At 42.5% G+C, this 1,153,433-nt stretch overlaps 2 protein-coding genes and 7 non-coding genes across 14 annotated transcripts; 5 read left to right on the plus strand and 4 right to left on the minus strand.

The window, feature by feature from the left end:
- Positions 1 to 24,800: 24,800 nt before the first annotated feature.
- On the plus strand, positions 24,801 to 24,872 carry Trnat-agu (transfer RNA threonine (anticodon AGU)). Its single transcript has one exon. It is a non-coding gene; the product is annotated as a tRNA-Thr (tRNA).
- An 80,260-nt stretch (positions 24,873 to 105,132) lies between these two features.
- Positions 105,133 to 105,205, plus strand: Trnat-agu (transfer RNA threonine (anticodon AGU)). The gene has a single exon. It is a non-coding gene; the product is annotated as a tRNA-Thr (tRNA).
- A 175,471-nt stretch (positions 105,206 to 280,676) lies between these two features.
- Positions 280,677 to 770,056, plus strand: LOC126416387 (RNA-binding protein fusilli). Of its 6 annotated transcripts, none has more exons than XM_050084075.1 (15): positions 325,379 to 325,777; positions 351,914 to 352,155; positions 470,454 to 470,597; positions 544,785 to 545,010; positions 626,158 to 626,250; positions 690,681 to 690,735; positions 715,689 to 715,799; positions 718,443 to 718,618; positions 719,966 to 720,060; positions 723,105 to 723,320; positions 732,253 to 732,486; positions 740,358 to 740,574; positions 752,752 to 753,119; positions 760,666 to 760,714; positions 765,641 to 770,056. In XM_050084075.1, the coding sequence occupies exons 2-15, from the start codon at positions 351,922 to 351,924 to the stop codon at positions 765,670 to 765,672; spliced, it is 2,250 nt and encodes a 749-aa protein (XP_049940032.1). In that variant the 5' UTR covers positions 325,379 to 325,777; positions 351,914 to 351,921; the 3' UTR covers positions 765,673 to 770,056. The 6 variants fall into 6 exon arrangements, with proteins under 6 accessions (XP_049940028.1, XP_049940032.1, XP_049940033.1 ...); XM_050084076.1 differs by having other exon boundaries at positions 752,752 to 753,047; XM_050084072.1 differs by lacking the exon at positions 760,666 to 760,714.
- On the minus strand, positions 334,046 to 334,119 carry Trnat-ugu (transfer RNA threonine (anticodon UGU)). The gene has a single exon. It is a non-coding gene; the product is annotated as a tRNA-Thr (tRNA).
- Trnat-ugu (transfer RNA threonine (anticodon UGU)) lies at positions 361,906 to 361,979 on the minus strand. The gene has a single exon. It is a non-coding gene; the product is annotated as a tRNA-Thr (tRNA).
- Positions 770,057 to 781,824: 11,768 nt separating the features above from the next.
- On the plus strand, positions 781,825 to 781,899 carry Trnas-cga (transfer RNA serine (anticodon CGA)). Its single transcript has one exon. It is a non-coding gene; the product is annotated as a tRNA-Ser (tRNA).
- Positions 781,900 to 863,245: 81,346 nt separating this feature from the next.
- Positions 863,246 to 863,320, minus strand: Trnas-cga (transfer RNA serine (anticodon CGA)). The gene has a single exon. It is a non-coding gene; the product is annotated as a tRNA-Ser (tRNA).
- A 226-nt stretch (positions 863,321 to 863,546) lies between these two features.
- On the minus strand, positions 863,547 to 863,621 carry Trnas-cga (transfer RNA serine (anticodon CGA)). Its single transcript has one exon. It is a non-coding gene; the product is annotated as a tRNA-Ser (tRNA).
- Positions 863,622 to 913,661: 50,040 nt separating this feature from the next.
- Positions 913,662 to 959,389, plus strand: LOC126417096 (lipase member H-like). Its single transcript, XM_050084991.1, has 7 exons — positions 913,662 to 913,755; positions 919,064 to 919,187; positions 935,643 to 935,779; positions 946,634 to 946,879; positions 952,389 to 952,571; positions 958,366 to 958,516; positions 959,281 to 959,389. The coding sequence occupies exons 1-7, from the start codon at positions 913,662 to 913,664 to the stop codon at positions 959,336 to 959,338; spliced, it is 993 nt and encodes a 330-aa protein (XP_049940948.1). The 3' UTR covers positions 959,339 to 959,389.
- The last annotated feature ends 194,044 nt before the right edge of the window (positions 959,390 to 1,153,433 follow it).

Raw genomic sequence — 1,153,433 nt, forward strand, 5'->3', positions numbered from 1 at the left:
GACATCGCAGTTGTTTCACTGTAGTTTATGTTTTCTCTTATCCAAAATAATAATGTAACCTTTAAATCACCTTTAGAGATACAAACTTTCCTTTATTTATATGTTAGATTTATTTCGTTTAAAGAATTAAACGCTTTGATATTTGTTATCGAATAGGAATAATCTTTTTCTTCCTGTAAACTCTGTCATCGCGATGATTTTTAAATTTGGATCAAGTTCATAACAGGACCGGCTAATCAAGAGGCGGCGTGTTGAGAGGAATCGAAAACCAATTAATTGTACACAGATCGAAAGCGACTGTGGATTTTGGCTTGCTCCGATTGATCTTGCCTAGGAACCAGCGTCGAATCCATTGCAAGTCTCTAGCGGATGAGCGCCAAAGTGCAGGAAAATGTGCAGCGGCATAGTTTAAGAGCACTTGAAAATCGGGAGCACAACGGAAATCGGCAGTGGCTTTATTCGAACCTGTCGCCGAACCATGAATGTCCCTCATTTCTGTGGTCGATCAAAAATAAAAAAGAAATATACCTCGTAAGCGTAGACTCTTCAATTATTTCATCATGATTTTACAAACGGCTGATATAACAGATGATTGGATTATACGAACGACTTGTACGCTATTTCCTTGGTGGGAAGGCTACGCCTTCTTTGAACACTCGTGGTGCATCTAGGCTCTATGTCTCGGTAAATGCTCATTAACAGGTTACGTTCTAATCACATTCGATCAAAATGTCGTAAAATTGTTTACATTTTAACATATCGTAGTTATAAACTTGAAATAATCGTCTTGACCATGTAAAGGAGATCATGTTCTAAACTGAAACCGAGGAATAGTGGATCTGATTCGCTTTTCAACCTTGAGTAACCCTGGAATCAGCTTTAGTCAGGAGCGGCACCGAAGCATAATTAGCACGCAAATACTGGCATATTGAGGATGTTACGAGGATCGTTCCGAAAGTAATGCCTCAGATTTTTTCGTGATGACTCTGGATGTCCGCGCCAGATGTCGTTGGTGTAGTGCTTTCATTTGCACGTGGTTCCGTTGTTCTGCTGTTGTTGTCGCACAGCAGAGTGTGTTCCAAAATGGAGTCTGACATGGACGCCAGTATAAAACAGCGATGTGTGATTGAATTCCTCACTGCTGAAGAAATTGCGCCGGTTGAAATCCATCGACGCTTGCTAAAGGTGAATGGAGACGATGCAATAGACGTGAGCAAAGTGAGGCGACGGGCACGGCATTTTTAAGATGGTGGAAAGCGTGTGCATGACAAGCCACGGCCCGCTCGATCCTGCAAAGCTGCCATCTCTCTCAATGAAGAGCGTCTTGATCAACTCATCCGTGCTGATCGGCGGATAACGACCAGAGAATTGTTTGCAAAGCTGAATGTCGTCTGCAGCGTCTTGCAAACAATGTTGGAACATTTTGGTTATCGCAAAGTCTGTACGAGATGGGTCCCGCGGATGCTTACAGAAGAACAAAAAACTTATCGAATGGAAATTTGTCGGGATCTGCTGGATTAATACGAAGCTGAAGATGATAATTTTCTGAATAGCATCATCAGAGATGAGACGTGGTGCCCCAACTACGAGTCGGAATCCAAAAGACAGTTCATGAAATGGCGACGTATGAATTCTCGAGCAAAGAAGAAATTCAAGACACAGCCGTCTTCACGCAAAGTGATGAGGACTGTCTTCTGGGATAGCCAGTGTGCGGTTCTTTTGGATGCCCTGGAGCCTGGAGAAACTGTCAGTTCAGCACGCTACAAGACGCCACTCACTAAGCTGAAAGCCCTAATTTCCAGAGTAAGGCCAGAGAAGAAGACCAACTTTCACCTGCAACATGATAATGCCAGACCCCACACCAGTTTCGCGACCGTGTAACTCATTGGAAAATTCGCCTGGACTGTCTTACCACATCCAACATACAGTCCCGATTTAGCGCCTTCAGACTTCCATCTCTATGGGCCTCTGAAAGATGGACTACATGGCGAACATTTTCAAGACTCGGACGCTGTTGTCAAAGCTGTAAGGAAGGGGTTGGCCTCAGCTGATTCCGACTTTCACAAGCGCGGCGTGCAGGCTGTGGTTCATCTTTGGCAATAGTGCATAACGTGTGGTGACTATGTGGGAAAATGACATCTGTAGCTGAAATATTGCTCTATTTAGCTGTGCTGTTGTGGTTTATGTAGCCGCTGTAGTTTCCATGAGAGAATAGAAGGCGTTACTTTCAGAACTACCCTCGTAGTGACCAAAGAAGAAATGACATGACTGTCAGATCATAGATGTGAAAAAGGAAAAATAGGAGGAAGAAGTTCACTGTTTTTGTAGTTCGGAGGGAAGTGTAAGATTTACTTTAAAAATGGGGTTTCGTCACAAAACGTAGTCCACCATTGGCAGGAAACTCTCGCGGTGTCAAGAGGAAGGAGTCAAGCGAGTAATTCGCCATTTGCATCTCTCTCTCTCTCTCTCTCTCTCTCTCTCTCTCTCTCTCTCTCTCTTGTGTGTGTCTTTCTTTCTCTCTCGCTCCAGTCATGTCTACACACACACACACACACACACACACACACACACACACACACACACACGCCCGCCCGCGCTGCTATTATGCTACCCGACTGCAAGCTGTACAGGGTGATTTTGCTAAATGGGGACTAACTGCAGGAAAATGATTCCTAGGAGGATAAGAGGCAAAAAACGTCAAATGGCCATACGGCCGGAAATGCGTTCTAAGAGCGGTACGCCCACTTGAAGCTGACCCCGGTATCAGCACCAGGCAGGTGGCCTTCCAGCGTAAGTTCGATTCCAGAGGCCCTCTGCGCCCTTCGACGCTATTTTGTTTTTCCGAGTCCGTACTGATGTTACGTGAAGCGCACGTTCACTCAGCGCTTCAGACAAGGAGCGCCTCGCTAACGAATTCCAACACCAACAAATAGTGTTCCAAAGCAATGCGTTGTCAGACAGTCAGATTGACCGTGCGTTGCAATCAAAATCAACAACGCTTGAGATTGAGGTACAAACTGAATCAGAAAAATAGAAACAAAGAATCGCTTATGTACCTTACACGGGCCCAATATCCGGGAACACCGGTGGAGTGCTAAGGAAACATGGCATCCAATGTATTTACTCCCTTCAAAAATGACTACAAAATGTTAAAGACGATCTATGTCTCCCAAACCCAGGTGTGTATAGCGTTCCATGCGAATGTGGCACGAGGAGCTGACTATTAGAACATTTGGAAAAAAATCATTTTTTGTGCTGACGGCTCTACAATTCGTTTATTCACCACCGGCTTTGGTACTGGTTGCTATCTTCACATGATATAAAATTGTACCTCAGTTATTGGACAAAAACACATCCCTGCCAAATACGGGGCATCAAGTATAAAACGTGACGAATTGTCAATTGGTGTTGCCATATTTGGAAGAGATGTATTTTTGACTAGTTGATGTACATTGTTATCTCCTGTGAAAATGGTAGCCTGTGCCGAAACCGGTAGAGTAAAAAAACTGTACAGTTGTTTGCCCAAAAAATGATTTTTTCCAAGTATTTATCAGCTGTATGTAACCACTTGAAGAAAGCTATTCTATTAGAACAAACGAGGAGAGCTGCAAGTAATATCAGTAACACACATGTCTAAAACAATCAGTTGACGAATGTAATCATGAAGTGAAGTACGATGAGATTAGTCTCATGGTACAGGACCAAGGGTTCTGGGACGGCGTAATTAAGGAGTCTACTGAAACAGAGATCTCAGGAACCTAATAAAGAGGGATGAAGGTTTCAATTGAGGTAAGACTTGGGACCTATCACGCAATTTATTATAATCTGCCAGCCATCACATCCACTCGAGTTAGGGAATGGTGAGAGAATGTGCTTTTGACGGTAATTCAGTGCGGGCTCTGTAAAACGAAAGAATGTCAAAGGGCTGCGAAGGCATAGGCAATCGCTGAGGGTATTTTGTTCCATCGTTACAACTACAAGAAAATGCGTGTATTTCTTATCAGATGCGTTTCGCTTTATTGAAGTAAAGCACCATGAGCTGCCTGTAATTAAACATATGTCACTACTATGCACTTACCTCCACTCATCTTTGCTTCTCCCTCCCCCACCGATTCAACAAAAAACTCCATCACTATTCCTTCATCACTCTTACACAATATATAGATACACAGCAAATTAATTAGATAGAGTTATACATATACAATTGAGTACAGAGGAAAAGAAAAAAGTATAAGTCGAAGACAAACTAGTAGCAATATTGGCGACATTTCTTAGAAATATACAAATAAACAGTAAGCAGTGGTGTACGAAAAAGTTTGCTGTGCTCCTGCAGAGCAGCGAAAAATTAGACTATAAGTATAGGAGTCTAGTAGTTGCCTGTGTCGAGTGGAAGTCTGCGTAGAAAAAGATAAGGGGAAGTTAGGCAGTGTGATGCGACGATAATGTGTGTATAAATGGGACAAAATGGCAAGTTTGCCGGCGGGCTCCATTTTGGGTTCATCTCGCTGCTGCTCACACACTGACCGCTGTAGTATACTTGTTGTCAGCCGTTTCTGTTGAACAAGCGACGGTAACTGTCTCGTCTTTTGCTAAGATACAGCACTAGCTTCAACCAAAATCTCTAACCCTCAGCAAAGAAGCATGTGAACCAAACGTGTCGAATAACACGTATTGTGGCGAGGATAAATCCGTTTGCTTGCTGCTGCCATTTATTAACAGCGACAGCGATAGATCTCGTGGTACCTTTTACGGCAGCGACCTCAAATACCTAGTATTTTCGTAAGTAGATTTAAAGTGATCATCTCGCATGCTCAGCAGTTGCACCAAAAAGGTAACAAATATTACATCGGGAAACATCATTTTTACAAATAAAACTCAAAATCTGCAGGACAAAGCTTCAGATTTTGGAGCATTTGTCGTTAACGAAATTGAAAAGCAACCAGTTAAAACAAACCATTTACCAGTACAGAAGCAATGCTTCACTGGCAGCAAGTCTTATTTAAGAGTTCAAATTAAACTTTTTCTCGTACAAGGTTTTAATTCAATAATTTTGTAAGCTCTTATGTACATTGCCTGACAAATAGGTAAGCGCCCGGAAACCATGGTCGGACGAGAATGTAATTTTGTACATTTATACACAATCGGCGGTTGTATAAACGTCGCCTGTGCCTGCCATCCGAGAACAAATAACGGACTCCTTGAAACTTCCCGCACCATTGACCGGAGATTAGCAGTAGCCTGACCACGGAATTACCGTTCCATGCGTAGGCTGCCGTCAACACCACAGCACAAACGGCTTCTTTTGGATGGTGCTGTGATCAGGAAGCATTGACTACTTATTAGTGGCGTTGCTTAGATAGCTAATCGCTTTAAATTTTATCCTCTTAAAAATTCATGACTTGCACAACTACAATGTTTTTAAACAAATAAAAAACTCTGTTCTTAAGTCTGATAAGGATGGAGTATGCTTTTTCCTTGAAATTAACAAAATTTTCACACCGCGAAAGTGTCCTACTTCAGAACAGGCAGACACATTGCTTTTTTGCAGCGTGAGCGGGGACATAGCGGCAACCAACCACTCTTGGTAGGAAAATTCGCTCAAGAATGGTTTCATGGAGAGATACCAGCTGTCGTCGTCTAATGAGAGTGACGCGAGTCTTTGCTGCGCCCACCTGCGACGTAGTGCTGTTCAGAGCGCTGACAATACCAGCTGATAAGAACAGCCTTCAAAAACATGACGTAGTCCGTGTGCACTATGCCGTCTGCTTTTGCAAACTGGCCCTAAAACTTCGTACCCGCTTAGCCCTGCACCGAGATCGTGGACTGTCACTGTCCCACAAAATCTACATCTACTTATATTTTAATGGGTCATAATACACGGGGCGTTCAGTAAGTAATGAAACACATTTCTTTTCTCGGCCAGCTTCGGTTGAAAATTGCAGAACTTTTTATGGGACATTGTGGAATACTGTCGCTTCGGCGCCTGTAGTTTCATTGAGTTCCGATAGGTGACGATGCTATAAGTAACCTTCAAAATGGCGTCTGTAACGGATGAGGGTTACAAGCAGAGAGCATCGCGGATATTCATAGACACTTACACAATTTCTACGGAGACCTGGTATGAAAAAAAGAAGGGTAAGTAGTTGAGCGAAGCGTCTGCGTCCATCGTAACAAGGTCGCGCGAACCTATCTAATCTCCACCGTGCCGACCGGCCGCACACTGCTGTGACTCCCGCAATGTTGGAACCTGCGGACGCTACACTCTGATTCTACGTGGTAGACGGAGCACAAAGGAGACACCTCGCTGCACAACTGGACGTCTCTGTTGGTAGTGCTGACACACTCGGTCACCAGTTAGGGTTCTCAAAGGTGTCCAACGTCGATCTTGCAGCTTCCAGCTTCCATCTGTTTGGCCCAATGAATGATGCACTCCACGGTGAGCAGTACGTGGATGATTGCGAGTTTATTGATGCAGCAAGACGTTGGCCCGACGTCGATCAGTACACTGGTACCATACAGGCCTTCCCAGTAAAGTGGCGGAAGACCGTTGCATTGAACGGACAGTATGCTGAAAAATAGTGTTTTGTAGACAAAAGAGAGGAGAATAAAATGTTATATTGTAATCCCGAATAAAACCAACCTCCATTCCGAAAAGAAATGTGTTGCATTAATTATAGAACGCCTCTTGTGCGGTTGTGATAGTGTAACAGTCAAACAGTCTTCCTCGAATACCGGTGTGCTAAATTTACGCAACGGAGTTTCGCCATAACGACATCGTCCTCCTTCCAAAGATACCCATTTAACTTCCACGAGCATCCCCGTTATACTGAGTGAGATGGGCTACACCGACTCGTCACGATCCTAGCAGTGCGTCTCTGAATACCTTCAATGGCTGTTGTCATGCCTGCTTGATGTAGTTCTTGTTGTAATTGCCTTTAGTGTGAAGAATGGTTTGATGGAGCTTTCCGTTCAAGTCCATCCTGTACGAGCTTCTTAATCTCTGCGTAACTACTGCAACCTATATCAAAGTGAACGTACTTAAGTCAAGCCTTTCATCTGCCTCTGCAATATTTACTCCTCACATTCCCCTCCATAGCCGAATTAACTGTCCCTTAATGTCTCAGAATTTGTCTCATCAGCCGATTTCTTCTTTTAGTCAAGTTGTCCTTAACACTCTGTCCTCTCCATTTCGACTTTTTGTTAGTACCTCATCATCAGTTATTCGATCGACCCATCTAATCTTTAGCATCCGTCTATAACACCACATTTCAAAAAGTTTCTATTATCTTCTGTCTGCACTGTTCACTGTCTACACTTCACTTCAATATGAGCCGGCCGCTGTGGCCGAGCGGTTCTAAGCGCTTCAGTCCGATAACGTCATCTGCTGCTACGGTCACAGGTTCGAATCCTGCTTCGACATGGATGTGTGTGATGCCCTTAGGTTAGTTAAAGTAGTTCTAAGTCTAGAGGACTGATGACCTCAGATATTAAGTCCCATAGTGCTTAGAGCCATTTGAACCATTTCACTTCAATATGAGGCTATCCTCCACTCAGACATTTTCGGAAAAGATGTTACACTTAAATATTCGATATGAATAAGTTCCTCTTTCTGAGAGAAGCTTTTCTTGGTGTTGCAAATATACATTTTATACCTTTTTACTTCGTCTGTTGTCAGATGTTTTGCTGCCCAAATAGCAAAACTCATGTACCATCTCCAGTATATCATCCTTTGTCGTAATTCGACCACATCCCATAGGTCTTCTTTCTCTTACTTTGTTATTCAGGTAATAATCTCATCCCAGGACACTGTACACTACGTTCAGCTCTGGAAGAATTACGTCGTCGGCAAACATTAAGGCCTTTTTTCTGCTCTCTTAACTGTGTTCTCTTTCCAAATTAACCGTTAGTTTCCTTTATTACGTGCTCATAGGCATAATCGCCAATAAATGGAAGCCCTAACTGAACTTTCTCATGTTGAAAAATGAAACGGGGCGATCTGTTTTATTTGGTTCCAACTCAAAATGAACACCTTTCATAGCAAAAGTTTTTGAAGAGCAGAAGATGACAGCAAAGCCTGTCGAATCTGGTTGTCGAAATAAATAAATGTCAGAACTAAATAAGTATATCTTGGCTACAGCAAGTTTTTACCAAGTTGAAGGCCTTTGAATCTGTCCATAGATTTTGCGACCGACGTAGTGAGCGGTTATTGTATTCTCCAAAATATAAAATATCATCAATGAATAAAACACACACAATATTTTTATGTGGCGATGAGGCGATACGACTTCAAGTGTGTGGTCGGAACTAAGGGAACTCTGCCGCGCGGGGTTAGCGGAGCGGTCTAAGGCGCTGCAGACATGGACTGTGCGGCTGATCCCGGCGGAGGTTCGCGTCCTCCCTCGGGCGTGGGTGTTTGTGTTTGTCCTTAGAATAATTTAGGTTAAGTAGTGTGTAAGCTTAGGGACTGATGACCTTAGCAGTTAAGTCCCATAAGATTTCACATGCATTTGAACTAAGGCAACTCTGTCGATCACAACTTGTACCAGGTGACATTCAAGAATAATTACCTGTCTTATCATCATAGACAGTTTTCTCCCCGGTCAACTTAATGAATACTTTCAAATTATCGTGGAATTCAGCGCACATTTTAAAATGAACCAGCTTGCACGCTAAAACAGATTTTCAGTCTATTTGATTTGTCAGAATATAATCAAGTTCCTTTCCGTGTATTTGTGCGACGTACGGAAGGAAACCATTTCACAGTTTATCTTCTCATTGAAGGTGAGTTCATTAGACATGACGCTGATCTTCTTAAAATTTAACTACACTCCTGGAAATTGAAATAAGAACACCGTGAATTCATTGTCCCAGGAAGGGGAAATTTAATTGGCACATTCCTGGGGTCAGATACATCACATGATCACACTGACAGAACCACAGGCACATAGACACAGGCAACAGAGCATGCACAATGTCGGCACTAGTACAGTGTATATCCACCTTTCGCAGCAATGCAGGCTGCTATTCTCCCATGGAGACGATCGTAGAGGTGCTGGATGTAGTCCTGTGGAACGGCTTGCCATGCCATTTCCACCTGGCGCCTCAGTTGGACCAGCGTTCGTGCTGGACGTGCAGACCGCGTGAGACGACGCTTCATCCAGTCCCAAACATGCTCAATGGGGGACAGATCCGGAGATCTTGCTGGCCAGGGTAGTTGACTTACACCTTCTAGAGCACGTTGGGTGGCACGGGATACATGCGGACGTGCATTGTCCTGTTGGAACAGCAAGTTCCCTTGCCGGTCTAGGAATGGTAGAACGATGGGTTCGATGACGCTTTGGATGTACCGTGCACTATTCAGTGTCCCCTCGACGATCACCAGTGGTGTACGGCCAGTGTAGGAGATCGCTCCCCACACCATGATGCCGGGTGTTGGCCCTGTGTGCATTGGTCGTATGCAGTCCTGATTGTGGCGCTCACCTGCACGGCGCCAAACACGCATACGACCATCATTGGTACCAAGGCAGAAGCGACTCTCATCGCTGAAGACGACACGTCTCCATTCGTCCCTCCATTCACGCCTGTCGCGACACCACTGGAGGCGGGCTGCACGATGTTGGGGCGTGAGCGGAAGACGGCCTAACGGTGTGCGGGACCGTAGCCCAGCTTCATGGAGACGGTTGCGAATGGTCGTCGCCGATATCCCAGGAGCAACAGTGTCCCTAATTTGCTGGGAAGTGGTGGTGCGGTCCCCTACGGCACTGCGTAGGATCCTACGGTCTTGGCGTGCATCCGTGCGTCGCTGCGGTCCGGTCCCAGGTCGACGGGCACGTGCACCTTCCGCCGACCACTGGCGACAACATCGATGTACTGTGGAGACCTCAAGCCCCACGTGTTGAGCAATTCGGCGGTACGTCCACCCGGCCTCCCGCATGCCCACTATACGCCCTCGCTCAAAGTCCGCCAACTGCACATACGGTTCACGTCCACGCTGTCGCGGCATGCTACCAGTGTTAAAGACTGCGATGGAGCTCCGTATGCCACGGCAAACTGGCTGACACTGACGGCGGCGGTGCACAAATGCTGCGCAGGTAGCGCCATTCGACGGCCAACACCGCGGTTCCTGGTGTGTCCGCTGTGCCGTGCGTGTGATCATTGCTTGTACAGCCCTCTCGCAGTGTCCGGAGCAAGTATGGTGGGTCTGACACACCGGTGTTAATGTGTTCTTTTTTCCATTTCCAGGAGTGTATCATGGCATTCGGCAGGTTAAAGTTACGAAAATCCTTAATTGGATTAGTTAACGAGACTTCAGCCCTGTTCTACCCGCAGAGAGTCTTGTGACCAGTGCACTACCTGGCTCAGTGTAAATGACAAGGCGGAAGGAACAACCTGTCGCAGAAACATCAGTTGGACTTGTTGAAAACAATGTATTCAAGGCGTCCCTCAATTCCTGTTACAGGCCTCTAGAGGTTGTAGAAGGAACGTAGTAGATGAAGTTATGCCAAGGGGTCACGTCTGGAAATGTAGGGTTTGGGAATTAAATTCGTTTGCAGATCGTATTGCTTTCAAATGTCCCATATCAGTGTTCACACCCAAATTGAGAAGAGCGCGCTGTCGTCACCTGCGAGAGGATGGTACGTTCGCCACTGGGAGGGTTAACTGTTGTGCTCCACGGAGGCGCCGTACTCTCGACTTTGAAGAGAATGTCAGACGTTACGTAGAAGAGAATCCAACGACGAACACTCGAAAGAATGGCTCCTAGCACACAGATCAGAGCTCATTGTTTTCGCTGTGTGCCTACTGTGAAGCGCAACATTTGAAAGTGATCCGATCTTCAAACTTATTGTACATGCAAACCGTACATTTTCGGACGTGGGTTCCTTATAAAAGTTTTATGTACTGAGTTCCCTTTACAACCCTTAGAGCCTATAGCGGTAAGTGATTATGACCTGTAGATGATACTCAGCATGATGGTACACAGACGCTACCAGCGAATACGGGGTCTTCACTCATCCTTTCTCTTACACCCGATCTTCTTGACCGTTTATCTCCCCTCTCGTTAAAGTTTCTAGACTGTGTACGGGATAGCTTCAACGCTTTTTCGTGTGTCATGATTTCTGTAACTTTGGTGTCCCTAGGTTCTATGTGCGACAAAGGTGCAGTATGGATGGGAGCCAGAATATAGCAAAGCAAGTGTCAAAAGTCAAGGTATTAGTGGAGGCACTCTCATTGCGTCAAGAGTTTATAAGTCACACAGGATGGGGCCCCTCCACGCCCGCACCAACGTGGTGACCAACACAAAAGTTCTACTGTCACCTCCGTATGCATGTTAGTTTTGAATCAGGCGTCACAGGATGCAGGCTGTGATGTTATCCATGCGTCTGGGTAAGACTACTCACTAACATGGTCCATCAGGAGATAGAAGTAGTCGAAAACGATCGAAGGGTAGCGGTTGTAAGAGCAGAGGAAAAAAAGTGCTAAGGCCAGCGCCAAGGGAAAAAAACCTCTGCGACAGTAGGACGGGTAGTAAGGGCAGTAGCGGCTTGCTATCTGCGTCAGTGCATGCAAGGTGTGGTTGTGTTAGTTCGAGGTATCGTGCATCGTTACCTTTGTCGTTGTTGGAGCTTGTTGCGGCGCTTGCTGCAGTTGCTGCGTCCCTGCAACAGTTCAAGGTCGTTGTGGATTAGTGGGCGATCGGTCATAGATCGGCTCACGGACTGTGTATGGGTGTGTGTGTGGCTGGTTTGCGTGCTGTGTACAGTACGGTTTCCCTGCGGTTGCCTGTTTTTCGGCTAGTCGCACATCTGGGTTTCCAGTAATAACTGTGTTGCAGGGGCTCGCCAGTACTGTCGTGTTAGCGTTCTATAGACCATAGATGTTCAGTTCCTAGCCAGTAATGTCTTTGGTCTGTTATGCTTCCATCTATGGTTGTGGTGTTTATAATTCGGATCTTCCTTCAGTTAGACTGTTGGGTGGGCTGCGAAATGTTTTCTAACCTGATTCGAGCTCGGTAACTTCTTTTTCGGGGTTATTTTCTTACCGACTGAGCCATCCAGGCATAACGGGTCGTGAAAATGTGCCTGGTTGCGTCAGTCGGTAAGAATGTTGTTCGCGAAAAGCTGTTTGTCTGAAGTCTCGAATCAGCGCTCTCTGCTGCAGAATGAAACATTCTTTTTGTTTCTTAATGTGATTATGACATGTGGGAGAGTAAGTTTTACAGAAAGTTTCTGTGTAGCGTATGGAACATTCGATTTCGTAAGTTCTCCTGACATTCAGCTCTCCTTGGTGTACAGTGTCAAAAGCAGAGTACCTCGCACGAAGGCTCCAATTCCCATTTTGGACAGCGTAGTGGCCGATCTTGTCTACTCACCGACCGTGACCATCAGCGCCTGAGTCGGAGGTGGATTGCCCGTGCTAACGGCCCAGCAAGACTGGCCCAGATTATATCCACAGTAAACGAGGGACGTGTCGATGAGAGCAATGCAGTGACGCAGCAAAAACTCGCAAGTACACTGCCGCTAGCGCGCACCAGCAACCAGCACCTCTTTGGAGAGCGCTAACAGTGTCATCAGATACTGCACTTCTCATTCAAAAGAGGAGTGTGCACTGTTGACACCAGAGAGCCTCTAGTTCTTTAAAAGATCGAACTCCCGTGTATAAAACACCTTCAGACTTTGGATTACTTTACAAATGAGTTAATATGCTCGATGTATGGCATTAAGCGTCTAAGCGAGAAAAAATTTAAAAAAGATCTGAAATTACGTTTAAAGTTTGTTGGAAGTCGCTAAGAACTCACATCATCAAACACTGTATAAGTATTTCCTGGGTAATTTGCGCTCTGTTTTCACTTAGAGCTAGTTTGCCGCGTATGTCGCTCATTATGACGTGATACCTCCTGAACTGTACACTGAGGTAACAGCGGAAATCAATGCAGGACGTACGACGAACGTATCCGTTAGGACAGTGCGGCGATATTTGGCGTTAGTGGGCTATGGCAGCAGACGACTGGCACGAGTGCCTTTCCTAACAGCACGACATCGCCTGTAGAGCCTCTCCTGGACTCGTGACATATTTGTTGGACCCTAGGCCACTGAAAAACCGTGGCCTGGTCAGACGAATCCCGACTTCAGTTGGTAAGAGCTCATTGTGGGGCTTGACTGTGTAGCAGGCCCCACAAAACCAAGGACCCAAGATGTCAACAGGACACTGTGCAAGCTGGTAGTGGCTCCATAATGGTAGGGGCTGTGTTTACATGGCATGAACTGGGCCCTGTGGTCCAATTGAACCGATCATTGGCCGGAAATGTTTATGTTCAGCTACTTGGAGAGCATTTGCAGCCATTTATGGACTTGATGTTCCCAAACAACGATGGATGATAGTGCGCCATGTCACTATCTACAGTTCTTTGCGATTGGTTTGAACAATATTCTGGACAATTCAAGCGAGTGATTTGGCCACCCAGGTTGCCTCACAGGAATCTTATCGAACGTTAGGGGCATAATCGAGAGGTCAGTTAGTGCACAAAATCCTGCACCAAAACACTCTCGCACTTATGGACGGCTGTAGAGGCATCATGGCTCAATATTTCTGCAGGAGACTCGCAACAATTTGTTGAGTCCATGCCATGACGCGTTGCAGTTCTACCCCATGCAAAAGGTGTCCAACACGATATTAGGAGGTTTACCCTTGACTTTTGTCACCTCGGTGTATGTTTCACAGTGGTATAGTTTTCAGATACATTCAGTGCCATACGTGAATACTGTCTGCAAAGTATGGTGCGAAAAAAATTAATACTAGAGAAGTAATAAATTAAAAACGTCTTGCCTGACGCTGTCTGTATAGCGAAAATCTGGTAAGCGATAAACATTTTCCCTTCTTCGTTTAGTGTGGTGTGGACCCGGGGGGGGGGGGGGGGGGGCGTAGTATATCAACAAGTAAACGTTTCGTAAAGGTTTGAAATAAGTATGTTGGAAGTCGCTATGTGCTGTCGTTCTCAAATACTGGATGAATGTTGCCCGGGTATTTGCGCGCCGTGTGTTACAAGCCATAGGACAATACTCAGTTTCAAATGGTTCAAATGACTCTGAGCACTATGGGACTTAACATCTGAAGTCATCAGACCCCTAGAACTCAGAACTACTTAAACCTAACTAACCTAAGGACATCACAGACATCCATGCCCGAGGCAGGATTCGAACCTGCGACCCTAGCGGTCGCTCGGTTCAAGACTGAAGCGCCTAGAACCTATCGGCCACAGTGGCCGGCAATACACAGTTTCTAATTTCAATACATGTGTTACTGTGTATAACGTGTAATGGAAGATTATACACCTTAATGAGTAGATGATGCGGTATTTTAATTTTTTTAATTCGGGCAATAATTATATGAAATATTGAAACTCATACTTTTTGCCCCCAGAAGCCAACCTGCAACTGGTACCGGTTTATCTTGCTCATATAGATTTGAAAACTATGTTCTGAGGCGTGATCGAACTCAGCACCTAAGATGCCGATAGAACCTGTGTGTGAGCTCTGATCGTGCCTACCAGTCTAGTCGATAGATAACTGGCTACGAATGGCAGAGGTCGGCGTTCGATCCTCAGTTCAGTGCACCGTTTTTGAGCTTTGAGGAAGTTTCAGCTTCAATAGCTGAAAAAGTGTTTAATGGAGCGCGTTTTTAGCTAATGTGAGCTGTAAGTAGGGGTCGACACTGAATAATACCATATGAAGCAATATGGCGCAAGGCGTTGTGCGTCACGCAATAGTAAATGATCACGCTGCATGTTTCCGTGCGACATCCTGCATCCTCTCGCTTAACTGAATCAACTGATGGATGCAATTCGCTACGTTCAGGATATTCATATACTTCACATAGACCGAGCGAGGTGGCTCGCATTAGAGAGAACGACGGTTCAATCCCGCGCCCGGCCACCCTGATTTACGTTTTCCGTGATTTCCCTAAATCGCTCCAGGCAAATGCCGGGATGGTTCCTTTGAAAGGGCACGGCCGACTTCCATCCCCGTCCTTCCCTAATCCGATGAGACCGATGACCTCGCTGTTTGGTCTTTTCCCCCAAACAACCCAACTTCACATAGGTACCAACGATGCGATGTTTTGGGGTGATAATGTGGCATGTCAACAGATCCAGATCGCCAGTCAATGATTTTTAGAGTGAGACAGAACGGGAAGCAAAGATTATTTTTGCAACATGACTATTTTAACTGGAACAACGTACAGTTTTAATGGTATTGGACAATTCTGAAAAATGAAATTACAATAATATTACGCTTTACATCGTTTGAAATGATAATTGCTGGGCGACATGTTAAACGTTAAGGCGAAGACAGCCGCCACAGTTCTGCTCCTTCACTTTTCATAAACATCGGATAAGTGGCGCAGTCAGACATCTTGCTGCTGTTATTATAACATTGCCTCCCTGTTTGTGCGAAAAATTTGGCTGTAAACAATAACAAGCGGTGCATCATTGCACTCTACACTGAGATGACAAAAATCGTGGGATACTTGGGCGTAGTGCAGCAACTCTACATGACATGGACTCAACAAGTCGTTGGAAGGCTCCAGCTGAAACACTGAGCCATGCTGCCTCTATAGCCGTCTGTAACTGCGAAATGGTTGTGGTGCAGAATTTTGTGCAAGAACTGACGTCTCGATTATATCATCCCATAACTGTTCATGGGATTCATGTCGGGCGATCTGGGTGGCCAAATCATTTCCTCGAACTGTCCAAAATGTTCTTCAAACAATTGCGAACAATTGTGGCTCGGTAACATGACATCGTTGTTCGGGAACATGAAGACCTTGAATGGCTGCAAATGGTCTCCAAGTAGCCGAACATAACTGCTTCAAGCAGTGATCGATTGAGTTGGACCAGGGGACACAGTCCATTCCATGTAAACACAGCCCACGCCATTATGGAGCCACCACCAGCTTGCCTCGTTGACAACTTGGGTCGATGGCTTCGTGGGGTCTGCGATACACTCGAAACCTACCGTCAGCTTTTACCAGCTGAAACAGGGACTCCTCTAACTAGGCCACAGTTTTCCAGTCGTCTAGGGTGCAACAGATACGGTCGTCTGCTGCCGTAGCCCATTAACGCCAAATTTCGCCCTAATGTGCTAACGGATACGTTCGTCGTACGTCCCACATTGATTTCTACCGTTATTTCACGCAGTGTTGCCGCTTGTCTGTTAGCAGTGACAACTCTACACAAACGCTGCCGCTTTCGGTCGTTAAGTGAAGATTGCCGGCCACTACGTTGTCCGTATCGAAATGTAATACCTGAAATTTGGTGTTTTCGGCGCGATCTTGGCGCTGTGGACATCGGAATACTGAATTCCCTGACGATTTCTGAAATGATGTGTACCACGCGTCTAGCTTCAACTACCGTTCTATGCTCGAAGTATGTTGATTCCCATCGTGCAGCCATGATCACGTCGGAAACCTTTTCACAGGAATCACCTGAGTGCAAATGACTGCCCCACTGTCCTTTTTATATTTTGTGTGCGCAGTACTACTGTAATATGTATATGTTCTTATCGCTTTGAAAGTTCTACTGTTCCAAACAGTTGAAAACCATGACTTTAACACTACACAGAAAGTATACTTTTAGAATACGTACTCTTTATCTTCACCGCGCCTTGTATAAAATATTAGTGGTGTTCACGTTCTGTGAAGCACTTTGTACACAACATAACCCAGTAATTAAATGAAACAACAAGTTTACTGTTACCAGTCACCGTTTTATTTTTATTTTTTCCACGACGCGTTTCGAAGGTTTAGACCTCCATCATCGGGTGGATTTACATTAGTTAGTATTACATATGTGTGCGTGTTGTGTTACGATTTTGGAGGAACCTGTGACCACTGGAGGCAGTGCCACAGGTTCCTCCAAAATCGTAACACAACACACACACATACGTAATACTAACTAATGTAAATCCACCCGATGATGGAGGTTTAAACCTTCGAAACGCGTCATGGAAAAAATGAAAAAATAAAAATAAAACGGTGACTGGTAACAGTAAACTTGTTTCATTTAATGTCAGTAACAGTCACGGTAAAGCCTAACCTAAAAATGTTCGCATTTAAAGATAACCCAGTAACTCAGGTCGAGCGAGGTGGCACATTGGTAAAGGCACTTCTTTCGTAATCGAATGGACTAGCGCTCCAGTCACCGCCGGTCATCCTGATATACAGTGCCTGATAGAAAGCTGAAGCACCCAGAAGATGTGATCGGATCTCAGTAGTGTAACTTCGTACACATACACAGCCTTGGTGGATATGTGTATGACTACACTTGCAATTCTCTGTGTTAGGAAGAACGGCCGCCAGAGTGCATTAGTGTTGTTCGTGTTTAGTGTTGTACCCAGGCCTTGTAGGTATATAAGAGGCGTGAACAGCGTCAGGTGTTGAGCGATCACTGTGAAGGGCAGCACAAAGATGCGTCGTACTCGAGTGAGACAGTGCTATCTGCGCCTTAAAGAGTTTGAAAGGGGCTTTATTGTGGGCGTCCATCTGGCCGGGTGGGCTGTTCGTGCAATATCCCTATTTGTGGTGCATCCGGATGTAACAGTGGCCTGATGTTGGTGTGGTTGGGAATGTGTGAGAGGGATACTCGACGTCAAGATTGCAGTCCACCATATCTGATGATGATGTGCACCAAGTATATCGTGACTCCTTTACACCTGCGCCTGCTATCCAAGTAATGGACTCTAACACCATCGGTCTCTGGAGTGGGGAATCACCATCCTGTGGGTAGGCTCCCGTTAACACCACAACACAAACGGCAACTTGTTGCCGTGATCAGGAAGCATTGGGTGCTGATGAATGACGGCACATTGTGTTCAACCGACCTGGAAACAGGCCTCATACTTCCTGGAAAGAGGTTCCATTCTTCCAGTGTTTTGGAGAGGCACAGCTTGTTACTCCTGGCACCATAGTGTGGGGAGCCATAGGGTATGACTTCACGGCACGGCTGGTAGTGATTGAGGAAACTCTGACCGCGGAACGATACGTCACGTATACCTTGCATCCCCATGTGTTACCTCTCATGCGAAAGTATGGTGGTGGCATTTTTCAGTAGGAAGATACTCGTCCACGTATGGTACTTGTGTCTGTGAGCTGCGCGCTTGATGTTGTGGTAGTCTAGTTGCCAGCAAGATCCCCAGATCTCTCTCCAGTATAATATGTGTGGGACCAGCTGGGAGGTCTATTCTGTTCCAGGAAATCAAGGATCACTTACAATAGTTGTGGGCCAGCTTGCATCAGGAGATGATACAACGGCTTTATGATACCCTTCCTAACCGAATCATAGCATACATCCAAACCAGGGGGAGGAGGGGGGGGAGGGAATAAAACGTCACACTGTTAAGTGGGCTCATACTACCAAGTTCTTTGTAAATTTGACTGCATTTTCTAATCACCATGAAGTTTCATTTCGTTTCCTCGTTCCTTTCTGGATGGTACACGTTTTTTGTCAGGCAGTGCAAATTATCTGGAAATCCATTAATCATGCTGGTAAGAAGCTAGCTTATTGATTTTCTAGACTCATTAGAAATAGTTGTATACAATCAAAAGCTCAAAATACTCTCTCTCCCTCCTCCTCTCCCACAGGTATTGCCGGTGACGATTGGTTAAACATTCCATCCTTTATTTGCATTTTTATCTGAGGGTGCTGTTAAGTCAAGCTCAACCCCTCTCCTTGCAATTCCTATTATAAGTCAAAGGTATGAAAGTATCCATAATTGGATCCGTTCCCTTAAAGCAGACCCTTAGTCTTCCAGCTGTACGTTCCTCTGAATTCCACCAAGATCAGGGTAACTATCATTTTAGATCTCTATCACTTTTCAGCGAAGCGCGCGCGTCACCTCCTTCACTAATTGTTTCACAGACTGCCATTTACTGGGTTTCTAATAAAAAAAAACGTTTTCTGAGCATACCAGTTTTTGTAAGTGTTCCTGAATAATGGAAGATAGGTCTTTCAACCACTGCGTAACCTTTAACGGCAATTTTGAAGCTTGTTTTTATTATATTTGTACATATTATAAAAATGGATGTGTGTATGTTCCACAACGCCTCCTAAATCACTGTACCGATTTCAAGCAAACTTGGTACACGTAACCCTTATTGTCAGGTAATAATCGTTGTGGAGGTAAGAACCACTTGCCTATCACAGTTCAGGAGATATGACGACATAAACAGTGAGATGCGTGAATAACTGCCGCATCAAGTATGACGTTTAAATTTATAACTTCTTTGCTTCTAATTTTATGCTCAACATATTTCGCAGACAGTATCCACATATGCCACTGAATCTACGTGCACGAATATGTCATTGTACGACACGTAGTTAAAGAGATATGACGTCATAAATACTGAGATGCGTGAAAAAATGTCGCATTATGCATGAAATTTTAATACACCTGTACTTTACTACTAAGACACTCCTACAATGGAGTCAACGTAAGGAACACCCTGACACATGACAACGCTTTTGACAGCTTTCAACTGCGACGCGGTAAACGGCTGTAGGCGAAAACAATTGCGACGCTGAAATTTCCTGACAGATTAAAACTGTGTGCCGGACCGAGACTCGAACTCGGGGCCTTTGCCTTTCGCGGCCACGTACTCTGCCAATGAGCTACCCAAGTACGACTACCGACCAATCCTCACAGCTTTACTTCCGCCAGTACATCGTCTCCTTCCTTCCAGTGGTAGAGCACTTGCCTGCGAAAGGCAAAGTTCCCGAGTTCGAGTCTCGGTCCGGCACACAGTTTTAATCTGCCAGGAAGTTTCTTTTCAGCGCACACTCCGCTGCAGAGTGAAAATCTCATTCTAATAGCGACGTTGTAGACACGCGAAGCAGCTGCGCCCAGCGTACAGAAACTCTCCGGGATCTTTGTACGACTGTTTCATTATTTCAAAGGTTCTTTCGCGAATTCGTAGAAATGAAAATTTTTCGATATTATACAAACGCAGTTCATTTTTTTTCTTATTTCTAATAGAAAATTGGCAAAATTAATACCCGGACACTGCCGGATTTGTCAGCTAGTAACTTTCGTTCTGATGTGTGGTTAAAAATTTATTGATGAACTATAGATACGCAAACTGGACCGCTCTGAATCGTCCAGACCTATTTCTCGTACTCAAAGTGCCCTTTTTTCCCATTCTTATTCTTTCTAATCTGTTGCAAGCACTGTTGCACGCTGTTGAGTTTCAAGAAGGATAGTAAACAATGTAACGTACGAAAAAGACGGTTCTGAAATTGTGTAGGCTAACATTAAGTGTGGGACACATGAGGAAGTAGCAAAAACAAATAGCAATACGACTACAGTCAGCTAGTAACGTCCTGAAGATACTGAAGAACTACAAAACTGAATCAGTGATGTGTGGCCGTATCGCCTCACCCAGCAAATCAAAAAATGCATCCCTACCGGTTTTTTCAGACAGCAAAGGAATTTTATTCGTAGATTTTATGAACGTGAGAGAACAGTTCAAAAATGCAATGTAAGATAGTAAGGAAGCTGAGATGAGCCATTCGAAGCGGACGATGCATCTCACAACTATCGGTATCGTATTTTTTACATGAAAATTTGAGGACACAAGCACTTCTGAGCATCTGTTCTGTATATAGCCCAGGCTTGACTTCCAAAGCTCTCTGACTCCGGCGAAAAACTTCAAGACGGTGTCCGAAGCGGCAGCACTCTCAGGCGGCAGTTTTGTGCAGAAGGAATTTTTCAAGTCGTTAAGAGATATTATAAATGGTTGGATGTGCATCTCTACTCCGCAAGCCACACACAGTGTGTGTTGTGGCGGAGGGTACTTTGTATACCATTGTCATTTTGCCCGTTTTCCTGCTTCAGCCGCGACAGTGCGGTGGAAGAATGTTTTTGGTAAACCTCCGTGTGAGCTCGAATCTCTCTAATTACATGTTCATGGTCTCTCCACGAGATATACATGAGAGGAAGCAGTATATTGGTTCACTCTTCTAAGAATGTATACTCTCGGAAGTTTAACAGTAGACCATACCCTGATGTCCAATTCTTTCTCCCAAAGACTGCCACTGAAGCTTTATCAGCATTTTTGTGACGCTTAGACAATTATGAAGCTAACGTGTGAAAAAACGCGCTGCTTTTCTTTATGCCTTCTCTGTTTCCTCTGCCAATCCTATATGGCAAGAGTCTCAATTAAGATACAGTCGGACGAGGCATTTCTAAGCCAGCTCCTTCGTAGGGATTCCTGTGCATTCTTCCAGTAAATCTCAGTCTGACATCTGCCTTAGGTTTATGTGTTCATTCCACTTTAAATGGAAATGGCTCTGACCACTATGGGACTTACCATCTGACACGCCCGGGTTCCCGGGTTCGATTTCCGGCGGGGTCAGGGATTTTCTCTGCCTCGTGATGACTGGGTGTTGTGTGATGACCTTAGGTTAGTTAGGTTTAAGTAGTTCTAAGTTCTAGGGGACTGATGACCACAGATGTTAAGTCCCATAGTGCTGAGAGCCACTTACCATCTGAGGTCATCAGTCCCCTAGAACGTAGAACTACTTAAACATAACTAAACTAAGGACATCACACACATCCATGCCCGAGGCAGGATTCGAATCTGCGACCATAGCAGTCGTGCTGTTCCGGACTGAAGCGCCTAGAACTGCTCGGTCACCGCGGCCGACCTAAATCGCTCCGTACGCAGACCACGAAATATTTACTGGATGTATGAAATCGTCTAATCGTACATTAACGGATGTTTCTGCTTATTATATGCGATAGATTACATTTATTTGTGTTGAGGGTCAGCTGCCACTCCCTGTACCAAACATCGATCCTGTCCAGGTCTTGCTGCATTTTACTACAATTTTTTAGCGTTGTGAATTCTCTGTATACAATAGCATCATTCACCAAAAAGTTTATGGAACTTCCGACGTAATCCACTTGGTCATTTACATACACTCAATGGAAAAAAAGGCAAAAAAAAAAAAAAAAGAAAGCAACGCACTATGAAGGAATTATCCGAATGGGACGGAAATTGGTGGTTGTGATGTACTAGTACAAGTACCTACAAACAAATAATTACAATTTCGGAACAAAATGGATGATTTAGTGAAGAGAAAGCGCTTCACTATTTGAGCAAGTCAGTAACGGGTGGTCCACCTCTGGCCGTTATGCCAGCAGTTATTCGGTTTGGCACTGATTGATAGAGTTGTTAGGTGGACTCCTGAGGGATGTCGCGGCACTTACTGTCCAGTTGGCACGTTAGTTTGTTAACATTTATAGCTGGTTGGAATGCGCTGCCCATAATGCTCCAAACGTTCTCAACTGGGGATAGATCCGGCGGCCTTGCTGGCCATAGTAGCGTTTGGCAAGCGCGAAGACAAGCAGTAGAAACTAGCGCTGTGTGTGGTCGGGCATCATCTTGCTGAAATGTAAGCCCAAGGCGACTTTCAATGTAGGGCAACAAAACGGGGCGTAGAATATAGCCGCCGTGCTGTAACGGTGCCACAGATGACAACCAAAGCTGTCCCGCTATGAGAAGAAATGACATCCCAGAGCATCACACGTGGTTGTTCGAGCCGTATGGCTGGCAGCAGCCAGGTTGTTATCCCGCTGCTGTTCCGAGCGTCTCCAGACACTTCTTCGCTGGTCACTTGGGCTCAGTTCGAAGCGGGACTCATAACTGAAGACAGTTCTATCCCAGTCACTAAGATTCCAGTCCCCGATGTCTAAGAGTGTATACTGCGTAAAATAATTGTCTAATAACACTCCCTTGGGGTATTGTATTGTATGTTAACCGGGGACCTAGAAACGACGGAGAGGCTCCGTCCCCGCCGCAGCCGCAGTGGTCCACAACCACAGGACGACTACCGCAGTCCACTTCACCCCTCTGCCGCCCCACACCGAACCCAGGGTTATTGTGCGGTTCGGTCCCCGGTGGACCCCCCAGGGAACGTCTCACATCAGACGAGTGTAGCCCCTACGTTTGCGTGGTAGAGTAATGGTGGTGTACGCGTAGTGGAAAACTTGTTTGCGCAGCAATCGCCGACATAGTGTAACTGCGGCGGAATAAGGGGAACCAGCCCGCATTCGCCGAGGCAGATGGAAAACCGCCTAAAACCATCCACAGACTGGCCGGCTCACCAGACCTCGACACAAATCCGCCGGGCGGATTCGTGCCGGGGACCAGGCGCTCCTTTCCGCTCCAGAAAGCCGTGCGTTAGACCACTGGACTAACCGGACGGGCTCTCCCTTGGGGTACTGCCGAAGTTACTTTTATGTCTGAAGATTCCTGTCCTGTGAGAATGACGTGCTGTACTCTGTTTGCAAGAAACTTTTCGGTCACGCAGCTAGTCTGATATTCCTTACGCTCGTATTTTGTTCATCAGCGGCAACTTGGAAATGTGTCGAACGCCTTCCGCAAGTCATCAATCTGGGCGCCTATATTAATTCCTTCTGTGTCTTGTGAACGAACAATGCGAGCTGCGTTTCATTTTGTGATCCCATGGTGACTCCTACGGAGCAGATTTTCGGCTTCAGAAGGATCATAATACGCGAGTATGAAAACTGTTCCAGCATTATACAGTAGACCGACGTCAGAGATAAAGGCGTATGGTTTTGTGGGTCGGTTGGACGAACCTTCTTGAAAATCAGAACGACCTGCGCTGTTTTCAAACCGTTAAGATCACTCCTCCCGCGAGCTACGGACACTGATGCAAGAAGAAGTACAAGTTCTTTTGCATACTCTGTGTAGAATCTAAGTGGTATCCTGTCTTTCCTATGACGAGTGATTTCAGTTGCTTTTCTGTCTCTTGGTCACTTATTTCGGTACCTGTCAATTTGACGACCGTATAACGATTCAAAGGAAGAACTACAATGCGATCTTCGTCAGTAAAACCGTTTTGGAAAAATACCTTTATATTTCGGCTTCTCTGTGTCGTCCTGCATTTCAATGCCATTACGGTCACAAAATGTCTGAACAGATAGGTTCAGTCCATTTACTGATTTAACATAAGAGAGAACTTCTTAGGATTTTGTGTCAAGTCTGCAGACAGGATATTACTTTGTAGTTGGTTGAAAACGTCGCTCTTGGCTCTCGTTACACTAATTTTCGCATCGTTAGGTGTTACGGCTACGTTTAAATTTGCAGCAAAGCTCCGTTTGCTTTCGTAGCAGCTGTCTGAACGCGTGGGTGTTTCCCATTGCTCAAAACATTAGTTGGCACCTGTCTGTCTGAGGTGTATTTTACAATGCTCTTGAACTTTTTCTGTTGGTAATCAACGGTGTCAGTGCTGGAGAAGAGAATTTTTTTGCACAACTACACAGACTACCCTAGCACGCCGCCCCCCTGAATCCAAATTCCCGTTCATGCCTCAGCCCACTTAGTATTTCCTACTAAACTAAAACAGCATTGCAGAGGCTATCCAACTGTATTGGAATAGCACCTCACCATCGAATGAAATAAAGGATCCTACCTGAAATCCTGGCGTAGGATGAACCATACTGTATGAAACCATACTGTTCCAGAGACCCTTTCAAGTCTCAGACATCTGTGATGTATATATTTAGAATGAGGCGACGAATGAAAATTTGTTCCAAGACTGGGATTCAAACTAGGGTCTCTTGCTCACTAGGCAGGTGCACTAACCACTATTCCAAGCCGGCACAGAAACTTTGCATAACTGTATGGTCCACCCTAAAACGCGTCACACCTCAGTCGTGAATGGGAATTAGGTTTGAGGAGGGAGGCATGGTAGGGTAGGCTGTGCAGTTATGCAAAAGCACTGTGCCAGGGTGGCGTAGTGGTTAGCGCATCTGCTTAGTGAGCACAAGACTTGGGTTCGAACCTCAGCCTTGGTATAAATTTTTATTCGTCATTTCAATCTGCATATATACAACACAGATGTTTGAGACTTGAAAAGGTCTCTGGAGCCATACAGTTTCATTTTAATCTGAAATACGTTTCTTCACGCTCTTGCTATCCAGAAATATCTTCATATCTTTCTTTATATTTTTATTTACAGCCGTATTGAGTGATGTCGTAACGGTCTTATGATCATTGATTCCCTATTCTACACTGAGTCGAAACGTTCGGGCCTGTTGGTGACCAGGGGATGTAATATGTTATGGACCTCATGTCCTCAGACAAAGATGGGATTTTTGTGGATAACAATGTCCCATGGCACCCGGCCACAATTGTTCACGATTGATTTGAAGAACATTATGAACAATTCGAGCGCATGATTTGGCTACCCAGATCGCCTGACGTGAATCCCATCGAAAATTTATGGAAGATAACCGAGAGGTCAGTTCGTGCACAGAATCCTGCACCGGCAACACTTTCGCAATTATGGACGGCTATAGAGGCAGCATGTGTCCATAATTCTGGAGGAGGAGGAGGAGATTAGTGTTTAACGTCCCGTCGACAACGAGGTCATTAGAGACGGAGCACAAGCTCAGATTCGGGAGAGATGGGGGAAGGAAGTCGGCCGTGCCCTTTCAATGGAACCATCCCGGCATTTGCCAGAAACGATTTAAGGAAATCACGGGAAACCTAAAACAGAATGGCCGGAGACGGGTTTGAACTGTCGTCCTCCCGAATGCGAGTCCAATGTGCTAACCACTGCGCCACCTCGCTCGGTTCAGTAATTCTGCAGGTAACTTCTAACGACTTGTTAAGTCCATACCACGTCGATTTATTGCATTATGCCGGGCAAAGGGAGGTCCGACACGATATTAGGAAGTATCCCATGACTTTTATCACGTCAGTGTAGTTTTGATATGTTTGTTAATACGTTGACTCAGTTACTCCAGAATATTGTTTATAACCTAATGAAAGTTATTTTCCAGATAGCAAGAACCGGAAGGACGTGCATATTGTTGATTGGAGGTTGCTGGTACGCAGAGCCGTTTGGTTACGCGGCGTAGTGCAGCTACACTAGCTGAGTGTGTACGTAGAGTGTAGCGTAGCCGCGCCGCGGCCCGCCGCTGTCGTCGCCGTGGCCACTGACCCGCACCGGTCCAACCCGTTTGCACGGGTCCGGCTCCAGCGCCGCTCCAGCCACAGCCAGCTCCAGTCCGCCTGGGCTGGACCAGTTCGCCCCGCCGAACAGCTCGGCCCCGTCCCGAGTTCCGCGACGACGCCCTTATTAATGACCGAACCGCCGCCATTGTGTGCAATTTTCTTCGGTCCCCGCGATGCTTTATGCATGTTATGCTGGACCTGCTGCATGAAACCTGCCGGCTTAGGGGCAAGGTGTGTGGCTTTCGAATCTCGACGTGATCCTAGAGTTTGCACCAGTACTATCATTAACACCAGCAAGCAGTCGCAATAGATCGCACACGTAAGGAACTCGGAGACACGGCACTCTTGCAGCATATAATCACAGGCTCTGAAGCACTAGGAGAGATTGTAACGTGTGTCTGCCACTCATCGTTACGAAATATAACCAAACGAGACGGGGTCAGCCCTTTCTGTTACCTTCAGACACGTCAGATTAACTGCTGAGTTGATTGTAATTCATCAAGCGTTTTTCTATACCGTCTAAAACTACATCTACATACACACCTCGAAGCCACCGTACAGTGCGTGGCGGGGTGTACTCTGTACCGCTACTAGTTGTTTCCTTTCCTGTTCCACTCGTAGGTACAGCGAGAAAAAGATGGCCGTCTATATGCCTCCGTATGAGCCCTAATTTCTCGTATCTTATCTTCTTGGTCGTTACGCGAAATATATGTTGGCGGCAGTAGGATCGTTCTGCAGTCAGATTCAAACACCGGTTCTGTAAATTTTCTCAGTAGTGCTCCTCGAAAAGTACGTCGCCTTTCCTCCAGGGATTCCCGTTTGAGTTCCCGAAGCATCAGCGTTTGAACCTACCGCTAACAAATGTAGCAGCGCGCTTATGAATTGATTCGGCGTCTTTAATCCAGCCAGGTAGTGATCCCAGACACTCGAACGGTACTCGAGAATGGGTCACAGTAGTGTTCTACACGCGGTCTCGTTTAATGATAAACCATACTTTCCTAAAATTCTCTCAATAAACCAAACTCGACCATTCGCCTTCCCTACGACAAGCCTCACATGCTCGTTCCATTTCGTACCGCTTCCCTGCGTTACGCCCAGATATTTAAACGACGTCACTGTGTCAAGCAGGACATTACTGATGCCGTATCTGAACATTACAGGTTGCTTTTTCCTACTCGTCTGCATTAACTTAAATTTTTCTACATTTAGAGCTAGCTACCATTCGTCACACCAACTAAAAATTTTGTCTAGGTCATTTTGTATTTTCCCTCAGTCACTCAACTTCGACGCCTGACCGTACACCATAGTATCATCAGCAAACAACTGCAGATTTCTGTCCACCCCATCCGCCAAATTATTTATGTGTATAGAGAACAACAGCCTGGGGCATTTCTCACGATACCCTTGTTTGTGATGAATACTCGCCGTCAAGGACAACATACTAGGTTCTATTACGTAAGAAGGCTTTGATCCACTCTCACGTCTGGGATCCTATTCGGTATGCTTATATCTTCGTTAACTATCTGCAGTGGAGTATCATCTCGAATTCTTTTCGGAAATCTACAAATATGGAATCTGCCGTCGATTTAAAAGTCAACAAAGTCATCAAATACTCACATGTACTGCCTCGATGGGTGACCTACAGGTCCTTACGAGCGTAGCGGAAGACAAAATTGTACATCAGTTTACTGAGAAATGTGAACAGAGCAAAGTAAACTGCATCAACTGATTCACTTACATGTGGTATAAGTGACAGTGATACCATTGGCCAACTGGCGAAGGAGGTATAGCACTTACTTTCAACCGAAATACCCCTGACATAAAACGATTTTTTTCATAGCACACTCGACAAAACAAATATGAAATGGACTAGTTTAGTGGTCTTGGACTGTAACATCAAAGGCATACGGTATTGTGCGATGCAGCAACAGATACGACGCCATTCTTTGTTTCTCGATTGTGTCCTCACTAGAAAAATTATTATTACTATTAATAGACCAAGAATAGGTCAGGTGAGCACCCGTAGTATGAGACATCGTCTCCAAACTGTTACTCTTGTGCCGGCCGCTGTGGCCAAGCGGTTCCAGGCGCTTCAGTCTGGAACCGCGCGACCGCTACGGTCGCAGGTTCGAATCCTGCCTCGGGCATGGATGTGTGTGATGTCCTTAGGTTAGGTTTAAGTAGTTCTAAGTATAGGGGACTGATGACCTCAGATGTTACGTCCCATAGTGCTCAGAGCCATTTGAACCATTTTTTGTTACTCTTGTTCATTGAAGAGGCTGTTGAACACACACTATGTGATAAAAGCATTCAGACACTTACTATTGGACCTTAATATGGGGCTAGTCCATCTTCCGCCTTTGTGACTGCTTGAACTCTTCTTGGGACACTTCCAGTCACTATTTATCGATAATTTGGATGCATGAAAATGAAATACTGATAATGCTAACAGTACTACAGCACTATTTACGTATGTGTGTGTAAGCTGGTGTGCAAAACGTAAAGACGAAAGTGAGTTTCGTGTGATATGTCATTGCCAAGTAACATAGCTCGATGAAACTACTAGCATAAGCAGAAAGAACTGCTACAGTAGATTACAAAAGGTAACTAAAAGAAATGCGCAATGCGGCGAACAGAAATGAACTTTTATTCAAATTCAATAGTTACACTGAAGTCACCGCGATATATTATGTTCTCCTGGACATTAAAAAAGGTGGGACATACTTCTTCATAGGGTGTGTTGTTCAAATGTGTGTGAATTCCTAAGGGGCCAAACTGCTGAGGTCATCGGTCCCTAGACTTGCACACTACTTAATCTAACGTAAACTAACTTATGCTAAGAACAACACACACACACATGCCCGAGGGAGGACTCGGACGTCCGGCGGGAGACGCCGCGCAATCCGTGACATGGCGCCCTAGACGCGGGGCCACTCCGCGTTGCATACTCTCCAACGTGGTCCTGTACTGTCCGCAAGGTTGCTAAGATGTTCTTTTGGTAGGCTTTTCCATTGCCCCACCAGCGCGGTTGACAAATGCTGGCGGTCGTTGGTGCATGTGAATGTGCTGCAGTACCTCTCTCAACACGCGGTACACACATACTCGACGGTTTTTAAGTCGGTTGAGCGGGCAGACCGGTCTGTTCTCCAAATGTCCTCTCGCTCGTATAGCTCCTCTACCTGCGATAGTGTTCGACGATGTTCCTGGATGTGTTACGTGTACCCGCCCTTCGCCATATAAAGATGCGTCAGAATCACTACTTTGACTGAATCTGCACTCATTCGATGAGAGCACGTCTCCCCACTCCTTGTTGGTGCAGTCCCTGTGCTCTGGCCACCATCGCAAACGGTTCCACCGATGTGCAGGTATCAACGGAACACGACGTACTGATCGGTGGGCAAAGAGATCACTCCCATGCAGTCGCTGTGCCCCTGTGGAGCGCGAGTCTGGGACTCTTGCAGTCCTGTTAAATGTGGTTGCATTTTAACGCGCTGTTTGACGTTGGTCCCTTCCTGCCTGTAACGGTCGTGCTCGACCATCTCCTGTCCTTCCGGCAGCAGTGCCTTTGGTTCGGAACGATCCCCATGCATGTGTAACAATCCTGGACCAGTAACAAACTCCTGGGTACGCTTTTTACACTTTGTCCTTCTTCGAGTTTCCCTTGTTTCTTTCCTGTGTGAAGTCATCCGTATGTTGTGCCCGGGCCGTGCTCTAATGAAAGACACCACCACCGTAACTGCTCGTTTGTTGATGCACGCTACCTTTTCCCGTTCCTTCAACTGTTTCCTGTTGACCTGACGCAATCTGACGTCCAAATTTCTGTGCACGACTGGAAGACCTCTGGCAACATGCTCCCGCACTTTCATTCATTTTCACTGAGTTCTTAGTATGTCATGTTGTTTCATCTGTCTCGTCCTTAAGTTTTAAGCTTACGCGGGCGTAAGTGCGTGAGGGACACACACACACACACACACACACACACACACACACACACACACAGAGAGAGAGAGAGAGAGAGAGAGAGAGAGAGAGATTTGTGACATTTTTAAACAGATCAAATCACTCTGTTAATTACCACTCCTCCACTCTAACGTGGTGACAGTAGTTAAGACACTGAACGCGAGGTTAGGAGCAGTGGTTATAAAATCTCCGAACATGCTAATTTAGGATTCTGTGTTGCTTTTGTATATCCTGTAGTGCGAATTTTTGGACGATTTTTCAACAAGACTGATATCGAACTACCATCATATTTCTCTGTCTCTAAAGATATTCACAACCATGGTTGTGAGGTCATACTTGAACCTTGTCTCTCTGCAGCGCATCAGTTGAAAGACATTCGAGTTTTTGGCCATCATTACTACCATATACTTCAACAGAAGAAAGATACGTTGGTGACATGTGCTTCAAAGCAAGTTACAGCTGGAAAATGCATCGATCGTCCAGTTTATCAGCTTTGCCGTCACACTTGTAGTAAAGATAGTGTTGTTCACATACTGGACAGTTGCTTCTCCTCACTTATCATACCAGCTCAGTCCTCATGATTTCTTTCTGTAGGTCTGTCTTTAAGTCAGACTTTATCATAATCACGTTCGCCTAAATGCACCTCGTTACATAGCGTTTCAAGAGAGAGAGGTATAAGATATAAACACAGAGGTACTTCGTGTAGCACGCTATTCTGCACTTTCAGGTCGACATGGAGATTGCCTTTCGGATAAGGCTCTAGTGCCCGTCAACGAAGGGGCTACGGGATAGTGCAAGGATGGTAAATGAAGTGTTTCGTGTAACTTTCAACGAATCATGGCGGTAGCCTTAATCACTGAATGAAACTGCAGAAAAATCAAATCAGTAGGGCAGGATGGAAAATCGAAATCCGTTCCTTTCGATCGCGATTTCAGCGTCTGAACCACTGCGCCACACCACTCAGTGTACCTTCCAATCATCATTTGTAATTCTTCTGATTTGTGGTTTTGAAAATCAGTCCATTATATGATACAGTTACTTTTTGTAAAAATAGTTCCTATTGTTTGCTCGTTATTGCTTTTCACCATCTCTTCAGCACTATTGAGTCTGAGTTTTGTGTTCGCGTGATAACCTGATTTTCCGATATAGACATTTCAGTAGGGAAAGTTGATTATAATCATTCTTCCTCTCCGCTCGACGTTTGCATGTTTCTTTGTGTTTAATTCCCCCCTTTTACTGTGTCTTGGTACGTGTTCCCGTATGATTCTTTACCTTTTCACCCTGTAACATCGATGCGTTTAGTAAGCCCCGTGGTGGTGCTGTGCATATCGTGCAAGTATGTTATTTCCATTGCTAGTGCAAGGTTAGAAAGTGTTCCGAAATGATTAGGAGACTATTATAATTGGAATTCAGCAGAATTTCAGGGATATCTCTTCCTTTCACAGTGCTAGTAATAATTTTGCTCGAATACGGGTTACCGCTGTGCCACAAAGTCATTAGTGACCACCCGACGGCGAGATTATAGGCCTACGGCGTTGTCAACGCAGCAATTGCCGACATCCGGCTTGTGGAAGCAACCACACGTAATAGTTTTGCGCCGAGCACTCACGGCAAGTGGTCACGATAAAACAAAACGCTTTTGCCCTTTACCAGAGACATTATTTTCTGCTGGTGGAAGGATTCTACCCCATCGTAGGCTTCACGATACAGTAACTTCCATCTTCTCGGTACTAATTTCCACCCTCTCAAGTCCGCCTGCTTAGCCGGGTGGTAGCGTGCTCGCCTCCCATACACGCGGGCCCGGGTTTGATTCCCGGAATTTTTCTCCGTTCGGGGACTGGTTGTTGTGTTGTCCTCATCACGGGCGCGCAAGTCGCCCAATGTGGCGTCGCTGAAATAAGACTTGCGCTAGGCGGCGGAACTTCCCCGGACGGGGCCTCCCGGGCAACGATGCCATACGCTCATTTCCATTTTTTGCCACCCTCTCAAAGCGTCTCAAAAGATTTAAAAGGCTTGCCACACTTCTTTTTCTTCGATATTAACAGCATTTGTTCAAGGCTGATGAAAACATACATCAGTAGGAAACAGGTAGCCATATATACGCCAAATGTGGCCAGAAACTCGTCCGACACCCTGAAGGGACTATGTGATTCCTGGTTGTGCACTCGAAGTTGTATAAAGCAAGAAAAATACGTAGACATCGTAACATGTCTTCGGGTAGAGTCAGGAAACTGATGGAATTGACTGAACATGATGCAGAAGGATCAAGTTTAACCTACGATACGGCCTCACATTGTCGCCTTGTAATTATAATAAGTCCATACCGGAATATTCGATTGAAGCTTTCCTCGCTGACAGAAGTCAGTATGTCGTTTTTAATGGATAGGCATCGTATCGAAGGAAGCGTATCGTGACATAGCCGCGCTGTACATTGCCTGATAAGAAATTGAGGTACCTACAAGGGGGCGCGGAAACGAAAGGGAACTTTGCTGGTTGCCAATGTGTGTGATGTAATTGCAGTGAATACAAAATCAGGTCAGAATGACGGAGAAGTAGGCAGTATGAGCCCATCTATCAGTATGATGTAGCGCCCGCTCTGGCCTTATTGGATGCACTAATTTCGTTGGGAAGTGTGTCATAAAGCCGTTGTATCCTTTCCTGAGGTAAGCTGTCCCACAATGCTGTCACTGATCCCTGATATCCTGGCCACTGGCACTGGGACGGAGCTCACGTCCAGGCTGGGGACAGATCTGGGAACCTTACTGGCTGCGGGAGTACCTCTGCATCACGTAGACAGTTCATAGAGACATGACCCGTGTGAGGAGAAGCACTGTGCTGTTGAAAAACGGTACCACGATTATGTCGCGCGGGAGATAACAAATGAGGACGCAGGATTTGTGTGACGTACCGGTGTGCCGCCCGAGTTCCCCAGCCGTGGCCTGAAGTCACACCCCATGGTTCCCCACACCATGACGTCAGGAGTAACACCACCATGCCTCTCCATAATATTGGAAAAATGGAACCTCTTCCCAGATCGCCACTGTACTCGCCGACGATGGTCTTTCGGGCTACTGCAGAGCCACGATTCATTGCTGAACACAGCGTGACGCCATTCATCAGCAGCCCATGTTTCCCGATCACAGTACCACTCCAAATGCAGTCGTTCATGTTTTGATGTAAAAGGCAGCCTGTACATACGTCGGTAATTCCCTACTTCGGCTTCCGCTAGAGCTGCGAGATGACAAGAGAATGTTCAGGGAGTCGAGTACTTGCTGCCGAGTTGCGTCACAGATGTGCTTGGAGTGTAATACAGCGATCCTCCCTTGTGGTGGTTAGAAATGGTCGATCAGGATATTGTTGGCAAGCACTCCTGCCCTCACACTCAGATGCATGCAAACAATGGGCCGCTGTCACATCCGAATGCCCCACAAATCTGAAAAGTCCCATAACTGTTCCATAGGATCCATGTCGGGCGATCTGGGTGGCCAGATCATTCGCTCGAACTGTCCAAAATGTTGTTCAAACAATTGCAAACAATTGTGTCTAGGTGACATGACATCGTTGTTTGGGAGCATGAAGTCCATGAATGGCTGCAGATGGTGTCCAAGTTGTCGATCATAACCATTTCTAGTCAGTTCCATATGGAACGACCACCGGATTGCACAGTGCCTTGTTGACAACTTGGGACCATTGTTTTGTGGCGTCTGCGCCACACTCGATCGCTCTTAACGTCTCAGATCGGTACTCATTTGACCAGGCCATGGTTTGTCAGTCGTCTAGGGTCCAACCGATATGTCACGAACCCGGAAGAGGCAGCTGATGTCCTGCTGATGGCAAAGGCCCTAGCGTCGGTTGTCTTCAGCCATAGCCTGTTTACGCCAAATGTCGCCGCACTGTCCTATGGGATACGTTCGTCGTACGTCCCACATTGATTTCTGCGGTTATTTCACGCAGCGATGCTTGTCTGTTAGCAGTGACAGCTCTACGCAAAGGCTGCCACTTTCGGTCGTTAAGTGAGGCCGTCGGCCACTGTGTTGTCCGTGGCTAGTGCAATATCTGAAATTTGGTGCTTTCGGCGCGCTCTTGACACTGTGGATATTGGGGTATTGAATTGCGTAACGATTTCTGAAATGGAATGTACCATGCTTCTAGCTTCAACTGCTATTCTGCGTTCAAAGTCTGTTAATTCTCGGCCATAATCACGGCGGAAACCTTTTCACATGAATCATCTGAGTATGACTGCCTCGACAATGTACTGCCCTTTTTATACTTCTTGTGCGCGATACTACCGCCATCTGTATATCAACATATCCCTGTCCCATTGCTTTTTTCACCTTGTGTAAGACAATTAGACCAACCGCCCAAATGAAGAACCACAACGAGGTCCGTTTCTAACTAACGTCTCACTCAATTAAGCACAGTCTCCGTGTCATTCGCAGTGATCGTACAGCATCTGATGCTGTTCACGCATCTTACGTACTGTAGCAGGCTGGTATCAACACTAACAAGGGAACCTCCCCATTGCACCCCCCTCAGATTTAGTTATAAGTTGGCCTAGTGTATAGGCCTTGAAAAACTGAACACAGATCAGTAGAGAAAACAGGAAGAAGTTGTGTGGAACTATGAAAAAGATAAGCAAAATATACAAACTGAGTACTCCATGTGCAACATACGCAACATCAAGGATAGTCTGAGCTCAGGAGCGCCGTGGTCCCGTGGTTAGCGTGAGAAGCTGTGGGACGAGAGGTCCGTGGTTCAAGTCTTCCCTCGAGTGAGAAGTTTGATTTTTTATTTTCAGGCAATTATTATCTGTCCGCCCGTCTGTCCGATGCGAGGTAACTGCGCCGTAGTATGGGGACGTTGTATGAAAACATTAAAAACATATGTTTTGGCAGAGCACAGGGAAAATTGTGCGACTGTGAAACTGTTGCATTCATTTGTTGCAGTTCATGTGACAAACTCTTATGTTTTCATCACTTTTTTGGGAGTGATTATCACATCCACAAGAAAACCTAAATCGGGCAAGGTAGAAGAATTTTTTTACCCATTCGCCAAGTGTACAAGTTAGGTGGGTCGACAGCATATTCCTGTCATATGACGCACATGCCGTCACCAGTGTCGTATAGAATACATTAGACGTATTCTCCTGTGGAGGAATCGGTTGACCTATGACCTTGCGATCAAATGTTTTCAGTTCCCATTGGAGAGGCAGGTCCTTTCATCTACTAATAGCACTGTTTTGCGATGCGGTCGCAAAACACAGACACTAAACTTATTTCAGTGAACAGAGACGTCAATGAACGAACGGGCAGATCATAACTTTGCGAAAATAAAGAAAGTAAATTTTTCACTCGAGGGAAGACTTGAACCAAAGACCTCTCATTCCGCAGCTCCTCGCGCCAACCACGGGACCACGGCGCTCCTAAGCTCAAATTATCCTTGATGTTGCCTATCTTGCAAATGGGCTACTCGGTTTGTGTATTTTGCTTATTTTTTTCATAGTTCCACACAACTTTTTCCTGTTTTCTCGATTGATCTGTGTTCAGTTTTTCAAGGCCTATCCACTGGGCCAACTTATAACTAAATCTGAGGGGGGTGCGATGGGGAGGTTCCTTTGTAAACAAGAACAACACTGTTGCATTCTCGTGGCCGTTCTACCTGTTACTGTGAACTGCAGCTTTAATTATTTACGTACTCACCGATGGCGTGTAGGTATAGTGACATCCGAGTATGTCTTTTGGGCGCATCAATTTTGTGTCTGGAAATGTATATTGTAAATAACGTGGCGGACCAAGTCGGTAACGTTATGAGGCTGTTCACCGGGAAGTGACATCGTCAGAAACTAGGTACGTGTTACGGAGAGACTTGCATACAATCAGTGCTCTTTGTAGAGTTTGTCAACTGACCCTGAACGTAAATAAATGTAATGTAATGTGCTTAAATAGACAGGAGGATCCGAAATCGTTTGAGTATGCGATGGGCGATAATTCACTGACTCACTGGAGTGAGTTTATGTTGGAGTTTTTGCCCCGGGATATTTAAGGTGGAACGGCGCAGAAATTTATCCGTGGGGAAGGTGGATGCCATGACTGTTTTTATTGGAAGAGTTGTTCGTTGCTCTGATATCCTTACCACGTAGAATTAACTGCTGACAGAGAAAATATTCAAACAAGCGCTTTGCGATTCGTGATAGACTTTTTAGTCGTCGTGAGAATGTGACAGAAATACTCAGCAAACTGCGGTCAGAGACTTTGCGAGAATGGCATTGTGTTTGACAGAGTACCTTGGACAAAATTCCAAGAAACCATGTTCCAAAGCTTCTACGACACTAAAAGTAGAGAAATTCGCACTAATGTGGAAGGGTGTTTACAGCCTTTCTTCTCATGTGCCATCTGGGAATGGGATAGGAAGGGCAGAGAATGATACTGACACGCTACAATGACTTGCCAAAACATTGTGAACACTACCCACGGCGAGATTGAATGCCACATGGTGGTGGTATGGGCAAATGACACGTTAAGGAGCAGAGACGAATGGGGAATCATTGTAGCAAAGATATTAGCCCCAAATGGGGAAATCCACTGACGTAAAACTTCGGTTGTCTTAGCGTGGCGACTAGCAACTTGCGCTCGGAAACGGTATAGGTGGTCGGCTGTTGGCGAACTACTGTCATGAGCAGCTGTGGGAAGTGGTTGAAGAACGGGGAAACCACAAGTAGGCGACAGGGGGTTGGACACCCACATCTCATCACAGAATGTGGAGGTGCGAGGCTCGCCTGCCCTGTAAAAGAAAGCAGGCGGTATCTGTGGCACATATGACGACAGAGTACAATGTTGCTGCAGGCAAAATTGTTATGGAGCGCACCTTTCACTTTGCACTGCAGCAGACTATCCCTATGTGTCCCCATGGTGACTCAACGACTTCGTTAGTTACGACTTAAGTGAGCATGGGATTGTCGATATTATACCGTGGATCAATGGAAACCTGTCCCATAGTCGGATGAATCATGTTTATCTTTACGACAGGACGATGGGCGTGTCCGGATACAATGTCATCCAGGCACGCGGGTTGGTCGAAACACATCACGCCACGGACATTGCTTTGTGAGGGCAATATTATAGTATGCGAGACATTCACCTGGGAAATGAGAACTGTGGTAGTAATCTGAGACACCATGACAGCTGTGGACTAAATGAAGAATGCTACGGGCAACCTGCATATCTTCATGGTGGTGGTAAGTTCCTGTAGGACCAAACTGCTGAGGTCATCAACAAGGGCCGAATCGTGCTACAGTGGAATGAGAAGCGTGGTAATGGATGGACTTACGTTGATGTTTTGGTCACCAAATTCGCCTGATCTGAACCCTGTAGATCACGTCTGGGATGCTATCGGGCGCCAGCTCCAAACGCACAAATCACCAGACTGTAATTATCGGGAACTGCATGACCTGTGCTTAGACATCTGACGTCACACACTTACTAAACCTACCAATACTAGCTGCATCCATGCCACGCAGAATTGGTGCTGTATTTCGTTCTGAAAGAGGACCAACATGCTATTGATAAAGTGGTCGTGATGTCGTGGCTGATCCGCCACATACCGTTCGGTAGCCTACAGAATACGGATGTAAATGTAGATGGAGAAGTTGTAGAATGTGTCAGGGAGATTTCGACTCGTGGGAAGGTAATTATCTACCTGCTGATACTGTGATCGGATGTACCTGAGTGTAGCATTATCAGTCGGACTCTTGGCAGGTAATCGCATTACGGACAGTATTGACATAACACGTCGATAGCATTAAAGTATAGAAGGTTTTCTTTCAATGTTTTTATTAATTGAAATTCGGTGATGACCTGAAAATGACATTGGGAACAGAATAAGGACTTCTATACAGGTGATGGAAACTGAGATCCTGAATGAATCTAAGCAACTGTTATAAAAAAAAAGTGAAAATATTATCGTTGCTTAATTTTGCACGTAGCAGAGGTACTGAGTTCTGTGTAAATCTCAGACATAACATGCAATGTAAGAAATTATCTTAACATCTTAGTTTATCCACCGTTAAAGATTTGTAGTTTTTTTTTTTGTACTTCTGGATGGGACTCTGACGAACGTGTATCCCTTGTAGCGTGGACACGGCCACCAAATCGAGACATTGACGGAAGTGTCGTATACACGTCCCCCTTACATCGTTTCGTTACAGTTTTGCTTGTGGTTTTTTTTGTGCAAAATGGTGATTTGACGGTGAGATGTCTCCCAACGTTTCTTGTCTATATTGAAACGTTTCTGTGTTCAGTTATGTGGTTTGCCTGCAGTTCAGTCCCATAAATCGTTTGTTGTGCTGCTTTCATAGGTTGACTTTATTCTCTTGCAAAAACCACCTTTGTACAAACTTGGTGAATGCGCTCGTTCTCAGCTAACGGTTCTGTGTATATCACGTTGCATTCAGACTTTCTGTGTATTGACGTCGCTTAAATCTTCAGCTGATTCATTCATTTATTTATTTTTAGATATATGTACTGTTGTAGTCCGTAATGTATATGTTTTAGAGTTTTATACACTTATTTTTACACTTAACTGTGTTAATTCAAAAACGCTCAAACCGGTCTTCATCATAATGATTATCATCATCATCATCAGCAGCAGCAGCAGCAGCAGCAGCAGACAGAAAACATCGACTACTGCATAAAGAACTTCTCCAGACTTTTCCAAGCATTAGAGTCTTGAGTATCACATGTCTATAAGCATGCAGGAGCAATGTAGAATTCTGTTCTAAAGAAATTAATGCACTACATACTCTTACCTGTTAATATTAAGCTGTTACAAGTGTGTCGCATGTAAGAACAGGGAGATCTAGAAGTCAATGAAAAAATGAGAACTCAAAATATTTAAACGATAGTGGTAAACCTTTTCTTGGATATGCGTAAAAAGACGAGGAACCTTCGTTTGGTAATGAAAATATAAGAAGCAAATTAAAATTTCTTTCTGACATATGGTGATGTAGATATCTTGGACTTGTGGCCTGTCATTATTTTAACATGTTAGTAAGCTAGTACCATTGAAATACAATGTGGACAAAATGTTTGTATTATCTACAGTTTTTAATACAACCACTAATTACACAAGAAATACAATAGTGGTGGCAAGGCACCAGAATTACACAGGCACGTGAAAACAGCAACCGAAGAGTAGCAATCCTGGCCAAGGATGATAACACACGTTGTTCGTCGTACAAAGTTATGGAACCGTCCTACCTAGTAAGCAGAATCTTCACTGAGAACGGCTGAGGCAAGAGAGAGGAAGGCGGCACTGGCGGCATATCGCTGACACCATTCGGGCGGTGGAGGCACTGACAACGAGCGGAGCAGGTACTCCCGTTTCGACGTTTTACTGGCAGCACGGAATACGAATTCTGCAGCCGTGGTGGCGGCATACGTGGGTGCCCTGCCATATCATTTTCCTCTTCTATGATGACGGCGCTGTAGGCGTTAGTTGAAGAAGGCAGAGGGCCAACCTGGCAGGACTGCTGGATATCGCGAGGTCCACACAGGTGACCCTACGGCAGCGATGGTGCGTAGGCCACTGCTGAGTGACGATGCACACCTCAGTCGACTCATGGACATCTGAAGGGCGCCTCGTGGGGCTGGTCCGTCGGCTGCCGCCAGGCCAGTGGGGCATAGAGTGGAAAGTGGCCTGGAAGATAACGAGCTGGGCGCAGAAATGACCCCGCACGGGGCTGCGGCGTGGTGGCGAGGCAGTATCCAGGCAACTGCCGTTAGGTCATCGACTGAGCTGGCAGCTGCATTTCGATTTCGTCGCCACGCAACAGCACTTCAATTGGAGGCGCATTCATGGCAAATAGCCTATGGAATGGGAAAGTGCTTGCAGGCGGACATTCTGACTTTGTCTGCTGTGACTCCGGTAATGGCAGGTTGTTGTCCCAATGAGGACACAGCTGGTTTGATGGCAGGAGAGCGACACTCTGCTGGTGTCCACACGGAACGTTCACGGACTGTGCGTCACCCAGACGATCGCCAGTGGCCATCCAAGCTTCCAGCTGAAGGTGCGTGCCAAGACAGTTTTGCCTGAGGCGTCTTGCGAAGGTAATATATTTTTAGGCACAGAAATCATGAAACAGTGCCGAAGTGAATCGTGGGACATTATCGGAGAAGATCATCTGAGGTAAACATTCGATTATGAGTACCTGGGTGAGAGTCCGAACGGACACTTCCTTCATGGTGGAGTGTGTGCACATGACATTTGAATGGTTGGACAGCTCGTCGTCCACCACCAACCGTACAGAATTACAGAAAGGGCCCATAAAATCGATGAGAATGGTCCCAATTGGTGACTACGTAGCCCATGGAACCAAAGTTTGTGGTGGTGTTGCCACCTGCTGCTCTACTCATTATTGGTGCTCACCGGCAATCTTCTCAGGCCAGTGGACGAAACACTGCACAAGGACCTTCGTATGAGTCATACGTCCAGTGGTCATATCCCCAAGGCGTGCTGATGACGTTAGCAGCGATTTTATGCAGGCGAACAGTCTGTTGCAGTATACAGACCAAACGAAAATAACACCTTTTTACGCAAGTTAATTAACGGATGAATGATATGCAACGTATTGGGGAAAATTTTCGAATAATAACTGCCTTGGCCCAGAAACTATTGGAGTTCCTTCAGGTTCCGAAGTTAGTTAGGTTGTCTGTAGCCACAACATGTTGCTTCGTGGGTTTGATGCCGTCCTTTAAAAGGTGACCAAAACATTCGATTTCTATCTGAAAAGCTTCGACTTCAGCAGAATGCACCTCTTGCTGTTTACTGAACATAATAGAGAGGTTAGCGAGATGTTCCTGCCGTGAGGAACCTGTGAAGATAACGTCATAAAGATAGTTTTCACAGCACAGAGCACTATGCATCAACTGTTTTAGACAGCTCTGGAAAATTCCGGAGCACTTCGGTTACCTAGTGGCAGCTACATATAATAGTATAACGTGAAGGGAGTGTTGATGATCAACATCTGTTGAGAAGCAGTATCCAAATGAAGCTGCAGGTGTACTTCTGCCAAATCAGCTTTCCAAAAACAGTTAATGCGCACCATCCGAGCGAGTATTTCTTTGGAGTGGGGAATAGGATAGCAATCTACTGTCGGTTGGGCATTAATGGTGGACATAAAATCCCCATACAAACGAAGTGCCCTGTAGGCCTACAGATGACAACCAGAGACATAGCCCACTGGTTGGAATGAATGGGTTCAATGATGCTCAGGCCATCCAACTTGTTCACTTCATCCTTGGTACCCAGTCACAGAGTAAAAGTAATAGTAGAACATGAGAAAATTTGGGAACGGCCATTGCCTTAAGGATAATGTGAACCCCTTAGTCTTTTGCAGCACCAGTGTGATATACAACATTGATTAAATTGTGATCTGTAACTTTTTTAAAATTTTAAATGCCGTGTTGATTAATAGTACAGAAATCGTTATGCAACAGCGCCGTCTAGTTTGGAACGTCCACATCTAACTTTTTAGAGCATTAGCTTTAAGCAGTATACTTATTTACCAAGTGATAAAAAAGACAGTATAAATTTGAAAACTGAATAAATCACGGAATAATGTAGATAGACAGGTACAAATTGACACACATGCTTGGAATGACATGGGGCTTTATTTATCAGATGATTAGAACCAAAAAAATACCAAAGTTCAAAAAAAGTCCGACAGATAGCGCTTCATCTGATCAGAATAGCAATAATTAGCATAACAAACATAAGACAAAGCAAAGATGATGTTCTTTACAGGAAATGCTCAATATGTCCACCATCATTCCTCAACAATAGCTGTAGTCGAGGAATAATGTTGTGAACAGCACTGTAAATCATGTCCGGAGTTATGGTGAGGCATTGGCGTCAGATGCTGTCTTTCAGCATCCCTAGAGATGTCGGTTGATCACGATACACTTAAGACTTCAGGTAACCCCAAAGCCAATAATCGCACGGACTGAGGTCTGGGGACCTGGTAGGCCAAGCATGACAAAAGTGGCGTCTGAGCACACGATCATCACCAAACGACGCACGCAAGAGATCTTTCACGCGTCTAGCAATAATTTTTTTTTTTTTTGTTCTAATAAAACCCCATGTCATTCCAAGCATGTGTGTCAATTTTTACCTCTATCTACAATATTCCATGGTTTATTAAGTTTTCAAATTTATACTGACTTTTTGATCACCTGGTATATTATTAGAAATTTGAACCCAAACATTTGTTAACCAGTATTGCATAATGATCACGAAATGTTGATTAATTTTTAATGCCAAACTATTATGTATCACAACCACCATGCGTTAAGTGCCATCTGATGGGATTCTTTCCTTAAGGGTTTGTGAGTGCATTCCAGTCAGTTTGAACTTACATTTCACGACATTAGGACTAGCAAGATAATGTATCTGTATATGTCGGACAGATTCATTTTTGCCATTTGTTAATCCATAAGAAATGTGTGCCTTATATTTGTTAAGTATTAATTTCATTCGCTTGTTATGGTGTATTTACTATTGTTTGATGTTACCACATGTTTGTGGTGTATATGCATTCTATTATAAATCATTTAAAAATGGTGCAAGCTGAAACACATAAGGTGTAACAAAGTCAATGAAACTGTGATAACGACAATAATGTTATTATAGAGTGATGTAATTCTTATGGTGCCTGTAAGTTCCAGAAAGAATCAAAGCAGTAGATGCTACTTCGTTTTCTTCTGTTAACATATGAAACTCAGTGAGTTGCGGATCCTCCCTCAACATCTAAATTTACAATTATGCATTCATTAATTTTCTAAATAGCTTTAGGCAGTGTGTATCACATAAACACTCCACGAGACGTACGAACAGTGTACCTTTTGACGAATTTAAGGATATTTGTAAGTGGTCTGTCGGGCAGTATTGGTAGTAGCTTTTTTGTGAACAATCTTAAGGTCTTTCCTCTGCAGTTTTAAATGTAGACCTTTCTGAATACCCACAGATTCTATGAACCCAATATGTCTTTTCGCTTAGTCGAGCTGGTGCTTTAAGTGTTCCGCACTTTTCACTGTTTCGGCTAATACTGCTGTGACACCCGCTACACAACGTGTTGCTGAAAGTCCTGTCAGCACTAGAAGTATGAATGGAAGTATTCCACTTGAGGTAGGTAGTGGCCGTCAGTGCTAACTAAATGAATTTTTTCGAACAGGTTTTTATTCTTTGTCTTCTGTGGTCAATGAGATGAGTTCATAACTCGGTAGAAATTTAACCCCGAACCCAGTCTAAATTTTGCATGCATTGCTTTATCATCTAAAAGTGCGGCGATATGCTGTCCAATATCGATATCCCTTCTTGCAGGTATGTCCGTATCTCTGTCAACTAAAATTTGACCTGCAGCTTGACGTCCTGGGTGATGTTTTTTGATATTTATTCAATATTTTGTTGTGGTCTGGTCTGAAATACACTCCTGGAAATTGAAATAAGAACACCGTGAATTCATCGTCCCAGGAAGGGGAAACTTTATTGACACATTCCTGGGGTCAGATACATCACATGGTCACACTGACAGAACCACAGGCACATAGACACAGGCAACAGAGCATGCACAATGTCGGCACTAGTACAGTGTATATCCACCTTTCGCAGCAATGCAGGCTGCTATTCTCCCATGGAGACGATCGTAGAGATGCTGGATGTAGTCCTGTGGAACGGCTTGCCATGCCATTTCCACCTGGCACCTCAGTTGGACCAGCGTTCGTGCTGGACGTGCAAACCGCATGAGACGACGCTTCATCCAGTCCCAAACATGTTCAATGGGGGACAGATCCGGAAATCTTGCTGGCCAGGGTAGTTGACTTACACCTTCTAGAGCACGTTGGGTGGCACGGGATACATGCGGACGTGCATTGTCCTGTTGGAATAGCAAGTTCCCTTGCCGGTCTAGGAATGGTAGAACGATGGGTTCGATGACGGTTTGGATGTACCGTGCACTATTCAGTGTCCCCTCGACGATCACCAGTGGTGTACGGCCAGTGTAGGAGATCGCTCCCCACACCATGATGCCGGGTGTTGGCCCTGTGTGCCTCGGTCGTATGCAGTCCTGATTGTGGCGCTCACCTGCACGGCGCCAAACACGCATACGACCATCATTGGCACCAAGGCGGAAGCGACTCTCATCGCTGAAGACGACACGTCTCCATTCGTCCCTCCATTCACGCCTGTCGCAACACCACTGGAGGCGGGTTGCACGATGTTGGGGCGTGAGCGGAAGACGGCCTAACGGTGTGCGGGACTGTAGCCCAGCTTCATGGAGACGGTTGCGAATGGTCCTCGCCGATACCCCAGGAGCAACAGTGTCCCTAATTTGCTGGGAAGTGGCGGTGCGGTCCCCTACGGCACTGCGTAGGATCCTACGGTCTTGGCGTGCATCCGTGCATTGCTGTGGTCCGGTCCCAGGTCGACGGGCACGTGCACCTTCCGCCGACCACTGGCGACAACATCGATGTACTGTGGAGACCTCACGCCCCACGTGTTGAGCAATTCGGCGGTACGTCCACCCGGCCTCCCGCATGACCACTATACGCCCTCGCTCAAAGTCCATCAACTGCACATGCGGTTCACGTCCACGCTGTCGCGGCATGCTACCAGTGTTAGAGACTGGGATGGAGCTCCGTATGCCACGGCAAACTGGCTGACACTGACGGCGGCGGTGCACAAATGCTGCGCAGCTAGCGCCATTCGACGGCCAACACCGCGGTTCCTGGTGTGTCCGCTGTGCCGTGCGTGTGATCATTGCTTGTACAGCCCTCTCGCAGTGTCCGGAGCAAGTATGGTGGGTCTGACACACCGGTGTCAATGTGTTCTTTTTTCCATTTCCAGGAGTGTAGATTGATTCACTTGTAACCATGCACGAGTTGTTTCTCAAGCTTCGTTCCTGGTCCACAATTGTTATAGTGGGGATATGTAATTCTATAGGTAGCTTGTCGAGAATTCCACTACCCCTGGCGACTCACTTCCTGTCGTGCATGTTATGCTATGACACTGTTTGAGGTCTGCGCACCTCCTTATATAGCAAATCATTGACATGCACCCAGCTGTTGTATGATGAATGGAAGGGAAGGCACTGAACAAGTGCCTTATCCCTGCGTCACCTTATGACACGTTATATGAGAGAGGTGTTCGGTTCACTGCTTCTCTGTAATTCTTCTGCACAAAAACTACCAGCTATTTCACTACTTATATTTTAAGATGTAAGTTCTACGGTTTGTTAGTTGCACTTTGAAAACTGTAAATATCTCCATTGACAATGCAATCTTGTATTTTGAAATACGTATTAAATCACCTTCGTTAAATTTCCGTTTGCGCAGATCTACCATTTTAGTTTAGAAGCTCGTTATCACGGACGTGAGATAGTTTCATTTTTATTGTTCGGCGCACAGTTCAGTAATGCTGGTCAGTAATGTGTGTGAGAATAATAGTCCATTTACAAGGCCCACGAAGGTTAAAATGCATCCCTATTCGTGATTTTATCGTTCTGTTCAAACGTTGAATGATACTGCCTTGAACTGGGAGAACGTTGAATAGTTATGTATACCGTGCTACCTCATTAACCATCTTGAAGTAGCTATTATAAAACTCTTCGCCATGGTCTGTTTGAATGTTATCTGACACGCAATTGGTTCACGTCTGCAGCAATTGATCAATCACGTGTTTCTCTGAGTGACTGGTCTCTTTTCAAATGACCTAACCTCAGCACGGTCTAACATTAGCAAATGCAGTTTCTTTCAGATAGCCTTGTGCGTTTCAGTTGCTTTGCTTTGTCAACATTTTGTTATATTCTCAGCAGATTTAGCAATAGTATACAAGTTGACTTTGCAATAGTGTACAGCTTGTACTCTTGTTCGCTTTATTTTCAGTGATATCGACCTTTGACATTCAGTTTACTGATTAAACTCAAAATGAGCTGAAAGTGACTATTTACTTCCCTGATACTTTCACCGATTGCTTCAAGTCCGACGTTTAGAGCTGTTGTTATGATTCTGAGTTTTCATGTCTGCATACAGATGAATGTTCTGCCTTTCCTTCTCAGGCTAAGTGTGGCTGGATGTGCGTGCAAATGTATGGATAGCTTGATGTGTAATGATGTAATTTCCTCGTTGTTTCACTATTTGTAAATATCATCATCTTTTAAAAAACACACGAAAGTGCCGTTGGTCTGGACCTCCTTGCCTTATTTTATCGGTAACTAAGAAAGTTACCATCAATCTCCGCATAAAGTTGTAAATTCGTTGAACGTTATGTCAATTTCTACATGAGCCTGGTAAATTTGTTTTAAATTCATTTTATATTGTTTGAAAGCAATAACAACCTTTTCATTATGTACCTCGTATCAATTGCTTTGGTATCCTAGAGTATGTCTGACTTAGGTGAAAAGCATCAAAAGCCATATGTCGCCCAGAGCAAAGGTATTTTCGTATTGGATCTTAATTTTCCACCACAGTATCATGAACTATGGACACAGCATTCAGTTTTACTCCTTAAAGTGTTGGTACATGGCCACTGTCGTTCAAAGTGTTGAATGTAATGCCATCAATTTCTACAAATGTCTCTTCCAGTTGCTGGTATTTACGCTGGAATAGTGTATTTTTTAAAATACATATACATTTTCGACGAATTTATGTGGGATACATTAACAGGAATATGAGAACATTTGTTTTGCCACAGTTTGTTGGATTTACAATTATAGGCCGTATGTTGTCCAGCAGTAGTGAAGCATTCTTCTTCTTCTTCTTCTTCTTATTCACATTTTATACGGTATTCTCAGACCAGTTAGTTACCAAAAAGTACTTGTGAAGGAAGCGTTTCATCCATTTACTCAAGAAGAAGAAGACTGGCTACATAAGCACACAAGGGCTTTTACAGGAAAAAAGCAATGTACTCAGCAGTCATAAAAATGCACATGTATACTTCATTTTTTTAACTCTTACATATGGCTAGAAATACGTGCATACCCAAGTAAGAACATGTATCTGTGCCTCTATCTAGTGTGGTAAACTCTTACATAGTTCTGTGTATTGATGTGAAACAGAAAACGAAATGTTGAGCTACCTTCTCTTGAGTGGGATTCGGAGTTTGCCATGACAGTTCGATTAAATTAGTCCCTAAATTTTAAAAAAATGTATAACTATAAGGCTGCCAGCTCAATCTCTGATTGGGTGCATGCTGTAAGGTATAACACTGCAAATTAAATTCTTAAACACTGGCACGCGTTGTAGGGGATAATATCGCGTTATTGGCACAATATCGAAAGGCTCTCAAAAATAACATCTGGCTTGAATTCATGATCAGACATCATTCCAAAACTGACACATTTAGTCAGCTTGAATTTAAAACGAAAGACGTGTTTAATATTGACATGTGGTCCTGCAGTGTCTTCTTCAATGTGTACTCTACAACACAAACTGGAAATGTAGTGTGTGGCCAATCAGTGCCAGGTACTTGGAGGACCTGCTGTTGGAATCTTTGGTTTGCGCCAGTATTTAATACTCTGTGTGGTACAGCTGGTCGGTGGAACCTAGTATTTGAATCTATCGAATGAACCTACTGCTGTGATTGTTACAACTAATGCACCGGCAAGCTTCTTTATTTGTTCAATGCGTTCCGTCAATTTTGAATCAGTGTATTCCTCCATTACCACATCTGGAGGTTTATGATCTTCGAAGCATAATGATACATTTATTACTTTAAACAGCTGATGGAATATGCTACATGTCCGTACAGGTTAATACCTGTTTGGGGGAAGGTAGTTCAGAAGTAGCATGTGTAAGTGGTTTCCTATATCAGATTCCTGATGCGTGTATAACATGTTTTGGACACATCTGAGTGCATTTTTATGATGTGGAAAACAGGTCAGCTATGAACAGAATAGGGAAAATCACGAGATAGCAGGTAGTCTCAGAGCCGTCGAAGACTAGGATCGCACGGGTTCCAGCCTGCGGGGGTAATCATGTTTGTGTTATCTATGAATGGAAAAGGTTCACAAATATCCTGTTGGAAGTTCCAAAATGGCAGCAATTGCAATCTCTCGGGCTCTGGTGTGTCAGATACGAGGGTGGTTTGAAAAGTTCTCGGAACGGAATAGAAAAAAAGTACTTCCATCACTGAAACTTTTTTTATTTTTCAATGTAGTGTCCTTGTAGATTAATGCACTTGGTCCAACGGTGTTCCAGTGCCTTGATCCCATCTCAAAAACGAGTTTCCTCCAAGCCTGCAAAATAGTTGTCAAGTCCGGGTATCAGTTCTTCGCCTGATGTGAATTTTCGTCCACCGAGAAAAATTTTCAGTTTTGGGAAGAGATGGAAGCCTGACGGAGCCATATCAGGTGAATAAGGCGGCTGTGGCAACAATTCATACCTTAGTTCGTGTAATTTTGACATGGCGACGGCACATGTTTTTTATCCAGCTTGAAGAGTCGCAGCACCCATCTCGCAGATAATTCTTTCGTTTCTAATTTTTCGGTTAAAATTGAGTATACCCTTTCAGATGACATCTCGCAAGCGTGAGCAATTTCACGCACTTTCAATCAGTGATCCTCCATGACCATTTTATGCACTTTTGCAATGATTTCTGGAGTAGGGACTCATCTTGAGCGACTACTGAGCGGATCATCATCTAAGCTCTCCCGACCAAATTTAAATTCATGTGTCCACTTGGCAACAATTGAATATGAAGGAGCAGAGTTCCCCAGTGTTTTTTTAGGAAATCGGCATGAATGTCCTTTGCTTTCATGCCTTTCTTTACGATTACTTAATTACTGCTCGAATCTCGATTTTTTTCATCTTCGCAAATCAGTACGCGGGAACAACAACAGAGCCACGTCACCACCACAGCTCTCTTCCAAGAGGACTGACGTTGCTCGTGTTTACAGGCGACAGTCCAATGAATATCACATGAACAACTCGTTGCGCTAGCGCTGACCTCTCGTGGTGATTCCAAGAGCTTTTCAAACCATCCTCGTAGCTTAAGTGACCCATACGGAGTGACTTCGGCTTGGCACTCTTAAATATGGTCGAGACTTCTATAATAGTTTGCTGGAAGAGAGTGTGGAACAGTGTTCGCTATACAAGTGAATAAGTATGAAATACATTGTATAAGGCCGTAAACAATGTGGTAGTATCTACTTCGACGCCGATAAATACTTACAGTCAATATAAGCCCACGTTAGAACATGAATTCACTTGCACAGAAGTCCGATAAAGACAGAATTGCACTAACCGCACCAGTGTTAACAAGAAAAAAATAGAATCTCTCACTACACCAAGTCTGTATCTGTATCCTGAATCTGAAAAAACATGCACCATCAGGCCTTAGGTCATTTTCTGCGATATACACTTTACGAACCACTGTAGCACAGTTCTGACTTTGAGACACGGAGAATTACAATCCTGAAAGGTGACATCGGCGTATGGGAAGACATCAAGCATGAAGGGATGCAGCTGTCAGCGTGTTTTCGATTACTACCATAGGCCTCAAGCAAGAGCTGGAGAATGTCTCCCGTAGCGTAATACTGCTGCCACCAGCCTGCGTCCGTGGCGCGCTGCATGTTTTGAGACGCCGTTCACTTCTGTGACGACTATCGACCAAGCGTAGCGAAAATGTGATTCACCAGCAGAGCCGTCACGTTTCCATTGATCGACGGTCGAATACCGATGGTCCGTTTGAAAGGTATGCGAAAACTTGTGTAAAGTTTGGAAAGTTGGGGAGAGGACGTGCTGGCAGAAGCGAAGCTGTGAGTGCGGGTAGTGAATCGTGACTCGGTAGCTCGGTCGGTAGAGCATTTGTACCGAAAAGCAAAGGTTCTGGGTTCGAATCCTGACTAGGAACAAAGTTTTAATGTGCCAAGAAGCTCCGCTACTCCTCACATCATGAACTGATACGGTTATAACATTGGACGGGCTGTAGCAATGAATTTGATTACAGGTAGAGGGATTCGCAAAGCTACACTGAACAGAACTATGACAGACTTCCTACTTGCAATACTGCTTGATTTATTGTATTCTTTGATACAACTTAACACCAAGTTAATGTTTACTGAAATTCCGTGCAATAGAAATATATTTTCGTTTCAGGTTTTCCCGTTGCCGCGACTGCAGAGTATTGCAAAGGTAAATATTAAATATAATCACTTTTACTTTACTTTACTAAGGCCCAAGCCACGGATAAGTAAGTAAGCAAGTAATCACTTTTACGTCAGATGTAAGGCTGGAGCCGACCAGCAGGCGCGGAGCTCCTCGTTGTATGCTTGTCCACCTCGACCGACAGCGAATGTTTGGCGTTATGTCAGCCAAACGGTCACCTTTGTGGCAAAGCAATATCTCTGGCAGCTCAGGCGGAACAATGAGTAAAGTTTGGTGGAAGTGGTCACGATAGTATGACGAACCATTACATTTTAAATTTTCTAGAGGTTTGTCACCAAAAATTGAAGACAAAAATCCATATTGTCTGATGCTAAGAGTGAAAGTAAGTGTGTCGTAAAAATAGGAAAGTGTGGTGTGCGTACTGTAAGACATGCAGTACACACACCATCAGATTATTTGACTTGTCTAACGAAGTAGGCGAGTGTCAGCAATACGTCTCGTGATCTTATCGTGGCGTGTTTATCTTCTGCCGTTAGGTCAGACGATAGAAATGCCACTGGCACGCTTAGAGTAGCAGATTGACGGTGACCACAATTGACAATCTGAAGTTCCTTTGGTATATTATTCTCACATAAATCTCTGATGTGATGTTTAAAGCTTTCCCGGCGTACTGATTGTTCCATAAAATGGAATATATCTCTGATACTTGGCGAAAGTGTCTATACATTTATCTTCATGGCTATGTACAGGAATATGGTAATCTTATTAGGCGCAGACTGAAGCTTGACTGTAGACTGGTACAGACTAATGCAGACTGGTACAGACAAATGCAGACTGACTAATCGGGGGTCTGCACACTCATTATAATACCTCACGCGTTCATGTATCACTGCGCGAGCGTGATCCGCGAGGAGAAAAGGTTCTACGTTAGCAGCAATCTCATTGGCTGCGTTACATATTAATACGCGGATCGGCGGAAGCAGAATTTGGTCCGTCTCTATGGCAGCGCCATCTCGTAGTGCGGAGACAGACGAGCGCTGCGCCTGCGCTGTTATGCTTAGCGGGGCGCGCTCTAGTGGGAAAGTTGTGTACGCGCTGACTACGCGGAACTATGTACAGAACAGAAAGAAAACCGATTTTCTTTAGCTTTGTGATCTGTCCGTGTGCTTTCTATAAGGGGCGATCAAAAAGGTTTCGCTTGAGGGAGTTGCTGCAGCGTTTATGAAATGTGGCGCGACTCCGATGCGTTTGTGCAAGCACTGACATGTAGTCAAGGGATTACTGTCTTTCCGACGTGCATGCGGGAAATGCGGAAATGTGAACTATGGCAACGTTATTACCAAATGCGTCCAAAGAGGATCAGTGTGCTGTTATTCTGTTTTTGGCTGCCAAAGGACTACACCAGCAGACACCGATCGGAGAATGAAGAATGTCTGTGGGGCAACATGTTTGCAGATAACCACCGTTGTGGAATAGTGCACGACGAAGGGCGGCGCTGATTTATGATAATGCACGTACCCATATCACAATGCAGAAATTACGCCAACTCTAATGGGAGGCACTGGGTCATCCACTGTGTAGCCCTGATTTCTCCCCATACGATTATCACACTTTCGGTCCCTTACAAAAGGCCCTGAAGGCTCGACTATTATTTTCAGACGCGGATGTGGAGCAGGCGCTTACGGACTTCTTCACGCAGCTTGACACGGTGTTTTCCCAAACGATTACCTTCAACGTGGTGCGTCGATGAGATAAATTGCCTCAGCGCTCACGACAGTTTTGCCTGACTGGCATACCTGTTCTGGACTGTACGGCCTTTGAACGGAAACTTTAAATTTAATACCACAGTGACGGACATGTAAAGGAGCTCAAGCAATGACACGGTACACGTTGCTGTTATCGTGAGAGAAGAAGATGAGATGAAGGAGAGTAAAGATTTTCCTTTTATCATAGGCGTTGCCTCTATAACGGTGTACGCAACTGCCTACAACGTGTCCCTCAGCGAACCAATATCTTTGTCCCATTTTCGCTTTCTCCTTGCATTCATCATCGCTACTTGTTTTAGATTTTTTTTCTTCCACCTCTTCTACCAAATTTACTCTATTAGAGTCAACACCGGAGTAAGTGGATACTTCCGATTTTAAGACCTATTTACTAAGAAACAGTAAACTTCCATGAAATAAATTGGAAAACTGTTTGCACACTGAACAGAAATCGCATTAGTTGACTGTTCGTTGGTTCTTGTAGAATATTTTATACGTTATGAATGAAGACCATAATTACATGTACACGACAGACATACTAAACATCGAAATTCTGTTCTTTAGATTTACTCACATCATACCAGTGTGCGGGGTAAAACGCTTAACTAGAGTTTCCTGCTTCATTGGGATAAAGTGGATACTGAGCACATTTACCACAAAGCTTTTTTCTCTCCTGCTACGACTCAGTACTCACGGTACCATATGCTCCATTCCTCGCTTTGAATTCAGTCGCAAAATCGGCTAATTTGTTCAAAGAATGACCTGCTGCAAATCCTCCACATATTCGTATCCAATTTTGCTCGTTCGTAGTTCTCTTGCCCATTAGAAGGGAAGCAGACTGTGCTTTCCTGGTCTTAATTTTTGTATACTTTGCAAAGTTGCCAAGATTACTGCCGCCTGGCTCTTTATTGCACCTCGACGCTTTTGGTCGTATGATTAGGTTTCGTGGGAGACGAGCATACGCATCTTGCTGCATCAGTTGGATTTCTGGCTGGTGAAAATGCTCACTTAATGTTCCCAGAGCTGTTTCAGAAATCAGTTTTTTTGAGATGTTGTCAGCTGATTGAGAAGGAACATTCCCGTCCCTCCAAAAACGTCCTACAGCATTTAGATAGCAGTTGATTTTTGTCAGGCGTCCTTCATGGGAGAACCAAACTGCGTTTTCATGATCACCTGGTGCGGGTAGTTGAACGTCCTTTAATGGCACACTTGCTCGTAGAAGCTGTTCAGTGGCGTGAAAACTGCCTTGTCAGAGAGGGAGGCTTGAAGCCTCACTCGAATGCTCCACACAACATTTGAGAACATAGACTGATACTGTGCGCGTCCTGTGGTCGCTCATCAAAAGCACTTCGATTCCACTGGCTTTAATTTGCAAAAATGTCTTTCACATGTAAAGAATGTTTCTTTGTTAATGTTGCCTGATTCTGTCATGCAGATAGGGGATCCTGGTGGCAATCCATTACAGATTTTTAAGTGTGGTTCCTTTAAACACAATGAAGAGACAAATGAACTTTCTTGTAGAATTGCAGGAGGCACTGCAGTCCTATTATCTCCCCTTTCCCTACATGTCACGCTATCGTTTCTTTGATTTTTAGTAGCAACAACTCGAGTAGGAAGGTGATCGTTGGCAGAAATACCAGTCTTATCAACGTTGAATATCCTTTAGCCTTCGTCGAGCAAGTTAAAGCGTAGCAGTACTGACTCCAAGAGGTCGTAGAATTCATTGTGGGATTTCCTTGTCAACCAGAAACTTTGGACTGTCAAATGGCTGCAGATATTCTTGTGGACAAATCCTTGTGACCGCCCATAAATTCCTGGAACCAGTCGTGCCCAGCTATTTTTAAACAGTGTCGATTTGTCACAACATAAAAGCTACCTTGCTAACATCCTGTGGGATTATAGGACCCCCTTTTTGGCCACACCTTGGAGCCTATTTACTAGAACAGTTTCCTTCTCGCGTATGAAAACAGATAGTTTTCCTGTATTTTGCTATCTTTAGTTTTCTCCAGCGCAAAGCATATGGCATTGCAGTGTTTGATACCACTAGCAGCACGCACAGTGGCTCCATTTCTTACAACGTCCATTGTCCCCCTCTCCTACTCGGGCGTCCATTTCAGTAGAGCGCTATTACATTTCTTCATGTATGTATGTGGCAGCTACAGAAAATAGTTCACATTTAACCAGAGGCATTTAAATTTACTTACAGTTCGCATTACTATGTTTGTTAGTCACCTTACCCCATAGTGTAATTTTTAGTTATCTCATAGCAATCCTGTTTATAAAATGTTGTAAACAATGCATGTGTTACGTTGCCCTGTGTGATTCTATCTCGCTATTACACGTATCAGTTAAATTCTAGTCTAGATTTGAATTGCTCGCTAACAGTGTCATGGCTTTCTGTTAAAATGTCATAACTCCTTTCGGCAACATCGCTATATCATCAGTTTACCTTAAACACTATTAATAGTGGTAACGTTACTGTAACAGTTATATTCAGTGTCATTATTGTTATGAGTAAGCCAAGTTCTATGCAAACTGCAATGCTAAATGTAAAAATAATATTAAGGTGTCCGGTTAAATATAAGGGAAGGGCTGAAGGCCCCAATCCTGCTATTCATGTGTGTTTATTAAAGTGGCTCTCTTTTCGTGTCTACGACAGTGATATACCTGATAACCAAAATAAAATCAGGCCAGAAAATGCGCACTAAACTCCAATCTTAACATTCCGGTATACCGTTGACTGCTCAGATGACGATTTTATGCTGCATAAATGGCGAATATTCTGTGATTTCATATACCTGAACTGGGTGAAACAAATGTTATCGGAAAAAAATGAGTAATTCAGGATCCAAATGTCCCAACACAATTTCATTATAAACCCACGGGCTGAGCTGAACACAGACTGGCTTGGAAGCTGTAACGTTAATGTCTTTCGATAATGTTCTCGCACAACCAACCGGTGTTGCAGATTTTTTCGGTATTTTCTTCAGGCTGTATTTGGCTTCAGCACTGTGTTTTCCTGTTAGAACAGGTTTAGAATAGTTTTCTGATGATCTCTTTGTTGTCACGAAACGCTTAAAAAAATGTTTCGGACAGTTTTATTTTGGGCGTCCTCTATTTGACTGTATATGTTTCGACCAGTAGCAACTAGTGGTCTGCCGTCCAAGGGAAGGGTGTTTCGAACAGGAGAGTGGTACGTTTGTGGTATATGCTCCACTCTGCTGTTGACATCATCTTACTTCGGTAATAAAGATAAAATCTACCCTGCCCTCACCCAGACTTAGGTGATATGGATGTTGAAGGTAGATGAAAAGCTTAATCTGAGCGCTTTTAAACTGTTAACGACTTCTTTGAGCAAAGTGAGAAGAAAAATCGATCCAAAGACAGAAGAATTATGCTTAGCCAAGGCCACGTGGGTGAGCAAGAAGTTAAAAATCCCTGACCTCGGTGCCCAGTTGCAGGTTCCTATCTAACAGTTTCCAGGGCAACAGAAATTTGATTTCCAGTATTTCTTATAATTATTGACCTAATTTAAACATTTAATATTCCGTCGCGATCTACGCATTAAGTGATGTTCTTAAAGGTTTAACAACACTAAGGCAATGTTACTCCAGGAAAGTGTGCATATCTTGGGGCAGTGTAACCCACCGTGCGCCATTAACTCAGGGTATATCCATCCAGTATTTGAGAATGAGAGCATTTAGAGACTTCCATAGAATTTTGTACATAATTTCGTACATTGATGAAACTTTTTATCGCCGCCACCCTCTACAAAACGATGGTAGGGGAAAAGTTTATTACTTACTATATTTTCGCTCTTCATGCTTCTTTACTACTGTCTGTCTTGACAGCACGTTTTACAGACAATATCCACCTGCCACTGAATGTAGCTGCAAAATTATATCATTTTATGATACATTATTCAGAAAATACGACGTCATAAACATTGAGATTCCTGAAAAACAGCTTTTGCTTAAAATGGAGAGCAAATGACACTGACTATACTCATCCATTGTTTGATAATGAGAGCACTTAGCGACTTCCAACAAACTTCAAATATAATTGAAACCTTTTGTAAAACATTAAGTCAACTTAAGGTAAGGTAATTAGACGTTTGAAACTGTTTTACACATGGAAGTTCGAGTCTTCAAAGATTTGGAGGTTAGTGCTATATTACTAAGGACACCGAATGGTCTGCAGAAGTTTCGTGTACGAAGGCAAATTCAGTGTCTACAAATCAGATGGTATTCTGCTCATTCTGGGAAAACAATGAACAAATTATTGTTTTAGAAACGTTAAATTCAAATGACGGCGTATCATGACAGAGGAGCATGTGTCATTGGATTTGGTGAGTCGACTTTCATTTATGGATAACACTGCGACTGAACAGTTACTCCACACTTTTCAAAGAGAGTATGAGACCTCTATTATAGAACTCGCATCTTTCAGTAAATTTACTTTATTTAGTTCATTTTAGCAGAGCTTGTAAGAAGACGCCCTAATCGCAGTAGATAATGTATTAAAGAAACAGAATAGGATAGCTCGTTAGAAGCATGAGTTCCTACCTTCACACATGAGTTGAGAATATATGGCCCTTTTCAGCGAAATGTGGCTATTTGTTTATTGATAATGCCACAGTAATATGCAAACATTGCTATATCAGAGCAAAAAAAAAAAAAAAGAAAGAAAGAAAAAAAAAGGGCGCTTGTAATGTGAAATAATCGTTCTTGAAGTACTCGATGATGTACGAACTGTTATTCAAAATTTGGAATACGTACAAGGTTAAAAGAAGCGAGCAGTCATTACTCAGACATGGTGCAACTGAAGCATCCGACGTCATGGACACTCTCACAGCATCTTGTACGGAATAAATGAACACCCTATAAGGTTGCCCGCATTCCTAGCGAAAGCTTTTGTTTTCTTGCGTTGCTGGACTGCAGTTAAGAAGCAAGCTGACCGCGACCGGAAAGCGGCAAGAAACTGTTTGCGGTAGCGACTAAGGCCGCGACGGACCGTTCTTTTTCTGAATGCAACCCCCCGTCGTGCCACTAGTTTTTCCAGCATAGCTGGTACGCCACAGTGAGTGCAGAAAGGCCGTCATTGCCGTAACAAATTTAATGAGGAGGGGTCTCGATAGTGAGCACACAAAACGTTAGAAACTTGGGCGTCAACTTTACATCGAAATTCTGCCATGGTAACGATCTAAAATTTAATCCACACATAGTGTGCCTACGGGTGTTCTATATGCATTTTTCCACGGAAATTGTAACAGCTCAACAGTTTCAATTTTCTTGAGAGTATATGAGAAACAGTGGATAGAAAAGAAGGTAGATTCCAATAGAACAACTTATTATGCGATTGAAGGGTAAATGGCGCAGTGTACAGTCCAAATATACACGCCAAATTACGGTGTATATGCATGAAGCTTTACAAGAATTAATAGGGAGAATAGAACACTAAAAATGGTATATGGAGGACTAATGTTACTGTGAGTTAAAAGGATAATTATTCATGTCAGGTACTTTAATTTTTTAACCCGTAACACTGTTTTTCTCTGCTTGAGTTTCTTATGTTTCCAGTAATCCTTCGTGCTTTCCTTGGCCTGCTTCTTCCGCTTTTGTGACGGAGATCGACAGTATTTTTTAGTTTTTCCTGCAGTATGAAAACTTTTCAAAATTAGTACTCTATTCCTAGACGAACTTCTTTCTAACATTTTTGTTCCGGTCTTTGCTAGATCTGTCTTAACTTCTTTTGCCAATACCGTAATGGTCCTTTCCTTCTTATAGTGGTCATCAAACATTTTTTCGTTGTTAGTGTATTTCGATTCAGTAGGTACATGTAAGTTGCAACGACCACGTCAAATCTAGCCATGTGGAAGGTAGATGCCAGACTCAGAGTCACAATACAGGAGGACACTTACGAAACTATACTTAGGTCAATTTTTGAGTATTTTTGGTCTGTGTGCGACGCTTATGAAGTTGGATTAGCGAAAGGGATTGCGAAGATAAAAAGCAGAGCTGCAAATTTCTTCTTAGGTTGATTAAATCAGACTGAGAGTGTCACAGAAATACTCAACGAAGTTTAGTTGGAGACGTTTCCAGGAAGACCCTCTATGCTTACGGAATTCGGAGTGACCTCGCGTGAAAATAGTTGAAGAAACATATTACATAATGCAACATATACACTGAAGAGCCAAAGAAGCTCCCCGAGCATGCAGAAGTGTCGCAACACGACGTCGCATGGACTCGACTAGTGTCTGAAGTAGTGTTGGAGGGAATTGACATCATAAATCCTGCAGGGCTGTCCATAAGTCCGTAAGAGATATACCAGATATGCTCGACAATGTTCATGTTTAGGGAGTTTGGTGCCCAGCGGAAGTGTTTGTACTCAGAAGACTGTTTGTGGAGCCACTCTGTAGCAATTCTGGACATGTGGGGTGTCGCATTGCCCTGTTGGAATTGCCCAAGTCCGTCGGAATGTACAATGGACATGTATGGATGCAGGTGATCAGACACGATGCTTACGTACGTGTCACCTGTCAGAGACGTACCAGGTGTCCCACATCACTCCAGCTGCACACGCCCCACATCATTACACAACCTCCATCAGCTTGAACAGTCCCCTGCTGACATGCAGGGTCCATGGATTCATGAGGTTGTCTCCACACCCGTACACGTCCATTCGCTGGATACAATTTGAAAAGAGACTCGTCCGACCAGACAACATGTTTCCAATCGTCAACAGTCCAAAGTCGGTGTTGACAGGCCCAGGCGAGGCGTAAAGCTTTGTGTGGTGCAGTCATCAAAGGTACGCGAGTTGGCCTTGGATCCGAAAGCCCATATCGATGATGTTTTGTTGAATGGTTCGCACGCTGACACTTGTTGATGGCCCAGCATTGAAATCTGCAGCAATTTGCGGAAGGGTTGCACTCTTGTCACGTTGAATGATTGTCCTCAGTCGCCGTTGGTCCCGTTCTTGCAGCATCTTTTTGCGGCCGCAGAGATGTCGGAGATATGATGTTTTACTGGATTCTTGATATTCACGGTACATTCGTGAAATGATCGTGCGGGAAAATCCCCACTTCATCGCTACAGACTTCTTTTTAAAAACTGAAGAAGTAAAGAAACAAGAAAAACAGGCGATAAAACAGTGACTTAAAGTATAAAATAGCGGAAAAATGCGGAAAGTTAAAACTGAAAGCAAAAGGGGTTGGTAATGTTAATAAAATACACAGGAAGCAGACAAGTAACATAGTAGACACACAATTAAAAGACATGGCGACAGTCTGGTTTCCGTTCGCAAGAGGATGGTAGAGGGGTGCAACCCCCATGTCCGGCCAGAGAGGAGTTTGAGGAGTCGGAGGCGGTTAACAACGGCGCCTGACACTTGTTGTCTTATATAGGCGTCGCCGACCGCAGCGCCGTATTCTGCCTGTTTACATATCTCTGTACTTGAATACGCAAGCCTATACCAGTTTCTTTGGCTCGTCAATGTATCTTGCGCAGTGACCACGACGCTAAACGCAGAGAACTTTTGGCCTATACAAAAAGGAAATGAGAATCTTTCTTTAGAAAAGAACACACACAATCTCGACTGCAAAAAGATTTATTTTTTGGTAACCAATTTCGGTCAGTTGTTGACCATCTTCAGACCGTCATACTGATATATGAACATAGAATGGATTTAGAGGGATGTCTGATAATACACTCCTGGAAATTGAAATAAGAACACCGTGAATTCATTGTCCCAGGAAGGGGAAACTTTATTGACACATTCCTGGGGTCAGATACATCACATGGTCACACTGACAGAACCACAGGCACATAGACACAGGCAACAGAGCATGCACAATGTCGGCACTAGTACAGTGTATATCCACCTTTCGCAGCAATGCAGGCTGCTATTCTCCCATGGAGACGATCGTAGAGATGCTGGATGTAGTCCTGTGGAACGGCTTGCCATGCCATTTCCACCTGGCACCTCAGTTGGACCAGCGTTCGTACTGGACGTGCAGACCGCGTGAGACGACGCTTCATCCAGTCCCAAACATGCTCAATGGGGGACAGATCCGGAGATCTTGCTGGCCAGGGTAGTTGACTTACACCTTCTAGAGCACGTTGGGTGGCACGGGATACATGCGGACGTGCATTGTCCTGTTGGAACAGCAAGTTCCCTTGCCGGTCTAGGAATGGTAGAACGATGGGTTCGATGACGGTTTGGATGTACCGTGCACTATTCAGTGTCCCCTCGACGATCACCAGTGGTGTACGGCCAGTGTAGGAGATCGCTCCCCACACCATGATGCCGGGTGTTGGCCCTGTGTGCCTCGGTCGTATGCAGTCCTAATTGTGGCGCTCACCTGCACGGCGCCAAACACGCATACGACCATCATTGGCACCAAGGCAAGAGCGACTCTCATCGCTGAAGACGACACGTCTCCATTCGTCCCTCCATTCACGCCTGTCGCGACACCACTGGAGGCGGGCTGCACGATGTTGGGGCGTGAGCGGAAGACGGCCTAACGGTGTGCGGGACCGTAGCCCAGCTTCATGGAGACGGTTGCGAATGGTCCTCGCCTATACCCCAGGAGCAACAGTGTCCCTAATTTGCTGGGAAGTGGCGGTGCGGTCCCCTACGGCACTGCGTAGGATCCTACGGTCTTGGCGTGCATCCGTGCGCCGCTGCGGTCCGGTCCCAGGTCGACGGGCACGTGCACCTTCCGCCGACCACTGGCGACAACATCGATGTACTGTGGAGACCTCACGCCCTACGTGTTGAGCAATTCGGCGGTACGTCCACCCGGCCTCCCGCATACCCACTATACGCCCTCGCTCAAAGTCCGTCAACTGCACATACGGTTCACGTCCACGCTGTCGCGGCATGCTACCAGTGTTAGAGACTGCGATGGAGCTCCGTATGCCACGGCAAACTGGCTGACACTGACGGCGGCGGTGCACAAATGCTGCCCAGCTAGCGCCATTCGACGGCCAACACCGCGGTTCCTGGTGTGTCCGCTGTGCCGTGCGTGTGAATATTGCTTGTACAGCCCTCTCGCAGTGTCCGGAGCAAGTATGGTGGGTCTGACACACCGGTGTCAATGTGTTATTTTTTCCATTTCCAGGAGTGTAGTAGTAACATATAAAATTATCATGTAACAAATATTAAATTAAGAAATTATACCCGTAGTGGTAGGCGGTGGCGGTGAATGGAGCGGACACTGTAACTCCACGAATGTCAAGTGGGAATGACAGTAATTCTGCTGTTGCAGAAATACACAGTGCTCCGCCTACTGCATACCGAATTACGTCAGCGATAGCCAATCAGGCATACGGGACGTAAAACAGTTATTACAATAAGGCGTATACAGAATGGTTACACGAAAGCTAATAAGAAATGAAGAAATAGGTGCATTACAGTATATATGATTAATTGCTATAAACAGCGTTTCGTCAATACGTGATACAAATATCCAATTATAATAGGATGTGAGAACAGCGATAGCCATCTGTGGGGATTTATCGCAAACTCGTAGATTATATGCCAGGAAAGATAGTGGTTAAGCGACACCAATGGTTTCCATGGAGACTGCGTTGTCATATCGACATTCAGCAGAGCTGCGACAACGAGTGGATGTTAAATACGTACTGGCATGCAGAAATAAATGCCTGAAATTACATCTCCTTCCCGCATACTGAGTCTTAATGAAGTACCCTCCACCACACACTGTGCGGTGGCTTGCGGAGTACGGATGTACATGTAGCTGTCAGAGAACGGTAACCCCAATCTCCTCCTCCCCCTCGTGATTTCCGAATTTGTATCCACAATTCTGGTTGACCGTCTCAGTTAGCTAGAGGTTTCCATCCATCACACTTCCAGACTTTGTGCATTTGGACTTGCACTGTCCTAGATGATTTCTTTCTAACCACAGTACTGTAGCCCGTTATTTTAACATTCAAGAAAGTCATTTATTATCGATGGCAACCCATACGCTCTCTCCAACATTAAAATTATTCTCAACTGCGGCTTTTTCTAATCCACACTCTCCTGTTTCAAGTATATTCTCGCAACAGCCGGCCGGTGTGACCGTGCGGTTCTAGGCGCTTCAATCCTGAACCGCGCGACGGCTACGGTCGCGGGTTCGAATCCTGCCTCGGGCATGGATGTGTGTGGTGTCCTTAGGTTAGTTAGGTTTAAGTAGTTCTAATTTGTAGGAGACTGATGACCTCAGATGTTAAATACCATAGTGCTCAGAGCCATTTGAACCATTTTGTTCTCGCAACAATTTACGCTTCTAGTAGGCGCCCGAACTAATAATTTTCAGTCAGCATTGAGTACAGTATCGGACGATTTCATTTGATCCGAAAAGTTGCTACGGAGTACTCAACTGCTGCGTCACAGGACGTCCCAGTATCAGTGCGAGGCAGCGTCGCTGTGACAGAGTGAGGGGAATGCTGGCGGCAGAGAATCTGCGTTTGCTGAGCTCCTCGGCTACGTGGTGCGCCAGCTCGGCCCGCGCCGCTCGTGCGCCGTAAGGTAAACTGCGGCAGTCATCGGCCGTACGTGCCTGCCGGCCGGCGTCGCTTGCTGACCGCGGCAGTTCGGCTCGCTGTAAGCAGCTGATACACCGCCTGTGTGGGCGCAGCGCGACGCCGCCACCGTCTGCGTAAGTACGCACTCGCATAATGCGGGGAGCAACCGCCGCCCACATCCCGACTTAACCTCGACTCATTTGCTTAAAAATTCAGCCGCAACGCAATTTCACATGCAGGCGTAGTTTCACCGTGGTCGCCAGTTCACAGGAGTTTTCATGCGCGGCGAAAGATAGTGCTGTTTCATTTTTCCTTCCATCCTGTTCCATTGAAGTATAATCTACAGAAATAACAACTGCCTTGTAACGGCGTCTGTTGTTTAGTTCCTTTAATTGAACCATTGTGGTTTTGTATGACGCTAGACATACTCGTTATGTCCAAAAACGAACAGAACATCATTAAATTATATCTACATGTCTTTGAGAGCTCAAACTCCGGACAGATTAATTCCGTGTGCCGGACAGGAGGGACTCGAAACCGGGATCTTTGCCTTTTACGACCAGTCTGACGACTAAGGTACCCAGACACAACGCACGACCTGCCCTCACAGCTTTACTTCCACTCGTACCTCATCTTCTATTTTCCATCCGTCACAGAAGCTATGCTCCATATCTTACAAGGGAAACTCCCCATCGCACCCCCCTCAGATTTAGTTATAAGTTGGCACAGTGGATAGGCCTTGATAAACTGAACACTGATCAATTGAGAAAACAGGAAGAAGTTGTGTGGAACTGTGAAAAAATAAGCAAAATATACAAACTGAGTAGTCCATGGACCACATAGGCAACATCATGACAATGTAAGCGCAGGAGCGGCGTGGTCCAGTGGGAACGTGAGCAGCTGCAGAACGAGAGGTCCCTGGTTCAAGTCTTCCCTCGAGTGAAAATTTTACTTTCTTTATTTTTGCATAGTTATTATCTGTCCGTTCGTTCACTGACGTCTCTGTTGACTGTAATAAGTTTAGTGTCTTTGTTTTGCGACCGCATCGCAAAACCGTGCGATTAGTAGACGAAAGGACGTGCCTCTCCAACGGGAACCGAAAACATTTGATCGCAAGGTCATAGGGTCACAGATTCCTCCACAGGAAAACACATCTGATATATTCTATACGTCACTGGTGACGGCATGTGCGTCACATGACAGGAATATGTTGTCGACCCACCTAACTTGTACACTTGGCGAATGGGTACAAAGATTCTTCTACCCTGCCCGATTTAGGTTTTCTTGTGGATATGATAATCACTCCCAAAAAAGTGATGAAAACATAAGAGTTTGTCACATAAACTGAAAATAAAAAATTAAAATTTTCACTCGATGGGAGATTTGAACCAAGGACCTTTCGTTCCGCAGCTGCTCACGTTACCACGAGACCACAGCGCTCCTGCGTTCCTAATGTCCTTGATATTGGATATCTTCCCATGAACTACTCAGTTTGTATATTTTGCTTATTTTTTTCACAGTTCCACACAACTTCTTCCTGTTTTCTCAATTGATCTGTGTTCAGTTTTTCAAGGCCTATCCACTGTGCCAACTTATAACTAAATCTGAGGGGGGTGCGACGGGGAGGTTCCCTTGTTAGTGGAACAGCACTTGTGGTTCGTACGTTACCTCAGTGCATACTCTGATGCAGAGTGAAAATTCATTCTGAAAATGTACCTCAGGCTGTGTATAAGCCAAACAGGATATTTCCGCAGCATCATTTCTTCCAGGAGTGCTAGTCAGGCTAGGTATTCAGGAGAACTACGTCACGTTCAGAAGTTAGGAGGAAGTAAAACAGTGAGGATGGAGGGAGGCGAGGGGGAGGGGGAAAGCTATGAGTTCAGACGGTAGAATATTTGCCCGTTAAATGCAAGGGTTCAGGGTTCGAGTCCCGTTGCAACACGCGGCTTTAATCTGCCAGAAAGATGAGCGCACAAACAGCTGCGGAGTGAAAATTAATTGTCTGATCTGCCCACGGTTTTGACTGCGGCGTAACTCACACATGGATGTATTTTTCTTCCGGACACCACAACACCTACTTAATCACGATGCGTTGTCTTAGCTGTAACTTAACGTTAATTGTTCTTTCACACTGTTAGAAATAATGATATTACACAAATAATGTACCACATCTACCATTAAACTGGCATGACTTACAACAGCTCAAATGAACATCTTTCTGGCAGCAAAATACGCAACGCAGACGACATAACTTCTGCCACACTCCGTGGCCAGCAGCGACGAGCTCATTAAACAGGCTGACAATATTCAACCGTTAGCTATTTACTTTGTTTATTGCAGCTGCGGAATGTTAACTGCTAGTCGTAACAGTTTCAGTTTCTGTTTATAACTGCCGTCTGCCGAGCGCTGTTGGCAAGCGGGTTGCGCTCAGCTCTTGCGAGGGAAACTGAGGAGCTACTTGACTGATACGTAGCGACTCCGGTCTCGTAAACTGACTTACGGTCGGGAGAGCGGTGTGAAGACCGAATGCCCCTCCATACCGCGTCTAGTGACGCCTATGGGCCGAGGGTGACAAGGTCGCTGGTCGGTACCGTTGGTTCTTCATGGCCTGTTCGGGCGGAGGTTTTTTTTTATGTTAAGAGGTTTACAAAAGCATATGATTCAGCATTGCGTTCAAAATTGTACAGAATTCTTTTGGAACTTGGAATACCAAAGAAGTGTGTCAGATTTATACAAGCCGAGTTTGAAAAACACAAAAGGTAGAGTACGCGTGGGGAAATTGGGGTCAGAAAAATTTGTAATAAAGAACGAACTTAAGCAGGGAGATGCCCTGACTCCGCTACTTTTTAATTTAGTCCTAGAATATATTTTACGAATGGCAGCAGATAATTCAGAGGGTGTGGAGTTAAATGGAAATACTCGTATTAAGATATTAGGGTATGCAGATGATCTAAACATCATTAGCGGTAGGAAAGAATCTGTAACAGCAAATGTGAATGCGTTAATCAAGGCTAGTGAAGATGTAGATCTAAGGATAAGTGAAGACAAAACAAAATACTTGGTTACTACCAGAATGCCAACAGCAGTAGATCAGGAAATGGTAACACTTGGAGACATGCAATTTGAAAAAGTGAGCACATTTAAGTAACTAGGCGTGGACATCACTTCGAGAAATGAGATCGAATCCGAACTGAAGAAGAGATTACGGGCGGGAAATGCGTGCTACTTCTCACTGAATAGATTACCTTCATCACTGATACTGTCTAGGAATTTAAAGATTAGAATATACAAAACTATTATTCTACCAGTTATGCTGTATGGGTGTGAGACTTGGTCTCTCCCTGTGCAAAATGAAAAGCCGTTTCGAGTATTTGAAAACAAAATTTTGAGGAAAATTTTCGGTGCAAAAAGGGATGACATTAGCGGAGAGTGGCGAAAACTGCATGACGAATAGGTTCACGAACTCTATTCAAGCCCTGACATAATCAGTATTATTAAATCACGTAGGCAGCGATGGGCGGGTCACGTAGCTCGAATGGATGTGGGCAGGGCAGCGCGCAGAGTACTGGTAGGGCACTTAGAGGGAAAACGTCCTGTGGGGAGACCGAGGCGTAGATGGGAGGACAATGTGAAGGCTGATTTGAGGAGCCTAGGTATTGAAGGTGAATGTAAGGAAATAGCCCAAGACAGGGACAGCTGGCGAAAATACGTTGCTGCGGTAGTAGACGCTCGAGTCTGGTATGACCAGTGAGTGAGTATGTTAAGAGGTTACTAAGGCATCAACACAATTTGTCCTCCGCGAGTCGCCGTCACTGTGTGGCGGAGAGTAGACGGTGCACTAATTGCATAACCCCCTCCCTTGAATCACCTTCCTTCCCCCCTCATCCCCCTCTCTCCCCCCTTCCCCCTGCGCCGCCAGCAGTCACACACTATGTGTGCATTTCGCGCGCAACTTTGACCGTTGCTTGACGATGAATCCCTACCTCACACGATCCAACATCAACACAATTTGTCCTCCGCGAGTCGCCGTCACTGTGTGGCGGAGAGTAGACGGTGCACTAATTGCATAACCCCCTCCCTTGAATCACCTTCCTTCCCCCCTCATCCCCCTCTCTCCCCCCTTCCCCCTGCGCCGCCAGCAGTCACACACTATGTGTGCATTTCGCGCGCAACTTTGACCGTTGCTTGACGATGAATCCCTACCTCACACGATCCAACATGTGGCCCACGACAAAGACAAACCGTCGCGCGTACGTCACAGCATGTGACGCTGCAGGTTTGGGAGTGCCAGCAGGCGTCGCAGGCGCAAAGCTAGTAACTACTTCAGACGAGTTTAATAATTGTTGACTTCGTGTTTAAATGCATGCAAGCTATCGACAGGACAGTACAAAGTAAGAACCATTAGTGGGTACCTTTTCAATTACAAATCGATTTCGTGGGGGCCTTGGCACGGAGCCGAGCGTTCGCAAAGTATGACGGACAAGCTGACTTGTATGAGGTCACAAGTTCGTTGCGGCGCCCGTATTTCTCGTGGGCCTCGATCCGACACCGTCTCCTACTGTGCGAACAATTTTTTGTCGAGAACCTTGGCCATCCCTCTGTGGCGTGAGGTAGCGAGTTTCTTTCAAGTTTCTATCCACGGCGATAAATTCCTAATCCAGTTCGGATGATGCCTCTCGAGAATACACTCTCTGCTCATTTATTCAACTTCCCTAGCAATAAATCTTGCTGCTCCATACATTACCTGCAAAGTTCTTGGAACGAATGGTGCTTAGCGTTCGACATTCCGTCGTGACTATGATTAACTCCATCCTGGACACATCACAGACAATTATGTATTGTCTTTGAGGCTACCGCCACCAAAGGCGATGCGGCAGACGGTTATTTGTACTGAAACATGAGCAGTACCTCACAGGAATTGTGCATTCAAGACCACGTACTCCATGAAATATTAATTTTCAGACATCGGTTTCTTATCTCAAACTGTTCAGTAAGTAATTTGACACTAAAAATTTGGAACACCCTGTAGATTTCCATAAAAACGTGTTGCTCTTCAAGAGTCCTAATGTTTGCTGGTTACGCAGTCGCCACAATCACGGAACACAGCGTTGCTAAACTGTGTCGGAGCATATGACACAGCGGAATTTCATGCGAAAAACGAGAAACAATTTCTGAGGTATGCCACTATCAGGCTTGTAACATGGGAATTAGGAGGCTCCATGCTTTGGTGCAAAAATTTATTTAAGTTCAGTTTCGTAACTTGTTTTCTTTTTGTGACGATAGTTTCCCATAACCCTTTGCACAGACCAAACTGTTACACGTAACAGTACTCAAGATAGTGCGATTGTAAAATCATATGAGAAGTCTTAGATAAGTTACAGCTTCTAAGCATCTTTTACCATAAAGACAAATTAAGCTCCAGACCTGCCACACATCCACTGTAAGGTTGGTTTGTAACAGGTTTCCATTGCTGTCGCTTACCAGTTATCTTGTTTTGACCGTAACTGTTGTACCCCACATCAATGACGATGTTCCTATTGAACTCATATCCGCGCTTATCCCTATGAATCTTTCCCTCCACCAGACCTTCAGCTACTGTTTTCAGCAACGACTTGAGTCGTAACACGAGTGTATACACAGCCCTACTCCCTTCATTTCTTAACATTCCTTAGGCATTTTTTTTTCTCGTTGGCTCGTTCCACGACGCTTTCATTCCTTATTCGATTAGTCCCCCTGATGTTCTGCAGTCTCGTGTAACAGTACAGCTTCAAGCGCTTCTAATTTTATTTGTGTATTCTTTTATTTATTCTTGTTAGAACAATTCCATGTTTGAAGTTGAATAACAAGTACTCCCTTTTGCTCTACTAATTTTTATTTATTTCAAACTAGTTTTCGGCTTGATGGACCATCTTCAGGAAACAACTGACTAGCGTCTGAAAGGGACACTAGTTCTAAGCAGACTAAACAAAGAAAACCAAGCAAAGATACAAGATACACTTGCATAGAATGTTGTACTCAAATTTGTTTCTTAACATTGAAATAACACTTGTGGCAATGTACAATGTTAAGCACAGTAAATAGTTTAACTACGCAATATTACAGGTTAAATGGTTATAACGGTAAATTGTAAGGTCTTGACACTGGCTGAGAAACTGTTATTCTGAGCACTCTTCGTTTATGCTGTGCAATAAAAATGTTTTTCAACATTGTAAACTAAACTGCAGGCAATGGACAGTATTATACACAATAATTAAAATACACGGTCTCACAGTGTTACAGGTTTTATTTGTAGGACAATTACTGTCACGCGGCATTAGGTCTTTCATCTGCACAGCGACACTAAGCTCGGCAGTCGCCTTGGCGAAGAGGCATGAAGGGAGACCGTCACGTATGTATGGAGATATTTAAAGCTAGGAAAAAGAATGCTCGTTACCAAAGGGCTTCCCTGAAAGATAGCTGTATAATAAACAAAAAATGTGGAAATGTAATGGCTGAATGTAAGAAAAATACAGGGTAAGTGGGTTCACGCAGCAACCAAATTCCTAGGCAGGTGCTAGCACTGTATTAACAATGCGTGGGTGCTGCAGCAGTGCTCGATACAGTCGTGTCAGTAGTCTCACTCCAGTTGCGGTGCAAGGCGTTTGAGTTGTCGCCAATAAACGTCAGTTACATTTCTACGAAACAATATTTGTAACATAGGGGCCAGTCAAATATCATCATCATCATTGTCATCTGTGAATGGATATAAATTTTTGTATGCAATCTAGCTTTTTTGTTTACCTTGGACCATTTTTTTCTCTTTCGTTCTTGGTGCATATGGACGCCCATTTTCATCAGTAAAAATCCTGTATAATAATGCTTGATATTCTTATCGAGCTAATTCGATTATTTTTTGCGCGCTGACAGAACCCATTTGTTCGATTACTGAACCCTGACTACGAAATCGTGAAATTGTTTTATGCTTGACTGGGTACAGATATAACTGCTTGTCAAATAAGTTAACACCAGAAGGGGAAGGAGTATGCGGCATCATTTCAATGATTACAGAATCGAGTCAAATTTATGAAGAATTTGGCAGTATGCGTCCCGTCTGGGCTGGATCCATTCACTGATTCGCTTGGTAATGATGCCATGAAGCCGTTGTACGCTGTCGTGACGCAAGCTGATCCTCAACTGTCGCAACTGGCCCGTCGTATTCTGAATACTGGCACTGAAACGGCGTTCACGTCCAAGCTGGTCCCAAACATGTTCTGTAGGGGAGTGATCGGGGAATCTTGCTGACCATTGGAGTACCTCAACATCACTAACACTTCATAGAGAACAAGCCATATTTGGATGACCATTGTCCTGTTCAAAAATGGAACCACGGTACTGTCGCTTGGGAGTTACCACATGAGGCCCGAGGATGTCTCTGACGTAACGTTGTGCCATCAGAGACTCCTAGACCACTACCAGCCGCAACCTGAAGTCATACTCGATCAAATCCCTCACCATCACGACAGGAGCAACAACGCGATGCCTCTGCAAAACATTGGAACAGTGGGACTACTCCACAGATAGCCGCCATACTCTCCGCCGATGGTTAGGCGGGGTAATGCAGAACCACTAGTCATCGTTGTTCACAATGCGACGTCATTCATCGGCACTTCACGCTTCCCCATCGTAACACCACTCCGTAGTTCGGCTGCTGCTACGTCTCCAGCCAGTGATACGGGTTGACACAGAATGTGTTCAGGAAGTCCATTACTCTTGTTCACGGATGGCATGCGCAGCTGTGTAGGGTTTACAACATGCTTGGTGCACATTATAGCGATTCTCCATTGTGATGGTCAAACGTAGTTGAACCATGACTAAGCCCACCCTCACCTCCCCATGCACCTCTACATCGAGCCACTGTCAGATTCGAATGCTCCACAAATCTGCAGACTGCACAATTCTACAATCTGGCCAAATGTAGACTCCCCCTTCAAAGTCGGTCAGGTTCTGATGATGATGATGTCTCAGACGAGTACCTTCTAATTCCCTGTGTACTTCACATTGAGCACTCAGCATCTGACGCTGTTCAGGCCTCTTACATACCCTCACCAGGCCGGCTGACAACACCTTCCCACGGTTCGCGCGGCTTCCCCCGTTGGAGGTTCGTGTCTTCCCTCGGGCGTGGGTGTGTGTGTTGTCCTTGGCGTACGTTAGTTTAAGTTAGATTGAGTAGTGTGTAAGCCTAGAGACCGATGACCTGAGCAGGTTGGTCCCACAGTAACTTACCACAAACTTCGAAACTAAACACGCACAACACTAATGCACTCTAGTGGCCGGGGCCGCTAGTAGTATGTACGTGTACGAATGTACATTGACATCCAATCATGTCTTCTGGGTGCTTCTCTTTTCTTGTCAGGCAGTGTAATTGGTAGTCTTATAATACTCAGGTTGACTGGGGTGAATCATTACTGACGTTCCTGTCAAGGGCCGTTCAAATTAGCAAACACGGGAAACTGCTGACGCCAAAGCGATAATTTTCGTGAAGCGCCAGCAAATGTTGGTGCAGTCGATATGGCGTTGGGCTGACATACCGCCGTATGGATTTCACGTGCTTAAACCGGCCATTGAGATTTAAATTTTCCTTGTTTCCTGAAATAACGTATGGCGAACTCCGGGTTGATTCCCTTGTCACGGAATTACGCTGCCCGTTCCCTCCCCAACCTGAGATTGTGCCCGGTCTATAACGACACCGTTGTCGACGGAACGTTATACTTTCTTTCCTGTGTTGTAACATTGTCTACATAGGTGGAAAAAATATTTCGAATTGAGTCAGCGGTCTTTGCTCCGTCATTAAAGGGGGCGTTCTTTCCTATTTAACCGTTTGAGTTTCTTACCTTACAAATTTTCTGAAATCCATGTTCTTCTCATCCCTAACTATTTCTGTTTTCTTCCTTGCATCTGATATGATAACCTGTTATATTATTTCTCACGCTTCCTATAACCGGTGAATATCTTCTCCTGATTACACTCCTACCTGTACTGCTGCCATAAATTTCTGTCAGACGTTATAACTCACATTCGACAAGAACATAATGAAGATCTTGCTGGACAGAATGTTACTAGTACCTACACTTCCTAAACTGCATATATTAAATACTATATTACCATAGTATTATTATTATTATTATTGTTATTGTTATCGTTGTTATATACTTCTGTTACGCTATGAATGCTGTAATGTTGACTTACAAAGTTCTGGATGATTCAAAAAGAAAGAACAGATTTCAGTTGTTTATATTAGACAAATGGTTCAAATGGCTCTGAGCACTATGGGACTCAACTGCTGAGGTCATTAGTCCCCTAGAACTTAGAACTAGTTAAACCTAACTAACCTAAGGACATCACAAACATCCATGCCCGAGGCAGGATTCGAACCTGCGACCGTAGCGGTCTTGCGGTTCCAGACTGCAGCGCCTTTAACCGCACGGCCACTTCGGCCGGCTTTATATTAGACAGTCTATGAAAGTTAGAACACACTGCGCATGTCACTGGATAGAGGAAGTTTCACAATTTTGACACAGCTGCACTGTTGTTAGTTTGTAGTAACATGGCGACTACAGCACAAGAGAAATCATTTTGTGTATTGGAATTTTCGCGATGTCTATCCATTGTTCAAGTGCAACGTGCATTCCGACATAGATTCAGCAAGAATCTGCACAAGCAAAATTCTTGGAAGATGGTTCGGTATGCAAAGGGAAGAACACTGGTCGGCCACGCACATCTGATGAAAATGTCGAGCGTAGCAAAATGCGTTCACACGGAGCCCTCGGAAGTCCACAAGACGGCCAGGCCAGGAAGTTCAACTTCCTCAGGCGACGGTGTGGCTCTCGCTTGGGGGGGGGGGGGGGGGTACATAAAAGACAGTGTCTTTGTTTTACCCATGACAGCTACTCTTCAAGAGCTGAGAAACCCAATTGTTGAAGTCGTCGATTCAATAAATAGGTACCAGTTGAATCGCGTGTGGAATGAAATGGATTACCGCTTCGATGTTTCTCGAGCAATGAATGGTGCTCAATTTGAGTGTTTAGTATAGTGTCTGTGCGAACACAAAACTTTGAACCCTCCTCCATCCAGTGATATGCGTAATGCGTTTCTGTTTTTCATAGTTTCTCTGTAATGAACAACTGAAATCTGTTCTTTCTGTTTGAATCACTTTGTATATCTACTTGGCTGTAATAGAGGGCCTGAAGGCCTTTATCTTGTCATGTGAAATAAATGTATGAATTATGTTAGGCGGATTTACAACGCAACACTCCATGACGGCCAGTGACAAAAGGTTAAGATTACGTTAAGTTGTTCTTCACTGCAGCGATCTTCCCTAATTTAAAGAGGCATGTTCGATCACAAGTTGGTCGAACGCAGTATGGTGTGCAAGGTCCTCGTCCTTAGTCTTCATTGAAAATCTGACGTGCATTATACCCGAACGCCGTATTAGTCGGTTTTGCATTATGACTCAAACTCAACCCCTTCGAGAGCAAGAGGACATACTGCTGCCATCTCTTAGCAGAGTGAATACTCTCGTAGACCGGAAGGTAGTAAAAGCGTTGTCAGTGAAAACAGTCGACTGCGGCGGGAATGCGAAGTGCGGCTAGGTAAACAACTATCTACCGCTGCGCGGCGAACACTCAGCCGGCTTGCAGACACGCCGCAGACACCTGCCACACGTCCAGAAGCTTCTCCGTCAACTTCACAAGGTGATTAAATTACATTATTACTACCTCTTCATACCTGCTGTGCGTAACGTTCTAGCTTAGCCAGGACATGCGCTGCTCGAAGGTGAGAGAGTCGATGCAGTAGAAATGAAAAGCTAATGAGCACGATGTTCCTTCAGGCCTTCTGATGTGGTAACTCAGCTATCTCAGTGGCGTTAACTACTTTTTAGCCTGTTTTTGATGCTTTTCTGGTCACAGTTGTGTACAACTGCGTACACAAATGTTTGTTTATTCTTGTCGCCTCACTTTACCGTGAAATATTTTCAATGGCGTCGCATATACGAATACATTTACAAGCACCGCGCTTCGTTTGCAGGTTGTTTCTTTAATGTTTTTTGTGTCATCAGTTATGATGGGCTGGTATGATGCGGCCAGGCATAAATTTCTGTCTTGCGCCAACCTCATATCTCATAACAGCACTTGCAATTATTTATTGGATGTATTCCAATCTCTGTCTTCCCCTGCAGTTTTTACCTTCTGCTGCTCCCTGTGGTACCATGAAAGTTATTCCCTGACATCTTAACACATGTCCTGTCATCATGACCCATATTCTTGTCGGTGTTATCCATATGTTCCTTTTCTCGCTGATTCTGTGAAGAACTTCCCCATTCCTTAACAGTGCACGTCTCTTACCTTTGCGATTTTCTCTTTTCCGGTGTTCCCACACCCCATGACTCATTGCAATACAATACTGTGCTCCAAACGTATGTTCTTACAAATTTATTCCTCGTATTAACGCCTATCTTTGACACTAGTAGACTTCTATTGGCCATTAATACCCTTTTTGCCTGTGCTATTCTCCTTTATACGTCCTCCTCCTGTCGCCCGTCATGTATTACTTTGCTTTCAAGATTAACTTCATCTACTTCGTGGTCACCAGTTAGGGTGCTAGTTTATCGCTGATCTCATTTGTGCCACTCCTCATTACTTTCGTCTTTATTCCATTTACTCTTAATACATAGACCAAGAGATGAATACGCTAAACAGATTCAGAAGGATGTAGGTTGTAGTAGGTACTGGGAGATGAAGAAGCTTGCACAGGATAGAGTAGCATGGAGAGCTGCATCAAATCAGTCTCTGGACTGAAGACCACAACAACAACATATTCTGTACTCGTTACACTGCTCATTCTATTCAACGTGTCTTACACCCTTTTTAATCCGAGCACCTCGTTCTTGTTCTTATTGTTTCCTCTTCGTTCTAGTATGTGAGGTAAGGTGCCTTATTTTCGGATAGCTAACAAAATCTAAGGATTTGTTGATTAAAAATCAACTGAAAACTCTCCGAACTTGATTGAGGAATATATATGACCTTTTATAGCGAAAGTCAAAGATTATATTTGATAATTTATGTCAAAGAAACTTGTGCATTTTGGAGAGTGTACTAAAAGGGTGCATAATTTCGGATAGCGTGGTTCCTAATTTCGGATACGGCTATTTCATAAGGAAAATTCGAGATTGCACACCTACAAAAATTGTAATGTTGATAGAATTCTAATTTGATTACAATAATGATACACTTGCAACTGCATTGAGGTTATTTGTATTTTTCACATTTCTTCGTCTTCCAGCCATGTTTCTCAATCCCAACAAGGCCTTCTTCATATTATGCTCTGCCCAGCACTTTATTTTCTTTGTAGACATCTCCGGGAAAGAAACAAAAAGCGAATTCTTCAAAGGCGACCAATTTTCGCATTGTCGAAATTAAACATCCTAGCAGTATCTGAAATTAAGCACTTGTGTCACTTAATAAACATGTTCATTAAATGTATCACTAATAAATGACACTAAAATATCGTATTACTTACCATGCAGCTGTGATGTTTGCGTTGTGTCTACAAAATATAACATGCAAATGCAAGATATTAAGAAACAATCAACTGCAAGCGTGGAATGCGACTGATGTGCCTGGCGGTTAGCAGGACATTAATATGGCGGACACAGAACGAGTTCACCTTGTCTCCGCATTGGCATCACGGCCCAGGGAGCAAAGATCCATTTATCCGGAATTAAGGCACCATCCGAAAACAGTACACCTTAGCATGTTCTACATTACCTGTCTTTGCTTATAGCTTCCTCTCTCAGAGTTCGGAACATCTACCACCATTTTACACTGTCGATCGCTTTTTGTGAACATGTCTTTATTTTTCTTAAGCCTTGCTTACATTATCAGACGAAATGTCGCAGGTGACTCCTGGTGCCTTTAGCTTTCCATAGGCAACTGTTCGTCATGAACAGTTTTACGGTTTTCTGGGACTAGTGTAGCAGGGGATACAACCCGTCGGCTTTGGACAATGACGTCACAAGTCGCCAAACGAGAAGCGATTCTTCTTCGTGTTGTAGCTCCCTTCAGTAGCTGATAAGTGTTTTTTGGCTTAAAAAAAAAAATCTCACCAGATAGAATAAACAGATCCACTTTATTAAGCAATCAGTAAAAAAACGAAACTGAAACATAACAGCAAAAGCGAAAATGGTAAACTGCTCTCTGGCGACTTGTGACGTCATTGTCCAAAGCCGACGGGTTGTATCCCCTGCTACACTAGACCCGGTTTTCTTTTCCATTCTTCTGTATAGTATTCTTGCCAGTAATTAGGATGCACTTGACTTTAAGCTGATCGTGTGAATAGCACTCGTACATATCTGTCCCTGCTGTTTTAGTGATTGCATGGGTGATATTTTTCCGACATGCTGATGGCATGTTTCCAGTCTCGTAGATTAGACACCAGCTTGATAGACGTTTGGATAGATGTTTTTGTTTTCTGTTAAAAGCAATTCTGGCTTCGTCTTATTATTCGTTTGTTGTTTAAAGGGTGCGTTGCTACTGCACTAGTATATACCTACACTACTATGCAGCCACGAGGCTGTGTGCATATTGCCTACTTTGATGTGATTAATGCCATTGTAATATGTTTCCTTTTATTCTTGTAGACATCGCGGTCTTCAGTGCGAACATCGCTTTGTGAAGCTCTCCATGGTAGTCTATCCTGTGCATGCCTTTTCCTCTCTGCGTAACTACTTTAATCCACATTCATTGCAGCCTGCTTACTGTATTCAAGCCCAGGATTCCCTCTTCAATTTTTAGACCCCCCTTCGCACCACACTTGTTAGTCACATTGTGCTACGAATTTCTTTTTTCCTCAGTTCAGCTGAGTATCTTCTCGCTAGTTATTTGATCTAATCATCTAATTTTGAGCATTCTTTTATAGTACCACATTTCAAAAGCTTCTATTATTTACTTTTTTGAAATGCTTATTCACCACGTTCCACTTTCGTACAAGGCAACACTCCATGCAAATACATTCAGCAAACACTCCCTTTCTCTGAAATTTATATCGGATTGTAACACATTTATCTTATTCAGGAAGACCTTTCTTCTACTGATAGCAGTTTGTACACTATTTGAACAACAGTATCCGTACACCTAATAGTGAACATTTATATGATTGTGTGGGATGTGTTCACCTTTCGCCTTTATGACGGTTGAACCCTGCTGGGGACACTTCCAGAGATGTGTGAGTGCCTGTGGAGGATTGACAGGGCACTCTTCCTAAAAAGTCGAAATTAGAGAAGGTAGTGATGTTCGATGATGGAGTCTGGAGCGAAGGCAAGGTTCTAACTAATTCTAAAGGTGTTCCGATGGGTTCAGTGCTGGACTCTGGGTATGCCAGTCCGTCTCAGGAATGTTATCGTACACAAACAATTGCGTCAAAGATGCGCTTTATGTCAGGATGAATTGTCATGCTGAAGACATCACCTCCGAACTGTTCCTGCTGTGCGCCGTACACGATGCTGTAAAATTTGTTTATATTCTTCCGCATTTAGCGTTCTCTAAAGCACAAAAAGGGGACAACACCCTAACCACGAAAAAATAAATAAAAAAATAAATATCACACCGTAACACCATCTCCGCCGTACTTCACTCTACTGAGAACACGACACTCCACGTCTCCTTTTATTATGGCAGTTGCGCCTCTCGTGATATCTAGTGGTCAGTTCTGCATTACGTAGGGGTATCCGGACAGCAATTGAATATCTCATTGGAGGTGCCTTTCAGTAAAAGACGAAACGCGTCTAGGAAAAGTGACTCAATAGCAACACGTAATTAGCTTTACTAAATGAATGTGTTCTTTATTTCCGTAATTATTCGTCAGACCTAGAAAAGAAAGAAAGAAATAAGGGAGATTAGGGTTTAACGTCCTCTCGGCAGCTAGGTCGTCAGAGACTGAGCACAAGCTCCAAATGTTTCAAGGCTGGGGAAGGAAATCGGCAGTGCTCATTCAAAGGATCCACGCCGGCATTTGCCCTGTAGCTATTTTGAGAAATCACGGAAAACCTAAATTTGTATAGCCGGACTGGGGTTTGAACCGTCCTGAATGCGAACGCAGAGTGCTAACTACTGAACCATCTTAGTCGATAGACCTAGAAGAGTTATATCATTGTGTATTTATCATACCAATCAATTATTGTATTGTAAAAAGTGCCATAATTCCATAAAAAACATTAACGCCTGTATCATGGTGCTTTATAAAGTTCCGGAAACGCTTTCGTCTACTTTTCATGAGCCTGGTCAGTATTGACCTAGGTGAAAAGAGATGACAAAATATACTGCGTAAAACTCTATTTGGGAGCAAAAGTTAAGTGCGACACCCTGTATAGTGTACAACATTAGGAAAAAAATCATTCATGTCTCATGACTGCTTTACAGCGTTTATAATTAATTTTAGTGTTTAATTATGACAATGATTTATTGTTTTATACTGAAGGTCTCTCTGCTTCGAGACTAGAAGTGTAACATGCCCATCACTCAATATCGAACCTATGGAAACGTTACTTCCTTTATGTTGCGAGTCGGCAGAAGCGATGTTCTGAGGAACCAAATATTATGTCCTTATTGCTAATGATAAATGGGTGGAAGGTGGCCAAAAGTATCTGTAGTTTTCATAAGCTAGACAGGCAGGCAAAAGATTAGTTGACGCAAGTGCACTTTAAAATGCTACACTACTGACAACTTGTGACAGCCTTGGCTAGCTAGCTGTAAGCATAGTCCCGGCACAGGCTTGGGTCTTGTACACCGAATATTTGCAGGTAGAGCTAGCTATCAGTAACACGGTGTAACGTTCAGCACCAACCAGCGTCACTGAAGTGATGTCGACTAGAAGTATCCTTGAATTAAAAGACAGGTGCTCACTGCTGGAACTTCGCGGAAGTCTTCATTCTCCGAAGATGGCGGAGTTTGCAACAAGAAGTGTTTTTTCCTCCAATGTTCGTGATGAGTGTGGTCTTCTAATTTCATGTTCCTGGATTGCCGGGCAATAGTCCGGAAGCGATCTTCCAAGTGTGGGACTGCAATATCGAGGAGTGGTCCAGAAGGAAAGTCTCTTTGTACAAGGTTCTATCCAAAATTTTCGGGACTGATGCTGCCATCTGTTGAAAACCTTACCTTTCGACTAATGGTCACCATCATCCTCGAAGTAGTTCCCATCCGCACGTACACAGTGCTTCTGCCACTAGTCAAACGTTTTCTGGAAGTCCTGTTCTTTGAGGGTGTTTATCACCGCAAACGATGCTTCTTGAATCCTCTCTAGAGTGTCGAACCGACGGCCTTTCAACTTAAGTTTCAGTTTTGAGAATAGCGCGAATTCTCAAAGTGCCAAATCTGGCGATTACGGTGGGTGGGGTACAACCACCATGTTGTTTTTTGCCACAAAGGTCCTGGTGAGCAAGGATGTGTGACAGGGCGTGTTGTCATGATGCAGCAGCCAGTTCCCTTGACGCTAAAGTTCGGGCCGTTGTCGCCGCACGTTTTCATGGAGCCGTCGCAAAACGTCAAGTAATATGCAGAATTCACTGTTCGGTTGGGTGCGACGAATTCTTTGTGCACAATTCCCTTGGTATCAAAGAAAGCGATGATCATGCTCTTCACTTTGCTCTTCACCTGTCTCGCTTTCTTGGGTCTTCGAGAGCCCAGGCTCTTCCACTGGGACATTGTCTCTGGGTCATAACCATAAATCCAGCTCTCGTCGCCGGTGATAACTGGTGACAAAAAAGGTTGGATCATCAGATAGATGCGGTCTGACGAAGGTCCAGGCACACTTCAACACGCTGTGCCTTCTGATCGGCAGTCAAGATACTTGGCACAAATTTTGCGGCGACACGATGCATGCCCAATTCATCAGTCAACGTTCGTTGACATGTCCCACAGCCAATACCCATTACATCTGCAAGGTCTTGAATGGTTCGACGTCGATCCACACGAAACAATTGTTGAAGTTTGGCAACAATGTCTGGCATTGTGCGACTAACAAGCCTTCCAGTCTGAGCATCATCTTCGACGTTTGTACAGCCGGCCCTGAACCGAACATGCCACTCAAACAAGCGTACTGCTCATGCTCTGTCTCCCAAACACTTGTTGCAACATTGCAAGGGTCTCCATAGCACTTTTCCCGAGTTTCGCATAGAATTTTATGCACACGCAGTGTTCTGTTCGCGGATCCATCGTAAAATCGCCACACACCAAACACAGAGTGTTACGGAAATCACTGTGGACACGCAACAAGTCCTCCCAGCTGAATGCCACTCCGCACACAAAAAGACTCATCAGATATGCAGCTCTCACCACCTAGCGGTGCAAAGATGTAGTACTCCTACTTTCCAGATGGCAGCACCCGTCCCGAAAATTTGGGTTTCCACCTCGTAGGTGCAGAGCCAATCGGAGAGTTCGACTCTGCAGAGATTGAAGCTTTTTCATGTGTTGTTTAGCTGCCTTCGTTCAAACGATGGCGGCGTTTTCAGTGATATAGCGGAGCAACGCCTTGTGGAGTGTGACACTGACACGTGAAGGAAGCTTGGAAGTCGGGTTCAGCAGGAGATAGAGCTTGCGAAAACGATTTTGGAGCTTGGATTACTCCTGAATGTGATGGCGCCAGCTGAGTCGACGATCCAGAGTGGCGCCGAGATAGCGCGCCGTAGGTCTCCAGGGGACAGGGTTGCTGCAGGCATTGAGAGGCGGCAAATGCTTCGGAACGGCACAATGTGTGACCATAAGGAATTGTATCTTCACGCCGTTAAACATTAGGCGCCACTTCACGGCCTACTCGACGAGTGTGACAGTGGCGAGCTGCAGTCGGCGGCGGAGGTACAGCCCCGTATCGTCAGCGTAGAAAGCTAACTGGACGCGGTCACCTTGGGCGTGTCTGGCTTATAAAGCGTGTACAGGAGTGGTCTTAAAACCGACCAATTTGGCACACGTGCTCAAATGTGACGAACTGTAGACAGTCCAGACTCCACCCTTACATGGAAGGTCCTGCCGTCTAGGTATGAGCGTATGACGCGGATGTGGGACGTCGGCGCCGCCTGCTCGAGTAGGTGGAACGGGAGGCCGGTGTGCTAGATTCTGTCAAACGTTTGGAAGACGTCTAGGAACATCGCACTGAGTAATCACGGCGTTTCATCGCATCGAACGCCTCTACAACCAGCCACAGAAGTAGATGTTCTATCGTGTGGCCTTTGCGGATCCCGTACCGTAGAAGATCTTCTGTGCCAGCATGGCATTGTAATTGCTTGGGGTAGACCCGCTCGAAAACACTGGAAAGCGCCGGCAGTAGACCAGCGGGGCGGTAAATCTGTCCAAGACGAAGATCCTTGCGCCAGTCTTTGGCATGGCTACTATCTTGACGTGTTTCCACATCTGTTGGAAGTAACCGCTGCGGAAGATCTAATTGACGATCATTGCCAAGTGGGCAGTGGCTGCAGGAGGCATCTGGCTCGAGATGGCGTTGGATACGTCGTCAGGGCCTGCCGCTTTCTTGGGATTGAGTCCACCCAGATTCAGCGAAACTTCATCAGTTGATGTGACGTAAATAATCATCCTTCCTCTCAAGGTAGCATGGAAGTCTGTCTGTGACCAGTACATCGTGGGCAGCGTCCACTGGTTCTTCAATCGGCATAAAGGTTTCTTAAAAAGCATCAGTGAGGATGTCAGCCTTTACATTAGGATCGCAAACAGTCCGGTTTCCGTCCTGAAGCAGAGGGACGCGTTTCGTGCGGCGGAGGAAATATTTGGTCGTCCGTCAGGCCGAACCATTGTTAAGGTGGAGTGTGGAGAATTTGTTCACTCACTCCCGATTTCGATGTGTCGCAACAGCAACCTTGATGTCCCCCCCCCCCCCCCCCCCCGACCCCCGAGACAATTCAATAGCCTCTTGGTGAAGTACGCTGCCAATCTTCTCAAGAGTTTTGCACCATGCACCATGATTTCCGGTGGCAACTGGCGTGAGTTGTCACGATTTACTCGTGGTGAAAGTGGCGCAGCTTCTCCGGCTGTGGTGAACGTGGCGTCGGTGAATTGCAGGAGAGCTTTGTCGATGCCCACTTCTGCTGGATGTGGAGGGGCAGCAAATGTTTTAGTGATGGCGTCTCAAAAGCGGTGTCTGTGAACTCCCAAGAGCGAAATTCCGCGCCGTGGTAGCTGCAGTGGATCCAGGTCGATGTCATAGACAACAGGAACGTGGTCAGAGCAGTGAGCATTCCGCGTGGAAGCAGCCATCTGTTGCGTAATGCCCTTAGCGATTGCGATGTCCACGACCGGTGGGAAAGATGTTCGGGCCGTAAGGTCCCACCACAGTGGCTTTATGACGTTCTGCTGCTCGGAGGCGGCGTCGGCCATCGTGATTCTCGAGTGCTAGGCGACGCGGTTTGAATCGAAGTCGCCGACAATAAAGATTTTTCCACTCGGACTGAGCAAGGCGTCAAAGGTCTGCCAGATCCAGGGGGTAAGACGGCGGCTTTTAGGTTACAGTGAATGTGTGAACGTGATGGATCCCATCGATGTATGCACGGTGACGCCCGTCGCTGCGGTAGTTGTTGTTGGTAGTACCAAATACTGCTACGTAGATAAAGTACCAGCACCTGCCCGTCAGCCTATCTGTCCAGACACAGGGTTTCGTTTATCAAGCAGATGTAGACGGCTTCGTCGCAGAGGAATTAGCATAGTTCGCCGGCTTGAGTGTTGACGCCATTTGCGTTCCACGCAGTAATTACTACCCTTTAGCGCAGTCCGTTATGGCACTGTGAAGGTTTGCGACTAGTAACTGCCGGCACAACACTCTTGGGTGCAGCGGGGAGTTGCTGCGAGATGACATCGATCTGCTTATTTGTGCTGGCCACGAGTGCAGAGAGCTGCGCGATGAGGACACTGAGTTCGGGCTCGGAGGCAGCTGCTGCAACGCTGGCGCTGGTCCCAGGCGTAGGGGCCACCTCAGTGGGAAAGCTCCGGACAGCAGGCTGCGCTGGTGCGCTCGTCTTTCGCTCTCCAGTGTTGCGTCGACAATCGGTGTGTCAATATGAAGGGCCTGATGACGTCGGAGGAACATCAGAGATGGAGCATGTTAAATCTGCAGCTGCCTTTTGCTCTACTGGAGCAGCGGCGGTAGACTCCGAAGAAGACGCTGCCGATCCAGAAGGAGTAGTGGCGTCAGATGGGGACGAGCTTGATAACATCTTCCCCAAGGCTGGACGAGCGAATGTGACGCCAGGGCGAACTGTGGCAGTGTTATTTGTGTGTTGTGGTGCAGCTGGTTCTCCACGTTCGTGGCAACGGCGCATTTCCACACCTCGCAGCCGCAGTAGCGTTCAACATGGCTGACGCCAAGAGGTCTCATGTTGGCTTCTCTGCCTTCGAGAGAGGACAGCCTCGTCCACTGTGATTCACACATTTTTCCGACGTGGTGTAGTGCCGAGCTGCGGGAATGGTCATCACCTGGCGCTTAAGTCTTCTGTCCGGGCCGTGACTTCAACACGGCGCGTGAACTGGTACAGCTTTCTGTTCTCCACAGTGTTTGTTGGGTTTATCTGGAAAAGCGATAAGTCTTCGCGTGATCGAGACTGCTTCATCTTCACAACGGTGCGCACGTGACCTCCCGGGGAACGAGCTCCTCGGGATGTACTCAGGCTGTTTTCTGAACGGGAGATCACTCAGCACGATCTTCAGGACACGGCCGGGCTAAGACATGTACGTATAGAAAGAGATCGGCCTCTCAAATCGGAGCGCGATCTTGTAAAGCTCCCTGGCGGCAACCTTCACACTGCAAACGGCCGTCGTCCAGCTTCTGAGAGGTTGTTGGAGTTGCCGGTAAGGTTCCTTGAATTGCAGTATAATTTGTGTAAGAGGGGCATTCGTCCTGGGCGTGGTGTCAGGACGCTGTAATTTTTCAGGCGCATCAGAAGGAGCAGCGAAGGCATCAGAAACCTCAGCTGGCAGGGACATGGATAATTGCATCTCCGCGCAGGTGTTGACCGCATGACGAAACAGTCAGCATCGGAAGCGGGCGTCTGCTTCGTCTTCTCTTGCGGTGAACTTCCGCTACCAGTTGGTGCGGTCGGAGCTCTTCATCTGCTTTTTTCGGCTTGTCCTCGAGATGCTGTGGACTTCTCGTCTTCTGAGTCCGGAAACAGTGCTGCCAACGCGTCCTGAACGATGTTCATGGTGTCCGTAGTCGTAGCTTGATTCGTCGTAGGTGGTCGGGAGTGAGGGAGGGAGGGAGGGAGGGAGGGGGGGGGAGGAGGAGGAGGAGAAGAGAAGAGAGATAGCTGTGGGCTGGATCAGGCCGCCGACGACGCGAGCACCACCGGACGGCGATCCGCTAAATCCTTCGCTTTTGCAAGACATTGGTCCGCACTCGTCCGCATCACAACTCATAATCGCATGATGACGTTGACTTGACTTGTTGCTGCTTGCTAAGACTGGCGCCGGGGTGCCCGCCGCTTATAACATCGTCCTAGCTGTCTTCACTGTTCGGCGTCCTGGAGGTTGTTCATTGGTGGCGATGTTCAAAGCACCGTTTGCGGTACCCGCAGTAATCTTTGAGACACCTCCATGGAAAATGTGTGTAAGTTACGGTAGACTTCGATTCACCTCTTTTAACTAGTTGGATTCTTAGGCTTTTCGCAGATGCCTCTGTTGTCTGTCAGAAAATAATTTGGTAAAAATTGCAGTAATGATCAGGTAGAGTTCTATAAAGTATTCTGGAGAAAAGAGTGGCAGCTAGTTATAAATGTAGAAGACTAAAAAGTTGTGCACTTCACGAAACGTAAAAACATGAGTACCTTTTAGTACGGGTTTTATGAGTCGCAACTAGACTCAGCCCTGTCAAACAGAAGTTTCGGAGTAACGACGTGTATGTTTACACTAGTGAACTGGAACATTTTCATCGCCTGCTTAATAGCATGTTTGTCCACCTTTGGAACGCAAAACAGCAGAGCTTGCGCGTAATATGGTTTCGACAATTCCTTGATAGCTACCGGGGTATGTGGAACCAGATATGTACGCACACGTCACGGAATTACCGTAAACTACTGGCCAGTCTTTTGTCGGCTCGGAGCGGACGCCCGATAGCGTCCCAGTTGTGTTCTATCGGGTTCAGATCGGGTGAATTTCATGGCCAAGACATGACCGTGAGTTCGCTGTCACGTTTCTCAAAGCGCTGTGGCAAGATTATACACTTGTGATACGGGAAGATATCCTGCTGGAAGTTGTCTTTGCCATTGGGGAAGACATGCGTTAAAGATGCAAGTGATCAACTGTAATTTTCACATAGTCCATAGTTATCACGGAGCGTTCGATTACAAGTCGCCTGGGAGCTCAGGTACACGTCCTTCACAGCGTGTTACTGTCCCGCTGGGCAACGCCTGTAGCGCTATGCTTGCCGAGCAACTGTTCGCTTGGATGGCAGCATATCTGCACACGACTATCGACCTGGTATAAAAAGTAATGAGATTTATGTCCGACCATGCGACACGTTTCCATTGTACCACGATCCAATCTTGATGGCCGCCTGCCCACTGCAATCGTAGTTGGCGACGTAGTGGGGGCAACATGAGAACTTGTAGTAATGGAATTCTGCGGAGCCCAACATTCAGCAGTGGTCTCTGAACAGTGTGCCGCGAAACACATGTGACTGCACTAGCATTGTACTTTGTCTTCGGATCTGTCACGTATCGCCGCCTATTGTTCTGTATAGAGTAAGCAAGCCTCTGACCTCCACGTTCTGTGATGGAGCGTGGACATCCAAAAACTGTCGCGTACTGGTGGTTTCGCCCACCTTCAACCGCTTTCCATATATGCTTGAAGTAGCGGCACACGAACAGCCGATCACCTTCACCGTGTTCAAAATGCTAATTCGCAGTCACCGAACCATAACAATCTGTTTTTTGTGAAAGTCGCTTATGTCACTCGATTTCGCCATCTGCAGTTCGTATCGTCGGTAGAATGATTTCCCATTCGTCTCTGCTCCGTCTCCATGCTTCCGTTACCGGCCACCTGCTCACAGCGCCACCAGGCGGCATTCAATCTCACGCAGACAGTGGACGTAGTGTTGTAGCTCGTAAGTGTGTGATGCCGAACGACTTTAACTGGTCAGTTGTAGCAACTGGTAAGCTACGATTCATTGGTGGAATACTGACAATCTGGAATTTCTCTGCAAAAGAGACTGTATAAAAAACATTTCGCGAATAGTAACGAACAGTACATCTACATCTACATTTACATCCATACTCCACAAGCCACCTGACGGTGTGTGGCGGAGGGTACTTTGAGTACCTCTATCGGTTCTCCCTTCTATTCCAGTCTCGTATTGTTCGTGGAAAGGAAAATTGTCGGTATACCTCTGTGTGGGCTCTAATCTCTCTGATTTTATCCCCATGGTCTCCTCGCGAGATATACGTACGAGGGAGCAATATACTGCTTGACTCCTCCGTGAAGGTATGTTCTCGAAACTTTCGCGATTACTAAATGATCCTGTAACGAAGCGCGCTGCTCTCCGTTGGATCTTCTCTATCTCTTCTATCAATCCTATCTGGCACGGATCCCACACCGGTGAGCAGTATTCGAGCAGTGGGCGAACAAGTGTACTGTAACCTACTTCCTTTGTTTTCTGATTGCATTTCCTTAGGATTCTTCCAATGAATCTCAGTCTGGCATCTGCTTTACCGACGATTAATTTTATACGGCTATTCCATTTTAAATCACTCCTAATGCCTACTCCCAGATAATTTATGGAATTAACTGCTTCCAGTTGCTGACTTGCTATATTGTAGCTAAATGATAAAGGATCTTCCTTTCTATGTATTCGCAGCACATTACACTTGTCTACATTGAGATAACAGTAAGTGAATATTGCTTCAGTTTGTGAGACGCTTGTCAGCTTAGCTGGATGTGGGATCGTTAATGTATACAAAAAAGAGCAGAAAAGACGAGGCCATTCAAAGACGGAGAAAACCTCGCGTAGGAGATGAATGGGGAAGGAAATGGGCTGTGACCTTTCCAAAGGAACCATCCGGTGATTGTCTTAAGCGATTTCAGGAAATAACGGAAACGTAAATCTGTGTGACAGGACGGACGTTTGGTGAGTCGTGTGTCTGACCACTGCACCACCTCGCGCAGCCGGTGGGAATTGTCGCAGGGTTGGGTGGTTCGCGAGCGAGTGTAACAGAAACCTAAAAAACTTAACAGACTGATGCGCTAAGAAAGATGCCGTACATCTCGTGAGATGTCTAATTCATGGTGCGTAGATGGTGAACCAGAAGCAGTTTTCAACATATCTTACTGCCGAAATCGATACGTACGTGTATAGCTGCCGTTATATACACGATTAATGTAGTGTGCCATGGAATGCTTCTATCGCATCTTGATTCCTGAAGTAGATGGTAGACCAGTTTGTTTACTGACTTCTTTGATGCAACCCTCCATTGCTGCTTCTCCTGCGCAAACCTCTTAATCTCAGAGTAGCACTTAACCGAAAGTCGTCATTTAGTTGTTGCATATATTCCTCTCTGTCTACCCGTACAGTTTTTACCCTCAATAGATCCCTCTAGTACCATGGAAGTTATTCTGCAATGCCTTAACACGTCGTATCATTCTGTCTCTTTTTGTCAGTGTTTACCGTGTATTTCTATCCTCAGTGATTCTCCTCATTTGTTATTAGTTAATTAATTAGTTTCTTGTTCCATAGATCGAATTCACGATAAACGTCATGATGTGGAACGTGCCAATAGAACAAATGTAGAATACTGATGTACAACTAGACAAGAAAAATAAAACAAATATTTATATAGGTGCATGCTGGGCTTTTACAAGTTTTTTTTCTTTTGTTTACGCGACTGATTATCTATATTCAAGAATTCCTCTACGGTATAGAACGAGTTTTATAGGAGAAACTTCTACAATCTACGTTTGAAAACACTGTTTCTCTATGTTACATCTTGTATTTCTATGGGTAGACTATTTCTGTGGGTAGACTGTCAAAGAGTTTTATAGCTGCGTATTTCACCCCTTGGGGTGTGCCAAAGTTAGATTCATATAAGGGTGATGCAGAGCATTTTTCCTTCTAATGGTGTAATTCTGAATATGTCTGTTACTCTCCAAGATAGATGGACTGCTGACAAATTTCATAAGTGAATAAATGTACTGCAATGGCGTGGTTAATATTCGCAGCTGTTTGAAGAGATACCTTCAAGATGTACTGTGTGAATCCCACACAAAACTGTAATTTCTTTGTACAATGAATACTTTTTGCCTAACCGAGGAGTTACCTCAGAATCTTATTCTATAAGACATCAGTGAACGAAAAAGTGCAAAATTTGCGAACTTACTGACTTCGGTATCTCCAGAATTGCCTATTATTCTTATGACAAAACTAGGCGAACGTAAACGTTTTAGCAAGTCTACTACATGGTTTTTCCAGTTTGTTTTCACCAGTATGGATACCTAAGACCGTACAGTGCTTCATCCTGTTTATCATTTCTTGTTGTGTAGTAGTTAACTGGCGAAGGGACATTTTTGACAGTGCAAAACTGGGTGAACCGCGTTTTTTCAGTGTTCAAAACTAGCCCATGTTTGCAAGACCACTCAGTATCTTTCACAAAAACGTCATTTACTATTTTCTCTGTTGATGCTTCTGTGCTCAGCTTCACAAGCACACTTGTATCATTTGCAAGCAGGACTAATTGTATTTACTGATTAAGATAAAATGGCATGTCGTTAACATAAGTCCGCAGCTCGTGGTCGTGCGGTAGCGTTCTCGCTTCCCACGCACGGGTTCCCGGGTTCGATTCCCGGCGGGGTCAGGGATTTTCTCTGCCTCGTGATGACTGGGTGTTGTGTGATGTCGTTATGTTAGTTAGGTTTAAGTAGTTCTAAGTTCTAGGGGACTGATGACCATAGATGTTAAGTCCCATAGTGCTCAGAGCAATTTTTGTTAACATAAATCAAGAACAGTAGTGGGCCATTGATCGAGCTGTGCGGGACTCCCATTGTAATTTCTCGCAATCAGATGATGTGGCGTCTCTCCTTTACTCGAGCAGTCGTATTTAAGTTTCTGCGTTCTTAAATAAGAACTGAGCCAGCATTTGCTGAACTACGTATTCCATAAAGACTTAACTTCTCTGACAATATTATGACTGATTCAATCAGGTGCCTTCGGTAAGTCACAGAAGATCCCAACTGGTTATGTATCATCATTTAAGGATTTTGTTATGTGCTCAGCATAATTCGCTAACTGAGCAGAATGGCCGTTTTGAAATCCAAACTGTGATGGGCGAAGTATGTCATTACAACACGGGTAGATGACAATCCTGGAGAACACTACCTTCTCAAAAATTTTAGAAAATGGTGTAAGGAGTGACAATGCACGGTATTTGTATTTATGTGGGCAGTCACTCTTTTTATTGAGAGGTCTTATCATGGGATATTTCAGTCTTTCTGAGAAAACACCCTGAGTTAATGATGTATTACATAAGTAACTAAGAACATTACATGTCATATGACCACGACTTTTTAGTGTCGTATTGGAATTATTATGAGCCCCATATGAACTTTTACTTTTTAGGAACATGATGATCTTTCTTGTTTATTATATGAATTAGAGATCGTTATTTCACTAAATATCCTTTGTGTTGCTTCTGCAGTGTACTGTTTTGCTTTCTCTTCTGTATTATTTACACCAATTTTCTCACCCTTTTTTAAAAGTAATTATTAAAAATATGTGCTACACATGAACTTCCTTTTACAATGCTTCCATTGTCATCTTCTGTGGCTTCTTACCCTCGCTCTCTTTTAATAATATTCCATATTGATTTTATTATTTTATTTGGTATGTCAGTTTTTGACAAGCTGTGCGTACGTCTGGGTTTTGTACAACTTATCTTGGTATGTTACAGTACTGTTTATAATAAGAAAGTATTTCTCAGCCATTACTTGTTTCGGCTATCTTGTACAAGGCCTTTCTTCGTCTTGTACAATGCCTTTCTTCGTTGGGAAGAAACTGATACAGTGGTGATCCAAGATTTTTTTAGTGACTGGCCTTCGAATGAATGAGTGAAAATAGCCTGTGTTGTCCCATTGAGGGCAAAGGCGTCCTACAGGTAGGGGTAATTGCTTTCAAAGACTCACGCTGTGTGCTAGTCCGCATAAGAGGGTGCCACACTTAATGCACTCTACACATTGCATTACACTTGATAACTTACTTGTAGTTCTACACACATCAAAAAAAGTTTTGCATCACCTCGGTTCCGAGAGTTCCGGAACCTGTACAGAAAACTGGAATATAGATCAACATAAATATCATTTCCGGCCTTTTTATTGCTCATGAAAACCACACATTGCATGTTGTACCGCCATACAGCGAGACCTTCAGAGGTGGTGGTCCAGATTGCTGTACACACCGGTACCTCTAATACCCAGTAGCACGTCCTCTTGCATTGATGCAAGCCTGTATTCGTCGTGGCATACTATCCAAAAGTTCATCAAGGCACTGTTTGTCCAGATTGTCCAACTCCTCAACGGCGATTCGGCGTAGGTCCCTCAGAGTGGTTGGTGGGTTACGCCGTCCATAAATAGCCCTTTTTCAGTCTATCCCAGGCATGTTCGATAGGGTTCATGTCTAGAGAACATACTGGCCACTCTAGTCGAGCGATGTCATTATCCTGAAGGAAGTCATTCACGCCGGCCGTGGTGACCGAGAGGTTCTAGGCGCTCAGTCCGGAACCGCGCGACTGCTACGGTCGCAGGTTCGAATCCTGCCTCGGGCATGGATGTGTTGATGTCCTTACGTTAGTTAGGTTTAAGTAGTTCTAAGTTCTAGGGGACTGATGACCTCAGCTCTTAAGTCCCATAGTGCTCAGAGCCATTTGAACCATTTTGAAGTCATTCACAAGATGTGCACGATGGGGGTGCGAATTGCCGATATGGTTGCACTATCGGTCGGAGGATGGCATTTACGTATCGTACAGCCGGTACGGCGCCTTCCATGACCACCAGCGACGTACGTCGGTCCCACATGATGCCACACCAAAACAGCAGGGAACCTCAACCTTGCTGCACTCGCTGGACAGTGTGTCTAAGGCGTTCAGCCTGACCGGGTTGCCTCCAAACACCTCTCCGACGATTGTCTGGTTGAAGACATACGCGACCTCATCGTGATGCCAACCCTGAGCGGTCCATTCAGCATGTTGTTGGGCCCATCCGTCCCACGCTGCATGGTGTCGTGGTTGCAAAAATGGACCTCACCATGGACGTCGGGAGTGAAGTTGCGCATCATGCAGCCCATTGCTTACCGTTTGAGTCGTAACTCGACGTCCTGTGACTGCACGAAAAGCATTATTCAACATGGTGGCGTTGCTGTCAGGGGTCCCCCTAGCCATAATTCGTAGGTAGCAGTCATCCATTGCAGTAGTAGCCCTTGAGTGGTCTGAGCGAGTCACGTCGTCGACAATTCCTGTCTCTCTGTATCTCCTCCATGTCCGAACAATATCGCTTTGGTTCACTCCGAGACACCTGGACACTTCCGTTGTTCAGAGCCCTTCCTGGTACAGAGTAACAATGCGGACGCGATCAAACCGCGGTATTGACCGTCTAGGCATGGTTGAACTACAGACAACACGAGCCGTGTACCTCCTTCATGGTGGAATGACGAACTGATCGGCTGTCGGACCCCCTCCGTCTAATAGGCGCTGCTCATGCATGGTTGTTTACATCTTTGGGACATCTATGAACACTCAAAAAGGGAGTGTGTCTGTGGTAAAATATCCACAGTCAGGTTCTATCTTCAGGAGTTCTGGGAACCGGGGTAATGCAAAACTTTTTTATGTGTTAGTTCTTTTCACTCCTTTATGTTTCTGGCTATGCTGGTCCACTATCTTCCTGCTTGATTTCTAAATAAGTCCGACCATTTGCGTCTTGGTCTTCCCGGGAGTCGCTTGCCGATGTAGGGGCCCCATGTGGTAGCTCGTGCAGTCCATCTGTCGTTTTGCAGCCTCGCCACATGTCCGCCCCATTTCCATTTGGTCTTCGTAGCCTTTGTCTATTGGTGCTGACGTCTTGTATGTCGAGGTGTTCGATATTCTGTCTTTCAGAGAGGTGCCAAGGATCTTACTCTGCATTTTCCTTTGGCATACCTGTAGAGTCTTTCTCTCACATACATATAATAAAACTGGAAAAACGTAGCTTTCCAGTGCCTCCATTTTGAGCCTCCTATTCAGGGTTCTGTCTAGCAATATGAACTTTAAGTCCCAGAAAGCTTTCCAAGCTAAGGAAACTCTTCGTTTTTATTTCTTTTTCCATTTTGTTGTTAAAGGAAATTATTTGGCGTAGGTATATGTATTGTGATACATATACACTCCTGGAAATTGAAATAAGAACACCGTGAATTCATTGTCCCAGGAAGGGGAAACTTTATTGACACATTCCTGACGTCAGATACATCACATGATCACACTGACTGAACCACAGGCACATAGACACAGGCAACAGAGCATGCACAATGTCGGCACTAGTACAGTGTATATCCACCTTTCGCAGCAATGCAGGCTGCTATTCTCCCATGGAGACGATCGTAGAGATGCTGGATGTAGTCCTGTGGAACGGCTTGCCATGCCATTTCCACCTGGCGCCTCAGTTGGACCAGCGTTCGTGCTGGACATGCAGACCGCGTGAGACGACGCTTCATCCAGTCCCAAACATGCTCATTGGGGGACAGATTCGGAGATCTTGCTGGCCAGGGTAGTTGACTTACACCTTCTAGAGCACGTTGGGTAGCACGGGATACATGCGGACGTGCATTGTCCTGTTGGAACAGCAAGTTCCCTTGCCGGTCTAGGAATGGTAGAACGATGGGTTCGATGACGGTTTGGATGTACCGTGCACTATTCAGTGTCCCCTCGACGATCACCAGTGGTGTACGGCCAGTGTAGGAGATCGCTCCCCACACCATGTTGCCGGGTGTTGGCCCTGTGTGCCTCGGTCGTATGCAGTCCTGATTGTGGCGTTCACCTGCACAGCGCCAAACACGCATACGACCATCATTGGCACCAAGGCAGAAGCGACTCTCATCGCTGAAGACGACACGTCTCCATTCGTCCCTCCATTCACACCTGTCGCGACACCACTGGAGGCGGGCTGCACGATGTTGGGGCGTGAGCGGAAGACGGCCTAACGGTCTGCGGGACCGTAGCCCAGCTTCATGGAGTCGGTTGCGAATGGTCCTCGCCGATACCCCAGGAGCAACAGTGTCCCTAATTTGCTGGGAAGTGGCGGTGCGGTCCCCTACGGCACTGCGTAGGATCCTACGGTCTTGGCGTGCATCCGTGCGTCGCTGCGGTCCGGTCCCAGGTCGACGGGCACGTGCACCTTCCGCTGACCACTGGCGACAACATCGATGTACTGTGGAGACCTCACGCCCCACGTGTTGAGCAATTCGGCGGTACGTCCACCCGGCCTCCCGCATGCCCACTATACGCCCTCGCTCAAAGTCCGTCAACTGCACATACGGTTCACGTCCACGCTGTCGCGGCATGCTACCAGTGTTAAAGACTGCGATGGAGCTCCGTATGCCACGGCAAACTGGCTGACACTGACGGCGGCGGTGCACAAATGCTGCGCAGCTAGCGCCATTCGACGGCCAACACCGCGGTTCCTGGTGTGTCCGCTGTGCCGTGCGTGTGATCATTGCTTGTACAGCCCTCTCGCAGTGTCCGGAGCAAGTATGGTGGGTCTGACACACCGGTGTCAATGTGTTCTTTTTTCCATTTCCAGGAGTGTATTAGTTCCGTTCCTTCGAGATATGTTGGGATTTCAAATCCATTTGTCTTGCCTTTATGACATTTAAGTATCTTTTCAGGAAAACTACTTTCATAAACGGATACGAACTCATTAAGAAATATGTTGATTTTAGAGTTAGCATTAGGTACATTATATACTTCACCGAAGTCAAAATGTTTTAATCTTTCTTTAAAATATCCAGAAGTTTTGCCATTAATCAGCATCACTGTCTTCTTAGAGTCATTACGAACTGTACAGGAGACTAAATTATAAGCCGTGACTAATTGTGCATCGTGATATGACAGTCGGTTTACCAACGGATAGGCATGTGTCTTTCTAACTTCTGCTTGTTCAATGAATACATTAGCTACAGGGGTTGGACAAAATATGGAAACACCGCGAGAAGTGAACGCTTCAACGTAACTACAGATGCTAGCCAGGCCTGCAAGTTGCGCTGTTGTATTTGGCCACGAATAGCACCTCTACGATGTTCTCAATACGTAGCAAGTATTAGTCGTTTCCAGGACACCGCTCTGTGTAGTAGTGAGTGCATTTAGTCGGAGCTAAGTGAATTCGAATGAGGAAATCGTTGGTGATCGTGTGATGGGTGCTTCCGCAACCAAAGCAACCTAAGTGTAGGTGTTTTTCAAGAGGCGCGGAATCAAAGATTTACCTTGGATGCAAGGAAAACTGAAAACATCATCCGCTAAGTCACAACGCGGGTGAAAGAGTGAGTGAGCCATCGTAATAACAGTGATTGAAGAGGATTGTGATGCAAAATAAGAGGACGAGAACTGCAAAAGGAACTCGACAACTGAATGTCACACTTGCGAACACTCTCAGCACCAAAGCAACTCGAAGAGAGCTCCAAACCAAAAAACTGCAGGGTGAGCTGGAATTCCAAACCCACTCGGCAGTGATGCAAAAGCCCGTAACAGGAAAACACGGTGCAGAAGCCAAGAAAACTGGACTTTCCGATGTTTCTAGCATAACCTGCAACTCCATGGAAGAGCTCTCCTGATCACACTATGCTCTACTCCTACTGCAAATGCACCTTCCTCGTGCGTAAATGTAGGCATAAAGTTACAATTGTAGTCACAATAAGAAAATAATTTTTTTACACTGGTTTACCTCCTTTCAGACGACAGTATCACTTACCGTTTAAAAGTTGCCTGTGCTTTTTTATTTAAGTAGTTATTTACGAGAGTTGAATTCCCGAAGGTCACGCAGGCGCAATGTTACTTTACCAGTCCACCAAATTTTCAGCATTAAAAAAACCAAACAATGGAAGATCCAGAATGGAGACGTTGAATCGCACACAGGCACAACAAAAAGACAACTAAACATGTAAGCTTTCAGCCAGAAGTCCTTCTTCCGAAATAGACAACGTACACACACACACACACACACACACACACACACACACACAGTCACCCAAACGCAGTTTACACACACACGACCACTATCTCTGACTGCCGGGGCCAGACTCAGTTTAGTAGTCTTTTGTTGTGTCTGTCTGCGACTCAACATCTCCAGTATATGATGAGTAACAATCCATCCTTTTCATAAAATTTTCAGCATTCTTGTACAGCGTCACAACTCAAATGCTTCGAGTCTTCTTTTCCGGTTTTGCCACTGTCCATAATTCACGTCCGTAGAACGCTGTATTCCACACGTACATTCTCAGAAACCTCTTAAATTAAGGAGATGTTTAATACTAGTAGATTTCTTTTAAACAGGAATGCCCCCTTTGCCATTGTTAGTCTGCTTTATATGTCGTTGCTTCGACCATCAGACTTAATTTTCCTTCCGAGGTAGAAGTCCTTCACTTCGTCCACTGCGTCCTCAGTTTTGATGTTTAATTTATCACTGATCTGTTCTGCTACTCTGCTACTCCTCTTTCCGTTTGTCTTTCTTCGGTTTAGTATCAATCCGTATTCTGTGCTCAGTAAACTGTTCATTCCATTCAGTATGTCCCGTAACTCTTCCTCACTTTCACTGAGGATACCAATGTCTCAGCTAATCTTATCGTAGATATTCATTCACTGTGAATGTTGATCCCACTTATGAGTCCGTCTCTTTATGTCCATAATTGTCGGGATTGGTGGTCCAGCGGTGGATGAAAACCGAGAAGTCGCAAACCAGACGACAGAAATTTTCAAAAATGGTTCAAATGGCTCTGAGCACTGTGGGACTTAACTTCTGTGGTCATCAGTCCCCTAGAACTAAGAACTACTTAAACCTAACTAATCTAAGGACATCACACACATCCATGCCCGATGCAGGATTCGAACCTGCGACCGTAGCAGTCACGCGGTTCCGGACTGAGCGCCTTAACCGCGAGACCACCGCGGCCGGCAGAAATTTTCAGTCCGCCTCTGTAACCCTCAGTTCTCAACGATGTGAGAAGTCGCCAGAACGACATGCTGTTCGGATTCCACGTTAAACTGTAGGTCCCCTTTCTTCTGTTGGATGACTGTGGTAGATTAGGCACATGCAAATCGCTGAAATGACTCCAGTTGAAAGATCTGTTCCCGGCCATTGAGCCATACACATCGCCATCATTGTTTCTTCGACGTACAGACTGAAGGAGCTCCTCGACTAGGCTGAAGGCCCAAGAGGTGTCTACCGGCCTCCGCGTCATCCTCTGCCTTGTGGCCTCATGCGGATGCAATTTGGAGAGGCATGCGGTCAGGTCAGCACACCGCTTCCGGGCCGTTCCGCAGACTTTACAGAGTGTGGAGCCGCTGCTACTCGGTCACGTAGCTCCTCCAGTGATATCACGAGGCTGAGTGCACCCCGTACCAATCCTCCCACCAAGGAGTACCGGAAATCGACTGGGACCGCCGCGTGGTAGCCATCAGTGCTAACGACCTCAAAGAAAGATACTCAGCTACAGAGGCGGACGTAGAGACTGGGCACCATGAGAGAAAGGCTGCGCCCATGTCGTACATCCCTTTTCATATGAGTACCTCTTGCTTGATCTTCTATTCGTATTGTTTCTTGTACATGCTGTATATTATCCGTCTTCCCCTACAGCGTACACATCTTTTTCTCAGAATTTCGATCTTGCACCGTTTTACATTGACGAACGTTTTTTGAGGTCGACAAATCCGTTGAAGGGTCTTGATTTTCCTTAACTCTTGCTTCCATTATCAGAAGAACTGCCTCTCCAGCGCCTTTCCCTTTACTAAAGCCAAACTTTCCATCACCTAAGAGATCCTGAATTTTCTTTTCCGTTCTTCTGTTTGTTATTCTTGTCACTAGTTTTAATGCATCAGTTGTTAGGCTTATTGTGTGATAAGTCTCGCAGTTACGTGCCCTTGCTACTTTCATAATTCTGTGAGTGACTTTTTTCCGAAAGTATATCACCAATGTCGTATATTCCGCACGTTAACTTGAATAATCGTTTGGTTGCCGTTTTCCCTAATTGATTATAGAAATTCCAAAGGAATATTATTTATACCTTCCGTCTTACTAGCTTCCACGCCTTCCATAGCTCTGTCTCTCGTAGAGGCTTTCAGTCTTCTTTTTCCACCTACCCACAGTCCTCTGCGGTTCTCAGTGGAGTATAGCTAATATTGAAATTATTTTAGTTTGACCTGTAAGTGTTTTGACTTTTCTGTATGGTAACTCTGTCCTTTCAACGACTAAACCTTTTTGGATTGTTTGACAATTTTCCTGCAGCCATTCCGTGCACTTCCTATCATTTCTAAGTGACTTGTATCCTCTATTCTTGCGTTTTCTGAGCAGTTTTGTATTCCCTTCTTTTGCCGTCAATTCAAGTATTTCTTCTGTTACACAAAGTTTCTTCGCGGATATCTTCCTTGTAGCTGTATCTGCCTGTCCAACTTCTGCGATTGCCCATTTTAAAGATATCCATTCCTCTTCAACTGAACTACCGAACGCGGCATTCAGTATCTACAACCTTAGAGGACTTCAAATGTATATAACTGTTATTTATAGATTCTTCCGTTAATTCGTGGTACAATGACTTCATATTTAAGGTTGAATAGCAAGTACTCTTGTTTGTTCTACTGATGTTTGTTTATTTCAAACTAGTTTTCGGCTTATTGCGGCACCCTCAGGAAACAACTGACTGGCTTCTTAAAGGGACACCTGTTTATCTGTAACTAATCTATCATTGTTCTGATGAACTCCAGTATCACACTTCTTTCCATTTTTAATCTTCCTGAAGATTCACGTTAAGTTCGGCGTACTCGTTATCATTGGCTAAAATGGCTCTGAGCACTATGGGACTTAACATCTGAGGTCATCAGTCCCCTAGAACTTAGAACTACTTAAACCTAACTAACCTAAGGACATCACACACATCCATGCCCTAGGCAGGATTCGAACCTGTGACCGAAGCAGGCGCGCGGTTCCGGACTGAAGCGCCTAGAACCGCTCGGTCACCGCGGCCGGCCTCGTTGTCATTACTAAATTTTGATCTCAGTCTATATCTGCTCCTGGGTACGCCTTGCAATCCACTATCTGATTTCGGGATCTCTGTCTCACCATGACGTAATCCAGCTGGTATCTTCCCGTACCTCCAGGCTTTTCCGAGCACACCTACTCCTCACGTGATTTGTGATTTTGAACCCTGTATTGGTTATTACTAGCTAAGTTTACTGAAGAACTCTATTAATCTTTTTCTTCTCACATATCTAATACCCAGCCCATATCCGCTGGTACCCCGTCTTCCGTACCGTCCCCTTCTATAGCTTTCCAATCCTCCGTAATTATCAGATTATCATTTCCCTTTACATACTGAGTTATCGTTTCAGTGTCCTCATATAGCTACTCTCTTTATCTCTTCACCTTCTGCATCAGACATCGACATGTAAAGCTGAATTATTGTTGTTTGCATTGGTTTGCTGTCAAATCTAATGAGAGTAATCCTTTCACAGAATTATTCAGAGTATCTCATTAAGCTGCCTTCCTATTCGTAACGAATCCTACCACCATTTTTTTGCTTCTATTGATATCATATACTCGGCTGACCAGAAATCCTTGTCTTCTTTCCATTCCACTCAATGACCCCACTATAACTAGAAGAAGGGTTTGCGTTTTCCTTTACAGATTTTCTAGCTTGCACCCAGCCAATGAGCCACATCCATTTCCAACATTGTTTCATCAATGTACAGACTGAACAGTACTGGAGAAAGGCTGCGTCCCTATGGTACACTAGCCGGCCGGGGTGGCCGAGCGGTTCTAGGCGCTACCGTCTGAAACCGCGCGACCGCTACGGTCGCAGGTTCGAATCCTGCTTCGGGCATGGATGTGTGTGATGTCCTTAGGTTAGTTAGGTTTAAGTAGTTCTAAGTTCTAGGAGACTGATGACCTGAGAAGTTAAGTCCCATAGTGCTCAGAGCCATTTGAACCTATGTTACACTCTTTTTTTAATCCGGGTACTTCGTTCTTGATCTTCCATCCTTATTATTTCTTGTACATATTGTATGTTACGCGTCTCTCCCTACAGCGTACATCTATATTTCTGAGAATTTCGATCATTCAGACTTAATTACCTTCCACTTTCCGACTCGTGGAATGTTACCGTACCGCTGTTTATTCAGTCGTTTCTTCATGCTTACTTCCCCCTTGGCAGTTCGCTCCCGGCGTTCCCAATGGAGGTCTAGTCCGGAATCTTTTGCCATTGGAGAGATCATCATCACTTTTTTTTGATTTACAGGTCACCTGTCGTGTGGGTACATACTAAGCGTGGTTTCCGTTGCCTTCTACAACCTGAAGCTGTTGATCAGTGCTGATTCTTCCTCCTTGTACGGGCAGTTTCCCGCCCTAAGGACACGAAGATGTCCTGAGCTTCATTCAGCTCTTCTGCCCTCTTCGACGAGACCGTTGGCAGAACGGTTATGACTCTTTATGTCGGTATTCTTCAGCCGCCATTGCTGATGATTTTTACTTAAAATTGAAGTGTTGAACCCGGGACCCAGGACGTTTTGATGGTCAAAGATGCAACTCTTATGCCACGGATAATAACTAAAGGGAATGTTAAGCAGTGTATTTCGTAAGATAAATGCCCGGCAAAATGATGTTTATTAGAGGACACATGCAAAGGAATGTTTCATATCCCAAGGATACGAAAAGCGTTAGTAGTAACTGTCCCTTATCGCTAATAGTCTATTGTCCATGTTCCCTTGTCCGCGGCTACGGTTATCTTTTCTGTTGTGCGACCAAGAGAGTTTCATACCTGGCTGTGAGTGTAACTCAGTGCCTGCTTTTGCGCCGTAGGGAAGCAGCTATTCGTGTAACTCTGACAAATGATAAATGGAACGAATTAAAAATGTTTATTTCGCAAAGAAGAAATGCATTATTTCGCGAAGGAGAAATGCAAATTTAGGGAACGGAAATATCTCACTCATCCTGTCCTTGAAAAAAGTTCACCGGAAAAAATATGGGTACGCCCTTAAGACAGCACAGTGGTGGTTTTGGAACGTCGTAGATTGTGCAGAGCTGGTACAATGTGAACATTTTACCGTCCAGCGCTAACGTAAGTCATGTCAGTGAAGTGCTGTGTATGCACCAGTCTGTTATATACGAGGTGCCGTCACTAAGAACTGCAACACATTTTTTTTCTAAAAGTAGGTTCGTTAGATTCAGGTTTCCAGTACACCGTGTTACTATCCATCTTCTGGCTACAATACCCTATTTTTAAACATAATTCCAGTTCAATGCGACGGCCTTACGCCACTTTGCTGGGAAGACCTGTGTGCCTGCATGGTACCACTCTACTGGTCAACGTTGGAGCCAACGTCTTGCTGCATCAATGACCTCCCCGTCATCCACGTACTGCTTCCCGCGGAGTGCTCTCTTCATTGGGCCAAACAGACGGGAGCCTGAACATACGAAATCCGCACTGTAGGACGGTTCTGGAAGAACAGTCCAATGAAATTTTCTGAGTTCCTCTACCAAGAGTGACGTCCAGTTGTACAGCGAGATGAAATGAAATGAAATGATTGTTTGGCATTGATGGCTGGGAGTCCCCACCTGGGAAATTTGGTCTTCGATATGCAAGTCTTTTCAGTTGCGCCACATTGGGCTAGTTGTGTGTCGATGATGATGATGAAACGATGGTGAGGACAACTTAACACCCAGTACCCAACCGGAGAAAATCTCTGCGTGGCATTCAGACGCGCTTGCGACACAACTAAGGGGGCGGACTGTGCAGCGGAGTGTTAGATTGTGACCCGTCGATCACCTCGAATGAGAGTATCCGCACATTCTAGCTTTGCATGAGTCACAGCTGTGTGCGGCCGGTCGGCACGCGGAAGATTGGACAGGTTTGCACGACCTTGTTGCGCCTCGCCCAACGACTCACCGTGCTTTTGTTCACTGGCAGATCTCCGTAGGCATTTTCAAGCCCCTATGAATATTTGCGATATCCTTGTTTTCGGCCAAAAGAAACTCAGTGACAGTTTTCTGCTGAGAACTCATCTCCTTTACAGACGCCATTTTGAAGCTGCGTATAGCGCCGCCACCTATCCGAACTTCATGAAACTGTAGAGGCTGAAGCGGAATAGTTCACGACGTCCCACAACAACTTCCGCATTTTTTCAAGTGAAACTTGCCGAGAAAAAAAGTATGTTGTATTACTCATAGAACACCCATCGTAGAATGGGCATAGTAGGATGTACATACGCGACAGAGTGACAGAAAGGGGCTATTGGGTTATTATGTTCGGAGCTGCCCATGATCACACTGTGAACAATGCTGTATGATTCGCTGGTGTATCAACGCGTGTCACCCGACGTGAAATAATGTACCACTCGAAGCTATGTGGGACGTTGTAAAAACAGTGGTCACAAAAAGATAATAAGATTAACAAGGTAATCACCAACATTAACCGTAGATGAGTGTTATACTTTGTCAACTTCAGTTGTTTTCAGACCCGACAGAAATACTGTTATCAGGGAATGCAAGCCCAGCTCAAGCAGTTTCCAAGCGAACATTGCGAAGGAAACTGTACGCAGTGGACGTTTGTAGTCGGCTAGTGAGCCCACAACCGGACATACAGTAGCGCGTCTAAAATGGGCCAAACAACACAGTAACTGACGGGAGGCGTGTAGTGTGGTGCGGCGAGTCTCAAAGCGTCGAATGCAGCAATCGCCCGATGAGGCGTTCAACGCGCAGTATGTGGGTCTGTGGTGGTTGGTAGGGTTTCTCGTACTACGTCTTGGGCCCACCCATTCAGGTTACCGTGAGCTTGAATTACGATACTTATTTCAGCATGCTAGGTGGCCAACTATCCCCCTCCTTCCACATCTTCATATCGAGTGCGCTGTGAAAGTTCTTGCCTTCCAACATCATAACAGCCGTATTGACAGGGCTGCATGTATACGTTCCTCGTCTGACGAACACTCCGTCAGTCTATCGCACCCCGACTGGCCTGCAAGAGCATACGATCGTAATCCTAAGGGAAATATTTGGAACTATTTGCAACAGCCCGGTGAAACATAGCAGTGAACATCTCCGCAGTTTTGATGCTCTTCTCGATGTAACAATCAGTAAATGGCTTCAGATGGGTATGGCATGCTTGAAAAGTCTTGCGAGTAGTCTTTCTCGCCAAATTGTTGGCATTATCAAGCCTTACAGGTATTAGCGTCGTGTCACGTGAGTGTGACTTAACCAGCGGAAAAATGCTCGTGCCCGAGCACAAAATAGGCGATTACGTTCAGCTTTAAAAGATTCTGACAGAAAAGTGGGGAAATCCTCTTTCCGCCTTCCTCACCAAAAATTTTCGCTTGCGAACTAATTTGCGCTCTTTTAACACACAGATTCTAAATCCTTTCATCCAGTCTCTCTCTCTCTCTCTCTCTCTCTCTCTCTCTCTCTCTCTCTGTCTCTCTCTCGTTAAGCCATACTCAGCGCCTCCCTCTACTGTCTACTACCACCGTCTATACATTTCTCTCGCACACTGTTTCCTTTCTTCCGTTGACTGACAGTATATCCCATTGCTACCATCTCCGTTCTCACGTACACTCTCTCCTTTTTTGTCTGTCTTTCCCACTATCACTGTCTCCATGATACTTCGGCCGTAAAAAATTTTTGGGATGCAACTTATTTTTCCCCTGTATCCACGCGTTTAAAATTTCAGTCCCAAATGCGCCATTCCCTACACCTACGCTATAAAGTTCGCCGCCCTGGAAGGATCCAGACCCCCAAGCCTGTGTATAGTTTCCACTCATCTGTATTCCTCATTTACGCACTCTCATTTTCCTTTTGCCGTCACTGTTTCTATATCCATCCAACTCTGTTTCTCTTGTACTTCCACTGTCGCTCATTGACCACCAATATCCCATCTCTCTCTTTGGCTCCCATTGCTATTGTCTTTCTCTCCAACCGTCACTGTTCGCTCTCTCTTCCACCTGTTCGCTTTCTCTTCCACCGTCACTGTCTCTCTCAAACTCTCTTTCAGCACAAAAAAGCGCAAAAAATTTTGTGAGGAATGCGAGATGAGAGCTGAAGCAGCTGGTTCCCCACTTTTCTGTCAGAATCTTTTAAAGATGAACATACTCAACTATTTTGTACTCCGAGAAGAAAGTCTTTTCGCTGGTTCCCTTCTTTTCCTTGCTGCAGTGTGGTGTGATGGTTATACAGGGTGATTCAAAAAGAATACCACAACTTTAAAAATGTATATTTAATGAAAGAAACATAATATAACCTTCTGTTATACATCATTACAAAGAGTATTTAAAAAGGTTTTTTTCACTCAAAAACAAGTTCAGAGATGTTCAATATGGCCCCCTCCAGACACTCGAGCAATATCAACCCGATACTCCAACTCGTTCCACACTCTCTGTATCATATCAGGCGTAACAGTTTGGATAGCTGCTGTTATTTCTCGTTTCAAATCATCAATGGTGGCTGGGAGAGGTGGCCGAAACACCATATCCTTAACATACCCCCATAAGAAAAAATCGCAGGGGATAAGATCAGGGCTTCTTGGAGGCCAGTGATGAAGTGCTCTGTCATGGGCTGCCTGGCGGCCGATCCATCGCCTCGGGTAGTTGACGTTCAGGTAGTTACGGACAGATAAGTGCCAATTTCGTAGGACTCTCCATACAGTTGATTGTGGAATTTGCAGCTCTCTGCTAGCTCTGCGAGTCGATTTTCCTGGGTTGCAAACAAATGCTTGCTGGATGCGTGCTACATTTTCATCACTCGTTCTCGCCCGTCCAGAGCTTTTCCCTTTGCACAAACACCCATTCTCTGTAAACTGTTTATACCAACGTTTAATACACCACCTATCAGGAGGTTTAACACCATACTTCGTTCGAAATGCACGCTGACAACTGTCGTCGATTCACTTCTGCCGTACTCAATAACACAAAAAGCTTTCTGTTGAGCGGTCGCCATCTTAGCATCAACTGACGCTGACGCCTAGTCAACAGCGCCTCAAGCGAACAAATGTACAACTAAATGAAACTTTATAGCTCCCTTAATTCGCCGACAGATAGTGCTTAGCTCAGCCTTTTGTCGTTGCAGAGTTTTAAATTCCTGAAGTTGTGGTATTCTTTTTGAATCACCCTGTATAAAACGAATACTATAGGTCATTAAAGTTGTGACCGTTTTATTTTTATATATATTGACACCTGTAAACAAAAAATAAGTACACATAATATAGGTTTAACACAAAATCGTTTGCTTTACATTGTTTCTGGATACTTCGCTCATCAATCGAAATTCATCGGAAACGACCGGCTTAAAAGAATAAAAATATCATTAGAAATATTTTCCTGAATTTTTAATCTTTCCAGTATTACGTAAGTTTTGGCAGTTATTTTAAGTTCTTTTCAGGCATGTCAAGACATTTTTAGCCCTTTTTTGTCACTGCAGTACCACTTTGGGCATACTGTATTGGTATAGCCGTGAAGTGCCCATTATACATAGACAGCGTGTCATAAAATTTTATTGGTTGAAAAATTCTTACTAAAGCACAGTTTGGTGACCTCTGAACCCTTGAAATGACCCTAGAACCTTCGCAGTGTGTTTATAGATAGGTCAAATCTTCCTTCCGACATTTGGTTATTTAAAAGAGTAGTTGCTCTTTATTTTTGAAGAATGATCAGTTGACTTCTCTGTTGCTGCTCACGTAAATCTGGAGGATACACAAATGTGGAATAGTTTTCCTAAGCCTTTTGTGATACGCTAGATTCTAGCCTATGTCGTATTTCCATATACAACACCTGTAGGTGAACCTCTATCCGTAAGTTGGTTCAAGGATCAAAAACTTCATTTTTGTAGCGCAGGCCTACCGTACGGTATACAACTATGCAGCCTGGTCCGGGGCGCCTGCTTGACAGTGTTTGCACAGCTAATGCCGTTTCCGGCCACCGTGCTCTCACATTCTAGGACATTTCTCGAATTCTATACGACAGATATCAACGTCAGCATTAACAAACGCTATATCACTGTAATTTTGTTCTCAAGGGCAATCACATACAGTAATTTAAGAAGTATATGGTTTCATTTAAAAAATCCTACCTATTTCAATATCTCAGTTTATAACAGTGCAAAAAATGTTAACCAAACAAAAACATATGTGCCCTTCGACGCTGTAACATTTGCCGAAAACCGCGTTTCGATATGTGTAACCGTTCAAGAGATGAAAGGGGTGCAACGTCTTATGTGACGCACACTATGTATAATAAAGGCGAGGCGATCAATGATCTCTTCAGTACGGATGCATACCAGGCTCGAACTCTTACGGGAATCGTCGAAATGCCGCGTATAGTGAGGACAATGGGCAAGGCGAACTATTTTAGTAGCGCGTGGATGAGAATTTGGGTCTGACGAGAGGCTTGCTAGAGTAGGCCGTTGCAATGAACACTGAGTTCGGATGGCTTAGTGGTCAGAGCATCTGCCTAGTAAGTAGAAGACCCGGGTTCGAATCCCGGTCTGGCACAAATTTTCAACTTTCCCCAATTATTCCAATCAGTGCCCTCTCGCAACCAGTGTCTGTACTTCCTTTGTGTCTTAAGAAATGATACAAGTCGCCAGCCCCAAAAGTGGTACGCATGTTTCTTCGCGATTTTCTCAGGAATTGCCCATAAATAAACGGTGCTGTTATAAGCTGCCTAATGTCCACCCTAGACCACACCTAATGCAAAGGAACCAACCGATTCTCTATTTGCATGGGCTCGAGGAAGTGTCTCATGTTTGAACTTTGACCCTCTACCGAAGAATAGCTGCAATAGGTATAAATACGTTTGCTACACCAACGAGATTACCAAAACGATTGACTCCTTATGTCGTTGCTCAATAGAATTCGAAATATGACTGCCTGAAAAATAGCATTTTGGTGCACGACTTTTTGTAACGTATTGGTGCTGTACACTGTCAAGCAAGGACTGATTTTTTTTGTCCGGTGTATGTGCAGTGACATTACTCCAGGCACACACTCATATTGGGCGGACTATTTGGCAAGACACAGAAAACTCATCTGACGCTACTTGGGAGTAACCTTCCCGCAGTCGGAAACTTTCGTTGTCAGGCATATGTGCCAGACCAGGCAGTCTACACGGCGTAGAATTAGGTTGAAGGTTAATGTGCAGTTAACAGGAAATTGATTAGAGATGGAACATTAAACGGGTTAGACAAGGATGTGGAATAAATTCATCATGGTTTTGATGAACTAAACGAGATGACACAGTGCATAAGGAATTGAGCTCGTTTTCGGATCGAGTGGGATTCTGATCCATTCGCGCAATTCAGATTTATGTTTTCCGCCATTTCCTTTTGCAAACCGGTCGAATTCGAGTTTACGCTGCATTTCCAGTCAGAGCGTCGTCGACAGGACACTAATCTCTACTCTTCCCTTTTTTCCTTTAGCGGAGGAACTACGGCAGTTTCTCTCATTGGCTGCTGTGGGTGTATGTGCTCATTAATATGTAACACTATAGATGCATTATTTACTCATTAACACTTGGGAACTCACACTTCAACGAAAATCTGACCTCTCTGTCTGCAGCATCTCACTACAGGACACTATCGAGGAAGAGAAAATCACTTGTAGACAATAGTGAACCGTACAGTGAGCTGTTACGTTTGGCGGACAACTTTAAGGTGTCATCTCAGTAATTATCTGTATTACTAAAGACGTAACACGGTTCAAAGTGCGAGGACACAGTTACAGGTGGCCTATTAACGGCTTACAGGGGCATCAAAAATGTGAATTTCAATATTTCATTTAATTTCCAATAGATTGCATTTTGCATGCTGCGTATTAAGTTTATTATTTAACTTGTGTTCCCAGACACGTTTCGCCTTATTTACAAGGCATCTTCAGGGGGTATTCTGAAATATTACACGATTTCTTCGTTTGCAGACGGAGGTTAGAGTTTGCATATATTGCTTACACATTGAAAACAGTTAATTAAAAATTTGTATAATAAAATGTAAAAGTCCTTACTGATCAGCTTCTAATTCATTATTTGTAGGCCAAAACGCTTTCTCACATGGGGCAAAGTGGTTGAAGCTTGCCGTTTTCCTTGTGGTAATTTTGTTTTCAAACATACTACGTAATTGCCGTTTTCTGTGTCTGGATTGACATCGTTTCTGTAAGTGATGCCAGGTTTCTCAGTTTTTGCTTTCAACTGTTTTTTGTTTGTATATGTGTTGATGTAAGTTTTGTACGTGTGTACTCTTTTTACACTGAAGCGCCAAAGAAACTGGTATAGGCATGCTTATTCAAATACAGAGATACGTAAACAGCCAGAAAACGGCCCTGCGGTCGGCAACGCCTATATAAGACAGCAAGTGTCTGGCGCAGTTGTTAGATCGGTTACTGCTGCTACAATGGCAGGCCATAAAGATTTAAGTGAGTTTGAACGTGGTGTTATAGTCGGGGCAGGAGCAATGGGACACAGCATCTTCGAGGTACCGTGAATATCATAAATCCGGTAAAACATCAAATCTCCGATATTGCTGCGGCCGGGAAAAGATCATGGGAGTACAGGACCAACAACGACTGAAGAGACTTTCAACAAGACAGAATTGCAACCCTTCCGCAAATTACTGCAGATTTCAGTGCTGAGCCATCAACAAGTGTAAGCGTGCGAACCATTCAACGAAACATCATCGACATGGGCTTTCGGAGCCGAAGGCCCACTCGTGTACCCTTGATGACTGCACAACACAAAATTTATGCCTCGCTTGGGCCCATCAACGCTGACACTGGACTGTTGAAGACTGGAAACATGTTGCCGGGTAAGACGGGTCTCATTTCCGATTTTATCGAGCGGATGGATGTGTAAGGGTATGGAGACAACCTCATGAATCCATGGACCCTGCATGTCTGCAGGAGACTGTTCAAGCTGGTGGAGGCTCTGTAATGATTGGGGCGTGTCCGGTGGGAGTGATATGGGACCACTGATATGTCTAGATACGACTCTGATAGTGGCACGTAGGTAAGCATCCTGTCTGATCACGTGCATCAATTCATGTCCATTGTACATTCCGACGTATTTGGGCAATTCCAGCAAGACAGTGCGACAACACCCCACACGTCCAGAATTTTCTACAGAGTGACTCCAGGAGCACTCTTCTGAATTTAAACATCTCTGCCGGCCACCAAACTTACCAGACATGAACGTTATTGAGCATATCTGGGATGCCTTGCAACGTCCTGTTCAGAAGAGATCTCGACCCCCTCGTACTTTTACGGATTTATGGACAGCACTGCAGGATTCATGGTGTCAGTTCCCACCAGAATTAGTTCAGACATTAGTCGAGGCAAGCCACGTCGTGTTGCGGCACTTCTGCGTGCTCGCGGAGGCCCTGCACGATATTAGGGAAGTGAACCATTTTCTTTGGAACTTCAGTGAATTTTTTATTTATTTATTTTCTATTTTTATTATTTATTTATTTATTTGTATTATTACTATTATTATTTTCATTTTTTATTATATCCTTAGGACCTAAGGAGGGGAATGGGATTTGTGAGTGTCTATTGTAGTCCCGGCCATGACGTGTCAAATTTAATGCGGGCCGAGTGTGCGGGCCACGAGCGGGCCAAGGATCCGCCCTTATTGCCGTTACTCCTTCTTTCCCGAAAGTACACGGTACAGTGCGACATTTCATTTAGAGTTGCGGTGCGGCATTTTACAGTCGGCTCAACTTTCTTCAGTTCGGCAGAATCGTGGTGTCAGCGCTATTTATCCTTCGCTATTTGTTTGTGGTATGAAGGACGTTCACAGATTTACTGGATGTTTGCACAAAAAGAGGCCGTCTAGTGATATATCGTCACAAGCCTTTAAAAATGAATGCGTATGGGAGAAGGGAGGGATGATAATTCTTTACATACATATTACGCAGTTGCATAAACGACTGGTGCTACAAATTTGCTAGGAAACGATATTGCAATAATATGCAGAAAGAGTTTAAAGATTTCAAAATATCCACGGGTGTACTGCCGGTCTACAGTGTCCAACGGGCGCAATATTTCGGCGATCATACATGTCGCCATCATCAGGTGAACTGACGGACTGAGCTCCTGTGAACGTGCCGGTACGGAGATCCGTACGCTATGGCTGCTCAGGGGGAACTGGCTTCGGTCGCGGCGCACTCCCTCCGCCGTCCGCGCCCCGCGCCACGGTCAGATTGCGACGGCGTCTGAGATGACTTCGATGTAATGGCTCTGTCCGCCGTGGTCGTCACAACTATACGTTTGCTCGATTTACTCTTGATTGACCCAATCGCTGGTTCCCAAGTCTTGCTAAGATTATAGCCACAGTCACGGTTTATGAGGTCTTCATTGGTGCGAATTTCGATGGCCTCTCCAACAACGCTGTCTCAGTATCTCGACGTCTGTTCCAGAATCCTCGTGCGTTCATACTCCATATCGTGATTTTCCGACAAAATGTTCAGCGACCGCCCACTTGCTCGGATACATCAGTCGAGTGTTCCTCTGGTGTTCACGGCATCGATCCTCGACGGTACGTATCGTCTGACCAATATGCGACTCGCCACATTGACACGGAATCTGGTACACGCCGGCCTTCCTCAAACCGAGGTCATCTTTGGCACTCCCCACCAGTGCAAGTGTTTTATTCGGAGGACAAAACACAGTTCCGACCCGGTGTTTCTTCAAAATGCGAGCGATTATCCCCGAGAGTGCGCCTGTATATGGAATAAACGCAGCGCCTGCCTCATCCCTCGTGATTTCATCCATCTCCACAGGTTGTGCTGTAGTGGTTGGGCGGAAAGCACGTTGAGTCTGCCACTCTGAGTACCCATTTACCTGTTGAACAGGTTGCAGCTCGACTTCCGCCTGAATCAGCTGAGGAAATACGTCGTGAAACTTGTCGTGAGTTGACGAAATCCAAACCGATGAAGTCAAATGTCACCAGTAAAGGGAGGACGGCCATTCGTGAGCTGAGGGAGCGCTCTGAAATTGTTGTTTTACCGGCTGATAAAGGCAATGCTACAGTTGTTGTCTCCCATAAGGAGTACACTGATACCGTCTAGGCTATATGGACTCCCGAAGGTTCACAAAGAGGGGGTACCATTACGCCCCATTGTCAGCAACATCAGGGCACCTACATATTTGTTGGCCAAATACATGACGGGAGTATTAAGTCCTTATGTGGGTAAATGGCCTCATCACATCCGTAATTATGTGGATTTTGTTAAACGCCTTGATAGCTTCAGGTTGGATGAGTCAGATATCATGGTGAGTTTTGACGTCGTTTCCCTGTTTACGAGGGTACCCCTGCGAGAGTCACTAGAATTGATTAGTCAGAAGTTTGACGAGAAGACCACTGAACTTTTTGGGCATGTCTTGACTTCCACGTATTTTCTTTTTAATGGAGAATACTATGAACATACGGGGGGAGTCGCCGTGGGTAGCCCAGTCTCACCGGTGGTAGCGAATTTGTACATGGAGAACTTCGAGGAGGAAGCCCTGTCGTCATCTGAATGGAGACCTACTTGCTTTTTCCGTTACGTGGACGACACGTTCATCATCTGGCCACATGGTATGGATAAACTCCTTGGCTTCCTTACACATCTAAATCCCATACACCCCAACATCAAATTCACTATGGAGACTGAAACGGAAGGTAAATTACCTTTCCTTGACGTCTTGGTCAAGAGAAGGGCTGACGGCACCTTAGGTCATGGGGTGTATCGGAAGACAACGCACACTGATCTGTATTTGCACGCATCACACCGAGGTCATTTCAGACGCCGTCGCAATCTGTTCCACCGCGCGACCGTGGCGCGGGGCGCGGATAGCGGAGGGAGAGCGCCGCGGGCGGAGGGTATTTAAATCGGCCGCCGCCGCGACGGAAGCCGGTGCCCCCTGAGCAGCCATAGCGTACGGTTCTCCGTACCGGCACGTTCACAGGAGCTCAGTCCGTCAATTCACCTGATGATGGCGACATGTATGATCGCCGAAATATTGTGCCCGTTGGACACTGTAGACCGGCAGTACACCCGTGGATATTTTGATTATCAAATACACCGGGAGAAACTGAAGAATCACAATTTAAAGATTTAGTTGACAAGAAAAGAACAAAGAAATACAACGATCGACAGTTGGGATTCATTGTTCAGTACTTCAAGAAGTACTTTCTGCTAAATTTGAAAGCGTGCAGCAAGTGAAGATATCGGTGGTATGAACAGTAAAATTTCTGAAGTCGCACGCATTATTCCACTGCCAGTTGCACTGTTTTCGATGAACTCGAACGAAGAGCATGGAGACATCATACATCACTGCAAAGTTCGTTGGTTAAGTCAAAGGGCAAACCTGAAAAGATTTTTCCATTTAAAGCTTGTCATTGTTGAATTAATGAGGGAAAAAGGAGTGTATGAACGAAAATTAGAAATCCGCAATGGTTTGCAGACCTCACATTTTAAGTAGACTTGACTGCACACTGGCCATGATAATATACTGCAAGGTAAGAAATAACTTCTTCCTGATTCGATGGGGATGCATTTAAAAAGAAAATCACGTTGTAGTAGGGACATATTCTGACAAGAAAAATACAGTTCCGTCAGCTCACTGGCGTTAAAGAAAGCGTGAGGTTTGAAGAAATCATTGTGGTCTTGCAAGAATTTCAACGATAGTTTTATAAAGGTTTTGAGGACACTGTCAATCTTAAAAATATTTTCGAGCCGTTTTCGAGACCGATTGCCGTTTCAGTTGAAAGTGCCCCTGTGCAAGTGCATGTGTAGCTGTTTCACCTGCAAGATAATTCCTGTTTTAATTACAAATGTTTCACCTCTAAAACTCTCCACGATGTCTACATTGCTTTCCTCAGGTAGAGTTTCAAAGTATCCATCATGAGGCTGCAAAAGTGCTACAATATTTTGATCGACATATGTGTGTAAACGACCTTTTCTCGGTTATGAAACCAAATAAGTCTCGATTGCCCGGCAACTCGAATATGAAAATCTGTGAAATTGTCTGTGTCTGTCTGTATGCCGACAGTTTCTACTAGGTAAAATTTATATCTTCAGCGCGGCAATAATAATCAAATAATACTGAATATTTGTATTGTTTGTGATCTGTGTTGTTGAGAAATGTGAAATATAAAACCAAATCATATGCAGAACTCCTGCACTGCCATTGAAATGCGGCGCATTCGCAGTTTCGCCGGCCGTTGTGGCAGAGCGGTTCTAGGCGCTTCAGTCTGCAACCGCGCTGCTGCTACGGTCGCAGGCTCGAATCCTGCCTCCAGCATGGACGTGTGTGATGTCTTTAGGTTCGTTAGGTGTAAGTAGTTCTAAGTCTAGGGTACTGATGACCTCAGAAGTCAAGTCGCATAATGCTTAGAGCCATTTGAACCATTTTTTTCGCATTTTCCCCCCGTCCTCTGTCGTCACGTTCAAACAGCGTGGCCTGGCGTTGGGGGAAATGTGCAGCAAAGCGGAGCGTTATGGCACTCGTGCCAGTGCATGGCCCGTGAGCCGAAATCTTGGCCACCCCTGAACTATTGGGGTTTCTGTGTACTATGTTATCAACAAGTGTAAACAGTGGGGAGTTAGACACATTCATTTGGTCATTTAGTAGCAGCTTCTTTTCAGCTTTTGTTTTGCATATGTGATTATTTTCTTATGAGGTTAGAGAGTATCTTTCATTACTAAGAAAATAATGAGAGACTTACCACAAGAGAGAAAGACATGGAAATAGAATTAACAATGAATGCCAGCTCCTAACCGTACAAGGAAATCATAATCTTTACAGAAAAAGACCGAACAGAAGTTGCTACTAAGTGACCAACTGAGGCCCGCATCTCGTGGTCGTGCGGTAGCGTTCTCGCTTCCCACGCCCGGGTTCCCGGGTTCGATTCCCGGCGGGGTCAGGGATTTTCTCTGCCTCGTGATGGCTGGGTGTTGTGTGCTGTCCTTAGGTTAGTTAGGTTTAAGTAGTTCTAAGTTCTAGGGGACTGATGACCACAGATGTTAAGTCCCATAGTGCTCGGAGCCATTTGAACCATTTGACCAACTGAATACGGCTAACCATTCACTGTTTACACATGATTGATCATGTAACACACAGAAATCTCAATAGATGATGACAAATCGCATTCCTGTCTTAAGTGTATAAATGAAACATGGGAATAATAATAATAATCAAAAATTAATAAAAAAGAATAAAAATAGAAAAGAAAATAGATAAAAACAAAAAGGGTACACACACACACACACACACACACACACACACACACACACACACACACACACAAAACGTAGAACACCACATACAAACAAAAACAGTTGAAAGCAAAAACTGAGAAACTTGGCAACACTTACAGAAACGAATCACAGTCCAGGCACAGAAAATGGCACTTATAGTGCTATGTTTCGAAAACAAAAGTACCGCGTGGAAAACTGCAAGCTTTCAAGCAATTTGCTACATCAGAGAATGCTGAATTTATTATAAGAATTTTAGTGAACTTTTTTCAATCTATAACGAATATGTGTGAACTATAACCCATATCTGCAAGCGAAGAAATCGTGTAATATTTCAGGACACCCCATGGAGATGGCTTGTAAATTAGGCGAAACGTGTCTGGATGCTCAAGTCTAATAAATAGCTTAATGTGAAGCATGCAAATGCGTTTTTCTTTTATATTACTGCAATTTATATATAGCTGCTGCAAAACGGCCACCACAGGAAACTTGTTATTTCATATAATTATTGACTCAAATGGAAAATTTCAAATGCTGTCATAATTTGCTCATTAAAAGATATAATCTGATGTTAAAGATTTAACACAGTAAGACAAGCATTACAGTTAGAAAATATGTCAGTGATTCGTGGCGCGCAAATTACCCAGACTACATTCATCGAATATTTGAGTTTGAGAGCACCTTCTTTAAACTTTTTGTCGCTTATATGGTTAGTGTCAAATATTTAACGCATTAACTCATTTGTAAAGAAATCAAACATTTGAAACTGTTTTATTCATGGGATTTAGTCTTTAAAGTGTTTGTGATGAGAGAGGGGAAGGATGTTACTGGTGCTCTTACTAGATGAACAACTCTGTGTTTGTGTGTATCGCCTTATTCGCGGACAATGTACAGCAAACAGAAAAAATCGGTAATAGTCCACCGAGCGAAAAGGAAGACGTCAACTATCCCTGCACAAATTGTTTCATACCGTATTATTGTTTCAGAAGTGTACATTTGATCTAGAGTCATAACTTACCAACACTAGACATGTCAGTTGAGAGTGATCCGCGATCCTTATTTCTATGAAATACACTTATTTTCAGTTTGTCGATCGCAGTATTACTATCTCAAAGTGGCCCGTTTTACGCAGTTTAACCCATCTTCAGATCAGAGGTTGCACTACCCGAAACTGATCACTTTGAGATAATAAGAGAGCGAATGACAGACTGAAAGTAATTACATTTTCTAGAGTAATCTCATCAGACTCTGACTATAGGCTCGGAGCCCGTCGGGATGTGATGGCATTCCGTTGCACATCGATACTGAGACCAACACAGAGAGTGACGCATATGTTGTTAGGTGAGTCCTAATAAAATGTTATACCACTGGTCTACGAACGTGTGTAGGATTAGATTTAAGGAGCGTAGGGAATGAAACAATAAGGCTTATTAAATTAAAAAAAGTAATTTTACTGTGAATTAAGAACAAAACAATAATCCAAATTACTGTTGTTGGAAGATTTGCACCTGACTTTGAGCCTCAGAGAATTATTATGAGCACAGACCTGCCATAACGCGCGCTACTAACACTATTGCATCACATCTCTATATTTATGAGCAGGGATCGATATCAGTATCCTTCCAAGATTGTTAACCTTTTCTAACTTCAGTCACCTTTCGTACGCTGTAATATATGCTCTAAAACGTAGTGAAGGGTATGTTACACGCAGACAGTTTTCTATAAAACATTTTTAAATCAAATGCGCGTGCTTGAGTAATAGCGAGATTTCATAGTGTCCGTGACAAACAATTATAAACCGGAATCACAGTTTTTCAGCACATCATTTGTAATCAGGTACTCGATGTTGACTAATAGTGAGATTTTACAATAATGTGGTACGGAGATGTTATGAAGCTAAGATGATAAGCAGTCACATGTAAAAACATCAGATATTTTTAGCGATTAAATCTTTCAAAATCGAGGAAGGAATGTTGCGTTGTGAAAAATCACGCGATTTGAAAAATGGAAGTTTTAGCCATTTTCATACGAAAATTAATGCATATATTAAAAAAACTAACTAAAGTATCAGATCTGGCATACTTTTATTTACATAGAAATGCTTTTACAGTAATAGGCTTTATGTTCAAGAAATCAAGTGCCTGTTTATCGATATTTAGATATGTCTGTTATTTCTTTTTTCTTTGCAAATAAAGACATTTACGGTACAAACGGGGAGAAGAATAAGCTAGCGGTTAATTTCGTAACAGTCTCTGTACGATCTTTCGTAAGAACGTATTTCCGTGCCGGCGTCCTTGTACTGCTCTTGTCATTCCAACCGCGTAGCTCTCTAACGAGGAAATATTGAGCAAGCTTACGCGCTTTCGTGGGGAGCTGATTTTGGGAGCGCCTGTGTGTAGTGCGACTGCAACCCGCAGTACAAACGCGTCTGGCGGGTCAGACTACACGTCCGAAGGAAGGAAGAAGGGAAGAAAGATTATGGCTTAACGTATCTTTGGTGACGAGGTCGTTAGAGATAGATTACATGCGTGGACTGTAGAAGGAAACCGCCATTCCTTTTTCAGAGAAACGATCCCATTATTTTCCGTAATCGATTTAGGGAAACTACGGAAAACCAAAAGCACTGCCGCCGTCGGAAACCACGGAAAATTAAAAGCATTGCCGCCGTCCTCCCGAATATGTGCCGTGTGTGTTTGTAATCACTGCGCTACCTCACTTGGTACTACACGTCCGACCTTCTCTGCATTATGTGTATATTCATACTGTGGTTGTTAGGAAATGGACACATGATTCGAATGCTAATCCAATATAGTCTGGGAAAACGGAGATATCTATAAGATAACTTTTTCCATGTTGTTTCAATACTGTTGTTTCTTTAAAAGAAAAATAATTCGAGTTTTTAATATACTGATACCTACTTGTCAAAAACGTATGATTGGCTCCATATAATACATGCATTTACTTTACGCAGCGGCCTCAAACCTTCCGTCGTCCTGTTCTACTCACGAAACGTGGCGGTGAAAGCCGAAAACCATACCTCATTAGGAGTAGATGACACTGAAGTCTTTGTATCACGAAACTTACGGCAGAACCAGAAGTCATGCGTTCAGCCAAAGATGAGTCTGATGAGGCCAGCGTGTTGTCCGGCACACCTATCCAGCGACCAGGAAATGTAGTGGCGAAGGACTCACGGATTGAGCGGCCACGATATAGTCTTGTACGATCTTGCTAGAAATATGCCATCACTCTGATGCGGTAGTTGGAGTTTGTCGATAACATACTGGTAAAACTTCTCCATGTAGACTTTTGATTGACTGTGACGTGTTGGAAATTGGGGACCTATTACACTGCTGACATAAAATTCAGCTTTAGTGAGTGACATTGGTGCCTACTTATGAATATCGCGTAACCCGGTCTGTTCATACAACGACAGGAATATGTGCTCTTCAGGAAGCAGTTACCTGTGTACGCACCCTTCACGTTATCCAACACGGTCTCCAAGATGTCCACTAACCCCCCAGGTGAGGAGAGTCACCAAATCTGTACCCCCCATAGGTTCTGCTTGGAACGGTACGGTACGGGGGGGGGGGGGGGGGAAATCGGCGTCTGTTCCGGTCTGCTTTTTTGTGGCAACGTCAGTAAAAAATGGAATGAGCGTTTGGCGTCATTGGCCGGGTGGCCCCTTACGGGGCAGGTCCGGCCGCCTTGGTGCAGGTCTTATTACATTCGACGCCACATTAGGCGACCTGCGCGCCGGAAGGGGATGAAATGATGATGAAGACAACACAACACCCAGTCCCTGAGCGGAGAAAATCCACGACCCAGCCGGGAATCGAACCCGGACCCGTAGGATGGTAATCTGTCACGCTGACCACGCAGCTATCGGGGCGGACGGCAACGTCAGTGACCAGGTGCGACAACAGGTGGAGATAACTTTGGAGACAACGTCCGAAAAGACATCCATTACCTGTATCATCCAGCTGTCGGCTATGGAGTCAGAGCTTGAGCGCACAGCTTACGGCTGGTCAAACCAGCTGCCGCAATGAAGAGATTATGGCTGAGGTATATTGCTACGCTGTTGTGGAGCGTTTAGCTATACGTGTTGACTTTAGTAGCCTTACAAATAAGAGAAAATTTAAGAAGGCAGAGAAGAATATGGACAAATAAACGAAATGCTTGGAGAACCAGAAGGACTTCTGTTAGCACTAAGGAATTTCGGAGTTATAGAATGGCAGCAGAGGTGAAACTTTCTGCATGAGTACTGCGCCCTGCATCTAGTTGAACCCGTAAACTGTGTTCAGACCTAAGTCTCTCTGTACAGTTTATACCCCCCCTCCCCCCCCCCCCCCCCCCACTCCATCCACCCACTGGACTTCTTTGCCTTTCCCTCATTAAATGTTCCGTGATGCCCTAACAAACTGTCCCCAGTTGTAAAGTTATTCCATAACGATATTTTCTCCACAACTCAGGATAGTGCTCGATCTGCCCGTCCCAAAAGAAGCTTTTGTTCTCTTCTTATCTAAACTGTATATCGTCTACGTTTCACTTCCCTGTAAGGATACACTTCGGGTCATATTCGATGTTAACATATTTTTCTTTTTGAGAAAGGATTTTCTTGCTGTTGCCAGTCTGCATTTTATATCGTCCCTACTGCGATCATAATCAACTGTTTTTCTGCTCGAATAGCATATCTCGTCTACTACGTTCAGCGTCTTATTTCGCAGTCAGATTCCCTCAGTTTCACCTTATTGAACTCGACTACTCTCCATTATGCTTGTTTTAATATTGTGTTCATCTTCTAACCTATTTTTCAATACTCTATCCAATCTGTTCAACTGACGTTCATAGCCCCTTGCTGTCTGTGAAAGAATTACGACGCTATAAACAAACTTGAACTTTTTATTTCTTCACCTCGAACCTTTAATTCCTTTCCAAGTTTCAAAGTGCTTTCCCTTGCTGCCTTCTCAATGCAGATTGAATCTTTACATCATGTAGGTAAAGCTGAAGTGAATAAAAGATTAGTCTGTTGATTTTCGTTTCCAAGTTGCGTATAACGTTCACCTCTTGACAAAGGAGACACTTTAGAACTAATTACAGCGTGCACAGAAACACATACACAATTTTCTACTTCCGCCTTAATGTAATTGCTTGAACTTTGAGTGTTCTGCCACTTCAGTAAGTAGTCTTTGCCTTGCATCAGACAATGATATATGTAGACAGGCGTTGTTTACAACGGAAAGCCGTTGAGCTCCACCTTCTTCAGGCCTGTAGCCGAAAGGACAGATTTTTGCTAACCAAATGAAAGCCACATATACTATTTTTTCAGGTATGTTTATTGTTTGTACTCGACGCTAACTAGCAAATAAAAAAATCCCTTGTATCTGACCTGTATGTTGCGAAACTTCTATTAATTACTGTAATCTTATTTCCTTTCAGCTGGCCAAGCAGCCGTTAGCAACTGAAAATACTACAGCAGCCGCCGCTCCGAGGTAAGAGAAGGCAGACATTGTTCAGATTTTTTGTAATGATTTCAAAGTTTATGGATTTGTAGCCGAGTTAGTGTTGTTATTTTCCTTACACGATACTTCGACAAATTTCCTAGTTGTCTTCATTCGGCATCGACTGGAGATTTCGTTACCCGCAGAGTGAATTCCGAGCAAACTGAGAATGGGAGGCGCTGCGCGGCTTTCTAGCGATTGTCCCGACGCCGTCAAAGAATAAAACTATATCTCAGAGATAAAAGACCAACTGCAGTGCTGTACCAAACAGCTTATAGGTAAAGTAACTGTCAGAAGCCAATATTCTTCACGAAAAACCGCCTGAATAGGTGCTTCTGTAAGAGTGATGAGAGCATTTCTCAGTTTTCCGACAAGATTTAACCAAATTGAGCGCTGGATCACATGATTTACTAAACTGAAGCCTCCGTCCTTGATAAAACTTTAACTACTCTAATCTCGGTAGTCTAAAGTGTGTGTTTTCCCGACTACAATTGTTAATACAGGCATTTTTCTTACTGTCCTTTGAATAATCTCGTTATTGAAACAAAGCCACCAGCCTTGCTTGTGTATCTGAAGTCCACCCTGTGATGTAGCTTATCATAATTGAGCCCTTTATTTATTTTATTTTATTAGAGTTTTTAAAAATGTATTACGGTAATTCAGACAATATAATATCATGTCAAGCACTAGCTTATAGAAATATTATACGGTATCGGGAGGCTGTTCCCACTGCCAGACAGAGCTTGAGCAGCTTATTTGTGCCGTATGGTGCTTACTGCAGATCGGTTATATGAGGAGTGACTTTCTACGCGAGAAGATACTTTGCTCGCAGACGGGTAGATCTTAAATGACCCGGAGAAGGGGCACCAAACAGTCGTAACTTTATTTATAAGCACAAATAATAACTCATTTTTGATACAGAAGATGTCAGAGGTGATTCCCAGCCATTGGTTTTAATTGTGGCTTTAAGACAGTACAGTAAAACTTCAACTTTTGCCAAACAGGTGACGGGAAAATTTACACTTTTGGCGGTTAGATACAATCCATGTGACAACTCCATGTTGGCTATTTATTTTTAAGAATATCGAAAGTGCGCTGCTGTAAACTTCACGGTGTCTATTTAAAATAAGTGCACGATAATGGCATCTGATTTTTTTAAATTAACGATAACTTTTCTCAAATGTGTAACGCGAAGCTGTTAGGACGAGGTAACGTCAGCTTGTCTCCTTGCCCTATGTATCTGTACGGTATTAAGGTCAATGTCCTCGGACGAATCTGTTTTTTTCCAAGCGATTTCACATATATACCCATCAAATAAAATACTTTATACTGTCCAAGACACCTGTATCCATTTACGTGATCAAGCAAGAGAGATAATATTCTATTGGATACCAGAGCTCGTCGGAGACAAGGGAAGTGAAGAAGCTGACATAATACCCAAGCATATTTGTCGGGAACACACTGATGGAAATGTTGGAAAATAATCTGCAGTCAGTGAAACAAACCTTTTGGCGTAAGATCCTCCTTCCTAGAATGGAGAAGGGATAAAGTAGCAATGACATGTCTTCGTGTAGGCCATTCACATCACTTTATCTGCTGGCGAGAGGACACATCAGTTAGTGATGCTTGAGTGGTATTCATTTCAGTTGTATGCATTTCAGTTCACGGCTTTTAACTGAGAGTACTTTATATTCTGTCACCATTACAGGCTTCAACTCAAATGGAAACCTTTTCTTTATTATAGCTGACGACGAGACTAGTGAGGTTCGCGTTTCAAAACTTTGTGTGAATTGCCCAGAATGCAGAGTGACGAACTCATACAAATACTGTTTAGTGATCATCCAACATTATATATCTACCGTAATATTTTAATATCATCTTGCTTGAACTCTCCCCTCAATTCGTGTGTGTTTGTGTGTGTGTTTTCAGGTAGGGAATTTTAGGAAAACATTGTATTTTAATTTCGGTACAACTTATTAATACTTCGTCTAATTAGACTTTACCATAGATGCTAAAGACCCCGATGTAGTTTTCCCAAACAAATCATCATCGTCGCCTTTTCATTTATTTAGCAAAATCAAGTGTAATGAATAGCTGCTGAAACAAAGAGCAGATGTGCACAACGCGAACCAGCTCTAACAGCCGCCAAAAAGCTACGTTACTGGGAGTATGCTGGAAAGATCAAGCTCAATCAGGCGGACTAGTAACGTCGCAGCGCTGCACTCTGCTACTCACGTTGCGGATGTGTCGGTCCAGTGTTCTCGCATCGTTAACATCTGCACATATAATCTGCAAGCTTCTGTACAGTGCATGACGGAGAGTAAATCGTATCAATATGATCGACTTCGTTTTCTATTCCTTTCGCGTATTGAGCGAGGAGAAAATGACGGTGTGTACGCCTTTTATGTCCCCGAATCTCTCTTATTTTATTCTGATTCTGCCTTCGATACATGCGCAATGACGCCGGATTAGTGGCCACACGGTCTTCTTTTATTAACGGTTCTCTAAATTTATCCGCAGGGTTTGGCTGAAAGGATTCCCATTTTGGTTCCCTGAGTATTTCTGTTGCACTTGCGTATCGGCTAAACGTACCTGTTATGATGCTAACAGCGCGTCTCTGAATTATTCCATGTCTGATTTCACGCCTACTAGATAAGGATACCAAACAATGGAACAAAGGAATTGGCCGCACTGTCGTTTTGCATGCTATTTTCTTTACAGATGCATTACATTTTCCCAGAACATTTATTCCATTTGCCTTTCCTGATAATCATCATCTCATTTCATATCGCTTCTTCATAATACCAATAAAGACTTATACGGTTTGACGTGCTTAAGCTGTTCACCACTGATCAGGTTGTTTCTCTTTGATATAGATAGTCGCTCAACTGACTAGGGCAGTTCCCTTTCCTAAAGCAGTCCATCCGATTGGCTACAGCTTATTCTGCATTATTTTACATTTTAACATATTTAAATAATCAAAGCTTGACCACTTTCACGTTATAAATAAAATAACAATAATATCCATTACATAATAAACGTTAAATTCTTTTACATAAAACCAATACAATTTCCTTCTTAGCTTTGAATGCCAGGGCCAGTAGCCTTGCACCAATGTGCTTTCTGATAAATAAATAAATAAATAAATAAAGAACAGAAGTGACTATTATGCACTAAACTTTACAACAATTATTCTATTACCTAATGATTCAATAAGGTGTCATGCTGTCATCGTTCAATGTGTTTTGTATGGAGGAAATGATGATCTGATGCTTAACTGTAAATACTGATAATTTAAATTTACTATATCTTTTAAACAAATAAAGTTACAGAGTTGATTTTTACAACGTTTGTCATTTTAGTGATGCGCTTCTATATGAAATATCGGTCGTTGAGATTGACCAGACCGTTCAGGTTTTAACCTTCAGGTCTTTGTTACAAAACTTGTTTATTTCACTTTATCAGTAAATGCTAAACTATTATAGATATGATCAATATTCAAGTTTTATTAGGATCACCATGAAATTTTACGGAGGATGACAGATTAAAATTACTGTGGCTTCATTCCCTGCACTACTATAGAATTAAATAGTTTTCATAAATGTTTCCCTTTATGGCCGATCTTAGGCCCGCCACATTTAACACTGCTACGTCTCCTGGGCAACAAACGGTTTCTACGGGGTTTCCCCTATGAAGTAGGTTCTCGTCTGTCTCACTCGCACACTGCAGCGCTTAGGCCTCAATAGACGCCTGTGAGTTTCCCCATCTCGTGGTGAATCTGCGCCCTTTGTGGCACGCGGTCCTGAACGACAGGGTTCGTTTCACAATGCCTGAAGGCTGACTCTTTCGCCCATATACTTAAATGAGAGCGAAATACTCGTTAACTCACACACCTCCACTTCATAACATGTTGAGGTGCCATATATGTTATGAAGTAGCACCAATATTTATAAGATACAAATTCTTAATAGAATAACATAAATATCCTAAGCGCCAGATCAATAGTGTAATTATTTGTAGTGGTATTGATGCACCATCCTTTAAACTTAAATAAACTTAAATCTAACATAAATTATGAATTGCGGAATATTTGATTATATGCCAAATATAACTATACATTTATCAAAATTGACTGTCCATCGAAATGCCGAAGAAATGTTAGCGCCACTGCGCTCACTTTCACAGAAACCTTTTTGTCACAACGAAGACTCCACCGGTGCTCCACAGATTCGGAGCCGAGTACCACGCCGATATTCTGTATGGCTCTGCATTCCATCGCCAACGTTTTTCGGGAACAAATCTGTTGAAATTCGAATCGGGTGTAGATACCAGAAAACAAACACTTTCCGAAACCACCTAGGATCTGCACTGAACGCTTGCTCCAGTGGAATCGGTACAAACAGATCTAAACTAGACAGTAAACAATTGATTTACAGCGTTTGCAAGATGCTCGTGAATTATTCAATGATTCTGACACATTATTCAAATCCCACTAGAGACATGCATCTCGTGACAGATTCCCAATCGACTTCATCAGCAAATTAATATTTTCTTTTAATTTAAATATTGGAACACGTGAGGCATACTGACTCTACGGCTTATCTTAGAAGCTAGATTAAGGAAAGGCAAACCTACGTTTCTAGCATTTGTAGACTTAGAGAAAGCTTTTGACAATGTTGACTGGAATACTCTCTTTAAAGGGAGTGAGACAGGGTTGTAGCCTCTCCCCGATGTTATTCAATCTGTATATTGAGCAAGCAGTGAAGGAAACAAAATAAAAATTCGGAGTAGTTATTAAAATCCATGGAGAAGAAATAAAAACTTTGAGGTTCGCCGATGACATTGTAATTCTGTCAGAGACAGCTCGCAATTGGGGGTTCGCCCGGGATAGGAACTTGGAAAGTGTTAGTTGAGGGATAAGACTCTTGCAAAGTGTTGGAACAGGATTGGATTTTGGAATGTGTTAGTTGCGGAATATTACGTCTGAAAAGTTTAGAATTGGATTTGAATTCTGCAAAGTTTCTCCAAAAGTATTATCTGAACTTCGATAGGCAGGATCTCGAAAGATGTTCGGGCTCACATGCGGTTACTCTTCGTCGAAATGAGGATAATGGAATGTAGTCGAATTAAGTTGGGTGATGTTGAGTATATTAGATTAGGAAATGAGACACTTAAAGTAGTAAAGGAGTTTTGCTATTTGGGGAGCAAAATAACTGATGATGGTCGAAGTAGAGACGATATAAAATGTAGACTGGCAATGGGAAGGAAAGCGAAAATTGTTAACATCGAGTATAGATTTAAGTGCCAGGAAGTCGTTTCTGAAAGTATTTGTGTGGAGTGTAGCCATGTATTGAAGTGAAACATGGACGATAAATAGTTTAGACAAGATGAGAATAGAAGCTTTCGAAATGTGGTGCTACGGAAGAATGCTGAAGATTAGATGGGTAGATCACATAATTAATGAGGAGGTGTTGAATAGGAGTGGGGAGAAGTTTGTGGCACAACTTGACTAGAAGAAGGCATCGGTTGGTAGGACGTGTTCTGAGGCATCAATTTAGTATTGGAGGGTTATCAACCAGATACCGAGCATGTAATGACGTATTTCACTTTATACTAAGATATGGCTGACTATGCACATTTTTATGTCAGTTTAAGCATTATGAGTTCTTCCGTAGTTCAGTAGCTGTCTGAGTGAAATATATCAATTTCGTTCAAAAACTGTCAGCTTGTTTCGGAACGGTTGATTTTACGAATTACACGTATTAAAAGCTTTTGCTGATAGGGAACCTAATTTATCAATTTCTACTACATCACATGATGTAGTTTCGCAAGATAACTGAATACAAGAAAGCCTAAGTGAAATAAATCAGAATAAATATTTTGATCAACTTGTCAAGGTCCGGTTTAGACAAGTGTTTTGTATGGATACAACAGAACTCGCCCTGTCTGTTTAACAAGCTTTGAAACTGTTCGTGTTGTTCATCTCCAGGTATCTGCGGCATCCGATGCAATAAGCACATTTGGCAACCAATTCGGAAAGTGTAAGGACGCTCAAAATGTTCCCCTTCGAAGGCTGGACAGTCCAGAATCGGTACACTAATCAGGCAAAATTCCCATGAGCATTGAGGCCATCATCCCACCGACGCACTAGATTGAAGATACCGGTTTGGTAAAACATCGTGTCCTGTAGCATGAAGAAGTCCGTAACTGCCTGCTGCACGTCCTCGTGCGACAGGAATCGCAGGCCCCTTGAAGCCATTTTTAAGAAGCCGAATACGTGAGAATTTCATGGGGAAAGATCAGGACTATAGGATGGATGCTCAAATGCCTCCCACTTGACATGGCCAAACTTCTGCGCTACAACGTTTGCGATACTTGGACGTGCGTTATGTTATCATGAAGCAGCAGCACCTCTTTTCGAACCATTTCACAACAGTGGTTTTCCACAAACGTGCTGCCCCAGACATACGTATTCTTCAAAAATGGTTGGTTCAAATGGCTCTGAGCACTATGCGACTTAACGTCTGAGGTCATCAGTCGCCTAGAACTTAGAACTAATTAAACCTAACCAACCTAAGGAGATCACACACATCTATGCCCGAGGCAGGATTCGAACCTGCCGCCGTAGCGGTCGCTCGGCTCCAGACTGTAACCCCTAGAAACGCACGGCCACTCCGGCCGGCTACGTATTCTTCAGTCTCCGATGGATATGTCTACCGATGTTTGTCCTTCGGAAGCAAAAAATAAAGATTAACAGCACATTGGTCCGATTTGGACGCCTTTGGTAATAACGTCACCACAGTCCACGATTTCGCACTTACCGCACACACGTCAGAAAGACACGAGTGTCCTTGTTTACATGGCGTTCGTTATATACCCGCATCGTAGTCGCTCGACGTTGCATATACTCTGCACTCTGCAGCAACGCCCTCAAACGTAAACTTTTTGTTTCCCTTTTAATTTTTTCTAGTGACTTTTTATTTCTTGCTGAAAAACACAGTTTACGTAGAGATCACTGGACACACCACGAGACCCAAATAGCTTCTGCATAGAGGAATTATTTGGTCGGGAAAAAAAAACCGGACATGTGCCATTAGGATTCGCGCTCTGAGGGTTTCGTACCAACTGAGGGAGCGCTCTGAAATTGTCGTCTTACCGGCTGACAAAGGCAATGCTACAGTTGTTGTCTCCCATAAGGGCTACACTGATAATATGCAGAGCATGCTAAATGACGATTCCTACCGGAAAATCAGCGTTGACCCTACCAAGAAGGTGGAGAACAAGACGAGGTCGCTTCTCAAGGACGCTGATTTACCGGAGGGTGACGCTAAGAAATTGTTACCCCAAGGTCCGGTACCGCCTAGACCATATTGACTCCCGAAGGTTCTCAAAGAGGGCGTACCATTATGCCCCATTGTCAGCAACATCAGGGCACCTACATATTTGTTGGCCAAATACCTGACGGGAATATTAAGTCCTTATGTGGGTAAATGGCCTCATCACATCCGCAATTCCGTGGATTTTGTTAAACGCCTTGATAGTTTCAGGTTGTATGAGTCAGATATCATGGTGAGTTTTGGCGTCGTTTCCTTGCTTACGAGGGCACCCCTGCGAGAGTCACTAGAATTGATTAGTCAGAAGTTTGACGAGAAGACCACTGAACTTTCTGGCATGTCTTGACTTCCACGTATTTTCTTTTTAATGGAGAATACTGCGAACAAATGGAGGGAGTCGCCATGGGTAGCCCACTCTGACCCGTGGTAGCGAATTTGTACATGGAGAACTTCGAGGAGGAAGCCCTGTCGTCATCCGAATGGGAACCTACTTGCTTTTTCCGTTACGTGGACGACACGTTCGTCATCTGGTCACATGGTGTGGATAATCTCCTTGACTTCCTTACACATCTAAACTCCATACACCCCAACATCAATTCACTGTGGAGACTGAAACGGAGGGTAAATTACCTTTCCTTGACGTCTTGGTCAAGAGAAGGGCTGACGGCACCCTAGGTCATGGGGTGTATCGGAAGACAACGCACACTGATCTGTATTTGCACGCAGACAGCTGCCACCACCCTTCACAGAGGAATGGGGTACTTAAAACTCTAGTACATGGGGCGCGCACTGTCTCTGACGCAGAGAGTCTACCCCAGGAATTGGAACATCTGAGAACTGTATTTCGAAAAAATGGGTACTCAGTGTGGCAGATTCATCGTGCTCTCCGCCCAACCACTACAGCACAACCTGTGGAGATTGATGAAATCACGAGGGAGGAGGTAGGCACTGCGTTTATTCCATATACAGGCGCACTCTCGGGGAAAATCGCCCGCATTTTGAAGAAACACCGGGTCGGAACTGTGTTTTGTTCTCCGAATAAAACTCATGCACTGGTGGGGAGCGCCAAAGATGACCTCGGTTTGAGGAAGACAGATTCCGTGTCAATGTGGCAAGTCGTATATTGGTCAGACGATGCGTACCGTCGAGGATCGATGCCGTGAACACCAGAGGCACACTCGACTGATGTATCCGAGCAAGTCGGCGGTCGCTGAACATTGTTTGTCGGAAAATCACGCTATGGAGTATGAGCGCCCGAGGATTCTGGTACAGACGTCGAGATACTGGGACAGCGTTGTTAGAGAGGCCATCGAAATTCGCACCAATGACGACCTCATAAACCGTGACTGTGGCTATAATCTTAACAAGGCTTGGGAACCAGCGATTGGGTTAATCAAGAGTAAATCTAGCAAACGTATAGTTGTGACGACCACGGCGGACAGAGCCATCACACCGACGTCATCTCAGACGCCGTCGAAATCTGTTCCACCACGCGACCGTGGCGCGGGGCGCGGACAGTGGAGGGAGCGCGCCGCGGGCGGAGGGTATTTAAATCGGCCGCCGCCGCCACCGTACGCAGTTCCCTCTGAGCAGCCATAGCGTACGTGCCGGCACGTTCACAGGAGCTCAGTCCGTCAGTTCACCTGATGATGGCGACTTTTATGATCGCCGAAATATTGTGCCCGTTGGACACTGTAAACCGGCAGTACACCCGTGGCTATTTTGATTAATTATAGATAGTTAATCTACAGGTTTTGATGAGTGATTTTGCGGGCATCAAAACATATGACATAAATGGCCAGAAGCTTAATTTTTTTTACACCGCCAGAAGACCGTACAACTTAGTACTGGACGTATTTCAGCTTGATCCATGTATCCTTCCTGACAGAAGGGGGTCTTAACAGACAGACAACAGGATGATCCAATAAGAATTCTGGTCGTACGGGCTGAGGTACGGAACACTAAAACGTACCTGAAATCCTGCGATGCTGGTTCCCTGTCAACGAACACTAGCACCTTTTCCACAACAACGTGATCTCGAAGATACACAAAGTGATTTGCATTTTATAGTTAGTGTTGCTTCCGTCCTTTAAAGCTTTCCATGCTGTGTCTAAAGTGCTGTACGCCTTACGCCTACAGCACGTCAGACTTCACTTCTACCATACTGGCTCGCCCAAATCTTTTACACACACACACACACACACACACACACACACACACACGCGCGCGCGCGCGCTGTTTCGCGCTCTCGTTCGCAAAGTGCTGCTCTCCCCTTCACATCTCTTTATTGCTTAGTCGTTCATCGAAGCAAATGAAGTGTTATCAGGATTTATCGTTCCTGTCAGTCGTGTAAAACCACATTCGTACTGTGATCTCGAGGAACCGGTTTCATCATAAGAGGGCTGAACTCGTGAAATTTCGCAACGGAACCGGCCGAAATAGCTTTCAAAGGTGTTGCCCAACGAACGGCTGGTTTTATTGCCCACACTAGTTCTGAGAGGTGCTACTGTAAGTCCGAAAGAACGTGAATAAAATTATACAGGTGGTAGTGAAAAGTTAAGACCTTCTAAATCGGCTTTCGTCACCATTCAGCATTTTAGAGTGCTGAAGTTCCGGTTTCCATCAATTCGATTTCAGTTTTGTGAAATGCTGGTCGCTCCTACCTGTGCAGTTACGACGATTATACACAATTCTATAAATAAAATTTATTTGCTGACTTTGATATTTCTACTCTGTTACTCGGATTTTTGATGCCACAATTTATATTCCGGATAAATGTTTTCCACAACAGAGAAATGTAGAGAGAGCTGCTTTATCCTCACGTATCTCTACACAGTGTAGCGAACCTTTTTTCACACGATTCGTGTCTTCTGTGCATTTTCTTTCTTTGTCAATTTACCTTGACAGTTGCAGGTCAGCGTCGCCGCCCTTAGAAACCTGTGTAGATTGTATGAATAAGCAGCATCTCGTCGTTGATTACCATTTTTTGTTGTTCATTATGTTAAATCAGGATCGTGTAGTAGTAGTAGCAGCAGCAGCTTTATTCATCTGTAGATCTCTTTTTACAAGGATAGAGGACATGTCAAAGTTTACAAGTTTAGATCAATTTAAAATAAGCTAATTTTTCCTATACACATACATTTACAGACGTCTAGTTAGAGACAATCCTTAGATTTACTCCTGATATACAATAGTTTTCTTACATATAACTTGCGCGCGCGCACTGGTGATCTCTGCGTCATTTTCTGTACCGCATCTGGGCCATTTTCTGTACAATAACGTCCCATTTGCTATCCTGAAAAACTGAGTCAGCATCCCTCTATAATGAGCGAGATGTTGAGCTCAGAAAGAGGAAGAGGTGTTAGTATTGTGATATGCATAGCTTGGGGGTAAGTATTTCTAGGAAATTAAAAAAGAAGGAAAAAACATAATGTGGAGGTGGTTATGTGGAATGTTGGATGTTTTATAATCATTATTATTATTTATTTGTATAACATTTTTTTTATCAAACTCCTACTCTGTTTTATCTAAGTAATCCTTGAATGTATAAAATGTATTGCATAACAGGTACTTTTTAGCTGCCTTTTTAAATAAGTGTATTTTTGCAATTTCTTTAATCTCTTTTGGTAATTTATTGTACAGTTTTATTCCTTCATAGAAAATGCTTTTTTTAGTTTTATGTTTATTTTTTCGTCGTAAATGTAAGTTGAGTCTATCTCTTGTTGCATGGTCATGCACAGAGCTGTTTTGCAGTAATTACCAATGTTATTTTTTATGTGTAGAGCTGACTGGTAAACGTATTCACAAGGAACAGTTAAAATCCTCAGTGTTTTGAACAGATCGACTAGTATTTTTGGTTACTATTCTTATGGCTCTTTTCTGGAGTTGATAATTGTGTTCATATTTTGTGCATTTGTTCCCCAAAAAAGAATGCCATAGCTAAGAATTGACTGTATATATTAATAGTACGTAACTAAAAGACTCTGCATGTTACACATAGGATTCGAAGGGCATAACATGCTGATGACATTGTGTTTGCAAGTACCTTTGTGTGTTCACACCACTTCAACTGAGAATCAATATTCATTCCTGTGCGATAAGTACTGTTTCGTACATAGTGTACAGTGAATTGTTTGGGCAGAGGTGGGTTTCAATGTGTAGCAATAAAATTATGCGTAGCAGAATCGCGAACGCCAGGGAATATTACGAAGCCCCCTGGCGCAGTGTATGAGACACTGCGTTCCGGAAGAGCGGGTTTTAAGCTTTCGTCCAGCTATGCAGAGTAAGGGTTTCCCTGGCAGACACCGTTTTCATGTCTCGCTGTTGTTGTTGGTTGTCCAAAAATTGGTTTGACGCAGCTCTCCACGGTAGTCTGTTCTGTGGAAGCCTCCTCGTTTATGCACTGCTAGTGGAACCTACACCCACTTGAGCCAGCATACCGTACTGAAACTTTTGTCTTCCTCATTAGTAACCGCCCCCTCCAAACACACACACACACACACACACACACACACACACACACACACACACTTCCTTTCATTACCAAATTAATTATCCCTTGATGGCACAGACTTTTGTCCTGTCACCCAACCCTTTCTTTTAGTTATTTTGTGCCATCCCGATTAAATTTTGTACCTCTCTTGTAAGTTTAAAAAGCTTCTGTTCTTCTCTGTGCAGTTAATTCGATTCTTGCCTCTATAGTTTGTCGTCCACGTTTCACTTTCATGTACGACTACACTCCAGACAAAAACTTTCAGAAATAGCTTAGTATGCTAGATTTTTAAAAATTTGCTTTTTCAGAGAATCTTCTCTTGCTATAGCAAATCTAAATTTGATATGTACTCTACTTCAGTCATTGGTGCCCAGTCACCAAAACTCATTTACCCCTACTTTCTTGTGATAATGGGTCCGCAGCTTCTATAAATTTTTTGGCTGATGCCGTCTTGCTTTTAGCTGTAAATGTTTATATTTTACGATTCAAATTTCGGCATGTGTACCATTTTCAAGCAACTGCAAAACACAATACAACGTTATGAGAACAACGTACAGTGAGATTAATAGCACATACAACCAATTTTATAGTTTGTTGACATTCACATACGCTTTTTTACATACAGATTGATGTTGGCAGCGATAACGACGTAATATGCACATCAGAGAACAACTTGTTAGCGATACCTGACAATATTCCATTTTATGTATTGCAGTTCTATGTGGATTGTATATACATCACGATAGGTTGACACAACCTGAAGTGTGCACTTGTTATACATTAGAGAAAATGTCTTAAACAATAGAGAAAACTTTTATTTGTGAGATCTGTTTGTTCATTGGGTATGTAATGTGGTTGTTGTTTGAAAGCGCTAAGCAGGTACAGCAATGTGCTTCGTTTATTATGGTGCCGTATCAACGATTTTCGTAAAACTAATGTACGAATCGGATTCCGCATAAACAACACAGTAGGGACAACAGTCCCTATTGTCGACCCAAGGACTGCTGCTCACCCTGCCCTTCAGACGATTTACACATGTATGGAGAATAACTGCGGTCCTATCAGACTTTCCTGGAGCACTCCTTACGATACCCTTGAAAAATGTGTGTATATAATTTTATAGGTAATTTTCTTGTTTTTGGATGTCTTAGGCCGCACATGTAATATTTGTATCGTTTAGTTATGCATGCGCATCCTCGTCGAAGACGATGCACTGCCTGAGACGAATTAGATCATCTTTGCTCTGCGAACATGCGCGGGTATTGATCTTGGGGAAATAGGGAGTTGAAGCGGAGTGTCGTTTCAGTGAGCTTGTACAGGAAGGACACAGAATATGGTGCCCTTCGAAATTATTTTATTGATCTGACGGAAGATATTATTACAACAGGAATAGTATCATTGTGCATTGAATGAGATGGATTTACTAAGATAGATACTATTTTTAGAAGATTAGGATTTAATGTAACTAATGAACATATTTTACTTTATCGTCGCAGCATTTAGTTTGGCATTCTTGGTTCAACATATACATCCAAATCAGGAATGTCTATTTGTATAAAGTTTTGTCATAGTGTTAATAGACAGTCTTGAAGCCTGAGGATAATAACAGTTAATTAACTTTCATTATCGTCAGCTGCTTTCACCGGCCTTGATACAGTGGCTGGATGGACTTACATTCATTGAGTGAAGCTATTTTTTCCTTACACTGTAAACTTAGTTTAGAACGAACGTATAAGATTGCAAGGTATCTCAGAATACCTTGACAGTGCGGTTACCATCTTCTCGAAGTCACTGGCCCTCCGCTAAAATATACCTTTGGTAGATATTGCGAAGGCGCGCACAGGTGAATAGATTGAAACATGAAGGTAATCACTAACGCGAAAGTTGAACTCCACAGTGCTGTCTATACGTAGTTCTGTTGGAGGTGCTATGCCCTTGCCTGTCTCTGAGCTTTGAACTGACTTCCAGATCCAGTAATAGTGAGGCCTGCATTTGAAAGTAGACTCCAAACTCGACATTTTTTCGCATTAATAAACGTTGCAAGAGTTGAAATATGTGAAAAGTGCCAAATAAAAATCCTGTGACTGACCAGGGACCGGATCCCTACGTTTGGACACCTAATCTGGCGCTCTACCTCTGACCCACAAAAATTGTCAGTACAGGGTGACGCAAAAGCCCGTTAACATTTGCAAAGGTACTCATTCACTGAACAATGTAAGTAGAGACGTAAAATTGATACACCCATGCTTGACATGTCAAGGGGTTTTATTGAAACAAAACACGAGCGCAGAAACTGGCCAACATGGCGTTGGACAGCAACACATCAGTGACGCTGCATGAGAATCGTGTATAAAATGAGCTTTAGTGCGTCTCGGTGGTTGCGCCGTCAGCGCGGCGGATTGCTAGCCGAAAGGGGTCCGGGTTCGATTCCTGGCCGAGTCGGAGATTTTCTCCGCTCGGGGTCTATTTGTTGTGACGTCCTCACGATCGTATCGCGATAACTGACATTCCACTTTTGAGATGGGTGTATGGGCACGTCGAGAAAGCCAATAAATTTAAAAAAAGTATCTTTGGTGACAGACTTAGTCACATCATCCCTAGCCTGGCTGATAAACACTTTTGCGTGGTACGACTTTTATTCAGGATGACGCTCCACCACATTTTGTCACACTTATGAAAAATCTCTTGCACATATGTTTTTGGTGAGGACCGCGTGCTGAGTCGCCACTTCCGTCATGTATTGCTACCCAGTCCGTCTGATTGTTGGTTGTGCGGTTACCGGAAGTCTGCAGCGGTCGTCCGATCTCTTTAGAGATCCTATAAAGATGATAACCGACGGCAGTCTCTCACCATACTTACTAATACGTGGGACGGTGCTGTTCACATCGTTATCCCTACAGCTAAAAGTGTTGTTGATGAATGACGTCCTACATGTTGAGCATTTGTTATAAAGAACATCGTCTTTGCCAAAAATCAAATGTTGTGCCAAATGTTGCTTTTGTATCATATGAACAGTCATCTGTTGGTCATTTTGTGTACTTTTTGAGTTTAATAAAACCCCATGTCATTTCAGGCATGAGTGTCAATTTTTGCCCCTCTACCTACAGTATTCCGTGAACAATTGAAGTTTTGAATTTTCAAATGTTAGTGGACTTTGGGACACCGTGTGCATTAAAATATGAGGTCGCTCCGATGAAAAGGTAGCCGAATGACGAGCACTTAATTTCTATCTGTAGACGTTATACACCCTACGACTGTTCTCCGTCCTGCCGCGCATTATTAGCCGAGCGGTCTTGAGGCGCTGCAGTCATGGACTGTGCGGCTAGTCCCGGCGTAGGTTCGAGTCCTCTCTCGGGTATGGGTGTGTGTGTGGTTGTCCTTAGGATAATTTAGGTTAAGTAGTGTGTAAACTTAGGGACTGACGACCTTAGCAGTTAAGTCCCATAAGATTTCACACACATTTGAACATTTTTTTCTCCGTCCTGCATACTCCGATCAACCAACACATCATGAGCACTGCCCACCGTGAGTTTGATTGCCGTCTGGTGGCGTCGCCAGCACGTGCCGCCGCAAGAAAAGAACATAAGCGGAGCGAAGACGAATGAGAAAGCAGTCTACCGAAGATACAGGCAGTAAGCGGGGAAATCAAATGACAGAAACGACTTTTTATGACAAATTGTTGTCACTCAGCACCTGCGAACGAACATCCCGTAAATTGCCTCATCACACAACGTGGAGATCCGAGGCTTACCACATAGCAGTACAGGAGGTCATCTGAGGCTGACTTTACAGTAGAGTACAATGCTGGTGCAGGAACAAGTACTTCGTAGCAGATCGTTCGGCGCACAGTGTTGAACATGGGGCTCTGTAGTAGGCGACCTCTGTGTTTTCCTATGTTGGTCCAACGACATCGTCAATTGAGATTGCAGTGGGTACGGCTTTATTGCATCTGGACTGTGGATCAGTTGTAACATGTTGCGTGGTCGGATGAATCACTGCTCTTGACACACCAGGTCGATGGTCGTATCTGGTATACGCCGTCAGGACGTAGGTCGGTGGGGGCAGAATTTTGCTGTGGGGGACATTCACCTCTGCTTCCAGGGGACCTGTGGTAGCAATCGAAGTTACCATGTCAGTTGTGGACTGCGTGGACGTTATTGTGGGCCACATGCTTCCCATTTTGCTCGACGTCTGCCAGCAGGGTAACTGTGTGTTTCACAAGGCCAGAATCGTGCTGCAGTTAAAACGCATGGCACGCGCTATTTGGCGCCAGCTGTAGCCCACAAACCGTCGGTCCGAAATTCACGAGAATTGGGGGATTGTGCCTATATATCTAGTGCCACGTAAGTCCGGAAACCTGTGGAGGACTCGTCACGCATAATCGCTGCTGTATTGCGTTTTAAACGTGGTCATAATAGATCGTACGATCGGTGCAAGTCTGCCCCAAAGTAAATAAACGTAGATGCCAGCTGGTGGCGATGCCCCTGGTAAGTAGCACAGCGAGGCTGGTCAGGAAGTTTGCGGAGCGTATTTGCAGGTAAGCGTTCATCTGCTCGCGAGAGCTTACCGGGAAAACCCGCTCGAGACGACCTATCGCAATGGCGGCTTCCCTGTCGCCCCTCCCCCCGTTAACTGCAATCCATTCGCTCTGCCTGCAACAGCAGTCGGTTTACTCTACTATTAGCAGCGCAGCACCTGGCACGAGATGAATGCAGGCAGCCTCTCTACCAGAAAATGCAGGACCGGAATGTGCGCAGAGCCGTTAATCCCGTGGCGCCTCTGGTGCGCTGTGAACCGCCCGCGCCGCTGCGCCGGTGGCACTTATACCGCTGCACGCACACCGCCTCCGCACTGGCACACAGGTGTCCTGTCATTCTCTCTGTACTTTGCTTTCAAGAGGCAACGAAGCGATCTTCTGTACTGGAAACTCTTTAACTTTCAGTTTAAGACGAATATTTAATACCTCCAGTCTTCTTGCGTGGTTTTATGTCTGTTTCTTACGTAAGGCTGTCATTACTTGTGACAAATTTTTTGGGTCATGTTGCTGCTACATAAGTAGATGTTTCTAATTTTTTTCTTTTATTAATACACCATATTAATGCCAAAGGTGGTGGCCAGCGTAGAATGAGGCGGTACTCGCCTTTGTTACCCAGGTTTCTGACGTGTATATTTGCAGAGCTTTTGGTAGAACTCCCTAGCAGCTTCTGGAAATCGTTCTTTCAGTCGCGATGCATCAGCAAGTAGGTGCAGAGTTTTCGCGATGGATAGTCTGGAAAAAAACGTAGAGCCAGTCGCAGGGCCGTGTTCTTGGTTGGTCGCAGTCGTCATAAGGTTTCACTAATCACCTCGAAAGAATCTACTTTCGATCAAGAATCTTGGTGATGGTGTTACTTCTCCTGAACGCATCTTCAGCACATTTTTCCTAACGCTGGAGGACTTCGTTGAGAATTTGGTTGCAGCGTTCTGAGTTCTGGCTAATCGGCATACGTTTCACCTCGAAAATCACCTGCTCATCTTTACGGAAACGCCTGTCATGCAATCCTGCAGTGGTTTCTCCAACCGAAGGAAGAAATCACCGGGTGCCATTTCATGAGAATATGGAGGTCAGCAAATCCATTGCAGAATGAGCCGGAACACTGTCTTGTCGTGGAAAACCACTTTTCTCGTGACGCGTGGCCTTGGCTGCCTCCCGTAACCTCATCAGGAGATTTCGATAATACGCTCCTCTGACAGTACGAGTTTACTCTGCTTGCCCCACACTGCGACAGTCCCAAAAACAGCATCAGTTTGCCCGATGCTGGTTGAGTCTTTGTCTCGTTCGCTGATGGTGAATCTACGTAACCGAGCGAGGTGGCGCAGTGGTTAGCATACTTTTATCGCATTCGGGAGAACGACGTTTCAAATCCCCGCCCGGTCATCCTTATTTAGGTTTTCCATTATTTCCATAAATCACTCACGGCAAATGCCGGGATCGTTCCTTCCAAAGGACGCGGCCGACTTCGCTCCCCTATTCTTCCATAATCCGACCGTCCCTAATGGCCTCGCTGTCGACGGCACATTAAACTCTGTCTCCCCTCCTCCCGAATCTACGTGCTTCCACTGCTTTTTTTGCTCGTCATAGTGATAACCCCATTACTCGTCCATGGTGATTAGGCTGCTAAAAAATGGTTCAAATGGCTCTGAGCACTATGGGACTTAACTTCTGAGCTCATCAGTCCCCTAGAACTTAGAGCTACTTAAACCTAACTAACCGAAGGACATCACACACATCCATGCCCGAGGCTGGATTCGAACCTGCGACCATAGCGGTCGTGCGGTTCTAGACGGTAGCGCCTAGAACCTCTCGGCCACTCTGGCCCGGCAGGCTGCTAAAGAAATCTCCTAACTTTGCCTGACGCAGTTACAACATTACCGTTTGTGCTCCAGTTCCGTGGGTTTTAGCAGTAATGGAACCCAACGGTTGGCGACCTTTGTCATGTTCAAAATGTCGTGCAAGGTTTAAAATACTGATGATGTACATTTCTCCACTATCGTCTCGATTGTGATACGCTGATACGAGGAATAGGGTCTCCATTTTTCTTGCGTTTCCTGGTTCTTCAAAGAAAGGTGGTCGTCACTTCGTTCATCATCATTCAGACTTGTTTACATTGAGAACGCCTGTGCTATCTAACCACTGTGACATGTGATGGTGCATGTCATTCTTAACGAAATATTCATGTTCAAAGCCGGTGATAAGTGTACATCATCTCCGGAAATTATAGAAATTATAGGAAATGTTTTCTTTGAAAATAGTTTTGAACAATTAGTTAAGAAGCCCACTGGAAGTGTAAATGGTTGCGAAAACATACCTGACGTCTTAGCAGGACATAATCCTGAACAAATAGCGAGCATCATGACGGATACAGGGATTCGCGACCATAAGATCGTTGTAGCGAGGCTCAAGACCGGAGCATCCAAATTCACCAAAAATAAACGTAAAACATATGTATTTGAAATAGCAGGTAGAAATTTGCTTGAAGTCTTCCTAAGGGACAGTCTCCTTTCCTTCCAAACTAAGTACGCAAGCGTAGACGAGATGTGACTTAAATTCAAAGAAACATCGTAAAGCTGATGATGTACATTTGAGAGATTCATACCAAATAAATTATACGAGACGGAACTGTTTCTCCATTGTACACGAAACACGTCAGAACGCTTGCAGAAATAACGGAAAAAAGCATACCAAATTTAAAAGAATGCAAAATCCACAAGGTTGATAAAGTTTTATAGCAGTTCAAAATTTAGCGTAGACTTCAATGCCAGATGCTTTTAATAATTTCCACAACGAGACTATCTCGAAATCTGGCAGAAAATCCAGAGTGATTCTGGTCGTATGGAAAGTACAGCTACAGGTCATCATCAAAAATAAGATTTTTCACTGTGGAAATAAAGTAACATCATATATTTACGTGGAATGGTAATATTTATCGTAATTTATATAATTTTACGATGTACAGAGCTTCGCAGTCGTCTGATGTTACTGTGTTCCTACAGCGAAAAGGCTTATTTTTGCCGATGACATATATACATGCCGGAGGACTTTAAAGTGTGACATGTCCTGAAGCAAATCTTTTGCAGTACCATTACGAGTAAATGGCCCAAAGGCCGAAATTCCAATTGTGAAATAAATTATTTCTACAGCCAACTGAAAATATGAAGTCCTCTAATAAAAATGGTTTTTCGGAATTCCTTCACCAAAGAAGACGAAGTAAATATTCCAGAACTCGAAACAGGAACTGCTTCCAACCCATGTAACTTAAAAGTCGATCGTATCATCGGTGCAGCGAAGCAACTCAGATCCGGTTCAGATAGTACACCAGTTAGTTCGCTTTCAGAGTATGCTGGTATTATAGCTCCATACTTGGGAATCTTATACAAACGTTCGCTCGATGATAGATCCGACCCAAACACTGGGAAGTTGCATAGGTCACACCATTACTCAAGAAAAGAAATAGGAGTAAACAGCTGAATTACAGACCCATGTCACTAACGTCGATTTGCAGTAGGTTCATGTGACATACACTGTGTTCGAACATGATGAATTACCTCGAAGAAAACGATATGTTGACACATAGCACGGATTCAAAAAATATCGTTCCCTTGTAATACAAATAGCTCCTTATTCCTTGATTTCGAGAAGACTTTAGATATCGTTCCATACAAACAGCTTCTAATGAAATTGCATGCCTGTGAAGTATCGTCTGAGTTCTGCGACTTGATTCCATATTTACTATCAGAAAGATTACATTTCATAATAATTAGCGGAAAGTCATCGAGTAAAACGTAAGTAATATTTGGCATTCTCCAAGAAAGTGTTGTACGCCCTCCAGTGTTTCTGATCTGTATAAACGATTTAGGAGACAATCTGAGCAGCCCTTTTAAATTGTTTGCAGATGATGTAGTCATTTACTGCCTCGTAAAATCATCAGATGATCAAAACGAATTTAAGCACGATTTAGACAAGACGTTCGTATGATGTAAAAAGTGGTAGTTAACTCCAAAAAAGTGTGAAAGCATCCAAATAGATACTGAAAGGAATCCGCAAACTTTCAGTTAGACGATAAATAACACAAATGTAAAGGCTGTAAACTCCACTATATGCTTAGGGATTACAATTACGAGCAACTTAAGTTGGAACGATCACACAAATAATGTTGTGGGTTAGTCAAACAAAAGACTGCAGTTTATTGGCATAACTCTTAGAAGATCCAGCAAATCCGCTAAGGAGACTGCCTACACTATGCTTGTGCGAGTCTACTAGAATATTGCTGTGTAGTATGGGATCCGTGGTAGACAAGATTGACGGAGAACATAGAAAAAGTACAAAGAAGGGCAGCTCGTTTTGTACACTCCTGGAAATTGAAATAAGAACACCGTGAATTCATTGTCCCAGAAGGGGAAACTTTATTGACACATTCCTGGGGTCAGATACATCACATGATCACACTGACAGAACCACAGGCACATAGACACAGGCAACAGAGCATGCACAATGTCGGCACTAGTACAGTGTATATTCACCTTTCGCAGCAATGCATGCTGCTATTCTCCCATGGAGACGATCGTAGAGATGCTGGATGTAGTCCTGTGGAGCGGCTTGCCATGCCATTTCCACCTGGCGCCTCAGTTGGACCAGCGTTCGTGCTGGACGTGCAGACCGCGTGAGACGACGCTTCATCCAGTCCCAAACATGCTCAATGGGGGACAGATCCGGAGATCTTGCTGGCCAGGGTAGTTGACTTACACCTTCTAGAGCACGTTGGGTGGCACGGGATACATGCGGACGTGCATTGTCCTGTTGGGACAGCAAGTTCCCTTGCCGGTCTAGAAATGGTAGAACGATGGGTTCGATGACGGTTTGGATGTACTGTGCACTATTCAGTGTCCCCTCGACGATCACCAGTGGTGTACGGCCAGTGTAGGAGATCGCTCCCCACACCATGATGCCGGGTGTTGGCCCTGTGTGCCTCGGTCGTATGCAGTCCTGGTTGTGGCGCTCACCTGCACGGCGCCAAACACGCATACGACCATCATTGGCACCAAGGCAGAAGCGACTCTCATCGCTGAAGACGACACGTCTCCATTCGTCCCTCCATTCACGCCTGTCGCGACACCACTGGAGGCGGGCTGCACGATGTTGGGGCGTGAGCGGAAGACGGCCTAACGGTGTGCGGGACCGTAGCCCAGCTTCATGGAGACGGTTGCGAATGGTCCTCGCCGATACCCCAGGAGCAACAGTGTCCCTAATTTGCTGGGAAGTGGCGGTGCGGTCCCCTACGGCACTGCGTAGGATCCTACGGTCTTGGCGTGCATCCGTGCGTCGCTGCGGTCCGGTCCCTGGTCGACGGGCACGTGCACCTTCCGCCGACCACTGGCGACAACATCGATGTACTGTGGAGACCTCACGCCCCACGTGTTGAGCAATTCGGCGGTACGTCCACCCGGCCTCCCGCATGCCCACTATACGCCCTCGCTCAAAGTCCGTCAACTGCACATGCGGTTCACGTCCACGCTGTCGCGGCATGCTACCAGTGTTAAAGACTGCGATGGAGCTCCGTATGCCACGGCAAACTGGCTGACACTGACGGCGGCGGTGCACAAATGCTGCGTAGCTAGCGCCATCCGACGGCCAACACCGCGGTTCCTGGTGTGTCCGCTGTGCCGTGCGTGTGATCATTGCTTGTACAGCCCTCTCGCAGTGTCCGGAGCAAGTATGGTGGGTCTGACACACCGGTGTCAATGTGTTCTTTTTTCCATTTCCAGGAGTGTATTATCGCGCAAAGGGGAGAGAGGGTTATGGCTATGATATGCGAGCTGGGATGGCAGTCATTAAAACAAAGGTGTTTTAATGACTAAATTTCTGTCACCAGCTTCCTCATCCGAATGCAAAAATGTTTTTTAGAACTACCCGCGTAGGGAGAAGTGATCGTCATAATAAATAAAATAGGAGAAATCAGAGATAACACGGAAAGAGGTGTTAGTTTTTCCCGTGAGCTGTTCGAGAGTGGAACGCTAGAGAAATAGTGTGAAAGTGGTTGGATGAATCCCCTGCCAGGCACTTAAGCGTGAGTTGCTTAGTAGTATTGTATATGTAGACGTAGAAATCATCAAACGTTAAAGTAAAGTCGAGCATACCTCATGGTAATGTTATACGACCATTAATTTTCATAATATGTATAAATGACCTCGTAAGTAACGCAGGAAGCTCTATGACGCTTCTCGCTGTTGTGTACAGAGAAGTCACAACGCTAGAAAATTGCAGCGAAATACAGGATCTCCCACACAGGGTCGACACTCTATTCAGGAATTGGTAGTTAACCGCCGACATAAACAAATGTAACGTGTTGCGCGTAAATAGGCTAAAAAGACTCATAATGATTATAAAGGCCTGGCTCTCTTTCCCGTGTTCCGAACATCATTCTACGAACTGAAATATACTAAACTGTTGGTAGTGATAGCAAAGACATTTTCGCATTATCCTTTCTTCTACGAGTGCTAGTCCAGCAAGTATGCGGCGTAGTGTCTGTGAAGTTTGGAAAGTAGGAGAGAGGTACTGGCAGAAGTCGTAACGGTGAAGCGGAAGCTTACTCATGACTCCTGGCTGGATGGCTCGGTCGGTAATGGCATTGCCGACAAAACACAAGATTTCACGGTCGACGACCCTCCCGAGCGCACAGTTTTAATTTGCTAGGCAGTTTCAAAACAGTATACATTGCACTGCTCGTGGAATATTCATTCTCAGAGTTCATCTCTGTTTTGAACAGCGAGGTGGTCAGTAGTCAGAACTGCTATCTAATACCACATAAAAAACTTTGAAAAGCTGCGCGAATTCGCTGTACTTCCGGGGCGTGAGTTTTAGGATACCACCTGATGGACATGACCTGGAAAATAGCCGGTGTTACTCTAAAGATATATTACAGGCCTCGTGTTATTCGCCGCAGGCGGAATGATATAGGTGGGAAGGTTTTGATGCAGTGCCACTTTGGAGACTGTTAACGAAGGTTCGTGCGTGCTGAATGGGTTCTCAGATAAGTGCGTGGCTGTAAGACTTTTTAAGAAAGAGAACTGGACGACGAGTGTTCTACCGCTCTCGTTTTTTGTAAACGTAAACGATCTGACGGATAATGAAAGCTGCATTCTGCGACTGTTTGCAGATAACGCTGTAGTATATGTGAATGTGTCACCACCGGGTGAGCATAGGAGGATGCGGTATGTAATTACTATCTGACATTATCAGAAAGAAAGCGATCCCTGTAGCGGGGTAAGAAAGGCCGAAGTTGATGTTTTATTGCCCAGATCGCAGCAGATACATATCCTTAGTATTAGTTCAGCAAAGATGGCAATATGACTTTGCCGTAACTAGTAATCAGCATGTGTATCAACTACGATGTGGACGATGAAACGCGCTTTTTTTAATGTAATCTTTTTAAGGAATACACTGGCATTTGACAATATATTTATGTACATTTCCTGTGTACAAACTAGATTTCGGCTTTCACACAATTATCGAGTACAATGATCTTAGACCATTAACATATTTTACTGTGTAATGTGCAAGGTGATATATTATTTCACGCCATTATCGAGTACAATATTCGTAGACCATTAGCATCATTTTGCTGTGTACTATTCAGGATGACATATACATTGTTCACCTCATTTGCTGTGTATATGGTTCCTGCACAGTACACAGCGTCAATAACGACATGAAATATGTCATTCTGCACAGTACATAGCAAAATAAGTTAGTGGTCAAATATCATTGTACTCGGTAATGGCGTGAAAGCAGAAATCCAGATCGTACACAGGAAATATACCGAAATATACAGTCAAATGCCGGTGTATTCAGTCAAAAAAGAGTGTTTGGCAGTGATTCAGCACCATCGAAACTTTTAATAAAATTTCTGTTTTGGAAGCTTTTTTGCACTGATACAGTATGTTTCGAATAGAATTTGTATTTGGTGTGATGAATGGCAGCTTGGTCTAAATATGGAAAGTAAATTAATGCAGATGAGTAGGAAAATGAATCGTATAATGTGCGAATACAGTACCAGCGGTGTGCAGGGTGGTCCCGAATTCATGGTACAAACTTTAATGGTAGGTACAGGACATTGTAACAAGGATTTATTGTATAGGAATGTATAGTCGCAGGTGACGCGGTGAGGCGTAAACAGGGGAAAGAGAAATGGAGTGATCGGTTGGTGTCACTGCCGGTAGAGGGCAGTAGATGAACATGATGTATCGCAGTAGGGACAAGCGCCATTCACAATTGTGCTGCCGTAGACGATGGGTGACTTTACGTATGCAGAAAAAGCAGACATGCATTACATGTACGGCCGTGCAAATGGTAACGCCAGAGCTGCGTTACGAATGTATCGCGCGGAGTATCCTAATCGACGAATGCCGGATCATAGAATTTTTCAACGGTTACATCGTCAACTTTGTGAAACAGGTACGTTCGACGTCAACAGACATGACGCTGGTCGATTAAGAGCTGTACGCACTCCAAGACTGGAAGAACGCATCTTGAACATAGTGGCTGATAGACCCGAGTCAAGCACAAGAACTGTTGCGCGTGACGTACATGTGAGTCATCAGACTGTATGCAGAGTGTTAAATGAAAATCGCTTACACCCCTTCCATTTTCAAAAAGTACAAGCATTGAATCCGGCAGATTATCCTCTTCGCGTGAACTTCTGCCAGTGGTTGTTGCAGCAATGTGCGTTGCAGCCGGATTTCGTAGGTCATGTGCTATTTACAGATGAAGCGACATTTTCACGCGAGGGTGTCTTTAATGCGCACAATTCCCATGTGTGGGCAACAGATAATCCACATGCAACGCGTCCACATGCGTATCAACAACGTTTCGGTATTAATGTGTGGGCTGGTATTGTGAACGACTTTTTGATTGGGCCATACTTACTACCCACGCGACTCTGTGGCGAAAGCTATCTTATTTTTCTGCAAGAAGTGTTACCAGAACTGCTGCAAGATGTTCCGCTCGCCATTCGTAACCGCATGTGGTTTCAGCACGATGGAGCGCCAGCACACTTCAGCACTGCTGTACGGAATTACCTGAATGCCACGTTTGGTGCTAGATGGATTGGGCGTGGTGGACCAGTCCCTTGGCCACCCCGATCTCCTGATTTCTCTTGCCTCGATTACTTTTTATGGGGACATCTTAAGAGTCTTGTTTATGAGACTCCAGTGGACTCAGATGAGGATCTCGTTGCTCGCATATCTGTAGCTGCTGCAGGTGTGCGTGAAATACCAGGCATCTTTGAACGTGTACGCCAATCGCTGCACCGACGCTGTCAAGCATGTATCGCTCATGGTGGACGCAATTTTGAACACTTACTGTAAACATGACACTTGTCAACAACGATTTCAATAAAATCTTTCGTTTTCCTTTCGGCCGTTATTTCCCCTGTTTACGCCTCACCGCGTCACCTGGGACTATACATTCCTATACAATATATCCTTGTTACAATGTCCTGCACCTACCATTAAAGTTTGTACCATGAATTCGGGACCACCCTGTATTGGCGTGGCGTGGCGTTGCGCAGAGAGCAGAAATGGAAAGGGCACGGTAGGCCGATTGTACGGAGGGCGAGTGGTCGAGTTGGGTTTATTGGTAGAATTCTAGGACACTTCGTACTGAACAATTGTGTGACCGACCTTTGAGCACTGCTCGAGTGTTTGGGATCCTCACCAGGTCGGATTAAAGGAAGTCATCGAAGCAATACAGAGGCGTGCCGCTGGGTTTGTCAGCGGTAAGTTCGATCAGTGCGCAAATGTTACACAAATGTCGTGAAGACTGAAATGGGAATCCGTGGGGAGAAGAAGGCGATCTTTTCGCAAAACGCTTTTGAGAAAATTTAGAGAACTGGCTTATGTGACAGATTGCAGAATGACCCTACTGCCACGAACGCAGGAACTGCGTAGGGAACACGAAGACAAGATAAAGAAATCAGGGCTCTTACGAAAGCCTAAATGAAGCCGTTTTTCCCTCGTCCCATTTGTGAGTGGAACAGGAAAGGGAAGAGGTGTAATCTACTCACTGCCATGTCGTGCTGTTGCAGACGAATTGTCGATTGCCGATAGTACAGCCGACGTGGCAGAACGAGCCACAAGGGCCGGCCGGATACAGACAGTGCTGCGCCTCAAACGGCAAGGCCGCCGACCGTCATCGGGGTCGCAGTTGCGTACGTGGGCGTGGCAGCCGGCCGCTGGCGGCAGTGGTGTAACGTTGTCTGGTCTATTCTCCCCTCGTATCTCAGCGTAACTCGTGACCCCAGACGCCAAGGTACCAAATCATTGGGTGACGGAACGGTACAATAACCCTCTCTGAACCTGCATTTCTAGGGTCAAATGAAAATGCATCCAAACAAGTACTGTAGTAACTTCAGACAAGCCGGTATTTGTCCACTGTTCCTCTATTCACTCTAATCATACACGACTAGTTTCTGCCTTATATGCCATTTTAAATTTATTTTCCATACAAAAGAGAGCACACTACGTTACCTCCACGAATTGGAGCATAATGATATGAATGTTACGTTTTAGAAAGATAGTTATTCTCAGTAGAAAAATGTGCCATATGCATTAAAATGAGCGCCTCTTAAGATTTGCGTGTTCTATTCGTTTTGGTGCACATATATACTGCCTCGTTGGTTTGACAGCTTGACATTTTAATAAAGCATGAAACTTACAAACCCTTTACGCTGACATAAAACATATCTAATCATGAACTATTAGTTTTAAATAACCATGATTATATGTTTATGTGTGAATTTGAAAAAAAAGTTAATAAATAATGAGACATGAGTATAATATGAATATAAAAATATAAATGTTCAAATGTGTGTGAAATCCTATTGGACCAAATTGCTGAGGTCATCGGTTCCTAGACTTACACACTACTTAAACTAAGTTATGCTAAGAACAACACACACACACACACACACACACACACACACACACACACACACACACACACACACGCGCGCGCGCGCGCGAACACACGCCCACGCCAGAGGGAGGACTCTAACCTCCGGCGGGAGCGGCCGCGCAATCCATGACATGGCGACTCAAACCGCGCGGTCACTAAGCGCGGCTAAAAATACACTAAAAATATGTTGTGGGGTAAGACTAAATTTTAGATCCGTTTATTGTATAAGTGATTTTTGATTAGTCATTAGCAAAATATGACTGAAGTCATCGAGAGCCTTTGTCCTGTACAGCTTTTCGTTCATTGAGAACCGAATCCGGTTGACTTTCTATAAAACTGAAAATTTCTGTTTCTTCTGAGCCGTTCGTTTTCTTAGCTTTCTTAACGTAATGCAGAATTTGGAACTTTTCGTGCTGTTTTTGGTCTTATGTATGTTGTTTAGGAGACATGATGGAGAGGCGCTTGTCTTGTTATCGTTATATATTATGTCCTCTTTAAAACATATCCAAAGGCTTGTTTCAATTTGCCCGATGTACACTTTCTCACAGTCATCACATCCAACGTTCCGTCCAGAACTGCGCTGGACGTCTTCAGAGGCGTTGCTCCTCCGTTGAGTCTTACCGAGTCGGCAGCAACGCCTCTGAAGATGTCCAGCGGAGTTCTGGACGAAACGCTCGGAACAGAAAAGTTTCGTGGACCATGACCTTATACCCCGAAAGGTCTACCAGCAGCCATGTCGTCCGGTCGTGAAAGCCTTCATTCTGCCATCACATCCAATTTTGTGTATCTTGGCTTATTAAATGGATTCGTTGTATTAGTGGTGCGTCATATAACTAACATTGTTTTCAGTACGGAACCCAATTTTGATTTTCGTATTTTTAAAAGTTTTTGCTATTTTATTACAAACGTTTCCACAATAAGGCAGAACTACGAATTTAGCCTTTTGTTTGGCTTTCTCTTCTTCTCGTTTCACTTCGTTAGTGCCTGACTTCCACTTAAATTTCAATTTCTGTCGTTTAAAGGAAGTTATTTGTGGTTTAAAATTATTTACTTTCGCTAAGCTTTCTGTGATAGTTGTTTATCTCGTTTTCATCAGAATGAAAATTTGTTAATTCCATATCACTTAATGAAATTATAAGCTTTTATGGATTTCTGGGTGATATGATTCGTTATTGATTAATGGCTCTGTAGTGGTTGGATTTAGAAAAATTCCAAATCTATCTATTGTATTTTGCTTCTTTATCATAATATCTAAGAAGTTAATACAGTTATTTATTTAAATTTGACTACATCTCCTAAACAACAGACTTACGTCCAAAAACCTTAATAAACAGCTCAAAATTCTGCATTATGCTAAGAAAGGGAAGAAAATGAACTTCTTGGAAATTCAAATTTTCAGTCGTTTAAAAGCTCAGTCAGGTATACTTCTTAATGAACGAACAGATCTACAGAACAGAAAGTTTCTCGACAACTTCAGTCACATTCTGCTAATGACTAATCAAGAATCATCTATAAAATACATGAAATTGAAAATTTAATCTTATTTTACATTATGTTTTAATACTTTTATTTGTTTTTCTTTATTTTTCATAGCACTTTTATTTCTTACTATTTATTAACTTTCTTGAAATTCGGACATAAATTAATAGTCCACTCTTAGCTTCATCCTTTGCAAATGCCTTGCTTTATTAATAAAATGTCAAGCTATCAAATGAACAAGTCAGCATGTATGTGAAACGGAATGAATAGAAGACATAAATTTGAAGATACTTCCATTTTAATGCATATGGCACATTTTTCTATTGCGGGTAATCAGCTTTCTAATGCGCTATATTCATATCACTTCCTTTCTATTCGCGGAGGTAAGGCAGTGCATGTTCTCTTTTAATTAGAATATAACTTGAAAATGCCCTTGAAGGCAGAATTTAACTGCTCCAATAAAATAAATACAGCAGACATAGATAAATGCCAACTTATTTTAATAATTTTCTAGATTTGATAACCACTATGAAGAAAACATTATAGTAACGGTTGTTGTTGCCCGAATGAATGTCTCCAGTAGAATCATGTTCGCTCCAATGAACGCTGCAACTGAAGCTTCCTGGTACTCGTGAAACACTTTGTTTTCATTCCACACCTTCGAATTGGCCGCATTTGCAGGATGTTACTCTATTCTTCACTAGCTACATCACAAATTTAAGCGAAGTTAGTATCTATCTGATAGAAACTGAACGAAAATGAGCGAAAGGATAGCAAGGACAGAAGCGTTCAATGAATCAGAATATAGAATGTTGCCAACTGATTTGATTAAAACCACTAAAAACTCTTGGTGGTATGTAACATCAGTAAGCGGCTCGAAATCGACTATTCAGCCACAATCAGTGATCATACTGGTAGCAAAACGAAAGACAGCAAAGAGAGGTTGAAATTTAGAATTCGGCCTTTCAGAACTCTTTGACCGCGGAAGATCGTAATGCAGTCACTCCTTTCAGTCTTCACGCAAATGCCGAAACGCAGATATTGAGGTGAGCGATCGCACAGTGGAGAAACAACTACAATCGCTCTTTACTGGAGAGGGACAAGGACCAGATGAGATACCTGTAAGACTGCACAGAGAGTATGCGAAATAACTTCTCCGCTTCTAGCAGTAGCTGGAGTAACGAAAAGGGACTGAAAAAAAAGGGGACAGGTAAATACCGTTTTCAAAGGGGTTGTAGGACAGATACACGCAGTTATAGGTCTATACCGCTGACTTCAATCTGTTATAGAATTATGGGACATGTTTTACGATCATGAATTATGACGTTTTTGGAGAACGCAAATCACCCTTCTATACAGAGTGAGTGACGAGGATTTCCCCCGGTTTGTGGAGGGTATTCTATTTGGAACAAAAAATGTAAATAAATAATGGGATCAGATCCATAATTAAGGAGCTACAGTAATTGAAAAACTCAGGAAAATGTCAGAAAAAATTTTATTGTAGGATTTCACTAGCAAAAATTACACAATAATTAATTTAAACAATTTTGTAGCAGCCTCTTGCATTCAGAGTAGATTTAAAGCAAGTGTTCAAAATTTCCTTCCTGCATTTGAAGGGAAATATTCGCACGGGAGTGAGCCGCACGAATAGCATTTCGTAATTTCATAAGCTTGTTCCTTATTGACGTTGCGGCATCCACAATGCGTTGTATCAATTCTCATCGTATTTCCATCTTAACTTCGTACACGATGTCTTTCATCCACCCCCTGATGCAGTAACTTAGGGGTGTTAAATCTGGGGATCTGGGAGGCCAGTTGATAGGGTCCCCACGACCTATCCGTCAATGTGGGAATTGTTGATCCAGATAAGCTGTTACCACATGGTGAAAGTGTGCAGGTGCCTCGTCATGTCGGACGAACATGTGACGTCTTGTGTCCAGAGGAACAATTTCAAGAAGCTGCAGTAAGTCTTCTCGTAAAAAGTTACCGTATATCTGACCATTTAAATTTTCCGGGAGAATAAACGGCCCCAGTAACTGGCCACACACAACACCACACCAGACATTGACACTGAATCCGCGCCGAAATTGAGATACTACCATGGCATGGTGATTTTCGTCTTCCCAGACATGCATGTTATGGATGTTGTTGATGCCAACTCTTGTAAAAGTTGCCTCATCATTGAACATTATGAAGCAATAGAGCCGCCGATTTCTATTTAACCAGTTACAAAAGTGTAAACGGTTGGCACAATCGTGTGGCCCTAAATGGTGAACTTTTTGTACATGAAAAGGATGCAGTCCACTCTCATGAAGAATCCTACATACCTTAGATTGTGAAACGTTCAATCGGGTAGCTAGGCGTCTTTTACTTGAACGAGGACTGCGCTCTACTGAATTAAGAATGTTCTCCTCTCCTTGAACGTCACGATGTCGTTCGGAGTGAATACGAATACTGGGAAGAGTACCAGTTTCTAGTCATGTTCGATATGTTCCACTAAATGTTGTGGCACTCTGAATCCGACGATTAGGATACCGACGGTGGTATTCGGCAACAGCAGCTTTCGCATTACCATCAAAGAAGCCCAAAATGTACACCACCTCTCCATACTCCTGCGATGAAAACTTGTACGGCATCGCAAAGTGTACTGTACACAGGAAACAGTAACAGTTAACAGTGATTGCAGTATCAACAACGTGGCTGTTATGCAAACGTACCATTCGCTGCACTGTCTACGTAAGACTTATCGTGTGTCCTGTGAGCACAAGTGTAGCGCTCCATACACCGTGGCATGTTTCGGAACTCTATTGTAGCTCCTTATTACGGATCTGATCACATTACTGTATTTACAGTTTTTGTTTCAAATAACGTAAGGAATATCCTCCAGTAACCGGCGAAAAACCTCGTGACTCACCCTGAATATCAACATGGATCTTGCGAAACTTAGCTCTCTCTGTTCCTCCATGATGTCTACAGCGCTACAGACATCGACGCTAAGGTTGATGCCGTGTTCCTTGACTCCAGGAAGGCATCTGACGCCGTCCCTCACTGCCGTTTAGTGAAAAAAATACGAGCTTACCGGGTATCGGATCGGATTTGTGACTTCATTCAGGAGCCCCTTGCAGATAACACTTCACTGTTAAACGAACAAAATCGAAAGATTTAAACACGGTAATATATCCAAGGAACTATGAGAAAACCGTTACTGTTTACAGTATATACGACCGCGAACTGTGCTGCCTGCAGCACGGAATAACGGTTGTGTCGATGAGTGACGCGCTACGGGTCGCCGATGAGTGACGCGCTACGGGCGCCAGTTCAAAGCGGACCATCAGTAAATATTTATTGCTTGGTATTTATCATTTCTAGAAGGTTCTGGAAATACCTTAGGCTTGTAATGTTTGCATATTGTCTAGACTATTATATATTTGTATAAAGAGGAACACGTTACATACAGGAGTTTAGTTCTGTTCTCGCTGTATATTGGTGTTCGTACTAAAACATTTTTCAGTGCTAACAAGGAGAACTGGTGCCATGACCTGATTTTCCAGTGACTTCGTTCAGTAAAACAGGGGTCAAAATAAGCGAACACGTGTCTCGGCTTATCCATAGATACTCGACCGTTTCTGAGAAACTGACTTTCAAAGTTTTCAGTGTACCGTGTCCGCAAAGTCGAGAGAAACAGGGGCGCAGCGTCTAGCGTCGCGGTTTCAAACTTTTGCGGCCCTTGTTTGAAACCCGATAACTGCTTTTAGTATATTTTTTTTATGTTTCTAATTTATCCACCCATGTCCGTAGAAGATTACTGCACGAATGTGTAAAACTAAAGCTTACACAAGAATGAATATAAGAATTAATGTACGAATTGGCATAAGAATGAATTATAAGAATGTGAGAATTTAGAAAGATTGCAATCCCTGAAAATACCATACGCACATATGCTGTATAATAAACGAATGTCGTTTATTGTGAAACGAAGTTGTAATCTTACAGTTAATTTAACCTCTTTCTATCTTGTAAGTTGATACGATACATTTGTGTACTAATCGTCTACAGACACGGGTAAATAAATGAAAAAAATGAAAGTAAAATGAAAGCAGTAATTGGTTGTCGAACATGGGGTGCGAGAGTGTGAAGCCTCGAGGCTGTCCACAGTGCCACCACTTCGGTTGAACTGATGGAGTGCCAAAATACATCTAAAGTACGTCTGAAACTTTGACCGTCGTTTTCTCAGAAGCGGTCGACTATCTACGGAGAAGCCGAGACAAGTGTTCGCCTATTTTGGCTCCTTCTCTACTGGGTGAAGCTTCTGGAAAATCATCTTACGGCGCTTGTCGTGTTCTCTCCGTAAGTACTTCATTGACGAGCCTGTTTCCTGATTTGGACTTGTCTGTAGTTACGACGTGACACTGTTTGGCGGAGACGTCGAACATCTACATCTCAGTGGCTCCAATTAAGCAACGTACTAGGACAGGACTCTGAATACAAGCCGTGCATCGTTCCCAAGGTCCGTATATTTAGGAGGCCCACCCATTCCAAAATAACAGCGTCAGCTGCACATCAGGCATCCTTCAGCCACTGGTTTTTTTTTCCAGAGACGCTGGTGAGAACCGGACAAAATGGCTTAAAGGACTCGACCTAGTTGCCAAATACGACAGGTGGGACAAACTGATGCGTTTGGCACTTGTATACTTTTACTTGGACGGCACAGCCCAGCAGAGGTTCGTGAACAACGCACAGAAGCTCGATCGCCGTGACAAATTCCAGCCTGAACTGAAGAAAACAAGTACTGACAACCAGCAAAAGTCTGCTTATCGGGAGAACATTGAAAGGAAATGGGCCAGTGTCATGCAGAGACGAATCAGTCTTACATACAGTATGTTTTCGCCATTTTCCTCTTTGTGATTCTACACTACTGGCCATTAAAATTGCTACACAAAGAAGAAATGCAGATGATAAACGGGTATTCATTGGACAAATATATTTTGCTAGAACTGACATGTGATTACATTTTCACGCAATTTGGGTGAGAAATCAGTACCCAGAACAACCACCTCTGGCGGCCGTAATAACGTCCTTGATACGCCTGGGCATTGAGTCAAACAGAGCTTGGGTGGCTTGTACAGGTGCAGCTGCCCATGCAGCTTCAACTCGATACCACAGTTCATCAATAGCAGTGACTGGCGTATTGTGACGAGCCAGTTGCTCGGCCACCATTGACCAGACGTTTTCAATTGGTGAGAGATCTGGAGAATGTGCTGGCCAGGGCTGCAGTCGAACATTTTCTGTATCCAGAAAGGCCCGTATAGGACCTGCAATATGCGGTCGTGCATTATCCTGCTAAAATGTAGGGTTTTGCAGGGATGAAATGAAGGGTAGAGCCACGGGTCGTAACACATCTGAAATGTAACATCCACTGTTCAAAGTGCTGTCAATGCGAACAAGAAGTGACCGAGACGTGTAACCAATGGCACCCCATACCATCACGCCGGGTGACACGCCAGTATGGCGATGACGAATACACGCTTCCAATGTGCGTTCACCGCGATGTCGCCAAACACGGATGCGACCATCATGATGCTGTAAACAGAACCTGGATTCATCCGAAAAATGACGTTTTGCCATTCTTGCACCCAGGCTCGTCATTCAGTACACCATCGCAGGCGCTCCTGTCTGTGATGCAGCGTCAAGGGTAACCGCAACCATGGTCTCCGAGCTGATAGTCCATGCTGCTGCAAACTTCGTCGAACTGTTCGTGCAGATGGTTGTCGTCTTGCAAACGTCCCCATCTGTTGACTCAGGGATCGAGACGTGGCTGCACGATCCGTTACAGCCATGCCTGTCATCTCGACCGCTAGTGATACGAGGCCGTTGGGATCCAGCACGGCCTTCCTTATTACCCTCCTGAACCCGCCGATTCCATCTTCTGCTAACAGTCATTGGATCTCGGCTAACGCGAACACCAATGTCGCGATACGCTAAACCGCAATCGCGTTAGGCTACAATCCGTCCTTTATCAAACTCGGAAACGTGATGGTACTCATTTCTCCTCCTTACACTAGGCATCACAACAAAGTTTCACCAGGCAATGCCGGTCAACTGCTGTTTGTGTGTGAGAAATCGGTTGGCAACTTCCCTCATGTCAGCACGTTGTAGGTGTCGCCACCGGCGCCAACCTTCTGTGAATGCTCTGAAAAGCTTATAATTTGCATATCACAGCATCTTCTTCCTGTCAGTTAAATTTCGCGTCTGTAGCACGTCTTCTTTGTTTTGCAGCAATTTTAATGGCCAGTAGTGTAAGTATGACAGAAGCCGACACAACTTACTTTTGAGGAAAGGAGTTGCGGGAGACATATACCAAGCTCTTCTGGTAAAGTATTGCCCGACAACAGAGGAATTAACCGGTGCCAGTGCATCGAGGAAATGCAACAGGAAAAAAAAAAGAGACGGTCGAAAGGGGTATGACCGACTCCCAATGTGGCTCCTACGGCAGTCGTTGAAGAGCACTATGACTTGGCCTTTCTCAAATGTCAGGTAGTAAAGGAGATACAGCAGTTTATGGCAGCCAGAAATGTCGGATCGAGTGCACAAGAGACAGCGCCCATGAATCCAGACATCAAACGTCAGGAGGTAATGGTGCTGAAGAAGAAGTATATCGATCTTTAGCACCAGTCTTTGTGTCCAGAGTCGCTGCTACAATGTACCAAGAGGAAGCAATACTCCGCAACATAAGCGGACACTTGAGGACAAAAGCGGTAAACTAAACTTTGCTAATTCAGCTAGTCACTCAGTATGACAGGCACTGATAATAGGAAATAACTATAACTATCGTACTACTTTTCTACCTCACCTCATCACAAATTACGGTGTACATTTTCATCCGTGACCGGTGTTGTCTGCAAACCGAAGAATACTACTTGTCACACTGCTGCAGTCCTTACCGGACGTGCAGTGCTGTACGCTGTAGCTTTATCCGATACTATCTACGACGTAGAGGGATGCACCTGCCGCTGCGACCGGCCTTGTAGAGACAGGTAGTCGATCGCTACCTGGCGCCCAGATATATTCCAGCCCCAACGTCCTACAACACTTTCGCTCTCGGATGACTCACCCAGAAAAACACGAACTAGGCTTTGGACAAGTAACTCATAACTTATTCTACCATATTCACATTTGCGAAAGGCCTGCGGAAGCTCGAAAGTACCCAAACTTTGGGATCAATTCCGGAACATACACTAAGGTGACAAAAGTCATGTTATACCTCCTAATATCGTGTTGGACCTCCTTTTGCCAGCGTAGCGCAGCAGCTCGACGTGGCATGAATTCAACAAGTCGCTGGAAATCTCGTGCAAAAATACTGCGCCATATTACCTCTACGGTCGTCCATAATTGCGAAAATGTTGCCGGTGCGAGATTTTGTGCGCGAACTGACCTCTCGATAATGTCCCATAAATGTTCGATGGGATTCATATCGGGCGATCTCAGTGTCCAGATTATTCGCTCGAATTGTTCTGAATGTTCTTCAAACTAATTGCGAACAACTTCAGTCCAGTGACGTGGTGCATTGCCATCCATAAAAATTCCATCGTTGTTTGGGAACATGACGTCCATTAACGGCTGCAAATGGTCTCCAAATACCGAATATCCAGAAGACCCATGCACACTGGACTCGCATTCGGGAGGACGACGGTTCAATCCCGCGTCCGGCCATCCTGATTTAGGTTTTCCGTGATTTCCCTAAATTGCTCCAGGCAAATGCCGGGATAGCTCCTTTGAAAGGGCACGGCCGACTTCCTTCCCCATCCTTCTCTAATCCGATGAGACCGATGACCTCGCTGTTTTGTCTCTTCTCCCAAACAATCCAATCCAGAAGACCCAGTCCATTCCACGTAAACACAGCCCACACCATTATGCAGCCACCATCATCTGGCACAAAGCCTTGTTGACAACTTGGCTTCATGGCTTCGTGGGGTCTGCGCCACACTCGAACCCCCCATCAGTTCGTACCAACTGAAATCGGGACTCCTCTGACCAGGCCACGGTTATCCAGTCATCTTGGGCCCAACGAATATGGTCACGAGCCCAGGGGAGGCGCTGTAGACGATGTCGTGCTGTTAGCAAACGGACTCGCATCGGTCCACTGCTGTCATACCCCATTAACGCCAAATTTCTCCGCACTGTCCTAACGTATATGTTTGTCGTGCGACCCACATTGATTTCTGCGGTTTTTTCACGCATTGTAGTTTGTCTGTTAGCATTGACAACTCCACTCAAATGCAGCTGCTCTCGATCGTTAACTTAAAGCCGTCGGCCACTGCGTTGTCCGTTGTGAGAGTTATTTCTTGAAATCTGGTATTCTGGGCACGTCCTTGACACTGTGGATCTCGGACTATTGAATTCCTTAACGATTTCCGAAATGGGAATGTCCCATCAGTCTAGCTTCAACTGCCATTCCCCGGTCATAGTCTGTTAATTCTTGTCGTCCGGCAATAATGACGTCGGAAACCTTTTTACATGACTCACTTGAGTACAAATGACAACTCCGTCACTGCACTGCCTTTTTATACCTCGTGTATGGTATACTGCCGCCATCTGTATACTTTCATATCGCTATCTCAGACATTTGCCACCACAGTGTACAGAACACAGATACCACGATGAAAGAGAAATACCGACGTCAGCCGCCTGAGGGCACTGAAATAATTCAGTAGCTGCAAGCGAAAATTTGTGTCGGCTTGGGACTCGAACCCAGATTTCCCGCGGTCTCTCTAAGCGTTCGCCTATCGGAGCACGCTTTCCGTCGAACCCAAATTCTCGGCTTCCCGTACACTACCCCTGTAGCGTCCCCACCCCGTCCCCCCGGCCCGTTATCATCATTGCTCGTCGCAGCATCTCATATGAATCTCGGAAGACATCGGACCTAGGGCACATCCACACTGAAGATACCATGAAATGCCGTCAAGGCGTATTGTTCTTTCGGACATGTCCAAAAGAACAGACAGCTTCCTAATAATAGCAATACACTGAGAACATGTTGGTAGATACAAAGAGGAATGAGCACCATATCTCTCTTATCCTTATTTTTATTGTATTGGTCCTCTGTGTCAGTGAGACATGTTCAAGCACCGGCCGAAGTGGCCATGCGGTTAAAGGCGCTGCAGTCTGGAACCGCAAGACCGCTACGGTCGCAGGTTCGAATCCTGCCTCGGCCATGGTTGTTTGTGATGTCCTTAGGTTAGTTAGGTTTAACTAGTTCTAAGTTCTAGGGGACTAATGGCCTCAGCAGTTGAGTCCCATAGTGCTCAGAGCCATTTGAACCATTTTTTTGAACATGTTCAAGCAATGCGTCAAAATACACCCAGAGGAACGTTTTAAAGAATTAACTTCAATAATGAATGCTTGAACTATGAAAACCATAAACTAAAATAAGAATGAAATCAGTACCATTAGTGCTTCTGTCACTACTACTACTACTACTACTACTATTACTGGTTCTAGCCGACCGGTGTGGCCGAGCGGTTCTACGCGCTTCAGTCTGGAACCGCGCGACTGCTACGGTCGCAGGTTCGAATCCTGCCTCGGGCATGGATGTGTGTAGTGTCCTTAGGTTAATTAGGTTTAAGTGGTTCCAAGTTCTAGGGGACTGATGACCTCAGAAGTTTAGTCCCATAGTGCTCAGAGCCATTACTGGTACTAGTAATAGTAATAATAATAACAACAACAACAATAATAATGACGGTGAAGACGACGATGAGTGCCATAATAATTACTTCATGTTCCAAAGCTCATGGCTGTAGAAGGAAACGGTAAGGTCTCAATCATGATACATCAGTAGGGACCATTCTCCGTGCAAAACACATTCTCAGGTGAACAAGACCGGTTTCTAATAATAGTAATACACTGACAACACCGGTTCCATGAACTCCACTCGCAGCAGGTCTGTATAAATAGTTACCACGCGTCAGTGATCGCTAATGTAATCTAAGTAGCGAAACTGCAGAATGTCTACCATGTATTTCGTTAAATAAGCAGAATGGAGACTTCTCCGAAGAAGTCGCTGGGAGTGATGTGTCCTCAAAACCTAAAACTGCATTGTGAATGTGGTTTTAAAAGAAAAGAGCCTTTATATTGTATGCAAGTGATGCCCCGCAACTCGTAGAAATTTGAAAAAGGACATGTCTCAGAACCTCAAGAGTTGTTATTGAAATAATTAATAATTAATTAGCGGTTTCTATCACAATCAGGTATCATAAAATTACTGTGGCATTTTTATTTGATGATTTATGATGCTTGCTGGTAATAGAAGTAGGTACTTAATAAGTAGTTAATTCAACAGCGGCTCTTCCCGGGTTTTAATTATGTCTTTATTCGAAAGAGAGTTACTTTCGACCACTGCGATCTAAATCAAATCGAACTGATTTGGATCATGTTTAAACAAACAGTAGCGCCAAAATGTATCAACAGTTTTTCGTAGAAAATCTGAAGGCCGACAAAGAGCTGCACAAAAATCCACGAGTCGGTGCGAAACCGTAGGCACATGTTAAACACATAGGAAACCATTACTGACGTGATGGTGCGTTAACTGGGGAAGAATGAAAAGGTTGTAATATAGGTTGGACATGAAAGCAGTGACGAGAAAAGTGACTCGGGCATCGACATGGTCACATGCAGCGAAGTAAGTTACATTTATATTACAAAAGGATCTGGTTGTATATCTGATGGAGCAATTTCTTTCTTTCTTCTTGTTCTTCTTCTTTTTTCTAGACTTATCGTGTACATTCACGGGGTTAGCATTTTAATCAGGGTTTGGCAGTGTCAATGTTAGTGGTGGGGGACGGTCGGATGCCCTTCCTGTCGCCTTCCCATAGCGCCCGGGACAGAAATGGTGTAAAAATGGTTTCCTTTTCCTTTCCCAAGTTTGCCTTTATGTTTTGATGTGCTTTGTTGATTTCTGAGTGTAGTTCTATTTTTCATTTGGCTTGTCTACCATGCAATTAATGTCATTGAGGATCCATACCGTGAATAGCCTGATTGAAATAATCCCATAGATTCTCGATTGGGTTTAAATCCGGGGAGCTTGGGCACCAGGGGAGTACGTAAATTCACCCTGGTGCAAGCCACGCACGTACACAGCGAGCTGTGTGACACGTTCCATTGTTCTGCTGGCAGATATCATCGCGCGAGGAGAAACAAACTGCACGTAGGAGTGGGCATGTTCCCCAAGGATAGATACAAACTTGTGCCTTCTAGAATGACATGATTACCCAGGGAATGGCACGAAAACTTTCCGCAGACCTGACGCCCTCTCGATTGTTGCAGGGAGTTGCTTTCAGACGTTTCACGTTATGCACGACAGCAGCATCTGTCCGACGGAGGATAAAGCATGATTATCATCTGAGAAGTCCCACTGTTGTGACTCAGTGGACGTCCAGTTACGATATTGGTGTGCAAATTCCAGCCTTCGTCTCTGATGGAGCAGCAGTCAGTACCAGTGCATGAACCAGGCGCCTACTGCGGAGGCCCATACTCAGCAACCTTTGCAGGACGGTCGTTGATGAGACACTGTTGGTAGCCCCTTCGTCCATCTTGGCGGTCACTTGCTCAACAGTTGCACGTTTATTCGCCCGTACACAGCTACGCAGCAGTCGTTCACCCGTGTCGTCTATGGCCCATGATGCATCACATTTGCTATGGCGCCGGTTTTGGATGGCGCCAATTTGCCATCCGTGCTATACTTTACAAACTTGGTCGATTCGGAAATGCTTCCACCCTTGTCCCGAAAGCCAACAATCATACCCTTTTTGGGGCGTTAGATAAATCGCTCCGTTTCTGCGTTGCTACAACGACTGCACAGTTTTTCGCGTTCCCCCGATACACTTTATATACCCTCCACTGCTAGTGCTGCCACCTGCCGTCTCTTTGTGGTTATTGCTTGTTGATATAGAACATAGGCAGTGGTCTCGTTAATGTGACTCGTGCGTGAAATTCCTACATTTAGCTAATGGACTTCGTGTTTAATGCTGAAACTTACGTGTGTTGTTCCATATAATTTCAAATATACAAAATTGGGAATGGCCATAATTTTAAATTCTTTCGCAATTTTCTTGCAAGATCACCATTTATAACGTTTTTTTCCTGACTGGTATTGTTAGAAATTAACGGTGGTGAAGTGTTGAGTATTGTCGATAATCATAGCTACTACGGACCTTGGGAACTCTCGGGAAGAATTAACTCTGTGAAGTTAAAGGTGGTACACCTATAGTCTTCCCTCAGAACTCTCACGTCATTTGAATGATATTTTCCGCCTTAGACAGTAATTACTATTTATTTCCACGGTTGGCCAGTTTCGGCTATTACGCCATTTTCAAGCGATAATTATTGTGCTTGCCTTACAACTACCAGCATATGGCGGGCAAACGGAAAACTTACGACAGGCAGCCATGCATAGATTGGTATAGAAACAATTCAAAAGTAGTAGCTGAAAAGATAAAATTTTCCATGCGAGTGAACTGGAATAAAATAAACTGTCTAAGCGTCACCAGCCGCCTGAAAGTTAATAACAGCAGCAGCTGAGTGCACGCTGCCATGTTGTACTCATAGGTATCAGCTAGTCCAGTCGGCAGGTACTCAGAAGCAGTGGTAGTGTCGGTGGGGGAGGAACGCGGAAGGTTACCTAACAAAAGACCTGAATGTTATGAACTTTTAATGTATTATATGTGGGTGATCTGTAGCGTAGTACCCAAGTTTTCCACCTCGGGAACCCTATGCCAACTTCAAGTCAAGAGACCAGCACAAATTGTTGTCGCATTTTTGAGGTTTTTACCTATACATTTTATCCCTTGCGTCCTACGCCGAAAAGCGCTTGGACTTTTTGTGTAGAGCATTAAATTTACTAAAATTTTTTGTTGACGGTTACTGCTTTATATCCGTCTGTCACAACTTAATAAAACAAGTTTTACTTGTCATGCGCGTTTCGCCTGTATTATTTGCAGTGCACCTTCAGTGTAATGGAATATATGCATATTTACATTCAAACCATTTGCTTTACATGTTAAACGTTATATATTGAGGTTACAAACAGTTCAGCCACGTTCTGTTTATCTATGACATAGTGATAGTATAAATTTATACTAACAAATTTCGTAGATGCTGGTGTACGTGTTTTTCTTTTTCCTGTCTTACAGATGTTATTCTTCTGCTTTCTGCCATAGGAAATATAGTTTTAACACCGCTAGGAAATGAACCTTTGTTTATTTGATACCAATTTTTGGTCGATGTTCCAACTGTTGAATGTAATTACCAGCTATCAATTGTGTGTTTATGGTATCAGTGATCTACCTCTCTCTCTCTCTCTCTCTCTCTCTCTCTCTCTCTCTCTGTGTGTGTGTGTGTGTGTGTGTGTGTGTGATTAGACGATTAGCAAATCTTCATTTTTCATTATTGTTTTCACACTTTTATTTCTTATTTTTATTCTCTCTCTCTCTCTCTCTCTCTCTCTCTCTCTCTCTCTCTCTCTCTGTGTGTGTGTGTGTGTGTGTGTGTGTGTGTGTGTGTGTGTGTGTGGTTTTTTTTAACCCTTTTTCTTCTTCTTTTCTTGTTATTATTTTTGTTCTTGTTATTAGTATTATTTATTGTATTTTATTTCTTATGTGTATGTGTGTTTTAACATGGATGTATGTATTGTTTTAACATAGTTGTGTGTTATGAGAGAGTCTGTATTGAACTTAGTCTGGTCATTTATCAAATGTTTGTTGTTTGCTATGGCTTTCTGCATTGGCAGAAGACGTTTGTTGTGGTTGTTTGTCCTATTGATTTTCATGTGTTGTTCAATATTTATAGAATGATGATTATGGCGTAGTATGTAGAACGCATCACAAATCTGACATTCAAGTTTGTATATTCCTGAACCCTGTAATTTGTCGCTCTTGATCGTTGTTGACTTAAACTTGTACAGAGAGTTTGCACAGTTTTATATGCTGTATAGAGGCCTTGGTTTTTTTAAGTATGTTTGCCACTCTGTGTGTTAATTTATGTGTCTAAGTTATAGTGTACCATGTGCTTTGTTTCTGTGTGGTGTTATCATTGTGTATGTGCGTGGTATGTGTTTGTCAGTTTGGGGCTTGTGTGTTCTATTGCATTCTGGATATGTTGGCTGTGTTGTGTTTGTTTCGTATATGTGTTTTAATTTTTTGACTGAGTCAGCGTACAACATGTGTGTCATACACATTGTTTCAAGCTATTTTTATGATTGTACTGATTTTTTTCCTAGTTTTACGTTCTATGTAACATGTGTCTTAGTACACCTAGCTTCTGGTTGGGTGGATGATAGGGATGTAGAGTGTATTACTGTGTCTGTACCTTTCTGTTTTCCATAACGGTTAAAAGAATGTTTGCCATTTGCCTTTATGTTTTGATGTGATTTGTTGATTTCTGAGTGCAGTTCATCTATTATTCATTTGGCTTGTCTACCATGCAATTAATGTCATCCAATACCTACCAGACAAATAATGTTATCCATTATCTATGCAAACTCTCCAACTAAACCTAAGCCAACCAGCAATCAAGTGGGACAAATTCCATGTCTCAGGAATATACAAACTTTAATTCAAAGTTGTGGAGCAGTGTAAATAGCCATGTCAGGCAGAAGTTAAAAAAAAAGTCAGAGAATACGTAAGATGTTGGAAATACGAAACAAATCACTCCACACTTGCAGAGCACTTAAAACACCATAACCATCGTCCTTCAAACATAGAGCAAGATATTAATGAGATGAGGACAAAGAATTACAACAAATACCAATGTAGGAACACTATTACATCCAGAGAGTCATAGCAGAGAACAAACATGTGATAAACTAACAGACAAATTTCAGCGCAATTCTTTGCTAAACTTAATAAAAGAAGTGAAAAAGTAATTTTAAAAAGTTCTTTCATACATAAACCCTTGTTAAAACAATGCATACAACCAAGATAACACACACACACACACACACACACACACACATACATGGGGCTAGATTGACGATATGACAAACAAACATTCAAAAGCTGATAATAATATCCAACAGTTGCCAACACCATCCAAAACATAACATCAAATAAACAAATGTTCATTTTTTAGTAGCGTGAAAACAGAAGATCAGTTGTAAAGCAAGAAAAGGAACACAAGTAAACCTGTATCTACGAAATCTGTAAGTAGAAATTTATGTTAACACTACAAAATAGATAAAAACAATGTGGTAGAACTGTCTGTAACCTCAATATATAACGTAGAAAATGTAAAGAGAAATGATTTAAACGCAAATATGTATATGTTCCAGGCCATTGAAGACCTCTTACAAATACAATTACAAATAATAAACTGAAACTCGTATGGCAAGAGAAATTTGTTTTATTCAGTTGTGGTAGACAGATCTACAGTAACAATTATCAACAAAAATCTGTAGAATATTTAACGCTCTACAAGAAAAGTCCAAGCACTTTTCGGCCTAGGACGCACTCTCAGTCCACAGGCCCACCGACCGCCGTGTACTCCTCTGCCAAGATGTCCGTGTTAAACGTAGTTTGCAACTTCCAGAATTCCTTGCCTTTCTGGAGCATTTTTCATTTTCGTACTACTTTAGTCTCCGAAAGTTTCGTGTGAAAATAGCAAGCTGATCGCAAAAATATAAATGCATATTCCTTTTTTTGTGGAGGGTGTGGGATATCGATTGCTCTTCCCCCTTGGAACTGCGCCTGGGTTGTTGATTGCGTTGATACCAATGATAACTCGCGTTACTACTTGTAAGTTTTATGCATGCTTCCTATATGCTGGTGGCGGCTTAGTGACTTGCACTCACGCACGTCAACTACCTGTTGAAAGCGGCATAATGACCGAAATTGGCCAATAGTGGAAAAAAATAATTTCAGTAATTGGAGTCGAAAGCGAAAATTGTGGATGACTACTTTACCTGTCATACAAAAGTACTCTCACATCAGTAAAATGATGATCGAATGATCGACCTCAGGCAGTAGTTTCTAAAACAATTCACTCCACCTCCTCGTGCTCTTAGGATTTATGGAAAGTCTTGCGACATTCTTGGCGTCAGTTCCCTCCAGCACTACTTCACACGTTAGTCGAGTCCATGCCACGTCGTGTTGCGGCACTTCTGCGTGCTCGCGGAGGCCCTACACGATATTAGGCTGGTGTACCGGTTTCTTCGGCTCTTGTGTGTATGTTGTTGCTAAGTATGTAGGGTATGCAACTTTCAGAGTTGGTAGTATGGAACAATACAAGAAAAAATGTCTAGTAAACAAGGGCTCTAAAATGCATACCTGAGGAGCTATGAGCACTTGTTCACCCTTCGCTACTGTGAAACATGTCTCCTTTATTGAACATGTGCTCAACGTCTGTTAGGGTACAGCGAGGCTATTCCGTTCACTGGTCTAACCCGTCTGAAACAAGAAATATTGCAACAGTGCGCTAGTTCCTCGTAGTGTCAAGTTCATTTTGGCTTTAGTGTGTGCCAGTATCTCTGTGACGCCGCATGTGGTTGTAGTATGGGTGGTTTCTGTTACATTATTGACAGGATAGAAGAACAGATACTTGAGGTAAGCGAATTGTAATCGATTATTGCCATAGTTTAAGAATATAACGTAACAAGTTAAGGTATACCATGCACAATAACGGGAAACATTAGATTAGTTTAGATTTACTTTCATTCCAATTGATCCGTAGTGAGGAGGTCCTCCAGGATGTAGAACATGCCAGAAAAACAATACATGACAAATATTTACAACTCAAACAAATAAGCTAATGTACCATTCCACAGGTCCCAAGTGGAATGATTGTCATTTTTAATGAAGATTATTCTTATTTCTAGTATTGATTCCATGAATTGAGCTGTTGGTTTGAAAAAGTGATATATTTTTAATGACAAATTTCATTAAAGAATAAATATACTGGGAAGCAGTAGTTAGTATCCCTAGTTCCCTAAACCCTTATCGTTACTTGTATCAGAAGAATGTGTGTGTATCAGAAGACGGGCTAGGTAGTGTGTGTATCAACAAATATTGCTGGCTTTTTCCAGAAAGGTCTGATTTGGCGTCTTACGAAATGTCTGCACACGGAAACTATTGCGCCCCGTACACGTGGGGCTATTCCACTCTGTCATATTATTAGTTTAAAAGATGTTTTACAGCGAAATTCTAGATATCACGTTTTCTTGGTTTTTTTTTCATATGGTCCGTACATAGAACAGAAAAAAAGGCGGGTGCTTCATGGTCCGAGAAAGATATGAAACAAGCAGTAACAAGTGTTAGGCGGATTCTCCGGATATAGGGCCAGCGGTGTGCTACATGGTTTCACGAAGTGTGTGTTGGTGGAAAAGGACGAAAAAGGTTTACTTGTGGTAGATGGTTGTTATTTGGACACTGAAATACGCAGGACTTAATACCCTCTTGACTGGGTGAAACAGCTGCATGATTTTTATATTTTGTGCTTTCTGCCTTCTTCACATGTTTGTTTAATACTTTTTTCGTGTATAGAAATTTAGATCTTTTATATGCTAGAATCTATTCACAGTTTACGTACCATAATTGTGTCGCATTGACAGATTTTTTAAAAGAAGTTTCATGTCATTTTATACACGGCTTACAGTTGAAATGAACGGAATAGGCTCGCTGTACCCTAAAGTATGCATTTTAGATGACGTTTCCGGAAATGGGTTCCTGTATTAAACTGGATCTACTCTACAACCTCAAGAAGTGTGTAACATGGATTGTGAAACATCCTGTACATTGTCGATGACAGTATATCATGGAAGCCAGCACGTTGCTAAACGGACCAACGGACGAATTTTTTTTTAATTGCTGTGTTTAGAAAGGGACGCCGATTTCATTGCGAGTTTCTCGAGGAAGGAAAGTTGCAGTGGCGCGTAAAGGTCGCTTCATACCTGCCGGAACGGAACGGAACGTGAAAATATTCCACAACGCGTTTCAAATGGCGGCATTTACACAGGTTGTCAACGGGACGCGAACGTCAAGTTTTGATGTTGACGTTGGTGATGGGTTGTGATTTTGACGTTGGTGATGGGACGGGGGCGTCGCCTGCTAACATCGGAAATTAACATAATGTCACCGTGTCCACTCGTGTTGCGGCTGTGGATTTTCTGCTTCATCGTCTTCTTATTAGTCTTTATTGTATTGTTTGCTTTGTTTTCGTGGAACATTGTAAGGTTCCACGAGGACATGAATATTTTGCGTATGAGTATTCGCCACAAAAAAGAAGCCAGGAATGTGAAAGCGAAAAATAATTTAGATTTTACAGTATCCTGAGAAAGCAAAAGCCAGCACTGTGTATAAATAAGAACCACAAATTGACAAAACGATTTTCTTTAAATAACCTTGTGAAAATCTCAAAGAAAAATAGTTTTTTTGACGTTTTTTGGTACTTACCGAGGAAAAAACACAGTGGGCAAGGTAAAGAAGCTCTTTGCTTCTCTAGCAAATAAATTTCGATTTTTTGAGTGGTGGACGACACTTCCTAAGTATGGATCTTGGAATGTTAGACGTTTTTATATGACGTCTGTGTGTGTTGTTATTCTTCCTTGTCCTGCAGTGGTCGTTCTGTGATAATACTGCACTGGGAAAATATAAATATTGTGATTTTTTTGAACGCAAATGTAAGAGAATAGCAATTTTTGTGCATCTGGTTGCAAGTATTATACCTTCTTCATTGCACAGAAGTACATACACAGGCAAACCATCACCCACATTCTTTCAATACATAAAATATACTTTCAAAACAAAAGAAAGAAAAGAAAGAAAGAAAGAAAAATACTCGCACCACCAAGGGATTACCCGAATGGGACGGAAACCAGTAGATATGATGTACATATACAGTCAAACAAATGATTACATTTTCAGCAGACTTGGCTGATTTATACAAGAGGGAAAGCTTCGCAAATTGAGCAAGCCAATAACGCGTTGATCCAGCTCTGGCCCTTACGGAATCCAGCTCTGGCCCTTACGGAATCAGTTAATCGGCTTGGCACTGATTGCTGGAGGTCCTCCTGAGGGATATCGTTCCAAATTTTATCCAGTTGGTGCCTTAGATCGCCAAAATTCTGATCTGGTTGAAGGGCCCCACCTACATTATAGACGCGGCAGTCTGTTGGCTCTGATAGGGTAGTCCGTGGCCAGATCGGCGTTGCTTGTATTATTCACATTGAACTGTCACTGATAACTGGCATCAATAACAACCATGTCGTTTACGTCTCGTAGATTAACAGTTATGCTTCACATTCTATTTCATAGTATTTTCTTGAAAATATTTGAGAAGAGTGTATGGGAGATTGAACATTCAATGAGGGAAAAATCCGCAATACCAAAAAATAATTACTGTAGAGTTATTTAATTTCCGGAATACGTTTGTCTAGGAAACATACTTAGGTGATTATCATTCCAAAATCACTGATTAATGTAAGTGCGAGATAAGCCGTAGCAAATATGAAATTCTGGATCATTAATAACAGGTGTAACTGCCAGACTGTTGAATGCAAGGATGCAAATGTGCATCCATTGTGTTGTACAGATGCTGGATGTCCGTTTGTGGGTAGGAGTATATGCCTGTTGCACTTTGTCGGTCAGTACAGGAACGGTTAATGCTGTTTTCGGACGACGCTGGGGTTGTCGTCCGATGAGTCCCATATGTGCTAGATTGGAGACAGATCTGGTGATCGAGTAGGCCAAGGAAACGTGTCGACACCCTGGGTACAACAGCGGTATGTGAGCGAGCGTTATCGTGTTGAAAAACACCTCATGGAATGCTGTTCATGAATGACAGAACAACAGGTCGAATCACCAAACTGATGTACAAATTTGCAGTCAGGGTGCGTGGGATAACCACGAGAGTGCCCCGCTGTTGTACGAAATCGCAACCCCAGACCGTAACTCCAGGTGTAGATCCAGTGTGTCTGGCATGGAGACAGATTGACTGCAAGCCATCAGCTGTCTTACTCCTGAATGGCACCGAGGCAGAACCGTCTTTCATCAGAAGACACAACAGACTCCCACACTACCCTAGTTTGACACAACTGAGGTTGCAGATGACGGTGGTTTGACGTCAGCGGAATGCACGCTGCAGGGCGTCTGGCTCGGAGCTGTCCTTGAAATAATCGATTTGTAGCAGTTCGTTGTGTCACTGTGATGCCAACCGCTGCTCGCATTGCTGGTGCGGATACTGTACGATGCGCCGGAGCCATACGGTGAACACGATGGTCTTCCCTTTCTGTAGTGCCAAGTAGCCGTGCGGAGAACGGTCTCCTTTCGACCGTACGTTTTCGTGACCGCCGCTGCCAGCAATCATGTACAGTGTCTAAATTCTTGCCAAGTCTTTCTGCAGTATCACATTAGGAACATCCACCTTCTCGCAAATATATTAATGGCGTCGTGCAAACTCAGGGAAGTGTTGATAACGGCATGTTTGTCACCTTAAAGGCATTCTTGACCAACATCAACTCACCACGTCCAATCTCAAAGGTACCAAACGCTCTCGACAGTTAGAACATGTATTTAAACCAGATGTGATTTGCATCCTGTAGACATCATCTTTCAGATTTAGAAACACGCCTACCACTCTTGGTTATGTCGCACACCACCTTCTTAGTCTTGCGACCTTTTACGTCAGTGTAGTTATGGATTTTCTGAACTTACTATATAAAAAAGAAACATATGCAAAAATCAACCGATTCGGTATCTAGTTTGTCGTTCATAATTATGTAAACCCCCAAAAGATCAGAATAAAAAAAAATTAGAATTTTGCTCAATAAGTCAGGAGAAAAAATTGTTTATGACAAGAAGATGAAGAATCGATTAGATGTGTGCTATTCATGAAAAAACGTAACAGGTACAGTGTTTCGTTATTAATCTTATCGACATTAATGCACCTTGAGGGTGCTCTTGTCCTCATTCCTACTTGTAAATTTGGCAATGCCGGCCTCGGTGTTTCATGGGTACGGCACGATGTTATATGGTTCAAATGGCTCTGAGCACTATGCGACTTAACTTCTGAGGTCATCAGTCGCCTAGAACTTAGAACTAGTTAAACCTAACTAACCTAAGGACATCACACAGATCCATGCCCGAGGCAGGATTCGAACCTGCGACCGTAGCGGTCGCTCGGCTCCAGACTGTAGCGCCTAGAACCGCACGGCCACTCCGGCCGGCACACGATGTTACTCATGGGAACCTTACGTCGTCCTGTCGTCGAACGAACAGGTTTAATCGACAGATTGTTACGATAAAACAACGAAACATGAAATGGCAACTTGAGAAAGAAGTAGCCAAAAGAAAAACAGTGCGATCAGCGTTCACTGGAAGCTGTCTTGGATTGCTGGAACTTCAGATTTTCTAACAGTACAATGATGCACGTTAGGAGGGAAGTTTAGAGTTGATGCGGCATTCAGTTAATTATAAGGTATCGTAAGCATGAACTGGACAAGGGTGGGGCAGTGATAAGGGAAGCTATGGGAACCCTAAGTGCGAATGGCACGATAGGGATTTTGAGTCATGTCCTTTCCGAATACATCTCGTACATCTGCACCTACGTGCATACTCAGCAGACCACTTTGAAATTCATTGTAGGGAGTACTCCCGTTGCAACACAGTTAGAGTTTCTTCACGTTCTAATACAGTACGGGCAATGATACGAAAGACAATTAATGAGTCGGATCTTTTCTTCGAGATATCTGCCTGATAGTCACGTAGTGGACTTCAGTATTGTCTTAGATTCTTCACTTACCGCTGGTTCTCGAAGATTTGTATGCTGGCGTCTACCTTCAGGCTTCCGCCACTTCAGATCTTTCAGCATTTCCGTGAGTCAAACAAAGTTGTCATCATTCGTGCTGCCCTTCTTCGTATACGTTTAAAATGCTGTTAGTCCAATTAGGTATGGGTCGTACAAAGTTAAGAGACACTATACGATCCGTAGCCTAGTGCAATGTAGGAACCCGAGCGCCTGCTCGTTCTGTCAGAAGGCTAATACTAGGTATTAGTACTAATTCCTCTTCTTATTCTTCTTTTGCCTTTTCCCTTTTTTTTTACGGTATCGACTTTGTTGTATGGGTTGAGACAATGTTATTGGTAGTTACTCGCCGGGTGTCCTTCCTGAAGCCCCCCCCCCCCCCCCCCCCTTCAACCACCAGTGTAATCTGTGTACGCCGTCTATCTGCATCTACGGGAAATTAATGTTCAAGTGTGAAAACGTTTTCTAGATGTTAGGGTAGCATGTATATGAGGCAAAATCGCCTAAAAACCACATCCGTGCTTGCCGGTTCACCAACCCGAGTCGTTAATCCACGCAATCTCCGCAGGGAGTCTGTGACGCTTTTACGGAATGACACTTGTTCGTAGAAGGAATGTGTTGACATTTCTACGGAGCCGACGACACATTAGATAGTGGACCTCGGAACACTCTGTTCCAGGAGCAGGATACACTGGCCTGTCCGCGCACCAGTTCATTGTCAAACGGCTGTGTGGCCTGGCTTTCTCCCGGAGTTTAATACTGCTGTTGATCTGTAACTGACAGATAGTGTTCCGTGTTCTGTCGTGCAGGTGGATTTCACCGATTTGATTTACAATGGGCATCAGTAATAGTGGATCATTCTAATAACCAAAATGTAACTTACTGGCGTTGTGAAATCTTTCTAAAGAATAAATGCGCTGTCCACTAAAAAATAACACAACTTTAGGCGAAGGTAGCGATGTTTGTCTTCCAGGTAAAGTAGTAGACGAAATGCGAAAACATTGTGTAAGTGCAGAAAGGTGGGCAAAAAAAATATATACTACAATTTCGTCAGCTTACATTGAAGAAGTAGGGTAGCTCTGCAATCGAGGTTACGACTTAGCAACATCGTTATCATCACATAGAAGCTTGAAACGATCGCTGCATTACATTAGGCGAAAATACATGGGGACTACGCAAGTCACGACCGATACCGTATGAATATTCTTTCGAGAAAATAATTTACTGATGAACGAAGGCAGAATTTTCTTACGTATAGATGACAACAGGGGGCGAATAAGAGAATATTGGTGTTTGCCAGCGAAAAGGGAAAAATCACGTTTAAACAGCTGTGAATTATTCTTTGTGGGTGAAACGTTCAGGAGTCCTAGAAAGCAATTTGAACAGTTACCACACCGATCTTACAAGGTCTTGGGAGGAAACTAAACACTATTCCAGCTTTTTACGCTTAGTTACCGAACAAAAAGCAGGAAACAATTTCTTTTTTATGCTGTTAAAACTAATGTGCCTCAGTGTAGCTCCGCGTTTCTCATGATGGCCTTCGAAACTGCTATCGTCCGGCCAGCTAGAACTTTTTCTGAAACGGAGATTATAGGTTGCGATAACATTCAAATCAAAGTCTATAGAAACAAGTTCATTGTTGCGGACGCCTTACAGCCTATAAATCCTCGAGACGGCGCAGCGTACCACGGCCGTCAGTTTGAGTGATTAATTTTAAATTTCGGTGGGAAAGAAGAATGAATTCAACAATTACAACTGACGAGACAATTGCAAAGGCTTTGAAGAGACTCCAAATTGACTACAATTGAAAAAATCATTTGTAACGTATGTGACCTAAGCACAAAAACTACAATGAAGAAGAAAACATCACAACCATTGGAAATTATGTAAATATTGAAAAGTTGTTTAATGCAAGTCAGCTCATTGGCAAACTTGTAAATATGTAAGATTCTCATACGTTTTCTGCTATTGTAAATAATTCACCTTACTGTTCTGGGACGAAGATGAGTACTACGTAAGTAGTGAATAAGATCTTTCACTCCGTGTTTAGTTTCATCTGTGGTTGATTTGCTCACCAGTGAGTTGTGCAGCGCTGGGAAATTCTTACTTGAAGCGTAGTGACGTGCAGTTGAATTTTTCAAAGAATGATATCTGTTTTCTGTGGATCTCGGAAAAGCTGTCTGGAATGCTTTATTATGAAGATAAAAACTCAGTTATAATACTTTGCTGTTCTTTTTATTCATGGGGAAGATCGAACGAGTCGGCACAGTGGTTAGCACGCTGGACTCGCGTTCGGGAGGACGACGGTTCAAACCCGCGTCCAGCCATCCTGGTACAGGTTGTAACCTCCCAACAGAAAAGTTCCGAAACCTCCCAACAGTAAAAAATATAATTATAACATTGACATTTAGCGTAACCTCCCAATAAATAAATTGCGTAACCTATCAATAATAAAATGTGACTAATCTCTCAATAAAAAATTGTCGCTCACTTATAACCTTTCAATAATGACTGTGAATTTAAACTGGTGAATTTTGGACGCCAGCAGCGCTGCGTCATGGCCCTGAACCAATAGATTTGTCATGTATAAAAAGAAACAACCGATTTCTCTTTTTCAATAATCGGGATAACCAAGGATTGGAAAAATTAGTAAATTCTTTTAATTGAAATGAATGATTGTCAAAAGTTACTTTTTACGAGAAAGATTATTATTAAGAGATTTTTTACAACATTTACATGGAACTTGATATAAAAATATTACATATGCGTGAGGCTGCTTTTACCTTATGCTACAACGCTGAGGCTCCGCCATCGCTCCACCACGACAGCCCCAGCCAACACGATACGCCAGACTGCTATCTTCTACTTACTGCTACTAACACACAGTTCCTACTGCACTCAACACTGCTCTTTGATCTGAGGTTCTCTTATAGCTTACATATCGCAGGCAGCGCGTGAGCAATCCATCGAAATTACATCTGCTCGAGTGCGCTAACAACAAATTCCTTAATCATGGACCTCTTACATAACCCTCCACTGGGGGGGGGGGCAAACATTTGACAGCGATGGTGAGTCAATATTTGACTTGCCATGAGCAACAAATTTTTCTATAATCCATTTAGTTACTGAGTCTACAGTCACAGAGTATATACATTATTGATAAGTCCAGAACATATTAAGAAATGAAATAGAGTGCACATGCACTGAGTTCAGAACATATTAAGAAATGACAAAATGTATACGCAATGAGTACAAAATATATTAACAAATGACATAAAGTGTACACGCACTGTATAAGTCTTTAGCATTTTTTACAAGAACTGAATACATTAAGAAATGAAATGAAGTGCACACGCACTGTAAAAATCTTTAGCATATTTAGGACAACTGATCATATTAACAAATGAAATGAAGTGCACACGCACTGTATAAGTCTTTAACATTTTTTACAAAAACTGAATACATTAACAAATGAAATAAAGTGCAGACGCACTGTAGAAGTCTCTAACATTTTACAAGAACTAGGTAAGGAATGGGAAGGATAGCATCATGGTTGTAGCACAGTGAGTTGTACGTAGCTGCACTGAAAGTCCATATCTTTCTACACAAGCACAACACCAAGTGAGACAATCTGAAGTTCTCTTCTCTGAAGTATTTATCAGTGTAGCCAAGACACTGAAATGTTGCATTAGTATTGTATGTTATCATTTTGGTAGTACATTAGGTACACCAAACAGTAGGACCATAATGACATCTCCTTCAGTCAGAGTGGTGGACAGTTTGATGTCAACACCACATTCTGGTAGAATGCATACTCTTACATCAACGTAGAATTAGTGCAAAAACAATATATAGTGCTCCATGATTATGAGGATGAACAGGACATACGGATAATGCAATAATTGCTGGTAATTAGGTCAGAAGGTGAGGGACATTAAGTCTTATGGTAGTCGTTATTCAGAATTACACTAGTGTATCAACCAATCTGAATAATTATTCGCACTCATTGGCTATTTACGAAACATTTATGTACTATGTATGGAGTATTACAGAACATTAATCATAAGTCATCTTATTACAGTAATTATTGGCATAGCATTTATGCATAAGTCATCTCATTACAGTAATTATTGGCATTCATTTATGTGTAAGTCATCTCATTACAGTAAACATTGGCATAGCATTTATAGAGTATAACAAAATATTATTTACAGAAATTATTGGCATAGCATTTATGTATAAGTCATTCATTATAATAATCATTGGCATACCATTTATGCAGTATTAAAAAATATCACTCATAACTCATCTCATTACAGTAATTATTGGCATCATGTCATCTCATTATAGTAATCATTAGCATCATAAGACGTCTCATTACAGTAATCATTGGCATAGCATTTATGCATTATTACAAAACATCATTTACTATTACTCAGAACTCACCATTCATGTGGCATAGGACATATTTAAAATGTAACACACTGTAACTATTACTCAAGGTCTGTAGTCCAATAACATAGACAGAATGGAATCAATACATCAGAAAAATTTGCATTAAATTTAGGAATAGAAATATCTTTTACTGGTATCATTATTTAATTATATACTGATAATAGAAGGGACTGGTAATGATTTTTTTTGTACTAGCAATGCATTGCGTTGGGATCGATAATTGCTGGGGCATGAAAATATATGCTTTTGACTTATTGCTGGAAATAAGGATTAATAACGTCATTCGTCATGAGTCAGCTGTAGCAAGGTTTATGAAACGAGTACAGTATATGTGATCACATTCATAAATGATGGACGCAACTGGGTAACAAAATGCAAGTATTAGAACAGGTTTAATAACTAACTGCTTATAGCATATGAATATCATGAAAAGCTTCTCCTGGAAAAATTACAAATGGGTTCTTGAGCTGAAAGAAAAGATGTATATTGTGCTGAAAAGTAGTGAACTTCAAATTAACAGGTAATGAAACGTGTACTCAGTATGTATGTACTCTAGCTGTCTTTCCCAAAACATTCAATCATTATACAATGCGACATAAAACATACTGTCAAAAGGAACTGCAACACATACTTAAATAACTACATAGCATATCTTCACTAACAGAAAATATATGAACTTCATCATCATCATCCTCATCTGCAAAGAAAAACTTCATTATTCATATTATCATAACTTCATCATTATCATCATCTGCAAAGAAAAACTTCATTATTCATATTACCATATTCTTCATATAACTATTCATCATCATTTATTATCATCTGCAAAAAATACACTTCATTATTCATATTCATATTACCATTTACTTCATACAACTATTCATAGTATAGAGTTTCTTACTTCTATCACATTTCATCACTAAAATTAACATGTGTAGGTCTGTCTGACAGCTTGCATCAATCGCCTCGTATTCTGAAAGAAAAATAATTAGTTAAGACTGTTATTATACAGTGTGTATGTACATTCTTGTTAATGCTTGTTAAATCTGATCCATTTACTCTTCATGATATAGTACTGCATTTTCTTTCGTTCATTCCGATGGTGAAATTTCCATTCCATAGTAAACCACTGTGGTTTGTTTAATTTATTTCTTTAACACGGTATTGCTTTCTGAAAACGATGAATATGAATTAATATCTTGCATTTAAATCATATACTCATTAGATAAAAACTTGTTTCTACTGATATAACTAAACATACAGCATAGCATGACAGAAAACGTACTATGTCAAAAACAGACAGTTTTCAAGTGCAAAAAATGTACACACAGTATCATAATGTAGTAGCAAAAAATGTAGAATAGTCAAGATATTGAGATATCATAAGGAAAAATGTCAAAGTCAACTGGTGTTTGTTACATCTTAAAGGCCGGCCGCGGTGGTCTAGTAGGCGCTCAGTCCGGAACTATTGTAATTTCGAAAGTTTGTCTGCTTGAAAATGTACTGTTGTCCCAAGCATATTGCAACAAACGGTGTATTTCTATCGCTGCTCGTTTAGTTTTTATTGCCGTTTCAAATATACCGGTCATTTTTGAAACACCCTGTATGTAACTGACTACCTCTCAGAAATTCACAAAAATACGATCCTGGCCGGTTGTCGACAAGTGTAACCTCCCCACAAAATAAAATATATATAATTATCTTTCACATTTAGTTTAACGTTCCAAAAAATAAATTGCGTAACTTATCAATAATAAAATGTGACTAATCTCTCAATAAAAAATTGTCGCTCACTTATAACCTTTCAATAATGACTGTGAATTTAAACTGATGAATTTTGGACGCCAGCAGCGCTGCGTCATGGCCCTGAAATATCATTCTGAATAAATTGAAAATTCTTACCTCAATAAGGTCGCCGGATAACGCGTATATATCTGCTCCTATAAGAAATTTTTCTGGCACAACCCTGTGCAATGCTGGCCAATAGATTTGTCATGTATAAAAAGAAACAACCGATTTCTCTTTTTCAATAATGGGGATAACCAAGGATTGGAGAAATTAGTAAATTCTTTAAATTGAAATGAATGATTGTCAAAAGTTACTTTTTATGAGAAAGATTATTATTAAGAAATTTTTTTAAAACATTTACATGGAACTTGATATAACAATACTACATATGCGCGAGGCTGCTTTTACCTTATGCTACAACGCTGAGGCTCCGCCATCGCTCCACCACGACCGGCCCAGCCAACACGATACACCAGACTGCTCGCTAGCAACTACTTACTCCTACTGCTACACAGTTCCTACTGCACTCAACACTGCTCTTTGATCTGAGATTCTCTTATAGCTTACATATCGCAGGCAGCGCGTGAGCAATCCATCGAAATTACATCTGCTCGAGTGCGCTAACAACAAATTCCTTAATCATGGACCTCTTACAAGGTTTTCCGTGATTTTCCTAAATTGCTTCAGGCAAATGCCGGGATGGTTCCTTTCAAAGGCCACGGCCGATTTCCTTCCCCATCCTTCCCTCATCCGATGGGACTGATGACTTCGCTGTTTAGTCCCCTCACCCAACCAACCAACCACCTAATTATGCGGAAGATTTTGGAGGAATTTTAAAAATATAGATTATTTTTCTTTAGCTGCTGCATCTGCTGGTTTGTATTTGCTTTCGTGAACGTCAGTACTCAAGACACAAAAACAGCGTGCCGAACAAAAAGTGTGACACTTTTATTTCAGGGCAGATCTCATGTTGCATACTAGAGCACACCGTGTATTAGGGGTTGCGAGGTGTTCGTGCTAGCAAGTAGATTGGTTTTCAGTGAACAATATTGGTAATTTCAAACAGTTATTTTCTTGAGAATGTAGTAGCAGTTTTCTTTTTTTTTTTTTTTTTTTTTTTTAGCTATTCCAAGTCAAAGTTTGCACTTCATATCACGCAAGGTTCGTAATGTACGTCAGCATTCAATTTTAGTTACATAGATTGCAGGGTTAGTTTCTGTTTGCAGTTAATTAGATTAATTTTCTTTATTCCAAATGTATCATTTTATGAAGGTTAATGTTTAATTTCACGACGCTGTTCACATACGCAACACAGGGCCAACCAATAGTCAGTTTTGCTCAGCAATTAAATACGATACTTAGAGTACATATTACACGAGGTGAAAGTTTTCGAACTCGATGTATTGTTTTCTCACATACACGCCGGAAGCTACAAAAGTCTGCAGAATGTCTCTTGAAATCTGTAATATATTCGTCACTGAAGACCGACGAGACTGTGTGAAAGGCCATGGTTCTTCAGAGAAATCATCGCGCCATTGCCCTTGAAAGATTCTTAGAATCGAAATTTGTGTGGGTGTACACGTAATACAAAATCTTTGCAGCGGAAAAGCAAGCTAGTGGCATGCAACTGCATTGACGAAAAAAAAAGAAACTAATAAATCGCAACACCCAGAAGGTCGTGCGATATGAGCAAAGGTGGAAGCCGTGTTTCTTCATCCGAAACATGATGTCGATTCAGATTTCCCACCAGTTGCATAAGATTGACGCTAGTAGCGCCATTATGAGGGTGAGAATCAGGTTTGCTTTAAATACACGCTGTACCGACCGTGAGCGTTAGTTACCCTTGAGATTGAACCTGGCGAGTTGATGTTGGTCAACAATGCCTTTAAGGCGACAAAAACGCCGTTATCAACACTGCACTGAGTTTGAACGAGGTCGCGCAATAGGACTAGGAGATGCAGAAAGTTCCTTCTGCAATGCTGCAGAAGCTTGATTGGCAGCCGTGGTCACGACAATATACGGTAGCGAGAAGACTGGGCTCCGGACGGCCGTGTGGCACTACCGAGAGGAAAGACCATCGTCTTCGGCGTAGGGCTCTTGCGCATCGTCGCTGCATGCGTAGCAGCAATTTGAGCAGCAGTTTGCACCACAGATACACAACGAACTGTTACACATGGGTTACTTCAAGGACAGCTCCGAACCAGACGGCCGGCCGAAGTGGCCGAACGGTTCTAGGCGCTTCAGTCTGGAACCGCGCGACCGTTACGGTAGCAGGTTCGAATCCTGCCTCGGACATGGATGTGTGTGATGTCCTTAGGTTAGTTAGGTTTAAGTAGTTCTAAGTTCTAGGGGACTGATGACCTAAGATGTTAAGTCCCACAGTGCTCAGAGCCATTTGAACCATCGAACCAGACGCCCGGTATAGTGCAGTCCACTGATCACAAACCACCGCCATCTGCGACGTGAGCTCACTGGCAGGCAGGACGGAGGTCTGTTGTGTTTTCTGATGAAAGTTGGTTCTGCCTCGGTGCCAGCTGTGGGCCTGCAACCAAACTGTCTGCGTGCCACACACGCCGGACCTACACTAAAGGCCGGTTCCCACTAGAGCGCGGCAGCGCGTCGTGCGGCAGCGGCAGCGGCAAGCGTTTTCCGCTTTGACGCGGCGGCTCGCGGAATTGGCGTTCCCATCTGGAAGCGGCAGATGCTAGCGGTAGCCAATGACGGACAGCCACTGAGGTACGGGGCAGGACCCACTGAAACGCGCGGTGCGTTTGATTAGCTATATCTTACACCTACATGAAGGAAAGACGAAGTTGGGTGAAGACATACCAATTTTTCATTTTCTGTACAATGTACTCTTTCACATATTTCATTATTCATGTTTTCTCATTTCACCATAAACAGATTTCATGACTACCGTTCACGATTGTTCACTATCTCCTAACACATCGAAACAATGTACGACAAAAGAGATTATTCAGATAGTTAAGCGAGACAAAAATTTAAAATGTGATACGGTAGCAGGTACACGAAAACAGTAAGAACACAAAGGCTAGGTCGAAGGGATGAAAGTGGAAGCCACCTGATAGAATTTCCCACAGAGCATAATGTAATCATCGCCAGCACCTTGCTTAAGAGTCACGAAAGAATAATATATATTTGGAACAGTTTTCGAAACCAGATTTTAAATTGTAAGGCATTTCCTGGTGCAGACGCAAACCTGACTGAAGACTGTCAATAGCAAGAAAAGCGTTCTGAAAAAGAAAATTTGTTCACACCGAATATAAATGCTAATGGTTGGAGACTATTTTACAAAGGTATTTGTGTGGAGTGCAGCCTCGTATGTAAGTGAAACGTGGACGATGAACACTTCTGTCAAGAAGACAATGGACGCTTTCAAAACGTGGTGATTCATAAGAATGCTGAACTTTAGATACGAGGATCGTGTGACTAAAGAAGAGGTACGGAATTAAATAGAGGAGGAAGAGGAAATTACGGTACAACTTTGACGACAATAGGGGTTAGTTGACAGGGCGTATTGTGGGGCGTCAAAGAGTGAGGACAAAGGGGTTGGGTGATAGTATTCTGATAATAATCATCTGTTGAAATACTATTCTACTATTTTATCTATTAATGTAAGCAGTGAATTTACTCTTCCATGCACTCCTTAAAACATTTAAACCAAAACTGAAATCAGCTGAACACCAAATCTTTCAACCACTGTCTGACAACTACTGGATTCACTTTCAACTTTCTATAACTATCACTGGCTAGCCACACACACATACAGATATAAGGAGAACAAAAATAAACAAACATTAGTTTTCAGCATATAATTCTGCAGGTTGGCAACATGTACATAAACAAACCAGACAGGAAGGGACATGAGCTGAACACACTGTAGTTACGACTTTAAATCAGAGTTTTCGGTAAAACGTCTACTGCTAGTGACAGAAGAAAAAAGAGCGAACATGAAAATGTGCTTATGTTCCATAATCTAAGTTTTAGTTCAACCTCCAGCATGTGAGCAGGTGAGGGGAAACGTATATGTCCGCCAAAAACTCAATTCACTGTAAGTAATCAGTCATTCACGTAAAAAAAGATGTGAACTGTTTTATAATCTCCAAGTATCACAGATCAAAACAAAACTGAGTCATTCTAGATTCCACCGAAGATGCCTTAAAGTAAAAGGCGAAACGCGTCTTGAATCAGTAAAGTACACTGGATAAAGAAAAAAGAAAGGAAATAATCAATAGCTCTACATATTTAGTAAATTACATCTTATGACATACCAGCAAATTAGTTTCGGTTTAACTTGTCATTCGACATGCTATTAATGCCATTTAAAAAAATTCATCTATCCCTTCTGAAAAACTGTAGTTACTTTCATATCTTGGTAGATAAACAGATTTAGGATATTTATCATGCGACGAAATACATGACTTTTCACAAGTTATCGTTTGCAAAAAAAAACAAACATTTCGATTTCTTGAACCGTTTACGAAATTTGCGGTTGATACAACCACATGGTTTACGACGAGCAGGACGAAGTACCGGTCGCATCGCCGAGCAACCCGCGCGCGGTCACGGCATAGCCCGTCCGCCGACATATCAGACAATATCTCGAGAACGGTGATAGCTATCGATCTGCTCTCAGCTTTAAAAACAATTTCGATATGTTGACTAAATTTCATACGCAATAATGTATTACCTAAAATGAACTGTACGCAAAGTCCACGCAATGCGTTTTTACCTCTGCACACTCATTAAAATTTCGTGTAAATGTTTACGTAAATGCGATACAGCAAGTAACCACGACGAATAACGAAAAGAAATTCGGTCCTTTATCGAGAGAAGATATCAGGCTGTAACATGCCCAAGAATCAAATTTTTCTACCGAATAGTTTCCTTGGAATCGGATGATAAGTATTTCATAGCTGCCGCCGCGTCCGCGCCAGCGGTTCGGCGAAAGTTCGTGTGGCCCGGGAGTCCGTCCCTGACGTCACGCTCAGCGCGTTCTGTGATTGGCGGCGCGCACCTGGAGCGCGGCACGCGGCAGCGGAAGCGGTTCGACATGGTCAAACCGCGACGCAGAGCCCGCCGCGCCTTGCCGCTGACGCCATTTCCATGGCAACCACGCCGCTGACGCGCCGTTTTGACGCGCGGCAGCCCTAGGGGCACTAGGGCTGCCGCGCGTCAAAACGGCGCGTCAGCGGCGTGGTTGCCATGGAAATGGCGTCAGCGGCAAGGCGCGGCGGGCTCTGCGTCGCGGTTTGACCATGTCGAACCGCTTCCGCTGCCGCGTGCCGCGCTCCAGGTGCGCGCCGCCAATCACAGAACGCGCTGAGCGTGACGTCAGGTACGGACTCCCGGGCCACACGAACTTTCGCCGAACCGCTGGCGCGGACGCGTCGGCAGCTATGAAATACTTATCATCCGATTCCAAGGAAACTATTCGGTAGAAAAATTTGATTCTTGGGCATGTTACAGCCTGATATCTTCTCTCGATAAAGGACCGAATTTCTTTTCGTTATTCGTCGTGGTTACTTGCTGTATCGCATTTACGTAAACCTTTACACGAAATTTTAATGAGTGTGCAGAGGTAAAAACGCATTGCGTGGACTTTGCGTACAGTTCATTTTAGGTAATACATTATTGCGTATGAAATTTAGTCAACATATCGAAATTGTTTTTAAAGCTGAGAGCAGATCGATAGCTATCACCGTTCTCGAGATATTGTCTGATATGTCGGCGGACGGGCTATGCCGTGACCGCGCGTGGGTTGCTCGGCGACGCGACCGGCACTTCGTCCTGCTCGTCGTGAACCATGTGGTTGTATCAACCGCAAATTTCGTAAACGGTTCAAGAAATCGAAATGTGTTTTTTTTTTTTTGCTAACGATAACTTGTGAAAAGTCATGTATTTCGTCGCATGATAAATATCCTAAATCTGTTTATCTACCAAGATATGAAAGTAACTACAGTTTTTCAGAAGGGATAGATGAATTTTTTTAAATGGCATTAATAGCATGTCGAATGAGAAGTTAAACCGAAACTAATTTGCTGGTATGTCATAAGATGTAATTCACTAAATATGTTGAGCTATTGATTATTTCCTTTCTTTTTTCTTTATCCAGTGTACTTTACTGAATCAAGACGCGTTTCGCCTTTTACTTTAAGGCATCTTCGGTGGAATCTAGAATGACTCAGTGTTGTTTTCATCTGTGATACTTGGAGATTATAAAACAGTTCACATCTTTGTTTACGTGAATGACTGATTACTTACAGTGAATTGAGTTTTTGGCGGACATATACGTTTCCCCTCACCTGCTCACATGCTGGAGGTTGAACTAAAACTTAGATTATGGAACATAAGCACATTTTCATGTTCGCTCTTTTTTCTTCTGTCACTAGCAGTAGACGTTTTACCGAAAACTCTGATTTAAAGTCGTAACTACAGTGTGTTCAGCTCATGTCCCTTCCTGTCTGGTTTGTTTATGTACATGTTGCCAACCTGCAGAATTATATGCTGAAAACTAATGTTTGTTTATTTTTGTTCTCCTTATATCTGTATGTGTGTGTGGCTAGCCAGTGATAGTTATAGAAAGTTGAAAGTGAATCCAGTAGTTGTCAGACAGTGGTTGAAAGATTTGGTGTTCAGCTGATTTCAGTTTTGGTTTAAATGTTTTAAGGAGTGCATGGAAGAGTAAATTCACTGCTTACATTAATAGATAAAATAGTAGAATAGTATTTCAACAGATGATTATTATCAGAATACTAATCACCCAACCCCTTTGTCCTCACTCTTTGACGCCCCACAATACGCCCTGTCAACTAACCCCTATTGTCGTCAAAGTTGTACCGTAATTTCCTCTTCCTCCTCTATTTAATTCCGTACCTCTTCTTTAGTCAAACGATCCTCGTATCTAAAGTTCAGCATTCTTATGAATCACCACGTTTTGAAAGCGTCCATTGTCTTCTTGACAGAACTGTTCATCGTCCACGTTTCACTTACATACGAGGCTGCACTCCACACAAATACCTTTGTAAAATAGTATCCAACCATTAGCATTTATATTCGGTGTGAACAAATTTTCTTTTTCAGAACGCTTTTCTTGCTATTGACAGTCTTCAGTCAGGTTTGCGTCTGCACCAGGAAATGCCTTACAATTTAAAATCTGGTTTCGAAAACTGTTCCAAATATATATTATTCTTTCGTGATTCTTAAGCAAGGTGCTGGCGATGATTGCATTATGCTCTGTGGGAAATTCTATCAGGTGGCTTCCACTTTCATCCCCTCCACCTAGCCTTTGTGTTCTTACTGTTTTCGTGTACCTGCTACCGTACCACATTTAAAATTTTGTCTCGCTTAACTATCTGAATAATCTCTCTTGTTGTACATTGTTTCACTGTGTTAGGAGATAGTGAACAATCGTGAACGGTAATCATGAAATCTGTTTATGGTGAAATGAGAAATCATGAATAATGAAGTATGTGAAAGAGCACATTGTACAGAAAATGAAAAATTGGTATGTCTTCACCCAACTTCGTCTTTCCCTCATGTAAGTGTAAGATATAGTTAATCAAACGCACCGCGCGTTTCACTGGGTCCTGCCCGGTACCTCAGTGGCTGTCCGTCATTGGCTACCGCTAACGTCTGCCGCTTCCAGATGGGAACGCCAATTCCGCGAGCCGCCGCGTCAACGCGGAAAACGCTTGCCGCTGCCGTTTCCGCACGCCGCGCTGCCGCGCTCTAGTGGGAACCGGCCTTTCGAGTTGAGGTCTAGGGTGCAATTTCGTATGACAGCTGGAGCGCTGTGGTGTTTATTTCACGCACCCGTCTGGTGATTCGACGTGTCGTCCTGGCACTCATGAACAGCATTACAGGGGGTGTTTTCCAACAGGTTACCGCTCGCCCACGTACCGCTGTTGTTACTCCACAGGCTCTGCGTAGTGTCGACCTATTGCCATCGCCTATCGGTCACCAGATCTGTCTCCAATCGAATATATATGGGGCATCATTGGACGGCAACTCCAGCGTCATCCATAAACAGCTTTAACCGTCCCTGTATTGACCGACAAAGTGCAACAGGCATAGAATTTCAACCTACAAACTAACATTCAGCATATGTACTACACATTGCATGCACGTTTACATGCTTGCGTGCACCATTCTGGCGGTTACACCGGTTATTAATGTACCAGGATTTCGCATTTGCAACGGCTTAAGTCGCCCTTGCATTAACCTTTGATCTTGCAGTGTTTATCACCTAAATATGTTACGTACACAAATGTAGTCGCAAAATTTCAGAACTCTACATTAATTAGTTTTTGGTATTGCTATCAGTGTACATCCATTCATTCTCTCGCCGTCTGAAGACGGACAAAACCGGTATGAAACAGGTAAAGGCTAAATAAAGGATTATAAGAAAGTGACTGCTTGCAGTTTTGCAGCCATTTGACGTATACTAAAAGTGACTCTATCAGCACGTGTCGTAAATAGCAGCACGCTGCGCTACGCCTTTAGACTTCTTAGTGTGCCTGTGCCTGGGAAAAGCAGCTTATCCCAGCAAGAGCCGCCGGCCCCGTAGAAATGTCTCTCCCAACAGCGTTTACTCCGTACATGAGTTCCAACCCATTACTAATGACAGTAAGAAAACAAAGCAAACGAAACCTTGATTTCAGTTTTGTTAATGGACGGATAACTGGCAGTAAATTTATACTGGTTTGTAGACACTATTCCGTAATTATTTATATTTATTTTTATTCGTGTTGTTATTTTCCTTACTGTCGAACGTTGTGGTATGGTTAATTAAAGTTAGATACAGAGTTCGATATACACAGTGACAGAAATTTTCCTGTGTTTGGGATTACCAGAATCTTCTGCCTAATTTTATTAATTCAGCTGTGATCATTTGTGTAGGTATTTGATGAAATGAATAGCTTGAGTTTTAATTTTATTTATAGCAACCATAAAATAAAAGATTAATTTTCTCTCTCGTATTTGTTATGATTTTCGATATGCTAAGATTATAGTTTCAGAAATATGCATCAATATGGATTGCAAATTGTTCGCCAGCTACTGTATTGCGGGATTGTTCGTTTTAGCGATTTTGCACACGTCATTTCATTGTTCATTCTACTTCGATATGTTTCTTGCACAAAACAGCCTCACATCATATATAAGAATCAATGATTTACGGCGATTGGAATGTAACGCCTCTGCATTCTCGGTGACCAGAACGAGTAATGGACCACTTTGCTGACTTCGTTAAGGAATTGTACATTCACAACAATAACTGCGATACATTATGTCGCGAATCATGGGATACTCACGCACAAAAGTTTGGTCGCTGTCCTCACTCTCAGATTCCACTCGAGATACTGTATATAATTTGCGCTCCCGGAAGCTTTGGCGACGTATATTCGGTGGTGTTCAGCTGGTTTCTTTTTCATGGTAACACCTACAAAAGTACTATTCACGGTACTCACCCTGGCTCCATCGCGGGGCGCCCTCGGGCTAATCAGCGTTCAACAACAATGTGCGACGCTCCTCATCAACCGAATGAGACAAGAAATACAGTATCAGGGCCCACGACTTCTTCGCAATCTTTTAACCAGCATGAGACCACCGGGCCTAGGGCCACCAATACACATGGCGACGATCCCTGCTGAATGTCATCGCCGGCCGCGGTGGTCTCGCGGTTCTAAGCGCGCAGTCCGGAACCGCGCGACTGCTACGGTCGCAGGTTCGAATCCTGCCTCGGGCATGGATGTGTGTGATGTCCTTAGGTTAGTTAGGTTTAAGTAGTTCTGAGTTCTAGGGGACTGATGACCACAGCTGTTAAGTCCCATAGTGCTCAGAGCCATTTGAACCATTTTTTTGAATGTCATCCGGATTACGGCACATCCGGAAATACACTCCTGGAAATGGAAAAAAGAACACATTGACACCGGTGTGTCAGGCCCACCATACTTGCTCCGGACACTGCGAGAGGGCTGTACAAGCAATGATCACACGCACGGCACAGCGGACACACCAGGAACCGCGGTGTTGGCCGTCGAATGGCGCTAGCTGCGCAGCATTTGTGCATCGCCGCCGTCAGTGTCAGCCAGTTTGCCGTGGCATACGGAGCTCCATCGCAGTCTTTAACACTGGTAGCATGCCGCGACAGCGTGGACGTGAACCGTATGTGCAGTTGACGGACTTTGAGCGAGGGCATATAGTGGGCATGCGGGAGGCCGGGTGGACGTACCGCCGAATTGCTCAACACGTGGGGCGTGAGGTCTCCACAGTACATCGATGTTGTCGCCAGTGGTCGGCGGAAGGTGCACGTGCCCGTCGACCTGAGACCGGACCGCAGCGGCGCACGGATGCACGCCAAGACCGTAGGATCCTACGCAGTGCCGTAGGGGACCGCACCGCCACTTCCCAGCAAATTAGGGACACTGTTGCTCCTGGGGTATCGGCGAGGACCATTCGCAACCGTCTCCATGAAGCTGGGCTACGGTCCCGCACACCGTTAGGTCGTCTTCCGCTCACGCCCCAACATCGTGCAGCCCGCCTCCAGTGGTGTCGCGACAGGCGTGAATGGAGGGACGAATGGAGACGTGTCGTCTTCAGCGATGAGAGTCGTTTCTGCCTTGGTGCCAATGATGGTCGTATGCGTGTTTGGCGCCGTGCAGGTGAGCGCCACAATCAGGACTGCATACGACCGAGGCACACAGGGCCAACACCCGGCATCATGGTGTGGGGAGCGATCTCCTACACTGGCCGTACACCACTGGTGATCGTCGAGGGGACACTGAATAGTGCACGGTACATGCAAACCGTCATCGCACCCATCGTTCTACCATTCCTAGACCGGCAAGGGAACTTGCTGTTCCAACAGGACAATGCACGTCCGCATGTATCCCGTGCCACCCAACGTGTTCTAGAAGGTGTAAGTCAACTACCCTGGCCAGCAAGATCTCCGGATCTGTCCCCCATTGAGCATGTTTGGGACTGGATGAAGCGTCGTCTCACGCGGTCTGCACGTCCAGCACGAACGCTGGTCCAACTGAGGCGCCAGGTGGAAATGGCATGGCAAGCCGTTCCACAGGACTACATCCAGCATCTCTACGATCGTCTCCATGGGAGAATAGCAGCCTGCATTGCTGCGAAAGGTGGATATACACTGTACTAGTGCCGACATTGTGCATGCTCTGTTGCCTGTGTCTATGTGCCTGTGGTTCTGTCAGTGTGATCATGTGATGTATCTGACCCCAGGAATGTGTCAATAAAGTTTCCCCTTCCTGGGACAATGAATTCACGGTGTTCTTATTTCAATTTCCAGGAGTGTACTTTTGATAATTTATTAATAGTTAGTGCGCGCCAGTACATAAAGTACATCACAGCTGATTAACATGACGACATACAAAATCACGAGAATGACCGCATCAGGAAACCTCTCTGAAAAAAGGAGCCACAGGAGTACTTACGCATAATACTCACATGACGTTGCTGTCCTCACAGGCTCGCCCATGATGGTGACTGTCGGTGGTCAAATCCATACGAATGGCAAAAATGCAGAAATGCGGACTCGTCCACGCACAGATTTGTTTGTGGAGCAAGGCAGGACTTGCGGAATTTTCTTCCACCGTTTAGCCATCATTGATAGGACGAACGGATGGTATCTGAATGTTCGGGAAGCGATAAAATGATACGGTCTCACAGCATGCTATACGCAATTACTAAACAAAATGGATGATCGGACGTAGATACATCTCCGTTAATGAGAACCAAGATGCTGCATTCTCGGAATATGTGTAGTACTTTGAAGGAGAATATTATCTTACTGCGCGGAGCGCAGAGTGCTAGTCACAGGAAAACATTTGACAACATGCTGCACATCATGATCAAGGAATCCTCGCAAGTGCTGCCCGTCACTCCTATCACCAGATAGTCGACACAACGTGAAAGCATAAACCACAGAAAAATCTCTTAAATTATTGTAGTTCTTTCATGTAAGTGCTGAAGCTGTGTGTGAAAAATTAGGAGAATGTAAGAGAGGAAGTATTGTTCAAAAAACAACAACTGCTATGGAGTCATGAAATGTCTTGTTCTGATGCGTCTGTGTTCTGATCTTGTAAACTATGGATGTATGTTTGTACGACGTACGTTTACCTTCTATTATGTTGATGCAAAAACCTCCTTGATGAAATAAATTACTGACATTTAAAAAAAAAAAATATTGTTACACTCTCGTTATGCGGAAAGCATGCATACACAATAGAGGTGATGTTTTTGTGACTGTAATAGTTTTAAAAAATTTAATGCGTGAGATGGAAACCAAATATTAATTTACTTAAGTGACTAAATGGCTCTGAGCACTATGGGACTCAACTGCTGAGGTCATTAGTCCCCTAGAACTTAGAACTAGTTAAACCTAACTAACCTAAGGACATCACAAACATCCATGCCCGAGGCAGGATTCGAACCTGCGACCGTAGCGGTCTTGCGGTTCCAGACTGCAGCGCCTTTAACCGCACGGCCACTTCGGCCGGCTAAGTGACTAACTTACATAAACTTTGGCACTGGTACATCTCTAGTATCACAGAGATTAAGATATGATAATGACCTCTATAGTTGAGGAGCGAGTTTTTAAAATATGCGGTACCATATTTGAGCGTTGGAAGTTCTGGTCCTTGGCCTAGTGGCTAACGTCACTGATGACAACCTGATGCGTTTCAAGCACGCCTTGGTGACAATTGAGTATTCCTTCTGTCGCTTGTTGGAGAACTGACGAAGCTGGAGGCTATGTAGATGAGGGTCTAGTGCCGTTAAGGCCCGAACCACTCACTTTACGGGAACATCAGCGCTGTTCCCATGGTCTCAACGATTTCTGATCCGCAGGTCATTAAACACGAAAACTAGGACATTATAGCACCAATGCGCCTTCATAAATATTCCTCGTTTAATGAACTGAAAATGCCAGTATGCAAAAGGCGCGTTGCTGAGCTGGCCTTGAATGCGAGAACATTTATCACGTTTCCGTACATTAGCATACTTGTATTCAAGCGCACACACTGGTCGCCCCGCTACGTTTGTTAATGCGCTGCGGTTATATACATCCAGCAATTCATTTAGGCGTCTCCCGTATCAAATACGTTACGGTTTCCCTGAGTGAAACGTTTCTTAGTGTTAGACACTGATATGTACCGTTACTTTGTCTTATGACAGTGAATGCTAGCAGTTGTGTGGATAGCGGAACATCGATCAGTTATGATGGAGGGAATTACGCGCTGATGTTGATTATAACAAGGAAAAAAATGGGACTGTTACCAGGAGATGAACAAGAGTCACAATTAGGTTATGAATAGTGTTCTCAACTTGCTCAGCTCTGAGATAGTTGAGCTCCTGAACTCTTTAGCAATCAGAATTCAGCCATCGATGGCAACCGGGGACGGTGGGTCACCAAAGTGTTTTCTTATCAACTGTCAGATATAAGTTTACCAAACCGCAGTCATCGGTTACGAAAATAAAACTTTTCTTCAAAGAACTGCACACAGCTGCTTATTTTACGAACGGAATGCATAAGTGCAATACTCCTCCCGTCTCATCTCGCGTCGGTAGTAGATCAGTTCAAATGGCTCTGAGCACTGTGGGACTTAACATCTGGTGTCATCAGTCCCGTAGAACTTAGAACAACTTAAACCTAACTAACCTAAGAACATCACACACATCCATGTCCGAGGCAGGATTCGAACCTGCGACCGTAGCGGTCGCGCGGTTCCAGATTGAAGCGTCTAGAACCGCTCGGCCACACCGGCCGGCAGTAAATCAGTAAATATGAATGAGAATCTCTATGTTCAACAATACGCCTGTGATGGCTAGAGGACTAAAATCAGTAAAACAGTACACTTTCTAAATATGTCGCTAATTATTACAGACAGTAGACTTCATTACTGGTTTCATACCACACTAGATAGCGAACAGTACTTACTTTAATATTTATCTACCATAGAGAGAGAGGCAGAGTTCAAGTCTTTCCCACATCAGTAATGAATGATGCTATTTGTCGTAAACAATTCATTAATTAGCATCAGAACCAACGAAGGCTGACGAACTACTCGAATGAAAGCAGAAATTACGTGATACTCAATTTATTACAGAAATCAGGTTATATCATGCCTTTCATAACGAGCGTCAGAATAAGGGTAAGTAAGTATTTTATAGTACAAATCATCGTGCTGTATCTTACGAGAGTCCACCACACGCGATCACAGCTATGCACTTTATGACTGTTCGTCGTATGTGGCAAAGACCACAATTACTGCGCACAACCACAGACATACATTACTAGATTGGCAAAGGCGAAACTTGAACTGAAGCGTGACGTTTGGTGAGCAAAGATGGTGGCGTCAGGAAATTTATGTATGGTACTACTACGATTTTCTGAAACGAAGTAAGTTTTACGAGGTGTTCTAAATAAGTTCCGTAGTTGAGCAAATATTTGCATACTAGTTGAGTTTAACAAATACACCGTAGAATCGTGTTATGACAAGAACATCAAGTTACATACACAAGCGATTAAAGCAGACTGTAGTTTACGTAGGAACACTCACATGAATGAAGACGCTTGTTATTAGCGACAAGTAGTATGTTCTGCATATAGGAGCATTTTGATAGGAACATACTGTTCGAAGAAATGGCGAACTTGATCGCAACTGGTTAAAAACATGCCATTAAGTTACGTGTGTTAATACTAGATTTGTTAAACCCCTTAAAATATGCATAAAACATTTAAATACTGCCAGTATTTCTGATAAAACAAACTGATGTATTTATTCACGGTTACATAAGTATGAAAGCAAAAATGATTCAAATGGCTCTAAGCACTATGGGACTTCACATCTGAGGTCATCAGTCCCCTAGACTTAGAACTACTTAAACCCAACTAACCTAAGGACATCACAGACATCCATGCCCGAGGCGGGATTCGAACCTGCGGCCGTAGCAGCAGCGCGGTTCCGGACTGACGTGCCTAGAACCGCTCGGCCACAGCAGCCGACGGAAGCAAAAATACGTGAGATTTGTCTAGTTATGCTTACGCTGAGATGTGTTCCTTTCCTTATGTCTTCCATCTGCTGTGCGAAATATTATAGCCAAACACGACGCATGTATTGCCATTATGTCCAAACTCTAAAGGTAACGTAGTTATGTCAATTTATCCCCATTTCTTACGACTGTGTTATGTGTAAATAACCATCTGTTTACATGTCCTTTGCGCTCTCTTCCATATTGCGATTCTAAAATGCTGGCCTTAGTTGTACTGTGTATGATATAGCCAGTCTAGTAATATACTACTGGCCATTAAAATTGCTACACCACTAAGATGACGTGCTACAGACGCGAAATTTAACCGACAGGAAGAAGATGCTGTGATATGCAAATGATTAGCTTTTCAGAGCATTCACACAAGGTTGGCGGCGGTGGCGACACCTGCAACGTGCTGACACGAGGAAAGTGTCCAACCGATTTCTGATACACAAACAGCAGTTGACCGACGTTGCCTGCTGCAACGATGTTGTGATGCCTCGTGTAAAGAGTAGAAATGGGTACCATCACGTTTCCGACTTTGATAAAGGTCGGATTGTAGCCTATCGCGATTGCGGTTTATCGTATCGCGACATTGCTGCTCGCGTTGGTCGAGATCCAATGACTGTTAGCAGAATATGGAATCGGTGGGTTCAGGAGGGTAATTCGGAACGCCGTGCTGGATTCCAACGGCCTCGTATCACTAGCAGTCGAGATGACAGGCATCTTATCCGCATGGCTGTAACGGAACCTGCAGCCCCAGGTGGGGACGTTTGCAAGACAACAACCATCTGCACGAACAGTTCGACGACGTTTGCAGCAGCATGGACTATCAGCTCGGAGACCATGGCTGCGGTTACCCTTGACGCTGCATCACAGACAGGAGCGCCTGCGATGGTGTACTCAACGACGAACCTGGTTGCACGAATGGCAAAACGTAATTTTTTCGGATGAATCCAGGTTCTGATTACAGCATCATGATGATCCCATCCATGTTTGGCGACGTGGCGGTGAACGCACATTGGAAGAGTGTATTCGTCATCGCCATACTGGCGTATCAGCCGGCATGGTGGTATGGGGTGCCATTGGTTACACGTCTCGGTCACCTCTTGTTCGCATTGATGGGGCTTTGAACAGTGGACGTTACATTTCAGATGTATTACGACCCGTGGCTCTACCCTTCATTCGATCCCTGTGGAACCCTACATTTCAGCAGGATAATGCACGACCGCATGTTGCAGGTCCTGTACGGGCCTTTCTGTATACAGAAAATGTTCGACTGCTGCCCTGGCCGGCACATTCTCCAGATCTCTCACCAATTGAAAACGCCTGGTCAATGGTGGCTGAGCAACTGGCTCGTCACAATACGCCAGTCACTACTCTTGATGAACTGTGGTATCGTGTTGAAGCTGCATGGGCAGCTGTACCTGTACATGCCATCAAGGCTCCGTTTGACTCAATACCCAGGCGTATCAAGGCTGCTATTACGGCCAATGGTGGTTGTTCTGGGCACTGATTTCTCAGGATCTATGCCCCCAACTTGCTTGAAAATGTAATCACATGTCAGTTCTCGTATAATATATATTTGTCCAATGAATACCCGTTTATGATCTGCATTTCTTCTTAGTATAGCAATTTCAATGGCCAGTAGTGTATGTCTCTGCGCGCAGCGCGTCAGGGAAACAGATCCATTTTTATTACGATGTGGCAAAGGCAAGCGTTTCAGAATGTAATGTAAATGTATCGATCAAATCTAAAGTCACCTAAGGCGCACGTGTTACGTGAACCATTATTACCGCACGTTAATGCAGAGGCCAAGACTTCTACACGTTCAGTCGTCGGGATCTGCAAACAAAAGCTTTTTGTTTGTAACCCGTCAGAGTACGCATAAATATTCATTATTATGCTTCGTAAAATACATTTATCGTAACAAACCATCACTGAGCCTTGTTGTTGTTGTTGTTGTGGTCTTCAGTCCTGAGACTGGTTTGATGCAGCTATCCATGCTACTCTATCCTGTGCAAGCTTTTTCATCTCCCAGTACCGACTGCAACCTACATCCTTCTGAATCTGCTTAGTGTATTCATCTCTTGGTCTCCCTCTACGATTTTTACCCTCCACGCTGCCCTCCAGTACTAAATTGGTGATCCCTTGATGCCTCAGAACATGTCCTACCAACCGATCCCTTCTTCTGGTCAAGTTGTGCCACAAACTTCTCTTCTCCCCAATCCTATTCAGTACTTCCTCATTAGTTATGTGATCTACCCATCTAATCTTCAGCATTCTTCTGTAGCACCACATTTCGAAAGCTTCAAGTCTCTTCTTGTCCAAACTGGTTATCGTCCATGTTTCACTTCCATACATGGCTACACTCCATACAAATACTTTCAGAAACGACTTCCTGAGACTTAAATCTATACTCGATGTTAACAAATTTCTCTTCTTCAGAAACGCTTTCCTTGCCATTGCCAGTCTACATTTTATATCCTCTCTACTTCGACCATCATCAGTTATTTTACTCCCTAAATAGCAAAACTCCTTTACTACTTTAAGTGTCTCATTTCCTAATCTAATCCCCTCAGCATCACCCGATTTAATTTGACTGCATTCCATTATCCTCGTTTTGCTTTTGTTGATGTTCATCTTATATCCTCCTTTCAAGACACTGTCCATTCCGTTCAACTGCTCTTCCAAGTCCTTTGCTGTCTCTGACAGAATTACAATGTCATCGGCGAACCTCAAAGTTTTTACTTCTTCTCCATGAATTTTAATACCTACTCCGAATTTTTCTTTTGTTTCCTTTACTGCTTGCTCAATATACAGATTGAATAACATCGGGGAGAGGCTACAACCCTGTCTCACTCCTTTCCCAACCACTACTTCCCTTTCATGCCCCTCGACTCTTGTAACTGCCATCTGGTTTCTGTACAAATTGTAAATAGCCTTTCGCTCCCTGTATTTCACCCCTGCCACCTTCAGAATTTGAAAGAGAGTATTCCAGTCAACATTGTCAAAAGCTTTCTCTAAGTCTACAAATGCTAGAAACGTAGGTTTGCCTTTCCTTAATCTTTCTTCTAAGATAAGTCGTAAGGTCAGTATTGCCTCACGTGTTCCAGTGTTTCTACGGAATCCAAACTGATCTTCCCCGAGGTCGGCTTCTACTAGTTTTTCCATTCGTCTGTAAAGAATTCGTGTTAGTATTTTGCAGCTGTGACTTATTAAACTGATAGTTCGGTAATTTTCACATCTGTCAACACCTGCTTTCTTTGGGATTGGAATTATTATATTCTTCTTGAAGTCTGAGGGTATTTCGCCTGTTTCATACATCTTGCTCACCAGATGGTAGAGTTTCGTCAGGACTGGCTCTCCCAAGGCCGTCAGTAGTTCCAATGGAATGTTGTCTACTCCGGGGGCCTTGTTTCGACTCAGGTCTTTCAGTGCTCTGTCAAACTCTTCACGCAGTATCATATCTCCCATTTCATCTTCATCTACATCCTCTTGCATTTCCATAATATTGTCCTCAAGTACATCGCCCTTGTATAGACCCTCTATATACTCCTTCCACCTTTCTGCTTTCCCTTCTTTGCTTAGAACTGGATTTCCATCTGAGCTCTTGATATTCATACAAGTCGTTCTCTTATCTCCAAAGGTCTCTTTAATTTTCCTGTAGGCAGTATCTATCTTACCCCTAGTGAGATAGGCCTCTACATCCTTACATTTGACCTCTGAGCCTTAGGTTGCGTATATGACACAACTTTACAGACACACTTTACAACACTCACAATAAATGCACTTTTCATCGGAAGCACCCTTTAATGTAAGAAAAGACCAAAGTACAACATAGATTAATACGATACTGATTATGACGCAATTCACAGCAACGAAGACATGAACAGGACAGATAAAAGTTTAAGTAAAATCTGTCTTGTGTATACATATTTGCATCTGCTGCATTTACATACAGAGGTTGGACAAAAATAGGGAAACACCGCGAGAAATGCAAGCTCGATCATAAAATGTTGATGACAGCCAAGCCTACAAGTAGCGGTATTGTGTTGGACCACGGGCGGCACCTGTGCAATGTGAACACGTTGCAAGTGTCACTCGTGGTCAGAACAATGTTCTGTGTAGTTGTGATTGTTATTATGTCGCAGCTGAGTGAATTTGAATGTGGCCACATTGTTGGTGCTCGTACGGTGGATGCTTTCGTAATAAAGGAGCAGAAGTGTTTGGTGTTTCAAGAGGCACCTTATGGAAGATTTATGCTGCATACAGGGAAAGCTGAGAAACATCATCCGCTAAATCACAAAACGGATGAAAGTGTGTGTTGTGTGATCATGGCAGACGGTCATTGAAGAGAAATGTGACAAAAAGTAAGAGGACGAAAGCTGCAAAAGTCCTGCGGAACTGAATGTCGCACTCGCGAACCCTGTCAGCACCAAAACAACACGAAGGGAGCCCCATCAGCAGGGCGAGCTGGAATTAGTAATGCAAATGCACGTGACAGGGAATCAGGCGCCGAGACCATAACACCCGGACTATGCAGCAATGGGGAAAGCCAGTTGTGTCGGATGAGTCTCGTTCCACACTGTTTCCTACTTCAGGAAGAGTTTACGTCCCAAAAGTGAAACATGGTGGGCGTCCGGTGATGATTTGGGCAGCCATATCGTCGTATTTCATGGGCCACGTGGTTACTCTGCAAGGTCGCATTCAGTCACCTGTCTGAAAATTATTTTCAGGGCTTAGTTCACGAGCACACTCGAATAGTAAACGATTGTAAAAACACAGTTGACCTCTTAGCAACATTTAATACTGAGCTGATAACGAGCATCAAAACGAACACAGGAATTAGTGAACACAGGTTGCCATAGCGAGACTGAATACCGTAACTAACCGAGCGAGGTGGCGCAGTGGTTAGACACTGGACTCGCATTCGGGAGGACGACGGTTCAGTCCCGCGTCCGGCCATCCTGATTTAGGTTTTCCGTGATTTCCCTAAATCACTCCAGGCAAATGCCGGGATGGTTCCTCTGAAAGGGCACGGCCGACTTCCTTCCCCATCCTTCCCTAATCCGATGAGACCGATGACCACGCTGTCTGGTCTCCTTCCCCAAAACAACCAACCAACCAATACCGTAACTCTCAAATCCTACAAAATTAACTGAAAAATACATCTATTCTAAAAAAGCAGATAAAAATTCGCTTGACGCCTTCCTGAGAGACAATCCCCACTCCTTCCAAATTAACAATGTGAGTGTACACCAGATGTCGCTTAAATTCAAAGAAATAATATCAGCAGCAATTTTAGAGATTTGTACCAACTAGCTTAGCGCCCGCTGCTAGGCTCGCGTAGGTGGTATGACCTGCAGTGTTTTACTTAATCCAGTTTGTATGTTGTTCTCGAACTGCATCACCTTCTAAGCTTCTCCTGCTAATTAAGGCGATAAAGCATGGTCTTTGCCGAAAGTACTCCTCACCAAAAAGCGATTCTGGTGGCTGGAGTCCAAAGTTTTTGTTAATCATGCCTTTTGCGTTCTTGTGGAGATATTTCCATAGCAACTTTCATCTCCTAAAAAATATTTATTCATGTCTAACCGGGAAGCGAAACCTGGCAGAAAAGCCAAGGAGATTCTCGTCGTATGTAAAGTATGCTGGCGGAAAGACACAATCAGTGCCTTCTCTGCGCGATAGCAGTGGAGGTACTATCAAAGACAGTGTTGCCAAAGCAGAGTTACTAAACACAGCCTTCCGAAATGCCTTCACAAAAGAAGACGAAGTAAATATTCCAGAATTCGAATCAAGAACAGCTGCCAACAGGAGTAACGTAGAAGTAAATATCCTAGGATAAGTGAAGCAACTTAAATCACTTAGTAAAAGCAAGTCTTCTGGTCTAGACTGCGTACCAGTTAGGTTCCTTTCAGAGGATGCTGATGCAATAGCTCCATACTTAGCAATCATATACAACCGCCCGCTGGACGGAAGATCCATATCAAATGGCTCTGAGCACCATGGGACTTAACTGCTGTGGTCATCAGTCCCCTAGAACTTAGAACTACTTAAACCTAACTAACCTAAGGACATCACACACATCCATGCCCGAGGCAGGATTCGAACCTGCGACCGTAGCGTAGCGGTCGCGCAGATCTGTATCCAAAGACAGGAAAGTAGCACAGATAACACCAATATTCAAGAAAGGCAATTGGAGTAATTCACCAAATTACAGGCCCTTATCATTAACGTCGATATGCAGCAGGATTCTGAAATATACACTCCTGGAAATTGAAATAAGAACACCGTGAATTCATTGTCCCAGGAAGGGGAAACTTTATTGACACATTCCTGGGGTCAGATACATCACATGATCACACTGACAGAACCACAGGCACATAGACACAGGCAACAGAGCATGCACAATGTCGGCACTAGTACAGTGTATATCCACCTTTCGCAGCAATGCAGGCTGCTATTCTCCCATGGAGACGATCGTAGAGATGCTGGATGTAGTCCTGCGGAACGGCTTGCCATGCCATTTCCACCTGGCGCCTCAGTTGGACCAGCGTTCGTGCTGGACGTGCAGACCGCGTGAGACGACGCTTCATCCAGTCCCAAACATGCTCAATGGGGGACAGATCCGGAGATCTTGCTGGCCAGGGTAGTTGACTTACACCTTCTAGAGCACGTTGGGTGGCACGGGATACATGCGGACGTGCATTGTCCTGTTGGAACAGCAAGTTCCCTTGCCGGTCTAGGAATGGTAGAACGATGGGTTCGATGACGGTTTGGATGTACCGTGCACTATTCAGTGTCCCCTCGACGATCACCAGTGGTGTACGGCCAGTGTAGGAGATCGCTCCCCACACCATGATGCCGGGTGTTGGCCCTGTGTGCCTCGGTCGTATGCAGTCCTGATTGTGGCGCTCACCTGCACGGCGCCAAACACGCATACGACCGTCATTGGCACCAAGGCAGAAGCGACTCTCATCGCTGAAGACGACACGTCTCCATTCGTCCCTCCATTCACGCCTGTCGCGACACCACTGGAGGCGGGCTGCACGATGTTGGGGCGTGAGCGGAAGACGGCCTAACGGTGTGCGGGACCGTAGCCCAGCTTCATGGAGACGGTTGCGAATGGTCCTCGCCGATACCCCAGGAGCAACAGTGTCCCTAATTTGCTGGGAAGTGGCGGTGCGGTCCCCTACGGCACTGCGTAGGATCCTACGGTCTTGGCGTGCATCCGTGCGTCGCTGCGGTCCGGTCCCAGGTCGACGGGCACGTGCACCTTCCGCCGACCACTGGCGACAACATCGATGTACTGTGGAGACCTCACGCACCACGTGTTGAGCAATTCGGCGGTGCGTCCACCCGGCCTCCCGCATGCCCACTATATGCCCTCGCTCAAAGTCCGTCAACTGCACATACGGTTCACGTCCACGCTGTCGCGGCATGCTACCAGTGTTAAAGACTGCGATGGAGCTCCGTATGCCACGGCAAACTGGCTGACACTGACGGCGGCGGTGCACAAATGCTGCGCAGCTAGCGCCATTCGACGGCCAACACCGCGGTTCCTGGTGTGTCCGCTGTGCCGTGCGTGTGATCATTGCTTGTACAGCGCTCTCGCAGTGTCCGGAGCAAGTATGGTGGGTCTGACACACCGGTGTCAATGTGTTCTTTTTTCCATTTCCAGGAGTGTATATTGCGTTAGAACATCATGAATTGCCGGCCGCGGTGGTCTAGCGGTTCTGGCGCTGCAGTCCGGAACCGCGGGACTGCTACGGTCGCAGGTTCGAATCCTGCCTCGGGCATGGGTGTGTGTGATGTCCTTAGGTTAGTCAGGTTTAAGTAGTTCTAAGTTCTAGGGGACTTATGACCTAAGATGTTGAGTCCCATAGTGCTCAGAGCCATTTGAACCATTTGAGCCATCATGAATTACATCGAAGAGAACGGTCTACTGACTCACAGTCAACATGGGACTGAGAAAACATCAGTCTTGTGGAACGCAGCTAGCTCTTTATTCACACGAAGTGTTGAATGCTATCGACAAGGGATTTCAGATTGATTCCGTACTTGTAATTTCCAGACGGCTTTTGACACGGTACCTTGCAAGCGACGTGTAATCAAATTGCGTGGGTATGGAATATTTTCTGATATGCGACTGGATTCGTGATTCCCTGCCAGAGAGATCACATTTCATGATAATTGACGGAAAGTCATCGAGTAAATGTCATCGAGTAAAGCAAAAGTGATTTCTGGCGTTCCCCAAGGTAGTCTTATAGCCCCTCTGCTGTTCTTTATCTACATACACGATTTAGGAAACTATTTGAGCAGCCGTCTTAGGTTGTTTTGGAGATGATGTTGTCGTTTATCGTCTAGTGATCATCATTGCAAAACGATTTGCAAAAGATATCTGTATAGTGCGAAAATTGGCAATTGACCCTAAATAATGAAAAATGTGATGGCATCCACATGAAAGCTAAAAGGAATCCGTTGAGCTTCGGTTACACGAAGAAGCAATCAAATCTTAAGGCCGTAATTCAACTAAATACCTAGGAGTTACAGTTACGAACAACTTAAAATGGAAAGAATACATATAAAACGTTGTGGGAGGAAAGCGAACCAAAGACTACGTTTCATTGACAGAACACGTAGAAGATGGAGCAGATCTACTAAAGAGACTGTCCACACTACGCCTGTCTTGGAGTACTGCTGCACTGTGCGCGCTGGTTACCAGACAGGATTAACGGAGTACAGCGAGAAAGTTAAAAGAATGACAGCATGTTTCATGTTATCGAGAAATAAGGCAGAGAGTGTCACGGTCATGATTCAGGATTTGGGATGGACATCATTAAAACAAAGGCATGTCTCGTTGCGGCAGGATCTTCTCACGAAGTTGCAATCAAGAACGTTCTCCGAATGCGAAAATATCTTGTTGATGCCGATCTATATAGGGAGAAACGATCATCATAATAAAATAAGGCAAATCAGAGCTCGCACGGAAAGATATAGGTCTCCGTTTCTTCCGCGCACTGTTCGAAAGTGGAACAATAGAGAATTATTGTGAAGGTGGTTCGATGAACTCTCTGCCAGGTACTTAAGTGTGATTTGCAGAGTAGCCAAGTAGATGTAGATGAACAAGAGCGACCCACTGTGTCAGTGTACTAAGCTACTTGAAATTCATCTACAGACTGAAAAATTTCATATGCATTCTTCGTCATCATCAGCCACGTGATGTGACCTTTTCTGGACTTTTTCATGTCTTACTATCTTCAGCAATACGCATCTATGCTGCACGTTCATATAATTATTAATTGCAAATAATGAAAACTTTTAAATTTCATTTACACGAGAGCATGTTGCTTCAGTATCTTTATATAAAAGTGGTACCGTGTGTACGACATATGTTGTGAGTTGTGACGGACAACAAACATTACGGAGGGACACGCTGGGAAAAGGCACAAGTAGTATGTAGATTGCAGAATTTCCCTCTGACGAGCATTTTGCAGTGGAGAACAAACTGAGGAATATCGTGGGTGGCAGACGCGGAGCGAGTTTTCGGTGAGTGCAGCGCGGATGCTGGACTCCCCCGACCTTTGTTCGGGCACGTCCGGCAGAACTCGGCTGTGCAGTGGGCGTGGCCCCGGGCTGCGGACAGGAAGTGTGGCCAGCCGTGTGCCGGAATGCCGTCCCTTCCAACAGCTTGGACTCTGCCGGAATTGTAGCGTTGGAGCAGCAGTAACTGCCCTAGCACTGAGTGTGGATATAGTCTGAGCTTTCAGTACGCAGTGCAGGAAACACAGTATCGCACAGGCGAAAAGCGGTCTCAGGAAGCGCGGTTGGTTAAAGACTGTATATTAGCCTGTAGCGTGTGGTTGGTCGTAAATTGCGGAATACTTACATCTTTGCCAGAAATACTCCTCTTTAACTTACAAGCGAATGGTTCAGTCCAACATGTTGAAACCCACGCTAAATTTTTTGTGCAGGAAGAACACAAGGAAATAAATGCACTGACAAAATTTTACCTGCCAAGACTCACTGCAAGATTTTTTCAAGAATTGTTAAAGTTACTCGTTTTTGTCGCACGAAGAACCGCTTATGAAAGCAGTTTGTGCAGTTCTTTACAGAAGTCTTCCAACAGTTGCGACTTTAATTTATTGAAATGAAATATTTGTTACCCATACATCATTTTATAAGTTCCTGTAGCACGTTCTTATGATAGTTTTTGAATGATATATATTTTAGTGACAATGAAACAATTTCTTGTTTATTCCCAATGATCCTCACAATAAATCGACGTGTCATTTGTATGACGAAAACAAACATTTTCAAGGCACACCTGACGAAAGAAAAATTAATGCTTTCAGATACCTGCAACAGGTTAGATAGCGTTTCCAATGAAATATTAATTATTCTTTCGTATTTTTTCTTATTTTGATTGGTCGATTTTTAGTTTTGGTCCTAATATGCCTTGTGGTCCCTTTGTAAAGCTGCGGAAACTGTAAACCAGTCGTACTTGTCTCTGTCATTGTTGTTTATTAATATGTCACAACACTAATCGATTGCACAACAGACTCTCTTTTTTCGCCTCTGAATGATAAAGTGCAGTTTGCTCGCATTCTTTCATGAAATGTGACGTATCAGTGTTAAGACACAGCACATATAGGGATCGTCTCCACGCCAGCAATGAATTAATGACATCTCCTCTACACTTTTACTAGAAATAAACTTCGTTACCCGGCCGCTGTGGCCGAGCGGTTCTAGGCGCTTCAGTCCGGAACCGCGCGGCTGCTACGGTCGCAGGTTCGAATCCTGCCTCGGGCATGGATGTGTGTGATGTCCTCAGGTTAGTTAGGTTTAAGTAGTTCTAAGTCGAAGGGACTGATGACCTCAGATGTTAAATTTCCATAGTACTTAGAGCCATAAAGTTCCATAGTACTTAGAGCCATGTGAACCATTTTTTTAAACTTCGTTATTTTGCGACTTCCTGTACTGTATGATCACCTGAATATGCTTAATCAGGTTGAAGAAGATTTGAAAGAAGCAAAGTTCATCTCAGTTGTGATTCGGAGGACCCAGTCTCATAGAGTTCGATTCATATCTCAGGAAAACAACTGTTGTTCTTGCTATTTATTTAAGTTTAGGGGTGAATGTTAGTTACTAATGGGGGGGGGGGGGGTGAGAGTAGAGAACGGGACTTTGTGGCCACCGTCTACATTAAATCTTTCGGATAGTTTTTCTTTCACACTTCTGCGCGTTTCATTTTGGGGCGTATTTATTACTTTCTGGAAGTCTTACTTCCATTTATACAATTCGCGGTCAGATTTTAAGAAGAAAACAACGTGTCCACTGTGCTTAACATAAGCGTTAAACACAACGAATATTAATTCAGTTTCATCTCCATTGTTAAACACTAACACTAGGCCTAATTATTATTGATATTAAATGTGGGGTAAATTTAAGTGAACAGTAACTGCAGACAATTGTTTCAGAGAAACTATGAACGAAAACTGAAATTCGCTTTACACGTTATGATCGCGTCGAGTCGTGTAATGTCTTCAACGATGCGTGTAAACCAAGGATATGCGCCTGCCATGTTGCGCATGCGCCGACCACTACAGCTCCGGGAGGGGTCAAGATTTCTCCAGCTACCTGGCGAGCTACGAATTTTTCAGTTTTCAACATTTTTTTAAAATACTTGCAGTGCCACTTAAGAGGTAAAATTTTAACAGGGTCTTTCTTTCGGTATAATCCTTCTGTAAAAAAAAAAAAAAAAAATTTAAAGGCATATTTAGACATGTCGGATTGAACCATTCCCTTGTTAGACCAGAGATCGAATGGATCGAAAGGGACGTAAATAGACCACAGTGTATCAATGTAGCTGATACATAACCAAGGTTAGCCATGTTTTCGCAATCGTTACTAGACAGAAGTATTTGTTAGTGCTATATATTATTTATTATCTGTGCTAAAACGTTTGTTGCCTACGAATTGTTGATTCTTTTCTGTGTGTTTTCTTTGCTTTAATTCTGTCAAAACTACAGCAAGAGATTTTATTACAATAATTTGCTTGAATGAGTACTTGACTTGTAAACCATAGATGGAACGAATTTCGAATGATACTGTGCGTCACCGATGACAGATTTGTTTTCTCTCTCAGACGGAACTGTAGAATAGCGAACTTCACAGATGCAGTAGTTCACGCAATCGAGTGTAGTGTAGTGTAATGGCAATGGCTGGTGCGTGCCGTGTGTATTCGTTACAGTGCGTCCAGTTTTGTGGAAGACTCAAGAGTACCGTGCCGTTACTGCCTGAACGTTTCATTACTCGCATGTTTTCTTCCCTGCACTCAGTTCGAGCTCAACTCGGGCCAATCTGTAATTTTCTTGTTCTTACAACTCGTTACTCTTAAGTGGGCTCGGAGTAATGGAAACGTTTCGTATTCCTAAAATTTACTGTTTTCGGAGGGGGGTGAGTCTTTCGGACATTCTTTGCGGCATGCGTTTCATGTCCGTCTGTCCGTATCTGTGTTTTCCGTAAAGTTAATGATTGTCAGTAAGGCTCACTGATCGATAAATGATACGCAAAAAGCAGTCGGTTTTAAATGTACCTGTTTGACAACTGTCTCTCTCTTTTATTTTACTTCATTTTTTATTAATAGGCCTTTAGCATGTGGCATTAAGCCTATTTCCTTTCACATAAAATATACAGATTTCAGTAGATCGTTAAGACTACCATTACAATATTTTGTACGTTTATTTGCAAACGCAGAACATATATGTAAGGAAACTTGAATGAAAACGAAACAGCTGGAAAAATGTAAGTAAACTGTGCACTATTTTAAAACTAATGGCCCTAACTGTTAATATGTTTATCACACTCTGAGACACGACTATCAGTGTCTACATGGAAAAATATTTGCGGTTGCTTACGAACCCAGACTGTACGCAGGCGTGCACCTCTTCGTCCGAAGCAGATTGATGCCCATGATTGTCTTTCTTCAGGATTCCAAAAATTTGGAAATTTCTTGGGGAGAGATCAGAACTGTTTGGATGATGTGCGAAGGGTTCCCAGCGAAACTTCTGCAGCGTACTCGAAAGCACCCTCGCACCATGTCGCTGGTCATTTTGTTGGCAGTTTATTTCGACCACAGTGTAGAAGTTTCTCTGGGAGGCATTTAAACATCCTCCATACAATCCTGCGATTTCCATATTTTTGGAGCCCTAAGAAAGACATTTGTGGCCATCGATTTGCTTCGGACGAAGAGGTGCACGTCTGGGTACAATCATTGTTCCATAGGGAACCGCAGACATTTTTCCGTGAAGGCATTGGCCGTCATGTCGCACAGAAGAATAAATGTATTAACAGTTATGCCGATTAATTTTGAAACAATAAATAGTTTGCATACTTTTTATCCCAGACAGTATGCAGTATAATCATTGTAAATTCAAATGTGACGAGACACCTATCCACGGTCCATTGTTCGCAGTATATTAGTGTTAGACACGGATACATGTGGCAACAGTGATTCTGTACAACGTGTTCAAAAGTCTTAGATTCTGTGTTGTTAACAGGCCACTCACTATCGTTAACAGGGGCGTAACATAGATTGCCACCGTATAACCAAGTTTCACAAATTCGTGTTAAAGAATTGCACCACTTACTTGTACTCTGACGCACCCAAAGGAAACCTGATTTGCGTTCTCTTCTCCACAAGAGCAGAAAGGTATGTCTACGATCTGCAGCCTGTGAATATGTTTGTGAAAAATCCTCGGATTTGATTCTGGGTATTAGAGAATCGACTTGCCCAGTATTTCGTGGAATAGGCGATCGACGGGTGAATTATTGCCTACTTCTTGTTAACGCCAACTACCAGTGCCCGTCTTCTGTGGTACGTGTTGGTAATCCTTATTTGGCACTGCAGTCTACGCGATTCGTCCTTTCGCAGCACCTTCTCTGGCTAATTGGTCGACAGCTGCATAGCTTGTGGTCACATAACGTGTTAGGCCTTCACACTTCAACACTTAAGTAAGTACTATTGCAGCAGATAATGAGACACTGAGTAGGGAATATAGGCCTGCTGGTATCGACGGACAGAAACATAGTGATATTTTTGCATTAAAAGGCAACTGTTTTTAGTTATTTCCGAAAACCTTTACAAACATTGTGCTTCCAGTATGGCAACAATTTCCGCGGCCATAATAAACTTGCCTCTGTTTGTAATTTGACTAGTCCAGATTTTTGCAGCCATGATATATAGTACGTGTTTGCGAGAGTATCACAAGTTTTGAAGTTGAAGTTGTCAGTGTAAATCCAGATTGCTTCTGGATGCTGTCTTAAAAACTGCACAAAAGTTTTATTATTAATGTGGGCATGATGCTCAAAAATAATGCCAGTTATTACATTCAGCTGAGGCAGTTTCATTGGAAATGGTACGCTAAAGCTAATTAGTCCCGGTAACTCTGAAGATACATCACCCACTTCTTAATTTACTGGATCATCTTCCACCTCAACTTCTTTCTCCTGTTACACTCTGTGGCAGTTCCTCTAAATCACATTCCTTTTGGATGTACTTTCTTTCGCATTTAATAAACATTTTTCATTTTCGCAATCTGACTTCGGATTTCCGTTTAATGTTCCTGTGTAGACTTTTCTGTAATTAGAAGGTTTGTTCAAAAAATTTAGGAACATACGTAATTCCGCGCCAATGGCATATTGGAGCGAAATGTGGTTGGCATCCCTGTACACGCGTATGTTAATGCGTAAGTGCGGGAAGTTTCGTTGTTGTATGTCTGTTATTGTTCAGTGGCTGTATTGAGTAGAGCGTTGTGTCGCACGGTCGCTAATTTCGAAATGGCAGCGTTAGAGGAGCAACGTGTCTGCTTTAAATTTTGGCTGAAACTCATAAAAACCTTCACGACAATTCAGATGATGCAGGAAGCATACTGTGATGAGTGCTTAAACCGTACGCGGAGTTACGGATGGTTCACACGGTTTTTAAATGGACGGAAGGACGTTAAAGATGACGCTCGTTCAGGACGCCTTTCGACATCTACAGGCGACGCTCATGTCAGGAACGTCAAGGAGGTTGCGCGTGCCAATCGACGACTGACTGTCCGAGAGTTTGCAGAACAATGTAACATTTCAGTTGGATTATGTCATGAAATCCCGACACAGCATCTTGGAATGCATCGTGTCCGTGGCTCATGAGTCAAGACTAGAAAGACCTTCGCTTCGCAATCTCTGAAGAGCTTTTAGATCGCGCAAATGAGAACTAGATGTTCCTTAAGAGAATCATAACTGGTGATGCGACATGGGTCTACGGTTATGATATCGAGACCAACGTTCAGTCTTCTCAATAGTTCGGAAAAGGTTCTCCATGACCAAAAACACCTCGTCAGGTCAGCTCAAATGTCAAATCCATGCTGATAGTTTTCTTTGATTTTGAAGGATTTCGTGCCATAGGGAAAAAAATGTTATCGATGGTACTATCGGGACGTGTTGTGACACCTGCGAGAAAATGTGGGAAGGAAATGGCCTGAAATATGGAGAGAAAATTCATGGTTCTTGCATCACGATAACCCACCCGCACATTCATCCCTGTTGGTGCGTGAGTATTGCACAAAAAATGAAATCACTGTGCTGTGTCATCCTACGTGCTCTCCAGACCTTTTCCTGCGGACTTTTTATTATTTTCAAAGTTGAAAACCCCGTTGAAAGGACAAAGATTTGCAACGATAGACGAGACAAAAGAAAATTACGGCGCTTTGCGCTATCCAGCAAGTGACGTACCAAGACTGCTTCCGGAAGTGGAAACGGCGATGAGAACGGTGTGTCAATTGTGGAGGAGAGTGTTTCGAAGGAGACCATGCACAATAAGTAAAAGGTAAAGGTAGAAAAATTTTGTGGACGAAGTTCCGGAATTTTGTGAACAGACCTCGTATAAATTTCCTTATATGATAGCGTGTAGGCTTTCACGGCCGGCGTCTTCAGTAATTAAAACTTCCGGGCTAAGAGGCCGTGGTCCAATAGTAGAAATACTTCTCCCTGACCACTTGCGAACCGCTTTCCAGAAAAATGGGTACGCTGACAAGGAGATAGATAGAGCACTCCATCCCAGAAGAAAAATGTCCGAAAACGTGCAACAACAACAACCATCGGTGGGGAAAGTTTTTCTTCCATTCATCCACAATATTACGGACCGTATCGGGAAAGTGCTGGCCAAGTTCAGAGTTGATACAATCTTCAGACCCACCAAGAAAATTAGTGAATGCTTAAGATCGGCGAAAGATGCACGACACCCTTTAGCTACTCCTGGTGTCTATAAGATTACCTGTAGTTGTGGGAAGGTTTACATTGGAATCACGAAAAGAAGTATCAATACTCGCCTAACTGGACATAAAAGGAACTGTCGACTGGGACACACGGACAAATCGGCTGTAGCGGAACATGTTTTTGAAACGGGTGACCATGAAATTAAATTTAGTGAGACGAGCGTGCTAGCTAAGACATCGCATTATTATGCACGTATGTATAGAGAGGCTGTAGAGATTTTTGAACACCACAATAATTTTAACAGGAAAGAAGAAGGCTTGAAGCTAGATAAGATATGGCGATCGACTCTGTACCAAAGATGTGACAATCGATTACCTTCGATCGAGGGTAATGACGCCAGCCAGAGATAGTTTTACTGTTGACAACACGTGACGAGTGGTGGCGCCCTCTACGCGCTCTATATAAACAGGACCTCCACGGCCTAGCAGCCAGTCATAGACTCACCTCAGATGATGTTGCCCGCATCTGGCAACGAAACGTCAGGGAGAAGTATTTCTACTATTGGACCACGGCCTCTTAGCCCGGAAGTTTTAATGGCTTTCCTTATATGCTTGTTTCATCATTCCTTGTGCTTACACTGCCAGATAATTTTCGAAAAGCGTGCCCCCATACAGCTAGTTTAAACCTACAGCAGAGCTCTAGAAGACCGTCTCATACCTTCCCTAGACCATCTTCTGTACTTACCGCACGTTCTATTCCCTCCCGTACAATAAAATCCCAATTACCCAACGACTACCACCCCTCCCGCCTTCCCCTTCACGTAACTTATCAGTTCTTTCATAGTATAATATTCTCTTTAGTACCTCATCAACAGCGTGTGATATGGGTGCGCAAACCTGTACAATGGCGGTTGGTGGTGTCGACGTAATTTCAGTCCTCAGAAGCATACGATGGTCAGCGTGTTCCTCATATTAACTCACTTGTGATCTATCTTTTCTATTCATCTACATCCGCAATGTGCTCTGAGAGCCGTTATACACTGCATAACACTTCGTATCAATATTGTAGATTTTCTGTCCTATTCCATTTGCGTATTGAGTACGGGGAAAATTACTGACTACTTGCCAAAATCTGGCTTATTCTCATGATCCCTACAGGAGATGGTGGAAGTATAATGATCGCACACTCTTCTTCGAGTAAAGGTTATCCAGGTTAACAGAGCATGGTTTTTCGAGAACTACGTCAGCTTTCTTCCAAGGATTCCCGTTCAAGTTTTGTGAGCATTTCTATTACACATTCGTACAGGCTGTACCAAACTCTCTCGATTCAAACAGCTTGGATCTGAGATTGTTTGATGACTTCTGGAAAGATGATCATGAGATTATTTTTAGGAGACTAAGTATCTGGTGGATGCACTTGTCTATGTTTTTAATCAGTGATTTCCATTGTCTTCAGCACCTGCATGCAGTTCCCCACAATAAGAAGAGGCGGGTGCCTCTAAGCCAACGGATCCCAACCTTTTTGTTGTTATAAATTATTTTTTTAAGATCATTATTTTATCATTATTTCGTAAGACTGTATCTATATCTATACTCTGCAAACTACCGTGAGGTGCTTGGCAAAAGGTACGTCCCATTCTACCAGTTATTAGGGTTTCTTCCTGTTTCATTCACGTATGAAGCGCGGGAAGAATGATTGATTGAATGCCTCTGTGCGGGCAGTAATTATTCTAATCGTATCTTCACGATCCCAGTGCGAGCGATGCGTAGGGGGTTGTAATGTATTCCTAGAGGAATCATTTGAAGCGGGTTCTTGAAACTTTGTTAATAGACTTTCTCGTGGTAGTTTACGTGTACCTGCAAGAGTCTTCCATTTCAGTTCCTTCAGTATTTCTGTGACACGCTCCAACGGATTAAACAAACCTGTGGCCATTCGTGCTGCCTTTCTCTGTATACGTTCAGTATACCCTGTTAAGCCTATCTGTGACGTGTCCCTCAAGCTTGAGCACGAGTGATTTGTAAGCAATCTCCTTTTAGACTGACTGCACTTCCCCAGCATTCTGTCAATAAACAGAAGTCTGCTACGTGCTTTACTTACGACCGAACCTGTGTAATAATTCTATTTCATATGCCTACAAAGTGTTACACCCAGGTATTTGTATGAATTGGGCGATTCCAACAGTGACTGATTGATATTATAGTTATAGGATAATATGTTTTTTTGTTTTGTGAAGTGCAAAATTTTACATGTCTGAAAATTTAAAGCAAGTTGCCAATCTCTGCACCACTTTGAAATCTTATCAAGATTTGACTTAATATTTATGTAGCTTGTGTCAGGTGGTACTTTATTGTAAATAACTGCATGATATGCAAAACGTCTGATTTTACTATTAATGTTGTCTGAAAGGTCATTAACATACAATATGAGCAGCAAGGGTCCCACACACTTCCCTAGGCCACACCCAAAGTTACTTCTACATCTGACGATGACTGTTCATCCAAGATAACATGTGCCCTACCTCATACCACTCACAGATTTCATTTGATACCCCGTATGATCGTACTTTTGACAGTAAGCGAAGGTGCAGTATTGAGTCAGAAATCAAGAAATACTGCATCTACCGGTTGCCTTGATGCATGATCAATGTTTTCGAAATCCATACTGGTTGGCATTGAGGTCACTCTGTTCAAGATACCTCATTGTGTTTGACCTCGGGATTTGTTCTAAGATTCCAGAACAAATCGATGTCAAGGATATTGGACGGTAGTTTTGTTGATCACTTCTACTATCCTTCTTGTAGACGGATGTGACCTGTGTCTTTTTCCAAGAAGTGGGCTCGGTTTTTTGTAAGAGGAATTTATGATAGATTATAGTTAGAAGAGGGGATAACTCAGCCACAAATTTAGTGTAGAATTTGACAGAAATTCCATCGGGTCTACGCGTTTCATTCAGCAACTCTCTGCTATCTATAGCTCTACGCTTCTATTACACGTGTTATGCAATAATCTCTGCTTCCTTAGAAGTTTCTTTACAGTTTATGTAATTCATGGGGGTTCCCTCCCATTATTAACTGTCCTACACCGTACGTATCTATCCAGTGCATGGTCATCTGTTCTTTTAAACTTGAGCCAGAGTTCCTCTACATACTCCTGCACTGTGCTGAAAGTTCCTCATTGAAATATGACACTCCTAATTTTAATACTGTCGCCTGTGGGAGATATTTCTTTCGATCTTCCACTGATACTCCTGGGTTTCCTACAGCTGTCGCTATCTGGACTGGATGGAGAGTCGCCTTAAAAAACACCGTGTGTGCAACCCACACACAGTCAGCTACTTGAGTAACAGTTTCTGACGTGTAGTGCAAACCTGAGCCATTTTGGGGAACCCTACAGTTCCCAGTCCTATGGCGCAAGTCCAGGAAGTCGCAGCGTAGCTTGTCGTAGATCTTTCGAAGTCACCGGTTCAGTCTTTCCACTCGACCCAGAACCAAAGGGCCAAGTTGTGGGGAGAACGCGGCAGATGGTGAGCAAGGCTGGTCTTCTCAGCTTCTCTGCCAGTCGCTGGAATGACCCAAGAATGATCTCGGAGCCCCGACGAGAGGCATCATTTGCTCCTAGTGCTCCACAATCCGCAATTGGTTGCACACTGTTCCCTCAGTGGCTGCTGGAATTGCGTCTGCAAAGTGTTGAGTGAGGTCCCCAGGCATACACATTCAGCTGGTATCCTTTCCTGTCCCTTGGTGCCATGTCCCTAAGGGACATACGTTTGAACTGCCGACATGCGCAATACGTTTGAACTACCGACGACTAATAGATCCCAACCCTTTTGCGTTTGCCTCCCCCTAACACCAGACAAAACAGGTTTCCCCAAAACAGGTTAAGTGAGTCCCACTGGCTTAGTTTCACTTTCAGAGAAAGACAACGCCTCAAAACTTGTTGGTTAGGGCGACCAGTTCAACATCCGTAGTGGAGATTACAACATGTGAAACAATATATGAACAAATGTTCATGACATTGTCAACCTACTAAAAACGGATTGTATATGATACGAATAATTACATGTTATTTCAAGTACTAGCAGTAGCTCTTGACACAACGTCTTGAAGGTTACAACTTGTGAAATAATTGTTTGGACAAATCTTCCTGGCCGGCCGGTGTGGCCGTGCGGTTAAAGGCGCTTCAGTCTGGAACCGCGTGACCGCTACGGTCGCGGGTTCGAATCCTGCCTCGGCCATGGATGTGTGTGATGCCCTTAGGTTAGTTAGGTTTAATTAGTTCAAAGTTCTAGGCGACTGATGACCTCAGAAGTTGAGTCGCATAGTGCTCAGAGCCATTTGAACCATTTGACAAATCTTCCTGAGACAGTCCACCCAGTGAAAACATAATTCTTACCGTGAACCTACGATAGTAAAACTGAGACATATACAACACATACTGTATGTTAAATATCTGGTGAAAATGTCTTCTCCCAGTTGTAGGCAGTTTCTACAATAGACCAGAAATTGCTTTATTGTTTAGTCGCTACAAATAAGCTAATTCATAACACAACAGTAGCAATGTAATTGTACTATACTTACGTAGGGCCTACACTGTATTACGGTTTTATTATTATTGTTATTATTAGTGGCAGTAATCATACAAAAAGCATTATAGTCTCAAGTGTTCTAATTTCTGCCAGTTCAGAAGTAAGGAGTCCAGCAATAAAATCATTTACAAACAATAGGCCTAAGTATAGTGCACACATTTTAATTTGGTTGACTTTTAATGGAGGGTGCAAGATTTTGGTGATAAGGAGTGATAGAGAGGAAGCACTTCTGTACCACGTGTCTACCCTAAAAGTGGATAGTTAGCTTCCCTTTTTGTGAAGCAGCTGTAGGTAGCACTCGCGATCCACTACGAATTGTTTTATCATTCTTCAGAAAAATGGTGTTAGAAATAAGCAGAACCAATTGTTTCATTGGCTCATTAGTTTGGGAGTTACGAAAACGGCTACAAAATGTACATATCATTTATCTTTCGTCGTTTCAAAAATATATTTATTCACTGAATAGCCTTTTTCGTTCGAAAGTATAGCTGGGCTCTAACTTTTATAATGATTATGATTAAAAACCACTGCAAGCTCTATACACTCTTTTGAAAAGGCCTTTGGCAGAATGAGATGCGAATGAGTTCTCTCTCTCTCTCTCTCTCTCTCTCTCTCTCTCTCTCTCTCTCTAAGCGGTGTTCGGGAATATAAAGAGGGGAAAGGGTGGAGAAAAATTGTGTCACGAAATTTTAGCCCTGGATAGCTGACGCCAGTAGGAACCAAAATTACTAATGTTGTGCAGGTCGACAACGCACAATTTTTAAGCTACGGAAACACGGCGCCACGCGCTCCGATTGACCGCGGGATTGCAGGTGACCTGTGTTTGCTGCGAAGGGAAGCTTACGTGTGAACGCCTCTGACGTGAGGTGGAGACAAACAGCAAGACCTATTCGACACGTGTGTGTATCACGTTGGGGCATTGACGGGGCGAGGGACGTTTGTATGTGTGAATCATAGCGCTGCCCGTCAACCGACGAACGGCAACAGGGCAATCCCACGACCAATTGGAGCGCGTGGCGCCAAGTTTCCGTATTTTAAAAATTGTGCGTTGTCGACCTACGCAACATTAGTAATTTTGGTTGCTACTGGCATCAGCTATCCAGGGTTAAAATTTCGTGACACAGTTTTCCTCCAGTCCTGTACAGCATGTTTCCCTAGTAAGCGACTTTCTACACGGAATTTTCAGCAGTTACAATTTGTATGACGCTAACAGATGTTACAACAGTGCCATTGTCCGGAGTTCTGCATCATTTTTCCCATCAGAATTGGAGCTTGGCATTCCAACAGACAGTGAAATGTTCCGGTTACGTCATCAGTCAATGTTAGAACGAGCGCATCGATCATAATACGTTGAAGTACATCACTGCAAGATAAGAGTTACGATACATGTCGCATGAATGATTGGTTTATAATATCAGTACATTTGAGATATTACCGAAGAGTGATAGCGGCTAGTTTCTCCATGTGCTTCATCTTTTGATGACTTAATTGTACGTGGTGGCCAAGCGGTTAAAGGCGCTACAGTCTGAAACCGCGCGACCGCTACGGTCGCAGGTTCGAATCCTGCCTCGGGCATGGATGTGTGTGATGTCCTTAGGTTAGTTAGGTTTAAGTAGTTCTAAGTTCTAGGGGACTGATGACCTTAGAAGTTAAGTCGCATAGTGCTCAGAGCCATTTGAACCATTTGAACTTAATTGTAGAATTCTGAGTTCATCCCACAACGGGAATCTTAAGTACCACGCTGTCACACACTGTGAGGTCTTTTGAAATGAACGGCATCTCTCTTACAAAGTGTTACATGAATTGAGAGGAGTTGGTACGAAGGAATTCTCACAGGCTTAAAAAAGTTTATAACTGAAGTATGACGAATTAATATTAATTATTAATGAAGACTACCACAACCATACTAGTACACACCTACTGTCATCAGATTGTTCTAAAGAACGAAACCACTCGTGACACAATAAATGTGTATTCAAGCTGTGGTAGTTTTCGTTAACAGTTAACATTAGTGTCAATTAGCTGTGGTGCTCAACATTATGAAAAGCGACGAACTGTTTGGATCTGTCGGTTGGACAGTCGTTGCAACGGATGAAAAGACGTACTGAGGTATAAAACATCACAGTCAAGTTCATACAGCGTAGCTTGTGAGAGATGTCGAGGAGCGTCTGAGGTGACGTAGCGGACGTCAGAGAAATGCGGTAAATATTTTATTTCAAGGACATGCATCGATAAAAGTGTATCTTGAATTGCGCAAACAGGTGAGGTTGAGAAAGAAGACAAGTTTACTGGCAGTCACAGTATTCTCAAACGACCTTCATATGTAGAACTGCTGAAATACTACAGCTGTACCCGCACGTGTGAACGAAGATACACAATCCAATATCAAAATGATGGAAATACACATATTTTGTTTTTGGTTTCCGACACGCGTGTTATCCATCTGCTAGACCGGTGACGAATCGTTTAGTCATCTTTTCGCGCATAGACACGGTGAGAGCAGTAATTAAATACGGTTTTAAAATCTGTTAAAAACCCACGGAAACCTAGCCTCCGACTGAATTTGCTAACTGTGACGACGCTGTATCACTATCTGGAGTGTTAGAAAGAGACAGGGAATCGCTTGAAGGTCACAAGAAAGTGAACCGACCCGCTACTAATCGGACACAAACATACGTTGCAAAAATTCTTATCTTTCGTTCATCAGCTGCCACATTATTAGGTAGAGGATGGCAGGAGGGGCGTAAATCCCATCAGCTTAACTGTGCTAGTTTTACCGTATAAAAAGATGTTCAGAAATCACGCCCTGAAATGGAATCACCTGATCGACGGGGATGAAAGCAGCGAAGATAGAATGTCACGGAATGATAACATCGATCCATTTATTTCATTTCATTGGTTTTAATGCATTCCGTATACGTGGTGAGGCAGTTAATACAGGGCACCACAAATAGATCAGTTTATCGAGGCGCAGTTTTTGCTAAGTTACAGCGGACAATGTGGAGAAATTTCTGGCGTACGCAAGTAAAACAAAATTTATGGCTTTCTGATATGACACCGAATCTGTTTTTGTGATGCTATACAGGGTGAAGCGAAATTCACGCACTCGGGCTTCGCAGCGCGACTCCTCACATGCCAGCGATAAAAAAAATGTCTCTCATAGTACATCCGGCAGAAAAAGGACGTTCAAAAGTGGCAATCTGGCAACACTGTAACCACATGTATGGTAACTACCTCTGACAGCACATTTTTGTTGTGCGCTACAGTTGGTGCAGTGGATAGTTTTGCGTTAGCATGCAGGATGTCGATCGTTCGATCCTGGGTCGAGGCAAATGTTTTTTATTTGGTAAATGTAGTCCAGGTGCTGTGGTATCTGGCATCTTAAACGTCAACAGCGATTGCACCGGGTCCTCTAGAAAACATTTGTACTTACACATTACAATCGTAGAAATTGAAGATTGGTCAGCTTTGAAAGAAGCTCTTTCCACGTCGTGGGCGTGAATTTATTCGCACCACTTCATCTACTAGATGCGAAACCAGTTTTCTTTGTACCCACCTCCAGTGGTCCCATAGATTAGTACCAACAATTATTCTTGCCTCGTTCAGGTACATTACATTTCGTTAGGGCCTTACGTTAACAGTCGGACTAGCAACGTGCTTTGCGAATAATGTCGAAACTCGGTTATTATTTGTATGTGTTATCTCCATGGTCCCACTAATTATGCCTTTCAGCACTGAGTCTGGTAACAGCATGCTGTTTAGTACGTATCTCAGTGCGTTATTATTATTATTATTATTATTATTATTATTATTATTATTATCATCATCAACAACATCATCATATCATCATCATCCTATCGAGGGGATTGTGGGAACATCACGTCTGTTACCGTTAGGGAAACAGTGTAGTTCGAAACTGAACATTTCACAATTAGCGGTGTCGGGATGAATCATACAGAACGATATCTGCCAGGGGGGGAGGGGGGGTAATGCCGTTAGATGGAACAACGCGCAAGACTGACGGCGTGTTTATATTGTATGCTCTGTCCACCAGACAGGGACTAGATGCGAGCAAAGTAACGCGCCCTTGACAGATTGCAACGTACATGCATACACGTATCGAATTTTCTCATTGCAAACCTCTAAACCAGTGTGGCAGATGTATTGCATACACAGACGATGAATATGTGTAAGGCGCTCAGTCCGGAACAGCGCGACTGCTACGGTCGCTGGTTCGAATCCTGCCTCGGGCATGGATGTGTGTGATGTCCTTAGGTTAGTTAGGTTTAAGTAGTTCTAGGGGACTGATAACCACAGAAGTTAAGTCCCATAGTGCTCAGAGCCATTTTTTGATGAATATGTGGATATGCTTCTGGTCCATAGTGTATCTGATAACCCGGCTCGTGTTGCCACTCGTGAATATGCTGCTAGATATCCTCGTCGACGCCATCCAAATAAAAATGTGTTTCGTCGTCTGTCGTCTGTCCTTCCAACACCGTGTGACAGAGGTCATCCACGGACTCGCCATACTCCAGAGGAAGCTGTTCTGGAGGTCATACACCAAGAACCTCAGCGAAGTACGCGTAGCATAGCAAGGCGGCTGCGTGTCTCGCAATGCGCGGTCGTTAACGTGCTGCACGGGCATGGGCTGCACCACTATCGTTGTGCTTTAACGCAACACCTGCATCCTGCAGATCGCCATCAGCGGATGCAATTCTGTGAATGGTTCCAACAACAACAGAAAGCCAATGATGACTTTGTGAACACTGTAATATGGTCGGATGAAGCAGCATTCACTCGTGAGGGTGTCTTCAATATTCGCAATGCCCACCATTGGTGTGAGGTTAACCTACATGTCACCCGCGACCGTGGATATCAAGCTCGATTTGGTATCAACATCTGGGGTGGAATATTGGGCGATAGGTGTTTGGGTCCCTACATGTTGCCTGACTGGTTAACTGCACGAAAGTATCATGCATTCGTCTCAAACTATCTACCTGATGCGCTGGAAGATGTTCCACTACATGTTCGGCAGAGGAAATGGTTCCAACATGTTGGTGCACCTCCACACTCTGGAATTAATGTCCGACAGTATTTGGACAGAACAGGAATTGAATCACCTAACGTAGTAGAAGAGTTTTGCTATATGGGCTGCAAAATGCGAGGGTGGTTCAACAAGTGATCTAACAAAAGCTCTCACGGGGGACTTAAATTCAGTGTCTGGATAAAAGAGACGATCAAATCTTTCGGACGCCACGGGTAGGTGATGGTAGATCTGCTACTACAGTTCGAAATGCAGTTTCAAAATGGAGGCCTCGACCAATACATGGTCGGCTATTGAAGTGTAATAAAGATGTGCGTTGAAGAAAACATACTCAGCTGAAATTTATCGCCAACTAGTAGAATTTTACGGAGCGAGTGTAATGTCATGAAAATAGGTAGCGTTTTGGTGTCAGGAATTTGATAAAGAAAGACCAGATGTGCGAGACTAGCGAAGGCGAGGGAAGACAATATCGCCCCAGATGACAACGTGTGCCGCGTTGAATGGTTGATTCAAGACGATCGTCACTTTCATGTGATGCAAATTGCACATGAATTAACATCTGTAGTGGATATCGTGCTGATTGAATTCGACTCCCAAAAGACGTGTTCGTGCCCGCTTTTGCGGCAGCTCTCAGAGGAGAATACAACCAGGCGAAAGGATTTGTCTCTCCCACACTTAAAGTTGTATCAGGGTGTTCCATTCCTGCACCTTATCGTCAAGAATAGCGAAACATTGGTGCGTAATGTGACAGCAGAGATGAAGAAAGCTTCAGTGTGTCGGTCACTCTCCCCTTCCCCATAATGGGTACGAAACAACCGTATTTGCGAAGAAACTTATGGCCACAGTGGTTTGGGATCATGCAGTGTGTGTTACTGGTTGTTTTCATCACCCTTGGAGAGACTGAATGCTGACAGTTGTTATGCCACGCTGGAACGGTTGCAGAAGGCGAATTGGAGGAAACGACCGCGATTGCTTTAATCCCTTCCAGGCCCTGCATGCACAATTGTACGTTTGTTGTCTTTCCTGCTTTATTTCTTTGCGATTAACGCTAGGAAGTACAGGTCAGTACTGCAATATCGTGGCTGGAGGGCTTTGACGTTTACAATGCCTTTTAGTTATGATGGCGTCCAGACTGTTTATCAAATAGTTCAAATGGCTCTGAGCACTATGGGACTTAACATCTGAGGTCATCAGTCCTCTAGAACTTAGAACTACTTAAACCTAACTAACCTAAGGACATCAAACACATACATGCCCAAGGCAGGATTCGAACCTGCGACCGTGGCGGTCGCGGGGTTCCAGACTGAAGCGTCTAGAACCGCTTGGCCACTGCGGCCGGCGATTGTTTAACACTATTGTGATAATATAAGTTTGGTTTAGATCGTTTTCATGGCATAAATCTACGTTAAACAGATCGTTTTACGTTACTATCTCATAAATTGGTAGTTTATTCGAAAGTCTGAAACATTAGCATACGCACAATTGTCCATGTTGGGCCTATTGTCAGATTCTTAAGACAATAGCATGTTGACAAAGTCCTCATTTGTTTCAACGTCTGCATCCATCATGCCTGACAGCCAGTTGATTTTATATGGTTCAGTGATATTTTTTTGCCACTAATTTGGTAGTATCACCCTGTGTAATATTTATTATTAATCGAAAAAGAAAATTAGATAGTTCGTAAATTTCAGCAGCTCTGAGAGATTCTGCGATCGGTGCTCTCCAAAACCCGTCATATACAGGTGACTTAAGCATTGATGATAATATTTCTGATTCTACTTGGCACCCAGCTGCCTAGACATATGCTGGAAAAGTTTGTCTTGGTCGCCATCCTCAGATGAAGATTTTGTAGAAGTATCCACTTAACAGTGCGATGAAGATGACATGCAACAACATTAAAACGAAATCCTGGAAAAAATAAAACAACAGCATCATAAGCAACAGCAAGAGGAACGAAACCTATTTGTTCTGGCGACAGCTGCAGCAGCAAATGGTGAAAAATCTAATCGAAAATACTTTTGGGAAAAGATCCTTTTCTCAGGTATCACCACCTTCTGAATATCAGACGTAGCAGTACACTTTACCACTTATAATAAAGCAGAGATTTTATGTGTGCACAATATTTTTTAGGAAAGGTTTGATTTCATTTGTTTCTGGTTGTGGTCCAGCATCTTACATCCTAAATTATTGCTCCAAGGAGCTCCAGCCTGTACAGCATTCACTACATGACTAAAACAGGATAACAACTGGCAACAAGTTGTCAGGAAATCAAGAAATTGTTCAGAGTGCACACCAAATGTATACAAGCGCTTTCAATCGATGGAAGAAACTGATGTGTGTGATCAACAAGTGGAGGCATATCGTAAAAATGTAAAAAGTGAGAAGTGGACCCTGAAGATAAATTTATATTTGATGGATGTGGCACATGTGAATTCAGTATAGAAATGACATATATGATCTGCTAGCATCCCAGACGATCATGAGAGAATACTTCATCAAAGCACAAAGTGGAAGTCCATACAGGGATTGATGATTATGATGGAACAGAAGAAGAACAACATTTAATGACAGCTGAAACTAAAAGATATGTATCATAATGTTCACCATACGCAGATAAGAGGTTGGAAAAATTTGATCAGTGGCTTATTGATGATGTATTAAAATCTGCAAGATATTGCAGCAGAAACATGTTCCAAAGAGTGTATAACAACAAAATATGATAATTTTGATGTGTACATCTGATCATCAAAAGACTCCAACTATTTTCACTTGTATTACTTAAAGAAATGAGTACGAAAACATAACATAATTAGAATGTATATATCTTAAAAAAGTTGCAGTGAAGACCCGAAATGTGTGGTTGCCAAATTTCTAGAAGTTTCTGAAAATAAATTTGTTTTCATTTTCCTGATTAATTTATGACTAGTTTTTACATTGAAAAGTTCCTATTTTCAAAAACAACACAAAAAATGCGACCTTGGGTCCGAATGTGCTAGAAAAATGTAGTTGCTTTACATGACAGCTCTTGGCCATATATGGGTCCATCTGGTAAGTTTGATTTATATATGAAACAACTTGATAGATTAGTAAACTTCCAGCCATGATGAGGTGGAGACTTTAATATAATTTTTAGAGCATACCTGTTCTACAGCTATACTTGGGTCCATTGCTATTTCATATAATCTAGCTCCCCTCATTCAGTATGCAACAAGAGTTATGAGAACCAGCAATACTGCTGTTCACAACCTTTTTTTTTAGACACATCAAGACTGGAAAGTTGTAGTGTTATTCCCATAGTTAATGCCTTATCAGATCATGCTCATCAACTACAGAGTGCATGATGTAAATAAAAATAATTGGAAAACGACAAGGGTAGTTAAGTGAAAAAAGGATTGAAGAACTAGAGTTGAATATGGGAAATACCAACTGGAAATATTCTCACAATACCACTGGGCTAAAGGAAAAATGTAATTATTCTGTAACCATAGCCATAGGCTACTTTGAAAATAGTACCCCTAAGAAATTAACCAATGGATGCAGGTTTTATGCACCTAAACCCTGGATTACAGATGGGATCAGAATATTATACAAAATGAAGAGAACATTCTATGTGGGGTCATGGGAGATGAATAATGAGGTTAAATCATACTGCAGAATGTACTGGAAAATTCTAGCAAAGTAATCAGTGCATCAAAACATACATACATTCAAGAAAAAAAAAGGTTCTTCCTGTAACAGGGTACAAACTATTTGGAATTTAAAGGAAGGGAATGAATTCATTGAAGATACTCCTAAAATTACAGAAGCTTTTAATACCTCTTTTCTGTCAGTAGCAGATAACATAAGTTTCAACACTTCCTTAGCAGCTAGCCTATAGTTCCTAAGGAAAGCCTTCCAAACGAAGTCTGCGAAAAGTCAACTTAATCATACATCTCCAAAAGAAATTTTCAACATTAACAACTCGCGTAAAAATAATTGTTCAAGTGGTTATGATAAAATCGTAGTAAATTAAACAAATGTTGTTCAGCCCAACTTAGCAACATATTGAGCTATTTGTGTAATGAATCTTTTAACAGTGGTACTTTCCCAGAGAGACTTACAGATGCTGTTGACAAGCCACTTCACAGAAAGGAGACAAATCATTAGTAAAGAATTACACCTCACAACTATTGCCAATATTTTAAAATTTTTCTGGGGATGATGTACGATATACAGTATATTCACTCAGTTCAGGAGAATATAGTACCCTACAGTTTGAACTATGCTGTACTTATCTTGTCAGATGATGTACTAGAATCAATAAATCAGAAATTACTACTATTGGAAATGTTTTGTGACTTGGCTTAGGCTTTTGAGTGAGTAAATCATGATACCCTAATGTTAAAGTTAAAATACTACAGAATAGTAGGTACAGCAAATTCATGCTTTAGATGTTATCAGAGTCACAGAAGGGCAATGTGTATCAGTTCCATGTCAGTCGTATAACGATAGGCACTCAGGATTTCAAGAATCAGACATGGTGTGCCACAAGGTTCTATTTTAGGTCCTGTGTTGTTTCTGATGTATATAAACGATGTTTCACTAGTCATTTCAGAATATGCAAAGTTTGTACATTTTACTGAAAATGTAAGTAATTCAACATTCAAAGACATCAGCAGATGGTTCACGGCAAAAAGATTATCAATGAATTTTGACAATACTCGATACGTACAGTTCAGTACTTCCCGCAGAACTCCACAAGCTATAAAAACTAATTTCTTAGAGCATGAAATACGTGCAATAGAAAGTATTAAGTTTTAGGGACTACAGACATATCACAACGTCAACTGGAAAATCCCTTACTGGAGTTAATGAAGCGCCTTGGTTCAGCTGTTTTTGGAGTATGTGTGGTTACTGCTATAGAAAATTTAAAAATGAAGAAAATAGTTTAGTCTGTATATATCCATTCACTAATTAGTTATGGATTAATATTGGGAAGTTCGAGTTACAAGGATAGTAGTTATATCGGTTGTTAACTATAGAATGTCCTGCAGAGACCTTTTCAAGAAACTTGATATTTTGACAACTACTTCACATTAAATACATTCAGTCATTAACAATATATCCCTTTTCGGAAAAAGTATTGAAAAGCCTGAATATAACATTATGACCAAAAATCTCCGCAAAGACCTCAAAGGGTTAACATTGTTAAGTGAGATACATTGGTACACATGTATTCAACACCCTACCACTGCATATTAAATGTCTGGTGTATAGTGTAATGGGAGGAAGGAAGGAAGATTAAAGAGTTTAATGTCCAATCGACATCGAAGTCGTTAGAGACGGATCTACATCTACATCTACATTGATACTCCGCAAGCCACCCAGCGGTGTGTGGCGGAGGGCACTTTACGTGCCACTGTCATTACCTCCCTTTCCTGTTCCAGTCGCGTATGGTTCGCGGGAAGAACGACTGTCTGAAAGCCTCCGTGCGCGCTCTAATCTCTCTAATTTTACATTCGTGATCTCCTCGGGAGGTATAAGTAGGGGGAAGCAATATATTCGATACCTCATCCAGAAACGCACCCTCTCGAAACCTGGACAGCAAGCTACACCGCGATGCAGAGCGCCTCTCTTGCAGAGTCTGCCACTTGAGTTTATTAAACATCTCCGTAACGCTATCACGGTTACCAAATAACCCGGTGACGAAACGCGCCGCTCTTCTTTGGATCTTTACTATCTCCTCCGTCAACCCGACCTGGTACGGATCCCACACTGATGAGCAATACTCAAGTATAGGTCGAACGAGTGTTTTGTAAGCCACCTCCTTTGTTGATGGACTACATTTTCTAAGCACTCTCCCAATGAATCTCAACCTGGTACCCGCCTTACCAACAATTAATTTTATATGACATTCCACTTCAAATCGTTCCGTACGCATACTCCCAGATATTTTACAGAAGTAACTGCTACCAGTGTTTGTTCCGCTATCATATAATCATACAATAAAGGATCCTTCTTTCTATGTATTCGCAATACATTACATTTGTCTATGTTAAGGGTCAGTTGCCACTCCCTGCACCAAGTGCCTATCCGCTGCAGATCTTCCTGTATTTCGCTACAATTTTCTAATGCAGCAACTTCTCTGTATACTACAGCATCATCCGCGAAAAGCCGCATGGAACTTCCGACACTATCTACTAAGTCATTTATATATATTGTGAAAAGCAATGGTCCCATAACACTCCCCTGTGGCACGCCAGAGGTTACTTTAACGTCTGTAGACGTCTCTCCATTGATAACAACATGCTGTGTTCTGTTTGCTAAAAACTCTTCAATCCAGCCACACAGCTGGTCTGATATTCCGTAGGCTCTTACTTTGTTTATCAGGCGACAGTGCGGAACTGTATCGAACGCCTTCCGGAAGTCAAGAAAAATAGCATCTACCTGGGAGCCTGTATCTAATATTTTCTGGGTCTCATGAACAAATAAGGCGAGTTGGGTCTCACACGATCGCTGTTTCCGGAATCCATGTTGATTCCTACATAGTAGATTCTGGGTTTCCAGAAATGACATGATACGCGAGCAAAAAACGTGTTCTAAAATTCTACAAGAGATCGACGTAAGAGATATAGGTCTATAGTTTTGCGCATCTGCTCGACGACCCTTCTTGAAGACTGGGACTATCTGTGCTCTTTTCCAATCATTTGGAACCCTCCGTTCCTCTAGAGACTTGCGGTACACGGCTGTTAGAAGGGGGGCAAGTTCTTTCGCGTACTCTGTGTAGAATCGAATTGGTATCCCGTCAGGTCCAGTGGACTTTCCTCTATTGAGTGATTCCAGTTGCTTTTCTATTCCTTGGACACTTATTTCGATGTCAGCCATTTTTTCGTTTGTGCGAGGATTTAGAGAAGGAACTGCAGTGCGGTCTTCCTCTGTGAAACAGCTTTGGAAAAAGGTGTTTAGTATTTCAGCTTTACGCGTGTCATCTTCTGTTTCAATGCCATCATCATCCCGTAGTGTCTGGATATGCTGTTTCGAGCCACTTACTGATTTAACGTAAGACCAGAACTTCCTAGGATTTTCTGTCAAGTCGGTACATAGAATTTTACTTTCGAATTCAATGAACGCTTCACGCATAGCCCTCCTTACGCTAACTTTGACATCGTTTAGCTTCTGTTTGTCTGAGAGGTTTTGGCTGCGTTTAAACTTGGAGTGGAGCTCTCTTTGCTTTCGCAGTAGTTTCCTAACTTTGTTGTTGTACCACGGTGGGTTTTTCCCGTCCCTCACAGTTTTACTCGGCACGTACCTGTCTAAAACGCATTTTACGATTGCCTTGAACTTTTTCCATAAACACTCAACATTGTCAGTGTCGGAACAAATATGTAGTTGAGTTCAAGGCTGAATTAAAGAACTTTCACATGGGCAACTTCTTGTAGTCCATTGAAGAGTATCTTCACAAACATTCTTCAATATAATGTTTTAACTCAATTTGTTATTAGAATTAGTACTGTAAGACAGTTATAGGGGGTGAGCATTCCTCAACTCAAACGCCTGGCGTGGATTTTTTTTGCCCCACAGGCAGCCTTGCGGGAGTATATTGCCCTTCCGCTGCGAGTCCTCTGCTTGTGTATAATTGTTGTGTATGTAGCACGTCTTTGTTAGGCGAAGGAATACAGTGTATTGAGTGAAAGTGTTTGAAGTGAAATGGTGAAATACAAATACTCTGTTCATCCAGGAGTATTCATGTATGCTTCATACGTGCGTACAGAATCAGCGCGTGCCGTTAGGAGATAATTTCAAGACGAAATTCCTGATGTTCACGTTCATAATCGGAGTATGATTCATCGATTGATAAATAAATAAATTTCGTGAAATGGGAAATGTTCTTGACGGAAACAGAGAACATAGACAACTATGTACAGTATTCACAGAAGAAACTCCCGATGAGATTGGGCATGCTCTGGCAAGGTCTAAAAAATTAGTTCGACGCCTTTCTCAGCAAATGGGAATTTTCTACGGCTCTGTTCAAAGGGCTACAAATTTACTGAAGTTACAGTGCAAGAACTTAAACTGCAAAAAGGTTGCGATTTTGTAAATCGATTTTGAGCAGGGTTCATGACGAATAAATTAACCGTCACGTAATTTTCTTTTCCGGTGGATCGTGATTCCACCTAAGTAGATACATGAATTCACAAAATAACTGTTATTGGAGTTCTGAAAAATCTAACTTAATACCCGACTTTCCCTGATTGATAAAAAAAGGGAGGGTGGTGTACTATTAGCTCTGAGAGAATAGTAGAACCATTTTTTCCAACAAACAGTTAACAGCGAGAGGTACTTGGAAGACACTTTGCAGCCGTTTTTGACCAACTAACTCAGAGAGGACGTTCTGTCGCGGCTTTTCAGCGGGACTGTGCACCAGTACGTACAGCCAATTCTCAGTACAGAAATTATGATGTGTTGTAAGATATTGTTATCACTAACAACATATGGTCTCCTCATTCCCCCATGTCTTTCCCCCTACGATTTATATCTCTGCGGAGGATTAAAAGAGAAAGTGTACAAAGGAAATCCACGCACTTTAGATGAACATTCGCCAAGACCTTGCTGCCATTTCCCAGAGGAAACTGCAGAGTTTAATGAGCAGTTTCCTAAGCAGGTGTCTCGTTGGCCAATAAACATAATTTACTTTGATTTCTGAGTGTTTGTGTTACGTATGTTAGAAACAACTTACGCAATAAACGGTACTATACTTACTGCGGACCTGGTGTTACTCGCGCCACGGGCCTAGCAGCCGTCCTCGCCGGTTGGCCTCAAACCGCGAAAGCGGTTGCGTTAACGATTGGTCACCCTGTAGACTGTAATTTCACTCTATTACACGTAAATTAAATGAATATATTTGACTTATTTCCACATCCCAGAGACCATTCTCCTTGGGATCCATGGAATACGACTAACGTAATGTAAGAACGACCAGGCACTTTGAGTGCTGGCTTTATCCGTATCAGAATTCCACTTACGCGCGAATTGCAGGTGGACTACTACCAGTGCTATACAACACTCGATTTTTAGCCATCGCTGGTGTCCGCAGGCAGTGTGCGACAGTAAAACATAATTTACATGCTTCAGCAATGCGATATTTCAAATCCTCTTCGGTCATCGGAATTTTTGCGTAGACTTCATCTTTGAGTTTAAGAAAAAAATTCCAGTGGCGTAAAATCAGGTGTACTGGCAGCCTGATGGATAGCACCTTCACATGTTATCAAGGGACTACGCAAGATTTGTGTGAACGCTTTCCCAGCTACAAGCGAGTGGTGATCTGCGCACCGTTCGTGCGGGCACCACATACGACTACATGTTTCAGGCTATACTTTCTTTATGAGAGCACTTCGGTAAAGAATTGAGCGTACCTATTACTCCTTAAGGTACCTCGTGTCAAGTTACGACCAATCATATATTCCCAATAATCTTTCGAGCGAGACGGCACAATTGTTAGAGTACTGGACTCCCATTCGGGAGGACGACGATTCAAATCCGCGTCCAGCCATCAAAATTAAGGTTTTACGTGATTTTCCTAAATTGCTTCAGGCAAATGCCTGATGCCTCCTTTGAAAGTGCACGGCTGATTACATTCCCATTCCTTGAAACGTTCCGAGCGTTTTCTCCGCGTCTAATGACCTCGTTATCGACAGTTCTTTAAAGCCTAATCATCCATTCATCCTTTCATCCTTTCTTCCTCACATCGAATGGTCAAGTCCCACTGCCTCTGATATATTCAACCTCATTCAGCCATTGTGGCTTCTCAGTGGACGATAATGAATATTTCTTACATTCGGCTTTCCATGATCTGTAAAGGTAGTTCCATCGCTAAAGAGAATTCTTTCAAGAAAGTTGTCGCATTAGAACCGAGCGACGGAATTCCATGCCTCGTGTGAAGGACTTTCTCACAATTTGTCTGGGTGAAAACAGAAGTAGGATGTCGTAAACGGTTCCGGGACCACGACGCTGCACCACTTTCAAATGTCACTGCCACAGACAGTATACTACTGCTGCACGATATAGTGCTGATCTACGTTGACAGACATGAGATCATATCCTCACGGGATCGCAGAGAGGAATATATTGGAAATAGTACTCTTTTCCTGTCGTTAAAAGTCGGGCAGTTTGGGTCATCTCGCTTTGGGGTATTGATAGGCAATTGCTTTATTCGTAACAAGTTAATTTTAAATTTTTATTCTCTGTTAAAACGTTTGCTTACTAACTACCGTTGGAGAGTGTTTTCTTCTTGGAAGTATTTATGTATGAGTAGTTTCATACGTTTTAGCCCGGAAGATGACATGCCCATTTCGTCCACGTTACTGTACTCCGACCGCTGTAAGATCTTCATGCGTAGGCAGTGTAGGTCTCTCATGTCGCAACTGATGCTAGCTATGCTTGGAAGAAACCTTCTAGCGCTTTTTCTGCTGTGCCATTCGCCTGTCCAGACAAATGGTTCAAATGGCTCTGAGAACTATGGGAGTAGACATGAGCTCATCAGTCCCCTAGAACTTAGAACTACTTAAACCTAACTAACCTAAGGACATCACACACATCCATGCCCGAGGCAGGGTTGGGTTGTTGTGAGGGAGGAGACCAGACAGCGAGGTCAACGGTCTCATAGGATTAGGGAAGGATGGGGAAGGATGTCGGCCGTGCCCTTTCAAAGGAACCATCCCAGCATTTGCCTGGAGCGATTTAGGGAAATCACGGAAAACCTAAATCAGGATGGCCGGACGCGGGATTTAACCGTCGTCCTCCCGAATGCGAGCCCAGTGTGCTAACCACTGCGCCACCTCGCTCGGTGCACGAGGCGGGATTCGAACCTGCTACCGTAGCAGCAGCGCGGATCCGGTCTGAAGCGCCTAGAACCGCCCGACCACTGCAGCCGACCCTGTCGAGACGAATAACTCAAACTTGTACAAATGATATTATGGCGCTTGTCATATTACAGTAGCCCACAGTGAAAATGTAACTGGGGTGAAAGAAATGTTTAACAATATCGACGACGCTGATACCGAAAACAACAATGAAAAACTCGAATTAGCTCTAATTTCCAAGTTAAATGTGGGTGCATTTAACTGTAAGTATATTTTATTGGCATTCATTGTCAATCACTTCCCATACAGGCTTCGAAATCCCGCATTTCGTCCCTATTCTTATCTCGGGCTCGTAGCAACAAGGGGAAGAGGAAGAAGAGCAGAGCATGTTTCACTTAAGGTGTTTCAGTCTGTTACAAGCTGTGTCCTGTTCGTATGCTGAAAGAACGTGTTATTCAAGTGTAGTCAGTGCATGTGCTCACTGTAATTCCTGTGATTCAGTACGCTTCTCAAATGCCTAAACAGGGCTGTTAATTTTTGCTACATTTGCGGACAGGCTGCATTGAAATCTCAAAGGAGGCCAATAACGCCATGTATTAGGAAGTCGTACACACTGTAATTTGGCTGTGAAATTGGGAACCAGGACAAGCCCTCGGCTTCTCATGTATGCTGCCTGTCCTGCGTCTCGAGGCTTCGTTGGTGGTTGAATAGTAAAAGATCTTCCGTGGGCTTTGCTATACCGATAATATGGCGATAACCATCAAACCTTGTGAATGACTGTTACTTTTGTATGACAACTTTATTAACACATGGTACTTCCAAGAAGAAAAAGTCTTCTTTGACATAGCCTAACATACTGTCGGCCATGCGATCAGTTCCTATCCCACCCGATTGCGATAGTGACGAGGGCGGCAATGAAACTAGTGCTGCACCATCACCTTCAAAGCCCATTTCTTCGAAGGATCGTGATTTTGTGTGTAACGATGAGTGTACAGAGATTCACCGAATAATACATTGTGAACTTAATGGCCTAATCAGAGATCTGGAATCGCTGAAAGGTAGAGCTGAACTGTTGACGTCGAGATTACAACAGTGGAATTGTCTTGATAATACGCTAAACGTGACTGCGTTCCGTAACCGCCATATGCCATTCCTTCCATTTTGCGAAAGTGAAAAGAACTTGGTATATTGTAGGGATGTACAGGCACTAATGGCAACGATGTACATTGACCGTGAAATTAATCAGTGGTGCTTGTTGATCGACTTCTCCAAAGTAAGTTTCGAGTGTGTGTTATTGCATAGTGGCAACGTGTCACTATTGATTCCGATGGACTTCTACCCTACGTGAAAGAAACATACCGGGTGATCAAAAAGTCAGTATAAATTTGAAAACTTAATAACCACGGAATAATGTTGATAGAGAGGTAAAAATTGACACACATGCTTGGAATGACATGGGGTTTTATTAGAACAAAAAAAAAGTTCACAAAATGTCCGACAGATGGCGCTGGACAGCAAAACGTCAGTGACTGCGCATGACAACCGTGTATAAAAGGAGCTGTAATGAGAGAGAGAATTAGATGCGCCAGCAGTCGCTGCATGTTGACGTTACCTGAAAAGGCGCTTTTAGTGAAGCTGTATTATCAGAATGGGGAATGTGCTAGTTCAGTGTTACGATCCTATCGCCATAGGAAGGGGATTCGAACGGGTAAAGGTCTGTTGACAAATGCAGCTGTGGCGAGAATGATTTCGAAGTTCGAAGCCACGGGTTGTTTAGACGATAGACCCCGTAGTGGCCGACCGAGCACAAGGCGTAATATTCCTGAGACAGTTCAGGAGGAAATGGAGACTGTGGCGGATTCGTCTATGGACGGGGAAGTCAGCGCTCGTACAGTCGAACGTCGCACCGGCATTCCATGCACTACTGTTTGGTTGGCACTTGGGCGTACCCTCCAATGCTATCCGTACAAGATCCATCGGCATCTTGAACTGTTACCTGGCGATTTAGTGAAGCGGAGGGCATTTGCGGTGTGGGCGTTTCAAAAGATGGCGGAAGATGACGATTGGTTGAGTAACGTGTTGTGGACCGACGAAGCTCATTTCACGCTCCGAGGGTCTGTCAACACCCACAACTGCAGAATTTGGGCTACCGAAAATCCTAGAGCTGTCGTGGAAACTTCAGTGCACGACGAGAAAGTCACGGTATGGGTTGGATTTACCACATCTACCGTTATCGGGCCTTTTTTCTTCGAGGAAATGCGTGCTTCTGGTTTTGTAACTGCTACCGTGACGGGTGAGAGGTACGCCGATATGTTACAGAATCGCATCATCCCCAGCCTGGCTGACAAACACTTGCTGGAACGTACGATGTTTATGCAGGATGGCGCTCCACCCCACATTGCTAGACGCGTGAAAGATCTCTTGCGCGCGTCGTTTGGTGATGCTCAGCCGCCACTTTCGTCATGCTTGGCCTCCCAGGTCCCCAGAGCTCAGTCCGTGCGATTATTGGCTTTGGGGTTACCTGAAGTCGCAAGTGTATCGTGATCGACCGACATCTCTAGGGATACTGAAAGACAACATCCGACGCCAGTGCCTCACCATAACTCCGGACATGCTTTACAATGTTGTTCACAGCATTATTCCTCGACTACAGCTATTGTTTGAGGCATGATGGTGGACATATTGAGCATTATTGCTTTGTCTTACTTTGTTATGCTAATTATTGCTATTCTGATCAGATGAAGCGCCACCTGTCGGACATTTTTTGAACTTTTGTATTTTTTTGGTTCTAATGAAACCATATCTCATTCCAAGCATGTGTGTCAATTTGTACCTCTCTATCTACATTATTCCGTGATTTCTTCAGTTATCAAATTTATACTAACTTTTTGATCACCCGGTATGATAACACGAAACAGTTGTTATTGCGATTGAACTATGACAAATTTAAATGGCAGATTTCCGTGTATCTGGAAGTCATAGGCATATTACTGGGCTACAACATGGCTGTAGCAAATTCTGCTGCCTCCTGCGCCTCTGGGATAGCCGCATCAAAGCATTTCATTATTAAAACAAAGACTGGCCTTAGTGTAGATCGCTTGAATCAGTATCTCCCAATGTTATCCACGAAGCACTTGTCGAATCCAAGAACATAATTCCCCCTGCGCTTCATATAAAATTGGACCTAATGAAAAATTTCGTTAAGGCCATGAACAAAACTGGGGAGTCATCTCTCCGTTTATGCGAGGCGAAAATAAATGATGGGATTTTCGTTGTTCGCCAGGTAAGCTAACTGTACAAAGATGAGCATTTTAACATCATCCCGAAAGATGAAGAAAAGTTATCTTGGTATGCCTTTGTTCAAGTGTCAACAAACTTTCTAGGAAATAAGAGGGCAGAAAGCTATAAGGATCTTGTGCACTGCTGCAGTAGACTGGGGTGCAACATGTCCTTAAAATTACATTCCCTCGATTCTCATTTGTACTTTTTTCCTGACGAATGTGGTGCTGTAACCAACGAGCACGAAGAACGCTTCCACCAGCAAATTTCGGACATGGAAGTGAGATACCAGGCAAAGTGGAGTGCATCAGTGTTAGCCGAATGCTGCTGGACATTAACCAGGGAGTCACCAGGAGAAAACTACAAACGCCAGGAAAAGCGGTTATTCCTTGAATGACGTTCCTCCGAGGGCTAACACCAAATTTATGCATAAGCTTCTATTGCAAATTAAGTTATCATAACTTCAAAACGTGAGCTAATCTTGCACTTTCATTGACGTTTTCGTTATCAGCACACCCAAAAACATGCAGATTAGCTGTTTTCATGCCAGTTACACAAAAAAAGTAAAATTTTGTTGGCTAGTGTTGTATATAGGAGCAGAAAGATCGCTAGCCTCGGACAAGGTTTACTGATTTGGCTTGTAACGAGTACAGGATTGATTAAGCGGACTCGCGAAGTACGGCTGTCGCCTAATGTAGAGCCATTAGCGTTCACTTCAAACGACTTTCATCATTTTCCACTCGTATGTTGCCATTAGACAGCAGTTTAATCTGAGACACGCGATACGTGTAGATAATTGGTTCGATTACAAATTTGAAAGTGTGCTGCCAACATATGTGCCCATACTCCATACAGAGGTCGCTTGGTAGTGGACTGCTACCCGATCCGCAGGTATTCGCTTGGTTCTTAACTATGGGAGTAGCGTGTTCGTGTTGTTGTTGTTGTTGTTTTGGTCTTCAGTCCAGAGACTGGTTTGATATTCATGTCTTGGTCTCCCTCTACGATTTTTACCCTCCACGCTTCCCTCCAATACTAATTTGGTGATCCCTTGATGCCTCAGAACGTGTCCTACCTACCGGTCCCTTCTTCTAGTCAAGTTGTGCCACAAATTCATCTTCTCCCCAATTCTATTCAGTACGTCCTCATTTGTTACGTGATCTACCCATCTAATCTTCAGCGTCCTTCTGTAGCACACCATTTCGAAAGCTTCTATTCTCTTCTTGTCTAAAGTAGTTATAATCCATGTTTCACTTCCATACATAGCTACACTCCATACAAATTCTTTCAGAAAAGCCTTCCTGACAGTATACTCGATGTTAACAAATTTCCATTCTTCGGAAACGCTTTCGTTGCCATAGCTAGTCTTCATTTTATATCCTCCCTACTTCGACAGCGGTCACAAGTTATTCTGATTCCCAGATAGCAAAATTCATTTGCTACTTCAAGTGTATCATTTCTTAATCTAATTCCCTCAGCATCACCTGATTTAATTCCACTGTAATGCATTATCCTCGTTTTGCTTTTGCTGATGTTCATCTTTTATCCTCCTTTCAAGACACTGTCCATTCTGTTCATGTGCTCTTCCAGGTCCTTTGCTGCCTCTGACAGAATAACAATGTCGTTGGCAAGCCTCAGAGTTTTATTTCTTCTCCATGCATTTTAATTCCTACTCCAAATTTTTCTTTTGTTTCCTTTACTGCTTCTGGTCAAGCTGCCACTGATACCGCGACACTGTCAAGTATGGCTACTCTGGTGCAGGGAAGAAGTTGACTGGAGAGAGGAATGGCGCTGTGTCGTCTTCAGTGATGAGAGTAGGTTCTGTCTGTATGCCATTGATGGCCGTGAACATGTATTGTGTAGATCTGGCGAGCTGCCTGTTCAAGAGTTCATTCGCCCACGACACACAGGTACCATCAAAGGCTTCGTAGTGTGGAGTCCATCAGTCACAACTTGCAACAACATTTGGTGTTTCTGCCGAGTAAAGTAACCGTGTCCGATACAGGGCATAGGCTGTTATCCCCGTGCTACTGCCATTTCATCGGCAGGAAGGTGATGTGCTTTTTCAGCAGGACAATACACGGGCCGGCCCTTGTGGCCGAGCGGTTCTAGGCGCCTCAGTCTGGAACCGCGCTGCTGCTACGCTCGCAGGTTCGAATCCTGCCTCGGGCATGGATGTGTGTGATGTCCTTAGGTTAGTTAGGTTTAAGTAATTCTAAGTTCTAGGGGACTGATGACCTCAGATGATAAGTCCCATAGTGCTTAGAGCCATTTTAACCTTTTTTTTATTATTTTTTTTTTATGCACAATGCAAGTCCACATACGCCTGCTGTGACGCAACTTTCTCTCCGTGGTGTACAAGTTCCCTGGCCAATAACATCACCAGATCCTCTCGCCAGCTGAACACACATCGGATAGATGATGAAGCGGGAACTTATTCGCTCTTCAGGACCTGCAAGAATTGCTACAAAAGGCGCAAGGTGCTTCGCACAGTCTACCGCAGGATGCCATTCCGGCAGCTGTATGATCATTTGAATGCGAGAATAACGCCTTCGTTGCCGCTAGAGGGGATGTACACTGTGTATTGGTGCGACTGTTTGGCCACCCTTTACTGTGACGTGTTTCTCATTTGGCCTGAATTTGTTATCGTATACTCCTAAAATGATGAGTTGACTGTCATCTCACTTGATGATGCTGTCCTTGAGAGCGTTACGTATTTCTCACGGCAGTATATTTTCCTGTTGTTACTGTTTACAGTCATTGATAGGTTATCATGTAAACGAAAATTAGTAAGCCTTTTCGCCACTTTCTGCATGCTATGTTGCGTTTATTCAAAATGTGGATTAATTGCGAGATCCTGCAGCAAGCATATACCATGTGCAGGTTTTCCTGAATTTCACTTCGATCTTATGGGTTTGCGACGTTTCTCCGCACCGTGTGTATTACCCACACTCTCACCTATCTGCAAACGTTCATCACCAGATTATTCATATATTCCGCGTAGAGTGACTTTATAAAATACTCCCATGGTTACCTTTACCTGTGACGATTTCGATCCATTGTAAACTGCGTGACGAGTTCTGCGCTCCAGAAGTCCATTATATAATCACAGAGCAGGTCCGAAATTTAACAAGCCCATATTTTGTTCTTTTGGCAACACGATTGCCTACGATATCTCTCGGGCGAACAACAGTGTGAGCAGCCGCCGTGTGAGACCCTGGACTGGCATTCAGAAGGATTGGAGTTCAGATCCCCGTCCAGCAATCCACAAATAGGTTTTCCGTGACTTGCCTAAATTGCTTAAGGCAAATGAGGGAAAGGTTTCTTTGAAGGAGAAGATAACCGGTTTTCCTTCCCATCCTTCCCCAATCCGAGATTGCGCTCCATCTCTAATCACTTCGTACTCGACTCGACTTTAAAATCTTAATCTCTCTTCCTTTCAACGACGACAAGACACACCTTAGTTTCAAAATATTGTTGTTTGATGAATCCGTGTTGATTCCTACAGAGGAGATTTTTGAATGAAATGATAATTAAATCAAGACCCTAAGCTGCCGACAAGCGTTGATATACATCAACGGGGACAGTTGAAAATGTGTGCCCCAACCGGGACTCGAACCTGGGATTTCCTGCTTACACGGCAGACGCTCTATCCAGCTTAGCCACCGAGGGCACAGAGGATAGTGCGACTGCAGGGATTTACCCCTTGCACGCTCTCCGTGAGACCCACATTCCCAACTTAATGTCCACACACTATATTCGTAGTGCCCCTGCCAATTGCACTCATTACTCGCGGCAGACAACGTCACGGGGAGCGTGCAAGGGATAAATCCCAGCAGTCGCTCTAACCTCTGTGCCCTCGGTGGCTCAGATGGATAGAGCGTCTGCCGTGTAAACAGGAGATCCCAGGTTCGAGTCCCGCTGGGGGCACACATTTTCAACGTTACCCGTTGGTGTATATCAACGCCTGTCGACAGCTTAGGGTCTTTATTTAATTATCAGTTCATTCTAGAGAGCTGCGCGGTCACCGAAGATACCATCTTCATATATTCATATAGAGGAGATTTTTGGTCTTGAAAACGGTCGTAATACGTCGTCATAAAACATCTTCCATTATTCAACAAGTTCTGACGTCAATGATTTATAAGCATATAATTATGTGCGTCTGTGTTAAATCTTTCCTGAAAACTGAGAACGGAAATAACCTCGTAATTTTCCCAGTCTCTTGAAACCCTTAATGTTCAATCAACCTACAATAAACTGCTACTGGCAATGAGGCAATTTTTTGGGTAGCAATGGGGCGATTATTTTTGCGTGATCTGTATAGAACCTTACAAGTATGTCCTCAAGTCCAGTTGTATTTCCTCTGTTGAGGACATTTAGTTGGTTTTCTTATCGGTGATCACTTCCCTCAGAATCTGTTCAAATGGCTCTGAGCACTATAGTACTTAACATCTGATGTCATCAGTCCCCTAGAACTAAATCTATTTAAACCTAACTAACCTAAGGACATCACACACATCCATGCCCGAGGCAGGATTCGAACCCGCGACCGTAGCAGTTGCGCGGTTCCGGACATAAGCGCCTCGAACCGCACGGCTACCGCGGCCGGCCACCATCTGTCATTTCGGCGTACGTGAGATGCTTGAAACAGGGAACCGTGTTCTCATTTTCCGCAGTGAAAGAATTTTGTAAGTCTCTTCATGGTCATCCACGCTGCATAGTAGACGCATGTTTGATACATCATCCAAAATCGAAGCCAAACCACTTCTCTAGTAGTCGATTCTATTCTCATCTGGTGTCTACCCTGGCTGAGGTTACTGTGATTTCCTTAAGTTGGTACCGGTAATGGCTTGGATGTTTTTGTCAAAGAGAACGCGACCAGCTTCCTTTGCCAACCTCCAACCCGAGCTCATGCTGTGCTGCTATTGACTTAAGGGTGACATCACGTTAAAGTCCAACTTTCCTTTCCTTCACAGCACTAAAATCCTGCGGAAAACATCGTTGGGTTGTACACAGCCTCGCTCTGCACCAATGAATGGAAAGATTGACGCAGTGGTACATATAGGTAAACATCGTGTGGTTACAGCCAGATAGCCCGTATCTCGTGGTCGTGCGGTAGCGTTCTCGCTTCCCACGCCCGGGTTCCCGGGTTCGATTCCCGGCGGGGTCAGAGATTTTCTCTGCCTCTTGATGGCTGGGTGTTGTGTGATGTCCTTAGGTTAGTTAGGTTTAAGTAGTTCTAAGTTCTAGGGGACTGATGACCATAGATGTTAAGTCCCATAGTGCTCAGAGCCATTTGAACCATTTTTTGTTACAGCCAGATACGGTTGAACGCCAGAACTTTCAAAGGAAGACGCGACTGAGCTCGCTGTATACAGGATGGTTATAATCTTCTACTCACGGAAGTCCAGTGTCGGCTGTAGCTATCGTATGTCAACGAAACGTGGTAGATATGCCAATGCGTTAATGTGAAGCTGATTTACGCTGAAATTTTGGCCACTAGGCGCACATGTGGCACTGCACACTGTTTGTATGCGAGTATGACTTCCACGATGTCAGTTGACAAGCCGTAACGTGACTGAACAGTTCGGCTGTCGAGAAGAGAGAGTGTCCGCTGTTAGTGAAACTGTTTTATGTGAACGTCATCAATTACAGTGCCGTATTGAGCGAGTACCGCCGAGGTCATTAAACGGTTTTGAAAAAGATGATGATAGTAATGAAATTCGAAAACACGGGTGAGCTTGGTGTGGTACATGGAAGAGGAAGGCGTCCTATCCCGGTGGAAGTTACTGACTATGTTGCTCTTCCTGTAACTGACAATGCAGCATGTTCCCCGGCAAGTGCTGGTGCCCGTCCAATGTCACGAGAGTTGTTCGTCACATGGTCAACTGTTTTGGTGTCCAAATTACACTCATACCGGTACAAGATTCAGATCGTTACATTTGTTTATTTCTCAAGTAAAGACCTGATGCCTGTTGTTATATAGCAGGTCGTACATTGTGTGATTTTACATGTTATATCATACAAATTCATTTTCATACCTAATACTTTTTTTTTGAGAATTTTATAGAAGGATATGTGGAATAGCAAATAAAAATATATAAGAAAAGTACAAATCCATATAAACAGTTTTGTTTAAACTTGTTGCTAACTTAGGTAATGATAATAAATAAGATACATAATAGGCTGTGGATGTATTTCAAATTAAAAGTTTGTTTAATGAAAGAAACAAGATATTTGGTTCAGAAATGAGCCACACTTTATACCTTCTGGGTGTATAGTTACATCTGTTACGTATGTTGTGGTGACTGTGGTAATACTTAATTGACAATGTATTTGTCGATTAGGTTACAGTGCGTTTCCGAACTTAAAGTACCATTGGAGACTGGGGGTTGATTTAATATGTCGTAGTCGGTTGCACCAGGTGCAAGGGCTCGGTAAAACTTCGAACCAGTCACACCTGATACAGCGATAGAAGAAGAAATGTCACATCTTCAGACAATATTAAATGCTATGGAATGGTATAACAACCAACTACAAAGAGAGTTGTATGTTCAGATTGATTCAATTTAGTGTTGGAGAGCCTTAGCTTGCGTTTGCTATGTTTGTATGTTTATGTCGTCTTCACTTCCTGTGTGTGATGTAGCAACCGAGTCAGTATCTGTGTTTGTATCTTTGTCGTTTACTATGTGCAGCTGATTTGTCAGATGTGAAGCCTGTCTTATCCTAGCGTATGGTTTCTCCTGTTTGTATGCCGCATGTAGTGCTCGCAATACTTCGCCTACGATGTTTTATATAGAGTTCCTCTGGCCGCGAGGGGTAGCCGTGCGGTCTGAGGCGCCTTTTCACAGTTCGCACGGCTGCCCTCGTCGGAGGTCCGAGTCCTCCCTGGGGCATGTGTGTGTGTGTGTGTGTGTGTGTGTGTTGTCCTTAGTGTAAGTTAGTTTAAGTTAGATTAAGTGGTGTGTAAGTCATCTCGCCTGCGTATTAACTGTCACATGTCCTGGTTCTCTAAACTCGGTCTTATTTGTCCTAGGGCATCGCAGATGGGCATTATGTGTTCAGGTGTGCCATTGTCACCACAGGCACAAATCTGTTTTAAGTCAAACCTGTGGAGACGCACAGGTTATGGGCTGTGGCCCGTGAGGAAGCGCACCATGCCATATGTTGCAGATTCACCCGCTCTCGGCTACTGGGGAAGAAAGAGTAGACTCGTCTTCCTTTATCAGTTATGTACCATTCTCTCTGCCACATATGAATTATCCACGTGTTTAATTTCCGTTTGTCGGTTATGTCTCGTACATTTATTTCTCTTATTTTGGCGCGCCTTCCTCTTTTCAGCCAGTATGCCGCTGCTCTGTGGCGAATTGTAATATCTATAGGGAAAACTCACAGTACCACACACAGTGCCTCAATCGAGGTCATGCCGAAAGTCCCAGAGATACAGAACGGAACACTTCTCTGGCCGCGGCGCACAATGGTTTTATGCGTACCTAAGAAGAGTGCTGTTGTGTCCTCATTGTCTGTAGGGGTAGTCTGTATCTTATAGTGTTCAGTCTTACAAGTCTTTGCATGAGTTCTGTTGCTTTGTTAATTGTTTGTCTGGCATGTTCGTTAAAGTGTAAACGTTCATCAATATAAACGCCGAGGTATCATGTCATACCTTTCATTTTTATAGATATGTTATTTAAGATCATTTCTTTTCAGCGTGTCTCTTAGAAGTAAGTGAACAGTTTTGTTAGTTGCTATTGTGAGTTTGTTGTTCGTGCAGCATTCAGCGATGAGTGCGAGGAGCCGCGTAGCTTCACTCTGTAACTGGGACCTGGAGTTCGCAGATACCCTGACCATAAGGTCATCCGCGTACGCAACCACCCATGTTTTTGTCTCCTAGTGGATTCATAGTGGTTCTATGGCTGTGTCCCAGAAAACCGGTCCACTTATGGATCCTTGCGGACAACCCTTTGTTATCCTCTTTATAACATTTTGACGACCAGTCTTCCATTCCATTATCCTGTTTTTACAATTATCTCCAAGGCCGCTCTGTAGAGTCAGTGGAACATTGATCTCTCTAAGTCTTACAAATAACGCCGCCCACCAAAGATTGTCGACAGCACCAGCTATGTCAATTAGGATTGCTATTCTGTATTTGCCATGTATTTTCTGTGTCATTTCTATGGCCCTGTTTACTTCGTCGTCAAGGATTTACGTGGTCGAAAACCAAACTGACGTGGGCTAAGGCCGAAGAGATGCCGGTATGACTGAAGTCTGTCGCACAGCAGTCCCTCCTGTACATTCGCCAGAATGTTAATGAGGCAGATTGGCCTGTATGTCTTATATTCAGTCGAGTGTTTGTCCTCTGCCTTCTTGAGTAAAAGTGCATTTGCTTGCTTCCATATATTCGGTATTCGTCCTTCAAGTAGAGCATCATTCACTAAGTCAGTCAGATATGCTACGATAAATGGAGCAGCATGTTTGATAGTCCCGGGATGGATGCCATCAGGGCCCGGAGCCTTTTTATTCTTTATTTTACGTATTGCCAGTGCAACTCCCTCGCGAGCAAAGGGGGTGGTGATACCGTTGTTTTCATATTTGTCATGAAGTAGTTTGCGAATGGCGGTGTGAAGTTGGCTGTCCTGAGTATGGTCATCGCCAGGAAGTAGTTTGTTGAGGAGATACTGTGCTGTGCGTCTCCAGCCTCGTACGGTAGTACCATCTGGTTTCTTCAGTGTCGATAATAAGTTAGGGGTCTTGAAATGTTGAGTCTGCATTTTAAATGGCCGCTCCCAGATGCTGTTCTGTAAGTTTTTCCTAAGTGTGTGTTCCGGTTGTCTTTCCTGGTCTTGTGCAGTTCGTCTTTGTGTCGTATTTTAGCGTCGTGGTAATGTTGAAGTCTAATTTCTTTTTCCTGTGCTGCCCTTAGTTTGGGTGCGTCGCGTGCTGCAGGTATTGTTGTAGCTTGTTCTCTCTGTGAAAGACGTCTATAAGAACCTTACGTCTACAATCTATGCTTCCTTGGGTGACACATAGAAGTCTTTGCCAGTCTGCTTTGCTTAGCAAAAGCCTTGGGCGTTGTGATGTGTCTGTGTCTGAGCTTGTTTTTGTTTTAGTGTATATAATTATTGCATTATGATCACTAAGTATTCTCCAAGCGAGCACCTGCCAGTTCGCTACCTGTAGTAATGATGCGCTGTTTGCCAGAGAAATCTCTATGTTGTTGTCCACTCCACGATTTCCGTGGTAAGTTACCGGTTGGCCTCCTTTGTTTAAAACGAAACGATTACATTCGTTTCTGACATCGACTGTTATTTCTCCTCAAGCTTCCGTTCTGTCAGACTGCCAGAGGTTTGACTTACTATTAATGTCTGTAAGATAAGTAATCCTCCTCCATTTGCAAACCGCGCATTTTTTTTTATTACTTCAGCAAAAGGCTGTATATCAAATGAGTACTGGGCGTAGATCAACGAGATGATCCATGTTTCCCTGCCTGAAGTTATTTCGATAGTGCATTGTCGCGTTATATGTGTTACTGTAATGTTAGTGCTTACTACAGCGATGCACCTTTGTGCCTGTGATTTGCATGCACTGCCTCGGAAGGCCTGGAATTCTTCCATCTCGTGTGTATGGATCTTGTAGACATAATACGTTCGCGCATACCTCGTTCGCCAGCCTCCCAAGCTCTGCGTCCACCGTCGTGCTACCCATGCAGTTTAGCTGCAAGACTTTCACTATGGAAATTTAGTGAAAACAAAGAACTTCGGCCCTGTCTGGGTGTCCATGAGCCCTTACCAGGTCCTCGTAGACATTGTCAAAGTTAATATCTTCATTTCTTCGTCCACATGATTTGGGTAAAAGATTACATAGTTCGAGTTTATCTGTTGGTAGGTTTTCGGCTCGTAGGATCATTCTGTCTGTCTGTCTGTTCAGTCACGGGGAGGCACATAGTATCGCCCATTGGGTGCTCCATTCTTGTTACCAGTCTTAGTGCAATTTGAAAAACTCCTTTCTTTTACAGTCGACTTCGGCGCAAGCTCTCTTCGATGTCATCGTAGTCTATTTTGTTTCTTACTTCTTGACTTTGTAACTGTGTCTTATGTACTGGGTCGTGGTGTTTATCTCTTGATGTAGATTTCGGTTTGGGGTGATGTGATTTGTCGTCAGTTGAAGATTGTTGTGATTTTTCAGTGCAAGCTTCTTGTGTGTTCATACTGCTTTTAGTATTCGTATGGGATGTGGTCACCTCTTGTTGTCTGAAGTTTTCTGTTTGCGTTTTTTTCTCAGTGATAATTGTTCCTTGCACATGAGTTGTCTTGTCGTGCGTATTGCCACCGTAGACGAAACTTACAGTTTGCGTGTGTGGTCTACATTTTGACGTGTCATGTTCACATTTGTCTCACGTTATTGTTTCATTACACGGTAACCTGAACAGAGGGAAAAATTAGTTTACGTTTATGTTGTTTCGGTGTGTCTAGATGTATTGGTATTTCTCCGGTGTCAAATGCTGTTCTCTCTCGGACGTGTATCGTCATTTTTATGTACTTCTGTTAAGTGTGGTGTGTCGTGTTTAACGACTGTGTCATGATCCTGTTCTTGATGGACATGACTGGGTCTCGGATGTCTTATCGTCATTTTTATGTACTTCTGTTGTGTGTAGTGTGTTTTTTTATGAAGTCTTCTTTACTAAGGGCTTGCTCTTCCAGTTCTTCTGTTCTAAGAAACGTCGTCGTTTCTGAAAAGTTCGTGTTTGATGTGCCTCGCTACATTGTACGCTAGAACATTCACTGTCCAATTTAACGTGCTGGATGGTTCTACTCGTCGAAAATTCTTGGAGCCAATCGTATAGACCATGTCTTTCACAATCTTTGCATCAGACGTTTTGGTGATAGACCATGTTACGGGGAACAACTGTTGTTAAAGACAAAATGGTCGCCGACGTTTAGATCATGTTACGGGGAACAACTGTTATTAAAGACAAAATGGTCGCCGACGTCTCCCCGCGACACTACACATCTTTTTGTTGAATTTGCAGGAGCTTTGTGTTCTGCGTCTGTACACTGTAAACCCCGTTAAATTCATAGAGTGATTTTTAACAAGGAAATATCTAAGCGGGAAAAGATACAGGAGATGGATAAAAATATGAAAACACAACAAACACTTTACTGTCCGTAATAGGGACTAGAAAAACCGTTGGAATCGAAAGCAACTTCCAATCGGCTCGGAATGGGTAAGTACACGTCCTATACGGTTTTCAGGGGAATCTTATACCACTTTTCCTGTAAAATAGTGGGAAGTTAGGATGACGATGACAGAGTTGGATAGCGATCACGGACCCTTCTCTCCAAAGTACATCACAGAGGCTCAATAATACTGAGATCTGGTGACGGTGGTGGTCATGGGAGATGAGACAATTTGTCCTCGTGCTCAAGAAACCAGTCCTGTGCGATACGAGCCGTGTGAACTGGGTTCCTGTCGCTTTGGAACACATCATCACCATTGATGAACAAACATTGCACCTTGGGATGGACATCATCAACCAAAAAGGTCACAGTCCTTCATAGTAATGTGACCTTGTAGAGTGAGCATGGGGTCCATGGAATGTCATTATATGGCTGCCCATATCACATCCTAATCACCGCCATGTTTCACTCTTGGGATGTAAACTCGGCCAGAAGTTGGAAATGGGTGTGCAACAAGACTCATCCGACCAAATGACTTTTTTTCCGTTGCTCCATTTATGGATTCGACACCACGTTTCCTGTTACGGGCGTTTGCGTCGCTGATGTATGGTTTTGCAATTACAGCTCGCCCTGCAATTCCCTGCTTCTGGAGTTCCCTTTGTGTTGTTTTGGCGCTGATAGGGTTCGCGAGTGCGACATTCAGCTCCGCTGTGACTTACACAGCTGTCGTACTCTTGCTTCTCATTACAATCCTCTACAGTGACCGTCCGTTACGATCACTCAACACACGATTTCGTCTGTGTTGTGACTTAGCTGATGATGTTTGTCTGTATGCGGTATAGATCTTTGATACGGCGTTTCTTGAAACACCCTACACTTCGGTCATCTTGGCTACGGAAGTACCCACCATACGAGCGCCAACAGTTTACCCCGTTCAGCATTCACTTAGCTCCGATATAATGCGCTCACAACTACACGGAACACTGTTCTGACCATGAATGCGTCTTGCAACGTATTGAGGACATTGCGTACATGCCGCTCGTGGTCAAATGCAGCAGCATAACTCTCAGTCTTGGCTAGCGTCTGGATTCATGTGCAAGCACGCAATTCTCGCGGTGTTCCCGTATTTTTGTCCAACCCCTCTATTTTAGAAGCGAATCATTTGCTAGGGAATCTAGTGAACTGGCGGAGATACTTCAAAGAACTGCTGAACAACCCGGTAGACACCTACGACAACTAAAACAGGACAGGAAACAACCAGAAGTGCAACCATTATTCGAAGAACCAACTTTGAGAGAGGTGAAGGAGGCAATAAGAAGACTGAAAAGTGGGAAGGCCCAAGGCGTAGACATATCAGCAGAGCTCATTATAGAAGGGGAAGACGAGACATATGAATGGTTAGTCGAATGGACAAAAGAGGTGTGGAGGAAAGAAATAATGCCGGAGGAATGGAAATTGCTGCTGTATGTCCCACATACAAGAAGGGAGACAAAATGTTGACACAGAACTATAGAGGGATATCTCTACTATGCACGTTCTATAAAATTACATCAAGTATTACACTGAAACTGAACAGATTCAACGCGTGCAGAGAAGAAATATTAAACACAGCACAAGTTGTGGTGGTGGGAGAGGGGGGAGGGTCAGAAAAGGTAAGTAACAACAGACCACAAATTCACACTAAGACAAATACTGGATAAGAACTGGGAACACAATTAGGATACCTTCTGTATGTTTATAGACTTCAACAAAGCATATGACAGCATAGTGAGAGAGGATATGTGGAGGATAATAGCAGAATGTGGGATACTGGACAAGCTGATAAAGGTAACTGAAGTGTGCGTGGTGGAATCGGAGTGTAGAGTGAAAGTACATGGGGAGTTCTCAGAAACATTTGAGGTAAAAACAGGAGTGAAACAGGGAAATGTTATGTCGCAAACCCTGTTCAATTTGGCGCTCAACAGCATCCTGAGGAGAGTAAGACAAGAATATCCAGGAGTCACCATAGGGAAAAAAATAAATGTTCTGGCTTTCGCGGATGATATTGTGGTGATAGGAAAGAGCATGGAAGATCTGGAAAAAATGGGAACTGTACTCATGGAAGAAGCTAAGAAAGTATATCTAGTATAATTGAAAATAAAACACAAGTTCTTGGTAATAGGAAGAACAGGTATGTTAGAAACAAAACATCAAACAACCAGGAACGTAACAATACAGAAGATAGACGCATTTACTTACTTCAGTGTCAACATCAACCAACAAAATCTTATAGAGCAAGAGATCATAACGAGAATTCAAGCCGGGGCTTGGATGTCTAAGAGCTATAAACAACATCATAAGATTTACGTTATTTTGTGTGCTACACAAGCGAGACATTCACTTTTGAAAATCAAGTATTGAGAAAAATAAAATAAAGTACTGAGAAAAATATGTGGATCACTAGATGAAAATGATGAGTGGAGAATAAGGAAAAACAGAGAACTCAGACAATTATACACACTACCTAACATTGTAGCGAGTGTGAAAATTAAAAGACTTAGTAACAATTTGGAAATTTGTAGTGAGTTCCTATGGGAGCAAACTGCTGAGGCCATCGGTCCCTAGGCTTACACACTACTTAATCTAACTTACGCTAAGGACAACACACACACACACACACACACACATGCTTGAGGGAGGACTCGAACGTCCGACGGGGGCAGCCGCGCCCCTGTGGCAAGGGGCTTCAGACCGCGCGGCTCTTAGGTGGTGCGGACATCTGAGGAGGACAGGAGAGAACACGGTAATAAAGACAGTGATAGATGGAGAAGCCGAAGGAACGAGATCACTACTGCGCCCGAGAATGAGATGCAGGGATAATCCCGTAGGAGACATGCAGATACTGGGTCTGGAAGGAGAAGATGCAGCTGACAGGAAGGTTTGGAAGCCTGGTATGAGTGAAGCCAAGGATCGGTTGCGGTTTATGTGGGCAGTAAAAGCATCATTTACTCCGCCTGCCCACGTTGACGCGGAGCAGATGACTGGGTTATAGACGGTGTTGCCAGATTTTTTTTTCACCCTGTAAGGGACAAATGTTCAGTTGGGCAAAAAAACGGGATTTCATTTTTTTACTCGCGGCAAATGAAAAACAGAATTATTTTTGTGATTTATTGGACTTTATTACATTTTAATGAATAATGTCTAAGTTTTAACATGCTTTTGTTTGATTTCACATATTTAAAAAAAATCAGTGCACCTATAATCATAGCTGAAAATGATCATTAATTCAGTTTAGATCAAATTCGGGGTTCATTTACTTCGTAAATCAGTCTCTTTCATTGCCATCTGTGGAAAAACTCTTCTACGAAGCAGTTGGAACTAGGGATACTAAACCTGAACGATGAGGCGTGAAAAATGGTAGGGATTTCATTCTTAGAAAACCCTTCCTTGAATTTCTTCCACTTCTCAATCGCACCCTTATTTTTGTCGTCAAAGACAATGCTATGTCCAAGCTTTTTTTAATCATTTGACATTCTTCGCATAAGGAGGCCACGTTGAGCTGATCAATACTTAAAAGATCTGCAGCTTTTTGAAAATGGCCTTAGTTTATTGATGATTTTAAGTTTAAAAACAGCATCTTGTAAAGGATGTTGTTTTCTAAGAAATCATATCGTAGTAAGAAACATGCAACAAAATTGGTGTAGAACTGTAGCAAATCGTTCTTTTGCGTTAGTGCTTAATTCATCCATTATTTCTCTTGTCTTTCTTCCGAAAAAGCTGCCTTTTATTCCTTGCACAAATCCTGTGCATTTGAGCTTGCATCTCAACAACTAACAGAGAATCTAGTTTAGTCTTCTTCATTGTTGTTTCTACGGCAGACATTACATTATGCAGAAACGACAAATACGCCAAAGTTCTTTTTCTCTTGTTCTTCACATGTGATTATCTTTTCTAATAGACGAAGACATTCATTGCGGATTTCGAGAAAATGAGATTTTAGTTCATGCCATATTTTTAATAGCCTTTCGACAGCAGGAGCAAGAGATAAAAATCTCTTGACAACATGTTTTATTACTTCTTCCCACTGCATCTCATTCGCTTTTGATTGGAGTTGGAAGTCCACTCTTCGTTTCGCAGATCTACTGAAGCGACTGCATATTTTCAGTATCAGACTTTCTGCGTCCACTGTCTACATCCACTTCGAGTTTACCACTACTGTATTTTGAAACATTGTGGAGAATATGGACGAGGCAACCAGCTTTGACAATTTTATCATTTTCAGCTAAAAAAAATAGTCTATAAATGGAATGGTTTCTGCCGACGTTTACACTAGTGTTGTCGACGGCGAATGTCGAAACTTTATTTAAATACAATCTATTCTTCTCCAGTGTGTCTATTGTAACTTCGAAACGTGATATGCACATTCATCGTACATCCTATAAATTCCAGCAGACGGTTTACAACCCCAGTATCGTAATCAAAGAATCGAAAGGAAATTGGAAGATTTTTCAAATTTTTTTTATTGCTTTCACCTTATACTATCGAAAAGTATAGATTTTTTGCTTGGATGGTCTTTAAAATATTTGTAACGGATTCTGTGGCCAATGTTTCGGATGCAATAGCTTCTTATTTTATTGTTCCGCACCTAAAACTTTGAGCGATTTTTGAGTCGCTGCAGTTACAGGATAATAACTTGTGTGAACAATCCATACTGTCGTAACTAAGAAAATGCTTTACCGTGTGATAAAAGGATGCGAGTTCTCCAGCAGTAATCGTGTCCGTCTCCGAGGCAGGCGGCTCAGACTTGAGAAATGTTTGGATAAGGTACTTTATGCTCTAATGTTAAAATAGTCATGTGAGGTTTATTAATACATGTTGTTTTACATCACCAACACCACATGAACACAGGAGAAATCTGTATTGCACAGGCGACAGTACGCCTTGTGCGAATTTTCTTTTACTTATCTTAAGCAGGGAATAACTATTTCCCCAGTTCGGATTAAACTCACTAAGCCTTTGGGTTTTCTTCGAAGGTATTCCACCGCTTCCGGACGAATTATCTGTGTCACTGTCACAGCTTATAATTCACAAGCGTAGCACGTTCAACTCTCAACAGTTCTCGCAAAACAGTGAACGAAGTTTTAAAGTAAAATGACAATCAAGAACGGGATTAAAAAATCCACCCACTATTGTTAACACCCATTGACATCGTATTTAAACGAGTTTTTGATAACTCGTTTAAATGCTATTTTATTGGGTGTTAACAAACGAAGGAAAATGTCAAACACAAAATTGTAGTAAGAAAGTGAGATGGATAACAAACAAATAGAATAATTTAAAACAGACAGTGGCAAACAGAGACGCGCAGCGCTACGTAAGAGGGTAGGAATCGGTGAATTACGGCCCTGACCGGTACTATGATACACTGATATCCGAGCTAATCGTATCTTTATGTGGTACGTGCGCAGATAATAGGTACTTGCCAGCTGTAGCGCGAAAGATTTCGCAATAATAATCGAACAAGGTTGAAGTACAGTACAGAGCCTGACGGTCGTCGAAATCCTGTGCATAACACTGAAGTAGGCTGTACACCCGGCAGCCCCAACTAATACTTCTGTTTATGGTCAGGAAGGGTGAAATATATCTTTCGCGTATGGGTCATCCGACTAGTTGTTAGAGGTAGTAGTCTGACAGCGTGTTCCTACTGCCGATAATGTATTTATAGTTTTCCCAATCGATATTGTTCGAGTCATTCATCTATTTCTACCATATGCTAATGGTATTTCTGTGCTGTTGAAATCAGGCTATCCTGGTTATTCTAGTTCGCAATCGGTTCAGTTTTGGACATCGTCGTTGTAATCGTCGTCGTCTTGAACAATTTCCAGCCCTCTGATGGGTCTGTTTGTAACGTATACAACGCCATCTAATCCTGTGTCCCAATCATCTTTATGTATTCACTCTGCCCTAGGTCTCCCCCTTTTTTTCCAACACACTCGTCCACACCTTTTAACCATTTATCTCTGGGCCTTCCTCTTGGTCGTTCTCTTCGCACCTTTATTTCGTATACCTTCTTGGAATTTCCCTTTAAGTACCCATACCATCATAGGCTTCATGTTTCTGTCCTGCTCTGCAAGGTTTCCGTTACAGTTTCATTCTTCATTCTGTCTCTCCTTGTCACTCCTATCCTACTTCTGAGGAACTTCATTCCACATGCCTGCAATCTACGTACACGTCTTTTCTTCATTATCCATGTTTCAGTTGCAAACGTCAGTATTGGGATGTAGTAACTTTTATATAATACTTCTTTGCATTTTTGTGGGACCTCTTTGTTCCAAACCAGGCTCCTAACATTTCGCAGGAATGCTTCTGCATCCGCAGCTCGTGGTTGTGCGGTAGCGTTCTTGCTTCCCACGCCCGGGTTCCCGGGTTCGATTCTCGGCGGGGTCAGGGATTTTCTCTGCCTCGTGATGACTGGGTGTTGTGTGCTGTCCTTAGGTTAGTTAGGTTTAAGTAGTTCTAAGTTCTAGGGGACTGATGACCATAGATGTTAAGTCCCATAGTGCTCAGAGCCATTTGAACTTTTTTTTTTATGCTTCTGCCTGTCTGGCACGTTCACTGATCTCTCTCACTAATTTCTCCCATTTTTCTCTATCACACTTCCCAAAATACTGGACACTTTCCACGTTCTTCAGTAGTTCACCTCCAATCCTTATTCCGGTAGTTGGTGTACCTTCCTTTCTAGTTGCAACCAGGATCTCACATTTGCTTGCATTAATTTCATTCCACAATAATCTTACAGTTTCTTCCAAGCGTCCAGCTGTTCCTGAATCTCCTCCTCAGAACCGCGTGACTGCTACGGTCGCAGGTTCGAATCCTGCCTCGGGCATGGATGTGTGTGGTGTCCTTTGGTTAGTTAGGTTTAAGCAGTTGTAAGTTCTAGGGGACTGATGACCTCAGTCGTTAAGTCCCATAGTGCTCAGAGCCATTTGAACCATTTGTGTTCTTCGAGCTGCCTCACTGCAATTATGAGGTCAACAGTTGAACTCCAAGATCTGAAGCCATCTTGTTTCTCTCTCACTTTGTTGTTGACCCTTGTTCGGATTACGCTCCCGAGGAACTATTCACATACATTGGCATAGTGTGGTATTAGTGTGACTTCTCTAGGGTTTATACAATCCTTCCTACTCACTGTCTTGAATATAGTGACAATTAGTGCCCTCTTCCAATCCTCTGGAGTCTTCTTCTCATTCTACACCACCCTCGTCGCATGGTACAGCCACTTATTTTCCAACCTTGCCTGCTGCCGTCACCATTTCGACATTTATTTCGGCTACAACTGATGACTTTCCTCTTTTCATCTTGCACAGTGCCATTTTTTATGTCAGGTCCTCGCTCCTCCGCCCTCAACATTTACTTCTATATCCATTAGACTTATCTTTGAGTCCGTTTCGATTAAGCAATTGCTCAAAGTACTCCTTCCACGCTATCTTCAGTGTCTCTTTGTTATTAAACTCTTTCCCATTTTTTATTCATCATTGATGCATCCTCTCTCAAACCTCTCATTTTGAACCACACTGGACTTATTTTTTCCTGCCTGTCATGTTGTCGAACATTTCCCTACTCTATTTGGAAATTTGTGGTAAGGTCTTATGGGACCAAACTGCTGAGGTCATCGGTCCGTAAGCTTACGCACTACTTTATCTAACTTAAAGTAACTTAATGTAAGGTCAACACACATACCCATGCCCGAGGGAGGACTCGAACCTGCGACGGGGGGAGCCGCCCGGTCCTTGACAAGACGCCTCAGACCGCGCAGCTCCCCCGCGCGGCCCTACTCTATTTCTCGAGTTTCAACGAACTCTCAGCTCCTAGTGTGATGTGAGTGCGACTGCTTTCTGGTAGAGAAATTTGTTCTAGGAATCTAATATTTTAAGATTCTTACCCTCCACATTTGTTTTCCGGTACGTTGTAATAATTACTTTATCTGATGTTCGTTTTTCTACTGAGGTCTTGTAGTTGTGCCTAACTTAAAAAAAGAAAGAAAAAACAACCGCGTGCATTGCACACGTACTATGCTACCGTTACGTGATGATATCGAGAAGACTGGTTGAAGCTAGTCCTTACTTTCCGTTCTCTTATGCACGATTTACGGTATACAATCTTTCATTTTAGCATTCCTTGTACATTTTGCATTGACATACACTTTTTGGAACAATATTACGATTAACGTATTGAGGTATCCTGTACCTTGCCGATTCAAGTTAGGTTCCTGATAAAAAAACTGCTCCACCAGCGTATCTCGACATGCACTTTTAAAACGATCTGTGTAAATTCCGATGGAGCCAAACGTTTGATTATCCAGTCCTGGATTGGATGACATGTGCAGTGGTGGAGCTTTCTGTCAGTAAGACAACGATGAGAGTGTTGCTGTGGCATTGTGAACGTTTGTAGGAACGAGACTCTTCAGCCATAGCAGTCTGGCTTTCGTAGGCGAGCAGGTACGAAAGCGGGTCGTAAGATGCGGGACCTGATGGCTGCGCGGCGCCGCCGCTGGGGATAGGCTACGGCGCAGCACGGCGGCTGTGGAGTCAACGACACCACCAGACCGCCTAACGGCACTCCTGCAGCCTCCGCAAGTCATCCTGCCCCCCGTCCCCCTGCTCCGCCTCATAACGCGTAGAAACACTTCCAAACACCTTTCGCCGGCTTACCTACCTTGTTTTGCATGGTTCGAACATTTTTCTCGTGACAGCTTATCGTCTCTTGCTTGCTCTCTCGGCCTTATCACACTCATCCTTCGTCTTCTTCATCATGCCAAGAAGTTCTTTTAGTCCCGCTTGGATACAGTCCCTCTTCATTACTTGCTCGATACGCTCATTTCACGTTAATCTTTCGTATTAGAAAGCTTTTATTTTCTTTCTGTGTTACTGTTTAGCGTTCAATTATCACACACACACTTAGGTGACAAAAGCCATGGGACAGCGATATGCACATACACAGATGGTATTAGTGTCACGTACACAAGTTGTAGAAGGGCAGCGCGTTAGCGGGGCTGTCATTTGTACTCAGGTGATTGATGTGAATAGATTTCCGATTTGATTATGACCGCACGACAGGTATTAACAGACTTTAAACGCGGATTGGTAGTTTGAGTGAGACGCATGAGACATTTAGATGCATGGGACAATCCATTTCGGAAATCATTAGGGGATTCAATATTACTCCCACATCCATAGTGTCAAGAGTGTACCGAGAATACCAAATTTTAAGCATTACCTCTCACCACGGACAACGCAGTGGCCGACGACCTTGACTTAACGACCGATTGTTGGGTTGGGTTGGGTTGTTTTGGGGGGGGGGGGGGGGGGGGGGAGAGAACCAAACAGCGAGGTCATCGGTCTCATCGGATTAGGGAAGGACGGGGAAGGAAGTCGGCCGTGCCCTTTCAAATTAAGAACCGAGAGCATTGGCGTTTGCGTAAAATTGTCAGTTCAAAATGGTTCAAATGGCTCTGAGCAATATGGGACTTAACATCTGAGGTCATCAGTCCCCTAGACTTAGAACTAATTAAACCTAAAGGACATCACACACATCCATGGCCGAGGCAGGATTCGAACCTGCTACCGTACCGGTCACGCGGTTCCAGTCTGTAGCGCCTAGAACCGCTCGGCCACCCCGGCCGGCAAAATTGTCAGTGCTAACAGACGAACAACACTGCGTGAAATAACCTCAGAAATCAATGTGGGACGTACGACGAACGTAACCGTTAGGACAGTACCTGGAAATTTGGCTTTAACGGGGTCTGGCAGCAGACGACGGACGCGAGGGCCTTTGCTAATAGTACGATAACGTCTGCAGCGCCTCTCCTGGGTTCGTGACCATGTCGGTTGGACGCTAGACGATTGGAAAACCGTGGACTGGTTAGGTAAGTCCCGCTTTCATTTGGTAAGAGCTGATGTTAGGGTTCGAGCGTGTGCTTGGACCCCACTAAGCCATGGACCAAAGTTGTCAACAAGGCATTGTGCAAGCTGCCGGTTGGTGTGGGTTGATTTACATGGAGTGGAAAGGGTCCTCTAATCAAACTGAACCCATTATTGACTAGATATAGTTATGTTCGGCTACTTGGAGACCGTTTGCAGCCATTCGTGTACTTCATGTTCCCGTAGGTGTCTGGGAAGACATCGGCCTACGGCCTTAGCGCGGTGCATGTTTCGATCTGCAGTTTGCTCGGCGGAGTGTCCGGACACGACAGTCGACCTGGTACAACAAGAAACATGATCCATATGACCAGGCGCCACGTTTCCATTAATCCTAGATCCGATCTGGATGATCTCGCGACCACTGCAATTGTAACTGTCCTTGTCGTTGGGTCAACATGGAATCATGTAGGTGTCTGCTGCAGATCCCAATCTTGTAGAATATCTCTCTAATTTTATTTAAAACTTTCTGATGTTCTAATTTAAAGTAATTGCACAAAAATAATTACCAGAAATATATCTTTACGTAAGAGAATATTTCATACCCCTTATTAGCATGGATATTCTTGTGTCTAGGAATCCTGCCTACTCGGTTCGCTAGACAAACAAACAACTTGTACTAATGAGTTTTATTACAATTAATCAAATACAACACTATTTTAGCAATTACACAGATGTGTCGCAAGCAAAGTGCGACATAGGAAATAATCCGTCTTTGCAGTGACTACTGATCTCTAACTGACAAAAGTCTGCCCTGAATTGCTATCGAAGTGGTTAATCTTGAAGTTCCTATCCGAGTGGGCCCACCAGTCGGGCGCGGCTCTTATGTCCTCTTCACAAAGGGGCAGCTGCAGTCACGTCGTTCTGGAGAGAGGTCGGTCAGCGTGCGATTGGCTGACTTAATCTCTTCCCTGTCGTTCCCGACTGGCGTGCCGGCGCTGGCTGCACGCCGTGACAGATATTACGTAACACCAGCTTGCTTTCGTTAATTGTCTGAAATGACTGAGATACACAACGCTACTACGCAGAATTACAAACTTTGTCCGATGAATCGTTCTCATGTTTATGGGCAGCAGGGAGTACACACATGTGCTAGTGCAGCACTTTAAGCCGGCCGTGGTGGTCTAGCGGTTCTAGGCGCGCAGTCCGGAACCGCGCGACTGCTACGGTCGCAGGTTCGAATCCTGCCTCGGGCATGGATGTGTGTGATGTCCTTAGGTTAGTTAGGTTTAAGTAGTTCTAAGTTCTAGGGGACTGATGACCACAGTAGTTAAGTCCCATAGTGCTCAGAGCCTTTTTTTTTTTTTTTTTTGCAGCACTTTAAGTGGAGGGTGGATGGTAGCTATCGTATTGTATAGAAATTGAAATTCAATGGAATAATAAATTCCTCAAGTAAGGGAACGACTCTGATACTGTTTCGTACTACACACCCATCCTACAGCTATCCCTACGGTCCATAAACGGCCGATAATAATTCAGGATGACATCAATGAAACAAAAATATTAAAATACTGACCATTAACGTACCTCCACAAAATAATTATATTCTTCAGGAAGCATTACACATTTCCCTATCCCTTTGTGTCAATTACAATTTAATTCTCGTCCACATACGACGTAACTTGTACATTTAAATCGCTTTCTTTAATAGTGACAATGCAATGCTCGTTATTACATAAAAGTACACGCAACCATTCTATTTGAAGCCTAGAACAAGAGAGAGCTCATCCATTCCCTCTTGATGAAATCATAAGTTCATTATTCCGATCCTCAACTTCTGTGATGAAGCCTGGACGTCCAACACCTTGTCGTTTACCAGTGATTTCACCGTTCTTCAACCGATTCCCATCGATGCTTGCGGCAGTCGCACGTAAACAGCTTTGCCTGTTCCCAGACGCCGGGCTGTAACAGTTATCCCTTTGTGAAAGTCGTTTGTGCCAGTGGATTTCCACTTTCTGCGCGTATCGTCTATAGATTGATCCTCCATTTTTCTTTATTGAGTTTCGATTTCCCCCCCCCGAAGGGGGCTGGCTGGTAGCAGCGTAGTACGCCGCTCTTCAGCCTACAGAATTTGTTTTACAAAGATGAAAATGATAAATAATAAAAACAGGCGATAAAATCGGAGACTTTAATGGTAGCATGGCGGAAAATCGTGAAACTTAAAACATGGAACAAAGGGTTGATGGTGCTAATAAAATACATATGAAGCAGACAGGTAAAAGAAATGACAGACAATTTAAAAAAAACACGGCAACACTTTGGAAAGACGAACAACACTGAACATTCACTCGAACACTACACTACAAAATTGGCACAAACATGATATACCACAGCCGAGGGCAGACGGGGGGAACCTGTACAGATGACGGGAAAGGAAAGGGTGGGGGGGGGGGGGGAAGGAGAGGAAAATGCGGCGGGGGGAGGGGGGGGGGAATCCTCCATTCGACTCTGTTCCGCTTATATATACTTTTCTCACCGCGCCAACATTGTCGAAAATGGAGCGGGCTCGCTCGCAGCTCTTTCTGCCTTGACTCGCACACGCAGGTCCGAGGGGCAATGGGGCCGCCGGACGAGCCTGCCGCGGCTCGCCTGCTACGAGTTTCCACTGCGCTCCTCACACTCGCGTAGACACTCAAGTGCCGCTTCTCATACAGCCATGACTACGAAAGAGGATGTTCTACGAATGTTAGCAGACGGGACGTACGTTCTGCTGGACACACCCGGAACAAGTCGGGGTAGTTGCTGCTGGGATAAATTCAAGGCATTAGTTCAATTTTATTAGGAATTTGTGTCATTTTATGTTGTATGAACGAGATGCCCGCGATAATGTTATCCGGTTTTACTATTACAGCCATGTCAAACAAGAGTGCTCGAGAGTTATTTTCTTATCTCTTTTACTTTCTGATCAGTGACGGGTTAAACTTGTGATATGTTATTAGACCGTTCGGTTTATTGCGAATGCGGCCTTGCGCGCTCGTAACAGATATGCTTTGCTAGTAAGTGAACCAAAGACGATTTGCTGAGTTAAATCTTTTTATTCCATGATGATAATTGCTGCTACTTGCTGGCCGAAAAAGCTAATAAAATCAAATTTCATTTGATATCGCACATAGTGCTAGTTCTCATACAGCCATGACTACGAAAGAGGATGTTCTGCGAATGTTAGCAGACGGGACGTACGTTCTGCTAGACACACCCGGAACAAGTCGGGGTAGTTGCTGCTGGGATAAATTCAAGGCACTAGTTCAATTTTATTAGGAATTTGTGTCATTTTATGTTGTATGAACGAGATGCCCGCGATAATGTTATCCGGTTTTACTATTACAGCCATGTCAAACAAGAGTGCTCGAGAGTTATTTTCTTATCTCTTTTACTTTCTGATCAGTGACGGGTTAAACTTGTGATATGTTATTAGACCGTTCGGTTTATTGCGAATGCGGCCTTGCGCGCTCGTAACAGATATGCTTTGCTAGTAAGTGAACCAAAGACGATTTGCTGAGTTAAATCTTTTTATTCCATGATGATAATTGCTGCTCCTTGCTGGCCGAAAAAGCTAATAAAATCAAATTTCATTTGATATCGCACATAATGCTAGTTCTCTCGCTTCATCTGTGTAAGACTTCCTAGGAAAGATACGATCTATATTTAATAGTGGATATAAATCAGTGTGTACCAGATTTTTGAATGCCTTTTTTAAATCATCATGTTATCATGTAAACTGAATTAATTAGTGAAGCACTTCACTAAATACACAATCTGGTCCACTGAATTAAAGTTTATGAAAGAACCTCTGGCTATTAAAGTGCCTTCTGCTCTGAGAGTCCAGTCGTGTCGCTCTCTACACCATCTCAAGAGTCCCTAGCACTGATTACAGAACTGTGTGGTTTATGAAGATCTGCCAGTAAAATAACTGTTGTTGACGCTGCCAGTTAAAGACATTCGACTTACATGGACCTCTGTTTCAGAATAGACTGTTGTTCCTGTCGCAAGAATCTATTTCAGCTGACTTCATACGGTGCAGTTACGCCCTCACTGCTAGGAAGAAAATTCGCTACAAGCTCCGACGTACATTATATTGTTCTTAAGAAACATGAATAAAGTTCGTCTCAGCTGTGTCAGTGAAACAAACCCAGCCCTCCACTTCTTAAACACATACTCGCCACAGGTATCAGCCCGATATTCACCTAGTGGAATGTACGAAACCGCCAAAAGCCAGGTCCGGACATAGGAATTGTGAAACATCCGGACCAAAAGCTGGCTGTGTCCAGAGCGTTTGGGTTAGATCCCCCATAGTGCAGTATTTGGACACAGCTCACATTGGAAGAGGTGATTAGTAGTCTGCAGTGACACGGAGTCTTTTCGTCCAGCAGGCGCCACCTCCACTACTTTTCTTCGGGCCTTGCAACTTCAGAGCGCATTCTATTGAAAGACTTACAGGTCGCCCACTCCTCGGTGTGGTTCGGAAGTAGTCGCTGTGTGGGAGTTGACCAGTCACTGAAGTCCACGTTTCTTTCTTTTCACAGGTACAGTCTTTTAGGTTGTGATGTACCATGACACCGGAGAGCTTTTCCCAGATTTAAGGCGCTGATGCGTTAGCGTGTGCACATATATCGCCGAGGTTAAGTTTTTTTTATTTTTTTTTATTTTCGCCTTTCTGGCCGTCACTTCACGCGTGATGTCCTGTGGTGAAATACCAGCAAGACAACATCCTGGTATGAAACAGAGCGATTCGTCACGAGGTATGTATACGTGCTTGACCTGACAAGAGGTATGCTGCATCGGGCTCGCAAACTCTGTTTCTAAATAGGATAAAGCGAGGGCTGCGGATCCTATTACCGAGGGCTATTTATCTCATGTAGTTGTTCCCAGTTCCGGGATGATATTGTTTCTCGTTGCATATATCTGTTTAATGTTCATACAGTTATTTTCTGTAGTCGAACGTCCTATCCAAGGTGACACATAGATAATTTGGAGTTTCACAGTGTTCCAGTGAAGTACCCTCCCACTGACAATTAGCGTCTGTGCATTCCACAGTTTCTCTGGGAGTATCACGTAACACTCTGCGATTTAGTTGCTCCTACCTGTTCTGAAACCTTAAACCTTCAGAAATTTGCATTAGATATGATTACGACTCTCGGTCGTTTGTCAGTTAAGTTACAACCAATAAAGTAATGAAGTGTTGAGGTCACATGATCAAAATTTTGTGGTTTATAATTACTGTCTAAAGAGACTGGTTCAGCGTTAATTGGTCTGGTCCACTCCTACTGCTGATGCTGCTGCTGTGGTAAAGAGAGACCGTCGAAGTTTTACCTTGTAATGCCAAAACTGCCTTCAACAATTGAAGAAAGGAAGAAAGACCAACGATGAACTTCTCGTCAACGAGGAGGTCGCTAGATACGTAACACTTGCCCGGTTGAAAAAGTACGGAGAATGTAAACGGTCACAGCCTCTTTGAACGAGCGATTGTAGCAGCAGCAAGAACTGACTTAAGGCAGCCACGTAAAACCTGTGCGACGAGGACTGGACAGAATTTGTAACCCGTTACTCCAGAGTAGGGGGTCCAGCAACTTGACCCCTACACTACCGTGCTTGCCCCAGCACTTGAAGCCCTGACGTACGGGAAGCAAAGCTTTTCACAAACTTTAAACACACAAATATAAGAATAGCTTCGAAAGATATTAGTAGTCTGGCTCGCACTAGGTGATGAATCTACCCATCCTGTGGTAGTTTGAGGTTTTACGCGGTCCCGAGTGTATATAAAACGTGTCAAGAGGACGCGGAAAACAATGCAGTCGTTGTCGTAAATCGGAAATGCGGCGATTTAGCTGCCGTCCAGAAGGACATGATCATAGTCTTTCGTGCCAAGAGTGGAAGCATTTCCGAAACGGGTAAGTTTGAGAACCGTTGGCATGCTGTCCTGGTTACAGTGTACCGTGCATGGCAAAATGGCGCTATCTGAGGCTACAGTGGTATACCACGGGCCACAGATGACAAGTGTGAAGGACGGTTGCGGAAATGTGCGTAGACGTGCAACTGTTAAGTAGCTGACCGCCCATATGAACACACAGGCTATCAGCAGTGTCTCTTCGACTGTTCAGCGAACGTTGCTGCGTATGAACCTCCGCAGCAGGCGCCTCGTTCATGCACCCATGCTGACTGCTGTTGATCGGCGACGAAGGCTGTAATTTTTACGCCAGTACCGCAACTAGACGTCCATTGAATGGCGACAGGTGACTTTTTCAGTTGTATCACTTTTTATGCTCCATGGGGCAGATGGACATTGGCGTGTAAGGTGTGAAACGTCTGAAATCAAACACCCTGCAGTAATCGTCGGAAGGGTTCAGGAGGGAGCAGAGAGCATTTTACAGAGCTATTTCTCATTTTAAACCTTACGTTATTGACTGTACAATGTGTAAAGTATGGAACTATCAGATATCCCCAGTATGGCAGTACTTCGTCAGGAGACGCCAATGTAATAAATTATATACACAGGCCTTCCGTGTGAATAACTATCTTTTGCTGAAAACCGTATCAAAGTCCGTACAGTACTTTCCGAAATGAACCTTGACATACAGACAGAAAAACGCAGCGGGGATCCAGTCTTCGGAATGAAGATCACAACAACAATAACGTGTTAAAGCAAAGTCGTATGACATGGTTGGCTGGGAGACGTTGAGGGGCAGGTTCATCCGCCTAACTGGAAGGGTTTTCTGCCATTCGCACACACAGGCATCTTTTCATCGCGAAGTGTGAGATTTGTATGTGTATGTGAAGTATACCTGAAACCTGTAATGGGCGTGCGGGTAGTGTGGTGTCAGTTTGCTGTGTCTCATGTTGAGAGAAGGCAGACTGTAAAAACTGGTGTCGACACATAACCTACTCCTCTCGAATAGTACCAAAGGAGCTGCCGAGTTTAACTTCCCCATCCGACGGACGGATCACTGTGAACAATGTCACACTTCATTTAATGAGACATTGCGGAGAGGCTTCGAATTTAATCCAGGACATTAGCACAAAGTCTGGTGATCAGGGACTTAATGCCACCATCCCTCCTCCCGGCCGGCCAGAGTGACCGAGCGGTTCTTGGCGCGGCAGTCTGGAACCGCGCGACCGCTACAGTCGCAGGTTCGAATCCTGCCTCGGGCATGGATGTGTGTGATGTCCTTAGGTTAGTTAGATTTAAGTAGTTCTAAGTTCTAGGGCACTGATGACCTCAGACGTTAAGCCTCATAGTGCTCAGAACCATTTGAACCTCCATCCCGTTGTCGAAAAGCGAAAGATAATTTGCACCAGCGCGTGACGTACCCTGGCGGCTACCCATTCAAGTACCGGTCACACTCGGCGTTGCTTAACTTCAGTGATCTGATGGGAACTGGTATATTCAGCGAGACTAGGCTGTTGGCAACATGGTAATGAGTACTCCTATATTTCATTTCTAATTTTTATCATCCGTAGCGGCAGGTCTGTCCAGACTGTGGCAACTTCGTCCAAGAGGCATCTGCGTTGTTTACGACACTTGATTTTGCGAATTACATGTATATAAAAATTTCGACTGACATAGTACACAATTCATCGGTTTTTACTGCATCTCATGACGTTGACGTTGTTTTGTACGACAGCGAAATGGATGAGTAAAACATTAGGGAAACAAATCAGAAGGCCGGCCGGAGTGGCCGAGCGGTTCTAGGCGCTACAGTCAGAAACCATTTTCTGACCAATCTGCCAATGTCGGAATCATGCTAGAGCCTTGAAATGATGCAGCTGTCTGTCAATGTTTTCTGCACTAGTTCTGAAACAGCTCATTTTGTTCGTCTCCAAAAATATGGAACATTTCATGCGATTTGCGCATGTGGACCCAGAGTCAGAAAGAATTTTCTTTCCAGTTAGCACGTCGTGGCCACCGTGTTGTAATCAGACAAGAAATACAGTTCGAGAATGTTTCGCCGGAGCGCACAGACAGCCTGTGCTCGCAGTCGAGCAGAGGCACAGGGTACTGGGGAAAAAGAACAGCGACGATTGAAAGCGTATACGGCTGGTGTTTTATGAGTGAAATAAGAAATTCAGAAAATAGGTACGTCTCCAAATATGGAAGAAAATTAGAGAGACAATGTTCATCATATCTTCTTCGCCTTTTCCCTTTTCACTATGCGTCGCGATCGTTATTTCTTTTTGGCTGTGTTAGTGGTAGCTGGTAGCCGGATGCACTTCCTAACGCCGCCGGTCAGTCTGTGAAGGAATTTGTGTGCCCTGTCTGTCTGCGTCTAGTTCTTATTTCATATTCAAGTATGGTAGCATCATCTACGTGTTTGCCAACATTTTCGATGATGATCCGTGTTATTTTGCTGTAACAGAGTGCACCGGGACCAGGGCCCAACAAGGGCATCAGATTGAATTCATTTCATGAAAAGGAAATGAATGTAATCCGTGAAAATGTAGGCAATGAAATGTAGTGACAAGAAATGGTTCCACCCAAGTTCGTTCAGAAATGAGGTATAGTGAATAGGTTGTGTGAGACGATAGATTTGTTCCAGACTGGGATTCACATGATGGTGATGTTTGGTTTGTGGGGCGCTCAACTGCGCGGTTATCAGCGCCCGTACAAATGCCCAACCTTTGCTCAGACAAATCTCGCCACTTTTATGAATGATGCTGAAACGATGAGGATAACAAAAACACCCACTCATCTCGAGGCAGGTGAAAATCCCTGACCCCGCCGGGAATCGAACCCGGGACTCCGTACTCGGGAAGCGAGAACGCGACCGCGAGACCACGAGCTGCGAACTGGGATTCGGACCCAGATGTCCACCCTATCTTGAGCACTCACTGTATTTAATAAGGTTCAAATGGCTCTGAGCACTATGGGACTCAACATCTTAGGTCATAAGTCCCCTAGAACTTAGAACTACTTAAACCTAACTAACCTAAGGACATCACACACACCCATGCCCGAGGCAGGATTCGAACCTGCGACCGCAGCAGCCTCGCGGTTCCGGACTGCAGCGCCAGAACCGCACGGCCACCGCGGCCGGCATTTAGTAAGGTTATCAATACATGGCTCCAGGTTCGACCAAACCATTCAGTGTCAAAATATTGAACGCTGAATGCCCTGCACCTTTCATGTATTTTATACACAACAAGTTGTTGTGTACCATAAGCTGCGCTTCAAAAGTATTTGCGAGACCAGTGTGCGGGGATACAGCCTATCAACAGGGGCATACGCAGTACACTTCTAGATAGAACGATTTGTCTGTCAAATGTAAAAGCTTCGATGATTGGCCTTAAGACCGAATACCGGTATGGCATATAAATGCTTCGGAAGTCCATCTCATGCTGTACACCAAGATGTTTATCATCGAGAGCCACTTACGTTTTCCTCATTTCGAACAAACAACAAAACGTTTGTATTTCGGCAATAGCAGTGCCAGAGGAACGGATCTTACAGAGAATCGTAGTTTGCCCTTCATAGGTGTATTCTTCAGTTGAATTCATTTAAATGGAATCCATAAGGAGAAAAATGCGTGAGATCATATAAGTGAAAATCTTCCAGAAATAATGAACGCATGAGTTGGGATATTCATTACAAGTGAAAAATCAGGTGTTGGTGAAAACATATTTTGTGCATTTAGGCATGAAATAGCGCAATGCACCTAATATGAAAAACGTATCTTTTGGGGGGTGTCCGTATAGTTTTGATCACGTAGTGTACCAGCGACGCACCAGGTTGAAGATACCCGTTTGGTAAAACATCATGTCCTGCTGCGAGAAGAGCTGTGAGTAGTAGTCCGTAACAGCCTGCTGAAACGGTCGTTTCTCCAAGGCTTTTTTTTAAGAGACCGAAGGCAAGATAATAGCGTGGGGAGAGGTCATGATTGTGGCGCGGGTGCTAGAGTGCTTCCTCTTAAGTTGGCGTAACTTCTGCATTACGGCATTTGCGATATGTGGACGTGCGTTACCATGAGACAGCAGGTTTCAACAGACACACGCCCGAAACACATTCTTCATTCTCCGATTGATGTTTACCTGTGTTTGTCCTTCGGCAGCCAAGAAAACTATAAAAGCATGTTGTTCCTGTTTGCAAGCTTTTGGTAACAACGTTGCCATAGGTCACGTTTTCAAGTTTACGGCAGGCATCTCAGAAAGGCACGAATGCCACGCTAATCCCTCGCCTACATGTCGGTGCTTGTATACCAGCATCGGAGACGCGCTACGTTGCATAAACGTGGCAGCAAGCCGTCAAACAGAAACCTCTTGATCGCCTCTTATAGTGTTCAGTTTTCGCGCCGTTTGAGTACGCATTTGCTTGAAAATGAGGACAGCCTTTTGCAAAACCTAACTTTGCATATATTCACCAATATGTATTCTTTATTAGTATGACTGCGTAATTTGTATTGCCTTCGCTCATTTTACATGTCATAATATTAGTTGGTGCGTTGCATGTTAGCCATCGGCTAGACGAGGCTTTAACCTAAACATTAATCAGAAACGTGGTCTCGTGAAGAACGTAGCGTGTTTTTTTCCCCAAAAAGATGTTTCTGTTCATATATCTCAACATGTCACCTACAAACGCATATCGCTTTGGTTTGTCTGTCATAGTAATTTCTGCAGGACCTGTATTTTCACAAGAACAGCCACCGTCTTTTTTTCTTTTTAGGCGTTAACGTACAGTTGCTTTAAGCATTTGAAGTTACCACGATGCCTGCTTAATTGACATCGTGGCTGTGCATGCAGTTCTGACGGGCACCATCACCTATTCATTAACAACACGTCGTCGTCCTCGATGTATTCAATACATACTTCCGTTGTCGTTTAATACCGTATCCCATCGTTTCATCCATTCACCATGTGGTGCTATTTTTTAATACGACGAAACTGTCGTTGGAGGACTAATGCTGTACGAAACACGCCCTACCACGACACTGCTTGTGCTTCCTGCTGATGGGTGGCAGTGGCATCAAGTAACTTACAAATTCTAATTTGCCCAAGTTAGTTGATCTGAAGCAAGCATAGTCGAACACAGACTGAAGACTTGTTAGAATTCCTTACTTCAGTAGTATGTTGGTATCATTTTTAGCTCTGAACCTAAAACACACAGAAACCAGAGCATATGATCTGGACATCATGTACGTGTTTGTTTCAAGAGACCATTAACTCTGCAGATAACTGCACGCTGCGAAGAAAATGTGTGACGTAGCAGTACTATTTCTAAATTTCATGGGCGACACTGTTAATAGCTGACGACTGAGCCATCAGTGTATGCTACAGGCCTGTCTTAAAACTTGAGGTTGTCAGTACCTCGCCCGTAACTTTTCAATCTCTGCATGCCTGTATACGTGATTGACTCAGTTCTCACGATAGGTGTTCTTTAAATGCTATGAAGGGCCGGCCAGTGTGGCCGAGCGGTTCTAGGCGCTACAGTCTGGAACCGAGCGACCGCTACGGTCGCAGGTTGGAATCCTGCCTCGGGCATGGATGTTTGTGATCTCCTTAGGTTAGTTAGGTTTAAGTAGTTCTAAGCTCTCGGGGACTGATGACCTCAGAAGTTAAGTCCCATAGTGCTCAGAGCCATTTGAACCATTTTTTGCTATGAAGGGGGTTAGAGTTCGGATACAACACGCAGTTTCAGTTTCTCATCATTCTGCACTTCTCCTTAAACTCAAAGTTTCAGTATGAGTGAGCCTACAGGTTGTTACCATTCTTCGACACGTCCTGTCCCAAGAGAGTAGTTCGGCGAGATAATAAAGAAGAGTTATTAACAAAGTAAGAAGAAATAAGAAAGAAGCCAGATTAGAGCTGTGACGCGTGCGCTGAACACACAGTTGATAAAACCATGACCTGTGAAAAGCAAGTGCCAAGGCCAGTTAAAGTCTTTTTGGAAGTTTCGTTATATTTAAATGCTGGAGGTGTTACATTCCTTCAACTAATTTCCATGCCTGATAGTCAGCTGCTACGTAAAGCTGCTCTAGTGGAAAATATCATTGCTAAATAAACATAGAACAACACCACTGAATTAATGATTCGTTTCTAAATAATGGTTTCAAAAAAGTAAGCGAGAATGGAAAATTTTTGGACTCTAACGTTAGAAAATTTTTGGCACTCTTCCGTTACTGAGCCTACTGAAGAAAATTCATAAGAAATCTTGCCGGCCGAAGTGGCCGCGTGGTTCTGGCGCTGCAGTCTGGAACCGCGAGACCGCTACGGTCGCAGGTTCGAATCCTGCCTCGGGCATGGATGTGTGTGATGTCCTTAGGTTAGTTAGGTTTAACTAGTTCTAAGTTCTAGGGGACTAATGACCTCAGCAGTTGAGTCCCATAGTGCTCAGAGCCATTTGAACCATAAGAAATCTTGCCAGATTTGCAGTTGTATGTATAATTTGTCAAGAGGGAGAACGGAACACGTTATCTTTGGCTGTCGCCCACAGACAGAGAAGTAATTTCGGCCGTGAAAAGGGAAATGTGGTACACTCACTACTGGTCATGATTTATGTTACTAACTTCGCTCTATCTAACTTCTGGTAGAGGAAGTGTTGTCCCATAAAAATTTTAACAATGATCGGTGCAAAACACAATCTGTCAAAAACATCTATTGATGTAGAGGTACTGGTTTTTGTCTGCAGGGTAGATGAGTCACAACTGATGTCAGTAACATCATAGGAATACCTGGGAGTATCAGTGTAAGTATTAGTGTCGGCGATATGAAAGGAAATGATCACATATTAATGGCAAAATTGAGTTAGTGGTGGGATTGTGGGAAAAGGCAGTTCGTCAACAAAAAAGATTGCTTGCAATAATCTTCCGCAATATATATTCGCATACTGCTAATGTGCGTGATATCTTTATCTTCTCGGACCAATGTGGGACATCAAGCGTATACAAAGGAAGGTTCGTTGTTTAGATTTGTTCACTGGTAAGAGAGGATAAAGGAAGCGATGAGAAATCTAATGTAATAGGCAGTCCAAGCAAGATCGCTGAAACAGAACGAAAATGTACTTCCTTCATGAAATGATTTTCAAAGATGTTCAGCCCCATATATCATTCCAGTGGGTGCCGTGAAAACATAATTACACTAATATCAACATGCACAGAAGTATATGAGAAATTATGCTTTCGATACTTCGTCCGTGAATGTAACGGAAAGCAACACTATTACACGGTACAATAAAAAATACCCTCTGCCAAGCACGTTCCAGCGATTCGCGCAGCACTGATGTAGATGAAAGAACGCGGTATGTTCTTTGGGAGATGTTCTTCGCAGATGTAAGCACTTTTGCTGCAGCATCAAATTTATTGGAGTGTTTGTTGTTGTTGCGATCTTTAGTCGAAAGAATACTTTGCTGCATCTCGCCACAATAGTCTATTCAGTACAAGACCCTTCATCTCTTGCTACTATCTACGTTCATTTGATTCCGCGTACTGTAAATAATCCTTAGTCTCCCTCTATAGTTTTTTACTCCTCAATGCCGGAGTATTTCCCTGATGAGCTGCCGGCCGAAGTGGCCGTGCGGTTAAAGGCGCTGTAGTCTGGAACCGCAAGACCGCTACGGTCGCAGGTTCGAATCCTGCCTCGGGCATGGATGTTTGTGATGTCCTTAGGTTAGTTAGGTTTAACTAGTTCTAAGTTCTAGGGGACTAATGACCTCAGCAGTTGAGTCCCATAGTGCTCAGAGCCATTCGAACCAACCTGATGAGCTCTTCCCTTCTTTTAGTCAAGTTGTGTCTTAAATTTCTTTCTCCCAGATTTGATTCAATTCTTCGTTATTTATCTGTTCTGTCTTCATCATTGTTCTACAGCAATACATTTAAAAAGTCTCTATTCTCTTGTTGTCTTTTCTGTTTATCGGCCGTCCCTCACTTTCCCATACAAAGCTCTCCCCTCCAGATTATGACTCCCTAATTCTTAAATCTATATTTTATGTTAACCAACTTTTTCAGAAGCGGTTTTGTTGCCATTGCCTGTCTACTGTTTACCAAGTCTGCTTCTTTGCTATCCAAATGTTATTCCGTGATATAATTCCCTCAGCATCACCTTATTTAGTTCGACTTAACCCCACTATCTCATTTTAGTTATATTTATTCACAATACAATAAAAGTATCCTCCGCCAATCGCATTCTAGTGATACACACAGTGTGCAGTACAGGGGCTGGACAAAAATGTGGAAAAGCGAGAAATACGTGCTTGAACATAAATGCAGATGCTAGCCACACCTGCTGATTGCGCTGTTATATTTGCGCTGGTGTATTTTGACCATGAACGCCACCTGTAAAGTGTCGTCAGTGCGCTGCAAGTGACAGTCGTGATTAGAACAGCACTCTGTGTAGTTGTGGGTGCATTATGTCGGAGCCAAGTGAATTCGAATGCGGGCAAATTATTAGTCCTTGTATGGTGGCTGCTTCCGTAACCAAGGTAGCCCAAGTGTTTGGTGTTTCTAGAGGCATCTATCAAAGATTTGTTTACACGTGCATCTACGTAAATACACCGCAAGCCACCGACTGGAGTTTGGGGAGGGTACTCTGTACTACTATCAGTCATATCCTTTTCTGTTCGACTTCCCAACAGAGGGAGGGAAAAACGACTGTCTATGTGCCTCCATACTAGCCATAATTTCTCTTTTCCCGTCGGGGTCAGGGATTTTTCTCTGCCTCGTGATGACTGGGTGTTGTGTGTTCATCATCATTTCATCATCATTGACTCGCAAGTCGCCGAAGTGGCGTCAACTAAAAAGGACTTGCAATACGGCGGCCGAACTTCCCCGCATGGGACTTCCCGGCCAACAATGCCATACGATCATTTCATTTCATTTCATTCTCTTATCTTATCGGTGTGGTCCTTAAGCGAAATGTACGTTGGCAGCAGTAGAGTCGTCTAGCAGCCAGCTTCAAATGTCATTTCTATTTATGTCCTCAGCAGTGTGCCTCGAAAAGAACGTCGCCTTCCCTCCAGCGATTATTATTTCAGTTCCCAAAGCACCTCCCTAACACTTACGCGGTGATCGAACCTACTGGTAACAAACCTAGCATACAGGGATAGTGGAAAATCATTACCCGCTAAGCCAGAACGCGGACGAAGTAACTGAAAGTCATTGAGGAGGAGTGTGACCAAAAATAAGAAGAATCTCTGATGAAGTGAGTGTCGCTCTTGCGAACCCTGTCGGCACCAAAACAACATGAAGGGAGCTCCAGAAACACGGTATTGCAGGGCAAGCTGGAGTTCCGAAATCGCTCTTCAGTGATGCAAATACCCATAACAGGAAAACGTGGTGCCGATGTCATTAAACTTGGACTATGGAGCAGTGGAAGAAAGTCGTTTTATAGGATGAGTCTTGTTGCGTACTGTTTTCAAGTTCTGACCAAGTTTACGTCCCAGGAGTGAAACATGGTGGGAGCGGTTCGTTGATGACTTTGGGGAGCTACGCCGTGGTATTCCGTGGGGCCCAATGGGTACTCTGTAAGGTCGCATTACAGCCAAGAACTCTGTGTGTGAGTATTTTGGCTGATTAGTTCCATTCCATGGTACGTCGATCGCTCCGTAGTGGTGATGTTGCGTTCCAAGACGACTCGAACCCTGTTCACACAGCTCGCACCGTCCAGAACTGTGTTTGTGAGCACGAGCGTTCTGTAATATACTTTGGAGGGACGAGTGCGTGATCGCCATCCACATCCATCATCGTTACCTGAATTTGCCACTGTTTTGCAGGAAAATTAATGTAGCATTTCATTGAAAACCACACATGATCTGTATTTATCCATTGCGAGACGGCTGAACGCTGTTTTGAATGCCAGTCGCGCTGGGTAGCCGCGCAGTCTTGGGCGCCTTGCTACGGTTCGCACCGCGCGGTCTAGGCGTCTTGTCACGGTTCACGCGGCTCCTCCCGCCGGAGGTTTGAGTTCTCCCGTGGGCATGGGTGTGTGTGTTGCCCGTAGCGTAAGTCAGTTTAAGTTAGATTGACAAACTGCTTCTGTCTCGGCAGTTCACCACCGGTAATGGAGGGTGAAGCTTTGACAATGCCAGCCACTCGTGCTGGGGAAACGTCAGAAAAATCATTAGATGAACGTCGGCCGAAGAACCCGAGACAGAAGCCAATAGGCAGTTTGTCAACAAGTGGCCACGAAAGCCTTAACAATTTTGTATTAAGTTAGATTAATTAGTGTGTAAGCTTAGGAACCGATGACCTCAGCAGTTTGGTCCCATAAGGTCTTACCACAAATTTTTCCAAACTTCGAATGCCAACAGTTTTCCTGCGTCGTATTTGCCGTGGTAGTGCGTTGCGTTTGTGGTGTTTCCATGTTTTTGTCCAATCCATGTAAATGTAAGAGGGCGATATGTTCCCTGGTAGAAGCTCTTCGCAGATGTAAGCACCTTCACCATTGAATCAGATGTCTTGATATACCGGGTGATCAAAAAGTCAGTATAAATTTGAAAACTTAATAAACCACGGAACACTGTAGATAGAGAGGTAAAAATTGTAACACATGCTTGGAATGACATGGGGCTTTATTAGAACCAAAAAAAATTGCTAGACGCGTGAAAGATCTCTTGCGCGCGTCGTTTGGTGATGATCGTGTGCTCAGCCGCCACTTACGTCATGCTTGACGTCCCATGTCCCCAGACCTCAGTCCGTGCGATTATTGGCTTTGGGGTTACCTGAAGTCGCAAGTGTATCGTGATCGACCGACATCTCTAGGGATGCTGAAAGACAACATCCGACGCCAATGCCTCACCATAACTCCGGACATGCGTTACAGTGCTGTTCACAACATTATTCCTCGACTACAGCTATTGTTGAGGAATGATGGTGGACATATTGAGCATATCCTGTAAAGAACATCATCTTTGCTTTGTCTTACTTTGTTATTCTAATTATTGCTATTCTGATCAGATGAAGCGCCATCTGTCGGACATTTTTTGAACTTTTGTATTTTTTTTGGTTCTAATAAAACCCCATGTCATTCCAAGCGTGTGTGTCAATTTGTACCTCTCTATCTGCATTATTCCGTCATTTATTCAGTTTTCAAATTTATACTGACTTTTTGATCACCCGGTATATACTGGAAGATAGATTGGGAATGCCGTCGGTTTCTAGATGTTTAAATAAGGACACGCAACAGGAAACTGTATAACAAAACGCTCCTCGCTCGCTGCCATACGCCCGTGCAACAGCAACTCTTGTAAGCGTTACCGCTCGTTGCGTGCGTGGGAGCTGCTTCCTGTTCCCTTACGACAGTGCTTCTTGTTGTACGTCGCACGAAGGTATTGCTGCAGGATGGAGGCAGTACGTTTCCGGCAGTTTCGTAGACACTGCAGCAGAATACGGCGGAACCCAGACAGCGAGTCCCCGTGTCTTCCGGCCATCCGGCAGCTCTCTGTGGAGTTCATCCCAGCGCGACAGCGCAAACAGCCAGTGGCGCGGGTGGAGTGGACCCTCGCTAGGCGGCAACTCAAATGGAAAGCGTGACTTGCCGCCAAGGTTTGGGTCATCGCTCTGCGGCGCTGGGCGCTATTGCGAGAGACGTGGCACGCTACAGCGGCTCCGCGCTCTGACGTCTTTCCACACCAGCCGACGTGATTCACAGTGCAGGCGCCGTGACGTGTTACAAATGGGAACATTCGGAGGGACACTCACAGTACACGTGCAGACTGAAATCTAGGCTAATTGTAAATTCGTGTGGCACTGCTGGCTAGGAGACTCCGAAGGGCAGGTGCGGCCGTCTTAATGGAAAGGATTCACTGTACTTTGCGCACAGTGGCACCTTTCCTTTGCGAAATGTGAGAGACGGGTGTTTAAGTGTATCTGGTAAGTGTTGGTGACTACGTGTAACATTCGTGTACGTAGTGTGGTGTCCTGCTTGTGTTGGATAATAGTGAGAGAATGGAGAGGGTGAAACCCAGCGCCGACACGTAACCCGCCTCCTCTCCAATAGCACAAAGAGGGAAAGAGAGCCGCCGAGCTCAAATGTCAGTGTCCGATGGACGACCGAGCGAGGTGGCGCAGTGGTTAGCACACTGGACTCTCATTCGGGAGGACGACGGTTCAATCCCGTCTCCGGCCATCCTGATTTAGGTTTTCCGTGATTTCCCTAAATCGCTTCAGGCAAATGCCGGGATGGTTCCTTTGAAAGGGCACGGCCGATTTCCTTTCCCATCCTTCCCTCGTCCGAGCTTGCGCTCCGTCTCTAATGACCTCGTTGTCGACGGGACGTTAAACACTAATATCCTCCTCCTCCGATGGACGGATCACGGTGTCCCGTGCCGTCGCTTCATGAGGCACTGCCGTAAAGGCAAAGGGAAAGCAGCCAACACCAAGTGGTAGAAAAGATAATCGTATGAGTGGTGATTTTTTACGTATTGCCGTAGGAAGCCCTATTTATACTTCTGTTTTCTCACAGATGAAATCCAGATTTGCGGACCGGAGTGGCCGAGCGGTTCTAGGCGCTACAGTCCGGAACCGCGCGACCGCTACGGTCGCAGGTTCGAATCCTGTCTCGGACATGGATGTGTGTGATGTCCTTAGGTTAGTTAGGTTTAAGTAGTTCTAAGTTCTAGGGGACTGATGACCTCAGAAGTCAGTCCCATAGTGCTCAGAGCCATTTGAATCAAATCCAGATTTATTGCGAATTGTTCGAGATTCGATGACAAGCAGACCAGGTTAACCAGAAAAGACAAGGATCCTTTTACAAATATCCGAGTCTCCTGGAACAGTTTTTTCGTACACTGCAAAGAGTACAGCAGACCATTAGTTGAACGCAGCAGTGATGACCATTTTTTTTTTTTTAGTATCCGTAGGTCGATGTAAATTCGAGATGTACGTAGTATATTCCCAATAAACTGTAAAATTACGGTTCAAAACTCGTATTCATGGTTGACTCCGATTCTAAATAGTTGATCGCAGGAAAACCATACGCAGGACTGCACCAATTTTCGAACATAACCGTACTTAATTGGTTTCCTTCGTTCGCTCTTCTGTCGGAGACATTGTATCAAGGTATAATTGTGGTTACAACAGTACGAAGGAACAAACAAGAAATCCCCAAAGTATTGATTCTAATACGAATTAACAAATGGTTCAAATGGCTCTGAGCACTATGGGACTTAACATCTGAGGTCATCAGCCCCCTAGAACTTAGAACTACTTAAACTTAATTAACCTAAGGACATCACACATATCCATGCCCGAGGCAGGATTCGAACCTGCGACCGTAGCGGTCGCGCGGTTCCAGACTGAAGTGCCTACAACCGCTCGGCCACATCGGCCGGCAGGAATGGATGTGTCTAGGTAACATATTTAAGTAATTAATCTTGCAAGATTACGGTTGTATGTAAGCACGAGAGAAGCCATTGCAAGTGTGAAATGCTATTACTTTAATAACAGGTGTAACTACCAGACTGTTGAATGCAAACAAGTAAACGTGCATGTATTATGTTGTACAGGTGCCGGTTGTCCGTTTGTGGAATGGAGTTCCATGCCTGTTGCTGTTGATCAATCGATACTGGGAAGTGTAATGCTGTTTGTAGATGACACTGATGAGTCCCACATGTGCTCGATCGGAGACAGATCTGGAGATCCCACAGTCTCAGGCAACATGTCGACACTCCGTAGAGCATGTTGGTTTAAAATGGCGATATGTGGGCGAGTGTTGTGCTGTTGTGTAACACCACCTGGAATGCTGTTTATGAATAACACGACAGGTGGAATCAGACTGACGTACAGTTTTGTAATCTGGGCGCGTAGGATATCCACGACAATGCTCCTGCTGTCATACAAAATCATCCTAAACAACCCACGGCCATCACTGGCACCGAGGCAGAACCAACTTTCATCAGAAAACACTACGGACTTCTGCCCTGCCCTCTAATTAGCTCTCGCTTGACATAACTGAAGTCGCAAATGGCGGATGTTTGGAGTCAATGGAATGCACGCTACAGGGCGTCTGGCTCGGAGCTGTCCTTGAAGTATCCTATTTACAACAGTTCGTTGTGTCCCTGTGGTGCCAACTGCTGCTCAAATTGCTGCTGCAGACGCAGCGACGTTGCGCAAGAGCTATACGCCGAAGACGATGGTCTTCCCTCGCGGTAGCGCCGCTAGACCATCCGGAGCCCGGTCAGCTTACGACTGTAAATATTCATGGCCACCGCTACCAGCAGTGATGTACAGTGGCTACATTCGTGCCAAGTATGCAGTATCGTGGAAGGAATCTCGTTCAAACTCAGTGAGGTGTTGATAATGGCGTCTTTGTCACTTTAAAGGCATTCTTAACTAACATCAGCTCACCACGTTCATTCTCAGATGTGACTATCGCTCACGGCCGTTACTGTATGCATTTAAAGCAAACCTGATTTGCATCGTCATAGTTGAGCTACTAGCGCCATTCTTATGTGACTGGTGCATAATTTGAGTTGACATCATCTTTCAGATGCAGAAATACACGTAGCAACTTTCGTTTATGTCGCACAGCTCCTTCTTGACGCCGCGATTTCTTTCCGTTAGAGTATATATTAGGAGAAAGAAATTACATGGGAGAAATAACTTGTCTAATGGTTTACGTACACTCGTATCATAGTTGAAACTGACTGCGAAATAAACCGAAACCGTATTTTTTTTCGCAGTACAGCACAGCATTTTCTGCCCCGCAGTTCGTTAAAAAAACCTGTACATTGTCCGTTATTTTAAAAAAAAATCAACAGCCAGCATTTGTCTGAATGTTTATTAGCGTATCGAGTAAAAATTTGAAATAAATCGGTCAAGAACATTAACCTATACGTTGTCGTTTTTTTTTTTTTTTTAATAAAAGCCTACAGCCAACGCTAGTTAGAACGTTTATAAGCGTATCGAGTAAACGTTTGAAATATCGGTCAGGAACATTTCGAGATTTTTGGTAACAGTGTTTCCCCTTTCTATAAAATATATGTATTTATATATTATATACATTAAAAATGTGGAGCTTGTGTGCCTCTCTATGTTCATTGGAGTGCCGTGCAAGAATTTGAAGTACATTTTTAAGTACTTATGGAAATTTTTGGTAACAACTCTTCTGCCTTATATATACATACATCATATCTGCCAGAATGTTCATTAGAGTATTGTATAAGAATTTGAAGTAAATTGGCCAAGAACTTGTCGAGTGTTTTGCTAACAACACTTCCTCTTTATACAATTTAATATGAATTTATATATTATATGTATTAGAATAATACATACCTATGTCCGTCGTAATGTTCATTACAGCTTCGTTAAAAATTTAAAGTAAGTCAGTCAAGAAATTTTCAAAATTTTTGTAACCGTTATTTCTCCTTCGTGCATTACATATGTATTTGTATATGATGTATATTAAAAGTACAGAGCCTATGTCTGTCCGAACGTTCATGACAGTATCGAATAAAAATTTGAAGAAAAGAGATTATTGGTAAGAACGTTTCCCATTTGTGTAATAGATATATATTGACATAGTAAATATATTTTATGAATATAGCTTATGATCGCCTGCTTGTTCATTAAAGTAAATCAGTTAACTAATTTCCGACACTTTTGGTAACAAAGTTAAACATGTCTTTGTACAGTAGTATAGATTTTAAATATATATTTACATACCTCCTACATTAAAAAAAATAAGTAGCCTATGTCTGTCCGAAGGTTTGTTAGAGTATCGTGTAAAAATGTGAAGTAAATCGCTCAAGAACTATTAGAGATTATTACTATTAACTTTTATATTTATAGTGAATCACCTAAAGCTTGCACAGCAAATATTGCGAAAATTGATGTGCAGTTTTCATGGAATCCATGGGTAGTCAAGAGGCTCATATTGTTGGCCAATATACAGACTGTAATAATACTTAAAAAGTGAAAGTATATCTTTTGTGCAAACAAACTTTTTAAATGGAGCAATATATATATATATGACTGCTTTTGATAGTAAATATTTGTAACACATTGATCACTGTTCACTCCCACAATGTATGCAAAAGTAAGAAAACGACTGTGACTATTTTAACAGTTCGCTGGCAGTTTAATGTAATTCCCTGTTTTCCATTGATAATCGAAGATACAGGATGTGCACACAACCATGTTTCCATGTTGACTTCGGATGTGAATATTGCTTTCTCCACATCCTCACAAAATTCGTGTAGCTTCTCTGATCTGCTCTGTGCGATTCCGCTCGATTATTCCGTGGACGATGGCCATTTTTTGTCTTCATTGCACCCATAAAGGAGATCGTGTACTATCTGCCGTTTTGGGCGCTAAAATACATAATTATTGTTGCGAATCTCTTATTGATTATAAAATTGCGACTAACAGGAAGTGGCACTTTCTTCACTATTGTTACCAAAGTTTTCTCTTTCACGATATTCCTCCGAATTGTAAGCAGTGTGATCTGTGGCTCTGGTTTCGTACTGTTGATTTTGTACGTCGCAGCCCACACAAGATATGAACAGGCAGAGTAACAATCGGGTAATTCGAATCTGAAACATACAGATACTGCGACTCGGAGAGAACACGACAATTAGAACGCGAATGGCAGCATGCAGCTTGTATACAAGGTTCCTGTGTAGCGCGCCAAGTTGCCTCCGAATTCACAGCAGTCGGCGGGCACTATGTTCCTACCAAGTAACATTAGCACAAATGTTACGGGAACAACAGACAAGGCAAGAGAATGTATGAATGAGGCTAATATGGCGGACGGCGTCACTTGCATTCACTAATTAATGCCTGGAGAAATGGAAAGGTATGCTACTAGCCGTTGGGCTAAAGGTTTCGTTATATTTTCCAGAAGAGTGTTGCGTAAGTACCTAGCAAACCGCGAACAATAGCTTGATCTTGTCTTGACGTGTTGGCTTTTCAGCTTTGTATGCCTAAACATATTAAGCAGCAATAACTTTCTTTACGAAAGAATAATGCTTGTGTATTTTTGTTAGCATTTTTCATTATCTTTGTCTTCCTTCATTGGATTTGTCTCTGTTGTGAGCATTCTACATCTACATCTCTACTCCGCAAGCCACCCAACGGTGTGTGGCGGAGGGCACTTTACGTGCCACTGTCATTACCTCCCTTTTCTGTTCCAGTCGCGTATGGTTCGCGGGAAGAACGACTGCCGGAAAGCCTCCGTGCGCGCTCAAATCTCTCTAATTTTACGTTTGTGATCTCCTCGGAAGGTATAAGTAGGGGGAAGCAATATATTCGATACCTCATCCAGAAACGCACCCTCTCGAAACCTGGACAGCAAGCTACACCGCGATGCAGAGCGCCTCTCTTGCAGAGTCTGCCACTTGAGTTTGCTAAACATCTCCGTAACCCTATCACGCTTACCAAATAACCCTGTGACGAAACACGCCGCTCTTCTTTGGATCTTATCTATCTCCTCCGTCAACCCGATCTGGTGCGGATCCCACACTGATGAGCAATACTCAAGTATAGGTCGAACGAGTGTTTTGTAAGCCACCGCCTTTGTTGATAGACTACATTTTCTAAGGACTCTCCCAATGAATCTCAACCTCGTACCCGCCTTATCACCAATTAATTTTATATGATCATTCCACTTCAAATCGTTCCGCACGCATACTCCCAGATATTTTACAGAAGTAACTGCTACCAGTGTTTGTTCCGCTATCATATAATCATACAATAAAGGATCCTTCTGTCTATATATTCGCAATACATTACATTTGTCTATGTTAAGGGTCAGTTGCCACTCCCTGCACCAAGTGCTTATCCGCTGCAGATCTTCCTCCATTTCGCTACAATTTTCTAATGCTGCAACTTCTCTGTATACTACAGCATCATCCGTGAAAAGCCGCATGGAACTTCCGACACTATCTACTAGGTCATTTATATATATTGTGAAAAGCAATGGTCCCATAACACTCCCCTGTGGCACGCCAGAGGTTACTTTAACATCCGTAGACGTCTCTCCATTGAGAACAACATGCTGTGTTCTGTTTGCTAAAAACTCTTCAATCCAGCCACACAGCTGGTCTGATATTCCGTAAGCTCTTACTTTATTTATCAGGCGACAGTGCGGAACTGTATCGAGCGCCTTCCGGAAGTCAAGGAAAATAGCATCTACCTGGGAGCCTGTATCTAATATTTTCTGGGTCTCGTGAACAAATAATGCTAGTTGGATCTCACACGATCGCTGTTTCCGGAATCCATGTTGATTCCTACATAGTAGATTCTGGGTTTCCAGAAACGACATGATACCCGAGCAAAAAACATGTTCTAAAATTCTGCAACAGATCGACGTCAGAGATATAGGTCTATAGTTTTGCGCATCTGCTCGACGACCCTTGTTGAAGACTGGGACTACCTGTGCTCTTTTCCAATCATTTGGAACCTTCCGTTCCTCTAGAGACTTGCGGTACACGGCTGTTAGAAGGGGGGCAAGTTCTTTCGCGTACTCTGTGTAGAATCGAATTGGTATCCCGTCAGGTCCAGTGGACTTTCCTCTGTTGAGTGATTCCAGTTGCTTTTCTATTCCTTGGACACTTATTTCGGTGTCAGCCATTTTTTTTTGTGCGAGGATTTAGAGAAGGAACTGCAGTGCGATCTTCCTCTGTGAAACAGCTTTGGAAAAAGGTGTTTAGTATTTCAGCTTTACGCGTGTCATCCTCTGTTTCAATGCCATCATCATCCCGGAGTGTCTGGATATGCTGTTTCGAGCCACTTACTGATTTAACGTAAGACCAGAACTTCCTAGAATTTTCTGTCAAGTCGGTACATAGAATTTTACTTTCGAATTCACTGAACGCTTCACGCATAGCCCTCCTTACGCTAACTTTGACGTCGTTTAGCTTCTGTTCGTCTGAGAGGTTTTGACTGCGTTTAAACTTGCAGTGAAGCTCTCTTTGCTTTCGCAGTAGTTTCCTAACTTTCTTGTTGAACCACGGTGGGTTTTATTCCGTCCCTCACAGTTTTACTCGGCACGTACCTGTCTAAAACGCATTTTACGATTGCCTTGAACTTTTTCCATAAACACTCAACATTGTCAGTGTCGAAACAGAAATTTTTCGTTTTTATCTGTTAGGTAGTCTGAAATCTGCCTTCTATTACGGGTCTGTTTGTTATCGGTAGGTCCAAGATGTTACCTCCACGAGTCAGTTCTCTGTTTAATTGCTCGAGGTAATTTTCGGATAGTGCACTCAGTATAATGTCACTCGATGCTCTGTCCCTACCACCCGTCCTAAACATCTGAGTGTCCCAGTCTATATCTGGTAAATTGAAATCTCGACCTAAGACTATAACATGCTGAGAACATTTATGTGAAATGTATTCCATATTTTCTCTCAGTTGTTCTGCCACTAATGCTGCTGAGTCGGGAGGTCGGTAAAAGGAGCCAATTATTAACATAGCTCGGTTGTTGAGTGTAACATCCACCCTTAATAATTCACAGGAACTATCCACTTTTACTTCACTACAGGATAAACTACTACTAACAGCGACAAACACGTCACCACCGGTTGCATGCAATCTATCCTTTCTAAACACCGTCTGTGCCTTTGTAAAAATTTTGGCAGAATTTATCTCTGGCTTCAACCAGCTTTCCGTACCTGTAACGATTTCAGCTTCGGTGCCTTCTATCAGCACTTGAAGTTCCGGTACTTTACCAATGCAGCTTCGACAGTTAACAATCACAATACCGATTGCTGCTTGGTCCCCGCATGTCCTGACTTTGCCCCGCACCATTTGAGGCTGTTGCCCTTTCTGTACTTGCCGTGGCCATCTAAACTAAAAAACCGCCCAGTCCACGCCACACAACCCCTGCTACCCGTGTAGCCGCCTGATGCATGTAGTGGACTCCTGACCTATCCAGCGGAACCGGAAACCCCAACACCCGAGGAATCTGCAGCCCACACGGTCGCAGAACCGTCTCAGCCTCTGATTCAGACCCTCCACTCGGCTCTGTACCAAAGGTCCGCAGTCAGTCCTGTCGACGATGCTGCAGATGGTGAGCTCTGCTTTCATCCCGCTAGCGAGACTGGCAGTCTTCACCAGATCAGATAGCCGCCGGACTCCCGAGAGGATTTCTTCCGATCCATAGCGACACACATCATTGGTGCCGACATGAGCGACCACCTGCAGATGGGTGCACCTTGTACCCTTCATGGCATCCGGAAGGACCCTTTCTACATCTGGAATGACTCCCCCCGGTATGTACACAGAGTGCACATTGGTTTTCTTCCCCACTCCTGCTGCCATATCCCTAAAGGCCCCCATTACGCGCCTGACGTTGGATCTCCCAACTACCAGTAAGCCCACTCTCTGCGACCGCCCGAATCTTGCAGACTGAGGGGCAACCTCTGGACAGGACAAGCAGCCATGTCTGGCTGAAGATCAGTATCAGCCGGAGACAGAGCCTGAAACCGGTTCGTCAGACAAACTGGAGAGGCCTTCCGTTCAGCCCTCCGGAATGTCTTTCGACCACTGCCACACCTCAAGACGACCTCTACCACGGGTGAGGGGTGAGCCTCAATGTGGGCAGTATCCCGGGCAGCCACAGCCGTAGTCCGATCGGGGGATGCGTGGGACGAGCTGGCCGTCCCCAACAAACCCCCATCCGGACCCCCACAGTGATGCCCATTGGCAACAGCCGCAAGCTGTGTGACCGAAGCCAACACTGCCTGAAGCTGGGAGCGAAGGGATGCCAACTCCGCCAGCATCCGAACACAGCAGTTGCAGTCCCTACCGATGCTAAAAACTGTTGTGCAAAGAACGTCTGAACTAATCTACAGAGAGCACAAACAATTCGACACAAAAGTTAAACGGTTATTAAAATACGAGATTGCCTAGTAAAAGCAGTAATGCTGCTACTTGCGCACTGCTGACACACTGCTCGGCGGCGGAAGGAGACTACGCGATTTTACACTATTCAGGTACTGAAAGGCGATGCTACAACTCTCAAATACTATAATACGCCCGAAATTTATGAATTAAACAATGCAAGTACCCAGAAGCACGCAAAGAAATTAAGAATTAAACTGTGTAACAAATAAGTGAGCTAAGAGTATACGACTTGCTGCTGGCAGCTGCTTATCCAACGGCGGCAGGGAGCACACTGGCTGTGACCAACCGACACTGGCCGTTCAATAATATCATCATCATCATCATCATCGTCGTCATCTTTTTCTTCTTCTTATTTAGACGCCATCTCCTCGTAAAAGTTTAGAGATCGACGTAGCTTGCTTTGATCTTGACAGTTCTGCATGGAAAGATTTTGCTGCTGAATCTCTGTGCTATCTTCGGATGTCTTTCGACACGTATATTTGTATCAATAATAATAGTTTGCTATCATTGATATCCCTCGCCCCTCATAATATGTCCAAAATATTGTATCTTTCTTTGTTTTATAATAGGTACCAGTTCTCTTTGCAGATTTATCTAACGAAGGATTTCAGTATTTGATATTTTTAATATCCGGGATATACGCAGTATAGTATTAAATTTCAAAAGCATCAATTTGTTTTTAATTACTTGGGCCTAAGTCCAGCTTTCATTCCCCTGACGGGGAATTTGTAGTTTCAAATCATTCTGTTTCTCAGTTGCACACTGAGGTCGCAGTTCATGAAGAATTTTTCACGTAGTGATGAACTGTTTCCTGGCCTGTTCAGTTATGGATTTCATCCCCCGCTTTGGGTCGCATTATTGGTGTAAAATTAAGCATAAGTGTTCGATTGTGATCACTTGTTCATCTGTATTGCTTTAATAATTTATTAAATATGATTCTCGTATCCTCTAATAATATTTTTCGGAATTATTTTCTGCCATTTAGGCCGGCTTGGTTTTTAGGCCAATTGCCTCCATTGCTCATGCGTTTATTGTTGAAGCCTTCATCCTTTTGTGGCGTGAAAAAAGTGCCCCCTTTGTTTTTGAAAGGATATTGTTCCATGGTTACCTTTTTTAAGATATTTCTCCTTGTTGGATATATGGGCTCTTACTCTATTTATGACGCTTACGATCAGTATATTTTTTTCAGGATGATTCTTAAGTTATTTTCTAGTGTTTGCTGTTTAGCTGAAGTAGATTTTTGCTGCAAACACTTGTAATTTATTGCATTACAGTCCTTCAGTTGGAATTTCGGTAAATCATTTTGTACGTACTATGCTATATCTATCACGCTAATCCTTTCTGTTAAATCCTATCCCGCTTGCTTGAAGATCGAGATGGATCCATTGATACAGCCTACATATCGAAAGTGTTGCAAATTTTATATTTAGCTGTCGATGAAACATATTGTAGCGCTGGTGTGGTAGGCAACTGAAGATGTATCTCTGGCGCTATGTATATGAAGATTTTGATTTGCACCTCTATTTTGTTTCCACAGAATTGCCATAATATTAATGCAAATTTAAAAGCAGTGTTTATATGTTTAACTTTTCGAAGTTTTGAATGAATTTTAAACGGATCTAAATATGTTTCATGAATGCTCTAGTATTATTAACTAATAAAAACCGTTTCAGAGAGTGATTGCCGCCGAACAAGCTGCTCTCGCTTATTTTTCTTTGAACTTTCACTTTCTTCTTCGTAGCAGCAATTTTGTCTGTGGCGTTTGATGAAGTTGGATTAAAGTTGCGTTCTTGCTTGCTGTCATATTCCTACGACAGAAGTATTTTACATTTGCTTCAACTTTCCCAAATACGATCCTGAAATGCTCTTCCTAAAATGTTTATCTTGTGTTGTCCTCAAACGCGAGACCCACTGGTGACTCGAATTCTTCACATGCAGAACTTCATTAGGGATATTACGTACTCGTTGATATGAGATTGCCCTCCATCTCACTACTAGTCTGGTCTTCCATCGCAACTTCCCTCATTCAAGGTTGCGTCTGGCCTGCCATGTACTTTCAAAATTAACATATTTACCACTTTACGGTACTTGTCTTTGACTCATTTTAGGTAAAGTACTAACACCAATCGCTTAAAACAGTTACCAGCAAACAACTGCTCAGTGCAACTGATGAGAAATTGAACAAAATCGTAATAATAAGCACATTTTACCCAGTTTCCCCCTGTTTTTCATAGAAATTTGTCACATTTATCATTGGAATCTTAAAGTTTTCAGGGATAAATGGGAATGAAGCAGACTACACACACACACACACACACACACACACACACACACACACACTGCGCTCCTTTTAACAGACTTACAGACTTGCCTTGTATTTGGGGTCTTGTCATGCGATCATTCTGATTCAGGTTTTCTGTGTTTCAGGTAAATGTCGGAGTTGCTCCTACTGTAAGGCCACGGCCGACTACTTCTCGCATCCTTGTCAGACTAGACCTGTAAGTATATAGTGATTTGTTTTTTATTTTTAAGGAGTGATACCACATCCCCAATATCGTACGGATCTAAGGACGAATAAAGTTACTACTACTTCTAGTACTGCTTCGCTTACTACAAAAGCTGTAGTAGTTGCAACAGTAGTAGTAGTAGTAGTAGTAGTAGTGCTAATAGTGGAAGGACATGGAAGCGTGGCAGAAATTGAGAAGGAAGTGAGACAGGGCTGTAACTTGATAAACAAAAACTGTGAGGAAACTTCCTAGCAGATTCAAACTGTGTGCCGAACCGAGACTCAAACTCGGGACTTTTGCCTTTCAAGGGCAAATGGTCTACCATCTGAGCTATCCAAGCACGACTCACCACCCGTCCTCACAGCTTTAATTCTGCCAGTACCTCGTCTCCTACCTTCCAAACATCACAGAAGCTTTTCTGCCAACTTTTCAGAACTAGCACTCCTGGAAGAAAGGGTATTGCTGAGACATGGCTTAGCCACAGCCTGGGGGATGTTTCCAAAATGAGATTTTCACTCTGCAACGGAGTGTGCGCTGATAAGAAACTTGATAACATTAAAACTGTGTGCCTGACCGAGACTCGATCTCGGTATCGGTCTCCACCAATGTCCTGAATTGAAGTTCTACCTTCGCAGTGCCTCATGAAGTGACGGTTGTGATACTGTTGACGATGATCAGTCCGTCGTAAGGGGACATTAAGCTCTCTTGGCTCCCTTCGTGCTTCTCGAGAGGAACAGGCTATGCGTCGGCACCAGCCTTCTCACATTCCCGCATCACATCATCATCATCATGATCATCATCATCATACAACAGAAACAAACACTATACTATACACTTATCCATCATTACACTCACATACCTTCTACAAATACACGCATGGTATCCAAGAAAGGGGCCAATGTGCGCGAAGAAAGAACACGCTTTCCGACAGCCGGGTTTTCGGGCCAACAGTGTCATATTACATTTACATCTTTAGAGGCGGTTGTCCAGTGAGCGATTGAACATTAGGGGAAAAAAGTCGGATATTCACCGAAAAATAGGAGGGAGAGGCAGTGAGCGATTGAACATTAGGGGAAAAAAGTCGGATATTCACCGAAAAATAGGAGGGAGAGGCGTGAACAACTTACTAAGAATCCTCACCAGTGGCGTATGGGCGTGATAGGTGAGATGTTTAATGCTCACTGTTTTTGGTATTTCTTGGACAGCTCGAAAACCTCGGCTTCTAGCAAAAGTGTTTCCGATTACAAAAGTAAACTACATAAATTTCTTAGAAAAGGACCTATTCATTTTTTTTCACTAGGACTAATAGTTTTCGCATTGAGATGGAAAGATAGCAGACTATTAAAATAGTGTTTTCGTGGTATGAAATTACTGGTTAGTAGTAAATCAAGTCTTCATTGGGTGGTCTACGTCTAAGGACTTGGAAGATCAGTTGAACAGATCGGATGGTATCTCGATAAGACGCGGTGAAAGTAAGAGATGAAATTTGTTATTTGAGCACCAAAATAACTAGGGAGAGCGGAAATAGAGAGTGTATAAAACTTAGATTCACAATAGCAAGACAGGCTTACGTGAAAAACTGATGTATGTGTACATCGAATTACAAGTTAATTATTAGGAAGTGTTATGTGAGTGTAGTCTTATATGAAAATCAAATGTGAACTGTAAATAATACAAACAGAACGAAAATAGAAGCGTCTCAATTGTGGTATAACAGAAAATTGCTGAAGACTGGGTGAATATATTGAATAACTAATGAGAGAGTATGGAATCGAATTGGAGATACAAGATCTTTACGACAAAGCCGTAACCTTCACGACAAAGCCGTACTAAAAGAAAGGATATGTTGTTACGACACATTCTGAATCATCAAGAAGTCCTGAAGTTATTTATGTATAAGGGGCATTCAAATGAAACCCGTACGCTAGTGTAAAGTAACGGTAATGATTTTATTAACTCAAAAATGTAGTTATACACAGCACACACACTCAAAAATAGTCGCCAAAACTGTTGTGACATTTATCCCATTGTGACACTAGCCGGTCGATTCCATCCTTGAAGAAGCTACTAGGCTGCTGTCAGATTCAGCCGTGGACCCAGTCACACACTTCGTCTCCCGTTGCGAATCGATGTCCGCGAATAGCTTGTTTTAGATGCCCAAACACGTTAAAGTCACACGGTGAAATGTCGGGACTGTACGATGGATGTTCCAGCGTTTCCCACCTACGTCAGAGATGGTCTTCCAACATATCCAGTACGAGCATCGTCTTCCAGTGACTCGCACCCGTCAAGGAATCGTTTGCGCCATTCCACAACACTTGAACGATTCACCATACACAGCCTTCACCCGTCGATACATTTCACGGCCCCCAACTCCCTCCTTCGCCAAAATCGGATCACTCCTCGTTGTTCCTTCTTACTCGCCTGCATGTTCGGTAGTGGACGATAACTTGGGTGACCATCTTCTCTTGGGCGTGAAACCAAACTAGCGCTATGGAACATCAAACTGTGTGCACGCGTCAGTCTCTCTACCTATAGGTGGCGCCACCATACTCGCAGTTACGTGGTGCCACCTTACGTGAAAGACAAAGGTGGACGCACTGACCAAGTTTCATTTGAATGAACCTCATAGACAAGTGTAAAGGGAAAAACTTGTAGGATGTTAAGTCTTCATTGCATTAGGCACCTGCAAATGGGTGTAGGGTGCAGTAGTTACACACTTGGGAAAATACTTTCAGAAGCTGGAGAGCTGCATGAAATCCGTGTATGGGCTATTGATTAAAACAGCAGCAATATACCCCTCAAGTGTTACTGGATCTTATCGTGTCGTGGACTTTACGATCGTGGGCTTTGCGACCCTTTACGTCAGTGTTCTGCTTCGGATCATAAATATTTCAACCGTGGCTTCTCCGACCGTCGACGGAATCCGCAACATTGCGGGAAGCTCTGGTCGGAAATACCAGATGCAAAAGTGGTTGGTGTTAGCCGTTGGTTTCTCGATCGTTTTGTAATAAGAATATTCCTTCACATTCTATCCACGTTTAGGACTGACTACGCACATAGTAGATAGGCATTTTAAATGCTTTTTAAATTATCTTTGGTCACATTAAAAAGAAAACGAAAGATTAAATTGGTGCGAGTTAAACGAACAGCAATAACGTATGGACTCCTTTTTAAATACGACCTAGAAGTAGAGCTGAATTACATTTATATTCTTGCTTATCATAAATATTTGGCTGTTAATTTCCGAGTATGTCTCGATTTTCTTGGGTGTGGTTAGGCAGGAACCTAAGAGCATAGCCGCAATTGCTCCACGTGAAACGAGCTGGCAGTATGGTACTCTTTTTTTCTTGCCACTTCAAAGGAAGCCGCAACAGTGACAGAGCCTCTGATTGGAAATACCACTGTGCAAATCTGGTTGGTGGTAAGTGGAGCGGTATCTGCGGCACCTACAATGGGCATTCAGGTGAAAATGAGACAGGTGAAAAAAAGTAAGTAAGCTGTTTATTATTTCAAAAGTAATCGCCATAACTGTTAACACATTTATCCCACCATGAGCCAAGACGGTCAGTGCCTTTATGGAAAAGTGTTTGCGGTTATCTACGGAACCATGATTGAACCCAGTCGTTCACCTCTTCGTCCGAAGTAAATCGACGGCCACGACCGTCTTTCCCTTCAACGTTCCAAAAACATGCGAATCGGGTGGGGAGGGATAGGGACTGTATAGAGGACATCGCAGCTAAGCTTCTGCAGCATACCTTGCCAACGTTTGGGCCCGTCCAGTCCCGATCTCTCCCCATTCCCCATGCCAGTTCTGTATTTTTGGAGCCCTGAAGAAAGACATTCGTGGCTGCCGATTTGCTCCTGACGAAGAGGTGCACCCGTGGCTTCATTCATGGTTCTGTAAACAACCGCAAACATTTTTCCACGAAGGCATTGACCGTCTCGGCTCACAATGGGATGAATGTGTTAACAGTGATTGCGATTACTTCTGAAATAGTAAACAGCTTACTTACTTTTTTGTATCTGTCTCATTTTCATTTGGCTGTCCCTTGTACAAAAGGGTCCGAAACGCCACTGTCGGGAAGTCCACGGAGCCGATCTTACAGAGCGTCAGTCCGTGCGTGGTCAAGTGACTCTCGCCCGCGTAAACGGGGCATCAAGATGGAGAGTGTCAGTCCGTTACCACTGTCTTCTCTGGAGTCTCTGCCGTTAGAGAGCAGCGTAGGTGAGGAGAGTAAAACCGGAGGGATGTGTGGGTAGAGAGCGCCGACTGAGCGGACACGAGACGGTGCAGTGGCTCAGGTTGTTGACCCGGCCGTCGCGCTGCCAAAACCGCCTCCGGTGCTGCCCCGCGTCACAGCCAGGCCTTCCTGGTGCCTGGGCTGTCTCTCCTGCGGCCTCGTCTGCTTGCGTCCGGGTCTTCATCGCAGCGCGCGGAGACGATCGATGAAAACAAACACGATTCCCTCCCTGCTGTCTCTGTGAATATTAGCCTACAGCGTCGAAATTGACCCGTGTTCTTCTGATGAAGACAACTAGAAGGTTTCCTGCCTTTAGGTACCATGTCGTGATCTTTCTTTCGACTCCAAAATAACAAATCTATCAATATAGCTTAGGTCATTCGCCAGCTGTTATGTGAAAATCTCCTGAATGAGCCTGCGATCATTGTGAGTAATGTATGAGCAAAACTGTATAGTTAGCTTAGTATTTTTCTTTATGTATTACGTCTTTTTGGCTGCTGCCCTGGTTTATGTGTAATTTAGATTAAAGGAACGTACGAATGAGAGGTGTTTGTTGCACATTATAAGGCTGGGTATGCGGAAACTGGTTAGTCTCTGGGAGCGGGTTAGCGCAAGATAGAACTATATTAATTTACTAATGAAGCTGTTCAGTTCTTAATAATGTTAGAAGTCCACACATTATGGTGCATTGACCAAATTTCATCTCGTAGGGCACAGTTTATATAAAGGGTGAACATTAATAAAAGCGACAAACTGCAGGGACTTATTCCTGGCTGGGAAGGCAGGAAAAATGTCCTATGAACATGTGTGTGGAAGTGCATCGTTGCCACGGTAAATGGCGATGACGGTTCCTCTGACCACGTGTCGTGTGTTCCTTGCGTGTTGCGGGCTGTGTGATTGACGCAGCGCATTGTAAGCAGCAGAATGGTCCGGTAGTCAAGTCGGGAACTTGCCGAGATGGTTTCTGTGTACGGCCAAGCAGATGGAAACGGTCGAGAGGCAGCACGATTATACCACAACAAGTGCACTCACAGACAGCAACCACATCACACAACATTTCGAAGCCTTTTTGGGCGTTTACGTGATGATGGATCCTTTCAGACTGACTAACGCGCATGGAGGCGGAGGACTGTGCGTACACCAGTTTTGGAGGTCCACGTTGTACAAGATATTGAGGCGAACCCTAGTACAAGCTCCGGGGAAGTAGCCCGCCATCATGGTGTAATTCAAAGTACGATTACATGTATCCTGCATGACAACAGCTAGTATCCATAACACCTACAATCTTATGGAAGCCACTTTGAACATATGTTGTGACGTGTTTGCGGTGCAGATCTGTACTGTGTTCCGGGACGATTTGTTGTCGTTGAATCACACCGTCCACTTCCGGTACATTTTCGTATGACCTTTCTTCCTCTGTTTCCAGATAGGAACCCGTCCCTGCAGTTTGTCGGTTTTATTAATGTTCACCTCGTACAGGTATATTGGGTAATCTTAAGAGAAAATACAACTTTTATACTCACAACAGAATGTTAAGGCAAAATATATTCAGTATGAAAGTTCTTTGCGTAATGGATCCCTTACGGTAGTTTGTAGGGAGAGGGGTGCTAGATCTGGGGGTATGCAGTATTTTTAATATTTTGGAAGACGAATGGTGGCTTGTAAGTAGCCATCGGAAAGTTCCAGTTCAGATCCTGCATAGAACCTGCATAATAGAGAATTTTAAATCATTTTCTTGAAAGAAAAACACCTGACTACAATATATTTTTTCCTTTCCATTAGAGGCAAAGGGGGCCGTAATCCCCTCTTGCCCTCGTGTGTGGCGCCTTCGCTGTTGATTGGATATGACTTGAGAGATGAATTAATGAAGCTGCCATATTTGGGTGAACTCTATATGAACCTGTTTTTGACATCTGAAAATATAATTGTATTAATTTGCAACTGCACCCATCCAAGTCGTGTTGTATAATTTAGGTATGAATGTTTTAATTTTAAAGAATTTCTGTTAGTTTTACAAGTATGATATGAAAGAAAAACAAAATATTAAAGCAACGTTTCCCATACTAGCGCCACCTATCTGCTAGCATTTGTCTCTTAGCAAACTTTTTGAAACGAGTTAACAGTTGACGTCACACTTAATGGTGGGTTTTATTGATACTGACACTGAACGTCGTCCTACAAATTCTAAATTTTGGCGAGGATTTTTTTAAAAAAAAATTTAAGTCTTGGTCTTCCATCTTTTGTAGCCTGATGAAGTATAAGAAATACTTCTCAGTATCATGTTTCCTTAATTTTAAATACAGATCTGATGAGGGCAGTAGCCGAAACGACGTAACAAGTAGACATACATATTAAGCGATCTAGACACTTTTATACACAAAGTATCCGTGTTGTATTTTAATAGACTGAACAGAATTATTCTTGTCTGACGGAACTACGACGATGTTCTGAATGTGCGTAAATGAATGTGTCGTGGAGTAGCGAAGCCCAGTGCAGAAGAAATAACTATGAATATGGAATGACAGTTGAAAATGTTTTCCAGGCTGGGACCCCACCCTAGATTCCCTGCTTCTAACAAGCTGTCCTCTTAAACATTAAGCTATCTGAGCAGTCTTAAAAGCCTGGTTCGAACTTTCATTGTCATTGAAGAGTCCATTCATGATCTTCGAACAGGCAGAGATTCTCACATAGAGTATTTTTTCAGTAGCTTCCGCGTCACATTGGATTTGGTAAAGGCCCGTTTCTTAACCTGACAAAAGAGATATTTGTTGATGGAATTAAACTCGCCGAAATGAAATTTATGACATAAGTGCCTCCTCGATTATTATTTGATTCCCATTGAATCCATTCGTTTCACGAGTTGAACTCAATTCATGTATATCGCTTGTGATGGGATAATTCACAATCCTCCGTGATATTCGTTCATCTGATAGACCTGTTTCGGTGTGAAGAACTGCGTATCTTTGTTCGGATGTAATAAGATGAATCATTGCTGACAGTGCAAGTTTCAGTCAGGCTTGAAGACATGCGCTTGTAGTTTGATGGTTAAGGAGACTGTTTGTCAAAAGCAGGAAAATCGACTTCGAATGCCGTTGTGGCACTAATTTTCGTAAGACATGTTATATTCATTACAGAGAAATTTAGCATTTTCTGAGCGTTATTTCATTTATATCGTTTCATGTAATTCCCTCTTAGCTGGTCACATCTCCATTACGTTAATTTATTCCATGTCAATGTAATAAATGCTTCTGATACTAAAAGGATCTGTCGAATAGTGTCAACAGTAACCACACATTGTTTACTGAATAGGCTATGATCTTAAAAGGAAGTATTGTAGTTTGCTGGTGAAACGACAATACAGAACTACTCGATATTTCTACTGTGTATTGTAAATCACAGCTGGGTAAACTCAAGACAGTGCCCCTAAACAGGAGAAAGAATCCAAAAGTATTAAGTTACAGGATAAGTGTTAACTACTGAAGTCTGTTACATTCTGTGAAGAGCGTTGTGTTACACAATGAAACACTATGGGAAGGAAACACCACCTGAAATCAGTAACAGTGTCGTAGGGTTGCCGATTGCAGACATAGATTTGTTGGGCACGGACGTCCGCAGAAATTTATTCAGGGAGGGGAGACTAAAATTACGATTTTTTATGTAGATCAGTTGTTCAGTTACGATGTGACACAAAAAACTTGTTATATTAGAAACTTATTGTTATATTAATTGATGGAAATCCATGGCGTATGAGAATTCTATAATGAATAAAAACCCCGTATTCCGGATTATATGGTGAAGAAGTGCCTCCTCTTGCTGCCCCCCCCCCCCCCCCTGCCATCTCCCACCCTTCCACTCCCCGCCTCTGTAGTATGTTGGAAGAATACTGGAAAATTGCAGTGCACCTTATTGTACACTACGCCTCCAGTATTTAAAGTTTTTATCAGGTACGCCTGTATTCGATAACGTGGTGCTAGGACAGCGCCAGGTCGGCATAATAACAGTAATTCGAAGGAAGTGTACAAGCTAGTCCTTGGAAGAAGACTAACACAGCGCACGAATGTAATGTGGAACAGTTTTCATAAAGCACCTTCTACTGTGCGTTGCACACTGAAGGAATACGTATGTACAGAAGATGTAAGAGAAGGGAAATGCTGCAAATGGGGCATTACTTCCTCAGCACCACACGAACACCGAAGGCCATCTCCAAGCTTAAGTAAATCTCACTTCAGCAAATTGTCTTTGAAACAACCGACTACAGCACGCAACGTTAAAGCCTTCCTACTGGGCAAAAGACCTTGATGATCAGGAAATATCTGTTTTGCGTGAGTAGTAAATTGTCGATGAATGACTTTGTTTTTCCATAATACCATTCAGTGTTCTCATGGCTGTTCTTCAAGAACCTCAGTCACCCATCAGCTGTATTCTTCTTCTTCCTCTTATTCCTCTTCTGCTTCTCCTCGTTTTTCTCCGGGAAGCCCATATTATGCAGCAACGTTCGCTGAACGGCCCTTGAGGAGACTGTTGGTAGCCCCTTGGTTTATCTGCGCAGACAACAGTCGCACGTCTATTGAGCCGTACACATCTCTGTAGCCATCGTTCACCCCTGTTATCTAAGACCCGTGGTGCACCACAGTTGATTCGGCACTGGTTTTGGATAGCGCCATTTTGCTATGAACGGATACTTTAACCATTTACATTTTACAAACTTAGCCGTTTATGAACTGCTTCCACACTTGGCCCGACAGCAAATTGTCATGCCTTTTTGGACGTGAGGCAAATCACTCCATTGCTGAATTTCAACAACGGCTGCATTTTTCTTCCATGTCCGCTTCCCCCCTCCCCCCTGCCCACAGTTCTGGGAGCGGAGCGCTAACACTCTCGGCTGTCTGAGAGGGTAATCACTCATCATCTATATTTTGCGTATGAAGTGGAGATTGCATGCTCCTCGTCCAGACTGACGAGTAACGCAATCAACATTGTAGGAAAGCGAATAGTACTGCATATATCCTACATGGAAGATTATTAGTTGTATTTTGAAACGTAAATAAAGCAGGCAGTTTTGATTACACGAAATTTGTGCTGTGGGAAAAAATATTTCGACTTAAAACTATAATATAATAGAAGAAATATTTTTTTCTGAAATAAAACTAATCTAATATGGCAGAATTAAGCTCTGCAACTGGATGCGATACACTACAAAAACGTTCTTGTAAAGAACTCGTAAAATACACTGATGGAAAAAAAATCACGACACCAAGAAGGAGATGTGCGTCAAAAACGAAATTTAGTAGGCATATTTCTACATCTGAAAGATGATGTCTGTTCAAATTTCGCGCTACTCGCACAAGAATGCAAGGGGGCAAATCAGGTTTGCTTTAAATACACACTGCAGTGGTCGTGAGCGTTAGTTACGTTTGCCTTTAAGGCGACAAAGACGCCATTATCAACACCTCACTAAGTTCGAACGAGGTCGTGTAATAGAGCTACCTGAAGTTGGACGTTCCTTCCGCACTATTGCGGAAAGACTTGGTAGGAATGTAGCCATTGTACATGACTGGCAGCCAGCTTTGATCACGAGAACGTACGTACGGTCGCATGAAGAGCGCGCTCCGAATGCCACGTGGCACTACCGCACTACCGAGAGGGAAGACCATCGTGTTCGCAGTATGGCTCTGGCGCATTGTACTGCATCTGCAGCGGCAATTTGAGCAGCAGTTGGCACCACAGGTACACAACGAACCGTTACAAGTCGGTTAGGCCGGTATTACACTATCAAATTGCATGTGCGCACAGTGCAGTTGTGATACATGCAACTGCTGCGGTTAATGACAAGTTGTTGTTGTCAGCCATGTTGAACTTTGACGAAAAATATGATGACAGTGTAATACCGCTTCTAGCGCTACGTCAAAGATCTTTGATAGTGTAATAGGGAACTTTGTCAAATGTCGTCCAATATTTGATCAAATCTAGGGCCTCGCTGTAGATTTGATCAAAGAAGTCGCTTGTCTTCTGTTCACTGCAATGTGACATGTTACCACATGGAGCGCTAGCATCGCTACAGCGTTCTGTCGTCTGTAGTGTTTTTTATAAACATTGCCGGTAAATACAATTGATGTGTGGCGACAACTACAAAATTAATAGAGATGTATGAAGCTGATGAGGCGCTTTACAACGTGAGGCACCCTGAATACAAAAATAGATTAAGAAGATTCGAAACCTGACCTGACCTGACCTGGCCTAACCTAACCTAACCTAACTCTCTCCTGTAGCAAGGAATCGGTGTTTTACTCTGAGCCTGTCTTCTGCAGATGTAGCAGTTCTTAAGTGAATATTGTGCTTTGTGATATTAGGATACACGTTACTGAGCACATACAGAAATCTATGCTCATCCATTCTCAAGTAATTGATGTACGACATGACGTCCTCCACTATAAGCTCACGTAACAAGTTTTGTTGAATGCTTTTATCGTGTCGTCGTAAAACTCACGGCTTCACCCAGGTACGTTTCCTTTTTTTCCCCCGCTTCTCTTCCGCATGTGCGCACAGTGCAGTTGTGATACATGCAAGTGCTGCGGTTAATAACAAGTTGTTGTTGTCAGCCATGTTGAACTTTGACGAAAAATATGATGACAGTGTAATATCGCTTCTAGCGCTACGTCAAAGATCTTTGTCAAATATATTTGACGGAATATTTGATCACATCTTTGATCAAATCTTTGACAAAGAAATTTGATAGTGTAATACCGGCCTTACTTCAAGGATAGGTCCGAGACAGACGCTCTGTAGCGTGCGTTCCACTGACCCCAACCCACCGTCATTTGCGACTTCCGTGGTGTCAAACGAGAGCTCATTGGCGGACAGGGTGGAGGTCTCTTGGGTTTTCTGATGAAAGCTGATTCTGCCTCGTTGTCAGTGATGGCAGTGTGTTGGTTAGAAGGAGGACAATTTAAGGATCTGCAACCAACCTGTCTGTGTGCCTAGGCACACTGGGCCTGCACCTGCGCCCGCATCTCGTGGTCGTGCGGTAGCGTTCTCGCTTCCCACGCCCGGGTTCCCGGGTTCGATTCCCGGCGGGGTCAGGGATTTTCTCTGCCTCGTGATGGCTGGGTGTTGTGTGTTGTCCTTAGGTTAGTTAGGTTTAAGTAGTTCTAAGTTCTAGGGGACTAATGACCACAGCAGTTGAGTCCCATAGTGCTCAGAGCCATTTGAACCAGCCTGCACCTGCGGTTATGGTCCGGGCTGCGATCTCGTATTGCAGCAGGAGCACTCTCGTGGTTATCGGACGCCCCCTGGCTGAAAATTTGTACGTCAATCGAGTGATTCGACCTGCTGTGCTGCCATTCATGAAAAGCAGTCCATGGAGTGTATTCCAACAGGATAACGCTCGCCCACCTATCGCTGTTGTATCCCAACATGTTCTACAGTTTTATACAAGATGATTGCAGTACCACGGCTGTTCAGTATAAAATGTTAAATCGAAACACCTTCAGCCGTTAAATGTCCAGTTTTATTTTATTAGTGCAACCAGTTCCAGCGTTACCTTACATTATCTTCATGAGGTGGGATTCTTCCTTCACGTCGGTCAGGGAGCCTGAACATGGCGTAATGTGACGCTTTAAATGGTTGCACGAAAAAAATAAAACTGGAAATTTAGACGCTGAAAGTGTTTCGGTTTGGCATTTTTATTCTACAGAGTGACGATATATTGCCTTGGTCTGCTCGATCACCAGATCTGTCTCCAATCGAGCACATACTGGACAACATCGGACTACAACTCCTACGTCATCCTCAAATAGCATTAACCGTGCCTGTATTGACCGACCGAACGCTACAGGCATGAGACTCCATCCCACAAACTGGCATCAACACCTGCACAACACAATGCTTGCACACTTTCATTCAACATTCTGTGGGTTGCATCGGTTATAATGTACCGCTGTTTCACATTTGTAATGGCTTATCTCGCGCTTCCATTAACCTGTGATCTTGCAATGTTAATCATTTAAATACGTATCCTGGACAGATATATTCCCGAAATTTCATTACTCTACATTAATTTTTTTGATGTTGCAATTTTTTCTGTCTGTGTAAACTGTTCATAATACCCGAAAGTAGTATTGCAAAATACATGTTAGCCATACAGCGCAAGTGGGGACTGCGATAATTCACATACTACAAATTCACATGTTTCTAAATAGTACAATTAAAAACCGTGATACACAAAAACTACTGTGCAAAAAAGAATTTTATCCAGACTGAATCTATCATTCTGCAGCGAAGTGTATGCTCATTTGGAACTTCCTGGGAGATTAAAACTGCCTGCCGGTCGCGAGAATTATTACCGTCGAATTTTCAGTAGTACGTAACAATAGTTGTAAGAGGTCCCATATAGCTCCACATTACACAAATAAATCACAAACGAAAATCATTAAACAAAACAAAAGGGAAATTAAGACAAAAAACATACGCAGAGTGCAGAAACATATATTTCTTGTCTGAAACCGTACATACAAAGTCCGGAGAGTTTCTCATAGCCGTACTATGGTATTATACCTATACGTAAGTCCTGTTCTGTTTAACATAGTTAAAGGGTACACACACACACACACACACAAGAACGAGATGGAAACTTTTTTTTCCCTGTGATGATGGACAGCATTATCCTCAAGAACACATTCATAATTATTCCAATCTTCCGGTTTCGACAATAGTTTTCGCGAGATTCCCCTTGTGTATTGTAAACTCAGTCTGTGTTTGGCGAAGGTTTTAGAAAAAACTTAAGAGCGACAAATTTGTATGGTGATACAATAAAAACTGTGTTTAGCGATTGGTTCGTCGTGGTTCTAAAAAAAATGGCTCTGAGCACTATGGGACTTAACATCTATGGTCATCAGTCCCCTAGAACTTAGAACTACTTAAACCTAACCAACCTAAGGACATCACACAACACCCAGTCATCACGAGGCAGAGAAAATCCCTAACCCCGCCGGGAATCGAACCCGGGAACCCGGGCGTGGGAAGCGAGTGTGGTTCTAGGTGTGGTAAACGAAGGTTGACGGTAATCATTATAATACTAATACGTAAACACGAAAATTGAAGTACTTGTTTTTAACATTAATTGTACAAGGCGATCAATGATCCTTACATAATTCGAAACATACTTTGCCATAGATGTGCACAAACAAAAATAATGTGTGTATGTGGCCGTTAAGAGTGTTAAAAGGAAGTAAAAGCTTCAACATTCATAATGCTGATGTTACCTTTGGCATCACGCATTAAAATGTCCAAGACCTGAACATCGAAAATTGAAGAGCTAATAACCTCAGCCCTGCGCACCGATTAGGTGCTAAGGTAGAAATGACACACGAAAGTAACAACATTTCGTGAAATCGCATTCTGAGGGCTTTCATGTTTACATGTTTGATTTGCAGTAACATACGCTTACAGGGCAGATACAATACAACTGCTAGGTCGATGATGTTGCCAGCAGTGAAAATCAACATATGTAGTAACGAAGTCTGTAAATAACGTTGTATATTGGCATCGTTATTAAGCTTTACCTTTATATAAGAGTAACTGTGTGGTCCTTTGTTTGTCATTACCAGAAAATTTGAAGTAAGTTCCGAATTTTTAATTTCTTCATTTTGAATAACTTCGACTTCCGTTGTTATGCGAAAACCATAGAGTATTTTTATGGTACGCCTAGAAGGAGAATGGCAGTGGGTCAGAGTGAAAGACGCAGGGCTAAACGGGCACCATTTCTTGCATAGAGAAAGTAATTGCAATGTGTACATTCATAATGACAAAGCATCTATTTTATTCAACGATCATAATATTAATACGTGAGCATCGAAAATTGAAATACCGGTTTTTAGAATTAATTACGCAAGGAGGCTAATGAAACTTACATAATTAGAAAGAAACTTTGCCTTGGATGTGCACAAAAGAAAAAAATATAATGTCTGTTATATAACCACTACGAGAGTTAAAAGGAAATACACACACACAAAAATGGTTCAAATGGCTCTGAGCACTATGGGACTTAACATCTGTGGTCATCAGTCCCCTAGAACTTAGAACTACTTAAACCGAACTAACCTAAGGACATCACACACATCCATGCCCGAGGCAGGATTCGAACCTGCGACAGTAGCAGTCGCGCGGTTCCGGACTGAGCGCCTAGAACCGCGAGACCACCGCGGCCGGCGAAATACACACACACACACACACACACACACACACACACACACACACACACACACACATATAATGAAAGTTTTCATTTGTTCTGATATTGCTACCAACTTCTACCACGCGTAACGATCGGGTGCTATGATAGAAACGACACATGAAAGTAACAACTTTTCGTGAAGTTGCATTCTAGGAACGTTCATGCTTAAATGTTGCAGATAGTTCATTTGCAGAACACACGAATACCGGACAGCTACACTGCCGCAACTGCCACGTCGTTGATGTTGACAGTGGAAAACGAAAAACAGTAACGAAGGCGTCGGGGACAGCAAATGTCGTTTATTAGCGTCGTTTTTTCACTTACTTTGTTCTAAGGGTAAACGGGACTAACTCTGTGTTCGTTTGCCGGCGTCACCACGGTATTTAGTGTGTTTCTAATTTTTGGTACTTCATTTTGATTAGCTACAACGTCCTTTATGATAATGAAACTGTTTTTGTTTTAAGGTATGCCTCAAAGAAGAACATTAATGGGTCGGACTGAAAGACGAAGTGCTAGAGAGAGAAAATTTTTGTGCAGAGAAAGTGTAGGAACAATGCAGATGATAATAACAATAGTTCTGTTGTCGTTCTGAAAGATAGATTTAAATGTGCACTGAACATAACTCCACATAATTTTGAAAACTGTAACTGCGGTTTGATAATTTACAGTACAGGTTTTGTAATGAAAATCATTTTGGGTTCGAGGTGACTTCACACGATACGACGGCATTCACATTGTGCTGTCATAAGGAAAAAGTTAATTTGACGCCTAGAACACAAAATATATTTTTCAGCGCAGTGTATCAAAGTTCTCCTTCAAATAATCGAACATTTAAAGAGAAATCAAAGAATTATTTCAAGAATACACGTAGCTACAATGCAGCATTTGCCGCGGATCAGTTCTGTGGCTAAAATATCAGGCACTTAAAGATACATGACTTTTGCTATCCTAGATCAGGTCCACTGTCGCTACTGGTCGAATTTCGACCACAGGCTATACTAGTATATATAACTCCCGGGAAGATACGCTTACCGTGAAAGTGGGAGTGATAAAAAAAAGTGTCATTGATTGTACATGAAATGTATTCGGAGTTGCGAATACGGACCATCAGCTTTATAATGGAATGACGACTAGGCCTATGGAAATTTATGGCGGACCGGGACGCGACCGCGGATTTCACGCTTTACGCGAGTAGTCGTCGTAAGCACTGTGCCATGGAAGAAACACTGCATATTAGTTATTAATAACACACACACTGTAATATCGTCGTGTCATTGATTGGTTTTATTTTTGTAAAGAGTTTGTAAATAGTTCTTAGGAAAAGGGCAAAACTGGAGAGCCAGGGGTTGTTATCGAAATCGTCACAGGTATCTGGGAAATTGAAACCCGACTAATTGTATTATTATTTTCGTAAGTAATAATATCTCCCATTTGATAGCACCGGTTATTCGCATATACATTTTAGGTTTTAATCTTTCATTTTGGCACAGGAACCTGATTATCCATTTCAGGACTAACATTGATTGTGAAGAGATTCTTGGCTTGGCTGGGTGATTAAGCCACGATATATTTCAGTTTAGAATACTGTATGAATATGTGTAAGATACCGATTCGATCCTCCAAGAACTGAGCTAATTGCAGTGTTCCTTCAATAGTGACGAAATAACCGTTAGTCACAAATTGTACTTTAATTTGTGAATTAGTTATTGGGTACCCTAATATAGGCCTCCATTACATAAAGAATGACTGTTTGGTTGCTTGTACCGATACCGTTCGATCTTGTGTGTAAATTTATACGTTTTCAAATCTCTCCCATCTTACGGATGGACACGTACTTGAGAGACGTAATAGAAGAAAGAACTTGCTTTAGAGAAAATACGGGAATCGCAGCTTTCGAAATCGCCGCCGAAGCTTTTGAGAGAAAAGTAACGCGTTATCCCGAAGTTTGTTGTTTAATATTCTGCATCACTTTGCTTACGTCTGTTTACAGAAAATGAATGTAATGTAAGTGCGGCTTCAAAAGCAGCCCGTGATCACTGAAAGACAGTTGCACAGGCTATCCACGAAAGTCGCATATACAAGTAGTCTGTGTCTTATTCATTTACATAAATTCACCTGATGATGAAACTGTAACTCTCCGAAACGCGTGCATGGAAGGTCAATAAATGAAAATGTTTCTACTAATTCGTGTTGTCAGGTATTGTACATCTGATGAACTTATCCTGTATTGTGTGCTATTTAATCAATAGCGCTGCTTTTGATCGACATTTGCTACTTAGAACTGCGTCTGATATACGTGTGTACTACGCTCGCAAACTCATTGCATGTCGTATTGACTGACCTGTTCATTCATAAATTTTTACTGTGCCTTACCGATCCTGTTGTACTCTTTGAGTCGTTGTCGACCACCATCCTCTTTAAGATACTTCTCAATTCCCAAGGTTTGCTCTGACCTCTGGAATATGGGTTCTGATCACACTTACGTAGTTTTTAAGAAGTTTCTGTCTGTCAGTACAGTCGAAAGGAAGTGGAAGAGAACAGTGCGAGCGTCGTCCGAAACATCCGTACTTTGTTGCTTACTTGATGTACGGTTGTCCGTTTACAGTGCTCTTCATATACTGCAGTTTAAGTGCATTATGAAGACATATCCCATTGTTTCTCGGAATCAGAACCATAAGCCATTGGTCTATGAGTACGGAGACCACATCTATGAGGAACGAAAACAATGTGATATATCACTGCCGGTGCAGTAATGTTATGTATTCTTCCCTTGCCAGACTATGTGCCTCCTCAGAGCTGACATGTGTTACAAGTACCCTGCGAACACATTCTGTACCCAGCCACACTTAAAATTCTGAGTTTGTAAAACGGGCGTGTTCCGTAGCGTGGAGCGTCATGTGACAGCACATCGCACTGATCAGTTTCGATTTAGTTACATACCTGTCACATGACAGGTTTAAATTGCGTGATGGACCAGAAACATACGTATCCTGCTCTTCCATTCCGCACGTCCTTAGCACTACTCTTTCAGAGTGAAGGATTATCCATTATAACAGCTGTTACTGTACGTTTTCCAATCCACTGCGCGTCCTCGACGGCATCGGGAAATGCTGATAAGAGAAAAGGCATTTCGCCACCCGCCAACTGTTAAGATTATACGAGGTTTCCCATTTATCTTGACCGCTCCAAATAACTTTTTGTCCAGAAGCAAAATAAAAAAAAGTAATCATGGGGTATTTTCAGTCTTTGCAACTAAATGAAAGACTATTTGTTTTTTGCCATACGCGTTTCGCTTCTTTTATTTATGAAGCATCTTCAGTGGCCCATAAGACATGTCTGTTTTTATATATGTATAAATGTGTTATGAGATAGTTGCATGTATGTTACTATGTTACGTTTTATCACGTTTTTTCGGGTTAGAAACAACCTTTGTTATTTATGAATGTGTCATTTCTTTGTGAGAGCGTTTTTTTTTAAATGTGTGGATATGTTACTCTCTATGTGAGCGGATATCTGTGTGTGTGTGTGTGTGTGTGTGTGTGTGTGTGTGAGTGAGTGAGTGAGTGAGTGAGTGAGAGAGAGAGAGAGAGAGAGAGAGAGAGAGAGAGAGAGAGAGAGAGAAGGGGGGGGGGGGGGGGGGAGAAAAACATTCATACATAACAACAAAACACACGCACACTCCAAAACAAATGTGAAATATCAAACCACACACACAATCCAGACCAAAGACGAAAGATAAACACACAGCGACAGTTGGCAGCACTGTACACTGTAAACACACACATGTTTACCATACAGCGAAAAATGCAAATGATGTGTTGTAATGAATGTGGTTGAAAACACGCCGGAAGGCAGCTAGCTCGAGTATGGGAACCGAATGAACACATGTCCAAGACCATACACATTAAGTAACAATATTGGAAATCGTAACACCAAACGATAATTTAACCTCACGATACTTGGGCTACAAAAGTTGTTTCCAAACCAAAAAACGGGGGGAAACGTAATGTAGTAAGATACATGTAACTACTACATAATATATTTATATATAGACGTGTATTACAGGCCAGTGAAGACGCCTCGTAAATAAAAGAAGCGAAACCCCTACGACAAAAACCAAACTGCCTTTCATTTAGTTGGAAAGAAGCAGCATACCTCCATGAATTTTGAAGCAATTAAGGAATGACGGCCGGCCGGAGTGGCCGTGCGGTTCTAGGCGCTGCAGTCTAGAACCGAGCGACCGCTACAGTCGCAGGTTCGAATCCTGCCTCGGGCATGGATGTGTGTGATGTCGTTAGGTTAGTTAGGTTTAATTAGTTCTAAGTTCTAGACGACTGATGACCTCAGAAGTTAAGTCGCATAGTGCTCAGAGCCATTTGAACCATTTTGAAGGAATGGCGGAAAACGGAAAAAATACGAAAGAATACATAAATAAAACAAATGTTTTCTAGCTACGATGGTAACTTTAAAATAGGTAGGTTCCGGCAGCATCTAAATAAATTAGCCGCGCGGGATTAGCCGAGCGGTCTTAGGCGCTGCAGTCTTGGACTGTGCGGCTGGTCCCGGCGGAGGTTCGAGTCCTCCCTCGGGCATGGGTGTGTGTGTTTGTCCTTAGGATAATTTAGGTTAAGTGGTGTGTATGCTTAGGGACTGATGACCTTAGCAGTTAAGTCCCATAAGATTTCACACACATTTGAACATTTTTTAAATAAATTAGGAGTAAAGCAGAGCGCTCACTGAAAAGCAGAGGCATTGAGTCCTCCCCTACGTGTACGCCGCTCGACTACTCAACACCTCTCCTGTTCGGTGAGTGGTCACCTTACTCTTAAATTATTGACTACCTCATAACTTTGTTCGTTACGAAGATATGAACACTAGCGCAGTTTTTTTCTTTTTTTTATTCGGTAGGCCACTCCCTCTCCTCAGAACTTGTTCGGAACCGCACCACACGTATCAGAAAACAGACTTTCACTATTCTGTACCAGCACACATTCTAGGTACCCGGGGTAATGTGACTCGTACACTTGCTGGAGTTGGCAGTAAACAGATGGAAACACAAGGTAAACACACACCTCTCATTTAGTCAAGCGCCCTCAGTTGAAAGCTTTTGTGAGTACAATGTACACCAACGAAGAGAAGGCAGAAATGCTACTCATATGTGACGAGTGTGCATTTTCCTTGTGTTTCCTTTTGTTTGCAGTCAGCTCAGGCAAGTGGACAAGCTATGATACCATAGGTTCCTGCACTACGTGCTAGTACAGCAGAGTCAGTCAGTTTTATGTTACGTTTTTAATAACGTCACCGTTATGGGATGGTACATTGATGTGCGTTTTGAACAGGTCTTGAGGAGAGGAAGTACATCACTAAGAAAAAATTTTGCTTACAGATTCGTATTAAAGAAAGACCTGCTGGTGTTCACATCTTCATTACAAACAAAGTTACACGGAAGGCTATTCATGCTGGTTAATGTTCACCTGGTAACTAAAGAACATTTGCTTCATAAATATTTAGTTTTACTTGTAGACAAAAAGTGGGACACCCTCTATAACGACTCAATTAAATTAAAATAAAAAATGGGACAAGGCTTCTAGGACACGCGTTCTGACGATTCCATTCAAGCTTAATTATATATGTAGACAATAATATAATAATAATAATAATAATAATAATAATAATCAGTGGCACGCGATCTGTTGCTTTAGAGGCAAGAGCTGTACCGCTAGATGATAGTTCATCTATAGGTTTTGATGAGTGAGTTTGCGAGTACCAAAATATGACATATATGGCCGTATCTTTTCATTGCATTGACTTAGAAGCTTACATTATTTACAGCGCTAAAGGACTGTAGACCTTAGAATTTGACATAAATTTCAACTTGTCACCTCTGCACGTTCCTGTCTTAATAGACAGCCGTATTCTGGCTTAGAAGCTTAAATTCTTTACTCCGCCAGGTTATTGTACACCTTATTATGTGACACAAATTTCACACTTCCACTTATTCCTGAGAAAAAGGGTCTTAAGAGACGAAGAAATAGAAAGACTGACAACAAACAAAAAAAAGGTGATATAATTACAGATTAACAATTTTCGAATTTTCTTCTCCTTACTTGTACTGTGAAACCTTGCTTTTTGTCTAATTTTATGATTCTCCATCACCGGGAAGAAGTGCCCTATAGGTATTGAGTGAGTTTGCGAGCATTCAAAATATGTCGCATAAACAGCCGTATCTTTTGATTGCATTCACTGAGAAGCTTTAATTTGTTACGCCGCCAAGGAACCGTAGATCTTGCATGTAACATAATTTTAAACTTCAGACCTATACCCGCTCCTAAGAAAAACGGGTCTCAACAGATGGGTAGATAGATGGACAACAAATGGCAAAAAATTATTTCTTGTGTGACATAATTACAAAGTAACCATTTTAGGATTGTTTGCTTTACTTGTACTGCTTAACCTTACTTGTCTAATTTTCTGATTCTACGCCAACAGGAATATCCTATCGGTTTTGTTGGGTGCGTGTGTGCGAGTATCGAAACATGTGACATAAATGGCTGCATCTTTTGATTATATTGTCTTAAAAGCTTAAATTTTTCACAGTGCCAAGGGGCCGTAGACCTTAGTATGTGGCGTAAATTTCAACGTGATACCTTTAGTCTTTCTTCAGGAAAAGGGTTCTTAACAGTTGGACAGACAGACAGACAGACAGACAGACAGACCGACGGACAGGGTTCCGTTTTTATCGACTGTGGAACGGAAGCCTGAAAATGAACAGGATCAGTTGAGTGATATGAAACGATATCAGAGAAATGGGCTGAGAATGCTGAACCTGCAATATAATGAGAAGCCGAGGCAAAAGAAAATACGGACCAGCGCAGGATTCATTCCTGGATGTATTGCTTATCGCACGAAGTTCCTTTAATCTCTTGTGCCATGCCACGCCACGAGGCCTCCAGGGCCGACTCGACCTTACAATGCTACCGATAGGTACCTCCAACGTCTTTCGATCAGTACAGAACAGTTCTCCTAAGCGATATGTGAAGAAAGCACCTTAGTGGACGGAATCATAGGACAGAAATCGTGCTGGAATTCCACTTTTGAACTTATCCAGACATTTAAACTGAAGATTTCTATGGTTTCCGTAAATCGATATTTGCTTTGAAGAGATTATGACTGATTGTCCACATGGACACACCGCAAAAATTGCGCCGGCCGGTGTGGCCGTGCGGTTCTAAGCGCGTCAGTTTGGAACCGCGTGACCGCTACGGTCGCAGGTTCGAATCCTGCCTCGGGCATGGATGTGTGTGATGTCCTTAGGTTAGTTAGGTTTAAGTAGTTCTAAGTTCTAGGGGACTGATGATCTCAGTAGTTAAGTCCCATAGTGCTCAGAGCCATTTGAACCATTTTTTTGCAAAAATTGCAGCGCGCCATCAAGTACATAGGCCCAGGAATGTTGACGAACGGCTTCATTCTGTTTCATAATAATTCCCGCCCTCATGTTGCCAAAGTTGTTCCGAATACGGTGCAGAAATTTCCCTGGGAAGCCCGTACAGCAAGGGAGCTAGATAAGATCTGGAAGGCCATGCCGGGGGGTGGGGGGGGGTGGGGGGGGCGTTGTTATTGGCTAAGGCTAAAGACGTCGGCGGGAACACTATTCCACCGCAGTCCGCAAGACTTTAACACTAGCCTCATGCATTTTATGTTGTTAAGCGCTGACACACATTATTAAGCGTCTCTTAAATCTGAAATTATAAGAAATAAACATATAGCCACCTTTAGAACTTAATGTTAAGAGCTAGAACGTCTTATTGCGTTCACAGATACTCACTGTATCTGAGGCAGATGACGACGCAACTCACTGATTCTTCACGGCAAGTTTTTTTATGTTTTCTGCTTTAGCTTTTGTGTTCAGATGCCTTTTTCTAATGAACGTTCTTGGCTTTACGTAGAGAGAAAAACCACTTTGTGGTGCATTTCGGGAAACTTTGAAGATATTTTAGAAATTATCTTTTGCTTAAATCACAAAAATGTGAAATTTGTGAATTCTACTAAATACTTAGGGTCTTCGATTACAATTACGAATGATTAAAATTATTATGTTTTGGGAAAAGCGAAAGAAAGACTGCGATTTATTGGCGGAATACTTAGAAAATGCAACAGGTTTACTAAAGAGACAGCCTACACTACGCTTGTCCATCCTCTTCTGAAGTACTGCTGCACAGCATGGGATCCGCATCAGATATGATAGACGAGGGACATCGAAAAAGTTCAAAGAAAAGGAGCTCATATAGGTTATCGCAAAGTAGGGAGAGAGTACCACTGGTGCGATACGCGGATTAGGGTGGCATTCGGCGTTTTTCGTTGCGGCAGGATCTTCTCGTGCCTCATCGCCGAGTCTCCCATGGGGTTTGTGATAGTAATCGAATACACTATGACACCTGTGGCCTACATGAACATTATTGCGGGTCACTTGCATTCTTTCATGCCTGGTGTCTTCCCCAATGGTGATGGCATCTACCAACAGGATAACTGATAAACAATCTCCACTAGGCCAGGATCGTGCTATAGTGGCTTGAATAGCATGACGTTGGTCTCTTGGTTCTCAAATTCTCCCAACTGAAACCGATCTCGTACCAATACCACCGGCAGCCCACCAAGGACTATCGAATCGATGGCACGCAGGTCGCTGCAGTATTACGTTCCAAGGGTGAATCAAGGCGCTGTTAAGCAAGTGGTCACATTATACTGGCTCGTCAATGTATTTAAGTTGATAAATATAATGTAAACTCGACCTTAGCGGTATGTTGCATGCCACTAAGAGTTCGGCGCAGTGAATTTTCTTGTAATATATTGTATAAACTACGTGCGAGTTCTTTTACTTAAAAGATACTGATAGCTCGCGATTGGTGGCAACTCAGGTGCAATTAAAGTTATAGTTTGAGCTCCATAATAGTTTCCACCTTGTGTTTTTCTACTTCAACAGGCACTTACTGCTGCTTTTAGGTCTCATTTGTAAATTTGAAGAAGATTATTAAATGGCCGAAACTAGTCATCATTTTAATAAAGGCAACTGATACTGTGAAAATAACCATTTTTGAAGTAATACATAAATGACTAACCATCACTCTCAGAAGTGTAAAATCATGCATGCTGTTTTAACAGATCACCATCATCAGTCTTCTGCGCTAGGGCAGGTCTTCACTTGTAGTTCTCCATGCAGTCCTGTCATTTGTTACCTTCTTCGTTTATATCCTAATGCTGTCTACCATCTGGTATCTTCTGCACCCTCTTCTTCGTCTTCCATTCTTGTTCTTTCCACAGCATCTATCAGTAAACCATCTCTTCTCATCCAGTGCCCAGACTAATTGTGTATCCTGTTCCAGATTACCTTTAAAATTTCCCCTCTCTTCCCCCAACCTTCTCAACACCTCCTCATTTCTGATTTTGTCGATTCATTTTATCCCTTACATTCGCCTCCGAATCCACATTTCAAAAGCTTCAGTTCTGCTTTCTTCCTCTTTTCTCAATGTCCGCGTCTCAACTCTGTGTATTGCCACGCTCCATGTAAAGCACTTCGCCAGCTCTTCCTCAGGTCCCTGTCCATGCACAGACATAGAAGCCTCCTCCTCTTATTAAATGCCTCCTTGGCAAATGCAGTACGCGTTTTCACCTCTTTAGTGCATCTCAAGTCTTCCGTAAATATGTTTCCCAAGTATCTGAAAGCACTAACTTACATATCGTCCTGTCCTAACTTTACAGCTGTCCTTACTTTTCTTATGCTTACCACCATACATTTTGTCATTTTCATATTAATTCCTCACAAGCCATATTTAATTCTTCTAACATTTCCGTCATTATTCTTTCGTTCTTTGCCAACAACACCATATCATATGCAAATCAAATACATTCTACCCTCGTATCACCAACCCACTCTTCTCTTTTTCGTTTCAAAAATTTCTAAATAATATTCTCCAAATACATATTATACAGAGCTTTCCCTCACTCCCCTTCCAATTGTGCTTTCCTCTGTCATATATTTTGAATCTATACACATATTTTCTGTTGTAGGTATAGATTCTTAAGCACCCTTCTGTCCCTCTAGTCGACTCCATTATTCCTTAGGATGTCCACTAATTTATTCCACTGTACTCTGTCAAGGCGTTCACAAGGTCAACGAAAACAGTATAAACCTATGTTCCTCTTGCACTGTACATTTCGCCTATACTTCTCAACAGTCTACTTACATCTCTTGTATCTTTCCCTCATGTAAATCCATACTGTTCCTTTGCAGTACTTTTTTCTAGTCTTCCGTAAAGTCTTCTATTTATCACCCTTAGTAGGACTTTTGCTGAATGAGAAACCAAACTTATGGTTCTAAAATCCTCACATTTCTTCGCATTACTTTTTTCTCAAGCGGTATCATTACTGCCGAGAGGAAGTCATCTGGCCATTCTGCTTTCTTATATTTTCATAATATTCGTAAGACAATAGAAACTTGAGGTATACTCTACATTTGGTAAAACGTTAAAACCCCATTAAATGCTGCCAGACACGAAATAAATTTCTCGAGAAAATTAGTTAAAACATTAATTAAAAATCACGGCCTCCTCGTTTTCCAAAGTGTCACAGCTGCGTTGATTTCTGGGGGGGTTTAGTCTGCTAAACGCTTAGAAACCATTCGTCGAAAACTGTCAGCACACTCATCCAGTCAGAGCGAGTGGTTATTGAAATATACAAGCACGTTGAAATGAGTCAAATAAGATGCCTCGCGCACACAATTTTTGGTACACACTGTAGGTGCTGCTGTGAAAGTGCCTCGCTGAATGCGGGGTGCGGGTGTTTGTGACGGCTATAACGGGTTACGGTCTCCTTGTAACGGAATATCGCTGCTCCAGTACGACGTTCGAATATTGAGAAAACTGGCAGGTAATAGGGAAATATGCCGTCTACCATGCCCCTATTGTAGTCTTTGTCAAGGGCGATTTTTACGCGTTGCAAACCACGTTAAAAATAGTAGACCCTGAATTTTGACTTTGAACTGACAATGTGACCGAGTGATTAAAGGGGAAACATATTGATTACGTTGAGAAGAATCTTCCACTTTCTGCTTTATTGTAGGCTTATTCCGTAGATTATATAGAGAAATTGACACGAAAGTATGCAGTTTCCCAAAATTAGTACCATCTTAAAACTACAAAGGCAACTCTGAAGAAAATAAAAAATCTTTCGCTCGTACTTCCGGCGTATGTATAACGAAGACTCATGGAAAAAAAGAAGTTTTTCTTGAGTCCTTGAAACGTCGAAGCTGTTCTAGTCCCTCCGGCGCTGGTTTGCTCAGTTCTTGTAAGGAAATAGACATTTGCGTAAGCAACTTTCATAATTACTGTACATGAGACAGAAAAGTACGTTTTTAACACTGCAGAACTACTTTAATGCCATTCAAATCCCCCAATAACGGCAGGAAATCCTGACTTACTTCTGAATCTTTCTTGACGTCCAATCTACATTCTGTATAAGTTGTAAGTAGTAAAAAAATTACAGAAGGCTAATTACTTTAAAAGATTTTGACAAAATAAGTAAGATAGTACAGCATGGCCAAAAAGTTTAAAACATACAGTGTATAAAAACTGGCCAAGTGCGAGTTGAACCCGTGCAGTGAGGGTTCGGTACATACTTAAAAGCCGGCCGAAGTGGCCGTGCGGTTAAAGGCGCTGCAGTCTGGAACCGCAGGACCGCTACGGTCGCAGGTTCGAATCCTGCCTCGGGCATGGATGTTTGTGATGTCCTTAGGTTAGTTAGGTTTAACTAGTTCTAAGTTCTAGGGGACTAATGACCTCAGTAGTTGAGTCCCATAGTGCTCAGAGCCATTTGAACCACATACTTAAAAACGTATCTTGGGAATCTAGAATCTCAGCGGTATTTGTCTGTTATCGATATCGGTGCTCGCAAGATATTGGTCCCAGAAATTCCAAGAACGTATCAAAATCTCTGCAGTAGTTCTCAGACCACCCCGGACACACCAAAAGAAGCGAGCGGCGGACTTCCCAGATTTAAAAAATATATTTTATGTGCTTACTAAAACATGACTACAACTTACATTTATGTTTGCATTCAGTAATGTGCGTCTATTTTGCTTTTGCCGGATGATGAATGCAATGTATGTTGAAGTGGCAAAAAGATATTTTTTATGTGATAGAACTACAATTAAGTTTTTTGTTTTTTTTTTGCACGAGCTTTGCTTCCTCCGAACTTCATGATACTGTGTCAGTGGTTAAACCCTATGGGTTTTGACAAGAGAGTTTGCGAGTCTCAAAATATGTGACGAAAATAACAAAATCTTTTGATTTCGTTGACTTAGAAGCTTAATTTTGTACATCGTCAAGGGACCAAAGATCTTAGTATGTGACACGAATTTGAACTTGATACACCAACCGGTTCCAGCAAAAAATTGGTCTTAAAAGACGGACAGATAGATGGACAGACATACAAAAAGTAAAAAAAATACTGTCCTTCGTGTGAAATAATTACAAATTAACGATCTTCGGATTTTTTCCTTCGCCTGTGCTTTGAAAACATGCTTCTTGCTGAATTTCATGATTCTAGGTTTTGATGAGTGAGAGTGTGCGTTTCAAAATACGCTAACGGAAATAAAAATCGCAACACCAAAAAATAATTAATGTAGACTAATGAACATTCGGGAATACATTTGCCAAGGTAACGTATTTCAGTGATTAACATTGCGAGATCACAGGTTAATGTAAGCGCGAGATAAGCTATTGCAAATGTGAAATGCTTTACATTAATAACCGATGTAATCGCCAGAACGCTGAAAGCAAACATGCGAACGTGCATGAACTGCGCTGTATAGATGCCGGATGTCAATTTATGGGAAGAAGTACCACGCCTGTTGCGCTCGGTCGGTCAATACAGGGACGGTTAATGCTGTTTGTGAATGACACTGGAGTTGTCGCCCGCTGATGACCCATATACGTTCGGTTGGAGACAGATCTGGTGATCTAGCAGGCCAAGGCAACATGTCGACACTCTTTACAGCACGTTAGGTTACAACGGCGTTATGTGTGCGAGCGTTATCCTCGGAATGGCAACACAACAGGCCAAATAACCAGACTGACGTACGGATTTGCAGCCAGGGAGCGTGTGACAACCACGAGAGTGCTCCCGCAGTCATACGAAATCTCATTCCAGACCGTAACTCCAGGTATAGGTCCGTTGTGTCTAGCACACAGGCCCTCAACTGGGCTCCTTCTAACCAACACGCGGCCATCACTAGTAACAAGGCAGACCAGCGTTTATCAGAAAGCAGAACAAACCTCAACCCTGCCCTCCAGTGAGTTCTCGCTTGACACCACTGAAGTCGCAAATGGCGGTGGTTTCAGTGGAACGCACGCTACAGGGCGTCTGTCTCGGAGCTGTACTCGAAGTAACAGATTTGTAACAGTTTGTTGTGTCCCTGTGGTGCCAACTTGTAATCAGATTGCTATTGCAGATGCAGTACAATGCGCCAGAGCCACGCGCCGAAAACGATGGTCTTCCCTCGGAAGTGCCACCTGACCGTCCAGAGTCCGGTCTTCTTGCGATGATACGTTCTCATGACCACCGCTGCCAGCAGTGACGTACAGTGGTTACGTTCCTACCAAATCTTTGTGCAAGATCGCAGAAGGAACATCCAGCTTTTCGTAGGCCTATTACACGACCTCGTTCAATGTTAGTGAGGTCTAGATTATGGCTTCTTTCTCGCCTTAAAGGCATGCTAGAGCAACAGCAACTCACAACGTCCAATCTCAAAGGTAGTACCGCTCATGACCGTTACAGCTTGCATTTAAAGCAAGCCTGATTTGCTTCCTCATCGTGGCGCCACCAGCGCCTCTCTTTTGCGGCTAGCTCTAAATGGGAATAGACGTCATCTTCCAGATGTACGCAGAAACACGGGTGCCAACTTTCGTTTCTCTCGCACAACTCCTCTCTCGTGTAGCGATTTTTTCCCGTTATTCTATGTGTCATAAATGGCTGAATCTTTTCGTCGCATGGACTTAGAAGCTTAAGTTTTATACAACGCCAAGGGAACATAAAACTTAGTAGGTGACTTAAATTTTAACTTTATATGTCTACACGTTCCTGAGATAAAGGGTTCTGAACAGTCGGACGGACAGACAGACAGACAGCCAAAGCGACCGTTAAAGGGTTCCACTTTTGCGGATTGAGATGCGGAGCCCTAAAAACAGTTTCAAAGGCATACTGAATCCCAAAATTGGCAGTTATGAATCAGGTCATTTATAGAACCAATTTCAGTAGTCAGATATCATCTTCAGAAAGAGTAATGGCGCCTTGCCCGGTTCACGCTGCTCCCCACGTCGGAGATTTGAGTTCTCCGTCGAGCTTAGGTGTGCATGTTTCCTTAGCATAAGTTAGTTTAAGTCAGAATAAATAGTGTGTAAGCCTAGAGACCGATAACCACAATAGTTTGGTCCCAATAGGAACTTACCACAAATTCCCCAACAAAAGAAGAATAAATTTTCATTTGTGATCGAACATAAATTCGATACTAAATTTTTTTCCTGTTCGGTAATGATCTGTTACGGCTGAAACTGGCTGCAAAGAACGTGATTCATCGTATCAGCTGTTAGTGGCCGGTAGTTCCAGTTTCTCTTGCGGACACACACCGTTACAGATTCACAGGTCTCTTAAAACGCTAAGTCGAGTGCAAAATATTAAACCCTGTCAGTGATGATGTCCTCGCTGTCTTCCATTCAGTGAACCTAATCTTCACGAACAGTGATCACCTGAGATTATTTTGGAGAAAATATTTCTGCGGAAAAAAAAGGCAACACATGTCTTCAATTTGTAGCACAAATGCGCATCAAAAAGTAGTTTTTTATTTGAGAATGGAACGTCACCTATTGTCCCGTCCCCTAATATCCTCCAGAATGTATTTCTTCACCAGGAACTGTTAACAGTTTGTAGATCCGCAAACTGAAGAAATTGGTTCGCCACGTGCTTTAGGAATTTAAGCTCAGTTCAAAAATGGTTCAAATGGCTCTGAGCACTATGGGACTCAACTGCTGAGGTCATTAGTCCCCTAGAACTTAGAACTAGTTAAACCTAACTAACCTAAGGACATCACAAACATCGATGCCCGAGGCAGGATTCGAACCTGCGACCGTAGCGGTCTTGCGGTTCCAGACTGCAGCGCCTTTAACCGCACGGCCACTTCGGCCGGCTTTAAGCTCGGTATAGATCCCGGTTAACCACCTATTCAAATTCATCAGAGCAAGAACAAAGTTATTGGACGTTCCATTTACTGTCTAATGCTCCAGTCTGAGCTAGGACAGCGTGCTGTGCGGGTGACTTCTGGTAAAAGCATTCTCTTGCTCCGAAGTTATTTCTGCGGCAGCTCACGCGCATTTGTATACTTAGTATTCAGTGCCCCGTGTGTGGATTTCCCCGCGGCTGTAACTACAAAGAACTCTCATCCAAACTTAACTGACTACAGAGAACACGGCTAGGACATCCAAGTGTGACGCATGCAATTAGGATAAGCAACGCACCTCGCCAGAATTGTCTGGAGAACGGAATGCTAGATCAGTGGGAGCTCCTGTAGCTTCGTGAGCAGCTAACTACGGATCATCGCTGCTGTATTTGACTTGGGTTAATACGATGTGCACTTTTCCAGGTATCGAAATTGTTAGGTGTTTCGAAAGACAGTTCAGCTGAATGTCTGTTTTCAAAACCTCCGTAAGTAGTTTACGTAGATTGGTGTAAAAAAAACTGTTTTCAGAAACAACACATACGATGTTATCAGCAGCCAGTCCTCGAAATATGCTTGCTTATTAGGAACTAGGAAAACAGTTAGCACAGTGCCAGGAACTTGACGCGGCCTTCAGCTTGCTGTGAAAATCCTAAAAGTTAACCGCACGTGGCAAGTGAAAACAGAGTTTCGGCCCGGCGCTCGAGGTTTTGTGCGACTATAGCTCCAACAGAATAGACGCAGAGGGGCTTTGGCTCCTGCACCATGTCTGGGACTGCGACAAATTACTGCACACAATGTGTGCTCTGGTATCGCAGTTGCGGAGTTGTTCCCAAAATTAAAATAAATCACTACCTAGTTAAAACATTCAAACTCCTTCGATATCTAGCGCTAATACCCATTGCCTGCAGGTGGAAGAGTGACTGGTGAAATTAAGATTGTAGGATAACCACAACCCGCCATTGCGTTGTCAAAGTAATCAGCCAACTAATTTGAACTGTAAATTCCACAGTTGCGGACGATGCTTCTGTTAAGTTTAGTGAAACCATCCAATAAAAAATATGGTCCTACAAACGTAGATTTTTTCTCACTTATACTTTTATATTGATTCTTAGATAAACTACCAATGACTTATACGTATGTAGTGATCTGTTTGTCTGTGTAGGCAACACTGAAATCCCCATGTACATTTTTAGGGATTGCAAACAAACCAGTTACCGAAGAGCTCACTGATAAAATGGACCTAAGTTTCTTACAAAACATTTGTACTGAAGACTGAAGTATAAATGCTGTACAGGTGCAAAATTTATAAAATGAATTTATTCCTCGCTCTATGATGTGACTGTGTAAATTGCTTTATTTGTTGAATAAAATGTGTGTGCCTGGCCTACAAATACAAACTTCTGTATTTTTTTTTATTACTGAACGCTTCACTCATCTCTCGCAATGTTTTGTGTACTTCAAAAAAGCCAACCTGGACCGAGTTTGGAGTCCAAGCTAAACGCTAGGTGCCCTTTCACTGGTTGCGTAAATCAGAAGGTCACAGTAAGCACAGATTTACCACCCTCAGTAGATCTATGCCCAGTAAACCATTGCGGTGATCAAACCAACCTTTCGATTGAGGAGAGCTTTACCTTTTTATACATTATTAATATCAAGATGTGCTAACATTTTTCAGAAAAGAGGTAGTGAACTATGTTGTTGGTCTTGTATCTTTAGTCCGATGCTTGTTTATTGTGCACGTCTTGCTTCCATGCGAGGCTGTACTCCAGACAAATACACTAGTAATCTAAAGTATCCGAACACCCCCAAAAACATAGTTCTTCATATTAGGTGCATTGTGCAGCCACCTACTGCCAGGTATTCCATATCAGCGACCTCAGTAGTCATTAGACATCGTGAGAGAGCAGAATGGGGCGCTCCGCGGAACTCACGGACTTCGAACGTGGTGAGGTGATTGGGTGTCACTTGTGTCACACGCCTTTACGCGAGATTTCCCCACTCTTAAACATCCCTAGGTCCACTGTTTCCGACGTGATAGTGAAGTGGAAACGTGAAGGGAAACGTACAGAACAAAAGCGTACAGGCCGAACTCGTCTGTTGACTGACAAAAATGTGTTCAGATGTGTGTGAATTCCTAAGGGACCAAACTGCTGAAGTCAATCGGTCCCTAGACATACACACTATTTAAACTAACTTATGCTAAGAACTACACACCCACCCTTGCCCGAGGGAGGACTCGAACCTCCGGCGGGAGGGACCGCGCAATCCGTGACATGGCGCCCAAGACCGCACGGCCACTCAGCGCGGCCGTTGACTGACAGAAGCCGTCGACAGTTGAAGAGGGTCGTAATGTGTTATAGGCAGACATGTATCCAGACCATCACAAAGGATTTCCAAACTGCATCAGCCTCCACTGCAAGTTCTATGACAGTTAGCCAGGAGCTGAGAAAACTTGGATTTCAAGGTCGAGCGGCTGCTCATATGCCGCACATCACGCCAGTAAATGCCAAACGACGCCGCGCTTGGTGTAAGGAGCGTAAAAATTGGACGATTGAACAGTGGAAAAACGTTGTGTGGAGTGACGAATCATGGTACACAATGTGGCGATCCGATGGCAGGATGTGGGTATGGCGAATGCCCGGTGAACGTGATCTGCCAGCGTGTGTAGTGCCAACAATAAAATTCGGAGGCGGTTGTGTTATGGTGTGGTCGTGTTTTTCATAGGTAGCTTGCACCCCTTGTTGTTTTGCGTGGTACTATCACAGCACAGGCCTAATGTTTTAAGCACCTTCTTGCTTCCCACTGTCGAAGAGTAATTCAGGGATAGCAGTTGCATCTTTCAACACGATCGAGCATCTGTTCATAATTCCCGGCCTATGGCGGAGTGGTTACACGACAATAACATCCCTATAATGGAGTGGCCTGCACAGAGTCCTGACCTGAATCCTATAGAACACCTTTGGGATGTTTTGGAACGGCGACTTCGTGGCAGGCCTCACCGACCGACACCGATACCTGGGCTGCCATTCCCCAAGAAACCTTCCAGCACCTGATCGAACGTATGCCTGCAAGAGTGGAAGTTGTCATCAAGGCTAAATGTGGGCCAACGCCATATTGAATTCCAATATTACCGATGGAGGGCGCCACGTACTTGTAAGTCATTTTCAGGCAGGTGTCTGGATACTTTTGAACACATAGTGTACCTTCAGGGAAGACTTCCTATCATTTATGATTATCTTTAATCTTGGCAAATTCCTCTTTTCTCAGGAATTCATTTCGTGCTATAGCCGGTATGCATTTCATATTCTCTCTGCTTCGGTAATCGTCATTTATGTGGCTGCTCGTATACCAAAACTCATCTTCTACTTTTAGTTTTTCGTTTCCTACTGTAATTAGCTAATCATCACTTGGTTTATTTCCATCTCTAAGTACCGTTGGGCCTTCATGGCCTGTTCGGACGGAGTTTAGTTTAGTTTTTTTTTAATTTCTCCTTAGTCTGGATCAAATATTGTTGTTTCCCTCTCACTGTTATTGTAAGAATCGATTACACACTGTTTCTGTTTGTCTTCTTCTTCTCGTGAGGCAAGCTGTATGTTGAAGAAACTTTGGTCCTCACTCTTCAAGAAAGGAAAACGAGACTTACTTGCGAGATCTCCACTTTAGCTGCTGGATCCCTCAACTTTTTTATTTTCTTTGTCCCATGGGTTTAAGGATTTTGTTTGCCCAATATCTGAAGTATTAATCAGCTGCCAGCCGGAGTGGCCGAGCGGTTCTAGGCGCTACAGTCTGGAACCTCGCGATCGCTACGGTCGCAGGTTCGAATCCTGCCTCGGGCATGAATGTGTGTGATGTCCTTAGGTTAGTTGGGTTTAAGTAGTTCTAAGTTCTAGGGGACTGATGACCTCAGAAGTTAAGTCCCATAGTGCTCAGAGCCATTTGAACCATTTATTAATCAGCTGTGTCCTTCGTGTTGACTATCAATGACTTGTCTACCTTGCAGATGATAAAAGGAACTGGATGTTACCGAGTAAAAATAGTAAGTCTTATCCAGTCACCCTGTACTTCAGTGACTTGATTCTTCTTCTTATTTGAAACTAAAGTGAAATCCTGATCGTCAGACTTGAAAAAAATGTCTCATAGGAAAAGTACACGGTTGAAAATTTGAAGATGTGAACCAGCATTTACGGAAAAGGCATCAAGTAAAAAGTTTTGTTCTGACTAGCGCTTTAGAGCAGAAATTGAAACTAAATCTAGTTGTAAATGTTGTTCGCTTTTCAAGTGTTGTTGCTTTTGCCTTCAATCCGAAGGCTTGTTTGTGTATTCTGCAAAAGCCTCGAACCTTAGCATTACTACTGCTAGTACCGTAGATTTGAAATTGCTTACTGTAGTCAAGTATTGGTCTCCCTCTTCCATTTTTACCCACCACTTCTCTCTACTACCAATATGGCAACCCCTTTGTGTGCTATCAACCAGGCCCTTCAGGTTTTTCAAGTAGTGCATCGATGAGAAGCCATTTCATTTTCTCCCATCTTGCCAACTTCTTTATGATAAGTGAACAAGATGATTTCATCAGTTGAAAGGTCATTCTCTTTGTTACAAAAGTAATCTTAGTCAAATTACTAGAGGGTGTTTTACTGAGTTCTTTTGGGCACTGTTTCTTTTTGTAGTAACGCTTTATTTTAGTGCTGCAGTAACTCAGCACAGGACTTGTCTCTGCTATTTTTTTATAAATAAAGGTAGGATTTCAGCGACGGACTCAAGAATGCGCAGAAATTACGAAAACGAAGAAAAGGAGAAGATTGCAAACGATTATAAGTTCGTATACTTCCACCACCAGTGTCAATTTGAATAAATTACGTCGCGCCATTATGAAACACTTAAACAATTAAAATGCCGACGTGTCCACTGTCTTTGCCGCGATGCTCTTCAGGTTACGTTAAGGATCGCTGCAAAGTTGGCCGGATCGTCGGCATTTTAATTGCTTTAATGTTTCGTAATGATGCGGACTAATACTTAGAATGATATTAATTATATTGCCAAGGATTATTTCTCAAATAAGCATTAAAATTGCAAGCGTATTATCTGACAAATACCAGAGTTCGAGTCCCGCCGAGCACACAGTTTTAACTTGTAACGCACTCGTATAAGTAAGACAGAAAATTATCCACAGAGAACAGAAGAATTTCAATCTCCCTAAATGTAAGTGGCGGAATGGCTATATTTGGGCAATTGTAATCTCCTCGATCGAATAATTTTCATTCAGAAGTGGAGGTGAAGGAAGATTGGGGTTTGATGCCCCGTCGACGTCGAGGGAGAGAGGAGTGACAAGCTCAGATGGGATGCTGTTTTTCAAAAGAATCGTCCCAATATTCTCTCAAGTGCTTCAGAAAGCTACGAAAAGCCTCAGCCAGGATGGCTTAGAGTTTCGTTTCGCTTCAGTGATAGTCCATTTGCACCACCTATCTCGTTGTTGGTTTTTCGTACAAGATTAGTTGATACAGTGGATTTAAACAACAATTTTTTGCAGATCGTTTTTAATCTGGGTGTAAGGGGCGGTCGGCGACGGTATGTCCTGTCTTTACAGTTGTGATAAATAAATAGTGTACCGGCAGCGAAATACATCTTTTACAGCATCATCAGTAGAATCATCTACTTCGAAGACATTTACTGACAACATAGAGTCACCCATTACTGGCGGGGAAAAGTGCTAAATGTGCTTAAGTAAGCCTACCAGTTGAGTGACTGAATGGTCTTTAGCAAGTCTCACAAACGTTAATAGTACAAAGTTTTATCTCTAAGGTACAAGTACGTGCTTTATCTGGTTCTATGAAGACTACAGAATTTTCGATATTTGTGTAATTTTTTTACAGGCAACAAAATCAATATTGTAGAGCAACGTATCTTATGGAGACTTCGCATCGTATACTTTCATACACTCTCTGATCAGAAGCATCAGGACACCTATTAATGGAGATTAATATGTGGTGTGCACCCATCGCCTTTATGATGGCTAGGACTCTGCTGATCACACTTTCAAAAAGGTGTCGTCTTCTGAATGAAAAGCAGCCCATTTTTCCTGAAAACCAGAGGAGATAGCGGTATTTGACCCTGGGGTCTGGAGCGAAGCCGACGTTGTAACTTATCCCAAAGGTCACGTTGGGGCTCTGGGCAGGCCTCTCCATTTCAGGAATGTTACTGTCCACAAATGAGTGCCTAACAGACGCTGCTCTATGACAGGGTGCGTTGTCACGCTAATACAAACAATCATCGTCTCCCAACTATCCCTTTACTTTAAGCAGTACACAGTGTTGTAAAGTATTTTCATATCCTTCCTTATTTCGCATTGTGTTTAGCATAATAAGGGGACCACAGACTAACAATGATAAACACCCCCATACCATAATGCCCCCCCGTACTTTATTGCTGCCGCTGCACACAGCGGAAGGTAACGTTCTTCAGGTATTCACGAAACATAACCCTTTCATCGGATTGGCACAGGGGACACCGTGATTCAGCGCTACAAATCAATCGTTTCCAATCATCCACTGTCTAGAAGACGCGCTCTCAAGCGTCGCTTAGCGTTGACTGCAAAAATGTATGGCTTATGAGAAGCTGTACAACTATTGTACGCTATTATTTTAACTCAATGTGCTCGCGGGACAGCTGGTAGTACTGTGGAACTCGCGGGTGATTCCTTCCGCTAATTTCTTGAGATTTTTTACAGCCACCCTCCGCACTGCTGGACGCTCCCTGTCCGCCTATACACGTGAAGTGTGCCTGGTTTTGGTTTAGTTTTGGTTGTTCCTTCGCATTACTTCACCATCTCATCACCAACAGTCGGCGTGGGCAGCTTTAGAAGGGTTGAATGACTCTGGTGGATTTGTTACTAAGGTGACGCGCAACGACGGTCACTGAGCTCGCTCATCCCCTCCTTTTAGACTGGCGGTTCCTCCTCTCTAAAATCTGGTGGTCCATTCCGCATTACACAGGGGTATGCGGATTCTTCTGATCAGATCGTTTACATTTGACGAACACTAGTAGCTCATCGAACACGTTCTATAACAGAATAATTTTATATGGTTGTATAATGACAGCTGTGCTTTCCTTCGTATTCTCTGTAACAAATCATGCTGTCATAATATTTCATGTTTGCACAACGCACATTTTCGTTTAGTTCAATTTATATTACGTATTACTTTGCCTCCGATGAAAACCACATCTTGGGTAGGTACCTTCACATTTTTATTTCTTCTACCAGAACCTGTATTTCTTTTCCACATGTCTCCTTAAATCATGTCTACACCTTTCAATCCCTGCCTCCCTTCCATGTCGTATCACTCTTATTCTGAATTCAGACTACAGTTCGAAGTTGTAGACAGCTTTTGCTCCAAGTATTTTACTCTGATAACTTCGGAAAACCAAAGAGCGTACTCTAGCGAACAAATAACATAAAATTTATTCGTTCAGCGCAAGTGTTACTCAAAATACGAAACAGCAACTCTTCTCAGTCATGTTTTTTGGGAAATATTCGGGAGATCAACACTCTCAGCATCTTCTAAGCAGATTGAGCGACGCAGACAACGAAGAGGGCATTTTATACGACCCCGTAGGTCAGCCTCCTCACTATGGCTCTCCAATTAACTGTTATATTTTTGTACTGTAATTCTGTCACAGACGTCCACTGATTTGAAAGAGCATTTGAACAGAATGATAGTTTCTTTAAATGAATGAAACAAAACAGAAGTTGTGAAGTGTTGTCGATTTACCTTAGTTGACATTGAAAGAATAAGTATAATGGATAAGACTCTGAAAGTACTAGATGAGGTTTGCTCTTTGGGCAGCAAAATAACTAACGAAAATCGATGTAGAGAGTATATAATACGCAAACTGACAATAGCAAGAAAAGATTTCTGAAGAAGAGAAATTTGTTAACACGGAATATCAGTTTAAATGTTAAGAGAATTTTTCTGAAACGTGGACGATAAACAGAAGAGATAAGGAGAGAACATAAACTTTTGAAATGTGGTAGTAGAGAAGAGTGCTTCGTTTGAGTAATTAACGAAAAGGTATTGAATGAATTTGGGGACAAAATACCTTTTGTGGCACAAGTTTACCAGCATACCGCTCTTCGGACTGCTGACGACGACAAAAACAACACGTTTCTATAAATGTGTATACAATACAGTAAGAATCTGTACACAGATTTGAACATGAAGGATTAAACTTTTCTTAAATTTTTTGTTTTTATTTTGGCATATCAGCAGTATTCATACAGCTGTGATCATACTTATCTGGTATATAAGGTTTAACACACTGAAAGTCAACGTGAACATTGGGTTTAATACATTACACAGCATCATAAATAACCCCGGGGTACTGTAGCATCAAATTAGAAGTTGACCTGTTCTTCCAACAAAAAGTCATATAAAAGGCGATAATCTTTCAAGCAGAACTGTGCAATAGTATGTCGGCAAACTGCAACCGATGGTGACCAGACGTAGGAGTTGCCTTGTAGCGTTGCGTCTGATCGTGCAGCCAAAAAGGATGTGATTCGCGTCCTTTTCTTCACCACAGTCGCATAATAGGGATGCAGCCAGACTAATACGAGGCAGATAACAGCCATGGTTGGATGTGAGGTGGCTAATAGTGCTCGTGAGTCTTCTGGAGCATAGATCTTTGTCAAATGGTTCAAATGGCTCTAAGCAATATGGGACTTAACATCTGAGGTCATCAGTCCCCTAGACGTAGAAATACTTAAACCTAACTAACCTAAGGACATCACACACATCCAAGCCCGAGGCAGCATTGAAATCTACGACCGTAGCAGCAGCGCGGCTCCGGACTGAAGCGCCTAGAACCGCTCGACCACAGCGGCCGACCCGATCTTTGTCGTTCCAGAATTTAGGAATCGCAACGGGGTTAAATTACCGTTATTTTTTCCGTTATATTTGGAAGTCTCTTTCCATTCTGTGTTCCGTGTGTTGGAGATTTTATCCGTGCGACGACTGGGCGTTGTTGTCCTCATCTTCATTTCATCAGCCGGCCGCTGTGGCCGAGCGGTTCTAGGCGCTTCAGTCCGAAACCGCGCGACTGCTACGGTCACAGGTTCGAATCCTGCCACGGGCATGGATGTGTGTGATGTCCTTAGGTTAGTTAGGTTTAAGTAGTTCTAAGTTCTAGGGGACTGATGACCTCAGATGTTAAGTCCCATATTGCTCACAAGGGAACCTCCCCATTGCACCCCCCTCAGATTTTGTTATAAATTGGCACAGTGGATAGGCATTGAAAAACTGAACACAGATCAATCGAGAAAACAGGAAGAAGTTGTGTGGAACTATGAAAAAAAATAAGCAAAATGTACACACTGAGTAGTCCATGCGCAAGTTAGGCAACATCAATGATGATGTGAGCTCACGAGCACCGTGGTCCCGTGGTTAGCGTGAGCAGCTGCGGAACGAGAGGTCCTTGGTTCAAGTCTTATCTCGAGTGAAAAGTTAATTATTTTTATTTTCAGTCAATTATTATCTGTCCGTCCGTCCGTCCGATGCGAGGTAACTGCGCCGCAGTATGGGGACGCTACACCTAAACGGAAAAATTTGAAAACCTTAAAAACATATGTTTTGACAGAACACAGGGAAAACTGTGCATCTGTGAAACTGTTGCATTTATTTGTTGCAGTTTATGTGACAAACTCTTATGTTTTCATCACTTTTTTGGGAGTGATTATCACATCCACAAGAGAACCTAAGTCGGGCAAGGTAGAAGACTCTTTTTACCCATAGGCCAAGTGTACAAGTTAGGTGGGTCGACTACATATTCCTGTCATGTGATGCACATGCCGTCACCAGTGTCGTATAGAATATATCAAACGTGTTTTCCTGTGGATGAATCGGTTGACCTGTGACCTTGCGATCAAATGTTTTCGGTTTCCGTTGGAGAGGCACGTCCTTTCTTCTACTAATCGCACGGTTTTTAGGTGCGGTCGCAAAACACAGACACTAAACTTATTACAGTGAACAGAGACGTCAATGAACGAACGGACAGATCATAACTTTGGCGCAAATAAAGAAAGAACACTTTTCACTCGAGGGAAGACTTGAACCAAGGACCTCACGCTAGCCACGGGACCACGGCGCTCGCGATCTGACACAATCCATGATGTTGCCTATGTTGCACATGGACTACTCAGTTCGTATATTTTGCTTATTTTTTTCGTAGTTCCACACAACTTCTTCCACTCTGCCAACTTATAACTAAATCTGAGAGGGGTGCGATGGGGAGGTTCCCTTGTCAGAGCCATTGAACCATTTTTCATTTCATCATCATCCACGCCCAAGTCGCCAAAGTGGCGTCACATAAAAAGATATTCCCTAGGCGACCGAACAGTTTATCCCAGATGTGGTCTCCCACCAATAGTGCAATACGATCATTTCATTTCCAAATGGAGCCTTTCGTGTTGTGGTGTTAGTAGTAGCCTACGCGTGGGACAGTACTGTATACTGTGGTGGTAAAGGTCATGCCTCCTTACATCGTGTCGAACCTCCTTTTTCCCGACGTAGTCCATCAGCTCGACGAGGCATGGACTCAGCAAGTCGTTGGAACTCTCATGCAGAAATACTGAGCCATGATGCCTCTATTGCCACCCGTAACTGCGCAAGTGTAGCCGATGCAGGATTTTGTGCACGAGCTGACCTCTCGATTACATTCCATAAATGTTTGATGGAATCCTTGTCGGGCGATCTGGCTGGCCAAACCATTCGCTCGAATTGTCCAGAATGTTCTTCAAACGAATCGCGAACAAATGTGGCCCTCTGACATGGCACATAGTCATCCGTAAAAATTCCATCGTTGTTCGGGAACACGATGTCCATGAATAGCTGCATGTGGTCTCCAAGTAGCCGAACATCCAGAGGACCCAGTCCATTCCATGTAAACACAACCCACACTATTATCTAGTCACCGTCAGCTTGCACAGTGCTTTGTTGATAACTTGGGTCCATGGCTGCGCCGGACTCGAACCCTACCATCAGCTCTTACCAACGGAAATCTGAACTCATCTGGCCAGGTCACAGTTTTCCAGGCGTCTAGGGTCCAACAGATGTACTCACGAGCCCGGGAGAGGCGTTACAGGCGGTGTCCTGCTGTTACCAAAGGCACTCACGTCGGTTCGTCTGCTGTCATAGCCCCTTACTGCCAGATTTCGCCGCCCTTTCCTAACGGATGCGTTCGTCGTATGTCCCACATTGATTTCCGTGTATTTCACGCAGTGTTTGTTGTCTGTTAGCACTGACAACTCTACGCAAACGCTGATGCTCTCGGTGGTTAAGTGAAGGCCGCCGGCCACAGCGTCGCCCACGCTGAGAGGTAATGCGTGAAATCTGGTGTTCTGGACACACTCCTGTCAGTTAGCATCTCGACATACTGAATTCAACAACGATTTCCGAAACAGAATATCCCATACCCCGTTCAAAGTCTGTTAATTCCCGTCGTGCGGTGATAATCACGTCGGAAACCATTTCACATGAGTACAAATGACAGCTCCGCCTATACACCGCCATTTTATACCTTGTGTACGCGATACTACGGCCGTCTGTGGATGCGTATATTGCTGTTCCATTACTTACCTCATTTACTGTAACATCCTTCTGTATTCTGAAGATACTGTCCGTGTGAATTGAGTTTCCCCGCAAAAATTATTCCGTAATTCATTAGAAAATGGAAATATGCAGAATAAACTAATTTCTTTACTTGAAAATCATCTGTAGCGGGAATCAAGCGTGCAGCAACAGTAGCTGAACTAAGGCACTACATTAATTGTACTCATTACTTTTTCCAATTTAGATTGTGATCTGTTTGTTATCTGAAAACCTTAAGATTTCTATTTGTTGTATCTTATGGTTTGCGGAACCTATTTTTAAGCTTGTGGGTTTCTAAAAGATGTATTAAACTGCATGTGCTGAGTCTGGTCAAAATTCAGTGATAATCCATCTGCCTTGAGCCTTTAGACGATATTTCCTAATGTTGCATTGGCTATTTTCCTGCACTTGTATCATCTACAAAAACGAAACAACTGCATATCTGAAACTGCGAGTGAAAGATCATTTTATGTATAACAAAAATAGCAGGGGACGCAAAATATTCTTGTGGTACACCATGTGTGATTGCTGAGTGCCTATTGCCATGCGATTGATACGGAACTTTTACCAATTACTTTCTGTCATACACATAAGATAAAAACCACTAATCTGCTGTGTCTGCTATTCTGTAGTATTTTGCGTTGGGATATCCATGATTCACCTGATCAAAAGCATTAGCCAACTCACAAGATATTCCCAGTGGCAGTAATTCTTATTTACTGAATATAGTAAATTATCTGACAAGAGAAATAGTCTGTTCAGCTGATAGTCTCCGTCTCTAATTATAGAGTCGTCTAAAGGACATCAAATTCTCTTGCCCATTAGGTAGGAATACGTGGAACATTTTTATATTGTCTGTCCCCGATAGTATGTCATTTCCTTCACAGTTTCTTTCTAATGAAATTCTGGATGCCTCAAAGTTAAAGATGCAAAAAAATGGTTCATATGGCTCTGAGCACTATGGGACTTAACATCTGAGGTCATCAGTCCCCTAGAACTTAGAGCTACCTAAACCTAACTAACCTAAGGACATCACACACATCCATGCCCGAGGCAGGATTCGAACCTGCGACCGTAGCGGTCGCGCGGTTCCAGACTGAAGAGCCTAGAGCCGCTCGGCCACCCCGGCCGGCAAAAGATGCGAAAAACTGATAACAATTATAGCAACAGCCTTTTATTGTATCGCAGAGACAAATCTTATAATATTAGGAAGACAACATTAATCAAGTTAGCGGGTAAGGTACGAAAGAAGGTATAAAGAATAATGGAATATTTCTTGTAGCAGATTTATGTTATCAGAAACAACAGTCGTCTGCTTAACTGTTCAAAATTTTGCTGTCACAGGTAGCGGCACACACCACTCAAATGTTGGATATCACTGCTACAAATTACGTGTATATGTGGAATCTTGTTTTTGATTTCAGGATACCTGAATATTATGACGAACTTACCATACAACGTACAGAAATCTGACGTGTTTCCTTCACTGGTCAAAATTATGTACGATTTACACTATGTGACGACTGAAGGTTACAGTTGCTTTCACATTCAAAGAAAAGCACATCTGCTTGTATTACAAAAAATAAGCATTAACGAAAGATACTGTGATTGCCCTGGACGCCAGCGCAGTATCTGTCATTATTGTCGGCAAGTGTAATTTGTTAGCTGTATGGTTTCTTGAGTAAGTTTCTTGCTATAAAGGATTCTGTATTCGCTCAAGACAGGCCCGAGAACATTTTCAGGCATTAGCTGTAGCGTTCACGTCCAGCACTGCAGTGTGTGCGAAAAATTGAAACTACTGCATGGTTTGCATTCCGTCTGAAACTGTACATCTGTCTCCCTTTGTCTGGGTGACCCGGTTGCAAAATCGGAGGGAAGGCAACAACGTACCATCCGCAGTAGGGCCACACATAGTGAAGCATTGCGGTGTTCATAGTAGCCTTCGGGCTCATAGCTACATTACTGAAATAAATGAGCCATTTTTATTAGTGGAGCAGAAAAATTAGACAACTAGTTCGGTGTTACCGACATTTTACTTCCGAGACGGAAACTGCGGAACTCAACCTTCCAAATTTGTTTTTCCGTGATTTAACAGCTGTTAAATATACTACGGTGCCATATCTTATGGGATTTATCTGCAGCTGATTTCGGATGTGATTCAAAGTCTGCAACCATTTCCATATACACACTGATTGGCTGATCAAAACAAAATAAAGAAATAATGAAGTATTTCCCTTCAAGTTCCAGAGTGATATCTTCATCGCTGTGTGTGCAGCATATTTAGTTTGCCTACTGCTACTCATTCGATACTACCTTTTCCATTGTTAATGCAGTGTCCGACCATTGCGTTAAAAGCCCCGGAAACAGCAGACTTTCAGCTTCTGAGGTTTATTTTACACCTGCCAGAAGCTGAGAAGCGGCCACTGGAGGTAACGTGTGTTGCTGCGGGAAGGCCCGATCCCCGCCAGTCTGTCCCCCCACCCAGAGTTGCTGCTCCCTTCTCCTCTCTCCCTCCCCGCCATGTCGTTTCTTCTTGCCTGTGGCCGGCAAACTCTCACGCTCAACCAGCTTACGGTTACCTGCTCGCCGGCGGACCAATGGCAGCGCTGGAAGCAACAGGTGCTACGACCAATAGGCGTAGATACCGGCCCAAAGAGCTCCGCCCGCAAAGATATCCACATCGGACGGAGCGGGCTCAGCTTCGCGTGATTGTGCCACTTACGGCTTTCGAAATATGTCATAGAAAATATTCCTAGAACAGTAAAGTGTTCTTTAAATATTGAAAAATACGATGAAAATCCAAGTAGCTGGTTTTAGCTACCACGTTTGATTTCATTGTTTGAAAAACATTCAGAAAGTGTAGAAAACCCTTCTTCTTTCCTTTGCCATCTCCGTATATCTTCCGTTGTTTAAGTAGCAAATATTTCTCCTTTTTTTTAAATCACGAAGTTGCAAAAGTATGGAAATAATCAGGCGGTCGTAACCAATTTAAGCAACTGAATGTATCACATGTAAAATCTAGGACTGAAGATCATTTTTCAGTGCCTTCTTTTCCAGTCTGTTATCTCTTAATCCTTTTCCCTCATTTCAGCAACGTAAGTGCATTAACCCCGCTTGTGGAATCTGTAACGCGCTTCGAAATTGTACGACTGGCTGGTGATCATTTCTTACCGGAGCGTATAGAGCGGAGCATATCTTTGACGTGGACTCTTTGGCTCACCTTTCCTACCTGGCTCAGCAGTCTTCGCAAGACTTTCGGCCGAGCGTTTAGTTCCGAAGGTGTGCAGGCACAGACTCAAAGTAATTTTCAAACGGTGGATCAACTTAGTCATTCAATATCTAATTCTCCTGTGTTCCTCAATAAATAACTGTTTTTCGAAGTGACATGTAATTTTTGTGTTTATATACACGTGCACTGGATGTCGAGTGTTTGCTGTAGTGTGTGTTAACGCAGACGAGAAGTTAACTTCATCGGTGCTTTGTATCTAAGTCATTTATTGGGTGTGCGTATGTGTGAATTAGTCAACGTTTCGTCTCGAAGCCGTATAAATTGAAAAGTGCTGTGAAGAACTTGTGATATTTGTGTAAGAGCTGCCGCCCATTTCGTAGCATGTAATGCAGTATTTCGTCGCAGCTTGGCACCTGTGTAACATGGTGAATATACCTTAGTTGTACCGTACCAGTTTTATATGTAGTCCTCTTATGTATATTTTGCTCACACTTACTAAGGCTCGATTTCTCATTACGTTTACCGATATAAGCGGTTAAACATAATCTTCTAAATTGCGTTTTCCCGTTCTTAATTGTCGTCCACGCTGTGTAATAGACTCTTAGGACTTCACTTTCCAATTTACATGTGACCGTTAGAGCATCCTAAATTTACTTTACAAGTTAATCCTTGCGGCGCTGGTTAAATTGTACTTCCGGTATGCAGAAGTACGTGTTTGACTCCAACGTGTAAAGATGCTATGCCGGACACGGAGTGTTAAGTAAATAATTTACACTAATATCTGGCAGGTGACCACTGTGTTTCCTGTTTAGTGCATTTATGATATTAGATGTGTGCAATGAAATGTCGCTCGGAAGTAATAGATTCCGATGAATTATTACTGAACCGTATGATATACCGTCCTTGAGACCCTCCTATTATAGAGACCACCGCTTACTTTTAGTCCTTAAGTTTTGCAACTGGTGTCATTTCTTCACGCAAGGAACTAGGAATCGGCTCAGATATCCATAGCTACCTAGCTGTAGTTTTGAGGTACAACATAAATTTTAATCTTGCCGTATTTTGTTGTACCCGTATTAGAGATACTGTATTGCTGCCGCTTGCCATTACCACAGATTCTGAAACGTATTCCTGTAAGTTATACTACCGTTAGACTTTGGGTTTCAGACAATTTTCAGTCGCTGTGATACCCTGTTGGTAGTTCCCTTTTAATGTTTTTCCTAACCTATCGGTGTTTTCTGAAGTGTGCTCGTTGCAGATGACAAGTTTGTTTCCTATTCGTATTGTTAGAAAACTACTTTGAACAAGGAAAGAAAACGTGTGTAAGCTGAATACGTCACACCATATGGAAACTGTTCGTAGACGTTGGATTTGTCTCCTGGGTACACTATCTCAAGCCTGTATCATCTTTTACGTATAAGCGCCAAGCAACCTAACAAACTTGAAAATACTCGTGAGCTGGTTTGTTAAGTTTCAAAAAAGTGGAATGCGTACTGTAGGCGTGATCGCGTCGGTGAAGTTCACGCAGAGGACGTTGGCATCGCTTCAGTGGCGCCGCTCGGTGTGTGGTGGAACGGCGAATTCCATCTGGTTCCCCTGCGTCCGCGATGGTCCAAGTCTCAGTGTAAGGTTGGTGCCGTTTCGTAGAATTTGGTGAGGACTAAGTCGTAACCGCGTACAGTTTTATTTGGCGAAATTCGTTCTTAGGCGCGTCATTTGACATAACGTAGAACCATAGGCTCAGTGTCATAATGTATTACATAGATTCCAAAAAATACATCATTCCACGCTGATCGTAGCGCGGAGGAATGGCAGAACGCATAGAGATTGCTGGTTCTTTTTTATGTAGTATAGTGGTTTTTCTTGTTTCATATTCATTTGCTGCAGAGTGTTTTCCTGCTTCTGATGGCAGCATCTCTGACTAATGGACCAAACTCAGTTTGATACATAAATGAGTTGGCCAGGTGAGCAAATAATGATAAAAAGAGTTGGTCAGGATAAGGAACCGCCAGTCTTGTTCACAGATCCCCTGGGTGTTGTTTTTTATCTGTATTGATCATTAAACTTCCTGGTATGGTAAATATCAAAAAGCAGACAAGACTGAAAAAGTTGTTACGTCACGTGTTGTGCACTGAATAGCAGCGTTGATTATTAATTTTTTTAAAAAAATTCTGGGTCCGTGTTAAGACTGATTTCATGGCTGCACAGTTTCGTATAACTTCCTGCACTCAACTACAAGTTGTAGAAACAAAGGTCTGGCCATCCTTGCGCACTTTGACTGTTGTTGTACCTAGAGCATAATGACAATCATTTGGAGTTCTGAATACCTTACTCTACACACATTAAGTTGTTAGCACTGGTAAAATTCTGATACTGCAAAGTATTCTATGTGTATGTGAAAGTGACTTGGGCGTCACCTGCCGACTCAGAAAACTAAGCTTTATGTGACTGGGACAGTAGTATTAGGGCTGTCTCGTGCTTTCTTACTATGTTGCGAATTCATTTCCTGTGTTTAAGAGTGTAACAGCTAGTTATTGAGATTTAACACGTGTCGGAATGACTAGTCAGCCGAAAATGATACTGAACGTGTGACCATTTGAAAACTCAAAATCATCGTTGGTAGGGGGTGGGGACAGTGACATTCATACTACACTTGACTGCTATTATTCATGGTTGACAAATACTGTAAAACAGCTTCAGTAAATAAGCTATTAGTGTCTCATTTATTGCCGCCATCAGTGTTCTTCATACGTCAATCTCTCCGTGAGCCGTTAATGTAGCAAAACTAGTGATAATCTTAATATGTTTACTAGATATCTTGACTGCACTCTTCTGAAACATTTCACCCGATTTTTATGCACACAGTCGCCGTGAGAAATATTACTAGCTATGAATAACTGATCTGTTTTTCTAGTTTTTTCAGTCGAGTCAAGGTTACTAATTTTTAGTAATCAATGATTTTCCAAGCACACTTTAATTTTATTACCGCCTTCTGTAATGGAATAAGTACTGCATTTACGGAAGACAATGTGGAGTTAAAAATAAGTGTCGAGTATTTTGCGAGGTGGTAGTACCGATCAATACAAGGAAAAAATCAAACTTGGCCTCTAAAATGCGTACCTTAAGTTATGAGCATCTGTTTAGTAGAAGAGTTGTTTCACAGTATCTGAAATGAAAAAGTGCTCATTACTGTTAGTTATGAATGTGTATTGGACTTTTTTCCCTTATTTGGTGGGTACTCCGAAAACACGAGGCACTTTATCACCCTGTGTATTCCTACCATTCAACGAATTTCATAACTCAAGTGTTTTTTTTTCATCTTGTTTACAAATAGACGATGTAGCTTTCCGCGGTATCTACCCGATCTATTTTCCAAGTGAATAAAAATGTAGAAACCCCTGTAATGTTTGTGTTTCATGCATTCTTTCTATATTTTGATAAATTGTTATCTAGCCACTGATAAAAGTTCTAAAAGTCTCTGTATCTGCCTACTGTCGGATATCTCTTCATCACCTCCTTCGGCTATTGCTGATTCACAAGAATAGTGCTGAAGAGGTAGTCTTGCCGTCCCATGTAAGCTGTGCCGTAGCCAGTAAAAATACGTACAATTTGCGAGTTAGCTGGGGAACACTTGCTGTTGCTGTATCTCTCTTACGTAGCATTTCACATGCATGAAGGTGCGTTGCTGGTGATAACATTGTTTGAGCTCATGCCATTGCAAATCTTCATATAGTTACCAAATTTGTGCTTCGTTTCCCTATGATAAAAATATGATGTGCTAATTGGTAGCTGGCTAACAGCCGCCAAGCTAGAACAGCCTTCTCCTTTTTTACCGTGCTGCCCTATACGAACCAGGGATTTGTGGTCTAGTTCAAACGCACGTAGGCCTACTACGATAATTAATGAACCTACCGCCTGGCTGGGAGAATTACAGACTACGAAATAATCTTCGTGCGGATTCATGTCCTCGTTTTAGTAATCATTTCGTGGTTCTTGTCGTCGGGCAGATCGTGACTTGGGCTTCAGCAGACGACGCTGTTCACACTCTGTATTTGTTTCCCACAGCCCGTTGCATCTTTCGCTCGGTAAATAGTTAAAATTTTGACCTTCTGGTAGGGCCTCACGGTAGTTTCTCACTTTTCGTTTTTACTAACTGTGATTTGCACCACACATTTCTGACTTACCCCATTATCTGACGCCTTGCAACATCTAAAATTGTGATAGAATTAGTGCCACATCTCAACCTCTTTCGTTGCTACAGTAGTCAGTTTGTTTATTGCCATGTGTCCTGTGTTCATAGCTGCCAATTTTCCCTACCGTCATAAAAGTGAAGACGCACAGTAGTAGTCTGACAAATTGCATCGTTATTTACATCATTTACAGACTGCATTGGTTTAGAAAACAGTTTCGCACAACGTAAGTATTGCGCATGGTAAATAATTTTATTGCGTGATATGCAGACGTATTGATTCTTCTTGCATTTTTTAGGCGCATAGTCGAACTATACTTCACTACGTTCTAAGCAGTTATCTTCCAGACAGGAAGCTGATTAATTACCTCTTAATTATGCATAGCCTTAAAATTAATTGTAGGTTCTAAAACATAGGCGTCAGAGTGATAGAGGCTTATAATTTTAGTCTGCGTGGCCCTGAAAATTCTTATTGGGGTACTACTGTTCTGTATATGCTTTCTCACTCGAGAAGTGAAATTTTCGATGCATGTTCTATGATATATTGTTTTCAGTGTTTATTATGCACTGTAAAAATTACTGCACCGGTAGTTCCAAGAGTCGCCAGGTGTCTTCTTCTGTTGTTCCTGAAGATTTTACAGCTTTGTTATGAAGGTAAATGGAAGGAATCATTGCAAGTAAAAAATACGATCTCTGTTACGTCGTGATTCAATAAAAAATACGTTTGACCCCGCATCATCATCCAAATCTTGTGTAAATAATGTGTGCTCTAGGGTAACCACCGATTACTTCGGTAGCTACTACTATATTTATTGACGAGGGCAACAGAAGCCGAGTAGTCGATATTACAAGTAAAATCTAAGTTGTAGTTGACATAATTAAAGAGAAGTCCCTACTTTTTGATACCTTTCCTAGTAGCGGGTTGGAGACCATCATTGATTTGATTTAATTTGTTCAACCAGGGATCATTTCGCAATGATATAGGAATTGTTGTTATAATGCAGTGAAAAATACATAGCTCAAAATACACATTAGTAAAGAATATATAGTATGATTTTATGAGGATTGGAGAGGTATTAGGCAGCGGAATATTCTTCTGCTCTCAAGAATTTTAAATAGTGCGGCAATATCTGCGGCCATGATCATATCCACGTTTTCTTTCTGCTTTCTTTAACTCGTGAACTGTACGAACCACCTATACTTTTCGCTTCGAAATATGTCCAAACTAGGCTGCTGTCCTATATTTGATTCTGGATAAGATTTAAAGATGTGACCCATCATTGGTCACATGATCCTGTGCATGGGATCTTCAGAATGTTTCTGTACATTCATATTTCAGATATTTTATCTTGCCCGTGGATGAGTTTTTGATTTCCAAGATACTACTCCATATGAAAGTGTCGAAAGTTGCTGCATGTTTTCTGAATGTTTTGAAAAATGAAGAAAACCGCAGGACAGTTATATATCGACGATCTTTTTTTGGGTACATGACCGGTTTAGGAACAGTTAGTTACATCATCTGGTGTAAAAAAATAAAATCACTTTTTCATCTACTATCATCACCCGAATGTTGTGACGGAACCAAGGGTTCCGTGTCAAAAGAGTAAAGGGGACAAAAATTCCTTAACAGCCGTTCCCCCTTGCTGCGCGACCAGCAACACAATCAAGAAAACTATGTAATAGTAAAACACTAGCCGGGAGAATGACCTCAGATGATTGATTTTATTTTTTACACCAGATGATGGAACCGTAACTGTTCCGAAACCGGTCATGTATCCAATAAGAGATTGTAGATTAAGCAGCTGTACTGCTGTTTTCGTTTTTCAAAAAGGACTTTCACAGTTGCGGCTGCCCCATAACAACAACTCTTAATCTGAATGTGATGGATTGACTTTGTTGTCGGTAAATACACTGTCTGCGTTAGTAACTTAAGGTGTGGCCAAGGCTTACACAAATTTATTTTGTGCTTAAAAATGTTATAATTATCAGCCGTTGCAAAGTGCAGACATTTGCGACGTAGTTCCAACGCGGTTGCTGCGTTGTGAATAGATGAACAGAGTCCGTTGCTCAATTAGAAATATTTTGTAAAACACAAAAAAGTTCCCACCGTAGTCGTTGGTATTACTGGTTAAGGATAACGATTAGCCTGTACATGAATAAGGTATTTAATTTCTGATGGAAATCATTGAGACGAAGTCAAATGTCTGTTGGCGGCGGACTTGGCGGATGTTCGGTTGTGACCTTGATGAAGGTCCCGTGCAATGATTCGCGATACTTTGACACCAAAATCTGGTTGACTGGGCTTGTATTGAAAGCAATTGACTACACGAAACTTCCCAGCAGATTAAAGCTGTGTGCCGGACCGAGACTCTAACTCGGGACCTTTGCCTTTCGCGGGCAAGTGCTCTACCAACTGAGCTACGCAAGCACGAATCACGCCCCGTCCCCTTCTGCCAATACCTCGTCTCCTACCTTCCAAACTTTACAGAAGCTCTCCTGCGAACCTTGCAGAACTAGCACTCCTGAAAGAAAGGATACTGCGTAGACATGGCTTAGCCACAGCCGTTGCAGAGGGAAAATCTCATTTTGGAATTGACTACACGATTAACGAGACACAATTGGCGTCCAACAGTTCACTCAAATACTCAGGTGTAACAATGGGAGGGAGTAGGAAGAGAAATGATTGCAGGTTCAGTCGTAGGTAAAGCAGTTAACCGTTAATACGCTTGGAAACAGCGATGTGTCAAAGAGAGAGATTGCTTTCAAGGCACTTGTACGGCTTACGATGCGGTACAGCATAGAGTGGTGCGCATATCAGATGGGACTAACAGCGCGTAAGGAGAGTAAATAAAGCAGTGAGAGCAGCACGAGTGGCCGAATAGGCTTGTTTGAATTGCTGGGGTATAAAAGAATTTGCTATTAAAAACTGGAGCAGCACACACACACTTGTTTTGATGTACTCCTCCCATTAGTCTGTCTTGTGTAACCCGCATCCTTTTGCATCTGTGCACTGTACTCAGGTCTCCGTCCCACTGCCCCCACCCCCATCCCTTTCTCCCTACACACGCTCTTCTTTCAACAACCAGATTTCCATGTCGTCTCAGATGTGTCCTATTGACGTATCCTTTTAATCGAGCTGCGCCATAAACTTTCTCCCCAGTTCGGTTTAGTACCTCGTCAGTAATTACTCGATTTACCCATCTCATCTTCCTGAAACACCAGATTTCAAATTCTTCTAGTTCCGTCTCGTGTCTATCATTAACGTTTTATTTCCATATAATGCTACACTCGACAAATACTCTCAAGAAAATACGTCGTGACACTTCAATTAATATTAGACATTAACATCTCTCTGTTAACTTTCCCATCGTATAGTGTCCATGGAAAGCTCAAGGGTTTCCAGTCGGACGGCAGCATTTAAATGCGGCGACGTTTCAGAGACTGTCTTCTGGCGAATATCACAATCTTCGAAACGTCTCGATGTTTCAGCACTGCCTCTTGGCTGGTAACTCGAGTGCTTTTCATCAACATATCTGTGTCAGAAAAGTTTTTCTTGCTATGCCCTCTTTCCATCTGATGTATTCAGTTATTTTCGATTCAAATAGCCAACATTCTGCACTACTTTCAAAGTTTCATCTCCTGATGTAATCGTCAGCATCAGCGAAGTTCTTTCAGATACACACCATCAGCCTTGTTTTACTTCTGTTTATCGTACAGCCTCTTTTCAGAACCTTATCCGTTCCGTTCAGCTAACCTTCAAAGTCCTTCGCTGCGTCTTACAGAATTGCAATATAATCGGTTACCACAAAGGTTTGACTTTTTCTCCCTGAACTCCAATTCTCTGTCCAAAGTTCTCCTTGGTTCTCTTAACTGCTTGATCGATGTACGGTGTGTGAATAACATGATACTCTACAGCTCTGTCGTATGCATGTTAATCGTGAAGGCGTACAAAATTTCGGAGGTTCAGGTTTTTTTTATTTTAGTCGTTAGATAGCCTTGGGCTTCGGTGGCCAGATATACAGTAATTGCAGGTGGTTTTATTTCTTGCTCCCCACTCATCTTTGTATCTATATTGCACTAAAAATGTCGGCACAACAGTGCAGATGTCGAGGGTGTACGATGTGTCTCCTGTTTGGAAATAAACGTGTTCCATTCACTCACGGGAAATATTGTCCGACATCAGTAATGCCCACTACTCTTCGTCCTGAAGCTTGCATTCAGCACTGCACGATTCCGTCTCTGATTTCTTTTTCCGGAAGCGTGAATTTACGTTAAGCGATACACAGTAGTACTGATAGGTTTACTGATGATTTGCTCGACGTGTACCTCGTGTGAGGGTTCATCGGGTGCAGTGAAGTAGCGGCGTAGCCACACTGTTGAGCTGCTCTTGCAGCGAAGGCCACCGCGAAGTGTACATGTGTCATCTGAGGGAATTACAATCAACTGAACACCCTTAGCTGCTTACAGGCGTTGACATACGTCAACGGGTACAGATGAAAATGTGTGCCCCGACCGGGACTCGAACCCGGGATCTCCTGCTTACATGGCAGACGCTCTATCCATCTGAGCCACCGAGGACACAGAGGATAGCGCCACTGCAGGGATTTATCTATATATGGTTAAGGCTCACCGGCCACTTGACCATCTTCTTCTTCTGTGCGAATGCACAAACAGTGCCCGAACTCTTACGGAAAGCGGCAACGCGCCGCGAGTAATGAGTGTAATGGGCGGGGGCACTACGAATGTAGTGCGGGACAATACGTTGAGAATGTGGGTTTCGCGGGAGACGTGCCAGAGATAAGTCCCTGCAGTCGCACTATCCTCTGTGTCCTCGGTGGCCAAGATGGATAGAGCGTCTGCCATGTAAGCAGGAGATCCCGGGTTCGAGTCCCGGTCGGGGCACACATTTTCATCTGTCCCCGTTGACCTATGTCAACGCCTGTAAGCAGCTAAGGGTGTTCAGTTGATTGTAATTTCATTCTAACGAGCTGCATGGTTACCATCTTAGTAAATATATCATCTGAGGGATGTTGCGTTAATCTGCGTTTTGAGGTATACGTTTTGGTGATGGCTTATTAGAGGCCTTTTCACTGTTGCGAGACTGTTTTGACGGGAACAATGCTCATCGTGGGTGACAAACCGTTACAGCTCTTTATAACGAACCATAGAGCCTGTGGGGTACCTTATACTAACATACCCAGAAAATTCTCTTGAACAACCTCTTAAATTTAGTTGATGAGGTTCCTGTTCACCCTGGTCATGGCTGGAGAAACTCAGTAGTTTTTACCGTGAAAAATATCATCTGCAAAGTGCAAGCAATAATTATGGAAAAAGATGATACCGAAGAGGCAGATATTTGTAGAGAGAGAACCCATCTTTGAACTATTGAGATAATGCGCCTACTGCCATAGTGACGAGGGTGGTGGTGATTGTTAAAATAATCCCCCATTAGGACTTTTACTTATAAAATAGTTGTGTGGGGTGCCCATCTGTAACGGCGGGAGGCGCGGCGGCAGTTTGGGCAGCCGTTTGTGAGCGCAGGTAGTGTGTGTGTGTGTGTGTGTGTGTGTGTGTGTGTGTGTGTGTGGCGTCCTCCGTCCAGGTAGCTGGTAGGGGGTAGGGATAGGGCAGGGGTGCATTGTGCCGGCATTGTGCGCGTCCCCCCGGCAGCTGGGCTGCAGAATGGAGCGGTTTCCCTCTCCCTGAGCAACAGCTGCACCTTGGCCGCGCGAGTACATTGTGAGCTCCGGCCGAGCCGCCTCGTATCGCGTGTGATGCACGCTGGTCTGGTATGGCAAAGCTCGCTGCCATCCTCCGTGAGTCCAGTTTCCTCTCGTTTGTTCACGTGTGCTGCACCGAATCTTCTCTGGAGTTGCTTCGTCAGCATCGAGAACAAGAGAGAGAACGGGGCGCAGGCGGGGTAAGTGGCTGCAGTAAACAACTGTTGCTCTGGGAACGTCCTGTGTTGCACCACATGTTTTAAAACAAGCGTTCCGCACGGTTCTTTCGTGGTTGATGGGCAGCTGATCTTTTTCAGATACAGTTGTCCATGTTTCATCGTCCCCAGGTCGTAGCAGAAGTGCACTCATTTCCGCATATTTGAAAATATGTCTGTAGTCGCTATGCTGGGGAGCGTAGAATAACTTTTGTATAATTACTTCCTTTTCTTGAACGTTTTACTGCCACATTTGGACATGGGTGGAACCTTTCGCAACGTTTAAATATCCATCCTTGAACGTGACGATATTGCGGCTTTAAGACTGCATAATCTGTTGATGTAGGATGTAATATAGATTCGTGTGTGATAGTATGTCTCCCCCTCGAAAACGTGAATGACGACACAGTGGTCTGTCTACGTTCGCTCAGTGTTTAACTTATTTGTAAATAAGGAACTCAGGAGAGATCTGTTACGTAATAGACTAATGTCCGAAGAGTGTTTCGCGCCATCGTGTATACATTTGTTGTCAGTCCGAAAACTAGTTGGATGGATGCCCTGTTCGACTCTGAATAACTACTTCAACCTACACCCATCTGAACGTACACAGTGTGTATGTCGTACGTCACCTATAGAAAATGCAGGGGATAGTGCACTACCTAACTCCTACACGTAAATTTTCCCGGTACTTAGTGCTTGACAAGCGTATCTGATATAAGCAGTAGTCGGAATGAAATTCATTCTCTCCCTCTCCGAAAAAGCTTGGCGCTGCTGAAGATACACCTTAGTATTCAGACACCTACGCCGGACGTTACACGACAATTTGAACTCCGAAGCTGTGAGCTGTTAACGTACTACAGCCGACATTACTGTTGCCTGTGTCCGTTATCTTCCTGCTCGTGCTGCTACTTCGCGCCAACCCCTCGGTCGCGCGACCTTCCGTAGCCATCATTACCCATTTTTAGACATGGTCTCAGCATTAGCTGCACTCTGTGCCTTACTCCATGTATAATAATTTACATAAAAGTACATTGCGTCATACGTCGTTCATTACATCCAAGTTACATTAAATAATAAACGATTGAGGTCGGTTGTTTCCGCCCTCAGATTATCACACGTCAGCAACGACTGATAAATAAAATTTCAGGCGTAAGTTTGGGAGGCAAGTACGGAACAATTGAGCGGCCCAATGCGTATTCAGAAGCTAATCTCGTACTTAGGTCTGCATTGTGAGCGCAGGTAGGCGAAAACCAGTGCGCTGTGCTGCGTGCACAATGCGCACCCCCCCCCCCCCTCCCCCTCCATCCCCACAGCGCCATCCTCGTTTTTCCCATGGTGCGCGGGATGAATGACATTCTGAACAATTCAATATAATGCTTACAACGTTTTCGTTACGGATGTATCAAGGAAAATGTTTCTTGACTCGTCTTGAAACGTGTTTTCTCGAAATTATAAGTGTTTCCTTGAGGGAAATGTTAACGTTGTTTCTGTTTGTATGTTGATGCACGAATCGACACATTGAAAATCCTCTCCCAACGAAAGTAAAAGTTATGAGCATAATTCGCTTCTGCTGTCTGGATTTCATTCGTGACACAGTTAACATTATTTTCGGATGGACGAGCTTAAAAAACTTCGACAGCTGTGGAGCATGCTTTCCACCTTTGTGTTGATGGGTACCACGTGCTTGAAGTTACGCTTAGAAGACCAAATTTCTTAAAGGGTTGCGAGAAAGTGCAAGAGCAGCCACCACTAAACCTTTTGCCAGGTAGAATGAGATTGATGGCGAGGGGAGGTATCAGTTTCTCTAGGCTTCGGAATTCTGCATTTTATCATCAGCGTTTGGCTTACTTTACTTTCGGTCCTCAACAATCACATATTCCACCAACAGCATTTTTCGGAATATAACAACCATCCGTAAGTTCACGCTCTGTAGCCAGCAGTAGCTTTTTTCCAATTAAAGTATCAACTTGCATGTTGGGAGCCATGCAGAAGCGTCACATCCACCACGACATAATGCATCAACAGGGCAGATGACGTCAGTGTTTATAAATCCTTCTGCCAGTATATCGCTTGAACCTGATTCATTGCTTTGCCGACCATGAAAATCTACGAACGCAGTCACGCAAAAGTACCCGTAATCGTCTTCTGCATGGAGTTTCTGTTGCCTTAGCGTCTACACATTAGTGGCATTGCCTGTGAATGGAGTGGAAAAAGATAAATTACTCGCATGTTCTGATACGAACTGGCGAATTCTAAGTTCGGGAAACGTTTGGCATTAAGCCCTTGCTTAAGCCAAGCACAAATCTTGTCCACACTATACAGCCTGGTTTCATTTTTAATTTTTCACCTCTAATTTGCTGAATGCTGGGATAGTTTCACACCGTCAACTCAAATGCACACCATTGGAAAAACGTACAGATGCAGAACAAGGCTAACAAATTTTTGGGCATAGCACAACTTGCAAAGTTTGAGCAGCTGTCAGTAGGGTATTCGGTCATTAAAACCCCGCGGATGTCACGCGAAAACCGACCGAGGTGGCGCAGTGGTTAGCACACTGGACTCGCATTCGGGAGGACGACGGTTCAATCCCGTCTCCAACCATCCTGATTTAGGATTTCCGTGATTTCCCTAAATCGTTTCAGGCAAATGCCGGGATGGTTCCTTTGAAAAGGCACGGCCGATTTCCTTCCCAATCCTTCCCTAACCCGAGCTTGGGCTCCGTCTCTAATAACCTCGTTGTCGACGGGACGTTAAACACTAACCACCTACCCGATGTCACGCGAAATCTCTAGGAACACGGTTTTCGCACATTTAACAGAAGAACTACCAGCAGTATTAGTAACTGCAACACCTTATAAACTCGACTACTAATCCGAGGAGTAATGTTAATATATTCAAGGTCGTTGGTGAAAGCAGCTGGGATAGGCGAAGAGTGTGTGCCAAGTACATCGGAACACGGGGTTCATGTAGCAGCTGTAACCTATTGGTCTGTTTCCTGAAAGCTGTTGGTGGATGCCGTCGGAATATGTCGCGAATCTTTGTGAACATTGAACTGGGTGAGAGCTTTTTCGTCATTTTACGGTAAACGCACATTCATCACCTCCACACAGTTCTGTTTGTGCTGTCAACGTGTCATTAAAAACCAGAGGAAAAACTAGAAACTCATCGTCAGGTGATTTTTGTGTAGGAAAGTTCGCATTTTATTTTCTTGTTTAGTTGGACAAATTTGTTATTGAATTGATCTGTTCTGTAGATCATAACATGAGCAAAAACAGCTGCTTCTTTCTCTCTCTACCCAGACGTTTCGGCGATGATTCATCGTCAGTGGGTTTTCCTTTATTTTACTTAACAGTAGACTTGGTTGTTCACGTTGCTGCCTTCTATAGTATGGATGGCATTTTAATAGATTTCCATTTGCAGTTTTGTTGGTCGTGTTTATGCTTTTCACGTTGTCACAACTACATAAACGGTGTGACAATAACCGTTGTTTCATTATTTTACGAATATTAGATCTATGTATAGTATTTGGTATATAGTTCAGTTTGTGGCAAACATGAAAAGCAAAGGTGTTGAATGGAACACAGGGAAAACCGTTGATGATGGTGTAACATGTATTGGTAACGAAAGAGGGCATTATAACAAAGAAATTATGTGAAGTAGAAATATCGAACGTTAATCGGATTGAAGTGTTGGAGAAAAATCAGTCTGAAGAGGCAAAGAAAACAATTACTGAGAAAAGAGATTATCTGTGCTATGTTCTGAAAATAGTTCCAGAGAACCATATGGAGCAAGTCATTCGTCGTGAATTTTCAAACGACGATTCTCTCAGTAAAGTAAAAGCTAGAAATGGTTTCGTGAGAAGTAGTTTGTTGAAACTGTCGTCAGTTCTGTTTTTTAACGACCTTGGTTACCTCATAGTGTATTGGGGAGGGGTGGCGGGGAGGAAGGCGTGGTATAGTAAAACTGCTTCAGTTCCTGGCTGGCGAACTGTCAAGAGACGATAATTTAGCTTGGCTTTGCCTGCAGTATAACTGCTTTCGTCATTTCTCCACCTTGGCACTAGAAGTATTTCTGCGCGGGCCTGCACCAGAAACGGACGTGTACACAGCGTAGAATGGAGCATTGTGCGTCCGTGAGATTTCCGCTGCGTCTCAACTGTGGGAAGTGGCTTTATACTGTCCCGGGGCTAGTCACGTCACGTTGCGGGCGCGTTCACCAGCAGCGACGACTAGAAGTTATATTTCTTCAAATCTGAAGTTGTGAGTTAAGGTTTGGGTTTAGAGGACATAAGTGATATACTTAAATTTTGTAATTGACATCTTTTACGTTTTACAGATAGTACTGTTGTTGAGGCTATTATATTCAATAAACGTCTGATTCAAATTTGCGACAGTGTCCAGAATGTCCAACATCCTGGCGTCCTTTCAGACGATTTAGCGAACTAAAGGACAGTCAGATTACAAGACTGCAGTTTCTTGCCACCTCTGTCACAGAATATTAGGAAAAAAGTGAATAGTTACTCCCGGACATGTTTTGGAGCAGGATCCAAAGAGTTCAGAACAGTTTAGACAACGTGATCCTCTTCGTCTCCCATACTTTCGTTTCGTCGTATCTTAATAGACCAGTTGGAGCCAGTGGTGACTGACAGGAATAGCAAATCCGATATTGGTCAACGCTGCAATGCAACTTAATATGGGCATGTAAAGGCTACTAAAACCAGTTAGACGTTTTTGCTTAGTCTCTTAACTTGCAGTAGGTTCAATGCTCCGCCATGGACAAGGTAGATTAAGTGACTTTAGTCTTAAGAAACGTTCTCGCGCATTACATCACGTATCCCTTTACCCCTCCCCATTTCCCCATGTTGGGGGTAGAGGGGGTGTGGGTCGTAATGAATACTATTAATTAAATCTACGTCCGTCGCTCTTGCTTTATGGTTTTCCTCGTTATTGCAAATAATTTCTGGCGAATGCTGGGACGGTTCCCAACCACAGCAGTTTTCTTTCTTCCCCTATACGAGGTTTTTGTTGGCTCCTAATCGATATAAATACTAAGTTTCCTGCAGCGAGTAATTCTGCGAGAACAACTTAGTTTTGGCAGTCATATTAACTCGTTTATCTATGGAAACAATGGCGTCGGCCCTCTTCCATTTCTGTTGCTCCCTTAAGAAGCTAGAACAGCGGTAGCTGTCGGCTAATCGTCTTCTGGACACTGTGCACTGTACGCATTGTTTTTTGGGCTGCTCGTTCCGTTTCCCTGTTGCCCTTGAAATATATTTCGGTACTCGCTGGTGACCTTGTTTCCGCTGCAGACGCGTGGGACGGCGTAGTCGGGTAGCAGTGCGTTGAAGAATTAATCACAGCGTGCTAACAACTGTCCTTACAGTGATAACATTTTATTTTTATTCGTTACGTTTCGCGAACAAAACATGCATTACACCGGACATCTTTGGTTCGCACTCACTGCTAATAACTTCGTTTACTACAGCTTTTCTTGTGGTGTTTTTTACTGCCACATTCCATCCTTATACCGGTGAAGTACCAATTCAGTTAAAAATCACCATCTCTTGAGACATTGTGAGGAAGTAATATGTTGTAAACATTTTTGTATGTCTGTCTCACATCTTTTCAGAGTAAAGTCTCGACTGGCATACACACATCAGGGAAATTCCTCTAGCGCATTGCATAGCCCAGTATATATACAGTATCTGGTCAGAAGATTCCGGACACCCCTATGTAACACAAAATAGACCACGAGATGTCACGAGTGGCGGACCTGCCAGCATAAAAGGAAGCGGGGACTATTGTTTTGTCCGTAGAGAAGCAGCAAGAGCAGAAGAAGTCTATCAGGAGAGCACAGTAACTTAGAGTGTGGACTAGTCATCCGATGTCACCCTAGTAACAAACCGTCGGGGGCGTTTCGACCGTTCCAAAACTAAGTCGTCTGCTGGTGATGTGATTGTCAAATGGAATAGCGAAGGAACAACCACGACTAAATCAAGACGTGGTGGACCATAGGTTCTGGAGAGGGACCGTAGAGCATTTCAGAGGGTGATTGCAAAAAAAAATCGCATTAATTCAGCTGAAGGAATGACACGAGTGCTACCAGCAGTGCAGCTTGCACGGAGACTGCGCGTAGGAATTTCAAAAGATGGAGTCCAATGACTGAGCCACACATTTCTGTAGTCACTCTAAAGCGACGCTTGAGGGGATGTAAAGAGTGACGCCACTGGACAGTGGATGACTGTTGGAAACGAGTAATATGGAGTGACGAATCACGCTAGACCATGTGGCAATCTGACGAAAAGGTTGAGATTTGGCGAATGCCTGGAGATCGTTGTTTGCCATCTTGCGAAGTGCCAACAGTGAATTACGCAGAAGGTGGTGGTACAGTGCGACGATGCTCTCGTGATAAGGTTGTGGTCCCGTTACTGCGCTTAAGACGACGCTAATATGAACACATTTTACAGCAATGTGCATTCCATACAGTAGAAGGAACTGTTTGGGAACGATGATAGTATCAGTATGACAACGCGCACTGCCATGAAGTAGCATCCGTGAGGTAATGGTCTGTGAACAGTAACGTTACTGAAATGTACTGACATGCCCAGTGTCCCGAACGGAACCCAGTAGAACACTTTTGGTCGAGTTGGAACTCTACGTCCGCCAGGCGTCCATCCAGCTTTCCCTGGTTTCGAATCTTGAGGAAGAATGAGAGTACAAATCGTCATAAATGCAAAAGATGGACACATCCCACATTAACGTCCCCTAGTAGATGTCCAGATAACTTTTGATCACATTGTTTAGCTATTACGTAAATTTACACATAAAATAGTAATTTTAGTAAACAGCTGTTTGACTGAGGAATCTTCCGATCATAATTTAGTCGTGAATATCCTACAGCAACTGTCGTGCAAGTGTGGGCTACAAACATGCATTGTCAGTATTTTTCCCGCTGAGCAAATAAACCAGTGACGGCCGCGAGAGAAAATCTGCTGTTTGTGACCGTAATCGCCGTGTTCGGGACAACTACGAATGCTGTCAGTAATGACACCGATACGCATAGTAGCCAAAAAACACGGTTATGTAGTGTGACAGGGTATTTTTAATGTATCACGTAATAGCTTTCTTCTTTTCCGTGACACAAGAAGTGGGTGTTGTGTTAGGCAAATCATATCTTCGTTGTCATAGTGTCTATTAATATATTCAGAACTAAATAACGGATCTCTTTTTATATTTGTAAAGAATGTATTAAATTCTCTGTTGAAAGCTGATATTTCAATTTTCTAATTGTGATTCCGTGAGATGTACTACATCATTCTTACAAGGAAGACTCATCATCGCACCCCACCCCCTTCATACTTAGCGGTAAAATGGTCTAGTGGACAGCCCGTCATAAACTGAACACACATCAAGCATCAAAGAAGAAGGTGTACTGAACTGTGAAAAAGAGGGAAAACCGGAACAGGAAACCGTCCGCGTGCAAGATGTGCAATATCGAGGGAATTTGTATAGCCGATGGGTCATGGTCAGGTGGCCATGGTGTTGGACTGCGAAGAGGGAGATCCGTGTTCAGATCTTCCTCGTACCCCGTTTTTTCACAAAATTATGAACTGTCCGTTCGGTTAGTGACGTGTCTGTTCTCTGTATTTAAATTTGTGTCTATATCGTGGTGTGTGTGACGTTCGTTTGCAACCGCAAGGTGTAAGGAAGGGGCCTCCCGACGTACGACGCTGCACAAGTACCACATGTTGTGACTCCTGCGTTCCATTTTGGTAATCTTGTCCCTTCAATTCCTTGGTTGTAACACAGTTCACAACAGATCATTTGTTGTTTTCATTTCTGTGAGAGGCCTATGCGACATCTCTCCTGCTTTCGCAGTTCATCGCATTTACTTGTGACGGTAACATTTTATTACTGCATGACTCGTCATACTCAGTGTATGGTATGACAATTGGCAATACTACAGAAGAACAGACACGTCAATAACGGACTGAAAATTCATAATTTCGTCAAAAAGAAGGGGGCACCAGGGAGATTCGAACACGATCTCCCGCTTGAAGTTCTCTCGAAATTGCACGTTTTGAGCTTGGATCGTCCACTGTTTCTATTTTGCTTTTTTCGCAGTTCAGTACACCTTCTTCCTGTTTTCATGCTTGATATGTATTCGGTTTTTGACGAGCTTTACTAATACATTACGCCGTTTTACCACTAAATATGAGGGGGGTGGGGGGTGCGATGGGGAGTCTCCATGTTGGTGTTTTCGTCACTTCAGTCTTCATTACTTACTTGTTAAGTACAACTATTCAATGACTCTCCGAGCTGCCTTTTTGGTATACGCGCGATATATCCTGTCATTCAGTTTTGCCCCAGCTCCTTCGCACATTCAGCGTAAGACAGTGAATACGCTTTGTTTAGAAATGTGTTTCAAATTAACTACCGGCCGTGTATATTTAGTTTTTATAAAGTTCGCTTAAATCGCTGGAGGTGAATATCCGGATAGCACGTTTGGGTAAGCCACAGCCGATTTCCCTCCAAATCCTTCTGTAATCCGACTTTGTGTCGCTTGTCTAGTGCTGTCCTCGACGGTGCGTTTAACTCTACAGTGAACTTACTTCATCAACGTTCATATTCCCACCCGTTGTGACTCCCAAGTTATTTGTAAGACATGACTGACGGTAGTTATTATCCACAAACCGTTTAGTCAAAAGCTGCTACTTTCACATTCGGCAAGGTCACGATTGTAAAATTTTGTTCATGTGCAAATACGTGCCAGTCAGTGCACCAGTCTGTTGTGTTCATATGATTCATTAATATCGTTATTTTTATCCAATTACACGTTTATAGTCAAACGTCATATCAGCAAAAAGTCAGAGAAGTAAACCACTTACTTGTCGGCAGACATGCCGTCACAGTTTGTTAGTGTTTCGGCTGATGTCTTAATTATTGACCTTCAGTTTCCTGGTGAACAAGTAGAGCATAGTTCTAAGAGACAGGTAGTCCTGGATACTCATGAGACCACAGTATGCCCTCCATCTATCTTTCATGTGCAGCCTATGACTTAAGACTTTGCGTAACCGAAAATTCCCCATCTTACTGTCAGCGACAAATCCATTAAGTAAAACATCAATTTCGGAAGTAACGAAATGAAAAAATAATTTCCTCCTGTTTCATTTTCCAACGTTGGGAAGAGTGGGACATACAGGATTATTGGTGAGCACCTCTGGAGTTTAAGAAAAACTGCAAGGCACACACACACACACACACACACACACACACACACACACACACACACACACACACCAATATTTAGAGCATCTCTCAAATTTTTTAACTAGCGGTACAGGTGCTCAGTATGGTCACCGTTTGTGACATGGTGATAAACCCGCCGCGGAGCACTTACGTCACAACGGTAGTGAAAGGGTAAATTAGGCGTGATTCTATTGGGAATGGTATGCACGTTGCTTCATCTGAACTTTGAGTCGACTTGCTTGGTCCCTTACAGGAATACAGCTTAAAAATTGCAACATCTCATTTCTCTTACTTGGGAATCAAATGCCAGACACTGTGATGTTGCACTTACCCAAAACCCCCCATCCACACTGCCCTCAAGGCTTCAGCATTCGCTTGTTGGGTAGGGGCTTGGCGATCACTGGTTCCTGAACTGGGGATTGGTAACCGCTACAAGTCCTCCGCTACCAGCTCCGGGCATGCCTCAGCGATCACCGTGCGGGGTGGCGGTGGAATGTCGTGTGTTTGGGAGAACGGGGGCCTCGGTTTCACCGCTAGGACCTTGAGAAAGGTAAAATAAATAATCTGCAACCTCAAAATGCGCTCCGTTGTGATGATGTGACTGGCTGTTGAGGTAAGACATTTACTAGCGGTCAATCTTTGGGGCAAAGTCGAAGAAAGTGGCACTTAAACCTTCAGATCTGCGAGCGCTCTCCCTCTCAGATGGGGACTACGCTCTTGAAGATGTGGACTTCCAGTTGGAGGAACCAGAGTGCTGGGAACCGATAAATCACTCAGCTTCGAGGGAGAGAGGCAAGGCCAATCATCACTAATCGATGGCTCCCACAGGGAGTTTTGTGTTTCAGAGGAATTTAAAGGGATACCGATCACATGTGGAAGAATTAAAACTCCGTGTCCAGGAGAAACCGTTATGCATCTGCATACAAAAACTCATTTTAAAATCGACACACCTGCATTACCGCCTCCACAGGAAGGGCGATATTACTGGAGACAGGGCTGAAAGTGGAGTGACTGTTTCCATTGATAAGATTTCAGTCCACTCCTGTCCCTCTTACCATAGCCATACAATCAGTTGCTGTGAAAGTCAGAGCACCATTTAACACCACACTGTGCTCTTTATATCTTCCACCTCATGATGCTTTGGATGCACACACACTTACAGAATTCATCGAGGCACTGCCAAGTCAGCTCCTCCTTGTGGGGGACTTCTGTGCACACATTGTTGTGAGGCTCGGCTACCACTTAGTCCAGGAGCCGAATGATCTAGCAACTTGTCCATTCTAAGAGTATCTGCCTTCTGAACTCGGGTCAGATGACACACTTTTCCACAGCTACAGGGTCTTTTTCAGCCATTGACTTTTGGTTTTGCTCCCCCAACTACTGCACACTCAGTTCAATGGGAAGTAGCTATATATTTACATCATATAATTCGTTTATCATAAGAATAAACCTGATGTAAACATTGCACTATGTATTCTTCCGCGTTTGCTGGAACCTCATTGGATTTCTGTTTCACGTGGGACTGCAGCCAGACTGTCTCGAGTACTGTCAAGTACGATGATAAGGGTATGTTTTGTGCTGTACGTCACGGGCACATCGACTTAACGATAATACGGGACAACAGCTATACCGGCGCATTTAACTTGGACAGCACTGGCCGTTCAGCTGGTACAGATAGCGTGCAGTGACGTGGCGAGCTGCAGTTCACACGTAAAAAGAGACGAGCAGAGGAGCAATACAGCTTCGAATGTCATTTAATTTTTAAGCAGGATGAAATAATATACTGCAATTCCCCCGCAATACGCTCCTTTGACGGCTAGACGAAACCACAACACGTTATCGTTTTTAGCTAACGTAGCATTGTAATTAAAAACAAGAATGATGAAAATTCCTGATTAAACCGCAGGGTAATTTTTTTGTATAAGCTGTGTGTAACGTGAGAGACTATTGAAGGATTTCACTGTATAGTTAAATATTGAAGCCAATGAAGATATTACTTCCAGTCAGTCGTCTGGTAATCTCTTACCTCCTTCCTTATCCGAATCTGAGAAATACATTTCGAATCTGAGAAATACATGTCAGCTCTGGAAGTGTCAGCTTCTACGTTGATAACGAGTCTCTTAACAACAGAATCTACGAAGCCAACCAGGTGGAGAATTTTCTCTTTTATGACGAGCCGTTCTATATCCCGTCAACGTTCGGCAGTGACTTAAAAAGCAGCGTGCGTTAGTTCCAGTACGTCTGACAGTTTAACAGTCTTGTTACTTCTCGGGCCAAACCCCGCAGCTTGACTCCAGATCAGTTCTGTTGGATTCATATTGTAATGGTACAGTAGAAAATGTAAAACTGCAGCGTTTGTATGATGTGCTCGATGCTGTGAAAATTATTGTTTTTCATGTTTCTATGATACTTATCTACCTCGGTGGCATAAAACGATGGACATGGTTGAAATAAAGAGGATTTGGGTTTTCATATTTGCCATAAAAATTAAATTACGCATTCTTAATTTAAACAGCTTTTATGAACAGTCTTTCATAAAACATCGATAATTAAGAATTTGTATTTTAAATGGAAACAAGAATTTCGCGTCCAATATGTAATTACAAACAAGAAGACGTGCATTATTCGTAAAAAATTGAGTTTTAAAATTACGAGATGTATGTATCTCAAATTGAACGGGAAAAAAAAGATACTGGGGAGATCTGAACCATCGCACGAAGAACCGCATTTTCTTCACATTCATTTATGCAACAGACCGCGCTACACGCTCAATCCGGGGTTTTTGCATCAGCTGCGTTATATACAACGCTGGGAAAACTTCAAAGCCGATTATCTCCGTAGATTTATGAAAAACATTAAGCGTCAAGCCCACGGACGCCTGCCGAGATGGGCTTTAAAAAAGGCGGACTGGGAAACTTCCACCTCTGCGGTCACCGTTGAATCTCACCCACACGGGAACATCGATGCGATGGTTGAGCAGGTGACAACAACATCATATCCTTGCCACATTATACGAGTAGGGTCTCTGAGGCTCACTTCGGATCTTTATCGAGAATTTCCTGTCGCTTTGTACTTTCCGTGTCAAAGTTGGTGCCTCCCATAGTAAACACACACCCCCGCCCCCCCTATATCCAGGAGAGTTGGGTCCCGCAGCGCTCTGTATTGATTCTCTCTCTTTTTAGTGACCATTAATGGTCTAGCAGCAGCTTTAGGGCAGTCCGTCTCACCTTCTCTGTATGCAGACGACTTCTGCATTTCATACTGCTCCACCAGTACTGGCGTTGCGGAGCGGTGCCTACAGGGAGCCATTCACAAGGCGCAGCCATGGTCTCTAGCCTACGGTTTTCAGTTTTCGGCCGCAAAGTCGTGTGTTATCCACTTTTGTCGGCGTCTTACCGGTCATCCAGGACCAGAACTTTACCTTAATGACGATCAACTCACTGTAGTGGACACACATCGATTCTTAGGACTGGTTTTCGGCGTCTGATTGACTTAGCTACCTCACATACGAAAGCTTAAGCGGAAGTACTGGCAGCACCTTAATACCCTCCGTTGCCTGAGCAACACCAACTGGGATGCAGATCGCTCTACGCTGCTGCAGCTCTACAGAGCCTTTGCTCAATCCCGCCTTGACTATAGGAGTGTGGTTTATGGTTCGGCAGCGCCCTCAGCGTTGCGTTTACTCGACCCAATGCACCACCTGTGGCGTTCGCCTAGCGACAGGAGCTTTTAGGACGAGTCCCGGTGACAAGCGTCCTTGTGAAAGCTGGAGTGCCTCCATTGCAGGTTAGGCGTGTGGAACTGCTGGCCAGTTACGTAGCACATGTTCGTAGTACTCCTGCGCATCTGAATCACCGTCTCCTTTTCCCACCCACAGCGGTTCATCTCTCACATCGGCGGCCCAGGTCAGCGCTTCCAATTGCAGTTCGTGTCCGATCCCTTCTGTCTGGAGTCCTTGCCTTTACCACCTCTATTTGAGGTCCATTCACGTACACTTCCATGGTGTACACCTAGGCCGCAGCTTCGCCTAGACCTTTCACGTGGCCCTAAGGACTCAGTTAACCCCGCGGCTCTCCGCTGCCACTTCCTCTCGACTCTTGACACGTACCGAGGCCACGAAGTGGCTTATACCGACGGCTCGATGCTTTATGCTCACGTCGGCTTCGCGTATGTCCATGGAGGACGTATTTAACAGCATTCCTTGCCCGATGGCTGCAATGTTTACACTGCCGAGCTGGTGGCTATATCTCGTGCTCTTGAGCACATCCATTCATGCCCCGAGGAATCGTTTCTTCTGTGTACTGACTCCTTGAGCAGCCTACAAGCTACCCTCGCCATCCTTTGGTGGCGTCCATCCAGGAGTCTGTGTCCTGGACCGGTCCCGTCGTTCAGTGGTGTTTGTGTGGACACCAGGACACGTCGGCATCCCAGGCAACGAAATTGCCGACAGGCTGACCAAACAGGCTACGCGGAAACCTCTTCTGGAGATGGGGATCTCTGAACCTGACCTGCGCTTTGACTTACCCCGGAGGGTTTTTCGGCTTTGGGAGACGGAATGGCATAACAGTACGCACAACACACTGCGTGTCATTAAGGAGACTACGAACGTGTGGAAGTCTTCCATGCGGGCCTCTCGCTGGGAATCAGTTGTCCTCTGTCTGCTCCGCATTGGCCATGCTTGGGCGACCCACGGTTACCTTTTGCGCCGTGAAGACCCGCCTCAGTGTCTGTGCGGCGCCCGGTTGACAGTGGCCCATATTCTGATGCACTGTCTCACTTTGACTGCCCAGCGACGAAATCTTGGGTTACCGGACTCGTTGCCGCTCTTTTTATCTGACAACTCCACGTTGGCTGATTTAATTTTACGTTTTATTCGTGAGGGTGGGTTTGATCTAAGTTTTAGTGCATATCCGTTGTCCTTCTGTGGGTTTTGGTTACCAGGCTGCACATAAGACATAGCCCTTTAACACATGGCTTCCTCCTCCGACGAAAGGATCCACTACTCTGTGAGGTCTGTGGTGTGCCACTTTCAGTTCAACATATTTTGGCAAAGTGTCTTATATACTGATATTAGGGCAGCCCGCAGTCTCGATAGAGATCTGCCGACCATCCTCGCCGATACAAATTCCAGTGTTACAAGAGTGGTGAAATTTTGTGAACTTTCATCCCGAAGTTGATGGGGAAGGAAGACAGATTTTAATGGGTTATCAGCTGCTCCGCAAGTGGGGACAGCCTTCGTCCCTACCCATGAAACTGGCACGCTGACTTTTCGTTAGGACGCTGATGACTATGATGTTGAGCGCCCTTCACCTTAATAATAATAATAATAATAATAATAATAATACCGATGGACATTATACTTCGTTACTGTTTCGTAAATATTTTACGTACGTTTTGTAAAAAGTGTAAGCGTTAGTAGTTAATGTTGGCTCGCTCTTTCTGAATCGGGGAGGGGAGGGGGGAGAACGGTATTCATGTCGGTGCTATTACATCTGCCCTCCGCAAGTCCACAAGGAATCTTACAGATCGTGGCGGAAAGCAACTTTTCCCCAGGCTCTGTTTTCGACCTGAAGCATATGAGCGATGTAGCGTAGCGATAAGACACTGGACGCGAATTGGAGTGAAGGGCAGTGCCAATTTCTGGGATGCTTTCTTTAAAAGCGACGCGTCCAATCTTCCCTAGCATTCTGCAGTCCGAACTTGTACATCTATAGTCAGCAAGCTGGCGGAGACTACTTTGTGTTCCATTGCAGTTTCACTCCCGCACTCCCCTTTTTGCCTGTTCTTTTCGCGAATGGTGTACGGAGAGGAAGACTGTGAATCCTCCATACGACGTGGAATATCTCTGATTGTACTTCTGTCGTCGTTTCGCAAGATGTACAGCATTTCACCATCAAGAGTCACCAGGGGCATTTTGTCTGGTGTTTATGGAGTGTGCAGCTGGAGGCAGCGCAAACAAATGCTGCTCATCTCGTCTTTCATACGAAGCCGTTTCGACACAGAGCGTCGGTTTGTTTCCCATTACAAACGAGATGTTTTCTAAAGCGGAACTTTGCGTGCCCATTCGATACAGCGCTCCCAAATTACTGCGATATTAGTTTTTTTTTTTCGATGTGTATTATCAGGAACATTAAAACTAGGTGAATAAGCAGCAGTAGCCTGTTGCACCGGCCCGCCCTGGTTGCTACCGCTATGCAGCGGCGCTGCTCAGTCGCTGCTGGACTAATGTTTATTCTCCGTGTTTTACTGTCCCTGTGAATACAAATATACAAAATGAATACTACACTAATATGGAACCACTGTATCGAATTGGCCCGTAAAATTCCACTTCAAGAAGCATGTTTTTTGTAGTGAGAAGCACCGACGCTTCCGCCGATGCTGAGCGTCGCGTGAAAGCTTTGGGCGGACTCCAGCTGCACATTGCAAAAACGAAACTGCAAGTACCTGCCGAAACACCAGAGAAAACTTGCCTCACGACTTCAACGAGGGACACCCTGTATATAGGAGGAAGCGATCTGCTGGTTGACTCTTCCAAGAATGGACGCTCTCGGAATTTCAACAGAATACTGCAACGTGTTGCTCAGCTCCTTTCTAGTAGCGTCTGCAACTGGAGCTGGATGACCAGCTCCGTGAGGGTTTTACGCTTAGTAAACGAACTCGTGACAAAACACACTACTCTTCTTTGTATCTCGTCTATTTTCTCTATTAGTCCTATCTGGTGAGGTTTCCATACCGCTCGGATGTAACGAAATATCGGCCGTGCGAGAATTTTGTAAGGTGCCATCCTTCGTGGGTGAATTACGCTTCATGAGGATTGTTCCAGTGAACTGTCTGGCATCTGCCTTCTCTACGATCAGTTTTATTTCGTAGTTCTCCTTAAAGTAGCTACATACACAAACACCCAGATACGTAATATATGTCTTTCTGGTGGTTATTCGGCAATCGTGTAGAGAAATAACGGATCTTTCTCCTATTTATGACCAATAAATCACATTTAAGTCCAGTCTCAACTGCCGCTGCCTGCAGTGAGACTCAATCATCTCGGGAGTCGTCTACATTTTGACACCACTTTCTGCCATTGCGACATCTGTTGAACAGCTTAATCAGCGAGGAGCCTTCTGCTCCGCATCTAATGACCTCATGTTGCGGTGTTGAGTGTGACGGAGGTGCTGTTTGTTGCGTGTTGCAGAGTGAGGCATGCGATGGCCAGTGAGCGCGCCGGCGCCCAGGGTAGCGACCGCAGCCGCCGCAGCAGCAGCAGCGACCGTGGGTAGCGAGGGCGAGAGCTGTGGCGCGCCAGCCATGATGGAGTCGCCGCACCTGTGCCTGCTGTACGTGGCCACGGCCGGCCAGCAGGGGCCCGCGCTCGGCGCCGACGAGGAGGAGGTCGTGCTGCTCGCCTACGTCATGATAGACCTCAGTCTCAACAAGGTGAGTCCTGCGCTTGCTTCAACTTACTTAACGTCGCTTTGACCGCCACCTAATGATGTAATAGAGTGTGAAGTCGCACGTGCAACAGCACACAGGAGTTCAGCCGCCAGTATCGCCCTACTTATATGCTGACGATTTCTACATTTAATTCAGTTCCTACACCATTGTAATTCTGTCAGAGACAGCAAAGGACTTGGAAGAGCAGTTGAACGGAATGGATGGTTTCTTGAAAGGAGGATATAAGATGAACATCAACAAAAGTAAAACGAGGATAATGGAATGTAGTCGAATTAAGTCGGGTTATGCTCAGGAATTAGATTAGGAAATGAGACACTTGAAGTAGTAAAGGAGTTTTGCTATTTAGGGAGCAAAATAACTGATGATGGTCGAAGTAGAGAAGATATAAAATGTAGACTGGCAATGGCAAGGAAAGCGTTTCTGAAGAAGAGAAATTTAACATCGAGTATAGATTTAAGTGTCAGGAAGTCGTTTCTGAAAGTATTTGTATGGAGTGTAGCCATGTATGGAAGTGAAACATGGACGATAAATAGTTTGGACAAGAAGGGAATAGAAGGTTTCGAAAAGTGGTGCTACAGAAGAATGCTGAAGATTAGATGGGTAGATAACATAACTAATGAGGAAGTGTTGAATAGGATAGGGGAGAAGAGAAGTTTGTGGCACAGCTTGACTAGAAGAAGGGATCGGTTGGTAGGACATGTTCTGAGGCGTCAAGGGATCACCAGTTTAGTATTGGAGGGGGAGACCAAGAGACGTATACGTTAAGCAGATTCAGAAGGATGTAGGTTGCAGTAGATACTGGGAGATGAAGAAGCTTGCACAGGATAGAGTAGCATGGAGAGCTGCATCAAACCAGTCTGAGGACTGAAGACCACAACAACCACCACCACCATTGGTGTTACTGAACGCCCACTTCAGGGAGCCATTCGGAATGCGCAGTCACGGGCTCTCGCCCATGGGTTTCATTTTTCTGCCGCCAAGACCTGCACTTCTGTCGGCGAAGGACAGTCCATCCTGACTCTGCACTTTTTCTTGATGGCTACCCACTGCGGGTAGTCGAAACGTATCGCTTTTTAGGACTGGTTTTCGACGCCTGGCTAACATAGCTTTCCCACATTAGTCAGCTTAAAAGTAAAAGTGCTGGCGTCATCTTAACGCCCTCCGCTGCCTGAGCAACACCACGTGGGGAACAGTTCGCTCTACATTGGTGCGGTTCTACAAAGCCCTAGTTCAGTCACGACTTGACTATGTGAGTGTAGCGTATGGTTCGTCAGCACCCTCAGCATTGAAGTTGCTTGATCCTGTGCACCACTCCGGGGTCCGTCTAGCGACGGGCGCTTTTCGAACGAGTCCAGTGACCAGTCTACTAGTGGAGGCTGGAGTCGTTCCATTGCACACCAGGCGGCGCCAACTGCTCGCCCACTATGCAGCGCACGTCCATAGCTCGTCTCAGCATCCAAATTACCGTCTTTTGTTCCCGAACACAGTGGTTCATCTCCCGGAACGGCGGCCTCAGTCAGGAATAACGATCGCTGTACGTGTCCGTTCCCTGTTGTCTGGACTAGAGTCATTTCCTTTACAGCGTTCCGTACGGGTCCATACACATACGACTCCGTGGTGTATGCCTCGGCCGATAGTACGCCTGGACCTTTCGCAATTCCATAAGGACTCCGTTCCTCCTGAAGCGCTCCGTAGTCACTTTTTATCGATCCTTGACGCGTCCCAGGGTTCTGAAGTCATCCATACCGACGGCTCACTGGTTGATAGGCTTTGCCTATGCTCACTCGGCGCATGTCGAACAGCGCTCCTTGCCGGATGGCTGCAGTGTCTTCACAGCCGAGCTGGTGTCCATCTCTCGTGCCCTTGAGCATATTCGTTCCTGCCCAGGTGTCCTACCTGGTCTGCAGTGATTCGTTGAGTGGTTTACGAGCCATTGATCAGTGCTACCCACGCCATCCTCTGGTATCAACTATCCAGGAGTCGGTTTCTGCCCTTGAAGGATCTGGTCGTTCAGTGGTCTTCGAATCCCCGGAAATGAGCTTGTTGACAGGCTGACCAGACAGGCCACTCGTAAGCCGCTTCTGGAGTTGGGGTACCCGAACCTGACCTCCGATCGGTGTTACGCCGCAAAGTTCTCGGGATGCTGAATGGCGCAGCTTAGTTACGCCCAATAAACTCCCCGCCATCAAGGAGCGCACAAATGCGTGGCAGTGTTCCCTGCGGGCTTCTCGCAGGGACTCTGTGGTCCTCTACGGCCTTCGCATTGACCTCACATGGCTGACAAATGGCTATTTTCTCCTGCTTGAGGCCCCACCATGTTGTCGCTGCGGTTCCCGTTTGACAGTCGTCCACCTTTTGGTGGACTGTCCACATCTAGCCGCTCTAAGACGGAATTTTAATCTCCCTGACTCCCTTCCTTCGATTTTAGGAAACGATGCCTCCACTGCTACCTTGATTTTACGTTTTCTACGTACGCTGGTTTTTTTCTTCGGTTTAAGTTTTAATTACTGTGCTTTCTACTCTAGTACTTTTAGGTTAGAGATTTTAATGTGTTGCAGAGTGGCTGGCTCATCCTTTTTTATCCTCGTGATCAGCTAGCCCAAGACATCTGCTCTACTGGTTTAAGCTCTTCTGCCTGTTTTTGTATGTCTGTGCTTTTCTTGTCTTCTGTTGTCCCTCGTGTGTTAAGCTTTTTTTTGACCACGTAGTTTGGTCCCTTTAACAATCAAACCAACCAACCAACCAATCCAGCAGCGAGGACGCGTTACATAGCTCGTAGCACGCGAAGACTACGACTGGGTCGGTCTTCGAAATGTTGTGCGGGCAAATGAACCACCCGACAGCACACCATTAAAATTTACTTTGCTTCTATATATGGAAAAGTAGTTGTGACCGGTTGCTTCGTAGCGTAGCCTGACGATGTCAAGGTGGAAGAAGCTAGTTTTGGAGTAGTGTTACAATGAGTCTGATTATCGAGGAAGACGGTACTCTGTTTGAAACACACAACTTGTTTTTGGCAAGTGCAACGGAAGTGACATTCATTCCGCGACTGAAAACAGCGCTGGAGAAAGGAACAGCGATGCATATTCGTCGTGCTCTCCAAGAGTAGAGAACGCAGAGACGAGTGATGCATTGTCCCGCTGAAGAAAATGAGAATCTAGAACCAATTAAGAATGTCGGATGGTATTTCCAGAAATCTGTGCGGTTTATTCAATGACTCCCACTCAGTACCTCGATGAAATGCAATTTCGGACTGTACGTCACGCTTCAGAACGACGACAGTGAGCCAGTATGAATTTAGCAGATAAGTCCCCATTCAGAGTGACTAGCAATTCTGGGCGCTAGTTGGTTGGGGGGGGGGGGGGCGGAAGATAATCACGTGAAGATATGGTGGGCGTGATGTTATGGCATCATGATCTATTCGAGAGCACCTCATATTAGCAGCATTATAGACCACAGAGGAATCCTGTTAAATTGAGAGGTTCGTTTCTCAACATTTGAGGCTGACTGCAGTACAATTTTACTGCCGCCAACTTATATTTCGCGGAAAGGCCACAAAGATAAGAGATTAGAGCTCGTACAGAGGCGTATAGGCAGTCATTTTTCCCTCGTTCTGTTTGGGAGTGGAACAGGGAGAGATGATGCTAGTTGTGGTACGAGGTACCCTCCGCCACGCACCGTATGGTGGATTGCGGAGTATGGATGTAGATGTAGATACTTCACGATGTAGTGGTTTACCTCATTTGTGTGGGCTGTGATGCCATTCTCAAGAGTGCCTACGCTGCAGAGAGGCAATTAGACATGTTGTGCACGAACTGACTTCTCGATTGTGTCCCCTAAATGTTCGTGGGATTCGTGTCGGCTGATCTGGACGCCCAAATAATTAATTCGAATTGCCCAGAATGTTCTTCATACCAATCGCGAGCAATTTTGGAGCGGTTACATGACGCATTGTATTCCATAAAAATTCCATTGTTGTTCGGGAACATAAAGTCCGTTGCTGGCTGCAAGAGGTCTCCCAGTAGCCGAACGTAGCCATTTCCAGTCGGTGATCGCTTCAGCTGCACCAAAGGACACAGTCCATTCCATGTAAACACAGCCCATACCATTATGGAACGATCACAACCACTACCACCTTGCTCAGCGCCTTGTTGACAACTTCTGTTGCCCATGGTTTCGTGGGGTCTGTGCCACCATCGAACTTTGCCATCACCCCCTACCAACTGAAATCGAGACTCAGCTGATAAGACCACGGTTTTCCAGTCGACATGGTCTCGCGAGCCCAGGAGACGGGGTGCAGGCGACATCGTAGAAATGTCCCATGCGAATAGCTCCAACTACCATTCCGCATTCAAAATCTGTTAATACCCGTCGTGCGACCATAATCACGTGGGACAACTTCCACTTGAATCATGTGAATGCAAATGGTTGCTCCACCAATGCACTGTCATTTTATTCCTTGTGTACGCGATACTACCGCTATCTATATGTTTACATATCGCTATCCCGGGACTTTGTCATCTCAGTGTGGTTCATGGTGACCATCGCCAATCGATGGTCAGTAGCTCCATGAAGAAATTATTACTTGTAAAACTTTAAGAAGAAACATTCATGGGTGAACAACACTATTTGTTTTAGACTTTAATATATCCAACTGCGTTTTTACAATAGTTTTGGCAAAAGTAGGTTTCCAGCTTCCAAATGCTATTAAGACAGGAGCATCAGCAAAAGCTTAGTGCAACTGTTTTGTTTGCGGTATAGGTATACTGTGACTCATCTCCGAGCTAGGTTAGAATGTCTAAACTGTAATAGGCATTCGTGACATAATGAGATTCATTTAGGTACTTGAGTTTACTAAGTTCGCCGTGGGCCAGAACATTGCGATACTTGTTGCTATAGAACATCCTAATAAACAAAGTGGGCGCTAATGGCTATTTTGGCTGTTTGTAATTGTGTACTGAGTCGTAGGGTAATTCCTCACTTAAGGAATAATATTCCACGTCTATGATTAGGAGAATACTGTCGTCAGTAGGGGTTCACTGCTCTGTCGTCACTATTTAAAGAGGTTCATCGTTCTGATCCAGACCATAATATATACACTGCAAAATAACATTACGTCATCGGTTGACGATTCTTTTTCTGCTTGAGTTACTGGATGTGGTGAATGTTCAGTAGCAAGTTCTATTACCTCTGAAATAAAACCATCTCTAAATTGGTGTGCTGTTATTAGTCCGTAGTTCCAGATATAATTTCGACTTGGAAGGTGTCGCTTTTTTAATACTGATATCCTAATGTTTACATAGGGTTCTTGGTGGGTTTCAATCTGAATGGTCACGAATGGACAAAAACTACGTTGACAGGTGAAGCCACAAAGTAATTATTTTTAAGTATTAATTTCTCTGTAACAATGTACCAGAAAACTCAATGCACGTGACTTACTAATTTGGAATCCTCTCAGAATTTAGCCCCCATTAGAGTAGCAGCCAGTGTGTTGTTTGAGTTCTAGCTCAGTGTACTGAAGCATATGATCTTTAATAGTTGTTTCGTAGACGAGAAAACTGAATTTGTGAAGAATAGTTTCGCTCATACACCTCTGAGGAGGGACAGAATCGTCAAATGAGAGGCTCATAAGAAGTTAGTTTAGGAAACACTTGGTAAAGAAGAACGACCTTCAGTGTCGCAAACCTTTCTCCGATGTCGAAACATACAATGCCCAGATGGATGGGCTTGGCATGTGGAGGGGTGGCTACTTATCGCCTGAAGTGAGCGAATCGGACTTCAGTCTCCATGGCGGTGTCTATGTTTTATGTCATTCTACAGTACCGTACAGACGATAAGCGACAGTCCAGTGGCCAGAGAAAAGAAAGAGGCAGACATAAGGATAAATTTAATAACTTCAGTATGTTGTGATACGAAATTCATGGTGATCCTACACTGTGTTCTTTGATGAATATTTCCAAAATATCGTTCACATATCTATATCTTGGCACAGACCACTGTGCCCGACGAACTGTGAAGAAAATGACTTTTCATGAGTTATTGGGAAAGCGAAGCAACAAGCCTGCATAAGATCCAACAAAAAATTTTGATTGAATACACGTAGATACATACAGTTCAATAGATATCCATCCTACATGAGTTCTGCGTGGGATACAGGCGGAAATCAAAGTGAGAATCCATGTAGAAATGTTACGAATTGCGAGATAAAGTGTAATACTACTTATGTGTACGGCCTGTCATTCGATTTAGGGGTGATGAGCTTTATTAAACTGACGGAGGTACAAAGGCCGATCGAATGGCGTTTTCTGCTGGCTGTTAGCTATTCTGTTTTACCGACAAGTTATCGACGTCTGTTGTACTGGCTCTACATTAAGAAAATAATGGACAGTGTGAGATTGGGGGAGGGGGCGGGGGCGGCTGAGCAAGGTGATAAATAAATGTAGAAGGGAACAGCAATCAGCAGACATTTCTGGAGAACTGCAGCCGTTGGTATGGCAGTCGCACGTCAGGGCCATCTGCATGAGAATAGGCGGCGGCGACCGTTGGAGCTGCCGGACGGCCTCGCAAGGTCACGGTCACGTGGACATGGTGGCCCGAGGTCCACATCCTCTACGGTACGCACGCTGTCACTAGACTGTCGGCGAGGTGGCTGATGGAAGTAGCTGAAAAAGTCTTTACCGACGTAGTCTTAGCATACAGCAGTGCATTCAGCGCGTGTCTGGTGTGGTGTTGCGTCCAAATACTGGTTTTATGCTCTCAATGTTACTCTGTGCTGTGCAAGTCTCATCTCTACTTAACTCTCGAAACCTACAGCCATTTGAACCTATGTCCTGTACTCATACCTTGGTCTCGCTTTGCAGTATTTACCCTCTCACGTCGTTCCATTACTGCAGATACTTTGCAGAGGTCACTTGGAACGCTCCGCCAATGACACTTCATGCATTGGAGCTGGTTTTCTCCACTCAAAGCGCACAACCTTATGCCCGAACCGTTCGCCGTTGCCAAACTGCCACAACAATTGGTCACTTCGCCTTTTCCCTGCTTACTTGATGTGTGTGGATCCGTTTCTTTTATTTCGTATTTCGTCACAGATAACAACACGGAAGTCCCCTCTCCTCCCCCTCCCCCACCCCCTCCCCCTCCCCCTCCCCCCCCCCCCCCACACACACACACACATACTCCACGATGCTAATGATACATATACGTATCATACTCAGCGCAGTTAAACACTACTAGATGCTTACGCGATTCAGCGTCGCAAATACAATTATAATCACAATGATCGGCTTGCATGAGATAAGCTTCGCACGACATCACGTGAGATCAAATCTTTGAAAGCTGCTCGGGCGCCAAAGTCACAAATGTAAAAAGTTTATGCAGCATAGTGGCATAGCACAGCGGTTAGGGTATAGACATGTCGTGAAGAAGGTCGTAGGTTTCGAATCTCATCAAATGAAGCGAACATTTTTTGTATTTCCACATCTAATTAAGACTTCCATCATTTTTATTCAGTTAATTGCTTTAAATGTTTTTTCTTCTAATACTTTGCGTGTCGTTTTTAGTAGTGTACTGACTGTTTTGCTTTTCTTCCTATCATCGTTTTTTTCGTTTAGACTCTGCCTGTATTGCGTATAATCTGCAACCAATTGCCAACCAGAACTGCTCGTCGGTTCGTGTAACCAGTGTGAGAATAGTTTCAGATCACCAGTGAACGATAGCTAGAGATTACAGTTTATTTTTTAGCGCTGAAACTGAAGTTCTTGTGTCTTCAGTTTGTTCGTGGGGGTTTCATGGCCGTGAACAAAGCGATCGTTATTTTAGTTCTGCCGCTGATTGTTGATCGCCGTTTTCTGGGGTGCACATCACAAGGTTGTGGTTAGGTTAGGACATGAGTTTTAAATGAAGCTTCACGAAACGCGTCGTATGCCGCAGTTCAGTCATCGGCCACTTTACAGGTGTCAACAGAGCCTCTCGTATTTTCGTTGTACCTCGCGGCGAACCGCTTCCAACTTGGCTCCGCGTTACACATTAACAGCATTTGTGAAGTGACCTGCCGTGTTTGTGCGTATCACGTATAACGGAACGGTAGCCAGCAGCCGATGTGGCAACACTGCAGTGGCAAGTGATACACGTCAACTATCAAGTAATTTTAATCGGAGTACAGGTTTTTATTGTTGTTCCACATTCCATAAACTTCTAGCAATAAGAACGAATGACTGAACTCAAGAGTTCTGCTATTTGCGATGTCGCCGCATTAATTATGGAATAGTGGAAGGATGCTTCATAAGCCGATGTCGCGTTACATGGCATGGCCGTTTGTGTGTGTGTGTGTGTGTGTGTGTGTGTGTGTGTAGTCACCACACAAATTCTATAACGTGTATAGTTGTAGTTTTTCTGTTTTGCGTTTGGACAATTAGTTACTGGCAGTGCATTCGGATATTTTTTGTCTCGCATGATATTGGTCCCGTTCTCAAAGCAAGAATTAGTGATCCGTGATTGTAAGAAATTCGTAGTTGACGGCTTGACGTGCTCAGTGACCCGAACTGATCTCTAGCAAACTTGTCTCCAGTGTAGCTCGCATGGAATTTGATGCATGACATATTAATTCAGTGTATCGGAACGTGGGGTTGAAGGCATCGTCTACAATGAAGTGAAAAACTATAGCGACTGAATCCATAGTATTATAGTGTTTTTTCCTGATGACATGCTTCTGTCTTCCTGGGAGTCACCTCCACGTACAGGCCTCTTCGTAAAAGGATGTTATTAGCATTTCGCAACAGTAGCATCGTCTTGCAGTCTTCAGTGCTAACTCATGATGGTTGGCAATCCTTCAGTTTACACGGTACACTTGTTGCGTATCAGGAATCTTCTTTGGAGTCGAAGGAAGAACACGTCAAAGACATAAATGAAATAAGGCTTTTCTGGATTCCATACACATTGTAATATGCAGACTTGCTACGGAGGAAATACACGTTAAGGAAGCGCGCGACATACATTCGTCAGTAAAATGGAGAAGTGATGGGACGAACAACCTCACAACAGTAACCGTAGTGGAGTGCTCGTCAGAAGCGAAGGAACATTTGTGAGGGTGCCACCTATGCATCATGATGATGATGATGATGATGATGATGATGATGATGATATTATTATGGTAATCATCGTCATCATCATTAGTCTCCATTTTTAACCGTTCTTCACCGTCTCTTCTCTGTGCATAAAAAGTAGAATTCTTTCCTCATAGTACCTTCGTCTTTTTGCAGCCCTTTTTTCGCAGCAGCGTAGTTTACTAGCGTGCTTGCTGGTAATGGAAACGCAGGTGTCCGGCGCAGATTGAAATCAGAGCGCGGTGCGGTGTGGCGGCGCGTGACGCCGCCTGTTAATTGGGAATGTGCGTGTGGCGGAGGTGAGAGCGCAGGTGCCACGCACCGCTGCCCAGAAGTCCTCAGCAGCAGTTATTAGCATCATCCCATTAGCATGCGCCAGCGACAGGTGGCCGTCGCTGCCCCGCAACTACTGCGGTCGGAGGGACTTGTCCGCTTCACGTTCTGCTGTTTGACTACTGCTGGCGAGAGGCTTCCTTCATGCAGACGATATGTGCGTGTTGCTGAGCGCTGGAGGCGTGCAGTACGAGTAAGCCGTTTACAGTAAAGGAATATATTGAAATTACAATTAAATGAATACCCCTAGCTGTAGACAGGCGTTGATATGTCAACGGGGACAGTTGAAAATGTGTGCCCCGACCGGGACTCGAACCCGGAATCTCCTGCTTACATGGCAGACGCTCTATCCATCTGAGCCACCGAGGACACAGAAGATAGTGCGACTGCAGGGACTTATCTCTGGCACGCTCTCGTGAGACCCACATTCCCAACTTATTGTCCTGCACTATATTCATAGTGTGTCTGCCCATTCTACTCATTACTCGCGGCATTTTGCCGATTCCCGTAAGAGTTCTGGTACTGTTAGTGCATCCGCACGGAAGATGGTCAAATGGCCGGAGAGCCATATAGAGCAATATATTTATTACAATGGTAGGCGAAGACTTCGGTTTAGACAAAAAACAGTGAGGTAACTGACTATATATACTACATAGCAAAAAAAAAAATGCTGCCCTTACTTCAGTACTCCGGAAGTCCATCCGCTGATTGGCAGTGGGTACGAGGTACGATATTGAACGGTAAAACGAATCGTTGTAAGCCCGTGCAGAAGCTTTTTCATACTGTCCGAGTAAGCATGTAGACGAAGACGCGACTTATTGTTCAGAACTTGCTCGCACGGGCACACCCCCAGAGTGTTACCAACATTTTCTACCAAACCAAACATACCAGCTATGTGAGAAAAGTAATGAGACACTTATTTTTTATCTACCAAAGTTTTTGTTTTATTTTTTCAGAAAAATGTTGTCCCTTTCAAAGTAATTAGCTTCGGTAGCTAGTCAACGGCGGAGTCGTTCCCTATCTTGGCAGCAGCGCTGAAAGGCTTCAGCTGGTACGGCCGTTTAACATGTCAGTCACATTCTTCTGAATTTTCTCCAGAGTCCCTAAATGACGTCCCATTAACGGATTTTTCAATTTGGGAAAATGGAAAAAAGTCTGAAGAACTACTACCAGATTAATAGGGGGATGTGGAACAGCAGGAATGCCTTCTGAGGTCAAACATTCCGTGGTAGAAGTGAATGTGTCACATGGGGCGTGACGTGTCACACGCCATCCTTACTGTTAAACGCCGATCTGACCTCGCAGCAGCACGCACCCGTTCGACGTTTTCGTCGGTTTTTGAAATTGAAATTCTCCTTAAGCGAGGTCCATTTTCAGCTGTTCTCGGCCTTCCAAAAAATGCTTTGTGCCAACGAAAAACATTCTCTTGATACGGAATTTTCAACTTTTCAGAGGTTACACACGCCGATTTGCCTCAAGACATACACTGAGTTAACAGCGACTTAAAATATTTGTCATGTGGACGGTGATCAACAATGACAGCACAAGTGTCAAGTATAGCGCACTGGGACGCCACGGCAGAGGCGACAGGAGTATGGGACGCTCTTGGAGCCTCCCGTACCTGGCATCTACCTGAGGTGGCCGCTGGCGGCGCTGCCAGCGAAATACACGGCGATATACGGCCACTCCAGCAGACCTGCCAAGCAATACCTTCCACTCACCCGTACCCAGTTATTTTCGCCCACGTGAGCGCTACAGATACTTATGACAACGAATCTTTTATCTGCGAGATTCAGATGAGGTGAGCTACTACGGACACACTATCTCAGAACTGCCCAAAACGCGAACTGGAAAAAAAGTGTAGGGAATTATTAACTTCGTAAGTGAAGCCAAGTTCAAAGAATAAGCCCGTCTACGTTATAATCACGTTCAAAGTACTTCCAGTTACGCACACTCTAGAACTCTAGACTCGGGCCAGCTGGAGACTGAAAATTATTGATCCTAATTTACTCGCAGCCTTTTCCTGATGACCCACTCCGATCACGAGAACTTTACACCACAGAGAAAGCACATTTTACTATCCAAGCTATGGAGGTTACTTTCAAAACCTACTTCCAGACTGAAATAGCTCAACTACATTCCCTGCACTAGACAGTTACGCTAGTGGGTCCAATACGTCAGACATGCTACAATTATTTCAAGAGATAAACTATGTAAACAAATGAGGCAGGTTTCCTAATATTTGTCTAAAACATTCGTAAAGTCAGTTTCAGTTTATAATAACCAACTCTTCAAATATAAACTAACAAATCACTTCTATGTATAGGCCTACGTAAGTTGCAACTAAAACGGTAATTATCACTGCAGACAACAAGTAATTACCTACCGATTAGACAGGTCACGAAAATATTTTCCTCTTGTGAGACAACTTTCGTTAAGTGTCCTTTTTCGTCAGATAATCTCGGAATATCTCAACTAACTCGTCAAATGAACGTACTGACATTCTCACAAAAGTGGAAAATGTAGTACTGTAATTTCTTAAAACATTATAGAACGTATGAAATAACTCGTTTATGTCCCAGTCAGCAACGAAGTGATTCACCGAGATCTTGTTTTTTGCATTGGCTTCTTATTTGGAACTTGCACACAAAGCTACTATCTCTTCTGCTGAACGAAGACTGATGGCATTCCTTTGGCGTCTCTTCTGGAGTCTCGTACGGCGACACCTGAGCGGTGCCAGCAGTCCTGCCGTGATGTCCAATTTCGGTAGGGCCCACAGGTTGAACAGCTGGTTCAGTGTGATCAAGACTTTGCATCGCAATCCATCAGCTTAAGTTCTTGGATTTCCAATATTTTTTGAAAAGCTGTCTCTATGAGGGTTAGACAGGTACTTCTCAAATTTTAAAATTTATGTAAGCAATTAAAACTGAGAGAGATCGGTACTCAAAACGCCCACAACTATCTTTCGTGGACAGGTTGTTACCAGATATGCCTCAAAAACCGAACTAGCTTCAACTTTTTACTGTATTACCCCCGTTACTGCCACACTCCATATTGCGTATTGCTGCGGCATTGGCAAAGCCGGCGGAACGAATAATGTCCATTGCAAGTTCAAACTTAACGATAAATTGTGATGCACGATCGGAAATACAGGCTTCCGCTTAGTCAGACTGGTCACAGTTCATTGATAACATGACAGCAAAAAGATTATTCGAGTTAATGTGTAAAATCAGTGAAACTGGAGATCAGGCGTCGGAGTTTCGGAGAAATAATACGCACACAGTCTCAGCGATAGCAAAGGCTGATAGATCCGCTAACTAACACACAGTGGCATTAACAACTCTTATATTAAAGTTGCTGAATAGAAGCATAGAACGAAAAGTTCGGGATATGGTGCAATGGTACAATTAGATGATGATCAGTACGGCTTTAGAAAAAGCAGTTGCACTGTAGTCATTTGTTAGGTTGCACTTCTTTAAGGAGGCAGGACGTCAGAAAAACTGATCTTTTCATAGGATTTGTCGATGTAGTAAAACAGGTATAAGTTACAGAGAAAGATGGTTGATGCGCAGTTCATACAGGAACAAAGAAGAACCGCAAGGGGACTAAACACAACAGAAAAGCACGATAGAAATACAGGGTGATTCAAAAAGATTACCACAACTTTAGGAATTTAAAACTCTGCAACGACAAAAGGCAGAGCTAAGCACTATCTGTCGGCGAACTAAGGGAGCTATAAAGTTTCATTTAGTTGTACATTTGTTCGCTTGAGGCGCTGTTGACTAAAGTTTTTGGTCCCTTTTTCTTCGAAGGTGCTGCTGTAACTGGACTACAGTATCTGGAGATGTTAGAGAATTGGCTGTTCCCTCAGCTCGAACAAGAAGCACAACAATTCATATTTCAGCAGGATGGAGCGCCACCACATTGGCACTTATCTGTCCGTAACTACCTGAACGTCAACTACCCGAGGCGATGGATCGGCCGCCAGGCAGCCCGTGACAGAGCACTTCATCACTGGCCTCCAAGAAGCCCTGATCTTACCCCCTGCGATTTTTTCTTATTGGGGGTATGTTAAGGATATGGTGTTTCGGCCACCTCTCCCAGCCACCATTGATGATTTGAAACGAGAAATAACAGCAGCTATCCAAACTGTTACGCCTGATATGCTACAGAGAGTGTGGAACGAGTTGGAGTATCGGGTTGATATTGCTCGTGTGTCTGGAGGGGGGCATATCTCTGAACTTGTTTTTGAGTGAAAAAAAACCTTTTTAAATACTCTTTGTAATGATGTATAACAGAAGGTTATATTATGTTTCTTTTATTAAATACACATTTTTAAAGTTGTGGTATTCTTTTTGAATCACCCTGTACTGGGATTAAAGAGAGCATAATGCAAGGATTGCAGTCTGCCTCGCGCCCTGTTCAACCTCTATTCGAAGAAGCAATGACGGGACTAAAACAAAGGTACAGAGCAGGGATTAAAATTAAAGGCCTAAGTTATCAACGGTAAGATCCTGTTATGTCATTGCTATCCTCAGTGAAACTGGGAAATTACAGGACCTATAGAATGGGATGAATAGTCTAATGGACATAGAACAGAGGTTGAGAATAAACCAAAGAAAGATAAGAGATTAGGAGCTGTAGAAATGAGACTAGTGATAAACTTATCAGGACGGGAGACCACGCAGTAAACGAAATGAAGATGAAGATAAAGAACGCATAAAGAAGCAAGTGGGATATATTAAGAAGACTATCAAAATCGAAGAGAGTGTTACTCGCTAAAAGAAGTCTGTACCCCCCAGAATAGGCCTTAATTATAGGAAGAAATTGCTGAGAAAGTACGTCTGAAGCACAGTGTCACATATACGCCAATCATCGGATGTGAGAAAAGCGTAAAAGTATTACAGCGTTCGAAATGAAGTGTTACGGGAAGTATGTTGAAAATAAGTGTGCTGATAACAGGTAGCTCTTGGAACACCATGTATAGGAGGGCGGACACGGTGAAAGGACATTATACGACTGGGAATAACCTCCATGGTATTAGGAGCCGTATAGCGCGAAAGCTTTAGGCGATAACATATACCGGAGGTGGTCCGCACTAAACCTGTCCGAATGGTAAACCCACACTATTTTCCACCAACAGTAAAATTCTCACATCTATGCTTTGCCATGTATATGCTTGACATGTGTAGATAAACTGAAACAAAATACCCGTATTTACGTGCGCGTCAAGGAGGCAGTGAAAATAAACTGAATCAATCCTGTATACGATGCCGGAGAAGGAGAACTTGTGCTTACTGGAATGTAGTCATTTATGAAACGAACAGTTCGTCTCAGTCTTGTTAGTACCTATACAATTTAAAGAAACTATGAGTCTGATAAATAGGCAGTTTGGAGTGGTAAAAATTCTATTTCGTCAATACTGATATTCACTGTAACGTGCTAGCATAATCTAAAAACTGAAACGTCGTTTTAAAGCAGATATTTGAAGTGTTGCCAGTGTGTTAGTGTTTACACTAGTGAGCATGTTGGTTTTTATTGACTACCACGTGGAGCCTGATAGCAGTAACACGTGCGACCCGCTGGCAATGCCATGCTAGAGAGCACCGGCCCCGCCCCCGCGAGGGCGTGCCGTATGTCGGGGGTGGGGGCAGGGGCAGGCGCGTCTGCAGTAGTCCGCCTACGGCCAGCTGCCTGCTGGTGTAAGGCTACTCTGCGGCTAACGGGCGTCACCTGTGAAAAGATCTGCAGTAGGCATGCTTACCAGTGAAAGTAATATTGAGATTGAGATGGAAGATGCCGGAGCTCTGTTCGACGCTGTTTTTTCCAGAAAGCCTATGATACAGTTCCCCACCGTCGCGTAGCAAAATACGTACATACAAACATGCGACTGTATTGAAGACTTCCTAGGGAAAGGACTTCATATATCTTTTTTTGCTTGTGGAGGGTAAGGGCGGGGAGCGACTGCGACGCCATCATCACAAGCAAAGATAATGACGTGAACGACATGCAGCACTAAGTCTACTCACAGTACCGCGCAGGGAGGTAACCGGTAGAAACTAGTTACGAAATGGAGACGGCCTCGTAGATGGTACACGTATGGTCCACAGATTAGCAGATTTCCGCGACGCGCCAGGTGCGCGGTTATATCTGACGGATCCGGGCCGCCTATCTGAGGCCCGTTGTCTCTTACCTGCAGGCCCCGCCCGTCGAATGTAGTTTCTCGATATGCCCGCAGGCCGGATCCGCTCGTGTCTGCCGTAAATCGGCGGAGTTTCATGATACAGTCGCGGCCCTAGGACTGCAGTGCATGCATGCTCGACAGGTCAGAGGCCACGCGCGACGTATTCCAGGAGTTGCAGCAATGTCTCACTGCATGTGCATAGTACAGTGGGATTTTTGTAGGCTTTTTATTTTTTGTAGTATGTTTTCGTAATTTGAAAGTAGTTGATATATTCGAGAGAAAGTATGGACCACGCTAGGAAGAAAATTGTGGCAGTCACCGGCGATTTGTACCCTATGTGCTCATATTTCTCGAAAGGAAAATGGCACAAAATGTGTCAAAAAATCGATTGTTTAAAGGCAACATTTCAGATAAATAGATCTGATTCATAATCATGGGCATCCCGACGAGAATTATGAAAATTCAATATGCTTTGAAGAAAAGACTCTTGAGCCATTATAAAGTACAGTAATGATTAATGTCATTTTATTGGACATAAAACTGTTGTGTGTAATAGCCTGAAATAATGGAAACAGTACTAGAAACATTGTGTTGGCTGTTACTATAGTGTTGATTTATACATCTCAAAGCATCCTTTTACGCTTATTTCAAGAGGCATACACTCTCCTGCACAGTATTTCTGAAATTATTCGAGGTATTTTAAATCTTATCATTACATCTACAAGAAAATGTATGTTTTTGTAACCAAAACCTGTTCCTTTTATTGAAGTAAAACACTAGCAGTTTCACAAGCTGTGACATTGTCGCGATAATACAGTGGCCCGTATATAGAATAAGTTTCCTTTAATTTACGTATATGGTCACAAACTTTTTGTTAACAGATTACCAGGTTCTGTCTATAATGACCATCATCAAATCTGCAGCAAAAAATGGGAAAACATAAATACATTCACAGATGTCCAAAGCTTAAAAAGAATAAATAGACCACAATGAAAAGTACTACTGACGTATACATGCATTTGTGCGCTTTAAGTATGAAGAGGCATACCTGTTTTATAAAAACAAAGTCCTAATGTACTGCAGCCATAGTGGCATCGCCAAATGTCAAATGCACAATCAGCACCAGCATCGTCAAATATATATAAATAACATATGCACGAGTCATGTTGTCAGTAGCACTACTGTTGGAAACAAGCTGCCGTACAGTAGCCACAAGATGTTTGTGTTTTAAGTTCACCAGATGTCGCTAATGTAGGCATACACTAATTTTCAATGATTAATTGAACAGCGTAAAATAAACGGGGATACAATAGTTGAAGTCTGTAATGTGCTTATAACGTATAAAAGGCGTTACAGTAATAAAACGCGATGAAATAGAATACGACAAAAGAGGAAGAGTTACGAGACAGTGGTTGACATATGCTCAAGTGCCAATATTCTAGATAATAGACCGAAACCGATAATTTGTTAACAAGAAGTTTGTGACCATAGACGTAAATTAATGGAAACTTGTTACACCAGCAGTGATCTTTACTGAAACGTATTTTCAATCTGGTTTGCTTTCTACATTAAAAAACAGTTACAGAAGACGACGACGTTATTTACGATGTATTATGTTCAATTTTCGCTCGCATCAAGAAACGCCGTCTGCTTGCATGTTGTTAAGATGTTCCCTCCTTTGGCACTGTTGTTTCTTGACCTTAGTTGCAATGACGGATTTAAAATACCTTCAGTTATTATAAAGCAGATGCTGACAATATGGTCACACAAATGAAGATTTTTCTGAAACTTTATTTCAAATTTTGTAGTATAGTTTTTATAACACTGCAGTTCTCATGGAATACTGTCTGCAAATGTTCCAATCGTCTGTTCGTACGCCCTATTTTTTACGTTCTAGTTTATGCTGTGTTCATGAGACAATGTTCACAAACAAGGTATTTCATGGTACAATTGTATCAGTTTTTTGACGTGGTCATTGGTCCAGAGACATCAGTGGCGAAGTTTGAGTAACACTTGTATTTCTCTTGTGCGATGAAAGTCTACAGTTACTCGTATATAGCGGTAGATAAGAAAGTTCCGCTTGTGTACCATGCGGCAAAATACTCTGCTCTGTGTGTGTTGTGATTCGCCAAAATCTTGTTTCGGTATGTCGAATCGTTTATGAAGTATTAGGGACTTAAGAGCAATTCATTCTCGTGCTTGCGCACCATTCCACCTGAATCTGGCTGACCGTAAGCTCAGGGACTCCCTGAACGAGGCAAGTCGCAGAACTCTGTACGTTTGGGCCTCGCAGAGAGATCGCATCGCCGGTTCCGAGAACTGCGAGTAACGTTGTCAAGGTTGTGTCGCCACTAACGCACGGGCGTAAACTGCTGATGTTAAATAATCCGTCGGAATATCAGCGGCCCGCCGCTAAAATGCGCTCGTGTGTGGCGGCCTGTTAAGCAGCTAGACCTCAGCATAAGAGTAATGTAATGCGCGTAAGTACACTAAAAGGTCCGGCATCATTTGAGTACAGGATTATTCATTAGCCAAAACCTTAAAATTTCTCTCGTCGTACAAAATGTTCAAAAGCTTCCTGGAATGTAGCCAGGTGGCATCTCCGACAGCCGCCGATACTTCGACAGGTGAGCACCCTGTATTTTGAAGGCATTAATGCAAACAGCGCATAAGTTAATTTCAACTCTTCCTTCAATAACACTATTCCAATAGTTGGAAGTGGACGCTAGAATCTAAGACATTAGGTCCCGTGCCATGTAAGGTGAACTGATCTCGTAAGGGTAGCCGTGGGGTAGGCGGCTGCTAGATTCATATTCGTTGCAAGACTCCTGAGTAAGCGTAATTCCTCCTGTCTACCAGGGAACCAGTAACCCTGTCTCATTGTAACTGTCAATGCTTTTCTCATCCGTCTCTATTTGTCCATCTCTTCTGCTAATCTTTTTTTTACTATAACTCGCCCTACCTCTGACCCTTGAACTTCTCCACATTGATTCCTTGTGTAATGTTTTCACACTTTTCTGTTAATATTACCACTCACATTCGGCAGAAAGGTAATGAGGAAATTACTTAATTTTAATACGAGTGACATTTATTAATTTTCACAAATTCGATATTGTCGTTATTATCCTGTCTTACAGAAAAAAATTCGGCTCCCACAAGGGGAGGAGAAAACGAAATGAAACTTAATGGGTTGAGAGGGCATTTCGTGTTTATGTTACTGATTGCAAAATTGAGTCACATTTACGAATAATTTGGTAGTACGGGCCCACTTTTTAGGATGGCGATACCCCCCTCTCCCCTGGATACAAGCAAGAATTTGATTGGGAAGGGTGTCGCAAAGCGTTGTGTCCTCGCCTGAGGTACCTACTGATACTGAGGCGGAGTTGACATCAGAGCTGGTCCCACACACTTTCTATCAGGTACATATCTCTGGGGACCTTTCTGGCCACGGGAGTACATCAACATCACGCTCACAATTCATAGACACACTTGATTATGTGTGTGAGTATTGTCCTGTTGAAAACTGCAGCTACGATGCTGATGCATGCGAGAGAACACATGTGGACGCAGCGTGTTCGAGACGTACTGTTCTGTTGTCACCAACTACTAGCTGCTCCCTGAAGTCATACCAGTTCACCCCTCACACCATGACGTCAGGAGTAACACCGCTGTTCCTCTCCAAAACAAGGGAAGAATGGGACCGTTAACCAGGCCGCCGCCATACCCGCGGCCGATGGTCATCCACGGTACTGCAAAACAACAGTTCATTGCTGAACACAGTGCAGAGCCATTCATCAGCAGTCCATGCTCCCCTCTCACACCACCACTTCAAACGAAGCCGTCTTTTCTATGGCGCTAAGTTCAGTCTCCGCATAAGATGGTAATTCCCTAGTCCGGCTGCTGCTAGCCTCCGAGGAATGATGCGGGATGGCACAGAATGTTACAGGGATTTCATTACTTGTTGTCGGATGTGGAGGGGCCACGGTGTGCTTTGAGTACAATGCTTGTGGTTTTCAGGTGCGGTAGAAAGGAACCTTGAAGGAGGCTATGTTTGCCACCCACGTTCACTTGCAGTCCTGCATAGGACCACCGTCACATTAGAACGCCCCACAAATGTGGATATTGGACGATTCGATCGGCAGGCTAGATGTAGACTCACAATGATGCCCTTTTCAAATTGTCGGGCACTGATAACGTGTTTGACACGACTACGCGGCATATCCTCTTCAGCTCTGAGCACATACAGGGTTATTAAAAATGATTGAAACGATTTCACAGCTCTACAATAACTTTATTATTTGAGATATTTTCACAATGCTTTGCACACACATACAAAAACTCAGTTTTTTTACGCATTCACAAATGTTTGATATGTGCCCCTTTAGTGATTCGGCAGACATCAAGCCGATAATAAAGTTCCTCCCACACTCGGCGCTGCATGTCCCCATCAATGAGTTCGAAAGCATCGTTGATGCGAGCTCGCCGTTCTGGCACGTTTCTTGGTAGAGGAGGTTTAAACACTGAATCTTTCACATAACCCCACAGAAAGAAATCGCATGGGGTTAAGTCGGGAGAGCGTGGAGGCCATGACATGAATTGTTGATCATGATCTCCACCACGACCGATCCATCGGTTTTCCAATCTCCTGTTTAAGAAATGCTTCTGCTTTAGCCTTTTCCGTAAGCTTTTCCAAACCGTCGGCTGTGGTACGTTTAGCTCCCTGCTTGCTTTATTCGTCGACTTCCGCGGGCTACGCATGAAACTTGCCCGCACGCGTTCAACCGTTTCTTCGCTCACTGCAAGCCGACCCGTTGATTTCCCCTTACAGAGGCTCAAATGGTTCAAATGGCTCTGAGCACTATAGGACTTCTAAGGTCATCAGTCCCCTAGAACTTAGAACTACTTAAACCTAACTAACCTTAGGACATCACACACATCCATGCCCGAGGCAGGATTCGAACCTGCGACCGTAGCGGCCGCACGGTTCTTACAGAGGCATCCAGAAGCTTTGAACTGCGCATACCATCGCCGAATGGAGTTAGCAGTTGGTGGATCTTTATTGAACTTCGTCCTGAAGTGTCGTTGCACTGTTATGACTGACTGATGTGAGTGCATTTCAAGCACGACATACGCTTTCTCGGCTCCTGTCGCCATTTTGTCTCACTGCGCTCTCGAGAGCTCTGGCGGCAGATACCTGAAGTGCGGCTTCAGCCGAACAAAACTATGAGTTTTTCTACATATCTGTAGTGTGTCGTGACCATATGTCAATGAATGGAGCTACAGTGAATTTATGAAATCGCTTCAATCATTTGTAATAGCCCTGTATTTAAGCTGCAAATGACCTACTTTTGTGTTCATTGCTTTTTGTTAACGATAGTTATCAATCAGTGACTCCAATACATTCTTAAAACCATAGTGAATATCTTATGGCTGGTATGACGTATAACATGAGACTTAAACAGTACAATTATCCATAAAAGCACGCAATTTCAAATTGCTTTATTACAAAAAAAGGGCATAAATATATTTCTTGTGTTTACTGTAATCTAAAGGTAGGGTAAAGTACAAATTTGGTATCAAACCTTTACTATTGTTTCACTGAGGCATGCTATGCAGTTGGACAATCTGAACTTTCCAATCAGTGCTACCATCTCCTGGTGGTTGGCAGAATGACGAACAAGTGACTGGCTAAGTGTGAAATCTATCGTATATGAAACCACAGGCTAGACAACGATGAGTTGCGTACACGTGCAAAAAATGAAACCTACGGGTGTCATATATGATAATGTCGCGACTGAAGAAGAGGATATGAGAAGTTCCACATGGCAAGTTCCCAGGGCTTGTTTCCTGAATAATAAACCTTAGAGTGAACTTACTTCTGGTTAGTACTCTTGGTAAGAATACACTCGTTCGTGTCGCCTTGATTCAGACAGTACCTGCGTGAATATCTGAGGTGCTGCAGCTAGGTAGCCAAATACGTGACCGTCTAGGGATAGTCTCTTGCCTCTGGTAATCATCGGAGTTACAATGTCCCTTGAGACCGTTGCGTACTTAAGGTATGGTTTACATTGTTTTGGCAAGGGCGGGATCGTAAATAAAATATCGTCACGTGTAAGGTTGCCTCGAATATCTTAGTGCTTTACTGTCATACTGTTGTTCGAAGGAATATCAGGGTTAAGTTTCTGTTAACGTCGAGGTCGTTAGAGACAGAGCACAGGCACGGATTGGTGAAGTGGGGTAGGAAAGCGACCGTGATCTCTTTAAGGAAACACATCCTTGCGTTTGCTGTAACCTATTGAGAGAAACCCCGGCGATCCTAAGTCTGGCTAACCAGACGGAGATTTGATTGCCCATCATCCCGAATACTAGTCCAGTGCACTGCAACCACCGCCCTCGATATGTTGAGGTAAAGCACACGTTTTACCCATTTCCGCGAACAGACGTGGCCCTTACTGTTAATACCAGGCCTATAGTTTAATACGATGTAAAAATAACTCTTATATCACACGAACCTTTGATTTAGAGACGACAGTAGTTACAGAATCAGCCTCCCTCCCCCTCCTCTCCCGTCTTACCCCTCTCCGCCCACCGCCTCCCCACCCGTCTCCCGCGAGCGTATCTCGTGCTGCGGGAGGCCTTGGCATTCTGCATGGATCAAGGCGGCGCAGTGTTGTAGCACGTCGTCCGTGTTTTGGAGGAGCGTGATTCAAACCCTCTCTCGCCACCCTGATAAGGGAGAACTTTGGCTGCTATAACGACACCTAATGACATTTGGTTCCGTGAAACATACGATGGTGCACTGTTTTTTCAAGTGTTGGATACGGTCTCCGTAATTAAATTAATTGCTGATCACACTGTTGTTGAATCCGAACAAGGCCGAAGAAATGGCAGTGTTTGCTATAAATATTGTAGATGAAATGTGACCTCACAATACATGCCAAGATGTCAACATGTATGTTACTTCAGTAATTATCTTCATATACTTGTATATTGTAGAAAATGGACTGCTTTATTTGAAGTTGGTTATTTTCCCACTGCAGAAACGTAAATTTTTCCATGTTAAGGTACCTTACCACAACCATATTTAGCGACAAATAGATTTGGATCTTGTTAGGGGATCCTTTTCTGCCACTGATGTGCTGTTCGGACATAGGAACAAGAGTGCTACAGGAAATAACTCCAGTCGTCTAAATAAGGGGTTCCTTGGTACGCTGACTCCTGCGCTTTTTTTTTACGTTATTGCTCAGCTTACACGGCACTTACAGTGCTCAGTAATAAGGTTTGATCGCTCGTTCGTTCATCGCGTATTTCGGAGGAGGACGGCGTATCTGCACCCTGTTGTTTGACGGCGCCAGGCGCGCAGTAGACGCTGCCTCGCTGCTGGCTTCCTGGTTAACGGCGCGAGCAGTGAATGTAGGTGGCGAGAGGGCACCGGGGAATTCCGCGGAGGAGCCTCTGTTGGTTTTATTGCCGCCTCGTCGTGTCGCAACCGGCCTGCGGGCTCCGCAGTAACGTGAACGGACTCTGTCCTCCCCCGCGGCGCTAGCGCCAGCGCTGGCCGGTGAGTGGCGCGCAGCCACCGCGGCTGCACAGCCCGGCGCTCGGCCCCGCAACTGGAGCAGTCATCGCCCTCTCGCTCTACACGTTCACGTATGCAGAGTGGACCCAAACGCCACTGTCAGAAGCCTCGCAGGTGGTTCGAGCATAGTTTGAGTATTGTGGTATAAGGTACCTGTAGTCCTCAATGGCTCGTTACGGACTAAGTGTGCATTTCCTTTGATTTCTTAACCCCGTTTACTTTTGTATCTGTTTTGCACTGTAAACAAGATTTGTTCTGTTCATGTACGGTATGTGCTGCTGAAATCATCAGTGCTCACTTTACTCTTCGCCCGCAGGCATGCATTGAGTACTGCTCGGTTCGGTTCCGAGTTTATTTTGCCTGTTTTTGAGTCATCAGTCATCTGACTGGTTTGATGCGGCCCGCAAGGAATTCCTCTCCAGTGCAAACTTCATCTCAGAGTCCCTCTTGCAACCCACGTCCTCAATTATTTGTTGTCTGTATTCCTATCTCTATCTTCCTCTTCAGTTTTCATCCTCTACAGCTCACTATAGTATCACAGAGGTTATTCGTTGATGCACGTCCTGTCATCATGTCCCCTCTTCTTTTTAGTGTTTTCGATAAGTTCCTTTCGTCGCCGATTATGCGGAGAACTTCGTCGTTCTTTCTCTTATCAGTCCACCTAATTTTCGACTTTTTCCGTAGTACCACTTCGATTTACTCCCAGTACATATTTATTTTGTTCTAATTAGACTATTCATTCCATTTAACAGATCCTATTGTTCTTAAGCTTCACTGAGGATTGCAATGTCCTCCGCAAATCTTATCACTGATATCCTTTCGCCCTGAATTTTACACCCTTTGTAATCCATGCACTTCGTTCCTGGTGATCCACTCTTGTTTTTTGCTCTTGTACTCGTGTATTACGTCCCTCCCTATAGCTTACCCCTATTTTTGTTAGAATTTCTAACGCCTTGCACCATTTGACTGTCGAACGGTTTTTCCAAGTCGACAAATCGTGTGAACGTGTCTAGATTTTTCTGTAGTCTTGCTTCAGTAGTCAGCTGCAACGTCAGAACTGCCTGTCTGGTGCCTTCACGTTTTGTAAAGCCAAACTGATGGTCACCTAACAGATCTTCAATTTTCTTTTCCTTTCTCCTGTGTATTATTGTTTTCAGCAACTTGGATGCATGAGCCGTTCAGCTGATTGTGTGATACACACTTACAGCTTTTTTACCATTTTCTCATTTGGTCTCAGACACAGCCCGTTTCAACAGATAAAATTATTATACAATGATGCAAACACATATTGTAGATTGCATGTCTCGTTCAGTTTTATTTAATATTTTGTAATGAAATGAGACCAAAGTACGTTAGTCTGCCTGCAACATATTATAAAGGCAGCGCTATTTTAACATAAAATCCAAGTGTGTGTGTGTGTGTGTGTGTGTGTGTGTGTGTGTGTGTGTGTGATACATTAGGGGAAAAAATCATACATTTTAAAGTTTGCATTTAACAAAGGCAGATATAATGGCAAATACCTCTGGAAAGGACCGCTTTATGGAGCTAAAAGCTATTCTTAAGAAAAACAGTCCTAAATTTTAAATGTTTTAATTATTGACAGTCTAAGTGTTCTTTGATGATTGATTGGGATCGTGTTTGTATATGTAAAATGTTCTCCCCAGGGAGACGGGAATCCCGGGCTGGAGAGGGAATTAATTTTGATATTGTCTCATTTTATTAGTGTTCTTGTGACCTGCTGTTAGTTTAATAGTAACCATTTCCCGTGGACGACGATTTGAGAAACAAAGGCAGCCCGTGGAATCTGTAGCTGATGTTATGGTCCATGCCCACACTAATTTTGTCCATTCCATTTTTGCTTGGTTAACGACTCTACTGCGAAACTCACTTCCGCCAGTGTTAGTTGGTACCGATGACCGTTGCAGTCTGGTCCCTTCAACCCCCACAAACTAACCACCACCAGTGTTAAGTGATGTTGAAGAGTTGTCCGATGCGACGTAACTGCTCTGCATTTAATGAGACAGTCTCCTTCGACACGATTAGACATATAAACTTAATGATATTGAATATTTAACAACATGACAGTAATATTCGTTGTTTGTATCGATGAAGGCAAGTGTGCAATGGCATTGCCGACCATGTAGTTTACCGTGTACCACGAAATTATTTGCTTCTCAGTAAGTGCAAGGTGGTGGAATGAATGGTGTAATTGTAAATATGTTTGCAATTGCAGTTGGCAATTCGTTCTCGCTTCCTTCTATGACGTTGAAGTGTGTACAGCGTCCGCCGTTAGCCAGCCATATACTTTAGGGCCAATGCGACTGTCCTGCGGCCGGTTGTAATAGCCCTGCCGGTAAACCAAGTCGCTCGCTGGCGCTAATCTAGTCATTGTCCGTAGACCTCCGTGTTTGTTAAGCGGAAACCATTTCCAGGCGTCTGGCTTTTTGTTCCTGTCAGACTCAAAACCCAGTTTACTATTTGGTATGGTCCCCTACAGCCTCGGGATTCTTCCAAGTTACATTATACAGGGTGAAGCGAAATTCGCGCACTCGGGCTTCGCAGCGCGATTTGTCACATGCCAGCGATAAAAAAAAAAAAGAAAAGTCTCAACATTTCGTCTGGCGAGCACATCTGGCGGAAAAAGGACGTTAAAGAGTGGCAGTCTGCCAACACTGTAACCACGTGTATGGTAAATACCTCTGTAAGCACATATTAGTCGTGCTGTACAGAGGTGGAGGGTTCGATCCTGGGTTGGGGCGCATTTTTTTATTTGCTAATTTCATTCTGACATTTCATACCGTCATATACACCCTTTCTTAGGTCACATGTATCCTAAATTTACAACATTTTGTAAGGTTGATCATAACAAATACGTGGTTAGACAAATAAGGAAGACAGTTGCAACAAATAACCTGTCATAGGACAGAATAACTACAAAAACAATATCAATTTCGAGATGCTAAAGATGATAGCACAGTACAATAACACATCTACATTTATAGCACATGTAATATGAGCGCTCAGATGTCGCACATTAGCAACCAGTGACAATAATAATGTCGCCATGACCTTCACAACAGAATACGTTGTCCTTAGAACAACAGATGCTCAAAGCGACCTCCCTGCACGTCCAAACATTGCACAACCCGCCGGATCATACATGGATGTGTGTGATGTCCATAGCTTAGTTAGGTTAAAGTAGTTCTAAGTTGTAGGGGATTGATGACATCACATGTCAAGTCCCATAGTGCTCAGAGCCATTTGAACCATCGAAAATAGTGAGATCAATTACTACTGGGTTACGCTGTTAACGATTATTGGAAAGAGGAATATCTACGAGTAACCCTCGGTAGCGCCCTAAACTGGAAGAGCCATATAACATTTTTTGAAAGAAAAACAGATTATCAGGCTGAGATCCACTGGAAAAATTCTAGTGTCGTGTAATTTACCCAAGAAAAATAGGATTACAGATGACTTGTTTAGTCCATTCATGAGCATTGTTCATCACTCTAGAAGCCTTAACAGGCATGATTAATATTTCAGAACAGCCAACGAAGCACGAGAGTGTTACGGAGATGTTCCAATAAAACTCTGGTGGCAGACGCTACAAAAGACTTTGTACTTCGCGGTGACGGTTGCTATTAAAATTCAGAGAGCATATATTGAAAGAAGAATCGGGAATCATACTACTTTCTCACTGAGACACGTCACGAAATGACCACTGGGGAGAGATTCAGAGAAAGCAGAGCTGATACGGAGACTTACCGACAATTGTTCTTCCTGCGAACTGTTAGTTCTCTTTTTTGGCTGATAATTAATAAGGAATACAGAAGTATTGACGAATGGAACAGGAAAGGGATTCCTTCCTTGGAACGAATGATAAAGGCTATAGAATCATGTTTGGAGTATTGGTTCGGTAAACTTCAATAGTTTTTCCATACGGTTTATGGATTCCGTATAGAGCAGAACACACATTTATCTCAGCAGAAAACGGACGCATTTATGTTCCAAGGAAACAAAAGACGGAAATTATGAGCTTTCTTACGAAGATAACCTCAAGATGAATGGTTAATCCGTCTCCACAAAGTAGTACCTTACATGTGATGCTGGCTTAAAATGCCAGACATGTCATCCAAGAATCTGGCCCTGGGCTGTCACTGATAGATTCCGAATGGTCATTACTAACCAAGAGCGTTTCACGGAAAGAAATTAATGGATCAAATTGTCTTTAAACACCCTCATAACGTCGGTTAGTATTCGGATAAGAGTGGTTAAGAACTTCACGGCGTTTATATCTCGCAGTTTACACTTCGCTGCGTGTAGGTTTTGGAGTAATAGCCGTTTGTAAAGAGTCGCACTCCAGTTTGGACAATAAGCTTGAGAACAAGAGACTCGGAGTGGTTGGTATCTTGCAGGATGCTGGACAAGCTCGGCATATCGCAAATGACTCTTGCTGCTCCGTGTTGGGGATTCTCTAAACGGCGACCACTATTTCATTGAAACTACGGAACTCCGAGGTTTCTCACCGCTTTCCTGGAAAGCAGTGTTAGGTTTTAAATATCTGTAGATTGCAGTGTTACTAGACACACAGCACGAGCTCCGACTGAAAATTTAGGAATGCGGTGCGAAAGCTGTAAGTAGACTATGGTTCGTGTATAGGCGTCACTTTCGTTTATCACTCTACTGTATGTTGGATATGTTCGGAATTTCAGCAATTGCTCTGTTCGTCATGGATAATACGGACAAGCAGTGTCGCTCCTCAGGAATCCTTCCAAACCTCTTTGTTTCTACTGTCTCCAATGACTTAGTATGTATGGAAGGCTAAATCCTGATATTTTTTTTCCATCTTTCTGACCCATGCAGAGACTTAGTGCACGTTGTGGTAACAGAGAATACTTATTACAAGCACATAATATTTCCTTAGCGTTCTATACAACTAACGGTTTCGTCATTACACTGCAGCCAACACGTGTTCCAGATGTCATTTCCAAAAATTAACCATTCTGAATGTTGGTTGTTTCGTCAGAAACTGCAAAGCGCAATAACTAAACAGCATATTGAAAGAATCTTGTGAACAACAGTTAGATGAGTTTGGTTTCCATCTATTATTCAAGTAACTTCCGCCCGATCTGATACACGCATCCACTGCGGAGTATTAGGTAGAGGAACGATTTCATTTTTATGGTATCCAATGATATAGAGAATTATTGACTAAGTAAGCACTGGAAGAAAGATGTAGGAATAACAGGTGCAAAGAAACCTTAATGTTTTATACTGTCTCAGATCGGTCAGGTCTGAATGTCGAAACGAAGAGTGAGGAATTTAGGTACAACGCACGGATCGGAATTTCCTCTATTACTAAAGTATCTAACTCAGTATTAGTAATTTTTGGCATACTTGCCTATTATTTCTCTTAAAGTAACGATATGCCTTCACTCTGCATCACAGCAAGCTTGAAGACTACAAGAGTGACTACAGTGAAATAACATAAACCCTCAAAAATATAGGCATTTCGGTGTTGTAAAATACAAACGTTGGTAAAGACTAAATTTAGTGTTAGTATCCATGGTAGGTTTTAGCAGCTGCAAATTCTCGTACGAGAAATTGTTTTCTGTGGCAGTTTCGCACTGCTGTAGTCCAAATTTAAAGCGCTGGTGCACTTCGTTAAGGAAAAACATCAAAGACTTAGTAACTTAAGGAACACTTATTTGTGCTACGAACATAGAAAATTGACGCGTAATTAAATGAAAAAGTCAAGTCTGGTGTTAGTTTCTTTTTTTAGCATATAGTATGAAAAATATTTCACTGTCTTTCACAAACTCTGCGCGGTGGAGCACCATTGACACAGGAATGATTTGGCCAAATGTTTACCCGTTAATAAAGTAACAAAGCTGCCAAGATGAAGCTGCGTCAAAGCATGTTAGTTACAGTTGCCTCTGCTTGAGTATATTTCTACAGTAAGCACCAGAGTTAATGTAAGCTCACCGGCCAATAAATTAATCACCCTTAGAGAAACCATTACCAGCATCATTTAATACCTGTAATTACGCCCATGGGCTTGGTAACTGCTTGGATGCGGTTAGGACGTGAGTACGCGACGTTGTGGAGGTACGTCGCATCCGGATTAAGCCACTGGCTGTGGATTTGATTGCACAATTCCACCAAATTGCGGGGATGCTGATGGCGTTTTACCCGCAGTTTCACAATGTCCCACAGATTTTCTATGGGATTCAAACAAACTGTCTTTCGGTGCACTCGACGACGTGCGCATTTGGATGTATGCAAAAACGTGATTCGTCAAACAAAACTACTTTTCGCCAGTCAGATGTCCTTGGTCTCTAGTGAACTTAAGACTCGCAGCTTTCAAATGGTTCAAATGGCTCTGAGCACTATGGGACTTAACTTCTGAGGTCATCAGTCCCCTAGAACGAAGAACTACTTAAACCTAACCAACCGAAGGACATCACACACATCCATGCCCGAGACAGGATTCGAACCTGCGACCGTAGCGGTCCCGCGGTTCCAGACTGTAGCGCCCAGAACCGCGCGGACACCCCGGGCAGCGACTCGCAGATGTATGTGCCTGTAAGAGCAATGATCTCTTGCGAGATGGCCGGCTGTAAAAGCTTATTGCATGCTGCTTCCGTCGCAATGTTTTCTCTCTAACAGGTGTAGATGGACCTTCATTCACTCCATGCAGCGATTCCTGTCTGGTTTGGAAGCCATTTTGTTTCACAGGCCGAGGAACGCTTGCTGGTCGATATGTCAGGATCTTTTTCAGATCAGTTCTGACGTGGTTCGTGGTCACAATATTACACCACTGTTTGTAGACACGTTGAAGAATCCGCTACTAGTCTCCAACAAATCGAGCAATTTCAACACCGTATGGCCGTGGATACCGCCAAACATAATTGCCCCTTGTTGCCACTGCGTCACGTCTTTGCATTTACCCATGTTTACATACATTGTCCGCGTGAAAGATAAACGCCTTAAGCTCACGCAGAGGCAGTGCGAGTGCGGTTGAGCACGTGGCTCAATCGTTGCGCCATCTGTAAAGGCTTAACGATGCATCTGTGCCTGCTGCCTGGTCTGGCCAATTTTTTGTCAAGTGAGCTTATTAGCTGTTTTCTATAAATACAAAATTTTATGCAATAATGAACTTTCTGAATTTGTTCCAGGAAGTTAGTGCAATATCTCATGAAATGTTCTCACAACTTATAACAGATTTAAAAGACGACAGGTTAAATGGGTACGTTAAATGAACAATTGTCACGACTGTTTATCTCTCTAAATATTCGGAATGAAGCGTGCCGTTCCCTTTCATAGTTAGACGAAGGTATGTGATAGACATTAAAATTTTATTTGAAACCTGACGCTGTTTCGCTAATTACTATTAAATGGTTGTCTTCAGGGTTCAGAGATTCGTTTTTTGTGTATTGCTGTACTTGGTACAAGCGGGCTTCCTTTTTATGGACTCGTATTCAGGGGGAAGTAGGACTTGTTCCCCGAGACGTCATTCTGATTCAGGTTTTCCGCGATACTTTCATGAGCCACTTCATGCGAATGTTGGGATGCTTACTCCATCGTAGTCCAACCGAGTACCGTTGTCTTGCTAACGTCAATAATGTGTGTTCACAGGTTTTAATTCAAAAGTCTTTCTTTGTTTCGTTTTGGACCCTGATAAGTGTGGCAAGTGGCGACTTCAGGAAGTAAATTATTGGGAAGCATGTGCCACTTCAACAATAGTGCGGCGTGCGAGCTGTTTAAGGAAGAGCTGTTGCAGTACTGACGGGGAAAGCTGATATATAGTGGGTGACACGTCCTGTATCACAGCGTGGGACGTGTTACGTAAAGCACCTGGGTATAGAACAGCGTGTACTGTACCGTTTCCTAGTAAAACTTTGTTTTTGGGGCCGAACTAACGGGGAAGAAAGTTGGACACTGCATGGGCCAATGGAAAGATTTCTGTGAAAGATTTGTTGCATAAGAAAGTACGAATTTATCGGTCTCCTTTTCACGAAATCGCAGTATCAGCAACGTCCCCATCCCCTTTCAAAAACAATCTGTGTGTGATGTAGGACGTAAGTGTGAACACGAGACAGAATCAAATTTCCGAAGTGCACTCCTTGCAGACAACACAACTCATAAGAGAAGCATATCAGTGGGAAGTGCTAGATATTCATCACGCTTTAAATAAAAACTATGTTATAACAGCTGGCCGATGTTCTTTCGTTTTATCTTCTCTAAGTGACTGTGCATCTTGCAAGTATAGATTCTAATCCACGCCTATGAACTACCTACATGTTAAGCCGTGTAATGTCTTCGCCTCTTAAGTTTTCTACTGTGGCTGTAGCTAAGAGAATGATAGCAAGTTTCCTGTTATGCAAACTCACCTACAGACGTTGTGCTTCTGGAAACGGTGTGGAGATCCCTCGCCAGGTCGTTTAGAGACTAAATCTCACGTGTGTGTGTGTTTGTGTGTGTGTGTGTGTGTGTGTGTGTGTGAGAGAGAGAGAGAGAGAGAGAGAGAGAGAGAGAGAAAGCGGGGGGGGGGGGGGGGGGGATTGCCATGGGTTCCTAAAACAGCGATCGTGTGAAACCCAACTCGCTTTCTTCGTTTACGAGACTCGGAAAGCAATATATATTGGCGCTGAGCTTGATGCCGTGTTCCTTGACCACCGGAAAGGCGTTCGGTACAGTTCAACGCTGCAGCCTGATGAGAAAAGAGCATAAGAAATATCAGACCAGCATTGAGATGTAATTTAAGTGTTTCTGGCAAATCAGGACACAGCATCTCTTCTCAAAGAAGATAAACCATCAGATATAGAAATCATTTCGAGCATAACCCACAGCGAATGTTACAGGGCCACTACTTTTCACAATACATACAAATGCCGTCGTGGATAGCGTTGGGAGCACCATGAGGCTTTTCGTAGGTTATACTGTTGTATGAACAGAAGTCACAGCGCTAGAGAATCGTTGCGAAATGTAGAAAGACTTGCAGAAGATCGACATTTCGTGCACGGAGACCAACGTGAACAAATATGACGTATTGTGCCTAAATAGGCAGAAAGACGTATTAGTATATGATTGCATGACTGCAGAACAATCACTGGATCCTGTTACATCCGTATAATATCCAGGAGAATACGTACGGAAAGTGTCAAAGTGAAACGACCAAATAAAACTACTCGCAGGTGAGGTGAATGCCAGACTGAGTCATAGAAAGGATCCTCAGGAAATGTAATACATTCACAGAGGAGTTAGCTTACAAAACCCTCGTTCGGCCAATAATTTAATATTTTTCGTCAGTGTGCGAGTCGTACTAGATAGGATTGACACAGGAAATATAGGAAGATCCAAAGGAGAGCGCGCGTTTCGTTACAGATTCATTTAGTACGCGCGAAAGCGTCCCGGAGATGGCTCAGCCAACCCCAGTGAGACGCCACAAGAGAGCCGTTCTGCACCACGTTGTGATTTACTCCTGAATTTCCAAGAGCGTACACTCCTAGAATCTTCCTTCCCGCGAATCATTCACGACTCGAGCAGGAAAGGGGAAGTGACTGGTACACAACGTACCCTGCGCCACACATCTAAAGTGGCGTACGGAGTATAGAAGTAGATGTGGAATTAAGTAAATGCTCAGTTGGCTCAAAATTGAATAATTAATTAATTAATTGGAAGCTTACTAATAAAATTTATCTTCCCTAACTGTTTTTGTCTCGGCAATTTACATTTCGAAGCACCGATTCATTTTTAGCGATTCTGTTTTGTTATCGAAATGTACGTTGGTGTAGTAAAAATAGTAAATGGTTTATTTTTAAGTTTCCCTTTTTCTGCGTTTTTCTTGGTTTTCAAGGCTTGCCATTATAGATATGAAAAACAGTTACGTGTTTCCGTTACAATAAAGAAATAACCGTGTTTCCACATACGCACGATCCCCAAAGTCTTGTGTACTCTTACGAAATGTCTGCAAGTATTGTGCTTTTAATCAATGTGAAGGCAACGAATTTTAGAATAGATCTGCGGAGCAATAATTTGACATACTTGCTCACGATGCCTGTTGTTGTAACATAAAATGTACAACTTAACGTTTAAGTCTTGTCAAGTATGTCAGATTCACCTGCTTAAGAGGCACCTAGTTCCGGCAGATAAACGTTATCGGCGGCTGCGAAGCGATCAGGTCGTGCCTGGGACGGCTCGATAGCGCAGGTATCTTGACGCAGCCGTTCTCCGCTCGACCTCTCGCCGAGCCGGTTCTTGTTGGACGGAAGCCATTTTGAAGTGACGTGTGCGCCGGCTAGGCGTGCGTCGCCAGCCACGAGGGTCTGCAGGGCTGCCAACTCCGCAGCGTCCCAGCGGACGGCAGCGAGGTCACTGTGATATGCATAAATTCGTAGTTCGCCTAAAGGAAGAGAGTGTTCCTGCTGAATGACTTTGAATTGGTTTCAAGCAGAAGGTAACATACCGGTCTTCTTTTACACTTAGACCACGCCATTCATTCAGGCATGATCTGGTAGTTTCAGCTAGCTTTAACCTCGCATTTTAAGTTGCCTCGTCCATCTCACCACATGGTCTGTGAATTCTGTCTCAGAAAAGATTTGCAGGTCATATTCGTGACAACATTTTTTCAACAAAACTCGGCAATTTTATTTCCCATGCACCTTGATTTTTTAGTACTAATTTATTAACTTCTATTTTACAGCCTTCGCTGCAATTCTCGTTGGTGCACTACTATGACTACGACTTACTACTACTACTACTACTACTACTACTACTACATCACTACTTTTATGCAAAATCTGAAGTGAGATTTTTCTCACTGTTAGCATTCTAACGAAATCATTGCTACCTTTTATCTCTTTCCTCTAAGTAACGGCTCATTCTCTTACCTTTACATTCGATAAGCCCGTTCGCTGCGTCTAATAGCAACTCTCGTATATTACGTGTTAGTTCTGCATTTTTTTCAGCTAATTTCGCGTAAACGTAGACTTTTCATGTCTCTACTTCATATTTCACTCTCGTGGCTGCCTTTACCCTACAATATAATGGAATTACACAAACCTGTTGCTAAATATGTGAACAAAGATAATCTTAGGACCGGTTGTGCAACCGGAGGTCACTGTCAGTAAATCGTTTTTTTACCCACTAGTAATTCTTGTTCTTGTATCACTGGTGCCGTATGTATTATCAATTTATGAGATTGCAATTGTTCTACACCCTAGCGCCGTTCTCCTGAACGGCAGCATACGGCTAGTGTGTTAACGTTGTCCGCTGTTGTAAATGCCATCAGAATGTATTTTGAAATTTCCAGTTCGTATCTACGCCTACAGAAACGTCATGAGACACAGAACCGTAATTTACACACACACACACACACACACACACACACACACACACACACACACACGAGTAGTACTTTTATTCGACCGTGTTGCAGAGTTACTGACAAGGGAAACTCCCCAATGTACCCATCTTAGATTTAGTGGTAAGAGGGCCCAGTGGACAGTCCGTAAAAAACCGAACACAGATGAAGCACGAAAACAGGAAGGCGTACTGGACTGTGAAGGTAAAAAAAGCAAAATAGAAACAGTGAACGGTCCAGGAACAAGAAGTGCATTATAGAGCAACCTGATGTTGGACTATCGCACGGGCGAGCCATTTTCGAACCTCCCTTGTCCCTCGTGCATTTTTTTTCCCGCTGTTCGCTTTATTCGAGTTCGTGTCTGTGTCATGGTGTAACGTCCGTTAGAAACAGCGAAGTGTAACGTAGGGACTTGGACAGTTAATTCTGCACATCTACTTTATTAGCAGCCGGAAAGAAGTGGCTTTCGAATGGGAACAGCAAACGTTTGATGACAATGCCACAAGCCAAACGAATCCTCCACTTGAAAACATGTCTGGTGTATCATACACAGTGTTAGTGACAGTATGGGTGTCATATGATAGAAATCTTCTATCGTCACACCTAATTATAAGACTGATAAGTGAGTGACATGTGCCTCCTTGCCCGAAATAAATGTTCGTATGAATCTGAATGTGATAACTCTCAATGAAGTGATGAAAACATAATAGTTTGTCACATAAGCTGCAACAAATGAACACAACAGTTTCACAATCTGACAGTTTCTCTGTGCGCTGTCAAAACATATGTTTTTAACGTTTTTGAAGTTAGGTTCCGATTTGGAAGTCTTGACTCTCGGATTCCTTTGTTGTAACGTAGTACACAATCGTTTATTTGTTGTTTTCATTTCTGTGAGACGCACATGTGGCATTTCGCCTGCTCTCACTATACACGACATTTACTTGCGACGGTAACGTGTCCTTACCACATGACTCGTATTCTATAACTAATGTATAGTATGACAACAGCCAAGACTAGAGAAACAGAACAAACATTTCAGTGATTGGACGGACAGTTCATACAGTGAAAAATAAATAAATGGCACGACGGAGTTTTGAACACTGCTCTCCCGCTTGGCAGTCCAGCACCACCACGCCGTTGCTGTTTTAGGCTGCTCTTTATTGCAGCGTGGACCGTTCACTTTTTTTTTTCCTTGGCAGTTCAGTATACCTCCTTCCTGTATTGATGCTTGGTCTGTGTTCAGTTTTTGTCTGGCTATCCACTGGGCCATCATACCACTATTTTCAATATTGTGGAAGGCGAATGGCGACTTGTAAGTGGGCATAACTAAGTTTCAGTTCCGAACCTGTTTAAAAACATGCGTAATACCAACTTTTAAACCGGCGGGGGCGCCCTTGGGCGCATCGTGTGCAGTGTGTTTCCTGCGACAGACGTCGTTTGTCTCTGTCTGTCTGCGGGGAGACGTCATGGGCCACGGACGTGCGACTCCGTCCGTGGGCAGTACTGCTGCCAGACTCATATTCTTCTGCCTGGTGTAGCATTACTTCTCGTCTCACTTTGTATTTATGCTGAACATTCCTGGGTTGATTTAAAATTTTTGTAGTATTCTTTACTGAGAGCACAATCAATTTCGAAACATAAAATATTATTTTCTGGTGTACAGAATCGAGGCAGTCATGGGCATATATATACGTTCAGAACTGAAAAACAGATCAGCTTCGGGGACACCTATGTCGAAGCCTGTACAAAGATTTTACACCCGTCTCCAAATTAAGATACATATATCAGCGAAATGTGGCCAGCTCTTAAAGGAGTTAGCACATGTAGCTTGTGCCTTACTACTTCCTGTATCACATGTGTTTATAATCCATTGACGTGTTCTGAATCAGTTTTACGCTGCTGTGTCTTTCCCTTGCTCTTGTCTCTTTCTTCTGTGCCACTGTATGAGCGCTTTCCCTTTGATAAGTGCTAGAAAGAAATGATTTAATGCTGTACTAGTCAGTTTTCCTCCTCGTGAACATAAAGAATTAATGTTGTGAATTAAGTTTTTAAACGTGCTTTCCTTTTCTACACACTTGAAGAGACAAGTGGTAGACCACGTTAGGTCTGAAGTGGGTTCAGGTTAACCGGAGACCGTGTTGTGACTCTCTCATTGTGGTTGGACGTTAGGTGCCCGCACTGCTGGTTGTGGCCATGAAAACGCCTCACCATACGGCTGTCATGTTCCATCTGTTGAACCTGAACATGCTTACCTTGAAAAAAACGCGTGAGCATTTAAACACCTGCTGACATACCCAATCTCCTAGAATCATTACTGTAGATCATGGTAGAACTGCCACTTTTAGTTGAGATTTAGGAACATTTTAACATACTTCCTTGTAGTATGGCAATATTTCTGTCTTTCTGCTGTCCTACGTGTAAGTTCATAACATCTGCCGCCTGTAACTTCCGATTTCTTTCCTCTGTTGTGACAGACTGTAACACCGTTTTGTAAACGAAGTCGGCATAAGCATACTTTAGTGTGTATTTGCATACACAGAAGTTTAAAAAAGAAAACCTTATATTTTTCTTTGTTTTATATAACGTTTGTTCGAATTTTTCTTCAGTTCTGCAACAGAAACTTAGCGATCGTCTTTCATAGGCTTTTTGGAAGAGACGTTGTTCAGATGATACTGAACATCATTTTGTTTATTGCGACGAGGTTTTTTGGAAAGTAGCCAGTTCTCTCGAAATTTAATCTGCCTAGCCGAACAACCATTTACGGAAGAGAAGTTATTGCGGGTCATGTTTCGCGTACATAGAAGTTTCTTGGTATTGGTAGACAGACTTTCACCATGAGATCGTGCCTTATGGTTCAATATGTTTGACACAAATTTCGTAGGATTTCGGCGATTAGATCATGCTCCTTTCTCTACTAATTTGCGTTGTACTGTATGTTGTTTACATAAACGTAGGAATGCTTATCTGGCCGTAATAACGCAACTATAGTCGACAGCGTTACGAAAGGTTTTGTTTTCTTCCAATGTCGAGAGTCCACTGCTTTCGTAACTACGGTTTACGGGGTTTCCATTGTGATTGCTCGCCTGAACGGTTTCTCATGGAAAGCTGTTTCAGTACTATTGAAAACTATAGTGAAAACAGCTAAAACTTAGTATATTCATTTTGAAATACTGCCCTTATAGGTGTTAACATTAGTAAGGTAACTAGTTCCACCAGACGACAGTGTGATCGGTGCAGCACGATATGTTTACAGCGTTTCCATGCGTGCAAGTATTGTCGAAGAAATGCTTTTGTCGGAGAAAAAGTGCTAAGTGCATTCTTCTTTAGTAGGCACTCAGCAGACTCTAGAATAACGAATCGAAACTAAACACTAAACGCCGCCCGAACAGGCCATGAAGGCGCAACGGCACCGACCGGCCGCCGTGTCGTCCTCAATCACAGGCGTCACTGGATGGGAACATGGAGGTGGCATGGTACTTCCCCATCAAGGAGCACCTCAATTGGCCTCTCAAGGGCTGAATGCACCCCCTTTCCAAGAGCACTCGGTGGACCGAGTGGTCACCCATCCAAGTGTTAGCCCAGCCCGGCAGCCCTCTTAAGTTCGGTGATCTGACGGGAACCTGTGTTACCACTGCGGCAAGGCCCTGGGCCCAATAACGAATCACGTTTAATTAAATGTGGCATTCCGGCACATGCATATCCCTGTCAGACTCGATCAAATTTAGTTTGAAGCGATAGGCAGATAAACTCCCGCTCAGGATTCGTTTTCATGCGAGCCAGATGTTATGCCATGTGGTCTGTCTGTGGACCTAAATGGTCCAAAGTCGACGATATTGTACACAGCACCCATTACAGCCGAACTGGCTCATAGACGTAGTAAGTCTAACAAGAAGTCATGTAATTTTGTACACAAACATCAATAACATGTAGATTGTGTGTCCTCATGAAATATAAGCTGATATCAATGTAAGATTCAAAGTTCAGGTACATGTTTTGGACTTATGAGTGTGTCATGTGTTGAATTGAAGATATGGCCGTTACCTTATTTCAAATACTTCCCATTCTTCTGTTACGGCCGCATCTTCTCAGGAGCAACGCAGTCAAAGTAAACCAGGTATTTATTCAGCAAATGCTAGCAGTAAAAATATTGTAATCAGTAGACAACTGCCCGTCTTCCAGATGTCTCTTCAGTTTTTTGGAATATCTTAATCTCACTTCCCAGTACACACATCAGTAGTGGGATTTTGTCGCTAATAATGAAAAACCTCTTTCTATTCAGGGGAAACAAAATAATAAAAGATAGTTTCCATAAGGACTTCATTCCTTTGTGCAGGATTCAGAATGGGTTCTGTGTTCTGGTGCGAAGGTTTCGAACAAAACTCGCATCCGATACTAAGTAAGAAATTGGGAATCCCAATAAGAACAAACATTAAAAACATGCCATAATCGAATATGTTTCTCATGGCACGTAAACGCTCTTCCGAGTTAAGTCAGTGTGACTTTGTAGATATTAGTGTTGCAGTAGTTGATAAAGAGAAGCAATTAGTATTTATTTTTCCGGAATTAAGTAATGTCGCTGCATTTTTGGCGTGTTTCTACTGATTAACCAAAAGTGGAATACTGCATTGTAGTGGCGGAGTTTTGGTTACTAGCGTAGGAAGTACAAACATGTTCCCGGAAAATCGGGAATACAGAAATACAAGTCGCTGAGGAATGAAATAAATAGGAAGTGCAGGGAAGCTAAGACGAAATGGCTGCAGGAAAAATGTGAAGACGACAGACTCAGCATACAGGAAAGTCAAAACAACCTTTGGTGACGTTAAAAAAAGCAACGGTGGTAACATTAAGAGTGCAACGGGAATTCCACTGTTAAATGCAGAGGAGAGAGTAGATAGGTGGAAAGAATACATTAAAAGCCTCTATGATGGTGAAGATTTGTCTGATGTGATAGAAGAAGAAACAGGAGTCGATTTAGAAGAGATAGGGGATCCAGTATTAGAATCGGAATTTAAAAGAGCTTTGAAGGACTTACGGTCAAATAAGGCAGAAGGGATAGATAACATTCCATCAGAATTTCTAAAATCATTGGGGGAAGTGGCAACAAAACGACTATTCACGTTGGTGTGTAGAATATATGAGTCTAGCGACATACCATCTGACTTTCGGAAAAGCATCATCCACACAATTCCGAAGACGCCAAGAGCTGACAAGTGCGAGAATTATCGCATAATCAGCTTAACAGCTCATGCATCGAAGCTGCTTACAAGAATAATATACAGAAGAATGGAAAAAAAAATTGAGAATGCGCTAGGTGACGATCAGTTTGGCTTTAGGAAAAGTAAAGGGACGAGAGAGGCAATTCTGACGTTACGGCTAATAATGGAAGCAAGGCTAAAGAAAAATCAAGACACTTTCATAGGATTTGTCGACCTGGAAAAAGCGTTCGACAATATAAAATGGTGCAAGCTGTTAGAGATTCTAAAAAAAGTAGGGGTAAGCTATAGGGAGAGATGGGTCATACACAATATGTACAACAACCAAGAGGGAATAATAAGAGTGGACGATCAAGAACGAAGTGCTCGTATTAAGAAGGGTGTAAGACAAAGGCTGTAGCCTTTCGCCCCTACTCTTCAATCTGTACATCGAGGAAGCAATGATGGAAATAAAAGAAAGGTTCAGGAGTGGAATTAAAATACAAGGTGAAAGGATATCAATGACACGATTCGCTGATGACATTGCTATCCTGAGTGAAAGTGAAGAAGAATTAAATGAACTGCTGAACGGAATGAACAGTCTAATGAGTACACAGTATGATTTGAGAGTAAATTGGACAAAGACGAAGGTAATGAGAAGTAGTAGAAATGAGAACAGCGAGAAACTTAACATCAGGATTGATGGTCACGAAGTCAATGAAGTTAAGGAATTCTGCTACCTAGGCAGTAAAATAACCAATGACGGACGGAGCAAGGAGGACATCAAAAGCAGACCCGCTATGGCAAAAAGGCATTTCTGGCCAAGGGAAGTCTACTAATATCAAATACCGGCCTTAATTTGAGGAAGAAATTTCTGAGGATGTACGTCTGGAGTACAGCATTGTGTAGTAGTGAAACATGGACTGTGGGAAAACCGGAACAGAAGAGAATCGAAGCATTTGAGATGTTGTGCTATAGACGAATGTTGAAAATTAGGTGGACTGATAAGGTAAGGAATGAGGCCGTTCTACGCAGAATCGGAGAGGAAAGGAATATGTGGAAAACACTGATAAGGAGAAGGGACAGGATGATAGGACATCTGCTAAGACATGAGGGAATGACTTCCATGGTACTAGAGGGAGCTGTAGAGGGCAAAAACTGTAGAGGAAGACGGAGATTGGAATACGTCAAGCAAATAACTGAGGACATAGATTGCAAGTGCTACTCTGAGATGAAGAGGTTAGCACAAGAAAGGAATTCGTGGCGGGCCGCATGAAACCAGTCAGTAGACTGATGACCAAAAGAAAGCGTCCTTATCTAGTTTCTAGCGAATGCTTCTCATTTGTGGATGGACATGCTGTCGTTGTACATTAATGAAGGTTCTTCTTTGTAATGGGACTTACAGAACAGAAGTAAATGAAGGAAAGAGGAAATAATGGACCCAAATTAGAGATTTGCTACGATTTGTGGAGGAAGAAATCAGGTCGAATAACTGCCTGTAAAAAATATGTGATGACAACTTAACATGTGCCAGGGAAGAATTTTCAAATACCAAGGATCAGCAGCAGCGAAGCAGGTGCTGTTTTCACATATTGTGCGATATGCGTGCGCCAGCATAATTCATTCACTAGAATCTGACTGCCATTAGCGAGACCAGTGAAGAGTGTTTTGGATGTTTTGAGAACGATCGCAACGTTCGAATGTTGTATTGCTTTATCATCATCATCATCATCCCTGAGAATTTCGTTTCAGCCTTCATTCTGCTCTTGATGATCGATGCTGACTAGTCGCACACAGAAGGTGCTTTGGTGCAGCGGGTCCAGGAAAACTGTCAGATGCTCACTCTTGGTGGAACCATTGTGATGTTTATGTGAGTTCCTGGGCATGTCGGTCTGCCAGGAAACGAGGTTGCTGCCAAGCCTGCAGTCCTCGTACCGCAGCTTCGAGTTCCTGTATTCCCTCCGATGATGTCTGTGTTGCCGTCTGTCAGGAGGTGGTGTCCCTTTGGCATCGCCAATGGTCCTCCCTTCACGGGAATAAGCTCCGGCTTATTAAGCCCCTCCCAGAGGCTTGGACGACCTCCTCTCGGCCCGCCCGCCGGGAGGAGGTCATTTTGATTAGGTTGCGTATTGGGCACTGCCTTTTAGCCATCGTCATTTGATAAGTGGCGCTACCCCAGCACTTTGTACATATCGCGCCCAAGTTTTAACTGCCCGCCACTTCCTGACGGACTACCCATTTTCTTAACCGCTTACGTTCCCGCTTGGGTTTGCCGTCTGAGTTATCGGCCGTTTTAGCAAATGACGCGCCGGCTGTCGACCGCGTTTTACTTTTTATCCGCCAAAGCAATATGGCGAAGACCATTCAATTTTTAGTTTTGGACCTCTGTTTCTTTATGGTGTCCTTTTAGCCCATTTACCACGTGCCTGTTTTAGCTGTCTTCTAGTATGTCAATTGGGATTGACGTATAGTAGTTTTACTTCGGCGCGTATGACCCCAGTTGTTTTTTGCGCCCTTAAGCAAAACAGAAGCAGCTTCACTGCTATCCAGGCAGTTCACTTACCTGCTGCTGTCCAGGGTTCAGCTTTCTCTCCTTAATACGTTTAGTCGTTCAACCTTGATTTTGTTGCAAGATCGGTAAACTGAGAGGTCTTTGGAAGACTAGATTCATTGGGCAATAGTTCATAGTTCTGTTGCATATGTTATGTGAAATTTAACTGTAGTGAGAGGCTAAAGTTCGTTAGTATCCAAGAGGTACTCATGATATGAATAATATAGATTCTCAAATTCAGAATAGTGTCATGCTAAGAAGGGCTTTGTTGAAAGCAATAAAGTACACACAGCTCAATGAGGCATGATGCGTTCTCTGCTTTGACAAAAGTAATGGGGTGAACACGAGGGGACATCACCTCACCGGAAATGGTACGTCATTCGCACCGTCCTTTGTCATGTAGGGGATGTACGTGATTACTAAGGATGTGCGATTTACACCTTCCTGTCGCGTTGTTGGTGGTGTTCTGGAGCTTTGCTGTTGGCATCACTCGTGTCGAACGATTGATAATCCACGGTGTAACGACCATGGTAGCTCAGTGCCTGTACCTACCTCCTGTGAACATTCCGTGGGCGCGGAATTTAGGAAAGGGCAGCGTGAGTAGTAGTAATATTGCTTCTGTACGTGTACTGGCCGGCTGAAATGTCCACTGTAATCTGCTGACTCGCGATGGGGGAGAGAGAGAGAGAGAGAGAGAGAGAGAGAGAGAGAGAGAGAGACTGACTGACTGACTGACTGACTGACTGACTGACTGAATGACTGACTGACGGCAACTTGGCCTGTGAGTGGTGAGCTCTTACTACCATTTTGGATAAGAAATCTGCAAGAAGAGGATGATGCCTGATAGCGCGAAACGGACTAGCAAGCATGTCGGAGTATGTTAGCATGTGAGTGTGGATTGCGCTCGCCCTTCGCCGTGCGGTCTACGTCAATATTGTTACAAAAGAGCGTGGTGTAGCGTTGCTGTTCGTGTCCCGTTTTCTTCGGCTGCATTACTCTGTCTGTAGGACGACGAAACACAAGGAAAAAAGTGACTAAGAGAAACGAGGGAAGGTTTTGCTGTATTTGCGTGATATTAGAAGCAAACTGTCGGTTTACTATTACAACGTGCTTATACAGCAACACACACACACACACACACGTTATGAAAGGAAACTTACAGTATTCTGTAAAAATAAGTGTTATAAATAGACAAGCAGCAACCATTTCTAACTCCGTCGCTTACAAAACATCGTAATTTATGAGTAAAATTGTTAGAATGCAGCCATCAAGTAGTCGCAGCAGTTGGGCGCTCTTGTTGTAAAACGTGTGGGTAAAGACGTGCAATGTTTCTATCTATGAACTTAATTAAGAGTGTGCTATTGCTGTGGCTGTCGCTTCGCATCTGCTGAACCATTTTTACATAATCGCTATTGGTTAGTCGGCTGCAATCGGAAGCAGGACCTGTGGGGAATGGGAAGGGCGCGGCGCGTCTTGGCTCGGCCACGGGCAGCGCGTCGTGGCTGGGCCGTCCCAAAACGTGGCCTCCAGCGACTGATGTCACCGGAAGCGGCACCATACGGGCGCCACGCCACGCTACGCACCTGTCCGCGGCGCTGAACCGTGCTTATCACCACTCAGCTGTCCGAAATGTTGCCCCTAGCCGCTGCTGTGCGGGGTTTGTAGCTAGCACGCGTCCTACGACAGTCTACCACTGTGATCCGAAAAAGTCACAAATAAATCGGTGCTCAGTTGGCTGTTTGAATACCGTAATTGCGGGTAACAGAATACCACCCATCCCCACCTGTTGTGTGTGTCTAATGCAGCAGCAACAGCAAAGAGGAATGAGGCAGACTCGTCTTTCCGAAGTTTCAGGACTGCCAAGACAGCGTAGGAAATCATTGCAGACCATAGGAGGAGTTGCGAGAGGAGTCGTGACAAATACCAGTAGCATATGATGTGTAGAGGACAAGCAGGCTCGTTCGATGCAACCTAGCCCGAAATCTCTCAAGAGGAAGATATGCGTTGCGTTTGACAACTGGCGCATATTCTGTAATTATTTTACCCCACAATAAAGGAGGCAGTCCAGTCTGCGCACCCATCAGGCTCCTCGCAATATAAAAAAAATTCACTTACATTGCCACCGACCAAACGTTATACGTTTTAATCGTGGGAAGGATCAAGCTCTCTCTAGAAGTGGATATAGCACAGTGGACTGTTTACAAGTCGTGCATTATGTTGCAGAGCGGAAAAGTGAACAGGAGTTAGCACTTTACCTGGGGTCACAGATTTCGAGAAAGCTTTTGATTATTCAATAAAATCTACGCGAAGAGTCTTTCAGAGGCAAAACATTGAACCAGCCTTTAGTATGCTGTAGAATATGTCATTCTACAACTTCCTTTGGACTTCGTGACTACAATTTCAAAATTGAAAGTGGAGTCATTGTTAGTAACTCTGCGAAATTTTTCAGATCCTTGAATTTGTGAACGGAAGAAGCTTCCTGTGTGCCTGAAAAAGAAATAATACAATCAGTGTTACTAGCTTACCTACGGCAGAATAGACGGGTTTTTAATGCGACACCTTTCAAAAAACCAGGGTGGCTCTGTGAACATTGGAAGCATGTGTCTTGGAATTAATAGAGACAGGAAACAAAAGAAAATGCATCGAGAAATGAATTGGAGGGTTAGACGTAGTTATGATAGTAATGAAAATGAAATGGGGGAGGAGACATCTAGCAAGCGATATGATGCTTGTTGGATTACAGGAGATTCTAGAAGACTATCTGCTGTAAACTAGTACGATGGATGGCTGTAGTTGCTGCTGGACCACTGTGCAATACCTATCATATGCACGTAGCACGGTTTTGGACTTCAGAGAGCTTTTGATTATTCAATAAAACTTACGCGAAGAGCAGATTGTGTGTATTGCTGTTGCATGAAAGTCTAAAAGTAAACTTGACTTAGGAACATAGCAGCCGCGTCTGATGATCTGGTTCAGGCCACCATACTGTACCTTGACAAGCGCCATTGCTCACCACAGATCTCTCGTGACACGACTGTGGAAAAAAAAATTGCTGCGTTCCAAATCAGGATATCCCCTCCCGTCTCTTAGGTCCATTGATATAAGCAGTAGCAGGCACGCTGAGCAATGCTAGGTGCTTATTTACAAATATGTTTGGCTTGCTAGCCACCATTTGTAGGCAGTTCCTACGTTTCCTTCATTTGTTGCGGATGTTGAGTTCTTATGACGACGACGCCATAGCTCCACGGTGCACAGACTTCTGAGAAATCTTTTACACGTTTTTGCGCATTTGGCGTCCTGCCATATTTTTGTCATTTCTTGGTTGCAAGCAGTGCATCTGAAGAATATAGTTTGTAAATGGAATATTGCGGAAAGCGGTTGATAAATGTTTTTGGTGATTAGTAAAAATAAGTTTAGGTCCTAGGAACGCCTTGATCAGAAGATACGAAATAATTTTTAACATCGTGGGATTTGGTGCATACAGTTGCAGTTAATGTTTGGCGTGTGTGCTTTAGAGAAAATAGTACTGGTGTACTCAGAACCGAAACGGCGAATTAAAAATACTTCATTCGTCCGCGAGAAGTACAGTAAAGTAGTACTAAGTGGCTAAATGTAATAGCTGATAAAAGATAAGAGGAAAAATTGATACCTGATTCATGGGTAGTGTAATTCCAAATGGAGTCATTACATTTGGCTCCAAGAATCACAGTCATCTCTCTGTAATTTTCCATAGGAAAATTTAGTGTCTGCCTCTTAGCCTGTTCAGTCCCTACAGGACGTCTTTATTGTGCTTACCTCTGCTTCACAGGACTTTTCATGTTATTGAAAGAGCTTCTCAAGCATTTAATTGCTTGTTGCTTGTTTCTTGTTCACCAAAATTGGACTTGAGTTCTCTCGTCGCTTCACGTAAATGGTAAGATGTCGAACATAAAGAGCGAAAGACCGCAACGTTTACATCCATACTCTGCAAACCAGCTTAGGCGTGTGATCGACGGTATTATGTATACGACTGAAAGTTTCCCTATTTCCTGTTCCAGTCGCGAATGGTGCGAGGAAAGAAAGGTCGTTGTTAATTCCTCGGGTGAACTTGAACCTCTCTGATTTAACTTCATTATCTTTCTATGAGGTGTATGTATGAAGAAGCAATATGTTGGTTGACGCTCTCGGGAACTCCACAGCAAATCACATCGTGATGCAAAACACAGTGCAGCGTCTGTCATTGGAGTTCGCTGAGCTTCCCTGTAACGCTTTAGCGACTACTAAATGAACCTGTAACGAAACGCTCTACTCTTTCAATTCTATTTGGTACGGATCCAATTGAAGGACAGTATTAAAGTACTGATCGAACGAGGGTTTTGTAAGCTACCTCCTTTGTGAGTGGACATTTCCTGATGATTCTTCCTACGAAACTTTCTTGCAGGCGCCTTACCTGTGATTAGTTTTATGTAATCGTTTCACTTTAAACGGCTCCGTACCTATACTCACAGAAATTTAATGACAGTGACTGCTTCCTGCGAGTGTTCTGAAATCGCCTAATCGTACGACGATGGTCCTTGCTGCATATTTACGTGCAATACATTAGTTTATCGTGAGTGTCAAGTAGTGTGGGTAACATCAGTCGTTCGCAGACCACGATTACGCTGACCGTTTGTCGGGCGATAATCTTAAACGCATAGCACGCAATAATGCTGTTCCTATATTTCGTGCTGATTTTGCGAGTGCTCCTATCATTTTTTGTAACTCAGAGAATGGTGGTTACCCATGTCAAAGTCGTCGGTAGCGATTTCAGATCAAGGTGTGTCGTTCATAAAAACTTAATGTTGAAACTGTCTTGGATTGTAATCAGAGGCCACAGCTAAGGGTTTTCGTCGCGTGATAAAGACCTGGCAGTCTCACACACACAAACTAACTCTATCATCATTCCAACGAATGCAGTGTTTCTGAGAACTCGATTCTGCTATCAAGTCAAATTAGTTTTTTTATTCAGATGATAGAATAAAAGTTCGTTAATGACTCACGATAAACGTGAAGGAGCTCACGGATACTTTTTAATAATAGAGAGAGAAAATTATCGGTGTCTGTCACGCCCAACCATTTTGAAATAACCTGTTTGCAGTACTTAGGCTGGCGGACTGATGTAAAGATTGAAGTCAGCTTGGGTGCAGTCGTATAAGCTGACTAAACATATTTATCAGCGATACTGTTATCGGATACCGGTAGCGGACTCCGGGATAACGTGTCACTCCAGCCAGACTGGAGTGGAGTAACTCATTGTAGACAGCCGTTTCGCTAACACACGGGGTTGCAGAGTTCGTGGTATTAAATGTGATGTGCGTACACACTGAGGTTAAACTACGGTTCGAGACCTAATAGGGATTTAGTTGACTGCTCCTAATGTTCCTCACCACCCAGTCTTCTTGTCCAGAGGTCAGCTAGAAATGGAATGGTAGCGGTAAACAAGATGTAAAAAAATTAAATATCTTTTTTGATCATAGATTACTTAACGACACCAGCAATAAAAATGTCTTGCGCATCTCATTCTTTCTACAGGCTATAAAAAATGTACAGCAAAGCACAAAGTATGGAGCAATACAGTTTTCACAAGAAATGCGCTGTTTGGAGTGCTTATTCCATAGTGCATTGTTTTTGTTCCTATGGATTGTTATTTACGGCTGTGTCAAGGAATGCTACAGAAATTCAACGCTGTGTTTCAAATGTCGTTCGAACTACTGGTTAGCAAACGAAGCACATCAGTTCGGTGGCATAAAAATGTTTTAAATAGTGCGTCAGCGAAACTCGTATGGGTTAGAGGGAGGGAGGGAAGGAACGAACGAAGGAAGGAAAGAAAGAAAGAAAGAAAGAAAGACTATCAGAATTTAACGTCCATTTGAAAGTCCTTAGAGACGGAGCGGAAGCTTGGATTGTTTCAAGGATGGGGAAGGAAATTGGCCGTGCTTTTCAAAGGAATCATCCTAACATTTACCTGGAGCGATTTAGGGAAATCACGGGCAAGTTAAATGTGGATTGGGCGACGCTGATTTCAAACGACGTCCATCCGAATGCGAGTTCAGTGTTCCAACCACTGCGCCATCTCGCTCGGTAGGGTGACAGAGGACGCGTCGTAGTATATCATGAATCGGGCTTTTCCACTATTTAGAGTTGATGTATGGTACTGTGCCGGTATAAATTTGACTGCGGTTCGCATGTGGGAAACAATGGCTCAAGGATAATTCTAGTGAATCAAAACATTGTTTATATGGTCCACACGTTTCACGTCTCTCTTCGTTAAGAGTTCGTCGTGGTATGAGACAGACGGACAGGGTGATGTAGATGGTAGAGGGACAAGGGATAATAGTCTTCCCTGCTTCGCATCTGAACTGAATGTACCACTATTGGGTCATGGAACGAATGGGTATTTATGCGCCATGTTGGTACTGCTAGGTATTCGAGACTCGTTGAAACACTGCTCAGAATCATCGCAGTTCTGGGAAGCATTGATAGAACTAGATGGCACGATGACTGGGCACAGGACTTTTATTCGGGAGGAACGGGGTTCAAATCCCACTCCCACTAACTAGATCTTTGTCTTCTGTCGTTTCCTTAAATCACTTCAACGAATACCAGCGTGTTTTCTTAGAATACCAGCGTGTTTTCTTAGAATAGCAAAAGTCTGTCTTTCGTGACTTCGATCATTTCTTTTTATAACGGTATACTACAACGTTGCTGTTTTGTTCCATCTTGAAGACAACATAATGCAATTAATAATTTAATTTCCAAACAGCTTATATTTATAACACTTTTTGTTTCTTTGTTTCAGGTACGGTGCGAACTAATTTGCGGTGATTACAAAGGTAGGATTATTCGCAAACTTGGGCAACAAATGGGCCAGTGAATGCTACAAAGGCTTCATTATTTTAACAGACACTAGCCCCGAGTTGTACACAGACTTATTTAAATATCGGGATCATGTTTTTAAAAATACCATTTAGTAGTGCTGACGTGATTCAATAAGCGTGAGGAAATTGTTTCTTGAAGAAGGGAGCTGGGTGCAATGTGTAAGACACTAGTGTACAGTCATACGGTAGGACAGGGTCGAAATAACTGTCCGGCCCCCTGATTTGGTTTTTCTGTACTGCATGTGACGCAAATGATGGGATGATTTTTTAAATGTTCTTTGTGAATTTCCCTTCCACTCCAGTGTTTCTGCTGTCTGTGATGACCTAGAAGATTGGTCTCTTTCAGCAGGCTGCGCTGGGGTCAAACTGCGCAGGCATTTCATAGCGGGCGTAGCAGCTCTGTTTTCTTTCTTTACTTTGTCCGTTCTTTATCAGTAATCATTGTAAAAGTTTGGGATCCAGACAAAAAAAATTCACACTTAGTCAAAAGTTCAGAGCTGAGAGCTTGTGGTCTGCGTATAACAGTACGCATGGGCGTTGCCTTTGCGCTTAGATTAATGATCGATTACTTCAATCGAGTGAGTTGTCACTAGGCAGAAAGAAAGCAAACATCACGTGACAGTAATTGGTGCCCTCTATACCGTATATAAATTCTAGGCCCATTGAGCCTTCGGTGCAGTTAAATTATCTTTGAAGATACCGTCGGCAGATCGGAAGGAAACGTGACTACGGCTTTTCAGCTTGGAAGTTTTAACTAAAATTATTCGGCGATTTAACATTTCCCTCAACATGTCTTTGCGGCTACACACACACACACACACACACACACACACACACACACACACACACACACACACACACAGCCGCGCGCGCGTTCCTATGTAGAATTCATTATACCCTGGCGATCTGGCATTCATTATACTTGAGTTTAAGAGATGTTCCTAATGTGACGTTGCATTTATCAGGAGTAAAATAAAGTAGTTCATGCTGTGGCAGAAGCGGAACAGACTACTGGCCCTGGGTTGTCTAAACTGCATTACCCAGAGCAATGAAGTGCTGAAGACAGGCGCCAAGTGCGTCTGCACGTTTCTACGAATTCACACCAGTCAGCGGCTTGACGCAGACCTTTCTCTGTAACTACCGTTAGCAATTTATCAGTTTCGTCACCTAAAGTTACCGACACTGCAAACTGTAGAAGAATAAATATGCGCTCATGGTGGGTATAGGAAGGTATACATTACCTTGATGTATTATCACCGGTATGAAATTTAGTGTCGGATTTTCATTGTTTCTATGGAGAGCCAACGTCACACAATACTTCAAGCAGTACCTGCAGGTGGGCTTGTGGTGACGAACACGTCAATCACGAACACTGGAACGGAGCAAATACGAAAACGGATTCACATTGTAGCGTAGAAGTAAATAGCTTGAAATAGCTCAGAAGGGGCAAATCAGTCATCATTCAGAACAAAATAGCTGCATGTGTCGGGAAACAGAAAGATTGTGCAGCAAATATCGGAATACTGGTCAAGTTGGAGAGATCCATGTCAAGTTGAAATGTATTAAGAAGTGTTTCACTACACTGCTCCGTTACATGGCTGACAGTGAAGTAGAAAGAAAGTATTGAAAAGTCTCAGTTGACAGACCCTAGAAGAAAGACACCAGCAGCTCATGAAAATTCCAAGAACTGGTGTCCAAAATTGAACAACTGAATATTTTCCAGTAGTGGTTGTGAAAACAGATCAGACTGACGAAAGATCGTTTAGAAGCGTATAACCAATCTGTCTTCCCACGCCCCATTCGTGAGTGGAAAAAGAAAGAGCGGTGGAAGTACACTCTGTCACGCTCTTTATAGAGATTAACAGATTTTGCCTTGTGGGTTCCTTTCACGCGTGCGTTTCGGTTTCTGTTGTAAACTAACGAAGCTGTTCAGTACTTCAACAACGGACGTGTATTTGGAAAGCTTTTAGTTCAGACCACGATACAACCGTTCCCATTTTTTACTCGATCAGTGAAGTTCTTTACGGGAATGTGGAAGGGTATGGATTCATAACTTCAGTGTGTTTCTGTTGGCCATTGTCAGTAGGCACATTGTAATGAAGTGGGACCTCACTCATTCTAATGTTAGGGTACTACCGAATGTTTTTGAAAAACTTAGCACGGTTGAGTACGACGAACCATTAAACGTCTTCTGTGATTGTGAGACTGTCGATCTGCAATGAGCGAAGTACGCTCTTTATTCTGCTCACACTTAAAACTTTTTAATCGTCATGGATAAGAGTTATAGGTAATGAGTGAAACATAACTCCCGATTCATTTTTGGCTCACCTTGGCGCACTCAGTTTCGACTTTGAATGTTCTGCATCTACATGGATACTCTGCAAATCACGTTTAAGTGCCTGGCAGAGGGTTCATCGAACCACCTTCACAATTCTCTATTATTCCAATCTCGTATAGAGCGCAGAAAGAACGAACACCTATATCTTTCCGTACGAACTCTGATTTCCCTTATTTTATCGAGCTGATCGTTTCTCCCTATGTAGGTCGGTGTCGACAAAATATTTTCGCACTCTGAGGAGAAAGTTGGTGATTGGAAGTTCGTGAGAAGATTCAGTCGCAACGAAAAAGCCTTTCTTTTAACGATGTCCAGTCCAAATCCTGTATCATTTCTGTGACACTCTCTGCCATATTTAGTGATAATACAAAAAGTGCTGCCTTTCTTCGAACTTTTTCGATGTACTCCGTCAGTCCTACCTGGTAAGGATCCCACACCGCCCAGCAGTATTCTAAAAGAGGACGGACAAGCATAGTGTAGGCAGTCTCCTTAGTAGATCTGTTACATTTTCTAAGTGTCCTGCCCATAAAACGCAATCTTTGGTTAGCCTTCCCCACTAAATTTTCTGAGTGTTCCTTCCAATTTAAGTTGTTCGTAATTGTAATATTTAGGTACTTAGTTGAATTTACGGCTTTTAGATTAGACCGATTTATCGTGTAACCGAAGTTTAACGTATTCCTTTTAGCACTCATCTGGGTGACCTCGCACTTTTCGTTATTTAGGGTCAACTGCCAACTGTCGCACCATTCAGATATCTTTTCTAAATCGTTTTGCAATTCGTTTTGATCTTATAATGACTTTATTAGTCGATAAACGACAGCGTCATCTGCAAACAACCTAAGACGGCTGCTCAGATTGTCTCCCAAATCGTTTGTATAGATAAGGACAGCAAAGGGCCTATAACACTACCTTGGGGGACGCCAGAAATCGCTTCTGTTTTCCTCGATGTCTTTCCTCCAATTTGTACGAACTGTGATCTCTGACAGGAAATGACAAATGCAGTCACATAACTGAGACGATATTCCATAAGCACGCAATTTCACTACAAGCCGCTTGTGTGGTACAGTGTCAAAAGCCTTCTAGAAATGCAGAAATGTTAATTGTAATCTGCTAAAACTAAACGTGACAAGCTACTCTAAACACAACGCCTGCTGTTTCTGGTACAGACAAGTGGTATATAGCAATTATAAACATTATTGATATTACGATTACTTTATAAGGTCTGAGAAATGTCCATTCACGCCATCCCAAGAAAGCATCGGGTGTGCCAGTAGGTGCAGCGAGAACTATTTTATTGTGTAGAATCTTTGATCTCGTATGACCAACGAAACAAATGTAACGGAGGAATAATAATCTTATACCAAATGCAAGCGCTCTTAGCACTAATTCGCAGTCGCACGAGCTTTGTAATAATAAAGTACATCGAAACACCATGGAGATTTCCGCGAAACACGATTAAGACCACTCCAGCGAATTAAATAGTTGCCCATTGAGAAAATTTGCTGAAATATTGGACCACGTGCTGTTGTTGCGTGCCCTGGTAAGTGCGATAATATACCAAACTTTCAGAATCACTCTCGTACGTGATTAGTTTATAACAAATCGCATATATCTATACTTGTATAATTCAGCTTATAACGACGAGATTTTATTACGCTGACTTTGTCTTTGAGTTATCAAGAAACAGTAGTACATCCTCGAGACTTTCGATGTAATTATACGTACTCGAGACAACATTACGTCAGTTAAGAATTTATAAATAACTATAGTACAAAGATTAGTGTATCTCACTTTAGAGCTCCACATTTTTCGTAGATGTCTGTCAGGTAAATGTTTATTTCTTCCAACTCAGTTAAGTAACATCAACTTTCGGTCCATGTAATGCATGGAATTTCACTGTATAATATTTCTTATCATTTAGATTAGTATCTTTGTTTACTATTGCGGTAGACTTTTTATCAAGTGACGAAAGTTATGTTCTTATCTGATAGCTTAGCAGCTCTCAGGTAATGTACGCATACTGTCGTTGCCCTCTGGACTCTATTATCTTTGTCGTAATACTGAAGACCGATTATCTTTTCACGTGTTGTTCATCTCAGCTCTATATGATTTTCAGTGCATTGAGTCTTGGGTCTGCACTTTCTGTGCGGTTTCAGTTGGACTGGAATGTGATCTTCATTTGAAATGAAGCCTGTTCGCAATTATGCTGTTGGTTTTCTTATCCAGTACATCACGACATAGACCTTTATGAGCACCTAGGTGAGCTCTTGTTTTTTGATCTCTGGAAACATAACGGAAAGTCTCTTTTTATTCGTTGCTATTAAGAAACAGAACTCACACTGTAGTTCGTACGTTCACACGTCCTTATCACTCGTCTTTTTTTTTAAGGCCAACTGGAAACTGTAGTCAAAACAATAGTGCCAAAGTGCCTAAGGGGTACTGATCTTCAACTTAAACATTTTAAGACTGTTGATATATATTGCGACTTTCTACCAATTTCAAGTTCTTCGTTTCGTGTGCTTATTAATTATTTGGTAAGATTACAATCTGCAGTTATCTGATGTTATATGAAAGTAACACTCACTATTATTACTAGTTGTAATGGAATGATTAGATGTAACCAAGATAAACGTCCAGCCTCCTGACTTGAGTGTTCCATCATATCGCAGAATGTTCCATCATATCACAGAATTACATGATACAAATGCTGAAATGGTATTTTTTGAATAGGCAGGGCCGATTTCCCTCTCGGTACTCACTCTTTCAAGGTTATGCTGTCTGTGATGATCTAGACGTTGACGGGACATTAAAATATCTCTTTCGTACCTTATTCTGTAGGCTTCGCCTTGATTCATTATCGAGTTAGATGACAAGGCATTGAATAGTTACTACAGGATTGAAATATTTAGTGACAATAATAAGAATAGTTGGCACGTGGTTTAAATATGTAGGCCCATAAATAATTAGTGGGGAAGGCGAATGTAAGGCTGCAATTTTTGAGAAGGGTTTTGGGAAAGTATAGTATTTATGTAAAGGGTTTCGCGGAATCTAGTGCGATAAATCCTAGAACACCGCGGCAGATTAGGAGTCCTTGTAAAATACACATGACAAGAAGCCGAACAAATTCAGAGATGCGCACTGAGCATCGTAACAGGTCGGTGTAGAGCACACGAAAATACAACTAGGAAGACGGTGCGATCATTCTATCACCATCGTATATCTCGCGTGCGTATCATGAGAAGAAGATAAGAGAGATTACGGCGCGTACAGAAGCGAATAGAATGATAGAAACTCGCGCTATGTAGTGACTTACGGAATATAAATGGAGTAAATGGAAAACGTTGTAAGGGGAATTCTTTCGTAAAAGTCTTTTTCAGTACTGTTGTGTTCTCGCTAATTTTTTGCATGTCCGTAGACATGGTGTGAAATTATCGAGAAAATGTTTCATTCATTTATCGGGAAGCACGGCTTGGTAGAAAGACAAAGCGCCATCTAGTAATGTAGTTCCAAGTGCTTTGCGTCAATGTCTCGTCCATTTAGCCTGGCATGGTTTGAAGAGATACCACACAAGTTTTTGGTGAGTGTGTACAGATATTTTGAAATTACAGAGAAACAAAGACACGTAAGCAAGGCCTCTTTTTCCAAAAGCAGATAAACCTATGAAACCATTCCAGTGCCATGCCAGTGTGGACGACTGACTTCTTTGATTTTAAAGATACTGCTGCAACTTTATCAATGCACATGAGCAAAATCTCCAAAAGGAGTATGATTAAAGTGTCTCATACTAATCTATCTCAAATAGCTACTAAAATTCTTACTCTGAAACAGAAGAATGGAAAAAATGCAGATCTCTTCAAAAGAGGAAAGACCATGGCAGATGTATGCCATGTTGTACTTCATCGAAAGACAAGCAGTGTTAAACAGGTGCAAAACTGACAGACCTGTTGATGTTGCAATTTCTTCCTCAAAACCCACAGTTCTTCAGTAAACTTGACATCATCATCTGATCCCATGACTGGAATTCTATAAGAAACAGAGATCATTACTTATTTTCTTAAAAGAAGTAGAAGAACTGAGAGTTAGTTTTTGTTGCCTAGTGTTCGACAAGTTAAAATATTACTGTTGTATTTCTGAATTTTCATTGCCACAAATAAAATGTAATGCCTTTGTATTAATGGCATCTGAAACTAAAACTTTGTTCTAGGCATTTCGAAAGTCAGTTTCCTGGCATGGCAGCTGGAACGCACTCATTAAATGGTAGGGTTGGTGCATAAGTTCGTAGCATTTTTCCGTAAGTTTAATGCACACGACATATACGCAACAGAGACTTTACTCACCAAAAATATATTCTCCCTCACTACTTACAACAGTCTGCCAATGCTGGGGTAAATATTCGATTTCGCGACTGTACGTGGTTTTGAGGCGAAGAACTTGCTGAGCCATATTCGAAGCTCATTTTCATCCGGAAAGGAAATTCCTTGAACGTGTTTCGATAAAGAACGGAAAAGGTGAAAATCTGAGGGCACAAGAGCAGTTGAATAAGGTGGGCGCGGAATGATTTCCCAACTTAGCTCTTCTGTAATGCCCTTTGTCAGTCTGAATGAGAGCACTTCACGCAGTTCTCCTGGTCGTTTTTCTCGGATTGCGTCTGTAAGAGGTCTCAGTTGTTGACAGTAAATGTCAGCAGAGATGGTTACACTTCGGAGAAGCACTTTGTAGTATGCCACATCGTTGCTGTTCTACCAAATGCATAACATTTTTTGTGAACGCGGGCAGGTCTTCGAACCTTCCTAAATGCTTGCAAATGTCGCACGATGTTGGAATGATCACACTTCATCACATTTTCCAGTTCTCGAGTACAATGATTGTGGTGTCTAGGAGGCCTTGGATACTGGGGTCGCTAGACAAAAATTAAACAAATCGTATTAATGAGTCCTGTTACAAAATGGAAATTACAATACTTAGCTTTTGCAATTAAAGAGTTGCGTCGCAAGCAAAGGGCGACATACAAAGTAATCAGACTTATTCAGTATAGACAAGTCTGTGCTACATCGAGAGTAAAGCGAAGTGATGTAGCGTAGACGCTGCTATCCAAGTTACTACTCTTGAAGCTGGTATTAAACTGGGCCGTCACCTGGGCGGATCCGCCCCCGCTTGCTGAGTGGTCAGCGCGACAGAATGTCACTCCCAAGGGCGCGGGTTCGATTCCCGGCTGGGTCGGATATTTTCTGCGCTCTGGGACTGGACGTTGAGTTGTCCTAACCATCATCATTTCATTCCCATCGACGCGCAAGTTGCCGCAGTGGCGTCAAATCGAAAGATTTGCACCAGGCGAACCGCATACCCGACGGGAACACCTAGTCACACGACATTATTTTATTTACCAGTCGGTCGCGGCGCTTAGTCCAGGGGCCGCTGCTGTCGGGTTGACGTCCTGGAGTTAGGTCGGTCAGTGTGGGATTGGCTGACGTCTTCTCACAGCCGTGTCTATCGTTTACGACTGGCGTGCCGACGCTTGACTTTACGCCGTAACAGTGACGTGAATCATTTTAGATTGGTGCGTTTAAGCGATCTTCCTCAAACCCCGAAGGTCTGTGGTTGCCCCTCTGTTGACCTCAAACGTTCCGACTTCCCTTCTTGGCACTCCATCTTCTAGCGTCCACAGATCCACTCACTATATCCAACTGACAGAATAACAATACGTAAATAGCAACTGTGAACTACAAATAAAAAATGACAATCTATCAATAAATTCATGACAACCGGAATACCAACATGCAAAACAAAATCGCTACGATGATATGGACCATCCTAATATTTTCTAATTTGTCTCCTTTTGTGCAGTGATGAAGTGGACAGCATAATTCTTTGGTATCAGAATATCTTTCCGGTTTTTTGGATGCGAAAAGAGGTAGATTTGAGACTTAAATTTTTAGATTCTTCAAGTGTAAATGTAGTACGGGAAATCGTGACAATTATAGCACCAGCACTACCACCACCTAATAAGAAGACATGGTTTGTGTATTGGCTTGTATTTTGGGGGGAAACTAAGGGAAAGTAATCAAGCTATACCGCGGACACGTTGTTTTGGATTCCTCTCCACTTCTGATGATGGCCTGTATTGAATTTGGGTCCCGGTGCTCAAGACTGATGGGTGTGAGCACCCGGCGGCCCACGCCCTCACCTGGACCGCCCTGGCAGCCGCTAGTCGCTGTCCGCCTTATCTGCGGCGGCGCCTGCTTATCAGACGCGCCTGCCTGCCTCCTCGCGCTCACGACCGCGCCTCTGCTCGCCTTACGTAACACCGACTCGCTAATCACCTCCGAAAACCCCGCGACGGCGCGGCCTTGGGGTCCCAGTCTTCGTCGCGTATGCTTGCCCCCATTCCCCGCTGCGTGAACGCCCGTCGCTGTAAATCCTTGTGTCGCAGCGGTGAGATTCGAGGTGTGATTCCAGTGCGGCGGCTGAGACTACATTACAGCTGCGCTATCAGGGTAGCGCATTACGAGCTGCTGCTGCTACTGCACTTCCAATGCTCGACTTTCGGTTGCTCCGTGAACGTCATGTAAAGGTTGCTGCCTCGAAAGCAACTAGTGGGTCGCGTGGTCGCAGCCTTTGGAACGTGTACAAGCAAATACAAACAGTTTGAAGTCTTGCTTACGGTTAACCGGTCTCTACTGTTTCAAAAGTATGAAAATATTTTCCGGAGGCTTTGCCAGACAAAATTTGCCGTTCCACCTGAAAGTGGCCAAGGAGAGTTTGGTACAAAGCTCGTGGCATTTTAACCATTTCATGTAGCTGGAAGACGGAGAACATTTTATCCACAAAATTTGTGGACTTTCATTATCTAAAGCAGCATGTTTCGTGGTATTGATCTCATCTTCAGGCTGCAGCGGGAACACACAAACATTTTACAAAAATGCGCATGGATATTAAACGTGTTGTGTACAGTCTTGGTGTGTCTTGTGGTTATCTTGTGAGGGAGGGAAAACCTAACATGAGGGAATATTCACTTTGTTTGTTGGACTGCTGTTCACATAAGTAATTTTAAATAACATCTCACTACGTTCGTATAAAATGGCTGTTTTCTTGTAGAGTGTTTAGTTGCCTCTATTGCTCTGGCTTCTTGGATTTTCTATAATCACTGTTCATAAACTTACAAGGGATGCTTAAAACACGACGCCCCAATGTACAGTAGGGCCTCAAACGATGTGAATATGTTTTCATATTATGTTTTGCTTCTCTTTTCCCTCAAGATAACGACGGCGCATCCCAAGAACGTACAAAACAATCTTTAATATCCCTGTGTACTTTTTTAAAATCGATCTGTATTGCTATTGTAGCCTGAAGATGAGATTTGTACCTTGAAACATGTTGCTTCATTAAATCAGTCAACAAACCTTGTGCCTGGTAGCGGTCTCTGAAAAACCCATTCACAATATAAACAGACTGATCAGTGAAGTGATACAGCAATGCAGTGATAGTTGACCAGTCCTAGTCGTCGTATATACTAGCTTTATATACAAAAAACAAGTTGAGACTTCACGTGTACTTAAGACATCCTACCACTGCCATGGGCTCCAGTTTCTAAATGTTTCTAAAATCTTTTCACAATTTTGAGTTCACAGAGCGAGAGGTCACAGTTGTTACGGCACTGGTCTCGTATTCTGGAGGAATTCTTTTGAAAGTCCTCTTCCGGGTACACAGATTTCAGTTTCGCCTTAATCGCTCACCCTTTGGTCTCTGCTATCCATGACTTTCTCTCTGCCCTTGATCGGGCCGCCTTTTCAGTTGTCTTTCCGTGGGTCCCAGGTCATGTGGACATCTCAGGGAATAAACTAGCTGATCGTTTGGCTAAAGATGCAGATACTTACCCCCACCCCCCTTTCGCTTTCATGATTCCAGCTGCTGATACATGGATCTACGTCAAATCTCTCTTTGCCTAAAAGCGGGACATCTGGTGCGCTACTGCTTTGAGTAATAAACTCAGCACAATCAAGGAGTCTACTGCGGTTTGGCGCTCTTCCGCTCTTGTCGCGAGGAGTAGACTGTCTTATGCTGTCTACGCATTGGTGGTACCAGGCTCACTCATTGTTTCCTCTTGCGTAACGAACCACCTCCACAATGTGGTTGTGGAGCCAGTCTGACCGTATCCCATATATTGGTGGTCTGTCTCCTCCTTTGGGGCCTTCGTACTAAGTGTGGTCTTTCAGATACCTTAAATTTAACATTAGCGGACGATTCACGGATCGTTGAACTGGTTCTCAGTTTCCTCCGTGACAGTGTTTTTATTTTCAGATATAAGGTTTTGCTTTACTCCTGGAGCAGGAGCAGAGTGGTTGTGGTTGGGGCTTCTCTTCATGTTTTCTCGGTCTGGGACTCATAACTACTCTCCCCCCCCCCCCCCCCCCCCCCGCAAACACCACTCTTTTTTCCCTCTGTTTTTCCAGTTTTTAGGTTTGGGCTACCCTTTTATACCCTTTATTGTGTGTGTTTTAACATTCTCGTTTTATAGTCTGACTTCTCTGACTGGATCCGTCCATTTTTAGCGGACCCTCTCCCTTCCGTGTGTAACTTTGGAATCGCGGATCTGATGACCTCGCCGTTTCATCCAGACATTAGTTTCGAGGCAACGGTAGAGTTAGCGGCTGGTAGCCTTCCAAAGCAAAGCTCGGCGATTGCTGCAGGCAGTGTATTTCTACTACTACTCAGAAGCACAGGGCGTGTTGTCCTTACGAGGAAACATGTATGCACGATGTACGTTATTCTTGGCGCAGAGGCAGGAATTACCACAAGGCCTGCCAGCACAACCCTATCATCTGTCTTGAAGTGTCATCAGATGCGATTACAAAATATTCAACGTTCCCCGTGCGGAAGTTTTTCGAGTGGAGAAGGTTTTCCACGTCCGGCGTGTGGAAACGTAACGGCCGTGGGAAGGTCGCAGTTTCTCCCGCGCGGCCGTCTCGCTCCGTGCGTACACTGCTTGCAACACGGCCGCCGGGTCGAGCTTAGCGGAGCCGAGGCTTCTCGCCGTCCCTAGTCGCTCGTCAGCGCCGCACAAAATTAAAAGGGTTGCCGTCCTGTTTCGCATACACACGTTACGTCGAGACTACCTCATCCGTAAGAGGTACGAGCACTGTCTGGAAAGTAACCGCTCTTCGGCTATAAATAAAATGATGGAATAGTTCGAAATAATGCTAAAACGGCACATTTGTGTTACTTCACTACGTAATCACTATTCGGATTTTTGCGTTTAGGTGCTGTCATATTTCTTTACAGGTTAGCAAGTTAAATCTGCGTAAAATTCTGCCTCGTGAGATAGCAACAAGCCTGTGCTAGAGCCTTCGTCGTAGACAAAATATAATGTGCAAAGGTACTTCATATGCGTGAAGAAATGGAAATCACTTGGAGCTAAGTTTGGAATTTAGGGCAATTATTAAAACGCGCAACCTTCGAATTAACGTAAGATTATGGACGAGTATTGCTATGCAAAAAACATGACCCTGGTATTCGAAAGGGGTTCTGGGTTCGAGTCGCAGTCCGGCAAAGAATTCGTCTGCCAGGCACTTTCGAAACAGCGTATAGTCTGCTGCATAGTGAAAGCTTCCGTCTGGAAACAATTCCGTCGGCTGTGGTTAAGCTATTTCTCTGCAATGTCCTTTCTTCTACGAGTGCTAGCAAGGTATGCAACAGTGCTTCTGTGAAGTTTGGAAGGGAGCAGAGGGGTACTGGAGGAAGTAAAGTTGTGAGGTTAAGTTGGTTTACAAAGAGAATTGCCGGAGAAAGCTCAGGTCTTGTTCCGAGTAGCGGTTCTGCATACAGTTTTAATCTACCAGAAAATGAAAAGATTTAACGTTTTTGAAGAGGATGTGTAGCAGGCAACTGCGATGTGCAATTGGTAAAAACTCTTCGTGTGAACTTTCGCGCACAGCTGCTGTTCCGAATAATGACGCACTGCGAGTACATATATTTGTGCTACACTGAAAGGATATGAAAACGCCACGCGAACCTGAACGTGTAAAGTGCGAGTCTCATGTCAGTTATTGTGACAGATAAGCGGATTTCCCGGGCCAGACTTAGTAATCTGTCTCGTCCTTGAGTGTCGAAGAGCCGTGTCATTTAGTCTCGGAATGGAAGCTCCTTGACGAAGATCAGCTTCGTAGTTACGCGCTCCAGTCACTCTTCTTAACACCATGGCTTATCTGGGCGGTCAGTTGCTCACCGGTTGCACGCCTATTCGCCCGTACACAATTCCGCAGACGTCGTTCATCCCTGCCATCTACGGCCATCGTTGCACCACAGTTGCCTCGGCGCTGGTTATTTAGTTATTGTTACCCTCAGTACACTCCCCTCCTCTGTACCTACAACGCTCCAGGTATATTTTCCATTGATGGAAACAGTGCTGGAAGTCTTCATCTGTGAGCTGCTTGATCACTAGTGCCGCTTTTTGTTCCACTTCTTCAACGGACCAAAATCTTATTCCTTTTGATGCGGGTTTGGCCGTGGGGAATAGTTAAGTGACATGGTGCTAGGGCAGGCGAATGAGGTAGATGGTCTAGCACTGGCATACTGTACATCGCTACAAATCTCTACATCTACATACATACTCCACAATCCACCATACGGTGCGTGGCGGAGGGTAACTCAACTAGCATCTTCTCTCCCTGTTCCACTCCCAAACAGAACGAGGTAAAAACGACTGCCTATATGCCTCTGTACGAGCCCTAATCTCTTATCTTTGTGGTCTTTCCGTGAAATGTAAGTTGGCGGCAGTAAAATTGTCCTGCAGTCAGCCTCAGATGCTAGTTCTCTAAATTTCCTCAGTAGCGATTCACGAAAAGAACGCGTCCTTTCCTCTAGAGACACCCACCCGAGTTCCTGAAGCATTCCCGCAACACTCGCGCGATGATCGAACCTACCAGTAACAAATCTAGCAGCCCGCCTCTGAATTGCTTCTATGTCCTCCCTCAATCCGACCTGATAGGGATCCCAAATGCCCGAGCAGTACTCAAGAATAAGTCGTATTAGTGTTTTATAAGCGGTCTCCTTTACAGGTGAACCACATCTTCCCAAAATTCTACCAATGAACCGAAGACTACTATCCGCCTTCCCCGCAACTGCTATTACATGCTTGTACCACTTCATGTCGCTCTGCAATGTTACGCCCAAATATTTAATCGACGTGACTGTGTCAAGCGCTACACTACTAATGGACTATTCAAACATTACGGGATTCTTTTTCCTATTCATCTGCATTAAATTACATTTATCTATATTTAGAGTTGGCTGCCATTCTTTACACCAATCACAAATCCTGTCCAAGTCATCCTGTATCCTCCTACAGTCACTCAACGACGACACCTTCCCGTACACCACAGCATCATCAGCAAACAGCCGCACATTGCTATCCACCCTATCCAAAAGATCATGTATGTAGATAGAAAACAACAGCGGACCTACCACACTTCCCTGGGGCACTCCAGATGATACCCTCACCTCCGATGAACACTCACCATCGAGGACAACGTACTGGGTTCTATCACTTAAGAAGTCTTCGAGCCACTCACATGCTTGGGAACAAATCCCATATGCTCGTACCTTAGTTAGGAGTCTGCAGTGGGGCACCGAGTCATTCGCTTTCCGGAAGTCAAGGAATATGGCATCCGTCTGATACCCTTCATCCATGGTTCGCAAGATATCATGTGAAAAAAGGGCGAGTTGCGTTTCGCAGTAGCGGTGCTTTCTAAAGCCGTGCTCATGCATGGATAGCAACTTCTCTGCCTCAAGGAAATTCATTATATTCGAACTGAGAATATGTTCGAGAATCCTGCAATCTCTTAACAGACAATGCAGTATGAGCTGGTGCGTTGTCTTGATGCAGAATCCATGACTTGTTCTTCCACAATTCCGGGCTTTCTTTTCTTATTCTCTCACGGAGTTCAGCAAGAACCTCAAAATAGTAATGCTCCTCAAGGTAGTAATGCTCCTCAAGGTAGTAATGCTCCTCAAGGTAGTAATGCTCCTCAAGGTAGTAATGCTCCTCAAGGTAGTAATGCTCCTCAAGGTAGTAATGCTCCTCAAGGTAGTAATGCTCCTCAAGGTAGTAATGCTCCTCAAGGTAGTAATGCTCCTCAAGGTAGTAATGCTCCTCAAGGTAGTAATGCTCCTCAAGGAAGTAATGCTAATTCATGGTTAGACGTTCAGGAACCCAGTGAACACACACAGTTCCATGAATATCGAGAAAAAGAAACAATCGACACTTTAGATCTTGATTTGCTCGTTCGAGCATTTTTCGCTCTCGGTGAAGATGGACCCTTCCATTGCATGGATTAGCGCTTAGTTTCTGGATCAAAGTGAAGAATCAAGATTCCTCATGTGTTACCACTCCTTCCAAAATAGACAGTCATCGTCACACGTCTTTTAGTAAGAGATGGGTTTCAGTAGTAGTTTTGCCATGTTCCATGTGAAACTTCACAGTTCGTTGCTCTGTTGTTATTATTACATTTTCCCGGGAGAATAAAATAACAGCTCTTACACAAACGACGGCCACGACCATACTGACCTGTCTACAGTCACCAGAGATGGCGCATTCGACTGAGAAGGCTACAGTTTTCATAGCTATTACTTGTTCATCTTTGGCGCATGTGTGCTTACTCTGCGACAGCATCAGTACTGTTATTTTATAACCACACCTCGTACTTAAATCACGGCGACACGCGAACAGTTACAGAAAGCGAGTGATTATGCTCTTTGGGCGTCAGACAAATCGCATTACGGCAACGCCTGCACTAGTTTCTCGCGTCCCCCAACACGCTTATCCTCCTGAAACCCAGACACATTTTTGTAGAAATTATAAGTGAAATTGTTATTTTTGTGTCCCTTTAGGCCTAAAACTACCTAGGAAAATGCTTAAATCTTTTACTGACAATTTTCGTGAAATAGGTGGGTTCAGTATACTGTACTTCAGGACTCTGTACAATAATAGGTATACATAAATTTAGTAATGACATTCAAGGTAAACAGCTGTAATGTTGTTCAAACATTTTTATTGAAAGTAATAAAATGGATTACAATGTATGTTGAAAAACAGATTGTGGTGTAATTAAAAAAAGTAATATACGTAGTAAATGAAACGTCGTGGTAGTTTATTTTTCATGAAACATTTTAAAACAGTTTGTTTTCACTGTGAGGCACAGGAAAATGTTAAAACGTGTACATTGTTTTCTTGTTCTTTCTCTGCAACCTGGTCTTCTACATTTTTGCCAGTCTTTAACATAAGTAATTGCTGGCATGTGTGCAGATTTTGATTTTCTAACATTTTCGTGGGGAAGTGAAACAGGCACTTTCCTTAGTTTTATACTTAGCTGTTCTTCTTTATCTTGTTCACTGTCTTCTGCATTGTTTGTTACTCCCTCAATATCAGTGTACAGAAGTGCTTCTCCGAGCATGAGTTTGTACTTTCTGAGTTGAATATTTTTTAAAGATACTCTCTTTTGGATTTGGTACGTTCTGAACCGTATAGAAGAGTTAACTACTGACATGTCAAGTGAAATATAGTTCTGATAGTCCATTTCTTGGTTCTAGCTCTTAAGGGGCAGTATGAGAGCAATCTGTTGAAGAGGTCCACTCCCGCCATTTTAGCATTGTGTACTTGGATGGCCATTGGTCTGGTGACTTCAATATGAGTCTTATCTATTTTGCTGTACCGTAAGCACTTGTTTGTTGCAGATGGGTCCACACCATGGGCAGAGGACATTACCATTACTCTCTTTCTATCCATCCATTTAATTAAACATATATTTCCATCATATTGGACAAGCATATCTGACGACCCTCTGCCTCTGTAAGCTCCTTGTGAGTTTTCAGTCTTGCCTCCTTGGGTATCCAGTTTTCCTGGATAGTGCCAGTTGAAGTGAAACCTCTTCTCAGAAGCTCACGTATCAGCTTCAGACTGGTGAAAAATCTGTCATGAAAGATTGAATGTTCAAGGTTGAGCCTTTGGTTCAACTGAATGACAGCCGATTCACCAAAGCCAAATCCTTTGTTAGTATAATCAGGGTATGTGGTCTTCCCCTGATAAAATGTAAAGTCTGTCACAAGTCCATTGGGATTTGCTAGAACAAACACTTTCAGACCAACAGGATTTGACGTGTTTGGGGAATATTGCTTCAGACTATTAGTACCGGAAAATGGAACCATCATCTCATCTACTGCCGCATCTGCCTATTTTTCTTGCTTCAAACACACTTCTCTAATTTTTGTGATCAGTGGGCGTAATTTCCATAGCCTGTCCTTTTTTCCTTTCTTTCTTTTTTCTTATTCTTCGACATCATCATCAAACACAACTTTCAACCTGGTTCTAATTATGAAGAATCTTTTCCTAGTCATGTTATCACTTATCACAGGTACTCTCCATCTGTTATCCCACTACATACGGATAATAGGGTTTTGTAAGCACCTCATGATCAGGCATATGCCAGTGGACATCTTCAGTTCAGTCAAATCTAAACCTTAGGGCCTTCTATTCACTTTAGTGTACGTTTGACAGGTTTTCTCAACTATTAGTTGCAATATGTCATCGTCCACGTACTGTCTAAAATAACGTGTTTGTTGTTGCTAGTGTCTTTTCGAGGCAGTGTTGGTTGGAAGATTGTTACTGAAACTGGTTGAAAGCTCTTCGCCAGTGGCACCTCGGCGTAACCGGAAGAGGAATCTACAATTTAAAATAGATTAATTTATTTGAATACATGTTGATTCTTTGGTATCTGTTCATACATTAGCACTTATTACAGAAAGGGGAAAATATTGGCAAAATTTTGGGACAGTAAAAGTATTGTTTAATTGCTGTTATACAAATATGTTACATCAGATTCCTCCTCTGATTCCTCCCTGGCAGATTCGTTTTAATTTATATTCTGTAGCAGTGGCGGAGTCGCACTGGTGTTGCCATTTTCTGAAACGTTGTCGCCGTCAGAAATATCACCTTCAGACTCATCACAACGGTCTAGCAATCCTCCAGATATGGTAAAGTATCATCTGAAATAAAAGTAATTACCACGTATCTTAATGTAGTGGCCACTATTATGATTATTAACAATATTAGGAACATTATTAATGAGTGTACTGTTTTATAAATTAAACTGTTTTTGCATATGAAACAGTAATGTAAAATTTTACTAATGAGATGAGTTAAGTTGGTCCCAAAGTACAGGGTACTGAACCTCTCGATTGTAAAGTAAATCTGAAGTAAAACTGAACACGGAATTATTCTTCTCTTCTTAAAATAATCCTCAAATTTTTATAAAAAAGTTTTGCTTTGTGATATGTGCTGAAACTAAAGCGATAACTTGTAATACGCACTTACTTTGAACTATGTTTCTTTCACTGCGTAAACTGGTTGTTGCCAGTTTTCTAAAATGATGATTTAGAGAGACACTGTGAAGAGATCACGTTCAAGTACACAAAATGCTTCCTAGATGTCAGCAACAACTGTTGAGTAAGGAAAGAAAGACTATTTCATGCTACCATGTGGCGGAGAATTTTTTAAACTTGCAGCATATTGTACCGTGGGTCCCAGGAGGACAAATACTCTCCACTGTCAGTGCTGCCGCCTGTGAGTGGTTGACGTCGAACATAGGTGGTGGTCACATAAATGTGTCTGAACAGTGTATATGCGAGAGAGACGAGACCTTGGTACTACTCTTGAACGACCATTCGCTCCTACGTCACAAAATGCGGAGGTATTGGATTTCATTATCGCTTTAACGCAGCTATTTTTATTACAAATTAGGATAACAGGTTTTTGGCACTAACACTTCAACGTGCATTATCGACACACCGGTATTATTAAACTTTTCCCATCGTTGATACTGATTATCAGAATGTTGTATCACATTGCGGCTGAACTGTACTATGCGTGTCTCTTAACGCCAACTGAAGACTGGAATGGGGATCTGTCTGTTTTATACAGTCGATTACATGTGATTGTGACCGAGCGAGTTCGCACAGTGGCTGACGGAGTTGAGGAAGGTTCAAGCCCCCATTCAGCCATAGAGATATGTTATTCATGCTTTCGTTAAATTTCGTGATGCCATTGCCGGGATGATGGCTTTATAACCGTTACTGACTATTTCCTAATGAGAGCTTATGTTACTTATCTAATGACCTCGTCGTTGATGGAGCATTAAACCTGAAGCTTCTTTTAAAATTAGTATTTTTTAAATTTAAATTCTGGTAATACTGACTGGATTGTGGTACTGTGTAGTTACAGAAGTAATTATCATGTGAGGAATTACAGCGAAGAAACTCGACCAAAATATTGGTACGTAGTCGAAGTGGCAACACTGTTAGATTTTGATAATTAGTTTCTCGGACTTTGTCCATCAAAGTAAAAGGCAGTGATGTGGCGGCAGCTGATAAAATTTCGTGCGTGAGATCAACAAGGTCGCGTATCACACAACTCAGCAAGAGTACTTCTTTCATCTTTTCGTGCTATGGTAATCCGAATGGAATTGTACCCTAGCTGCTCTACATGTGCAAATATTTGCTTGTATGTCAAAACTTAGCAGACAGAATAAAGACTAGTGACACAGGGTATTGTGCGCATCTAGGTTTTCAAACTAAAGCTATGGACTTTATTCAGTGGTGAGTAGAGAATATTACGGCTTTTGCCAGTGACTACTGGTTGGCTGCAACTAATGCTAGAAAAAATCACAAGTTTCGTGGTAAATACGAGCGTATAAATTATGACTCATGATTAGAGCATCTTCGTGTTACTATTCTGCGACAGTGTTTTATTAGAAGAAAATGAATATGTCGTGGCTAGTTCAGATATATCTTGTTGTCCGAATTTTATTTCATCAATGGGACAGAACGTTACTCCGCACTGTTTTCTCCTTTTGGAAGTTAGTGAAGAGAGAATAAATTTACACTGAGAGAATACATTCATCACGTAATGGGAGTCGTTTCTGAAAGTACGTAGTGTATTACACAAAGACTAGAATGTGTGCGAATCTCAGGGTTTATAACCAGATCGTGACGTATCTCATGATGTGCTGATAAAAATACGATAGTTCATGAAATCTCAACTGTTCCACCACTGACGAAACAGACGTTGCGGTACTTTCAGAGTATCGCGATGCAGATAGCGTAGTGGTTCACAAGTTAGAGATGATACTTTGAAATGTTATGCGTCTTCTGTGATATTGTGTTCAATAGGTGTGTGTCGTGGTCCGCACACAAATCTCAAATCGCAGGGCAGATATCATTTCCTGGAACAAGTCATGAGCTCATCCAACTATGTTCTATTACTGCGATTGATAGCTGGCCATGATATGCTGTTACTGGTGACGCAGCTTTTTACTCGTGACTTAACTGTCTTGCGCCTGCTTCTGGTTTCGTTGGGGTAGAAAATTCGATTGTAGCTATTATTGTAGGAATGAGCCCTTCAGATTTTTGCCATGGAGTCCATCGCTTCCGAAGCGTTCGTTACTTCCCGAGTTCCCGCTACCAGTCTGTGTTGCAGATATACGCCGCTAGTTTTGTGATATTGAACAGAAGTTTCCTGACACTGCTTTATTACGAAATTCATGTCACATAAAACAAAAATTGAATCTGAGTCATGCGTAAGTAATAATTTGCAATGTATACAGATGGCGAAATAAAAAAAAAATAACTTAGTGTAACGCCAAAATCGTGTTTCCCATGGGCGGTTTTTCAGAGCACTCGTGAGCAACGTCAGTACATGGTTGATCGTCGCCCTTGCTCGGCTGTAAGCTTAAATCCGCCGTTTCAGTCGATCCCAAACATGTTCAATTGGGTTAATGTCCGGGAACACTCAAGACAGTCCATTCTGATGATGCTATTAAGCTGAAGAAACGTGTTCACGAGAACAGCATGATGAAGATGCGAGTAATCAGCCATCAAGGTGAAATTGTCACCAAATTGTTGGCGATACAGCCCCACACTTGGTTGCAGAACCTGATCCTTGCACTGTACAGCAGTGAGCTTGCCCTTAACCACCACGAGAGGTGTACAGTGGCCAGATGTAATGCCAGCCCAGATCACCACTACCACCACCACCTTATTTCACTTCTGCGTGATTCCTTTTCCATCTATAAAGGGGGTCGATGGCGTTCTGGAGTACGACGTGGTGCTCGCCATGGTTGTCGGGAATAAAGTTTCGCATCATGCAATCGTCCCCAAACAGTTTGAGATAAATGACGTCCTTCAGCCTCTTCGAACGCCGAATTCATTTCTGTGGGGCACTCGTCCCCGGTTCCTTCGGCTCCAAAAGTCGTAGGTATCGATAATGGTGTGCACTTGTGGAGCATAGACGGCCTATGCTGTGCGAGTCTTCAACAGGACTTATCAGTTGGAACCGATTACATATTAGTACCACATGATTTTGACTCTGGTGCACAGATCGAGGAACTTCCGCGCTTGACAAGTCGCCTTCGCGTAAAGTGGTGATGCGAATCTGATCATTGGTGACTATTGTCCTTCGTAGTAGCAATTAGATGTTCACTCCACTGTTGACAGACGTCTCTAATGCGACCCTATTGATGCTTTACTTACAACTGAGATGCTGCAGTCCAATTGAGTGCGGCATTCTACCCGTAGATGGCGCTGGTAATAACTATATTTATGTTTAAAAACGTCTGGGTTGACTTCCCTGTCGTACAGGAACAGTCACAATGGGAATACGTGCACAATGAATCGGGGTAACGTAAAACTTTTGTTGATATTTGTATGTCACAACTGAACGTACTGTTTTTGTGGCTGTTTGCACATTGTCATCGTCAACGAAATAGTAGTTTAGGTGGTTCCCGTATGCGAAATATGCCTTCATCCGACGCGCTACCGTACCAGAAGCAACTAGTTTTTAGTAAATGAAAGTAGTTTTTCTTGATTGACAATTCTGTTTCATTTCTGACTGTGTTTAGTAATGTCAGGATTTCCAAGGTGGGAGTGCCGTCCTGAACGGTGTCCTCCAGAGTGTAATATTACAACCCATTCCAAATTTCCGCAACATAAGCAGTTTTAACGTCCGCTGAGTGCTGTTACGTAAGAGAAACCGCAGAAGGCAATAAGTTATCTCTGATGCTGTACTGCCAATAACTTCACTTATTCAGTTTTATTTCACGATTTGCGACAACTGTATTGCTTATAACTTCACATTCTTGCCTTTGAGTCCATAGTTGTATACCATTAATATCAAGTAGTACAAATTCTGTTATCGATTAGCTAATTCGTGTCTTTCGATTAAAGCAGTCGGTTGCAGACCAATTATTCACGGCGCTAGGAAAATGCTCGGCTAAGTATCTCTCTGGTATTGCAGCTGGCCACTGAGACTCCATATCGCCATTATTTTCTGTACTTAAGCAACACAAACAGCATGTCTTTACGAATAGGCCGGCAGCGCGTCATTGCATTAACGACAAGTGCAGAATTTTAAATGCTACGTGGGCTTAATAATCCGCACCTAATGGTGAGTTGTGGGACTAGATAGCTGCGAGAAATCGGGGACAGCAGCATTTGCGGACTCCGCGGAAACCCACAGAACCGTGGCAAATGGACGAGGCTGGGGCCGGCGAAGTGGCAGGAAGTCGTGGGCCCCATTGTCTCTAGTAAGTGTTCCCTGCTTTCCGCAGGCAATGCCAGGTTTCTCCTCAGGTCTTCATCCGCACAGCAGTCTGTAGAAAACGCCCAGAGCCACCATCCATATTAACGCTACATGTCGCCATACCTAGAACTCAACGGCTGCCACGTCGATATATGGGAGCGTATTAACCAAGCAAAATACTAGTATCTGCGAGAGCCTCTTCCACTTCCATGCCATGCTTACTTTTGAGTTTTTCCACGTGATAGTAGGACGGTACTTTAGGTACTGACGTGAAATCGGGTTCCAATTTGCAAACTGTACCATTGAGCCGCAAACGCACGCGGAACGGCAGCTAACGAATATGTATTATGCGGACACAATCTCGTAGCAGTTTTAGGGGAGGAGTGTTTCGGATTATGGTTGCGGAAGATACTGGTAGCGGTCGGGCCTGAACTACCACTGCAAAAAATTTCGCTATAGCCACTACCAAATACTTCGTGTACTCCAATTTGCTTTGTGTTGTGGAATGCTAGTTTATTTTTTCCCTTAATTTGAAATGGGTAAAACTGGTGCATAAAGGGATTGGAATGAGACTCTCATCACAACAAAAGGAATCAGCAATCCCTATGACAGCTGTGTCAGCTCCTCTTTCGTGGAAAAACAGAACGCGGACGTAGGATGGCAGACCAACGAGAGGGAGGCGGGGCTTACTGCACCGCTTGTCTCCCCTTGGGCAGTCTGAAGTCCTCATTTGCGTACGGTCGCGGCCGGTGGCCACGATATACTGTCCGCACAGTATTATTCACTATTTATTGTATGAGGGGCGCTCAATAAGTAAATGCAACACACTTTTTTCTCGGCCAGTTTCGGTTGAAAAAAAAAATGCGGAATTTGATGTGAGACATTGTGGAATATTCCCGTCGCAGCATAAGTTTCATGAAGTTCCGATAGGTCGCGGCGCTATGCCTAGTCTTCAAAATGGCGCCTGTAATGGAAGTGCGTTCCAAGTATAGCTGTCATTGAATTCCTTTTAGCAGAAAACCAGAGCGTCGCAGATATTCGTAGGCTCTTGTAGAATGCCTACGTAGGCCTGGCAGTGAACAAAAGCACAGTGAGTCTTTGGGCGACGCGTCTCTCATCAGTCTGTCAGTTGGTCTCCTCGGCGCCTAACAGAAGACCGTAAAGAGGAACAAAGAACCATTTGCACGAAACTGATTAACAATTTTTTGTCCGTCATTGTCACAGGTGATGAATCATGGATTCATCACTTCGAACCGAAAACAAACCGGCAATTCGGGGAGTTGTGCTACACAACCTCTCCTCCTCAGAGGGTAAAGTCATGGCGACGGTCTTCTGGAACTCTGACGGGGTTATTCTGTATGATGACCTCCCTCATTAACTGTGATGTGTGTTGTGCTACCCTCATGAAAGGAAAGAAACGACTTCAGCGTGTTCGTCACTACAAAAATGCATGTGAACTACTCCTCCATGACAACGCAAGGACTCACAGAAGTCTGCGCACCCGAGAGGACGGTACTTCGGCGTCCAACTAGGAATCGTTAGCGCTAGGATTTCACACGGAACAAGTCCCGCCCACTCACCCCCGGTTTTCCCGGTCTTTGTTCGGCGCCTGGGCATCGTTTCAGTTGACCCACGTGGCTTACCGCGTTCGGCTGCACTTGGAGTGAATGTTACATTAATATCTTGCTAGGTCCTAAATTTTCCCAGGTTGTTAAGACACATTACAAGAAACGTGCACAATTGACCTCAGCTGTGCCAGGTACTTCCACAGCAAACGTAACAGAAAACAATGTAGCACTGAATTCTTTAAATACGAGAACTCAGTATCCAGATGAATAGCCCATGAAGAAACACACTTCTATGTGAGGAAAAGCACCCAAAGCTAAAACGGGATAAACCTACCCTCAAAGAATAATTTGTTTGGAGAAAGAGGAACCACAGTATACTTAGACACTTAAGTTTCAGAACTCAGACAGTATATGTGAAACAAGCACCAATGTTCACTATACTTCCAGAGGGCAACAAAATTACTTTGTTGTTGCTAGATCGATCCAAGCTGATTTCGCGTGCTATTCACTGAATAGTTTTGCTGAAAAATTTTAGGGGTCAAAGAAGAACTAGCACAGCATGAAGGACGTTTTACAGCCATGAAACACCGCAGCGTATATTTCCTCCATAACTGCTCTGTGACAAACATAAACATCACATTATTATTTTTTTGAAATGGTTTGAATGACATTTAGGAAATTAATAAATCTTTTGGTTAAAAACACAGGACAAAGAATGACACATTATTTTCCTGAGACGTTTGCAACAGCATATAAGTCACTAATCACACAGAAACAGCTACAATTCTTTGTAACCTCGTTTATAATGCGCAGGTATGGTATAGGAAGAATTTAAAAGTTAAAATTCACCCATTACCCATGCAAATACTAACGAAATATGTCATACATGCGAATATCTTACTGCTTTCATTAGGCATTTCTACTTTATGACATTCTTATATTCTTTAATTTTCGTGAGCTACTATGAGGGCCTACATAAACAAAACAACCTTCACTTATTTCTATATAACGGTGATTTTAGACAACAGAGTTATTCGAGTGCATCCGTGGCTTTACTGCCGACATGATAGATTCAAGACCATTGTTTTCGCATTGTATGTTTGCTCTGCTGTTTCCCTCAAATAAACGTATTGTAGTAAGTGAATTAGTTAATGAAAATTTCTCCTTATTGCCCTTAAATATCACGTTATTTTTTGTTTTCTATTGCTGGCGATGCTTTCATTTCTCTATAAATATTTTTATTTCTTTAATAATGCGGATTCATATTACATTACTATCCAGAAAAGCTTAAATTTCTTATCGTTACTGAATTTCATCACAGTATAACACGTGTGGGACTGCGACGATAACAACTTTGTTGTAGCTTCCAGTTTGCGGAACTGGCGGCCGTTTAGGGGAGGGCCTTACACTATGGATAGGAGTGGAGGGGGTGAATGGGCGGGACTTGTTGCGGGTGAAATCTTAGCGCTAAGGGCACGTCGTCCAACAACCACCCGAATCTCGCACCTTCCGACTGCCATCTCTTTGGCGCAGTGTAGGACGCACTCCGCGGGAAGCAGTACGTGGAAGGCGGGGAGTTTACTGATACAGCAAGATGTTGGCTCCGACGTCAACCAGTAGAGTGGTACCACGCGGTCACACAGATCTTCCCAGTAAGATGACGTAAGGCTGTCACGTTAAATGGAGATTACGGTGAAAAATAGGGCTTTGTAGGAAAAGAGTGGCGAATAATCTGTTGTATTGGAAACCTATATAAAACGAACCAGCTTTCGGAAAAATGTGTTACATTACTTATGGAAACGCCCCTCGTATTTCTCTGATTGGGTATCACAGCAATATGTATTTCTCTTGAAAGCACTTTCTGATTGCGAGCCGTTCCTCCCACCCCTAGGACTATAGAAAAAGTCCAAATTTAAATGCAGTTGATATCCTGTTTCCCTGTAAGGGTATCCAAATTTAGTTCTCCGTAGTTCACGTAAGCCGTATACCGTAAATTCCGGGTTGATAGTTTCAAAAGGGACACAGTCTTGTCCTATCCGACCCTGGGCTTCGTCTGTATTGACCACGCCGTCGTTGGAACATAAAGTTTCTTCGTTTTTATTACCGAAATTGTTGATCTGATCTGGAAGCTAGAAACGAATTTCTTTCATTTCAGTGATTCATAGCACTACTGATACGCTAATGAGAGGAAATCTATCAGAGATGAATGTACGGAATGGTTACTTACCACGTATACTAGTACTTATATGAAGATACGTCCACGAAAATCGTGATTTTTTTTTTTTTTTAATACGTCATCAGTATTGTTACGTGTTCTGATTGATGATTGGTTGCAGTGTGCATGAAGTACCTGTGTGGTTATTTACTCAATTGTGCTGGACGCTTCTGACGAATTTGATTAAGAATTTCCGTTAGAGATTGATTTTTCTTGGGCGTTTATTGCCTTTGCTAGGTGGCGGGGATCTTACATATATGCGACCTAATTCGTAGCAAAAATTGTCAAACAGTGGCAGAGAGAATAAGTCGAAAAATTCATTGATCTTTCTTGCCTATTAAACTTTAAGCTGGAGCGAGGGTTCGCGATAGCGTCCTGATTGCTATCGTTCTCCAAATCTTATTCCTTTAACAAATAAAGAGCTGTTGACTCAAGAGACTGGTCGTTCTGGGTAGAGCCTTGATTGTCGCATAATAAAACCAACAGGTAAGTAGGACGAGACCGCGATGTCGACAGGCGTTATACTATTTAATTCACAAGCCGTTCTGTCAGCCTATGTCGAGTAGCTTTATTCTGATAAACGCACTACAGTCAGCGTACGCACTTGTCAAGGATACGCTAAGAATGCGCCAAAGAGCACAAACCGAGTCCGCTGTTGCAGTGGTTAACGCACCGGCCTTGCTTTCGGGACATGATGGCTTCTAATCTCCGTCTCCTCATCCAGATATAAGTTCTCGTGGTTTCACTAGATCTTAGGTCACTAGACTTTCTTGGCCCAATTCCTGTTATTAAAACTTTCAGGGACAAGGTCGCCGATCCGTTAAACTAACTTTGCTTTCGTAGAGTAACGGATGCGTTTTGTCAGCCGAGTGGTGGTCTCACGTTTCCGTGAAGTGAAGGGGATCACACAGCACACTTATCTCAGGCCGTTGATACGGGGATCTTCTGCCGTATAAATGCACCTGTTCATTTCGGTATAGCTTCACGCGGGAGAAGTGTACTTTAAGCCTCATGAACTTGCTGGCTGTGGAGGTCACATGGGTCCAGAGCTCATTTAGAATGAATGCGTTGAAGGGATTCGGAGAGCTTAGACTGCGACGAGTTGCGACGAGTTTGTCTCCTCTGAGAGAGAGAGAGAGAGAGAGAGAGAGAGAGAGAGAGAGGGGGGGGGGGGGTGAGCGGGAGGAAAAATGCCTTTCGACGTCTCTCTGTAGACACCAAAATGTCGCATTCTTTCTTTTAGTATCGGTTCACCAAGTTTGTTCCACAGTATTTCTCGAGATCGTTGTCTTTCTTCTAAAGATTTTACAGTAATTACGCCGAGCACGACTTAAACTTTTTACCAGGGCTATATGGACCTGTTTCTGTTCTAGACCCATGTCTGTGAACTTCAATGTCTCATTTCATACCTACTTGATAGACAATGGAAACTGCGGAGCAGTATTCTACAGTTCGTAGCATAGCGCATTGTATGCGTTTTCCTTTACACAAGCAATACAGATTCCCTGAAGCCATTCTTGCTGCTGGTGACATACATTAGGGCCCTTACGTGTCGCTCCTTAGGATTGCCCCAAAACATTTAAACAATATCATGTCCCAAATATTCGTCACTGCTCGGATGCTATGGGTTTCTCTCTCTCTTTGTTGTATCATTCTCTTGGTTATTTATCACTATTCTCGCTGGTTTCATGCGGCCTTTCACGACGCCCAGGAATTCCTGTGTCATAGTCACGTATAATATTTTGCCCAGTGAACAGTTCTGTGCGACTGGGAAAGAGCGCAGGTCACGCCTGTTCTTACAAGCAGTAGAGGCAAGACGAATGTTCCGTCGTCCTAGGATTCCGAAAGGTTTTCAGGGGGGGGGGGGGGGGGGGGGACCGAAAGGGGCTTGTGGAGTGCACTCAATGAGAATAAAGATAGGCTACTTTCCTCACAAAGAAACACGTAAGTATAATTGAGCGCAACCTACAACGAATTTAAAGGTCTGTAGTAGACTGAATGATACCATCTTAAAATAAGAAATTAACCTTAGAACACTTAAGGGGGAAAATGGCACATTGGTTCTAAACCATCGCAAATAGTACTACAAATTTATTCAAAGAAGTCATACTTTACAGGTTTTATACATTAGTTAAAAACTATTACATCGCTAGTGGTCTGTTACTTACCAAATCAAGTACGAACCCACTGAAATCGTACAGTGTACCACGGTTTAGTAATCTAGGGTTAAAGACGCGAGGTGTTAAGTATACAGAAGTGCAGAATGTGAATGAGACCATTTTATAGTTCAAGCAAAAGTTGTAGTACACTATCACAAGGTCAACACCCACTTTATGATTGAAGATACAGTAACCGAAGAACCCAGATATTATGTGGAAAGTTTCCAACAAGATACTGTTAAGTTGCTATACAAGGCGGAATTTGCCTAGAATGTAAATAAAATTACGGACAGCGATGAATCCACCTCAGCTACATTGTACAATGTGATGAAAGAGTGCCGGCCGCTGGTGGCCGAGCGGTTCTGGCGCTACAGTCGGGAACCGCGCGACCGCTACGGTCGCAGGTTCGAATCCTGCCTCGGGCATGGATGTGTGTGTTGTCCTTAGGTTAGTTAGGTTTAAGTAGTTCTAAGTTCTAGGGGACTTATGACCTCAGCAGTTGAGTCCCATAGTGCTCAGAGCCATTTGAACCATTTTTTTGATGAAAGAGTGCATTCAAAGTGCAGCACGAGACGTTTTGTGAATAAAGTATAGTTCTAAGAATATGAATTCAAAAGGTGGACAAAGGATACTGAGGAAATTTCGAAAGAGAAGAAACAGTATACCAGAAGTGGTTAAGTACACAGCTTAGCGGGATAAGCAGGTCATTTGCAATATGAAACAAAAGTTGAAAGAGAAATTCCAAGAGCAAAACAGCTGATCTGGGACAAATAATGAGAAGAGATCAATAGGTTTTCAGGTGGTACCAGTGTATGAGATGCCTAGAAAACAATAAAGCGCCTTACAGGAGATAGAGTAGAATAAGCTAGTGTCCCAGTAATTAGTGCACAGAAGCGGGAGAAATCCTGCCAAAAGCTATTGAGTGTGAACGGATGCAAACAGACGGGCAGTATATCAGCTGAAAAAGGCAGATAATGTGAATATGGAACCAGCGATACTAAATGAAGTAGAAAAGACTGTCGAAAGAACGAAGCCTAAAAAATCTGCCGGTCGGGGAGATATTTCCATGGAATTAGTGAAATATAGACCAAGTATTATATGAGAAATGCTTCTTTAGTAAATGTAGGAGTGAAGAAGAGCTACCAGAGGGTTTTAATATTTCTGTAATAAATGCCATTTACAATAAAGGAAACAGGATTATAATAACTATAAAATGCATCAGTGTAACCAGTTCGATGGGACCTTTGTATGGTCTATTTTGAGAAACAAATCGAAGCAGAAATTGTGGAAATCGAACAACACAGTGGATGAAGAGGAGGCAGATCGTATACTGATGATCCCAGTTGACAGAAAAATAAATTGAAAAAAATATGGCAACACATTTAGTGTTCTTAGATCTCGGAAAACCATGACAACGTTCCACTAACCAAGCTGTTCGAAACATTGCACTACGGCTGCACTTGCAAATTAGTAGTTATGATTAGTGATGTCGAGTGAGCTATTGTACGTGCAATGAAGTCAGCTGCCCTTGCGTAAAAAGGTAATATTCAAATACCACTTCGCATATTATAATATTAGTATGGGTATAAAAATGGGTACAGAAGAATGAGGGTAGGATTTGTCACATCTGAATCGTTCAAAATAAATGAAGGATTGAAACAACGCTGTTGTTTACGTCCAACATACACTCTTAAGAAAAAAGAATAATACACGTACCACGTAGGAGTTACGCAAATTGGTCCGAAAATGATATTCATGCGCTGCAACGTCACACATTCATCTATCGGTTGCCAAAGTTTATAAAGTCTTCACGAATTCCATTCCGTGTATTGAGTTGGACAGTAACTATCCCTCGGAGACAGGCACATGAACAATATACGCTGATTTCAGCATCTGAGAGGACGTGCAGTTGGGCTGAAAGAAACCGGCTGGATTAATTGGCGAATCGCTCGACATTTGTATAGGAGCGATGTGTCTATTTGACGATGTTGGAAGGAATTTGTGAACCACGGCCGAACACAGCGTCAAGGAGGAGGCGGTCGATCTAGAAAGACAACAAAACGAGAGGACCGAGCAATTGGCAGATAGGCGCTCTCAGCTACGGATTTATCATCAGCGATGCCATGTGCAGCTGGTGCTTCCGTCACCACAAGGACCGTTAATAGGCGGCTGACCTCATGGCGCCCCTTGCGCAGACCACCATTGACCTCTCTGTACACGAATAAGCCCGTTTGCAGTGCTTTCGGACACACTCGACGTAGATCTTATTAACTGGACTAGAATTGTGTAATGAGTCCCGCTTCGAATTAAGTCCCGATGACTAGCGTGTCTGGAGCCGTCTTCGGGCACCAGTGGGATACAAACCTAATTATTACCCGTCATATGGCCCGACAACCAGAAGTGATGCTCAGGGGTGCCATTTCATAACGGGGCCCCTTTGGTTGTCATCCGCGGCATACGTATAACACAGCGGTACGTGGGTGATATTTTACGCCTCGTTTTGTTACCCTTCATAGCAAGCCCTCCTGGGCTTATAGTTCAGCAAGTTAATGCCCGCCCGCACACGCCGATGGTTTCTACTGCTTGTCATCATGCTTACCAAACCACACCTTGGCCGTCACGGTCACCGGATCTCTCCCCAACGTTTGGAGCATTATGTGCAGGACCCTCTATCCAGATCGGGATTTTTGTCGCTCTAACGCGCCAATTGGACAGAACTGGGCATGATATCGCTCAGGACGACATCCGACAACTCTTATCAACCAATGCCAAGCTGAATAACTGCTTGCATGAGGGCCAGAGGAGGGGCAACGATTTATTGATTTGCTCAATTTGTGGAGTTCTTTCTCTCGAAGAAAAAAATATTAATGGAATTTTTCTGCAATTTTAATTATTTGTTTGTACATGTAAATCGCATCTACCGATTTCCGTTCCATTCGGATAATTCCTTCGTGGTGCGATGGTTGTTTCTTTGTTAGTGTACTTCTACAAATCATCTTACAGAACTGGAAAAATAAACGCAGTAGAATAAATCAGTTAGAATACTAGAGTTTATATCCTTAGGACCAGGTAGTGGTTGCGACATGTGAAGATATCTCATGTATGAGGAAAGAAAATGGAATAATACAGGAAATGGGGACCAAGTTCAATATTAAACAGACCGAATATTTAACAACGGGATCGCATTCGGTGGGTCTTGGGATGTAAGACAGTGGAACCGTCCATAATTGTGACATATATATCGAGGGAGAATAATTGATAAGGATGGAACATGTGAAGAAACAAATTGAGCTCAGGAAGGAAAATAATAACAAAACTGAACTTTTGGACTCCAAAAAAACATATTAGAAACGAAACTTCATATATGTACTCCAACTTCATAATTCATTACTGATTCAGTTACTGTCTGTGGTTCGGAATACTGGACGATTACGGATAAGAACCACGGAAAGATCGAAGCTGAAGAAATGGAATTTCGAAGACAAACATCAAGAATCTGGTGTTTGGAACACACAACAAATGAGTATGTACGGGAAATAACACAGAAGAAAGATGCGATGGTGGACGGACAACTTCTTTGGTGGTTTCGCCACTTAATGAGAATGGGAAAGAGAGAGTACCCAAAATATATATTATTTATTTCAATGTAGACTGGCAAACGGAAGCTGCAGAGGAAGACCGCGACATAAATGGATTTAAGATGTAGAAACGAGTATGATAAATATAAGCTTGGCCGTTGAAGACAAAATAGGTTATTATGGGGACAGACAATATTTTCCTGTAGACAGCAGCACGATCAGCAAATGCTGTGATAGTGTTGGTACCCGATCTGACTACACTGATTACAATAGTAACTGAAATCTGTTTGTCAAACATTTACCGAGCCGGAAGTTTTCCGTAAGGTGATTAGCAGTCGATGGTGTGGCACATTGGCCGTCATGGATCCGTCTGCTCTTTGGAAATGAAGACAACAGACAAAGAGCAGAAATTAAATTCTTCAATTAATATATATATATATATATATATATATTTATTCACCCTTGTTGAAACGACCGTCCCAACTTCAGACCGCCGCGCATACGAATGAGATATACTGATACTAGCACCTTTCTTATAGCCGTCAATCTTCGTGACTGGTTTGATGCGGCCCACCACGAATTCGTCTCCTGGGCGAAACTCTTTATCTCAAGAGTAGCACTTGCAACCTCCGCCGTTGATTATTTGCTGGATATATTTAAGTGTTGCCTTCCTCCACACTTTTAAAAATTTAGACTGCTGTAATGCGAAGAAGCCCCAAGTCTTGCTTGCATAGTGCTTATGTAGCGAGCGTTTAGGAAATTTAGGAAGAAGATACCTGCACGTTCGCCTTCATCTACTGTTCGCAAGATACAATGCACGAATAGAGCAAGTTATTTTTCACAGGCGAGTGCCTTTTGTTGCCGAATCCGTTTGGATCGTCCGCAGCAGTGAGTGTTCGGGGCTGGTGGAGGAGCGCGCGGGGTCAGTGCTCGGCCGCACATTAGAATGGCTCGCCCGGGTGACCTTGCCGGCTTATGTCACACGCCCCCCCTCCCCCCTCCCCCCTCCCACCACGCGTCACGCGTCCATGCCACCTGCCGCTGCGTCGTCGCCTCCTGCTCACCGGCGCGTGCCCCTCTTCGTTTTCGTTGCGGTTCGTTTCGCCATCCCTAACGCTGTCGGCCTTCCCCGTAGCTGTATGTAGTACTGATACAACCGTGGAATGACCTCATCACGTGCCATGGTCCCCATTTGGGAATCACACTGTTTAAACCGCCTAGTTTACATCTATATGTCTACTTTGGAAATCACACGTAAGCCGGCCGGAGTGGCCGAGCGGTTCTAGGCGCTACAGTCTGGAACCGCGCGACCGCTTCGGTCGCAGGTTCGAATCCAGCCTCGGGCATGGATGTGTGTGATGTCCTTAGGTTAGTTAGGTTTAAGTAGTTCTAAGCTCTAGGGGACTGATGACCTCAGATGTGAAGTCCCATAGTGCTCAGCCATTTGAACCAATCACACGTAAGGGGAGTTAGAACGGAAATTTTTTTCATATTTTCGGATTTTTATCTCGTTAGAAACTTCGCAATTTTCCGGCTACCTTCTTCCACAGACTGTCAACTCATGGAAGAACAGGCAGCCTAAATCACCTTTTCCCTCCTGGACCTGATGCATGGTGCAATTACCGCCAAGCCCAGTACTCAATCACTTCATACAGCCGTAAACATTCCATCCCAGCAGCAGTCATATCATGAAACCTATTTGCGGAGGCCTGGCAAATCCTGAATTACTGAAGAAGCGTGTCCATGGTCAGACTCAAAACCCCAATGAGTCGTTCAGTAATCTTATGCGGACTCGGTTACAAAAAAATGTTTTTGTTGGAGTGTTGACACTAATGTGGGGGCGGGGGCCAGTGATGCTGTTATTACTTTTAATGATGGCAACATTGGTAGGGTGAAAGCGCTACAGGATATTGGAATTAATCCTGGAGCAAACTGCATCAGAGAACTTGAACGGATGGACAAGGTTCGCATTGATAAAGCAGAGTATGCAGCACAGTTGGCCACTGAGGAGTCCAGAAGGAAGAAAAGACTTGGAAAAAGATCAGGAGGATGATACACAGTGTGGTGCAGGATGCTTCTGAGTTACTAAAAATAAAAAATTAAGCATATATTGAGTTACAATCTTTTGAAGCTTTATAAGCCGTTCCTGAAAATTTACATTTTCTGTTGCCTTTTTGCGCAAATCTCAGAAACAACTCCGAGTAGAGTATTCAAATAACTCCGAGTAGAGTGTTCAAATTTTCATGGAGTAATAACATACATATCCCGAGTCTACGGAACTGAAATAAGAACATAATGTTATGTATAATTAAAATTATTTAGAATAACGTACAAAAAAAGTACACAATTTTAAACGTGTAATTAAAGAAAGGTATTTCCGAAAGCAGTCGCTGAAATGCAGTTATTGTAGTTCAGTAGACTCAGAACATACAGTTTAATGTCCTGTAAAAGTTTCATGTCAATGGCTACAGTGGTTCCTGAAATACAGGGAAGCCAAGTCACTAAATTTAACATTGTCGGGATAGGGCGTTCCAACTCCCCTTAAGTGCCTGACAGAAGTTTCATCGAACCACCTTCACAATAGTTCTCTATTATTCCACCCGCGAATAGCGCGCAGCAGAAACGAGCTCCTACATCTTTTCTTGCGAGCTCTCCTTTTATTTTGCGTCAGCAAAAGTTTTCGCATTGGGAGGATAACGTAGGTGATTTAAAGTTCCTGAGAAGATACCGCCGCAACGAGAAACGCTTTTAATGATTTTCACCCCAAATCCTGTAACATTCCGTAACACACTCCGCCCCATTTCTCGATAATACATAACGTGCTGCCCTTCTTTGAACTATCTCGAAGTACTCCGTTAATCCTATCTGGTAAGTATCCCACAGCGCGCAGCATTACGCCAAAATAGGACGGACAAGCGTAGTGTAGGCAGTCTCTTTACAGATCGGTTGCACCTTCTAAGTCTTCTGCCAGTAAAACGCGGTCTTTGGTTCGCTTTCCCCACAACATTTTGTGTGTGTTCTTTCCAGTTTATGTTGTTCGAAATTGTAATTTCTAGGTACTTAGTTAAATTTATTCCGTTTGAATTTCATTGATTTATCGCGTTAACGAAGTTTAACGGATTCATTTTAGTACTTATGTGGAGACCTCACATTTTTCATCATTTAGGGTCAATTGCCAATTTTCGCATCATACAGATAACTTATCTAAATCGTTTTGCAATTGATCTTGATCTTCTGATGACTTTACTAGACGACAAACGACAGCATCATATCGAAACAACCTAAGACGACTGCTCGGGTTGTCTTCTAAATCGTATATATAGACAAGGAACAGCAGATGGTCTAAGACATCTTAGGGAACGCCAGAAATCACTTCTAGTAATGCCATCTGTGCGTCTAGGAGAAAAGTAGGACGTTCATGACTTCGCAGCGAACCTGAACTGATTTTTGGTGGGCACACGTGCTCATTTTATTGCTCCATTCACCTCTCCTTACCACACATACGTGAGTTCCGAAGGAAGATCAGACGTTGCAGCTGGAGGCTTATTTTGTTCGTCGTGATGTTTCCTTGACTGTTGGTGAATCTTGATTGCGATTGTAACAATTTATTCTTGTGGCAGCTTAATCAAATTGCCCTATTTTGGAACGGGACTAACGTTTGAAAAATCTCAAAAAAACATTGACACATTACTTGAAAATAAGTGTTTTTCATGCTCTTTGGATATAATGGAATAATAATAAAGGAAGAGTGAAAATAATTGCTAGTTTTTGGTTAAATCAGTGATTAGCAGTTTTCCTAATGTGTGAATGTGAAGGCGAGGCGCGTACCAGGTGACTCAGTAATACACTTACATATGTAAGTAGTAATAGGTAGTATTACTGGTATTAGTCGTCTGTTCCATGAATAGTGGTTTGCGCCAGTGCAGACTGCGGTGCCAAAGCAGAATCGTTACAAAACGACGATCCTCTCAGAATGGCAGTCGTGGAAAAGGGAGTCGAAGGTTGCCGAAGAGGAAGAATGTGGGCGTGTAGCATGCTTTTAAGGAAAATCCTAGGTAGCTGATTTCGCAGTGTTAGCGACAAGTAGGCATGCGTTATCGTGGTGGAGCATCTCCTGGTATATTCTACATTTCTTCGCTCCGATTACGGTCCCAGTCGTCTGAACTTGTAGGATTACTTGTATCTTGTTAATGCATCAAGGTAAGCGTTTATGCCGAGACGGCACTGTACGGCAAGCGTAAATTTACAGATTCAGCGAATTGCAATAGAAATGAAGGGGCGTTCATTCTTTAATGACTTAAAATACCTAAAAATTAAGAAAATTATCTTTTTGAACCGTCGGCAGTGAGTACTAGTAACAGTACAAAACAGCCACTCGAATTTTAAGTGTCGGTCGTGAACCTTTGGTTCCACGTTATCGAATAGACCCAGCTAAAGTGTACTGGTGTTATAGCTGACCACTGCCTGCGATGTTCTTTCTTCCTTGTTTACTTTTTTAATGAGCTGATTATGGATATAAACAGATTAAGACTTTACATAATAGAAATTGGTATAGGATTAAAATGCGTCGTGGAAATATTGTTAAAATTATGCTACGTTGTTACTGTACATGATTTTGGAACAAAATGCGTCGTGGAAATATTGTTAAAATTGTGCTACGTTGTTACTGTACATGATTTTGGAAGAAAATTTTTCAGTTTTGTGTCATCAGTTCCTGAAACAGTAGCTTCGACTTGTGATCTTGAACTTGCCCTAGGTTCCTAAAGTGCAGTATATCAAAAACAGATGTCCTTGATGCCACCATATTAGTCAAATGCACCTTATTTGGCGCTAACATCATCTAAGTAGGGAGTTCACACTTCCAAAGGATTTATGTCCATTTAAGAGCGTTTGTCCGTCTGCTGTGTGCCTTGTGCCTTGTGCATATTTGTAAAGTACACATTCAAACGTCATATTCGCAACACCAGAATGCAAAGGCACTAGTAGCGCTTGAAATTGGGTTTAGTTTTAAAGTATAGTTCTCAGAAACTTGGTATTATCTGGTCGTTATGTTTTGTTAATGAAATACTCCTTAATTTTAACGCAGACAGGTAACTAGATTAGCCATTGACACGGCAAGTTTTCGTTGCTGCACCTCGACAAGTCTCTGCAAACGGAATATGTAACCGCAATCAATAATGTAACAAGTTGGCGGGGTTTTAGATACGACAGTCTCATCATGTCTCAAATTATTGCATATCCGAAATGTGTGTTAGGAATGACTTGGCAGACGTACCAAGGCTGTTAGGCTGCTTCTGCTCGTTCAGTAACAAGAAATTCATTCTGCTGCGCTTCAAGAATGAAAGCAACTGTTCGAGATTAATTTTCTAAGTATTTCTAGCCTGTAGATGTTCGTATATTCAGTTGCAGGGCAAGGAGTTGGTCGTTAGAATTACACAGACGGCTAAAGAGGGAGCGCTGGAAACGGACTGCCAAAATATGTTTTTGCGTAAAACGTGAAAATGCCCTTGGGTGAAAAGTCCTGGAGAAAATTCATTTACCGCCCACACAGATACCTTGAACGGTTAACGGCTGTGCAAGTAGGTTAGCAAACTGTTATAGGAAATGGAAGCTTGACATATACGCCACTTTTAAAGGCAGAGTTACTTTTTTTACTAGGGACTATATAGTCGTGTATCTCCTCAGTGTTGCACAGACAATTAAAATGTGTTTCTCCTCCAAACGAGAACCACTTTCTCAATACTGCATTCAAATCACGAAACTGCAAAGATATGAAAAAAGTTTACCATGTTTTGATCTGGGAAATTTTGTACACAATTTGCTATGTAACGTACCATTGGAGATCTGATATCTGTAATTATCAAATACATAACCTGGTTAAAATTTACGGTGGTTTGTGTTGTGTGGTATCGAACGTTGATACCACAGTTTGGTAGCAATGTTAGTGTTCTAGCGTTAATGGCAGCCAATATATTAATTGGAGTTGCTGCATTATAGCGAGGTAGCAGCCGTGATACACTACGTTGGACAGATTTCAGCTCGAAGCTGACGTCAGACAACGGCCTCGAGTCACAAACACATTAGGAATGGTCCGGCTGCGTCAACAAGTGACGATGTGAATAGTTTTCCCTTCGAGCTGTGTGCCTCGCAAGAGTTAGAAATCCCTTTGCCCTCAAGATGTGGCTGCTCGAGTGCGACGGACCGGTTCAGCTCCCCGACGCGTTCCTGCTCGTAAAAATAACGCTCATTATTCAGATTGGCGGCAGGTTTCTTGCTGGCTAATTCCATCCCAAGGCTGAGTGGCGAGCAATTACTAGCGCCATTACGACACAGGCTGGGCACAGAAAGCACCTCCTCTGACGGCGACTCGAAAGCTGGCTCCCAACGCAGGAAGCTGTGTTGCTGCGAACGCATGCTGTGCTTAGGAGCCTACATTATGACTTCTCCGTTACTGGGCCAAACATTTTTGCATAGAAGCGCGAGAAAAGCGGTAGTAACTTCACCCCACTTGATAGAAGAAAAAAAATAGTCGCGTTTGACTATATGGTAATCGCAAATACAAATATTGTCAGTTGTAGCTTCGTAGAGCGACGAGACGATACGATAAACTCACTCTCACTTGATATTGTATTTGTGATACCTACTACTATAAATTCTTAAATGAAACTTTTACTATCCGGTAAGTGTACGCTGCAATGAAACTTCCCAGTATGTTAAAGTTGTGTACTGAATGATATTCTTCGGACAACACAGTATCAGCCTAACTTTATCCTCCTCCTAGTACTGAGATGCGGGTGGACGGATGGCTTGTTTCGAGCCTCGAGGCGTTTTCGGTTGGATACTTCCCACGAGATGGGGCCAGACATAAACTTTTATTAGGGTGTTTCAGGTGAATATCACCGGCGGTTGCTATCTTACTACGTTAAAATTAGTTTTCATGACATTCTTTAAATGAATTTTGTAACAATAAAGCGAACTCTCCACATTAGACATTAACATTTTCATCATTTGGTCCGATTCATCTGTTCCCGTATTTTGTGTAGAGTACCGATATAATGTACAGGGTGGCCAGAAACAGTCTGAAAAACTTGTAGGAATGTTGCAGGGAAGAAAAATCGTCAATGCGTTGAGTCGTTTTTGAATTCTTTAGCATGAAGCTGGCCATTCAGATCGTCGCGCTCGCAAGTACAAGCAGCCTGCCAGGGGCAGTTCTTAGTTTGATTACCTCCAAGCGAACAATCGTAGCTTTGGCTCACCTAGCTTAAACGTATCACTTCCAAAAAAGGCGCATTTTAACTGCTAATGAGCATTTGAACAAGTGGGACGTCTGTGCATTATCGCATTTAGGGTCGTGCAATTGCTTGAATTTACGCGTGCAACGGTCTGATCGACTAACTTCAGCGCTAAGTAACTGGGAAACGCCGCAACGTATCGATTTTTTTCCCCCTTGACAATTATTGCGAGCACAGCCTCCCTTGCAACACCTTTACTAGTTTCTCTGACTGTTGTGACCACCGCGTATGTTGTAAGACAGGCCTACTAAAATTACCTGCTGTAATATCCTGTGTCGACTCAGTGTTTCTGAGGAGACGAGCAAGTTCCAAGTGCCGTAAAGCCGTAGCTAGAAACTAATGATTTTATGTTGGTAAGCCGGCCGGTGTGGGCGTGCGGTTCTAGGCCCCTCAGTCTGGAACCGCGCGACCGCTACGGTCGCAGGTTAGTTAGGTTTAAATAGTTCTAAGTTCTAGGGGACTGATGACCACAGATGTTAAGTCCCATAGTGCTCAGCCATTTGAACCATTTTTATGTTGGTAAATACCTTTAAGTTACATAAGAGTTACTGCTTGGTTGCGTGATGCTCTAGCATTTCCTTGCTGCGGAGCAGAGGTCAGCTCTGTGGAATTTATCCTTGCTTCCTTTCTCCTTTGCGTGCTCACGAGTTGAGTGAGTGCGTTGCAGTGCAGTCTGCAGAGGCCGTGCTATTCTGTGATCACGGTGATACGATGCCCCAAAGGCCCTGTAAATCTCGAGCGGGGATGGCTGGAGAACACGATTCATGTTGTGAAACTACTTCCATCGAAGAGTTTGGTGACCAACGGGGAAAGTGGATCACGATCATGACGTTTTGTGCAAATATTTCGGATTAACCCGCGAGCATCTTGTTAATGTAGGATGGAACGAGGAGGTACGACAGTGTGCTATCAGAGCGTTATGTGACTGTATCAAACCTGGCTATGCGCCGATATTGTTCGTTATATGTGCCGTAGATCATTTGAACGATTCTTTTATCGGAAAGATGGGGAATGAGTCCGTTTACAGGATTTGTATACGTGATTAGTATTAGCATTAATAAACATATCATTTTTAGTCTCACCGTTCCAACCACATTGGCTACTAGTTTTTAAGTAGAAATTCATCAACGGAGAATTTGTCTAGGAGAAATGTTTTTAAATTTGATTTAAAACTTGCTTCGCTACCTGTCGTACATTTTGTGTTATTGGGCAGCTGATCAAAAATTTTTGTTCTACATTGACGTTTGTTTCCAACCTCAGCCATTTACGAAGAGCAAAATTAGCTGAACTTAATTGCTGAGGCGCTCACTAATATGCTTCTTCCAATTGAAGTCTTCATCAGTAAATACATCCAAAAAATCGAAACTCTGCCCTACTTACTGGTTTCTCCATTTGTTGTAAAGAACTGAATGTAGTGTTGTTTTTTTTTTAATTTAGGGAGAGTGCATTTTGAGAGAACCACTCCTCGGAAAATACCATTAACGAACTCTTCTGTTTCTTTCTGATATGATTTATTATTAGTATCGTCTACAAAAAGTACCAATTTCGCTTAGTAGAATGTTGATTCGGAGATCGTTCACATGTGTGAGGAGTAAAAGTGGTCACAATATTAAACCCAGTGGGAATGCCTTTGTGAAATTTATTTTATTTTTTCCTACGCTTACGACATTCTCACTTATTCAGTACAACCGTTTGTATTCTGTTTGTTTAGTAGGATTCAAACCAACTGTGCATAAAGCCATCAGTTCCATAATACATGAGTTTTTGTGAGAGAGTATCAGATCTACGTAATCAGATGCCTTGGAAAGACTACAGAAAATACCAACTGGCGATATCTTATTATTTAAGGCGTGTACTATTTGATGAGCGAATGTGTAAATAGCATTTTCAGCAGAGAAACCTTTCTGGAATCCGAACCGTAATATGCTGAGCAAATTGTTTCCACTTTAGTGTGCGACTACACTTCAGTACATTATTCTTTTGGAATATTTTGGATAAACATGTTAGTAAGGAACCTGATAGATAGTTAAGTCCGTCTTATCACCATTCTTACGATGAAGTCCAACAATTGCATATGTAACTGAGGACGTTAGTTATTACGTTCGAACAACTTCTCAGAATTCCCCGCCCAGGGAACTCAGTTATTTTGTGTGTTCGTGTGTGGCGCCCACGGGCCTCGAGCTATTGCAGCCCATTCTTCCTTTCCAGGCTGCATTTCTTTCCTCGTGCCCGTCCCTACCCGTATCCGTTCTCACTCATTCCCCATTATCCCCCTCTCTCGGTACTCAAACTTTTGACGATCTGGCTATCCATTTGGTTTTCTATATTCCTTACGATTTTGTTTCCCTTGCCCTATGTCTTTCATCCATTTTGACATTATGGTCCTCCTTTGGGGTTTGACCTCCACTTCCACATGTTCTGTTAGTAGTGTGAGCCACTTGGGTATGTACTCAATCCTTAGCGTCTGAGGCGCAGGTTTCCCTCCCCCCTCCCAGCCATTTCCCCTCTCCGTCGCGCTATGTCACCAGCAAGTGTAGCCAGTCCGTTTGGTGGAGTTGTTAAGTACCCATCTGGCTAAGGCATCTGACAACACAGGAACCACACTTGTGATAGTCGAACTGTTGCCTCCCAATGTATTCTTAGGAGTGGTTATTCGTTACTTTAGAGCATAGGTACTCCCAGCAATGGTGGCATTGCCAGACAGCCCTAATGGAGCTGGGTGGCGTCATTGGAAGGGCCTCTTACTGAAGTGGGCGATATCGGGGCTGATGCTTCCAGGCTCGAAAAATCTGTCCATTCTTCTATGGCTGTCACCTCAGTTAGTAACGGATCATTAAATGCTGCTGCTTACGATCCTGCTTCTCTTTTTCTGGCTACACACTGGGAACTGGGCCAGGCTTGCCGGCTTGGGATGAAACTCTTTCTCCTCTACCTGATCTGTTCTAGGATGGACGGAGACACGTTCACTGCCACAAAGCCATCTTTTTTCGTGGAAGATGTGGAAGACTATTTTGTCGAAGTGGAGTCTCTCAGTAAGATGCAGTCAGGTTCCCTGTTGATCATACCTACTTCTGCTGCCCAGTCCACAGCCCTTCATGCTTGTGATCATTTTGGGAACGTCCTGGTGTCCTTATACATCACCAGTCATTGAATATGGTTCAGGGAGCCATTTTTCATAATGACCTCAGACTTCAAACTGATGAGGAACTCTGGGCCTATCTGGAACGACAGGGCATTCATTTTGTTCAGCATAAGCTGAAAGGTTGTCACGACAATTGTACCAATACCAGTGCCTTCATTTACGCATTTGAGGGAGATACCCTCCGGGAGAAGGTCAAGGTTGTGTGTTACTGTTGTAACTTGAAGTCATATCCCACCCACATGAGGTGCTTCGGTGCTTGTGTTTCGAGCACATGTCTTCCTGATGTATGGTGGACCCTCTATGTAGCGACTGTTTACACCACTCCATGAGGGAAGCCTCTTTCTTTCACCACCCATGTGTATAAATTGTCATGATTGTAACTCTCCACACTCACCTGATCATCCAGCTTACAAGAAAGAAAAGTCCCTGGATCATCTATCTTACAGAGTCTCATCAAAAGTATGACTGAACCCACTCTGTGGTGATGACTTATACTTTTCCATCTTATGTCTTTTCCCTCTCCTCCCTCTTCCTTACCCAAGTCCTGTCCTCCTCTCTTTTCCCCCTCCCCTCTCCCCAGTCTTGTCATCTGCTCTCCCCCTCCGCTGCAGTTCCCACGTCCTCCGCTCCAGGTGCCACTCCTCATCTGCAGTCAAGAAATGTCCACCTTCTTTGGCACCTGACAGCGACTGGGCTCCCTCCTGGGACCCCTCCCCTCAACGTCTCTGACCAGAGACCTGGTACCACAACTCAGCCACAGGACACCCAGAGACTGTCTCTCCCAAGGTCGCCTGCTCTCTTTTTGCTCCAGATCTCGCAGACGCCTACTCTCCCTATGTGCCCAGGACAAGCCCTCCTCCCCCCTCTGGTACCCCCAGAAGCCATCTTCCCCCTTGCAACTGAGTCTGATCTCTTACTTATGTATGTCACCCTGTCCCCTTTGGTGATGGATGATGATCCGCTGGCATGATTGGCTCCAGCCCTTTTGCCTCCCGTTTGGATACCCACCCCATGCTTATTCAATGGAACAGTGACTGTCTGTTCCTGGAGTTGCAGTCCCTTATTGCCTTTTACTCGATAGCTTGTATCGTTCTCCAGGAATCTCATTTTACCGAAGCTCATTCTCCGACCCTTCATGGGTTTCATGCTTTCTTTATGAATCGCGTCGCCCCTTTGAGGACTTCCGGTTGCGTATGGACGTTACTTAATCAAACAAAGCAAGTCGGTGCGTTGGGAATGCTTTGTCTCCTCTCTGGGGTCTTCCGTGCCTTCGTCACAGGTTGGGCTATGCTCTGCACTATCCAAGGTTGTTAATGTCAATCTTCCATTCCGGGCCCTGCCCTTTTAGACGGCCTTTGTACAGATCAATCAGTTATAAAAGAACACCTTGTGACCCATTTTGCGACGACATGAGCCTCAGCCTCCTATCCAGCCATCTTCCTCCTCTGGAAACAGTGGGCTGAAACTTTTCACTTACGTTTTACCCTTTGTCAGGCAGAATCCTACATTGAACATTTTAGTGAATGGGATTTTCTTTTGGCTCTCTCTTCTTTCCAAAATTCCATTGCTTCACCCCCTCAGTCCTCCACAATGACCATATTCCTCCAGAAGTTTAACAGTATTTGGCTCCAAGGCATTTTCCCCCTCCCAATAGACAGACAGTAATGTGGTTCCTATCCTTAAGCCTGGCAAGGATCCGTCGTCTTTTGATAGCAGCCTATCAGCCTGACCAATGTCCCCTGCACTGGAACAGATGGTGGCTCGTCGGCTGAATGTGGACCTTTGATCTTGTGACTGTTGATGTCCTTACGTGTGCTTCTTTTGAGAGGGACGGTCTCTGGTCGATTATCTGCTTCTAATGAAAAACGCAGTTTATCAGGCCTTTCCTCAGTGCTGCAATCTTGTGGGTATTTTCGTCAATCTTGGTAATGTCTACAGCACAGCTTGGTGCAATCACATCCTCCTCATGCTCCATGAGTGGGGTCTTCAGGGCCGCCTCCCGATTATTATTCGTCAGTTCCTGTCCCACCAGTTGTTCAGAGTCCAGGTTCGAACTGTTCTCAGCTCTACACAAATCGAGGAGAACAGCATTCCACAGGGCTCTGTATTTAGTTCCCTTCTTTTTCTCATCGCTATTAATTGACTTGTGGCCTCTGCCGGACTGGTTGTCATCTCCTGCTCTGTATGTAGATGATTTCTGTATTGGGTGAGCTACCACTCGGTGGGTTCTACTGAATAACAATTCCAGGGTGCCATCCAGTGCGCTTCCACGTGGACACACATGCACGGTTTTCAATTTTCTCCCCATAAGTGGAGGGTGGTACATTTCTGTCGCTTTAATATTGTCCATCGTGATGCAGAGTTGCACCTCTACACCCAGCATCTGACCATAGTTCCCCCAGTTCCGTTTCTTGGGTCTTCTTTTTTGACAACAAGCCTAATTCGCTGCCCCCATGTCTGTCATCTGAAAGTTGCCTGGTTTTGTAAACTCTGTGCCCTTCGCCACCTTGCCCACACCTCTTGGAGCGCAGATCATTCACTCCTTTCTCCGTCTTTCCGTGTATTAATTGTCTCGTCTGTGTTATGGTTGTCAAGTTCATGGATCAGCTGCCCCTTCCACATGGCTTATCTTGGACCAGGTTCCCCATCACGATACCAGTGTAGTCACTGGTGCCTTTCGCAGAAGGCCTTTAGACAGTCTTCTAGTTGACATTAAGATCCGTCCCCTTTCGATTCAGCGGTCATCACTGTTCGCTGTAGCTCTGCTCACCCCTCCTGTTTTATTCTTTTCGCGGCTTCGGGCCTCACATATCCGCTGCCCATTTTCGGGTGGGTTTACCTGTTGGTCTCTGCCTTGTTTCTCTCCGCTGTAACTTCTATATCCCCTCCTTGTCCTCTTACCCACGTTCACTTCCGACCCCCCCCCCCCCCTTGATTAGTTGTTCGGACCCGGATTTAGATGGATCTCTTCTGGGGTCCAAAAGCCACCATCGCACCAGTGGTGTTCCGTTGTTCGTTTCGAACACTCTTGCGGGAGTTTCAGGGTACCGTTTTCTTTTTACACCAATGGCCCCAAATCCGCCGATCATGTTGTATACGCCTTTACATCTTCTGTTGGCACAGAAAACCCTCTCTTGTCTGCCACGAGTGGAGTGTTTAGTGTGGGGCTAATGGCCATCTGTCAAGCCCTCTGCTTCATTGAACGGTCCTCCCTGACCTGAGTTTAATTGCGCGCAGACTCAGTGAGTGGCCTCCAGGTCAGCGCTCGTTGTTGTTCCTGCCACCCGTTGGTCTCTGCCATCTGCGACCTTCTCGCTGATCTTGGTGACGCTGCTTGTTCGGTTCTTTTCTTTGGTTTCCTGTCCAAGTAGGTATCCCAGGTAATGACTTGCTGATCATTTGGGGGCGGGGGTGATGACGACCACCACGTACCCACGTTGTCCGTGACCCCTCCAAAGGCGGATTTGTGGCTCTAAGTCATATACTCTTCTGCTCAATCGTGGGCCGACTCTTGGGAGACTACCACCCTGTCTAATAAACTTCGCACAATCAGGGAGACTACCACATGGCGTTGTTCTCGCTGCCTCTCCTGGCGGGGCTCCACCGTCCTCTGCCGTCTTCGTATTGGCAGTACTAAGTTGACCCATAGTGTTTTACTCCTTAATCAGCCACCTCCCCCCCCCCCCCCTCTCACCTTTCGTAGTTGCGATGCACCCCTCGTGGTGATCCCTATTTTGCTGGACTGCCCCCCACCTTTTGACCCTTCGCTGTAAATATGCCCTCCCACCTTCCTTGTCTGTAACCTCACATGGTTACGCCAGTACTTAGTTTTCTTTGCGAAAGATGTTTGTCTTCTCAGGCTTAAGTTCTTGAATTTTCCTGTGGAATCTGAGTCTTTCAGTTAGCATAGGCGTTGATGATGAAGGCCTTGACCATTCCTCCAGAGCGGCCAGGTTATCCCCACCTTTTCCCTCCATTCTCTCTGGTCTGTCGTGCAGTTTTGTTTCCCCTTTTCGTTTTTCTTCTTCCCCTAGTGTTGGCCCCGTTGTATCGTGATGGTGGTATTGTGTGGGTGTCGGGACAGATCAGTGAAGATGGTTGTGCCGCAACGCTAGTAGCGTTTCTGGGGAACCCTGCTATCCCACCCACCTGTTCTTTTCTATTTCTGCTGCCCTAACGTCGCTTTACCCTCTTTTGTTTGCCTGCCATCCCATCACCTTCACTGGTCTGTACGTTAGTGTTGTTCCTCCCTTAATTTCTGCCATCTTAGATCATGGAACCGGTGACCTCGCTATTTGATTTCCTCCTCCCCCCCTCCCTCCCATCGTATTTCATTCAAAATCTGAATCTGCCATTTCTAATTCTGTCTGGAGGTCACAAATCTTTCTCCCTGTTCAACGATTTTCTTATCTCGACTACATGATCGACAACTTCATGGAAGAGCCTCATCGTCACTCTTTCAGGCTCCTAACTGCATTCTCCCCAGTGAAACACAAACCCACAGTCCTGACATGTTTCTGCCATGTCAGTTAACCGACGGCAACATCAGTTGTTGTCACACATGACGTTACTCTTAAAGCAAAATAAAAAACACAACACCACTTTTAAGGTAGCAAAGTAATAATCAGTACAAAGTTTTCTTTCGGTGAGTTGTGCAGGTAACTTCCAGGCATCAGGCAGCCGTAGAACAAGTTCGATGGTCGTTGAACGTAGGTAGTGCCAAACACGAAGTGAACGAAAACTGTTAAGACATGGTAGTTCATAACTACACTCATTAACCGACACTATCAAGGAAATTATTTAATACACTGTAATGGACCAAAGACAACACTCCACTAGTTTTCACTTAACTTAGGTTTTATATCACACAAAACATGAAACAAATGAAAACTCCAGAAAGGACGATATTTGTAACAGTACTAAATACACACAATCCGGAAATAATGGAGAGCCCTGTATTCAAAATAACTCCAACGCTACGCGCCGGCCTAAGTGGCCGTGCGGTTCTAGGCGCTACAGTCGGGAGATCGCAGGTTGGAATCCTGCCTCCGGCATGGATGTGTGTGACGTCCTTAGGTTAGTCAGGTTTAATTAGTTCTAAGTTCTAGGCAACTGATGACCTCAGAAGTTACGTCGCATAGTGCTCAGAGCCATTTGAACCAACGCTTCGCCGCTGCTGTTATTATTACTTCCATTTCAGACAAAAAGAAACAGCATAAGCGGTGAAAATACCATCAAAGCAGAATAGGGTACCCTACATATACTGTCTAATACATAGGCGCACCGTTTCGTACTTCTGAGTATATGAGGTCGATCTGTTGACTGTAAATATGCGAAATATGTGCGTCAGCAAGCTAAATGGAAGAGTATAAATGTGGCCTCCTGTATCTGTTCAAATTTACTTAACAAATGGTGTAATACTCTCATCTCTGACGGCCGAACGATGTGGCCGCGCGGTTCGAGGCGCTTCATTTCCGAACCGCGCTGCTGCGGTCGAAGGTTCGAATCCTGCCTCGGGCGTGGATGTGTGTGATGTCCTTAGGTTAGTTAAGTTTAAGTAGTTCTAAGTCTAGGGGACTGATGACCTCATCTCTGACGCCTTCCGTTGTGAATGAAAGCAGGAAAACAGAACTAGCACTAACTGTTGCGATAATGTTAAGTTTTATTGAAGAGCACTCCTGCTGTTCGTGTTTGATTAACAATGAAGTAGATTGAGGATGGCAGATTTTACTCTTCGATATAGTCTTATTTCGGTCTGTTGCGCCATAGTTGGTTAGCTTGATGTATTTGTTTGGTTGCTGTTAAATTGGTTGAGAATCCGTCCCGTCAAAGGCAGCCACACGAAATTGTAAGTGCGGAACTAAGAAAAGAAAACAAGTTAACTGATGATGCAACAAGAGTCGGTCCAAATGGAAAAAACAAAACTTGTGTTTTACTAAAGACAGAATCCTGAAAGTTTCGTAAAGAACTAGAATTTTTTGATACTATCATTGTTGTACTTTCCTTTGGCGTGGCACTCAACACTATTCCATAATAGTTGGTAGACTGCCTCGTGAATGCTCAGTATGATGTACATCATCAGGTTTACGCGTATGCAGTGCTGCTATACCTTTTCTATTTTCAGGTGTGTTCTCGTTGTTTAACTTTCTGTCGAGGACGAACACAAAATGGCAGTGTCGTTCTTTAGGGAAACCACCCAACGTTCATTTGTAGTGGTCACAAAAACGAGGTCCTACCTAAAGCAGAATGTCTGTATTGGGATTTGGATTCCGCTGCATTGTTACACCTCTGACTTCCCTCCTTGTGTAAGATGATATCTGGGAATCTACATTATATTTTACAGAATCGTGTAGCAATTGTGACGGTTCATATCATCTTCAAGCACAGCTTTGTGATGGCGATTAGGTCTGACATCATTGTCAACTGGTTTCCCACTCTTTTAACAGACGATGATTCATTCGGCTGTTGGCACGAAGGCAGACCCGTGCCTACCGAGAAAGGGGGAGGGATGAGTCATTGGTTACAGCACGGCTTGACTTGTTTCCTGCCGTAGGCACTGGCTAGTGGCTGCAGTTTAGGCAGTGGAGAGAATGCTGCTTAACGTGCTCAGAGTTTGAGAGGTACCGAACTTGGCTTTTTGTTCTGAAGGTGCTTTAGAACCTTCGTCAGTCAATAGTCGATGCAGTTTATTTCGGTTATTTTCTTCAAGTGAATACTGTACTTCACATGTCACAAAAACCGTGTCGTTGTTGTCCAAGACCCGAAATATCTTCGCGATCCTAGCTTTCCTGTTTGGGCGATTGAAATGGAGCAACACTGTACAAGTTTTGAACAGTAACTATTTTGAAATTTGTAGGTAAGTTGAAACAGTACATACGTTTTTAAAAAATTCGTAATATTTTGTATACTGGTATGTGTATAATACACATCAGTGCTGTTGCGGGCCGGCCGAAGTGGCCGTGCGGTTAAAGGCGCTGCAGTCTGGAACCGCAAGACCGCTACGGTCGCAGGTTCGAATCCTGCCTCGGGCATGGATGTTTGTGATGTCCTTAGGTTAGTTAGGTTTAAGTAGTTCTAAGTTCTAGGGGACTAATGACCTCAGCAGTTGAGTCCCATAGTGCTCAGAGCCATTTGAACCATTTTTGCTGTTGCGCCTAACAGTACGTTTAAAACTTAATTCCCCAAAGGAAAATTATATTTGTAAATACTTTCCAGCTGTTGCTGCTGTATTTCACTAACGTATCACTTTGTGTTGAGAAAGTTGATTCTCCCGTTCCACACACTGTTAAATAGTGAAGAAACAGTTCCCGTTCCACAAGTGATTTCATCGTTACTAAGAACGTTTCGCGAAGTTTCTAAGTTTCGAAACACTATTAATAAAGGATAAAACGCTATCTGTGGTGCTCTTGTTTTTCAGAACGTGTTTCGGTCAGATTCGTGAGATGACATGATAGCAGTCGTTATTTTGAGGTTTTACAATTAGATTTCGAGAATCAGGACCGCTTTAACTGACTTCCTTACTAGCACTGGACTGCTTTTAGGGTACCTAGCTTACAGTACGCTTTGAGAAGCAGTGATAGTAAACCGCACAGAAAAATTCTAAAAATTCGTTGCGACCAACACAGGCCTATTATGGACCTTACCTTGTTACAACATATGATGAATTGAACATACGAATCACAAGCGGCATCCGTAAAGAATGACGTGGCTATTGTGTCGTATTAACAGCAAGCTAGAGTTTACCCTTATCTCAAGTGGGTAATGCAACAGAAATTACGTACGCACTCTTTCTGGTACAGTAGTTGTAATAAAATATAAAGTTTACTTTAGTTTTCTTAGCAATTTGTTTGTACGCCTATGCACGCTGTCATCTATCCTCACTAGTCTGAACAGAAAACTTACAGAGGAGAGTCACCTCTGTTCGACTCATTTACTGAGGATGTTAGATTGCATCCAGCCTCAATCTTAATGATAAAGAGTGCACTTAATATCACTTACCAGACAATACAAAGCTGGCTATCTTTACTACCGAAAAGCGAGATCTAATCGATTGCAAAATACGATATAAAAGTTGACGTATTTTCACAACTATTATGCAGCTGACATAATTAACCATGCTTTGAGAGTCACTTGGTAAGTCCAATCAGTTTCCTCTTAAAAACTCTTATTTGTGTCAACCTTTATCGAAGTATTTTTCATACGGGGAAGTTCTGCATAGTAGCCGCTTCAGTTTAATTTTGTTTGCCGGCCGCGGTGGCCGAGCGGTTCTAGGCGCTTCAGTCCCGAATCGCGCGACTACTACGGTCGCAGGTTCGAATCCTGCGTCGGGCATGGATGTGTGTGATGTCCTTAGGTTAGTTAGGTTTAAGTAGTTCTAAGTTCCAAGGGACTGATGACTTCGGATGTTAAGTCCCGTAGTGCTCAGAGCCATTTGAACCATTCTTTAATTTTGTTTAGCATAAGCAGGTAAAGCTTGTATAGCCCGACTCCATTGTTTTTACTTGTCTACTGGTTTTAAGACATCTGGCGCCTCCCTTGAATGAAGCAAGACTAGCACCTTTTTTTTTTTTTTTGCTAATTATATTCCTGTAGAAGAGCCGTAGTTCGGATCCCTGCCGGTTTCTTTTGTCTGAGAAGCGCTGTGTTGGTCGCTTTTAGGTAAACGGCGAAGCATAGACGAGCGGGCGTAAGATCTTACTTCTATGTGAGTAATGCACTGTGCCACATCCGGCTGTGATTGTAGGTAGAAACGCAGAGTGACGATAGTCTACTATGCGGCAGCACATTGCCTTGAGAATACAGGGTACTTCTCTGGCTCAATGTTATGTAAAAATCAACACCAATTTCTTTCAGGCACTGTTTATAATGTATATGTTTTACAGATTTTTTGTTGATATCAGGTAATGCAGCACACTTTCTAAACAAATTAGAAGTATTTTGAATATTTTTGAACCTGCCTAGGGTATATTAAAGATACTAAGAAATTGATGCATTTTTCTCCCCCAAAATGCTTCCTCAAATTGAGGTACCATTTAATCCAATGTTATTCATTTGGAGGAGACGAAATTTTTACCAGATGTGCATGACATGATGGCTGAGGTACTAGACCTATTTAATTACACCAATTATGCATATTACAAGGATAAAAAATATCACATCTTACATTTTAACTTTTATAATTTTTCCTAATAAAAATGTTATTTTCCTATAATTTACTTCATTCTGCAATAAAGCTTAGGTCTACTACATAAGTATGGACTGTTGCAAGTTACAGAAAAAAATTAGAGCAATGCTTTATAAACTTTTGGAAATATTTGTACCTGAATTCTGAAAATACAACTTGCTAGAAATTGCGAATGAAGATATGAGTCCAATTAAACTGTGCCTCAGAACATTTCTGAAACAGTCTTCATCCTGGAGCATTTCTTCATCTTCAAGCTTCCTCTTGGCATTCCTTTTAGCACTCATTGCTTCTTTGGTAACTTGAAGAGCGAATCTTTCAGCTTCATGCACCCGTTGTCTGTTACACGCAAGCAGTTGAGCTTCCATATTAGAGCCACATTTTACGTCTAAATTTCTCAGGACTTCCAACCTTCCTATCACTCCATCATTGAAACAAACCACTGCATCTAGTACACCAACTTTTAATGTATTTAGTCCTACAAAAACATTCTTGGGTAATCTTCCCCATATGCAATGGTTGAAACTTTCATTTGTATTCTGAGTACACCCATGAAGACCTTCACTAAGCAGAACAGTGTCATTCAGGTCTCTAAAAATTGGTTTTATTTCATTCATAACAGTCTCAGGAAAAGAATGCTTATGACGGTATATCTGACCACTTTCTATTGCTTTTTGGTAACCACACCAAGAATCTGCTCCTTTAGGACAAATTCCGTGAACAGGGTGGTCATCTGTGGACAAATTGCGAAAGCAGGTGGCCCATACAGCTTTTCTCATTGCTGTAACATCATTCAGAGGTGCAGTTCGTCTAATGGCCAGTCCATAATAACTCTGAAGAAGGTATATTTAAGTTTCTGTCAGTTTGCCTCGGCCAGACAGACTTTCCATCAGATAGCAACTTTCATTTCTCGTCGTAGTTTCCTCAATCTAGCACACATCTTCTTTCACACATGTCCACAACACTGCAGTTTTGTTAACAAGGTATCACCATAAACATTGAACACATTAATTTTACTGAAAACCCATCGCCTAGGTATTTCGTATATCTAACGTTATACGCGGGCACCGACCCCTGAAATATTTTTAGAACTCCATCACACTCCATACCTCCACGGTAACCAGCATAATTCTTAGAACACTGATGTTTAATATGTCCTTCAGTATTACCATTGCAGGTGTGGCAGTACTTAGATAACCAACCAATCAACAACTTTTCCATTCTCCAGAGAAATAGCGCTTAACACCACCATTCAAGGAAGGATGTCGACGATGTTGCCATGCCCCATCAAGTGCAAAAGCAATGTCCCTGGTTCCACTAATATTTATAGTTTCTTCTACTGCACGTTTCATGGATGCTTTAGACACAACCGTCAAGGCACCTAAAAGTATTTTTATGTACTTGCTGAACCTACTGGGAGGGGGGAGGAAGGTCCATTACACCACAAAACTTTGGAGCAGCCTTTTTCTCTTCCTTTTCCTATTTCACGCATTGTATACACTAACATCAAATTCACATCATATGAATTATGCACAATGTTCGAAGTCATTTTCGAGGTAGATTTATTTGCAGGATCTACACAGAATAACTAATTTTGACGCTAAAACCTTCCTGCTACTTTGTTGTTCAGTTATTTCCAGACAGCCCACACTATAATTTTGTTTACATTTCGCCACTTCCTTTATCGAAGAAGATAAGATGCCAACATCAACAACAGATCCATTACAAACAGAGTCATTGTTAACACAAAAATTTGAATCGCCAGGAGACGTGCCATGTGGGAGTTTCTTCCCTGAAGAACTGATAAATAGGTTACTTTCAACGGTGTGACTTGCTTTGTTTGTTAACTGGTTACGACGGAATTTCCTTTTATTGAATTTCTTGATGCGTGGCATAGCTCGTATTAATTGCACACTAAAGGATATGTACTTCCACAAATATATGTAGCACTTGGGCAACATACATTCAGTAACACGTGGAGAAATTGCTTCAACGAAACAATAGTAAATACTAGCAAAGATAATCATTTACAGACACAAGAAACCTGCACTGTTACCAACATATACAATGTATCATTCGTATAATCGTAGGAAACAAAGTTCACAGTTCTTTTCGAAATAATACTGGTTTCTGTAACAGAAATAAAGGGGGCGTGGCGGCATACATGACTGTAACTTTAAAATTTGTGTGTATGTAGGTCATTTTTCATTGGAAACCCTATAATGTATATATATCAGTGTAATCAGGAAAGACTATAGAATTTAATAAATTCATTAAAAAAAAAATTCGATTTTCCACCATTTATAAGTACCCTGTATCCATGAACCTGTTAAGGCCGCGAATTTATCTGCAGAGAATCAGTATTAACAGTAAACTACAAACTAAATCCAAGTAGCGTCACGTAGTGGCAGTAAACAGTAATAGTATTTCTTCAGTGTAGCAGAACTATTTAGCAGCTTATACCGACCTACCACAGGGACTGCGACGTCACGCGTCACGAATAAGTGTGACAGAGTAGACTCGTCAGTTTATTATTGAGCTATGTGGATCCGACGCACAGCAACAGCAGACGGGGCGCCAAGGTTAGCTTCTACTGTACAAGTGATAACACTCTTCAGTCATGCTCAGCCGAGAGCGTAAATTGTTTATTAATATTGTATTTCTATTAGCGACTTTATGTAATTGTGTTGACCAAACGTGATTGTGCACATCGATCATTGTCGTGCAGTTGAATCAAATAGACGGACGCTTAAGGGTTTAAAAAACCGACCCTACAGATCTATAAGATGAGTGTAGATTTCGGGATTTTTCCACGCTTGTGAAGGTCTGTTCTAGCAGGTTCTTCAAGGCCGTGTTTAGAATTTTACGGGCATGAAGTGGAACGATGGTTATACGGCTATAAAATTCTCAGAACGGCGCAGCGTGCTACCTAAAGGGTATTTGATGTAGACGTGGAGTTTTGCTGGAAAGATTCAGTCATGCGACTGTTTTTTTTGTGTGTGCGTGGGTTTTTTTTTTTGACAGGAAAGTAAAGAAGAGAAGTTAGAATAAGGTCTCATAACCGAGGTCGTCAGTAATGAACCACTTGTATAGTTAGGCGAGAATGGAGATAGGAAACTGACCTAATCATATTGACATTTCATCGATGCATTTGCCGGAAGATAATCGGACGGAGAATAAAACCTCGCTCCCTCCTAATACGAGCTCCAGCCTCTTCATAACTTAATCGTCATATTCGCTCTGGATCCTCGAAAATGCTCAAGAAGCTCAAAGTTTCTCACCAGGGAAGACTACTACTTGTCAGTTTTAACGCTTCTCATCGGAGTTTTAATCAACCAGAGCTCGCGATGGTGGAAAATATAAAGAGCATCAAATCGTTGATTATTTTGAAGTGCCTCAGCGGAAAGGCATTTGGAGCTGACAGGTACTGCCTCTTGCATTTTAAAGCGCATTTGCCAGGCCACAGTTAGACGACGGTAGCGTTGTTCATGGATCAGCACGTACACCTCAAGACGTTACGTGCTGTTGACCATGACGGCATTCGGATATCGACTGGAGCCTTTCGGACCAGCCTAGTTCAGATCAACCGCAACTTCGAGTGGCTGTTCAGGTATCGCGACATTCGAGCAAGCCGTTCTGGATACGTGTCACCGACAGTATCACGAATCTGGATACATCAGACATCCGATTACACAGCCGGGGATGCAACAAATTGCCGCCTGGCGCCTTCAGAGGCCCAAAGTGATTTCAAGCTTGACGCAGTACAAGAAAACTCCAGATTACGTTTTTAGACATCTGTTCTTCTGATTTTTAAATGCATGCCACGGTCTTATCGTTGTATGCGCGGATTGCTCCCAGTAATAGAATGCACTCGGTTGTTCAGCTGTTTTCCATGATAAGGTTTTACAAGTATTGCTTCTGGAACACTTAACAAAGTATGGAAGTAGTGGATTCAAAGACGTCACAGTACAAAGTTCTTCGCCTCCTCTGACTTGCTCAGTGCTCCACAAGCGGTGCACCGTGTATACCCAGTAGACCAGTTTGCTTAGAGCATCTGTGACACTACTGTGAATAAAACCGACCAGATAGATTCTTAAAAAGTCTTATTTATTACCACGTTTCGGGTGCTGCCTCTTCAGACATCAAAAAGCTTAGAACTTACAAAAGGAGGTTCTGTGTTAGTACTAAAATCAGTGTCATCCGTGACACCTTACGACGGATCCAATACTGAGGCGAGGAGATGGTCTTCTGCTGGGTACGTATATATGTTGGTAGTAAGGGAAATGCCACACGATAAAGCGGCCAATGAAGCGTGTAGGGATGGCGGTGCGCGTCTAATGTGCCGTTCGCTTACACACTTTAATCTCGTTGTCTGATGAGTCAGTGGGAAACAGAGTGGTTAAAAATGGCGTTCAGTAAACTACGGTCGCTCAAATAGACCGTGCAGGCATGGAGGACTTCCGCCAACCACACCGATGGAAGTAACTGCCGTTGAGCTGACTGCGCGTAGGCATGGCCGCAAACACACGGTTTCCGCCTCCGGCAGGAGGTGTGTCAATTTCGGTTCAGCTAGTTTGAATAATTGTATTTTACACAGTGATACAAGGGCAGCCCTTAGTTAGACTGTGAATATGCCAACAATCCCCGCTGACAGACATCGGTGTAAGACGTGTTTTGAAATTCTGTGAACTGCCAGGCCTTATTCCTAAAGTGCTGAGAAGGAAAGTTCAGCTTGCTCTGACATTTTTATTAATCGACTCATTGACCTTTTTCAGTACACCATTTCGGGCCTCTTTATAATTGATAGGTGGACTTCGATGAGTTATAAGCAACTCAATCTGTAGAGACATGATTTCACCGACCCCCGACCCCCCCCTCCCTCCCCCCCTCCCTCCCTCCCTCCCTCCCTCCCAGTGGCGTGCTGACACTTGTAAGGGCGCTGCAAATCGTGCTGTTGAACGCCCCAATAGCAATCGAGTGGAGGACACGTAACCGCGCTCAAATAACGCCAGGGAGAAGCAGAGCACAGTAGATTTACAGCAAGAGCACTACCACGTGTCTAAATACAGCTTCGTTCGCCAAAACCAATGTAGTCAATACGGAGCAGCACTATATTCTATCAAGTATAAATCAAGGATTCTTCGAGAAACGATCTCTCTCTCTCTCTCTCTCTCTCTCTCTCTCTCTCTCTCTCTCTCTCTCTCTCTCTCTCCCTCCCTCTCCCCCTCTCTCTCCCCCTCCCTCCTCTTTGTCGCCAAAGGTGTGCATAGTTTAACTCCACAAAAGCTTATTCCACTACGAGAACTTTTTAAATGTATTGTGGTCTCACCAGATGACAAAAATTCCGATAATAAACTGCTTCAATGTAACCTCTTTTGGGTACTGCTAATTACGTTACATGGAAATACAGCTGCGTACCTAAGAAAGCAAGCCGTCCTTAGCAGACAAAACTGCTCAACCATAATTACCTAATTAGTCCCTAATTTTAGATATTACGTCTGACTAGCTAAAAATACAAGAAAATTTAACTTGGAAATACATTAAAAAGAGGCTGCAGACATATTTGAGCTTGTTGTTTAAACAATTTTTGTGCAGCTTAGCACTTCTGCTATGGTTTTAAATTTTGTTTGGGCTACTTTCTGTTATGTTTCTATAATCCTAAGAATCACAATGCTGAGAACCAGTTGAGTCGAATACGTACTCCGCATGTAGTATGACTGAGAGCAGGTTTCTTCGCTGGATCTTTCTCACTTTCTGAAGCCATATGAAGTCCGACCGTCAGCAATACTTGCGAGGAACCATAAACAAAGCAACATTTATTACAGCAATAGACACAATTGCTCGTCAAATTGACCGTTCTACCTCAGAAACTGTTCGCATAATCCGTACAAGTTTCTTTCTGCTTTTCTGCTGTTAATAGTCGGGGAAAAATGAATCAGTACAGCGTCATGTTTTAGCTGCCATATCAGCTTTTGGTCGTAGCATGCAGGTGCTTTCTGCAAAATGATGCGAGAAATGACAGTTCATTTCGATAGTGTCCAGTATTCTCAGCGTGCAATCGTTTGTATAGAAGTTCTGTTTGCGAGTGAGCGAACCAGAACAAGATACTGTTTCTCAGCAGCTTGCAATTTTTTTTAAAAAAATTATATAGCGTACGCAAAGACGTAATGAGCCTAATACGCGTTTGAGTAGTCTCCGAGGTCACTGGTCCAACGGTGACGTAGTGCAGCTGCAGTCAGCTGTTGGGCCAGTAGCGGAGAGGTTGCAGTAAAGCTGCGGGTGGCCGGGAAGGTACCTGTCTCGGCCGCCATGTAAATTCATGAGAGGCTGCCGTCGCTGCCGGCCATTGTTCCCGCAGCCGCTTTCCGAAACAGCGACCAGCACTAGCACCGCCTGCGACCTCAAACTCATGTTTATGTGCCACGCAACCTACGAAAAACGAATGTATATCGATTTTGCTGACTTGGTCAAATTTCTATTCCTCGGCCGCCCATTGTTTTACAAGAACGTTGATTGTAAATCAGCTGTGCTGTTCATCAGGGCTGCGCTTTTTTCCATTTTTAAGTATGGATTTCACATCTCGCATAGCTCTTACTAGGAACGCCATCATATGCTGCTCGTTGGTGCGCTTATGATGGGTGCTTCCATAACCGAAGTAGCCGATGTTAGGTGTCTCAAGAATCACTGCATCGAATATTTATACTTTATATTGGAAAAGTGGAAAAATACTACTAAATCATAACGCGGGCGAAAGTGTGTGTGGAATGATGGTGACAGACGGTCATTGAAGAGGATTGTGATGATAAATAAGACGAAGACAGTTGTAATATCACTACAGGACTGGATGTCGTAGTCGCGAACCCACCCCGTCAGCGCCAAAAGTACACCAAGGGAGCTCCGTAAGCAGGGAATTGCTCAGCGAGCTGGAATTCCAAAACCACACGTCAGTCATGCAAATGCCCGCAACAGGAAATCGTGATGCTGAAGCCATAAAACCTGACTTTGGAGCAATGGAAGAAAGTCACTTGATTAGACGAGTCTTGTTTCACTCTGTTTACAACTTATCAGTGTGATTTGGGCAGCCATATCGTGATATTCCATGGACCCCATGGTTGCTCTCCAGGGTCACATTACTGCCGAGCCGTATGTGACCATTTTGGCCAACAGATCCATCCGATGATACAAAGTTTGTTCACCAATGGTAATGCTGTCTTCCAAGACGACAGGGCAGTTGTTAACGCGGCTTACATCATCCAGGGCTGGTTTTGTGAGCACGAGGATGACTTGTCACATCTCCTTCGCCACGAATCACCAGATCTCAATATTATTTAGCCTTTGTGGTGTGCTTTGGAGAGAAGGGTGCGTGATTGCATTCCGCTTCCATCATCTTTATCTGAACGTGCCACTATTTTGTAGGAAGTCTGATAAAAGATTCCCTTCAAAACCATACAGAACCTGTATTTATCCATTCCGAGACGATTGTAAGCTGTTATGAATGTCAACTGTGTTAATACACCATATTAGGTACGGTAATACAGGGTGTTTCAAAATGAACATGACGCTTTTAAGGCGTTGTAGCATTCATTCCGTTCAACTTACAATTGTAAATAATACACCAAATGTAAGAGCCACTCACAGTTTTGTTTGTATACCTGTGCGCAATTGGAAGAATATGGAATGGCAGAGTGGCTGAAAAAAGTGTTGAACAAGTGCCAGTCTTTCACGCTTAGCCCCAAGAAATATCCCCACGGAAAGTTTATGGGCCTTCGTTTTTCGGTGAACCAACTGTAACTGGTGTTTCTTACCTTGAGGAGCGACGGCTTTGGCCCGTTCCTCAATGGGAAGAAGCTGAACAACACACCTTTATTTGGGAGCAAGATGGTGCGCCGCCTCACTTGAATAACTCAGTAAGCGATTGTTTGAACGACGTTGTATCCGACGGTGGATTGGGCGCAAGGGGCCGATTGACAGAGCATTTTATTCATGACCTCCACGTTCACACACGATCTGACGCGATCATGTGTATGTGCCTCCGATACCAGCTGATCTATCCGACTCTAGAAATTGTCATTGTAGCAGTTACTCCTGACACATTTATCAAGGTTTCAGAACAACTCTCCTGTCGACTCGATGTGTGATCGGTGTTCACACTGAATAATTCTATGAAAAACTGTTTGTGTTTCTCTTTCATGTGGTGTTATATTCATTTTGAAAAACCCTGGATATTGTATTTTTGGTGTTGACATTTTTCTGTCCACCAGTTTCGTGTGGAGAAGGGCTTTGCCACAGACTGTGAGTGTAGTTTCAGATTTGGAGAGTAGCAGATAGTATCGCCAAACTCAAGCTTCAGTTAGCGAGTGTGTAATTGTTGGGTAGTTTCGTCGGTAATAACGCTACGGAGAAAAATGAGCGATGTATACTGAAGTGTGGATCTAGTAAATATTTATGAAGAGATCTGATTAGGCGGAGTGTTACGGAAGTTCCTAGCTGTGAACAAAAGTGTGGGATGGTAAACGAAATGTGAGGAGCATTCTGGCCAACGCCGTAGCCGATTTCACAAATGTATGGAAACACTAATACTCCTTCACTGGATTTTCACAGCAGAACACGCATGTCACCTTGTATAATAGATCGTTTTGAGAAAGTAATTACTTCGATACGATAAATCACTTTAACGACATATCTCCATAGAAGCGTATCAAAGTGGATGGAGCAGTGGTTGATACACTGGTCTCATGTTCGAAAGGATCACGTTGCAATTAAAATTGTCCTTCACTTTTATTAAAAATTTGCGAACTTTTTGAGGCTTGCTCATTGTCATTCGCAGGTAAGAATGTTCAGTGCATTGTTTCCTGTCTCGTGACTCACCTCTTATGTCAACCAAATGCTAATTAATTCGTCTGTGGATCAGTGAAGTTATAATTTCTAAATATGCGTAGTTTCTTAAACTAAATCTTCGTTTTTGCAACCCGAGTATTATAAAACTCACTTTCTGATACCACGAGTAAAGGTTTCATCGTCCCTAACTGTAAAGTGATATATACATACACTATGTGATCAAAAGTATGCGGACACCCCCAAAAACATAGGTTTTTTATATTAGGTGCATTGCGCTGCCACCTAATGCCAGGTACTCCATATCAGCGACATCAATAGTCATTAGACATCGTGAGAGAGCAGAATGGGGCGCTCCGAGGATCTCAAGGACAACGAACGTGGTGAGGTGATTAGGTGTCACTAGCGTCACACGTCCTTACGCGAGATTTCCACACTCCTAAACATCGCTAGGTCCACTGTTCCCGATGTGATACTGAAGTGGAAAGGTAAAGGGACACGTACAGCACAAAAGCGTACAGGCCGACCTCGTCTTGACTGACAGAGACCGCCGAGCTGGCCGGTGTGGCCGTCTGGTTCTAGGCGCTTCAGTCTGGAACTGCGTGACCGCTACGGTCGCAGGTTCGAATCCTGCCTCGGGCATGGATGTGTGTGATGACCTTAGGTTAGTAAGGTTTAAATAGTTCTAAGTTCTAGGGAACTGATGGCCTCAGATGTTAAGTCCCATAATGCTCAGAGCCATTTGAACCATTTTGATTGCATCTTTCAACACGATCTGGCACATGTTCATAATGCACGGGCTGTGGCGGAGTGGTTACAACACCTTTTGGATGTTTCGGAACGCCGACCTCGTGCCAGGCCTCACCGACCGACATCGATACCTGTCCTCAGTGCAGAACTCCGTGAAGAATGGGCTGCCATTCCCGAAGAAACCTTCAAGCATGTGATTGAACGTATGCCTGCGGGAATGGAAGCTGTCATCAAGGCTTAGGGTGGGCCAACACCATATTGAATTCCAGCATTACCGATGGAGGGCACCACGAACTTGTAAGTCATTTTCGGCCAGGTGTCCAGATAATTTTGATCACATAGTGTTACGGCAGTGTTGCCACTACTGTTTATCCATAAGTAGTAGTGGCAACACTGCCGTAACATGAAGGATGAGCGTTACATGGCACGCTCGCTATCTTTTTCTGATCGTAGGTCAGTTCTGTTGAAGTAGCGCAGTAAACGGTGACGCCTGTATTTGAGTCAGTTGCCGTGTGTACTTTGCGAAAGTGCAGGAGGCCAATCCAAGCGACCTAACAACATGTTTAGGAAACGACGAACAACGTGCGTGAATTAAGACTGAAGAGGCACATAGTTGGAGCGCACAACAATGTTTCCGTCTGGCACCGCGTCTCATAATGTTTCATGACAAGTGCCACGCCACACGACGAACCCGGTGCAGAAGTTCCCCCTCGCGTGGAGGGTGGAAGATACTGGAGGTACAGAAATATCCACCATACTCATCCAATATGAGTCGGCGCTATTACTACCTGTTCGCCAAAATGAAGGAACCTCTTCATGGCATGTGCTACAACACAAGAGAAAACAACATCCGTGCCATAGGGCGGTGGTTGCGAGACATCGACAGAGATGAATGCGCTGACGGTGTAAGACTCCTTTGTGGGAGAAGGTGATAAGAGATGCGGGGCGATTACATTGAGGCCATGTAATACTGTAAACGTACGTCAGTAAAGTCCGATATGAAATATAACCGTGTACAGCGGAAACATTCAAATTACCAAAGCGACGATGGCATATTACATTGAAGAATGGGAGAGATACTAAATGCCGTGTGAAATCAGGTTAGATCACTACCATCACCACCACGTAGCAAATTACTTAGCAAGAAAATCATGCTGCTTTAGACTTTGTTGAAGGACTCAGTAGTTTGAACACCGCAGTTGTCACCCTCTGTTAGAAACAACCTGTTACTTCACCGTTCCCCAATATGCCACAGTGAATTTACACGTCGCTAGCCATCCGTGTACCTCTCCTCTGTTTGCTCAGTCTCCAGAAATGAGAGAGAGCTGCCGGTTTTCGTGGCCGTGCACTATCACTGGCCTTGGACCGCGGGGAACGTTCCACCACGGCCGGCGGGGCTATAACACTATCTTGGTTCTCGTTTTTCGTCCGGAGCGTAAAGCAGTGGTCGTGCTGGTCAAAGTGGCGATCGGCGAGCGGAAATCATGCCGGGGTTATGTGACTCAGAATCCGTGCAAACACAGTACAGTACGCGAAACCGAGCGTTCCACGGATAGTGTAACTTTTACATCATCTACATCCATATTGTGAAATTACAAAGAGATGCGTAGCGGAGGATACTTCCCATTGTACCAGTTATTAGGGCTTCTACTCGTTCTGTTCATGTTCCGAAAGCGAGTAGAGTGACTGTGTAAAACACCTCTGTGTGCGCTGTAGGCTCGCGATCCCTACCGGAGCGATACGTTAGAAATGATTGTACATTCCTACGTTGATCAGTTGAAATTCGTTGTCGAAACTTTGTAAGCATACTTTCTCAATATAGTTTGCGTCTGTCTTAAAGCGTCGGCCAGTTCAGTTTCTTCAGCATCCCCCTGGCGCTCTCCCGTGCGTGAAGCACCATTCATTTGCCCGTCTCTGTGTACGTTCTATATCTCCCGTAAGTCCTCTTTGGTACAGGTCCCAAATAGTTAAGCAGTATTCTAGGATCGATCGCACCAGTGTTTCGTAAGCAAGCTCCTGGATAGACTGATTGCATTTCTGTAGTATTCTACTAATGAGCTGAAATTTGCCATCTCCTTTACCCACGACAGAGCCAGTGTGATCACTCCATTTCATACCCGTACAGATTGCTACACCCAGGTACTGAGATTCGGAATGTGACTCCTGGATGTCGTAGTCATAATATACTTATTTTTTTTTCTTTCCTGGACATTTAAACCAAGTTGCCAATCTTTCCGCCACTTGAAAACGTCATCAAGATCTGACTGAATATTTGTGCAGCGTTTTTCGGACTCTACAACTTTCTTGGTAACCGCGTAACCTGAGAGACGTCTGACGTAATTATTTTGTCTGCAAGATCACTAATATGAACATAAACAGCGAAGATACCAACATACTCCCCTGTGGCACACCCGAAATTACTTGTGCATTTGTCGACGACTCTTCATCCAAGATACCATGCTGCGCTTTTTGTATCTAAATGTCTTCAATCCAGTCACACATTTCACTTGATATCCCATACGGCTGTCCTTTGAGTAATAAGCATAGCTTTGGTAGTATTCAGATGCTTCCGAAAGGCAAGAAATTATTTTCGTTAGTACGATGTAAAAACGAGATGGCTGATGTAGTTGTGAGAGCCAATGTGGAGAAACTAAATTTGAATTCACTTTCTGGGATTGTTTGGTACTGACGTCCACGTTGGACATATTTCAATTATATGAGCGTTTGGTTCGTTTACGGGCTTTAAACTTAAAAGATCAATTTTCGTAGTAGTAGTAGTAGTAGTAGTAGTAGTAGTAGTAGTAGTAGTAGTAGTAGTAAATATAATTCTACCTTCCAGTTTCAGGCAATGGGTTAGTGCGTTATGTGCAGTATTGTTGGGCTAGAAAGTGTTGTAACAGTTATTCTACTTTCTATATGCTGAACTTCAAAAGTAGTTTACAGATTGGAAATTCTCAATCACTTTCGATAAAATTCGGGAGGACGACGATTCAAATCCGCGTCCGAACACCCTAATCTACGTTTTCCGTGATTTCCCTAAATCGCCCCCCAAGCAAGTAATGGGATGATCTGTTTGAAAGGGGGACACGGCCGATTTCCTTCGCCTTCTTTCGGTAATCTCAGTTTTGCTCCGCTCTAATGACCGCGCTGTCGATGGGACGTCCCTTCTTTTGTTGAAAATAAAATTAAATGGCTCTGAGCACTATGGGACTTGACATCTGAGGTCATCAGTCCCCTAGAACTTAGAACTACTTAAACATAACCAACCTAAGGACACCACACACATGCATGCCCGAGGCAGGATTCGAACCTGCGACGTAGCGGTCGCGCGGTTCCAGACTGAAGCGCCTAGAACCGCTCGGCCACTACGGCCGGCTAAAATTAACATGTTTCAGCTCCTCAAGTAGTAGAACTTAAGTAATTTGCCAGAGTTTATGAATTGTGGGTAGATGCGTATACTGTAATGGGAATCTATTTGGGTGGAACTTCGACACATGAACCGGACTTCGAAATGATATATCTACTGGCATCAATCAAGCTATAAGCTAGCCTCTTTGACTAGTACAAAAGTGATAAACATAAAACATAACAAAGGCATAACACTATTAGATACGAGAGCAGAGTAAGATACCTTACATGAACAGTGAAGATTTACATTTTTACATTTTTTGGTTTTTGGGTAGAGACATAACGTTTATGAATTTATAAAAAAAATTATTTCTTAGAGAAAGTAGAAAATAAAGTTTTGGAAACGCTGTTATTAATTTTCTATGCACTAAAACACTCGGAAATGGGAGTATCTTCTTGTTTCGCGAGTTCCGTTATAGCGAAACCCCAAATGTTGAGGTGCATGTTAAGTTGCTTTATACTTGATACCATAAAATGGGGATTTCACCTGTGCTAGTGTTTAGTTCACCTAAAAACTATCGCGTGCTGTCTGTTAAGTCAGTGTATTAACTCTTCTGCAATAGTTGTACTATTAAGAAAGAGACTCAGTACTGTAGTTAAGTCTGCTTTATGCACGAATGAACCGCACATCAATTTGAAGCACGTTCTCGCGTCAGTAGTAAATACTTTGAACCAACAGCTGCCAGACAGGTACATAGTGGTAAACAGCCCATGTTACACGAGACACGGTTTAATGTCTGACAAGCCAACGTATACCTGCGCGAGCCAACGTATACCTGCGCGGCGGATACCCAATTACACGCCACAACGGAGGAAAAGAACCTAGTGCGAGGTCGGGTCGCGTGCGTGATCAGGCAGGTAGTGGTGTCGGGGACAGGCCCTGCTGATTGATGAACGCGGGAGAGCAGGTGCGGCCCAGAGAAACTTGCCCGGGCACGCACTTAAACGGGTCCGCTTCCGCGATACCGCAGGCTGCGGCGCCGACTCACTGCGAAACCGGGTCGCTCTCCCGCGCTGCGCTGCGAGGGTGCGGGCGGCGCGCAGAGTGCCTCTACCACTGCCGTCCGGGCTTAAGAGGTGTGTGTGAGTTTGGGGTTACCGCTTCCCTGTCTCCAAATAACAGCTGTCTTAACCCTGTGGCAACATCATAGGTGGAGCCTACAGCAGGTGTTCCAGCCGTGTGAAGTTACAGAATAAGGTACAGGGGGAAAGCCACAAACAAGCAACACGACAGCGGTAAATCAGTGGAATTTTACCGGATGTGTCTCCTAAGAGTCGTCAGACGTATTTACTCTGGTGTTTCGGCAGGTATTTGTAATTTACTTTTTGTAGTACCTGGCTGGAGTCAGCTCAAGTAAATGCTGCTCACCATGACTATACTCCGAAGCCCAGCATCTCTGGTAAACGTGCGTTTGTTTCCCGATACAAACAAAATATTTAAAGCGCAATTTTGCGTGCCCACTACATGAGCGATCCGAAATAAGTTGCTGCGAAATTAATTTATGCGATATGTGTTAAGAGGAACAGTAAAACGCGAAAAACTCGATCCGTCGTATGTAACGTTCTGCCCTGCGCTGTTTGCTACCGCAATGCATCATCGAATACACACGAGCTGCCGGAATACTGGTATATCGTGTCTTACTGTCATTCTCGATACATACAGCTAAACCGAATGAGATGACGAAAGTCATGAAATACCTTATAATATCACGTCGGTGGACCTCTTTTTGCCCGGCGTAGTGCTGCAGCTCGACGTGGCATGGACTAAATTGGTCGTTGGAAGCCCGCTGCAGAAATACTGAGCCACGCTGGCTCTATAGCTGTCCCTAATTCCAAAAGTGTTCCAGAGGAGCATGTTGTGCACAAACTGACCTCTCGATTGTGTCTCATAAAAGTTCAATAGGAGTAATATCGGGCGGTTTGGGCGGCCAAATCGTTCACTCGAACTGTCCAGAATGTTCTTCAAACCACTCGCTACCGATCGTGGACCAGTGACTTGGCGCTTTCTCATCCACAATAATTCCATCGTTGTTTGGGAACATTTAGCCCATGAATGGCTGCAACTGGTCTCCAAGCAGCCAAAATAAATATTTCCAGTCGGTGCTCGGTTCAGTTGGGCCACAGAATTCTGTCCATTCCATGTACAAACATAGCCCACACAATTACGGAGCCGCCACGAGCTTGCCTAACTCCATGTTGACAACTTGGGTCCATGGCTTCGTAGAGTCTGCGCCACACTCGAACCCACCATCAGCTCTTACTAACTGAAATCGGGACTCATCTGACCAGGCCACGGTTTTCCAGTCATCTAGGGTCCAACCGATGTAGTCCCAGGAGATGCGCTGCGGGCGATGTCGTGTTGCTAGCAAAGGCATTCGCGTGGGTCGTCTGCTGCCATAGCTCGTTAACACCAAATTTCATAGCACTGTTCTAACCTATACGTTCGTCGTACGTCCCACATTGACTTCTGCAGTTACACAGTATTGCTTGTCTGTTAGCACTGACAACACACGCCCTGGGTCGGTAAGTGAAGCCAGACGGCGACTGCGCCCTCCGTGGTGAGAGGTAATGCCTTACCCTGAAATTTGGTATTGTGGGCACACTCTTCACACTGTTTATGTCGAAAAGTTGAATCCCCTAACGATTTCTGAAACTGACTGTCCCAAGCGTCTTGCTCCAACTACCATTTCGCTCTAGGGGCTACAGTTGCTGCCTCTGGATCAGGGGTTCCGGGTTCGATTCCCGGCCGGGTGTAGTGATCCCTCGATGATTACCAGCCGTGACCTGAAGCCGTACCTGATGGCTTGCCACACCATGACGTCAGGAGAAACAATGCTGTTAGAAAATATTGGAAGAAAAGGACCTCTCACCAGGTCGACGCCATACTCTCCAGCGATGGTCATCCGTTGTAGTTAAGAACGGTGATTGATCGCTGAACGCAGTGCGACGTCGTTCATCAGCAGTTAACGCTTCCCAGTCACAGCGCCACACCAGACGCATGTGATGTGCTAATGGCAGCTTGCGCACGGCATTGTATTGCTCGCTGCTGCTGCTGCTAGACTCCGACAAGTGGTGTGGGATGACCCAAATTGCAGGAAGTCGATGACTAGTTTCCAGACGGCAGGCGCAGTTGTGAACGGGTTACAGTGTGCTTGTTGTACTGAACGACAATCATCCCTTCTTGTTGTCAAACACAATCGGCCGGAATCTTGACGATGAGCGCCTGCCCTCATGTTCCCGTGCAGTCCCCAACATCGGACCACTGTCACAGCCGAATACTCTACAAATCTGGATATTGCAGAATTCGACCACTCAAATTCAGATTTACAATGAGGTCCCACTCAAAACAAGTCAGGTGTTGGTAACGCTGTCTGACCAAAGTACACGGGATCTACGTGCTCTTCAGTATTCACATACAGGGTGCGTCAAAAAAATGTATACACACTTTGAAGAGTCATAGAAGTTATATTTCCCGTTCTACAATGTTAAATTTCTGGGAATGGAAAGCTTAAAGTCCAATTGGAAAAATAAATGTACTTTGCAAATGTGATTAATGTTCAAACTGGTGGCCTTCAGCATCAATACATTTCTGAGTACGAGTCACCACTGAATCCGTACATCGTACCAAAGTGTCGATTGAGATTTCTGCGCACACCGCCTGAATCTCATTCCAAAGTGTGTCCAGGTTACGTGGTTTACGTTTGTACACCTCATCTTTTACTGTGTCCCGTAAGAAGAAATCCAGAGGCGTGAGGTCTGGAGAGCGTGCAGGAAACTCGATTGGTCCCCTGCGTCCTGTCCACTGGCCTGGCACATTGTGATCCAGGTATGCTCGTACTTCCCTATGATAGTGCGGCGGGGTGCCATCTTGTTGGAAATGAGTTTACTGTTTAATGCACGAATGGCAGGGAATATGGAGTCGGCAAGCATTGTTAGGTACGTTTATCCAGTAACAGTACCTTCAAAGCGGAAAGGCCCAATGAGTCCCCTTGCAGACAAACCACACCACACATTTACACCAGGCAAATTCACAGCCTTTTCAACTGTAATGTGAGGATTATCTTCAGCCCAGTATACACAATTGTGCCAATTGACAATTCCATTGAGTTTGAATTGGGCTTCATCCGACCAAATTATGCTACCCATAAATCCCGGTTCAAGTCTCACCATCTCCTGAACCCATTCACAAAATTCTAACCTTCGATCTGGATCGTCGTCACTTAGCTGTTGCACCAGCCTTGGAATGTACACACGAAACTTGCCTTTCTTTAGAATGCGTAGCACACTACTGGCACTTACATTACTCTCACGTGCCGCTTCCCTTGAAGATTTTTGAGGCTAACGCTGAAACAGTTCCAAGATCGTAGTTGTGGAATCATCACTTGTAACTGCACGAGGTCGCCCTGATCGACCTTCGTGCACATCACACACTGTTCCATGAATTTCGAATTTCTCTCGTAGACGTGTAATTGTTAACCTTGAAGGTGGTTCTGTAACGTACTCACTTCTCCACTGTCTTCGAACCGCAGCTACATTCTCAAACTCATAGTACCACTTAATTATCTGCTTCCGCGCTTCAAAGCTCAAACGCACGTCCGCCATGTTGCAGTTACTTCCTTGCCACTGCTGCCACCTGTTGAATAGACATAACATTACTTTCTCACAGATATTTGACCTTGTAGAACGGGAAATAAATTGTCTATGACAGTTCAAAGAGCGTGTACATTTTTTTGACGCACCTTGTATCATGTGACGCAATTATGAACACTACTAAGAATGGTAACATCACTAATCACGGGCTACTGTAATACATTTTGGTGGCCGTTGTAACTGTCACAGAAAATTGCAATATACTCACTGAACTAAAACTATAAATATCAGCAGCCGCCTCAACACCCAAGAAACGAAAATTGGAGTGAGAGATTTCTGTATTGCAGGAGATAGTGTTGTGGTAGATTTCTGATGTGAGACTGACGTTTCGTGTTGCAGGTTGTGGGCGTGAACCAGTACCTGGTGAAACCTCGGACGGCGGACATCAACGAGAATGTTCTGTCGGAGCAGCTGGTGCAGGAGACGAGGCTCACGGAGGAGCTCGTCAAGAGCGGCCAGCCGCTGGAGGCCGCCATCCAGGCGGTGAGTGCGCCACGTGCTGCGTGTGTCGAGTTCTCTTCTATTCTGCGACTCAAAGAACAAGCTGCAATAAAGTAATATTTTTTAAACAGTGTACACGAAAAATAACGTTAATAAGATTATCTGTTCATCAATCATGGATGTTTACATTTGCGCTGGTTCTTACGTCCAGCTGGAAGTGACAACCACATTGCGTCTGTAGTAAAGTCTCTGTCATATCTAGGTAGGTATAATAGTTCTTTTAGTTAGGAATCGTAAAAATTTTTTTGTCATATATTTTGATAGTTGAGCCTTGACAATCTTTACTAAGATACTATATGTTTACAGAGAATATGTAGCGTACTAGCGATGATTGAAATCATACTAAAAAACTGTCAAAACTGAAATGTCAAAATGTGTCAAAACGTATTTTCACGTTTCGTAACTACAAGAACTATTATATTTACCGAGATGTGACAGACTTTACTGTAGATGGCATACGGTCGTCGCTTCCAATTAAGGGTAAGTACCAGCGCAAACGTAAACGTGAAACAGCCATAATTTATGTGCAGTTAATCTTACTGATCTTATTTCGCAGGTCACCTGAGAATGACAATAGGCCGAAACAGACCTGTCGTGTAAGATATTAAAAAGACATATTAGCTTATTGCAGCTCCTTTGGAGCATTCATTTCCATAATGTCTTGTACCGACTTTTACTATGCTGCGGGTCCAACAGAATGTGAAACGTAGTTCATGTTCAGAGCTTTTCAATGTCATTGCTCGCACTCGGCCGTTGAAATGAACCAAAGGCAGAAGCTGAAAATTTGTACCTTACCAGACTCCAACCCAGACCTGACGCATAACGCGAGCCGTCGCCCTAACCGTCTCTGCCATCCGAGCACAGCTTCCCATCCCACCCAAATTCCCAGCCTGCTGCACGCTACTAGCGTATCGTCACCTGCCCGTGAACCCCTTCTCGCCACTTCGGATTCGTGCACGAAATGGGGCTTGGTGTAACGCTACGCTAATAGTGTGCAGCAATCTGGGAATTCGGGTAGGATGGGAAGCGTGCTCGTGTAGCAGAGTTGTCCAAAAGAACAGATACCATAGAACAGGGGTTCCCAACAAAATTTTCTCGAGGACCCCTCATCGAACATGATTGGTACCTTGTCATATCACAGTATCAAGTACCTAAAAAAGCCAAATAAAGAGTTTTAATGTTTTCTCTTTTTGGTACTTAGAAAAAACATTGACATACATCATTGAAAAAATATTGAGCTTAAAACTGCTCATGCAGGAAGCGACCAAAACAAAAAATCTGGTGTCATACGAAATATATTTACTATATTTTTTATTCTAATAGCATCCTGCGGATCCCTCTGGCATAGCTCGCGGACCCCTGGGGGTCCGCGGACCACCTGTTGGGAACCACTGCCATAGACATTCACGTGCAAGTGTATACTTCATGTTCTTCCGACACGTCACCACCTAAACTTCGTCTGAGACTTCATACAATTCTATAATCGTCAATTTCGTGAATATTGGTAGGTTGAGGAAGAGTGTGGCAAAAACGGAAAATTGTCAGTTATTTGTTTCAGAAGTTGTAAAATTTAGTGATTAAGTCTCTCCGTTGCTCAACTAGTGATTGAGTTTAAACTGGCTCTGGTTTCTGCGCCAACAGTTACGCAAGAAATTAATACTTTGCAACGTTCACATACCAAAGGATTAGTTCTCAAGTAATCGCACTGCCCACTTTCCGTCAGCATGTAATTCATAGCTCTGTCCGATCCATGAAACGCCAAAGCATTATTTTGTAAATTCATGTCGTCTAAGTATTATGAAGCCAAAAATATTCTTCTGAGGTCTAGAATTTCCCGAAATTAAATAATTTTATATGCATCTAACCATCCGATTAAACTTCCATAATAGCCACATATGAAATAATGATTTTGGATTCGTAAGGTAATATGCATCATTAAATAAATATTAGTTATTTTACATAAAATACTTTCATGTCGTTATGGTATACAAAGATAGGGCACGTAAAAAATGCCTCAGCTCAGTCCATAAATACGAACTTGTCTCGAGTGTTCAAGAGGAGCCTAAAAAGTCTAAAAGACGTACATGGTATTGTTTCATTTCACTGTCGAGCATAATCAAATCAGAACTTATACAATTTCGGCCTTCTATTTCCTTGGATGGACGACGAATAACTGGATACTGTATCCGGTGGTACGATGAACTCGTCAGCCCACGCGAGGCATAGTGGTCGACGGTCACTAGACCTCCGCCATTTACGCGTAACCAAATAAAAGTAATCAACACTTCGTAGTTAACACTAAGAAAAAATATTATAACAAACAGATTAGATACAGTACTATATGTCGTGTAGGCGGTGAATTTCAATGAGATAATGCACAACTTCCGTATCAGTATACTGTAAAAATTTGAATCACTAACAGCTTAGTCTGGGTTTATCATTAGCTCAAGAATGACAGGCACTAGAGTATTTGTGACTTTTTGTTCTCTTTTTCATTGTTTCTTTTGCACGTCCTAGACAAACAGGAGAGGAGAGACGCGAACCGCTGTCCAACACTGTTTCGTCCTCTTCCTTCATTCTGCTAATTTGTATAACTGATTCTGGTTTTCGTTTGCATTTAGCATCACAATTCCTCTTTTTCCCCCTACAAAAATTTGATACTGTTTTCCGAACATCATATTCCAGCCTACATTGTCAATAGCGTGTGCCAGTACATCTGGCCTAACGCCTGTTCATAACATGTCTTTGATGTTGGCAGGTGTGTGCGTATGTCCATGCAAAAGTCAAAGGCAATGATAGTTATCTAAGCCTCTGTTGATTCTTCCCATGTGATACCCGCCTTCGCACCCGAGGGAAAGCAAATGAAATACTTATTCTGTAAGAAGGGACTTTGTTACGACAACCTTTTCATTGTTCCAAGTGAAACTCTCGACCACACAACGGATTTAAGACATATTTGTTTCACAATTTTTTTGGAAACCTTATTAAAGTTCAGAAGACATTTTCGCAGAAATCACCGTGATTGCGGTAACAAGCCGAATAAATCATAACACTACTACTACTCTTGTAACGAGCCGCAGGTCTCTTACACCAAAATATTCAAAGTATTCCTGAACAATCTCTGAAGGTTCGTCAGTAGTTTTAGTTCATCCTGTATGTGTATAACTAGCATTGACTTGTTGCAGCGAACTTCGCGGATTTTATGAACCGCGGATAGAATTGTATCTCCCACTGTGAAGCATGCTGTTTGAGTCATAAACGTACTACCATGATTCATTTATAACACTGGACCGGAAATGCGGATCATGTCGAACTGTTCTTTATAGTTCGGTGTCTTTTTAGACGGCGTTCGAAGGACGAGGAACAAACTTCGATGTAATTCGTCGTATATTCATTTCATCAACCAGAATGAGTTGACATTTTCCGTTTAAAACTACAATAATTTCAGAGTCATCATGAACTGTCTTCTGGCTTGTTTATCACTTCGTGCACTTCTGTGATTGCCGGCCGCGGTGGTCTCGCGGTTCTAGGCGCTCAGTGCGGAACCGCGCGACTGCTACCTCGCAGGTTCGAATCCTGTCTCGGGCATGGATGTGTGTGATGTCGTTAGGTTAGTTAGGTTTAAGTAGTTCTAAGTTCTAGGGGACTGATGACCACAGATGTTAAGTCCCATAGTGCTCAGAGCCATTTGAACCATTTTGAACTTCTGTGATTATTTCCGGAGTTGTGCGAGATGACGGTCAGTGTCTAATTCTTCGCAAACTCCCTGCCCTCTGCAAATCACTTAAACCCTTCAAATCTTCCTTGGCCCAAAACTTGATCATTGTGTCCCTTACCAAGCGTTGGGTTTCAGCTGCAGTTCGCGGAGGTTAAAAGATGGAGGTCCTTTGTTCCTTCGAAACAGTCATTTCGAAATTCACAGAGACAGTAAAACACTGTGTAAACAAATTGTCAACAAAGGTTACGCGGATGCACACACGACGACGCCACGTGGCGAATGGGCAGTTCACAGGTGCAACTAGAGCAGCCTAGCGGCGGAAGATTGTACTGCTGTTTGGACGCAGTGTTCAAAGTTAAGGGAATTTTGAGTAGCTCCTCGTATTTCATTTAAGTTAGGACCGAGGGAGAAGTGTGTGTCTATGCCTCTCACACGACCTAGTCTCTCGTATCTTTTTGTGATTCCCATGCAGGTAATCGTACATGTTGTGCCTTTAAATTTTGCAAAGAAGGTATCTAAATTACATTGTTGCCTTTCTTCCTTAGGTACCCATTTAAATTCTTGAGTAGCTCTGTGTCATACCGACGCGTTACGATTTGTCTTACGTCAGACCAACTTGAGGCAAACCTTGAACTTCGGAAGAGCACTGAAGGACAGATAGCATTAGCTTTGCGTTTTTACTTGTTGATTCCACCTCGCATCTTTTGCGTAGAATGTCCTGCAATGTGTTCGAACGAGATGAGAGCATTTAGAATCTTGCCATTAATGTGTTAATCTGATACTATCAATTTCTTTGTCTTATTTATGGGCATTGTCTGTCATTTACCACGATTTTATTTCAGTTTCCGTTGAATATTCCAGTATAATATACTTTCTATCTGTCAAAAACTCTTAGAGCCAATTGTATGTTTGAGTAAATTACTTCGCATGATGGTAGGTAGTGTATCACTCGACTTTGTGGTACACTAAATACTTGGCGAAAATCTAGGAACTGTGTGTTGTTCGTAAATGTACGAGGGTTGGAACTTCAATAGTGGGAAATGTTTATTTACAACTTATACAAAACAGGTAAATGTTTCATAGTTTTACTGTCCTTCAGAGTAGTCACCAGAATTGTGTATAACCAGTTGTCAGTGATGTGGAACTCTTAGGATAGCTTTACCAGCGCCGGTTGTGTTGATGGTTCGAGAGGAGTCGTCCATTTCCCGAATCTCTGTAACAGTTCTGAAACGAATGCCAACGAGTGTTTCCTTGATCTAAGGAATCAAGTTGAAATCACAAGGGTTTAAGTCCTGGGACCGTGGTGGATTGCAGGCTGTGTTCCAAAAATGAACAGCTTAGAGAAAGAAGCGGTGACACTTTCTGCAGGATCCGCCCATCATTTTGTAGGATAATGCCCGCCTCGTGTGGCACCAACTTACGACTGGTTTGGTCGATCGAAGGGGCTTGTTTCCTGAGATGAAGCAACCATTTTGTGGCATTCGTTTCAGAACTGTTACAGAGATTTGTCAGGCAGTAGACCTCTCCACTCGATGTATCAACACATCTGGCGCTGCTAAATGTGTCCTACGGCTTCCACATTGCTGGCAAGGAATTATGCACAATGCAGATTACAACTCTCAAGGACAGGAAAACTTTGATTCATGTCTGCTTTGTGTAAGTCGTAGATAAATATTTGCCACCATTAAAGTTCCAACCCTCGTATTTTCCTTCCGCCCAGTTTCATACGTCACCTAGAAAGATTTGAGCAGTACCGTAACGAAGAACCACTCGCACGAGTCTCTGGAAAATATTCTCTTATGCCAAATTGATTAAATCGAAATTCTTAATTTGCTTTCGCAACAGTCCAGAACTGGTAATACACTCTGTTCCGCTGCCCGTTAGCCTTGTTTTTTGCTGAAAAGAGCCTGACTCCGCAACGGATCTGATAACTCGTTCTTAGGATAGAGAGTGAAAAGAATTAATAGTTAAAGAGAACTTACATGGGAACAGTCCTTTTCCCATAACTTCATTTTCTTGTTTTCCAGAAAATTGCGGAGCATTTAACGGGAAAAATAATTGTAACCCGTGCTTAGAGAGTTTGGGTCAGTTTTATCTTGGCCCAAAATTATTAGTCGCACATTTATAAGATTTTTTTATATATTTGAGTAGTTACGAGATGGATACAGTGTAGAACGTCTCACTATCCGCCTTACAAGATGACTAGTGTACGCGTTACCGTCGGATTATGACACGTGTGGTACGAGCTAGCGAGCCACCAGTTTTTGATAACTTTATTCCATCTTAATTCCATTTGGACTCAGTACATCCCGTTGTTTTTTTCAAAGCTAGACATGCTCTATGATTCTGCAAAAGCGATGGTACACATAATTGGCTTAAAATTAGCGTCTCTTTTACCATTCGTATGCGGGGAAGCTACAAGTATTGTTTCCCGAAAGTTTGCCATGCAAGAGATGGAAAATAAGCTTAAGCCAGTCATATCTGCATAACAAGGTGTGTGTGTGTGTGTGTGTGTGTGTGTGTGTGTGTGTGTGTGTGTGTGTGTGTGTGTGTGTGTGTGTGTGTGTGTACATAAGCAGATGCCTGCAATGTTGCGACGTGGTCTTGTCACATAAAATTTAAGAATATGCTGACTCCTGAATGAACGTTGAGCGAGTGCCAAAGTACTTGCGCTTTCATCTTTTATGTATTTGTGGTATTTCCCAACAGATCGAGACACCGCTCAATGGAGATGCCCTTGACCTTCGTCCCATGTTGCAAGACGTGCACTCGCAGCCTCGTGATGCTGTATCCACGTCGACGACATCCGATTATTTTGAGGAACTTTGTGTTCCAAGTTCCAGTAGGCCTATAGCCTAGAGTTGGAAATGCAGAAAATAAAAACGGGAGTGTCACTGATTTGAGAAGAAATTATATTTAGGCTGTGAAAGCTGTCCCAGGGCCTTGTAGCTATCCTTCGTTTTCGTTTTAGCGCTACACGCGACATTCTGGTCAGGCGGAGCAGGTTTTTTGACACGGTACTCCTCCTGTTCTCGGGCCTTCTGTCCCTAACAGGTGTTCGGCAACTGGCGGAACATAACGCGGATATACGTCCGCTGTGATTTCTAATCCGGTTGCAGAGAAATTTTTACTTATAGGCTACGTGTTCTAAAATGCTACAGAGCAGTCCACTCTGTTGTAGAAAATGTAGTTGCTTAGTCGGTATTTGTCACAAGTTCGCTTTTGTAGAAGATGAATATTGTTTTGAGTCCGTCGTGTTACACACCTGAAACACACTGTCAGTAGAAATGAATGTGCTAAAAAATAGAGTGCACCCTAGATAGACCTGCTCAAGTAACCAATGTCAACCAGTAGCTACTAGGTATTCATAGGCTTGCACGGCCGGTGTCAGTTTCAATAAAATCATTTTGGGTGTTAGACCGTATCATTAACAAACACCAACACAACCATGAAATCGACGTTTCGATCGTCTTTGCACCGTTTTGCTTCAGGGCGATTAGTTCTTACCGCGTTTTTATTTGGTCGCTTCCTTCTGTCTGTCTGTCTGTCTGTTCGGTAGATATTTTGCAATTCATTTTAAACTAACTTCTAGTGACTTGAAACTTTCAACATAACTCACAAGTGAATGAAAATGCAATAGTAACTCGCTTTCTTGTCTGGTGTGTGGCGGAGAGTACTTAATGTTAGATATAGATTAAAGCAATTCACAGATACAGTGCGCATTGAGGACCAAGAAGATACGAGAAACTAGGTCTCATACGGAGGCATAGAGGCAATCGTTTTTTCCCTTGCACTCTTTTGCAACTGGAACAGGGAAGGAAATGACTAGTAATGGTACAGTGTACCCTCCACCGCACTCCTTACAGTGGCTCGCGGAGTAACTATGTGCATGTAGATTTAGCCAAAAATGATTTAAAAAAATCAGAAAATGATAATTTGAATAAATAATACTTTTTAATATAACACGTTTTTAAAGCGGACTGAAAAGTACAAAATAATTTCTCCTTGCCCGTACGAGTTCCTAACTTCATACAAATAGTCCTGAAAAATAGTGCTTGTGGTTTTTTTGATTGCTATGACAAGACTTGTAAAATTCAAAACAAAAAAGGTGGGCGCGCTTGCAGTAGATAATTTATGCCTGAATAATGCCCAAGTAACTGACAATTTTATTGTATTGCAAATGATACGAATTGTGTGAGTTTTGTCAACGGCAGCTGTTCTCTACACTCCTGACTATTGTCTGTTGCATGCGCCTCACCTTTTTCGTTTTAAATTTTACAAGCACTGTAATAGCAATTAAAAATCACACGCACAAACTGCCAGGAATTTATGCGGAGTTAGGAGTCCGTATGGGGCTAGGATAAATTATAATATACTTCTTAGTCTGTTTGAAGAACTTGCTACTTTAAAAAGCTTTTTATTTAAATAATTATTAGCGTTCCACAATGACGCAGCCTAACACCCAAAATTTTATTCAAATTATCAGCAGCTTCCCTTCCATTCCGTATGACTTCGGAGAAGTTGTAACTGTTGCGGCAACAATTCCGGGTGAGGCCTCAGCGGAGGACATGGTTTGGCTTAACAGTAACTGGTGTTACCGCCATTGCACTTCTTTTTAGCAGAATACATTATGTGTAAACTGCCCTTGTTTACAGTCTAAATGTCACGGGAGAGCCTCTGTGAAGTTAGGAACGATTAGAAGCATAGCGTATCTTTTCCATTGTGACGAGGATGGTTTGTTGGTGGGGTAGTTATTAGATGGGGATTTCAACTTAGGGTGTGATTTAACGTGGTTTGAAGTCTTTCCTAGCACACGTTTTTAAAGAAAAAATTACGAATGTTTGGGGTCATGTGTGTGTCACAGCGGCTTGATATTTCGAATGAAACCTAGGCACCACCATCAGGTGATGTATAGTTGCCCGCTACGTGTGTTCCTCGGTTTAGGTATTGGAGAAGTTGGTATATTCGTAGCACACAAAGCGATAGCACCTCAGTACGTCATATCAGATCACGAGATGATGGCGTCTAGATTTACCATCGAAATATCGTGACACTTTGAAGCTAACGTCCAGCATCTGCGATACATCCTTTGCATTGTTTAATTTCGGTGCTGTAGACCGAAATGGTCGTGTGAAAGGGGCGCTGATGCTAGGAGAGATTTCCGGAAGACGTTCATAACTGCCCGGGAGTCAGGATACTTACTGTGCTAGCAACTTAGGGTATTTTTTGGTCTGAGCGATAGTGCGGCACTTGAAAATGCTTCCCCCTCATAGAGTATCACAAGATTTCTTGCGACGTCAAGGAGGCGGTTTGGCTATGCCCGTGGGCGAGAAACAAACCAAGTACTCTACAGGTTCAACGCTGACTGAACCTTGGTCCGGGGCACTTAATACGACAGTACGCTGTTAACAGGGGCGATGGCGGATAATTATAGATTAGTAAAGTAGCGGTTGCCACTGAGTTCAACGGTTGCTCTGTTGTTCAGTAGAGCAGCAGTAACAGCAGACTGGGTCGGTCAGGAATTCACAGGGACTTCGGATCTGGACTATTCATTGGATGTTACCTGAGTAACAAATGCACCGTGGGCGTTTCGACACTTCCGAAGCTTGCCAGGTCGATTATTGGTTTAGCTGCGATCGTTCCTTCATGTTTACTCTTAACAAGCACGTATCCAAGACTAAGACTGACCCCATGTAGTAACGGACAGGGACCGTTGAGCATTGTGGAGGGTGGCTGAAAGAAATCGTATGAAATCAACGGAAGGAATCGTAAGTTCCAAAGTGCTAACAACAGTCCAGCTTGCATAATGTGCGTAAGGAGTTAGAGAGAATGGGGAGGAGTTAGAGAGAATGGGGTACAATGATAGAGCAGCTCCCCGTAAGCCACACGTTTGTGTGTTGTGTACTAAGCAACTCACACCACTGGACTGTTATATGGTGTGATGAGTTGTAACTTGACAGTACGTTCAGCCTAGCGTAGGCTATGTTCAACAAAATGTGCTGTTTATATTCTAAAAGGCACTTTGCTCTTACCTAAAAGATCCCAAAGAATTCAAAAAGTGTCTGTGACTCATTCTATCGGATGATTAGGGGTTATAGCCCCACCGACAAATTCATTAGAGACGAAGAACAGTCTCGGTCTGTAGAACGTTGGGGAAATGAAACCGATCCTGTCGAAGAAATCATCCCGCCACTTGTGCTCAGTTTAGAGAAACCACGGAAAACCTAGGTGTGGGTGAACAGTAATTTGAACCTCTGTCATCCGAAAGGGGAGTCCCGTGTCTTGCTTCCGTGCCACCTCGTTCGGTTCTTACAATTACGTAAAGATTTACAGGTATGACAACTAGTTGCGATTAGTTGCTTTCGCCAACGAAAAATGAATCACTATCGATCAATTTCCGGAAAATAATCCGCGCTGGTGAAAGGTTGGACCCTCCCTTTCGTTTTGGTGTTTTCTCATATACGTTGTGTATAGATCTGTCAGCTTGCCGTATATCACAGTTTTGTTTGGAGGTTATACTGCTTCGTCTCAGTTCGTTCATTCCCATCCGCTCCACTCATCCCCTTTTGCGTCGTTATACTACATAGTTTTAATCTTTGAATGCTTTGTTTGATGTTCACTTGCTTCTCTGCTTGAGCTTGGATTCTGTTTATTGTGGGGCCTCAGACAGTAGCATTCGTACTTTTTGTTCGTACTAGATCCACGATGCTGTAGTTTTCACATTTTCTGGGTGTCTTCTTGTATCTTTGACTTTGCGTAATACGTTGTATGTTCTTTTAGCGAATTTCTTCATCGTCTCCTGTATGATGTCCGTCTCTATGGCCTAGTGTTTTTCATGTAGGCTGTTGTCCAAGGAGTAGTACATTGTTCTGGATAACTTATAGGCCTAGCAGAACCACGTTTGTCTTCCTTGCTGTTGCCCAGGGTATACACCCGCATTTCATCGTGGGCAGTACCGTTGTTTGATAGTGTGTCTGTTTAGTTCCCAGCTCCGTGTCCGCTATTGCTAGACGTTTCTTTCACTTGTAGATTCGATTACTGAACAGTAATTTGCTACGTTCACGTGCGGTGCTGAGGGTATTCGTTATTGAAGAGGGTCGAGAAGAGAACCGCTGGTACGGATATTCTCGTTCGTACTTCTCTTCTCGTCAGTCTCTTTCTATTAATCTCGGCGGTGTAGGATCGTTCAGTTAGGGCATTCGTGACGCCTCGTTCCTTTATTTATAAGATAGAACGGCGGAACTGTGTCGCCATTTGTAGGGGTCAGACTCTCCGCAAGCTCTGAGAGCCGTAACATAATTGCGGAACTAAATGCTAGCTGCCGCTGTGCTAGCAGTCGGGGTGCTTACACGCCGCGTACGGTAATTGCTTTCCGGTCGATAGTTCAAGGAAGCCGCTGCAGCCACTCTGGCTGCTGCAAGTAGAGGTGTCCGATGTTTGCTCTTACAGGAATGCCACCCATGTATTCTATTTAGTGGCCCCAAGCACCCATAGTTAGACATCGCGTGTCAAACGATGCGTTTCATGAAGCCAGTTCCTATATCAGTTCACGTATACAAGGCTCCTGACAATATTGAAAGTTAACAAATGTTAGGCACTAAAACTTCGTTCCCCGTGTGACATAAAAATCAGTCCTCTACATCTCCCTCTCGCTCCGCCGGTTCAATCCACCTTTTTCGTGCAATGCAGCGTCCTCTTCCGTTAGCCAGGAGAGCATTGTTGTCACGGAATGGGACTCGTGACGCAGTTACTGAAAGCCAATGGATGAGCCTCCCGACTTAACAGAATCTAAGGCGCAAATTGGCAGTTCTCTAGCCTACTAGCTGTTACTGCACCAGAGATGAGAAACATAGCGTCGATGCGTACACTTGTGGCAGGTTGCTGGCTTATACGAGTTGTCTAATTTGTGTTTATCACACCAGATAACTTTTGTCGAGAACCAAAATAAGGAACGCACCAGGCAAATTTTGTTTAGCTATCAGGGACACATTAACCAGCTCGATTGCCTTTCTTCTAATTTCTTCGTTAGGATGATGCCAACATTAGTAAGTCTCTTTATGAAATAGCACCTTGCCTTTTGTATTTAGTTACTTCCGCTCCTCAAGACCTGTTCCGAAGCTTATCGCAGTGTAACTTTCGCGTAAACATATTATTAAAAACGTACTAGCACCCAGCACGTAATTCGTCCGCTTGATAGAACTGATAGTAAAGAAGCGGATACATAAGGAACATGTACACATGCCATTCAGTCAGCCAACAAATATGCAGTCTTGTTCATATGCGCCAAAGCACATCAGTGACAACGTTATTTTTAAGGATAAAGATTATTTAAATCTCGGGGTCAGTCATAGCGGTTTCTACAAACTAGTCATTATTAATAGCCCATAAAGAATTATCAGGCGATGACGGTTTCGCTAAGAGTTAACTTTTTCACACTACAAGAAGCCATCAGATAAGAGTTTGTGGGCTATTGATAATGACTAATTTGTACAAACTGCTTTGTCTGACTATTGACGGAAATCATATATTTAACACCTAACATACTATGTTCATTAACATTATTCTTAAGATCGTTGTACAGTCCACTTCTCGGCGATTTATTGCTTGGTAAAGTCACCTTAACGTAGAACAGCTTCCAAATGTTAGCTACTTCTTTCTGCAAAGTACTGTGTAATAAGTTAGTTAAATGTTAGTACCTTCTTTCTTATCCATTTTGTTAATACTTTCTAGTATCTGACGTAAATTATCTTCTAATATCATGGAGATTGTTTCTTAACCTGAGAAAAAATTGGTTCTCGAAACTCGTCGTTTGACATGTGACTCAGTGCCAATATTATATCTGCTTGGACCGGAGTTTAATGTTCCAGTAATTGATAACCAAGGCCCACTCACAAACATAATAAACATATGAAATACTGGAGTTACATTTAAATAACTTGAAATTAAATAAATATTCCTACGACTGGGCCATAAACACGCTCTAACACATATTATTAGATGCATAAACAAATTAATCATATACCAGAGGAATAGAACAAAAAGGTAGGCCAGTAGCCTAATGTCTCTGCGCTTTCTAAAACACAGTAAATATTTAACCAATTTCTGCATGAGTAGTATACATCGGATATAAACAAGGACATAGATGAATAAGTATATTAATGAGCATGCTGCTGCCGTTTTTTCGTGTAACTGTGGAGTACTTAAGGCCTGACGCGATCGATAGTAATCGGTCACTTTGACCTCCTATAATTCATGTACTATTTAAGTCGCATGCCTGTAATTTATACCAGTTTAGGTTTACACTAATAGCTTTCTAAAGACACTTCGATCGACGAAATCGGATGAAGCGTTTACATTTTGGAAATTCGTTGCAGGGTGTTACTTGTATAATTTACCGTCAGATACTAAACTTTAAACTAATAAAGATATTGAAAATCTGATTACACCATCAGAATCGTCGTGCAAATAATGGTAATGTACATTTTTCTTTTTGAGGTAGCATGATTCCTCTGGCTACTATTAATTTCTATATGAACTGTTGAAATGCCTGCCATTAAGGTTTCACAAAGTCCGCCATCTTTGGCACTCCCAGCATAGAAATCTCCTTCATCGACACAAAGCACCGTCCTCGTCACAGTGTCAACATGGAATTCCCAGCCACGCGGCCGCTGGCCGAGCGGCCCGCGCCCGCCGAGCGTCCTGCGCGGCCGCCCCAACTCCCAACATTGGAATATTTCCAGGGCGCCGCACCTCGCCCCTTACCTCACGACAGTAGCTGTATCATCCTAGCACATCTTTCGCATGCGCACTCGCAATGCATGGACTACCATTTTTGACAGCATGGGGAAAATTAATTTATGTGTGATGGTAACTAGCAAAGAACTAAACACGACCCCTGACAGAGAAAAATACATGTTTTATTGGAACGACTTTTCTCTAGCTGAAAGCTGTATCCGTTAAACATCTGTTTCGGATAAAGAGGAGTGCGACTAGTCTACAGTCCACGAACAGGAGTGTATTGAAGAGAAGTGAGCGTTACTGTGTAATTGTACACGACTTTACATAAGTATCAGTTTCAAAATTACGATTGTATCGCAATAAACGTTGCCCATTCTGTGCCGTGTACAGCCTCACAGCAAATCGTCCATCTTAAGACACGTGCGGAGATAAACGGATTTAATAAACTCATTATTTGTGTTACGATTTGGCAACATGATAATTAAGTGCAAAAGACATTTTACTGTTACGCTTAGTACTGTACCCTCCAGAATAGCAGAATAGAAGGTACAAATATTATAACTCCCAAAATTATTTTGCATATAGACTTGGCATTTATGGGTTGACTTCAGAACGGATGATGCACAAGAGTTCATTAATTCCAAATCAAATGATGAAACGGTAAAGCAATATAAAATAAGGCAGCTCATTGCTTTCACATATTAATACCGTCAGTAGTAGAATAATTAGTAACCACAGTAATTAGACTAATATTTAAGAAAGCAATATTATTGGCATAAAATAGCAACAGGTTTTAAACGCCTCAGCAAGGTACGTCTCAACTGAATTAACATTTGCCAGTAGAGTTGAATTTAAAATAAGGGAGCAGCTACAATATCCGATTCTTAGAGGCCAGTTTAAAGCGGTTACTAGCGCAGCAGATATCGCTGTACACACATCCGTCGAACCTTGCTGTATATTCCTCCTCCACGTCACAGGCCAATCACTCCATCATTAGCCCATTAGTTTGATTTCTTCCTCGGACATTTTCCGGGGGTGACATTTCTGTTATATGAGCATAGTATCTACAAGTTTGTGGACACTATCTCGTTCCACATTCGTGTCATACTTGCCAACTTATGCTTACTACTACTACTACTACTACGTCATCAGAGTCCCTAAAGTGCTACTTGCGTACAGACAATTACTGTAACCATATTTTTAAAAATTAGTACAATCCTCTGCCACTCACGCAAATTATATAAATATACACATCGTGGCATAACGTTGTCTGATAGAAAACAAAAATTAATATTGTAATTCAGAAACATATTTTACGTATTGATATGAAGATGACAATTTAACATGTAGGGTAGAAGGAGAGCACAGACTTGACGTTAGTGCTTTTACTTGTACAAACATTCAACGGATTTCGCTGCTAATTTGGATAACCAGAAACTACTTTAAGTGAGAGAGTGTATAAAACAAACAAAAAATTTGTTTCTGTAGAAATAGGAGACTGTATCGCTAAAACGGTGACAGTCTGAAGTTTCTAGTCCCAAAAATCCAGACTTAAGTTACTACAGCGTTCTGTTCAGGGTTTCTGTGGGAAACGATTTACACTTTGATAAAGATGTAACTTTTTTAAATAGCATGCATGTTGTGTGGTGCTTTTCCAGGACATTGTTGGAACTAGGTTTCGATGTCAGGCATGATAGCTACAGTCTAGCTCCCATGAGGTGTCATGACCCCATTTTGTTTTACATTTCCCAGCGTTGTGCCGTTGCCAGAGTCTCACGAGCTTGGGCTGTGTGGCCTTCGAGGGGGGGAAGTACGTGATATAAGCGGCATGGATGCTGTGGAGCACTGGGCACAGAAACTGTTCCTTAAATGCCATGAAAACACCAAACTGGATAGGTCAATGCAGAATTGATACTGCTGTGTATCATTTAGCAACGAACTTGCCACTGTTCTGAAATCGTCGATTTAGCAGCTCGTAGCTCGACGAATTTACGAGCCATCTGTCCGCAGATTTGTCTTCGTGGCATGCAGGACGGTTTGTGGCAAGTAAAAAGAGGAAAAAAAAATTACAGCCGGAATACCTCAAATTTCCCTGATGAATTATGTCGCCTGTCTTTATTTCAGTATATGCGCTTTCCAGTTGTTAACATTATTCCTGAAGGTTATTTGTACACTATGTCTGGCGTAACTCCATTCACCACTTTTCCAACAGAAAATCGTTCCCAAATTGCCTGTCATTAAACATCTCGAATCAAGTCATCGTATTTCTTCCACAAAGAGAAGTTAGCGTTGTTTCGCAAAATGTTATAATTCTACCCTTTTTAGCATGTCCGCTATCGTTTTACTAGATAGAGGACCCTTTCTTAAATTTCCGTGGGGTGTTGTACGTTTGCATTATTTTACCTGTTGTGATTCCTTGTCGATAATGTCCTGGCTGGCTTTTGGATTAATTGTATCTAGTGCTGGACTTAACTACTTTTTCAGTAAAGCGCTCCACGCCTTTTCTTTCTTGATTCATCAACTCGCAAAACTTTTTCTAAGACGTGGACTAAGGTGCAGGTATTCTACTTCTTAGCAACCCTAGTGTGGCGATAAGAGATCATACCTGTCGAAAGAATGGAGATTGCAACACAATTCCTGTGCGCTTTCACACACTTGTTTCCATTTCGGACTCATCTTGCTAGCTGTCAATTTCGTAAGAAAATTGATAATTAGGATTATCTAAATTTGGGTACTCGGGGCAAAATGCACATAAATTCGAAAAACAAAAGTTCCTGTTGCCCGTAATTCAAAACTGTTCCGCAGTACAGGCGAGTATGAAGCATAAACAAACTTTCTTGAAGCACTTAAACTCGCGAGGTATACCGCTGTACTTGGCATCAAATTATCCTCGCTCCGTATCTGAAATGTGTTAAAATAAATCAGCGAAATTGTTTGAAAGTTCCCAAGTTAGTCCGTATGAATGAAAACCCAACTACTAGTCTCCTTCGATTCCCGGCGGGGTCAGGGATTTTCTCTGCCTCATGATGACTGGGTGTTGTGTGACGTCCTTAGGTTAGTTCGATTTAAGTAGTTCTAAGTTCTAGGGGACTGATGACCATAGCTGTTAAGTCCCATAGTGCTCAGAGCCATTTGAACCATTTGTACTAGACTCCACACAATGTCAACGGTGTGACTTTCGCCTCTTCTAAATCAGTCATACTTCAATATAACTAGGCGAACCAGGAATATCTCTCTCTCTCTCTCTCTCTCTCTCTCTCTCTCTCTCTCTCTCTCTCTCTCTCTCTCTCTCTCTCTCTCTCTCTCTCTCCCCCTCTCCCCCTCCCTCTCTCTCTCTCTCCCCCGCCCCCCCCCCCTTCATTACCAATTGTTCTAACAGCTTACCGTCCACGTTTCACTTTTAGAGTAAGAATACACTGCTGACAAATACCTTCAGAGAAGACTTCCATTCACCTAATTTTTTTATATTTAACAAATTCATCTTTATTTTTTCTTTTGACAGTCTGCTTTTTATGTACTCAGCTTCGGCCATCATCAGTTATTTTGCTGCCCAAAGAGCTATTGCACTACATTTACTCTCTGTCTACCTAATCTAATCTCCTCGGCAACTACTTGATTCGACTACATTCTGTTAATGTTTTACTTTTGTTGTTACCTTGTAACGTCTTCTCAAGACGCTACCTATTGAATTCAACTAATTATCCAAGTCCTTAGATGTCGACGACTAAATTACAGTGTCATCGGCAAGTAAGCTTTTATTTTCAAATTCGTCCTTCGTTTCCTTCACAGCCTGCTCAATGTACAAATGGTATAACATAAATAGGCTACAACCCTTTCTCATGGCCTCACTCACTACTTCCCGTTTGTATTATCCAACTCCTACGACTGCAGTGTCTCTTCTGTATAAGTTGTGAATGTGTAAATGACCTTTCACTCCCTGTATTTTACCCTTGCTACCTTCAGAATTGCAATGTGTATGTAGTCCTACTTCCAAGAAATCGCATTTCAGCAGTGTAGACCTACATCATTATAACATTCACTCAAAAATTTGAGACCCAGATGTCTGATGCAGTTTGTTTAAGAACTGTAATAGCAAAACACTCTCAACACTGACAACGTCATATTTTATTCGATATAAAATCTAAGATTATGAATGTTGGTCTGCAAACCCTATTTATGTGAAAATGAAAATCAGGAAAATGCTATTTCTTTCAGTAGTTTCGACCAACGTTCTTTCGTTTTTTCCATAGTGGAGGGTCCTCCTTTATCTTTCTGTCTTGCCATACGTCGTGGACTGACTAACCGACGGTTGTTGTTGACAGCACATATGGTCAGACGGTGAATAGATGCCTTTACTTGGCAGTAATATTTTGTGCAGGCTGTCAGGCCACAAGCCCATCCACGTAGTCTAACTCCGTGGAAAGCATATGTAAAGTATCGTGTGCTGAACATGTCTCGTGGTTTTCTAGGCTTGCCATTTTCGGATCACTTAGTTTTCATGCAATTTTTATTCTTCGTCAATTAGCTAAGCGTTTTGGAAAATTATACAAGTAAAAAATACAAACGCTTTTAGTGAGATGTTTATTTGAGAAGGGACCGGGGTATGACTCATCCCTTGTATCCAGGACTGGCCAGACAGCTGATCACGGCCCCCCGCGATGAAGACGTGTATGCGGGCGTGGACCGCCCCTGGTGTGTCAAGCGACGCAACCCGCATGGCGGCCACGCCGTTTGGTGGCCACGTGCGGGCACCAATCAACGTGTTCGCTGCCGTCTCAGCTACTCCAGTGACCGCCTCATAGCGGTTCGGCGTCTCTAGTCTTATCTGAAATAAAACGAACGGTCAACAGAACTGCATGAAAAGCACTGATTTCCTTTTCAAAATCTTTTTTTATTTATATACCTTTTTGTTCCTAGACCTTGTTTACAGGCTGGTTGAACATGCTCTGGTATGACAATTTAAGAACAACAAACATAAAGTAATTCACACGTACAAACCTTTACAGACTTCAGTCTAGAATAACAAGGATTGCAAGCCTGAGAAACGGAGTCATCATCCCTCCATAACGAGTGAGATCTTGAGCTCACAAAGAAGACAAGATGTTGCATTATACAGTGCATGGCTTTGAGAGTAATATTTTCCCGAAAAGGGAGAAATACAGTGCGAAAATGATCTTGGAATTTGTTATTTAAGTAATCCTTCAGCGTATAAAATACTTGCATTAACTGCTGCTGTTAACAGCCTTGCGTTTTATTCCTTGAGAGAAAATCCTGTTTTGAGTTAAATGTTTCGTGTTTCTTGGTAAATATAAAGTAATTCTAGATCGTGTTCCATAGTCATGGACAGAGATGTTTGTGCAGTAATTACAAATGTTACTTTTGGCGGGTACAGTGAACTCGAGTACTACTTTTGGATATTTTCTCGCAGCAAAGTTCTGCGGTTTGAAAATTGTGTTCATGTTATGTGCGTTTGATCCCCCAGAAAAGAATGTCGTAGCTGAGAACTGTGTGTACGTACGAGTAGTAAGTAAGTGAAAGGCATTGGCCGTTGCGCAGTGATGACAAACGTTACACATTGATGACAGGACTTTGCAACTATATTCGTGCGTTCACGCCACGTCAGCCGAGAATCAGTTGCCACTTCTAGAAATTATGTCTTTGTTACAGTCCACAGGCGTAGCATCTACATTTAATTTTCAAGTGTGCTTCTCCCCTCTTCAAATTGAAATTCATAATGTTTGTTTTCTTTATGGTCAGTGTCACTTTATTTCGTATTTACCGATTGTTAACTTCCGTGATAGCTTCATTTGCTTCCTCAGTAAGGAGTTCGCATGTTTTCTGAGTGGCTATAATATTGCTGTCATCGGCAAAGAGAATTTTTTCCCCATGACTAATACTAGTTGGAAAGTCTTTGATGTGTATAATAAACAATATCTGAGGAGCTCCTGTATTAATGTATTTCGGCTCTGAAAAGTGTTTTACTGAAAGTTTGGACTAACTTTGAGATATGCTCTTTGTACCCTATCTGCTGGTATGATGCGAACCAGTCATTACTTACCCGCCCTGTTCCTAATGCTTCTAGGTTTAGTTATTATGATCAACAATATCAAAAGCCTTAGAAAGACCAAAAATGTGCCTGTGAGACGGTCATCTTTGTCAAGAGCATCAAGTACCACTTACACAGGGTGGGGCAAATAAGTGGCCCACACGAGTGGATACTATTGCATGACCATCTGTGGACTCAGTAACGGAGGAGGGAAAGATCTATAGTTATTCCCAATAGGACGGAGCAACTGCCCATACAGCCGTTCGAGCCGCGGAGCACATTTACTCAGTCTCCACGCTTGACAGAGCTGTTACTAGAGGTCAGTCTGGTCGCAGCCATAACTGGCCACCCAAGTCAGCTGATCTGCCAGTGTGCGATTAATTTGTGTGTTGAGCCCTCAAGTCTAAGGTGAACCGCAACAGCCCTCATAGACTTCAAGAAATGCAGCAGGACATTTCGGATAAGATTACAGCAATACCAGCAGTGCAGCTTCTGCCTGCCTTCAGCAACATGCTGACAGACAATGGCTCAAAAGTGCCAAGAGATGAGTGGTGGTCACTTTCAACCTCTGCTATAGTCAGCTTAGTACTGTACATAGTTTTCTCTGCTGTGTTTGTGTACCCTGGAACTCTGTTCTCCAGGCCACTTTTATTTGCCCCGCCCTTCATAAGTTCTACTAAGGCGGATTCCGTACTTGTATCACTTCGGAAACAAAACTGTAATTCACTCAAAAATTTGACTTTATTCACGTAATCCGTCTTCACAATTTATTTCATTATTTTTGAGGATGATGAGAGGAGGGAAATTGGCCGGTAATTTTGTGCGTCTTCTACATTATCTTTCTTTAGAGAGGTACAACTCATACCATACTCTGGAAATTCGTTTATTGTGTTTTTTAAGGGAGCTTGTATACTCTGTGTTTATTGTGTCAGCTCTCGCGCTGGTACTTCATCTAAGCGTACTGACTTTTCATTTGTTGTTGTTGTGCAGCTTTACTGACTTCGTCCTCTGTACTTGGTAGCAAACTCTTCGTATTTAGTGCATAATTAGTTGTAAGTGTTACGTGTTCTTGGGAATTTTTTTGTGACTTGGCGTCAGTTTGAATAGTAAATGCCTTATGTCATTTGTTGTTAAATACACCACTCTTCTAAGGTTGGGGTGGGTTGCCTGCAACCATAAACAACGTTAAGTTCAGTATCTGCACATTCCATAGTTTCATTACTCGTGAAAACAATGGTCCATCGTGATTATCACCTTATTGTCTGCGAAGCTGAGGAATAGAGCTATCTGTATATGTGATACGAAAGAAGTAGACTGTAAGGCGACATGATCAGCAAGTGTCTTGACTTCGATAATTGGCGCTAACACATTTTTGCAGTTGGAAAGATAGTTCAACAAAGAAAATGAGTTTTTCCGTCTTACATGGTTGAAAACTTTTGGTGGCTCGAGAATGGAGGGTCGGGAATAGACTTTTTACCGTAGACAAAATATTACGGTTATAATTTGAGATACTTAATAAATAAAGTTATTATAGTAGTATTCGTTCACATTTATATAAAAAAAAGCGTCTCTTTTAGTACAGTGATGTAGCACCTGCTACCTCGGTGGTCACTCTTCTGCTTCTATGCGTGCGAGATTTCTTTGCACGTGGGATGTTGTCTTGCAGTGTAAGGACGCTCGTGAGCTGAGAACTTTTTAACATATTTGTGTTTTGAAAAACTTCATAGGTGTGTGTGTGTGTGTGTGTGTGTGTGTGTGTGTGTGTGTGTGTGTGTGTGTGTGTTAGTCTGCATGAAACTAAGAGATTCGGCAGAGAACAGACTATGCGTGTTTGTGTTAGCGTGCAGAAGTGGTGAGTACAGCACGTTAAAGCGAGACGGAGCATGACTTGCGTGCTGACGAGATTCGCGCAGTGTTTTCTCAGAAGCCTCATTGCAGTTCGCCCGCCGTCGCTAAGGTTCTTTCTTTCTGTCTTTTCGTTTACTCTAGGACAAAGATTTTAAGTTTAAGTAATGTGGGATTTCTGCATCGAAAACGCAAAGTGGAGTGGAACTTGGACAAAGCTTTCGTTTCGTAAGTATCGTAGGTAAAGCGTAAGAAAGAGAAAGCTCGAATTACTTACCATTAACCTCAGAAACATAAAATTCTAAAATCAAGCAATTCTCTGCATTGCCAAAGGAGTATTAGTAAAAGAGCACCGATCCCAAATGGCTTCGCAGGTTTCATGTTCGTTGGTGGTTTCTGCGACGTCCACTCTGTCTCTCGCACAGGTAGTGGCTTCAGTGCGTGAGTGCCGCCTCTTAACTTGGTCGAATCCTTACAAGCTGTAGTCCAGCAAGCGGGACACCGTGCATCACTCTCACAAAAATTCGCGTGACTCTTTAGTGTCTCCAGTACACCACCGCTCACTAATTGAAATTTGTGGACAGTAATGTGCAAAGGTGAACTACAAGTTCTCGCGTTCCTTGTAAACTTGGAATCTAATTTTCGGCGCAGTGTTGGCTCGGAGGTGGTTTGGGGAGAAGCAGTGTTGACAGCCGGCCTCAGAGGTGGACCGAGACCTATCTCTGAGCCCAATGTCGCTCTCCAACAGTTCCGCTGCGTCACGCTAATTTTCACGCCGCAATTCGAACGTGAATTCATGCAGAGAGGTGTACAGCCGTTACACCTATAAGGCCGCTACGCTTCTCGAGGACATTAGGTACACACCTTCTGTAACACTGTCACAGCATTGTCACTTGTAGACATAGTGAATGTAATAATCGATTTTTGTGAAATGGATATCCAAATCTTGTTCGCAACTAAACTGTTTTTTTCCCGATGCTTTAGTATTTCCTTTATTCGGCTGAAGAGCAGAGCATTTGAAACAAGGTGAACCCCCCCCCCAACTCCACCGTCGATATTTCCGAGGCTATTCGGGCACAGTTCATAAACATTTTGCTATAAAGGGACGATGGCACCTTGTGCGTCGTTAATAGCAGTATTGTAATTATCATTTGTTTGGTTGTTAGCCCCCTTTACCTTTGTTTCTCCCACAATATGTTCACAACAGTGAAAAAGCCTAGAATATCACAACATGGAAGTTCCTGGTTTTTCGTTGGTGGGTATGTGCAGACGCAAAAGTGCAGTTGTCATCGCTGCAGGAATACCCCAGGCTGGCGTCGCTATGCCTCTTTTATAGTAGTCAGTGAAACCATACAAGAGGTGCATATCGGGCAACTCTTCATCTGCGAACGTATCCATGCTGCTGCATATCACAGTTAACGTATTGCCGGAAAAACAAATCCGAGACAGGACTGACAATTAAAGAATGCAGGCTTGAGGTTAAGGGTCAAGAGCAAAGTGGGAACTACTATTATGAGCAACAAGTACCGTTAGTTAATGGAGTAAGCTTGTTTCCAAACGAGACATAGTTACACAGCTATTTTGAATGCAGTGCAGGTACGAAGATAGACGGGGCTAAGAAAAGAAGGGAAAAGCAATTTCTCTGTAGCGAACCAATGGAGATCACGGGTCCTTTATGCCATATACTCAAATATGCAGCAGAAATTTTGTCGTTGGAGTTTGTTCACACGCTGAACAGAAATGTACAAGTGCTGATATATTTGCCGAAGTAGCACGATCCATCTAGTTGGCAATAGTCGCGTATCCTCACAGCTGAAAACTACAACCGCTCACTTTTAGTGTCAAAACATCTCTTGCACAATAAATAGCGTGTGAAAAAACATTGACAAATTTCGTTCAGAGGAATAAGAAAATGTGTTGCAGCCACACACCGAAATATTGCAGCCTAATATTGTTTCAAATGGTAATCACTTCGCCATGCTGTACACAACGCGCGAGAGTTAAACAGATTCGTTTACTTTTAATTGGTGTGTATAAGATAGTGAAACATTTATTTTTGAACAGTCTCCTCCACTATATAGAAATTTACCGACATTCGTAAGCAGATCGTACTCTCTCTCCATTAAAGAAATATCACGAATGTACTGCTGCTCATTACTTTATCGTCCTTATGAAATCGAAGCAGGAACAGTTCATTTGAAACATTGATGCTCGGAAAATCGCTCGTCAGGCTAGCAAAATCATTTTAGATGTAAAACGTAAACGCAATGTGAACGTAGTGATTCACGGGCTGTACATTCTCCGTAGTCACCTTGAATGCCCCCCCTACCCCCCTCCCCCCCTCCTGCTGTACACCCCAGGTGACTAATCTTTACGTCCGGTGAGCTTACAAACCGTGTATAATTGCACGGACACTTGTTGGGACAACCTTCGTTGCGTGGCGTAGTGAAGATGATACAGCAACATTGCGTGGAGCTTGGCCGCTGGCGAAGTTGATCATTCGAAGAAACTAAAGCTGAGTGCGGAAAAGGGAATGCTCGCGGTGTGTGCCTGCAGCTGAGGGCCCGTCCAGCGCTGCGCCAAAGCCAAAGCTGCGGCTGCAGGTGCAGCTGGCAACGGCGCGCCGTTCCGCTACCTGCCCTTGCGCTGTCTACCTGCCGCTGCGCCAGGGGGTGGGGGAGGCTTGCGGAAGTGTCTAATGGTGCGCCACTCTCTCAGGTACAGCTCTGCGTCGCAGTCTGGGTCAGACGTCTGCAGACCTTTTTGTATCTTCCAAACTACTGCACTTGAACCTTCTTACTGCATTCAGTCATAAGACTTCCACCATCTACCCCCATTAATGATTCCATCAATTACCAGATTAACTATTCCTCGTTTGCTTGGGATATATTCTGTCAACCGCCACACTTTTTTTTTTTTTTTTTTTCCTCTAGCTATGTCATAAAGCTCTTACGTTTCCGATTCGATTTATGTGTGTATACTTTAGTTTTCTGACAATCAGTATACAGTGTGTCCCATTTATCGTGACCGCCTCAAATAATAATTTGTCCAGAAGCAAAATAAAAGTGTATCAAGCAAATGATGTTTAGCTATCAAGGGGACATTAGCCAGGTTGAATACCCTTTCTTGTAATTTTGTTCGCTACGGAGATAAGAGCAGAAGTACATCCTCCTCAAATAGTACCCTACATTTGTATTCTGTAAACCACTCCCTTTCTTTAAGATTCGTCAAAACATATCACAATGTACCATTCACTTCATCGTGGCGCTATTAACAGCATAACACAAAACTGACTGACATACTTCAGTACTAGCACACAGTGATGGTAACCGGAGTAATCTAACTCTAGCTGGTGTTGACATGAACAGATGCAAACACAAGGAAAATGCACACATTTCATTCAGTCAGCCATCTTCAATTGAAGACTTGGTGTTAGTACAGTGTACACCAACGAAAACAAGTCAGAAATACTGTTCATATATAGATATAGCAGAACAGTAACTGCGCTGTTTTTTTTTCCTTATTCGTGTTTTCATTTGATTAATGTATACCCCAGAAATCGGGTGAGTCCCATTGCCCTGCACTATGTACTAGGACAGCAGAGTCAAAGTAAATTTTCTGTTACATCTTTGATAATCTCATGTTCTCGTGAATGGTACATAGAGGAGAGGAAGTGACGTACCGAATGTAAAATATAGGGTGCTGTTTCAAAAAGAGCTACTGATCGTCGTGCTCGTTACTGTCCTGGTGCTAAACATCATTTGCTTTATAACTATTCATTTTGCATTTGGACAAGAAGTTGTTTGGGCGAGATAGATGGGACACACTGTATTAATAAATTTGTACCCTCTTCGGAAAGTGCTATATCTGTATGCCGGACCTCCATATCGCAACATTTTCGCCGCTTATACAGGGTGATTTTTTCCACCGTGTACAAACTCTAGGGATTGATTGATCAGAGGATACGGAACAACAAAGGTCTAATGAACTTTTACCTGGAAATGCATGGTTTCCATGCTAGAGACCATTTTTTCAATCAAACATTTTTACACAGGCTGCGATCTAGTACGCGCCGCACCATACAGCCAAAGTTAAAGTATGTGTTGAAAACAGTTTCCATGTGCCTCAATGGCATGCGTGTACGCGCCGTAGCATGTTCTGTCTATCTGTTCACATCGGCCAGGCTGCATCCGAAAATAAAGGCAGCATGAAATACGCTGCTCCAGTGTCTCCACATCTGGAGTGGGCTCTGCACATACGACACTTTTGAGATGGCCCCATAACCAGAAATCGCTGTGGTTGAGATCCGATGAACGAGCAGGCCAAGCAATTGCACTCCCTCGTCAGAGCCACCAACCAGGGAAGACACGATTGAGATGCGTCCGGACGTAACAGCGAAGCGGGCTAGAGCACCATCATGTAGCAGCCACATAACGCTTCGAATGATTAATGGCACTTCTTCCAGCAGGGGAGGCGGCAAACTCACCCGCAAGAGACGCCGATAGCTCGGTCGGTTAGGCGACGTGGAAGGAAGACTGGTCCCAAAATACGGTCGCCAGTTATCCGGGATCACACATTCCGGCTGCAGAGATTCTGATGATCCGCTGTTACTGTACCATTGTGGTTCTTTACACTACCCCACAGATGACTGTTATGAAAGTTGAAGATACTACTCCTCGTGAAACCAGTGATAAAACTGCTCTCGCTGTGGAAAATCTGTCGCTAGTAAGCCCTGCACATGCTGTAAGTGATAAGGGTAGTAACAATTGTCAGAAAGGACGTGCCACACTGTCGTTTGGCTTACCCTGTACTGGTGGGCGAACTGCTTGGTACTGATACGGCGGTCGCCTTCCGCAGTGTTAATCACATTTTCCTCAAGGTCTGGTTTCGAACATTTCAGGTACGTCCTTAATGATTTCGTGCATCCTGAAACTACCCTGTGTCAGACAAACGTCGAAACACTGTTGGAAACATTGAATGCTGTGGTTGTTGTCGGCGGGGATAGGTCTCGTGGTACAACCTCGCTGCCCGCCGCCCATTGCCATTTGCCTTTCCGTAAATAAACACTATGTCGGCAAGCTCTCGTTCGAATACGGAACCGTTGTATCACATCCACTACAAGAGGAGTGAACCGAATACAACAACATTACGAATTACCATGGCAGGAGAGGGCGCCAGGCATGACGTATGAGGAACAGTACCATCCTCTAAGAGCAAACCATACATACTTAACTGTGGCTGCATGGTACAGCGCGTATTAGACTGCAATCTCTGTGACAAAGTATGACTGAATAAATTGTCTACAGCATGGAAACCATGCATTTCTGGACGTAAGGTCATTAGACCTTTTTTGTTCCGTATCCCCTCATCGATCAATCCCTAGATTTTGTACCAGGTGCAAAAAATCACTGTGTATATTTAAGTTCCTTATTTTGCGTTGAAATTGCTCATTTTGAGACCGTTTAGCGTCTGGGTAGTGTAAGTTGTGGTTCAATGAAAGTAAAGATTAACAGACCTCTGTGAGCATATGCCAAATGACACATTCGAGAAACTTTTAAGTTCTCTTTATCCTAGGGCAGCTCACTTCCAAAGCAAAACACAATGTGTTTTTTTTTATATAAGCATGCAACCTCTCTCATGTTGAACAGGTAAAGTCGAAACTGGCAACGGCGCCCGCTCAATAAAATAAACAAAAACCAGTCTTACTGAACACTGCTGTACTTTGTAAACGTTCTGCATTACATTACATTACATTACAGCTACGGTTCTCCAGTAATGTCGTTATTTGGCTACGAAGTCTTTCGCGACGTATTTTTGAATAAAAAAGCTTGGAGTTTTATCCTGAATTGACGCGGCATGTACACCGAGAGATTTTTATTCAATGTCATTATTTGACAAAAATGGCGCTCTTTACTAGTTGCTTCACATTTGATAGCGAGTATTCTTATGCTGCACCACATTTCAATAGCTATAGTCTTGTCGCATTGTTTACTGTCCATGTTTCGGTTATATTTAAGGTTACAAATAGCTTTTTAGAAATTACAAAATTATGACTATAACGAGAACTAAATGGAGGATACACGGAGCCAGGCAAATGGATAGAGGAATTTCTTAGTAATTTCCAATGTAGCTATGTTACGCCTAAATACGTTGTTGTCACCTGTACCATTGTTCCCCCTTTTATATCTTACACAGGGAATGTTACGCCAGCAATATTGGAAAATTGACTATCGTAGTCTCAGTTGAAAAGCTGGTATAGCGATAAATGTCCTGGGAGTGTTTCGCGTTGGCATGTCTGGATAAACACTCTTCCAGTATACAAGCAGCGTCATTTCGAAACGACGCGGCTTGTAAACCGAGAACAGTTTATTCAGGTATAAATACAGTAGTCACTGACTCCGCTATCAGAAGTTTACATTGATGTGTTGGTTTCGAAGGTTATCTGAAAAAGTGACAGTGCATGAGAGAGGTGCTGTATCGTACGTCGTCCAGTGGACTGAGACTTTGCGTACGTTTACAAGGCGCTTATAAGGGTTCTGGAACCGGGCGAATGCGAGGCAGCAGCGAGCGTGGTGTGCGAGCTGTGGTCGCGGCGAATCGTCCTGCCGTGTGGTGACACAGCCAGCGCTAATAGCCTTTTGTTGCCGGATCCGCGTGCTCGCGCCGTCCTTCCAGCAGCGGCGTTAACGGTCTGGTCCGATGCTGCAGTTAGTGTCTGGTAGTGATGTTTCCATTCAGCGGCCCATGTTTCTCCAGACTCGTACTTATGTCTCGAAATGTTCACTGCAGATCACAAGGGGCGGGCAGAGTTTTGGAAAATACATTATCACCCATTCTGAGGAAAATTTATACGGGAAGAAATCTCACCGAACTGTTGAAGGTATTGAGGAACTGTACTCAGTGCTTCATTTAATCACGTAACAGTGTTTATCTGTGGTCGTTAACCCATTGCTTTTGCAGTCATTTCTCACGTTAGTACTATAATGTATCATTACGTGAACTGGTGTTCTTAAACCCAAATATTTCAAGTTACGTTCCATCCGTAAGAGGTACAGCTAAGTGGATCTGGCACTGCCTCTTAGTTTTGACTCTTTTTGTTACTACCTAAAAATTTTAAAAAAATGAGCTTTTTTTCTGAGCAAATAGCGTTAGGCTTTTAATGCTGTTACGATTTCACAAAATCTCTCTTCTTAAATTTCCAATGATACTACTGTAATAGTCTTTATATGAAGTTAATTCTTGTTTCAAAGAAATATGGAGTGTTCGGATGTTCTTCGGAAGGAATTTGTTATTCCTGTGCCTAAAATGTTACTTAATTTTTATGTAAATAAATGTAAAAGTATGTTTTTGTTTTATAAAAGGTAATTAACAATTCCTGTGTGGAAGTCTCCCATTCATACTCAAACTAGAGTAGAGTACAATACTCGTGAAACACGCCATTTATTTGCCATTTTTGACCAAAATATCGCGCTTCAGAAATAGGCGCTACTTTATTAAGCTTGGGCAACATTACTAGTTACAAATTAAGACTCTTCGAAGACGTACAATGGATATTAGACATCAGTGTTGCTTGAGAGCAACAGTATCAGTTAAAGTTTTATTTGCCGTCTGCATAGTGTCATTGTTCTTGAAAAATAAGTAAAAACAAATAACAATAATTCATAGAAGACTCTGCGATCAGTCAGTGAATTAGATGTTTTCAGTTTTTTGAAACATTGAAATTACGAGGGTTAATTGAGTTTGCTGAAAAAATAAAAACTTTTAAAACAGTGTATTCTTCAATATAATCAACTTATTGATGAGTACGCTAAAGCAGATGAGAATCCAACTGTTCGCGACACATTAAAGAAGCAAGTTTAATGAAACGCTGGAACGAAGTTCATCATTTTGATGTTCCATAAAATTTTTTCCGTTTCAAACCGTTGTTTCAAGGTACATAACAAAAGCAGATTCAAGGTCGAATCCGTTACATTCTCGAGAATAGGATGTCTGCTGTCTTAGCCGGAACGTTAGTAGGGCGAATTATCGCTTTCTTCTGAGCTAGTTTTGGTAATTCCTGCCGGCCACTACTTAAACGATCTAATAATGGATCTCGATAAGGCCACTGAAGGTTCCTGTTTCTTTTTATTTTTTCCAGAGCAATCTATCTGGATTGGGCTCGGTGAAACCCGAGAGGTGGTGGCTGCTATAGCTTTTCAAGCTATCAGAAAGGTCGTGGTCTTCTTTCGTGACCTCTTCAAGGTATTTCTACGTCGTTTTGATTGTTGCTTGGACTACAGTGTGTGATTATGAATCGAGATTCATACATTCAAGAATCTGTCCAATACGTCATCGGTACTGCACGTAAATTTTCACCAAAATCCGCGTTGAAATTTTCTTCTGCACCTCTGTTCTGTCGTAAAGTTACGATGGTGAAACCTAACGCAGACAGTGTTTTTTGATGCCCAGTTTAGTATAGACTGTAGGGTTTCCGCTGAACGCAGATGTTTGCAAAGTCAGCTTTACCGCACTCATTCAGTTAACATGACATTTATTCGCAGTAGCTAAAACGGACAACCACCTGCACTTGTAATGGAATGACGACAATAATAATTTGTGTCGGATCGTGCCCCGAACCCAGATTTCCTGATTAACGCCTGCGGTCGCCCTGCTATTAAGCTATTCTAACACGCCTCACGACCAGACCCAAACTTCCACGTTTCGTCAACTTTGTGTCTGCAACCTGCAGTCGTACATTCATTGCGTATATTCGCGTACAGGGGAGACATTTTAATTGAAAGTGGCTTCCCCGGTGTTGGCGAATAAGTACGATACCGCACTGCTTGTGTTGTTTCTTCGGACATTCATGCATGTCAAAAGAAACATTACATCGCACTTCTGAATAACACAGGCACTGCAATATCGCATTCTATTTACCGTCCTGCGTCGCCATTCATGAACTTTCCCAGTGCCTTCGCGTACGAGCATTTGAATCCCCCGCCAGAGCTCGCACCAGTGTTTGCGACCACACTTGACGTTATTAATGCGGAAAGAGTGTTAAATATTAATACAGGGCCTGTGTCAGTCCAACTCGAATCTTTGAAATTGAAGTGTTCAGTATCGGATCCAAAGTGGGTTTTCCACATCTTGTGCAACAAGTAACACAAATTACTTCACGTGGTTGCCTGTTGCGGGGCGTATTCATTTGCAAATTTCAACATAAGTACTTAGTCCTAAGCGAGCACTGTTCACAGTATTTCTCACTGTTAACAGAAACTGACCGGATATATCTATCAGTATTGACGTTACACCTTAATACGAAATCAAGCCAGCGTGCTACAAGTAGCCGTATACTTCACCACTTGCGGCGTTCAACTCCCCAGTGAGAAGATAGCGAGCCGTCTCTCTAGCGGTACTCGTACTTGCAGAGAGTTGTCAAGAGGTGTGTTGTGCAGTTTGAGGGAACCAGAGTGAGACAGAGCGCGGGGTCAGCGGCTGCACCAGCGGTAGCGGTGCGTATTTGCATACAACTCCAGCAGCGCGGCAAGCCTAGAAAGCGTGAAACTCGGCGGCGGCAGCAGCAATGTCTGCTCACTGCGCCGCGTCGACCCAGGCGTTCGTTCGCAGTGCGCATCCCAGCCAGCCCTGCGTGTCGACGCGACTGGGACGAGACGCGCGCCTGCGCTAGGTCGCGCGGCGTTGTGGTTGAGGCACAGTTTCTCGCGCCGCGCGTCGCGCTTGCCTCGCTAGCACCTGGGAAATTTGAGGCGGGGAGCGGAAAAGTAGCACGGCCATATGCTCACATCGGAACGGCGCAGATGAGCAGTGGTAATATTGCCCATACGATAAATTTTGCCTTACTGTGTACTGAATTTTATTGCCTTTAGTATTTCGTTTTTCGCCATTTAAACGCTCCAGCTTTCTTCGTTAGCACGTTATACTTTTCTGTTACTTACATGTGCATAGTTTTGTTTTGTTTTTCTTCTGTCAAGAAAAATGTATACTTCAGTAACTGATGAGCCATTGGCCACTGGAATTGCGCCATATTGCCTCCACGATGTTTTCAGATCGCAAGAAGGGACAGAGGGTAGTGGTAAAAAGCGTCCAAGATCTGAAGTATAGAAGTTTCACAGTGATTACTCTGATATGGATGTAATAATGTAATACGACACACTGTACTACATGCATGTGAACAACATATTTCCAGTGCAAGCTAGAAACAGTCGAAAAGCAGTCACAGATAACAATGTTTTAATTGGTTCGCCGTGATGAGAAAAAGCATTTCAATTGTTGCATGGACATTATCAGCATTAATAAACTAATTATACAATAACAGGCTACACAAATGAAGAAAATGGTCGGTATTATTACGAAAGTAGGAATATTCTAAGAGAGTGTTATGATTAGATAAATTTAATTTGTTGAAATGTGCTGCTGACAAAGGCAGATCTACTTTCATGACAATGTTTTTCGAACTCCATCTCACAAGGCACACATGGCTAGCTTGTGCATTGCTGTTGCGCGCATTATCCTTCGCTGCTGACAATACACTCACCATTGTGTTGCGCGACAGATCAATTATTTCTTTTTCTCAGTAACAACTATTTTATTCGCGATCACGCATTGTCAGTTTGGCAAGCCCTAGGTGAGTAAACAGTATATGGCATGTGCCTATCATTCCGCCTGAACGGACGCTCGTCACTATTTTAATACTGCTCAGATCAAGAGAAGGAATAAAATCCTTTGGTAAGTTTCCATTCCAGTCGCTCAGTGTTAAAAATACGATGGGTTACGGGGATTCCACCAAAATTCCAACAGAATTGCCAATCTGTTTTTGTGTGAGTTGTTAACTTTTTCTCATTCGAAGAAGCACCACCATTTATGAGTAAAAGCCACATTTCTCTTGGTGACTGGTTTAATTGTATTTCCTTTGTCACAATGTAATTTGCCAAACTCATCCCATATCAGTTATTGAGACAGAATTCCGAAACGGAGGGCCTCATTAAACAAGTAATTGGCAATCACAGAGCTCAATAGTTTACGAAGAACCTCGTAGTATCGGTTTGCAGTAACATAAAAGAAGAAATTTCATGTTTATTTTCATACTAGGAAGCTCTTGTTTCGCTAGCTGTCGATAACTCTTAAAAAATTAGTCACTGGAGAGAAATAATTAAAAAAAGAAGTATAAGTAGTGATATATCGCCACAGATAAGAAAGTTCCGTGTGTTTAATAATTGGCAAAATACTCTCCTCCCTGTGTGCTATCATTCGCCAAACTTTCGTTTCGATGTCTCCAGCGGTTTAGGAGATATGAGAAATGTTGCGAGTATTTCATTCTCGTGGGCGTGAGATCGAAAGTGAGCGCGCTACATGGGATCCATTTTCTCGAGATCGGAGGCAGAGAGAGATCTCCTCCCAAGTCTAAACAAAAATTCAGCATGTTTGCTGAATTTCATACGCAGCAACATATAGTGTAACACGCACCAAACGCAAAATCATAGCGACCCCTAATTTTCGTTGCAAACTTTTTGAGTTTTGCGTAGTGTGTTACTAAAATGTGTACATCACAATAAGAATGGTCATTAGCGAGGTGATGGGCACTTCGTCACGAAGCTGACATATAAACGCTACAAGTAAGGCAAAAATCATATATTTTCAGAGAATAGTTTCTGTAAAGTCGTTTGAGAAAGATAAGAGGTTGCGCGCGCTTCGGTTCAGTCAGCGCAGAGCGTCGCCAGTCGGCGCGTGGGAAGTATGGTGTACGCGTCGCAATATCCGGTGGACCCGCGCGACCCGTGCGGCACGTACGTGTCGCGCTGTAGTCTAGTGTCACGTCACACGTGCTATACGCTTCTCACTTTGCGCCTAGCCTTATTGTAGTAGCCTTGTCCGCAATACTTCGCGAACGCTCGGTACCGTGCAGTGTCCACTGGAATGTCAGGGAAAAGGTGCCCAATAAACATTTTCTGCTATCGGCAGATTGTATGGATTTAAATGCGCATTTAACAATCAGTAAACTCGTCTGAAACAGTTTGTTGTTACCCGCTGGAGACGGCTGCTGGCATTCGCAAGGCGTGCAGTATCAGGTGCTGTGACGTACGCGCCACGGCCTGTCTTCCTCGTGGGCCCCGACGACCACGTCAACTAGCAGCAGACCTGCGACTTTCTCGTGACGGCTCCCCGCAACACTTCAGTAAGCCGTATTTGTTGGAGTGTACCAATGGTAACCCTTCGGTGGGCGCGCCTTTCATACTTACGTAAGTGGGCGCGTTGCGGCGTTTGCACCGCAGTTAGTTTTACATTTTTAACCTAAGGAAAAATAATCATCCCATCAGTAATAAATAGGTAAAACGCATCAGTTTCTTTTTCCGTAATTTCAGCACTTGCTTTTGGACCTGGTAAAACTTTCATTATGTTATTGACCTTGGTTTTTGGAGGAGGAGGAGGAGGAGGAGGAGGAGGCGGTGGCGGTTCACTTATCTAAATAGTTTCTTTATCTTTTCCTACGTAAAATCGGTAGTCCTTTGTTGTCTCCACTCTTCACACAGGTGGTCATGTTTCCTCTGTTGATTGTTCGGAGACACTGCTGTGGTTTTCTTCTCCAATAACTTCCTCTTCCGACTTAGATTGACATGACTCTGACAATTCTTGTAATTCTTCTTCTGACAATTCTCGCAGTACTTTGGCATAGTCTTCAGGGCTTACGACAAGACGGTGCCTGTCAAATGTCTTATTTTTCTCCCATTTCCAAGCTTTTATGAGACCTAATGAAACACATCTTCTTGTAAGAGTAATATATTGTAGCAAATCAATATCCAAGACTGTAAATTGCATATGGGAACTTTGGTTCGATTAGAATATTCATTATATACTAATATAAAAGAAAGATTGCCTTGAGGCGAAAGAAAAACACAAATATAGAAAATACTTACATCACAAGGCGCGTAGCGGCAAACACACAGCAAACGCAACACTCACATTTCAAACAATAGCGACGAAAGTGCTGGAAGCATGAATAGCGCAAATGTAGTAAGTGGTGACATCCTTCGAGAACAACAAATACGTATCTGGACGTGGACGCAACTGTAACACCTGTGATACTAACAGAAAACTAAATCTTGCGGCTATCTGCCGCAGGCGCGCCCACCAAAGCGTTAAAGCTAAAGAGTGAGCTTCTTAAAAAAAAAAAAAAATGGTTCAAATGGCTGTGAGCGCTATGGGACTTAACATCTATGATCAGTCCCCTAGAACTTAGAACTACTTAAAGCTAACCAACCTAAGGACATCACACAACACCCAGTCATCACGAGGCAGAGAAAATCCCTGACCCCGCCGGGAATTGAACCCGGGCACCCGGGCGCGGGGAGCAAGAACGCTACCGCACGGCCACGAGCTGCGGACAGTGAGCTTCTCATCACAGTTTTATTATAAAATTAAAAAGTAACGGTGAACAATCCATAATACCTGATCTGACAGGACGACGACGAAAAAGTATTTGCAGGAAAGGTAGCTTATAATAATTAGCTTCAAATGCAATTATTTTTATTTATAACAAACTTTTAGCCTGACCATAACTTTTTAACTTAATACGAAACACATATCTAACAGTTGCGATATGGCCATTTCACCACTTTGTCATTGAATCGAATGCAAGAGCCTGTCTGTACACTACTTAGGTTCCAAAATATGTGTTGTGGTGAGCCGATATTGCAACACGGTGTCATAACTAGCTTGAAAAGTCTTGCACGCGCGCACGCACTTAGATCTCCAAAGCGGAGAGGATTCGTCTGATCAAGTCGCTTTTCGCGTTCCTCTACCTGAATAGGAAATTGGGGAACCCGCATTGGCGGATTAGTGTGTCCTTCCTCCACCTTTGCTGAACTGCGGAGTTCTCGTCCGTCCCTTGACACAACTAGGTGGCAGCGGTCTTTTAGTTTGGCGAAAGCTGATTTCCAAGTCCCGATCCGGGAATTTAGGTTTGCTATTGTTTCCTTGAAGCCGGGAACGCATATATTAGATCTTCTAGAGACAGGTCCGTTATCCTTCTCAATCCTTGTGCCGACTGCGTCTGTAACAACGCTTTGTGAATAGCTGTGAAGTACATCTACATCTACATGATTACTCTGCAATTCACATTTAAGTGCTTGGCAGAGGGTTCATCGAACCACAATCATACTATCTCCTTACCATTCCACTCCCGAACAACGCGCGGGAAAAACAAACACCTAAACCTTTCTGTTCGAGCTCTGATTTCTCTTATTTTATTTTGATGATCATTCCTACCTATGTTGGTTGGGCCCAACAAAATATTTTCGCATTCGGAAGAGAAAGTTGGTGCCTGAAATTTCGTAAATAGATCTCGCCGCGACGAAAAACGTCTTTGCTTTAATGACTTCCATCCCAACTCGCGTATCGTATCTGCCACACTCTCCCCCTATTATGTGATAATACAAAACGAGCTGCCCTTTTTTGCACCCTTTCGATGCCCTCAAGAGGCGGTCTGCAACACATCGTGGAGTATTCTGGTTTTAGCCCCTATAGTTTCATGACGTTTCGATAGGTAGCGGCGTTATACGTAGCCTTCAAATTGTCTGTTTACCCAGCAGATCGGATGGTGCAAGAGGTGCAGGACGCACTCCTGCTCTTGCAACAGCAGGGTAAGGATGTAATTTTCTGCTGGGTTCCAGGGCACATAGGGATTCCTGGAAATGAACTTGCAGATGCGGCTGCCAAGGAGGCTTGCTCCATCCCACCTCCTGCTCGCTGTTCCGTCCCCCTGCAGGCCATTACGTCTTTCGTGACTCGGAAGGTCATGCGTTGGTGGGAAGCTCAGTGGCTGGACGTGAGGGATAATAAGTTGCGAGCGGTGAAGGATTCTGTCCGTCCGTGGCTCACCTCCTTCCGACAACGACGCGCTGAGGAAGTAGCCCTTACACGGCTTAGAATAGGACACTGTCCTTTGACACATGGTTTTCTGTTACGTCGTGAGGAGCCACCAACATGTCAGACATGTGGGACACAGCTGTCGATACGACATCTTTTAACTGAGTGTGTTTTATATGCGGGTTTGAGGGACGATTTCAGTTTCCCACCAGACCTACCCTCTCTTTTAACTAATAATGAGGCGAGTGTCGCTAGAGTTTTACGTTTTTGTGATATCTGGCCTTCTTCCCAAAATATTGGGATTGAAGTCTTAATGTGCTGTCCAGTGGTTTGGTCACCCATTATTTGTAAGTGGTCACTCGGCCACCGTTAATTATTTTTACCTGTTTGTACTGCTATTTTATTTTTAGTTTTATCTCCCTGTTTTGCTGTGCTGCGTCCAATCTTGCAATTTGAACAATACCCATTCTCTCCCGATTCGGCTCTGAATTGAACTTTTGGGAACGGCCGCTGATAACCTCGCTGTTGTGCGCCCTAAAACACTAATCATCATCATCATCATCATCATCATCATCAAATTGTCTGTAACGGAGGTGCGTTCCAAGCAGAGTGCTGTCATTGAGTTTCTTTCCGCTCACAGCTGCGACTCTTGCAGTGTTAGAACGTGAAGAGGCACCCTTTTGAGGAGATCGACGGATCACCAAAACGCATCTCTCTGCGCAGCTGGCGTCTCTGTTGGTAGTGCTGACACATTCGTCCACCAGTCGGTGTAATCGAAGGTGTGTGTCATTTGGGTTCCTGGCCGCCTAACAGAAGACCGTATAGACCAGCGAAGGACCATCTGCGCGGAATTGCTTGCTCGTTATGAGGCTGATTGTGACAGTATTTCGTCGATCATGGTCACAGGCGATGAAACCTCGAACCAGAAACAAAACGGGAAAGCATTGGTGCCACACCACCTCTCCGAAGAAAATGTTCAAAGACGCATCCTCAGCCGCTAAAGTAATGGCGACGGCTTTCTGGGACTCTCAAGGAGTTATTCTGTTTGATGTCCTCCCTCACGGTGCAGCTGTCACATCTGAAGTGTGTTGTGCTGCCCTCAAGAAATTACTTAAGCGTCTTCATCGCCACAAAAATGCAAGCGAACTTCTCCTCACCCATGACAGCACAAGGCCGTTTGTCGTGCATGTCATACCATGAGCCAGACTCGCCGTGATTGTGTGTGGTCCGCACGAAGTACTAAGAAGCCGGCTAGTGATTGTTGTTTATGGTTCAGCTTCCTTACCTCGAGTCTCACTCCTGATCGCAGACCAAGGGGTTGATACCAAGGTACAGTCATTGCCAGGTTTTTGTATAACGTGACACTCGACGTTCGTGTTATGTTCCGACACAGAAAAGAACAGTTAACATTAAAAAATTAATTTATTGTGACATTTCTCAGTGTTTCTGGCGTATTAAAACGTTGACTCGAACTCGTAACCTTACCGTAACGGTATGGTCTTACTGACTGAGTTAACCAGCACGACTCTCCATCCTGTTTACACCTCTAACGTTGCTACGTTTTTCTCATTTTCTTACTCTGTTGCATATTTATATGTTTACAGCAGAGTTCCAGCATCGTTTTGATATGTCCAGGGACTTAATAACGTTAGCAGCTATATGCCTCTTTCACGAGTCCTCATTGTTCTAATAAATTTGAGTCAGCCTCGGGCTCTGTCGCTAGACTTATCGCTTACATGTACTTCGCCTGTTGGAATGCTTCCTAACTGGTGGGCAGTTTATGGAAGAGGTAAATGAGACGCGTCGCGGAGAGAGTTGCTGACCATTAGCCGAAACGCTACTGTTTGTCAGGACGAGTTTTTTTTCTACATTATTCGCTACATTTACATCTTTATGCACCTGTGACACTCACTTTGCGTGCTACACGCCATGGTTTAAAACAGCGGCGCGATTGGCACTCGCCACGTTCTTAACTACGCGTCGTGCGCGTGTTTTTGTTACATTTGCAATAGTGCTTTCCCATTGGTTGTATAACAAGAGAGGGTGAGTGAGTGTAGTCGAATAATTCACGAAATTGAGTAAATGAGATCCTAAAAATAGTTTGAGTTTTACTATTTAGGTAGAAGAAAAAGCTGGGACGGAGAAAACAAAGCATAAAATGCATATTGGCAGTAACAGAAAAGCCTTTTCTGAAAACGAGGGATAGTTTAACATTGAATATAAATACTATGAAGTATTTTCTGAAAGGAGAAGTGTAGCATCACACGGAAGTGAACCGCGGACTATCATAGTAGGCAAGAACAGCGAATAGAAACTTTTAAAATGCAGTGCTGCTGAAGAGTGCTGAAGGTTAATTATGTAGATGGGATAACTAGTGAGTGTGTCGCGAATCGAATTGGGGGGGGGGGGGGAGAGAATAAATGTATGGCTCGAATTGACAAAAAGAACAATTTACTAAAAGAAGAGACGGATTGATGGGGCACATCCTCCGAGGCACCAAGTATAGTCTGACAACGGAGGTAAGCGTGCGTGGTCAAAATTGAAGACGGACACCATAACTCTATCGCAGTTAGGATGGAGTAGGTTGCAGTAATTATGCAGAGATGAAGAGATTTGCACAGAATAGTGTGGAAAGCTGCATCAGATCAGACTTCGTAGTGCCAGATTTCTCCAACTAACCATCTTTTCATAATATTTTATTCTTCTGGTCCCTTTGATATGGAGCCCCACATCTGTCTCCCAACGTTAGTTTCTTTGCTAATACATTGTAAGATAACACGTCTCACAACTGTGAAATTATGCTGCTAGTATCGCCAGATTAAATTCATTTTCGAACATTTGTAAATACACAGAAGTACTTAGAACATATTTTATTATTATACATAATCATATTTTGCGGAACGCCATGCACTCTTTGGCTGCTGGCAGTAATTTTATAACTCCTCGGATGACGCTTCCAAAGGAATAAAAGCACCACCGTCTAGAATACGTTCAGGAGAGCGGGGTGACCGTCTTCTTCGGGAGCGTTCATTCGTCTCGTCTTACATAAGACAGCACTAGCTAGCACTCTGTTCTGTTTCGCTGAATGTGTTGTTTCGATGGAGTGATGATACGTGGCTCTGAATTGGTAAGAGTGGCGCATTAAGTCAGGACGGCGTGATCTGCATAACGAGGGACGGCATTAGAGTAGAGCAGCGCCGCCGCCGCCGCCGCCTCCGGCAGCCGCTTTATTATGGCCCTGGAGGTGAGCGCAGCCGTCCCGCCGCGGCGCGAGGTTTTGCCGGCTTTCTACTGCTTACGGAGTGCAAAGAGCGCAACACGAGGCGGGGTGAAAGAGGTCCCCCGGCAACGTCGGAACTAGTTCCTCTCTGCCTGCGGGGGCGGCCGTGGGCTGCAGTCTGGCCACACGAGCGTATTATCCCGTCAGACTGCCGTCTTGTGGGGCTGTGTGCGGCGCTCCCGTAGTAAACAGCAAACAGTGTTCGTCGTGACAAATTCTGAGAACTGACGCCGGTTGTTTGCCCCGTGCTGAAATTGCAAGACGTCTGAAACTTCTTCAGAATCAGTCAGCTGCAAATAAATTGCTCCGAAAAACGTTTTACAGTATCCTCATGTCTCAAATACTGTGTGAATTTTTTGACAGGAAATCTCTTTCTCAGTGCCCTTAGAACTCAGGATATCGCGGCTTACAGCCACTTGTGCACTGGAGGCAAAAGTACACCTACGCTCTCAAAAGGAAACATCAACTACTTGACCTCATATTTTAAGGAGAAAAAAAGCACACTTGCAAGATACCAGCTGCAGCAATCGATTCTGTGCGAAAGTTTGGGTCATAATTTTGGTAGTACACAGTTAAAGTTATTATCTACTGAAGGTACAGCTTTTAAACGTGGCAGTGTGTGAAGTACGGTATAGCTGATGACAGCCAGCGCCCACCTCTTCGCGGGATGTTGATGGCGAGGGAAGAATGCGGGGAGAGTGGACACATTAGCCCAACATGTTTCTAAACCTTGTTCGATAACACATGTTATTCTACGTGAAGAAGTTAAGAAATAAGAGTACGAATATGTTAACTTCGCGCACATTTGTGTCATATATTACTTCAAAAGTATTCTCGTATTGATATTCTGCAGCTATATGTAAGCCGCAGAATCAACATGAACACAGCTAAGGACCTGAATGATTATTGCGAAATGAAGGTAATGGTTTACAATTTAATCTTGTCAACACTTTGAGAAATAACCCATCTCCTGCAAATTTACTTCACTTTTAACAGTGCCAGCTTAAAATACAAAGTAATAACACACAACATCGATGTTAATAATTAAATACCGTAACTCTACGCTACTTCTGTAATGACACACTAATTTGTTTCGTTCATCTTCGATAAGGATAGAAGCTGAAGTAATGAGTTGAAATTTGTGTCAAGGCTGGGACTTGAACCCAGGCCTCATGTGTACTAGGCAGAAGAGCTAACCGCTACACCGCCGTGGCAGTGTGACTCACACAGCTGCATGGACTACGCTAGTCCAGTGCCCTCCCTAACACAATAGTGACGATTTAAGAAGAGGAAAATGGGCTGAAGGCGTGATTTGAAGTTTGTGATAGGGAGAGCATAGGACTAGGGTAGTCCGTGCAGCTGTGTGAGTCACTCTGCTACGGTGGTGTAGTGGTCAGCTCTTCTGCCTAAGCATGAGACCTGGGTTCAAGTCCCAGCCTTTGCACAAAATTTAATTCATTGCTTCAGCTTCTATCGTTATCGAAAATAAAACTGAGACTTACACATCTACAGGAAAATTTAATTCCATTGAAGCGTTTCATTCTTTTACACTGTGTTTGCGACTCGCACAAAAAATTAAATAAATAAATAAAATGTTCAAACGAAAGCAAGCAAAGGTGCAGGTTAGAAACAACACACTTTGCCAAAGTTAAGTATCAAAACAGTATTTCACAAACCACCTATTCGCTCCACTGTACAGTAAGTACTTCGCGCTCGGACATTAAGTGAATGCAGTTGGGCGAAGCGAGTGATAACTGGTGCGCGCTCATCTTTAAAATCTGCACTTCCAGGACATAACGGCGTACTATTAGAATTCTGTCCCAAATTTTCGTGGGGGATAGATTGATAGGACTAGTATGCTGCAAGTATGTTCTTATTTCCGTAAAATATACGCTGAAATTGGTAATGCTCCCTTACGAGTGCCGTCCAAGAGGCCGCACTCTATATCCACTTGCAACGAAACAAAGTAAGTTGGATATACTGTTCAGTTTGCGAACTCGCCATGAAGGGTTATTTCAAGTTTATGCAGTACAGCCAGTATCATTAACGGTAAGAATGTTGACCAACACTGGGACCCATTCGCCGAATTGCAGTATATCACTGGCACGTAATTTGACTTTCAACCGCCATTTTATGACACAAAATGTTGAATATCTGCATCGTGCTGTCGCCAGGGCCAACATCACCCGCTTGTGACGGCTACCTACAAGTTCTTGGTCACAGGTGCGCCAAAGAAAGAATGCAACAGAACTGTGTATCGCCCCTTTTTGGAGAAAAGCAGGAGGGCAGTTTATGGACAGTATGGAAGCGTGAATGGATTTCGGACGTCTCTAATACGTGTCAACGGTAACAGGGCTTGCTGTGTGGGACAGAACACACCAGTCTGTTGTCCGGACTTGTCAACATTTGGACGATGAAGACGATAGTACGCGAGCGCACACACCACACCACCTGCTAAAATGGCCTGCGGCATATACTGACACGACGCAGACTGAACTACATTGGGGCCAATTTGATCATCGCAGGATCCTTCTCGCACACTGCGTGGCCTCAGGACAGCCATCGTAAAAGAGAGACACGTGCGTGAACAGCGTCTTGAATAACTACTAAACAGCACGTCAAGGAGGATCCAATTTCGTTAAAATACACAGGATGGAGTAGCATGGTATTGATTGTTGTCCTATAGCAGATTTCGATTTTACAGATGTGAAGTGATATATTTTTTCGAACTGATTCCCTTTATTTTGCTTGTTTTTGCATGTAGTTTTGGTTGTTGTTTGGAGTTATTTCACAGCAAAAGTTTCTTTCCCAGAAGGCTTGTTATTTCATTCTCAGCTCCTCTTGAATCGCGCAGTTACGAGTATGTAGGTGATGGAAAACTTTCCTCGAACACTTTGTTACGATAATTCAACTGAACACACCTGGTAATGGAGGTATAATCTCCAGAAACACAGAGAGGGAAGATGGACCCATTCATTTGAGGATGGCGAGCCACACCGCCCACGTGTCCCCGGGCCGACAGGCGTCGGAGGCGGCCGCTGCCCCTCGCGGCTGCGCGGGAGGGCAACACTCGACGCGCAGGTCGTTGACTCGCGGCCGCTCGCCACGCCACGCCGTGTGCCGCCGCAGCCGGCGCCGCAGAAATTGGGGAACGGTCGTCGGTCACCAGACGGCTGCGTGACGTGACACTGTCAGTGGCAGGCGATGCGGGACAGATTGCGGGAGCGCGAGCCGCGCCGTTGTTTGCTGTAACCACGTCCAGTTCCGGCTAACCTCGTATCTCTCTGCTTTTTGGTATCATTTATTAAAACTTGAAATCTGGACACCCGCCAACTAGAATCTAAAGCGGTTCGTGTTTCCTCCTTTGACTGTCATCTTACATACGCACACGTACTACACCGTCGCAAGAGACCCCCTGTCGACAATTTCTAATGTTAGCCATTGCAAAACCACATTTTAATGAATTTTTTTTCCCTTCTGGAATCTTCTTTCGCAGAACTGTGCAACTGTGAACAATACTAACATCACTTGCGTCTGTGCAAGGCGGACTCCGAATTGCGGCGACGGCGTTCATTTTGTCTGAAGCTCCAGATAACACCACACAGCCCGGACGCAAGTTCGTAATCCACGGCGCATTAAGCTGGGTATGGGGCCACAGATGAGGCTGAGCCATCATCCGCTGTCCCGATGGGATACTAAGACTACCAGAACCTAACTGTTCGAACACACCATCACTTGCAGCGTGCTCTCCCTGGGAGACCCAAATGAATTACCTAAAATTTCCTATACTTTCGCCAAGGTTTTCAGAATGTTGTCCACAGATCTGGTCCACCTCTGTGTTCGATGGTGATATCGGCGTCGGCGAACCCTTGGTAAAATTTTCGTCACTCACACCATTCACTTCAGCACTTCCAGACGCTTCACTTGCAGACTCGTTTACTCTTTCGTATCTTTTACATATTTTTAAGTTATGTTAACATACCTCCTAATGATTCTTAAGTGTTCCAAACCAGGAATCTCCAGTATAAAATGTCCCTGTACCAGCAGTTACCTCTCATTGGATCCGACGGCCTTGCGTCATTGGGAAAGTGAGTGGCTAGAACGAAGAGCGTGGGGTAGTTCAGTAGAGCCAGTGAGACAAATGCAGTACTTCCATTACGCCTCTCAATTGGCCACTGTCCCGTGAGTGAGGGATTCCCTTGAGGCGACAGGATCTGCGATAGTGCGAAACTTAATATTTATATATATTTGTATACCACATATTGAAAGAATGCGTGTGAGGGTTATTGGTAGCTAAGACATTGGAGGAGGAGGATGGCGGTTCTAATCGTTCAACGCAAATGACGGTACGGTTCCATCAGAAAGGACGCAGGTGAGGCCCTTCCACACCCTTTTGCGACCAAAGCTTGTGCTCTGTCTCTTAATGACCTCGTTATCGGCGGGATTTTAAAACCTAATTCACCTTCCTTCCTTTGAATGGGAACATGAGCTGTATTTTAGGGGACGAAACACTGTCAGTAAACGTGTGCCTCTCTCTACAGCTCCTAGCAAGTGTTGGAGACACCCAGTTACGTACCTCTGTATAGCTGTTAAAGCTACATTTTAAAATTGTTTCGTATACCTTAATGTATTTTCAGCTTTTTTTAGTCATCCTTCTCGAGCCCTGCGCCATTAACCTAATAACAGCCGCTGCTGTCTCTACCATCACCCCACAATCATCATCGATGAACTCAACATCCTAATAGTCAAAATCGCATGTTGGGCTTTAATCGAAGTCAGGTCACTTCTTTCGCAAAATACTGTTCTTTCATTTCAGCCGTCTGTACATCTCACGAATCAGTTAGAAAACTCCGCCTGCCTCTGTCCAAGTCACCGCGATCTGAACTCCGATCGGACTCCCGTCTCAATGGTTAATCAGTATTTTAGAAGTCAGTATTTTCTGGTAAAGGTCTTCCCTGTCCTACAAACTTGATAGTTTCCCATATATTGAGCCCAATAATTAAATTCTAGCTATCCGCTGAAGCAAGTTGCTGTTTCCTTCCGAGGGTCTTGCAACGGATTACGAAACAGTTTCAGCAAAGTGTGCGTGTGTGAAGTCAATAACTTAATACTTTCTTGAGCAACGACCTCGCTGCCTACACGACGTGAAACTCTGATATAGTATCCAACATTACAGTCGAGGTCCAACCCGTGTTGTATGGTGAGCATGATACATTCTTGGTGAAGGCTGCAGGCACTGGCAGTTGTCCACAAACGTAAATAAACGGAATATTACGTGTACGCAGTAGAAGAAATCGACTATTGTACATTTTCGCTGTAGGTGACAAATTGACTACCGTAAAATAACTATCAGTAACAATCTATTTATGGAACGCTCATATAAACAAATAGTAGGAAAAGCATGTGCCACACTAAGATTCATAGGAAGAATCTTAAAGAAATGCAATTCATCTACGAAAGACGTGGCTTACGGTACACATGTTCGATTGACTCTTGAGTTGCTCATCGGCCTAGAACCGTTAGTAGGTTGGGATATTAGAAGAAACGAACATCCACCGAAGAGCAACCCATTTCGTTACGGATCGTTTAGTCGTTACTAGAACGATACCGAGATTCTCAGCTTAACTCCAATGGCAGATACTACAAGAGATGTGTTGTGCATCTCGGAGTAGTTTGCTATTGAATTTCCGAGTGTGTACGTTTAGAGAAGAGTCGGGAAACGCATTACTTCCTTCCACCTATGTCTCGCGAAATTGCCACCGCGAGAAAATCCAAGAAATTTGCGCTAATACAGAGGTGTACCGACAGTCATTCTTACCAGACGCCGGTCACGAATGGAACAGGGAAAGTGGGATCTGGTAGCGAGTGATAGCAGAAGTACCATCCGCCACGCACCTTCAGGTACCCTGCCGTTTGCCCGCATCTCGTGGTCGTGCGGTAGCGTTCTCGCTTCCCATGCCCGGGTTCCCGGGTTCGATTCCCGGCGGGGTCAGGGATTTTCTCTGCCTCGTGATGGCCGGGTGTTGTGTGATGTCCTTAGGTTAGTTAGGTTTAAGTAGTTCTAAGTTCTAGGGGACTGATGACCATAGATGTTAAGTCCCATAGTGCTCAGAGCCATTTGAACCCTGCCGTTTATTGATGTCTCCCTTCTTAATTTTATTTGCGTAGTGTACTTCAGGTCGAGAAGTATTTTATACTGCTCCTGATTTTTCTCAGGACCGTAAAGTTCTTCGTCAACGTTCTTCGTAAATTTAGTGGGTGTCTTTTCACTTCAGGTGCATCAGTCAACAGCTGTTACATTGGTAACGAAATTCGGTTTCAGAAATGTTTCGTCCGGCGTTTCTGCCCAGGTTCAAACATACCTTAGTAAACGGCAATTTAATTAAGGCACAGCTTCTGCACGAAGCAAGTGGCGAAATGGCAAAGGAAAGGGGAGCGAGTATGTGTTGATGTCGTGTACGCTTACTACGTCCGTCCAGCTCAGAGAGGTATCTTGCAGAGGCAGAGGCAGATCTGGGCGTAGTTGGCGTGGCGTCGAGTTCTCTCTCTCTCTCTCTCTCTCTCTCTCTCTCTGTGTGTGTGTGTGTGTGTGTGTGTGTGTGTGTGTGTGTGTGTGTGTGTGTGTGTGTGTCGTTAGGTACTCGCATCATGTTCACAGCGGGAGCACGACGCAAAAGTCCTGGTAGAGATTCCGCCAGCGTTTTGGTCGTGAGTGCAAGGGCCGGCCGCTCCACACGTACGCATACGCATACACTCTCATATGGGCGTACAGGAGAATAACTTCAATCGTTGTGCCGGAGCATGCGCCAAAATGGCACTTTTTTTTTCGGTTAGTCGTGAACGTGTCACTGTGACTGCTGCTCTGTTACTCAGTTACATGGTTGTGCTGCAAATACACACGGTGAAATGGTAATAAGTCTACATCTACACGACGGAAACCACGTTACGCTGTGTGCCGGAGGGTAACTCTGTTACGAGCTGTAACAGATACCAGAACCGTGCAGTAAATAGGAAATGTGCTTGGAATTGTAAGAAATATCAAAATATTTTGTAATCGGGAAAATCATCCGTTGCTTACCTATATGCGGTATAATTCCCTATTCCCATTCTCAGACGTTGCCTGCCAATTTTCGGAGAGAAGTCGCTGTTGATGAAGTGGTACACCTCAACAATGGGTGCGCTGTTCACGAGTGCTGAATTTGACGGCGCATGTCGTAGTTGTCAATGCAATGTTGTCGCACTGTTTGATAGTATAGGAAACCAGGCAAGTACCAAATCTGAAGTAGTGTGGATGATTCTCATATCTTTGACACTACCTTTGTAGCGCATATCCAACAGTTATCGGCTGTGTGGCTTGTGTTTGAAAATGACTATGAAAATGACTATGACAGATGAGTTTAAATGTAGAGCTCGTGAATCACTTTCGGACTGTAGTTTGGAAACTATCCACAACGCCACAAAACTCCCCCAATTTGCTTATGTTGTAACACTCTTTTATTTAAGATAATCCAATGTTTGTGGCGTGTTGTTATAGCCACAATAACAATATGATTTACATTGCGTGATCTCTAGTTTTCTGCAAGAGGCCGTGGATCAGAGTGTCTTAATGTCAGTTTAGGACCTGACACAGACCTCGAAGTCATGGCAGAAAAACAAAATTTATGGCAGTGTACAAAGTGCGTTAGAAAACAATGTTTCAAACGACGACACAGGGTCACAGGGAGCGTCTATTGCGACTTACAGTATAGTATGTGGGATACGGCCATCCTCCTACAGTACAGGTGATGAAACCTTAACCGACCTCTGCAATGAATCAAAAGATGTATGTTTAATAGGATCGTCCCGCATCGGCAGCAGCAGCAGCAGTTTGACAGGTAAATTCGATGACGGACGGGGTGTCCCGTTAGAAATGTTATTCTGGGAAGCATCGTAACAACTCTCTCTCTCTCTCTCTCTCTCTCTCTCTCTCTCTCTCTCTCTCTCTGCGCCGGACATACATCGAAGCAGTGCGTTATCGCGCCAGCAACGGCGCCTAGGTGAGTTCTATATCGGATGAAGTTAGTGGAACTTTTATAGTACGTAATTTTCTTCTGTTTGATGGTACAGAATAACGATGATAGCATGTTGGGGCGATAGATGTGAATGGACGCGGGTCTGCTGCGGATTGTAGTATCTGTATCTTGTTTGGAGACGCACCAAAATGCCCGCATTTCCACAGAATGGTAAAAACAAAAATTGTGCAACATGTGGCTACAAAATAATGGTACTGAATGTAATTTGTTACACACACTATGCGTGTGTTGTTCTCAATTAGAATCCCGTTAGTGATAGCTTAATTGTAATTGAAACCTCGGAAAATGCTTATCGACAGACGGTTGTCGACATCTGCACCCACCATGGTCGCTTTATTTTGTCATGTAGCGAGAGAGGTGGTGTGACTTGCGAATGATTGACTTTGTATATATGAATAGTTTATTTTTGCTGTACTGTGGCCATTCCACTTTCTCATTTGAGTGGTGGGTGTGTGTATATATACTCCGAATATCTATTTATGAGTCTTATTGTGATGGCGCGCAGCAATATTGCTAGAGTTACATGTGTTTTTTGTTCTGTCTTTGAGCTCTGATAGACCTCGCCCAATCAGTGCGCTTGCAAAATTTTATTTACAACTCTTATAGTATCGCCAGAAACTAACGTTCTTGCAGGGTTTATCTGTATAAATATTGTGTTGTGGCAGGTCAACAGTAATGCATTGGCTTTCAATAAATATATGTAAGGGGAGGGCGCGTGCGACGTACTCATTTTTAATGCGCAAAAAAGATTTCGTAGCAACAGAAAAAAAGGAAGTGCAGTAAGCTAACTGTTCCAACATGAGTCTTTGGAAATCTATGGATCAGTCAAAATTACTAATAGCGATGGCCATGCTCAGATTTTCCTGTAGTTGATATACGAGGCTTATAGTAATGTCGTATATGCCAATAACATAGCAAGGTTTATTTTGTTTGCGTATTGTAACTGAAATTACGTGTCTTCATTCCACCTGGGAGTGGTGTCTGGCAGAAAGTGGGATCACCCATGCATACGCGCTAACTTTTTTTTTTTTTAAGTTATGACAATATCTTATGGGACCAAACTGCCGAGATCATCGGTCCCTAAGCTTACAAACTGCTTAACCTGACTTTAACTTCCACTAAGGACAACAAACACACACACACACACACACACACACACACACACACACACACACACAAACACACGCCAGAGGGAGGACTCGAACTTCCGACGGGGAAGCCGCGCGGACCGTGTCGAGACAAACCGTGTCTGGACAAAACAGTGCCTTGATGAACTTGTGGATAGTATGCCACGACGAATACAGGCATGCGTCAACGCAAGAGGACGTGTTGCTGGGTATTAGAGGTACCGGTGTGTACAGCAATCTGGACCACCACCTCTGAAGGTCTCGCTGCGTGGTGGTACAATATGGAATGTGTGGTTTTCATGAGCAATAAAAAGGGCGGAAATGATGTTTATTTTGATCTCTATTCAAATTTTCTGTACAGGTGTGTATTTAAGGTCTTTGTAATTTTACTTTTTATTTTTTTTAAAGTAGGACACAAACGATAGTAATAAAGAGGGCGCTAGTTACAGCTGACGTCACATACCGAGGTTAGCAACATAGAAACGTAAGCAACAAGCTAAGTTCAACTGACGTTCGTTTTCTGCGGTACCATGTGCTATTACACTTACGATGAGTCACCATGACGTGGATATAATTGGTACATAAATTTACAGTTTACAAGTTAATTTATTTGTGATCTGGTTTTAATTTTTATTTTAATGCCTGATCCTCAATATGTTGTATTCATGAAACACTGTAGGTAACTACACAGAAGCTGAAATCGATCTGCAATAAACAGATCTAAGATTTACGACCGATGCTGCCTTTCCTCCTATCCTGGATGCAAATATATGCAGTGTCACTCATTACTAATGCACAGATAAGTTTTCGGAGGAACATTTTTGTTATTTTTATAAGTAGTGCAATATGCTAGCAGTACAGAATTTGTCTTTGGAATTCTGTGGATCAGTCAAAATTACATAAATAGTGATGGCCATGCCCAGATTTTCCTATAATTGATATACGAGGTTTATAACAATATCGCACGCACTAATAACATAGCAAGGTTTATTTTGTTTACATTTTTGTTATGACGTGTCTTCATTCCGCCTGGTAGTGCTGTCTGGCAGAAAGTGGGGTCACTCACGCGCACGCGCTGATTTTAAAAGCATGCTGCTTGACGGAGGAGAGGGATCTCGTTTCTCATTGGTCCAGAGAGAAAGGGGGAGAGGAGTGCTTGGCGCTTAAACTGTTAGCAACATCGGTCCGCGAATTCGTTCGCAGATTTCCGCTGGTGAACACGTACGCGTGTGCGAGGTACGACTGGTCTGCTGTGGCGGCATGTCCCCTCCTTGAAGGGCTGATTTCATAGCAGCGTCTTTTGTGTCAGCCACCAGGTCGGAGATCGTTGCTCTTAAAATGATACAACTCTTTCGGCCACCGCTGGTCTGGAGTGTGTTCAGGGCTGTACTCGACAAATCGGAGTTCGAAAGATGTCCTACTCAGAAGGTCCTTGGGGGTTGTTTGAGGTACTGCTCAGTTCTGTTGCTGTGTACTGTATGGAGCGCTGTGGTGTTTGTCAAACAGTGTCTTTGGATGGAAGCATCAAAACTTTACATGGTCATACATACTCTGCAAGTTACATTACAGCGCGTGGCTGACTACTCGTTTCCTTTCCTGATACACTGGCAAATAGAGCGACGGAAAAGCAAATGTCTATAAGCATCCGTATCAGCCCTAATTTCTCGTTTCTTCTTAGTCCTTACGCGAAATGGTCTTCGCGTCAGGAGAATCGTTCTGCAGTCAGCTTCAAATTGTGCTTCTCTAAATTCTCTCATTATTGTTTCTCTAAAAGAAAGTCACTTTCCCTCCTGGGATTCCCATTTGAGTTCACGAAGCATTTCTGTAAGTTTCATGTGGTGTTCGAACCTACCGACAACAAATCTAGCACCCCCGCCACTGAATTCCTTTAATCCGACCTGGTACGGTTCCCAAAGACTCCAACAGTGCTGAAGAATAGGTCGCACTATTGTCCTATGTGTGTTCTCCTTTACTGGTGAACCCCCACTTTCCTAGAACTGTGCCAATAAACAGAATTCGACTAACAGCCTTTCCTACCACAGTCCTCACTTGCTCATTTTGCTATGAGGTCACACAACGTAGTAATGACTTAACGGGAGTTTATCGCAATGTGGTATTTCCTATGCATACTGTGTTCATAAAATTTTCTATGACATCAACATTTCGATCAACGTGTTAGTTTATGAGTTACACACTATGACGCCACTCTCACCATTAGTGAAGTGGTGGCGTAGGAGTGATAAATAATTCGGACCCATGCTGCATTGTGATTGTCTCAGAGCATCGTGATGTCGACGCGACTCGTTGTTAACGTAAAATTGGGAACACTGGAAAGGAAGTGGTGCAAGTGGATAAGATTTTGAAAAAATAAGGGAAAACGTATAAAAAGTACGTGAATTGTAGAAAATAAGGAAAAAATACGAAAATGGGTGAAAACCACTTGAAACTTGGGGAGAATGATAGCACTTACATGTCTGCGTGGGTCTGGTCTCCGATGGTGTTTCGAATGACGAAATACTAGATTCTTAATAACAGATAGATCTCGAGTGACGTTACTGAACGTAATTTGTTATTGACGAATACAGCCTGATCCTCTTCCTATCCTACCCAGCTCCAGAGTGAACCGCACCCACACAACTGCCCCATTTGTAAAATATGAAGGTGGGTTGGAGTACTTGAATCTGATCGCCCAAGGGGGCGTGGGTTGTAGGCGTGGAGGTGAGGGAGCTGCGGTTCCTTGGGTGTCGTTGATCAACTAACTGTTGTTCCCCTGGCGCAGGGGAGTATATGGCGGGGGGGGGGGGGGGCGTGATGTAATTGTAAGTCTCCCAATTTTGTAACCTGACACTGGAAGTCCTTACCACTTTTAACGATAGGAATTTCTAGTCTTTTACAGAAGGCGTACAGAATGACTGTAATACTAAAACTGTACAGTTTCCGTGCCGCCCTCAGTCGCCCGCTGGGGATGCCAATTGTGTACTGGCTCTTAAATAGGGAGTAACTAAATTTCGAACACGTATAACTGCCGTCTCTCTCTCTCTCTCTCTCTCTCTCTCTCTCTCTCTCTCTCTCTCTCTCTCTCTCTCTCTCTTTATTAGAGGGGCGGGAACGGCCACTAGTCTTCTAACGGGTTTGGTGCCTGAAATTCATCTAAGCGGTGTTCGTGACATTGGGATGCCGTTTCGCTGGGGCTTTGATAGAATTTCTCTTCGGTAATAACTTGTTTTCTCCGTTGACGATAATTTCAGGTATTTTTCAAGTAGTGCTTTCTCTCTAATTCACAGTCAGCGTTTATCTGACATTGGCAACGTTGTGTTTACGTTTCGGCTTTAGTCATAAGCAATACATCCACATACATATATTTGATAGAGATTTAGAAGATAAAGCACGAGACCACGAATGGGACAGTGTGTACGTAAAATGAGTAACAGTTATTTGATAGCTTAACTGATGACACACCGCATGGACAACGTAGGTATCAGTAACTTTGGCAGGTAAGATAATGGGCTGTCCTAAATGGAAATAGTGAGGCGACCCTCTGTTCTGGTAGCGGAAGTAAGGATTGTATGAAATATAACTTTGATGTAACTTGACATTAGAATTTATGCGAAGTGCGTTTAGTTTCTTTCTGTTCGTGACTCAGCAACGCCAGTGCAAACGTTGAGGAAATGTGACAATTCTATGGTACCCATTTATAAAAAGTTTATCGCAACAAAACAGCTGTTTCCGTATATGCACATGTCATTTTCCCGATGATACGAGGGTTTGCCAGAAAGTAATGCATCGCATTTTTTTCCTTCAACAATTCTTTATTGAACATTAATGGAAATTCCGTGTGGCTAGGGCCTCCCGTCGGGTAGACTGTTCGCCTGGTGCAAGTCAGAGTTGACGCCACTTCGGCGACTTGCGTGTCGATGGGGATGAAATGATGATGACAACACAACACCCAGTCCCAAAGTGGAGGTAATCTCCGACCCAACCGGGAATCGAACCCGGGCTGTTAGCTATGACATTCCGTCGCACTGACCACTCAGCTACCAGGGGCGGACTAGTGAACATTTATGAGAATTACACACACTAAAGAATTGTGTTTTATCGACACGACCTATTTTTCCACGTAAACTCTATCCCGTTCTATGGCCTTCCTCCAGTGCGAATCAACGGCGTATATGCCCTGTCCGTACCAATCCTTCTCGTGGTGGCAGAGCCAGTGATTCACTGCGTGAACTTTCTCTGCTGATTGTCAGATGCAGCGCCAACTGCCGAATCGTAATGCGTCTGTCCTCGCTAAAGACAATATCAGCTCGCTGCAACATGTCAGGTTCCATAGCCATGGCTTGTCTCCTCGACCGCTGCAAATCGTGGAGCTCCGCCGAACGGCCTTCTGATGAACGCGGTGACTTTGCACAAGCGTTTGTGAATATTCTCCACAGTTACTTTCTCTGCGGTGAGGAATTCAGTGAGGGCACGTTGCTTGTAACGTACATCACTTAAAGACGCCATTTTGGAACTGTCTAGCAACTACGCTATCTGTCGGAAGTGAAGGAAACTCAGTGCGCTCACTCAAGAGACTTCAAATAATACGTATGTACCGTTTCGCATTCGTGGAATTGTTTTCGGCTGAGAAAAAAATGGGGTTCATTACTTTCTGGGCAAGCCGCGTACGTTAAAGAACGGAAAAAGCATCAAATTTGCAAGAAGACAGACTCGTAGAGAAGTCAAATGGAAAGCCGTGTGCCTGCACGACCTCGTAGATGGAATATCTTCTGCCAATTAGCTACGATGCGGCCGCGATCACGTGCGCCGACATGGTGCGACTCGCCTATCCCGAGCCTGACTGTCATGGCATATATGCAGGGTCCATGGATTCATGAGGTTGTCTGCATACTCGTACTCGTCCATCCGCTCGATACAATTTGAAACGAGACTCGTCCGACTAGGCAACGTGTTTCGAGTCAACAGTCCAATGTCGGTGTTGACGGGCCCAGGGGAGGCGTAGAGCTTTGTGTCGTGCAGTCATCAAGGGTACACGAGTGGGCCTTCAGCTCCGAAAGCCCGTATCGATGATGGGTCGTTTATTGGTTCGCACGCTGACACTTGTTGATGGCCCAGCACTCAAGTCTGCAGCAATTTGCGGAAAAGGTAAACTTCTGTCACGTTGAATGATTCTCTTGAGTCGTAGTTGGTGCCGTTCTTGTAGGATTTTTTCCGGCCGCAGCGATGTCGGAGATTTGATATTTTACCGGATTTCTGATATTCGCGGTACACTCATGAAAGGGTCATTCAGGGAAATAACTGTTTCATCGCTACGTAAGGGATGCTGTGTCCCATCGCTCGTGCGCCGACTGTAACATCTTGTTCAAACTCACGAAAATCTTGATAACGTGCCGTTGTAGCAGCAGTAACCGATCTAACAACTGCGCCACACACTTGTCTTATATAGGCGATGCCGACCGCAGCGCCGTATTCTGCATGTTTACAAACCTGGTTTTTTTTCTTTTCATTTTATTCGATATAGTTCGTTGCGTTTGGTCTGGACGGACGCCACAAGACATCGACTCTAGTTGATCGTTGAATCCGTGACTCAGTTTTTTTTTTTTTTTTATTATTATTACAGAGAGCACGCCGCCATCTGACATCTAAGAGAAGCATTTCATGTAATTTTAGTTACATTTTAAGTTGCTAATTATGGCGCAAACATAAGTTGAGAACCTCTCTAACCACTTCGTGGCATTCAAAACATGTGGAATGCTTCTACTTATGGGGTCAGTTTTCATTTGATATTAGTTCTAAAAACTACTGTTATTGCTGTCAGTTGAAATGAATAAATTAGTAATTTACGTAGTTGATGGCGGCTGATGGTACATCGTTGTGTAGCGTTGGGGGTAACACTGGAACACGAACCTCGCTGCCTGCACAGTATAACATAGCAAGTTGGCGGAGTTGTTAAGGTACTGGAGTTGCATTCGGGAAAAGCCGATTTCACAATTTCTTTCGATTATGCCGTTGTAGGTTTTCCATGTTGTCCGTACGTCAGTTTCCAGTGGAAGATTCTCACAAATTCACCAAACCGAGGCCTCATCAATTGCCATAGTCCAAAAATAGTCTCAAGCTCTTACATCTGGCGTGGCGTGATATTCCTCTGCTTGATACAGATGAAGACGGAGAAAATACGCGCACTCTAAACACAGTAGGCAATTCTAGACAAATGCCGTAACGGAAGGGTCGCATAGCAGTGTCGTTCCCAAAGTCATCTTCAGAGCGACCGCTGAAGTTCATTTTGTCGTAGTAATGACTTATTTGGGGGGGGGGGGGGGAGGGAGAGATCATATCAAAAATATCCGAACGCTAATACGTAATGCGAAATAGACCAACAGATGTCATGAGCAGCCGACTTCACGGCATGAAAGGAGGCTAAGCGGCCGTTGAGGTGGTGGTAAGCACGACCCCACAGGACAGTGGACGACTGGAGGCGAGCGGTTTGGAGCGATGACTCACACAGTACACTGTGGCAGTCCGCCTGTAACGCCAACACTGAAGCGCGGAGGAGATGGTTTTACGGCGTGGCGGTGGTCTTCGTGATTACGATGTGCTCCTCGTAAATGAACACATTGTACAGCGTTGTGTACTGCGTACAATACAGAAACAGTTCGCAGACGATGATTGTATCAACAGGAAAATGCAGACACTCGTAAAGCAGGAAAATGCAGACACTCGTAAAGCAGCCGCTGTGAGCCAGTAGTTTGTATATAATAAAATTTCCCACGTACCTAGAGTCCCAACATGAGCCTAATAGGTTAGTTAGGACGTAGACTTCGTACCAGATCTCAGCATCGAACAACGCTGTGTTGTCTAGTTTCCGTTCTTGAGGAAGAACGGGCTGCCGTTTCTCCACGGAGAATCGAGCACCTCATTGAAAGTCTCCCGAGCAGAGTTCAAATCGCCACAATGTCCGCTAACAGATGTGCAGATACTTTTAATCAGATTGTGTGTAACGAAAAAAATTAAGGTAAATTAGATTACTTCCGCTAATATTTAACTTGTTTCTTAACATAGCGTACGTAAAGCGCTTGTTTCGTAAAACTCACAGTTGTGTCGCTAAATAAGTAGATAAACTGGAGCAGGTGGTAGCTTCGAAAAATGTCAGCGCAACCATGAAAATAGAATCATACCTCTGAAACGCGTTGTGTTCCAACAGGTAAATAAATACTAACAGTGACTGAAGAGAGGGATATGACTGATTAATTACTCACTCAAGTTGTCACTACCTGCTGAAATAGCTACACTTCATTTTATTGTGAAGGAAATGAGGAATCAGTTCCTAACCGTAACTGGAGCGTTCTGGTATTTCTAGTACAGATTCCCCCCCCCCCCTCCCCCGCACACCGCACAGACCCTACCCGCTGCCGCACAGATATCTGGCGTTCGATTTTCGCGTGTGGCATGCTCCCACGTGAAGCGTTTATAAGAAGTGGACGGCTGGTTTTGTGAGGCTTAGTACGCGCACGTAGGGCAGGGAAAGACGTGGACGTTTTCCAGCGGGGTAACCGCACTGTGCCCTTGCCGGTCGCGACCACAACGCGCGCACTGCTGCAGCCGAGTGCGCTGTCGCCTGCTGGCGGTATCTGCCGACAGCACGGCGTGGTTGCAGTGCGGCCGCCCTTCCAGTCTCTAAGTCAGTAAGGCAGCACTGGTATTCCAGAACTTCGCAGTATTCCTTCTCACTCTTGCGACAGTTGGAAGAACTCCCGCTGCCGTCCTATGTGTCACACTATTTGTGAGGGACAATTTTCGCTAATAAAAGTAACCCAGCCACGGCGCTAAACAAAACATTGAATCGACAGACTTGGAACACACTCCCGCAACGTCATCGCTTTAAGTTAGAGGATAGGAGCACGCTGTTGAAGGTCCGATCAAGTTATTCAGCTAAGTGCCAGGCTTACTGGTGGTGGGGCAGAAAGGGATTTCCATTTGTTAGATATATTTGGGAGGAGTCTTCCACTTGGGGTATTTGCCCTATAACCAAGTGAAACCTCACGGGACCAGTGGACTGAAGCTATTTTTAATTAGTTGTTGGCACAGTCTTTCGCAGAAGGTCGATTATCCACAACTCCTGAGGCACCTCATCAGCCTATTGCTACATGGTTATATTCAAAGGCATTCTGGATCAAATCCCAGTTCTAGAAACTGTACACTGCTAAGCGTCTCCATCTCTTAAAATACTGCAGGACGATTCAGATAAAATTCCTTACGCGACGCTGCAACTGGAAGAAAAAAAGTAAAACACCGTCATTATTTTACGAGAAGTTGGACACCCTATAATAACTGAGTGGCCCGTTTAGCGTATGTATCAATTCCAATACGACCTCACTGCCATGACGTACAGTCGAACCTTACGCTTGAAAACATTTTTCGTTCTAAAATTCAATATGCGTAACGCTAATGTTATCTCTGGCACGGTGTAAGGAACGCTACCCTCTTTCTCAGTGCTTGCATTGAGAAACGTGGGTATCTACTCTTCGTATGCTACGTTTGTAAGTTTGGTAGAGTGACTAAGACGATAGCTTGAAAATACGTAGTGCACAATAAGCAGTAATTAACTGAATTATCTTCAAACGGCACGATTCAAAATTTAACACTCCACAATGTGTGCATCCCGCACAGGTGTTTGTCTGAATGATATTAGTCTGTTTCGATGTTGAAGCACAATTTCCCGGTGGCATAAGAAGGTGCACAGTGAAATTGTTGCAAATGTTCACTTTATAAAACAATGGAAAACATACCCTAAGGTATGTGGATGGATGAGACTGGAAAGCGATGAAAATCCGTGACAGTCTGTCACAATGGGTCTAGTCATTGACTGAACTGAAGCAGGTTATTCTCCGGTTTTCCCTTTATACCTCATGTTAATATCGAAAGCACACTGCAACAGCGTCCTTACGGTTTCGTCAATGAACTTCTCACACTGTCTGCCGTATACTTCGCGGTTTTTTCCGAAAGCTAATAAGTATTGTGGCGGATCACCTATCAAGGGCTCTCTCTTATTCTACCAGAACGATCTTGGCCTGCCCACATCCCTATTTCGCTTCAAAAAGTTTCTCTTAAGGGAGGTCCCACACAAAAAGCGTGTGGATTAAATCCTCTAAAAAAGATTTATTTATTAATGCATCAGACTCTGAACCTGGCGTAGTTCGACTAGAGAAAAGTTCCTGATCTCGCTGATATTTCCAAAAGTGACAACTCCAAGGAGTGCATATAAATTCCGAGGTGTAAACGCCCAGCTCGTATTCAAAACTTTTCTGCAATATTACTTAGGTAAAACTCTTCAAAGTAAATGGCGAGTAGGATTCACAAATCAAACACTTCGAACTACCAGTGATAAACATCTATATCTGCTGTAATACAACTTAAGATTATATTTCGTGCTTAAGTATCCTATGCGCAGCTATTCCCTAATTAGCCGTGAATGATTATTAATTTTACTACACTGAAGCGCCAAAGAAACTGGTATAGGCATGAGTATTCAAATACAGAGATATGTGAACAGGCAGAATACGGCTCTGCGGTCGGCAACGCCTATATAAGAAAAGTGTCTGCCGCAGCTCCGACATCACTGCGGCCGGAAAAAGATCCTACAAGAACGGCACCAACAACGATTAAAGAGAATCGTTCAGCATGACAGAAATGTAACTTTTCCGCAAATTGCAGCATATTTCAGTTCTGGGCCATCAACAAGTGTCAGCGCGCGAACCAATCAACGAAACATCATCGATATGGGCTTTCGGAGCCGAAGGATCACTCGTGTACCCTCCATGACTGCACGATACAAAGCTTGACGCCTCGCCTAGGCACGTCAACACCGACATTGAACTGTTGACGACTAGAAACATGCTACCTGGTCGGACAAGTCTCGTTTCAAATAGCATCGAGCGGATGGACGTGTGCGGGTACAGAGACCACCTCATGAATTCATGGACCCTGCATTTCAGCAGGGGACTGTTCAAGCTGATGGAGGATATGTAATGGTGTGGGGCGTGTTCAGTTGGATTGGTATGGGACCCATGACACGTCTAGATACGACTCTGGCAGATATCTCGTACGTAAGCATTCTGTCTGAGATCACCTGCAGCCATTCATGCCCACTGTTCTTTCCGACGGACTTGGGCAATTCCAGCAGGACAACGAGACATTCCCCACGTCCAGAACTACTCCAGAGTGGCTCCAGAAACGCTCTTCTGAGTTTAAACACTTCCGCTGGCCAGAAAACTCCCCAGACATGCACGTTATCGAGTCCATGTGCCACATCGTGTTACGGCACTTCTACGTGCTCACGGAGGCCTTATAGGATATTAGTTGTACCAGTTTCTTTAGCTCTTCAGTGTGTATTTCAGTAATAGAATCTATAATAGAATGCTAACTTTATTATGAAAAACGAAAGACAAGATTAAATGCAACTGAGTTTTTCATGTCAGTTTCATAAGCGATACTCTGTTTGGGACCCCGTGATGGTCGACACACTGTATTGCCGCTGTCGGTGATCGTGCCTTTGGGGGCGAGTTTATCGATCCACTGACCAGCCAAGGGAACTTAGTTTTTACAAAGGATACTTCAGCGACATATTTTCCGACACCTTAGCATTGACGAAATTTCCGCTCACCGTTATATCGTCCCGGTCTCTGCAGTAGTTGTAACCATCGTGGTTACTTACCCGTGTACTGGAGAATGCCAGTGAATGAATAAGGGCGTTATAGGCGAACCTTCACAGTATCTTTGCTTGTTGAATACTTTGTATTAATGTCACAAAGTTGACAATAATCTCTCCTGATATTTTCGCCATAAGCACTTTTACACTTTAATTCATGTTTAATTTAAAAAATCGTGAGCAACACAATTTCACCTGAGAGCAAAAAAACAACGAAGATCAAATGATAGTACATCATCATCATCATCATCATCACTTTGACAGATGATAGTACATCTATACACCGCAAGAAACGGAGGATACTTCATGTACACCGTCACTTCAAGCACTTCTTGTTCCAGTAGCAAATCGTGCTAGGGAAGAGCGATTGCTAAAAAGTTTCCGTGTAAGCTCGTGTCTTTGTAACTATACCGTAATGCACAACGCCTTCTCTATTTGCGTGTGGCAATATAGTTGGGTGAACAACGTGAGAGGCGCTACTCTTGAGTATTCTGTTTCCTCTGTCAGTCCTATCTTGTAGTGGTCCCAGACTGACAGCAGTACTCAAGGATCGCGTGAACGAGTCTTTTGATAGGTGCTTCTTTCGCAGGTGGACTAAATGTCTTGAGGATCTTCCCAAATCTGTCATCTGCGTTTCCTATGACGATCTTTCCATAACAATGCTCCCAGATGTTCAATGTGTATGACTGCTTCCAGTGATTGTTCGGCAACCGTGTAATCAAACAATAATGGGTTATTCCATCTATTTATGCGCAATTTGTTAAACTGATGCACGTGCGGTGAGGTACGTCATCTGGTCACGTGTTCAACATTCTTCATCCACTTTTGAAGTATTTTCCGACTATTGCGGCCCCTTGTGTCTTGCATTAAATTACGTGTATCAGCGCCTTCTACGTCGCTCCGGGGTTTCTTAAACGTTAATAAGAATCATCCTGTATATTTTGAACAGTAGAAGTAGTATAACTTCACTAGGTGGTAATGCAGAACTGTATCGAAGGCCTTCCGGAGAGCAGCGTTTGACTCTGTGCCCGACTGCAGACTCCTAACTAAGGTACGAGCATATGGCATTGGTTCCCAAATATGAGAGTGGCTCGAAGACTTCTTAAGTAATAGAACCCAGTACGTTGTCCTCGATGGTGAGTGTTCATCGGAGGTGAAGGTATCATCTGGAGTGCCCCAGGGAAGTGTGGAAGGTCCGCTGTTGTTTTCTGTCTACATAAATGATCTTTTGGATGTGGTGGATAGCAATGTGCGGCTGTTTGCTGATGATACTATGGTGTACGGGAAGGAGTCGTCGTTGACTGGCTGTAGGAGGATATAGGATGACTTGGACGGGAGTTTTGATTGGTGTAAAGAATGGCAGCTAACTCTAATTATAGATAAATGTAAATTAATCCAGATGAATAGGAAAAAGAATCCCGTAATGTCTGAATACTCCATTAGTAGTGTAGCGATTGACACAGTCACGTCGATTAAATATTTGGGCGTAACATTGCAGAGCGATATGAAGTGGGACAAGCATGTAATGGCTGTTGTGGGGAAGGCGGGTAGTCGTATTCGGTTCATTGGTAGAATTTTGGGAACATGTGGTTCATCTGTAAAGGAGACCGCTTATAAAACACTAATACGACCTATTCTTGAGTACTGCTCGAGCGTTTGGGATCCCTATCAGGTCGAATTGAGTGAGGACATAGAAGCGATTCAGAGGCGGGCTGCTAGATTTGTTACTGGTAGGTTTGATCATCACGAGAGTGTTGCGGAAATGCTTCAGGAACTCGGGTGAGTGTCTCTAGAGGAAAGGACCCGTTCTTTTCGTGAATCGCTACTGAGGAAATTTATAGAACCAGCATTTGAGGCTGACTGCAGTACATTTTTACTGCCGCCAACTTATATTTCGCGGAAAGACCACAAAGATAGAGATTAGGTCTCGTGCAGAGGCATGTAGGCAGTTATTTTTCCCTCGTCCTGTTTGGGAGTGGAACAGGGAGAGATGATGCTAGTTGTGGTACGAGGTACCCTCCGCCACGCACCGTATGGAGGATTGCGGAGTATGTATGTAGATGTAGATGCAGATCCAGATCAAGGAACTTGATACCTACCTTGGCCCCAGTATCTACTGTCTTCTGTTAATACAGTGATGCGGCAATTTTCAGAGAGAGGAGTGTTCGTATTTAACATGAGGATTGTGATGCTATTTTGAGTTTCAGCTCGCGTCCCAGGAGTTCGGTTCAGAACAGCAAAGCAATAGAAGGGGCAACTTCGCGACGTGGCACATTGGCAGTAGCAGCAAGGGAACGCCGGCTGGTTGCGGCTGTGCCGCGCCGTGCCACGCTGCGCGAGCGGTCACCCGCTGTCGGTCAAGGAGAGCGCGCCGCGCCGCTCCCCGCGGTCGTTGCCACCTGTCTCCGCTTCGCCTCGCGCTGATTTACAGCGCGCCGGCACGTGACGACATTTCCATCCGCCCTCATTATACACCCGCCTTTCGCCTACTGAGTTACACTAGTGCATTCCGTAGCATAGTCACTGTGTCTGTAACGTTAGGTACGAACGGATCAGAAGGGCGGTGTGCGGATATTTGCCACGCCGGACATTTGCCACGGTTTTACCTGCTCCGAAGGGTTGGGTCCCTTGTCTCCTCCTCCTCCTCCTCCTCCTCCTCCTCCTCTTCATCGCTGTCGCGCAGTAAAGGTATTTACTGAGCCTTTACGCTGGTTTACTTAACATAGGACCAGAATCTCTTTGGATTTTCTTCCGCATTTCTAGAGAGACTTCCGTTGCGGAAACTATTAAATGCACCTCGCACTGAAATCCGCACCAGATTTCGAGCCTCAGTAAAACTTCGCCAATCTTGGAGATTTTGCGTTCGTCTAAATTATACGTGCCTTTTTCGGTGCTACTGCAGCAGCTTTCTGTCGTGTTTTGTGTATCATGGGGGATCAGTTCGGTCTCTTATTAATTTCTTTGGTGTGAATCTCTCGAGAGCTGTTGATACTATTTCTTTGAACTTAAGCCACATGTGGTCTTCACTCACATACGAGGGCTATCCACAAAGTACATTACGTTTTGGAATTAAAATAAATAAATTATTGGAATTTTTTTAATTATATACAGATGAAAACCACACTTCAGTACTACTTTTCTACATAGTTGCCATTTAAATTAAGCCACTTATCGTAGCGATGGACGAGCTTGGAAATCCTTCGTCGTAAAATTCGGCCGCCTGCGCCTTCAACCACGTGGTTACATCTTCTTGAAGCTTGAAGCTGTGCGTCATCAAAACGCTGCAGAGCCAACCACTTCCTCATTGCTGGGAATAAGTGGAAGTCGCTCGGTGCCGGATCGGGACTGTACGGCGGATGAGGAAACAACTCCCACTTAAAGGATTCGAGAACTTCACGAGTGGCATTTGCCGTGTGGGCCCGGGCGTTGTCGTGAATCAGCAAGATCTTTGAGCCCAACTTTCCCCAGCGCTTGTTTTGTATTGCACTTCTGAGGTTGTGCAGAGTTTGGCAATACCTTTGAGAGTTTATTGTAGTGCCTCTTTCCAGGAAATCCACAAAAATCGTATTTCTACCGGGTTACTGATTAACCATGTGGTTGAAGGCGCAGGCGGCCGAATTTTACGACGAAGGAATTTCCAAGCTCGTCCATCGCCACGATGAGTGTCTTAACTTAAATGGCAACTATGTAGAAAAGTAGTATTTAAGTGTGGCTTTCATCTGTATATAATAAAAAAAAATTTCCAATACTTTATTTATTTTTAATTCCAAAACGTAATGTACTTTGTGGATAGCCCTCGTAGTTTGGAAGGATTGGAGAGTGTCTCTCAGAAAGACGTCAACCGAATTTTTAACTACTTTTATAAATAGATATATTTCGCGTTTAGGTTTGGCGAATTTCTTTGTTACGGAATTGAGCCTTTCTCCGACTGCGTGTTCACTAATCCCTGTATCCGTCCTGATGCTCAAGATTGTTTGCGGCTAAGAGGTCAAGTGGGTTTTCGTAACCATTTACAATTCGAATGGCCTCGTGAACTAATTGTTCAAAATAATTTTTTTAAAAAGGCATTTAGAACAATTACGGAAGTTGTTTTCTTATCTACAATAGGGTCTGAAAATATATTTTTGCCAACATACGGAAGGTAGATTGAAGTCACTGCCAACTATAATTGTGTGAGTAGCGTACCTATTTGCGATGAGACTCGAGTCTTCTTTGAACTGTTCAGCAACTGTTTCATCTGAGACCGGGGGTCGGTAAAAGGAGCCAGTTATTAAATTATTCAGGTTGTCGAATATAACCTTTGCCCAAACTGAGTTACAGGAACTATCTGCTTCAATGTCGCTTGTGAGCTGAAACACACATTACATTATTTTTCCTTAAATTGTGGTTCTTGTTTCTGTTGTAGTGCAGATCACAATTACGGCTTTTCCCTTCACAACCTAGGATGCTTTCTCTGTGACCCTGTAAATACCAATGTAGAACAACAACGTACGTTACAAGGATAGCATTCTGTATTACTTCATTTCCTTATTTCTAACGTCGACTTTAGATGACATGTGAATCATAAATATTCTTATCTCTATTTAGTGAACATATTTTCAGTCATGTTTTGAATATTGTCCCGCTATACTTTATTAACTAATGTTTCGCCGCAAGGGATATCGGATTTTAGGGAGTAAATTAATATCGAGTATGTCGTTCTTGTTTTCAAACATTCACATTTATTCTTTCCTTATTGTCTTTTGGGCACGCAGTTGTAATTAAAGTAGGCACAAATGCAGTGATAAAAAAGAAGTGATTGGCGTACATTCGCATTCTCTTTCCATCGTTCCTTTTTTGTTGCTCCCCTGCCGATGGACTGTTTCTATCGCAATCAGTAAGCGTGAAAGTAAGCCACCGTACAGACAGAGGGATCTATATTTATACTTGGCAGAACTAATTACATACTGACATAATCGTCGGTACTGCTTTCGTTTCCCAAAAGTTATAAATATTTCGATTTCGGGGAAAGAAGCTCTGTATTTCGCCAAGATGTCGAAGAAGAATGTTCCTTACGTACTGGTTGTATCGAGTAAGATGTGGAGACAGCGGTTTGAAAGCGGACAGTAGTAGTACGAGGAAGGGCGTCCCTTACCTGAGGGATCGCTACTCAAGCTACCTGGCGAAGGGGCAAGTGTGGCAAATATCCGGCATTCGGAAGGGCAGCACAAATGCCATGGCTTCTCCTTCTTCTTCTTCTCCTCCTCCTCCTCCTCCTCCTCCTCCTCCTCCTCCTCCTCCTCCTCCTCCCCCTCCCCCCCCCCCCCAAGTCTGTGTGTTCCCCATTATGCTTCCTCATGCGAGGTCATAAGCTATACTTCACGATTTTAATGTTCCGCGTGTGCTGTTACGGTGTCAAAACCAACATTTTTTTTATTTTGCATAAAGAACTTAGTATCTTAGTTGTGGTGCTGCATTCTTCATATGGACACCATTAACTGTTGTTCTCCCACAGTGCCGTATGGATCATAAAGTGCTGTAAGCATTTAATATAATTTTGTCGGATGTAGATTGACAATGTCAATGAAGGCAAGACCAGCTACTCGGCCGTGAATGAAATAATCTTTATTTCAAATTACAAATAGCCTCACGCAGGAAAATCACTTCTTTCAAGATTCCACATCTGTGTTCTCCTTGCTGTGGATGCCAATCCAACAAATAATGCCGCATTATCCTGCCTTTGATGAGTGAATCGGATAATGTGGTCGTTCTGGTCGAACTACTTTTGCTGGGATTATTTGCCGGCGAGACTGAATGGTATCCGAGATGGAGCATTGTCAGTTATTCACTTTCTACTGGAGAGCAATATGTATCGAAGGCACAGAATGCTGATGGTAGTCGGATTCTTTGGATTCCTTATACCTCTTAAACGACAAAGCTGTCCTTTTTTTCTCGGGAATACATTTTTAAGCTGAAAGACTTTTCTCCCTGCAGTCGAGTGTACTCTGATATGACACTTCCTGGCAGATGTCAACTGGCACTCAAATCTGGAACCTGAGTTCTACCGACTGAACGACGAGTGCATAGGGCACAGTTTACGACTCGGTGGACCATTTGTCCGCGAAAGGCGGCAAAGATTACAGGAATGAGTCAAAGTTCAGCACATGGCGATGATCTGCCGGGCTGCATTTAAATACTTATTCTACATCGGTGTTCGGGAACAAGCCCATCATCAGAAAGCGGGATTGAGGGTTGAGATGGTGGCGTCAGCATAGTTTCTTAAACTTGATGCAGTCAGCGTTGTTTTCTAGCTTCAGTTTTCGTTATCAGAGGTATTAGAAAATCCCCTTCAGCGTGGTTAGGGGAATGACGTGAACAATTCGCATTTACAGCTCCCTGCAACTTTGGTATCCAAGCTAAAAGCGCTTGCATACAATAAGAGGACAAAACTGAAGATAGAACGCTGAAAGCATAAAGTTTGGCGAACAATGTTTACCTCACAGAGTACTCTCCTGCTACTTGCTTCCTCATTGTGAGGTAGGCCTTGAGCACCACTTGAAGAATAAATGTTTCATAAGCAGCTTTATTATGCTTGCCTGAAGAAAAAAAAATAATCATCACGGACTGTTAGCACTATTCCTGAAAGGAACAACAGAGCAGACAGCTACGCCTCGCTTTTGGAGTCACACAGCATCGTACGACGTTGGAAGTTGGAGAGGAATAAAAGTGGTAGAAAGTGAAGGAGCGTAGCCGCTGGGAGGGTAGGAATGCGCCGCGCTCTGTAAACAAGGTGGATGGCGGCCGCGCGTGTCCAGGAATTGCTAATGGCCCCACACTGCCGGAGCCGGAGCATTGCCCCCGCGTCCCTGGTGACGTCACCTTGCGGCAGCCGGTCCGCACACGCCTGTCCGCAGGCCGCGTTTTGGTGACTGGGCTGGTAAAGGTGGCAGTTTGGTTTCACAGTCACGCTAGCCGTAGCAATAGTTTTTCGCGCCACTTGTGGCCAGCGAAATGTCAAGCGCCGCCGTGGCCTTTCGGAGCACGGAGTTAAGATCAGAAACGGAGCGGGTACAACTCTAATGTCGGGGGTTGCAAGCATTAGAAATGAAGGAGCCGTTTTTACGTCAGTGCTGTACAGACTTCTCTCTTGCTAAGAGTTCCACGAGTACGAAAAGTCAGAACGATGGCTGTATGGTCTCTACCTATTCGAAGACTCGTTTCCTCTAGGACCAAAATGCGCAATATCTCTCTCTCTTCGTGTGTGTGTGTGTGTGTGTGTGTGTGTGTGTGTGTGTGTGTGTGTGTGTGTTGGGGGGGGGGGAGGGGGCGGCATGTAAATGTAGGGGAAGGTGGGGCTAGATGGGGAAGCTAACTTTAAACCCTTACAAAAGGGACAAAAATAAACAAATTCAAGTAGGTCTGATTATCACTTGTTTACGTAACCATTGAATTACAATAGCATGCAAAGAAATCTGCAAACTTGTTACATTTAGTTATAAATATCTCGATGTGAAACATAAACAACCAATTTCCCGTCTTGCCCCATATGCGTGGTAAGATGGGCAACTAGCATGAATTAATCTCTAAAGCTTAAATGAGGACTGGAATAACGAAATCATGTGACGATAAGGTTTCGAAACATGGTTCTGCGAATTGTAGAATCGGGTATTACGTTCTATTTAGGCCTCTTACTTTCACATAGTACACAAGTGTGGACAGCCTCGTCATCATCACTTTCTATTCCTGCACAAGTGTCGTGGGCCCAGCGTCCACAGCTAATACACCGTATCCAGCCTCCTTCAGAGGCTATTTACAATTGTATTCAACGTATAATGTACGTGTTCAAAACCCGCAGAGGGTAAACACATGAGACGATAAGAAAGTAATGATTGGACAAATAGTAGCGGCAAGACGGGGAAGCTCCCCATCTTGCCCCACCCCGTCTTGCCCCCTACCATGCTGTCAGGTAGTCTTACGCCTACATGAACACGATTTAGTGAACATTGACTACTGACACAGCAGTTTACTGTTAATAAGACGTACTATTCAGTGCTATATATACAGTCTGGACAAATGTCCACGAAACACATGATTTAGGACCTCGAAAGGTGTAAAACATTGCAAATCAGTATAACAATTGTACGTACCTTGCAAAGCTCACAGAAACCGCCGCGAAGTCAAGGTTCAGCAATGTCAACACACTGGGACCTGTGTATTGATGATGTTGTCGTAGCTATCCACACATGGCAGCACTCTAACTGTAGCTTACAGTCCTTCCCCGTCGTACCCCGTCTCCCCCTGATTGTTACACTTTTCTAATTAGACGGAGATTTAAATAAATTTATAGCAGTCTTCGAAAAAGTTTAGCAACTAAACGGTGTGTGAGAAAACAAGCTTGCAAACTATATCTATACTAAGACTGGTAAACTGCCGTATCTTTCTGCCTGAACAAGGTAATCTCCAAAAGTAACAAAAAAAGAAACTTCTCCCGAACAGACCATGAAGGCCCCAACGGTATCGACCGGCCGCCGTGTCATCCTCAGCCCACGGGCGTCACTGAATGCGGATATGGAGGGGCATGTGGTCAGCGCAGCGCTCTTCCGGCCGTATGTCAGTTTCCGAGACAGGAGCCGATACTTCTCAATCAAGTAGCTCCTCAGTTTGCCTCACAAGGGCTGAGTGCACCCCACTTGCCAACAGCACTTGGCAGACCGGATGGTTACACACATCCGAGTGCTAGCCCAGCCCGACAGCGCATAACATCGGTGACCTGACGGGAATCGGTGTTACCACTGCGGCAGGGACGTTGGCAATCTCCAACACTACTAGACGAATTTTCATGGGGTTTTCAGAGGTATCTTGAGTATAGCTTGCGGCAACGTAAAGGCTTTATTTCATCAAAATCGGAATAGAAAATTTTTCTTAATCAAAATTTTACCTCAAATCATTTGGTCATCTTAATAGCTTACCTCAAGTGACACGTTCATCGCGGTGTAGTGCACTTACCTGAATACAGTGGAACGGCTAAAAGACTGAGAACTATGCTGTCTCAAGAATCCGGTGAAGATCGTGAGGCGAGACTTGCTGCACCTCGAACACATAAGGGTTTAACCCGCTCATTTGAAACTCTTTTCGACAACGAGACCTGGCGTAACGCTGATCGAGAGCATCATGCATTATATCGCTCCTCAAAACCCTTCACTCACAGAGAAAATCGCCAGTTCTCATCGTGTTTGCACAGCTATTTCAGTGTCTTTCTCCATGTTAGTGAAGAAAACGTCCTTTTCGTTCATGTCCTCAATCATATAACTTCAAACGTTGTAAGCCAAAAAGCTTCACAAGTAAAAAAATAGATTTCATGCGTAGTGTCAGGCACAGCTACAAATAAATACCAAGGCGACGCTGGGCTTCTCAGTCATGAAATAATAAATAAATACTGGTTGCACTGTTCCTCAGTTTTTGAACGTGTCGTTGATTTCAAGTTACTTGTCTACATTTGTCGCAATATTCTGGTAATTGTTAACACTATTGTTCAGCTATTTAATAAGACACAGATTCAATAAGTGTATCAGCGTTCAAGACAGTTTGGTTCTATCAAGAACATAACGAACATTACCATTGCGTATAACTCTGCACCACTAAAGAACGTACAGAACTTCAAAGTTATGTGCGTATTAGTCATTAAGTGCACCTACTGTAAATAAACTTATTAATGATTCATCTCTTTGTAGATTCTGATTGTATTTATTGACTCTCTCCAGTTCCGATACAACAGACCAACAGCCGGCAAGGATGGGATCAGTTGGAGACAGTTGAGGCGGCCAACAAAAACAGACATCTACAAACAGATAACATTAATGAGTTTATTTACAGTCGGTAAAATTAATTTGAAGTGCTGTAGTTTCTTCTGTGGCGCAGAGTTATATACAATAATGGAACCAAATAGTGTTGAATGTGAGTAATGGTTGGTGGTGTCGTGCTACGTCATTGTAATGTTCACTACAGACTTCCACACCAATGTTGATAAGTCTGTTGGTGCACAAAATCTGTGAGGGGGGAGGTGACGCGAGCTCTGAGAGCGGCTGCTTAAAAGGATGCGGCAACCTGTTAGAGCCGCGGCCACTGAGCTCTTGTCAATTGAGCTACCTCCGGTGGCGGGCATGCACGGTTGTGCCGGACGTAGAGCAGGAGCTGGCGGTTGATTCAGTAGTGCCGCCTCTCGCGTAGCTGTGAACAGCGCGCGGTGTGCGGTCGACGAAGATGCCGCCGATACAGCTCAGTCTTCATAGTTCAGTCAATGCAACGAAAGCTCGTCAAGTTAATGCGTAATCCTGGTAAACTAGTAAAAGTTGTCAAAAGTTCATCTCTGTGCAACAAGAGTAAATTATTATAACTCCCAACACTTAGTAACTTGCAAAAGTTTGACACCTGGTTACTTTCATGAAATTATTGAGAGTTCTCGCCGTCGACACGTGAATTTTACGAGTCGCCCAATACTTTGAAAACTTTCAATAATTTAAACACGCGACTCATATGCCGCTCATGTACATGTTTCCTCTCTACTAGTTCTCGAAGATGACTATGATGGGCAAGATGACCGCTGCCTATTTGAGCCTTCTCCTGTTGTTGCGAACATTCTCATACATTTAAACAGTTATTTGTCTTACATTGAGGATATGTACAATACATCAGATCAGATCGAAACTGAGTCTGCTAGTGTCCTCAATAATTTATCCAGTGTAAAAGTTAGTTTACCGTAGTATGCTGTTCTAAATTTGTTAACATATATAAATAAAGGTATATGCAGACCGATAACTTAGCCTAAGTTACTATGCCGCCAGTAGTAGTATCAGTTGTTTTTTATATTTCAGTAGTTGACTTTTCTTATACGTCGGAATACATTTCCCGGCCTATAATTCAAAATATTGGTATATGTTCACGAATATTCTAATAGTATGTGTTGACACAGTTCCATGAACTTTACACATTTAAGTCGTGGTTGCTCCAAAGACTTTCGGAACTGAAAGACGTACTTGGAGCAGAGCCGAAGTGCATTTTACCCGGCAGTGAGCAGGCGGATGGCGCGGAGGAAGGCGCGCTGCAGACGGCTGGCGGCGTCTCGCTAGCAGCATGTGGCCGGCAGGTGAAGCGTGCCTCGTGACGGCCAGTCCTGGCACCCCTGCGCTGGTGTCGCGGCGGAGGGTGCTCAGCAAGCAAGCGTCATCTCTCGCACCCTCCACAAGAGGTTCCACTTTTTCGGCTCTCTCACAAGTGTCTCCCAGAGTTTTCTGCCAGTGAGTGACCATATATCCGACTGATTATCTTATATTCTTCTTCCAGTCAATCAACATCGTTGTTAATATTGTGCGTCGCCTACAATTCCCACGGCTGGACGACCACACACACATTACTGTGGGCGAAATTCCTTCACTGGGCAAGCTCCGTGTCGCCAGTTACGAACAGATACGTGTCCTGTCCATTTGCCACGCCCTGAAATCTCCTTCCACTGCAGTGCGATCTTTTCCACACATCTCTCGGCAGGAGAACACACCCAAACTCTAAAAGGCACTGAAAGCAAGCGTTCTTTCCATAAGCAACCTTCATATCGCGTCTACTTCACGTTGGTATCTAACGCCCCGTAGGTACATCCAACTGTCCTCCGCTACTTCATCTGATAAGGGGGCCCTTCTAATCTTCTCTCTCTCTGCCCTCTCAACAGCACAGAAAAAGTGTCTGGCGTACGGTAATGGCTTCGCGGATGCCCCGGTGGGCGGAGGAGATTAGGGCTCGGCCCTCGTCCGTCGGTCGGCGCCGACCTCTGCCCCCAGAAGATTGAAGTAGAGTGACCTTCGGGCCACGAGAGGTGTGTCAAGCTCTGCTCCTTCGTCTGGGTGCACTCACAACCACCGAGCTGCAGCTCGCTCCACGTAACACGTGTCGCACGACGCACTGGAAGTGTAATTCCGTGTCAGCCGATTTGCATAAAAACATTTCTTTTATGTAGATGAAGCAAAGCTACGTACGCCTGTGTTGTTAGTTTCCCAGTAAAACTTATTGTTTAAAAAAAATGAAAATCACTGTTTTGAGATTCGTGCCTGTTCTCTGCTGTGCAGTCTTTCTCACTCGAGTCTGAGCAAACTATTCGGTAAGAAATTAATATTTTTCTGTGTCTTATAGCCACACACCAATTGTAGACTGATAACGAACATGTTTTCTTTTCGTCATGGCCCACAGTTATTGTGATACTTCAAAGTACAACACTCGGCATATTTTGAAAAGTTTGCAGTGAGAATTGTAGTTGTTGGCCATTTTACATCTGATGCGCTTTATGCTAACTCTTACTGCGTACAAAATGTAGCTAACATATCTAAATTGTTTTTAACGATTGAAGGAGAGTCATACTCCTTCCATTCTCAAGAAAACACGTGAGATAAATTGTAGGGTGTCCGCGACGAGGCTGGCAGCTACGCGCCACACTTGCGGTTTCTGCCCCTGCGATACCGAGTGCTGAGGTTCCTCGTGTCCTGCCGGTAAAAACCGTAGCTGGAAATGAAAGGAAAACTTAGTGAAGTCAAGTCCCTAGGAATCATCAACATATGGCGCTGACTGCACTTCTTTCATTCTACGCTGCCTGGTTCCAGGAAACAATGTTAGCTATATTATTTTGTTCACAACTTTATAGTATTCAATTTATGCGCTCATTTATGTATAAGCTGTTCACTTTATAACTGCCGTTTTAGCTGAGCGTACTGCGGATTGTTGACGTGTGCTGCTAGTGATCGTTTGGAGTGACGCGCGCAGAGCGTAGCACCTCCCGTGGGGGAGGACCTGAGGACATGTCCCCGGACACCTCACCCCTGGGGTACACACAGCGCCTAGCGCAGCATCGGTTTCGCTGCTGTTTTCTTTGTGTTTGTTTCTTTACTCACTACCTCATCTCGCCTTCCTGCTATTGGGTGTGCTTTAGATTTGTTAGTTTTGAAGTTAACTATAACTTGTTCATTTTACAATTGCCGACTGGAGAACGCAGAAGTAAAGTTTACGTATTGGAGGGACCAAAGACGTCCGACTATACTCCCCACTGTACAATTGACGCATGTTGCTCGGCATTTTACAGTCACGTTATAGTCATCGTACGTTACTACTACTGGGTTTTCTGAGCGTCTGCTAAAATTGATCATAGCGCAAGTATACGTTTTGTTCAGTTATTTTTCATTTACTTCGCTTTCATGCATAAGAATATACAAAAAGCAAAAGTACCGTTGTCTCCTTCACGCGCACCTGCATTTTTCGCCCGCAAACCAAATTTTATTGGCCTAGTGTTGGTTTCGAATGTTTTCCTGTAGACGTGTGTTAACAGAATGTATGTTTTATGTGCTGCACATACAGCAGATATAGTTCAGGAACGGTACTACATTTTGATTCAGCGCATCATTGCCGTCGGCTATTGTAAAATCAACAGGTTATAGTAAACTTCAAAAACTAACAAATCCAAAGGAGACCCAATGGAGAGGCAATGCGTAAACAAGCAAACACAGTGAAAGTAGCAGCGAGACTGGTGCTGCGCTAGGCGCGGTAGACACCCAAGGGATGGGGGATCCGGGCACACGCCCTCCGGTCCTCTACCACGGGCAACGCCCCTCTACTTCCATGCTATGTGCCTCTACCCCCTTCCAGGGGAGATCAGTGACTGGGACCAATATCGTCAAGCTCATTACAGTATCGTTGTTTTAAATTCAATTAGTAGTCGTGATTCTACAAAATATTATCACATGCGTAGTATATGTGGAGGACGTGATGATAAAATCCGTCTACTTATTTTCAATATCGTTTTTGCTTTGCCAATGTACATGTACAAGCTATAATACAATCTTCAGGGCTTTAGTGGCTATGGATGAAACATCGTTGTGTTATCAGCACGCCAGAAACGAGTATCTGTGAATTTTTGATAATTTCTATCGTATATACTACCTTCCGGAATTATGTAATAATGTAATTTTGGGTGCCTGGATTGGACGCTTCGTATTTTTCACTAAGCGTCCTTCTGTTGAAACTTGCTTACTCATAGTGCACATAAATGATATGCATGTCTACGTCATAACTTGTAACCTTTGCAGATTTTTGAAAAATTTAAATTGTTTCCTGGTATGTACATCTTCGGCGTCAGATATGGCCTAACCGCCGAAACAACAGATGAAATTACGTTGTAGTCTGGCACCTTGGGAAGAATATATTCATTCAGAACTGTTAGCCTTGCGTGACAAAATAATTGTTCGTTCTAGTACCAGAGAAACTGAGCTTCTTGAAACGTTTCACTAGCTATCAGTTTATGAATTGTTAACGAACAATCAAGCAGAAGTTCTTACCATACATTGAATTAGTACCGCTGGCTGGGCTAGCACTTGGATGGGTGACCATCCGGTCTTCCGAGCGCTGTTGGCAAGCGGGGTGCTTTCAGCCCTTATGAGGCAAACTGAGGAGCTACTTGATTGAGAAGTAGCGCCTCCGGTGTCGTAAACTGAGATACGGCCGGGAGAGCGGTGTCCTGACCACACGCCCCTCCATATCAGCATCCAGTGTCGCGTGTGGGCTGTGGACGACACGGCTGCCGGTCGGTACTGTTGGGCCTTCCAAGGCCTGTTCGGACGGAGTTCAGTTAAGTTTCGTTTAGTAATAATTACTCTTGGTCTTCCAAGGCGCTGATGTTTGTGTCCTGCCCTAGCATTGAAGTCTCCATTGCACGAGCCATTGAGTGGCGGGATCGGTGTGATAACGTGGTTGGCTGCGTTGTGTGTTGCAGTTCGACCAGTACGCGCGCACGACGTTCCACCTGGGGCCGACGCCGCACTCGCTGCGGCTGGTGACGGACGGGCAGCTGCCGCTGCGCCAGTGCCTCCACCCCGAGGCCTGCTCCAAGGGCATCGAGCTGCCTTCCTACTACAACTACTTCTTCGACCTCCGCAAGGAGTTCCACACCTTCTACGCCGCCACCAAGGAGATAAATTCCATCAGCGACATGGTGAAATGTATCCTTTACATCAAGCGTTTCGTTTCTTGTACGGGTTTGCCTTACTGTTCAGTTAGCCTTTTCACAAGGGAGATAAGAACGACTCTTGATAAGACAACTTCGATGATACTAGATTTCCATACCTCATACATTTCGATAGCCTTTTACGTCCGTTAGGCAGAGACAAAAAGGGTTTTTCTTTTTTCCCAGCTGTAAAATGAAACCCCAGAATTGTTATAGAGGCAAGTGCCAAACCAAAACATAGTGATAGTATATAAATGAGACAGAAACCAGTTTCAGTATTGTATGGTTATTCTACAAACATCCCAGTGATTTGCTCATTTGCAATGTGTTAAATTGTGACGGAGTAGAACGATACACGTGGCTTTCCCCCTCTCTTTTTGTGCGGGCAGCAAGGAGAGGGGTAGAGGATGGAAGGGCAGAACTGAGTTTGCATATCATACATTAGAATATATTGCTTCATTGTCTAAAGCGGTTACTAGTCTTGAAACACGTATGTCCTCTATTATTGTCCCTATGCGCCTTTAATGGTTGATCTTCACGACATATCGGCTGAGTAGTTCGTGGTTATTGCCATCAGATTGTTACCGTGAAGTTTTTAACGATTTCCTGCCAAACAAAAAGATGCTCGAGGGCGATTCTGTTGGAGAATTCAATATTGTGTTGAGGAACCATAGTGGAAAGCCAGTATTTATCAGTGTTTTCAGTATTTCACTTTTATTGTGCCGTTGATAAGTAAAAAATATCATGAATGAGTTTTTCTCTCTGCAGCGGAGTGTGCGCTGAGGTCCCGAGTCGAGTCTCGGTCCGGCACACAGTTTTAATCTGCCAGGAAGTTGCGAGCATCCCCTTTTACAGATTAGCTCACTACGGAGTAGGCAGTGTGATATCGCCTTCCTTGATCTCCAGCCCCGAATTTATAGCCAGAATGGAAGGTACGCAGTAGCGGCTTTCACTGGACGTTGTTAGGCATGCCCACAGGTTTTGTCCCTGCGCGTCATGTTCATGCACTGTACTAGCTTCCTAGGCGACATTCCTGCTCGATTGTTGCGTCTGGTAATATTACTGTCGTCGTGTGCCATAGAATAGATCCCCAATCCATTGTCGATATGTGTTCCGAGACAGTAAAATACATTACAATATTTTTGGCACGTGCCATTTGAGACCTACTTCCACTTGGCAAATCGACAGACACACCGCGGTGGTTAACATTATTGTAGTCCTATTCGTCCAGCCACATTTAGGTTTTCCTCGAATCACTAGTTCTTTTCAGCTGAATGCGCACAAGGTTCCTTTCCATAGGCCAAGAACGATATCCTTTCCCCCTTTCTTGACCAACTGAGAAGTTGAACAGACTCCAATGACCACGCCGTCGATACTACGTTACAGACCAACCTTCCTCTGATTAGCGGTTGCCTCCGCACCTCTCTACCAGGATCACTTTTGCAGCCATTTTAGAACTGCACCGCAATCAACTTCCAGTCTTACAACCATTAAGATCATTAAGATTAATTTTCAGATGCCATGGCGACGTTATTACCGCATTTTTATGCTAAGACCAACAATAGCCGAAGTCAGTTTGCACGTCTCTTTTATATGATCGTTGCTTTTGAAGTCTGGATTAATTTGCAATAGGAAAGGGCATTAAGGAGGATGTAGAAGTTTTCGCTATAACAAGAAGTAATAGCTGTACTGCTTGATTAGCGACAGACACTATTTAATTTCGGTACCAAGTAGTAGACGAAGGGAAGGAATTCAGCTGCGTATGAAGCAAAGTAACGCATGGCGAACAAAGCAAGAGCAGACTAGCACAGAAAAAAACTTACGTCTGAATTTTAGAAATTTCTGGCAATTTGCGTCTATAGAAGTGAATCAAGTGGGGGAAAAAAACGGGAAAATGAGTGTGTTTCTTGTATATCGTAACCGGCCGTTGTGGCCGAGCGGTTCCAGGCGTTTCAGTCCGGAACCACGCTGCTGCTACGGTCGCAGGTTCGAATCCTGTCTCAGGCGTGGATGTGTGTGATGTTCTTTGGTTGGTTAGGTTTAAGTAGTTCTAAGTTCTAGGGGACTGATGACCTCAGATGTTAGTCCTATGGTATTTAGAGCCATTTGAACCATTTTGTATGTCGTTACACAAGGCTGAAGAAAATTAAGAGGATTGACAGTAGAAAAGAATGAAGAGTTTCTCCAGAAAACCTGAGAAATGACGTATGTAGGTAATACTGTGATGGCGAGGATGAAAGGGCATACGTTAAGACATGAAATAACTTTCGTGGTACTAGAGGGAAGCATGATGATAGCGTCATTAGAAATAAACGAGCTAGGCTGTATAGTAAGGAATAAGAACTGGATAGGATTAGTGATGAAATTATTGAGCTCATCACATTCATCAGTATCTACAACTGAAACCAAGAAGCTGTATGAAATGGGGCGGCCACTTTAAATGAGTTGTAGAAAGACGAAAGGAAGACTGCAACAGTGCGTGTTGGCCAAAAACCAGACTGCAGTGGCTCCGACAGCGTGCTGCAAGCGTTTCGCGCACCCTACTGGAGTGACAGTAACGCGAACAGATTGAATAAAATTGTGCGGGAAAAGATAATTGACATGAGGTGGTCCGGGCGTTCTATGTCGCCCTAGTGTCAACCGACGGTATGGACAAGAAACATTAAACGGCTGTTCCTGGAAGATCAATTCGCAACAGACACCAAGGTGCCTAACTGCTGCGGTGGCGACGGCTGCGTACTGACAAGAGTGAACACAGCCCACGAAGTTGCCTCCAAAAGACAGCGCGAAGTTCAATTACTCTCCTCCGAGAGTACCTTCGGGCCATAATTTAGAGGTAGCGGTTATCATTTTGTGGTGTCGACCGAAGGAGATCACTACGAGGCAATAATTCAATATTTTGTGTCTCACAACGGCGACTGACTGTTCCAATGACGTTTCTGTGGTGCACGCCACTTTTCCGGCTGTCAAGTATTCTTGTCGTAAAGTGAGAATGCGTGCACGGTAGAAGCTGGAACGGATTCTGTATGTTGACAGACTTTAAGAATCCCGTTCACGACTGGAGACACAGCTAGCTATATTGAAATGTGTTGAGAACGGACATTTAGTGTTAACTTCATTGCACATGTTCACTGTTCATATCGATTTCTGATTTAAAAAGAACGCAGAGTGTTGATGTAATTAGGGTGGTGCAAAAAATGTTTTCTAGCGAATTTACATTAGATCACTGTGTCACGTGTCAGTGTTGGCTTTTAGTGCACACGATGTCGTCATGCCTGTCGTGGCTTCGTGCATCCCTCCGATACCTTAATTCACTTCTATGAATGTTGACAGTAACGCCACTTCAATCAGCGACAGGAAGCTTTCATCCCCACCTGATGCCACTGCAAATCACTGCCTCCAGTACGAGTACAAACAAGGTCTGGGAGAGAGGTGATGCCTACTGCTTGAGGCAGCTTCCGCCACCGTCTGCGAAGTTGTTTGGCCTCTGACCGCGAGACAGTTGCGCTGAATGGGAGGAGAGGTGGTGAGGAGTGGGGCGGAGAGCAGAGAGCAGGTGAAAGGCGGCGGTGAACGGCCTGCCGCCTGATGCACGCCCCGCCCACACCACGGCCGCTCTCTGCAGCGCCTACAACTCTTCCGCCTGGTCCATTTACGTCGCTTTATCCGCGCTACCTCCTACAAAACAACCATTTACAACACACACACTTCCTCGCCTGCATCAGCCACATACACATATCAATAGGCAGTATCATCGATCGTTAATACCACGACACATTTGACACAACTAATATCGTGGTCCGCCTAAACTCGGAAGCGCTGTGAATCGACTGTGTGAAGTACGACTCGTGCAGCCACTCAGCGATGTGTGTTTGTGGCGAGTGCTCGCCCTCTCACCCGAGCTAGTTACTCTTCCGCTTTCTACCTCATATCTACTGCATCTTTCGTAGGTACCTTCCCTTCAATAGCGAAGTAAACAATTGTTAAAATGGGGGTCAGTGCAGTCGACCAGAATTTTCTTTCCAGCAAAACAGCGAGTAATTCCAGCTGGTTCGCTCATGAAAGTGCCTACAACAGACCTTTAAGATGATTATTAATTATGCATATGATGTCCTAATAATGACGATCATATGAACGACTTCACTTTACCATAAAGGACCATAATATTTTTTCTTGTTGTTTTCGACAGGTTTGATGCTACCTGTTATGATTTCCTTACCCGTTCCAATCTAAAGTTGAATCTACACCCAAAGGAAAACAGCTCCGCCGTCCTAGTCACAGACGGGCTAACCGAACCGATCGATCGACCACCTAGTCACCATCAGCCAACAGCGCTACTGTGAAGGGCCGTTATCATATATAAGATTGAAGGTCCATCTCTTACAAACACCCGATTTGGAACTTGGAGCAGCAGCTTAAGTTTCGAAGTAGTCAGTTTTTATTATATTGTACTATCGGAGTTACGGATAATTTACGCGCTCACTTCATGTCTGGACTTTGTCGTTCCGATTCGAAACGTGCGTTGTTAGAGCACCATAAGAGTGAATGAAATGAAGACTTGCCGTGGTGCGCGAGCGGCTTTTTTGGGTGGGGTAATGCGATCTGACACAGGCGTGCGCCGCAAGTGAAATTAATCGGCGCAGCCCGCTTTCTCCGATGGGGCCGTCCCGGAGAAGAAAGCTGCTCCAGCTGCAGCACGTTTACCATTTGCAGCCACTTAAGTCTCGCGCGCCGTTTCGCTTCAGCTTCGCCTCCAGTCATTGAGATCAGACATTTGTCTTGTAGAGCACTACTGTCTTCGTTTCTTCGATAAGATTACAGGTCAGTCACTTATCCCTAAATGGAAAAAATAATTGGTAAGGACAGAACCAACGAGGGGGAGGGGAAGGGAAGCATCGCCCACCCCTTGCAAACTTCGCCGTTACTCTCCTTGTAGCTGAGAATGAACATGATGCTGGGTTCTCAAAGCTTCCAGATGTTGTCAGTTCGCTGTGTTTCTCTGGTGTTAGGTATGTGGACACTGGCTGCCTCTCGGCAAACTAATATGGGTGTCGTGCAGCATCAGTTTGTTGTTTAGTAAACTCAGCTTTTCAATGGTGTTGTTTTTATTTAGTGAAAAACGGGCTTCGCTTTCATCTTGCATATATCTGCACCATCCCAACTGTTCATGAGTTACAACTTAGCAACATATTGTGTATCTTACGGTCTGTATCCTACGGATCCTGGCACCGTCACTTATCTTCTAATGTGATACACAATAGGAGCAAATAAGATAGTCACACGACAGTAAGAGAGAGACATTTGTATTGATACATTTTTTTTCCTGTTTCACAGAGTTATTCCCACTTGTGTCGGGGTCAGTATTAGGCAGTTACTTTCATTTTTTTCTCCGTGGATCGTTGTAAACTTCGTCCTTTATGTACTCGAATTTTAGTCTATTTTATGTACTCTATCACAAACGGCGATGAACGAACCTGTGCCACATTTCCCCCCCTGAACGGAAGGCTCTAAAAATCATTTCAGAGCAAACCTTATTGATCTTGCTTGTTAATTTCAAGTGGCCGTGAATCGCATGCTGATTGTAATATAAGAGCAAGCATTCGTACTGTTGATATAGAATAAATGGTGCTCACACTAAAGCATAAAATTCTCCAGAAATACACTATGCACTTAGACCTCCTTGCGGTGATCTCCGAGGGCCTTCCTAACCGGGAACGGCGAGGCCCCTCAACGTGCCGGAGCTAAGGACGTCTCAAAGCGAAGATAGGCCCAAGCAGCTGTCCTTGGCCGCGTCGCCCAGGAGAGGTCAGTGTCCTGTGGAGCGGCGCGTTTGTCGGGCTGGTCATCTCTTCAGGAAGTGCTCTTCCGCCACTGGCTCGGCTCGTGTTGCGGCTGCGTTTGTAAGGGTTCGGCATGAGACGCCCAAACGACAGATAACTGCACATCGTTTATTCTTATTTTTGTAATTTAATGTTTAGTTTACGGTATTACAATACCGACCCTTGTCATTTTCCATTTTGTTAAGTGCTACCTCCTTTTACGTCTAGGTCGCATTACACAGGCAGATACTGCAGCGACGCTCGTGTGCCACATTTACACCTGATCGGTAGGGTATTCTGTACTGTAAGCTGCCTGTGATAATCCACTACCTGCCGCCTGTATGTTTTACTATCTGTTGATCAACCATATCCTTACTCAAATGTATGGATGAATGATACATCCGACACCTGCTCTCCCAGTATCTGCTATTCGGAGTATTTTGAGAACCGTATAGTAGGGGGTACATCCAGAGTAGCTGCTTGCCTCAATAAGTGGTACAGCGTGGACAGATCGAATACATGTATGCGGTAGGGTATGAATTTTGCTGGATCTAGTTACCAGTTACGAATGCTGCAACCGACGGAGTCTTAAAAGGGGAGGGTGTGACACGGGGGTCACTGATTTTGATAAAGTTTGCCAAAGACCTTCTAGACTGAAAATAAAGCGACATGTGTTTGTTTTCCTGCTAGACAGTACCTAATTTTTGAAAAAAATAAAAATATCGAGGTCAGAGTTGGTATTTTCAGTACTATACGTTGAAAAATTGCCTAAAAACAATTTTTTTATTTGTGTTATATGGGGTCCAAAGTTAATAATGTTAGTGCTATTACCGTTCTAGTGTTTTCAAGGTGTACCTTGGGTACCCATCATTCAGTGTGTTCAGGAGAGCGAGATCGGTGGCCAAGTCTTTACGGCATTAGACGACCAAATTGCTGGTCTGTGTTCGGTTCTTGGTCGTGGAATTTTTTTATTCGGTATTTTTTTGTGTATATGATAATATTCTTAAAATCGTAATACATTTCTTTCCGTTTCCTTCAAGTAAAACATCTGGAAGTTTGATTATTAATCAAATTATTATATCTTACAATGTATTGACAGTTATTTTCATCGTGATACGTAGTACAAGACTACAGTTAAAGTGTGTTATTGCGTAATCTTAACTGAACGCCTGTTTGTGAGCATTGTCGCTCCCAGTGGGATGAAACTTACCGTAGAAACAGGCAAGTAGTAAAAATTTCTCGCACCACGCGCAACCCAAGAACGAAATCTCGCCGAAGTGACAAGACTTCCGGTACACCGTTCGCGCATAACATATCTGATTAACTTTGCTAGAAACAGATCAATCAGATATCAATCTGTGTGCGTCCCAGCGTATAAAAGCATATCTCAAAAGACAGACGTAAACAACTGGTTATGAACTGAAAAAGAAATTTGGATAGCATCAGCCCTAACTTGTAATTCTCGGTTCCGCTATGCTGTAGCATGATTTTGAAGTTGTCCGAAGGAATTAATCACTTGTCGTAAAAAGTAGACGTCACATGCTTGGCAAAGAGAGAGACATTTCGGTGGTATCACCTTCACGGTACGGATCGGCTGAGTACCATCATCATCATCCTATGTAGCACATCATGTATCATGATGAAAATAGTTGTAAATACGTTACAATATATAGTTATTTGCTTATTAATCACACCTCTTTACGTTTTATTTCAAGAAAACGCAAAGAAAGTATTAAATTTTAAGAATGTTATCAGATACAACGAAAAAATACCGAATGGGAAATGCTGCGACCAAGAATTGAACAAAGACCAGCGGTTTGTTAGATGTCTTGATCGCTATGCCACAGACCACCTGTGCTGGACACTCTGAATGACGGGTCCCCAAGATACAGCATGAAAACAGAAGAAAGGTAATAACTCGAACATTATTGACGTTGGGCTCCATATTATATAAATGTTTGCATTTAGACGATCTTTGGAAGCACAGCATTAAAAACACGATTTCCCATCAGCAATATTGACCTTGATACTTGTTTACAAAAGCCAGGGAGTGTCCAGCAAAAAGCTGAAACATGTGTGTCTTTATTTTCAATATAGGACTTCCTTGCAAAACTTGATAAAAATCGGTAACCCACATGTCGGACCCTCGTCTTGTTTGTTAGGCCTAATTAAAAAATGTGTATCTGAGGGCGTAAAATCGAAATGTGTGCGATACTACGAAATATCAAAGAGAAAGAAACTAACAACATTCGCTCGCACTGTGGAATCGGGCAGAGGAAAGTTAGAAAATAAATCATGGGCTTGAGGAACCGGTTTTACTGTTAGTCTGACGTGATTTAAGAAACGCAACTGAAAACCTAATCAGATCGAAGGTTTCTAGGAATATCTTTATTCCGCTTTTACAGGGTGATTTTTTTTTTCAGACTGTGTAGAAGCTCCAGGTATTGTTCGATGAGAGGATACGGAACAAAAAAAGGTCTAATGAACTTATGTCCGGAAATTGATGAATTCTATACTAGAGGCAATTTGCTCAGTTATACATTGTAACAGAGACTGCTTTCTAATACGCGCTGTACCACGTAGCCACAGTTACAGTATGTGTTGAAAATGGTTTCCATGTGCCTCAAACGCATGCGTGTACGTGCCGTAGCTCGTTTTGTGTAACACGTTCACTTTGGCCAGACTGCATCCGAACAGTGTCAAAGGCAGCATGAATCCGTTGCTCCAGTGTCTCCACATCTGGTATAGGCTCTGCATGTACGATACTTTTGAGATGGCCCCATAACCAGAAATCGCGCGGGTTGAGATCCGATGAACGAGCAGCCCAAGCAATTGCACTCCCTCGTCCGAGCCACCAACCAGGGAAGACAGGATTGAGATGCGTCCGGACGTTAACGGCGAAGCGGGCTAGAGCACCATCATGTAGCAGCCACATAACCCTTCGAATCATTAATGGCACTTCTTCCAGCAGGGGAGGCAAACTCACCCGCAAGAGACGCCGATATTTCCGGCCAGTTAGGCGACGTGGAAGGAAGACTGGTCTCAGAATACGTTGCCAATTATCCCGTCCTACGCATTCAGCACTGATGATTCGCTCTCACCATACCATAGGGGTTCTGTTTACTATCCCACAGATGACTGTTACGAAAGTTGAAGATACCACTCTTCTGAAAGTGGCCTATTCTGTGAATAGGATGTATGATACAATCCCGAAATTGTTGCTGCCTGGTGAAGAAACCAGCGACAAAACTGTTTCCGATGTGGAAATCTGTCGTTAGTAAGCTCTGCACACGCTGTAAGTGATAATGGTAGTAGCAGTTGGGATGAATGTTCCACGTGGTCGTCTGGCGTATCCTGTACTGGCGGTCCAAGTGCCTAGTATTGACACGGCGGTCGCCTTCCACAGTGTTAATCACCTTTTACTCCAAGTGAGGTGTCCGCGTCCTTCATGATTTACTACTTCCTGAAACGACCGTCAGAAAAACGGCAAAGCACTGTTGGAAACATTGAATGCTATGGTTGTTGTCGGCGGGGATAGGTAGGTCTCCTGATACTTCACTACCCGCCGCCTGTTGCCATTTGCCTTTACGTAAGTAGACACCATGTCAGCTAGATCTCAATTCGAATACGGAACCGTTGTTTGGAACGCTGTGTCACATCCACTACGAGGTGAGTCAGCAAGAGAAGTGAATCGGACACGTTAGCAATTTCTATGGCAGGAGAGGGCGCTAGGGCATGACGTATAAGGAACAGTATCAAAATCTAGGAGGAAAGCATGCGTACAGTAACTGTGATTGCATGGCTCAGCGCGTATTGGACCGCAGTCTCTCTAATACAGTCTGATTGAATAAATGGTCTCTAGGATGGAAACCACGCATGTCCGAACCTTTTTTGTTCCGTATCCTCTCACCGATCAATCACTAGAAATCGTACACGGTGGAAAAAATCAACCTGGATAAAACCAGAAGCGTACCGGAACATCGTCGTAACAGTAGATTTAATTTGCGATAGCTGAACTGACGGTATAATTGGCAGGTGTTGCGACTAAACACGGCTCAGATCCTCCTCTTCATCTTCTCCCTATATTTCCATGAAAATATTCTGTATTAAACATGCTAGTTTGATTTTGAACAGTAAGTCAGTAGGATTGGCCTTTCCTAGTTTCAAACAATAATGGGCAAACACAAAACCTGAAAGAGAAAAAAGGTTATATGTTTCTATAACACGAAAATGTCGGTTCGTACTCTCACGGCCATTGACAATTCGGATAAAATTTTGCGTGTTATAGGCGGTGTCATTGCAGAAGCAGTCTAGTCTCCCTGAAGGGTACCCATGGAAAGACAGTTGAAACGTCAGCTGTACAGTAGTTTGCGTTTCATAATGACACGGCCTAACACCCAGTTGTGCAAAGAAAACATGACTTTGATTTCTGTATGAGAAATGAGATGTTGACTTCTGGAACTTCCTTCTCGTTGCTGATGTAAATAACGCCAGAATTTTTTTATTTCTTTCCAGCCCCTAAGAAAAATAGGAAATATCGTTTAGGTACTTCAAATTTTATGTTTTTGTACATATGTGCGAAGTTACGAACAATTTGGACAGATGGCAGAGCCGTATTAAACCATCAAAATGGCGACTAACACAAACAATATGTTGTAATTGAGTTCATCGTTGCGGATTGAGGAGCGGCGATGAACATTTGTAAACGTGGTTCTTCGATATTTGCTAAAGATAGGTTTCGCGTATGCTCACAACTGCAAGATATAAAGACAAACTATTTCTCGTAGAGTGAGGCCATTCGCGAGGTTTTCCTGTTACGGACCGTTACAGGTGGCGAAACATGGGCATAACACTTCAAGCTTTCACCAATAGGGAATACATGCTCGTACCTGAACACTGGCTTAAGGTCTTAAACGTGATGGAAACTATGTAGAAATGTAGTACATGTATGAGGGATTACCCAAGAGAAAACATTTTTTTCTTGTATTCACATTTTAAACACTTCAAAGTACTCTCCACTTGCGCTAATACACTTGTCTAATCTTTTATTCCATTTTCCAAAACATTGTTTAAATTCACCTGTTGCCCCCGTTGTTTTTTTCTTCACCTCAGAAACATCAGCAAAACGCTTCCTTTCATTTCGGCTGAGTATGGGGGGGGGGGGAGGGTTGTCATAAAACTTCTGGTCTAGAATAATACAGACAAGGCTGTGTGAGCAGGGATATTATCTTGATGGAAAAAACCAGTAACCCAACTACCACATATCAGGCTGCTTCTGCCGCACACTGTTGGGCAAGCTTCTCAAAACTTCCAGGTAGAAAGCCTGGTTAATTGTCTGCGCTGCGCGGAGCACATTCTGAATGGACGCATCGATAAAAAACATCAGCGTTATTTTAATGTGTGATTTCACGTGAGAAGCTTTCTTTGGGCGTGGCGAATTCTTAAGTCTTCCACTATCTTGTTTGTTGCTTTGATTCAGGTTCGTAAGTATAGCACAAAGTTGGGTCTCTTGTCACAACTTTTGGAAGAAAAAAAAAACTGGCTTGTGTCGTGACTCTTCTTTCAAAGGACAACAGGCTTCCAGGCGACCTTGTTTTTCTCCAGCAGTCAGCAGTCGTGGCACGAATTTGCCAGTCTGTCGTCGATCTTCGTCGATGCTTGCACGGATGTTTTCAACATTTTCACGTGTTCGGGGTGTGGAAGGACGACCAGAACGAAGTTTGTCATCAGCTGAAGTTTCACCATTTTTGAAACGGCAAAATCGCTCCCGACATTTCTCTCCCCTTGGCATCGCCCTTGTACGCTGCTTTCGACAGTTCGAGTTTCTGCTCCACTTTTTAAGGGCAAAAAGCGGAATTTGGTCTCCGCACGCTGTTCACGAAAATCAACCATTGCAAAGACGACAATCTCACAAAAGAGTAGTCACTATACAGCACTAGGCCTGACATCCTTCAGCGACAGCATTCGGCTTACTGACTCTGTAATGTTCGGTCTATACGCTCCTAACGGCAAAACGCGGTACTACAAAAGTTCAGCCCACCAAGAAAATTAGTTGAGTTTCTTTTGGGTACCCCCTCACAAAAGAAATGCTGATATATTTTGTCACCAAATTGTGATCCTCTGAGGATAAACATGATCTGAGGATAAATTCGCGGGACCCTTGTAGAACTGATATCTGTTAGAGTCGTCTTTCTACCAGGAATCGTGGGTACCCAATGTTTTACAGTGAACTTAAAGTTCAGCAACCCACTTTAACTTAGGCATATAGCCTCCCCTCGCGACGCATAATGATTTATCGTTTAGCGTCCGCCGCTACCAGAAAGCACCTCATCATTTCATCGCTGATTTACGGGTCATTATTCAGTAGCCTTGAGCAAGTCTGTTCATAGGGCAGCGCTCCACAGACAGTGGGCAGTAGTTCTGTAATTTTAGTTAATGTATACGAATGGTGCTGCACGCTACTCCGAATGCCTTCGATCATATCATGAGATAGCATCTTTCACTATTTCGACAATAGTAGTGCGTAATTATTTAATGCATTTTGCAATACTTCCCGCGCGCACCTCAAGTGTGTGTTGTAAGCGGCAGCGCGGGCTGTATGATTGAGAGACGGTAAATGCCGTTACGCGCTGTTTCTAAGAGAGTCGCTCCTCAGTATGCGCGCCACGGACGCCGCCATGACTCAGCCCGCAATATGTTGCCATGCCCTGCGGCTGCCAGCCACCTACCAGTCAGTGAAACATTGCGTAAGGGACTCAGCAGAGGAGCTCGGCCAAGGAAACTGTTCGCTACTACGGAAAGTAATAGTGCCTCTAAATGCGAAAATCTTTGGGTTACACTTTGGCACTTATTGATAACCATTGGTATTTATTTCCACTTAAAGTTCCGGTGGTTCTAACCTCCGGCAAGTGGATTTATGTGAATTAGGACGACACACACATACACTGATCAGCCAGAACATTATGACCACCGATCTACTATCGACATAAATCCGTCCAGGCGACAGCAGCGTCACCTGGCGAGGAGTGACTGCTGGTCACACTCGGGCACGATGCATGTAGGATCAGTGAGCGTTCTGTGTGTAGAACGGGAAACGCGCGCGGTCCACCTGAGTTTGACCGAGGGCAGATTGTGATGGCCCGGAGGCTCGGCACGAGCATTTCGGAAACTGCACGACCTGGCGGGTGTTCGAGGAGTGCTGCTGTGAGCGTATTCAGTACGTGGCGAAACCAAGGTGAATCCACGTCCAGATATCGCGGAGTTGAGCGGTCACCCCTCATCACAGATGTTGGACGTCGTAGGCTGGGCAGACTGGTAAAATAGGACAGGCGGCAAACTGTGGCGGAACGAACATCAGACTTTAATGCTGGGCAGAGTACAAGTGTGTGTGAACACGCAGTGCACCGCACACTCCTAACGATGGGCCTCCGCAGCTGACGACCCCAGCCCATGCACGTGTCAGTGTTAACAGCACGACACCGGCAACGAAGACTGAAACGGGCACGTGACCGTCTGCACTGGCGATTGGCGCAGAGGCAGAGCGTTGAATGGTACGACGAATCCCGATAACCTCATCACGCCGATGGAAGGGCGCGAATCCGTCGTCTTGCTGGGGAACAGTTCCTTGGTACCTGTACTGCGTGAAGGAGACAAGCTGGCGGCGGCTCGATTGTGGTGTGAGGAACATTCACGTGAGCATCTGTGAGTCCAATGGAGCTCGTGCAAGGCACCATGACGGCCGAGGAGGATCGTACACTAGTCGCAGAGCATGTACACCCCGTCATGACGATCATGCTTCCAAACGGCAGTGACATTTTTTAAGAAGATAATGCGCTATATGTCATAAGGCCAGGAGTGTGATTGAGTCGTTCGAGGAACACAGTGGCGGGTTTAAATTGATCACTCGCCAGATGTGGACCCGGTCGAACACGTCTGGGATGTGATTAAATATGGAGTCAGAGCTCATCGACCGCCCCCGCCCCCCTCCTCCGTAGTTTATGGGAATTTGGTGACTTGTGTATGCAGGTGTGGCGCCAGCTCCCTTTAGCGACCTACCAAGACTTCATTGCTTCTGTGCCACGGCGCGTCGTCACTATTATCTGTACCAGAGGTGGACATGACGACTATTAGGTTGTTGGTCATAATGTTCTGGCCGACCAGTGTAAATGTTTCATGTACGACTATGGAGTAACTTGGGATGTGGCCCCCAAAGGTCACAGTGTCCTTTTCTGTCACACACATCATCCCATACACTTCGTAAACAAAGTATCAGGTAAACATAGAGATGACGCTGAAGGTATTATCTTTCATCAGATACTTACCATAAACTGGCTTAGAGACATTACAGGAAGCCTTTCATTTCCTGCAGAATTAACGAATGTTATTTCTGACTGTCGTTAGGCTCCGATGAATAAATAGAAACCAAGCCCTAATTTGCTTCGAATTACCATTTCCATTTTAAGAAAATGATAACTGAGTACCTTATAGACACATTTTCATGAAATTTCTGAATTTTGATTGTCCTCTCACGACTGCTACCGTGTCGGAAAATCTCTTAATACTGAAACACTAATATATGCTGTGTCGTGACAAAACTGCAGAGTAGCTAAAATTAATCTCTCGAAAACACATTCAGTCGTAGAACAAGCATCTTTTTGAGTTTTCGATTTCAACGTTTTTGATTACTACTACTTCGAAGTAACTGACGAAGGTATTACTTCATGAGAGTTGGATAATGTGGTCCTCTAGTTCTTTGAATGAGTACTTGAACAACTACTACATACAGGCTATTCATGACTGCAGTCAAGAGTTTTTGGTGCTTATAAACAAATTGCTTAACAGGAATTAGGTGTAAGTCAAATGGAAGGCTCTAGAAGCACACACAACTAGAAGAAAGATAGACGCTGCCTACAGAAAAATTAGAACTTTGGAGAAAAGACAAGAACTTGTTTCAATATCAAGAGCTCTGATAACAACTCAGTACTAAGCAAAGAAAGGAAAGCAGAAAGGTGGAAGGAATATGTACAGGATCAATATGAGTGTAAAAAACTTACGGAAAGAGAAGACGAAGTAGAGGACCAGATAAGTGATAAGACACCGAGAGAATAATTTGACAGAGCAGTGAAAGACCTAAGTGAAAACATGGCCGCTGGAGTAGGCGACATTCCTTCCGAATTATTGAGATCCCTGGGAGAGCTAGCAATGACAACTTTTCCGCCTGGTGTGCAAGACATAAAAGACGGGCCAAATACTCTGACTTGAATAATGTAACAAGTCCCATTCCAAAGGACAGGTGCTTATATTACCGAACTTTCACTTTCATAAGTCGCGGTTGCAAAATATCGACGCCAATTAATTCCAGAAGAATGAAACACTGATAGAAGCCGATCTCCATGACCATCACTTTGCCTTCCCGAGAAGTGTAAGACCTTAGTAACCAGGTCAAAGAAAGGCAATCATATGTTACTCACTATTCGAAATTATGAAGGTGGCAGTGATAAAATGAAGGGAACGAAAGATTATTTACAACTTGCACAGCTACCAGACGACAGTTACAAGACAAAGGGAAACATAGTTGAGAACTGAATGAGACAGGATGTAGTCTATCCCCGATGCTATTCAATTTGTATATTGAGCAAACTGTGAAGGAAAGCAAGATGCTACATTGAAAGCACATTAAAGTTCAGGGAGAAGAAATAAAAACTATGCTTTATAAGTAAATTACGCAATTCTGAGGGAATTTGACTAGGAAATGAGACACACAAAGTAGTACATGAGTTCTGCTGATTATCAAGGAAAAAAACTGGTCGTTGAAGTGGGGAAGATACGTAATGCTAACTAGCAGTAGCAAGAAACGAATTTCTGGAAAAGAGGAAATAGTTATCATTTGAAGTAAATTTGTGTTACGAAATGTATTCGGTAGGTGTTTGGAGTGTAGCGTTATACAGAAATGAAACGTTAACCATTAGCAGATCGTACAAGAAGAGAGCAGAAGCTTCTGAAATGTGGTGTTACAAAAGAAGACTCAATATTAGGGGTAGGTGTTATTAAAAAGCATTGAGAGGCAAAAGAAATTTTTGTCATAATTTGGCTAAAAGTAGTTGTCGGTTATCGCATTCTTAGTCATCAAGGAATTCTCGGTTTGGTAATGTAAGTAAGTGTGGTAGGCACCAAGGCTTGAATGTGGTAAGCAGATTGAAATGGATGTAGACTGCTGGTAGTTACGCAGAAGTGGCCAGGATAGAATGGGATGAACATCAAAGCAGTATTCAGACTGAAGAGAACAAGAACAGCATAAACAGATAGACGCTGTCCTCTAAAACGGCCGAGATGCTTTCATAGTAAACTCGAAGCTACATATCCTTGTTTATGAACGTACTGTTAGGGGTGGGATGACGGAACTGGAACTGGATATATTTGTCCAAAAAAAAGAGAAAAAAATAGTGACTGCGCGTTACATGGTAGTGTGGTTTGGTAGTTCGTTATGGCATTATTTGTAGTACATGTTGGACTCAGCAGATAGAGAAATCGCTGTTACGTTGGTAACGAGAAACTTGAGCATAGGTTTCTCTTAAGTCTCTATGGGGCGGAGTGACTTAAACTGGTACTACTGTAGGGTTTGGGTATTGTTTTTTGTGCTGGCACAACGCTGCTTACAGCTGGACCAGTTCCAGAGGACATAGTCTTTCTTACCTCTCCTCTCCCTCCCCCGTTTATTTGCTTGTCGCCTTGCACCTTCTGCGCGGCCTTACCAATAGTTCTTCCATAATCACTTATTCTACCTCGTGCGGAAAGCAACTAGCACAGAATTGCCGTTGAAGAGGCCGATATCCAATTCGTGATACCTCTTTCGCTATACGGGACTAAGAAATACTGAACTTCCTGTCAGTTACGCCGATGTCATTAAAATGACAGAACAAAAACACAACTCGTAATGGTCTAAAACGAGCCAAGGAATCTATCGTGATCCAGCGGAACGAACTATTTCCCTGATTCATCGTAAGTGAACGGGAAACATTTTTCATAGTTACACGATATTTTCAACCTGCCATTCGGATTATCTTTGTCTTACGATCGTCAATTTAGTCGACTCATGTTTTATCTTGTAAAAGTCTACTCATTTGTAGTAAAATGTTAATGTAGTTATCAATCCGCTCTTAATAACTATCGGGGGAAAAGAGGCAGATTATGGCAGTATATGTCCTGGGTTGACCGATAAAGATTTGCACAAGCTTCTTGTTTGCGTGAACTGGAAAGAACTAGTGCATATTCTGCCTTCTCTTTGGCACGTTACTTCGATGTCGCGACAAACCTCCATCTACAATCGAAAGCATCGATGCTTGGATCATTCGTCCATTCCGGAGATAAAATCGCAGATTGAGACGTTACGATTCTCCCAAGTAGCCAGCCTAAGTATGCAGCGATCGGTTTGTGTGTGTGAGTGGGCGCAGCAGGTGGCGGTGTGAGGAAAGGCGTTGCAGGGCGCGAGGGCGGTGCTCCTGCAGGCCGCCTGGGGCGGGGCGTTGGCCCGTTTCTGCCCGCGCCCGGATGCGATCCTTGTCCCAGTTGCTGCACGCAGGCTTTCTCTTTGCCGACAGCTCCGTCTGCTGCACCGGCTCGCCAGGTGCACCACTAACTGCACTAGCACCACGCCGGGACCGTGGCGCACAGGGGGCTTGTATCTGTGTGAAATTGATACGCTTGCCTCTTCCGGTCGCTCCCAAACAGCTCTTCTACAACGTCGATTTGTTAGAGAGCGAGGTCGAGGGCGCAGATTGCGAGTGCATTCGTTATTTCTCCAGTCAATAAGAAGTACAAGCCGCAGCATGTACCTGTTACGGTACACTCAAATTATCAATCCCTCGTAAACAGTGAATACTCAATTTCGTTTGTCTTATGTCGTCTACACTTAAGGAAACATGCACCAAATTCAAGGCAGGCCTCGATTGCTTAAAGTAACGTATTACAAGTTAATCGTTATATTAATTTAACAGCCTCTCCTGAAAATTTTAGGAATGAACGCCCAGATGAAGCAAACGTGACTTCCAAACGCGCTGCTCTGTTTTTCCGTTGTTTTAACATAGTTGTATGCTAAATAAACATAGCAATTGACTTAACCACTACCAGTAACCAGCAAGGTGGGTAATATTAGAATGCCATGCACGGAGGTGACAAAAGTCATTGAATAGAGATACGCACTTAGACAGATGGGGGTAGCGTCACGTACACAAAGCAGAAAATGGCAGTGCACTGGCGGAGTTGTCATTTGTACTCATGTGATTCATGTGAAAAGGTTTCCGATGTGGATTATGGCCGCATGACGTGAATTAAGAGTCTGAACGTGGAGTGGTAGGTAGAGCTAGACGCGTGGGACATTCCATTCCGGAAATAGTTGGGGAATTCAGTATTCCGAGATCCACAGTGTCAAGTGTGTGCCGAGAATACCAAATCTGAGGCATTAACTCTCACCACGGACCACGCAGTGGCCGACAGCCTTCACTTAACGACCGAGAGCTGAGTTGTCAGTTCTGGCATACAAGCAACACTGCGTAAAATAACAGCAGAAATCAGTGTGGGACGTACGACGAACGTATCCTTTAGGATAGTATGGCAAAATTTGGCGTCAATGGACTGTGGCAGCAGACGACCGAAACGAGTGCCTCTGCTGACAGCATGACATCAGCTTTTCCTAGGCCCGTGACCGTATCTTCTGGAAAACAGGGGCCTGGTCGGATGAGTCTCGATTACAGTTGTGACGCAGACCCCTCGAGACCATAGGCCCAAATTCTCAATAAGGATCGCTACTTGTAGAACATTACAGCTATTCATGTACATCGTGCTTCCAAACAAAGACGGAGGAATTTTTATGCGTGACAATGCGCCCTGTCAGAGGGTCACAGTTGTATGCGACTGATTTGAAGAACATTCTGCACAATTAGAATGAATGATTTGGCCTCCCAGATCGCTTGACATAAATCCCATCGAACATTTATGGGACATAATCGAGAAGCTCGTTCGTGCACAAGATCCTGCACCGGCAACGCTTTTGCAGTTACGGACGGCTATAGAGGCAGCGGCTCAGAGTTTCTGCAGGGGAATGCCAACGGCTTGTTGCCTCCTAAAGTTGCTGTACTACGCCGGTCACGATATTAGGATGTATCGCCATGACTTTGTCACCTCAGTGTAGTGTAATGATCTTGCATGCTGTATTTTATTAACTTGTTGAGACTTTTCGCAGATAATATAGATACCTATAACGGGATACTACCTGGAAAAAGCTGCACAAATATTCAGGAGGATCTTGATGACATTTCAAAATTAGGAAAAGATTGACAATTTGCTTTACATGTTCAGAAATCTAAAATAGTGCTCCCCACCAAACGAAAACAACGTTGTATATTGTGACTACAATATTAAGGACTCGCAAGTGGAACCAGCCACTAGTAAAATTAACTGGGCTTCACTGTTTATAGGGATGTGCAATGGAACGGTTACGTAGGCGTAGTGTGCGTAAAGCAGGGAGCAAACTTCGGGTCTTTGGTAGTAAGCTAGGGGAACCCAATCAGTATAGAAAGCAGACCGCATAGAAAACATTCGTGGGAACCATTGTAGTATATTGCTCTACTATGGGGGACCCGTGCAAGATAGGACTAACAAGTGATATTCAACGAACAATTGAAAGGCAGCATGATCACCTGTTCGTTTGACTGTTGGGAGAGAGTCAAGAAAATGTTGATGAAACTGAACTGGCAGCCGCTTGAAGATGGAGGCAAACTACCCGAGAATGCCTTAAAAAATTTCGAAAACCGGCTCAGAATGATGGCTCTAGGAATATAGTACACCCCCCCCCCCCCCCCCAAATTTCGTGTGTCGATCCCATAGAAAACATGAGGACAAGTTTGGACTAATTACAGCACCCACTGAGACTTTCAAACAATCATTCTTTCTGCGCTCCATACGTGAACGGCACGTTAAGAAACCATAACAACTGCAAGGAGAAGCACACACTGGCATGGACTTAGAGTTTTTTACAGTATGCACAGGGATGTAGAATTATTGTTAGAAAGAAAATTGTCATGTTTTTAAGCCACTCACAGAGGAAGCCCACACACAACGCGAAGAGTGGAAGAAGAAGGAAGCTTCGTACGACTCCAGTCACGTATTTTGGTACAGGGACCCATGGTTCCCGGTAGCTCGTTAGAAAATAAGTATAGTTATGACTTAACAGCCTTTGTTACCAGAATCATTGTTTCTGTGAAAATACTGTCACAACAGTGAAGAAGCCTGTAATATGTCGGGTAATATATAGTAACGCGGAAGGAATCGATTACTCGTGGGTGCCTATGTTCAAATGCAAAACGGCTGTTAATGTGGCTGCCGTCGGTGCGGGAACGGCTGAGCAGGTATCGTCGTCGTGCTGTTTTTCCGTTGCAGTCAGTGAACTCACAGACGAGGTGCACATCGGTCGATTTTCATCAGTAAACCTATCCGTATTGTTGTGTACCACGGTTAACGTACAGAAAATAAAAAAATCACTTCCAATTGTAAAAATTTAGTCGCTATAGTTCTTGTTCCAGCATCTCCAGTCCTCCTCATCGGCACAGCATGTAAGCGCGGGCCGAGAAGGGTCCTCGGCTGTTCTACCTGCTTTACTAGTTGAGGAGCTGGGTCGGCGCAGTTTATAGGTCGCCGTTTATTTATACTTTGTAACCAGTCGCTAAAACAACTCGTATCATCTTGTGTAGCAAGTTATCTCGATACGCTTCATAAAACTGCGATTTTGTGCTTGACCATTACAGTCTTAGAAGTAATATAGACTGTAAAATATAAACTGTACCAACCAATACCGTTATTAGTACAATAAAGGCGCTAATGCACAAAAAGGCGTAGTGCAACTAAAAACACTTCAGTTCGTACGTGTATTCAGATTAATTTTTGTTGTCACACAGTACGTGTGCGATTTACGTCCTAAAGATAGACGTAACATCGAAGTTGAAATTACTGGTTTACAGAATATCTTCAGTTAAGAATGCTCTGATGGTGTCGAAAGTAACGACAGCCGCTTGCTTGAGATGAGGCCATTCATGTTTCCGCCTCGCAGAAGTTTTTTCGCTAGGATTGGTACTTCGTATTTGTCGGTAACCAACGACGAAATGGAACCATTACCTAAATTTTAGAAGTGAAAGTATTCCACCTATTTACTTATATACTTTGCAGAAAAAATGGTTCGCGCTTTAGCTTTCTGCGAACCGTCGGTCGAATTATGCAGTGTCGGAGTATCTGCAGTTGTCGGTGGCCGTAGTAGCATAACCTGTTCGTACTGTACTGTACTGTACTGTACTGTATGCGGAACCGACACGAAAATAGCAAGCTGCAGTAGACAGTAACAAGTTACAGTATAAACTGGCGACCAGCCCATCTGGAAATACATGTTTGTGCTGGCGAGTTGCTAATGGTGTGTCATTAGGTAATGACGCGCAGGTGCAACTGTGTAGGGAAATAGGGTGGTCCCTAACGACTACAGATAAGGTTTAGTAGAGGGGAGTGAGACGGTTGCATCCATCTGTGCTCTCAGTCCATATAACTACTAGCCGTTGTCGTCGAAAAGACGACTATGCTTCGTTCATCGTAAGAATAAACCTGATGTTAACAAACACAAACGCGGTGGTTGGTCAGCAGCCGTAGCTCTCTTACACTGGTGATGTTCCGCTGTTGGAAGTATGTCCAGCTTATTTATTAGATATTTTATTACTGTGTCACTGTAGATGAAACTTTAAGACATCCTGATGTGTTGACAGCCATCAACATTTCTCTTAATCATACTTTAGCTACGTACTTTTTATTTCAAAAATTGTGTACAGTCACAGTGAACGGTACTTGTGCTCCGATTGTCTCGCTGTTAGTACTTACTGTGAAAATGGATGACACTGCTTCCTGCTTCGTAGTGAAACATGCGCGCGGAACACCGTTATGACAAGAAACAAGTTGTTGTTAATGTATTTCACAAGCTCACAGAGAGAAATAGTACATAATAAATAGTAGGTCTTATTCAAATTACATCCGTGGCTTAATCGCTAGCGTCGTAGTATGATGATCATGTGTGCTTCGGGGCAGCAGTTGGCCTCGTAGTGGTCTAAAATTCTTCTTTTTTTTTTTTTTTTTTTTTTTTTTTGCATACCTAGATCTTTTCAATACGAAACTCATTAAATATATATTAATTCCTATTTAATCATCATTTTTCAAGATAAATGCACGTGTTGTGGCTACTAATTACATATCGCATGCAAAATTCTGGTTTTTATTGTATTCTTAACTATCGACTTTTTTAATAAAAGATTGTTAAAGATTGCTGAAGTTAAGAAAACATTACACAACCAAATTTTTTAAAGACAAATGAAAAATCAAGTAGTCTTTATTTGAGTACGCCCATTGTTTTGTAGGACAGATGCAGTCTCACTAGAGGCAGTGTGATAAGTGTCGTAGAAACATAGAAAACGATAATTTTCACGGCGTCGAGCACACTGTAAAAATGCTGCATTTTTACAGTTGTCGCCGTACCACTGCTATCTGAACCCAATAGAACTGTTCTAGAGCGAAGTTCAGGGGTTTGTCGCGGGAAATTAAGACGTTCAAGCTGCCAAACGTACTGGAACTAATGCACGAAGTTTTGTGACATGTCACTGGTGAAGTGCAGAGCAGCACACCATAAAAGGAGGAGGAAATGTGGACTTTTCGGTGGCTTGAGATTCTTGCGCTGAGCGCCTCGTTATCAACGTAGCAGTACTGAAGTGTATTCCTCGGAGTCCGATATGGAAGGAGTTCAGAGATTACCAGACTACTAACCATAGTACCATCAGTGGCTTCAATATTTATCTACATGTGAAATCAGCTGTGCGCTTTGACGCCACGCGTAACTCGTGCAGAAAAATTACGCGTGTTTAAGTCAGAAATTTTCATTACTCTTGTTTTTAATTGCAATACCACGTTAGCTAAGATCGAGAGCATATTATGTTTTCCGACAGGCACCTAAGAAGCGTATCGCCTGAGTGTTACCACATATAATTCCCTTCTCTTGAAAAATTAAATAACATTCAAAGATACAATGTTCTCTGCCCGTCCTTTTTACGTCTTTACTGCAGTTGTTCACATCACCGCAAGTTAGTTCGATCGCTTGATTGGCAATCCTCATTATCGTATTCGACTTTACTCGAGACACCTTGACTTACGCTCCACGTGAAACGAAATCCAAAGAGGGTCCAACAAACGCGGAAGAATACGTAGTGTATTGTTTACATGAGGATTATTCCGTTGATGAACGGGGTATAGTACTGGTACTTAGTCACGTCTTTGCTTCATTTCATGATATTCGTGAAAAAAATGAAACTGCTTGTAAAATGTCTATGTAGCAATGTGTTTCTTCATAGCAGTGAGTTCACAAGATACTTGTTAATAGATGAAAATGTCCGCCCCGATAGCTGAGTGGTCAGCGTGACGGATTGCCGTCCTACGGGCCCAGGTTCGATTCCCGGCTGGGTCGGGGATTTTCTCCGCTCGGGGACTGGGTGTTGTGTTGTCTTCATCATCATTTCATCCCCATCCGGCGCGCAGGGCGCCCACTGTCGCGTCGAATGTAGTAAGACCTGCGCCAAGGCGGCCGGACCAGTCCCCTAATGGGCGTCTCGGCCAGTGACGCCAAACGCTCATTTCCATAGCTGAAAATTACGGATGCCCGGTACGTGATGGAATTATGAATAACGGATAAGAAGCTGATGTATATTTCGCGAGATTGAATTTCGGTTTTTATCGAGACAAATATTTACGGGTCTGAATGCTGCCGTAATTGTCCAGTCACGACTGCACCGTGCTCAACAATTTCAATTTTAATGCGTGAAACTACCTGTACGCATCCGCTCTCCTGCGGATTGTGTGTTACCTCACAGTCGCAAACTGGATTCTTATGTAGCAAATTAAAGTTAAAAAGGTCATGCGGCGTGTTACTACATTCTTCAGTAGCTGACCAATCAGCTTTCCTGAATGCCCTGCAGAGGACGCGAGTGAAAGGTTTTCTTTCTTTTTTTTCCATTCGCGGGCAGAATGCGATGTATTAGTTGTCTAAAGAGTGAGTGTGTGTGTGTGTGTGTGTGTGTGTGTGTGTGTTATCCTTGCCGGATAAGTACTGGTGGTGAAAATTTCTCCGCGGATTCGAACCAGCTACGCCACCACAAAAGTCTGCGTTGGCGACTTCGAACAGGGAGTTGGATGGGACGTGGGTCCTATACACGATACTGCCACGTTTTTTGCCTTGGGGGGAGGGGGGAGGAGGAGGACTAGTACAGTGGAGCAGATTGTCGTGAAGACGTTTTACTTGCAGTAGTTGCACCAGTTTAGAGAAGGAGCATTAGCGAATAGGAGAATGGCACTTTCGCAGTTGATGATGGCTGGCGATTGCAACGTTGAGCTGTCTCGGAACCTTCGTGATCGCCGAACTGCTGTTAATTTCGCTGTCAGCGATCTCATGTGTCTCTTGTCCGAAAGCACTTCTGAAGTATGTGGTACGAACGATGAAGAAACCCGAATGTGAGCGCCAGTGCGCAGCGAACGGGCACGGTGTGAGAGTATCACAGCTATTGGCGACCCATAGGCACGGGGTACTCGTGGGAATGGCAGCGTGGGTGTAAGGTTTCTGGGACAGGGATGTGAACCCGGAACCTCCCGAGACGAGGCTAGCGCGTCATCTTGCGGCCGCGAGAAAACCTGCAGAGCGGCACCGCGCGGCAAAGCGAGCAAATAGAGCGGCGCGCGGCCCGTCGTATCAGATCGGCCGCGATCGGCGCGCTGTCGGGGTCCGGGCCCAGTGCATTTCATCGCGCAAGAAATAACCACTGCAAGTAGAACGCCTCGCCTCTCCTCCGCCGTGCTACGGGACTGCTAACGGGCGGCGCTAAGTGCGAATATATGTACAGTCACCACCACCGCACGGCCTCCGATCGCCTTGTGCAGACCTTATTCTGGGGCGCACCACGTCACACGTACACTTCTCTAAGCATCCTTTACTGTATTGCAGTGGGTATTTTCTGAAAGTAATACTTCTGAGTAAGTGTATATTAATACCAAACTTGCCGTTGGGTGAACTTACTTTTTCGGAACGCGGTAACACCTAGATTCGACAGAAGTAATATATAAATGCCTCCCACAGATTAGGTTTTAGGTCTCTGCCGACTGGCTAGTTGTTGTCTACACGGCAGTACGAGCAGCTGTCAATGGTCGTGGGACTTGTGATCAGCATGTCACCAACCCCTTCACCCGTTCTTGGCATTAGATGAACCCTCGTGGTGCCGCTGCTTCTTTATTCAAGCAGTCCTTCATTTGGCCATACGAAGCAAAGCGGAGTAACCCTTCCTCAGAAAGACATTTGAGGAATTTTCGGAATCGAACCCGGATCGTTACGAACCGAATGTAACGCTGCTAACCATTCGGCTACGGAGCATATTTGAATGTCGATACATTTACGTAAAGTGTACCGTTAAATGCATGCACATGTATTTTGTGATCCGTAGCTCCTAAATCCGTACCTATTGGTAAAATGGACGCAAGTTTGAGTTGAGAAAGAAAAATGATATACCTGTAGCAATATTAATTTTAGTCTGCATGGGCAGCTGCAGCATTTAAAATGCAGTAAGTATATAATAATGGTGAATGTAAAACTGCATTACGCCAGCTGAATATGAGTGAACCTGAAGCAAGTCCCTACATAATCGATATGAAGTACTATCTTATTTTATTTTTTGTAAGAAATTTTGAGTTCTTTGATTTTCCTTCATCTTCGACACATATTGAGAGTTTCTTTTAAGGAAATGCCTCTTGTGAGTTATCGTTTGCGGAGCATTATTACACACGATAGTGCAAGATCCATGGATCACCATCGTGATCCAACTTTTTCATGGAAACGCTGGAAGCGAATAGAGAAGTTAGTAATCTTGCTGCTTACTTTTTCTGACATTCTCCCCTACACCAAACTTGGGTTTCGTCCCTCACAACCCCAACATGGACAGCATTGTCAACTCAAGTCAGCGAATCCTGAATACCAAAGAAGTAAAATACGTAACACAGCATAGCATCCATATACTTTTACACATCTTGTCTTTAATGACATTCATGCGTAGGCTGTTCTTTTATTTTGAAATAAACACTTTTCAATTATTTAACAGTTAGCTAATTTTGCTCACGTTGAACAGTATCAAGCTACATGACAACAAAAACTGTTAAAGCATTTATATTCAGGAGATCACTGTGGGTTGGAGTGATTGACATGTGATGGCTCCACTAATAAGTGTTTGAAACAAAGTAGGCACGGCCCAACTATTAAAGATGGGAAGCCCATACATAAAACGGAAAAAAACGCAACCCTTGGTACTGCGCAGAGAATCCACCGCTCTCTGTTCACAACACGACACTGCACAGGATTTGCATGGCCCTCGAAGCATGGAGGAAGATCGCCAGGGCTCGTGAGTCATGCGAGTACAGGCCAATAACAGTGTGAGTACCAAGACCCCCATGGGGAGAGAGATCCCACTTGTCAACAGGACACAGGGGAACTGGTAAGTGCACACTCTAATTCAATTTTTTTTTCGAACTATTTTTCGCCACGTTTAATACCTCTCCATCTTCTGAAACTATTCCCTAAACCAGAGCTCCCAAGTTTTTGTTGGGAGTAAGGCACACTCGTCGACCTAAGCTCTCAGGAAGTCCTCATCACATGAAAACTGCATTCCTTTCAGCTTCATTTTCACCCGGGGCAAGAATGCAAAGTCGCAAGGAACAAGGTCCGGACTGTAAGGAGGGTGCTCAAGAAGTTTCTGTCCTGTACTCGGCAAATATTCGGTGCATGCTTAGGCTCACCGTGAGCTTGAACATCGTCCTCATGGAGGAACCAAGTGTTCATTCTTGACTTGAGTCTTACGTTTTTCCGAAGATTGGATGACATTGGACAGGCATTGCTCAGTGTACCATTTCGCTGTGACTGTCTTCTGTGTGTCCAAACCAACACGCTACACAATTCCTCTTGATTTGAAGAGAGAGAGAGAGAGAGAGAGAGAGAGAGAGAGAGAGAGAGAGAGAGAGAGAGAGAAAAGCTGTCATTTTCTGTTGTACTGATCGGGATTTTTTGACAGCTACGGTGTTTGGTCATCTTCAAAGACCCAAACTTTGTTTTGAGTCTTAGTCGGCACGCCATAATAGTACAGCCAAGTCTCGTCACCTGACACGATGTTATTCACCTACTGAGATTGTCCCCTAGAAAACTTCAACATCTCCGTCTCCAAGTCACACGTCGTGTGCTCTGCTCTTCCACCAGTCTATGCCGCACCCAGAGACAACAAAGTTTCTTTACTAGCAAATGATCGAGCAGAATCAAACGAACTGCTGGTGCATTTATCCCTAAGGTATCCTCTATATGCTTATAGGTCACTCGCCTGCCTTCGTCTAGCATCTCCCTCACAGCATCAATGTCTTCCTCCATAGCTGATGATCGTGACCTTCCCATCCTCTCACCGTCGTCCAGAGTTTAATTTCGTCTTTAGAATTCTCAGTGCCATTTTGAATGTATCTGTACGATGTGGACACACATCACCAAGGGCAAGAGTCATTTCTTCAAAGCACTTGTTTGTGTTTAAACCACGCGCGTAGTTGTGCCGCAAAACTGCCCCAATCTCACTTTGTGACCACGATGCCGTATCAAGCACTTCAAACTAACCCTGGTAGTGAACGACTACGCCCACAGATTTAGCACAGCGGCTAACGTCCAAGTATGAAGCATTCTCAGAACACAGCAACAATCAGCCGCGTGCGACGTATTGTTGCGTCGTTTTGCAACACTTTTCTAGTACCCTCTGTATTTCTGCCGTCCTCTGTCACCTGCAGGCGATTTGCAACTTCCGGAAATCATTGCTCCACCCCATCACTCCCTAATTTTTGGAATGATTCGAAGAACGCCCACGGACATGAAGCTGCTGCTTACGTGACCCTCCAGGTCACCAAACCTTGTTATTATTCTTCCGCTACAGAGTTAGGCGTTGGGGCTGTTCAGATATCTCAACCTCTTCCTCGGCTTTCCAACACTTCTCTTACACTATGTTTTATAAGCCTTTGCTAGTTCATGAATTCTTTGACGGCATACGAAATACATTTCCATTCAATTTTCCTTTATATTGGATTACCTTTTGGTTTGTTGGTTGCATACCTAATTCATCCATTATTACATCGTATATAATTTTGTCTTCCTTAGTGCAGCCTTTCAAAGAACTTATAAATTTCATTTCTGATGCTCGTAGTTGCCGTAATCTTTTTTTTTTTTCTGAGGGTTCAGCTTTATGCCCTATTTAAGCGGTAACTACCATGGCTTTATACAGTTTCATTTCTCTCTCTTCCCTTGTTTTATTCTTAAGTGTTCTCTTTGTTTGGTAAATGTTTGGTGTTTTCCCTATATATCTTGATCATATGTGATGTCACATTCCTGTATGTCTGAAATGGCTGCCCGTCCTATCGGTTTGTTATTGAGGACTATTTTTGTTCGTAGTAGGTAAATACCTAAAGACCGTGGTTGTAATTTTATTTATAGTCGAACAGATCGTAGCTTGTAGTTATGTAGTTTATGTAATACCATCTGTAATTTATCTTCGCTGTTGTGTATGATAACTTGACCATCCGTAAATAACATCGTGTTAATATGTTTATTCATCCCAATATTTAAGCCTGATATTCTCTTTTCCATTCTGTTATGTCATATTTATAAATAACAATAATAAGCTACAACCTTGTTTTTGTTTTACTTCATGGTCAGTTCGTGTTTTATGTGCTACCACTTTTTCTAATGATGGTGTTAATATATAGTTCTGTTAAAGGCATTTTCATAATCCACAATTGATAGGTGAGTAGGATTATGAAACAACATTTGACAGAACTCGGAGATAAGCTATGGGCAATAATGGAAAAAGAGGAGACCCAAAAAATGTTATCAAAGCCGCAGAAAGCTGACAATGTTGAGTGTTTATGGAAAAAGTTCAAGGCAATCGTAAAATGCGTTTTAGACAGGTACGTGCCGAGTAAAACTGTGAGGGACGGGAAAAACCCACCGTGGTACAACAACAAAGTTAGGAAACTACTGCGAAAGCAAAGAGAGCTCCACTCCAAGTTTAAACGCAGCCAAAACCTCTCAGACAAACAGAAGCTAAACGATGTCAAAGTTAGCGTAAGGACGGCTATGCGTGAAGCGTTCATTGAATTCGAAAGTAAAATTCTATGTACCGACTTGACAGAAAATCCTAGGAAGTTCTGGTCTTACGTTAAATCAGTAAGTGGCTCGAAACAGCATATCCAGACACTACGGGATAATGATGGCATTGAAACAGAGGATGACACGCGTAAAGCTGAAATACTAAACACCTTTTTCCAAAGCTGTTTCACAGAGGAAGACCGCACTGCAGTTCCTTCTCTAAATCCTCGCACAAACGAAAAAATGGCTGACATCGAAATAAGTGTCCAAGGAATAGAAAAGCAACTGGAATCACTCAATAGAGGAAAGTCCACTGGACCTGACGGTATACCAATTCGATTCTACACAGAGTACGCGAAAGAACTTGCCCCCCTTCTAACAGCCGTGTACCGCAAGTCTCTAGAGGAACGGAGGGTTCCAAATGATTGGAAAAGAGCACAGATAGTCCCAGTCTTCAAGAAGGGTCGTCGAGCAGATGCGCAAAACTATAGACCTATATCTCTTACGTCGATCTCTTGTAGAATTTTAGAACATGTTTTTTGCTCGCGTATCATGTCATTTCTGGAAACCCAGAATCTACTATGTAGGAATCAACATGGATTCCGGAAACAGCGATCGTGTGAGACCCAACTCGCCTTATTTGTTCATGAGACCCAGAAAATATTAGATACAGGCTCCCAGGTAGATGCTATTTTTCTTGACTTCCGGAAGGCGTTCGATACAGTTCCGCACTGTCGCCTGATAAACAAAGTAAGAGCCTACGGAATATCAGACCAGCTGTGTGGCTGGATTGAAGAGTTTTTAGCAAACAGAACACAGCATGTTGTTATCAATGGAGAGACGTCTACAGACGTTAAAGTAACCTCTGGCGTGCCACAGGGGAGTGTTATGGGACCATTGCTTTTCACAATATATATAAATGACTTAGTAGATAGTGTCGGAAGTTCCATGCGGCTTTTCGCGGATGATGCTGTAGTATACAGAGAAGTTGCTGCATTAGAAAATTGTAGCGAAATACAGGAAGATCTGCAGCGGATAGGCACTTGGTGCAGGGAGTGGCAACTGACCCTTAACATAGACAAATGTAATGTATTGCGAATACATAGAAAGAAGGATCCTTTATTGTATGATTATATGATAGCGGAACAAACACTGGTAGCAGTTACTTCTGTAAAATATCTGGGAGTATGCGTACGGAACGATTTGAAGTGGAATGATCATATAAAACTAATTGTTGGTAAGGCGGGTACCAGGTTGAGATTCATTGGGAGAGTGCTTAGAAAATGTAGTCCATCAACAAAGGAGGTGGCTTACAAAACACTCGTTCGACCTATACTTGAGTATTGCTCATCAGTGTGGGATCCGTACCAGGTCGGGTTGACGGAGGAGATAGAGAAGATCCAAAGAAGAGCGGCGCGTTTCGTCACTGGGTTATTTGGTAACCGTGATAGCGTTACGGAGATGTTTAATAAACTCAAGTGGCAGACTCTGCAAGAGAGGCGCTCTGCATCGCGGTGTAGCTTGCTCGCCAGGTTTCGAGAGGGTGCGTTTCTGGATGAGGTATCGAATATATTGCTTCCCCCTACTTATACTTCCCGAGGAGATCACGAATGTAAAATTAGAGAGATTAGAGCGCGCACGGAGGCTTTCAGACAGTCGTTCTTCCCGCGAACCATACGCGACTGGAACAGGAAAGGGAGGTAATGACAGTGGCACGTAAAGTGCCCTCCGCCACACACCGTTGGGTGGCTTGCGGAGTATCAATGTAGATGTAGATGTAGATGTAGATGTAGATGTAGAAAGCCTACATACGAACCCCAGAATTAGAATTGACGCGGGTAAATGGTTAACACACAAATTAGGGGACAAATCAAGAGTATAATAAGGGTGTAGCTTGTCACCAAGGTTATTCAGTGTCACTATTGGATGAGATAAAACACCATGTGGCATAAATGTTGTGAGGAATAAACTTATGTAACACATTTGTGACACCATCGAACGAATCTTACTTTCCTTGCACCCAGCTCCAATTAGTCTTAGAGATATGTAGCATCGATTGGGGTGACCATGGGTCATGGTGGCTCCTCAACGCTTCCGCTGATTCGTTGAGTCTATTTCTTCACTGCCATTGAAAGGGCTTAAAGGGGTGCTACCCACGACTAGGTGGTGTGCCTAATTCAATTACTCAACATCGACTTCTATGTATCAGAATCAATTTAAAGCACGCCTTTATATTTATGCGTGATGTGTAACGGGATGCTCCAGCACTTATGATGCGAATATATTTTTTAAAAGCTGTGCCAAGTGGTTAGTATTCGAATGCACAAATGCCAGGTTTAAGGTTCAGCGACTGCGCAAGCTTGAATCCTGACCAGATAAATCGTTTCCGTAGCATGTGCTCACAGACGGACGGCATTCACGAATGGCTGACTACACAATGTAAAAGGGCGAGAGCGCGCATTTCGTTAATTGGAATGAGTTGACACGTTCCGCTCGGTGCCCGTACACTGCGCGCTCACGGCTGGGCTGCATCCCCTCCACATCCACTCTCCCCACCCACGTAGCCGTCCGCGCTGCCGCAGACTGGCCTGCCACCTGTTGGCGTCCGTCCCCCACTTTCCCGTGACGGCACCGCCTAATTGCAGCTTATTAGCAGGTAGCGCTGCCGTCGCTTCGTGCCGATGTAGCGGTGTGACGCGCGAGCGTGACGTCGACCTTGAGCACTGCTTACCCGCCGGTTGTTATGCCGTCTCCTATTGACAGATAAAATTGTGTTCGTAAAAGCTAGCTGTTGAGCTGCCCATCAATATTTCTTATGTGTGTATTATCCTAGTTTTCAAACGCTTGAAAGCTTGTGTGTGAAGTGACAGTATTTTATGTAAGAATATCCACTCTTATGGAAATTCCGTACCACGTCAAGAGCATGCCTCGATGTAACACAGACGTACGCTTTATAACGTTATTCTTCTGTATCCCAGGAACTTACATTTATTGTGGTGTTCTTCAGTCCAGAGATTGGTTTGATGCAGCTCCCCATGCTACTTCATCCTGTGGAAGCTTCTTCCTCTCCCAGTACCTACAGCAGTCTACGTCCTTCTGAATCTGCTTAGTGTATTTATCTCTTGGTCTGCCTCTACGATTTTTACCCTCCACGCTGCCCTCCATTACTAAATCGGTGATCCCTTGATGCCTCGAACATGTCCAGCAGATTCCTTCTTCTAGTCAAGTTGTGCCACAAATTTCTTTTCTCCCCAATTCTATTCAGTACCTCCTCATTAGTTATGTGATCCGATCCCCATGTATATATCGCATCAGTTGTTGCAACAAAATAGAATCCAATCATAAGGACGTCTGTAGGTATTTTATTTTCTTACAGTAGCAAACGGCCGTCGTCCCAAAGACCTCCTGCCAAAAGGATGGACATAAAAGAAATATGGTTATTTCGATATATCGGTCTGTATTTTTAATATTTATTGGAATTTTTTAAAGATTGATCAAAGCCACTGAAATGATTAAGAAACATTTATTTTCCAACATTACTCAATAAAAGACACTACTTGTACTATAAAATCACTTATTTACAAAAAAAAACTAATCAATGGAACGAATAATCATCAGCGACATACATTAATAGAACTCTCTAATATGTTCCCCTACCAATCTGTTTCTGTTATCTGGCACAATAAAGTTTATTAAGGAACCTAGTCTTGCGCACGAAACTTAAGACGCATGGCATATTAAGCATTTTTGAGCAGATACTGACGAAACAGGTCTGAAACGACGACTATCGGCCCAGAACTGTTGCCCCCCGGTAGCTGAGTGGTCAGCGCTACAGATGTCAATCCTAAGGGCCCGGATTCGATTCCCGGCTGGGTAGGAGATTTTCTTCGCTCAGGGACTGGGTGTTGTGTTCTCCTAATCAGCATCATCATCATTTCATCCCCATCGACGCGCAAGTCGCCGAAGTGGCGTCAAATCGAAAGACTTGCACCCGGCGAACGGTCTACCCGACGGGAGGCCCTAGTCACACGACATTTTTTTTAGTCTAGAACTCTACGGGATCACAGAGCCGCTCCAAAGGTGCTCGAGGTATTGTTTTATCTCGTTGGGCACATAATCACAGCTTGGAATTTCTTGCGTGATTGAGCTTCGGGGCAACAGTGTCATGTAGCGATCATTTTGAAGGCTTGTTAGAGTCTTCTCGTGCTAAATCTGGAGCTCCATGTTCATGAGACAGTTGACCCTTTCGCCTATGCCAGGGACGAATTTCCTTAGTTATTTCCGCAATTGCAGCAGACAAAGTAAGAGGAGAATCAAAAGTTACGGGTGTGGCAAGAAAAGTGCCTCTTCCCGAAGGAAGTAGTCTTTCGAACACTGCTGTCAATAGATAATTTGTTACGGTCGCTCATAAATCACTCGAAGGAGTTGTGCGTGTCATTTCTTGTATGAGTAGGTTTGTTATAGAAATGCGCAAGCTTGCTGTTGCGTAGTTAGCGCCACTGATTTCTTCTGTCTGGTTTGGAGTGGGCAAGGAGGTCAAAAAGATGTCTTACCATACTCAGCTGCTATGTTGCAACTATATTCCTATTCGACTAACTTTTGTAGCCAAGAATTTACCTACAATCGCTGATAATCTTTTAATCTCTCTAGCCTGTCGAAGCAGGTGTTCTATCATGTGCTGTTTGCTTGTATTGAAGTAAACATTTCTTCTCCTCCTTTTCCAAATGCTTCCTGCTCAGCTCTTGGCAAGTTCGTAGCATTAACTGAGTGTTTAAAATACGTCACAGTGGCTTTGACGTGATCTCGAAGCACTGAGAAGTGTTATCTTTAGCGCGCCATCCACTACAAAGTTCAGTAGGTGCGCCTTGCAAGGAATAAAAGTCTCCTAAAAAACAACTCTGCCTCTGAGTCAACAAAAGACGGACAATAGAAAATACCATTTTGAATATACAATATTTCAAATCGATTACTCGTTATTGTGAGTGCGTGAGTGTTGACTATTAGTATCGATACTATCAAGGAAGACCCGCAGTTTCGATATATCGATGTGACTTGCCCATCTCTATTACAGAAATTCTCTCTCTGGGAGACTTGAGAGACCAGTGTCTATCGGGTTCTTTTCTTCCTTCATTACCTTTCGAATTTGTTCCATAAAATATAACCGGATTCAAATTTACTCTTGCGCATTTTAGCACTGTATTTGGGAGTAAGACAACTAACAGAGCGAGTAAAAATCAGCACGGACACAACACGTAACCACCATAACTATTTGTTACATTGATATCCTGTAAGCGATTCCAACAATATTAGTAGCAACGCTATCAGTAATAATGAAATTTGTCGGGATTATGAGAGACTGAAGCAGGTGTAATGCCCAAAAAACGTCAATGTAGTCCCTGAGAAAGGAGTTTTAGCACTGAAACATGTTGGACTAAAAGATGATAGTAAAATATTGTGACTAAAGATAGCGTATTCTTAAGAAAAGTATTCCTAACCTACATGTTACTGTTATAGACAGTCCTTCGCGAAATGGCAAACCTTCGAGTTTTAATGATTTTATTGGGGCCATTGGACAATGTTAATTGTCATAAACAATGAATTGTACAAACCATGGAAGTGCCACCCCACCTCCTCCAACGCCTGCGTGCGCCCCCCCCCCCCCCCCCACCAATACATATGTATTATAGTCGGAATAATTCACATTCCACCGAGTGCACTTTGTCGAGGAAAATAATTTTTCCCGTGGTGTGCGCATTCGTAGCTGTATTTTGTGTCTCACCAAACTGTTTGATATGGCATCTGCAAAGGTGTTTCCTCTGCGACTTAACTCCTGTAGTCGAGTTATGACAATGGGCGACTCGGTCAAGCATTTAAAAAAGAAGAAAAAGCTCTGATAACGTAGAAATAAGAAGTGCAACTTTAATGTGTGTGGACTGTGGGGGGGGGGGGGGGGGCGGGGGGGGCGTGGAAGATGAGTACTGTTGGAAGTCGGTAATTGTCTAACATGATTTAATAATGCCTGATAAGAAAAATACGGAGATATTCTGGCAAGTCGGCGCGTTGAAGATAATGATAACGCTAATGCTATTTTGTGGATTGATTAAAAAGTACTTTTCGTTGCGACGATGACGCTGAGCAGTTGGTTGTCGCCTTTCCAGTTCACGCTGCGAGAGGCGATGCAGAATTGGCCGTCCAAACAGGGAAGTCGAGCAAACGCTCCTTTCACATTCCAGTCTGGCTGGAAAACAGGATCGTAGCCTTCGGCGGCTGAAGGGGGGAAAGGGGAACTGCTCTAGCTCCACTTTCCATCTGCATATTCAGCTACGAGTTTTAGCCCCTGTCCTTCCTCTTAAGGGGGGGGGCGGGGGGGGGGGAAATGCTGCATTGGGAACTTCTGTTTCCGCAAGCTGAAATTAGCACAACTTCTTTTGAGAAGAGTCCATTAGTCACAAGCGTTTGCAACCTGAAGATTGAGGAAAAACGTACAGATTTCCAGTAGGAGACGATAGTTACAAGAGCTAATATCTGGGTTCGTGTAAAATTCTGATCAGAACCATCACGAGAGACAGTCGTCTGTGTCATTTAAACTGAGCTGAGTAGTTTCCAAGCAATGTGAAGCATCAAGAATGTTACGTTTGAACTTTCGGTCTTATTGTGCCGGAAAACAATTAACGCGTAACCCGTCAAAACAGAGCTTATAATCCGCATATATACCCTGCAAGTTGCCTTTCAATGTGAGGCGTAATGGCCCCCAACCCGTTTCCGTGATACATTCGCGAATAATGGGTCGAAAGTTCTTTCTCGTCATGGTCTTTCCGCGAGTTGTTCGTGGAAGGAAAGAAACGTTTTGCAAACCTGCCGTTCTTCGTGGATTTTTTCCTACTTGGTAAGAATCCAGGACTGACGAGCAATACTAAATAATCGCTGGGACGAATGTTTAATGAGCCACTTCCTTAAGATCTTTTCAATGGATCTACCTGGCGTCTGATTTTCTTGTATTCTGAAGTATTAGTCCTAGAACCAGCTGTAAAAGTCCCTGCACCAATCGGTGATCATCTACAGGTCTTCTGGCGCTGCGTTCCTGTAGAACATTGTCATCCACGAAGTCTCAGGAAGCTTCCAGTATTATCCACTAGATTTATATAAATGGTTAATAGTAGCCGTAGTGTAACGTAGCCTGGGGATACTCCCGAAATCACTTTTACATCTGTCGATTACCTGCAGTTAAGAAGACATACAGAGTACTTACTAAAACATCCTAATTACTGATCATACAATGGCTTTGCGTTAGACAAGCTTACCGAGTGCCATTAAGTATGGAGTAAGATTGTTTTCTGCCATTAAACATTTTGCACAGAAGTCAGTGCCCCAGTCTGTGTCGCACAAGAGCAATTATTTTGTCGCCCACATATTCCATGTGTTGTAGGAATTCCACATATTTCTTGAACTGCTTGCTAAGGATATTGTGTTGTCACGAAAGAGCGCAGTTCAACGCATTGCGAAGTGCGCTTCTTCAAAAGACGAAATATTTCTTCACCCTTTATTTTCCAGTATTTTTCCATTCCTGTGGAATTTCCTTGCACATTGAATTTAATGTTACTGGTAACAAATGGTACGTGGTAATGAAATTATCTTCTCGATATCCTACGTAAAAAGTATATAGACCCCTAGAAAAATAGGATTCACGGGGCTTGAACCGAAAACAGGTCAAAAATTAAGATTCTGGAAAGTTTTATTGTATACTGGCGCAAAAATCGTCGATAACACAGAGAAAGATGTATACGCGGTACGATCAAAAAACGTATAAAATACACTCTTAGGACACGAATTTTCTTAAAATAGTTGTGTGACTGACTACTCAAAGAAAATACGCGAACATAATCCCTAGAAGTCGCGTCCTTCTGCAGCCTACAGAACGTTGTTCATACTGGATACCTGCTGAGGTATTCTGTTAGTTCTGTCGTTGTGTGTTTCGTTAGGGTTTTTTCTATCATTCGACCTTTGTACACCTTTTTCATGCAGGCTGCCCAGCACAATGGGTCAAGGTCTCGGAACTAAGACTAAATAGCTCCTTGGGACACGTGTGAAAAGTATCGCACTATCGTGAACAGCGTGTTCCGTGTTGTGCTGGTGCAGCCGTTAGCAGCATCTACAGTGTGCTTTTACAATTCCTTGTACGGGCTTGTAGGGCTTGTAGAGGGGATATAGTTTTGATAGAGAACCCATTTCCGGTAATGAGTCGTTTTGGTGACTTCCAAATTTCCCGCTTCACGGTACGGTATGTAATGGTAAAGTTGAATAACGCATGTAGTGAGAACACTTTCAGTACAGCCTGAGACGACATACCATTTTTGTGCGACTACAACGGTTGCGAGAAATGATATCGTGGGTTTTCCTACCGTGGGCATTGCGACCCGTGACGTCACCGTGGCGTTTCAGAATACAAACATTTTAGCCTTGTTTCCCGACCGTCAGAGCCAATCGCGACAATAGGGCTGGCACTGCCGAACGTTTTGTAACAAAATCCCTTTAGATTTTATCCACGATTAGAACTGTCTATGCACATAGTACATAGTCATTTTTGAATTTTTTTTGTATGCCTGTTGCATTGCTGAGTGCCGTTACCTTTGCAATATTCTTCGTAGCCACATTACTTTATTGTAACGTATATAAAAGGCGTCTTTCGTCATCCCGCTCGCGTGACGGAATGTCTCGAGTTCCCGGCGTTCTATAGTATTGTCCCTCTTTGTGAACTCCTACATGCATATAAACTGATTACACAACAGATGTTTACAGGCTAATTTTATCAGCCCATGTGTACCATACGGTGTGCCACGTACGTAATTTCTCCACATACGTAACTTGCGGATCCCAAGGTAATAAACATGCTTGAATAATCAATCATGTGAATTTAGCAAATCGTAACTTTCTCTGCGCTAAGAGTTTCACGTATTAATTTCTGTAGACTACAGACTGGATAATGTGAGTTGTATGTAAAATGTGATAAATTCCTCAGGTTCTTGTGTGAATTGTAATCCTTCTCTGAAAGATTCCTTGAGTTTTTATCTCATTCTCTCTTGTCATATGGTTATCGAAATCCAGTACAGTGTTCGGAATACAGATATGTTCCAGTTGAATGCTGATGATCAGTGTCTCTGTTTATATGCGTCGAGTCTAATATTTTTTATTAGCAACTAAATGATTATATCTACATTATCCACTTCAAAGTACAATGACAGCAGCAGGCGAAACGCACTCATGTAATCTTAAGTAGCAGATTTATTGAGTGTAAAGGGATCTCCAGAATGAATTTTTATTCTGCAGCGGAGTATGCGTTATTTTGAAACTTCCTGGCAGGTGAAAACTGCCTGCTGGACAGGGCTGCTAACTGTAACCTTGGTTTTTCCGGTCCGGTACACAGTTTAAACGTGCCAGAAAGTGAAAGGATGTTCTATCTCCACGTCATTCACATAGATTTAAATTTTTCTCTTAACGACTTCGTTCTAAACATGATTCATCAAGTAACGTTGATTTTATTCTCCCGTGGAATTAGTTATGCATTTCCCGACAAATCTTGCCTGTCTTGGAGAACATTTGGCACCTCTACTGTATATGGCGCCCGGATCATGATACGTTCGCTTCTCCCCCGCCCCTTCCCCTTCCCCTTCTCCTTCCTCCCGCTACACCACTGCGTGATGGGATTCGCAAATAAAATATATTAATCTTCATTCTTTTCTGAAACAGTGTATTCCGGAAAACAGTGTAGAGTGGGAGTAAATCTTTCACGATCCCAGTATAACGTCCTCGTCCTTGCCTCGATTTTGATGAACGGTTTTGGCGAAGCATTTTATCATATAATTATTGTTTCACGTTGCGCTCCTAACGAGGCACTGTATTGATAAGATTGGGAAAAATAGAGACATAACTTACATAAAATTTATTACGCGTTTTCGGTAAGGCGATTTGATTGGTTTTCGCACATTCCACCACGTTAAAGGATCCCATGGAAAGTTACGCATCAGAGATAGATTACCGGGAAGGCACGATACAAGTGTACCAAATTAAAAATTGCTTTCGGAGATAAGAAGTGCAGTAAATGAAAATAGATCCCTCAACGATATTGGAAATTTTTGAGTCTTCTGTACAGACTGTGCATGTCAAACGCTGCTGACATGAAAACAACCGCCAAAAGATCAACCACGTGGTGTTCCACGCTTGATTTGCAAATGGCTGTCGCCGATCCGCGTTGGCGTGCCATCTGCCAGCCATTTCTCGCAACGCCGCCGTGGGCGCTTAGAGAAGTGTGCGCGCTCTACAGGCCGACGATAGAACTGCAGCCGTAACACTGCCACGTGCGTGGAGATAATTGCTTCATTAGCCTTCAGTGCAGCGTAATACCACGCAATCCGTAGCGCGGTTCTCTCTCTCTCTCTCTCTCTCTCTCTCTCTCTCTCTCTGTTCTTGTAAAGTCAGCCGGTTCTTGTAAAGTCAGCACAATTTTGCAAGCGTTCTACTTGACTTTGATGTTACTATGCCAGACAGCTGTAGAGCGATCAACGGTTCTGATTTCGAAGGCATGAAATTAGGGAAGCATAATTATTTATACTGTATTATGCAACGCCACGACTGTTGTTTCTCTTCATATTACGGCGTTTCTGAATAGTTTGCGGACACGGGATACGCGCTGTTGACCGTTGCTGCTGTTGATAATGACAATTTTTCAGCACGCAGTTGTAGAAATGTGTATTCGTCCACTTTTATTTCCCCTTGTTACGTGGCGCAAACTAATATCCTGTTTTAAAATTCTGTGTAGTCATCACGAGCAGTCGGAATTACGGTATGCAACTAAAACTAGCCACCTTGATTACCACTGTGGTGTGTTTCACACGATCTGCCGTGGTTCATAATTAAACCTCCCACGCGACTGCGCCAACCCGTTTTATCTGGATCGAGTCGTCCCACTTTCAACTCGAATTTATCAGGATCCTTGTTTGAAAACCTGCCATCTTAAGTTGACTTAGCAATTTTGTTTCTCCAGTGGCAAAGGTCGGGCAGAGGAAGCTTATCGTCCTCCTATAACCTCCTAGGTCCCCGCACAAAATAATAAAAAAACACGTTTTATATTTGTCGTCAACTGTCGTTGTTTTTCTTTAGTTGTCATAAGGGTTGGATATTACTGCATACGAAAAAAAGTAGCTGTGCGCCAAGGAATACTGAGAAGTGATTTGTGTTTTTGATCGACTGAACGTATACAGGAAGCACAGTATTGACAAAAAATGTGTATCTTTCTCAATAATACAGCTGGTCAACAGTGGGTATTTACATAATGAGTGTCATCAAATATGCAGAGTATTTTCATGGGCTGTTAGAGGTCCTGAGCCATTAGGTTGTTTCAAATTAGGCTAATGATTCTCTGTTTACGATCGTCATCCCCACAGGCCGCTGCCGAAGACAGTTTCCGCAACTAGTGAACGTCAGACGAACATAGTTTTTGTTGTGACTGAAGGACTTCTTCGACAGAGTTTTAAGAAATCAGTGCGGGGGGGGGGGGAGGAAGAGTAGTGAATTAGAAATTCCTGAATTGAGCCCACAAAAACTAGAAAAAGTTCGAAAGTCTCGAATTAACTTCTATTGTTAGATCAGTAGAGAATAATTCCCTGTAAACACTGTGAAAGTTTACAATTGTCCCAGGTTGTGCTAGTTCTGGCCTGGTTGTGCATCTTGCTTTCCTGTTACTTAACGAAATGATCATTCCAGTTGTCACTAAGGGAAGAATGAGGCCTCCAGCTTGGAACATTTCGTATAGGCGCATTCTTCTGCCGATGTCGCAGTCGGCAGTGTATGCCTATTCGCACACGGCAGCTAATTCCTTCGCTATACGCGGGGGGGCAACAAACTGTCTGCGCAAATCAGCACGGCATACCTTCATGTGCTGCCTGGACGTTCTCTTCTTCAAGGGCTGTGCGTCCACAGTGTGTATTTTAAAACTCTGTTATGGCTTTTCTTTTAATATATTCCCCCCCCCCCCCCTCTCCCCTCCCGTCGTACGACAAAGTGGTTCTCAATTCCTTGGTAATCATACTCTCTAATATGTTGAAATGTAGAATTTACTTCACTTGTCTTGCATCTCGTATTTCTCAGTGCGCCGTCAGTGAATCGTTACCTAGTTCATCTTATTATTGGTTTCAAAAAATTCATTAGGCTCGGTTTCCCTAACATGTTCATTCTCACATAATAATAAAGTTCTGGACTGTGTGTTGCTTTACCCAGTACCAGTTGTAGATTTCATATCTGAACCGTTAATGGGACAACAAAAATTTAATTTTCCGTATTTTGGGTAATTATTGACAGTTTAAAAATTTAAACAGCTGTCGTAAACTATTTGTAAAGACGTATATTACGTTAAACGTACAACGCAGTAAACGTATTATAGTTAGAAATAGTGCTTTTCTTGTGACAACGTAGACAGCGCGCAAATCAGGAGTTTATTCATCCAGCATTTGAAAACGACAACACATAGTGACTTACAACAGACTGTGCACAATTTCAAACCTTTACAGAACCTTTCCTCCTTGACACATACCTCACAGAAGGATTCGGAAGATGTTTTAAGCTAACTGTAACATTTGTGATTCACACGAAAAGCACTTCAATAAGGCAGATCAGTCCATTTCACAGTTTTTCCGTTGGAAAATTTTATTCTGCATGAATACTTTTCTTTCTATTGTTCTCCTTTCAGTTTTTGGTAAGAAACCAAGGTCTACACTGTTTAGCCGAATCTAAATAATCTTTTCAAAAGATCCACAAAAATGGTAGTGGTGAACTTATTCAAAGAAAGAGTTAAAACGAGAATGAAAATCTCTCGCACGCATTTGTCATTCTTAAAAACGCAAATAGCTCGTCTGCCCAAATGTATGAAGCACTTTTGTACCTGAAGGGAAAGTTGCAGATTGGGAGAGGGGATTAATGGAATTTTCCACGACATTTTCTCAATTGTGGAATTCGTGTCCGTTTGGTACAGAACGTGTCTGCAATTTTGGGTAACAAAAGGGCTAGACTAAGAAATGTGGTCTGAGTTACTGCTGATTCAAAGAAAAAGGCATTTCACTTTGGTAAGGACAGGTGGAACATTTGATGCTAATAGCCACGTTAATCCCAGTGTAGTGTATTCGCAACATTGGGGGAATTTAGCTGCTCATGTGATATGAGGGGGAGAAATATCGTATTTCGCGTGATTGTTATTGTTACTGTTAGTAACGGTGTATTTTAAAAAAAAACATTTCGAGATATGGTTATTTAGGAGACGAAGGTACGGACTTAGGGCAAAAACAAGGCCCGGAAAATTCACAGTAATAGGGGACGGACAACAAAAACTCTAAATGATGTTGCACATGTGTGCAAAAAATTGTTTTGTAATACATTAATGGTGCTAACGGTAACAGTAAGTATAATTTAAGGATTATAAGAAGATCCTTAACAATAGAATTATGACGGTTGTGTGATCCATTTGCAGCAAGGGAGAGATACTTGGAGATGGGGTGCTCTATGCGTATAATGTCTGAAAATTTATTACAAATTCACCTTAAGTACTATAGTTTAAAAAAAAACGGAGATTTTGAGTCCCGTGCGTCTTGGGTTAGGTTAGCTTATAACAGCGTAGTAGCCGGTGGCGTCGGACTTGGGCTCCGAGAAGGGACGACAAGGTAATGTCGTAAACAGTGATGTGAACCAGTTCTTCCGGAAGCTTTGTGTTCAGCGAATGATGGATGTTCAGCTACGATACAAGCCACCGGCCTCGGTCGCATGAGATGAGAGGCTACCCGACGACGTGAGATGTTTGATTATCTCCTAGTGCTCGCGCACGCGTGATGCAATGATTGCCCAGTGCCGTCTGTAAATAGCCGCCTGCTATCTGTAGGCGTCCGATGGCAGAGCACCTTGCAGGCGGCGAAACAGTTCCACTGTACTCATAGTTCCCTATACCTACTACCGCGCACGCCAAAACTTTGGCCCACAGCAAGCCGTTGAAATCAGGCCTGTCTCCTCCTCCCGAAATTTGAGCAAATATTTTTTTTTTTTTTTGTATTCTAACCAGATACTCTGTACGTCACTGGACGGAGAAAAGTGAAGGAAGTGTGCATCAGCAGTCAGCCTGCATGTAGTGTTATGTCACACGTTACTGGAGATTATACTCTGTTTCACGAAAATGAAACAGAAAATCGTACTTGGCTTTGTTGACGGAACGTCACGGCATACACCTGAAGTGTGACTAAAGGAGACAGTTTACATCGGCTGTCCGTACCGTGGTTGCAAGAAAGTTATGTCAGGGGCAAAAATCGAAACATAAGTACTAAACGAACATCGGCTGTTCAAAGATTTGGATGCTTACGGTGTGTGGTACACAACTGCTCCTCTCATGCTATCTAACCCCCTGCGAATTGAAATGATCAATAGACAACTGGGAAAAATAGACTGCTGGCAAATATTACGAACTGCATCTACAACACAGGCGGAAATAGCAAAGTAATGGCAATCCATCGTTAACAGATCTTCCCATCGCCACTGCCAACAGCACGTCTGCGATGGTCCACAAACTTAACCAACTTAGGTTTCTAATAAATTGGAGGTAGGTGGGTGCCCTCGGACTCAACTCACGCAGGGAACTAATTTATGCAGTACATTTTTCTTAAATACAGTTTCTTAATTGGATTGATGATGATTGCTTTTATTTGGACAAAAATTTATCTATTTCGTTCCCAGGATGAACTGACACTAACTGCCCTTTATAAAGGTACTTCTTAACTTGTTCTCCAGTATTTGTTCACTCAGTTGAAAGGAAAACAGTAATATGACCATTGCATTATTTCACGATCGTTTTCCGGGGTAATAATTATTTCTTCGAGGCAAAGTAGAATTGACAATTGGACCCTTACTCGAGTGCTTTAGTGCGTTTTAATAGCATATGGTGTGCGGCCAGTGTGTAGCGTCAAGTGACTGCTGGCACTGACTGACTGCATAGGATGTTGGTTAGCTGTGGCGTCAACCGACAGTCTGGGCCCCGCCTTCACCGTCAGTACTTCTAACTGGGCTTTATCGCTTAGGCTCACTACCGGTATCGTAAGCGACCTTCGACGGCAAAGTGAATTGCTGTACATCAGCCATCACAGCGAGGTATTTTCCACGGTAGTGGTCTACCATATAAGATGAATATCAACAAAAGCAAAACGAGCATAATGGAATGTAGTCGAATTAAATCGGGTGATGCTGAGGGAATTAGATTAGGAAATGAGACACTCAAAGAAGTACAGGAGTTCTGATACTTGGGAGCAAAATAGCTGAAGATGGTCAAAGTAGAGAGGATATAAGATTTAGACTGGCAATGGCAAGGAAAGCGTTTCTGAAGAAGAGAAATTTGTTAACATCGAGTATAGATTTAAGTGTAAGGAAGTCGTTTCTGAAAGTATTTGTATGGAATGTAGCCTTGTATGGAAGTGAAACGTGGACGATAAATAGAGGTTTGCGCGGATAAGAAAAGTGCAATCCGCATCCGCAAGGTCCTAATCCGCATCCGCAGCAGTTAATCCGCACCCGCAAGTTCCTTACCCGCATCCGCATATATTTAAGTTTTGAATGAGAAATTAATAGTAATAGACAGTAGTACTTAAAATTATGGTATGTAGTGACATAGTTATTGTTAGGGTGCCATTTTTGCGACAACTACTTTTGACTTCTTAAATCACAGGAAATGCTCTATACCTACTCTAAAGCAAACCATTCCAAACAGGAAAGCATTGGCGCTCCGGAGCACACACAGTAGCGGCTCGGATCTCGTGAGATTGGAAACGCTATTTAAAAAAAAAAATATTCAATGTAATAGTATTAAATGATGAAAATACGTGTATAGAAACAATTATATTTGGCTGTCTTGTGCCAAGGCAGCTGAAAATGGCGATGGTTTTAAACTGTTACTAGCACATTGCATCATTTACCGACAGTTTTTTTGTACTCACTGCTTGGATGTGTCAAATTTTGAAACCATTCATGTCAGCTGATGATTATATTATAGCTTACGAGTTCAGACCTCGTCATTTCCAGGTGAAAATATTTACAATATTAGGCCTACACTGCAAAACGCTGGCGCATCTGTGAAAAAAAAACTGCCAGCAATAATTGACGTTGTCTAGAAGAAATAATTCGTCTTCCGAAGAGTGACAACAAAATCAGTGGTTACAGAAATTAGGAGTGGTTGGATGAGGTAGCAGTTCCTTAGCACTCACTGCACCGTACTTGGCCCCCACATCAATAAGAAACTGTGCCGTCTCGAGGAACCCAGATCCACACGCAACTTCGAATGGTAGAATGTCTTTGCTGACAAGATTGATCAGTTTTTCTGTCGCGGCTGTCTTCAAATTTGGCGGAACTTCAGGAACTTTCACGTCTCTCTTGGTATTTAAATAAGTAATTATGCTACTTTGTCGAGCCTCACACGAATGTTTTAGCAAATTTGAAGTTCCACTTTTGTGCCCAGTGTAGGAACATACTTTTTTACATGCAAAACAAGCCACTATAGCTATTATCTTTTAGTTGCCATCAAATACATATGCGATTTTTTTCCAAATTGGCGATTTCAATTTGTTTTCCTTCACTAATGTAAAATCACCTTTTTTTCACCTTACACAAAATTGCATCCATCGATACGGTGTTCATTTGAAGAAAGAACTCTCACTGATATTTGCTACGATGCACGTTGTCACTCGGTCACTACAAAGCGCTAACTGAAGGCAGCGGAAAGTTGCGACGGGCACCTGTCTGGTAGACAGTGGGCAGGTTTGCCACCCAGAGAGCACTTCACAGGCTACACGAAAGACACGGTCGCGGAAACGGATTAGGCGCAGGTCTCTCGGGTACAGCTACGTCGGTCGTAGCCAGGGGCTGAGGCCAACAGACATCCGCTCTACCCGGGCCCTGCAAGATTCCAAGAATGTCAACAGACTTGAAGTTTTGAACTGTTTAGACAAGAAGAGACTAGAAACTTTCGAAATGTGGTGCTACAGAAGAATGCTGAAGATTAGATGGGTAGATCACGTAACTAATGAGGAGGTATTGTATAGAGTTGGGGAGAAGAGCAATTTGTGGCACAACTTGACTAGAAGAAGGGATCGGTTGGTAGGACATGTTCTGAGGCGTGAACGGATCACCAATTTAGTATTGGATGGCAGTGTGGAGGGTAAAAATCGTAGAGGGAGACCAAGAGATGGATGCACTAAGCCGATTCAGAAGGATGTAGGTTGCAGTAAGTACTGCGAGATGAAGAAGCTTGCACAGAATAGAGTAGCATGGAGAACTGCATCAAACCAGTTCCAGGACCGAAGACAACAACAACAGTCTACCATGGCATTTTCCAGAATTCTCCATGGGCCTTCTTCACCTCGCCAATGGGATTATTTGTTAACGATATTCGCCATTGTGGAGTAAAATTTTCCTCGCTGACGACAACACACGTTCCAAAATGTTTTTCTCCTAAGAACAAAGCTGAGTAATGCTTCGGTTGTTGTTGTCTCTCAGAAGCTGATCACTTCGTGTCTTTTGTCTTAGACAGCTGCTCCATTGTGGGTTCTCGCTGTCGGCGAGTGGAGGTCTGACTCAAGATTTCAACGGCTTGGAGAGGCTTGTCAGGGACAGAACTGTTCCTGCAACTCGCCGATGTCTGAAACCGAATTACGGAAATCAATTTTCGCTGTCATGTTTACAAGATAATTTTGCTGGCCCGATAAAATTTCGCTTTTTTCGAGCGTCTTTTTTTTTCACGAATGTTATCTATAAATGAGGTATTGAGATTTCGTTAGCACTGTGAAGTGAGACTACCAGACTGTCTGTAACGACTTTTTAAAGTACAGCTTCCTTGTTGATACATCGATCAACTTGTCGAGGAGAAGGCGAAGATTGTTGAAGGATAGATATTTAAGAAAATTATCTGTGCCAGTTAATGCAAGCGATATTTACTTGGGGTTCGCGAATTCCGAAAAAGGGTATGGTTTAAAAATCTGTTTTATTACACACGCTCATAACATGCCCGTTGTGGGAAAGAGCGTGAAGTGACCTTTTGTGGAAAATTATTGCAATTTGCGCATTTCTAAAGGTTTGTAAGCTTCCGAATGAGGAGAGACACTATCCTGTTTCTTTAAACACATGTAGCGAATGTCTTGTCATTAGCATTAGATGTCTACGGGAGCGTATGCCGCTAAAATAGTGTGGGACTGTAGCAGTTTGGAAATTAATCAGCTATGCAGAAAATTTATACGTGGCTGGAGCAACAGCCAAAGGATGATATTATCTTGTAGAAATAATAAAAAGCCAATCAGTTTCGAAATGGAAAGTTTATTAATACTCTTTTACCATGGTTTCGATGTCTAAATCATTTGCCACGCGGGATTAGCCGAGCGGTCTGGGGCGCTGCAGTCATGGACTGTGCGGCTGGTCCCGGCGGAGGTTCGAGTCCTCCCTCGAGTGTGTGTGTGTGTGTGTGTGTGTGTGTGTGTGTGTGTGTGTGTGTGTGTGTGTGTGTGTCCTTAGGATAATTTAGGTTAAGTAGTGTGTAAGCTTAGGGACTGATTCCCAGGAACGTTATTAGTCTTTACGCGACCAAAAAAAAGCGCTATTCGAATTTTTTTATGGAAAACAAGATTTGGCAGCCCGGTAGTGTGCCTGGCGAGGTTCTTTCCCGTCTGCAGCCTCGCCTTTACATCAACACTCCGGACCAGAGGCAATGGATTTCCTGATTAACTGGCGTCTAACATATTCACATCCACAATACCAAATGGTTAAAACGATGCACATAACCAGTTGCAGGATGCCTGTAAAGGCTTTCAGGGTACAATAAAAAATTTATTTCCAACATTTCACATTTTTATTGACTGAATTAAAAAAAATTTAATACATTGTCATGTACATATATAGAGAGATAATCTTACGTTAAATCTTTAACATAATAATTCAGGTATTAAAATTAGGAGCTGTGTGTATGTTTTGAGGCAGTGTAACTCATGGCGCGTAAATCGCCCGGACTATATTCATTCAGTGTTTGAAAATGAGACCGCTTAGCGACTTCCAACAAACTTTACTCATAATTTCAAACCCTTTTAAAACTTTCTCTCGCTGACACCATCTACAAAATAATTAAAAGGAAAAGTTTATCACTTGCTACATATTATTCATTGTTCGTGTAATGAAACTTCAGCATCAGGCAGGACGTTTTATTTTAATGTATGTTTACAACAGACTCTATTTGCAGCTCATACGACAGACAGACTCACATATACCACTCAATGTATCTGCAAATATCTGCAAATTTATACAGTTATACGACACCTAGTTCAGTAGATACGGCATCATAAACATTGAGATGCGGGTAAAACTAGTTTTTGCTTGAAAGTGAACGCCAATTTCCCGAACTGTACTCATCGAGTGTTTGATAATGGTGACTTTCAACAACCTTCAACTGTCATTTGAAGCTTGTTTATACATGGAGTTTGTTTCTTCAAAGAATCGTGAATTTTTTTTTTTTTTTTTACAGGGGCGTGGTGGGAGGGGGGGGGGGCGGAGAGAGGGGCGGCAGCGACGTTGCTATAAGCCTGTTCTGTGTCGTCATGAAAACAAACGAGCTCATCAATAGAGACTGAACTTTGCCAAAACTCCTCTTCCTTCCCTATTGCCCCATCGCCTCCTTTGTAGTGTGGTCGCTTCAACCCCCCACAAACAAACCAACCAGCCCCATCGCCACGCCTTAATCGCGTTGAGAAATCAAAGATGAGCGACGGGAAAGATATGCAGAGACCTGGTACAGCTGTGCTGACACATCGCGCACCTGTGTTGCCAGCACTCGAGTGGCCAGATAACAGACAGTCACGAGACTCCAGCTGTGCCCTGCGCTCCGCACCTGCCGCCTAACATACGTACCTGCGGCACCACTGCTGCTCTCGTGTCGTACCGATATTCCACTCCCCTCTGGTAACTGGAAACACGTCAAGGGATACAGCCACCTAAAGTTAATGCAGATAGGTAGGGGAAGACACTCCTCTAATTTTCGAAAACAACTGCTTTACTCACGGCGATGAAGCACTATATGAAATGGAACAACAGCAAGTTTTTACTTGTTGGGAAATCGAATGGCTGACTGCGTTTTATTGGGAGAATTCTGAGAAAGTGTAGCGCATACCTGTAAAGGCGATAGCTTACAGAATGCTTGTTACTTTACATCGTTGAGTGCTTCTCGAATGCCTGGGAGGCTCACCAGATCGGATTGTCGAAAAGCCATCGAAGCATTAAGTATGTTACCAGTCAGTTCAAGTGTATTACGGAATGCTCCGTGAACTTAGATTGAAATCCTACGAAGGAAGACGACGATAATTTCGCGAAACGGTGTTGAGGAAGTTCAGAGAATCGCCATATGTGTTAGACTGCATAATTATTCTGCAACACGCAATGTTAATTCGCTTATGAACAAAATAAAGGGATCTATGCCTCGTGCAGAGGTATGCAGGGAATCTGTTCTACCTCTCCAATTTCACCTGGAACAGGAAAGGGAATGACATGCTGTGGTATAAAGTACCGTCTGAAGAGCACTGTACATTGGGCTGCAGAATATGCGTGTAGATTGAAAACGAATTCTTATTCGCCATTTTTTTATCTCCTCTGGTCCTGCTGGCAGTGTTGTGTGTTTGCGGTAAGGACTCGGTCCATGAAGTCCGTGCTGAGCGTTCTGTATGTTACAACACTCTGATAAGGACGTTCATCGTTTACCGTTATGTAAAACCATTCCGACGCAAGGAGTGTGTTGGATATTCGACCAAGTAAGTTTGGTTTTGGTAGGCAAGCCTGCATCAACGGACCAGTTGGCATACACTTCCTTAACTGATCCAGAGCTTCAGGCTGCCAAAATATCGCCTCTTCTTTTTGATGTGTTTATGAAACTTGCACCATCGGTTCTATATTTGTAAAAGTTGTGTTGTGGTCCTAGAGGTTACAGTAGTATACACTCCAGGCAAACCTAAAATGATGTACGGCGTGCAACAATTTATTACAGCTCCTTGTCCCCATGTGAACAAACAGAACTATTATTAGCAATTGTAGTCTAGACAGCAACTTAACGTTGGTTTGGAAGTATAGCATAATAATGTGATTTTCAGCTCCAGTTAAACTCGTGCCTCCATTATGAATATTCCCTAAACCTTTCCTTTTTAATCGAAAACCGTGAAATATAAATAATGAATGAAACTCTTCACCAATTCTGGGATTCCGTTCAGAATCACTTGTCTGTTACCACTCCATAATTTGTGTAGGTTTAAAGTTCCGTCTTAAACTACTTTTTTTATATATAAAAACATTACTGCTACCCCGATTGTGAAGTTCATGTCCGCCTCTTTCGTGCCTTGAAACAGTGAATGAATAATTAGGAGGCGTTCAAGACTCAAATAGTGTATGTTAAATCAATCGTTACATATTATTTTATGACCAAGCAATTGTTAACGTTAAACATTGTGCGACACAACGAGGATTTCAATCATAAACTGGAAGACAAAGTAGGCAATTCAGCACTAGCACCTCCAGCTGATTACCAACGGTTTTTGGTAGTGGAGCATACATCTGGTCATTCAACTAAATACGTCTTTTGAAATTAAGTAAATGTGACGGGATCAGTCTCTCAAAGTCAGCAATAGACGACATGGTGCTAACATGTCGTGCGTAATACGTGAATCTGAAGATCGGTGCCTCGAATTGAGAAGTAAACATTTATAAAATAATAACAAATAGCTTTCAGTTTTCTCTCAGGACGTAATCAGTGTTGTTCTAAACATTGTCGAAAATTACGAGATGTGAAGTACGAGAGGACTTACTTTTGAAGGTATGAATTATTATTTCAGGTCATGTATCTTTTATTCATTGCTGGACTACACTTCGAAGTGACACAGATCAGTGACACTATTTTCAACTTTTACATCTACATCTAAATCAACATCGACATGGCTACTCTGCAGTTCACACTGCGGACCTGGCAGAAGGTTCATTGGACCATCTATTCAATAATTCTGTTACTCCACTCTCGAACAGCGCGGAAAAAAAACTAAATGTTTCAGTGCGAGCTCTGATTTGCCTTCTTTTATTAGATGATCGTATCTCACTGTGTGGGTCGGTGTCAACAGAATATTTTCGTATTCGGAGGGAGAAAGCTGGTGACTGAAATTTCGTGATAAGATCCCACCGCAACGAGAAACGCCTTTGTTTTAATGATGTCCACCACAAATCCTGTATCATATCCGCCTCCACTATCTCCTCTATTTCTCGATAATACAAAATGTGTTGCCTTTGTTGGAACTGTGTCGATGTACTCCGTTAATCGCTTTTGGTGCGGCAGTACTCCAAAAGAGAACGGACGAGCGTAGTGTAGGGAGTCTCTTTAGTGGATCTGTTGCATCTACTAAGTGTTGTGCCAGTAAAACGCAGTCTTTGGTCCGCTTTCCCCACAACATTTTCTGCGTGTTCTTCCCAACTCAAGTTTTTCGTAATTGTACTTCCTAGGTATTTAGTTGAATTTACAGCTTTGAGATATGATGGATTTATCGTGTAACCGAAGTTTAACGGTTTCCTTTTATCACTCATGTAGATGACCTTACTTTTCATTATTTAGGGTCAATTGTCCATCTTCACACCATACAGATCTAAATCTTTTGCAATTGGTTTTGGTCTTCTGATGACTTTATTAGTCGATAAATGAGAGCATGATCTGCAAAAAACCTAAGACGGGTGCTCAGAATGTCTCCTCAATCGTTTATGTAGATAAGGAGCAACAAGGGCCCATAACACTACCTTGGGGAACGCCAGAAATCACTTCTGTTTTACTCGATAACTTTCCGTCAGCAACGGTCGGAACGTTCTAACAGTTCCTCGACGAAAGAGATCCGCTCCTCGTCTGCAGCGTACCCGGAACACGTACTATCTTCTGACAGTGTGCCACTTTTGTCGCGCAGTGGTAGTAGTGTGGGATGACATATGGAAGTAATTATAATAGGTGAAGATTCACGTGACAATGTGGTATAAATTTTTACTGCGTTACTTTCGTTCGTCTGGGTGTAGGTACCCAGTGTGCAGTGAGAAACGGCGCATTTCACTCTCGAGTATCAAACTTGGCATGAGCGATTTTTTATTGTAGTAGGTGTGTTTAAATGTGATGGACGCGTAGGTTCACGGGTGCGGTGTGTATACTTGTTGTAATTACACCGCCCCAATATCCCCATCGATCGCCAATGTGAGGAATGCCGGGCGGCTACCTGTGGCGGCCGTTAAGTCCAGACTTGGGCGCCCTAGGCTCTCGGGGTCTGGCTTGGATAGCAGCGAGCTGTCGCCAGCTTACCGGGATCACCTTACGTAACAGGCTGGGCCGAGGGCGGCATTGCCGTCACACACTCGTCTCTTCCCACCCGTCTCGCCAGCACACAGATACAAATAGGGTTACTGAAGCCTGGAAATTCGTTCCCGTCACGGCTACTTTCAGCGTATGAGGCGGTATACAAAAGTTTCCGGAACATATTAATTGAAATTATAAGGGCGTGTTGCTGTTGTAGTAGTAGTAGTAGTTGTTGTTGTTGTTGTGGTCTTCAGTCCTGAGACTGGTTTGATGCAGCTGTCCATGCTACTCTATCCTGTGGAAGCTTCTTCATCTCCCAATACGTACTGCAACCTACATCCTTCTGAATCTGCTTAGTGTATTCGTCTCTTGGTCTCCCTCTACGATTTTTACCCTCCACACTGCCCTCCAATACTAAATTGGTGATCCCTTGATGCCTCAGAACATGTCCTACCAACCGATCCCTTCTTCGAGTCAAGTTGTGCCACAAACTTCTCCCCAATCCTATTCAACGCCCTCTCATTAGTTATGTGATCTACCCATCTAATCTTCAGCATTCTTCTGTAGCACCACATTTCGAAAGATTTTATTCTCTTCTTGTCCAAACTATTTATCGTCCATGTTTCACTTCCATACATGGCTACACTCCACACAAATACTTTCAGAAACGACTTCCTGACACTTAAATCTATACTCGATGTTAACAAATTTCTCTTCTTCAGAAATGCTTTCCTTGCCATTGGCAGTCTACATTTTATATCCTCTCTACTTCGACCATCATCAGTTATTTTGCTCACCAAATAGCAAAACTCCTTTACTACTTTGTTTCATTTCCCAATCTAATTCCTTCAGCATCACCTGATTTAATTCGACTACATTCCATTATCCTCGTTTTGCTTTTGTTGATGTTCATCTCATATCCTCCTTTCAAGACACTGTCCATTCCGTTCAACTGCTCTTCCAAGTCCTTTACTGTCTCTGACAGAATTACAATGTCATCGGCGAACCTTAAAGTTTTTATTTCTCCTCCATGGATTTTAATTCCTACCCCGAATTTTTCTTTTGTTTCCTTCACTGCTTGCTCAGTAAACAGATTGAATAACATCGGGGAGAGGCTACAACCCTGTCTCACTCCCTTCCCAACCACTGCTTCCCTTTGATGTCCCTCGGCTCTTATAACTGAAATCTGGTTTCTGTACAAATTGTAAATAGCCTTTCGTTCCCTGTATTTTACCCCTGCCACCTTCAGTATTTGAAAGAGAGTATTCCAGTCAACATTGTCAAAAGCTTTCTCTAAGTCTACAAATGCTAGAAACGTAGGTTTGCCTTTCCTTAATCTAGTTTCTAAGATAAGTCGTAGGGTCAGTATTGCCTCACGTGTTCCGATATTTCTTCGGAATCCAAACTGATCTTCCCCGAGGTCGGCTTCTACTAGTTTTTCCATTCGTCTGTAAAGAATTCGCGTTAGTATTTTGCAGCCGTGACGTATTAAACTGATAGTTCAGTAATTTTGACATCTGTCAACACCTGCTTTCTTTGGGATTGGGATTTTATATTCTTCTTGAAGTCTGAGGGTATTTCGCCTGTCTCATACATCTTCCTCACTAGATGGTAGAGTTTTGTCAGGACTGGCTCTCCCAAGGCTGTCAGTAGTTCTGATGGAATGTTGTCTACTCCCGGGGCTTTGTTTCGACTCAGGTCTTACAGTGCTCCGTCGAACTTCTCACGCAGTATCATATCTCCCAATTCATCTACATCCTCTTCCATTTCCATAATATTGTCCTCAAGTACACCGCCCTTGTATAGATCCTCTATATACTCGTTCCACCTTTCTGCTTTCCCTTCTTTGCTTATAACTGGGTTTCTATCCGAGCTCTTGATATTCATACAAGTGGTTCTCTTTTCTCCAAATGTCTCTCTAATTTTCCTGTAGGCAGTATCTATCTGACCCTTGGTGAGATAAGCCTCTACATCCTTAAATTTGTCCTCTAGGCATCCTTGCTTAGCCATTTTGCACTTCCTGTTGATCTCATTTTTGAGACGTTTGTATTCCTTTTTGCCTGCTTCATTTACTGAATTTTTATATTTTCTCCTTTCATCAATTCAATATTTCTTCTGTTACCCAAGGGTTTCTACTAGCCCTCGTCTTTTTACCTATTTGATCCTCTGCTGCCTTTACTACTTCATCCCTCAAAGCTACCCTTCTTCTTCTACTGTATTTCTTTCCCCCACTGCTGTCAATTGTTCCCTTATGCTCTCCCTGAAACTCTGTACAACCTGTGGTTCTTTCAGTTTATCCAGGTCCCATCTCCTTAGATTCCCCATCTTTTTGCAGTTTCTTCAGTTTTAATCTACAGGTCATAACCAATAGATTGTGGTCAGAGTCCACATCTGCTCCTGGAAATGTCTTACAATTTAAAACCTGGTTCCTAAATCTCTGTCTTACCATTATATAATATATCTGAAACCTGTGAGTATCTTCAGGCTTCTTTCATGTATACAGTCTTCTTTTATGATTCTTGAACCAAGTGTTAGCTAATGTAGAGCTTAATCTGCAACTCACCTACAGTGCGGATAAGTCGATCCCAGCGTTTCTGCGACTTTTGACATACATCGTGGAAGTCTTTATAGGTGTGCTTTGTCACGCTCTGCGATTCTGCTTGACCGTCCTCCATTGTCTCAGAATTTCTCTTCGATATCTGCCCCAGCTCGTGGTCCAGCGGCTAGCGTTGCTGCCTGTGGATCACGGGGTCCCGGGTTCGATTCGCGGCCGGGTCGTGGATTTGGTCTGCGCGAGGACTGGGTGCTTGTGTTGTACTCATCATATCATCATCATTCGTGACAGTGAATAGGTTGGACTGTGTACAAAACTGGATTGCGAACAAATTGGGACTTTGTACGGGCGCTGATGACCGCGCAGTTGAGCGCCCCACAAACCAAACATCATGATCATCTTCGTCATCTGGTATTCCTCTTGGGAGAAGATTACGAAGTCACACCTAGCTATCTGGTGAATGTGGCACAATGGGGAATAACTGTCATTTTCTTTTTAGTATTCAAAAAGAATTCGGTTGTCCATTCTCATAGTGGAGTGCCCAGTTTTTCGAACGCTACTTCTGTGCACAACTTCTCCACGTGTGCTTACTGAAACGTCTTAACAGCATCACAATTGAATTCTTAATTGACTGTCTGACAAGGAGATACAATCTACTTATACAGAATCGCGTGAGAATATATCTTCACCAGTGACAACCATTGATACTAACTTTCGACCAAGTTAAAGCAGTTTTTAAAGTTCCCTGCAGACTTATGAACACCGCAAGCAACGTTGTGGTGTGTAGCGGAGGGTACTTGGCGTACCAAAGTCACGTTCCTGTTGCGAATAATCCCGCGGTTAGAACGTTTGTTGGTAAGCCTCCATGTGAGACTGACTCTCCAGTTTTTATCTTTATGGTCTTCTCGTGAGATATACGTAGGAGGTAGTAATATATTGGTTGACATTTCTAAGAGCGTACGCTCTTGCAAAATTAACATTGACGCAGATCGTCTCACTTGTATCGTTCGCCTCTGGTATTGGCTGAGCACCCCAGCGAAGCTTTCGAGCTTACTGGATGAACCTGTAACGAAACATGCTGCTATTCTTTGGATCTTCTCTAGTTCCGCTATCAATCGTATCTGGTACTGATCCCTGAGTAACTTCTAATATTCACGTAATGGTCGAATGAGAGTTTTGTAAGCTACTTCCTTTGTGGATGGTCTTCACATTCTGGGGACTCTTCGAATGACTTTCTGGCATGTGCAATTCTTGCGATTAATTTGATGTGGTCGTTCTACTTTAACTTTGTACACATACTTCCACATACTGTTACATGTAGGTCCTTCCACTGATTTGTCTACAATTGTGTAATCATAGGAAAATGGGTCTTTTTGCTTGTTTACGCGCATGACATTCCATTTGCTTACGTTGGGCTTCAACTACCAATCCTTGCACAAAGCGTCGATCCTTTGCAGGCATTCCTGCATTTGCAACAATTTTCTCTGTGTAAAACAGCATCATTTGCCGAAAGCCTCATGGAACTACAGTATCCAGTTGGTCATTTACATGTATTGCGTAAATTACTGCCTTTGGATACATCAGATGTTTCAGGTCTGAAGGTTTAGTTCCGTTAAGAACGACATCCTATGAGCCGTTTGCTACGAACTCTTCAGTCCAGTCATACAGCTGGCGTATTATTCCGTACATCCGTCTTCTGTTCATTAGGTGGCACCGTGCAACTGTATCAACAGCTTCTGCAAGTAAAGGAACACGGCGTCAGTCTGCGCGCCGCCGGTATCTACTTACTTTGTGTATCTCGTGGTCGAACAGAGTTATCTGAAACCCACTCGATCGTTGTTTGCGTAATCCATGTTGACCCCCACAGAGATTTTCGCATTCCAAAAATATCTTAATACACCAATATGACACGTGCCAGCATATTGCATCGGATCGTTTTGTAGCAGCCTTTTCACAAACTCCGCCGCTGTCTGTTTCGTGTTCAATTAGTGTGACAGTACACGTTCACATGCACCGTAACATATTCCAAGGTGTTGCAAAAGCCTTAAAAGTTTCTCTAGATTGTCATACATAGTCATATCGCTCACATTTTCGGGTGTGATGCCAGTTGACTGCCGAACGGAACATGTATCATCAATAAATGCTCACCCGTTTTCGAAACGCTAATCAAGTCATCATCTGTGTCTGTCCTAAAGCGTTGACTTCAAAAGACGGCTTCAACTTTTTCCGAGTTTCTGCAGCAGTATTCCCAAGATTAAATTTTATACAGTAAAACCCTGCTCATTCAGGCCAGCCTTCAAAAAACGTCAAGGAAAATACACTCGCCAACAACTAACCAAATCATGTGCCACGATGGTTCATGGAGGATGTACTAGGGACAGCTAGCGCTATTTTAGTGTATTCGGTAAGTTTTGCGCACAAAATGAAAATTTTCTGAACTTGCGTGTGCCACTTCGAAGTAAGGAAGGACTATTAGAGTTTAACGTACTGTCGACGACCATTTCATTAGGGAAGCAGCAGCTTCTCAGTTTGCTGAAGGATGGTGTTATTTTCAAAGGAACCATCTCTTCATTTGCCTTCAGCGATTTAGGGTAATTGCAAAAGCCCTAGCCTGAATCCGAATCCAGGGTATTAATATTGGACCATTTCAGTCGTTTTCAACTGAAGGTCATTTACAATTTGAGAGTGTGGAAGAATGAAGGAGTGTCATTAGTGCATCATTTATGGAATACGGATTATACATAGTCACAACATGAGTTTTACCCTAGTACTGATTCGCATTATTCGACTTTCGTGGATTTATAAACTTTGAAGTTATCGAACTTGTCTTACGTTTGGTTTAGTACACTTTCTCAATATTTTCTTCGTTCAGTGTGGCTAATCCAACTGTGTCCTAAAGTTTGATGAGCAAGGCCTGTATTACTCTGTGAAAGAACTTTATACACTACGTTTCATAAGATCATTTGCAATATAATACAGGACTAAGTGAGCTGACTCAGGGCGAACACAAACACCACCATGGAGGTAACATTATGGGGAAAAAACACAAACTTCCTTTCCGTTTTCACCTATCATGTTGGAAAAAGCCATAATCACAGGTGCTGCAGAAAATCGATGAGGTCCATGACTGAAGAAAAATCACACTTTTTTCGAAATTTTTGCAGCTTTCTTTGCAGCGATTACAACAGTTGTGTTCGTGTTGACGGATTAATGATAAATTCGATGTAGCGTACGGGAAGTAAACAAACAAGTCAAGCCAGTATTTTACTAACAACTTAAGTGTGTTGTTAGTCTAGTGGCACGACTACTGTGACCCACAACTTTTATTCCAGGCGAAGGAGGTGTGATTTCCATCCGGTTACCTTCCTTGCCTTCTTCGCAAATACAAGATGTCTCGGTTTTTTGTTCTCCGTCTTCATCCAGTACCGCTAGTACCCAGCTGACTTATGTAAACTCGTAAGTAGGAACAAGCGTGTTACAGACCGCGAAGTGCGCGTCAAGGAAGAACATAAGCGGCGTTTTCAAAAACGTTTTTTTTTTTCAGTTGCGCGAAGATTTGTGTTTTTAGTGCACTGCCTTGCTCTAATTTGGCTAGAGTAACTGCCAGTAAATATCAAGCTCGTAGTCAAGAATGGCGAGTGGTAGACTCGCCCAATTTTAACTCCATGTTACCGTTTCACTAAACTTCCTGCCATTAACATCCCAAGAAATACAATGGTATTCTAAGTAGAGCATGGTACTACAGTGGAGTATTGCCAGTGTCGCTCGCTAGGTAATTGCTACACAAATGGCCATACACTGTCCATTTACTTTGTAACCACCAGTCAGAAACCTGAATAACCACCTTTTGCATCGCAGATTGCTGCGAGCGTGCAGGAAGACTGTCAATGAAGTTCTGGAAGGTATAGACAGGCCTGTGGAGTTCTGCCGACTCGAGTGGCGTCGCCAGCTGCGCTTGGTTTCTCGGTTCACGGCGCGAACAGTCCGATCGACGTAGTCCCACTCACTCTCGATTGGGTATAACGTCAAAGTGTCTGGTGGCCAGGTGTGCCGGAAAACTCATCCTGGTTCTGTTAGCACCTCTTACGTCACTGCGATCGGTGTGACATGTAACACTGTCCTCCTGATAGATGCTATCGTGCCAAGGAAAAACAAACTGCATGTAAGGGTGGACATGGTCCCCAAGGATAGATGCATAATTATCTTGAACCATTGCGCTTTCCACCAAAATGACGAGGTCACTTACGAATGCCTCGAAAATATTCCCCACACCATAGCTCTCCCTCTTGCGGCCTGTTGACCCTTCCGACGATTACTACAGGGCGTTCGATTTCAGACTTTGTACGCCGTACACGCCGACGGGCATCTGTCGGATGGAGTTTAAAACGCGATTCTTCCGAAAAGTCCATCTGTCACCACTCAGTGGACCACTAGTTGGCGGTATTGGCGCGTAAATTCCAGCCTGCGTAGTCGATGAACAGCAGTCACATGGCTGCCTGAATCTGGCGCCTGCTGCGGGGGCCCACAGGCAGCAACGTTTGCTGAACGGCCGTTGAGGAGACACGGTTGGTAACCCCGTGGATCGTCTGAGCGGTCAGTTTCTCAAAAGTTGGACGTTTGTTCGCCGTATACCTCTCAGCCGCCCTCGTTCACTTCTGTCATTTATGGCCCTTGGTGCACGACGGCCCCAATTTTGGAAAGCGCCATTTTCCATGCACGGTATACTTTAACCACAACGGCAGGCGAACAGTTTACGAAATTAGGCATTTCGGAAATGCTTCCACCGTTGGCCCAAAAGCCAATGATAATGCCTTTTCGACGTCAAATTAACCGCTCCGATACCACATTACGACAAAGACTGCACCATTTTCACACGTCCCCATCGACTCGCATTGTATAATCACCACTGCTAGTGCTCCCACCTCTCGCCTGAGAGTGGTTAATGTACGTTCTAACAACACTACCACAACAAAGGTCAAAAATTAATTATGATTGTGGTGTTGGTCACGCTGCTAAATACTACATTTTCGGGCAACAACAAGGTTATATTATGTGGCAGGTGTCATTAGAGCACAGTTAATAAAGTCATTTCATGAAATAATGGATAAACTAGGCATTCATCTTCTCGTGTTTCCCACGCTGGTCTCGTTGTAAACTCATGGCTCAATCGTCGAAAATGTAGGTGGTGGTGATTCCAAGCTCGGATGCAAAGAGGCCTAGGTGTTATTCTGCGATATTCAGACGTTTTATAGATGTGTTTCAGAAACCATTCTTGAAGATTAAACTTTTGCAAGTTAGCACAGTGGTGATGTAAAAAAAGTAATCAGCACTCTGAATTTAAGTTACACTTTATTATTATTTTTGTTGCAATATCACTTCACATTATAAAACATACTTGAAAATATCTTACTCACTGTTAAAGTTGACATTACATAAACTGACTAAAATTTGCGCCTTTTCAACATGACGACCAAGACTTGACTTCTCTAATAACCGCTTATGCGCCCAAGAATCAGAGTTACAAGTACGTCAAAGATCGTAGTGACAAAGGAAAGAATTCACATAAGAATAATATCATTGCAATATAAACATATCGATGTATCAAAGTACCTCTACATTATTGAAATCAAATCTGAATGTTGTCTCAGAAATATGTTAACTACTTTACAGAAACACAGTAGAATATTGCTGGTATCGAGAGGTTGGGGTGAGGTGCCGCAATGGTTACGTAATTCAAGTGCCATTACAACGTTGACGTCGAACATAGGCAGCAGTCACATTAATGTGACTGGACGTGAAGGACTGTTGATTTATAGCGAGTTGGCGCATTTCTTGTAAAATGGATAGAAATCACCTGGCGGATTTTTGTGCTTATGGGAATGGTTTAAAATACAATTTTTTAATAGTCAGATGAATTTGTCGCACGTCGAAAGTGCCGTAATTTATTGCATAAATTTTGACAACGGGTTTGTCGTTATCGCCGGGGCATATGCTCAGCCCTGAAAGTGTCTCATCTGATCATCGTGTTATTGATTTTCAGATCATTTCATGATCTCCTGAAGCGCCAGTATTACGTGAAATGTAATTAGCTGATAGACTTGGTAACGTTGTTACACATTCAACAAGTAAATATAATGGTAAATGATTTGGATAAATGCACCGCTCCTGATGGAAGAGAGAATACTCCGGAATCTCAGCTACCTATTTCCTTGGAAGGGTTGGAGTTACAGAGTGGTAGGAGCCCTACAAATATGTTAAGAGCATAAGCATAAATATACAAGTGTTGTAAACGGAACGTGGAAAGTACTTCAATTCAGTGTCACATGCAACAGAAATCTGCATACTCTTTGTGTGTATTCCACCAATCTTATCTTCTGCGGTTGTGTATAGTCTTTAAACAGATGTTGTATTGTGCGATGTTTTACAGCGATTGCATTGAAGCGTAGTGCAGCAGAGTGATAGTTGCCGGCAATGAGAGATCTTCCAATAAAAGATATTTAAAAAATATTTATGAAGACTCTATTTTCCTAGCAGTCAGTCACCTAATTATTCGTACGATATTCTGTGAAAATGCACAGATAAGTAAGCACAGTCGCCAATTTTCTCTCTACTCTGTCTTAGTAAACTATCACTTGTGACGGTTTGTTCGTGACACCCTCAGCTGCCACTCAGTGCTTTATTAAACGATGAGACTTATCGGAAAACGAATATCAGATTTTAGAAATAGTTATGTTTTATAATATAGATAATAAAAATAATAGTTTTTGCTACTGAATTTGTTTATACGAAACATATTTCACGTAGACATGTTTGCTGTTTTCAGTGGTCTATAATACAAGGAAAATCATACTGTTACACATGTTTCGATATTTGTAGTGATTCTTTGGCAGATAATTTAAATCTAGCTATTTCTATTTACAACTATGTGATCTTGTTTTTTACTTGCTTTCATTTTTTGTCCTATTTATGAATCCATTTGGTTGCCATTCCATTATGTACAAAGAAATGTTTATTGGAAGAATCCTGTACTGTGTGCATCTAGCACATACAGTGCAACAAATGGATGGATAAATAGGACAAAAACTGAATGGAAGTAAATATAATCATAGTTTTAAATATACAAAGCTAGATTTAAATGAGCTGCCAAAGAATCACTACAAATGTCATATCGAAACATGTATAATTATATAATTTTCTTTTTTTTAGACCTCTGAAGTTACCTAGCAAGTATAGGCAAAACATGTTAGATACAAACAAATATTTAATTGCAAAAGACGGGTTTTTTACTAACTGTGTGATAAAACGTAACTGACGAAAATGTCAGCAAATACTAACAGTATTTCACTGACATGTTGAGTAAGACTCGAATCGAATTGGCTAGGCTCATCAAATATCGGTCACTTTTATTACGCGGATGGAAATCAACTGTTTGTTTAGTCAGAAAGATAAAACTACGGTATAAATACTTTCGTGTTTTTAATAAAGGACCAGTAAGATTTCCTTGTGAATTTCAGTGAACAGGAGAAGACGAGATCAGCCAAGATGATGATTAAAGATGATGCATGGCATTATGTGCGAAATCGATTTGTGATTACAACTGCCTATATCGCACAGCTTGTGAAGAAAGTTCGTTGTGATCGCAGGTCCAAAATTACTTCACTCCAGAATTTTTAAGAATTTGTCTCGCTGGAAAAAAATTGCGAGTAACTAAACACGCCGTCGTATTCGTTGCCTTTATTCAGGGATTGTTTTGTAACCCGCATTGATTTTGTTAGAGAGCAAGACGTACCGTTGTTGCCAAGCAGTTGGGTTTTGCTAGTACAATAAATGTATTTTTGTGTATCTTTGCTTGTAATAAATGTAAAATGTGTTTCTATTCGAATAAAGGAAATAACGTCGTAGTCAGTCGTATCCAGTACTTCTCTTAAGTCACTCCACACAAAATCACTGTGTCCACAACTATCTAAATTTACAAAGCAGGAAGAACACTACTTTTACATGGAGCGGAAAACGATTGTAGGACCTGAAATCCGACACATACTAAAGTTGCCAGAATCGATATTGGAGTATGTACGTGAGCAGAGTTACTGACTTGTTCGGTGGAATACTGGCCCTCAAATGGGTGTGTGAGCCTTTCAGGGGAGCAATGCGTGCTGGGCACACACACACTTGTTGGTCGCCACGGCCTGTGGGGATAGCGTCCAGGCGGTGTGGAGTGCCCTCAGCGAGGGGTGCAGCCCCAGGGGTTGTCCGACTCTGGCGAGCTTCCTCCCCCTCCCCTCCACAGCCCCCCCAGCCATTGGCCCCCGCCATACTCGTCCCGCCACGCCGGCTCACATGTGCGCGCCAGTGCGTGTTCCGTCTCTCCCCTGCCAGCACCCACGCCACGCTACGCAGCGACGAGCCTCGTACACAACAGGTAACGCGCTTGTTGCACCGCCTACTTGCACGCAAAGCCTTCGACACCACTGCCGGTAATCTTGGCTGTGCTTGCAGTTTGAGTCCACTGCCGGCAGCTGCTAGACACACCAGCATCATTTTGCAGGTCTTCTGCGCACAGTGTGTGTCCACCGACATTCCTTCAGTAAATGAAGAAGAAGAAGAAGAAGAAGAAAAGGGAATGTTACTAGTGACAGTACTGACGCAGATTATCAGCAGCCGCAGATTACTGTAAGAAATGTATGTCTCGAAGCGAGAGGACACTGTCTCAGTTATTGTGACTTCGATTCAGTGGTTCATTTTGGGATAGATCTTCCACGTAGGTGTGCTTAGTCAAAACTTGCTTTTTGCTGAGAAAAATCTTTTCTCACATAAAAATTCTTTCTGTTAACGGGCAACTTCCTTAGTTTCGCCGCGTTGAAAGCACAAATATGCGGCTACGAGCGTCCGTTGCCAGCGCCCTGGTAATTCTCAGTGGGTTTAAGTGCTGGGTTGGTGGGGGGGTCGGCCCACCAACGACGGGCGTATTTCCCTCCGGCCAGTTGCTACCTGGCTTACAGCTGCAGTGAAATTCGACACTGTTCATTATAACTTGTGTCTTTATTGAGAGCCTTAAATGATTATAGTGACTCGTGCGTCTTCCTAACAGTCTACCATGCATTCCAGCGAGTCCGTGACTGGCAATTGAGAGTTGTCACTGACATAAGAATCGAGACAAAGCGTCAACGATTGTATTTCCTGTCCTGAGACACTAACCGACAGGACAAGACAGAGTCGCCAAAATGTCTTGGTGTGTAAATTTTTCGAAAGTTATTCTATTGCAATTTGAGAAAGAGCTATAACCAGCAATTATCGCATTGTTGCTCTGTAGTACAGTGCAATTATTGTAACGTGTTACAACCTGTTAACAGTATCTCATAGCTATTTCTCGTAACTTCCTTATTACATGTAGAAATCCTACAAGATTGAAACACGTAATAATCTGCGTATCTTCAGCCTTGCTCAGATAAAGATGACGTTTCAGTATTATGTTCAGTTTCAGCTGCTGATTTCTGAGTACATTCAATTTATGTTACTGATGTGAATACGATTGTTGGAATCGGATTGGTAGAGAGAGAGAGAGAGAGAGAGAGAGAGAGAGAGAGAGAGAGAGAGAGCGCGTTATGGTGTAGGACGTAACTTACTTGGTTGGAGCTTACACAACCAACTATTAAGTGCTAGCGAAGATAGTATCTTTGTTCGCTAGCGATACTGGCATGACTAAAAGGCTCTTTTCTTCTTTACGTTCATATAATGTGAAGATTTTACTAATTTATCTTCATCTAATAAAACCATGTAATTTTATATTACATACACACGCAGTTTTCTGCATAAGAAAGTTTTGAACCAGACTGAACGTAAGGGAATATAGTTATCAATCACCACAGTAAAACTTAACCAGTAGGCATACTTAGATATAACGTTTAAATTTAAGCGTCGTAATGACTAGCGTAGACCTGTTGTTGAAATAGTGAAGTCTTACCTTGCTTAATATTTTGATTCTATACACATTATTCTAGCAGCAGTCGTTAGTACACCCGATTAAAATGGGTCACAAGAATCTACAGAAGCCGGTGGAATAAGAACTCTACACCGAGTTTCATACATTGAAGTTGCAGCTGAAATGCGGTATGGACAGGAATATAGAAAGCTGGCACGCTAATATGTGGGACAAATGGCTTGTAAATGTAGAGAGCCAGTGAATAATTTTCGAATTCGAAATTCGTAGGTGCAACAAAAACGAGCCGAACATTTCTTTGTAATAGTGAAAGTTCATGTTCAAAGAACATATGAAGGGTTCTTCATCAAGAATGAATTAGATACACTGCGTGGACTGTTGAGGAAGATTGTTGGGATTGATGGTTCAGAATGGCCACTGCTGGTGTACTTCCGCAACTGTGCACGACTGTTCAAGTACTCGGTGTGTATCTAAAGGATTTATTTATCTGGGATGGAACAACACACTTGTAAGCTCCCCTCGGTTGTGCGGGCTTGCTGTGTACCGTAGCGTACGAGACTCTCCTGTCGCGACCTCCACGGGTGGCGTGTAACACGATGTGGGCTTCTCTTGTTGCGATGTGCGGCAGCACGCTCCAGCGTATTCCGCGCCGCTCGGCTGTGGCGCGGCGTGCCTTTGAGTGCGCCTGGCTTTGAATGCCGTAGGTCGCCGTCAGATCCCCCGTGGCACAAAAGGCAAGAGGCGCGCGCGAAACGGCCAGGGGAACAGCGGACGCCGTTGTGCAGCTGTCTGCAAGACAACTCCCCCCCCCCCCCCCCCGCACCCTCCCCTTGAAGGCCCGGAACCAGGAAGCCAGGCCAAATCTCAACGGCTTGCCGCAGGGGCGCCCCTGCGTTAACTGCGGTGTCCCTGGTCCCTGAATCACTGCGGTTAAATGCTGCAACAATTCCATCAATAAGCAACGACAGGCTCTCCGTCCACCGACCAACGCTTAACGTGTTCTAGGCCAGATGTCGAGAAAACGTAGGTCACATGTCTCGTAATGAACTACGTAATCAGCCCAATGTTATGATCGTCATGATTTGATGATGCTCTCCACGCTAGTCTGTCTTCTGCAAGCTCTTCACCTCTATGATTTACTTACTGTACACAACCCTAGAATACATTTACAATTTTTGTCGCTCAGACTTACTTAAGTTACCAAACTAGCTTTTCTTGCACGCCCAGGGTTATTTCGTACCAACTTACCCCTTCATTTAGTCATGTTTGGACACAACCTCTTTCTCCATGATTTGATAAGTACGTCTTCAGTAGCGGTCCTGTGTTTCCACCTGATTCCAGGGTTCGTCTCTAACGTCACATTTCCTCTAGTCTGTACTGTTTGTCGTCCACATTTCGCATCCGTATAGTGATACACTCAAAACAAATATTTTCGGAAAAGTCTTCCCAAATACGTATATTCAGTGTTAACGTAGTTTCTCCTTCTTGAAAGCTTTCCTGCCTATTACTAGTCTGCGTTTTATATCTTGCTTGCATGTGCTGTTGTCATTTAGTTTGTCGGCAAAATAACAAAACTCTTCTACTGCTTCCATAGTCTCGTTTCCTAACTTACGTTCTCAGCATCAAGTGACGTAATTCAGTTCCTATCTCATAACTTTTCAAGATCTTATAGTTATTCCAAGTCCTTTGCCGCCTGACAGAACTGTAGTGTCATCGGCAGCCCTCAAACTTTTTATTTCTTCTCCCTGTACTTTAAAACATTTTCCAGATTTTTTCCTTCTCTTTCTTTAGTACTTGCTCGCTGCACAACATGGGAACTTTCAGGATATCGTTCAGAAACAAACTTAATTGTTGCCAGTAGCACAGTATCAATCTAAAATTAGGCATGGCTCTTCCAACACGGATAAATATCATTATTTTTGTCACTTAAACCGTCTGTGGAGACTATGCTGGCCGTCAGGTTCTTCAGCGTTTCGCTGATTACCAGAAGTCTGTTTATATCATCAATGTGCTTGTAGTATGGAAACACTGTGTTGTCGATGTATTCCTCTCCAGAATAAAATTGTAGAATTCATCATAGCCAAACTTAAGTGTTGCTTTTTTTCATGTTGATCATCTCTGATACGCTGATATTCTTTCACTGCAAGGCTCTTAGTAAACCACGTTAGAATACTCTTAAAGTATTCTTCAAGAGGGCAGAAATTGCCTGATCACATCGCACGAACTTGGAAATAAGACGTAGCTCATAACGAAGCATTTTCTGTCTGTCAGATTGTGAAGTTTCGAAGGTTTGATTCCGTGTTAGAAATTTTTATCTTTCTGGCAGTAATAAATGTGATCAGATTCATCCATGGGTTGTCGTCTCACTCGGTGAACTGACTGGGTGATTCTGTACACTCATCAGAGAAAGGTAACAAGACCATATGTGATACTCGGCTGGATCGTGTGTGATGTTTGAACTCCGGCTTGTGTTAGCGCTTTTCCTATCAAACAAGGAGACGCCATAGTTCGCATCGACCTGAGGAAAGAATGTAGTGACTGCAGTTACCACAATTTTCAAGCTATGGATCTAGAGAGGTTGCACAGGACTCGCTTTCGGGAGAGCGGCAGTTGAAATCCTTTCCAAGCCATCCAGATTTAGGGTGTCCGCGGTTTTTCCTAAATTCTTTTAGGCAAATACCGGGATGGTACCTTTCGGAAGAACATGCCAGATTTATTTCCTGAATCCGAGTTGACGCTGTATCAGTGATCTCGCCGTCAATAGGACGTTAAAGACTATCTTTCATGGTTTTACCGATTACGCTGCTGTTGAATCCTTGTTATATTGTGTTTCTCATGGGAAACCAGTAATTCGTTTCCTCTGCGATTACCACACACTGAGATAGAGAATGATTTTCGGTTTGCAACCGTTCAAATACGTCCCCTGTAATTAGTGTATTTATTCTGCGTGTTGTATCTCAGCTGTTTGCATCTGATACCTGGAGTGGAGCACCTCCAGCATGCACGACGGTTGTGCACGTACCTAGAAACACCCCCCGACTTCCATTGATTCAACAGCGAACGGTTGTTAATTAACATGACATACTACACTTTCGAACCAACCATGCACTTGTTGGGCTGTAGAGTGGGTGTGGGACGTGGGGGGCTGGATTACGGGCATCTGATTACCTTAGCCTACACTGAAGCTTACCCTCCACGAAAAGTAACGACCTATACTCTGGACGATTTCTCTTGCGAAAAGTAACACGCTTGCTTAGGTTTATCAAAAATTTTTAAGCTCTTGAATATCAGAAGGGCTGTAGCAAGGCAATGGCGAGATAGGCCCCCGCCGTAAGCGCAGGCACAAAGGCACTCGCAAAATATCACCGAAAAAGAATAAAACAAAGACGGTTAAGAATTAAGTACGATTTAGGAGATGCTTATCCAAACACTGAATTTTTTGAGAGTGTGATTATGATAATGCCAGTGATTGCAAAGTGTTGTGAATGAACAATTTAGCCATCTTGTGGACATAATGCGACACAGCTCCTAAACTTGACGTCTAAGACATTAGCACCGAGTGTGCTTAGCTCAAAGCGAGGCGTAATATATATATATATGATCAGCATGTAATTATAGCTCTTTATCATCTATTTATAAGCAATAATGTATGCTCCATTAACAATTTATGAGCATTGATTTTGTTTTACTTCCGTGTTTTTTCATCGGTGTACTTCATTCAAGTAATTTTTAAAATTATTTTTCGTAATACTTCATAATGCTAAAAGATTATAAAATTTGTTAAATCTGCTACAAAAAGTTGCAGAACGATAGTTTACCGAGACATGGGGCGGGGTTGTGGGTGGGCACAGCTTTGGCTTGAATATCGGGCTATCCTCTTTTGTTGTTGTTTTATTTAACCACACACAATTTGCTACTTTCAGATGGTGGACAAAAATATGGAAACACCAATTATCGTGTCCAATTCGGTGCAGGAAACCTGCTTGCAGTCAAAACAACACCCAGTCGCCTCGAAATGTATAAATACAGGTCCTGTATGGTTTTGACGGGAATTTTATACCATTCTTCTTGCAAGATAGTGGCAAGCTGAGTTAACGATGGTGGATACGGCTAGCGATCACGCCCGCCTCTCTCCAAAGTAGACCACAAAGGCTCAATAATACTGAGATGTGGTGACTGGTGGCCGGGGAAGATGCGACAGTTCGTCTTTTGTGCTCACAAAATCAGTCCTAGACGATATGAGCTGTGTGAACAGGGGCCCCGTTGTCTTGGAACACAGCGTCACCACGGGGGAACAAGCACTGTACCATGAGACGGACCTGATCAGCCAAAATGGTCACGAAATGCTTGGCAGTAATGCGACCTTGCAGGATAACCATGGTGCCTGTGGAATACAACAACATCGCTGCCCGAATCACCACCAAACCCTCGCAATATTTCACTCTCGGGTCCTAAACTGGTCCACAAGTTGGAAACAGTGTGAGGAAAGCCTCATCCGACGAAACTTTCTTCTATTGCTCCACAGTTCAGCATTTGCGTCGTCAGCCTTACACTTTCCTGTTAATGGTATTTGCAGCACTGACGAGCGGTTTTGGAATTCCAGGTCGCGCAGGAATTCTCTGCTTATGAAGGTCCCTTCGTGTTGTCTTGGTGCGGACAGGATCTGTGGTTGCGACATTAAGTTCTGTATTGACTTTTGCAGATGTCTTATTTTTCGCCACAGTCCTCTTCAGTTACCGTCCATCACCATTACTCAGCACAAACTATCGTTCGCGTTGTGACTTAGCGGATGATGTTTTTTCCGCTTTCTGTGTAGTATAAATCTTCGATATGGTGCCTCTTGAAAAACAAAACACGTCGGCTATCTTGGTAACGGAAGCACGCTCCGTAGAGGTATCAAAAATTTGCCGGCGATCGAATTCACTTAGCTCCGACATAATGCACTCACAACTGCAGTCCGATGAAAATTACTTGATGGTTGACGTCCGTCACTTTCCGCTACAGTGTTGCCACATAGGCTGCCGGCTACCGCTCGGTTATAGACGACATACAAACACACCAGTCACTTCACAAATCCTGTATAACGCGTAGCAGTGCTGGAAACGGCCGCCAAGAGGTATGACGGAAATGGGAGATGATCGGCCGACAGCTGATATTAAGTGACCAATGACTGAACTGCTGCAGAGGACGCCTTTTGTAGCCTTGAATTTAAATTCGTCTCCTAACCTCACCGTAACTTCGTGATGTGCAGCTTATACGAGAAAACGATCAGCAATGTCCGACAGAACTAAAATCATGATCGTGTTGTTCACGGCGTTTAAGGTTGACCTCTACGAGCAAACTCGAGACAAATTCAGTTTGTGCTAAAAACAAATTTTAATCTCTCGCTATCTTTCATTGGTTACCTGAAACTATACTCAATCTGGCTACACGGGTTGCCGCGTTAGCTACAGATAAGAAGAGCAAGTTAGCACTTGGTTACAGATTATAAGCGACACGAGCACATTCAAAACGACAAAAGGATGGCAGGAAGAGAAATAAGAGCAAAAAAAAAAAAAAAAACCATAGTGCGATAGTCATAATGACTCCGCGAGGTATTGTTGTTGTTATGGTCTTCAGTCCTGAGACTGGTTTGATGCAGCTCTCCATGCTACTCTATCCTGTGCAAGCTTCATCTCCCAATACGTACTGCAGCCTACATTCTTCTGAATCTGTTTAGTGTATTCATCTCTTGGTCTCCCTCTATGATTTTTACCCTCCACGCTGCCCTCCAATGCTAAATTGGTGATCCCTTGATGCCTCAGAACATGTCCTACCAACCGATCCCTTCTTCTTGTCATGTTGTGCCACAAACTCCTCCCCAATCCTATTCAATACTTCCTCATTAGTTACGTGATCTACCCATCTAATCTTCAGCATTCTTCTGTAGCACCACATTTCAAAGGCTTCTATTCTCTTCTTGTCCAAACTATTTATCGTCCATGTTTCACTTCCATACATGGCTACACTCCATAGAAATACTTTCAGAAATGACTTCCTGACACTTAAATCTATACTAGATGTTAACAAATTTCTCTTCTTCGGAAACGCTTTCCTTGCCATTGCCCGTCTACATTTGATATCCTCTCTACTTCGACCATCATCAGTTATTTTGCTCCCCAAATAGCAAAACTCCTTTACTACTTTAAGTGTCTCATTTCCTAATCTAATTCCCTCAGCATCGCCCGACTTAATTCGACTACATTCCATTAACCTTGTTTTGCTTTTGTTGATGTTCATCTTATATCCTCCCTTCAAGACACTGTCCATTCCGTTCAAATGCTCTTAAAAGTCCTTTGCTGTCTCTGACAGAATTACAATGTCATCGGCGAACCTTTCTCCATAGATTTTAATACCTACTCCGAATTTTTCTTTTGTTTCCTTTACTGCTTGCTCAATATACTGATTGAATAAGATCGGGGAGGTATTAGAAATTAAAAAAATGCATTTAAACCAATTAAAAGACTAAAAATAATACTCGAAGTCTTTTCATTAGATTTGGGACAAAGCTAATGGTATTCTCACTATTACTGCCTAGATAAGTCTGATCTCGAGTCGGAGTAAAGCAAGTGTGGAGTAATTTTAGAGGACCATGTGTGGTGAAAGTATGGTGGTGGACGAATACCGGTTGAGGTTGACGCGTTTGGTTCGCTGTCGCGAGGAAGTGAGAAAGGCCCGAATGTGCACTGTAACGGGAGCGCCCATTGGCAGCACAGGTGACGTCGGCAGTTTCGGGTGTCCGGTGTTCTGCGCCGCCGGAAACAGGAGTAGCGTGTTGGCGCAGACGATTGTTCTTCCGCCGTTCTGCCCAGTCAGCTGGATGCCTGCGACCGCGGACACGACCGCCGACTGCCGCCGCCGTCCGTCTTTGCACTGCGACTCTGCCCCCATGGCTAACACAAGCGTTCCACTCATATTCCGTGCCTCCCGATTTCCGCCTGTCACTCGACCACTTTAATTCCAGCTACCTAGATTTCGGAAGGGCGTACGACGTCACATCGTCGACTAATAACCACGATACGATTCTACGTAGTATCCTCACAGATACGAGATTCACACGAAGAATATTTGATAGAGATTGAACCTATAGTCTGATTGAAATTACTTGTTGGTTGACGTTTCACACGTTGGAACTGACTTCCTCCACTTAGATCACTCAACGTCGCGACCGAATTACCCGCCGTACAATATTCCGGTGCAGTTGCAGAGGCATCGAAAATTTAATCTTCAGTATTTCGTTTCACCAGTGACGGAATTTAAGAATTCAAAATGGTGACATAATCTACTCATTAAAAGGTAGAATTTTAGATGGAAGTGTGTGTGTGTGTGTGTGTGTGTGTGTGTGTGTGTGTGTGTGTGTGTGTGGACGCAGCGAAACTCAGGGCGCGCAAATTTCCAGACTATATTCATCCAGTATTTGAGAATGAGACCGCTTAGCGACTTCCAACAAACTTAGCACGTAATTACAAACCTTTATAAACTTTTTTTCGCTGATACTACATACTAAACGATGAAAGGAAAAACGTTTATTGGTTAGATTTTCGCTGCTCGTACAGTAAGGAAGACTTATTTCTTCCTTACCAGTAACTGTATTCGCAACACATGGTGACAGTGTCTACATACAGTAGTAAATCTACCTGAAAAATATTAGCGTAAGCCACATGATTCGGGAGATACGTCGTCAGAAATACAGAGGGTCCATGGTAAATTAGCTTTTGTTTAAAAGCGAACGTAAATAACTAGACACTACTCATCCAACGCTTAGCGAGTTCCATCGAATCTAAATAAACATAATTTCAAACGCGGGAGTTCGGGAACGGAGAGAACCTGATAGTATCCGTTTACAAGACCAGTGGTGAACACTCGAAGCCGTCACATTGTAAAATTATACCAAGTATCTGTTGAAATGAGACAGTAACGTAATATCAGTATTAAGGAAGATGAGTGGGAGACGTAGATTTGTGGGAAGAGTTTTGGTAAAGTGCAGTAAAGGAAATCGCGAACAAGACGCTATTGCGACCAATTCGAGTGTTGTTGCAGTGTTTCAGGTCCTTACCAAGTAGACATGACAACAGACGAACGATTTCAGAGACGCGCAGCTGTGTTCGTAACAGGACGTTATACCCCATACGATTGTTCAACAGCAAGGCTCTGGTTACTTAACTGGAAGCCTTGGGGAAAAAAAAAAGACTTACTTCCCGCGAAACTCTGTGTGATAAATTGAGATAACCTTCATTCGATAAAGACAGTGGGACCATTCTGCTGCTACCATAGACTATCACGAGTAAGGATCCTCAGTGTAAGAGAGATACGGGCGCGTACGTAAACTCAAGTCATTTCCCTTCTCGCTTGGTATGTGATTCAAATAGAACAGGAAATGGATCATCTTGGTACGAAGTACCCTCTGCCATGCGCTGTACAGTGTCTTGTGGTATAAATACATGTATAGATGAGTAACCAGAAAGTCCTTCGCGTCGGATTTGCTCTACTAAATGTTCACGGTGCACATGTCGCTTAATTCTCTCATAACCGCAGCTTTCGACAGTGTCCACAAAACATGATGATGCCAGTCATGAGTGTAAATTTTATTTTCTTCTGGTACTAACTTCGAGCGCACAGATCAGTCTGATAATAATCATGGCATTCGAAACTGGTCATTGAACAAAAGAAACGTTTACTATAATAATTATTCGGTTTCTATATATTGTTTTTTGAAATTCTGAGCTGCTTTTTGCTTTGGATGTGAACTAAAGCTTCGTCACTTTTCAACTCTTTGTCTGAGGCGGTTTCCAATTAATGAAAAAGATACTAGTGTCATCCCCAGGATTGTTCAGACGAGCTTTCAGACTGAGGACTACATCGTGGTGTTGTTGTTGTTGTTGGTTTTTTTTTTTTCACCAAGGAACCTTCAGAGGCACATGCACGGGCGGTTGCTAGAACTGCCGCGTATTCATTAGAACTAACGCGGCATGGATGTGAGAAAATGGACGGTTCCTTCTTAAGAATATTCGTAGTTCTGAGTTTCTGCTGACGGCAGCTAATCTCTCTCATTGTCTGGGGGTCTTGATTAGCCTGTGCTTTTTGCTGATAACAAAGCAACTCACTGCATAAGATTTAATTTGTGGAAAAACTTTAATTTCATTTTGAAGAAACACTCTCGTTTTGTAGCAACGTTCATGGACCAAGTTAAACGTTGCATCCTGAGGAGCAATGCCGCACGTAAGTGCTGGCGCAGTTGTGTTCGAGGACGGTAAATTCAGACAGAAGTGTCGCAGCGTCTTGTTGCGTAGCTGCACAAGCACTACCGCTCTTTATCTTGCGTTTACAGCTCTGTCATCTTTTGGAAGGAGTGTCTTCTTAGAATAGACGCCCGGGGTCATGTCTGAAGTTGGAAAACATGTTTTACGGCAGCAATGCCCGTGGAAAGACCGGGACAGGGCGTACCAAGACATTTCTTGTGCGCCGAGAATCGCATCAGTGCCACCTTGTCTGTCGAACGACACGCACAGGGGCTGCTATAATATGTCGACTTTTCGTTCGTTATGGACGTGGTATCGAAATTGTGGGAGACGAGGAGGGCACTCTTGCCGAGACTGTTGATTTTACCATTTTCAGTGTTCGGAAGTTTATAAATTTTTTCGTGTCACCGAGAAAGTCCACCGTAGACCAGTCGCAGGACTTTCTCGTAGAGTATCCTTTCTTTAGTGTATCAGTGTATAGTATAGTTCCATACTGTTAGACTATTGGTGATATTCTCAAACTTTTCCGCAAAGGGACATGAGAGGAATAGGCCGTATATAGCAAATGAGGATGACACATTACACTTTTAATTAAAATCACACAAAAAATGTACTGTGACAACTTAACAGACATTTTTAAAATTGTAGCCAAACAGAAGATTTTCAGATTTTCTGTGCTATCCTTAACGGTATTTGCGGAATTTATAGCTTCCGCGTTTAATAATATCGGAGTGTCTGACAGCTGATTAGGATCTGTAGTGAGTGCCGTTGGAGCAAAACGTGAGGTGTTTAGTGTATTTATTTTGTGCTAAGCTATAGTAATTACAGATCGCGCGGGTGTTAACGTGCCATAAGACACTATATTTTGTGGAACTACAGTATTATCCGTAGAGTTTCATGGTGGGAGGTTTTCAGCGCTCTTGGATTTTTATTAATCCATCTTAAAGTCCAGTTACGAGGAGGTACGCCGACTCTTTCCATTGCACACCCTGACCTACGGTTGTACGACTTCGCATTGTTGCATTGTAGGCAGAACACAGTCGCTCATTCGTCGCCACATACCTCTGACATGATCTTCCAGCTGAAGTTGCGAACTTCATTCGGAAATTAACGAATTGTACTGTTCTCTTTCCGTAACTTACTTATAGAAATTAGCTGCATGAAGAAAAAATGTGGTCAGGCAGGGCCGAATTGTTTAAAGAAACACAGTACTCATATGAAACACAAACATTTGATTTCATCTGTTAACCTCTCCATGTGCTAATAATTTCGGATAAATATTCGGTACTTCAGCGCAGTTAATTTCGTAGCTCTTATCACTTGTCACTTAATTAAAACACGTGTAATCTATGTTATAAGGGCAGCCAAATCAAAACGACGCAGATGGAAAACAGTAAGTAAATTGTTTATTATATAAAAAATAATTACCATAACTGTTAAAGCATTTATATCACTCTGAGACCAAATGGCTATTTCCTTCATGGAAAATGTTTGCGGCTGCATATGGAACCATGGTTCGTCCAGATGGTATCGACCTCCACGACTGACTTTCTTCAGGACTGTAAAAATATGGAGAGATCGGGACGTACGGAGGATGTGTAAGGGTTTCCAACGTCTGCAGTTTATTCGCAACAACCTCGGCAACATGTGGACGAGCCATGAAGAAAGACATTTGTTGCTGTCGGTTTGTTTCGGACGAAGAAAAACACACCTGGTTACAATCATAGTTTCGTAGACAACCGCAAACATTTTTTCCATGAACGCAGTGATCGTTTTGTCTAACGGTGGGATAAACGTATTACGAGGTATGGCAATTATTTCTAAAATAATTTCTCCTTACTTTTTTTCATCTGTCTCGTTTTTATTTGTGTGTGCCTTTTACTAACCGGCTAAAACGTTCACCCAGTCCCAGCTGCACGTTGCCTGTCTAACGAGTTCCAAAGGCAACAAAAATTTGATTTTCAGTGTGTCATATGTTTAATACAATAGCTTACTTTAAAAGTTTCCAGACCTTTGACGCTGTTTTAATCATGGGAGTTCGATTCTTAAAAAGATTCGGGTGGCGATGGGGTGAGTTATGGGGTTACTGGTTCATTGTTGATTGCCTCCTTCCTCGGGTTCATTTGGTCAGATACGGCCTGTCGCGTTACTACTTTCTGAATCTAGTTCTAGCTGCATTGGAGAAAGGATCAATGACAGAAAAATAGTTTGCTATATAATCTTAGTTTACTGCGAAAAATAGTTTGCCCTAGAATATTACTTCACTGTGCTCTTCATGTTGTTGTTAGTCGTTTGAGAGTCGTTTGCGTACGGCTCTGTGCTAGTTTGGTTTCTTTTGTTGTAGAAATTAAGGGTCCCAACTTTTATGTCGTGCTGTTTGAATACGTAAATTGATGTCTTGTCACTGTTGTCACAATGAGGATGTGTTCTCCTATAGGAGGTAATGACACAAGCTTCTGGTTAAAGGATACAGTTGTACGGTTTTACTTCAGTAAGGTAGAGTTCTGCTCTTCTGTAGTGCAGTGCATAAATTTTGCGCGAAGTACCAGAGGCAAGGAAAGGTCTTTTCTATTACAGCATTGTGGAGTTGATGGCACTTAGAAAACAACAGGAAACAAACGTCCATAGGCTACGCTTTTGGTGTATGAGATTAGATCTCCTAATTAATGTTATTGAGTTAGGAAATATTTTTTACGGAGGAGAAATACACTGTAATCCGAGCAGCAAGCACTGGACGTAATTTGCTGAACAACACACTGCGATTAGAGTATCTGGGAAATCATTTCGCGTATGATTTTTCTGTTACTCCAGGCAATAGGTAATGTAGTTTGTATTAGCCACCCAATTAACTCGATATCAGTTTGTGTAAGAAGCAAGGAGGAGATATATGAGCAAATACTTGCAGAGAAAATGGTGCATTGTGTGACATTAGAGTGTATCTACGAATAAAAAGGTGCACAATTTTTGTTTAGCTGTCCCATGTTTTGGATCAAAGTATTCGAAAATTGCAAGCGAAATATTGCGTAAAATTAGTGTGGTCAATTTTTTGGCTCGCTGTACTCCCTCAGATTCGTATCTTCCTCTGCAGACTTGAAGGTTCTGGGTGATTGTATTTAAAGTGCAGCTACTGACGGAGGCCGAGTGTGGGTTGTAACTATCGTATGGCAGCGAAACTTAGTAGATATGCTAATGCGTTAATGCAGATCCGATTTATGGTGGAAAACAGTTCAAATTTTGGCCACCAGGTGCAAATCTGGCGTTGTACTGCATCTCGTCAACGTTTCCGGTTCTTATATTGAACTAACTGTGTAAGCAGTGACTAATAATAAAATTAACATTACTACTTTCTCACTTGTTTGATTTTTCTGCCCACGTCGCTTTACGAATCCATTATATATGTAAACATTTCTGTACGTCTTTGTTGCATTCACAGCGCCATATTTACATCTGTGGGCCATAATTGGAACCATTTTTTGTTTTCCTTCAGTGTAAATCGGTTCCGCTTTAGAATAGCTGCAAGGTTTCGCTGCCATGCGATGACTGCAGCTCATACTGAACCTCTGTGAGTAGGTGTACCCTACTTAAAAACACTCGGTAGTTTACAACATCCGCTATGGTGGCAGAAGCTGTGTGGCCACCGGCTGTCCCGCTGGGAAAAGATGTGTTTTACGTAACGGTGCGACGCCGCGCGGCGGCGGCGGCGGCGGCGGCGGCGGCAGCGGCAGCAGCCTTGGCGCACGATAAGGTGGTGGTTTATCGCGCGACGTGGCGTGGTCCCGTGTGCAAACGCTGGCCGTATACCGAGCGGACACGTCTCCACGTCTCGCTGACGAGTGGCTCGTGTTGTCGCGGCCCGGATCTCCACCATGCTGGTAGCCGCCCTAACGAAATCGTGACTCCCCTGCCTCCACGAAGAACTGGTGTTAAATGAGCCTTTCCTAACATCCCCTACACGTCATCGCCCCATCGTCTGTCGATGCCACGCTTATGTCCTCCAGATGAGAGAACACTTCCGATGTAACTGTTTAGTATTGTTAAGATTTCTCAGTCTACCAGCAGTGATGAATTTCGAAGCAAAATTTCGGTCCAAATCACATAGATTGACAGGACCCGCTCCGGTTGAACTAGGCTATCTCATATCAGAAAATGGCCCAGTTTCACCGAAACGTTCACGTTAGCAATATACTTGATCGAGATCACGTATCTGTTGTCTAGCGGTTCAGGCGCTCAGTCCGGAACCGCGCGACTGCTACGGTCGCAGGTTCGAATCCTGCCTCGGGCATGGATGTGTGTAATGTCCTTAGGTTAGTTAGGTTTAAGTAGGGGACTGATGACCACAGATGTTAAGTCCCATAGTGCTCAGAGCCATTTCAACCATTTTTGAACGTATCTGTTGCTTCAGAGCCGGCCGGAGTGGCCGTGCGGTTCTAGGCGCTATAGTCTGGAGCCGCGTGACCACTACGGTCGCAGGTTCGACTCCTGCCTCGGGCATGGATGTGTGTGATGTCCTTAGATTAGTTAGGTTTAAGTAGTTCTAAGTTCTAGGGGACTGATGACCTCAGAAGTTAAGTCCCATAGTGCTCAGAGCCATTTTTTTTTGTTGCTTCAGAGAGCAGCACTTGGACTGCAGTCGTAGAATCGGATGCGACACTAGTGCCGTCATGCTCAAGTGCAGTCTCTCTTGCAACACGCCGGAACGTCTAGGACAAGTGTTAAAACACGATAAGTGTTTTGAGACTTGTATTGAGTGTTGTATCCACATAATTTCCGCACCTTACAATTGTATTAGGTGAAAAAATTGCATTAGAATGTGCTTTTTATAAACGAAAGAATTCTTGTGTTAGTTATACGCTGTTAATATTTGGCTTGTTTAATGACCTAGGCACCTGGTATCTCTTCTTCCAGATGTCCTGTTTGGTTTTGATGCAACTAGTCCGGCTGTCTCAGTCTAATTATTCGGTGGTTTGTACAAATACACAGTGACAAGTAGGAGGATGGGTGCCTTCCAGAATTTTAGAGCTTGTACTTTGCCTTAGTCTTAAAAATTCAGTCTGTCTTTGAAGCGCCCGGGTACATTTAGCACATGCGAGAAGAAAACACGCTGTACTTCATACCAAAAATGTTTGCCACGACAGTATTCGTACTGCGACCGCCCCCTCCGAATCCGCTCTCTGCCACCCCTCCCTGCGCCACCACTTGCCACCCATGCCACTCTTACCTGCGTACGAAACAGGACAGGACTTCTCGTTTCGCCTAACCTCGAGTGTTTGCCCGAATATTAACTGGCTACTCAAACTCCGATTACTTCTCCCGCCAGGTGCGATATAGTATCGGCTCTGAGCACTATGGGACTCAACTTCTGAGGTCATTAGTCCCCTAGAACGTAGAACTAGGTAAACCTAAGTAACCTAAGGACGTCACACACATCCATGCCCGAGGCAGGATTCGAACCTGCGACCGTAGCGGTCCTGCGGTTCCAGACTGCAGCGCCTAGAACCGCACGGCCACTTCGGCCGGCACGATATAGTATCGCTTTTGGACACTAACCACGTTTTGAAGTCTTTCCATAGACGTTTAACCTCAACCCCTCCCCCCCCCCCCCCCACCACCCACCCACAAGCTTTGGGAGGGGGATAAAGATAACCCAAGGGCGTCTAGAGGCAAGGCTGTGTAGTTTATGACAGTCATGGATAACCCTGGATGACATTAACGACAGCTGTGACGAAATAGTCCTGCTGCGTGTGCAATCGTGTAGCACGTTTCTAACTTTTTGTATGCAAGCTGCAGAGTGAGAAACAGCGGACAGCGGAATTGTTCATTAAAAAGTGACTTTAAAAATGTTAAAGGATGACTGGATAATGTTAAAGGATGACTGGATAAGTTTGAAGTGGGCCCAGAATAACAAGTCCATCTTTCCCTTCACATTTTTTGTTGTGAGACAAGTGAGTACTGGCAGTATGGCGCATTTTTTACATGTTTCTGAAGGTAGCCGTCGAAGGAAAAAGCCCTGGCAGTCACTTCTTTACTTTGCGTCCCGCTAAGAATTTGTTGAAAATGGTTCCATCGCGGCTGTTAATTTCGTCACAATTACTAGAAAATTTACACGCACTGCAGGCCTCTGGTTCGATAAATATGCGAGGGGGCTTCAAAAAGTAAGTTACACATTTTTATGGGAGGTCTAGTAACTACTACTGAATGCTGCGTACACTTTAGAGGAACACAGATGCGTGACGCTGTTTTTCAACACAGTCACCGAGCCTCTGTAAACGATGGCCGGAACGTTCCGCTCCATGGTTACGGTGCAATTCGAGGGCCATTGTGTGAACGTTCTCATCGTTGAAAAATCTCTTTCCCCCAGACGTTCTTTCAGCTTGCAGAAAATACGGAAACAGCTTGGTGAAAGGTGTGGGCTGCAAGGCGGACCAGAATCACCTGCGTCTGTGCAGTCTCGGTGAAATTGATCGCACCATTTGCATTTAGTCCATATACCACCCAAATTTCACGGTAAATGTGCGTGCAATTTAAACATTCCGGCCACGAGAACCTTACTATTTCGTGTACTTCACTTGTGGAGTAGGTTTCCAGCGCCATATCAATCGCACTGTGATGCACCTGTTATCCGTGCTTCTGCGGGACAACGTGTGCAGGAAACCCCTAAATATGTACTATTTTCTGACAACGCGCCACACTTGTTGCAAAATGGTCTTAGCGTGAGACGTCATTATGTAACTTACTTTTTGAAGTCCCTATGTATATGAAAGTATCACTTGATAAGGGCTCAACAGGGGCTTGTGGTGGATGGTGATACATTTTTAATGACAGTATGTTTATGTGGTGAAACAATATGTGTATGTGGTGTAGCTCCTTAACTAGCACGTTTACAGATCTCAGCATGGTACCGGAAACGGAAGCTGGCGACTTCTACGTGCGGGAGGTGAAGGATATGGTTAACATCACCATGAGGCTTCTCGCAGACGGTAAGTCAAACTGCCTTCCCACGATTTCGCAGGTCCTGCAGCGATGGCGTGAAACTACGATTACTGCTGTTATTATTACATTCTCTTTTTCTTGTTGTATGAGCTGAAATGTTAAGACAACGTAGCTTCAGTCGTCCAGGTACTGTCTTGTGCAGTGAGATTTTATCCTTTTCTACACTGTGTATGATGGAATGGAGTAATCTTGGATGTTGTACTAAAACTTCATACAACGTGTGGAGCAAGCAAGTGATTATGCAGTTTTGTCAAAGACACAGTTGGAGGCCGTGCCTGTTACGAAATAAATTGTTGATGGTGTACAGCAACCAGCCACAAATTGGTTTTAGATTACTTCATTTAAAAAGTACCGTTACCAGTTTCGAATTTATCACAATTCAGAATCAGACGGATACTTCGTGCTTTCATTAAAACAAATTATACATTCGTTTCCTGTGAGTGGCCTTGGGTAAACAATAATGTACAATTATAAACGTGTAACCAAATGGGTGCGCTACCGACGTCTTCGTGATATAATTATAGAAATTGCCGGATTCCATGATTTGTCCAAGCTGAAGCCGCTATCTCTATTAATTATAAATTGGACAATTCATGGAATCCGGCAACGTTCGTGTTGGGGACAGCGCCACTCGTTTAGTCACTTTGTTAATTGTAGTCTACAATGGTTATCAGCCTCTACTCAACTGCAACCAGCGTCCAACACATTTGTACTGATGGCACAGGTAACGTCAACAATTGTGACCGTAGTCTTGAGGATCACAAATTCATTGTTTTAAAACGTCGTGGTCGCAGTAAGTGTCGGTCTCATCCTGAAGCAGTTTCGACAAGAGCACCCTGAGTGACCAGTCATCCGTCGGGTGGAGTGAGAGTACGCTACTGCTGAAGCCATATGTACGACTGCAGGGTTACAATTGCCTGTATACGCACATTCGATCAGCGCGTTAATACACTGACGGACTGCATAACAGTTCACAGTCTCGGTAAACTTAGGGATATCCCACATCTCTTGTATGTCCTGAATCGTCTTTTTGGTTGCTGATCTATTAAATGTTCTCGAAACATGAATGTTACTTCACTGGAGACAGCGGGATTTTAAGGAAAAACTCATTGGTTTGGCAACATGTCACATGCTAACGTGTATGCCTGCGGCCTGTATTTTGAGAAAGATTTCTACGATTGCTGTTATTTTGTCTATATGGGGCATTTGTTGCTGTTTGAGAGCACCAGACACAGTTATTTCAGGATTCGAAGTTCCCTTACAGCTTATCGAACTTAGTTCCATGGGATGACCAGGAACGTTTGGGGAAATTATTTACCTATTCATTGCACACTTGCTATTCTCCCTCATACATTTTACAAGTGTTCACATAGCCCTTTTTCTGGTGTGTGATGTGAAGTACGAAACATGGACGGGCATGAGCTCAGTAACCTACACGTCCTGATTTTAGTGGTGTAACAGACGCGAAACCAAGTGGAAAATAAAACTTCAAATTCCTACGAATTGTGTGCGAGTTAAATGTCCGTATATTAGTGTTGAATATAGTGCACAGTGGTATTAAACACTACGAGCCGATACTCTGTACTGCTTGTGCCCCTGGTTGGCGCGGCCTCTTCACAGTGTGTCTCCCGGGAAGAGGTGTCAGTATTCATGGATATGGCGGGACCGATCATTTGAAGCAAAATATACCTCCCGAGGTGATCACGAATGTAAAATTAGAGATATTCGAGCGCGCACGGAGGCTTTCAGACAGTCGTTCTTCCCGCGAACCATACGCGACTGGAACAGAACAGAAAAGGAAGGTAATGACAGTGGCACGTAAAGTGCCCTCCGCCACATACCGTTGGGTGGCTTGCGGAGTATAAATGTAGATGTAGACCTTCTTGTGGACACACATGTCTTATTCCGAATGGTTTGTAGCATACATTTAATGTACGTTGTTATTTATTTTGTTTATTATTCACTGCATTGTCAGATTTACTCATGTACAGCAATTACTGAACATTGCGTTTTACAAAATTTCGATTGAAATGTGTGTTTTTAACGCAGTGATGTTTAAGCATTGTCGTACACATCACATTACAGCTGGTGTATGGCTCACTATAACTGTTCGAATATCCACCGTCAACTTTAATGCATTTGCACAATCTCGGGAGAACAAGTTGTGTTGCTTGTCTGTCTCTCTGCACGTTCCCTAATGAGGACAGCAGAGTCCATGATGCAGTCTAGCTGTTCGTCTCGCATATCCAGCTTTTGTTTGTACACCTCAGCCAGAAAACATATGTATGTTGCATATATTCTGTCTCGGAAACCATTCGGAATGGGGGCAGATATCCAGATGACGGCTTTTGCTTCAAATAAACGTTCGTGTCATATCCCTAAATATTGACTGTTCCTCCTAGGACACCTTGTATATAAATGGTACTAGTGGATAACGTTTGGGAGTATCGTGAAAGGTATTCGCAGATGATTCTGCTGTATGTACTGAAATTCAGGAGCACCTGAATGGTTCAGGGATTGACAGTTGACTCTCAACAAAAGAAAGTGATATATTGCGCATAAACAGACGGCAAGACTCGTTATTGTTCGATTTCAGGATTACTGAAACACGTCTAGGAAAGGCCACATCCATAAATATATGGGGCTGTTAGTACGGAACGATGTGAAGTGGGATGACTAAATGCAGAGAAGGCCGGGGAGATTCACTGGAGTAATCATCACAAAGTATAGTCCACGCACGAAAACCCTCGTTGGACAGCTACTTGAGTACCGGCATTGCTCTTCAGTTTGAGACCCCCTACCACAGAAGATCCGAATAAGAGCAGCGCGTTTCGTCACAGCTTCCTTTAGCACTCCAGAGCGCGTCACGGAGATTCTCGCCCAAAGCGACAGGCAGACGTTAACAGAGAGGCGTTGTGCATCTTAAGATGAGTTACTATTTCAATACCTAGCGCTTAAGTCCCTAGAAGAGCGATACAAAATACCACTTCGTCCTGTACATACCGTAAACCTATAATTAGAGAAATTCGGGCTCATACAGAAGGGTATCGAGAGACGTTGTTCTGCGGGTTATACGCGACTCAAGAGGAAAAAGGGGAAGTGTTATTGGCACCAGGAGTACAATCCGCCACACATCGCGATGTGGCTTAAACAGGTAACATATTCCTGGTGTTCTGTAGAACGTGTTACTTGTTTTATACTATTGTTGTGTTCTGTGAAACAGCGACGGAAATTTCAATTAATGTAGATACGGGAGTCTTGCCGTCAGTTCAGGACGTAGAGCACAACGGTGCCGCAGCAGTAGTAGCCGTACACTGTGAAGCGATGTTGCGGCCGCCGGGTCGCGGAGTGGCGCCGCGCCACGGCTGCGGGCGGCCTCTGCAGGCCGGCTCTGTAATTGGGTGGGCACGGGCGCAGGCCGCCCCCTGCATAAGGTCCCCTTTGTGGGCCGGTCCGGGCCGGGCCGGCGGCAGGCGCTCTGCTCCGCGGGGCCGCTGCAGAAAACGGCCTCACCCACTCACTGCGCCATGTGATGGCGCGCGCGCGCGCCTCTCCAGCACCTCGCGCACGTTTTGCTACCGCACCTGCTGAGCATCGATACCTTCTCTGCTCGGACGCCAGTCAGGTCAGTACCACCGTACGGGAATAATCCCCCCTCTACCCCCTCCCCCCTATCGTAATAACTGCGAAGTGCGGAACAGTCGTAGCAGAGAGAGAGAGAGAGAGAGAGAGAGAGAGAGAGAGAGAGAGAGAGAGAGAGAGACTAGTATAGCATCCAAAGTAGGCGGTTGCGTGTTTAAATTTGTATCGCTTGCGGTACAGCAAATATACCAGACTCTTGCTTAGTTCCTATAGAAATACCGTATGAGAGGTGGTAGGATGAACCAAAACGGGGGGAAAAATACAGTTAACATGAGCTCTGCAGTGCGTGCGTCAAGAGCTGTGAACACTTCCATCTTCTCTACTGTGAAACACGTCCTGTCTGCAGATACCGAGCGAGGTGGCGCAGTGGTTAGCACACTGCACTCTCATTCGGGATGACGACGGTTCAATCCCGCATCCGGCCGTCCTGATTTAGGTTTTCCGTGATTTCCCCAAATCTCTTCAGGCAAATTCCGGGATGGTTCCTTGAAAGCGCACGGCCGACTTCATTCCCCATCCTTCCCTAAACCGATGAGACCGATGACCTCACAGTTTGGCGTCCACCCCCAAATCAACAGATAAAGTAATCTTAGCTCGTAAGGTATGCACATCAGAGCTCTTGGTTACTGAAACTTTTTTCTTGTTTTGGTCCATACTACCACCTTTCAAAATATGGTACGCAAAGATCTTGTAGTAGAGAAGATTTGTTTCACAATATCGAAGATGTAGTAGTCGCCATACTTGGTAATGTGTGAATTTTAGAGCCTATCTTACTAGACTTTTTTTTTTTCTTTTTGTGACCCGCACCACTGAAAGTTTGTCAGTGGAGTTCCGGTTCACACTCTGTGTCTATGGCACATGACTTTTTGAACTCTCATGTACACGGATTCACGGTATAATTGAAGCAACCAGTTGCACTGGTATTTAATTTATGCCTTCTTATCTATTAAATTCAACATCATGTGGCATGCGCAGTTTACAGTACACCCAGATTATTATATATTTTCGCCCACTGTGCATTAAACTTCTAATTGTGCCACAACACAAGTTATAAGTACACTGAGCTTTATCTGTAACTTCATTTGTTGCCTGTTGAAACTCACGTCTGAAATGACGCTTGCTAAATAAATGGTCTTTTGCAAAATGCAATGTTATTCTCTCCTTTTTTGTTACCTAAGCATGTTTCGATACCTTTGTGTCATCTTCGAAATGACCATAAAATAATAATCCAAAACTTCTTAACTGCATTGCAATCTAAAAGTAATTAAGTGAGACTGCCGACCAGAGGCCAGGTAGCAGAAAAATATGTTGTGGTTTACATTAGGCGAATTTGTAAACAATTTTGCGCTGGTGTCACACCCGTGCGGTGGTGCTGACTGATGCTGCAAATTTATATCTTCATTGTACATAAAATGTCTCAGAATTGGATCATAACGTTTGTGACCGACAATTAAACAGACATGAACATGTGTTCATGGTTGCAATTATGTACACAGCTACTTCTTCCTCTCTGCCACTAACATTACTGAGACAACAGAGCATACAACATTACTGCTTGGTGTGTTTACTTTTTTCTCGAGCAGTCTCTCAGAATGTAGACGTAGTGACAAATGATTTCTGTGAAAACATAATATGATGATCCAACAAATGCCTGTCCAACTTGATGTGCAAACTTTTTTGCTGAAACTAAAAAAAAAGTATATATTGAGATATTACAACTTGGCATCCACGTTAAGGCGCTCAATTCCTTTGTCCTAGTGAAATAGTGGAAGGTCACGTTTGTAGTCATATCTTGTGCAAACGCTGGCAGTTAATTGTAACGGGAATTAGCAACATTCAAAAGCCGTTAATAATCAGTGGCATGTAATCTGTCGCCACTCTTTTTGTACAGGTCGTTCAGCTTGTAACTGCCCTAACTTGAAGTTTTAGTTCCACCGTGAACAGCAATTAACATGAGCAAAAATACAAGAGAGTTAGTGCAGTAGTTAAACGTGGTCAGATAGCCCATTCTATAATCGCAGCACGAACATGTGGATTCATATTTTCCCTGGTCTCTGTCAATAATCTGTGGCTCCTGAACCAGTTTCACAGCGATTACTGGTTGACAGCCGAACGATTCTTTCCTGTCTGAGCTGATGTTCCTTCTGTTGCGAGCCCATTGTTACAGGTACTCTTTACAGGCGTAAAGAGTCTCCAGATTAGCAGCTTCTGCTTGCACTCTTCCCAGTCAGTCGACCACTTGAGATTCGTTCATACATTACAGCTTTTCAATTTCATAAATTCCGAAGGAATACGCTTTTGTAGGTCGAGCCAGTAAAGCGACGGTGTATGAAAGAACCGTTCATTAATTTTTTAGATAGCCTCGAAACGTGCTGCATTATGAGAGTAAAGCAGTAGAGAACGTCTACAACATCAGACACATTACAGTGTACACAGAACATAACACCCCATCCCCCCATATCTCTCTCTCTCTCTCTCTCTCTCTCTCTCTCTCTCTCTCTCTCTCTCTCTCTCCTCTCCCCTCCCCCCCTCTCTCTCTCTCTCCCCCCTCCCCCCCTCTCTCTCTCCCCCCTCCCCCCCTCTCTCTCTCCCCCCTCCCCCCCTCTCTCTCTCTCCCCTCCCCCCCTCTCTCTCTCTCCCCTCCCCCCCCCCCCTCTCTCTCCCCTCCCCCCTCTCTCTCTCTCCCCTCCCCCCCTCTCTCTCTCTCCCCTCCCCCCCACTCTCTCTCTCTCTCTCTCTCTCTCTCTCTCTCTCTCTCTCTCTCCTCCCTCCCTCCCTCCCTCTCTCTCTCTCCTCCCTCCCTCCCTCCCTCTCTCTCTCTCTCTCTCTCTCTCTCTCTCTCTCTCTCTCTCTCTCTCTCTCTCCCCCCCTCCCCCTACCCTTTCCCCCTTGTTCCGAGCACGGTAGAAGAGCAAGACAGAAGTTTTCGGGAAAATTTGCGTTCTTATCATACGAGAATTGTGATTTTGTTGGAAGACATCAATGGCGTTCTCGTACACAGCTGCGCGCATGTACAAGACTCGTGGTTCATATGGCTGTAACGTCTCTTGTAGCCAACCCACGTTGCGACCATTCATTGTTAGGTCATGCCCATCCCCTACTGCCACGTGAGTAACCCACGTGACCGCCCTGCGCTGACACAGCTACACTCATCCGTCACGTGACGTAAGCTCCGTGATTGGCGCCGGCTGCTTACCGGACCGTCCTCTTTCTCTTTTTATTTTACCAGCGCACGTCCTCGTTCTTTCAAGTCTTGCATAGACAACTGGAGAACGCGTAATGTAGGACGTGTTGCGATGGCAGGATAACAACATTTTACACTAAACCAACGCCCGTCATGGCGGCATCGAATTTTTGAGTTCCTTCTTCGTCTGATGACTTTCAGAGAGAAGTCTGTGGGAAAGTCAGGTCTACCCGAGAGATGAAACCTCCCTCATCTTATGCGTGAAATACAATCTGTAAAGGCATACCTGTTAAAACTGAACACCTTCACTTGAAAAACTCTTTATCCTGGCCTTCCATTATTCATTAATCACAAAACTACGATCATTTAGAATATCTACAAGCATATCCGCAATATATTCCCTAACTCCATTAATCTGTTGCATTATTTCGATCAGTGAAACTTAGTGCGAAAAGGAAATAATGTATCACATCGTATAATAGCTCATATAGAGAGCGAGAGCAGCATTTTATTTGCTGACAATAGTATTTATAGAAACATCGCAGAACATTCTTTTTTTAAGTGTTTGACGGCTTGGATACGCACGGAACACTGACATTATCAGTTTATGTAAATACTATGTAGTTAACCGAAAACAGATATGTTGTCATTGACATGGTCTCGCATGGTTTCAAAGAGCTCCGTTAAATTTGTGAGGTGGTAGTATTGTTAATATGTTCCTGCCGTGCAGAAATTTTTATCCTTGAGATTGCCCTAAAGTGCCTTTCCAACAACGTTCCCTTCGATAAATGTATAGCAGGAAGGAAATCTCTTCATAAGGTACATTTAGATGTGGCCATGTAAGAACAAAGTATCGGAGCTACTCCAGACACACACATATAGCTTCAGTGGTAAAGTGATATTCTTGACTATGTGGCCATACAACTAACTAACGTAGAGGGTATGTGAAGAGTGGAAGTGGAAAACAGTTTTCATTGCTGTTGTATTGACAGTATTCTCTTGCATGTCCCTATACTTCTTCCAAGCGTCAAATCCTGGAGGACATGTTTCAAACATTCATTACTAGTTGGCGCGTGGTCTTTGCGCCCAGCAATGGGTCGCAATGGAGTACAAGTGCCGTGCCTTGCAGAAACATTGTTGTCAGTGCAGAGGTCTAAAATCTTGGCACTTAACGCCAGTCAGTTTCCTAATATGGGGCTTAGGACGTAAATTATTTATTTTCTCGTTCTTTTCATTTTTTGTGGTGAAGAGGTGGGCAGCACAATTTTGTATTATCAGAACACAACCTCAGTTGTTTGGGTGCAAATAGGGTTACCTACACGAAGAAAGAAATTGTCTTGGTTCTCCTGACAAATGTGAGATGTCGTACTTAGAACATTTCCACCGTTCGTATGAAAAATAGGTAATTTGAAATTCAAAAAACAGGGCGGAACACGATAGACTCTTACCACCATTACCCAATCCCACGGTAGTTTTAGCAATTACAGTCTTTTAGCTACAGCGGAAATATTTGTCACAATCTGCCATCTTTATCGGTCGTCCCGTAAAAGCACTTCATTTTGATCGTACACGCAAGTCACTTGCGATAAGTACGTAAATATGTCCTTAATTTTCCACGAAGATGACACTGTAGGAAATGCAAAACTATTGTCCAGAATTAACATGTTTTGTCCAGCTATGCACGGGGTTACGATATTTTACTGATACCCGTGCGAGGTCGGATGACCATTTCTTTCGAGAGTTTTAGACAAAGTACAGCTTTTTTCCGAAGCAGTATGGATTCACCTACATGGATACTCAGAAAATCACATTTAAGTGCCTGGCAGAGGGTTCATCGAACCACCTTCACAATTCTGTTATTCCAATCTCGTATAGCGCGCGGAAAGAATAACACCTATATCTTTCCGTACGAGCTCTGATTTCTCTGATTTTATCGTGGTGATCGTTCCTCCTTATGTAGGTCGGCGTCAGCAAAATATTTTCGCGTTCAGAGGAGAAAGTTGGTGATTGGAATTTTGTGAGAAGATCCCGTCGCAACGAAAAACGCCTTTCTTTTAATGATTTCCAGCCCAAATCCTGTATCATTTCTGTGACACTCTCTCCCATATTTCGCGATAATACAAAACGTGCTGCCTTTCTTTGAACTTTTTCGATGTACTCTGTCAGTAAGGATCCCACACCGCGCAGCAGTATTGTAAAAGAGGACGGACAAGCGTAGTGTAGGCAGTCTCCTTATTAGGTCTGTTACATTTTCTAAGTGTCCTGCCAATGAAGCGCAACCTTTGGTTAGTCTTCCCCACAACATTTTCTTTGTGTTCTTTCCAATTTAAGTTGTTCGTAATTGTAATACCTAGGTATTTAGTTGAATTTACGGCTTTTACTTTAGACTGATTTATCGTGTAACCGAAGTTTGAGTTCCTTTTAGCACTCATGTGGATGACCTCACACTTTTCGTTATTTAGGGTACCTGGATGCCCATCCTGTTAAGATAGCCGGAAAGGTAGGCTAATGATCTTCATGCAGATACTCGACATGAGTCGTTCCTTACAGCAATATGTGGCGTCTGCCTGCTTACTGTGGAACCACACTGTAGTACACATGTGATTCTAATTTCCGATTCACTCTGACAGTGGGGCGTAACCATTGTGGGCCAACATAAAGAAAACGAGACACTTGTTAACGTACTGTAAGAAACCTAGAGGTTGTTGCTTAAAATTTGCAAAGCATGTTTTACTGGTTAGGTTTATGTGAGGAAATGCCAAAGCTGGTAATCCTCTGCCAAGTATTCACATTTGGCAAATTCGCACTACCAGCTCCCTTGATTGAAAAGAATCGAGCTCCTAAATGTCTCAAGACGCCACTACCATTTACTTCATACACGTCCCGTAGTTATTAATTTATCTGTAGGAGGTGGTAGATGACTCTGGCTGCTCCGTATTCAGGGTAGATGATTGATTAGAGACGCGGTGGCCGGTAATGTGCTTTGTAGAGCTTCAGTAAGTGTCAAAAATTAACGTTTCGTAACCTTCATTAATGAAATCCAAGCTCTTTCACAACAGCTCGGAGCTCTGCGTCTGACTTTGTTTTGTCTGTACTAGCCGCCATTGCCTAAGTAACTCAATAGTGAACGGAGTCTTTAAACCAGAGCCGCTAAGCCCGGAAACTAGTTGTGTTTTTCTGTGCTGCTGCTGCGGTGCATGCCTGGAGCACTGTAGCGAAGCGGTGACAACTACGCGGCCTTGCCTATGCAGTGCCGTGTACGACCACGATAACGAATTATGGGCACATAACGCGGCTCACGCAGCCTGCTTCTCGCTCGTCCAGTCGCAGTCTTACTGGAAGAGTCGAGATGGCCACTGCTCCGATGTTGCCTGTCGCCCTGGTGCCACCCTTCCGTAAGTTCCAGCGGCATAGCTGAGTATAGTTAACCCTTTCGCACGGGCTGATACCGCGCCATAAATTTCGATACTCCCCGATCACGTCCAGTATCTCTTCATTAGTTATCCGTTATACCCAACTACTCGTCAGCATTCTACTATAGAACCTATATTTAAAAAGCTTCTTTTCTGTTCTTACCTATACTGTTTATCTTCCAGGTTTCGTTTTCTTACAAGCTTACACTTCGCACAAATACCTTCACTAATTACAGTTCTCTTTTTCAGTATTTTTTCCTAGTTCGGCATCGCCGGTTATTTTGCTGCCCAAATGGCAAAACTCATCTGCTACTGATCTTCCAGGCCCTCAACCGCTTCTGAAAGGATTTATTCATTGGCAAATCTTAGCTTTTATTTTATCTCCCAGAACTTCAAATTTTTCTTTATTTTGATGTACTGAATGACGCTTCGGCAGAGGCTAAGTATCCTAGGGGTACGCTAAAACCCAGTCTCTCTGTTTCTCATGTGCTACGTCATTTTCATGCCCTTCCACTCTTGCAACTGTAATCTGACTTTAAGTTACAATCATTTGCTTCTTGTATTCTATGCCTACTCTGTACAAAATGTCAGAGTGTATTCCAGTCAACGTTGTGAAATTTCATCTAATCTGCAATGTTACAAATATGGGTTTGCTTTTCTTCACCCTACTATACAAAAATCTTGGAGGGTCAGTATTGCTTCGCGAGTTCCTTCATTTCTCCGGAATACGACTTGATCTTCTCACAGATAAGCTTCAACCAGTTGTTCCGTTCTTCTGAAGGATTATTATATTGTTCTGGGAACCTGTGGTTGTTTCAGGTGCCTAAAATGTTCTGTATACCAGATGGAACAGTTCTTTCATGGTTGGTTCTACCAAGGATATCAGTATTTCTAAGACGATTCTGTGTGTATTAGTCTTAGTGTTATAAATTATAAGATACTGTTAAACTGCGCTGAACAGATATGACGAACGATGATGTTATAACGTAGGACTGTAGTAATTTTTTATGACCTCCACTTCTGTCCTTCGTCTTCAGATGTTTTCGAATCGCCATTCCCGAAACGTAACTTTCTATACTGCGCAGTCCATGCATTGTGCCACACATGCAAGTACACAGTGAGCAGAGGAGTATATGGTTCATATGGCTATGAGCACTATGGGACTTAACTACTGTGGTCATCAGTCCCCTAGAACTTAGAACTACTTAAACCTAACTAACCTAAGGACATCACACACATCCATGCCCGAGGCAGGATTCGAACCTGCGACCGTAGCAGTCGCGCGGTTCCGGACTGCGCGCCTAGAACCGCTAGACCACCGCGGCCGGCTCAGCAGGGGAGTATGACGACCGTCATATAATCTGCTGAGGCCCATGTGCCAAAGTGAACGTCAACGACGAAGACGTTGGGTGAAGATCATCTGAGAAGAGTAATTTAACCATCCTACTGCACATAAAGCTTCGACGCAGTTATATGGCATCAGCACAAATGCTGATAGTTGTGCCTCGGTGGAAATAACTCGAATTTACTGGAGAGAATTGGTAGTGAACAGCAGGCAGATGTCATATTTCGTGCCTCATAAGCAGGATGCGTGTCGGCGAATCAGACTTGAAACGTCAGAGACCATATTATACTGCCATTGTTAGAAGAAACCAAGTAGGTAGCGGCAGCGTTGTGGATATTTTGGCACCGCAGGAAGCAGTCGCCTGTTTAGGAGATTTCTATAAATCTTTAGACCAACAGGATCAAAAAGTGAAAGCGCTTTTTTGATCGTAACATTCAAGTATTCATCCAATTTAACATTTATGGGACCCCATGGGTCGTAGTGTTGACTTAGGAATTTCCCGACATATTCCCGTTGATATTTTCGCGCTGCTCTGCAGACAGCCTAACTTATACACATACTGCCGGAGACATATGATCACCTGCATTAATCACTTCCCGATGGAATCGCTGCAAAGTGCGCTCGAAACATCTGTTTGGATATTAGCAGGAGCACCTTATTATATAAAGTGGCTCGAATTATATGTATTTAGTTACGTGAAACTTCGAGTGCATCACCAGCTTGTTTTTTCTGCAACTGACAGACTTTTCAGTCAGTGGGAGATCTGTGAGCGTTATTTGCAAACAGATGTGATACTAATGAAGACGTATTGAGGTACACGCAACTGTTTTCATTTAACGTGTCTCTCTATGTTTCAGCTGGTAAAAACTATCGCACAATTGTTAACGTTTTGTTTACAATTCGTAGCTCTTTTTCCACCGCACCGTGAAAATGTCTCATTCAGCAAATATTCTCTGCAATTGTTGTCTCCGGGCGACACCAAAAGAGGCTGCAGACACTACGTTATTTTCTTCATCCTCTTCAGTGGGAAGGACGGTGTTCAGTTCCCCGTCTGACAAACCAGATTCAGATTTTTCTAAATCGTTTAAGGTGTGCTTGTGCGCCGTCCCTAATGAGTTACTTACTTCCGCACCATTTTCTCTACTGAAGCATTCAGCATTACATGGCTTCTATTATAGACGCTCCAACTCGAATGATCGCGGTGTCCACTGCAATTGAGATGTTGCTGCTTTCACCATCGCCTAAATGTAAAATCCTCAGTCCACCTCTGCCGAAGTTAACGCCTGGCGACGCTGTAGCTTGTGCATCGGAGGGCACTGATAGCTGTTGTTCGTGCGCCGGGCTCCAGTGAACAAGAGGACCTTTGCACACTTCTTAGTATTCTCTACTCAGGAGGAGTCATATAGGTTCAAAATGCACATTGTCTTTCCGAGTACACATGTCTGTTGGCGAGATACAGAACGGTGGCCTTACGTAACGAGGAGCAAAGTTAGGTATTCTCCCAAGTGGCAAACTGGCAACCGCTGTTAAAGTTCCGTATTACATCTGTTCTTAAGTAGCTCGCTGTTCTGCTTGTCTGTATATGGGGGCCGAGAGATTAATAATTGATTACAGCAATTTTTTCAAGTCCTAAAAGTTGATGTGTTTTATTAGCATCCCTTGACTAATTAAACCTGACGTACCGACATTCAAGGGTGTCCTGGGAAAAATGGTGAGAATTCACGGACGTGACAGGACCGATCATTTGAAGCAAAAAATATAGCAAACACGGGTACCTAAGTACGTGCCTTAAGAGCATTAGTACTTCTTCATATTAGATAATAGATTTCTCCTACTGCAAACTGTTTGCTTTCCATATTTTGAGTGGTGGCAGTGTGGACCAAACAAGAGAAAAAGTACAGTAAAAATGGGCATGAACAGCTGTTTTTTACAGAACAAGTGCTCATAGCTCCTAAGGCCATGTATACTAAACTTTTTTGCTTCATTTCTGTCATATCGCTGAAAACTGACCATTCCTCTTGGGACGCCCTATTTACCCTCAGCAAACTTAAAACGTGATTTCGGAGTTATGTGAGCGTCAGTCACATCCCGAATCACACACGAAGTTTGTCCATTTTCCTGTCGTTACACACCTCGAAGACTGGAAAAAAAGAAAAAAAAGTAGTATGAAATATTTTGCGTTAATAGTTTGGGAGAATGCACTGCAGAATCATCAGATATGAACAGACCCGGAATGAACCCTTCAAATAAGGCAGCTTTGAGACACTTTTGAGTCGTATAGCAACAGAGTAGGGATTGCCTGTTGCGTCTCTCTCTCTCTCTCTCTCTCTCTCTCTCTCTCTCTCTCTCTCTCTCTCTCTAGGTTTGTATCGGCTCATTCGACGCTTCTAAATGATCCACTCTACATTACTATCGCTTTTATAGGGACACACGTTTTCGGGTATTTGACCTCACCTAAATATTGGTAGATAGCTATTAAGTGAAGGATCATTGTTTCGAATCCGTCGTGTACATCACTTTATCTTCCGTCCATACGACACCATGGGGTGACGACTTTCTCCTACGTCCGAAGGTTTTTAAGTTCCAGTTTTCATCTATGAAGATACTTAGTACTGGAATCGACAGAACGCTGTAAATAGCGCCCCCCTCCCATCCTTTATCGTTTCCTATGCATGGAGAGATCGCATAATAATGTGGATGCAGATCGTGTCATGGAGTTTCTCATGCTTCGAACTAATGCATCTTATGATTAATTAAAAGATATTTGCATTGGAATGCGTCCTAAACCATCCACGAAACTCAGTTAAGGGAACCCGATGGTGATTTACTGCCTAAAGCTTATAGACGGATCGGTTTTAGGCGTACGTTTGAGCCAAAGGGTAACTGTTAAATTGGGCATGCACAATAGCAGTGTATTGATTTTATTTATATACAGAGACAGTCCCACAAAGTGTTCATTCCTAATGTTTTATAAAGGGGTCAGTGTTTTTAGAAAGTTCGCAGTTACTTTATTTTTTTCGTGTTGACCAACTAGGATCACGTAACAGTTTCAGTTCTTCTTTCTTTGTTGTTGTTGTTTCCTGTTTTTCCAAGTGTTCCGTCATTTTCTCCCCATGTTGTCTTTTCCATTCTTTCGTCCATTCCCAGTTTATTTCTTCTGCTTTGAAAGACTTCTAAATATAGTATTTTAGTATTACATAAGTTTCTTCTGTTATTTCTGATTCTATGAAGTTCTTTCTCTGCAGTTCTGTACTTGTTTTGTGATCTGTGCCACTGTAGTTTTCTTCTTACAAAAATACAGAAATATTTGTTTCATTAGGCAGTTCTCATCCATTTTATAGAGATGTCCCCTCTTTCTGTTCATCCCTCCATGACTCTCTCTCCCTCTATCCATCCTTCCCTGGCTACTTTCTCTCTGTACATCCTTTTCTGACCCCTCTTCCCCCTACCTTTTCTCTGTCCATCCCTTTCTGACCCCTCTCTTCCTCTGTCCTTCGCTCCCTGACCCCTCTGTCCTTCGCTCCCTGACCCCTCTCTTCCTCTGTCCTTCACTCCCTGACCCCTCTCTTCCTCTGTCCTTCGCTCCCTGACCCCTCTCTTCCTCTGTCCTTCGCTCCCTGACCCCTCTCTTCCTCTGTCCTTCGCTCCCTGACCCCTCTCTTCCTCTGTCCTTCGCTCCCTGACCCCTCTCTTCCTCTGTCCTTCGCTCCCTGACCCCTCTCTTCCTCTGTCCTTCGCTCCCTGACCCCTCTCTTCCTCTGTCCTTTGCTCCCTGACCCCTATCTCTATCTCCTCATTCCCCCTCTCCCTGTCCATCCCATTTTTTCCCTCTTTCTCTGTCCACCTCCTCCTTCCCCCATCTCTCTGTCCAGTCCACTTGCCTCTTCCTCTCACTATCCATCCTTTCCTCTATCCATGTCAATCTTCCCCTCCAGCTGTGCCCATTTGCCAGTGTAATCCCAGCAAAACAGATTGGTGAAGTAGGCTGATAGTACTCCCACAACTCACCTGTCGCGCAGGGGCTGAAAAAAATACAAATTTTTGCCCCGTTGCAGCTAGGAGGTTGTACACCCTCAGTGCTGATCATGCTCCTGAAGTTTGCAGTTTGTGTGTGCCTTTTTTGTTTTTTAAATCGTACAAGGAATTTCGGAGGAGATCCAGTATATATGTATGTGTGGACACACATGTTGCTTTATATATTTATAGATTAAATAAAAATAAGTTTTGTATTTAACGGCAAGGAAGTTCTCTTGATAAGGGTATTGTACTGAGGGAGGATGAAGCTAATGAATATTTTCGAAATAAAATGAGAAATACATTACATGTGCAATAAAAACTACTGACAAAACGCATATTGTGAGCATTTAATCCTTGGTTTAGGCGATGGACAAGATAAAACGGCACTACCAGTTGACAGTTTTGTCATCCACACTTAAAGAATTCGTGCCTTATTTACGAAAAGCTTGAAAGCCAACTAATAATTACGTCATATAATTATCTTCTGTTCCTTGACAACTTTTAAGAGAGACGAAAACTATCCATAGTTCAGTACCTCGGCAAGAAGTTCCGCTCATTTACCACACAGCAGATGCACACTCTATGAAATAGCATCTACAAAAATGTTTACGTACAATGATGAGCCAAAACATAATGACCACTCACCACCACAAGAATGATAATGAACACGTGACGCGGTAAGGAATATATGTAGGCAGAGCAGAGGTAAATGAGAAGTCACTCTAACGACGACAATGGAAAAACCACTGATATGAGCGACTTCAACAAAAAGCGGGTTGGTCTGACCTTGCGCTTGGGAACGAGCATCTCGGAAAAGGCGTAGCGTGCTGCTGTTGTGAACATCTAAAAAAGTTGTTCAAGGACGCTGGAAACACGAATAGGCGACAAGGTGTTGGACGTCCAGCACTCATCACAGAACGTAGAGGTCGCTGTATGTCTCGCTCTGTGAAGCACAAAAGGTTGTGAGCTGGGCAGGTTTAACGACACAACACATTCATGGAGAAGGCACAGGAGGCAGCTCCTGCGTGTTCCCATATTGACCCATCGTCACTTACGACTGCGGAGGGCACGGGATTATCAAGAGTGGACCGTGGATTAATGGAAACGTGTTTTCTGGTCAGATGAATCACTTTCGCTGCTACATCAGGTCGATGGTCGTCTTCGGATAAGCAATCATTCAGGCGAATGACTTCTCGACAAGTGCACAGTGCCACGCACGCAACCTGAAGGCGGACTTATTAGGCTACGGAGGGCATTCACGTGGGCTTCCATGGGACCGGTGATACTAATTGAAGGAACAATGATAGCTATGAACTATGTGACCGTTATTGCGGACCCGCTGTATCCCTTCATGTTTGACGTCAGGATAATTTTCCATGTACCATGTACCAAAGAACCGCTACAGTGATTCGAGGAGCTTAATAGCGACCTACCACTGACGCCTTGGCCGCGAGAATCACACTGATTTTAGCACAGTGAACCATATCTGGGACGCTATAGGGCGCCAAATCCTCGTCCACAAACCACCTGCCCGTAATTTACGGAATTGTGTGACCTATGCGTAGTCATCTTGTGCCACATACCTCTGGGAACATACCTAGAACATGTCGAATCAATGCCACTCAGAATCGCTTTTTGTATTCCATTCCAAAGGTGAACCAGCGGGCTTTTAAGCAGATGCTCATAATGTTTTGCCTCATTAGTGAATCTTCAACAGTTGTATACAATTAAGAAACAGATTGCTCTGTGAACATTTGAGATACAGTAAACGACAAACAGTTGGATTCACCCCTCTAATATGCACGGTAAAGTTGCTTGCTAAAATGACTTGCGAAGTGTTAGTGTAAGGGAGAGTCAAATGAAAACAAGACAGATGGAAAAAAGTATGCAAACTGTTAATTATTTCAAAAATAATCACCACAATGGTTAATATGTTTAGCCCACAGTGAGACAAGATGGTCAGTGCCTCGATGGAAAAAGTTCACGGTCGCTTATGGAAGCATGATAGTACTACCCATGCATGCATCTTTTCGTCCGAAAAAAATCAGCGGCCACGAATGTCTTTCTTCAGGACTACAAAAATATGTAAATCGCGTGGGGAGAGATCATGACTGTATGGAGGATGTTTAAGGGCTTCCCAGCGAAACTACTGTAGCGTTCTCGAAACAGCCTTGGCATATGTGATCGGGGATTATCCTGCGGCAGAATGATGCCTTCCGTCAACCAGTTGCTCACTGCCTTTGTGGAACAGGGTAACACATTTAACGCACAGCGGTACGTGAATGCTTTGCAAAAATTGAAGCGCGCCGTCAAGTCCAAACGCCGAGGAATGTAGAGGGTCGCCATCATTCAGTTACAGTATGATGCCTGCCCACTTGTTGCCAAGGTTGTTTCGAGTATGCCACAGAAGTATCGCTGGAAAGCCGTTACTCATCCTTCGTACAGTCCCGATCTCCCCCTATGCGATTTTCGTGTTTTTTTGGAACCATGAAGAAAGACGAACGTGCCCATCAATCTGCTTTGCACGAAGAGGTGCATACATGGATGGATGGACGAACGGACGGACGTAGAATGCCCTGAAATGTGCATGTGTAGAAGCTGCACCCTTACTGCGCCATTAATCGTGGTGGTGGTGGTGGTGGTGGTGGTGGTGGTGGTGGTGCCAACGATAACGTGCTTAATTAGTCTTAACTAAGTATATAATTCCCTATAGGAAGTCGTTCTTCATTATGCTCTAAATTTTCACCGTGCTGCAAGTCATTCTATGCTTATCGTGAACCAGATCATTAACAGTATTCCTTGTGTGGAATCTGTCTACGACTTACTACCTAGATCACTTATTGTGTTTTTATTTTTATTGCCGCCACGCATTTTTCGCAAAAAGTCATAGTACTTCCGTGCATTTTTTATGGTTTGTATTAACCAATTACACAAGCCCCTCTCCTCACTTTCGGTCTGTGGAATCGATTCATCAGTATTTGATGTGGTTTACGAAATATATCCAGCGGTAACGTTAGGTGACTCACCCTGTGTATATATATAATCAGTTCATGACATGGTTTATTTATTCATTATTAATAAATTTATCTATATAGAAAAACTGCTGAATACAGTACGATAAAAAATAATCTTAGAGGTTTTGATGGTCCGCTGCATTTGATACAGCTTGCTCCGTCGCCAACCGTTTCAGTGTAAACTGCGGCGCACGTCGCTGACATCTGACCAGTCGTTGCGTTCTGTGGTCCTTCGAATGCGAACAGAAACATGCGCGTAAACGAGTGTCACAATAAGGAGCAGCTCGCTTCGGACGAATATTATTTTCTCGGGCTAAGAGCCGATCACTGTTCTTACACATCCACGAGCTCTCGAGAACGTTAATAATGACTTGCTTCTGACTGTGTGGTATATTCCCTTGGAGTTTCGAGACATTTCCCACTAACTGAGGACATATGCTCTTGGTTAGCGCCAGAAAGTCGGGACAAAAGGTCTTCGCTTATCAGCTGCTAAGGGCCCGCCACGCGACAAACGTGCGGCAAATGTCAGCATCACTCGCTCTGGCTGTGACGCCGGAGTTTGTTGCTCCAAGAGCCACCGTTCCATTGTAAACTGGGCACACGCCTCTGTCCCACTTTGCAGGGAACTCTAGAGCCTAGGTTTCACTTCATCCTGACCATTCGTCGCGTTCTCTAATCCATCTGAGGTGATTAGAAACACACGCTTATACCATTGTCACAGTAGGCTGTAGTGTAGTCAGTGTTTATTTAAATCGTGCAATTAGCTGATTTCGACGAATTGTCATTTTTCAAACGCATGTATAATATTACGTATTACATGTCCTAATTGCCAATTGTTAGGATTGAATATGTCTACATTTTATGTATAGTGTAAAGTAATTTGGCAATTACCACATATAATACTTGATATTACACATGTACTTGAAAAACACAAGTCGTCGAAATTAGCTAATCCCATGATTTAAATAAAGATCGTCTACATTATAGCCTACTACGGACCACGTTTCCTTTTCTTAAGGAAATATAAAGGTTTTAAGATGAAAAAAAAGTTTGTAATAGGAAGATTACAAAACGTGAGACTTGTAAACTGTAACGAAGAGAGAAAACTTCATACCAGATTTTATAGGGCGTGGTTGCAATTAAACGTATGCTACTTGACAGGGCCCCCATGACAAACAAGAGATCGTAGAAATACAACTTTGTGAAGACACTAGTAAGTACATGCGGAAGAGAAACAACGTATAGACCATTGAAAGAAATACATTTTAATTTCCGTACGAGAGCGTAACATTTGTTAATTACGTACCATATTTAACGTTCCGCGCTACAAACATTGTTCAGTGTGACGACCATCTGCATCCATGAGAGCCAGAAACCACCCTTAGACATTACTGTCATGTTCCCCGAAACAATGGTTGACCATTGAACGTTCAGCTATCGTGAGACAGCTCGTGTACTGCTTGAAGATGGCACATTGCGTTCAGAATGCTCAGCCATGACAACAGTAACTGCATCTGTTTGTGACGCAATTGGCCGTCGGTCTCTCCATGGAACAGTTACCAAATCACCTGTTAACTCGAACTTCAGTATCATGCTCTTCAACCCCGGTGCGGAAAGAGAATCTCTTCGTATTCTTTTAATGCGTCGATACTCGCGAAAAGCAGCAGTTTTATTGCTGCTGTTTCGTTAAAATGGCTTTACGAGTAAAGCCCTGCCCACATAGTCCAGAGCCATGTTCATCGTCTGCAACTGTAATGCACACTGATGCTTGTGTTTCGACCCTACGTCGCTCGTCAGTACCGGCGCCTAACTACAAGTCATGACGCTAGGACCAGTAACAAGGCAAATCCTGCAGCGCGCCGTCTGAACAACATTCCTATAAAGTGGGGTACCCATACGGTAAATAGTTTGCCGTCTACGCGGACTCAGGTAACGAAAGTTTACATAAATCTTTATGGAAGATTACTACGGTGCACCAAACAGAGACTCAAACTCGGCTATTTCCCTCCGCAGTGAAGTAGTCATTCTGGCGACATAAGTACCGGTAGCAGGAAAAAGTGCTAGTTAAACGAACAGCTGAAGGTAATCAACCACGTCTGCTACGTAACTGGATACACACGTACTGCATGCGTTTTCATTTCAGAGTAGCCGCATTTGTGAAGGCGATGTCACCTCCGAAGTATTAGATGTACAGGGTTATTACAAATGATTGAAGCGATTTCACAGCTCTACAATAACTTTATTATTTGAGATATTTTCACAATGCTTTGCACACACATACAAAAACTCAGTTTTTTTAGGCATTCACAAATGTTCGATATGTGCCCCTTTAGTGATTCGGCAGACATCAAGCCGATAATCAAGTTCCTCCCAGACTCGGCGCAGCATGTCCCCATCAATGAGTTCGAAAGCATCATTGATGCGAGCTCGCAGTTCTGGCACGTTTCTTGGTAGAGGAGGTTTAAACACTGAATCTTTCACATAACCCCACAGAAAGAAATCGCATGGGGTTAAGTCAGGAGAGCGTGGAGGCCATGACATGAATTGTTGATCATGATCTCCACCACGACCGATCCATCGGTTTTTCCAATCTCCTGTTTAAGAAATGCTTCTGCTTTAGCCTTTTCCGTAAGATTTTCCAAACCGTCGGCTGTGGTACGTTTAGCTCCCTGCTTGCTTTATTCGTCGACTTCCGCGGGCTACGCGTGAAACTTGCCCGCACGCGTTCAGCTGTTTCTTCGCTCACTGCAGGCCGACCCGTTGATTTCCCCTTACAGAGGCATCCAGAAGCTTTAAACTGCGCATACCATCGCCGAATGGAGTTAGCAGTTGGTGGATCATTGTTGACCTTCGTCCTGAAGTGTCGTTGCACTGTTATGATTAACTGATGTAAGTGCATTTCAAGCACGACATACGCATTCTCGGCTCCTGTCGCCATTTTGTCTCACTGTGCTCTCGAGCGCTCTGGCGGCAGAAACCTGAAGTGCGGCTTCAGCCGAACAAAACTATGAGTTTTTCTACATATCTGTAGTGTGTCGTGACCAAATGTCAATGAATGGAGCTACAGTGAATTTATGAAATCGCTTCAATCATTTGTAATAGCCCCGTATCTTGCACAGGAAGCAGTAACGGGAAAGTATTAACCTACTTTCTTCGTATTTGCCTCATTACATTGCCGCTGTCTTACAGTGTGTCGTTATTTGTAGCCGTTCAAAAGTGACTCTTTGTACTCTCTTGGTAACGTTACAGACGCAGCTTGTATACATTTTCGTAAAGCAATGCGTCGTGTCGGTTGCTTTTACCCAAAGGCCTTTGTTTCGTTGACAGGAGCAGTTTCCTCTCTCCCTCCCTTTTCCCATACCCACATTCTTATCCCCTTTCCAATGAATGGCCTCTCACTGTGATAATAGGATACGGAGATAAGTTGATTTCGAACCGAGCTTTTGTTTTCTTTTCTGGTTGTTTCGTCGTGAGCGAGTGGCGAAAAATTAAAACAAAAACCCCATGAAGGATATCGTCAAATAAAAGTTCTAACATTTGCTTACGAAGTGCCCTCCTCTAGATTGCCATCCTTAAACAGAACGTCGGTCCGTTTACTTAAAAACGATGTGCCGTCCGCGGCGGCCTAGCGGTTCTAGGCGCTTCAGTCGCGAACCTCGCGACTGCTACGATCGCAGGTTAGAATCCGGCCTCGGCAAGGATATATGTGATGTCCTTAGGTTAGTTCCGTTTAAGTAGTTCTAAGTTCTAGGCGACCGAGGACCTCAGATGTTAAGTCCCAGAGTGCTCAGAGCCATTTGAACCATTTTTTTGGAAAAACGATGACGTGTCTGTCGTTCCTTTCCTGGCTTCTTGTGCCAGATATCTTCTGTACCTACGTCTCCAATCGTTAAACTGATATACACATGTATATTTTCGTTACTGACGTTACAAATCAGAGTATTTCTGTGAATCTTTCAGGTGGCGCATTGTGGAAGCAAACAGTACGACGTCAGGTTTAGATGCTGTGTATACATCAAAACGATGCGTCTGGGTCCTAAATGGTGCTTTCGCCATCAAGAAGATGTTTGCAAAATGTTTCTGCTGCCTTTCGCGCACGATTGTGGTTGCGTTGTCCGTGAAACGTGATGCAACCACCACAGACCGGAATTGTCGTGTACTGATAGCGCCACCTCACTACATAACGTCATCTCCCTGAACCTGTTCTTCTCGGTATTGGAAAGCAACATTTCCTGACCGTATATAATGTCGTAAGTAATTGTCTAAACGTTTACAGCTACCTTTATATACTCTCGTTTGTGGACTGGATACGTAAGTTCGTGGTCGAAATAGCCGTACTAATAACATTTATTGATTGTACGTGCTACAACGTCGATAGACTTGTAATTTGAATTGCTTAAACGGTCAGGTGACTTCCCGTCTCTGTTATGGATTTTTACATTGGTCCATCCAGTCTCTTATCATTTTCTCCATTGTTTCATTACATCACTTGAGGTCAACACTGGACTACATGGATACAATCCGTTTCTTGCCACTTCATTGTTTCTGGTGTATTTTCGTTTACCTCGAAGTACATTGGACTAAATCCTAACGTTGTGGACAGTAGAGCACTACCCCGTTAACTGCAAGTAAACTGTAAAGGAAGGGGCTATATTAATTGTCCTTGTCCTAAATCACTTACGCACGGTGTATAGTTGTTACTGTAACTGTCATTGGTACATGAAACAGACACGGCAACACCCCTTACCTTTAACCTCGGGCCTCTATGGATGTATTACCAGTAATCAGCAATTACGGAGAAGCTACATCTTCTGTGATACCGAAACAAAGACATATTATGTAGTGACGGGTACTAGAGGTCACAGAACATTGTCTGTACCGCAGCTAGTTTTAGGTGTTGTCCAAGCCTTTTGATGTGTCTTATGTTACCAAAAATGAGGTAAGTCTCGTGACCGTCTGAATGCAAAACAGTTGGCACGTAGTTGTAGCGAATCACGGGAGTTAGGACTGAATCGAACAAAATTTCAGTTGTCTCTTTGCTCCCTAACTAGATCGAAAAATAACCAAAGAATGTTCTAAATTCAAAAGCGGCGCTTTCAGCCTCAGAATACTGAGAGAAAATGCCATTTGGTGCTCATCAGTTTTTACCCAGTTACCTGTTGTTGTTATTCATACAATGATTCAGTGTTTGCAGCCACCTCTTACTATTGATTGTCTTCTGTGTTGATCTTAGATGAAGGGTAGTGCCTCAGTTTTCACCTCGGCCATCGTCTCTGTCATACCCACCCAGTAGCTATACAAGCCTCCATGCGACTGACCTTGTTCAGAGCAGCGTGTTAATCATGTCGAAGCATTCCCGTATGAGTTAAGCGGTGATTGTCCTCTGTCAGTCTCATCGCATAAGGACATTATTGCGTAAATATTGCCTTCTACCTAGTACAAACTTTCACAGTGTGGTGTTAGAGTAGTTAAGATTAGATAAGTAGATCCAGTAACTAACGAGGTACTGATGCGAACAGAGGAAAAAAATATAGCACAACTTAAATAAAAGGATCAGTTGATGGGGACACATCCTGAGGCTTCAAGGAACTGTCAGAGCGATAGTGGAAGTAAGTATGGGGGTTAAAAATAGTGGAGGAAGACCGAGACTTTTGAATATCGTTAGCAGACACAAATGAATGTAGGTTACAGTAGTTATTCGGACTGAAGACCACGACAACTACTACTGCTGCCGCCCCCCCCCCTCCCCCGGTACCTATTGCGGATATATTACTTCAAAGCGTTTGGCGATGCGGAAGAAGCAAACGACCCTGCACTGAACCTCGGTTCACTATCGCTGGGGAGCGTCTTCCATCGTTGACAGTCACTCCGATGATTATAGAGCGTGCCGCGCACTGGGCAATGTTCGTTTGCAACAGATAGCATTAGTTGAAAGTGCTTAAAATGCATTAATATAATCTGGAGCAATAGCGTCTGTGGAGTGCAAGCTGGAGTAGTTGCGTCTCTGGGGTGCAAGTGAAACCTTTAGGTGGCACGGGGTGTTACTGCAAATAAATGACGGTTTACTCATCAACGGCATATATTAAATGCACAATGTTATCAATGTTAATTGCGTTGGAATATTTTGGAGTGGGTCCATGTAGCGCCGGCCGGTGTGGACGAGCGGTTCTATGCGCTTCAGTCCGGAACCGCGCTGCTGCTACGGTCGCAGGTTCGGATCCTGCCTCGGGCATGGATGTGTGTGACGTCCGTAGGTTAGTTAGGTTTACTTAGTTCTGAGTCTAGGGGACTGATGACCTCAGATGTTAAGTCCGATAGTGCTTAGAGCCATTTTTGCAAATTGCTAAAACACGGAAACAAAACATGTTTACTAATAAGAACATTTTAGGACTGTATCAAAGGGGGAAGTAAGTCATGATAATAGATACTGGTTACTTGCTGCTTGCAAAACGTTTTTATCGTTATGCTCTGATTTACGCGCGATATTTGTTAACCCTCTTGGGGACCGAATCACATCGCCGACACTTGTACAAGTCTCAATCATTTTGTAGTTCTTCAGGTGATGTATCATTCGATGCCACAGTAACATCAAGCTTTTTGAGTCGGTAATTATTAATCACAGCTTAGAATGAAATGCAATGTAAAAATTAGGACTTCAGACAGGGATGTAGGTGCATGGCTGAAGCAATTACGGGAACAGAAAAAGGTTAAAGCGTGGGGTTAATCTGACAGAAAAGATATCTGTGGTCAGATTCGTTGACAACCCTGGGGCCATCTATGAAAGTGAGAAAGAATAAGGTGCCTGTTGTGTGGAATGACTGTGTAATATAAAAAAATATGTCGTGTGACTAGGGCCTCCAGTCGGGTAGACCGTTCGCCGGGTGCAAGTCTTTCGATTTGGCGCCACTTCGGCAACTTGCGCGTCGATGGGAATGAAATGATGATGATTAGGACAAAACAACACCCAGTCCCCGAGCGGAGAAAATCTCCGACCCAGCCGGGAATCGAACCCGGGCCCTTAGATTGACATTCTGTCTCGCTGACTACTAAGCTACCGGGGGCGGACGCTGTGTAATGAGCACAAAATATGGATTGAGAATAAAGCGAAGAAATACTAAAGTAGTGAGGAGTAGCAAAAGGGAGATTAGCGACAGACCACGAAATAGACGAGGTGAGCGAATTCTGCTATCTTGGAAGCAAAATACCACGTGCCAGGTGAAGCTAAGACCTAAAAGGGAGCGTAGCACACAGGCAATGAGAGCTTTGATCTCAAAAGGAGTAAAATGTAAAATAGGCCTTCTTTTGAGGAACAATTTTTTGAAAATGTACTTTTAGAGCGCAGCATTGTGTGGAAATAAATAGTGGGCAGAGAATGACCGGGAAGGATGAGAATCGAAGTGTTAGATTTTTGGTCTCCTAGAAGAGTGCTGAGAATTAATTAGACTGATAAGAAGCAAAGTTTCCGCAGAATGAACGGGAAAAGGAGTTCGTGGGAAACTGTAGAAGGAGGGACAGGATGAGAGGAACTAACTGCAGTGTTACTAGAGAGAACAGCAGAGGATAAGAGCTCTAAAGGAAGAACAAATAATTGAGGATGTTCGGGTGTGAACGACAGTCTGAGATGAACAGTTTGGCACGTAAGAGGGATGCTGTGGCGTACCGCACGAAACCACTTAAGAGACCGATGACAACAACAAAAAACGCAGAGTACGAAGCTGTTTTCTTTCTAAGGATTTGTCCTAATGCGTTAGGTTCCATTGTGAATAACATTGGGGTTGAGGACTATAGCCATATCCAGGTTATGAGGAATTCCAGATTACAAATACACTACAGGCCATTAAAATTGCTACACTACAAAAATGACGTGATACAAACGCGAAATTTAACCGACAGGAAGAAGATGCTGTGATATGCAAATGGTTAGCTTTTCATAGCACTCTCACAAGGTTGGCGCCAGTGGCGACACCTACAACGTGCTGACATGAGGAACGTTTACAACCGATTTCTCATACACAAACAGCAGTTGACCGGCGTTGCATGGTGAAACGTTGTTGTGATGCCTAGTGTAAGGAGGAGAAATGCGTACCATCACGTTCCCGACTTTGATAAAGGTCGGATTGTAGCCTATCGCGATTGCGGTTTATCGTATCGCGACATTGCTGCTCGCGTTGGTCGAGATCCAATGACTGTTAGCAGAATATGGAATCGGTGGGTTCAGGAGGGTAATTCGGAACGCCGTGCTGGATCCCAACGGCCTCGTATCACTAGCAGTCGAGATGACGGGCATCTTATCCGCATGGCCACGTCTCGATCCTTGAGTCAACAGATGGGGACGTTTGCAAGACGACAACCATCTGCACGAACAGTTCGACGACGTTTGCAACAGCATGGACTATCAGCTCGGAGACCATGGCTGCGGTTACCCGTGACGCTGCATCACAGACAGCAGCGCCTGCGATGGTGTACTCAACGACGAACCTGGGTGCACGAATGGCAAAACGTCATTTTTTCGGATGAATCCAGGTTCTGTTTACAGCATCATGATGGTCGCATCCGTGTTTGTCGACATAGCGGTGAACGCACATTGGAAGCGTGTATTCGTCATCGCCATACTGGCGTATCACCCGGCGTGATGGTATGGGGTGCCAGTGGTTACACGTCTCGGTCACCTCTTGTTCGTATTGACGGCACTTTGTACAGTGGACGTTACATTTCAGATGTGTTACGACCCGTGGCTCTACCCTTCATTCGATCCCTGCGAAACCCTACATTTCAGCAGCATAATGCACGACCGTATGTTGCAAGTCCTGTACGGGCCTTTCTGGATACAGGAAATGTTCGACTGCTGCTCTGGCCAGCACATTCTCCAGATGTCTCACCAATTAAAGATGTTTGGTCAATGGTGGCCGAGCAACTGGCTCGTCACAATACGCCAGTCACTACTCTCGATGAACTGTCGTATCGTGTTGAAGCTGCACGGGCAGCTGTACCTGTACACGCCATCCAAGCTGTGTTTGACTCAATGCCCAGGCGTGTCAAGGCCGTTATTACGGCCAGAGGTGGTTGTTCTGGGTACTGATTTCTCTGGATATATGCACCCAAATTGCGTGGAAATAAAATCACATGTCAGTTAGTATATTTGTGCAATGAATACTCGGTTATCATCTGCATTTCTTCTTGGTGTAGCAATTTTAATGACCAGTAGTGTATTTTGCGCTCTGGCACTTGGCTGGGTTTCCGCATTCGACAAGTGTCTTCATATTTTGAGACACTGGCGCCGGTTTGATAGCTGCTTCTTGTCGTGTCGTGACGTGTGTGTTGGCGGGAGGGTGCGCGTGATAAGGCGGCGTGGCTGCTGCGGGCCCGGCCGGGTCGAGCAGGCTGGAGCGATAAGCGGGGCGGCGCGGCGTGGTCTGCAGTCGCCACGGGCGGCCTCAGTCGCCAGCAGACGGCAGCCAGCAGACGACGGCGCCGGCCACGCACGTCACACCGCGCCAGGTAAGCCCGCCAGCCAGCACGAGGGCGCAGCTCAGGCAAGGACACCCTGAGTGCAGCGGGGAAACGTCCCCGAAACCGTCTGGACACACCTCAAAGTTCGCTTAAGATAACGCTTCAAGTGACCGGCACGCACGAATTCGGTGGATTCGAACAGTCATTTGGTCACAATGGCTCTCTCTCTTCCTTGCGAACGGTGCAACTTTTCTTCCAATCCAGACTAGTGCTTTGGGTGGCTAAATGGGTAAGTGGCAGATCCACGGATCGATTCCCAGTCGATCCCAAGATGTTTTCTTTCGTCTTTTGTTGCTTTGAGCTCCGCCATCTTTCGTTTATGTGAGAAATTCCCTAATTGCATTGTGGTTCGAATTCCATGCTACACTGTAAGTACCACTCTTTGTAGCTGGGTAGGGCACTTCATAGGTCGGAGGAAGACAAGGGCGTACCACCTCTAGCAGGTCCCTTCCTAGTAACAACCTTTGGGCTGAAGGCAGCATTACTTTTACTGGTCCTCTGTGAGACGCTGCTTGTCATTACCATAATAACTACTACATTTTCCCAAATATATGTAAGTTATTTGCTTTTACGTCGTTAGGTATTCGAGATGGTCTACATCCTAATTAAGGACAATCTAGCAAAGAAAGTAGTGGATTGCCATTTGGTAGCGATAAATGCAAGTTGTTAAACTGGATCTCTTTGAGTGTGTATGATAGGCGTATAGACACAGCGTTGCCGGAAGCCCAGAATTTATCCATAAAACGCTGTAAAACAGCAGACCCAGTGTGGAGGCTTGTTTGGTATCTAGACACGGATTCCATTGGAGACAAGAGGCGTCGATGCCGTTCACTGGTGGTAGGCTCTGTTCCCGTAAAAGGATATTGGACTCTGAGAGAGATCAACCTCATACTTAATTTCATTCCGCCACCAGTAGAGCTCCCTGGAGATGAAACTGTCAGTGTTTTTCATAACTGGTCTTCTCTTAATTTTTATAATTACTTTTGTTTCCAAATCGATCTCTCATAAAGTAATCTTAGAAGCATCATTGATTGCTTTGACGACCTAGACTGAGACTACTTCATTGCAAAGCACTGCCGCGCTGTACAATGAACTCTGGGCTACGAAAGATCTTTGCTACCCTCATTTCCTCAAATAACGTGCAAAAATAAACAATTGATTAAGGTATTGAATTACTTTGTGCGTTTTGTTGTTAGCGTCTTACCTACTACGCAACACAGTGACAAATTTTACATTTCAACTAACAAGGTATGTTCTAACTCAAGAACATGTATGGAGTTCGCCTGCCATGTTCACTAAATGTTACGAGACAACCAAGATATGACTATCATTGGGAAATAACAGACTGGCTCAAGAAAACATTGCGTAAGTCAGAATCGCGTCTCCAAAATATAAACCCACCAAACTGGGAAACTTAATGTTCTCCCAAGGCACTACAGAGCCTTTTCTACTTAAGAATACACATTTACGAAAACAATACATTTTGCACATAAATCACCAAGCGCATTGGTTTAGCATAAGTTGGAATAACTGATTACTGAGCGGACAGTTCCTACAATGTATGACAGGAAACAGTCATTTGGTGGAATGAGTAGTAGTAAGCCGTTTCCCTGTAACTGATATCTTTTCGGTCAACGTATACTGTAAATTTTGGAGCTCTTAACTTGTGGAGCAGTATTGTTGTCAAACTGCGAGAACGTTGTTTAATTGCACGCAGAAATAAGATACTGTGACAGCGTCAGCGCAGGAAATGTTAAATACGAAAAGCGAGTGGTGTTAACTTAGATCCAGTGAGATAGCTTGCTCATTGTGTGTTGGTTAGCAACTCCATGCTGATTACTTGAGGCAAGACTCTGGCTTATCTGGAAGTTGGCGACCTCTGCTCCCTAGGCAGCCAGAGGTCTCCTGATGTTGACGCTGCCGATTCTGCTGTCTACGGGCCCTGCGTGCAAGGCCACAGACCACACACGTTGCCGTGATTTTTACACTCACCACACCATATGCCTTAGTTTAGGGCAGTGGCCCACAAGCGAGCGCCAGTATCAAGAAATCTGCAGCCACTGCTATTCTGACACAAAAGATTACCTCGTTAGAACGTCCTGATAAATATATCACAACTTTTGTAATCTACTACAGACAAATACAGGAGGTAATGGTCATTTTTTTTTTTTGACGTGGAGGTTAAGTGTAGATAATCTTCTCCAGCTCCCCCATCATGTGACCAAACTGCAATTTCCACTCAGGACTTGAGCAGGTGACTTGTTTTGGGGTCTTGTATCGAAGATTTGGTAGACCATTTCTTACGACATCGTATTACGTGAAATTTTGCCAGTTACCTTGACACCATAGGCCTATGGTTACACGAAAAGGCCCTAGTGATCAAATTTATAAATTACTCATTGCTTTCTGCTGCTTAATTTCTGTCATGGATGATTACATGATCGCATTGCGAAATGCATAGATTTTAATTTTCTGTTTTGATGTCTAGAGGAGCATAGTTTCTTTTCGGGATCTTATAGTACCGTTCAGTGCAGACAGAAAATCTGGATAAGTGCGAGTAGGACTCTCGCACCGAGGGTTCCGCACAAACTTTATTTTGATAATTTTGGCAACTTTTGCGTTTTATCATTATCGATGCTTCCATGATAGCAAAATATGTGACGTAAATAGCTGTATCTTTTGATTGCATTGAAATAGAAGCTTTAATTTGTACAGGGACCGTAGGCTTTAATATGTAACAAATTTCAATTTGATAATGTCTACCCGTTTCTGAGAAAACTGTTCTTAACAGTCGGACAGACACTCAGACAGATAAAGAACAAAGTGATCCTTTAAGGGTTTTTCTTATCGACTGACGTACGGAACAGCAAAAAAATAAAGGAAGCACCAAATCTCTAAACTCAAGTTCTGTGTGGTCGCATCATAGCTTCCTTCCAATACCTATAATAAACGATTCTTATTCCTAGACTTCGTCTGTACACAGCCGTTTGCCTTATTTACCCTCTTTGCTAAGACAGCTGCCTATACGATCTACTTTCTCAATAAAATGTGCAACTATAGGACACGTCTCAAGTTCCAGCAACATACGTTATTTGTCTAATTTACAGTAAGCTCAAGGTCACTAGAAGATCTCATTTCGAAAACTCATTTGTGCTCAAGAAGCATATATGATATTTCTAATACTGTTTCCACAAGTGAGCTGCGAAGGAGAGTTAGAAGACGCACAGAGCAAGGTGAAGAGGCTGCCCGGTTAGCCGTTCGGTCTAACACACTGCTTTTCGGGCGGGAAGGCCTGCCGTTCCCCGGCACGAATCCGCCCGCCCGCCGGATGAGTGTCGAGGTCCGGTATACCGGCCATTCTGTGGATGGTTTTTAAGGCGGTTTTCCATCGGCCTCTGCGAATGCGGGCTGGTTCCCCTTATTCCGCCTCAGTTACACCGTGTCAGCTGTTGCTGCGCAAACACTGTCTCCACGTTCGCGTACACGATCATTACTCTACCACGCAAACATTGGGGTTTCACTCGTCTGGTATGAGACCTTCCCGGGAGGATCGCCTGGGGTCCGAACCGCACAATAACCGTGGGTTCGGTGTCGGGCTGCGGTGGGGTGAGTGGACTGCTGTAGCCTTTTGTGGGGTTGTGCACTACTGAGGGCTACGGCGGGGACGAGAAACCTCTCCGTCGTTTCTAGCCCCCAGTTCAATAAAAATACAATACAATACAATGTGAAGGGGAGAAATGGCCCTTCATAACTCTGTAAATTGTGAATATGAAAGTAGCTCGTAATGCGTAGTATGCTGTTGTACGTGTGATGGTACCGAGTGGGGAAGAGATAAAATAATTAAATAATGTGACCTAAGGTGCGTCTTTGTGCGAAGACTTTCCTTTTTGATGGTGGCCTGGCCCGAAACGCGTCAATAAATAAGACTTTTTGGACAACAGGTGACCAGTTTTTCTAGCAACTGTGTGGCACAAACCTTTCTGCTTGGCGCCACATAGACGGCTTTGCTGCTTATTAACACAAACATTTCATCTGGCCTCACGAGACTGAGTGGACGCGGGAACAGAACTTGGGATCAGCTAGCCTCTAGACCAGAGAGATGGTCTGATGTGTTAGTAATTCCTCCCTTGCAGAAAGGACGAGGCGGCGTAATTGGTGGTGCGACGGCCACGGTGAAGCCGTGACGCGCGGGGTGCCTGACAAGCGTGCCGCTCCGGAGCGCCGCAGGCGCAGGGGCCAGCGCCGGAACGCAAATAGGCGCAGGTGGCTCCACGCCTAATGAGCCAGCCGTGATGATGGCGTGTTTGCGTACACGTATCGGACGCCTTGTTCCAGGAAAGCTCGCACTACTTTGACAGAATATTTCACTGCTGCGTCTTCTTTTTGGTACTTCTACTTTCCGCTCAGATGGTGGTGGTGGTGGTGGTGGTGGTGGTGGTAGACGAGGAGGAGAACCAATCTTCTAAAATTTGTCAAGAGAGACACGTTGCCTTGCGTCCTGGTGACAAAACTAATCGTGCAGGATGTTAACCTTGATGTTGCGTTTGATCCAGAGAAATGGTACAACTACGATTATTCAGTAGTGTCGAAAGTCTGTATCGGTTTCCTGTCGTGAATTATGACCTCGCAAATAAGAGGAATCTTCACTTCTTGCTATAAGAGATGCACATCATCAGGTAATGCATACATGTTCCATAGACCGGTCCGGCCAAGCCCCTACTGTATACCAAATACTACATAAGAATATCTTTCAAATATCAAACTGTTGATGTTCACGTCACAGATTGGAGTTTGAAAATGTATTCCCACTATGCTGTGGAAGCAGACGATTGGCAACTGCCATTTTAATTCGATGTTAATGGCGGTCAGAGACGTTGATTTGTTCCACCATCACTGAAAATTCTTTGCCCCAGGCCGCTACAAGTTATCTATAGTTGTCCAACCAGCTCTCAAGCGTACTCACTTACCGGCTCTGCACCACGTCGCTCATGAAATTAAAATTTACTGGAACTTAAACCCTTTTATCCTGGCTACTCTGTGGCGCCAGTAAAACCTGGTCAGTAACACAAAGAAAAAGCGATGATGCTTTGAATAAAATTTCAATGTAATTGAATTTATCAACCTTAACTATTTACATAAAATAAGGGAAAAATCCACTCATACACATTCCTGTATGGGTTCGAGCCACTACACGCATTTTAACCTCCTGTTTCATTGTTCCACCGTGCACCGCTTCCCATCACGCACACTTTGTTCTTGCGAGAAGTCATCTCGCTCGGGGAGAGAGGGAAAGCATCGATGAAGGCCACAAATTGGATGATAAAATCTGTCCTCTTCTTGCTATGGCTTTTATGTACGGTCATCTGCGTGAAACAGAGGAGCGGATTTGTTTTAATTCCATTTCGTGTTGCAAACTTGAATACTGCAGAACACGTGTTGCGATGGAAGACGCGCAGACTTGAACTGCTTGCATGCAGTTGGCGTCTTTCACCGCGTCGACATGTTAAGATTTTGGCACTTCCTGATAAATGACGGACTACGTAGTTTCGAAGAACATTTTGTTCTCGGGGTTCGGTTTATAGATTTCGTTTGGAAAATTAGGTTTGGAAAAGGGGCATCATTTGAGATTTGGATTGGATAGTCTATCGTTCCTTTCTATTAAACTCTCACGACCTTACTTTCAGCTGAATATCTTTCGTGATTACGTCTGTGAACACAATAGCCCACTTTTTGATGGATTTACAGAGTATTCCCGTTACAAGCATCTAGGACTTAGAGGGGAGTAAGTACATAATATTTTGAAAAGGAAAGCATGTCCGGAAGCATATACCATTTCCGTTCTAGGATGGTTTCAGTTCAGATGTGTAACGCGTCCCTGTCTGTAGAGGGAAAGGGAAAGTCTCGCTCTGGTATGCAACAGGGTAGACAGCATGACGTACTACGTTAGACGGTCATCTCATGTCACTTAACGTGTATGGGATCATATGCAAAGTATGATAGAAGAGACTCCCGTAGAGACGGAGGATGATCTGCTGGGACGACTTCTGGTCGCTGCACTAGAAATTGAAGAGACACGAGGTCAGGGATTTTCTCTGCCTCGTGATGACTGGGTGTTGTGTTGTGATGTCCTTAGGTTAGTTAGGTTTGAGTAGTTCTAAGTTCTAGGGGACTGATGACCTCAGATGTTAAGTCCCATAGTGCTCAGAGCCATTTGAACCATGTGAAGAGACACGAGCTAGGATAGTGTGTGTGTATCAGAAAATTCTTCGTAGTTGCAATGTCTGAGACGACATTGCTTGTCACCAAATACAGCCGTCGTAGTAATGCGTCAGTACTGCTCTGTACGCTCAGTATGCTGGGTTCTTTTTTGTTTTGGAATAATGTAAACACGTAATGTTTATGTAAGTGTTAATACAAACAAATGTGCTTAAGCGATAAATGGATGTTTCGCTAAATTTCCTTCCAATTGTTACCTAATAATTGTACTGCATCACGCCTAATTCAATTCCTCAAGCAGAAGTGTATGACTTAAACATCTGAACTGAAACCGCCGCACCGCTTCCGAACATGGATTCCTATTCAAAATAATTCGTACTCACTCCCATCTAAAAGTCCTAGACGATAATAACTGGAATTTCAGAACACCCTGTGTTTTAGGGAAATGTTCACTGTTCTTTCTGTAGTGATATATTGAGCTGGACGATTGAAACGTTTCCAATTATTCTCGCCAATGCGGGATATTAGAATTTAATGCCCCAACCAATATTACACTTTCCCCCCCCCCCCCCCCCCCCCCCCGTTGTGCGCTCTCTCTCTCTCTCTCTCTCTCTCTCTCTCTCTCTCTCTCTCTCTCTCTCTGAATTTAATGCCCTAATAATAATAATAATGCGTTAAAAAGTGCTCCTGTCTTCTGAAATCAAAGTTTGTATTGTTTCTCTCTAGCATCTATAATAAGACATCAAATTACTGCATTTTGTGGACTGTTGCACTGACAATAATGTGGTTGTTAGTGACTTCCCCATAAGGCACATACCTTGACATAACAGTTAATGTCCAGAGAATTGCCGAACTATATATATATAATGCAGAGAATTCTGTTTCCTTGTCCTTTTTGCACAAAAGGTTTTAGTAAAGTAGGTCTGAGATCTCTTGTGATAACCTGCCGGTCTCATCTCTCTGCTTTGCGGGGATGTGTAGAGATCGTGTATGCATAAGAGCGGAAACATAGTAAGCATATAGACACAGTACCATACATAAACTGGGGGAGCATTAAAACACCAGTCTTTATTTTCACGAGCCGGAGTCGAGTACGTTCCGGTGTCAGACTCGTATTCCGTGTTAGTCCGACAGAGTTTTGATTCTTTTCAGTAGTTTTGTGGGGCGAGTCCACAGCCCTCATATAATTGTTCAGTGTGGTCGTTACCTCTTGCGGCTTTCAAAAGAATTTAATTTTTATATTTATTACGAGTGCAGCTATTACTATCTTCGGGAAATCGCAAATTCAGATACGTTCACAGGCATTACTCCAAACAACGAGTACGAACGGTGCCTAAGTCATAGAGTACTTGAATAAACACAAAACCAGAGAAAACAATGCCTTGATGAACATAATTTCTCACATTCGGATGCTACGAATTGACCGTTAACAATCATATCGTTGTTGTTTTTTTTCCATTTGAGATTTCTAGCGGAATATGAATAATATTTGAAATTGTAATCGCAGTAAATAAACATTTTTGACCGTCATAATCTGACGCGACCATGTTCAATTATTTTGTGGTATTAGGAACAACAATGTAGAGTCTGTTATCAAATTACCAATAACTTGTTCATATTGAACGAATAATTGAGTAAAAGTGAAATGAGTTCAGGTGTTAATTCGAGTATAAAATGTAAATATGGCAAGCTATAATGCTGTTAAAGTGACTTCATGTATTTTGTGAAGAATGTAGCTACTTTCTATAATGCCGCGCCCATTGATTGACAGTTTACTGGTGCTTAGTAATAAGAAAATATGCAACGAAATGTATATACAGAAGAGTGCCAAATAACAAGTATTTTCGGAGGCTCAGTAATTTTAGGTTACCGTTTCAGTCGATCCTAGTGCATTTCCTTCGCACTAACCTGTTTCCTTGTCTAAGCGGCAAGTCAAGCAGTTCGCAGCAAGGCGAGGACATACCGCCTGTTTCGTGCCCTCCTCTGCATAGACAGGAGACAGATCATGATCACACACACTGGCGGTGACGCAGAGACAAGTGGAACAAAGAAGCGGGTCCTGTGGTCAATGACCAGAGGAGTTCGTGAACACTTAGTCTGAAGCGAAGTCCAGAGTGAGCGCAAATAGTCCAGCGAGCGATTCGAATCGAAAAGCACGAACGCAGGCGAGGTCAGTCACTCTGCTATCAATGGCGCGTATCGAAAGCTTCAGAGAATAGCGAGAACTTTGGCTGGACGGGAATCCAAATCACTGTCAGATACTAAACCGTTCCTCCGATAATCAGCATTTAGGACTGGAAAGGGCCCAACCTGTGCCAGTTTCGTCGAGGAAAGGGGGAGGGGAGGGGAGAGGTGCTGGAACTCCCACGCTAAAGGCTTGTAGGGCATTTCCTCGTCGCGATCGGCCAGGTCGAATGTTAGCCAATATCTGTGGACATGACGGCCGATTCACGGCTTTGGGGCGATACTTGGCCCTCCCCTCTGTTTGTGCCGACCGTAGCTGAAACTGTGACAAAGATTCGGCTTGCCGTCCAAAAATGCTCAACCGTCGCCGATTGTTTGGTGAGAGGGGTCACCTGTGTTGTTGGGAGGCAGAAATGGCAAAGTAAGTGGACGTGGTTCCACCTCCATCGGCTCCCATGTCGGTAATTGTCGATCTGTTGGCGCCTAAAGCGAGGGCGGAGGTTGAAGCGATGATAGGTCGGCTAGTGGGCATAACTTTCGTGCGTGGTTGCGCGAGTCATACCCGGCAGTTGCGGTGAAGTGCGGGCGGGTGGGGGGGGGGGGGGTGCGAGGGCGCTTCGTCTCGCGGCTGCAGCTGATATTGTCGGCTGCAGCTTCAAAATTTTCCTCCTGTGCCCTTGATATGAAAGGTGGGTATACTTATTCGTGCTGGCTGCGAAATTCGAACCACTGTCGGATACTAAACCCTCCAATAGAGCTACGCCTAGTAAATAACTGAAGGTACTGAAAAATTCTGACCTTCCAGACAACGTGATAAAGTATCTGCGAACGCGATCTCCAAATCCGCAAACGCATTCAAGAGGAAGAAGGTTAAAACCCGCATCCGGCCATTCCGATTTAGGTTTTCAGTGATTTCCCCAAACCTCTTCAGGCAAATGCTGGGATGATTCCTTCGAAAGGGCACAGCTGATTTCCTCCCCATCTTTCCCTAATACGAGCTTGTGCTCCGTCTCTAATGACCTAGTGGTCGACAGGACGTTAAACACTAATCTCCTCCTCCTCCTCCAAAACCGCAAAAGCTGTATTGTTTGCATAAAGTGTTCAAAGAAGGCGTTCCATTCCGACTTGCGGTAAATGCTGTAGACAAGGGCTAGACAACCTTTTCACCTACCACCCACTTCTCTGTGTCTGTTAGAAAAATTTTCTAATCGCCCACCAGTTCCTCAGTAGTGGTAATTTATAAAGTAGGGAAGTAAATTTAATTTGAAAAATTTATAAGACCAAATTAACAGCAAGTAAAAGCACATGTTAATAATTACTTACCAAATAATTGTCAATTTTTTACGAAAACAAAAGTAATGTGTTGAAACCTCAATTGCCTACCGCCCACCAGAAAGCTGGAACGCCCACTAGTGGGCGATAGGGACCAGGTTGACTATCACTGCTGTAGATTTTTCAATCTGCAGGGTAGAGAAGTATCCAACAAAGTTACTACAGCGAAGAGTTAGTTGCTGAGGACATCATATTAATAATTCGTAAATTTTCGTGGATCTCATTAAAGAATCGGACTCAAACCAGACGAAATTGTGATCGGTTTGGATGTGGTCTCATTGTTCACAAAAGTACCTGTGGAAGAGAGATTAAAGTTATCAGTTACCTTCTTCCCTCCCGAGACTATCAAATTGTTTTGCCGTATTTTGACAACTACCAACATTTTATATGCAACTGACACATTAGTCCTACTGTCCCCGGCAGTGGCAGTTTTCGTTACTGAGAATTTAGAAGAAAATTCGTTAAATTCAGCTTCTCTTCATGCTGTCTGCTCCTTTCGTTATGTTGAAGACACCTTTACGATTTGGCCAGGTGGTATCGAAACTCTTCACCCATTCATTGGTGATATGACTAGTATGCCCGCTGGTAATGGAGGGGTAAGACTGCCCTTTTTATTGTTTTAACGAGAATCATATTGGCAGCTCGACCACTGTGTACCGGCAGCTACCGCAAGCTGACGTACGTATCAGTGCGCAGTGTTTTCATCACCCCCCAGTCAAACAGAAAGCGGTTTTAAACACGTTGATACATAGACCTAAAATTGTTTCTGGCAAGGACAACATGGGTGAAGAGTTCAGGTATCTGAAAAAAGTACAGGGAACGAGATGGTAAGTTAGCCATCTCTAAGAAACGAAAACACGGAGGTACTGAATCACCACAAGATAAAAAGCCAGTAGCAGTCCCTTTTCTTTGGAGCTGTATCAAATAAAGTAACTAAAGGCCTGGGCAGATGCTGTATTAAACCCCTTTTCAGACTACCGAAGAAAATTAGAGGGGATGGTGTGAGAGTTTTTGGAATTTATACATACTGGGCGGCTGATATAAACGATTTGAGAAACGCGGGATATAACACCGACGGGGTAGGCAAAGAAGCTGAGCTATCCATCACCAACGTAATCAGCATCGCTACCAATGTTCGTCTATTATAGACTTGAACACACAGAAGATCCGTGATTTCATGACGTCTTCATAACATAATTCGGACATTCAAATCGAGTAGCGCACGGCTGACTTCTGATGACGGCACAGTAGTCGAAAACTTGAAATTACATACGAATTTGACACGGAAATGACATCGGTGAGACATTTATCCATGTAACTGAGATGTTCAAACCAACTTCCGGATTGACGAGAGGTTTTGTTTAAGAAACATGTATGCGTTTCAGCGAATACGAACTTTCGTCAGCGGTAGCCCACCTCGTGTGGTTCCGATTCGAACTCATGTCGGTGCTCGCTGGTAAGTCCTTTCTAGGTGCTCAACGCTTGCTACCCGTTGCAGTGCCTCACCGTATCTCTGGGAAGGTGACATCTACCAGTGCCCTTCTGGGTTGAGAGATTAGTTGGAGCATGTTTACACGTCGTATTCAGAGACGTAACTGGCACAGCCCCAACACATCTGAAAAGCAAAAGTAACAGTCCTTCATCCGAATGCTGAAGTCAGCATCCGTTTGTAGCAATAACTTTTAAAGGAAGTAAATTGGTTGGGTTAACTGCCTTATGGCTACCTCAACTGCCAATTGTTACTACTAACGCCATATGACTTTGCTAATAAATCTGCTTATAAAGATGTTAAAGTGAGATCCATCCGAAAACTATAAACATGAATAAGCCGCTACGGAATGTCACATTGATGTGTTTGCATTTAGCAGTCTTCTCATTAACGTACTTTGGTAGAACCACATCCCAGCTACTTCTAGCGGTTTCCAAGACTGATTTTTAAATGTAAAGCTGTGAACGTATACTAGTTTAAGAAGAGAGCTAAGAACGAAGCAGTTCGTTTCTTAAGTAACAGCTGTCCGCGGGGACCAGAAGAACGACTCTTAGAGAGGGCGCCTCCATCATTCAACAGTAAGTTGGAAGCTTCTTGCTTGGAGACAAGTTGCCTCATGTTGTGTCGTTGGGTTTTCCAAAGGCGTTGTGTGGTATTCATGAGATGAGCAAGTGCAGTGTGCCTAGAGGAGGAAAGTTCTCAGTCTGATGCTTTCCCACCGATTAGCGTAATAGCTTTGTAAGTCTCTGTTAACGACACTTTGTTGACGACGCGCTGGTGACTTTGCCTTAAAGTTCCGTCTAGGAGAACTGGCTTCTTCATGAGAAACAGAAGGAAAATTTCGTGGATCTCGCACTAGCTACTCCCCCCCTTTTTTTCTCTCTCTCTCTCTCTCTCTCTCTCTCTCTCTCTCTCTCTCTGTGTGTGTGTGTGTGTGTGTGTGTGTGTGTGTGTGTGTGTGTGTGTGTGTGTGTGTGTCTCTCTCTCTCTCTCTCTCTCTCTCTCTCTCTCTCTCTCTCTGTGTGTGTGTGTGTGTGTGTGTGTGTGTGTGTGTGTGTGTGTGTGAGAGAGAGAGAGAGAGAGAGAGAGAGAGAGAGAGAGAGAGAGAGGATTCGGGGGGGGGGGGGGGGGGAGGAGGGAATCACTACCGAGGGATTTAAACTTTGAACTGAAAGTGCACGTCCACAGGAACAAGCTGTCAGAAAGGTTAATTGGAGCGTAGACGATGTAGGATAGAAATAGAACTCTGGTATTTTAATGCCGAGACTTATGTTGCTCGAGTAGCATGACATTGCCGTGTTATTTTGTGGGTGCTCATACTTCGTAAATAATTTACCGACCATTAAGGTGTCAAGAGATTTTTATAGCACCAATACCGACAATCCAGCAAGCACCACACTACCTAGGTACATTAAACACACAGAGAGACCACCCAGTGGAATGAGGTAGTAGTCTTCCTCAACACGCCACGAGGCAGAAACATCACGGCTCCTGGATATTACCTTTAAGGGCAGGAATGCGCTCTAACCGCCCTATTAATGCAGTGGGTATAAACTTTAAATGCCCCTGCATTGATATTGTATTTATTCTGTACAGAACAACGTCAGCACATGTGGTATCACTATGAACCCTCGTTCAGAAATGCCGAATTGTGAAAATAAGACAGTATATTTCGAACACTCCTTGTGTGTTGCTTGTAAATCAATTTTTTCAAAATTATCACCGAACTGGTCGTATATTCGGTCAGTTACTATCTTGAGGTGTCTGAAAAATTGATACCTGATAACATGTTCCCACTAATGTCGTTGAAGTGGTCCTCTCGCTGACCGTTGAAAATAATCATAGGTCAAGTGGGATATAAGACAATGTAAGGATCATCAAAGGAATATCTAATCGATTGTTGTTAGAACATCAGAAGCCTAGGGGCTAATACACCCAGAGAAAATAGTAATGCGCCATCTGGAATCGTGGTTAATGATCAAACGTGTGGATGGGGTGTGGATTGTTCATGTAATTAGAACTAAGTTTGCCTCGAATATGTGCTGAGGGTGAGAAAGTCGATAGAAGTCGAATGCGGTCTGTTTCTCGCATATTTAACAGTAGAGACTACGGTTGGGATAGCTTAGTGCAGAATATCGAGTGATTTACAAAATAAGTTTTGTGCTCTACTCGGTCGACTAGAAAAAAAAACTGTTACTGTAATTGGAAACTTCAGATTTCGGAAATAGAATAGTGGAACGAAAGTCGTGAACAGTCCGTCGCAAGGCTGGACAGAGAGAAAACTGTCTAATGTTCCTTGTACCTGCTTATAAAGCATTTGAGAAAAAGTAATTCCACTTTTCCTTTTCTGTAGTTTTGTCGTAAATAAAACGCTACGTCTCGTACAGTGCCGTATTGTTTGACAGTTTAGTATTTCTCGAATTGAGAAATTCTGATAAAAATATCAGCCTACTAGTTCGAAACGCACAGAGAACAGTGTCTGTATTTATATAAGCGTGTAACAGTGTTGACTCGAATGCGCTTTTCGAAATTCCGAAGGTGGAAGGTACAAAATACAGGGAGCGAAAGGCTCACCAGTTCGCACGGAAACCAGACTGAAGGTAATCAGAGTCGGATTTGTAATTGAGCATGTTGTGAAGGCCCGGCCGCGGTGGTCTCGCGGTTCTAGGCGCGCAGTCCGGAACCGTGCGACTGCTACGGTCGCAGGTTCGAATCCTGCCTCGGGCGTGGATGTGTGTGATGTTCTTAGGTTAGTTAGGTTTAAGTAGTTCTAAGTTCTAGGGGACTGATGACCATAGCTGTTAAGTCCCATAGTGCTCAGAGCCATTTGAACCATTTGTTGTGAAGGAAGCCAAAGAGATGAAATTCGGAGTTTACAGTTCAGTGAGAAGAGAGTTTTGGAAGCTTTTGTTTGGAATATCTCCTTGTACGGAAGTCTATATGGTCAAGAAGTGAAAAGAAGCTTTTGCAATGTCGTTGCTACAGAATTATTCAGAAGATTAGGTCGGTGGGGTGGATAACTAATGAAGAGGCGCTAAATAGTGTTGGGGGATAAAAGAAATTTATGGCAAAAGTTGATTAAAGAATGAATATGTTGATAGGACATGTTCTGAAGCATAAAGGAATAGTGAGTTTGGTATTCGAGGTTAAATGTGAGGTGGTAAAAACGATCGATTTAGGACAAGGCGTTATTACAACGATGGGACTGAAGCGGATGATGGGTGTAGTAGTTATCCAGTTACGAAAAGAGTTGCACAAGACAGAGCAGCGTGGAGAGCTACAGCTATGTGACAACTCTTGAATTCACACTTAAGTGCCTGGCAGAGGGTTCATCTAACCGCTTTCACACTATTTCTCTACCGTTCCACTCAGTAACAACGTGAGGGAAAAATGAATCTTTCCGTGCGGGCTCTGATTTTTCTTATTTCGTTTCAATGATTATTTCTCCTTATGTAGGAGGGGTCGACAAAATATTGTCGTATTCGGGGGAGAACTTTGGAGATTGAAATTTCGTGAAAAGATTTCGCCACAAAGAAAAACTTCTTTGTTTCAATGATTGCCATCCCAATTCGCGTATCATATCCGTCCCTATTTCGGGACAGTACAGAACGAACAGCCCTCATTTGAACTTCTTCGATGTCCTCGTCTACCTTATTTGGACCATTTCGAATTTGAATATAACCAAAAACCTTACGTTCTAATAAATTTAGAAAAAGCCACACTAATTAACACACAAATAACTAAGAGAAGAAAATTCGAAGTGGAAAAATCCAGTCTGGTAAGGATCACATAGTGCGCAGCAGTACTTTAGCAGAGGCCAGAGAAGTGTAGTGTAAGCAGTCTCTTTAGTAGACCCATTGCACCTTGCGACTATTCTGCGTGTAAAATGCAGTCGTTGGTTTCCCTTCCCCACAACATCATCCCTGTGATCGTTCCAGTTCAAAATGTTTGTCATTCTTAGGTACTTCATTGAATCCACAGCTTTTAGACTTGTGTGGTTTATCATGTAACCGAAATCTAACAGATTCCTTGTAGTACTCATGTGGATGTCCTTATACTTTTCATTGTTTGGGCCAAACTGCAGAAAATTTTACATGCGTTATATGACATTTCGAATTGATATGGACGCCACATTTGGAATGAAAGAGCATTAGGCTCGACGACTAGTGCAGTTCCTGCTAGAGTGAAAAGAAAACTTGTGATTGCAGATAACACAATGTATTTATCCTATTAAATATAAAAAAATAATTGTTTGTAGTGAACGATCTGTTTTTTAATCAAAAGGTATGAAGCAAACGATAATTTTTCAAAAAGATCATTGTCAAGTCTGGTATTGAAAACAGAATATGGTTAGACTCCCTATCGTAGTACAAGCAGGCAGTAATTCAGGGTCTGGTCGAAACCTAAACGGAAGCGAGCTCTGAACCTGACCTGCGACTTTCTGGTGGAATTATGCGGTGGTGCGCTGCCAGAGCGCGGGAACAATGGCTGATTGTCATTCCGGGAGCGCTGCCTGCACTTGTAAATACCATTACGCATATGAATGGACGCTGTGGCCGTTACAGCAGCAGCTCCGCTTCCGCGCTGGGGCAAAGTGTTTCCGGTTCTTGGTACAATGCGCTCACCCGCGGAAGAGGGAGGTCTTCAGGTAGAATAAAGTATCTCGTATCTTGGGGTTTACAGCCTCTTCAGCGGATGATACTGGAGTTCTTATAGGGCTCGTCATGTTGGGAGCGTGGCAAGATTCTTACGTTGCCGTATTATGTAACGTAGTCGCTGAACTTGTGAGCCGTTTCATGCCCGAAGAACAACATTTTCCTGGATTTGGACAAAAGTGTTTCATCTCGAAGTGTTGATAGCCAATCTGCTCCATTGTTTTTAGAACGGAAATATTTCATTAGCATGTCCATAGCCGATATTTTCGTACTATTAAATAAACGTGTCTGCTAAGTCTTCAGTTTAACGACCTGAAATTACATGTACGAGTGATTAAATGCAGTCTATGTAACGAGTTGAAGAAACATCTGGAAAATATTTTAGAGGAATAAGTTGCCACTGAACATTAAAAATCCAAGGAAAATATCAAACTGGTTAAGAAAATTCGGATTTATATTACAGAAAGAACCATCTACAATGCCTTATATTAATACTCCTCACAATAGAAAAACGGGAAGTAAGCTTCAAAAAACCTTTATTAAACATCGATGCAAACTGTAACACCGCGTGCTTACAAAACTTCATAGCTTATTGTGTTATGTACTTATTACATTATTTTCATGCTACTCTTAAGTATCGACTAGCATAAGTGGACTGGAACGAAACGTGTTTTAAAAGCAATTTTTCGGATTAATTAGGTGAAGTTAACTCACTACCAACATCCAATACTCCCAAACCAATTATCAAAATAGCCGGTGGTGCCAATTCCTGTGCGGCTGGTCCCGGTGGAGGTTCGAGTCCTCCCTCGGGCATGGGTGTGTGTGCTTGTCCTTAGGATAATTTAGGTTAAATAGTATGTAAGCTTAGGGACTGATGACCTTAGCAATTAAGTCCCATAAGATTTCACACACATTTGAACATTTTTTTTGGTGCCAATTCCGCACAGTTGCGCAGTCATTTTTAATTCGCAACTGCACTTGTACCACATCACAATTTGCAACTCAAATATACGAGCTCCATGAGAAGGCCCAAAAGGTAGAATACAAAGCCGTTAAGATGCGGAGATCTAGCGGGTCAAACAACCGGTCCTGCACGGCCTGTCCAGTTACCGGGATAAGCAACGCTGACATACACTCCCTTGCCTCCCGACTGAAGCCTAAGACAGAACCAAGGTGGTCCTCGTCTTTCCGGTTAGTCCCATTATCGCGCAGCCATGGCAACTTGGCTACAGAATCCGTAACTCTGTAACTGCATACTGAATCGTTTTACACCGCCATAGAGTTTGGGAAGGTTTCGACTTTTGGAGAACACGTTTTTTCACCCTTGAAATTCCACACTTTTTTCCGTGTTATGTAAACAAATCGTAGAATACCACGCTGAGTGGTGCGTCAGGTAAGGAAGTGGCCTCGAGAGATTAGTGACGGATGCTGGGTGAGCAGTATACTGGAGCCATGTCCACATGGGGTTGGGAATTCGCGCAGTAATCGTTTCGCCGTAGTGTCGGGACGCTCCCTTTCTTTTCCTCATTAAGGGCTGTGCGAGGGAACGACTGTGGAAAGATTGGAGCTGATCGTCACGAAGATTCGCATCCACCTTGACCGCAACGTGGCGACGAAACCAAATTCGCGCCAAGGAATTCCTCGTGAACGACATGAGAATCATATAAACCCATGTTACACTGGATGATCCAGGAGTACACGCTTCGTGAGTGGAATACAAGCATCAAAATAAAAGGGAAATGTTAAATAAAATTTTGTCTGAAATTGATTTATTTCCGAGTTCTGATACATAATACCATTTGTGGTCAGTAGAGGCTTTGGGCGTGTCGTGTTCGTCTGGATATCGACTTACTCTGATTTATATACCCTTCTACACTGCTCGGATGATTCTGGCACGAAATGCCTTTGTTTACACGTACTTGACTTCCGTGCGGTCCGTTGTACTCTATTGTGCTCGGTGCGGTCCGTTGTACTCTATTGTGCTGTTGTAGTGCAGCATCAGACGTACGACGTACTTTTCACTGTAGTCATTGTGTACGGTAAGATGGCGTACTCAAGCGCCGAATGCTCGGATATGCACCTCCTTTACTGCGCAGCAGAAGGTGGTGCACGAGCAGCACGGTATACGGAATGTTTCCAAACAGAAGAGTACCAAACTATCAGAGTTTCACAGTTGTGAGCAGGCGTTTGTGGGAATATGGCACTCGTGTTGCGCCTCGAGTAGGTCGGCCTCAGTGGGACGGAGTGGGTGCTGAAAACATCATGGAAATTGCAGATGAAAATGTTGAGGATTGGCAGAAGAGCCAGCCCGTATGAATAGAGGAAGCCGAAAGGCACGCGTTTAGCTCACGCAGGCTGGCGTGAGGTCTGGAACAGGACAGGGATATTAGAACTTAGAAAAAGAGGTGGTAACTAGTGGAATACTTAACTTTAATCCATTAATGTTGAACGTAGCTCTTGTCTGTACATTATTTACAATATCAATAGTAACTGAATATGGCGCCTTGCTAGGTCGTATACTAACGGACCGCGGCCGGTTTAAAGGCTACCACCTAGCAAGTGTGGTGTCTGGCGATGACACCACAGAAAATCTGACCATAAGTACCCACCGTATAAGTGTCACTGTAACGACTCCTTAGTCAAGTGTACGGCGCCTGCTTCGGACACAGCAGTTCATCCATTTCACCGGCACAAGGTACAGCAGCAGATACCTGTAGACTACTCCAGACGTCAAAAGTTTTGTCAGTGGTTACTCGAGCGCCATGCTGCTCCATCGTCGAATACTGTTTACGGATGAGAGCCTTTTTACCCGTGCAGGTATCGTAAACGCTCCTAACATGTACGTGTGAGCGTATGAGAATCATCGCGTATTTACTGCAAGCCGATATCAACAACCTTTTGTAGTGCACATTTGGTGTGGTATAGTGGCCAGTCACAATTACTCGACCGCATGTTATCATACAGCGCCTGACTAGCAGAGTGTATCGACAGTATCTTGATTGGGTGGTCTGCTTCATGCTGCCCCAATCGCTATAGGACACAACTTGTGACGGATGCACGACACTGCCCCTGCACATTTCAGTCGGGAGGCAAGGAAGTGTGTGTCAGTGTTGCTTATCCCGGTAACTGGACAGGCCGTGCAGGACCGGTTGTTTGACTCGCTAGATCTCCGGATCTTGACGCCTTAGAATTCTACCTTTTGGGCCTTCTCATGTAGCTCGTATATTGAGTTGCAAATTGTGATGTAGTAAAAGTACAGCATCGAATAGAAAATTACTTCGCAACTGTGCGGAATGAGATGCTACATTCCATAGCGGTAAGATTTCGAACACGTAACTGTCTTTGTCTGTACGGACATCTTTTCGAACATATTCGGGAGTAAATGTGCAGTAGATAGTCGCGTTGAGTTTCGAGTCCATTCGTATCGTTGCTTGCTGAGAATAATTAATTTTGTGTTGCTGTGTTGCACATGTGATCCCTCCTCTCTTGCATAACTTTGAAAGAAACTTGTTTCAGACAAAACTTTATCATTTTGCTCTTTTTTTTTTTTTTTTTTTTTTTTTTTTTTTTACGCCCACGTTACAAGCACTAAGTATGTGCAGTAACGTAGCCACAATATTTTCCTTCACAGTTTGCATTACTAAGTATCCTGTGCAATAGAATTAGGGACAATAATTTTTAGAAATGCGGAAGAATTTTACAAGTGATTAGAGTATCTGTACTATACATTTTAGGATGGGACAAATGCCCCCATTTACCACCGGTCTCCCCCCCCCCCCTCCCCCAGCCCCCTCCTCCCACTCTTATACCTCTCCCTTCCCACGGACGCCCGTGCCTCTGTGTGAAGATGTTAGCAGCGTCTGTCGAGCTATAGTCCTTTCATAACTGCTCCCTCAAGGTTGTTTTCTAGTTAAAACTAAAGTCGACTTCCATTACGTTGGCCAGTGATCGAGAGCAGCTTTGGTGCACTGGTGAACTGAGGTTTCACAGGCGGGGCCGAGATAATCAGCAAGGATAACCTAACCACTTCTTTTCGAAATTCAAATGACTGCAGCGATTTTGCACAAGTTACACTTATTGACAGCTACGTAACCCGCGCTGTTTTTGGCCTTTTTTGTACAGGTTTACTTTAAACGGAAAATAAGGTATTAGTAAAACAGGTCCCAGCCTCCACATGGAGCAATATTTTGGTGTAATCATTTCTTTATTGCCCATGGCCATGACTGGTTTCGGGCTGATTTGAGACAGCTTTGTCTGATGACTGGAGTGTATATAAGTGCGAGTTTTTCGTACTTTAGAAGCACTTGGCACCACGGCACTAATCAGTTTTATTTAGTAAAACTGTAAAGAAAAATTAAAATCTTAGCCGTTCACAGGCTGGTGGTGGTGGTGGTGGTGGTGGTGGTGACGTATGTCCAAAGACTGGTTTGAAGCAGCAAGCCTATTCATCTCCAAATAACTACCTCAACACTTCCTTCTAATACGAAACTGATGATTCCCTGATGTCTCAGAATGTATCCTGTCGATCGATCCCTTCTTTTAATCAACCGATTCCTTGTTTTAATCAAGTTATACCATAAATTTCTTTTCTCCGCAGTTCTGTTCAGTACTTAGTCATAAGTTACGCCATGTATCCATCTAACCTCCACAATTATTCTGTAGTAAAGCTTCTGTTATCTTCTTCTCTGAACTGTTTATCGTCCACATTTCACTTCGGTACAAGGCTACGCTCCAGAAAAATTCTTCCTGACACGTAGATTTATATTCGACGGCCTTCTCCAAATTTCTGTCTTTTGTTTTCGTTACGGCTTGCGTAATATACAGATCGTACATAACATCTGGATCGGGCTAGAACCCTGTCTCACGCCCTTCTCACACACTGTTTCCCTTTATGTCCTTAGAGTCTCTAACTGTCGTCTCGTTTCTGTACAAGTTGTGTTTTACCCCTTGTACGTTCAGAATTTCAAAGAGTGTATTCCAGTGGAATTTGTCAAAAGCTTTCTATGAGGCTAACAAAGCTGTAGACCACCCTGCTTACACCGAAATAATTATGAATGTTAACATAAGTGTCACGAGATACCACTAACACCGAAATGCGATGCTGAGAGCCTCCCATTATATCCTTCGCTTTCAGTGACTCGACCTAACAATTTTTCGGCCAAAATACGGAATATGGCAGATGTGTTTACGAACGATTACTATCGCAATCTCATACAATAACCTTGTATGTTAGAGAATGGCTCATTTAGGGAATAAGAGTTTTATAATTGAGGTATGATTGATGCCTTCAGTGACTGCGCTATGAATGAGAATTATCATTTAATTTTGTTGTCCGCATTGATGTGGGCAAGAGAGTACGAAACTAGGCGTTTTAGTGACAGTCTGAACAGTTTGCACGGACGCGTGTTACCACCATTAAAGTGGATACGAAATGGTGTTTACGTAAAACTTGGTCAATGGAAAGTGCTGGCATGCCACTAAAACGTTTTTAACGTTGAGCTCATGTTCTCTGGGAGCAACAGAACAGAAAGAATGCATTATTGTCAGCCACGGCACAGTCAATGAATGCATCATTCACACATCTGTTACAGATACGATATTAACTCGTGCGATTCCTTCACTTACAATGTTAACTGTAGTTTGTACATTTACGCAAATCAGCAGTTTATATCCTTGCATCATAGTGCACTTAAAATCAAAAAGACTCTGGTGGCGATTCTGTGTACTAGACTTGCAATAGCAAAATTACTAAGCAGGAAAAAATGGGTAATATCTCAAACATCTAGTGCGAGTATCAGAGATTGGGGTTTTGGTGTCTTGTGTTGTTTCTTTGCAGTGGAGCATTTCTTACCGTACGAAAAAGATTTATTTTCTTTTTTTGAGAAAGACTCCGTGGGAACGACTTGAACGCTCAATGACGGTGGAAACACCGAAACTAGTGATACAACTTGTAGCGATTCCATATTCAACCACCACACCCACCCCTCCCCCCTGCCAAGTTTCAAGAGTAGGCAAGGCAGCCAGAGATAGACGGCAGTATGCCGTGTTGTTGACGTACGAGTGGTCTTCCGGCTTGCTCGCCTGGTGGTCAACCCGTCTAGCGTCGGATGGCCGCCGGCTGGAATTCCTCCGAGGCCGTCGACCTGTCCGCGCGAACACCGGTTCTTGGCGGCACTCCGAGAACCTTCTTATTCTGCTGTGGGCACTTCTATCAGGGACGTAAATACCGCCAGATGCCAAGTAACGTACGAGCTGTCTGCGACGTCTCACACGTAGACTACTGGCAAACGTAACTCATGGTGGAATTCTGTTTGTCTGCTTTTACGTCGACTCCCAAATGTGATAAACCGATTTTCCCAGTACCTCTTCCGGTTGGTGACGTATAAACACTCCCAATATCTTTGTGGAAATGCTGATGTTTGTGACGGAGTTCAGCTGAGAACTGCAGTAAAAGTAGTACAGTGTTGGAGTGACAAGGAACTTCCTTGTTTTTTCCTTTATTGAAATGAAGAGAAGCAGTTATAATCTTCGTCACATGGAAGGAGAAAAATACATTCCCCGTATTCAAATAATTTACGGGAATGTAGCTGGGTGACGTCCCCGACAACCGCCGACTGTTCGACAACCGCCGACTGTTCGACAACCGCCGACTGTTCGACAACCGCCGACTGTTCGACAACCGCCGACTGTTCGACAACCGCCGACTGTTCGACAACCGCACCCCCTGTCAATTTCAAGGTAAAACTGCACTAAGCGCCGCCGTGGTGCAAAGGAGTTTAAATCCTCTGTTTCCATAGTATTTCGTGTGTAAACACTAGCGCAACAACACGAAGATGACGATGCCAGAAATTATCGATAGTGAGAATTACTAAACTGCGTGTGAGGTAGCATTAACTCTACCTCTTCGTTTTTTGGCAAGGAAGAGATCAGGATTCCACGCGGAATGTAAGCAAAAACTCCATCTCTATTATAAGGTTACTTGCTAGTTTAATTTCAACTGCCTCCTTAATAACACTGTGCCAAAAGCTGGAAGTGCACGCGAGACTGTACATGTGATGTTCCATGGGATGAGCGGTGCCAAGGCAATGTTCTGCAGTAGCAAATTTGCTCGACCGATGTAAGCGTGTTTGAACCCTTACGCTCAGTACAACGCTCCACCACGATCCTGATAGTGTGGCCATTATACGACATGCCGCAACTGCAAGTAATGCGATAGAAACCCGCCTGACGTAAACTAAGGTCATCCTTAACGGAACCTAAAAAGGGCACTAATCATAGGTGGAGATCGGAAAACACATTTCACGTCATATTTTCTCAAAATAAGACCAATCCTGTTGGAAATGTTCGCTGCATAAGGCAAAAAGGGCGCAGTCTTTGATGCCAACTGGGTACTATCACCACTAACCCGGTGCACCATAGGTCGACAAGTCAACTTTCACTGTATCCATTCTGATGAAAGGTGACCTCAGGATGGGCGAACTGGCTTACAAACTCTCAGGGTATGAGATGATGTGGTCCCTATAAGCCACGACAAGCCCCTTCACGCTGAGCCGGATGGTGACAACTAGCAGCCTGTAGATAAGTGACTGTGAGTAGGCTTCCTGTAAACTGCATGTCCAAACGTACCATCAACGACCAGCACACCAAGGAAGGGGAGGCACGGCACCATCCTTTTCCAACCTCATCGTGAAACGAATATTCGGATGGATTGTATTCGTGTCTTCTAAAAAATCGTTCAAATTCTCACTGCCATGACGCCAAGTATAGTCTTGCATATCCAATAAAAAAAACCAAAACACACAGATTTCATAGCCGCCGAATCCACGGCACGTTCCTCGAAGTCTTCCATAAACAAATTTGCAGTGGTAGGTGACAACGGGCTTTCCATCACAATTGTCTCTGCACATACCGGATGGTTATAACTATAGTGCAGCTATTCGCGCAGGTCCATTGTTGGCTCCAATAATCTCATGGCAGCGAAACTTAGTAGATAACCTAATGGGTCGATGCACGACCAATTTACAGTTTCGACGTTAAAGGTGCCCATTTTGAACAAATTGTGTGAGCGGCAGTTACTGATCAATTCTGCGTTATGCCTTTCTCTCTCGTTTGACTTTCCTGCACGCGTCCCGTTTCTAATCCATTACATATGGAAACATTTCTATGCGTCTTTCTTTAATTCGCCGCTCCAGGTTTGCTCATGGTGGCCAAAATTGGAACTAGTTTTATTACAGCGTAAATCGGTTCCGCATTAAGCGTTAGAATATCTACAAAGGTCCGCTGCCATACGATATTTACAGCCCACACAAGACGGCTGTGAGTAGCTGCACTTAAATTATAACCACTCGGTAGTACTGATCATGAAAAAAAAAGCCAACCCGTGCCGAAATAGATTCGTTAATTCAGCACCAAAGCTAACCAACTGACCATACAGCGCTGACTTGCCGTAATTTTGTCTTGCAAATGACAGGGTGTGTACTTCTCGAAATATCCGCGAAAACTTCGTTGTCCTAAATTCTACATATTTGCTGAACTATCAAAATGTTTGGCAATAACGCTTTATCTTGCATAGGTAGCAAATTTGAAAAATGAAAAGATGTGTCAATGGTGGGAAACTGAAGAGACTTTCCGATATACTGAAATTAGTCTTTAAGCAAGCAATATTTGCAAGTGAAATGTTAAGTAGTTGGAATCAGGGTTAGCGTTGTTGTTTTTTACTCCCAGACGTCTTAAGACGTTGAGGGAGAAACTAATTAGAAAAATCTGATTCGTAAAGATTGATACATGTAAATTTTCCCCGTTCAGAATTACAGTTACATTGTTTGAAAATTGTACGCAAATCGTTAGAGCCTATATAGTACCCTCTGCCAGGCTCTTGATTGTGAACAAAAGAGTAATCACGTAGATGTAGATGAAGACTATGTAGGTACAGTCCAAAGCCTAATACGTTCAAAGGGATGCAGATTATTAGGTGATACCGGCTGTCAAAATGTTAAGAAATCAACAGATGAGTGAAATGTACAGGATGTGACAAATATTAGGCTGATGTGCGGACCAGCCGTATTTGATGATCGTGAGTCGACTATCTCAACATGAATTATTCATGTAAACTAGATATGTTAAAAGCACGTTTAGAGATGTGCAATTTTTCGCACCCGCAGCTCGAAAAGATTATTGTGTTTGCTCTGGTATATTTTACGAAAAGTGCGTCCGCCCTTTAAGCGTAAATTTGATAAAATCGATTTACGGACCCTCATGATGTAAATTGCAGTAACAGAAGTGAGGGAAGAGTTGGGTTAGGTAATCGTTGTGGATTTTTTTGACAGTTCAGCAGCAGGATGCTGATTTTAAACGTGCTCGATCTTCCACTGAACATACGCTTATTTCTGACATCCAGACGTAGACAACCAACGAAATTATAGGAAAAATTAATATCCTAATACTCGTTTTTGGCCAATTGGATGTGTACATTCCCTCTGGAATTGTAAGATATCTGTAGACCATGGACCAGATTTTTACACCAATTTTTGGATTGACATAGGAAAGAAGCGCATTCAAATAAATGTTCTTTTGATATACACTGAAGCGCCAAAGAAACTAGTGTGGGCAAGCGTATTCAAATACAGAGAGATGTAAACAGGCAAAATACGGCGCTGCGGTCGGCAACCCCAATATAAGACAACAAGTGTCTGGCGCAGTCGTTAGATCGGTTACTTCTGCTACAGTGGCAGGTTATCAAGATTTTACGGAGTCTGAACGTGGTGTTACAGTCGGCGGACGAGTGATGGGACACATCTTCGAGGTAGCGATGAAGTGGGGATTTTTTCTTATGACCACTTTCCGAATGTACCATGAAAATCAAATCTCCAACATTCCTGCGGCTGGAAAAAGATCCTACGGGAACGGGACCAACGACGACTGAAGAGACTCGTTCAATGTGACAGAAGTACAAACCTTCCTCAAATGGTTGCAGATTTCAGTGCTGGGCCATCAACAAGTGTCAGCGTGTGAACCACTCAATGGAACATAATCGATATGGGCTTTTGGAGCCGAAGGCTCAATCGTGTACCCTTGGTGACTGCATGTCAATAAGCTGTACGCCTCGCCTGGTCCCGTCAACACCGACATTGGACTGTTGATGACGGTCGGACGAGTCCCGTATCGAGTGGATTGACGTGTACGGGTATGGAGACAACCTCATGAATCCATGGAACCCGCTTGTCAGCAGGGGACTGTTCAAATTGGTGGAGGCTCTGGTAATGGTGTGGGACGCGTGCAGTTGGAGTGATACGGGGTCGCTGATTCGTCTATATAAGACTCTGACATGACGCGTACGTAAGCATCGTATCTGATCACCAGCATCCACTCATGTCCTTTGTGCATCCATATGGACTCGAGCAATTCCAGCAGGACAATGCGACACCCGACTCATCCAGAATGGCTACAGAGTGGCTCTTCTGAGTTTAAAAGACTTTCGCTGGTCACCAAACTCCCCAGACATGAACATTATTGAGCATATGTGGGATGCCTTGCATCGTGCTGTTCAGAAGAGATCTCCACCCTCTTGTACTCTTACGGATTTATCGACAACTCTGCAGGATTCATGGTGTTAATTCCGTCCAGCAGTATTTCAGAAATCAGTCGAGTCCATGCCACGACGAATGCAGCACTTCAGCGTACTCTCAGGGGCCCTACACGATATTAGGCAGGTGTACTAGTTTCTTTGGCTCTTCAGTGTATTGACACTTGGTTAATCACAACTCCTGTGAGTTTTCAGTGAGGAATGGTAACAGTAGATAAAATAAGGATTCACGATTACACAGCAGATAAATGGTGGTGGAAACATAGGATGACAGGTAAAAGGGCGAAAAATCCCGAACTATTCCATTTGCGCGGAGTGATGGGAATGCCGGTTTTATTTATTTATTTGTGTCGTGCTAAGAGATTAGCTTCATTGGAACAGTATTGTCATCCGTTTGGCAAACGTTCAAATCTTTGAAAGAAAATAATTCTTCTTCGTCACGAGTCTCCGGTAGTTTTTCCAGAACTGCATGGCCTTCGGTTCTAAGTGCTTTACTATATTTACCAGATTTGGAGCTCAGTCGTTGCATTTTATTTCCAAACCAAGCAAATGATAGAGTGGGCGAAGGTTCGTATAAGATGATGATAAGGCTCAGAAAATTCGTTTTGCACGGTAGACAAATCTTGATCTCCTGAGTATTAAAAGAACTGGAAAGCTGTTCGACTACATGTTTTGATTTTAAAGCCGATTATACTGAAAAATAAAAGCAAGAATCATCCTTTAATTATTTTTTCGTTGTCAGGCCGAGATGCTGGTGAGTGTAGGCTAGCGATACAGCCAAGAATTGGAGCAGTGGCGCATTTCCCCTAAACCGGCTAGTGCAGCAGCTTTCGAGAGCGTGCCCGTCTCGTGATGCAATTAACTGATAGCTGTCGGGCTAAATTAAGGCGCACATTGTGCGGCGTACAGAAAACACCGTGTGTGCGCAGCATCCACTGCTGACTGGCGACGGGCCGCCTCCCGCCACGCGTTTCTTTCAGTCTTAACCTTTTGTCAGTCTTAACTGTCGCCTATTTATTCTAACCGCTGCGATACTTACTGCTTTACATGGGACACAGTCGGGCGCTATGAGGCTGCATATTACCTTTGCTTTAAATACACGCTGTAAGGGTCGTTAGTGTTAGTTCCCTGTGAGACTGGACTTGCTGAGTTGATGTTAGTTAAGAATGCATTTAAGGTGACAGACGCCATTATCAACACCTCACTTAGTTTGGAAATTTGTGGTAAGCTTCTATGGAACCAATCTGCTGAGGTCATCGGTCTCTAGACTTACACACTATTTAATCTAACTTAGACTAACTTACCCTCTCGCGTTGTCTGACTTTTTCGTCTTACGTCTGTCTGTGGTTCTCATTCCCTGTCCGTGTTGCTAATCTTTCCTAGACCATTTCTGAGTGGAATACCTCTGGTAAATGGGTGAGGGGGGGGGGGGGGGGAGAGGAGGATGTATGTCCTCTCATTGCATTCTGCTTTCGCTGGCTTCCTGCTGCTCCACAGATGCGGCACTTCGCCTGGCTTTCTTTCTCTGTCTCCCTTTCTTCGTCTTTGTCCCTTAAGTCACCGTCGTTGACCTTTGGTAGACCTTGGGGCGTTCTTTCCCTTGGTTTTGTGCATTAGGCCAGTTCTGATGTTCTGTCATGTAGACCTACCTGTTCGAGGAAAAAGGGACTGATGACCTAGTAGTTTGGTCCCTTTAATCATCCAACCAGACGGCCTGTAGCGTGGATTCCACAGACCCCTAAATACTGGCGTTTGCGACTTTAGTGGTGTCAAGCGAGAACTCACTGGAGGGTCGGGTGTTGGTCTGTTGTGTTTCCTGCCAGTGATGGCTGTGTGTGTGCTCGGAAGAGGATAGTTGAGGGCCTGCAACCAACCTGTCTGCGTAATGCAAACATTGGACCTACACCTGGAGTTATGGTCTGGGGTGCGATTTCATATGGCAGCAGGGGCACTCTCGTGGTTATCGGACGCACCCTGAGTGCAGTTTGTACGTCAGTCTGATAAATCGACCTGTTGTGCTGCCATTCATGAACAACATTCCAAAGAGTGTTTACCAACAGGATACCGCTCACCCAAACTCTGCTTTTCTAACCCAACATGGCCAGCCTGTGTGGCCTAGCGGTTCCAGGCACTTCAGTCCGCAACCGCGCGACTGCTACGGTCGCAGGTTCGAATCCTGCTTCGGGCATGGATGTGTGTGAAGTCCTTAGGTTTAAGTAGTTCTAAGTTCTAGGGGACCGATGTCCTCAGATGTTAACTCCCATAGTGCTCAGAGCCATTTGAACCATAACCCAACATGCTCTACAACGTGTCGACATGTTGTTTTGACCTCCTCGATCACCATATCTGGCTTCAACCGAGCACATGTGGTACATCATCGGAGAACAACTCATGCGTCATCCATAACCTGCACTAACAGTCCTGGTATTGATCGACCAGGTGCAAAAGACATGGAACTCCATCCCACAAACTTACATCCGACAAGTTTACTACACAATGCACGCGCGTCTGCATGCATGCAGCCACCATTCTGGCGGGTACACGTGTTATTAATATACCAGCATTTCACATTTGCAACGGCGTATCTCCCGCTTACGTTAAACGGTGATCTTGCAGTGTTGACCACTTAAATACGTTACCTAGACAAATGAATCCCTGCAATTTCATTACTCTGCATTAATTATTTGTTGGTGTTGCGAAATTTTTTCCGTTGGTGTATAAAGGAGGCCACATGGAGACCACTCTCTACGACTAGTATTGCCAAATCCATAAATTACAATGCCGTTCCCGTGAAGATAAGGGATGAATGCCAGGGAAAGAAAATTAAACTATTGTTTTCTTGGTAATCCAATGGTCTATTGGGGACGTTCGGTTCCTCCAGCTGAGCATTTCGCCAGGCCGTCGGATTCCGCCGTCCCGTATTGAGCCATTTTCCACGTCATGCCCAAGAGAGAGAAAAAGAGTGAAAAAAGAACGCTTTTTGGATAATCGTGAGAGACGTTGTTTTTGCTGTGACTGTTTACTCGAGAGATTTCAACGGCCGTATCGGAGCATACGTCAAGGAGAGCGACCGTTCGAGCGGGGTTATCGGGGAGGCCAGAAAGCGGTGCCGTCGGCGGCATTCTGGCCACTGCCGCTGTGGAAGGCTGGTGGACAGCTAGCGCGGGACCGCTTAGAATGCCTCATTAGCTTCACAACGGCAAAGATAAGGCGGCTGCCCTGAATGCAGTTTGCCGCTGCGTGCGGCTGCCTTGGCGGCAGTGCAGAGCTGATCATTTTCAGTTGCAGAGCTGCAGCTTAAGAGTAGTGTTAAACTGCTAGGGGGAATACCAAGCGCTACCGGACGTCATCAAAAGCAAATCAACTTTCATAAACACATCAAAGCGTTTCCGCTTTATCTGTAAGCTGCCCGAAGCGAGATTTAGCTATCAACAAAAACTGAAGTACTGATATGGCGTTATCGGGACCAATCTTGGCGTGAATTGCAGTATTACGCGATGTGTGAAGCAATTCCATCCTGCATTTAGAGTGAGTCGATGACCACCACTTGAGCACTGAAATAATCGATTTGATCCTGATGTTGCAGTGTTTGTAGTTTACGATTGTTCTGATGACAAAAATCAAACAATTGCTTATCGTCAAGTATGTAAATAGCAGTGTATTGGTATTTTGAAACCTGAGTAATGATGATGATCGCTCTTTGGTAAGGCAGCTTAGAGCGTGTTTATCTGAACAACGAGAACGGGCAGTTACCGATTCACGTTTGCAGTGAAATTTTCAAGGGAATGTTGGTTTATACTGCTACCGTAAAAAGCAATTTTTCTTTATGTTGCTGGGCATGAATGTCAGAATATACATTTTCATCTTGTCGTAATTGAACACACACACTCATTATCTGTGGTTCTGAATTTCTAAAGGAAATGGTCGAGGTGATGAACTGTTTGACAAGTTTGAAAATTTCGTAACCAGCATTTACAGATAAAGTACAACTGTCACTGCAACACCAATTTAGTCCTTGACGGTACCCGACGAAATATGAAATTTGCTGTGTAACTCGAAGAAGATTGCAGCCCTGGCGCTACCGAACGTTTCTGTGCAACCTTGATCAAGTCAGCAGGTCAGCCACACGGTTCGAAAAACCTGCATATGAATGTGCAGAGTTTCCATTACTTGACGCATTAAAGTTACAGTTTCAAAAGTTACGTTACAGGTAAGCTTCGACAAGTGAACCTTCGGACGAATTGCAGTATGTAGACAGGAACTTGAGGAGATATAGGTGTGGAAGACCATTAGGGAAAGTCGACTTAGCGGAAAACATGAATCACTGTTCGTAACAATAAGTAGTACGAAATAACAACAGACAAGGTCCCCAGGCGGTGATATTATGTCGTTCCCTAACATTCTCCGCATCCTGTCCCGTCTCCACGGGCGTCGCCAGCTGAAAAGGCAGACATATCTCGGCTCCATTGGTCTGCCTGGGAATGAGACACCTAAGGTGGTCATTTCGCCCATAGATCACCTTTTCTGGCACAGCGAAAGCGAATCTTTCAACTATATGACGTTGTCGTAATGGGTAACAAGTTCGCAAGAATGTTGACGAGATACAATAAATGCATTTATTGAACAATTTTCTATGATTGGCATAACATTGCCTTCGGAATGTCAAAACACGTAAGGCGAATTTGGAAAGAATGAAGTGTGGTCAACACATCTGAAAATTATTAAAGCGGATCCAAATGGCCGCTTCGTCCCAGTGTTTTCATGGCGCATTACAGCTGTAGAGAATGATTACAACGAAAGACTTGTTACGTATATCGCGTCACAGAACCTCGGTTGTGAGTAATATACGGTCCAAAGATGCTAAAAGTTATTTATTCGCATCGTTAATAAGCAAACACAAGAAGGTGGCTGCTGAATAATGTTGCTTCACAAACGGACACACAATACTGTTTACAACGTCAACAATAATTCGGGTGCTTTGTTCAAGGTGACAGTAGTGAATCTAGTGTGTGATACGAATTTTGATGCAAAACTGGTTGCCCTTGGCTCCGAGATTTTCTGGAAGCTCTGTTGATGAGACATAGCAGAAAAAAAACTAGCAACGGCAGTAAGGGTTGTTATAGAGGTCCATGCGGCGCATTCTGGCATTTTTACTCCATCTTCTGACAACGCGAACCATGGCTATTGCTTGCAAAGGTTGGAGGTCTAACTAAAAAACAGCTTCAGCATACAGAGCTCTTCATCGGCTATACTGCGTCGTGATCGTTAAACTTATTTCAGAAGTCGTTACTGCAGCGTTAGGAAGCGAAATATTCAAATGGACTTGAAAAGTTGCGCAATATTTGTCACAGTAAGGGTTTGGAAGAGGAATTAAACGGAATAGAATCCTTCCTCCCGAACAGGGCTAGGAAGACCCAACGATGACGACCGAACGCCGTGTCGTCCTCAGCGACGGGCTTGTCTGGATGCGGAGATAGAGATGCATGTGGACAGCACACCGCTCTCCCAGCCGTTGTCAGCTTTCGTGGCCGGAGCCGCTGCTTCTCAGTCACTTGGCTCCTCAGCTGGCCTCTCAATGGCCGGGTGCACCACGCAGTCCAACAACGCTCGGCAGACTCGGGCGGTCAGCCATCCAGGTGCTAGCCCCCGACAACGCTTAACTTCGGAAATCAGACGGCAATCGGTGTTACCACTGCAGCAAGGCCGTTGGCAAGCGGAATAGAAGCTGTCTTGAAAATAGGTTATGAAGTTAATACCAACAAAAATCGAACAAGGGTGATGATGCTGAGGGAGTTAACTTACGGAATGTGACACTAAAATAGAAGCAGAGTTTTGCTTTTAGGACTGCAAAGTAACTGAAGTAGACACGATATAGAACGCAGTGGTGCCAGCAAGAAAAAAATCTTTCCGAAAAAGAGAATAAAGTTAACGTCTGATATAAATTCCAGAGTTACCAAGTCATTTCTGAAGGTGGTTGTTGAGAGTGCAACCTTATGCGGAAGTAAAACGTGAACGGTAAGCAGACAACAAGAGAAGTGAGTAGTTTGAAATGTGGTGTTACGGATGAATACTGAAGGATAGTTTGGTACACAGAGTAACTAATGAAGTACTGAAGGAAACTGGAAAGAAGAGATATTTATGGTACAATTTGAATAAAATAAGAGAGATATCGCTAGGACAGATCCCAAGACTTCAAGGAATAGTTGATTTGGTAATGTGTAAAAGTGTGGGGAAAGGGGAGGGATTAAAAGTTGTAGAGGGGGGGAAAAGACTAGCACCGGATAGACTGGCAGAGAGGGCTTCATCAAATCTGTCTTTGGATGGTCACGGCCATAAAGTTGACCATATGTGCACTGCAACAAAGATAATTTGTTCACACATGTACCCGGCAGGAAATTTTCGAATTTAAACGCATAAGAATCTTAAATTTGTGATTATATTTCCGTTGTTCTCATTGTAGGTGCCATTTCGCACTTACTAGCTGTTCCCGTTGGCTGTGTCCTCATCTTTAATTATTCAGATCTCGGCGAATGAATTTATAAGGGTTACATAGGATTAAGTACTTCGCGAGAGTTCTAAACTAAAATGTTAAATAAGAAATAATTAAAAAAAACAGAATGACTGCTGTAGCGGTTAGATTTTTGCCAATCATATGCTTCAGTACAAGTACTGATGCGAAGAAGCTCGTCTGATGGATTCAGATCCGGTACTGAATATATTTTAGAGATGGAATGTCAGAATCGATCAAGACGAGTGGGCCCAAAACTCTCCACCCTTATTTGCACTAATTAGAGTAATTGATGTCCGCACCTAATTAAAACGACATACATCCTTTATAAGAAGCAAGTAATCACGCCATACATTATATACAGTTCTGTAACGGGCATCCATGCGATTATCTGCAAAACATTTAACCGCAACTGTGTTTCTAAAGACCATCAATTATAAGTAAGCGTCCGATGTTTCGGGTTGCAGCAGTTGCTGGATAAAATTACGCCCGCGATAGCATTCGTTTTGGGTGTAATGTTGTAAACGCCCCATGTGCCATTCGGAGTCTGCCGGAGCTGATGCGACGCTCGCTGGCTCTCGTCGACGCGACCTTTGCGCCGGTAAATATGTGCGCTCGTCTGGACTTTCGTCGGGCTGCTATCTTAATGCTTGCGTCCGCTAGATCGACTGCGCACTATTGTGAGCATTCATCGGTTATGCCACACAGCAGACTAAAGTGACTAGCCTCAACGTATCCATCGCGTGCGAAATACATGATCGGAGTACCTTTTAGTCTCATGTACAATATCCGTTATTGACATATACACTGGTGTGTTCTAAAGTGAATGGCGTTGCTGAAGAGCTGACTAATTTATAAGAATTCTTGATTACTGTAGTTAACAGGCGAACCCATAATAAACACCATTTTTCAATAAGGGGCGTGAGCCGCTTCTCTTCACAGTAGCCTCATAGACTACTTTCTTTTCATTATACTCACAGATATGAATTAAAGCAGGACAAAAACACTTCTGTTATCGACCTGATTGAAAACTGTCTTCGACTGATTTAAAGATCGTGTGATTGCCAGCACAGGCTATGGTTCTCGGATCTTCGGCAGAGCTACATTACATACGTTCTTCGCTTCCGTGGTCTCTTAGGTGCTGCAAAGCTTGTTAACTTTTTCTGTCTCTTCCCCCCCCCCCTCTCTCTCTCTCTCTCTCTCTCTCTCTCTCTCTCTCTCTCTCTCTCTCTCTCTCTCTCTCTCCCTCCCTCCCCCCACCCCCACCCCACCCCCACCCCCCCTCCCCCTCTGTGTGCAATGTCGACGAAATTTCAATATTACATGCATACACTCCCTTCTGCGCCGGCCGCTGTGACCGAGCGGTTCTAGGCGCTTCAGTCTGGAACCGCGCGACTGCTACGGTCGCAGGTTAGAATCCTGCCTCGGGCATGGATGTGTGTGATAATGTCCTTAGATTAGTTAGGTTTAAGTAGTTCTAAGTTCAATGGGACTGATGACCTCAGAAGTCCCGTAGTGCTCAGAGCCATTTGAGCCATTTGAACTCCCTTCTACGAGCAGTCATTTATTTAATTTTCTCTTCGGTTTCTACGGATGCTATGATTATGGTGCATAAGAAGATTCGTACTTTTGTCCCCTGACATTCAGCAGTCCTTCAAATTTTCTAACTAGTTTACCTCGAGAAGTTAGGCATTTCCCTCCGATCTTGAAATGATAGATGTTTAAGAATTAGAGGTTGTGACAAACAGTTGGTTGTAAACATGTGCCTCAGTTTCGTATGAAGGACATTGAAATGAAAACGAGACAGATGGAAGAAAAGTATGGAAACGATTTATTATCTCGGAAGTAATCACCATATCTGTTAAAACATTTATCTCACTGTGAGGCAAGTCAGCTAGTGCCTTCACGGAGGTTCCCTATGGAACCGTGATTGTATCCTGGCGTGCACCTCTTCGCTCGAAGCGTATTGACGCCCAAGCATGTCTTCTGAGCGAAACGCATGTGGCGTAGTCGAAACAACTTTGCAATGCTGGCGGGCATTATCCTGCGGCAGAATGATATCGTCCGTCAACCAGATGCTCATTGATTTTCCGGAACACGGTGCAACGATTGACGCACAGCGGTATGTGGACGCTTCGCAAAAAACGCAGCGCGCCATAAAGTTCAAACGCTCAGGAATGTTGACGGACATCGCCGCAGACGTTTCGGTGGCAAGCCTTACACATCTTCCATACAATCTCGGACTCTCCCCATGCCACTTCAGTTTTATTTTTGCAGCACTGAAGCAAGACATTCGTGGCCTTCAGTTGGCTCCTAACAAAGAGTTACGATGAGGGTTCCGTAGGCAATCGCAGACATTTCTCCATGAAGACATTGACCGACTTGTTTCACACTGGGATAAGTTTTTTTAAGTTATGGCGATCACTTTTGAAATAATAAAGTTTACTTGCTTATTAACCATCTGTCTCGTTCGCATTTGCTGATTATCTGTAGCGTAAATTGGCGGGCATGTCGTAGAACCGATAAAAATCACCACAAACCTGAATTCCTGTGTCGTTCGCAAAGTTTACAATGTTCATGCGAAGAATTTAATTCCTTCATTAATGAGTTTAGATAGCCACATTTATTACCCCGGTAGGACTCACCTGTTTCATACCGTGTATGATGGCGTTCAGCCCGTACGTGGACAACTCGTATTTCCATCTATACTTTCCAAGTCTATGTGACGGGAGTACCTGTTTCCCTGCCAGCCTCCTTCACCAGTATCGGATTACATGGCTGCAGGGAAGCACATCTTGCGCCCGTGACCTTGCGTAGGTCACGTTATTTTAGGTGATACGTGAAAATTCAGAGCATTCTGATGTCCCGTTATGAGGTACCAACACATTACAACTTCACATTTCGTGCAGTTTCATTGTCAGTGCAAGTATCCTTCACTCTTTTATTATCTTGTTTAGAAAGATTTTTTCTCTGCGTGTTTGTGACTTAAATGGAGGAAACTGAAGTTTGCGGGAATCATGTTGCTGATGGCAAGCAAGAAACTGTGCTCGCTAGATACCCTATCGGTAGAGGCCATCGATGTTGTGGGTGTCCGTAAACAGTTTGCCGGTAAAAATCCACGTCGATCCGGATGTCTTTAATTTACACGATCTTTATTAAATTTCTGTACCATGTCTTCTTTGCCAGGTTCTGATACTAATGTTTTTTAATTATTTTTCAGCTGGCTTTGTTACAAACTATATTAGTATTTGTTAACATGTAGCTGTTCTCATTAAAGATATCTGTTGTTTCGTGGAATGACGAAGTGAATGTTTGTCTCTTTGCAGGTCATAAGTTCGAGGAGCCGGAAGTGATCAACCTTCGCCTGGAACCTGGAATATGGTGAGTACAGTCGAACGCTTGTGCTATAGTGGAAAGTTCTAACTGGTAAGTGCGTTACGCAACGTGCCTACCGAAGGATCATTTGTTCCGTCGCCAATCTCGGCCGCTTCAGTCAGATAACATGATATGTTTGTCTTTAAAAAATAAATAAGTAGAGTGCCGAGATAATGAAAATTTCTTGTTCGTGCAGCCTGTTTATCTCTACCAAGAGTAAGTGCTGGTCGTTGGTAGACTGTTACAATCTTTCGAGAGAACACTTGGGCTGCTTTTGAAGTAAGTTACTGGATAAACCACTTGCGGTCACTACGTATTAACTCAACGTGTAACAGCAAGCGTCGGAGAGTATGAGGTTATGCAATAAACGGGTTAAAAAAAAACGTCCTAACATATTCATACTCTTTCCGGTTGTGATTATGGTACTTTTGTCCGCTTCGCCGGCACATAGCATAGTATAATTTTTCAAATGTTTGAGAAGTGTTTTCTTCTGTTTGTGTTACATGTTATCAGATTCCAATTCGAAATAGAATTTGTGATTCATGCTGTACACGCGAAGAGTCGTTACGACTTTCTTTCATCTCTGCCGGATATGTGCGAGCGCTGTGGCCAACTGTTGCGCCTTTGTCTGAGGTGTAAATGTTTGTTTCTCTGTCCGTGTTTCATTCCGTATGCACACGCCTGTACCGCTTTCAGCTGCCACTCTGTCATCGCTAGACTGCCAGTCTTCCCTTCGTGCAGCAGTATCAACATTGTTCCATGCGCTGCAGGGACGGGGCTGTCAGGTGCTGGGGGCAGCTGAAGTATTTCGTTCTATTCCTGTACTGTGCTAATGGTGGCAGTCTTTCACCCAGAACAAGTGATGATAATGTATTGAGCAGATCCACTAACTATTGCAGAAACGGTACTTCCACAACTGATATTCATCACTACATAACGCAAAAATAATTGCATACGTAAGTTATGCTGTTCTTAATCGGATTTAAGTATCTGAAAGTCCGAAAGTGTAATGCCGGAAATTTTGACATAGAGATAAGTTGCATTAGGAGAAAACTGCGCGGAAAAACATGAAAACGACAGTTAGGATCATTTCGATTTGCGAGGATCGGACAACAGGTTGACGCACGCTGGTTTCCTTGCAGAAAAATTCTTGCACCCACGGAATACTTGAAAAGGCCAAAATATTTACCATACGTCGGGGAGAAATAACAGTTAATGAAAGACGTTCATTCATGCTACACGTACGGCCCTCTCTGTTGTAGGAAATTAGAAATTTAAAATTTAGTGTAACATAGTATAATACATGATCAAACATAACGCGCTATCGCAATATTTTTTCAGTGCACTTGGTAATAGAAAAACAGCCGGGATGGATCCAAAAAGTGCGGCAGAGCAGAAAACATCCTGAAAGAAGAGCGTGGGAAAATAAGATTTTCACAGAGCTTCTCTTGTTTGATAATGCCTGCATCGTACGATTAAAGTCTCATCTGTTTTCGATTACGGGAAATGGATGAATACTAATGTTCTTACTACGCAGGAGCAAGATTTTGTGAAGTGTCAACAGTGTTCTTTGGCCGTATGAGCGAGCTGCGTCGATTTACTTGGGTTAAGCATCCTACCATCTCAGTTCATTGTTTAATTGAAAGCAGTTAGTCGCGCGTGCGTCCCCATACGTCTGATGCTGCCGCCTCATCGCGTACCGGGCGGTGCCTTCCCAGTAGTTGTTCGTGCGATGGCCATGTTATGCCTTTGCACGTATCCTGATTATCCTCCAGGCACTTCACGTGCTACATTATGTGGCGTGCGTATTGAGTTCCCACGGCAAGCAATTTTTTCCTTCTGTTACTCTTTCATCCGCACACTGTGTGTGCATATTGATGCTGATTTCGAAAGAACTTCTAATGTGCGCATGCGCGCGCAATCAAATTTGTTTATGATATTCCCTAACTAATTCTATTAGTAGCCTCAGCATATTTGTTCATGGACGCGTTATACTGTTACGTTTGTGAGTTTCGTTGTATGTTTTGGACACCATGGGTTTTACGGACTATCGTTTATTTACAGAATATCTACGAAGGGAGACTTTCATTAGACTGGAGCATTGGTTCTGCTTCGCAACAAAGTTAACAGTACGTAAACAACTGTGTAAAATCTATCAGCTACAATTCACTAAGGCACAAGATATTCACTAAAAAAAACCACTAACCGCACTGGAGAAGTACTGGATTCTAATCAGGCGAAGGAACAAGCAACAACTAATTTCTATACAGCACGACGTATCATTTACAAGTACTGATCGACAGTAGATTTTGGAGTACTGGCTGCGAACAGCCAGCGTGAGATTAATAGATTTTTCGTCAGCTTTTGACTCAGTTTCGAATAAATATCTACTAACAACCTTTGGAAAACAAGTCATTTATTCTACCTATTCGAGAATAATTACATCTAGACTTGATTGTAACAATTCAAAGTCTGAATTGAAAGAGGGGAGAGACATGGAGATTCCATATCGTCCAAAGAATTATGAGCTCCGGTAGAAATGGTTTTCAGACTTGTAAACTGGGAAAAAGGTGTGTATGTCATTACAGCATACCTGAACACTCTTAATTTTGGTGATAACTTTGCACTGCTTGCCTCTGTTGCAGATAAACTTGAGCAAGTAATGGGAGAAAGTAGCAAATAATATCTGATGGTAGACTTGAAAATCAATTACTGTAAGACCAAACTTGTATTTCTTATCTGTACATCAAAAAGAGAGTAGTACAGACAAAGAAGGAAATCATAAAATCAGCTGAACAGTGTTTTTTATTGAGAAGAGCTCAAGATACATCAATGAACATAAAAAACATATTTGAAAAAGTGTGGAATGGCCTTTTCAGAATTTCAATCCTTCGATGTGTCTGAAACAGAACGCTTAAAACCAGTGCGTAATGTCAGTTTTGCCACAAGTCAGTGAGACATAGAATTGGGGGTGGGGGGGTGAAAAGGGGTTGGTAACATCTGACATCTAGGCCATACTGCACGATTGGTGTGGTGTGTTGTACAGGTAGTATTGGAATGCATTGCAGGATATTTACGTGTGATAGGCGCGGCTAGCAGAAAGAGGGGGGGGGGGGGGATGAGATGGACAGAGGGGGAGGAGGAACAGATGTAGATGTGTCCAACATCTGCGCCGTACTCGTATGTGGGCGATGCCTTGGATAAAAGGCTAGTTATGTGATAATGTGCAGGAGTAACATAGATTCGCTTAGCTGCAGACAGTAACAAATCGAAGAGGCGGAAATGGCTGCTGTTGCTACTGCTAGTGATGATTGTCATCTTTCCACAGATACTGCACCGAGCCTCTTGGATACTCTGTTATATAATTTGATATTTGACATCACTCCAATTTACACCGTCTTTAATGTATTGTTTAGGCCAATCCTGTTGTAGAGGTGTATATGTTTTGATTCGTTCATACTTATTTTGCAACAAGTCATAGTTTAAACACTTCTCGTTACGATTTTAACCGGAAGGTAACTACTATGTCATGCTGTTACCCATTGATAGTGCCACTGAAGCTTAGGAATGCGGGTCCTGCACAATCCGTAAGCGACAGTCCGTCGTTTGGAAGGGTGTCACAGTTTCGACACACTTTTCTCTGTACTGTAGCAAGCTTCACTTTGACTACCATGCTGCTTGTATCGCGTAGCGTTTGCAGAACAGTGACGTCACGAGCTACACATAACTGCTCCGCTCTCCAGCCAGTTGTTGTCAATCTGAAACTATATCTGTGTGTCTGTGAGGTGGGGGGGGGGGGGGGGGGCTGAGTAATAATAATAACAATAATAATAATAATAATAATAATGAGGAGGTAGTCACAGTGGTATATAAATAACTGACAAATGTGACTGGTAGCACAGAACGCAAATAAATAATTAATAATGCTTTTGTCTAAGTTTAAAATCCTCTACCATATGCGTGTGACCCTAAAGATTTAAGACAGCCTTTTTATGTAGTATCTTGAGTGCTGTTGCAGTGCTCGTGTGTGTCATTAGTACGCCACCACCTGCACAAGAAAATCGCACGGCCTCTATCTCAACTCGCTAGCTGCTAGAAGCACACCGCTTGCACAAAGCACGTCCGCCTTCGTAGCTGAGTAATCAGCGTGTTTACTTGTCATGCGCAGGATCCAGGTTCGATTCACGGCACTGCAAGGACCTTTCCCTCCTTGGGAGGGGTCCACTGAGTCTCGTGATGGCAATTTAGGAGCTGCTTGAATTGGAAGTAGCGTCTCCAAGGTCTGGAAAACCGACAACGGCCGGGGGCGAAGGGTCGGTGACCTGACCCCACGCTCCTTCATACCGCATCTCGATGACGCCGTCTGGCAGAGGGTGACAGTCACACGGCGGCTGGTCGACACAGCACAGTCCTCTCTGGGCCTGACAGCGGTAGCGTTTTTTTAAAATTATTTTCCGTATACTTCCCGTAAGCGAAATGTAAGAGTTGAACTACCAGTAGTATGAGCTCAATCTGAAGATGGAGTTGTTGTAGGTGCAGGATATTGGCGTTCATTATTAATGGTGAATCGCTTGCGAAACAGGAAGCTAGAGACGAAATAATATTAGTGGTTTGTGTTTATTGGCAGCGTTTATTTTCGCGGCCTAACCTCAATGATTTTATGTCATTTTTAAGCTGCTCCGTTCTTCGCAATGGACGAATATTTTCTAGAAATCAAAATTTGATCTGATTCGTTCCGTGTTTCGTAGGGACCACAGTGACGTGTCTAGGGGCGTAAGAACGACGGTGTAGTTCCGGAGAAAGTGGTAGCGTACTGCGTGACGTCATTGGCGACAGTGCACTTGGCTGAGGTCGACGAGCACGTGTGTGGTACGTGCAGCATGCGCTTGCGCGCAGGTCGACACTCACGTGAAGGCCGTGTGTCGGGAGCTCAGCTTGTGCTGCCGTGCGTGAATAGCGGAAGAGTCGTATAGGGTGGCCCCAGCGACGGAGAACTTGGCGCAGGAGCGCTGATAGCAGTTTCAACTCGCCACAGCATGGGCTACACTCTCAGAAATTGTGAAGGCAACACGAATAAAATACAAGGCGCGAAAGTTTATTTAAAATTTCTACAAATACCAGACAGCAGTTAAGTTGAAGGACATGAAAAAGAAGCCGCAGTCGAGAAGGGAGCTAGATATGCTCGTAGCGTGTCCCTAATGTTATTCAGTGTGTACATTAGGAAAGCTGTGAAGAAAGCCAAGCAGAAATTTTGAAACAGAATTAAACTTCACAGAGAAGAATTAAAAACTTTTGCGATCTACCAGTGACATTGTAATTTTGTCAAACACGGCCGAGGACTTGGATGAGCAGTTGAACGGAATTGACTGTGTCTTGAAAAGATATTATGCGACTAACATAAACTAAAACATATTAAAGAATTTGAATAGGTAATCAGACACTTTTTGTGTAAATCGTATGTCGCTTAGCAATTCTCTACTCCTGATCCTCCTCAGACTCCAACACAGGCGTGTTACAGAAAAATTTCCTGGTCGAAAATTCTTCTGCAGTTATTCTCGTCAGAAGTTTGTGAGTACAGGGCGCATGTGTCACTGTTCATTCCCTGGCCGAAGCCAAGACTTTACCTGTTAGAGATTCTGCTTGTTGGCGAGCTCACTTGTTTTCAGTCAAATTACCGCGATCTGTGAGCGAGGGACAGGAATTCCTGATTGGAAATATAGGGACAGGATTATAACTTGCGGCATTCGCTATACAGGAGGCAAACCTGTGTAAACTTTCGTCGGAAAGGGGGATTATTTTTATTTCCTTTCTGTGACCGTAGGGCCCAGTCAATAAATAATAGCCCCATTTTAATCAATCAATCAATCTCTCTCTCTCTCTCTCTCTCTCTCTCTCTCTCTCTCTCTCTCTCTCTCTCTCTCTCGCCCTCTTACACAACCACCAACTAAAGTAAAAGGATGCGAATCTTAAGTTTCTGCTGTGGATGGAAAGAGTAAATTAGCGGTTCTGTGGACTTTGGGCTCACAAATATGTTCGTATGTTGTGTCTGTAGGGATAATGATGAGCGCGACGGATATTTTCCACCATTTATTTCGACGCAGTTTTCTTTGTGTAATGTGTTACTGGATTCAGATATTTTAAAGCGCTGTTATTACATTAGCACGAGTGGAACCTGTGTGGGAAATGGTGTAACAATCCCTGACGTAGCACATCAGAATAGGAAGTAGTTGTGTGTCAACGTGCCCGCGTGCGTCTGCGCCTGGTATCTCTGGCGCTGGACCTCTGGCTTGGCCCCGTCTCGGACAAAGTGCGGCGATAACGGCCGCCGGCAATGTAGCCGCAGCACGCGGGCCTGGTGTTCTCCTTGCAAGTGGCTGCCTCCGCTCCGGAAAGGTGACAGGAAGCGATACTCTCTGACAAAAACGAGGTTACAGGCACTCATCTGCGATGGGCGAAGATTCTTGCTACTACAGACATCCACCAGCAGATTCTGAGCCTTTAATTTTCCTCTAGCTTGACGTTTTGTCATTGCCTTTCGTGTCCAACTTTTCTTCATCAAATTGAGATAACCATAGGCGCTGTGAAGTCCGCCTCAGCTTCGCGTCTTTTGTTATTCCTCAACCAGTTCGTTCGAAAGTCCGTTTTCAAGCGGTTTTACAATCAAGCTGCAAGATCATACACTTGTAAGAAACTGTCTCCGCAAACGTCCGGTAAGCATATTACGGCACTATAGCTCTACAACATATATTAACTACTACATCTTAAGTTTCCCTGTAGGCGTTATATGTCTTTCCCTTAGTTATACATGTTTCTATAAACATAACAAAGAAATGTAGTGACTGGAGAAGTAATCTGTACTCTCACGTGGCGAATATCAATGGAAGAATACCCAATACACGGCTGGAAAACAAAATTGAAGAAGTAATGGACACGAGCAGTTTGGATGTAGGAAAGGAACAGGAAGCAGAGACGCCATCGGCATGATGAGGATGTCGGAGAGAGTTTCGCCTGTTAACGAAGTAGTTTGCGCTTGCTTTATAGACTGACAGAACGCCTTCGACAGAACCAACTGTTCAAAATTGATGAAATTCATAAGTAGATGGGAATCAACTGCGGAGACTTAAATACGCGGAACAAGAATCGCCATGGCATTCAAAAAGAAGAGAGGACTCTGCTGATCAGCAAGTTGGGCTTGGTATTAAGGAAGAAACTGGTGAAATGCTACATCTGGGACATAGCACTGTAGGGAGCATTGGTATAAGCCACGAGAAAAATGGAGAAACATTACGTGGAAAGTATTGAAATGCGGCGCTGGAGAGGAATAAAGAAGATCAAGTGGACAGATCCGTTTACAAACGACGATGTACTGAGAAGAATAGGAGAGAAGACTATTCTGAATATAATTCAGAGGAAGGCCAGCTTTGTCGGACACATACTTGGAGAGGAGGGGCCATCGGCATGTCATCGAAGGGAGGATACAAAGGCATTACGGCGCGAGGAAGAGGAAGAAGAAGAATATGATTAGACATGTGGATGGCATGATAGATGGAAGAAGAATACGACAGACTGAAGGAAGAAGATGGCGGCAGAAATTCCTTGTTCGACGACACGGACCTGCCACTAGGCAGAAAACGACATAATAATAGTAGTAGTAGTAATAATAATAATAATAATAATAATAATAATAGACCCCGTGGAGGCCCGGGAAAAGAATAGGCCTCCGGTATGTTCTGCCAGTCGTAAAAGGCGACGAAAAGAACAAACCACTAATAGGGCTAACCCCCCTTTTAGTGTGATTAGTTGGTTTAGGGCAGAACTAAAGAAGCCTCGGACAAGCGCCGTCATGGTCGGGGACGACGTTTGAACCCTATGCCCGCCCACAATGGTAACGACACTGTTAGCCAACTGGAAAATGATTTAAATCCAAATAGAGGTGTTTTGCAGGATATGCTTCCTGCAACCACCCTAGAAGGAAAACAGACAGAGGATGAGATGGTCAGATGAAGTTAACCGACACCTCATGTTCTGTTATTACCAAGTAACAAACCTAGGAACCAACACAACTGGATACAGATGACAAGTATACACAACATTTATTATCAGACACCCAGAATTAAAATTTTTAACAGAACAACGACTAGCTGATCAGATCCGTGTAATAATCAAAAATAACAGGATACCCCAGTCATAATTAGAAAACATCAAACAACAAGTACAACAAATACTGGAACAAAATAATGTGCAATCAGAAGAAGAAGAAAATACAGTAATGGACTCAAACATTCCAGAGCAAACAAACAAAGAACAACACGCACCAATTAAACAATCAGAGGAAAACGAAATCTTAAAAAAGCCACCAGAACAAGCACAAATACAACTCGAAGTAACACACATCTTAGACATAGAAGAAAAATTTAAGCTGACATATATAGAATACGAAGACACAAATACAGACATTAGACCACTCTTGCATAGACCGCCAAATAACCCACAAGTCGAAACAACAATAAAAACTATCAACACAATCATACACAACAAAATAAATGAAAACACAACTATGGAAGAGTTACAACTACTGGTTTATATAGGAGCACTCACTACACTAAATATACACACTAGGCAGAGATCAGAACCAACCAACACACAGAAGAAACCCACAAAACCAGCATGGCAGCACAGGCTACAGATCAGAATAGAAAAACTTAGACAAGACGTCGGACAGCTAACACAATTTATAGGAAATGAAATGTCAGAAAAAAAACGAAAAAGGTTAGGTAAAATCTCACAACAAGAAGCGATAGAGCAATTAGATGAAAAGAAGCAGAAATTACAAGCATTGGCCAAACGACTTAGAAGATACAAAAAAGTGAAAATAGAAGGAAACAAAACCAAACATTCAACACAAACCAAAAGAAATTTTACCAGATAATAGATAACACACACATTAAAATAGACAATCCACCAAACATAACACACATGGAACACTTCTGGAGCAACATATGGTCAAACCTGGTACAACATAACAGGCATGCACGGTGGATACAAGCATAAACAGATACATACAAGATGATACCACAAATGCCTGAAGTGATAATTTTGCAACATGAAGTCACCCAAGCAATTAATTCTACTCACAATTGGAAAGCCCCTGGAAAAGATAAAATAGCAAATTTCTGGCTAAAGAAGTTCACCTCAACACATTCACATCTAACTAAATTATTTAACAGTTACATTGCAGACCCATACACATTCCCTGATACACTTACACATGGAATAACTTGTCTGAAACCTAAAGATCAAGCAGACACAGCAAACCCAGCTAAATATCGCCCCATAACATGCCTACCAACAATATACTAAATATTAACTTCAGTCATTACACAGAAATTAATGACACATACAACACAGAACAAAATTATAAATGAAGAACAAAAAGGCTGTTGCAAAGGAGCACGAGGATGTAAAGAGCAACTGATAATAGATGCAGAGGTGATATATCAAGCTAAAACTAAACAAAGGTCGCTACACTACGCATACATTTTTTACCAAAAAGCTTTTGATAGTGTACCCCACTCATGGTTACTACAAATATTGGAAATATACAAAGTAGATCCTAAATTGATACAGTTCCTAAACATAGTAATGAAAAATTGGAAAACCACACTTAATATCCAAACAAATTCAAATAATATCACATCACAGCCAATACAGATTAAGCGTGGAATATACCAAGGAGACTCATTAAGTCCTTTCTGGTTCTGCCTTGCTCTGAACCCACTATCCAACATGCTAAATAATAAAAATTATGGATACAATATTACTGGAACATACCCACACAAAATCACACATTTGCTATACATGGATGATCTAAAACTACTGGCAGCAACAAATCAGCATCTCAACCAATTACTAAAGATAACAGAAGTATTCAGCAATGATATAAATATGGCTTTTGGAACAGACAAATGTAAGAAAAATAGCATAGTCAAGGGAAAACACACTAAACAGGAAGATTACATATTGGATAACCACAGCGACCGGATAGAAGCGATGGAAGAAACAGATGCCTATAAATATCTAGGATACAGACAAAAAATAGGAATAGATAATACAAATATTAAAGAAGAACTAAAAGAAAAATTATAGACAAAGACTAACAAAAGTACTGAAAACAGAATTGACAGCAAGAAACAAGACAAAAGTTATAAATACTCATGGTATACCAATATTGACCTACTCATTTGGAATAGTGAAATGGAGTAACACAGACCTAGAAGCACTCAATACGCTTACACGATCACAATGCCACAAATATAGAATACATCACATACATTCAGCAACAGAAAGATTCACATTAAGCAGGAAGTAAGGAGGAAGGGGATTTATCGACATAAAAAAACCTACATTATGGACAGGTAGACAATTTAAGAAAATTCTTTATAGAACGAGCAGAAACTAGCAAAATACACAAAGCAATCACCCATATAAATACATCGGCTACACCTCTGCAATTTCATAACCACTTCTACAACCCTTTAGATCACATAACATCAACAGATACGAAGAAAGTAAATTGGGAAAAGAAAACACTACATGGCAAGCACCCGTTTCATCTAACACAGCCACACATCGATCAAGACGCATCCAACACATGCCTAACAAAAGGCAATATATACGGTGAAACGGAAGGATTCATTATTGCAATACAGGATCAAACAATAAACACCAGATATTACAGCAAGCATATTATTAAAGATCCCAATACCGCAACAGATAAATGCAGACTTTGTAAACAACAAATAGAAACAATAGATCACATAACAAGCGGATGTACAATACTAGCAAATACAGAATACCCCAGAAGACATGACAATGTAGCAAAAATAATACATCAACAACTTGCCATACAACATAAACCAATAAAACAACATTTTACCACATACAAGTATGTACCACAAAATGTACTGGAGAATGATGAATACAAATTATACTGGAACAGAACCATTATAATAGATAAAACAACACCACATAACAAACCTGACATCATACTCCCCAATAAAAAGAAGAAATCAACACAACTAATCGAAATATCCATACCCAATACAACAAATATACAGAAGAAAACAGGAGAAAAAATTGAAAAATACATCCAACTGGCTGAGGAAGTCAAGGACATCTGGCATCAGGATAAAGTTGACATTATACCAATTATACTATCAACTACAGGAGTCATACCACACAATATCCACCAGTACATCAACGCAGTACAGCTACATCCAAACTTATATATACAACTACAGAAATCTGTAATTATTGATACATGTTCAATTGCGCGAAAGTTCCTAAATGCAATGTAACATATACCGTACAGTTAAAAGGAAGTCACGCTTGATCAAGGTCCGCGTCACTTTCCATTTTTAACCAGACATAACGTCTGAGAAAGGAAAGAAATAATAGCAGTAGTAGTAGTAGTAGTAGTAGTAGTAGTAGACATATTTGTCTTGGAGCCATTACTGCTTTACCATTTTGCACATCTTGTCAGTCACATTTTTTTTTATTTTTTACAACTGTATTGCCTTTCGTCTGCTTCGTTCGCTGCATTTTTATATTTTCTCCTTTCATCAATTCAATATTTTCAGTGATACCCAAGGATTTCTGCTAGGCCATATCTTTTCATCTTTTTGATCCTCTGCTACCTTCCGCATTTCAACTCTCAGAGCTTTCCATTCGGTTTCTACTATGTACCTCTCCGATGTTTCATTCAACCGCTGCGTAATTCACCCTTCGCAACTCAGTAACATTTGGTTCTTTCAATTTACCCAGGTCCCGTCTCCTTAGTTTCATACCTTTTTAAAAAGTCTTCAGTTTTAATCTGCAGTTCATAACTAATAAATTATGATCAGAGTCCATATCCTCCGCTGGAAATGCCTTAAAGTTTAAAATTCGTTTCTGAAATCTGTCTTACCATTGCATAATCAGTGTAAACCTTTCCGGTGGCGCCAGGTCTCCTCCATGATTCTTAAAGAAAGTGATTAGCTTATGCCCTGTGCAATATTCTACCAAGCGTCTTCCTCTTTAATTCTTTACCTCCAGTCCGTATTCACCTACTATTTTTTCAAATCTTGCTTTTCGTATTACTGAACTTCACTCATCCGTTGCAATAAAATTATCCTCTCCCTTAACTTTTGAATAATTTTCGTTACCTCATCAAACATTCTTTCAATCTCGTCATTTGCGGAGCTCTGTACGTAAACTTGTACTGTTGTGGTGAGTGTTGGCTTTGTTACTGTCTTGTCTACGATAATGCGTTCACTATGCTTTTCGTAGTAGCTTAGCCGCATACCTATTTTCTTATTTATTATTAGACGTACTCGTGCATTGCCACTAATTGATTTTGTATTTACAACCCAGTAGTCGCACGGCTAGATGTCCTGTACATTCTGCGGCCGAACTTCACTAATCCGTATTACATGTAACTTTAACCTATCCATTTCTCTTTTCAAAGTTTCTAGCTTATCTACCCGATTAAGCGATGTAACATTGTATGGGCTGATCCGTAGAACTCCAGTTTTGTTTTTCCTGAGTAGTCCTCGCCCAGAGTTCCGCATGGGGAACTACACTCTTGGAAATTGAAATAAGAACACCGTGAATTCATTGTCCCAGGAAGGGGAAACTTTGACACATTCCTGGGGTCAGATACATCACATGATCACACTGACAGAACCACAGGCACATAGACACAGGCAACAGAGCATGCACAATGTCGGCACTAGTACAGTGTATATCCACCTTTCGCAGCAATGCAGGCTGCTATTCTCCCATGGAGACGATCGTAGAGATGCTGGATGTAGTCCTGTGGAACGGCTTGCCATGCCATTTCCACCTGGCGCCTCAGTTGGACCAGCGTTCGTGCTGGACGTGCAGACCACGTGAGACGACGCTTCATCCAGTCCCAAACATGCTCAATGGGGGACAGATCCGGAGATCTTGCTGGCCAGGGTAGTTGACTTACACCTTCTAGAGCACGTTGGGTGGCACGGGATACATGCGGACGTGCATTGTCCTGTTGGAACAGCAAGTTCCCTTGCCGGTCTAGGAATGGTAGAACGATGGGTTCGATGACGGTTTGGATGTACCGTGCACTATTCAGTGTCCCCTCGACGATCACCAGTGGTGTACGGCCAGTGTAGGAGATCGCTCCCCACACCATGATGCCGGGTGTTGGCCCTGTGTGCCTCGGTCGTATGCAGTCCTGATTGTGGCGCTCACCTGCACGGCGCCAAACACGCATACGACCATCATTGGCACCAAGGCAGAAGCGACTCTCATCGCTGAAGACGACACGTCTCCATTCGTCCCTCCATTCACGCCTGTCGCGACACCACTGGAGGCGGGCTGCACGATGTTGGGGCGTGAGCGGAAGACGGCCTAACGGTGTGCGGGACCGTAGCCCAGCTTCATGGAGACGGTTGCGAATGGTCCTCGCCGATACCCCAGGAGCAACAGTGTCCCTAATTTGCTGGGAAGTGGCGGTGCGGTCCCCTACGGCACTGCGTAGGATCCTACGGTCTTGGCGTGCATCCGTGCGTCGCTGCGGTCCGGTCCCAGGTCGACGGGCACGTGCACCTTCCGCCGACCACTGGCGACAACATCGATGTACTGTGGAGACGTCACGCCCCACGTGTTGAGCAATTCGACGGTACGTCCACCCGGCCTCCCGCATGCCCACTGTACGCCCTCGCTCAAAGTCCGTCAACTGCACATACGGTTCACGTCCACGCTGTCGCGGCATGCTACCAGTGTTAAAGACTGCGATGGAGCTCCGTATGCCACGGCAAACTGGCTGACACTGACGGCGGCGGTGCACAAATGCTGCGCAGCTAGCGCCATTCGACGGCCAACACCGTGGTTCCTGGTGTGTCCGCTGTGCCGTGCGTGTGATCATTGCTTGTACAGCCCTCTCGCAGTGTCCGGAGCAAGTATGGTGGGTCTGACACACCGGTGTCAATGTGTTCTTTTTTCCATTTCCAGGAGTGTATTTTACCTCTGTAATATTTTACCCGAGAGTATGCCGTCCTCATTTAACTATAGAGCTCATTGCCTTCTGCGGAAGCAAAGACTGTAGTTTCCCGCTGCTTTCAGCCGTTTACAGTACGTGCACAGGAAAACAATGTTGATTGATGTTACAAGGCCAGCTCAGCCAGTCATCCAGACTATTGCCCCTACAAGTATTGAAGGCCTGCTGCTCCTTTTCAGTAACCACGCGCTAGCCTGGTCTCGGAACAACGCCCCTCCGCCTTGATTGCACGGCTGTGTGTATCGTCGAGGCTCGCAGGCCACCCCGTCTCGGCAGTTCATTTGGTTCATGGGGCAGTATTTAATTATAGTCAACATGAAACGAACATTTCAGTGCGATAGTTACATTTCTACTGAAGAGATTCACATGGTTTACAAAGTAATTTGCTTCGTTGTTTCTTAATGCTATTGCCGATGGATGTTTAGACGTTTTGAGCTCCTTATAATATTGCAGTATGATTATCGGTTTCATAATTTTCTTGCAGGTATATTGATGTGTATTCTACACCTTCTTGTTCGTGCACGTAATTGTGGAGAACACAAATGGGTTTGATAATATCATTCACTCTATCGGGATTCCTGTAGTGTACTGGACCGTTTAAAACTTGAAACTTTTCTGAAGCTATTCCAAATGCCCGTTCACATTATCGAGACATTTTTAGAGAATAGTCTCATTAAGGAGCGTGACAAGGAGTACGCTTCAACTGCTCCGAAATAAAAGGGAAAAGAGTCATGACGTTCATAGTACGTTAATCACGATGAGGATGGAATATGAAGGCCTGCATGTGTTATTCCGTGTCTGACTGCTGAAGCGCGAAATATTCCTCTGACACCGTTCCATCCAGTATAACCTATCGCGATTAAAGTAAATGATCCATCAGCATTGCAGCATTCCATTAGCACAACAGGGTGGCTATAATTAAACTTTGGTGCCTGGTAGGGCCCCCGTGAAAAACGAGTGATTGTACGACAATCAAACTTCGTGGAAACATTTGTGAGGAAGAGAAACAGCCACTGAAAGAGACACATTTGAATTTCCACATGAGAGGGTTCAAACCTGGTGATCTTGGTGGATATGCAGTTTGGAGCCATTCGCAGATGATTCGGTTTCCTCCAAATGCTTTATGGAGTGACCGAATGATCTCACGAGCAGTGTGTGGAGGAGCTCCTTCGCCCATCAAAACGGCTGAGTCCAAAGCACCTATCTCACGTAGAACAGGGATCACATGTTGGCGAAGCAGACTGTCGTAACGTGTGCAGTTCACGCAGCATGTTCTTCGTCCATGGGGACCACGTTCCTCGAAGATAAGATGACCAGTCATGAGCTGTGCTGTGAAGCCACACTTGGCCATGACCCGTTCACTGTACAGAGGAATTTCTCGAACGTCCGTTGGCAGTGACGGCCCCCAAATGCGACAGTTGTGAGAGTTCACTGTTCCAATGTGCCTCATTACTTCAAAAATTTTCAGAGGCCACGTGTCGTCAACTTAACCCTTGCAAGAAACGTAAGAGCAAAGTCTAATGTCTGGGCAAAAGTTGGTGAGCAATGGGAAGTTTGTACGGATACCTTTCACAATTCTTCACAGTGCTTTTCGAACGGTGGACCATGAATATTCAGCTGTCGTGACATAGCTCTTGCTCTGTTTGGTGATCCGAATGCCGCCGGCCTCTCCCAGGAGCAAACCGAATTATTGGCCGATCGTTCCACTGCGCAACCGCCAGAATCATCAGATACGAACCCTCTCATGTGGAAATAAACATTTTTCTTTCAACGATTTGTTGTTTCTCTTCCGCATGTCCTTACAGATGCTTTCACAAACTTGCATTGCCCTACGATAACGCGTTTCTCATGGGGTCGGACTCACGTAACGAAAGTTTAATTGTAACCAACCAGTATTCCGATATGCTTACCATCCAGTGCACAACACATTTTGGAAGATTCAATGAATGACAAAAAAAAGTACCATGATGAAACACGCTCGGCAGTTTGTATAGAGTCCTCTCTTTTTGGGATGAGCATATATATTTCCTTGAGTAGAACATCCCAAAGTATTTTTGTGGTCTTCCCTCGCGCAATGTGCAGTGAAAAGAATGAGCAGCCACGTACCTGTAAATAAAAACAATGTGAAGAGTAGTCTGTTAATTTATGTCCTGGTTATCTACACTATATTCCTTTTTTAGATGTTATGAGAGAGGTGTTAATTTTGTGAATCCAAAGAGAACTGGAAGGATTTGCGAACTGTCTTTCTTCGGAACACGAAGTAAAGCTGATGTATTGACCACTGCTTCATGGAGTTTATTGAAATCAGCAAGGCCAAAATTGACGCCACTTCTTAGTCTTAAGCCAAACAACCAGAAAAGGGAAGATATGAAGATGTTCCGAAGCCTTTTGTCTGAGCTGAATGTCCAAGCGTGTAGGATACTACAGCTAATCAATGAAATCATGAACCAGGCATCCACACCACTGTTCACCTCAGTCGTTGTTGCGCACTCTTTGGAATGGAATCCCCAGTCAATCACTGTCCGATTAGAATCGTGCGAAGATGCTGAGAACAATCTCCAAGGGAAGAGTGTTGCCGATTAATATTGTGAGATAGTTCGGCAAGCAGTTGGCCAGAAATCGAAGGACAAGAGCACTAATTACTCAGACCTTGAAAGTTAGTTCCGAAAATGATTTACAAGGAACAATAATCACTATGTACTTTCCTTGCCGTGTTATTCACTAATCTGCCAGTTCCAGAATCTGCTTATTGTGATGTTCATTATTGACATAATTTTCTGTATTTGCTGTGTGTCTAAAATAAACCAGCTCTTTATTACCTCAGAGAGAGAGAGAGAGAGAGAGAGAGAGAGAGAGAGAGAGAGAGAGAGAGAGAGAGAGAGACTTTCATGTTTGCATTACGCTGTGCTATGGTGGGAGAAATCAGCTGTACCACATCACTGCAGCAATTTTAACTCATTCTGTGAAAAGCAAGGAATTTCGTATATGTCTGTTGCAGCTCCTTGGCTGCTACAAACAGCCTGCAGTTCGTTTCTCTCGGTGTAGGGATGACACCCGAATTTTCTTCATTTCCTCAGTCGTGTGTAAAAGTGATCGAGCACGACATTTTTTTTTCTGAGCTTTAATCTGTACTACATGGCAAGTGTACTCAGAAGATGCTCGGGTGCGACAAACAGTACTTCCCTCTCCTCCGCGCTGGCATACGGCAACTGCAGCTACTCATGTCAGACTTGGGCAGTGAGAGGAAGTGCGTTGCCAGACACTTAGCAACCAGTTGGCGATTTAGATCGCGTGCCCCTTGCATTCCTTTTCAGTCGCTCCGTGTCGGAACACCCCAACAGGTAGAAGAAATTCTAGGATCTGCCAGTTATTGAATCCCTAGGTCCTCAGGTTTGTTGTTTCCATACGCGCGGAGGAACCAAAACAAAGACTATGATGCTGTATCGTAAAATTTTGCGAGGCGCATTGTAATATCTCACATAGTCCCTTGGCGGTGGGAATCTATTGTTTACTATCTTATCACCGTTTTTTGCTTCCTCCGACAAAAAATATTGAAATAGGACTCCTTTCTCTGTAGTTGGCCGAAGTTATTTGTAGTTACGGAGAATGTTTTCCAAGCAATAATGATAAATATAAAACTAGCAAAGAAAACCTATGAGTTCAGAAACGACGTTGCGTATAAATTATTGACTGTCAATCCATACCGTTTTTATATTTACACGTGAGCGGCTCCACCCGCCTACTATTGGTGATATATAACATATTTAAGAGGTATTCGAGCAACATTCCTAAAGGAAGATGTTACAGCAGTCAGCACACAGTTATTCTGTCAAGCAGGGTAAGCACTGCAGAGAAACCTTTTGGGAAGTGGTGCGGCATTCGGGCACTCCTATCCATTCCGTTATCGGCTCAAATAACACAGTTATCGCGCCTGACTGACAGTGTTCGCGTATAGTCCACTCCAGTAATAGCGGCGCGACAATTATCCCCTCGCATGACCGCTGCGAAAGTCGATACTTCGTGGGTTCAGCAGCCGGGTAGAGTATGGTACGAGTATATGCCTCTTGTCGTTGTGGTGAAAGAATTGGCACCGGTAAGAAGTGAACCAGGAAGTAAAAGGAAACCCAGGACCTGTTAGATTTGGCTTCTGAAAATGTAAAGGCACCATGAAGGCAGTTCCGATGTTGCCAATAGTAATTGACGTTAGACTTTAGAAAAATCAAGAAACGTTCTGAAGATTTGTCGATCTTTAAGAAAGTTAAACAACGTAAAGTGGCGCAAGAGGTTTGAAATCCTCAAAATAAATGTATGCACTGCACGAAAGAGTAGTAATATACGATATGTACGAGAATTCAGAAGGAACAATAACAATGAAAAATCATAAGATAAAATGTGTGCAGTCTTTCTCCGCTACTATTCAGACTCTGTATCGAAGAAGCCATGAAGAAATGAAACGGTTCCGGAGTGAAATCAGAAGTTTTTGGTTGAAAGGATATCAGTGATAAAAGTTCACTGATGACACTACTATCGTGTATGGAAGGGAGCAGGAATTGCAGGACACGTTGAATGGTATGCGCAGAATACGGATATGCTCGGGGGGGGGGAAACAAAAACTAAAGTACTGCGGAGTAGCATAAATGAGATCAATGATTAATAAAAAAAAAAGCATCAAGCAGTTGACGGAAGTGAAGACGAAGATAAACGCGCATAATGGACAAGGCTAGGACATAAGAAGCACACTAATACAGAAAGAGCCAATCATCACTAAAAGTAGTTTACTAGTATCGAAAATAGGCCTTAACCCTGAGGAAGAAGTTTTCTAGAAAGTGCGTCTTGAGCACAGCATTGTAAGGAAATGAATGGGGGCTGTGGGAGTATCGGAAAAAAGGAAAATGGAATTTCTTGAATTGTGTAGGGGGCTAAAAATGAAATGAACCATCAGAACTGATTCTCCTCAGAATCGGCGAGAAAATAAATGTGTAGAAAACATAGACGAGATGAAGGGACAGAAGTTTTAAGACATTAGAGAATATTGCTAAAGGGGACCTTAGAGAGTGCAGTATCCTTGTCACAGTGGAGGCTGTTGGCAGTAAGTGGTACTGTGAGAGGAAGAAGTTCGCACAGCAGAGAAAATCGTATCGGGCCACGATTATGTCCCATTTTTGTCTAATCCAAGCTTGTGTTCGTCCCCCAATGATCAAACCACCAACGGGATGCAAAACTGTAATCTTCGTTGCCCTGTTACTGCTTTCGAGCTGTCTAGCATTATTTTCCATGTTTTGAATATTACTGTAAAGAGATGTTAAAATACACGATGCAAACGATTGTGCTCGTGTTAAGAAATAAAACTCTGCATTTCAGCGTCAACATTACACTGTTCAAACGAATTCGGGGAACACGTGTATCAGTGTCCGGTATGTTAAATCTAGCCGGCCGATGTGGCCGAGCGGTTCTAGGCGCGTCAGTCTGGAACCGCGCGACCGCTACGGTCGCAGGTTCGAATCCTGCCTCGGGCATGGATGTGTGTGATGTCCTTAGGTTAGTTAGGTTTAAGTAGTTCTAAGTTCTAGGGGACTGATGACCTCAGATGTCAAGTCCCATAGTGCGCAGAGCCATTTGAACCATTTGTTAAATCTATTTTGACACAAGCGGTACCTATTGCCTTGTTTCATGGCTTGAGATCTTAGCTGTCGGAGTAGGCATTTTGTATTGTGGGCATCCACAGCTGTTGAATTGAACCATGATGATGATCCCTGCATTCTGCCTAACTTTAAATTGGACTACCGACCTCTAGACAGTTCAACATTTTTATCGCAATCGGACAAAGAATATTGGGTCGTCTACTTGTCATTATGAAATGAATATGTATCTCTGAAGATGTGGCTCTAACGCCACGAAACTAGTTGGACCATAAAAAAGATTTGTCATACAGCTGAAGCGGTCATCATCATCATGGGACAGTTAAAAATCGTATATATATATATATATATATATATATATATATATATATATATATATATAACATCTGAGAACTCTTGTGGGCTTTCATCGAAGTATGATGGGAATTGATCCCACAAGCTGACCTTCCTAGATGTATACGGAGCGTGCCACGTAGGTGTCATGCAGTGATAAACGTTGACGAAGGGCATATGTGTTACTGAAATTCTCAAAGCCCAGAATGATTGTTTCTGATTTTAGTTCTTTTTATGTAAACGATTGAGGAAATAATTACGTTTTGTTGTGTACTTAGTTTGTGAAAGATAAAGGTAAACTTTGGTAACATACCCAGTCCTCAGGTATAGCTCTGTAGAGTATGGCAGACATCCAAACTCCCCTAATTCTTTTGAGCCATGTATTTTGACCAACCCCCTTCCTTGTTAATAAAGAAATATATGCTGTGTCTAATTGTTTACTTTATGACTATTAATAGCCGGATTATTTAATGGAGTTTTTTGGCCGATGTGAGTTACACATTTCAGTGTCTCATATCTGTATTTTTTAAAAATATGTTTACAAATACTTAATTTGGCAGCCACGAAAACAGTCTCATTTATTTCCTTCATCATGGCTCATAAATGAGTACATATCTCAAATCCTGTCGTGATAGAGATATTTCTGATGCCACGTTTTCTGATTACGGATGAATCTGTCAGTATCTGTGTGTGTGTATCTGTGTGTGTGTGTGTGTGTGTGTGTGTGTGTGTGTGTCGCATAAATGGTTTTTGTGTATGAGAGAGACCCTGACTTGGACAGTGGGTGAGTAAGGCGGCATTGTTGTTCACGGGGACTTGTTGTAAGCAGAGTGCTAGTGAGTACTTTAATCGCTGGTGACGCGCCACACCTGTGGCGCCAGGCCGCCCATATCGTTATCAGTGAGCCCGTCTACCACGCTGCACAGGCTCCTAATAACCTCGTTCCTTGTTTCTGTTTTGCTGCCCGCCAGTGCGCCGTGGACTGATGCTCTTTCGGTAAGTAATTAATCTCCCGCATCTATTTACCGTTTCTTTCTTGTCTTCCTTCCTTGCAACCGAATCACTTTTTTTATTCTGCAAAGTGAGAAGAAACTCTTGTCTCCAGATAAACGTGACTATCGCACGTACTTGTACGTACATGGCAGGAAAGCTTTAAGTTTCTTTTCACTGCAGAACTAGTTACTGAAAATGGTCGACTGATGTTTCATTTCCATCCATTTCATTTTGTATGTTACCGTTAGTAATAATAATAGTAGTAGCAGTAGTATTAGTAGTATAACATGCCACAACGAAGACAGTGAAGTACCCAATTTAATTACTTCCAATTATATTTACTGGTGTTGTTACATATTACAAGGCTGTTCGGAGAATAAAGTCTGATCGGGCGCGAAGTGGGGACCACAGTGAAGCTTTGCATAGATATGTTGTTCATTGTCTCTAGCATGTCCGTCGATCGCATCACGTCGCTCTTTTCAGTTCTGAGTGAACACTGAGCACGTAAAGATGCCTAGAAAATAGTCACCCGCCACGTATGGGGGCCTGGTGAGATATTTCGCCTGATGTCGTGCAACCCACATAACTGTCATGCGTTTCCTTCTTCATGACAGTTATTCTCGGCCGCTCTTTGCATGGGCAATGAAGAGACGCTTGCAGCGTTTTTGATGAGCAGTCTTCGATCACCGACAGTACAGCCCGTAACTCGCTCCCCTGAGTTTCGTCTCTGCTCAGTAAACCGCTGGCTATGAAGACAACATTGTGGCGCAGGCCACTAGGTGCAGACCAGGGAAGGGAACTGGCGGAAAGCACAGGTGGCTGCCTTTTACAACGAGGGTATTGGAAAGTTTGTACAACGCTGTGGTAAATGTCTAAGTCGGAACGACGGCTATGTAGAGAAGTAGGTGCAAATAAAATATTTTTTTTATTTTTACAGAGGTTTCCATTTCGCGACCGACCGGACCTTATTTTCTGAATAGCCCTCTTAAGTTATATTTATGTAAACATCGGACTTACGGGATTGTATCTCAAAATGAGGTTACTGTTGTAAATAAATGAAAGTAAAACAAAGGTAATAGGTGTGATTTAGATGAAGTCAAACGATGCTTACGAAGTGACGTGCTGGAAGGAGTAGAAGAGTTTCGCTCTTTAAAGTGCTAAATATCAGGAGGAGGCAAAAGTAAAGACAATATGCGAGGGCCGGTCAGAAGATAACGCATACTTTTTTTACCTCTTTCATTAAGCTGTAATGTAATTACTTAGAATTCAGAGCAAATCCACAATTCTTCTTGTACAGACCATTCCAGCGCCGTAACAGCGTCGTACATTGTTGCATCGCACAGGTATAGAAAAACCTAGACATTGACGAACTTATAAGGGAGTGTTCTGTAATTGAAGTCCTTACTGCAGAAAGTGAAAAGCCCAGTCGTATTCCAGACTGGCCGAAGAAGGTGTTTGGAGAACCTCCGGTGGACAACACCACAGTAGGGAAACTGATGCGTGGTCGATGCAACGCAGGGCGTCCCGCCAGCGACTGCAGTGATTTCATACAACGTCCAGTGTGCCGAACAAATCACCCGCGACGGTAGCCAGATAAAAATAGATGAATGGTGTGGCCTGTTACCCATCGACAAAGGCAGAGTGAAGACCTCAAAGATTTTTGCACGCTGTATACCGAAAATGTTGGTCGACCAGATTAAAAATGCAAGGAAAACAATTGGATCCAGTCTGTTGCATTGCTTCAGTGTGGAGGGGGGAGCAGTTTATGGGGAAAATTGTGACGGGGGGAAGGCTTGTATCAGTCACAAAAGAAACTGGATATGTGCTGTTGTTTCGAGGTGGAACAAAATCTGAGGATAATGATGATACCCTGTATTGAAATGTCGTGAATTAATCGTGGATGTTATTGCTGTTCTCGTATGTATTGTATATGATATTTATTTTCTTGTAAACTTTATATGAAAAAATAAGAGGCATTTGACCCTCGTAAAATACGGACGCCAACAGCAAGAAAGTTGCTCCTAAAAAAGAGAAATATACTAATACCAAATTTAAAATTAAAGTTTTGGAATATGGTGCTGAAGCAACAAACGAACAGGTAAACAACCGAATTTGTGACAAAAGCCAAATAGCAGAAAGTTGGGAAAAGATCACATCCTACAGCATCAGGGACTATATATAATATGACGGGAGGCTTCGTCCTGCCGTGGCCCTTAGTGGTTCACAACCCCACATGGCCACAGCAGTCCACCCACCCCACCCCATCGCCGCCCCCACATCGAACCCAGGGTTACTGTGCGGTTCGGCCCCCAGTGGTGGACCTCCCTCCCCCCCCTCCCCCCTCCCCCTCCCCCCCCCCCCCCCCCTTGTAGGTACGTCTCATACCAGACGGGTGTAACCCTAAGAGTTTGCATGGAAGACTAATTATAGTGTATGCGTACATGGAAACGGTGTTTGCGCAGTAATCGCTGACACAGTGTACTGAGACGGAATAAGGCGAACCAGCCCGCGTTCGCCGAGGTAGATGGAAAACCGCCTTAAAAACCATCCACAGGCTGGCCGGCACACCGGACCTCGACACTAATCCGCCGGGCGGATTCGTGCGGGGGACCGGCACGCCTTCCCGCTCGGAAAGCAGCGCGTTAAACGGCGCGGCTAGCCGGGCGAGCGAGGAATATTTGGTTTGTGTAAAGTTCGTTGAAATGGATGTAGCTTCCAGTAGCTTGACCGATATGAATAGCCTTGCACACAAAAGACTAGCATGCAGAGCTGCATCAAATCAGTCGTAAGACTGAAAAGAAAAACACGATTTTTTAAGTGTGTACCAAGATCAAACTTCTAGATGTGTTGACTAGAAGCACTTTCTGTGTAGGGTTACAGATATCTGTGGCATGCGTAAATTTATACAGTATGCGGATGTTGTATATTCTATAGGCCGGGTGGTGGAACATAGCCTACGTTTATGTCGGATTTAAAGTACAACAAGAGCTGGTAGCCGTGGAAGCCAAATTAAAACCTTACGAAACATTCTACAAAATGGCAGAGTGAATGTTCAGATTACGTTCAAATTCTACGTACATTCGATAACAATAAACAGTTTTTGTAACTTTTGGAATTTAACGTTAGATAACAATCGAAATTTAACTTTTAAGGTCTCCAATTAATTGCAAGTAAGTAGTTCTTAACAAAACCATCAAAGAACGTAAAGAAGTTGAAAATTTACTGTACTAAGTTTTGAAAAGCCTGTTTACCTGCCAGCACATCATCAGGGTGTTAGACGCTACAGCACCTGCGCTATTTGAAGGATTCAGTAGCATAATATACCGAATCGGCGAGTTTCTAGAACTGCTGCGGTGGAGATACGATAATCAAAACAATATTTCTCTTTGAATATGCTTAGTTTCATAAGGACAGGAAATAATTTTGCCCTGATTCATACTAAATCGTGGCATTCACTCACAAAAGATGAATATAGGAACAATAAACTTCCAGAGTGACGGGAAGAATTCCACGTGGCTCTCAGTGTAAAAAGAATTCGGACGTCTGGAAATCGCAACCAGCAGTGGGGGGTGGGGGGGGGGGGCGCTTGTGTATTGTTACATATCAAGTTATGTAAATCATAGGGCAGATGTGAATGTGGTAGTTGGTGACAGTCTTTACAGTAATACTATTTGCTGTTGCACCTTAGATTAAATTATCAACTGTAATGATGATTGTGAAAGATTTATAAAATGAAAGAAGAGCGTGCAAGCTAACCAGTGTGTGTGTGTGTGTGTGTGTGTGTGTGTGTGTGTGTGTGTGTCGACTCTGCGGAGCCACTGAGCTCAGCTTGCGCGGTTTTCGCTTACGCGCAGCTTGGCTCGCCTATCGGCGGGGCACGCCGGCAGTCGTGTGATGGCAACGCATTGTCTTTGCAGCTCCAAGAATGAGGAGGTGGACAACAACTGCGTGGTGAGAGCGCGCGGCCTGCCGTGGCAGTCGTCGGACCAGGACATCGCCAAGTTCTTCAGGGGACTCAATGTCGCCAAGTGAGTATTGTGCTTCTGACCTCGTGTTTGCCGGTGCGTAACTGCAGTCTAACCGCGGAGCCTTCGCACAACAGACTGTTGCAGCTCTTTTTTTTTTTTCGGACATTTGTTGGATTTCGGGCATAGGGATCCACGGTTTTGTGCTCCGTACGGTCAGCAGTTGTGATTCGTTCTGCGTAAGCCTTTGGTTTCATTGTACGAGATATAATTCTAATGCCAAACTGTTGGGCGTCAACATCATGTGGAACTAATCGAACTTGGAATCATCCTAATTTTTCTCTGGCAACAACAGAACACTTTCCAGCCTTCTCACTTAAAGCTGAACAAATTAAAAGATTTGACAGGAAGAGAGTAAACGTCAGGTCCATTCTACCCCTTCCATTACTGCAATTAAGAAGTCACAATTCCCCCGCAATAAACGGTATGACAATACTTCTTCGCAGAACCATACAAACCGTTTGATGGGTGGAGGAAGAGGGGGGGGGGCAGATGTAAATGTTAATAACGTTGTTGGTGTTAATACTGGCGGCTAAAGTGGGTTAGTATTATTGCATTGTGCAGTAATTGCTACTTTGACAAGTAACTGCGCCATATCACTGTTTAAAAATAGCTTATTAAAAAGGCGATGGACAGTATTTAGCATCAGTAGACGAAATTCTTGGTAATACCGGTACACACACAAAAATGAAGTCTTGCCGTTCTGACCGTTCTTTTCCTACTCCGGACGGAAAGAGAAATTTTTGGGGAAGGTTACAAAGAAAAAGTAGTTCCTTCTGACTTATGGGGGTGGGGGGTAGGAGCACCTACCGTGAAGTTGAGAGCAGTGTCTTTAGACCACGTATATTTCGGTTTTTGGGCATGTTTGCGTGCTTTGGCAACAATTCTCTTGATGTGAACATCTTTCATATCCTTGGTTGTTGTAAGTTTCCCTTTAACTTCTTGCACAGTATCTGATCTAAAGTATCCGGACACTTATGAATGGACATGGGTCTGTCCACCCTTCGCCTTTATGTCACCTTGAACGCTGCTGGGGACACTTCCAGAGAGATCTATGAATGTTTGTGGAGGAATGGCAGTCCATTCGTCCTCTAGAGCCGAAACCAGAGAAATAGCACTGTTGAACGCAGGGGTCTGGAGCTAAGTAGATGTTCCACCTCTTCCAAGAGGTGTTCCATTGGGTTCGAGTTGGGATTCTCGGAAGGCCAGCCCATTTCAGGAATGTTACTGTCGGCAAACCATTGCGTCATCGATTTATGACTGGGTGCACTGTCGCTTTGATACAAATATTCATCGCGTCGAACTGTTCATCTGCTGCATGCTGTAAAATATGTTCATTTCTTTCCAGATTTAAAATTTTTCTTAAACACAATAAGGGTACCAAACCCTAGCCACGAGAAGTATTGTCGCACTATAGCAGCTCCTCCTCCGTACTTCACTTCTGGTGCTGAACATGGTGCCATGTTTACGCTCTCCAGGCATTCACCAAATCCAAACCGTTCCATCGGATTGTCAAAGGGTTTAGCGTTGTTCATCACTACAAGTCACTTGTTTCCCGTAATCTACTGTCCCGTGCTGTCGCTCTTTACTACACCTCAAGCGTCGCTTAAGACTGGCAACAGAAATGTGTGGCATTTGAGGAGCTGCTCGACCATCATACCCCATTCTTTTCCGCTTCCTACACGCAGTCATTGTGTTAGCTGGTCTGCTCTGGAATTCACGAGTGTCCCCTTCGGTTGATTTCATGCAATTATTTACAACCACCGTCCCAATGCTCGATGGTCCCTGTCCGTCTGTGTATGAGGTCTGCCTGTTCAAGGCTTAGCTGCGGTTTTATCGTCGCGTTTTTACTGAAGAACAATGACATCACCAACAGTAGACTTGGGCAGTTTTAGAATGGTTGCAACGTACCTGATGGATTTGTAACTCAAGTGACATCCAACGTATAGTTCATGTTCGAAGTCACCGAGTTTCACGACAGACAGTTCTACTTCTACTGTTTCTCTACTGACGTGCTAAATTCCGCATTACATAGGGGCGTGCGGATACTTCTGATCAGACAGTGTACTTTTCAGTCCGTGATAATCTGTTTTACAATGTATCTTGTTCAGTTAGCATTGTTCTAGAAATTACAAGCCAAATAGAACGGAATGTCGCAGTGTCGATGTAATTTAAAATTATTCCTCATTGTGCTTATAGTAATCCGTATTTGTAGCTTAGTTTTACGTAGCACGGACAGTTTCTTATATGGTAAATGGACGCACACCAATCCAGGTATGGTGATAGAGACCCTTCTACGGGTGTTACATTGATAAACATTGGACATGGTGGACCTACCAATAGCACGAATTGTTGCTCAAAACAGTGCTCGCGAAATTGATTTTGGAAGTACTCTGTCAGCAGTCAAAGCATCAGTCAGGGGTTTGTTTAGCTTCCGATGAATGCCTCAGCAGTTCCGTGGGAGAGATATCAAATGAATGTCAGCTACTAATAACACCTTGGAACAATATTGATAAGTAAGGGGGAGTGAAATAGGTACGCCAGTGTGAAGTGTGGATCAGGACACACAATTAAATAGGCACTTTGTGTGTATTGCGTCTTTATTGAAGCAGCAGCGTTTCAGTAAATGGAGCGTGTCGTTTGCAGAGGCGGCGTCGCACTGTGTCTGAGCCCGCAAGGCAGGCGGAACGGAGAGGCTTTGGTGCGCTTCGTGAACCAGGAGCACAGGGACATGGCCCTCAAAAGGCACAAGCACCACATCGGCAACCGCTACATCGAGGTCTACCGCGCCTCCGGCGAGGACTTCATCAACGTCGCTGGAGGTACGTACAACCCTACACGGCTGCGGAATGGGAGCCAAATCCCCTGATGCAGTTCATGCCATTTTAATGGACACCGGGTTCACAACGGAAGATAGCGGTGAACAAGCTGGGTGGAGTTCTTGATCCCCATATGATCATTCTGACTGAGGTATTTCCCATGTAGTCACATTTCGAGGACTGGTTTGATGCAGATCTCCTCATTAGCCAGTCTTGTGAATTTCTCTTCATATCTGTTTACCCCCCCTCTCTCTCTCCCTCCCTCCCCCCCCCCCCCCTCTCTCTCTCTCTCTCTCTCTCTCTCTCTCTCCCCCCCCCCTCCGTCCCTTTTCATTAACAATCTGCTATCCCTTGACGCCAGAGGATACGTGCTACCAATGTATCCCTTTTTTTAGTCAGCTTGTGCAATAAATTTCCTTTCTCCCCAGTTTTCCATATTTAGTCTCTCTTCATTTATTATTCGATCTGTCCATCTAATCAGCAGAATTCTTCTAAAACTCCACCTTTCTAAAGCTTATGTTCTCTTCTTGTATACACTGATAAATAATCCACTTTTCGCTTCCGTACAGGACTACAATCCAAACAAATAATTTTCGAAATTACTTCCTAACTTTTAAATTTATATTATATGTTAAAATATCTCTGTTTTTCAGAAAACATTTTCATAGTATTGTCAGTCTGCGTTTCATATTCCCTTAAATTCTGCCATCGTAATTTAACTATCCAATTAACAGAACCCTTCCGCCTCTATAAGCGGCCAAGTTTCTTACGTAATTCGCTCCAGTATTATCAGAGTTCATTGGTGTACCCTCCAAAGCTGGTAGTTTATTTTCATGTTCGTCTTACAGCCTCTTTTCAAAGCACTATCCATTCAGTTTAGCACACTCACCGACTGAACTATCCAGCCAGGGCTCACAGCTTTAACCTATTAGTCTCTCTCTTCTTACATGCAATTGTAGCTTTTGCTTGTCGCTTTATTATTATGATGTTGGCGGCTCTATCCTGCTGCTGACTTATTTAGTAGTAAACTATCGTAGTTTCCTTAAGTTGATTATTTTCTTTAATCATGTTGTAGGTATTGACTTTTAATTTTTGGCACCATGTGATTGTCACGTCATAATGTTCCCCCATGTATACCTCGTACGCGGTAAAATTCTGTATGCTTTTTCTTGAAATTGTGTTTCGTATTGTCGATATGCAATCTGTATACGCGGACTACTGTACTGTTGCCTACACAAATAATTTTCAAATTTTCTGTTTCACTTCTTTACTTACGTAATATGCTTGGAAGAAAACTGTTTGTGACCATTCTTGGCCAGTTGACGCTTAACTATTTTTAACCCTTTTCAGGCAACAACAATGAGGCTCAAGCGTTCCTGTCCAGAGGCGGACAAGTCATAGTCAGGATGAGGGGCCTGCCTTACGACTGCACCGCGAAGCAAGTCGTAAGTCCACCACTAGTTGCGTCAAAATTAAAATTTATGACGAGTCTGCTTCGACTGATGCTTTCCTTGCCAAAGCAGGTGGGATATCAACGATCGTCTGAAGTACGGAATATACTTAGATTTATTATAACCCACTCGACAGTGAACAACAGGCGGCGACTTTTGTATAGTGACGCCCAAATTAATGCGGGTGTCGCTTATTGCGAAAGGAAAACTTAAAGCTTACAATGTCGACTTCGCATACTTCAGACGACCAGCAGATTCTCTGGAGAAATATTTTAAGTTCCAATGAGAAATCTCGGACAGTGTCAGAACCCTCAGTAAACATTTACGTATAAAGTCTGGCACGAGAATAAGAAAATTGCGAGCCATTCTGCTTATTCAGAACAAACTGCATTCTGAATAGAAATTCTTCACATGAACATCTAGCAGAGAGGTCCTATTTGTCGGCAATGCATCGAGAGAGAATGTTGGTTAGTTGTACACGGGTTGCGAAATAATTTCATATTCTCAATTAAACTGTTGAAACACAGTGGAATGAGCAGTATCCAAGGATAACAAGGCCAATGTGTACATGCTGCCTCATTTTCTGCTTCTCGGTAGTGCGGTAGTCCAGTATTAAAAGCGAGCGCTGTTCTGTTCCTCTGTGTTATAATCATTTCATACAAAGTCCACAATTGGACATAGCAGTTTCTATTTTGGAGAATTTTAGTCTGCACTGCAAGTTATGCATATGTTAATATTCAGTGTCAAGCAAATGTTGAGCTGTTTGCCAAATAACACCTCATTTACGTCCCATATTAATCTGTTGGTTACAACTGTCAAACTGTAGTGATTTCTTAGCAGCTTGTGCGTACCTTAGAGTATGTTGTCTTCAAACATCCATTGTATCCAATGCACTTTTTTGTGCAGATAAAAGACCTTGACGGGTGGTAGAGCAGAAATAGTACCGTATTTTTAAACCACTGTTAATCGGTTGTAGCCCTTGTGGCTGGCACACTTCTTTGTAAGCTCACTGACGCCCTCCATGCGTCTGTGAAGTTACTCTGGGTAGTATGCGTATAAGTGACGAAGCTTTTGGAATTTCATTTGCAATAAAGGAACTTCAGTGGGAGCAGATTCGCAAATAAGCTGGAAATTCGAGTAATTTGTTGCAACACACGCAGCATCTCCATGCGTACATGCTGTGAGGTCTTCGTTGCTGCACTTCGATCGATACGAGAGAAAGTAGAATCTCTTAGGTGAGGTGCACTAACGTGCGGTTAAGCATCGGTCGGCCCTACCAAGAGTTCTACTTTTGTCTGTTTTGTGAGAGCGCGGTAGTCGGTCGAGTTGAGTGTACAGATGAGGGCGGTCCTGAGTACTCTTGTCAACAGCGAAATAGTCGCTGAATTTTACGATCTCTTGTCGGAAGAATATTTAACAGTAGTTCGTAAGTAGGAAATGTCGTCCAAGATTCAAGAATTCGTGAAAGTTGAAATTTTATCAGCGTTCAGTTACATCATTTTTTTTTACTGTAATCCAACAGTACCTTTCAACAACATTCCCGTGACACGCCAAAGGTCGCCAATTGAGAGGCTCGTCCTCTTTTGTTGATAAAGACCCATATATTTGTCGACTGTAGATTGTCTCGTCATTGGGGTTAGTTGATGATCGGTTGGGTGGAGCTCATTAAGCACAGTTGATCGAGATGTCGCATGTAGTTCATTATCTCGTTTGTCGAAGGATTTTATTAAATTACAGTAACAAAATCGTGCCACGAGATCAAAATAAAATTTCAACTTTCACGAATGCTTCAGTCTTCGACGACGTTTCCTAGTAGCGAATTACTGTTTAACATTCTTCCGACACACGGCCATGAAATTCAGTAGACTACACGGCTACCGACCGAGTTTCCTCGAACGACGGACCACATCTTTTAGACTCAACTTCGACTGCCACACTGGCGGGTGCTGAAAAGCAACCGACAACAAAATTTGTCGTTGAGCCCAGAAATGCTTAGCTGCGCGCTGGCGCACCTCACAAGGGAACATCCCCATCGCACCCCCCTCAGATTTAGTTATAAGTTATCACAGTGGATAGGCCTTGAGAAACTGAACACACATCAGTCGAGAAAACAGAAAGAAGTTGTGTGGAACTACGAAAAAAATAAGCAAAATATACAAACTGAGTAGTCCATGCGCTAGATAGGCAACATCAAGGACAGTGTGAGCTCAGGAGCGCCGTGGCCCGTGGTTAGCGTGAGCAGCTGCGGAACGAGACGTCCTTGGTTCAAATCTTCCCCCGAGCGAAAAGTTTACTCATTTTATTTTCGCAAAGTTATGATCCGTCCGTTCGTTCATTGAGATCTCTGTTCACTGTAATAAGTTTAGTGTCTGTGTTTTGCGACCGCACCGCAAAACCGTGCGATTAGTAGACGAAAGGACGTGCCTCTGCAGTGGGAACCGAAAACATTTGATCGCAAGGTCATAGGTCAACCGATTCCGCCACAGGAAACACATCTGATATATTATATACGACACTGGTGACGGCATGTGCGTCACATGGCAGGAATATGTTGTTTGGGTGTAGCGTCCCCATACTACGGCGCAGTTACCTCGCATCGGACGGGCGGACGGACAGATAATAATTGTCTGAAAATAAAAAATTAAACTTTTCACTCGAGGGAAGACTTGAACCAAGGACGTCTCGTTGCGCAGCTGCTCACGCTAACCACGGGACCACGGCGCTGCTGAGCTCATATTATCCTTGATGTTGCATATCTTGCGCATGGACTACTCAGTTTGTGTATTTAGCTTATTTTTTTTTCATAGTTCCACACAACTTCTTCCTGTTTCCTCGATTGATCTGTGCTCAGGTTTTCAAGGCGTATCCACTGTGCCAACTTACAGCTAAATCTGAGGGGGGTGCGATGGGGAGCTTCTCTTGTCAGAGATTGTATTTGTTCTCGTATCGCTGTAGATGCAGCGACGGTAACCTCATAATACATCATCATTGTCTAGTTGCGTGTGAGTGTAGCTGCTGTTCGCACACAAAAATTGCAGCTGGAGTTCTTCGAGTCTGGTGAGAACTCGTGCAAGGTGATGGACGACGAGGAGGGCGTGCTGTTCGTGAAGAAGCCCGACGGGCGGGCCACGGGCGACGCGTTCGTGCTGTTCGCGCAGGAGGAGGACGCGGCCAAGGCGCTCAGCAAGCACCGCGAGCTCATCGGCTCGCGCTACATCGAGCTCTTCAGGAGCACCACGGCCGAGGTGCAGCAGGTGAGTGAAGTGAGGCTCTGCTCGCTGCAGCAGCAGTGTTGGGCAATGTGCTGGCGGCCGGCTGCAAACTTCGTGGACGGCAGCCCTCGGGCGGGAGATGAGTGAACGGAGGAAAATTTACAGAGAGAGCGGAATGATTATTGGAATTTCTGTGGTGGACCCTGGCTCCTTTGATATACTTTTGCATAAAGCTAAACCTGTTGTTGTCTTCAGTCCTGAGACTGGTTTGATGCAGCTCTCCATGCTACTCTATCCTGTGCAAGCTTCATCATCTCCCAGTACTTACTGCAGCCTACATCCTTCTGAATCTGCTTAGTGTATTCATCTCTTGGTCTCCCTCTACGATTTTTACCCTCCCCGCTGCCCTCCAGTACTAAATTGGTGATCCCTTGATGATGCCTCAGAACATGCCCTACCAATCGATCCCTTTTCCTAGTCAAGTTGTGCCACAAGCTCCTCTTCTCCCCAATCCTATTCAATACCTCGTCATTAGTTATGTGAGCTACCCATCTAATCTTCAGCATTCTTCTGTAGCACCACATTTCAAAAGCTTCTGGTCTCTTCTTGTCCAAACTATTTATCGTCCATGTTTTGCTGTCATACATGGCTACACTCCATACAAATACTTTCAGAAACGACTTCCTGACACATCTATACTCGATGTTAACAAATTTCTCTTCTTCAGGAACGCTTTCCTTACCATTGCCAGTCTACATTTTATATCCTTTCTACTTTGACCATCATCAGTTATTTTGCTCCCCTAATAGCAAAACTCCTTTACTACTTTAAGCGTCTCATTTCCTAATCTAATTCCCTCAGCACCACCCGATTTAATTCGACTACATCCCATTACCCTCGTTTTGCTTTTGTTGTTGTTCATCTTATATCCTCGTTTCAAGACACTATCCATTCCGTTCAACTGTTCTTCCAAGTCCTTTGCTGTCTCTGACAGAATTACAATGTCATCGGCGAACCTCAAAGTTTTTATTTCTTCTCCATGGATTTTAATACCTACTCCGAATTTTTCTTTCGTTTCCTTCACTGCTTGCTCAGTATACAGATTGAATAACATTGGGAAGAGGCTACAACCCTGTCTCACTCCCTTCCCAACCGCTGCTTCCCTTTCAGGCCCCTCGACTCTTATAACTGCCATCTGGTTTCTGTACAAATTGTAAATAGTCTTCCGCTCCCTGTAGTTTACCCTGGCCACCTTCAGAATTTGAAAGAGAGTATTCCAGTCAACATTGTTAAAAGCTTTCTCTAAGTCTACAAATGCTAGAAATCTAGGTTTGCCTTTCCTTAATCTTTTTTCTAAGATAAGTCGTAGGGTCAGTATTGCCTCACGCGTTCCAATATTTCTACGAAATCCAAACTGATCTTCCCCGAGGTCGGCGTCTACCAGTTTTTCCATTCGTCTGTAAAGAATTCGCGTTAGTATTTTGCATTCGTGACTTATTAAACTGATAGTTCAGTAATTTTCACATCTGTCAAAACCTGCTTTCTTTGGAATTGGGATTATTATATTCTTCTTGAAGTCTGAGGGATTTCGCCTGTCTCATACATCTTGCTCACCAGATGGTAAAGCTTTGTCAGGACTGGCTCTCCCAGGGCTGTCAGTAGTTCTGATGGAATATTGTCTACTCCCGGGGCCTTGTTTCGACGTAGGTCTTTCAGTGCTCTATCAAACTCTTCACGCAGTATCGTATCTCCCATTTAATCTTCATCTACATCATCTTCCTTTTCCATAATATTGTCCCCAAGTACATCGCCCTTGTATAGACCCTCTATACTCCTTCCACCTTTCTGCTTTCCCTTCTTTGCTTAGAAGTGGGTTTCCATCTGAGCTCTTGATATTCACACAAGTAGTTCTCTTTTCTCCAAAGGTCTCTTTAATTTTCCTGTAGGCAGTATCTATCTTCCCCTAGTGAGGTAAGCCTCTACATCCTTACATTTGTCCTCTAGCCATCCCTGCTTAGCCATTTTGCACTTCCTGTCGATCTCATTTTTGAGACGTTTGTATTCCTTTTTGCCTGCTTCATTTACTGCTTTTTTACATTTTCTCCTTTCATCAGTTAAATTACTTATGATACAGAAAAAGGACACTGTCTTTCGAGACACTATTCTTTCAAGTTAGCGCCTTCCTTAATTCGCCCTGAATGAATGTAACTTCTTACGTAATTAACGGAACCCTATCTACTTTTCAATACTTACCTCTGTATTTGGACAACTGATCGTATTGCGCGTTTTTTTCCGTTGGATTTTACGCAGTATATGGCCGGCATACCCCTATAGAATTCCAATAATTTTAAAAGCGGACGTGTGCTTAGCTGATTCCGATGCATTTCCACAATTCTGTTTACACGACAAATCGCACTACATAAACAGTCTTGACATACGGGACGGAGCTGACAAAGATATACAGTCTTCAACCTTACCCATAGGTGGGCAACAGTATTGCACAATATTAGCAGTCGAGGCCCGATGTACTTCAGCCACGGACGTCATGGTGTAAGGCGAGTCGCAGTGCGAAGGGGTGACGGAATTGATTTTTAAACGACATACCTGTGAAAAGGAGAATCAGCTTCATTTGCCAACAGTGTCGTTTCAGCTCGATACACCTTCTGGTACTTCTCCAAATTTTTCTTACCCTTCCTAAAAAATACGGTTTTCCAAAGTTACTGCTATGGTGCTTTCATTGGATATGAGTTCATGCCCACCGGGTGCCATGATACGCCTCGCGTTATGTGACCTTGTATCTGTGTACCGCGAACTTAATATTTCTTGTAGATGATTATGTAGTTACATGGCTGTGGCGCACGATTTGGTAGCCATTATTTTGCCACTCACTTGCACCCTCGACTAATAGCGGAAGCCTATTTGGTCATTGCACGTGAAACACACTGCGACTTTTTTTCAGATGCTACATGGAAAAAAGAATCGTACATTAAGTAGATTGATTTCTACTTAATAGAATTAGTGCTTGTGTAAAAAGAGCAATACATGAAGCATAGAATTACTTCCACCGTCATGCTTATGTGCCTCATTAGCGAAATCCGTTGCCGAAAACACTGGAAAATCCTGGTACTATGAAAAATAACAATTGTGTCGAAGGCCTCCATCCAGTCACTCGTCGACCAGTCTGATCAGGCGAAAGAAAAGCAAATGAAAGAGTTGTGAACAGATAAATAGCCAGATCTGGATGGAATCCCAATTCAGTTTTACAGACGGTACTCGTCGTCGTTATTGTGAATCTCTCGCCAAGTGCAAAGTCGTAAGCGACTACTCGAAAGTGCGGGTGACTCTTACACACAATAGGGTAAAAAAACGAATCCGCAAAAAATTACGGACCAGTATCCTTAACAATGGTTTACAGCAGAAGGCTTGAGCACATTCTGACTTCGAATATAATAAATATCTGCGAGACACAAAACAATGGATTAAGAGGCATCACGCGTGTGGAAGTCGGCGTGCTTTTCTCTCACACGATATCCTGCGAACCACGGCGAAGGGTAACAGGTAAATTCCATACTCCTAGATTTCCGGAAAGCTTTTGACACGGTGCCCCGCTGCAGACTGTTAACGGCGATAAGAACGTAAGGAATAAATTCCCAGGTATGTAAGTAGCTGGAAGGCTTCTTAAGTAATAGAACACAGCACGTGGTCCTCGACGGCGAGTATTCATCAGAAACAAGGGTATGGTCAGGAGTGCTCATGGAATTGTGGTAGAACCGCTCTTGTACGTATCTGAATGTTATGAGGACGGACAGGGTGAGCAGCAATCTGCTGCTGATTGCTGATGTGGTTTGCGGGAAGGTGTCGTCGATGAGTGAATGGAGGAAGATAAGAGATGACATATACAGTATTTCTAGTTGGTGTGGTTAATGGGAACATGTTCTAATGTAGAAAAATTTAAATTTAATGCAAGTGACTAGGAAAATCAATTCTGTAATATTCGAAAACGTTACAAAGCGATGTGAAATGGAACGAGCACTTAACGTCGGTAGAAGGGAAGGCGAATGGTCAGCTTCGGTTACTGCCTTACACTTCGTGTAAGGTCCGTAAAGACAAGACAAGAGGAATTAGGGCTCATACGGAGGCATAGACAGTCGTCTTTACCTCCTCCATTTGCGGGTGTAACGGGATAAGAATGACTAGTAGTGGCACAAGGCCCCCTCCGCCATGCACCATTTAATGGCATGGAGATGCAGACACAGACCGCTTACTTACGTGGTTGTTTTGTCACTCATTCGATCGGCAGCTTCAGTTCATTTTTTTTTTTTTTTCGTATGAGCCACGCATTGTTACAAAGTACTAAAATCCCAAATATTCTGACTATGGAAATGAAGTCCCATCCTTCTTGACAGAGCGTATGGGAACGATGTGGGAGACCTGCAACCGCCGTACTATGCAAGGTCCTAATGGAGGTGGTTTGCCGTTGCCTTCTTCCGACTGTAATGGGAATGACTGACGACGATAGAGAGACACACCACCACCCAGTCAGTCATCTCGGGGCAGGTGAAACTCCCTGACCCCGATGGGAATCGAACCCAGGACCCTGTGCTCGGGAAGTGAGAACGCCTCCGTCAGACCACGAGCTGCGGAAATTCTGACTTTAGAAATGTAAATGTAATTTTGCTTAATTTTCTATATTGTTGTACTATTTTAACAATTTACTTCATTTTTATAGTTTTGTGTTTAACAAACAGTTCACTCCTTTAATGATGGCAAGAGCAAACAGTACGTGTGCCTCTGGGAAAAACGTAACGATGTTGCTCGAAAACGTACTCGTGCACAATGGCAATAAACTTACCTCATCTCATTGTCGTTGTCTCGTCGCTTACTGTTGTTATATCTTTCCAGTTAATGGTATTGAAAGATATATATTTATATTGTGCACCAATATTGTGCCAAACTTAACTGTCCATATTCATGTGTTGATCTTCTATTTCGTAGATACGTTTTTGAAACTATAGGAAAATATCAGAATGCACACTCCAGTTGTTTCAGCAAATGGCGATTTGAAATAAGTAGTTTTTTTTATAATTTAAGACTCAACCCCCTACAAAATTTTTCACTACTCTAGCTATTTTTATAACTAACTTTACATATAATTTATATAATTTTTACGTAATTCATCGATATTTTCAGGTCATTTTAGTAATTATTTTCGCTGTATTTTAGGACACAAAAATCCTAGTCTTGCGGCCTTCGTATTTCATGTTCGTAAACTGGACGAATTTTCATTAGGATTACTGCCCCCTTCCTTGCTCTCCCCCTCCCTGCATCCCACCCTCCCACCCCCTTCAACCCCTGCTGGCGCCGTGCTGCGATTGGTTATCACTAGAGACCGGATTGTATGCATCATAAAAACCTTCAGATATGCATGAAAAGTGTCGAAATATGCAATCAAATAATAAAAAACATGGTAGTTACTGTGTGCATTAGATCTCAAAGTCGAACCTGTGCATATCAATTACGAGGGAGATCGCCGGCCAACAAAAAATCGGTACATTTAGAACGCTGGTATCATTTTCTGAAGACTTTCTGGTATAGGTTAGTAAGGAGGCCTTTCTGGGATTAATTTTTAAAAATTTGCAAAATGGGGACTCATTCCGTGTTCCAGAATTGTTCCTTCTTTGCTATAGTTGTCAGTAGCAGGCTGATGCGATGCGAGTGAGTCGTGGCGAAACGATCGATATGTATGGGCCCAATTTCCAGATTGTATCACACGCAGAGGGGCACGCCCAAAACCCCGTAATATTTAATTTAAAAAGCAACATACAATTGTGAATTTTTTTGAACCGCACGAACTTTTAATTAATACTATTGGACCAAAGCATCATTTACAATTTATTTTACATTTTTCTACTATTGTGAGCTTATACAACCAAGTACCGTTCCAAATATTCGGTAGTAAGACTGTATCTTCGATCACTCAAAACATTTTTATAAGCAGAAAAAGACCGTTCTACATCAACTGAGGTAACTGGGCAGTATTTGAATTTGAGTGGTTTGTTGGCACTTATTGTTTCTGGTAAATGTTCACCCTGAAAGCCAGTCACAGCAATGTCTTTTTTTAAAATACCGGAGTCATTAAAAGCTTCCTTGCACTAGCAAACTGCCAAAGCCTCTGCACTAACGAAGTCGTTTGCTACCATTTAGTAGTCTCGAAATGTTCATTCTAAAACACAGTTTTGACGCACGTACCCCAACTAGTTACCACTGGTTCGAGAGGTAACGGCACATTTGCTAGTTTTTCTTTGTAGGTTTTGATGCGAGCAGGAGCCTTTAGAAACACGTTCTTTGTGGATGAAATCTGTTTACTTACATTCACACACGTGGAACGTGCTTCTTCAGAAAGGCGATGTACTCCGTAAGCAAAGCACGTCACATGAATGAAATTGGAATAAAATACTCAGAGGGCTTTTCCTGCTTTGATCATAAAAGGAGCAGCATCTGAAATAAATACTAACACCCTTTCATCTGCAGAAGATTCTAATTTCAACCTCTGTGCAGGCCGCTAAATAGGGAGGAGGCGGCTCTTCTTTTACAGCACTAACAATTAAATTTTCAATGTAATGGCCACATTGTCTGGATTTCGTCAACTGAAATCCAGATAATTCTGTCCTTGATATCATTGTGTATTTCTTCTAATTACGTAAACTGTCGGTATGTAATTTTTACCCAGTGGTGATTCATCTGATATATTTTGATTTAAACAATATTTGCGCAGGTAGCCTTTGAGGATAGGATTTGCAAGTTTGTGAAGAATATAGCTTGCAGTAAATGCTTCACATAGATCCATGTTAAACCGACTTTTTTGGTTACCTTTGGACAAATCTGACTTGCTGCTGTCAGAAGTTGTTGTCTTGAATCTTTCTTCAAAATTCCTGCGATATGAAGAGTTGTCTTGACATGCTGGTCTGTCTGTCTGTCTGTCTGTCTGTGTGTGTGTGTGTGTGTGTGTGTGTGTGTGTGTGTGTGTGTGTGTGTGGTAAGGCGCACAAGATGTCACACACTACACTTCGTAAAAACGTTCATCTGTGTACGAGTAAATAGAAAGCTAAACAGAAACTGGACATGCGACTAAAAGCTTGCGTACTTTATTTCAATAGATAGTTGCCGACGCTTATAGTATGGCAGCGGAGGGGTTTAACCGGGGGCGCGGGCGCAGGAGAATTGACTCTGCTCCTGTTTCTTTTCTGTTATGATTTCGCTAGGCAGTGGCCTCTCGGTTAGCGATTGCACGCAATTCAAGGTCGCGGTCAATCTGTGAGACATCAAAACTAGATCGAGCTAAATATCGTCCGTCTAAATGTTTAAAATATTATAAACATAGAGCGGAAATATGCATCGTCACTCGTTTTTAGTTAAAATATACAATAACCGGTGAAAAGGAACCAAATATGCAGATGCAGATGCAGATGCATATGCAACATGCAAATGTATATAATCCGGTCTCTAGTTATCACTGACACCTATTCATCGTTGGGTCGCCCGCCATGTAGCGAAAGAATTTTTTTACCTGTTTATGCCCACTGCATTACGTTACATTTTCTATTTGTCAGTTGCCTGTTCATGTTCTCTCTCTCTTCCCCCCCCCCCCCTCAACAGATGGAAAATTTGGAAATTTGTGGTAAGGTCTTGTGGGACCAAACTGCTGAGATCAACTGTCCCTAAGCTTACGCACTACTTAAATTAACTTAGGCTAAGGACAACACCCACACCCATGCCCGAGGGAGAACTCGAACCTCCGACGGGGTGAGCCGCGCGGGCCGTGACAAGGCGCCTGAGACCGCGCGGGTTGCCAGTTCGTACTGTATTTTCCCTCAGGTTTAGAGCAACGTGACTGTCTTTTTGTTAGTAAGTACTGCATGACTGCCTGATATTGTGCAAACATAACTTTATTATTATTATTACTGCTACAAGACGTCCAAAGCTGAGAATATCGTGTAGGCCCCTGCCTTGTAGTGCTTTCCTCGCGGAGCAGAGTAACGAGACCTATAGGAAGAAGCGGAAATAAGGAAGAGACAGCTTTGAAGCATGAAAAGCTCGAGGCCTTCGATAGTTAAGATGCAGAGTAGACTGATTAACTCTTAATCGGATCTTGTTCAGTTCACCTTACAGCCAGATGATGGAAGGAAGCAGGACAGGGAACTTGGGATATGGTGAGGAAAAGGTCGGTAGGAACGCCCGCTTGCCTGCAGTGTACCGCCACGCAGCAGGCCACTTGCGGTGACGTCAGAGATGAGAGATCCAGCACGCATTAGGCGTCATTAAACGGCTCGACTGTGATAGCAGGAGAATGGGGCGTCCGGGCAGCTTATGTAGGCGCCATGGCGGCCGATATTCGTTTTGCGGGAAACTCTGCACATATTCGATCAAGTACGTGGTATGACAAGTGTTTCCCATTCTGTCAGCCTTCTTCTGTACGACCTTGGATGGCACGGTTTCTTACGGCTGAGGAAACTGCCAACGATCGGGGAACATACGACTGTATCCTTACGTTTAACAACACAGCAATTTGTTTTCTGCAACACTTTCGGTTGCTCTGCTCAAAATCTTTCTTTTTTTTTCATATGCAGCGCGAGCGTAAAGCACGAAGTATGTTTCATTTCTTACAAAGCAGCATCGTGTGGTAGGAGACAAAATATTACGATGTCAACAAGATAAACAGTCGATTTAATGACACTTGGCTCGCAAAATACATTTGTGCCGCGGTTCTCTATGACTTTGGGACACGATATTTAATTTTTAAAATTATGTAAATGGCTTTCCTGCAAACTTCATGAATTCCCCACAAATGTGTTTTGACGGTATTTACTAGAACCCTGTTATCAATCTGACAGTTATCACTTTCAATTAGCAGTGTCTTAAGAAATGACTATTTAAATGTTTTTATCAAATTTTGTTCAATTTTTCATTGTCACAGGTGTTGAATCGATCCATGGATCCTAAAACGTATGAGCAGCAACAGCCACTAATAGCGCAAATTCCACAAGTGCCTTTACTCCCTCAGCACATTATTACTTCCGGGACTCGGAAAGACTGCATAAGACTGCGAGGGCTTCCGTATGAAGCTCAGGTTGAACATATACTGGAATTTCTGGGAGAACATGCCAAAAGTATTGTCTTTCAAGGGGTCCATATGGTCTATAATGCACAGGTAAGACTTGCTACTTCCACTTAATATAATATTTAGTCTCAGATATTTTTGCTTTGTGTTACTTACACAGTGTAAAGAATGTGGGAAACTGGAGAGACATTGCACAGTCAGTAGCCTATTCCCCTTCCAACAGATGCTATGCTTCCTGAACAGAAGTAGATGAGAAAAAATTGCACCAATATATTTTGTAAAGGTAGTATGATGAAGATCATAATTAGTGAAAGAAAATTGTGTGTGTCTACCACCAAGACCTGCCATAGGTCTGAATCCAATTGGTGGTGCATAAAAATGACTTAAAAAAATAAATATGGCATTTAGATAATATGAAGCTTTGTATACAGTGTTAATTGGCACTGTTATTTAAATTACACTTGTCTTGTTGGCTGTATCACTATACCATGAGCAGAAATGTTTTATTTTAAGGCAAATGTATTACATGACATGTGATCAGCTTAATCATTTAAGTGCATGTCAACATTATTTTAAATCAGCTCACAGTAAAATAGTTATAAGTAACAGTAAATGAAGTGACTGACAAATTATTTGTGTTACCTTAATGTTCATTGGATAAAAGGTGACAATTTGTTGTACAGCATATTGTTCAACAATTTTTTGTGTTTATTATTTAGCTGATGCCACAAGGAAGAGAGAGATACATCCAAAATAACGACAAATTGGATGTATAAATATGTGAAACATCCACTTGTAACTACAGTATGGATTCTGTAAGTGTGAGGTGATGTTTTGTGGCATAGTAGCTACCATAAAACATGATACTTTAAGATGGTACTTATACACACAACATACTAAAGTGTCAGAAAGGTCACAAGTTGGACCATTTTTTTTTTTTTTTTTATTTTAAAAGTAATTACCTTAAACAAATTTTCCTGTATTTTAGATGGAAAGGTATCAAGATTAAGATATCCACTTTTGGAACTTTGATACAATAATCCTTGTAAGAACAGCACTAATTTATTGCTTTTTTTTGTAGTTCAGTGGATCTATAACCTGTTCACAATTGCAGAAATCTTGGTATCAAAATCTTTAATGTGGCTTACTTTAACCATCAAATGTTACTTGTGATTTCTCATTCTTAACATCCTAGGCATTTTCCAGAAATAGGATTTAAATGTTGTTATATATCTTTAGTTTGTGTTCTGTAGATACAGGCTGCACTTCAGTGTGTTTCATTTGAGATTCTGTATTGTCTAGGATTTGCTAACCACCTCACAGATTCTTCTCTATCCCTTTGCTGTGTACTGTATTGTTTAGAAAATGACATTGTTTCCTGCAGGACCATAAGTAGATTGAAGTTCATACTCATTTCAAAGTTCTGAAACTTCGTTGATTTCACACTTTTTGATCTATGAATATCTGCCATGCACTGTACAGTAGCTATCTGTCTAGAATAATGTTAAATTTCTGTTGACACCTTTTACATTGATGAATGTGTAACACAAAAATATATGCAGAAGCAAAAGATAGTTACTGTCTGTTATATAAGGATAGATAGACATCTTGTAAGTTCCAACATATTTTGATGATGAAATGAAGTCTGTGAACAAGTAGTATGAATAGCAAATAAAAATGAGTGATTGTGGCTTTGTGAGTGCAAAATGACAACCATTCATGTTGGTTGGTTGGAGGGTTAATTGGTTGGTTTGTTCCAATAATCAGTTATACAATTAATCAAGATGATGTGGAACGAGTTGCTTTACATTCACATTACACAATCATATAAATATGACAATAAGTTAACTGCTTGTTAGCAGTTGTTCTGTTTTATTTTTAAAAAAATACAGATTAATAATTGCAGCTCAGCACCTTTTACACACAATAAAAACAGAAATTCTTCTGTGGAATAGGAGCTGTCAAGGATCAACAGTTTCACTTTGTTTTCAGATTTAACTAGACGCCTGTCAGACATTTTTCATAATTTCATAACTGATCAAAAATTATGGTGACAATGCTGTGGACCCCTTCTTCTGCTAAAGATGACCTTAATTTGTAATAATGAACATCACTTTTTCATGTGGAATTGTAATCGTGTAGATCAGAGTTCATTTTGATCAGTAGTGGATTATTTACAACGAGCTTCATGCTGCAATCAATATACAGTGAAGCAGTAGTCAAAGTACATAATTCCTTGCACAGTAATGAAGACTCCCTTTCTTAAAGAAAGAAAAGTATTCCATATGCCATTATTGAATGAAAATACACAAAATGACAATTTACTGCTTTCTCTCTCCTCAAGGTTTACTATGATTTGAAGCAGAAATGTGGCTGAACTGAATTGTTATAAGAGTTCCATAATGTATGTTTTTGGACAACTACAAAATGGGCAACAACAATATTGACAACTAAAATTTCTGAACTTCACACCAAGTTATTATTTCTGCACCATGTGTTACACTTATCATTGGTGTATTGCCTCAAGATGTGCAGAACTGATTATCTTGTGTTTTTTAGATAAGATAAAGAGAGGGACCATTTGCAGAAAACCACTCAGTTATTTTTAAGAACATTATTTACTATTTATTCTGTTATTGTATATTTGTTTGGATTGATTACAGTTCTAGTCATCTGCAAAAAGAACTCATTGTGGTCATTATGTATTAGATAGAATAGCAGATGTAAGATTGAGCCTTGTGGAACCGTGGGAGTGATATCTCCTCATTCAGAAAAATCACCCCTGCTTACATTAGATGAATTTTTAAGTAAAAATACTGCAGTCTTCTGTTTCTAGACAACATTATCCATTGGTGGGCTATAATGTCAGTTACATAAAATCACAGTTTTTTGTGATTCAAACAGTCAGATGCTTTAGATACATCAAAGAAAATACCAGTTCATACTATTTTGTTATTTAATGCTTGTAAAGTTTTGTTAGTGATTGTGTAAAGGAATTCTCAACTGAGCAGTTCTTCAGAAATCCCAATTGTGATTACTGAGGATATTATTGTTACTCAGATGGGAAACTATTCAACAACGACACCACTGTCTAAAAAATTATGGAAAGTGTGAGTAGTGAAATAGCTCATTAGTTACAGATATCTCTCCTATCACCTTATAGAGGGGTTTAACAACTTTAATTTACCGAGAGAAATACTCAGAATTAATGATGAATTACATTGGCAATGAATTATTTTACTGAAGGTATTACAGTATTACTAAAATGCTGCAGCTGCTGATCTTAATTTCAAATGTATTAATTTTGATTATCTATCATGAATGTGTTTTATTTTGGCTATTTGTCCAGTTATTGAAAATAAATTTCAGACCCTGTGATCATAATCATTTCAATAAGAGACTGAGAGAATAAGCTTATAGGTAATATGCCAGCTTGAAAAAATGTATGGAATAAATTATGCTTTGTCTTCTCTCCCCTTGTAAAGCAAATCGTAATGGAAAGGCAGAAACAGGAAAAATATCAACAGAAATTCACTCAAGTTGTTGATTAGTGAAATCATAGTTTTTGTCTTCTGAATAATAGTGAATGAACCTTTAAATGGTGCCAGAATTTCTACTATGAGATACTCTCAGTTTTACATTCCTGGAATTAACATCTTCCCTACTTAGAAGATTTTTATTGGAAAGTGCAAATAAAAAAGAATCAAATGTGAAAAGGAAAAATATGCCAGTTACTCAAAGTATGTGGATCTGCAGGAAATTATTAAAAGAAAAAAAACTGGTTTCAAACAGTTTGTCCTTCAATCATCCCAGTGAATGGGATGATGATACATGAAAAGATGCTGAAGGTGGCCAGTGTCAAGGATTTCTCTGCTTCTAACGATGGACTGACAAGCTGAAGCAGCAGTATAATGTGGTCTGGGGGAGAAAATAGTGTGAATGTAGAAGTGAATGGCAGAATGCTGAGTTTAAAGTATTTACATATAATTGTGTATCATAAGTTATCGACATCAGTTAAACCAGTCTCTTCTTCAGTGCCCTTCTGAATAAGGCACTTGCCTTTAAAGCTGAAAATTACCCTAGAGAGAAACCACAGTAAAGTTCATCTCACAGTAATTTTAGTTGAGAGTGCTGATGAATCGGGAAAGATGAACCACTCTGTGCATGGCAAATTACATAACCACGTTGTTTAAAAATGTGGAAACATTGCTTAAACGTGGTAGTCTTCAGAGCTTTTTGAAAAATTGTCTCATACATTTGACATAAAATGTGAGCGTATAATAGCAGATGTCGTCTGGGGTGCATTGTTTCACTGCACATTCTAAAAACATAATTTTACAGCTAGAATTATTGCCATCAAACTGAACCAGCAAGCTGCAACCCTCAGATTTTGGCATTAACCATTATTTCAAAACATGCCATTGGAAATCATTGTCCAGAACGCATTCAGTGCAGTTGTGCCTAGAAAGAACCTGATGCTCTGTAAGTATCAAATCTGGAAGCTCTGAGCTAAAAAACAGAGACTTGGATGGAGGTTAAGGAGTCCACCATCTCAAACTGCTGCTGTAAGGAAGTGGATCTATCCTATCATGTGTTGTTGTTGTTGTTGTTGTGGTCTTTAGTCCTGGTCTCCATGCTGCTATATCCTGTGCAAGCTGCTTCATCTCCCAGTACGTACTGCAGCCTACATCCTTCTGAATCTGCTTAGTGTATTCATCTCTTGGTCTCCCTCTACGATATTTACCCTCCACGCTGCCATCCCATACTAAATTGGTGATCCCTTGATGCCTCTGAACATGTCCTACCAACTGATCCCTTCTTCTAGTCAAGTTGTGCCACAAACTTTTCTTCTCCCCAATCCTATTCAATACCTCCTCATTAGTTATGTTATCTACCCATGTAATCTTCAGCAATCTTCTTTAGCACAACATTTAGAAAGCTTCTATTCTCTTCTTGTCCAAACTATTTATCGACCATGTTTTGCTGTCGTACATGGCTACACTCCATACAAATACTTTCAGAAACGACTTCCTGACACTTAAATCTATACTCGATGTTAACAAATTTCTCTTCTTCAGAAACGCTTTCCTTGCCATTGCCAGTCTACATTTTATATCCTCTCTACTTCGACCATCATCAGTTATTTTGCTCCCCAAATAGCAAAACTCCTTTACTACTTTAAGTGTCTCATTTCCTAATCTAATTCCCTCAGCATCACCCGACTTAATTCGACTACATTCCATTATCCTCGTTTTGCTTTTATTGATGTTCATCTTATATCCTCCTCTCAATACACTGCCCATTCCTTCAACTGCTCTTCTAAGTCCTTTGCTGTTTCTGACAGAATTACAATGTCATCAGCGAACCTCAAAGTTTTTATTTCTTCTCCATGGATTTTAATACCTACTCGGAATTTTTCTTGTGTTTTGTTTACGGCTTGCTCAATATACAGGTTGAATAACATCGGGGAGAGGCTACAACCCTGTCTCACTCCCTTCCCAACCACTGCTTCCCTTTCATACCCCTCGGCTCTTATAACTGCCATCTGGTTTCTGTACAAATTGTAAATAGCCTTTCGCTCCCTGTATTTTACCCCTGCCACCTTTAGAATTTGAAAGAGAGTATTCCAGTCAACATTGTCAAAAGCTTTCTCTAAGTCTACAAATGTTAGAAATGTAGGTTTTCCTTTCCTTAATCTAGCTTCTAGGATAAGTCGTAGGGTCAGTATTGCCTCACGTGTTCCAATATTTCTATGGAATCCAAACTAATCTTCCCCGAGGTCGGCTTCTACCAGTTTTTCCATTCGTCTGTAAAGAATTCGCGTTAGTATTTTGCTGCTGTGACTTATTAAACTGATAGTTCAGTTATTTTCACATCTGTCAACACCTGCTTTCTTTGGGATTTGAATTATTATATTCTTCTTGAAGTCTGAGGGTATTTCACCTGTCTCACACATCTTGATCACCAGATGGTATAGTTTTGTCAGGACTGGCTCTCCCAAGGCTGTCAGTAGTTCTAATGGAATGTTGTCTACTCCAGGGGCCTTGTTTCGACTCAGGTCTTTCAGTGCTCCGTCAAACTCTTCACGCAGTGTCGTATCCCCCATTTCATCTTCATTTACATCCTCTTCCATTTCCATAATATTGTCCTCAAGTACATCGCCCTTGTACAGACCCTCTATATACTCCTTCCCCCTTTCTACTTTCCCTTCTTTGCTTAGAACTGGATTGCCATCTGAGCTCTTGATATTCATACAAGTGGTTCTCTTCTCTCCAAAGGTCTCTTTAATTTTCCTGTAGGCAGTATCTATCTTAACCCTAGTGAGACAAGCCTCTACATCCTTACATTTGTCCTCGAGCCATCCCTGCTTAGCCATTTTGCACTTCCTGTCGATGTCATTTTTGAGACGTTTGTATTCCTTTTTGCCTGCTTCATTTACTGCATTTTTATATTTTCTCCTTTCATCAATTAAATGCAATATTTCTTCTGTTACCCAAGGATTTCTACTAGCCCTTGTCTTTTTACCTACTTGATTCTCTGCTGCCTTCACTACTTCATCCCTCGAAGCTACCCATTCGTCTTGTACTGTATTTCTTTCCCCCATTCCTGTCAATTGTTCCCTTATGCTGTCCCTGAAACTCTGTACAACCTGTGGTTCTTTCAGTTTATCCAGGTCCCATCTCCTTAGATTCCCATCTTTTTGCAGTTTCTTCAGTTTTAATCTACAGTTCATAACCAATAGATTGTGGTCAGAGTCCACATCTGCCTCTGGAAATGTCTTAAAATTTAAAACCTGGTTCCTAAATCTCTGTCTTACCATTATATAATCTATCTGAAACCTGTCAGTATCTCCAGGCTTTTTCCATGTATACAACCTTCTTTTATGATTCTTGAACCAAGTGTTACCTTTGATTAAGTTGTGCTCTGTGCAAAATTCTACCAGGCGGCTTCCTCTCTCATTTCTTACCCCCAATCCATATTCACCTACTACGTTTCCTTCTCTCCCTTTTCCTCCTACTGAATTCCAGTCACCCATGTCTATTAAATTTTCGCCTCCCTTCACTACCTGAATAATGTCTTTTATTTCATCATACATTTCTTCAGTTTCTTCGTCATATGCAGAGCTAGTTGGCATATAAGCTTGTACTACTGTAGTAGGCGTGGGCTTCGTGTCTATCTTGGGCTCAATAATGCGTTCTCTATGCTGTTTTTAGTAGCTTACCTGCACTCCTTTTTTTTATTCATTATTAAACCTACTCGTGCATTACCCCCATTTGATTTTGTATTCTGCCATATCCAGGTAAAAATAGTGACTGCTATCAGGTTGAAGTTCCAGTTGGAATGTCCCCTGCAAGATGTTATGCATGTTGTAGATAATGTTACCATTGGTGTGATAGTGATGTGACAGTGGTGGACCATACATTGCAGATAAATATGTAGAATTGATTGCAAAGAAAATGTTTCTGCTGCAGATGTATTTTAGAATACATTTATAAATTACAAAACCACATGTAAACTTCACCAGGTGAAATTTAAACAAACTACAATTTTGAGTTTTTTGGTAAAAAAAGTAGAGGGTTTCAATGTGTTCAAGAATTATGAAAACTATGTAAGATAAAATGCTTAAAGTAAAAGGGCAGTACAGTCAATAATATGGCAAGTTGGTGTTTTATAAAATAATTTCCTGCCACTTAAATTTTCCTGAAAGTAATACCTTCACAAGAAGAAAAGAGGGGTTTCGCTGTATACAGTACAGATTTGATGAAAAGGCGAAAGTTGAGAGGGTAAAATATCTAAATATTTTTCATTTCCATCTTATTTATTCTGATTTGTTGTGAATGGCAGTGGCTGCTACACTTACTGCTTACAATAGATTCTTTAGACTTCCTTAATCCTTCTGTCTCTCAAGTACCACATTTTTGTGTGTTAATGCTTACTCTGTAATAAGTGAAACTGCGCAGGGTCAACCGTCTGGCGAGGCATTCATCCAGATGGACTCGGAGCAAAGTGCATTCCTGTCGGCACAGCAGAAACACCACCGCTACATGACGTTCGGCAAGAAGCAGCGGTACATCGAAGTGTTCCAGTGCTCTGGGGAAGATATGAACTTGGTGCTGACAGGAGGCATCCCAACAAGTGCTGTATCACCGGCCAAGGCGGCAGCATTGCTGTCCCCCGGTATGTTGCCCCACCCTCATACTCCGACACACGCTCTGCCACCAGCCCTCCCTCCACCACAGGCTGTTCCCGCAGGCCCGATTGCGTGGGAAACTCACCCCCTCATTGTGGCAGCTGCGGCAGCTCACCGTGACCCCCTCTGGCTTATGAATCAGTTAGCTGCAGCACAACACCAACAGCAACAGCAGCAGCAAGTGCAACAGCAACAGCTTGTAGCTGCAATAGCAGCAGATGCTCACGTTCATGTGCAGGCACAAGCACAAGCCCACGTTCAGGCAGCAGCCGCAGCTGCGGCAGCAGCGGCTGCAGTCGCCAAACGTGCGTGGGGCGAAATGAATGGTGGGGGTGTAGGTGGACCGACAGCGGTCTCTGGACCTGGGCCCTCCACTCCTGCATTACCCCCTCCTCCGACCAGTGCTAAGGCAGCCCTACACACGCCTACCGGAGCAGTTTACGCGCCATTGATTCATCATGCTTCTCCATTTCCTGGCACTTCACCTGCTATGACTTCGGGTCTCGTTTTTCTGAACGTTCCACCGAGATTGCCAGTGGCTCTCCAGGCACAGGCTGCAACACCTGCACCTTCTGCTCCAAGTCCTTATAAAGCGGCAGCCCCTCCTCAGTACCCTCCACCCCAAGCACCTGCTCAACACCCGCCGCCTCCTCACGGCATGTTGCCTCAGTTGGTATCAGGCCCAGGAATGGGTGCTGCAGCTGCACTTGTGGGCTTAAAACGGTCCTGGGAGCAAGCTTTCCCTGCAGACCTTCAGGGAGCAGGAGTGAAACGCCAGTGGCAGCCACCGACAAGTGGTGCTACGACAGTTTTCCATCCACAAGCCTCTGTGCCCCACCCTGCTGCTGCTATGGCATACCAGACACCATTTTATTCAGCATTGTGATATTAATATGGCATATAAATACAGAGAGATGGCAGAAATGAAATTCTCGCTTTTTTTGTGTTCATTCCTCCCGCAGGACAGAAATGTTGAGGAGGGAAGGTTGGATATAGAATAAATAATTGCAGATTTGTGTGCCAATTGTTTCTCTGACATGAGGTGTAAATTGCAAATGTTTAAACTGCGTGCCTACTCATTTGCAATATTTGGGTAATCAATTTACGAATAGCTGATGGTTGAGACAAGTGTACCTGAAAGATGTCACCTCTTGTGATACATTGTTTAGCATTCTTGTCTCTATGTGTCTGCATTAATAAACTGGTATGTTTAAAAGGGTATAGGTGAACTTTTAAACATAAATTTTACATGTCCGTCCAAATAGTGTGTTCGAAATAAGTGTTACTTGACCATGACATGTAGGGAGTGGTTATTTCAGTATAAATGTTTCTCCTAAAAATGGAAGTGTGCAGATATTAAATAATGTGTACTTTCATGACTCCTCTTTTGGTCTGAGGCTATTTATCATCTTCAGATACAACAATATAGCTGTATCGCAGTGAACTTTTTGATGTAGTGTGAGGAAGGAAATGATGGTTCATTAAACATTCCAATTAGAATTTTGATAGGTTGTGTCCAGAAAAAAAAAAGGAATTCCTGTTTTAAGTGGATTATGTTACTCTGACCAGTTTGTTATTTGTAGAGATTATACTGTACTTAACATTCCTCAAATAGAACGAACAGATTTTAGTTCTGTTCTGCATAATGTTTATTATTTCATTTTTCAAGAGATTTTCAAATCATGTTTCACAAGGTCCTTAAGAGGTCTTGGGTGTGTGTAGTGGCTAGAAACAAAATAATAATTATTCTGTTGTTATTGTTGTAATTGCACTGATGTGAGGTCAGGTTAGTTCCCTTATTAACGATGGAGCTAGGAACATACTTTTAACTATTGCCATTCCATCTTCAAAGCCATTCCAGTTTTGGCCCCCTTTAGTTCTTCACATTGATGTAACTTGCTCTTGGTTGTAAGCCAGATTGTCTCAACTCCATAGGCAAAACTTCTCTTGGAGCTGTAGTGACCCTACAATAGTGATAAAGTTCAATGAAATACTCCTGTTGTCACACTTTTCTTAAATCGGAGATATTCCTCTTGATTAGTACTTCCCAGATGTTCTGAATGTCAGTCTGAGGCAGCTGTATAACAGTGTTCCTGAAAATGTGGACCTTACACCTATTTTGTTATGCATTTAACAAAGTCAATTAATAAGAATATTTTATATTTTTGTACATAATCCTTCATTTAGCATAAGATCTCTTCTATCAGCGCTGTCTGCCTTTCTACCGCTTTCTAAATAGATTAGTAATTACATCAAAGTAGCTTGGACTTTTTGTGTGCTAGAAAATGAATGCACTTCTTACTGGTCAGCTCTTCAGCTGTATAACAAGACAGTACAAAATATGACTGATACAAATTACATTTTCAGCTTGGGTCTTCCTTATGCTAACAAGACATTTGCCCAAGTAAGAGTTCCTTGTGTTTTTATATATAAATATATATGTGAATTGGGTACGAAACTGCCTCCTATTTAATGTGGAACAGGTGACTTAATGTTAAATTTGTGGTTTCATGCTCCTGACTCTTATCACACTGTGCCTTAATATTAACTACTTCTAACCTTAATTAATATTGTACTCTATATAGTATTTTTTATGTAAACCTTTAATGGCCAAGGATCCATGCCATCCTCTTCTCCAACCATCCCATTCGGTAACAACAACCAATTCTTTATCAACTGCAATTTGTCCTTGTGCTTTTATCCTCTCATGTGGGATTGCCATGTGCCTCATTTTTTTTTTCTTTTAGATAGTTTACGAAAGATTTAGTTTGTGTCATTAATATGAGTTGTCAGACTGGAGATTTCACATAGAGAACAATGGAAAATAAGAATAGTGTCTTCAGGACTTCCTTACAGTGAGTTATTTCCATTGCCCTTCCCTCATTCAGGCTGCTGAACTGTTTCATTCAGAATAATTATTAGTGGCTGTGACAGTACCGTGATTTGGGGAAGGAAATCTTCCATGGTAAAACTTTTCAGACAGACAATCTGCACATTGTTTTAATGAATGCCAGTAGTTTATAGGGGAAATGTAAATCAGTAGTCTTATATGTTGAGTTCTAAAATTTATGACAATATAAGCCTTATTTTTTTTTTAATCTGTGTGCACGGCATGCCATTATTGTCTCATTTGATATATTTATATATGAAAATTGTAAAATTTTTGTGAAAATTATTGTTAAAATAGTTCGTTTTGAGCAATTTAGTTGTGTAATGGTGCTGGAAGGGGTGCAGCTGTTAAAATTTCTGTATGATCTTCATTGGCTCTGGGTTCTAAAGACATGTTTTCATGGTCTGTTAGCATGTTTGATATGTATGGTTCACATTTTGTAATAGTAGTCAAGGAATTGAATACTTTAATATGTATGTCTGTCCACAGCGGCTGCTCAGTTGTTCCATACTGCTTCAGTCTTAACCCATCTAGCTTTGGTATTAACCCACCTATAGTGTTAATAGCGGTTGTTATTTCACTGTGTTTAAGAAATAGCACACACTGCATTTTTGACAGCAGTATTTTCATGATTTATGTTGTCAGTGATAATAGATAGCTCCCTGCATTCCAAAGGGCAAGACCCAGAAACTAGAATGATGTCTGTGCAATGACTTCTGCCAGCATTTCAGAATTACCAAATTATCTTTATTTCTGATAAAATGCTCTGGGTGTTACGTTAGTATGTGTGAACCATACATTCTTTAACATGCAGTTTCTTGCCAGATGCTGACATATATCCTTCATATAGTACTTAAAGTTATTTCTGTTCTTCAACAGAGGCAATCATTTTGAAGCTTTTATGTGAATTGGAAACTTGTGTAGAGAAAATGAAATTGTCATCATTTTTTTAATTTGAAATGTTGTAAAGGACATTAAGTGATTTTTCTAAATGTTTTTGTTCTTTGTTTGGTTACAGCACTGTGTCTTGTTGTACTGCTTATTATTTTCACATGTGACATACCATCCTCATATTTAAAGACAGGGGTGCATTTTACTTCATAAGTGGTAAAGTTGGGAAGTGTATACACAAGAACTAGTAGCTTTGTATTTTGTAGCGCATTTTTTCCTTATTAATATGGTATTTTGTTTAGTTGCCTATGTTTTTGTTCTATTTGGCTTTCGCTAGAAACACTTGTGGGGTCAGCTTATCATGTGTCATTGTTGATTTTTTCCCTTTCCTGCACCATGGTTTGCACAGATGGTTTCTTGTAGAGAAAGAGTTTTGACTTGGTTGGTAAACAGTTTGACTTTCCCCATTTAATTATTTTGATATTTATGAGGAAAGTTACAAACAGAATTGTGGTGGTGGGACCGAGTGCATGGTTTTCTTTCTTCTTTTTTTAACTAAATGACACACACACACATCCATATTTTTCTAATGCACATGATGAACAATTTTTGCAAATACACTCATACATGGCATTATGGAGAAGCTGCAAAGAACAGAGAGGAAAGTTGTAGCTTACTTCTACCAAAAATATATAATATGATTATTTTTTAAAAATTATGTGTTGAGACCTATTAAATGATTGCTTTTGCAATTAAAACAGTTATTGGAAGGAGAATCTGCTGAGAAGACACTCTCACAGAAGAAAAATCCCTCATTAGTCAAAACTCTTTCACACAATATTTGCTACATTTAAAGAATTTTCACTAACTCTTGGCAGCTAACTTCTCTCAGTTTATGTTACTGAGAGGCTAAGAAGGTGGACAGAAATGTTCATTGAGAATGCTTCTCTCATTCTTGTCTGCGTGTCCTTTTTTTTCTAGCGAGAGTTTAAATGGAAGTAGTTTTTGTATGAATTTTGTAATTGTTTGTTCACAATGGAGAACAATTAATAAATTCTTTTGAGAAATTTACACTTAACAATTTTTTACTTATTTGGTATTTGGGAACATTGAGCCCTTTTCTCTTTTGCATACTGCTTAACAGATATATCCTTCAGGGGGATAAACATGTGACACTTCTTTCAGAAAAAAGAAGATCCCTTGTACAAAATACTTTATTTTTACTGGTAGGTGTTTTTAAATTTTTCATTTGGATGCAAAACTGACACAAGGAACTGGTAACTCATAACATAGTGTCTTTTCTCTTTACTGTGTCACAGTTGGCATGTGTGTTCTATGTTGGGCTTTCTCATATCAGTGAACAGGTAATACTGTGGCATTTGGTATTGGAATTACATGGGGATGATGATGATTAAGGAAAATTTTTTAATAGTTGGCACCTCAGTGGAGCATTGTTGTTGCTATGCAGAGCCTTTGCAACCTTCCTCACATTGTCGCTGGGATACTGGTCGGGTCTGGTCTGGTCTAAGGTAGGATAACTCTATCATCTTTGTAGACAAATTGATTAATTATTTTACTGTGTACTTTTATGGCTGTATTGTGTGCTTTAGGGTGTGCAGGATGACAGTTTTGCATATAATGTTAACTTTTTCCGTGATTATAATACATGTTTGTCAAAGATTTTTGTTTGCAGGGGTTCTTTAGTACCTCTGCAGAATAATAATGTGTGTCCTTGTGGGAGCTATTAAACATCCTGCACATCTATTACATGCTTTTGTCTATCTTTGCGTGCTAATGGTTTGGATTTAAAGAACTGTCTGCAATTATTATTAATAAAATATATCATTGTTGTGAGAGCTAAAGTCTGGTGCTGGTATTCCCAGACCAAAAACACTAAAGTCACATTTTGACAATAACCAACTGTGTATTTTGCAATCATGCTTACAAATCACCTGCTCACAAGCACAACAGGAAAACGACTGGCCCTATACATTACAAAGAAAAGGAGAACACACAGAGGTTATTAATTGATCGTTACAACAGATTTGATAAATTGTTCATGTCTTAAAACACCACTCCTCAATTTTAATAACTCCAATAAATTTTTCCAAAATTGAAACATGTGTAACATCAAGACACAATCACAAATTGAAAGAAAGAAAGAAAGAAAGAAAGAAAGAAAGAAAGATGTCGCTCTACCAGGCTGTTCAGTTAAAATGAGTTTTTTTTTTATCTAACATTACCAGCCAGTTTTGAGCTTTTCCAAGTACATAAATGGATGAATTTACTTCCTCGTCATAAATCTAATCTAGAGCCATGTGTGGGTATTCTGTAAGCAAGTATGTGAGCATGGTTTCTGGCTTTTCATTCTAAGGATATGCATGTTGATGATCATGCTCTGTGTATTTGTTCAAGGCATGTGACTTTTGTTATATACATACTAGGACATACCAACATCTGTTTGTGTACTTGAAAAAGGAACTAACATTTCAAAAATGTACTAAAACTGGCCGGTAGTCCTAAATGAATTCCATAACTAAGCTAACAGAGTACATCGGTGGGCACAGAACTGGCCATCTTCGGTGCACCCCTTAGCCAGCTGCTGAATGTGCTCTAGAATGTGACATGAGGGAGCTGAATGCTTGCTTAGTACACTACTGCTATTTGGATCCTCCCTACCCGGTCCTGTTACCATACTGGAAGAAATAGATAGACACGCATAAATGATTAGAAAATCTTGAATCCCCATCATCGAGAAACATAACATAGAACATGATTTGAATCTCAATTTCTGCAGCATTGACTAATATAAATTGTTCCTGTAATACTGAAGAATGAGCTTCAAACCACATCATTATCTCTGTAGTTTTATTTTGATTTTTTTTCAACTGATAATTTTATAAATTATGACACTCTAGCTGCTGTAATTTTCTTAATGATTAAGTTTGCTGTCTAGTCTTTTCTCTTTATTAATGATTATCTGATTTTGCCTCCGGCCATTATTATGTTATATATGTTGGTACAACCTGCTTAAGTACTGCACTTTTTTCATTTTAAATATGAACTTCACACCTTTGCAGTTGATATGTGCAAGGTTTACAGTGCTTGTTTATTTAACACACTAAGAAAGGTCCACACTGTGAATTATATAAGAATTGAATAAGTGCAGCATATTTATCACAGTATCTTGTGCCGTGCCTATGACAACAAAACATTAGGGTGAGTGGAAGAATTTGAATTTTTCTTTCAAATCATGCGACTGTAGACGTTAGGGCCATAGAAAAGGGGAATAAAGAAAGCAGATTGATTCATTAAGTGCAGCATATTTATCACAGTATCTTGTGCTGTGCCTATGACAACAAAACATTAGGGTGAGTGGAAGAATTTGAATTTTTCTTTCAAATCATGCGACTGTAGACGTTAGGGCCATAAAAAAGGGGAATAAAGAGAGCAGATTGATTCATATATTCCAGTCATGCACGCACTCACAGTTGGTCTAAATGTTTAAGAAACCACATTTTTACTGAGTTAATTTTGTATAGTACACAACGTGCCATGGTGCAAATGTAATACCTCTACTTGATTAAAGAATTATAAAAAAGAATGGTTTAAATTGCTCAAGATCTTCTACTCATGCAACAGCTGTCACCTTTAACTAAATACTGGGAGAACACTTAAGCCAAGCCATTGCCACTCACCTATCTTCTCTCCCCATCACTCTGTGCCATTTTTCTGACATTCAGCTCTTGTTCTCTGTGTTCAATGTGTCCTTTAATCACTCTTACAGTTATCAACAAAATTAACATGTATTATCAAGCAGTTATAATTTTTGTGTTATTTTGTGACAGTGTGTTGATAAACTTTGACTTCAGCTAGAAAAAATCATCACAAGATGACTATTTGATTGCCCTATATTTGGTGTAGCTAGAGAGTTTCCAACCAACTAGTTTCCTACTGGTGAGGACATGATTAGCTGGTGTTCGGAGGAGAGGTATAACTTGGCACTTGAAATTACTAATAAGAAGAGCATCACTGCGTAATTCAAGAACCTAGTACAGTTTTCATCAGCCATGTTACTCTTATTTCTGGAAGTTCTGATGTAATTTTTATTAGTTTATTTCTGACTGGTTGTGGTATTTCTCTTGAAAATTATTTACCACAGGGTGTGATGGCACAACAGTTCATACAGGCTGAAAAAATGATCTGATTCACAGAACAGATGTACATTTGGGGAAATCATTAATGAGAATTTAATCATCTGTTTCATTACCTAAATGGTGGATGTGGATCAACATCAACAGGTCTGAAAACTTTGAGACCACATGTCGGTGGAAAACTGAGTGACTGCGAAAAATGTCCTGTGATTAGCTTCTAGAATAATGGTTGTCAGATTTCAAGAATAGAAAGAAATATACTTAGTAAGGACCAACAATTTCCCATGTTATTTCCACTGCAATTAAAGATGGAAGCTGCTGAGAGGATTTTGCTGTACACGATCCTGGTTCTGTGTCACACACCAGGTGGTACTTCATCTTATGTAAAACATTTAATGGTGTTACACTCTAGTCTTGTAAGTAATGCACCTGCTCATTTTTCTCTATCCCTAAGATTACATCAAACTGATATATACCATTATTATATTTTTGTCTGGTGTAGGAAGGTGATGTGAGCATGCCAACTTATGGGATTAATTCTTAAAGAAACTCCAAACCATTGCAGGCAATTCTTACATGAATGGTTGCATTTTGTATCCTGAGGCTTTCCCAGTAATTTACTGTGTGGTTTGTGGATCCATTTGCAAACTGTAATGTGCATGAGAGACTGTAAGAGGTATTGGTACTGTTGAAAATACACAGTTAATTTCTCATGGTTGTGCGACAACCCTTTTTTTCTTTGTGCCCTTTTATAATGCTTTACAAATAGGTTGATTTATAATAATTTGTTATAGTTAATGCCCCCACATTACTGTTTGGGTTTGAAATTTTTGGTATGATGAATATTGTGGCAGCGTTTTGCGAAATATAGATATGTTTGCCCAACCAGATGCGTTTCACCACTGGTATTGGCTAGATGGGTTTTTCACTTTATTGCATTGTCTGGTTTTACATTATCATTTTATTTACCTGGAACTTACTGCCAGTTGCTTCCTTAGTTTGAGAAGCAGTTCACACAGGTGTAGCATACCGTCTTTGGGGGGGGGGGGTAGCAGTACTTGTAATTAGCTGTGCTGAAAATGACAACTGAAGTTCTTGCTATTGTTAGTGAAACCGTTACTTTCACCCCCTTTCCTGCCCCCTGATAGAATGATTAAATATTACTGTATCTTACATAGTATCTTTTGTTTATATCGGAGTTGGCAAACAGATTGAAAGCATTACCAAATATAATAATGTTGATTTCCTTTAAGTTAAAAAAATTCTGACAAATATAATTAAAACACCTAACTATTTGTTACGCCCTCAGGAAATTACTATCTGAAAAGTGTCAGTATGCCAAGTAATGCAGTTATGATGTAAGATGAATTGTGTCAGTAAATGGAAATTTAAAAATTATAAATACTATGTACCCAATCATACCTCAAAGCTTTTGCAAAAGAAAAAGAAAAAGGAAAAAAAAACCTGTTGATGAAATAACAGTAATGTGATACATTTCTAGCAGGACAAACCCTCCTCCAAGTTGGATGTATCCAGTGCTGAGCATAAGCAAATAGAGAGAAAAATGAGGTCTACAGTTATTAAAATGATAATTTAAAATCACACCAATGAGTGGCCAAGAACAATGTTTGCACTGTGTTGTGTAGACAGAAAGGGAAAGTCAGTCAGGCACTCTGTGCACAAATAAAAAAAAAAAAAAAAAAAAAAAATTGAATGATGCAATAAGTATAGCTAATACAGTTACAATGAAGCAATGGCTGTTCAGTACTTAGCTCAGTAAGCAAAGTTCTTAAAAGCATGGTGGAAAGGAAGATCGACTGGGAAAAGTTGGAAAGGCAAGGCAGATCACTCAGACTTTATATTGTGAGGGACCCATACTATAAGGTAACACTGAAGTGAAGTAATGCCCCTTTGTTGATTTACACTTAGTTCTGTTATGTAAATAGTTTGAATTGTTGACTAGAACTTATTATACTGGACTGGCCTCACAGTAACAGTAACAGACTGAACCATCCCCACTCCAAGGTCAGAGATTGGTCAAAATGAACATAAAAGCACACATACATAATTACTGCTAATTCTGGTAAGTCCACAGACGTCTTGTTGAACTGTTAAAATCCTATTTATGTGAAGTAAAATGGTGTGGAAACTGCCACAGTTCAGTATATTACAGAACACTCAACCTATACTGATAAACAGTTTCAGCTTTAGCTGCTTATAAAATTGGGTGTGGGACATTTGATATAAAATATGCAGCCTAAATTAATATTTCAAATTAATGTGCTTACGTGCATCTAATATTCATTCTCTCTCTCTCTCTCTCTCTCTCTCTCTCTCTCTCTCTCTCTCTGTGTGTGTGTGTGTGTGTGTGTGTGTGTGTGTGTGTGTGTGTGTGCGCGTGTGTGTGCGTGCGCGCGCGCGCCATGTTGCATAACTAACTGCTTTAGAAATTTCCAGAATACTTTAATGTGATAATGAGAAGTCTCATATTGGTATTGGTAACCTTTAAGATTACTGAAATACATCACACTGTAGGCAAGTAAGGTTCAACATGCTTGACACTCATGTGAGAGAATATTTAAACCCAGAACACTAAAGAAAAGTAAATTCAAAGTAGTTTTCAAAAGTAATAGTGTTCATATAACTCTCTTATTCAACAAATTCACTAGGAATTTTGTATAGCTTTTTTTGTGCTAGTAGTGTTTCAAAAGTAATAATTACTGAAGTGTTGTCTTCAAACATCAAACAAAATGCTTGAGAATTTGTGTGATAAAGGAGAAAGATTTCCTTTACTTTGGTTTTGCATGGTGGGCTTGTCTATTGATAAATCAGATACCAGATAGTCAGTTGGATCTACTTAACAAATTGTAACTTGCCCCCATCCCATCAGACTTTGACGAGGATTTGTAAAAGATGAATTCAATATGAATATGTAGTGCAGCATGTCCTAAAGGTAATTAATTGCAGATTATTTGAAATTTAGGGTTGAAACAACTGTACATATTGTAAGAAAATGGCTATTGGCCAAATAAAGAATTTGCAGGAAACAGTTTTTTCCCTTTGCATTAGTTGGGCAGCTTTGTTGCATACTAGTAAGATTTTGGACACCAAATGTAAACTTAACCATTGCATCATCATCATCATTATTATTATTACCTTTTTTTAATTGCTATTTTATGAGGACCTGAATGTAAGTTTCCGTATGCTGGGAGATACTGCAGTATGCAGTAACAAACATTTCTGAAAGTCTGAAACTAATGTTTTATACCGATGGTTGCAGGAAAGTGTTTCTAAATACTTCCCGGAAATACGTCAGTAGAGCAAATTCATTCAATAGGCATACTTAACGCAAATTGTGTGTGATTCATCACAATATTATTTTATGTGCCACAGCATTCCCCTTCCTACATGTTGAACAGTTTATCAGAGGGTTTGTAAATGTATTTCGCATTCTCGTATTCTGTGAGGCCATAAACACGTGACAGATAATGGTATGAGCAGCGCGTGCACGCAGGCACACACACACACACACACACACACACACACACACACACACACACACACACTCTCTCTCTCTCTCTCTCTCTCTCTCTCTCTTTCTTTTTTTAAAATGTGTGTTTTTCTTTTTTAAAGTGTACTTTTCATTGCAGAGGTTTGGTCCTCATGGAATTGGTGTTGTTTATTTGCATATAATTTCCTAAGGAAATTAATTCTGACAATAGCCAATTTCTCTCAGGCATAACACTACTACAGCATATGGGTTAACAGGAGTGTTCTTTGCTTTCTGCAATGTATATTTTGTGTAAGAAGTAAGTTAGGAATGTCATTCAGGACAGAAGAGTACTTTCAGTGTACAACTACTGAAATGTAAATAAATGCCTAAATGAGAGTGGCAAAAACATTGCTGTGTATCAGAAATTTTTCTCCTGTTGATGTAGTGAGAGCTACAGGAAAAGATAACAGAAAGATGGTAAAGTAGAAATTGCTATAAACCATTCTTTCTCTTTATTGAACTTCTGAAAATATTCAAAACCAAGCGATTTAACATCTGATATTTTATGTTGGAGTACTCTGTTTCCACTTCAGCATTTTGAAAGCTGATGCTCCATTTTACACAGTGGCGAATATCAAGCAATGACTTTAGTTGTATCTAGTACCTAATGTTTTTACCATTATCATTATTTTTCAGTTATAGTTATATGCAGAATAGTGATAGCTTTTTCTGACAGGTGGGACAATCGTGGCTCCACCACCATTTGGTCCTGCAGCTTTTGCGGCAGCCTTTGGCCCAGCGGGCCCTGCTCAGCTGATACCTGCGGCAACACTGGCACCACATGCACACGGTGCTCCGCCTCCGGGGCTGGCTCCCCGGCACGCTTTCGCTGCAGCTGCGCCGTACCCGCATATCATCTACTGGCCGTACCCCTCGCCACCTGTCAGTCCCACATCGTATTATGCCGGCCCAGTGCCGTCACTGGCAGCCGCACCGCCACCTGCCGTGCAGCCACCACCGCATTCGACGCTGGTAATCATGCAAGGTCTTCCCTTCTCTGCAAACGCTGCACATGTACTCGACTTCTTTCCTGGCTGTCCAGAGGTTAGGGGGGGTTCATTTACTACTAAAAAAATCAGTTTCATTTCAAATGCATGCATGTGCGTTTCTTAAGATGGACACAATAAAGTTCCTTTGTCTGCTTCTGCAGTAACCAGACTTGACTATGGAATTGTAAACTTAATTATTTAGTTTGTTCATGTTTACTTTAGAATAGATGGCCCAGGGTGAAACAGACCTAAACAGGAAAGAAATTTCAGTCTTTCCACAAACATTAATTTAAACCTCATTGGAAACCATTAGCAGCTGTTATAGGCAGTAGTGAAGGAATTCTGAGTATGTTTATCAACAATGTAAAGTTGATTGCTTTTTATACAAGTTCATCTGGAACAACTAACCAACCTTTTATGAACAGCAACTAATAAATTATGTAATGATTGTAAAGGCTACTTCTTCCGTCATTGTTGTTAGCCTTCCACTTCTGCCATAACTTGCCAACTTGACAGCATTGGGACAAAATGTATGTTTTTCTTTGTCCTAAGTAGTCTCCTTATATTTTCATAGATTAAATGTGATTTTGCCAATGAGGCTTTACATTCTTATGAAATTGTCTTCCAATATTGGTGATCTTATTTATTTGTAATTGATTTGAAATATTAACGTGTGCCTGATAGATTTAAATTGTATTTGCAACTGGAAACTGAGAACTTTTTATGTTTCTTCAAGTGTTATTGTTTTCCATTACCCCTCATCTTAATGATTTCTTGCCATTCCAATTATCTTTTTACTTTCCACCTATGTTTGCTTTGTTCACTAAACTTTTGTGTCTGTATCAGTGTTTGTGTCCCAAACTTTTCTTTCTGACAATCCGCAGACAAATAACAATATTATTAAAGAGCAGTATCACCTCATTTTGTTTTGTTGACTGTTCCTGTTGATACTGCTAAAGATATCCTTTGCCATTAGTAGTGGGCACTGCTTTCTCAAACATCAGTTTGACCATTAATGCTTAATTCTACAGCTTTAGCTTTTTTCTAAGTGCAATTAAACAAATTTATGTTCCTTCCTAAATAATTAAGTCTTTGTAGCTGCCGAGGAATCTAGCTTGGGTTTTAAATTCATCTGTGCGAAACACTTCTTAAGTTACACAGCTGTTGGAGAATTTCATTGACACTGACATTTACTTCCAAATGTGGTTGGTAGTGTGTTGGTTGGCCTTAAAAGCCAAATATCTGTATTTGGGTTCCGAGCCTGCACAGTTCGTCTGTTGAGAAGGTTCAATTCGCTACACACTATTCTGAACAGCTGATTTACACTCGGGGAATATGAGGATCTGAAACTAAATCTCACCTGGCCTAAATTTTCATCCAAAGCGTAACATGTATTTTAATAGATACTGCAAGACACCTACAAAGGAAATTTATTCTGTCCAGTGATTGTAATATGGTTTTTCTGATTGAAGACGAAAGCTGTTGCACGCATCTCCTGACGCACTTAACAAAAATTCTTTGATAACAACATAATTGTAGTTCGTACCTTTAACTAAGTGGTGTTCATTGGGCTTAGAAGGAAGTGAGGGGGAAGGGAGTGTGTGTGGGGGAGTTACCAGAGTAGACAGCATGGTAATTACGGTAAGCTACAGACCTTACATCCAGGCAAGACAATCAGTGGTGCTGAGTGGCACAATTTGTTGGAAGCAGGAGCCCCAATGCCAGCAATGGAAATCATAAATACTTTGAGGTAAGAGGCAGTGTGGCCTGACTAAGGTCAGGCTTAGAGTTGTGGGTGACTGTACCAGGGACAGCTAGAGGCAGATGCAGGTCGTGAAGGCTGTGGTTCTTAACTCTTAATAGTGTGGGCCGGTTATTTGATTTGTTAGATTCTAAGCATTGAATCCAAACATTCAGAATTTGGTCTGCATTTGCTGTCAGTTTTTCCTGGCACTCTCAGAAGGGGAAAAAAAATACAAAGATAAACGATGTTCAGATTATGTTACATCTTACTATGTGCAAGACTTTTAATAGTAATTATGCCTAATGCAGCATAATGGTGTTCAAACTAACCTTTAAATTTAATGGTTGCTTTGGGTGATTCATTAATCGTAACAGGAGTGTGATGTAGACTAAGAGAAGTACTGTAATGCCATGGCTGTAAAGGCTTGTGATCTTCTAGCATTATGAACTGTTATTAAGTATGGTGGTGGATCAGCATTGCATAAGAAAGGGAAATAAGAAATTTGCTTCATATTCACTAAATGAATGAGGTAATAATACCAAAAAATAAGTATTATTTGCTAGACTTGTCTTTGATAGTGGGGGGAAAAAGGAGAGAGTTTGGAAACCGAATACACATCTTGTTGAAGAAATATGTCAGATAATCAACTTGCAATTGCATTAGTAAAATTTGACATGTCATAATGTAAAGGTGACTTAAGAAATAATGTAAACAATGGCATAGAGATAAAAAAAAAAACCACCATCAAGGAGAGTGAAACTCATCAATTCCATGGACTGAAATTTAATAATTATTAGTAAACACTTGAAGAACAAGTTCTATCAATGAAGTTTTTAAACTAAATCTCAAATTTGTATGAAAGTGTAACATTGCATGGAAAATCTGTGAGGGAAATGAAATGAAAACTACTGCTTCTGTGATCTTGAGAACTGATGGAAAGGTCAGTTTTTACTGTCTTTATTTACTTCAGCTTGCTGAAATTTTTCCAGTGAATGTCTACCTAGACTATAATGATGTTGAATGATGATAATGAGAACATTAGGTTGCTGCTGTTCAAATCACAGTCAAAATTTCTCCAAGAATAAAAGTTACAAAAGCAAACATTGATATAATTGTATCATTGTGAGCTAATAAATCCATTGTGTAAGAGCTTTTAATTAACTGAGCAGAACATTCACTGTTCTACATAACACACAGTTTCAGATTTCTGCAATATATAATATGCAGAGATTGGCAGCTTGCTTCAGATGTTCAGGAATGTAAAATTATGCACTTAATAGAAAGAAAAAAAGTAGTCTCCTATGACTACAATCAATGAGTCACAGTTGGAATTGATCAACTCGTACAAATACCTGGGTGTAACACATCATAGGGAAATGAAATGAAATCATCATATATGCTCAGTTGTAGATAGAGCAGGTGGTAGACTTCGATTTATTGGTAGAATACTGGGGAAGTGCAATCAATCTACAAAGGAGATTGCTTACAAATCACTTGCGTGACCCATTCTAGAATACTGCTCAAGTATTGGGACCTGTACCAAATAGGACTAACAGGGGAAGAGCAGCTTGAATGCTCACAGATTTGTATACCCAAGCAGTGCTACATAGCTGAAGAGTGGTGCTCTTCTCGTTTTAAATGTCTGATGGAAACATGGGTGTTCAGTTAAATATTTGAAAGTCTTTTGAACATGCTGTGGTGATCACTTTATTGATGTGCATTTACCTTTTGTAATGTTGTACAGACACTCACTGGTTACATGCTAAAACAAAAAAGAATGGACTCTTTAACTTGATTTGTACATGACAGTGCTGAGGAATGATACTCAATAACGATGGTCAGAAATGACTAAAACTGGGGTTTTTAACAGCTGTGATGTCTTTTAAAGCCTTTCTTAATTGAAGAAGTGATTTTGTCAGGAAATACAGGCAACAGTTTTCATCTTCTAGATCTTAGTGTTGTTAGTAGTTACAGTCTAAAAAAATGTTTGGTTGAAACCTTCTGTTTTGTAGTGAATGTTGCAAGGGTAGCTCACTTGCAGAATTTTAGTTTCATAAATGTTGTTTATTCTAGTTTCTCATTTTCAGATATAGTATAACAGCATGTTTATTTATTTGCTATTTGGAATTATATGGTGCTTTTTATTTGGTCAAGGAGAATTTAAATGTCTGGTAAAGAAGTGCAGCTTGTGATACTAAGATGAGCACAAATTCAAGACACAGCTATTAGTGAAAAGTGGTTTTCTATTTGGGTTAATTTATTGAGGGAAGATTGACTTACCCTGCAAACATTGCAGCTGACTTACAGGTCTGGTGAAGGGATGGAATTCGCTTCCTGGAACATTTCTGCGTGATTGCCTGTGTGACGCAGAATTGTAACCAACTTGGCTCTACTGTTTCAAATAGTAGACATTGCATGACAGTTTTAGAGCAGAAAATTCTAATAATTTATTTTGCAGTCTGTTACAGTAATTTTTCCTTATGTTAAACCATGACAGAGTTGTATATACTTGCTTTGATATGTCACCCCCTCTCCCTTCACTACCACAACCTCCCCCAGTTCCAACCCAAACACATACTCCAAGACTCGAAGCTTAATTGGAGATAATTTTCATTACACTCTGATTGTCTTTCCATAATTCATCCGTATGCATATCCCAAAGAATATCAAAATTCTCTCTTCTTCTTCTTCATATCTCTCTCTCTCTCTCTCTCTCTCTCTCTCTCCCTCCATCTCCCTCCCTCCCCCCCCCCCCCCCCCCATAAATTTGGGAGAATTTAAACTTAAGAGATATGTAGTGAAACATTCATTCAAAGAAGAGTTTTTTTTGTAATTAATTCCTGGTTACCTGATGAAGCCTACTTCCATATGAAGGCTGTTTATAAACAAACAGAATGTTCCATTCCAGATGAAGCAATATCTGTGCATAGTGAACACGAAAAAAATTGTAAGGAAAAATTGAATTGTATGTGTCAAAAGGGGAGATCTTCCCTATTTTTGCTGCTGGTGTTGTAACCACTAAACTTTATGTACCCATTCTGTGAAATTGTTTTTTCCTCAGCTTGTGGCGTCTAGATTGCAACAAAGGAATTCATATAAGGAGGAGCAAGTTACCTGTCTAACAAACTTATATTTGTTTTCCTACATGATAATATTGCCTTTTGTGTAATGTTGGGTATCCAGAAGGTTACAAAATGCCACCGGCCCACTCACCCTCCAAACACGCCCATAATCAATGTGTCTCTTTTCTTTGGGGTTTCTTCAAAGGATAGATGTACTGCAGGAAACGATAAAATCCTATACAACTTGGAGTCAGTGTATTGATGGTGCGCAATATCTGAAGGCAAGTCTTAGTGTCAACTACAACGTGTACATGTAACGTCAGCAATTAATTGGTCAAAACAGCACACACATTAAACATATCGTGCATTAGGGTTTTTTTCATGTTGTGATGATTATCTTAGAAAGCAAATGTATGATTAGTGTTCTTTAGTGTGCTGTTATGTATGACATGAACGAGACGTTCCCATGATTCTCTCTGTCTGTCAATGTGTCATTGTGAATCATTTAACATCCACCCTTCTCACTTATTGTCTTAATCTTTTTCCTTTTCTTTGTGTGCCATTTACTTTTCTGGAAGGAACTGCTTGTCTCCCAAGCTCTTTTTATATTTTTATTTTTCTCCCAGGTTGTTGCAGTTTAAAAAGTCAGTGAACAGTCATTATTGGTCTATAATATAAATATATACTGTTAGTCCTTGTTCCATATATTTTTATTTAGTTTTTGCCTAATATGATAGTAATATTTGATGTGTGATTTATTTAAGTATATCAGTCTTTTCTGTTTTTCCACCTACACTTTGTTTTGACAATCACATTACTAATTTTATCACTGGAAATGAAATGTTTATGCCATTATCATTTCTAATTTATAATCCTGTCTGGAAGTGAACTAGCAATAATTGTCAGGTGAACAAAAAAGGCTTTACTGCATCCACCAGTATATTTTTTTCTTTTTTTATTGCTGCTATGTTTTTCAAGGAAATACTTTCCATCATTAGATGTCTGTGGTTTAAATTAAGGTTACACATTGATGAGCCAAGACATTAGCACCTCCTGCTTAATAGAATGTTAGATTTTAGTCAACCTTTGGGACAAAATACCACATTGAGTCAGCATGGTAGGAATTAGATAAGTTCTTACTAGGTTTTCAGAGATGTGTGACAGCAAATGTCTATGTATAGGTCACATAATTCCTGAAAAATTATGGGCTGATGCTTTGTGGATGAGGAACTGGCTTCTGATAGCATCCCAGATGTGTTGCATCGGATTCAAATCGAGTAAATTTGGTGGCAGAGGTGTCAACGTGAGTTCACTATCGTGCCTCATGATTCTGTCCTACTGACATGTACAGTTACTCTACTGGGAGATACCATTGCCGTTGGAAAAGACATGAAGCATGAAGGGTTTCAAATGGTCTGCAATGTTCATTTAGTCCACAGCTGTCATGATGCCTTCGATTACTACTATGGGTGCCATGGAAGCCCAATTTAATTCATCCATAGCATTATATTGCCTCTCCTCCCCTTGCCCCTCTAGCCTGTGTCCATGGTGTGGTGCATGTTTTGAGCAGCCATTCGCCTGGATGACAGTACATCTGGATTCAACGATTAACCTGGTCCAACAAAATGTGATTCATCTGATCAGGTGACACTTCTCCATTGATGTTGATGGTCAATGTTGAAACACACAGGGGGTCCTCTGCAGCAGAGCCGTATGCCCAACAATGTGCGCTGAATAGTGTGTTCTTCGAAATTGCTGCAGTGTTATATTCTGTCGTCAGATATGCTCCAGATCACTGCCTGTCCTGTTTACAGAATGTGCAAGCCTCCAGCCTCCACATTGCATGATGAGATGTGTATGTCCAGCAACTTGCCACCTACTTGTGGTTTCACTGTCAGTTAACAGCTTTCCATAGACTCCAAGAACAGTAGCATGCAAACAGCCACTAAGCCTTACTGTTTCCAAAATGCTTATTCCCAGGGGCCAGGCTGTAACAATCTGCCCATTGGCCAAGTTGCTCGTGTTAGTGGGTTTCCCCATTTACAGTCTGTATCGTCACCAGAATGATTTTCCCTTCATCTCTGCTCTGCTTAAATACTTCATTATAGCGTCACACGTGTGCAGTGCCACCAGGCAGCATTCAGTCTTGCGTTGGGCAATGGTCATAATGTTTTGGCTCATCAGTGATGATAACTGGTGCATCTACTTCTTTCTGTATTACTGTTGTAATGCATAATTTTTGGGCACATGTCATTTTTCAGTCAGTCAGTGTGCATTAAAATTCCATCCTGTTGTAACATCGGTATACAAAATATTCACTTAAGTTCGAATAAACAATGTAGATGTGCAGTAAATAAACGAAAATTATACTGAAGGTGCCAAAGACATGCTGAAATAAAAACATGTACTGGTACCATGTAATTGTGATTTAGAACAAAGGCACACTTTGATGTTTTCCTTCAAAAACATATTGTATCACTAGAAAATGTTGAAGTAACACAGTGACTTATGAAATGAACCACTTTCACTTAACTGAAAGTATAGAGTGTACCCTATTTTCTTCTTGAATTCTGTGGAGAAAAGTGGTAGTAGTCAATCACTTCAGTACCATTTAAAAAATTTATTTGCTGTTTGGCAGAAATTTCGGTACATGTCTCTTAGTTGTAAAGAAAAAACAGATCAAACACACGCATTTGTTTCTCGAAAGAAGTTAGTTGTACGTAGTAGCCATTGTCTTAAGTTATTGAAAGTACATTTTTTAAGATAGTAATTGTTAATCCTATTGCATTTTGCAGTGGAGCATCGATTATTTCAATTCGAGTCACCCCAACATACGCAGCATCAGTAAGTGAAAACTATTTAGGAAATATTAGACATTTTATTTGTAGTGTGGTTTAAGAACAACGAAGAGGAGGTTTTCTCATGTCTGTATGTGTTTGTGTGTAATGCTTTTTACAATTTCCTTCCATTACGTGTTGTATTGAAATTTGGAAGAGCATTGAAAAATGGTTTTCAACTATAGGATTAATGTTGATTTTCATCTAAGCCTTGTATTTCCAGAAATAATCTCTTTTTGTAAGTGTTGACGTTACCCTAATAGGTTTGTATGTGTGTTGGCGCGGGGGGATGTTAGACAGAAATAAAAATATTTCATATAACACTATGATGCAACTGACAACAATATTGGAAAACACATTGAGCAAAAATTGCATGCAGATAACCATGTGAAATAAGAGGAAAAATACAAAGTAATCCAATCTGTTACATATTCAGTTTTCAGGAAACTGTCTGCATCTTACCCATAATGCCTGAAGTATCTTGGCAACTTTACCAGATGATTATGGAAGCTCTGATTACTGTTGCTGTGCGCACTATTTTCCCTTTAGAAGTTTAATATATGTGTAGAGTTGTATTGTATCTTTAATAACACTCTGGAATGTGATTGTTCTTTTTTTATAATGGTCTTCGAATGCAAGGTAGTTGAACATTACAATACTTTAGCAGCTTTCTTCTTTGAAGTCTATGCTCAAGGAGTTGATTATATAATGATTGCAAACACACAGTACTGATACAATTAAGGCAGCAGCCTTAGGCACAAGGGTATACAATTTTCACCTGTTGCTTCAAGTGGTGCAAATTTTGTCTTACACATCTGCACCCTCTCCACAAAGAGATCATTTTCATACAGATTATTTCATGCATAACAATTGTCCTTCAGTGGTTTCAGTCAGATGATTGGTCATACTCTTGTGGATTCTCATTGTCTGATCAGTTTTGAAGCTATTTTGTGTGACAAAATAATCAGCCAGTAAAATTTAACTTTGTATGTGACCACACCATCATATTCTACAGGCCATCATTTCAGCCATTGTTACAATCACCTTTATCAAAGTGATTTCCCCTGGCTACTCCATTAAACCCTCTTCCGTGTATGTGTTTCTGCCATATTTGATGCTCGTACCCTAATGCTGGTGCCACACACTTCCATTTGGTTTTCTACGCCCCGAAGTTCATATCCTTCTCTTATTCCGTTCCTATTCCTATACTTACACCTGTAATATTTTCACCTAGCATTCCCTGACATACCACCAATCTTTTTGTTTGCATGCCAGTCACTTTCTCCATACACAACTACACACTGCACAGTTAGTAGACTCCCCCTAACTCCTCCCCTGCTGTCTGTCTCCCCTGTGCCCATTCCACAGATTTTTATCTTTTCGCCACTCACCCCAGCCAATATTGGCAGTTGTATTCTGACTTTAGTAAGAAGTCTGCTTCCTAAGTTTTCAGTAATGAACTCCGATTTTTTTTCCAGAGTTGTGCAATAATTTTCAGTAATGGAAAAGCACAACCTCTCACTGTATGGTTGAGGTGCTGAGCATTGACAGGGACATAAACAAGCTTGGAATCATTGTTAAGCTTTTGAACGATGTCTGTCCTAAGAACTAGCTGGTTAAAACACACATGGCTGCACTGTGCTAAGGCTGTAGCCAGATTAAGGTGTGAGTTCAGTGAGTTGAGGTGGGTTGGGTGAGAGGGACATGAAGGGGTGGGGGAAAGGATGGCTTACAGCTGAGATGGAGAGGCGTCAAGGTAACAAGAAAAATAATATGGTACTGGTGATCCCTTCTTGGTATATGTACGGTATATGAAATTGTGGAGTTCATTTGGAGGGGGGAAAGGATCTAGAAAAGCAGAAAGGGAGACAGCAGGGAAAAAGTGGTAGATATAGATTCATGGAATGCAGAGAGGCTGAAGATGGGGACAGAGGTGTATATGGAAAAGAGGTTACAGGAGACAAAGGCTTGGAAAAGTGAGTTGCTGAAGGATGTGTTGTAAGGGCAATTTCCATCAGTTTAACTCAGAGAAGTTGGCATTAAGGGGTAGAAGGAGATCCAGATAGCATAGTCTGTGAAACTACTGTTTAAGTTCAGTATGTGTGTCCAGTGATGTGATAAGCCATTGGGTGGTCAACTTGGCTCTTGCAGTGATTTTAAGGAGGGAATTCATTCATGTGGACAGCTAATTGTCATTCATGTCTGCATAAAGGCTGTGCAGAAGTTACAGCAAAGTTATCTATGAGACGGTATTAACAAGTTCTCTGCAGGGAAGTATATGCCTGTGTCTGGACTGAAACAGAATATGCTGATGGGTGTGTAGGATAGATCTTGCACCTCTCGGGATACTACCTGTGTGGCAAGAGGTGGGGAGTATGTGTGGCACAAAGATACTTGAAATTCTGAGGAAAATAAGCGTAAGCTATGGGGAAAGTTGGATAATAAACAGTATGTTCGAAAACAAAAGGGAACAATAAGAAATGAAGTTCAAAATGCAGTGTTCAGATTAAGAAGGTTGTTACATGGATGCAGTCTTTCACAGTGACAGGAGCACTGACGGAAATGAAAAGTTAACATGATGAATGCAGCAAGGATGACTTTAAAAAAGCTGACTATTCCTGGCCAAAAGAAGTCTACTAGTATTAAATGTAATCTTTAATATTAGGAAGAAATTTCTGAGAAGTATGTTTGGGGTAGAACATGTATAGAAGTGAATTGTGAACTGTGGGGAAAATCAGAAAGGAAGAAAATCGAAGATGGGGTGCTACAGAAGGATGTTGGGAATTAGGTGGATTGATAAGGTAAGGAATTGGTGAAGGAAGGAAAACATGGGAAACAAGGATAAAAAGACATAACTTTATAACAGGACATTAGAGAAAAACTTCAGTGTTTCCTGAGGCATCCATATAGGGCAAACAATGTAGGGGAAGACAGATATTAGAATATATCCAATAAATAATTGAAGACATTGGGTGTAAGCACTACTCTGTAGTGAAAAGAAAGACCGAGGATAGAAAATTGTAGTGGGCCACATCAAACCTTTCAGAAGACTGGTCCATCCACCCTCACCATCACCCAAAAAAAAAAAAAAAAAAAAAAAATCACACAATGGGCAGGGATGCACAATCCCTGCAAGTAAAAAACATCACTTTCAACACAAAGTTGCATTTTTTAAATGTCACATGTATGTTTTTTCTACCAAAAAGAAAACTAGAGGTATGATTAGTGACGGCAGACTTGGTTTCACTGCTCTGGAACACTTTGTCTGTAAATAACAGAAACAATGCCATAGTTTCTGTCTTACTGCAGGGTGCCTCCACTGTCCTGAAGCCTGCTGTGGGCAACCATTTTTCTGCACATTATGGCAGAAACTGTGGCGGCGTCACAATCCTTGAATGTCGACATATTTCAGATGGCATGAGCTTTAGAATAACAAAAACAAGTCTGCTGTCACTCATTGTACTTCTAGTTTTCATTTCTGTAGAAACATTGTACATGTGCCATTTAAAAAAGTTTAACTTGGTGTTGAAAGTTATGTATGTTTACACTTATGGATCGTGCATTCTTGCTCATTGTGTGAGTCCCTGACATTCGTGAATTCCTGGTCAATTCTATTTTTCACATTGTGTTTTGTTTCGGGCATTTGAGAGGTGGTAGAGTTAGGTGTGACACCCTGTATGTCGACCAGGATATTCCGCAGATTTGGTGTGTGCAGAACACGTCTTCAAGAGACATGAGAATATTTCTTATTTCGGGGCATAAAGGTAATTAAGGCCTGACGAAGGATATGGTTAAATTGTTCCAGTCTAGGCTGATACTGAGTAATGAGTGGATACTCCTTTGATGATAGTTCATTGGGATGGCAATAGGTGTATCTGTGTGTGTGTGTGTGTGTGTGTGTGTGTGTGTGTGTGTGTGTGTGTGTTAACCTACATCCACTGTGATGTCTCTGTGGGCTCTTCCACTTCCTCTGTTCTAGATACCCTCCCAACACACTTCTTCACTTGATGCCCATGCGTCTCCTGTAGGCACCAGCATGGGCTCACCAGTGCCACATTCTGTAACCTGTTACATTGCTGCCTTTCTGTCTGAGCCATCAGCCTCCCTTCACTCCACCACTCCCTTTCCCCATGTTCCTCTGCCCCACTTCATCCGATGCAAGCCCTCACCGGACAACATGGAGTACTGGGACAATGTAGCAGTGCCAAGTTGTGTGTCTTTATTGTTTTGTTACTTAGTAATGGGTATGTTACTTCAGCAAGCAGTAACCTTATGTATAACTTCCATTATCATAGTGAGAAATGATGCATTGTTTTCAACACTAAAAAGTTCCATAACCATCAAGAAATAAGTTTGGGTGTCAAGTTAATTTAGAAATTGGTGATAATTTACTGTAACTAGTTAGTGAAGAGATTTTTAGGTTAAGTAAATGTTCTGTTAAACGATAGCACTGCATGTATATATTGAGGTTAGCTTCTATTGATGGTGTGCTATGGGTCAGTGTAAGAACTGTTACAGTACTACACAAAATGGCAAGTTCTTTCCTTCCTTTTTCTTTCTTCCCTATTTACCTCTCTCCCTTCAACCACCACTTAATCTCATTCCACAGATTAAATCTTCCCAAATAGGAATATAAATGTATATGCATAATGTATTAAATTTACTCTCGACTTCTAATGGTGCTTGTAATAGGAATTTTTATTTGTTCCTTGCTTATTGTCCATTCTCTACCAACAACAGGTATGCTTGACACAGTGTAAACTATATGGTGGCAGGCTGTCTGGAGATGTAGATGGTGAAGGTTACCTTTCTCTGTGTTCAGCAGTAATTTAACATATTCCATTTAAATTAAATTTTTCATTCAAAATATCAATAATGCTTATAATTTTAGTTCATATTGATTGTACAACTGAATTCTCTGAACTTTTGACAGCTAGCCCCGGACTGCATTCAGCTGCAGCATAATGGGGATGGTCGACCTGCGTGCGAAGCCATAGTCTCATTCTCAGCACGTGGTGATGCTGAGCGTGGTGGTCACGAGAAAAGTCTTCATAACCTAGGCAATCACTGTATAGAATTGTTCATGGTTAATTAGCAGTGAGTAATAGTACAACGATAAATGTATTATTTTTGATATTATATGTGCTCAGAAGCAAAACACACATTTCACTTCAAACTCGTAATTATTGAAAAGCAGTGGACTACTTCTTTGTTTGTTTCTTTTTTAAGAAAAAGAAAGGACGGAGTAGATGATAAATAATATATTGATAGAGATTCATGATATTTTCTCATGGACAGCATTCTTAATTACTTGTTCATTGCTGATATGGGTGTGATACTATGATCTGCCGAACCCACTCCTTAAAGAAGCCAAAAAAATTATTTTGTGTAGAAATGGCAAGGAGGCATCGAGTCAAAGCAATATTAAGTTCAATTTTCAACACTATGTTAAAAAGATTGTTTTATTTAAAATAAGAGCCTCGTAAAACAGGTTCTTCGTTTGAGAGGCTACTGAAGAATGTTTGGACGTGTGCAATACTGTTAGAATACAGAAATGTAAAAACATTTCACTGTTTTAGCACAGTGAAGTTAATTTATATTATTTTTAGTTGTAGGAATGGTTAAGTGTCCTAAATCACATTTTATTAGATTTAGTGGCTGCACAAATTGATTCCAGCCTAGCTTGAATGCATGAAACTACATTTAACTTTGTATGAACCTGAAATAATCATGGTACTGAAATTTTATTAGCTTGCAACAAAGTTTGCTTGTAGTTTACCATCATCTCTTGTCATCTGTATATAACTGTTTTAAATGTCCGTATTTTATGTTTTGAAATATATAATTTAGACTTCGCATGTCTAAGCATTGTTTTAATAAGCATGTGCATGTGTATGTGAAATATGTAAACAGTTATAAGAGAGAGTTTTTGTAGAATGATTAAAATGTAGTTCTACAGTTCTTTTTCCCCAAATCTCAACCCTTTATATTTACAAGTCTGTTAATCATGTGAAATTATTTTTCTCATGTGAATTTTATCGTGCTATGTATTTCTTAATGTGTTGTTATTCCCCTTTTATAGAAGATTGAAGTATTACTCAATAATTTTATGTAGAAAGGATTTATTACGATATACTATCATATTAATTCTATGCCTGCAAAAGAAATTGCAATATTTTATTAATCTATGATGTAGTTAATATTCTGACTTGAATGTTTCTTTAGAAAGTAAAGGTGCCCTGGCAATCAGTTGTGGTGAATTACCCCGTGCTCAAAAATTTGTGTAAACTTTTGTCCTCTAACAAGAGAAAACACTTAGACCACTGCCATTTTGTACTACTGTCCAAGCAGATATCATTGCACATTAACACTGCATTTCGAGACTGCGTCAGTCTCCTGTGTGCACTACCATAACCAGTCCCCGTGTGAGTCTCTGGCACCATCTTAAAAGGGTTAAGTGAATTATGTTTAAAGCTATTTAATTCACTTATTGTTAGAAAGTGAGTAATTGGATGTTTCCTGCAGTGCTTTGTTTTAGAAAGTATGTTGATACAAATGAAAGTATAGAAATATTGTATAAAGAAAAAGAATTGTTCTGGAGCTACATTTGAAACCTAATCCCATCTACTATTACAATGGAATAAAATGCCTGGGTTATTCTTAATAAACAGTTCCACATTGTGTTTAGTGTAAGAACAAGACTCACAGTTTCCTATTATTATTATTATTATTATTATTATTTCTGTCTCTGCTGTGGGATTTCCCCCTCAGTGTTTGTGTCTCCCTTCACATCATCTCATTGTCCTACTTTCATGAGCACATTGCTCCTGTGCTTATTTGTTTGTACCTTCACTCCAGACTGCTTTATCATCCATATGTTATAAGGAGACAAAGCAACCACTTGGTTTGCATCAGATATCGGCGATTTAAGTGCATAATAAAAACAAGAGAATGTTATTTAGCAAATTTGTTTTCAAGGTGGTATACTTGCTGCTGCTTTACAGTTCTGCATATGTCGCTATACTAATACTGACAAAATGAGTGAATTTTCAATAATATTTTACTTTGGAAAAAATTATGAGAATTCTCAGATAACGTTCTCGTATTCAAAGCTAGATATTTGTTGCAAAAAATGTAATGGCTTAGTAATTTCCTTACATTCATAGAATGTTAGGGAGATTTATCTACTTAAAATTATTCGAATATGAAAGAAGTCAAATTTATGAAGCATGCAGGTTCTAGTAGATAATGAACAAAAACATAACTGTTCTGTCAGTCTCAACAATGTACAGTTGCCTCTGTCAGTTGGATTAAATACACAAAGGTAAGTCTTTCTAATAGAAACCAGACACTATGTAACACAATCTGAAGAACAGAAAGTAGGATATTACATGACTGTAACCCTAGAAAATGAAAATTTCTATGTTGATTTTGTAGAAAGAAGTAATTGATGAAAAGATCATGAGCAGGTGCAGAAGAAATAAATTCTAGAGCAGAGTAGCAATGAGGAAAACTAATTTTAAACTTCATTTGTACTGGTCATTAGAAAACTTACAGGGCATTAATAAAAGGACACCTAATATAAAGCTGCGGTGAGAGGTAACAGATAGACCTGGAGACATTTTAGCCAAAAGATGACTGCATTATGGGATGTACTAGGATTGGTTGCGTGGGAGATTTTCTAATTATTAACCTTACGGCCCATTATTAAAAGACAATTGCTAAAGGCATAGCTGTTGTGAGCCCAATAATAATAGTAATAATAATAATAATAATAATAATAATAATAATAATAATCCACTCTCTAATGTAGATGGCTTAACAGAACATCTCATACCAGTGCATTCTAGATGGTACAGGGTGTTTGTAGATTCCACTGAAACACCATAATAAATCAGGTGTGAGATCTTAAGGCTGTTTTTAGAGCTCTCGAAATTAGAGTCGTTGCATTTCTGTAGCAATAGGTATGAATAAGCTCAAATGGTGTTAATATATTTAAAATCAATCTTCCATGTTTCAGTAGTTAGTTGATTTCTGCTGTCTGAACACAGTACTGCATTTTAGTAGCCTCTTGAAATAAATCAGCTAAAATCTGGAAGTCCTTTACTCCATCCAGTCAATATAAACTGTGCAGTTCATATAATATTGTTTCTGAAATAGAATTTCGTTACATTGCTATCAAGATTGCCCTCTGATTGCCAACAGTACTCACTAACGTTATGCTAAGCATACGTACATGAAGTGTATTTTTTTCCATATTGTAATTAGTGTTAAAGTGTAAGTATTTTTCTTTAATTGAAAAAACAGCAAATATCATACGTGTCTTCCTTTTTAATTAGTTTACATTTCCTCACTGTACTTGTATGTATAATGTGTTGAAAATAGCCATGTCACTATATATATGTTTATAGTTAGTAGGCATACTCCTATGGTTGTTAAACATTCATTTTTTATGAAGCATGTGCTGCACTGCATGCTGCAATGAAGTAACTATCATAAAGCAAAGCATCGTAACAAAAATATGTAGCAAAACAGTATCTGCTCTCACAGTCTCACACATTTGTCTTTTGGATACTAACAGTGATTATTGATTTACTGGTTATTGAAATTGTAGAAAGAGTAAGTATTTCATGTCTCCTTATGAATAAACAAATTTGTGCATAATTCAGGTGATCATAGGATGTGGTTCAATTAAAATAGTATGTTCTTGAAATCATCTGGCACAGTGCTGTTGTACGAGAAAGATGGTGTTGGAAGATTTGTGTTAATTAGGGTGTAAAAAGTGTCTGCCGATTGACACCCCCGAATTTCTACTCCTGTTTCATGATCCTTGAAATAAAATGGGACTGTGATTTGTTGTAGAAACACTAGATATGACAAAAGTGCCAGGCTGTGAGATTAGAAGCAGAATGTATTGCTACATGAAGCTGATGCTTAAAGAGGAATAGTCCACCATTACCCAAAGCAGATTTTTGCTACCAGCAACAGCCCTTGGAGGACTGAAGCAACATTCTGCTGTAAGAATGTAAAATATTCCTGCAATATGCGGCTATCAGGAATTACACTTTTTACGTTTCACATGAGAGAATTAAATGAATGAAATTTAAGTTCACTATTGCCTCATACTTACACTGATGATGCAATTAAGAGAGATGAACATGAGTAGTTGAACTAAATTAAAATTCTCAGAGACAAAACCTGCTTACATTGATTGCATTTAATCTTGTTAAAATATTAGCCCCTTCAGTAAATTTCTTATGTTTACCAAAATACTGATAGCTTGAAAATAATTTGTATCAATGTTAAAAAGATGTACTGTTGAAAATAAAATAATGCTGCTTTAGTTCAACCCGGTTCAGTTTGTCTCATCCCCCCCCCCCCCCCCCCTCTCTCTCTCTCTCTCTCTCTCTCTCTCTCTCTCTCTCTCTCTCTCTCTCTATTTGTCTCACTCCGCCCCCTCCCCCCCTCCCCTTCCCTGCCTCCAATCTCCAACTACTCCTCTCTTCCTCATACACACCACACACTTTCATGTGACTCCTTTTAGGTCTTCTGATTGTTATTAGTGTAAGATTACCTTCAGCAGGAAGAGAGACCACAAGTGTGTGCGTAATTTCCCCCCCCACTCCCCCTTCCCCCCTCCCCCTTCCCACCCCCTACCCCTTCCCACCTCCTCCCTAGAAGTATGGTCTAAGGTATTTCAAGTGGAGCCCAATGGTTTTCTACTTACTGGTTTCAGCATTGCCCTAATTTGAACTATTTTCATGTCTTCCTACATTTTTCAATAATTTTCAGATGCATATGAATAACCATTTGGGAATTAATTACTGCTGACAAATTTTTATAAAATTTATGGGAAGAAAACTAACTTGTCCATACATTTTGATGTTGATTTGAAACTCGCCCTATGGAATGAACATTAACTTTAAATATGTATGAGAAAGCAATAATAATAATAATGACATTTCTTCATTAAAGAACTACTTTGCAGTTACAAAGTTAAAGTATAATCTAAATGGCACTATATTTCAAATGTTTATGCTTTGAATGTTGAATAGATCAATGACACAACATTCATTTATATTAGCTCATATCAGCCTGCAGTTAGAACAGCAGGATGTCATATCTGTAAATATATTTTGATGTAAATTTGCTGTATTTGTATTTATATTTTATGTAAAAGTGTTAATGTGATACCTACATTCTCCTTGAATTGTACAACTATGTTGTACATCTATAGTTGCATGTATTTGTTTAATATTTATCGTGCGATATAGCTTTTATTTGTGTATTAATGCTGTATGATTTTTAAGTTTTTAATTATTATTTGTTGTTTAATTTTAAGAAATGTGACTATGAATAAAGTGAGTGATTTTTGCTGTTGTTCCTATATTTGTACATTCAGCTGAAATAATCCAACTGCCCAAGAACACTTGAAATTGAGTTAATCTGTTATTGCTCGAGATTTCAATGAGCATAAATAAATTTCTTATGCTTGATGTCTGTAAAAATAATTAAGAGTGAATAAGATCTTTGTTTTTGAGTGTTAACTCCCATTCTTGCCATGTAGGGGCTGCAGTCTGCTTTCAGCTGCAGAATGTTAAAATATCTGAATAGCACCAATTTGGTGTTTGCAAATCACAGCATGTAAAACATAACTTTGAAATTGTTCTGAACTGCCTGAAGTCTATTTTGTGCAATTATTTATTTATAATAAAGGTATTTAAATTTATTACATCAAAATTTAATCCTCTGTCTATCACTGTACAAAATCAACAATGTGTACTTGTCTCCTTGACATTTCACAGTGCTTCCCACACATGAATACTTCAAAGCACAACTGTTACAGAAGCTGTGTGCTTCAGAGGAGACAATTAATTGATATGTACAGTAAATAGAATCACAGCATTAAGTTCAGTGTTATCATAAGCAACTCATAACAGCCGCAAAATGTGTGTTCCGATGCTTTCTAGGTCCACAATGAAACACTGAAATACAAAGCTGTAAAGTTTCTCTCTCTCTCTCTCTCTCTCTCTCTCTCTCTCTCTCTCTCTCTTTCTCTTTCTCTTTCTCTTTCGCTCTCTCTCTGTGCAACAGGGCATAACAGCTAGTAGCGAATACTCATCTTCATTTCTTGGTGATCTCCGATGCTGCAGTGGTTGTAAAAGAATTTGCGAGTATCTGCTCCATCAAAATTTGCGGCAACTTGCTGAGTTCTTGACAGTGTAGCTAATGATTTGGTAGTGCTAAGAGAAATCTTGAGAAATTGAAGTTGACATGATATTTCTTTTTCAGAATTACTTGTTTATTGCACAATACGGGTTACAAAACTAGCTCACAAAAACTGTCAGAAAACTGAGAGCCTGGTGGTTGATTTGCCACTGATTGTATATTGTCTTACTGATTGTATATTGTCTTAACACTCAACAGTTACGTCATCCATTATTACAAACAGAAAACTGATGGATTACAATCAAAAAGTTGGTGTTGTATAGGGACTGACATCACGGAATTACGTATTAATTCGTTCCGAGTTTTATTAGCGGTCGTATTAATTGGTTCTTAGTTTTAAGTATTTAAATTCGTAAAATACATTTGATAACAATTCTTTTTATAAAGTTACTTATATCATGAAGATTATTAGTTGAAAAATGTTCCTAACATGCATATGCGTTCTTTACATAAATGCTAATGAAAAGCTAATTTCACTTCATTTGCAAGATATTCTGGAATTACAAAATGAGTACTGTTTGTGTTTCATGTTCAAGTATCGATTAGTAACAGTCTGTCCAGAGCAGTGAAGTAATGAAATTAATGACACTATAATACATTCAGCTGTAAAATGATCAGATTAATGAAATAATAATGTTACGAAATTTATATAAGCCTGTAAATGTGGCAGCCTGACACTTTCAGGTCAGCACTTCCTATCAGGCTTACCCTAAAAATAATATATTGGTATGTTTCACTCTCTCTCTCTCTCTCTCTCTCTCTCTCTCTCTCTCTCTCTCTCTCTATTTTCTCGACTTTTTTCCCCATTATGAATATTTTTTAATGTCGAATTTCTCTTCAACCTATCTAGATTACCATGATACTTTTAAATTTACATTTTATTGTGGAATTACATACTTAATTCTTTTCCTGCCCACATTTGGCTAATTTTTGTCTAACAGCCTTCCAGATATGGCAAGGTTTTGAGGAAACTAGTGGATATAGGTTGACCTTGTCCGTCATAATATTTAAATTACAAATGGTACCACATAGAGAACATCTGGCACACAGTTAAGAACATGTTTGTTTACTGTATTTTGAGCTAATGACCTCTTTCATATTTTTGTTACACATTTATGGCTTTCATTAGACTAGCGCCCATAACACTTGTAAACAACTCTTCTTAACTTCCTGACAGATTAAAACTATTTTCTAATAACAAACACTTTCCAAACAAGTAAGCTTGTTTGGTTGAGCATTTTCCCCTTGAAAGCCAAGGGTTTCTGATTCAAGTTATGGTCTTCTTACAGGGCTTTCGTCTGTCAGGAAGTTTCATACCAGTGTACACTCCTCTGCAAAGTGAAAATTCATTCTAATCCCCTATGCTATGGCTAAGGAGTTTCTCCACAATATTCTTTCCTCCAGGTGTGCTAGTCCCAGAATGTTTCCAGGAGAACTTGGGCTAGGTTTGAGAGATAGGAGGGCAGTTCTGAAAGAAGTAAGGCTGTAAGAAGAGCTCATGATCTACATCTACAGCCATACTCCACAAGCCACCTGACAATATGTGGCGGAGGGTACCCTGAGTACCTCTATCGGTTCTCCCTTCTATTCCAGTCTCGTATTGTTCGTGAAAAGAAGGATTGTCGGTATGCTTCTGTGTGGGCTCTAATCTCTCTAATTTTATCCACACGGTCTCTTCGCGAGATATACGTAGGAGGGAGCTATATACTACTTGACTCTTCGGTGAAGGTATGTTCTCGAAACTAACAAAAGCCCGTACTGAGCTACTGAGTGTCTCTCCTGCGGAGTCTTCCACTGGAGTTTATCTGTCATCTCAGTAATGCTTTCGCGATTACTAAATGATCCTGTAACGAAGCACGCTGCACTCCGTTGGATCTTCTCTATATCTTCTATCAACCCTATCTGGTAAGGATCCCACACCGCTGAGCAGTATTCAAGCAGTGGGCGAAAAAGCGTACTGTAACCTACTTCCTTTGTTTTCGGATTGCATTTCCTTAGGATTCTTCCAATGAATCTCAGTCTGGCATCTGCTTTACCAACGATCAACTTTATATGAGCATTCCATTTTAAATCACTCCAAATGCATACTCCCAGATAATTTATGGGATTAACTGCTTCCAGTTGCTGACCTGCTATTTTGTAGCTAAATGATAAGGGATCTATCTTTCTATGTATTCGCAGCACATTACACTTGTCTACATTGAGATTCAATTGCCATTCCCTGCACCATCTGTCAATTCGCTGCAGATCCTCCTGCATTTCAGTACAATTTTCCATTGTTACAACCTCTCGATACACCACAGCATCATCTGCAAAAAGCCTCAGTGAACTTCCGATGTCATCCACAAGGTCATTTATGTATATTGTGAATAGCAACGGTCCTATGACACTCCCCTGCGGCACACCTGAAATCACTTTTACTTCGGAAGACTTCTCTCCATTGAGAATGACATGCTGCGTTCTGTTATCTAGGAACTCTTCAATCCAATCACACAATTGGTCTGATAGTCCATATGCTCTTACTTTGTTCATTAAACGACCGTGGGGAACTGTATCGAGCGCCTTGCGGAAGTCAAGAAATGCGGCATCTACCTGTGAACCCGTGTCAATGGCCCTCTCAGTCTCGTGGACGAATAGCGTGAGCTGGGTTTCACACGACCGTCTTTTTCGAAACCCATGCTGATTCCTACAGAGTAGATTTCTAGTCTCCAGAAAAGTCATTATACTCGAACATCATGTGTGTTCCAAAATTCTACAACTGATCGACGTTAGAGATATAGGTCTATAGTTCTGCACATCTGTTCGACGTCCCTTCTTGAAAACAGGAATGACCTGTGCCCTTTTCCAATCCTTTGGAACACTACACTCTTCTAGAGACCTACGGTACACCGCTGCAAGAAGGGGGGGGGGGGGGCAAGTTCCTTCGCGTACTCTGTGTAAAATCGAACTGGTATCCCATCAGGTCCAGTGGCCTTTCCTCTTTTGAGCGATTTTAATTGTTTCTCTATCCCTCAGTCGTCTATTTCGATATCTACCATTTTGTCATCTGTACGACAATCTAGAGAAGGAACTACAGTGCAGTCTTCCTCTGTGAAACAGCTTTGGAAAAAGACATTTAGTATTTCGGCCTTTAGTCTGTCATCCTCTGTTTCAGTACCATTTTGGTCACAGAGTGTCTGGACATTTTGTTTTGATCCACCTACTGTTTTGACATAAGAGCAAAATTTCTTAAGATTTTCTGCCAAGTCAGTACATGGAACTTTACTTTCGAATTCATTGAATGCCTCTCGCATAGCCCTCTTCACACTACATTTCGCTTCGCGTAATTTTTGTTTGTCTGCAAGGCTATGGCTATGTTTATGCTTGCTGTGAAGTTCCCTTTGCTTCCGCAGCAGTTTTCTAACTCGGTTGTTGTACCACGGTGGCTCTTTTCCATCTCTTAAGATCTTGCTTGGCACATACTCATCTAACGCATATTGTACGATGGTTTTGAGCTTTGTCCACTGATCCTCAACACCATCTTTACTCGAGACAAAACTTTTGTGTTGAGCTGTCAGGTACTCTGAAATCTGCTTTTTGTCACTTTTGCTAAACAGGAAAATCTTCCTATCTTTTTTAATATTTCTATTTACGGCTAAAATCATCAATGCCGTAACCGCTTTATGATCGCGCTGATTCCCTGTTCTGCGTTAACTGTTTCAAATAGTTCGGGTCTGTTTGTCACCAGAAGGTCTAATATGTTATCGCCATGAGCCGGTTCTCTGTTTAACTGCTCAAGGTAGTTTTCAGATAATGCACTTTAAAAAATTTCACTGGATTCTTTGTCCCTGACACCCGTTATAAACGTTTGAGTCTCCCAGTCTATATCCCGCAAATTAAAATCTCCACTCAGAACTATAACATGGTGGGGAAATCTACTCGAAATATTTTCCAAATTATCCTGCAGGTGCTTAGCCACAACAGCTGCTGAGCCAGGGGGCCTATAGAGACATCCAATTACCATGTCTGAGCCTGCTTTAACAGTGACCTTCACCCAAGTTATTTCACATTTTGGATCTCCGTCAATTTCCTTCGATACTATTGCACTTCTTATCGCTATAAACACGCCTCCCCCTTCACTGTCCAGCCTGTCTCTGCGGTATACATTCCAATCTGAGTTTAGGATTTCATTAATGTTTATGTCTGGTTTCAGCCAACTTTCTGTCCCTAGTACTATATGGGCGTTGTGACCGTTTATTAATGAGAGCAGTTCTGGGACCTTTCTATAGACACTCCTGCAGTTTACTATTAGCACATTAATATTGTTATTCCCTGTTTCATTTTGCCTACTCTTACCTTGCCGCGTCTCAGGAGGCATCTTGTCAGGCCTATGGAGGGAATTCTCTAACCTAAAAAACCCCCGTGTGCACTCCACACGTACTCCGCTACCCTTGTAGCCGCTTCCGGCATGTAGTGCACGCCTGACCTATTCAGGGGGCCCCTACATTTCTCCACCCGATAGCGGAGGTCGTGAAAATTTGCACCCCAGATCTCCACAGAATCGTCTGAGCCTCTGGTTTAAGCCTTCCACTCGGCTCCAAACCAGAGGACCGCGATCGGTTCTGGGAACGATACTACAAATAGTTAGCTCTGATTCCACCCCGCAAGCGAGGCTTTCCGCCTTCACCAATTCCGCCAGCCGCCTGTACGAACTGAGGATGACCTCTGAACACAGATGGCAGGAGTCATTGGTGCCGACATGAGCAACAATTTGCAGTCGGGTGCACTCAGTGCTCTCTTATCGCCGCCGGCAGGGCCTCCTCCACATCTCGGATGAGACCCCCCGGCAAGCAGACAGTGAACACTGGCCTTCTTCCCCAACCTTTCCACTATTTTCCTAAGGGGCTCCATCACCCGCCTAGCGTTGGAGCTCCAAACAACTAATAAACCCCTCCCCCCGTGTGCCTGCTCGGACCTTGCTGAAGGAGCAGCCCCATGTCCACTCACAGGCAGAGCGGGGGATGCCACACGGCCAGCCCCCACATTTACCCTCCGCCGCGAACGCCGCTGAACCCGCCACTCCCCTTGGGGAGAGGGTGGCCCAACCGCGCCCGGTACCCGCGGAGATGTCTCGACAGCAGGGACAGTGGGTGAAGCATGTAACACCTGGGGTGTACCATGCGACGTACCAGACTCCCCACTGCCACTACACTCCGAGGCAGCAGCCTGAAGACGGCTGACCGCGGCCATCAACACGCTCAGCTGTTCGCGAACAGTGGCCAGCTCCTCCTGCGTCCGTACACAGTAGTCACACATCCTACCCATCCTAAGGAATCAATTTACTGTAGAGAGTTTATCAACTTTTAACTAGACTGCTAATTCACTAAAGGCGGCTGATTGTTGACTAAACTGTGATTGCTAGCCACTTCTTGTAGAAAAAAATGAAAATAGCACTACCTGTCTCTGGACTGTATTCAAAACAAACACTAGCACTACTGGCACTGTGGCTGACTAAAGGGACTCTCTCTGACTGTATTCAAAACAAACACTAAATCTATGGAACAATATTACTAGCACTCGACAATTACAGCTTCCTAAAAGCAAAAAACACACGGAAGAAGAAGTGACAAGTAAGAAAAATACAGTTAATACTTAAACTAAGATAGTTCACTGCACAGCAGACGGGAAGTAGGCAGCAGTTACGATGACACTAGATAGCTCTATTCATAGTGTGTTTGTTTGCGAAAGGCAGAAGTTGTGTTTTAGTGTCTCAGTCCCACACACTTCTAATTTCTGAGGAACTTTCATTCCAGTTATGATTTTCGTGTACATCAGTGAATTAAAAATATATTTGAAATGAATTATTACATTTAATCACTGTGTAATTAATTCCTCCAGATGTCTGATGATGCTCCTGTGAGAGTGAAATGTGTCACAAATTAAATAAATAAATAAATAACCATTTTGCAACCGAGACTGCCTATTCTTTCTTGTAATAAATTATGTACTTCTCCTTTCTGTTACCACTTCTAAAAAATGGCTTAAAAGTTGAACACTGTGTATTGATTTATCGTTGAATAGTTTGTCTCCAATATTAATCACCAGAGGCCGGAAGTTTGGGCTCTATAAATCATTAAAACAGGCAGAAAAAAAGGCATTGTAAATAACTAAAATAGGCATTAAAAGGCAATATAGGAAAACCTTACATTACACCTTTTTATTTACTAGCTTGGACTATTTAGGAACTCATATATATGTTAACATTGTGTTGTGTTATATTTTGAAAGATGAGCAAAATACTATCTGTACCTGAAAGGAAAATGAAAATATGTCAAGAAAGCCTATCCATTACAGTGAATTATCAGCTTATTGGTTGGAAATTGCAACCAAATGCTTTTTAAAATTTGTTAGTCCTGTCAAATCTCCTGCCTGACACTATATTTTTCAAATGAGAAAATGAGCTCTCAATATCTAGAGATAATTGGAGCAAATCTAAATATTGAGTGTGCTCTAGCTCATCCGAAGATTTCTTTTAAAAACTAGCAAAGTTTGCATTCTTTTTTGTGTGCCTGTCGACAACTCCGTGCTTCTGACATATGGTTAAGTTGATCCTTTATTCCTCAATTAATTGCATTTAGGGATAAGATTCATGTTGTACCATTCTTATTACCCATAATGTCATTACACACACAACTGATTTCATCGAAGCACCATCATAGTCAATAAAAACACCTTGACGATGATTTTTAACGTACCTCATACTAATAAAGGGAACAACCAAGTGAAGACAATTGATTCATTTGGGGGGTGGAAAACAACCTACTCATTAATTTTGAGTTTTATGTATCAGTTGGATTATTGATTCATTCTTTTCAGTGAAACCAGTGTGTGGAAGCAACCAAATGAAAACAGCCGACAGTCCTTTATTGTTTTGCATATTGACAGAATTTTTCATTCTGTCTTTTCAGTTGAAACTGGTCTGTAGTTTTTCTGTCAATTTACTTGTGTATTCGCCCTTTTGTCTGAAACCACTCTGTAGTGTTTTTGCTGACTGAGCTATCTGGTCATTCTTCTGAGTGAGATCAGTACTTTCATTAGCTGAACTAAACCTATGATATACAACCAAGGTACTCCTACCACAGAGGACAGCCCTATTGCCCCCGCCCCTTTGGAGGGGTGGGGAGGCAAGTGAAGACATCTCGGGGGTGTACTAAAGTAAAAATAAATGTTATACGTACTCAAGAAAGTAAGTGCTGAATAGACAAATTCTTCTTTTCATCATTTAAAACTGATTAATATATTGCTAAGGATTAAGTTGTTCCAGATGCAATTAACATGAAACTAATAAAGCTGATGTATCGTTGGGGGTATGGAGTTCAGCATAAGTTAGCTTATGGATACATGAAGAAGAAAGGAACATTGCCAAATTTTAGTGACTGTTTGCTCTCCATTTTATTTAAAAGTTATGATGATGACCATTAATTAAAAGCAGTTTGACTCCAGCACTTATGCACTTATTCATCCATTTATCTGTATAGCAGGTAAATACATTATGCAGAAAATTGTCACTGACTACATACGAACAAATAATACTCGTGAACTCAAACCTGTTTACATTTTACATCCTTTGAAAAGTAGTGAGTGTGGGTATGGAGAAGTGCTATTCGCACTCGTATACTATTATTTCAGTGTAACGGTTGAGACTCTAGTCATCTTCATAAACAGTCTGACACAGTGATCACACCTCTGGACTGCTGGGAGGGATGTGTTAAGTCACCTGTGTTGCTGCCCAGGGCAGCAGGAGCAGTGGAGAGGTGGCGTGTATTGTCTGCTGGCTGCAGCTGCCTCTTAAAACAGCAGCTGCTTGCTACCTCCTACATTTGCCTGCTTTGGTGGAGGATGAGTGGAGAAGGGGGGCTGTTAATGTAAGTAATAACATTCCACTTATGTGAAGTGGCTCTCAGCACGTGTTGGTGTTCACAGCTCATACAGTAATTTTATGCTGAAAGTTTAAAAAAAAAAAATGTTACAAGAATTTCTGAATGATAACTCCTTCTAGTCAATAGATGAATTTTAGTCAGTAATTTTACAATTATTTAAAAAAATTGAATTATGTAAAGTAAAGAAACATCCATTAAACTGATACATTTCACATCATTTTTCTAATCTGACCGTTATGTGGAACACACAAAGCAGCATTTTCTCGCAACAGACCAATACTCATAGAAACGTACTTTTTATTCAGCTCTCCTTTAAATTTTGAGATATGTTGTTTCTAAAAAAAAAGTTGGCAATCGTAGTCATGAAAAAGGATGCAAGTGAAATTACTCAGACACTGAGAGAAAAGATACAAATAACATGTGTAACAATACCAGAGAAGGAAAGTTGCTACTCACCATATAGCAGAGATGCGGAGTCGTGATAGGCACAACAAAAAGATTCACACAATTATAGCTTTTGGCCATTAAGGCCTTTGTCAGCAGTACACACTTCTTCAAGACTGCAGGTGTGTGTGTGTGTGTGTGTGTGTGTGTGTGTGTGTGTGTGTGTGTGTGTGTGTACTGCTGACAAAGGCCTTAATGGCTGAAAGCTATAATCGTGTGAATCTTTTTGTTGTACCTATCACCACTCAGCATCTCCACTATATGGTGAGTAGCAACTTTCCTTCTCTGGTATTGTCACATTCCATCCCGGATGTCTGCTTGTGTCTGTATGTGTGGATGGATATGTGCGTGTGTGCGAGTGTATACCTGTCCTTTTTTCCCCCTAAGGTAAGTCTTTCCGCTCCCGGGATTGGAATGACTCCTTACCCTCTCCCTTAAAACCCACTTCCTTCCGTCTTCCCCTCTCCTTCCCTCTTTCCTGATGAGGCAACAGTTTGTTGCGAAAGCTTGAATTTTGTGTGTATGTTTGTGTTTGTTTGTGTGTCTATCGACCTGCCAGCGCTTTCGTTCGGTAAGTCACCTCATCTTTGATTTTATATATAATTTTTCCCACGTGGAATGTTTCCTTCTTATATATATATATATATATATATATATATATATATATAAAAATAAGAAGGAAACATTCCACGTGGGAAAAATTATATATAAAATCAAAGATGAGGTGACTTACCGAACGAAAGCGCTGGCAGGTCGATAGACACACAAACAAACACACAAAATTCAAGCTTATATATATATATATATATATATATATATATATATATATATATATATATATATATATATATATATATATATATATATATATATATATAAAAAAAACAAAGATGATGTGACTTGCCATACAAAAGCGCTGGCAGGTCGATAGAAACACAAACATACACACAAAATTCAAGCTTTCGCAACAAACTGTTGCCTCATCAGGAAAGAGGGAAGGAGAGGGATAGACGAAAGGAAGTGGGTTTTAAGGGAGAGGGTAAGGAGTCATTCCAATCCCGGCAGCGGAAAGACTTACCTTAGGGGGAAAAAAGGACGGGTATACACTCGCGCGCACACACACACACATATCCATCCACACACATACAGACACTAGCAGGAGAGCTTCTGTAAAGTTTGGAAGGTAGGAGACGAGGTACTGGCAGAAGTAACGGGCGTGAGTCGTGCTTCAGTAGCTCAGTTGGTAGAGCACTTGCCCGCGAAAGGCAAAGGTCCCGAGTTCGAGTCTCGGTCGGGCAAACAGTTTTAATCCGCCAGGAAGTTTCATATCAGCGCACACTCCGCTGCAGAGTGAAAATCTCATTCTGGAAACATCCCCCAGGCTGTGGCTAAGCCATGTCTCCGCAATATCCTTTCTTTCAGGAGTGCTAGTTCTGCAAGATTCGCAGGAGAGCTTCTGTAAAGTTTGGAAGGTAGGAGACGAGGTACTGGCAGAAGTAACGCTGTGAGTACTGGGCGTGAGTCATGCTTCGGTAGCTCAGTTGGTAGAGCACTTGCCCGCGAAAGGCAAAGGTCCCGAGTTCGAGTCTCGGTCGGGCAAACAGTTTTAATCTGCCAGGAAGTTTCATTAGCTATGATTGTTTCAATGCAGGATTACGCTCTTCTTGTAAAGCTGTATTACAAGAATGATGACTGTGCACACGTCCCTCTGCAGAAGTTCTGGACACTGAAGGGTTTGAAAAAAGGCGTTCGTCCGACGACTGCCGTGGGTCTGGAGAAAATGATTTGGAAATTCGAAAAGATGGGTTTGTTTGGTGTGCAAACTGGTAGTGGGAGGAAGCGAATTGATTTGACGTCAGTGGAAGCAGTGGCCACAGCAAAGCAGGAGGAGACAAGTGGCGGTGTGCAAATGTGTAGTGCACAGAGAATAGCCCGAACATTGGACATACCTGTGAGCCCGGTCCATAAAATCATATGCATCCTGTTTACCTGCCAACAAGAGCAACCTTCACTTTAGAATTTCTTGCTCGCGTGGAAGTGGACAATGATTGGCCGTGGAAGATTTTGTGAACAGACAAAGACCACTTTCATCTGACAGGATATGTCAATACACAGAATTGTCAAATGTGGGCAACAGAAAATCCACACACAAATCAACCAGTACCACTTCATCCTGAAAAGGTCACTATGTGGTGAGGTTTTATGGCATCATTTATCATAGGGCCATATTTTTTCGAAGAGAGGTGCTTCCTGTCCTGTTTCCTGTACCGTTACTGGTAAGCACTACGAGTGCTTTTTGCGCAACCACGTCATTCCAGCTCTCCAACAGCGTGGATGTGTGGATGGAATCATTTTTATACAAGATGGTGCACCTCCGTACATTTCAAATTCAATTGAGCAGCTTCTGAAGCACTATTTCGGAAGTGCTATTATTATCAGCTGCCATTTCCCTACAGCCTGGCCATCGTGATCACCTGATCTCAATCTGTGTGACTTCTGGCTGTGGGACTATCTGAAAGATGTTGTGTTCAGTGTTCCGATTGCAAACTTAGCTGCACTGAAGGCATGCAATGCACAACACATTCTGAATGTGACCCCCCGGAAACACTTCAATCAGTTGTGGGACACGCTGTTTCTCAATTTCAACCTTTTGCAGAAAATGTTGGACAGCATACTGAACATGTTTTGCTCCAATCACACGGAAATTAAAAATCCGATTTGATTTTGATTGATGCTTTTTATGCGATTTTTGGCCTCAGGACAATTAAAAACCGATTTTTCCCATCCAATGTGATATGACCTTGCCGTGGTGGATGGGGCTTACGTAACTAATGGTATCACACCTGTACACTCATGCATAGTGAGTAGTACAGTTTGTTTTATGTCAAACGTACACCTTAGGCATTGTTGTATGATTCATTTGTCATTTGTAGTCAACCATTATTAAATTATTATGATTACAGCGCCATCTATTGCTACATTTAGTAACTATTTTTATTTTTCTTCTGCCATACATTTTCTCCCTTCTCCGATATTATTGTGTCGCAATTTGATGTCATTCTAGCCAGTGGTGTTATTTGTACAGTGGTTTGAAAGTTTAACTTCAATTATAATCATCCTGTACTTGCAATACCATCAAAAACACTTAGTGCATATCAGGTCAGCATCTGCTGGACACGATGGCATCATAGTCCAACTGATGAAGCTAATTACTGACCCACTACTGCCACTACAAGAGATATCGTCAATCTTTAACCACAAGTTTTTACTGAGGCCTGGAAACACGGACTAGTCAAGCCACTACCTAAAAATGACATTGCCACAACACCCTCTGACCACTGACTTATTTGAATTCTTCCTGCACTGTCCAAGGCCTTAAAAATATAGTCCATAACCAGCTAACGAACTAACTAACCACAAGCAAGCTACTAGAAGCATACCAATTAGGTTACCATAAACAGTGCAGCACAACGTCTACATTAATACAGGTAAAAAATGACCTGAAGCTTGCCATGGGTGCACACAAAATGACTACCACGCTTTGTAGATTCAGCAAAGTCTCTGACACTGTCAAATTTGACATTTTACTTGCCAAGGTGCAGTGCATGGTTTTGCTCATACTTTACATCTCGCCAGCAATGTGTCTTGTCCGACACCATAGTGACAATGGAGGCGGGTAGCATCAGGCATCCCCCAGGATTCGGTACATCCTATATTCTCTTTTTATTTTCATTGTATGTCAATGATTTGTCATCAGTTTTGTCCTGTTGCAAATACCACATGTATGCTGATGACCTCCAATTGTATCTAAGTGCAAAACCAATAAACCCAAAGACAACCATTGAGTGTCTCAATACTGACCTGTCTGCACTGCCAGAATGGGTGAAGGCTATAGGATTAAAGCTCAACCCATCCAGAAGCCAAGCACTACAGATTGGTCATGCTAAGCTCATTAGCCTGAAATGCTGGGAATTCCGACCATCTTTATCTCTAAAAGGGACAAATATCAACTTTCTTCTTCAGCAAAGAGTCTAGGAGTAATAATGGGTGAAAATCTAAATTGGACAGAGCATGTAACTGCAATGTGCAAGGAGGCATCAGCATCTCTCTGTGCCCTACAAAAACGTAAAAAGCTCTTTCCTCCTGACCTGAAAAAGAAACCTGCACACTTACACTCCCAATTATTGATTGCAGTGATGTTAGTCTGCAAGGTCTTTCTCAGGAAAGCTCACATTGCCTGGAACTGGTTATGAATGCCTGTGTTCATAATATCTGTGATCTTTGACTGTTTCATCATATTATACCATCATATGCACAGCTAACATGGGTGCATGCAGACAAGTGCAGAGATTTCCATATCCTATGTCTTCTCTACTGTCTTATCAATGTATGCTTCCCTCATATCTCTCCTCAACCTTAACACTCGTGTCTGATCAACGTGGCAGAAACACCCATCCCCATCAGAGCAAAATTGTTACTGTCCCACTCTACCTTTCAGCCAGTTTCCCTAAGTCCTTCTCAGTAGCAGGAACACAACTCTGGAATAACCTCCCACATTATATTAGAGAAACTGAATAGCATCTCCCGTATCAGCTGACAGTTAATGATATATCTACTTGAGCAACAACAATGATTAACAGTGACCCTGTATGCACTCGCTACTCTTCTTCCCGACCACATATTCCTCATTTCCCAGTATTCAAAACTGGTGCAGCTGCTTAAATTACCTTTCCCAAAACTGGTATGTCAGAAAACACCTATTTTGTACCCTTTGAAGTACCTTATGTCTGTCATCATCATCATCAATGGTATAGCTTTTCTCTCTCCACTACATACCATGTTACTCGTCTTCTCTTGAGATCTTCCTTAACCTGGTTTGTCCATCTCTTACTAGGCTGCCCAATTGGTCTTCTTCCTGTTACCTCCATCTCCAAATACTGGCGTGGAGTTTTGAGTTGGGTGGATTCGCTTCACATTACCGAACCACTTCAATCTCAAAGCACTCATCCTCTCTTCTGTAGTCAATGTCACCTGCAGGTCTCCTGACCCCCCCCCCCCCCCCCCCTCTCTCTCTCTCTCTCTCTCTCTCTCTCTCTCTCCTAGTTTTTTTGTAGAGCTGACCTAAGGAACTTAATTTCACATCCTTGTTTTTGACTCTCTTCTCTCTCAGTTATGACACAGGCCTCTAGACTATACATTGTGATTGGCAGGAGATAAGTTTAATATGTTCTCTGTTTGGCTCTTAGAGGGACCTCCTAGATTAGATTTCATACTTGGTGGAAGAAGCTAGATCCTTTTGTTATTCTGTTGAAGACTTCTAGTTTGGAACTTCCATTGTGTGGTATGATGCTACCCAGATAATTGAAACTTTTCACATATTCAACCTTCTCCCCCTCCAGTATAAAGTTACAAGGTGCGGGCATCCTGCTCATCTTCATTGCCACTGGCTTGTTCCTACTCACAGTTAATTTGAATTTTTTTAAATTTTGTGTTCCAGTTATCTAGTCTCCTCTGAACCTCCATTTCCGTCTCTTCCCAAATGGCGATGTCATCAGCAAAAACAAAAGCATTGAGATCTTCATTTTCTTCTTCCTTAATTTCATTCATGATTGTGTCCATAAGTGTAATGAAGAGTAAAGGGAAGAGTGAACTTTCTTGCTGAACACCTCTCTTTGTCTTAAACTATTTTGATCTTTTACCTCCTACTTGTACACTGCTCTCATGACCATCGTACAGGATTTGGACTTTTTAGTTAATGAATCAGGAAGATTACATTGTCTTAAGCATTCCCATATTTTATCCCGCAGTACACTGTCATATGATTTTTCCAAATCCACACATACTACTATCAACTCCTTTCCTTTTTCCCAATACTTCTCCATTAACTGACAGAGGAAGAAAAAGAGATCTATTGTTCCCCTATTACTTCTGAAACCATGCTGTTGTTCCTCTAATTGGTGTTCTAGAATTTTCACAATCTTTTTTTTTTTATGACCTTTTCCATTATCTTGAGGCAGTGTGATTCTTCGGTAGTTGATGCATTTCTTTCTATTACCTTTCTTGAACAATGGTTTTATAATTCATTTTTTCCATTCATCTTGCACTTTGTTTTCTTTCCATATCACCCCTAGCACAGACTCCTGCGACTTTAATAATATCTGCTGTCAGCTCATCTACTCCAGCTGCCTTCTCACTTTTCATCTGTTTCAGGGAATTCTTAGTTTCTAACCAAGAGATTGGATCCTGCTCCTCTCCTAATTCAATGTCGTCGATATCACTTTCCTGTGGACCTTCTCCATTCACTAAGATTTCAAAACAATTCTTCATTTCTTCTCTGATACCTTCCATGTCCCTGATAATATCCCCATTTTCTGTTTCAATCGCTTTTATGTCTTCTCTATCAGATCTTTTACTTTTCAGTAACCCATTGTGCCATCTCTGCCACAAACTTTTTTCGTAAATGATGGAATAAAGACTGAAACTGAGTTATGGAGGCTGTCAAAGACAGTAATGACAAACAAACATTGAAATATAAGTGTGGTGAAAACATTACGCCACTAAAAGAACCAACATGTTTATGTTGTTGTTGTGGTTGTTGTGGTCTTCAGTCGTGAGACTGGTTTGATGCAGCTCTCCATGCTAATCTATCCTGTGCAAGCTCCTTCATCTCCCAGTACCTACTGCAACCTACATCCTTCTGAATCTGCTTAGTGTATTCATCTCTTGGTCTCCCTCTACGATTTTTACCCTCCACGCTGCCCTCCAATGCTAAATTTGTGATCCCTTGATGCCTCAGAACATGTCCTACCAACCAATCCCTTCTTCTTGTCAACTTTTGCCACAAACTCCTCTTCTCCCCAATTCTATTCAATACCTCCTCATTAGTTACGTGATCTACCCATCGAATCTTCAGCATTCTTCTGTAGCACCACATTTTGAAAGCTTCTATTCTCTTCTTGTCCAAACTAATTATCGTCCATGTTTCACTTCCATACACAGCTACACTCCATACAAATACTTTCAGAAACGACTTCCTGACACTTAAGTCTATAGTCGATGTTAACAAATTTCTGTTTTTCAGAAATGCTTTCCTTGCCATTGCCAGTCTACATTTTATATCCTCTCTACTCCGACCATCATCAGTTATTTTGCTCCCCAAATAGCAAAACTCCTTTACTACTTTAAGTGTTTCATTTCCTAATCTAATTCCCTCAGCATCACCCGACTTAATTCGACTACATTCCATTATCCTTGTTTTTCTTTTGTTGATGTTCATCTTATATCCTCCTTTCAAGACACTATCCATTCCGTTTAACTGCTCTTCCAAGTCCTTTGCTGTCTCTGGCAGAATTACAATGTCATCGGCGAACCTCAAAGTTTTTATTTCTTCTCCACGGATTTTAATTCCTACCCCGAATTTTTCTTTTGTTTCCTTCACTGCTTGCTCAGTAAACAGATTGAATAACATTGGGGAGAGGCTACAACCCTGTCTCACTCCCTTCCCAACCACTGCTTCCCTTTCATGTCCCTCGACTCTTATAACTGCCATCTGGTTTCTGTACAAATTGTAAATAGCCTTTCGCTCCCTGTATTTTACCCCTGCCACCTTTAGAATTTGAAAGAGAGTATTCCAGTCAGCATTGCCAAATGCTTTCTCTAAGTCTACAAATGCTAGAAATGTAGGTTTCCCTTTCCTTAATCTTTCTGCTAAGATAAGTCGTAGGGTCAGTATTGCCTCACGTGTTCCAATATTTCTACGGAATCCAAACTGATCTTCCCCGAGGTCAGCTTCTACCAGTTTTTCCATTCGGCTGTAAAGAATTCGCTTAAGTATTTTGCAGCTGTGACTTCTTAAACTGATGGTTCAGTAATTTTCACATCTGTCAACACCTGCTTTCTTTGGGATTGGAATTATTATATTCTTCTTGAAGTCTGAGGGTATTTCGCCTGTCTCATACATCTTGCTCACCAGATGGTAGAGTTTTGTCAGGACTGGCTCTCCCAAGGCCATCAGTAGTTCTAATGGAATGTTGTCTACTCCCGGGGCCTTGTTTCGACTCAGGTCTTTCAGTGCTCTGTCAAACTCTTCACGCAGTATCGCATCCCCCATTTCATCTTCATCTACATCCTCTTCCATTTCCATAATATTGTCCTCAAGTATATCGTCCTTGTATAGACCCTCTATATACTCCTTCCAGCTTTCTGCTTTCCCCTCTTTGCTTAGAACTGGGTTTCCATCTGAGCTCTTGATATTCATACAAGTGGCTCTCTTTTCTCCAAAGGTCTCTTTAATTTTCCTGTAGGTTGTATCTATCTTACCCCTAGTGAGATAAGCCTCTACATCCTTACATTTGTCCTCTAGCCATGCCTGCTTAGCCATTTTGCACTTCCTGTCGATCTCATTTTTGAGACGTTTGTATTCCTTTTTGCCTGCTTCATTTACTGCATTTTTATATTTTCTCCTTTCATCAATTAAATTCAATATTTCTTCCGTTACCCAAGGATTTCTACTAGCCCTCGTCTTTTTACCTACTTGATCCTCTGCTGCCTTCACTACTTCATCCCTCAGAGCTACCCATTCGTCTTCTACTGTATTTCTTTCCCCCATTCCTGTCAATTGTTCTCTTATGCTCTCCCTGAAACTCTGTACAACCTGTGGTTTACACACAACATGTTTATATGTAATTGAAATAAAATCACTGACAGTGTAAAATTATTATTATCATTGTCCTTTTTTGTTTGATGAAGGAGGACACATTCGTTTGTCTTGTTTCATGAAAGTAGGTCTCAATCACCGCGATTGGTGACGAAACCTGTAAAAACGCTGTCTGTCTGCTCTTGTCTGAGAATGTAAGTGTTATTCTGCGGAATATAGATTGTAAGATTTATATGTTACCTTTCATTTACCCAAAAAGTCATTTGCCGCTTCCCCATCCCATGACTTCAATTGATTATTGGATTGGCCATTTGCTTGCAGTAATGCTTAAGTCACTGGCGGTTAGACGCTTCTGAACTAACAGTAAATATAAATTCATGTTACACAGCCATAATAACCTTGAGAGCTGAATATAAATATTATTTATATCTGCAAGACTAAAGTGTACCTAAGGAAAACTACTTTAGTTCAGAGAGAGAAAACTGGAGCATTGCGCAAAGGGCACTTATGCACTTTAGGGGGTACATGTGCTGATCATGAGAAAAAAATGGCTCTGAGCACTATGGGACTCAACATCTTAGGTCATAAGTCCCCTAGAACTTAGAAGTACTTAAACCTAACTAACCTAAGGACATCACACACACCCATGCCCGAGGCAGGATTCGAACCTGTGACCGTAGCAGTCCCATGGTTCCGGACTGCAGCGCCAGAACCGCTAGACCACCGCGGCCGGCCGATCATGAGAAAAGTACCTCTTTTTGATGGAAACACACATTTCTGAAGATACAAGCATATATATGCACGGAATACCAAAAAATTTTTTATTTAAAAAATTATGTATTACAGTCATATCTGATGTGCTTGTTACCAAAAAAGTACTTATTTTCATATGGATGCAAAAAAAAGATCAATTAACTATCTCGATTTTTTTAATCAAAAATGATGTATTGCGTATGTATGCACAGAATTTCAAAAACATATTTTTTTTTTTTTTTTTTTTTTTTGCAAAAAAGATGGAAATTTCAATAAAAGCATATTTTTAGAAAGAATCTTATAACATTACATTGATAATCAGGGAGTACAAAACAGAATGAATGGATTAAGAAATGTCTCTACCTAGCCACAAATTGTTAACCATATAATTTTTACGTTTTTAAATGCCCTGACGTTGAAAATAAAACAAGGTAACGCCAACTAATCACAACAATATTTCTAAGTTCTGCAAACTTTCTCATTAAATATTTTAAATTTACTTGATCAGCAGATTCCATGCTCAATTACCAAAATGGCCAAACTGTTAAGATGATTTTCTGCATTTGAACATAAAAAGTTTTTAGTTAATTTTTAACTTTGAGAAACACGTATCATCACTTGCTTCAGTTTTTGGTGTCATTAGCAATATTCTTAAAGGACTAGTAAGATTTGGGACAAAATTTAACTTTGTAATTAAACTCAGTACATTGCTTGCACTTTCTTTTGCCAAGAGTGCAGATACTGCAGAAATTTCCCTCACAATTAAACCCCACCATCAGTTAAAATGCATTCTAAATGCTTATAGTGTTTTAGTAGCATTTCCTTGGACTTGGTATTTAAATTGTATACATGATATAAGAACTGAAAATGGTTACTATGATTACTAAGTTGTTTAAATCTGTCATCTAGTGCATTTAGTGCTTGATCGATTATAAAATAAAAAAGTTACTTTATGTTGCTCTTTTGGATCTTTGATGGGTTCATCTCATGCTTTGTATGTGAAGTTGATTTTACTCTTACGGCAAATTCGTATGTGAATGGTGCACGGCTGCCGCTCACCTTACCGTGAGCTGTGTAACGACAGGTCATACAGTGGTGTATCGTAGAGAGCGGAGAACCTCCACCACCGCAGACGTCGGCAAAAATCAGACGCTCTTGATCGTGCAGCGAGAGATGTGATAATAATAATGAAAATTTAGGTAACTGATGCGATGGAAACCACTCGCATGACTACAGCATACATTTTATGTTTTTATGCAGTAATATTTTTTGTCAGTGAATATTTAACCCATTAATATATTTCTCACACTCACGCTGCCTTTATGTGGAGACACTGATAACCATTTCTCAGTGGCACTTCTGCTGGCAAAGCACTGGTTTAGATTGGGCCTCCAGAAGTGCAGTGCCACTGCACTTACTGTGGTGCTCAGTGGCATACTACCACAACCAGGGGCACTTCTGTGCCCCTGGGGCACTGCTGGTGGAGCCTTGCTTCCAGCAGTGGCCTTCACATGATGCCACTCAGTGGCACTGCTAACCGGCCAAGCAGCAGCTTGTGCAGTACATTAACAGTCAGCTCATGATGCATTGTGATTGCTACTCCCTGTTATTTGGTAGTACGGTCATGTCGGTCATACTGTTGGCCAGATATGGATGTCAATATATAATATTTCATCTGTGAAGCTGAAAAACATCCATTGATGTGCAACATGGGGTGCGAAGGAATACTCAGATAAACTGCAGAAAATTGAAGTTTTCATCGGGCGACAGAGGAAAACATATTTTAGAGAAGAGGATGATTGGTGAAAGTCACTCACATTTCTTACAACCTATGGGATCTGTTCATGTGACCTGTGACATAGTAGTACTCAAAGTGTCTTCAAATCTGTATCTGTCTTGGTCACAAACAAAATTGTGCAACATACACTAAGTTTTTGTAATATCTTCAGCAAATTCTGGAGATACATTTGAGGACCGATCAAAAATTCTGCATACCTTAGCAAGAATGCCAAACACACATTCGACATATCTTCCAGCTTTACGCAGACTGTATCTGAAAACTCTTTGAAAAAAAATTGTCTCTATAATAACACAATAAGAGAGATGACATACCGAATCCTTAATCACCATCAATTCCAAGAGGGAATTGATCACAGCCTTCGAAATGTCTGGTTTGAGGAAATTTAATTTAACTGTCAATTCACTTATTAGAAGCAGTCAATTCTTAAACACAGAATAGTCTGGTGATCTTCTATTCACTCCATTGTCAATGAACATGAACATGAGTCTGTGGTGGGAATCACAGATGCTCAGCAATAATATTGAGAACATTTTTCTTTTTTTTGGTATTGTAACAAAGCAATCCACAGCCAGCTGTCTTAATGACGCAAGCAGTGGGATAACCTTTCTTATGGCACATTTTGTTAGTGCATTTGCATACATTCAGGGGAAAACTCCATTGATTTATGACCTTAAGCTATTGTTTGGCTAAGTAGTTTATGACCCACTCAGACTTGATTTATGATCCCCTGGGAATAATCTCTCCTCCCGAGAAACCCTTGCCCTTCCCCACCTCTCTGGGAACTCCCCTCAACAATTCAAGCACAATTTTGATAGCAAATTAATTGACTAATTAATTAAATCAATCAATTAATCTGTTGATCAGGAAATTCCAGACTTGCAACTTGTCTGTCTCTCTCTCAAGAGGCTACTTCCTGTTTGTCTGTCTCCAGACATGCAGATGGAGCTTTTCATCTCTCCTCAGAATACTGTGTTCCTAACGAAATTTAAATATCAAAACTAGAGGTCAATAGTCCCTATCAAATTAATTGTTTAACAATTTACAGGAGTCAAATACATATCTTAAAACACTCACCACCACCTTGAGATGATCCTTCTTCATAATAAAATGTGTTTTCAGTGCTTGAGTAGCACAGACAAACATTATGGAAATCAAGTAATGAAATTTCCACCACAAATAGATTGTAGTGATAAATGTATCTGATATCTTGTATGCACCAACGTTTGAGAACACAAGTTTCCTCCTCCATTGCAATGTTGCCACTAAACATATCAGGTGAAAAAAATCCAACCAATCACATAAACTTGCGAACACGAAGACCGCGCCATCCGCTGGGAAGAGCGGTTGTGCAACCTGCTGCCGGAAGAGACATTACATCATCTCACGAGTGCCATTGACCGAGCAGTCAACCAATCAATTTACATGAGTGGAATAATCGTCCAGCACAAACACCCATCATTTTGAATCTTTTCACGCAACACACATGTCTGCTTTGTCACCACTCACCCAATACACTGGTCACTTCACTAGCCCCAGCTGCCAAGGGAGCAGACAGGATGGCACATTCTTTATACCTCACTGCCCATCACAGGCTGAGATAATCCTTGACATTTGGTCGCCAACTCCTTGTGACTGCCCCTGCTGTGGCACACTTTGAATCAAACAAATGGCTTGGATGTATACAGCAGTTCTAACCATTTCCGCACCAACATAGATCCCCCAGTTTTAAACATTCACTTTACCCAATCCAAGACAGCAATGTTGTTGGCTAGACATCTCGAATTTCTCATGCGAAATGTAGGGTCATTCCATGTCAATTCAACCAATTTGAGAAAATGTTCCAGCTGATATTGTCAGATTTGGCTGAAATTTAGCACACCAATGCTACCGAGTATGGAACACTCATGTACAAAATTTTAAGTTCCCCTGACAATTAGTTCCAGAATTTTGACTTGTGAAAGAAAGTGGCGTGACCCGGAAATTGCAACCCGCATGTGGCAATCTATCTTCAGACCCAACTTTACGTCTTAATAACTTTGAAACTATTCCACACAGTCCAGTGAAATTTTTACAACCCAGTAACATCCACTGACAGAACACACACTATGAATCAAAATGCCAACAACATATTTCTGAGGGAAAATAAAAAATTCCAAAATGTGATTAAAAAAATGTAATATGTTAAAAGGTACATATTGTAAGGGCCCCCTATGCCAAGGCCGGCCGCGGTGGTCTAGTGGTTCTAGGCGCTCAGTCCGGAACCGCGAGACTGCTACGGTCGCAGGTTCGAATCCTGCCTCGGGCATGGATGTGTGTTATGTTCTTAGGTTAGTTAGGTTTAAGTAGTTCTAAGTTCTAGGGGACTGATGACCACTGATGTTAAGTCCCATAGTGCTCAGAGCCATTTGAACCATTTGAACCTCTATGCCAAATATAATTCATTCAAAAAGGGTATAAATTTTTTGTGGTAAGCTTAATGTGGCCTAAATACACACAGAACTCATCTTGCTCGTATCAGTCACAAAAACAGAGTTACATGCACACGAAAATACAAAAATATGAAAAATTACTTGAAAAACATGGATTTACTAAATGTGGTAACAGAAAAGGGACAAATGATATCCAAGCCAAATTTCAAACACTGCATAAGTAGACCATAATATAATATGTGGCAAAATTTCAACTTGTTATTGCAAGGCATTTGTGTACAATAAAAGTTGACAGAGATGTAATTGGTTACATTTCTTTTAACACAATTTAGCAAGTAATTAATAGTGATGATGCGGACAGCTTGTTTCAGATAAAGCTGCAGCAATTGTTGGGAACCATTAGGCAACAGAAAGTTAAACAATGGTAGTATTCAGGGACAGAATGACTCATTGTTAGGCAGGAACAACGAAGAAAACAAGCAACAATTACAGGTTACTCATGTTTTTAAGATTCTAGTTCAGACTGGTCAGTACTGTTGTGGAAAGTCAGTATGGAGGCAGAAGAGTGTACTAGTGGTGCTTTTGTTCAAACAAGTTGCAGTATTGGTAGAGCACAAGCATCTGAATGTCATAAAACAACATATGGAACAAAATGTGGCATTCGCTTTGTACTGTATGATCTGGATGAATTAGACCAAGATTTGTTGCTATAGAGATCTGGGATACACCCTGTGGGCACAAGAAGTACAGTTCCAGGAAACTTTAGTGTTTGTTATCATCATATGAAAGTGTTTCTGGATAAGTATTCTTTCCTACAAAGAAGTTGTTTTGATCCATTTCAGGTTCATAAGAAGACAGTGAAGTGTAGTCTCAGAGAAACTGATATAAAATCAGTATTGAAAGTGAATCAGTGCATGGGACTTAACATGAAACCAGGACAAAAGTTATGTTCCAGGTGTGTTACACTGCTAAAAAATGAAGAATATTCTGATAATTTACATGACAGTGACGAAGAGTATCAGCCACCTACAACCACAGTGGATGAGCAATTAAATACTTCAGTGACTGCTCTTGGTTTGTCTCCCATGAAGACACACAGAGTTGGGAAAAGAGAGAGGCCCAGCTATGGTAGAAGAAAACTACAAGAAGCTCAAATGGAATTGAAACACAAAATAGCTCACACACTAATGGTGGAAGAGGAAGAACTATTTGCTCCAAAGGAACAGAAATCATGCCAGAAATGCTCTGATTTGGACAAAATTGTGCATGATTTGAAAGAAAAATGTGCCATATCCACACGCCAGAAAAAAGTAGCTATTCTTACCCTTGCACCTTCCAGCTGGTCTATTGACTACTCTGCAAAGGAATTCAATGTTTCTACATATATGGTAAAGCAAGCCAGGAAAATAAAAGCAACCCAAGGAGTGCTTCCACAACTTCAGCAGGCTCAGGATAAGCAATTGAGTTCAGAAATAAAGGTGCTAGTGTCGGAGTTTTATGAAAATAATGACTACAGCCGAATAATGCCTGGAAAAAAAGACTATGTAATGATGGAAATGGGAAATGTACGTGTACAGATGCAAAAAAGACTGTTGCTATGCAAAATATCAGAACTATATGCAAGGAAAAGTATCCCAATACCAAAGTAGGTTTATCGTCGTTTTTCAATCTTTGGCCAAAATAGGTTGTGCCTGTAAGTGCAAGGGGCACACACAATGTTTGTGTATGTGAGACCCATCAAAATGCTAAGCTGATGTTTGCTGCTATAAAGGATTTTGGTCTGGATTACAAAGGTGCAATGAAGCTGCTAGTGTGTGACATCAGTTCCTACCACTGCATGATACACAGGTAAAGCAGATCTTGCAGAACACATGAGTAACAAACTATATGATGAACTCCTTACGGGTGACGATGAACTTGTTTCTTATAAACAATGGACACACATGGATCGCATAAGTCTTGAAACAAAGCAAAGTACAGTGGAAGATTTTGTTGAAATGTGTTGTCAAAAAAACAGATAAACTGACCACACACAGCTTCACAGCAATAGCACAATCGGCTTATCTCCAGTTTCGTAAGGATAATTTGAAACAAGATGAAATTATAGTAATACTAGACTTTTCTGAAAATTATGCATTTATAGTTCAAGATGCCATCGAAGGATATCATTGGGACAACAGTCAAGCAACTCACCAGCCATTTGCGATTTACTATAGAGGTGAATCAGGTGATGTGTCTGTCATGAACCTGTGCATTATTAGTGACTGTTTAATTCATGATGGCATTGTTGTTCATGCCCACATTCTCACTGTCATCGCATATGTGAAAAACAAGCTGCCTCACATACATTTTGTGAAATACTTCAGTGATGGGGCAGCTAATCAGTACAAAAACTGTAAAAATCTCAAAAATTTATGCATGCATTACCATGATTTTCAGATTCACGCAGAATGGAATTTTTTCACAAGTCATGGTAAAAATGTATGTGATGGTGTTGGCGCTACCATTAAGCGCATGGCATCTTGAGCTAGTCTGCAGCACCCTACAGAAGGTCACATTCTAACACCTCTTCAATTACTAATTACTTACCTGGGTACAGAAAATATCTCTGGCATACGACATTCTGTGTTTCAAAAGATGAGGTGAAATCAGTCGAAGAGTTGCTAAAAAAGCAGACTAGAACACGTTAAAACTGTTGCAGGCACGAGGAGCCATCATCACTTCTCTCCAGCGGACTCTGACAGTGTGCAGATGAGCAGACTGTCCAGTTATAACTGTAGGTTCATGCACTACATGTGTCTTCACAGTACAAATGGTACTTAGGATGTGTTGCAGAGTGCTGTGAAGCAGAAGGTGATGTATTTGTGAACTTCATGACACCAGCAGGACCAGCAAGATCATTTCATTGGCCACGTTTGGCAGACAGGTGTTGGATTCCTTTTGAACATATTCTTATGACAGTTCCAGTTCCTACCACAGTGTCAGGAAGACAGTACAATTTGCCACTCAATGTACAGAGTACAGTAGCTAAAGTGTGGGAGTACTTCTGTTCGAAGCACAATCGACTGGTTTTTAGCAGTAAACATTAATGATAGGTTGTGTTAATCTGTCTATATGTTGTTGCTTAGTGATTAAATAGTTGTGGGAGAGTATAAGAAGAGACAGAACAGTTTATGATATGTTTTTACGAAATTGTGTTGTGGAACAATGGTCACATCACCAAATACATCTGTCAACTTCCGTTGTACACAAATGTCTTGCAATAACATGCTGAAATTTTGAGATATATATCATTATGGTCTACTGGGTTGTAAAAATTTCACTGGACTGTGCAGAATAGTTCCAAAGTTATTAAGACCTGAAGTTGGGTCTGAAGATAGATTGCCAGATGCGGGTTGCAATTTCCAGGTCACGCCACCTTCTTTCACAAGTCCTAATTCTTGAACTAATTGGCAGGGGAAACTAATACTTTGTACATGAGTGTTCCACACATGGCAGAATTAGTGTACTGAATTTAAGTCAAATCTGAGACTATGGGCTGGAGCCCCTGATAGAACTAACATGGAAGCTTGACCATTATAGCCTGTTTAAGAGCAGAATTGTGTAGCCCTTGGAATGTGTTCATTTTCCACTATCATTTCTCTATTTCTGAAATCTTCTTGGTATGGACACAAGGCACTGGAACATGCTTCAGAATTGTTAGGGCTAGTGATTTATGTAAAATGCTTCAAACTCTGTCCGCCTGGAGCTCTATCGTGCATAAATCACACATTTCTTCTTAAACATCAGTTATATCGCCACATGACTCTCATAACTATAATAGATAGATAAAGGGTGCTAACCTCATCTACATGCACACATCTGGGGAGATCTTGTGCACTTGTATCGGTGCCGCGAGTAAGATCGGTGTGAAACAGTCTTCGCTGAACAGCAGTTATGGACTCATTGGATATAATACCCTCCTACTTCTGGTCAGTTAAATCAGTTACAGCATTACAGGCGAGATTGATCAAACACAACACTGGGAGATCTCCAACTTTATCCTATGAATGTGAGAATACTCCGTGACTCCAACTCACACAGGGAAAAATGGCCAATTGCAATAATAAATTCCACACTATGATCGAAGTGTTAGAAGTTTGTAAATAACCTAACTGCATCAGTGTAGGATGCTGTCTGGTATACTAAGGTGTATATGTCCGAGAATTAACCATGAGTGATGTGCTGTACAGAATGAAGATAGATGTTTCTACATTCGCAACCTAGTATATGGTACTCACAAAATAATGGTACTCACAAAGTAGCAGAGGGTCGATTTAGAAATGATACAGAACTTGGGAAGCATGCTGCCATGTTATCGGTTGGCATTGAAATTATGGAAAAAAGGTGGTAAAACTGCTAAATTAGATCGCTCTATCAGTTGTGATACTTATTACAGTGCATCGCCCCATATCAATGGTGTCTTTTCCATCCCATCTGTCCACTGGTACACTGTTGATTATCACATAATGATTGACTGACACCACTTGTTTGAGATAGAGAGAGTCTTGGAGGGAGCAACACCTTCCACAGATGGCCAGTACTGAAACAGTGATCGCATATGTGGTTGCAAAACGAAGAATCAATGGTCAGGGTCTCTTTGAAAACGTAACACTGAGGCGCCTCCTGTCATGTCTCTGTGGAACATGAATTTGAATGTAGTGGTCATCAGTCACCTTCAGATAGCTGTTTACAAACATTCCACAATGCCACATACTCTTCCAGTTTCCATATGTCGTGATGTTCTTCACATTTTTGTCAACAAGAAAAACTGCCTCTGTCTTTTATTTCAACCATCCTGTGTGTTGTGGGAGCAGCGTGGTTTACACCATCCAATGTCTAGCTTTCTGTGAGAGCCAATGGATCATTTGGTATAGCACATGACACCGGCCTCAAAGTCATGGTGGAAAAACAAAATGTATGGTGGTGTATGAAGCTGCAGTCATACAGTGCTTGGGTGTTACAGCACAAAAACAGTGCAGCAAACTGCTTATGTAAGAACAACACAGGAACCCTCTCTTGTGATTGATAGTCTGTGGGATATAGCCTGTCTATAGTACAGGCAACGAAACTTTACACTGGTCTGTGCAAGCAAAATCAATCACTAGCCACCAGCTCCATCGGACCAATGCCTGTATATTTAATAGGATCACCACAGATGCACGATCTCAGCACACAGATGGTATTTGTTTTTGATATGTCACAAGAGAGGCATGCAGTAATATCTTATTGAGTTCACTACTGATTAACATTAGTGAAATTTTTATAGTTCATGGTTTTTCTCTGTTGGATGGTACAGAGTAATGAGGAAGGAGAAAATGTTTGGATGACAAACATGAATGTTCCCTGAGAGATGCAGATCTCCTTCAGACAGCAGCACCTGTATGTAGTTTGAGAATGCACTCCAATGCAGTAGCATAATCCTTTCCTTCTTCCAGTACCCATATGACTTGAAGTCTTCCTAATTTTCTCTATAAGAAACACCCACTTAACTGCTTGGACTGTCTTTTCTACTACCTTGTGTTGCAAGAGAAACTTTTTATGGCGCTGGCCTTACACATTGTACACAACTGGCAGAGCTATGACAACATGTTCCTATTTCCACCGAGTGGTCAAAACACAGTCCTGTCGCACTAACTCAGCTCACCCTCCGTAGGATGCAGAAGGTGATAGATATAACACTCTCCAACGTCCACTTAGTTCCGACGTAAATTGAACAAAGCTGCATGTATTACTCATGTGCAGGATAATATGGCCATTTTGTCCCAACACCATGTCTCCAGGATGCTTCCTTTTTCTGCAGTTAAGGTGCGTATATGTAGCATCAGCCCAGGAAATGCAATTTTATTGATTTCAGCTAGTACTAATGTCATGGTATTTTTCTCTAATTTTATGTATTCTCAGTCAATTTCTATAATATTGCTAGGTTTTCATGATTTTACATATTTCATTGCATTTCTCTCAATTTTTTATATTTCACACCAATTTTTCTTGGTTATACTAGGTTTTACTCGAATTTTAACGATTTTATTTCATTTTCCACATTTTTTTCTACTGTTTTTCATGTGTTTATGGTCATATTGCTTACATACTGATGTGTTGCTTGATTTTCTACAAGAATATTTGAGTGTATTATACACCAACCTACTCAAAAATCCCAACTTCTCCTCTTGCTGATGATCCATGTGCATTCATTTTTGGATAGGATGGTCACAAAAAGTACAGTAACAGTTGCTTATAGCTATATGAGACTGAACGAGTGGCAGAGATGATGAATGTATTGGAAACTCATAGTGTAGAACAATTCTGTGTACTGCTCCAGCCAATCAGAGAGTGTGTCTGCAGACTTGTGTAGTGCTGCACTTGATGGAAACTCAAAGTCTGGAAACAGTGCTCATTTGATTTTCAGTCCATTGTATGGAAATCTGCAACAGGGAGTTGACATATGCGCAGAGTTAATTTGTATTGTTACTCAGATTTTTTCCCCATAAGCATGAGCTCTTATCATTTACCAGATGTGTTTCATTATTTCTGTTTATAACTGCCAATTCTGATATGTACCCACAATCCTTTAAAGACATCTACAAACTATAGATTTCAGGTATTTATTTTTATTTCCCCAGTAATAAGTTATTTGTTAGTGGTCAATGTGTTGACTGCAGGCAACATCTTGGGTCATAAGAGTTTCCCTTCTCTCTCTCTCTCTCTCTCTACCTACAGAGTGCATCTCCCTGGCAGTGTCATTTATAGACAAACAGTTCACAAGCTATGCATCCAAATTGCAACCATCTACCACTGACAGCTCTACACACTTACACATAGAGACTCTGCATGCATCGAGAACCGTCGCTACAGTCAGGTTGCTCTCATTGGTCCGACACAGCAGTGTCACCTCCTTCTCTGTCATCTTGTCCCTGCCAGAATTGGCATCAACAAAAGGTCTGTGTGCCTCAGCGCATACCCCTTTGCCCCTCACTGGCTCCATTGGCCAAATAAATGGACATCGACACCTAGTAATAGCAGTATTAGTAGTAGTGATCATCCTGTGGCTAGCAGTAATTCTCTGCCTGCCCTTTCAGTGAAGGACATCAAGTCAGTGATGCCATGTCACCATTAGAATACTTGGCAATTGCTAAGGCCTTTGAAGGGCAAATGTTTTTCACAAGAATTGATAATCCACCAGGAGGGTACCAAGAGTTAGCCAGGTTTCAGGAAGCGTGCCATCCTGTGCTGGCAGTTGATCTCCTGAAAGTCCTTATTGATCCATGGTATCTCACCATTAAATGTAGTGATGTTCTCTGCTGTGAATTAATGCATCCCCCCAAACAGCAAGGTGGTGTTGAGGAAAAGAGTCTTCATTACATTTGGAGGGGATAAAGGTGTGATATCGCAGAGTGCGTCAATCGCTGAGTGGTTTTATGAGTCCATCTTGAGAGCTATACTGGCCCAATTTTCTGAGTTGGAAGTTAGGAGATCAGGTAAAGCTCTCAGCCAAATATTAGACCTCAATGGGCATATACACGTATATTGTACAATAAATGGAGGATCAAGCTATTTTGAGCTTCCTAAGAATTTAGCCGCCGAACAGGCATTGATTAATGCAAAAAAGAAAGCCAACCAAGCTCGTTTCACATGATCAGTCCTAGCTTGCAAAAGAAATTGTGGGAAAAATCCACAGCACATATCTTGATATGGCATAGGTATTGACATTTGTAAGCGTTGTAACACTGACAGTATTGAGTCATCTGTTAAACTCCTGGATATACCTAAATTTGAGGATAGAATACTGAAATATTGGTTCATCTCTATGGCCTGGAGAAGGAAAGCAAGCCAGACGAGCAGGACAAGCATATAGCTGTCCACCCCCTCCATTTCTCAAAATCTGTCAGTGAGCATAAGATGCATATGAACATGCTCTCATTCTATGATGAGAGAAATAAGGAGAAAGTTATGATTATGTTTGGATCAAAGACTTCTGTTCTCTCAACAGAGTAACCAAAACTGTAAAAAGCATATCTGCTTAAGGTGCCTCAATGCCTTTTCTTCGGACAAGTTATTAGCTAAGCATTTAATAGATTGTACTTCCAAGGATCCGATATGTGTTATTATGCCTACTGAGGGAAACAAATTCATAAAGTTTAGAAGTGCCTGCCATCAGGTGTGATGCCTGTTTATGGTGTGTGCTGACTTTGAATACCTCCTTGCTCCTGTGACCCACTGTGAAGGTGACCCCACAGCCTCTCATACTACCTTCACAGTACCATATGCAGCTGCATTCCAAATTGTATAGTCCTGTGATTCAAGTCTTAATTGCTACAGATCTTATGTCTGGGATGATCCTACAGTTAGGCTTCTCACTGAGATTGAAAAACTTCCATGGGGGTTGAGAAGCTTTTGACAAGATTCCTATAACCAAATCGAAGGAGAATGAGGATTTGTACAATAACACGGTTGACTGTCATACTGCAGAAAATGAACTTAAGCGTAACTGCAGTGGTGTGCTAATACATGTTGGGACAAATTTGATAAGTGAACAAGAAATGACTAATGACACAAGAAACTAGATTTGTTTAGCTAGAAGTGTCTGTTCAGGTTCCTGGCTCATAAGCGGAGGAATAATAAAAAGAAGATCTTTAAGTGATAAATATGTCTGCAAAATAAACTGTGCCATAGAAGAACAATGTGGCCAGCTCGGAGCAGTGTTCATAGATCCAAATAAATTCCTTAATTTTCATCATCATTGACACGCAAGTTGCCGAAGTGGTGTCAACTAAAAGGACTTGCAATATGGTGGCCGAACCCCAAAGGGGATATGCCGGCCAATAAATGCTACACAATCATTTCATTTCATTTTTTCGATTCCTAAATGAAAACTTCCTAGGAAAGGATGGACTGCACTGAAATAGACTGGGGTCTCTAACTTTAAGCAGAATGCTTACAAATGTTTGCTAAACAATAAAAACAAGGGAAATTAAAATGGCTTGATGAGGGTGAAAATGTGGTTAAACAAGCAAAAAAAAAAAAAAAAAGTATCATCTAAAAACCAAGGGAGAGCAGAATATAGACCTAAAAATTGGTTTTTTAAACATCCAAGGTTTGAATGACAAGGAATTGGTATTGAATGTCTTCTTGTCAGAGAATAAATTTGACGTATTGTGTTTAAGTGAACATTGGGTAACGGAAGATGAAATTCCAGTTTATAAGTTTGAAAATTATACTTTATCTGCAGAAGAGTTCACAGGAGAGGTGGTCTAGCAATTTATGTTGGTAGATCAATCGATTGCACCATTGTTGACTTAGATCTAAATTATTTTGTGAAAAAGTGAATTTTGAAGCCTCTGGTGTAGTCATAAGTAGTATGAAGCGAATAGTAGTATCACTGTACAGGTCTCCCAATGGCATTAGCAGTGTGTTCTTAGAAAAATTGGATATCCTGTTATGTGCGCTCACTGAGAAAAGATTTACCAACTGTGACATTACAATAGGTGGTGATCTTAATTTTGATTTTGGCATGTCAACTGACAAGCACAGTGTTAGTCATTAAAAAAACCTACTATGGCAGTTCAGTCTACAGTGTGTTAACTATAAGACTACTAGGGAACAGCTTAGACAATATATATGTTTCCAGAATGATATGAGATTTTCACTCTGCAGCGGAGTGTGCGCTGATATGAAACTTCCTGGCAGATTAAAACTGTGTGCCTGACCGAGACTCGAACTCGGGACCTTTGCCTTTCGCGGGCAAGTGCTCTACCGTCTGAGCTACCGAAGCACGACTCACATCCGGTACTCACAGCTTCACTTCTGCCAGAATGGAAACATCACCCAGGCTGTGGCTAAGCCATGTCTCCGCAATATCCTTTCTTTCAGGAGTGCTAGTTCTGCCAGGTTCGCAGGAGAGCTTCTGTAAAGTTTGGAAGGTAGGAGACGAGATACTGGCAGAAGTGAAGCTGTGAGTACCGGACGTGAGTCGTGCTTCGGTAGCTCAGACAGTAGAGCACTTGCCCGCGAAAGGCAAAGGTCCCGAGTTCGAGTCTTGGTCGGGTACACAGTTTTAATCTGCCAGGAAGTTTCAATATATATGTTAACTTTAAATGCGCCCAAACATAATGCGATGTAATAGTGTTTCTCTTTTCTGACCACAAATCAGTGTCCCTAATATATGCTAACATGACCAGCTCAGTCACTCTTAGTGGTGACGTGACCAATTCAAAAATGGTGACCACTAAGCCAATGACCAATGGAAAAATTGACAAGTTCAGGAAAAACCTAGCAGATAGAGATTGGTTCCATCAGAGAAATGGTGGTAATCTTTGTCTATCACATAATGAGTCAGCTAAGATAAATTTTGAATGTTTCTTTAACTCATTTCTGCAAATATTTAATGATAGTATTCCCATTAGGAAATGTAAAGTAACAGACAGAGATTGTAAAAAGAAGGCGTCAAAAAAGAAAAATTCTTGGTACACTAAAATGCTATCTGATATGAAAGCTCATGTAATGATGCTGTTAGATATATACAATAATACTAAGTCAGAAAAGGCAAAATCTCTGTATGCAAGATGGAGAAATGATTATAAAAAAGCATTTATTGAAGTGAAAAAGTCGCACAGTGCCCAGTACATTGAGACTTCTAACAATAAATGCAGAGCTGCTTGGGATCTCATATATAGTGCTGCCAAAGAATTACATAAAGTCAAAATCAATATCTTTCCACAAGAGTTTAATCTTTATTTTATTAAATCTATCGAGATAGTAAGCAATGGCATCAGTAAACCTGAAACAAGTACATCAGAACTCTTAGTAAAAAATTATCGTGGGATGCCCTACAATAATAGTCTCACTTTCTCTGAGGTTATGCCTAGTACTGTATTAAAAATAGTAAGAAAATTTAAGTCATCAGAATAGTGCTGATATTTATGACATGTCTTGCTATTTGCTGAAGAAAGTCATTGATTCCATTGTTTATCCATTGACTCGCTGCATAGATAAATGTTTATCAGAGGGATACTTTCCAGAGGGGCTGAAATCATCTGGGGTGGTTCCTGTGTATAAAAAGGATGACAAAGACAACCTTGCAAGTTTCAGACCAATACCAATAGCTCCAGTCATACCAAAATAATAGAATACATCATTTACCATCAGTTTTCTGCTCATTTTGAAAAACTTGGAATAATTTATGTAGCACAATATGGATTCAAAAAAAAATCAACAACAGTAGACACAATAGACTCTGTAATTAAATATGTTGTTAATGTGGTTGAGAAGGGATTTGCTCATGCCATGTTCTGCGACCTGAGTACAGCATTTGACTGTGTAGGACATTACACACTTCTACTGAAACTCCATTTTCATGGCATCAGGGAGAACAGCCTAAAACTACTTAAGTTTTGTCTCCAAAACCATAGGAAAGTTGTGTGTATTGGCACAGAAAGGTCTACTGAGAAACAAACTGTGGTGGGAGTTCCAAAGGGATCTGTATTGGGACCATTTTTGTTTTTGGTAATGATGAATGACCTACCCTCCTTTGTTGTTGTTGTTGTGGTCTTCAGTCCTGAGACTGGTTTGATGCAGCTCTCCATGCTACTCTATCCTGTGCAAGCTTCTTCATCTCCCAGTACCTACTGCAACCTACATCCTTCTGAATCTGCTTAGTGTATTCATCTCTTGGTCTCCCTCTACGACTTTCACCCTCCATGCTGCCCTCCAATGCTAAATTTGTGATCCCTTGATGCCTCAAAACATGCCCTACCAACCGATCCCTTCTTCTAGTCAAGTTGTGCCACAAACTTCTCTTCTCCCCAACCCTATTCAATACCTCCTCATTAGTTACGTGATCTACCCACCTTATCTTCAGCATTCTTCTGTAGCACCACATTTCGAAAGCTTCTATTCTCTTCTTGTCCAAACTAGTTATCGTCCATGTTTCACTTCTATACATGGCTACACTCCATACAAATACTTTCAGAAACGACTTCCTGACACTTAAATCTATACTCGATGTTAACAAATTTCTCTTCTTCAGAAACGATTTCCTTGCCATTGCCAGTCTACATTTTATATCCTCTCTACTTCGACCATCATCAGTTATTTTACTCCCTAAATAGCAAAACTCCTTTACTACTTTAAGTGTCTCATTTCCTAATCTAATTCCCTCAGCATCACCCGATTTAATTTGACTACATTCCATTATTCTCGTTTTGCTTTTGTTGATGTTCATCTTATATCCTCCTTTCAAGACACTGTCCATTCCGTTCAAATGCTCTTCCAAGTCCTTTGCTGTCTCTGACAGAATTACAATGTCATCGGCGAACCTCACAGTTTTTACTTCTTCTCCATGAATTTTAATACCTACTCCTAATTTTTCTTTTTTTTTCTTTACTGCTTGCTCAATATACCGATTGAATAACATCGGGGAGAGGCTACAACCCTGTCTCACTCCTTTCCCAACCACTGCTTCCCTTTCATGCCCCTCGACTCTTATAACTGCCATCTGATTTCTGTACAAATTGTAAATAGCCTTTCGCTCCCTGTATTTTATACCTGCCACCTTCAGAATTTGAAAGAGAGTATTCCAGTCAACATTGTCAAAAGCTTTCTATAAGTCTACAAATGCTAGAAACGTAGGTTTGCCTTTTCTTAATCTTTCTTCTAAGATAAGTCGTAAGGTTAGTATTGCCTCACGTGTTCCAACATTTCTATGGAATCCAAACTGATCTTCCCCGAGGTCTGCTTCTACCGGTTTTTCCATTCGTCTGTAAAGAATTCGCTTAAGTATTTTGCAGCTGTGACTTATTAAACTGATGGTTCGGTAATTTTCACATCTGTCAACACCGGCTTTCTTTGGGATTGGAATTATTATATTCTTCTTGAAGTCTGAGGGTATTTCGCCTGTCTCATACATCTTGCTCACCAGATGGTAGAGTTTTGTCAGGACTGGCTCTCCCAAGGCCATCAGTACTTCTAATGGATATGTTGTCTACTCCTGGGGCCTTGTTTCGACTCAGATCTTTCAGTGCTCTGTCAAACTCTTCACGCAGTATCTTATCTCCCATTTCGTCTTCATCTACATCCTCTTCCATTTCCATAATATTGTCCTCAAGTACATCGCCCTTGTATAAACCCTCTATATACTCCTTCCAACTTTCTGCCTTCCCTTCTTTGCTTAGAACTGGGTTGCCATCTGAGCTCTTGATATTCATACAAGTGGTACTCTTCTCTCCAAAGGTCTCTTTAATTTTCCTGTAGGCAGTATCTATCTTACCCCTAGTGAGACAAGCCTCTACATCCTTACATTTGTCCTCGAGCCATCCCTGCTTAGCCATTTTGCACTTCCTGTCGATCTCATTTTTGAGACGTTTGTATTCCTTTTTGCCTGCTTCATTTACTGCATTTTTATATTTTCTCCTTTCATCAATTAAATTCAATATTTCTTCTGTTACCCATGGATTTCTACTAGCCCTCGTCTTTTTACCTATTTGATCCTCTGCTGCCTTTACTACTTCATCCCTCAAAGCTACCCATTCTTCTTCTACTGTATTTCTTTCCCCCATTCCTGTCAATTGTTCCCTTATGCTCTCCCTGAAACTCTCTACAACCTCTGGTTCTTTCAGTTTATCCAGGTCCCATCTCCTTAGATTCCCCTCTTTTTGCAGTTTCTTCAGTTTCAATCTGCAGTTCATTACCAATAGATTGTGGTCAAAATCCACATCTGCCCCTGGAAATGTCTTACAGTTTAAAACCTGGTTCCTAAATCTCTGTCTTACCATTATATAATCTATCTGATACTTTTTAGTATCACCAGGATTCTTCCAGGTATACAACCTTCTTTTATGATTCTTGAACCAAGTGTTAGCTATGATTAAGTTATGTTCTGTGCAAAATTCTACAAGGCGGCTTCCTCTTTCATTTCTTCCCGCCAATCCATATTCACCTACTATGTTTCCTTCTCTCCCTTTTCCTACTGACGAATTCCAGTCACCCATGACTATTAAATTTTCGTCATACATTTCATCTATTTCTTCATCATCTGCAGAGCTAGTTGGCATATAAACTTGTACTACTGTAGTAGGCATGGGCTTTGTGTCTATCTTGGTCACAATAATGCGTTGACTATGCTGTTTGTAGGAGCTAACCCGCACTCCTATTTTTTTATTCATTATTAAACCTACTCCTGCATTACCCCTATTTGATTTTGTATTTATAACCCTGTAATCACCTGACCAAAAGTCTTGTTTCTCCTGCCACCGAACTTCACTAATTCCCACTATATCTAACTTTAACTTATCCATTTCCCTTTTAAATTTTCTGACCTACCTGCCCGATTAAGGGATCTGACATTCCACGCTCCGATCCGTAGAACGCCAGTTTTCTTTCTCCTGATAACGACGTCCTCTTGAGTAGTCCCTGCCCGGAGATCCGAATGGGGGACTATTTTACCTCCGGAATATTTTACCCAAGAGGACGCCATCATCATTTAATCATACAGTAAAGCTGCATTTCCTCCTTTATAAGTTCCAAAATAGTGCTGTTTGCAGATGACACTACTTTCCTAAACTACAACAATGATCTAAATAAGTTAAAACATTCTGCTGACAATACACTTGCCCAAGCATCATATTGATTCAGGTCAAATGGGTTTGTCCTGAACAAGAACAAAACACAAAAAATGGTATTTAGTCTAAAGGACAATAGTCCTTTCAATGATCCCTGTTATATGAAGATCTTGGGGGTATACCTAGATGACAAATTGTCCTGGGAGACACATAAAATACATTTGGGTTAAATTATCCAGAGTAATTTACTTATTAATATGTCGTATGAAATGTGTACCAGAAGCTTATGTTAAAACATTGCACTTTTTCAAAGTACTGAGTCATATGGGCTTATTCTATGGGGAAACTCAAGCCATGTTCAAAACATATTATTTCTGCAGAAGAAAGCAATCAGAGTCATTACATGTTCTCAGCATAAAGTGCGTTGTAAGCCCTTTTTCTCTGAATGTAAAATAATGACTGTTATAAATCTGTATATATACCAAATGTTAATACAAAAAAAATCTACATGAAGTAAAATGTAGAAATAATATTCAAGGTCACAACACAAGAATTAATAATTCCATACATATGTCATACCATAGATTATCAAAGTCAATCAATAGCCATGAGCTGGTGGGCCACAATCTATTTATTAAGCTTCCACAGAGGGTACAAGACCTTCCAGAGTGCGAATTTAGAAAACATTATATAAATGGCTGCTGTCCATCTCTACAAGGACTACAGTGGGTCTGCCCCTTTGGTGGCCCACTGCTAACATAATTTCTACAAGGACTACAGTGGGTCTGCACCTTTGGTGGCCCATTACTACAATACTCTCTACAAGGAATACTGTGGGTCTGCTCTCTGGTGACCTACCAATTCTGCTAATATTCTTCAAGACTTCGACTGACTCTGCTGTGGGTCTGCCCTGTTGTGGCCCATTACAAATCTTCACGTCAAGAGTCAGCACTGTGTTTCTGTTATGAGGACAACACTACTTCTTCAAGACTGCATGGAGGTGCACTACTTATGTGTGCATTTTCTCTTACTAGTCAGATTGTGTGCATAAAACTGTTGTAGACTAATCTTCACCAGCCCATGTGGCCAAGCGGTTCTAGGTGCTTCAGTCCGGAACCATACAGTCGCAGGTTCAAAACCTGCCTCAGGCATGGATGTGTGTGATCTCCTTAGGTTAGTTAGGTTTATGTAGTTCTAAGTCTATGGGACTGATAACCTCAGATGTTAGGTCCCATAAGTGCTTAGAGCCATTTGGACCATTTTGGACTAATCTTCTGATGAATGATTAGGACTATGTTTTATGGACTGTGAGGACAGTTTTTGCTTTATTGACCAACAATAAATTACTAATTGTGTGCATCTGATCTATTTGATATTGTTAATATAATTTTTTTAACAAATTAGTCTTGTCCACTGCCCAAAACACTGTAAAATTTTTTGAGAGGGACAGGGGGCTATGTAAGTAGCCTGTTTATATGTGTTTATATTGGCAGTGCGATAGACTGCATTGATAATTCTGACAGCACTGTGCGCCCTCTGTAAGAGACTCCGTGGCTCGTCAGACTCGCAGTTGGGAGTTAATAGTCAGCAGTGATGGCAGTTGGAGGCATATAGCCAGCAGTGATGGAAGTTAGAGGTGAATAGCCGGCAGTGGTGGAGGTTGGAAGTTAATAGTTAGCAGTGCTGGAGGTTAGAGGTCTGAAGTGCTAGTGTGAGTGGACGGTCTGGACATGTCCGTCATAGAGATTTAAAATTATTGATGATTATATAATTTTTTGGAATGGGATGTCATGGAGGATTATATAATTTTTGAACTGATTGTCACATTATTAAGGTAAAATGTGCTAAATACATTGTTTGCTCTGCAACATAATCTTTCCTTTGCCAACCAAATGCCTATTAGTAATTAGAACCTACAGTATCGAGACTTGAACTCTGCCTTTCGCGGGCAAGTGCTCTACCAACTGAGCTACCCAAGCACGACTCACAACCTGCCCTCACAGTTTCAGTTCTGTCTTGCCGCGACAGGCAAAGGTTCTGAGTTCAAGTCTTGGTACGGCACACAGTTTTAATCTGTCAGGAAGTTTCATATCAGTGCACACTCCACTGCAGAGTGAAAATCTCATTCTGGAAACATCTCTTAGGCTGTGGCTAAGCCATGTCTCTGCAATAACCTTTCTTCCAGGAGTGCTAGTTCTGCAAGGTTCACAGAAGAGCTTCTGTGAAGTTTGGAAGGTAGGAGATGAGGTACTGACAGAATTGAAGCTGTGAGGTTGGGTCGTGAGTCGTGCTTGGGTAGCTCAATTGGTAGAGGACTTGCCCACGAAAAGCAAAGGTCCCGAGTTTGAATCTCGGTCCGGCACACAGTTTTAATCTGTCAGGAAGTTTCATATCAGCGCACACTCTGCTGCAGAGTGAAAATCTCATTCTAGAGCCTACAGTAGTTGGAATCTTTTATTTAACTGGCTGTATCACTGTAGCTCGTGTAATGAATATTTTCTGTGAGGTAAGTGTCTTATGAAATGTATAGGTTATTGTTAGGATTTCTTCTAATTCAGGGCCATTCTTTTTTGCTAATTATTTGAGCAGTCAGATTGCGTTTGAGTTGTATTTGTCAGGAGTAATTCTGTAGATCAGATATGAAATGATAAAGATAAGCAAAGTGACAGTACATTCACTTTCACTCAGCAGTTTTAGCAGGTTCACTTGCATTCAGCTTCACTCAGCAGTTTCAGAATTAAATTAAAAAGTTTCATCTTCTCAGTTATTTCAATCTACGAGGGCGGTTCAGAAAGTAACCTCCGATTGGTCACAGTGCGGGTTGTTGGGGGAGTAGCGACGCCATCTGTGCGTTCACGCACTCAACAGGTCAGTCGGCATCAAGCCGTGGTCGAGTGAACGTCGTACCTGCGCTAGTTTAGTTTTTGTGGCAGTTTGAAATGTGTGCTGCAATAGAAAACCCCGCCAAATGTGAAGTGCGTGCTGTCATAAGGTTTTTTACACCCAAAGGATATTCTGCAGCAGCTATTCATCGTGAGCTTTGTGCCGTGTACAGACCAAGAGTTATGAGTGAAGGAGTTGTCCGTGATTGGGTACGTTTATTTAAAAGTGGACGAGAAAACGTTCATGATGAAGAGAGGAGTGGTAGACCATCATTGGTGACTGACGAACTCGTTCAGACAGTTGATGCAAAAGTTCGTGAAAATCGACGTTTCTCAATGTCGGAGTTGTCTACTGGTTTTCCACAGATTTCTAAGACTCTCTTGTACGAGATAGTGACAGCAAGATTGGGTCACCGTAAGTTCTGTGCACGATGGGTGCCCAAAATTCTTACCGACCACCACAAAACTCAAAGAATGGCCTCTGCATTAGACTTTCTGTCACGTTATGAGGACGAAGGAGAACCATTGTTAAACAGAATCGTGACCGGTGACGAAACCTGGATTAAGTACGTGAACCCTGAGACAAAAGAACAATCAAAGATGTGGGCACATTCAAATTCGCCTACCAAACCAAGAAAAGCCTCGCAAGATTTTTCTGCCAGAAAACTGATGGCAACGGTGTTTTGGGATGCCAAAGGGGTGTTGTTGGTTGAATTCATGGAACGTGGTATGACCATTAATCAAGACGTGTACTGTGAAACAATAAAAAAATTACGACGGGCTATACAGAACAAACGCCGTGGTATGCTGACTTCCGGTATCGTTTTTTTGCACGATAACGCCCGTCCTCACTCTGCTCGCAGAACAACGGCCCTTCTTGAGTCCTTCAAGTGGGACGTTATCAACCATCCACCTTACAGCCCAGACCTGGCGCCAATTGATTATCACCTCTTCATGCATTTGAAGAAATGGCTCGGGTCACAGCGGTTTGATGACGACGAAGAGCTCAAAGATGCGGTCACAGGCTGGCTCCAGGCACAAGCGGGTGATTTTTATGCAGAAGGAATTTCAAAGCTTGTGAAGAGATACGATAAGTGCCTCAATCGCTATGGAGACTATGTAGAAAAATAGTGCAAAGATGTAGTTGTAAGATGTATATATTAAAATATTTTTATAACTTGGTGTATTTTTTTTAAATCAACCGGAGGTTACTTTCTGAACGGCCCTCGTAACATAATAAAGAAGTTTTAACTGTGTTCCTTTACTTTTGGTAGGCAGTCATTACTGTCACACACTGTTATTTACGGAACGAAATTCGAGCTTGTGTTTCACTCCAGATTTGTGATTTCTGCATCCTGGCAACACATGATTCTTAAAGGGACTAAATTTACGTGTATAAAAGTAACTTTGGAGATACTCTAAGGGGTTTTATAGAGCCATTACTGGTTGTAATACACGCAAATGATATAACATTGGAAGGTCTGTGAAGTAGATCGCAGACGATGCTGTTGTCTATAAGAAGACGCACTGGCAGAAGGCTAGAGTAATTCATGAGGAGCTCTAGCTGCAGAGCCATGCACACTTGCTAGCACCAGTAGTAGACCTCTTAAAAAATAACATGGTCCCTTCATAGTAACGTATTCTCATCCTGTGTGCTGCAAGAGTGCAGCCCTCTGTTCGGAATGGGCACTTGCCTGAGCTGACTTTGGCTTGCTGACCTTTGCACTTGCTACCTATTTACTAGACAGCACGGCGCAGCAGTCTTCACCTACCTTAGGTACAGGGAAAGGTCTTCACGATCAGGCGTTTGCAGCATAAGCAATGCTATTAAATTTGTGTCAGGAGAGGCAAACAAAAAAGTACAAAACTCACTAAACAGTGTGCCTGAGAGTAGCAAGAACTGCTAGCTGTTCCACTCACTCAGTAAAATGAATAAAACATAGCTGCAAGTACTTCCAAAAGCTTCACTATTTTGGACAGGTGCCAAAAAAGAAAAAGTGATTCCATTCAAAAGTTATCACTGCTCACGTTAAGACATTTATGTCACTGGGAGACGAGAGGATCAATTTCTGTTTTGTAGAACGCAGGCTGCCGCTGACGGATTGACAGCTGCACCAGCTCTTGTAATTCCTCGTCTGACTGAAACCGACATCCACGTACGTCTTTCCTCATGTCATCAAAGATGTGAAAATCATACGGTGAAAGATCCTGGCTGTACAGAGGATGTTGCACTATTTCCCACCAAATCGGTGAAGCTTAGCCTTCATCCAATTGGCAGTGTGGAGGCGGATGTTATTGTGCTTCAGGATCATTCTGTCCAACAGCATTGTGATAGCCCGAGAGCAAAAGGCAAAACTAAAAGTGGAAACATCTCACATCTCTTGTGCCAAAGATGTTCACACAAGTTCTGATAAAGTCATGATTACCTATGTCTTCGACTGCTAAAGCCTTCTGCTTGTCGAGTTCCTCGAATGTGAAACCACAATCAATGCTCAGCACTATCAAGACATTTTGCAGAAAGTACAACGCTGTTAAGTCAAGACACCCAGGAACGCTGTCAGATGGAATCATTGGAATCATTCCATTGCGTGATATCGCCCCCCCCCCCTTCCCCCCTCACACACACACACACACACACTGCTATTCAGACGAAAGCTATACTTCAGCAGTTTCGTTGGGAAACACTGAAACAGCCTGAACCTTTCACTGTGTGATTTTGAAATCTTTGGCGACCTGAAGAAATACACGTGTGGAAGTCAGATTCAGTTGCATGAGGAAGTGCAGTAGTGGGTGCGGTTGTGAATTCGTCAGCGGCCCACCGTGTTCTGTGAAATAGGAACTGGTCATTTTGTCTGCCAGTGGGATAAATTTCTTAATGTGTGTGGTGATTATTTTTTGATTGAATCATTCCATGGTCCCATTGTGGTGGATGTTTGGTTTCCATTTGACTGCTCCTCGTACATAGAAAGGCGCTGCGGTCTTGTTGTACGTTAGGTGCCGGGAAAGTTCTTTGTGATCAGACACTTGCGGTCATGTACAATGCTATTACATTTTTATCAGGAGAGGCAAACGGGGAAGCACAAACCTCATTAAACAGTATACTTGAGATATCAGCAGTAACTGCTAGCTATTCCAACCATTTGCTAATACAGAATAAAGAATAGCTTGTGATATTACAAAATAAAAGTGATGTTGTTATTCAATGGAAAGTTGGAAATTGAGATTTAGCTTACTGTTTTATCAATCGCAATTGGCGTAAGAATCATGGATTGACCATTGTCATAAAATATTGCATTATGAGATGTGAATAGTTTCTACTTGCAGTTTCGCGTGGCTTGAGGCAGTCTCAACTAGCGTGCTATTGATTAAGAAATTGCGTTATCGTCTTTCTAATTACTTCATGATCGTAGATACGATCATACCCGGTTGTGAAGTTATTGTTATGACAAAACAATTTCCTAAGGGACCAGAAAGTTCTTAAGGGCGCAAAAACAACTGTAACATCACACAAAAGGGAAATTCGATATTAAAGCTGATGCAAGAAGACGATAAAACAGTTTTCTTTTTATCAATGTAACACGCACATTGGACTGCTGATCTTGGTGTCTGTAATATTAGCAAAATGCATAATTAAAATGAAAATAATACTGAGGAGATAATAGGAATGAGTACTGCTAAATGATTCAGTATTCCCAGAACAAATATTTATTATAACTAAAATATATATCGTACCTTAAGCTTAATACAACAATGACGGTAGATTTTTATGTCCGTATCATGTCCATTGAGCGCTCTTTTATATAGCCATTGTCTTCTTTGAGTCGCTCGTGCATTGTCACGGTAAGTTATAATAGTTCTTTACACTTCACTCAAACTTAGACATAACACGTTTTTATACATTTAGTAAAAATTAGATCAGACTGCCACAAATCTGCGTCTGTCTTACTTGAGAAAAACAGTACAAGTCTTTTTAGCGCTCAAGGCTTCATTTGTTCTCCAGCGAACAAAATAGTGAAGGATCGCATATCTATCTGTATTTCTGTTTATATTGCCGCCCAAAGACGACGAATTACATTATTTAGAAACTTCCACCGTCGTCATGCGACGCCTCATTATCCATTAATAATTATTTACAAACAAGTATTTGCCTTCTGGCTGAGAGTATTAACTACTCGTATTTGCTATTTTAATGAAGTCAAAAATAGCGAATATCACAAACTGCAAGTCCTTCCCAAGGTTGTACTTTTTTGGATGGGTGAGGAAAAAGAAAGAGAAAATTTGGTAATTAGGTAATACTGATGCAGAGGTTGTCAGGGGACTGACCTAAATTCCCACGTGATGCACATTCTTTATTTGATATGGTCAGTGTCGCAGTAAGCAATGTTGCCCGCTATGATTCATTTTTATCATTTTTTGTTTTATACATTTCCATCTGGCGGTGCACTGTTGGACTTGTTTTGTTTACATTGGTCCTTTACTTATGTGATTATTTCTTTTTCAGCGATCTAGTGATAAAGTATTGAATTTGAACATCTATATTTAGCGAATTATTGACCATACTGACGTAACCTGTTAACACTGTTATTTGCAGACACACTAGCAGTATCTTACACGTTATGTTTAAAAGTTTGTGCATAGGCTTCAGGCAATTCTTCAGAAATGCACCTTGTTCATTCACAATGGAGTCCCCACCACAATCGTTGTCCCGTCCCCCACCGTGCCATTTGCACAGCTACAGGTCCAGTTGAATTGTGCATACTCTACACGCATTTAGTTTGTTGTTTTCTCTCATTCTTCTGTGAAGAAGTGATTTGTGTCTGTGTTGGCAGCTGTCTGTTAACTTTTTGCAAGTTTTGCAACTTTAACTTATTTGCGTTGTGTGACTCACTTTGTAGCATAATGATAGAAAGGGGCAATGTAGCAGCAGTACTTGTAATGGATTCAGTGACTGCTCAGTTGATTGCTGTATTTCTCGTTTCATAGACAAACTCAGGTTAAAGATAGATAAGAGCTGTATTTGTTATATACGGATGGAGGGAGAATTGGCCACTGCCTGAGAACAGTTGTAAGCTGTGTTGGCCTCTGCTGACAGTGACTGAGCGCAAAGGGTACACCTGGCTGCAAAATGTGGCTTACGTCGGCAGAAATGATGCTTGCTGCCTGGGTTCGGAGACCATCCTTGATTCCTACAGGCAGCTGGCTGCAGTAATAAAGAAAGTTAGCCCCCCCCCCCCCATGTTGGATAGTAGCCTCGATAGTGTTTTGGAGCATCATTCTCAGAACCGATCAGGATCCTCTTGTTTATTGCCAACAAATGGAAAGTTTAAACTAGAGAGTCGTATCATTGTGCATTGATCTCGAATGTAAAATTTTGGCCTCTGTTTTTTGGTGCAGAATTGTAGGACCCTCTTAGTAGCTCAGGTGACCATTACAATTAGGAACTGGCTCCAAGGGTTAGAAAATACGTGTGGTGTGGGTTTTTTTGCATAGAGAAATCCTTCCACAAGCTCCGTACATTAAGTTGTGATTTTAGAGAGGGAAGCATATCAGGCCTATTAATTACAGAGAGTAACATTCAATATCAGAATTAGTGTCTCTTATAAATTATAATCATGCCCAAATGACTGTACAGCTGATCCCGGCGGAGTTTCGAGTCCTCCCTCGGGCATGGGTGTGTGTGTTTGTCCTTTGGATAGTTTAGGTTAAGTAGTGTGTAAGCTTAGGGACTGATGACCATAGCAGTTAAGTCCCATAACATTTTCACACACATTTGAACATTTTGAACATGCCCAAATAGTACCAGGGACAGAAAGCTGACTGAAACAAGATGTTCATAGCAATGCAGTTCTAAATTTAAGTTGTAGCGTATGTCGCAAAGAAAGGCTGGACGCTGGTGGTGGAAGAGAGTGTGTAACTGTAAACAATGTGATAACATATAGTGAAATTAGTGCAGAATTTGAATAAAAAATAATTTCAGCAAAGGTTTGTGTTAAATGCGGGTCAAACATGGTAGAGGTTGCTTCTATTGACTGCCTGTCTCAGGAGCAGTTAGTCGCAAACGTGTTGGGGAAAAATTGTAGTATTAGAGGGATGTTCCACTTCACTGGAGATATAAATATAGCCGAAGCCTCATCAACAAACAAAAACTGAACAAAGCAAAAAATAGTCTAAATGGAGTCATTTATGATACTAATTCGAAAATAACATTCTGTCTACCTATCTGACAGAAAGTTTTGGTGTTACGTTAAACCAGCAAACAAATGAAAGCCATGTGTCTGGACTGTCAGTGAATCCTGATGACCAGCAAAGACACGTCTGGAGATGCCCAGGACAGTTTGTGCTATACCAACCTAACTGTCAACCTCCATACACCCCGACTACCAGGAGCCTAGGTGCCATTTCTTTTCATAGCAGGCAGGACCCCTTTGGTTGTTATCTGCTACACCCTTAGAGCACAACCGTACATCGACGGTATTCTGTAACCTGCTTTGTTGCCCTTTATGGCAAGCCATCTTGGGTTTACACTTCAGCAAGATAATGCCTCCAATGCATCCATGCACAGAGCTAGGGTTTCTACTGTTTGCTAAACTCTACCTTGGCCAGCAAGGTCGCCTGATCTCTCCCCAGTTGAGAACATTTGGAGCATTATGGGCAGGAACCTCCAAACAAATTGGAATTCTGACGATCTAATGCCCCAATTGGTCAAAATTTGGCACGATATCGGAGGAATCAACCAACTCTATCAATCAGTGCTAAGCTGAATAATTGCCTGCATAACAGCCAGAGATGGATCAACACACTGTTGACTTGCTCAATTTTTGAAGCTCTTTCTCTCCATTTTTTCTGAAATGGTAATCATTTCTCTGTAGATGAACATCATATCTACCAATTTCCATCCCATTTGGATAAGTCCTCCCTGGTGCATCGTAGTTTTTATCTAAGAATGTATAAATGACCTAGTGAGTAACACCAGAAGCTCTATGAGGCTGTTCACTAATGATGCTTTTGTATACAGAGAGATTGCAATGCTAGAGAACTGTAGGCAAATGCAAGAAGAGCTGCAGAGCAGCGACACTTGGAGCACGGTTTGGCAGTTGACTCTCAACATAAACAAGTAAAATGTTCTGCACGTACATAGGTGAAAAGGCTCACTTGTATATAATCACAAGATTTCCAAACAAGCAATGGAAGCAGTCACATTTGTTAAATATCTGTGTGTCTGCATACAGAGTGATTTAAAGTGGGATGTTCAATGGCAAAGTGCAGGTCTTTGAAGTGGACATGCCAGAAGAATATTTACTGGAGGAATCAATTAATTAAGGCAATATCAAATCATAAATTAGTACCTAAGCCTTCGATTGGAGTTATTTTTCAGAAAAAGAGCACATTTCAAAGGCACGAATTTTTGCCTAGGTATGGTTTACGTTATTGTATGCTGTAAGTTACGTGATTGTTTCTGTAAGTGCAGTTTGTGTTGTTAGTGTATTATTACACACTATCCATTTGACTCTCTCACAAGCAGCCAAAGTGAAAAGCTCGGAAATTTGTGGAAAGTTCACACAACATAGGTTCTTTGTTTACTCTTATTTCATCAATGTAAACAATAGATATTTAATCATTTCTATTTCTCCAGAAGTTTGGAATTAGTATACAAACTTTAGGCCTAAACTTGCTAAGGAATTTAATATATTAATTGAGTAGTATAGCAAGTTATTCTTGTTTAAATTAGACTAATGCTAAAATTTGTTTGCTGTGAGAGAGATGTGTATGACTTGTGTAGGATTGTTAGTTCTGGGGTTTGTTGTGAGGGATGTTTCAGTTTCTTCCATGTGAACCACTGTAGTAATGTGGGAATTGAGGAAATAAACAAGGTTCATTGGTTGAGTAAGATTTACTGTAGACATAGGAAAATAGTGGAAGTGGAGGAGAAGATTGCTGCCCTTCAGGCGGAACTGCATAAGGCAAAATAAAATCTGAAAAGCTTAAGGGGGGAGTAGAGGAAAGAGAGGTGGGAAGTGACAACAGATTATAGAAGAAATACAAATAGAACTTTCTCAGACAATTTTTGTGTTAATGTGGAAAACAGATTTGGTCTATTGTCACAGTTGGAAATGGATGAGCCACAGATAGATGTAGGAGTAGACAGGACATAACAAACTTTCTAAAAGGTTTTGAGAAGTAAGAAGTCAGAAAAAGTTGTGAAGAAGAGGAAAGTTTTGTTGTTAGGTACTTCACATGGTAGGGGTGATGGCCAACTGTTGCAGGATGAATTATGGTCCGGTTACAAGGTCACAGGTTTTTGAAACTGAGTGCAAGTTTGGGTAAAGTGATAGAGGATGTAGATTCACTTTACAAAGACTTCACAAAGGAAGACAATGTGGTAATATTGGGTGGGTCAGGCAACAGCATAGCCAGGGACCCTAATTATTCAACTGAGAGTGACCGGTGAAGACAGCATCAGCAACTAGACATGCTGATGTTGGTCTTGTATCTGTTCTGAGAGGCGATGACTGGCGTCATTTGAACTCTTCTGTCAGGAGAGTTAATTTAGAAGTGGAATGGCTGCTTGGATCAGGTATGGGGTCTCATATTCATGTGGTATCAGTAGGTGGCACTATAATGGGCATGGTCTTCACCTCAACAGGAAAGTAAAGGAGAAATTGTCTGGATTAACAGCAAATAACTTGGGGGGGGGGGGGGGGGGCACTATAACATGTGGTAAAGTACCAGTCATTACAAGTGACAGAACGCAAGTTTTTTAGGGTAGGGAGGGCAGAAACAAAAGATGTTCAGAGGCAGGTTGAAAATGTTGAAGAGTTAAGCAAACCAGTTGACATAACCTGCCTCTCTGAACATCATGGGACCAATGGGATAGATATGTTCAATGTTACAGGATTCAATTTAGCGTCTTACTCCTGCAGAGAAAATATGGAGAAAGGAAGATTTGCTGCATTTGTCAGAAACTGTTTTAATTTCGAGACTATTCATATTAATAAATTTTGCTCAGAGCAGCGCTTAGAAACTTGTGCAACAGAAGTAGTATTTCATACTACAGTAAGTTCTTTATAACAGTAAGCATATACAGAGCACTTTCAGAAAATGTTAAGCTCTTTGTAGAAAAATCTGCAATCTCTGTTTTTTTTTTTTTTTTAAAAAAAAAAGAAACAACAACAACAATGAAATAGTGGTTGCTGGTGGTTTTAATAAGGATTTATTGAAAAGCTCTGTCAGTGAACAATTATTGCAATCAGTGACAGTGTCGTCATATTTAATTCCAATTGTGAACTTTGCAACTAGGGTATGTAAATGCTCGAAGACTATTACTGATAATATATTATAGACAAATATAGGGAAAAATGGTTCAAATGGTTCTGAGCACTATGGGACTTAACTTCTGAGGTCATCAGTCCCCTAGAACTTAGAACTACTTAAACCCAACTAACCTAAAGACATCACACACAACCATGCCCGAGGCAGGATTCGAACCTGCGACCGTAGCTGTTGCGCGGTTCCAGACTGTAGCGCCTAGAACCGCTCGGTCACTCCGGCCGGCTAATATAGGGAAAAATGTCATATCACAAAACAAATAGTAAATGTGTTATCTGACCACGACTTGCAGCATCTTGTGTTAAATACTGAAATTTGTCAGGAAAAAATATGTTAAGTCTGAGTACAAATTGAGAATTTTAGGAGCTTTCTCAAAGACATGAACTGGGTAGATGTTTGCAGCACTTTTGACTAAAATGAAAAATACAAAGAATTCAATAATAGATTTAATTCCTCATTTGAAAATTGTTTTCCCCCAACGGTAACTCAAATCAAACAGAAATGTATAAATAAACCAAGAATTACATGATGAATAAAACTATTATGTGGGACAAAAAGGAGATGGTATTTAGTATCTAGGAACCACTCTGATGTTAGCATTATAATAGTTTGCAAAGAATACTGCAAAATATTGAAGCAAGTAATCCAGAAATCTAAGCAGCTTTATCCTGAGAAAAAGATAATTACATAAGGCAACAAAATAAAGACTATATTGGATAAAGTGAAGACAGAGATAGGTGGGCCAAAAAGGAAGAGGAACAGATAGCTCTAAAAACAAATGAGACATTGGTAACAAGTGCGTGTAGTCTTTCAAACCTCTTAAATAAGTACTTTGTTTCTGTTACTGACAGCTTGAAGTTATCAGCGAAATGGAATATCGGAGACCAGTCTCTACAGATAACTTAAGTAAAATGGAAATGACACTCATGCCTCCCAAAGATGTAGCATCCATAATAAAATCCTTAAAATTGAAGTATTCTAGTGGTTATGATAACATATCAATGAAGTTAATCAAAGACTGCTCATGTGAGTTGAGTTCTATCTTAAGTTATTTGTGTAATCAGTCTCTTGTCAGTGAAACATTTCGAGACTGGCTAACATATGCTGAAGATAAGCCTCATTACAAGAAGGGGGATTAACCGATACCATTGAACTATCGACCAGTTTCACTTTTGCGTGCGTTTCCAAAATATTGTTCAAGCGTCTTTTTAAGCATCTGACCACAACTAATATGTTGTCCAAATTACAGTTTGTGTTCCTTAAGGGTTACACTTACAGTGAGAATGTACTAACTTCATTAGATAACAAATCAGAGACTACTGGCATTTTCTGTGACCTGTCAAAACCCTTTGATTGTGTGAATCACAGCATTCTTTTAAGTAAATTAGAGTATTATGATATTACCGGCAGTGCTCCAAAATAGTTCAAGTCTTACCTAACTAACAGGAAACAAAGAGCGTCATTGCAAAATACCTGTAGTATAAGCTATCAGTCTTCATCTGATTAGGAATTAGTTATGAGTGGTGTTTGACAAGGTTCTATCTTGGGTCTGTTCCTTTTTCTTGTGTACATTGAAGACCTCTCACCTGTTACATTGCCAGTTTCTAAGTTTGCTTTGTTAGCAGATGGTGCAAACATTGCAATACATAGCAATTCAAGTACAAATTTAGAAATGGCAGCTACTTAAATTTTTACTGGCTTTTATAAAAGGTTTAAAGCTAATTCACTATCATTAAACTTTGAAAAGACTCACTTTGTGCAATTCAGAAACTGCAAGAGACTTCCTTCCATCATTTGTATAACACATGGAGACATGCAGATCAAAGAGGTTGGCAGTGTTAAATTTCTGGGATTACAACTTGATAATAAATTCATTTGGGAAGGACATACCACAGAATTGCTGAAGTGCCTAAACAAGTCTGTAGTTGCAATGCGAATGATCTCAGTTTTAGGAGATATAAATATAAAACAAACTTGCGTACTTTGCTTACTTTCCATCTATTATATCATATGGAATCATATTCTTGGGTAACTGGTCAAACTGAGCAAAAGTTTGTGGAATGCAAAAGCGTGTAATAAGACTCATTTATGGTGAAAATTCAAGAACATAATCTAGAAACCTATTGAAGAAACTGGGTATTCTATCCACTGCTTCTCATAGCATTTATTCCTTAATGAAATTTGTTGCAAATAATTTGTCTTTATATCCAACCAATAGCTCTATATACAGTGTCAACACTAGGAATAAGAACAATCTACATAAAGACCTAGAATCACTTACTTTTGTCCAAAAAGGGGTCCAATATTCAGGAACACATATTTTCAATAAATTTCCAGCAATCATTAAAAACTTGGTCCCAGATAGAGCATAGTTTAAACAGAGTTTGAAAGAATCTTTTATAGGCAACTCCTTCTACTCTATAGGTATATGACCAAACAGGGACTGTTAGACCAACTTAACTAAAAACGTCTGTTAGATTTCATTTTTGACAGCACTTGGTCACAACACCTGGATTAGGTATTTTAATGATTAATGGAAAATTTCATATAAAGATGTGAAACAAATACTAACAAAGAGATAGAGGGGCTGGCCAGTACTTACCTCAGCTCAGTACAGCCGATAGATACACATAAAACAGAACCGAAAATTTACGTTCCTAGCTTTCGGAACAAATGTTCCTTCATCAGGGAGGAGAGAGGGAAAAGAAAGGGAAGAAGGGAAAGGAGATTCAGTTACTCACAACCCAGGTTATGAAGCAACAGGGAAAGGAAAATAGGGAGGGTAGTAAGGATGGAGGCATTGGCTTCCCTCTGACAACCATGCCTCCATCCTTGCTACCCTCCCTATTTTCCTTTCCCTGTTGCTTCATAACCTGTGTTGTGAGTAACTGAATCTCCTTTCCCTTCTTCCCTTTCTTTCCCCTCTCTCCTCCCCGATGAAGGAACATTTGTTCCGAAAGCTAGGAACGTAAATTTTCGGTTCTGTTTTATGTGTATCTATCGGCTGTACTGGGATTAGGTATCTTGTGTATGATAAATTTATTAAAAGTGCATAACTGCATTTCATTCAAACAATGTATTAATTCTGTAAATATTAGCAGTTCCAATTTACTGTAATGTATTCATATATTTTGACAACTCCTGACAAATAGACAGGAAAGTGAGTATTATATTCAAACGTTTTATATTTTTTATGTTATACTTTCTGACATGTTCCACACCCACAAGAATCGTATCATTTTTCAATCTATGGAACGAAAACTGAATCTAATCTAATTTAATTTAATAATGGGGGAATGGCAAGCATAATTAATGAGCTGTTAAATTTGATAAGCAAGTTTCATCTCGAGAAATAATTTTCCCAGCAATTATTTCGAAGATAAAGAACTGCCAAAGGAGTGGGTTCACATATTTTTCAGTTTTCTAGAAGCCAGATTAGTAAAATAGTCCCAAGAAGGCATGTCTTTTGAAACAGTAGACTTAAGCCACTACGTTCGAATGTAGTTTGCAGTAACGCTTCACAGGCGTGCCCGTCTGGTGCTTCTCCAGAATGACCCATGTAATATCTCCAGGGATTGCACCCATATTCGTCCAACTCACCACTGGAGGGACAGTGTTCCCATTCGTCAGGCTGGCAATAGAGAATTTCTTTTTTTCGGAGTAGCAACACTAGTGTGAAAGCCCTGCGATAGTAATATGCGAGAAACGCTCGATCCAGGAACCCCACTTTGAAGCAATTTCTGGACGTTACCTGTCGATTATGTACATTGAAAGACAGGGATGCAAGTCAGCATTCTGAACTTCACTACTTTGAAGCCAGGTGTGTCCAGTAAATCTGAGGTTAGAATCCAATTGCATTTTTAGAAAATACTTGACTAGGGTTGCAATCACTACAATGACACACGCTCTTGTCCAGGCATTCCACTGGCTACTCTAGTATGCATGTAAGGTAAGCAACGCGCTGACGTGCTCCTGCCCTCGTTTCCTCATCTAATTCTCTCTCATGGGTCATGGCCTAGGACTGTATCTTCCCTGGCCTGGTTCTGTCTTAATACTACGAATATTTTTACTGTATGGCAGGATGAACTCTCACTATTATTTCCTTCTATCAAACAATGGAAAATCCAGGATGGAATGTAACAATTATTATAAGGAAAATTGCTACTCACCATTTAGCAGAAATGCTGAGTCGCAGATAGCATGACAAAAAGACTCTCACAATTAGAGACGCTGAGTTGCAGATAGGCACAACAAAAAGACTCTCACAATTAAAGCTTTCAGCCATTAAGTTCTTCATCAACAATAGACGACAGACCCCCATAAATATATTCTGACAATTACAGACCACTTTCTGCGACTGTGGTAGCGACTGCGGACCATCTAGCAAGCACAGTGGCAAATGCGATGGTTAACGACCGGATATTAACATTTGGTGTTCCTGATACTGTAATTGCAGATCAGGGTATAAATTTTATGTCAGACCTGTTGAAGCAGTTGTGTCGCCTGCTTTGTATCCAAATACTTCACACTATTCATTCCATCTACAAGTGAATGGATGTACCGAGAGGGTTCATCACACAATTTATAAAATGTTGAGTCTTTACGTAAACAGGCAGCTTGATAATTGGGACATGTATCTTCAATATGTCGTCATGGCATATGATTCTCAAGTACACATGGATCCAAGTCTTTCACCGTATGAGGTGGTGAATGGTAGGAAGATGCCATTTCCTTTTGAGGCTCTGAAACCTAAATAAGATGCTAATGAGGAATTGGTGAACAAGTTTGCAAAACGGTTAAGAGAGTTTTGGCAGAAGGTCAAATATGCGAATACAAAGGTACTAGAATGTCAGGAATATATGGAGAAACATATTGGAAAATTGCTGTGCATTTTAGTGACAAACTCATATACTCTAAAGGGATTAACAACGAGGTTTTTAACTAGGTACTAGGGTTCATACCAAGGGACAGAGGTGGCATCACTGGCAAATGTGAAGGTGCCGAAGGTGCAGCCTCCAACGAAGACATCTGTTGTTCATGTCAGCTGAGTCAAGCCTTTCAGTGGAGTGTTAGATGCTTTGCCACAAATCCCATCACTGTAGATGGAGCAGAATAAAGTGTCTATGAGGAGGGCAAAGAATCCAATAATTAAGAAAGATTGAACTACATGCAACACACTGTACGCACTAAGACCAAATGATAGATAAACAGGATGTTGTTTCTTTTGTCTTGATATGTATTTTTGAACCATTGGGTTTTTACTATTGTATTTTGGAGAGTTTGTTTCTCGTTTTTTACTGGGTAGGTTAGGCGTTTGTATTATTACGTTGTTTAGTACTGTTTTTCTCATGAACTTGCGCTTTTCAAAGTGTTGAGAAATTCCTTTCTCTCAGGTGGCATGCCAGCATGGGCAGCTAGGAAGAATTTTGTCATCTTGCTGATACTACACTTCATCCAGTGAGGAAAACTGGGTGGCCTGCAGAACCAGCTTCTTGAATATGGAGTGGTGTTCTTAAGGCAAATGGATGTCTTAACAAATCGTTGATGGGCGCGTAGATTGACTTTCAATGTGTGGAAAATGACAAATGAGGCGAGTTGGAAATGTAAGAGGAAGCGCAGAACAAGGAAATTTTGGCGGAAGTTCAGGGATAATATCTCGGATTACAATTCACTTTCAGAAAACTGAGGGAACACAACAGGTGGCTGACCGACTCTTGGGACCACTAGTTCAGAAAAAGAGAGGATGGGTAAGTATAGACACAAAACTGTTGAAAACAGTTTCGGGGCAGCAGAGAATGAGGATATTCAAAATCTGAACAACACTGTGGGGTACGTGCAAGTACGTTGTAGCAGATGCTACTAAGGCAGACTGTAAGGAGTAATCCTGAAAGGGTGCAGAACCAACTGATTACGATGGGTGGGCGAATAGCTTGAGCCACCATGTTATGAGTTTTGGTTGACATTCCAAATGATGCAAGATTAGAAGCAACATGTTGCAGGAACGTGTTTTTCATGGCTTACACAAGCAGCAGAGTTACAGCACATAACCAGTGGAAGACAGTTTGGCTTTCTTTTATCACATGCCAGCAGTTGAAACCAATACGATTGTTGAGGTTTCATGGTTCTTCTTGTTCTTTGCTGCTGTTGCTGATTGACCAAGCAAGAGTGAGGTCCCAGAGCTGCTGAGTCTCCCCTATATCCCCTCTAATGACGTCATCAGATACTGCCATCCTACTGGCTGAAATCTAACATGTGACTTGGTTAAGGGCTCCTATTGGTTCCCACCATTTTCCCCCATCCCAGACTGATAACTTGGATTACATCGCGGAATGGATGACAGCAACCTCTGGTGGTGGTACTGTGTACTAGGTCCAGACCTTGTGGTGAGCAGATTGTTTCCCGCCATCTTGGATAATGGTACTCGCGCCAACAGCTGACATCACAGCTGCCATCTTGGATTACTAGGTCAATTGGAGTCCAGACCTCGTGGTGAACACACTGGATGGGTGTACTGCATCAAATTGTTTAAATAAAGACTGGTGCATGCAAAATAATAAAGACTTATGTATAGCACAGGCTGAGTCCTATCCCTCCATTTCCTAGGAAGACGTGGCAGTCAGATAACTTAGGTTAGTGGAGGTAGCCCAGTTGACCTATCTTCCCGCCATTTTCTTGGGTTACTAGAGGTGTGTTGCATTGTCCTGATGGAATTTGAACTTGCTGCCATATTCTGGGAGAGGGGGTTAGGTTAGTGGAGGTAGCCCAATTGACCTATCTTACCGCCAAAATTCGAACTTCCCACCAAAATCAGCCATCTTGAATGACGCCACGGCCGCCATCTTGGATAATGTCACGCTGTGTTGCCAAGTCTACACGGCGCCATCTTGTATGACGTCATCGCCGCCACCTTAGATACATCTGGCAACAATGAAGAGTGCACCAGAACGCCCTTGTCCCAATACTGTGTGTTGTAAGCTCTCTGATAATTTACACCACAGAGATTTCATTATCACAGGTCATAGCGGAAAATATTGTAAATACTGTTCGTTGGTGTTTAATGCATTTAGACACACATCCACTTGGTCAAACACCCCATCTATTGCACAGTAATAAATTGTAGCCTCTAGTTTAGTAGAAACACGTTCTTTAGCCAATGAACATGTAAACATATCTTGTAGATGCGTATCAGGGCGCTCTATAAAATCGACATAATGATTGCCGATAACATCATTCACTCCTGGGCTTATGATCCGACATATTAATTTGTTATCTACTTTTATTTCTACAACTGGAGCTAGTCGACATTGAACAGTCATTTGTTGCTTACGTTCACTGTTTCCTTGATAGTTTTGCATACAGATGTTGAGCAGCCACACATCTCCATTTTGTTAAAAATCCTAGGAAAATCTTGCATTTTATCCACATCCATGAGGTAATAGTTGTCTAGATGAAGCCATTGGAATAGCTCAGATGTCTGATCCATAACAATATCAATTTGAACGTCCGTCAATTCCACTTTATATAGTCCACAACATAACCTTATATTTCCTCAAAATGGCTACCAGTATTTCCTGGTCATTTTTTTATTTTATTTATTTTATATTATTATCTTTTTTTTGCAGTATACCTTTCACTGCCGCATTATTTTCCCCAAAAGCGCAAAGCAATTGCAAAAAAGGTGCAGGTGATGCCTGTATATAAGAAGGGTAAAAGAAAGGACGTGCAAAATTACAGACTAATATCCATAACATCGGTTGTCTGCAGAAATCTGGAGCATATTCTAAGTTCGAACATAATACATTTCCTAGACATCAAAAGCTCTCATCCACGAATCAGCACAGCTTTAGAAAGCATTGCTCATGCAAAACACAGCTTGCTCTTTTCTCTCATCATATACTGTGAACTATGGATGAAGGGCAACAGGCAGATTCCATATTTCTAAATTTCCTTAAAGCATACGACATGGTACCCCACTGCAGACTGTTAATGAAGGAACGAGCGTATGGAATAGGTTCCCAGATAAGTGACAGGCATGAAGACTTTTTAAGTAATAGAACCCAGTATGTTCTTCTCTATGGCGAGTGTTCATCGGAGACAGGGGTAACATCAGGAGTGATCCAGGAAAGTGTGACAGGACTGCTGTATATAGGACGCTAGTGCGCGCTATTTTGAGTACTCTATAGTGGTTGAGATTTTCACCAGCTCAGATTGAAAGAAGACATCGAAGCTGTTCAGAGGCGAGCTGCTAGATTTTTTGCCGGTAGGTTTGATCAGCAGCAAGTCTTATGGATATGCTTCTGGAACATACATGGAAATCCCTGGGCGGAAGAAGACAATCATTTCAAAAAAACAAAGTTTAGAGAAGCAGCATTTGAAGCTGACTGCAGAACGATCCTAGTGCCGCCAACATACATTTTATGTAGGGACCATGAAGATAAGATATGAGAAATTAGGACTCATATAGAAGCATATAGGAGGTCATTTTTCCATCGCTCTATCTGCGAGTGGAACATGAAAGGAAACGACTAGTTGTGCTACACCAAACCTTCCGCCACGCACTGTGCAGTGGTTTGCGGAGTATGTATATAGACATAGATGTAGGAGAAATGGTAGTTTTGTCTTGAAACTGTGTCTGAAGAATGTTTTGTATTCCCTCTATTAAAGCACACGTACGTGGTGTCATCAGTAGGGGGACAAAGTATGTGCCACCCCAGATTCCACTGTTGCTAAATTTATTCAGTATGGCGGCGATGACGTCATCCAAGATGGCGGCCTGTAGACTTGGCAAAAGCACGTGACATCATCCAAGATGGTGGATTTTGGTGGGAAGAAGGTCAACTGGGCCACGTCCACTCAACTACCATTATCCAAGATGGCGACATTTCTTTTTTCACCACTCACATGACCTGAATTGGTGGTGCACATTGAGTCTTTGCTGAGTTGTTGTTGTCAAACCATCATCATGTGTTCAATCATCGAGATGAATGTGAAGGATAGAGCAGCTTTCAATAGCTGCATTACATGTAGACATTCGAGGGAGGACTGTAGCCACAGTTCACTACATCACATATGGAAAAGTATGATAATGGAGGAGTGTAGGAGGAATAAGTACAAGAATTCTGTTCAGCAAATTTCGGCAATGCAGAGGGATGGAGCCAGGATGCATATCATAACCAGCACATGCTCATGTACATGCACAAACTGCAGAGATATTCATCATGAAGCACTTACTCTCCCAAAACGGAAGAGATGTCCAGTTGATGTCAATTCGCTTCAGTCTAAGCATATTCACATACTCCGTATATACCATTGAAGATCAGCTGCTCACGCTCCCCCCCCCTCCCCCCCTCCCCCCATTACATCCTCGTGGTGGTGCTGAATGTGTTCTATCGATGAGTTATTGGTGAGCAGGATGAGTTTAACAGCTATGTTGTTTTAAGCATACAGTCGAGGACTGACTCCATAGCCTCCTACATGCAGAATGGAAGTGCGCATTAATGCTCAAACATGCGTTGCAGTGAGATGCTTTAAAGATGCATTACCCATTTCATGGAAACATCTGCTATTGTTGGAACTGTATGTCTTTTCTAAAAGCACCATATAAGCTCCCAGCCCACAAGAGACAACTGCCTCCGATCCAGCAGACTGAAGAACTGATCTAGTTCACGAGCTCACCACTAGAGGGTGCTTCGATAGGTCATGTGACCACACGGTTCAGCCAATATGAACACGGCATCATGATGACGAAGGTGGATGGTATATAAGGAGGGCTCAGTAGCTGCTCAATCTCTGTTCAGGTCAATTTGTCAGTCAAGATGAAGCGTCAGTCACCACAGCTGCAGCAGAATAGGAGGAGGAAGCAGCATAAAAGTATCTATTTCGGAAAATTACTATTATTATTATTATTATTATTTCTGTAGCAGCAGCATATTATGCTTATGAATATTCTTCTTTGTCCACTAGCTTCACCCATGACGTTAGCATCAGCAGGTTCCAACCTGTCGGGGCCAGCACACTTGGTGACCTCAGACTCTTCCATGCAGGATCCTGTAGTCCAGCTTCTCATCATGTTGGAGCAGGATAGCGAGGTGCTAATGTCAGTGCCAGGGACTGCGTTTGAGGCGGCTTCACAGTACTGGACTCCATTGATCATTGCACAAGAGACATACAACCTCACTGCAAGAACAGCAAGCTAACTGCGCTGGTGTGGATATTGTGGATGAGAAGATACCGACCTCCACTGCACAACAGCCTTTACTGTTCGCCTCATGCTATGTATTAACAGTTAGTGGTTCAAAGCGTCTTCATGTAGGACTTGAAGTTTCACACAACAGTAGCCTGTCAACTGTGTTAGTGCTCGAAAATGTACCCAAAAACGTTAAAGTTAGGTTTTCTGACTACGAGTGGGATGAACTCTGTTGTCTAAAAACATACATCAAGAAGCATATGACTACCAAACACGCTCCATCTCACTCCTACCAGGACATGTACTGCAGCAGTCTAACTGTGAGTATTCTATCAATGTATGACGATGCTACACTAAGAATTAAAAGAGCTGATGGTCATAGTATTTTCATACAGCACTCGACTATTGATAACTTATTCAATCTAGACATGGCAGTAACTAGTACAACAGAGAAACTAAATAGATGGCGCCTGTGTGTAATCTGTATACAGTGACATCGTTAACGGGCTTCACACATGTAGCATTCACATAAAAGATATAGATCATTGTTTTAGTACCTGTATAACTGCGGTGCCGAAGTCTTGTGCTATTCCTCGAATAGGTATTGAAAATGTTGTACTCAAATTTACCGATGGAATACCAGAGTATTGCAATGCGCCTATAACATTATGAGATATACATTCTGAATTTGAGGGATATAAGAAGCAGCTATTTTCGAAATACTGTAATTCTGCTGCACTTTTTAAAAAAGAATGAACTTATTGTTTTCCATGCTGATCATTATTGTATATCTTGAATAAATAAATATATTTATAATCTTAAGTTTCTCTTTGTCTTTTTTATTTCTCTAGACAAAAGTGTCACATACCTTAATGCATGTTAGTATACATTTATGTACGTTAATGTATGTGACACTCCTCCCATTAAATATACCACTTGGAGTTCATTCCATCATGTAGTATCAGTTGGTAAGTTGATTGCGCTATAGTGGCTACACACACATATTATTTATCATATAAAAGCCTATTGCACGCCAGTACCTAGCACAGTAGATATCATGGCAGGCTGGGTGAAGCACTCTCGCCGCAAGGACTTTGTTGTAGGTGACTGGTCCTGTGATGCTGACCAAGACCAGAAGACCAATAAGAATGGACCACTCCTACCTGAGAGCATATGAGCTATAATTGTAGGTCCTTCCAACTGTGGTAAGACAAATGTCCTCATGGCTCTGTTAACGCACATAGATGGAGTCCACTTCGAGGACCTTTTCATCTTCTCTAAAACACTGTTTCAACCCAAGTACCAGTTACTTCAGAAAATATTAGATGGGGTAGATGGTGTAACGTACAGAGCATTCAGCGAAAGCGACGACATCCCCCACCTGAAGAGGTAAAGCTTAACACTGTCTTCATATTTGACGATGTGGATGTTGAAAAGCAGGATCAAATATGTATATATTTCTGCTTTGGTCGCCATATGGGTGTTGACATATGTTACCCAAGTCAGACGTATTCCAGGATCCCAAAACAGTTGGTGAGGGATAGCGCCACAGGGTGTATACGACCCGGGACACTCGGGAAAAACCCGGGAAGTTTTTCATCCGGGAGAAAACCGGGAAAAACCCAGGAATTTTTTAGAATTCCGGGAATTTTTCGTTGTTTTAGTTTTGAGTTAAATTTTGGTAATTTTTTCGGGTAAGAACCGATACTCCAACAAAGGAAATCACTGTATCCTGCAATAGCAGAATAATACTGCAGCATTAAAACATGAACGAGAGAAAAAAACGAAAATAAAAGGAAATGCACCATATAAAATAATACTGTGCACGTACAAGCGTCTGCCAACAGCAAAATGTGTCAAAGGCTTTAGGAAGACTATGCAAAAGAAGAAGATGTAGATGAAGATGAAATGGGAGATATGATACTGCGTGAAGAGTTGGACAGAGCACTGAAAGACCTAAGTGGAAACAAGACCCCGGGAGTAGACAACATTCCATTAGAACTACTGACAGCCTTGGGAGACCCAGTCCTGACAAAACTCTACCGTCTGGTGAGCAAGATGTATGGGACAGGCGAAATTCCCTCAGACTTCAAGAAGAATATAATAATTCCAATCCCAAAGAAAGCAGGTGTTGACAGATGTGAAAATTACCGAACTATCAGTTTAATAAGTCACAGCTGCAAAATACTAACGCGAATTCTTTACAGACGAATGGAAAAACTGGTAGAAGCCGACCTCGGGGAAGATCAGTTTGGATTCTGTAGAAATGTTGGAACACGTGAGGCAATACTGACCCTACGGCTTATCTTAGAAAATAGATTAAGGAAAGGCAAACCTACGTTTATAGCATTTGTAGACATAGAGAAAGCTTTTGACAATGTTGACTGGAATACTTTCTTTCAAATTCTAAAGGTGGCAGGGGTAAAGTACAGGGAGCGAAAGGCTATTTACAATTTGTACAGGAACCAGATGGCAGTTGTAAGGGTCGAGGGACATGAAAGGAAAGCAGTGGTTGGGAAGGGAGTGAGACAGTGTTGTAGCCTCTCCCTGATGCTATTCAATCTGTATATTGAGCAAGCAGTAAAGGAAACAAAAGAAAAGTTCGGAGTCGGTATTAAAATCCATGGAGAAGAAATAAAAACTTTGAGGTTCGCCGATGACATTGTAATTCTGTCAGAGACAGCAAAGGACTTGGAAGAGCAGTTGAACGGAATGGACAGTGTCTTGAAAGGAGGATATAAGATGAACATCAACAAAAGCAAAATGAGGATAATGGAATGTAGTCGAATTAAGTCAGGTGATGCTGAGGGAATTAGATTAGGAAATGACACACTTAAAGTAGTAAAGGAGTTTTGCTATTTGGGGAGCAAAATAAATGATGATGGTCGAAGTAGAGAGGATATAAAATGTAGACTGGCAATAGCAAGGAAAGCATTTCTAAAGAAGAGAAATTTGTTAACATCGAGTATTGATTTAAGTGTCAGGAAGTCGTTTCTGAAAGTATTTGTATGGAGTGTAGCCATGTATGGAAGTGAAACATGGACGATAAATAGTTTAGACAAGAAGAGAATAGAAGCTTTCGAAATGTGGTGCTACAGAAGAATGGAGAAGAATAGATGGGTAGATCACATAACTAATGAGGAGGTATTGAATAGAATTGGGGAGAAGAGGAGTTTGTGGCACAACTTGATAAGAAGAAGGGACCGGTTGGTAAGACGTGTTCTGAGGCATCAAGGGATCACAAATTTAGCATTGGAGGGCAGCGTGGAGGGTAAAAATCGTAGAGGGAGACCGAGAGATGAATACACTAAGCAGATTCAGAAGGATGTAGGTTGCAGTAAGTACTGGGAGATCAAGAAGCTTGCACAGGACTGAAGACCACCACAACAACAACAACAACAACAACAACAACAAGCAATAGAGTGTCCAGATTTTGTGAAGAGTTCTTGTTCTCCTGGTTACAAATAATCTCATCAAGTACTAATTGCGATTTTTTTAATTTTTTATAAGGGCAGGATGTCAAACCGGCCGACTGGGAGCAGGAGAGGCACTACAGGACATTTTAATTTCCACTGTCCTGAAATAGTTTGATGGCATCCATTGCAAAATATACACGTTTGAGTTTCACAGAGCGAAATACAGTGGCGAGAGGTATAAGAATGGTGTTTTAAGAGGCGTGGCACTGCACTTCGGCGTACTAAAGACAAAATAAAAAGCCGGCCGTTGTGGCCGTGCGGTTCTAGGCGCTACAGTCTGGAGCCGAGCGACCGCTCCGGTTGCAGGTTCGAATCCTGCCTCGGGCATGGATGTGTGTGATGTCCTTAGGTTAGTTAGGTTTAATTAGTTCTAAGTTCTAGGCGACTGATGACCTCAGAAGTTAAGTCGCATAGTGCTCAGAGCCATTTGACAAAATAAAATGTCTTACATTTCCTCGAAGATATATGTTTCATGTATCAGACTCTTGAGAAAGATGTGCGCTACAAAATGAACTTTTTTTTTGGAAAGTCCTTTTTTTTTATTTTTGACGTTCTGGTGAGCAGAGCAGTGGCATTAATCGCCTTTCAGAGCAATAAAGATATTTTTGTCTTTTTGCCACAGAAATTTGGCTTTTATTATGCTTTCCTGCTGAGGCAGTAAATTTTTTTGAAACGAAGTGTTTAATTCCACAATATTGGCTAGTTTCAACTGTTCGCTGCATTTCAGGTGCACGTTTTCATCTTGTAGCACGTATGGCATTATGCCATAACAAAGAACGAAAAATGAGATAATACAATACGGTACTGTACTCCAAGAAAATTTACGTCCCGAAAACCATACCGAAAAGCTTAATATTAGGTCGAGGCCTATGTCATTGGGAATCTAGACATACGAATGTGCTCTTTAGGGCGAACTATGCAGTTTAGTACGGTTCACGAAACTCCGACGCTCTTGGAGTATCCTCTGATGTCATGTTTCTTTTATGACATAATTTAAGTACGCTCTTTTAATGTTTTACACGTGCGAACATACAGGCTTCTTACATCACCGTAGCTGCGCAAACGCGGTGACGCCTTTTATCTGGCGCTCTCTGGCAACTGCTGAAATGAATCTATTGTTGACAGGTCGCGGGAAAATATTGCGAATTATGGTTCGAAAAACGTTATTTTCAAAGTAAATTTCTTTTTACGCAAGATGAACTATGTGCCAGAATGTACGATGAATTTCTTAAATCACAGAGCGTTTGCTCTTATTTAAAAAACAACTGTTTGATGACGAGCCATTAAGAAGAATTTCGAGCCCAGAAGATCAGAGGTTTATGTCGGTATTAAAAATTTTATTCGTGTATTTGTGTGATGTATCTTAAAGTGTAACATGCGCTAAACAGATCAACATTATATGTGAAAGCTTAGCTTACCTTGTACCTTATTAATCTTCGAGACAAATGTTATATGCGAAAGCTTTTCTTTTCTTGTAGTAACACTATATACAGTAGCTTAAACCATTAACTTTTCCTGTTGGTTGAATTCGAATTTATACTTTCGTAATACGAAAATATGCAGCGTACATGTTGTTGCATATCAAAGATCTTTCCAAAACAGTTTTTTTCCCCCTGAGTTTCGTTTTCTAAAGCGCTGAGAAATTCTACGCTGCTGTATAAGTTTTACAGTTCCGACGGAAAGTATACTGTCACTTAACATGGAAAAAGAGTATTTTCATTCTGGAGAAAGTGTAATTTTAACCGGGAAATATCCGGGAATTTTTTTCCTTGTCCGCGTATACACCCTGCGCCAACCTCATTATAGCCATCAAACAAGACAATCTCAATTTAAAACACATTTACCAGGCTCATGTAGGGACCGACATGTCATACAATGAATTTGTAAAGATATGTGCTGATTGTTGGAACCACTCACAATACGGGTTTCTCGTGACTGATAAAAGTCTGAAACTGAATAACGGTAGGTATAGCCGGAACTTCCAGGAGTTCTCCATATACATATAAACGTACAAAATAACTGAGTGCGTCAGTAGACACTACACCATGGACAAATTCGCACGCATGGCGGACGCTCAGTCTGAGAGGTTAGATGTGCATAGACAGAATGCTCGCATGTACAACGATATGAAATTTAAGAATCTTTGGGCAAGACTAGGTAAGGTTGTAAGGGAATTAAAGGACACTCAGAAACTTCTTGCACTTAACCAAAACCGGCTAGAGAATAGAATTAGCGCAATTGAAAGGAAGATAAAAGCTGAAGTTGTTGTTATTGAAGAAGGAGGTGTAGGAAACAAGAAGAAGAAGAACAACAACAAAGCATATGTAAAACCACGTGATATGTAGAGGTCTGATTAGTATGCTCCGAGATGTCGACTAAGGATAAAGTCGTTCAGGCGCGCAAAACAGTTCGAGAGAAATTACATTTGCTGAGGTTGGGACATATGGATCGCGAGAAAACACTAAGAGAAACTTTTAAACCTGTTACTGAATCTATCAGTAAAATGGCTTCGCGTGATAATGATCCAATCGCAGAATTCACCAACCAGTATGGGGCGGGGATGATAGAACATTTGGTGTCAGCAGGGAGAGACTGTACATGCTAGGCTTCAGACTATAAGTTTATCCGATACGCATCAGGGATACAGAGTTTAAAAGAACACCTGGCTTAATGAATCTAATCTTCCTAAGGCCCTCAAAAAACTTAAAATACTCTACCAATGATTGCAAAGTGTATGGTGAGCTGTATAAAAATCCTGACGTACACTGAGAAACCCGCAAAACTCTAAATATACAACTATTCTACAACGTTTACTGAATGAGCAACCTAAAAGCATTGGTGAGGGTGTAGACTTTCAGCATAAAGGTGTGAGCAATCAGCTCCCGCAGTATATATATTACGATGAGCCAGATGAACTAATAGACAGACTTCGACTGTTGATGGCTTCGGCTGCTGCGGGCAATACAGCTCATTCGAATGAGGTTGTTTCGATAATCTCTGAGCTTCGAGAGAGACGTATCATCGAATAAGTATGGTGACGGTAGTTCGAGAATTGCACAAGCCAGCACGCAAAACATACCCTCGCAGGCACGTTATGATTAATGGGCTAGATGACTTGTGGCACGCCGATCTTGTAGATATGAGTCAATATTCACATGAGAATAATGGATTCAAATACATTTTAATGGTTATTGATACATACTCTAAATTCGCATGGGCATTATCTGTGAAAACTAAAACGGGTAGAGACGTTGCTGTAGTGTTTGAGCGTTTGCTGCAGACAGGAACGAATCGATGCCCGGACAATCTTCAAACCGATCATGGTGGTGAGTTTTACAATGAACATTTCAAGACTGTGATGGAGCGGTGCGGTGTACACCACTACTCCACGTTTACCCACCTGGAGCGTTTGAACACAACACTCAAAGCTCAAATGTGGATGCCTTTTAATCTTTGCGGTTTGTACAAGCTGCAAATATCACCCAAAGATAATTGCACGGTATAATCGAACCAAATATAGTAGAATAAAAATGAGACCGATCGATGTTCGCTATAATTCACTCATGGACACAGTATATTTCCGCATTAAAATGCTGGACCCGCGCACACAGGGGTTCAATGTAGGTGACTTAGTACGTATTTCAAAACACAAGACAGCGTTCAAAAAATCGTACTTACCAAAATGGTCGGCGGAGATATTCACAGTATCCAAGGTGCAGAGAACGAACCCTAGGACATATATCTTAAAGGATGGCAAGTGTGAAGAAATTGCAGGATGCTTTTACACCGTGTAATTGCAGAAGAGTTTGAACCAGATGTATTTCTCGTCGAACGCGTGATAAGACGTCGAGGGAATAGAGTGCTAGTTAAATGGTTAGGATTTCCGTCATCAGAAAACAGTTGGATTGACGCTGACGAGTACTAACAGGGAGCGTAGACCTCTATCTCATCAGTAGCGTACCATGCACGATAGGAGACACACCATAATAAGAGCAGTTATGAACTGTGAAAATTTAATTTTTTTTCTTCTTCATTATAAAAGGTAGAAGTGAACTGGCAAAATTTATGTTTTTGCTCATATACTTTAAATAGTAATAATGGTCAAAAAATATGCACGTATATATAAAGACTTTTTTAAATAATTTGAGTTTTTTAAAATTTTGTTTTTTGTTTTTTTATGATTTTCTTTCGAAGAATAATTAATATAATTTCCACACAACAACACTTAACACAGGCTCGCACACTCAGACATACACAGAAGCACGCTGACTGATACACACTACGAAACACTCTAATCCAATATTTACGCTATGATAAAAGGGTCATACTAATACTCTGCAGATGCTCTCTCTCTCTCTCTCTCTCTCTCTCAATCTCAATCAGAGACCCCCACCCCTTCTCTCACTACAAGTTAGTAGTGTGAGTACGGGCGAGTTTCAATCCCATCTTCACAGATGACCCTTTTATCGTCATGAAGCGACAGACCAATTTTAAACTTTAGCGCAGCATACACCTCATGCACTATCAATCGAATACTGGTTTGCCTTACCATATGCAGTGGCTGCAGTACAGCACTGTGAACACCTCTGCGTTGGCATTGCAAATAGTCTTCGATAGATAGGGCTCTCGATGCCATGCGTCGCACTCCATTAGCCCGTCTCTGGGTTGCAACTTCCAATGTGCGATATGCATACATTTTTGACTGAAGAACTACAAACGCCACATTCGGCAATCCATTCGACTCGTCCTTCATGAGACCGATAACCTTCTTGTTCTGTCGAACAATACCGTAAGGATTATCAGCCGCATAAGAAGACGTTTCGAATTGATTACTGTGGCACCTAATTACTTCGTATGGATCGCAGTTTTCAGCCAGTAGATGAAGCTATCTGTATCCATATAAAGTAATTTAGGATCTGCGAAATGAGTTTTCGCGAACTCATAATGAAAGCGGTGTATGTGGAGTTTGGACAAGTCTAGTATGCACATCCCCACATAGATAGGTTTAGTAAACTGTACTGCAGTTTTCGCCATATCCACAGCAACAAAGCTCTTATTGAATATGGTGACCCGTTTAAAATTTGGTCTGGCAATACATTTTCTTACCCCATAACTTCCTAATAAAAATTTCACGTCGCCCCCTCAAATTCTCCATAGTTTTACCGAAAATTGAATTATTCATTAATCTATAAAAATCTTTCTCAAAGTCACACGCCGCGGAAGCTCTCTGTCTCGTATCAATACACTCCTTCAGCCAGGGGAACTGCTTGAACAAGATGGCCCGGGTGATTTTAACCAGCTCCATACCCAAGCTGAGGCACTGCTGGAGGTTACAATAATGAGTACTATACCTCTGCTTATCCGCCAGTGTTGTCATCAGTTTTGGTGTGGAACCTCCTCACGGAACTAGTTGCTCTGGACACAGCGGCTAATCAATTTGCACATCATGTAAACTAATAGGGTATGCGAGTTCTGCCTCCACCACATACCCTACATCAGAATCAGCTGCCATACCCCCATGATTTTTCCACACAACCCCCTGCATTCATCTTCGGACAGCCACCGAAACTTAAATTGTGGAAGAAAGCAGGTATGTGTCTAGGTAACTGGTACTTCAAATTGCATGCGTTGTGAGCTGCACCACGGAATTTCCCCGTAAGTTGACAGTTGTCCCTACGAGGAGTTTCCGCTTTTCTGTCTAACGGCAGCCCACAAATATGACAATCAGTGGCGTTATAATACAAATCTTCATTCTCCTTCGATTTGGTCATGGAGACGTTGCCACTGTACAGCGTATCAACTTCTTGTGAAAATTTTTCAAGCTCAGAGAGCAACCAAACTGAAGGATTATCCCCGATATAAGATTTGTATCAGTTAAGATTGGAGTCATAAGACGATACAATTTGGTATGCTGCCGCACATGTTTCTCTGTAAAGGTGGTGTGTGAGGTTGCAGGGTCGCCTTCACAGTGGGTTACAGGAGCGAGAAGGCATCCAAAGTCGGCGTACACTACAAACGGACACCGCTCCTGGTGGTGAGCATTCTTAAACTTTATGAATTTGTTTTCCTCAGTGGGCATAATAACACGTACAGGGTCCTTGGAGCTACAGTCTACTAGATGCGTAGCTAATAAGTCTTCAGAGGAGAAATAATTGAGGCACCTTAAACAAAACTGTTTTACGCAACAATTAGTTGATAGTTGGGAGGAATGGAGTCGGGATATGTCTTTGATCCAAACATAATGACAATTATCACCTTCAGAGAAGAACAGCATGTTTATATGCAGCTCAAGCTCACCGGCAAATTTTGAAAAATGGAGGGGGCCGACAACGATATGCTTGTCTTGCTCATCTGACTTTCTTTTCTTCTTCTCCGGGCCATAAACATGAACCGATATGCCGGTATTCTGCACCTCAAATTTAGGTATGTCCTCGATCTTGACGGGGAACTCTATACCATCAAAGTTATAACACGAATGAATATTATCACCTACATTGTATGTATTGGTACGCTCAGGATGAGCTCTGGAATTGTACTTTCTTTCACAAGCCAGGATTGACCATGCAAAACAAGACTGATCTTTTCTATTTTCGACATTAATGCATGCCTGCTTATTAGCTATGTCTTTAGGGAGCTTGATATAGCTATATCCTCCATTTACCGGATTGTAGACGTGTATATGGATTCTGCTGAGTGCTTTCGCTGAGCCGTTGACTTCCATCTCGGAAAACCGACACAATATAGCACTCAAGGTGGATTTACGAAACCACTCGGCGATTGATGTGCTCCAAGTTATCACGCTGTTATCCCCCCAAAGATAATGGATACTAGTCTCTCCATCACCAGACTCAATTTTGGGGGGGTGCGATAATTCAATGCATAGCAGTGCACTGCATTTAATGGCGGGATACTGGGAGTCATTGACTACCTTGAGGAGCTTGTCTCTGCAGACACTGTTGGGTGGATCGTTTAGCTGCCATCGGTACACGTGTGATGCCTTGTTGAGGCGTGACCACTGTAGAAGAAAGAGATAAAGTAAATAAGTACATTGTCTACCACAGCTGGCAAGGTGAAGGAAAATGAATTCTAACTATCACACACTTGGTTATCCGCAGTGATTGCTGTATGGCGTGCCCGTATAAGTTATTGACGTCGCGATACATAATATAACTTGAATCAAGGGATGCGTTGAAGCTGCCACCCATCCGTGGGTTATTTGCTTTCATGTGTCTATGGACACATTGGCAAAGTCCCTCACGGATCCCTCGCTCAAAGAAAAGAAGCATGTCAGGTTCAGTCAATAATTCGATACTGCACTTCGTTTTCTTGAGCATTGCGTCCCAAGACAACCCAGGTGCCGTGTAATAAAAGGTGCGGTCCAGAGAATATGTGGTCATACATAGACTCCGGAACTTCTCGAAAACTTCTCGCAAGCAAGCGCACGTCTGTGTCCATGTAAAGCTGTGCCCTTAAAAAAATCATCCAGCCCATCATCTAATAAGGACTTATCATGATTTACAACAAAGAAGATATATATAAATGGAATTCTTAGAGAAAAAGAAATAATTATATTAATATTATTAGAGATAGGTAATTTTTTTTAAACTTACAAGTAGGGCTGTTGATGGATCTGCTGTTGAATGGCCTCCACCTGCATGTCTGTGGATAGTAGGTCATCAATAGCATTTCCTGTAATAGAATGAGATATAATTTTAGTTATTTTGAAAGGTTAGCTAGAGTGAAAAACACTAGGAATTGATTTATTTTTCTCTATATTAACATGATTGGCAGTGGTGTTCCGGGCTATTTGGAGCTGGGGGCTGAACACAATTATGTAGGGCGCTACGTGGAACACCCCCCAGCTCCGATTCCAACTGAAGCTGGACTTCCATTAAGTGATCTAGAAAAAAAAAAAAAAAAAAAAAAAAAGAAGTACGGAATAAGAAATTTTTTTTTAATAGTTAATATAAAATGAGGAAAAGATTAGAATTAAAATTATATTCACAAGGCAATTCCAGCTGTCCGTGGAGCACAGGGGGCTGGGACTGGGGAGCCTGTTGCACTCCAGTCCGTTTCTCAATCTCGAGGATAAAGTCCACGAGGTAACAACGAGATATATTATTAATAAGGAGAGTATATAAGATATAGAGGAAAATTGATAATGAAAAATAGAAATTATTTACTTACTCGGTAGTGGTGTATCCTGGACTCTAGGTCTCTTCCCACTGGATTCTTCAGTGTTGTTGTCAGAGTTAACAAACTTCATATTCCTAGTGAATGAAGAAATAGCAAGCACAAACAACCAAACGATGCGGCAGACAACAGACGAGTGAGAAAGATGACCGGGGGCTGACTTCTTATATAAGTGTGATGACGTAGTGTCATGTGATCTTAGGATGAACCAATGGATGTTGAGAATTTTGTGAGGGTGGTGGTTGAGTTCACCAGCAACCCTAGTGGCTTAAAGCTGAACTAGTCAGATGCTTCCAGGACATGGTGGAGAGCTAAGCATTTTATAATTTATAAAATTATAGACAAATTATTCATACTAGGAGTGAAGATGCTATTTAGAATAGAGACTGGATGATATTGAATTCAGGATTTGAGATCATTATGTGTGTATATTAGGAGCTATAGTGTTAGGATGAATGATTTAGATATATTCTTGATGAGGGATTAATTAAAAGTGTGTATGGGGAATGTTATATATACATGTAATTAGAGGTTGGTGGTATTAAGAACAGCGTTAGTAAGGGATGAAGGAAATGATTTTTAGAAAGTCTGGAGATGAATATTGTTAGCTATTCTTTTTGTGGTAGGGAGTGAATTTTCGTATGAATAAAGAGAAGGTTAACTATTTGTGGGACAATATAGAATTTGAGTGAGTTCTTATTTTTTGTGGATAGGGATGTGCGTAGCGAACTTTGCTAGATTCAGTTGTGGGGATATGTAGCTAGGAGCGTGCAATGGCTCACTCATGTCTGTGTGATGTTGAGTGAGTTGTTGTTTTTTTTCTGGATAGGGATTTGAGTTGCGAACTTTGTGTTAGATTGACTTGCGGAGGTAGGTGGCTTGGCGCGAGCGTTGGCTCTCGCATACGAGCATGTGTTTTCGCGACGATCTTGGATTAGGTAATTGGGCCATGTGGGTTGAATAATGAGACTTGTGTGATCAGTTAACTTAGCAAGAGTGTTTTTTGTCGAGCAAGCCACATGGTGGATCAGTGGTTGTGTGACATCAGGGCAGATTCCACTGTCCAGCAAACAACTTTGATGCCAACTGACCTAAGGCTGTGACGTGAGCGGTTGGATGGTCGTGGGCCAGTGAATTGGCGCGAGAGAAAGCGGACAATCTTGTGTCATCACCCGACGACACAGTGGCGTCCTCTGGTCTCAGCGATATGAAGTAGACTCTGGATCTCTTGTTGGAGGATACACTGGGTGCAGCCATCTTGAATAATGGTACATGCATCATGATCTGACATTGCAGTGGCACTCTCTGGTGGCAGCAATATGAACTAAGTCAGTTGGAGTCCAGAACCATTGGAGAACACAGACTGGGTGCAGCCATCTTGAATAACGGTAGTTGTGTGATGATCTGACATAAGAGTGGCACCCTCTGCTGATGAGAATATGAACTTAGCCAGTTGGGGTCCCGACCTCATGGCGACCACACCTACATGATATTGTTTAAATAATAATAAAGACAAGTCCAGTTTTCCCACCATTATTGCGCTGGAATTTGAACTTGCCGCCATTTTCTGGGGGGGGGTTGGGGATTAGGTTAGTGGATGTAGCCCATTTGGCCTATTTTCCCGCCATTATCCTGCTAGAATTTGAATTCCATGCCAATTTTTTTCTGAAGGGTTAGGTTAGTGGAGGTAGCCAAATTGACCTATCTTGCCACCAAAATTCAAACTTCCCGCCAAAATCCGCCATCTTGGATGACGTCATCGCCGCCATCTTGAATAAATGAAATGTGGGTGGCACATACTTTGTCCCACTACTGTCATCTCCCTCTTACATCTAGTGCTTACATAAAATGTACACCTGCTGCAGATTCCGATTATGTCCTTTGTATAGAGCTTTTTGTAAGTGTATCTATAAATCAGTGTTATATTACTGAAACGGGAATTGTGATGGGATCTGGCATATAGATGTAGGCAACAAATTGCATAACTGTTATGTTATGGAGTGTTTGTGTTGCACTGGAATTAAACATTTTCCACAGTGTAAATCCCACTGCAGCCTCGAGTCATTACCAGGTTAGCGACCTCTCATGTGCTATTTTTTACCTGATGATGTGAAACTGTGTAGTACAGGTTTAAATGTCTTATCAATAGTACTCTGCTTAGAATAAAATGACGTTTTTAACACTGTTGAAGACTGCCTGCATCGGAAAATGCTGGTACAATGCAGACTTACGTCTGACAGTTCTACGTTTTGACACTAAAATCATGAGTCTTTGATGCTAGTCAATAGTTAACATCATGGTAAAATCATAGACATGTTATTGAGAGTTGATCTATCTAGGTATAGTGTGTCTCAATATAGAATGTTGATGTGTAGCGTATCACTTTAAAGAAAGCAAAGAAAGCTTCAGCCTTTGGGTGTACATAAATAATAATACAGCATTTTGCTAATTCTATCGCAGGATTTGTCTGTGTATCTTTAATGCAATGACAAATATGCAAAATATCCAAAAGTCTGCTTACTGTAAATTTTAATGAGGAGTGATTTAACGTTGGTCTACGTGCCAAAAATGTTGGGTTTGAGAGTGTTTAGTAGTTTAGAGGATACACAAAAATTTGTTTATTAACCTCTGTTCCCAGTTCGATCTGTTTCAGAAATTCGGGAAATAAAAAGCAAAATCAAAATTCTTAATGCTCTAGTTTACTGTCAAATCTAGTGTATGCAGTCTCTTAAGTATGCCTCTCATATGTGAGAATCATGTAAACCTATGTGTATTGCTATATATCACAGTAGTACCGCGTTTTATGACCAGAACTCGTAGAAGATTTAAAAAATATCTACTTAAGAGACTGCATGCATTAGACTTGACAGTAACCTAGAGCACTAAGAATTTTAATTTTGCTTTTTATTTCCCGAATTTCTGAAACAGGTCGAACTGGGAACAGAGGTTAATAAACAAATTTTTTGTGTATCCTCTAAACTACTAAACACCCTCAAACCCAACATTTTTGGCACGTAGACCAACGTTTGATCACTCCCCATTAAAATTTACAGTAAGCAGAGTATTGTATTCCCCATTAATATCGCTATTTTTACCAGGTACTACGTTTAAAGTATTTGCATACCTTGCTAGCACATTGGTAATGACATGCCATATAATTTTCCTTTCTGGCAGCTGTCTTTGCCAAATACCCCAGTTCCCATTATTTGACGTCGATCTCTTCATTTCAGTTTTCCACATTAACTGCCTTTAAAGGAGAAATTCCTTTTATAGGAACCAGCTTCAGTCTGTTCATTACAACGCCTCTTTTTCTTGAGACCTGTGGAATACTAGTATTTGTGGAAGCAGTAACAGTTTTTCTGAAGGAATAACTAGATGCATAATGTCCAATCCACTACATGTTGATACAATATAACCTTCTTTTTTTTAAGTAGATCTAAATAGGAATAGATATTTATAAGCAGATCTTTGGTATATTCCCCAGTGTAGCAAACATCATTGTATTCATTATTTTTGTACAAGTTCATCAACATGCAACCACGTTCTATTGATATTTATATAAAGGTAGATATCGTGTGTCTCTCATTTTTATCCAGATTTTATCCATATTCTGTGAATAAATATACATGCAGTAATTAAAGGTTTTTGTACAAGAATATTTTTATTCTTATTTGTTACCCTACCAGGTACAGCTTTGTTTCTTTAGTATCCAACAGTGATTCAGATTCCTTCACCCTGTCAGTGTGTCTAAAGTGTTTCAGCATGATGGTAGCTGTCAAAGCCACCCCTTAGATACACTAAGGAGTTTGGTGAGGGTTATTGCACTACAATGTTAGTTATCGTATCGTGAGTGAGTAAGCTGACTTTAAGGGGAGTTCGATGGTTGTTTTGTTCAAATTTTTTTTGCACTCTTTTGTTACGCATATATTTGGTTTTAAATCGATACCAAATCTATTAATTTATGTTGAGTGGTTTCCATTTTACAAGCGTTTTAGTAATACCCTGCAACACACACTTTTCTTGAACTCAAGCTCCTTTTTACTCGCTAGTGACTATTTGTTATAGTACAGCTGTTTGAAAGCTTAGTTGGTAACACTGATGAAAGACTGTTGGCAACAATGATGAAAACAGCTGCCAGTTTACTTTGTTGTTTTCAGTTCTTTGTTTATGGTGATTGAAGTGAAGTTTGTTTACAATATTCGTATTTCATTGTTTAGATCTCAGCAAATAAGTTTATATTATGTAAAAATGCCGCGAATACAAGACAAGAAAAGAAAACGTGAGTTCAGCGGGGGGAGATGTAACCAAAACAGTTTTTGCATCGTGGTGAATCTGAAGTGGAAGTTCATTGTGAAGGTGAGCCTAGGCCCAGTACCAGTGTTGCCAATTTAGCGACTTTGTCGCTAGAAATGGCGACTTTTGCTTTCGTCTTAGCGACAAAAAAAACTTTTTAGCGACAAAAATTGTTTAGCGACTTATCTGGCGACTTTTGGAGTACTGACGACTTTTGAAGTACAAATCAAAACTATTTTCATTAGCAAAACTAAGATTTTAACTATAGAATGGGTACTACACTGACTTTATCTAGATTTACTTAGTTGAATTAAGTTCTTAGCAGATCATGTAGCATTGTTCAGCATTTAGTAAACCTGAATGTGGGAATTGCCTACAGAGTAAGAAAACCTTGGCTATAGAACACTTCATTAATCATTACCCACTAGCCTGTTATCGTCGATAGCATATCGATCTATAACTCTTCAACTTTTGAACTCCCATTATTTTTCGAATTGACAAAAAACAAACGTAATATTAAGTATAATAAAATACATTTCTGTCCAGCAACCTCTAATTTTTCGAAATGTTAAGTCGCAGTCAAATTATTACAACATGCACAGTGGTAACGCAAGAACAATTCGGTGGGGGTATCTCAGATATTATTACGTTTTAAACAATGAACAATAGGACTGATATCGAGTAACCGAGTGAGTAGTGTAACAGTTGTGACACTAAATATAACACTTCTGTCACTAAATGTAACTGGGTTTTCTCTTTTGATGCTGTCAATTGTCAGGATGAGCATTCTAAAGCATTATGTCAGGGTGAAAATACTAGATAAATTAATTTTTCTCTCTTAACAACATGTGGGCAGGGTGGGTTCTTCCTTGGCTCGGGTATGAGGTAGAATGAAACAGCATTTTTACATAAGATAACTTTTATTGAAAGTTTCGTACAACTGTATCTTACTGGACGTTCTGGTTCGGAGAGAGGCAGCCGTGTCGTTTGCGTAGCCTTCTGCTGCGGCAGCGTCTGATTACGCGTAGCGTTGTGTATCTCGTGTCGCCGTCTCGCCCAGCTGACTGGAGACGTGCAGCGCGAGGTGGCCCGTTTAATTATTTCGAGCGAAGTCGTGCATCGGATGGTGATACCTTGGATGTGGAGTCCCAGTGTTTCTCTTCTCTAAGCGGCTGCGTGGGTTGTGCGTCGGCCAGCGGAGCGGTGCGGCGGGGGAAGGCCAGTGTCCCGGACTCGAACCACGGACTCCCGCTTGCCAGTCTTCGGCTGTCAGGTCTTCATCCCAGCTCACAGGTGACTGCTGATGTGAGGCCGTCTCCTTCCCGTCCTCACGAGTCACCCGGGTACGTAAAGATCAGACTTCAAATACTTTTTAACTTCTGTCTTCTGGCGCCGAGGCTGCTGCTTGCTATTCCATTACAGCGGCGGACTTGGTGCGTCTGTGCATGATGTAGTCTCTTCTTGCATGACGGTCTTCAGCACCGAAACTGACTGAAAACAACTGCTACGCTTCTTCACTTCTTCGTCTTCTTCGTCTCTCGTCTCCGTCTCCGTCTCCGTCCTCGTCTTCGTCTTTCGGGCCCACTGCGTCTCGCGTATTTATTCACTTCAGTTTACTGGAGGTAAACGACTTCACGGTCATTGCCCCTTCTGTCACGTTGAAAAGCTTCTCGAAGAATCTTCTTGACGTCGGTCATTGGCTCTTGGAATGTAGGCGAGGACCTTTGATCACATGTGACGACTGAGAAACACGTGGGCCGGTCATTGCCTCTTCTGTCTCGTTGAAAAGCTTCTCGAAGCTGACGGCTGAATTGACAGCGCCCGCTTATGTGGAACTTGCTGACTTCACGGTCATTGTCTCTTCTGTTCTGCTGTTCTGCCCGCTGAATGCCAGTATGTAACTCTCTAAACTAAACCAAGTTTTTCATTTATATTCTAATTTCTACTTCACTTTGATTTCACTAATTTATTTACTTAAGTACCACTCAACAGTAGATTGTTTCATGACCTCTAGTTTGCCTGAGTTTTAATTTATTTTCAGTAATTATCAATTGGTGAAACTTATGTTGTGGTGGCTTACATAATGGATTTACCGCAGAAGAAGAAGCAGTACGTTCAAAAATATCGGGATGCGTGGGAAGCAGAACCTTAATTCAATGGGTGTGGCCGGCCGCAGTGGTCTCGCGGTTCTGGGCGCGCAGTCCGAAACTGCGCCGCTGCTACGGTCGCCGGTTCGAATCTTGCCTCGGGCTTGGATGTGTGTGATGTCCTTAGGTTACTTAGGTTTATGTAGTTCTAAGCTCTAGGGGACTGATGACCACAGCTGTTAAGTCCCATAGTTTTATATATATAAAAAAATTTTTTTAAAAATCAGTGGGTGGCTGAAACGAGTCGTTGGAGACTTATCCAAGGCAAGATGTCAAGTACGTGCAACAGAGTTTTATGCTAAATTGTGTGATATTAGAAAGCATTCGAAAACTATTAAGCATAAACAAAAAATTGATTTAAAAGAAACACAAACCACCTTACCTGTGAAAATTGTTCCGAAAACTACAGTTAGAATAGCAAGCAGAGCGGAAGGCTCTGTCGGAGATTTGATATTTTACTGGATTCCTGATATTCACGGTACACACGTGAAATGGTCGTACGGGAAAATCCCACTTCATCGCTACCTCGGAGATGCTGTGTCCCATCGCTCGTGCGCCGACAATAACACCACGTTCAAGCTCACTTAAATCTTGATAACCTGCCACTGTAGCAGCATTAACCGACCTAACAACTGCGCCAGACACTTGTTGTCTTATATAAGCGTTGCCGACCGCAGCACCGTATTCTGCCTGTTTACAAATCTCTGTATTTGAATACGCATTCCTAAACCAGGTTCTTTGGCGCTTCAGAGTACATGGGATTTGATGTGTCTTTAATGTATCTGCATACAGCGATTCCGTCTCGTAGGAATATGTTGAACGAAATATATGCTCTCTGTCTCAATACATATCTGGAAGTGAGTCAGGTGATTTAAGCTCGCTGCCCCTGAGTGGCAGTGTCGCTTCATATAGTGCAGTCGTGCCTGTCGGAAGTTCTCGCCAGAGAGTGCCGAGTGACATGGACGAGGGCCTCTGCTGTGTTTCCTCTGCTCTGCCCCCCACATGCGTAGAGGCGCTTGCAGCTAGCGCTGCAGGGCCAACCTCTGTGGCACATATTGCCTCACGTGTGTGGCCAGTAGTGGCAGTGCATTATCTGTGAAGCTACCATGCTGTGTTTTTCGGTTTAACAAGTAAACTGTCTGTCCGCAGCATGTTTATTAACACAATAATGCCACCCACCTGTCAGAAAAGTACCTAAATAAACATGCCACGCTATCTTACTTTGATTTATTTAATTTTTAAATGTGACCTTATAACAGAACTACCTGTACGTATTGTGCTGCCAACATGTGCTCGTTTAGTTATGTTTGTAAAAGTTTAATTTAAGTGGTATAAGCATGATAAAATTAGTTTTCGTTTTTTTTTAAATTGTTGCATCCTTGAGCCCCCGTTCACCAGAAGTACGTCTAGCGATTGGCGGCTGACGCTACAGATCAGACTTTATTAATAATTATAGTACAGGGTCACATCACCAGTTACAGTTACATTCTCAGCAAGTACACCAAGTCCTTTCATCCATACATGGATTTTTTCATCATTATTAACTTTACGACGGGAGTGGGTATACAATGTAAAAGCCATATTACTATATAAATAACTAGGTCTAGATTGGCTCTTAGCATCTATTCCACAATGCCAGGTCTTGTAAGCGATGACATCTCAGTCGCCAAATGAATAGATCCTAAGAGCCTAGTTATGTATATAGTAATATGCCTTTTACATTGTATACCCGCTACTGTCGTAAAGTTAGTAATGATGAAAAAATTCATGTATGGATGAAAGGCCTTGGTGTACTTGCTGAGAATGTAACTGTAACTGGTGATGTAACCCTGTACTATAATTATTAATAAAGTCTGATCTGTAGCGTCAGCCGCCAATCGCTAGACGTACACCTGGTGAACGGGGGCTCAAGGATGCAACAATTTGAAAATAATCGAAAACATAATACCGCTTTGGCCGCTGAGCGCCTGCGAGGCTGCATGATGCAACCCGCTTGGGCCAGTTTCCCAGCTGGTAGCGGGTAGAATAAATTATTATTACGGATAGTTTAATATCATGAACAAGAAAGAAGGAAGGCATTAGGTCTGAGGGAGGCCAAGCTTTTGCCCTGGTTGTTTCATTTTGGTGATGCCTTTTTTACGAGAAAAATACGAAGAAGGCTAACTTGATGAAGTGTTGAGAAAGGGGGTAGCAGGTTCTTGTCACATTCCATTTTGGGTAACACCTGTTATTTGGAAAAAGTTTGATTAAAACAAACTGAGCTGTAAGTAGCTGCCAGTGAGTGACAGTCATCTTTTGGTGCACTCTGCAAGACATTACAGTTTGTGCTAATACAGGCACAAATTATTGAAAGACTATGTTTATTAATGCCTCTGTAAGAAGTCATTTCTCTTAATAATTAGGCATGGTTCCAAGACATACCAGGCTAAATTATGGTGTTGCAACATTTGTATAACTTGGCTCAAAGGAGCAGTCATTACAAAGCCATTGTCATATTTGCTTGTTACACTGATAAAAGAGAGCCAGACTTAATCAATACCTGCTGTGAACAAGTGTGTTTTTGGTCAATATAGAGGCATTTATACCTAAAGCTAGTGACTATTTAATTTCAATTACCTGTTTAATTTTTCTTAAATACTACATCAAAATTTATCAGTGTTGAACGTAACAGCAACAAAAATAATTTCTGTGTTATAGTCAATTAGTTGTGATGACTTCCCTGATAGCCGTGCACTTCTGGAATGGGAAAGTGTGCCGGCCCTGTATCAAATCTGCCTGGTGGATTAGCGACGAGGGTCCGTGTGCCAGCCAGCCTGGATCTGGTTTTTAGGCAGTTTGTCACATCCCACTAGGTTGGTAGTCACGTACCGCCTCAGTTCCACAATTCGCAAACATACAGAAAACGTCTGCTCACTTTCGCTTACGTACATCACTACACGCAGACAACTGGGGCACACAAATTCCGTGCCAGGGGGGTAACAGGGAAGCGACAAGAAGGGCAGCCGATAAATTAACCTTATCAAATCCGTTAAATAAACATGCCGACACTGCGCCAATGCAGGACAAAGACACAAGAAAAAGCAGTACGGATCGTTTTGTTTCAGTACTTGAGTAAAATTTGTTTGCATACCATCATTTTCTTAAAGTTTCAAGAGAATATTAACTTTATTCAAATGACAAATACTAACGTTAAATGTCTTTTGAAAAGAGCTAAATTAAGGAAGTCGATAAACATCTTTCAGTTTCATTCTGGTTCCCAAAAGCAAATTCTAACGTTACTAAAACAAAAGTAACTGTTCCTTGTTGAATGAACAGATTTAGCTTTCAAAATTCGTTCCATCAGAAAACGGAGACCATAAATATCAAACAGTAGAGTTCAATTTCAGGAGGAACTGCTCAAGGTGAATTTAGTCACGATGCCTGTTCCAATGGTGAATGCAGTCACTATGTTTAGAGGGAAACATAACTTTTCAAAACGATAATTCAAGTTAAGCAGCGGAGGGTGACAAATACTTTGTTGCTAAATAAAACGACCCAATGCTTTGTCAACTATACGCTTCAGAAGGAATTCGACAGTCAGATTAAAATTGAGTCAGATACGAGTCCGAATTTAAACGCTACCGAATACAGGCAAAGTCGCTCAGAAGCGGCCAGAATATCGTAAAATCGCTATGTTTGAGAACTACAAAGAGGGCGATAAGACTGCTATAACATCATACAAGAATGTACATGTCCTGTGTCTTGGCGACCTTCAGCCATTTTTAGGTCATAAATTATGCTGATTGGGTAACCGATTTGGGTCATAATTCATAATAATTGTGTAATAAATTCTCGAAAAGGGTCCTCGAAATCTGGTAACCATGCAGGATGTCCTCTTATGCCCAGTCAATAGGACAACCCCAATTTTTTTGATTTCTTCTCATTTATACGTCATGCAATTGATTTAGAAGAGAGGGAATGTGGGAGATGGTGAGCTTGACCTTGAGGGAAATCTGGCAACAATGCAGGACGTTTTATAAAATGCTTGTTAAGGCTTTACTGTGTTGAATTTTACACATTTATTCCGACATTCTGTTGTCAGCCATCTTCCACGAAAAAAAAAAAACTTCTATATTTCGTATGTAGCATGGCCGATACATGAAATGCAAAGTAGCATGACATATGAAACGTTAAGTTGTATTCTTTTTTACTTTGGTGTGGTGATAGTTGACAACCGAAACTGGTCGGAATAAATGTGTAAAATTCAATACAGCAAAGTAACATGCGTTTTCTAAAATACACTCCTGGAAATTGAAATAAGAACACCGTGAATTCATTGTCCCAGGAAGGGGAAACTTCATTGACACATTCCTGGCGTCAGATACATCACATGATCACACTGACAGAACCACAGGCACATAGACACAGGCAACAGAGCATGCACAATGTCGGCACTAGTACAGTGTATATCCCCCTTTCGCAGCAATGCAGGCTGCTATTCTCCCATGGAGACGATCGTAGAGATGCTGGATGTAGTCCTGTGGAACGGCTTGCCATGCCATTTCCACCTGGCGCCTCAGTTGGACCAGCGTTCGTGCTGGACGTGCAGACCGCATGAGACGACGCATCATACAGTCCCAAACATGCTCAATGGGGGACAGATCCGGAGATCTTGCTGGCCAGGGTAGTTGACTTACACCTTCTAGAGCACGTTGGGTGGCACGGGATACATGCGGACGTGCATTGTCCTGTTGGAACAGCAAGTTCCCTTGCCGGTCTAGGAATGGTAGAACGATGGGTTCGATGACGGTTTGGATGTACCGTGCACTATTCAGTGTCCCCTTGACGATCACCAGTGGTGTACGGCCAGTGTAGGAGATCGATCCCCACACCATGATGCCGGGTGTTGGCCCTGTGTGCCTCGGTCGTATGCAGTCCTGATGGTGGCGCTCACCTGCACGGCGCCAAACACGCATACGACCATCATTGGCACCAAGGCAGAAACGACTCTCATCGCTGAAGACGACACGTCTCCATTCGTCCCTCCATTCGCGCCTGTCGTGACACCACTGGAGGCGGGCTGCACGATGTTGGGGCGTGAGCGGAAGACGGCCTAACGGTGTGCGGGACCGTAGCCCAGCTTCATGGAGACGGTTGCGAATGGTCCTCGCCGATACCCCAGGAGCAACAGTGTCCCTAATTTGCTGGGAAGTGGCGGTGCGGTCCCCTACGGCACTGCGTAGGATCCTACGGTCTTGGCGTGCATCCGTGCGTCGCTGCGGTCCGGTCCCAGGTCGACGGGCACGTGCACCTTCCGCCGACCACTGGCGACAACATCGATGTACTGTGGAGACCCCACGCCCCACGTGTTGAGCAATTCGGCGGTACGTCCACCCGGCCTCCCGCATGCCCACTATACGCCCTCGCTCAAAGTCCGTCAACTGCACATACGGTTCACGTCCACGCTGTCGCGGCATGCTACCAGTGTTAAAGACTGCGATGGAGCTCCGTATGCCACGGCAAACTGGCTGAAGGCTGGTTCCCACTAGAGCGCGGCTGCGCGGCGTGCGGAAACGGCAGCGGCAAGCGTTTTCCGCGTTGACGCGGCGGCTCGCGGAATTGGCATTCCCATCTGGAAGCGGCAGACGTTAGCGGTAGCCAATGACGGACAGCCACTGAGGTACGGGGCAGGACCCACTGAAACGCGCGGTGCGTTTGATTAACTATATCTTACACCTACATGAAGGAAAGACGAAGATGGGTGAAGACATACCAATTTTTCATTTTCTGTACAATGTACTCTTTCACATATTTCATTATTCATGTTTTCTCATTTCACCATAAACAGATTTCATGACTACCGTTCACGATTGTTCACTATCTCCTAACACACTGAAACAATGTACAACAAGAGAGATTATTCAGATAGTTAAGCGAGACAAAAATTTAAAATGTGGTACGGTAGCAGGTACACGAAAACAGTAAGAACACAAAGGCTAGGTGGAAGGGATGAAAGTGGAAGCCACCTGATAGAATTTCCCACAGAGCATAATGTAATCATCGCCAGCACCTTGCTTAAGAATCTCGAAAGAATAATATATATTTGGAACAGTTTTCGAAACCAGATTTTAAATTGTAAGGCATTTCCTGGTGCAGACGCAAACCTGACTGAAGACTGTCAATAGCAAGAAAAGCGTTCTGAAAAAGAAAATTTGTTCACACCAATATAAATGCTAATGGTTGGATACTATTTTACAAAGGTATTTGTGTGGAGTGCAGCCTTGTATGTAAGTGAAACGTGGACGATGAACAGTTCTGTCAAGAAGACAATGGACGCTTTCAAAACGTGGTGATTCATAAGAATGCTGAACATTAGATACGAGGATCGTGTGAGTAAAGAAGTGGTACGGAATTAAATAGAGGAGGAAGAGGAAATTACGGCACAACTTTGACAACAATAGGGGTTAGTTGACAGGACATATTATGGGGCGTCAAAGAGTGAGGACAAAGGGGTTGGGTGACAGTATTCTGATAATAATCATCTGTTGAAATACTATTCTACTATTTTATCTATTAATGTAAGCAGTGAATTTACTCTTCCATGCACTCCTTAAAACATTTAAACCAAAACTGAAATCAGCTGAACACCAAATCTTTCAACCACTGTTTGACAACTACTGGATTCACTTTCAACTTTCTATAACTATCACTGGCTAGCCACACACACATACAGATATAAGGAGAACAAAAATAAACAAACATTAGTTTTCAGCATATAATTCTGCAGGTTGGCAACATGTACATAAACAAACCAGACAGGAAGGGACATGAGGTGAACACACTGTAGTTACGACTTTAAATCAGAGTTTTCGGTAAAACGTCTACTGATAGTGACAGAAGAAAAAAGAGCGAACATGAAAATGTGCTTATGTTCCATAATCTAAGTTTTAGTTCAACCTGCAGCATGTGACCAGGTGAGGGGAAACGTATATGTCCGCCAAAAACTCAATTCACTGTAAGTAATCAGTCATTCACGTAAAAAAAGATGTGAACTGTTTTATAATCTGCAAGTGTCACAGATCAAAACAAAACTGAGTCATTCTAGATTCCACCGAAGACGCCTAAAGGTAAAAGGCGAAACGCGTCTTGAATCAGTAAGGTACACTGGATAAAGAAAAAAGAAAGGAAATAATCAATAGCTCTACATATTTAGTAAATTACATCTTATGACATACCAGCAAATTAGTTTCGGTTTAACTTCTCATTCGACATGCTATTAATGCCATTTAAAAAAATTCATCCATCCCTTCTGAAAAACTGTAGTTACTTTCATATCTCGGTAGATAAACAGATTTAGGATATTTATCATGCGACGAAATACATGACTTTTCACAGGTTATCGTTTGCAAAAAAAAAACACACATTTCGATTTCTTGAACCGTTTGCGAAATTTGCGGTTGATACAACCACATGGTTTACGACGAGCAGGACGAAGTACCGGTCGCGTCGCGAGCAACCCGCGAGCGGTGACGGCACAGCCCGTCCGCCGACATATCAGTCAATATCTCGAGAACGGTGATAGCTATCGATCTGCTCTCAGTTTTAAAAGCAATTTCGATATGTTGACTAAATTTCATACGCAATAATGTATTACCTAAAATGAACTGTACGCAAAGTCCACGCAATGCGTTTTTACCTCTGCACAGTCATTAAAATTTCGTGTAAAGGTTTACGTAAATGCGATACAGCAAGTAACCGCGACGAATAACGAAAAGAAATTTGGTCCTTTATCGAGAGAAGATATCAGGCTGTAACATGACCAAGAATCAAATTTTTCTACCGAATAGTTACCTTGGAATCGGATGATAAGTATTTCATAGCTGCTGCCGCGTCCGCGCCAGCGGTTCGGCGAAAGTTCGTGTGGCCCAGGGTTCCGTACCTGACGTCACGCTCAGCGCGTTCTGTGATTGGCGGCGCGCACCTGGAGCGCGGCACGCGGCAGCGGAAGCGGTTCGACATGGTCAAACCGCGACGCAGAGCCCGCCGCGCCGTGCCGCTGACGCCGTTTCCATGGCAACCACGCCGCTGACGCGCGGTTTTGACGCGGGAACCGGCCTAGTGGGAACCGGCCTTGACACTGACGGCGGCGGTGCACAAATGCTGCGCAGCTAGCGCCATTCGACGGCCAACACCGCGGTTCCTGGTGTGTCCGCTGTGTCGTGCGTGTGATCATTGCTTGTACAGCCCTCTCGCAGTGTCCGGAGCAAGTATGGTGGGTCTGACACACCGGTGTCAATGTGTTCTTTTTTCCATTTCCAGGAGTGTATATTTGTGCTGTAGACTGTCGACTTAAATAATGTTTGAATACAGGCTGTTTTTATATGATCTTTGTTACACTGCTTCCTCAGAAATACTTTTTTTTCTGTGCATGCTGCTAACGGGGTTCCACACTGTATGAAAGGCATATTTTATGTGAATATTCTACTACAGCTACATACATGTATAGAAGTGCAATTCATACAAATCTAAAAAACTCAATTCACGCACAAAAGAAGTCGCTTACGAAACATGTCTTCGACCAATTATTATTGAAATTTGTTTGTCACTGTGGGACACCTACAAACTTGTATTTGTCCTTTTTGGAAGGAAGTTACGCCGATTACCTTAGCTTGCTCGTGTACCTGTTTTGGGGATATGGCCTTTTGTGTACTGCAGCGGCTCCATACGGACGTGCGAAACAAAATAGAGATATATGAAGGGGAAACCTGAGACACTGGTTGATGAAGATGGAACGAGGTGTTGCAAGATTCGGATCTGTGCTTCAGGCGCAAGAGAGCATAATGACGTATATTAATGTGATTACTATAAGAATATTTTTACTTTCACTGTACATGCATTTTACACAAATCTTCTGACCATTAGAGGTTAATTAGTACTTTGCATTTACTTTCTAAATCTTACGTTTGTATCGGATTGTAGTTGAAGTTTGAATTATTCATTTTTTTCAAAAAATTTCTTCTCCTTCAGAGATTAATTATAATTGTATCCTAGGCTAGTTAATCAGCTGATTTAAATACCTCCCCAGTAATTTACAGTTCTTTCTAATTTACCAAAATACTAACATTTCACAGAAATATGTTCAATACTGAGGATCCTATGATTTAGGTATTGAAATTTAAACTTTGAAAAAATGACTGAAATTATTAATAAGTATTTTCTGAAGATAGAGAAAAATAATATAAAGTTATTACAGTGACTGACAAAAAAAAAAAAAAAAAAAGGGAAGCACCCATAACACGTGATTAAAAGTTAGTCTGACTTTGAACACATAGCGATCATTGGTGAATACATAAATAATTGAAGTTACAGTTCTGCGATGTTTAGAATGGCCACCAGAGTGCACTAGTGGTGTTCATGTTTGGCGCTGTTACCAGACCTGGTGAGTTAATTAAGGGCATGAGCAGCATCAGATGTTGGGTAATCTTGATGATGGACACGGAGATGCCAGTTACTCAGGTGGAACAGAATTATCGGCGCCTGACAGAGTTTGAAAGGGAACTCATTGTGGGCCTCTATTTGGCTGGCTCGTCGAATCGTGGAATATCCAGATTTGTGGGTCATGTGGATGTGACAGTGACCTGACGTTGAACGGCATGGCAGTCTTGTGGCAAGTACACTCGTCCTCAAGGTCTAGGTCGACCAAGTCTAATGACCACAAAGGAGGATCACCATCTTGTGCACCAAGTACATCATAAAAACCTTTAACATTTGCTCCTTCCCCACAAGAATAATTAGTGGACACTCCGAAACATTCTGTGTCATCAGAGACCAATAACAACCATACTATGGAATTATCATCCCACGGGTAGGCTGCCGATAACACTGCAGCACGAGAGGCTGCGTTTGGAGTGATTCCGTGACTGGGTAGCACGAATTGCTGATGTATGGCGTCGCACTGTGGTCATCGAAGAACCACTGTTCTGTACTAACAGATGACCATAGTTGGCGAGTATGACAGTGACTTAGGAAGAGGTCCCACTCTCCCAATGTTGTGGAGAAGTGCAGCCACGTTATTCCCGGCGCCATGGCGCAAGCAGCCACCGAATATGACTTCAGTTCACAGACAGTAGTGATCAAGAAACACTGGATGGCACAATGTTACATCACGCACGTCTTGCGTCCTCACGTGTTACCCCTGATGCAACAGTATCGTGGTGACATTTATCAGCAGCAGGATGCTCGTCCACACATAGCACGCGACCCCATGAACTGTTATGTGATGTTGAGGTTATCCTGTGACAGATGAGGTCTCCTGATCTGTATCTGATAGAGCATGTGTCTGACTAGATCGGACATCAGATCCATCCCACAGTCAGTATCCAGAATATCGAGGAGCAGTTACAACAATTGTGGGCCACCTGACCTCAGGATAGGATATAACGACTTTATAGCATCCTTCGCAACCAAATCAACGCATCATCCCTGCCACAGGGGGTGCAACATCGTATTGATAAGTGACTTCATACGGCCAAGTTCTCTATAAATTTGACCAGATTGTGAAATCGCTGTGATGACATCACATACCGTCTCAACCTGGTAAGTTTCCCGCTCCCCGTCTGTGTGCTATCTTTCTTTGTCAGCGGTGTATAATGTTTATAAAAATTTTCCTAGTCCTCTTGCTGTGGTGCAGCACTACATTGTACAAGGAAGTGTTCGTATGTAAGGTAAACTTTGACTATGTTGAAACGGAAAAGATTTTTGGAGGCGTTGGTGAAAAAGTCGGTGGAGTAGGGAGGGGTGGTAGGTGAGGGGAGGGCGTTGGAGTTCAAAGCACCCAGGGATTGCTGGATTGAAAAAGAATAAAAACTGCTCATGATTTTCCTACTGTCATGATTTCCAAACGCCTAGTTTTGAATACTGGGAATAAACACAAAGAGAATGATAGGTAATGACGTGGTGAACTTTTGTAGTATTTCAAGACAAAACAAGAGAGAAAATCCACTGTTTAACAGCTTCATTACAGGTCAAGACACTGCGAGAACACTTGCTGGGTTACATAAATGGTAATCTTGAACGGAGTGAGTATACCTGTCGATTGATATCAAGAGCGGCAGAGGCATGAGATAAAAGAGATCGAACCTGATTACGGACAAGTGTTTTACTATCGACGATCGGAATCATTACTCGTTCAGTTCCGTACTTGTTATGAAAGCAAAGGCATTATATATCTTACTCGTTTATCTCCCTGAGATTCAGGTGGGCGTCGTCTCTCTGTAAGGGGCTCGTTTGCCTTCATATCTTTAGAAATATCTCTTATCGCAATAGCAGGCCACACAGCAATGCCTAAGCTACACTCCTGGAAATGGAAAAAAGAACACATTGACACCGGTGTGTCAGACCCACCATACTTGCTCCGGACACTGCGAGAGGGCTGTACAAGCAATGATCACACGCACGGCACAGCGGACACACCAGGAACCGCGGTGTTGGCCGTCGAATGGCGCTAGCTGTGCAGCATTTGTGCACCGCCGCCGTCAGTGTCAGCCAGTTTGCCGTGGCATACGGAGCTCCATCGCAGTCTTTAACACTGGTAGCATGCCGCGACAGCGTGGACGTGAACCGTATGTGCAGTTGACGGACTTTGAGCGAGGGCGTATAGTGGGCATGCGGGAGGCCGGGTGGACGTACCGCCGAATTGCTCAACACGTGGGGCGTGGGGTCTCCACAGTACATCGATGTTGTCGCCAGTGGTCGGCGGAAGGTGCACGTGCCCGTCGACCTGGGATCGGACCGCAGCGACGCACGGATGCACGCCAAGACCGTAGGATCCTACGCAGTGCCGTAGGGGACCGCACCGCCACTTCCCAGCAAATTAGGGACACTGTTGCTCCTGGGGTATCGGCGAGGACCATTCGCAACCGTCTCCATGAAGCTGGGCTACGGTCCCGCACACCGTTAGGCCGTCTTCCGCTCACGCCCTAACATCATGCAGCCCGCCTCCAGTGGTGTCGCGACAGGCGTGAATGGAGGGACGAATGGGGACGTGTCGTCTTCAGCGATGAGAGTCGCTTCTGCCTTGGTGCCAATGATGGTCGTATGCGTGTTTGGCGCCGTGCAGGTGAGCGCCACAATCAGGACTGCATACGACCGAGGCACACAGGGCCAACGCCCGGCATCATGGTGTGGGGAGCGATCTCCTACACTGGCCGTACACCACTGGTGATCGTCGAGGGGACACTGAATAGTGCACGGTACATCCAAACCGTCATCGAACCCATCGTTCTACCATTCCTAGACCGGCAAGGGAACTTGCTGTTCCAACAGGACAATGCACGTCCGCATGTATCCCGTGCCACCCAACGTGCTCTAGAAGGTGTAAGTCAACTACCCTGGCCAGCAAGATCTCCGGATCTGTCCCCCATTGAGCATGTTTGGGACTAGATGAAGCGTCGTCTCACGCGGTCTGCACGTCCAGCACGAACGCTGGTCCAACTGAGGCGCCAGGTGGAAATGGCATGACAAGCCGTTCCACAGGACTACATCCAGCATCCCTACGATCGTCTCCATGGGCGAATAGCAGCCTGCATTGCTGCGAAATGTGGATATACACTGTACTAGTGCCGACATTGTGCATGCTCTGTTGCCTGTGTCTATGTGCCTGTGGTTCTGTCAGTGTGATCATGTGATGTATCTGACCCCAGGAATGTGTCAATAAAGCTTCCCCTTCCTGGGACAATGGATTCACGGTGTTCTTATTTCAATTTCCAGGAGTGTATTATGGCACACACACACACTCCATACACACACACACACACACACACACACACACACACACACTCATCTGGCGAAGAATGTGAATATTCAGGAATACAGAACAAGTAAAAAAGAAACGAATGGAATGTGGACTATAAATACGTAAAGACTATTATAGAAGCATTTCTGGAGAATATGGGTTCGGCAGTAGGAATGAGAGGTGTGAAGGTGCGTTTTGATGTGATATATTTTACCACAATGTTTTTCTGGAGTAGCGTTACTGTCAACATTGTTGCGCAATGTGGCTATAATGTACGGCAATTCTGCGGTGTAAGTTGGGAGTACTGCTGATGTTTTAGGTAGCTGAGGATGCATTGCTGAGGGGTTTCCAGTGTTGTCCATCAAGGCTGATGAATATTTCGTATTGCAGGGCAATATCTCTCTCTGTCTTTGTCTGTAAATGCTTCCCTCTCGCTCTCACCTTTGTGTCCTACTTTTCTCAACGACAGCGCTCGGGTCATGTCTCTGAGCGAGAAGAATGTAGTTTTGCTTTCGTCCGGAAGTTTGTGCGCTTACATGTAGCCACAAGTATTGCAGTTGATTGTTGTGATTTTGTTGTATGAAGGAATGGAGACTTGGGCGAACGATAGAACTATGAATTCAATTAATACCGTTCATCTACGACCAGAGCTATGGCAGGTCGAAAGTACTGTATACAAAGATCTCATTAAAAAAAAAAAACAGCTGTAAAGCTGTTGCTGATGAGCTCGGAATCAGGCTTCATGGAACATACAAAAAAATTTGAAACTATGCCAAAAATTAGGCAAAAGGTTAAATAGGAAGAGTGGAAGTGCTGATAGCTTTTCACCCACATGGTTTGCATTTTATGCCATGAGTTTCATACTGTATCGAGACGAATCTGAAAGCGTAGACAATTGTTTGTGCTGGTGAAAAAAAAATAAAAATTGTATTCTTACTTGAAACTTCCATTAATGAAATCTTTCAGTCTTTCTATCAAAGCGCTGTTGTATACTTCTGGTTCCATCAGGCTTATGATAAATAGAGAACTTTAGAAAGTACATTGAACCAATGCACGAATCACTAGTAGGTAAAAGACTAATGTGTCGTCTCCAGTCGGTTTACAACACATTGAACTTCCTGGCAGATTAAAACTGTGTGCCGGACCGAGACTCGAACTCGGGTCCTTTGCCTTTCGCGGGCAAGTGCTCTACCAACTGAGCTACCCAAGCACGACTCACGCCCCGTCCTCACAGCTTTACTACTGCCAGTATCTCGCCTCCTATCTTCCAAACGTTACAGAAGTTCTCCTGCAAACCTTGCAGAACTAACACTCCTGAAAGAAAGGATATTGTGGAGATATGGCTTAGCCACAGCCTGGGGGATGTTTCCAGAATGAGGTTTTCACTCAGCAGCAGAGTGTACACTGATATGAAACTCCCTGGCAGATTAAAACTGTGTGCCGGGCCGAGACTCGAACTCGGGACCTTTGCCTTTCGCGGGCAAATGCTCTACCAACTGAGCTACCCAAGCACGACTCACGCCCCCTCCTCATAGCTTTACTACTGCCAGTATCTCGTCTCCTATCTTCCAAAGGTTACAGAAGTTCTCCTGCAAACCTTGCAGAACTAACACTCCTGAAAGAAAGGATATTGTGGAGATATGGCTTAGCCACAGCCTGGGGGATGTTTCCAGAATGAGGTTTTCACTCTGCAGCAGAGTGTACACTGATATGAAACTTCCTGGCAGATTAAAACTGTGTGCCGGGCCGAGACTCGAACTCGGGACCTTTGCCTTTCGCGGGCAAGTGCTCTACCAACTGAGCTACCCAAGCACGACTCACGCCCCCTCCTCACAGCTTTACTTCTGCCAGTATCTCGTCTCCTACCTTCCAAACTTTACAGAAGTTCTCCTGCGAACCTTGCAGAACTAGCACTCCTGAAAGAGGGGATATTGCGGAGACATGGCTTAGCCACAGCGTACACTCCGCTGCAGAGTGAAAATCTCATTCTGGCATACACATTGTCGGTATTATCAATACTCGGATGAACTGCTTGTACGATATATTCGAAATCGTGTTTCGACATTCTTATAAAATTCTGGTTTGGAGCAGAGTGGAAGGTCTAAACCAGAGGCTCAGACGGCTCTGCAACGATACCAGATACGAATTTCTCGACCTCCAAATTGGGTGCAGAATTGTAGGGTTCCCCTTAGGTCTGGCGTGCACTACACGGAGGAAGCGGCTGCTAGGGTAGCAAAGTACGTGTGGCGTGCACTTGGGGCTTTTTTTGGATAGGGGACCACCCCCTCCCACCTCTCCACCCTTGGGAGCAAAGTTGATTAGCCTGTTAAATCAGCCACATCGACCTGAGAGAATCTTGATCCCCGCAGATCCGAGATAGAAAAGATTAATATGTTCTAGTAAACTGCAGGAGCATCCAAGGAAAGGTCCCAGAATTTGTATCACTTACTGAAGGTTATAATGCACAGACAGTACTAACAACAGAAAGCTGGTTGAAGCCAGACGTCGATGACAACGAAATTCTAAGTTCAGAGTGGAATGTTTATCGTAAGGATACGTTAGTGGCCAATGATGGCGGCGTGTTTATTGCAGCAAAAAATTCGATAAAATCTAGCGAGGCTATCACGGATTCCGAATGTGAATTAATATGGGTGAAACTGAGTATCAAAGAACGCTCAAAAATGGTGTTCGGATACTTTTATATACCACCTGGGTCAGGATCTGTAGTTTTAGAGCGCTTCAGACAGAATATCATTAGTAAATTTCCTGATCATTCCGTTGTAATAGGGGGTGACTGCAACTTGCCAGGTACAGATTGGGAGAGTTATGCCATCAAAACTGGTGCCAGAGACAGGGAATCGTGTGGCACTGTCCTGGATGTCTTGTCCGAAAATTACCTTGAGCAGACAGTTAGAGAACCGACTCGTGAGGGTAACGTCTTAGACCTCCTGGCAACAAGCAGACCTGAACTGATCGAATCAGTTAGCGTAGAGGGAGGTATCAGTGATCATAAGGCTGTGACAGAATCTGTGATGACGGGTCCTACAAGGAATGCTAAGAAAGGTAGGAAGATACATTTGCTCAGCAAGGGTGACAGGATACAAATTTCAGAATATCTCAGCAGTCAGCATCAAATATTCGGTGATATGGACGGAGATATGGAGAACAAATGTAAAAAATTTAAAGCCATCGTTCAATATGCCCTAGACAAGTATGTTCCGAGTAAGGTTTTAAGGGATGGAGAAGATCCACAATGGTTTAACAGCCGTGTTAGAAAAGCGCTACGTAAACAAAGAGCATTTCATCTCAGATTCAAGAGAATTAAAAACCTAGCAGACAAACAAAAGCTGAACGAAGCGAAAATGAGCGTAAGGAGAGCAATGAGAGAAGCGTTCAATGATTTTGAAAGTGAGACGTTGTCAGCCGACCTGAGTAAAAACCCTAAGAGATTTTGGTCGTACGTAAAATCAGACAGTGAGTCAAAATCATTTACTCATTCTCTCAGCAACCACACCGGCACCGAAACAGAAGATAACAGAGAGAAGGCCGAAATACTGAATTCGGTCTTCCGGAGTTGTTTCACCGCGGGAGATCGTAACGCTGTCCCTCCTTTCAATCGCCGTGCGAACGTCGAAATGGCAGATACTGAGATAATCGATTGCGGAATTGAAAAGCAGCTACAATCGCTTAGTATTGGAAAGGCCAGATGGTATACCTATAATATTCTATAAAGATTTTGAGAAAGAACTTGCTCCCCTTCTAACAATAATTTATCGTAGATCGCTTGAGCAACAAAAGGTACTTACAGACTGAGGAAAAGCGCGGGTAAATTTTTGGAAATTTATGGTAAGGCCTTATGGGAACAAACTGCTGAGATCATCTGTCCCTAAGCTTACACACTATTTCATCTAACGTAAACTAGCTAACGCTAAGGACGACACACACACCCATGCCCGAGGGAGGACTCGAACCTGCGACGGGGAAAGTCGCGTGGCCGGCCGGTGTGGCTGAGCGGTTCTAGGCGCTTCAGTCTGGAACCGCGCGACCGCTGCGATCGCAGGTTCGAATCCTGCCTCGGGCATGGATGTGTGTGATGTCCTTAGGTTAGTTAGGTTTAAGTAGTTCTAAGTTCTAGGGGACTGATGACCTCAGATGTTAAGTCCCATAGTGCTCAGAGCCATTTGAACCAAAGCCGCGCGGTCCGTGACAAGACGCCCCGACCGCTCGGCTACCCAGAAGCGCAGGTCGTTCCCGTTCTTACGATCCGTAAGACACATCCACACAATTATAGACCTATAGCGTTGACGTCAATCTGTTGTAGAATTATGGAACATGTTTTATGCTCAAGAATTGTGACGTTCTTGGAAAATGAGCAACTCCTCTATAAAACTCAACAGAGAACCTGCGGAACTCAGCTCGCTCTCTTCCTCCATGAGATCCACAGCGCAGTGGACAATGGCGCTCAGGCTGATGCCGTGTTCCTTGATTTTCAGTAAAGCATTTGACGCCGTCCCGCATTGCCGTTTAATGAAAAAAAAAAAAAAAAACGAGCTTACGGAGTATCGGAGCAGACCTCCGACTGGATTCAAGAGTTTTTGCAGGTGGAACTGAAAACGTCGCTCCTAAAGGAACTAAATCGACAGATGTAAAGGTAATATCCGGAGTACCACAGGGAAGTATGATAGGATCGTCGCTGTTTACAATATATATAAATGATCTAGTAGAAAACGTCGGATGCTCTTTAAGGCTATTTGCAGATGATGCAGTTGTTTATACCAAAGTAGTAACGCCAGAAGATAGTAAGAATTTGCACAACGACCTGCGGAGAATTGTTGAATGGTGCAGACTCTGGCAGTTGACCCTGAACGTAAATAAATGTAACGTATTGCGCATGCATAGGAAAAGAAATCCACTACTGTACAGCTGCACTATTGATGACAAACAGCTGGAGATAGCGTCTGCCGTAAAATCTCTAGGCTTAACTACCCAGAGCGACCTTAAGTGGAATGACCACATAAAACAGATAGTGGGAAAAGCAAACCACATTCAGATTCATCGGAAGATTCTTAAGGAAATGTAACTCATCCACGAAAGAAGTGGTTTATAAGGCGCTTGTTCGCCCGATTCTTGAGTAATGTTAATCTATCTGGGATCCCTATCAGGTAGGATAGAGGAGATAGAGAAGCTCCAACGAAGAGCGGCGCCTTTCGTCACGGGATCGTTTAGCTGGCGAGAGAGCGTTACGGAGATGCTGAACAAACTCCACTGGCAGACGTTACAAAGAGGCGTTGTGCTTCACGGAGAGATTTACTATTGAGATTTCGGGACAGCACTTTTCAGGAAGAGTCAGACAGCATATTACTTTCCCCCACGTACGTCTTGCGTACTGACCACTAGGAGAAAATTCGGGAAATTAGAACCAATACAGAGGCTTACCGACAATCATTCTTCCCACGCACTTTTCGCGAGTGGAACAGGGCTGGAGGGATCAGATAGTGGTCCCGAAAGTACCCTCCGCCACACACCATTAGGTGGCTTTCGGAGTATAATGCAGATGTAGATGTAGACATCACTGGCTGGTATATAGAGTTGCAATTCTCTGGAACAAATGGGATGACCGCCAGAGTGCATTAGTATTGTTCGCGTTTAATTTTGTTACTAGGCCTGGTGGAGCAGGGGCGAGAACAGTGTCAGATGTTTAGTGATCATTGTGGAAGACACGGAGATGCCACGTACTCGTATGAGACAGTATTATCAGCAATGGACAGAATTTTAGCGTGCCTCATTGCTGGTCTTCATTTGGCCGACTGCTCGATTCGTGCAACATCCAGATTAGTGGAAGATTCGGATGTGACAGAAGCTCGATGGGAACTTGAGGGCGCAGGCACGCTCTTTGTCAAGGTTCCAGTATACCACACCTGACCAGCACAAGGGAGGATCGCCGTGTTGTGCACCAGACACACCATAGTGCCTTCGCATCTTCGCCTGGTATCCGAAAACAAGTTTCTCCCCTGAGAACGATGTCTTTCGCGACGGCACTGTTGTCTAAACCATAAGCGGACTTCTTGCCACGTCAGTTCAGGGTAAAACCTCGAGCTTTCGACGATTTCCCCCATCGTTTTCACCAGGAGTCACTGGCTGTCAAAACTGCTGCTGTGGTGGTCTTATATAGCCCAAAGAAGGCTTCTGATTAGTCGGAAATTATGTCATGCTGGCCCAGAAGGTGTCAACGTCTGCGTTGGTAGCGACACCACTCCCGCCGCAGTGTAAACATTGCAACTAATATGTCTGGCGCTTCTCTGCATCGAGAGATCACTTCCACGTACCACTAAGATTGTATCTGCCGTCACGGTTAAAGATTTTCTCATACATTCTTCTCTCTACAGCCTCTTTAATTGCAGAGTCCCAGTATGTGGGAGCCTGGGACAAATTTTTTGTTTCGTCAAACAGAGAGCTTCACTACAAGTTTAAACGCAGCCAAAACCTCTCAGACAAACAGAAGGTAAACGATGTCAAAGTTAGCGTAAGGAGGGCTATGCGTGAAGCGTTCAGTGAATTCGAAAGTAAAATTCTATGTACCTACTTGACAGAAAATCCTAGGAAGTTCTGGTCTTAGGTTACATGAGTAAGTGGATCGGAACAGCATATCCAGACACTCTGGGATGATGGTGGCATTGAAACAGAGGATGACACGCGTAAAGCTGAAATACTAAACACCTTTTACCAAAGCTGGAAGACCGCACTGCAGTTCCTTCTCTAAATCCTCGCACAAACGAAAAAATAGCTGACATCGAAATAAGTGTCCAAGGAATAGAAAAGTAACTGAAATCACTCAACAGAGGAAAGTCCACTGGACCTGACGGGATACCAATTCGATTCTACACAGAATACACGAAAGAACTTGCCCCCCTTCTAACAGCCGTGTACCGCAAGTCTCTAGAGGGACGGAAGGTTCCAAATGATTGGAAAAGAGCGCAGGTAATCCCAGTCTTCTAGAAGGGTCGTCGAGCAGATGCGCAAAACTATAGGCCTATATCTCTGACATCGATCTATTGTAGAATTTTAGAACATGTTTTTTGGTCGCGTATCATGTCATTTCTGGAAACCCAGAATTTACTCTGTAGGAATCAACATGGATTCCAGAAACAGCGATCGTGTGAGACCCAACTCGCTTTATTTGTTCGTGAGACCCAGAAACTATTAGATACAGGCTCCCACATAGATGCCATTTTCCTTGACTTCGAGAAGGCACTCGATACAGTTCCACACTGTCGCCTGATAAACAAAGTAAGAGCCTACGGAATATCAGACCAGCTGTGTGGCTGGATTGAAGAGTTTTTAGCAAACAGAACACAGCATTTTGTTTTCAATGGAGAGACGTCTACAGACGTTAAAGTAACCTCTGGCGTGCCACAGGGGAATGTTATGGGATCATTGCTTTTCACAATATACGTAAATGACCTAGTAGATAGTGTCGGAAGTTCCATGCGGCTTTTCGCAGATGATGCTGTAGTACACAGAGAAGTTGCGGCATTAGAAAATTGCAGCGAAATGCAGGAAGGTCTGCAGCGGATAGGCTCTTGGTGCAGGGAGTGACAACTGACCCTTAACATAGACAAATGTAATGTATTGCGAATACGTAGAAAGAAGGATCCTTTATTGTATGATTATATGATAGCGGAACAAACACTGGTAGCAGTTACTTCTGTAAAATATCTGGGAGTATGCGTACGGAACGATTTGAAGTGGAATGATCATATAAAATTAATTGTTGGTAAGTCGGGTGCCAGGTTGAGATTCATTGGGAGAGTCCTTAGAAAATGTAGTCCATCAGCAAAGGAGGTGGCTTACAAAACACTCGTTCGACCTAAACTTGAGTATTGCTCATCAGTGTGGGATCCGTACCAGGTCGGGTTGACAGAGGAGATAGAGAATATCCAAAGAACAGCGGCGCGTTTCGTCACAGGGTTATTTGATAAGCGTGATAGCGTTACGGAGATGTTTAATAAACTCAAGTGGCAGACTGCAAGAGAGGCGCTCTGCATCGCGGTGTAGCTTGCTCGCCAGGTTTCGAGAGGGTGCGTTTCTCGATGAGGTATCGAATATATTGCTTCCCCCTACTTATACCTCCTGAGGAGATCACGAATCGCTTGATCCATAGCTGTTCTTTCGGAACACATACCTCAGATGATTAATTTCGGAATCGAAGTGGTCTTCGTCAGAAACAATTTTTGCTCTGTGCACCAGTGGATTTAAGGCTACTCTCTTGTGGACTGGATGGTGGAAACTCGGGGCGCTAAGATATAAATCACTCTGCGTCGGCTTGCGGTACACCGAGTGCTCGAGACGTCCACCCGACTTTGGATGGACCATAACATCTAAAAACGGAAGAATTCCCTCATACTCTGTCTCTACGGTTAACTAGATGGTTGGGTGCATGTTGTATATATTTGTAGCTAAATCCCACAAACAACAGTTTCTGTCTGTTAGAATGTAGTTACATTCCTGGGTTTTTCTGCAGAGCTTTTATGGAGGACTGGGGCAACTCCTAATGTTTGCAAAATGTCACCATTTCTTTTGAGATACAACGCAAACGATTTTGTGTTTAGCAAGTGGACTTCGGATAACAATGTAAAAGTACCAGAACAGTGCCTGTGAGATCTGGAATAATTTCTTTTATCTTAAGGACAGATCACACCTTAATTTCTGAACTAAAAAATTCATGTTATAACGCAGTCTGTTTTTGGTAAAATGTTTGTGTGTATCGAAAACAGAACTGCGCATGATAATATTGCACTATGGCACAGATAAATTATACAGTGGGTTTTTGTTTCATCTGTTGCACCCAAACGAAGAATGGAAAATGGATGAATGGGGTATCAAATTGGCCAGTACAGTGTCTAACTCTGAAAAAAAGTTTATTTCCTTCAAAATAATCAGGGTAAGTAATAAAAAATTAGTCATTTGGGAAAAACAGTTGTACGAACTTTCATTGCCAAACGAAGAATGGGAAATGGGTACATGGAGTCTCAAGCCGGCCAGCGTGAGGTCTAGTTTTGTAAAACAATATTTAATTGCTTGAAAGTAATCCGAGTAACCAAGAATAAATATTTAATTAATGATCTGAGGGGAAACTTTGCTATGGATTCTTGCCTGAATTTTCACAGTTATATGAAGAATGGAAAAACGACAAATGGGGTCTCAAATTGACCTACGTGAGGTCTAGTTTGGCAAAAAAGGTATTTTAAATACTAGAAAGTAATGATGTTAATTATGAAAAAATAAATAGAGATTTGAAAAAAAATTATTCAAGTTTTCGTAGCTCAAGAAAGGGAAATGGACAAATAGGGTGTGAAACAGACCAACGTGAGACGTAGCTTTGCAGCAAAAGATTTAATTACTTGAAAGAAACCAGAGAAATTAAGAAATGCTTAATTAGCGATCTGAGGGAAAATTGAATATTTCGCGAACGGCTACTGCTGCCTATGTAAATGAAGTGACAAAATGTTACTCTGATTTCTTCGATATCCGGGCGAACTAGAAAGACTTAAATCCAAGTACTTCTTTCTTGGTGTTCCATTCGTATTGTTTCCTTTTCGTTCAGTGTCGATAAATCCAATGAAAGTATCTTGCTTTCACTAGGATAAAGCTAGCAGAATTGATGCGGGTAGGAAAGTAGACGTATTTTCCGTTTTCATACTTGCCGCTATGTGGCAGCACCGTTCTGTTAGTAATGAGTGAGTAATTTTAGAGGACAGGCAAATTTTGTAGAAATTCTGTAGAAATTGTGAGCATATTCGCAAGTTGTAGAAGGAAATTTTCTCACAGACTGGACAAGATAAGTGTCCGAAATTTCACGAACATAGTGCAGTCTTGTAATGTAACGGGTTGTTGTTTTTGCGGTCTTCAGTCTCAAGGTTGGTCTGATGCAGCTCTTCAGTTACTCCATCCTGTGCGAGCCTCTTCATCTCCGAATAATTACTGCTATCAACATCCTTCTGAATCTGCTTACTGTATTCATCTCTTGGTCTCCTTCTACGATTTTTAGCGCCTACACTTCCATCCAATACTAAGGTAGTGATCCCTTGACGTCTCAGAATGTGGCCTATCAACCGATCCCCTCTTTTGGTCAAGTTGTGCCACAAATTTCTTGTCTCCCTAATTATATTCAGTACTTCCTCATTAGCTACGTGACTGACCCGTGAGGTCTTCATCATTCTTCTGTAGCGCCGCATTTCAACAGCTTCTGTTCCCTTTTTATCTAAACTGTTTATCGTCCTTATTTCATTTCCATACGTAGCTACATTCCAAACAAATACCTTCAGAAAAGTCCTCATAACAATTAAATCTATATTCGGTGTTAACAAACTCCTCTTCGTCAGAAAATCTTTTCTTACCATTGCCAATCTACGTTTTATATCCTCTCTGCTTTGGCCGTCATCAGTTATTTTGTTGCGCAAATAGCAAAACTCATCTGCTCTTCTAATTGTCTCGGTTCCTAACCTGAGTCCCTTAGCATCGCCTGATTTAATTCGACTGCATTTCATTATCCTTCTTTTGCTTTTGTTAATGTTCATCTTATATCCTCCCTTCAAGACACTGTCTGTTCCGTTCAAATGCTCTATCAAGTTCTTTGCTGTTTCTGACTGAATTACATTGTCATTGGCAAACAGCAGAGTTTTTATTTCTTTTCCCTGAATTTCAATTCCTACTCCAAAGTTTTTTTGTTTCTTTTACTGCTTGTTCAATGTACATATTGAATAACATTGGAGATACGCTGCAATCCTGTCTGACTCCCTTTTCAACCACTGCCTCCCTTTCATGCCCCTCGATTGTTATAACTGGCGTCTGATTTCTATAAAAGCTGTAAATAAGGTTTCGCTCCCTGTATTCTACCCCTGCTACCTTCATAATCTCAAAGAGAGTATTCCAGCCAACATTGTCAAAAGCTTTCTCTAAGTCTACAAATGCTATAATGTAGGCTAGCCTTTCCTTAACCTATCATCAAAGATAAGTCGAAATGTCAGTAGTGCCTCGCGTGTCGCTACATTTATCCGGAATCCAGACTGATCTCCTCCGAAGTCTGTTTCTATCAGCTTTTCCATTCTTCTATAAAAAATTCGTGTTGGAGGAGGATGTTAGTGTTTAACGTCCCGTCGACAACGAGGTCATTAGAGACGGAGCCCAAGCTCGGGTTAGGGAAGGATGGGGAAGGAAATCGGCCGTGCCCTTTCAAAGGAACCATCCCGGCATTTGCCTGAAACGATTTAGGGAAATCACGGAAAACCTAAATCAGGATGGCTGGAGACGGGATTGAACCGTCGTCCTCCCGAATGCGAGTCCAGTGTGCTAACCACTGCGCCACCTCGCTCGGTTAAAATTCGTGTTGGTACTTTGCGATCATGACTTATTAAATTGATAGTTTGCTAATTTTCACACCTGTCAGCAACTGCTTTCTTTGGAATTGGAATTACTGCATTCTTCTTGAAATCTGAGGGTATTTCGCCTGTCCCATACATCTTGCCCACCAGATGGAAGAATTTTGCCATGGCTGGCTCTTCCAAGGCTATCAGTAGTTCTGACAGAGTATCGTCTACTCTGTGACCTTGTTTCGGCTTATATCTTTCAAAGCTTTGTCAAATTCTTCTTGCAGTATCCTATCTCCCATCTTATTTTCACCTACGTATGCTTCCCTTCAAGTTCATCTCCCTTGTACGGAACCTCTATATACCCCTTGGGCCTTTCTGCTTTTCCTTCTTTGCTTAGGACTGGTTCACCATCTGAACTCTTGATGTTCATACAGCTACTTCTCTTTTCCCCAAAGGCCTCTTTAATTTACCTATAGGCGAGATCTATCTTTCCCCTAGTTAAATATGTTCTAAATCCTTACATTTGTCCTCTAACCTTTCCCACTTAGCAATTTTGCACTTCCTGTCAATGTTATTTTTAAACGTTCGTATTCCCTTTCACCTGCTTCATTTGCTGCATTTTTAAATTTTCTCCTTTCATCAGTTAAATTCAATACCTCTTATGTCATGCAAGGATTTCTACTAGGCCTTGTCTTTTTATCTACTTGATCCCCTGCTGCTTTCATTATTTCATATTTTAAACCAACCCATTCGTCTTCTACTGTATTTCTTTCCCCTGTTCTAGTCAACGTTGCCTAATACTCCCACTAAAGTTATCAACCTCTGGTTCTTTCAGCTGATCCAGCTCCCATTTCCTTAACTCCCTATCTTTCTCGAATTTCTTCTGTTTTAATCTACCTTTCGTAACCAATAATAGGTTGAATGTAATGGGTACATCCGGCCTGAGTGGCCGAGCGGTTCTACGCGCTACAGTCTGGAACCGCGCGACCGCTACGGTCGCAGGTTCGAATCCTGCCTCGGGCATGGATGTGAGTGATGTCCTTAGGTTAGTTAGGTTTAAGTAGTTCTAAGTTCTAGGGGACTGATGACCACTGCAGTTAAGTCCCATAGTGCTCAGAGCCATTTGAACCATTTTGTAATGGGTGCACAAAGGAATTAACGAAAAACGGAATGATGCAAACGATACACAGGTTAATGATAATGGCGTGAGGAATGTTTACTGTGACTCAGATATTCTTACACCGGAAGGGTAAGGTGTGTCTTCTTCAGTACCGCTTCAGAAGAGTTGCCACATGAACGGAGTAGGAGAGAAGACACAAATTTAAAACAGGTATCAATTTATTGGGCAGCAAATTCGCGCTCATAGAATGGTGTAGTTTGTCTAAATCACCTGTGTTGTGCTTGAAGGTTAAATACATCATGCCACATACCTATATTCGGATGACGAATCGAGCTTCTTGGAGTGAAGATGATTTGAGAAATGCGGCCAAAGTTGTAATGACTCAGAGTAATACAGTGAAGATTAATGTGCAGAATGTCTGGAATTATACTGTGAAACCCGATTTAAAGCTGACTTGTTACAATGTGTAGTGTGCAAACGGTGGTTGCATGGAAATTGTTCAGGTTACAACGTGTATGTCATTTGTGGAAGAAATAGAAAGTAGCAAAAATTACGATAACTCGAAAGTGCAATAATACTTCCTATCTTGTAATTTCTTTGTTTGTTTAGTTATCTGCCGATGAATAATTTCATTCAGTTTTTGCGTTTGTATCAGTTACCACAGGCTTTTATAATGATTAAATGTTATTACCACTCCTTCATTGATTCCACGAACTTGAAATTTTAATGAAAGCTTCTTAAGCCAGTTGTAAACCAATAGGATAGACTTGCATTTATAATTAAACGAACCAGTCACGAAGTACAATTATGAGACATCCCCCCGAGCAGCATGCGTCATCTTACCTACCCTACGAGGAGAGTTGGCGAAACACAGTCTTTTTAAATGGTGTTTAAAATTATAATTTCACTGATTTATTTACAAAAGCGATATTTTTCTCGAAGACGAGAAACATGTGCCAAACATCTGGCAAGCTTTTACACTTTTACATACACACTTTTATACAATTTAGACAGTGTTTTCGAAATCTGCGTCATCTCCCCTCGCTTTACTCTATCAGGCGTACAGCCAGAACTGTCTCTAGGTTCCCTTACGTTTCCTAAAGCCCCAGAATGATCATCAAACGGATCCTCAATGTTCTTCCCCATTCTTCTGTACATTACTGTGGTCAGCAACTTGCATGCATCAGCCAGCAAGCCGATTATGCGATCATTCTTTCATTTACCTTCCCTTACTAACCTCGGGATTGTATGGATGATTTTCTATTAAGAGTCTCTAGCCTCGTAGATTCTGCACACAAACTTGAATAATTGTTTATTTGCCACTTCCTCAAAATGGTTTAGGAAACTCCAAAGGAACTTAATCGATCCCTTCTGCCGTGTTTGATCGCAAGTCTTCCAAAGCTCTGTCAAACTGTGAGTTTTCGGCTATTAATGTAGTAGAGGCTATAAATAATTATGCGATATTGAGAATATTTGGTGTCACAGAAGTAATATTTGTAGATGGCGTCAGGTGGCTACTACATTAAGGAACGGCACTTCTACAAGAAAAGCTATCAGGGTACCTAATCAGGAAAGACTGTACGGCCTGAAGAGGCAGGTTGTGAAGTATCCCCGTCATTAGAGAAGTTATCAGAATGCAGCCGATGGAGATAACGAAGGATTTTCCGACAACAAGTGACGGTAAATCAAAGCAAATACTGGTTTATGTGCCAAGAAGGCGAAAGAGAGAGTCGTATGACAATGTCCAGCTGACTAGCAAGAAAGGATTTTCTTCCCTTTCGCACAACTGGACCTTAAGTCGCGGTTTAAAAGAATTGTGTTGTAAGCGTATCTGTTGTGTCTGGAAATGGAAATGAAGTCCCATGCTTCTTGACAGAGCATAGGGGAACGATGCGGGAGACCCGCACAGCTGTACTAGGCAAGGTGCTAATGGAGGTGGTTTGCCGTTGCCTTCCTCCGACCGTAGTGGGGATGAATGATTATGATGAAGACAACACAGCAACACACAGTCATCTCTGAACAGGTGAAAATCCCTGACCGCCGCCGGGAATTGAAACCGGAAATCCGTGCTCGGAAAGTGAGAACGCTACCGCGAGACCACGAGCGGCGGACCTGTTGAGTGTAGGTGACCATAATGGGCGAGTGTAGAGTGTGGTGCCATGGTTGTGTTGGCCGATAAAGAGAGAAGAGAGAGGGTGAAATCCTGTGGCGTGACATATCCTACTCATTGCGAATAGCACCATGGATGGGGCCGCAGAGCTTAACGTTCCCATTTGACGGACGAATCACCATCTGCAGGAGGTGGACAAAAATATGGAAACGCCGGGAACACGTTTTATTTCCATGCCTAATGAGGTGTAGGAACCCCCCATTCAAACTAGCTTCCACTCGTTTCGAAATGGATAAATACAGATCCTATATGGTTTTCAAGTGATTCTTATAGTGGCTAATTCAGGTGGCGATGATGGAGGTGGAATGCGATCTGCTACCCATTTCTCCAGAGAAGACCAGAAAGGCACAATAACTTTGAATCTAGAGACTGTGGGAGCCAGGGGAGATTCGTCAATTTCTCTCCATGCCCACAAAACCAGTCTTGGGCGACGCGAAAGTCTGATCAGGTTCCCTGTCGTCTTACAACAAAGCATCACCGTTGATGAACAAACACTGTACCGTGGGTGATTAGCCAAAATGCTCACAAAATGTTCGTCATAGCGCGGTCTTGCAGAGTAAACATGGGGCCCACTGAATACCGTGATATGGCTGCCCAAATCATCACTTAACCCCCGCCCCGTTTCATTCTTCGGACGTAAACTCGGCCACAACTTGGATACAGTGCGCAACTCATAAGGTCAAATGAACTTCTTCCATTGACCTATAGTCCAGGGTTTATGGCTTCGGCACCATGTTTTCATATTACGGGAGTTTGGATCTTTGATGAGTGATTTTGGAATTTCAGCCCGTCCTACAATTTCCTGATAATGGAGCTCCCTTCCTGTTGTTTTGATGCTACAGGGTTCGCGAGTGTTACATTCAGTTCTGCCCAGACTAGTGCAGCTGTCGTCCTCTTACTTTTCGTCACAATCCTCTTCGATGACCGTCTGTCACGATCACTCAACACACACTTTCGTCCGAGTTTTGACTTAGTGGAGCATGTTCTTCCACTTTCTCCGTATGCGGTATAAATCTTCGATACAGTGCCTCTTGAAACACCAAACACTTCAGCTATCTTGGTTACGGAAGCATTTTGTAGATGCAACTGACGTACTAGAGAGATACCTACACTACGCTTGTCTGTCATCTTCGAGAGTTTACTGCGCTGTATGGGATCCCTACCAGATATGATTGAGCAGTATATCGAAAAAGTTCAAAGAAGGCCAGCTCGTTTTATATTATCGCAGAACAGGGGGGAGTGTGTGAGCGATATGAGAACCCAATTGGCGTAGCAATCATTCAAATAAAAGGCATTTCTCTTTGCAGCGAGATCATTTCACGAAATTAGTATAACTACTTTCTCCTTCCACCTATAATGGGAGAAATGACCAGCGTGATAAATAAGATAAACATGGAAGATAGCCGGCCGTTGTGGCCGAGCGGTTCTAGGCGCTACAGTTTGGAACCGCGCAGGTTCGAATCCAGCCTCGGGCATGGATGTGTGTGACGCCCTTAGGTTAGTTAGGTTTAAGTAGTTCTGAGTCTAGGGGACTGATGACCTCAGATGTTAAGTCCCATAGTGCTCAGAGTCGTTTTACGGAAGCACTCACCATGCGAGCACCAACAATTTGCCCACGTTCGAATTTACTTTTTTAAAATTTTATTTTCATCACAATGAACTCTCAGCCACACAGAAAACTGTTCTGACCACGATTGATACATGCGACCTATTGAGGACATTCGTGGTCAAATACAACAGTGAAAACTGCAGGCTTGGCTAGCATCTGCGTTCATATTCAAGCAGCATTTGATTACTCTGCAGCTGATATTTTAAGTGTGTGGCAAAGGGTTCACCGAACCACTTTCTGACTCTTACTCCGACGTTGCATCTCGAATAGCACATGGAAAAATGAACACCTAAATCTTTCTGTGTAATCTCTGATTTCTCTTATTTTACTTATTTATATTTTTTGTTTTGTTTATCGTCCATGGTTCAAATGGTTCAAACGACTCTGAGCACTATGGGACTTTACATCTGAGGTCATCAGTCCCCCAGAACTTAGAACTACTTAAACCTAAATAACCTAAGGACATCACACACATCGATGCCAAAGGCAGGATTCGAACCTGCGACCGTAGCGGTCGCGCGGTTCCAGACTGAAGCGCCTAGAACCGCTCGGTCACAACGGCCGGCTATCTTCCACGTTTATCTTATTTATCACGCTGATCACTTTTACCATTATAGGTGGAAGGAGAAACTAGTTATAGTAATTTTGTGAAATGATCTCGCTGTGACGGAAAATGCCTTTTATTTGAATGATTGCTACCCCAATTGGTTTCTCATATCGCTCACACACTCCCCCCTGTTCTACGATAACATAAAACGAGCTTGCCTTCTTTGAACTTTTTCGATATACTGCTCAGTCATATCTGGTAGGGATCCCATACACCGCAGCAAACTCTCGAAGAGCACGGACAAGCGTAATGTAGGTATCTCTCTAGTACGTCAGTTGCATCTACAAAGTGTTCCGTCAATAAAACGGAATCTTTGGTTCTCCTTCAGCATAGCATGATTTTTATATGATTGTTCTTGTTGTTGTGGTCTTCAGTCCTGAGACTGGTTTGATGCAGCTCTCCATGCTACTCTATCCTGTGCAAGCTTCTTCGTCTCCCAGTACTTACTGCAACCTACATCCTTCTGAATCTGCCTAGTGTATTCATCTCTTGGTCTCCCTCTACGATTTTTTCCCTCCACGCTGCCCTCCAATGCTAAATTTGTGATCCCCTGATGCCTCAGAACATGTCCTACCAACCGCTCCCTTCTTCTTGTCAAGCTTTGCCACAATCTCCTCTTCTCCCCAATTCTATTCGATACCTCCTCATTAGTTATGTGATCTACCCATCTAATCTTCACCATTCTTCTGTAGCACCACATTTCGAAAGCTTCTATTCTCTTCTTGTCCAAACTATTTATCGTCCATGTTTCAATTCCATATATGGCTACACTCCATACAAATACTTTCAGAAACGACTTCCTGACACTTAAATCTATACTCGATGTTAACAAATTTCTCTTCTTCAGAAACGCTTTCCTTGCCATTGCCAGTCTACATTTTATATCCTCTCTACTTCGACCGCCGGCCGTGGTGGCCGAGCGGTTCTAGGCGCTCAGTCCGGAACCGCGCGACTGCTACGGTCGCAGGTTCGAGTCCTGCCTCGGGCATGGATGTGTGTGATGTCCTTAGGTTAGTTAGGTTTAAGTAGTTCTAAGTTCTAGGGGACTGATGACCGCAGATGTTAAGTCCCATAGTGCTCAGAGCCATTTGAACCATCTACTTCGACCATCATCAGTTATTTTGCTCCCCAGATAGCTAAACTCCTTTACTACTTTAAGTGTCTCATTTCCTAATCTAATTCACTCAGCATCACCCGACTTAATTCGATTACATTCCATTTTCCTCGTTTTGCTTTTCTTGATGTTCATCTATATGATTACTCCACTGTAAATCTTTGTAATCGTAATCCACAGGTATTTAGTTGAATTGACAGCTTTTATGTTTGCGTGAGCGTGTAACAGAAATTTAACGTAATATTTTTAGTTCTCATGTGGAATACATCACTTTTTATCGTTCAGGGACAACTGGCATTTTTTCGCAGTATGCCAATATCTTGTCTAATCCATTTTGTAATTCATTTTGGTCTTTGATGATTTCTGTGTCATCTCGCTCGACACTCGAAAAGCGGCTGTGAACGAGCCAAGTTTAACGTCTCTGTGTGATGTACAGATCACCTTCATATATTAAGCCGTCCGTAACTGATTGTAATGGCAGTATGTGCAGCGCATTCGTTTCCGAGTTGATTTAAGAACCAGATTTGGATCCAAGGGGTGAGTCAATGGGAGGGGTGGGGGGCAAAGGAAATCACAATACTCCACTCTCCCCCAAAAGAACATTTCACTAAAAGCGTATAAATTTTTACTTACATCAATATCCAGGTTTCTCGATAATTTTCGAAAAATAAAGTAGCATGAAAACAATTTTGAGACATACAAAGTAATCCCACAAAATTAACATGGGGAACTTTCCAGTTGCTCACATGGATGTGCTTGCGGACTGGCTGGTTGCAGAGATCAATTGAGATAGGTAAAAGTGACCACTCACAGGCAAACCATATCTGCTGCCAACAACCAATCATTTACAAGCACACATAGTTATAGTCTGCAGACCTGTGTTCACAGTCCTCTTGCTAAGTGAAATAATGCTAACAGTGACCGCATACTTCGATTTCATATCGCATAAATTGTTCGACATTTGTGTCGGACCGAGATCCGAATCCGGATTTCCCGATTATTGCGACTGGTCGCCTTAAACACTTCGGCTATCCGTGCACGCTCCCCAGGAATTAAGTCAGGTGATGCTGAGGGAATTAGATTAGGAAATGAGACACTTAAAGTAGTAAAGTATTTTAGCTATTTGGGGAGCAAAATAACTGATGATGGTCGAAGTAGAGAGGACATAAAATGTAGACTGGCAATGGCAAGGAAAGCGTTTTTGAAGAAGAGAAATTTATTTACATCGAGTATAGATTTAAGTGTCAGGAAGTCGTTTCTGAAAGTATTTGTATCTGAAGAAGAGAAATTTATTTACATCGAGTATAGATTTAAGTGTCAGGAAGTCGTTTCTGAAAGTATTTGTATGGAGTGTAGCCATGTATGGAAGTGAAACATGGACGATAAATAATTTGGACAAGAAGAGAATAGAAGCTTTCGAAAAGTGGTGCTACAGAAGAATGCTGAAGATTACATGGGTAGATCACATAACTAATGAGGAGGTATTGAACAGAATTGGGGAGAAGAAGAGTGTGGTACAACTTGACTAGAAGAAGGGATCGGTTGGTAGGACATATTCTGAGGCATCAAAGGATCACCACTTTAGTACTGGAGGGCAACGTGGAGGGTAAAAATCGTAGAGGGAGACCAAGAGATGAATACACTTAGCAGATTCAGAAGGATGTAGGTTGCAGTAAGTACTGGGAGATGAAGAAGCTTGCACAGGATAGAGTAGCATGGAGAGCTGCATCAAACCAGTCTCAGGACTGAAGACCACAACAACAACAACATGAAATTTGGACTATACACAGAAAGAACTGCTACAGTAATAGTACAAGAGGTAAGTGAAAGAAATGGAGGCGAATCGAAAGGACACTTTTATTCAAAGACAGTAATTACACTGAAGTAACCGCTAATCATTATCGTCCTCTGGACTTTGCAAAAGGCGGGACATGGCTATTAATAGAATGTGTGATTACTACAGATGGCAGCACATGCTCTTCAAAGTGCTCCCATGCTGATCGCAAGGTTGTTAGGGAGTTCTTGTGGTGGGGAGTTCCATTCCTCTACCAGCGCGGCTGACAATTGCTGTATGATCGTCGGTACATGTGGACATACTGCAGCGCACGAGGGTTGGAACTTGAATAGTGGCAACTATTTATTTACAGCTCGTACAAAATACATACGTGCTTCAAAGTTTTACTGGCCTTCAAAGTAGTCACCTGCATTGTGTATAACCCGTTGCCAGCGATGTGGAAGTCGTAGGATACTCTTATCAGTGCCAGTTGCGTTGACAGTTCGAGCGGTGCGGTCTATTGCCTGACGACTTTGTAGCACTTCTGAAGCGAGTGCCGTGAAGTGTTTCCTTCAGTTCAGAAATCGAGTTGACTCAGGAGGGCTTACGTAAGGGGAGTGCAGTAGGTGGTATAGCACTTAGCAGCCCCATCAGTCAAACAAATCAGTAACAGCTCGCACTGTATGTGCTTGAGCATTGTCCTGCAAAATGACGGTCAGGTCCTACAGAAAGTGTCGTCACTTCTGTCTCTATGCTGTTCATTTTTGGAACACAACCTACGACCAGCTAAACTGAAGGAAACACTTCACGGCATTCGCTTCAGAGCTGCTACAAATTCGTCGGGCAATAGACCGCGCCGCTCGAACTGTCAACACAACTGGCACTGCAAAGAATATTCTACGACTTCCACATCGCTGACAACGGGTTATACATAATTCTGGTGACTACTTTGAAGCTCAGTAAAACTTTGAAACACGTATCTGTTTTTTACGAGCTGTAAATGAATAGTTGCCACTATTAAAGTTCCAACCCTCGTGCCGGCCGGAGTGGCCAAGCGGTTCTAGGCGCTACAGTCTGGAACCGCGCGACCGCTACGGTCGCAGGTTCGAATCCTGCCTCGGGCATGGATGTGTATGATGTCCTTAGGTTTAAATAGTTCTAAGTTCTAGGGGACTGATGACCTCAGAAGTTGAGTCCCATAGTGCTCAGAGCCAGCCAACCCTCGTACTTCTCCAAAGCATCACACACGTGCTCTATGCTCGATAGGATTTAAATCGGCGAACGGGCATTTCAGTCCAGTGGCAGAATATCCTCTCGTTCCACCAACTCCTCCACCCGCTCTGTTCAATGCGACCGCGCAATGTTATCCAGAAAAATGAAATCAGGGCTGAATACACACTAGAATAGATGCACACAGGAAAGGAGTATAGTGTCACAACAACGCTGGACAGTGAGTGGTCGATGTCCAAAAGTCAATACACCCACGCACATTATGCCTCCCCATACCATAACACACGGACCACCAAAACAATCATGCTCGACAATGCTGGATGTACGCTTATATCTACGTCTACATCTACGTCTGTACTCTGCAAACCACGGTGAGAAACACGGTAGCGGGTACGTCCCATTGTACCAGTTGTTACTGTTTCTCCCTGTTCCTTTCACGTATGACGCGCGGAAGAATGATTGTTTGAATGCCTCTATGCGCGCAGTAATTATTCTAGTCTTATCCTCACGATCCCTATGTGAGCGATACACAGGGAGTTTTAGTATATCCCTAGAGTCATCATTTAAAGCCGGTTCTTGAAACTTTGTTAATAGATTTTCACGGGATAGTTTACGACTGTCTTCACGAGTCTGCCATTTCAGTTCCTTTAGTATCTCTGTGACGCTTTCTCATGGATTAAGCAAATCTGTGACCATTCGTGCTGCCCTTCTCTGTTTCGTTCAGTATCTCCTGGTAGTCCTATCTGATACGGCTCCCACACGCTTGAACAATATTCTATAACCGGTCGCACGAGCGATGTGTAAGCAATCGCCGGCCCGGATGACCGAGCGGTTCTAGGCGCTACAGTCTGGAACCGCGCGACCGCTACGGTGGCAGGTTCGAATCCTGCCTCGGGCATGGATCTGTGTGATATCCTTCGGTTAGTTAGGTTTAAGTAGTTCTAGGGGACTGATGACGTCAGAAGTTAAGTCCCATAGTGCTCAGAGCCATTTGAATCATTTTGTAGGCAATCTCTTTTGTAGACTGTTTGCACTTTTCCAGTTTTATACCAATAAACCGAAGTTTGCCACCTGCTTTACCCAGGACTCAACCTATGTGATCATTCCATTTCATATCCATACAAAGTGTTATACCGAGGGATTTGTATCAGTTGCCCGATTCCAACAGAGTCATAGGATACTACGTTTTTTCGTTCCGTGAAGCGCAAAATTTTACATTTCTGAACATTTAGAGCAAGCTGTCAGTCTCTGCACCACGCTGAAATCTTATCAACATCTGACTGAATATTTATGCAGCATCATCTGCAAAAAGCCTGATTTAACTATTAATATTGTCTGCAAGGTCATCAACATACAGCATGAACGAGAGGTGGGAACATGTAATGCACCCAGGAACATTGTCGAACATGATCGTCTTGGTGATCTAAGTGTTATGGTGTGGGAAGGCATAATGTTTAATGGGCGTAATATTCTCCAAATCTACCATAAGAACCCCTTAGCATGGGAGCTCACTGCAGAGCACTAACTGCCGTCCCTGGTGATCACAACTATATTAAGGCCGACGACCCGCCGTTTGTCATGTCCACAGGACTATCATGAATATCCGTGACTTCAGTGTAATTATTGTCTTTCAATAAAAGTGTAATTTATGTTCATTTCGTTGAGAAATTCCTTCAGTTACTATCTGTACTATACTGTAGCAACTCTTTCTATGTATGGTTTTAAGTTTATATCGAGCTATGTTACTTGGTAGTATGATGTAGATGTAGATTAACGGAACGCCGCTAACTATCGTCTGTCTGCCGACAGTGAAAATTTCTCCAACCAACGTTTTCGAACTCCCTGCACCGAGGCGATCGCTAGCGCGTCACCTTGGTTCGGCGACCTCTGCCCCATAAGCAAATTTTCTCCTCCATTTCAAGTTGACAAAGGTTGGTTCTTAGATATTTGGTGTCACTTCATCTGATATGAGAGGCTGCGATACACACAAGACACTCTCCCTCCTGCAGAACATTAATTTTATCTGATTTCAGACTGTCGAGTGTGTCATGTTTAAACTTATCTCAGACAGTCATCACCCATCTGTTCGCTAAAGTTCCAGCAAAAAACATGTTTGTTAGTCTCCTGAGAACACTTGTAAATTTGGCATGGAGTGTGATTCAAAAATAAACTTTGGTAGCGAGACAGCATATACTTCTGCAGTAGATGAAGATATGTTCCGTTTACTTTCTTGATTCAATCGCTATTGCCAGAAGCAGCTGAGAAAATGAGAAGAAATGTTTGCTTCTTGTGGCGGACAGCAAAGGTTTTGAAAGGCAACAGGCTACATTGTGTCACTGGAACTATTTTCACAACAATTTGCCACCAGTACTCTGCTGGATACATTGTCAAATCTCTTCACTGCGCTGAGATAATTGTGGTACACGAAAGACCTACACTCACTGTGAAAAACGAAAAAGCTGTATACGAATATCTATATTTACTTCAATATTCCGCGAGCCACTTTACGAAGAGTAGTAGCAGAAGGTATTTGGGTACCACTGTACCTCCGCCCTCCCCGTCACCAACATCCCTTTTCCTGTTACTATCACCACCCCTCCCTTTTCCTGTTATTGTCCCTAATGGGAAGCGGGAAGAATGACAGTAAGATAAGCCTTTTTGTGATCTAGAAACTCTCTGGTTTTACTTTCATTGGGCTTTCTGCGAAGTCTACATAGGGGGAAGCAACAAATTAGCTGTGTCTACCAGGAAGGTGCGATCTCAGAATTTTAACGTCAAAAAACATCGTGATACAGCGATGCTTGTCTTTTAAGGTCTGCCACTGGAGCTGGGAGAGCATCTCTGCGAAACTTTCGCGCTTACTACACGAACCGATGACGAAACGCAATGCTCTTCTTTAAATCTTTTTATTTTCTTTATTATCCTGTCAGGTATGGATTCCAGACAGAGGAGCAACATAGAAGTAGCAGTCGAACGAGAACATAATTTTACACGTATTAGGCAACACCATTGGGAGACTTAGGTTTGTTTGAAAATGGTGCCACGTCATTCTGTAAAAAAGTTTTACAGATGAACCAACGTTTCGGCTACAGTTAAAGTGACTTTCTTCTGAGTTGTTGCTCACAGTCATTACTTTTTTCATGACTGGTCTACTGAGCATGAACTTTGGCAGAATTAAAAAAAAATCAAAAAACGTTGATATACACAGTCCAGTCACATTAACGTAACTACCACCTATGTTCGACGTAAAAGTGCAATAACCCCCCACAGACGGCAGGTAACAGCACTAGTAGTGGATTGCATATAAAGCCAATCGGGGAGGAGTGTGGGCTAAGGTGGAAGCATTTCCCAAACGGCAAAGTTTGTGAGCTGTTCACGTGTCGCTGTGGTTAAAGTATACTATGCATGACAAAGTAGTGCTATCCAAAACTGGCGCCAAGGCAACTGTGGTGCATCACGGGTCATAGATGATAGGGGTGAACGATAGCTATGGAGGTGTGTACTAGCGAACAGACGTGCAACTGTTGAGAAACTGCTCGCCCAGATTAGCCAGGGGGCTACCAACAGTGTCTCCTCAACAACCGTTCCGCAAACATTGCTCCGCCTGGGCCTCCACAGCAGGTGCCTGGCTCTACTGTTGAGCAACTGATCGCCCAGATTAACCAGGGGGCTACCAACAGTGTCTCCTCAACAACCGTACAGCTAATTGCTGTTCATCTGCGGCGAAGGGTGGAATTTGTACGGAAGTACCCGAACTGGATGTCCACTGGGTAGTGACAAATAGCCTTTACAGATGAATCATGTTATATGCTCCATCTGACAGATGGCTGTTGGCGTATGCGACGTGAAACGCCCGAAAGCAGACATACTACAACTATCGTCAGAAGACTCCATGCTGGAGGAGGGAGCTTTATCGTTTAAGGAAGGTTTCCATGGCATTCCCTGGGTGATCGCGTCATTCTGAAAGGTACAATGGATTAACACAAGTATGGTTCAAATGGCTCTGAGCACTATGCGACTTAACTTCTCAGGTCATCAGAAGCCTAGAACTTAGAACTAATTAAACCTAACTAACCTAAGGACATCACACACATCCACGCCCGTAGCAGGATTCGAACCTGCGACCGTAGCGGTCGCTCGGCTCCAGATCGTAGCGCCTAGAACCGCACGGCCACTCCTGCCGGCCTACAAGTATGTATCTATCCTTGAGAACACTATCCATCCTTACATACAGTTTATTTTTTCTCAGCAAAAGTGAATGTGTGTGGTTAGAACAGAACCACGCAGAGTTTATCTTACTCCTCTGGCAACCAAACTCCTCAGATTTAAACCCAATCGACAATCTGTGCAACCATCTCATTCACGCTGTTCGCACCATGGATCCTCAACTGAGAAACCTAGCACAGCTGGCCATGTAATGGCTCCACATCCCCGTCAGTATCTTCTGGAACCTCACTGACTCCCTTCCTACACGTCTCACAGTGGTCTGGCTCTTGGCAGGTGGTCACATTAAAGTGACTCCTCAGTGTAATTTGTCTCTTGTGGCGGAAGAGTGGTAAACTTTACTGTCATATGTTACTGTGGTGGAGGGGCTGGGGATCTGCCTGTGTTGTGACTGGTAGTCATTAGTGAAGAGGGTGTGGATTCTCGTTTTCCACATGTGGGACGTAGGCCGCGCGGCGCCAGTTACTCGTCGGTAAAGCTCACGTCTCGCGTCGTTAGTACGGTCTGCTGGGCTCTGATGGGTGGTAGCTAGGATGGAGCAACCCAAGTCCATCCTCTGTATTGATGTTGGCGTGTTTTAATATTTCGATTGCATCTCCAATACTGCATTTCACCACCCCTAGCTGCGTGGCAAGTACGCAGGTTTCCTTAAAATTTATTTCCTTGAAGTATTCTTTCAAGTGTTCGGCCACTGCAGGATTGTTGTGCTGCCCATGTCGACTTTAGCACTCGTGCTCCCCTATGTGCGTTACTACTGGTCTGTTAGATTCGCCGATTTAAACTTCTCCACACTCGCAAACTCCCTTGTACATGTCTACAGTGTGTAGAGCATCTGCCTTGTCTTTGGGGGTGCCTGGTACATCGTGAATCAGTGGCTGCTCTAGAAGATGAGCTAGGCACCATCCCAGCGAAGGTATTTACCAATCTGGTCAGTGACATTCTTCACATAACGTAAGTGCACTGCTGGCTGCAGCTGATTTACTACTACCTATTTTGCTTTGTTTTATACGTTGCTATGGCTGTGAGGATCGATTTAGGGTTGTAGCCATTGGCCAAGAACGTTGTTCGAAGCCTTTTGAGCTCAGGCATTTTTATCAACATCACTTAGGCACTGTGCACGAATACTCAGAGAACGAATCACGGTTCTTCTGTGCATGGTAGTGGTTGCATTGGGCGTATAAAACCTGTCCACATGTGAAGGCTTCTGATATAGTCTGCGCCCTAGTGTGCCACCCATTGTCCTACATTCATTTCTATTCTTCTCAACTTCGAGCATGAACTGGATCTTCTCGTGCATTCGTGAACCCCGTGTTGCTCCATCTTACTGTGGGGTCATACAGCATAAGTGTTGACCATGTTTCTTAATCACCAAAGTGGGCGTAAAGAAGCAGAATTACGGCATTGCTTCTAAGACCTCCATGAATATTTCTGTTGCTGATAGGGAAAGGGGAGAACCCATTGCTATGCCGTCTGCCTCTTCGTAGTATTTTCCTTGTCATTTGAAGTATGTTTATGATAAACATAAATCAACAAGGTCACGTTTGTCTGGTGGGACATAGTCTTGCAGGCAGGCGAACAGTTTCGTCTCCTGGCACAGTGACTTTATGTCGAAGCTGGCCATGATGGGCCGAAGTGGCCGTGCGGTTAAAGGCGCTGCAGTCTGGAACCGCAAGACCGCTACGGTCGCAGGTTCGAATCCTGCCTCGGGCATGGATGTTTGTGATGTCCTTAGGTTAGTTAGGTTTAACTAGTTCTAAGTTCTAGGGGACTAATGACCTCAGCAGTTGAGTCCCATAGTGCTCAGAGCCAGCCTGGCCATGATGTTCGTCGGTAAAATTGTTTCTCTGTTTATGTGTTCTATAAAGAGCATCGTGTTCTTGCCATAAGTATTCGTTTTGCCAACTAGAGATCTTAATTTGCAGGCTAGATACTATGCCAAATTGTACGTATTTGCGTTGTCCCATTTACAATCAGGCTTAAAAAGAATGACCTTCTTTGAGTCCTTTTGGCACTCCATAAATTGTAGATGGAACTGGATTTTGGGAATGAGTCCCTCGGTTGTGTCAGCGTCAATTATTGAGTCCTTGATTAAGGTCTGCGTCTTTCGAACTATCTTGGCTGTAGACTCCAACCTTAGTTCATTATAGATGGTGTCATATAACTCTTTCGCCTTGTCTACATACCGCATGGTGTCAAGATGACAGTAGCGTTGAATGTAATATCACAATTTCGTTGTTCTTATTCAGCGCTGTGATAGTTGTCCTTCCCTCATGACAAAGATTGTGTCTTCATGGTACGGCACTTACTAAAATTCGAACTGCTTCCTGCATAATTTTGTTGACTTCTATGTAGATATGTACCAGACATCTATTCCCAAGGAATTGATGATTTCCTCTTTAGGGATCCGTTCATGTGTGACCGCAAAGTTTAGTCCCTTAGCCAGTGCTTCGGTGGCCACAGTGCTAATAGAAATGGAGGTAAATGTTTTACTGTCAGCTACACGATCATTGATCGACCAGAATAAGCTGCACAGAATTACTCACCTGCAAGCGTGTGCAACCACTAAAACAACAGCCAGTTGGCAGAGGAAGAAATTTCAGCAGCTAGCATAGAAGACACGGAACACTAAGACTCAACTGGATGCAACTCACACAGTGGTAAATCTCTTATCTCTTTTCATCAGCAAAAAAATGGCTCTGAGCACTATGAGACTTAACAGCTGAGGTCATCAGTCCCCTAGAACTTAGAACTACTTAAACCTAAATAACCTAAGGACATCACACACATCCATGCCCGAGACAGGATTCGAAAGTGCGACCGTAGCGGTCGCGCCGTTCCGGACTGAAGCGCCTAGAACCGCTCGGTCACAGCGGTCGGCTTTTCATCAGCAGCGTGGCCACAGAAGCTCTGGCTAAGGGACTGAATGTCACTACCACAGCTGAGCGGATACGTACAGAAGAAATCATGGAGTCCATGGAAGCAGTACCTTGGCACACTTCTGTGACAGAAGAGAAGAAAATTAGGTAGCGAACCGTTCAAAATTGCACTGCGTGCTAAGCCGCCTGGGCACAATGTCAGCCTTGAGGAAAGTGTAGCTACTCAAGAGCTGAGGAAGAACAACGAAGTTGTGATATTACAAGTACATACAGATAACGCTAGTGCCATCTTGGATACCACGCGCCGAGCGAGGTGGCAGAGTGATTAGCCCAAAGGACTCGTATTCGGGGGAGGACGATGGTTCAATCCCGCCTCCACCCATCCTGATTTAGGTATTCCGAGATTTCCCAAGTTGGTTCAGGCAGGTGCCGGGATGGTTCGTTTGAAAGGGCACGGCCAACTTCCTTCCTCGTCCTTCCCTAAGCCGCCGATGAGATTGATGACCTTGCTGTTTGGTCTCCTCCACCAAATCAGCCCCCCCCCCCCCCCCTTGTGTGGAAACAGCTACGAACAACAATACCACGCAATATGAAGACAAGATGAAAAATTATTAAATGATCCCATCTACAATGAACTAAGGGTGAAACCTACTAGAGTCAAAATTTTTGAAAGAACAGACCTTAATCAAGAACTTAAGAATTGAAAATGATATAACCAAGGGACACATCCCCTAAATCCCAGTTTCACTTAGAATTTATGGAGTACCGTAAGTACACAAGGAAGACCATCCTTTAATGCCCTCTTATGGAAACAACTCGATACACTTTATATAATGCATAAATAGAGAAACAATTTACTCATGGACATCATCGTCAGCTTCGACATAAAGTCACAATTTACAAATATGCCAGTAGATGAAATAGTTTGTAGTCTACACGACCATGTCCCGCCAGACAAATGCGACATGATAAGTTTATGTTTGTCATCAACATACTTCAAATGACGAGCAGACAGATTACACAGCATCAGGTTCTCCCCTATCTCCATTAGCAACCAACATATTCATGGAGCCCTTTGAGACAATGGCACTTCGTTCCACTTCCTTACACCCGCACTGATAGTTAAGATACGTGGACGACATATACCGTACACTATATGACCCGTACTGAGAAAGAGCAACACAAGGTTAACGAGTACTTCAACAAAATGCACGAGAAGTTCGAGTTCATGATCGTAGTTCAGAAGAATAGCGTACTTACAATCCTAGACATGCAAAAATATAGGGCAATGGACAGCACACCAGAGCACACAGTATATTCACACCAGGGCACACAGTATATCACAAGCCCACACATACGGACAAGTATTTACAAGCTCAGTCCAACCACTAGCCAGTACAGTAGAAATCAGCCAGTCAGTCTCCTGCTATTCACGTGCAGCGCCTAAGTGGTGCTCACAGTATAACACCTGATCTCAAAAGGTTGTGAACAACATTTTGGACAGTGGCTGCAGGCCTTCATAGATCTGCACATCCAAGGCCACGAATCAAAAAAAGCTATGTGGGCACGAAATCGATAAACTGCAGCAGCAGCAGGGCACATATCTTATGTCGAGAATGTCACTAACAGGATTTGTAAATGCCTCAGCAGGATTTGTGTGCAGCCCATTTTCTTCAGCAGTGAAGGGAGCAGGATGTGTTAGGCTCCATCAAGGACAAGGTAGATGCTCTGCGCTAATTATGGCACACGCTGTAAGAAGCAGTAGACAACAGCAGACCCCCACTCCCGCCGCAACAGTAACCTATAACAATAAAATTCTCCACTCCTTCCGCCGCAAGGGACCAATTATATAAACGTCTTTTAAAATTATGCCATAATATCATGCTCAGTAGAACAGTCATGACAAGATATGAGTGATTCCTGACAATAAATATACACCAGTAGACGTAAAGAAGGGCACTGCAACTGTGACCATAACATTTATTTATATAGTCTCTTATAAAATGACATGGTACTGTAGCTAAAAAACTTTATGCTGTGGAAGCCTACACATTTATAATACATTTTTTGGAAAATTGCAATGCATCAGTCAAGGAAATCAATATAATACGCAAACAGGTGGCTGAAGTGCAATATACTGACCGTAACAAAATCAGCTACTACTATTCAGGATATGAAAATGTGAAATATGGCGTCCCTCAAGGATCAGTATTAGGACCCATTCTGTTTCTCCTCTATGTCAATCATCTTATGTACAACAAATATTGCCAAACTACCCTCCAATTTGCAGACGATACAAGCTTCCTAATTAGTGGTAAAACAGAAGAAAAACTAAAAGACTCCACTATCCAAACAATGAACAGTGTAGAACAGTGGTTTAGCTATAACAGGCTAATTATAAACAAAGAAAAGACAGTAGCACTGAACTTCTATAATCTAAAAGGAAGATACAACCGAAACATACAAATAGAACTTAGGGTCAGAGTTCTTGAAAGTGTTGACAGCACAAAATTTCTGGGACTCTGGCTCCAGAGCAACACAAAATGAGAGGTGCAATAGAATATTTGCAAAGAAAACTAAGCAGAACCTTCTATGCGATGAGGGTCTTAAAAACTTGTTGCAGCAAAGCCAGCCTGTTAAATGTATACTACTCCTATGTGCATTCAGCAATTAAATATAGCATAATCTTCTGGGGCAATGCAACAACAAATTTTAAACTTTTCAGGATGCAAAAGAGAATATTAAGAATTATTGAAGGGGTAAACAACACGAAATCATGCAGATCCATATTCAAAAAACTGTCAGTTCTTCCTCTTCCTTGCATTTTTATCTACGAAACATCAGTTTTCATCAAACAATATATTGATAGACACCCAGATATCTTATTTATTAAAAAATAAGATATACATACTTACAATACAAGGCAAAAATCTTACCTTCGTATGAAACAGGTGAGAACATCATTGTGCCAAAAATGCACACTACATACTGAGATGAAGATTTACACTAATCTGCCTAACCACATTAAAACAGTAGGTAAACTCAGTGGCTTTAAGGCTGAACTAAAGGCATATTTAATTGATCATTGCTTTTACTGTCTGACAGAGTACCTAGAAGACAAACAACAAAAATAAAGATCATGATGAATATTCAAATTTTTATGTTGCTTCTAATGTTTGTTGTATGTATGATTCTTTGCTAAATTACTTCAATATCTAGTCCTTAGGAATGCAATCCAAACTGTATTTTATCTTGTAAATACCTAGCCATGTCCAGTATCCTTGTATATATTCTATACATGTAGGATTTGAAGGACTGAATAAATAAATAAATAAATTACTGCAGCGATTTCCGGATTATAACTCCCACATTTGGAGTCTTGATCGTGCTGGTGTGACGGGAGACATGGAACGAATTCAGAGACGTGCTGCTAGGTTCATAACATGTAGATATAGCCCACAACGAAAATTACGACGTTCACGCGTGAATTCGTAAGCAGCAACAAATATGTATGAGTCCACAGAACACCATGCAACGAAACCAGCTTCTGTTTCATATGAAACATAAATATGGAATCATTTACCTCGCCTAATATTACAGATGCAAGCAAGAATCAGACAGAATACGAACAACTCATCCACATCGCAATTCTGAGAGTGCAATACTCACAAGAATTCGTAGTTAGGAGCACAATGTGATGAGATCAACATCTGTTTATTTACTACGAAACGCAAACAAATATGGAAGACGTTAAATCACTTAGTATGAAAACGATAATAGAAAAGACTGATAAACTTGCAGCATTCCAAGTGGCCTGGCAGCAAACCAAGGTCATGTTGTCAGATGTCCTATATGAGTTTCACCCCCATGGTATATATACAAGGGCTGCTCAATAAAGAGTGTTCATAATTTTTTTGACATCATACCTTTACTCATCGTAATTTTGATGGTCCTCAACATAGTTTCCTTCAGATGTGATGCATATGTCCCAGCATTCCTGCGTGTAAAAAAAAATAATAGTAATAAAAACATGCTGGAAACCATGTTTTTGAAAGCTCTTTCGGAATCGTTCCTAAAGCTTTCTCTAATGCTTCTGATGATGGAGAATACCTCTCACCAAGGAGTGGCGTTAGGTTAAGGAATAACAAAAAGTCATACAGGACTCAATCCGGACTATAAGGAGGGTAAGGATGCAGTGCACATTGACTTTTGCAAGATGTTCAGTAACATTTGCAATATGCGACAGTGCATTATTGTGGTGCAGCATCCAGCCTGTTTTGCGGATCTGTGGCCTTTTGCGTCCACCTGATACGGAATTACAAAACTTCTATTATACACTCTACGGAAAAAACGACGCACCATGGAGGAATTATCCGAAAGGGACGGAAATCGGAAGAAGTGACGTACATTTACAGAAAAACAGTTCCCAAACTGAGCAAATCAATAACGTGCTGGTCCCCCTGTGGTCCTTAAGCAAGCAGTTATTCCGCTTGTTATTGATTGGTAGAGTTGTTACATGTCCTGAGGGACAACACGCCAAACTCTGTCCAATTGGCGCGCTGGATCGTCAAAATCCTGAGCTGGTAGGAAGGCCCTTCCCATAAAGCTCCAAACGTTCTCAGTTGGGGAGAGATCCGGCGACCCTGCCGGCTAAGGTACGATTTGCAAGCATGGAGAAACTGTGATGGTGTGCAGATGGGCATTATCTTGCTGATAAGTAAGCCCAGGATGTCTTGCTATGAATGGCATAGAATATTGTCTACACATACCTGTACTGTAAGGGTGCCACAGATGACAAACAAAGGGGTCCTGCTATGAAAAGAAATGGTAACTCAGACCATCAGTCCTGGTTTTCGGACTGTATGGGGGGTGACTGTCATGCTGGTATCCCCTGCTGCCCAGGGCATCTCCAGACACATTTTCGCTGATCAGTGGTTGTCTGAATCTCATTTAGTGGAGTAGACTACCCGGACAGCAGTGGGATACCAAACTGTTACTTTATGGCATGACAACCAGGAATGGTGGTTTGGGGTTCATTTAATTTCATAGCAAGACCCCTTTGTTTATCATCTGCGACACACTTACAGTACAGCAGTACATCGACGATATTCTATACCTCATTTTGTTGCCCTTCGTGACAAGCCATCCTGGGTTTACATTTCAGCAGGATTAATGTTCTTCTGCACATGATGAGAGCTTCTACTGCTTGTCTTTGTGCTTGCCAAAACCCACCTTGACCAGCAAGTTCGTCTGAACTCTCCCCAATTGAGACCGTTTGGAGCATTATGGGCAAGCAGCAAGTGGCAAATGAGCAAGTGGATATATAATAGAGTACTAGTGATGGTGGCCTGAAAAATTACCAGTTCATGACACTGATGTGGGTGTGCCAACTGTAAAAATTGTTAGTTCGCCTAAACAGGCCATTCCAAAGGATTTAAATATGCTTAATCTCATGTTAGTAAATTGTCGAAGTGTCTGTAGCAAGATCCCCGAGATAATCTCCGAAATAAACAGTAGCAATGCCAATATTGTATTAGGTACTGAAAGCTGGTTGAAACCAGACATAAAAAGCAGTCAAATTTTGAAATCGGATTGGACAATGTTTATGAATGATAGGATTGATGCTATGGAAGGTGGTGTGTTCATTGCAGTTAAAAGCTGTTTAAACGCAGTTGAGATGGATACTGGGTCGGACTGTGAAATAGTCTGGATAAAGCTGTCAATCAGACAAGTATTGACCATTGTATTAGGATGTTTTTATAGACCACCAGCATCCGCAACAAACGTCGCGAAACGTTTCAGGGAAAGTCTTGAGTACATAGGAAGTAAATTTCCAAATTATCCATTAGTTATTGGTGGAGACTTTAAGCTAGCATCCATTGACTGAGAAAATTTCACGTTTATCACAGGGGGCAGAAGCAAAGATTCGTGTGAAGTTATTCTAGGAGCGCTCTCAACATACAACCTTGAGCAATTGGTAAGAAAACCAACTCGAGGTGGGAACATGTTAGATATCTTGGCGACAAACAGACCTGATCTTTTTGATGAAGTTAATCTAGAAGAAGGTATTAGCGACCATAATGTCGTTGTGGCTTCTATGTCAGTGGAAGTTGCAAAAAACCAAAGAAACAGCGTAGAGTTTTCTTGTTTGGGAAAGCAAATAAAAGTGTCATTAATGAATGTCTTCATAGTCAGCCCCAAGCATTCACCGCGGGACACAAATATATTGAGCATCTTTGGTCAGAATTTAAAGGTATTGTCCACCATGTGCTAGAGAAGTATGTGCCTAACAAAAGTATAGGGGAGGGAAAGGATCCATCTTGATGCAACAAATATATTAGGAAGTTGCTGAGAAAGCAGAGAATTTTGCACAGTCGTTTTAAAAGTAGTCACTGCCCCACTGACAATCAGAAATTATGCGAAATGAAAGCAGCTTTCAGAAGGGCAATGAGAGATTCTTTTAACGAATTTGAAAGCAATATTTATCTGCAGATTCTAAAAATAACCCCAAAAAATTTCAGTCGTACGTAAAATCTATGAATGCTACAAATAATTCAATACCTTCTCTTGGTGACAGTGCGGGTAATTAACTGATGATGATAAACAGAAGGCCGAAATTCTAAACCTAGCCTTCAAAAACTCGTTTATGGTAGTGGACTGCAGCACCATTCCCTCTTTCAATTATCGAACAAACGAAAGGATGACTGACATAGTGTTTAGTGTATCTAGGATTGTAAAACAGTTAAGATCCTTAGACGCCAGGAAGGCATCTGGCCCAGACGGTATTCCCGTAAGATTTTATGTTGACTATGCTACAAATATAGCACCATTCTTACCCATCATCTATTAGAGATCATTGGAACAGCAGAAAGTTCCACGGGACTGGAAGAAGGCCCAGGTCATAGCAATCTATAAAAAGGGTAGAAAATCGGACGACATAATTACCGGCCAAATTCACTGACATCAATTTGTTGTAGAATCATGGAACATATTTTGTGTTCAGACATAATGACCTTTCTAGACTCTGAGAATCTCATCTGCAGAAACCAGCACAGTTTTAGGAAACAGCGGTCATGTGAGACGCAGCTGGCCCTACAAAATGTGCGCGCTTATGGTCTATCCGATGACATGTGCGATTGGATACAAAGTTTTCTAACAGACAGGAAGCAGTATGTCGTCCTGAATGAGGTGGCTTCAACAGAAACAAGCGTAACTTCAGGTGTGCCCCAGGGCAGCGTAATACGTCTTCTGCTTTTTACGATTTACATAAACGATCTGGTTGATGGTATTGACAGCAGCCATAGACTGCTTACCGATGATTCTGTAGTCTACAGGAAACTAGTATCACACGAAAGTTGTGAACAAATCAATGAGGATTTTCAGAAATAAATGCGTGGCGTAATGACTGGCAGTTATCTCTCAATATCAGTAAGTGCAACCTACTGCATATAACAAGGCGAAAATCCCCTTCAATCTACGAGTACAAAATAAATACCCAGTCTTTGGAAGCGGTAATGTTCGTCAAGTATCTGAGTGTGACTATTCGAAATGATCTCAAATGGAATGATCAGATTACAAAGTAACGGGTAAGGCGAACTCTAGATTGCGGTTTGTTGGTAGAATCCTGAAGCGATGCAGTCCTTCAACAAAGGAAATAGCTTACAATACGTTAGTTTGTCCAGTCTTGGAGTATTGTTCGTCTGTATGGGACCCTTACCAGTTGGGTTAGTCCCCCTTAAACATCCCAACAACCACCAACCACCAGTTGGGTCTGATTCAAGAGATTGAGCAGGTCCAAAGAAGAGCGGCAAGATTCGTGACTGGTACATTTAGCGATCGCGAGAGTGTTACAAATCTCATAGAAAGTTTGAAGTAGAACACACTTGCAGATAGACAGCGCGCTAAACAGAAGGGGCTGCTCACTAAATTCCGTAATCCGATCTTCACCGAGGATGTAGAGCATATTTCAAATCGCGCAATAGTCACCATTCAAAGATAAGGGAAACAAGAGCTCGTACTGAGGCGTTCAGACAGTCGTTTTTCCCTCGCGCAATCTACGAGTGGAACAGAGGGGGGAAAGGGGGGGGGGATTATGACTTCGGCGCGAATTGTGCCCTCCGCCACACACTGCTTGGTGGCTAACGGAGTATATATGTAGATGTAGAAAATATTCAGATACATATGCATAGAAAGAAAAATAAGATCAGGCTTGGGGAAAAAAAAACCCCTACACACTGCAAAGAGATAATCGAAGGGTGCAATGTCAAGAGTAATGAAATCCAAGGCCACATATTTTGACGTTTACTAATGTACAGAGAGCATGAATAAACTATTACTCTATCAAGTACAGTAGAGCAGTAAGTATGAACTAAGAAAATGATGAAAAACAAAACATAAATTACACTTAAACATGCTTTTTTCAGAAATCACAATTTTCACAGCAACATCCCTACAAAGTTGATATCGTCAAGATATGGTTATTGGACAGAACTGTAGTGCTGGTCACATTCAAACTCATCCTCTTGGCAAACACATTTCCAACCACTTGTTCCTGTTTGGCTGTCTTTTTATGGCCATATCTCCATTGTGCTGCATTTTCAAGCTATAGTTAGCCCATTTGAAAAATTTTGCTCGATTCAGTATCTCTTGATTATCAGATTGTTGTTCTACACTGCTGTTTTACTACACTGTGTTCTAAAGATGACTGCGTTGTGACTGTACTGTATATTGTAATCTAGTTCTTAAATTTATGTTTTACAGTACCCACTTTAGTACCATAGTTTAAACTGAAATATTTTTTAAAATTTTGTTATAGTAATATTATTGTAAACTTGGCACTGTCCATCCGGCCATGACTGATGGATGACATCAAACAGGTAGTAAAGGTAATAAAGGTGACCCTGGATACACATATGATTTGAAAAAAGTGCCTGCTGTTCCTCTTACAATATTCAGATGCGATTTTTATCTATTATTTCAAGTTAGGTATGCAAAAACTTTACACAAAATCATGGGCATAAGCAGAAATTTATTAACGGTGAGTAAGACTGTAAAAATTGCACTTTTTTAAATATAAGTGAGTCATTGAGTTTAGATTTGTGTCTTGGCACAAACACTAAATTTCATGAGATATGTAAAGCTTATTATTACCCAGAGAGTTCCCTGACACTCTACTGCTCCAAGCTATCCAGACATTGTGTAACAGATTTTTTAAAAAATGGGAGTGTAAGAGAAGCAATTTTACTTAATAGAAGTTTCAATTTGTGACTTGAAGAATACCATTTCTCTGTTAAAGAGTGGTAAAGAGTAAAACAACGCTCTCAATTTTGGAGTTTGGGTTTCATTCCTTTGTGACTGTGAGTAATTCTCCCAGTAGATAACCTGAAGATGCCTAAATAAGGAGAAACGCGTCGCTGAAAAATAAAAAACTAAAATTGCAACCAAGACTGTTTTTAACCAATACTGTTAAGCACTGGTTTGCTGTATGCCACATATGGATTGGAAGAATTTCTCCCTTTCATATTTTTAAACTCACTGCCGTACTGCACAACAAAGGAAGCCTGGAATAAAGTCACTGATTGTGAGTCATTATCGTTTTCATACTTTTAAACTCACTGCTGTTCCACACAAAATGAAAGAAGCTTGGAATAAAGTCGCTGATTGTGAGTCATTCTCTCGTCCATATTTCTAAACACAATGCTGTACCACACAACAGACAAAGCTTGGAATAAAGTCACTGATTGTGAGTCATTCTCCCTTCCATATTTTGAAACTCACTGCTGTACCGTACAACAAAGGAAGCCTTGAATAAAGTCAATGATTGTGAGTGACTCTCCCTTTCATATTTTTGAACTCACTGCTGTACTGTACAACAAAGAGAACCTGAAATAGAGTTGTTCTTTCATGATAGCCAACTTTCATTATTGACTTCTCCAACATACTGTCGTCAAGTTCACTACAGCGTGTTGCCTGACTGTTGGGGTAATCAAATGCCCTGTATTGTACATCGCTAAATTATGCACTGGAGTGCAGTACTTAAGGATGAATGTAACTTCTGCATTATATGTCGCTACCAAGTAATATAGCTCTACAAAACTTTTATATACATGAAAAGAACTGCCACAGTACAGCAAATAACATAAATGAAAGAAATAAACAATGAGACAAATAGAAATGACAATAATGACACTGAAGTCAATGCATTTTATGGTGATCTCCTGGACATTACAAAAGGCAGACCACGGCTCTTAATAGGGTGTGTTATCACCACGAAAGCAATGCATGCTCTACAACGTGTTCCCATGCTGGCCACAAGGTCGGTAACGAGTGCCTGTGGTAGTGCATTCCGTTCCCCCACCAAAGCAGTTGACAATTACTGGATGGTTTTTTGTGCATCTGGATGTGCTGCAGTATGTTTCTCCACCACATCCCACATGTGCTCAATGTGATTTAAGTTGAGGGAATGGGCAGGCCAGTCCATCCACCGTATTTCCTCTCGTTCCGAGAGCTCCTCCACCTGGACTATTCGATGTGGTCATTGTCTCAGGCTGTATGCACCACTGAAATCAATGATTTGGAGGTCAGAACGCCCATGCAACACCTAGCTTGCTAAAAGGATTATGTTCAACAATGTCCGTGTGAGCACCTCTCCATGTGAGGGTATGCCCAGAATCACTACTCACAATCCGACAGGATCTGCTCTTGTACGAAAAGAGCACATGATCCTAATCCTCGTCAGTCCATTGCTGCACTCTTGGCACCATTGCAAACAGTACCGCCAATGTGTGGGTGTCAGCAAAATACAACACATTGGTTGTCGGAGAAAGAGACCACCCCCTGTTCAGTAACTGTGCCACTATTGAGGGTGAGACTGTGCGCCTTGCAGTCCTCTTAAATGCAGTTCCAACTGCACCTAGTGTTGAAGATCACCACCATGGTGCACCATAACTGCCGGCTGATTGACACATTGTCCTTTCCCCTTCCTTCATTCCCTTGTGTTGCACAGCCATCCCCATTTGACTCTATAGTCACGTTGATATCATGCCATGAGATGTCCATCTTTTGTACATGATTAGGAGATCTCTGGCAACAAGCTCCGATCCTTTCATTAATTTCCACCATGTATTAATATGTTATGTTGCTTTATGCATCTCATCTTTAAGTTTTGTAAAGCAGTGTGCTATGGAATATAGTGTGTACGTCCTACATGATTTTCGAAAGTGTGAGTGCCTGAGCACTTTCTGTATATACACTACAAGAACACTCTCAGCGAGGTGGCTGATGGGACTACTTTAACCAGTAGAAATCAAATGACATAGACCAATATTCATTGACCTCTGATCGCAGCTAATATGGACTAGGAGGCAACACCGCTGAGTCTGCCTACATTACGAGAGGAGAAGTGACACACTGAATTAACGATCACTGAAATGTTATGAATTGGAAATAATCATATTTAATGATGAGTTAGACATACTGTTGTGTAAAATTGGTAGTGGTCGTAAAGGAGTAAATACCTATTGCCAGCATTCCGTTTCAATTGAACCGGCTATTCCCATTAGCCACCTCGCTGTTTGTCTTCTTAGAGTGCTCATATAATACAGTTATATTAACGTGACATACTGTCTAATAAAACAGAGCTTCTTTCTTTGATTTTTATTACGTCAAGTCACTTACAGGCTTCAAAAAAGATTTAACAGGGATATCGAGGACCGGTACTTAATTTCAGCCAAGTCTGACCTACCCTACATGCTGACTCTCATTTGTCTCTCTAAATAGCTACATAAAGTTTAAAAAGCAACTGAGTCTGTTCTTGGGAGGAAACAGTGGAAATCCTGATAATTTACAATGAGTTTGTGGGAAAACAGAAAAATATAGGCTTTCGTACAAAATCAACAATTTTGTGCTTACTATGGACTGCAAGCAAAATATAAACATAAGTATTAATTTTACAGAAAACGTGCCTTACCTTTTAGACAACTGACGATTTTCCAGAAAGGCCTCGCTGTGGCTGAAACACACACACACACTCCATAACAAGACTGCGTTCCACAGGAGCCAGTCCAATGAAACCTGAACACTGTCCACACCCAATATAAGTGAATGTGGGAAATAAAAAGAAAAATTAGGAACTAAGTTTCATCATTGTTGTCTGAGGATTGCAACTGCCTTGAATTATTGAATTAGTTTAGGTCAGAGCAGAAACGCAGCTCCTCCGAAGGAAACGACATAATTTCCCGTTAGCAGAGTGACAATCAAACGTACAGGAAGTGGTGTGAGTGTGGGTCTTTGTATTTCTCATTGTGGCCATCCTATTTACACTTAAATTGCTTAAATCAGCTGTTTAACGGAATCACAGATAATCGTTTGTACAAGTTCATAAGAGGTCTATGATGAGTAAAAAGTCTGTTCCTGAGTTCCCAGGGAGGGGGTGTAGGGCACAACTGGCAAGCGCTCCTTCCCCCCCCCACCCCCCCCCCCCCCCCCCCCCCCCGCTCCCCACACACACACCTGCCAAGTATTCCGGTAAATATTATTGCAGGAGAGGCCAACAAGTTGAAATACTTTAGTTTTAAATATTTGAATTTTCAACAGTATCGCACTTGATGTGGGCTGGCAAAATGTTAAAGTCTTTTGCACCAGACTATAAAATTCCCTTATGAACCCAAGGAAAGGGTACAGTCTTACATAAATTATTTTTATTTAGTTTTGTTGCTGCGAATTTCACAGCTCATCCTGAATTCACTCCTATTCTAGGCCCATTTGACAGTGATGCATACTGGTCAATAGTAATAAAAACAAATTTCAATGTGCACCGCTGTATGGAACTTGGCTCACCTCTTCTACGATGGACTTTCAGAAATTTGGAAGGCAACTGAAAAAAAAAAAAAAAAAAAAGAAACTGGCCTAAACGTGAGGTGATGCATAACTCCGACACTTCCTCGATCTTCTGGTGAGAAACTTGAGACGTACTGTACACAGTGGAGCAGAAATTTTTGAGCCATTTTGTATATGCACGACAAGATGGGAATGTGTGGTTTACAATTTGGATTAATCTGGATGAATTTTCGTGATGAATGGTATGTAATATGTTTGTGGACACCTTTGTTACTCTTTCATGAATAATTGTGGAGGTAATTGCCTGAAGTTCCCGTTTACGTGCGTATTAGAAATGAAAACAAAATTATCAGGAAAATCTGAAATCAGGCAATACCGTGTTGCGATTTTTGGTGACATGCATTAACACCAGTCATATTTGTATCAGTGGCTTTGCAAAGAAAACTGCTGTCTGTGAGAACCATGTAAACAAATTTTCGCGTCAGAATTGCGCGAGAATATGTGGACGTTTAATAATTCTGACACTTTGTAGAGATAATTGTAAGCCTCTTCTCCGTTTTGTATAATTAAATCTCGTAAATTGTATTTTTCATCAACGAAGTGATATTAGAATTTGAACCTTTTTTTGAAGGGAGGCAGTAGTCTACTGACCGAATATAACAGGTTTTAGAAAGGGGGGAAGAGAGGCATGAGCAGTGTAATACAGCATGTGTCAGAATAGTAAAGCTGCCCTCAACCCAAAGGTTGATTTGAGCACCACAGTGCTTTGGATGTGAAGTTAGAAATGCTATTAATAAATTAAAAAATAAAATGTCTTGTGGTATTGATGGAATTCCAGACAAAGTAATCAAACTTAGTTTTACCAGTACAGATACCTACCTAACTGACTTTATTAATAATTCTTTCAAGACAGATGTGTTCCCATCAAAATTAAAACTCTCCATAATAAAGCCACTTAACAAAATAATTATAGGCCAGTGTCATTACTGTCATGTTTTTCTAAGGTAATTGCAAGAGTATTGTATGAAAGGCTAGCTGACTTCCTGAGTAAAAGTAAAATACTCACTAATGCTCAAAATGGGTTTAGAAAGAACAGATCCACAGAAATGGCATGGTCCTAAATGTCTTGGATAAGAATGAATTAAGCTGGGGGACATTTTCTTAGATTTAAAGCATTTGATCTAATCAGCCATGAGTTATTGCTTATGAAACTAGAATTTTATGGGGTCCAGGGACTTGCCTTCAAATGGTTCAAGTCTTATCTCCCTGATAGACAACAGAAAGTACAAATCTGTTATGAAGGCAAAGAGCATCTTTCGGAGGGGGGGGGGGGGGGGAATTTTATATATATATATATATATATATATATATATATATATATATATATATATATATATATATATATATATATATATATAAAACACCTAGCTATGGAGTGCCCCAAGGTTCCATGTTAGGCCCTCTGTTGTTCTTACACGATTTGCCAAACCATCTGACAGTTGCAGAAGCGGTGATGTTAGCTGATGACACTAGTATTTTCATGAAAGGATACACCGAGGATAATCTACAGCAGAGCATTTCTAGGACAATAAATGAGATAGGAAAATAGTTTAGCAATAATGCTTTGATCATAAATAAAGATAAAAAGGTATTGATGAGTTTCAGTAATATTAAAAGTAAATCTCGAAGAAGAGTAAAAGCTGAGTTAGGGAACTACATCAGTGCACAAAATTCCTATGTATCTGGGTGGATGAGCACTTGAGATGGGAAACACATCTAGAAGTTTTCAGTAAAAAACTTATTAAATGCAGCTATGTGCCAAGAATTCTTTGTGACTGTTGCAACACTGAATCACTGCTGTGTGTCTATTATGCTTATATGAATAGCTTGTTTAGATATGGTGTGATCTTCTGGGGAAATACAGGTATGGCAAAACAAGCTTTCAAACTTCAAAAAAGGGCTGTTAGAATAATGAAAGGGGTTCCATGTAGAGTGTCATGCAGGGAAATATTTAAAGAATTTAAAATAATGACTCTTCCTAGCTCATACATCTATGAATGTATCTGTTTTCTGAAAACTCACCAGGAATTTACAACATTAAATAATCAGGTTCATAACCATGAAACAAGGAACAGAGATGATTTTCAGAGAGACACCCACAAAGGAGCACTCTACCAAAAAAGTGTAAACTACCAGCCCAAAATACTTTTTAGTGCATTGCCTGCTACAATAAAGGAAATTAAATAATTTCATAAATTCAAGGTAGATCTTAAGAAAGGTTTTACTAACACCTAATTTTCATAACATTGAAAAATATCTGAATATGGAAAGGTAATATTTTTTATATATACTCATATTAAATATTTGTATTTATTATCCAAGTTTTTTAAACAAATTAAATATAAGAAATTATGTTATAATTGACTACATCTATACAATGTGCATTGTTAATGGATGAGTAAAGAGACTGATTGATGGATTGCCTTCCTCTGACTTTACAGTTGACTTAAACCCAGGCACCTATAGGGGAACTACAATTTACCACAGACTCCAAACCATTATGCAACTCTGCATTCCTGACAGAGAGAGAGAGAGATTTGCTTAAGACAGTTGTGTAAGTATTTAGCACATTGCCTTTTACATTTGCCATATTTTCACCGAGAAAATGTACATTAATTGTAAAACTAACTTATACCACATTATGCTGAGAGATCACAATTATAATTGATGGAATATGCTCTTAACTCTACTAAACTAAACTGTAAAGTCATCTGAATATGTGAGTGAAGTCGTATGTGACAGAAAAAAATTCTAGTACTGGCTGAGGAGGGAACCCTGTACTTTTTAATTTGTAGTGTGACAATTAGCTGCCCAACCTCACAGGTATGAGACTATAACCAAAATATTTACCATAATTTGTGGTGCGTTGATTGCTCGTGTACCCTATCATGTGTTACTGAATGTGTCTGAGAGCACCGATTGGAGGAGAAGTGGCAGTAAGCAGCCTAATGAAACCATAGACACGGGTAAGTGAAATTGTACATTGGTAAAAAAAAAAAAAGAAGCTCTTTGTGACCACGAAACTGTTTCCCAGGCAAAAAAACTGTCAACTGTCCAGATAAAAATCCATTTGTGCTGAGCTGCAGCTGTATGGGGGCTGTGGCAAAATTGTCCATTCCAGTTAATATCCGATCTTCTCCCATGTTATGCCAGCAGCAAATGGCTTTTGTTTTTGTGATCATGGCTGCCAACAGAAATTTATCCAACAGGGAGGAAAATTGTGGAATTACTATTTTTGATACAACTGTTTCAGTGAGCCTGAGAATCTTTTGTGCTCAAGAACTAAAATTGACAGGAATTGCACAAAACTTACGGTATGTCAATTGTTTGATTAGCTATCCAGTTATTTTTTTGGAAGGTAAATTACTTTCATTCCTAAAGGTAAGAATGTTCCAGTAGTACATTTAAAGCATCACACATATTTATGTTATCTATGTGAATATGGATGCCCAACATTTAAATTTAACAAATGTGAAATTACATCCTCTTAGTCAACCATATCTAATGAGTTATGAAAAAAGACAGAGACTATTCACAAAAGATATTTTTGTTCATATACCAGTAATCTCAGAGTAACACTAGAGATTAAGAGACTGAAATAAAAAAAGGTCAGATTGTTGAGAAAATCCTGTTGGATGTCAACAAAAAATAACCAGCAAAGAATAATACTTACCTAATCACCTCAGAGTGGGGAAACAGGTAATATACCTTAAAATGCTTATTTTACTTTTTGATTAAATATATTATATTAATGGATTTTCATGACTTCTGGTTTACAGTTTTGATTGATGCAATAAAAGCATGATGAAGCATACATTAAAAGTTGAACAAAATTAATTCTGAAAGCCACATTTTGGGATGTTTGGGTAAAGAGTAACTCATGGGCACAAATGAAGAGGTACATAAGAAAACTTCCCAAAACTACCATCAAACTGGTCAGTAGGACTGACTCTTAACAGCTTAGAAGTGAACCAAAGTGTCTGTAAGTCCATCTTTATACAAGATGGTTGCAGGATTTTGGCTGTTCAGTATAAAATGTCATATCAAAACACCTTCAGCCACTTAAATTTCCAGTTTTACTTTATTCGTGCTACCAGATGTAGCATTACATTATGTCATCTTCAGGCTGCCTGACCAACATGTAGGAAGAAATCACCCTCTTGTACAATCAAAATAGCGCCCAGCATACAGTCACTGGTATCCTCAGACATATTCATAACACAGCAATTCCTTCAATCATCCCTTTTTATTTTGAACCAAAGTAGTCCTAACCTCCCATCCATTTCACATGTTATTGTGCAACCGTTGCAATATGTTACACCTCATAGTTTGATCAGCTCCCAACTACTGGGGTGCACATCTTCTTGACTATGGATTTTTACAATGTTTCTGTTTTTTGCTAGTGCAGAAAATGATATATACTCTTTTTGACTGATATTTCTCAGTGGATGATAAGTGATTTAGATAAGAAGAGAATAAAAGCTTTTGAAATGTGGTGTTATAGAATGCCGAAGATTAGAATAACAAATGAGGAGGTTCTGAACTGAACTGGGGGGAAAAATAGCATCAAGGTAGTGTGTGTGTGTGTGTGTGTGTGTGTGTGTGTGTGTGTGTGTGTGTGTGTGTGTGAGTGTGTGTGTAAAGGGGGGGGGGGATAGAGCGAGACTTAAGCTCAAATTCAGTAACCAGATTCACACGTATGTAGTTCTGCAGAGATGAAGACGCTTGCACAGAATAGGCTAGTGTGGAGAGCTGCATCAAACCACTCTCCAGATTGAAGTTCACAAAACAACAGTCACATGCATAGATGTGGTACAGAGGAATATGCCAACAGTATAGAATGATCGTGCACTTCAGACTCTACTACAATTGTTCTGTCACGTAAAAGTGAACATAGTGTCAGCAAGCTGTGACAGGTCTTCTTTGGCCACAAGTAAGTGGTAACTTACAGTTGTGCAGAATGAAAAGAGGCTATCCTTGTGAGAATGGGTAACAGATGGTATCTGCAGCCATGTTTACATAGTGCTGGATGTTTACACTGTTCCTTTCTGAAGATTGATAAAGGCTGCCTGAGGGAGCAATAGGAGAAAGATTGCAGACTCTAGTTCAGCTAGATTGGTGACTTTCTCCAAGAGAAATGTTCTCAAAAATTACTTTCTATTTCAGCAGTGTTGTGTAAAGATTCACATTTGTCATTATTTCAAAACAGCATCAAGGTGGTTGCCATGCCAAAGAAACTTTGTAAAATATTGTGAAAAACCTGACAAACAAAAACAAGTTATTTATTACTTGCCGGAGCCACAGGGTTTTCCATTACACTCAGTTGAGTGTTGAGCCTGTAGTTTAGCAGAATCATAAACAGTGATTTCTAGAAATATGTGAGAATTCTGTAATGAAAAAGGAATCTGTTTTTCAATCCCAGGAGGGGGCAATGCCCACTCTTAAGTCCCTCCCTCCACCCCCCCCCCTCCATACCTCCCACTATTCACCATTTCATGTATTGCATTCCTTTCTTTGTAAGCACTGCAATTCCTTGAGAACTTACCCTGTCCTTTGTTACTTGCTGTTCAGCAAGCAGATACCCCATGGTGACCTTAAAAGAACATCGTCTCCTATTTTTTGTGTGATGTAGTAATTAGTGACACCATTCAACAAGGAGATCCTGCACATGTTTATGCTATCGACTGATTTGTTTTTTGGATTGAAATGGAGCAGCCATGTTATATGACACGTAATGACTTCATAAATGCATTATAGACCATCTTCACACAGAAAAATCGTACGTGATCATTACGTATGCTTTTTGATCTTCATCATTCCCATTGACGACAGCTGTGAAATATAGCAAAGATAAATTTTTCTGTGTCCTGACTGTCTGAGTAATGTTATAATGATTCAGTTTAGTTATTAGGTTCAGTGTGGGCACCAATTTTTAAAGTCCCATATTGGAAGGTTAATTACTTTTGAGGTAAGAGCATTTGAATGCAATGATTACAGTTTATAATAAGTAAAGGGATTAGGTATGCCACCTACAAGAATGTAAATAAAGTACATTACAATTGTTTTATTTGCATAAAATGTTGTGCTTTGCACTGTGGGTAGTGACGCTGAGTTACCCTTCATCTAAAACAGTCACAATATGTTTCCATCACTGTGATTAAAATAAGAACACAATAATATGTTCATTATATTGTGAAAAATCTCAGACTTTTCGTTTTGGTCTGAGACAAATGGGACACATCCACGTGGATTATGATGCTAGTAAGGGAGTTCTTACGTGCACACCATTACCAAACAATGATTGGTATGTTAATCTATTAGAGGGAGAATAGCAATGCAATGAGGTGTGATTTGGAATGATTTGGAATTTGTATCAGTGAGGGATACATCCTAGGGTAGGCCATGCAGTGGAGGTATTTGTAGTGCCAGTGTGGTGTAATGGATAGTGCATTTGCCTAGTTAGCAGGAGACTGGGTATTAAATCCAGGTGCTGGTACAAATTTAAATTCATTGCTTTGGCATCCATTTTTATTATAGATGGTTGATATGTTGGCAGTGGGGCAATCATGAAAGCTCTGTGCTGTACTCTGAAGAAGAGCAACTTCTATAAGTGGTGTCAGCCAAGGCTTGCAGTGGTGGACGGGTTGGACAGGGACAGGTGGCTACCGACTAAAATTCTTACAGGTGGACATAGCTTCCACACATCAGCAAGGTCTTGCTTGACCTTCCAGCAACTGCTGAAGTGCCAATATTATGAAAAGGATAGATTCCTACTTACCATATTGCAAAGAAGCTGAGTTGCAGTTAGGCACAACAAAAAGGCTGCCAAACAAATAAGCTTTCAGCCAAAAAGACCTTCATTGGAATTAGGCAACAAACACATACACTCATGTAAATGCATCTCACACCCACATAACCGCAGCTCTGGCTGCCAAGGCCAGATTCCAGGCCAAATTCCTGACGAGTTTGGCCTCAGCAGCCAGAGCTGTGGTCATGCGTGTGTGTGTGTGTGTGTGTGTGTGTGTGTGTGTGTGTGTGTGTGTGTGTGTGTCTGTTGTCTAATGTCATAGAAGGACTTTTTGGCTAAAAGTTTACTTATCTGACAGACTTTTTGATGTGCTAATCTGCGACTCAGCATTTCCTTTATATGGTGAGTAGTAATCTACCCTTTTCATAATACTGTCATGATCCCTTTCTGGATTTTCCAAATGCTAAAATGTCTTACATATGGTTTCACAGTGAAGAGTCTCCCATGAAGTTTTGTGTTGAAATGACCCACACACTATGAGAATCTCTCCCCTGGTTTCCTGCAATGTTTCCCATGGGCCTGTTCCTACATCTGATTGGCCAGCTCCAAGTTTTTATTATTGCCAGTCAAACACCTGTGTTATTCCCAACACTCTCTCTTCCTTATCTTAAAAGTCATATGAACTTCTGAAGAAAGTTCCTCCCTGAAAATATTCCTGCATATTTTTAGTTATCCTTTAGCTTTTCTGATATCTGCAAGCCCTATATTCTGCTGTCATGTCCAATTTGTTAGCTCTGTTTGACTAGTTTTTATTGTGCAAAGATCTACATCCCTGTAGCTTCTGTCATGAACACCTGCATTTTGCACTAAGCAAAAATGCCCTTCGTTTGCACATTTCTTCATATTCTTCAGTTTGTGGAATTCATTTATCTGTGACTTTCACAAAGCAAAACATACAACATTCTTCCTATCATGTTACAAGTTAATATAAACTAGAATGCTGTTTTGATGTTACATTAGATTGATCTGCATTCGTAATGTGTGTCATTTTATTTCACTCATATTTGGTGTTGCCATTTCTCTCTTACTTTTTGCTAAATTATAAAATTTTCCCACAATAAAATTTCTGCCAACACATGACCCAGTATGCAAAATTTGGAACTTTATGATTCTTTCCTTACAGTGTTATTTTTGTGATTTTTTAAATCTACATTTCTCACTCTGAACACTTTGTGCTACTTGTGCTTCAGTAATATGCTGTGTGGATTGTCACAAATTTCATAATGGTTGTCCATTGTTGGATTTTCCATTGTTTGATAAATCTATTAGTTTATGCTTGAGACATTCATTCTGCCATCTTCATATCAACCCTACTGCCTTCCTTGCCGCCCCCCCCCCCCCCCACCAATGAAAACTTAGTCTTGAAAGTGGCAAAAATGCTGTAAAATTAAGCTTTTTTTTTTTTTTTTTTTTTTTTTAAAAGAATAAAGGGCTATCCTACATAGACAGGGTGCAGAAAGCGTCCCAACCAGGGAAAGATATCCATTCACAAAGTGATTATACCTTCTGCCAACATCAAGTCTAACTCAGTTCATGAGTCCACAGGAAGACAGGTAGTTTTGGCAAACCACAGGAAGCTGACTAAGGCTAGATAGAAAGAGAAAGATGCTACACTAAGGGAGAGGGGGAAAAGCCCAGAAAGACTGGCTTTACCAAATGTATATAAAAATGCTCTGCATTCACTATGTAGAATACTAGCACTATGGTGCTGTGTAGAATACTGTTAATAATGATTGTGAGCTTTGATTTTAATCATATAAATTGTGTGTGACACAAATATTTAGCATATCTCATCAAGTACTTGTCAATCCATGGAATTTACGCTATAGTGACATCACTGGTATGAACAAATTATTATAATTATATTAAAACATTTTATGTGTTTTATTGTTATTGAAATCTTTGACACCCATGACTTGTTGAAAGTGAAGGTGACAGCTTGCTAGATAAATGTGGAGAGAGGGATCAGGGGGGCAGCAGTAAACCGTGACACCTCCTCCCCAGAACTGAACCCCGGATCTTTGCCAGCTCCATATCTTTTATGAGAGTAAGAGGTTTCGTTACTGAGCAGACAGCCTTTCTCTCCACAACTGAACTCATTTCTGGGCATAACTTCCCAGGATAAAGATTTCATGAAATAGGTTTAGAGTGATTAATTGCCTTATGGATCCATATTAGGGGGCTCGTGGTTGCGCAGCATAAAAACGTAATTAGTACCTGTAATAAATGTAAGTGTGGTTTGTCTGTGTGTTCTGCTGTAACTCCACAGTCAATTCCCACAGCCATATAAGGGTTATATGGTATGGTAGCCATCCATCCCTCAATCCAAGAAGAAGGTTTTGGTGTGGAACTGCAGAGGTTGGTTTCGAAGATATCAAAAGAGAGAATCACACCAAGAATGTTCTAGAATGTTATAGAATCTTGCAGAGGGTTCGATAAGGTGACATTCTAGGACATTCAAGAATGTTCTCAACTATTCCATTAACCTGTTGTGATGGTGATACATTCCAGATCAGAAGGGTGATGGCAAGATGCATGTGGCAGCAAACTTTTACAGATCAATTAGACTGAATCAAGGAAAAGTGAAAGCGATAGAAACTGAAATGTAACTGAAAGTGAGTTACTTGTGGTCGTGAACAGTGCATTAAATGGAATATTAGTGTCTTAAGTAATCTTAACATTTAATACCACGCCAAAATGCAAAAGAGGAAGAGCTATTGTCAGTTGTGAAAACAGATGCAGAGAGAGAAGCATTTTTATCCTCATAATGGAAGAGAATAAATAGACTGATAGAAAACTCAACACCTGAACAATGAGATGAAATTGGAGAAGAGGTATGAGTGAGATGCTCAGCAATCAGGCATTAGAGGAACAGCTGAAGGAACAAGAATATGAAACGAATTATTTGGAGTTACAGTGAGTGAAGTTGGTGAAAGACAACAACTACAGGTGCAAGAATAAAACATTGGTGTACAAGAAGTGCAAAGTGGAAGAAGCAGAGATTACAGTTTGTGAGGTGAAGCTGTCTGGTATGACACCAATAAAGATTATAACAAACACAAACACATTATGGTGCTAAGAAATTCCATAGAGAAACCTCAGGAAAATGTTGTATGAGTGGAAAAAAATTTGATTAGCACCACTGGAGTTGCCTCCACCCGAACTATTTTGTTATGTGACTGGAGAAACTCTGGAATCAAAATATTTTTGACAGAATATATAAAAAAAAGTTCAATGCTTGCTTTTGACTAACATCATTAGATGCTACTTCCGTGAACAGTGACAAACATCGATTCAGTTCTGTGTTTTCTATTAAAGGATAAGTCTACCACAGAGTGGAATGATTGCTAACCATTGCCAAATTAATCTTATATCTTTGCAAGTATATTTTATTGGCAATGAAGAAATGGAAGTCAATCAGTTTTGACAAATATAAGTTGATTGAGATGGAAAACATTGAGGAACAGTAGAGGATTTTACATAAGTACAGTCAAGTAGTTCACGTATTCAAGACAGCACTAGATCAAATGGTATCCATCGAGCATAAAGTTATGATTTGCGCTGATGGAAGACCAGTTGGAGAATATTGGAATGAAGCTGATTCTGATGCTGCTTATGAAGCTCGGATGAAACCAGCACAGCATTTTCTTTTTTGTAGTCATTTTTGACAGGAAACCTCTACATTGTTTTATTTCTTTTACTTTTTTATTAAATATGTAGCCTATGGCTGTCTGAGTGTTTATAAGAATATCACATAAAAATGTAAAGTAAATCAATCAAGAACTTTTCAAGATTTTTGAAAATAACTTTTCCCCTTTATGTGTTAGTATAGATGTACAGGCATCCAAATATACTTACATAAAACTGAATTTCATTTCATTTTAGTATGACTAAGATAATGTACAAGCACTTTTTACATCTAGTATAGGCTCAGGAATGTGATTTCAAATGATATAAATTAATTTCATGTTACTACATGCTGATAAGACAGATAATTATCCAAACGTGACTTATCAGTTGAACAAAGCACATTAAAACTCTCAAAGATAAGCAATATGTACTTAAGGCAGGAAGAGCTGATGAAATGCCAAGCAGTCATCATGGGTCACAAGCTGCTGTTGCTGTTTCTGTTAATAGGTCTTACCTGTGGTGAGTAAATTTAATGTCAAAATATCAGTTTCTGTGTGTCATCAACTACAGGCATATGACAGTGTGATCGTTTAAGGGTTCATTGTTAGAAGAATGGACAATTAGAGTTATAAAAGGAGTGTGTGTGTGTGTGTGTGTGTGTGTGTGTGTGTGTGTGTGTGAAAGAGAGAGAAGAGACATCAAAGCAGGAATGATTAGTACAGTGCAGGTTTAACTCTGGAAGAAGGTGGGAATGTGAGATTTTTACAACAACAAAAGATTTATATTGTAAGACTGAGTCATTGTTGACCTGATGATGAAAGCAACACATGAAGTCCAAAGAACCACAAGCCATATTCACTGATGAGGCTGTGCAGCAAATGGTCTATTGGTCATTTCTCACAGCTTAGCGTGTCTTCTGAGAAACTTGAAACCTTGCTGCTACACACCATTAAGACATGCTTGGTAAGGTCAATACTCTGTTATGTGTGGAACACTTCTCTGTGGTCGTTAGGCATTGATACATGGAATAAAGTGTCATTGAAATTGAACATAGACCAATGTTCAACATATTAAAGGGACCATTACAAAAGGCAATGGCTGGTAAGGGAACCACTCTTCTGCATCATCTTGAACTAATTGACCACAAGTGAAATGCTGACATTTTAGGTTTTTCTTTAAGGTATCAGATCTGTCATAATCACTAAATAAGAGATCGGGACCATGAGGATGATGATCCAACATCTCCCATTGCAATGAATGCAGAGTGTCTAGTGTTGCACTGTGCGTTCTTGAAACAAACCCACACCTTGTGACAATTTGCCTGATCCCTACCTTTTATAATGCATTGAAGGCTCTGTAAAGTGTCACATTAGTTTATTATCTCTGATATCAGTAACTCCAGGATACTGTAGGACAGGCTGAACATGACCTTCTAGTCACAGCAGATGACAGGGCCTTTTTGGCATAGCTGATATTGGATAGCCACATTCCTGATCCATCCTTTTTGCTACTGGTTAGAAATGGGGGCACCCTGTTCCATCCTTAGGTATTTTCCTGTGTGCAAATCTTTCTGCTCTTTGCCAAAGACTCAACGTACCTACAAAACACAAATTTCTGATACCCTAGTCCCTTATGCAACATCATGTGAATGAACCTCACACTAAATTTAAAAGAAAGAGGAGATCACCACATACAACTCAGTTGTACAGGGACCCAGCCTTACTGCCACACCCATCTACTATACTCGGAGGAAGGCTATGGTGATGGGATCTGAGAATGAGTATGGTTGTGAAATACACAATTATTTCTCACAAATTATTACACAGCCAACTGACAACTGATTTACATTTGTAAATGGCAATGCACTGGGGATTGCGTGGCCACAGTATATTTCACACTTGTCACACATCACAGGGCCCGAATACTGGTCCTATAGGATGTACATCCCCCAGTGTTATGAGTGTACTGTCCTCATTGCAGGCCTGTAGGAAAACTGCTAACTTGTAAGAGAATGGCTTTCTGCTTGACCCACAGGGTGCGATGTCTTTCATGAACACGAGAAAAGACACGAATGGCCCCAAATTACCACCCTGTGCACCTTGGTGAGGAGCTCACACTAAGCTTGATTTACGTGGTTTATGGCTTATGGAATCAAACTAAGGAATCCATTCCAATTGACCTACATGCTCCCATGTCTTTTGTAAACATGAGAAAACAATGCAATTGATGCTAAATTAATGTCCTGTGCACATTGGTGGGGAGCTCACAGTAGGCTCAACCCATGTGGTCTGTCGCTTGCAGAATCAGACCAAGAAATTTGCTGTCTTGATACGGTGGCTTAGTTCTCACTGCTTTATCTTTTCTGCACCCATGTGCACTACACCACTGCCAAGATTTTGCATAATGATAAAGGTGCACACTGCTGGATGCTGATCACTGCTTGCTTTGAGCTGTCTGTGAAATGCCATTCTGTAGTTCATATATTTTATTTATGCATAAGTTTAATGAACCCAACAGAGACGCACAATAGAGACTTTAGTTATCAATAATATATTCCCCTTCACTATTTAAAACAGTCTGCCAATGCTGGGGTAACTCTTTGATGCCACAACTGTAGAAATCACTTGGTTTTGTGATGAAGAACTTGTCAAGCCATGTTGAGAAGGCATTTTCATCCAGAAAGGAAGTTCCTTGAACCTAGTTTGATAAAGATCCAAAAAGGTGAAAATCTGAGGGTGCGACATCAGGTGAATGAGGTGGCTCTGGAATGACTTCCCAGTCCAATTCCAGTATATCATTTTTGTCAGTATATCAGAATGCAAGTGGGAGTTACTGTGGAGTAGCATCACTTCAGACACTCTTCCTGCTCATTGTTCTAGGATTGCATCTGCAAGATTTCTCAGTTGTTGACAATTAATGTCAGCAGTTATGGTTATACCTCAGGGAAGCAATTCATAGTACACCACACCATCACTGTTCCACCAGATGCAAAACATTATCTTCTGTGGATGTGCACAGGTCTTTGTGCACAGAGCTGTTTCTTTGTTTGGACTCAGACAGTTCTTTCTTTTCCTTATATTAGCATAAATACATAATTTCTCATCACCAGTGAATATGGAGGTAGGAACTGTTAACGTTGTTCACAAGGCAATTAATGAGGTGCAAGCAGAGAAGCAAATATGGCCACCCACTGATTCTTGTGATTTTGGCTTAGTGCATGCAGTACCTGTACACCTGATTTTTGAACCTTCCCCATTGCAAGCAGATGTTGAATGAGGGTGGAATGATCACAATTCATCACATCTGCTAGTTTTTGAGTACACTGATGTGGATTGTTGTGGATTAATGCGTTTAAAAGATCTTCATCAATCCGTGAAGGTCTTCCTAAATGTGGAAAATCACTTGTCAAAACAATTTTCCTTAAAATCAGAAAATCATTTTCTTGCCATGCTCTGTCCAATGCCCATTATCCCCAGAGAAAATGCAAACGCTTCTAGCGTCTTCCCCTCTACTGAGCTCAAACAGAAGAATATTTAAGAAACGTTACGATTTCTCCACTTAACATACCATTTCTAGCATCTACAGTTCCACTCACTGCCTCCAATTACAATACATAAACTCAAGTAGCATCAGTGAACTACAAGTAGGAAATGATAACCGATAAATAAACCCATAGCAAACAAAAATGCTACAAACTTATGTGTCAACCTAATATTTTTGCATTGCAACTGCCATGAGTCACATCGATTGACAGTGCACATATAGTTCTTTTCTTTCATGTACTTGTCCACATTAGAATTTCTTGTCGCTTCATTCTGCCCTACTCTATTTGAGGTTTACGTGGAAACATTAAGGGCAGTCAGTGATGACTAATTGCAGTCACTAAAAGCTTCAGTAAGAACTTCTCTAAACTGACACAAAGGTAGGAAACACTGTATATGCAAGATAGCAACTCTATGGAGAACAGACTGCCTCTGTATATATTTATTCCTTGTGGAGTTACTGTCAAGGGAAAATGCTAGAAATATAAGGCACCAGATTAGAATCAATAGCTCCAAAACCTCTCTTGAAGATTCTTTTTACTTGTATTCAGTGTTGTTATAATTCATTAGTAGAAGCAAATTTCCCTTTCTGTTGTTTATGTAATAAAACTGAAACATCATGCTTGACTATAAACTTGCAACTTCCATAATCAACAATTTTTACATGGATTACAAATGTGGCTAAGCTTAATAGAGTAGTTAATGAGAGGCATGGCTTTCATTGTGACCATCATAAGTCTAACAAAACTTCAGATGTGGAGAATTAGGGATCATAATTATCCGTATGCTTAAAAAACAAGGAAGTAGTATAGTCTAAATAGTTTATATTTAGTAGCCAAGTTTCTTTATTATAGTGGTAGCAGACTCCAACTCATACGCAGAAATGGCATTTATATGGTATTCATCCCTTGACTATAAAATTATTCTGTGCTTTATTTATTGTTACCTGCATTGACTGCAAGTAAAATAAAATATTATCCTGAAAGAAACAACACAGTGAAATCAATAGATTTTTACTCATCAAATAGCAGCAGCATTGGGCAGCAGATAGACACACTGAAAGTAGACTACTGATATTACTAAGCTATCAGTCAAAGTCCTTCAGATATAAATCCAATAACATGCAGGCATTCAGCTTGGTAAGAAGGTCAAGTGTCCATTCATTGTGGAAAGCTGACAAAGTCAGATAAGGAGGAATATTCTGAAAAAAAAAAAGAGCTGTAAATTCTTCCATCCCAGTGTGCTTCAGTTGCATGATCATCTAGATCCATACTCTGCAAACCACTGTGAAGGGCATGCAAACTGTACTTCACACATATTAGCTTTTCTTCCTGAGGTATTTGCATTCAGAGTGTAGGAAGAATGACTGTTTAAATGTCTCTGTGCCCACTGTCATTAGTTCATGAGGTCTACAAGGGTGATTTGTGCAGGCTGCAGTATGTTCTCGAAACTCTGTAAGAAGCATTCATGAGATGGTTGACGTCTATCTCCAGTATCTGCAAATTCAGGTTTTCCTACATTTCTGTGATGATTTCTCGTGAGTGAAATGAATGTGTGACCATTAGTGCTACCATTCTGTACATAAATTCAATTTCCCATGATAGTCCTATTTGGTATGGATCCCACAAACTTGAGCAATATTCTGAGATGGAATGTATGAATGCTTTGAAATAATCTCCTTTGTTGACTCATTGTATTTTCACATTATTCCACCAATAAAAAAAGTCTGCCACATGCTTTACCTTTGATTGAACCTCTCTGATAATTCCATTTCACGTCCCCACAAATTGATAATCCGGGTGTTTGTGTGAGTTGTCTGATTAAAATTGTAATTAATTGATATTGTAGTGATAAGATACTATGTGTTTGAATTTTGTGAAGTGCACATTTCACATGTCTGAGTATATAAAGTAAATTTTTATCTTACTTTGAAATCTTATCATGTTCTGACTTCATAACTGTGCAAATGTGAAAAAGAATTAACATCCTCGCTAATTGATACCCAAAAACAGACAGTAAACAAATTTTTGACCACAATGCTGCAAACCCAGTTTCTTTAACAGTTTTGCTTTAATGTATTAATTATGATTTACGATATTGATTGAAGCAGAACAAATGAATTTAAAAAAAGTTAATTCATTTCTTGTGCTTCAATCATTATTGTAGATAAAGAAGAAAAATTTTAATTCATTTCTTCTGCTTCAATCATTATTGTAGATAAAGAAGAAACTTGAATGTCTCAGAGAAAATGTAATTATAAGATCTAGAACTATGATTTGTTTCAGCACGTGAAGAGAGATGGGAAATAATTCCTGGAGGTGATGGAAAATTGCATTTGGTTGACCTGAATCGTGACACTGAACTTCTTGCTGTAAGTGACAGTGATGTGTCTTTCCGCCTTTACACACAGTAAGTAGGCATACACCTACAAACAAATGACTGTAAACACTGCACTTGGTGCCATTACTTACAGGAATAGTTACATGTTTTTGTTTCATCACAAGAAATTGTAGAATGGTCATTTTGACATCCTGAAAAGCTATATTCAGTATATAAATAAAAGTGAAGATAGATGACCATTCATCTGTTACTGGCTGTAGCATGAAAAAAACATAACTGGAGAATTTTATTAGATTTTAAGGTGCTACATTTTTTTCTGTTTTAAGTACTCACACTCAAACACATGTCAACAAACATCCAAACACCATGGTCATAAGTGTGTGCTTGTCATTTTTATTTGTAGTTTTCAAATAATGAAAATGAATTCACATTATCATAATACATTTCCAGAAAAAAATTTAGTACACCCCTTTAGAGGTTTCCAATTCATTCAAGATTTAGTGTTCCAACAGTGCATATGGAATACGTGAAATGATTACTTTAATAGATCAGTAGTAGAAGTGGTTCTGAGTGTATGGTGTAGCCTCTACAAGCAGCAATGCAGGAACTGACACTGGCATCCAGGCTATCATACAGACGATGAATACTGTCATGGGACACATTATGCCATGCCTGATCAACCTGTTCACATAGTTCTGTAAGAGTTGTTGGTTGACAAATCACTTGAGTCACTTCTCGTCCCATCATATCCCACACATGCTCGACTGGAGAAGTTTAGAGATTGTGCTGGTCAGGGCAGTTGCTGCACATTTTGGAGAGCATGTGGAGTTTCCCCAGTGGTGTATGGGTAAAAATTATTCTATTCAAACAAGAACGGCAAAATAATGAGTTATAACAACATTCTGCATGTACAGAGTACTGGTAAACACACCTTCAGAAACATCAAAGGTGACCAAGAGTTGTTGCTTATCTCACCCCAGACCATAAAGTCTGGGGTGGGCCCAGTGTGTTTTGGATGAATGCGCTCCATGACACATCCCTCACCAGATCTATATTGTACAAGGAAATGACTGTAACCTGCTTGCAGATAGAATCTGTTTTCATCACTGAAGACCCTGGCATGCCATTCCATCTTCCAAGTGATCCTCTGATGGTATCACCCAAGTTGTTCATTTTGATGCTGTGGCGAGAGTATAATCCGGGCTAGAGGTGTGCATGCCCATAGTCTCACTGCTAATAACCAGTTCGTGGCAATTGTGCTATGGTGTTACTATCTGCCAATGCTGCCCTTACAATATGACAATCCTGGCAGGAATCAGCGTTGCGTGGATATCCAAAACCTCACCTATGGTGTGAAAATGTTCACATGACCACTTATACCAGGATCATCACTTGCAAGGCCACAATTTGACTTCCTTCAAACTCACTCATTTGGCTATAAGAAGCATGATTGCATCTCCTTGGTATGATTCATGCTTGCTTCACAAGTTTGCACCTCACTGACTCTTCTGGCTGTGAGCATTCCCTATTAAAGTGTAGACACAGACGGAGATCTGATAGCTATGACGCTGCATAGCAGCCTGGATAGGCTGCATCCATTTCACATGACCAAACCACTTTAATCTCAATGCAGTAAGCCTTTCCTCCATGTCACTTCAACGTGCAGATCTCCTTATGTGGTCCCTTCTGGTATTATCTCTCCTTGTCTTTTGTCGAGCAGATCTAAGGAATAATGTTTCACAAGCTAGTAGTTGATTTATGTGTCTTTTGGTTGTGATAGAACTCTCCAAACTATAGGACTTGATGAGTGTTCTTCTTGTTGAAGTTGCATGTGATGTTGTGGTATTCTTCAGTCTGAAGAATGGTTTGACACAGTTCTTCAATGTAGCCTGTCTTTTGTAAACTTCTTCATCTCTGAATAAGCACTGTAACCTATGGTCATTTGAACATGTTTATTACAGCACCACATTCTAAGGCTTCTATTCTCTTCATGGTATTTCACGATATAATTTAGATCTGACACTAGAAACCAGTCATCACTGTCCAGACATTCATGTGGGGTGACTTTTGTGTCTCTTACTTTTTCACCCAAACGTTTATCCATTAATATATAGTCAATAGTTGTACTATTTGATCCTAAATATATCTGTTGATCTCTGACCTGCTTTAAAAGTGCATATTTCTTACTGAAATGTTATTGTTCTTGCAAAAAATGTAGGACATGTTCTCCATTAATATTCCTTGTTCCATAGCCAAGTCCATCACCTCCTCATAACCAGATCTGCTGTTCCAACTTATGCATTCATATCTGTATTATCATATTGTTTTCTTGTTGTACCTCCTCTTTTAGTTTTTTTGTAAAATTCTTGTTTCTGTTCAACACTGCTCTTTCTTTGAGGAGGATACACTTGAAATATTGTGAAACTAGTGTTCACCATGCTTGTTCTCATTTTGATTATTCTACCACTAATAAAAGTAACTTTAGAGACAAAAGCCTTATTCCTGAGAAATACCAACCCACTCCATTTTGTGCCTCCTTTAGTTGGCCATACCAGTAAAGACTGTAATCACCTCTCAACGATTCTGAACTAGTGCCTTTTCATTTTGTTTCACTGAGCTCAAATATATGATTCTTCCTTTTCTTGATTATGTTCAATATTTCCTCTGTCTTTCCTCTCATGCTTATCACATTAAGAGATTCCATTCTCCATTTGTAACTGTTTTTACATCCAGACTGAGTGTTGTGTCTTCTATTAATATTTCTTATTACACTCCCTGGATTTGCGTTGCCTTCCAGAGGGTGATAACTCATTCCCAGCCCACAAGAAGTTGAGTTCTTTTCTCATTTGCATTTCCGTGGATGGTTGAAAGCAATAGAAATAGCCACTCTTCAGATGGTTTGCTAAGCCTAAGAAATCTGAGGATTTTCTGTTAGCTTTAACTACTTTAGTATTTGAAGATCTCTCTTTGCCATGAAACTGTAGTTCCTTCCTGCATTAACTCCCAAAATCAACCCTAGCAAATTGTAGGGTACCCCACCGACAGTTTTTTGCAACTTGAGGTCATAAATTTGATCAACATTATTTTGTTTGTATGCTTCACTCACCACTGTTATTTATTTCTACATAAAAAGTAGCTGGAATATCTTAACTGTTCAGATAAGTCTCTTGTTTTCTATCTGTGACAGTAAACTCAAATTTAACTGCTAGAATCATTCACTCAAAAATTTAAAAGTTTATTATATAAATATGAGAAAACTAAGGATCACATAGTTTGTCTGAAGAGGTGCTATGTATGTCAGTAGACCAACATAATTTGGCACTCATAGATTTCCAAAAATGCTCATTGAGGGGTATAGGGACAGTTCAAGCTCCTGTAAGAGTTCGAAAGGGAAAGAGGAAGGTACTGTTCAGACAGAAGCGGTTTCAAGTCTCTCTATGAATATTGACATAACCTATACCTTGAAGTTTTATAAATTCAATTTTATCATCACAGTATACATGCCAGTAAGAAGACATTGTTGTTGTTGTTATTGTGGTCTTCAGTCCTGAGACTGGTTTGATGCAGCTCTCCATGCTACTCTATCCTGTGCAAGCTTCTTCATCTCCCTGTACCTGCCGCAACCTACACTCTTCTGAATTTGCTTAGTGTATTCATCTCTTGTTCTCCCTCTACGATTTTCACCCTCCACGCTGACCTCCAATAATAAATTGGTGATCCCATGATGCCTCAGACATGTCCTATCAACCAAACCCTTCTTCTAGTCAAGTTGTGCCACAAACTCCTCTTCTCCCCAATTCTATTCAATACCTCCTCATTAGTTATGTGATCTACCCATTTAATCTTCAGCATTCTTCTGTAGCACCACGTTTTGAAAGGTTCTATTCTCTTCTTGTCCAAACTATTTATTGTCCATGTTTCACTTCCATACATGGCTACACTCCATACAAACACTTTCAGAAATGACTTCCTGACACTGAAATCTATATTCGATGTTAACATATCTCTCTTCTTCAGAAATGCTTTCCTTGCCATTGCCAGTCTACATTTTATATCCTCTCTACTTCAACCATCATCAGTTATTTTGCTACCCAAATAGCAAAACCCCTTTACTACTTTAAGTGTTTAATTTCCTAATTTAATTCCCTCAGCATCACACGACTCAATTCGACTATATTCCATTATCCTCGTTTTGCTTTTGTTGATGTTCATCTTATATCCTCCTTTCAACACACTGTCCATTCCATGCAATGCTCTTCCACATCCTTTGCTGTCTGACACAATTACAATGTCATCGGCGAACCTCAAAGTTTTTATTTCTTCTCCATGGATTTTGATACCTACTCTGAATTTTTCTTTTGTTTCCTTTACTGTTTGCTCAATATACAGATTGAATAACATCGGGGACAGGCTACAACCCTATCTCACTCCCTTCCCAACCACTGCTTCCCTTTCATACCCCTTGACTCTTATAACTGCCATCTGGATTCTGTACAAATTGTAAATAGCCTTTCGCTATGGAATCCAAACTGATCTTTCCCGAGGTCGGCTTCTATCAGTTTTTCCATTTGTCTGTATAGAATTTGCATTAGTATTTTGCAGCTGTGACTTATTAAACTGATAGTTCTGTAATTTTCACATCTGTCAACAACTGCTTTCTTTGGGATTGGAATTATTATATTCTTCTTGAAGTCTGAGGGTATTTCGCCTGTCTCATACAACTTGCTCACCAGATGGTAGAGTTTTGTCTGGACTGGCTCTCCCAAGGCTGTCAGTAATTCTAATGGAATGTTGTCTACTCCCGGGGCCTTGTTTCGACTTAGGTCTTTCAGTGCTCTGTCAAACTCTTCACACAGTATCATATCTCCAATTTCATCTTCATCTACATCCTCTTCCATTTCCATAATATTGTCCTCAAGTACAATACCTGAGAAGATTTTACCCACAACGCTGATTAAAGAGATACCTCTGTAGTTGTTACAATCTTTTCTGTTTCCATGTTTAAAGATTGGTGTGATTACTGCTTTTGTCCAGTCTGATGGAACCTGTCCCGACTCCCAGGCCAATTCAATTATCCTGTGTAGCCATTTAAAACCTGACATTCCACTGTATTTGATGAGTTCTGACTTAATTTCATCCACCCCAGCTGCTTTATTGCACTGCTATCTATTGACCATTTTCTCCACTTCCTCAAATGTGATCCTATTTCCATCATCATTCCTATCCCATTCTACCTTGAAATCTGAAACATTACTGATCGTATTTTCACCTACATTGAGCAGCTCTTCAAAATATTCCCTCCATCTGCCCAAGGCATCCACAGGATTCACCAGCCGTTTTCCTGACCTGTCCAAAATACTTGTCATTTTCTTCTTACCTCCCTTTTGAAGACTGCTAATTACACTCCAGAATGGTTTTCCAGCAGCTTGACCCATAGTCTCCAACCTGTTTCCAAAGTCTTCCCGAGATTTCTTCTTGGATGCTGCAATTATCTGTTTGGCTTTGTTTCTTTCTTCAACATAACTTTCTCTGTCGACCTGAGTTCTAGTATGTAGCCATTTTTGATACGCCTTCTTTTTCCTTTTACAGGCTGCCTTGACTGTGTCAGTTCACCAAGCTGTTTGCTTCATCCTACTTTTACACACTACTGTTCCAAGACATTCTTTAGCCACTTCTAGTACTGTGTCCCTGTACCTTGTCCATTCCTTTTCCAGTGACTGTAATTGACTACATTCAACTAACTGGTACCTTTCTGAGATCGCTGTTATGTACTTGTGCCTGATTTCCTTATCCTGAAGCTTGTTGAAAGGAAAGTGCGAGTATTAGTTGAGGACCAAGTGGATGAAAATCAGTGTGGGTTTAGGTCTCTTAGAGGTTGTCAGGAACAGATCTTTAGCTTACGGCAAATAATGGAGAAGTGTTATGAGTGGAACAGGGAATTGTATCTATGCTTTATAGATCTAGAAAAGGCGTATGACTGGGTTCCTAGGAGGAAGTTATTGTCTGTTCTACGAGATTATGGAATAGGAGGCAAACTTTTGCAAGCAATTAAAGGCCTTTACGTGGATAGTCAGGCAGCAGTTAGAGTTGACGGTAAATTGAGTTCATGGTTCAGAGTAGTTTCAGGGGTAAGACAAGGCTGCAACCTGTCTCCACTGTTGTTCATATTATTTATGGATCATATGTTGAAAATAATAGACTGGATGGGTGAGATTTAGATATGTGAACACAAAATAAGCAGTCTTGCATATGCGGATGACTTAGTTGTGATGGCAGATTTGATTGAAAGTTTGCATAGTAATATTTCAGAGCTAGATCAGAAATGTAAGGACTATGGTATGAAGATTAGCATCTCCAAAACGAAAGTAATGTCAGTGGGAAAGAAATATAAACGGATTGAGTGCCAAATAGGAGGAACAAAGTTAGAACAGGTGGACAGTTTCAAGTACTTAAGATGCATATTCTCACAGGATGGCAACATAGTGAAAGAACTGTAAGCGAGGTGTAGCAAAGCTAATGCAGTGAGTGCTCAGATACAATCTACTCTCTTCTGCAAGAAGGAAGTCAGTATCAAGAGTAAGTTATCTGTGCACCGTTCAATCTTTTGACCAACTTTGTTGTATGGGAGTGAAAGTTGGGTGGATTCAGGTTACCTTATCAATAAGGTTGAGGTTATGGATATGAAAGTAGCTAGGATGATTGCAGGTACTAGTAGATGGGAACAATGGCAGGAGGGTGTCCACAATGAGGAAATCAAAGAAGAACTGGGAATGAACTCTATAGATGTAGCAGTCAGGGCGAACAGGCTTAGATGGTGGGGTTATGTTACACGCATGGGAGAAGCAAGGTTACCCAAGAGACTCATGGGTTCAGCAGTAGAGGGTAGGAGGAGTCAGGGCAGACCAAGGAGAAGGTACCTGGATTCGGTTAAGAATGATTTTGAAGTAATAGGTTTAACATCAGAAGAGGCACCAATTTTAGCACTGAATAGGGGATCATGGAGGAATTTTATAAGGGGGGCTATGCTCCAGACTGAACGCTGAAAGGCATAATCAGTCTTAAATGATGATGATGATGATGATGATGATGATATCCTCAAGTACATTGCACTTGTATAGACCCTCTTATACTCCTTCCATTTTTCTGCTTTCCCTTGTTTGCTTAGAACTGCATTTCCATCTGAGCTCTTGATATTCATACAAGTGGTTCTCTTTTCTCCAAAGGTCTCTTTAATTTTCCTGTAGGCAGTATCTATCTTAACCCTAGCGAGATAAACCTCTGCATCCTTACATTTGTCCTCTAGCCATCCCTGCTTAGCCATTTTGCACCTCCTGTCGGTATCATTTTTGAGACGTTTGTATTCCTTTTTGCATGCTTCATTTACTGCATCTTTGTATTTTCTCCTTTCATCAATTAAATTCAGTATTTCTTCTGTTACCCATGGATTTCTACTAGCACTTGTCTTTTTACCTACTTGATCCTCTGCTGCCTTCACTATTTCATCCCTCAAAGCTACCCATTCTTCTTCTGCTGTATTTCTTTCCCCCATTCCTGTCAATTGTTCTCTTATGCTCTCCCTGAAACTCTGTACAACCTCTGGTTCTTCCAGTTTATCCAGGTCCCATCTCCTTAAATTCCCACCTTTTTGCAGTTTCTTCAGTTTTAATCTACAGTTCATAACCAATAGATTGTGGTCAGAGTCCACATCTGCCCCTGGAAATGTCTTACAATTTAAAACCTGGTTCCTAAATCTCTGTCTTACCATTATATAATCTATCTGATACCTTCTAGTATCTCCAGGCTTCTTCCATGTATATAACCTTCTTTTATGATTCTTGAACCAAGTGTTAGCTGTGATTAAGCTATGCTCTGTGCAAAATTCTACCAGATGGCTTCCTCTTTCATTTTTTACCCCCAATCCATATTCACCTACTACGTTTCCTTCTCTAACTTTTCCTACTCTCGAATTCCAGTCACCCATGACTATTAAATTTTCGTCTCCATTCACTACCTGAATAATTTCTTTTATCTCATCATACATTTCATCAATTTCTTCATAATCTGCAGAGCTAGTTGGCATATAAACTTTTCCTACTGTAGTAGGCATCGGCTTCATGTCTATCTTAGCCACAATAATGCGTTCACTATGCTGTTTGTAGTAGCTTACCTGCGATCCTATTTTTTTTTATTTATTATTAAAGCTACTCCTGCATTACCCCTATTTGATTTTGTATTTATAACCCTGTATTCACCTGACCAAAAGTCTTGTTCCTCCTGCCACTGAATTTCACTAATTCCCACTACATCTAACTTTAACTTATCCATTTCCCTTTTTAAATTTTCTAACCTACCTGCCCGATTAAGGGATCTGACATTCCACGCTCCGATCTGTAGAATGACAGTTTTCTTTCTCCTGATAACGATGTCCTCTTGAGTAGTTCCTGCCTGGAGATCCGAATGGGGGACTATTTTACCTCCGGAATATTTTTCCCAAGAAGACACCATAATCATAATTTAACCATACAGTAAAGCTGCATGCCTTCGGGAAAAATTATGGCTGTCATTTCCCCTTGCTTTCAGCCGTTTGCAGTACCAGCACAGCAAGGCCATTTTGGTTAGTGTTACAAGGCCAGATCAGTCAATCATCCAGACTGTTGCCCCTGCAACTACTGAAAAGGCTGCTGCCCCTTTTCAGGAACCACACGTTTGTCTGGCCTCTCAACAGATCCCCCACCGTTGTGGTTGCACCTACGGTACAGCTATCTGTATCGCTGAGGGAAGCAAGCCTCCCCACCAACGGCAAGGTCCATGGTTCATGGTGGGGAGGAAGACATAGCCCAAAAATTAAAAAGTAATTAAAAGCTTGATTAATAAGAGATGCTGCAGACTCAGAGTATTAGGGAATTTTAGCACAATTTATTACAATATATTATTGATGAATATAGTATGGAATCATTTATTGCCCAAATTTGGACTATTCAGATTTATCAAATTCTGATCAATGATGGAGGCTCCAGGCAGACAGCCATTAACAGTCTACTTAACAGCTTACAGAATGTTGTTAGTTCCCGGCCAAATAGGCAGTGGTATAAAAATGCATCCATATAAATGAGTTTCAAGTAATGAAATTAAACTACTTATAAAATTATTGTAAATTATGAAGTAGTCTGTCAGTAGAAACAAAAACATCTAATATCTGTGGAAAAAGACAAATTATCTAGTCCACCTATGTCATCTAAAATACTGCATGCTGTTTCAAAAGGTAGCATTCATTTACATTGTCATTATCAGCTGTGCTGAGTTCTGCCTCCTGGGGATGGGTACTGGCTAGCCCATCTGCCTCTTTGTAAAATTTTCGCAGAATACTCTTGCAAATTCTATGCTATTATAGTGCAGGTAAAATACTTTTGTGGTTGATAGTCAGAAGCAGAGTAAGTGACACTACTGTGAGCAACGGCACTCTGTTCTCAAAATTTCAGGCATTTGTACTGAATGGACAACACAATGAGCAGATGGAATTCAATTATGATCGTATGAATATTTCTCATGATTGATCAGGGTGTTCAAGTGCCATTTATAAAGTTATTGTGTGATTGCCTGTCTTTTCTTGACTAATAAGCAACAGAGGCTCCCTTTAAAAACCCTGGACACAGGAATAAACCTATTCACCAAATGAGGAGGTATTAAGTAATATATGCCTCATACTTGGTTCCCTACTCTTTGTAGATTACTAGCCTGAGAAACCCTATGTTGTCTGCGTATTTATTTATTCCAATCTTCTGTTAGTATTCCCAACTCCATCCTCTCTCCTCTCTCCTCCTTCCTCCTCTCTCTGTCATCTCCTCCTCCTTCCTCTCATCTGCAGCTCATGGTCTAGTGGCTAGCATTGCTCCCTCTGGATCGTGGCGTCCCAAATTCAATTCCCAGCTGTGATGGGGAATTTCTCTGCCTGGGGACTGGGTGTTTGTGTTGTCCTCATCATTTCATCATCATCATTATCATTTGTGTCAGTGGCAAGATTGAACTGTGTAAAAACTGGACTGTGTAAAAACTGGGACTTGTACGGGCACTGATGACCGCTCAGATGAGCACCCCAAAAGCAAAACATCATCATCATCCTTCCTCTCTTTATCCACCTCCTCCCCCCCCCCCCTCTCTCTCACCCTATCTCTCCATGTCCCCTGTCTTTGCCCATCTCTTCCTCCCACTCTCTCTGCTCTTAGCCTCCTCCTCTCTATCTCTCCTCCTCCTCCAAATATCACTCTGTCCATCTTCTGCCTCCTCTCTCAAGTAAGTAAAATGTGTACCAAGTTTTGCTGAAATTGACCCAGAAGCTTAGGAGGAATTGTTGAACATATGCGTTCGTGACATTTGGGGGAAGTCAAATGAAAACTGAACACTGACCAAAACAGAACTATGGAACAATTCCATTCAAAAGTAATCACCACATGCTTTATGTCATTTATCCCATTGGGAGATGAGATGATCAATTCTGTTGATGATGGATCCACAACTGCACCCTCTCTTGCACTTTCTCATCTGACTGAAACCAACATACATGCATGACTTTCTTTCTTGAGCTCGCCACAGATGTGAAAATCACATGGTGAAAGATTCAGGGCGTGTTGAGGTGTTTCCCAACCAAATTGCCTTGGTCTGATTTGCAGTGTGTAAGCAGCGGTTATCATGCTACAAGATGATTTCATCTGACAGCATTCGGACAGCCCAAGGGCAAATGACAAAGCCAACAGCAGAAACATCACACATCTTCCCCACAAAAGGAATCCAAAGCTCTTCATGAAAGTTCCAGAATGATCATGATGACCTTCTTCTTCAACTCCAATGGCCCTCTGCTTGTCAAGATCCTCAAGCATATACCATAATTAATGTGCAGCACTAGGAGGACACTTTACAGAAACTGTGATGTCTCATAAAGTCTATACACCCAGGAATCTTTCCAGATGGAATCATCCTGTTGCATGATAACACTCACCCCCAGACCACCAATCAGACAAAGACTGTGCTTCAGCAGTTTGGTTGGGAAACACTGCAACATCCTCTGTACAGCCCGCATCTTTCACCATGTGGTTTTCACATCTTTGGTGACCTGAAGAAAGATGTGCATGGGCATCAGTTTCAGTCAGATGAAGAAGTACAAGAATGGGTACTGTTATGGATCCACCAGCGGCCAGAGGCGTTCTATAAACCGTGAATTGATCGTCGCATCTGCCATTGGGATAATTGTCTTAATGTATGTGGTGATTACTTTTGAATAGAACTGTTCTATGTTTCTGTTGTGGCAGGTGTTCCATTTACATTTGACTACCCCATATATATTACACACTCATATGCCTGATTCTCTGCAGAAGTACTCAAAGTCAACTTCATACAGGACATAAACTCCAGAAAGTCAGTTTCAAAAATTTTTTCTCCACCATTCCTTATCCACAGCCCTGTTTCTCGTGGTAGAGGGGACTCTTATTCTCACAGTATTTTTATACAAGTAACAAGTCATTTACCCAAGGGCAGTATTTAGGGTGTGTGATGCCCATGAGCAATAATTTATTTTACAACCCCCTTTCTAAAATTCAGCATTGCTATTCATTTATGAACTACCTTACAGTAACACTCTGCAATTATTAATATGAATTTTAAATTTAACGAAGTATTTAAATAACATATAATACAAAGCATATGTGCAAGTTCAGTACTCAAATACACTCCTGGAAATGGAAAAAAGAACACATTGACACCGGTGTGTCAGACCCACCATACTTGCTCCGGACACTGCGAGAGGGCTGTACAAGCAATGATCACACGCACGGCACAGCGGACACACCAGGAACCGCGGTGTTGGCCGTCGAATGGCGCTAGCTGCGCAGCATTTGTGCACTGCCGCCGTCAGTGTCAGCCAGTTTGCGTGGCATACGGAGCTCCATCGCAGTCTTTAACACTGGTAGCATGCCGCGACAGCATGGACGTGAACCGTATGTACAGTTGACGGACTTTGAGCGAGGGCGTATAGTGGGCATGCGGGAGGCCGGGTGGACGTACCGCCGAATTGCTCAACACGTGGGGCGTGAGGTCTCCACAGTACATTGATGTTGTCGCCAGTGGTCGGCGGAAGGTGCACGTGCCCGTCGACCTGGGACCGGACCGCAGCGGCGCACGGATGCACGCCAAGACCGTAGGATCCTACGCAGTGCCGTAGGGGACCGCACCACCACTTCCCAGCAAATTAGGGACACTGTTGCTCCTGGGGTATCGGCGAGGACCATTCGCAACCGTCTCCATGAAGCTGGGCTACGGTCCCGCACACCGTTAGGCCGTCTTCCGCTCACGCCCCAACATCGTGCAGCCCGCCTCCAGTGGTGTCGCGACAGGCGTGAATGGAGGGACGAATGGAGACGTGTCGTCTTCAGCGATGAGAGTCGCTTCTGCCTTGGTGCCAATGATGGTCGTATGCGTGTTTGGCGCCGTGTAGGTGAGCGCCACAATCAGGACTGCATACGACCGAGGCACACAGGGCCAACACCCGGCATCATGGTGTGGGGAGCGATCTCCTACACTGGCCGTACACCACTGGTGATCGTCGAGGGGACACTGAATAGTGCACGGTACATCCAAACCGTCATCGAACCCATCGTTCTACCATTCCTAGACCGGCAAGGGAACTTGCTGTTCCAACAGGACAATGCACGTCCGCAAGTATCCCGTGCAACCCAACGTGCTCTACAAGGTGTAAGTCAACTAACCTGGCCAGCAAGATCTCCGGATCTGTCCCCCATTGAACATGTTTGGGACTGGATGAAGCGTCATCTCACGCGGTCTGCACGTCCAGCACGAACGCTGGTCCAACTGAGGCGCCAGGTGGAAATGGCATGGCAAGCCGTTCCACAGGACTACATCCAGCATCTCTACGATCGTCTCCATGGGAGAATAGCAGCCTGCATTGCTGCGAAAGGTGGATATACACTGTACTAGTGCCGACATTGTGCATGCTCTGTTGCCTGTGTCTATGTGCCTGTGGTTCTGTCAGTGTGATCATGTGATGTATCTGACCCCAGGAATGTGTCAATAAAGTTTCCCCTTCCTGGGACAATGAATTCACGGTGTTCTTATTTCAATTTCCAGGAGTGTACAATAAAATAAATACTGTAATTCAATAGCCCCTTTTACTGAAAAACTGCCACAGAAACATCAAATTTGGACACAATATATGGTAAAAATCAAGGAAAATCACTACCCTATACCAAAATTAGCTCACTTAAATGTGAAATTTAATCAGTCCAACATACTTGTTACAATCCCATTCAACTGACCTGTTCCAAAATGCAGTGAACTTAAATAAATGAATTACATACTTTAATTTTAAGCTGAGAACCATGTGGAATGATGTTGTGTTGTGTATGACACCATCATAACCACAAATGAATGAAGAATTCTTGAGGGTATTTTTGTTCTGTCATTGCAACTACAAAAATGCTTGATTTTTGCACCATGCACATTTTGCTTTATTGAGGTAAAGCATCATCAGTGGTCTGTAATTAAGTTAATTACATTTTGATTTGCTTTTAGATTGAATAAAGAATTGTACAGTGTGCTACATGCGAGATCTTGTAGGATACACAGTTATGTGGGGAGCTATGTCTTACTGTAGCCTACAGGATTAATGCGCTTGTACATGGCAGATGTTATACAGATGGTCTCATAGTAAAACAACATTTTACCAGTAAATTACTGAATGCTAATGCAATGGACATTAAAATTATACTTAAAAAAATAAATTTTTGGTGACAACATTCTGCCAGCCCCAAAATTTTGCCACCCTGTGTAGTTCCACACGTTTGCACATGCCTAAATATGATCCTGCTTGTACCTAACAGCTTTGGCTGAAATTGCTCCAGGTGTTCCTAAGCTATTCATGAATGTCACACCTTTTCATTTTTATCCCTGTGTTATGTAGGTAGGTCTTAACCCCACAGTGCTGTTTTCCAGATAGTAAGTACTGGTAAATGCTTGATTCTTTAAATAATCAAATCCCCTTGTATAAAACAGCCTCAGACTACTGATTACATTGAAAATGAGTTACCTTTTTAAATATATGATGTTAAGTCAGAAAAAGTTTAGGAAATGTTTGAAATTATGTTTAAAGTGCGTTGGGAGTCACTAAATGCTCTTATTATAAAGCATTGGATGAGTATAGTCTGAGTAATTCGCATTCTGTTTTAAGAAAACCTAGTTTTTCATGCATCTTACTGTTTATGATGTTATATCTCCTCAACTATGTGGTGTACAATGATTCAGTCATATATGTGGACATTGTCTGTAAAATGTGTATTGAATGGAATTATTAGTTAAGAAGTAATACTTTAAAACATCACCCCTGATGTAGTATTTTCTTTTTTACACATCTTAACATTTATAACCTCAAATCTCCTGAACTATGTGTTGCACAATGACACAATTTTGCAGGTAAATTCAGTGGTACATCTGGATACTGCCTGCAGAGTGTGCTGTGAATGGGGTTAGTAGTAAAGAAGAAATAAATTAAAACATCGTGCCTGATGCAGAAGTATTACTGCAAGAAGTAAAGAAGTAATAAATTAAAACATTGTGCCTGATGCAGCAGTATTACTGGAAGAACAGCAAAAATATATTAAGTGATAAACTTTTTTCCTTCAATTATTTTGTGGGGGTGTCAGCGAGAAAAAGTTTTGTGAAAGGTTGCAATTATGTGTGCAAGTTGCTAAGTGCTCTCATTCTCAGATACTGGATGAATATGTTCTGGATATTTGCACATAGTGTGTTTTACTTATTTCCCAGCCCCATTCCCACCTATTTGAGAGGCAAGTCAATCTTAACCCCAGAGTGCTGCTTTTTAGATGGAAAGTAATAGGTGTACCAAGTTTGGTTGAAATGAATCCAGTTGTTGAGAAGGAGATATGGAACCCTACATTTTTATAATATATGAGATATAAATATTTAGCTAGTATGTAAACAGCTTGTCAGAAGTGTAATTATTGGTGACAATTAGGGTATTATTATTAGTGTCTGGAGCTAAAAAATTCCAGACACTACTGGATTTGTAGCTAAACAAGTATACTATGGACAGCTTAACCAATTAACATTAGAAGAGCAGCATTTTATTTGAAGTTGGTAACTCTTCCATCTCTAGAATAACTCACTCATATAATGTCATTTTTGATCACTGATAGCAAATCCAGGAACATACGATTTTAGTGGCATAAACAATACTAATGTTGAAACTTCTTGGCAGATTAGTACTGGGTGCCGGACCGAGAATCCATCTCGGGACCTTTGCCTTACAAGGGCAAGTGCTCTACCATATGAGCTACCCAAGCACGACTCATGCCCTGTCCTCACAGCTTTACTTCCACCAGTACCTCATCTCCTACAGGGTGCGATTTGTGCTTTTACCAGTGGGGGGGGATGTCTTAGGGGGTTAGTAGAATTATATACGTTACTAGCTTGGACCGTGGTGTTACGCATGGTTAAACAGCTATTTATAAATAGATGTTAATGCCGAAACTCACTATTCACACGTATGAACTATCAGAAAAGCCATCCCTTGTTATATCTTTAAAAGTACATTATACATAAATCTTATTTACAAAATCATCTATATACAGGTATATGAGGGGAATTCAAAAAGTAGAGGCACATTTGTGAAAAGCTGTACTTATTCTGATGATAGAAAACTGAAACATATTAATAATATTAATAGTAAGACTTATTAAAAACTTTCAGTGTTCGGCTCCACAAATTTAAATGATATGTAAAGTTTTACTCCAGTGCATGGGAAATAAACATCCCAGGTTGGGATGCATAAACTAAAACCAGAGGAGGGGATGGTCTGATGCAGAGGGGGGGAAATCCCCCCCATCCCCCCCTGCAAATCGCACACTGATCTCCTACCTTCCAAACTTCACAGAAGCTCTCCTGCGAAACTTGCAGAACCAGCACTCCTGGAAGAAAGGATATTGCAAAGACATGGCTTTGCCACAGCCTAGGAGATGTTTCCAGAATGAGCACTTGCCTGCAAAAGCAAAGGCCCTGAGTTTGAGCCTCCATCTGGCACACAGTTTTAATCTGCCAGGAAGTTTCATAACAGCACACACTCCACTACAGAGTGAAAATTTCATTCTGGAATACTAATTTAATGTAGCAATAAACATTTATGGGTGATTTGGTTAAAGTAAGTCAGTTACAAACGTTTTCTTACTGTATTACTCACTCCTCCCATATAAATGGTGAGTGTCGTTCATGATGAACTTTATGGAATTCTCAGTTTACTATGCTATATTTGTTTTTAGATTAGTCTCCTTAATTTAATCTTTCCTGTTTTCATGGATTATTTGAAGTATAAGTTTATGCAATTCTGCAATTGACAAATTAACAGATAAATAAATTTTACTTTCTTCAGTTATACAGCTGAACAACACTTAGAGGCTTCTTCAGTATCAGATAAGATAATGCATTACTGATATTCATTTCATGAAGGTCAAACCCAACAAGTCCCCAGTATGTGACGATTGGAGATGCCTCTTCTCTTGGTTCCTTCAGTGCTTCACGTCCCACAAGATTTGCAATACATGGGTGGCTAGCTAGTGAGGACAACTTGGTGGCAATACGTAATGGTAAGTAGTATTTTTTAGCAGAATCAGGTAAACATAGAAAAGTGCTTCTTGTTATCAGTTGGCACCAGATGTACACAAAAACAAAAGCTGGCCATAATGCTAATGTAAATGTCCAACACGTATATGGATATACATTGTATCAGTTAAAACATTTTAATTTTTTTCATTTGATAGCCTTATGCCAATTTCAAATTAGAGTCCATTTAATGGTAATCATAAAAGCTAGGAAAATATATTTATTTAAATGCTAGAAATGATTATGTAAAATGAGCCCATAAAATTTTAAGTAACCAAATTTTTATTTAACAATATTTAATATTCATCATTTGCGTATGATTAAGAGACATGATACAATAATCTTATCTCCCTACTGCCAAAAGTCGTATTAGTGTTGAAAATGCAATCAGTATGAACCTCAGAGATGACTGTGCACTTTCACAATGTGTGAGTAATGTACTGATATTGTGAGCCTGAAAAGATCAGGACGTTTCAAGCAATTACATGAGTACAGATATATTTTGAATCGAACAAACTGTAGAAAATCCTACATTTTTTGTAGATAGCTTCAACAAATAATTGGCTGGGGCTTGCTTGTCACTGTGCTACTCAATCTGCCATCTGAATTATAACAGGGATGCATAAAAAATATTTAATATAACTCAAGCATCCTTTTCTACTATGTAAAATAATCTCGCAATGGTTTGTGTGTGTGGAAAAAATATAGTTGTACCATGATACAGAGTCCATACTAAGTTGTAGGTTCCCTAACTGGCTGGCTAAATCAGCTTAAAAATCAGAGGAACACAAGGGCATACCATCTCCAGTAGGACCATCAGGGGTGGCTCCTGTATAGGTTTGCAGGTTTGTGCTACCCCCAAGGAATAATTTTATACAACTGCCTTTGCCTTCTGAGCATTCTATACTAGTGGAGAAGTAGTGCGCCGTTTATCTCTTTTGAAATGCCAGGGCTCCAAATGCCGAACGCTGTGGAGTTGGACGGAATGTGCCGACAGCGACAGGGGGTTGCACTGTGGCTGCAAACGCATACTTGGGTGTCTCAGAGGGGGTGCGGGGGCAACACTTGGCAACACTGTACTCATATGCTGGCCTTGTGTGAATAAACACCTCACCCGGGCCACCCTGCCAGCTGCAGGAAGGGAAACGGAACTATCGGATCTTCTAACAAAGCGGGATTCTCACGCCACCTTACCAGCTCAGTTGTAGCTGTGAGCGAACTATTTCCTGTGCGTTTTGTTAGTTATTTTAGCATGTGCTACAATGAATTTTGAGGCTCAAGTGACAAGTGAATATGTGAAATAATGAATCAGGTAATTTCATTGCTCTCTGAACTCTTCAGTTCACAGAAGTTTGAAGAAAAATTAGAAATCAAGAGGCTAGGTAGGCCGACTCCTGCTTTAAAATTTCGCAAATCGCTAAAACAAAAAGTCACCAATTCAATAGGAAATTTAACTCTGAATTGTACAACAAGCATGAATGGCTGTGTGGCTGTGACACGAAAAATGCCTTATTTTGTTTTCCTTGATTATTACTTGGAGAAGATCTTTCATGGTCCAAACACGGAGTCTGTGACATTCAACACCTCCATGACAATATCAGAAAACATGAGCTTTCTTCAGCCCATGTAAATAACGTTTTGAATATGGCAAGTCTGAGCAATGTAAATATAGCTACCCAATTAGGCAGTGGGTACAGAAGGTCCGTGGCATTACACAACCAAAAAGTTTCTGATAATAGGTACATATTGAATCTAATTATTAAATGTATTCATTTTTGTGGTATGTTGGAACTTGCCCTTAGAGGACATGATGAGACTGAATCATCTTCCAGTCCTGGTGTTTTTCATTCCTTGATTAATTTTAGTGCAGAATTAGACTCTGTATTAAAATCGCATCTAGAGAAAGTTACAGTTTTCAAAAGAACCTCAAAAGCCACCCAGAATGAACTCCTCCAGTGCATGCTTCCAGTCTGCCAAGAGGAAATTAGAAAGGAAATTAAGGGTGCTGAGTTTTTGGCCATAATAGCTGATGAGAGCAGTGACATAGCCTGTGTTTTCCAGGTTGTTATAGTATATAGGTACATCATTAACAGAAAACCAGTTGAAAGATTTTGGGACTTCATAGCACCAGAAAAGAATGATGCCCAAGCTTTGGCAACGTCCATCATAGAACAGATAAATAATCATTTGGGGAATTGTCCACATAAGCTAATAGCAAAAACATATGATGGTGCAGCTGTCATTAGTGGTTCGTCACGTGGCGTGCAGGCTCTTGTTAAGGAAAAGTTTCCCAATGCTTCATACATTCATTTTATGCCCACCAGTTGAATCTCATTATGATTAAAGCTGCTTCCATTAATAAAAATGTGTGAATATTCTTCACTAAACTCCCGGGACTTTGCAGCTTTTTTTCAGCATCTCCTCAAAGAACAGCAGTTCTCGATGAAATAGTATGAAAACAACTGCCACATTCAGTGCTTGCTCATTGGAATTTTCAGTCAAGGAGCATCAACACTGTTTTCCAGCATAGGGAAGATATAATCATGTGCATGAATAATATGAGCCAGGGGGAAAAACTGTGTAATGAGAACACGACCCTGCAAGCCTGTGGCTTAGTAACAATTTTGGGGGATGAAAAGTTCATTTTTTGGCTTTCATTTTTTCATAAAATCATGATTCATGTGGATATTTTGTATAACCAGCTACAAGAAAGGGATATTGACCCAACTTATGCACAAAATCAGCTGACAGCTTTTGAGCATGAAATTGCAATCATTAGGGAAGGAGTGAGTGAAAATTCAACAGGTTTACATGAGTACCATAAAAGAGGGAGAACAGAAGATGGCAGCAATGTGTAATCCACTGCGGGATGCAAAAGAAGTACGTGATGACATAAGTTATGAGGCAAAAGAAAGATTCAAGTTCACTGGACACCTATTTGCAGTCTCTCTCTTTCTACCAGAGAAATTAACTACTTACTCTTCCAGTTTTCCAGAAACTTCTTTCAGAGCTACTATTGAATGCTACTCGTTTTTGGAAGCAAAGAACTTCAAACAGAACTCTCTGTTATTTATGGAAGAGAGGAGTTCAAAAGCACATGTGGAGCTTTGAGCTCTCTGGATTACATAACAGACAATAATCTTTGTGATACACTGAGCAAATCTGTGAAGCTCCTGAAAGCAATAATTACAATTCCAATGACCACATCAGGAGCAGAACATTGTTTTTCTTCGCTGAAACGCATCAAAACCTTCTTGAGGAATACTATAGACCAAGAAAGACTATCAGCACTCACGATGCTCTGTATTGAATGAGACCTCGTTTTAGGAACTGCAGACTTCAATCAAAGAGTGATTGAAAGATTTGCAAATATGAGGGAAAGAGGAATAGAGTTCCTCTACAAGTGATCACCACCACATCCAAATTCAGAGATAAAATCGAGTGGCATTAGCATCAGTCCTGCTGATAAAGGTTAGTAAGGCATACATACAACTGTTTGAGTACATAGAGCTGCAGTTGATTTTAATTCCTTTTATTCTGCACAAGTAATACTTTTTCTGTGTACACCTTTTGGTTTTATTATGAGTAGATGCAGGAGTGACACAAGTGAGTGGTCTGTTTATATCAGGCATTACAAAAACATGAGCAATGTACTGATTTTCTCTCTTTTGTTGATGTTTTCCTTTGTGAGCAAAGTGCACCATCATCTTCTTTCTTCATCAGCCACCACTGAGGACCACACCTAGTATAACAATGTTGGTGTTATACAGGTAGATGACAACTTCCCTTTTTATTGTCTTATTCATTAATTAAGAAATACAACCACTCAAGGCTCTGTGAAATGTGCGTGGCAGGACAAAAGTAAAATCAACAGCGAAATATCTCTGATCTTATACATGACAGCAAAGTCCAGAAAAATGGGCATTCTGCTTCTATTTCAAACAGATATTGCAGCAGCTCTTGGTGGTTCCATCATGTTATTCTTCAAATTTCTGACATTTTTCAGTCAATGATCCCACATTTATGCCATGAATACTACACTGAAGATATTACTTTCCAGCAGAAGCAGAATAGTGGTCAGCCATGGTCATTTCATAACTGTGAACAGTAATTTCTAGAAAAGATTATTATTATCAACAGACAATAAACATCTGGCACTATAAGTAAAAAATTAATGCAGGAGCTACTAGATATGTAAGAAAATAATGGCTGACAGCCATGAAAGATAACAAAACATTCATGTGAAAGTTGGTTGGGAGATACTTTCATATAAATGTTCTACTCATTTTCTTATTTTGTTATCCTTACCCTCTAAGCCATTTGATACCAGGGAATGAACTTTTTCTGCACCTTCTAAATAAAATTATGCTGCCTAGGATTTCAGTTGGATGAGAACTGAAATTTTTAACATTTCAATCTTTTCAGAAACATGAGAAATAAACTGCTACTTTCTACCATCCATGCTAAATGGCCCAACTTAGTTTTGAAAACATTTGACAGTACACTGAGGTAAAAAGTTATGGGATACCTCCTAATATCATGTCGAATCTCCTTTTGCCTCGCGTAGTGCACCAATTTGACATGGCAAGGACTCAACAAGTTGCTGGAAGTCTCCTGCAGAAATATTGAGCCAAGCTGTCTCTATAGCCATACAAAATTGTGAAAGAGTTGCCGGTGCAGGAAGTTGTGCATGAACTGATCTCTCAATTATGCCCCATAAATGTTTGAAGGGATTCATGTTGGGTGGTTTGGGTGGCCAAATCATGCACTCAAATTGTCCAGATTGTTCTTCAATCCGGTGGCAAACAATTGTGGCCCAGAGACATGACATTGTTGTTTGGGAACATGAAGTCCATGGATGGCTGCAAATAGTCTTCAAGTAGCTGAGCATAATCATTTCTAGTCAATGATTGGTTCAGTTGGACCAGAGGTCTCAGAGCATTCCATGTAAACACAGCCCACACCATTAAGGAGTAGCTGCCAGCTTGCACAGTGCCTCATTGACAACTTGGGCCCATGGCTTCGTGGGGTCTGCATCACATTCAAACCCTGGCATCAGTCTTACCAATTGAAATTGAGACTCAACTGACCAGGCCACAGTTTACCAGTTATCTTGGGTCCAGCTGATATGGCCACAAGGCCAGGAGAGGTGCTGCAGGTGATATTGTGTCTGTCATCCGCTGCCATAGCCCATTAATGCAAATTTTGCCACATTGTCTTAATGGATACATTTGTTGTATGTCCCACATTGATTTCTGCAGGTATTTCACTCAGTGTTGCATGTCTGTTAGCGCTGACAACTTTGTGCAAAAACCAGTGTTCACAGTCACTAAGTGAAGGCTTTTGGTCACTGAGTTGTCCATGGTGAGAGGTAATGCCTGAAATTTGGTATTCTCACCAAATTGTTGACACTGGAGTTCAGAATATTGAATTCCCTAACGATTTCCAAAATGCTATGTCCCATGCATCTATCTCCAATACCATTCCATTTTCAAAGTCTGTTAATTCCTGTTGTATGGCCATAATCACATCAGAAACATTCAGTATCACTTGTGCCCATATGGCCACTCTGAAAATTTTGAAACCACTTATCGAAGTGCAGAGTCACCATAATGTTTATGTTTTCCCTGTAGTCTCCTGAGGTGTTTTGCCTTTCATAAAGTAATGTTTAATCACCACACGAAATTATTTTTTGTCCATTTTTTGACAATTGCTTTACTTCCTTGATTCACGCGAATGCCAAACACAAAGGAATAAACCAATATGGCTGAAACTTAGTGTGTGTTCTTTCCAAAGATGCTACTAACTAAGCATGACCTTGATTCACGCCGGTGGTTCCATCTCTCGGACTTTGCACGGACTTTTCAAATGCCCCTTGTACATTTGTGTACACTCATTATTAACTGCCAGAGTCTGTACCACTCATCAATGCTGTGTAGATCATTCTGCAAATCGATACTGTCTTTTGGCAGTGCTACTTTCTTGTAGACAATCGCATAATCTGCAAACAGTGTTAAAAAGCTTCTGATGGTTTCTAATAGAAAATTTATATACACTGTAAACAGTAACAATCCCATCTCACTTCCTTGGAATATTCCAGAAATTATCTTTAGATGTGTCAACTTTGTTCTGTTAACAGTGGCATATTGAGTTCATTCTGCAAGGAAGTATTGAAAGCAGTTGGAAATCTGGTCTGATATTCAGTAAGCTTGTAGTTTTTTTCACAATATAGCAGTGCAGAACTGTGTCAAATGCCTTTCTGAAGTGAAGGAACATGGCACTATTGTCTACGGTGATGTGAGGCTCATAGAGGAACAGAACATGCTGAGTCTCACAAGATCTCTGTTAATGGAATTGGTGTTGATTTTTATACAGGAAATTTTCATTTTCCAAAACTGTCATAATTCTTTAGCATAAAACATGTTCCATAATTCTATAACAGATTGATGTCAACAATACAGGAATATAATTATGTGCATCTGTCCTATGATCATTCTTGAAAATGGAAACAACCTGTACTTTGTCCAGTGAGTAGGTACTCTTTGTTGCTCCAGTGAACTACGATAAACTGCTGCTGGAAGTGGAGCAAGTTCACATAATCTTTGTATGATCTTAGAAGTACGTTTAGTTCATGATTTAATACAATGCCCTAAATATCATTTATCTTTCATCATGAAGTTTAGTTAGGCACTAATGTTGATAATGGTGGGGTGAAGGAGGGATGCATGGAAGAGGGCATGGGGTACTGGCTAATAGCTGATTGCATTAATGGGTTATGGTCACAGAAACAGTGGGAATCACTGTTCTGCATACATCAGTTGATAGAAAGTGTTTGCTAATGCTGCACAGACACAATTTGCAACCTCTGTTTACTGCTTACATGAATGAGAGGTTATTTGAGAAGAAAATCCATCTACTTTTTTATGAAGAACACTCAGATTTTATTAGGTCAATACCATGTTATTTACAAACTGTCAGATTTTAGTTACCAATAAATCACACAAATTTAAAGGTTGTCAATTCAATTAAATACCTAGGTACTACAGTTATGAACAATTTAAATTGGAATTGTTGCTTAGGAAATGTTCTGGAGAGGATATTATTGGTAAACTCTTAGAAGATGCAACAAATCTACCAAAAAGACTGGTACACTATACTTGTCTGTTCTCTTTTGGCGTATTGCTGTGTAGCATGGGATACTTACCAGATAGGAGTGATGTGGACATCTAGGAAGTTCAAACAGAGCAGCACATTTTGTGCTATTGTGAAATAGTGGAGAGATTGTCATAAATATGGTACAAGAGTTGGGGTGGTAGTCCTGGGGAAGCCGTTTTTCATTGCTGTGAGATATTTTCATGAAATTTCAAACACTAGTTTTTTCCTCTGAATTAAAAATATTTTACTGGCTTCTAACTATTTTTGGAGAAAAGACCATTGTAATAAAATAAATCAGATCTTGCATAGAAACATTTAAATTTTTATTTTTCCCACATTCTATTTGAGAGTCAGATGCCCAAAAAATAGTTTGAAAGTAGTTCTATGAAACCTCTGCCAAGCACTAAAATAAGTGTGAACTGCAGAGTAGTCATGTAGATAGAAGATGTAGAAACAATGATCTAACCATTATAAGCAACCATTATGACTCTATGTGGGCCATGGTAGAAATAGTTGCTCACAATGATCCTCTTCCTGCAAATACCAGAGGACCTGGGTGAGATATCAATGCTTTATTGCCAAACGTTTACACTACTGGCCATTGAAATGGCTACACCAAGAAGAAATGCAGATGATAAATGGGTATTCATTGGACATATATATTATACTAGAACTGACATATGATTACATTTTCATGCAATTTGGGTGCATAGATCCTGAGAAATCAGTACCCAGAACAACCACCTCTGGCTGTAGTAATGGCCTTGATATGCCTGGGCATTGAGTCAAACAGAGCTTGGATGGCGTGTACAGGTACAGCTGCCCATGCAGCTTCAACACGGTACCACAGTTCATCAACAGTAGTGACTGGCGTATTGTTATGAGCCAGTTGCTCTGCCACCATTGACCAGAGAGATCTGGAGAATGTGCTGGCCAGGGCAGCAGTCGAACATTTTCTGTATCCAGAAAGGCCCATACTGGACCTGCAACATGCAGTCATGCATTATCCTACTGAAATGTATGGTTTCGCAGGGATCGAATGAAGGGTAGAGCCACGGGTCGTAACACATCTGAAATGTAACGTCCACTCTTCAAAGTGCCATTAGTGCGAAAAAGAGGTGACCGAGACGTGCAACCAATGGCACCCTATACCATCACGCTGGGTGATATGCCAGTATGGCGATGATGAATACACACTTCCAATGTGCATTCACCGCGTTGTCGCCAAACACAGATGCGACCATCATGATGCTGTAAACGGAACCTGGATTCATCCGAAAAAATGACGTTTTGCCATTCGGGCACCCAGGTTCGTCGTTGAGTACACCATCACAGGCGCTCCTGTCTGTGATGATCAGCTTCAAGGGTAACCGCACCCATGGTCTCCAAGCTGATATTCCATGCTGCTGCAAACATCATCAAACTGTTCGTGCAGATGGTTGTTGTCTTGCAAACGGCCCCATCTTTTGACTCAGGGATCGAGACGTGGCTGCACGATCCATTACAGCCGTGCGGATAAGATGCCTGTCGTCTTGACTGCTAGTGATACGAGGCTGTTGGGATCCAGCACGGCGTCCCGTATTACCCTCCTGAATCTACCGATTCCATATTCTGCTAACAGTTATTGGATCTCGACCAACGCGAGCAGTAATGTCGCGATACAATAAAGCTCAATCGCGATAGGCTGCAATCCGAACTTTATCAAAGTCAGAAATATGGTGATACACATTTTGCCTCCTTACATGAGATGTCACAACAACGTTTCACCAGGCAATGTCTGTCAACTGCTGTTTGTGTATGAGTAATCGGTTGGAAACTTTCCTCGTGTCAGCATGTTGTAGCTGTCAAAACTGGCATCAAACTTGTGTGAATGCTCTGAGAAGCTAATCATTTGCATATCACAGCATCTTCTTCCTGTCGGTTAAATTTTGCTTCTGCAGCACGTCTTCTTCATGTTGTAGCAATTTTAATGGCCAGTAGTGTATTCAGTTGTATACAGACCAGCAATGGCTCTATAGTTACATGGTAAGAATCTGCAGTTTCTCATTACAGGAAGGTAATATATGATATTAGGCCAATATCCAGTAGGATTAATCATCTATCAATGTACACTGCTTATTAAAATGTTGTATGTGACAGAACTATGTTGCATCAAAAGACAGCCTTGTGAATGGAGATAGATGGCACTATACTCCAAAGAAATTGAAGAGCGCGGATAATAGAAATCTGACAACTGTATTAAATTTGTTACAGTCGCTCATAAGCATTTTCTTTTAACTTGCAAAAAATTGTTAGAAGTCAAACAAAACCTGGAATTCTGCACTGTATTTGCAAATGAATCTGTATAAATAAAAAATAGTTTCATACTAAAATTATTGTATCAAAATAACTAGTTTTTGGTGCTCAGTAGAATTTGCATAAAATGCATATTTGGAACTACTAACATGTGTTGAATAGTTTTTAATTATTTCTTTACAAAGTAACGATGTGTATGATGTGAATATAATAGAGGGAAACATTCCACGTGGGAAAAATATATGTAAAAACAAAGATGATGTGACTTAACATACAAAAGCGCTGGCAAGTCGATAGAAACACAAACAAACACATACATACACACAAAATTCAAGCTTTCGCAACAAACTGTTGCCTTATCAGGAAAGAGGAAAGGAGAGGGAAAGACGAAAGGATGTGGGTTTTAAGGGAGAGGGTAAGGAGTCATTCCAATCCTGGGAGCGGAAAGACTTACCTTAGGGGGAAAAAAGGACAGGTATACACTCGCACATACACACATATCCATCCGCACATACACAGACACAAGCAGACATGTGTATGATGTTGTATATACTGTACCAACCTGACTTGTCCTACATTGTTTGTGCAAAATAAGTACCTAAACATGATTTACAGGACCAGTAAAGAAATACACATACAAATACAAATACTAAGCATAATATAATTTGTTGCAACTTTTTTAAAGTAAAGAGCTGTATATGAAACATGGAAGAAAATACAAATTATACCACTTTCAGATAGGAAAGAACTGCTCAAGATGGCAGTGTCAAATCTTTTTTTTTTATTCAGAAGATGAAATTAAAAAATGACAGATATATTTAATGTGATGGGGGAAGTCCACTCATTTTATGCTAGACATGCACAGGTATCTTGACATCAATATGTATGGTAATGTGTAATATACCTACATGCATGTAAAGTGGGCTTGCTCATTTTATCTTCTATATGTATGCTATTTGAATGACTGGACAATGACATAGATCTCTCAAAGTGTCATCACGGAACTCTGAAATAAATAACATAGTGTGCATATGAACAGGAAAAATAAAGATAGCTAACTGAAACACATCAAATGTATACTACTAATTAATATTAACTCTCTAATAGTATAATATTTCATAAAGTTATCTTGGTTCCACATTCTAGGTATCCCTCTTGGCAGGATCCATAGAGTGCTATTCATTTAATGTAATGCAATGTACAAGAATGAGAGTTAAAACTGTTCTATGAACTTTATTTCATGGATTCTGAAATGTGGTTTTTTATGGATTAGCAATGCAGTTATTTTCAATATTCTTCCTTGAAAATTATGAAGAACATGGAATTTACAACTTCTTAGTTGTAAAATAGTTTCTCTATTGTTTTGATTTAGAATTTGTGCATTACAGGTTGGATACAGGCTGGAGATTACAATGTAATAATGGTGGACTGGAGAGGACCAGCAAGCAATATTTTGTATGCACCAGCTCGTAATGCAGTGCCAGAGGTTGGTCAGATAGTTGCACGTTTCATTGACTTTCTGGTGCAGCAGGGTGCTAATGCTGGTAATATGGAAGTTGCTGGTCACAGTCTGGGAGCACATGTTGCAGGAATAGCTGGAAACAGAGCTTCTGCAACAATTGGAAGAATAATTGGTAAATATTTTAGTGTCCAAATAGCATTATGTGAAAGTTTTGACTACTGTTCCAGAATAAATGGAGGCATATGTTTACTTATACTTCAAGTCCCTTATACCTACTGAAACTTATGGGACACACTTGTGAATCTCATGTTTCTACATTTTTTTAAGTGTGCAGCTGCAGTGGAAAATTTTAAAAGGATTTGATAGAGGCTGAAAAATCTGTTTATCACTCCTCATACATAAATATCATACCACCTTCAAACAATGGAAAATACGGGATGGTGTGTAACAATATTATGAGAAGGAAAGTTGCTACTCACCATATAGTGAAGATGCTGAGCCGCAGACAGGCACAACAAAAAGATTCCCCACAGTTAAAGCTTTTGGCCATAAAGCCTTCATCAACAATGGACACACATATGTGCACGCACATGACTGCAGTCTCCACCAGGGGTTTCAGTTGCCTGGCACTGCAGTAGTCTTGTGTGTGACTTGTGTGTGTGTGTGTGTGTGTGTGTGTGTGTGTGTATTGTTGACGAAGGCCTTATGGCCAAAAGCTTTAATTGTGAGAGTCTTTTTGTTGTGCATACCTGTTACTCGGCACCTCCGCTATATGGCAAGTAGCAGCTTTCCTTCTCATAATATTGTTTCATACCAGCTTCGTGTATTTTCATAGCTCAACAGGTTTTAATGTACTGTAAACAATTATTAGTCAGCATCCTGATTATCAAAATATTTCCACCTTTCCTTTCCTTTTTAGATATATATTTCCACCTTAAGTTTGACAGTATCAGTACCTTAAAAATTTCTGTATTTTGTGTTTGAGAAATGTCTTTTGGAAACGGAAGTGTTAACTGTCTGTATTTATTACCTTGTTACATTTACTGATGGTGAAGTTTGGGTTTCTTGTGTTGCTCTAATTGACTGATTATGATGCATCAGAACTGTGGTGGATGATTACACTGAGGTGACAAAAGTTGTGTGATATCTCCTAATATTGTGTCAGACCTGCTTTTTCCCAGTGTAGTGCAGCAACTCAACATGGTATGGGGTCTGCTTCACACTCAAACTCTACTGTCAGCTCTTACCAACCGAAATTGGGACTCATCTCACCAGGCCATGGATTTCCAAATGGTTCAAATGGCTCTGAGCACTATGGGACTCAGCTGCTGAGGTCATTAGTCCCCTAGAACTTAGAACTAGTTAAACCTAACTAACCTAAGGACATCACACACATCCATGCCCGAGGCAGGATTCGAACCTGCGACTGTAGAGGTCTCGCGGTTCCAGACTGCAGCGCCAGAACCGCGCGGCCACCTCGGCCGGCCCATGGTTTTCCAGTCATCTAGGGTCCATCTGATATGGACACGAGCCCAGGAGAAATGTAGCAGGTGATGTCATGCTGTTAGCAAAGGCGCTCACATCGGTCATCTGCTGCCATAGACCAAAAATTCCAAATTTCGCCACAGTGTCCTAAGGGATATGTTCATTTTACGTCCAACATTGATTCCTGTAGTTATATCATGCAGTGTTGCTTGCCTGTTAGCACAGACTTCTCTTCACAAACAGTACTGCTCTCAGTCATTAAGTGAAGGCTGTTGGTAACTGTGTTGCTCCTGGTGAGAGATAATGCCTGAAGTTTAGTATTTTTGGCACACCCTTGGCATTGTGAATCTTAGAATACTGAATTCCCTAATGACTTCCTAAATGAAATGTCCCATGTGTCTAGTTCCAGTTTCTGGGCCAAGTGTTGTTAGATCTACATAAATTTCAGTGTCAATTGTGGCTTCAAGAGAAATACCAAGAGTTCTTCACTGGCAGTTGTGACTTCATAGAAATCTACCAAGGAGAAACACCAATAGTTCAAGTTCAATTCTGATAGTAACAGAGTACCATATGAAACATGACAATAAAGGCCCTTACACAGTTCCTAATTGTGTTTTGTTGATACACTGCTGGCCATTAAAATTGTAGCACTGTGAAGACAGCATGCAACAAACATAAAACTGAACAATGGAAAATCCAGGGTGGAATAATGACAACATTATGAAAAGGATAGGCAGCTACTCACCATATAGCGGAGATGCTTAGTCACAGATCGGCACAACAAAAAGACTGTCAGACAAGTAAGCTTCCGCCCAAAAGGATGTATCTTGTGTGTGTGTGTTGTGTCTAATTCTGATAAAGGCCCTTTTTGGCTAAAAGCTTATCCATTTGTCAGTCTTTTTGTTGTGTTTATGGCTAGAGGACAAATGTAAGGATGTATAGGCTTATCTCTCTAGGGGTAAGATAGATACTGCCTACAGGAAAATTAAAGAGACCTTTAGAGAAAAGAGAGCCACTTGTATGAATATCAAGAGCTCAGATGGAAACCCAGTTCTAAGCAAACAAGGGAAAGCAGAAAGGTGGAAGGAGTATATAGAGGGTCTATAAAAGGAAGATGTACTTGAGGACAATATTATGTAAATGGAAGAGGATGTAGATGAAGATGAAATGGGAGATATGATACTGCATGAAGAGTTTGATAGAGCACTGAAAGACCTAAGTCGAAACAAGGCTCCGGGAGTAGACAACATTCCATTAGAACTACTGACAGCCTTGGGAGAGCCAGTCCTGACAAAACTCTACCATCTGGTGAGCAAGATGTATGAGACAGGCGAAATACCCTCAGACTTCAAGAATAAAGCCGTCTACATGCTGCATATAAGGAAAGATTTTGCGGGAGGTGTCTTACTAAAAAAATACATTTGAAATGTCTTTAAAAAATTGTGTTATGCTCCATGTAATAATGAGAAACATCTACTAGCATGTGCTGGAATTTGAAGATTCCAAACTATCATTCTGCAGTATTGCTGCTCATGATGATTGTGATACCACAACCTTCATGTGAATGTGGAATCACTGGGTTCAGGAAAGCCATAGTCAGCAAGACAAGTATTCACAGGGTCAGGGCAGTGACATCTGCAGCACTACTGAGTGTCAGCATGGCAACTGTTGTTGCAGCTTTCATTGCTGTGGCAGCAGAGAGGAGCACACTGACTGGTGCACCCAGTGACAACACTGGACGCGAGAGTAGTATCACATCATCTTTTCAAACATGTTGCAGTTCTGCATACAGAATCACAATGGACATATCCATATGAGGAGGTTACGAGGAGAATGGACATTGTCATACTGCATTTGTGATCATCATTAAATGGGCCCAACACCTGCCACAGTGGTATGGAGTGCTATGGGCACACTACATGTCCATCTCTGGTTCTCATAGCCAGTAATTTGGACAGCAGACATTACACTTCTGATATTTTAGGACTGGTGTCTGTGTCCTATCTTCCACATCTCTGTGAAATTATCTTGCAATACCATATGCTCACCATGTTATCCTGACCTACTATGATACGGTGGATATTCCAACTGTTGCCATGGCCCCCACAGTATCTAGATCTCTCTCCCACAGAAAACATTTGGTCAATGGTTGCCAAGAGACTGGCAAGCCATCTTTAAGACTGATAAACTCTGGCGTGGGCATGAGATCACATACAAGTTGTGATAAAAAAGTAATGGGAATTTTTTAATTTCGTGAGCTTTATACTTCCGATTTTCAAAATTTTTATCCTTATGGCACACACTATCCCCAAGTATGTTTGCATTTTCAGCGCATTTTGAATATTTAGTTCATTGTTGACAGTTGGAAAGTTTATACGTGTTTTTGGGTGCTCGGTGAATTTTTACTTTTGAAAAAGATGGAGCAAAGAATCTGCATTAAATTTGTTTGAAAAATGGAATAAAGAACAGTAGTGCACTCAAAATGTTGACTGTGGCTTTTGGCACATCTCCTATGAGTAAAACAAGAGTTTATGAGTGATAACATTTCCAAGAGGGCCGAGAGTATATTGAAGATGATGACTGCCCTTGATGCCCTAGTGCATCAGTTACTGATGACAATTTGAAAGAAATAAAGAAAATGATTCTGGAAAATCATTGAATTGCCATCATTGAGGTAACTGATGATGTTGGCATATCCTTTGGCTCATGTCAATCAATTTTTTTGGGATGTTTGGGCATGAAACTTGTAGCAGCAAAGTTTGTTCCGAGATTGTTGGATTTTGGCCAAAAACAATCTCACACATATGTGTCAACAATGATCCAGAACTTCTAAAGAAGGTTGTAACAAGTAACGAAAAATGGGTATATCGGTATGACATTGAAGTCAGGGCCCCTTTTTTCCAGTGGAAGCTGCCTGAAGAGCCAAAACCGAAAAAAATTCGACAAGTTTGATCACATTTGAAGGTACTTCTCACTGCGCAATGGGATAGCGCATCATGAGTTCGCTACTTGTGGTCATATTTTCAATAAGTTATTGACCAATTGCTTGAAGCACTCTGAAGACAATGACCAAAATTGTGGCAAAACCACTCGAGGAAATTGCATTATGATAATGCTTCCACTCACACCTCAAAGCTGGTTCATAATATTTTGGCAAGAAACAAAATAATTATGTTGGCTTAGCCACTGTATTTGCCAGACATTGCCCCTCTGACATCTTTCTATCAAAAAATGAAGAGATTCCTGAAAGGATGTCGTTTTGTCAGTATTGATGAAATAAAAACAGAACTGCTGAAGGAACTGATCACCATAAATCCATAATGATTAGTGCTTTCCAGAAGGGCTTCCAAGGTTGGAAATAAGTAGTGGGACAAGTGCATTATATCTGAGGGGGATTATGTGGAAAGGGACAAAGTTGATGTTGATAAGTGAATAAAGATTCTTTAAGAAAAACAAACTTTTTGACCATGCCTTGTACCACTATCTTTCACCCAGATTCAACTTGATGCAAGGCCTAGTCAGATTAAAGCCATTGTTGGTGACAGAGTTGGTAGCTTTTTGTATTAAATTCCTCATCTTGTATACTTCCAACAAATTCTTCAAACTGCACTATAGGTGCACATTTTGCTATTTGCTTTCTGTCCTGGTGTTGAAATTTTGACGGACAGCTGTACACTTACAACAATAAATTAATGGGCTGCTGCTCATTTGTGATTAATTTAATAACTATAGCAAATGCTGACCAAGGGGAACAAAATGTGGACCAATGCAGGAAGTGGAGGTGCTGACTGCACAATATGACATGAATATTCCATGTATTTTGTCCCTCATAAGTGGGCTTTATAACCACGTCGAGTTGGTCACATATGTAAAAATTTCCTGGATCGCATTGAATAACTATAGCTGTTGAGCCTAACAGATGCAGAAGAACAAAATACTTATTGTTATATCTTTCTGTAGCATGGAACTTATACAGCTGTTGGTAAGAGTTATCATTAAAACAGCATGTGTGTGCCACCCACGAAAGCTCTGGAACCGTATAATGTGAATTTAGAAATGGCATTAAATACAGACTAAATAATTTTCTATTGTAGTGGTTTGCTGAAAGTACAATGTGCATTCTTCATTGGTATAAAAATATGTGCAATTAACAAAAGAAAATAATCATTCCATTTTTGTCATTTGTCTTTCATCAGCTATGGATCCTGCAGCACCACTGTTTGGAGGCACAGCAGCAGCAGACCGTGTTGATTCATCAGATGCAGCATTTGTTGAGGTCATCCACACCTCAACCCTGGGGTGGGCTGATCCACTTGGCCATGCAGACTTTTTTCCAAATGGTGGTACATTTCAGGAAGGCTGTTCTGCTGTTAATTTGGGTGAGGCACCTTCAGTATTTCCCCATACGTTTTATTAAATTGTGGATAAATTTTCTCTAGCTAATATTAGGGTCTCCTGAAAAGTAATACCTCCAAGTTTTTTATGTGAAGACTCTTAAAGCTTTTTAAATAAAACATTCTACATTTATATTCTTCATGTCTGCATATTTATTTCTCAACATAGTCATCCTGGCAATGGACACATTTCTCCCAACAATAGAAGGAGAGGGCGCCACATTTGTGGACGAACTCCTCTGCAGTTAGAAACTCAATTACGGCATGCTGTTTCTCATGCACCGACAAAGTTACATTACACACTGCCATGTTACAAGCTACAATTCGGAGCCCTCTACTGGCAGAGTGCTATTAATATGTGGAGGTTAAGAATAAAGATGGAGAACGTTAATAATGTTTGTTTTATTTTAAAAGTTTTGAAGAGTTTTGGAGGCATTACTTTTCATCACACCCTTGTAGAATTTGAAAAACAATTTGCATGTTACTATTTTGAAACCAGTGGTGCTTGCAAGTAGGGTACCAGATGCCCAGATGCATGCTGTCAGTAACATCAGCATGCACTAACATGTACTAGGACTGCAACAGTAAGGAGGATATAGATCTAGAATGAACTTTGTGCAAATAGATCAGGCATGTTATAGCAAATAAATAATTCTGATTTCAGAATTGTGTGCGATCTCTGGCAATTCAGTATGGTATGAAACCAGCATATTCTGAAATCAGAGGATCTAAGTAAGGAAATAATATATCAAAAATCTTCTCAAAGGCTTAAGTTCAGCATAGTAGCATTCATAAACAAAACAAGTTATTATCCATGAAACACGCATAAACACGCATGTAACTAAACTAAATCTCACTAGATGAAGACAAATAATTGAATATATTCATAGTCGGTATGGAGTACTGGGTTAATTTTTTGAAAGGCTGATAGTTAAAAGTTTATTGTAATGAGGTTCGTGGAGTCTCTGTGAAAAATATGTTTATGTCAAAACAGACTTTCTGTTACTTGCAGCCAATATTGCCATTGAATATATATACTGACATATAGGAATAGTAATTATATCATTGTTTGGGTGTTTTCTTTGAGATAGCACAATGATTAAGATACTGGATGGGAAGAGCAGAATTCTAGTGGTGGGAACAAATGAGTCAAAACAGTTGATTCAACCAGTTATTGGGAAATAATCAACTCATTTGGATGTAGTTTTTTGTATCAGTTTAATTACTGTAGTGGTTCATGTTATTTAATATAGCAACACATCAAAAACTTTTCTACTCTATCAATGTAAGATATTTGTGGAGAAACATGATTTTAATTAGTAGTATAAAAAGAACTGCCCACTATGTGGGCATTTTTTTGGATTTATGTGCAGACATGAAGGGAGAAATGTGAGCACAGTGCATCAACAATATGCAACGATAAGTGAGTGTCTTTACTTGCAATGGAGAAGTCATTTACACTTCCCAGTCATGCTTAGGGGATGCTGTTGACTCCTGAGAAGAAGCTGTCTGATGACAATGTGCTAGCCCCACAACAAAAGAATCTATATTATGCAATCTCATACTTACTATCTGTCATTCATTGAGTTATCATGTCCAGACTGGCTAGGAGCATGTTGTGAATGAGCTATCTATTCACTTAAGTTGTAATAGTTTATGAAAATCTTAAATACAGAAGAGTTCTTTAAAGAGTGGTTACATGTTTTCGTAGCTGGTCGCTAGCAAATGCAGGCTCTCTTACATCCTTCAACACTCTGCAGATGGTGACAAAGCTCCACGGTACAGTTATTGGCACTGCATAGCACGACCATTGCTTCATGAATCAATGAAAAGGCAATGATAAAATATATTCAGTGTAACCAGCATTATGAACAACATCAATGAAATATCACTTCACGAAGTAGCTACAGACAGCAATGCAGATACAGACATGAGCCACCATACCATTTCGTTGATCATTCCTCCTCTTGAGTGAAACCAGTGTATGGGAGCAACTGAGTAAAAACAATCAGTTCAGTTGATTGTAGTTTTGCATACCAGCTGGACTATTCATTCATTCTCTTGAGTGAAACAAGTGTCTAGAAGCAACCAAATGAAAACTAACAACAAAGTCTGTTGCAATTTTGCATACTGACTGAATTTTTCATTCTTTCTTTTCAAGTGAAACCAATATGCAGTTTTTCTCAGTTGAACCATTTATTTGTTCTTTCTACTGAAGCCACTCTTGATTGTTTCAGTTGACTCAGCTATAAATTCATTCTTCTGAATGAAACTAGTCTCTAGAACGCTCAGTAATTGAACTAAAGTAGCGGTATATGACCACATACACATACCCCAGAGGGTAACCCTATCCATGGGGGAATGTGAAGATATTTCAGAGAGTATCCCAAGCTAAAATAACCGTTATGCATATTCACTTAACCATATACTGAGTATTCTTCTTTTCATCATTTAAAACTGATCGATATATTGCTTTGGTTTAAGTTGTTCCAGATGCAATTAATATGTTAATTAATTATTTCTCATTGAGTGAATGAAGTCAGGTGTAAAAACTCCCTTAGCAGAATGTGAAAAAGAAAGGAACACTGCCAAGTGACAGTTTGCATTTCATTTTATTGAAAAGCTGTGATGATGTCCATTAATCAAAAATCATTTGGATATAGCCCGTAAACATTCAGCATTTATTTGCCTAGTAGGCAAATATATTGTGCAGAAAATTACATCACTTCTTATGTAGGCACACAAATTAGTGCTTCATGGACTGAGGAAGTACTGCCCATGTTCACAAACTGATACTTCAGTTTAACAGTTATGTCTACCTCTAGCCATCACTGTAAACAGTCTGGAATAATATTTACACCCTTCTGTACAGCTGGAAGTGACCACTGAAGTTGCCCAATCCCCAGTGCATCCAGTTCTGAGTGGCAACATTAGATCATTTGGCAATGTTAACTACTCTATGTAACCACCTGTCATCACTGTTAATTGTTGTTTCAATATTTGCTTTCTATTTAGTGCCAATAAGAAGTGCTTAGTTCAATTTTCGTCCATGTTTACCAACAAGCTTTTAGGTAATAGTGAACTTTGTCTAAGGATCAAAAAATGATCAATAATATGGGACTGCAACAAAACATATGACTGGAGAAAAAAGAATCCTCAAGATAAATTCAGTGCACTATACGGTATCCGCAAGGATGAGTAATATTTTAATACTATATAAATCAAAGAAAATTGATGATTGATGGCAAACATTTCTTGTGAAAAAAATTCTTCTGAAAACTGACAGTAAATGCTTAAAAAGCAAGTGATTAATTCATCAAACAATTTAAAACATTGTATGGTATATGCTTTTTGTTCTTGTCATCTCATCATTTACCAATTGAGAATTAGGTGATGGCTGCACTACTGGGAAAGAGGAAGAGAGAGCATCAGTAAATTTAAATAAAAAATTAATTGTTCATTTATTTAAATTCAATTTTGCAATGTTGCAAATGTTATTAACCTTTTCAAATCAATCAAAAATCCACATTTAGTGCCAGAAGTATGAAAACTTTCTGTTTAAGTAAATAAATACATAAATTTGGAAAATACTTCATTTTTAGAAATAGGTTTTATTTGCCTCTCCTTGAAATAAGATACATTATTAGTATCTAAAAAGGTAGACAACTCAAGTCACGCTTTATAACCCAAAAGGCTGGAAAAGTATGTAAGTGGAAATTCTGGAGATGCCATCAAAACATTCAAAATTAAAAAAAAAATAAAATAAAAATTATAAGAATGATGGAAGGGGTAGATAATGGCAAATCATGTAGGCCATTGTTTCAAACAAGGATGAACCTGCCATTTCCTTGCATATATACACCTGAAAATATAATGTATTTAAAGCAAAACTTACATGCAAAAAGACCACTCACCACTCGAAATCACACAATACACAGCTAAGATGCAAGACAAAAATTGGATGTACATGTTCAAAGCGCCAACACAAAGCTAATTCAAAACAGCCTTATCCATCCTAGTATCAAACTATACAGTGCCTTACCAGATACCATTAAACACATACAAAACATTGGTCACTTAAAATCTAAACTGAAGCCGTACACAATAAATGAATACCTACAAAACCAAATTTTTGTGTGTTTACCCAATGTAGTCTCATTCAGAAGAACATTTGTATTTTACCTCTCCGTATACAGCGTAACAACATTTATTTAAGTATTCATCATTAATTGATATATTAAAGTGTGTTATTATGTACAAAGGTATATCATATGTAAAACTGTTAATATTAGCAAAAAAAAATCCAAATATCTCTTGCACATTGTGCAGCTGTAGATGAAAATGGATCAATAAATCAGTCAATCATAAGTGAAATTACCCAAACTCATAGAGTGAATGGAAACACTGATGTAACTGAAGTAATCAACAGAGAGTTGTGTCAGCCACTTTTCTCACATTGAGTGAAACCTTCCAAACCCAGAGAGTGGTTGAGAAACATTCATATAGCTCATGTGCTTGGAGACACTAGTTTCATTTGGTTGTTTCATCAGACCAGAAACACTGATTTAAAAAAAAAAAAAATACTACAGAATTCAAAGAAGTTAGGTCATTAGAGGTAGACAGTACATATCCCATCCATTCATCTTAATTTAGGTTCTTTGCCAAACAGACTTTTCAGGCAACCATTAACAGCACTGGCATACCTGGAAATATACATGATTACACAGTGCTGTGTTATAAAGTTATTTATTTAGAACCAGTTTTGATCATAGACCATCTTCACAGTAGAACAGTTATCAATATCAATATCAACATGATATGACATAAATGTTTTCAAGTGTGCAGGATAACATGAACAAGTCAAAATGTGAGAAACATTTAACATAGGTATTCAGTATCTGAGCAATTGCTCGATCAACAGCCAGTATTTCACTTGCTATTTATCAAGCCATAGTTTTGGTACTGAATACCTAATTTACATGTTTCTTGCATTTTGACTTGACCATGTTATCCGATATACTTGAAGATATGTGTCTTGTAATGTTGCCATTTTTCTGCTGTGAAGGTGGTCTATGACCGAAGCAAGTTGTAAATAAACAATTTTATTAGACAGCGCTGTGTCACTGTGTATTTTTATAGGTTTTTTTGTATCTTCCAAAATTGTTTCACTGAAATATCAGGAAGGTCATCAATATCCCGCACTCTTTGTGGCCAATCTGAGCTTATAATTTCTCTTATATGACCTTGTTATCAAAATACATAATTTTCTCAGGCATTTGTTTGTTTATAATTTTCTGAAATCTTGTCACTACTCTTTCTCTACATAAGTCATGTCAGTAGGGTCAAATTTTTCCGAAAGTATGTGGGTTCATATATTCCAAATGTGTGGAACACATGGCAAGGGCAATTTGTTCGTTAGCAATCAGATGTTCACTGTTTGTAGTTGGTCAGCTTTTCCTCAGGCTTACCTTTTCAACTTTTCCCTTTTTTGAACTGCCACATTCTAAACCTCGAGAGTCAGTATTATGTCCATGCTTGTCATAGTCTTGCCACAATCATGGCTTAAATAAGTGCATTTCATCTGTATCATATTTTAAAAATATTGTGAAGTTAACAAAATGACACAAGAACATTACACACAGTCCCAAATGAAAAAGCAGTTATAATTTCCTGACAACATTTCAGAACTTAATATGTTATGATACATGGTAATATAACATCTTGTTTTAAGTAAATTACCTCTTGGAATCTGATGCATCTTTTATTATTTCCCAAACAGAGTGCAGTCATAATCGATCCTATGAGTTGTATGCTGAGTCAATCACATCATCTGCTTTTGTCAGCTATCAGTGTGATAGTTGGAATAATTTTCAAAATGGAAACTGCAATGGAAATGCTCAAGTGGCAATGGGTGCTCCCACTCCATCTGGGTTAGTATTACTGTAATTAGTTAAAATAGTTGTACAAAACTTTCTAAGTATGTTATAAAAATTTACAAAAATCAAATCTTCAGTCAAGATGGATTTTTTCATGTTGTAATGCATGATTTAGTGAGACAGTAGTATTAATAATATACTTTTTACCTTACTCATTGGTTGTTGTTTTCTTTTATAATGATGGATCAAACACTTCTATTTTTGTCAGTTTTCAAATAATGTCTAAATATATCAAGAGAAACAGAGATATAATAAGTCATAAAATTTGTTGATTTGTAATATGTGGCATTTTTAATACCCCACTTCGGAAAAAAAAAAAAAAAAAAAGGTTCTGTTACCATTTGATTTCCTATAAGCTCTTAATTGAGTTTGACAGTTGTCAGAATAGAGTGAATTGATGAATTGATATTTAATCCAATGACAGTAAACCAATTAAACCAAAATAAATACTGAAATGATGGATTTCACATAGCTGAAGGGCAATGTATAATAAATACATTAAATGCCTCCATTGAGATTAATTTTGTAGTAAACTTTTTCAGTATTTCTCAGTAGACTTTATGCAGTGGAATCAGACCTCCTGCTTATGAGAGGAAATAAACCCACTGACAGATAGAAGAAAAATAACATGAGAGAACTCATTTTATTAATTATGCTTAAGAAGACATATAGTTTGTCTCCACACATCCATTTTGTGCTATATAATATTAGATACAAAGTTATTATAATAAGTAAATCCTGCTGGTGGTTTGTTGTAGGACAACTGGAACATTCTACCTAAAAACTAATGGCTCACCTCCGTATGCCCAAGGGTAAGGCACTCAACTGTGGTGGTCTACGAAACCAGGATTCTGGCTATTTTTACAGCTGATTCTACTCTCATTTCTACTCTCATCTGAATCATCATGTGAATTAAAAGAGTTGAAGGTGACTTGTAAATAAAGCAAGAAGTTACTTCTCTTACCACAGTGTAAAACATTAAATAATATTTTCAATAAAAAAATGTGACAGAATTTGTTATATTTATTTATTTCCAACCTACTCTATGCAGACCAAGATTGCACAAGCCAAAGGAGTGTACTAGATGCAAAATATGAAAGCTATGTAATGACTACAAATTAAAAAACATTATACCCATAATAAAGTTATAACGAAGTCATCGTTATCATTGCTCTTATACATAGACTACGAGCTAAACAGACAGAAAGATGCCATTTATCCCCTGAAATCCTACCAATAAAGTTTTAAGAGCCAGATTTAAGTGGGAATCTAGAAATCCAATACAGCATCAGACTGTGAAAACCAGGTTAGATTAATTGCATAGGGCACAGGTGCATTTAAGTATTCTTCCCCCGCTCCAAACATGACTGGAATGAGAAAAGGCCATAATATATGGTACTGTGCTATGTACTCTCTTCAGTGCACTTCACAATGGTTTGCAGTGCTTGTATGTAGATGTAGGATAGAAGTCGATGTGCTACCATGATTAGCATGCAATAATATTCATTCCACGTGTTTTTGGAATCGAGGGTTTTTGGCATGTAGGTCATTCTCTCCACGATATCCCATTACATTTGAGTGCTAAATACGTTTCAGTATTCTGTATCAGATAGACATCAGTGAGACTCGACAGTAGTTTTATGGATCACTTCTGCTTCCCTTCTTCTAGAGGGATGTGACCTGCACTTTCTTCTAACCATTGGGCTTTTTTTCTTTTGTTCAATGGATCTATGGTGTACCATGCTTAAAATGGGAGCTAACTTCATTGCAAATTCTGTATGGAATCTGATACAGATTCCACTGAGCACTGGAGCCTTGTTTAACTTCAGCAATTTCAGATGTTTGCAAACACGCTTGACAACTGTGATCTGCCACAATTGTCATGTGTAGATAAAGAAGTATAATTCTACAATTCTGAGCTAAAAAACATGAGTTAAGTTTAACTATTTGTATTTTTACTATACCTAAGTAACATGACCTGTGAAGAACACACAAACTGTGAACTACACATTAATAAATGGGAACGTCTGAAGTAATTTCCCTGATAATTGAAATGTGTGGGAAAGCTTGGCAGGAGGAGGATACATCTGCTCTAGACTACAACCACAGGTCTTTTTTTAAGATAAAGAACCATTATACCAGTGTTTATAGATGTAGCTCATTAATCTTTTGATTCACACATGCCACACATAGACTTAAATTCATTCTGTCATTTTTGTGTTACAATGTACAAGGTTAAGGAAACAAAATAGGTGCTTTTGAATCATTTATCACAGGATTGGCTCCACATACATTAGTTATCACCAAATTTTACCTATTCATTTGAGACAGTGCTCCCAAATTAGTGTAGAGCAGTACTTATTTGATTGATATGTGTTAATAGGAAGATTAAAACAGGAAGGATGAACAGTACTCCAGTGGTGGCTGAGTACCACTGTTGTGTGGCAATAGCTATTTAAGAGGTAATGAATTCAAAACTAAGTAAGTCTGAGTTTGTAAGGAAAGAAATGTCATTTTTGGTGATACAGTTTATGAAAGAGGTATAAAACCTGACCAAAGGAAAGTGAAAGCAGCACTAGATTCCCTAGCACCTAAAAACAGAAATTAATTGAAAGCAATGTTTGGTTTATTTAGATACTACAGAAAATTTCTGACTGACCAATAATTTAATCATCCTCATTCAGGAACTTCATTAAAGAAAAATGTTGTGTGGGATTGGACATGAGTGTGAAGAGGCTTTTCAAAAAAAGAGAGAATTAGTTAGCAGTAAGTTGTTGTAGCATCCAGACTTTTCTTTGCAGTTTGTATGAGCACTAACTCAAGTTGGGGTTCGAAGTCATGTAGATAATAAAACCAGATGAGGGTGTGGGACACTGAACAGTTGCTTTTGCTAGCAGGGTTTTACATGCTCTAGTGAAAAATTATTATACATCCAAATTGGAGGCACTTGCCATTGTGTTTGGTTTCCAAAAATTTGGGGGATATTTGTTGGGGCACAAAACACAAAGTCAAGTTTTCACAGTTGTGCAGGTTATACAACCTAGATTGTTCTAATGGGCCATGTATTTGCAGTAGTTTGATATGTAAATTAGATACATAAAGTGAAGGACAATATAATTGTGACTGCTCTTCCTAGAATGACAGTAGGCAAAATGAAATTATGATGGTCATTACATAAGTGAAGTGAAATAAGATTATTTAATTTACAGGGTTTAAAAGCTGAAAGATTGATTAGATGTATTTGTAAGCACATGAGAACAGAACAAAATGAAGATTGAAATTTGAAATTAGTTAAACAGTATTAAAATATTCACATGGAAACCCAAAAGAAAGACAATATTGTGCTATACACAAGAAGCTATTATTCATCAGGAAATCTTTGGATAAACAAGTGTGGAAGTTGTGTTTCCCTAAGCAACAGTTGATAAGTTCATTGATTATCTACATGAGAGTTGTGGTCGTAATGGGATCAGGAAAACTGTGGCTAAAATTTGTGAAATAATAATATTAAACAGCCCGTGGAAAGGATAAATAAAAGGTTAGCTGTGGATGCAGAAGGTACCAAAGAGTAGGTTCACAGTACTACCCTTGAAAGGATTAATGCAATCAGTACTCCCTAATGCCACAAAGGAATTTTTATTTATTTCATATTCCATTAATCCATATTGTGATAAATCACATGAATGTGGAACGAGTCACAATTGCATAAGACAGATATAATACAAGTATATAAATGGCAGAAATGCACAATAAAATGATGAGTAAGCTTGACGGTTAAAATCAAATCAAAGTGTAGCTCAAGTAACATAAAACAACTACTTAACAAGAAAATATAGTACATTGTCCAACTTAAACAGTTAAAGATGTGTTATAGTAAATGTTTTAAGATAGTAAATACCAATGGCAATACAATAAAAAAAAGGTAGAAGAAATTTCCCATTAGGAATTCTCTTAATTTACATTTAAAACTAGGTAAGATATTAATGCAAACTTTAATATCTGAGGGAACAAAGTGGAAAATTTTTGTGACAGAATAATGAACACCTTTTTGCACAAGACTTAAATGTTTCAGATTCCTAAGTAAATCATTTTTCGGCCTAGTATCATGATCATGATGTAAGAGTCTGGTTATTAGAAACAAAAGTCATCAAAGAAAATATGTATTGAGAGGTGACTGTTAATACTTGTAACTTATGGAGCAGATTTCTGCAACAATATCTTGGATTCATGACTCTCACAGCTCTCTTCTGTGCAGTAAAAATTTTTTTGACTAAAGGCTGGTTTGTTATAACTTCAAGTTGAACAAATATATTTCAAGGAAGATGCAATACATGAAAGTCACAGATCAAGTAAACAGAGTAAGACGTGTGTACACTTTAACAGTCAAATCATAACTGAGTCCAAGTCTAGCAGCCACTGGCTGGCTGGCCGCTTAGGTGGTGCTGCTGCTGCATGGCTGGCAGACAGTGCCGCATGTAGAGGACGCGCGTAACTGCGGAGCGGTACTTTGAAAGATTGGCAAGTCACAACACTTTTCCCGCCCTTTGAATTTTTTGCACAGGTCTTGATGGAGGTGGCCTGTAGATTGCTAACGTCCATAGGTGTTGTTTGACTGGCCGTAAAGTCTCGAGGAGGAGGCTTCCCGTACAGATGGAAGTGTCCCCGATGATAACGGGTCTAGATGATAGGAGACGTGGGGGCCGAATCTGCTGGGGCCCCGTGCACCTATCTGCCCGTTTCGGCAAGTGTGGTTGTTATAACAGGAGACATGGGCGATGTGTCCGTGTCCGTAGGAGAAGGAGGCGAGTAGAGTTGCTCCGACAGATGATGGTCATCTGGTTCCTGCATGGGTATGTCTCCTGGTGGCATCAGTTCTTGTGCTGGCACCGATATGATGGTGAAAGGACTATTGTGAGTAATGAGAGATTCCAGTATCCCGAGCATCAGGTAGAGTCGAAGGCGATGTAGCGGCATCTGGAACAGGTGTTGCAGGCACACGAGGCCAAAGCTGGTCCAAATGACACACTGCAACACTCTTGTCTGTCTGGATTTCATACAGGCATCGGCCACGGTGTCGTAAGATGAGGCCAGGACTCCATTTTGGCTGCCTGCCACATCCCCGTACCCATACGAGGTCATCGCCTGTGAACTGGTCAAGCGAAGGCACCCATGGCCGTGAGGTGGAAGGCCACAAAAGATGAAGTAGCATGTGGGGCTGTTGGCCATGTAAGAGCTCAGCCGGGCTGTGGTTGCCCACGTGGGTGAAATGGTAAGAAACCAGAAATTGGAGAAGCACATCATCAGCAGAAGAAGAAGTCAGGAGTTTCCTCATCTGAGCCTTAAACGTGCGGATCAGTCGTTCAGCCTCACCATTTGACTGCGGATGGAACGGAGGGGACGTGACATGCATGATGCCATGACAGGCACAAAAATCCGCAAAATTGGAAGAGGCAAATTGCGGACCATTATCAGTAACAAGAGTAGAGGGATGGCTTTCCAAAGAGAAAATGCAAGCTAGAGCAATGGTGGTTGCCGCGGTGGTAGGTGGCAACAGATCAGAAGTCTTAGCAGATGGACGAACTGGCCAACCCTTCTGAATACAGTGTAAAACCCGGGAGAGGGTAGGGTCAGAACCCATAGCAGCCACCAGCTGGTCCCCGGTGATGGGGAACCCGTGCACAACCTGCTGCTCGGCAACATCCAGGAGGAAACACAAAAGTTTGTCCCTATCGAATGCCAGAACAGGACCCATGGGAAGGCAAGACAGTGCGTCAGCATTCGCATGTTGAGCCGTCAGCTGGAAATGAATCTCATAATTGAAACGAGACAAGTAAAGAGCCCAGTGCTGGAGGCGTTGTGCAGCCTTGTCGGGAAGTGATGTTGATGGATGAAACAAGGAAACAAGTGGTTTGTGATCCATAAAAAGATGAAATTTGGATCCATAGAGAAAAACACCAAACTTATGAAGAGCATAAATAATGGCCAAAGTTTCTTTTTCAATTTGAGAATACTTTTGTTGGGCATCCGTGAGCGTTTTGGAGGCATAAGCAATGGGTTGTTCAGAACCGTCAGAAAAACGGTGCGCAAGGACTGCACCAACCCCATATTGCGAGGTGTCTATGGCAAGAACAAGATGTTGTCCAGGTCAATAAGTAGCCAGGCACGGGGCCTGTTTCAGCATAGTCTTTAATTTCTGGGAAGCCGCATCGCATGCCACGGACCAGTGAAAAGGCACGTTTTTATGCAACAGGCGATGCAACGGCTGAGCCACCGAAGCAGCAGATGGTAAAAACTTGTGATAGTATGCTATTTTCCCCAAGAAGGCCTGCAGTTCCTTAACAGATGTAGGGCAAGGAAGGGCATCGATCGCAGCGACAGTTTGCTGAAGTGGACGAATACCATCCCGAGAGTTGAAACCCCAAGTACGTGATAGATGCCTGAAAAAATTGTGATTTCTGAAGATTACACTTAAAACTGGCAGTCTGTAAGACATGAAAAAGTGTGCAGAGATTTTGAAGATGTTCATCAGTGGTGGAGCCAGTTACAACAATGTCGTCTTGGTAATTTATACACCCAGGGACAGTGAGCAGTAATTGTTCCAAGAATCACTGAAAGAGAGCAGGGGTGCTGGCAACCCTGAATGGCAATCTTTGGTATTGATAGAGGCCGAAAGGTGTGTTAAGGACCAGAAACTGCCAGGAAGCAGCGTCAAGAGGAAGTTGATGATAAGCTTCTGACAGGTCAAATTTGGAAAAATACTGGCCTCCAGCAAGTTTAGTGAACAACTCTTTAGGTCGAGGCACAGGGAAAGTGTTGATAAGGCATTGAGCATTTACAGTGGCTTTGAAATTGCCGCAGAGACGAAAATCACCATTTGGCTTACCAACGACGACAGGAGAGGACCACTCACTGGAAGTGACAGGAAGCAAGACCCCTGAAGCAGTGAGACGAACCAGCTCCCGTTTGACCTGATCATGAAGGGCCACAGGAATGGGCCGAGCCTGAAAAAACTTATGCCGGGCAGTGGGTTTGAGCATGATATGGGCTTCAAAGTTGTTTGCACGGCCTAACCCAGGAGAAAAAAGGGACAAAAATGTGGTCGACAAGGAATCCAACTGAGCATAAGGAATAGCATCATAGACGATATTGACAGAGTCATCTATGGAGAACCCAAAAACACGAAAGGCATCAAAATCAAAAAGATTCTCCGTGTTACTATGGTCGACCACAAATGTGGGAACAGTGCAAATTTAAGATTTGTAAGATACCTCAGCATCATATTGTCCCAAGAGAGAAATCTTCTGTTTATTGTAAGTCCGTAATTTCCTAGTGACAGGTGACAGGATTGGAGAACCCAACTGAAGATACGTCTGAGAACTGATGATAGTGGCAGCAGCACCAGTATCCACTTGCATGCGGACATCTTGACCAAGTATTTGGACAGTGAGGAATAACTTCCCTGAAAGGGAAGAAGTCAATTGACAGACAACACAGAATCAGAATCAGCATCATGTTCATGAACATCATGTATGCGGTCAGATTTGCAAACGGATGACACATGATCCTTTTTTTGCATTTGTGACACACGACTCAATGTTGTGGACAATCTTCTCGTGAATGTTTCGTAAAACACTGCAGACCTGAAGGAAGTTGCTGTGGGTTTTGCTGCAGTTTCTTAGAGGTTTGTTTTACAGTTAGGCTGAGGCTGCATTTAGGAGTGTACTGCGGCCACATACGCCGGGGGGACACGCCATATGCTTCATGAACATCACACAGAGGTTGTATTTCCCCGACGTCACCCCATGCCTCTACTTGCGCTCCAGCAGTGCGAGAAATTTCAGAAGACTGAGTGATCGATAGGACTTCATCTAGAGTCGAATTTGCCAACTGAAGGGCATGTTGCCTAACTTCTTTGTCAGGCGCCGATCGGATAATAGCATCCCATACCATGGAATCGGTGTAGGATTCTTTATGAACTTCAGTAACAAATTGACACTTTCTACTGAGGCCATGAAGTTCACCAGCCCAAGCACGATAGGATTGATTTTGTTGTTTTTGACAATGATAAAAGGCAACACGAGAGGCTACCACAAGCATTTGATTTTGAAAATAGACGGACAGAAGGGAGCACATTTCAGCAAAGAACAAAGATGCAGGATCTTTCAAAGGAGCCAATTGCGACAACAACCGATACATTTGAGATGAAATCCATTAAAGGAACAGAGACTTACATGTTTGTTCGTCCACGACATGAAATGCCAAGAAGTGCTGCTGAAGATGTTTTTCGTAATCAGACCAGTCTTCCGCCGTCTTGTCCTAAGGAGGAAAAGTAGGTAGAGACAGCGACGAGAGATGCCGCGATGAAATCACGAGTAGCATTTGTGAGAAGCATTTGCTGTTCTATGAGACCTTGCAATAGTTGCTCTAAATTAGCCGTGGAAACATGTGGGTCAACGATAGAAAAGAAAAATCCCATCCTCGTCACCAATTGTTATAACTTCAAGTTGACAAATATATCTCAAGGAAGACGCAATACATGAAAGTCACAGATCAAGTAAACAGAGTAAGACGTGTGTACACTTTAACAGTCAAATCATAACTGAGTCCAAGTCTAGCGGCTGCTGGCTAGCTGGCCGCTTAGGTGGCGCTGCTATTGCATGGCTGGCAGACAGCGCTGCATGTAGAGGACCCACGTAACTTTGAATGATCGGCGAGTCACAACGTGGTTACCCCAAAGTATTATGTCATTGATATGATAGAATGGCAATAACCAAAGTAGGCAGCTTTGATAGCGTCCAAGTCACCAATGGTTGTGATTACAAGCAGAGCATAAGTTGCCACACTGACCCTTCTATGTAGGTCTAGGATATACACCGGCCAGTTCAACTTGCCATCAATTAGAATGCCCAAGAACTTGGGTGATTCATAATGTAGTATATTTAGTTTACCACAGTTTAAGTGGTATACTTCATCTTCTTGCTGAGATGTATGAAATTGCATAAACTGATTTTTTTCAATATTTAGAGTTGCATTTAAACCAGTGTAGGATGTCAACAAGTACAGCATTATATTTATTTTATAGGTCATTGTTAGTTCAACTTTCAAGCAGAATAGTGGGAGATCATTGATGAAGATAAGAAAAAGCAAAGGTACCAAAATGGACCCTTGAGGTATCCACACTTTAATGTGCCCAAATCAGATGAGGTGGGACTATCATCAGCACCATTAATAATCACCTTCTGTTTTCTGTTTTGTAGATATGATTCATCCACCTACCAATGCTGCCTCTCAAGCCATAAGGCTTAGCCTTCTGTAAGAGAATGTTGTGGTCTACACAGTCAAAGGCCTTTGACAAGTCGCAGAAGATTCCAATAGGTGACATTTTATTATTTATTGACCCTAAAATTTCATTTGTGAGAAAAAAAATAGCCTGCTCAGTTGATCTACATTTTTGGAAACCAAACTAGTTTCTGTTGAGTATGTTGTGGCTGTTAAGACGTTCTACAATTCTTTTATACATTAGTTTCTCCAATACTTTTGAGAAACTACTTAGTAGTGATATTGGACAGTAGTTAGATAATTTGGTTTTGTTACCCTTCTTGAAAAGTGGTTTCACAGCGACAAGCTTCAATCTTTCTGGTACAACACCTGGCTGCATAGACTCATTAAAAATGTGACACAGGAATTGACATATGTCACTACAATGCTTTAGAATTTTAAGTGAAATGTTGTCAAAACCTGTCGAAATTTTATTTTTTAAGGTCTTGATGGTATTTTTAACTTCAGTAATAGGGACAGGGGCAAGACAAATTGTGTCATATGTGTTGGGATTAGCTCTTTGTAATAAACACATAGCACCATTTAAGGAACCCCTACAACCTACATGTTCTGCTGCAGTTAAGAAGTGATTTTTGAATATGTTGGATACTGTTACAGGATTATTAATAACCTCATCATTACAGCTTATCTCTATGGTATTCACATTCTTGTTACTCTTGCCACACTCTCTCTTTATAACATTCCAAACTGTTTTTATTTTGTTTTTGGCATAAATTACTTTTCTTACACTAGCACTGTTGACTCTACTCTTGTCAATGAAAATATTATCTAAAAGGCCCTCACAATTTTGTATAACTCTAATGGGCCAGTTAACCATAACAGCCAAGTTGTAAGAACTCATTAAATGGTCCAGCTCAGTCTTAGGGTGGTTATCAGTTAAGAAGTTGACATTTAAGTCACATGCAACTATTAAATTTCTGGTTTTGGAGAACAATTTGGCAAAAACAGATCCTAACTTATTCATAAAGATGCAAAACTTCCCTGCTGGAGATCTGTAAATTGCAAGCACAGCAAGTAACATGCCCTCTGCAGTAATTTCAGTCCCACAAACTTCAAAATGTTGATCTACACAATACTTACTTAAATCCAAAGGCTTATAAATGATTTTACTATCTATATAAATTACAGCACCACCTTTCTCTTTACTTGTTCTGCAATAATGAGTAGCTGGATCATACCCATCAAGCTGCAGCCCATCAATTCCAACTGTCATGGGATGCTCAGTAAGACATAAAACATGAGGATGGTCAACAATGTTCATGTCCCCCAGATTTACAGATAAAATATGTAACTTACTTTTGAGACTTCTGAAATTTTGATGAAAAATAATAAGAATCTTAACAGGTACCTTCACTGTCCTTATGCAGGTCTGTTTGTCCATTCCAATTATTTGTTATTGGTTTTCTGGAACATTGTCTATGTCTACTGGAGGCTGTAAACATATTTTTGTGTTCAGGATACCTTTTCAAAACTTGGAAAACTTTATCCTATAAAAAAGGGCAACACTAAAACTGCTGTAGAAGAATTAGAAACAGATTATGTTCACAATGTGAGTGTACCTAAATCACTTTGTCAGACAGGGAGTGTCAGTTTATTTCTGAAAGAGTTATGCAGTGAATGAAAATGTACAAAATTAATCACATATAATTTCCATTTATTCTCCAAAAGGAAATATGAGCAAGAGTCATGACGGAAATCAATAGTTTGTAAGGATCATATTGCATAAAAGACAGTCTGCTTGGGCTATTCATACACAAAGTTTTGAGTCTTGTGGAATGAGTCTACTGGATTTGCTCCATGTGAGCCAATGATTGTGGAAAAACTCACTGATATTATTAGGGAAGAAATGGAATTTCATATCTTAAGTGAAATAGCTCAGAATGAAAAGATCAGATTAACAAAGAAAAACAAGAAAAGAAAAAAGATGATGAACAAAAAGGCTATGGAAAGGGAAAAGAGGCAATGTACAGCCAACTAGTTTCAAATCAGAAAATTTAATGTTAGTAAAATGAAAATAAAAATCCAGTAGGAGAGATGAACAGATATATAGATGTTTGAAGTGTAGTATGATTCATTCAAGGTAGTCAGTATTGGTCATGACAATGCTTAAGAACTATCCATCCTGGATCTAAATAAATACTTGGCTTCACAAACATAGCTGATTTGAAACCATACATCCTGTGTGTAAAATGTCTGGAATTATGCCCACCCGATGCTGAAGTATTTTTGAATTTGGACAACATTCACCTTGCAAATGGAATTGGAAACATTTCAGAAAATGAGTATAATAATGTGTAGGGGGTTCACTGATCTTTAGTGAACACATTACATGGTGGATAGTGACTTTCCCAGCTGAGTATTTCTGTACTTTTCTTTCTGGTGTGTTCCTTTCAGGCATCCTTTTGGTACAAGGTTTTGTAGCCAAATCTGATGTTCTGTTCCAAGTTTTTTCCGTGTAGGCTTCTGTTTCACTTTAATATTCAAGTTCATTCTGATATGTTACTTCAATTTCAATTAGCAGAATTAAAAGAGACTCAAGCATTGAATAACCTAAACTGCTACACAGACACAGGTGCAACGTCAACAATTCACATCACCATAATCATCATAGTCAATCTCTATGATACATTTTGAATTTTCTTGTTGTTCCCATTGTCTATGCCCTGCAGTCAAATGTCTTGACACAGAGCTAATGTTTCTACATCTACTCATCCTACACCATTTAGTCATTGTTAATACACCTGGTGAGGTAAATCTGCATTTGCATTGAAAGCAGTAGAACTATGCTGCAAGGTAAGTACATTATACTGGTCAATACTTCAGCGACACTGGAATTCAATAAATTGAGGTTTAGGCAAGCTTGTGAAAGAAGCTAATTTTTATGTAGCAGAATTTTATATGCAGAAGAAAAACATTTTTATATAATAAATGACATGAAGAAATTGGTGTATTGATCTTGTTGTGTGCTATTTATACACTATGTGATCAAAAGTATCTGGACACCTGGCTGAAAATGACTTACAAGATTGTGGCGCTGTCCATCGGGAATGCTGGAATTCAGTATGGTGTTGGCCCATCCTCAGCCTTGATGACAGCTTCCACTCTCACAGGCATACATTCAATCAGATGCTAGAAGGACACTATCAAATCAGCCAACTTTGGTTATTGACAATCTATCATATCATATGGCATAATATATTGGGGTAACCAGTGTTTAGTCAAAAAAATATTTATTGCACAGAAGAGTGCTGTGAGAATCATTAGTGGTGTCCATCCAAGATATTCTTGCAAAAACCTGCTCCATAAGTTACAAGTATTAACAGTCACCTCTCAATACATATTTTCTTTGATGACTTTTGCTTCTAATAACCAGTCTCTATGTCATGATCATGATACTAGGTTGAAAAATGATTTACATAGGAATCTGAAACATTTAAGTCTTGTGCGAAAAGGTTTTCCTTATTCTGCCACAAAAATTTTCCACTTTCTTCCTTGCGATATTAAAGTTCACATTAATATCTTACCTAGTTTTAAATGTAAATTAAGGGACTACCTAATGAGAAATTCCTTCTACTCTCTTGATGAGTACCTGCAGATAAATAAATGATCGTTTTTTTGTAAATTGTATTGCCATTGGTATTTACAATCCTAAAACTTTGTTTTAATGTGTTTTGCTATAACTCACCTTTAACCGTTTAAGCTGGACAATGAACTATATTTCCTTGTTAAGTAGTTGTTTTATGTTGCTTGAGCTACACTTTGATTTGATTTTAACCGTTGAGCTTACTTATCATTTTATGGTGCATTTTTTCCATTTTATATACTTGTATTATATCTGTCTTATGTAATTGTGACTCATTCCACATTCATGTAATTTATCACAATATGGATTAATGGAATATGAAATAAATAAAAATAAATAAAAATTCCTTTGTGGCATTAGGGAGTACTGATTGCATTAATCAATTGAGGGTAGTACTGTGAACTTTACTCTTTGGTTCCTTTTGCATCCACAGTTAACCTTTTATTTATCCTTTCCACAGGCTGTTTAATATTATTATTTCACAAATTTTTGCCAGTTTTCCTGATCCCATTATGACCACAACTCTCATGTAGTTAATCAATGAACTTGAAGCGGGAACGTGTTGTATCTCCGCTTACAGTCAGTCATGTGCAGTGAACCGGCTTTATCGCCGCACCCATGCACTATGCTCAAGGGAGAGGCTTCATGGCAATAAATGACTAAAGTGGTTTCAGGACAGGACACATTTATTTTTCCTACCATTACAATAAATGACAAATAACATTCTTCGCTAATGTCCGTCCATACAGGTGCGTTGCACTGGCGGCACGGCTCGCTCACCAATCCCGGAGGGTGTACACTCCAGTGACGAGCCGTGGCACGACCGAGTGGACCGAGCGAGACAAAAGGCCGCGTCACGGAATGTTCTGCTCCTGGCGCGACTGGAGGCGCCGTAACGTCTGCGAAGAAGCGAAAGACACTTTAACGGCGAATGCGTTTACAACCACGCGTACGCATTTATGGTGGAGTCACTTTGACTCGACGCACGTGGTCCGCGGCAGAAGAACTGGGAGACGTGTGTCGCGTCGCATCGACTAGCTTGCACTGGCCGCCTGCTTTGTTCCCGTGCGGTCCGGTGTGCGACGCGCCATTGCCAAAATTCTGCGTAACAGTACAGCTGCCCCTACTTGTGTCGGCAGTGCCGCAGTTCAGCCCTTCGTGCGTTGGATGGTGCTGCCGCCACAAACTTATCAACTGTTGCTTAGGGAAACACAACTTCCACACTTGTTTATCCAAAGATTTCCTCCTGAATAATAACCTCCTGTGTATAGCATAATACTGTCTTTCTTTTGGGTTTCCATCTGAATATTTTAATACAGTTAAACTAATTTCAAATTTCAATCTTCATTTTGTTCTCTTCTCATGCACTTACAAATATATCTAATCAATCTTTCAGCTTTTAAACCCTGTAAATTAAATAATCTTATTTCACCTCATTTACGTAATGGCCATCAGAATTTCATTTTGCCTACTGTCATTCTATGAAGAGCAGTCACAATTATATTGCCCTTCACTTTATGTATCTAATTTCCATATCAATCTGCTCAAAATACAAGACCCATCTGACCAATCTAGGATGTATAGCCTGCACCACTGTAGAAAACTTGACTTTGTGTTTTGTGCCCCAACAAATATCCTCCAAATTTTTGGGAACCGAATACAACGGCAAGTGCCTCCAATTTGGATGTATAATAATTTTTCACTAGAGGATGTAAAAACCTGCTAGTAAAAGCAACTGATCAGTGTCCCACACTCTCATCTGGTTTTATTATCTACATGACTTCAAACCCCAACTTGAGTTAGTGCTCATACAAACTGCAAAGAAAAGTCTGGATGCTACAACAACTTACTGCTAACTAATTCTCTCTTTTTTTGAAAAGTCTCTTCACACTCATGTCCAATCCCACACAACATTTTTCTTTAATGAAGTACCTGAATGAGGATGATTAAATTATTGGTCAGTCAGAAATTTTCTGTAGTATCTAAATAAACCAAACATTGCTTTCAATTAATTTCTGTTTTTAGGTGCTAGGGAATCTGGTGCTGCTTTCACTTTCCTTTGGTCAGGTTTTATACCTCTTTCATAAACTGTATCACCAAAAATGACATTTCTTTCCTTACAAACTCAGACTTACTTAGTTTTGAATTCATTACCTCTTAAATAGCTATTGCCACACAACAGTGGTACTCAGCCACCACTGGAGTACTGCTCATCCTTCCTGTTTTAATCTTCCTATTAATACATATCAATCAAATAAGTACTACTCTACACTAATTTGGGAGCACTGTCTCAAATGAATAGGTAAAATTTGGTGATAACTAATGTATGTGGAGCCAATCCTGTGATAAATGATTCAAAAGCACCTATTTTGTTTCCTTAACCTTGTACATTGTAACACAAAAATGACAGAATGAATTTAAGTCTATGTGTGGCATGTGTGAATCAAAAGAATAATGAGCTACATCTATAAACACTGGTATAATGGTTCTTTATTTTAAAAAAGACCTGTGGTTGTAGTCTAGAGCAGATGTATCCTCCTCCTGACAAGCTTTCCCACACATTTCAATTATCAGGGAAATTACTTCAGACGTTCCCGTTTATTAACGTGTAGTTCACAGTTTGTGTGTTCTTCACAGGTCATGTTACTTAGGTATAGTAAAAATACAAATAGTTTAACTTAACTCATGTTTTTTAGCTCAGAATTGTAGAATTATACGTCTTTATCTACACATGACAATTGTGGCAGATCACAGTGCTCAAGCGTGTTTGCAAACAACTGAAATTACTGAAGTTAAACAAGGCTCCAGTGCTCAGTGGAATCTGTATCAGATTCCATACAGAATTTGCAATGAAGTTAGCTCCCATTTTAAGCATGGTACACCATAGATCCACTGAACAAAAGAAAAAAAGCCCAATGGTTGGAAGAAAGTGCAGGTCACATCCCTCTAGAAGAAGGGAAGCAGAAGTGATCCATAAAACTACTGTCGAGTTTCACTGATGTCTATCTGATATAGAATACTGAAACGTATTTAGTGCTCAAACGTAATGGGGTATCACAGAGAGAATGACCTCCATGCCAAAAACCCTGGATTCCAGAAACATGTGAAACCCAACTTATACTTTTCTCACTTGTGTCATGAATGCCATGAGTCAAGGTAATGAGGTGGATCAAGGCAATCAAGTGGATCAAAGCAGTCAGCTGGATGCAGTATTTCTTGACTTCGAAAAGCATTTAATTCAGTACCACATCAATGTTCAGTAGCAAAACTACCATCAGATGGGTTATTAAAGAAAATTTGTGACTCGGTTGATGATGTTTTGGTAACGAGGATACAGCATGTTATCTTGGATGGAGAGTCATTGACAGATGGAAAAATGACATCAGGTGTGCCACAGTGTAGTGTATGATGATCTTTGGAGTAATGAGATGGCAGACAAAATTTACAGAAACTTCAGATTTATTCTGATGATGGAGTTTTTGATGATATTACTGTGTGGTGCAAAAGTCTTGATTTAAATGTACACAAATATGAAGCTGTACACTTCACAAAAAATCATATTATCACCCAATCTCACAGGTGCAATACTTTTTATGAATATGAAAAAAAAAAAAATGAGCTTGCAGGCTCAACAGCAGGTAAAGCAGGTGATAAACTTTCATTCACTGGCAGGATACTGGGAACATCCAGTCAGTATCAAAGGAGTCTGCTTACATACTGTTTATGTACCACTATCTTTGAATACTGTTCAGGTGTTTGGGTCCAATATGAAATAGAACTAATACACAATATTGAACATATTCAAAGAAGGGCAGCATGAATGGTCACTGTTTTTTGACTCATGGTAGGGGGTCACAAAAGCTTTAAAAAACCTGAACTGACAGACACTAATTGAAAGATGTCAATTATCCCTGTGGGGTGCCGGGTGGAATAATTGAATAAATTTTTTGTATTTATGCTGTTTACCATTCTCAACACTGGCTCTCTAACTATGATATTGGCAACCAGAAAGTGATTAGCAAAACGTGAAGCCTGTAATTAGAATTCCTAGTGCCCACTTCATCTGAGAAATACATTTATAGCTACAGCTTATAGCTCTGAGGAATTAGGAGATTGTCTGGGATTCATAATCAAAAACCATTCTCTCTAAAATGTTCACTATATTCTGAAAGTAACAGACCAAAAAGAATCCACACAATCCAACTACCAGAGCAGTTCAGAGTCTAATGTGCTGATGCCACTATAACTGTTCAAATTAAATGTTTAAGTGAATGCTCGCCATAATTTGATGATAATGTTCATCAAACACCACGCTAAATAATGGTAGAATGTCTGTCCTGTGGCGGCACGTGAAAATACGACATATGAAAACTAAAGATAGATCATTAACGTCATCCCAAAATTAACACTTCACTCGAAAACGATTTCACGGTTACGCGTATCCCGAGAAACTTATTACGGCATCCGAGGCTGTTTATAGCAATGATACCGATGCAATGCGACTCCCGGCACAGGTGGTGCACTAATCAGCGCCTGGAGAGAACTGGGGCCTTCCTTCCTCATGCAGCATTCTTACATATAAAGCCGCGGTGCGGACGGCTAAAGGAATGCCTGATCAAATCTGCTCTCCCAACTAGCCGCTGGGCTAGTAATGCACCACTTTAAGTTATCAAATAAATCATTGCTTCCTTTGCTGATGGCCGATGAAGCTTTCAATTTAATTGTGCAATCAGCACACAAGTAAGTAATCGTAATAAAAGTCTGACATGGCTAAGTCAAATATTTTGGGTGAGAGAATTAATTTTATTACACTACACGCAGTAGACAAGCTCTGAACTTGCTCTTTGGAGATACGCTATAGCTATAGTTCTTAGTTATTCTGTTGAAACTTCTCACATTTTTATGATTATAGTGGATCTCCCTTCTGCTTAAATTTAAACATGCTAGCTTTATTCATTTGTCTACTTAATCTATCTTGCTTCCTTAATTTCTAAGACAAAAACCAGAAAATCATGAATTTCAACTACAATTTTAATTTATGAGACCCAGAATGCTGTTTCTACTAAATTATTATGCAAAAGGAATCTAAATACAAATTTTTAAGTTTCTGGCTCTTTTCTGTTGCGCCAGTGATTTTTACAGAAAAGCATCCAAATTTCGAAAATGGTTAAAGTTATTGAACTGATATTCAACACATTTTGATTTAGTATTACTCCTGACATGCTAGAAACGTTTCAGGATATTTACTTGATTTTTAAAGTATTGCGCAACATTTATGACGTAAGAGCTAGTAACAGTGGACTGGCTGGCACTCAATGGGAAGACTGATGTGAATTTTATAAGGCTTGAGTAGGCTGCTTCCCTACATCACACTCTAATTAATTACAAAAAGGGAAGCAAGAGTACAGCTTAACTCCCTATGAAAAATTAAAATTGAAATGTAAACATATAGAAATATTAAAAGAAAACTTATTACCTACTTCAATTATTTAAATTGCTGGGATGTTCACTGCCTCTTAAGCAACATTATCACTCAAAATTTAAGCAAAATCAATTAAACACTTTGGCATACATATTGCCTTAGACAGACAAACACATAAAAACATGTAAAATTATGAAAATCTTAAATTGATTAAATTGTCTGTAAATATTTTTACATACAAAAATTCAAAGAAAATAACACAGTTATTCATGATACATAAACAGATATTTATATCTTAGCAGTCTTCTCTAAACCTGAAAGAAAATTTCACAAATCATGACAATTTCATTTTTACACACGTGGTTGTAGCCGCTTTGGCTGGCGTTCTACACTTCCATTGACAAGGGTAAAGGAGGGGAAGTTGCTATGGTGTGCGTCCTGCACGTTCACTCTAAATTACATGGGGAAAGGGGAGGGGTCACTGTGAGTTGTGTCCAAGTCACTCCACACTTTCACGCAGCTACCAGGCTGCCATTATCTGGTTTGTCCTGTAGAACAAACAAAAGGAGTGCCTCAGACTCTGTTCATTTAAAATCTAAGGGTGGGTCACAATGAAATGGGGATATATATACATTTTATCTTTCCATATATTGCTGGAACAAAGTTAACAAAACTTTTTCGATTTTACTCTCGCGGTTACTTAACTGTCATAAAATCGGTAAACAAATGGCTCAAAATGCTGTTAGTCACATACTAGGGAAAATTTATGCTCAAAGCATACAATCATAAATCCTATTTAATCTCAATTTATTATTTCTGGGCCGGAACACTGAACCAATGCTCGGTACATTCCTGACAAATCTGTATTTTAATTACTTAACTGACTCATCTCCGATTACCTTATTCTTAGAGATAGTATGAGTATATCTGATTAGCAGCTGCCTTCTCAGCTTCTTTGTACATGTGAGTAACTCGTGGTAATAGTACAGTTCTGAGTGCTCAAAACACACTACATCTACATCTACATCTACATTGATACTCCGCAAGCCACCCAACGGTGTGTGGCGGAGGGCACTTTACGTGCCACTGTCATTACCTCCCTTTCCTGTTCCAGTCGCGTATGGTTCGCGGGAAGAACGACTGTCTGAAAGCCTCCGTGCACGCTCTAATCTCTCTAATTTTACATTCGGGATCTCCTCGGGAAGTATAAGTAGGGGGAAGCAATATATTCGATACCTCATCCAGAAACGCACCCTCTCGAAACCTGGCGAGCAAGCTACACCGCGATGCAGAGCGCCTCTCTTGCAGAGTCTGCCACTTGAGTTTATTTAACATCTCCGTAACGCTATCACGGTTACCAAATAACCCGGTGACGAAACGCGCCGCTCTTCTTTGGATCTTCTCTATCTCCTCTGTCAACCCGACCTGGTACGGATCCCACACTGATGAGCAATACTCAAGTATAGGTCGAACGAGTGTTTTGTAAGCCACCTCCTTTGTTGATGGACTACATTTTCTAAGCACTCTCCCAATGAATCTCAACCTGGTACCCGCCTTACCAACAATTAATTTTATATGATCATTCCACTTCAAATCGTTCCGTACACATACTCCCAGATATTTTACAGAAGTAACTGCTACCAGTGTTTGTTCCGCTATCATATAATCATACAATAAAGGATCCTTCTTTCTATGTATTCACAATACATTACATTTGTCTATGTTAAGGGTCAGTTGCCACTCCCTGCACCAAGTGCCTATCCGCTGCAGATCTTCCTGTATTTCGCTACAATTTTCTAATGCAGCAACTTCTCTGTATACTACAGCATCATCCGCGAAAAGCCGCATGGAACTTCCGACACTATCTACTAAGTCATTTATATATATTGTGAAAAGCAATGGTCCCATAACACTCCCCTGTGGCACGCCAGAGGTTACTTTAACGTCTGTAGACGTCTCCCCATTGATAACAACATGCTGTGTTCTGTTTGCTAAAAACTCTTCAATCCAGCCACACAGCTGGTCTGATATTCCGTAGGCTCTTACTTTGTTTATCAGGCGACAGTGCGGAACTGTATCGAACGCCTTCCGGAAGTCAAGAAAAATAGCATCTACCTGGGAGCCTGTATCTAATATTTTCTGGGTCTCATGAACAAATAAGGCGAGTTGGGTCTCACACGATCGCTGTTTCCGGAATCCATGTTGATTCCTACATAGTAGATTCTGGGTTTCCAGAAATGACATGATACGCGAGCAAAAAACATGTTCTAAAATTCTACAAGAGATCGACGTAAGAGATATAGGTCTATAGTTTTGCGCATCTGCTCGACGACCCTTCTTGAAGACTGGGACTATCTGTGCTCTTTTCCAATCATTTGGAACCCTCCGTTCCTCTAGAGACTTGCGGTACACGGCTGTTAGAAGGGAGGCAAGTTCTTTCGCGTACTCTGTGTAGAATCGAATTGGTATCGCGTCAGGTCCAGTGGACTTTCCTCTATTGAGTGATTCCAGTTGCTTTTCTATTCCTTGGACACTTATTTCGATGTCAGCCCTTTTTTCGTTTATGCGAGGATTTAGAGAAGGAACTGCAGTGCGGTCTTCCTCTGTGAAACAGCTTTGGAAAAAGGTGTTTAGTATTTCAGCTTTATGCGTGTCATCCTCTGTTTCAATGCCATCATCATCCCGTAGTGTCTGGATATGCTGTTTCGAGCCACTTACTGATTTAACGTAAGACCAGAACTTCCTAGGATTTTCTGTCAAATCGGTACATAGAATTTTACTTTCGAATTCAATGAACGCTTCACGCATAGCCCTCCTTACGCTAACTTTGACATCTTTTAGCTTCTGTTTGTCTGAGAGGTTTTGGCTGCGTTTAAACTTGGAGTGGAGCTCTCTTTGCTTTCGCAGTAGTTTCCTAACTTTGTTGTTGTACCACGGTGGGTTTTTCCCGTCCCTCACAGTTTTACTCGGCACTTACCTGTCTAAAACGCATTTTACGATTGCCTTGAACTTTTTCCATAAACACTCAACATTGTCAGTGTCGGAACAGAAATTTTCGTTTTGATCTGTTAGGTAGTCTGAAATCTGCCTTCTATTACTCTTGCTAAACAGATAAACCTTCCTCCCTTTTTTTATATTCCTATTAACTTCCATATTCAGGGATGCTGCAACGGCCTTATGATCACTGATTTCCTGTTCTGTACATACAGAGTCAAAAAGTTCGGGTCTGTTTGTTATCAGTAGGTCCAATATGTTATCTCCACGAGTCAGTTCTCTGTTTAATTGCTCGAGGTAATTTTCGGATAGTGCTCTCAGTATAATGTCACTCGATGCTCTGTCCCCACCACCCGTCCTAAACATCTGAGTGTCCCAGTCTATATCTGGTAAATTGAAATCTCCACCTAAGACTATAACATGCTGAGAAAATTTATGTGAAATGTATTCCAAATTTTCTCTCAGTTGTTCTGCCACTAATGCTGCTGAGTCGGGAGGTCGGTAAAAGGAGCCAATTATTAACCTAGTTCGGTTGTTTAGTGTAACCTCCACCCATAATAATTCACAGGAACTATCCACTTCTACTTCACTACAGGATAAACTACTACTAACAGCGATGAACACTCCACCACCGGTTGCATGCAATCTATCCTTTCTAAACACCGTCTGTACCTTTGTAAAAATTTCGGCAGAATTTATCTCTGGCTTAAGCCAGCTTTCTGTACCTATAATGATTTCAGCTTCGGTGCTTTCTATCAGCGCTTGAAGTACCCCACCAACGCAGCTTCGACAGTTGACAATTACAATACCGATTGCTGCTTGGTCCCCGCATGTCCTGACTTTGCCCCGCACCTGTTGAGGCTGTTGCCCTTTCTGTACTTGCCCAAGGCCATCTAACCTAAAAAACCGCCCAGCCCACGCCACACAACCCCTGCTATCCGTGTAGCCGCTTGTTGCGTGTAGTGGACTCCTGACCTATCCAGCGGAACCCGAAACCCCACCACCCTATGGCGCAAGTCGAGGAATCTGCAGCCCACACGGTCGCAGAACCGTCTCAGCCTCTGATTCAGACCCTCCACTCGGCTCTGTACCAAAGGTCCGCAGTCAGTCCTGTCGACGATGCTGCAGATGATGAGCTCTGCTTTCATCCCGCTAGCGAGACTGGCAGTCTTCACCAAATCAGATAGCCGCCGGAAGCCAGAGAGGATTTCCTCCGATCCATAGCGACACACATCATTGGTGCCGACATGAGCGACCACCTGCAGATGGGTGCACCCTGTACCCTTCATGGCATCCGGAAGGACCCTTTCCACATCTGGAATGACTCCCCCCGGTATGCACACGGAGTACACATTGGTTTTCTTCCCCTCTCTTGCTGCCATTTCCCTAAGGGGCCCCATTACGCGCCTGACGTTGGAGCTCCCAACTACCAGTAAGCCCACCCTCTGCGACTGCCCGGATCTTGCAGACTGAGGGGCAACATCTGGAACAGGACAAGCAGCCATGTCAGGCCGAAGATCAGTATCAGCCTGAGACAGAGCCTGAAACCGGTTCGTCAGACAAACTGGAGAGGCTTTCCGTTCAGCCCTCCGGAATGTCTTTCGCCCCCTGCCACACCTTGAAACGACCTCCCACTCTACCACAGGTGAGGGATCAGCCTCAATGCGGGCAGTATCCCGGGCAACCACAGTCGTAGTCCGATCAGGGGACGCGTGGGACGAGCTGGTCGTCCCCGACAAACCCCCATCCGGACCCCCACAGTGATGCCCATTGGCAACAGCCTCAAGCTGTGTGACCGAAGCCAACACTGCCTGAAGCTGGGAGCGAAGGGATGCCAACTCAGCCTGCATCCGAACACAGCAGTTGCAGTCCCTATCCATGCTAAAAACTGTTTTGCAAAGAACGTCTGAACTAATCTACAGAGAGCGCAAACAAATCGACAAAATTTAAATGGTTATTAAAATACAAGATTGCCTAGTAAATGCAGTAATGCTGCTACTTGCGCACTGCTGACACTGCTCGGCGGCGGAAGGAGACTAAGCGAAATTACACTATTCAGGTACTAAAACACGATGCTACACTCTCAAATACTATAATACGCCCAAAATTTATGAATTAAACAATGCAAGAACCGAAAACACGCAAAGAAATTAAGAATTAAACTATGTAACAAATGAGTGAGCTAGGAGTATACGACTTGCTGCTCAGCTGCTTATCCAACGGCGGCAGGGAGCACACTGACTGCGACCAACCGACACTGGCCGTTCAAAACAAAACAGTAGACAAACGACTACGCGAATTTACACTATTCAGGTACTAAAACGCGATGCTACAACTCTCAAATACTATAATATGCCCGAAATTTATGAATTAAACAATGCAAGTACCAAAAACACGCAAAGAAATTAAGAATTAAACTATGTAACAAATGAGTGAGCTAGGAGTATACGACTTGCTGCTGCAGCTGCTTATCCAACAGCGGCAGGGAGCACACTGACTGCGACCAACCGACACTGGCCGTTCAAAACAAAACAGTAGACAAACGACTACGCGAATTTACACTATTCAGATACTAAAACGCGATGCTACAACTCTCAAATACTATAATATGCCCGAAATTTATGAATTAAACAATGCAAGAACCAAAAACACGCAAAGAAATTAAGAATTAAACTATGTAACAAATGAGTGAGCTAGGAGTATACGACTTGCTGCTCAGCTGCTTATCCAACGGCGGCAGGGAGCACATTTAGTTGACTACTAAATACACTTATTGGTCTTCTGCTGCTGTGTCAGTTCCACATCTGCAATTATGTACTTACTTACTTTGCTAGTGTATGAACTTAAGTAATACTCATTCCATTAAAATTTAAAGCATAGGATAGCACATTTATTTCATATCTATAGTGTATTGCAGCTGATGAGTTTGCTCACGTTGCAATCCATTTCCACTTGATTGGATGCTGAAACCACAGGTAGTCTCTCTCGACCTACCACTAAAGTGCATTAAGTAATTATGGTCGAGCGTAATGCTAAATTCCTTAAACCTATAGGACACCACGAGTTGCTCTGTCTCATCTAACATAAGGGTACTTATGGTTGCATTCACGCCTCCAACTCATAACCTCAATACGTGTAGGTGTGTCCTGTCACACATTACACCAAATAACGGCCAGCTCCAATCTTATAAATATTTCAAGGACGTGTCCTTCACGTCTCAACCACAAACACTGTTCAATTCTATTACACTGCCATTCCTTGCTACACAAGGTGAGTTCATTCATACAACTTATCTGCATATTTTTCATAACACTAAGCAATCTCTTTTACTATTAATTAGTTAGCTCTACAGCATACAATAGGTTTCACTGCCACTTCAGATCCTGCTTGTACACGAATTTGTATATCTTTTTAAATTACTGTTGGTGGACCATTTCCAATAAAACAACAACTTTATACTTATAATATTACCAGGGTTCAATACATACTTGTTACTCAAATACCTTTGTATCTTAATTACATCATACTTCTCTATTGTTTATGTCATTGATAGGTTTGTCACATTAGGTATTTTCTTCACTAATCGGTGGATTGAATGGTTATAGAACTCATGGCTTGATAGCCATGATGGAAAATCTTTGTATTGCAAAGAAGGAGTCGAAACTTTGGTGGGTAGGAAAGATGAAGATAGAGTGAGACCTGAAATGGGAAAGAAGATCTCACCCAGCTGGGACTGCACAGCTGCCACACTGTGCAGAGGTTACAGAACAACCTCCTCCCTACAGAATTCATTAGCTTAATGCTGGCTTGATAGTCATACCGGAAGATTTTAGTATTTGAGAGTAAGAGCCGAAATTTTGGCGGATAGGAAAGATGAAGAGAGAGTGAAATCTGAAATGGGAAAGAAGATCTCACACAGCTGGGACTGCACAGCTGCCACACTGTGTAGAGGTTACAGAACAACCTCCTCCCTACAGAATTCATTCACTACCTATGAACTTCTTTAGGTCGATCACGTTCCTGAGACCGAATAGCTTTTTACTCATAGGGTACTCTAGCCTTTATGCATTGGCATGTGGCTTTCCTATGATCCTGAAAGGTCCTTGGTATATGAACATGAATTTCTTTGTTTCTGCATTTTTATTTTTTTTTTATTTTTCCTTGGTTTTGACAAGGACTAACTGACCTATTTCAAAACTGGTGGGTACAGCTTTTGCATCATGATGCTTCCTTCTTTCTAATGTTCTTTTCATTATATTTGCCCTAGCCCTTAACTTCTTTTCATCTGTGGATATTTGCGTTATAATAGGGAATTCTACCATATCTGCAATCACATTGTGTGGTTCTTGGCCAAACATCAATTCGCAAGGCGCAAAACCAGTTGCATCATGCCTTAAGTTGTTAATTACATTCTCAAAATACTTCATGTGCTCTGCCCAACTTGAGTGTTTCCGAGCACAATAAGTCCTGCAAAGCCTATTCAATTCTTTCATAATACGTTCACTCATATTTGCTTGGGGGAAATACGCAGATATTTTCAGATGTTTCACATTGGCCTTATCCAGACATTCTTTAAATCTATCAGAAGTAAATTGAGGCCCATTGTCTGACAGCAAATTCTTCGGAACACCAACGTTCATGAAGAAATCTTTTTCCAACTTTTCTACCAACGTTTTTGCATTTGCTATTTTAACAAAAACATGGGTGCACCCACCTCTCGAAGCAGGAAGAGGGCCAAACGAATCACAAGCCAGTAATTCTAGGGTTTCAGTTGGCTCTACTGAATGCATATCCCTTTGTATTCTGGTGTTAGCAGCACAGACTTTCTGGCACACTACACAAGATGCTAGACGCTTGGCAGCACAGCGGTACATGTTGTCAAACACAACCTTCTCTTTTAATTTGGCAATTCACTTCTTTGCACCATAGTACCCATACCTCAGGTGTACATAGTCAATTAGTAAGTCTACATGTTGTGAGGGAAAGCACAGCTTTCACTCTGAAACTGCTACATTTTTCCTTCTAAACAGAATACCTTTATGCAGACAATAGTATTGTGAAACCTTAGGATAGTTCGCATTTCCTAAATAGCTCTTCACTAATTTCAGCTGGTCATCTGCATTCTGCTCACGTCTCAAGTTCTTAATGACCCTCTTTAATGCACTCTCTTCCTTTACTTCGTGCAACACAAACATTCGTACTTCACTTAGGTCAGTTGCTATAATTCCCATGTCACCACATAGCTCCACACTTCTAGATAACCCATCACCTATCAGATTGTCTTTCACTTGAATATATCTAACCTCAAGGTCAAACTGCTGGAGATACAATGACCATCTTACCAAACGAGCATTCCTCAACTTACAGGTCTTTAAAAAGGTCAACGCCTTATGGTCACTGTAAACAATTATCTTGTGACCTAATAGATACTGCTCAAATTTCTGTACCCCAAATACAATTGCCAATGCTTCCAGTTTTGAGATGCCATAATTTCTCTCTGCTGCCTGTAAAGATCAACTTGCGAAAGCTATAGTCTTGTGCACTTCTTGTTCATTCTTTATTTCTACTTGGAATATCTCCACAGCTATACCATAGCCACTAGCATCAACAGACATACAGAATGGGTTTTCAAAATCAGGATGATGTAAAATAGGACTATTAATTAAAGATTGTTTAAGCACCTCAAACGCCTGTTGGCATTCTGCTGTCCAAACCCAAGGGGTATTCTTTTTCAGCAGGAGGTGAAGACAGGGTGCATTAAAAGCCTGATCACTAACAAAATGCCTATAGAAGCCAAAAAGACCGAACATCGATCTCAACTGCTTCTTGTTTCTGGGAGCCTCAAATTTTTCAATGACTGCTAGCTTGCCTGGGTCAGGCAGAATACCTTTTCCACTTATCATATATCCCAAGAAACCTATTTCCTCTTTAACGCACTCTGTCTGTTCAATCTTTAGTTTCATGCAACCTCTCTCAATAGCCTCTAACACTTTCTCTAATAAAACTATGTGTTCTTCCCAGATAGGAGTTGCTATTAACAGATCATCTACGTAGACTGTTATTTTATTACTTAAGGCTGGTCCTAAAACATGGCACATCACACGTACGAAGGCACAAATGGAGATATTAAGTCCGAAAGGTATCACACGGTATTGGTAACAAACTCCTTCGTACAAGAAAGCTGTGTACTTCCTTGAACTTTCCGCCAGTGGCAAATTCCAATATCCACACGTGATGTCCATAGAGGTTAAGAATTTTACTCCCCGGAATTTTTGCAATAACTCGTCCATGTTCTGCGGTCTATCACTTTCCCTAACAACTATTTCATTCAACCAATGAGCATCCAAGACCAATCTGACACTCCCGTCTCTTTTTGGTACAACAACAAGAGGATTATTGTACTCACTGACCGCTTTTTCAATCACACCCCACTCTAGCATTCTCTGTATCTCATTTCGAACTGCCTCCTTCCTAGCTACATGTATTTGGTATGGCTTCCTGAAAAACACTTGGCCAGGTTTCACCTTTAATTGACATTCATAACCTTTGACCATGCCAGGTCGATTTGAAAATACCTTATGATGCCTTTTTAAAACCTGTCTCAGTTCTTCCTTCTGATTAGCTGAAATTTTATCGATTTCCTGCAATTTAGCTTCTAGTTTGTCCAAAATAATTGCTTCTTCTTCTTCTGTGTTTAGCTTACTTTTACTAAGATTAACACCTTTTTCCCAATATCTCCTATTTTTCAGAACTCGTATAGGCAGCTCCCAAGTTTCATCATTAGTTACTACATGTTTATCAATAAAAGGTACCGTAATTACTCTGGTTATTGGCAAGACCAATTTTAACTGGCTTCTTTCAAAGTCAACAACACTCTGATATTTTGACAAGAAATCTATGCCAGTTAAAACCTCAATACTGAGATTGTTTACAATTAAGCATGGATGATCAATTAAATTACCATTAATATCAAAGGGCAGTAAAGCTTCTTGCTTTACTGTTTTTGACACCTTGCCAGTAGCACCAATTATTCTTAGTCCTGATACCCTCATTACTGTAAGCTTGTCTTTACCAGGTAATGCATCAAAGAAGGACTGAGATATCGCACTCACCTCACTTCCACTGTGTAAGAGACAACGTACATTGATACCCAACATATTCACTATTATTATAGGGTGGCTTATTCTAGGTTGTTCAGGTGGTTCCTCAAACTCATCCAATAGTTCCTTTTGGATTTGTCTCCAACTAAAGTGATCGACATCTGTCTTCATTACATTTAGGTCAAAGTGTGTAGGGGTTTCCTGAACTACATTTTCAGCTGCCTTTTCCAGTCGGTCTATTAATTTCAAATCAAAACAGTGCACGACTTCATTACATTTAGTTTGCTGAACATGACCCAAATTACTGTAGTCTGAGCGATTCTTCGCCTCCAGACAGGGCATAACACTAGTTACAGCTAAACCACTTTCACTATAATCGTCGGGTTCCTTCTCCAGTGACAACTGGTCACAGCTACTGGGTTCATCGACCCCCAACAGGCTATCCTCTACATTCTCACTTACCTCTTGTCCTAAATCTATTAGTACAGTATCAACATCCTGCACAGGCACTTTAGATAAGAGCACACCATCCTCATCATCATAAATATAAGCATGAATTTCTTCTGCTTCTTCACCTGACAATTCAGTATTTTGTAGCTCTTCCCTACTGTTACACTGCTGCACCTTCTCTTTCTCTTCCCACTTATAAAGCGTCTCTAACACGATATCTATCAAATACTGTGAGTGGTTTAATATTTCTGCAGTATCATTGGATGCTACTGACCCATCATCCGAATCCTCAGTTTGAGTATTCTGATCTGTCATACTAATTACTGTAATTACTGGCTTAGGAAAAGCAACCGCCTGGTGAGCGCCAGTATCCTCATTGACGGGAACTAGTTTTACAGCCTCTGACTACTACCGTTACCTTTATTTGCATTATAGTTAACTGGCACAGCATTGCTTTCAACACTGTTGTTTACTTGCACATTTTTGTTAGCAACAAAATTACTATCATTTGGATGCCATTGTTGGTCCTGGTAATTATTTCTCCAATTCCTACCTTTCTTAGGATAGTGAACACCTACTGTTCTGATGTTTACATTGCCATTCTGCTCGTTCTTAAAATTACTACTAGTGTTATTAGCATTTATGTTATTACGTGCTTGCTCCTCATTGGCAGCCACATGCTCTACACATTCCAAATATTCAATGAAACAATCCAGATTGTCTCTAGGGGCAGATATAATTCTAGTTTGCCAATACCATGGCAGTTTGGCTTCAATACCTAGTATTATCATTTCAGGTTTTAGCTTTTCGGCCAAATGTGACAAACATGAGATCCATGACCTGGCAAACTCTTTAATAGTTTCCTTGCCTGCATTGAAGCATTTTCCACTCCAAAATTCTCTCAACACTTCATTTTGCTTATTGCTAGACCATTACTCATTAATGAAAGCTGTTTTAAATTCCACTAATGTATTACACTTCAACATAACATCAGCTGACCAACGCATGGCATCACCTGCTAAATGGCTTCTAATAAATGAGACTTTCTCTCGTTCAGGCCAAGTTGGTGGAATCACATCTTCAAAATCGTTCCATAAATCTAGCGGGTGGATATTTTTATCTGGATCGAACCGCAAGAACTGCCGACAGCCGATAAAAGCGGCGTTTGCAGCTACAACTTGTTGCATACTACCATTACCAGAAGTTACTGAAGCTACTTTACTCTAAATGTTAGCAATGTTAGTACTAATATTTTCTACTCTCATTTCAACATTATCTACTCTTTGCACAATATGAGTAGTATCAGTTTTGATTGCGTCTACTTCTGCTTGACATATGTTTACTTTTATATTAACATCTTTAAACCTATCTGAGCACAGTTCAGATTCCGCCTCGATCTTTTCTGTTAACTTGTGCTCCAGCTTCGCATCTTCCATTTGGAAGTCTTTGCGAACCCCAGCAACTTCGGATTTTACTGTTTTATACATCTCAGATAACTGTTGAGCAACCTTTTTCTTAACATCCTCATGGTTGTAATCAATTTTATAATTTAAACTGTCCACATCGTCTTTCAACTTATTGCAGCCAGACTTGAAGGAAGTTTCTAATTCAGCTTTATTGGATTCTAATTTATTGTCCATTGCCTCAAACCGTTTATTAAAATTGGTTTGGCTGGCCACAATCCTGTTATTTACCTCAATTATATCAGATTTTAACTCAGCTGCCATTCTAACATTACTGGCTGACATTTTTGCATTACTGGCAGATATTGCTTGTAATATTACATTTGAATCAATAGCCCCAGTATCTTTGGGTTGCTCACTAGCTGGCTTTTTATCACACTCAGGTGACGAAAAACTAGCTCCAACACCAGAATCATCAAAACTAAATGAAACTTCTGATTGACCAGTCATATCTAACTTCTCCTTTTTAAACTCTACCATCTCTGATGACTGTTTCACTTTTAATTCATCAGAGAAACTATCATCCAATAACTTAACACTTTCTGATTTCGGCTTTACTACAGGGGTCTCTACTATTGAATCGTTGCTCTTTTTCACACTAGTGTCAGGAGACAGTAGTTCGGATTTCACTTTAACATTACTATTTTCATGCATATTTACACTTGAACCGTTGTTTGGATTTACAGTTCCTTCAACAGACATAGGTCCTGTTTTAGCTTTAACTTCTGTTTTTTTTTTGTGGTTCCATCGCCGACAGTCTTTTAATGCAGGTTAGTAAAAGTTTTAACAGCTTTTCACTTAACTTAGTTCCTTCTGCATGACGTATGACATTGCTGGCGCGGCGTACCAGGATTACTGATGTGACGAGGCATGTTGAACTGCAGACAGCACCTCAACAACTGCTGTGTTGTGAGCATAGCCTGTAACAGCAGACGTGGCTCCGGTCGCTCGGACAGATGACCGCGGTGCGGCGAGACTGACTTCTCGCGATGCCAGCAGTGCAGCTAGACTCAGCGCCAGCTCCGTCAATCCAGATGCATTGTTAATCCAATTGCGTCCTCCACATGCACACCTAACACTGTCTATCACTGTTCCATTGCTCAGTTGTGTACCGCATTTCACTTCTGAATCTGAATATTTAAAAATCACTTTCATTTTTACTCAGTTTGTTTCCTGGCCGATTAGCAACATATGTGGGGCAGCGGGTGGAATAATGGTCACTGTTTTTTTGACTCATGGTAGGGGGTCACAAAAGCTTTAAAAAACCTGAACTGGCAGACACTAATGGAAAGATGTCAATTATCCCTGTGGGGCGGTGGGTGGAATAATTGAATAAATGTTTTGTATTTATGCTGTTTACCATTCTCAATACTGGCTCTCTAACTACAATATTGGCAACCAGAAAGTGATTAGCAAAACGTGAAGCCTGTAATTAGAATTCCTAGTGCCCACTTCATCTGAGAAATACATTTATAGCTACAGCTTATAGCTCTGAGGAATTAGGAGATTGTCTGGGATTCATAATCAAAAACCATTCTCTCTAAAATGTTCACTATATTCTGAAAGTCACAGACCAAAAAGTATCCACACAATCCAACTACCAGAGCAGTTCAGAGTCTAATGCGCTGATGCCACTATAGCTGTTCAAATTAAATGTTTAAGTGAATGCTCGCCATAATTTGATGATAATGTTCATCAAACACCACGCTAAATAATGGTAGAATGTCTGTCCTGTGGCGGCACGTGAAATTATGACATATGCAAATTAAAGATAGATCATTAACGTCATCCCAAAATTAACACTTCACTCGATAACGATTTCACGGTTACGCGTATCCCGAGTAACTTACTACGGCATCCGAGGCTGTTTACAGCAATGATACCAACGCGACGCGACTCCCGGCACAGGTGGTGCGCTAATCAGCATCTGGAGAGATCTGGAGCCTCCCTTCCTCATGCAGCATTCTTACATATAAAGCCGTTTTGCGGACGGCCAAGGGAACGCCTGAGGAAATATATATCTAAAAACAAAGATGATGTGACTTACCAAATGAAAGTGCTGGCAGGTCGACAGACACACAAACAAACACAAACATACACACAAAATTCAAGCTTTCGCAACAAACTGTTGCCTCATCAGGAAAGAGGGAAGGAGAGGGAAAGACGAAAGTATGTGGGTTTTAAGGGAGAGGGTAAGGAGTCATTCCAATCCCGGGAGCGGAAAGACTTACCTTAGGGAGAAAAAAGGACGGGTACACACTCGCACACACACACATATCCATCCACACATATACAGACACAAGCAGACTGCTTGTGTGTGTGCGAGTGTATACCCGTCCTCTTTTCCCCCTAAGGTAAGTCTTTCCGCTCCCGGGATTGGAATGACTCCTTACCCTCTTCCTTAAAACCCACATCCTTTCGTCTTTCCCTCTCCTTCCCTCTTTCCTGATGAGGCAACAGTTTGTTGCGAAAGCTTGATTTTTGTGTGTATGTTTGTGTTTGTTTGTGTGTCTGTCGACCTGCCAGCACTTTCGTTTGGTAAGTCACATCATCTTTGTTTTTAGATATATATTTCCTACCCAGAATACTGTTTCTACTAAATTATTATGCAAAAGGAATCTAAATATAAATTTTTAAGTTTCTGGCTCTTTTCTGTTGCGCCAATGATTTTGACAGAAAAACATCCAAACTTCGAAAATGGTTAATGTTATTGAACTGATATTCAACACTTTTTGATTTAGTATTACTCCTAACATGCTAGAAACGTTTCAGGATATTTACTTGATTTTTAAAGTATTGAGCAACATTTATGACGTCAGAGCTAGTTACAGCGGACTGGCTGGCACACATTGGAAAGACTGATGTGAATTTTATAAGGCGTGAGTAGGCTGCTTCCTACATCCCCTGAAATCCTACCTATAAAGTTTTAAGAACCAGTTTTAAGTGGAGAATCTAGAAATCTAATTCAGCATCAGATGGTGAAAACAGGGTTAGATTAATTACAGTGGGCACAGATGCATTTAGCATTCTTCCCCTGCTCCAAACTTGACTGGAATGAGAAAAGGCCATGACATATGGTACTGTGCTAAGTACTCTCTTCAGTGCACTTTACATTGTTTGTAGTGATTGTATCTAGATGTAGGATAGAAGTTGATGTGCTACCATGCATAAGAGTTTAGCCTAGTTAGCTCTTAGCCTAAGTACAATAGCAATGACATCTATGACTTTGTTATAACTTTATAATCTATACAATGTTTCTTAATTTGTAGTCACCATATAGCTTTCATATTTTGCATCTAGTACATTCCTTTGGCTTGTGCAATCTTGGTCTGCATAGAGTAGGCTGGAAATAAATAAATACAGCAATTTCTGTCACATTTTTTTTAATGAAAATATTATTTAATGTTTTACACCATGGTAAGAGAAGTAACTTCTTACTTTATTTAGAAGCCTCCTTCAACTCTTTTAGTTCACATGATGATTCAGATGAGAGTGGACATGAGAGTAGAATCAGCTGTAAAAATAGCCAGAATCCTGGTTTCGTAGACCACCACAGTTGAGTGCCTTACCCTTGGGCATACGGAGGTGAGCCATTAGTTTTTAGGTAGAATGTTCCACTTGTCCTACAACAAACCACCAGCAGGATTTACTTATTATAATAACTTTGTGTCTAACATTACACAGCACAAAATGGATGTGTCGAGACAAACTATATGTCTTCTTAAGCATAATTAATAAAATGAGTTCTCTCATGTTATTTTTCTTCTATCCGCCAATGGCTTTATTTCCTCTCATAAGCAGGAGATCTGATTCCACTGCATAAAGTCTACTGAGAAATACTGAAAAAGTTTACTACTAAATTAATCTCAATGGAGGCATTTAATGTATTTATTATATGTTGCCCTTCAGCTATGTGAAATCTATCATTTCAATATTTATTTTGGTTTATTTGGTTTACTGTCATTTGGTTAAATATCAATTCACTCTATTCTGACAACTGTCAAACTCAATTAAGAGCTTATAGGAAATCAAAATCAACAAATTTTATGACTTATTATACCTCTGTTTCTATTAATATATTTAGACATTATTTGAAAACTGACAGAAATAGAAGTGTTTGATCCATCATTATAAAAGAAAACAACAAGCAATGAGGAAGGTAAAAAGTACGTTATTAATACTACTGTCTCACTAAATCATGCATTAAAACATAAAAAAATCCATCTTGACTGAAGATTTGATTTTTGTGAATGTTTATAACATACTTAGAAAGTTTTTGTACAACTACTTTAACTAATCACAGTAATACTAACCCAGATGGAGTGGGAGCACCCATTACCACTTGAGCATTTCCAATGCAGTTTCCATTTTGAAAATTATTCCAACTATCACACTAATAGCTGACAAAAGCAGAATGTGATTGACTCAGCATACAACTCATAGGATCGATTATGACTGCACTCTATTTGGGAAATAATAAAATATGCATCAGATTCCAAGAGGTAATTTACTTAAAACAAGATACTATATTATCATGTATCATAATATATTAAGCTCTGAAGTGTTGTCGGAAATTATAACTGCTTTTTCATTTGGGACTGTGTGCAATGTTCTTGTGTCATTTTGTTAACTTCACAATATTTTTAAAATATGATACAGATGAAGTGCACTTATTTAAGCCATGATTGTGGCAAGACTATGAGAAGCATGGACATAATACTGACTCTCGAGGTTTAGAATGTGGCAGTTCAAAAAAGGGAAAAGTTGAAAAGGTAAGCCTAAGGAAAAGCTGACCAACTACAAACAGTGAACATCTGATTGCTAACGAACAAATTGCCCTTGCCATGTGTTCCACACATTTGGAATATATGAACCCACATACTTTCGGAAAAATTTGACCCTACTGACATGACTTATGTAGAGAAAGAGTAGTGACAAGATTTCAGAAAATTATAAACAAACAAATGCTTGAGAAAAATATGTATTTTGATAACATGATCAAATAAGACTGGCCTCAAAGAGTGCGGGATATAGATGAGCTTCCTGATATTTCAGTGAAATGATTTTGGAAGATACAAAAACCCATAAAAATGCACAATGACACAGCACTGTCTAATAAAAGTATTTATTTACAACTTGCTTCTATATTGCAGTTTGAAGAATTTTTTGGGACTATACAAGATGCAGAATTTAATACAAAAAGCTACCAACTCTGACATCAACAATGGCTCTAATCTGACTAAGCCTTGCATCAAGTTGAATCTGGGTGAAAGATATTGGTACAAGGCATGGTCAAAAAGTTTGTTTTTCTTAAAGAATCTTTATTTACTCATCAACATCAACTTTGTCCCCTTCCCCATAATTCCCCTCAGATATAATGCACTTGTCCCACTACTTTTTCCAACCTTGGAAGCCCTTTTGGCTTTTCAGGCAGCTTCCATTGGGAAAATTGGGCCCTGACTTCAATGTCATGCCCATATACCCAGGTTCTGTTACTCGTTAAAACCTTCTTTAGAAAAATCTGGATCATTGTTGACACATATTTGTGATATCGTTTTTGGTCAAAATTCAACAATTTCGGAACAAACTTTGCTGCTACACATTTCATGCGCAAACATCCTGATGCCAACATCATCAGTTACCTCACTGATGGTGATTCAATCATTTTACAGAATCATTTTCTTTATTTCTTCCAAATTGTCATCATTAATTGATGCGCTAGGGCATCTAGGACAGTCACCATCTTCATGTACTCTCTAGCCTCTTGGAAATGTTATCACTCATAAACTCTTGTTTTACTCATAGGAGATTTGCCAAAAGCCACAGTCAACATTCTGAATGCAGTACTGTGCTTTATTCCATTTTTCAAAAAAATTTAATGCAGATACTTTGCTATATCTTTTTCAAAAGTAAAAATTCACTGAGCCCCTGAAAACACGTATAAACTTTCCAAATGTCAACAATGAGCTAAATATTCAAAATAGCTGAAAATGCAAACATACATCAGGAGAGTGTGTACCATAAAGGTAAAAATTTTGAAAATCGAAAGTATAAAGCTCACGAAATTAAAAAATTCCCATTACTTTTTTATCACAACTTGTATGTGATCTCATGCCCATGCCAGAGTTTATCAGTCTTAGAGGTGGCTTGCCAGTCTCTCGGCAACCATTGACCAAATGTTTTCTGTGGGAGAGAGATCTAGATACTAAGAGGGCCATGGCAACAGTGGAATACCCACTGTATCATAGTGGGTCAGGACATCATAGTGAGCATATGGTCTTGCAAGATAATTTCACAGAGATGTGGAATATAGGACACAGCCACCAGTCCTAACATATCAGAAGTGTAATGTCTGCTGTCCAAATTACTGGCTATGAGAACCAGTGATGGCCATGTAGTGTGCCCATAGCACCCCATACCACCGTGTCAGGTACTGGGGCCTTATGATTACCACAAATGCAATATGACAATGTCCATTCTCCTTGTATCCTCCACACATGGATATGTCCATTGTGATGCCGAATGCAGAACTGCAACATATTTGAAAAGATGATGTGATGCTGCTTTTGTGTCCAGGGTTGTCACTGGGTGCACCAGTCAGTGTGCCTCTCTCTGCTGCCACAGCAATGAAAGCTGCAACAACAGTTGCTATGCTGACACTCAGTAGTTCTCCAGATGTCACTGCCCTGTCCCTGTGAATACTTGTCTTGCTGACTATGGCCTTCCTGAACCCAGTGATTCCACATTCACATGAAGGTTGTGGTATCACAATCATCAGGAGCAGCAATACTACAAAATGATAGTTTGGAATCTTCAAATTCCAGCGTATGTTAGTAGATGTTTTAATTCTTACATGGAGCATAACACAATTTTCTTTTTTTAAAAGACATTTCAAATGTATTTTTTGAGTTAGACACCTCCCGCAAAATCTTTCCATATATGCAGCATGCAGACGACTTTATTCCTACCTACTTTATGCGAATGCTACTAATTTGCATATCCGAGCATGCCAATTTTATATTTACTCAACATATAGCCAAGATGCTGAGTCACAGACAGACACAACAAAAAGACTGTCAAACGGATAAGCTTTTAGCCAAAAAGGGCCTTCATCATAATTAGACACAAAACACACACACACACACACACACACACACACACACACACACACACACACACTTAAGGAATTGAACTTGAACTATTGGTGTTTCTCCTTGGTAGATTTCTATGAAGTCACAACTGCCAGTGAAGAACTCTTGGTATCTCTCTTGAAGCCACAACTGACACTGAAATTTATACAGATCTAACAACACTTGGCTCAGAAACTGGAACTAGACACATGGGACATTCCATTCTGGAAGTCATTAGGGAATTCAGTATTCTAAGATACACAATGCCAAGGGTGTGCCAAAAATACTAAAATTCAGGCATTATCTCTCACCGGGAGTAACACAGTTGCCAAAAGCCTTCACTTAATGGCCGAGAGCAGTACTGTTTGTGAAGAGTTGTCTGTGCTAACAGGTAAGCAACACTGCATGATATAACTTCAGGAATCAATTTAGGGCTAAAATGAACATATCCCTTAGGACACTGTGGCGAAATTTGGCATTTTTGGTCTATGGCAGCAGATGACCGATGTGAGCGCCTTTGCTAACAGCATGACATCACCTGCTGCATTTCTCCTGGGCTTGTGTCCATATCAGATGGACCCTAGATGACTGGAAAACCATGGCCTGGTGAGATGAGTCCCAATTTTGGTTGATAAGAACTGACAGTAGAGTTTGAGTGTGAAGCAGACCACATACCCTGTTGAGTTTGCTGCACTACACTGGGAAAAAGCAGGTCTGACACAATATTAGGAGCTATCACACAACTTTTGTCACCTCAGTGTAATCATCCATCACAGTTCTGGCACATCATAATCAGTTAATAGAGCAACACAAGAAACCCAAACTTCACCATCAGTAATTGTAACAAGGTAATAAATACAGACAGATAACACTTCAGTTTCCAAAAGACATTTCTCAAGCACAAAATACAGAATTTTTTTAAGGTACCGATACTGTCAAACTTAAGGTGGAAATATTTTGATAATCAGGATGTTGACTAATAATTGTTTACAGTACATTAAAACCTGAAAATACACAAAGCTGGTATGAAACAATATTATGAGAAGGAAAGCTGCTGCTCACCATATAGCGGAGATGCCGAGTCGCAGATAGGTGCATCAAAGACACTCACCATTTGAGCTTTTGGCCATAAAGGCCTTCATCAACAATACACACACACACACACACACACACACACACACACACACACACAAGTCACACACACACGACTGCAGTCTCAGGCAACTGAAACCACTGGTGGAGACTGCAGTCATGTGCGCACACATATGTGTGTCCATTGTTGATGAAGGCTTTATGACTGAAAGCTTTAACTGTGAGAGTCTTTTTGTTGTGCCTGTTTACAACTCAGCTTCTTGACTATATGGTGAGTAGCAACTTTCCTTTTCATAATACTGTTACATTCCATCCTGGATTTTCCATGTTTGAAACTGGTATGATATTTGTGCATGAGGAATGATAAACAGATTTTTCAGGCTCTATCAAATACCTTTAAAATTTTCAACTGCAGCTGGACACTTAAAAAAATGTAGAAACACGAGATTCACAAGTGTCCCCCATGAGTGTCAGTAGGTATAACGGACTTGAAGAATAAGTAAACAAATGCCTCCATTTATTCTGGAATAATAGTCAAAACTTTGACATAACACTCTTTGGACACTAAAATATTTACCAATTATTCTTCCAATTGTTGCAGCAGCTCTGTTTCCAGCTATTCCTGCAACATGTGCTCCCAGACTGTGACCAGCAACTTCCATACTACCAGCATTAGCACCCTGCTGCACCAGAAAATCAATGAAACGTGCAACTATCTGACCAACCTCTGGAACTGCATTATGAGCTGGTACATACAAAATACTGCTTGCTGATCCTCTCCAATCCACCATTATTACATTGTGATCTCCAGCCTGTATCCAACCAGTAAGGCACAAATTCTAAATCAAAACAATAGAGAAACTATTTTACAACTAAGAAGTTGTAAATTCCATGTTCTTCATAATTTTCAAGAAAGAATATTGAAAATAACTGTGTTGCTAATCCATAATAAACCACATTTCAGAATCCATGAAATAAAGTTCACAGAACAGATTTAACTCTCATTCTTGTACATTATATTACGTTACATGAATAGAACTCTATGGAAACTGCGAAGGGGGATATCTAAAACATGCAACGAAGTTTACTTTATGAAATATTATACTATTAGGGAGTTAATATTAATTAGTAGCATATGTTTGACATGTTTCAGTTAGCTATGTTTATTTTTCCTGTTTATATGCACAGTACGTTATTTATTTCAGAGTTCTGTGATGACACTTTGAGACAGCTATGTCACTGTCTAGTCAGTCAAATAGCATACATATAGAAGATAAAGTAAGGAAGCCCACTTTACATGTGTTGTGGCCACGTGTAGTAAGCGTTGCTTCATGCAGTGGAGAATGGCAAAACAGAGGCACGCCGGCAATCGAAGCGTTGCGAAGTAAGCTAGTACAGATAGCCTTGCTGACAGCAGCAGCTACCAACAGGCTGATGCAAGGATGCACACAGACCAAACGCCAAACGAAGCCTGGAGAGTGCTGAGTAAGGAGAAGTGAGGCCAGCATGCTAAGTTATGCTGCAATGTACTGTGGGAGTAATAACAAAAGCTACTATCGAGGGTAAAAAACGTCCTCCTGCTGGATATAAATAGTGGAGCGCAGGCAGCAACAGACAGAATCCATTAGGGAGCCATTCAGATCTGAGGATGGACATGGTCTGTGTCCGAATGTTCAATCTTCGTAGGTGACGATTCTGGAAGTCTGTTCCAGCTCGCAGGAGTCATCCGTTTGCCGCCAGATGTCAACTTCAGCTCTGGAGGTCGGCACCATGGCTGACTAACTACAGTGAGAACTTCCAGCAGGACCGGCCGCAGTGCGGTCTTGGTCACAGGCACCACCAGGGACTCACGCCTGGACCTCACGGCAACCCGGCCCCACAACCCGTGGTCCGTCCATGATGACGGGAGCTCGTGGATGTTGCGACTGACGGCTTTCCAGCTGCCGGTGCAGCAGGCGTCAGGAGCTGACCTCATGGCGACGCGGCTCCGAGTGGCAATGAGTTCACCTCAACCACAGGGCATACTGGCTTCAGCAGAGCACTGGTGGCCTAGTGCGATCAGCGGCACGCGTTGCACACATTTTCGGAGAATCTACACAGCAGCAGTCAGGCGGAGGGATCCGCAGGGCTGGGCAGCGATGATGAGGGAGAAATTGTAAAGAAAGCTCAATAAATAATTGTAAAACTCCACGCCGTCTCAGTCTTTGGCACAGCCACTGTGTCTGCTGCTAACAAGGCACAAACGGCCATAACAAGTGGTGCAGAAGCCGTAACAAGTGGCCATCTGTTGTAACAAGTGGCGAGAAAGTGTAACACATGCATGTAGATATATTACATACTACCATACATATTGATGTCAAGATACCTGTGCATGTCTAGCATAAAATGAGTGGACTTCCCCCATCACATTAAATATAACTGTCATTTTTTATTTCATCTTCCAAATAAAAAAGGTTTAACACTGCCATCATGAGCAGTTCTCTCCTACTAGAAAGTGGTGTAATTTGTATTTTCTTCTATGTTTCATATATAGCTCTTTACTTTTAAAAAGTTGCAACAAATTATATTAAGTTTAGTACTGCAAGCCCTTCAGTTCCAAATATGCATCTCAAGCAAATTCTACTGTGCACCAAAAACAAGTTATTTTGATACAATAATTTTAGTATGAAACTATTTTTTTATTTATACAGATTCATTTGCAAATACAGTGTAGAATTACAGGTTTTGTTTGACTTCTAATAATTTTTTGCAAGTTAAAAGAAAAGGCTTATGAGTGACAGTAACAAATTTAATACAATAGTTGGATTTCTATTATCTGGACTCTTTGTTTTCTTTGGAGTATAGTACTATCTGTCTCCCTTCCCAAGGCTGTCTTTTGATGCAACATAGTTCTATCACATACAACATTTTAATAAGCAGTGTACGTTGAAAGATGACCAATATTACTGGATATTGGCCTAATGTCATATATTGCCTTTCTGTAATGAGAAACTGCAGATTTTTACCATGTAACTATAAAGCCATTGCTGGACTGTATACAACTGAATAAATATTTGGGAATAAAGTTTCGATATCTCACCTAGGCCCTCTGGTATTTGCAAGAAGAGGATCATTGTGAGCAACTATTTCTACCATGGCCCACATAGAGTCATAATGGTTGTCTTATAATGGTTGGATCATTGTTTCTACATCTACTATCTACATGACTACTCTGCAGTTCACACTTATTTTAGCGCTTGGCAGAGGTTTCATAGAACTACTTTCAAACTATTTTTTGGGCATTTGACTCTCAAATAGCATGTGGGAAAAACAAAAATTTAAATGTTTCTGTGCAAGATCTGATTTATTTTATTACAATGGTCTTTTCTCCAAACATAGTTAGAAGCCAATAAAATATTTTTACATTCAGAGGAAAAAACTAGTGTTTGAAATTTTGTGAAAATATCTCACAGCAATGAAAACCGGCTTCCCCAGTGACTGCCAACCCAACATTTGTACCATATTCATGACACTCTCTCCACTATTTCACAATAGTACAAAATGTGCTGCTCTTGTTTGAACTTCATAGATATCCTCCATCACTCCTATCTGGTAAGGATCCTAAGGATCCCATGCTACACAGCAATATGCCAGAAGAGGGCAGACAAGTATAGTGTAGCAGTCTCTTTAAATGATTTGTTGTCATCTTCTAAGAGTTCTACCAATAGTGCCCTCTCCACAACATGCAACTACGCAATGATTCCAATTTAAATTGTTCATAACTGTAGTCCCTAGATATTTAATTGAATTGACAACCTTTAAATGTGTGTGATTTATTGTCTAACTAAAATCGGACAGTTTGTAAATAATATGGTATTCACATAATAAAATTTGTGTGTTCTTAATAAAAAAAGTTGATGGATTTTCTTCTCAAACAACCTCTCATTTCAAGAGTATGTAAGCAGTAAACAGAGGTTGCAAATGGTGTCTGTGCAGCATCAGCAAACACTTTCCATCAACTGATCTATGCAGAACAGTGATTCCCATTGTTTCTGTGACCATAACCCATGAAGGTAATCAGCTATTAGCCAGTACTCCAAGCCCTCTTCCATGCATCCCTCCTTCACCCCGCCATTATCAACATTAGTGCCTAACCAAACTTCATGATGAAAGATAAATGATATTTAGGGCATTGTATTATATCATGAACTAAACGTACTTCTAAGATCATACAAAGATTATGTGAACTTGCTCCACTTCCAGCAGCAGTTTATCATAGTTCACTGGAGCAACAAAGAGTACCTACTCACTGGAAAAAGTACAGGTTGTTTCCATTTTCAAGAATGATCATAGGGCAGATGCACATAATTATATTCCTGTGTTGTTGACATCAATCTGTTATAGAATTATGGAACATGTTTTATGCTCAAGAATTATGACAGTTTTGGAAAATGAAAATTTCCTGTATAAAAATCAACATCAATTCCATAAACAGAGATCTCGTGACTCAGCATGTTCTGTTCCTCCATGAGACTCATATCACCATAGACAATAGCACCATGTTCCTTCACTTCAGAAAGGCATTTGACACAGTTCTGCACTGCTATTTTGTGAAAAAAATTACAAGCTTACTGAATATCAGACCAGATTTGCAACTGGATTCAATACTTCCTTGCAGATTGAACTCAAATGGCCACTGTTAACAGAACAAAGTTGACACATCTAAAGATAATTTCTGGAATATCCCAAGGAAGTGAGATGGGATTGTTACTATTTATGGTGCATATAAATTTTCTATTAGAAACCATCAGAAGCTTTTTAACACTGTTTGCAGATTATGCAATTGTCTACAAGAAAGTAGCACTGTCAAAAGACAGTATCGATTTACAGAATGATCTACACAGCATTGATGAATGGTGCAGTCTCTGGCAGTTAACAATGAGTGTAAACAAATGTAACATACTACAAATACACAGGAAAAGAAAACGTAAAACAAATAGTAGGAAAAGCAGACACAACACTGAGATTTATAGGAAGAATCTTAAGGAAATGTAGCTCATTCATGAAAGGAGTGGCTTACAAGGCACTTGTGTGACAGATTGTTGGATATTGTTCATAAATCTGGGACCCTTACCACATAAGACTGATAAAAGAGAGAGAGAGAGAGAGAGAGAGAGAGAGAGAGAGAAGATTCAAAAAAGAGTGATCATTTCATGTCAGAATTATTAATTAGGTTGGCGCGAAAGTGTTGCACATTGCATAGGAGGTTTACTACTGAAATTTCAAGAGAGTACTTTTTGACAGAAATTACTTCCCCCCACATACATCTTATGAAATGACTGCAACGTGAAAATTTGAGAAATTAGAGCTAATATGGAGGCTTACCGACCACCTTTCTCCCCCTGCACCATTTGCCAGTGGAACAGGGAAAGGAGGATCAGTTAGTGGTACCATAAGTACCCTCTGCTACACACTGTATGGTCAATTGTGGAGTACTGACATAGATGTAGATGTACTGCTTATTTCTAACAACCATTTTTTATAGAGTGATGAAGCAGTTCTGAATGCAGTGCAAGTGCTACCTGCAACACCTTCTCAAAAAAGAAAGCTAATTGTCACATTCAATAAACTGTAACTTCCATGGCAAAGTTTCATATGTTAATGCTCATACTTGAAAAAATAAGTACTGGCAACTTGTATAATAAGTATAACAGTCTTAAGAAATAGTGATATCATTAGTGATCTTGATGCCACTGATGACTACCAACCAATAGCAGTAGCAGGCATTTCAACCAATAACCCTTCTCCAGCATAAGTGTGGAATAGTGCCTTTCTGTCCAATGTCGATGGACTGCCAATGGTATCCACAGGAGATGAGCTACCAATGTCCCTTCTTCTACATCAGAGTGGGAATATTAGCCTATGACTATAGCCCACCAATGGTAGCCATATGAATTTTAACCAATACTATCACTTCTCCAGCACGAATGCCAGGAAACTCTCCATTTATAAGTGGATGTAACACTCGTCTCTGACAGTGGTCTAGCAGTAGTGGACACGAAAAGATCCTGAGGAAGATCCCAGCAGAAGGGTCGAAACGTCATACATTTTAGAAGAAACATGACGCAGCCTAATAACCCAGAAGACATTAATTTCAGTTCCAATGACCACAAAAACCTGCAGACGTATATAAAATGCTTGAAACATCCTGATCTTTTCAGCCCAGCAATGTCAGTACATTGCTCACACATCGTGAAAGTGCACAGTCATCTCTGAGGTTCATATTGATTGCATTTCCAACACTAATACAACTTTTGACAGTTGGGAGATGGGATTATTGTATCATGTCTCTTAATCATACACAAATTAAGAATATTAAACAATGTTAAATAAAAATTTGGTTACTTACAATCTAATGGGCTCATTTTACATAATCATTTCTGGCATTTAAATAAATATATTTTCCTACCTTTTATGATTACCATTAAATGGACTCTAATTTGAAATTGGCATAAGGGTTTCAGATCAAAACAATAAAAAGGTTTTAACTGATACAATGTATATACATATACCTGTTGGACATTTACACTAGCATTATGGCCAGCTTTTGTTTTTGTGTACATCTGGTGCCAACTGCTAACAAGAAGCGCTTTTCTATGTTTATCTGATTCTGCTTAAAAATACATACTTACTGCCTCTAAGTTGTCCTCACTAGCTAGACACCCATGAATTGCAAATCTTGTGGGACATGAAGCACTGAAGGGACCAAGAGAAGAGGCATCTCCAATCGTCATATACTGTGGACTTGTTGGGTTTGACCCCCATGAAATGAATATCAGTAACGCATTATCTTATCTGATACTGAAGAAGCCTCTAATTGTTGTTCACATGTATAATTGAAGAAAGTAAAATTTATTTATCTGTTAATTTGTCACTTGCAGAATTGCATAAACGTATACTTCAAATAATCCACGAAAACAGGAAAGATTAAATTAAGGAGACTAATCTAAAAACAAATATAGCATAGTAAACTGAGAATTCCATAAAGTTCATTATGAATGACACTCACCATCTATATGGGAGGAGTTAGTAATACAGCAAGAAAACATTTGTAACTGACTTACTTTAACCAAATCACCCATCAATGTTTATTACCACATTCACATTAGTATTCCAGAATGAAATTTTCACTCTGTAGTGAAGTGTGTGCTGTTATGAAACTTCCTGGCAGATTAAAACTGTGTGACAGATGGAGAGAAACTCAAGGCCTTTGCCTTTTGTGGGCAAGTGCTCATTCTGAAACATCTCCTAGGCTGTGGCAAAGCCATGTCTTTGCAATATCCTTTCTTCCAGGAGTGCTAGTTGTGCAAGTTTCGCAGGAGAACTTCTGTGAAGTTTGGAAGGTAGGAGATGAGGTACTGGCAGAAGTAAAGCTGTGAGGACATGGCATGGGTCGTGCTTGGATAGCTCAAATGGTAGAGCACTTGCCCATGTAAGGCAAAGGTCCCAAGATGGAGTCTCGGTCCGGCACCCAGTTTTAATCTGCCAAGAAGTTACAACATAAGTATTGTTTATGCCACTAAAATCATATATTCCTGGATTTGCTATCAGTGATCAAAAATGGCATTATATGAGTGAGTTATTTGAGAGATGGAAGAGTTACCAACTTCAAATAAAATGCTGCTCTTCTAATGTTAACTGGTTAAGCTGTCCATAGTATACCTGTTTAGCTACAAATGCAGTACCGTCTGGAATTTTTTAGTTCTAGCACTAATAATAATGCCCTAATTGTCAGCAGTAATTACACTTCTGACAAGCTGTTTACATACGAGCTAAATATTTATATCTCATATACGATGCGTGTTTTTAAAGTAAGTACAGTTTTGAAATTAAAAAAAGACGTGCTAAGATATCTCAATAATTTTATTTTTACATGAAAGCCTGTACCTTAATCTACTTTTCTATATAATTTCCATCAATATTGAGGCACTTATCATAAAATCGTACCAGTTTATGAACACCCTCCTCATAGAAGTCTGCCACCTGACTTGTTAACCACTGCATCACCACTGTTTTGTCTTCGTCATTGTCTTGAAGACGCTGACCGCCCAGGTGTTTCTTCAAGTGCAGGAACATATGGTAGTCACTGGGCACAAGATCAGGGCTGTATGGAGGATGATCTAGAGTTTCTTTGGTCTGATTCGCCACATGCAGACGGGCATTGTCTTGCAGCAAAATGATGCCCTTGCTCAACTTCCATGGACTGTTGCTTTGATTATGGTGTGACATAGGCCACCCATGATTCATCGCCCGTAACAATTTGGCTTAAGAAATCATCACCGTCATTGTGGTACCGCTCAAAATGCTGTCTAAACGTTTGGTTTTGTGCACATCCGTCAACACTTTCGGTACACGACGGTGCACACAATTTTCGGTAATTCAAGTGCTCGGTCACAATGCCATACAAAACACTACAAGAAACATTAGGAAAGTCCTCCCACAAGGAGGAAATTGTAAAGTGTCTGTTTTCTCTCACCTTATTGTCCACTTCCTACACCAAACTTTCATTAACGACCGAAGAACGTCCACTCCGTTGTTCGTCATGCACATTTGTGCGGCCATCTTTAAATGCTCTCACCCACTTTCTTACCATTCCACCACTCATAATGTTTCCTCCATAAACTGCACAGATCTCATGATGAATATGGATCACTTTTAGGCCTTTAGCACTAAGAAATCTTATAACAACCTGTACTTCACAGTTGGCAGGACTCACGATTATCGGAGGCATCTTAAAAGCTCAGTACACAAAGTAAACAAGGAGGAATCAGACTGTAATGGCGTCAGTGCGTAGATTAAGGTACAGGCTTCCATGTAAAAAAAAATTATTGAGATATCTTACCATGTCTTTTTTTAATTTTGAAAACGGTACTTACTTAAAAAACACGTCTCGTATTATAAAAATGTATGTTCCATATCTCCTTCTCAACAACTGGATACATTTCAACCAAACTTGGTACACCTATTACTTGCCAGCTAAAAAGCTGCTCTCTGGGGGTAGGAATGACCTGCCTCTCTGATAGGTGGAAATGGGGCCAGGAAATAAGCAAAACACACTGTGTGCAAATATCCAGAACATATTCATCCAGTATCTGAGAATGAGAGCACTTAGCAACTTTCAACAAACTTCGCACATAATTTCAACCTTTCACAAAACTTTTTCTTGGTGAGACCCTCACAAAATGATTGAAGGAAAAAAGTTTATCACTTAATATATTTTTGCTGTTCTTGCAGTAATACTGCTGCATCAGGCATAATGTTTTAATTTCATCAGGGATGATGTTTCAAAGTATTACTTCTTAACTAATAATTCCATTCAATAAACATTTTACAGACAATGTCTGAATCATTGTACACCACATAGTTGAGGATACATATCATTAACAGTAAGATGCATGAAAAACTATGTTTTCTTAAAACAGAATGCAAATTACTCAGACTATACTCATCCAATGCTTGATAATAAGAGCATTTAGTGACTCCCAACACACTTTAATCATAATTTCAAACATTTCCTAAACTGTTTCTCACTTAAAATCATATATTTAAGAAGTTAATTCATTTGCAATGCAATCAGTAGTCTGGGGCTGTTTTATGCAAGGGGATTTGATTATTTAAAGAGTCAAGCATTTACCAGTACTTACTATCTGGAAAGCAGCACTGTGGGTTTAAGACCTACCTACATAACACATGGATAAAAATGAAAAGGTGTGGCATTCATGAATAGCTTAGGAACACCTTGAGAAATTTCAGGCAAAGCTGTTAGGTACATGCAGGGCCATATTTAGGCATGTGCAAACATGTGCACTACACAGGGTGGCAAAATTTTGGGGGTGGCAGAATGCTGTCATCAAAAAATTATTTTTTAAAGTGTAATTTTAATGTGCATTGCATTATCATTCAGTAATTCGCTGGCAAAATGTTGACAAACATTTCTACCTGTCATTAAACTTGTGTTTTACTGTGAGTCCACCTGTATAACATCTTCCATGTACAAGCGCATCAATCTTGTAGGCTACAGTAAGACACAGATGTCAGTAGCATAAAAATATGCACTATCACTTATTCTACATTTTAAACAGTCACTTAAACTGTTTTTGGCATAATGCAGGCTTTAATACTGAATGCTAGTAATTGTTCTTGTTAAATAAATAAATGTCTGTGCAATGTGATGTATAAATGTTCATGTACTACTGTAATTGCATCAATTGACTTGTCTTATATTACTTGTACACTGGTTGTATAATATATAGTCAAGAGAACCAAATAAATAAATAAATAAAATAAAAAACAGCCCTCCACATAACTGGGTATCCTGCAAGATCTTGCATGTAGCACATTGTACAATTCTTCATTCGATTTAAAAGCAAATCCAAATGTCATTAACTTAATTACAGACCACTGATGATGCTTTACCTCAATAAAGCAAAATGTGTCTGGTGAGAAAATTTCACAGTTTTGTAGTTGCAACGACACAGCAAAAATACCCTCAAGAATTCTTCATCCATTTGTGGTTACGATGGTGTCATACACAACACAATATCATTCCACATGGTTCTCAGCTTAAAATTAAAGTATGTAATTCATTTATTCAAGTTCACTGCATTTTGGAACAGGTCAGTTGAATGGGATTGTAACAAGTATCTTGGACTGATTAAATTTCACATTTAAGTGAGCTAATTTTGGTATAGGGTAGTGATTTTCTTTGATTTTTACCATATATTGTGTCCAAATTTGATGTTTCTGTGGCAGTTTTTCAGTAAAAGGGGATATTGAATTACAGTGTTTATTTTTTTGTATTTGAGTACTGAACTTGCACATATGGTTTGTATTATATGTTATTTAAATACTTCGTTAAATTTAAAATTCATGTTAATGATTGCAGAGTGTTACTGTAAGGTAGTTCGTAAATGAATAGCAATGCTGAACTTCTTTAGAAAGAGGGGTGTAAAATAAACTACTGCACATGGGTGTCACACACCCTAAATACTGCCCTTGGGTAAATGACTTGTTACTTGTATAAAAATACTGTGAGAATAAGAGTCCCCTCTACCACGAGAAGCAGGGCTGTGGATAAGGAATGGCGGAGAAAAAATTTTTGAAACTGACTTTCTGGTGTTTATTTCCTGCATTCAGTTGACTTTGAGTACTTCTGCAGAGAATCAGACATATGAGTGTGTAATATATATGGGGTAGTCAAATGTAAATGGAACACCTGCCACAACAGGAACATAGAACAGTTCTATTCAAAAGTAATCACCACATACATTAAGACAATTATCCCAATGGGAGACAAAACGATCAATTCACGGTTTGTAGAACGCTGCTGGCCGCTGGTGGATCCACAACAGTACCCATTCTTGTACTTCTTCATCTGACTGAAACTTATGCCCATACACGTCTTTCTTCAGGTCACCAAAGATGTGAAAACCACATGGTGAAAGATGCGGGCTGTACAGAGGATGTTGCAGTGTTTCCCAACCAAACTGCTGAAGCACAATCTTTGTCTGATTGGTGGTCTGGGGGTGAGTGTTATCATGCAACAGGATGATTCCATCTGGAAAGATTTCTGGGTGTATAGACTTTATGAGACATCACAGTTTCTGTAAAGTGCCCTCATAGTGCTTCGCATTAATTGTGGTCCATGTTCGAGGAACTTTGTCATTTGCCCTTGGGCTGTCCGAATGCTGTCAGATGGAATCATCTTATAGCATGATAACACCTGCTTACACACTGTGAATCAGACAAAGGCAATTTGGTTGGGAAACACTGCAAGATGGCCTGGATCTTTCACATTGTGATGTTCACATCTTTGGCAAGCTGAAGAAAGGAAGACATGCATGGATGTTGGTATCAGTCAGATGAGAAAGTGCAACAGAGGGTGCAGTTGTGGGTCCATCATCAACAGAACTGATCATCTCATCTTCCAGTGCGATAAATGACTTAAAGTGTGTGGTGATTACTTTTGAATGTAATCATTCCACAGTTCCGTTTTGGTCGGTGTTCAGTTTTCATTTGACTTCCCCCAAATGTCACGAACACATATGTTCAGCAATTCCTCCTAAGTTTCTGGATCAATTTCAGCAAAATTTGGAACACATTTTATTTACTTGACAGCGGAGGCAGAAAATGGACAGAGTGGGGTTAGGAGGAAGGAGACAGACAGAGGGGAGGGTCTAAGGACAGAGAGAGTGGTAGGGGAAGATGGGCGGAGACAGGGGACATGGAGAGACAGAGAGAAAGAGAGGGAGATAGAGAGAGAGAGATAGAGGGGGTGAAGAGGGGAGGAGGAGGTGGATAAAGAGAGGAAGGATGATGATGATGATGTTTTGTTTTTGGGGTGCTCATCTGAGCGGTCATCAGTGCCCGTACAAGTCCCAGTTTTTACACAGTCCAGTTTTTACACAGTCCAATCCTGCCACTGTCACAAATGATAATGATGATGACGAAATGATGAGGACAACACAAACACCCAGTCCCCAGGCAGAGAAAATCCCCAACACAGCTGGGAATTGAATCCTGGATGCCATGATCCAGAGGCAGCAATGCTAGCCACTAGACCATGAGCTGCAGATGAGAGGAAGGAGGAGATGACAGAGAGAGGAGGAAGGAGGAGAGAGGAGAGAGGATGGAGTTGGGAATACTAACAGAAGATTGGAATAAATAAATACGCAGACAACATAGGGTTTCTCAGGCTAGTAATCTACAAAGAGTAGGGAACCAAGTATGAGGCATATATTACTTAATACCTCCTCATTTGGTGAATAGGTTTATTCCTGTGTCCAGGGTTTTTAAAGGGAGCCTCTGTTGCTTATTAGTCAAGAAAAGACATGCAATCACACAATAACTTTATAAATGGCACTTGAGCACCCTGATCAATCATGAGAAACATTCAAACAATCATAACTGAATTCCATCCGCTCTTTGTGTTGTCCATTCAGTACAAATGCCTGCAATCTTGAGAACAGAGTGCCATTGGTCACAGTAGTGTCACTTACTCTGCTCCTGACTGTCAATCGCAAAAGTATTTTACCTGCATTATAATAGCATAGAATTTGCAAGAGTATTCTGTGAAAATTTTACAAAGATGGAGATGGGCTTGCCAGTACCCATTCCCAGGAGGCAGAACTCGGCACAGCTGGTAATGACATTGTAAATGAATGCTACCTTTTGAAACTGCATGCAGTATTTTAGGTGACATAGGCGGACTAGATAGTTTGTCTTTTTCCACAGATATTAGTTGTTTTTGTTTCTACTGACAGACTATTTCATAATTTACATTAATTTTATAAATAGTTTAATTTCATTACTTGAAACTCATTTATGTGGATGTATTTTTATACCACTACCTATTTGACCACGAACTTACAACATTCTGTAAGCTGTTAAATAGACTGTTAATGGCTGCTGGCTAGAGCCTCCATCATTGATCAGAATTTGATAAATCTGAACAGTCCAAATTTGGGCAATAAATAATTCCGTATTATCTTCATCAATAACATATTGTAATAAATTGTGCTAAAATTCCCTAATACTCTGAGTCTCTAGCATCTCTTATTAATCAAGCTTTTAATTACTTTATAATTTTTGGGCTATGTCTCCTTACTGACATGCAAACTATGATGGTAAAACAGAATTTATAAAACTGCAAGGTATAGGATATGTCAAGATTCATAGAGAGACTTTAATCTGCTTCTGCATAAACAGTACCTTTCTCTTTCCTTTCCGGTGTTGTACAGTAGCTTGATCTGACCCTACACCCCTCAATGAATTTGGAAATCTATGAGTGCCAAATTATGTTGGTCTACTGACATGCATAGTACCTCTTCAGACAAACCATGTGATCTTTAATTTTCTCACATTTATGTAATAAACTTTTAAATTTTTGAGTGAATGATAATAGCTGTTAAATTTGAGTTTACTGTTGTAGATAGAAAACAAGAGACTTATCTGAACAGTTAAGATATTTCAGCTACTTATTATGTAGAAATAAATAACAGTGCAGAGCCAAGAAATAATGTTGATCAAATCTATGACCTCAAGTTGCAAAAATTTGTCAGTGAGGTACCCTACAATTCGCTAGAGTTGATTTTTGGAGTTAATGCAGGAAGGAACTACTGTTTCATGGCTAAGAGGGATCTTCATATACTAAACTAGTCAATGCTAACAGGAAATCCTCAGATTCCTTAGGCTTAGCAAGCCATCTGAAGAGTGGCTATTTCAATCGCTCTCAACCATCCATGGAGATGAAAATGAGAAAAAACTCAACTTCTTGTGGGCTGGGAATGAGTTATCACCCTCTGGAAGGTAACGCAAATCCAGGGAGTGTAAGAAGAAATATTAATAGAAGACGCAACACTCAGTCTGGATGTAAAAACAGTTACAAATGGAGAATGGGATCTCTTAATGTGATAAGCATGAGAGGAAAGACGGAGGAAATATTGAATATAATGAAGAAGAGGAAGAACCATATATTTGGGCTCAGTGAAACAAAATGAAAAGGTACTAGTTCAGAATCGTTGAGAGGTGATTACAGTCTTTACTGGTATGGCCAACTAAAGGAGGCACAAAATGGAGTGGGTTGGTATTTCTCAGGAATAAGGCTTTTGTCTCTAAAGCTACTTTTATTAGTGGTAGAATAATCAAAACGAGAACAAGCATGGTGAACACTAGTTTCACAATATTTCAAGTGTATCCTCCTCAAAGAAAGTGCAATGTTGAATAGAAACAAGAATTTTACAAAAAAAAAAAAAAAAAAAACTAAAAGAGGAGGTACAACAAGAAAACACTATGATAATACAGATACGAATGCATAAGTTGGAACAGCAGATCTGGTTATGAGGAGGTGATGGACTTGGCTATGGAACAAGGAATATTAATGGAGAACATGTCCTAAATTTTTGCAAAAACAATAACATTTCAGTAAGGAATACGCACTTTTAAAGCCGGTCAGAGATGAACAGATGTATTTTAGATGAAACAGTACAACTATTGACTATATATTAATAGATAAACTTGTGGGAGAAACAGTAAGAGACACAAAAGTCACCCCACATGAATGTCTGGACAGTGACCACTGGTTTCTAGTGTCAGATCTAAATTATATCGTAAAATACCATGAAGAGAATAGAAGCCTTAGAATGTGTTGCTGTAGTAAACATATTCAAATGACCATAGGTTACAGTGCTTATTCAGAGATGAAGAAGTTTACAAAAGACAGACTATAGTGAAGAACTGTGTCAAACTATTCTTCAGACTGAAGAATACAACAACATCACATGCAACTTCAACAAGAAGAACACTCATCAAGTCCTATAGTTTGGAGAGTTCTATCATAACCAAAAGACACATAAATCAACTGCTAGCTTGTGAAACATTATTCCTTAGATCTGCTCGACAAAACACAAGGAGAGATAATACCAGAAGGGACCACATAAGGAGACCTGCACATTGAAGTGACATGGAGGAAAGGCTTAATGCATTGAGATTAAAGTGATTTGGTCATGTGAAATGGATGCAGCCTATGCAGGCTGCTATGCAGCGTCATAGCTATCAGATCTCCATCTGTGTCTACACTTTAATAGGGAATGCTCACAGCCAGAAGGCTCAGTGAGGTGCAAACATGTGAAGCAAGCATGAATCATACCAAGGAGATGCAATCGTGCTTCTTATAGCCAAATGAGTGAGTTTGAAGGAAGTCAAATTGTGGCCTTGCAAGTGATGATCCTGGTATAAGTGGTCATGTGAACATTTTCACACCATAGGTGAGGTTTTGGATATCCATGCAATGCAGATTCCTGCCAGGATTGTCATATTGTAAGGGCAGCATTGGCAGATAGTAACACCATAGCACAATTGCCACGAACTGGTTATTAGCAGTGAGACTATGGGCATGCACACCTCTAGCCCGTATTATACTTTCGCCACAGCATCAAAATGAACGGCTTGGGCGGTGCCATCAGAGAATCACTCGGAAGATGGAATGGCATGCCAGGGTCTTCAGTGATGAAAACAGATCCTGCCTGCATGCAGGTCATGGTCATTTCCACGTACAATGTACATCTGGTGAGGGATGTGTCATCGAGTGCATTCATCCAAAACACACTGGCCCCACCCCAGACTTTATGGTCTGGATTGAGATAAGCAACAACTCTTGGTCACCTTTGATATTTCTGAAGGGGTGTTTACCAGTACTCTGTACATGCAGAAGGTTGTTATACCTGATTATTTTGCCATTCTTGTTCCAATAGAATAATGTTCACCCAAACACCAATGAGGAAACTCCACATGCTCTCCAAAATGTTCAGCAACTGCCCTGACCAGCACAATCTCTGGACTTCTCCAGTCGGTGTGTGTGGGATATGATGGCACGAGAAGTGACTCGTGTGACTTGTCAGCCAACAACTCTTACAGAACTATGTGAACAGATCAAGCAGGCATCGTATAATGTGTCCCAGGATAATATTCATCATCTGTCTGATAGACTGGATGCCAGATCAGTTCCTGCATTGCTGCCTGTAGAGGCTACACCACACACTCAGAACCACTTGTACTTCTGATCTATAAACGTAATCATTTCATGTATTCCATATGCACTGTTGCAACAATAAATCTTGAATGAATTGGAATCCTCTAAAGGGGTGTACTAAATTTTTTTCTGGAAATGTATTATGATAATGTGAATTCATTTCCATTATATGAAAACTATAAATAAAAATGACAAGCACACACTTATGACCATGGTGTTTGGATGTTTGTTGACATGTGTTTGAGTGTGAGTACTTAAAACAGAAAAAAATGTAGCACCTTAAAGTCTAATAAAATTCTCCAGTTATGTTTTTCATGCTACAGCCAGTAACTGATGAATGATCATCTATCTTCACTTTTATTTATATACTGAATATAGCTTTTCAGGACATCAAAATGACCAGTATACAATTTCTTGTGATGAAACAAAAACATATAACTACTCCTATAAGTAATGGCACCAAGTGCAATATTTACAGTCATTTGTTTGTAGGTGTATGCCTACTTACTGTGTGTAAAGGCAGAAAGACACATCACTGTCACTTACAGCAAGAAGTTCAGTGTCACGATTCAGGTCAACCAAATGCACTTTTCCATCACCTCCGGGAATTATTTCCCATCTCTCTTCATGTGCTGAAACAAATCATAATTATAGATCTTATAATTACATTTTTCCCTGAGACATTCAAGTTTCTTCTTTATCTACGATAATGATTGAAGCAGAAGAAATGAATTAAAATTTTTCTTCTTTATCTACAATAATGATTGAAGCACAAGAAATGAATCAACTTTTTTTAAATTCATTTGTTCTGCTTCAATCAATATCGTAAATCATAGTTAATACATTAAAGCAAAACTGTTAAAGAAACTGAGTTTGCAGCATTGTGGTCAAAAATTTGTTTACTGTCTGTTTTTGGGTATCAATTAGCGAGGATGTTAATTCTTTTTCACATTTGCACAGTTATGAAGTCAGAACATGATAAGATTTCAAAGTAGGATAAAAATTTACTTTATATACTCAGAAATGTGAAATGTGCACTTCACAAAATTCAAACACATAGTATCTTATGACTACAATATCAATTAATTACAATTTTAATCAGACAACTCACACAAACACCTGGATTATCAATTTGTGCGGAGATGAAATGGAATTATCAGAGAGGTTCAATCAAAGGTAAAGCATGTGGCAGACTTTTTTTATTGGTGGAATAATGTGAAAATACAATGAGTCAACAAAGTAGATTATTTCAAAGCACTCATGCATTCCATCTCAGAATATTGCTCAAGTTTGTGGGATCCATACCAAATAGGACTATCATGGGAAATTGAATTTATGTACAGAATGGTAGCACTAACGGTCACACATTCATTTCACTCACGAGAAATCGTCACAGAAATGTAGGAAAACCTGAATTTGCAGATACTGGAGATAGACGACAACCATCTCATGAATGCTTCTTACAGAGTTTCGAGAACATACTGCAGCCTGCACAAATCACCCTTGTAGACCTCATGAACACAATATTAGACTAATGACAGTGGGCACAGAGACATTTAAACAGTCATTCCTCCTATACTCTGAATGCAAATACCTAAGGAAGGAAAGCTAATATGTGGGAAGTACACTTTGCGTGTGCTTCACAGTAGTTTGCAGAGTATGGATTTAGTTGATCATGCAACTGAAGCACATTGGGATGGAATAATTTACAGCTTTTTTTCTTTCAGAATATCCCCCCTTATCTGACTTTGTCAGCTTTCCAGAATGAATAGACACTTGATTTCTTACCAAATTGAATACCTGCATGTTATTGGATTTTATTCCATAGTAGATGCAACTTTTTTTTTGTTTTAGCCTGCTGTTTCACTCATGTTCCTTAACATCATACTTGGGGCCCCTAGCCAATGCAAAGTAAAACTCTTCCACAAATAACCAGGACAGGGTGTACTCCTGATGCACCAAGCAGCTCTCACTTTTCATCCAGCCAATCTGTGTTCTCTCCAGACAGTCTATATATATTTTTAAAATTTATTTCTGTATTAAACAATTCGCTTTGTCAGCTGTCCTGATGAGGCACATGGGCAAATGCCTTGCATGAAATCACATCATTTGGGAATTGTCTTTGATGGTCACTGTGTGACTTGACACAGTGGTAATGAAAATGGGAGAAGTTGCATTGAAACCCATGTCCAGCAATTATGAGTTGTGTTTTCCATAGTTTCCTTAAATCACTTCCACAAATGCTCAGATGGTTCCTTAAACCAGGCATATGTCAACTTCCTTCACCCTGACTGTCCACTTTTAGATGGTATTCCACCTCTAATGTAGAAAGTAGAAAATGAGAGGCAATAGTAACCCTACATCTGATTGAATAAAAGCAAAACAGCATTTGGAGATTTAGTAAAAGTGTTTTACAATGGTGGCTGGAATATACTCTCTGAAATTCAGACGATATCAGGGTTAACATACATGAAGTGGAGTTTATTTACAACTTGTACAGGAACCTGACTGCAGTTATAAGAGTCAAAAGACAGTACAGGCAGAGGAAGGCAGTAGTTCAGAAGAAAATGGGATAGAGTTCTACTCTACCCCTTTGTTAATCAATCTGTTCAGATTAAAACAAATGTACATTGAAGAAGTTGGGCAGGGATTAAAACAGGCACAAAAGAATTAAAGACATTAGCTGCCCGTAGGCACTGATTTATATCAATGGGCAAGTTAAAAATTTGTGCCAGACCAGGATTCAAACCCGGGTCTCTTGCTTACTAGGCAGACTGCTGACCACTACGACATCCAGACACAGCCATCACCACAATCAAACAGACTACCCTAGCACACCTCCTGTCAGACCCAAATTCTCAACTTACACCACATACCACTAATGCAGTGCTGCTATTCGCAGATCTTGCCAATTTCCATAGGAGTTCAAGCTTGGTGCACATCTGCACTGGAGAGACCACATATGCAATAGAAAGAGATGAAAAAGGTTGTACAGGACAGACTAGCATGGAGAGGTGCATCAAACCAGTCTTCGAACAGGTGATCACAACAGAATTGTGTGTGGAGTATAAAGAGAGAACTCATCATTGCATTTGATGTAGTTGTCAGTTAGTATAAAGAAGACAATAACAAATAAGGCACTGCTCCTACACATCTGTGCAAGATCTCCAGAGACATATATTTACCAGGAAAGCTGAAAATAGAAAGAATACAGGTAACCACTCACTGCATAGTTGAGATGTCAAGTTGTTGTAAGTACATATTCAAGGTTGAACTCATAGCTAAGCTTTTGGACAATGTCTTTCATCAGAGATAAAAGTTTAAAAAAAATTCACACACACAGCTACTTGACTGACACTGTAGTGTGACAGGGATCTAGCACCAAGACTATATAGCTGTACATGTTTAGCAATGTACTTGAGTGCATTTTAGTCAGTTACATCTGGGGAAAGATAGTGTCCAATAGCTTACTTACAAGTTCAATAGTGTTTACATACTTGACTATGGCTGACTGTTTCAACTATACCATAAATTGTTAACTTTATTCCTTCCAATGTTCACACCATATCCACAATTTTTCAGTATCATAAGGAAGCAGGTTGTACAGATATCTACAACATGAAATATTAGTGAGTGACTCGAACCAGACTTTTTACAGTCTTAAATATATAATGCAATTCATTCATTTGTTCATTTACCCATTATTTTCCACATATCCTGTCAAGAAGGAGAATCTTCAGGAATATGGAGTGAGGCAAGATGTTTTTCTTCAGCAGTGGGGGTGCTGGCATCAGTCTTGTGACTTGTTTCTGGCCTGTCACTAATCTTCTAAAGCGCCAGGTTTTTCCTCTTAAAGTAGCAAATCCAACATCTTCCAATGTCTGTCTTCTCCTCTAGTCCCTGTCTTCTTTACAATTAACTTTAGTACCATGAAAGTTATTCCTTGATGTCTTAGCACAAATCCTACAGTTCTGTTCTTTCTCTTGTCAATGTTTTCCAGCCATTCCTTTCCTTACCAATTCTGCAGAGAATCTGCTCCCTTATTATATTATAAATTCATCTAATTTTAAATCTCCTTTTAGATACTAAGATATGCATTAACAAAAGACAAGAAACTCAAGAAACTTAATCTGAGTCCCTTAGAACAAACAAGGGTAAAATCACACAGAACCAAGAATAAAGACTCTTATGCTTTGAAGAGAGAGCTATCCTTATTCAGAGAACAAGCTTTAGTCAAGAACTGATGCCTCAGAATGTGTACTATCAAGCATTAAAACTACTGGACACAGCTAAGGTGAATGTATCAAAATCACAGCATGCTGTGGATGTTTCCACTGATTTTGAAGGCTTTATTGTAAACCAGTCTTCAGATATAGCCCTAATATTACTACGGTAAACTGCAGCCAATAAAACTGTTAACTGTTCTTGCACTATTGCTGAGGTGAAAACTAATCAATGTTTTCATGAAAAAACATTATCTTTGGGATAACTAGCAATCTTTGAATACCTCTGCCATGAAGTATAAATGACATGAAATGAAGAATTTTAACATGAGTGAACAAACATTGAGTGGTATCAAGCACATAAAAAAATTAATAATAAATAGCTATTTATTTTGGGGATGAATTAACATTCTATGGTTTCAAATGAGTTATAGAACTTCAGGACATTTACTATGGAGAAATAAAGTATAACAATTAATTGTACATAGATTATTTTCACACTATACATCCCAGCTGTACATTACAAATTGAGAACTGAACTATTGGAGGAGAGTGAAAGGCAACCAAGCAACACATCTTCTACTACAAAGCTTTACAACTCCATCATTTTCAGAAACTCAGTGATTTAGAGCATGAGCTCTTGTGCCTACTCAGGCTCTTGTTGACAAGCAGAACAGGTGCTGCATTGTGGGGAGTGGGGGAAATGTGCACACACCATGTAGTCACAACAACATGGGAGAAGTGCCAACTGCGAAATAAGGGAGGGCCAGTTTTAACAGCAATGTCATCTAATAGCAACAATAGTGAGTCATCAGCAACATCTTCACATTTCAATCCACAGTGAGAGGAATCGTATCTTTTTACATGAACAGATGGGTTTGCAAAGTTTTTAGGATTAAGTACTTACAGTAATTTACTGCACATGGTATGAGGGCATGCTGAAATGAAATGGCTCTGAATTTTTTATGTGGAGATTATAAAAACCTTTTAAATAAAACATACGTTAACGTTCCACATCTTTATTCTTCATGTCTACATATTTATTTTTCAACATTGTTACCCTGTCAACATACACATTTCTGCCAATAAGCAATCTGTTGATACCATCAATGTGGAATATATGACTTTTGTTTATGGAGTCACAATCTCACCTCTGCTTGCAGTGTTTCATCACTGTCAAAATGAAGTCCTCGAAAAAGCTCTTTTGGTTTTGGAAACAACTGAAAATCAGATGGGGCCAAATCAGAACTATACAGAGGACAACTGATGACAGTGAACCCAGGGGCTCAGGTTGTTGCAGTGCTTGTGGGTGGTCCTTTTCCCGAATGGTGGCACATTTCAGGAAGGCTGTTCAGCTATGAATATGGGTGAGGCACTTTCAAATTAACATGAAAGTGTCTGGATCTTCTAGTTCTTTTTACTCAATCTTACACTGGAGTAACATCAACACAATGTCTTTTCTCCCATCTAAATTGACTACAATATTCCCCCAAACATTTCATTAACTCTTATAACACAATTTCTCTAGCTGATCTGAGTCCAAACAAAGAAGCAGCTCTGTGCACAAAGACCTGCGCATATCCACATAAGATAATGATTTTGCGTCTGTTGGAACAGTGACGATGCGGTGAGCTATGAATTGCTTCCCTGAGATGTAACCATAACTGCTGACATTATTGTCAACAACTGAGACATCTTGCAAATGCAATCCTAAAACAATGAGCAAGAAGGCTGTGTGAAGTGATGTTACTCCACAGTAACTCCCACTTGCATTCTGATCTACTGACAAAAATGATATACATGAATTGGATTGGGAAGTCATTCCAGAGCCACCTCATTCACCTGATGTCGCACCCTCAGAGTTTCACCTTTTTGTGTCTCTATTGAACAACGTTCAAGGAACTTCCTCTCTGGCTGAAAATGCCCTCTGAACGTGGCTTGACAAGTTATTCCCCCTCAAAACCAAGTGATTTCTACAGTTGTGGCATCAAAGAGTTACCCCAGCATTGACAGACTGTTTTAAATAGAGAAAGGGAATATATTATGGATGACTAAATTTTCTATTGTGCATCTCTGTTGGGTTCATTAAACTCATGCAAAAACGCAATATTTGAATGACAGTTCACAGCCAGCTCAAAACAGGCAGTGATCAGCATCCAGAAGTATGAACCTTTACCATTACGCAAAAACTTGGCAATGGTGTGGTGCACATTGGCATGGAAAGGATAAAGCAGTGAGAGCTGAGCCACCATATCAAGACAGTGAATTTCTTGGTCTGATTCTGCAAGCTACAGATGACATATTATTGATGACTAAAGTTTCTATTGTGTCTCTGTTGGGTTCATTAAACTTATGCATAACTGCACGGCTTACCATGAGCTCCCTATCAATGTGCACAGGACATTAATTTAGCATCATTTGTGTCGTTTTCTCATGTTTGCAAAAGGCATGGCAGCCTGTGAGTCAATTGGAATGGATTCCTCAGCTTGATTCCACAAGCCGTAAACCATGTAAATCAAGCTTACAGTGAGCTCCCCACCAAGGTGCGCAGGATGGTAATTTGGTGCCATTCATGTCTTTTCTCATGTTCATGAAAGACACGGCATGCTGTGTATCAAGCAGAAAATCATTCTCCTACAAGTCAGCAGTTTTCCCGCAGGCCCGCAATTAGGACAGTACACTCATAACACTGGGGAATGTACATCATCTAGGACCAGTATTCGGGCCCTGTAATGTGTGACAAGTGTGCAATATTAGTGTTAGCAGCATATACTGTGGCCACAAAATCATCAGTGCATTGTCACTTACAAATATAAATCAGTTTTCAGTTGGCTGTGTAATACTTTTTGACAAATAAATGTATATTTCACAACCATGCTCATTCTCAGTTCCCGTCACCATAGCCTTCCTCCGAGTATAGTACATGGGAGTGGCAGTAAGGCTGGGTCCCTGTACAACTGAGTTGTATGTGGTGATCTCCTCTTTCTTTTAAACTTAGTATGAGGTTCATTCATGTGATGTTGCATAAAGAACTAGGTTAGGGTACTAGAATATTTGTGTTTTATGGAAACCTCGAGTCTTTGGCAAAGAGCAGAAAGATTTGCACACAGGAAAATACCTATGGGTGGAACAGAGTGTCCCTATTTCCAACCAGTAGCAAAAAGGATGGATCAGGAATGGGGATATCCAATATCATCCATACCAAAAATGGCCCTGTCATCTGCTGGTGCTAGCAGGTCATGTTCAGCCTGTCCTACAGTATCCTGGAGTTACTGATTTCAGAGATAACACACTAATGTCACACTTTACAGAGCCTTCAATGCATTGTAAAAGGTAGGAACCAGGAAAATTATCACAATGTGTGGTTTTGTTTCAAGAGCACACCCTGCCAATGCAACACCAGACACTTTGTGTTCATTGCAATGGGAGACATTGGATCACCATCCTCACAGTCCCAATCTCTTATTTTATGATTATGACAGGTTTGCTACCTAGAAAGACCTAAAATGTCAGCATTTCACTGGTGATCAGTCAGTTCAAGATGATGCAGAAGAGTGGTTCCCTTACCAGCCACTGTCTTTCGTAATGGTCCCTTTAATATTTTGAACATTGGTCTATGTTACATTTGAATGAAACTTTATTCCATGTATCTTTTATTTATTTATTTATTTATATATCATAAATCCAATACTGCAAGGCATTCACATGGATGTAGGACATGTCAGAATTATTACAAATAATACAAAAGGAATACATAAAAGTACCTCTTGCAAGAGGATATCTGGTATAAGACAAAATACACATTAATAAGTATAGAAAAAATTTCATTAAAAATATGGTAGATCTTAATAGCTAAATGAAAGACACAGTAATGTTAACAGTGATTGTGAGTATCGTAACGCACAATAGCACATCCAATTAGTAAATGAAAAAATCAGTTAGTTAACTCTACTGAAATATTCTTCTGCTGAATAGAAGGAATTATCTAATAAATACTGTTTGAGCTGTTGTTTAAATTTGGGAAGCTCATGGATAAGTAATTTCAGTGACGGTGGGAGAGCATTGAACACCTTGCAGCTCATGTAATGGACTCCTTTTTCTACAATAGTAAGGATTTTTGATTCATAAGTGAGGTCCATCTTCCTCCTGGTATTGTGGGTATGGTATGAATAATTGGTTTTGTATGATTGTCCATTTTTACCAATGAAACATAACAGGGAGTAGATATATTGGCATGCAGTTGTCAGTATCCCTAATTTTCTGAAAAGGTTCCTACAAGAATGTCTAGGCTGGACTCTGCTCATTATCCTAATAACTCTCTTTTGGGCAATGAATATTTTTTTGGATAGTGGCTGATTACCCCAGAAAACTATGCCATACAGCAATAATGCACAGAAATAACTAAAATAAGCAGTTTTTGTGGTGTCTCAGTCACATACAGTGGAAATAATATGAACAGTGAATGTTGCTGAGCTGAGTTTTTTGTGGAGGTGCAAAATATGTTCACACCATTTTAGACTGTTGTCAATGTATACACCCAGAAACTTGGTTGACTCAACTTGTAGTAACTCACTACCACTCAATGTAATACTTAATTGATCCTCAACTTTCTTCCTTACTTGGAAATGCACAAACTGGGTCTTATTAACATTTAGTGATAACCCATTATTTACAAACCAATTACATACTTCACTAAAGAAAATATTGGCCGATTCCTCAAGATTGATGTTGGGAGTTTTGTTGATGAGGATAGAGGTGTCATCAGCAAAAAGAGTAAAGTGAGTTTTAAAGCTAGTATGCAAGGGAAGGTCATTGATAAAGATGAGAAAGAGAAGGGGGGCAAGTACAAAGCCCTGAGGAACACCACAGCCAATAGAGCCCCAGCTAGATGACACAGAGTCCCCCTCAGAGTAGTTCAACATGACCTTCTGCTTTCTTCCAGCTAGGTAGGGTATAATCCATGAGCCAACTGAGCCACTTACACCATAATATTCAGCCTTTGCTAAGAGGATTTCATGATTATCAAAGGCCTTAGAAAGGTCACAAAAGATGCCAACAGGAGATAGTTTATTATCAGATGACTAAGATTTGATGGGTGAAGGAAAAAATAGCTTGTTCTGTTGATACACCCTGTTGAAATCCGAACTGGCTACTGTTTAATACCTTATAATGCATGAGGTGTTCAATAAGTCTTTTCTGAACCAATTTCTCAAGAATTTTAGAAAAGGTTGTTAAAAGGGAGATAGGCCGATAGTTGGTAACGTCAGCTTTATCGCCTTTTTTAAAGAGAGGTTTGACAATAGCATACTTTAGTCTCTCAGGAACAATCCCATGCTGGATGGATTCATTGAATATGTGGCACATTATTTTGCTTATCGGCTTATAGCATTCCTTGAGTAATCTTGAAGAGATACCATCTGTGCCAGCAGAATTCTTGCTCTTCATCTCTCTAATTATATTCTCAATTTCATGTACCATGACAGGAGACACTTTAATCTGCTTGTTTTTTTAAAAAAAATTTTAATAGCTTTTTGAAGGGATAACATAGCTTCATTAACAGAACATGTTTTTCCAGTTTGTACTGCTGATGCCAGAAAGTGGTTGTTAAAAATGTCAGTAATTATTTCAGCATTGTCATGAATGGTATCATTTGTTTTAATTTCTATTGTGTTTTCTGCAGCAGGGATTTTACCTATTTCCCTTTTTATTACGCCCCATATGGTTTTAATTTTGTTATTAGGGGCATCAATTTCTGATTTTATAGAAATACTCTTTGCCCTTCTTAGAACTTTTTTAAGGATAGAGCAGTATAGTTTGCAATGTTTTTCCTTTTCTACACTATAACTGGACTTGAGTGAGGCATACAGATTCCTTTTCCTTCTGCTAGATGTTTTAATGCCCAGAGTTAGCCAGTTTTTATTAGAATAGGTCTCGCATTCATAATAGAGTATTGCCTTTACCGATCTTGTCTTAATGGTGTGTTGCAGCAAGGTTTCAAGTTTCTCAGAAGACGTGCTAAGCTGTGGAAATAACCAACAGACTACTTGCTGGACAGCCTCATCATTGAATATGAGTCGTGGTTCTTTGGACTTCATCTCTTGCTTTCAACACACACACACACACATGCTCCTTTTACAACTATAAATATTCTATTCTTATATCACACTGTCATATGCCTGTTGTTGATGACACGCAGAAACTGATATTCTGACATTAAATTTACTCACCACAGGTAAGACCAATTAACACAAACAGAAACAGCAGCTTGTGACCCATGATGACTGCTTGACATTTCATCTGCTCTTCCTGCCTTAAGTACATATTGCTTATCTTTGAGAGTTTTAATGTGCTTCATTCAACTGATAAGTCACATTTGGATAATTGTCTGTCTTATCAGCATGTAGTAACATGAAATTAATTTATATCATTTGAAATCACATTCCTGTGGCTATATTAGATGTAAAAAGTGCTAGTACATTATCTTAGTCATACTAAAATGAAAGTAGGTTTTATATAAATATATTTGGATGCCTGTACATCTATACTAACACATAGAGGGGAAAAGTTATTTTCAAAAATCTTGAAAAATTCTTGATCAATTTACTTCACATTTATATGTGATATTCTTATAAACACTCAGACATAAATAGGTTACATATTTAAAAAAAAAGGAAAAGAAATGAAACAATGTAGAGGTTTCCTATTACAGCTGACAACAAAAAAGAAAACACTGTGCTGTGAAAATGTGGAGTTTAATTTTCTGTCCTGCGGTCAGTTTTGACTGTCACAGAATGGCATTTAAACCATTAGAAAAACTGTTTCTCCCATATATATTGTTTCTCTGTGTATACAGTTTTAAACAAGAATTGTATACACAACAATGTGCTGTTTTGTTTTGTTCCTTACAGATGCTTTTAACAGAAAATCTGTATAGTACGAAAGTTGTATTTACGGATTCTTGGTTTATCATTAAAATACTGCAAGGCAATTGGAATCATCTGAAACCTCGTAATGCTACCCATTTGCAGACTGAAAACATGCAAAATAATGTTATTGAAGCTACTACCCCCACAGACCCAGCAGCTGGAGACCTCTGTCTCATACCCCGTATACCAATGATCCCAAATGTTTTACCCATTCAGCTAATATATGTACATGGTGCACATTAATAAAACCAACAAACTGCAGGAACAGGTTCCTGACTGGAAATGAAGGAAGAAAGCTACTATGAATATGTGTCTGGAAATGCGTCATTACCACAGTAGATGGTGCTGATGAATAACAGTACCTCTGACTATGTGCCATGTCTGTAGCTCACAGATGATGATTATATAGACTGATGATGCAAGTTCTGGTAAAGATTGTTTCATCCATAAGGAGGACTGATGACAGAAATCCCATAATTGTGATGGTCTGGTGCAAGAACCATTGACACAATCCTTCCCATAGAGAGAATTGTGTTGCTGGTAATTCTTGCCCCCAATGCACGTGATAGGGACAGTAGCGGTTATCATGCACAATACACATAATCGTACTTTGGCTTACACCATGTTGATGGGTCACTTGCCTGGAGCTTGTACTAGGGTCCATCTAAATATCCTGTACAACCCGGTCCTCTAAATCTAGCATATGCACAGTCCACCACCTCCCTGCATGTTCATCTGTCTGAAAGGACCCATGATCACACAAATGTCCAAATAGGGCTTGAAATGTTGTGTGACGTGGTTGGCATCTGAGAGGGTACTTGCTATAGTCTAGCTGTACTACCTCCCGACCATTTCCATCATGTAGACCCATGCACAGAAGTCCATCGGCAATAAATCAGGCGACCAAGATGGCCAGGACATTGTTCCACTATGTCCAGTGCAAGTCAACACATTCCTATGAAAATACACAACAGATTTACAATGATAATTTTGTGTCACACCATGTTGCTGGCAAATAAATTGTATGTCCATATCCTGTTGCAGTTGAGACATTAGATAATGTTCAAGCATGTCCAGGTTACGATGTGCCTGTTACAGTTGACTCGGTAAAAAAGAAAGGACTGTAGATCTTGTTACAGCTTAAAACACAAAAATGAAGATGGCTTCATCACTGAACAGAATTTTATTAAGAAAATCATCTTCAGTCTGCATTTTGTTAAACACTTCTACACAAAACTTTGTCACTTTCTCTTAAAGCTTTCAACAGTTCCAATCTGTAAGTTTTGAGAGACAGGCATTTCTGTAATACCTTCCATACTGTAAAGCAAAGCACATTAATTTCTAATCTGGCATGTCTTGATGATTCAACTGGACTACAAATATAAGACTGCCAAACTCGTTTGATAGCAGCATCAGGACTGCTGATGCACCCTGACCTGGCATCCTATGTGTTACACAGCCAGTTTCGGTGAAACAATTGTACCAATTAATAACAGTTTGCCCTTGGGGTGGTGGCTTGCAATATTTAGTCCTGGATTGTCTCTGAACTGTAGCAGCGAATTTGGATTTGTGAAAACACAAACAACACTGCACACACTCTGCATTGCTACACAACTCCATGATGATTGTTCTAACTCATTTGCACTTGCCACCTAGCGGTAATGTTGGGAATTAACAGTGTTAGGTAGAATAAAACTTGAAGATATACTGCATATAGTTCTGCATCAAACATTTTTGTAAGTTACTTACCCTTTTCACAATTAAGGTCACTTTTGTATAACTAATTTATAAACACCCTGTATACATATGGGGCAATGGCCTTGCCGCATTGGATACATCAGTGCCAGTCAGATGACCAAAGTCAAGCGCTGTCGGGCATGGCCGGCACTCGGATGGGTGACCCTCCGGGCCACCATGTGCTGTTGCCATTTTTCGGGGTGCACTCAGCCTCGTGATGCCAATTGCAGAGCTTCTCGACCGAATAGTAGCAGCTCCGGTCAAATAAAACCATCGTAACAACCGAGAGAGCGGTGTGCTGACCACACACCCCTCCTATCTGCATCCCTAGTTGAGGATGACATGGCAGTCGGATGGTCCCAATGGGCCACTTGTGACCTGATGACGGAGTGCTGTATACATATGTGTGTCTATCCCAGGATACATTTGGAGCATTTTACGCAGTTTCATACAGACTTGACAGACATATGACCTTTTGCCAGAAGACAATTAAAGTGAGTTAGGAAACCCCCAGAACCCATATTTTTGGGGGTGTGAAGGATTTAGCATGCAAGCATAATAATTCTGAAATCCTCGGAGCAAATTCAACTAATCAAGGTATGTATAGTACTTAGTACCCTGAAAAACATACTATTGGGGTAAGACACCCCAAGCATCATTTGAGGTTTGATGGGGATGAAAGTGATAAAAAATGAACTCTATTAGTACTGAATACATGATTTTCAAAGGTGTACACTGATTGGTAACAGTCCAATGATGTTTAAACCCTATAGGTGGAGGAGAGGGTTGGTATGTAAGGCCTACTTTTGGAATGCTTGGTGTAACTTCAACCGAACTAGGTACATATATGGATTACTCCATTTTCATCAAAGGCTTACCCCATCTTGTAACAAACAGGGCCACCTGTTAGAGCAGGCTCATATTCAATGGCTGCCTCACAACCTGTGGCATCTGGGTCCTTCCCCACAACATCAGCTTCTGTGAATTATATGAATGGGAGTTGTTACTGCAACATATCCTTTGAACCTATACCCTTGTGATCTCAGTCTCTGCTAGCCTCCTACCCCACACCCACCCCTTCCCCTGCCCCAGGACCCAACTCATTCTCCCCCCAGTCTCTCATTCCTCTCTTCTATCTTCTCATCCCAATCCACTCCTCCACATCGTTGTGCCCTATGCATATCTCCTGCACATGGTCAGAATGAGCTAATAGGTGCCACATTCCTATCCTGTGTAACTGCTGCTTCTTCCTCCCAGCTGTTGGCCGCCCTTACCCTACCTCTATTTCCACTACTTGCTTCCATCCTCCCCTAGCCACTGCACCCCCAAATTCCCTTGTTTATGTGCCCTTTTGCAGTTTACTGTCTCTACTATTTAGTGAGTTGGTACCTATACTCCTTAGTTAGTAACATACTTAGTACATACTGCATACACCAGAAAATTGTTTCAAACAAAATGGCAAGAAAAATGTGTTCTAAAGATCTACTCAATAGTCACGGAAAATAATTTGATGTTGAAAAAATTTGGAAAATGTACAGAAAGAGTCTTAACATAAGTAGAACACTAAGAAACAAAGTAGAGAATGAAAGAATGCTGAAGTTCTACTAGTCTATGATGGCACTAGTTGGTTTACAAGGAGTATTCACAAAGTTTTAATTATCATCTAAAAAAAATTAATTTTTTTTCCTTTGCTGGTATATCATGACACCCACAACAAGAGGAACACTGATATACCAAGCTGTTAACAGTCTGGAATGCAAGATAGTTTTCCAATTGTTGCTTTAAAAATATTCAACTCATTACCTCAAGAAGTGCAATCCCAGCCACTAGGACCATTCACAAGGAAAACTGCACAGGACCTGAAAGAGTACCCGTTATACTCCATTGGAGAATTCTTCAATGGTGACCAAAGTAAATGGATAAAATAATACTGTTTCATCTTTTGTGAATAGTTTTCTTTATATAATGAAAAATTGTAAATAATTCATATGTATGCATGTAATCTTGACACAGTCTGTCCAGTCATGACTGGTGAACAGTGCAGGTCCAGAAATAAAGTAATATGAGGTGCCCTGAAAAATCAAAGAGAATGTTTATTTTTTGCCAGTTGTATTAATATGATTCACAGGATTTTTGTCATTGTGTTGCTAAACATTCAGAAAAGTATATGTACAGTATCAGCCATAGTCTGTTGTCAGCTGTCAAAATGGTTATATGTTTTTTTCTTTTGTATACAAATGGATCAGAGAATTTATGTATAAGTTTGCTATAAGAATGGAAATAATAAGCAGCAAAGTTTAAGAAATAATAAACATTGCTTTTGGTGAGTCTCTATGAGTAAAACGAGTTTCAAAGAAGGCTGTGAAAATGCTGAGGGTGATGAATTCCCTGGGCACCTCAGCACACCATGAACTGATGAAATCCTGTAAAAAGTGAAGGAAATGATTATGAACAATCAGTGAATCATAATCAGAGATTGCTGATGATGTTGGCATTTGTGGTGAAACAATTTGTGGCTTTTGCAGCACAGTAATGCATCTCCTGGATTCAGTAATTGTGTGTCGGTTTTGGTCCATCAATTTTGGTAATTGTTCGTTTTGAAGATGTTGTGTAGGTTTCTCCCAGAGGATTCGAGTTCGCGCAACAACTTCCTTGTTATTTTTTTTTTCTTTTCTGCGTAGTTCAGGGAATAAGTAGTTGTTTTTAGTGATTAACTGATTCAATAAAATCTTTTCGGTGCACAAGCCGCGTCACCTCAAATAATACACTTGAGCTTTTTATAGTCGTCTCTGCCATCTTCATCAGGAGTTAAATACGCAATGGCAAATATGCAAAAATGCAAATGAAATGGCAGCGTCTTGAACATTTCAGAGTGGGCTGAAGTGACACATGCACAGAAAACAAGTTGCAGAGCTCCCAGCAGCTCCATCCCGTCGTGGAACCGAGTGATGTCAGATGGTGTGAGGGACCAGCACCACGTTTGTAACTGCACCTCCTGTGTCCAGTCTCTCCCTCTGTTTTCCCTCAGTGTCCGATGCCTGTCCCCGTGCCCTTCTAAGTAAACCATGGTCTTTCTTAAAATTATTGCTGTTTATTCTAATTTAGGCCGCTTCTTTGATGACAAAATCCCAATATCATGGTGTTTGAGCCAAAACACTCATCTTTTCAAATTGCATTTTATGCCCGTTTTCTTGGCAGTGTGCAGTGACAGCCGATTTCTCAAGTTCCCACTCTTTAATATGACACAAATGCTCTGCACAACGCTCAGCAACAGTGCGAATAGTTTGACCTATGTAAATGCTGCCACGTTCACAGGGGGCGCCATACACGCCAGAAACTCGAAGACCTGAGTTGTCTTTAAATGGACATAACATATTTCTTATATTGAAGGCGGGCAGAACGCTGATATCAGACCACGTCTCTTTTGTATACATCCTATATTGCTAGTAGTTGCTCCACAGTATGGAAGGAATGCAGCCGGCTTGATCTCTTCCGCCGATCCACGAGGCGTCTTTCGTCAGTGACACCTGGAAGCTTTAGCAATTTCTCCCTTGCTAGAACCATTTTCTCTGAACTTCATATGCTGAAACGGGTTAATTGGTGATTTCCTCGTACTTATGAATAAGCTCAGGCTGCAGTTCACTGGCGGTTTGGTTTTGCATAGAATAGAGTGTCGTTTGAATTATCACTTCTGTTCAATCGCTGGTTCTATCTTTGCCTCAAATTCAGGAGCTCTTCATACCTGTAAAATCGTCAGGGCTTTGACTCAATTTCAGGGACTGTTTCATGGAGTCACTCAGCTCACTCACATACTGATGTTCAATTCTGGGGTCCATGCCTTCAAGCTGCGGCAGAGCATCTCTCAGGTACTGACTAAAGTGGCCGTGTCTCAGCAAGCCACTCCAGCACCTGCATCAAAGTTCAAAGAGTTTGACGGTCAGAAAGAGGAATGCGCCATGTTCTCTCCACAGCTGGAGATGCATTTCACAGCATATAATGTACAAGCTATACAGTGCAGTGCTCAGTTTCTTGCAAGTGTGAGTGCAGATGTCTTTCATTTAGGTTGTCAGTTTTTCTTGGACTCCCATCTTGAGTATGTAGACAATGACACTTTGATGGAAGGGTTAAACTACAGTCTGGAACCTCACGACCGCTACGGTCGCAGGTTCGAATCCTGCCTGGGGCATGGATGTGTGTGATGTCCTTAGATTAGTTAGGTTTAAGTAGTTCTAAGTTCTAGGGGACTGATGACCTCAGATGTTGAGTCCTACAGTGCTCAGAGCCATTTGAACCATTTGAAGGGTTAAATAAGCATTTTTGTAGAGACACTCGGTGCCGACCGTGCTGAGTGTATACCACTTTCTTGGTTAATGACAGACAGTCTACCCACAGGGTTTTTTTTGTTATGGTTTTAGGGCGCAAAACTGCTACGGTAATTAGAGCCCGCTCTGTGACTTAGGAAAAGGTAAAAAAACGAAATTGGAAACCACCAGTAATGGGAACAAAACTCAAAAAAGTGGGAAAACTAAAAACAGAAGGAAAGCTTAAAAAACCAATATAGGAGGGTGGTTGTTTGCCCCCAAAACGAGCTTCAAATGACTGATGTCATCTCACTGGCACTAATAAACTCGAGAATGCAATCGGCTGAGCGCGTGTCATCCGCTAAAATTGAAGATATATCAGGCGACAGCTGTAGATGGCCGCGTAACGGAGTAAAATAGGGGCACTCAAGTAAAAGATGTCTCACCGTCCACAAGTGAGAGCAGTGGGGACAGAGTGGGGGAGGATCGCCACTTAAAAGATGTCGATGGCTAAAAAGACAGTGCCCTATCCGGAGTGTAGTTAAAATTACCTCCTCCCGCAGACGAGTTCGGGAGGAAGAGGTCCAAGCACAGGAAAGAGGTTTCACGTCCCGCAATTTATTATTGGGAAGAGTCTACCCACAGTGTTTGACTGAGCACGATTGTGAACAGTGTGCGGACTGGGTGTCCAAAGAGTTCTGTGTGTGACAAGCTAGGCCACCTTCGGTCAGTTTACAGTGTTGTACCTTGCAGCCCTCAGTAAGTTACTCACAGAATTCTATGGTGGAAGTCCCTACGGTATCAGCACGGCCTTTGCACGAGGCACAACCGGACACCTACTCTGTTGTCGCTGGCGCTGTCGTCTCTGGGCCTCACGATAATGATGCCGTCTCTGTCATCAGTCCAGTCATCGCCGACCCAGTCACAGGCTGCCCTCTTGACACTGGTCTAGCCGCCACCTTTAACACCGACGCTGCCTCCGTGGCTGTCACTGCAGCCAGTCCGGTCGTGTGTGCTTATGTTTCTGCAGCTGTGCCTGTGATTGCATGTTCCTTCATTGCTGGCCCTGCTGCTGGTCTACCCACACCTGCTGGTCTACCCTGCCCTTTCCTCGGGTCCCATAGCACTTCTCTTCTCACCTTGCCTTCGTTGCCACCAGCCCCTCATAGCCTGCGCTACCTAGCGGTTGTTCCTCTCTGTCCTGGCACACCAGGAGCTCTTGTCTGCAGCGTGTGATCTGTTCAGCTTTCGTCGCCTGTGAAGATGCCTACAGCCGTGGACAACGTCCTCGCCTACAGTGGCACCTTGCAGCCTTCGGCCCCTGCTACAGTCGATCATCTGAGTTCTTCTGGGCCTCAGTTTGCTCATTCATGGAAATTTCGTCACAAGCCCTGCCTGCGCCTGGATCTCACCACCACCACATGAGATGGCCAGTTGCCGTTCCACTGTGCGAAAACGGCTTGCTTCTTTTTTTGTCAGAATCGTTTTCTTGTGCTACTGCAATCTGCACTGGGAACTTTCTCTTGAAAGTTGTGGTTGCTCTTCTTTTGCACACTCAGGTCTCAGAAACCAATGGTTCTGCACATATGCTCAGTAGTTATGCTTCCTTATATTTTGGATTCTTATTCAGTGGTTGTGTGTTTCTCAGGGGCTACTATTCGTCTTTTCATGTGCAGTGTGTGGTTATGTTCAGTGCTTATGGAATTCAGTGTCCTGTTACAGTAATCAGAAATTTTTTGATAACTTCTCAGGCACATGTTTGCAAATTGGCTGATTGTACTGTCATTTCATTCTAGTAAGTAGGAGACCTACTGTGGTGGCTGAGTTGTGCATTCTCCCTTTTACAGAATATGAAAAAAATAGCATTGCATATTTTCTGTCCATTGCCGAAAGCTGCAACAGACAGCAACTGAAATACACACATAGCAACAACAACTGTTTGTTTATTAACCAAGAACAGAATTCAGTACAATTTCTAGAATGAATATTCACTCCACTTGAATACAACTGAAGTTCATGGACAATCACCTGATGAGCGGCGCACTGCTGTAGTGACACAGTCCCAAGAGGCTGTGAGCTCATGGATGGTCAACATGCAGGTCCAGTAAAGCAGTGCCCTCAGGAGTGGCTGACAGAAGTCCAGCATCGTACAGTGCTCATGGCGAGGCCGAGGCACCTTCTTATGGGCAGAGGCAGTGGATGGCGTTGATCCCATAGTATGATTTGGAGGCAGCTGAAATAAATCCACAACTAGTGTGGAGCGCAGAGCAGAACTGGCCACTGAAGTGCCAAGAAGTGACCTAGATACCAGATGATGGATAAATACCAAGGTGGCATTACACAGACATGTGACTGTGCAGAAGGAAATTATTGCCTGTGATTGGAGTACTGTTTAGCATGACATGCATACCTTATATTAGCGTGCATTGTGCTTCTGGTGCTATGGTGGCAGTGGGAGGCTTGGCGGAAAACAGTCTGGCGAATTGTATACCAACCTGTGGATGTGTTCTTCAGTTCACTGTCGGAGTTGAAGCTCTTCTCTTTGAGCTTTTTTAGTGGACCAAACACATGGAAGTCGCAGGGCGACATGTCTGGGCTGTAAGGCATGCATTCAAGCTGCTCCCTCTTCAACTTGGCCATTACAATTTTGTGTGCTTGTAGACATGTAGATGCGTGTTATCGTGGAGCAGAATCATCCCCTCTGTGAGCCGCCCAGATGTGATCTGTACAAGGTAATTGCACCATCTCTCCTAGAGGTATGTGGTACCACTGCATACATAGCCACCATAGTTAGAGACTTGTACCACAGGTCAGTAAGCCACCACAACGTGATAATTCATTTCGAGAGTTCACTTATAAACAGAAGGCATCAATACAGTTCGCCAGGCCATTTTCCTCCAAGTCTCCCATAGCCGCCACAACGTCAGGGGTCATTATCCGCGCCAATATGGAGTGTGCATGTTGTGGTAAACAGTGCGGCAGTCACAGGCAACAATTCATTTCCTCATCGTCACATGTCCATATGAAGTCACCCTAGATGTCATCTGTTGTCGGGTATTTAGGTCGACACTTGCCACGTCATTGGCCAGTTATGCTCCGGGCTCCACACTGTTCACTGGACTTCTGTCAGCTGCCCTTGAGCCTATGCTTCAGACTCCACGCCTGTCACTGCTGCTGTCATCAGAAGGTATCACCTCGCCTTCGTCATGAGCACGTATGATGCTGAACGTCTGACAGCCACTACCGAGGGCACTTTCCCGCTGTGTGTTGACTGCCCACAGCCTTACAGTCTCCTGGCACCATGTCGCCTCACTTGCATGGCAGTGCCCTGCTAATTGCCAACTTCTGTGTTCATGGTCTTCATCACTGTGAGCACCTCTTAGGCAATGTCGAGGACTGGCATTTCAGTTGTAATCATGTAGAGTGGACATTCGCCCCTGTAAGTGTAGTAAGTTCTGTTCTTGGTTGATAAACAAATAGTTGTTATTGGCAGTTGTATACTTCAATTGCTGTCTGCTCCGTCATTCGATAATGGACAGAAAATATACGAGGCTAAAAATTTCCTACATATTCGGAAAGTTGTAAGACAGAATCCGATAGCAGTAAACTATTAAGATGTCAGAATTACCTGTTAAAAATCTTTCTCATTGCCTCAGAATCGAAATCGGTGACCTTGCACTAAAAACAACGACTATTATGACAAAATCAGTTTGTATAACACATTAATTTAGGATTTCTGATACTATTCTTGGTTAAAAATAAGGAAATAGAATTATGACAATTTACTATATACATAGCTGTTATAGCAATGAACTGAAATAAACTGCTCTGCTGGCAGTACAATCTTGGTTCGAAAACTCTGGGGTTGTGTAGTAGAATACTATATCCATTATGAAACATGAAAAAGATAATGTTCTAGTACGTCTAGTTAGTAGATTTCTCATTTATATGAATGAAGAACAAAATGTATAATCACAGTGTAAGACAAATAACTAAAAGAAATTATTATCAGATTTAAAATTCATATTATTTGAAAAATTAACTGTTTTAGATAAAGTTATTGTTTAAAGAAAATTGGTGTTTACAATTACACCAACTAAAAATATTTCCATAAAATGCAGGAAAACATATAATGTCAATTACCTGAGGCTAGAAGCCAAAAATTTTAGATGATCTTTTGTGATTGTAGCTTTTGTTATCAATTTTGACTTCACGGTTTCCAGAAAATCCTGTTACACTGGAAATACGACAAATGAACCTTATTCCACTTTTTGAGCCTATCGTTGACGATTTTCGTTATCATTGCTTCTACTTTGTATTGCACAAAAAACGTATGAACGTCCTTGCCCTAGAGAATTAAGTTAATAACTTTGAGGGCATCGAAAATATCTGCTACAGATACCAACTCGATGTACCAGTTTTCGTTGGTCAGACAGTCTAAGTAGGAATTTGCACGTTTTCTATCGCAATCTCCGTAAGGGAAATCCTGAGTTCTTCATGGAGTACCAAAAATCTTGACAGTACTTACCCCTCGACAGCTGCCAAACTTTTTAGAGAAGTAGAAGCTGCCTGTGTCCACACAAAATAACAAACAGTTAGAGTTTTGAGGCCTTACTTAAATAATGTTGGCGATTTAAACTGCATTATCAAGAGTTCCTTAAGACACTTGTCCAAACACTTAACTGTAAGAGTCTCTCTACATATGCTGCACAGTGTCCACTGAACCAAGGCAGCAACTGACCTAGCTTCCAGTGTGACTATCAGACATTGACATTTGCCACAATCAGTTGTCAAACCTACATACTTCCAGCAATATACTTCATTTTCTTTCATAAGCTTATCAACAGACATGACAGTAGTAGGGGTCAGAGCCGATATGAGGACAGTCTGCATTGCTGCTAAATTTATTCAAGATGTCGTTGGTACAGGGTGTTTCAAAAATGACTAGTATATTTGAAACGGCAATAAAAACTAAACGAGCAGCGATAGAAATACACCATTTGTTGCAATATGCTTGGGACAACAGTACATTTTCAGGCAGACAAACTTTCGAAATTACAGTAGTTACAATTTTCAACAACAGATGGCGCTGTGGTCTGGGAAACTCTATAGTACGATATTTTCCACATATCCACCATGCGTAGCAATAATATGGCGTAGTCTCTGAATGAAATTACCCGAAACCTTTGACAACGTGTCTGGCGGAATGGCTTCACATGCAGATGAGATGTACTGCTTCAGCTGTTCAATTGTTTCTGGATTCTGGCGGTACACCTGGTCTTTCAAGTGTCCCCACAGAAAGAAGTCACAGGGGTTCATGTCTGGCGAATAGGGAGGCCAATCCACGCCGCCTGCTGTATGTTTCGGATAGCCCAAAGCAATCACACGATCATCGAAATATTCATTCAGGAAATTAAAGACGTCGGCTGTGCGATGTGGCCGGGCACCATCTTGCATAAACCACGAGGTGTTCGCAGTGTCGTCTAAGGCAGTTTGTACCGCCACAAATTCACGAAGAATGTCCAGATAGCGTGATGCAGTAATCGTTTCGGATCTGAAAAATGGGCCAATGATTCCTTTGGAAGAAATGGCGGCCCAGACCAGTACTTTTTGAGGATGCAGGGACGATGGGACTGCAACATGGGGCTTTTCGGTTCCCCATATGCGCCAGTTCTGTTTATTGACGAAGCCGTCCAGGTAAAAATAAGCTTCGTCAGTAAACCAAATGCTGCCCACATGCATATCGCCATCATCAATCCTGTGCACTATATCATTAGCGAATGTCTCTCTTGCAGCAATGGTAGCGGCGCTGAGGGGTTGCCGCGTTTGAATTTTGTATGGATAGAGGTGTAAACTCTGGCGCATGAGACGATACGTGGACGTTGGCATCATTTGGACCGCAGCTGCAACACGGCAAACGGAAACTCGAGGCCGCTGTTGGATCACCTGCTGCACTAGCTGCGCGTTGCCCTCTGTGGTTGCCGTACGTGGTCGCCCTACCTTTCCAGCACGTTCATCCGTCACGTTCCCAGTCCGTTGAAATTTTTCAAACAGATCCTTTATTGTATCGCTTTTCGGTCCTTTGGTTATATTAAACCTCCGTTGAAAACTTCGTCTTGTTGCAACAACACTGTGTTCTAGGTGGTGGAATTCCAACACCAGAAAAATCCTCTGTTCTAAGGAATAAACCATGTTGTCTACAGCACACTTGCACGTTGTGAACAGCACACGCTTACAGCAGAAAGACGACTTACAGAATGGCGCACCCACAGACTGCGTTGCCTTCTTTATCTTTCACATCACTTGCAGCGCCATCTGTTGTTGAAAATTGTAACTACTGTAATTTCGAAAGTTTGTCTGCCTGAAAATGTACTGTTGTCCCAAGCATATTGCAACAAACGGTGTAATTCTATCGCTGCTCGTTTAGTTTTTATTGCCGTTTCAAATATACCGGTCATTTTTTAAACACCCTGTAGATATGGCAACGAAACACTGATGATATCACTGCATATCATGGGTTCCTTCTCCACTTCTCCCCACCCCTACTCCTCTGAAAAAACGCAACCTCTCCCCCCTACAACCTCTACCCCCTCCAACCTCACCACCCCTTCAACCCACCCCACCCTCCCCACCTGACCCTCCCTGACCCTTCCAGAAACTGCTGGGAAACTCTCAGTGTGTGCTGACCTGTTGGTGTGGAAGGATGCCGTGTACTCTCTATAATAACATGCTGCGTTGTTGTCCAAGTTCTTGTTTGTGCTTCTTGTGAGGAATAAGGATATTATGGATAACATTTGCCAGAAGATGAATGTAAGTATTACTGCGAAGGTTGCAATTAATTTAAAAGGTCCATCGCCAGCCGGTGTGGCCGTGCGGTTCTAAGCGCGTCAGTTTGGAACCGTGTGACCGCTACGGTCGCTGGTTCGAATCCTGCCTCGGGCATGGATGTGTGTGATGTCCTTAGGTTAGTTCGGTTTAAGTAGTTCTAAGTTCTAGGATACTGATGACCTCAGTAGTTAAGTCCCATAGTGCTCAGAGCCATTTGAATCATTTTTTTAAAAGGTCCATCAAATCTTCTGAAAGTGGTATCAGAACACCATGCAGAGCTTCTAAAAATACTCACCCATGTGAAATCTGTTTCTGGGAAGAAATGGGAGTACTGTCCTTTCGCTGAAGACATATTGCTGCTTGCGTTAAATGTAGACCTACCCTTTCCCCGTGTGCTTTGTGTCAGAGACCTGTATTAGCTACAGTAAGAGCATTTTTGACGAAGGAAATGGTGTTTTAAGAGATACTACTCGTATTATTTTATGATGTACTTCCTTAATACACATTGCGATGAATAAAGCTTTACTGTTAAAACATTTTCCCCTCTTTCTTTCTACATCAATCAGACTTAGGTCTGCTCTTGATATGGTAGCTATGATTACACTGTGACCATGCAGTCTTCCAGGGGGTTAAGAAACATCATTTGTCACCCACCAGAGTACTATTGTTAAGACCTGTGCTACAGAGTTCCATATGATCTGGTACCAAGTGGTTTGCAACATTTACACCTCACTAAGCTAGTAGTGACTAGAGTCTGTATTGGGGTGTATACTGCAGGTAGAAAAACAAAATCTGATTGCTGTCTCCAGCTATGGATCACATTATTTTAGTATAAAGCATTACACAGCAGATGTAATCTGTTCTGGCATATCAACAAGTGCCGGCACAAAGATGAAGAAGACAACTGCAGACAAGGCTGTGAGATGCCATCAGCCAATAGCGTGCTGACTAGGACATCATGATGATAGGAGTGGCATCTAGACGATTTCTACATCTACATCTACATTTATACTCCGCAAGCCACCCAACGGTGTGTGGCGGAGGGCACTTTACGTGCCACTGTCATTACCTCCCTTTCCTGTTCTAGTCGCGTATGGTTCGCGGGAAGAACGACTGTCTGAAAGCCTCCGTGCGCGCTCTAATCTCTCTAATTTTACATTCGTGATCTCCTCGGGAGGTATAAGTAGGGGGAAGCAATATATTCGATACCTCATCCAGAAACGCACCCTCTCGAAACCTGGCGAGCAAGCTACACCACGATGTAGAGCGCCTCTCTTACAGAGTCTGCCACTTGAGTTTATTAAACATCTCCGTAACGCTATCACGGTTACCAAATAACCCAGTGACGAAACGCGCCGCTCTTCTTTGGATCTTCTCTATCTCCTCCGTCAGACCGATCTGGTACGGATCCCACACTGATGAGCAATACTCAAGTATAGGTCGAACGAGTGTTTTGTAAGCCACCTCCTTTGTTGATGGACTACATTTTCTAAGCACTCTCCCAATGAATCTCAACCTGGTACCCGCCTTACCAACAATTAATTTTATATGATCATTCCACTTCAAATCGTTCCGCACGCATACTCCCAGATATTTTACAGAAGTAACTGCTACTAGTGTTTGTTCCGCTATCATATAATCATACAATAAAGGATCCTTCTTTCTATGTATTCGCAATACATTACATTTGTCTACGTTAAGGGTCAGTTGCCATTCCCTGCACCAAGTGCCTATCCGCTGCAGATCTTCCTGCATTTCGCTACAATTTTCTAATGCTGCAACTTCTCTGTATACTACAGCATCATCCGCGAAAAGCCGCATGGAACTTCCGACACTATCTACTAGATCATTTATATACACTCCTGGAAATGGAAAAAAGAACACATTGACACCGGTATGTCAGACCCACCATACTTGCTCCGGACACTGCGAGAGGGCTGTACAAGCAATGATCACACGCACGGCACAGCAGACACACCAGGAACCGCGGTGTTGGCCGTCGAATGGCGCTAGCTGCGCAGCATTTGTGCACCGCCGCCGTCAGTGTCAGCCAGTTTGCCGTGGCATACGGAGCTCCATCGCAGTCTTTAACACTGGTAGCATGCCGCGACAGCGTGGACGTGAACCGTATGTGCAGTTGACGGACTTTGACCGAGGGCGTATAGTGGGCATGCGGGAGGCCGGGTGGACGTACCGCCGAATTGCTCAACACGTGGGGCGTGAGGTCTCCACAGTACATCGATGTTGTCGCCAGTGGTAGGCGGAAGGTGCACGTGCCCGTCGACCTGGAACCGGACCGCAGCGACGCACGGATGCACGCCAAGACCGTAGGATCCTACGCAGTGCCGTAGGGGACCGCACCGCCACTTCCCAGCAAATTAGGGACACTGTTGCTCCTGGGGTATCGGCGAGGACCATTCGCAACCGTCTCCATGAAGCTGGGCTACGGTCCCGCACACCGTTAGGCCGTCTTCCGCTCACGCCCCAACATCGTGTTGCCCGCCTCCAGTGGTGTCGCGACAGGCGTGAATGGAGGGACGAATGGAGACGTGTCGTCTTCAGCGATGAGAGTCGCTTCTGCCTTGGTGCCAATGATGGTCGTATGCATGTTTGGCGCCGTGCAGGTGAGCGCCACAATCAGGACTGCATACGACCGAGGCACACAGGGCCAACACCCGGCATCATGGTGTGGGGAGCGATCTCCTACACTGGCCGTACACCACTGGTGATCGTCGAGGGGACACTGAATAGTGCACGGTACATCCAAACCGTCATCGAACCCATCGTTCTACCATTCCTAGACCGGCAAGGGAACTTGCTGTTCCAACAGGACAATGCACGTCCGCATGTATCCCGTGCCACCCAACGTGCTCTAGAAGGTGTAAGTCAACTACCCTGGCCAGCAAGATCTCCGGATCTGTCCCCCATTGAGCATGTTTGGGACTGGATGAAGCGTCGTCTCACGCGGTCTGCACGTCCAGCACGAACGCTGGTCCAACTGAGGCGCCAGGTGGAAATGGCATGGCAAGCCGTTCCACAGGACTACATCCAGCATCTCTACGATCGTCTCCATGGGAGAATAGCAGCCTGCATTGCTGCGAAAGGTGGATATACACTGTGCTAGTGCCGACATTGTGCATGCTCTGTTGCCTGTGTCTATGTGCCTGTGGTTCTGTCAGTGTGATCATGTGATGTATCTGACCCCAGGAATGTGTCAATAAAGTTTCCCCTTCCTGGGACAATGAATTCACGGTGTTCTTATTTCAATTTCCAGGAGTGTATATTGTGAAAAGCAATGGTCCCATAACACTTCCCTGTGGCATGCCAGAGGTTACTTTAACGTCTGTAGACGTCTCTCCATTGATAACAACATGCTGTGTTCTGTTTGCTAAAAACTCTTCAATCCAGCCACACAGCTGGTCTGATATTCCGTAGGCTCTTACTTTGTTTATCAGGCGACAGTGCGGAACTGTATCGAACGCCTTCCGGAAGTCAAGAAAAATAGCATCTACCTGGGAGCCTGTATCTAATATTTTCTGGGTCTCATGAACAAATAAAGCGAGTTGGGTCTCACACGATCGCTGTTTCCGGAATCCATGTTGATTCCTACATAGTAGATTCTGGGTTTCCAAAAACGACATGATACTCGAGCAAAAAACATGTTCTAAAATTCTACAACAGATCGACGTCAGAGATGTAGGTCTATAGTTTTGCGCATCTGCTCGACGACCCTTCTTGAAGACTGGGACTATCTGTGCTCTTTTCCAATCATTTGGAACCCTCCGTTCCTTTAGAGACTTGCGGTACACGGCTGTTAGAAGGGGGGCAAGTTCTTTCGCGTACTCTGTGTAGAATCGAATTGGTATCCCGTCAGGTCCAGTGGACTTTCCTCTATTGAGTGATTCCAGTTGCTTTTCTATTCCTTGGACACTTATTTCGATGTCAGCCATTTTTTCGTTTGTGCGACGATTTAGAGAAGGAACTGCAGTGCGGTCTTCCTCTGTGAAACAGCTTTGGAAAAAGGTGTTTAGTATTTCAGCTTTACGCGTGTCATCCTCTGTTTCAATGCCATCATCATCCCGTAGTGTCTGGATATGCTGTTTCGAGCCACTTACTGATTTAACGTAAGACCAGAACTTCCTAGGATTTTCTGTCAAGTCGGTACATAGAATTTTACTTTCGAATTCACTGAACGCTTCACGCATAGCCCTCCTTACGCTAACTTTGACATCATTTAGCTTCTGTTTGTCTGAGAGGTTTTGGCTGCGTTTAAACTTGGAGTGAAGCTCTCTTTGCTTTCGCAGTAGTTTCCTAACTTTGTTGTTGTACCACGGTGGGTTTTTCCCGTCCCTCACAGTTTTACTCGGCACGTACCTGTCTAAAACGCATTCTACGATTGCCTTGAACTTTTTCCATAAACACTCAACATAGTCAGTGTCGGAACAGAAATTTTCGTTTTGATCTGTTAGGTAGTATGAAATCTGCCTTCTATTACTCTTGCTAAACAGATAAACCTTCCTCCCTTTTTTTATATTCCTATTAACTTCCATATTCAGGGATGCTGCAACGGCCTTATGATCACTGATTCCCTGTTCTGTACATACAGAGTCGAAAAGTTCGGGTCTGTTTGTTATCAGTAGGTCCAAGATGTTATCTCCACGAGTCGGTTCTCTGTTTAATTGCTCGAGGTAATTTTCGGATAGTGCACTCAGTATAATGTCACTCGATGCTCTGTCCCTACCACCCGTCCTAAACATCTGAGTGTCCCAGTCTATATCTGGTAAATTGAAATCTCCACCTAAGACACTAACATGCTGAGAAAATTTATGTGAAATGTATTCCAAGTTTTCTCTCAGTTGTTCTGCCACTAATGCTGCTGAGTCGGGAGGTCGGTAAAAGGAGCCAATTATTAACCTAGCTCGGTTGTTGAGTGTAACCTCCACCCATAATAATTCACAGGAACTATCCACTTCTACTTCACTACAGGATAAACTACTACTAACAGCGACGAACACTCCACCACCGGTTGCATGCAATCTATCCTTTCTGAACACCGTCTGTACCTTTGTAAAAATTTCGGCAGAATTTATCTCTGGCTTCAGCCAGCTTTCTGTACCTATAACGATTTCAGCTTCGGTGCTTTCTATCAGCGCTTGAAGTTCTGGTACTTTACCAACGCAGCTTTGACAGTTGACAATTACAATACCGATTGCTGCTTGGTCCCCGCATGTCCTGACTTTGCCCCACACCCGTTGAGGCTGTTGCCCTTTCTGTACTTGCCCAAGGCCATCTAACCTAAAAAACCGCCCAGCCCACGCCACACAACCCCTGCTACCCGTGTAGCCGCTTGTTGCGTGTAGTGGACTCCTGACCTATCCAGCGGAACCCGAAACCCCGCCATCCTATGGCGCAAGTCGAGGAATCTGCAGCCCACAGGGTCGCAGAACCGTCTCAGCCTCTGATTCAGACCCTCCACTCGGCTCTGTACCAAAGGTCCGCAGTCAGCCCTGTCGACGATGCTGCAGATGGTGAGCTCTGCTTTCATCCTGCTAGCGAGACTGGCAATCTTCACCAAATTTGAATATAAGCGCCGCTCCTGCCAGCCTTGCCGGACAGTATTCGCACAGTACTGTGAGAGCACTATGACAACAGTGACATGTGATCCATATCAATTGCTTACATGGACCTTGTATACAGCAAAGGACTTTGATTGTTTGCATATCGCCCATCGCTTGCGACACCACTGTAAATTCAAAGTTAAGTATTGTCAATCTGCTTTATTGACATAAAACTATTACTGTTATTTGACTGAATTGTTGTATAGCTACATGAGAAATCAGCATGCTTTAGACACAACAAGTAGACGGGACCCCACTTAATCAGAATTGGTGGTTGAAGGTGCTGGATTCTTAATGTGTGCTCTGCATGTTGGATGGAAGCATAACGTCATATATCAGTACTTTAAGTCTATGCACTCTAGAGATATTACACCATTTTCCATAATCTGGGGCATGGTGTATATTAGGAGAAACTGGTATGGATGCAACAGGAATATAAAAAATCAATCTAAAGTAGAACTGGTTGACGCTGAAATACTGTTGCAATGGTCTTCTACAGATAACAACAAGCTTATAGGTTGGGGTGAAACATAAGATTTTTTAGAATCAGAATGGATATCTTTGACTACATAATGTTTTGGAGAAATGATTACATCTTCCTCAACTAAAAAGAACCTCGTTTTTAAGATTTGACTTAAAACTATGGAAATCGACTGTTCAAGTTTGATACCATATAAATTCTAGCGATACAGAAGTATATATCAGCAATCAGAGTGAAATGTATATGATGCAGAAGTCTGAAATTTTAATGGTAATTTTGTTAATGGTGGTAGGGAGTATCCTACACAGAAGCACCATACTTAAATAGCTCTGATAGTCGTTTGGAACATATGTTATACTCATCTGATTCCACTACACTGCAGGATTACTGGATATTTTTTTCTTCATAAGATTACATTTGGAAATTAGGATGGAGTCTGTATGGGTGTATATTGCATGGAAGACTGTAGTTTTAATGGAGCATTTGTTAATGTTGGTAGGGAATATCAACACATCATCACTGTGCTTAAAAAGCCCTGACAGACGTCTGGAACAGTGTTACACACATCTGATTCCACTGGTTTGCTGCACGACTGGGTATTTTCATCATAGACAAATTACATTTCAAAATCAGGAGAGAATCAATATGCACATGTATGGTGTGGAAGCTTACTTGTACTGGAATACTTTTTACTGGTAGTAGGACATACAACACACAGCATATAAGGTGGAGGAATAGTTTACTATTTTAAATATAGAAACGTAATCTACTCAACAAGCCGAGGAGTTTGCTACCACGCATGTCCTACTTCAAGTAAGGTGATACTAATTTGCATAGTATGGAGAGTAATCTTTCATACGTGGCTGAAATGAACTCGATATTAACAAGCATTCCCTCCTTTGCTTGTTCATAGTCGCGTAGTATTGCAATCACTTTGAACTGAAGTGATGCAGGGAGCTCCCAGACCTTGAGAGAAGTAGAACATGTAACGCATTTCGAGAGGGGCCATAAACCTTCGACCCTTCGCAGCAGGGAGGCAGGAACCGTTAGCTAACAATAAACCATTAAGTGAGCTTCTTTGACTCATACCTGTGTCGAATGGAAAGAAGCATCTTAGAGCAGCAGAGGTCCACGTAGCCGCTCTTAGACGATCAAAGCACGGAATTCGCATTTACGAAAAATGTTGAGCCACACAAAATAAAATTAACAGCAGGGCAGAGATGATGGGACGGAGCAGACATAGAAAGACCACACCTGATAGCTAGGGAAGCTTCTAGGAAAGAAATGCTTTCAGAATCACAATGGGAGGTCTCTAAAAAAGCCCACAGTGGAAAGCACCGCAATTTTTAACAAATACTCGCATATCACGTGATGAAGGCGTGGAGAAAACGAGGGCGCACGTGGACAGTTCGTGTATGGGCGGAGTCTGAGAGTATAGGAGCGAAATATGAATGCTATAAGCCAGAAGGAAAATAGTTTCCACACCCAATACGCTTCTCAAGCCTCATTGGGTCAACAAACGACACGAGTGGTACCACAATCAGCACTGGCCGCTGCAACTTGTGATGGTGAAGGATCACAAGGTACAGTAGGGGAAGCAAGGAAGATATACAGACTGGGGCCATGAGTAGAAGGGAGAGAGGTCTCTTCAGACAAGGACCATGTGTAGATGGAACACCTCCTGTTTTGTCGGTCTACAAGAGCGTTTTAGTGAACACTTGCATTTACTGGGTTCGAAAATCTCGTAACATCTCTGGAGTGGAGATTAAGGATTTCGACCTGAGTTAGTTACGTTCTGCGGAACAATTACAAAGGGAAAAGGTGTACACATCGCTAAGCCAGAGCGAGTGGACATTGCCAATAGTTTGGCTAGGGAAAAACACAGTTTTTCGCCTCACGAAAACTCAGTGCAGTCCAACTGCTGATACAGTCAAGGCCAGAATAGTATTGAGGTTTACAGGTCTGCACAGCATCGACACACTGCCGTCTTCACACACCACTGCCAACCACAACAGTTGCCAACAAAGCATGGTAAATATCGCATTTGCTCAGTTGCTCAGTAAGGGAGTCATTGGCTTGTGTGTGCTCTTCAGTTCTATTGGAGATTGGAGTTGCGTTACATATTTTCTTCTCATTCCCTCGTTTCCATGCTAGCCATGTATCGCTTGTGTGTTCATAGGGCTTAAAAGTCGAGAAAGGTGTTGGTAAATATACGTTATTGTCCAGCTAAAATAGCATAGATAATAGGGCATATTAAAGTGTTCTGAGTGTAATGTTTTGAAGGATAAATTGTTTTGTGATCATTGTATTGTAAGTTATGCTAGGGGTTCATTCTCATGTAGCAATGCTTTTCAAAGATTGTTAAGTGTTCATGTCCATCACGATTAATTTCATTTAGTTTTGTGAATACATTGTCAGGATCTTCCTAATTATAGAGGATTTTCCAATGTCACCAATTACACACTTGAACCTGTGGCGTAGAGCGCCATAAATATTGATATTTGTTCTGTGCGTAAGTGTGCTATCTTTTGGGAGAGGGCTTTGGGCAGGATGTTGGATGCTAACGGCAGTTAGCCTCCGGACTTGTATCTGTGTAGAAGCTAAGTGTGAATAAATCTGTATCTGAGAGAATTCTAGTTGTTTACCTACAACTATTCCATATTCCCACACTGGTGACCCTGTTTTTGTGTAATACGCGTCCGAGTTACGGCCCGAAGGTTATTTATGCGCCTACTGGGTCAGGTTTCTCCGTGATCGCGAGGGCCTTTGTTCAGCTCCAGACAATGGCCTTTCAGCATTCACCGCCGCCCGGATTCCAGCAACATCTCTCCAGCACTCCTGCCGTCGTAGTGGACATGCCACAAGAATCTTCAGAATCCTTCAGCCAGAACATGCAGTGGAATTCATCGAGTGCCGCCAGTTTCTTCCAACCGCCAACGGTTGTGGACTCTGGCTTTGTTAGCCTGGACCTTCCCACGTGTTCTCCACAGAGTGTTGGTTGGAACATTCCTACTCCTGTGTCGAACACACAATTCAATACAGTTCGTGGTGTGGAGCGAGGTTTTGCTACTTTGGAAAATCCAGTAGTAAATTCAAACTCGAATCAGTTCCCGCCACGTGTGTATCCTTCCGTGCTGGCTAGTCAACAGGTGTTCAATGCTCGCCAAACAGCAAATATCACACCGAGTGTGCATCCTAGTGGACGTGTGTGGGATCCTTGTGTTGCTTCTAATCAAGTAAACAATTCTGTGCTGGACAGTAATTACTCCGACGTCTACAACAAGCCCCACCACTCACGGTCGAGTGAATACTGTGTGCATAACGGACATTCACCGGCGTACTTAAGCACTTGTGGCTTCTCTCCGAGCTACCACGTCAATGAGAATGCACATTTTGACTACGATCCTCACACCGTTCGAGCGTCCGTCGCTTCTCAGCCACCCCCTGGCGTCAAGTGAATTTCGCGATTCCCGCATTACGGGACGCCAATAATTCGGACTCGCAATCTTCTGCATGCTCTACTTCCATCCGAAGTAATAGGCGCACCTCCGCAGTGACTGCAGTGCCGAATCTGCCGAAATTACCAGACTTCAAACCCGCTAACCCGGAGTTCTGGTTTAACCTGGTTGAGCAAACATTCAATGTCTGTGCTTTGGACGACGATGCACGCTTCGCCTGCCTCATGAACCATCTTCACGACCGCGTCGATTTAATTTACGATCTGGTCAAAGCACCCCCCCTAGCAGGGAAGTATGCTGTGGCGAAACAGACGATACTGGAGTGCGTCTCTAAAACCAGGAGAAAATGTGCGACAGCTCATCTACGAAGAACGTCTCGGCGACAGGTCTCTGTCCCAGCTGTGGCGGTGCATCCGTCTTCTTGTCGATGAGCAAGTTATGCCCGATGACATGCTCACAGAAATCTGGACTGAAAAGCTGCCTTTGCCTGTCCAGACTGCAATCTCTGCGTATGAAGATAGGCCAGTAAATGAACGTTTACGCGCCGCCGACAGAGCATACTCCGCCAGGCAACGTGAGCTTCGTGCACTGCATTCTGGACATGACCGCACTTAAACGCTTTCTGACGCCACGCCCTTGTCTGGTGCTGCTAATAACAAGTTTGTTAAACTAGCCGCCCTGCCTGCACCTTCAACTCCCTGCAACGACAGTGCATCGGCCTCTGTGGAAGACTCTGGGGCACATACTCTGTCACCTAGCAACTACCCACAGGAGCACAGGCCCGCCTAACCTTACTGTTTCTTCCACGCGAGATTCGGCGAGCAAGCTCGCAAATGCCAGTCACCGTGTTCTTACCCAAACTCCAACCACAGGTAGGCTACGGTGCCACCTCCTACGATGTAAACAACGGGCACCATCCCACGTTGCACTCCGTTTCGGACAATAACAGTAAGTGTGAACGAGTCTATCTTCGCGATTTACGATCTGGTGTATGTTTTCTGGTAGACACTGGCGCAGACGTCTCTTTGCTGCCGGTTCGCCTAGCAACCAATAAAGTGCAACCACACAAAACAGTACTTCGTGCAGTGAACTTGTCTACCCTACAGTGTTCGGGTTCCACTTTGAATACAGTGAGACTTTCGCCCGAGTGCAAGCTGGAGTGGACGTTTCTAGTGTCAACAATTGAAGAACCTATTATTGGAACTGATTTCCTCAAGCACTATCAGTTTTCACTAGATTTTGTGCAAAATACCTGTGTTTTACCCCCCCCCCCCCTTAACAAACATATTCCTTTCGCTTCGCCGAGTGACAGTTCGGCTAACACCAAACATGTGTGCTGTGCTAAGAAGTGTGTAAACCTATCCTTGGAGCTGCAATCTTGGACAAACAAGTGGCTAGTGGAGTGCACTAAGTCTTCGAAGTTGCAGATGGGACGTACGGAAATGCTGCTGCATCTCCACGACATACACCACGAGTTGGCCTCCACACAACAATGCCTCACGGCATTACAAGCAGACGACTCGTCGGCTACAGACAAGGTCAGTCCATGCCAATCTGGTGTTCCCGTGCCCGCGCACTTTAACGACAATGTTGTGAACTCTGTAAACTGTGTCAGCACCCCTTTTGTAATGATAGGGTATGCCCGAGTGCTCATGCTCCTTGCGTTCCAAATGGACAATTAACTTGCCAAGCTTGTGGCAATGAACTACGGCCATCTGCTGTTCGGCCACGCCCACTCGTGCCTACAGCGCTCGTAGCGGCACGGCCCACTACCAACAACCAGTGTACCAACCTCGCCCATGTTAACACGTGTGTGGCCTTTACGCAGCCTACGAGCGGGTGGCACACCTGTACTTCCGTGCCCTCAGCGCCACAGCTTGGCCCGTCCGCCACTGCCTGCTCCGCTTCACGGACATCTGACTGTCGTGCCGCGCCACGTATTGCAGCAGTCACTAATGGCACAGTTCATCGGTTACGTCTAACCGATGGGCCGCCCATATCGCAATGCCCACACCGCCTCAAGCCGGAATTTATGAAATTTGCAAAAGAACAATTGGACGATCTGTTACAAAAGGGAATAACTGAACCTTATTCCGGTTGCTGGGCTAGTCCTATCCTGTTTGACCAAAAGAAAGACGGTACTTGGTGTATGGTCAGAGACTATAGGCGTTTAAATGCTCTCACCATCATTGATAAATATCCGGTCCCACACATTGCAGACTTCAATCATGCGCTCGCAGGTGCAAAGTACTTCTCTGTTTTGGGCTGTAAGCACGCATTTCATCATATTCCTACGGCTCCGGAGGATATTGAAAAGACTGCCATAACCACTCCCTTCGGGCTGTTCCAATACAAATTTATGCCGTTTGGGTTGAAAAACGCCCCCCAAACGTGGCAGCGTTTCATCAATCAAACTTTATCCCATCTAGACTTTTGTTTCGTATACATGGGCGACATATTGGTTTCTGCTTCTACTTTGGAACAGAGTGAGGAGTGTGTTCAAGTCGTGACAGATATTTTAGCAGCCGCTGGTATTGAACTGAACAATAAAAAGACTCAATTGCACCAGTCATCCGTCACATTCCTAAGTTATGTTGTGTCATCGGACGGTCTGACACCACCACAGGACAAGGTCAAGCCTGTTCTCGAGATGCTACGCCCTCAGACCTATAGGGAATTACGCAGGTTCATCGGAACAGTTAATTATTACCGGAAACATTTGTCAGCCGCTTCTGCGGTGCAGGCTCCTCTCACAGATGCTCTCACTGGCCCACAAACTTCTGGCACCCGCCAGGTACCATGGACACCAGACATGGACAAGACATTTAATGAACTCAAACAGCTGTTGGCTTCCGCTGTCACTATTGCTCACCCACGGGCGGACGCCACAATGTTTATCACTACTGACGCTAGTGACAGTGCTATCGGCGCAATACTGAGTCAGACATACAACGATGTTACGACCCCCCTGCAGTTTTTCTCAAAAAAGCTAAACAACGCGCAGAAGAAATACTCAGCATTCGACAGAGAATTACTTGCAGTTTACGAGGCCATACCATAAGACACTTCAGAACTGATGTTGAGGGACGAGATTTCTATGTGCTCACTGATCACAAACAGTTGGTTCCTGCCATAAAAAATCCTGTGGCTGATCTGCCCCCATGACGCTTTCGTCACATCGATTACATCTTGCAATTTACAAATGACTTTCGCTACATCCGAGGAATGGACAATGTGGTCGCTGATTTTCTCTAGCGTGTTGGTGCTGTCACAACCTTAATTGACTTAACGGACCTACCTCGGTTGCAATTGGCAGACCCCAATACCATGCAGTTAATTTCAGACCACAGCTCCTCTCTCCAACCGGTACGCTCTACTTTCCCTGGCATATCTGACTTAGTGTGGTGTGATGAATCGACTGGTACGTTGCGGCCATTCATTCCTAAGCCTCTTCAACGCCAAGTCTTTGACAAACTACACACATTAGCACACCCCGGCGTCAAAGCTTCCACCCATCTGGTAGCTGAACGGTTTGTCTGGAGAGACATGCGCCATGACTGTCGGTATTGGCCAAGGGCATGCATGGTGTGTCAACAGAACAAAGTTTCCAGGCACACTTCTCCACCCCTTGGCTGTTTAGCCCAACCGCCAGGCCGGTTTCACCATGTTCATGTCGACCTCGTAGGCCCTTTGCCCCCCTCCGTGGGTTTCCGTTACTTGTTTACGTGTATTGACAGGATGACTCGGTGGGCTGAGGCTGTGCCTATGCCGAACATTACCTCTGAGACAGTAAGTCGAGCATCCTTAGATTCGTGGATCTCTAGATTTGGCTCACCTGTTTACCTCACCACTGACCAGGGGCGACAATTCGAGTCTTCAGTTTTCTCTGACTTATGTAAAATCTGTGGTATTGTCAAAATTCATACTTCCGCATACCACCCCCAAAGCAATGGGCTTGTTGAGCGATGGCATCGCACCTTAAAGTCTGCCCTATGTTGCCATGACTCACTATGGACAGAGGCACTGCCCTTCGTGCTTCTTGGCCTTCGCGCGACTTTCAAGGAAGACCTCAAGGGTTCCGTAGCCGAGGTTGTGTATGACCAACCTCTGGTTTTGCCTGGAGAATTAGTCACTCCGGCCCCACTTCCACAGCCCTCTGAACTCCCTTCACTTCTCGAGTGGGTGCGCTTGCTCTGCAGCAAAATTCAGCCGCCACCTCCGGCTGCTCATATGCCTCCGTGCGTGTATGTACCGTGCACGCTAGACTCGTGTGAGTACGTGTTTCTCAGAGACGACTCAGTCAAAGCCTCGCTTCAGTCGCCCTACACAGGTCCTTACAAGGTCGTCAAACGCTCTGAGAATAACATGGATCTCCTCATAAAAGACGCTGTAACCACGGTCTCACTCAACCAAGTGAAACCAGCTTTCATTGAGCCTCAGGTGAACCTAACTGATTCCGGCCCTATTTCTCCCACTCCTGCTTCGAGCGGCCATCCATCTTCCCACACCATGCATTCGGGTATTGATTTTCCATAGCGTGCTTCACGGCCGAGCACTGCTCCTTCTCCGCGTTCATCTAATTCGAGTGGCCAATCTTTTCTGGGCTTCACTCCTCACAGCCCTCGCAGTCGAACTGCCAACCACTCGGATTCTACCATTGTGTTACCATCTTCGTGTGACAGCTCTTTGTCACGCTGTTCAATCCATGCTGGCTCCTCGTATCCTTCGGTCACGCTCCCTCGTCTGTCAGTTGATTGCCCGAGGTTGTCTCCTGCGCAGTCCAGTGCACCTGCCACCCCCCTCTTAGCAGATGCTTCCCCCTGCCATGGCTTTCCCACACCTCCCTGCCTCCCTACCATTGCTTGTACAGGTGCCATCCAAGAATTCACAACACATGTGCACCCTGATGACATACATAAATTATCTGTTGTCGTAGATGGCGATACGGTGTGTGTGGTACTCGCGTGTAACAATATTGAGGGAGGAAGTGCAGAATCTCGTGTGGTGCGCCGCTTTAAATTGAGCAGAAGTGCTGCGTGTGGCAATTTGCATGCCTTTGTTAGGCCTTCTTGCAAGGTGATTCTCCGCCTGCCGGCTGACGAAGTGCTACACCTCCACTCCAGGACGGGACGTCGTCTTCAGCCGCCGGCGTCGCTTGCTGACTTCACCATCAACGAACTGGGTTTCACCCCCCGGTCTCCTACCAGTCGACCGCTTCCGCCTGACGCAGAAGAACTGTGCGTTACCTTCCTAACTTCTCACCCCCCCCCCCCATTCACAGGAACGTACTACATACTGTGCGGGGGGGGGGGGGGGGCTATGTGGTGTAGAGCGCCATAAATATCGATATTTGTTCTATGCGTAAGTGTGCTATCTTTGAGGAGAGGGCTTTGGGCAGGATGTTGGACACTAACGGCAGTTAGCCTCCGGACTTGTATCTGTGTAGAAGCTAAGTGTGAATAAATCTGTATCTGAGAGAATTCTAGTTGTTTACCTACAACTATTCCATATTCCCTCAAACCCAATGTGTATGGTGATTCTGTAATAAAAAGGTTTAGTACACATAACAGTTGTTTGTGTGTTCTAAAGTAGAGGCTACCCCCTTCCTCACTGAAATATTTTAGGGCATGTATGATGGCTGTTATCCTGATGTCTAATCGTGACTTCATCTGGGATCTCCTTACCTTGCAGGGCCTGGGTTCACAGGCACTTTAGTTCTGTCAGATATCTCCGTGCATGGCAAGTGGTAAGGACAGGTCATAATGACAGGAGAGGTCGTTAGAAGTATCACTGTACTTAAATAGCAGTGACTGACTTTTCGAAACTATGCAACAGTATTTTGCAATAATTATTTTTTGTATATTTTTGATTCCATGTTTATTGCATCTAAATTTGTTGGAACAATGCAGTCCAATGAACTTTCACTGATCTTAGAATGGCTGAGCGACCCAAATCACAAACTGCACATCTCCATTTCTATGCTCAACAATCTTAAGCAAAGTAGTGCCTTAGTTCTGCTCTCTCTGCACTGCATAGCACTGCATTAGGGGACATACAAAGGAATATGGACAATCAATTTTTACTTGATCGTTACACAAGTGAGGGAGATAGGAACGAAAAAATCAGGAATACTGCTAGAACATAGTCCACGCCATGTAGTGGTTTGTGGAATACATATTTAGATGTAAGTCCTTATGGAACGGAAGGCTGTGCCACTGGTAGGCTATAGCCATTTGCAGAGGATTGACGATTGGTGGGAGTTGAATGTAAATAGTTGTATCCATTGAATCTAAATAGCCAAAGAAAGTTACTGCTGTTCCATTATGCCATTGACCACAAATCACTAGAAGCAGCACAAGTCGTAAAAAATATCTGGATGTAAGCATCTGCTTGGTTGTGAATTTCTTTCTGTATGTTAGTGTGCTATATGTCTCGTTATGATAGCTCTCTACCCAACCAGTGACAGGCTAGACAACCTTCTAACTAATGGAAAAGTAATGTCAGAACGTGATGCAATTTTGATAGAATTAGCAGTGGTCTGTTACTTGCTTGTAGACATATCTTACTCCCAAACTCAGGTAGATGCAACTGCCATATATTGAAGATTGGACGATTCGTGATAATGTGGGAAGGTAAGTGATACTCTGACATAAGGGGAGCTTCTGCTAAGTGTTGTGAGCAACCATTTTACTCCCTCCCATACATGCCTTGTGAAGTGACCGCAAAGAGAAAATTGGGGCTAATATGAAGGTTTTTATCGAAAGACATTCAGCAGCATAAGTCACATTTTTTCCCTGATAGATAAGAGACAACATTCTTCCATGAGATTTGTGATAAGTGGGTGGACTGACATTTTAATAAGTAGACTAAAAGACGTCTCTGAACCACATCTTTAGGACCACACACAGAACGTTCATTCTAGAAAATAGTCTTAACAATTTCTGGGCGGGAAGATGGGAAACATATTGTACACTGTTGATGAAACGTCTTGGTATTTCCACAGTTCTTGAGGGCAGTTACATTTAAGTGCCCAAGTGTTTGCCAGGCATTACGAGAAGAATAGAATGGCTTTTGCGAGCATAGACAAGCTGAGGACTGTCTCCGAACCACCCTCAAAACACCTGATTGTGTGTGAAGTGCTGCTGCAAGGTCGCCAACACACAGAACGTTTTCTTCTGGAAAACATGATTAACGATCTGCAGGTGGTCTTTGTGTGAGGACATGAAGCGCTTCATTCCTTATTGATGTTTCAGGTGGTCGGTGTCTGTCCATCTCAGAATCATTTCGTTCATTGTCGGTGACACGTTTCTTTCAAGTGGTCGGCAATGAATGTCCCAAGTGCATTATAAGCTATCTGCACAAGCCCCCTGGGGGTTACAGATTGCGGTAACACAGATCAACAAAGTAGGCTGTTGGGGTGACCCAGTGGCCTCCATGTCACAAACCGCCGTCAGTGCGCATCTCCTGATGATTTTATTTCAGAAGTGCTATAATTTTTTTCGAAATGTTGATATGTTATTGTAAGTCGATAATTTTTTCGAAGTTTAGAGAGGATTTTTCAAAATTTTGACACAGTATTTATCGCGAAGTTTTCCAAAACTTGCACTACATTGTGTATTGGATCTTCATACGATCTGTAGGTGAAGATTAGAAGTATATAGGTGAGGCTTTTTGTGATCGATAGCTGTGTTGTGTGCTGGTACCATTTTTTGACGATCTTTACAATATGTTTAGCACTGTGTGTTCGATCTTTATATGGTGTGTAGCTGTACATATAGATGTTTATAATTTCTTAAAGGTGGAGTTTAGGCGATCTCTTTAGATGTGTTGGCGTATTGTTTTTCATGAGCTTTGCAGTGCATACTTGACCTTTATATGATGTTTAGGTGAGGATTTCAGTTGTACATATTTTTCAATATGTATTGGATCTCTGTAGCTGAGCATATGATTTTTTAACTGATCTAGAGTGACAATCTGTACCAGTGTAATTAGGGCATGTGGTTGCTGCTTGACTCAACAGGGTAATACTTGCACTTCCTGAGCTTTTCCCACCAATTTCGAGCGGTATTGTGAACTCATCAAAATTCTTCCAAAAGCATAGCTTCTGCACATCCCAAAAATGATGAAATAAGGAGAGTATTTTATGTCCTTCCACAGCAACTGCTCAGCACACACTGAGCACTTCCCACCAATTCTGGGGAGGAGGGGTAAGGTTAGGGAAGTGGAGGGGTTGGGAGATCTGCAGATTACCAGGAGGAGAGGGTTTTCCCAGAAGGATGTGAATGGCAGATGGGGGAGGAGAGGGGAGGGTGGAAATCCAAGTCACCTTGTAGGGAAGCAGCCTACTCACGCCGTAGTACAGTCACATCAGTCTTTCCATTGTGTGCCAGCCAGTCTGCTGTAACTAGCTCTGACGTCATAAATGTCGCGCAATACTTTAAAAATCAAATAAATAACCTAAAATGCTTCTAGCATATCAGGAGTAATACTAAATCAACATGTGTTGAATGTCAGTTCAATAACTTTAACCATTTTCGAAATTTGGACGTTTTTCTGTAAAAATCATTGGCGCAACAGAAAAGAGCTAGAGATTTAAAAATTTATACTTAGATTCCTTTTCAACAATAATTTAATAGAAACAGTACTTTGGATGTCACAAATTAAGATTTTAGTTGAAATTCATAATTTTCATGTTTTGTCATAAAACTTAAGGAAGCAAGATAGATTAAGTAGGCTAATAAATAAGGCTAGGATGTTTAGATTTAAGTAGAATGGAGATCCGCTATAACCATAAGGATGTGAGATGTTTCATTTGAATAACTATAAAACTATAGCGATAGCGTATCTCAAAAGGGCAAGTTCAGAGCTCGTCTACTGCGTGCAGTGTAATTAAATTAATTCTCTCGCCCAAAATATTTAACTTAGCCACGTCAAACTTTTATTTTGATTACTTACCTGTGTGCTGAATGCACATTTGAATTGAGAGCTTCATTTGCCATCAGCAAAAGAAGCTATTATTTATTCAATAATTTAGTGTGGTGCATTATTAGCCCAGCGGCTAGTCGGGAGAGCCGATTTGATCAGGCGTTCCCTTAGCCACGGCTTTATATATAAGAACGCTGCGCGAGGAAGCAAGGCCCCAGTTCTCTCCAGACGCTGAATAGCACGCCATCTGTGTCGGGAGTCGCGTCGCGTCGGTATCATTGCTACAAACAGCCTCGGATGCCGTATTAAGTTACTCGGGATACGCGTAACCATGAAATCATTTTCGAGTGAAGTGTTAATTCTGGGATGACTATAATTATCGATCATCAGTTTGCGTATTGTCGTATTTTCACGTGCCGCCGCGCGACAAACATTCTACCATTATTTAGCGTGGCGTTTGATGATCCTAATCATCAAATTATGGCGAGCATTCATTTAAACATTTAATTTGGACATTTATAGTTGCATCAGCGCATTGGACTCTGAACTGCTCTGTTAGTTAGATTGTGTGGATTCTTTTGTTTTCATCTGTGACTTTCAGAATACAGAACGTTTTTTCACGACCGTTTTTGATTATAAATCCCAGACAATCTCCTAATTCATCAGAGCTATAAGCTGTAACTATAAGTGTATTCTCAGATGAAGTGGGCACTAGGAATTCTAATTACAGGCTTCACGTTTTGCTAATCACTTTCTGGTTGCCAGTATTGTAGTCAGAGAGCCAGTGTTGAGAACGGCGAAAGACAGCATAAATAACATTCTAAATAACAGGAACTGGTTTAACATTCTACAAACCTAACATTTATATAAACAACATAAAATTGACATAATTCCACCCACCGCCCCACATATGGTGCATCGGCCGGGAAGTGTTTCAACATTCAAACATTTATACAACAGTAAATTTAGTAACCGCCGCCCCACATATGGTGCATCGGCCGGGAAAGAAGGAAACAAACTGAGTAGAAGTGAAAGTGATTTTTAAATATTAAGATTCGCGAGTGAAATGCGACACGCAACTGACAAGGGATCCTCCCCATCGCACCCCCCTCAGATTTTGTTATAAGTTGGCACAGTGGACAGGCCTTGAAAAACTGAACACAGATCAATCGAGAAAACAGGAAGAAGTTGTGTGGAACTACGGAAAAAATAAGCAAAATATACAAACTGAGTAGTCCAAGATAAGCAACATCAAGCATAGTGTTAATTCAGGAGCGCCGTGGTCCCGTGGTTAGCGTGAAGACCTGCGAAACGAAAGGTCCTTGGTTCAAGTCTTCCCTCGGGTTAAAGTTTTACTTTATTTATTTTCGCAAAGTTATGATCTGTCAGTTCGTTCGTTGACGTCTCTGTTCACTGTAATAAGTTTAGTGTCTGTGTTCTGCGACCGCACCGCAAAACCGTGCGATTAGTAGACGAAAGTACGTTCCTCTCCAATGGGAACCGAAAACATTTGATCGCAAGGTCATAGGTCAACCGATTCCTCCACAGGAAAACACGTCTGATATATTCTATACGACACTGGTGACGGTATGTGCGTCACATGACAGGAAAATGTTGTCGACCCACCTAACTTGTACACTTGGCAAATGGGTAAGAAGATTCTTCTACCTTGCCCGATTTAGGTTTTCTTGTGGATGTGATAATAACTCCCAAAAAGTGATGAAAACATAAGAGTTTGTCACATAAACTGCAACAAATGAATGCAACATTTTCACAGTCACACAGTTTTCCCAGTGCTCTGTCAAAACATATGTTTTTAACGTTTTCCAATTTTTTCCGTGTGTAGACCGTCAAATCCTGCATATGTCCAAGCAAATCTGAACATGTCATGGAATTTTCGAGAGCGAAGTTGACTGTGTGAGTGCCTGAACTTTGATAATTGACACACGTCAATTGCTAGAAAATAAAAAAGTTAAAATTTTTACTCGCAGGAACACTTGAACCGAGGTTCTTTCGTACCATAGTTGCTTAAGCTAACCACGAGACTACGGCGCTCCACAGATCACTTTGTCCTTTATGTGGCTTATGTTACACATCGACTACTCAATTTGCATATTTTGCTTATTTTTTTCATCGTTCGACAAAACTTCTTCCTGTTTTCTCGATTGATCTGTGTTCAGTTTTTCAAGGCCTATCCACTGTGCCAACTTATAACTAAACCTGAGGGGGGTGCGATGGGGAGGTTCCCTTGTGAGTAATAGAACAGTGAAAGTGTTACGTGTGCATGTGGACGACGCAATTGGATTAACAACGCATCTGGATTGACGGAGCTGGCACTGAGTCTAGCGGCGCTGCAGCATCGCGAGAAGCCAGTTTCGCCGCCCCGCAGTCATCCGCCACAGCAACCGGAGCCACGCCTGGTGTTGCGGGCCACGCAAACACACAACAGCCGTCGGAGTGCCGTCTGCAATTCAGCGCGCTGCGTTGCATCAGTAATCCGGGTATGCCGTGCCGGCAACGCCATACGTCGTGCAGTAGGAACTAAGTTAAGTGAAAAGCTGTTAAAAATTTTACTAACCTGCACTAAAAGACTGTCGGAAATGGAACTGCCAGAAGAAACCGAGGTTAAACTTAAATCAGAACCTATGTCTGTTGAAGAAACTGTAAATCCAGACAATGGTTCAAGTCTAAATATGCATGAAAGTAGTAATGTTAAAGTGAAATATGAAGTATTGTCACCTGATAGTAGTGTGGGAAGGGGCAATGATTCAATAATAGAGACCCCTGTAGTAAAACAGAAATCAGAAATTGTTAATTTATCGGATGATAGTTTACCTGGTGAGTTCAAAACGAAACGGTCATCGGCGGTAGTAGAGTTTAAATAGGAGCAGTTAGATATGACTGATCAATCAGAAGTTTCATTTAGTTTGGATGATTCTGGTGTTGGAACTAGTTTTTCGTCACCTGAGGGTGATAAAAAGCCAGCTAGTGAGCAACCCAAAGACACTGGGGCTATTGATTAAAATGTTATATTACAAGCAATAGCTGCTAGTAATGCAAAATTGTCAGCCAGTAATGCTGAATTAAAATGTAATGTAATTGAGGTAAATAACAGGATTGTGGCCAGTCAAATCAATTTTAATAAACGATTGAAGGTAATAGACGATACCTTCAAGGCTGGTTGCAGTAAGTTGAAAGAGTATCTGGACAGTTTGAATTATAAAATTGATTACAACCATGAGGATATTAAGAAAAAGGTTGCTCAACAATTTTCTGAAATGTATAAAACAGTAAAATCCGAAGTTGCTGAGGTTCGCAAGGACTTCCAAATGGAAGATGCGAAGCTGGAGCACAAGTTAACAGAAAAGATCGAGGCGGAATCTGAACTGTGCTCAGATAGATTTAAAGATGTTAATATAAAAGTAAACATATGTCAAGCAGAAGTAAATGCAATCAAAACTGATACTACTCATATTGTGCAAAGAGTAGATAATGTCGAAATGAGAGTAGAAAATATTTGTACTAACATTGCTAACATTGAGAGTAAAGTAGCTTCAGTAACTTCTGGTAATGGTAGTATACAACAAGTTGTAGCTGCAAACGCCGCTTTTATCGGGTGTCGGCAGTTCTTTCGGTTCGATCCAGATAAAAATATCCACCCGCTAGATTTATGGAACGATTTTGAAGATGTGATTCCGCCAGCTTGGTCTGAACGAGAGAAAATCTCATTTATTAGAAGCCATTTAGCAGGTGACGCCATGCGTTGGTCAGCTGATGTTATGTTGAAGTGTAAAACATTAGCAGAATTTAAAACAGCTTTCATGAATGAGTATTGGTCTAGCAATAAGCAAAATGAAGTGTTGAGAGAATTTTGGAGTGGAAAACGCTTCAATGCAGGCAAGGAATCTATTAAAGAGTTTGCTAGGTCATGGATCTCACGTTTGTCACATTTGGCCGAAAAATATAAACCTGAAATGATAATACTAGGTCTTGAAGCCAAACTGCCACGGTATTGGCAAACTAGAATTATATCTGCCCCTAGAGACAATCTGGATCGTTTCATTGAATATTTGGAACGTGTAGAACGTGTTGCTGCCAATGAGGTGCAAGCACGTAACAACAGAAATGCTAATAACAATAGTAGTAATTTTAGGAACGAGCAAAATGGCAATGTAAACATCAGAACAGTAGGTGTTCGCCATCCTAAGAGAGGTAGGAATTGGAGAAATAATTATCAGAACCAACAATGGCATCCAAATGATAATAATTTTGTTCCAAACAAAATTATGCAGGTAAACAACAGTACGGAAAGCAATGCTGTGCCAGTTAATTATATTGGAAATAAAGGAAACGGTAGTAGGCCGAGGCAGGAAAACTAGTTCCCGTCTATGAGGACACTGGCGCTCACCAGGCAGTTACTTTTCCTAAGCCAGTAATTACAGTAACTGGTAAGACAGATCAGAATACTCAAACTGAACATGTGGATGAAGGGTCTGTAGCATCTAAGGATACAACAGAAATATTAGATCACTCACAGTATTTGATAGATACCGTGTTAGAGACGCTTTCTAAGTGGGAAGAGAAAGAGAAGGCGCAGCAGTGTAACAGTAGGGCAGAGCTAAAAATACTGAATTGTCAGGTGAAGAAGCAGAAGAAATTCATGCTTATATTTACGATGAGGATGATGTGCTCTTATCTAAAGTGCCTGTACAGGATGTTGATCCTGTACTACTAGATTTAGGACAGGAGGTAAGTGAGAATGTAGAGGGTAGCCTGTTGGGGGTCGATGAACCCAGTAGCTGTGACCAGTTGTCACTTGAGAAGGAACCCGACGATAATAGTAAAAGTGGTTTAGCTGTAACTAGTGTTATGCCCGGTCTGGAGGCGCAGAATCGCTCAGACTACAGTAATTTGGGTCATGTTCAGCAAACTAAATGTAATGAAGTCGTGCGGTGTTTCGATTTGAAATTAATAGACCGACTGGAAAAGGCAGCTGAAAATGTAATTCAGGAAACCCCTACACACTTTGACCTAAATGTTATGAAGGCAGATGTCGATCACTTTAGTTGGAGACAAATCCAAAAGGAACTATTGGATGAGTTTGAGGAACCACCTGTACAACCTAGAATAAGCCACCCTATAATAATAGTGAATATGTTGGGTATCAATGTACGTTGTCTCTTAGACAGTGGAAGTGAGGTGAGTGCGATATCTCAGTCCTTCTTTAATGCATTACCTGGTAAAGACAAGCTTACAGTAATGAGGGTATTAGGACTAAGAATAATTGGTGCTACTGGCAAGGTGTCAAAAACGGTAAAGCAAGAAGCTTTGCTGCCATTTAACATTAATGGCAATTTAATTGATCATCCATGCTTAATTGTAAACAATCTCAGTATTGAAGTTTTAATTGGCATAGATTTCTTGTCAAAATATCAGTGTGTTGTTGACTTTGAAAGAAGCCAGTTAAAGATGGTCTTGCCAATAACCGGAGTAATTACAGTACCTTTTAGTGTTAAACATGTAGTAACTAATGATGAAACTTGGGAGCTGCCTATACGGGTTCTGAAAAATAGGAGATATTGGGACGAAGGTGTTGATCTTAGTACAAGTAAGCTAAACACAGAAGAAGCAATTATTTTGGACAAAATAGAAGCTAAATTGCAGGAAATCGATAAAATTTCAGCTAATCAGAAGGAAGAACTGAGACAGGTTTTAAAAAGGCATCATAAGGTATTTTCAGATCGACCTGGCGTGGTCAAAGGTTATGAATGTCAATTAAAGGTGAAACCTGGCCAAGTGTTTTTCAGGAAGCCATACCAAATACATGTAGCTAGGAAGGAGGCAGTTCGAAATGAGATACAGAGAATGCTAGAGTGGGGTGTGATTGAAAAAGCGGTCAGTGAGTACAATAATCCTCTTGTTGTTGTACCAAAAAGAGACGGGAGTGTCAGATTGGTCTTGGACGCTCGTTGGTTGAATGAAATAGTGGTTAGGGAAAGTGATAGACCGCAGAACACGGACGAGTTATTGCAAAAGTTCCGGGGAGTAAAATTCTTAACTTCTATGGACATCACGTGTGGATATTGGAATTTGCCGCTGGCGGAAAGTTCAAGGAAGTACACAGCTTTCTTGTACGAAGGAGTTTGTTACCAATACCGTGTGGTACCTTTCGGACTTAATATCTCCGTTTGTGCCTTTGTACGTGTGATGTGCCATGTTTTAGGACCAGCCTTGAGTAATAAAATAACAGTCTACGTAGATGATCTGTTAATAGCAACTCCTACCTGGGAAGAACACATAGTTCTATTAGAGGAAGTGTTAGAGGCTATTGAGAGAGGTGGCATGAAATTAAAGATTGAAAAGACAGAGTGCGTTAAAGAGGAAATAGGTTTCTTGGGATATATGATAAGTGGAAAGGGTATTCTGCCTGACCCAGGCAAGTTAGCAGTCATTGAAAAATTTGAGGCTCCCAGAAACAAGAAGCAGTTGAGATCAATGTTCGGTCTGTTCGGCTTCTATAGGTGTTTTGTTAGTGATCAGGCTTTTAATGCGCCCTGTCTTCACCTCCTGCTGAAAAAGAATACCCCTTGGGTTTGGACAGCAGAATGTCAACAGGCGTTTGAGGTGCTTAAACAATCTTTAATTAATAGTCCTATTTTACATCATCCTGATTTTGAAAAACCATTCTGTATGTCTGTTGATGCTAGTGGCTATGGTATAGCTGTGGAGATATTCCAAGTAGAAATAGAGAACGAACAAGAAGTGCACAAGACTATAGCTTTCGCAAGTCGATCTTTACAGGCAGCAGAGAGAAATTATGGCATCTCAGAACTGGAAGCATTGGCATTGTATTTGGGGTACAGAAGTTTGAGCAGTATCTATTAGGTCACAAGATAATAGTTTACAGTGACCATAAGGCGTTGACCTTTTTAAAGACCTGTAAGTTGAGGAACGCTCGTTTGGTAAGATGGTCATTGTATCTCCAGCAGTTTGACCTTGAGATTAGATATATTCAAGGGAAAGACAATCTGGTAGCTGATGGGTTATCTAGAAGTGCGGAGCTCTGTGATGACGCGGGAATTACAGCAACCGACCTAAATGAAGTACGAATGTTTGCATTGCACGAAGTAAAGGAAGGAAGTGCATTAAAGAGAGTGATTAAGAACTTGAGACGTGAACAGAATGCAGATGACCAACTGAAATTAGTGAAGAGCTATTTAGGAAATGCGAACTATCCTAAGGTTTCACAATACTATTGTCTGCATAAAGGTATTCTGTTTAGGAGGAAAAAGGTAGGTGTTTCTGAGTGGAAGCTGTGCTTTCCCTCACAACATGTAGACTTACTAATCGACTATGTACACCTGAGGTATGGGCACTACGGTGCAAAGAAGTGAATTGCAAAATTAAAAGAGAAGGTTGTGTTTGACAACATGTACCGCCGTGTGGCCAAGCGTCTAGCATCTTGTGTTAGTGTGCCAGAAAGTCCGTGTTGCTAACACCAGAATACAAGGGGATATGCATTCAGTAGAGCCAACTGAAACCCTAGAATTACTGGCTTGTGATTTGTTTGGCCCTCTTCCTGTTTCGAGAGGTGGTTGCACCCATGTTTTTGTTGTTGCGGATGGATTCAGTAAATATGTTAAGCTATACCCAATTAAAAGAGCAAATGCAAAAACATTGGTTGAAAAGTTGGAAAAAGATTTCTTCATGAACGTTGGCGTTCCGAAGAATTTGCTGTCAGACAATGGGCCTCAATTTACTTCTGATAGATTTAAGGAACGTCTAGATAAGGCCGGCGAGAAACATCTGAAAATATCTGCGTATTTCCCCCAAGGAAATATGAGTGAACGTATTATGAGAGAATTGAATAGGCTTTGCAGAACTTATTGTGCTCGGAAACACTCAAGTTGAGCAGAGCACATTAAGTATTTTGAGAATGTAATTAACAACTTAAGGCATGATGCAACTGGTTTTACGCCATGCGAATTGATGTTTGGCCAGGAACCGCACAATGAGATTGCAGATATGGTATAATTCCCTATTCTAACGCAAATATCCACAGACGAGAAGAAGTTAAAGGCTAGGGCAAATATAAGAAAAAGAGCATTGGAAAGGAAGAAGCGTCATGACGCAAAAGCTGTACCCACCAGTTTTGAAATAGGTCAGTTAGTCGTTGTCAAAACCAAGGAAAAATCAAAGAAAATAAATGCAGAAACAAAGAAATTCATGTTCGTATACCAAGGACCTTTCAGGATCATGTGAAAACCACATGCCAATGCATATAGGTTAGAGTACCCCAAAAGTAAAAAGCTATTAGCTCTCAGGAACGTGATCGACCTAAAAAAATACATAGGTAGTGAATGAATGCTGTAGGGAGGAGGTTGTTCTGCTACCTCTACACAGTGTGGCAGCTGTGCAGTCCCAGCTGTGTGAGATCTTCTTTCCATTTCAGGTCTCACTCATTCTTCATCTTTCCTATCTACAAAAATTTTGACCCCTTCTTTCCAATATGAAAATTTTCTGTTGCGCCAATTTCTGAAACCAATGAATGCTGTAGGGAGGAGGTTGTTCTTTAACCTCTACACAGTGTGGCAGCTGTGCAGTCCCAGCTGTGTGAGATCTTCTTTCCCATTTCAGATCTCACTCACTCTCTTCATCTTTTCTATCCACATAAAATTTCGACCTCTTCTTTCAAACACATTAAATTTTCCGTCATGGCTGTCAAGCCATGAGTTCTGTAACCATTCTATCCACCGATTAGTGAAAAAAAAAACCTAATGTGACAAACCTAACAGTGACATAAACAACAGAGAAGTATGACGTAATTAAGATACAAATGTATTTGAGTAACAGTTACGTATAGAACCCTGGTAATATTATAAGTACAAAGTGTTGTTTTATTGGAAATGGTCCACCAACATTAATTTAAAAAGATGTACAAAGTCGTGTACAAGCAGGATCTGAAGTGGCAGTAAAACCTAGTGTATGCATTAAAGCTAACTAATAAATAGTAAGAAAGAGTGCTTAGTGTTATGAAAAATACGCAGATAAATTGCAAGAATAAACTCACCTTGTGTAGCAAGGAATGGCAGTGTAATAGAATTGAACAGTGTTTGTGGTTGAAACGTGAAGGACACGTCCTTGAAATATTTATAAGGTTGGAGCCGGCCGTTATTTGGTGTAGTGTGTGACAGGATGTGACAGGACACACCTACACGTATTGAGGTTATGAGTTGGAGGCGTGAATGCGACCATAGGTACCCTTATGTTGGATGAGACAGAGCAGCTCATGGTGTCCTATAGGTTTAAGGAATTTAGCATTACGCTCGTCCATAATTACTTAATGCACTTTAGTGGTAGGTCGAGAGAGACTACCTGTGGTTTCAGCGTCCGATCGAGTAGAAATAGATTGCCACGTGAGCAAACTGATAAGCTGCAATACACTATAGATATGAAATAATTGTGCTATCCTATGCTTCAAATTTTAATGGAGTGACTATTACTTAAGTACATACACTAGCAAAGTAAGTGAGTACATAATGGCAGACGTGAACCATTGTTTATAGCTCAGCATAAATACACTTCGATGGAGTAAGTACTTAATTGCAGATGTGGAACTGACACAGGAGCAGAGGACCAATAAGTGGATTTAGTAGTCAACTAAACGTAGTGTGTTTTGAAGACTCAGAATTGTACTATTACCAAAAGTTACTCTCATGTACAAAGATGCTGAGAAAACAACCACTAATCAAATATACTCATTCTATCTCTAAGAATAAAGTAATTGAAGATGAGTCAGCTAAGTGAATAAAATACAAATGTATCAGGAATGTACCGAGCATTGGTTCAGTGTTCCGGCCCAGAAATAATAAATTGAAATTAAATAGGATCCATGATTGTATGCCTTGAGCATAAATTTTCTCTAGTACGCGACTAACGGCGTTTTGAGCCATTTGTTTACCGATTTTATGACAATTAAGTAACCAAGAGATTAATATAGAAAAAGTTCTGTTAACTTTGTTCCAGCAAAATATTGAAGGATAAAATGTATATATCCCCATTTCATTGTGACCCACCCATAGATATTAAGTGAACAGAGTCTGAGGCACTCTTTTTGTTTGTTCTACAGGACAAACCAGATAATGGCAGCCTGGTAGCTGCGTGAAAACGTGGAGTGGCTTGGTTCAAATGGCTCTGAGCACTATGGGACTTAACATCTATGGTCAGCAGTCCCCTAGAACTTAGAACTACTTAAACCTAACTAACCTAAGGACAGCACACTACACCCAGCCATCACGAGGCAGAGAAAATCCCTGACCCCGCCGGGAATCGAACCCGGGAACCCGGGCGTGGGAAGCGACAACGCTACCGCACGACCACGAGATGCGGGCAAAACGTGGAGTGACTTGGACACAACTCACAGTGACCCCTCCCCTTTCCCCATGTAATTTAGAGTGAACGTGAAGGACGCACACCATAGCAACTTCCCCTCCTCTACCCTTGTGAATGGAAGTGTAGAACACCAGCCAAAGCAGCTACAACCACGTGTGTAAAAATGATTTGTAAAATTCTCTTTCAGGTTTAGAAAAGACTGCTAAGATATAATCATCTGTTTATGTATCATGAATAACTTATTTTCTTTGAATTTGTGTATGTAAACATGTTTTTAATGTATTTAAGATTTTCATAATTTTACATATTTTTATGTGTTTGTTTGTCTAATGCAATATGTATGCCAAAGTGTTTCCTTGATTTTGCTTAAATTTTGAGGGATAATGTTGCTTAAGAGGCGGTGAACATTCCCGCAATTTAAATAATTAAAGTAGGTAATCAGTTTTCTTTTAATATTTATATATGTTTACATTTCAATTTTAATTTTTCATAGGGAGTTAAGCTGTACTCTTGCTTCCCTTTTTGTAATTAAATTTTTTTCATTCATTAACATTTAAAAAAAAATTTAAGTAGAGGGTGATGTAGGGAAGCAGCCTACTCACGCCGTAGTACATTCACATCAGTCTTTCCATTGTGTGCCAGCCAGTCCGCTGTAACTAGCTCTGACGTCATAAATGTTGCGCAATACTTTAAAAATCAAATAAATAACCTAAAATGTTTCTAGCATGTCAGGAGTAATACTAAATCAACATGTCTTGAATGTCAGTTCGATAACTTTAACCATTTTCGAAATTTGGACGTTTTTCTGTAAAAATCATTGGCGCAACAGAAAAGAGCTAGAGATTTAAAAATTTATACTTAAATTCCTCTTCAATAATAATTTAATGGAAACAGTACTTTGGATGTCACAAATTAAGATTTTAGTTGAAATTCATAATTTTCTGGTTTTTGTCTTAAAACTTAAGGAAGCAAGATAGATTAAGTAGGCTAATAAATAAGGCTAGGATGTTTAGATTTGAGTAGAATGGAGATTCGCTATAACCATAAAGATGTGAGATGTTTCATTTGAATAACTATAAAACTATAGCGATAGCGTATCTCAAAAGGGCAAGTTGAGAGCTCGTCTACTGCGTGCAGCGTAATTAAATTAATTCTCTCGCCCAAAATATTTAACTTAGCCACTTCAAGCTTTTATTTTGATTACTTAACTGTGTGCTGAATGCACATTTAAATTGAGAGCTTCATTTGCCATCAGCAAAAGAAGCTATGATTTATTCAATAACTTAGTGTGGTGCATTATTAGCCCAGCGGCTAGTCGGGAGAGCCGATTTGATCAGGCGTTCCCTTAGCAGTCCGCACCGCGGCTTTGTATATAAGAACGCTGCGCGAGGAAGCAAGACCCCAGTTCTCTCCAGACACTGAATAGCACGCCATCTGTGTCGGGAGTCGCGTCGCGTCGGTATCATTGCTACAAACAGCCTCGGATGCCGTATTAAGTTACTCGGGATACGCGTAACCATGAAATCATTTTCGAGTGAAGTGTTAATTCTGGGATGACTTTAATTATCGATCTTCAGTTTGCGTATTGTCGTATTTTCACGTGCCGCCGCGCGACAAACATTCTACCATTATTTAGCGTGGCGTTTGATGAACCTAATCTTCAAATTATGGCGAGCATTCATTTAAACATTTAATTTGGACATTTATAGTTGCATCAGCGCATTAGACTCTGAACTGCTCTGTTAGTTAGATTGTGTGGATTCTTTTGTTTTCATCAGTGACTTTCAGAATACAGAACGTTTTTTCACGACCGTTTTTGATTATAAATCCCAGACAATCTCCTAATTCATCAGAGCTATAAGCTGTAACTATAAATGTATTCTCAGATGAAGTGGGCACTAGGAATTCTAATTACAGGCTTCACGTTTTGCTAATCACTTTCTGGTTGCCAATATTGTAGTTAGAGAGCCAGTGTTGAGAACGGCGAAAGACAGCATAAATAACATTCTAAATAATAGGAACTGGTTTAACATTCTACAAACCTAACATTTATATAAACAACATAAAATTGACATAATTCCACCCACCGCCCCACAACCTCCACTAGCCAGCGGCAAATACCAAAACAGTTTTGTATAACATGACAACGCATGCTCAGAAATCAACCACATGACCAACACAATGCCATAGGAATGCTGCAGAACTCCGACTAAACCCTCTCGTGTATTCCGACCGAATCCTCGCTTTTCACCAGCAGCACCATAACCTATGAGCGCTAGCGATTTGAGCATTTTGCTCACAGAAATTTTAAAAGACTTGGCGGCATTATGTCAACAATGCCCACAGGTTCTCCAGCGCTCAGTATCTGGGCTTTCTGTGCCCCCCAACCCGGACAGTATCAGTACTCTGGTGCCACATGCAGAGGTTGGGCTACTCATCGCTGTGCGGCATTTAACTCATCGTGTGAGTGTCGACATAAATATATATTTCGCTATTCATAATTTTAATGTTATTTTATGTGTCTTGCTCTTGGTTTATTGTGTTTTTTTATTATTTACGATGGCTAAGTATATATGAAATGAGTAACTAACATTATTTTGTATTTTTATAGACAGATAGACAAGAAGAAAGAATTTTGGCGTGGATGGGAGATGATGTACGTAAGAGTTTAATTCAGAATCTGTCTTATCCGCTGCTGCAAGTTACAAAACGATTTACCAGTGAAACTAAAGTTGTAGATGCTGTAAAACCCAGTCAAGTCAAACAACGCACAAAAATCAGAAAACAAAATATGCACACATCAACTGTTCAAAATTTTTGTGTAGTGAACATGCCCTAACATTATCTGATATGCGCAAAGCTCAGATGTGAGGCGAAGGTTAAGTCTCGAAAGTTAAATAATAAGAAATACTTGTTCCTTTTTTTTTCAAGTTTTTTATTAGTGGCTTAGAAGATCGTCGATTTTAATTGTTCTAAGATTATAACCAACAATTTGGATATACTAACGGTTTTGTACTCCAAGTAAATATTTTAAATAGTAAAATATGATTGCTTTATTATAAAAATAACAAAATACATACTAATTTACACATATTAGGTACATTTAGGACTGCTTGTTGAATGTGAGCAAAGTGCTCGGTGCGCGACCGATCGCTTAGCTTTTAAAGGCGCGATTTCTTGCAGGTTGAGAACTTCCTGCTAGAGTGTTCGTGCGTACTTACTGGCAAGACGCTAAAATCGTTGCATCAGCGATGTGCTACTGGTAAGTATCTATACCGCAGTATCAGTTTCAACATGACAGAATGGACCGTTCTCTTGTGAGTGGGTTAAAGTAGTAATAGGGGATTTCAGTTCTTATTTCATTCTGTATTCGCTGACTTTGACGACTGACAACTGAAAAAGGTAAAATTCCCGAGTTTTTTTTAATCTTGTCTTCGACTCTCGACCAGTATTCACGACACAGTTCACGCTTCTGGTAAACCTTCCGGGATGTAAGGTCGTGGTCCATGAAACTCTTCAGCTCCTAACGTTTCGTCCAGAGCTGCGCTGGACATCTTCAGAGGGGTGTTTCTCCTCCAGTGAGTCTTGCCGACTGACGGGTCGGACGTCTGAGAGCGACTAATATATATCGTAGAAAGTGGGTGTGACCAGAGTTACACGTGTTATGCAGAGATAATGTTTGTCAGAGATAAAACTTAACTATCGATCGTAATCTCGTCACGGATAAAACTGTCTAGCAATTCTGTAGTGCTACTGTCCAAATATCACTAAGTTTCATGGTCTCTTCTTTCCAATTAAAATCATCCCTATGTTTATGTATTTCAATTGCTTCTCTACAAAGCCGTGGGTAATAGTTCGTCGTCGTAGATAATATTTTTGTTTCGGAAAACTTCACTTGATGAATTCCTGGCTGAAAAGGGTGTTCTGCTACAGCCGATTTATCTGTTTTTCCTAATCGGCAAAGACTTCTGTGTTCTTTTAACCGTGTATTTACGCTTCTTTTTGTTGTTCCAACATAAACTTTACCACATGTACACGGAATTTTATATACGCCACTGGCTGATAGAGGAGCGCATTTATCTTTTACAGACCGAAGAACATGACAAATTTTCTTCCTTGGTCTAAAAACAGGTCTAATATCATGTTTACTTAAAATCTTTCCAATCTGATCCGTTACTTTCTTTATAAAAGGGAGAGAGACTGTATTCTTCCATCGTTTTTCGGACTTGTCCTTAAGCTTTTTGTTGTTTGGGTGCATAATTCTGCTTACTTCTTTCTTTGAGTAGCCATTTTTCTCAAAAGCGTGCTTCAGATGTTTTAATTCGTCGTCTAGATACTCCGGCGTGCAAATCCGTCTGGCTCTGTCAACGAGACTTGTAATCACACCTCTCTTTTGTTTTGGATGGTGGTTAGAGTTTTTATGTAAATATCTGTCTGTGTGCATTATTTTTCTAAAAATCTGTTGTTTCAATCTTCCATCTGTCTGTCTCATAACTAAAACATCCAGAAACGGTATTTTGTTATCATTTTCTCTCTCCATGGTAAACTGGATTCTTGGATTTATATTATTAAGGTAATCAAGAAATTCGCCTAAGGCTTCTCTACCATGTGGCCAGACCACAAATGTATCGTCTACATACCGATACCAGCGAGATGGTTTCTTATCTGCTTTTTCCAAGGCTGACTGTTCGAATTTCTCCATGTAGAAATTAGCTACTGCAGGACCCAATGGGTTACCCATTGCTACGCCATTAAGTTGTTCATAAAATTCATTATTCCACTGGAAATGACTGGAAGTAAGACAATGTCTGTCAAGTTCTTGCAAAAGGAGGAAACTACGCTATAACACCTCCGAATGTTCCTGTTGAGGATATTATAGCAAATGTAGAAGCAGGTATACGTACTCTCCCCAAAGAAACTGCAAATGCAATCCGGATCGAAACGACCAGAGTATTATGCCGCAGTAAACCTCTGGAAAGTAATTTAACCAATGGCGAAAGAAAGGCTCTGAGAGATTTAAATGCAGATGAAGACATAGTGATTGTTCCTGCTGATAAAGGGAATGCTACTGCCGTTTTAAATACAGAAGGTTATCAAAGCAAAATTTTGAATCTCTTAACGTCAGGACAATACAAAAAACTTAAGAAAGACCCTACAGCCAGCGTACTACGAAAAACAAATAATCTGATAAAATCGGCCACTTCTATTCAAAAAGAAGAAAAAAGAGCTTTATTGAAGACTGAAGCTATGTGTCCTAGACTCTACGGCCTACCCAAGGCACATTAGAAGGACCTTCCTCTGAGACCGATTGTTAGTACTATCAATTCTCCTACGTACGAAATAGCAAGATATCTAACAACTCGTTTACAACCATATATTGGAAAAACTGACTCATATATAAAGGACTCACGTCATTTTATAGAGAAAATTGAAGGTTTAATTCTGACTCCTGAAGATATTTTAGTAAGTTTCGATGTGGTATCTTCATTTACTATGATTCCAGTTAATGAAGTTATGGATTTTATAACGGATATTTTTCCAGAAGATCTGACTGCTCTTTTCAGACATTGTCTTACTTCCAGTCATTTCCAATGGAATAATGAATTTTATGAACAACTTAATGGCGTAACAATGGGTAACCCATTGGATCCTGCAGTAGCTAATTTCTACATGGAGAAATTCGAACAGTCAGCCTTGGAAAAAGCAGATAAGAAACCATCTCGCTGGTATCGGTATGTAGACGATACATTTGTGGTCTGGCCACATGGTAGAGAAGCCTTAGGCGAATTTTTTGATTACTTTAATAATATAAATCCAAGAATCCAGTTTACCATGGAGAGAGAAAATGATAACAAAATACCGTTTTTGGATGTTTTAATTATGAGACAGACAGATGGAAGATTGAAACAACAGATTTTTAGAAAAATAATGCACACAGACAGATACTTACATAAAAACTCTAACCACCATCCAAAACAAAAGAGAGGTGTGATTACAAGTCTCATTGACAGAGCCAGACGGATTTGCACGCCGGAGTATCTAGACGACGAATTAAAACATCTGAAGCACGCTTTTGAGAAAAATGGCTACTCAAAGAAAGAAGTAAGCAGAATTATGCACCCAAACAACAAAAAGCTTAAGGACAAGTCCGAAAAACGATGGAAGAATACAGTCTCTCTCCCTTTTATAAAGAAAGTAACGGATCAGATTGGAAAGATTTTAAGTAAACATGATATTAGACCTGTTTTTAGACCAAGGAAGAAAATTTGTCATGTTCTTCGGTCTGTAAAAGATAAACGCGCTCCTCTATCAGCCAGTGGCGTATATAAAATTCCGTGTACATGTGGTAAAGTTTGTGTTGGAACAACAAAAAGAAGCGTAAATACACGGTTAAAAGAACACAGAAGTCTTTGTCGATTAGGAAAAACAGATAAATCGAGTGTAGCAGAACACGCTTTTTAGCCAGGAATTCATCAAGTGAAGTTTTCCGAAACAAAAATTTTATCTACGACGACGAACTATTACCCACGACTTTGTAGAGAAGCAATTGAAATATATAAACATAGGGATGATCTTAATTGGAAAGAAGAGACCATGAAACTTAGTGATATTTGGACAGTAGTACTACAGAATTGCTAGACAGTTTTATCCGTGACGAGATTACGATCAATAGTTAAGTTTTATCTCTGACAAACATTATCTCTGCATATCACGTGTAACTCTGGTCACGCCCACTTTCTACGATATATAAGTCGCTCTCAGACGTCGGACCCGTCAGTCGGCAAGACTCACGGGAGGAGAAACACCCGTCTGAAGGTGTCCAGCGCAGCTCTGGACGAAACGTTAGGAGCTGAAGAGTTTCATGGACCACGACCTTACATCCCGGACGGTTTACCAGAAGATACGTCATCCGGTCGTGAAAGCTTTCATACTATGAACAGTTCACGCTGCCTGTGGCCTGCTGATGGAAACAACTTAGATACAGTAAATCCAATATTTTATTGAACATAAACGTCAGCGCTGCCCTATTTTTTAGATATAGAGTCATTATTTATTTTATAAGAAAAGAAAAGAGTGACAGAATGACAACGCTCCATGAAAAGCAAAGTAGTTATGCTTTACTTCGATTCTTGTAACTGTGTATTAGACGTGCTCCATAGTCGAGGAGAGATCACTGATCTGTGACCCACAACTCAACATAATTAGATAACCAGTACATCTGTTGACACTTGCCATCATCTGTCTGACAATCCTGTAAGTCCCATACATTTCAGTAGTAAACTTTGATTGAACATCTTACGGTTTCGTAATAGAATACTATAACGTTTGCAAATTACAAATGCGTTGCTGAATGCTTTGTGAAAATTACATGTCAATGATGCATACATGATTTTTCTTAAAAAAGAAAATCAGTGTCACACTCTTTCTTTAAAAACGGAATCATTACTGCTTTTACAAGCATGGGAGTCAGTGGGAGGATAGCAATGCTCCGTCAGTAATGAAGTGGGCGTGTTTTATGTCGATTCTTGTAAGGATAAGGCATTCCACAATTTACTTTTTCTTTAAATGTGCTACATAGTCCAGAAGACGGATCTGTTGCCTAAAATCTCACACAATACACTTTTTTGTAGTGACTTTACCAGTCAGACAACGATTCCTATGTGGGGGAGACGTATCTTGTGACACTTCGTAATTAGACTTGGTTATTGCAGGGAGATCCTGTACTGGGTCAAAAGATTTGATTGTATTTGGTGTCATAGTAATTTTATCACGTAACTTGTTGGCTCAGCATCAGGATATACGCTGTCACAGAAAAGGTGTTTATCTTGTGTCACTATAAACGTTTCCTTATATATTATTCGAAAGTATGTTGCAGAGCACTGCTGCAAAATAGTGTATCGGCTGTCTATGTCACAACAGCAAATCGAGTGGCAAAGATATTACTGCAGGCAGAAGCTGGCCATTAGAAGTTAACTGACAGCAGTCCTTAAAGATATCACAGTTGTTTAAAGCAATGGTTGCGCTGTTCATTGTTTGCTTAAATGTTCCTAAAAGGGCCTTATGGGCAGCTGTGATTGGCTTTGAGCAGTTGCAGTTGAGCTTTGGGTGTTCATTGAGTCAGAGTAAGTATTGATTATATACATCTGGGATGGTTGAGAACAACTTTCCAGATGTAGTAAGTTAACTATAAAGGGAGTGACTACAGGAAGTTTTGTAGCGCCTCAAGTTTTATACCAGTAAATTGTGGTCGAATGGGTTCCGATTATTACTGGCAGAATCGGCTATAAACGTATGATAGTACTGCTATGAAGAGATCTTGTGAAATAACTGTATAGGGAGCAGGCATATATTAATTGTTAGATTGTTGCAGCATTGGGCTGACAGAGCCGTATCTTGACCTATCTATACCAATCATTATCGCTATTCTGGTGTGAAAATTCGTTGTGATCGAATAGACATTCGATTTGTTCTGTGCCTTGTGGTTAGTGGTCACATTGGGCATGCTCGAAAGTAATTGAGTGGTTGCTGTATTTGTGTTGGGAACTGACAGCCACTAAGGTAATTCAAAGGTTCCTTTATGTGTATTCGAGAAAGTTTTGGTGATCTGTATTGAATGAGCTATTGAGTCAATTGCAGGTTATTTTGTTTAGTAGGCAGTGGAGATTTTAAAACTGAATTGCACTTCAGTCATTGAGTGTATGCTGCCCGTAAATTTGCAGAGATCTTTCCCTGAATTATTAAATATTAGCACCATAAAGGAACCATTAATGTGAACTTTGTGCAGAAACACTCTCTTAAAAACTATTGGATAGAATGAACGAAGAGGTGGAAAATAATTAATTACAACTGGTAAAAAAGATGAAGGAAATATTTGATAGTTATTTTCATGACAGGAGAAGAAATAAAGAAAAATATCTTTCGAAACTTATAAATAATGAAGAGAGGACTAAAATTATATATCTGATTTGGTGGTTAATTTGAACTTTGCTTGAAATCATCCAAAGTTATATGACAAAACAAGGAAAATTTGCACTTAGTACGCAAACTTCGATCAACTGTAAGTAAAATAAGGTTTGTTATCGCTAGATTTGCTCAAATATTTTTCGTTTTTACCGTAAAGATACGCGTGACAGAAATTATCGCAAGTGTTAACAAAAGTCAATAACATTATTTACGCAAGTCAGCAATATAGGCCGGCAGGGGTGGCCGAGTGGTTCTAGGCGCTACAGTCTGGAACCGTGCGAACGGTACGGTCGCAAATTCGAATCCTGCCTGGGGAATGGATGTGTGTCATATCCTTAGGTTAATTGGGTTTAAGTAGTTCTACGTTTTAGGGGACTGATGACCTCAGAAGTTAAGTCCAATAGTGCTCAGAGCCATTTGAACCATCAGCAATATAACACAGGTCGGACTGTTCATATTTACATGGTACATAACTAAACTGTAAAGAACCACATATCCATTAATGTGGCACTCCACGTGTTAGCACTGACTTATTAGTTAAGAAAAGGGACCTGAGCTTTAACGACATAACAAGTGAACTAAGCGTCAGTAAAATCCGAATTGCGCCGAAATACCTAAGGTATTATAATAATTTTCCTGGATTAAAAAGATCCACTTTGCGTGGTTTTTTTTTCATTTGTTTTCTGCGAACTTTCAGATAACTCAAGAACATAGTAAAAATTAACATTAAAAATCGTAAAAATGTTAGTATGCCTCACTTAAAAGTACTTTAGAATGCTCAAAATAATCTCCAGGTCTCTTAAATACGCTGTAATATTGTCACGTAGAAGAAGGTGTAATTAGATGAATGATGAACACTAACTTCACTTAAGGGGGCCACACCCTGCCTATCTAAGCCATGTTAATTTAGGCAAGTACTTGACCCATCCCTGAAAAACTATTTGATGCAGGACCTTAATATTTTTACTGTGTGTTACATGATGCTAATTGAATCAACTGTACTAAAATCTACTTTATCCATTTTATAATTTTTAAGAGATACTTTTTTAAATTTATTAACAAAAATATTAAGTTTTTTCTGCAGAAAATATTTTTGTGAACTTCCTAATGGGGGAATATTAATGAATGTAGTACCAGAGGTGGCTTTTTATGGTATGCAGAGTCTCTGAAAATTTCATTCATTTATCCATGATAGTTTCTGATATAATGGGGCATATGTACTGAAAATTTTAGTTTGTGGGAAATTGACATTAAAGAGAAAACTTTTGAAATTTGTTACTTACAATTAACTAAAACTGTCCTGCTGCGTATGATGGCCCTTCTTTGGCCTCTAGCAGGTCTTCCAGCTTCTTTTTCACCTTCCTCGATGTTTGTCTTTCTTTCTTGGCCATATTAGATGCAGACCTGTCTGCATCGGCTTTCCTCATTTTATCGCAATGTTGCAGCCCAGTGATCATATTTTCACAAGGTTTATTTCCCGCATTGTATACCTGCAAGTTTTCTATAACAACTACTCGCAATCACACTTGAACAAAACTAACTGCGTGTTTGATAGTGAGTTGTTTACAAACAGCAGAAACAAAAGAATACCGTCCGTTGCATTTCAAGGATAGCCAACACACTCGGGGGTAAAAAAAATCCCTAACGTGCAATGTAGGGGATATAAAGATCCAAAAAATACGCAGAAAAGTGGGTGTGGCACATAAACACATGTGGTAGAAAAATGCTCTTTAAATGCCCGAAAAAAATTTTGGCAGCAAAATCCTTTTCGGAGTACTTAAATAAAACCTTAATCTCTCGAAATATGATGAAAACCGAAAATCGATTTTTTTCGACCTGAACCACGGTGTGGTCCCCTTAACGAAGTTCATTCAGCACTTGCACATACAAGATCACGGAACGAACTGCCTTTGGCCAGAACACATACAGTGTGTATACAGCTGCCGAACATTCCAGTACAATGATTCTTGACATTTGTGGATACTTCTGGAACGTACTCGAACCGAATATAGAAATTAAAATTCTACAGTCCATGTGCGTTTTGAACTCACGGCCCTCCATACAACTGCTTAGTATCATAACCACTACAACACAGTGCTACTCAGCTTCTTCTGCGACATTACTCCCTCCTTAAAGGGACAGCGTCTCGGTGTTACGTCCTCCTAGTCCGGGAACGAGTCATCGGTCCTGCATGACTGATTCTCGCCCTGGCGGTGATATTCTTAGAACTTCTTTTGCCGTTATTCTCTTCCGCACCTTTCCGCTTATTGCCTGTCGCTGGAGCTTAGAATTTACCCTGGGTTGCAGGATCCTTATAGGGCTTCATTCGAAGGACGTGGACCTTCTCTCTGATCTTTCGTCATCTTGTGTTGGGGTCGAAATCTTCAACTTTATAAGTAACATCAGACAACTGTCTTACAACCTTATAAGGTCCAAAGTAGCGCCAGAGGAGCTTCTCAGAGAGACCAACCTTCTGAACAGGAGCGAAGATCCAGACGAGGTCACCAGGCTGGTAGACAACAGGGCGGTGGCTCGCGTCATACCTTCGGCGATCGTTTTCTTGAGCCTGCAGCGTGCAGAGTCGAGCCAACTGCCGAGCTTCCTCAGCCCTGGTTAACGCCTGGCCGGTGTAGCCGTCGTCCACGTCATCAGGATGTAACGGGAACAAGAGTGTCCATCTTTGTAGTCGCCTCACGCCCATGCAGCAGGAAAAATCGCGTAAATCCTGTGGTGACTTGTTTGGCGGTGTTCTAGGCTAACGTAACGAAAGGTAGCACCTCTTCCCAGTTGCTCTACTCAACACTGACGAACATTGATAGCATGTCGGCCAAGGTTTATTAAGGCGTTCAGTAAGCCAGTTAGTTTGCGGATGGTAGGCAGTCGTCATGTGATGAGTAATGTTGCACCGACTGTTTATCTCTGTCACAAGATTCGATTGAAAAACTTTCCATCGATCCGTAATTAATGACCCTGGGGCACCGTGTTGTAATACAATGTCTTCCATGACGAAATGGGCTACCTCTGGTACTTCGGCTGTTTTCACGGCTTTTGCAACGGCATAGCATGTCAGATAATCAGTGCAAACAATAATCCATCTACTGCCACTAGCAGACGTTGGAAATCGTCCGAGGAGGTCAATCCCAACACGCTGGAAAGGCGTTTCGGCTGGTGGAATTGGTATGAGTCGGCCAGGTGGTTTCTGAGGAATTGCCTTTCTCCTCCGGCACTCTCGACAGTGTGACATATAGTGACGGACACTCCTAAATAAACCTGGCCAGAAAAATCTCTTGGGGATTCTATCGTATGTCTTAATAAATCCTAAATGTCTGGCCTCAGGTGTGTCATGGAATTTCTGTAGAACATCTAAGCACATGTGTTTAGGAATCACTGGTAGCCACCTCTTTCCAAATGGATCAAAGTTTTTCTTGCGAAGTAATCCATTAACTACCTTAAATTGTCCTTTCACATCCTCTGACCGATTTAAGGCAAGCATAATTTGAGAAATCTTGGCGTTCTTCTGCTCCGCAGAGAGATCCTGGACTGCAGCGAGACGGTCGCTATCTTCATCAAAGTCTTGGTGGTCTTGCACAGGGTTTCTTGAGAGACAGTCGGCATCTGGGTGCTTTCTTCCACTTTTGTACACTATGGTAATGTCATACTCTTGAAGACGTAGTGCCCACCTGGCGAGTCGTCCTGTTGCATCCTTAAGACCCGTCAACCAACAAAGTCAATGGTGGTCTGTAAGAACTGTGAACGGCCTTCCATAGAGATACTGTCGAAATTTGCATATGGCCCAGATCACAGCAAGACATTCTCTTTCTGTAGTTGAGTAGTTTCTCTCGGCTTTTGTAAGTGTCGTAGAAGCATAGGCTATAACCATCTCCTTTCCATCCGTAATTTGCACCAGAACAGCACCGATCCCATACCGGGTGGCATCTGTGTGTAGTTCTGTAGGTGCTCTCTCATCATACAGACCAAGTACAGGGTCAGCCATCAGAGCTTTTCGCAGCACATCGAAAGAACCTTGTTGAGCACCACCACAGATAAATTTAGCATCAGCTTTTAACAACTCTTGGAGTGGGCTGGCTTTGATACAAAAGTTTTTGATAAAACGATGGTAATAAGAACATAATCCGAGGAAGCTTGTCACATCTCTAATTCTTTTATGAATAGGAAATTCCGTTATAGATCTCACCTTTTTTGGGTCTGGCAGCACACCTTCGTTTGAAGCAAGCTGTCCAATTATTTTGATTTCTTTTGCTCCAAAGAAGCACTTTCTTGAATTACGTTTCAGTCTGCCTTGTTGGAGACACTTAAGAACGGCCCTCAGTCTTTTTATATGCGCATCAAATGTCTCTAAGAATGCTATAATGTCATGCAAATAACAAAGAGATATCGTCCACTTCAGGCGCCTTAGAAGATAATCCATCATCTGCTCAAAAGTTGCTGGTGCATTACACAAACCAAACGGCATTACCTTAAACTCATACAGGCCCTCAGGGGTGATGAATGCATTTTTCTCACGATCAGCTTCATTTACTTCGATTTGCCAGTATCCTGGGTAAATGTCCATGGTTGAGAAAAACTTAGCCCCCTTCAGACAATCTAGTGTATCGTCAATTCGTGGAAGAGGGTAAACTACCTTTTTAGTTATCTTATTAAGCTTCCTGTAATCAACACAAAAGCGCCAACTGCCATCCTTCGTTCTGACGAGAACCACTGGTGACGACCATGGGCTCTGCGAAGGCTGAATGATGTCATTCTTCATCATTTTCTCTACCTCGACGCGAATTATTTGACGTTCCGTTGCTGACACATGGTATGGTCTGTGGCTTGTTGGTTGATGGTCTCCAGTGCTAACCCGGTGCTTTACCGTAGATTTGTCTAATTTGCTCTTCAACTGTGGATTGAAGGATTCAGAGAACTCTTGAAGAATGGCAAGTAGTTTCTTCTGTTGTTCCTTAGTGAGATCTGGTGATAGTCGAGCTAGAAGATCTTGTCTCGTAGTGGTAGCGCTAATTTCGGCCACAGACTCGGCATGGAAGGTTTCTATGACGCTCAGCTGTTCTTCAGTTAATGGCTCAGCATTTGCTACGCGCATGCGTCTTAGAAGGATCTGCGGTTCTCGGCGACGGTTAACTATCCACAATTCACCGAATCCGTTCTTAAATGAGACGACAGAGGCTGGGATGACCAAGTTATTCTTCAGTGGTATGCTCCTCTTACGTTCCACTACGAGATCCATATGTTGATGGATGGCATGACATGTGACAGTTACCTTTCTAGTGCGGACTGCAGGAATGATCACTTCATCCAGCACACATAGTCTCCACACACTCAGATGCGCATCTTCCTCTCCACAGTATCTCATCTCGTCTAGCATAATCTTCGAGCGACCGCAATCTATAATTGCCTGAGAAGCTTTCGAAAAGTCCCATCCGAGGATGACGTCATGACTACACTCTTGTAAGACGATGAGTTCTAAGAGCTGTGTATGACCTCTTATACCCACACGAATGGTACATCTTCCTGTAGGTTTTACATATTTCCCATTAGCCACCTTCAGCAGAGATGTTTTGCTGTCGACGAATACGGTTTTCTGCAACTGGCGACGGTACTTCTCCGAAATGAATGAATATGATGCTCCAGAGTCCACAAGAGCTTGGGCTGGTCGGCCATCCAAGAGGATATCGACGTAGTTTCCTATCATTTTTGTAGTGATCGACGACGGGGGATTTTTCTCTTCGGCGGCCTCACCTCCAAGGAAGGTCGCACCCTTTAGTTTTCCAGGTTGCGGCGGCTAGGTGATCGGCTGCAGCTTCTAAACGGCGATAGAGACCTTGATCGGCGTGTTGGGGAGCGTCCTCTCCAGCGGCTAGCTTGCGGCGATGGTGACCTACATCGTCCTGCATCTACATCTTCTTGTTCATCTTCGTCGTCCTGGAGTTGGCGTCAGCTAAGATCGCTCTGCTGTCTTCTGGCAGGGGCGTCATCAAGTATCCGCCGCCTTTCTCAACAACTCAACAATAGCGCACCACATGTCCCAGTCGTCCACAGTGGAAACATACTGGTTGGTTATCGTGGGTTCTCCAGATGTCAGTCTTCCTAGGTGTCCAGACAGGTTCCTCATGCGGCATTGTAAAAACGTAACTCCGCCTGGGTCTCGACTTTTTTTACCGTTTTAAAGGGAAATGAAGGACGAGAGATTGGGTTCAATGTCTGTTCCACTTTCTCCCTTATGATCTCTTGAAGTGTCTCGGTTTTTTGCTCGCCGTGCAATCCAAGTGCCTTCTGAACTTCCTCTCTCAGTATCTGAAGAAGAACACTTGTGAAATCAGTTCCTTCCTCCATCACAGACATCGATACGACGTTTGGAAGCCGTTCAAACTTCTTGTATGTAATTCTTTTTTGATGCATTGTCTCGAAATTCTGGCAACATTTTTCGAAGTCGTGTGCTGTCGAAACCTCCTTCAGGAGTAGGGCTTGATACATGTCCTCAGCAACACCCTTCATGAGATGTGCAACCTTATCTTCCTCTTTCATTCTAGGATCCACCATTCTACACAGCTCCAATTCGTCTTGAATGTAGGATGCTGTAGTTTCTCCTGGACACTGTGCCCTGCACTTTAATTTATCTTCAGCCTTGCACTTTTGTCACTGTGTTTCGCCGAAATACTTGCGCAGTTCCGCCTGGAATACTTCCCAGCTTGTGAACTTCTCCTCGTTGTTCTTATACCATTGCTTGGCAGTGCCCTCCAAGTAGAAAAATACGTTAGCCAAACACACGGTGTCATCCCATTTGTTAAATTTGGCTATACGCTCATATACCTTCGGCCACTTGTTTGGATCTTGGCCATCGTCACCAGAGAATCCGGAAGGATGTCTCATGTGGTGGCACACAGTTGCTGTCATCGTAACGTCTTCTTCTTCTTCTGTCTCCGATAGATTGCGATCTGTTGAATATGGCTCGAACTCGGGTTTCTCGCCACGTAAACGGCGGCTCTGTCGTGGCCTGATGGGAGCCACTGTGTCATAGATAACGTGCGCTATCACAAGTTCCAATACCGGGCGCCTCCACCAGAATAATGTCACGTAGAAGAAGGTGTAATCCGATGAATGACGAACACTGACTTCATTTAAAGAAGCTTTATTCAGCACTTGCACATACAAGAGCACGGAGCGAACCGCCTCCGGCAAGAACACCTACGGTGTAAATACGGCCACAGAACATTTCAGTACAATGATTCTTGACATTTGTGGATACTTCTAGAATGTACTCGAACCGAATATAGAAATTAAAATTGTACAGTGTCGGTAAGTTTTGAAGTCGCATCCCTCAATGCAACAGTTTAGTATCATAAACACTACGCCACAGTGCTATTCAGCTTCTTCTGCGTTAATATTAAACAGCACACTCATTTCAAATAAAGTACACTCTCAATCACTTCCTTAGAGAACACCAAAAACATTCCAGAACGTTAAGAAAAAATCAGGAAGTTTCTGGAACACTCTAAAATATTCGAGAGTAATTTAGAACATTCGTTAAAATTCATAAAATATTCGTAAAAGGATGAAAACATAGATAAATGTCGAAATTTTTCCCTTAAAATATACACTGATGCGAAAGAGACGAAAGATGTCCTGGTGACTAACACAATGTGATAGCGATCACCTCAGATGCTCGCATCCCCAGAAACACAACAGCTACCAGTGCACAATCACTATAGTACACAATGGTGGAGCTAAGGGTAGTGCCTGACACAAAAACCAGTGATTGATGGTAGGTGTATCTTTTTCATAAAAGAATCATCTTTAAATACAGAAATTATAAAGCTGTACAAAATGATCATATTATCAGTTCAGCTGTATTCAGTTTAGTGAAAGAAAACTCTGATTTCCTTTCACAATATTTAGTGAACTTATTCTATCACAATACTTGCTTGTGAACTAAACTTTTCATCTTGTTATTTGGTGAGTAGATTCATATATTCTTTGGGTTTCCCATTCATAGAGCAAGCTACATACTACTGACCATGAGGAAAGCATGATCCTTTCAGATTAATAACACATCTTAACGTTTGTCTTGTGCGTTATTTATAGTGATACTAAATGCTGATCTCATTGTAAATTGCAGTCTTTCAAACTGAAATGGCAGTTTGGTAGATATGAGCTGAGACAATGGAGTAAGTGTTGTTTCTTCTACACCTTTTTCTCGTACTGTTTTTGCTTCCATTACATCGTTTGATAATTGTTCATGACCATTTCTCTTTTTGAATCCTTAAATTAATACTATCTTCATTACTTAATGCTAAAATGGCTTTTTCAATTAACCAACTTGCTTAATTTTGAACAAAATTTGGGAAAACTTTATATATTAATTCATTTGGGATGCTAACAATGTCACATAAATTATTTGTATGTTCAGTTTGGTGAGTTACACAATCGACTAGGTAAATGCCTTCATTAATTTTTCGACAAAAACTTTCGCTATTTCGTAATTGTGAGAGAGGACAAGTTACTCTCTCACCTATTTTTCGCTTACGGAAAATTATTAACGATTTCATTACAACCTGTCGCACCTTGAGCGAGACTCTAGAAAGTTAACGGCCTGAGCAGATATTGATGTTGCGTGATAGGGCGCTAAAGGCATGAGGTATTTGTATGATTCGTAGCTCATAGAAATGGCATGTTGGCAGTTGAAAGCAATTGGCAGCGAGCCCATCACATAGAAAATCTTGCTGGACAGGGCCGTAGCCGTACAAGTCAGACGGGGAAGGCCCTCGTCGCGACATGTCACCAGCGGAACAAGATAGATGAATTCAAGAAAGAGATCGCAGGAATCTAAGAAGAGCTAGAGAATGTCAAGAAAACGACAGCAGGAACACGTGAGGTTGCGGACCAGACGAAGAGCAAGTAGCGCAAGTAGCATGAAAGGACGCATCAGTGGCCAAAGAACAAGTTAAACTGGCAAGAACTGCTGTGTGCAAGACAAAAAAGGCACTTGCAACTCTCCAAAAGCAAGGCAAAAAAATAGTTCAAGAAACGCAAGAAAAAATGAGTGAGGCTGCGAAGCGATTCGAATAGATAGAAATCAAACAGGTCGAAATCTCTCAAGTTAAAGATTAGTAGACCCGAATCGCCGCGCAACAAAACGAGTTGGCTAAGGACGTTGGGCAAGCACATGAACGGGTCGCGCAATTGCAAACACAATCTTGTCCGGTACAGCGCCATCGAGAGCATCACAGAAGTGAAGAGAATGTTTTGCGACCCTCCGAACCGCTATATGAGGACACACCCCCTACACATGGGCGAATGCAGCAGGAATATGCTCCTGCCGCGGCGAAACGCGTAATACAACACGCAGCATGTCAGAGACCGAGCCGGAAAACAATTGTACACGTCTACGGAGGTCAGAAATCTGACAGCACGAGGTGATTCTATAACAGTTGGTTCAAATGGCTCTGACAAGGGAACCTCCCCATCGCACCCCCCTCAGATTTAGTTATAATTTGGCACAGTGGATAGGCCTTGAAAAACTGAACACAGATCAATCGAGAAAACAGGAAGAAGTTGTGTGGAATTATGAAAAAAATAAGCAAAATATACAAACTGAGTAGTCCGTGCGAAACATAGGCAACATCAAGGCGAGTGCAGGTGTAAGAGCGCCGTGGTCCCGTGGTTAGCATGAGGAGCTGCGGAACGAGGGGTCCTTGGTTCAAATATTCCCGCGAACTATAAATTTATTGTCTTTATTTTCGCAAAGTTATGATCTGTCCCTTCTTCATTGACGCCTCTGTTCACTGTAATAAATTTAGTGTCTGTGTTTTGCAACCGCACCGCAAAACCGTGCGTTTAGTAGACGGAACCGAAAACATTTGGTCGCATGGTCGTAGGTCAACCGATTCGTCCACAGAAAAACACGTCTGATTTATTCTATACGACACTGGTGACGGCATATGCGTCACATGAAAGGAATATGTTATCGACCCACCCATCTTGTACACTTGGCGAATGGGTAAAAAGATTCTTCTACCTTGCCCGATTTAGGTTTTCTTGTGGATGTGATAATCACTCCCAAAAAAGTGATGAAAACATAAGAGTTTGTCACATAAACTGCAACAAATGAATGCAATAGTTTCACAGTCGCACAGTTTTCCCTGTGCTCTGTCAAGTATGTTTTTAACGTTTTCAAATTTTTCCGTGTGTAGACCGTCAAATCCTGCATATGTCCAAGCAAATCTGAACATGTCCCGGAATTTTGGAGAGCGAAGTTGATTATGTGAGTGCCTGAACTTTGATAATTGTCTGAAAATAAAAAATTAAACTTTTCGCTTGAAGGTAGGCTTGAACCAAGGACCTCTCATTCCGGCAGCTGCTCACGCTAACCAAGGGACCACGGCACTGCTGTGCTGAAGCAGTCCTTGATGTTACTTATCTTCCACATGGACTACTGAGTTTGTATATTTTGCTTTTTTTTCATAGTTCCACACAACTTCTTCCTGTTTTCTCGATTGATCTGCGTTCAGTTTTTCAGGGCCTATGCACTGTGCCAACTTATAACTAAATCTGAGGGGGGTGCGATGGCGAGGTTCCCTTGGGAGCACTATGGGACTTAACTTCTGAGGTCATCAGTCCCCTAGAACTTAGAACTACTTAAACCTAACTAACCTAAGGACATCACACACATCCATGCCCGAGACAGGATTCGAACATGCGACCGTTGCGATCGCGTGGTTCCAGACTGTAGCGGCTAGAACCACTCGGCCACACCGGCCGGCACTATAACAGTGCACGAGGATCGTTGGGGCATGGATACATGGTATCACACGCTGCAGACGACAGGGAAATTCGTACGGTGGATACGTCGAACCTTTAGACCACAAACTTTTCTTGACCATCCAGAATTTTCAAGTCTACAAGGAGACAAATAACGCATTACATCCAAAGACCTGGATGGCACAGTACGATCACGTGCTAGAAGAATCATGGCCACTGAAGTAGAAGCTCCAGTTTATCTGTGGTTTCTTAGAAGGGTCGACTGCAGAACATATGCGCGGAGTTGCGGAGAGTTGTCGCTCCCACCAAGAATTTAAGGATGCATTCCTTAGCACATACTGGTCGCAAGACTCACAGGAAAGGATAAAACAGAAGATCATGTTAGGAAAAGACTTAGAAGCGTCGGGATTCCGCAGTCCTGTCAAATTCTTCGAATGTCTGGTCAAGAAGAACCGATTCTTGGATCTGTCGTACAGTCCCAAGGAAATTATAAGGCACTGCTACATTAAATTACCTTTACGATACCAGCAACTGCTCATCGGTAGATGCAGCGATTCAATCCAAGCTTTCAACAGTGCGCTGTGCGAACTGAGTTACGTGAATGAAATTCACAACTCGCGGAAAAGAAGTAGAAATAAAGACAGTAACTGGCCGGATTCGCCAGAGAGGAATGACTGTGGACGAAATGGGGGAAAACATCGGTCGAATCGAAACCAAAATTCAAACTTCAATGGGAATAACCAGCGATCATGGGAAAACAGAAGAAGACGAGAAAATTATAATCATAATAACAACAACTACCAACGAAACGGAAACTGGAGAGAACAACAGAACTCGAACCAGGCCCAACAGGATTCTAGGGACCAACAGCAAAGCACTAGCAGGACATACAACGGTCAAGGTCAATGGAATGACCAACGTAGCGAATATGTGGAACTGAGGCAACCTAACCCATCGCAGGGGTCACGCAGAGAAAATTCAAGCAGGAAATGACATACTGCCGCTGTGGATTCAGCTCAAAACAATGCCACAGAAACTATCGGAACGAACGATATTAACCTGTTAGAGTACTAAGACACAAGAGAACTGCAACAGGAAGAGAAGGTGCGTTAAGTAAATAGTCTCCATGAATGAACTGTTTAACGTAATGTAATGTTGATATTGTGTTGCTTAGCGTAATTTTCCATTTGTTCTATTTCGGTGTTATTTTGTTCGTTTGTAATTTCCATTAGTTTTCAGCATGAGTCCTTGTTGAACGTGGTAATATGAATTGCGTATTTGGGACATCTTCATGCCAGCATTCACTGGCAGGTGGCAGAGTGAATAAAAATTCCGTTGCAAGTTATATGTCATCAACAACTGGCTCTTTTTGCGGCATACCAAACCAGGCACGTTGCAATACTGAGTACTCCAAACAACGGAGTACTGCTATTGTTTCCTAGGACCTCACAGTTGTCCGATTTCCGGTCCCACGAGAGCAAGGAGATCTGTCGTAATTTGACCGCAATCGAGCATCGTACTCTGTAGTAGCATTCTTGTAGAAAAGCCTCCACAAGTATCACCATGGCCACTGAAATTGTTTCTGTTTACTTTCCTTGGTTTCTTATACACTGCCCAAGGGACAGATGCAGCGTCACCTTATGTTTTTCGTGGTGACCAAGGCGGTAAGGATGTGTTTCGTACGGTGTTAGCGGTCCACGCTTTAGGAGCGTGTTGACGCTAAGACTCGGTGTGTTATGAGCATGTGCGTCTCGATTTTTGGATATGTTTCGTCTGGTGTTAGTAGTCCACGCTTTGGGCACGTGTCAACGCTAAGACTCAGTGTGTTATGTGCATGTACATCTCGATTTTCGAATGTGTTTCGTATGGTGTTAGCGGTCCATGCTTTAGGCGCGTGTCGACGCTAGGCGGGCCGCAAGATGACACGCAGGCCCGTGAGTTGACGCAGGGGGGCTCACGCCAAATTGCCCACGGCAGCGTGAGTCACGGCGACAATCATCGCAAGTTGGATCGCAGTTTCAATACGCAGTTTGCTGAGGAACTTTGGCTCTGGCAAAGATGGCGACTACTTCTGCTATGTTAATAGATATAAGTTCAGAATCGGATTCCGAGTTCGAAACGGTGTGTTACATCGCTTTGATGAAACTGGCTACAGGTTCTCACGGCGAAGAAGGCACGAGGAGGACCAGATGGCGTGAGTCAGAAGGGGCAGAGTAGCTCGTGAGAACAGCCCTTGCTGTCGCCAGGGCTACTGTATATATAGCTTGAAGTGGGCAAATTTCATTATCATCAATCAACAGAAACCGTATTTTCGCATACAGACATTAGCAAAAACAGAATCCTATCAGTCATCAGGACTATCCAACAACAAATCAAATTTAAACAGTGCTCATAGAACTTTGTGTCATTGTCTGTGTTTGTGTCTGTGTACTTGGACGACAGTTTCGATTCTATATTGATATCTAAGACGTGATTAAATCCATCTATTCCGTTTTCACTGGTAGATATGGAGGGCTACACGCTGGTGAGGAATGATATTGTAAGGAACCTAGGCATCTTTTTTGATAAACATTTAACCAGGACAGAGCACATCACGAAAATTTGCTACAGAGTTTTAACAATGTCAATATAGAATGTTAAAAACGAATTACAATGCAACTTACCATTTCGTACGTCCGTTTCCTTGGCCACTTTCTCCCACTTCTCAGCTTTCAGCTTCGTTTTCAAGTAATCTTCATGGCTTGTATCATACAGAACTTCGCGAACACGTACGGCTTCAATTAGCTTTTCCTCCATTTCGAATTACCAACCGCCAGAACCACCGTGAGCCTCGCAGTAAACTGCGTACAGGAGGCTGCGGTCCGCAGGGTCACCAAGCGCAGGAGCTGCGTCACGTCACGCTGAGCTCTAACGTGCGCAGGACCATTCAGTTGTGTGGTTCGCAAAAACTCACCGTCAGTCACCCTGCGTCACCTCACGGACCTGCGTCTCATCTTGCGGCCAGGCTAAGACTGGTTGTGTTATGAACCATCGCCTATCGTGTGGTGTAGCCTGTCTCATGGTGGAATTTTGCCAGCGCCATGTAATCGCTGTCGGCGAAATATTGTGTACGGGGAATTAGCACGGACAAGTGAAAGTCACGGTAGAGTGGTGGACCCCACACCCGGAAACAGGAAGTAGAAACGAAATTACATTATATATATATATATATATATATATATATATATATATATATATATATATATATACTCCTGGAAATTGAAATAAGAACACCGTGAATTCATTGTCCCAGGAAGGGGAAACTTTATTGACACATTCCTGGGGTCAGATACATCACATGATCACACTGACAGAACAACAGGCACATAGACACAGGCAACAGAGCATGCACAATGTCGGCACTAGTACAGTGTATATCCACCTTTCGCAGCAATGCAGGCTGCTGTTCTCCCATGGAGACGATCGTAGAGATGCTGGATGTAGTCCTGTGGAACGGCTTGCCATGCCATTTCCACCTGGCGCCTCAGTTGGACCAGCGTTCGTCCTGGACGTGCAGACCGCGTGAGACGACGCCTCATCCAGTCCCAAACATGCTCAATGGGGGACAGATCCGGAGATCTTGCTGGCCAGGGTAGTTGACTTACACCCTCTAGAGCACGTTGGGTGGCACGGGATACATGCGGACGTGCATTGTCCTGTTGGAACAGCAAGTTCCCTTGCCGGTCTAGGAATGGTAGAACGATGGGTTCGATGACGGTTTGGATGTACCGTGCACTATTCAGTGTCCCCTCGACGATCACCAGTGGTGTACGGCCAGTGTAGGAGATCGCTCCCCACACCATGATGCCGGGTGTTGGCCCTGTGTGCCTCGGTCGTATGCAGTCCTGATTGTGGCGCTCACCTGCACGGCGCCAAACACGCATACGACCATCATTGGCACCAAGGCAGAAGCGACTCTCATCGCTGAAGACGACACGTCTCCATTCGTCCCTCCATTCACGCCTGTCGCGACACCACTGGAGACGGGCTGCACGATGTTGGGGCGTGAGCGGAAGACGGCCTAACGGTGTGCGGGACCGTAGGCCAGCTTCATGGAGACGGTTGCGAATGGTCCTCGCCGATACCCCAGGAGCAACAGTGTCCCTAATTTGCTGGGAAGTGGCGGTGCGGTCCCCTACGGCACTGCGTAGGATCCTACGGTCTTGGCGTGCATCCGTGCGTCGCTGCCGTCCGGTCTCAGGTCGACGGGCACGTGCACCTTCCGCCGACCACTGGCGACAACATCGATGTACTGTGGAGACCTCACGTCCCACGTGTTGAGCAATTCGGCGGTACGTCCACCCGGCCTCCCGCATGCCCACTATACGCCCTCGCTCAAAGTCCGTCAACTGCACATACGGTTCACGTCCACGCTGTCGCGGCATGCTACCAGTGTTACCACGGCAAACTGGCTGACACTGACGGCGGCGGTGCACAAATGCTGCGCAGCTAGCACCATTCGACGGCCAACACTGCGGTTCCTGGTGTGTCCGCTGTGCCGTGCGTGTGATCATTGCTTGTACAGCCCTCTCGCAGTGTCCGGAGCAAGTATGGTGGGTCTGACACACCGGTGTCAATGTGTTCTTTTTTCCATTTCCAGGAGTGTATATATATATGCAGTATGCCTGTGTTTCATTTCAGCAGCAGCGATCCTGACAGAGGAGACAGGATGCATCCTTGTACTATGTAAAACTACGTGTACACAATCATAAAATGCCACTACAAAGATTTCAGGCAAATCAACAGCACCCGAGTGAGTAGACACACTTCCTGACCACTTCAGCATCAGCAGACAACACCGACGGACATCGAAAAATAAAAGACGTGTATATAAGGAAAAAAATGCATGAAATTTGGCTTTGGTAGTATTAGCAAAGGCACAGGGTAGTACAATAAGTTAGTGTTATTATTGGGAGAAGTCTGCACGTTTGGTGGAGGTAAAGAGGTAGCGCCAGCGTAAAATGAGGGTGCATGACAGTAGTAGAACTAACAAAAAACTAAAAAAAACACATGCACACACAAACAAACACACCTCACACCATATGATTTACGTTTATACAACGTTAACGGGGCCCATCACTCATTAAATTTATTTTTGGATTTGCGTCCTTAGTAATTAAATAAATAAATACACTACTGTCCACTAAAATTGCTACACCAAGAAGATATGCAGATGATGTATGGGTATTCATTGGACTAGAACTGGCATGTGATTACATTTTCACGCAGTTTGCGTGCATAGATCCTGAGAAATCAGTACCCAGAACAACCACCTCTGGGCATTGATACGCCTGGGCATTGAGTCAAACAGAGCTTGGATTGCGTGTACAGGTACAGCTGCCCATGCACCTTCAACACGATACCACAGTTCATCAAGAGTAGTGACTGGCGTATTGTGACGAGCCAGTTGCTCGCCCACCATTGACCAGACGTTTTCAGTTGGTGAGAGATCTGGAGAATGTGCTGGCCAGGGCAGCAGTAGAACATTTTCTGTATCCATAATGGCCCGTACAGGACCTGCAACATGCAGTCGTGCATTATCCTGCTGAAATGTAGGGTTTCGGAGGGATCGAATGAAGGGTAGAGCCACGGGTCGTAACACATCTGAAATGTAACGTCCACTACTGTTCAAAGTGCCATCAATGGGAACAAGAGGTGACCGAGACGTGTAACCAATGGCACCCCATACCATCACGTCCGGTGATACGCTAGTATGGTGATGACGAATACACGCTTCCAATGTGCATTCACCACGATGTCACCAAACACGGATGCAAGCATCATGATGCTGTGAACAGAAACTGGATTCATCCGAAAAAATGACGTTTTGCCATTCGTGCACCCAAGTTCGTCATTGAGTACACCATTGCAGGCGCTCCTGTCTGTGGTGCAACGTCAAGGGTAACCGCAGCCATGATCTCCGAGCTGATGGTCCATGCTGCTGCAAACGTCGTCGAACTGTTCGTGCAGATGGTTGTTGTCTTGCAAACGTCCCCATCTGTTGACTCAGGGATCGAGACGTGGCTGCACGATCCGTTACAGCCATGCTGATAAGATGCCTCTCATCTCGACTGCCAGTGATACGAGGCCATAGGGATCCAGAACGGCGTTCCGTATTACCCTCCTGAACCCACCGATTCCATAATCTGCTAACAGTCATTGGATCTCGACCAACGTGAGCAGCAATGTCGCGATTCGATAAACCACAATCGCGATAGGCTACAATTCGAACTTTATCAAAGTCGGAAACGTGATGGTACGCATTTCTCCTCCTTATACAAGGCATCACAACAACGTTTCACCAGGCAAAGCCAGTCAACTGCTGTTTGTGTATGAGAAATCGGTTGGAAACTTTCCTCATGTCAGCACGTTGTGGATGTCGCCACTGGCGGCAACCTTGTGTGAATGCTCTGGAAAGATAATCATTTGCATATCACAGCATCTTCTTCCTGTCGGTTAAATTTCGCGTCTGTAGCACGTCATCTTCATGGTGTAGCAATTTTAATGGCCAGTAGTGCATATTAAGTAAATTTTTTTTTTTTTTTTTTACTCATCATTATTTTCTTTTCTGTAGATTGATGATATCGATGTAATAACATTTGTGAGAGAATATGGCACGTGACCACACTTGAGGATTGTGCATACTCTGGAACCAACATGACAGACTGGATGTCACAGCCCACGCCAGCCAGCGAAAGTTAAGTGGAGCGGGCTACCATAATGAGTCAGCTGTAGCAGCCCAGGGGTGGGGGACGGCCCGCGCTGCGACATCTACATCTACATTTATACTCCGCAAGCCACCCAACGGTGTGTGGCGGAGGGCACTTTACGTGCCACTGTCATTACCTCCCTTTCCTGTTCCAGTCGCGTATGGTTCGCGGGAAGAACGACTGTCTGAAAGCCTCCGTGCGCGCTCTAATCTCTCTAATTTTACATTCGTGATCTCGGGAGGTATAAGTAGGGGGAAGCAATATATTCGATACCTCATCCAGAAACGCACCCTCTCGAAACCTGGCGAGCAAGCTACGCCGCGATGCAGAGCGCCTCTCTTGCAGAGTCTGCCACTTGAGTTTATTAAACATCTCCGTAACGCTATCACGGTTACCAAATAACCCTGTGACGAAACGCGCCGCTCTTCTTTGGATCTTCTCTATCTCCTCCGTCAAACCGATCTGGTACGGATCCCACACTGATGAGCAATACTCAAGTATAGGTCGAACGAGTGTTTTGTAAGCCACCTCCTTTGTTGATGGACTACATTTTCTAAGCACTCTCCCAATGAATCTCAACCTGGTACCCACCTTACCAACAATTAATTTTATATGATCATTCCACTTCAAATCGTTCCGCACGCATACTCCCAGATATTTTACAGAAGTAACTGCTACCAGTGTTTGTTCCGCTATCATATAATCATACAATAAAGGATCCTTCTTTCTATGTATTCGCAATACATTACATTTGTCTATGTTAAGGGACAGTTGCCACTCCCTGCACCAAGTGCCTATCCGCTGCAGATCTTCCTGCATTTCGCTACAATTTTCTAATGCTGCAACTTCTCTGTATACTACAGCATCATCCGCGAAAAGCCGCATGGAACTTCCGACACTATCTACTAGGTCATTTATATATATTGTGAAAAGCAATGGTCCCATAACACTCCCCTGTGGCACGCCAGAGGTTACTTTAACGTCTGTAGACGTCTCTCCATTGATAACAACATGCTGTGTTCTGTTTGCTAAAAACTCTTCAATCCAGCCACACAGCTGGTCTGATATTCCGTAGGCTCTTACTCTGTTTATCAGGCGACAGTGCGGAACTGTATCGAACGCCTTCCGGAAGTCAAAAAAAATAGCATCTACCTGGGAGCCTGTATCTAATATTTTCTGGGTCTCATGAACAAATAAAGCGAGTTGGGTCTCACACGATCGCTATTTCCGGAATCCATGTTGATTCCTACATAGTAGATTCTGGGTTTCCAAAAGCGACATGATACTCGAGCAAAAAACATGTTCTAAAATTCTACAACAGATCGACGTCAGAGACATAGGTCTATAGTTTTGCGCATCTGCTCGACGACCCTTCTTGAAGACTGGGACTACCTGTGCACTTTTCCAATCATTTGGAACCCTCCGTTCCTCTAGAGACTTGCGGTACACGGCTGTTAGAAGGGGGGCAAGTTCTTTCGCGTACTCTGTGTAGAATCGAATTGGTATCCCGTCAGGTCCAGTGGACTTTCCTCTATTGAGTGATTCCAGTTGCTTTTCTATTCCTTGGACACTTATTTCGAAGTCAGCCATTTTTTCGTTTGTGCGAGGATTTAGAGAAGGAACTGCAGTGCGGTCTTCCTCTGTGAAACAGCTTTGGAAAAAGGTGTTTAGTATTTCAGCTTTACGCGTGTCATCCTCTGTTTCAATGCCAACATCATCCCGGAGTGTCTGGATATGCTGTTTCGAGCCACTTACTGATTTAACGTAAGACCAGAACTTCCTAGGATTTTCTGTCAAGTCGGTACATAGAATTTTACTTTCGAATTCACTGAACGCTTCACGCATAGCCCTCCTTACGCTAACTTTGACATCGTTTAGCTTCTGTTTGTCTGAGAGGTTTTGGCTACGTTTAAACTTGGAGTGAAGCTCTCTTTGCTTTGGCAGTAGTTTCCTAACTTTGTTGTTGTACCACGGTGGGTTTTTCCCGTCTCTCACAGTTTTACTCGGCACGTACCTGTCTAAAACGCATTTGACGATTGCCTTGAACTTTTTCCATAAACACTCAACATTGTCAGTGTCGGAACAGAAATTTTCGTTTTGATCTGTTAGGTAGTCTGAAATCTGCCTTCTATTACTCTTGCTAAACAGATAAACCTTCCTCCCTTTTTTTATATTCCTATTAACTTCCATATTCAGGGATGCTTCAACGGCCTTATGATCACTGATTCCCTGTTCTGCACTTAAAGAGTCGAAAAGTTCGGGTCTGTTTGTTATCAGTAGGTCCAAGATGTTATCTCCACGAGTTGGTTCTCTGTTTAATTGCTCGAGGTAATTTTCGGATAGTGCACTCAGTATAATGTCACTCGATGCTCTGTCCCTACCACCCGTCCTAAACATCTGAGTGTCCCAGTCTATATCTGGTAAATTGAAATCTCCACCTAAGACTATAACATGCTGAGAAAATTTATGTGAAATGTATTCCAAATTTTCTCTCAGTTGTTCTGCCACTAATGCTGCTGAGTCGGGAGGTCGGTAAAAGGAGCCAATTATTAACCTAGCTCGGTTGTTGAGTGTAACCTCCACCCATAATAATTCACAGGAACTATCCACTTCTACTTCACTACAGGATAAACTACTGCTAACAGCGACGAACACTCCACCACCGGTTGCATGCAATCTATCCTTTCTAAACACCGTCTGTACCTTTGTAAAAATTTCGGCAGAATTTATCTTTGGCTTAAGCCAGCTTTCTGTACCTATAACGATTTCAGCTTCGGTGCTTTCTATCAGCGCTTGAAGTTCTGATACTTTACCAACGCAGCTTCGATAGTTGACAATTACAATACCGACTGCTGCTTGGTCCCCGCACGTCCTGACTTTGCCCCGCACCCGTTGAGGCTGTTGCCCTTTCTGTACTTGCCCAAGGCCATCTAACCTAAAAAACCGCCCAGCCCACGCCACACAACTCCTGCTACCCGTGTAGCCGCTTGTTGCGTGTAGTGGACTCCTGACCTGTCCAGCGGAACCCGAAACCCCACCACCCTATGGCGCAAGTCGAGGCATCTGCAGCCCACACGGTCGCAGAACCGTCTCAGCCTCTGATTCAGACCCTCCACTCGGCTCTGTACCAAATGTCCGCAGTCAGTCCTGTCGACGATGCTGCAGATGGTGAGCTCTGCTTTCATCCCGCTAGCGAGACTGGCAGTCTTCACCAAATCAGATAGCCGCCGGAAGCCAGAGAGGATTTCCTCCGATCCATAGCGACACACATCATTGGTGCCGACATGAGCGACCACCTGCAGATGGGTGCACCCTGTACCCTTCGTGGCATCCGGAAGGACCCTTTCCACATCTGGAATGACTCCCCACGGTATGCACACGGAGTGCACATTGGTTTTCTTCCCCTCTCTTGCTGCCATTTCCCTAAGGGGCCCCATTACGCGCCTGACGTTGGAGCTCCCAACTACCAGTAAGCCCACCCTCTGCGACCGCCCGGATCTTGCAGACTGAGGGGCAACCTCTGGAACAGGACAAGCAGCCATGTCAGGCCGAAGATCAGTATCAGCCTGAGACAGAGCCTGAAACCGGTTCGTCAGACAAACTGGAGAGGCCTTCCGTTCAGCCCTCCGGAATGTCTTTCGCACCCTGCCACACCTTGAGACGACCTCCCACTCTACCACAGGTGAGGGATCAGCCTCAATGCGGGCAGTATCCCAGGCAACCACAGTCGTAGTCCGATTGGGGGATGCGTGGGACGAGCTGGCCGTCCCCGACAAACCCCCATCCGGACCCCCACAGTGATGCCCATTGGCAACAGCCTCAAGCTGTGTGACCGAAGCCAACACTGCCTGAAGCTGGGAGCGAAGGGATGCCAACTCAGCCTGCATCCGAACACAGCAGTTGCAGTCCCTATCCATGCTAAAAACTGTTTTGCAAAGAACGTCTGAACTAATCTACAGAGAGCGCAAACAAATCGTCAAAATTTGAACGGTTATTAAAATACAAGATTGCCTAGTAAATGCAGTAATGCTGCTACTTGCGCACTGCTGACACTGCTCGGCGGCGGAAGGAGACTACGCGATTTTACACTATTCAGGTACTAAAACGCGATGCTACAATTCTCAAATACTATAATACGCCCGAAATTTATGAATTAAACAATGCAAGTACCAAAAACATGCAAAGAAATTAAGAATTAAAGTATGTAACAAATGAGTGAGCTAGGAGTATACGACTTGCTGCTGCAGCTGCTTATCCAACGGCGGCACGGAGCACACTGACTGTCCCGACAATGGCCGTTCAAAACAAAAACAGAAGACAAACGACTACGTGAATTTACACTATTCAGGTACTAAAACGCGATGCTACAACTCTCAAATACTATAATACGCCCGAAATTTATGAATTAAACAATGCAAGTACCAAAAACACGCAAAGAAATTAAGAATTAAAGTATGTAACAAATGAGTGAGCTAGGAGTATACGACTTGCTGCTGCAGCTGCTTATCCAACGGTGGCACGGAGCACACTGACTGTCCCGACAATGGCCGTTCAAAACAAAAACAGAAGACAAACGACTACGTGAATTTACACTATTCAGGTACTAAAACGCGATGCTACAACTCTCAAATACTATAATACGCCCGAAATTTATGAATTAAACTATGCAAGTACCAAAAACACGCAAAGAAATTAAGAATTAAAGTATGTAACAAATGAGTGAGCTAGGAGTATACGACTTGCTGCTGCAGCTGCTTATCCAACGGCGGCACGGAGCACACTGACTGTCCCGACAATGGCCGTTCAAAACAAAAACAGTAGACAAACGACTACGCGAATTTACACTATTCAGGTACTAAGACGCGATGCTACAACTCTCAAATACTATAATACGCCCGAAATTTATGAATTAAACAATGCAAGTACCAAAAACATGCAAAGAAATTAAGAATTAAACTATGTAACAAATGAGTGAGCTAGGAGTATACGACTTGCTGGTGCAGCTGCTTATCCAACGGCGGCAGGGAGAACCGGCCGCTGTCAGCTGAAGCACCTACATCACGCAGCCCCAGTGGAGGTGGCACGTCTGAAGTCAGCACAGACAGCAGGATGCCACCACGCACCGGTCACAACCCCCTAGTGGCCAATGGCCTGCCAGGCTACTAATCGAGGGACAAGCGAGTTGCGTGGCACCACAGTCGATGCGCGTGCTGAGCCTAACCGACTCACAAGGGGAGGCCACGATGTTTGGAATGCGGATTTACTGCAAACTTCGTACACTCGTAATGCTCCATGAGGACAACAAAATGTGTAAGCAGTAGCGCGTACTTCTCAAGCGTTATTGAGAAAATCGCAAGATAATTTCAGTCATCAAATATGTATCTATGCGTGGCCGTTACTATCAAGAAGCGCCGGCCGCAATGGCCGTGCGGTTCTTGGCGCTACAGTCTGGAACCGCGTGAGCACTACTGTCGCAGGTTCGAATCCTGCCTCGGGCATGGATGTCTGTGATGTCCTTAGGTTAGTTAGGTTTAAGTAGTTCTAAGTTCTAGGGGACTGATGACCACAGCAGTTAAGTCCCATAGTGCTCAGAGCCATTTGAACCATTTTATCACGAAGCGGCGGCAGCCGAGTGGCAGTCTGCCGCCGGCAGTGTTGCGTGGCGGTCACGCGCCAGAGCGCTGCGGGCAGGGCACGCACCGTGTGTTTGTGTTTACTTCGGCTGCTGTAAGTGCCGTTTTCCTCCTAGACCACCATGGCGCACAACTATCGGAAGAAGACATTACGTTTCGACTTTTGTTCCGACTTTGCCCGATTCAAGGCCCTGGAAGTAGAACGATTTATTCGCGATGAAGTTAAAATACCACCAACGGCTCTAATTGGTATCCACTTGTCCATAGTTAGCAGTACCGTATACGTCAAAATGATCAACGATGCGGCGTGCGACAAGGTGCTTCAAGAGGCAAAACGTGGACTGCGCTTCTGTCTTTCCGACGGCAACGTCGGACCCGTTACCGTCGATCACGCAGGTTTCGGCATACGAACTACCTGCAGACGTCGTCATCGAGGCGCTCCGTCCCTATGGCAACGTTCTGGAACATTTGCCAAACGATGGGTACAATTTCAAACCTATCCCTTTTAAAACGGTGTTAGACAGGTCCGCATCGAGTTGCAGAAACACGTGCCTTCCTATCTACGTATCGGAGGCTGCCGTGCCGTTATAATGTACGACAGCCAACCTCGGACCTGTTACGGTTGCGGGAAAGGTCATCTACGGTCTGAAACGACTTGTCGCGCAGCTCCCATTGTCGGAAGTGTCCGTCACACCCACGATGACCGCCGTGCCGGTCACTTACGCAGCGGCTCTTGCCACGTCTACAGTTTCGCCCAGTCCATCGCCTGGTCCTTCCGATCGGCACGTCCCACCGTTCCAGTCACCTACGGACGGTGCAGACGTCCCACCTGACAACCTTGCCGCCAAACAGGCTCCCGCACCGGACGCTGACGAGACCAGTACTTCTTCACAACACCTGTTTGACAATTTCATTGCACCCACCGACGCCTTTGAACCACGTCGACGCTACTCCTTGCCGTCGTCCGACAATGAGGAAGACGTGCGCAAACAACGCTCGCCACGTAGGCGCAAACGCCGCCGCCTTTCACCCACGGGCACTCAAAGCGTCGCCACCCAAGACGACGAAGACGACACCCAACCAGCCGACATTTCCACGCAGAGACGATGAACAAGACGTTTTGCAGGACGGGACCACCATGGAGGTCGCCACGCACAACGAACGATCGGTGCGGAGGTTGTGACGCCTGTCTCCCAGCCGACAGCTCCAGATCTCTCTCACCACGACGCATTTCCCATGGACATTGGACAAACCCACAGCACAAGAGCATGGGCCGACGAAGTTGAGGAAGGTACACCCCCTCCTTCAGATGAGTTGGCTCCTCCGGACGAGGCTGCCTGTTAACATCAAAAGCGGGGCGCTGCAGTATATGGGACGGGACTTCCTGTCGGTGCCCTCCTCATATTTCCCTTGGTGATGGTAGATGCGCGTCCACCAACACTGAAACAAACGTACCGGTTCGCCACACTGAACATCAACATGATCGGCACTGCACCCAAGCTGCAGCTCCTATGTGACATGCTTCGGGCGTCTGACGTCGACGTCGCGTTTCTTCAGGAAGTACGCATTGCCACACTACCACCGGTCTACGGCTACAACTCATACACATCCACATGTGATCAGTCAGGGCGTGGAGTGGCTTTCTACGCACGTGAAAGAATCCCACTCAGGTACACGACAATCATTCCCTGTGGAAGAGGCATGGCTGTTACCATCTTCGACACGCGCCAGATGGCTCCACGAACCGTCGGCAGCAGTCGACTTTTTACGGACATGACGTGGCGCCCTATTTTCTGGGCGCTATGATCGCCTTATCATGGGAGGCGATTTCAACTGCGTCCTCCATCCACAGGACCAAATACCTGGTTATTCGCCATGCCCGGCGCTGTTCACCTTAAGTGAAGATTTTCATCTAGTGGACGTATGGGAGAAAATTCATGGTAATACCCCCGGTTTTACCCATTATACAGCACATTCTGCGAGCAGACAGGACCGGTTTTATGTCTCTGCCCACCTTGGCAACGAAGTCGCCCAAGCTGAACGATGGCCCCTTGCATTTTCGGACCATTGCGCCGTCATTTGCTCCCTGGCTTTGCCACCTCAGTCAGTATGGCGCAGCAGAGGTTACTGGAATCTTAATACCTCCCTCCTTAATGATCCACACTGCCGACAATGTATTACCACTACATGGGGGTCTTGCGAAAGACGCCTCCTGCAGTACGCATCAACGTTCCATTGGTGGCTCAAATGTGCCAAACCTGCGATCAGAAAGGTCTTCATGCAATGTGGCAAGGAAGCAGCAGCATGGCATCGAGACACCACAAATATTCACTACGCCATCCTCTGTGAGCTCGACGCACTCCCTCCATCACCTGAAACTCGTAGGGAACGACAGCGTACTAAAGCTTGTCTCCTCTCTCTCCAACGTGCACGACTGCGTGGTGTCGTGGTGCGTTCCCGACGACAGGACATCCTCCATGACGAAACACCATCTACAATCCATGCCGCATCGACCATCGTCGTCGACGTCGACTTTTCGTCCCCAACATCATGACCTCTGACGGTGTTCACCACACAACACAGGCGGCAATGGTGTCTGTCTTTGATGAACATTATCGCCAATTTTATGACGACGAACCCATGGCAACGCCAATTCCTGGTGATCTCCGTCCTTCCCCTGATCGGACCCTCACTGTAGCGGAGTCAACGTCCATGATGTCTGCAATCACCGCAGAAGAGGTGGTAGATGCGATCAGCAAGGGGGTCAACAACACATCACCAGGACCAGATGGTCTCCCCGTGGAGTTTTACTGGGCGTTCACCACGTTAATGCTTCCTCGCTGGACGGAAATGATTCAGGAACACTTTACTCTGTCCTTCCCAATTCCACCTGAATTCGTCACTGGCATTCTTCTACCTGTGCCTAAGCCAAAGGGAGGGTCTCATGTCCCTGCATATCGCCCCCTTGCATTGATGAATGAAGACTTATAAAATCTATGCACGCCTCTTAGCAGCTCGCATATGCACCATCTTACCTACGGTCCTTTCACCGGAGCAGACTGCCTGCACAAACAGCCCTAGGAAAATGCCAAGACCTCATCGCGCTGGTGGCAGTTTGTCGCCTTCGCGCAGCACTGGTACCCATCGATTTCACGAGTGCCTTTGATCACGTTCGACACCCATTCCTCCTCATGCTGGCGACACGTGTGGGGTTCCCATTACTTTTTGTCGATGCCATTCGCCGGTTACTACTTCCCGCGGTCTCGATGATACAAGTCAATGGGGGGCTTGTAGGACCGTTTCCTATTCGCCGTTCTGTGCGTCAAGGATGCCCTATGTCTACTTTACTATATGCCATTGCACTTGAGCCCCTCATCACTGGTCTACCTCTAGACTGCAGGGTCTCACTTTACGTGACTGCACCTTTCACTGCAGGGCTTATACAGAAGACCTCTTTCTCACCTGCTCCTCCACGGAAGTCAATGACGCCATCCAATGGATCCACCAGTATGGATGTCCTTCTTGTAGCATTCTTGATGTCCGTAAATCGACTGTGATGCACATTGGGCGCGGCCTCCCGGCAATGGTGCCGACCCCACTCGCAGTCAGTACCACCCTTCGTTACTTGGGTATCGAATTTTCTCGCTCCACACTCCGCACAATGGCTCTCGCTTACCGGCGGCTTTTACAGTCGATTCGGCACCATGTACGCGGTCAAGTGCACCGTAACTTAAACCAACTCCAACGTGTGTACTATGTCAACACGTATGTCGCCCCTAAACTGATACACGTCGTCCAGATCCTCCGAATGCCGTTACTCCTTGGCCGCCGCATCCAATCAGCCTTTGGGTATTTCGTGTCAGCAGGGGCACTTTTCAAAGTCTGCTACAACACTCTAACACTACCTCCTGCAAAATGTGGCCTCGTGATCATCAACGTGCGGGCACGATCTTCTGCACTCTTTGTCCATACTATGTTGCGGCATTGGCGGGGCCGGTCCAGACCTTAACACGCAGTCTCTTAGATGTCCTCCGACCAGCTTATCTCGATCCACCGCTCAATGTGGCACCTATTTCTCCATTATTGTACCACGTCGCCAATTGTTTCATAGAACTCAGCTACGTTCGGGCCGTTCTTCCCGTCACCCGTCCTCCCCATACAAAAGATTATTATCGAATAGCCAACTTTATCACATGGAACTGGCCACCTCCCCACTCTGCCCTGACTGGCAGCTCGGAGACACCGACGAGCACCGTCTTACGTGCCCCCTCAAAAGAAACGTATGGCTCCTGATCCAACGAATCGTGGGCTTTTACCTCCGTGCCCCACCAACGACGGTAACCCCAGATTTCTTGTTGTTGCCCCAGACATTTCACTACCCTCTTGCTAAACACCATACACACATCTGGTTTCGAGGACAGGCTTTAGAATACCCCTTTCAGAGTGGTCCGCATACAGTCCTTGACTTCTGGTACAAAGTTGTGGTCGCGCATAGCACCCTCACCCGAAAACCAACTTACCGACAAACTTTTGCCGGTTATCTCCGCAGCATCTTCCTTGACCCCCCTCAAAGTTGTGGTGTGCCATGCCTACCCGTCACATGATGCAACACCCTTATCCACGTTCTCATGCATCGACAAAAAAAAGAATACGTTATATTTTCTCGTATTTAATGTTCTTCTAATATTTATTGTTTAACTAACAATCATTTGTTTATGCTTAAATGGTACCTTGAAGAAATGTTGCATTAAGGGAAAAAAGTCACATACAAAAAAAAGTGATGAGCGTAACAGGAAAAACAAAAAGTGGTTAGTGTCCAAGCCCCATAATCGTAGATCATTGGTCGCTGGATCGAATCCCTTTCGTCACTTTTTTCTTTTTTCAAACACAGTCATATTCTTTACTATTTATATTGCAATTGAAATAACGGGAAAAATACGTGTAATCAGATGAACTTTTAATAAATTTACAATGTTATTTGGCAGTCTACAAAGTTTTATTATCACAAATAATATACCTAATATTCATAACTACCGACTAGTAACCGACCAAACGCATAAGAAGTAGTAGTAGTATGGTATTCTGCCTTACGGCAGGTCTTGTCATGGGTTAAGCCTCTTCCACTTTTGTCTGTCCATAGCCAGTCTTTTCATTTCTGAATATTTGTCTCCTTTAAAACTGTCTAGCATTTGATATATTCCTCTTCCCCTTTTTCACTCCGCCATTCCCTCTATTCCTTCCTTCAAGGCCGGCCGAAGTGGCCGAGCGGTTAAAGGCGCTACAGTCTGGAACCGCACGACCGTGACGGTCGCAGGTTCGAATCCTGCCTCGGGCATGGATGTGTGTGATGTCCTTAGGTTGGTTAGGTTTAAGTAGTTCTAAGTGCTAGGGGACTTATGACCACAGCAGTTGAATCCCATAGTGCTCAGAGCCATTTGAACCATTTTTGAACCTTCCTTCAATAAACAGTCCCTCCGCAAACAATGTCCAATCCAGTTCTGTTTTCTCTTTCTGGTAACTTTCAGCATGTTTCTTTCTTCTCCAACCCTTCCTAAATCTTCTTCATTCCTTACTCGGTCTTCCCATTTCACTTTTTCCAGTTTCTCCATAACCACATCTCTAGTGCCTCCAATCTTCTTTCATGTTCTTTCCTCAATGTTCAGGTCTCCGCACCATGTAGACCATATAAACGCATAAAGTGATACTGAAAATGTTTGCTTGTCCGTTATTTGAGAAATCCCTTGTACCTGGAGGGAGCCCGAAACTACTTGTTACCTGCAAGTTTTGACTGCCACAGACAGCTTTCGAAAGAAGTACAACTAATCGTCGCTTTCAACATTACGAGTACAAGTTGCAAGATGGTATTTTTCGTAAAAACATGGAAAACATAAAGTTAAACGGCACCAGCTGCATTGAATAAATACTATGTTTCCACATACACAAGGTCTTTTGAGGTTTTGCATGGAAAAACAAACCTCGCTCACATTTTTAAAAACCTCTCTTTCATCCTATAATTTGGTAGCAAACCATGCATAACACAGCATTTCCTTAAATATCGGCGCTGATAATTGGTCATGCAGTATCGAGTGTATTTTAATAGCGTCTTCACGAGAAGCAATTTCTCATTCTCTTTCGATTAAATCAGAACAATTTTGAAGTCGCTTAATGAAATGTTTAACTTGCATGTAGAAATAAACATCGCACGATTGGCAAATTGGCGTGCATTTCGGAGGTACGACTTTAACTGTACATGTTCCAAGTCCTTCGTCAGTGGTGAAAATTTCGTCATTCAAACCAGGTCCAAAGTTCACCGTGGCTTCTCGCAAACAAAGAAACACGTGTGGCAATAATTCGCCACAGAATGTTATCGCATATTGTGCTATATACGAGTGCGTCACCTTATTCATATCGCACCTTTTGACGAACACGGTCTTCGAATTTCTTTCGGCGTGACTTCTGTTGTATGTGGACTGGTACTGGCAACCTGTCTGGTCTGTATTGATAACAAATTTTCTTTCGAAATTCCAGATGACTGCCCTCGTCTGCAATTGAACCTTTCTCGCCGTTTCCAGCGTTTCTTCCACAGACACACATTCCCTCAAACTCACATACTGCGTGATCTTCCTCTGCCGAATTCTGTGCCGTAGTTTGAATTTTTTTATCCATAAAAGCGATGCTTTGAAAATGAAGTTCTTCGACTGGAATTGGCCTGCAGCAGCCAGAGCCCACTGCTGTAGGTTCCTGGTTGTTACCTGAAAAGTGAAATCAAAGTTTCATTTTATTAATATAATTATTTCTTCGAATGAGGTTGTTGAAGATATAGAAAATTAGATGTAGAGTGATAAAAATGAACACTTACTTGCTGATAATTTTGGCGAGACCCCACGAAACGGTCATAGGTCCACGAATCAATTACCGAATATTTATCGATCGTTAATCCTCCAGATTTTATGTTTTCTTCCCATCTCTTCAGTTCGTCTTTTCTTGTCAAACTTCTAGACCCTTTTTATCTGGAGAGTTCGAAGTCTCCATTTGGGGTGTGTCTTTCGCCAGTTTCACAACTTGTGTTTTGGTCTCCAACGGAACATAATCGCCTTTTGACGCCTTTTCTGCTGGCTGATAATCTTCGTCGTCGGACGAATTTTCTTCGAATTCACGGAATTGATCTTCTCTGTCTACTTCATCAAAATGAATAAGGTCCCCGTCAATGATGAGTATTTTTTCTCCTAACAATTCCATGGTAGCCCGATACAGTTCTTCTCCAATCACCATTGCATCGGCAGAAATCGTTGCTGATGCTTCTGTATCTATGACGTCCGCTTCTTGAAAAAGACTCTCACAATATACGAACGGATCTTTCAAACAACGTTTCGCAACTGGACTATGGATTGAATATTCATGACATTCCTCGTCCGCAGTTCTCGACGAACCGGGTGTCACTTCCATTTTTCTAGTCACGATGTAAGGTTTTATACTTCACGAACAATTCGCACATACGTTATTTCTTCCTGCCACAAAAGCAAGGCCTCACCGCTATGCGAGTTTACCGTCGAATGATCCCCATTCTACCCCGGTTCGAACCTGGCCCTCCCCTCGTTGGTCGTTTACTAATCGGTAGTTACGAATATTATATTATTTGTGATAATAAAACTTTGTAGACTGCTGAATAACATTGTAAATTTATTAGAAGTTCATCTGATTAGCTGCGCGGGATTAGCCGAGCGATCTCAGGCGCTGTAGTCATGGACTGTGCGGCTGGTCCCGGCGGAGGTTCGAGTCCTCCCTTGGGCATGGGTGTGGGTGTTTGTCCTTAGGATAATTTAGGTTAAGTAGTGTGTAAGCCTAGGGATTGATGACTTTAGCAGTTAACTCCCATAACATTTCACACACATTTGAACATTTCATCTGATTACCCGTATTTTTCCCGTTATATCAATTGTAATATAAATAGTAAAGAATATGACTGGGCTGGAAAAAAAAGTGACTAACAGGTCTCGATCCAGTGACCAACGACCTACGATTACGGGGCTTGGACCCTAACCACTCGGCTGCCGCCGCTTCGTGATAATACGGCCACGCATAGGTACGTATTTGATGACTGAAATTATCTTGCGATTTTCTCAATAACGCTTGAGAAGTACGCGCTACTGCTTGCACATTTTGTTGTCCTCATGGAGTACTACGAGTGTAGGAAGTTTGCAGTAAATCCGCATTCCAAACGTCGTGGCCTCTGTCAGTGGGGTGCCAACAGTGACATGTCCTGCCGACAAGAGGCGAGCTAATCCAATGTCCCTCACCGGCAGGCATGCGTTCCAATGCAGAGGTGAATGGGAAGAGTAGGACTGTTCCATAGCCCACTAACGCTGAATGGGTTTCAATGGCAGGGGGCGGGTTGCACGTCAAATGCAAAGCTGTCACGCAAGTACCTGATGGCTGACTGCGGCCTGACCAGGTTGACGCCAAGGGTCCAGCTGCTGTCCAGAAGCTTCCGAAGATGCTGGGTGCCGCCCAGACACCAGATGCTGCCAGAGACGAGAGGGAGCGCCAGGGACGTCTGCCGCCACTTCTGCCACGTCACGCAATGAGTGAGAGGCCATTCCACTCTGACGCAAATTGCTGTTCTTCAGTCCTACCAATCACGGTTTGTGTGTGTACATAAGTGCCATGTTCTCAATTCGTGTGATATTTTCAATTGTAAAATGTGTCTCCCTAGGGAACCTTGTGGAGGGAGCGATAGGATACCTTTCTTTAATATCATATGTAATACCTTTTTGTGTTTTTGTTTGTATCAATTGAACTGTCTTGATTGTGAGGTCTATGTTCCCTGCACATTTATTAATGCTCTGATTATGTGCCTGTATTTGTTTTTAATGTCGTAGAAAATAATACACAAATTTACACAACTTAGGTAATAAGACAAACAGATTACATTTTGATTTCCTTGTTCATTGAGAATTTGAGATTGTATGTGTTTGATGATTGAGACCAAATGAGTGATAGAGCAGGCGTAAATCAATGAACAGAGAACAGTTCACACTCCAGGACATTGTAGGTGATTAGGGACATTAGACATCTCTAACCTCAGGTTATGGTGTGAATGGGTACATTTCTTTGCTGCAAGACCTTTTAACCACATATCAATTGTTTATCAGAAGTCAATTATGTAGAAATGGCCCCTGTGTCTAACGTAATTCATATTAGTCACAGCAAATGTGGAGGAGGACTCGAACCTCCGCCGGGACAAGCCACACAGTCCATGACTGCAGCGCCTGAGGCCGCTCGGCTAATCCCCGGCGGCTACTTCAATCTGCTGAAATTGATTTTGGAATAACTGGAAACGTTTGCCGAAAACGTCCAGAATGGATAAGTAATGCATCTCCCAGTAATTCCGGATAATTCCGGATTACCTCGGAGATTAGAACTTTCTCGAATCTTCTGGAAGGTTCCATAACATTTTGAAACGTTTTGCAACTTTCTCCAATTTTCTCTAACGTTCTAGAAGGAATATTGTGGCCAGTCTCGGCCACTTTACTATTTGATTCCAAGCTGTTTTACCATCTTCCCATAAGAGGCCCATCAGTGCCACACCCTCTTTTGACACCCGTACTTTCGAACGTAACCCGCGCAATTTCAAAAGAAAAACTTATTCATGGATGGAGGAAGGAGGGTTACCACACCATATTACCCAGACCCCTCTCCCCCATGGGGCTGTGAAATTCACTTATGAAGTTTTGTCGGCACTCACATAAACATCACAGTTACTTTTATTGTATACAGGGTGTCCCATAAATGCTGCGATAAACTTCGAGAGGTTGTAGGGGGCGTCTTGAGGAACAATTCGAGGATTGGAACCCACATCTGGGAGTATGATGTAATGACACTAAAGAGTGTTGAAGTTATAGGCACCGGCGCTGCTCGGTATGCCACCCTTTCTGCAGCAAACGTGACTCTGCATTGACGGACTATGGGTGGAACGTCTCGCAGTGTTGCTTGTTATTTCGCGACTGATTGCCACGATCGCCAGTGGAGAAGGTGGGAGCTAGCTACTGCTACGTAGATGCGTAGAAAGGCCTTGTTTACTACGAATGCGATGCTCTGTTGCATTGGGGATGACTATTTCAGGCATAGGTTTCTACCTGCAATTTATTTTTCTCCTGGAATCCTCGAAAATCTCCAGTGGTTTTTGGTGTACAGGAGAAAAAAAAACTATAGATGGAAACCCGTGTCCGAAACTATCAGCCATCAAGGCAACAGAGCTCCACATTCAAAAGAGAGAAGGCCTGTCTACGCAGCACCTAGCTCCATCTTCTCCAGTGGCGATCATAGCAGATGTAAAGCTGGTACTTTTTGCCGATGATACAAGTACAGCTATCACACCCGACAGAGAAGAATTAACTGGTGAAATTCTAAACGATGTTTTTCAGAAAATCATTAAGTGGTTCTCTGCAAATGAGCTCTCATTAAACTTTGACAAAACACAGTATATACAGTTCACACAGCAAATGGAATGACCCCATTAATAAATATAGACTTCGATCAGAAATCGGTAGCTAAGGTAGAATATTCAAAATTTCTAGGTGTATGCATTGATGAGGGGTTGAACTGGAAAAAACACACTGAGGATCTACTGAAACGTTTGAGTTCAGCTACTTATGCTATTAAGGTCATTGCAAATTTTGGCGATATACATCTGAGTAAATTAGCTTACCACGCCTAGTTTCATTCTCTGCTTTCGTATGGCATCATATTCTGGGGTAGCTCATGATTGAGTAAAAGAGTGTTCATTGCACAAAAGCGTGTAATCATAATAATTGCTTGAGCTCATCCAAGATCAAACTGCAGACACTTATTTAAAGAGCTAGAAATCTTCACTGTAGCCTCACAATATATATATTCACTTATGAAATTTGTTATTAACAATCCGAACGAATTCAAAAGTAATAGCAGTTTACATGGCTACAACACTAGGAGAAAGGATGATCATCACTACTCAAGGTTAAATCTAACTTTAGCTCAGAAGGGGGTAAATTATGCTGCCACAAAAGTCGTTGGTCACTTACGTAATAACATCAAAAGTCTGACAGCCATATAGCATTTAAAAGGAAATTAAAAGAATTTCTTAATGGCAACTCCTTCTACTCAGTAGATGAATTTTTGAATGTAGTAAGTGGGTAATTTCCCCCACCACCACAAAAAAAAATTAATTTTGAGTGTCATGTAATATTTTGTCTAGTGTAATATCTTGTATAGACACCTTTTATTAACCTGACACGTTCCACATCATTACGAAGTGTCGTATTTATGATCTATGGAACAAGTACTAATCTAATCTAATCTAATAGCAATCAGTCGCGATCACTGAGTAACAAAGTTGCGAGACGTTCCGCCTTCGTTTCGTCAGCGTACCAAGTTGCATTTGCTGCCGAAGGGGCGGCCGAGGCCGAGTACCAGGCACTGGCGACTATAACTTGGACGCTCTGCAGCCTCGTTGGATGATGTTCCCGGCACACGGGTTGAGGGTTATATCTTGATACAGAATATCAGAGTGGCAGGCTGTACAAGAATCACGAACATGAGCAAGAATTTCTGCTTGTTTTGCTAACAATACATACCTGTATTCCTAGTATGACTACAGCAAACGTGCTGTTGACTACACTGTGAGTGGGGAGTCGTTAATACTAAAGTAGAATTTTCCTAACTCAAAATGATTATTGAGTACACATAGAAAAGACGCAGTTTTGCATGCAGACAGTGAGGTACTGATGGCAGTAAGGTAGCAAGTGCTGGTCGTGTAGCTCGGAATTCACTATCTGTTGGTGCTGTGACATTTTACCAACACTGCAGATGTATGACCTGAAGTTGACGGGTGTATGGTGATGATATCGAAGCTGCAAGAGTTGCCCAGCGTCCCATTTGTTGTACTCCAGAGAGAGCACGATTAATTCACAGCCACGTGAAAAGTTAATTTTCCACTGGTGAACAGACGAGCTCAAATCTGCGCGTATCTCTCTGTGGATATGGAAGAGATAAAATTGCCTTACTCTATTACCATCCAGAAGTAAATGTCCGATTTTCTAACTTTCACACTACAACACAGACACACAAGCCATTGTTCTAGAAAACTGCCAGTCATGACATAGCTACAAATCTGGCACCAGTCATGACCCTGAAACAAATGCTCTCTGCTCTCACTATAAAAATTGAAAGACGTCCTGTGCCAATCGCAAATCGTCCTGCCAAAACCAAAAGGCGACTCCGAACGTGGGCAAACGTTTGCTACCAATTGCAGGCTCCGTCAAGTACCTGCGTGGGACTACTTAAGCACAGGGTGCAATGGCTGGACATGTAAATTTACTGGTCTACGTGCGGTACCCCACCATGAGCGTCCCTCAGAGCCAAAGGGCAATTTCTGCAAATTCTAACACACCAAGCAATGTGAGCACAACAGCCCAGCACTCTGCCTCATGGCAACAAAATAAGGCTGCTAGCAACACTTACAGTGAGCTGTAAGGTTTGGCTGGAGACAAGCTGGGAAACTCGGCAGCAGCTTAAAAGGTAGGCTGTGACTGGAGGCCCTTCGCTGCTTTCACTTATTGTCCTCGCTTTCGTCTGGGAAAGTCCCAGACTCGCCACATTCGTGTGACTCCTTACCACCCTGCCTTGGCCGATTACAGATGTCACTTACAGCTGGCAAAATGTAGTATTAAGAAAAAAAATCCATCCCCTCACCAAACGAAATTTCCCAGACATGCAGGCACTGTGAGTTCAATCATTGATTCGTGCCTCATATTCCCTAACAGAAATAAAATAAAATGACAACATGTAAATTATGATCTATTAGCATACTGAATCACTAAAAGAAAAAAATATATATAAAGAATGGGAAAGGACGCGGTGGGCGTTAAAGTGAGAGAGTAATGGAGAGGAGCAGGTGTGACGCAAAATTCATTGATTTAGGTACAATATTCATTGACTTCAGTGCAAAATTGAGTAAAAATTAAGAGATTTGTTGTATGTAAGCACTATATTGTGACTATGAACTACACTGCGAACAAATGGAAGAACTACTCTATACCAGTTGATTACAAGCATGAAAAACTTCTCACAGATCAGCAGCATAGGACTCTTTTGCGATGTTACATGCCGCTGCTAGCCCTACACTTGTAAGTTGCGCTCTTAGGTCATGAAGTCAGATGTCAGCCAGTGGAACGCAGCGTGCAGCAAGGTGGTGCAAGGGGCTCTTCTCAGCATGAGCGGCAGCGGCCAGTGGTGGCCTCTCCCTGAAGCTGATCCAGTGACAAGCTGAGGGATATGCTTACGTGCGGGTGCTACTGTACTACAGGTAGTATTCTGGACCACTTTGTTCAGCATCCAGTCCCTAGACAGCAGAGTTTTTCAGCCAGAAATGTCTCAAGCCATTAATTTGTAAACTTGTCCTTTCAGACATCTGGGTATGTAGTATCTTGATGATGAAGTATCGACTTGTCACTTTGTATGCATGTGTTTCGCTCTCAGTGTGCATGATACGCCCGGCCAGGATGGCCGAGCGGTTCTAGGCGCTACAGTCTGGCACCGCGCGACCGCTACGGTGGCAGGTTCGAACCCTTAGGGTAGTTAGGTTTAAGTTGTTCTAAGTTCTAGGGGACTTATGACCTCAGCAGTTTAGTCCCATAGTGCTCAGAGCCATTTGAACCATTTTGCATTATACGTCTCTGGTGTATATAATCCACACATATTTGCAAACATCAGTAGGACTCTTACTTCACAAGCTGCTGCCTAAACAATATATCAATTTTTCGTGGTGAATTTTATAGACATAGATTATACTCGTTTTCGGATTCTGAATTACTGCACAAATCTTTCACCAATAGGGCGAATATGCATCTCCAGAGTTTTGAATTTGTCGTTGTGGTCTATAGGTCATTTTAAACTTACAAAGGGGCCATACACAGTTGCCCTCATCGATTTAATTCATGTTGATGGGTGTGCAGAGTATCGCTAGGTCTTCAACTTATGTAAAGAGGGAAGTACAGCTCTCAACCGCTTTCGAGGAAATCGAGCTTGAGAGTTTTAGGCATGCATACTAGTGGCGTAATGGGGCTCTAAGCAAACATATGATATCAAATTCATATAACATTATTATGCACATTATTTAATTGATCACGTAATTACCCCCCCCCCCCAGCCCCCAACGACGTCAGGGGTTTCCCACGGCCAGTGCGGGGTCCCCACTGGGGCATTCCCAGCCCCCACCCTTTCCCTGCTGTGATGTAACCCAAGATGACAGACCAGGACAAAAATGGCGAGAAATTCAAACTTATTGGCGGGCATCTCAAATTTTGTGTGTTCGTCTTGAGGTTCAGAGATCAGCTGACGTAGATGGGTGCTTTTGACCCTCCCACACTCCCCTCACTAATCTAAAAAAAAAAAAAAAAATTGGCTCTGAGCACTATGGGACTCAACATCTGAGGTCATCAGTCCCCTAGAACTCAGAACTACTTAAACCTAACTAACCTAAGGACATCACACACATCCATGCCTGAGGCAGGATTCGAACCTGCGACCGTAGCAGTCGCGCGGTTCCGGACTGAAGCACCTAGAACCGCTCGGCCACACCGGCCGGCACACTCATCTGAACTTGGAGGGAAAAGGTCTCAGTACATGATGGCTACCTAGCAGGACTGACGTAAGTATATATTATTTTTTATGTGGGGAGGGACATAGTTTATTTAAACAATTTGAGTTGCCATTGGTCGAGCACTGGACAGTAGCTCCCCGACCAGACCCGCCGCCATCCGCAATACAGTGTGCCTGATTCGGCCTAACTGCAGCCCCAACCCTGACTAGACTCCTCAGTTTACGAAATCGAAAATGGGGATGTTGTTTCGTCAGTACACGAAACGGCGGTGTTGTTTCATCAATACACATCAAATTTCTCGTATGAAATGTAGATTCCTCCCGTATTATGAGTTATTTTTTAAGATAGAAGAAATCGAACCTTACAATCGTTTTCACATCGCCAAAGTATCGTTACTTGCTGTGAAAATCATGTAGAACAATATGGCATAGGCTATATTTCTTCTAAGTATTCTATCATCAGATAGAAAAATATCTTTTCTTATCTGCCACGTTGTGCATCACAAGAGTAGAGTATGAAACTCTGTTTTTACTCATGAAAGAGTGCTAAGATCATGCTCTAACTCTGTCGCAGGATGCCTCTTCACTTTCGAACTCACTCTTAATGTAACCAATTGCTTCTCCACATACGAAGTCTCTCGCGATAACAGCACAAAAAAGTTATAAATATCAGTTTATACTATGTATAACTTTATAAATTCGTTAATACATCTTAATTTATTTCGATGATCGTCTCGCCCTGTGTAGGTTCCTTTAAAAGATCTCACCGCAATGAATAAATGCCTGATTAACACCTCACTTTCGAATTAAAGAACACAAATGTCTCATCACAAACGAAGTATCTCAAGGTAACAGCACAGACAAGTTGTAAACATTAGGTCTATACTATGTGTCACTTAATAAATTCGATAATAATAGCTTATTTAACCCCCCCCCCCCCCCTCCATGAACCATGGACCTTGCCATTGGTGGGGAGGCTTGCGTACCCTAGCTGCAACCACAACGGAGGCGTATCTGTTGAAAGGCCAGACAAACGTGTGATTCCTGAAGAAGGGCAACAGACTTTTCAGTAGTTGCAGGGGCAAAAGTCTGGATGATTGACTGATCTGGCCCTGTAACACTAACCAAAACGGCCTTGCTGTTGTGGTACAGCGAACGGCTGAAAGCAAGGGGAAGCTACAGCCATAATTTTTCCCGAGGGCATGCAGCTTTACTGTATGACTAAATGAAGATGGCGTCCTCTTGGATAAAATATTCCGGAGGTAAAATAGTCCCCCATTAGGATCTCCGGGCGGGGACTAACCAGGAGGACGTCGTTATCAGGAGAGAGAAAACTGGCGTTCTACGGATCGGAGCGAGGAATGTCAGATCCGTTAATCGGGCAGGTAGGTTAGAAAATTTAAAAAGGGAAATGGATAGGTTAAAGTTAGATATAGTGGGAATTAGTGAAGTTCGGTGGCAGAAGGAATAAGACTTTTGGTCAGGTGAATACAGGGTTATAAATACAAAATCAAATAGGGGTAATGCAGGAGTAGGTTTAATAATGAATAAAAAATAGGAGTGCGGGTAAGCTACTACAAACAGCATAGTTAACGTATTTTTGTGGCCAAGATAGACACGAAGCCCACGCCTACTACAGTAGTGCAAGTTTATATGCCAACTAGCTCTGCAGATGATGAAGAAATTGATGAAATGTATGATGATATAAAAAAATTTGTTCAGGTAGTGAAGAGAGACGAAAATTTAATAGTCATTGGTGACTGGAATTCGACAGTAGGAAAAGGAAGAGAAGGAAACGTAGTAGGTGAATATGGATTGGGGCTAAGAAATGAAAGAGGAAGCCGTCTGGTAGAATTTTGCACAGAGCATAACTTAATCATAGCTAACACCTGGTTCCAGAAACATGAAAGAAGGTTGTAAACATGGAAGAACCCTGGAGATACTAGAAGGTATCAGATAGATTATATAATGGTAAGACAGAGATTTAGGAACCAGGTTTTAAATTGTAAGACATTTCCAAGGTCAGATGTGGACTCTGATCACTATCTATTGGTTATGAACTGTAGATTAAAACTGAAGAAACTGCAAAAAGGTGGGAATTTAAGGAGATGGGACCTGGATAAACTGAAAGAACCACAGGTTGTACAGAGTTTCAGGGAGAGCATAAGGAAACAATTGACAGGAATAGGGGAAAGAAATACAGTAGAAGAAGAATGGGTAACTTTGAAGAATGAAATTGTGAAGGCAGAAGAGGATCAAGTAGGTAAAAAGACGAGGGCTAGTAGAAATCCTTGGGTAACAGAAGAGATACTGCATTTAATTGATGAAAGGAGAAAATACAAAAATGCAGTAAGTGAAGCAGGCAAAAAGGAATACAAACGTCTCAAAAATAATGTCGACAGGAAGTGCAAAATGGCTAACCAGGGATGGCTAGAGGACAAATGTAAGGATGTAGAGGCTTGTCTCACGAGGGGTAAGATAGATACTGCCTACAGGAGAATTAAAGACACCTTTGGAGAAAAGAGAACCACTTGCATAAATATCAAGAGCTCAGATGGAAACCCAGTTCTAAGCAAAGAAGGGAAAGCAGAAAGGCGGAAGGAGTATATAGAGGGTCTATACAGGGCCGATGTTCTTGAGGACAATATTATGGAAATGGAAGAGGATGTAGATGAAGATGAAGCGGGAGATATGATACTGCGTGAAGAGTTTGACAGAGCACTGAAAGACCTAAATCGAAACAAGGCCCCGGGAGTAGACAACATTCCATTAGAACTACTAAGAGAGCCAGTCCTGACAAAACTCTACCATCTGGTGAGCAAGATGTATGAGACAGGCGAGATACCCTCAGACTTCAAGAAGAATTTAATAATTCCAATTCCAAAGAAAGCAGGTGTTGACAGATGTGAAAATTACCGAACTATCAGTTTAATAAGTCACAGCTGCAAAATACTAACGCGAATTCTTTACAGACGAATGGAAAAACTAGTAGAAGCCGACCTCGGGGAAGATCAGTTTGGATTCCGTAGAAATGTTGGAACACGTGACCCTGCGACTTATCTTAGAAGAAAGATTAAGGAAAGGCAAACATACGTTTCTAGCATTTGTAGATTTAGAGAAAACTTTTGACAATGTTGACTAGAATACTCTCTTTCAAATTCTGAAGGTGGCAGGTGTAAAATACAGGGAGCGAAAGTCTATTTACAATTTTTACAGAAACCAGATGGCAGTTGTAAGAGTCGAGGGGCATGAAAGGAAAGCAATGGTTGGGAAGGGAGTGAGACAGGGTTGTAGCCTGTCCCCGATGCTATTAAATCTGTACAAAAGAAAAGTTCGGAGTAGGTATTAAAATCCATGGAGAAGAAATAAAAACTTTGAGGTTCGCCGATGACATCGTAATTCTGTCAGAGACAGCAAAGGAGTTGGAAAAGCAGTTGAACAGAATGGACAGCGTCTTGAAAGGAGGGTATAAGATGAACATCAACAAAAGCAAAACGAGAATAATGGAATGTAGTCGAATTAAGTCGAGTGATGCTGAGGGAATTAGATTAGGAAATGACACACTTAAAGTAGTAAAGGAGTTTTGCTACTTGGGGAGTAAAATAACTGATGATGGTCGAAGTAGAGAGGATATAAAATATGGACTGGCAATGGAAAGGAAAGCGTTTCTGAAGAAGAGAAATTTGTTAACATCGAGTATAGATTTAAGTGTCAGGAAGTCGTTTTTGAAAGTATTTGTATGGAGTGTAGCCATGTATGGAAGTGAAACATGGACAATAAATACACTCCTGGAAATGGAAAAAAGAACACATTGACACCGGTGTGTCAGACCCACCATACTTGCTCCGGACACTGCGAGAGAGCTGTACAAGCAATGATCACACGCACGGCACAGCGGACACACCAGGAACCGCGGTGTTGGCCGTCGAATGGCGCTAGCTGTGCAGCATTTGTGCACCGCCGCCGTCAGTGTCAGCCAGTTTGCCGTGGCATACGGAGCTCCATCGCAGTCTTTAACACTGGTAGCATGCCGCGACAGCGTGGACGTGAACCGTATGTGCAGTTGACGGACTTTGAGCGAGGGCGTATAGTGGGCATGCGGGAGGCCGGGTGGACGTACCGCCGAATTGCTCAACACGTGGGGCGTGAGGTCTCCACAGTACATCGATGTTGTCGCCAGTGGTCGGCGGAAGGTGCACGTGCCCGTCGACCTGGGACTAGAGATGGGGGATGCGCTCTTGAACTAATTCATAGAGTTGAATCTTTCAAAGGAGTGAACAATCAGTGATTCAGAAAAAAAGAACGGTAGCTCCAAACGTTTCTCACAGCAGAGAGAGAGAGAGAGAGAGAGAGAGAGAGACGGAGCATATCAGCGGGGCCTTTGCTGGTCAGAGCACACTGGACGCCACACAACACATCCAGCGCCGGCCTCTGCCCTGCTTCTACCTTGGCTGCCTGCATTGTGCAGTGCCCCATTGGATTTTGTGTTTCACATATGCCGTGCCGTCCATGTGCGTCGTCTGCCGCGCGCAGTGTCTGGCGCAGCTTAACTTCGCATCGCACTCTGTCGGCGATCGTTTCAGTCGCACGTCCTGCCCTCTGGGCAGTTGATGCGAGCAACAGGACAGAGAGCCACCTAGCGGATAACATAGGAACTACTTGCAACAACCTACTCGCAAGAGAACAGACGATTTATTTCGGAGCGGGTGAGTTCACCGCTCCCCCCACCCTCGGAACTCGCCCGCTCAACGCTCACCCCACCGTCTCGACTCTAGCCAGAGCGTTGAGCAAAGCGACTCAGGTGTCACTTTGGTCTCTGCGGTCTCAGCTCACGCAGTAATACAGCTCGCGGCTCGACCCGCTCGACTCAGCGCCTCTGCATCGGAGTTCGTCCCTACTGGATATTGTTCTTCGTAGTAATACCGCTATGTATATTACATTATTATGTTATGTATACATCAATTGTTTTTATTTTATTTTTATTTATTTAAACTGATTAGATTAGGTTCCTGATGACTCCTCTTACTATAGGATTTTTATTATGGACACTCGAATTTACGCTTTAATTACGAGCGAACCGATAAACGTATCGCAAAATGTGATACACCAATATTTTCCTTGTTTTATTCTGCGTAAGGCTATATGCAGCACTTTCGTTTTACAGTCAAATTTTTTTTTTTCTTATTCTGGTACGGATTTTGCGATTTTAGGCGTCTTCGGAAGGAAACGTTCACTTTAAAAATATATGGCTTGTGATGAATTTGTATGAGTTTAATGAAATTTTAATACATTATAGCCAAATATATTGTTAATGTAAATCTCAAGTTACAACATTTTCCGATCACCCAAAAAACCACGATAGTGCAAAACAAATCAATAATCAAAAACTTTGTCATATCGTGGAAATTTCAATAAACAATACAAAATTCTTACTCATTATCTGTGTTACTTAAAAATAGGATCAAATAAGATCAAAATACAGGTGTAGTACTGGAATAAACCAAGTTTAAAGGACAATGTGCCTTCCATTTATTTTCTATTGTAAATGAGTGGTGAGTCATGAAAAAGAGCTAATTCATTTCAGGGAGTGAACAGTTCTGATCCAATCTCTGAAAAGAACAGTTTTGCCCATCTCTACCTGGGACCAGACCGCAGCGACGCACGGATGCACGCCAAGACCGTAGGATCCTACGCAGTGCCGTAGGGGACCGCACCGCCACTTCCCAGCAAATTAGGGACTGTTGCTCCTGGGGTATCGGCGAGGACCATTCGCAGCCGTCTCCATGAAGCTGGGCTACGGTCCCGCACACCGTTAGGCCGTCTTCCGCTCACGCCCCAACATCGTGCAGCCCGCCTCCAGTGGTGTCGCGAAAGGCGTGAATGGAGGGACGAATGGAGACGTGTCGTCTTCAGCGATGAGAGTCGCTTCTGCCTTGGTGCCAATGATGGTCGTATGCGTGTTTGGCGCCGTGCAGGTGAGCGCCACAATCAGGACTGCATACGACCGAGGCACACAGGGCCAACACCCGGCATCATGGTGTGGGGAGCGATCTCCTACACTGGACGTACACCACTTGTGATCGTCGAGGGGACACTGAATAGTGCACGGTACATCCAAACCGTCATCGAACCCATCGTTCTACCATTCCTAGACCGGCAAGGGAACTTGCTGTTCCAACAGGACAATGCACGTCCGCATGTATCCCGTGCCACCCAACGTGCTCTAGAAGGTGTAAGTCAACTACCCTGGCCAGCAAGATCTCCGGATCTGTCCCCCATTGAGCATGTTTGGGACTGGATGAAGCGTCGTCTCACGCGGTCTGCGCGTCCAGCACGAACGCTGGTCCAACTGAGGCGCCAGGTGGAAATGGCATGGCAAGCCGTTCCACAGGACTACATCCAGCATCTCTACGATCGTCTCCATGGGAGAATAGCAGCCTGCATTGCTGCGAAAGGTGGATATACACTGTACTAGTGCCGACATTGTGCATGCTCTGTTGCCTGTGTCTATGTGCCTGTGGTTCTGTCAGTGTGATCAAGTGATGTATCTGACCCCAGGAATGTGTCAATAAAGTTTCCCCTTCCTGGGACAATGAATTCACGGTGTCCTTATTTCAATTTCCAGTAGTGTAGTTGGACAAGAAGAGAATAGAAGCTTTCGAAATGTGGTGCTACAGAAGAATGCTGAAGATTAGATGGGTAGATCACATAACTAATGTGGAGGTACTGAATACAATTGGGGAGAACAGGAGTTTGTGGGACAAATTGACTAGAAGAAGGGATCGGTTGGTAGGACATGTTCTGAGGCATCAAGGGATCACCAATTTAGTACTGGAGGGCAGCGGGGAGGGTAATAATCGTAGAGGGAGACAAAGAGATGGATACACTAAACAGATTCAGAAGGATGTAGGCTGCAGTAGGTACTGGGAGATGAAGAATCTTGTACAGAATAGAGTATCATGCAGAGCTGCATCAAACCAGTCTCAGAACTAAAGACCACAACAATACTATGATCATCTCGCCCTGAGTACATTCTGTTAAAAGATCTCGACACAACGAAAAAACGCCTGATTAACGCTCCAGCTCTCGAACCATACCCATGGTACTCTCACTCTCAGACTACTCATCCGGCGAAATGTCATTGTTATCAAATTCATAGACTGATTAATTAATTTGATCGTGAGAACCCCCTTGCATGGTGAGTAACTATTTTTCCTGCAGTCGTTTTACACTGACCAGGTAAACGTTACAGACGCTTCCCTGACGTCTCTGGAGGCTTCTCAGGCTTTTTACAGGCTACGTAAGCACTTCCTCTGATATCAAAATGGGTGGTAACCGTCGTCAAGTAGCTGAAGACTTCCAACGCTATTTGCGTTCTGTCTCTCGGTTTTCTTGTCATGCTGGTGGAAATAAGTTGGCTCTGAGCAATATGGGACTTAACATCTATGGTCATCAGTCCCCTAGAACTTAGAACTACTTAAACCTAACTAACCTATGGACAACACACAACACCCAGTCATCACGAGGCAGAGAAAATCCCAGAGCCCGCCGGGAATCGAACCCGGAAACCCGGGCGCGGGAAGCGAGAACGCTACCCCACGACCACGAGCTGCGGACTGGAAATAAGTCACTTAGAATTCTTGTACACTGCTCCTGAACTAATCCTGCTGACACCTGTCGGTCTATGAGGACAGTAGGATGTTTCAGTCTCTTCTCCACACCCGGATGGGATATGAACAGCTTCACTCGGGCGCGAAATGCCGCCCGTGCACTAGGGCTGTATTGCTCGCTGTACTAGACAGCTGTTAATGTTTTCTGACCCCCAAAAGTTGTCCTACCGTTCCCAGAATGACTGGGCACTTAAATGTCTTTGTGGTAAATACCGGGATGTAGAACAATATGCTTCCTCTCATCCGTCCTGCAAACCAAAACGTTCTGACGTGTGTTTTCGAAACGTCACAGAAAGGATGACACAGTGAGCAATAACAAAATACTGGTATACTGACCACCAGGTCCCAAACGTGTCTGAGTCTGCAGACCTAGGTTTCCCTCAGAATATAGCCCTGTAGAAGTGTTCCTATTGTCTTCCGCCAAATTAATTGGCGGATGCATCGAGAACTCGAATCTGAATGCCTGGAGGGAAGATGATGTTTTTTTCGAGGAACACTATTCAGAACTGGCATTTGAAGATGACTACCGTCAACATACATTTCGCATAAGGACCATGAAGATAAGATATGAGAAATTAGCGATCATAGGGATATATGTAGGTGGTCTTTCCCTCTCGCTGTATTTGGGAATGGACTAGGAAAGGGAACGACTAGTATGCTACAGGATACAATCCGCAGCACGCCGTATGGTTATCTGCAAAGTAAACATATAGATGTAAATTAAGCCTACCCATTAAACTGACAGTCCATCCATTTATAGACATCCAAAACTCACTGAAGAACGTTGTCTCTTATTTATCGAGAAAACAAAAGATGGAACTTCTTCTGCAGATTGTCTCTCTGTAGAAAGCTTTGTATTAGCGGCTAATTTTCTCATTGCAGTCACTCTGCGAGACGTTTGTGAGAGGTTCTAATATGGTTGCCCACAATACTTAGAAGAAACGCTACAGAGCTTGTGATGTTACAAAATAAAAGTGATGTTGTTATTCAATGGAAAGTTGGAAATTGAGATTTAGCTTACTGTTTTATCAATCGCAATTGGCGTAAGAATCATGGATTGACCATTGTCATAAAATATTGCATTATGAGATGTGAATAGTTTCTACTTGCAGTTTCGCGTGGCTTGAGGCAGTCTCAACTAGCGTGCTATTGATTAAGAAATTGCGTTATCGTCTTTCTAATTACTTCATGATCGTAGATACGATCATACCCGGTTGTGAAGTTATTGTTATGACATAACAATTTCCTAAGGGACCAGAAAGTTCTTAAGGGCGCAAAAACAACTGTAACATCACACAAAAGGGAAATTCGATATTAAAGCTGATGCAAGAAGACGATAACACAGTTTTCTTTTTTATCAATGTAACACGCACATTGGACTGCTGATCTTGGTGTCTGTAATATTAGCAAAATGCATAATTAAAATGAAAATAATACTGAGGAGATAATAGGAATGAGTACTGCTAAATGATTCAGTATTCCCAGAACAAATATTTATTATAACTAAAATATATATCGTACCTTAAGCTTAATACAACAATGACGGTAGATTATTATGTCCGTATCATGTCCATTGAGCGCTCTTTTATATAGCCATTGTCTTCTTTGAGTCGCTCGTGCGTCGTCACGCTAAGTTATAAGAGTTCTTTACACTTCACTCAAACTTAGACATAACACGTTTTTATACATTTAGTAAAAGTTAGATCAGACTGCCACAAATCTGCGTCCGTCTTACTTGAGAAAAACAGTACAAGTCTTTTTAGCGCTCAAGGCTTCATTTGTTCTCCAGCGAACAAAATAGTGAAGGATCGCATATCTATCCGTATTTCTGTTTATATTGCCGCCCAAAGACGACGAATTACATTATTTAGAAAATTCCACCGTCGCCATGCGACGCCTCATTATGCATTAATCATTATTTACAAACAAGTATTTGCCTTCTGGCTGAAAGTATTAACTACTCGTATTTGCTGTTTTAATGTAGTCAAAAATAGCGAATATCACATTGCCTCCCATGAGGAGAGAGGGAATGCCGAAGGATTACCTCGATCCTCATGTCCTCATGATATATTCGTGATTTTTGGTGTGACATTTACATAATGTTACTGGCGTACTATGTACTTAAATTGAAATTACATTTATAAACATATATCAGATATTTATCATTTTTCAAAATAGAGTTTTTCATTCTTTGTTCATTAGTCACTTCATTCCATAATACCAAGATTAGCATATATGTGCATATTTAAGTTTGGTCCATATTTGCTTATAACAATAAGTGAACGTTCATTTCGCTCTTCAGGGGATAGAATTCAGAAACTACTTTCTCTTGAGCTTAACAACTAATACATGAGTACAGTGAGTGCTTATTTTCACTAAACTAGAGTGGACAATGTTCGAGCATCTGTTGACTCATTGTGGTTCAATTACAGTTTAATAACGTAGCACTACACTTCGTGATGCTTTCACTTTCTGTGTTAGCTGTCTACGGCGTTCATCATGCAGTACATCTGTCCTTTCCACTGTGGTGCCAGGAATTCAAGTGGCTTCCCGGGTTTTTATTTACAATATGAAACAGAAGAAGTGGAAAATTATTAGTATAACTTACAACCTATTGGGTACATTTGTTAAGGATCGGGACTGGTCTGGAGTTTAGGGTCTTCCTATAGTGCACATTCATTTTCTTTGTCCATCAAGAGACAGGATTATAATTCATTTTAGCAGTGTTCAGGAGTGCCGCTATTAATGGCTTTAAGGTCTGAGTAATCTAACGATCTACTTCTTACTCATCTTAACTTCAACTCAAGAAAATTGCTTAATTTACGTATGAAGATGTAGTCACACAAGTGTACAAATGTCTTTCCTCCAGTATGTACGATGGAAGTCATGGCGGTTAGCAGTTTAAAGTTTGGATTGTTTCGTCACCCACACGTCAGCCACTCACAGCGGCTGCACAGTGTTGCGTGAGCTCCAACACTCAGTATCCGTTCGCGCTCAGGCTGTAACAGAGCTGCTGGTCGTCGATTGCTCCTTTTTTTTTTGTGAACTTCGTATCACACGAGTGCATCGATACAAACACCTCGCGCGCGTTTTCCATCGGAGGAGCCGGACACTGAAGCTGCCTCCATACTTCTCTGTCAACTGCCTCCCATGAGGCTCACGGGTAAGTGACGACGAATGTTTTAGCTGTCGCTGCACTTAGAACAACACTGAACTTTGCGTTGCACCTGTTGTCGTAGCCTTGACTTCTTTTTACAATTGCAGTACAACACTACCACTAATATACAGTGAACAGTTATTTTTATGATGCACGTCGCACTTTAGTGTGCATCTTCACACAGCATTCGTGCTTAGTTCCTTCGCCGATGGAGTTCATTTACAAAACAATCAATTTTGCAGGTTTCCTCCATTGGTACAGAAAGACTTATATTCTACTATTTACAAAAGATCACTTACGAGCTAATATTTACAATTAATGGTCACTCCTTTTGTTAAGTCCAGTGAACAACTGCTTTATGAATGGACTCTTTATATCTCAAGGTTTACTTTCACTAGTGAACCTAAAAATATTCTTTCAAACTTTCTTTTAAGGGCTCATCTTCTCATTATGAAAACTACAGGTTTCGCAACACTCGTTGCATTTATTCTTTAGTGCACCCAAGATCATTTTCTACTGCCACGCAGCATATCTACTACTTAACGAGTACGCATTTAACGCTGAATCTTTTTTTTTTTTTTTTGTGCTTGGCAAATTTTTTTTTTATATTTGAGGGCAGACTGGATAACAATAGGTCTCCCTCTTCGCTTCATGTACTCAGCAATCGTTCTCTGTTAAAAAAAAAAAAGGGTAACGCGTGTCTACTATTTTTCGCATGAATGGAATTACCGACAGTTCACTGGATTTACGCAACCGGTCCATAACAAACATTACCAAAGCTAGCGAAGTTCATCACGCTACGTGTCTCATTTCTCATAAGCATTGCTTTGCCTCGAAGCACACGTGCCTTTTACAAGTCGACCCTTGGTCTGGGTTAATGAACCAGGATCAAAAGGAACGGGCACAAGGAAAATGGATTTCATAAGAGGAGTGTCTTAGGAGACATTTTTGCAATAAAATCTGCATGTAAATAAAATTATCATAATAAACATAGGCACATATATAAATTTCAACGTCTTTCATTACAGCATGCTTTGCTACTGCTACGTCTTACTCTGGTTATAGTCAGTATTAAGTTTAAATATCACTGAATTGCTTGTTCTTTAGATTAGCCTTCAATTAGTGTATTGAATGGTCGCTAGATTACACTACAAATCTTCTGAAGATCTTTACTTGGACTTATTTATGATACAGGGAGCTTGCTGTGTGGTTATTTAGTACCTTGATTCTACTGAAATCAATTCGTCAGCTAACATTCCTCATATACTCTTTACATTGGGCACAGATCACAGGGAAATAGTTTACTTTCATAGCAATTAATGGCCTCGTGGAGTGCTTACGCTACATTATTGATGCTTCATGGTTTGCCTCTATTTGTACTGTATTTCACCTAACTTAGTTTACTCCAGCTTATTGTCTCCTTGCGTGAACACATGTGGGTTACCACTTGTTTTTCCATTTAACAGCACGCTTTAACTGAACTTTAAGCTATTTCTTCTACTCCTGTCCACTGTCTGGACTGTTTGACCATGTACCTTTTGTTTTTTTTTTTTTTTTTTTAAGCAGGTAATTTGGGCTTTTACAACAGAACTTCAAGTACTTACATTACTAAAAATAAATCTATAAATCTTCTTGTACCCTGAGAGAAGTGCTTATTTACGCATCCTTCTCCATTTCTCACCTTTACATATTTATATAGCTCCGGGCAATCGCCTCGCAAGCACTTTTTTGTTCTTAATATTAACTTAAAATTAAATTGAAATTCTTGGTGCAACCCCTATTTCCTGCTTCAGCTTGTTGAAGAAATATCAGTTCAATGTCCATCACTATAAACAATTTTTCCATACATAGCATTTAATACTTAAACTTTACATGTAGTAGCCGTTACCATGTAGTCAGTGCGCTGTTCAACACAATACTTATCAATAACAGTTCACACAAGGAAATTTCCAGTAAGCAAGAATTCATTTCCACGACAGTATTTAACCACTACCATTATAAAATTTCTTTAAGTCTTGGTGGTGAAATAAGCCTTTTACTCTCCCCGTAGCCGGTTCAGTTAATAAATAACTCCCTATGTGCGGTTTCCTTAAAATAAGGTAAGGACCTTGGTACATATGTTGCCACTTGCGATTTTTCTTACATATTAAGGATGGCTTGAAATGAGTCTTAAGTAATACCTTTTCACCTACATGGTAACTTACAACTTTGTTTACTTTTTTATCATAGCCTTTCTTCCTTAATTGAGCATTGGTGGTAATGGAACTTAAAGCTTCTCGAATTTTGACATCTAGATCTACCTCAGGGCTAGGTATCTTGGGAAGAGGATCAACCCACTCTTTCTGTTCCTACTTTCGAGATATCAACTCGTGTGGAGTAAAACCTGTGGAAGTGTGCGGCAAATTATTAACTATCTCCTCAAAAGGTGTCACAAAATCAACCCAACGAGTTTGCTTGTCCGGAATGTACGTCCGAACAAATCTGTTAAACTCCTTGAAGATCCGCTCAGTCAAATTCGACTGAGGCCTAAAACGTGATATTAATATCTGCTTGACATTGTGATGGGCCAAAAACTCACGCCATTTGCGGCAAGTAAAGTTGGATGCATTATCTGAAAGTATAGATTCGGGGACTCCGAATCGAGGGAAATAGTCATTTTCAAGACAGCGTATAATAGGCGGAGCACAAGATGTCTTCATAACATACATTCGAACGTATTTAGTGTAGTTGTCGAGAACAGCAACGAGGTACACTCCTGGAAATGGAAAAAAGAACACATTGACACCGGTGTGTCAGACCCACCATACTTGCTCCGGACACTGCGAGAGGGCTGTACAAGCAATGATCACACGCACGGCACAGCGGACACACCAGGAACCGCGGTGTTGGCCGTCGAATGGCGCTAGCTGCGCAGCATTTGTGCACCGCCGCCGTCAGTGTCAACCAGTTTGCCGTGGCATACGGAGCTCCATCGCAGTCTTTAACACTGGTAGCATGCCGCGACAGCGTGGACGTGAACCGTATGTGCAGTTGACGGACTTTGAGCGAGGGCGTATAGTGGGCATGCGGGAGGCCGGGTGGACGTACCGCCGAATTGCTCAACACGTGGGGCGTGAGGTCTCCCCAGTACATCGATGTTGTCGCCAGTGGTCGGCGGAAGGTGCACATGCCCGTCGACCTGGGACCGGACCGCAGCGACGCACGGATGCACGCCAAGACCGTAGGATCCTACACAGTGCCGTAGGGGACCGCACCGCCACTTCCCAGCAAATTAGGGACACTGTTGCTCCTGGGTTATCGGCGAGGACCATTCGCAACCGTCTCCATGAAGCTGGGCTACGGTCCCGCACACCGTTAGGCCGTCTTCCGCTCACGCCCCAACATCGTGCAGCCCGCCTCCAGTGGTGTCGCGACAGGCGTGAATGGAGGGACGAATGGAGACGTGTCGTCTTCAGCGATGAGAGTCGCTTCTGCCTTGGTGCCAATGATGGTCGTATGCGTGTTTGGCGCCGTGCAGGTGAGCGCCACAATCAGGACTGCATACGACCGAGGCACACAGGGCCAACACCCGGCATCATGGTGTGGGGAGCGATCTCCTACACTGGCCGTACACCACTGGTGATCGTCGAGGGGACACTGAATAGTGCACGGTACATCCAAACCGTCATCGAACCCATCGTTCTACCATTCCTAGACCGGCAAGGGAACTTGCTGTTCCAACAGGACAATGCACGTCCGCATGTATCCCGTGCCACCCAACGTGCTCTAGAAGGTGTAAGTCAACTACCCTGGCCAGCAAGATCTCCGGATCTGTCCTCCCCCATTGAGCATGTTTGGGACTGGATGAAGCGTCGTCTCACGCGGTCTGCACGTCCAGCACGAACGCTGGTCCAACTGAGGCGCCAGGTGGAAATGGCATGGCAAGCCGTTCCACAGGACTACATCCAGCATCTCTACGATCGTCTCCATGTGAGAATAGCAGCCTACATTGCTGCGAAAGGTGGATATACACTGTACTAGTGCCGACATTGTGCATGCTCTGTTGCCTGTGTCTATGTGCCTGTGGTTCTGTCAGTGTGATCATGTGATGTATCTGACCCCAGGAATGTGTCAATAAAGTTTCCCCTTCCTGGGACAATGAATTCACGGTGTTCTTATTTCAATTTCCAGGAGTGTATTTGACACCTCCCCTACCCATCGGTAGAGGGCCAGCCAGGTCAATGCTAATGAGCTGATTAGGTCTTTCTGCGATGATCGGATTCAATGGAATTAAAGTAGGAATATTCAGAGCTTTCGCCTTTTGGCAGATGACAGAATTTTAGCAACTTGTGTATCCGACGATGTAGTTTGGGCACATAACAGTAAGTAGCAATCTTCTTTTTACACTTCGCTGGACCATAGTGGCCCCAAGAAATGTGGGTATACCACAAAAGATGTTCGACAAAACTGCTAGGTATACAAACAAGCCAGTTGTCTGATGACACAGAGGTACGATGAAATAATACCTGATTATGAATCTTGAAGAATTTGGACAACTTATGGTTTGGATTTTCTTGAAGAAGTCTGATTAGTTTTCCCCACTTAGGATCTGTGCTCCGTAGTGTCTGGATTTGCTTGCACAGTTCCAAGAAATATTTTCTATGAATGGGATCCTGCATAAGAAGAACTTTGTAATTCGACATCTGTTCTACCAACTCACTTGTCTCAGGCAGACTTTCTGGTGAACGAGAAAGTGCGTCTGCAATAATGTTATCCTTGCCCTTTATATACACAATATCAAAATCGTATTCTTGCAAAAATAAACACCACCTGGTCAGGCGCGGATGTTGTAATTTACAGGTCAAAAGATACGAAAGTGCTTGATGGTCCGTAAACACTTTTATCTTTCGGCCAAAAATGCAATAACTAAACCTCTTGAAGGACCAAATAACTGCAAGTGCCTCCAGCTCAGTAACTGAATAGGACTTTTCACATTCTGTTAAGACCCTACTCGCAAAACTAATCACTCTGATCTGCTCTGTTTCGTCTACTAATTCAATCTGAAACAAACAAGATCCAATTCCAACAAACGAAGCGTCTGAGGTGATACAAAATTCTTTGTCCATTTGTGGATGACAGAGAATGTTATTGTTTAAAAGACCATCTTTAATTGCCTGAAAAGCTTTCTGACACTCTGGTGTCCAAATCCAATGCGTACTTTTCTTCAGAAGATTGTGCAAAGCGGGATTGTTCATTACTTGACCAGACAGAAATCGTCGAAAGAAAGACGAAAGACCGAGAAATCCTCTTAGTTGCCTCTTAGTTACCGGCGTAGGGAAATTCTTAATCGCAGACAACTTTTCCGGGTCGGGTTTAATCCCTTCAGGTGTAATCACATGACCTAAAAACTTTACCTCACGTTTTCCAAATTTTGACTTTTTCAGATTCGCTGTAACACCATGTTCTTGAAATCTCTGAAACACCTTTCGTAGAATAGCTAAATGATCTTCCCAGTTCTTAGTGGCTATCAACACGTCATCTACATAAACAGTTACCTCATCCAGAAGTTCAGGTCCTAACACAAAATCGAGAGCAGAAATAAATATTCCCGAGCTTACATTTAAACCAAAAGGCATGATCTTAAACTGATATGAGCGGCCGGCAAATATAAAAGCAGTATATTTTCTGGATTCCTTGGCCAATTTCACCTGCCAATAGCTACTTCTTAAATCGAGTGTACTCAAAAATCTAATGCCATGAAATTTTTGCAAGTGCTCCTCAAGTGCTTCAGGTCGAGTCCTTATCGGTACAATTATTTTGTTTATTGATCTGGCGTCCAGTACTAGTCTGACACTACCGTCCTGTTTAAGTACGGACAACAAGGGACTTGAGTACGGCGAATTCGATAACTCGATAACATCCCAACACAGCATTTTCCTAATCTCATACTTTACAGCTTCTCGTCGGGCGTAGGGTACTGAATAGCTTGCTTTGCAGAACGTTGAGTGGGGAAGCACTTCCATTTTATACTCGAACCCTTTTATTACTCCTGGTTTCTTTGAAAAGATTTTCTTGTAACTTACTAATAAATGGAACAACTCATATTTCTGCTGCCCCTTGAGTTCAGTCGCGAATATCACAAGCTCAACTCTCAACTCCCCAATCGTCACAGCATCACTTACCTGCCATAGTCTCACGAATTTCCAGTCTTCGGTATACAGCATTTGAATCCACCTGGTTTCAGCGAGTAAGACATGTCCCTCCAGCCAAGTTACAAACCTCTGCTAATTCTCTTGAAATCCCATCACACTCTGACATCACTGTTGCAATAGTTAGAAGACAGCCTAGCCCTCTGCCCATCACAAACTAGGTACAGAGCTATCACAATGAGAAAGTAACACACTAACTTACACTAGAAAATTCATAACCAAGCAGAGTATACATGGACTAGACAAAGAAATAGAGAAACATGAAGCATACAAGTTATCCGTATGGTATGACTGACAATAAATATCCGTCTTGTACACGACTTAATCTCATTTGCTGTATTCCTATGATTACGACACTAGAAATGCGACAATAGTGTCTGAGTGTTCGTTGGCAGCACAGTCTCTCTCTGTCCTGGTTTTTTTTTCTGTGTAAATTTTTGTTGCCTGTACTGTACGAAGACCTCCGGCCGAAGTGGCCGAGCGGTTCTAGGCGCTTCAGTCTGGAACCGAGGGGACGCTACGGTCGCACGTTCAAATCCTGCCTCGGGCATGGATGTGTGTGATGTCCTTAGGCTAGTTCGGTTTAAGTACTTTTAAGTTCTGGGGGACTGATGACCTCAGATGTTAAGTCCTATAGTGCTCAGAATCATTTGAACCATTTTTTTTGTACGAAGACCATATCGACCAACAAATGTACAAAATCCTATGCACAAATACACTGGATTTTCAGATCTGTAGTGTTACGCCTTCTGGTGGAAATGCTGTCTGCGATTTGCAATCACGTCTTTCCATTCAACCACATACTTGCAATCGATCTAATGGAGACGTCTTTTAATGAATATAGCCACTGGTGAATCATATTTGTGGGACTCTCATATCTCGAAACGAGTCTTTTTTTTCGAACCTATCTGCTAAGGGCTGCATACAGCAAAACTCCAGCATCTTGTAACTGCTCCTCAGTCTCTGCTCCACCCTCCCTGCACCTTTCCCCATATGACTGATATTACTTAATTTGAACAGGGGGAAGTCGAAGAGTGCTATATCCACCACCTTCTGCATCCTGTACAGAAACAGAGTGAGCTGAGTTAATGTGACAGGACTGTGTTTTGACCATACGGTGGAAATGGGAACGTGTTGCCATAGCTCCACAAACTGTGTACAAAGGGCAAGACCAGCGCTAAACGTAGCTTTCTCCTGCATCTCAGGTAGTAGAAAAGTCAGTACGAGCAGTTACAGGGGTGTTTCTTATCAGGAAAACTAGGAAGACTCGACATCATACAGGAAGTGGAAGAAGGACAAAGATTGTGCTACTGCATTGTGGTGCCACTCCAAATTACATAGATTCTGAAGGAGATCTGCATCCCTCAGAGTGCTTTCATGTCTGTCACCCAAACATTCCCTCTCTCCTTGTTATTTTGTACCATCCACCAGAGAAAAACTACAAGCTATAAAAACTCTGCTAACATCACCCGGCAGAGAACTCGATAAGATATTACAGTGCGCCTCTGTTCCAATATATCGAAAACAAATACTGTTTGTGTGCTGATGTCGAACACATGTGGCGATCCTATTAAATATACAGGTATTGCTCCATTGGAGCAGGTGGCCAGTGGTCGAAGTCGCTTGCACAGATCAGTGCAGGGTTTTGTCACCCGTATTGTAGGAGGGCCATATCCCACAAACTATTGATCCCAAGAGAGGATCCCTCTGTTGTTCTTTCATAAGTACTTTCTTACCATTTTTTCTGCTATAACACATCCCACCAGTGTGACTGCTTTGTACATCGCCATACATTCTGTTTTTCCACCACGACTTCGAGGTCTGTGTCAAGCGTTAAGCAGACATTAGCATATTTCGATAAATTAGCTCTCACAGAAAGCCGGACATTGCAAGATGTAATCTATGCTGCTGCACTTTTTTCGGCATTGTAGAGTGTTTCCAAACAACTGCCCAAAAGTACCGACCTCTGTATTTAATCTCATCTTTCACAATGACGGGGAAGCAGATGTCTCAGTGTTCCATTGCGTCTGAATATGTTTCCAAACAACTGCCAAAAAGTACCGACCTCTGTATTTAATCTCATGTTTCACAATTACGGTGAAGCAGATGTCTCAGTGTTCCATTGCGACTGAATTCTCATAGTGCAGTCATGCACGTGATCATTGTTTCAGTTATTGGTTGGTTGGCTGATTCAGCGAAGGGAGCCAGACAGCGAGGTCAATGATCCCACTGAATTAGGGAAGGATGGGGAAGGAAGTACGCAGTACCCTTTCAAAGGAAACATCATGTGATTAGCCTGAAGAGATTTAGGGTAATCACAGAAAACCCAAATAAGGATGGCCAGATGTGGGTTTGAACTGTTGTCCTCCCAAATGCGAGTCCAGTGTACTAACCACTGTATTACCTCACTCGGTATGTTTTAGTCCTGGCCATCCCTGGAAGGTGTTGCACCCACCATGACTCTCCGTCTCAAACAAGTAATGCCAGTCGGTCATTATGTGGTACTCAACAACATACAACTGGATGGACGTGATGGATAAGACACTGTCGATGTGGGACAATGTCCTGTAATAAGCACCATAACTGAAATTGCGATCAATTTTAGCAATTTTACTAATTTTTCCGGATTTTCAATTCCGACTGATGAAACGACAACATGCTCACCACTCCCTGTATCATCGCTAAACCACCTGTCAACTATTTTGGGATAACCATATGTTAGATTGCAAATGTAGATAGATGACTGTGCAGTTCGTCCATTCCTTGTTAGTTATTTAACATATACACCAAAGTATACCACACAGCGTCCTACACTGATGGAGTATTTCTATACTCTGTTCATCATAAGAATAAACATGATGTAAATATTATGTCTTGTATTCTTCCACATCTGCTTGAATCTCATTGTATTTCGTTTCACATGGAGCGAAAGCCAGCCTGTGTCCGGTACAGTCACGTACAATCATAAGGGCATGTTTTCTGCTGTGTTACACGCACATAGACTGAGCGATAATGTGGGACAGCAGCTTTACCGGCAGATTAAACTTGGGACAGCACTGGCCAGCCAGCGGTCCAACTAACTTGTAATGATGTAAGCAATTGCAGTACGGGCATAAAAAGAGACGAGCAAAGAAACAGTATAGTTCCGAATGTCGTTTAATTTATAAAGAAATGAAATAATATTTGGCAAAACTCCAGCACTACTGCACGCTTCTTAGGTGACTAAATGGAAAGCATAAAATGCTCTCATTCTCACCTGGCATAGTATTCTAATTACAAACAAGAGTGAAGAAAATTTCTAACTTAAACACAGGGTAATTTTTTTGACTGTGCTGCAAAAGCGTGCTGCAGGAAGTTCACTGTACTGTTGAATACTGAAGCCACTGAAGTTGTTAATTACAGTCAGTCATCTGGAAAGCTCTTAGCTCCTTCCTTAACTGAATTGGAGAAATACATTTCAGTTTTGGAAGTGCCGCCTGCTACGTTGATAATGAGCATATCAGCAACAGAATCCGTGAAGTCAACCAGGCGCTGTATTTGCTCCATTTTCTTATGACAGGCCGTTCTATATCCCACCAGCATTCGGCTGTGACACGTGAAAAACATGCGTACGTTAGTTTCAGGTGTCTGGCAGATTAACAGTCTTGTTACTTGATGTTTTCCTGGAAAAGAGAACCTTGTACCTCTAAATTGACTTGGATCTACAATAAAGGATGACAGGAAGTGAATGGAGTGATTGGTTGAGATGGGTTGTAAAGAGGTATGGTTTAATGGTAGATTGATGATGCATTCTAGAGAGAGGGAAATGTTGCTGCTGGACATTTATCATGCATTTAACCATTTCTTTCCGTTGTTCTCTTGGGGTATATGATTTATGTGATATGACCTGCATTCAACTTGTACACAACTGCATGTTCTGTGTATGTCTTTGAGCGGTATCTACCTGTTGTCGTTAACAGCAAACCTCTCCATACCACAGTCAGCTGAGGGCTTCCAACGCATGTGTGATAAACATGTCCATTGATGCAAAACCTGTTTAGGCATCCGCTGGCCGGTGTGGCCGTGCGGTTCTAGGCGCTTCAGTCTGGAACCGCGTGACCACTACGGTCGCATGTTCGAATCCTGCCTCGGGCATGGATGTGTGTGATGTCCTTAGGTTAGTTAGGTTTCAGTAGTTCTAAGTTCTAGGGGACTGATGACCACAGATGTTAAGTCCCATAGTGTTCAGAGCCATTTTGTTTAGGCATCCTCCTCTACACTAACAATGATGTATGCCAAGCACTCCAGTCCCATGTCGCATATTGTATGTAAATCGAGTCTACAGGTTCACAACTGTTGTGATTCTACATAACTGGCAGGTGTTAGTGAGGTACTGCAATCTCTGTGTCTACATTTGTTTGACGGATGTCGCGCGTGGAAGAAAATGCGTTCTCTCCCACGAGTTAGAACAGCATGGCATGTGATTTCATATGTCAAACACCACTGCTACGCATTTGACTGTTTCCTTGTAAGAGGCATTCTCCATTTCAGACAATCATTTTATAAGACTGTTGCGAGCATAGCATAGGCTAATTTCTGAACCATAATCGGATGTGCACAGCATTCACTATACACTCTGGAAAGCTGTATTGTGCATGTATCATAACGCCTCTATGTTTTTGTTTGGTGTAGAAGGAAATAGTTTTACCATCTTAAAGTTTGTCAAAATAATGAGTGGTATAGAAAACGTACAGGGTGGATGTATGTCAGACGTTGGACATATGTATCCTGTATTAGAGTATTAAGAGTATTGCACTCTGCATGACTAGCATCTCATGAACCACATACTATTACCATTATAGCATGCTTAAGTGCAGAACTGTGTAGCCGTAGAAGTGCATGTGTGTATGTTGTACAATGAATCCTCTCTCGCCAATAGCTTTTAATACTGATCCCAGACATCAGAACATTACTTTACAATCGATAGCGCAGTTGAATTACGTAAAATGCTTCAAATTCTTTCCATCTGGAGCTTCATCATGCATAAGCAAAACATTTCGTCTTAACCGTCTGTTATATCACCACAACAATCTCATATCTACTACACTCTGGTAAGGGGTGCTAACCTCCTCGACATGCACACATCTGGAGAGAGCTTGTGCTCTTGGACGGATTCCGCGAGTAAGATTGGTGCTGAACAGCCTTTGCTCAACAGCAGTTACGGAGTCATCTCACTCTGTTGCTTCACGAGACGTGGAATGTAGCAGGTAAAGTGCCCTTCTACTTCTGATTAGCTGCAAATTAAATTGAGGACGTTGTTACAGAGAGGGTTGGTCAAAGACAATGTGGAGAGATCTTTCAATATCCAACTTGATCCTATGAATGCGAGACTACTCTGTGACTCCCATATACATAGGAAAAGCTGGCCAGTTATAATGGTAAAGTCAGCACTATGATTGAAGTACTAGATACATGTGGATAAATTAACTGCATCAGTATAGGAATTTTGTCCAATATACTCTGGTGTATATGTTTGAGATGTCCAATATACTCTGGTGTATATGTTTGAGAGTCCAATATACTCTGGTGTAAATGTTTGAGAGTTAACTATGAATGGATGTACAGCACAGCTAGCTATCCACACTCAAAATCTAGTATATGGTACTCCCAAACTAGCTCAGGGGTGCTTTAGTTATGATACAGAAACTGGGAAGCATGTCATCGTGTCATTAATCGACGTCGAAATTAGGGAAAAACTGATAAAATTGCAAAAAAACTGATCGCAATATTAGTTGTGATGTTTATTACAGTACATTGCCCCACATTGACATTCTATTATCCACCCTATCTGTCCACTGGTGTACTCTTGATTACCACATACTAATTGATAATATTACTTGTTTGAGATGGAGAGTGGGAACAACAACTTCTGGGGATGGCCAGCACTGAAACAGTGATTGCGTACATGACTGCTGTATGATGAGTCAATTGAAATGGAAAACTGAGATATCTGTCACCACATTATTGCGAAAGATGAGATTAAGTATAGAAGACAGCACGTGTGGGCAGCTGTTTGGAAACGTTCCACAACACCACAAACTCTTCCAGTTTCCATCTGTTGTGATGTCTTCCACATTTTTCTCAAGAAGAAACAACGCCTCTCTCTGTTATTTCAACTATCTTGTGTCCTGTCGGAGCAGCAGCATAGTTTACACCTTGTGATGTCTAGCTCTCTGGGAGAGGAAATTTATCAAAACGTGTTAATGTTGGCTTAACACCTGGCACAGACCTCGAACTCGGGGTGGAAAAACAAAATGTACAGTGATGTACAAAGCTGCAGTCATACACTGGTTGGATGTGTTATAGCAGAAAAAACGGTAAGAAACTGCATATGGAAGATCAACAGATGGATTCTCTCTTGCGACTGATAGTCTGTGGGATATGTTCCTTCTACAATAGTAGTATCTGTATGTAGTTTGGAGTGGTACCGCAATGCAGTAGCAAAATCCTTGTCCTTCTTCCATTTCCCGTATGATGTCGAGTTTTCCTAATTTCCCTGATAAGAGACGCCCCCGTAGCTGCTTGTACTGTCTTTTCTACTACCTGAAATGCAGGCAAAAGCTACGTTTAGCACTGGCCTTACCCATTGTACACAGTTGGTGGAGCTATGACAACATGTTCCCCTTTCCACTGAATGGTCAAAACACAGTCCTGTCACATTAACTCAGCTCACTCTGTTTCTGCACAGGATGAAGAAGGTGATGGATATAGCACTTTTCGACTTCCCTTCTGTTCCAAATTAAGTAGGATCCATCACATGCACAAAGCTGCAGGGAGGGCGGAGCAGAGAGTGAGGAACACTTACAAGATCCGTAGAGACTCCATGCTGGAGTTTTGCTGTATGGAGTCCTTAGCAGACAGGTTCGAAAAAAAATGACTCGTTTCGATATATGAGAGTCCCACAAAAATGATTCACCAGTGGCTATATTCTTTAAAAGACGTCTCCAAAGGATCCATTGCAAGTGTGGGGTTCAATGAAAAGATGTGATTCCAAATTGCAGACAGCAGAAAGCGTACACTATAGGTCTGAAAATCCAGTGTATTGGTCATAGGATTTTGTACATTTGATAGTCGATATGGTCTTCGTACAGTACAGGCAGCAAAATTTTACACAGATCCGTGAAAGCAATTTCTAACACTGGTCGTCTGCTCCAGTGGACCAATACATACACTCCTGGAAATGGAAAACAGAACACATTGACACCGGTGTGTCAGACCCACCATACTTGCTCCGGACACTGCGAGAGGGCTGTACAAGCAATGATCACACGCACGGCACAGCGGACACACCAGGAACCGCGGTGTTGGCCGTCGAATGGCGCTAGCTGCGCAGCATTTGTGCACCGCCGCCGTCAGTGTCAGCCAGTTTGCCGTGGCATACGGAGCTCCATCGCAGTCTTTAACACTGGTAGCATGCCGCGACAGCGTGGACGTGAACCGTATGTGCAGTTGACGGACTTTGAGCGAGGGCGTATAGTGGGCATGCGGGAGGCCGGGTGGACGTACCGCCGAATTGCTCAACACGTGGGGCGTGAGGTCTCCACAGTACATCGATGTTGTCGCCAGTGGTCGGCGGGAGGTGCACGTGCCTGTCGACCTGGGACCGGACCGCAGCGACGCACGGATGCACGCCAAGACCGTAGGATCCTACGCAGTGCCGTAGGGGACCGCACCGCCACTTCCCAGCAAATTAGGGACACTGTTGCTCCTGGGGTATCGGCGAGGACCATTCGCAACCGTCTCCATGAAGCTGGGCTACGGTCCCGCACACCGTTAGGCCGTCTTCCGCTCACGCCCCAACATCGTGTAGCCCGCCTCCAGTGGTGACGCGACAGGCGCGAATGGAGGGACGAATGGAGACATGTCGTCTTCAGCGATGAGAGTCGCTTCTGCCTTGGTGCCAATGATGGTCGTATGCGTGTTTGGCGCCGTGCAGGTGAGCGCCACAATCAGGACTGCATACGACCGAGGCACACAGGGCCAACACCCGGCATCATGGTGTGGGGAGCGATCTGCTACACTGGCCGTACACCACTGGTGATCGTCGAGGGGACACTGAATAGTGCACGGTACATCCAAACCGTCATCGAACCCATCGTTCTACCATTCCTAGACCGTCAAGGGAACTTGCTGTTCCAACAGGACAATGCACGTCCGCATGTATCCCATGCCACCCAACGTGCTCTAGAAGGTGTACGTCAATTACCCTGGCCAGCAAGATCTCCGGATCTGTCCCCCATTGAGCATGTTTGGGACTGGATGAAGCGTCGTCTCACGCGGTCTGCACATCCAGCACGAACGCTGGTCCAACTGAGGCGCCAGGTGGAAATGGCATGGCAAGCCGTTCCACAGGACTACATCCAGCATCTCTACGATCGTTTCCATGGGAGAATAGCAGCCTGCATTGCTGCGAAAGGTGGATATACACTGTACTAGTGCCGACATTGTGCATGCTCTGTTGCCTGTTTCTATGTGCCTGTGGTTCTGTCAGTGTGATCATGTGATGTATCTGACCCCAGGAATGTGTCAATAAAGTTTCCCCTTCCTGGGACAATGAATTCACGGTGTTCTTATTTCAATTTCCAGGAGTGTATATATATTTAATGGGATCACCACATATGGTTGATGCCAACATGCAGATGGTATTTGTTCCCAAATATATCAGAAGAGAAAGACGTGGTAAAACCTTGTTAAGTTTTCCACTAACTGATGTTAGCAAAGTTTTTGTACTTCGTAATTTCATTCAGTTGTGTTTTACAAAAAAAGACGAGGACAGAGAGACACCGTGCTGGCACCGAAGACTCAGACACCACTGTCATATTTCTAGTGAAGTAATTTTAGGAATACAGTAAAGGAGATTAAGTCGTGTACAAAAGGGATATTTATTGTCAGTCATTCCATACGGATAACTTGTATGCTTTATGTTTTTCTATTTCTTTGTGTAGTTCTTGTATACTCCGCTTGGTTATGAATTTTCTAGTGTAAGTTAGTGTGTTACTTTCTCATTGTGATAGTTCTGTACCTAGTCTGTGAAGGGCAGAGGACTGGGCTGTCTTCTAACTAATGGAACAGCGCTGTTAGAGTGTGATGGAATTTCGATAGAATTAGCAGGGGTCTGTAGCTTGGCTGGGGGGAGACTTGTCTTACTCGCGAAAATCAGGTGGATTCAAATGCTATATATCGAAGACTGGAAGAATCGTGAGACTGTGGCAGGTAGGTGATGCTGTGATGATTGGAGAGCTGAGAGGTGAGCTCTGTAGCGTTTCTTCTAAGCATTGTGGGCAAACATATTACAACCTCTCACAAACGTCTCCCACAGTGACTGCAATGACAAGATTAGGTGCTAATACAAGCTTTCTACAGGGAGACAATCTGCAGAAGAAGTTCCATCTTTTGTTTTCTCGATAAATAAGAGACAACGTTCTTCAGTGAGTTTTGGATGTCTGTAAATAGATGGACTGTCAGATTTATAGGTAGACTTAATTTACATCAAAATGTTTACTTTGCAGATCACCATACGGCGTGCTGCGGATTGTATCCTGTAGCATACTAGTCATTCCCTTTCCTAGTCCATTCCCAAATAGAGTGAGATGAAAAGGCCACCTACATATATCCCTATGATCGCTAATTTCTCGTATCTTATCTTCGTGGTCCTTATACGAAATGTATGTTGACGGTAGTCATCTTCAAATGTCAGTTCTGAATAGTGTTCCTCGAAAAGAACATCGTCTTCCCTCCTGGGATTCAGATTCGAGGTCTCGATGCATCCGCCAATTAATTTGGTGGGAGGCAATAGGAACGCTTCTACAGGGCTGTATTCTGGGGAAACCTAGGTCTGCAGACTCAAACAAGTTTGGGATGTGGTGATCAGTATACCAGTATTTTGTTATTGCTCACTGTGTCAGCCTTTCTGTGATGTTTCAAAACACACGTCAGAACGTTTTGGTTTGCAAGACGGATGAGGGGAAGCAATGGTTCTACATCCCAGTGTTTACTACAACAATATTTAAGTGCATAGTCATTCTGGGAACGATAGGACAACTTTTGGGGGTCAGAAATCATTAACAGCTGTCCAGTACAGCGACCAATACAGCCCTGGTGCACAGGCGGCAGTTCGCACCCGAGTGAAGCTGTTCATATCCCATCCAGGGTTGGAGAAGAGACTGAAACATCCTACTGTCCTCATAGACCGACAGGTCTCAGCAGGATTAGTTCAGGAGGAGTGTGCCAGAATTCTAAGTGACTTATTCCCACCAGCATGACAAGACAACCGAGAGACAGAACGCAAATAGCGTTGGATATCTTCAGCTATTTGATGACGGTTACCATTCATTTTGATATCAGAGAAAGTGCTTACCGAGCCTGTGGGAAGCCTCCAGAGACGTCATGGAAGCGTCTGTAACGTTTACCTGGTCAGTGCAAAACGACTACAGGAAAAATAGTTACTCACCACGGAAGGGTGTTCTCACGATCAAATTAATTAATCAGTCTACCAATTTAATATCAATGACATTTCGCCGGATGAGTAGTCTGAGAGTGAGAGTACGATTGGTATGATTCGAGAGCTGGAGCGTTAATCAGGCGTTTTTTCGTTGTGTTGAGATCTTTCATCAGAACGTACTCAGGGCGAGATGATCATAGTATTAAAATAGGCTATATTATTGAATTTATTAAGTGACACATAGTATAGACCTCATATTTACAACTTGTCTGTGCTGTTAACTTGAGACACTTTGTATTGATGAGACATTTGTGTTCTTTAATTCGAAAGTGAGGTGTTAATCAGGTATTTATTCATTGCATTGAGATCCTTTAAAGGAACCCACACAGGGCGAGACGATCATCGAAATAAATTCAGATGTATTAACGAATTTATAGAGTTATACATAGTATAAACTGATATTTATAACTTTTTTGTGCTGTTATCGCGAGAGTCTTCGTATGTGGAGAAGCAATTGCTTACATTAAGAGTGAGTTCGAAAGTGAGGAGGCATGCTGTGACAGAGTTAGAGCATGATCTTTTTCATGAGCAGAAACAGAGTTTCATACTCTACTCTTGTGATGCACGACGTAGCAGATAAGAAAAGATATTTTTCTATCTGATGAGAGAATACTTAGAGGAAATATAGCCTATGCCATAGTGTTCTACATGATCTTCACAGCAAGTAACGATACTTTGGCGATGTGAAGACGCTTGTATGGTCCGACTTCTTCTGTCTTAAAAATAGCTCATATACGGAAGGAATCTACATTTCATACGGAAAATTCGATGTGTATTGATGAAACAACACCCCCGTTTCGTGTACTGGCGAAACAACATCCCCATTTCCGATTTCTTAAACTGAGGAGTCTAGTCAGTGTTAGTGCTGCAGTTAGGCCGAATCACGCCACACTGTATTGCGGATATACTTACGTCAGTCCTGTTGGGTAGCCAAGCACGTACTGAGACCTTTTCCATCAAATTTTTAGATGGGTGAGGGGAGTGGGGGAGGGTCAACAGTACCCATTGGTGGTGGTGTTGTGAACTAGGTCAGCTGATCTCTGAGCCTGAAGATGAACACACAAAATTTAAGATACCCACCAATAAATTTGAATTTCTCGCCATTTTTGTCCTAGGCTGTCATCTTAGGTTATATCACAGCAGGAGAAGGGAGGGGGCTGGGAATGCCCCAGTGGGGACCCCGCACTGGCTGTGGGAAACCCCTGACGTCGTTGAGGGCTGGGGGGTAATTACGTGTTCAATTAAATAATGTGCATAATAATGTGATATGAATTTGATGTCATATGTTGGCTTAGAGCCACATTACGCCACTAGTATGCATGCCTAAAACCTTCAAGCTTGATTTCCTCGAAAGCGGTTGAGAGCTGTGCCTCCCTCTTTACGTAAGTTGAAGGCCTAGCGATGCTCTGCACACCCATCAACATGAATTAAATCGATGAGGGCAACTATGTATGGCCCCTTTGTAAGTTTAAAATGGCCTATAGACCGCAATGGGAAATTCAAAACTCTCGATGTGCATATTCGCCCTACTGGTGGAAGATTTATGAAGTAATTCAGAATCTGAAAACAAGTATAATCTATGTCTGTAAAATTCACCACGAAAAACTGATATATTGTTTAGGCAGCAGCTTGTCAAGAAAGAGCCCCACTGATGTATCCAAATACGTGAGGATTATATACACCAGAGACATACCATGCGCACTGAGAACGAAACACATGCTTACAAAGTGAGAAGTCGATACTTCATCATCAAGATAGTACATAGCCAGATGTCTGAAAGAAGGACAAATTTACAGCTTAGTGGCATGAGACGTTTCCGGGTGAAAAAACTCTTCTGTCTGGCGAGTGGATGCTGAACAAAGTGGTCCAGAATACTACCTGCAGTACAGTAGCACCCGCACGTAAACGTATCCCTCAGCTTGTCACTGGACCAGCTTCAGGGAGAGGCCACCACTGGCCGCTGCCGCTCCTGCTGAGAAGAGCCCCTTGCACCACCTTGCTCCAGGCTGCGTTCCGCTGGCTGACATCTGACTTCATGACCTAAGAACGCAACTTACAAGTGTAGGGCTAGCAGCGGCATGTAACATCCCAAAAGAGTCCTATGCTGCTGATCTGTGAGAGGTTTTCCATGCTTGTAATTAACTGGTATAGAATGGTTCTTCCATTTGCTCGCAGTGTAGTTCAAAGTCACAATATAGTGCTTACATACAACAAATCACTTAATTTTTACTCAATTTTTCACTGAAGTCAACGAATATTGTGCGTAAATCAATGAATTTTGCGTCACACCTGCTCCTCTCCATTACTCTCTCACTGGACAGCACGTGGTGAAGACGAGATTTTCGTTTGGCTTGGGGCTATATGACCGACACGATCATTGGATAGAATTTCAAAAATGGTGTTGGAGGGAATTCGGCGATCTTAGAGCGTTCGACATTGGCCAAACCGAGTATTCTTCCGCCGCGTTTTCGTACTCGTGGAAGACGGGAGAACTGTGGAGAGAGAGGACTTCACTTTCAGCCATCGAGCGGTACGGACTTGCGGAAGGAGTCTTGGCCATCGTCTTCGAAGGCAGTGGACTTCGACTTGGATGTCGGCGTTCAGAGCGCATCCCGCGAGAACTAAGACGTGAATTGTTTCTCTGTGCAGAATAGCGCAGAGAGGGATTTTTCTCGTATTCGAGTTACGGGTTTTGTCAAAAGAAACTTGGCATCTGATTTCTAACTTGCAGGATTTAAGCTGTCCTATGGGGTGGAAGTATGAGAAGCAACTTTGAATTCAGATTACCTCAGACTCAGAGTGCTGTGGTTCGGAGACGGCAGAGCCATTCGAATTATCGGTATCTTCACCATAGGTCTTTTTTTTTTTTTTTGTCTACACTACGATGATCAGCGCAGGAGATAAACGGTCTGTATCGCAGCATTGCACCAATGCGCGTTCCATGCAGAGTTCTGCAGAGCTCTTTGTGTGCTCAGGAGCGAGATTTTCGCCAATGCTTAACCACTTCCAACAACTTATCTAGTATTCTTGATCTTGTAGTTATCCTTGCGAGGTGCCGAGTATTCATCAGCATAGCTGCCGGTAATTGGGGCGCAGAAATTGCAAATTAATTAATGTGCCATTCTCAGGAGTGTGTGGGTGGTCAAAAATTCACATTTTTGTAATTGTTGTCAATTATGGGAAATATTTGTATGGAGTGTAGCCATGTATGCCGACCGGTGTGGCCGTGCGGTTCTAGGCGCTTCAGTCTGGAACCGCGTGACCGCTACGGTCGCAGGTTCGAATCCTGCCTCGGGCATGGATGTGTGTGATGTCCTTAGGTTAGTTAGGTTTAAGTAGTTCCAAGTTCTAGGGGACTGATGACCACAGATGTTAAGTCCCATAGTGCTCAGAGTCATTTGAACCATTTGTAGCCATGCATGGAAGTGAAACATGGACGATAAATAGTTTGGACAAGAAGAGAATAGAAGTTTTCGAAATGTGGTGCTACAGAAGAATGCTGAAGATTAGATGGGTAGATGACATAACTAATGAGAAAGTATTGAATGGGATTGGGGAGAAGAGAAGTTTGTGGCACAACTTGACCAGAAGAAGGGATCGGTTGGTAGGACATGTTCTGAGGCATCAAGGGATCACCAATTTAGTATTGGAGGGCAGCGTGGAGGGTAAAAATCGTAGAGGAAGACCAAGAGATGAATACACTAAGCAGATTCAGAAGGATGTAGGCTGCAGTACGTACTGGGAGATGAAGCAGCTTGCACAGGATAGAGTAGCATGCAGAGCTGCATCAAACCAGTCTCAGGACTGAAGACCACAACAACAACAACATGGGAAATATGAAAATTAAATGCCAGTATTACAGTAGAATTATCGACTTCATTGTAGCTAGCATTTAACCTGTCCCAGTAAGCTTTACATGTACGCTAATCACTGCACAGCCTGCCCAGATGGGAAGGAAAGAAGGTTTGCGATCTTCTATGTCAGCGGCTTACAAATAAGTTTACACATGGCGTCCCTGCCAGGATTGTTCATAAATAGGCTTTTTTTGTGATGTAGTCGGATTTTCTAAATTTTTGTTAACGGGGACCCTAGTTTCAGCTGTTGGTTGTGGTGTTGGAAACTCCCGCTACTGAATAAGGCAGAAGGTTTGATTCAGCAGTTGTGCGATGTAAGATAATAATTTCTTGTGTTGTTGCTGAATCATGGTGACTTTTTTATTCTTTTTTATATTTTTCAGAATATTTGATATGTTATGTAGTTTGTATGTTCTTGTATATGTATTGATGCGAGAGAGTACCTTACGACTATGTTGAAATATTGGTGGGATGGTGACAGAGAAATTGCGCATGTCATGGGCTTCCTACACCGTTCATAAGTGTAGTTTTCTCGAAATAGTCGAAATTTTTTTTCTCTCTTCTTCTTATCTTTTGCTGGAAGTTTATTAGATTTATTTTTCTGATTTGATTTGTGTTTTATGTGCTGCATTTTTGTGTCGTTAATTGTTATTTTCGGGGTAATAATCGTTAGTACATGAGGATATGTAGGCAAGCCAAGGGGAAAGAGTGAACGCAGCCTAGTGAGAGAAATATGGAAGGCCGGAGTGAGGAAAACAGAATGTTGGTACCCACAGAAGTTCACGAGGTTCCATTTGAGTGTGAGCAAATGCAGGCAGAACGGTCCAACATGGATAACTTGAGTAGCAGAGGTTATGGTTATACTAGTGGTGGAGGAGAGAACTCCGAATCTGAAGTTGAACTCGAGTACCATGGTAGCAAAATTAATTTGAACCAGCAGGAGAATTATAGTCTGATACCAACCAGACGTTGCTACAGTGGGCCTCCGGCGTTTGGGGCAAGTCAGGGTAGCACCGTAAGAAGTCCAACCAGACATGAATTCAACCATAACGATTACCGGGTAGAGAGAGCTAGGCACTCTCGGAGACCGTGAAGTCCTGGAGGAACTGCGAAGATGGATGAGTGATCGCTAGTGCAATTAATAAGAAAGATGGGTGAAAACAAGAAAGATATCAAGGAAAATTTAGACGCATAATGTGGAAAGACAGAAGAGATTAGTAGAAAGATAGACGATAACAGCAGAAAGACCGATGAGAAATTAGATAGGATGCATACAGGTTTGGAAACAAAACTGCTTTCCTTCATGCAAGAAATTAAGAAACAGGCGAAGTCTCTGACGAGACGAGATGCACGTGGTGTGAAACGGATTGCTCAAGAGGCTCGCGAACAAACTAAAACGGCGACCTCCATCGGAAAAAAGGAACTGACTAAACTGAAACATCGCCTGTACAAAGCAGCGAAAGTTGCGGGTAAGTCATCAAATGGCTATGAACACTATGGGACTTAACATCTGAGGTCATCAGTCCCCTAGAAATTAGAACTACTAAGCTAACTAACCTAAGGACATCACACACATCCATGCACGAGGCAGGATTCGAACCTGCGACCGAAGCAGTCGCGCGGTTCCGGACTGAAGCGCCTAGAACCGCTCGGCCACCGCGGCAGTCGGGAAAGTCATCACAGATTAATGTTGAGGAAGTAGTTGAATAGAGAGTAGCGCAGATGGAGAAGTCCATCTACGAAAGGGTCGCACATATAGTGCAACAAGGAAGCGAAAATCTTCGCACGCAGGTAACTGGGGACGCGATGCAATCACAAGAGAGGGCAGGAAATATAGCACCGCTAACTAGGGACACAGAGTTTCTGAACAGTGGCAGTGCTAGTAGCATGGGATAGAACCAGTCAGGTACTCCCACTCATGAACCAAGTCCCATTCAAGTAGCTAGACAGGTCGTGATGGGGCAAGATACAGTGGCACTCATGGTTGCAGAGCCGAGGTCGGTACGAAGCAGCCATGAGAACTGTTTACCTTTGCAATGGTGCAAATAGCAGAGCGGACATTCCGGTAGTATGGAAACACAAAGCAGTACAAACAGAGGAGACAGTACACCGCCGACACATTAGAACATACAGCAGGCTCATGGAAATGAACGTTCTCCAAGATACGAGTAGCAGTTCGACCATGAAAAGTACTTAAGCCTATGAAGATTCCAACACTGTCGAGAGGAGAACAATGTTATTCACCCACGGACTTCCATCTCCCAATTCACAGAAGCGTTGCCAATGCACTGGCCAGCGCGGAAACAGATCGACTTCGTATGTGCGCATTTAGAAGGTTTGGTGGCAGAAACGATGCTTAAATGTGGGAAGTCTTGCGAATCGTTCGTAGAATTTCGGTCAATGTTTCTCAATCATTACTGGTCACAAAGTACTCAGACCAGAATAAAACACGAAATGATAATGGCTAAAGACATGGAAACTACAGGCTTCAAAAGCGTAGTGAAGTTCTTTGACCAAATGGTCAAGAAAAATCAATTCCTGGATAACCCGTATATGAATAATGAGATTATCCGTATTTGCTGCATGAAGCTGCCCACGCGTTACCAACAAAATCTGATAGATAATCGCAGAGACGATGTGGAGGGTTTCAGAAATATACTGAAAGATGTCGAATTCGTGCTGAACAAGGAGCTGGCACGTAACTGTAAGAGAGATAGTTAAACGAAAGTCGTGTCACAAAATTTCAACGCGCATGCAGATGAAAAACGGGAACCAATGGCATAGTAGTAACATCTGGCAAACGCATAACGGCCAACAGGAAGCAAAAAGCGGAGGAAAGAAAAGTGGGGCAACAACCAGCCGTGGTCGCAAGGACACTCGCAACCTGACTTTGCATCCCACAAAATACGAGATAACAATCCTCAGGCTATAGATATTAGGGGGCCAAATCCTTGGCACGCACAGACAGAAGAGATGCACGAACAGCCATGACTACCCAACGGTGCGAGGACGGTGGCACAAAAACCCGCATCACGTGTCAGAAACCGCCACAGCTACATGCTCAAGCATGAGGATATTAGGGAATCACTCTTAGAGGAGAGGGTCGTTAAGATTAAACTAGGTGACATAACAGCTGAGGCTATACTAAGACAGTGTGAGCCAAATTTCAGCGATCTCGGAAACCCTATTTGATAGATGCAACATGTTGTTGAAACCTCCGACACTAAAGGTAGAGAAGATTAAAATCCGAGGTGCCATAAGAGGGAAACCCACTGCAATTGAGCAGCAGACAAGACTGGAGTTTAGTTGTCAGGGGTATTTACTCCACGGAAATTTTTTCATTGTTCCACACCACGCAGCTCAGATGGTCACTGGGATTGATTTTATGGCCCAACACAAGGCGATAATCAATATGGGCCTAGGCACACTGACGTTAGGAGAAAAGGGTGAAACGTGCGTTAGGTTCGTAGAACAAATGACGAAAGATGAACTACCAATGGATTGTCTGAATCTAAGGATTACTGGAGACCAGAGTCAGGGTGTGCGACTGCACTCTGCACAGGACCAGCTACAAACTTTGTACAGCTCTCAGGATAGAGACGAAACACTGACAGAAATCCATGAGGCAATACAAGCAAAAGTGACGGTACTGGAAGACATGGCTGTTTCGGAGAAAATAGAATTAAAGACAGTGCTAGGAAGAAATGCGGAGGTATGATGTTCCCTTCTGTGTACCTACCTATCCCATATTGCTGATATATTGGAAACAGGTGGCGCTCGAACTTCAAGAAATGCTAAGATACGGAGTAATAGGAGGGGCTACTTCCACATACAACAGCCCCTTGCATGAGTAGGGGCAAGACAGATTCTGAGCCATCTTGTGGGTTGCCTACATCAGGGGCAGGTATGCATTGAGCGACAAACCTGTTGTTCTCCTTTGATTGACAAGTGCTTAACCTATTGTTCTGTTAACTGCTTTTCCATGTCACCCCTATTTCCTATTGATTGACAGGCACTTAACCTACTTTTCCCCCAGCCCCCTCCCCCTCTTCCAACCCCCTTCCCCCTCGTTGCTACAGGTACACTTTCAGGACTGAGGTATTGAAATAGGTCCACTCTCACTCTTATCAATTTGATTGACTACTTAATTAAATTGATCAATTAGTTAACTTCTCTGGTGAAAAAGAGCCACACCCCCTGCCACGCCCCCTGGCAGGAAGTTCAAATTCCATCAGGACAACGCAACCTCAACTAACTTAAGAAAATGGTGTGAAGATAATTTAGGTCACATTGACTACTTAATTATATTCATCAATGAATTAACCTTTCTGGTGGGAAAATGCGACGCCCCTGGTGGGAAGTTCAAATACCATCAGGACAATGCAACCTCTACTAATCTAAGAAAATGGTGGGAAGATAATCTAGGTCACATTGACTACTTAATTCAATTGATCAATTAATTTTCCTCTTTGGTGGGAAAGTGCCACTCCCCTCTGGCAGGAAGTTAAATTCCATCAGAACAATGCAACCTCTACTAACCTAAGAAAACAGTAGGAAAGAAGGGCACCTCCTCTAACTTAAGTCAGTATATTAAGTATTAAAAAATTTAATCACAATATCTCGTACATGTTGATGCCTATTCAACTGCATTCAATTCTGACTGCATTTTCTAAATGCAGACTCATTGACTATCATGTGAGACAGTTTCTCATTACACTGTCATTCTGCGCGACCGCTACGGTCGTAGGTTTGAATCCTGCCTCGGGCATGGATGTGTGTGATGTCTTAGGTTAGTTAGGTTTAAGTAGTTCTAAGTTCTAGGGGACTGATGACCATATGCACAAGACTGGTCTTCTCAACCGTTTCTGCCAGTTGCTGGAATGAACAAAGTGTGACCTCAGAGTCATTTGTTCCAATGTGCATCACAAATTGCAGCTGATTGCACCCTGTTTCCTCAATGGCTACCAAAATGGCACCTTCAACATGTTAAATGGGGCCCCCAGGCCTGCACACTGAATGCCCCTGGTGTCCTTTCCTGTCCCTTATTGCCATTTTCCTTAGGCCTAACATTATTTGTCATACATTGGAACTGCCAAAGACTAATAGATCCCTACCCTTTAACATTTTCCTTCTCTTGACACCAGACAAAACACATTTCCCAAAAACAGGTGAAGTGAGTCACATTGGCTTTGTTCCAGTTTCACTGAAAGGCAACAACTCAGACTTGTTTGTTAGGGGAATTGGTACAACATCCTGAGTCCCTCTGGCCTCTGTCCACACAGTACAGGACGCTTGGAGCTACCACAGACACGCCACTCAGAGTTAAGGGGACGAGTAATGACAGATCCTTTACTTTCTGTAGAGGAGATAGCTTCACACATGAAAGGATGGTACTTGAGATACCTCTGATACCGGTATCATAGGTAGACGACACTCAGGAGCTATTCCAACACACCAATTTGTAGCAGCTGTCAATCGTTTGACAGTAGTCAGGGCGATTTCCAGCTGCTTATGAACGTCAACCAACTCATCCCCTGTTCGAGAACAGCATTCAGTGTGGGGCTGCGTTTTAACTGGTGCAATGTATTACAGAGCAGTGAAGAAATAACTTTAAATTAAGCCCATCGGTTAACTTTTATATGTGTTTAGCTAAAAAGTTGCTAATTCCCTATAAAAAATGAAGTAAACACATAAAATGAGATTTCTGTTAAGGCAATATAAAATCCTGTGGTAAAAATTACTAGTTTTGATGTCAATTATAGTTCTTAGCAAACTTGAAATCAGAGATAATTTACAGTAAACGTGGATAATATACAGGGTTATTCCTCTTTAACAGAAAACTAGATTTAGCACAGTTATTAGTTAGAATATCTGCAACAGTAACTAAATCTCAAATGTCAGTTATAGATTACTCATAGGTTATGCAAAGGATAATGGTAGCTTCCACAAATCCTCAAAAACGCAGGTTTATTCACGTTGATATACAATTAAATTCAGGGATGTTGTATTCTTTGGCAGTAATTGTGAACCACAAACGTTAATTTCCTACAAAATAAGTTATGTGTACCTGTTGTAATGAGACGACACATCTTGTATAAGAACCCTCAGAACGTGAAGAATAAGTTTATTGCAATGTATATTTACTAGAAATTATTGTTTCAGAAAGAGAGATTTTGTCGTTATTGATATTTGGGAACTGTTGCTAAAATTGTGTGACTAGTTGTTGAGAGTAGTAAGTGGGTTCGTTGAGTACATTAGGCATGTTTTTAGCATACAGCCTTTTTGACAAATTAATTATGTTATATTTTATTATACTTATTAAGATTTTTTCACATGAAAATTATATTACATTATATTTATAAAGATTTTAAGATTGAAGTTAAATATAAATATATTAAAATATAACATAATGTAATTAATTTGTATAAAATAATATAATTTCTTTAGTTAATTCATACTAAAGGCTGCACATAGTGCACCCAACATACCCACATGATACTATATATAAAGTCCAGACCAATTTTGAGTGCACTAAAAATTAACGAAATAAAATTTTGTTGAAAATAATGGGCACTTTGAATCGACTAGACTTAATCGAAAAAAATTTCTGTGCATAAAATACAGTGTTGCATGGCCATCCAACACTGAAATATCGTAAATTAAAATGGTTAATACACATAATCATGTTTTTTATTATAAATAATAAAATTAAATTAAATATTAACTGATAAAATTGAGACTAATTTAGGTCCTTGGTGTAATGATATTTTGTTACTATTAATATTCTAAATTTTAATGTGTCAAATTCAAGGGGGACGGCCATCCCCCATGAGATAACCATAAAAAATTATAGCAAAAATTATAGATCATGGAGTTCATAGTCATTGTTTTTATGTTTCTTCATTCCTTTATATTTCAGTTCAATACTACCACCTTCAACAAATGTAAAATACCTACCACTAATTAATTTAAAATATCTGTCTGGCAAGATAATTTTAAATTGATTATGTGTTCCAAAGACATTTTATCTCCATCTCTAATATTCAAATATTCGCAACTTGTTATCTTATATAAAACACCTTAAGCAAATTAGTATTCCCAGCGTTGTTGAGCTTCGTCACTAAGGCTTCTATTTATGTAGAATAAATATTTATTAATAAAATGTAAAATCCTTATGGTACTGCATCAAAATTTCCTAGAACTATTCTTTTATCACACTGAAACTTAATGTGCTTGTGGAATAAATGTTTAGTGTCTACTACTCTTGCTATCTGATTGTACTCTAATTCTTCGATCTTCTCTTTCTCTGCACTCTCAGTTAACCTTATTATGAATATTCTTATAATTTAAAGTGAAACCTTCTACTTTCACTACAGTGCTGTTAACATTTTTCTCAAAGGAATAACTTTTAGGTCCAGTTCAAGCCCAACTTGTAATCCACTTCTTATCTCCTAATTGATCTGTCAATTCATCTAACATACATCCTTTTTCTACAGAGTTTTTACCATCTTTGATGTATTCCACACAGTCAGTATCAAAATGTATAAAAACTTCTCCTAATTTATCTAACATATCATACAACTTGAGCCTTAAATTTGATGTAGTGAATGCTACTATAAAGACATTTGTAGCTGTGTTATTTTTTGCATAACAGTGTTTCAAATCGTACTTATTGTTGTATCATATGCTCATTAATAAGATTTACATGTGTATTATCTGATCGATCATCCAATAGTATATCATAAAATTGTTGTAAATCTGTCATATACTCATTTTTACACATAATTCGTCGTTGTCCAAACTTTCCCCGTAATTAATTTAGACATATCTTACCAACAGCTCTTTTTCCTGGATTTTCTTTTCTCTTATCAAGTTATAAGTTAATATTCAATTGTTCTTTCACTTCTTTGATATATATCTCATTGATTTCAAAATCAAAGGGGCTAGTTTCTAACTTTATTTTCGTGAAGTCTTTTATGTAATTTTCAAGCAATATGTGCCTTTTATTTCTAAAATTCCACATATCTAGTATCTTGTACCCTTTTTCTATAGACTTATTTACTTCATCTGTTGTCCAGGTTCCAATAAAACTTCTTTCATTATCATTGTGATTACATTTATTTATTTTCTCTTCTCCACGTTTTACACATAATGGAAACAACAGTTTTTCATTTTTATCAATATTTATTTGCACTGATAAAAGTGGATGATACGATACTCTGGGTGTCACTACTTTATATTTTGCAAGCCCATACCATTTTTTAGAATAACATCTTGGCTCATATATTTTTGTGTGGTGATATACAGGATAATAATCATACTTTTGTGTTAACAACATCTGCTTTAACTGTATTTATAGAACACCATAAAAAGCATCTCTTAGATTCAGTGATTCGAAAACTTCATGTAACTGTTTTAAGTCCGTAAGTTTTTTCGTACACTGATGAGTTAATCCAATGACATACCCACATCTATAATAAATTAGATCCTAAATTTCGTGTTTCTGTATGCCTTTTTAATGTGTTTTGATATAAATCATGCATTGATTCTCTATTTTTATTGTTAATTTTTTACAGCCATGGTATTGATAAAGAGTATTGATTTCTTTATGAAAGCTATGTACATTAGCTCCAGCTATATTTACTGCATCCACCATTAAGAGCAGGTTGATTATTATTATTGTTATTATTACTGTTTATACTATTTAACCAAGG

This window comes from Schistocerca serialis, chromosome 8 (assembly GCF_023864345.2).
Source record: "Schistocerca serialis cubense isolate TAMUIC-IGC-003099 chromosome 8, iqSchSeri2.2, whole genome shotgun sequence".
Classification (NCBI taxonomy): domain Eukaryota; kingdom Metazoa; phylum Arthropoda; class Insecta; order Orthoptera; family Acrididae; genus Schistocerca; species Schistocerca serialis.

Excerpts from the sequence above, each read along its gene's own strand:
- LOC126416387 (XM_050084071.1), top strand. The coding sequence starts at position 351,922 with ATGCGATGGCCAGTGAGCGCGCCGGCGCCCAGGGTAGCGACCGCAGCC. Across the intron at positions 352,156-470,453 it reads TAGACCTCAGTCTCAACAAG|GTTGTGGGCGTGAACCAGTA; the intron begins GTGAGTCCTGCG and ends TTCGTGTTGCAG. Across the intron at positions 690,736-715,688 it reads CGCCTGGAACCTGGAATATG|CTCCAAGAATGAGGAGGTGG; the intron begins GTGAGTACAGTC and ends TTGTCTTTGCAG.
- LOC126417096 (XM_050084991.1), top strand. The coding sequence starts at position 913,662 with ATGTACTTAAGGCAGGAAGAGCTGATGAAATGCCAAGCAGTCATCATG. Across the intron at positions 919,188-935,642 it reads TCTTTCCGCCTTTACACACA|GTCAAACCCAACAAGTCCCC; the intron begins GTAAGTAGGCAT and ends CATTTCATGAAG. Across the intron at positions 935,780-946,633 it reads CTTGGTGGCAATACGTAATG|GTTGGATACAGGCTGGAGAT; the intron begins GTAAGTAGTATT and ends TGTGCATTACAG.